The 915,423-nt window shown below is 45.0% G+C and overlaps 3 protein-coding genes, 41 non-coding genes and 2 pseudogenes across 46 annotated transcripts; 44 read left to right on the top strand and 2 right to left on the bottom strand.

The window, feature by feature from the left end:
* Positions 1 to 250,551: 250,551 nt before the first annotated feature.
* Positions 250,552 to 332,983, bottom strand: RAD51C (RAD51 paralog C). 3 transcript variants are annotated; one of them, XM_077296343.1, is made up of 9 exons: positions 332,724 to 332,980; positions 318,210 to 318,447; positions 296,326 to 296,492; positions 293,640 to 293,773; positions 287,638 to 287,769; positions 276,390 to 276,456; positions 271,990 to 272,050; positions 259,436 to 259,496; positions 250,552 to 252,058 (listed from the first exon to the last, which is right to left on the bottom strand). In XM_077296343.1, the coding sequence occupies exons 1-9, from the start codon at positions 332,839 to 332,841 to the stop codon at positions 251,948 to 251,950; spliced, it is 1,089 nt and encodes a 362-aa protein (XP_077152458.1). In that variant the 5' UTR covers positions 332,842 to 332,980; the 3' UTR covers positions 250,552 to 251,947. The 3 variants fall into 3 exon arrangements, with proteins under 3 accessions (XP_077152458.1, XP_077152459.1, XP_077152460.1); XM_077296344.1 differs by having other exon boundaries at positions 332,739 to 332,971; XM_077296345.1 differs by lacking the exon at positions 271,990 to 272,050 and having other exon boundaries at positions 332,724 to 332,983.
* Positions 332,984 to 359,252: 26,269 nt separating this feature from the next.
* TEX14 (testis expressed 14, intercellular bridge forming factor) lies at positions 359,253 to 775,418 on the top strand. The gene is made up of 27 exons (XM_077296342.1): positions 359,253 to 359,379; positions 364,243 to 364,382; positions 568,261 to 568,375; positions 577,292 to 577,457; positions 578,633 to 578,766; positions 581,273 to 581,354; positions 601,030 to 601,160; positions 604,531 to 604,632; positions 607,470 to 607,593; positions 609,044 to 609,222; positions 611,032 to 611,183; positions 613,774 to 613,964; positions 623,905 to 624,004; positions 624,247 to 624,980; positions 628,118 to 628,188; positions 641,443 to 641,516; positions 695,733 to 695,885; positions 703,025 to 703,095; positions 704,513 to 704,608; positions 705,448 to 705,490; positions 719,153 to 719,234; positions 731,892 to 732,013; positions 734,160 to 734,311; positions 737,861 to 737,957; positions 749,054 to 749,104; positions 763,604 to 763,672; positions 774,401 to 775,418. The coding sequence occupies exons 2-27, from the start codon at positions 364,247 to 364,249 to the stop codon at positions 774,403 to 774,405; spliced, it is 3,432 nt and encodes a 1,143-aa protein (XP_077152457.1). The 5' UTR covers positions 359,253 to 359,379; positions 364,243 to 364,246; the 3' UTR covers positions 774,406 to 775,418.
* LOC143763219 (small nucleolar RNA U3) lies at positions 371,381 to 371,598 on the top strand. The gene has a single exon (XR_013212303.1). It is a non-coding gene; the product is annotated as a small nucleolar RNA U3 (small nucleolar RNA).
* LOC143763265 (small nucleolar RNA U3) lies at positions 386,862 to 387,071 on the top strand. Its single transcript, XR_013212345.1, has one exon. It is a non-coding gene; the product is annotated as a small nucleolar RNA U3 (small nucleolar RNA).
* Positions 400,533 to 400,749, top strand: LOC143763254 (small nucleolar RNA U3). The gene has a single exon (XR_013212335.1). It is a non-coding gene; the product is annotated as a small nucleolar RNA U3 (small nucleolar RNA).
* On the top strand, positions 413,310 to 413,526 carry LOC143763223 (small nucleolar RNA U3). The gene has a single exon (XR_013212307.1). It is a non-coding gene; the product is annotated as a small nucleolar RNA U3 (small nucleolar RNA).
* On the top strand, positions 444,587 to 444,803 carry LOC143763224 (small nucleolar RNA U3). Its single transcript, XR_013212308.1, has one exon. It is a non-coding gene; the product is annotated as a small nucleolar RNA U3 (small nucleolar RNA).
* On the top strand, positions 447,824 to 448,040 carry LOC143763225 (small nucleolar RNA U3). Its single transcript, XR_013212309.1, has one exon. It is a non-coding gene; the product is annotated as a small nucleolar RNA U3 (small nucleolar RNA).
* Positions 450,980 to 451,196, top strand: LOC143763226 (small nucleolar RNA U3). Its single transcript, XR_013212310.1, has one exon. It is a non-coding gene; the product is annotated as a small nucleolar RNA U3 (small nucleolar RNA).
* Positions 454,920 to 455,136, top strand: LOC143763227 (small nucleolar RNA U3). Its single transcript, XR_013212311.1, has one exon. It is a non-coding gene; the product is annotated as a small nucleolar RNA U3 (small nucleolar RNA).
* Positions 458,834 to 459,050, top strand: LOC143763229 (small nucleolar RNA U3). The gene has a single exon (XR_013212312.1). It is a non-coding gene; the product is annotated as a small nucleolar RNA U3 (small nucleolar RNA).
* Positions 461,878 to 462,094, top strand: LOC143763221 (small nucleolar RNA U3). Its single transcript, XR_013212305.1, has one exon. It is a non-coding gene; the product is annotated as a small nucleolar RNA U3 (small nucleolar RNA).
* On the top strand, positions 464,787 to 465,003 carry LOC143763222 (small nucleolar RNA U3). The gene has a single exon (XR_013212306.1). It is a non-coding gene; the product is annotated as a small nucleolar RNA U3 (small nucleolar RNA).
* Positions 467,530 to 467,746, top strand: LOC143763230 (small nucleolar RNA U3). The gene has a single exon (XR_013212313.1). It is a non-coding gene; the product is annotated as a small nucleolar RNA U3 (small nucleolar RNA).
* LOC143763231 (small nucleolar RNA U3) lies at positions 470,078 to 470,294 on the top strand. Its single transcript, XR_013212314.1, has one exon. It is a non-coding gene; the product is annotated as a small nucleolar RNA U3 (small nucleolar RNA).
* On the top strand, positions 472,626 to 472,842 carry LOC143763232 (small nucleolar RNA U3). Its single transcript, XR_013212315.1, has one exon. It is a non-coding gene; the product is annotated as a small nucleolar RNA U3 (small nucleolar RNA).
* On the top strand, positions 475,174 to 475,390 carry LOC143763233 (small nucleolar RNA U3). Its single transcript, XR_013212316.1, has one exon. It is a non-coding gene; the product is annotated as a small nucleolar RNA U3 (small nucleolar RNA).
* Positions 477,722 to 477,938, top strand: LOC143763262 (small nucleolar RNA U3). Its single transcript, XR_013212342.1, has one exon. It is a non-coding gene; the product is annotated as a small nucleolar RNA U3 (small nucleolar RNA).
* LOC143763234 (small nucleolar RNA U3) lies at positions 480,298 to 480,514 on the top strand. The gene has a single exon (XR_013212317.1). It is a non-coding gene; the product is annotated as a small nucleolar RNA U3 (small nucleolar RNA).
* LOC143763248 (small nucleolar RNA U3) lies at positions 482,874 to 483,090 on the top strand. The gene has a single exon (XR_013212330.1). It is a non-coding gene; the product is annotated as a small nucleolar RNA U3 (small nucleolar RNA).
* Positions 485,533 to 485,749, top strand: LOC143763253 (small nucleolar RNA U3). The gene has a single exon (XR_013212334.1). It is a non-coding gene; the product is annotated as a small nucleolar RNA U3 (small nucleolar RNA).
* Positions 488,162 to 488,378, top strand: LOC143763235 (small nucleolar RNA U3). Its single transcript, XR_013212318.1, has one exon. It is a non-coding gene; the product is annotated as a small nucleolar RNA U3 (small nucleolar RNA).
* LOC143763256 (small nucleolar RNA U3) lies at positions 490,682 to 490,901 on the top strand. The gene has a single exon (XR_013212337.1). It is a non-coding gene; the product is annotated as a small nucleolar RNA U3 (small nucleolar RNA).
* LOC143763257 (small nucleolar RNA U3) lies at positions 493,233 to 493,452 on the top strand. The gene has a single exon (XR_013212338.1). It is a non-coding gene; the product is annotated as a small nucleolar RNA U3 (small nucleolar RNA).
* On the top strand, positions 495,812 to 496,028 carry LOC143763252 (small nucleolar RNA U3). Its single transcript, XR_013212333.1, has one exon. It is a non-coding gene; the product is annotated as a small nucleolar RNA U3 (small nucleolar RNA).
* LOC143763236 (small nucleolar RNA U3) lies at positions 498,413 to 498,629 on the top strand. Its single transcript, XR_013212319.1, has one exon. It is a non-coding gene; the product is annotated as a small nucleolar RNA U3 (small nucleolar RNA).
* LOC143763237 (small nucleolar RNA U3) lies at positions 501,042 to 501,258 on the top strand. Its single transcript, XR_013212320.1, has one exon. It is a non-coding gene; the product is annotated as a small nucleolar RNA U3 (small nucleolar RNA).
* LOC143763238 (small nucleolar RNA U3) lies at positions 503,590 to 503,806 on the top strand. The gene has a single exon (XR_013212321.1). It is a non-coding gene; the product is annotated as a small nucleolar RNA U3 (small nucleolar RNA).
* LOC143763240 (small nucleolar RNA U3) lies at positions 506,166 to 506,382 on the top strand. The gene has a single exon (XR_013212322.1). It is a non-coding gene; the product is annotated as a small nucleolar RNA U3 (small nucleolar RNA).
* LOC143763241 (small nucleolar RNA U3) lies at positions 508,770 to 508,986 on the top strand. Its single transcript, XR_013212323.1, has one exon. It is a non-coding gene; the product is annotated as a small nucleolar RNA U3 (small nucleolar RNA).
* Positions 511,429 to 511,645, top strand: LOC143763242 (small nucleolar RNA U3). Its single transcript, XR_013212324.1, has one exon. It is a non-coding gene; the product is annotated as a small nucleolar RNA U3 (small nucleolar RNA).
* On the top strand, positions 513,949 to 514,165 carry LOC143763243 (small nucleolar RNA U3). Its single transcript, XR_013212325.1, has one exon. It is a non-coding gene; the product is annotated as a small nucleolar RNA U3 (small nucleolar RNA).
* On the top strand, positions 516,525 to 516,741 carry LOC143763244 (small nucleolar RNA U3). Its single transcript, XR_013212326.1, has one exon. It is a non-coding gene; the product is annotated as a small nucleolar RNA U3 (small nucleolar RNA).
* LOC143763245 (small nucleolar RNA U3) lies at positions 519,184 to 519,400 on the top strand. Its single transcript, XR_013212327.1, has one exon. It is a non-coding gene; the product is annotated as a small nucleolar RNA U3 (small nucleolar RNA).
* Positions 521,813 to 522,029, top strand: LOC143763246 (small nucleolar RNA U3). The gene has a single exon (XR_013212328.1). It is a non-coding gene; the product is annotated as a small nucleolar RNA U3 (small nucleolar RNA).
* LOC143763263 (small nucleolar RNA U3) lies at positions 524,473 to 524,689 on the top strand. Its single transcript, XR_013212343.1, has one exon. It is a non-coding gene; the product is annotated as a small nucleolar RNA U3 (small nucleolar RNA).
* On the top strand, positions 527,076 to 527,286 carry LOC143763264 (small nucleolar RNA U3). Its single transcript, XR_013212344.1, has one exon. It is a non-coding gene; the product is annotated as a small nucleolar RNA U3 (small nucleolar RNA).
* On the top strand, positions 529,981 to 530,197 carry LOC143763251 (small nucleolar RNA U3). Its single transcript, XR_013212332.1, has one exon. It is a non-coding gene; the product is annotated as a small nucleolar RNA U3 (small nucleolar RNA).
* Positions 533,310 to 533,528, top strand: LOC143763249 (small nucleolar RNA U3). Its single transcript, XR_013212331.1, has one exon. It is a non-coding gene; the product is annotated as a small nucleolar RNA U3 (small nucleolar RNA).
* LOC143763259 (small nucleolar RNA U3) lies at positions 535,887 to 536,105 on the top strand. The gene has a single exon (XR_013212340.1). It is a non-coding gene; the product is annotated as a small nucleolar RNA U3 (small nucleolar RNA).
* On the top strand, positions 538,828 to 539,044 carry LOC143763258 (small nucleolar RNA U3). Its single transcript, XR_013212339.1, has one exon. It is a non-coding gene; the product is annotated as a small nucleolar RNA U3 (small nucleolar RNA).
* Positions 540,955 to 541,157, top strand: LOC143763267 (small nucleolar RNA U3; annotated as a pseudogene).
* Positions 545,050 to 545,266, top strand: LOC143763255 (small nucleolar RNA U3). Its single transcript, XR_013212336.1, has one exon. It is a non-coding gene; the product is annotated as a small nucleolar RNA U3 (small nucleolar RNA).
* On the top strand, positions 547,954 to 548,162 carry LOC143763266 (small nucleolar RNA U3). The gene has a single exon (XR_013212346.1). It is a non-coding gene; the product is annotated as a small nucleolar RNA U3 (small nucleolar RNA).
* On the top strand, positions 554,125 to 554,313 carry LOC143763268 (small nucleolar RNA U3; annotated as a pseudogene).
* A 23,498-nt stretch (positions 775,419 to 798,916) lies between the features above and the next one.
* LOC143818286 (pinopsin-like) lies at positions 798,917 to 845,685 on the bottom strand. The gene is made up of 5 exons (XM_077299642.1): positions 845,297 to 845,685; positions 842,302 to 842,484; positions 841,826 to 841,971; positions 837,760 to 837,999; positions 798,917 to 799,270 (listed from the first exon to the last, which is right to left on the bottom strand). Exons 1-5 carry the CDS (start codon positions 845,631 to 845,633, stop codon positions 799,133 to 799,135), a joined length of 1,044 nt encoding a protein of 347 aa, XP_077155757.1. The 5' UTR covers positions 845,634 to 845,685; the 3' UTR covers positions 798,917 to 799,132.
* Positions 845,686 to 915,423: the final 69,738 nt, after the last annotated feature.

A 915,423-nucleotide genomic window follows, 5' to 3' on the forward strand; every position in this document is an offset into this window, starting at 1 on the left:
TTTGTGGTCCCTTCCAACGCTGCAATATCACTTTTTATAATTTGCCCCTCATACCTTTAGTCTTTCAGGGGGGCATGTCTTTCCCCCCCCCCCCCCCCCGACACAACCGCCTCCCAGCCATCACTCAGCCCCTCTGTGCGCTGGGCGCCTCCTCCTCTGCCTTCAGCAATGTACCCGGCGCCTGTGCTGTAAGTTCCTTTTTCGGGCAAATGGCGCATGCCCGAAAAAGGAAAGCACAGTGCAGGAGTCGGGTACATTACCGAGGGGCTGAGTGATGGCTGGGAGGCGGTTGTGTCATAGAGAGATGGTAGCACAGTTACAGATAATGACTTAGGGTATGTTTCCACGTGGCGAATTTGCCGCGGATTGGACGCTGTGTACAGCCGCAGCGACCAATCCGCAGCGTCCAGGTGTTACAGCATAGTGGAGGGGATTTTATGAAATCCCATCTCCACTATGCGTACAAAAATGCAGGTGGCAAACTTTTTTTGTGCACATGCGGCGCGTCTTTGTAGACCGCAGCATGTCTACTTATGAATTGTGATTCCGTATGTGTTCAATGAACACACGTACAAAAGCCGGTACGCCACGTGGAAACATAGCCTTACTGCTGACGTTCTTTCTGGTGGAGTCATTTATTTTTCCCATCTTTTCCATCTGGCCCAGATCGACATGACAACTTCCTCCAGCCAGGACTCTGTTGCAGAGAATACAACAAAGACACATTTCACTTCTCATATTCCAGCCCCATCACCATCTATTCCCAACCTGCACAAACTCCTCCTCCTGCTGATACCCCAATACTGAGCCGCTGCTGCCGTATGTGTCCCTACTACTGCTACTGATACTCCAATACTGAGCCACTGCTGGCATATGTGACCCTATTACTGCACCTGCTGTGTGGTTCTCTGTGCCCTCTAAATTCTAAAGCAACCCTCTATAATATAGTAATGCCCAGTGCAAGTACCCTAGAAAACACTGCCCATATTTTGCCCCCTAGAAAGTAATAATGCCCTGTGTGCCCCTTTGATAGTCATAGTAACCTGAGTACCCCTATAACAATAAGTGCCCACTTTACATTTAATAATATCCTGAGTCTTCCCCCTGTACAGCTCCCCTATACACAGTATAATGCTCTCTTATACACAGTATGATGGCCCCCTCACTGTAACCTACACACTGTATGATGGCCCCCTAGATAGCCTCCATATACTATAATGCACCAGATAGTCCTCAATATAGTATTATGCACTCTCCATAGGCCTACTCTATATTGTATAATGCACCCCCATAGGCAGACTCTATAGCACAAGGCTAGAATAAGGCAGCACCCCATAGGCAGACCCTGTTGTATAAGACAGCACCCCATAGGCAGACTCTGCAGTATAAGACAGCACCCCATAGGCAGACTCTGTAGTATTAGGCAGCACCCATAGGCAGACCCTGTAGTATAAGGCAGCCCCCATAGGCAGACTCTAGTATAAGACAACACCCCATAGGCAGACTCTGCATAGTGTACGGCAGCCCCCGTAGGCAGACCCTGTAGTATAAGACAGCACCCTATAGGCAGACTCTGTAGTATAAGACAGCACCCATAGGCAAACCCTATAGTATAAGGCATGGCAGCCCCCATAAAAAAACAATAAATACCTCTCTTCTTCCTGGTTCCTCCGCTGTCAGTGTCGGCGTTGGTGACGTCAGACGCTGACAGGGGTATGATGGGAGAAGGAGCGTAACGCTCCTTCTCATCAATGCGCTCAGCTGTATCGGCATGTAGCCGATACAGCTGAACCTGCGATGACAGCCGGGGGGCCCACTGCTGGCACCGGGCCCCCCCCCCCCCCGACTGCTCAGGGGTCCCATAGCAGCCGGGCGGCATTGGAGGGAGATCGATTCTCCCTGCTCTACCGCAGAATGTAACTGTATCGGCGCAATGCACACACAGTCCAGGGCAATGGCCCCCTCTGCCCCCCCAGTAGCTACGCTACTGGTTTTAGGTTCTAGAGTGCAACTCTGGTCATAGAGCATCGGCATTGCTACTGACAGGCACCAAGGGCACAAACCCCAGAGAACTAATTTTAACAATACTGTACTCTTCTGGACAAAATTTAGTACTATTGCCAATTAGTAAGCCATGAGCTCAGCACCTCATGATTAAATGCTGTGGGAATCCTTAGAAGTTATCTCATAAGCTGGGTCTGGGGCCAATCACTATATGTCCTACTGACTCAAGGTACTTGCTGCCACCTACTCTATAACTCTATAAACCAATGGGTATTTTATGATCACTAGTTTAGAGTACTCTTCTGCCTCTATCAGATTCGCCAACTGCATCTTTACTGCAGACCTTATACAGTACTTCATCATAAACAATATACCTGACTTGTAAAAAACCTCCCAATATAATATAGTCTGGCATCTGGGCATGCAACACAAAAGATGCCTCTGTCTCACAAAACAAGAACCTAACCCTCCATAAAAATGAAAGAACATGCTCAGTAAGAGCATTGAAGATGGGTCGTGACTGGGTCTTCCAGCACGATAATGACTCAAAACACATGAGTCGCCCAGCCATGGCAGTGGGGTACTCGGTAGCGGGTCCGGTCTCAAGGGGAATGTCACGGTGGCTGCGACTCGGTCCGTGGCCCTGGGGCTTAACGTTAAAGGGGAAATGTCTTTAAAGGGGAAAATGTTCAAAGTCTGTCGTGACGCCACATGTGGTGTTTGGTCAGTAGAGGGACCGACGCTGCGTTGAAGGGGTCCTCTGGGGGATGTTGTGGCAGCACGGATGTTACACTTCCCACAGGTGAAGCGGGAGCCCCTGGGGTCCTATGGTGTGTGGCCAAGATGATGGTATGTGCCGATGAATAAATGAAGGAGACAAGTTGTAAGTCGTAACCTGGTTTACTGCAGATGGTATGCCACAGTCCAGGGCACCGGCAACAGGTACATTAGGAGTCCAGGCAGTCCAGAGACAAGTGGAGTCCCCTTGGCAAGTGAGTTTGGGGGCCTTCCACTCTGCGCTTGCTGTGTCTGAAGTCCCTGCTGCCACTAAGTGCTCCAAACAAGGTTCTAGTTGTATCCCCTGTCCTGGGACAGGTACCTGTATGGTAGGCAGCTTGAGCCGTACCTACTAGGGGTCTCCGCACGGTGACTCCAGGCTCCAGGTTGCTGCTGTACCACAGGTGTGAATGGGCAATGTCCGTGTAATCCTATGCCCTCCAGTTCTGCTCTGTGTCTTAGAGTTTCCACAAAAGCCTTCGGTTCCCAATACCCGGTTTCTGCGCACTGACTCCTTGGAGGCCTACTCGTAGCCTCCTTGAGTCCTTTATCTCCTCTCTGCTCCCTTCTTGTCTGTCCTCGCTCACAGACTCTCTGTACAGACTGAATTGCACTCACTGGTCTCCTGGGACCAACTGTCCGGCTCCTCCTCCAAACCAGGATCTTTATCCAGGGAAGCTGCCCTAAAACAGGGTTTTGAGCTCCCCCTCCTGGCCTGGATTTGGAAGGTGTTGTGTGTGATAAAGGGATAAAAGGCTTGAATTACATTGGTCAACTAATATCACACAACCTTTACTCAGATAGTGATGCTCCACATCTTATTCAGGTCACTCCAGCCTGGCCCAAATGGGTTTTGGTCATCAAAACTGGCATCAAAGTAAGCAAATAGCCAATACTCCCAGATTTGAATAAGTAACTGGTGTTTTTAACGGGTTAAATGATTTTGGGCCACTGATCTCACATCACCATTACACAGATAGCAATACCCCACATCAAATTCAGGTCACTGTAGCCTGGCCTAAACGGGTTCTAGGCATCAGAACTGGCATCAAAGTGGGCAAATAGCCAATTCTCCTAGATTGAAATAAGCAACTGGAGTTTTTAAGGGGTTAAATGACATTGGGCAACTGATATCACAAAACCATTACACACATATTGATGCCCCTCATGAAATTCCTGTCATTCCAGCATGGCCTAAATGAGTTCTGGGCATTAGAACGGGCATCAAAGTGGGCAAACAGCCAAATCTCCCACATTTGATTAAGCAGTGGGTGTTTTTGAGAGGTTAAATTACTTTGGGACACTGATCTCACACCACGATTTTTAGATAGTGATGCCCTGCATCAAATTCCAGTCACTCCAGCCTGACCCAAGTGGGTTCTTGGCATCAGATCTGTCATAAAAGAGGGCAAATAGCAAATTTTCCCCAATTTGAATAAGTAACTGGTGTTTTTAAGGGGTTAAATGACTTTAAGCCACTGATCTCACATGAGCATTTCATATATAGTGATGGCCCGCATCAAATTCGGGTCACTCCAGCCTGGCCCAAATGGGTTCTGGACATGAGGACTTTCATCAACGTGGGAAAATAGACAATTCTCCTAAATTTGGAGAATCAGGGAGACTGATTAGTAGAGAGTCAAGAGGAGAATGAATGAGAGCAACAGTAAGAGTTTTTGCAGATTTAAAGGTAAGAAAAGGTCAGATTCTGGAGATGTTTTCAAGGTGTAGGTGACATCATGACATAAGAGCGCGAGTGAGTGGATGTTGAGGGTGAATGACAAATCTGAATCAAATATGACCCCATGATAGTGGGCATGTTGATGGGGATTAAAGGTAGATCCACACACGGAAATTGCAATGTCAGGCATAGGTAGGTTAGTGGAGGGAGGAAACAGGAGTTGATTTTTGACATATACAGTTTTAGATAGAGGGAGGGCATAATGTTAGAGACACCGGAAATACAATCACTGGTATTTTGTGGTAATGCAGGGGGGTCAGGAGACGATGTGTATATTTGGGTGTCAACAGCATAGAGATGGTACTGTAATCCGAATCTACTGATTATATACTGCCTCAACAGGGGTTATAAAGCTGGTGTTATAAGTATTCTAATTTACTGAGATAATGACTTTTGGGTTTTCATTGGCTGTAAACCATATTCATCAACATTTGGGGTATGTTTCCACGTTCAGGAAACACTGCGTGTTTGACGCTGCGTAGAGCCGCAGCGTCAAACACGCAGCGTCCAGATGTTACAGCATAGTGGAGGGGATTTCATGAAATCCCGTCTCCACTATGCATTAAAAGACGCATGCGGCAGACCCGAGAAAACTCACATGCGGCGCGTCTTTTCAGAACGCAGCATGTCCTTACAATGCTCAAACAACGCATGAAAAACGCAGGTGACCTGCCAGTGACCTCAGGTGCAGATTTGGTGCAGATTTTACCTGCGTAAAATCCTGTCCAAATCCTGAACGTGGACACATACCCTAACAGAAATAAACTCTTGAAATAGATCACTCTGTTTGTAATGATTGTATATAATATATGAGTTTCATTTTTTGTATTGAAGAACTAAAATAAATTAACTTTTTGATGATATTCTACAGTAATTTTGTGAGAAGCACCTGTATGTGCCTGTGTGTATATATATATATATATATATATATATATACAGTACATAATAGTACTTGTGTCTGTGTATACAGTATGCATGTGTACCCTTGAAATTGTCCCAGAAATGAAGTATTTCTCCCAGAAAATTATAGCAATTACACATGTTTGTTATACACATATTTATTTCCAGAGGAAAAAAAGACTAATTGGACATAATTTCATACTTAACCCTAAAAATGGGTACAACAAAATTGAGGGCATCTTTCATAAAATGTGAGTAACAACTTTGTTTCAAGCATGTGATGCTCGTTCAAATTCAAACTCACTTGTGTCAAATAACAGGTGTGGGCAATATGAAAAACACACAGATAAAAAGGGAATAAGTTGACTCAATCTTTACATTGTGTGTCTGTTGTGTGTAACACATTATGCAAGGTGAACAGAAAGAGGAGACGAGTACTGTCTGAGAGCTTAAGAACCAAAATTGTTGAACAGTATCAACAATCTCAAGCTTACAAGTCCATGTCCAGATATCTTGATGTTTCTTTGTCCACGGTGCGCAACATAATCAAGAAGTTTACAACCCATGGCACTGTAGCTAATCTCCCTGAATGTGGACGGCAGAGAAATATTGATCAAAGGTTGCAATGCAGGATAGCCCAGATGGTGGATAAGCAGGCCCAATCAAGTTCCAAAGAAAGTCAAGCAGTCCTACAGGCTCAGGGTGAATCAGTGTCAGCGCAAACTATCCGTTGACATTTAAATGAAATTAAACACTATGGCAGGAGACCCAGGAGGACCCCACTACTGACATAGAGACATTAAAACGCTAGACTACAGTTTGCCAAAATGTACACGAGTAAGACAAAATCCTTCTGGGAAAGCATGTTGTGGACATATGAGACCAAGATAGAGCCTTTTGGAAAAGCAGATCATTCTAAAGTTTACCAAAAACGGAATGAGGCCTACAAAGAAAAGAACACAGTACCTACAGTCAAATATATTGGAGGTTCAAAGATGTTTTGGGGTTGTTTTGCTGCTTCTAGCACTGGGTGCCCTGACTATGTGCAAGGCATAATGAAATCTGAAGATTACAAAAGTATTTTGGGTTGCAATGTAGAGCGCAGTATCCGAAAGCTATGTTTGCGTCCTAGGTCATGGGTCTTCCAGCAGGACAAAATTCAAGAAGCACCCAGAAATGGATGGAAACAAAGCAATGGAGAGTTCTGAAGTGGCCAGCAATGAGTCCGGATCTGAATCCCATTGAACACCAGTGGAGACATCTTAAAGTTGCTGTTGGGCGAAGGCACCATTCAAATATGAGAGACCTGTAGCAGTTTGCAAAAGCAGAGTGGTCCACAATTCCAGTTGAGAGGTTTAAGAAACTAGTTGATTGCTTTGGAAGTGATTGACTGCAGTTATTTATTCCAAAGGGTGTGCAACCAAATATTAAGTTGAGGGTGCCACCAATTTTGACCTGCCCATGTTTGGAGTTTATTGTGAAATTTGCCTTTTCTTCTGTTTTTTTTTTGCATTGTTCCAATATTCACAAAGGATATACACATATTTATAACAAAACATGCGTAATTGCAATAATAATTTTCTGGGAGAAATACTTAATTTTCTGGAACAATTTCAAGGGTGCCAACGCTTCCTGTGTGTGTATGTGTGCATGTGCTTGTGTGTGTTTATGTGTTTGTGCCTGTGTCTTTACATATCTGTATGTGCTTGTGTGCTTATGTGTGTGCCTGTGTACATATATAGTATAGGTACCTGTATGTGCATACAGTATGTGTGCCTGTGTATATGTGACTGTGATATAATAGTATATGTGCATATACAGTACAGACCAAAAATTTGGACACACCTCATTTAAAGATTTTTCTGTATTTTCAGGTCTATGAAAATTGTACATTCACACTGAAGGCATCAAAACTATGAATTAACACATGTGGAATTATATACTTAACAAAAAAGTGTGAAACAACTGAAAATATGTCTTATATTCTAGGTTCTTCAAAGTAGCCACCTTTTACTTTGATGACTGCTTTGCACACTCTTGGCATTCTCTTGATGAGCTTCAAGAGGCAGTCACTGGAAATGGTTTTCACTTCACAGGTGTGCCCTGTAAGGTTTAATAAGTGGGATTTATTGCCTTATAAATGGGGTTGGTACCATCAGTTGTGTTGTGCAGAAGTCTGGTGGATACACAGCTGATAGTCCTACTGAATAGACTGTATGAATTTGTATTATGGCAAGAAAAAAGCAGCTAAGTAAAGAAAAACGAGTGGCCATCATTACTTTAAGAAATGAAGGTCATTCAGTCCGAAAAATTGGGAAAACTTTGAAAGCGTCCCGAAGTGCAGTTGCAAAAACCATCAAGCGCTACAAAGAAACTGGCTCACATAAGGACCGCCCCAGGAAAGGAAGACCAAGAGCCACCTCTGCTTCTGAGGATAAGTTTTATCCGACTCACCAGCCTCAGAAACCGCAGGTAAACAGCAGCTCAGATTAGAGACCAGGTCAATGCCACACAGAGTTCTAGCAGCAGACACATCTCTACAACAACTGTTAAGAGGAGACTTTGTGCAGCAGGCCTTCATGGTAAAATAGCTGCTAGGAAACCACTGCAGAAGAGATTTGTTTGGGCTAAAGAACACAATGGACAATAGACCAGTGGAAATCTGTGCTTTGGTCTGATGAGTCCAAATTTGAAATCTTTGGTTCCAACCACCATGTCTTTGTGCGACGCAGAAAAAGTAAACGGATGGACTCTACATGCCTGGTTCCAACCGTGAAGCATAGAGAAGGAGGTGTGATGGCGTGGGGGTGCTCTGCTGGTGACACTGTTGGGGATTTATTCAAAATTGAAGGCGTACTGAACCAGCATGGCTACCATAGCATCTTTCAGCGGCATGCTATTCCATCCGGTTTGCGTTTAGTTGGACCATCATTTATTTTTCAACAGGACAATGACCCCAAACACGCCTTCAGGCTGTGTAAGGGCTATTTGACCAAGAAGGAGAGTGATGGGGTGCTACGCCAGATGACCTGGCCTCCACAGTCACCAGACCTGAACCCAATCGAGATGGTTTGGGGTGAGCTAGACCGCAGAGTGAAGGCAAAAGGGCCAACAAGTGCTAAGCTTCTCTGGGAACTCTTTCAAGATTGTTGGAAGACCATTTCCGGTGACTACCTCTTGAAGCTCATCAAGAGAATGCCAAGAGTGTCCAAAGCAGTCATCAAAGTAAAAGGTAACTACTTTGAAGAACCTAGAATATAAGACATATTTTCAGTTGTTTCACACTTTTTTGTTAAGTATATAATTCCACATGTGTTAATTCATAGTTTTGATGCCTTCAGTGTGAATTTACAATTTTCATAGAAATGACAGAAAAAAGACTGGCACATCCAAACTAGTGTGAATAGGTGCATACCAGGAGAAGCTACCTCCATATACAAATATACAAAAAAGGTTGCACTCTATCGTGCCAAAGCATGTCTAATATGAAATACATGAAATATGAATAGCAAAATGGCTTTTGAACATTAGGAAAATATTTAAGAGACTCTTTGCACAGAATTTGATTTAATCAAATAGTGTGAGCCCATCAACCATCGTCAAGGTGGTCTCATTAAACTGATGGGTCCCTGACCTCCCTGTCCAAATGTGAACACTTACCGAAGGCCAATGTCTGTATGCCTGGGTGAATGTAGACACCTCTGTTCAGCAAAGCCTACATATGGGTTGGCTGGAACCAAGTGTGATGAGATGTAATTAAAAACCAGATGGTGACGGGAGGAGTGCTCAGTCAGTAAGCTAACATAGAAATGACAGAAAAAAGACTGGCACGTCCAAACTAGTGTGAATAGGTGCATACCAGGAGAAGCTACCTCCATATACAAATATACAAAAAAGGTTGCACTCTATCGTGCCAAAGCATGTCTAATATGAAATACATGAAATATGAATAGCAAAATGGCTTTTGAACATTAGGAAAATATTTAAGAGACGCTTTGCACAGAATTTGATTTAATCAAATAGTGTGAGCAGTGTGTAGGCTTTGCTGAACAGAGGTGTCTACATTCACCCAGGCATACAGACATTGGCCTTTGGTAAGTGTTCACATTTGGACAGGGAGGTCAGGGACCCATCAGTTTAATGAGACCACCTTGACGATGGTTGATGGGCTCACACTATTTGATTAAATCAAATTCTGTGCAAAGCGTCTCTTAAATATTTTCCTAATGTTCAAAAGCCATTTTGCTATTCATATTTCATGTATTTCATATTAGACATGCTTTGGCACGATAGAGTGCAACCTTTTTTGTATACAATTTTCATAGTCATGAAAATACAGAAAAATCTTTACATGAGAAGGTGTGTCCAAACTTTTGGTCTGTACTGTATGTATGTATATATGTGTACTAGATGGTGGCCCGATTCTAACGCATCGGGTATTCTAGATTATGTATGTATGTATGTACGTCGCTCTGTGAGTGGGGGTTAAATTCCGCGCCAATATCGCTGATTGGTCGCCCCCGGCTGGCCGATCAGCGAAGCGTGGTTCAAATCTGGTGCCAATTCGTGGCCGGGCTGCGCCTGTCGCTGATTGGTCGTGGCCGGCCGGGCACGACCAATGATCGAAGCGGTGTTTAAATACCGTGCCAATATCGCTGATTAGTCACGGCCAGCCGTGTGCGACCAATCACTGAAGTGGTGTTTAAATCCCGTGCCAATATTGCTGATTGGTCGCGGCCGGCCGGGCACGACCAATTGACGAAGCGTGGTTTAAATCCCGCGTCAATTCGCGGCTGGACTGCGTCAGTCGCTGATTGGTCACAGGATGTCGGGGGTTCGGGGCGCTGGATGTCGGTGATTCGGGGTGCAGCATATAGTCCAGCCACGTAGTATGTAACACAGCTGTAGTATATAGCACAGCCATGTAGTATGTACTATATAGCACAGCCATGTAGTATATAGCACGGCCACGTAGTATATAGCACAGCCACATAGTATATAGCACAGCCTCGTAGTATATAGCACATCTACGTAGTATATAGCAGCCACGTAGTATATAGCACAGCCACATAGTATATAGCAGCTACGTAGTATATAGCACAGCCACGTAGTATATAACACAGCCCACGTACTATATAACACAGACAGCCACGTAGTAAATAGCACAGCCACGTAGTATATAGCAGCCACATAGTATGTAGCAGCCACGTGGTATATAGCAGCCATGTAGTATATAGCAGCCACGTAGTATATAACACAGCTCACGCAGTAAATAACACAGCCCACACAGTATATAACACTGTATTCATTTTTTAAAGTTGTATTATTTTTCCCTAACTAAGGGGGTGATGATGAGGAGTTTGATTTACTTTTATAGCGGGTTTTTTAGCCGATTTTTATGATTGGCAGCCATCACACACTAAAAGACGCTCCACATTTTGAGAGCTATAATTTTTCCATATTTTGGTCCACAGAGTAATATGAGGTCTTGTTTTTTGCGGGACGAGTTGACATTTTTATTGGTACCATTTTCCGGTCACGTGACATTTTTTGATCGATTTTTATTCTGATTTTTGTGAGGTAGAATGAATAAAAACCAGCTATTCTTGAACTTCTTTTGGGGGGGCGCTTATACCGTTCCGCGTTTGGTAAAATTGATAAAGCAGTTTATTCTTCGGTTCAGAACGATTACTGTGATACCTAATTTTTTAATGTTTTGGCGCTTTTATATGATAAAAGCTATTTTATATAAAAAATAATTATTTTTGCATCGCTTTATTCTGAGGACTATAACTTTTTTATTTTTTCGTTGATGATGCTGTATGGTGGCTTGTTTTTTGCGGGACAAGATGACGTTTTCAGCAGTGCCATGGTTATTTATATCCGTCTTTTTGATTGCGTTATTCCACTTTTTGTTTGGCGTTTTGAAGCGTCGTTTTTTGTCTCGGTTTTTTTTTTTTTTTAGGTTTTCACTGAAGGGGTTAACTAGTGGGACAGTTTTATAGGTCGGGTTGTTACGGACGCGGTGATACTAAATATGTGTACTTTTATTTTTTTTATTTAGATAAAGAAATGTATTTATTGGAACAATATTTTTTTTTTCTTTACTTAGGAATTTTTTTTTTTTATTTTTTTTTACACGTTTTTTTTTTTACTTTTTTTTACATTTCCCCAGGGGGGACATCACTATATATATGATCAGATCGCTGATCTGACATTTTGCAGTGCACTGTGTCAGATCAGCGATCTGACAGGCACAGCAGGGAGGCTTCCTGGCGCCTGCTCTGGGCAGGCGTTTGAAAGTCACCTCCCTGCAGGACCCGGAAGACCCCCCAGCGGCTATTTTGGATCCGGGCCTGCAGGGAGGAAGAGGTAGGAGATCCTCGGAGCAACGCGATCAAATCGCGCTGCTCCAAGAGTCTCAGGGAAGCACGCAGGGAGCCCCCTCCCTGCGCGATGCTTCCCTGCGCCGCCGGAACGCTGCGATCATCTTTGATCGCAGCGTTCCGGGGGTTAATGTGCCAGGAGCGGTCCGTGACTGCTCCTGGCACATAGTGCCGGATGTCAGCTGCGATAGTCAGCTGACACCCAGCTGCCATCGGCCGCGCTCCCCCCATGAGCGTGGCTGATCGCGCTGGACGTACAATTCTGTCCATGGGAAGTAGGGCCCACCCCACATGGGCGGAATAGTACGTCCAATGGTAGAAAGGGGTTAATATAGGCTGGATACGAGCTTTTATAATGAAGAAGTACATTGGTGGATGTGGGTTTCCTGAAAACCTCTGTATTCAAACGACCATCTGCAATCCAAATTTTATTGTCCAAAAATTCAAGCATGGATCCACAAAACTGAGATGTGAACCACATGTTCATGGAGTTGGAATGGCTCAGATCCTCCACAAAAGAGTGGAAGGACTCCTGAGAACCATCCCACACCATAAAGATGTCATCCACATAATGCCTGTAAAATTTAATGTTTTAAATATTCATTAGTGATGAGCGAGTATACTCGTTGCTCGGGTTTTGCTCGGGTTTTCCCGAGCACGCTCTGGTGATCTCCGGGTATTTGTTAGTGTTCGGAGATTTAGTTTTCATCGCGGCAGCTGAATGATTTACAATCATAATCATAAAGAATCCAATCACTCGATGAATATGCAGCATTTTGCTTGTTTAGTATAATACACCCCATAGTCCTCCACATAGTATAATGTGCTCTACAGTCCTCCATATTGTAAAACGCACACCCCATAGTCCTCCATATAATATAATATGCCCCATAGTCCTTCATATAGTATAATACACTCCTCAGTCCTCCGTATAGTATTATACACTTCCCATAGTCCTCCACATAGTATAATACACTCTTCATAGTGCTCCATATAGTATAATACACTCCCCATAGTCCTCCATATATTATAATGTGCACCACAGTCCTCCATATTGTAAAATGCACACCTCATAGTCCTCCATATAGTATAATACACTCCACATAGTCTTCCATATAATATACCCCATAGTCCTCCATATAATATTATACACTTCCCGTAGTCCTCCATATAGTATAATACACTCCTCATAGTCCTCCATATATTAAAATACACTGCTCAGTCCTCCACATAGTATAATACACTCCTCATAGTGCTCCATATAGTATAATGCACCGCCATAGTCATATATGTAGTACAATTCACTTCCCATAGTATAATGCACCCCATAGTTCTTCATATAGTATAATGTATTCCCCACGGTCCTCGATACAGTATAATGCAGCCTACATATAGTATAATGCAGCCACCCCATAGAGCATAATGCAGCCACCCCACAGAGTATAATGTAATACCCTATAGAATATCATGCAGCCCCCCTCATATAGAATAATGCAGCCCCCTCATAGAGTATGATGCAATCACCCCTCATAGAATATAAACATAATACAGCCCCCCATAGAATATAATGTAGCCCCGAATAGAGAATTAGTGTACTCACAGTCATGAAAATACAGAAAAATCTTTAAATGAGAAGGTGTGTCCAAACTTTTGGTCTGTACTGCATATATATATATATATATATATATATATATATATATATATATATATATATATATATATATATATATATATATATATATATATATATAGTATATATATATGTCAGTGAGACACATATATTTTCATGACTATGAAATTTTTACATTCACACTGAAGGCATCAAAACTATGAGTTAACACATGTGGAATTATATACTTAACAAAAAAGTGTGAAACAACTGAAAATATGTGTTATATTCTAGGTTCTTCAAAGTAGCCACCTTTTGCTTTGATGACTGCGCTTTGCACACTCTTGGCATTCTCTTGATGAGCTTCAAGAGGTAGTCACCGGAAATGGTCTTCCAACAATCTTGAAGGAGTTCCCAGAGATGCTTAGCACTTGTTGGCCCTTTTGCCTTCACTCTGCGGTCCAGCTCACCCCAAACCATCTCGATTGGGTTCAGGTCTGGTGACTGTGGAGGCCAGGTCATCTGGCGTAGCACCCCATCACTCTCCTTCTTGGTCAAATAGCCCTTACATAGCCTGGAGGTGTGTTTGGGGTCATTGTCCTGTTGAAAAATAGATGATGGTCCAACTAAACGCAAACCGGATGGAATAGCATGCCGCTGCAAGATGCTGTTGTAGCCATGCTGGTTCAGTATGCCTTCAATTTTGAATAAATTCCCAACAGTGTCACCAGCAAAGCACCCCCACTCCATCACACCTCCTCCTCCATGCTTCACGGTGGGAACCAGGCATGTAGAGTCCATCCTTTCACCTTTTCTGTGTCGCACAAAGACATGGTGGTTGGAACCAAAGATCTCAAATTTGGACTTATAAGACCAAAGCACATATTTCCACTGGTCTAATGTCCATTCCTTGTGTTCTTTAGCCCAAACAAGTCTCTTCTGCTTGTTGCTTATCCTTAGCAGTGGTTTCCTAGCAGCTATTTTACCATGAAGGCCTGTTGCACAAAGTCTCCTCTTAACAGTTTTTGTAGAGATGTGTCTGATGCTAGAACTCTGTGTGGCATTGACCTGGTCTCTACTCTGAGCTGCTGTTAACCTGCGATTTCTGACGCTGGTGACTCGGATAAGCTTATCCTCAGAAGCAGAGGTGACTCTTGGTCTTCCTTTCCTGAGGTGGTCCTCATGTGAGCCAGTTTCCTTGTAGCGCTTGATGGTTTTTGCCACTGTACGTGGGGACACTTTCAAAGTTTTTCCAATTTTTCGGACTAACTGACTTTAATTTCTTAAGGTAATGATTGCCACTCGTTTTTCTTTACTTAGCTGCTTTTTTCTTGCCATAATACAAATTGTAACAGTCTATTCAGTAGGACTATCAGCTGTGTATCCACTAGATTTCTGCACAACATAACTGATGGTCCCAACCCCATTTATAAGGCAAGAAATCCCACTTATTAAACCTGACAGGGCACACCTGTGAAGTGGAAACCATTCCCGGTGACTACCTCTTGAAACACATCAAGAGAATGCCAAGAGTGTGCAAAGCAGTCATCAAAGCAAAAGGTGGCTACATTGAAGAACCTAGAATATAAGACATAATTTCAGTTGTTTCACACTTTTTTGTTAAGTATATAATTCCACATGTGTTAATTCATAGTTTTGATGCCTTCAGTGTGAATGTACAATTTTCATAGTCATGAAAATACAGAAAAATCTTTAAATGAGAAGGTGTGTCCAAACTTTTGGTCTGTACTTTATATATATATATATATTTATATTTAATACAGAGCTAGATAGCAGAAAAGCCGGTAATTCAATTGCCGGCTTTTGCTATCTCCTTATCAAACCCGACAGGATATGAGACATGGTTTACATACAGTTAGATTTTTACATATCCCTCACTAATAATGTTAGAAGTGTTTGTGAGTAAAATTTGGGAGCTGTATGTGTTAAAATAAAGGGTTAATTCACGGAGAAAACTGGCGTGGGCTCACGCGCAATTTTCTCCGCCAGAGAGGGAAAGGCAGTGACTGAGGGCAGATATTAATAGCCTAGAGAGCGACCATGGTTATTGCCCCCCCGGCTAAAAACATCTGCCCCAAGCCACCTCAGAAAAGGCGAGAAAGAAAGAAAGAAAGAAAGAAAGAAAGAAAGAAAGAAAGAAAGAAAGAAAGAAAGAAAGAAAGAAAGAAAGAAACACACAGGTTTTTAATATCTTTATTGTATGCTCAATCCAAAGCGAAGCCCTCGTTCTTCTGAAAAAAACAAGACAAAATAAAAAATACAACAATATCCCATACCTGTCCGCTGTACAGTCAAGTCCCATGATGTAAATCCATCTGAAGGGGTTAAATACATTTACAACCGGGAGCGCTGCTAATACGGCTGCTCCTGGCTGTAAAAGACTGGGGAACGAATGGAATGCAGGGAACGGAGCTTCGGTGACAAGCGGTGCCGTCACTGAAGCTGTGCCCTCTGGTGGCATAAACTCATATGAACTGTAGCGTGACAAAATATTCAGAAACTTTCCCATGCTACAGTTCATATGAGTTTATGCCGCCAGGTGACGCAACTTCGGTGTCAGCACCGCTAGTTACTGAAGCTCTGTTCCCTGCCTTTCATTCATTCCCCAGTCTTTTACAGCCGGGAGTGGCTGCATTAGCAGTGCTCCCAGTTGTAAATGTATTTAACCCCTTCAGATGGATTTCCAGCTTGGGACTTGACTGTACGGCGGACAGGTATTTATTCTGTTTTTCTTTCTCATGTATTTGGTCTTGAAACCTTTACCATTATTTGGGTTTTGTTTAGCCTTATTCCAAGTGAAAATATGCCCAGTTTCAAAATAATTTTTGTCACGTAAAAACTTATCACGTTTTCTTTGCTTTATGTCAGCTTGTAACGGAATCAATTTACTGTCCAATTTTTTATTATATGATACCTATTGGTTTTCAGTGAGCCTGGACTTCAATTCATCCTTCATTTTCTTTAAATCATTGTTCACACTCTCATAGTTCTTTATATTCTGTTTCAAAACTAATTGCAAAATCTCATGAGAACAGGTTAACAGAATTTTTTCCAATTCAATCGTGAACGAAGGGTCATCTTTAACATGAGATTATTCTTTAACCACTCGAAGTCCTCTGGGAACTCTGCCACAGTCCACATAGGACTTCAGGGAATTATTTGTCCAGAATAAATTAATTCCTCTCTCTGCCAATGACATAAGTTTAAATTTCAAATTCTTGGTGCTTAAAAATTGTATCTCGTCTTGCTGCTTGCACTCTTTAAAATACAAGCCCACATTTTCCCGTCCTGCCTGTAGACCATTGGTAACAGGTAATGCATCTGTTTCCATAATAGCGGTTTATAATCACAGCTGCTCAAATCCACAAATTGTGAATGGCTTATCAGGCACAAAACCAGTGTGCTGCAGGCAGAAAAAACATGTAGCAATTGCAGAAATAGAGAAAGTCGAGCACCACTGGTGATTTATAGAGCCAATACCATCAGCTGATCAAAAAATACCTCAGGCATAAAACCTTTTTACCTCCAGGTGCACACCAGAGCAAAGTGCATAATCCAAATGAAATGAAAAGAGGTGGCACTCTCCGGAATAAAGTCCAAACTTTATTGGTCCAAAAAATGTTTAAAACATCTCAGGCAGGTGGGGGGCTAGACAGTGCAAAGACGACAGCCGTTTCGCGCTGTGTTGCACTTCTACGGGTCTCTGAAGTGAAGGGGGAGGAGGGAGATTAAATACCCCAGGGGAGGGTATCACTTAAAATACAACAAAATACAATAAACACTTAGTACATGACAAAAAATAAAAAACAATTAGCACCAGAAAAAAAAAAGACACATTAAATCCATCTTACAAAATATAAATAATACCATCAGAAAATCAGAGGAGCACTGACATATCAATGCGGTCATTAAAACCTGTGGGACCCAGCGCTTGGGAGCGCATTATCCACTTAGCCTCCCTCTGTAGAAGGCTGTGAAAAGGCAAAGGAAATATGCTGTGTGGAACCTAATGTTGATGCTGCAAAAGTCATGGATGGGCTGAGAGGAGAAAATAGTAAAGTTATCTGTTTTAAGTTGAACTGGGACTCTGTCTCTATTTGTGCGACAACACCTGCAGCAGAACATCGGCCGCTCAGATGGGACCCTGACGGTGCAGATGATGTAGCTGAAGGTATGCCAAAAAGGGGACATTGTTTTCATGTGGCCTTCCCTCACAATCGGCGACTGCTATGTGGGACCCTAACCTAAGGGCTCATACTCACTTGCGAGAAACTCGGGTGAGTCTCGCATGTTAATACCCAGCACTGCACCCGGCGCTCAGATCGGAGTGTGTGGCCGCATAAGAATACGTGCAGCCGCACGCTCCACTCCTGAATGCCAGCAGCAGCGCCGGGTATTGACGTGGGAGACTCATCCGAGTTTCTCGCAGGTGAGTATGAGCCCTAATTGTGAGGTCCCCATGAATTTTTAAATTCTGGTATTGGATTCACAAAGATGTCTCCCCTTAAAAAAATGGCAAAGCTCACTGCCTGACACATGACAGTACATATTATGCATTGCCATGGCTTGTTCTGCAGTTGATCGTAGCCTGTATTTGCAGCTTCTATCCATGAACATGGATGGAGCTATGAGTGTCATAAAGAAGCTGTGAAATAAGCAGGCATTTATGTCGAGTGGGGATGGGGATGGCAGGCAGAGCACAGATAGAACAACTGCAGTAGCTTGACAGGCGCTGGCCATCACCCTTGATCTTGGACTGTCTAGGTGGAAATGTTATCTGGGGAACTGGCTGTTAGTTGAATCAAGGAGAAGATCACAACTCCTCATCTGTGATGTAACGTCCCAGAAAGGAGTTGGAGCACTGAGGAGCAGATCTACCATCACATTTAATAGCTTGTACGGTCAGGATTAAAAGCAACATCTTAATATATACTTACCTTGTAATATCTTCACATCCTGTTCCGTCCAAATGTGTCCCAGAATTCCAAGCAGTGTAAGTTCACCGACCGCCATATTGGGACACCCAAGTGATGGGTGTCTCAAAATGGAAACTGCTGGTGGCACCAGCCTCTTGCGCGGTACCACCAACGGAACACCGTCGCACCACATACACACACACACACACACTGTATACGCCAAACACACCACACATACACACACACCGTATATGCCGTACGCACCACACACACACTGTATATGCCGTACGCACCACACACACACTCTGTATATGCCGCACACACCACACACACACATACACACACTGTATACGCCATACGCAGCCTCTTTCGCGGTACCACCAGCAGAACACCTTCAAAAACACGCCGCCGCCAGGATCAGCCGAATGATTCACTGACCGCCGCCATCTTTGTACAGGAGGAGCGTATGCGCAGTTGTCATGTGACCACCGCTATCTGTCTGCACAAAGATGGCGGTGGTCTGATTTACTGCACCTGCGCAAATACTGCGCAGGCGCAGTCAATCATTAGGCTGATCCCGGCAGCAGATGCACATCGTGTCTACAGGCAGAAGAAGCCGGTCACATTAAAGGGGCTTCCCACGAGCGAAAGTTCATTTTAAAAATTGTCTGTGTCTGACCATGTACGGAGCATACCACATCTCCTTGGCAGGGGAGGAAACAAAAGACAATACTGTCATTACAGCAAAGGATAACAGAGGATTCATTTTCTCAGGTAAAATATTTCACTGACTGTTTTTAAACAATATTTTACCTCACAAAATGTATCCTCTGCGATCTCCTGCTGTAATTATTATTATTTATTTATATAGCACCATTAATTCCATGTTTCCGTGCTGTACGTGAGAAAAGGGGTTACTTACAGGGTTATAGATATCGTTTACAGTAAACAAATTTACAATGACAGACTGGTACAGAGGAGAGAAAACCCTGTCCTTGCGGACTTACATTCTACGGGATAATGGGGAAAAGACAGAAGGTCGGAGGAGCGGCAGCTCTGGTGGTGGTGAAGCGGCAGCTCTGGCGGTGGTGAGGCGGCAGTTCTGGCGGTGGTGACGTGGCAGCTCTGGCGGTGGTGACGCGGCAGCTCTGGCGATGGTGACGTGGCAGCTCGGGTGGTTGGTGAGGCAGCAACTCGGGTGGTTGGTGAGGCGGTAGCTCGAGTGGTGGTGAGGCGGCAGAATGGTTATTGCAGGCTGTAGGCTTTCCTGAAGAGATGGGTTTTCAGGTTCCGTCTGAAGGATCCAAGGGTGGTGGATAATCGGACGTGTTGAGGCGTGGAATTCTAGAGGATGGGGGATATTCGGGAGAAATCTTGGAGGCGGTTGAGTGAGGAACGAATATGTGTGGAGGAGAGTAGGAGGTCTTGAGAGGATTGAAGATTAGGTGAGGGAAGATAGTGGGAGATTAATTCAGAGATATAGGGAGGGGACTGGTTGTGGATGGCTTTGTAGATCAGTGTTAGTAGTTTGAACTGGATTCGTTGGGGAATTGGGAGCCAGTGGAGGGATTTTGCAGAGGGGAGAAGCAGGGGAGTAGCCAGGTGAGAGGTGGATTAGCTGGGCAGCAGAGTGGAGGACAGACTGGAGTGGTACAAGAGAGTTAGTGGGGAGGCCACAGAGCAGGGTGTTGCAGTAATCGAGGCAGGAGATGATGAGGGCATGCACAAGAGTTTTAGTAGATTGTGGGCTGAGGAAGGGATGGATTCTGGCAATATTTTTGAGTTGGAGGCGACAGGAGGTGGCAAGAGTTTGGACGTGCGGTTTGAAGGACAGGGCAGAGTCGAGAGTTACCCCGAGGCAGCGGATTTCAGGTGCGGGAGACAGCGTGATGCCGTTTACAGTAATAGATAGATTAGGTAGGGGGGATACGCAAGATGGGGGAAAGATGATGAGTTCGGTTTTGTCTACATTAAGTTTTAGGAAGCGAGAGTTGAAGATGGAGGATATGGCTGATAGACACTCCGGGATTGTGGACAGCAGAGAGGTGACATCTTGGCCAGAGAGGTAGAACTGAGTGTCGTCTGTATACAGGTGGTACTGGAAGCCATGGGACTTTATGAGTTGTCCTAGGCCAAGGGTATAGATGGAAAAAAGTAGGGGCCCTAGGACAGAGCCTTGAGGGACTCCAACAGAGAGGGTGGGATGAAGAGGTAGTGTGGGAGTGGGAAACTCTAAATGTGCGGTCAGAAAGGTATGAGGCAATCCAGGATAGGGCAAGGCCTTTGATGCCAAGGGAAGAAAGAATCTGTAGCAGTAGGCAGTGGTCAACTGTGTCGAAAGCAGAGGACAGGTCGAGAAGAAGGAGGAAGGAGAACTGTCTGTTTGCTTTGGCTGTGAGTAAGTCATTAGTAATTTTGGTCAGAGCAGTTTCGGTGGAGTGATGGGGCAGAAGCCAGATTGGAGGTTGTCAAGGAGAGAGTTAGATGAGAGGTGGGAGGAAAGTTGAGCATGGACATGCTGCTCAAGGACTTTGGAAGCAAATGGGAGCAGTGATATGGGGCGATAGCTGGGCATAGCAGTTGGGTCAAGGTTAGCTTTTTTGAGGATGGGTGTGATTATTGCATGTTTGAAGGCAGAGTGGAAGGTACCAGAATATAATGATAGGTTGAAGAGATGGGTTAGGGCTGGAATGAGCATGTTAGTGAGGTTGGGGAGCAGGTGGGAAGGGATGGGGTCAAGTGCACAGGTGGTGAGGTGTGATTTGGAAAGGAGGTGAGTAAGTTCTCCTTCAGTGATGTTGGAGAGGGAAGTTATTAGGGAAGGGCATATGGTATATGGAGTGGTTGGGGTGATGGAACAGTAAAGGTTTGCCTTGTTTGGTCGATCTTGTTTTTGATGTAGGTGGCAAAGCCCTCAGAAGAGATGAGGAGAGTTGGAGGTGGCAGTGGTGGGCGGAGGAGAGAGATAAATGTACTGAACAGTTGTTTTGGGTTGTATGATAATGAAGATACAAGGCTATTAGTGAAATAGGTCTGTTTAGCAGAAGTGAGGGCTAGTTTGAAGGCAAGTGCAGCTTGTTTGAAAGCAGTGAAGTCGTCTGGCAGGCGTGTTTTTTTCAAACACTGCTTCGCGACCCTGGATGCTTGTCGGAGTTTTTTTGGTGAGGTTGTTATGCCAGGGTTGCCTATTGATTTGTCACACTTTGCCATGCATGAGAGGGGCGACTGAGTCTATGGCTGATGTAAGGGTAGAGTTATAGAAAGCGGTGGCGCTGTCCATGTCGTGGAGTGAAGATATGGAGGACAGGGATAGAAGAGAGTCTGAGGGTTTGTCAATGTCTAGGTGTGCAAGGTTTCTGCAAGGATGTGGTAGTGGCTGGACATGGGGGTCAGGTGAGGAGGACAAGGATGAGAAGGTGAGTAGATGGTGGTCAGATAGGGTGAAGGGAGAGGTTGCGAAATTGGATAAGGAACAGAGGCGGGTGAAGATGAGGTCTAGTGTATGTCCGTCTGTGTGGGTGGCTGTGGAGGACCACTGAGTAAGTCCAAAGGATGAGGTAAGGGCCAGGAGCTTGGAGGCTGCTGGCTGGCGGGTGTCAGTAGGGATATTAAAGTCACCCATTATGATGGTGGGATGTCAGCAAAGAGAATGTGAAGAAGCCAGGTGGAGAATTGGTCAATGAAAGCAGTGGCTGAGCCCGGTGGTCGGTGTATGACAGCCATTTGAAGATTAGAGGGATAGTAGATACGGACAGAGTGAACCTCGAAAGAAGGGAGGATAAGGGAGGGTGGGGGTTGGGTAGGGTTGAAGTAGCAGTTTTTAGAAAGAAGGAAACCCACTCCTCTGCCATGTCTGTTGCCAGAGTGAGGAGTGTGGGTAAAGTGGAGGCCACCGTAACTCAGTGCAGCAGGGGAGGCCGTGTCCGGGGGCGTCAACCAGGTCTCAGTGAGGGCCAGGAAGGAAAGGTTGCGGGAAGAGATTGTGGATCACATGGAGCTTGTTGCAGACAGAGCGGGCATTCCAAAATGCCCCAGAGAGAGGAAGCAGGGTGTTGGGGGTCAGTGGCAGTAGCGTAGCTACTGGGGGGCAGAGGGTGCGGGAAGCCCCGTGCCTGGTGCTCTGAGGGGGCCCACCCAGAGCTAAGCTACTGTAACTGTATTGGCGCGCTCAGCACGCCGATACAGCTATATTCTGCGGCTCAGCAGGGAGAATCGATCTCCCTGCTCTGCCGCCCGGTCGCTGTGCAGCCCCTGAGCAGGCGGGGGGCCCCGTGCCAGCGGTGCCCGCCGTCATCGGAAGATCAGCTGTACCGGCATTTAGCGGGCTCGATGACGTCACTGCCCGGCGCCCGCTGTCAGGAGATCAGCGGGAGCAGCGCAGGAACCAGGAAGAAGAGAGGTGAGTATTTATTTATTTTTTAATGGGTGCTGCTGCATTATTACAGGGTCTGACTATGGGGGCTGCCTCATTACAGGGTCTGACTAGGGGGGCTGCCTCATTACAGGGTCTGACTAGGGGGGCTGCCTTATTAAAGGGTCTGACTATAGGGGTGCTGCCTTAATACAGGGTCTTTGTATTAGCAAAAAATTGAAGAAACGAGCACTCACCATGAGTACAAACGAAATCTGTCTTTATTGAGGCTTCATGTATAAAAACAACAAGGCAGTGCAGAGAGAACCTGGGTTCCTAGCAGACGACGATCGTTTCGCTCCTCTGAGCTTCAACGGGTCAATTTTTTGCTAATACAAGGACTGTCTTGCTTTTTTCACGAGCACCCCATGAGTCGTGGTATTTGGACTTGAACTGCTATGCGGAGGATAAGACACAGGTGAGCGGTGCTGATTGTGCACTTGATCTCTTTTTCTTTCTATGGTTTAATACAGGGTCTGACTATTGGGGGGGCTGCCTTATTACAGGGTCTGCCTATGGGGGGACTGCCTTATTACAGGGTCTGACTGTGGGGGCTGCCTTATTACAGGGTCTGACTATAGGGGTGATGCCTCATTACAGGGTCTGACTATAGGGGTGCTGCCTCATTACAGGGTCTGACTATGGGGCTGCCTTATTACAGGGTCTGCTTATGGGGGGGCTGCCTTATTACAGGGTCTGACTGTAGAGGAGCTGCCTCATTACAGGGTCTGCCTATAGGGGTGCTGCCTTATTACAGGGTCTGACTATGGGGGTGCTGCCTTATTACAGGGTCTGCCTATGGGGGCTGCCGTATGCTATACAGTCTGCCTATGGGGAGTGCATTATACTATATTTTGGACTATTTGGTGCATTATGCTACTGTATATGGAGGCTATCTAGGGGGCCATCATACGGTATGGAGATTACAGTGTGGGGGTCATTATACATTGTTGGAGCCATCAAACAGTTTGGGGGCTACTAAGGAGTCAGTATACTGTGTGGGTTCATTATACTGTGTATTAGAGAGCATCATGCTGTGTATAGGGGAGCTGTACAGGGAGAGACTCGGGACTTTATTAAATGTAAAGTGGGCACTTATTGTTATAGGGGAACTCAGGTTACTGTGGCTATCAAAGGGGCACACAGGGCATTATTACTTTCTAGGGGCAAAATATGGGCACTGTTTTCTAGGGCACTTGCACCCGGCATTACTATATTGTAGAGAGTTGCTTTAGAATTTAGAGGGCACAGAGAATCACACAGCAGGAGCACTAATAGGGACACATACGGCAGCAGCGGCTCAGTATTGGGGTATCAGGTGCAGTAATAAGGACACATATGGCAGCAGCGGCTCAGTATTGGGGTATCAGGTGCAGTAATCGGGACACATACGGCAGCAGCAGCTCAGTATTGGGGTATCAGGTGCAGTAATCGGGACACATAGGGCAGCAGTGGCTCAGTATTGGGGTAGCAGGTGCAGTAATAGGGACATATACGGCAGCAGCGGCTCAGTATTGGGGTATCAAGTGCAGTAATAGGGTCACATACGGCAGCAGTGGCTCAGTATTGGAGTATCAGGTGCAGTAATAGGGACACATACGCCAGCAGCGGCTCAGTATTGGGGTATCAGGTGCAGTAATAGGGACACATACGCCAGCAGTGGCTCAGTATTGGAGTATCAGGTGCAGTAATAGGGACACATACGGCAGCAGCGGCTCAGTATTGGAGTATCAGGTGCAGTAATAGGGACACATACGCCAGCAGCGGCTCAGTATTGGGGTATCAGGTGCAGTAATAGGGACACATACGCCAGCAGTGGCTCAGTATTGGAGTATCAGGTGCAGTAATAGGGACACATACGCCAGCAGCGGCTCAGTATTGGGGTATCAGGTGCAGTAATAGGGACACATACGGCAGCAGCAGCTCAGTATTGGGGTATCAGGTGCAGTAATAGGGACACATACGGCAGCAGCGGCTCAGTATTGGGGTATCAGGGGCAGTAATAGGGACACATACGGCAGCAGCGGCTCAGTATTGGGGTATCAGGTGCAGTAATAGGGACACATACGCCAGCAGCGGCTCAGTATTGGGGTATCAGGTGCAGTAATAGGGACACATACGCCAGCAGCAGCTCAGTATTGGGGTATCAGGTGCAGTAATAGGGACACATACGGCAGCAGCGGCTCAGTATTGGGGTATAAGCAGGATAAGGGGTTTGTGCAGGTTGGGAATAGATGGTGATGAGGCTGGAATATGAGAAGTGAAATGTGTCTTTGTTGCATTCTCTGCAGACTAGTCCTGGCTGGAAGAAGTTGTCATGTCGGTCTGGGCCAGATGGAAAAGACGGGAAACATGAACGATTCCATCAGAAAGAACATCAGCGGTAAGACATTATCTGTAACTGTGCAGTGATCTCTTATATGTTCTGTAGGGCTAGTATCTACCACTGACCATATGGCAGTAATATCCATATTGGTCTTTATATACAGATCAACTTCAGTAACAGCACGGTCACGTGCTGAGGTTCTCCTCCAGTATTAGGGCGCGTCACCGAGTTATAATCAAGGTTACCTGGTTAGGGGCCCACTCAGAAGCTTCGCCCCCCCCCCCCCCCCCCCCCCCCCACGGACCAAAACCCTAGCTACGCCTCTGGTCAGTGGCATAGATTTTAAGTGTGAGGGGTTGCGGTAGTTTCTCTTAGTGTGAGAAAGAAGGGGTGAGGATTAGTGGGATGTATGAGGCGGGGGGGCCAGGATTGGGGGATATGTCGCCAGGAGTAGTGAGAATGAGAAGAGAAAGGGAAAGCAGGTGGTTGAAGGGGAACAATCAGCTTACGGTATATTGTATTTTAGTAGGTGAGGTCTGAAGTTAAAGAGCAGGTCTGCAGATGAAGCGAGGTGGGGGGTGCGAGAGAGGAGGAGATAGTTATTTGGTTCGAGGGTGCAGGGGTTTGGGGTTAGTGAAGGAGATTGAGGATTAGTGGAGCAAAACAGTGAGGCCAAATGTCAGCATGGTTAAAGAGCAGGGGAAGACAAGAAGGCAAGTGAAATTAGAAGACAGGGATTAGTCTTACCATCTGGCTGATTTCTGGACTATTTCTGGTATATTTCTGATGATACACTAAGGCTGTGTACACACGTTCCGGATTTTTCACGTTTTTTGGTGTTTTTTCGCTATAAAAACGCGATAAAACTGTGAAAAAAACGCATCCATTAAGCATCCTATTAACAGAATGCAATCTGCAATTTTTGTGCGCATGTTGCGTTTTTTCCTCAAAAAAACATATCGCAGTAAAAAACGCAGCATGTACATTAATTTTGCGGATTTTTTGTGAATTTCCCGCTATTTAATGCATTGGGAAGCGAAGCTCCGGAAAAAAACACAAAAATTCCGCACAAAAACGAGCAATAAAAAAGCGAGAAAAACGAGCAAAAACGCGAAAAAACGCATGCGGATTTCCTGCAGAAAAAGTCCGGTTTTGTTCAGGAAATTTCTGCAAAGAATCCTTAATAGCCTTAAAAAGATGTCACTTTAAATGATGTCATGCCTGACTAAAGTCATATCTGACCAGCTCCATTCAACTTATACCATTCAAGTGTCCATGAAATGAAGCCAGGTGAGGGAGGGGAGGAGGAAGGAGGTGGAGAACAGTTCACAGCAGGGGACAATTAGCAGATTGCAGTTAATACAACATTTGACTACTATCAAAGATGAAGAAAAGGACAGAATGGGGTGGATTTATAGTGCTAGGTGTGAAGAGCATGGATATATCAATCTGCATTCAGTAAATTTGGAGTCTGATACATGGAATTAAAGTCAGGGAAAAAGTAGCAGCGTACCAGGTAGAACAGAGGGAGAGAAGTGCATGGGATTCAGGGGTGCAGTGGGTATTCCAGGTTAGGAGACAGTATTGTCTTTTGCTTGCATTAGAAGACAGCACAGTGGTGGAGAAAAAGAGAGCACACAAGGGGGAGAGCACATGGGGTACACAGGTCAAAGAAGAGAAGACAGCAGATGGGGGAGAGAGAAATCGCACAGGGGTGAGAGAGATAGAGCACAGGGGGAGAACACAGTGCAGGAAGGAGAAAGACAGCAGACAAGGGGGATAGCACATGGGGTAGATAGGTCGTTTACAGCCCTCCGTTCATCATGTGCAGTCCCCATCCATCATTTGTAGCCCCCCTCCATCATTTGCAGCACCCCTTCATCATTTGCAGCCCCCTCCATCTTTTGCAGCACCCCTTCATCATTTGCAGCCCCTCCATCATTTGAAGCCCCTTCATCATTTGCAGTTTCCCCTCCATCATTTGAAGCCCCCCTCCATTATTTGCAGCCCCCTCCATCATTTGCAGCCCCTCCATCATTTGGAGCACCCCTTCATCATTTGCAGCCCCCTCCATCATTTGCAGCCCCCTCCATCATTTGCAGTCCCCTCCATCATTTGCAGCCCCTTCATCTTTTTCAGTTTCCCCTCCATCATTTGAAGCCCCCCTCCATCATTTGCAGCCCCCTCCATCATTTGCAGCCCCCTCCATCATTTGAAGCCCCTTCATCATTTACAGTTTCCCCTCCATCATTTGAAGCCCCCCTCTATTATTTGCAGCCCCCTCCATCATTTGCAGCCCCTCCATCATTTGGAGCACCCCTTCATCATTTGCAGCCCCCCTCCATCATTTGCAGCCCCCTCCATCATTTGCAGCCCCCTCCATTATTTGCAGCTCCTTCATCATTTGCAGCCCCCTACTCCATCATTTGCAGCCCCTCCATCATTTGCAGTTCCCCCTCCATCATTTGAAGCCCCCTTCATCATTTGCAGCCCCCCTCACCCATTTAATTCATTTTATAAGGAAAAAAACAAGAACGATTTTCATACTTACCTCACAGAAGATCCCCAGCAGGCGCCGCTCTACTTCTGGTGTCCTAGTACATGTACGCGCTGACACTTGATCAGAAGTCCAGGGAAGAGAGCAGATGCTGCGCAGCCGTCTAGGTTAGATGGCCGTGGAGCTCTGAGAAAGCTCCCAGGACTCCAGCGCCAACGTGTACGCTGCATCGCACAGCACTAAAGGGCATGATGGATTCCGGTGAGCAGAAGCCCCTTTGTACCGCTGCTCACCGAGCCCCATACAGTAATGCCCTCATGGTGGCCCTGCCTATAAAGTAGTGTGGGGCCTATACCTATCATGTAGTGTGAGTGATGTGGATGTGATGGGTGATGGGTGAAATGCCCGGCCTTTGCTAAAGTGAGTTCAAGGATAATAGCCTATATAAAACTATTGTTCCTGAACTCACCAGACGGACACTAACATAGGCAGATTATAATGAGGGCAATCTGGGCAAATAACACATAGAACAGTCCCAGCAAAATACCCAAGATGGTGCAAAATTACACCCTATTGTTAGAAGCTTGTGGAAGGATGTCCCAAACGTTTGACCCAAGTCATTCAGTTTAAGGGCAATGGTACCAAATACTAATGAAATGTATGTAAACTTTTGACTTTGCAGTAAGTAATAAAAATGCCTTAAACATTCTCTCTTTCTCATTATTCTGGCATATGGTAAATATTAATAATTATGGTAATCCTAATTGACCTAAAACGGGAACGGTTTATTCTGATTTCATGTCAGATATTGAGAAAAACATGTACAGCGCCCCAGGGTCCTGGTCGTTGCAATAATGTCATTCTTCCACCAGGGGGAGTGATGTTACGTCTGAAGGCAATAAAGGAGATCTCTTTACCAGGTAACACAAACCACACAACACACTTCACACTCCAGTCCACCAGGGGGAGCTATGCTCCTATTTAGTAGGGCACTCTTCACAATTAGGTAAAACTGGTGGTCTGGATAGGAAGTTAGGCAGAAGCGAGCTGGGCTTCACCCACAGGGGTGGGATCCTGTCAGAGGCCTAGACAGAAGGCCACGGAGCTGCGCCTGCCCAATGTGCGGCAGCATCCTAAGAAAGAGACATTGGAAGAGAATTGTATTGTAGAGAGGGAGAAACGAAGTCATAGCAAAAGGAGAGGAGACCAGAAGGAGTTCTGCCCTGCAAAAGGCTGCCTCCTTTCTGAGGCGCAGGATCCGGTAGCTGGAACACCGAGGGAGTCATCGTCTCCAAGCCTTGCTCCAGAGACCGGCAGGACAGCTAATTCCATATTAGTTGCCCGACCCATACCCAGGAGGCACGGTGGCAACTGTGGGGGCCGGGGCGTGCTAGAGTCCCTGTAAAAAGCCTCAGGCCACCAGTCATACGGGTTTGTCCTATCCTTACCATCAGGGGGACAGAGAAAGAGACATAACATCTAGAACACCAACATCAGTTGTGAGGACCTTACCGAGACGCTCAATAGGGAGGTACTACAACACACAGGCGCTAGAGGAAGGCTACTGATTTCCACCTGGATAAGGGTTCTCTGGATTTGCCTTCAGACCGGCCGGACTCTGCCTGCCCTGTGGTCTGGTGCTCTGGACTGTGGATGCTGAAGCCTTCAGTAAAGGTAAAGAGACTGCAACCTTGTGTCCTCGTTCTTCACTGCACCTCACACCATCCACCATCTACACACCGGGAAGCCCTGGGGATATATTTCACCTGTGGGAAGGTATACCATCTAGCTGCCATAACATCACCCCAGCTGACCCCTCACAGCAGCGTTGGTCACCCTGACCGAATACCACAGGTGGCGTCACGAACATTATCCCTTTAAAGACCTTACCCCCATTTTACAACGGACGTCCCTAGGGCCACGGACCGGGTCAGCCACCGTGACATCCCACCTTGAGAACCGAGGGACCCGGTACCGAGTACCCAATAGCCCTACGGGGGACGCTCCACATGCATATGTGTCTTTTTATGTAGTGTATGTAAGCTTCTAGTTTCAACTGTATGTATATATGTATATACACCCCACAGACCAAACATATAGAGGATGCCTTATTAGTTAAAGTAGTGGTAGGGCTACATAGGGGCAGTTGATGAGGATCGGGGGCGCCATACCATTTCAACTTAGGGTGCCAACCTCCGCTGTCAGGAAGGGAATTGTGAAGGGCAAAACTAGTCCCTATCTCCACTCATTTCTGCTTTTTATTTTTGTTAAATCACTGTTTTTCTGTGCAAATGTGTTTGCATGTATGTGTTTAGGATTTTAAAATGAATAAAGGTAGAATGTTAAAAAAAATTTTTGTTATGTTTTACATGTATAAGGGGGAAATGTGGGGGCTCATATTGTTTGTAGGGGGCTCATACTGTATATAGGTGGATGTCAGCATACTTAAAGGGAACCTGTCACCCCCAAAATCGAAGGTGAGCTAAGCCCACCAGCATCAGGGGCTTATCTACAGCATTCTGTAATGCTGTGGATAAGCCCCCGATGTATCCTGAAAGAGGAGAAAAAGAGGTTAGATTATACTCCCCCAGGGGCGGTCCCGGTCCGATGAGCATCGCGGTCCTTTCCGGGGCCTCCCATCTTCTTACGATGACGTCCTCTTCTTGTCTTCATGCCGCGGCTGCGGCGCAGGCGTACTTTGTCTACCCTTTTGAGGGCAGAGCCAAGTACTGCAGTGCGCAGGTGCCGGGAAAGGTCAGAGAGGCCCGGCTCCTGCACACTGCAGTACTTTGCTCTGCCCTCAACAGGGTAGACAAAGTGCGCCTGCGCCGGAGCCGGAGCCGCAGTGTGACTACAAGAGGACGTCACCCTATGAAGATTGGAGGCCCTGGACTGGACCGCGATGCCCATTGGACCGCAGCGCAGAGGGACCACCCCTGGGTGAGTATAATCTAACCTCTTTTTCTCCTCTTTCAGGATACAGCGGGGGCTTATCTACAGGATTACAGAATGCTGTAGATAAGCCCCTGATGCCGGTAGGCCTCGCTCACCTTCCATTTTGGGGGTGACAGGTTCCCTTTAAATCTGCTCAATATTAAGTCCTACACTTACTATCATTTTTTTATATTAAATTATTATTGAGCTAAATTAATTTCAGTTTATTGGTTTGGCCTCCACAATAGTCACGGTCTGTCATATGGCCCCTTGGGAAAATTAATCTCCCACCCCTGCTCTACTATTTATAGCGCTGTGTTATGTATAGTGCTGTACACAAGGGAAAAATCTGTCATTTTCCATGTACAGATGTGAACCAGAGCACCTGTATGTTACTCACATGACCTATCACATGATTCATCGAGTGCCTTCTAAACTGACCAGGGCTTTGACTATGCTTAATCCGCCCCTACCACCCCCGCCAAGCAAAAAAATGTAACACCACTGATAACACAGTGATAAATTCATGAGTACAGATATGTTCATAGATGTTACCTGCAGTCCTATGGAAGACCACAGATAACAGTGATTATACATCGCAACAGAAGCAAACTAAAGAGCAAAGAAACATGCAGTAGATGCTTGGAATAAAGTACGTTGCTTGGAAACTGCTGTCCGCACAATTATGCATCGTGTTGGCATAAGCTGTGAATGTAATAGATGTAACAACGTAGACAACTTTCTCACCTGCTCTCTGAAATTATTAGGCTATGTTCACATACAGAATTTTTTCAGTAGCCAAAACCTGCTCTCCTTTCAGAATTTGAGGCGTTTTTTGCAGTTTTATTTGGTGTGGATTACTTGTGTGATCTTTAATAAAGTTAGTTTTGTTCACAAAAAAATGTTGTAAAAACGCTTAGTTGCATTTTTTCACCCTCTCATTGCTTTACGGGTGAAAAAACGCTGAAAAAATGCTGAAATAATTGTGCTGCAGATTTAAAAAATGCTGCAGTTTTACGTTTCAGTCAGAAAAAAAAAACCAGGAGAGTGCATCAGATTTTTGATCTATAATAGTTTTTAATTTGCATTAAAAAAAAAAACGCATCATGTTCACATAATCTTCACAGGTAGCGTTTTTGCTGCAATTGTTTTCTGCAGCCAGAACCTGCTCTCTTGACTATAAAAATGCTGCATTTAAAACACACATTTTATGATATTTGCACTGTGGTTTTGATATATTTTCTTTCACAGCAATTAAACATGTGCTTTGTCTACAGTATATGTTTATTAAAATTAGTTTTATTCACCAAAGACACAGCAAAACCATCTGATGCATTTTTTGCATCATATTTTCACTTTATCATCTCTTTCTATGGTTTAAAAAACGCTGAAAGAAGTGACTTGCTGCAGATTTAGAAAATGCACCATATTTAGAAAATGCTGCAGTTCTCAAATTCACACAGGAAAGAAAAATAAGTGTATGCATGAGATTTCTGAAATAAAAAAAAAAGTATTAATTTGCATAAAAAAACTGAAAAAAAAAGCCCAAAATGCTTTGTGTGAACATAGCCCAAATGAATAAAATTAATCTGTTGCATAACTGATATCAACGGTAGCAGGGGTCCCCACTGATTATTGGGTGCCTATTGGTTCCGCTATGTTCAGTTTTAGGACGGAAAATAAAAGTTCTCATTGTATCAAGTTATGCAATAGAATAATCTCAAACATTAAGTCCATTTGTCTGTTTCTAAAAAATTAAAAGTAAAACATAATGTCAGAATGGAGGAGTGAAGCAACCTGAGGCCAAGATCAGATGGCCATATTCCATGGTCCTCATACAGGGCGCAAAGCCCAGACCGATTGACTGTCTCCTACATTTTTGGCGCAAACAAAATCCAATTTTCTACAGAACCAGAAAAGAGAATATTCTATGCAGTCTTCAGGAAGCGCATGAAAGAAGTTGCAGTTTCCCTCCGGCGGCAAGGGCAGGGACAGAGGCAGTGCGGAGACGTGCCCCGGCAGAACTTAGGCGAACGCTCCAGTGAGTCAGTGAGTATTCAGAGCGCTGCGTGCCTGGCCAAGCAGAGTGCAGTGCTCGTGCGGAGGAGCGGGTGCCAGTGGCAGGACCCTGAGGTGCGTTCCCCATTGCTGATAGATGTGAAGCAGCACATGTGTGAGACAGAGACTCCTCCAGCGCTCCCCACTTCGGATGCACAGATTTATGGACTGCGGGCTCCGCAGACAAAACCGGTTACCGCCCATTGCCACCAGAAGCTGGACCGTGATTTGTTGGAATTCTTCTGAGGACACCACACTGGCCCTAGCCGGTACTCCATCTCCCATCAGTATGTGGATAAGGGCCAGAGAAGACTGCAATAAGTGCCATTTAAATATCAGACTGTCTAGTTAACCCTTTAACCCTCTTGTTTATTGCTCACTGCTTATTGTTTATTAACTCCCTGCGAGGAGACCATTGCCATCCCTTTTGTTAAGAAATTAAATAATATTGTTATACAGCCTTGTTCTGCAAACCCTGCGTTACTGCATTCCCACACCTGCTTACAGTGATGCAGCTGAAGATCTTGATGGGCCCCAAAATCTGTTGAAAAGCTCCCCTGCAGCTCTGCATATATTCTGCCCTTCCCCCGCCTGAGTGAGAGAACGGTGGAGAAGAGGACCCGGGACTTACTGCTCAGGAATGGATGGAGGTTTCTTTAGACTGGCCTGTTACCTCCCCTCGCTTATCTAACTATCCCCATTTTGCCCATACAACATTTTCAAATTCAGGACCTTCGTAGCATCAGTTCACACACTTAATGACTTTTGGGTCTTCATTGGCTGTAAGCCATAATCATCAACATTAACAGAAATAAACACTTGAAATATATCACTCAGTTTGTAATGACTCTATATAATATACTAGAATGGTGGCCCGATTCTAACGTATCGGGTATTCTAGAATATGTAGGTAGTATATAGCACAGGCTACGTGCTATATTGCACAATGACGTAGTATATAGCACAACCGACGTAGTATATAACAGAGCTACGTAGTATGTAACACAGCGTACGTAGTATATAGCAGAGCCACATAGTATATAACATAGCCACGCAGTATATTGTAGAGGCACGTAGTATATTGCATAGCTACGTAGTATATTGCACAGCCACATAGTATATAACAGAGCCATGTAGTATATTGCACAGTCGACGTAGTATATAACAGAACCAACACAGCCACATAGTATATTGCACAGCTACGTAGTATATAACACAGAGCACGTAGAATATTGCACAGCCACGTAGTATATTGGACAGTCACGTTGTATATTGCACAGTCACGTTGTATATTGCCCAGCTACATAGTATATAGCACAGAGATGTAGTATATAACAGAGCCCACACAGTATGTAACACAGCCCACGTAGTATATATAGCAATGTGGGCACTATATGCGTGGTTAAAAAAGACTTAAAATAAAAAATAAACATATACTCACCTTCCGAAGGCCCCTTGAAGTCCTGGCGCCTGTGTGCGGTGCACGCGGCAGCTTCCGGTCCCAGGGTTGGTATGAGCGCAGGACCTGTGATGACGTCGCGGTCACATGACCTTGACGTTTGGTGGATGGGCTCACAATTTTTGGCCAAATCTTGTGCTAAGCATCTCATGTGTTTTTTCATAGATTTCACAAGCCATTATGCTATTCACATTTCATGTATCGCACATTTCCTTGCTTTAATACAGTAAAATTGAGTGCAGCCATTGATCTATTTACTATATGTCTTTTTTTGGTTATGCACCAGTTCAGACTAGATTGCTCTTCAGTCAGTTTTCCTATATTTACTATGTACTATTTTTTCTGACTTGAACGCCCCGCCCTTCACCATGCTGTGATTTTAATTACATCCAAACACAGTTGGTTCCGACCTTCCTATAAATGCAGGCTTTACCATGTTATTAGCCATAGGTAAGTGTTCACACTAGGCAGAGAGGTCAGGTACCCATCCGATCTGAGATTACCTTGACGTTTGGTGGATGGGCTCACAATTTTTGGTCAAATCTTGTGCTAAGCATCTCATGTGTTTTTTCATAGATTTCACAAGCCATTATGCTATTCACATTTCATGTATCGCACATTTCCTTGCTTTAGTACAGTAAAATTGAGTGCAGCCATTGATCTATTTACTATATGTCTTTTTTTGGTTATGCACCAGTTCAGACTAGATTGCTGTTCAGTCAGTTTTTCTATATTTGCAGGTGAGTATAACCATTTTTGTTATTTTTTTTAATTATTTTTAAACATTCTATCTTTTACTATTGATGCTGCATAGGCTGCATCTATAGTAAAAAGTTGGTCACACTTGTCAAACACTATGTTTGACAAGTGTGACCAACCTGTCAATCAGTTTTCCAAGCGATGCTACAGATCGCTTGGAAAACTTTAGCATTCTGCAAGCTAATTACGCTTGCAAAATTCTAAAAAAAAACGCGAAAAAAACGGGAAAAAAATGCAAAAAAAAAAAATGCGGATTTCTTGCAGAAAATTTCCGGTTTTCTTCAGGAAATTTCTGCAAGAAATCCTGAAGTGTGCACATACCCTAAGGGGTTAGAGGATTTGGGGCCATTGATCTCACATCAGCAGTGTGCAGGCAGTGATACCCCACATCAAACTAAAGGTACCTTCACACTCAGCAACTTTACAACGAGAACGACAACGATCCGTGACGTTGCAGCGTCCTGGTTAGCGACCTCGTTGTGTTTGAAACGCAGCAGCGATCTGGATCCCGCTGTGATATCGCTGGTCGGAGCTAGAAGTCCAGAACTTTATTTGGTCGTCAGGTCGGTGTGTATCGTCGTGTTTGACAGCAAAAGCAACGATGCCAGCAATGTTTTACATGGAGCTAACGACCTGTGAGAACGATAAGTGAGTCACCGCTACGTCACAGGATCGCTCCTGCATTGTTCTGGAGCTGCTGTGTTTGAAGTCTCTACAGCGACCTAAACAGCAACGCTGCAGCGATCGGCTCGTTGTCTATATCGCTGCAGCTTCGCTGAGTGTGACAGTACCTTAAGATCACTGTAGCCTGGCCTAATTGGATTCTAGGTATCACAACTGGCATCAAAGTGGGCAAATAGCCAATTTTCACAGGTTTGAACAAGTAACTGGTGTTTTTTAGGGAGTAAATGACTTTAGGCTACTGTTCTCACATGACCATCACAAAAATAGTGATGCCATGCATCAAAATTCGTGTCACTCCAGCCTGGCCCAAATTAGTTCTGGTCATCAAAGCTGACATCAAAGTGGGCATATAGACAATTCTCCCATCCTTGAATAAGTAACTAGTGTTTTTAAGGAGTTAAATGACTTTGAGCCCCTGATATCAAACCACCATTACAAAGACAGTAATGCCTCACATCAAACTCAGGTCACTCCAGCCCGACCCGAATGGGTTGTAGGCATCAAAGCAGGCATCAAAGTGGGAAAATAGTCAATTCTGCCAGATTTAAAAAAGTATCTGGTGTTTTTCAAGGGTTAAATTACTTTGTGCAAAGGATCTCACACCACAATTACACAGACAGTGATTTCCTGCATCAAACTCAGGTCACTGTAGTCTGGGCCTCAGAACTGGCATCAAAGTGGTCAAATAGCCAATTTTCACAGATTTGAATAAATAAGGTGTTTTTAATGGGATAAATGGCTTTGGGTCATTGATCTCACATGATCATCACAAAAATAGTGATACCACACATCAAATTCACGTCACTACAGTCTAGCCGAAATTAGTTACTGGCATCAAAGTGGGCAAATAGCTTTTTTTTCACAGATTTGAATAATTAAAGGGAACCTGTCACCCCCAAAATGGAAGATGAGCTAAGCCCACCAGCATCAGGGGCTTATCTACAGCATTCTGGAATGCTGTAGATAAGTGTTGTGATTCGGTTCGTGGGCTCCCCCGGTGGTCTCTTGTGGTACTGGTGTCCTGCAAGCTTTGCCTTCTCAGTTCACCTGTTCCTATCAGGATGTGGGAGTATCCTATTTAACCTTGCTCCTCAGTCATTCTAATGCTGGCCATCAATGTATCCAGAGTGATTCTGTTGCATGTTCCTGCTCCCAGTTTTCTGCTCAGCTAAGTTGGACACTTTAGTCCTTAAGTCTATTTTTGTATGTTTTGTCCAGTTTGCACTTATGTGAATCTCTGCAGCTGGAAGCTCTTGTTGGGCTGAAATTACCACTCCAGTGGCATGAGTTGTCACATGAGTTAAGGTAATTTCAGGATGGTGTTTTGAAGGGTTTTGCAGCTGACCGCGAAGTCCTCTGTTGTATCTTTCTGCTATTTAGTTAGCGGGCCTCTCTGTGCTAAATCTGCTTTCATACTACGTGTGTCTTTTCATCTGCTCTCACCGTTATTATATGTGGGGGGCCGCTATCTCCTGTGGGGACATTCTCTGGAGGCAAGCCAGAACTGTGTTTTCTTCTACCAGGGGTAGTTAGTTCTCCGGCTGGCGCGCGGCATCTAGAGACAACGCAGGAATGCCCCCTGGCTACTTCTAGTGTGGTGTGTAGGTTTAGCATCGCGGTCAGCTCTAGTTTCCATCACCCGAGAGCTTGTCAGTTTATTCTATGCTTCTGATGTTTCCTTGCCATTGGAAACCATAACAGTATGGCCAGCCCAAATGTTTAATCTATAGGCTGAAGCAGGAGAGAAAAGGAACTGTGTGAAACCTTTTTTTTTTTTTTCCTTCCTCTGAAGTTGCACTCCAGCTCTAATTGCAGTCTCCTGTTTTCCTCTCCTCTTAACCCCTGAATGGCTCAGACTTTATCTGTTGAAATATGGATCCCCAGAGTCTGGCTACCAATTTGAATAATCTTGCCTCTAAAGTTCAGAATATACAAGCTTTTTTGTTACATGCTCCTCGGTCTGAACCTAAAATTCCTATACCGGAGTTTTTTTCTGGAGATCGATCTTGTTTTCTAAATTTTAAATACAATTGTAAATTGTTTCTTTCGCTGAGATCTCATTCTGCTGGAGATCCTGCCCAGCAAGTAAAAATTGTTATTTCTTTACTGCGGGGTGACCCCCAAAATTGGGCATTTTCATTGGCACCAGGGGATCCTGCGTTGCTCAATGTGGATGCGTTTTTTCTGGCTTTGGGGTTGCTTTATGAGGAACCAAATTTGGAGATTCAGGCTGAGAAAGCCCTAATAGCCCTCTCTCAGGGGCAAGATGAAGCCGAAATATATTGCCAAAAATTTCGAAAATGGTCTGTGCTTACTCAGTGGAATGAGTGCGCTCTGGCGGCAATTTTCAGAGAAGGTCTCTCTGATGCTGTAAAAGACGTCATGGTGGGGTTTCCTGCGCCTACTGGTCTGAATGAGTCCATGACAATGGCAATTCAGATTGATCGGCGTTTGCGGGAACGCAAACCTGTGCACCAGTTGGCGGTGTCTTCTGAAGAGGCACCACAGAGTATGCAATGTGATAGCTTTCTGTCCAGAAGCGAACGACAGATTTATAGGCGCAAAAATCATTTGTGCTTCTATTGTGGAAATTCTACTCATGTTATATCAGCATGCTCTAAACGAACAAAGAAAGTTGATAAATCCTCTGCTATTGGCACTTTGCAGTCCAAGTTTATTTTGTCTGTAACTCTAATTTGTTCGTTATCTTCTATTGTTGCGGATGCGTATGTGGATTCTGGCGCCGCTTTGAGTCTTATGGATTGGTCCTTTGCCAGGCGCTGTGGGTTTGATCTAGAGCCTCTGGAAGTTCCTATACCTTTAAAGGGTATTGATTCTACACCATTGGCTAGTAATAAACCACAATACTGGACACAAGTGACTATGCGTATGACTCCAGACCATCAAGAGGTGATTCGCTTCCTTGTACTGTATAATCTACATGATGTGTTGGTGCTGGGATTGCCATGGTTGCAAACTCATAACCCAGTCCTTGACTGGAAAACAATGTCTGTACTAAGCTGGGGATGTCAGGGAAATCATGGGGACACATCTTTGGTCTCCATTGCTTCATCTATTCCCTCTGAAATTCCTGAGTTTTTGTCTGATTATCGTGAGGTTTTTGAGGAATCTACTCTTAATTCTCTTCCTCCTCACAGAGATTGCGATTGCGCCATAGATTTGATCCCTGGCAGTAAATTTCCTAAGGGTCGTCTATTCAATCTGTCTGTACCTGAACATGCTGCCATGCGAGAGTATATTAGGGAGTCCTTGGAAAAGGGACATATTCGTCCTTCTTCGTCTCCTCTTGGAGCGGGGTTCTTTTTCGTAGCTAAAAGCGATGGTTCTTTGAGACCTTGTATTGATTATAGACTCTTGAATAAGATCACAGTCAAGTATCAGTATCCTTTGCCTTTGCTGACAGATTTATTTGCTCGCATTGAGGGGGCGAAGTGGTTCTCTAAGATTGATCTTCGCGGTGCGTATAATTTGGTGCGAATTAAGCAGGGGGATGAGTGGAAAACCGCATTTAATACGCCCGAGGGCCATTTTGAGTATTTGGTGATGCCTTTTGGTCTGTCAAATGCCCCTTCGGTCTTTCAGTCTTTTATGCACAATATTTTCCGTGAATATCTGGATAAATTTATGATTGTGTATTTGGACGATATCTTGATTTTTTCGGATGACTGGGAATCTCATGTTCAACAAGTTAGGAGGGTTTTTCAGGTTTTGCGGACCAATTCTCTGTTTGTTAAAGGTTCAAAGTGTGTTTTTGGGGTTCAGAAGATTTCTTTTTTGGGGTACATTTTTTCCCCCTCTTCTATTGAGATGGATCCTGTGAAGGTTCGGGCTATTTGTGACTGGACGCAACCGACTTCTCTTAAGGGCCTTCAGAAATTTTTGGGCTTTGCTAACTTTTATCGTCGATTCACAACTGGTTTTTCTAGCGTTGTCAGGCCTTTGACTGATTTGACTAAAAAGGGTGCTGATGTTGCAGATTGGTCTCCTGCTGCTGTGGAGGCCTTTCGGGAGCTTAAGCGCCGTTTTTCTTCTGCTCCGGTGTTGTGCCAGCCTGATGTTTCTCTTCCTTTTCAGGTGGAAGTTGATGCTTCCGAGATCGGAGCGGGGGCGGTTTTGTCGCAGAAAAGTTCAGATTGTTCAGTGATGAGACCTTGTGTGTTCTTTTCTCGAAAATTTTCGCCCGCCGAGCGAAATTATGACGTCGGTAATCGGGAGCTTTTGGCGATGAAGTGGGCATTCGAGGAGTGGCGTCATTGGCTTGAGGGTGCTAAACATCAGGTGGTGGTCTTGACTGATCACAAAAATTTGATTTATCTTGAGTCGGCCAGACGTCTGAATCCTAGACAGGCGCGCTGGTCGTTGTTTTTCTCCCGGTTTAATTTTGTGGTTTCGTATATGCCAGGTACTAAGAATGTGAAGGCGGATGCCCTTTCTAGGAGTTTTGAACCTGATTCCCCTGGTGATTCTAAACCTACGGGTATACTTAAGGATGGGGTGATATTGTCTGCTGTCTTCCCAGACCTGCGACGTGCTTTACAAGAGTTTCAGGCGGATCGGCCTGATCGTTGTCCGCCTGGTAGATTGTTTGTGCCGGATGAGTGGACCAATAGAGTCATCTCGGAGGTTCATTCTTCTGCGTTGGCAGGTCATCCGGGAATTTTTGGTACCAGAGATTTGGTGGCTAGGTCCTTCTGGTGGCCTTCCCTGTCTCGGGACGTGCGTACTTTTGTGCAGTCTTGCGATGTTTGTGCTCGGGCCAAGCCTTGTTGTTCTCAGGCTAGTGGGTTGTTGTTGCCCTTGCCTGTTCCTAAGAGGCCTTGGACACACATCTCTATGGATTTTATTTCTGATCTCCCTGTTTCTCAGAAGATGTCCGTCATTTGGGTGGTGTGTGACCGCTTTTCTAAGATGGTTCGTTTGGTGCCCTTGCCCAAGCTGCCTTCCTCATCTGAGTTGGTGCCCCTGTTTTTTCAGAATGTGGTTCGGCTGCATGGTATTCCGGAGAATATCGTTTCCGACAGGGGATCCCAGTTTGTGTCCAGATTTTGGCGGGCGTTTTGTGCCAGGATGGGCATTGATTTGTCTTTTTCGTCTGCATTTCATCCCCAGACAAATGGCCAGACGGAACGTACTAATCAGACCTTGGAGACTTATTTGAGGTGTTTCGTGTCTGCTGATCAGGATGACTGGGTCTCCTTTTTGCCGTTGGCTGAGTTTGCCCTTAATAATCGGGCCAGTTCTGCCACTTTGGTCTCCCCTTTCTTTTGCAATTCAGGGTTCCATCCTCGTTTTTCATCTGGTCAGGTGGAGTCTTCGGATTGTCCTGGAGTGGATACCATGGTGGATAGGTTGCATCGTATTTGGGGGCAGGTGGTGGACAATTTGGAGTTGTCCCAGGAGAGGACTCAACGTTTTGCTAATCGCCATCGTCGTGTTGGTCCTCGTCTTCGTGTTGGGGACTTGGTGTGGTTGTCCTCCCGTTTTGTCCCTATGAGGGTCTCTTCTCCTAAGTTTAAGCCTCGGTTCATCGGTCCTTATAAGATTTTGGAAATTCTTAACCCTGTGTCTTTTCGTTTGGACCTCCCAGCATCCTTTGCTATCCATAATGTCTTCCATCGGTCATTATTGCGGAGGTATGAGGTACCACTTGTGCCTTCTGTTGAGCCTCCTGCTCCTGTGCTGGTTGAGGGTGAATTGGAGTACGTGGTGGAGAAAATCTTGGACTCCCGTGTTTCCAGACGGAGACTTCAATATCTGGTGAAATGGAAGGGCTACGGTCAAGAGGATAATTCTTGGGTTACAGCTTCTGATGTTCATGCTTCTGATTTGGTCCGTGCCTTTCATAGGGCTCATCCAGATCGCCCTGGTGGTTCTTGTGAGGGTTCGGTGCCCCCTCCTTAAGGGGGGGGTACTGTTGTGATTCGGTTCGTGGGCTCCCCCGGTGGTCTCTTGTGGTACTGGTGTCCTGCAAGCTTTGCCTTCTCAGTTCACCTGTTCCTATCAGGATGTGGGAGTATCCTATTTAACCTTGCTCCTCAGTCATTCTAATGCTGGCCATCAATGTATCCAGAGTGATTCTGTTGCATGTTCCTGCTCCCAGTTTTCTGCTCAGCTAAGTTGGACACTTTAGTCCTTAAGTCTATTTTTGTATGTTTTGTCCAGTTTGCACTTATGTGAATCTCTGCAGCTGGAAGCTCTTGTTGGGCTGAAATTACCACTCCAGTGGCATGAGTTGTCACATGAGTTAAGGTAATTTCAGGATGGTGTTTTGAAGGGTTTTGCAGCTGACCGCGAAGTCATCTGTTGTATCTTTCTGCTATTTAGTTAGCGGGCCTATCTGTGCTAAATCTGCTTTCATACTACGTGTGTCTTTTCATCTGCTCTCACCGTTATTATATGTGGGGGGCCGCTATCTCCTGTGGGGACATTCTCTGGAGGCAAGCCAGGACTGTGTTTTCTTCTACCAGGGGTAGTTAGTTCTCCGGCTGGCGCGCGGCATCTAGAGACAACGCAGGAATGCCCCCTGGCTACTTCTAGTGTGGTGTGTAGGTTTAGCATCGCGGTCAGCTCTAGTTTCCATCACCCGAGAGCTTGTCCGTTTATTCTATGCTTCTGATGTTTCCTTGCCATTGGAAACCATAACAGATAAGCCCCAGATGTAACCTGAAAGATAAGAAAAATAGGTTATGTTATACTCACCTGGGCAGGCAGTCCGGTCCAGCGCCTCCCATCTTCTTAAGATCACGTCCTGTTCTTGTCTTTACGCTGCGGCTCCGGCGCAGGCGTACTTTATCTGCCCTGTTGAAGGCAGAGCAAAGTACTGCAGTGCGCAGGCTCTGGGAAGGTCAGAGAGGCCCAGTACCTGCGCACTGCAGTACTTTGCTCTGCCCTCAACAGGACAGATAAAGTACGCCTGCGCCGGAGCCGCAGCGTGAAGACAAGAACAGGACGTCATTCTATGAAGATGGGAGGCCCCAGACCGGACCACAACTCCCATCGGACCTGAACAGAACCGGGACCGCCCCTGGGCGAGTATAATCTAACCTCTTTTTCTTGCCTTTCAGGTTACATCGGGGGCTTATCTACAGCATTACAGAATGCTGTAGATAAGCCCCTGATGCTGGTGGGCTTAGATGATCTTCAATTTTGGGGGTGACAGGTTCCCTTTAACTGGTATTTGTAGCTGTTAGATGACTTTGGGCCACTGTTATTACAAAACCATTACACAGATAGTGATGACCCGCATCAAACTCAGGTCACTGCAGACTGGCTTGGATTCTGGGCATCATATCTGCTATCAAAATCAGCAAATAGCCAGTTCTCCCAGATTTGAATAAGTAACTGGTGTTTTTCATGGGTTAAATGACTTAGGACCACTGATCTCACACCACCATTATATAGATAGTGATGTCCAGAAACCATTTGGGCCTACTTGCCTGTTGTGTCCTGCTCAGTTCTTCACCAGAACAGAGTGGCCACAGACCACTCCTGCCAGCGATTCAGCTGCCTCTGCTGATGTCACATCGACAGGGCAGGACTACAGACGTCATTCTGATTGACAGCCGGATCCCCGCTGCCTAACTCTAGAAGCTGGCTGTCAATAAGCATAATGTCAGCAGTCGCGATCCCCTCAACAGAGCATGGCGGGAATGAAGCCTTTGCTAGCGGGAGCGGTCTGTGATCGCTCTGTGCTGGTGAAGAACAATGCCGACACAACAGGACAGTAGCAGCTACCTGCCTGTTTCGAAATCCACCTTAACTATTTAAACCTTGGTCCTGGTTATGTATTAATGCACTGATGGTGGTTCTGGTGATTTATTCTTGTAAGTACCCATTGACATTTTTTATGACCCTTGGCAGTGGTCCAGCATTTAAATCTGGCCCTTGGACTGAAAAATGTTGTGCATCTCTGATTTAAAGTATAGCTCAATTATTAGTAAATAGTAACTTGAATAACCTACTAATATAGTATTAACATTTTACATCCCTGTTGGATTAAGGAGGGGTCATAGACTGCTAATTTCAAGGGATACACCAGCCCCCTTCTCCAACTAATAGACATTTCTCTTCTTCTTTATACATTTTGTAAGCATTTAGGACTGAAAATGGAATATGAACAGTATTTAGAATATTATATTTTATTTATTATAGACCAGTTGATTTTGACTTTTACATTGTTATTTCTCACATGCAACCCTTTTCATTTAAATTTACAGAATTCTCTAAGGGTTTATGATCATTATTCACACCAGTATGGATCTATTTATAGTGGTTACTTTATCTATTTTTTTTTTCAACCATTAAATTCCTAGAATTTGATAAAACTCAAGAGATTGTCAAAGTAAGAATAGAAAATAAAAAAATATATGTTGTACATTTACCATCCTCACATGTCATTATTGTGAGTGCTGTTCCCTTTTCTATAGTTGAGACTCGGTCTACTCCCTGATTTTTCCAAATGATGAAACTTCTAGTGTTATATTACAATCACAAACCTCAATTTTTTTTAAATTGTCTTTAGGCTCCAACATCAATGAGATTCACAGGGAAACCGTTTAAAGTGCTGAGACCCATATCTATAATATTTACAGTATGTGGCTTATCCTGTTGATACGCCAGATATGATTAAAATATGATTAGTGTTTTAAAGGGAATCTGTCAGCAGGTTTTAATTATGTAATCTGAGAGCAGCACAAACAGCATAATATAGGGCAAGAGAGCCTGAGTACAAATAGGAATTACGGTACTTACTGGACTGTTTTGTGTAATTGTGATAGATACGTTTTATCTATTTGTCATAATGCTAAACTGCGTGTAACCCTGCACACATCCCTGAATGGCACCCCTGTGTCCAATGTACAATGTAATTTTTTTACTATAGTCTATTACCACTCATTTATTCGTTTACTTACTACAAAGCATTTGCTGATTTTGTTTTTATCTTATATTTTCTCTGTTAAATGGCCACAATGTGAATGCACACCTATGCATTGTACTGATGCCAACATGTGCTTCCCCTGGATCAATTATTATTATTTTTTTTTTTCATTTTATTTTAGTATATAATGTCAGCAAGATGTTTATCAGTGGTGAGGGCAAAATTACACAGATTAGCTGGACCACTGTTCACATGAGTCCTAGTCAGGCAGTGGCAATCTCCTGCTGATAAAACACTCTGACGTCAGAAATGACACTGCTCTTCAGACGTTCCTGGTCACTCTGACTACTTTGGATTCTGTGTACGACAGCGGACTTGCATGGGAACATTTCTTTCCAATAAATTGGTGAATGAGGGACAGTGTCTTGTGTTTATTTCTCTCTGTTTTTCCGGTTTCCATTTGTGAACTACTTCAGATTTGGTGTACTATGGCAAACCTGCATGGGAACTTTGTTTAAAATAAATTGGTGAACAAAGCATAGTAGTGGGGGTGTTTCTTTGAATAATGTATTTGTGTGTGTATTTTTTTTTTCTTACTGGGTTAGTAGTGGGGGTGATAGACACTAGAGATCACAAATATTGTTGGCTGCCTCATTATTCGGCAAGCTATAGCGCTTACCGGAGAAGATACAGCGGGAACCCGGATACCTGGAGCACTCCAATAATCAGGTGTTGCGGCTGTGTGACAGTCACAACATATGCATGGAGAGCTTGTGTTTTGTGACTGTCACACAGCCGTGACATATGAGGCTGTGGCACCTGCTTATCGTTCCCTTCAGGTATCCGGGTTACCGCTGCAGCTTCTTCGGTAAGCGCTATAGCTTGATGAATTAAAGGGGAGCCGACGATGTTCGCTCATCTCTAGACACCTCTCCATTACTAATACCAGAGCTTGATGGCAGCTGTCTTTTTGGATACTACACAGCTGACATCAACCCCAAGCACCATTATCTTGATTGCCAATGCATCAGGGCAATCGGAAAGAGCCAAGGTGAAGTGCCAGAATTCGCGTCTCTAATGATGATGAACCACTTCTGGGACGGCTGTGGGCTTGCATTTTTAGGCTGGGAAGGCATCAATAACCATGGACCTTCACAGCCTGGTAATATCAACTCTCAGCTGTCTGATTTACCTTTGCTGGTTACAAAAAAATGGGGGGACCCCATGTAATTTTTTCATTTGTTTATTTAATCATAAAAAGCTGTCCAATAAGCTTCACAGGGTACAATTTTTCAATATGTTGGGGAGTTGTGCAATTATATGTTTATATGTCTGTCAGTCTGTCTATAAAGTGGTGAACATAAATATTTAATACACTGCCAATTTTTCCCACTTACAAAGAATGGAGAGGTCTGTAATTTTTGTCGTAGGTATACTTCAACTGTGAGAAACTGAATCTATAAAGAAAAAAATGAAAATTACATTGTATGACATTTAAATAATTAAATTGCATTTTGTTGCATGAAATAAGTAGTTGATCACCTACCAACCTGCAAGAATTCTGGCTCTCACAGACATGTTAGTTTTACTTTAAGAAGTCCTCATAATGTGCTCTCATTACCTGTATTAATTAGACCTGTTTAAACTCATTACCTGTATAAAAGACACCAGTCCACACACTCATTCAATCACACTTCAACCTCTCCACCATGGCCATGACCAAAGAGCTGCGTAAGGACACAAGGGACAACATTGTAGATCTGCACAAGGCTGGAATGGGCTACAGGACAATAGGCAAGCAGCTTGGTGAGAAGGCAACAACTGTTGGTACAATTATCAAAAAATAGAAGAAACACAAGATGATTGTCAATCTTCCTCTGTCTGGGGTTCCATTCTATAACTCACCTCGTGGGGTAAGGATGATTCTGAGAAAGGTCAGTAATCAGCCCAGAACTACATGGGAGGACCTGGTCAATTACCTCAAGAGAGCTGGGACCACAGTCTCAAACATTACCATCAGTAACACTCTATGCTGTCATGGGTTAAAATCCTGCAGGACACAAAAGGTTCCCCTGTTCACATCATCACATGTCCAGGCCTGTTTGAACTTTGCCAATGACCATCTGGATGATCCAGAGATGGCATGAGAGAATGTCATGTAGTCAGATGAGACCAAAATAGAACTTTTTGGTATCAACTCCACTCACCATGTTTGGAGGAAGAAGAAGGATCAGGACAACTCCAAGAACACCGTCCCAACAGTGAGGCATGGTGGGGAAAACATACTTTGGGGGTGCTTTTCTGCAAAGTGAACAGGACGACTGCAACGTATTGAAGGGATGTTAGTTGAGGTCATGTACTGTATATCGAGTTCTGTTTTTCTACTGTATCAAATACTTATTTCATGCAATAAAATGTAAATTCATTATGTAAAAGTTATACAATGTGATTTTCTGGATTTTTTTTAAGATTCTGCCTCTCCATTCTTTGCAGGTGCTTTATATGCCACACTAGTGATGATCGAACGTGCTCGGATAATGTCTTATTCGAGCACGCTCGAGTGTTAGCTGAGCATTTGGGAGTGCTCATATATTATGTTCGTGGCTGCATGATTTACAACTGTTAGACAGAAACAACACATGTGGGAATTCTCTAACAGACAGGCAATCCCCACATGTGTTCATGCTGTCTGACAGCTGCAAATCATGCAGCCGCAGGAACTTGAACATAATATACGAGCACTTCAAAATGCTCGGATAATACCCAAGCATGCGTTATCTGAGCACGTTCGCTCATTACTAGCCCCCACGTCTCCTATGCTCTATATGCTCCTAGCACCTCTTGTCATTTATATACCCCAGTGTCTCCTGTGATATATATGTCCAAAAGTCTTCTGTGCTGTGTATGCCCCCAGCCCAGCGTCGGACTGGGGTGTCTGGGGCCCACCAGAGGAATGGACTCTAGGGGCCCACCCTACAGCTATATGCAAATATCTGTCATTATAGTGGAGCATCGGCTGTAAAACACCGGCGGCTGCTGCACATCTACCGTGTGCCCCAATAACTGGGATGTATAATTTCGGTAGTTTACATTAATGGGGTTCTTGGTTAAAACAAGTTATCACTGATCCATGGGCTCCATGGGATAGGTGATCGCTTAGATCCGACCATTAGAAATTGCACCGATCGGAAGAATGGGGAAGTTTTATCCCTGACAGGACACTTTTATCACTATTTTAAAATGCAGCGGCAGGTGGGATTTCTGACCGCAGCTCAATTCATTCTCTTTGGGGCTTCCAGAAAAAAACAAGTGCAGCCACTGAGTGAATGAATGGATCAGTGATCTAGTCAGACATGCCACTCCAGTCTAATGGGGATAAAAAGTTCCACATTTTGCGGAGTGGGTCCAAGCAGTCAGACCCCCACCAATCAATACGTTATCACTTATCCTGTGGAGAGGTGATTACTTTTTTCCACAGGAAACCCCTGTAAGTGCATCTCCGCCGCTGTGTACAAAGCATTACAACTCTAATGTAAATAAAGAATCTTCTCCTAATTAATATCAGAGAGAACAAATGACCACCATACACAACACAATCCACTATACCAAGACCAATAATACCACATACAGGAAGAAATACCACCACACCATGACCAGACCACATAGTGACCGAATAATACTACATACAAGGGACAAATACCACCACACCATGTCAAGACCACATATTATCACCACTTGGTGACCAAATAGCACATACAAGGGACAAATACCACAACACCATTTCCAGACCACATATTACCACCACTTGGTGACCAAATAGCACATACAAGGGACAAATACCACAACACCATTTCCAGACCACATATTACCACCACATAGTGACTGAATACTACAATACTGATCAGAAATAAAAAAAACAAAACAAACAAAACACAATACTATCATCATAAGGCTGCCGTCACACTAGCAGTATTTGGTCAGTATTTTACATCAGTATTTGTAAGCCAAAACCAGGAGTGGAACAATCAGAGGCAAAGTATAATAGAAACATATGCACTACTTCTGTATTTATCACCCACTCCTGGTTTTGGCTTACAAATACTGATGTAAATTACAGACCAAATACTGAATGTGTGACGGCAGCCTAAGTGACATTATACACAGGAGATCTGTACTTAGTATGCAGTGTCTGTGTAGAGGTAATACAGAGATCACTGGTGACATTATACACAGGAGCTCTGTATATAATGTGTAGGTAATACAGTGATCACTGGTGACATTGTACACAGGACCTCTGTATATAGTATACAGTGTATAGTGTCAGTGTATAGGTAACACTGACTCACCAGTGACGTCTCTAGGTGAAGTCCTTCATCTTTCATCCAGCACAGACCGCCGTCACTTCATCCAGCCAGGACTCGTTTCTGCAGGAAATAACACAGTTATCTCGAGCTCCGCTTGCAGAACACATTACTTAATTTTTCACAACTTCTACATTACACCACATGAAGAAAAAAAGGCGATATAGTGTCACTCTGCACACTAACAGGACCGCCCCCCCATTTAAAACAGTGTCCTCAAAAAATAAAATAAATACATCACTGCAGTAATAATATCCCTTAATTAGCCCCTATGGTAATAATATTCCCCACCCTGGCCCCGTTTATCTCATTCCTGGCTCCAGCCATATGTTCTCGCATCCTGCCCTCATGAGTATCCATTCTACCCCATATGATCTCCCCATCCTGCCCCATTCTGTCTCCTTCGTATCCATCCTGCCCCATGATCCAATCCTGCCCCATGTCTTTCATTCTGCCCCGTGTCTCCAATCATGCCCCGTGTCTACATTCTGCCCATGCCTCCAGTCCTGCCCCCAGTGTGTCCAGCAATCTGCCCCAGTATGTCCAGCATTGCCCCCAGACAGTGTCCAGCAATCTTCCCCAGTATGTCAAGCATATTGCCCCAGTGTGTCCCGCATTTCCCCCAGTGTGTCCAGCATATTACCCCAGAGTGTCCAGCATTGCCCCCAGACAGTGTGTCCAGCAATCTGCCCCAGTGTGTCCAGCATATTACCCCCAGTGTGTCCAGCAATCTGCCCCAGTATGTCCAGCACTGCCCCCAGTGTGTCCAGCAATCTGCCCCAGTGTCCAGCATTGCCCCCAGACAGTGTGTCCAGCAATCTTCCCCAGTATGTCAAGCATATTACCCCCAGGTTGTCCAGCAATCTGCCCCAGTATGTCCAGCAATCTGCCCCAGTGTCCAGCACTGCCCCCAGTGTGTCCAGCAATCTGCCACAGTGTCCAGCACTGCCCCCAGTGTGTCCAGCAATCTGCCCCAGTGTCCAGCATTGCCCCCAGTGTGTCCAGCAATCTGCCCCAGTGTCCAGCACTGCCCCTAGTGTGTCCAGCAATCTGCCCCAGTGTCCAGCATTGCCCCCAGTGTGTCCAGCAATCTGCCCCAGTGTCCAGCATTGCCCCCGTGTCCAGCACTGCCCCCAGTGTGACCAGCAATCTGCCCCAGTGTCCAGCAATCTGCCCCAGTGTCCAGCATTGCCCCAGAGTACAGCACTGCCCCCAGTGTGACCAGCAATCTGCCCCAGTGTCCAGCAATCTGCCCCAGTGTCCAGCAATCTGCCCCCAGTGTGACCAGCAATCTGCCCCAGTGTCCAGCATTGCCCCCAGTGTGTCCAGCAATCTATCTGCCCCATTGTCCAGCAATCTGCCCCAGTGTACAGCATTGCCCCAGTGTACAGCACTGCCCCCAGTGTGACCAGCAATCTGCCCCAGTGTCCAGCATTGCCCCCAGTGTGTCCAGCAATCTGCCCCAGTGTCCAGCACTGCCCCCAGTGTGACCAGCAATGTGCCCCAGTGTCCAGCAATCTGCCCCAGTGTCCAGCATTGCCCCAGTGTACAGCACTGCCCCCAGTGTGACCAGCAATCTGCCCCAGTGTCCAGCATTGCCCCCAGAGTCCAGCAATCTATCTGCCCCATTGTCCAGCAATCTGCCCCAGTGTGTCCAGCATTGCCCCCAGTGTGTCCAGCAATCTGCCCCAGTGTCCAGCATTGCCCCAGTGTCCAGCACTGCCCCCAGTGTGACCAGCAATCTGCCCCAGTGTCCAGCAATCTGCCCCAGTGTCCAGCACTGCCCCCAGTGTGACCAGCAATCTGCCCCAGTGTCCAGCATTGCCCCAGTGTCCAGCATTGCCCCAGTGTCCAGCATTGCCCCAGTGTACAGCACTGCCCCCAGTGTGACCAGCAATCTGCCCCAGTGTCCAGCATTGCCCCCAGTGTGTCCAGAAATCTATCTGCCCCATTGTCCAGCAATCTGCGCCAGTGTCCAGCATTGCCCCAGTTTACAGCACTGCCCCCAGTGTGACCAGCAATCTGCCCCAGTGTCCAGCATTGCCCCCAGTGTCCAGCAATCTATCTGCCCCAGTGTCCAGCATTGCCCCCAGTGTGTCCAGCAATCTGCCCCAGTGTCCAGCATTGCCCCAGTGTCCAGCACTGCCCTCAGTGTGACCAGCAATCTGCCCCAGTGTCCAGCAATCTGCCCCAGTGTCCAGCATTGCCCCAGTGTACAGCACTGCCCCCAGTGTGACCAGCAATCTGCCCCAGTGTCCAGCATTGCCCCAGTGTACAGCACTGCCCCCAGTGTGACCAGCAATCTGCCCCAGTGTCCAGCATTGCCCCAGTGTACAGCACTGCCCCCAGTGTGACCAGCAATCTGCCCCAGTGTCCAGCAATCTGCCCCAGTGTCCAGCATTGCCCCAGTGTACAGCACTGCCCCCAGTGTGACCAGCAATCTGCCCCAGTGTCCAGCATTGCCCCAGTGTACAGCACTGCCCCCAGTGTGACCAGCAATCTGCCCCAGTGTCCAGCATTGCCCCAGTGTACAGCATTGCCCCAGTGTACAGCACTGCCCCCAGTGTGACCAGCAATCTGCCCCAGTGTCCAGCAATCTGCCCCAGTGTCCAGCATTGCCCCAGTGTACAGCACTGCCCCCAGTGTGACCAGCAATCTGCCCCAGTGTCCAGCATTGCCCCCAGTGTGTCCAGAAATCTATCTGCCCCATTGTCCAGCAATCTGCGCCAGTGTCCAGCATTGCCCCAGTGTACAGCACTGCCCCCAGTGTGACCAGCAATCTGCTCCAGTGTCCAGCATTGCCCCAGTGTACAGCACTGCCCCCAGTGTGACCAGCAATCTGCCCCAGTGTGTCCAGAAATCTATCTGCCCCATTGTCCAGCAATCTGCGCCAGTGTCCAGCATTGCCCCAGTGTACAGCACTGCCCCCAGTGTGACCAGCAATCTGCCCCAGTGTCCAGCATTGCCCCAGTGTACAGCACTGCCCCCAGTGTGACCAGCAATCTGCCCCAGTGTCCAGCATTGCCCCCAGTGTGTCCAGCAATCTATCTGCCCCATTGTCCAGCAATCTGCCCCAGTGTCCAGCATTGCCCCAGTGTACAGCACTGCCCCCAGTGTGACCAGCAATCTGCCCCAGTGTCCAGCATTGCCCCCAGTGTGTCCAGCAATCTGCCCCAGTGTCCAGCACTGCCCCCAGTGTGACCAGCAATCTGCCCCAGTGTCCAGCAATCTGCCCCAGTGTCCAGCATTGCCCCAGTGTACAGCACTGCCCCCAGTGTGACCAGCAATCTGCCCCAGTGTCCAGCATTGCCCCCAGTGTCCAGCAATCTATCAGCCCCATTGTCCAGCAATCTGCCCCAGTGTGTCCAGCATTGCCCCCAGTGTGTCCAGCAATCTGCCCCAGTGTCCAGCATTGCCCCAGTGTCCAGCACTGCCCACAGTGTGGCCAGCAATCTGCCCCAGTGTCCAGCAATCTGCCCCAGTGTCCAGCACTGCCCCCAGTGTGACCAGCAATCTGCCCCAGTGTCCAGCATTGCCCCAGTGTCCAGCATTGCCCCAGTGTCCAGCATTGCCCCAGTGTACAGCACTGCCCCCAGTGTGACCAGCAATCTGCCCCAGTGTCCAGCATTGCCCCAGTGTCCAGCACTGTCCCCAGTGTGAAAAGCAATCTGCCCCAGTGTCCAGCATTGCCCCCAGTGTGTCCAGAAATCTATCTGCCCCATTGTCCAGCAATCTGCGCCAGTGTCCAGCATTGCCCCAGTGTACAGCACTGCCCCCAGTGTGACCAGCAATCTGCCCCAGTGTCCAGCATTGCCCCCAGTGTCCAGCAATCTATCTGCCCCAGTGTCCAGCATTGCCCCCAGTGTGTCCAGAAATCTGCCCCAGTGTCCAGCATTGCCCCAGTGTCCAGCACTGCCCTCAGTGTGACCAGCAATCTGCCCCAGTGTCCAGCAATCTGCCCCAGTGTCCAGCATTGCCCCAGTGTACAGCACTGCCCCCAGTGTGACCAGCAATCTGCCTGTTGTGAATTAGACTTTTTTGGCTCCCTCTTGTGGTCACTAGTGATATGACTCTGGGATTGTCTTTCCTCAGTTTGGCACCCACCTGGGTCGTTAGTCCAGGGGCGTTGCTATATAAACTTCCTGGATTCTCAGTCCTGTGCCTGGCATCATTGTAATCAGTTCCTTTCTGTTTGCTCCTGTCTGCTGGTCCTGGATCTTGCAAAATTAAGCTAAGTCCTGCTTCCTTGTTTTTTGGTTATTTGCATAGCTCTTATTTTTTGTCCAGCTTGTACTAAATGTGATTCCTGATTTTGCTGGAAGCTCTAGGGGGCTGGTGTTCTCCCCCCGGGCCGTTAGACGGTTCGGGGGTTCTTGAATATCCAGCGTGGAAATTTTGATAAGGTTTTTGCTGACTGTATAAGTCATCTTACTATATTCTGCTATTAGTCAGTGGGCCTCTCTTTGCTAAATATCTAGTTCATTCTTACGTTTGTCTTTTCTCCTTACCTCACCGTTATTATTTGTTGGGGGCTTGTATCCAACTTTTGGGGTCTTTTCTCTGGAGGCAAGAAAGGTCTATCTTTTCCCTTCTAGGGTTAGTTAGTTCTCCGGCTGGCGCGAGACGTCTAGAACCAACGTAGGCACGTTCCCCGGCTGCTGCTATTTGTGGTGCTAGGATTAGATATATGGTCAGCCCAGTTACCACTGCCCTAAGAGCTGTTTTTTTTGTGTTTGCAGACTTGGTATGTACTTTTGAGACCCTCTGCCATTGGGGTCATAACAGTATGCCAGGCCAATGTTGAATGTTTAATGCATTGCAGAAGTGGGATTACAAGAAAGGAAAGTCTGAGTTTTTTTTTTTTTTTTCTTTCCTCTCTTTTTTTCTTCCCCTTTACCTCTGAGTGGCTTGTGCTTGCTGCAGACATGAATGTCCAGACTTTGATTACAAGTGTGCAGGGCCGGCTTCAGGTTTTTGAGGGCCCCGGGCAAAAGAGTCTCAGTGGGCCTCCCCCCCCCCTTTAACACATACCACGATTCATGATGCCCAGATACAGCGGAGAAATATAGGTATAGTACAATGCCAGATTTCACTTCTTACATGAGTGATAGCTATTGTAAATTCTGCAGTGTATATATACAGGGCAGGAGGAGCGGTACTGTTCAATGTATATATAGAGGACAGGAGGAGTGGTACTGTGAAGTGTATATATACAGGAGGAGTGGTACTGTACAGTGTATATATACAGGAGGAGTGGTACTGTGCAGTGTATATATACAGGAGTGGTACTGTGCGGTATATATATACAGGAGGAGAGGTACTGTGCAGTGTATATATACAGGAGGAGAGGTACTGTGCGGTGTATATATAGAGGACAGGAGGAGTGGTACTGTGAAGTGTATATATACAGGAGGAGTGGTACTGTACAGTGTATATATACAGGAGGAGTGGTACTGTGCAGTGTATATATACAGGAGTGGTACTGTGCGGTATATATAAACAGGAGGAGAGGTACTGTGCAGTGTATATATACAGGACAGGAGGAGAGGTACTGTGCAGTGTATATATACAGGAGGAGTGGTACTGTGCAGTGTATATATACAGGACAGGAGGAGCGGTACTGTGCAGTGTATATATACAGGAGGAGCGGTACTGTACAGTGTATATATAGAGGGGAGTGGTACTGTGCAGTGTATATATACAGGAGTGGTACTGTGCGGTATATATATACAGGAGGAGAGGTACTGTGCAGTGTATATACAGGACAGGAGGAGTGGTACTGTGCAGTGTATATATACAGGAGGAGTGGTACTGTGCAGTGTATATATACAGGAGGAGTGGTACTGTGCAGTGTATATATACAGGAGGAGTGGTACTGTGCAGTGTATATATACAGGAGGAGCGGTACTGTGCAGTGTATATATACAGGAGGAGTGGTACTGTGCAGTGTATATACTTCAACAGCCGCCCAGCCCAGGCCCCCAGCACCTGTCCTGTATATATATTATATACACTGTATCTATACAGGCTGTGCTGGGGGCCTGGGCTTTGCGGCTGCTGTAGTATATATATATATATCAGCTGCAGCCGCCCAGCCCATGGCCGCCCCAGGTCACCCAGTCCCAGACTGTCAGAACATACAGCGATATAGCATTGCACTCACTCAGGTGCTGGTAGGAGCTCCGTCTCCTCCATAAGTTCAGCAGTGCAGCAGCCAGGAGATTCAGAGCAGGAGAACTCTCCGCCCACAATGTCACGCTGGCTGTGTCCTTAATTAACCCCTATGTGTGCCTGGCCCTGCACTGACAGTGAGAAGATGCTTGTGCCAGCGCAAATTGAAAGGGTAGAAAGGGTTAAAGCAGCCAGATGGCTCTATGACTGTGTGAGTGGGCCCCCCTGTCTCCTCAGGGCCCCGGCACTTGCCCGGGAAGGCCGGGTGTTGACGCCGGCCCTGCAAGTGTGGATCAGCTTGCTGTTCGTGTGCAGGGCATACAAGATTTTGTTACCAGTAGTCCAATGTCTGAACCTAAAATACCTATTCCTGAACTGTTCTCTGGAGACCGATTTAAGTTTAGGAATTTCAGGAATAATTGTAAATTGTTTCTATCTCTGAGACCCCGTTCATCTGGAGACTCAGCTCAGCAAGTAAAAATTGTTATCTCTTTCTTACGGGGCGACCCCCAGGATTGGGCCTTCTCGCTAGTGCCAGGAGATCCGGCATTGGCAAATATTGATGCGTTTTTTCTGGCGCTCGGATTGCTTTACGAGGAACCCAATCTTGAAATTCAGGCAGAAAAAGCCTTGCTGGCTATTTCTCAGGGTCAGGATGAAGCTGAAGTGTATTGCCAAAAATTTCGGAAATGGTCCGTGCTTACTCAGTGGAATGAGTGTGCTCTGGCCGCAAATTTCAGAAATGGCCTTTCTGAAGCCATTAAGAATGTGATGGTGGGTTTCTCCATTCCTACAGGTCTGAATGATTCCATGGCGCTGGCTATTCAAATTGACCGGCGTTTGCGGGAGCGCAAAGCCGCGAATCCTCTGGTGGTGTTGTCTGAACAAACACCTGATTTAATGCAATGTGGTAGAATTCAGACTAGAAATGAACGGAAAAATCATAGACGTCAGAATGGGTTGTGTTTTTACTGTGGTGATTCTACACATGTTATATCAGCATGCTCTAAACACCTAACTAGGGTTGTTAGTCCTGTCGCCATTGGTAATTTACAATCTAAATTTATTTTGTCTGTGACTTTAATTTGCTCATTGTCCTCCTACCCTGTTATGGCGTTTGTGGATTCAGGTGCTGCCCTGAGTCTTATGGATCTGTCGTTTGCCAAGCGCTGTGGTTTTGTTCTTGAGCCGTTGGTAAATCCTATCCCTCTTAGAGGTATTGATGCTACGCCATTGGCGGAAAATAAACCGCAGTTTTGGACACAGGTAACCATGTGCATGACTCCTGAACATCGGGAGGTGATTCGTTTTCTTGTTCTGCATAAAATGCATGATTTGGTAGTTTTGGGTCTGCCATGGTTACAGACCCATAATCCAGTCTTGGATTGGAAGGCAATGTCTGTGTCAAGTTGGGGCTGTCAGGGAATTCATGGTGATTCCCCGCCGGTGTCTATTGCTTCCTCTACTCCTTCGGAAGTTCCTGAGTATTTGTCTGATTACCAGGATGTATTCAGCGAGTCCAGGTCCAGTGCTCTTCCTCCTCATAGGGACTGTGACTGCGCTATAGATTTGATTCCAGGTAGTAAATTTCCTAAGGGAAGATTATTTAATCTGTCTGTACCTGAGCATACCGCAATGCGTTCGTATATCAAGGAATCTCTGGAGAAGGGGCATATCCGTCCATCCTCTTCCCCTCTTGGTGCGGGATTCTTTTTTGTGGCTAAGAAGGACGGATCTTTGAGACCTTGTATTGACTATCGGCTTCTGAATAAAATCACTGTTAAATTTCAGTATCCTTTGCCTCTGTTGTCGGACTTGTTTGCCCGGATTAAAGGTGCCAAGTGGTTCACCAAGATAGATCTTCGTGGTGCGTACAACCTTGTGCGCATTAAGCAAGGAGATGAATGGAAAACTGCATTTAATACGCCCGAAGGTCATTTTGAGTACTTGGTGATGCCTTTCGGGCTCTCTAATGCTCCTTCAGTGTTTCAGTCCTTTATGCATGATATTTTCCGGAAGTATCTGGATAAATTTATGATTGTTTATCTGGATGATATTCTGTTTTTTTCTGATGATTGGGACTCGCATGTAGAGCAGGTCAGGATGGTGTTTCAGGTTTTGCGTGAGAATGCTTTGTTTGTTAAGGGCTCAAAGTGTCTCTTTGGAGTACAGAAGGTTCCCTTTTTGGGTTTTATTTTTTCCCCTTCTGCGGTGGAGATGGACCCAGTCAAGGTCCGAGCTATTCATGATTGGACTCAACCCACGTCAGTTAAGAGTCTTCAGAAGTTCTTGGGTTTTGCTAAATTCTACCGTCGTTTTATCGCTAATTTTTCTAGCGTTGTTAAACCTTTGACGGATATGACCAAGAAAGGTTCTGATGTTGCTAACTGGGCTCCTGCAGCCGTGGAAGCTTTTCAAGAGTTGAAGCGCCGGTTTACTTCGGCGCCTGTTTTGTGCCAGCCTGATGTCTCACTTCCCTTTCAGGTTGAAGTGGATGCTTCTGAGATTGGGGCAGGGGCCGTTTTGTCGCAGAGAGGCCCTGGTTGCTCTGTAATGAGACCATGTGCTTTTTTCTCTAGGAAGTTTTCGCCTGCTGAGCGGAATTATGATGTTGGCAATCGGGAGTTGTTAGCCATGAAGTGGGCATTTGAGGAGTGGCGTCATTGGCTCGAGTGTGCTAAGCATCATGTGGTGGTCTTGACTGATCACAAAAATCTGATGTATCTCGAGTCTGCTAAACGCCTGAATCCTAGACAGGCCCGCTGGTCATTGTTTTTCTCCCGTTTTGACTTTGTGGTCTCGTATTTACCAGGTTCAAAGAATGTGAAGGCTGATGCTCTTTCAAGGAGCTTTGTGCCTGACTCTCCTGGAGTCGCAGAACCAGTTGGTATTCTCAAAGAGGGAGTTATCCTGTCAGCCATTTCTCCGGATTTGCGACGTGTGTTGCAGAGATGTCAGGCTGGTAGACCTGACTCTTGTCCACCTGACAGACTGTTTGTTCCTGATAAGTGGACCAGCAGAGTCATTTCCGAGGTTCATTCCTCGGTGTTGGCAGGGCATCCGGGAATTTTTGGCACCAGAGATCTGGTGGCTAGGTCCTTTTGGTGGCCTTCCTTGTCACGGGATGTGCGGTCATTTGTGCAGTCCTGTGGGACTTGTGCTCGAGCTAAGCCTTGCTGTTCTCGTGCCAGCGGGTTGCTCTTGCCCTTGCCTGTCCCGAAGAGGCCTTGGACACACATTTCCATGGATTTCATTTCAGATCTTCCGGTGTCTCAGGGCATGTCTGTCATCTGGGTGGTATGTGATCGCTTTTCCAAGATGGTCCATTTGGTATCTTTGCCTAAGCTGCCTTCCTCTTCCGATCTGGTTCCTTTGTTCTTTCAGAATGTGGTTCGTTTACACGGCATTCCTGAGAATATTGTGTCTGACAGAGGATCCCAGTTTGTTTCCAGGTTCTGGCGATCCTTTTGTGCTAAGATGGGCATTGATTTGTCGTTTTCGTCTGCCTTTCATCCTCAGACTAATGGACAAACGGAGCGAACTAATCAGACTCTGGAGGCTTATTTGAGGTGTTTTGTTTCTGCAGATCAGGATGATTGGGTGACCTTCTTGCCGTTGGCTGAGTTTGCCCTTAATAATCGGGCTAGTTCCGCTACTTTGGTTTCGCCATTTTTTTGCAACTCTGGTTTCCATCCTCGTTTTTCCTCGGGACATGTGGAGCCTTCTGACTGTCCTGGGGTAGATTCCGTGGTGGATAGGTTGCAGCAGATTGGAATCATGTGGTGGACAACTTGAAGTTGTCACAGGAGAAGGCTCAGCGTTTTGCCAACCGCCGCCGCGGTGTGGGTCCCCGACTTCGTGTTGGGGATTTGGTATGGCTGTCTTCTCGATTTGTTCCTATGAAGGTCTCCTCTCTAAATTTAAGCCTCGCTTCATCGGTCCTTACAAGATATTGGAAATCTTTAATCCTGTGTCCTTTCGCTTGGATCTTCCGGTGTCGTTTGCCATTCACAACGTGTTCCATAGGTCTTTGTTGCGGCGGTACGTTGTACCTGTGGTTCCTTCTGTTCAGCCTCCTGCTCCGGTGTTGGTTGAGGGCGAGTTGGAGTACGTGGTGGAGAAGATCTTGGATTCTCGTCTCTCCAGGCGGAGGCTTCAGTATCTGGTCAAGTGGAAGGGCTATGGTCAGGAGGATAATTCCTGGGTGGTTGCCTCTGATGTGCATGCGGCCGATTTAGTTCGTGCCTTTCACGCTGCTCATCCTGATCGCCCTGGTGGTCTTGGTAGGGTTCGGTGACCCCTCCTTAAAGGGGGGGTACTGTTGTGAATTAGACTTTTTTGGCTCCCTCTTGTGGTCACTAGTGATATGACTCTGGGATTGTCTTTCCTCAGTTTGGCACCCACCTGGGTCGTTAGTCCAGGGGTGTTGCTATATAAACTTCCTGGATTCTCAGTCCTGTGCCTGGCATCGTTGTAATCAGTTCCTTTCTGTTTGCTCCTGTCTGCTGGTCCTGGATCTTGCAAAATTAAGCTAAGTCCTGCTTCCTTGTTTTTTGGTTATTTGCATAGCTCTTATTTTTTGTCCAGCTTGTACTAAATGTGATTCCTGATTTTGCTGGAAGCTCTAGGGGGCTGGTGTTCTCCCCCCGGGCCGTTAGACGGTTCGGGGGTTCTTGAATATCCAGCGTGGAAATTTTGATAGGGTTTTTGCTGACCGTATAAGTCATCTTACTATATTCTGCTATTAGTCAGTGGGCCTCTCTTTGCTAAATATCTAGTTCATTCTTACGTTTGTCTTTTCTCCTTACCTCACCATTATTATTTGTTGGGGGCTTGTATCCAACTTTTGGGGTCTTTTCTCTGGAGGCAATAAAGGTCTATCTTTTCCCTTCTAGGGTTAGTTAGTTCTCCGGCTGGCGCGAGACGTCTAGAACCAACGTAGGCACGTTCCCCGGCTGCTGCTATTTGTGGTGCTAGGATTAGATATATGGTCAGCCCAGTTACCACTGCCCTAAGAGCTGTTTTTTTTGTGTTTGCAGACTTGGTATGTACTTTTGAGACCCTCTGCCATTGGGGTCATAACACTGCCCCAGTGTCCAGCATTGCCCCAGTGTACAGCACTGCCCCCAGTGTGACCAGCAATCTGCCCCAGTGTCCAGCATTGCCCCAGTGTACAGCATTGCCCCAGTGTACAGCACTGCCCCCAGTGTGACCAGCAATCTGCCCCAGTGTCCAGCAATCTGCCCCAGTGTCCAGCATTGCCCCAGTGTACAGCACTGCCCCCAGTGTGACCAGCAATCTGCCCCAGTGTCCAGCATTGCCCCAGTGTACAGCACTGCCCCCAGTGTGACCAGCAATCTGCCCCAGTGTCCAGCAATCTGCCCCAGTGTCCAGCATTGCCCCAGTGTACAGCACTGCCCCCAGTGTGACCAGCAATCTGCCCCAGTGTCCAGCATTGCCCCAGTGTACAGCACTGCCCCCAGTGTGACCAGCAATCTGCCCCAGTGTCCAGCATTGCCCCCAGTGTGTCCAGAAATCTATCTGCCCCATTGTCCAGCAATCTGCGCCAGTGTCCAGCATTGCCCCAGTGTACAGCACTGCCCCCAGTGTGACCAGCAATCTGCCCCAGTGTCCAGCATTGCCCCAGTGTACAGCACTGCCCCCAGTGTGACCAGCAATCTGCCCCAGTGTCCAGCATTGCCCCAGTGTACAGCACTGCCCCCATTGTGACCAGCAATCTGCCCCAGTGTGTCCAGAAATCTATCTGCCCCATTGTCCAGCAATCTGCGCCAGTGTCCAGCATTGCCCCAGTGTACAGCACTGCCCCCAGTGTGACCAGCAATCTGCCCCAGTGTCCAGCATTGCCCCCGTGTACAGCACTGCCCCCAGTGTGACCAGCAATCTGCCCCAGTGTCCAGCATTGCCCCCAGTGTGTCCAGCAATCTATCTGCCCCATTGTCCAGCAATCTGCCCCAGTGTCCAGCATTGCCCCAGTGTACAGCACTGCCCCCAGTGTGACCAGCAATCTGCCCCAGTGTCCAGCATTGCCCCCAGTGTGTCCAGCAATCTGCCCCAGTGTCCAGCACTGCCCCCAGTGTGACCAGCAATCTGCCCCAGTGTCCAGCAATCTGCCCCAGTGTCCAGCATTGCCCCAGTGTACAGCACTGCCCCCAGTGTGACCAGCAATCTGCCCCAGTGTCCAGCATTGCCCCCAGTGTCCAGCAATCTATCTGCCCCATTGTCCAGCAATCTGCCCCAGTGTGTCCAGCATTGCCCCCAGTGTGTCCAGCAATCTGCCCCAGTGTCCAGCATTGCCCCAGTGTCCAGCACTGCCCCCAGTGTGACCAGCAATCTGCCCCAGTGTCCAGCACTGCCCCCAGTGTGACCAGCAATCTGCCCCAGTGTCCAGCATTGCCCCAGTGTCCAGCATTGCCCCAGTGTACAGCACTGCCCCCAGTGTGACCAGCAATCTGCCCCAGTGTCCAGCATTGCCCCAGTGTCCAGCACTGTCCCCAGTGTGAAAAGCAATCTGCCCCAGTGTCCAGCATTGCCCCCAGTGTGTCCAGAAATCTATCTGCCCCATTGTCCAGCAATCTGCGCCAGTGTCCAGCATTGCCCCAGTGTACAGCACTGCCCCCAGTGTGACCAGCAATCTGCCCCAGTGTCTAGCATTGCCCCCAGTGTCCAGCTATCTATCTGCCCCAGTGTCCAGCATTGCCCCCAGTGTGTCCAGCAATCTGCCCCAGTGTCCAGCATTGCCCCAGTGTCCAGCACTGCCCTCAGTGTGACCAGCAATCTGCCCCAGTGTCCAGCAATCTGCCCCAGTGTCCAGCATTGCCCCAGTGTACAGCACTGCCCCCAGTGTGACCAGCAATCTGCCCCAGTGTCCAGCATTGCCCCAGTGTACAGCACTGCCCCCAGTGTGACCAGCAATCTGCCCCAGTGTCCAGCATTGCCCCAGTGTACAGCATTGCCCCAGTGTACAGCACTGCCCCCAGTGTGACCAGCAATCTGCCCCAGTGTCCAGCAATCTGCCCCAGTGTCCACCATTGCCCCAGTGTACAGCACTGCCCCCAGTGTGACCAGCAATCTGCCCCAGTGTACAGCACTGCCCCCAGTGTGACCAGCAATCTGCCCCAGTGTCCAGCATTGCCCCAGTGTACAGCACTGCCCCCAGTGTGACCAGCAATCTGCCCCAGTGTCCAGCATTGCCCCAGTGTACAGCACTGCCCCCAGTGTGACCAGCAATCTGCCCCAGTGTGTCCAGAAATCTATCTGCCCCATTGTCCAGCAATCTACGCCAGTGTCCAGCATTGCCCCAGTGTACAGCACTGCCCCCAGTGTGACCAGCAATCTTCCCCAGACTTACCCCCACCCCCGCCGCCGCCGCCGCCCCCGCACCGCGTGCCGGCTTATGTCCTTCTTCAGCCCCCCGTACCCCCGTCCTCATACTCACCTGTCCCACACACTGCACGGCCGTGCCGACATCCCTCGCGCTCTGTCCCGACTCCCGGCGACGGCGCAGCATCGCATCTGCTTCCTGCTTGTGCGGTCATGTGATACTGTCATTAAGGTCATGAATATGCGCATATTCATGGCCTTAATGAGCGGTACCACGTGACCGCACAAGCAGGACGAGCTGCAGTGCAGACGCCGAGACCATCGCTGGAGCAGGGTCCTGGTGAGTATCGTCTTCAAGGGGGGGCGGGGGGGGCCTGGAGCAGTGGGGGCCCTACCAGCAGGTGTCTGTGCCTGGGCCCACCGTAGAATCCTCCGGTTCTCCGGTGGGCCAGTCCGAGCCTGCCCCAGCCCCTCATGTGTTGTATATGCCCCCAATGTCTTCTGAGATGTATTTGTGCCAGCTTCCCTTAGGATGTATTTGCCCCCAGTGTCTCCTGTGCTGTGTATGCCCCAATATCTCCTGTGATGTAAATGCCCCAGCATCTTCTGTGATGTATTTTCTCCAACATCTCCTGTGATGTATTTGCCCCAACGTCTCCTGTGATGTATTTGTGTATGCTTCAGTGTCTCTTGTGATGTATGTGCCCCCAGAGTCTCCTATGCTGTATTTGCCCCAGAGTCTCCTGTGCTGTATATGCCCTAATGTGTCCGGTGATGTATATGTCCCAGCTCCAGCATCTTCTGGGCTGTATATGCATTCAGTGTCTTGGTATATGTCCCCATGTCTCCTATTCTGTATATGTCCCTAGCGTCTTCTGTGATGTATATGCCTCCAGCATCTCCTGTTATGTATATGCTCCAGGGATTCCTGTGCTGTATATGGGGCCCAGCGCCTCACGTGATGTACTGTCATGACCAAAAGTGTTGGTACTCTTGAAATTGTTCCAGAAAATGAATTTTTTTGCCGTGAAAATTATTGACATTACACATGTTTTGCTATACACATGTTTATTTACTTTGTGTGTATTGGAACAACAACAAAAAAAACCCAGATAAATAAGGCAAATTGGACATCATTTCATACAAAACCCCCAAAATGGTCCAGATAAAATTGTTGGCACCCTCAACTCTTTTTTGTTTGCTCACCCTTTAGAATAAATAACTGCAATCAATCACTTCCTATGACCATCAACACGCTTCTTAGAACTCTCAACTAGAATTCTGGGCACTCTTCTTTTGCACACTGCTGCAGATCTCTCATATTTGAAGGGTGCCTTCTCCCAAGAGCAATTTTAAGATCTCTCCACAGGTGTTCAATTGGATTTAGATCTAGACCCATAGGTGGGCACTTCAGAACTCTCCAGCGCTTTGTTTTCCTCCATTTCCCGGTGCTTCTTGAAGCATGTTTGGGGTCATTGTCCTGCTGGAAGACTCAAGACCTAGGACGCAAACCTAGCTTTCTGACACTGGGCACTACATTGCAACCCAAAATCCTTTGGTAGTCTTTAGTCTTTAGATTTCATGATGCTTTGCACACAGTCAAGGCACCCAGTTCCAGGGTCAGCAAAACAACCCCAAAATATCTTTGAACCTCCATCATATTTGTCTGTAGGTACTGTGTTAGTTTCTTTGTAGGTCTCATTTCATTTTGTCCTCGTTTCGTTTTGCCTCATTTCCTATTTGTCTGTAGGTACTGTGTTCTTTTCTTTGTAGGCCTCATTTCGTTTACCAATTAATTGGAAAGAAATATTCAAATGCAAGTCCATCGTAGTCCACCAAATCCAAAATAGTCCAGAGTGACCAGGAACGTCTGAAGAGCAGTGTTGTTTCTGACATCAGAGTGTTTTATCAGCAAGAGATTGCCACTGACTAGGACTCACATGAACAGTGGTCCAGCTAATCTGTGTAATCTTGCCCTCACCACTGATAAAAATCTTGCTAACATTATATGCTTAAATAAAATGAAAAAAAGCATATATGGCATATCAACAGGATAAGCCATAGAAATATGATAGATATGGGTCTCAGTTGACAAACAAAAGGAGCATTGAAACTCACCTTCCTCAAGCTCTCCAGTGAGAGCAAAAGTAGTTTGGACCCCTTTATTGCAGTCTCCTGCTAATTTAAAATCACCTGTGCCAAATGGTGTATTGGAAGGAAGTTTGCACTGCAAACAGCAGCTTAAAGGGCCACTGTCACCCCCTCCAGCCGTTATAAACTAAAAGAGCCACCTTGTGCAGCAGTAATGCTGCAGTCTAACAAGGTGGCTCTTTTAGTTTTTGATTCATTTATTACCTCAATAAAGCGTTTTAAAAATTGGCCACAAATACCAGATATTGTATCTGGAGGCGGTCCAAATCGTCCTCTATCAATCTCCCAACTGCCGTCACTCTTCTCTTCAGGGGCGATGGTCGCCGCCCCCTGAGCGCTGTTGCTTCTTAAATCCGGCGCCTGCGCTGTGCGTGCCTGCCTGGGGCAGGCGCAGTCTTCATTGTCAGTCACAGCTCAGACGCAGGGTGCCTGACTGCGCCTGTGCGGGCAGTTCGGCCACCCTGTTCCTGAATCCCCGCCCCGCACTGTGTTATTCATTATGCACAGTGCGGGGCTGGGGTTCCTGGGCATGCGCACAGCGCTTGTCAGACGCTCCCCCGGTCCCCCGCCTTCCAGCATTGCCGGAATATACAGGTTTCATTGCCGACGTTTTGAACAGCCACAAAGAACAACGCTGGAAGGCGCAGTGCGCATGCCCAGGAACCCCAGCCCCGCACTGTGCATAATGAATAACACAGTGCGGGGCGGGGATTCAGGAACAGGGTGGCCTCACTGCCCGCACAGGCGCAGTCAGGCACCCTGCATCTGACCTACGACGGACAATGAAGACTGTGCCTGCCCCAGGCAGGCACGCATAGCACAGGCGCCGGATTTAAGAAGCAACAGCGTGAAGGGGGCGGCGACCATCGCCCCTGAAGAGACGAGTGATGGCAGTTGGGAGATTCATAGAGGACGATTCGGACCGCCTCCAGATACAATATCTGGTATTTGTGGCCCTTTAAGGGCTCATTCACACATCAGTTTTCACATTTGAGTGCTGTCAGTTTTTCCACTGACAGCACACTGGTACATTATATTCTATGAGGCTATTTACGTCAGTTTTTATATGCTGACTAATAGTCTGCGTAAAGAATAAGAAGACATTTTTGGACCGATTCACGGATAAAACATTAAGTCTAGTGAGTCAGTGAAAAAAAATCAACAGCACATGAATCTGTTGCATCCGCGTGCTGTTCTTCAGTAACTAGTTGCTAGGAGAAGCTTGAGAATTCTCCATCAGTTTCCTTTTCTTTTTTTTATGCTTACATGAAAAATGGATGACATAACGGATGGAAATAGACATATGGACCAAAATCAGATAAAAATATTTCTTTCACTCTGAGCTCTAGCTCCTGCTAGTCTGTAAAAACAAAAAACCTGACCAGCACTATAGTGTGAACAGGTGAAAGCTGGAATGACTGTGTAACATACAAAAAAAAGCGGTGATGGGGATACACAGCATCACTCTGTAAGGTCCAAGTTATTTGCAAACACGAGATCTAAACTGCATTGTTGGTGAATAAAATGTACTTACAAAAAAAGTACTTACAAAAATTAAGGTTCTTAACGCATAAATTGGCCAATTCATGTGTGCTCATCGACCACGGCAAGGTGACCTCCTTCTGATGGGTCCTAGGTTTAAATAGTTAAGGTGGATTTTGAAACAGGCAGGTAGCTGCTACTGTCCTGTTGTGTCGGCATTGTTCTTCACCAGCACAGAGCGATCACAGACTGCTCCCGCTAGCAAAGGCTTCTTTCCCGCCATGCTCTGTTGAGGGGATCGCGACTGCCGACGTTTATGCTTATTGACAGCCAGCTTCTAGAGTTAGGCAGCGGGGATCCGGCTGTCAATCAGAATGACGTCGGTAGTCCTGCCCTGTCGATGTGACATCAGCAGAGGCAGCTGAATTGCTGGCAGGAGTGGTCTGTGGCCACTCTGTTCTGGTGAAGAACTGAGCAGGACACAACAGGCAAGTAGGCCCAAATGGTTTCTGGACATCACTATCTATATAATGGTGGTGTGAGATCAGTGGTCCTAAGTCATTTAACCCATGAAAAACACCAGTTACTTATTCAAATCTGGGAGAACTGGCTATTTGCTGATTTTGATAGCAGTTATGATGCCCAGAATCCAAGCCAGTGTGCAGTGACCTGAGTTTGATGCGGGTCATCACTATCTGTGTAATGGTTTTGTAATAACAGTGGCCCAAAGTCATCTAACAGCTAAAAATACCAGTTAAAGGGAACCTGTCACCCCCAAAATTGAAGATCATCTAAGCCCACCAGCATCAGGTGGGTGCCTGAACATACCTCTCTTGGGCTATAAGCCCACAATTCAAATTGGCAAACATGTCTCTCTTGGGTTATAAACCTACAATTTTAAATGGGCAGGTAGGAACCAGCACTAATTAAAAACACCCTTGGGCTGATTGAGGAGGGCAGAGTCAGAAAGGAGGCAGTCACAACCTCCAATGGTAAACTGCAAAAAAAGCTCCATATAGTGTGAACAGGTGCAAGCTGCAATGACTGCATAACATACCTTCCCATTTATAATTGTAGCTTTATAGCCCATGAGAGGCATGTTTAGAATGATAGGACACATCAGAAGGAGGTCACCTTGCTGGGGTTGATTGGCATAGATGAATTGGCCAATTTATGAACTTAGAACCTTCATTTTTGTAAGTACTTTTTTTCGTTAGTACATTTTATTCAGCAACCAGCAATGTAGTTTAGATCTCTTTTTTGCATACAGTACAGACCAAAAGTTTGGACACACCTTCTCATTTAAAGATTTTTCTGTATTTTCATGACTATGAAATTGTAAATTCACACTGAAGGCATCAAAACTATGAATTAACACATGTGGAATTATATACTTAACAAAAAAGTGTGAAACACCTGAAAATATGTCTTATATTCTAGGCTCTTCAAAGTAGCCACCTTTTGCTTTGATGACTGCTTTGCACACTCTTGGCATTCTCTTGTTGAGCTACAAGAGGTAGTCACCGGAAATGGTCTGCCAACAATCTTGAAGGAGTTCCCAGAGATGCTTAGCACTTGCTGGCTCTTTTGCCTTCACTCTGCGGTCCAGCTCACCCCAAACCATCTCGATTGGGTTCAGGTGTGGTGACTGTGGAGGCCAGGTCATCTGGCGTAGCACGCCATCACTCTCCTTCTTGGTCAAATAGCCCTTGCACAGCCTGGAGGTGTATTTTGGGGTCATTGTCCTGTTGAAAAATAAATGATGGTCCAACTAAACGCAAATCGGATGGAATAGCATGCCACTGCAAGATGCTTTGGTAGCCATGCTGGTTCAGTATGCCTTTAATTTTGAATAAATCCCCAACAGTGTCACCAGCAAAGCACCCCCACACCATCACACCTCCTCATCCATGCTTCACGGTGGGAACCGGGCATGTAGAGTTCATCCGTTCACCTTTTCTGCGTCGCACAAAGACACGGTGGTTGGAACCAAAGATCTCAAATTTGGACTCATCAGACCAAAGCACAGATTTCCACTGGTCTAATGTCCATTCCTTGTGTTCTTTAGCCCAAACAAGTCACTTCTGCTTGTTGCCTGTTCTTAGCAGTTGTTTCCTAGCAGCTATTTTACCATGAAGGCCTGCTGCACAAAGTCTCCTCTTAACAGTTGTTGTAGAGATGTGTCTGCTGCTAGAACTCTGTGTGGCATTGACCTGGTCTCTAATCTGAGCTGCTGTTAACCTGCGATTTCTGAGGCTGGTGACTCAGATAAACTTATCCTCAGAAGCAGAGGTGACTCTTGGTCTTCCTTTCATGGGGTGGTCCTCATGTGAGCCAGTTTCTTTGTAGCGCTTGAGGGTTTTTGCAACTGCACTTGGGGACACTTTCAAAGTATTCCCAATTTTTCAGACTGACTGACCTTCATTTCTTAAAGTAATGATGGCCACTCGTTTTTCTTCACTTAGCTGCTTTTTTCTTGCCATAATACAAATTCTAACAGTCTATTCAGTAGGACTATCAGCTGTCTCCACCAGACTTCTGTTCAACACAACTGATGGTCCCAACCCCATTTATAAGGCAATAAATCCCACTTATTAAACCTGACAGGGCACACCTGTGAAGTGAAAACCATTTCCGGTGACTACCTCTTGAAGCTCATCAAGAGAATGCCAAGAGTGTGCAAAGATAAATCTTTAAATGAGATGGTGTGTCCAAGCTTTTGGTCTGTACTGTATATCTTGGTCCTTTAAGAGTGCTGCTGGGTCCCTCTCGTTCTTTTTTTTTTTCCTGCTATGCTATGCTATGAGAGCAGTGGTCACTGCTCTCCATAAGCGACTTCAAAGAGGAGTTAGAAAGCAGAAAGTGCCAGTGCCAACACTGACACTGTGAGCATGCGACTGAGTTCTTCCAGTGTCAGAGCACAAGCACAAGAATAGAGATTGGAGTTTAGGGAGCCCTCACTGTAAGTAAATGAGGGCTGTCAATCAAACTCAGATACAGTGCTAAATATTCAAATCGAAAAGTGTAGCATCGAAGTGCCCTCATTTGCAAATGGATTTAAAAGTGAACCTTTCTGTAACTACACTACTAAAATGTGTTATTGGTACAAGCTAATTCCCCTATATAAATGTCTAAGTAGCTGTATTTACAGTTTGAGTTTATAGACTCTTGTATGACACAAGATCTTTTTATACTCTTGATTTGACTACAGTTTGTGTGAATTGATTTGCAGGATTCAGTCCAATGGCCATGTTAGTAATCTACAGTTTATGGACGCGAGCACTAAGGTACTTCTATCAACATTCTACAGCTTTTCTTTTGATTAGTCGGCCTGGAGAGGACATGTAATGTGAAGGTAGGATGCGATTCACAGGGCTCCCATCCAGCGACCACATATTACTGATGTGGCCTCTGCACTGGGTCCTGCTAATCAATTGGCACCAACTCTTCTCTTGACCCTATAATGTACAATTTTATATAGTGCCACAGAATATGATGATGTAATAAACAATAAAAAATACAAATAATACACTAATCACAACATGAACTGTTAACTAAGTCTTACGAACACTATTGGAAATGTAGAAAAATACTGTGTCACTGTCACAATTGGTCACAATTAGAGATGGGTGAAGCTCAGCGTCCATACCGAACACCTACTGTTTGGGCACGGACACCAAACACGGACTTCACCAGGAACAATTGAAGAAAATGGTAAAAGTTCCAGCTCCATAAAATGGTAAAATTCTTTATTGATCCATAGCGTAGAATTAAAGCAGGATAATCCTTACAGTGGGTGGAAGCAAACAGGTGAATGCAAAAGATTAAAGCAACGCGTTTCGATCTGTGCAGATCTTACTCATGCCTCTAACTACCATATACTAGTGGTTCTACATATAGTACCAACTAGCCCATCACAATCGTTAAACCTGTCACATGATTTACCTGAAGGTCCTAAACCTCACAAAAAGGACTGACCGATGCGATATATAAAATAACTGAAATCATAACAAATAACACACAAATTATTGACAATAGTGATACATAATTTCATTTCTCTTGTTTAGACCCATGGGTAATCTTGTTTTTAAATTGTAAATCCAATACGCCTCTCTTGTGAGAAGGCGTCTCCTAACATCACCCCCACGGCTCTGATTTTTTTACCTGTTCTATACCGTGAATTTTCATCGCTGTAATATCTCCACTGTGGCATTGTGACGAAATGTTTTGCTACCATTGAGATATTTCTATTGGCAATATTATAATTATTGATGTCCCTCAAATGTTCAGAAACTCTTGTTTTCAACTTCCTCGTGGTGCACCCTACATAGGAAACCTGACAAAATAAGACAATCGATTTTGTATATCACATTTTTGGTGTGGCAATTGATAAAACTTCTGATGTTAAAACTATTAGATTTATCTGAGTCAGTAAAAGTATTGCCCACTTGACTGCGCGCATAAGTGCTACACACAGAGGTACTGCATCTAAAAAAAACTTTACAGTCCAACCATGTGCTGGATTTAGGTTTTGATGTAAATAAACTTGTGGAAATGATATTACCAATACTGGGCGTTCTTCTGGCTACTATATTGATTCCATCCTTCAGAATGTCAGTTAATATTTCATCCTCATATAATATCGGTAATCTCTTATTGATGATTTTTCTAATCTGATTGTATTGGGGGCTAAATTGTAGGCACACAAAAGGTTTATCCTTTCTGTTCCTTCTCTTTTCTTTGTTTGAAAAATTAGGCACCAACAAATTTTCTCTATTTTTGCTATCTACTATATTCACAGCTCTTTTCAGTGACCACTTTGGGTATTTACGGAAACCCAATTTTTTCTCAAGACTACCAAACTCCTTCAGTCTGTCCTCTTCCCTACTACAATTTCTTTTGAGTCTGGTATATTCCCCCACAGGTATTGACTTTATTGTGTGTACCGGGTGACTGCTTTTAGCATGCAGCACCGTGTTCCCACTAATGGGTTTAACATGCGCCTTGCTAATGATGATTTCATCCGCAATACCACACAGTTCCAAGTCCAAAAAAGATATGTGACAAGTATCTACCTTATAGGTGAATCTAATTCCAAAATCATTTAAATTGATGTAATCTACAAATTTTGGTATGGCAGACACGTCGCCCCCCCAAATAATGAGGGTGTCGTCGATGTATCTGCCATGCCAAATATGCTAAATCCAGCACATGGTTGGACTGTAAAGGTTTTTTTAGATGCGGTACCTCTGTGTGTAGCACTTGTGCCCACAGTCAAGTGGGCAATACTTTTACTGACTCAGATAAATCTAATAGTTTTAACATCAGAAGTTTTATCAATTGCCACACCAAAAATGTGATATACAAAATCGATTGTCTTATTTGTCAGGTTTCCTATGTAGGGTGCACCACGAGGAAGTTGAAAACAAGAGTTTCTGAACATCTGAGGGACATCAATAATTATAATATTGCCAATAGAAATATCTCAATGGTAACAAAACATTTCATTACATGTCATAGTGGAGATATTACAGTGATGAAAATTCACGGTATAGAACAGGTAACAAATCAGAGCCGTGGGGGTGATGTTAGGAGACGCCTTCTCACAAAAGAGGCGTTTTGGATTTACAATTTAAAAATAAGATTCCCCATGGGTCTAAACAAGAGAAATGAAATTATGTATCACTATTGTTAATAATTTGTGTGTTATTTGTTATGATTTCAGTTATTTTATATATCGCATCGGTCAGTCCTTTTTGTGAGGTTTAGGACCTTCAGGTAAATCATGTGACAGGTTTAACGATTGTGATGGGCTAGTTGGTACTATATGTAGAACCACTAGTATATGGTAGTTAGAGGCATGAGTAAGATCTGCACAGATCGAAACGCGTTGCTTTAATCTTTTGCATTCACCTGTTTGTTTCCACCCACTGTAAGGATTATCCTGATTTAATTCTACGCTATGGATCAATAAAGAATTTTACCATTTTACGGAGCTGGAACTTTTAGCATTTTCTTCAATTGCTGCTGCTTCACGTCTAGGTCAGGACGAAGTTCCGTGCCCCGTGCTGTGATGGTCTGGTGGGTGAGCTGGCTGCGGCTTCTTTAGCCTTTTTTCTATTTTTGTGCACTTCACCAGGAAGCCCGTGTTACTGCTCGGGTTCGGCCCCCCGAAACACCAGGTATTTGTTGCGCTGCCATGTGCAACCCTCAGCTGTCAGCATTAGCAAGGCTGGTTATCAAGAATAGAGGGGTCCCCACACTGTATTTTTTTAATTATTTAAATAAATAAGTTTAAAAAAAAAAGCATGGGCCCCCCCCCCATTTTTGACAACTGGCCTAGCTAAAGCTGACAGCTGGGGGCTGGTATTCCCAGGCTGGTAAGCGGCCATGGATATTGCCCCCCAGCCTAAAAGTAGCAGCACGCAGTCGCCCAGAAAAGATTAGATGTGCCAATTCTGGCATTTTTTTCGGCTCTTTCCACTTGCCATGTGGCAGGGGCAAGTGGGGTTCATATTTGTGGGGTTGATGTCACCTTTGTATTGTCCGGTGACATCAAGCCCACGGATTAGTAATGGAGAGGCATCTATAAGACACCTATCCCATCAGCTGACACCAGTGACCGGAGGTAAACTTTATAACTTCGATTACAGCTGCGCGTTCACTCTGTCTTTCGATAGCATGGTAACCGCGTCTGACCGGCAGTGATGATTTTACCGCCGATCAGAAGCGGTGTTTACTGCGCTGTCATGCACATGACAGCGTGACAAACACTGGATGTTCGGACCCCCTATTCAAGTGACCGGGGTCCGGTTTCGCGTTCGGGTACTGTTATGGTACCCGAATATGAACTTTTTGTAACTCTTCAGCTAAACTCGCCGGACTCGAAAATCCATGTGTCCGCCCATCTCTAGTCACAATTGGTGGAATAAATGTTATAATTGGTGTACAAACGTGAAGAGATGAGAAATACTGTATGACTAACAGGTGAGTACGGGTAATGTAACTACATAAAGGAGATCACAGTTAGGTGTAGTCTTTAGATTGCAAAATATTGTTGGAATTAATAGTGGAAATGGTTTTAATGTCTTTATATATCAAATATGGTATCAAAGTTTTACTCTGGTTTATTTTCATCGGAAATTCAGTAAAACTGCTAAAAGAAGATGAGTCTCCTTTTACATATTTTTGTAATAAAATCTCTTCATCTGATCTGCTGATTTCAGTGACAGTATCTTGGAGGTACGTGCTGTATTCAGCATTGTAACACACTGCTGATAAATGTTAGGAGATAAATCCTTCTGTTCCAAAGATTAATTTTTGTTTTACTGCCAAACTGTCTTGTTAGTGGGGGAAAAAAAAAAGAGATGGTGCGTCTAGATACCATAGAGACGGGTGACATGGAAACTACAAGTGTGAAAGAGAGCAAAAGAATTCAGACAGGACCCATTTCTCCGAGCAATTTCTATATAGAGTGATCACATTAGATAATTAAAGCATTTAGCTTTGAATTGTCTATTGTTATAGATAAATGGAAACAACTAACCAATTACGGTACAATTCATATTTGGTTACAACTGCCGTCCTCCGGTTATGGTCATTATTGCAGCAGTTTCAGCTGGCGCACCTATCGTCTCATTTTTTCTTTGGATTGTCATATTTTCATCTCATTTGTAGACCCAAGTTCACTTTTTGAAATTCCAAGGGACTGACAGATATTTAACTAGAGGGTTCGGCTATATTCAACAGTCCTACAAACTTTACATGGCGTGGTAGTGTGTATTCTCAACCCCCTCTTCATCTGAATAATGAACTCTCTCATGCGGTGTGGGTCCTGCTCAGCGTCGGACTGGAGCACCTTGGGCCCACCAGAGAAAATCATTCTTGGGGCCCACTATGTAGCTACATAGAAATAGATACAAGACCACCAATTGTGAAGTAAAAAGAGCTAATATCAGTGTATAATATAAGGTAGTTCACGTCTTAATTATGTAGCAAGGGTTGGGGTAGCCCCCTCACAGAATATAATGCAGCCCCCTCATAAAATATAATGCAGTCCCCTCTCATAGAATATAATGCAGCACCCCACAAAATATAATGCAACTCCCTCAGGTATAACGCAGTCCCCACCATAGAATATAATGTAGCACCCTCATAGGATATAATGTAGCCCCCCTCATATAGTATAATGCAGCCACCACAGAATATAATATAGTCCCCTGAGAGAATGCAGCCCCACCACAGAATATAATGCAGCCCCCCATAGAGTATACTGTAGCCCCCTCACATAGTATGATGTAGCCCCCATAATATAGTGTAGTCCCCTGAGAATAATGCAGTCCCCCCACAGAATATAATGTAGCCTCCTCATAAAGGTTAATGCAGCCCCTCTCCACCCCCATCATTGTCCTCATCACCACCTCCATCATTGCCTTCTCCCCCTCCACCCCTATCATTCTCCCCCACCACCTCCATCACTGCCCATTCCACCACCTGCATCATTAACTCCACTCCCACCATCATTGTCTATTTCATCACCTCCATCATCACCTCCATCATTGCCTCCCCCACCACCATCATTGCCCATCACCTCCATTATTGCCTCCCCCACCACCATCATTGCCCATTTCATCACCTCCATCATTGCCTCCCACCACCACCATTGCCCATCACCTCCATTATTGCCTCCCCACCACATCATTGCCCATCACCTCCATCATTGCCTCCCCACCATCATTGCCTATCACCTCCATTGCCTATCACCTCCATCATTGCCTCCCCCGCCACCATCATTGCCCATCACCTCCATCATTGCCTCCCCACCATCATTGCCTATCACCTCCATCATTGTCTCCCCCACCACCATTGCCCATCATCTCCATCATTGCCTCCCCACCATCATTGCCTCTCACCTCCATCATTGCCTCCCCCACCATCATTGCCCATCACCTCCATCATTGCCTTCCCCACCATCATTGGCCATCACCTCCATCATTCCTTTCCTCACCATCATTGCCTCTCACCTCCATCATTGCCCATCACCACCATCATTGCCCATCACCTCCATCATTGCCTCCCCACCACCATCATTGCCCATTTCATCACCTCCATCATTGCCTCCCACCACCACCATTGCCCATCACCTCCATTATTGCCTCCCCACCACATCATTGCCCATCACCTCCATCATTGCCTCCCCACCATCATTGCCTATCACCTCCATTGCCTATCACCTCCATCATTGCCTCCCCTGCCACCATCATTGCCCATCACCTCCATCATTGCCTCCCCACCATCATTGCCTATCACCTCCATCATTGCCCATCACCTCCATCATTGCCTCCCCCGCCACCATTGCCCATCATCTCCATCATTGCCTCCCCACCATCATTGCCTCTCACCTCCATCATTGCCTCCCCCACCATCATTGGCCATCACCTCCATCATTCCCTTCCTCACCATTGCCTCTCACCTCCATCATTGCCCATCACCTCCATCATTGCCTCCCCACCATCATTGCCTATCACCTCCATCATTGCCCATCACCTCCATCATTGCCTCCCCCGCCACCATTGCCCATCATCTCCATCATTGCCTCCCCACCATCATTGCCCATCACCTCCATCATTGCCTCCCCCACCATCATTGGCCATCACCTCCATCATTGCCCATCACCTCCATCATTGCCTCCCCCACCACCATTGCCCATCATCTCTGTTATGAACTGGTGGCCTAGGAGCAGCATGAGACGTACTCTGGAGAAGGTGGTATCTGTATTGAACGCGGACCCTGAACTTAACACCGCAACTAGAAGTAGCCGTGGGATGTACCTACTGATCCTAGACAGCTCGACACAGCCGGAGGACTAATTAACCCTATAGATAGAAAAGGGAAAGCTATCTCGCCTCAGAGAAAATTCCCAAAGGATAGGCAGCCCCCCACAAATATTGACTGTGAGAGGAGAGGAAAAAACATACACAGGCTGAAAACAGGATTTAGCAAAGGAGGCCAATCTAACTAGATAGGAAAGATAGGACAGAGTACTATGCCGTCAGTATTAAAATACTATGAAATATCCACCACAGAAAGTACAAAAACTCCACATCTAACTAAAAGACATGGAGGGTATATCTGCCTCTCCAGAGATTCCAGCTTGACTGCATAAATCCTTACACAGATTAAGCTGGACAAGAAAAAACATGAAATGCACTGAACAATAAGGCCCACAAAATGTGGGCTGCAAAACAAGCAGGACTTATCTTGGTGAAAAGACCAGGAAGCAGGAGAGACCATGAAGAGATGTGAATCCTCCAGATACAATGGACAACTGGCACTCACTAAAGGGTGAAGCCAGACTAAATAGCCCAGTCCAGAGTGAACACACCTGATAACTGCTGTGAAGAACAGACAGCAGCGCTACCACTGATAACCACCGGAGGGAGCCCAAGAACAGAATTCACAACAGTGACTAAATAGCCCAGTCCAGAGTGAACACACCTGATAACTGCTGTGAAGAACAGACAGCAGCGCTACCACTGATAACCACCGGAGGGAGCCCAAGAACAGAATTCACAACACATCTCCATCATTGCCTCCCCACCATCATTGCCTCCCCCACCATCATTGCCTATCACCTCCATCATTGCCCATCACCTCCATCATTGTCTCCCCCACCATCATTGCCCATCACTTACATCATTGCCCCCTCACCTCCATCATTGCCTCCCAACCACCACTATCATTGCCCATCACCTCCATCATTGTCTCCCCCCACCACCATCATTGCTCATCACCTCGATCATTGTCTCCCACAACCATCATTGCCCATCACCTCCATCATTGTCTCCCCCCACCAATATCATTGTCCTTCACCACCACACACACACACACACATCACTGCAGCAGCAGCAGCTCATCACACACGCACACACACACACACAAACACGCAGTCACACACACTCCCACACACATACACGCAGGCACACACACACGCAGGCACACACACGCAGGCACACACATGCAGGCACACACACGCAGGCGCACAGCACAGCTCACCTCCCCGCTGCAGCAGCTCATCCCAGCAGCCTCTTCCTCGCTGGAAGCTTTCTGACTGAGACAGCATGCTGGATGATGATGTCATCCAGCTGGGCTGCCTCAGACAGGAAGCAGGACGCCGGGAGGTGAGCTACTCTGTGTGAGTCTGGGTGCCTGCATGTGTGTGTATGTGTGCTTTGCTGTGTGTGTGCGTGTGGTGGTGTGGCTTTACATGCAGGCAGTGTTAGCTGCAGCCTGCGGCTAATGCTGCACGCTATTAAAAAGAAATGGTGTTCACGCCTCTCCACGCCCATAGGGACATGGGGAAGCGTGAATATTCATTTTGCTTTAGCAGCGGGGACAGGATCCTGTCTCCAGCTGCTGCTACTGGCACAGGGCGGGCCCCCTTGACTCAGGGGCCCCATAGCCACTTGCTGGGGGCCCCTGGAGCAGTGGGGGCCCTAGGCAGCTGCTGGCCAGTATGGCTACTTTCACACTAGCGGCGTACGATGTACCCACGCATACTGTGAAAAAAAACACAACGGGGCAGTGGATGCAGTTTTACAATGCATCCGCTGCCCCATTGTGATGTCCGGGGAGGCGGGGGCGGAGTTCAGGCCGCACATGCGCGGTCAGAAATGGCGGACACGACACACAAAAAAGTTACATGTAACGTTTTTTTGTGCCGACGGTCCGCCACAACACGACGCATCCGTCTAATGCAAGTGTATGGAGAAAAAAACGCATCCTGCAGGCAATTTTGCAGGATGCGTTTTTTCTCCAAAACGACGCATTGCGACGTGCGTCGTACGACGCTAGTGTGAAAGCAGCCTATGCCAGCAGGTGTCAGTGCCTGGGCCCACCGGAGAATCCTCCGGTGGGCCAGTCCGAGCCTGGTCCTGCTTAGACCCCTAGAAATCAGCAAGTTATCACCTATCCTATTGATAAATCGTAATCTTGGTAAAACACCTCCTTTGATGGTCCCTATCAATGATTTTACAATATAACCTTTCACTACAGTAACTCACCGAGAAATTAAACATTAACTCCTTCACTGTGCTAATCAATTTACACTTTCATTGTCGACCCTTGGCCATCGATGGGAAGAAAATGTAATTGTATTAGAATACCAGAAATGTTTCAAGAAATATTTTTACCAGCCCTTACCACCAAAGTTTTAACCGTTAATCCCTTAATTACCGTTGATCATCAAGCAATTTTGTAAAAAAAATGTCCAGTCTTTGGATTGTTTATCAGCAAAATTCTTGTCTACAAAAGGCAATGAAAAGGTTAATTGATAAATCCCTGGCGAGAGTAGCTTCAGAACATTGCTAGGTCACCATAGGTTAAGCCACCCTGGTATTAGTGCTTTTATTTGGGTTATTGCAGCTCCCCCACTGCCGCAGGGCCGAGGGGTACCCGGTACCGGGCCTCTGAGTCTCTGCTCTGGGGTTGTCACGGTGGCTAGACCCGGTCCGTGACCCTGCTGAGGGGCGCCCAGTGAAAGGTGTGGATGGTGGTGGTAGTGCGGTGCAGTGCTGGTCACAGTAAATAACGAGGACACCAGGTTGCAGTCTCTTTACCTCTTTACTGAAGGCTTCAGGATCCTCAGTCCGGAATACAGTTAACCAGGCTGCGCAAGTCCGGCCGGTCCGATGGCACCTCCAGAGTTCCCTGTTGTGAAATTGGATTTTGGGCTCCCCCGGTGGCCACTGGTGGAATTGAACTTGTGTGCATCATCCCCTCTGTTCACCTGTTCCCATCAGGATGTGGGAGTCGCTATTTAACCTTGCTCCTCTGTCACTTCCATGCCGGTCAACATTGTAATCAGAAGCCTTTCTGTGCATGTTCCTGCTACCAGACAACTTCCAGCTAAGTCGGACTTTTGTCCTTGTTTGTTTTTTGCATTTTGTTCCAGTTCACAGCTGCAGTTTCGTTTCTGTGTCTGGAAAGCTCTTGTGATCTGAAATTGCCACTCTGATGTTATGAGTTAATACTAGAGTCTTAAAGTAATTTCAGGATGGTGTATTGATAGGGTTTTCAGCTGACCATGAAAGTACCCTTTCTGTCTTCCTGCTATCTAGTAAGCGGACCTCGATTTTGCTAAACCTATTTTCATGCTGCGTTTGTCATTTTCATCTTGAATCACCGCCAATATATGTGGGGGCCTCTGTCTGCCTTTCGGGGAAATTTCTCTAGAGGTGAGCCAGGACTATATTTTCCTCTGCCAGGATTAGTTAGTCCTCCGGCCGGCGCTGGGCGTCTAGGGATAAAACGCAGGCTACGCTACCCGGCTACTGTTAGTTGTGCGGCAGGTTTAGTTCATGGTCAGTTTAAGTTTCCATCCTTCCAAGAGCTAGTTCCTATGTATGCTGGGCTATGTTCTCTTGCCATTGAGAACCATAACAGTTTGACCGGCCCACAAAGGGTTAAATTAATTGGCAGAGAAAGGAGAGAAAAAAGAAGTCTGCTGAAAATTTTTCTTTTTTTTTTCCTTCAGTTCTGAGTGTGCTTTCAATTGAATCACTTGCAAGTCTGCCTATATTGCAGCCTTCCTCTCTCTCTCTCCTTCTAATCCTGGAATGGCTCTGTGTTCACCTGTTTAAAATGGATATTCAGAGTTTAGCTGCAGGTTTGAATAATCTCACCACGAAAGTTCAAAATTTACAAGATTTTGTTGTTCATGTTCCTATATCTGAACCTAGAATTCCTTTGCCTGAATTTTTCTCGGGGAATAGATCTTGCTTTCAAAATTTCAAAAATAATTGCAAGTTGTTTTTGTCCCTGAAATCTCGCTCTGCTGGAGATCCTGCTCAGCAGGTCAGGATTGTGATTTCCTTGCTCCGGGGCGACCCTCAAGATTGGGCTTTTGCATTGGCTCCAGGGGATCCTGCGTTGCTCAATGTGGATGCGTTTTTTCTGGCCTTGGGGTTGCTTTATGAGGAACCTCATTTAGAGCTTCAGGCGGAAAAAGCCTTGATGTCCCTATCTCAGGGGCAAGATGAAGTTGAAATATACTGCCAAAAATTCCGTAAATGGTCTGTGCTTACTCAGTGGAATGAGTGCGCCCTGGCGGCGAATTTCAGAGAGGGTCTCTCTGATGCCGTTAAGGATGTTATGGTGGGGTTCCCTGTGCCTGCGGGTCTGAATGAGTCCATGACAATGGCTATCCAGATCGATAGACGTCTGCGGGAGCGCAAACCTGTGCACCATTTGGCGGTGTCTACTGAGAAGACGCCAGAGAATATGCAATGTGATAGAATTCTGTCCAGAAGCGAACGGCAGAATTTTAGACGAAAAAATGGGTTGTGCTTTTATTGTGGTGATTCAACTCATGTTATATCAGCATGCTCTAAGCGTACTAAGAAGCTTGATAAGTCAGTTTCAATTGGCACTTTTCAGTCTAAGTTTATTCTATCTGTGACCCTGATTTGTTCTTTATCATCTATTACCGCGGATGCCTATGTCGACTCTGGCGCCGCTTTGAGTCTTATGGATTGGTCCTTTGCCAAACGCTGTGGGTATGATTTAGAGCCTCTTGAAACTCCTATACCTCTGAAGGGGATTGACTCCACCCCATTGGCTAGTAATAAACCACAATACTGGACACAAGTAACTATGCGAATTAATCCGGATCATCAGGAGATTATTCGCTTTCTTGTGCTGTATAATCTACATGATGTGTTGGTGCTTGGATTGCCATGGCTGCAATCTCATAACCCAGTCCTCGACTGGAACGCTATGTCTGTGTTAAGCTGGGGATGTAAGGGGATGCATGGGGACGTACCTTTGGTTTCCATTTCGTCATCTATTCCCTCTGAGATTCCTGAATTCTTGTCTGACTATCGTGACGTTTTTGAAGAACCTAAGCTTGGTTCATTACCTCCGCACCGGGAGTGCGATTGTGCCATAGATTTGATTCCGGGTAGTAAATACCCTAAGGGTCGTTTATTTAATCTGTCTGTGCCTGAACATGCTGCTATGCGAGAATATATAAAGGAGTCCTTGGAAAAGGGACATATTCGTCCTTCGTCATCTCCCTTAGGAGCCGGTTTTTTCTTTGTGTCTAAGAAAGATGGCTCTTTGAGGCCGTGTATTGATTATCGGCTTTTGAATAAAATCACGGTTAAATATCAATATCCGTTGCCACTGCTGACTGATTTGTTTGCTCGCATAAAGGGGGCCAAGTGGTTCTCTAAGATAGATCTCCGTGGGGCGTATAATTTGGTGCGAATTAAGCAGGGGGATGAGTGGAAAACCGCATTTAATACGCCCGAGGGCCACTTTGAGTATTTGGTGATGCCTTTTGGCCTTTCAAATGCCCCTTCAGTCTTTCAGTCCTTTATGCATGACATTTTCCGTGATTATTTGGATAAATTTATGATCGTGTATCTGGATGATATTCTGATTTTTTCGGATGACTGGGACTCTCATGTCCAGCAGGTCAGGAGGGTTTTTCAGGTTTTGCGGTCTAATTCCTTGTGTGTGAAGGGTTCTAAGTGCGTTTTTGGGGTTCAAAAGATTTCCTTCTTGGGATACATTTTTTCCCCCTCTTCCATCGAGATGGATCCTGTCAAGGTTCGGGCTATTTGTGATTGGACGCAACCCTCTTCTCTTAAGAGTCTTCAGAAATTTTTGGGCTTTGCTAACTTTTATCGTCGATTTATTGCTGGTTTTTCTGATGTTGTTAAACCATTGACTGATTTGACTAAGAAGGGTGCTGATGTTGCTGATTGGTCCCCTGCTGCTGTGGAGGCCTTTCGGGAGCTTAAGCGCCGCTTTTCTTCCGCCCCTGTGTTGCGTCAGCCTGATGTTGCTCTTCCTTTTCAGGTTGAGGTCGACGCTTCTGAAATCGGAGCTGGGGCGGTTTTGTCGCAAAGAAGTTCCGACTACTCCGTGATGAAACCTTGTGCTTTTTTTTCTCGTAAATTTTCGCCCGCCGAGCGGAATTATGATATTGGGAATCGGGAGCTTTTGGCCATGAAGTGGGCTTTTGAGGAGTGGCGTCATTGGCTTGAGGGGGCTAGACATCAGGTGGTGGTATTGACCGACCACAAGAATTTGATTTATCTTGAGTCCGCCAGACGCCTGAATCCTAGACAGGCGCGCTGGTCGTTGTTTTTCTCTCGGTTTAATTTTGTGGTGTCATACCTACCGGGTTCTAAGAATGTTAAGGCGGATGCCCTTTCTAGGAGTTTTGAGCCTGACTCCCCTGGTAATTCTGAACCTACAGGTATCCTTAAGGATGGAGTGATATTGTCTGCCGTTTCTCCAGACCTGCGGCGGGCCTTGCAGGATTTTCAGGCGGATAGACCTGATCGTTGCCCACCTGGTAGACTGTTTGTTCCTGATGATTGGACCAGTAAAGTCATTTCTGAGGTTCATTCTTCTGCGTTGGCAGGTCATCCTGGAATCTTTGGTACCAGGGATTTGGTGGCAAGGTCCTTCTGGTGGCCTTCCCTGTCACGAGATGTACGAGGCTTTGTGCAGTCTTGTGACGTTTGTGCTCGGGCCAAGCCTTGTTGTTCTCGGGCTAGTGGATTGTTGTTGCCCTTGCCTATCCCGAAGAGGCCTTGGACGCACATCTCGATGGATTTTATTTCGGATCTTCCTGTTTCTCAGAAGATGTCTGTCATCTGGGTGGTGTGTGACCGTTTCTCTAAGATGGTCCATTTGGTTCCCCTGCCTAAGTTGCCTTCTTCTTCCGAGTTGGTTCCTCTGTTTTTTCAAAATGTGGTTCGTTTGCATGGTATTCCGGAGAATATCGTTTCTGACAGAGGAACCCAATTCGTGTCTAGATTTTGGCGGGCATTCTGTGCTAGGATGGGCATAGATTTGTCTTTCTCGTCTGCTTTCCATCCTCAGACTAATGGCCAGACCGAGCGGACGAATCAGACTTTGGAGACATATTTGAGGTGTTTTGTGTCTGCAGATCAGGATGATTGGGTTGCTTTTTTGCCTTTAGCGGAGTTTGCCCTCAATAATCGGGCCAGCTCTGCCACCTTGGTGTCTCCTTTTTTTCTGTAATTCGGGGTTTCATCCTCGATTTTCCTCCGGTCAGGTGGAATCTTCGGATTGTCCTGGAGTGGATGCTGTGGTGGAGAGGTTGCATCAGATTTGGGGGCAGGTGGTGGACAATTTGAAGTTGTCCCAGGAGAAGACTCAGCTTTTTGCCAACCGCCGGCGTTGGGTTGGTCCTCGGCTTTGTGTCGGGGACTTGGTGTGGTTGTCTTCTCGTTTTGTCCCTATGAGGGTTTCTTCTCCTAAGTTTAAGCCTCGGTTCATCGGCCCGTACAAGATATTGGAGATTCTTAACCCTGTGTCCTTCCGTTTGGACCTCCCTGCATCTTTTTCTATTCATAATGTTTTTCATCGGTCATTGTTGCGCAGGTATGAGGTACCGGTTGTGCCTTCCGTTGAGCCTCCTGCTCCGGTGTTGGTTGAGGGCGAGTTGGAGTACGTTGTGGAAAAAATCTTGGACTCCCGTGTTTCCAGACGGAAACTCCAGTATCTGGTCAAATGGAAGGGATACGGTCAGGAGGATAATTCTTGGGTGACTGCCTCTGATGTTCATGCCTCCGATCTGGTCCGTGCCTTTCATAGGGCTCATCCTGATCGCCCTGGTGGTTCTGGTGAGGGTTCGGTGCCCCCTCCTTGAGGGGGGGGTACTGTTGTGAAATTGGATTTTGGGCTCCCCCGGTGGCCACTGGTGGAATTGAACTTGTGTGCATCATCCCCTCTGTTCACCTGTTCCCATCAGGATGTGGGAGTCGCTATTTAACCTTGCTCCTCTGTCACTTCCATGCCGGTCAACATTGTAATCAGAAGCCTTTCTGTGCATGTTCCTGCTACCAGACAACTTCCAGCTAAGTCGGACTTTTGTCCTTGTTTGTTTTTTGCATTTTGTTCCAGTTCACAGCTGCAGTTTCGTTTCTGTGTCTGGAAAGCTCTTGTGATCTGAAATTGCCACTCTGATGTTATGAGTTAATACTAGAGTCTTAAAGTAATTTCAGGATGGTGTATTGATAGGGTTTTCAGCTGACCATGAAAGTACCCTTTCTGTCTTCCTGCTATCTAGTAAGCGGACCTCGATTTTGCTAAACCTATTTTCATGCTGCGTTTGTCATTTTCATCTTGAATCACCGCCAATATATGTGGGGGCCTCTGTCTGCCTTTCGGGGAAATTTCTCTAGAGGTGAGCCAGGACTATATTTTCCTCTGCCAGGATTAGTTAGTCCTCCGGCCGGCGCTGGGCGTCTAGGGATAAAACGCAGGCTACGCTACCCGGCTACTGTTAGTTGTGCGGCAGGTTTAGTTCATGGTCAGTTTAAGTTTCCATCCTTCCAAGAGCTAGTTCCTATGTATGCTGGGCTATGTTCTCTTGCCATTGAGAACCATAACAGTTCCCTTTGCAGGTGGAAATCTGTGCTTACCTTCTAGCGCTTGTGTGTTGCGGTCCTCCCCTGCTGTGCTTACGGGATAGTCCCCACAACTGTTGTGTCTGTTTCTCGTGTTCCCTCACAACTCGATTCTGATGTTCTTCTTCGTCCCCCAGATGATATGGCTAGGACGCACCCGTATGACGGGTAGGCTCGGAGCTCTTCCTGGACCCTAGTGTCGCCCTTCTCCTGTTGTTGCCCCCTATGTCTTCATAGGTGATTTGTGTGAGACAGCCCGCCTATAGCTGACTGTCCTGCCGTAGGTTTCAAGTATTGCTTGGAGCCTAGTACTTCCTCGGCGTTCCGGCCACCGGCTACGCGCCTCAGTAGGATGTTGCCTCGTCTTACAGCACGACTCCTATTGGTATTTCTCCTTGTTGCGTTGATCTCGTTTCTCACTCAGCACAATATACCTCGCTTCTCGTCCTTTCTTAGGGCACCACCGCTATCTAGTGCAGGCGCGGTCCCGTAACGTTCTCTCAGTTCGCTAGGCCTCTGTCAGGATCCCACCCCTGACAGGGACCCCCCTGAGTCTCTCCCCGCAACACCCTCTGCCACAGGGTGCTGCCTGTTCGATTCCCAGTCAGCTTCTCTATAACTTCCTATCCAACCCCCAGTTTTACCAGACTGTGAGGAGTGGCCTAATACATAGCACCCTTAGCTCCCCCTGGAGGCCAGACTGTGAAGTGTATTGGTGTCTGTGATACCTGGTCAGGTGAACCCCTTCAGTGCCATCAGACGTACCATAGCCCCCCTTAGTGGCAGAGCATCAGTACTGCAACGACCAGGACTCTGGGGCGCTGCACTCCCCCCCGGTTAAATCCAGTACTCCTGGACTGGGAAGAAAACAACAATACATGTCAGCAAAAAGACATACAATTTTGAAATGCAATAACAATAAGCAAGTTTGAACAGGGCTTCCCTTTATGGGAGGTGAGGACACTTGAACGTTACAAACATAGTTAAATACTTTAACCCCTTAGTGACAGAGCCAATTTGGTACTTAATGACCGAGCCAATTTTTACAATTCTGACCAGTGTCACTTTATGAGGTTATAACTCTGGAACGCTTTATCGGATCCCGCTGATTCTGAGATTGTTTTTTCATGACATGTTGTACTTCAAGTTAGTGGTAACATTTCTTCGATATTACTTGCGATTATTTATGAAAAAAATGGAAATATGGCGAAAATGTTTAAAATTTTGCAATTTTCAAACTTTGTATTTTTATGCCCTTAAATCAGAGAGATATGTCACAAAAAATAGTTAATAAATAACATTTCTCACATGTCTACTTTACATCAGCACAATTTTGGAAACAATTTTTTTTTTTGTTAGGGAGTTATAAGGGTTAAAAGTTGACCAGCAATTTCTCATTTTTACAACACCATGTTTTTTTTAGGGACCACATCACCTTTGAAGTGATTTTGAGGGGTCTATATGATAGAAAATAACCAAGTGTGACACCATTCTAAAAACTGCACCCCTCAAGCTGCTCAAAACCACATTCAAGAAGTTTATTAACCCTTTACGTACTTCACAGGAACTAAAACAATGTGGAAGAAAAAAATGAACATTTTACTTTTTTTTGCAAACATTTTACTTCAGAACCATTTTTTTTAATTTTCACAAGTGTAAAAACAGAAATTTAACCACAAATTTTGTTGTGCAATTTTTCCTGAGTACACCGATACCCCATATGTGGAGGTAAACCACTGTTTGGGCGCACCGCAGAGCTTGGAAGTGAAGGAGCACCGTTTGACTGTTTCAATGCAGAATTGGCTGGAATTGAGATCGGACGCCATGTCGCGTTTGGAGAGCCCCTAATGTGCCTAAACAGTGGAAACCCCCCACAAGTGACACCATTTTGGAAAATAGACCCCCCAAGGAACTTATCTAGATGTGTGGTGAGCACGTTGAACCCCCAAGTGCTTCACAGAAGTTTATAACGTAGAGCCGTGAAAATAAAAAATCGCATTTGTTTTCACAAAAATGATTTTTTCGCCCACAAATTCTTATTTTCACAAGGGTAACAGGAGAAATTAGACCACAAAAGTTGTTGTGCAATTTCTCCTGAGTACGTCGATACCCCATATGTGGAGGTAAACCACTGTTTGGGCGCACCGCAGAGCTTGGAAGTGAAGGAGCACCGTTTGACTTTTTCAATGCAGAATTGGCTGGAATTGAGATCGGATGCCATGTCGCGTTTGGAGAGTCCCTGATGTGCCTAAACAGTGGAAACCCCCCACAAGTGATACCATTTTGGAAACTAGACCCCTTAAGGAACTTATCTAGATGTGTGGTGAGCACTTTGAACCCCCAAGTGCTTCACAGAAGTTTATAACGTAGAGCCGTGAAAATAAAAAATCTCATTTTTTCTACAAAAATGATCTTTTTGCCCCCAAATTTTTATTTTCACAAGGGTAACAGGAGAAATTAGGCCACAAAAGTTGTTGTGCAATTTCTCCTGAGTACGTCGATACCCCATATATGGGGGTAAACCACTGTTTGGGCGCACCGCAGAGCTTGGAAGAGAAGGAGTGTCGTTTTACTTTTTCAATGTAGAATTGGCTGGAATTGAGATCGGACGCCATGTCACGTTTGGAGAGCCGCTGATGTGCCTAAACAGTAGAGACCCCCCACATATGACACCATTTTGGAAACTAGACCCCTTAAGGAACTTATCTAGATGTGTGGTGAGCACTTTAAACCCCCAGGTGCTTCACAGAAGTTTATAACGTAGAGCCGTGGAAATAAAAAAATCGCATTTTTTCTACAAAAATGATCTTTTTGCCTCCAAATTTTTATTTTACCAAGGGTAACAGGAGAAAATGGACCCCAGAAGCTGTTGTACAATTTGTCTTGAGTACGCCGACACCCCATATGTGGGGGTAAACCACTGTTTGGGCGCATGGCTGAGCTCGGAAGCAAAGGAGCGCCATTTGACTTTTCAATGCAAAATTGACTGGAATTGAGATCGGACGCCATGTCGCGTTTGGAGAGCCCCTGATGTGCCTAAACAGCAGAAACCCCCCAAAAGTGACCCCATTTTGGAAACTAGACCCCCCCATGGAACTTATCTAGATGTGTAGTGAGAACTTTGAATGCCCAAGTGCATCACAGAAGTTTATAATGCAGAGTCGTGAAAATAAAAAATATATATTTTTTAACAATAAAGATTTTTTAGCCCCCAAGTTTTTATTTTCACAAGGGTAACAAGAGAAATTGGACCCCAAAAGTTGTTGTCCAATTTGTCCTGAGTATGCTGGTACCCCATATGTGGGGGTAAACCACTGTTTGGGCGCACGGCAGAGCTCGGAAGGGAAGGAGTGCCATTTTGGAATGCAGACTTTGATAGAATTGTCTGCGGGCATTATGTTGCCTTTGCAGACCCCTAATGTACCTAAACAGTAGAAACCCCCAACAAGTGACCCCATTTTGGAAAATAGACCCCCCAAGGAACTTATCTAGATATGTGGTGAGAACTTTGAATGCCCAAGTGCTTCACAGAAATTTATAATGCAGAGTAGTGAAAATAAAAAAATATATTTTTTTCCAACAAAAAAGATTTTTAGCCCCCAAGTTTTTATTTTCACAAGGGTAACAAGAGAAATTGGACCCCAAAAGTTGTTGTCCAATTTGTCCTGAGTATGCTGGTACCCCATATGTGGGGGTAAACCACTGTTTGGGCGCACGGCAGAGCTCGGAAGGGAAGGAGCGCCATTTTGGAATGCAGACTTTGATAGAATTGTCTGCGGGCGTTATGTTGCGTTTGCAGACCCCTAATGTACCTAAACAGTAGAAACCCCCACAAGTGACCAAATTTTGGAAACTAGACCCCCTAAGGAACTTATCTAGATATGTGGTGAGAACTTTGAAAGCTCAAGTGCTTCACAGAAATTTATAATGCAGAGTAGTGAAAATAAAAAAATATATTTTTTTCCAACAAAAAAGATTTTTAGCCCCCAAGTTTTTATTTTCACAAGGGTAACAGGAGAAATTGGACCCCAAAAGTTGTTGTCCAATTTATCCCGAGTACGCTGATGCCCCATATGTGGGGGTAAACCACTGTTTGGGCGCACGGCAGAGCTCAGAAGGGAGGGAGTACCATTTGACTTTTTTAGCGCAAAATTGGCTGTCGTGTTTGGAGACCCCCTGATGTACCTAAACAGTGGAAACCCCCCAATTCTAACTCCAACCCTAACCCCAACACAGCCCTAACCCTAATCTCAACCCGATCCATAATCCTAATCACAACCCTAACGATAATCACAACCCTAACCCCAAAACAGCCCTAATCTCAACCCTAACCATAACCCTAATCAAAACCCTAAATCCAACACACCCCTAACCCTAATCCCAACCCTAACCCTAATCCCAACCCTAATCCCAAACGTAACACTAATCCCAACCCTAATCCAAACCCTAACCCTAATCCCAACTCTAACCCTAACTTTAGCCCCAACCCTAACTTTAGCCCCAACCCTAACCATAACTTTAGCCCCCGTCGTCACAAAAAAAGTTCAATGTAACCTTTTTTTTGTACGTCGCGTCCGCCATTTCCGCGGATGCGTGGCCGTAACTCTGCCCCCTCCTCCCCAGGACATAGACTGGGCAGCGGATGCGTTGAAAAACTGCATCCGCTGCCCACGTTGTGCACAATTTTCACAACGTGCGTCGGTACATCGGGCCGACGCATTGCGACCGCCCCGTACCGACGCAAGTGTGAAAGAAGCCTAAGGCTACTTTCACACTAGCGTCGTACTCGGCCCATCGCAGTGTGTCGGGCCGACGTACCGACGCTAGCGTTGTAAGCGCCGCACAACGGGTGCAGCGGATGCTGTTTTTTCAACGCATCCGCTGCCCCATTGTGAGGTGCGGGGAGGCGGGGGCGGAGTTCCGGCCACGCATGCGCGGTCGGAAATGGCGGACACGTCGCACAAAAAAGTTACATGTAGTTTTTTTTGTGTCGACGGTCCGCCGAAGCACAACGCATCCGTCGCACGACGGATGCGACATGTGGCAATCCGTCGCAATGCGTCGCTAATGCAAGCCAATGGAGAAAAAACGCATCCTGCAAGCACTTTTGCAGGATGCGTTTTTTCTCCAACGACGCATTGCGACGGAAGCCAAAAAACGCTAGTGTGAAAGTAGCCTAACCCTAACCCTAGCCCTAACCCTAACCCTAAATTTAGCCCCAACCCTAACCCTAACCCTAACTCTAACCCTAACCCTAACCCTAACCCTAACTCTAACCCTAACCCTAACCCTAACCCTAACTCTAACCCTAACCCTAACCCTAACCCTAACTCTAACCCTAACCCTAACCCTAACTCTAACCCTAACCCTAACCCTAACCCTAACCCTAATTTTAGCCCCAACTTGTCTTCTCCTGCCGGCCGGCAGATGGCAGCAGATGGCGGGCGCACTGCGCATGCGCCCGCCATGATGAAAAAGCCGGCTGGCAGGAGAAGACAGAAGAGGACCCAGGGACCCCGGGTGAGTATGATAGGGTCCCCGAATCCCCCTATTTCTCTGTCCTCTGATGTGCGATCACATCAGAGGGCAGAGAAATAACTGATCGCTTTTTTTTTTTTTTTTTTTTGCGGTCGCCGGTAAACTGTTAATTACCGGCGATCGCAAAGCAGGGGTCGGTGCAAACCGACCCCGATCATGTTCTTTGGGGTCTCGGCTACCCCCGGCAGCCGAGACCCCAAATAACATCCGGGTGCCGGGCGGCGGGCGCACTGCGCGTGCGCCCGCCATTTTTTCCCGGAAGAAAGATGGCGGCGCCCATGGGGAGACACGAGGAGCACCGGGGGAGGTAGGTAAGTATTGGGGGGCTATTGGGGGCCATCGGGGACCACATTTCTCTGTCCTCCGATGTGCGATCACATCGGAGGACAGAGAAATTAAACTGCAAATCGCGGTTGTTTTTTTTTTGTTGCGACCGCCGGTAAACGGTTAATTACCGGCGATCGCAACTCGGGGGTCGGTAAAAACCCCCCGAATCATGTTCTCTGGGGTCTCGGCTACCCTCGGCAACCGAGACCCCAGAGAAAATCCGACTCTGGGGGGCGCTATTCACTTTTTCCACAGCGCCGTTAATTAACGGCGCTGTGGATTAAGTACCCTTAGCGGCCGCCGTTAAAAGGCGTATCGGCGGTCGTTAAGGGGTTACATAACTTTTCTTACCCAACCGGGTATTCTACTTAGTGCAATTTCTGAACAATAATTTAACATTGCCTTTAAGGACGTACACGCTGAATCCACTAAAGACCTTCTTATAAAACATTATAAGGCTAATCAACTTTTTCTTCATTTTCCACCTTTACATCTGCAGGACCGCCTGTCTATCTGCCCCAGGCCTACTGCCTCTCGTTCTGTTGCAGGACCGCCCCTTTCAGCCCGGGCCTACTGCCTTTCTGCTACTATACACAGTATAGAACGTATCATCCATCTCTCAGTTCAGGATCACCGAGCCATCTCTGTATGGCTCCTATGAGGACTCATCGACTAACCCCGTACGGGTCCACTTCCTGTCCTCATTCTCTGACACATCATTAAACATTTCTTACTATCAACTGTCTGACTACATATAACTTTACATGTAAGCATTATCACTATTTCTTTTAAGGCATCATTATACTTTAAGTGCTATGGGTGAACGTTCCCTTTAAGAAGGAACCAAGTCTCTATGAGGTAGTGCAACTTCTCAAGCTGCAAGTCCGTACGCAGCAGGGACTCCGGTACTGCTTCCAGGAAGTTTCTTCGCAAAGAGTCCTTTCTTTTTATAAAACCAGTAGAGGGCACCTTTAAGAAGGTGCAAACTATGTACAAGGAGTTTGTAATCATGCAGTGTTCATGATCCAGCAGTTCTTTCAACAATAATAAAACAGGAACAAAAACAAAAAGCAGAAGAAGGGATCCCGGGTAAACAAAGGGATCCCTTTAAGAGTTACCCTGATCGGGTTGTAGCAGCAAAAGGACAAACAGTTAACTGTTTACATGTTCGCGGCTCCGAGGTTTACTCTCGCTCTGGCGGCCGTAGCTCCGCATAGACCTCGCCCGGCAAGGTGATCGGCGAGATCGGGGCCTTTAAGAAGTGCTCCATACCCAGGGCCTGATCCCAGGGTGTAAGGCGCTGGAGTCTATAGGTCCCAGGGAGAGGGGGTGCCGTGACGGGGCCTATCAGCAGGTCCTCTGCTGGCGGGGCAGGGTCGTTCTTCATACCTGCTTCAGATGCGGTCCCTCCGGTGCCGATCTGCTCCGTCTCCGCTGGGATCTGGAACGCTGGTTGCAGGGCCTTGCACTGCGGCGCTGTCATCTCCATTTGCAGCATCTCGCTTTCCGGCAGGGCCTTGCTTTCTGGCTTCGGAGCGCTGGAACTTCTTTCCGGCTCCGGACCAGACGAGGCTCACGACAGACGTCTGGTGAGGCTCCCGATGAAGGTCTTCTTCCACCCAGCCTCAGTGCTCAGCTGCGTCCGCAGGAGTTGGTCACTGAGCTCATCCACTCCGGCCTGCAGGAAGTCAGTATCAGCGGTGGAGGCCTGGTCACGGTGTCCCTCCGGGTAGCTGGGGGAGTCCTCTGCTCCGACCCCACGCTCCGGTTCTGGGCAGCTCGCCATGGCGTCCTCCACGTGTTCTGCTCCTTCTTCCTCGTCCTTTTCCCGCTCTCTCCTTCGTGGGCGGTTTCGTTTTCTCTGTCTCCACCCACCATTGAGAATCAAGAGGCGGATCTCGGCTGCTGACGGACACGTCCTCACGGTGCAGAAATATTTAGACTGGGCGGCCATTGTCTTTCGCGCTCTTCAGCTGGTCCACGCCTACTCCACGCCCCTCTTCTTCTCCTGCGCTCACCTCAGCGCTGTAATGGCGGCGGTTTTGGCGGGAACTTCTGGCGGCAAGTGGCAATACACAGTCTTTGCAATAAGTCACAGTCCAAGTACAATAAATCACAGTCTCAAGGCACACATGATCTGATTCTTCAGGCTTAAGTAGATCCTGTTCGTGACGCCAAGTTGCAGCTCCCCCACTGCCGCAGGGCCGAGGGGTACCCGGTACCGGGCCTCTGAGTCTCTGCTCTGGGGTTGTCACGGTGGCTAGACCCGGTCCGTGACCCTGCTGAGGGGCGCCCAGTGAAAGGTGTGGATGGTGGTGGTAGTGCGGTGCAGTGCTGGTCACAGTAAATAACGAGGACACCAGGTTGCAGTCTCTTTACCTCTTTACTGCAGGCTTCAGGATCCTCAGTCCGGAATACGGTTAACCAGGCTGCGCAAGTCCGGCCGGTCCGATGGCACCTCCAGAGTTCCCTTTGCAGGTGGAAATCTGTGCTTACCTTCTAGCGCTTGTGTGTTGCGGTCCTCCCCTGCTGTGCTTACGGGATAGTCCCCACAACTGTTGTGTCTATTTCTCGTGTTCCCTCACAACTCGATTCTGATGTTCTTCTTCGTCCCCCAGATGATATGGCTAGGACGCACCCGTATGACGGGTAGGCTCGGAACTCTTCCTGGACCCTAGTGTCGCCCTTCTCCTGTTGTTGCCCCCTATGTCTTCGTAGGTGATTTGTGTGAGACAGCCCGCCTATAGCTGACTGTCCTGCCGTAGGTTTGAAGTATTGCTTGGAGCCTAGTACTTCCTCGGCGTTCCGGCCACCGGCTACGCGCCTCAGTAGGATGTTGCCTCGTCTTACAGCACGACTCCTACTGGTATTTCTCCTTGTTGCGTTGATCTCGTTTCTCACTCAGCACAATATACCTCGCTTCTCGTCCTTTCTTAGGGCACCGCCGCTATCTAGTGCAGGCGCGGTCCCGTAACGTTCTCTCAGTTCGCTAGGCCTCTGTCAGGATCCCACCCCTGACAGGGACCCCCCTGAGTCTTTCCCCGCAACACCCTCTGCCACAGGGTGCTGCCTGTTCGATTCCCAGTCAGCTTCTCTCTAACTTCCTATCCAACCCCCAGTTTTACCAGACTGTGAGGAGTGGCCTAATACATAGCACCCTTAGCTCCCCCTGGAGGCCAGACTGTGAAGTGTATTGGTGTCTGTGATACCTGGTCAGGTGAACCCCTTCAGTGCCATCAGACGTACCATAGCCCCTCTTAGCGGCGGAGCATCAGTACTGCAACGACCAGGACTCTGGGGCGCTGCATTATTATTTGGCTTTGTTTGTCAGCAGATCTTTTAAAGATTATGGACAACGTTGAAATGAAAAAGAGTGATTTTTACATATGCTAGTGGTTACTTTTAGTTAATAAAATTGTACTAAGTTTCAGTCTACTTTCCTTTACTCATTTTAAAGGGAACCTGTCAGCAGGGTTGTGCATAGTAACTGACACATAGAGTCAGGTTGGCGCCATTATACTGATTACAATGATATCTTGGTTGATGAAATCCATCTTGTGGTTGTTGTTTATTCTTTATTTTCAGTTGTTAGTTAATGATATGCTCGAGCACCGGGGCAGCCTGTGGGGGTCTTCATGTGGTGCTCTGCTTAAATATTCATAATGCAGACTGCTGACAGGTCCCTGATCCCTCAGTGACTGCCACCTAGTTTACATAATGAATATTTGTACATACTGAAGAAAAAAAACTCCTTCTGCCTTCAGGTGAGTCTGCGCAAACAAGATCAAAGAAAAAAGATATGCACAAAATGGGATCAACCATACAAATTAGTCTTTATTATGACAAATCTCTTAACACAGAGGCAATGAAAAAAGACACACAATTAAAAACATTTAAAACCAAAGGACGGACCAACCCACATCCCCCAGGACATAGCAATGAGAATACATATAATAATATGACAAAGCACACAATATGTGCAAATGGTACAGGAGGAATAAGATCAAACAGCAGTTTCACAATAACAGTGGAATTACTCAATGCCCCGTACTGCCAGCTGACCTAACCCCTAATCACACCAATTCAAATGCAGCCAGCAATCCCTTAACTATAAAGCAGACATCTGGAGAGATGTGTACCCACACATACAGATAATATAATGTGCCTGCTAATCCCCTTAAAGCTCACACCCCAAACCATACGTCACCTGATACAAAGTGGAACGCTGGCCACTGGAGAACTAATAACCTGATGGTGAAAATGTGCGGGTGTGCCCTATAGAAGGGGTTGCCAAAGGAAGGTAAACACACAAAGTCGTGTGCCCCTGGGCCCAGCCGGGATGTATGAAGGGATTGACGAAAAAAAGTCCAAAGAGGGGGATGGAGGCCCCACGCGTATCGACGCTGCTAGAGCGTCTTCGTCAGGGGAAGGTTGTGAAAACATAGTCCCAATCATGCCCCTTAAATGTAAACTGTAATAAGAGAGAATAAATGTTACCTGTGAAGCTGCGGCGGCATGCAAATAGGCGACTGGCGTGTAGCGCTAGGAAGAGCTTCCGGTCATGCGCATATGGAAGTCTTATGCTTACATCCCTAAGCAAATGCTGCCTCGTGCAGGCGCTGTATTAATCAATAGGACCGGCGTCATGGAGTCACAAGAAGATATGCGCAGGCGCCTACATCAGCAATGAAGGGACGCCTGAGCGTGCATAATACAGTTCCGGAGCAGAGACACTGCTCGTACGGACATGCGCATATGGAAGTCCCATGCTCCCGACAGTGGGCAGTACTTCCCCGCGCAGGCGCTGTATCAATCAATGAGGCCCGTAATACAAAATTTCCAAAAGATAAAAGTGTATGCGCAGGCGCCAGCATAGCCACAGAAAAGACGCCTAAGCGCACAATGTAAATCTGGACCAAATACACTGATCTAGATCGTAGGCTATACTTCATCACGCAGGCACCCTGTTTATAGCTATGGTAAGCATCAGAACATTCGTAGTACACACAGCTCCATGCGCAGGCGCCAGAGTTGTAAAAAAAAAAAAAAAAAGACATTGAAAATATGTGCAATAGATTTCTAGATAGTGCGCAATAAAGGAATAATCAGAGCGCCGACTTGAAGTGCACATATGTCAACACCAAGTACACTAAATGCAAGTGTGGTAAACGGGTGTGCAAACCGTAAGTGGCGACACAGAACTGTTGGTACCGAACAGATGTAATAAGGCCATATTATATGAACCAACCAGGATTATCACAAGCTAGTGTTTAAAAAAATGCAAAAAATGAGAAATACCCATAGCATTGCACTCTTGGCCACGAATGGCCCGAGTCCAATAAGGTGAAGTTGTTAAGTTGTAAAAGATAAATATATATGTAGATAAGTCCCTACGTACAATGGACACAACACCTTATGGGCACAGACGTGCAGAGAAAAAGACCAACAGGGCAGAGAAAGGGGGGCCCCCCAAAAAAAGGATAAGACTGCCCTTATCTTGAGAGAGAGGTTGTGGATGACCCCAAGAGCGGGGAGATAAACAAGCCCCCGCCACTGAATCCGGATTTCACACAGCAAGAGTGGAAGATACATCAATCCTCCCAACCCGGTAAGTCCATGTTACCAGGGTCAAATGCAAAAAATAAAGTATATATAGTTCTAAATCTTTTTATCTTGCCGTTTACCTTTATTTATATTAACCATTCTACAGGAGAGAGTATAAGTGCATGTGCTGAGCCGGCTTAAAGCTGAAGACTATACAGAAAAGGTTATACATAAATTGTACATGTCTAAACCCACCCATAACCTGATCCAAACCCAAAAAGGGGGGGGGAGGGGTATACGTATATAGGGGAGGGGAAGAGGATACAGCTGGCAGCACATTAAAACCTAGCAACTACAGACCCCACAAAAAATATATATATGCGCAAATCCTCAGAATATGCTTGATGGTCGTCACAAAAGGTCACCACGATCTTCTTGGCCGTACATTCATCACCCTAAGGCAGAAGGAAAATGCCACCATCCCAAGCAGTATATCTGTGGAGATAAATGGTATAGGTTATCTGGTACAAAATGTGCACCCCCAATTGGAGTGGGAGCCTAAATCTGCTTATAGAAGCCAGTGAATAGGAGTTCCTCATTTATGCCCACCGGAGCCCGACTGTTCAAGTTGTAGATCCACTTGGACTCCCTCCTGAGCAGGTCAAGTGTGATGTTGCCACCTCTTATGTCTGGTTTCACACCTTCCAACCCCATCACCCTCATACTCCCTGCGGAGCCACCATGCGCATGCAAAAAATGGCCTGCCACCGATGAGAGTTTCTTACCTCGCTCCAAGTCTTTTTTGGCCATGTTGATATTTGAAAGATGTTGCTGCACCCGGCGTCTCAGTTCCTGTGTTGTATATCCCACATATAATTTGGGGCAGCCACATAACAGGGCGTATACCAAGTTCCTGGTACGGCAGTTGAAATATGCTGGTGGCTCAATCCTCCTTGGGATATGTGGAAGTGTTAAACCTGTATCGGAAATCATAAAGCTACAAATACTGCATCCGCCACAGGGATAGGAGCCAAAGATCCGGCCACACATGCCACTTTTAATGGTTGCCCGTTTAAAGTGGCTGGATACTAGTTCGTCCTTTAAGTTGCGTGACCTCCTGGCCACCATCCTAGGAGTCGGGGCCAACCAAGGATGGAGTTTCGGTTCTGTTAATAAGATGTTCCAATTTTTCTTTAAGATCTCATGGACATCCCTCCACTGGTTATGGCACACAGTGATCAGATTGATAGTTCGTTCAGTATTCTTCTGTCTCGGTTTAAGTATATCCTCATGTGTACACCTCTGAGAATGTTGAAACGCCTGTGCCACCACTTTGCGTGGATATCCCCTCACTTGAAATCTGCTCGTGAGCTTCCTGGATTCCACCCGAAAGTCCTCCTCGGTGGAACAGTTTCTCCTAACCCTTAGGAACTGTCCCTTGGGTATGCTATCTCTGAGATGGGCCGGGTGTGCACTGTTATAGTGTAATAGGCTATTCGTAGCCGTTTCCTTCCTATGGAGGCTCGTGATGATGTGACTATCTCTCAAGGTGATATTGAGGTCCAGGAAATCCACTACAGTGGAGGATACCTTTGACGTAAGTCTGATGTTCCATGAGTTCCTGTTAAGAAGATCGATAAAGTTATTACACTCATCCAGGGTTCCAGTCCAAAAAAATAGGACATCATCGATAAATCTGTGCCACTCTAGCACATGCTGACGGAACATCTGCAGTTCATATACATGGGTCTCCTCCCACCACCCCATGTACAGATTTGCATATGAGGGTGCGCACCTGGCGAGTCTGCACAGTAGCAGCTATCCTTCTATATAGGTGATCCGATAGCTGCTAGTGTGCATGTGCTTGCAGTGCCATCTTGCTGGAGAAGAAAAAAAATTCCACCTCCAAGATAGCGACCTGACACTGTGTGTAGGTTACTGTGCACAATCCTGCTGACAGTTTCCTTTTAAATGCAGTTTGAAGCCCCATCTAAGTTTTACATTTTTGTTCTCTAATAGGAGTATGTCTCCTAGCAATATAGGTTCAATGTGAGCTCTGTGTGACCGTACTAGCTATAACATCAACCCAACTGATTCATTGTTTTGTATGCAAGATGAGTGTTTTTTAATCAGTTGCTGTCCTCAGAACTGGGTGAAGTTTATTTGCTTTATAATGAAATTATTTTTAGCTTTACATTCACAGCTAGAACTTTAGAATTAAAGAATGATAAGTATTAACAAAACACATTTTGTGAACTGTTAATATAAAACGTAACACCATCTCTAAAGTGTTAAAAGTCATAGATTAGTTTAGAACAGATTGTGAAAAAAATTCACTGTTACTACTTCATGCTCCTCCTTGGTATACAAAATGGCATGTATATATCCATGATAAATGCTGCCATTTCTTTTGTTAACCCCTTCACCCCCGGAGCTTTTTCCGTTTTTCCGTTTTCGTTTTTCGCTCCCCTCCTTCCCAGAGCCATAACTTTTTTATTTTTCTGTCAATTTGGCCATGTGAGGGCTTATTTTTTGCGGGACGAGTTGTACTTTTGAACGACATCATTGGTTTTACCATGTCGTGTACTAGAAAACGGGAAAAAAATTCCAAGTGCAGTGAAATTGCAAAAAAAGTGCAATCCCACACTTGTTTTTTGCTTGCCTATTTTGCTAGGTTCACTAAATGCTAAAACTGACCTGCCATTATGATTCTCCAGGTCATTACGAGTTCATAGACACCTAACATGACTAGGTTCTTTTTTACCTAAGTGGTGAAAAAAAATTCCAAACTTTGCAAAAAAATAAATAAATAAAATTGCGCCATTTTCCGATACCCGTAGCGTCTCCATTTTTCGTGATCTGGGGTCGGGTGAGGGCTTATTTTTTGCGTGCCGAGCTGGCATTTTTAATGATAGCATTTTGGTGCAGATACGTTCTTTTGATCGCCCGTTATTGCATTTTAATGCAATGTCGTGGCGACCAAAAAAACGTAAATCTGGCGTTTCGATTTTTTTTTTCATTACGCCGTTTAGCGATCAGGTTAATGCTTTTTTTTAATTGATAGATCGGGCGATTCTGAACGCGGCGATACCAAATATGTGTAGGTTGGGTTTTTTTTTAATTGATTTATTTTGATTGGGGCGAAAGGGGGGTGATTTAAACTTTTATATTTTTTTTATTTTTTTCACATTTTTTTTTACTTTTTTTTTTAACTTTTACCATGCTTCTATAGCCTCCATGGGAGGCTAGAAGCAGGCACAGCCCGATCGGCTCTGCTACATAACAGCGATCATCAGATCGCTGTTATGTAGCTAAAATGCAGGTGTGCTGTGAGCGCCGACCACAGGGGGGCGCTCACAGCCACCGGCGATCAGTAACCATAGAGGTCTCCAGGACCTCTATGGTTACAATGTACAAGCATCGCCGACCTCCGATCATGTGACGGGGGTCAGCGATGCGCTCATATCCGGCCGCACGGCCGGATGCGGTAGTTAAATGCCGCTGTCTGAGTTTGACAGCGGCATTTAACTAGTTAATAGCGGCGGGTGATCGCGATTTCACCCGCCGCTATTGCGCGCACATGTCAGCTGTAAAAAACAGCTGACATGTCGCGACTTTGATGTGCGCTCACCGCCGGAGCGCACATCAAAGCGGGGGTCCCGACATGTGACGTACTATTCCGTCACATGTCGGGAAGGGGTTAAAGTAGTTAAATACTTTTGAAGCAATGGTCTTTTGCTGTATATAATAATATGGAATTACTGTACTATGTTTTTATCAGTCTAAAGGCCTATCTACATGTCAAGATTATTATTCTGATGATTAATGTTAGAAACTCAAATGCAGGTTTTGGTGTCACCTGTCACATGGGAAATATTGTTATCACAGGAGACTAAGTAATACAGAGAGCTGCCAAGGACCAGTGTCGGACTGGGGAGCCTAAGAACCACAGGAGGAATTGATTCCAGAGGGCCCACCGTGCTGCTACTCTACATAAAAATGTCACCTATTCATACTCCAGCCTCATGTACAGTACATGTACTCAGGGCCGGACTGGGACTAAAATTCAGCCCTGGCATTTGAAGTTACACAGGCCCACTTGTCACATGGTGACTGTATAATATCTTTGTACACTTGTAGGTTACAAGAAGTGAGGGGAGTGTAACACGACTATATAACATATAATCACAGCTGTATCCAGCATTACAGCTCAGTCCTATTTATTGCTTTTAGTTGCAGTACCAAGAAAAGCCGCTACTTTACCTACATAACTGGATCTCGTAGGTAATGAAGGGATTGAGACTACCAAATGCTATGGAACCTCATTCTGATGCTCCATAAACTTTGCCTACAGCCACTTTTGGTTCCGCTGCGCAGCACGAGACCCGGTGACTCTGAAGAGCGGTGACATTAGTAACGTACCCGCTCTTCAGATATTCCGGGTCTTGCGCTGAGCTCGGCGACTGTGAAGAGTGGTATTGTTACTAGAGTTGCTGGGTCTCGCCAGGTCTGGGCTAGTACTGGGGGGTGTCTGATAGACACCTCTCCATTACTTACACCAGCGATTGATAGCAGCTGAAATCAACCCTAAAAATCATTTCACATACCAGAATTAAATGCTCTGGCGGCTAGGAAAAGCAGTAGAGTTAGTGCTATTCCCAGGCGTCGGGTGCTAACTACAACTGTCATCATCCTTGCCTGGTCTCCCTGCGAAGCATTTCTGCTGTATTTACATGCACTGATCTCAGGCCACTAAATGAGTGTGATCGACAATACTGAAGTCGTTCGTTTGTTTCCAGGCCTCTTTACACCAACTGAGAAAGAATGATGGGGACAGAACAATCACTATTAGATCAATCTGTCCCATACAGTATCATGTTATCAGCAGCACATCTACAGTTTACACCGGTGATGTCCTCCTGAGAACAAGGATTTCTGTTCCCACATAAACAATCCAATCACTCGATGAATAGGCAGCATCTGGCTTGTTTAGTATAATACGCCCCATAGTCCTCCATATATTATAATGTGCACCTCAGTCCTCCATATAGCATAATACACTCCTCAGTCCTCCATATAGTATAATACACTCCTCAGTCCTCCATATAGTATAATACACTCCTCATAGTCCTCCATATATTAAAATACACTGCAATTCCTCCATATAGTATAATACACTCCTCAGTCCTTCATATAGTATAATGTACTGCCACAGTCCTCCATATAGCATAATACACTCCTCAGTCCTCCAAATAGTATAATACATTCCTCATAGTGCACCATATAGTATAATGCCCCGCCATTGTCATCCATGTAGTACAATTCACTTCCCATAGTATAATGCACTCCATAGTTCTTCATATAGTATAATGTATTCCCCATAGTCCTCGATACAGTATAATGCAGCCCACAATTAGTATAATGGTGCCACCCCAGAGTATAGTGCAGCCACCCCACAGAATATATTGTAGCCCCCTGAGTATAATGTAACCCCCCAGAGAATATAATGCAGCCCCCTCATATAGTATAATGCAGCCCCTGAATATATAATATATGGTAGCCCCCTCATAGAGCATAATGCAGCCCCCCATTGAATATAATGTAGCCCCTTCATAGAATATGATACAGCACCCCATAGAATGTAATGCAGACCCCTATAGAATGTAATACAGCCCACCTCCCTACAGAATGTATTACAGCCCCCATAGAATGTAATACAGCCCCCCCATAGAATGTAATACAGCCCCCCATAGAATGTAATGCAGCCCTCCCACAGAATGTAATACAGCCCTCCCACATAGAATGTAATGCAGCCCTACCCCATAGAATGTAATACAGCCCCCATAGAATGTAATACAGCCCCCCCATAGAATGTAATACAGCCCCCCTTAGAATGTAATGCAGCCCTCCCACAGAATGTAATACAGCCCTCCCACATAGAATGTAATGCAGCCCTACCCTATAGAATGTAATACAGCCCCCCATAGAATGTAATGCAGCCAGCCCCCATAGAATGTAATGCAGCCAGCCCCCATAGAATGTAATGCAGCCAGCCCCCCATAGAATGTAATGCAGCACAGCCCCCATAGAATGTAATACAAAACAGCCCCCATAGAATGTAATGCAGCAGAGCCCCCATAGAATGTAATACAGCATAGCCCCCATAGAATGTAATGCAGCCAGCTCCCATAGAATGTAATGTAGCCAGCCCCCATAGAATGTAATGCAGCACAGCCCCCATAGAATGTAATGCAGCCCCCCATAGAATGTAATGCAGCCAGCCCCCATAGAATGTAATGCAGCCCCCCATAGAATGTAATGCAACCAGCCCCTATAGAATGTAATGCAACCAGCCCCCATAGAATGTAATGCAGCCAGCCCCCATAGAATGTAATGCAGCCAGCTCCCATAGAATGTAATGCAGCCAGCCCCCATAGAATGTAATGCAGCACAGCCCCATAGAATGTAATGCAGCCAGCCCCCATAGAATATAATGCAGCTCCCCATAGAATGTAATGCAGCCCCCCATAGAATGTAATGCAGCCAGCCCCCATAGAATGTAATGTAGCCAGCCCCCATAGAATGTAATGCAGCACAGCCCCCATAGAATGTAATGCAGCCCCCCATAGAATGTAATGCAGCCAGCCCCCATAGAATGTAATGCAGCCCCCCATAGAATGTAATGCAACCAGCCCCTATAGAATGTAATGCAACCAGCCCCCATAGAATGTAATGTTGCACAGCCCCCATAGAATGTAATGCAGCCAGCCCCCATAGAATGTAATGCAGCCAGCCCCCATAGAATGTAATACAGCACAGCCCCTATAGAATGTAATGCAGCCCCCCATAGAATGTAATGAAGCCAGCCCCCATAGAATGTAATGCAGCCAGCCCACATAGAATGTAATGCAGCCCCCCATAGAATGTAATACAGCACAGCCCCCATACAATGTAATGCAGCACAGCCCCCATAGAATGTAATGCAGCCAGCCCCAATAGAATGTAATAAATCCCCCTCATAGAATGTAATACAGCACAGCCCCCATAGAATGTAATGCAGCCCACCCAATAGCCCCACAATCCAGTTATCACTCATTGATATATTTAAAAAAAAAAAAAGAAACACTCTCCTCACCTCTCCTCGTGCCCCGTGCTGCTCCCGGCTCCGGTCTCAGCAGCTGCAGTCTGCCGGCCCGACACACAGCAGGTGCGGATGATATGACGTCATCGCGCACCCACAGTGTCAGAGGCAGAGTGGGGAATGATGGGAGAGGGAGCGTCAGCAGACGCTCTCTCCTCCATCATTGCATTCAACTGTACCAGTGTCATAGACGCCGGTATAGTTGAATGAGGCGCTGGCGGGGAGGGAGTCGGCGGCGGGGGGGGAGTCGGCGCTGGCGAGCGGCCCACAACTGCCACCGGCCCTTCTGGCACTTGCCAGAAATGCAAATGGCCAGTCCAGCCCTGCATGTACGTAAAGCACAATACAGTGTGTAAAATAGTGTGTGCCCCTTAATGAATTTGTCATATTTGTTATGTTACATGCACCACCACAAGAAAGGTACTACAGTCAGGGACTGGCTTACATTTCTGTAGCATTTACACCACATTTGGGAAGTAAATCATGTTGAATTTCTTGGCCGCTATCGCCTACACCCTCATTCCATGAAGCCCTGCTCTCTTGTAAAAAAAGTTGTCAGACCTGGCTGGGACTGGTGTAATAAAACAAAAGACACACAAATTTTGCAGCATTTACACTGTGTTCCAAATTATTATGCAAATAATATTTCCTCATATTTTCTCTAAATTACCTATCTGAATTGCAGTCATTGTTATTTTCCAGTCTATCTACTATTCTAGTATAATTGCAATGTTTTGAAACAAACTGCCTATGAAAACAGTATCTTTTTAAAAAAAATAAACACTCAAAATGCATGTTCCAAATTATTATGCACAGCAGAGTTTTCAACCTTTTTTTTTATTTTGAACAAAAAAATGCCCAATTGTGAAGTTATAAGCATTATCAGCTTATTACAAAATGAAATCAAACAGTTTTCAAGTGAAAACTTTATTCTAGGTGATGTTACATTTGCACATAGGACCCCTTGTTCGAAAGAAGCTTCTGAACTCTCTCGTCCATTGAATTTGTCAGTTTTTGGATGGTTTCTGCTTCAATTGTTTTGCATGTGGACAGAATACCCTCCCAGAGCTGTTGCTTAGATGTGAACTGCCTCCTGCCATCCTAGACACTCCTTTTGATGATGCTCCAGAGGTTCTCAATGGGGTTGAGGTCAGGGGAAGATGGTGGCCACACCATAAGTTTGTCCTCGTTTATGCCCATAGCAGCCAGAGATGCAGATGTGTTTTTTGCAGCATGAGACGGTGCATTATCATGCATGAAAATGATCTTGCTGCAGAAAGCATGGTTCTTCCTCTTGAACAACGGCAGGAAGTGTTGTTTTAGAAACTCCACATAGATTATGGAGTTCATCTTTACCCCTTCAGGGATCATAAAGGGGCCGACAATCTCTCTCCCCATGATTCCAGCCCAAAACATTACTCCACCTCCTCCTTGTTGGCGCCTTAGCCGTGTTTTAATGGGGTGTCCATCAACCAGCCATCCTCCACTCCATCCATCTGGACCATCGAGCGTTGCACGGCACTCATCGGTGAACAAAACAGTTTGGAAGTCAGTCTTCATGTATCATTCGGCCCGCTGGAGCCATTTCTGCTTGTGTGCAGTGAATAGAGGTGGTCGACAGGATGGCTTACGCACAGCTGCAAACCTCTGAAGGACCCTGCATCTTGTTGTTCTGGGGACGTTGGAGGCACCAGCAGCTTCAAAAACTTGTCTGCTGCTATGACAAGGCATTTTTGCAGCTGCTCTTTTAACCTTACGCAATTGCCTGTTGGAAAGAGTCCTCAATTTTCCCTTATCAGCACGCACACGTGTGTGCTGGGAATCAGCTACATACTTCTTGATTGTGCGATGATCACGATGAAGTGTCTTGGCAATGTTGATTGTAGTCATGCCTTGACCTAAATACTCCATAATTTGTTGCTTCTCAGCAGCCGACACATCCTTTTTCTTTCCCATTTTGGCAAAAAATGTAGGCTGCTTAATAATGTGGAACAGCCTTCTTAAGTAGTCTTGCCTTAATTTGGACACACCTGCCAAACTAATTTCCACAGGTATCTGCAATTGCTTTCAGTGATATAAAGAGCCCTGACACACATCACCATCAATGAGTTTAAATAACAAAAAAATTCTAACCTTATCACTCCTAAACTGTTTGTGCATAATAATTTGGAACACAGTGTATGTTGGAATAATGCTCATTATTGTATACATTGAAACAGGTACTATTTATTACTGTTTAATAGTGCTTGAGTATCTGTCTTCAGCAAAGTGTTATATTGCAGAGAATACATTGTTAAAAAAAAACCAGCAAGTTCCTGCTCACAGTGTGTGTAGCTGGAGCACAGTTGACTTTCAATTTGCAAGCTGACAGACAAGATGTTAAGATCCTAAGCTATAAGAAATAACATTTGTAAGCTGTGTTATCTTTGTTCCTGAATAAAAATATATTAATTGTTGATTGGCTGCACAGTACAGAGATGAATCTGCTGCCAACAGGATATGGGCCCAGAAACCAAAAGACCCAAAGAACAGCCCAGTGGAGAGAAAACAGCAGTGTACTAACAATAACAAGCAAAGATGGCCCCCAGCAGCAACTCTGTGAAGTTCACAGTGCCAATCTGACAAAACAGAACTACCAATGCAGGAAATTCAAGATAAAGATGCTGCTGAGAGAAGGTACATGGTAATACAAACAGGAGTCTAGACCTAACCCAGTACCAGAAGACTGGGTAGTATAGATGGTGATCAGATTGTTCATGTATGTAAAGGTAAAGCTGCAAAAGTGTTTTGGGAACAGTTGCAAAAAGTACATGTCACGACTTTGTTGTCGGGTGTCATGAGAGGAGGGGCTCTTTCCCTGTCCCTAATGCTAGGGGCGCCCTAGCTTACCCTGTTCCCCGGATAACCTATGATAATGAAGAGGCCAGGGCCAGGTACCTTGACTTAGCTCCTGAATCCACCCTCAGTCTGTACCCTTCCCCCACCCGGAAAAAAGGGAGTAGTAGTGTACCGTAATGCATTAACCAGACTAACAAGGTAGTACAAACAGGGATAAAGGAAAATACCAATCATACAAATATAGTCACACAAACAACAGAGGTAAACCCCAGGGATTGGAGGATGGGGTAAAAGCAGTGTAGGAGAACGAGGGGAATTAGCACACATCCAAATCCTCGCTACAGTATCAGATAAATCCACCAAATGCTGTCTCAAACAACAACCACAAACCACCAACGGCCTAACTATGCAACATAATCTATCTCTGGCAATGAGTGCTAGCCAGGGCCTAGATTACATAGGATATGGAAGTGGCTAAAAGTGAACAGCCGAAAGCCTTAATGCAGAAAAGCTTCCAAGAGCTTTCAACTGAGCAGATTAACTCCTGCACTGCTGAAAGAAACCTACACCTTTTAATATGAAGTTGAAGTGCTTCTAAACAGTGCAGGAGTAAGAGAAATCAAACGCTGCGGTCTTCTTGCTCCTCTTTGTCACGGTAAACACATGACAGTGCAAGGATAAATTTCAGCAATAGGCTCTATTTCATGAGAAAGCTGTATCAATCTAAGCTAAATAAGGGTATGTGTCCACGTTCAGGATTACATCCGGATTAGCTGCGGATTGAACGCTGTTTACAACCACAGCGTTCAACCCGCAGCGTCCAGATATTACAGCATAGTGGAGGGGATTTTATGAAATCCCATCTCCACTATGCGTGCGAACACGCACCCAGCGGGCCTGCATTTATGGACATGCGGCGCGTGTTTTTAGATCGCAGCATGTCTGTTTACCTTGCAGCGACGCTCGGTCGCTGCATGGTAAATCACAGGGGCCTGTGAATGGGGTGCGGAGATTCCGGATGTGTGCAATGAACACATCCGGAATCACAGCGCGTACAGAAGGGGGCGGCGCTTTGGGCGGAGCGAGTTTTCTGCTCCGTCCAAAGCACCGTCATTACGGACAGTGGACACATACCCTAAGGGCCAATATGCAGGATTACATAAGAAATGCTCTAGAAATTGTGGCGCACCTGCGGGGCATTGGGGAAGATTAAAGGATTTCCATGTTGCTGCACTACTACTATGCAGTCTACCAGAAAGCTATGACACACTTGTGACTGCATTAGATGTGAGCCCAGATTATAAGCTTACATTGGAGTATGACAAAGGAAAGCTTTAAGATGAGTATAAGCGAAAGGCAGAAAGCGTAAGCAGCAGTCGGGTATACAAAGCAGAATATGCTTTAAAAACCCAAGATCTACTCAAAAATAAAAATCATTTGAAACAGACATGTATCTTGTTTGCAAGAATTCAGGGCATCTAAGGGATGACTGCAGAGTCTGGAAAGCTAGAACGAATCAGCTGAAAAAGCAAAATAAAAGAGCATAATAATCACAAGGGTTAAAAATGCCCTTACTGAAGAATATGACACTTCAAGCTGCATTTAATGTACTTTGATGCACTTGCTGTTAATACAGGTACATCGAAGCATGCATGTTGTATTGACTCTGGGGCAACTAGTCATGAATAATGACAGAAGCTTCTTCTCTAACCTAAACCAGAGTAAGTTAGAGAAAGTGGTCTTGACTAATGGTCAGTATATGAATTAAGAAGGAAAAGTCAAATATGAGTTGCACCAGCTAAAATGCAAAGAAAGAGTATACACTGCTAAACAAGAACAGCATAAGAATTGTATCCATGTATGGCACAGGCATCTTGCACATAGAGACTCAGAATCAATAAGAAAGTTAGTTAAAAAACAACTTGCTGATGGTATTACAGTCGATCTGTTTCATCAGATAATGAAATGTACCTGCTGTCTTAAATGGAAAATGTTAAGAAAATTCTTTCCTAAGAATACTACTGCAAAATCAGAACAGATTCTGGACTTACACACAGATGTTTGGGGTCCAATGAGTACTCACCCCTCAATGAAGGCAGAAGCCGAAACACGCGTCGGGGTTGACCCCACTCAGAAGAGGAAGTCTGATAGTGTAAGTCTCTAAACCATATATCTAAGCATCTATGTGTCATGTCGGACGCTGTTCAGACCAGGTCGTCCGACAGACAGCGGTAATTCCGCTTTTGACCACTATTTGCTCATTGGCGTCTGCTAGATTTTATCTAGCTGTTCCGGGGTTAATTTACCTAATCCTCGGATTGGAAGCTGGGCCATTCCCATGGCCTTTAAATAGTTCTCCTGTTCATTGGGCGTCGCCAATTATAGCTTCTGTCTTGTGCGTTGTTGCTGGTGGTGTATTTTCCTCTGTCTTATTTACTCCTTCCTATATTTGTAATTATTTTTCCCTGCACATTTATAGTGTATTCCTGAGTGACTGCGGCGTGGTGTATATTTTCCTTTATCCTTGTCTGTGCTAACTGTGGGTATTGGAATATTACCTCTTCACTGGGTGGAGGGCGGAGGTATCAGCCTAGGGTTAAAACAGGAGTCAGGGTGAGGTTCGAGGCCTAGACATGCAAACCATCAGTGTAAACTCCAGGTAGAGGGTCAGTCAGGATTTCCCTAGTCTGAGGGAAACTGCAGGGGCCCGGGGTTTTAGCTCTTGCTCACCTAGTCTCCCCGTGACACTATGCTCCTGCAATGACATACATTATAAATGACAGACACTGATCTATATAAGATTTATGTGATGCAGGATGCACAACTTCTTATAATGTATGCTTAGGACTAGAGATGGGCGGACACCTGGAAGTTCGGGTCTGGCAGGTTCGACCGAACAGTTACAAAAAGTTCGGGTTCGGGTACCAGAACAGTACCTGGACCTGGACCCGGACCCCACTCCCTTAAATGGGGGCCGAATATCCAGTGTTTGCCACGCTGTCATGTGCATGACAGCGCGGCAAACACTGCTTCTGATTGGCGGTAAAATCATCACTGCTAATCAGACAGTCGCGGTTCCCACGCTGGTAAATGACAGTGAGTCCGCAGCTGTGATTGGAGATATAAAGTTTACCTACGGTTACTGATGTGATCTGAGGAGACTAGTGCTCCCATCAGCCGATACCTGCTGCCACTAATATCAGTGAGAATAGAAATAAAGGAGGAAGAGGAGTAGTGTGGTTAAAAAGAATTATTTTATTTATATAAATATATTATAAATCGTACAAAACATAAAGTGCATAGAGCACAAAAAAATACCAACGGTGCCATCCAGCAGCCAAGATTAAGTAGTAAACAGAGTGGAGCAGAGCCCTCTTTCAGAAGTGTAAAAAGTCATGATTGAGTAGCATAAAAAGTTCCAAGGCTCGAGTTCATATGAGTTCATCCAGCAGGGGGCGCATCACAGCAACTCGAGGTAACTACAGGACATTCCCCTGCATTCCATTCATTCACAAAGTTTTACAGACAGGAGCACAGCTGCATTAGCAGAGCTCCTGGGTGTAAAATGATTTAACCCCTTCAGATGGATTTACAGCGTGGGACAAGACTGAACGACGGAAGGTATGGAATATTGTTGTAGCAAAAATGTAGAAAAAAGTGGGCACTCACCATCTGCTAATGTTCAGTCTTTATTGTATTGCTATTTCATGGATTATATTTCTGTGGCAGCATCCAAGTTCTGCAAGTGGCATATACGCTGAATATCTGACACACACATGTACAGGTGTTTTCACTAGCGGTTGGTGCGGCAATCTGTTTTTCTTTTTGTTATAGAATATTGTTGTTTGTTTTGTTTAACTTTATTTCAGATGACAAGGGTCTTCAGGTGGATTAAGAGTATAATAAAATATTAAAACACCATGTGTCTTTATTTCATTAAAATACTTTTTAATAATGTGTGTGTGTTTTATTAACCATTTAGTACTATTGGATTAATAATGGATAGGTGTCATAACTGACACCTCTCCATTATTAACCTGGCTTAATGTCACCTTACAATAGCAAGGTGACATTAACCCTTCATTACCCCATATCCCACCGCTACACGGGAGTGGGAAGAGATTTTTTCTGGGATTTAACACTTTAATTTAATAGCTAGAGACCCCAAATTTTACACAGAGACACTTCTAACATTAGTAGTCAGGAATATGTAATAAAATTAAGGATATGAAATGGTTTACTGTATGTAAACCATGTCTCATATCCTGTCGGGTTTGTGAAGGAGATAGCAAAAGCCGGCAATTGAATTACCGGCTTTTATGCTATCTAGCGCTATATGAAATATAAATATATATATATATGTGTCTCACTGTATGTGTCTCACTATATATATATATAGACTGTATATATGTTTTTTAGAATATTTGAGCCGATGGATCCACGATATGTCCATTTTGCAAGCCTGCGAGAAAAAAACGCCGTACGGAAGCCATACGGATGCCATACGGATGACACACGGATAAATTTGTCTGTAAAAATCGCATCTTCGCATTGAATACGGAACAGTGTTTTGGGACAATTACTGCGTATTACGGCCGTAAAAAATGGACCGTATTGTCTTACGCCTAGTGTGACGCCGGCCTGAGAGTTCACGGATAGGTGAGGAATATTTTTTCTTATTTTTGTTTTATTACAGGAGACGAGGGCTTCGTTGGAATTAGGCATTAGGTGAGTATAACTGTGTTTGTTATTTTTAAATAAAAAAGTAAAAGTGTTTTGTTTAATTTAAAATAAAATATATTATTCTGGCTGTGTCTTTATTTACCATATAACTATAGGATTACTAATGGATAGGTGTCTTACAGATGCCTCTTTATTAGTAATCCGTGGACTTGATGACAACGGACAATACAAAAGTGACATCAACCCCACAAATATGAACCCCACTTGTCACCACTACAGGGCAAGTGGGAAGAGCCAGGTAAAGTGCCAGAATTGGCGCATATTTAAAATTGAGAGTCCTCAGTGGTTGATACTACTGAGACTACTCAAATATAGTCTATGCCTGATGAAGGGACCTGAGTAGTCTCGAAAGCTTGCAATTTGTTACCATCTTTACAGTTAGCCATTAAAAGGTATCAATGACAGAGGACTCTCAATTCTAAATATTTTTCTATCTAATGGCTAACACAGTACCAAGATATATATCTTTCCAATATAAGAATTGGTGCATTTAATAGATGTGCCATTTCTGGGCAGCTGCAGGCCTCACTGTTATTAGTGGCAGCAGATGTCAGCTGATGGGAGCAGTAGTCCCATCAGCTGACACCAGTGACAGGAAAAAATCTTTATACGTCCAATCACAGCTGCACGCTCACCGCTGTTTGGGCGGCAGTGATGATTTTGCCGCAGATCAGAAGCAATGTTTGCCGTGCTGTCACGCACAAGACAGTGTAACAAACACTTGGTGTTCGGGGGTCCGAACCCAAACAATTCCTGGTGAAGTCCGTGTTCTGTGTCCATGCCCGAACAGTAGGTGTTCGGTACGGACGCTGAATTTTATTGTTCGGGTTTGACCATCTCTATTTAGGACCACAGTCTAACCATTTCCTTGTTATTGAATAGAGATGCATAGTCTACGTTTATCAAGTATGTGCGACGGCCGCAAGGGCCGTGGGGTACTCGGAAGCGGGTCGGACGGTTCTTAAAGGTGTGGTCACGGCAGCGGTGACCCTGTCCGTGGCCCTGGGCACACAATAAAATGGGGAAGAGAAGTTTATAAGGAATTTTACCATGACACCTCCTGTGGTGTTCGGCTATTGATAGCCGACGATGCTTAAGGAGACCGCTGGGGCTGATGGTGATGCAGCTGGGATGGTTCTGCTCCCCACAGGTGGACCAGAGCCCCAGGGCTACTAGTACAGTTCTGTAATGGGATTCTGGATGTTGGGGTGCAGGACTGAGGGGGCAGGAAATGACTAAAGGACACAAGGGCTGCAGTTCTCTTTACCTTTAATCCCTGGTTGAAGGTGCAGTCTGGGGCACAGGTAACAGGTGGTAATGGAGATCCGGGCAGCCTGGAAGCAATTCAGGGTCCACCTAGCCAGATGGTGCTGGAGGCCTTCCTATTGCGCTGTTCTCTGGGTTCTTGGTGCTTTAAGCCCCACTCAAGCCCCTTTCTCAGTCTGTCCATTAAGTGGAACACTACCCGCATGGCAGGCAGCTTGAACCTGTTACAGGTGTCACTCCCTCGTGGTAAATCCAGGCTCTGGTATGCTGCTGTGCCTCCGGGTGTCAGTTGGGGCCAGGAGACCAGCGATCTCCTGTCCTTCGGATTTAGTTGCTGGGTCTTCAGTATCCGCACAACCACGGACTCCGGCATCCGGTTTTCTGGTGCTCAGCTCTGGGGCAGCTTGGTCACAGCTCCACTCCCCAAGCTCTCCTCACTTCTCTCCCTCCAGGCTCACACTCTTCTCCTGACTACACTCACTAACTCCGCCTCCAGGCCAGAACTTATAGGGAAGCTCCCCTGAAATCAGGTGTTAAAGCTCCCCCTTCTGGTATGGAGTAGGAAAGGTATTGGATGCTTGTATTACCTGCTAAGGGGATCCCTCCTTGCTTCCAGGCATGACATCACCCCCTGTGAAGGAGGCAATGCCACTTTGGCAACGGGACTCCTGGGGTGCCACATATGCACTAATATTATTTGTTTTATATTAAATTGTACATACATTTCCTTCATATGGATATCAATCTATACCTATCTGGGTATGCACCCTACACCAGCAGATGACATGGCTCCCCAAACCATCACTGATTGTGGAAACTTCACACTAGACCTCAAGCCGCTTGGTTTGTGTGCCTTACCACTCTTCCTCCAGACTCTGGGACCTTGATGAGTGGCTTGACACAAGAAATGTGACACTTATAGCCCATGTCCTGGATATGGCTGTGTGTGGTGGCTCTTGAAGCAATGACTCCAGCAGCACTCCACTCCTTGTGAATCTCCCCCAAATTTTTGAATGGCCTTTTATTAACAATCCTTTCAAGGCTGCGGTTATCCCAGTTGCTTGTGCACCTTTTTCTACCACACTTTTTCCTTCCACTCAATTTTCCATTAATATGCTTGGATACAGCACTCAGTGAACAGCCAGCTTCTTTAGCAATGACCTTTTGTGGCTGTGGAGTGTGTCAATGACTGTCTTCTGAAAATCTGTCAAATCGGCATTTTTCCCCATGTTTGTGGAGCCTACTGAAACAGACTAAGGGACATTTTTAAATGCTTAGGAAGCCTTTGCAGGTGTTTTTTGTTAATTATTCTAATTTACTGAAATAATGACTTTTCGGTTTTCATTGGCTGTAAGCCATAATCATCAACATTAACAGGAATAAACACTTGAAATAGATCACCCTGTTTGTAATGACTCTATATAATATGAGTTTCACTTTTTGTATTGATCAATAGAAATAAAATAACTTTTTGATGATATTCTAACTTTGTGAGAAGCACCGGTATATAGAAACCCAGGGACACACACAAAAACACACAGGCACATACAGATATATAAAGAGACAGGTACAAAAACATATACACACACAGGAAGTCTTGGCACAAGTAGCGTAGCTATCAGAGGGCAGAGGGGGTGGTTGCCCCGGGCCTTGTGCTTTGAGGCAGCCCACCTGGAGCTACGATACTGTAACTATCAGCTTGCACAGCTGTTATGATCTGGTGGCCTAAGAGCAGCATGAGACGTACTCTGGAGAAGGTGGTACCTGTACTGACCGCAGACCCTGAACCTAACACCGCAACTAGAAGTAGCCGTGGAATGTACCTAGCACTCCCTAGACATCTCGACACAGCCGGAGGACTAATTACCCCTAGAGATAGAAAAGGGAAAACTATCTTGCCTCAGAGAAAATTCCTAAAGGATAGGCAGCCCCCCACAAATATTGACTGTGAGAGGAGAGGGAAAAAACATACACAGACTGAAATCAGAATTTAGCAAAGGAGGCCACTTCAAGCTAAATAGAAAGGATAGGACAGAGTACTATGCGGTCAGTATTAAAACACTAGAAAATATCCACCACAGAAAATACAAAAACTCCACAGCTAACTAAAGATATGGAGGGTATATCTGCATCTCTAGAGATACCAGCTTGGCTAAACAAATCCTTATACAGACCAAGCTGGACAAGACAAAAACATGGAAAAAACTGAACAATAAGGCCACAGCATGTGGACAGCAAAAAATCAAGGCCAGAACTTATCTTTGTTGAAAAGAACTGCAAGGCAGTTGAGACCAGGCAGAGATGTGAATCCTCCAGGAACAATGGACAACTGGCACTGACTAAAGGGTGAAGCAAAACTAAATAGCCCAGTCAGATTTACAAAAAGTGAACACACCTGATAAATGCAGCGATTCAGAGACAGCAGCGCTACCACTTACAACCACCGGAGGGAGCCCAAGAGCAGAATTCACAACACACAGCACGCCGATACAGTTATACTCTGCGGCAGAGTAGGAGACATGATCTTTCTGCTCTGCCACCCGGCCACTATGGGGCCCTTGAGCAGGTGGTGGAGGCTCGGTGCCAGCATTGGGACCCCCGCTTATCGTTGCAAATGCATCTGTATCGAGTGGATGCCGATACAGGTGTCTGCATTGAAGAGAGTTCAAGCTTTACACTCCCTCTCCCATCATCCCCCTCTCAGCGTTTGATGTCCCTGACTCAGACATTGACCTCGGACACGATGACGTCACTGCTCGGTGCCCACTGTCCAGAGATGTGCGGGCACTCAAAGCAGCAGAGGAACGAAGAGGAGAGGCGAGTGTTGTATTTATTTATTTTTTATGGGGTGCTTTATATTATATAGGGTCTGTCTATGGGGTTGCATTATACAATATAGAATCTGCCTATGGAGAGTGCATTATACGATATAGAGTCTCCTTATGAGGATGCATAATATTATATAGAGTCTCCCTATGGGGGGTGCATTATACTATGTAGAGTTTGCCTATGGGTGTGCATTACACAATACAGAGTCTTCCTATGGTGGGTGTATTATACTATAGAGTCTCCCTATGGGGGATGCATTATACTATAGGGGGTGCATTATACTACAGAGTTTGCCTATAAGGAGTGTGTCAATGACTGCTTTCTGGACATCTGTCAAGCAAGCAGTATTAACCATGATTGTGGAGAGGTGAGTATTGTATTTCTTTATTTTTTATGGGGGTGCTTTGTATTATAAAGAGTCTGCCTATCGAGTGTATTATACAATATAAAGTCTGACTATGGAGAGTGCATTATACAATACAAAGTCTCCCTATGTAAGTGCATAAAATTATATAGAGTCTCCCTATGAGAGGTGCAGTATACTATGCAGAGTCTGCCTATGGGTGTGCATTACACAATACAGAGTCTGCCTATGGAGGTGCATTATACTATAGAGTCTCCCTATGGGTGGTGCATTATACTATAAGGGGTGCATTATACAACAGAGTCTTCCTATAGGGAGTGTGTCAATGATTGCCTTCTGGACATCTGTTAACTCAGCAGTCTTCCCCATGATTGTGGAGCCTACTGAAATAGACTGAGACCTTTTTAAATGCTTAGGAAGCCTTTGCAAGTGTTTTTTGTTAATTATTCTAAATTACTGAGATAATGACTTTTGGGTTTTCATTGGCTGTAAGCCATAATCATCAACATTAACAGAAATAAACACTCTATTTGTAATGACTCTACATAATATATGAGTTTTACTTTTTGTATTGAACTGAAATAAATTGAACTGAAATAAATTAACTTTTTGATGATATTCTAATTTTGTGAGAAGCACCTATATTATATAACATGTTGAACTAATTTACAACCTGTAACTCTACCTTGGATTATGTTTACTATACTTTGTTTTATTTTTCTTTAACCCCTTAATGACCGTCGATACATCCTTTAACAGTGGCAGTTAAAAGTTCTTATTCCTCGGCGCTGCTTTTTAACAGCGCTGAGAAATAAGGGTATAGCGCCTCCCAGTTTCAGAAAATCTCCAGGGTCTCAGCTACCGGGGGTAGCTGAGACCCCAGAGAACATAATTCAGGTCGGTTTTTACCGTCCCTAGTCTTGTGATTGCCGTTATTCACCGAATAGCGGTAATCGCAAGAAAAGGGTTTTTTTTACCTTTCATTTCTCTCTCCTCTGGTATACTAGATCATATCCCTGAGCCCTCCCGGAAACTCTGCCATTCCTGTACTCTCTGACTCCAAACCCCAGTCCTCTCTGCGTCTTCTTTCTGGAAGAAAATGGCGGGCACGCAGAGATCTGCCAGCCGGTACATGGCAACAATAGGAAAAATTGCTACATTTCCAAATTTCCATTTTTTTCATAAATAAACGCAAGTCATATCAAAGACATTTTACCACTAACACTAGCCAAAAACATTCTCAGAATTAGTGGAATCCGTTGAAGCGTTCCAAAGCTATAACCTCATAAAGTGACAGTGGTCAGAATTGTAAAAATTGGCTTGGTCATTAAGGTCAAAATTGGCTCGGTCACTAAGGGGTTAAATGTTATGAAAATACTTTTTATTGTTTTTACCATGTGGTCTTGTTGATCTGCTATTTCCAGCACAATTAGTGTCTTGTATTTGCATTTATACTTTTCATTGAAACTTAATAAAGATACATTTATATTAAAAAATATTCAGAAGACTTTGTACGTATTCCCAAAGTAAAACATACCAAGTGGGAATCTCATGCAAAAGAAGGTATCCTGGTGGGCTACAGAGAAACTCAGAAAGGATATAGAATCCAGCATCCAGAAATGAACAAGCTCACAATAAGCACAGATTTAATGACTGATGAGGACTTCGTGTCTCTCAAGTTTCATTACATCATACCTGTAGTCCAGCTAAAGCAACCACAATCTCAGTCATAATTTCAAAATAACAAGGAAAATGATGTAGATGTTTGGTTAGGTTCTTCAACCACTGAAGAAGCAGCACTAAAAACAGGTGAACCTAAAGTCAGGAGATCATTGAGATCAAACAAGGGTATAACAGCTAAACATCCATCATACTTTGTTGAAACACTACCTGTTTTAACTGAGTCAGAGCCGCAGTCATAGGATGAGATGCAACAACTACCTGTCCATGAAAACTGAAGTGGATTTAATGCTGCTAATAAGGAAATGAAGTCCTTTCATGAACTTCAAACTTGGAAACTCATCAAATCAAACGTAAATGGGTTTTTAAAACCGATTATGACTCTGAAAAGAAGGTTCACAGATTTAAAGAAAGATTGGTCTCAAAAAGATATTCTCAGACATACAGTACAGGCCAAAAGTTTGGACACACCTCATTTAAAGACTTTTCTGTATTTTCATGACTATGAAAATTGTACATTCACACTGAAGGCATCAAAACTATGAATTAACACATGTGGAATTATATACTTAACAAACAAATGTGAACAACAACTGAAATTATGTCTTATATTCTAGGTTCTTCAAAGTAGCCACCTTTTGCTTTGATGACTGCTTTGCACACTCTTGGCATTCTCTTGATGAGCTTCAAGAGGTAGTCACCAGGAATGGTCTTCTAACAATCTTGAAGGAGTTCCCAGAGATGCTTAGCACTTGTTAGCCCTTTTGCCTTCACTCTGCGGCCCAGCTCACCCCAAACCATCTCAATTGGGCTCAGGTCTGGTGACTGTGGAGGCCAGGTCATCTTGTGTAGGACCCCATCAATTTCCTTCTTGTTCAAATAGCCCTTACACAGCCTGGAGGTGTGTTTGGAGTCATTGTCCTGTTGAAAAATAAATGATTGTGCAGCGCCCCAGAGACCTGGTCGTTGCAGTAATGTCATTCTTCCACCAGGGGGAGTGATGGTACGTCTGAAGGCAATAAAGGAGATCTCTTTACCAGGTATCACAAACCATACAACACACTTCACACTCCAGCCCACCAGGGGGAGCTACGCTCCTATCTATTAGGGCACTCCTCACAATTAGGTAAAACTGGTGGTCTGGATGGGAAGTTAGGCAGAAGCTCACTGGGCTTCACCCAGGCAGCACCCTGTCGGGCAGCCAGAGGGGAAGGAGGAACATCAGAGCTGCAGACAGAGTGGGTCCCTGACAGAGGTGGGATCCTGTCAGAGGCCAAGACAGAGGGCCACAGAGCTGCGCCTGCGCCACGTGCGGCAGCATCCTAAGAAAGAGACATTAGAAGAGAATTGTATTGTGGAGGGTGAGAAACGAAGTCATAGCAAAAGGAGAGGAAACCAGAAGGAGTTCTGCCCTGCAAAAGGCTGCCTCCTTTCTGAGGTGCAGGACCCGGTAGCCGGAACACCGAAGGAGTCAACGTCTCCAAGCCAGGCTCCAAAGACCAGCAGGACAGCTAGTTCCATATTAGTTGCCCGACCTTACACCCAGGAGTCTCGGTGGCAACTTCTGGGGGCCGGGGCGTGATAGAGTCCCTGTAAAAAGCCTTAGGCCACCGGTCATACGGGTTTGTCCTATCCATTCCATCTGGGGGACAGAGAGAAAGAGAAATAACATCTAGAACACCAACATCAGTTGTGAGGACCTTACCGAGAAGCTCAGCAGGGAGGTACTACAACACACAGGCGCTAGAGGAAGGCTACTGATTTCCACCTGGATAAGGGGACTCTGGATTTGCCTTCAGAACGGCCGGACTCTGCCTACCCTGTGGTCGGGACCCTGGACTGTGGATGCTGAAGCCTTCAGTAAAGGTAAAGAGACTGCAACCTTGCGTCCTCGTTCTTCACTGCGCCTCACACCATTCCCCATCTACACTCTGGGAAGCCCTGGGGATACACTTCACCTGTGGGAAGGTATACCATCTAGCTGCCATCACATCACCCCAGCGGACCCCTAAGCACCGTTGGTCACCCTGACCGAATACCACAGTTGGCGTCACGAACATTATCCCTTTAAAGACCTTTCCCCCATTTACAACGGACGTCCCTAGGGCCATGGACCGGGTCAGCCACCGTGACATCCAAGGACCCGGTAACGAGTACCCCATTGCCCTACTGGGGGCGCTCCAATCGTCCAACTAAATGCAAACCAGATGGAATAGCATGCCGCTGCAAGGTGCTGTGGTAGCCATGCTGGTTCAGTATGCCTTCAATTTTGAATAAATCCCCAACAGTGTCACCAGCAAAGCACCCCTACACCATCACACCTCCTCCTCCATGCTTCACGGTGGGAACCAGACATCGCACAAAGACACGTTGGTTGGAACCAAAGATCTCAAATTTGGACTCATCAGACCAAAGCACAGATTTCCACTGGTCTAATGGCAATTCCTTGTGTTCTTTAGCCCAAACAAGTCTCTTCTGCTTGTTGCCTGTCCTTAGCAGTGGTTTCCTAGCAGCTATTTTACCATGTAGGCCTGCTGCACAAAGTCTCTTCTTAACAGTTGTTGTAGAGATGTGTGTGCTGCTAGAACTCTGTGTGGCATTGACCTGGTCTCTAATCTGAGCTGCTGTTAACCTGCTATTTCTGAGGCTGGTGACTCGAATAAACTTATCCTCAGAAGCAGAGGTGACTCTTGGTCTTCCTTTCCTGGGGTGGTCCTCATGTGAGCCAGTTTCTTTGTAGCGCTTGATGGTTTTTGCCACTGCACTTGGGGACACTTTCAAAGTTTTCCCAATTTTTCGGACTGACTGACCTTCATTTCTTAAAGTAATGATGGCCACTCGTTTTTCTTTACTTAGCTGCTTTTTTCTTGCCATAATACAAATTCACAGTCTATTCAGTAGGACTATCAGCTGTGTATCCACCAGACTTCTGCACAACACAACTGATGGTCCCAACCCCATTTATAAGGCAAGAAATCCCACTTATTAAACCTTACAGGGCACACCTGTGAAGTGGAAACCATTCCCAGTGACTACCTCTTGAAGCTCATCAAGAGAATGCCAAGAGTGTGCAAAGCAGTCATCAAAGCAAAAGGTGGCTACTTTGAAGAACCTAGAATATAAGACATATTTTCAGTTGTTTTACACTTTTTTGTTAAGTATATAATTCCACATGTGTTAATTCATAGTTTTGATGCCTTCAGTGTGAATGTACAATTTTCATAGTCATGAAAATACAGAAAAATCTTTAAATGAGAAGCTGTGTTCAAACTTTTGGTCTGTACTGTATGGTGAAGATTATGATGCCACATTTTCTCCAGTTGCTAAGCAGACCACATTCAGGACTCTAGTGGCTATAGCTACTGTACACAAAAATGATTGTCAGACATTTGGACATCAAAACGCCTTTTCAAATGGTATATGCAAATTGCCTCTTCAGAGAAAAAGAGGATTTGAACTCTATAGCGCCACCTGTTGGAAGTAGCCATCCTACAAGTCACAATCAACCCTTTAACGAGTCTTGCAATATGACTTATAAAAATAGCCAATATAAAAATAGCCAAATCAGTATGTCAATTTGCAAACACAGTGTGTCGAGTTGCTGGCCCTCATCAGTGCGAAGCATGAGATCTGATTTGGCTACGTGAGAGGCTCTGGACTGAGGTAAGGTTTCTCCTTGTGTTGATGCATGTAGGATAGCTGCGGAGACACCATCACGTGTTTCTCAACGAAAGCAGTGAATAGCCAGACCTTTCCCCGGGAAGGAACAACCACGGGAAGGGCAGCATCCAATAAAGGAAAACATCCAATACAGGAAAACCACCTATGCCAAGCATGGTATCCATCCACAGACAGCTGTTTCGGGGTGTTTGCCCCTCATCAGTGTGGAGTAGGAATCTGGCTATTAGGAGCAGTGCCTAGTAAAAGGCTGTGAAGGAACAGATGATTGGCCTCGGGGAGACCAAAACATCCAACACCGCGGAGACACCATCACGTGTTTCTCAACGCAGTGATCCAGAACACTGCCCCCAGTGTCTCCGCAGCTATCCTACATACATTTGCATATTTCCCATAAGGGATGGGGGCAGTGTTCTGGATCACTGCATTGAGAAACACGTGATGGTGTCTCCGCGGTGTTGGATGTTTTGGTCTCCCCGAGGCCAATCATCTGTTCCTTCACTCTCCTTGTGTTGAGTGACATACCAGCTCTGGCTTGTGAAGGTAAGGAGGCTTATTCGCCGTGCAATGCTCCTCTAGGAAATTTAATATGCAAATTGCCTTATCAGAGAAAAAGAGGACTTGAACTCTATAGCGCAACCTAATGGTTATATCAGAAAGGGAGAAAATAATCCCGTTTGCAAAATACAAAAATCTCACTATGGTCTTAAGCAGATCTGGGCAAAGTGCCGCCAGTGGACCACATCCGGTCCTCTGGCTGTCTCAGTCCGGCCCGAGGACTGAGACAGCCGTGGCGCTGGAAATCAGAGGTCCACGGGCCGTACCATGCCCGCTCGCTCGCTGTTTCCATCTGCGGCTCTGTGCTGCACCACTGATGGACTCAGAGGCGTATATGGGGAGGGGGCAGCCAGGGCATGTGCCCGGGGTGCAGCCGGCAGGGGGAAGCAGTCAGGCCGCCTAATGCGGTGGCCCGCAGTGTCTTCCTCAGTGGCTGCATTCTGCTGCCCCCCCAGACTGGGAGTCGGCTGTGCTATGTACCGGCTGTCGCGAGTACAATTGAGGCTCTGACCACTGAGTCAGAGTGACACGAGCAGTGTGATCAGATCATGTGATCACGCAGCTGATGTCACTTGTCGCCCTGCAGAGGAGTATATTGGTGGTAAGTGCTCCAGTGGAGCTGGAGACACAGAAGATTAAGTGCACGGGGGTTGATTTAGCTTGAGGATGGGGGATTTAATGTGTGTGTGGAGATTTAGAGTGAGGATGAGGGGATTTAATGTGTGTGGGGAGATTTGGAGTGGGGATGGGGATTTACTGTGTGGGGAGAGATTTGGTGGGGATGGGGGGATTTAATGTGTGGGAGAGTTGGAGTGGGGATGGGGAATTTAATGCGTGTGGGGAGATTTGGAGTGGGGATGGGGAGATTTAATGTGCGTGGGGAGATTTGGAGTGGGGATGGGGAGATTTAATGTGTGTGGGGAGATTTGGAGTGGGGATGGGGAGATTTAATGTGTGTGGGGGAGATTTGGAGTGGGAATGTGGGGATTTAATGTGTGTGGGGAGATTTGGAGTGGGGATGGAGGATTTGAGGACACAAAATGAGGAGCAAAGGGGAGATGCAGAGCATGTATGAGAAAGCAGTATGGGGACATGTATGAGGAAACGGTACAGGGGAATGGGGGCATGGACAAGAAATCAGTATGGGGATAGGTGCAGACACAGTACGGGGAGCGAACGGGGGAATGTATGCGGACACAATATGAGTAGCAATGGGAAAATGTACAGTGGGGCAAAAAAGTATTTAGTCAGTCAGCAATAATGCAAGTTCCACCACTTAAAAAGATGAGAGGCGTCTGTAATTTACATCATAGGTAGACCTCAACTATGGGAGACAAACTGAGAAAAAAAAAATCCAGAAAATCACATTGTCTGTTTTTTTTATCATTTTATTTGCATATTATGGTGGAAAATAAGTATTTGGTCAGAAACAAACAATCAAGATTTCTGGCTCTCACAGACCTGTAACTTCTTCTTTAAGAGTCTCCTCTTTCCTCCACTCATTACCTGTAGTAATGGCACCTGTTTAAACTTGTTATCAGTATAAAAAGACACCTGTGCACACCCTCAAACAGTCTGACTCCAAACTCCACTATGGTGAAGACCAAAGAGCTGTCAAAGGACACCAGAAACAAAATTGTAGCCCTGCACCAGGCTGGGAAGACTGAATCTGCAATAGCCAACCAGCTTGGAGTGAAGAAATCAACAGTGGGAGCAATAATTAGAAAATGGAAGACATTCAAGACCACTGATAATCTCCCTCGATCTGGGGCTCCACGCAAAATCCCACCCCGTGGGGTCAGAATGATCACAAGAACGGTGAGCAAAAATCCCAGAACCACGCGGGGGGACCTAGTGAATGAACTGCAGAGAGCTGGGACCAATGTAACAAGGCCTACCATAAGTAACACACTACGCCACCATGGACTCAGATCCTGCAGTGCCAGACGTGTCCCACTGCTTAAGCCAGTACATGTCCGGGCCCGTCTGAAGTTTGCTAGAGAGCATTTGGATGATCCAGAGGAGTTTTGGGAGAATGTCCTATGGTCTGATGAAACCAAACTGGAACTGTTTGGTAGAAACACAACTTGTCGTGTTTGGAGGAAAAAGAATACTGAGTTGCATTCATCAAACACCATACCTACTGTAAAGCATGGTGGTGGAAACATCATGCTTTGGGGCTGTTTCTCTGCAAAGGGGCCAGGACGACTGATCCGGGTACATGAAAGAATGAATGGGGCCATGTATCGTGAGATTTTGAGTGCAAACCTCCTTCCATCAGCAAGGGCATTGAAGATGAAATGTGGCTGGGTCTTTCAACATGACAATGATCCAAAGCACACCGCCAGGGCAATGAAGGAGTGGCTTCGTAAGAAGCATTTCAAGGTCCTGGAGTGGCCTAGCCAGTCTCCAGATCTCAACCCTATAGAAAACCTTTGGAGGGAGTTGAAAGTCCGTGTTGCCAAGCGAAAAGCCAAAAACATCACTGCTCTAGAGGAGATCTGCATGGAGGAATGGGCCAACATACCAACAACAGTGTGTGGCAACCTTGTGAAGACTTACAGAAAATGTTTGACCTCTGTCATTGCCAACAAAGGATGTATTACAAAGTATTGAGATGAAATTTTGTTTCTGACCAAATACTTATTTTCCACCATAATATGCAAATAAAATGATAAAAAAACAGACAATGTGATTTTCTGGATTTTTTTTTCTCAGTTTGTCTCCCATAGTTGAGGTCTACCTATGATGTAAATTACAGACGCCTCTCATCTTTTTAAGTGGTGGAACTTGCACTATTGCTGACTGACTAAATACTTTTTTGCCCCACTGTATGTGGACATAGTATGGGGAGTGAGTGTGATGGGATGTGTGCAGACACAGTATGGGGAGTCAGGAGCATATGTGAGCAGGCAGTATAGAGAGTGAGGGGGTAAATATATATTAGGAAACAGTATGGTGAACAGGAGGGATATGAGAGGAGACAGTATGAGGAGGGAGGGTAATAGTGTGAGGAGACAGTATGAGGGGAGAAAAGTGAGTGGGTACAGAATAGAGACTGAGTAGTGCAGACGTAGCATGGGGGGACAGTGTAAGGTTACAGCCAGGAGGGGGCAGTATACAAAGGAGGGGGGAGTGGGATTAGAGGGTACAGTATAGAGACTGGGCCCTATAGGGAGGACACAGTGTAAGAGCACAGTGTGAAGAGGGGGCCAGTATGGAAAGGGGAGGTCAGTAAGAAGAGCATGTACCGTGAGGGACATATTTTGTGCAGGGAACATAGTGTGGGGCAATTATTTATTCAGGGGCTCAGCGTAGGGCAGATATTTTTATTCGGGAGCATTATAATGACACTGGTATCTTTAAAGGCATCATGTGGAGATTTGCTGCGGAAGACCAGAGAATATGAAAAGTCTACAGAGACGGCTGTGGATGAGAAAACTCATGGAGTCTGGACAAGGTGAAGACAAGACGGAGAACGACTCCAGAGATGATGTCATCTATAAGGTACCCGGATGTAAATATTATTTGTGATACTGACTAATTCTCATCTTTTTGTTTGTGTTAGGAGTAGTGTTGAGCATTCCGATGCTGCAAGTATCGGGTATCGGCCGATACTTGCTGTATCGGAATTCCGATACCGGGATTCCGATACTCTTGTGGTATCGGGTATCGGGTATCGCAACAACATTAATGTTAAAATGTGTAAAAGAGAGAATTAAAATAAAAAATATCGCTATACTCACCTGTCCGACGCAGCCGGGACTTCAGCGAGGGAACCGGCAGCGTTGTTTGTTTAAAATTCGCGCTATTACTTGGTTACGTGAATTCCCGGCTTGTGATTGGTCAGGTCGGCCATGTTGCCGGGACGCGGACCAATCACAGCAAGCCGTGACGAAATTACGTCACGGCTTGCTGTGATTGGTCCGCGTCCCGGCAATATGGCCGCCCTGACCAATCACAAGCCGTGACGTCACGGGAGGCTGGACACGCGCCCATTTTAAAATGAGCGCGTCCAGCCTCCCGGCTTGTGATTGGTTGAGCGCGGCGCAACCAATCACAAGCCGTGACGTCACGGGAGGCTGGACACGCGCCCATTTTAAAATGAGCGCGTCCAGCCTCCCGGCTTGTGATTGGTTGACCGCGGCGCAACCAATCACAAGCCGTGACGTCACGGGAGGCTGGACACGCGCCCATTTTAAAATGAGCGCGTGTCCAGCCTCCCGTGACGTCACGGCTTGTGATTGGTCAGGGCGGCCATATTGCCGGGACGCGGACCAATCACAGCAAGCCGTGACGTAATTTCGTCACGGCTTGCTGTGATTGGTCCGCGTCCCGGCAACATGGCCGACCTGACCAATCACAAGCCGGGAATTCACGTAACCAAGTAATAGCGCGAATTTTAAACAAACAACGCTGCCGGTTCCCTCGCTGAGGTCCCGGCTGCGTCGGACAGGTGAGTATAGCGATATTTTTTATTTTAATTCTTTCTTTTACACATTTATATGGTTCCCAGGGCCTGAAGGAGAGTTTCCTCTCCTTCAGACCCTGGGAACCATCAGGAATACCGTCCGATACATGAGTCCCATTGACTTGTATTGGTATCGGGTATCGGTATCGGATTGGATCCGATACTTTGCCGGTATCGGCCGATACTTTCCGATACCGATACTTTCAAGTATCGGACGGTATCGCTCAACACTAGTTAGGAGCATTAAAGGGGTTGTCTAGGTTTGTGATGAGTCTGCAGTCATTCTACGTGGCTGCAGACTTCTGAATTCTCACAGTGCTGACTAGACATGTATGTCACTCAATGAAAATGAACTGAGCGAGGTCAGACACTTCTAGTCGGAATGTGGCCAGAAGTACACAAATCGCATGCTTATGGTGGCATGACTACCCACTCTTGCGACCGGCAAGGGAGAATCTTAAAAGTGTGCAGTGCATTTATTGTGAGAACTCAGAAGCCTGCGATGTCAGGATTCAGCTCTGAAGGTTCCAGTAGTCATCACGTGGACACTTCACTCATATGCGACTTTCATACGTATGGGCCTGTGACAATGAGCCTCTCTTCCTGCTTCTCTCAGTTTTTCACTGAACATTGAGAGCATTAGGGAGAGCAGCTCGTCGGTACGTGACTAAGTGTGCAAATTGCATATTGCAAATTGCATATGTACTTGGGAAAGTGGGGGCGCCAAACTGAATTTTTGCCCCGGGTGCCAGAAAACCTAGATACACCTCTGCCTCCGGCCACTTCCTCCACCAATCAGCGTGTGAAACAGCTGACGCGATGATGTCATTTCTCTGGAGAGTCCACGCATCGGAGGCAGAGAGAGAAGCTGAGCACCAGGGAACGGGACCTAGGTGACTATGTGGTGGTCTTTTTTTTCTCATGTGTATGGACTGTTTGGGTGGGCATGGGGAGGGTAAAGGGGTGACATGGTGCTGCACATGGGGGTGTGACATGGTGCTGCACATGGAGAGGCTATGGAGGCGACATGCAGCACATGGGGGAGGCTGTGCAGGGCTCATGCAGTGTGTATAGGGAGGCTGTGTGGGGCTCATGCCGTATATGGGGAGGCTGTGTGGGGCTCATGCCGTATATGGGGAAGCTCTGAGGGGCTCATGACGCATATGGGGGAGGCTGTGTGGGGCTCATGCCGCATAAAAGGGGCTGTTGGGGGACTCATACGATATACAGAAGGGGCTGTACTCAGGTTCAAAAGATATATAAGGGGATGTCAGCATACTTAATTCTGCTCAATATTAAGTTATACAATTAATATTAATACAATTATCAATATTATAATAATTATAATATATTGATATTAATATTGAGCAGAATTAATTTTGGCCTATTGGTCCGGCCCTCCACAACCGTCACTGTCTCTCATGTGGCCCCTTGGGAAAATGAATTGCCCACCCTTGGTCTTAAGCAATCGTCAAGAACATGGAACACTAAAATTAACTACGTCTTATTGGAAGAAGGATTTAAAAGAGGTCAGTCAGATCCGTGTTTATACACAAAATGTACATTCAGAAAGTGGATGTATAGTCTCTTATATGTGGATGATGTGATTACGCTTCATCAAGAGGATACAGAAATTGCAAGGGTGACTAAAATTCTGAATCAGCATTTTGAAACTAAAGACGTTGGAAATGTGACATATTATCTAGGAATCTGGGTCCAAAGAGAAGATGGAAGCTTTCTTCAAAACCAAAGTGCAAAAATCAACTCAATTCTGAATCAGTTTAGAATGTCAGAAGCCAAAGGTATATCAACCTCAATGGAACCATCCTACTGAAAGTTGAAAGAAGAAGGTAATCAGGCACTGGGGACACTTGTATACATACAGTAATAACTATGACTAGACCAGATATCACATCAACAATTGAATTCTCTGCAGATATGTGGAAAACCGACCCAAAAGGACTGGAATTCCATTAAGAGAGTTCTTCCTATATTTGAAAGAGACTCAAGACATAAATTTAAGGTTATCTGCAACAGGAGATCTAAGGGTACTGTCACACAGTACCATTTTGATCGCTACGACGGCACGATCCGTGACGTCGCAGCGATCGTATGATTATCGCTCCAGCGTCGTAGACTGCGGTCACACGTTGCAATCACGGCGCTGGAGCGATGCCGAAGTCCCCGGTAACCAGGGTAAACATCGGGTAACTAAGCGCAGGGCCGCGCTTAGTAACCCGATGTTTACCCTGGTTACCAGCGTAAACGTAAAAAAAACAAACAGTACATACTTACATTCCGGTGTCTGTCCCCGGCGTTCTGCTTCTCTAGTCTCCACTGTGTAAGCGCCATAGCCGGCAAGCACAGCGGTGACGTCAGACGTCACCGCTGTGCTCGCTTTCCGGCCGGCAGACGCTCACACAGTGGAGAGAAGCTGAGACGCTGGAGGACAGACACCGGAATGTAAGTATGTACTGTTTGTTTTTTTACGTTTACGCTGGTAACCACGGTAAACATCGGGTTACTAAGCGCGGCCCTGCGCTTAGTTACCCGATGTTTACCCTGGTTACAAGCGAAGACATCGCTGGATCGCTGTCACACACAACGATCCAGCGATGTCAGCGGGTGATCAAGCGACGAAAGAAAGTTCCACACGATCTGCTACGACGTACGATTCTCAGCAGGATCCCTGATCGCTGCTGCGTGTCAGACACTGCGATATCGTAACGATATCGCTAGAACGTCACGAATCGTACCGTCGTAGCGATCAAAATGGTACTGTGTGACAGTACCCTAAAAGTCACAGGCTATGTGGATACAGACTAAGCTGTTGACTTAAGTGATCATAAATCAACAAGTAGCTATTTATTCAAGCTTAGGCTACTTTTACACTTGCGTTTTTTTAGCTTCCGTCCCAATCCGTCGCTTTTTGAGAATTCAGGATCCTGCAAAAAATTTTGCAGGATCCTGCATTTTCCCATAGTATTGTATTAGTGACGGATTGTGACGGATGGCCATCCGTCGCGTCCGTCGTGCACTGGATGCGTCGTGTTTTGGCGGACCGTCGGCACGAAAAAACGTTCAATGTAACGTTTTTTCATACGTCGGATCCGCCATTTCCAACCACGCATGCGCGTCCGGAACTCCGCCCCTTTCTCCCCGGACATAGAATGGGCAGCGGGTGCGTTGAAAAACTGCATCCGCTGCCCACGTTGTGCACAATTTTCACAACGTACGTAGGTACGTAGGGCCAACGCATTGCGACAGCCCCGTACCGACGCAAGTGTGAAAGAAGCCTTAGAGAAAGATCAATGTCTTGGTCTAGCAGAAAACAGGTGTCTGTAGCCTTGTCATCTACAGAAGTAGAGTATGTGTATGCAGCACACGCAAGTCAAGAGGTCATTTGGTTAAACCAATTGTTAGGCGATCTTTGTAAGCCATCAACACAACCAATGGTGATTTATGAAGACAACCAAGGATGCATTAAACTTGCATGCAGTGAGAAACTCAATACAAGAACCAAACACATTGACATTAAACATTATCACCTGTGTGATTTGATAGAATGTGGCATTATTGAGTTTGTTTATAGCAAGACTGACCAGATGATAATTGATGTTATGACAAAGCCACTTCCAAGAGACAAATTAAAGAATTCAGAACCACTATGGGATTAACAGTATAAGTAATTGTTGGTGAAGGTGTTAGAATAATGCTTATTATTGTATATGTAATGCCTGTTGCAGCACAGTAGTACCCAATCTCCATCAGGGGGTGTGGGTGAAGAAAAACAGGTACACTCACAGTGAAATGACAGAGCAGCAGGCAGAAGCCACTAGGTGGTGAAAGAGTAGTCAGAAAAAGCTTGGTCAGCAACAGAGAGGGAACGAAGTACCAGAGGTCACAGCAATACACGTGGTCAGAAACAAGCCAAAGAAGTCAGAGCCGATCGGGAGTAGGAAAGCCAGAGACGCAAGACCAGAGGCGTAGCTAGGGTTTTGGTTCAGGGGGGCGAAACTTCTGAGTGGGCCCCTAACCAGGTAACCTTGATTACAACTCGGTAACACACCCTAACAGTGGAGGAGAACCTCAGCATGTGACCGCGCTGTTACTGAAGATAATCTCTATATAAAGACCAACATGGATATTACTGCCATATGGTCAGTGGTAGATACCAGTCCTACAGAACATATGAGAGATCATAGCACAGTTACAGATAATGAATTACCGCTGACGTCCTTTCTGATGGAATCGTTCATTTTTCCCATCTTTTCCATCTTGTCCAGACCGACATAACAACTTCTTCCAGCAACGATTCACCTGCAAAGAATACAACAAAGACACGTTTCACTTCTCACATTCCAGCCCCATCACCATCTATTCCCAACCTGCACAAACTCCTCATCCTGCTTATACCCCAATACTGAGCCGCTGCTGCCGTATGTGTCCCTAGTACTGCCCCTGATACCCCAATACTGAGCCGCTGCTGCTGTATGTGTCCCTATTACTGCTACTGATACTCCAATACTGAGCCGCTGCTGCCGTATGTGTCCCTATTACTGTACCTGATACTCCAATACTGAGCCACTGCTGCCGTATGTGTCCCTATTACTGCACCTGATACCCCAATACTGAGCCACTGCTGCCATATGTGTCCCTATTACTTCCCCTGATACCCCAATACTGAGCCACTGCTGCTGTATGTGTCCCTATTACTGCAACTGATACCCCAATACTGAGCCAATGCTGCCGTATGTGTCCCTATTACTGCACCTGATACCCCAACATTGAGCCGCGGCTGCTGTATGTGTCCCTATTACTGCACCTGATACCCCAATACTGAGCCACTGCTGCCGTATGTGTCCCTATTACTGCACCTGATACCCCAATACTGAGCCAATGCTGCCGTATGTGTCCCTATTACTGCACCTGATACCCTAACATTGAGCCGCTGCTGCCGTATGTGTCCCTATTACTGCAGCGCCCCAGAGTCCTGGTCGTTGCAGTACTGTGGCTCCGCCACTAAGGGGAGCTATGGTACGTCCGATGGCACTGAAGGAGTTCATCTGACCAGGTATCACAGACACCAATACATTTCACAGCCGGGCCACCAGGGGGAGCTAAGGGTTCTATTCATTTGGCCACTCCCCACCATTGTGGGTAAACTGGGGGTCAGGCAGGAAGTTAGATTAGAAAGCTGACTGGGTTGGAACCAGGCAACACCTTGTGGCAGAGGGTGTTGCGGGAGAAGATTCGGTAGGGTCCCTGTCAGGGGTGGGATCCTGACAGAGGCTTGGCAACTTGAGCGAACGTAACGGGACCGTGCCTGCTCAGTATAGCGGCGGTACCCAAGGAGGGACTGGAAGCGAGATAGATTGTGCTGAGTGAGAAACGAGATCAAAGCAACAAGGAGAATACCAGTACGAGTCGTGCTGTAAGACCGAGGCAACATCCTACTGAGGCGCACAACCGGCGGCCGGAACGCCGAGGGAGTATTACAATATTCAGCTTCAAGCAATACTCTAAACCAACGGCAGGATAGTCAGTCTAAGGCGGGCTGTCTCACCTAAATCACCTATGCAGTCTTGGGGGGCAACTTGTGGAGAGGGGCGACTCTAGGGTCCCGGAAGAGCTCCGAGCCTACCCGTCATACGGGTGCCGTCCTAACCGTAACATCAGGGAGGGACGGAGGATTAGCAGAACATCATCTAATCGAGTTGTGAGGGAACTTAAGAAACGGACACAACAGTTGTGGGGACTTTCCGTAAGCACAGCAGGGAAGGATCACAACACATAGCGCTAGCAGGAAGGCGCAGATTTCCACCTGTTAAGAGAACTCTGGAGGTGTCATTGGACCGGCCAGACTTGCGCAGCCTGGTAATCCGGATTCCGGACTGAGGACCCAGAGATCTTCAGTAAAGAGGTAAAGAGACTGCAACCTGGTGTCCTCGTTATTTACTGCACCGCACCACTACGGCATCACCACCACCATCATCTACCCACACCTATTACTGTACGCCCCTCAGCAGGGTCACGGACCGGGCCTAGCCACCGTGACAACCCCAGAACAGAGACTCAGAGGCCCGGTACCGGGTACCCCTCGGCCCTGCTCCAGTGGGGGCGCTACATTACTGCATCTGATACCCCAATACTGAGCAGCTGCTGCCGTATGTGTCCCTATTACTGCACCTGATACCCCAATTCTGAGCCACTGCTGCCGTATGTGTCCCTATTACTGCCCCTGATACCCCAATACTGAGCCACTGCTGCCATATGTGTCCCTATTACTGCACCTGATACCCCAATAATGAGCCGCTGCTGCCGTATGTGTCCCTATTACTGCACCTGCTGTGTGTTACTATGTGCCGTCTAAATTCTAAAGCACCCCTCTATAATATAGTAATGCCGGATGCAAGTGCCATAGAAAACAAAGCCAACATTTTACTCCCAGAAAGTAATATTGTCCTGGGTGCCCCTTTAATAGTCACAGACAGTCGCAGACCCTGTATTATAAGGCAGCACTCCGTAGGCAGACTCTGTAGTATAAGGCAGCACCCCATAGGCAGACCCTGTAGTATAAGGCAGCACCCCCATAGGCAGATCCTGTAGTATAAGGCAGCACCCCATAGGCAGATCCTGTAGTATAAGGGAGCACCTCCATAGGCAGATCCTGTAGTATAAGACAGTACCCCTATAGGCAGACCCTGTAAGTATAAGACAGTACCCCATAGGCAGATCCTGTAGTCTAAGACAGTACTCCCATAGGCAGACCCTGTATAAGACAGAACCCCTACAGGCAGACCCTGTAAGTATAAGACAGTTTCCTCATAGGTAGACCCTGTAGTGTAGTATAAGACAGCACCCCATAGGCAGACCCTGTAGTAAAAGGCAGCACCCCATAGGAAGACCCTGTAGTATAAGACAGCACCCCATAGGCAGACCCTGTAGTAAAAGGCAGCACCCCATAGGAAGACCTTGTAGTATAAGACAGTACCCCATAGGCAGATCCTGTAGTATAAAACAGTACCCCCATAGGCAGACCCTGTAGTATAAGACAGCACCCCATAGGCAGATCCTGTAGTATAAAACAGTACCCCCATAGGCAGATCCTGTAGTATAAGGCAGTACTCCCATAGGCAGACCCTGTAGTATAAGACAGTACCCCTATAGGCTGACCCTGTAAGTATAAGACAGTACCCCCATAGGTAGACCCTGTAGTATAAGGCAGCATCACATAGGCAGACCCTGTAGTAAAAGGCAGCACCCCATAGGAAGACCCTGTAGTATAAGACAGCACCCCATAGGCAGACCCTGTAGTAAAAGGCAGCACCCCATAGGAAGACCCTGTAGTATAAGGCAGCACCTCATAGGCAGACCCTGTAGTATAAGGCAGCACCCCCATAGGCAGATCCTGTAGTATAAGGCAGCACCCCATAGGCAGATCCTGTAGTATAAGGCAGCGCCCCATAGGAAGATCCTGTAGTAAAAGACAGTACTCCTATAAGCAGATCCTGTAAGAATAAGACAGTACCCCCATAGGCAGATCCTGTAGTATAAAACAGTACCCCTATAGGCAGACCCTGTAGTATAAGACAGTACCCCTATAGGCAGATCCTGTAGTATAAGGGAGCACCTCCATAGGCAGATCCTGTAGTATAAGCCAGCACCCCATAGGCAGATCCTGTAGTATAAGGGAGCACCTCCATAGGCAGATCCTGTAGTATAAGACAGTACCCCTATAGGCAGACCCTGTAAGTATAAGACAGTACCCCCATAGGCAGACCCTGTAGTATAAGACAGTACCCCTACAGGCAGACCCTGTAAGTATAAGACAGTACCCCCATAGGTAGACCGTGTAGTATAATAATAATCTTTACTTTTATATAGCGCTAACATATTCCGCAGCGCTTTACAGACATCATCGCTGTCCCCTATGGGGCTCACAATCTATTCCCTATCAGTATGTCTTTGGAATGTGGGAGGAAAGTGGAGTGCCCGGAGGAAACCCACGCAAACACGGAGAGAACATACAAACTCTTTGCAGATGTTGTCCTTGGTGGGATTTGAACCCAGGACTCCAGCGCTGCAAGGCTGCTGTGCTAACCACTAAGCCACAGTGCTGCCAGAACCCCATAGGCAGACCCTGTAGTAAAAGGCATCACCCCATAGGAAGACCCTGTAGTATAAGGCAGCACCCCATAGGCAGACCCTATAGTATAAGGCAGCACCCCATAGGCAGACCCTGTATTATAAGGCAGCACCCCCATAGGCAGATCCTGTAATATAAGGCAGCACCCCCATAGGCAGATCCTGTAGTATAAGGCAGCACCCCCATAGGCAGATCCTGTACTACAAGACAGTGTTCCTATAGGCAGACCCTGTAAGAATAAGACAGTACCCCATAGGCAGATCCTCTACTATAAAACAGTACCCCCATAGGCAGATCCTGTAGTATAAGGCAGCACCCCCATAGGCAGATCCTGTAGTATAAGACAGTACTCCCATAGGCAGACCCTGTAGTATAAGACAGTACCCCTATAGGTAGACCCTGTAAGTATAAGACAGTACCCCGTAGGTAGACCCTGTAGTATAAGGCAGCACCCCATAGGCAGACCCTGTAGTAAAAGGCAGCACTCCATAGGAAGACCCTGTAGTATAAGACAGCACCCCATAGGCAGACCCTGTAGTAAAAGGCAGCACCCCATAAGAAGACCCTGTAGTATAAGGCAGCACCCCATAGGCAGACCCTGTAGTATAAGGCAGCACCCCATAGGCATACCCTGTAGTATAAGGCAGCACCCCCTTAGACAGATCCTGTAGTATAAGGCAGCACCCCCATAGCCAGATCCTGTAGTATAAGGCAGCGCCCCCATAGGCAGATCCTGTAGTATAAGACCGCACCCCTATAGGCAGACCCTGTAAGAATAAGACAGTGCCCCCATAGGCAGATCCTGTAGTATAAAACAGTACCCCCATAGGCAGACCCTGTAGTGTAAAGCAGTACCCCATAGGCAGACCCTGTATTATAAGGCAGCACTCCATAGGCAGACCCTATAGTATAAGGCCACACCCCATAGGCAGACCCTGTAGTATAAGGCAGCACCCCCATAGGCAGATCCTGTAGTATAAGCCAGCACCCCATAGGCAGATCCTGTAGTATAAGGGAGCACCTCCATAGGCAGATCCTGTAGTATAAGACAGTACCCCTATAGGCAGACCCTGTAAGTATAAGACAGTACCCCCATAGGCAGACCTTGTAAGTATAAGACAGTACCCCCATAGGCAGATCCTGTAGTATAAGACAGTACCCCTATAGGCAAACCCTGTAAGTATAAGACAGTACACCCATAGGCAGATCCTGTAGTATAAGACAATACCCCTATAGGCAGACCCTGTAGTATAAGGCAGCACCCCCATTGACAGATCCTGTAGTATAAGGCAGCACCCCCATAGCCAGATCCTGTAGTATAAGGCAGCGCCCCCATAGGCAGATCCTGTAGTATAAGACAGTACCCTATAGGTAGACCCTGTAAGTATAAGACAGTACCCCGTAGGTAGACCCTGTAGTATAAGGCAGCACCCCATAGGCAGACCCTGTAGTAAAAGGCAGCACCCCATAGGAAGACCCTGTAGTATAAGACAGCACCCCATAGGCAGACCCTGTAGTAAAAGGCAGCACCCCATAGGAAGACCCTGTAGTATAAGGCAGCACCCCATAGGCAGACCCTGTAGTATAAGGCAGCACCCCATAGGCATACCCTGTAGTATAAGGCAGCACCCCTTTAGACAGATCCTGTAGTATAAGGCAGCACCCCCATAGCCAGATCCTGTAGTATAATGCAGCGCCCCCATAGGCAGATCCTGTAGTATAAGACCATACCCCTATAGGCAGACCCTGTAAGAATAAGACAGTACCCCCATAGGCAGATCCTGTAGTATAAAACAGTACCCCCATAGGCAGACCCTGTAGTGTAAAGCAGTACCCCATAGGCAGACCCTGTATTATAAGGCAGCACTCCATAGGCAGACCCTGTAGTATAAGGCCACACCCCATAGGCAGACCCTGTAGTATAAGGCAGCACCCCCATAGGCAGATCCTGTAGTATAAGCCAGGACCCCATAGGCAGATCCTGTACTATAAGGGAGCACCTCCATAGGCAGATCCTGTAGTATAAGACAGTACCCCTATAGGCAGACCCTGTAAGTATAAGACAGTACCCCCATAGGCAGACCTTGTAAGTATAAGACAGTACCCCCATAGGCAGATTCTGTAGTATAAGACAGTACCCCTATAGGCAGACCCTGTAAGTATAAGACAGTACACCCATAGGCAGATCCTGTAGTATAAAACAGTACCCCCATAGGCAGACCCTGTATTATAAGGCAGCACTCCATAGGCAGACCTGTCATGATCTCTGCAAGCAGAGATCATAGCAAGCCTATAGAGGGACAAGCTCTCGGAAGATGGAACTATACTGACCATGAACTAAGCCTGCCGCGCAACTAGAAATAGCCAGGTAGCATTTCCTATTTATTGCTAGATGCCCAGCTCTGGCCTAAGACCTAAATAGCTAGCAGAGGGAAATATAAGACCTGGCTCACCTCTAGAGAAATATTCCGAAGAAGACAGTAGCCCCCCACATATAATGACGGTGAGTTCAGATGAAACAACAAACGCAGCAGGAAAATAGTCTTAGCAAATTTGAGGTCCGCTTACTAGATAGCAGAAGACAGATAGTATACTTTCATGGTCAGCAGAAAAACACTAACAAAACACCATCCAGAGATTACCTTAAACTCTGGCATTAACTCATAACACCAGAGTAGCAATCCCTGATCAACGAGAGCTTTCCAGACACAGTAACAAAACTTCAGCTGTGAACTGGAACAAATAGGCAAACGAAACATGGACAAAAGTCCAACTTATCTAGTAGTTGTCAGAAGCAGGAACAAGCACTGAGAGGCATCAGATAACATTGTTGACCGGCAAGAAACCACCAGAGAAATGAGCTTAAATAGCGACACCCACTACTGATGGAACCAGGTGAAACAGGAAAGAGGATGACAAGTCCAATTCCACAAGCGGCCACCGGGGGAGCCCAGAATCCAAATTCACAACAGTACCCCCCCCTCAAGGAGGGGGCACCGAACCCTCACCAGATCCACCAGGGCGACCAGGATGAGCCCTATGGAAGGCACGAACAAGATCAGAAGCATGAACATCAGATGCATTGACCCAAGAATTATCCTCCTGGCCGTAACCCTTCCAGTTGACCAGATACTGGAGTCTCCGTCTGGAAACACGAGAGTCCAAAATTTTCTCCACAACGTACTCCAACTCACCCTCAACCAACACCGGAGCAGGAGGCTCAACTGAAGGTACAACAGGCACCTCATACCTGCGCAATAACGACCGATGAAAAACGTTATGAATGGAAAAGGACGCAGGGAGGTCCAAACGGAAAGAAACAGGATTAAGAATCTCCAATATTCTATAAGGGCCGATGAACCGAGGTTTAAACTTAGGAGAAGAGACCCTCATAGGGACAAAACGAGAAGACAACCAGACCAAATCTCCAACACAAAGCCGAGAACCAACACGACGATGACGGTTGGCAAAACGCTGAGTCTTCTCCTGGGACAACTTCAAATTGTCCATAACCTGCCCCCAGATGTGATGCAATCTCTCCACCACCGCATCCACTCCAGGACAATCCGAGGATTCCACCTGACCGGAGGAAAATCGAGGGTGAAACCCCGAATTACAGAAAAACGGGGACACCAAGGTGGAAGAGCTGGCCCGATTATTGAGGGCGAACTCTGCCAATGGCAAAAAAGCAACCCAATCATCCTGGTCAGCAGAGACAAAACACCTCAGATATGTCTCCAGGGTCTGATTAGTCCGCTCGGTCTGGCCATTAGTCTGAGGGTGAAAAGCAGATGAAAAAGACAAATCTATGCCCATCCTAGCACAGAATGCCCGCCAAAATCTAGACACAAATTGGGTACCTCTGTCAGAAACAATATTCTCAGGAATACCGTGCAATCGGACAACATTCTGAAAAAACAGAGGAACCAACTCAGAAGAAGAAGGCAACTTGGGCAGAGGAACCAAATGGACCATTTTAGAGAAACGGTCACAGACCACCCAGATGACAGACATCTTCTGGGAAACAGGCAGATCTGAAATAAAATCCATCGAGATGTGTGTCCAAGGCCTCTTAGGAATAGGCAAGGGCAACAGCAGTCCGCTAGCCCGAGAACTACAAGACTTGGCCCGAGCACAAATGTCACATGACTGCACAAAGACTCGCACATCTCGTGACAGGGAAGGCCACCAGAAGGATCTTGCCACCAAATCCCTGGTACCAAAAATTCCGGGATGACCTGCCAATGCAGAAGAATGTACCTCAGAGATGACTCTACTGGTCCAATCATCCGGAACAAACAGTCTATCAGGCGGACAACGATCCGGTCTATCCGCCTGAAACTCTTGCAAGGACCGCCGCAGATCAGGAGAAACGGCCGACAAAATTACTCCCTCCCTAAGGATACCTGTGGGTTCAGTATTACCAGGAGAGTCCGGGTCAAAACTCCTAGAAAGGGCATCTGCCTTAACATTCTTAGAACCCGGTAGGTATGACACCACAAAATTAAAGCGAGAAAAAAATAAAGACCAGCGCGCCTGTCTAGGATTCAGGCGCCTGGCAGTCTCAAGATAAATCAAATTTTTGTGGTCAGTCAATACCACCACCTGATGCTTAGCCCCCTCTAGCCAATGGCGCCACTCCTCAAACGCCCACTTCATGGCCAAAAGCTCCCTATTCCCAACATCATAATTCCGCTCTGCGGGCGAAAATTTGCGAGAAAAGAAGGCACAAGGTCTAATGACGGAGCAGTCGGAACCTTTCTGCGACAACACTGCCCCAGCTCCGATCTCCGAAGCGTCAACCTCAACCTGAAAAGGCAGATTCACATCAGGCTGACGTAACACAGGGGCAGAGGCAAAACGGTGCTTAAGCTCCTGAAAGGCCTCTACAGCATGAGGGGACCAATTAGCAACATCAGCGCCATGTCTGGTCAAATCAGTCAGTGGTTTAACGACATCCGAAAAACCAGCAATAAATCGGCGGTAAAAGTTGGCAAAGCCCAAAAATCTCTGAAGACCCTTAAGAGAGGAGGGCTGAGTCCAGTCACAAATAGCTTGCACCTTGACGGGATCCATCTCAATGGAAGAGGGAGAAAAAATATACCCCAAAAAGGAAATTTTCTGGACCCCAAAAACGCACTTAGACCCCTTCACACATAAAGAATTAGACCGCAGAACCTGAAAAACTCTCCTGACCTGCTGGACATGAGAGTCCCAGTCATCAGAAAAAATCAGAATATCATCCAGATATATTATCATAAATTTATCCAGAAAATCGCGGAAAATATCATGCATAAAAGACTGGAAAACTGAAGGGGCATTAGAAAGACCAAAAGGCATGACCAAATACTCAAAGTGGCCCTCGGGCGTATTAAATGCGGTCTTCCACTCATCCCCCTGCCTGATCCGCACCAAATTATACGCCCCACGAAGATCAATTTTAGAGAACCACTTAGCACCCTCTATACGAGCAAACAAATCAGTAAGCAATGGCAATGGGTATTGGTACTTAACAGTGATCTTATTCAGAAGCCGATAATCAATACATGGTCTCAAAGAGCCGTCCTTTTTTGAGACAAAGAAAAACCCAGCTCCCAAGGGAGAAGAAGATGGACGAATATGTCCCTTTTCCAAAGACTCCTTTATATATTCCCGCATAGCAGCATGTTCCGGTACGGACAAATTAAACAAACGACCCTTTGGATATTTGCAACCCGGTATCAAATCTATGGCACAATCGCACTCACGGTGCGGAGGTAACGACCCAAGCTTGGGTTCGTCAAAGACGTCTTGATAATCTGAGAGGAACTCAGGGACTTCAGAGGGAATGGACGACGAAATAGAAACCAAAGGTAAGTCCCCATGAATACTCTTACATCCCCAGCTCAACACAGACATGGCTCTCCAGTCCAAGACTGGATTGTGAGACTGCAACCATGGCAATCCCAGTACCAAATCGTCATGTAAATTATACAGCACCAGGAAACGAATAATCTCCTGGTGATCCGGATTGATACGCATGGTTACTTGTGTCCAGTATTGTGGTTTATTATTAGCCAATGGGGTGGAGTCAATCCCCTTCAGAGGAATAAGAGTCTCCAAAGGCTCTAAATCAAAACCACAACGATTGGCAAAGGACCAATCCATAAGACTCAGAGCGGCGCCAGAGTCAACATAGGCGTCCGTGGCAATGGATGACAAAGAGCAAATCAGGGTTACAGACAAAATAAACTTAGACTGAATGGTGCCAATGGAAACAGACTTATCAAGCTTCTTTGTACGCCTAGAGCATGCTGATATAACATGAGTAGAATCCCCACAATAGAAGCACAATCCATTCTTCCGTCTAAAATTCTGTCGCTCGCTCCTGGACAGAATTCTATCACACTGCATACTTTCTGGCGTCTTTTCCATAGACACCGCCAGATGGTGCACCGGTTTGCGCTCCCGCAGACGCCTATCAATCTGAATAGCCATTGTCATGGACTCATTCAGACCTGCAGGCACAGGGAACCCCACCATAACATCCTTAACGGCATCAGAGAGACCTTCTCTGAAAGTTGCCGCCAAGGCGCACTCATTCCACTGAGTAAGCACAGACCATTTACGGAATTTTTGGCAGTAAACCTCAGCTTCGTCTTGCCCCTGAGATAGTGCCATCAAAGTTTTTTCTGCCTGAAGTTCCAAATGAGGTTCCTCATAAAGCAAGCCCAAGGCCAGAAAAAACGCATCCACATCGCGCAACGCAGGATCCCCTGCTGGCAATGAGAAGGCCCAATCTTGAGGGTCACCCCTGAGCAAGGAAATCACAATCCTAACCTGCTGAGCAGGGTCTCCAGCTGAACGAGACTTCAGGGACAAATAAAGCTTACAATTATTTCGGAAATTCTGGAAGCTAGCTCTATTCCCTGTGAAGAACTCCGGCAAAGGAATGCTCGGCTCAGATACTGGAGCATGTACCACAAAATCTTGTAAATTTTGTACTTTCGTGATGAGATTATTCAAACCCGCAGTTACACTCTGAAGATCCATTATTGTCAGGTGCACACAGAGCCATACAGAGATGAGGAGGAGAGAGAGAAAAAAGACTGCAGCAAGGCAAACTGGAGGGAAAAAAAAAAAAAAAAAAAAAAATTCCAGCAGACTTCTTATAACTCTCCTTTCTCAACCTGGGTCTTTAACACTTTAGCGGCCGGTCAAACTGTCATGATCTCTGCAAGCAGAGATCATAGCAAGCCTATAGAGGGACAAGCTCTCGGAAGATGGAACTATACTGACCATGAACTAAGCCTGCCGCGCAACTAGAAATAGCCAGGTAGCATTTCCTATTTATTGCTAGATGCCCAGCTCTGGCCTAAGACCTAAATAGCTAGCAGAGGGAAATATAAGACCTGGCTCACCTCTAGAGAAATATTCCGAAGAAGACAGTAGCCCCCCACATATAATGACGGTGAGTTCAGATGAAACAACAAACGCAGCAGGAAAATAGTCTTAGCAAATTTGAGGTCCGCTTACTAGATAGCAGAAGACAGATAGTATACTTTCATGGTCAGCAGAAAAACACTAACAAAACACCATCCAGAGATTACCTTAAACTCTGGCATTAACTCATAACACCAGAGTAGCAATCCCTGATCAACGAGAGCTTTCCAGACACAGTAACAAAACTTCAGCTGTGAACTGGAACAAATAGGCAAACGAAACATGGACAAAAGTCCAACTTATCTAGTAGTTGTCAGAAGCAGGAACAAGCACTGAGAGGCATCAGATAACATTGTTGACCGGCAAGAAACCACCAGAGAAATGAGCTTAAATAGCGACACCCACTACTGATGGAACCAGGTGAAACAGGAAAGAGGATGACAAGTCCAATTCCACAAGCGGCCACCGGGGGAGCCCAGAATCCAAATTCACAACACAGACCCTGTAGTATAAGGCCACACCCCATAGGCAGACCCTGTAGTATAAGACAGCACCCCATAGGCAGACCCTGTAGTAAAAGGCAGCACCCCATAGGAAGACCCTGTAGTATAAGGCAGCACCCCATAGGCAGACCCTGTAGTATAAGGCAGCACCCCATAGGCATACCCTGTAGTATAAGGCAGCACCCCTTTAGACAGATCCTGTAGTATAAGGCAGCACCCCCATAGCCAGATCCTGTAGTATAAGGCAGCGCCCCCATAGGCAGATCCTGTAGTATAAGACCATACCCCTATAGGCAGACCCTGTAAGAATAAGACAGTACCCCCATAGGCAGATCCAGTAGTATAAAACAGTACCCCCATAGGCAGACCCTGTAGTGTAAAGCAGTACCCCATAGGCAGACCCTGTATTATAAGGCAGCACTCCATAGGCAGACCCTGTAGTATAAGGCCACACCCCATAGGCAGACCCTGTAGTATAAGGCAGCACCCCCATAGGCAGATCCTGTAGTATAAGCCAGGACCCCATAGGCAGATCCTGTACTATAAGGGAGCACCTCCATAGGCAGATCCTGTAGTATAAGACAGTACCCCTATAGGCAGACCCTGTAAGTATAAGACAGTACCCCCATAGGCAGACCTTGTAAGTATAAGACAGTACCCCCATAGGCAGATTCTGTAGTATAAGACAGTACCCCTATAGGCAGACCCTGTAAGTATAAGACAGTACACCCATAGGCAGATCCTGTAGTATAAGACAGTACCCCTATAGGCAGACCCTGTAGTATAAGGCAGCACCCCCATAGACAGATCCTGTAGTAAAAGGCAGCACCCCCATAGCCAGATCCTGTAGTATAAAGCAGCGCCCCCATAGGCAGATCCTGTAGTATAAGACAGTACCCCTATAGGCAGACCCTGTAAGAATAAGACAGTACCCCCATAGGCAGACCCTGTAGTGTAAAGCAGCACCCCATAGGCAGACCCTGTATTATAAGGCAGCACTCCATAGGCAGACCCTGTAGTATAAGGCCGCACCCCATAGGCAGACCCTGTAGTATAAGGCAGCACCCCCATAGGCAGATCCTGTAGTATAAGCCAGCACCCCATAGGCAGATCCTGTAGTATAAGGGAGCACCTCCATTGGCAGATCCTGTAGTATAAGACAGTACCCCTATAGGCAGACCCTGTAAGTATAAGACAGTACGCCCATAGGCAGATCCTGTAGTATAAGGCAGCACCCCCATAGGCAGATCCAGTAGTATAAGACCGTACCCCTATAGGCAGACCCTGTAAGTATAAGACAGTACCCCCATAGGCAGATCCTGTAGTATAAGACAGTACCCCCATAGGCAGACCCTGTAGTATAAGACAGTACCCCTATAGGCAGACCCTGTAAGTATAACACAGTACCCCCATAGGCAGATCCTGTAAGTATAAGACAATACGCCCATAGGCAGATCCTGTAGTATAAGACAGTACCCCCATAGGCAGACCCTGTAAGTATAAGACAGTACCCCCATAGGCAGATCCTGTAGTATAAGACAGTACCCCCATAGGCAGACCCTGTAAGTATAAGACAGTACGCCCATAGGCAGATCCTGTAGTATAAGGCAGCACCCCCATAGGCAGATCCTGTAAGTATAAGACAGTACCCCCATAGGCAGATCCTGTAGTATAAGACAGTACCCCTATAGGCTAAATGCCAATACAGCTGACCTTGTGGTGACGGGCGGGGGGCCCACTGCTGGCACCGGGCCCCCCCGCCGGATCAGGGGCCCCATAGCGGCCGGGCGGCAGAGCAGGGAGACCAATTCTCCCTGTTCTGCCGCAGAATGTAACTGTATCCGAGCGCTGCATGCGCCGATACAGTTACAGTAGCATAGCTCCAGGTGGGCCCCCTCAGAGCTCCGGGCCGGGGTGCTTGCACCCTCTGCCCCACCGGTAGCTACGCTACTGGATAAATCTAAAGATACATAAAGATATATTAACAAACAATTATAAAAAATATAATAAATAAATCAAATAAATGTGTGTCTCCACTAAGAGAATCCAGAAAACTGGAAAGTTACATGTGACAATTAAGACATTTAGTCTTCCAGATGTGCCTTTTCTGGGGTGGCTGGGGGCAGATGTTTTTAGCCAGGGGGGGCCAATAACCATGGACCCTCTCCAGGCTATTAATATCTGCCCTCAGTCACTGGCTTTACCACTCTGGCGGAGAAAATTGCGCGGGAGCCCACGCCAATTTTTTCCGCGATTTAACCCTTTATTTTGCAAGCTACAGCGCCCAAATTTTTCACATACACACTACTAACATTAGTAGTGTGGAATATGCAAAAAAAGGGATATGAGATGGTTTACTGTATGTAAACCATGTCTCATATCCTGTCGGGTTTGTGAAGGAGAAATGAAAAGCCGGCAATTGAATTACCGGCTTTTCTGCAATCTAGCGCTGAATTAAATATAAATACAGTGTATATATATATTATATGTGTCCCACTGACATATATAAATATATATATACTTTATATATGTTTTAACGAACATTTGAGCCCATAAATCCATTAGATGTCGGTTTTGTAAGCCTGCGAGAAAATATCGCAGTACGGATGCCATACGGATTACATACGGAGGATGCCAATGCGCAAAATACGCTGCCACACCCTGCCTACAGATGACATACGGATCACTATTTTTTGAACATTTCTGCGTATTACGGCCGTAAATGTTATGATCCCAATGGCAGGGGACCTCAAAGATTACAGCAAAGTCTGCAAAACATAAATACCAGCTCATAGGGAAGTGGTAACTAGGCTGACCATATACCTGATCCTAGCGCAAACACTAACAGCAGCCGGGGAACGTGCCTACGTTGATTCTAGACGTCTCGCGCCAGCCGGAGAACTAACTACCCCTATCAGGGAAAATAAGACCTCTCTTGCCTCCAGAGAAAAGACCCCAAAGTAATACAAGCCCCCAACAAATAATAACGGTGAGGTAAGAAGAAAAGACAAACGTAAGAATGAACTAGATTTAGCAAAGAGAGGCCCACTGACTAATAGCAGAATATAGTAAGAAGACTTATATGGTCAGCAAAAAACCCTGCAAAATATCCATGCTGAATATCCAAGAATCCCCAAACCGACTGACGGTGTGGGGGGAGAATATCAGCCCCCCTAGAGCTTCCAGCAATAACAGGAATCACATATTGTACAAGCTGGACAAAAAAATATGAACAATGCAAATGATCAAGAGTACGAAAGCAGGACTTAGCTTATCTTGCAAAGAACCAGGACCTGAAGACAGGAGCAAACAGAAGTGAACTGATTACAACGAAGCCAGGCACTGGACTGAGAATCCAGGAAGTTTAAATAGCAACACCCCAGGCCTAACGAAGCAGGTGAGCACAAACCTGGTAAAAGACAATCCAAGTGCCAAATCACTAGTGACCACAAGAGGGAGCCAAAAAGTATAGTTCACAACAGTACCCCCCCTTTAAGGAGGGGTCACCGAACCCTCACCAAGACCACCAGGGCGACCAGGATGAGCAGCGTGGAAGGCACGAACCAAATCGGCCGCATGAACATCAGAGGCGGCCACCCAGGAATTATCCTCCTGACCATAGCCCTACCATTTGACCAAATACTGGAGCCTCCGTCTAGAGAGACGAGAATCCAAGATCTTCTCCACCACGTACTCCAACTCGCCCTCAACCAACACCGGAGCAGGAGGCTCAACAGCAGGAACCACAGGCACAACGTACCGCCGTAACAAAGACCTATGGAACACGTTGTGAATGGCAAACGACACCGGAAGATCCAAACGAAAAGAAACCGGGTTAAGAACTTCCAAAATTTTATAAGGACCAATAAAGCGAGGCTTAAACTTAGGAGAGGAAACCTTCAGAGGGACATACCGAGAAGACAACCAAACCAAATCCCCAACACGAAGTCGGGGGCCCACACCGCGGCGGCATTTGGCAAAACGCTGAGCCTTCTCCTGTGACAACTTCAAGTTGTCCACCACATGATTCCAAATCCGCTGCAACCTATCCACCACGGAATCCACCCCAGGACAGTCAGAAGACTCAACATTACCTGAGGAGAAACGAGGATGAAAACCAGAGTTGCAGAAGAATGGCGAAACCAAAGTAGCGGAACTAGCCCGATTATTAAGGGCAAACTCCGCCAATGGCAAGAAGGTCACCCAATCATCCTGGTCCGCAGAAACAAAACATCTCAAATAAGCCTCCAGTGTCTGATTAGTTCGCTCCGTTTGACCATTAGTCTGAGGATGGAAGGCAGATGAAAACGACAAATCAATGCCCATCTTAGCACAAAAAGATCGCCAGAATCTGGACACAAACTGGGATCCTCTGTCGGACACGATATTCTCCGGAATGCCGTGCAAACGAACCACATTCTGAAAAAACAAAGGAACCAGATCGGAAGAGGAAGGCAACTTAGGCAAGGGTACCAAATGGACCATCTTGGAAAAACGATCACACACCACCCAGATGACAGACATTCCCCGAGACACCGGAAGATCAGAAATGAAATCCATGGAAATGTGCGTCCAAGGCTTCTTCGGGACGGGCAAGGGCAAAAGCAACCCGCTAGCACGAGAACAACAAGGCTTAGCCCGAGCACAAGTCCCACAGGACTGCACAAATGACCGCACATCCCGTGACAAGGAAGGCCACCAAAAGGACCTAGCCACCAAATCTCGGGTACCAAAAATTCCCGGATGCCCTGCCAACACCGAGGAATGAACCTCGGAATTGACTCTGCTGGTCCATTTATCAGGAACAAACAGTCTGTCGGGTGGACACGAGTCAGGTCTACCAGCCTGAAATCTCTGCAACACACGTCGCAAATCCGGAGATATGGCCGACACGATCACTCCCTCTTTAAGAATACCAGCTGGCTCCGAGACTCCAGGAGAGTCAGGCACAAAGCTCCTAGAGAGAGCATCAGCCTTAACATTCTTCGAACCAGGCAGGTATGAGACCACAAAGTCAAAACGAGAGAAAAACAATGACCAACGAGCCTGTCTAGGATTCAGGCGCTTAGCAGACTCGAGATACATCAGATTTTTGTGATCAGTCAAGACCACCACACGATGCTTAGCACCCTCGAGCCAATGACGCCACTCCTCAAATGCCCACTTCATGGCCAACAACTCCTGATTACCAACATCATAGTTCCGCTCAGCAGGCGAAAACTTCCCAGAGAAAAAGGCACATGGTCTCATCACAGAACAACCAGAGCCTCTCTGCGACAAAACAGCCCCAGCACCGTTCTCAGAAGCATCCACTTCAACCTGAAAGGGAAGTGAGACATCAGGCTGGCACAAAACAGGCGCCGAAGTAAACCGGCGCTTCAGCTCCTGGAAGGCCTCCACGGCTGCAGGAGCCCAATTAGCCACATCAGAACCTTTCTTGGTCATATCCGTCAAAGGTTTAACAACGCTAGAAAAATTAGCGATAAAGCGACGGTAGAAATTAGCGAACCCCAAGAACTTCTGAAGACTCTTAACAGACGTGGGCTGAGTCCAATCATGAATAGCTCGGACCTTGACTGGGTCCATCTCCACGGCAGAAGGGGAGAAAATAAAACCCAAAAAGGAAACCTTCTGCACTCCAAAGAGACACTTTGAGCCCTTCACAAACAAAGCGTTATCACGCAAAACCTGAAACACCATCCTGACCTGCTTTACATGAGAATCCCAATCATCCGAGAAAACTAGAATATCATCAAGATACACAATCAAAAATTTATCCAGATACTTCCGGAAGATATCATGCATAAAGGACTGAAACACTGAAGGGGCATTAGAGAGCCCAAAGGGCATCACCAAGTATTCAAAATGACCTTCGGGCGTATTGAATGCAGTTTTCCATTCATCTCCCTGCCTAATGCGCACAAGGTTGTACGCACCACGAAGATCTATCTTGGTGAACCACTTGGCGCCCTTAATCCGAGCAAACAAGTCTGACAATAGCGGCAATGGATACTGAAATTTAACAGTGATTTTGTTCAGAAGCCAATAGTCTATACAAGGTCTCAAAAACCCGTCTTTCTTGGCCACAAAAAAGAATCCCGCACCGAGAGGGGAAGAGGATGGACGAATATGCCCCTTCTCCAAAGACTCCTTGACATAAGAACGCATCGCGGCATGCTCGGGTACAGACAAATTAAATAATCGTCCCTTAGGAAATTTACTGCCAGGAATCAAATCTATAGCGCAGTCACAGTCCCTATGAGGAGGAAGAGCACTGGACCTGGACTCACTGAATACATCCTGATAGTCACACAAATACTCAGGAACTTCTGAAGGAGTAGAAGTAGCAATAGACACCGGCGAAGAATCGCAATGAATTCCCTGACAACCCCAACTTGAGACAGACATAGCCTTCCAATCCAAAACAGGATTATGGGTCTGTAACCATGGCAGACCTAAAACGACCAAATCATTCATTTTATGCAGAACAAGAAAACGAATCACCTCCCGATGTTCAGGAGTCATGCACATGGTCACTTGTGTCCAATACTGCGGTTTATTTTCCGCCAGTGGCGTAGCATCAATTCCTCTGAGAGGAATCGGAACCTTTAAAGGCTCCAGGACAAAACCGCAGCGCTTGGCAAACGACAAGTCCATAAGACTCAGGGCAGCACCTGAATCCACAAATGCCATAACAGGGTAGGAAGACAATGAACAAATTAAAGTCACAGACAAAATAAATTTAGGCTGCAAATTACCAATGGTGACAGGACTGACAACCTTGGTTAGGCGTTTAGAGCATGCTGATATAACATGTGTAGAATCACCACAGTAAAAACACAGCCCATTCTGACGTCTATGATTTTGTCGTTCGGTTCTAGTCAGGATTCTATCGCATTGCATTGAGACAGGTGTCTGTTCAGACAACACCGCCAGAGGTTTAGCGGATTTGCGCTCCCGCAAACGCCGATCAATCTGAATAGCCAGCGCCATAGAATCATTCAGACTTGTAGGAATTGTAAAACCCACCATCACATTCTTAATGGCTTCAGAAAGGCCATTTCTGAAATTTGCGGCCAGAGCACATTCATTCCATCGAGTAAGCACGGACCATTTCCGAAATTTTTGGCAGTACACCTCAGCTTCATCCTGGCCCTGAGAGATGGCCAGTAGAGCTTTTTCTGCCTGAATTTCAAGATTAGGCTCCTCATAAAGCAATCTGAGCGCCAGAAAAAACGCATCAACATCCGCCAATGCAGGATCTCCTGGCGCTAACGAGAAAGCCCAATCCTGAGGGTCGCCACGCAAGAAGGAGATAATAATTTTAACTTGCTGAGCTGAATCTCCAGACGAACGAGGTTTCAAAGATAGAAACAATTTACAATTATTCCCAAAATTCCTAAATTTAAATCGATCTCCAGAGAACAGCTCAGGAATAGGTATCTTAGGCTCTGACATAGGACTGCTAACAACAAAATCCTGAATGCCCTGCACACGTGCAGCAAGCTGATCCACACTAGTAATCAAGGTCTGAACATTCATGTCTGCAGCAAAGCTTCAAGCCACTCAGAGATAAAGGGGAGGAAGAAAAAAAAAAAAAAACCAAACTCAGAACTTCTTTTCTTTTAATCCCACTTCAGTAATGCATTAACTATTAGTTGGGGCCTGGCTTACTGTTATGATCCCAATGGCAGGGGACCTCAAAGATTACAGCAAAGTCTGCAAAACATAAATACCAGCTCATAGGGAAGTGGTAACTAGGCTGACCATATACCTGATCCTAGCGCAAACACTAACAGCAGCCGGGGAACGTGCCTACGTTGATTCTAGACGTCTCGCGCCAGCCGGAGAACTAACTACCCCTATCAGGGAAAATAAGACCTCTCTTGCCTCCAGAGAAAAGACCCCAAAGTAATACAAGCCCCCAACAAATAATAACGGTGAGGTAAGAAGAAAAGACAAACGTAAGAATGAACTAGATTTAGCAAAGAGAGGCCCACTGACTAATAGCAGAATATAGTAAGAAGACTTATATGGTCAGCAAAAAACCCTGCAAAATATCCATGCTGAATATCCAAGAACCCCCAAACCGACTGACGGTGTGGGGGGAGAATATCAGCCCCCCTAGAGCTTCCAGCAATAACAGGAATCACATATTGTACAAGCTGGACAAAAAAATATGAACAATGCAAATGATCAAGAGTACGAAAGCAGGACTTAGCTTATCTTGCAAAGAACCAGGACCTGAAGACAGGAGCAAACAGAAGTGAACTGATTACAACGAAGCCAGGCACTGGACTGAGAATCCAGGAAGTTTAAATAGCAACACCCCAGGCCTAACGAAGCAGGTGAGCACAAACCTGGTAAAAGACAATCCAAGTGCCAAATCACATCACTAGTGACCACAAGAAGGAGCCAAAAAGTATAGTTCACAACACGTAAAATACGGACCGTATTTTCATACGCTGAGTGTGACGCCGGCCTAAGTTTGTGTTTGACTCTTTACTGCGTCCCATTGCCTACCAGAGCGAATCCCCACAATATATATACTATTCACACGGGCAAAGAAATCAAACCATAGATGTCCATAAATTATGTGTAATAATGTGAAATTACACAGGGAAAAGTATTGAACACGCTTACTGTAATTTATTTAAAACTTAGTACAAAAGTTTTTGATGGTGATGGCAGCTTTAAGACGCCTTCTGTATGGAGAAACTAGTTGCATGCATTTCTCAGGTGTGATTTTGGCCCATTCTTCCACACACACTCTTCGAATCCTGAAGGTTTTGTGTGCTCCTTCTACGAACTCTGAGCTTTAGTTCCTTCCATAAATTTTCTATTTGATTCCGGTCCGGTGATTGGCTGGGTCATTCTATAATTTTATTTTCTTTCTCTGAAATCAATTGAGAGTTTACTTTGCTGTGTGTTTGCGATCATTGTCTTGCTGAAATGTCCTCCCTTGTTTCATCTTCATCATCCTGGTAGATGGCAGCAGATTTTTTTTAATCAAAAATGTCTTGGTACAAAATATCCATTCATCCTTCCTTCAATCATATAATGTTTGCCAGTGCTGTGTGTTGAAAGCCCCACACCATGATGTTCCCACCTCCAAGGTCATTGTTTGGTATGGTATTTTTGGGGTGATATGCAATGCCTTTTGGTCTCCAAACATGGTGTGTACTATGGCATCCAGAGAGTTTAATATTGGCCTATAGTCTCCCAGTATTTCACAAGCTTGTCTAAATGTTGTCTAAATGTTGTTGAGCAAACTTTAAACGTGCTTGAACATGCTTTTTGTACAGCAATGGAGTCTTGGGTGGTGAACTTGCATACAGACTTTGGAGGTTGAGTGTATTACTTATTGTTTTCTTTGAAACAATTGTACCTGCTGATTCAAGATCTTTCTGTAGCTCTCCAAAAGTGATCCTTGGATCTTGGATAACTCTTCTGATAACTCTTTTCACTCCTCTGCAAATTGTCTCTTCAGAGAGGAAGAGAACTAGAACTCTAGTGCCACCTATTGGAAGTAGCAATCCTAACAGTCATTGTCGACCCTTTAACGAGCCTTGTCACATGACTTAGGATAATAGCCAAAACAGAATCTCAATTTGCAGATACTGTGTTTCAGGGTACTGCCCCTCGTCAGTGCAAAGCGGAGATCTGGTTTGGCTGATTGAGAGGTGTCTGACCGGGATCCAAGAAGTATCGTTTCTCCTTGCGGAGAGTGAAATGATAGTCTGAAATCTTGTGGAGTCGTAGCCCGTTTATTGTGAATTTATGTTCTTTCCACTTGCTGATTATGGTCACAACAGTGCTCACTAGAACCTTCATTAGTTTAGAAATTCTTCTGCACCCAATGCCATAAGTATGTTTTGCAATAATATTGTTGTAAATTACTTGAGACAATTCACTGGTTTTACCCATTGTGAGATTTTTTTGTGGAGCACCTTGGTAATGAGACACCTTTTTTAGGCAATCAGTTGAACCAGCTGATATTATTTTTCACTAAGTGGTAGGATTGTTTTCTAATTACTGATAGATTTCAGCTGGTGTCATGACTTTGCATGGCTTTTTGCACCTCTCTTTTTTCATGTTTTCAATACTTTCTACGTGGGACATTTCTCATTATTATACATAACTTAATTTAAGGATATCTATGGTTTGATTTCTTTGTGTGGATTGGATGAGTTGATACCGACATCTGGTGAGAATTTCATGTCAATAGCACCTTTATAAATATATTTACTTAGAAAATTGATGACATATTCAATACTTATTTCACATGTTGTATATACCGTACTTTTCAGAAAATAAGGCGCACCGGACCATAAGACACACGGCAAATTTTGGGGTGGAAAATAGGAGAAAAAAAGATTTTTATAAGATGGGGTCCATCTTATTGTCTGAATTTAAGGTATCTTACCTGAGAGCCGGTGATGGTCACAGACGGCAGAGTCCCTTTCTCAGGAAGCTGGCGGCGGCAGAAGTGGGACAATGTTGCAGTCTTGGGGTGCGATGCTGTGGGTCCGTTGCCAGCAGTGAGGCAGAGCTGGAGAAGGGTCCCATCCTCAGGATGCTGTCAGTGGCAGACTTGTGGCGATGCTTCTTCAGGAAGCTGGTGGCAGAAATGTGGCGGCGCCACTGACCGGTGTCCACGGTGAACAGACTGCATCACCAGTTTCCCTGCGCCCATCTTCCTGAAGCTGTGGGCCGTCTGAGGCTTCAGGAAAATGGACTCCAGAGGCCGCGCTTGCGCAGATTGAGACATTTTCATGAAGCCGAGTGCCGCCGAGATTTCAATCTGTGCACGCATGGCCCCCGGGTCCACGGCTTCAGGAAGATGGCCGCAGAGAAACCGGTGATGCAGTCTGCTCATCGTGGACAACGGGCAGTGGCGGGATGTGTTCACTGCTTAAGGAAGGATGCTACATCTGAAACGTCGCCACGCCATTTGGCAATAAAGTCCACTCTTTCCTATAATTTTTTGTGCTGCTTTTCTTTTTCTACTGTATACTTTATATACAGTGGGGCAAAAAAGTATTTAGTCAGTCAGCAATAGTGCAAGTTCCACCACTTAAAAAGATGAGAGGCGTCTGTAATTTACATCATAGGTAGACCTCAACTATGGGAGACAAACTGAGAAAAAAAAATCCAGAAAATCACATTGTCTGTTTTTTTTAGCATTTTATTTGCATATTCAGGTGGAAAATAAGTATTTGGTCAGAAACAAACAATCAAGATTTCTGGCTCTCACAGACCTGTAACTTCTTCTTTAAGAGTCTCCTCTTTCCTCCACTCATTACCTGTAGTAATGGCACCGGTTTAAACTTGTTATCAGTATAAAAAGACACCTGTGCACACCCTCAAACAGTCTGACTCCAAACTCCACTATGGTGAAGACCAAAGAGCTGTCAAAGGACACCAGAAACAAAATTGTAGCCCTGCACCAGGCTGGGAAGACTGAATCTGCAATAGCCAACCAGCTTGGAGTGAATAAATCAACAGTGGGAGCAATAATTAGAAAATGGAAGACATTCAAGACCACTGATAATCTCCCTCGATCTGGGGCTCCACGCAAAATCCCACCCCGTGGGGTCAGAATGATCACAAGAACGGTGAGCAAAAATCCCAGAACCACGCGGGGGGACCTAGTGAATGAACTGCAGAGAGCTGGGACCAATGTAACAAGGCCTACCATAAGTAACACACTATGCCACCATGAACTCAGATCCTGCAGTGCCAGACGTGTCCCACTGCTTAAGCCAGTACATGTCCGGGCCCGTCTGAAGTTTGCTAGAGAGCATTTGGATGATCCAGAGGAGTATTGGGAGAATGTCCTATGGTCTGATGAAACCAAACTGGAACTGTTTGGTAGAAAAACAACTTGTCGTGTTTGGAGGAAAAAGAATACTGAGTTGCATCCATCAAACACCATACCTACTGTAAAGCATGGTGGTGGAAACATCATGCTTTGGGGCTGTTTCTCTGCAAAGGGGCCAGGACAACTGATCCGGGTACATGAAAGAATGAATGGGGCCATGTATCGTGAGATTTTGAGTGCAAACCTCCTTCCATCAGCAAGGGCATTGAAGATGAAACGTGGCTGGGTCTTTCAACATGACAATGATCCAAAGCACACCGCCAGGGCAACGAAGGAGTGGCTTCGTAAGAAGCATTTCAAGGTCCTGGAGTGGCCTAGCCAGTCTCCAGATCTCAACCCTATAGAAAACCTTTGGAGGGAGTTGAAAGTCCGTGTTGCCAAGCGAAAAGCCAAAAACATCACTGCTCTAGAGGAGATCTGCATGGAGGAATGGGCCAACATACCAACAACAGTGTGGCAACCTTGTGAAGGCTTACAGAAAACGTTTGACCTCTGTCATTGCCAACAAAGGATATATTACAAAGTATTGAGATGAAATTTTGTTTCTGACCAAATACTTATTTTCCACCATAATATGCAAATAAAATGATAAAAAAACAGACAATGTGATTTTCTGGATTTTTTTTTCTCAGTTTGTCTCCCATAGTTGAGGTCTACCTATGATGTAAATTACAGACACCTCTCATCTTTTTAAGTGGTGGAACTTGCACTATTGCTGACTGACTAAATACTTTTTTGCCCCACTGTATGCATATATAATATATAAAGCTGAATGTGTGTGTGTTTGTATGTATGTGTGTGTGTATGTCCGGGATTGGCATCTGCACCGTCGCAGCTACAGCCACAAAATTTTGCACAGTCACACGTCTGGACCCGGAGAGACAACTGACTGTCATATATTGCTTGTTTTTTGTTGAGCACCACGATGTGAAAAGAGACATCCACCGAAAAGCTAGGTCTGAAAAGGTTTCTTGCCTTCATGATTGAAGTGATCCATCAACTGCCGATATTACTAGTGCCGCTCTACTTTTTTCTGTTGAAATTTTAACCCCACACGTTCCATTTCACAAAACAATTTTGCCCCTATCTACATAATGGGGAAAAAGTGAAAGGAAAAGTGTTGGAGGCAAATTGACAGCTGCCAGATGTGAACAAGGGGGACTTAAAGAATGAGAGTGATGGCGCCAAAGAGTATACACCGTACAGTTGCTAAGGTGGGGCCCCGACATGGGATACTCACCACACACAGGGATATGAACACACACACAAAATGCACCACACACTACCACGTGCTTGAACACATATACCACCCCCAGCACACATTTCACCACACATACACCAACCTCGCCACATAAAAGTCGAAACACAAAAATCACCGCTCAAAACTCGCCACATGCAAAACTTGCACACGCGGAAAAATTGCCACATGCACAAAAGTCGCAACACATGCAAAAGTTGCCTCACACAAAACTTGCACATACTCAAAATGCACCACACATAAAACTCGCTATGCGCAAACTTGCTGCACACAACTTGCTACACTAACCTGTCACATGCAACTCGACACACAAAAAGTTGCTACACGCATGTCGCCACACAAAACTCAACACACACAACTTGACACATGAAACTCGCCCTAAAACATACACAAGTCTGGTATTATCCTTCAAAAATAAAAATCTGATTAATAAGCAGACAAAGTACAAGAGCTTTGCTTTGGCAAAACTGATGTGTATTTGGTCCTGCCAATAAAGCTTCTTTGAATCTTGAATCTTGAATCTTGAGCAACAAATGTACCATATAGGAAATACGGCAGCTGTCAGTCACATGACCTGTCTATTATGTATATGTGTGAGCTGATATATACTGCCAGGGGGGAGGGCTTCCTGTTGGCTGGGGATTTTTCAGGTTGCCAATAGCAACCAATCACAGCTCAGCTTCTATTTTGCTACAGTTAATTAGCACAGCTCTATATACTGGGGGGTGACCTCTTTATATACTGGGGGGTGACCTCTTTATATACCGGGGGTGACCACTCTATAAACTGGGGAATGACCTCTTTATATACCAGGGGGGTGACCGCTCTATATACTGGGGGGTGACCTCTTTATATACCAGGGGGTTGACCGCTCTGTATACCGTGGGTGACCTCTTTATATACCAGGGGGGGTGACCGCTCTATATACCGGGGGGGGTGACTTCTTTATATACCAGGGGTGACCTGTTATGACCCCAATGGCGAGGGTCTCAGAGGAACGTGGAAGTCTGCAGAATACAAAAATCCAGCTCATAGGGCAGTGGTAACTGGGTTGACCATATATCTACTCCTAACGCCAACACTAGAAGTAGCCGGGGATCATTCCTACGTTGATTCTAGATGACACGCGCCAGCCGGAGAATCTAGCTACCCCTAGTAGAGGAAAACAAAGACCTTTCTTGCCTCCAGAGAAGGGGACCCCAAAGCTGGATAGAAGCCCCCCACAAATAATGACGGTGAGGTAAGAGGAAATGACAAACACAGAAATGAACCAGGTTTAGCACAGAGAGGCCCGCTTACTGATAGCAGAATAAAGAAAGGTAACTTATATGGTCAACAAAAACCCTATCAAAATCCACACTGGAAATTCAAGAACCCCCGAACCGTCTAACGGTCCGGGGGGAGAACACCAGCCCCCCTAGAGCTTCCAGCAAAGGTCAGGATATAGATTTGGAACAAGCTGGACAAAAATACAAAACCAAAACAAATAGCAAAAAGCAAAAGGCAGACTTAGCTGATATAACTGGAACCAGGATCAGTAGACAAGAGCACAGCAGACTAGCTCTGATAACTACGTTGCCAGGCATTGAACTGAAGGTCCAGGGAGCTTATATAGCAACACCCCTAACTAACGACCCAGGTGCGGATAAAAGGAATGACAGAAAAACCAGAGTCAAAAAACTAGTAACCACTAGAGGGAGCAAAAAGCAAATTCACAACAGTGACCGCTCTGTATACCGTGGGTGACCTCTTTATATACCAGGGGGGTGACCGCTCTATATACCGGGGGGATGACCTCTTTATATAAGATGGGGTGACCGCTCTATATACTGGGGGGTGACCTCTTTATATACCAGGGGGTGACCACTCTATATACTGGGGGGTGACCTCTTTATATACCAGGGGGTGACCGCTCTATATACTGGGGGGTGATCTCTTTATATACCAGGGGTGACCGCTCTGTATACCGTGGGTGACCTCTTTATATACCAGGGGGGTGACTGCTCTATATACCGGGGGGGTGACTTCTTTATATACCAGCGGTGACCGCTCTGTATACCGTGGGTGACCTCTTTATATACCAGGGGGGTGACCGCTCTATATACCGGGGGGGTGACCTCTTTATATAAGATGGGGGTGACCGCTCTATATACTGGGGGGTGACCTCTTTATATACCAGGGGGTGACCACTCTATATACTGGGGGGTGACCTCTTTATATACCAGGGGGTGACCGCTCTATATACTGGGGGGTGATCTCTTTATATACCAGGGGTGACCGCTCTGTATACCGTGGGTGACCTCTTTATGTACCAGGGGGGTGACCGCTCTATATACCGGGGGGGTGACTTCTTTATATACCAGGGGTGACTGCTCTGTATACCGTGGGTGACCTCTTTATATACCAGGGGGGTGACCGCTCTATATACCGGGGGGTGACTTCTTTATATACCAGCGGTGACCGCTCTGTATACCGTGGGTGACCTCTTTATATACCAGGGGGGTGACCGCTCTATATACCGGGGGGGTGACCTCTTTATATAAGATGGGGGTGACCGCTCTATATACCGGGGGGTGACCTCTTTATATACCAGGGGGTGACCACTCTATATACTGGGGGGTGACCTCTTTATATACCAGGGGGTGACCGCTCTATATACTGGGGGGTGATCTCTTTATATACCAGGGGTGACCGCTCTGTATACCGTGGGTGACCTCTTTATGTACCAGGGGGGTGACCGCTCTATATACCGGGGGGGTGGCTTCTTTATATACCAGGGGTGACTGCTCTGTATACCGTGGGTGACCTCTTTATATACCAGGGGGGTGACCGCTCTATATACCGGGGGGTGACCTCTTTATATAAGATGGGGGTCACCGCTCTATATACTTGGGGGTGACCTCTTTATATACCAGGGGGTGACCACTCTATATACTGGGGGGTGACCTCTTTATGTACCGGGGTGACCCCTCTATATACCGTGGGTGACCTCTTTATATACAGGGGGGGTGACCGCTCTGTATACTGGGGGGGTGACCTTTTTATGTACCAGGTGGGTGACCGCTCTATATACAGGGGAGTGACATGTTTATATACTGGGGATTGGGGGTGCATGGTGCCCCAGATCGATGTTTTGTATTTCTTCCATTTTCTTACTATTGCACCAACAGTTGCCTCCTTCTCCCCCAGCGTCTTACTTATGGTTTTGTAGCCCATTCCCGCTTTGTGCACATCTATGATCTTGTCTCTGACATCCTTATAAAGCTCTTTGCCCATGTTGTAGAAGTTAGTCTGACTGATTGAGTCTGTGGACAGGAGTCTTTTATAAAGGTGACTATGTAAGACAGCTGTCTTTACTGCAGGTAAGGAGTTGATTAGGAGTCTAAGGCTATGTGCACACGTTGCGGATTTTGCTGCAGATCTGCAGCTGCGGATCCACAGCAGATTTCCAGGCATTTACAGTACAATGTAAACCTATGGAAACCGCAATCCGCAGTGCCCATGCTGCGGAAAAAAACGCGCGGAAACTCTGCGGGTTACATTCTGCAGCATGTCAATTCTTTGTGTGGATTCCGCTGTGGTTTACACCTGCTCCACAATAGGAATCCGCCGGTGTAAAACCGCAGTGGAATCCGCACAAAATCCACGGTAAATCCGCAGGTAAAACGCAGTGCGGTAAAATCCACTGCGGAAAAATCCGCAGAGGTCAATTCTTCGTGTGCACATACCCTATCTGGTCTGTAGGAGCCAGAACTCTTAATGGTTGGTAGGGGATCAAATGCTTATTTCTCACAGCAAAATGCAAATAAATGTATATAATTTATACAATGTGATTTTCCGGATTCTATTTTTTTATTCTATTTCTTTATTCTGTGTGTAATAAACTCTCCTTCATTCATGACTTCTTCCTTTCTAAGGCTCTTAATCTCCTGGCTCTTACTGAAACCTGGATCCAGCAGTCAGACACCACCGCTGCTGCTGCTCTCTCCTATGGTGGACTACACTTTTCTCATACCCCAAGATCAGACAACAGAGCAGGTGGAGGCGTTGGGCTGCTCCTTTCACCCAAATGTACCTTCTAAGTTATCCCCCAAGTACCCTCACTTGTATTCCCTTCCTTTGAGGTCCATGCTGTCAGACTCTACGTCCCCTTCTCCATGCGAGTGGCGGTGGTGTATCGTCCTCCTGGCCCCTCTCATCAGTTCCTGGATCATTTTGCCACCTGGCTTCCACACTTTCTCTCCTGTGACACCCCCACCCTTATCATGGGTGATTTCAACATCCCCATTGCTTCTCCCCTCTCCCCGTCTGCTTCTCACCTTTCATCTCTAACCTCCTCTTTCGGCCTCTCGCAGCATACTAACTCTCCAACGCATGAAGATGGAAACTCCCTTGACTTGGTCTTCTCCCGACTTTGCTCAGTGGATGATTTCACAAACACCCCTCTCCCGCTCTCTGACCACAACCTTCTTTCATTCTCTATCAAGAACTGCCATCCCGCTCAGGTCACCCCCACTTTCCACACTTATAGAAACATACAGGCCATTAACACCCAGAAACTTATGAAGAACTTGCAGTCCTCATTGGCCCCAATCTCCTCCATCTCATGTCCTGATTCTGCTCTGAACCATTACAATGAAACCCTGCAAAGTGCCCTGGATGAAGCTGCTCCTCCTATACATAGAGCAACTCGATACAGACGGCGACAACCGTGGCACACGCTGCAAACACGTGTCCTGCAGCGGTGCTCCAGGTGCGCCGAACGTCTGTGGAGAAAATCTAATCTACCCGAAGATTTCATCCATTATAAGTTCATGCTAAAAACATACAACTCTGCCCTTCACCTCTCCAAACAAACCTATTTCAACACCCTCATCGCCTCACTGTCCAATAACCCTAAACGTCTCTTCGACACTTTCCAGTCCCTACTCAACCCAAGAGAGCAGGCCCCAACCACAGATCTCCGCGCTGACGATCTGGCCAATTACTTCAAAGAAAAAATTGACCACATTCGACAGGAAATCATCTCCCAATCTCTTCATACCATGCACTGTCCTCCCTCCCCCACTGCATCTAGTTCACTCTCTGACTTTGAACCAGTTACTGAAGAAGAAGTAAGCAGGCTCCTTGCATCTTCTCGCCCGACCACTTGCACCAGTGACCCCATTCCGTCACATGTCCTCCAGTCCCTTTCCCCGGCTGTCACCTCTCACCTAACAAAAATATTCAACCTTTCCTTCACTTCCGGTATTTTTCCCTCCTCATTTAAGCATGCCATCATACATCCATTACTTAAAAAACCCTCCCTCGACCAAAATTGTGCCGCTAATTATAGACCTGTCTCTAATCTTCCCTTCATCTCTAAACTCCTGGAACGCCTGGTCCACTCCCGTCTTACCCGCTATCTCTCAGATAACTCTCTTCTCGACCCTCTTCAATCTGGCTTCCGCTCTTTACACTCTACTGAAACTGCCCTCACTAAAGTCTCTAATGACCTACTAACAGCTAAATCTAATGGTCACTACTCCATGCTAATTCTTTTGGATCTCTCCGCAGCATTCGACACTGTGGATCATCAGCTCCTCCTCACTATGCTCCGCTCCATCGGCATCAAGGACACCGTTCTCTCTTGGTTCTCCTCCTATCTCTCTGACCAATCCTTCACTGTATGTTTTGCTGGTTCCTCCTCCTCTCACCTTCCCCTTACTGTTGGGGTTCCTCAAGGATCAGTCCTAGGCCCCCTCCTCTTCTCTTTGTATACTGCCCCTATTGGACAAACAATCAGTAGATTTGGTTTCCAGTACCATCTCTATGCTGACGACACCCAATTATATACCTCTTCTCCTGCTTTCACTCCGACCTTCTTAGAAAACACCAGTGATTGTCTTACCGCTGTCCTCCCTCTATCTGAAACTGAACCTGTCAAAAACTGAACTCCTCGTGTTCTCTCCCTCTACTAACCTACCTTTGCCTGACATTGTCATCTCCGTGTGCGGTTCAATCATTACTCCCAAGCAACATGCCCGCTGCCTTGGGGTCATCCTTGATTCCGAGCTTTCATTCACCCCCCACATCCGATCACTGGCTCTTATCTGCATCTCAAAAACATTTCTAGAATTCGCCCTTTTCTTACTTTCGACTGCAAAAACTCTTACTGTCTCACTTATTCATTCTCGTCTAGACTATTGTAACTCTCTACTAATCGGCCTCCCTCTTACCAAACTCTCCCCGCTCCAATCTGTCCTGAATGCTGCTGCCAGGATCATATTCCTCACCAACCGTTACACCGATGCCTCTACCTTGTGCCAGTCTTTACACTGGCTACCCATCCACTCCAGAATCCAGTACAAAACTACTACCCTCATCCACAAAGCACTCCATGGCTCAGCACCACCCTACATCTCCTCTCTGGTCTCAGTCTACCACCCTACCCGTGCCCTCCGCTCCGCTAATGACCTCAGGTTAGCATCCTCAATAATCAGAACCTCCCATTCCCGTCTCCAAGACTTTACACGTGCTGTGCCGATTCTTTGGAATGCATTACCTAGGTTAATACGATTAATCCCCAATCCCCACAGTTTTAAGCGTGCCCTAAATACGCATTTGTTCAGACTGGCCTACCGCCTCAACGCATTAACCTAACTATCCCTGTGTGGCCTATTAAAGAAAAAACAAACACAAAAAACCCCCAAAAAACACATTATCAGGTTCCTCGCATCATGTTCTCATACACTTTATGCAGTCAATAGCCTCTGTGTCTGTACTGCTACATACTTAGGCTGTTAACTGGTTCATGCAGCTTTACATGAACACCCGAGCCTTACACTATGGCTGGTCCAAATAACTAAAGCAATTGTTACCATCCACCTCTCGTGTCTCCCCTTTTCCTCATAGTTTGTAAGCTTGCGAGCAGGGCCCTCATTCCTCCTGGTATCTATTTTGAACTGTGATTTCTGTTATGCTGTAATGTCTATTGTCTGTACAAATCCCCTCTATAAGTTGTAAAGCGCTGCGGAATATGTTGGCGCTATATAAATAAAAATTGTTATTATTATTATTATGTTAAAATTAACGCACCAACAGAATATGGGGCAAATACAGTATCTCTATGGAGCATCTTATGGGTCCATAATCAACATTTGTGCCGCACTATATGGGGCAAATATCTCTATGGAGCATCTTATGGGGCCATAATCAACATTTGTGCCGCACTATATGGGGCAAATATCTCTATGGAGCATCTTATGGGGCCATAATCAACATTTGTGCCGCACTATATGGGGCAAATATCTCTATGGAGCATCTTATGGGGCCATAATCAACATTTGTGGAGCATTATCTGGGGCAAATACCTCTATGGAGCATCTTATGGGGCCATAATCAACATTTGTGTAGCATTATATGGGGTAAATGTCTCTATGGAGCATCTTATGTGGCCATTATTAACCTTTGTGTAGCATTATATGGGGCATATTTTAATATGGAGCATTATATGGAGCTCCAGATTCAATATGGATATTCAAAAACACTTAACCTACTGATATCTCAATTAATTTTACTTTTATTGGTATCTATTTTTATTTTTGAAATTTACCGGTACCTGCTGCATTTTCCACCCTAGGCTTATACTCGAGTCATTAAGTTTTCCCAGTTTTTTGTGGCAAAATTACTCAGGTCGGCTTATACTCGAGTATATACGGTATTTCCCCCACTGTATATACTGTATACTGCGGGTATATACTGTACATTAAATGTATACTAGAAATAGGCCCAATGCTATTGAATCCGGAGTGCCGTAAAATTTGATCGAACTGCGCCTGTGCAAGTGACATTCACGTCTCCGCTACTGCACCACGTAGGTGCAGTAACAGCCGCGTCGTTACCGCACATGCTCGGGTAGAGCGCGCAGTTGTGGCTGTTACTGAGCCTGTGGGGGAATAGCGGAGACGTGTATGTCACTTGAGCAGACACAGTTCGCGGCCTGCACAAGTGACTCTGCAGCGGTGCCTTATGGGATTCGGGGACAGCGGCTGGAAGTCCCAACTGGCGATTATTATATAGGATATGTGCACAATTCTCAGGCCGATGCGGAAGAGTCAGAAGCTGCCAGGAATAGAAGGGTTGTTTATTTTTATCAATAACCAAAATGCAAAGAGACCAAAGAAAAGAGAAAAGTGATTCCCTCTAGTATATATATATACAGTATATACCAGTATAGAACCTGAAGACCTACCTCTTCCGGCAAGCCTACAACCTGCAGTAATCACCGATCGACCAAACCACTGCATGACCAGCTCTACCCTCGCCTACTGTATCCTCACCCATCCCTTGTAGATTGTGAGCCCTCGCAGGAAGGGTCCTCTCTCCTCCTGTACCAGTTGTGTCTTGTATTGTTCACGTTTAGTGTACTTGTTTTTTATTATGTATACCCCTCTTCACATGTAAAGCGCCATGGAATAAATGGCGCTATAATAATAAATAATAATAATAATATACAGCTCTGGATAGTCACAAGCCATCAAACAAAAAAGAACTGCTTACATTTTTGCTCCAGAAGCATGAAAGACTGGTGGAAAGCATGCCAAGACACATGAAAACTGTGATTAAAAACCATGGTTATTCCACAAAATATTGATTTCTGAACTCTTCCTGAGTTAAACCATTAGTATTGTTGTTTCTAAATGATTATGATCTTGTTTTCTTTGCATTATTTGAGGTCTGAAAGCACTGTTTGTTTGTTTTTAATTTTGACAAATTCTCCTTTTCAGAAAAGAAAAATACAAAATGTATTGCTTGGAAATTCGGAGACATGTTGTTTACATTTTACTCAAAAATATACATATGAAGAGAAAAATCAGACAAACTGAACATTTTGCAGTGGTCTCTTAGTTTTTGCCAGAGCTGTATATATAAAACTAGGTGGTGGCCCCATTCTAACGCATCAGGTATTCTAGAATATGCATGTCCTTGTAGTATATTGCCCAGCCACGTAGTATATTGCCCAGCCGCATAGTATATTGCACAGCCACATACAGTAGTATATTGCACAGCCCATGTAGTATATTGCACAGCCACATAGTATATTGCACAGCCACATAGTATATTGCACAGCCACGTAGTATATTGCACAGCAACGTAGTATATTGCCCAGCCCACGGAGTATATAGCACAGGCCACGGAGCATATTGCACATGCAGCGCCCCAGAGTCCTGGTCGTTGCAGTAATGTCGCTCTGCCCCAGGGGGAGTGATGTTACGTCTGATTGCACTAAAGGAGTTCACCTGACCAGGTAACACTCACACTACACTTCACACTCCGGCCACCAGGGGGAGTGGTTCTATCTAGTAGGCCACTGCTCACACTCTGGTAAAACTGGGGGTTGGACAGGAAGACAGGTAGAAGTAACTGGGAAGAGCTAGAGAGAGGACCTGTCAGGGATGGGATCCTGACAGATTCCTAAGAAAGGACAAAAAGTGAGAAAACGGGAATACAGCAAAGAGGCGATAGGACCAGAAGGAGTCGTGCTGTAAGATCGAGGCAACATCCTTCTGAGGCGCAAACAGTCGGTGGCCGGAACGCCGAGAAAGTAAGAGACTTTAAGCATTACTTCAAACCACGGCAGGACAGCCAATTATAGGTTGGCTGTCTCACTTAAACACCTAAGCAGACAACGGAGGCAGCTGTGGGAGAGGGGCGACTCTAGAGTCCCGGAAGAACTCCAGGCCTACCCCGTCATACGGGTGCGTCCTAACCATATCATCTGGGGGACGGAGAGAACGAACTTCAGAGACAGACAGAATCAGTTGTGAGGACTATCCTGGGGTGCTCAGCAGGGAAGGACTACAACACACAGGCGCTAGAAGGTAGACACTGATTCCCACCTGCAAAGGGAACTCTGGATGTGCCGTTGGACCGGCCGGTCTCAGCCAGCCCTGTTAACAGTGCTCTGGATTGAGTACCTCCAAACCTTCAGTAAAGAGGTAAAGAGACTGCAACCTGGTGTCCTTGTTATTTACTGCGACCGGCACCACACCACAACAGCATCACTCTCCACCTTCATTGGACGCCCCTCAGCAGGGTCACGGGCCGGGTCTAGCCACCGTGACAACCCCAGAACTGAGACAGAGAGGCCCGGTACTGGGTACCCCACTGTCCTGCGGCAGTGGGGGTGCTCCAACTTGGCGTCACGAACAGGATCTACTTAAGCCTGAAGAATCAGGTCATGTGTGCCTTGGAACTGTGATTTATTGTACTTGGACTGTGAGTTGCTGATTGCCGCCAAGAGCTCCCGCCACAATTCGCCATTGCCGTGCACGGAGGGAGGAGCCTTAGCTTCGTGGGCGGAATCGGTCAAAAGAAGCGCGGGACAAGAAAGCGCGGTAAAGTGCCAACTCCGGAAGAGGAACTCCAACCTCCAGCAGGTTAGTGGGAGGAAGGGACAGCCATGTCCGAGTCGGGAGGGGCGGAGGCGGCGGTCGCAGCCGTGGACGCAGGGGCAGCTCCGGTCCCCACAGCGGACGTAGCCGCGGCCCTAATACCACCACCGGTTGCCGCAGAACCCGCTGCCCCCCTCAGCCAGTCGGATGCTGCCGCTACCACAAAGGCCATAATGCCCTTCTCTATGCCATACCTGCCCGGAGCGACCTGGCTCCCACGATACTCTGGGGAGTCGCATACATTCACTGACTTTAAAGAAGGGATCTGCAGCCTGCTCGAGTTCTATCCCCTGACAGAGCCTCAGAAGGTTCATATGATAATCGGCCAACTCTTTGGGGCGGCTCTGAGAGAAGTGAAGTCCTGGCCCGCCGCGGATAAGGGAACGGCACAGCAGGTTTTTGCAAAGCTTAAAGCCACCTTCGATACCCGTACTGGTACAGAAATTAAATTGACTTTCTATGGATGCAAACAGAGACCGCAGGATAGCTTACGGGACTATGCCCTTAATCTCCAGGAGGCGCTGCGGGCCATTAAGCAGAGTGACCCCGGCAGCATGCAAGATGAGGATAAACTCCTGAAAGAGCGGTTCATTGAGGGGCTCCTGTGCAGTCACCAAAGGGGCCAATTACACTTCCTGGCCATGCAGAATCCAGACTTGACTTTTGCGCAATTCAAGGATAAAGCTATCCAGGCGCTGCAGGAGCGACAACCCAGCCGCGCAATACCACCCAGGCGTCCCGCTCTCACATACCACCAGGAGGTGGCGTCGGATGCCCCAGTCGCCGTCGAGGCCGACGCCCAGAGCCTAGAGGACGACTCCCCTGCAGGACTCCGCCTCCAGATGCAGGAGCTGACCAAGAGCATTGCTGCCCTAGCCCGGACGGTGAAGTCCCTACAGGAGGCCCCCAAGGAGAAGATCCAGCTGGCCTCCAGACCAGAAGATGTCCCCTGGATGCGACAGAGGAGGACTCCACCGACCAGAGGCCGGGACGACGATCGCTTCCATCGGGACGGACGACCCATCTGCCGCCGCTGTCACCAGGTGGGCCACCTTGCAAGGTACTGTCCTTTAAACAAGCAACCCCTGGGGCAAAGGGCCAACCCCCAGGAGTAGGACGATAAGGCCCGCAGCATTGGAGAGCCAAATACGTTGGAGGCGCGACCAGTTCTTCCTGTTGTGATCGACGGTATCCCCATGAACGCTCTGCTGGACACCGGTTCTCAGGTGACGACTATGCCTTACGTGCTTTATAAACGGTATTGGGAGGACACCGATATTACTCATGGCCCCGATGACGATTTCATCATCATAGCCAGTAACGGTCAGCCGTTGCCACAAGTGGGATATAAAGAGGTCACCATCAAGGTGGGGTGGGTGGAATTGAAGGCCCAAGGGATTGTAATTGTTGATATTGACCGCCATGAATGTAATCCCATGATGACCATCGGTACCAATGTTATAGAAAATTGTCTTGCAGAAGTTATTGTCTTGTTACAACAGGTAGCAGAAACCGCTGGCTACAGTGAACAACGCGCCCTGCAAAAAGAAATCAGAGCTCTGATGCAGAGACAGCAGGTAGAGCTGACTGGTGGTGAAATTGGTCGTGTCACTGTGAGTGATTCAAACCCTATTGCGATACCCCCCAGGAGTGAGATGTTAATATGGTGTCGGGCAGCCATAGGCCTCCGGGGAAAGGACTACCAGGCCCTGGTAGAACCCGTGTACTCAGACAATAGGCCTACTCTTCTGACAGCCAGGGGGGTGGTCGACGTCCGCCAGGGGAGGGTGCCCGTACGTGTCCTTAATTGTGGGGAGGAAGAGGTCCACCTCACCAAGTATGCCACGCTTGCCAAACTGTTCGCTGTCAATAATAGTGTGATACAGACACCTGGACCCTTGGCCCCGTCTAACCTGGCGGAGGACAACGGTTCTGCGGGGCACTCGAAAGATTGGTGTCGGGAATTGCATGTGGGCACTGACTCCACCCCATCCCATCAGAAACAGGGGGCCTACAGGGTGGTTCACGAGTACGAGCGGGTATTTAGCAAACACCCCTTAGATTTTGGACAGGTGAAGGGGATCCAACATCATATCCCCACGGGAGATCACCGGCCCATAAAAGAGAGATACCGCCCTGTACCCCCAGCTCATTACCAGTATGCCAAGGACATGTTGCGAGAAATGAAGGAGGCTGGGGTGGTGAGAGACAGTTGTAGCCCCTGGGCAGCTCCATTAGTCCTTGTTAAAAAGAAAGATGGCACAATGAGGATGTGCGTTGATTACAGACAGTTGAATCGCATTACACATAAGGATGCATACCCACTGCCCAGGATAGAGGAGTCTCTGGCTGCCTTAAAATCTGCTAACTACTTCTCTACCTTAGATCTCACCAGTGGGTACTGGCAGGTTCCCGTGGCGGAGGCAGACAAAGAGAAGACGGCCTTCACGACACCGATGGGTCTCTGCGAATTCAACTACATGCCCTTCGGATTGTGCAATGCCCCGGGGACGTTCCAGAGGATGATGGAGTGCTGTCTGGGGCACAAGAACTTTGAAACTGTACTGCTGTATTTGGATGATGTCATTGTCTTCTCTAAGACCTACGAAGACCATCTGAAACAACTGGCTGAGGTGTTTGAAGCCCTGTCCAACTTTGGCTTAAAGGTGAAACCGTCCAAATGTCATCTGCTGACACCCAAAGTGCAGTACCTGGGCCATGTGGTGAGCGCTGAAGGAGTGGCCCCAGACCCCGACAAGGTCACGGTGATCCAGGACTGGCCAAAGCCCAGCAACCTCCACGAAGTCCGGCAGTTCCTCGGGCTGGTAGGCTATTACCGTAGGTTCATTAAGGACTTCACCAAGAAGGCCGCGCCCTTGCAAGACCTGTTGGTGGGCCAATCAAAGAAGACCAAGGGGAAGAACACCCCATTTGATTGGAACGAGGGGCTGGAAGGATCCTTCACTTGCTTGAAGTTGGCACTGATGGGAGAAGAGGTACTAGCCTACCCTGAATACGACCAACCGTTTGTGCTGTATACGGATGCCAGCAATGTAGGATTGGGGGCCGTGCTGTCCCAGGTCCAGAAAGGCAAGGAGAGGGTAATCGCTTATGAGAGCAGGAAGCTTCGTCCCACGGAAAGGAACCCTGACAACTACAGTTCCTTTAAGCTGGAATTCCTTGCCATCGTCTGGGCAGTGACAGAGAGGTTCAAACACTACCTGGCCTCGGCGAAATTCACCGTCTTCACGGATAACAATCCGCTGACGCACTTGGATACCGCCAAACTCGGGGCCTTGGAACAGTGGTGGATGGCCCGGCTGTCCAACTATGACTTCACCATCAAGTACCGGGCAGGACGCAAGAATGCGAATGCCGATGCCTTGTCTCGAATGCCCAATTTGCCAGAAACGGGCACTTGAAGAGGTAGAGCTGCCTGCATTCCATCGCCCCAAAGCCGCTCAGCACTCCCATCATGTGAAGAATAGGCACAAGAACCAACAGGATGCCACGCTGAATCCCCTGCCCCATCACGGATGGGCGGAGACCCAGGATGGTGACCCCGCGGTCCATCGGGTGAAAGAGCTCCTGACACAGGCAGGGTTGCATCCCGGCTCCGATGACCCGCAGGAGACACGGCAGCTGTGGAAGGGGAGAAGCAAACTGTTTATCCATGATGTGTTATGATCTGGTGGCCTAGGAGCAGCATGGACGAGCTCTGGAGTAGGTGGCCTCTATACTGACCGCAGACCCTGAACTTAACACCGCAACTAGAAGTAGCCGTGGGATGTTCCTGTCAATCCCTAGACACCTCGTCACAGCCGGAGGACTAATTACCCCTAAAGAAAGAAACAGGAAAAATTTCTTGCCTCAGAGAAAATCCCCAAAGGAAAGACAGCCCCCCACAAATATTGACTGTGAGAGGGGAGGGAAATTACAAACGCAGACTGAAAACAGAATTTAGCAAAGGAGGCCACGCTACCTAGAAAGAAAAGACAGGACAGAGTACTGTGCGGTCAGTATTAAAATACTACAAAAATCCACCACAGAGAATACAAAAATCTCCACACCTAACTAAAGGCGTGGAGGGTAACTCTGCGACTCCAGAGCTTCCAGCTTGGCTGAATAAATCCTTACACAGACAAAGCTGGACAAGAAAAAACATAGCAATTCACTGAACTATAAAGTCCACCGCATGTGGACTGCAAAAACAAAGCCAGGACTTATCTTTGATGATTTGGACAATCCAGCAGGAGAAACCAAGCAGAGATGTGAATCCTCCAGAAAAACAATGGACAACTGGCACTCACTAAAAGGTGAAGCCAGACTAAATAGCCCCGTCCAAAGTGGAAGCACCTGATGACTGCTGTGAAGGACAAACAGCAGCACTACCACTTATAACCACCGGAGGGAGCCCAAGAGCAGAACCCACAACAGAATTCACAACAGTACCCCCCCCTTGAGGAGGGGTCACCGAACCCTCACCAGAGCCCCCAGGCCGATCCGGACGAGCCAAATGGAAGGCACGAACCAAATCGTCAGCATGAACATCGGAGGCAACAACCCAAGAATTATCCTCCTGGCCATAACCCTTCCACTTGACAAGATACTGAAGCCTCCGTCTTGAAAAACGAGAATCCAAGATCTTCTCCACAACATACTCCAACTCCCCATCAATCAACACCGGGGCAGGAGGATCAACAGAGGGAACCACGGGCACCACATATTTCCGCAACAAAGATCTATGAAAAACATTATGGATGGAAAAAGAGGCTGGAAGGGCCAAACGAAAAGACACTGGATTGATAATCTCAGAAATCCTATAAGGACCAATAAACCGAGGCTTGAACTTCGGGGAAGAAACCTTCATAGGAACATGACGAGAAGACAACCAGACCAAATCCCCAACCCGAAGCCGGGACCCCACACGCCGATGACGGTTGGCAAAACACTGAGCCTCCTCCTGAGACAACACCAAATTGTCCACAACATGAGCCCAAATCTGCTGCAACCTGTCAACCACAGAGTCCAACCCAGGACAATCAGAAGACTCAACCTGCCCTGAAGAAAAACGAGGATGAAACCCAGAATTACAAAAGAATGGTGAAACCAAGGTAGCCGAACTAGCCCGATTATTAAGGGCAAACTCGGCCAATGGTAAGAAAGCCACCCAATCATCCTGATCGGCAGACACAAAGCATCTCAAATAAGTTTCCAAAGTCTGGTTAGTTCGCTCGGTTTGGCCGTTTGTCTGAGGATGAAATGTGGAAGAAAAAGACAAATCAATGCCCAGCTTAGCACAAAAGGACCGCCAAAACCTAGAAACAAACTGGGAACCTCTATCGGACACAATATTCTCCGGAATGCCATGCAAACGAACCACATGCTGAAAAAACAACGGAACCAACTCAGAAGAGGAAGGCAATTTAGGCAAAGGTACCAAATGAACCATCTTAGAAAACCGGTCACAGACCACCCAGATAACAGACATCCTCTGGGAAACAGGAAGATCCGAAATAAAATCCATAGAAATATGCGTCCAAGGCCTCTCAGGGACCGGCTAAGACAAAAGCAACTCACTGGCGCGGGAGCAGCAAGGTTTGGCCCGCGCACAAGTCCCACAGGACTGCACAAAAGAACGCACATCCCGTGACAAAGAAGGCCACCAAAAGGACCTACCAACCAAATCTCTGGTACCAAAAATCCCAGGATGGCCAGCCAACACAGAACAGTGAACCTCAGAAATCACTTTACTAGTCCATCTGTCAGGAACAAACAGTTTCCCCGCTGGACAGCGATCAGGTTTATCAGCCTGAAACTCCTGAAGGACCCGTCGCAAATCAGGGGAGATGGCAGAAAGAATCACCCCCTCCTTCAGAATACCAACCGGCTCAAGAATCCCAGGGGAATCAGGAAAAAAACTCCTAGAGAGGGCATCAGCCTTAACATTCTTAGAACCCGGAAGATACGAGACAACAAAATCAAAACGGGAGAAAAACAGGGACCATCGGGCCTGTGTAGGATTCAGCCGTTTGGCAGACTCGAGGTAAATCAGATTCTTATGATCGGTCAAGACCACAATACGGTGCTTGGCCCCCTCAAGCCAATGTCGCCACTCCTCAAATGCCCACTTCATAGCCAACAACTCACGATTGCCGACATCATAATTGCGTTCCGCAGGCGAAAACTTTCGAGAAAAGAAGGCACACGGTTTCATCAAGGAACCATCAGAATTCCTCTGAGACAAAACGGTCCCTGCCCCAATCTCAGAAGCGTCAACCTCAACCTGAAAAGGAAGAGAAACATCCGGCTGACGCAACACAGGGGCAGAAGTAAATCGGCGCTTAAGCTCCTGAAAGGCAGAAACAGCCTCAGAGGACCAATTAGCTACATCAGCGCCCTTCCTCGTCAAATCGGTCAGGGGTTTAACCACACTGGAGAAGTTGGCAATGAAACGGCGATAAAAATTAGCAAAGCCCAAAAATTTCTGAAGGCTCTTCACGGATGTGGGCTGGATCCAATCATGAATGGCCTGAACCTTAACCGGATCCATTTCTATAGATGATGGAGAAAAAATGAAGCCCAAAAAAGAAACCTTCTGTACTCCAAAGAGGCACTTAGGCCCCTTCACAAACAAGGCATTATCACAAAGGACCTGAAATACCATCCTGACTTGTTTCACATGAGACTCCCAATCATCTGAAAAAATCAAAATATCATCCAAATATACAATCATGAATTTATCAAGATAATTCCGAAAAATATCATGCATGAAGGACTGAAACACAGATGGGGCATTAGAGAGTCCGAGTGGCATCACAAGATATTCAAAATGGCCCTCGGGCGTATTAAACGCAGTTTTCCATTCGTCACCCTGCTTAATACGAACAAGATTATATGCCCCTCGAAGGTCAATCTTAGTAAACCAACTAGCCCCCTTAATCCTGGCAAACAAATCAGAAAGCAAAGGCAAAGGGTATTGGAATTTGACCGTGAACTTATTCAAGAGGCGATAATCAATACAGGGTCTCAAGGAGCCATCCTTCTTGGCAACAAAAAAAAAACCTGCTCCCAATGGAGAAGATGGCGGAATATGCCCCTTCTCCAAAGACTCCTTTACATAGCTCCGCATGGCGGCATGTTCAGGCACAGACAGGTTGAAAAGTCGGCCCTTAGGAAACTTAGAGCCTGGAATCAAGTCAATAGCACAATCACAGTCCCTATGCGGTGGAAGGGAACTGGACTTGGGCTCATCGAAAACATCCTGGAAATCTGACAGAAACTCAGGAATTTCAGAAGAGGGGGAGGAGGAAATTGACATCAGAGGAACGTCATCATGAACCCCCTGACAACCCCAACTAGTCACAGACATAGATTTCCAATCCAACACCGGATTATGTACCTGTAACCATGGAAACCCCAGCACAATAGCATCATGCAAATTATGCAACACCAGGAAACGACAATCTTCCTGATGGGCTGGCGCCATGCACATGGTTAACTGTGTCCAAAACTGAGGTTTATTTTTAGCCAATGGTGTAGCATCAACACCCCTCAAAGGATAGGACTCTGCAAAGGCTGTAAGGGAAAACCACAATGTCTGGCAAATTCTAAGTCCATCAAATTTAAAGCGGCGCCTGAATCCACAAATGACATGACAGAGAATGACGATAATGAGCAGATCAGGGTCACAGATAACAGAAATTTAGGTTGTACAGTACTGATGGTAACGGAATTAGCGATTCTCTTGGCACGCTTAGGGCAATCAGAAATAACATGAGCAGAATCGCCACAGTAAAAGCAAAACCTATTCTGACGTCTGAATCCTTGTCGTTCAGCTCTAGACACAATCCTATCACACTGCATTGGCTCAGGACTCCGCTCGGAAGACAATGCCATAGTGTGCACAACTCTGCGCTCACGCAAGCGCCGATCAATTTGAATGGCCAGAGACATAGAATCACTCAGAACTGCAGGTGTGGGGAAGCCCACCATAACATCTTTAACAGATTCAGAAAGACCCTTTCTAAAAATTGCCGCCAAAGCATCCTCATTCCACTTAGTAAGCACCGACCATTTTCTAAATTTCTGGCAATATGATTCTGCCGCTTCTTGACCCTGACACAGGGCCAACAAGGTTTTCTCAGCGTGATCCACAGAATTAGATTCATCATACAATAACCCAAGCGCCTGAAAAAAGGTGTCTACATTAAGCAAGGCTGGATTCCCAGATTCCAGGGAAAATGCCCAATCCTGCGGGTCGCCACGCAACAGAGAAATGACAATTTTTACCTGCTGGATGGGATCACCAGAGGAACGGGGCTTCAGAGCAAAAAACAGTTTACAGTTATTTTTAAAGCTCAAAAATTTGGACCTGTCCCCAAAAAACAGATCGGGGGTAGGAATTCTAGGCTCTAAAACAGGAGTCTGCACGATATAATCAGAAACACCCTGTACTCTAGCAGCAAGTTGATTCACCCGAGAAGCAAGTCCCTCAACATCCATGTCAGCGCCTAACTCTTGAGCCACCCAGAGGTGAAGAGGGAAAAAAAAAAACACAACAGAGTACAGAAAAAAAAATGGCTCAGCACTTTCTTTCCCTTCTTTTGAGATGCGGTTAACTCATTGTCGGGCCAGTTGTACTGTTATGATCTGGTGGCCTAGGAGCAGCATGGACGAGCTCTGGAATAGGTGGCCTCTATACTGACCGCAGACCCTGAACTTAACACCGCAACTATAAGTAGCCGTGGGATGTTCCTGTCACTCCCTCGACACCTCGTCACAGCCGGAGGACTAATTACCCCTAAAGAAAGAAACAGGAAAACTATCTTGCCTCAGAGAAAATCCCCAAAGGAAAGACAGCCCCCCACAAATATTGACTGTGAGAGGAGAGGGAAATTACAAACGCAGACTGAAAACAGAATTTAGCAAAGGAGGCCACGCTACCTAGAAAGAAAAGACAGGACAGAGTACTCTGCGGTCAGTATTAAAATACTACAAAAATCCACCACAGAGAATACAAAAATCTCCACACCTAACTAAAGGCGTGGAGGGTAACTCTGCGACTCCAGAGCTTCCAGCTTGGCTGAATAAATCCTTACACAGACAAAGCTGGACAAGAAAAAACATAGCAATTCACTGAACTATAAAGTCCACCGCATGTGGACTGCAAAAACAAAGCCAGGACTTATCTTTGATGATTTGGACAATCCAGCAGGAGAAACCAAGCAGAGATGTGAATCCTCCAGAAAAACAATGGACAACTGGCACTCACTAAAGGGTGAAGCCAGACTAAATAGCCCCGTCCAAAGTGGAAGCACCTGATGACTGCTGTGAAGGACAAACAGCAGCACTACCACTTATAACCACCGGAGGGAGCCCAAGAGCCGAACCCACAACAGAATTCACAACATGATGGCAAGCTGTGCCGGAGGAGCATCGACCCACGTACTCATGAATTGGTATGGCAGATAGTGGTGCCAAGGCGAGATGCGCGCATGGTTCTGGGAGCCTACCCCGATGGAGCCGGATACTTTGGATGGAGGAAGCTAGAGAGGCTACTCCGAGGGAGGTTCTATTGGATTGGCATGAAGAGAGCCATTGAGAAGTGGTGTCGGGAGTGCGGTCCATGTAGCCTACGCAGGAAGGACTGTGGCAGCCAACGGGCTCCCCTGCGGCCTATCATCACCAAACGGCCGCTCGAACTGGTCGCGCTGGATCATGTGAAGCTGACACCTAGCCAGTCAGGCTATATCTACGCTCTTACCATCGTAGATCACTACTCCAGATTTTTGGTGGTTGTACCTGTCAAGGATCTAACGGCCAGGACGGCCGCCAAGGCCTTCCAGCAGTACTTTTGTAGGCCCCATGGCTACCCGGAGAAGGTACTGACCGATCAGGGACCAGCATTCGAAGCAGAAGTGTTCCAAGAGTTCTGCCAACTGTACGGGTGTAAGAAGATCAGAACCACACCGTACCATCCTCAAACCAATGGGATGTGCGAAAAGATGAACCAAGTGGTGATCGACTTACTAAAGACCCTGCCCGTAGAGGAACGGAACCTGTGGCGAACAAAGTTGCCTGACTTGGTGGACATATACAATCACATCCCAGTAAATTCCACCAACTGCACTCCAGCGTACCTGATGCGAGAAAGGTCTAGCAAGTTACTCGTTGATCTGGACATGGGGGTCCTAACCCCCAAAGATACCTCGCCAGATGCCGATTGGGATACAGAGAGGCAGCAAAGGTACCGCAAGGTACAGGAGTGCGTGGAAAGAAGCCTCGCTCAGGCCAGGCAAAAACAGGAAAGGGACTACAACCAGCATGCTCCTGCGATTCCCTTGCCACCTGGTGAGCAAGTACTCAAGCGGAAGAGAAGGCTACACAAGCTTGATGACCAATGGGAAGCGGAACCGTATACCATCCTGCCGTCCGATTTTGACAATACTAAGGTCTGTCTCATCAGCAAAGATGGGGGAGAAACCTCAACGGTCATATCCAGAGACCACCTTAAAGTATGCCCTGATAATTTGAGAGAGAGGGAAACAGATCCAAGAACCTCCCCACCTGTAGAAGAGAAGATGATACACACTGTTCTTGGCGATTTTCCCCAGTCCTGGACTCAGATAAATCAGGCCATCGTGGTACCTGTCCTAACGTTCCATCAACCGGATCCACTAGAACTAACGGTGGTCCCAGATCGTCCGGACCCGCAACCTCAGCAGATCCCGCCCGAAGAAGCCATGCCAATCGTTGAACCGGCAAGTCCTCCCTCTGCTATTGGCGAACCTGCCATACCCACTGTTGGTAACAGCAGCTCTGAGAGCTCCAGCCTGCCAGTGCTACCCAGACTCACTAGAAGCGTAGCTAGAAGACAGTGCACTACACCAGCGGTAGCAAGCATAGCGGGCCCTGTTAGGTCAATAGTGACCCCTGCGCTGCGAAGGTCCACACGCAGCACTCAGAATCAAACTCCCCTCCGCTACAAAACTTGGAGGTATTAATGAGGGCTGCTATTTAGTTGAAAATGTTTGTGTGCATATCTTTTGTTACAGGTTTTAAAATCGACAACGGAGTAATGGACAGTGATTGCTCCAAAAACTTCTAGAAGGGGACCCCTTTGTTTACCCGGGGTCCCCGCTGTTTCAACCACTGAACTGAGAGTCATAAACTGTGCATGACCTAACTTTCGCAACGTTCAAGAGTCCTCACCTCCCATAAAGGGAAGCACTGTTATGTTTAATTGTTTATGATATTTCAAAATTTGGTGTGTTTTCTGTTAACATGTATTGTTGTTCTTGTTTTCCCAGTCCGGGAGTACTGGATTTAACCAGGGGGGAGTGCAGCGCCCCAGAGTCCTGGTCGTTGCAGTAATGTCGCTCTGCCACCAGGGGGAGTGATGTTACGTCTGATTGCACTAAAGGAGTTCACCTGACCAGGTAACACTCACACTACACTTCACACTCCGGCCACCAGGGGGAGTGGTTCTATCTAGTAGGCCACTCCTCACACTCTGGTAAAACTGGGGGTTGGACAGGAAGACAGGGAGAAGTAACTGGGAAGAGCTAGAGAGAGGACCTGTCAGGGATGGGATCCTGACGGATTCCTAAGAAAGGACAAAAAGTGAGAAAACGGGAATTGTTGTGAATTCCGTTCTCGTACTCCCTCCTGTGGTCATGAATGGTACTTTGGTTAGTTCTGCTCTTGGACTCCCTCTGGTGGCTTTGAGTGGAACTGCTGCTCACTGAGGTTGGCTTTGTCAGCTGCTCTCGTTTATTGCTTGCTGGCTTCTCTATTTAACTCCACTCAGATCGTTACTTGATGCCAGCTGTCAATGTTTCAGTATTGGTTCAGATCTCTCTTGGACTTCTCTGAGGACCTGTCTGCTCCAGCAGAAGCTAAGTCTTTGCTAGTTCATTTGTTGTTACTGCTTCCTGAATATATTTCTTAGTACTGCTAATTTCTAGTCCAGCTGCTATCATGATATTCCATTGCTAGCTGGAAGCTCTGGGGTGCAGAGTGGCACCTCCACACCGTGAGTCGGTGTGGGGAGTCTTTTTGTTTACTCTGCGTGGTTTTTGTAGTCTTTTGTGCTGACCGCATAGTTCCCTTGCTATCCTCTGACTATTTTAGTGAAGTCTGGCCTCCTTTGCTAAAACCTGTTTCATTCCTGTGTTTGTGACTTTCCTCTTAACTCACAGTCAATATATGTGGGGGGCTGCCTTTACCTTTGGGGAATTTCTCTGAGGCAAGGTTAGGCTTCTATTTCTATCTTTAGGGGTAGTTAGCTCTAAGGCTGTGAAGAGGTGTCTAGGGAGAGTTAGGTACGCTCCACGGCTATTTCTAGTTTGTGTTATAGGAGTAGGGTTTGCGGTCAGCAGAGTTCCCACTTTCCCAGAGCTTGTTCCGATTACTCGTTTACTCATCAGGTCATTCCGGGTGCTCCTAACCACCAGGTCCATAACAGGGAATACAGCAAAGAGGCGATAGGACCAGAAGGAGTCGTGCTGTAAGATCGAGGCAACATCCTTCTGAGGCGCAAACAGTCGGTGGCCGGAACGCCGAGAAAGTAAGAGACTTTAAGCATTACTTCAAACCACGGCAGGACAGCCAATTATAGGTTGGCTGTCTCACTTAAACACCTAAGCAGACAACGGAGGCAGCTGTGGGAGAGGGGCGACTCTAGAGTCCCGGAAGAACTCCAGGCCTACCCCGTCATACGGGTGCGTCCTAACCATATCATCTGGGGGACGGAGAGAACGAACTTCAGAGACAGACAGAATCAGTTGTGAGGACTATCCTGGGGTGCTCAGCAGGGAAGGACTACAACACACAGGCGCTAGAAGGTAGACACTGATTCCCACCTGCAAAGGGAACTCCGGATGTGCCGTTGGACCGGCCGGTCTCAGCCAGCCCTGTTAACAGTGCTCTGGATTGAGTACCTCCAAACCTTCAGTAAAGAGGTAAAGAGACTGCAACCTGGTGTCCTTGTTATTTACTGCGACCGGCACCACACCACAACAGCATCACTCTCCACCTTCATTGGACGCCCCTCAGCAGGGTCACGGGCCGGGTCTAGCCACCGTGACAACCCCAGAACTGAGACAAAGAGGCCCGGTACCGGGTACCCCTCGGCCCTGCGGCAGTGGGGGCGCTCCACACAGCCCACAGAGTATATAGCACAGGCCACGGAGTATATTGCACAGTCATTGCATGCTAACCCCACCAAAGCTGATAATGTGTGTGTGTCTTACTAAAAGAGAAGTGAATCCATACCTTTATTTAACAAAAATGCAGCTTTGTTGGAGAGAAATTAATCTTAGAAGTGATATGCAAATTAACCCATAAGTGCTCTGGGTGAAACGGAGCACTTCCATTGCCTGAGTTCCCAGTTCAAATCACTATATTTTATTAGGTACCTGGTGGTTCTGCATTATATACAGTACTTTATTCATCAGATGGCTAACAGCTTTACAATTGTAGCATTAAGGCTGAGTCACACATAACGATATCGTTAACGATATCGTTGCAACGTCATGCTTTTGGTGACGTAGTAACGATCCCGCTAACGATCTCGTTATGTGTGACAGCGACCAACGATCAGGCCCCTGCTGGGAGATCGTTGGTCGTTGGGGAATGATCAGGACCATTTTTTGGTCGCTGATCACCCGCTGTCATGGTTGGATCGGCGTGTGTGACGCCGATCCAGAGATGTGTTCACTTGTAACCAGGGTAAATATCGGGCTACTAAGCGCAGGGCCGCGCTTAGTAACCCGATATTTACCCTGGTTACCATTGTAAAAGTAAAAAAAAAAACAGTACATACTCACATTCTGATGTCTGTCACGTCCCCCGGCGTCCACAGGGTTAAAACTGCTTTCGGCAGGAGCGCTGCGCACGCGCTGCTGCCGAGAGCTTCCCTGCACTGACTGTGTCAGCGCCGGCCGTAAAGCAGAGCACAGCGGTGACATCACCGCTGTTACTGCCAGCGCTGACACATTCAGTGCAGGGAAGCTCTCGGCAGCAGCGCGTGCAAAAGCAGCGCTCTTGCCGAAAGCAGTTTTAACCCTGTGGACGCCGGGGGACGTGACAGACATCAGAATGTGAGTATGTAGTGTTTTTTTTTTTTTACTTTTACAATGGTAACCAGGGTAAATATAGGGTTACTAAGCGCGGCCCTGCACTTAGCAACCCGATGTTTACCCTGGTTACCTGGGTGCTGCAGGGGGACTTCGGCATCGTTCAAGACAGTTTCAACGATGCCGAAGTCGTTCCCCTGATCGTTGGTTGCTGGAGAGAGCTGTCTGTGTGACAGCTCCCCAGCGACCACACAACGACTTACCAACGATCACGGCCAGGTCGTATCGCTGGTCGTGATCGTTGCTAAGTCGTTTAGTGTAACGGTACCTTTACTCTTTCACCATGTTTACATATACCCTTGCTGTTTTTGCTTCACTAGTCTTTACTATCCTTCACTATCACAAAATCCCATCACTCTCAAAACAAATAATTATCTCACCTTTCCCCCCCACCTAACTTCATCTGCAGACCTGCTTCTCAACCTCACAACCCTTCTACAAAAATACAAAACAAGCCGGCCACTCTCCGTCTCTCACCTTCTCTTCCTCTCTCTACTTCTCCTCACTGCTGGCAATATATCTCCCAATCCTGGATATCCACAACTCACCCCCCATTGAGGCCATGTGCACACGCTGCGGATTCCATTGCGGAATTTTCTGCAGCGGATTTGATAAATCCACAGGGCAAAACCGCTGTGGTTTTTCCTGTGGATTTATTGCGGTTTCTATTGCGGATTCCGCTGCGGGTTTACACCTGCAGTTTTCTATTAGAGCAGGTGTAAACCCGCAGCGGAATCCACACAAAGAATTGACATGCTGCGGAATGTAAACCGTTGTGTTTCCGCGCGTTTTTTTCCGCAGCATGTGCACTGCGGATTTCGTTTCCCATAGCATTACATTGTACTGTAAATGCATGAGAAACCGCTGCGGATCCGCAACAAAATCCGCACCGTGTGCACATACCCTGATTCTCCCTCCTATCACTTCCCACCTAGTAGAAATTACCACAATTTCTGAAACATAAAACTAATTCCTTTGACCCCCACTCTGCTGCTCCCTTTCTCTGGAGTGCTTTGAAATGCTTGTTCCATCTGCAATAAGCTTCATGTCATTCACGACCTCTTTATCTTTCGCAATCTATCCTTCCTGGTCTCAGCCTATTTCCAACATCCATTAGGTGATTGCCATACTGCAGCAGTGCAGCCAATGACCTAGTGGAGGGCACAATTAGGGCAGGTGCACAAGGCCGTTGATTTTCTCTTCCGAGAGAATCGGGCCTATTATGCTAATGATACTCTGATAAAACTCTGATCACATTGTGATGGAAAGATGGAAAACAACATTTCTCCATTTTCTCCATTCTGCCAATTTATGGAAATCGGACTGCACTCAGAAGTTATCTGCATGTAGTCTGATGATAACCTTTGACTTGCGTGGCTGCGCCTTATACAAATGTCAGATCAAACTTGTGCATGCCCTGATTTGTTCCGGAGACTGGCATGGTTCCAGGAAACATTTGGACATGTGTACAACCCTGCAGACTAACTAACTGTTTTGTCAGATCGCACTCGGACGAACCGATAATATGGTAGTTTGAGAAAATCCTTAGGCTGAGAATGGAGCTGAGAACCTAGAGTAGGTAGATGACGTGCTCAGCCCTACCCAGAGCACTTACAGCCTCATTTGCATATCACTTCTAAATACTCTGTTTTTAGCATAACATAAAAAAAAAACCTGTTAGAATTCTCATCCCCAGCACAGCATGTTCCCTTGTGTTGAGGTTAAATTTATCTGCAGAATACAGATTGTCCCTCAATGAAAATTCAGCCCAGTACTCTAGGAACATAAATCCTTCTGCCCTGCACCAGGAATAAAATCTGCAATACCCATTATCCAATCATCTGTAGTAAAAATAATAAAAAGTAGAGTACTTCCAGGTCTTGAACTCCCACTTTATTCATCATCAGATACAAACTGTCAATCCATTTTAAAGCCCTTTTTTCATGTGTTTAATTAATTCCTGTTCACCCTTCATAGACTTTGATGACAATCAGTATCTAGCTAATATAGCATTTGCCTTGGTTCTTTTTTTTTTTTAATAGAATGTTTTCTTCCTTTCTTTTAGTAAATACGCCTGTGTTTCATAATTTTCTATCAATCTCTGACAGGCACATGCATTGTTTTCCACTCATTCACAATGAATGGAAACATCACAACCTTGACATCTATTTCACTCGTACAACATGATTAGATGTTCCCAGCTGGATATTTTTACCAAAATGTATATGACAAATTTTGATATCAATTAAATGCAAATAAACACATTTCAACATGTGTTGAACAGTAGTAATGATGGATGCAAATACTAGAAGAGAAGATATGGATCATGCTCATAATGTCTAACTAGTTAGACTGATGCATTAATTATCGTAATAAACATTACTTGAATTTGTGGATATCTCTGTGACATTACCCCTAATGATTGAACAAATGTCTGAAATTTCATAAATTTGTATTTGTGTGACCCTTGAAATGGGTTGTCCCTTTCCAGAATATCTTTGTCCGCAGCTTCACTTTGGTTTAAAAAAACAAACTGCATTTTACTCATTATCCCCGAATCCAGTGCTGAGTTTCTGGCGTTACTCTCAGAGTTCAGTATTTGCGCAGCTCTTATGTCACATCCAAAGTGCAGCAGCCAATCAGTGAGTTCAGCAGCTCTGCCCGTGTAGACGGAATGCCCTCCTCCGAGCCGCTGAGCTAACCGATTGGCTGCTGCACTGCCGACGTGCCAATATCATTCACTGAGAGCAGCGCCAGAAACTCAGTGCTGGATCCAGGTACAGTGAGTACAGAACATTTTTTTTATAATGAACTGCAGCAAAAATGAAAATTTTCTGTCAACTCCTTTAACCTGGAAACCTCTTAGTACCCTATAAAATGAAGAAGCTCCAAGTACTCTTCTAAAAGCTTTATCACTCTAGCTTTACAATCTAACCATTATTGACATTTTTATTACTTAAATCACATGAATAAGCAACGTTATCCCATCCCACTTCATCCCAAACCTCACCACAGTCTTTATCCCATCCCTAACCCATCTCTTCAACCTATCCAATCTATTCACCCCTCCAATCTATTCTAAACTATGCTGCCCGACTAATCCACCTGTCCCCCCGCTATTCCCCGGCCTCACCCCTCTGTCAATCCCTGAACTGACTCCCCATTACCCAAAGACTCCAGTTCAAAACTCTAACCATGACATACAAAGCCATCCACAACCTGTGTCCTTCATACATCTGTGCCCTCGTCTCCCGGTACTTACCTGCACGCAACCTCCGATCCTCACAAGATCTCCTTCTCCACTTCCCTCTTATCTCCTCTTCCCACAATCGCATACAAGATTTGTTCGCATCACCCCTACCCTGGAACTCTCTACCCCAACATATCAGACTCTCGCCTACCATCGAAACCTTCAAAAAGAACCTGAAGACCTACCTCTTCCGACAAGCCTATAGCCTGCAGCTACCACCGATAGACCAAACTGCTGCATGACCAGCTCTACCCTCGCCTACTGTATCCTCACCCATCCCTTGTAGATTGTGAGCCCTCGCAGGCAGGGTCCTCGCTCCTCCTGTACCAGTCATGATGACTTGTATTGTGTAAGATTATTGTACTTATTTTTTATTATGTATACCCCTCCTCACATGTAAAGCACCATGGAATAAATGGCATAATAATAATAATAATAATAATAATAATAATAACTTCTCAAAGCAATCTGCTTCTTTTTTGTCCTGGACTGAGCATTCACTCAATTCATGGGTAAAATCTGAATTCAGTAAAAACAGATTTTCTAATCACTGAGATAGGAGATCACAGTAGGCGCTTTTAAAATTCTATGGAGTGAGGATAGTAATGGGAAAGTCTGTCTTCAATTAATACAGATTTTACCGATGAATTACGAATTTTGACAATGAAAGACTTGTCCAGCAAGACAAAGAAGCAGATTTCTCTGATATATTACAAAGTTTCTTGTTTTCATGTGTACTATTGAGTTAATAAATTAATAAATAAATTAAGACGATGGTTACACTTTAAGGTTGGTGATCGTGTAGGGGATGTGATAGTTTTGTGCCTTTTCTCCCCTAACCCCTGTTTATGTGATGTGTGATACTGCTACATTACTTAAATGTATTATCACTAACTGTATTGAGTACTGCTACTCATAAAGCGTATTACTCTGCATTTATATATTTGTCTAATGTATAATATGATTGCACATGTACTGTAGTTAGGAAAATTATGTGACCCGGGTCCGTATAGTGTTAGGGGAGTATTACCCCAAGTTGGCCACTAGATGGGGGCATCATAGATATTAATATGGCATAGGGAATAGTTAGAGTAGGAGGGGTACGGTGGGATAAGACAGTTAGGTCTTCCTGTTTAGTTTAGTTGGGGCCTCACAGAGGGCTAGCTAGCTCAGGGTAGCCCAGGGCACGAAGTGCCCAGTATCATTCTTCTAGGAAGAAGTGGGCCTAGCAATAGTATCCAGGGGGCCAGGATTAAGAACAGAGGGTGCAGCAACTACAGGAAGAGCAGTGCAGTAATAGTGGGACTACAGCTGCTGGACAGAAGAAGGCTGAGCAAAGTGGGAGAAAGTGCACCAAGATGTGGCGGGTTTTTGCGTGGGCCGCCATTCTCTGGACAGGGGTGAAATGGCTGGGAATGCCCCCAAGAAAGGCTGAAATACTGGACATTGAGGACACCGTGGGACCATATAGTATATACCATCCCGAATGCAGGCTTAGAGACAGGCAAGGGTGAGAGATACCAGTGCCTGATGCTGTAGCAGTGTGTGCCCTGGATGACAAGTTGCTGAGTAAACATGCTTAAGTTGAAGTGAAACCGGACTGTGACTCTGTCAGGACTCTGAACATTTTTTACCTTTTGTGCATTACTGCCCTTTTCCAAGATGGCGTCCTTGGTCTCATGTGCACTGTGTCTTCCTGCTATAAAACTCCACCCCAGCCTTCAGTCTGTGCTAGAGTATTCTGCCTTGCATCCAGCTCCTGACCTCTGATTACTCCCTGGCTATACACCTGCTCCTGTGAACCTGTGTGGTGATCCTGCTACTCTGCTCTGAGTTCCTGCTGCATACACAAGTTTCCAGTAATCCTCCTTCATCTGCTGCTCGTGTTTACTTCCACCTGCATTTGCTGGACATGTAAGCTGCTGCTGCTCTGCATTAACCTGAGACTATTAACCAGGCCTCCCTGGTTGAGCTAAGATATGATTTGAACTGCCTATAAGCATATCTATCCGTGTCTGGACTAAGACAAGGATTTATTTGTGTCAAGTATCCTCAAGAATAACTGTGCTTCATAGACTTTCTGCTTGATTGCATTTTGCTCTGAAGTTTCCTATAGACTGCTAAGCTGCGTTTATTATTTGCACCAAGTGTTGTGGACTTGAGTTTCTCTCTGCACCTGTTTGAATCACCGTGGGATAATATAGACTTTACCACTTATAAAACTGTGTCCTGTAGTTGTCTTGTTCCACGCAAAGAGTCTCCTGAGTTATCCCCTATAATTATTACAGACTCTTTATTCTTGGAATCATCTGCAGAGCTAACTGTCCTGTATCGGGAAAACCCAGATGACATAGAGTAGCAGCACCGAGGTACTTTAAAGGGACTGGCCAGTGGGTGATACAGGGAATACTGTCGGCCATGACTACTGTCCTGGCCCCAGACCCCTACAATCGCAAGACCTCAGAGCTAATGTTTATCAGAGGTATGGATATGTGTGGTGCAGCCTTAATCCATCAGATTTAGTGGAGCTATTACAAGTGAATGGGATAAGTTTCCAAATCTTAAAGTGTATGCAATAAAATTCAAAAGTCCACAGCACTTCAACAGCAAGCTGTGAAATTATACCAAAGTCCGATAATGTCAAATATTCGTCACCATTTTTCCAACCAGGGAAAACAAGTTCCAAGCAGACCAAGGCAGGTTCTACTGTCAACTCAGCACAGATGGCGACAACCGTGGCACACGCTGCATACACGTTTCCTGCAGCGGTGCTCCAGGTGCGCCGAACGTCTGTGGAGAAAATCTAATCTACCCGAAGATTTCATCCATTATAAGTTCATGCTAAAAACATACAACTCTGCCCTTCACCTCTCCAAACAAACCTATTTCAACACCCTGATCACCTCACTGTCAAATAACCCTAAACGTCTCTTTGACACTTTCCAGTCCCTACTCAACCCAAGAGAGCAGGCCCCAACCACGGATCTCCGCGCTGATGATCTGGCCAATTACTTCAAAGAAAAAATTGACCACATTCGACAGGAAATCATCTCCCAATCTCTTCATACCATGCACTGTCCTCCCTCCCCCACTGCATCTAGTTCACTCTCTGACTTTGAGCCAGTTACAGAAGAAGAAGTAGTCAGGCTCCTTGCATCTTCTCGCTCGACCACTTGCACCAGTGACCCCATTCCATCACATCTCCTCCAGTCCCTTTCCCCGGCTGTCACCTCTCACCTAACAAAAATATTCAACCTTTCTCTCACTTCTGATATTTTTTCCTCCTCATTTAAGCATGCCATCATACTTCCATTACTTAAAAAACCATCCCTCGACCAAAACTGTGCCGCTAATTATAGACCTGTCTCTAATCTTCCCTTCATCTCTAAACTCCTCGAACGCCTGGTCCACTCCCGTCTTACCCGCTATCTCTCAGATAACGCTCTTCTCGACCCTCTTCAATCTGGCTTCCGCTCTTTACACTCTACTGAAACTGCCCTCACTAAAGTCTCTAATGACCTACTAACTGCTAAATCTAATGGTCACTACTCCATGCTAATTCTCTTGGATCTCTCCGCAGCATTCGATACTGTGGATCATCAGCTCCTCAATATGCTCCGCTCCATCGGCCTCAAGGACACCGTTCTCTCCTGGTTCTCCTCCTATCTCTCTGACCGATCCTTCACTGTATGTTTTGCTGGTTCCTCCTCCTCTCACCTTACCCTTACTGTTGGGGTTCCTCAAGGATCAGTCCTAGGCCCCCTCCTCTTCTCTTTGTATACTGCCCCTATTGGTCAAACAATCAGTAGATTTGGTTTCCAGTACCATCTCTATGCTGACGACACCCAATTATACACCTCTTCTCCTGTTATCACGCCGACCTTTTTAGAAAACACCAGTGATTGTCGTACCGCTGTCTCTAACATCATGTCCTCCCTCTATCTGAAACTGAACCTGTCAAAAACTGAACTCCTCATGTTCTCTCCCTCTACTAACCTACCTTTGCTTGACATTGCCATCTCCGTGTGCGGTTCCACCATTACTCCAAAGCAACATGCCCGCTGCCTTGGGGTCATCCTTGATTCCGAGCTTTCATTCACCCCCCACATCCGATCACTGGCTCGCTCTTCTTATCTGCATCTCAAAAACATTTCTAGAATTCGCCCTTTTCTTACTTTCGACTCTGCAAAAACTCTTACTGTTTCACTTATTCATTCCCGTCTGGACTATTGTAACTCTCTACTAATCGGCCTCCCTCTTACCAAACGCTCCCCGCTCCAATCTGTCCTGAATGCTGCAGCCAGGATCATATTCCTCACCAACCGTTACACCGATGCCTCTACCCTGTGCCAGCCATTACATTGGCTACCCATCCACTCCAGAATCCAGTACAAAACTACTACCCTCATGCACAAAGCACTCCATGGCTCAGCACCACCCTACATTTTCTCTCTAGTCTCAGTCTACCACCCTACCCGTGCCCTCCGCTCCGCTAATGACCTCAGGTTAGCATCCTCAATAATCAGAACCTCCCACTCCCGTCTCCAAGACTTTACACGTGCTGCGCCAATTCTTTGGAATGCACTACCTAGGTTAATATGATTAATCCCCAATCCCCACAGTTTTAAGCGTGCCCTAAAAACTCATTTGTTCAGATTGGCCTACCGCCTCAATGCATTAACCTAACGATCCCTGTGTGGCCTATCATAAAAAACAACAAAAAACCATAATCAGGTTCCTCGTATCATGTTCTCATACACTTTATGCAGTTAATAGCCCTCTGTGTCTGTACTGTTACATACTTAGGCAGTTAACTGTTTCATGCAGCTTTACATGAACACCCGATCCTTACACTATGGCTGGTCCAAATAACTAAAGCAATTGTTACCATCCACCTCTCGTGTCTCCCCTTTTCCTCATAGTTTGTAAGCTTGCGAGCAGGGCCCTCATTCCTCCTGGTATCTATTTTGAACTGTGATTTCTGTTATGCTGTAATGTCTATTGTCTGTACAAGTCCCCTCTATAATTTGTAAAGCGCTGCGGAATATGTTGGCGCTATATAAATAAAATTATTATTATTATTATTATTATTATTACTGTCGTTCCATCTAGATGCAACCACAAATACATCTAATTCAACTTCCGTGCCACGGATCGGCATGTTGGCTAATGCTCCATGTTGAGTCCTCTTCCGTCCCTGGCTTCCTGGATGTAGGGATCCAAGTAAATGACACGCAGCACAAAGGTTGTGTGGTCATAAACAGGGTTAGCCCTGGAGCACGCCTCCCTCACTGGGCGCTGCCCCTTCTTTATATAGTAAAAAGTTAGGCATTTTACAGACATGCGCACAAGCGCTCATATTTCACAATCACTTACAAAGCAAATCTATTCTAGTGAAAAGTTACAATATCTGGTATGTGGATGAAAGGCTACAATTTCAAGGAGAAATGCGCGCGTGATTACTTTCCATTAAAAGGAAATGTCAAGTTTGCTCAAATTTCTTGTTGTAAACCAGATTTCTCAGGAGGAAGACAAGATGGATTCTTTGGTTCAGTCTGATCTCCACAATTCCCCCCTTTGACATATTCTTTTATAATCTATCACAAATTCTTGCATAAAGTCTATGCATTTTCTTCTTTATACAGCAGTATACTAAAATATAAAAACAAAAATTAGTTCGGCAATAATTAGAATCACTAAAAGATAACAAAAACTTTATACTCTTGCATCTATTACACAAAATTTATCGGTGCATACTGAGATACCCTTGAGCACAATCTTGAATAATACATATATGATTACAATAATCATAACTATATGTATAATGCTCTGCATAATCCCAGCAACCCACCCACCAATCCCTCTGAACCAGTTGGCTGGGTTGAGAAAAGAAAAGGTATCTGACCACCAGCTATCCTTATTCTGGTCATTGTCTTTGTCATACTGATCTCTGAGTCGTTGTACGTCCTTTAATTTAAATGTCATACTCATAGTACTATTCGGGTCTATATAATGACAGCAGGTGGGTCCAATGATTTGACACATACCCCCTTGTGAGGCAGTTAGGTAATCTAATACCAGGGTATGTTGGTTGACGACTATTATAAGCTGATTCTGTACAGCTATACTAGTGTTTAGTATATCCAATATATCCCAGATCTGATCATCTAGATAATCTGTGGCTCTAACTAATTTATCCCACATTTGTGTTAACATAGGATAAATAAAAATGGTACTAACAATTTTGTTGGGAATTCCCATTTGTACTATATGTGGCCTCCCCGAGGAGCGTGGTGAGTTATCTGCAGCTCTTTTATACAGTGTGTGCTTGGGCACGGCTTGCATATTTACTTGTTTATTTGAAATTATGAAAGTAGCCGGGGTTAGGCGTCCTAATGTACAAGTACCCTTTATACCTACGGGAAGCCATTTATATGCTCCTTCTCCGCATATCCAAAATGTACCCTCAGGCAGATCCCATAGAGCTGAGTGCTGCAATACCAATCTGTGAGCCAAATCCACAAAACTAGATACATTCTGAAGCATACACCAAGAGGGTTTTTGTCCCAAGGGGCTACAGTACCCGGCTGCGGGATTCCCACATACAGGCATTCCGTTGACATACTCATCGGATTCATTACAAACCAGGTTCCCTGGCTTACTTGTACAACTGTTTGCATCACCTTGGGGGAACAACTCAGAATGTTCCCATTTTCTATTATGTATGTATCTTTCCAATACTACAGGTTTGAAAGCATCAGAGGGATCGGCGGTTGTACTGAAACTGAGCTGTAGATTTTCTGTGGGGACCTGTCCTAAATTAGTTAATCCAGTCTTATTCCTAGGTACCCAGGCCCCACCCTTATAGGCCAAATATTGTAGATGTGTACCAGTCCCTGAGAGATTACCCTGCCACCAAGGAAATTCTACCCATCCCACAATTGGTATGGCGATTGTAGTATTCCACAGCCTAGTATTACCAGTTTGGTTGTTGGCCAGGTTGTCTGAACAATTAGGCCAAGCGAATATTTCTTCAACTGACACGGGAACTGCTAGAAAAGGTATACTTGTGGCTGATACTGGTGAATGGGTACAGATCCAACAATCTGCCAGGGGTTGCGTATTATTTAACAAGTCATGTACTAATTTTCTATGATGTTGTACAAATCTATTGTTCAAAGGGGCTAGAGAATTCAGTCTATCCCATGCCTCCGTTGAGATTAACATTATTGACATCAATATCATGAGTTTTGTACTGCTTTTTTGCAATGGCTTGCATGTATCCATGATGCCTTTCCTTCAAGCTTGACTGATGTAGGTGTTGTCAACAGGACTTGGAAGCGTCCGTCAAATCTTGGTTCAAGAGCCTTTCTGGTGTGTCTTTTTACATAGACTTGATCACCTGGTTCCAACTTGTGACTTCCTACAGTGTTGTCAGGATCTGGAAGGGAAGCAAAAACTTGTGCATGCACCTTAGTTAATTGTTTCTGAAGATTTTGCACATAAGAAGTCAATGACTCAATATTTAACACAAGTTGCTGTGGAAAATAACATCCTAAATTGGCAGTCCTGCCAAACAAAATTTCATATGGAGACAGTTTAGTCTTACCTCTTGGGGTATTGCGTATTGAGTAAAGGGCCAGTGGAAGGCATTCTGTCCAAGGCTTTCCTGTTTCAGCCATGGCTTTCTGTATTTTTAATTTTAAAGTTCCATTCATGCGTTCCACCTTACCAGAACTTTGTGGATGATACGGAGTGTGTAACTGACTTTCAACACCCAACATTTTCAGTACATTTTGAAATATTTCTCCAGTGAAATGAGTACCCCTATCTGACTCGATCACTTCAGGGAGACCGTAACGGGGCACCAGTTCGGCAACTAGCTTTACAGCAGTGTTTTTAGCTGAAGCCTTCCGAACTGGATAGGCCTCTGGCCACCCCGAGAACATGTCCACACACACCAACACATACTCATACCCATTACTTTTTGGCAGCTGGATAAAGTCTATCTGTAATCGCTGAAACGGGTAGAGAGGTCGGACGTGGTGCTTCATAGGGGTCTTTGTTGTCTGTCCGGGATTATGTGCCAGGCATATAACGCATGCAGCACAATAGTCTCTTGCATAGTTGCCAAAACCTGGAGCCAACCAGACTTGCTTTGCCAGTAGTGTCATTGCTTTTGCAGACACATGAGTAGGGTGGTGCAATCCACCAACTACAATCGGGTACCAGGCTCTAGGTAGACATATTAGTCCATCTTTCTTCCAAATTCCTGCTTGTTCTTCTGCCCCTTCCTTTTTTCTGTCCCTCTCCTCTTCTCCTGCATCTTCCTGTGCTTGTCTCAGTCTATCTTCAGTATTTTCTGTGGGGTTTACAGTATGAACCTGTTGTAAGGGTTTGACTGCTGCTGCTTTGGCTGCTTTATCAGCCCTATCATTTCCCCTAGATTCCCTAGTGTCGAGTCTCACATGTGCAGCTACCTTGATTACTGCTACTTCTTTTGTTTCTTGTACAGCCTCTAAAATCTGTTTGATCAGAGAAGCATGTTTTACAGGTTGTCCTGACGCTGTCATGTAACCTCTAGCTCTCCAGATTACTCCAAAATCAAACACAATACCATGTGCATACCTAGAATCAGTGTATATATTAGCTGTCTGATTCTCAGCTATTTTTAGCGCTTCAATCAATGCTGTTAGTTCTGCTTCTTGTGCAGACTGTTTCGGTGGAAGTGGTTCTGCTTTGAGAGTTTCAGATTCTGACACAACTGCATACCCTGTATGAAAGTTACCTGTGTCATCTGCAAACCTACTACCATCTATAAACAGCTCTAAATCTGGATTTTGAAGTGGTGTTTCGGATACATTGGGTAAGCCTACTGTTTCTTGTAAAATGAGCTCTGTACAGTCATGTGTGTCTGTAGGGAAAAAATTTGCGTGTGGATCAGTGTCCTTATTCCCCCCTTCAGACTCGAGAGGTAGCAGTGTAGCTAAATTGAGAGTCTGAAGCCTTGTAAATGTGATAGTAGAGGGGAGCAGCAAAGAACACTGCAGCCGCAAATGTCTGGCCATGGAAATGTGTTTTGGTTGGACCTGGTTTAATATCCCATAAACATCATGTGTAGTTTGAACTGCGAGTGGATGCTCTAGGACAATTTCTGATGCTTTGTCCAACAATAGTGAGACAGCAACAACTACACATACACAGGTTGGCGCTGCTCTAGCTACGGGATCTAACCTTGCTGAAAGATATGCAATTGGTCTTTGTTTCCCTGCATGCTTCTGGGTAAGAACTCCTGTAGCATGGGAATCAACTTCTGCAGCCATAAGCTGAAATGGTTTAGTGTAGTCTGGTAGCCCTAACGCTGGAGCTGAAACAAGGGCATCTTTTAATTGTTGGAACAAAATCTGACCTTCTTTTGTCAACAGGTAAGGTTCACTTTTTACACAGTCATACAGTGGTTGCATTAGTTGACTGGCATGTATAATCCATTGTCTACAATGAGACACTATTCCTAAAAATGCTCGTAGCTGTTTATGATTTCTAGGCTCATTCATCTGTCTTATTGCTTCAGTTCTTTGAGGTGTAAGATGCTTTTTACCTTGAGAAATGCAATGACCTAGAAAGACCACTTTGGTCTGACAAACTTGTAACTTTTGTCTATTCACTTTACACCCTTCTTTTTCTAGAAAACATAGTAAACTTACAGTGGACCTTTCTGCAGTTTCTAGGTCTGGGCAGCAAAGTAGTAGGTCATCCACATACTGCAAAATTACTACCTGTGGTTCGGGTTCAAACCTCTGAAGGACTGTTTGTAGGGCATTTGAATAAAGAGTAGGGGAGTGTATCATTCCCTGTGGAAGGCGTGTCCACGCCAACTGTTTGCCCTTAAATGTAAATGCAAACAAATGCCAACTGTCTTGGTGTAAAGGAACCGTGAAAAATGCATTTGAAAGATCTATTACAGTAAACACTTGAGAACTGGCTGGTATCTGTGATAGTAACGTATGAGGATTGGGTACAACTGGGGTGATTGGATCTAGAACTTTGTTTATTTCTCTTAGATCATGTACCATACGATATTTGGGCATAGAACTCTTATCAAGAGTTCTCTTCTTGACTGGATACAGAGGAGTGTTAGCAGGTGATTGTATCTCTACCAAAACTCCTTTCTCTCTATATTCCTCTATCTGTTTTGTGATCGCTAGTTCCTGCTGGACACTCACAGGGTATTGTCTGAGCTGTGGGAGAACAGTTCCTGGTTGCACAGATAGTTTTACAGGAGCTATATGCAATAGTCCTACATCAGTATCTCCCTGTGCCCACAGTGTTTCTGGGACCATTGAGAGGTCTAGATCTGTGGTGTACTCTTTTTCTTCAGTATGATCCTCAAAAGCCTGAATTCTGACATATTGTTCTAATGTTTCTGCATCATCAGGGATAGTCAGCATAACTGTGCCATCTTCCCTAAAATTGATATTAGCTTCTAATTTCTTTAGGACATCAGTTCCTAACAAACATGTTGGGGCACCTCTGGCATACAAAAATCTGGATGCAAAACATTTAGGTCCTAATGAGACCTCTAGGGGCACAGTATATGGCAGTGTTCGAATTACCAATAACCCTCAGCAAAAGTTGTTTGTTGTGAAATATCTTCCGGATTCGGAAGAAAATCTTGATTCAAAATTGAGGAAGTTGCACCTGTATCTATCAGAAATGGAATCTCTCTCCCCCCTACATTCACCTGTATCATAGGTCTTCTAGCTGGTAGGGAGGTTTGTAACACATTGAGTCAATCTGAATCTGGTATGGGACCATCCACTATGGATGTCTGTTGGATGTCTGAGGGCTTATTCTTTGGTACAAATTTTCCTGATTTTATGTCTGCCTGCTTCTTTCTACATTCTCTCTGGAAATGTCCTGGTTTCTTGCAGTAATGACAAGGAAAATTATGTCTTGCTCTCCCTCCTGTTGTGTTTGCTTGCGCTATTCTGACAGGCTTATGATTTTCTCTTAAATCCAACTCTATCCCTACGGCTTTTTGCCTAGCCAAGTGTGGGTCTTCCAAGGTTCTCCAATCAGGAGTTGCGGCCTTAAGTTTCTCCTTCACTTTTGGAGACAATCCATCTATGAAGGTTTTTGTAATTAACCTCATCATTCCTGGAGTGGTCAGATCTATTCCTTCATCTCTAAAGCTATTTTCTACCCCTAGATAATACTCATCTACTGATTGACCAGGTTTCTGAGCCACCACTCCCGTTGTTCCTCTCTGCCTCTGTTTCTGCCTCATGAAAATTATTAAGTGGTCTACGAACTGATTGCCTGATTCTACCGTTTGTAGGGCACCTTCTCCTGCTTGTCCTACTTGTCCTGCCTGTCCCACTTGTCCTGCCTGTGGCCTATGTCCCTGTAGATATGCCAGTAATTCCTGGAAGAGACCAGGAGTCATTTTCATTCTACATAATTCCTCTCCATCCGCCCAGACTCCTGCGTGAGTCTGCATAATTTGCTGTATATATTGTGCAAATCTGACTGGAAACTGGGTGGGGTCTGGCGCGTTATGCAAGAGAGACATACCTTCAGCAGGGGACCAAGGGAAATATTGCCGAGTTTGATGATACCTAGTTCCCATTACCCCGTCAGCATTTGTTTCCCTAAAAGGTCTTGGTACTACCCTAACAGGAGCAAGTAGAGTGCCATGTCTAGGCGCACCACAGGCTAGGCAATCATTCCTCCAATCTGGATTTTGTTGTCCACAGTGTGAACATACCCATCCTCCTACCCCATCAAGATTGGGATACAAGGCTGGAAATTGTTTTCCTCCTTCTGCTCCTCCAGATGGTACAAATGATTGGGCATTTGGATCTAGGTAAGGGGGTGGGATACCACAACACTGTCCCTTACCCATAGTCCATTTTGAAGTATCTGGGTCATACTTCCAATTTTCTTCTCTCGCTGTTTTTGAGACTTGTATCATGCAGTGTCATGATCTCTGCAAGCAGAGATCATAGCAAGCCTATAGAGGGACAAGCTCTCGGAAGATGGAACTATACTGACCATGAACTAAGCCTGCCGCGCAACTAAAAATAGCCAGGTAGCATTTCCTATTTATTGCTAGATGCCCAGCTCTGGCCTAAGACCTAAATAGCTAGCAGAGGGAAATATAAGACCTGGCTCACCTCTAGAGAAATATTCCAAAGAAGACAGTAGCCCCCCACATATAATGACGGTGAGTTCAGATGAAACAACAAACGCAGCAGGAAAATAGTCTTAGCAAATTTGAGGTCCGCTTACTAGATAGCAGAAGACAGATAGTATACTTTCATGGTCAGCAGAAAAACACTAACAAAACACCATCCAGAGATTACCTTAAACTCTGGCATTAACTCATAACACCAGAGTAGCAATCCCTGATCAACGAGAGCTTTCCAGACACAGTAACAAAACTTCAGCTGTGAACTGGAACAAATAGGCAAACGAAACATGGACAAAGTCCAACTTATCTAGTAGTTGTCAGAAGCAGGAACAAGCACTGAGAGGCATCAGATAACATTGTTGACCGGCAAGAAACCACCAGAGAAATGAGCTTAAATAGCGACACCCACTACTGATGGAACCAGGTGAAACAGGAAAGAGGATGACAAGTCCAATTCCACAAGCGGCCACCGGGGGAGCCCAGAATCCAAATTCACAACAGTACCCCCCCCTCAAGGAGGGGGCACCGAACCCTCACCAGATCCACCAGGGCGACCAGGATGAGCCCTATGGAAGGCACGAACAAGATCAGAAGCATGAACATCAGATGCATTGACCCAAGAATTATCCTCCTGGCCGTAACCCTTCCAGTTGACCAGATACTGGAGTCTCCGTCTGGAAACACGAGAGTCCAAAATTTTCTCCACAACGTACTCCAACTCACCCTCAACCAACACCGGAGCAGGAGGCTCAACTGAAGGTACAACAGGCACCTCATACCTGCGCAATAACGACCGATGAAAAACGTTATGAATGGAAAAGGACGCAGGGAGGTCCAAACGGAAAGAAACAGGATTAAGAATCTCCAATATTCTATAAGGGCCGATGAACCGAGGTTTAAACTTAGGAGAAGAGACCCTCATAGGGACAAAACGAGAAGACAACCAGACCAAATCTCCAACACAAAGCCGAGAACCAACACGACGATGACGGTTGGCAAAACGCTGAGTCTTCTCCTGGGACAACTTCAAATTGTCCATAACCTGCCCCCAGATGTGATGCAATCTCTCCACCACCGCATCCACTCCAGGACAATCCGAGGATTCCACCTGACCGGAGGAAAATCGAGGGTGAAACCCCGAATTACAGAAAAACGGGGACACCAAGGTGGAAGAGCTGGCCCGATTATTGAGGGCGAACTCTGCCAATGGCAAAAAAGCAACCCAATCATCCTGGTCAGCAGAGACAAAACACCTCAGATATGTCTCCAGGGTCTGATTAGTCCGCTCGGTCTGGCCATTAGTCTGAGGGTGAAAAGCAGATGAAAAAGACAAATCTATGCCCATCCTAGCACAGAATGCCCGCCAAAATCTAGACACAAATTGGGTACCTCTGTCAGAAACAATATTCTCAGGAATACCGTGCAATCGGACAACATTCTGAAAAAACAGAGGAACCAACTCAGAAGAAGAAGGCAACTTGGGCAGAGGAACCAAATGGACCATTTTAGAGAAACGGTCACAGACCACCCAGATGACAGACATCTTCTGGGAAACAGGCAGATCTGAAATAAAATCCATCGAGATGTGTGTCCAAGGCCTCTTAGGAATAGGCAAGGGCAACAGCAGTCCGCTAGCCCGAGAACTACAAGACTTGGCCCGAGCACAAATGTCACATGACTGCACAAAGACTCGCACATCTCGTGACAGGGAAGGCCACCAGAAGGATCTTGCCACCAAATCCCTGGTACCAAAAATTCCGGGATGACCTGCCAATGCAGAAGAATGTACCTCAGAGATGACTCTACTGGTCCAATCATCCGGAACAAACAGTCTATCAGGCGGACAACGATCCGGTCTATCCGCCTGAAACTCTTGCAAGGACCGCCGCAGATCAGGAGAAACGGCCGACAAAATTACTCCCTCCCTAAGGATACCTGTGGGTTCAGTATTACCAGGAGAGTCCGGGTCAAAACTCCTAGAAAGGGCATCTGCCTTAACATTCTTAGAACCCGGTAGGTATGACACCACAAAATTAAAGCGAGAAAAAAATAAAGACCAGCGCGCCTGTCTAGGATTCAGGCGCCTGGCAGTCTCAAGATAAATCAAATTTTTGTGGTCAGTCAATACCACCACCCGATGCCTAGCCCCCTCTAGCCAATGGCGCCACTCCTCAAACGCCCACTTCATGGCCAAAAGCTCCCTATTCCCAACATCATAATTCCGCTCTGCGGGCGAAAATTTGCGAGAAAAGAAGGCACAAGGTCTAATGACGGAGCAGTCGGAACCTTTCTGCGACAACACTGCCCCAGCTCCGATCTCCGAAGCGTCAACCTCAACCTGAAAAGGCAGATTCACATCAGGCTGACGTAACACAGGGGCAGAGGCAAAACGGTGCTTAAGCTCCTGAAAGGCCTCTACAGCATGAGGGGACCAATTAGCAACATCAGCGCCATGTCTGGTCAAATCAGTCAGTGGTTTAACGACATCCGAAAAACCAGCAATAAATCGGCGGTAAAAGTTGGCAAAGCCCAAAAATCTCTGAAGACCCTTAAGAGAGGAGGGCTGAGTCCAGTCACAAATAGCTTGCACCTTGACGGGATCCATCTCAATGGAAGAGGGAGAAAAAATATACCCCAAAAAGGAAATTTTCTGGACCCCAAAAACGCACTTAGACCCCTTCACACATAAAGAATTAGACCGCAGAACCTGAAAAACTCTCCTGACCTGCTGGACATGAGAGTCCCAGTCATCAGAAAAAATCAGAATATCATCCAGATATATTATCATAAATTTATCCAGAAAATCGCGGAAAATATCATGCATAAAAGACTGGAAAACTGAAGGGGCATTAGAAAGACCAAAAGGCATGACCAAATACTCAAAGTGGCCCTCGGGCGTATTAAATGCGGTCTTCCACTCATCCCCCTGCCTGATCCGCACCAAATTATACGCCCCACGAAGATCAATTTTAGAGAACCACTTAGCACCCTCTATACGAGCAAACAAATCAGTAAGCAATGGCAATGGGTATTGGTACTTAACAGTGATCTTATTCAGAAGCCGATAATCAATACATGGTCTCAAAGAGCCGTCCTTTTTTGAGACAAAGAAAAACCCAGCTCCCAAGGGAGAAGAAGATGGACGAATATGTCCCTTTTCCAAAGACTCCTTTATATATTCCCGCATAGCAGCATGTTCCGGCACGGACAAATTAAACAAACGACCCTTTGGATATTTGCAACCCGGTATCAAATCTATGGCACAATCGCACTCACGGTGCGGAGGTAACGACCCAAGCTTGGGTTCATCAAAGACGTCTTGATAATCTGAGAGGAACTCAGGGACTTCAGAGGGAATGGACGACGAAATAGAAACCAAAGGTAAGTCCCCATGAATACCCTTACATCCCCAGCTCAACACAGACATTGCTCTCCAGTCCAAGACTGGATTGTGAGACTGCAACCATGGCAATCCCAGTACCAAATCGTCATGTAAATTATACAGCACCAGGAAACGAATAATCTCCTGGTGATCCGGATTGATACGCATGGTTACTTGTGTCCAGTATTGTGGTTTATTATTAGCCAATGGGGTGGAGTCAATCCCCTTCAGAGGAATAAGAGTCTCCAAAGGCTCTAAATCAAAACCACAACGATTGGCAAAGGACCAATCCATAAGACTCAGAGCGGCGCCAGAGTCAACATAGGCGTCCGTGGCAATGGATGACAAAGAGCAAATCAGGGTTACAGACAAAATAAACTTAGACTGAATGGTGCCAATGGAAACAGACTTATCAAGCTTCTTTGTACGCCTAGAGCATGCTGATATAACATGAGTAGAATCCCCACAATAGAAGCACAATCCATTCTTCCGTCTAAAATTCTGTCGCTCGCTCCTGGACAGAATTCTATCACACTGCATACTTTCTGGCGTCTTTTCCATAGACACCGCCAGATGGTGCACCGGTTTGCGCTCCCGCAGACGCCTATCAATCTGAATAGCCATTGTCATGGACTCATTCAGACCTGCAGGCACAGGGAACCCCACCATAACATCCTTAACGGCATCAGAGAGACCTTCTCTGAAAGTTGCCGCCAAGGCGCACTCATTCCACTGAGTAAGCACAGACCATTTACGGAATTTTTGGCAGTAAACCTCAGCTTCGTCTTGCCCCTGAGATAGTGCCATCAAAGTTTTTTCTGCCTGAAGTTCCAAATGAGGTTCCTCATAAAGCAAGCCCAAGGCCAGAAAAAACGCATCCACATCGCGCAACGCAGGATCCCCTGCTGGCAATGAGAAGGCCCAATCTTGAGGGTCACCCCTGAGCAAGGAAATCACAATCCTAACCTGCTGAGCAGGGTCTCCAGCTGAACGAGACTTCAGGGACAAATAAAGCTTACAATTATTTCGGAAATTCTGGAAGCTAGCTCTATTCCCTGTGAAGAACTCCGGCAAAGGAATTCTCGGCTCAGATACTGGAGCATGTACCACAAAATCTTGTAAATTTTGTACTTTCGTGATGAGATTATTCAAACCCGCAGTTACACTCTGAAGATCCATTATTGTCAGGTGCACACAGAGCCATACAGAGATGAGGAGGAGAGAGAGAAAAAAGACTGCAGCAAGGCAAACTGGAGGGAAAAAAAAAAAAAAAAAAAAAAAAAAATATATTCCAGCAGACTTCTTATAACTCTCCTTTCTCAACCTGGGTCTTTAACACTTTATGGGCCGGTCAAACTGTCCTGATCTCTGCAAGCAGAGATCATAGCAAGCCTATAGAGGGACAAGCTCTCGGAAGATGGAACTATACTGACCATGAACTAAGCCTGCCGCGCAACTAAAAATAGCCAGGTAGCATTTCCTATTTATTGCTAGATGCCCAGCTCTGGCCTAAGACCTAAATAGCTAGCAGAGGGAAATATAAGACCTGGCTCACCTCTAGAGAAATATTCCAAAGAAGACAGTAGCCCCCCACATATAATGACGGTGAGTTCAGATGAAACAACAAACGCAGCAGGAAAATAGTCTTAGCAAATTTGAGGTCCGCTTACTAGATAGCAGAAGACAGATAGTATACTTTCATGGTCAGCAGAAAAACACTAACAAAACACCATCCAGAGATTACCTTAAACTCTGGCATTAACTCATAACACCAGAGTAGCAATCCCTGATCAACGAGAGCTTTCCAGACACAGTAACAAAACTTCAGCTGTGAACTGGAACAAATAGGCAAACGAAACATGGACAAAGTCCAACTTATCTAGTAGTTGTCAGAAGCAGGAACAAGCACTGAGAGGCATCAGATAACATTGTTGACCGGCAAGAAACCACCAGAGAAATGAGCTTAAATAGCGACACCCACTACTGATGGAACCAGGTGAAACAGGAAAGAGGATGACAAGTCCAATTCCACAAGCGGCCACCGGGGGAGCCCAGAATCCAAATTCACAACAATGCAGTGCACGATGTCTTCCCATCCATTATCTTTAATTATTCCTCCTCTCTCTCTCTTTGCTCTTTCCCATTCAGTGCTAAACACTAGAGCTTCTGAAATTCCCAATTTTTCTCTTACCCTTCTAATCTGTCTTCTGACTGTCTTTCCACATCTTTCCTGTATGATATCTGCTGCTTCCACTTGTCCTAAGACGGTTTTTGTCTGTTTATTTCCCATTTTGTCCCAATACTAGCTATGACTACCCTAGGTGACGTTTGGACAACCACTTCCTCTGTTGGTGGCGTCTCGTTGCCTTCTCTCCTAAGGAGCTAAAATATTGAAGGGCTTGTCTGCTCCGTTTTTTCTAACGTGTAAAACGTACTTGAGTGCTATTGCACATGCAAACAGACCTAGCAACACCATACAGATCACAAAACTCTCAGTCTCAGATATCATACTTGTCCCAGGCTCATGGGTCCGCGTCCTGGGCTCATTCTATCAAACCTTATCCAGAAATAAAGGGTTTCAAGCACTTAGAGAGAGTCAAGCATGGGCGGAGGTCTCCCCAAAAGGACGCAACCACATGACCCAGTTAGGCTGACTTTCGTGTATAAGGCTTGTGTCCCAAATATTTTGGCTTATTGTTCTACGTACTTTTGCTCTTCTTTCACAACATGCCACAACCTTCACACTGTTCACACACTGCCAGGGACAAGACTCATAAATCTATACAATATGGTAACCCGAGTTTTATAGGTATCTACTCACTACTAGACTAACCCAGCGTGACACGTGTTGTGAAATTGGATTCTGGGCTCCCCCGGTGGCCACTTGTGGAATTGTACTTGTGTGCATCATCCCCTCTGTTCACCTGCTCCTATCAGGATGTGGGAGTCGCTATATAACCTTGCTCCTCTGTCAGTTTCATGCCGGTCAACAATGTAATCAGAAGCCTTCTGTGCATGTTCCTGCTACTAGACAACTCCTAGCTAAGTTGGACTTTTGTCCTTGTGTGTTTTTGCATTTTGTTCCTGTTCACAGCTGCTGTTTCGTTACTGTGTCTGGAAAGCTCTTGTGAGCGGAAATTGCCACTCTGGTGTTATGAGTTAATGCTAGAGTCTTAAAGTAATTTCTGGATGGTGTTTTGATAGGGTTTTCTGCTGACCATGAAAGTGCCCTTTCTGTCTTCATGCTATCTAGTAAGCGGACCTCGATTTTGCTAAACCTATTTTCATACTACGTTTGTCATTTCATCTAAAATCACCGCCAATATATGTGGGGGCCTCTGTCTGCCTTTTGGGAAAATTTCTCTAGAGGTGAGCCAGGACTGTCTTTTCCTCTGCTAGGATTAGGTAGTTCTCCGGCTGGCGCTGGGCATCTAGGGATAAAAAACGTAGGCATGCTACCCGGCCACTTCTAGTTGTGCGGCAGGTTTAGTTCATGGTCAGTATAGTTTCCATCTTCCAAGAGCTAGTTCTCATATATGCTGGGCTATGTTCTCTCGCCATTGAGAATCATGACAGTTTGACCGGCCCAAAAAAGGGTTAAATTACTGGCTGAGAAAGGAGAGAAAAAAGAAGTCTGCTACAATTTTTTTTTTTTTTTTTTCCTCTTGTTCTGAGTGTGCTCTTAATTGAATCACTTGCTAGTTTGCCTATGCTGCAGCCTTCCTCTCTTTCTCTCCTTCTAATCCTTGAATGGCTCTGTGTTCACCTGTTTCAAATGGATCTTCAGAGTGTAGCTACAGGTTTGAATAATCTCGCCACAAAGGTACAAAATTTGCAAGATTTTGTTGTTCATGCACCTATGTCTGAGCCTAGAATTCCTTTGCCTGAATTCTTCTCGGGGAATAGATCTCACTTTCAAAATTTTAAAAATAATTGCAAATTGTTTTTGTCCCTGAAGTCTCGCTCTGCCGGAGACCCTGCACAGCAGGTCAGGATTGTAATTTCCTTGCTCCGGGGCGACCCTCAGGACTGGGCTTTTGCATTGGCACCAGGGGATCCTGCGTTGCTCAATGTGGATGCGTTTTTTCTGGCCTTGGGGTTGCTTTATGAGGAACCTCATTTAGAGCTTCAGGCGGAAAAGGCCTTGATGTCCTTGTCTCAGGGGCAAGATGAAGCTGAAATATACTGCCAAAAATTCCGCAAATGGTCTGTGCTTACTCAGTGGAATGAGTGCGCCCTGGCGGCGATTTTCAGAGAAGGTCTCTCTGATGCCATTAAGGATGTTATGGTGGGGTTCCCTGTGCCTGCGAGTCTGAATGAGTCCATGACGATGGCTATTCAGATCGATAGGCGTCTGCGGGAGCGCAAACCTGTGCACCATTTGGCGGTGTCTACTGAGAAAACGCCAGAAAATATGCAATGTGATAGAATTCTGTCCAGAAGCGAGCGGCAGAATTTTAGACGAAAAAATGGGTTGTGCTTCTATTGTGGTGATTCAACTCATGTTATATCAGCATGCTTTAAGCGTACTAAGAAGCCTGACAAGTCTGTTTCAATTAGCACTTTACAGTCTAAGTTTATTCTATCTGTGACCCTGATTTGTTCTTTGTCATCTATTACCGCGGACGCCTATGTCGACTCTGGCGCTGCTTTGAGTCTTATGGATTGGTCCTTTGCCAAACGCTGTGGGTATGATTTGGAGCCATTGGAGGCTCCGATACCTCTGAAAGGGATTGACTCCACCCCATTGGCTAGTAATAAACCACAATACTGGACACAAGTGACTATGCGTGTTAATCCGGATCACCAGGAGGTTATTCGCTTTCTGGTGCTGTATAATCTACATGATGTTTTGGTGCTGGGATTGCCATGGCTGCAATCTCATAACCCAGTCCTCGACTGGAGAGCTATGTCTGTGTTAAGCTGGGGATGTAAAGGAACTCATGGGGATGTACCTTTGGTTTCCATTTCATCATCTATTCCCTCTGAGATTCCTGAATTCTTGTCTGACTTTCGTGACGTTTTTGAAGAACCCAAGGTTGGTTCACTACCTCCGCACCGGGAGTGCGATTGTGCCATAGACTTGATCCCGGGTAGTAAATACCCTAAGGGTCGTTTATTTAATCTGTCTGTGCCTGAACACGCGGCTATGCGAGAATATATAAAGGAGTCCTTGGAAAAGGGACATATTCGTCCTTCGTCATCTCCCTTAGGAGCCAGTTTTTTCTTTGTGTCTAAGAAAGACGGCTCTTTGAGGCCGTGTATTGATTATCGTCTTTTGAATAAAATCACGGTTAAATATCAATATCCGTTACCACTGCTTACTGATTTGTTTGCTCGTATAAAGGGGGCCAAGTGGTTCTCTAAGATTGATCTCCGTGGGGCGTATAATTTGGTGCGAATCAAGCAGGGGGATGAGTGGAAAACCGCATTTAATACGCCCGAGGGCCATTTTGAGTATTTGGTGATGCCTTTTGGTCTTTCTAATGCCCCTTCAGTCTTCCAGTCCTTTATGCATGACATTTTCCGCGATTATTTGGATAAATTTATGATTGTGTATCTGGATGATATTCTGATTTTTTCGGATGACTGGGACTCTCATGTCCAGCAGGTCAGGAGGGTTTTTCAGGTTTTGCGGTCTAATTCCTTGTGTGTGAAGGGTTCTAAGTGTGTTTTTGGGGTTCAAAAGATTTCCTTCTTGGGATACATTTTTTCCCCCTCTTCCATCGAGATGGATCCTGTCAAGGTTCAGGCTATTGGTGATTGGACGCAACCCTCTTCTCTTAAGAGTCTTCAGAAATTTTTGGGCTTTGCTAACTTTTATCGTCGATTTATTGCTGGTTTTTCTGATGTTGTAAAACCATTGACTGATTTGACTAAGAAGGGTGCTGATGTTGCTGATTGGTCCCCTGATGCTGTGGAGGCCTTTCGGGAGCTCAAGCGCCGCTTTTCTTCCGCCCCAGTGTTGCGTCAGCCTGATGTTGCTCTTCCTTTTCAGGTTGAGGTCGACGCTTCTGAAATCGGAGCTGGGGCGGTGTTGTCGCAGAGAAGTTCCGACTGCTCCGTGATGAGACCTTGTGCCTTTTTTTCCCGTAAATTTTCGCCCGCCGAGCGGAATTATGATATTGGGAATCGGGAGCTTTTGGCCATGAAGTGGGCTTTTGAGGAGTGGCGTCACTGGCTTGAGGGGGCCAGACATCAGGTGGTGGTATTGACTGACCACAAAAATTTAATTTACGTTGAGTCTGCCAGGCGCCTGAATCCTAGACAGGCGCGCTGGTCGTTGTTTTTCTCTCGGTTTAATTTTGTGGTGTCTTACCTACCGGGTTCTAAGAATGTTAAGGCGGATGCCCTTTCTAGGAGTTTTGAGCCTGACTCCCCTGGTAATTCTGAGCCCACAGGTATCCTTAAAGATGGAGTGATATTGTCTGCCGTTTCTCCAGATCTGCGGCGGGCCTTGCAGGAGTTTCAGGCGGATAGACCTGATCGTTGCCCACCTGGTAGACTGTTTGTTCCTGATGATTGGACCAGTAGAGTCATCTCTGAGGTTCATTCTTCTGCGTTGGCAGGTCATCCTGGAATCTTTGGTACCAGGGATTTGGTGGCAAGGTCCTTCTGGTGGCCTTCCCTGTCACGAGATGTGCGAGGCTTTGTGCAGTCTTGTGACGTTTGTGCTCGGGCCAAGCCTTGTTGTTCTCGGGCTAGTGGATTGTTGTTCCCCTTGCCTATCCCGAAGAGGCCTTGGACGCACATCTCGATGGATTTTATTTCGGATCTGCCTGTTTCTCAGAAGATGTCTGTCATCTGGGTGGTGTGTGACCGTTTCTCTAAGATGGTCCATCTGGTTCCCTTGCCTAAGTTGCCTTCTTCTTCCGAGTTGGTTCCTCTGTTTTTTCAAAATGTTGTTCGTTTGCATGGTATTCCGGAGAATATCGTTTCTGACAGAGGTACCCAATTCGTGTCTAGATTTTGGCGGGCATTCTGTGCTAGGATGGGCATAGATTTGTCTTTTTCGTCTGCTTTCCATCCTCAGACTAATGGCCAGACCGAGCGGACTAATCAGACCTTGGAGACATATTTGAGGTTTTTTTTTCTGTCTGCGGATCAGGATGATTGGGTTGCTTTTTTGCCTTTGGCGGAGTTCGCCCTCAATAATCGGGCCAGCTCTGCCACCTTGGTGTCCCCGTTTTTCTGTAATTCGGGGTTTCATCCTCGATTTTCCTCCGGTCAAGTGGAATCTTCGGATTGTCCTGGAGTGGATGCTGTGGTGGAGAGGTTGCATCAGATTTGGGGGCAGGTGGTGGACAATTTGAAGTTGTCCCAGGAGAAGACTCAGCTTTTTGCCAACCGCCGTCGTCGTGTTGGTCCTCGGCTTTGTGTTGGGGACTTGGTGTGGTTGTCTTCTCGTTTTGTCCCTATGAGGGTTTCTTCTCCTAAGTTTAAGCCTCGGTTCATCGGCCCGTACAAGATATTGGAGATTCTTAACCCTGTGTCCTTCCGTTTGGACCTCCCTGCATCCTTTTCGATTCATAATGTTTTTCATCGGTCATTGTTGCGCAGGTATGAGGTACCGGCTGTGCCTTCCGTTGAGCCTCCTGCTCCGGTGTTGGTTGAGGGTGAGTTGGAGTACGTTGTGGAAAAGATCTTAGACTCTCGTGTTTCCAGACGGAAACTCCAGTATCTGGTCAAATGGAAGGGATACGGTCAGGAGGATAATTCTTGGGTCACTGCCTCTGATGTTCATGCCTCCGATCTTGTCCGTGCCTTTCATAGGGCTCATCCTGATCGCCCTAATGGTTCTGGTGAGGGTTCGGTGCCCCCTCCTTGAGGGGGGGGGTACTGTTGTGAAATTGGATTCTGGGCTCCCCCGGTGGCCACTTGTGGAATTGTACTTGTGTGCATCATCCCCTCTGTTCACCTGCTCCTATCAGGATGTGGGAGTCGCTATATAACCTTGCTCCTCTGTCAGTTTCATGCCGGTCAACAATGTAATCAGAAGCCTTCTGTGCATGTTCCTGCTACTAGACAACTCCTAGCTAAGTTGGACTTTTGTCCTTGTGTGTTTTTGCATTTTGTTCCTGTTCACAGCTGCTGTTTCGTTACTGTGTCTGGAAAGCTCTTGTGAGCGGAAATTGCCACTCTGGTGTTATGAGTTAATGCTAGAGTCTTAAAGTAATTTCTGGATGGTGTTTTGATAGGGTTTTCTGCTGACCATGAAAGTGCCCTTTCTGTCTTCATGCTATCTAGTAAGCGGACCTCGATTTTGCTAAACCTATTTTCATACTACGTTTGTCATTTCATCTAAAATCACCGCCAATATATGTGGGGGCCTCTGTCTGCCTTTTGGGAAAATTTCTCTAGAGGTGAGCCAGGACTGTCTTTTCCTCTGCTAGGATTAGGTAGTTCTCCGGCTGGCGCAGGGCATCTAGGGATAAAAAACGTAGGCATGCTACCCGGCCACTTCTAGTTGTGCGGCAGGTTTAGTTCATGGTCAGTATAGTTTCCATCTTCCAAGAGCTAGTTCTCATATATGCTGGGCTATGTTCTCTCGCCATTGAGAATCATGACAGACACGGCTCGTAGAGATCTTCCGGATAATACAGGGCAGATAAAAGAGAACTAATAATGTCTCTTACCTGGCCAGGTTTTTCAGTTCATTTGCCGTCCATTATCCCAGATCTCCGTTGTCCGTATCCGCAGGTGAATCTCGAGCAGATACTCTCGCCTCGGGTCCCTGTTCGGGCGCCAAGAAATGTTGAGTCCTCTTCCGTCCCTGGCTTCCTGGATGTAGGGATCCAAGTAAATGACACGCAGCACAAAGGTTGTGTGGTCATAAACAGGGTTAGCCCTGGAGCACGCCTCCCTCACTGGGCGCTGCCCCTTCTTTATATAGTAAAAAGTTAGACATTTTACAGACATGCGCACAAGCGCTCATATTTCACAATCACTTACAAAGCAAATCTATTCTAGTGAAAAGTTACAATATCTGGTATGTGGATGAAAGGCTACAATTTCAAGGAGAAATGCGCGCGTGATTACTTTCCATTAAAAGGAAATGTCAAGTTTGCTCAAATTTCTTGTTGTAAACCAGATTTCTCAGGAGGAAGACAAGATGGATTCTTTGGTTCAGTCTGATCTCCACACTCCATGTGGGATTGGAAATCTGCTACCTGCCAGATGAATAAAGTATATAGCGCAAATCACCAGGTACCAAATAAAATTTGGTGATTTATTGATACGCAATACTCACAAAAAAAATTATTAAAAGAGTGCTTAGGTACTGTATGCAGCTGCGGCGCCCCAGGGTCCTGGTCGTCGCAGTGGTATTGCTTTCCTCTCGGGGAGAGTGATGCTACGTTTGGAGGCAAAGAAGGATAACTGCATTCAGGTATCACAAACATGCAACACATTTCAAACTCCAGGCACCAGGGGGAGCTTCTGTTCAAATATTTATTAGGTCACTCCCCACATAGGTAAAACTGGATGCCTGTAGGGAACGTTAGTTAGTTAGTTAGTTAGCTGCTGGCTGAGCTCAGCTCAGTTAGTTGGTCCCTGACAGGGGTGTGATCCTGTCAGTGAACGAAGGAGAAAGGACACGGAGCTGTGCATGCCCCCAGAGCTGCAGCTCCTAGAAAGAGACATCAAAGGCAGAACTGTATTGCAGCGAGCATGCAAGGAAGTCATAGCAAAGGAGTGGATTCCAAAAGGGGACCAGCCCTACACAGGCTGCCTCCTTCTGAGGCGCAGAAGTCCGGTAGCCGGAACACCAAGGGAGTAAGGACCTTTATGCTTTGCTCCAGAGAAAGGCAGGACAGCTAATTGCAAATTACCTGTCTGCCCCTGCACCCAGGAGGCATGGTGGCACCCCTTAGAGGCTGGGGCATGCTAGAGTCCCTATAAACCTCCTCAAGCCACTAGTCATACGGGTTTGTCCTATCCTATATGGGGGACAGAGAGAAAGACATTACATCTATGAGGACCTTATGTGAAGCCTTAGGCAGTAAGGAACTACAACACTGCAGCGCAAGGGAAGGCTACTGATTTGCGCCTGGACAAGGGGACTCTGGACTTGCCTCCAAACCGGCCGGCCTCTGCCTGCCCTGTGAACTGGTGCCCTGGACAGTGGATGCTGAAGTCTTCAGTAAAGGTAAAGAGATTGCAACCTTATGTCCTCGTTCTTCTCTGCACCTCTCACCATCCATCATCCACACATCGGGAAGCCCTGGGGACATACTTCACCTGTGGGAAGGTATACCATCTAGCTGCCATAACATCCCCCAGCGGACCCCTTAAAGCAGCGTCACCCTGACCGAATACCACAGGTGGCGTCACGAACACAAACTTTATCTCTTTAAAGACCTTTCCCTTTTACACGGACGTCCCAGGGCCATGGACCAGGTCAGCCACCGTGACATCCCCCTGTGAACCGCAGTTCCCGGTACCGAGTACCCTACGACCCCATGGGGGTGCTTCACAGCCGCCTTGTGGGAATGCTGATCGTTTTGCACTTGGTGCAACAGGGTGGATACATGCAGATGTTTTTAGCATAAGCGTTTTTAATGTCTTTTGTGAGTATTGTCAATAAAGCACTTTATTTTATCAGGTACCTGGTGGTTCTGCATTATATACAGTACTTTATTCATTAGATGGGTACAGCTTTCCAATTGTAACATTAGCCAACATTCTATCCATGGCAGAGTCTTGGTCTACTTGGAACTTGGTTTCCCTAGTTGCTAAAATTGTAGTGAATGTTTGTAGCATAGAACTGTACTATTATTTCACAGCTTGGTGTTGAAGCACTGTAGACTTTTGAAAATGGACGTTTGGTCTTTGTGTGCAGAATTCTCAAGTGCACATTTTAAGTGCACATTAGAAATATACCAGAAATATCCCAGAATTGATCGGAAGGTAAGAGCTACAACTGTTTATTAATTGTGCTCATATTTTTTCTCCTCACTTACTCTTTCACCATGTTTACATATGTTCTTGCAGGTTTGATCCATGAATGTTTATTCTTCATCGCTATCCCAAAACCCCATCACTCTCCAAACAAATAATTATTTCATCTTCCCTAAATCTCTCCCCCCACCAAACCTCAACTGCAGACCTACTTCTCAACCTCACACCACTCCTACCAAAACACAAAACAAGCAGGCCACTCTCCTTCCCCCACCTGCTCTCCCTCTTTCTACTTCTCCTCACTGTTGGCAATATATCTCACAATCATGGACCTCTAAAGATCATACCCCCTATTAATTATCCCTCCTATCAATCTCCACCTAATATAAATTACTGCAATCTCTGCAACATAAAACCCATTAATTTGACCTGCACTCAGCCACTCCCTTTTTCTGGAGTGCTTTGAAAGGCCCATTCCATCTGCTATAAGCTCCATGTCTTTCAAGACCACATTATCTTTTGCAATCTATCCTTCCTGGGCTTCACCGAAACATGGTTGACACCCTCCAACACAGACTCCCCTTCTGCACTATGCTATGGTGGCCTTCACTTCACCCACACTCCTTGCCCTGGTATGACAACGGGTATCCGTGACTCCTGTGAGCTTCTAGTACAAAAAAACTTTACCTTACCTCATATTACCCCTGAAATAAACAGCCGCCACCCCCTTTGTCTAAAAACAGAAAAACGCCATTAAAAACACAAACAATTAGGTTGGATTAATTGGCCACAGCAGCCGTTTATTAACATTTAAACATACAAAATAATGAAACAATAAACCCCGGAAGTGGGTGACCCTCGAAGCCCGAAACATATGTCAAACATTTTTCCGCCAAACGTCCCGCCTATTTTGGCCTTATATCCGCCTTACCCCCAGCCGCTATGCACCAGCTCGGATGCAAACTCCACCCGCCAGGCCAAACCCGCACACCTGTTTTGGTTCCCCTACTAATCCCTTCCATGGGATTATCTGCCATTTTAAAATCACCCCGGGGAGTCCAGGACCTATTGATATCCCCCCCCATCCATCCGCCATTTTCCACTTCCACCAACTTCGAGGATCACCACCCCCTGCCACAAACATAAATGCCCTAAAACCTTAGACATTTATGTCCCTCCAAACCTTCAAAGCTGTTTCAATGCCCTCCTGGATCGCCAAACACCACATATCGGTACCAACAGCGTTCAGATGCACCCCATCCAATCTCCAATAACCTCCCGTACCGGACTCCAAGTTGACGTGCCGCACCACTACCGCTCCGTTCCTCGCCATGAAACGCGAAACAGCTTTGTTCACCTTAATCCGTGCTTTGTTTATCCCCTCCAATGACCTAGCGCCCCGCCAAACCTTCTGCGGGACGATGTCCGACCACACTACCAAAACCTTAGGAAACATTGCCCACAACCTTAACATATCGAACTTAATGTCCTTTATAAGTTCTCTACAAGGCCTCTTCCCCAAGTCATTACCTCCCAAGTGAATAACCAAAATTTGCGGGAACTGATCCCAACGCACAAAACGATGAAACTCAGGTAAAAATTGGCTCCACGTCATTCCCCTTTTTCCGATCCACCGTAAGGTTGCCACGTCACGTGAAAAACCCAACTGCCGACCATCAGGACGAACCGCTGCCCTCTCTGCCGCCCAGAACACGAAAGAATGTCCCATAATCCAAACCAGCCTTTTGCCGTGTTCTGTAAGAGAATAAAGGAGAACATCTATCAAATTCAATACAAAAAGACCCCCAAACACTAGAACCATGCGGTTATATCAAACCCGGGCGAACATAAGACCGGAATCTCTCCGATTCCCACCGCCCGATTCGTTTAACCACCTCATCCCCCAAACCTCTCCTGGCCGCCTCCGTCGCAGCCCCAATACGAAATGAATGCCCGCTGTACTTCGCCGGTGGAATTCCCCCCATCTCCAAACACCTCCGAAATATCGAAACAAACTGAAAACGAGATAAGAAGGACCCATCCGCATGAACCAACAATGGGTCGGATAAAACCCCTTCTCTTCTCAGCAAGTTACTCACACAGATTACCGGGCACAACGGACAACTCGGAACTTCAAATAACACTATTTTACAACCTTTACCGGTAACGTCAGTTTTTGATGACCGAATAAACACAACCACCCTATCGGACGTAACATCCACGTCTTCTCTCCTCAAAACCCCTCCCTTGTATCTGGAAGGGCTAACCAACTCCCCCAAACGAAATGCTCCGAAAAAGGCTAACGAAAAAGCCGCATGGAACAACGTCACTTCCCATTCTCAAAAACAAACAAAACTCAGGTGCCTACCAATTATTAACAACACTTCGAAGGAAACCGGTCGTCTGTCGTCAAACGACTTCTGCCCTTTTTTCCAGCCTTTTACTAACTGCGTAACTAAAAAGGATTTCGTCTCATCCCGTAAACCTCTGGCCTTGAAGCCAAACGCTAGACCAGCTAGGAACTTAGTCATCTTGGACATTGACCAACCCGACTCCCATACATGTCCTACTAACAACAACAGCTTATGCTCATCATCCATACCAGCCCCATATGACCCCTTCCAATTCACCCATGTGCTCCAAGCTTGATTGTACTGCAACCAAGACCTATCCGATAGTGATCTAGCAAACAACTCCCTTACAGCCCGAAGGGCAGGTTCCACAGTTCCGCTGGACAATCCTGGCCCGCCGAATCCAAGCAAGGTCTCAGCCCTTGAGACTGATGCCACTGTGGATGGAAAAAGACATTATCAGCGTTAGTAGGCATAGTTGCCTTGCCATCTGCCACAATCCACAAATTAAACTTGAGGCCCAGGAACACCAGATGCTGCAGTACCCTGACCACTTCCGTAGATGCTGCAGATAGCGTATTGATGGCCTCCACAACACCCACGTGTTCGCAAGAAAAACGGATTTTTTTGTTCATCACCATTCCACCCCAAACTGATAATGCCACTACTCGAGGAAATAATTGTAGCAAAACCCGATTTTGCAACAAGCCTTGCTCACGCCACCTAGGTGGCCACTCCGCCACTACGCTCTGACCGCAATATTGCACATTGAAACCACACATTTCGCTCACGTTAATGCAAAAACCTAAATCCACCGCATTCTCAACTGTTTGAATCCAGATGGATCTGCCATTATAGTCCTCCAAGAAAAGGGCCAATATCTTCAAGTCCTGCTTCAAATCCCTCGTCAATCTGATGAAGTGCAGAGGAGATTTCACTCCCACCGTAGCCAAAGACAAACGCCGACAAAATGGACGGCCCATCGGCATAATCCTGCAAGCAAAGTTCAGCTTGCCCAGCAAATATTGTAAATCGTGCAGCGTTATCTTACGCCGTGTACACGCTTTCTGAACCTCCTCCCGAAAAGCAACTACCTTGTCCTCAGGCAATCTGCATTCCATCGCTATGGTGTCAATTTCTATGCCTAGAAAACTCAGCGTGGTCATTGGCCCGACAGTCTTTTCTGCCGCCAAAGGAACTCCGAATCTCTGAGCTACCCTCTCCATCGTGTGAAGCAAAATCGAGCAAATTGCAGACTGCGGTGGGCCCACAAACATGAAATCATCGAGGTAATGTAAGCAATAACTCAAACCAGATACATCCTTAACGACCCATTCTAAGAATGTACTAAAAGCCTCAAAGTAAGCACATGATAGCGAACAGCCCATTGGAAGACACCGATCAATGAAAAAACCTCCGTCCCAAAAACAGCCCAACAAGTGCATACTCTCAGGATGTACTGGCAACAGGCGGAAAGCCGCTTCAATATCCGTCTTCGCCATCAGAGCCCCCCTACCACATAGCCGTACCAAATTCATTGCTGCGTCGAACGACATGTAAGAAACCGCACACAGTTGGGGGTCAATCCCATCATTCACTGACAGACCTTTCGGGAATGACAAGTGATGAATAAGCCTGAACTTGTTAGGTTCCTTTTTTGGAACCACTCCGAGTGGTGACACTCTCAGATTACTGATCGGAGCCACTGCAAAAGGTCCTGCCATCCGTCCTAAATCAACCTCTTTTTTTAACTTCTCAGAAACTACATTGGGAAACTGCAATGCCGACTTTAAATTCTTTTTCGACAAACAAACATCTTGCTCAATAAACGGAATTTTGAAGCCGTAACCAAAACCCTCCCTCAAAAGTGACGCTGCTGCTACATCAGGGTATCTATTTAGATACGCCTCCATCGCGTCCAGTCGCACCGGCGTCTCCCCTTTTTTCAGCAACGTCCCCGCCTCTTGTTTTCCCCCCTCTGAAACATCTGGTTGCCCCATGTGTGCCCCCACAAGTTGAACATTCATGCTTGAACTTACACTTGCTCCCAAACCTACAGGTCCCCTCATTAAAGGAAAAACACAGTCCCTTCTGCATTGCGACCGAGTGTCCCGACTGCCCTGAACTCCCGGCGCCCCCCTTGAAATGGCTGATTTCCTTGGTTTGCTCTAGCCGGTGCCATAACCCTCATCCATAACGCAATGTCCTTATGGTCCCAACGTATGCTCGAGCGGACTGCTTTACGCTGCCTAAACTGCTCGTCATATCGCAGCCAGCCTTGCCCTCCATACACCCTGTAAGCTTCCCCAATTGCATCCATGTAGCAAAAGAGACCGGAACAATTTTCCGGTGCCTTCTCCCCTATGATGCTCGCCAATATAGCAAAAGCTTGCAACCAATTCGAAAAAGAACGAGGGATCAGACGGTACCTCCTCTTTTCTTCGTCCTCTTTTTTTTAATCATCTCTCCGTAACCTATCAAGATTGAATCTCTCTAACGGTAACAATGAAAAGATATCCACATAGTCCCCTTTCCAAATCTTTTCTTTCACCTCCCCCTTCAAATGTGACCCCAGCGGCCCCTCAAAGCACACATATACCTCGCTCCTTGCTGAATCGTCCAGACGCACCGCCTCCTCGTTTTCCTTCTCTTTGCTAGCCCCTGCATTCTGGGCCCCGCTTCCCAAATCGGCTGACCCAGACCCCCTTTCTGCTTCGTTGCTGCCTCCCCCTGACGCAGCTGAGCCTGTTGTACCCCGGCCTCCACCCTGCGAAAGCACCTCAGTGTCTGATAGCACACCTATACCTGTCGCCCTTTCTGCGCTCCCTAGCCAAGCCGCTGTAGGTGACCCTACCCCAAGAGGACCCCCGTACCATATTCTAGCCAAATCTCTAAGGCCATGTAATATTAAACTCATCCCCCCACTAGCACCCCCCATACCTGCCTCCCGGTCCCTAACCTCATTAGGAGCTAAGCAGGGGTTAAATATAGAAAACTGCTGGCTCTCACCTGGCTGCCTGGGTGCTGTGAACCCAGCAGCCGAAGATCCTGAATCCTGATGAAGGAGTGCTGGTTCCATGCTGGGTCTGGATGCCGCTGGCTCCGCAGCTCCCGGGTCAACCTGCCTCACCAGCTGCCCACCGCCAGAAGCAGGCAAACCGGCGATAGTGGCAGGGCCCCTCGGAGCTGCCGCCGCTGTCCACAGGGCGCCGCCATCTTGGGGAGGTCCTGTGTCCTGGATTACAGATGCAGAACACCAGGATGCGGCGCCATCTTGGTGAATATCTTGATCACGTGACGCCGAGCTCCCTGCTCCGGCGCCATCTTGCCTGTGACTCCGGCCGTGTGGTGACGCTGCAGCGCTGCTGACTGAGGCAGCCGACTGCTGCCCGCCTCTCACCGAAGCCGCGCTCGCTGTGTCCCGTCCCTGCTGTCCGTCCTGCGCCACTCTCCCCGGCGCACTTGAAGACAGGCCGGCCGACTGCCGGCCGCTGGATCTCCTCCGCATGGGGGCCCGTCCCCTGGCTCCTCGCGCTCCTCCACGCCGAGCAGGGCCAGCCGGGCCGCTAGCACCTGCCGCTCCCGGTCCTGAATCCCGATGCCTCTGTGCCGCGGGGGGGGGGAGGGAACCCGGCCCCTGTTGTGGGTCTCGCCTAGTGGAAGGATTCCTCCCAGCCTGTGGGCGAGGGGCAGGGGGAGTGCGCCCGCCAGCCACGGCTGGAGGGTCCCTGGAGGGGCTCCTAATGCGGCGCCGAACCCGGGGGGTAGCCTCAGGGCTTAAGCGCGCCGGAGGACGGGACCTCCGCGGCCGGCGTCCTGCTGGAGGAGCGATGGCGGCTGCGGCTACCGACCCCTGGAGCAGGCTGGAAACCGAAGCCTGCAGCCAGTCTGCGCCCTGAGTGCCCGCTGCGTCCCTCAACTGCTGCAGTAAGGCCTCCACATCCATCGTGGTGAGTACTCTGGAGCTTTCGTCTATGGCCGGTGAGTACCCAAAATGGTTGCCCCACTCACGTAGCCACCCCTTTTTATAAGGTCCCCCCCCCTGCCCATAACCCCTCCTTCCCTTTCAAATTCAAAAAACTCTTCCCCTCCCCTCAGCTCCTTTAACCTTGTAACCCCCAGCAGTCCTAATAAGCTCACTTACGTCGCACGCTCCCCTGTCATGGCGGCCTCCCCTAATGGCCAGGGGCCCAGTACGGCCTTTCTATAGACATGGTGGAGGAGTGGTTCTTCTTTCTAATAACTAAACCTTCAACCTTATCCCACCTCTACCCTCCCTCATCACTCCTTCTTTTAAAGGGCATTCATCCTGTATCTACTCTCCCTCTAAACTGCAAGTGGCTGTCATATACTGACCCCAGCGCCCGACCACTGCCTTTATTGATCACTTCTTCACCTGGCTTGTAAACTTTCTCTCTGCTGTCATTCCCACCATCATTATGGGTGACGGAAACATCCCCACTGACACCCGCGAACCTGCATCTGACAAACTCTTGTCACTTTTTTCATCCTTTGGTCTTAAGGCCCCGTCTCACATAGCGAGATCGCTAGCGAGATCGCTGCTGAGTCACAAGTTTTGTGACGCAACAGTGACCTCAGTAGCGATCTTGCTATGTGTGACACATACCAGCGACCAGGCCCCTGCTGCGAGATCGCTGGTCGTGTCGGAATGGCCTGGACCTTTTTTTGGTCGTTGAGGTCCCGCTGACATCGCTGAATCGGTGTGTGTGACACCGATCCAGCGATGTCTTCACTGGTAACCAGGGTAAACATCGGGTTACTAAGCGCAGGGCCGCGCTTAGTAACCCGATGTTTACCCTGGTTACCAGCGTAAATGTAAAAAAAACAAACAGTACATACTCACCATCTGATGTCCGTCAGGTCCCTTGCCGTCTGCTTCCTGCTCTGACTGAGTGCCGCCGTACAGTGAGAGCACAGCACAGCAGTGACGTCACCGCTGCGCTCTGCTCTCACTGTACGGCGGCACTCAGTCAGAGTAGGAAGCAGACGGCAAGGGACCTGACGGACATCAGATGGTGAGTATGTACTGTTTGTTTTTTTTGGTAACCAGGGTAAACATCGGGTTACTAAGCGCGGCCCTGCGCTTAGTAACCCGATGTTTACCCTGGTTACACGGGTGCTGCAGGGGGACTTCGGCATCGTTGAAGACAGTTTCAACGATGCCGAAGTCGTTCCCCTGATCGTTGGTCGCTGGAGAGAGCTGTCTGTGTGACAGCTCCCCAGCGACCACACAACGACTTACCAACGATCACGGCCAGGTCGTATCGCTGGTCGTGATCGTTGGTAAATCGCTATGTGAGACGGGGCCTTTACTCAGAAGTCCTCCACAGCCACCCACACAAGCTGACATACATTAGACCTTATCTTCATCCGCCTCTGCTCCCTATCTAGCCTCACAACATGACCTCTCCCCCTATCTGACCACCATCAATTCACTTTCTCATTCCTGTCCTCCACATCTAGCCGTGCACACGTAGACATTTCCAAACTCTCTGACTCTATTCTACTGTGGTCCTTCATATCTTCACTCCACAACACAAACAGTATCACCTTTTCCTACAATGCCACATTCACATCAGCTATTGACTCTGTCACCCCTCTCGTACATGGCAGAGAGCGATGAATCAATAGACAACCCTGGCACAATAACCTCACTAAAAAGCTTCGGCAAGTGTCCATGGTTGAGGAGCAGCGCTGGAAGAAAACACACTAGCAAGAAGACTTCAGTGCTTTCAAAACAGCAACTTTCACATTCAAGTTGGCCCTCACCTCTGCTAAATAGGACAACTTCACAACCCTCCTATCTTCTTTACCCCACATTCCCAAATTGTTATTCAACACTTAACTCCCTCAGACCTCTGTCATCTCTGAGGAAGACCCTGCTGCACGGTTAAAAAATAAGAACAACCAAACTAGGCATGTCTTTACTGCCCATTCACCATAACCTCTATGTATAACAGACCACTGCCCCTCCCCCATGACCTACCTTCCCACCATCACTGAAGGAGAGCTTATTCATCTTCTCTTCAAAACGCACCTCACCATTTAAGCACTTGACCCATTCCCACCTCATCCCAACCTCACCACCTCATATCCCAGCTTTAACCCATCTCTCCAACCTATTACTAACTTCTGGTACCTTCCGTTCTGCTTTCAAACATGCCACAATCACACCTATCCTGAAGAAGCCATCCCTCGACCTGACTTTTACATCTAGTCCATGAGCCGGGCCAGATATCGGTACCACCCGGAGTGACTAATTTTCTTTGGTATTTTTAGGTAGATGCATGTCTGTAGTTTATTTTTTGATATGATAGCCCTTACATATACGTAGCTTATTAACCCCTTCAGCCCTAGGCCTATTTGTACCCAAGTGCCTAAGCCAATCTGACCTGTGCCACTTCATGGGCTAATAACTTTGGAACGCTTTCACCTATCCAAGCCATTCTGAGATTGTTTTCTCGTGACATATTGTACTTCACGTCAGTGCTAAATGGGAGTCAATATATTTTACCTTTCTATATAAAAAAATGCTAAATATTCGGAAATTTTGGAAAAATCGGCAATTTTTTAACTTTGAAATTCTCTGCTTTTTACAAAAATACTGATACCCCCCATAATAGTTATTAATTTACACTCCCCACATGTTTACTTCATATTGGCATCATTTTGAAAATGAAACCTTATTGTTTTACGACGTAATAGGGCTTATAGTTTTATGCGCAATTTTTCACATTTACAGCAAAACCCACTTTTCAAAGGACCAAGTCACTTCTGAAGTCACTTTAAGGGGCTTACATAACAGAAACCACCCATAAATTACCCCATTTTGCAAACTACACCCCTCAAGCTGTTCAAAACTCATTTTTAAAAACTGTTAACCCTTTAGGTGTTCCACAGGAATTTTAGCATGAGCCAAGAACCAAATATGACGATATCGGTACCACCCGGAGTGACTAGATGTAGTATTTGTAACAAAATTTAATCCAAGTTATGTAAATACACACTGAACATGTCATGTGCATATATATATATATATATATATATATATATATATATATATATATATATATATGTTACTCCATAATATCTTCAACATCGGACTCTGAATCTGACTGTTGTTCTACTGGCTCGTCTTCAGTACCCTTGTTCTGGCATGTCTGTAATCTGCACATGTCTGTGCACTTCAGGCCATTGCTGAGGCAAGTACACTGAGGAAGTTCACATGACCGCACACACTTGCAGGACAGTAGCTGTATAATAGCTTCTGGTGCTGGTGCCCCTTGCATCCACTTGACAACAAGCTTTCCGTCGTTATCTATCATCCAACCGCAGTCTGTTGGGTTTGCAACCCATGGCTGGCTCTGCAGACTTCTCCTCCAGATCGCAGCCTGGTAGTTTGCACGCAGTGCATGCATGAAAAGGCAGTCCTGGCAAGGAGGGAGTTGACTTGACTCTACCACTCCACGTCTGGCACAGAACAGCTGATAACGGAGCCTGTTTACCTCAGTTGTTTGGGTAGTTGGCAGGTACATGTGGCAGGTGATTTCCTGTAACTTCTCAAAAAGTTCGGTAGACACTTCCCATGAACGACCAACTTCCTGAAAGGCATCCTGGTATGTCTTGTTCATCTTCAACTGCTTGAGTGTCGTCATCTTCCCACGGCCAGCGAATGCACTGACGGTGTCACAGCCTGTAAATGCATGCATACCAATCAATGAATCACATACGCTGCCTCCCAATGTTCGGCTCAGAGTGGTGATATCCAGGAATCTTGTCCGGTTCTGTGTACCGCATTTCTGGAACAGGTGGGATGGGATTTTGTGGCACATGCCCAGACACAGGACCATGACATCAGTATCCTCCGAAGTGATGATGACCGACTTGTAACCAGATTCTGCTGCATGAAGAGCATGGAGAAGGAGGCGTGTGTCTGCTTCTTCTTGATTTGACTTAAGGTCAGCAGCCTCTTCCCACTGTTCTTTGGTGATCTTAAAGCAGAGCTGCTCACATGTGACATACAGCTCCTTCTCCTCAAGCTTCTCCCTGTGGTGTTTCGCCTTCCATTCTTCTACCAGAAACTTTATGAGACTTGCCTTGTTGGAGGAACTACTTAGAAGCTTTTTCCACTGCTGGATGTTGTGCCCATGTTGAATGTTCTTGAAATGGATCCCTGTGCCTTCATATCTGTTGACTCTTTCTGTATCTTTGATGGATGTCTCCTTGTAGACGTCAAAGACAATATCAATGCGCTTGCTCTTAGCACCCTCATGGATAGCGCGACTCATTGCTGTGCCTGCTAGCTGGCCAAATGTTGCATTGTTTCCCTTCAGTTTCTGAACCAGGCTCATCCCATCAATGATGGTTGCAGAGGGCTCGGGGATCACTTCTGCAGGACGAGCATTCCTCTCCAACTCCCTTGCGAGGGCAGCCTTGTTGGTCTTGCGGATAGACCCATCACCATTGGCAAGTGCCCATGGCAATGGACCCAGGGGATGAGTCAAGACATCACTCATTTGTAGCTTTCTGTTCTCAGCTACAAGTATCATCTGGCCAAATAGGTTTCTGTCAGCCTTCAAAATTACCTCCTTGCCAAGACCTTGTCTGCGTGTCTTCATTTGGATGTTAGAGAACGTTTTAAGTTTGTTCTTCGTCATCTTGTCATGAAACAATGTAGTTGGCTTATCGGTACCCAAACGCTCATCCTTGAATGTTTGATATGCATCCTCTCCTATACTGTATGCCCCTTGAAGGTCTTTGGCTACATCTGGTGGTGCTACAGTCGCTGTTGACAAACTGATAAGTTCACCATTATGCTCTTTGTTGAAGGGGTTCACCCAACCTGTCTCCAGCAGTTGAACGAAAGATTGGACATCGGCTTCATCTCTTCTAATCCTAGACACCTGTAGGTCTGAATGGCTGAAGTCAGTATATTGTTGGCCTACCAGGGCCCTCAGCTGCCTCAAGTACATACTGCGGTACTCTGATGTCAGGTAGAACCTGGAAACAGCTCCAACTTTGAGGCTGAAGCCTTTTGTGCCCCCTGGTGTCTGGGTGTCTTTGTTGATTGTCTCTTCAATGGTCTGGTCCACAGGAATTCGTCCAAAAGGATTCTTGCTACCGATCTGGACCGAAAAGCCACCTTGCATGAAGTATTCATGGACCTCTGGGTGTTCTATGGGCAGCCGAGACATTGTGGCATAGTAATAGGTTAGGTATCGGGCATAGTTGACCTTGTCATAGGCAAAACACCATGGTATCATCTGTCGGATTGCTCCTAGGTGAAGCATCCAGTTGCCTTCTCTTGAAGCTCGAACCAGGGCCAGCATGGTCTCGACCATGTCCAAGTATGACATCCAGAATGCTGAGAGTTGTTCATTTCTGAGGGTCTCAAGATAAACTTGAAAGAGCTTCAGGGTAAGTGTGCAAGATTCATTATCCAAGAGCTTTTCGAAGGATCCCTGCGACACACTGATGCGAAAGTTTGTGATGTTCTTCAGTGTTTCATCCAGATGGTGAAGGTCCCTTGCATGGTTTTCTTCTAGCCATGGAAGGAAGTTTTTCCATGCAAGCCTCATAAGTGCTTCATAGACCAGCTTGTGTAGTCTCACTGCTCTGTTGTACCTCCGGCCGTCCATCACTCCAGACACTGATCCTTCAGCGATTACACCGGATTCAACACACAGATCTCTAAGGCCTGCATCCTGAAATCTGTTCCCTATGATAGAGAGGAGATTACAGATTGTGTGGAAGACACCCATTCTAATTATAATGTTCTTGAACTTCTCCTGTTTCCAGATAACCTCGGCTGATAACCTGGTTGGGTCAAAGTGGTCACTATACCCCCTAAAAGATTCCTTGGGGGTGTAGTTTCCAAAATAGGGTCACTTTTTGGGGTTTCCACTGTGGGGGTACCTCAGGCAGCCTTCAAATGTGACATGGCCCCCTAGATTTCTTCCAGTGAATCCGCCACCCAAAAACCACATAGCGCTCCTTCCGTGTTGAGCTGTGCTGTGTGCCCATACTTTAGTTTACGAGTACATGTGGGGTGTTTCTATAAACTGCAGAATTAGGGTAACCAAGTTTGGGTTTGCCGTTAACCCTTGCTAGGTTGCAGGTAAAATTGGATTACAATGTAATATCTGGAAAAAAAATGAAATTTTGAAATTTCGCCTTCATTCTGCTAAAATTCCTGTGGAACACCTAAAGGGTTAACAGTTTTTAAAAATGAGTTTTGAACAGCTTGAGGGGTGTAGTTTGCAAAATGGGGTAATTTATGGGTGGTTTCTGTTATGTAAGCCCCTTAAAGTGACTTCAGAAGTGACTTGGTCCTTTGAAAAGTGGGTTTTGCTGTAAATGTGAAAAATTGCGCATAAAACTATAAGCCCTATTACGTCGTAAAACAATAAGGTTTCATTTTCAAAATGATGCCAATATGAAGTAAACATGTGGGGAGTGTAAATTAATAACTATTATGGGGGGTATCAGTATTTTTGTAAAAAGCAGAGAATTTCAAAGTTAAAAAATTGCCGATTTTTCCAAAATTTCCGAATATTTAGCATTTTTTTATATAGAAAGGTAAAATATATTGACTCCCATTTAGCACTGACGTGAAGTACAATATGTCACGAGAAAACAATCTCAGAATGGCTTGGATAGGTGAAAGCGTTCCAAAGTTATTAGCCCATGAAGTGGCACAGGTCAGATTGGCTTAGGCACTTGGGTACAAATAGGCCTAGGGCTGAAGGGGTTAATAAGCTACGTATATGTAAGGGCTATCATATCAAAAAATAAACTACAGACATGCATCTACCTAAAAATACCAAAGAGAATTAGTCACTCCGCTTGGTACCGATATCGTCAAATTTGGTTCTTGGCTCATGGACTAATCCAGCTATTTCCCCATATCACTGGGTACATTTGCCTTCAAACTCCTCTAACAGCATGTCTATGCTGAACTTTCCATCAAGAGCTAGATGAACCTGAGGCATATATATCCAGAAGATAAATTTTAATGACCAATCATACAGAACAAAAAACAGCGACGTTTCGGCCGTATGGTGTGACACCACTCCTCCAGCGGTTCATCCCTGATTCTAACGACTAGATATAATACACCGCACACTCTAAGTATATCACTTGTGAAAATTTGCAATTTATTGAGGTGCTATAGACATATCATTCAACAATGCAACCTTCCTAAATAAGTCTCATCCTATGATTCCAGTTTTTTATATCTTACCTAAGATCCACAAATCCCTCAGTAATCCCCCGGGGAGGCCCATTGTGGCCTCTACTGACTCCGTGTTTTCACCTCTTTCAATTTTCTTGGAAAAAATCCTGACACCCCTCGTCAAGGGGACCAGATCCTTTCTTCTAGATACTAGCCAGTTTCTTGTTGTCATAAAGAATATCCGACAAATACCCGAATCCAGCCTGTTGGTTACCTTAGATGTACAAAGTTTATATACCTCTATTTCACATGATCGGGGCATTCTAGCAACCAAGGATCTACTGGATAACTCTGATTTATCCCAGAACTCCATCAACTTCTGCCTAGACCTGCTCAGGATAGTTCTCTATGAAAACTACTTCCTGTACGAGGACTCCTACTACGTCCAGGCGCGCGGGACCGCCATGGGCTCTAATGTAGCCCCGGCGTACGCTAATGCCTATATGCACTACTTCGAGGAACACTATGTCTACAATAATGAATTATTTCTTCAACATGCAATTGAATATCATCGTTATATAGATGATATTTTCATGATTTGGACAGGTACCCCTGACTCACTCAATGACTTCCATAGCTATCTCAATTCCGTTTTCCAGGAACTTCAATTTACACTGAATTCCAGTACCACTGAGATAGCTTTTCTTGATACATTGGTCCTAAAGGACCCTGAGGGGAAATTGAGTACTGACCTCTACACCAAGCCCACAGACTGTAACAGTCTGTTACTGTACTCAAGCTGCCATCCCAGGTCCACTAAGGACAGTCTCCCCCGTTCCCAATTCAAAAGGGTATCACGAATAGTATCAGATCCAGCAAAACGCCATACCAGACTTGATCTCATGTCACAAAAATTTAAAGACAGGGAATACCCGTCCACACTACTACAACAAGAGCGGCTATTGTCCTCTACTCCTGATGAAAACCGACTACCCAAACTACAGCAGCAGCGGGTACCTTTTGTGCATACCCACCACCCGTTTATGCAAAAAGTTTATTCGACAATCAGAAGACACTGGCCTCTCTTGGGCAAAGCCTATCCCAGCATTCCCTCCTTTCAAACACCGGCTTTGATGAGTACAAGGCGACCCCCAAACATCAGGGATCAGATTATACGAGCCGACATTGGAAGTGCACGTACGGAACGTACTCAACAACTTCTTAGTACACGTCGCCATGGCACATTCCCGTGTCTTCACTGTGCCGCCTGCTCCAACGTAATAAAAACGGATAATATTACGCACCCAAGGACAGGTAAATCCTTTCCTATACGAGGCTTTTTTACCTGCGAATCAAACTTCGTAGTGTATCTAATCAAGTGCCCATGCGGCCTCATGTACGTCGGAGAGACAGTTCAACACGTAAGGGATCGCGTGGCTAGCCACAAATCCACTATAAGGTGTGGTAAAACATGGCTCCCCCTACCGGCACACTTTGCAGCCGCTAGACACACGGTAGCGCAATTGAAGTTCCAAGTTATAGAGCAGGTACCCAGACCGCGACAGGGGGGCGACCATATCAAACTACTTCGATCTAGAGAGACATACTGGATTTACACGCTCGACACGCTAGCACCCAAGGGCCTTAATAGGGAAATTGACTGGTTGCCATAATGATGATACTGACATGTCTTCTTTCTCCTTTCTATAGACCCGCTGACCGTTGTCGTTTGTCCATTCACAATTGGTATGACTACCCTCTTTCCCCCTAAGGGAGCTATTTTCCTCATTCCAAATTTATTGTTTTTATTTTTTCCTTTTATTTTTATACTTTATTCCTAAATTTATTTTTCTCTTGCTTTTTTTCATCCTGTATTTTTATTTTTTATTTTTTATTTTCCGTTTTTTACCTTTAGTTCTAGTTTTACCAATTTACCCTATGGGTGTATATTCCTTTCGTGGTCCTCTAATTTTGTTTCATTTACTTTACTGCATACTCATTTTGGTATATTTTTTTCCCCTTGTTTTTCTTACATTCCCCCTTGAGGTTTTCTTTTCCACTTTTATTTAACCTTTTTTGAACCATCATTGCTCATTTATTCTGTTTATTTTTATTTTTGTTTTTATTTTCATTTTTTGCCATGTTTTGTCATTTTTACAGTTATTGTCCCATATTCCTGTTTTTTGGACCCTCCTTTAGTTTATTCCCCTTGCATTATCTAAATGTTCCAATCAAATCCCAGTCCCTCTTAGCTGTACCTATATTCAGGACCGCACTTGTAGTCTGTATGGGCACTTAACCGACGCTTTATTCTGCTGGCCTTCCAGCAGCGCAGGCGCAGACACAGCGGCCATTCTACACACTGTTAGATCCTTCCAACAATGCCCGCGCATGCGCACATGACCGCGATCACCAGGCGGCGGGACTTCCGGTGCCGGATGACGCACTTCCGGTACCGCGGGTCCCGCCGCTCTTAAATACAGGGACAGAGACGCCACATGGCACCGGACATCGCAGCAAGGCGCAGGAGCGCCGCTTTACGACACAGCACCTCCAGGTAATGCCCTGACCCACCAATGCTAGGACAGCCTTCGGTTTCATGTTACACATGACCTGGGCACTCTGTATCTTATATTTGACTGGCTTGCATATTACATTTCCCCCAGAGGTCTCCTACCCACGGTCTATTTGCTACTACCGCATACAGCGAATGTGGAGCCACATTTATGCAGGTATTATTATTTTTAATGCCGTTTGAAACACTAGTGCTTATGCACATTTTACCTGACCCATACCTCTGTGCCTGCACAGGGCTCTGATTTCCACTTTTCTATAGCTGCAGTCACCCGCCTACTGGTATTGCCAGAGGAATCCCAATCGCAGCCCTATACCACCAGCGGTTCTAGGTAATTTTCCATGTGGCTGTCTTCTGTCCTATACTTCTACAATATACGTGTACATTTTTAACCTGGCACATATTTAACAGGCAATACCAACGATACGTTGGATCCAACTGCGATACATACACCACACGAGGCTAATTTTCCCATAGAGCCTACCAGGTATTATTACAGTACATGGTCTATTATACGCACTACAAGCTATTGTCACTCTAATATATCGTAAATTATGTGTACCCTGTACAGGACTTACTACAAGGCACAACAGAAATACTGCAATTTTTTAAGTTACAGAAGTACTTTTCACCATAACTAGAAGGTAAAAACGACTCGTAGGCTACTATCATTCCGCTATGCCACCCCATTTGTCTGGCCCTACTATACATTCCTATCTCATTTATCTCCGACAGACTATACTTGCGGTTCCTATAGGAAAGGCCACTTGCCCATTATTTATACTATTTATACCACTTCTTAAGGTAAAATTCTCCAATATTTTCCCTATACTCTAGAACATGTCTGCTTTTCATGTACGACCTATACTAACATCTTTTATCCTTTATAGATATTCTTTATACCACGAGGATACTATTTTTGCTATACTACTATTCACCTTGCTAAGGTAAACGTCACTTCGGTTTCTTCTCGAACTCTCCGTCCTTTGAACTATAGGAAATCACTTCCAAACCACGCGGATTGGCACCTTCACCTTTAGGAGAGGGATCTTTCTCACCTGAGACAGGATCGAATACCTGTGTTCTGCTATGTCTTATATTTGTATTTGTTTATATTGTTATCCTCCTTTTCTTTTTGGGTTGTTATGTGCTATTATTTTGTATGTAAAATATGTATATATTTGATGTATGATTACTTACACTGATTTGTTCTTTTCAGCGACCATTTTGATAAAGACTCGGGAAGAGTCGAAACGTTGTCAGTTTGACTTCTGGTCGCACCTTGCATTGTTGAATGATATGTCTATAGCACCTCAATAAATTGCAAATTTTCACAAGTGATATACTTAGAGTGTGCGGTGTATTATATCTAGTCGTAATGTGTTAGGACACTCCAGTCCTCTACACCTGCACCTCGCTTTATTCCAACCTTAGTGCACACCAATTTTCTCTTCATCCCTGATTCTATACACCGACAGCACATTTAGTCTGCCCGATATACAGATAATTACCTTGACAAAGGCCATACGGCCGAAACGTCGCTGTTTTTTGTTCTGTATGATTGGTAATTAAAATTTATCTTCTGGATATATATGCCTCAGGTTCATCTAGCTCTTGATGTAAATTATTTTTCCTGAAGGCACCTTTGACGGCCACTCCCTTGATTTATTCAGCATATGCTGAACTTTCCTCCATCTTTCATCTAGTTCACTCTTTGACAACCTACAAACTGGATTCCGACCCCACCACTCCACTGAAACTGCTGTAGTGCAGCGGTATCCTCGCTGCACAGTGAGAAGGCGGAGGCCTGGCAAAAGTTCAAAATAAAGTCTCTTTTAATGTACAGCATACTCACAAACAGAAAGTTAATTGGATCCTCCGGAACGCAATCGGAAAAACAAAGACAGTCTGTCACCTGTTTTCGTGGGCTACGGCACCGCTGTGTACGCTGAGGGTGCCAGGTTTTTTGGCTCTGCTTGGCCCTATGTTGCCTCACACAGGTACTGCTCTGCCTGCTTGCAAGACCAAAACTGACACACTAAACCATCTGCTGCAAGGGTTTTTACAATAACCTGTGGCTGTAGACCACATGGAAAACCCGGTCCGGGGGAGAAAACAGACCAACCCCACTACCTTTCTGTAGTCCATTTAAAAAATAAAAGCCCATGACAGGTTTTGCTAAATCTGCCTTGAACAAATAGCTTGCCCAAAGCCAACACTCACTTTTATTCTGCATTGCAACCCCAGCTATACCTGTGACTGCAATGCACTCCCACGGCCTTCATATGTTTCTTTGCACATCGTGGGGGACACATAGCGACCCTCGCAGATAACACCAGTCACTGCCTCACACTGCCTTGATCTAAATTACTAGCGACTTACTTACAGCCAAAGCTAACAGACAATTCTCTATAATCCTCCTTCTAGAAACTCTCCTCTGCCTTCAACACAGTCGACCAATCCCGCCTACTACAAATCCTTTCTTCCTTGGTGTTTAATACCTTGCCCGCTACTCATATCTTTCCAACCACACATTTAGCATCTTCCACTCCCATAATAGCTCCTCATCTAGCCCTTTCTCTGTTGGTGTCACTCAAGGCTCTGTCTTGTGACCCCTACTCTTCTCAATCTATACCTTTGGCCTGAGACCACTCATGAAGTCAAATGGCTTCCAGTACCACCTATGCGCTGATGACACTCAGATCTATGTTTCCGACCCTGATGTCACCTCTCTGCAGCCCAGAATCCCAGAGTGTCTATCAGCCATATCCTCCTTCTCATCATGCTTCCTAAAGCTCATCGTGGACAAAACTGAACTCATCATCTTTCCTCCCTCTCACCTAACTTCCCTACTCGATCTATCTATCACAACAAATAAGATCATGCTTTCCTCTGTACAGGAAGTCCGCTGCCTCGGAGTAACTCTCAACTCTGCCCTGTTTTTCAAACTGCACATCCAATTCTTACCACCTCCAACTCAAAAATATTTCCACAATCTGTCCTCATCTCCCGCCTCGACTATTGCAATATCCTACACTGTGGCCTCCCTGCAAACTCTCTCGCACTTCTCCAGTCCTTCCTTAACTCTGCTGCCCGACTAATCCATCTCTCTCCTTGCTACTCTCCGCTTCTCAGCTCTGTAAATCCTTTCATTGGCTCCCAATTCCCCAACATATCCAGTTCAAACTACTAACATTTACGTACAAAGCCATCCATAATCTATCTCCTCCCTATATCTCTGAACTAATCTTCCAGTGTCTTCCAAAACTTAATCTCTGGTCCTCTCAAGACCTCCTTCTCACTTATTCTTTCCTCACCCAATTGTCTCCAAAAGTAACCTCTGGAATTCCGTGCCCCAGGATGTCCGATTATCCACCACATTCTGAACTTTCAGACAGAACTTGAAAAGCTATCTCTTCAAGAAAGCTTACAGTCTGCAATGACCCAGCTGACACCTCATCACCACCAGAGCTGCTGAAAACCGCCCATCCTACTGTCTCCTTCCCCATTATTCTGTAGAATGCAAGCTCGCAAGTGCAGGGACCTTTTCTTTCTGCACCAGTCTATCATTGTTAGTTTTGTTCACTGTAATTTATATTTGCATTTTGTATGCAACCCTTCCTCATGTACTGCATCATGGAATCAAAGGTGCTCTCAAAATAAATAAATGATAATAATAACTTTGTCGATCTCACCTAATGTTGGCAGCTCATTGAGTTCAATGTGATTTTAATAATGGTCATTCTTCTACGATATATACGATATATATTCCGACTGGGTATGGCTCTGTTTATTTCTGTGCTATGGCGTTTATTATAATCAGAAATCATGACAGTGTCAGGTACCTAACATGATGTCACATCTCTTGGCTTAAAATCGGATATCTCAGGTTTCGCCAAGTTTGTCCAACATTCCGACAGGAGAAATAGCACTGCATGCAGCGTTATTTTTCTGTCAAATATGATATAATACTATATATATAATGCCGTACATTTTCTGGTGTGAAATACTGATCAAAATACTGCAGTGTGAACGGGGCCTTCGGGTACAATTAAAATTATTTCAATTCAAGTAATTACAACAGAGAAGAGATTAAAGGGATTTTCCACCCCTTATTTTTATTTTACATATGGTCCAAGTATGCTATAAAAATAATAAATCGCATATACTTACTTATTAGTTCCTGCCTATAGTGGTGATTCATTGGTCACTGCTGCACCCATTGTTTGGGTGCATTGGTCAAATGCCAACAATGCTGGAACATGCACTTGGTGGGAGACCCCACCAGTGGTAAAGAGGAGCTCGATAGGTATGTGCTAATAATTATTTTTATCGACACTCAGAGATATATGATGAACCATGCTGTGTGAAACTCGGTTTGGCCAGGCACTAAGAGTCCCCCTTTACTTTGGTGGGTACCATGCATTTGACCACGCTGTAACATTGTTTAATATTCCCTGCGCCAGGACACATGATTTATTCATCAAGCAGAAATCAGTTTCTGATGAAGGTCTAGACCCAGACCGAAAACGTTTAATTGATCACTGTATGCAAAATAAATTGGAACCTTTTTTTTTCAACACAATACATTTTGAGTGCCAAGTTTTTTACTTATATTGTTTAAATTAAATTATATTTTGGGTGCTTTTCTCTGCTGTGTGTGATTTCAGTCACTATATATATTTTGGATGTCTCACATGACTATCTACATTTATGCTTATTGATTATAACTGGCACCACTATATATGCTGCATATTTGTACCTTATTATTATTACTGGTATCATTCACCTATGACTATTGCACTATTTATATATATACTTCATTTACTTACTCATTGTTCCCTCAGTCATGCCCAACTGCATTTTGCCATCCTTTGGGGCTTCTGTCTTACCCATCTTTCCTTTTTGTCTGTTTTGTACTGTAATTTGTACGTTTTTAACTATTTTGCAATAAAGTTGTTTACTTTTACATTTATATATGGTCTTAGTCATGCTTCTTGTGTTAAATTGTGTATGATATGCTGCATATGAACTGTACTTATAGTGGGACTATATCGGTATTATCAGAGCCATATGTAAATTAAAAGAAACGGAAAACTCCTTAACCCCTTCACCGCCGAACCTGTTTTCATCTTCCTGACCAAGCCAAATTTTACATTTCTGACCACTGTCACTTTATAAGGTCATAACTCTAGAAGGCTAGAGTTTACTTTTAAATTGTTTTTATGTAATCTTGTGTGTAGTTGTTCATCAATAAAATTGTATTTGTTATGATTTGATTTATTCTGGTGATTCCTTTCTATATAGCCTGTCTTTTTCTTGTTTTTTTTTTGTATTTACATTGTTTACTGGCTATAGAAGATCCCAGTAATTACTTGTAGTGGTGCACTCCTTTGTTCTTTGTTTGGTGTACAATATATATTTAGGGTTTGTATCCCAATTTTCTGGAGTGTTGGCACACTGCTTTGATCGATATTATGGATTTAGAAGCTAGGGAGGCTGCTTGGAACAATCAGGCCTCAGGTATTTTCTCTGGTAAAACTGATTTACTGCAGGACACTGGTGGTAACACAGATTTTCACATGATCTCGCAAGAAATCATTACACTTCATAAGACTCTGACGAGGGTATGGTGGAACATTAAAAGTTTGGAGTATAAAAAATGTGGTTTGGTTCCGAGGGGACTGAGGGTGCAAATTTTGTCCGGCTTTTCCAACAAAATTTACAAAACGATTTTTTTTAGGGACCACATCACATTTGAAATGACTTTGAGGGACCTGCTCTGACGAGCAAAAGAGTAACAATGTTTTGAACTGTTGACTTTCAGGCTCCATATCTCACCATCCACTACTGCTTCGAAGGTGAGATTACCATCATGTTATAGACAATCATCTTGGATATCTCATACATAAATTTGACTTGCAACTATTTAACATATGATTAGTTATGCAGATTCTTGTCATGTCACTGCAATGTTACCGTTTTGCTCCTAAAAATCTAAATTTAAATTTTCATTACTTTGTCATGATTTTGTAACTCCACCTTTGGCATTCAATACTGCCTAAATCATTCTGGACATGCTCTCGATTAGATTCAAACATATCTCGACCAAAATCTAATCCCAGGTCTCTTCTGTACATTCACAAAGTTGGTGTATAGTGGTCGACTCACTTGGGTATGTATACAGGTTTTTCTTTAACTCTAACCTCAAGTGTTTGATTGGGTTAAGGTCTGGGGGCTTGGGGGGCAATCCAGCACCTCTACTTCATTGTCGCTGAATCATTTGTTAGCCAATTTCGATGCATGCTTCAGGTCGTTGTCCTGCTGGAACACTATGTCGTCCTTTTCATAACCATAATACTCGAGTGTATGAAGTAACTCGTCTTGTAGGATACTCACATATAGCTCATATGAGACCACCAACAATCCTGGTCAAGTATCCAACGTCTTTGGCTGTGAAACAACCTGATATCATCAGGCTTTCTCCACCGAACTTGACAATTCCTTCAATTTTTCAATCCTATAGCGCCGTTTTCCCTTGTTTCGTCCAGACCCATTTGCACCCATCAAAGCCTCATCTATTGACTTTAATTTCATCACTCACTCCAAATGACCCTTTTCTATTCTTCTACTTGTCTAATGTCTTCTTTTCATACTTTTGGCAAACTTGAGACGATGCTTCTTATGACGATATTGAAGTTGAGGCTTCTTCATCTGTTTTTGAGCCACCATTCTAGACTTGTGTAACGTGCGTCACACGGTGATTGCATGGATGTCTGTGATCTCACTATTACAAAGCATACGAGCCACCTCCACTGCAGTATTTGTCACACCAGAACTGATAGACCTAGTGATGAGCTGACTTGATGACTTTGATATTTTGCCTGGAAGTCCACCTCTTGCATTTAACAGATGGATGGACTTAATTTCGTATTCTTCCAACTGTCATGGCACTCACATGATGCATTTTAGCAAATTTCTTGGTCGAAAGACCGCTATTGATCAGCTGGATGATCTGTTTCTCTTCTCTTGATAAATCTTTTTATGGCTGCTCCTCAATTCAAGCCAGTGACCTTTCGCTTAGGAATCAACTTAATGATATATTAGGGAATGTGAGAACACGTTGCATTTTGTAGTATACAAGAAGAAAAAGATTTTTCCACCACCTGGAGCAAAACAGTAACAATGCAGGAACATGACAAGAATCCGCATAACTAATCATATGATACATAGTTGTAAGTCAAGTTTATGTATAAAATGATGGTAGTCTCACTTATGTAGCAGTAGTGGAAGTTGAGATATGGAGCCCGAAAGTCAAAAGTTCAAAACATTGTTACCCTTTTGCTTGTCAGTGTAAATGACAGAAAATGTCCAAAAGTGTCCAGTCTCTGTTTGAAGACTTTCATTGAAGGAGAACTCACCACCTCTGGTGGCAGCCTGTTCCTCTCATTGATCACCCTCATCGTCAAAAAGTTTTTTTTCTAATATCTAATCTGTATCTTCTCCTTTTCAGTTTCATTCCACTGCTTCTCGTGTTTCCATGTGCAAATGAGAATAGGGATGATACCTCTATACCATACATTCCTTCAGACATTTGCAGACAGCTTTTAACCCCTTCCCAACCTATGACGCATACCCTGCGTCATGAAGGTTGGTGCCAATCCAACCTGTGACGCAACATATGCGTCATGGCAGGATCACGTTCCTGCAGGTCGGGTGAAAGGGTTAACTGAAATTTCACCCGACGTGCAGGAACAGGGGGACTTGTACTTTAGCCCAGGGAGGGTGGCTTTGCCCCCCCCTTGGCTACGATCGCCCTGGTGACCACTTCATCACCATCCCCCAAATCTGATTGGAGCTAGCGTCCATGTGACGCTATCTCTCCATTCAGATGTGGAGGGGTGGAGAAAACCATGGCTGCCTCGCTGACCAGCTTCATGCCGTCCATGGAAGCTGAACAGTGAGGTACCTGCTTTCTGCCCTGCCACATACCACGATCGCCGCCGCCATCACTGCCACCACCAGGTACTCCCCTCTGCTGCCCTCCGCCCCCCGCCGTCCGATTCCATGCCTCCGACCTCTGCTCCCTCCCCCGGTGATCACCCCTCCCCCCTGCCCCGGTGATCACACCCTGATCACCCCCCTGCTGCTGCTGGCTCCATCTCCCCCAATCTGCTGCATCTCAGCCCCCAACCTGACAGGCCACTCCTGCCTCCAGTGATCACCACCTGATCGCCCCCTGCCCCCCTGATCGCCCCTACCCCCTGATCTCCCCCCTGCCCCGCTGATCTCCCTTCTGCCCCACTGATCTCCCTCCGCCCTGCTGATCTCCCCCCTGCCCCGCTGATTTTACCCCTGCCCTGCGGATCTCCCCCCACCCTGTGGATCACCTCCTGCCCGCTGATCTCCCCCTGCCCTGCTGATCTCCCCTTGCCCCGCTGAACTCCCCTCTGCCCCGCTGATCTCCCCCTGCCCCGCTGATCTCCCCCTGCCCCGATGATCTCCCCCTGCCTCGCTGATCTCGCCGCTGCCCTGTGGATCTCCTCCCTGTCCTGCTGATCTCCCTCTGCCCCGCTGATCTTACCCCTGCCCCGCTGATCTCCCCCTGCCCCGCTGATCTCCCCCTGCCCCGCTGATCTCCCCTCTGCCACGCAGATCTCCCCCTGCCCCAGTAATAACCCCCCTGCCCCAGTTTTCCCATTCCCATTAGGGCTAAAGTGAGTTGGGCTAAAGTTAGGGATAGGGTTGGGGCTAAAATTAGGGTTAGTGTTGGCACTTAAGTTAGGGTTGGGATTAGGGGTGGGGTTAGGATTACGGTTAGGTGTAGGGTTGGGATTAGGGTTGGGATTAGGGGTAGGGTTAGGGTTGGGATTAGGGGTAGGGTTAGGATTAGGGGTAGGGTTAGGATTAGGGGTAGGGTTGGGATTGGGGTTGTGTTGTGGTTAGGGTTGGAGTTAGAATTGGGGGGTTTCAACTGTTTAGGCACATCAGGGACTATCTAAGCCCGACATGACGCCCGCAGACCATTCCATCAAAGTCTGCATTCCAAAACGTCACTACTTCCTTTCCAAGCCTCGATGTGTGCCCAAAGTATCAGCGTACTCAGGACAAACTGGACAACAAGTTTTGGTGTCCAATTTCTCCTGGTACCCTTGTGAAAATATAAAAATTGCAGGCTAAAAAAATATTTTTTGAGGAAAAAAATTATTTTCTATTTTCACGGCTCTGCGTTATAAACTTCTGTGAAGCACTTGGGGGTAAAAAGTGCTCACCACACATCTAGATAAGTTCCTTGGGGGTCTGGTTTCCATAATGGGGTCACATGTGGGGGGTTTAGACTGTTTAGGCACATCAGGGGCTGTGCAAACGTAACATGATGCCCGCAGACCATTCCATCAAAGTCTGTATTTCAAAAATTCACTACTTCCCTTCCGAGCCCCGTTGTGTGCCCAAACAGTGGTTTCCCCCCACATATGGGGTATCACCGTACTCAGGACAAACAGGACAACACCTTTTGGGGACCAATTTCTCTTGTTATCCTTGTGAAAATAAAAATTTGTGGGCTAAAAAATAATTTTTGAGGAAAAAAAGGATTTTTTATTTTCACGGCTCTGCGTTATAAACTTCTGTGAAGCACTTGAGGGTTCAAAGTGCTCACCACACATCTAGATTTGTTCCTTGGGGGGTCTAGTTTCCAAAATAGGGTCACTTGTGGGGAGCTCCAGTGATTAGGCACACAGGGGCTCTCCAAACGCGACATGCAACTAACGATTGGAGCTATTTTTCCATTCAAAAAGTCAAATGGCACTCCTTCCCTTCCGAGCCCTGCTGTGCACCCAAACAGTGGTTTACCCCTACATATGAGGTATTGGTGTACTCAGGAGAAATTGTCCAACAAAATTTAGATCCATTTTATCCTGGAGCCCATGTGAAAATGAAAAAATTGAGGCTAAAAGAAAATGTTTGCGAAAAAAGGTACTTTTTCATGTTTGCGGATCAATTTGTGAGACAGCTGGGGGTTCAAAGTGCTCACTATGCATCTAGATAAGTTCCTTGGGGGGGTCTAGTTTGCAAAATGGGGTCACTTGTGGGGGAGCTCCAATGTTTAGGCACACAGGGGCTCTCCAAACGCGACATGGTGTCTGCTAACTATTGGAGCTAATTTTCCATTCAAAAAGTCAAATGGCGCTCCTTCCCTTCCGAGCCCTGCCGTGCGCCCAAACAGTGGTTTACTCCCACATATGAGGTTTCAGCGTACTCAGGACAAATTGGACAACAACTTATGGGGTCCACTTTCTCCTTTCACCCTTTGGAAAATAAAAAAATTGTTGATAAAAGATCATTTTTGTGACTAAAAAGTTAAATGTTAATTTTTTCCTTCCACATTGCTTTAGTTCTCGTGAAGAACTGAAGGGTTAATAAACTTCTTGAATGTGGTTTTGAGCACCTTAAGGGGTGCAGTTTTTAGAATGGTGTCACTTTGGGGTATTATCAGCCATATAGACCCCTCAAACTGACTTCAAATGTGAGGTGGTCCCTAAGCAAAATGGTTTTGTAAATTTTGTTGTAAAAATGAGAAATCGCTGGTCAACTTTTAACCTTTATAACTTCCTAACAAAAAAAACTTTGTTTCCAAAATTGTGCTGATGTAAAGTAGACATGTGGGAAATGTTATTTATTACCTACTAGATGGTGGCCCGATTCTAACGCATCGGGTATTCTAGAATATGCATGTCCACGTAGTATATTGCCCAGTGACGTAGTATATTGCCCAGTGACGTAGTATATTGCCCAATTACGGTTACGTAGTATATTGCCCAGTGACGTAGTATATTGCCCAGTGACGGAGTATATTGCACAGCCACGTAGTATATTGCCCAGTTACGTAGTATATTGCCCAGTGACGTAGTATATTGCCCAATTACGGTTACGTAGTATATTGCCCAGTGACGTAGTATATTGCCCAGTGACGTAGTATATTGCACAGCCACGTAGTATATTGCCCAGTTACGTAGTATATTGCACAGCCACGTAGTATATTGCCCAGTTACGTAGTATATTGCCCAGTGATGTAGTATATTGCCCAGTTACGTAGTATACAGCACAGAGCCACGTAGTATATTGCCCAGTTACGTAGTATACAGCACAGAGCCATGTAGTATATTGCACAGCGACGTAGTATACAGCACAGAGCCACGTAGTATATTGCCCAGTTACATAGTATATAGCACAGAGCCACGTAGTATATTGCACAGCGACGTAGTATACAGCACAGAGCCACGTAGTATATTGCCCAGTGACGTAGTATATTGCCCAGTGACATAGTATATTGCCCAGTTACATAGTATACAGCACAGAGCCACGTAGTATATTGCCCAGTTACGTAGTATATTGCCCAGTTACGTAGTATATTGCCCAGTGACGTAGTATATTGCGCAGTTACGTAGTATATTGCCCAGTGACGTAGTATATTGCCCAGTGACGTAGTATACAGCACAGAGCCACGTAGTATATTGCACAGCGACGTAGTATACAGCACAGAGCCACGTAGTATATTGCCCAGCCACATAGTATATTGCCCAGTCACGTATGTCACAGGTTAAAAATAAAAAATAAACATATACTCACCTTCCGAGGGGCCTCTTGTAGTTCTGTCGCCTGTGTTCGGTTCAGGCAGCTGCTTCCGGTCTGAGGGTGTGATGACGTCGCGGTCACATGACCGTGACGTCACGTCAAGTCCTTCTCGCGCAGGCGCGCAGGGCCTGCGATGACGTCGCGGTCACATGACCATGACGTAATGGCAGGTCCTTGTCGCATACCAACCTTAGCACCGGAACCTGCCGCTTGCATGGACCGGTCACCGGAGTGTCGGAAAGGCGGCGGAAGGTGAGTATATAATGATTTGTTATTTTTTTTATAATTTTTAACATTAGATGTTTTTACTATTGAGGCTGCATAGGCAGCCTCAATAGTAAAAACTTGGTCACACAGGGTTAATAGCGGCGGTAACGGAGTGAGTTACCAGCGAAATAACGCGGTCCGTTACCGCTGGCATTAACCCTGTGTGAGCCGTGACTGCGGGGAGTATGGAGCGGGCGCCGAGCACTGACTGCAGGGGAGTAGGGAGGGACTAATCGGACTGTGCCCATCGCTGATTGGTCGCGGCAGCCATGACAGGCAGCTGGCGAGACCAATCAGCGAATGAATATCCGTGACGGAAGTTGCCGACAGAATGACGGAAGTACCCCTTAGACAATTATAAATATAGATTTTGTGTCACATAACTTTCTGGTTTAACAGAATAAAAATTCAAAATTTTAAAATTACGAAATTTTCAAAATTGTCGCATAAACGCAAAAATTATCGACCTAAATTTACCACTAACATGAAGCCCAATATGTCACAAAAAAACATTCTCAGAATTGCTAGGATCTGTTGAAGCGCTCCTGAGTTATAACCTCATAAGGTCATTAAGGTCAAAATTGTCTGGGTCATGAAGGGGTTAAGTCGGCTCTTAGCCTTCTTTTTTTGCAAGCTAAACATTCCCAGATCCTTTAACGGTTTCACATAGGACATACTTTGCTGTCCACTCAGTCACCATCCTTGTTGCTCTTTTTTGAACTTGCACCAGTTTTTTTTTTTTTTTTCCCAAATGTAGAACCTTGCATTTCTTCCAGTTAAATACCATTCTTTTAGTCGCCTGCTGTTCAAGCTTACTCTGATCTTTGGGAGGCTAAATTAACAAATCAACAGCAGGTCAAGAATTGCTTTTATTTAAATGAATTATAATGGACAGTGCTGCACTGACAGAAGCCTCTAAGACCATGCTCTCATTATGGTCTAACAGACTTGCTGACCTGGGAGTCATCATGACAAGCTCGGGTTGCCATGTCAATGATCGGGCCCTCGCAATGACGTCGTCGCAGGGGCACTGATCTGAAGAGAGAGGGAGCCCTCTTCCAACTTTCTAAATGCTGCAATCTCTATTGTTTGTGGCATTTAGGGGGTAAAATAGCCCAGGTCAGTGCAGGCACCGCTCCTGTTAGAAACAGCCAGAGCTTGGCTATAACTTACGCCGATCTCCTGGTGGCAATCGTGTGGGCACAGCTCCTGTGCCCGCATGATTGTCATGACGTCAATGTACGTCATTTTGCGGGAACCCCTTCCCGACCATGACGTACGCATACGTCAAATGTCAGGAAGTGGTTAAATGTTAACAGCGTATATTTAGATGATGAATAGCATATTACATGGTTCTTTGTGATCGGAATCTATCTTCTCTCATATGTAATGATTAAATATAGAGAAAAGATAGGACTCTTTATTTTACAAATCTTTATAACACAGTGTTACAATCTGTTCTAATAAAGCAGGATCACATAACCTTCTGCATGAGTAAAGTAGTTCTCTTTTTGTTAGGTTTCAAGTAAAGCTGGATTTCTCTCCACAAGGGAGTATTGTATGCAAGGACAAAACAGAAGAAGTGCAGGACTAGAAGCTGTGATGTGTTTTGCATCAAAAAGAGCTTGTACTTTTGCAAAAAAGAACCAAAACCTTTTTGTCAGTATTTTCTCTCAAAAGAAAAAGCAAAGGCTATTACCATACCAATAACTGCTATTCTAAGGATATGCCAACAGCAAACATCTCCCAACAATGATCGGGTCACCAGAAAATTGAAAAACAGATTCATATTAACATAGTATATGTATATGGATCGCTGACTGCTCAAGACACAAAGTCTATTTTTAGCAGATTATATACAGTATATGTACTACTGATTTGTAATAGCAATGCTAATACAGGTCTGAAATTTAAATAGACCCACCTTCTGCAAATTCTGTGCAGAATAAGTCTACATCCCCCGCTCAGTAGTCGGCAGCGCTTTGAACACAGCACATGTCTGCTCCATCCAAAGCACTGCCGGCTTTTGAACGCAGATGAATCTGCATGTGTTCACTGAACCGTGCGGAATCACCGAGTCTAATACATTGTATGGGTGATATTTATCTTTCGGAGACTCACGTCTCTGCAAGATAAATTGACATGCGTCTCCATCTGCCTCATTATATGAACTTTTCTGCTGGGGGTTCCGTCTGAATCACGTATTTCAGAGATTTACACAGAAACCCAGTTGTAAGCACCTTTGGGAGGCAGAATGAACAAATCAACAGCAGGTGAAGAATTGGTTTTGTTCGGCAGTATGATGATAAAGCGTAATTTTTTGCCTCATTTTTTTTTACGGTGTTCACTGAAGGGGTAAACTAATGTGGCATTTTTAGAGGGCGGTTTGTTCCAAATGCTGCAATACCAAATATGCATACTTTCTTTTTCATAAAAGTTTTTATTTATGAGTACTATTTATCTATCTATGGGAGGTGACGATGATGGCCATTTTGAAGTCGGCCATTTTGGATCCAACTTTATTTTTTTCAATGGGAAGAGGGTCATGTGACACATCAATGTTATTGAGAATTTCACAAGGAAAACAATGGTGTGCTTGGTTTTAATGTAGCTTTATTCCTTCGGGAGTTATTTACAAGTTTATGACCACTTATAAAATGTGTTCAAAGTGCTGCCCATTGTGTTGGATTGTCAATGCAACCCTCTGCTCCCACTCTTGACACAATGATAGCAACACTGCAGAAGAAATGCTAGCACAGGCTTCCAGTATCCATTGTTTCAGATGCTGCACATCTCGTATCTTCACAGCATAGACAATTGCCTTCAGATGACCCCAAAGATAAAAGTCTAAGGGGGTCAGATCGGGAGACCTTGGTGGCCATTCACCTGGCCCACGACAACCAATCCACTTTCCAGGAAACTGTTCATGTAGGAATGCTAGGACCTGACACCCATAATTGATGGTATGGTGTGGTATATGTGGTACAAGGATAGTGGGCCATTCTTCATCAATGGAAACCTCAATGCCACTGGATATCTGAAATTGCTACATGATGATGTGTTGCCCTCTTTATGCACTGAAGATAGCACGTTCCCTGAGATTTTCCAGCAAGATGGTGTTAGGTGTTGAGTTCCCGCCGCTGCACAGGGGGAATCTCAAACCATGCCTTCTGTGGTCTCTTATTCCCCTCCAGCCACAGTGGAGCCTGCTCAGCGGAGACGTCGGTCCCAGCGTCTGGCTCAGGCTGATATTGGATGACTGGTTACTACTGCTCTTCCAGGCTCTACCTTTGTAGCCTGCAATGTTCAGCAGCAAGCAGTTCTTTCTGGGACTAAGTTCTGCTTTTCCCATACTGAGCATGCCCATGGGACGACCTCCCATTGGAGGTCGGGGGTCACATGCTTAGGTCCTGCTGCAGTTCCTATTGGACCACTAGGAAGGTCCTTGTCTGCTGCAGCTATAAAAGGTTCCCTGGCCGCACAGCCATGCGCTAGTATCAACCTATGTCATGAGCTTTGCTGCTTTCGTGGTCATGTCTGCATGAGGTCAGGGTAGGCTGAAATAAGCCCCTAAAATACCGGCACCTCCAGTGAGGAGTTTTGTGTTTGAGTTCAGGGCTCGGCTGAAATAAGCCCCTAGAATACCGGCTCCTCCGGTGAGGAGTTTTGTGTGCTTTGCTGACTGCATGACCACTGGTTGCTCTCTGCTCAGTTAGGTAGCTGTGATCCTCTGTGAGGATAACAGGGCACAGCGTTTTCCTATCTATGCGATTCTGTGAAGTAACAGAGTTTGCTTATTTCGCCATATAGTGCCACCAATTCTAGCAGCAGGTACTCTCCTGCACGGTGGACAACGGATTGCGAACGCACCTATTATTACTTATATATATACTCGGTGCGTTCTGCCAACCCTAAGAGATGGTGCACCACCACAATATGGGTGTCAGGTCCGAGCATTCCTACAAGGAATCTGACTCACCACCTTAGACTAGCATTTCTTCTGCGGTGTTGCTATCAGTGTGTCAAGAGTGGGGAAGAGGGTTCCATTGACAATCCAAAACAATGGGCAGCACTTTCAACACATTTCATAAGTGGTAATAAACTTGTAAATAACTCATGAAAGAATAAAGTTATGTTAAAACCAAGCACACCATTGTTTTTCCTGTGAAATTCTCAATAAGTTTGATGTGTCACATGACCCTCTTCCCCTTGGAAAAAATAAAGTTGGATCTAAAATGGCCGACTTCCAAATGGCCACCATGGTCACCACCCATCTTGAAAAGTTTCCCCCTCCTATATACTAATATGCCACAAACAGGAAGTTGATATCACCAACCATTCACATTTTATTTAGGTGTATCCATATAAATGGCCAACTCTGTGTGTGTGTGTGTATATATATATATATATATATATATATATATATATATATATATATATATATACACTGCTCAAAATAATAAAGGGAACACTAGAATCCCACATCCTAGATATCACTGAAATATTTGAGTTGTAAATCTTTATTCATTACATAGTGGAATGTGTTGAGAACAATAAAACCTATAAATTATCAACATATATCACAACTAATATCCCACGGAGGTCTGGAGTTGGAATGATGCTCAAAATCAAAGTGGAAAATGAATTTACAGGCTGATCTAACTTCAGTGGAAATGCCACAAGACAAGGAAGTGATGCTCAGTAGTGTGTATGTCCTCTATGTGCCTGTATGACCTCCCTACAAGGCCTGGGCATGCTCCTGATGAGGCGGCGGATGGTCTCCTGATGGATCACATCCCAGACCTGGACTAAAGCATCCGCCAACTCCTGGACAGTCTGTGGTGCAACATGACGTTGGTGGATGATGTGAGACAAGATGTCCCAGATGTGTTCAATCGGATTCAGGTCTGGGGAACGGGCGGGCCAGTCCATGGCTTCAATGCCTTCATCTTGCAGAAACTGCTGACACACTCAAGCCACATGAGGTCTGGTATTGTCCTGCATTAGGAGGAACCCAGGGCCAACCGCACCAGCATATGGTCTCACAAGGGGTCTGAGGATCTCATCTCGGTACCTAATGGCAGTCAGGCTACCTCTGGCGAGCCCATGGAGGGCTGTGCGTCCCTCAAAAGAAATGCCACCCCACACCATTACTGACCCACTGCCAAACCGGTCATGCTGAAGGATGTTGCAGACAGCCTATCGCTCTCCACTGTGTCTCCAGACTCTGTCACGTCTGTCACATGTGCTCAGTGTGAACCTGCTTTCATCTGTGAAGAGCACAGGGCGCCAGTGGCGAATTTGCCAATCCTGGTGTTCTGTGGCAAATGCCAAGCGTCCTGCACGGTGTTTGGCTGTGAGCACAACCCCGACCTGTGGACGTCGGGCACTCTGACCATCCTCATGGAGTTGGTTTCTAACCATTTGTGCAGACACTTGCACATTTGTGGCCTGCTGGAGGTCATTTTGCAGGGCTCTGGCAGTGCTCCTCCATTCCTCCTTGCACAAATGCTGAGTTAGTGGTCCTGCTGCTGGGTTGTTGCCCTCCTATGGCCCCCTCTGTCTCCTGGTGTACTGGCCTGTCTCCTGGTAGCGCCTCCAGCCTCTGGACCCTACGCTGACACACAGCAAACCTTCTTGCCACAGCTCGCATTGATGTGCCATCCTGGATGAGCTGCACTACCTGAGTCACTTGTGTGGGTTGTAGAGTCTGTCTCATCCTAACTCGAGTGTGAAAGCAAAACCAACATTCAAAAGTGAGTGCAACATCAGCCAGAAAGCATTAGTACTGAGATGTGGTCTGTGGTCCCCACCTGCAGAACCACTCCTTTATTGAGTGTGTCTTGATAATTGCCAATAATTTCCATCTGTTGTCTATTCCATTTGCACAACAGCATGTGAAATTGTCAAACAGTGTTGTTTCCTAAGTGGACAGTTTGATTTCACAGAAGTTTGATTTACTTGGGAGTTCTGTTGTTTAAGTGTTTCCTTTACTTGTTTGAGCAGTGTGTGTGTGTGTATATATATATACAGTGGGGCAAAAAAGTATTTAGTCATTCAGCAATAGTGCAAGTTCCACCACTTAAAAAGATGAGAGGCGTCTGTAATTTACATCATAGGTAGACCTCAACTATGGGAGACAAACTGAGAAATAAAAAGCCAGAAAATCACATTGTCTGTTTTTTTATCATTTTATTTGCATATTATGGTGGAAAATAAGTATTTGGTCAGAAACAAACAATCAAGATTTCTGGCTCTCACAGACCTGTAACTTCTTAAGAGTCTCCTCTTTCCTCCACTCATTACCTGTAGTAATGGCACCTGTTTAAACTTGTTATCAGTATAAAAAGACACCTGTGCACACCCTCAAACAGTCTGACTCCAAACTCCACTATAGTGAAGACCAAAGAGCTGTCAAAGGACACCAGAAACAAAATTGTAGCCCTGCACCAGGCTGGGAAGACTGAATCTGCAATAGCCAACCAGCTTGGAGTGAAGAAATCAACAGTGGGAGCAATAATTAGAAAATGGAAGACATTCAAGACCACTGATAATCTCCCTCGATCTGGGGCTCCACGCAAAATCCCACCCCGTGGGGTCAGAATGATCACAAGAACGGTGAGCAAAAATCCCAGAACCACGCGGGGGGACCTAGTGAATGAACTGCAGAGAGCTGGGACCAATGTAACAAGGCCTACCATAAGTAACACACTACGCCACCATGGACTCAGATCCTGCAGTGCCAGACGTGTCCCACTGCTTAAGCCAGTACATGTCCGGGCCCGTCTGAAGTTTGCTAGAGAGCATTTGGATGATCCAGAGGAGTTTTGGGAGAATGTCCTATGGTCTGATGAAACCAAACTGGAACTGTTTGGTAGAAACACAACTTGTCGTGTTTGGAGGAAAAAGAATACTGAGTTGCATCCATCAAACACCATACCTACTGTAAAGCATGGTGGTGGAAACATCATGCTTTGGGGCTGTTTCTCTGCAAAGGGGCCAGGACGACTTATCCGGGTACATGAAAGAATGAATGGGGCCATGTATCGTGAGATTTTGAGCGCAAACCTCCTTCCATCAGCAAGGGCATTGAAGATGAAACGTGGCTGGGTCTTTCAACATGACAATGATCCAAAGCACACCGCCAGGGCAACGAAGGAGTGGCTTCGTAAGAAGCATTTCAAGGTCCTGGAGTGGCCTAGCCAGTCTCCAGATCTCAACCCTATAGAAAACCTTTGGAGGGAGTTGAAAGTCCGTGTTGCCAAGCGAAAAGCCAAAAACATCACTGCTCTAGAGGAGATCTGCATGGAGGAATGGGCCAACATACCAACAACAGTGTGTGGCAACCTTGTGAAGACTTACAGAAAACGTTTGACCTCTGTCATTGCCAACAAAGGATATATTACAAAGTATTGAGATGAAATTTTGTTTCTGACCAAATACTTATTTTCCACCATAATATGCAAATAAAATGATAAAAAAACAGACAATGTGATTTTCTGGATTTTTTTTTCTCAGTTTGTCTCCCATAGTTGAGGTCTACCTATGATGTAAATTACAGACGCCTCTCATCTTTTTAAGTGGTGGAACTTGCACTATTGCTGAATGACTAAATACTTTTTTGCCCCACTGTATATATTCGTATCTTGTGATTCTTTTTCTTAAATATTTTTACACTTTTTTTTAAAACTTTTTTTACTTTTTTTTATACACTTTTTTTACTTAGTCCAACTATGGGACTTTGACTTTCAACACTGATAGCAGTTATAAATCATAGCAATACAGGAATTATCCCCCTCTACTCCTCCTTTGTCAGGTCTCATCTGGAATACTGTGTTCAGTTATGGGCACCACATTTTAAGGATATGTGCACACGTTGCGGATTAGCCTCTGGAATTTTTTGGCAGAAAACGCAGGTGCGGATCTGATGCGTTTTTTATGTGGATTTTGTGCTGCTTTGCTGTGGATTTACTGCGGATTTTGTACGGATTTCATGTGTTTTTACCTCTGTGGATCTCTATAATGGAATAGGTATTAAAACGCTGCAGATCCGCACAAAAGTGACATGCTACTTCTTTTAATCCGCAGCGTTTCCGCGCTGAATTTTCCGCATCATTTGCACAGCATTTTTTTTTTCATTGATTTACATTGTACTGTAAATCACTTGCGGATCTGCAGGGTTTCTGCACGGTAAAAAACGCTACGGATCCGCAGGAAATCCGCAACGTGTGCACATAGCCTAAAGAAGACATTGAAACACTGGAGGAAGTTCAGAGAAGAGCTACCAGGATGGTGACCAGTCTGCAAACAATGTCCTATGAGAAACAGTTAAAGGATCTGGGAATGTTTAGCTTGCAAAAAAGAAGGCTAAGAGGAGACTTAATAGCTGTCTGCAAATATCTGAAGGAATGTCACAGCGTATAGGGATCATCTTTATTCTCATTTGCACATGGAAACACAAGAAGCAATGGAATTAATCTGAAAGGGAGAAGAAACAGATTATATATTAGAAAAAAAATTTTTGGTAGTGAGGGTGATCAATGAGTGGAACAGACTGCCACGAGAGGTGGTGAGTTCTCATTCAACGGAAGTCTTCAAACAGAGGCTGGACAGACATCTGTCTGAGATGGTTTAGTGAATCCTGCATTCAGCATGGGGTTGGACATAATAAACCTGGAGGTCCCTACCAACTCTAACATTGATTCTAACCTATGATTCTGTCAGTGCTGCACTGAAACAAGTTAGTTAGATCATGCACTGCGCATGATTGAACTAAAACCTAGAGCTTTGTGAGACAGATATCGTCATGATGACATCGGGTCACCAAGGCAATAATCGGGCCTCCGCGAAGATATCATCATCCCTTGGACCAAACGGATAAATTAAATGATTTCCCATTTAATTTATCTCTCCTCTGATATGATCTAGCACATTAGAGGAGAAAGAAATGAGGTCCCCGAGCCCCCCTCGGTACCTCCGGTGTTCCTGGACCATCCTGCATCCCCGGTCCATTTCCCCCAGTCGCCAGTGTCTTCTTCCGGGAAGAAAATGGGGGCGCATGTGCAGTGCGCCCGCTGAGATCTGCAGGCTGGCACCCAGCAACAATATGACATTTTTCCTACTGGTTAATTTTGATCACTGTGATAGACCCTATCACAATGATCAAAATAAAAAAGTAGTAAATCAACCCCCCCCTTAGTTAGGTAAAAATAATAAAATTTAAAAAATGTAGTTATTTCCATTTATCCATTAGGGTAAGGGTTGGGATAGGGTTGGGGCTAGGGTTAGGTTTGTAGCTAGGGTTATGGTTGAGATTAGTGAAGTTAAAATTGTGGGATTTCCAAACGCGACTTGGCGCCCACCATTGATTCCAGACAATTTTGCGTTCAAAAAGTCAAACGATGCTTCCTCCCTTCTGAGCCCTGCCATGCACACAAACAGTGGCTTTCCCCCACATACGGGGTATTTGTGTACTCAGGAGAAATTGCACAAGAAATTTTGTGGTCAATTTTCTCCTGATACCCTTGTTAGGCCGGAGTCACACTACCGTAGAATACGGACAAGTGCTATGCACTAAAAAAAAATCACATAGCACTCGGACCAGTGTTAATCTATAGGGAAACTCAGATCACCGTTTTTTTTCTTGGGCGTATTCAGCATGCGAGTGAAGTCGCAGTATGCTGCGATTTTACGCGTATATCGGCTGAGTCTTGCCAATGCAAGTCTATGGGTGCGAGAAAAAAAATTGCACACCATAAGGACCATCAGTGTGACTAGAAATACGCACACATTTTCCTCATTTCAGCCCATTGAGCCATTAAATTCAATGAGGAAAAGCAGTGAGAAATGTAAAGGCATACAGATCTCATAAGGATCCTTAGATGCGAGAAAATCGCATCCTCCCATTGAAAACGGATTACAGATGGATCACCATATGGAGAACATTTGTGAGATTCTCGGCAGAAAAAATCGGACCGATTTTTTATACGTTGTGTCTGACTCCGGCCTTAAAAAAAAAAAAAAAATTGGTTCCAAAGTTTTGCGAAAAAAGTAAAAATGTTCATTTTTTCCTTCCACATTGCTTTAGTTTTCGTGAAGCACCTGAAGGGTTAATAACTTCTTGAATATGGTTTTGCGCACCTTGAGTAGTGCAGTTTTTAGAATGGTGTCACTTTTGGACATTTTCTGTTATATTGATCCCCCAAACTTGCTTCAAATGTGAGGTGGTCTCTAAAGAAAATGGTTTCGTAAATTCTGTTGGAAAAAATTAGAAATTGCTGGTCAACTTTTAATCCTTATAACGTCCTAAGAAAAAAAAATTATGCTTCCAAAATTTTGCTGATGTAAAGTTGACATGTGGTAAATGTTACTTATTAACTATTTTGTGTAACCCAGCTCTAGGATTTAACCCCTTTACCAACGAGGGTGGTTTGCATGTTAATGTTCGGGCCAATTTTTACAATTCTGACCATTGTCCCTTTATGAGGTAATATTTTTGGAAAGCTTCAACGGATCCCGGTGATTCTGAGATTGTTTTTTCATGACATATTGGTACTTCATGATAGTGGTAACATTTATTTGATATGACTTGCGATTATTTGTGAAAAAAATAGAAATTTGGCGAAAATTCTTCCCTGGTACCCGTCCGTGTGTTACTGATGCGGCACACAGATGCCACACGTGTGCCGCAAGTATTACACATATAGACATTGACATCTCCAGTACCAGAAATATCAGGACATGTGAAAGAGGCCTTATAGCGGGTTTTTATGGTTGGCTGCTGTCACAAACTAAAAGACGCTTTTTATTGCAAAAAAATTGTTTTTGCATCACCACATTTTGAGAGCTATAATTTTTCTATATTTTGGCGCACAGAGTCATGCGAGGTCTCGTTTTCGCAGGATGAGTTGACATTTTTATTGGTACCATTTTTGGGCAAATAACATTTTTTGGTCGCTTTCTATTTCGATTTTTGGGAGGCAGAATGAACAAAAATCAGCATTTCATGAATTTCTTTTGGGGGGGCGTTTACATCGTTCGACGTTTGGTAAAATGGATAAAGCAGTTTTATTCTTCGGATTAGTACGACGGCGATACCTCATTTATATCTTTTTTATGTTTTGGTGCTTTTATACAATAAAAACTATTTTATAGAAAAAATAATTTTTTTTGCATCACTTTATTCTGAGAACTATAACTTTTTTATTTATTCGCTGATGGAGCTGAATGGCAGCTTGTTTTTTTGCGGGACAAGATAGCGTTTTCAGCAGTAGCATGGTTATTTATATCCATATTTTTGATTGCGTGTTATTCCACTTTTTGTTTGGCGGTATGATGATAAAGCATTGTTTTTTGCCTTGGCTTTTTTTATGGTGTTCACTAAAGCATAATAACAGACGCGGATTCTTTACTGTAAGAGCAGTGAGACTATGGAACTCTCTGCCGTATGATGCTGTAATGAGTGATTCATTACTTCAATTTAAGAGGGGACTGGATGCCTTTCTGGAAAAGTATAATGTTACAGGGTATATATACTAGATTCCTTGATAGGGCGTTGATCCAGGGAACTAGTCTGATTGCCGTATGTGGAGTCGGGAAGGAATTTTTTTCCCCAAGGTGGAACTTAGGGTATGTTTCCACGGTCAGGAAACGCTGCTTGTTTGACGCAGAGCTGCAGCGTCAAACAAGCAGCGTCCAGATGTTCCAGCATAGTGGAGGGGATTTTATGAAATCCCGTCTCCACTATGCGTGGAAAACCGCACGCGGCGGCCCTGCGACTCCGGACATGCTGCGCGTCTTTTCAGATCGCAGCATGTCCGTACACCCTGCGGGGACGCAGCGTCCCCGCAAGGCATATCGCAGGGTGCTATGGCAGAGAGCGATCATCCCGGATGTGAAGAGTTAACACATCCGGCATGATCGCGTCCCAGAAAGGGGGCGGGGCTTAGCGACGAGCGGCTTCGCCGCTGCAGCGATACCGCCGGCCATCCTGACAGTGGAAACATACCCTTACTCTTTGCCACATGGTTTTTTTTTTGCCTTCCTCTGGATGAACATGTTAGGGCATGTTAGGGTAGGCTATGGGTTGAACTAGATGGACTTAAAGTCTTCCTTCAACCTTAATAACTGTATAAATAAAGGGGTTAACTGGTGGAACAGTTTTATAGGTTGTGTCGTTGCGTACGTGGCGATACCAAATATGTGTACTTTTACTGTTAAGATTTTTTTTTATTAAAATATTTATTTACAGATAGAATAAATATTGATTTTTTTATTATTATTTTTGATTTTTTTTTTTTAAATATATTTTTACAATTATTTAATTTTTTTTTTTTTACTTTTTTCTAACTTTTTTACTTTGTCCCACTATGGGACAATCAGTTTTTGCAGGCTGATCACTTCTATAGTTTGCAGATGAAGCAGCATCGGCAAGCCATAGAAGCTGTCAGCGCTGCTTTGACAGAGAGACTTGGTGATCATGCACTGCGCATGATCACCAAGTTTCCTAGCTCTGGTGACCCGAATGTCGTCATGATGACATCGGGTCACCATGGCAACGATCGGAAGCCTGCATCACGCCACGGGGTCTCCGATCCAAAGGCAGAGGGGCTGTCAGCCCATGTGCCGGCTTCTGGAACGCTGCGATTCGAGTTCGATCGCAGTATTTTGGGGGTTAAAGTGCCGGGAGCGGTCTGTGACCGCCACTGGCACCTAGTGCCGGGTGTCTACTGTCAGAATCAGCTGACACTCGGCGCAATCGGCCGCGCATCCCCCCCCATGATCGCGGCCGATCGCTCAGACGTACTGTTCCGTCCATGGTCAAAATGGCCCAGCTCACATGGACGGAATAGTACATCCGATGTCAGAAAGGGGTTAAGGGTATAAAAACTAAAAGTTTGAAAATTGCTAAATTTTCAAAATTTTTACCAAACTTCTTTTTTTTTCATAAATAAACGCAAAGTTATATCAAATAAATTTTACCACTAACATGAATTACAATATGTCACGAAAAAATGGTGTCAGAATCAGTGGGATCCGTTGAAGCGTTCCAGAGCTATAACCTCATAAAGTGACAGTGGTCAGAATTGTAAAAATTGGCTTGGCTCTGTCACTAAGGGGTTAATAAAAAAATAATAAAAAAAAGTTTCGGCTCTGGGAAGAAGGGGAGCAAAATATGAAAATACAAGATCCCATGGTCATGAAGGGGTTAAAGCTAATTACGTAGAAATAAAGAACATAGATGAAGGTTTCAAGCTTCCTTATGCCAATGAAAATAAAATGGCATAATTCTTACGTACAACCCTATGCATACAATGTACAAAATGTAGGTGCGGTTAAAAAACCTTTGAGAAAGGATACCTGAGAGGGTTTGAAACGCGTTGCCTTGAGGTCACTATGTAGACCCATTTTTTTGTAACCAACTTTAAAAAATTCAATGATAAACCTTTGGATTTTATGAAGACGGAATACTTTTTTTTTAATGGACTGCACATGAGCCAGGCGCTTTTCCTTGCTTCTGCACGCCGAGTGCAGCTATAGGTGAGCTGGTTTCAAATCTTTCTTCACAGGGCTTAAAAAAATGACAGACAAAGCTACATTTTAAAAGTCAACATTTTCCCCTTTCTCAGGCAGGATTGGAGGTATTTACCAAAGTTGAACTTTATTTTTTATTATTATTATTTGTGTGGTTTTTTTTTAAGAAAAAAACTTCATTTTGATCAAACACCTCATTTTATATATGGCCACAGTGCTTTCCTTATTCTGGATATGTAACAGTAACAGAATTTTCCATGTACAAATGGTTCTTAGATTATTACCCTCGAAATCTGTGCTTCGAAAAAAAAAATTCTAACATCATTTTTAGAAATACGTGTAACACAGAAATAGAATTAGCAATAAACATTTACTCCAAAAGAACAATATTTGTTAGCACAATTTACAGTCATACATCCATATTATTAGTAATTTTGAGCATTATTACCATTAAAAGGTTTACATTGATGACATAACTTTCCTATTTGAAGAAAAAGGATGTTTTTTTTTCTCCATGGGGATAGTATTATTGCTCACCATCCTTCAATTAAATGAAGCTGAAGAGCAAACGTAGGTCACGAAATAGAATGTCGCTATATGTGCGATAAAAAAACCTCTTATAATCTTGTGCAATATCTTCAATGAAGATACTGAAAGTTTTAAAGGGAATCTGCCAGCAGATATTTGCTATGTAATCGGAGAGCAGCACAATGTATGGCCAAACACCCTGATTTCAGGGATGTGTCACTTGCTCGGCCACTTTCTGTATTTTCAACACAATCGGTGTTTTTTTAATAGGAGGTTATCACTGCTGGACTAGATATCACATGCAAGCCAGTCCAGCTAATCTGTTTAACCCTGCCCCCACAATTGACTATGAACAGAGTTTAACACAGCTCAAAATTCATAGCACTGCTACATCTACAGCAGAGAAAACAGGGATTTTATGAAAATTGCACCAAGCAGTCCAGTAAGTGTTATATCGCTAGAATCAGGTTCTCTGCCCCCACATAATGCAGTTCTCAGATGCAATAGGAAAAAACCTGCTAATTGATTCCTTTAAGGCCCCCCATACACATTAGATAGCTGTCAGCCAAACAATCACTTGACTGAAAGGGATCTTCTCCGACTCCCTTATACAGAAATGGTCGGCTGGGTCTGATCACGCTTCTCCCAGACTCATCTGTCAAAGGCTTATCACCACAGAGGCCAAAACAATTCCCACTGGCAATCCAATAGGCCAGCTCCCTGTCTTGCCGACATCTGATGGGGGAAGAGTCAGGAAGCCCCCATACACATTAGATTGTCAGCTGATCACACCGGTGATCGGTGGGTTCATCCGACTTTAGACAAATTTGTAGTGACTTTAAGATAATGTTACATTCTTTAAGTAACTGGTGATCATATATGGAAACACATCTTGGTCTTTTCATTCTTCAGTAAGTGAAGTGCACAAGTAAAATCTAACCAGGCAATTCATAGAGTTATACAAAAATAGTCATTTGTTTATAAAGAGTGTTTGCAGAAGTCCAGATGTTGCTTAGTCAATGAGATCTGAATTTAAGGCTGGGATTCTTGATCATGTTCCCTTGGGCGCTTGCGTGGGTTTATTTCAGACTTTGATGAACTTGTCTCTGGCTCAACAGTTTGTACATCTCGAAAACCTTTGTGCTATAAAAGGAAAATAAAAAAATTAATGAAAAGATTAAATTTAACTAAAGGGTACTTTCCCATAGGGCAAACATGCAGATTTTTCAATGCGGATTCTCTATTGTTTATGGAAACTTCTCTATGTATCAGAGCAGCAGCATTTAAAAGCAGCTTCATGAAAATTGTAATTCTGGACTATATGAATTTATAATGCAACAGAATTCACAATGCCATTTCCGCAACGAGATTTATTGCAAATTATGGAACGTACCCTAAGAGAAACTCGTTTTTGGTTACACCATTAAACATTTCGACTTTAAATGACATATAAGCAAGTAAAATGAAAATAAATAAAAAGACAGATTTCTATTTGATGCAAATATTACCGTAATACTAATATAAATGCACAGTGTATGTCTAAAGAAAACAACACTATCTGGCTATGGCAGGAAGAATGAAAGAAAAGTTTGCGTTGGGACTGCCAAACCTTTTTGGCACCTGTGTGTTCCCAAACAAACGTGTTGCTAGGGGTGCACTTCCTTTCCATCCCATATAAAAGGCTGTAGCTAATTGGCAGTGCATTGATAGCAACCAGCCTCAAATGGTGCAAAACGAGATCTGCACTATGGCGACAGGGCGGGAGGCAGAAAGCGTCTCAGGGAATGCCATTCTGACAAAGTAATCTAAAAATACACACAGGAGGAGAACCGATTTTATTATCTGACATGGCCGGAAGCTTTTATTCTGGACACCTCTACTAGACCTGAATAAAGGCCATGTGAGGGCGCTGCTATGTACTCGGAGATGGATTCTTCATTGCATTTTTGCAAGATTTTGTGCGTGAACATCTCTCAATTAGTGGAAATCCAAACAGGAAAAAAATAACAGCACCACACACAAGTCTTCCAGTAAAAAAACCTTTGTCCTTTATTTTAACAACGTGCTGTGGACATGGTTACAGAGGGCAGGATAATTGCAAGGCGAACTGGTTCGGTTAATGGACTACGGCCGTGGTATACGCTCCAACGGGTCCAGATTCTTCTGCTTAACACTTTCTGCTTAACAAGCAACTTTTTGTGCTGAAAAGGGGTACAAACTAAAACAAACGCCAGTTTTTTGCCCAAAATTCTTGAGTCGAGTGTACCTTTTTGAATAATGTGGCTAAAAAAAAATGGAAATAAATATTACAAAAAAAGGATCTTGAAATATACAAATGATGACTCAAGGCCTATATAGCTCTTTGAATGTAATGTAATGTACTATGAGCTCATATATTAAAGAGAATATGGGGCATTTAGCTCTGGCCGGAAGGACACGGCATCAGCAGCCAGGAAAGCACACAGTTTTCGCATGCTGATAATGATGCGTCCCTGCAGCCGAACATGCATGGTCCTCATTGATGGTCTGAGGAGACGATGTAGCATATAGTCTCATGGGATTTTGCACGCATCACGTGATATCGTGATAGAGCATGAGCATGAAAGTATCACATCCAGTTGACACTCATGGCCAATTTACTTATTATTAATTAGTATAGGCGCAGCCTGTTTTTATATACACAGCACCAAAATTAAAGGGAACCTGGCATGTGAAAACCACTATTAACCCCTTACTGACATCGGACGTATTAGTATGCCAATGTCAGTATCCCCCCCCCCCCCCTTTTGATGTGGGCTCCGGCGGTGAGCCCACATCTTTTCTGGGACATGTCAGCTATTTTGACAGCTGACATGTGCCCGCAATAGGCGTGGGTGGAATCGTGATCCACCCGCGGCTATTAATTTGGCGCGGGTGGAATCGCGATCCACCCGCGGCTATTAACTAGGTAAATGCCACTGTCAAACTCTGACAGCGCCATTTAACAAGCGCTTCCGGCCATGAGGCCGGAAATACACACACCGGTGACCCCCCGTCACATGATCGGAGATCATCGGTTCGTCGGCATGACAACTGACAACCAGAGAGCTCCTTGAGACCTCTATCGTTGTCAGTGCCGGACTGCTATGAGCGCCACCCAGTAGTCGGCGCTCATAGCAACTCAGCAATTCAGTTCATAGAGGCAATCTGAACATCGCGTCTACGTAGCAGAGTCGATCGAGTTGTGCCAGCTTCTAGTCTGCTATGGAGGCTATTGAAGCATGGCAAAAGTAAAAAAAGTATTTTTAAAAATATAAAAAAATATAAAAGTTTAAATCGCCCCCCTTTTGCCCCATTCAAAATAAAACAATAATAAAAAACCCCCAAGCCTACACATATTTGGTATCGCCGCGTTCAGAATCGAACGATCCATCACTAAAAAAAAGGTTTAACCTGATCGCTAAACGGCATAGCGATAAAAAAAAAGTCAAAACGCCAGAATTACTTTTTTTTTGGTCGCCGCGACATTGAATTAAAACGTAATAGAGGGCGATTAAAAGAACGTATCTGCACCAAAATGGTATCATTAAAAACGCCAGCTCGGCACGCAAAAAATAAGCCCTCACCTGACCCGAGATCCCGAAAAATGGAGATGCTACTGGTATCGGAAAATTGCGCATTTTTTTTTTCTTTTTAGCAAAGTTTGGAATTTGTTTTCACCACTTAGATAAAAAAGAACCTAGACATGTTTGGTGTCTATGAAATTGTAATGACCTGGAGAATCATAATATCAGGTCAGTTTAAGCATTTAGTGAACCTGGAAAAAAGCCAAACAAAAAACAAGTGTGGGATTGCACTTTTTTTGCAATTTCACCGCACTTGGAATTTTTTTCCCCGTTTTTTAGTACAGGACATGGTAAAACCAATGGTGTCGTACAAAAGTACAACTCGTCCCGCAAAAAATAAGCCCTGATATGGCCATATTGACGGAAAAATAAAAAAAGTTATGGCTCTGGGAATGAGGGGAGCGAAAAACAAAACGCAAAACCGAAAAAAGCTCCGGTCATGAAGGGGTTAACCTGCAGAAATGGGTTCAGTCTGCAGGTTAATAGAATTCTGAAGCTGTGCAGCCGCACTGAATGTCCAGCTACTGAGAGGAAATAAAGTTCATTCCTACAGGCAGCCCTGAGATTTCAGTCATAGAGGCGCAGCGGGAGAGGCTTCAGTCACCGTTCAGTAATAACTGAGCTGCGGCTGTAAACTTAATTTAAAAGAGGGGATCAGAGACAAATAATGCACACCATAGCTCAAGGTATATTAATATAGAAACATATACAGTATATAAAAGAGGCATGGACAGTCATAACTACCCAGAATTCAAAGAAGATCCAGTGTACCCCTTGACGCACGGTTCGATGTATATCTTCCTCAGAAGGGGTGCATTATTTGTCTCTGATCCCCTGTTTTGAATTACCGTCTATACTCGAGTATAAGCCGACCCTAGTATAAGCCGACCCCCCAAATTTTGCCACAAAAAACTGGGAAAACTTATTGACTCGAGTATAAGCCTAGGGTGGAAAATGCAGCAGGTACTGGTGAATTTCAAAATTAAAAATAGATACTCCATACCGTTCATTATGGCCCCATAGATGCTCCACATAAAGCTGTGCCATATATAGAATGCTCTGCACCGTTGCCCCATAGATACTCCACATAAAGCTGTGTCATATATACAATGCTCTGCACCGTTGCCCCATAGCTGTGCCATATATATAATGCTCTGCACCGTTGCCCCATAGCTGTGCCATATAGTGCTCTGCACAGTTGCCCCATAGCTGTGCCATATAGTGCTCTGCACCGTTGCCCCATAGCTGTGCCATATAGTGCTCTGCACCGTTGCCCCATAGCTGTGCCATATAGTGCTCTGCACCGTTGCCCCATAGATAGCTGTGCCATATAGTGCTCTGCACCGTTGCCCCATAGCTGTGCCATATATATAGTGCTCTGCACCGTTGCCCCATAGCTGTGCCATATAGTGCTCTGCACCGTTGCCCCATAGCTGTGCCATATAGTGCTCTGCACCGTTGCCCCATAGCTGTGCCATATAGTGCTCTGCACCGTTGCCCCATAGCTGTGCCATATAGTGCTCTGCACCATTGCCCCATAGATAGCTGTGCCATATAGTGCTCTGCACCGTTGCCCCATAGATAGCTGTGCCATATAGTGCTCTGAACCGTTGCCCCATAGCTGTGCCATATAGTGCTCTGCACCGTTGCCCCATAGCTGTGCCATATAGTGCTCTGCACCGTTGCCCCATAGCTGTGCCATATAGTGCTCTGCACCGTTGCCCCATAGCTGTGCCATATAGTGCTCTGCACCGTTGCCCCATAGCTGTGCCATATAGTGCTCTGCACCGTTGCCCCATAGCTGTGCCATATAGTGCTCTGCACCGTTGCCCCATAGATGTGCCATATAGTGCTCTGCACCGTTGCCCCATAGATAGCTGTGCCATATAGTGCTCTGCACCATTATTGCCTCATAGCTGTGCCATATAGTGCTCTGCACCGTTATTGCCCCATAGCTGTGCCATATAGTGCTCTGCACCGTTATTGCCCCATAGCTGTGCCATATAGTGCTCTGCACCGTCCATTATTGCCCCATAGCTGTGCTGCTGCTGCAATAAAATAATAAAACACATACTCACCTGTCTTGCTTGCAGCTCCTCGGCGCCATCTTCCCGGCGTCTCTCCGCACTGACTGATCAGGCAGAGGGCGGCGCGCACACTATATGCGTCATCGCGCCCTCTGACCTGCACAGTCAGTGCAGAGAGACGCCGGGAAGATGGCGCGGCGCCCGGCGTGTGGAACGAGGACAGGTGAATATGCGATACTTACCTGCTCCCGGCGTCCCGCTCCTTCCCCCGGACAGCTGGTCTTCGGTGCCGCAGCCTCTTCCTCTATCAGCGGTCACCGGCACGGCTGATTAGAGAAATGAATTATGCGGCTCCGCCCCTATGGGGGGTGGAGCAGCCTATTCATTTCTCTAATGAGCGGTCCCACGTGACCGCTGAACAGGGGAAGAGGCTGCTGCACCGAAGACAGTGGGACGGGCAGGGGGAGCGTCAGGAGCGCCGGAACTAGGTGAGTATGCCTCAGCGCCCTCTCCCCCTCACCCGCCGACCCCACCACCGATCATGACTCAAGTATAAGCCGAGAGGGGCACTTTCAGCCCAAAAATTTGGGCTGAAAATCTCGGCTTATACTCGAGTATATACGGTAAGTCTACTTTAATTTTATTTTTTTATCACTTGTTTCATTTAGAGGTGATCTGAGACACACCCCAGCAATGTCCGGTTCTATCATTTACCTATGTGCTTTATATCCTCCTGTATAGCACGGCTTTTGCACTATGCACTTTACTTGGTAGGATTAGTACTATTTTTTTTTATATATATTTCTAACAGTATTGTCATCTCAGAGATATGTGCAGTGTTGGCTATGGTTTATTTTTCGGATATTGATTTAAATCTATTTCTTCTGTCCAGTGTTTTGCCGTTTCCATCTTTCTGCAAGGTTTGCTCTCATCTCCTACTGTCCTTCTATGGATTTTTAAAAACTGTTTAATTCAATAAAAATTATTTTATTTTGTAAATTTATGTCTGGAGAACCTTTGTCTCTTCACATAGTTTTTGGCTTGCCTGACGGTCCTCTGTGTTTTGGTGATTAAGGGCAATTTTTTGTGGTTACATGAAAAAAATGCATTAACCTGCACACATGGGGTTAATTTGCAGGGTAACAGCATTCTAAAACTGCAAGGGCCTGCACTTAGACCCCCGCTGCCGGGAGAAAATTAACTTTATTCCTACCAGGCAGCGTTTGGCTTCCAGTTATAAGAGTGATGCAGACACGTGTTTCAGTCACCAGTCAATGCGTAGAGAGTGGTAGCAGTAACTGAGGCCCCGGCACTGACTAACAGTAGCTCAGCATTGGAGACGGCTGTCAGTCAGTGCCAAGGGGTGTGGTTTCTGCCACCACTCTCTATGCACAGAGCGGTGACTGAAACTGTGGCAGAGCCACCCCCATGACTGAAATCTGAACACTGCCAGGAGAAATAAAGTTAATTTCCTCCCAGCAGCGGGGATGTAAGTATGGGCACCAGGCAGGTTCAGAACACCATGAACCTGCAGGTTAATAGCGATTTATAAAATGACACGTTACCTTTAAAACATTGCCGGCGTCGTTCCAGCGATATCAGCACTCGTGTTCCTGAGGCTCTCATGCAGTTGTTATGACATGTGAGCCTGGCGTCCAATTAACGCTGGTGTCACTGTCCCCGCCTTCAGACAAATCAAATATCAAGAGGAAGTCAGGCTGCTCTCTCACTACCTCTTGATGTTCAATTTGTCTGAAGGCGGGGACAGTGACACCAGCGTTAATTGGACGTCGGAGAACGCGAGTGTGGACTCATGATCCTCTATATAAGATAAATAGGAAAATGTCAACCTGTTATATCAGAATAGTGTGGGCAATTCTGATAACTAGCAGGGTGGGCAGTGGACATTCAGCCTTTAACTCTTTATGAAGTGTGCACATGTCCTCCCCTAATGACCTATGAGTAGAAATGCGTCGGGAGACACGCAGGACTGTTAAAGGGTCAGTTCAGCTGAGGGATAGCTGTGGACTGCCCCTGTAAGGGCGGGAGTTTGGGGCATACAGGGTTATGATACCTACCCAGCATCCAAAGGTCAGAGAGAGATGTGAAGGAGGCCAACCTGCATTGTTCAATTATGTAATATATTTGCATAGTTTTTCCTCCTTTGTTTGGGAATGCCAAGAAACTGGCTGGCATAAACAATGTAAGCAATCAACATGTCAGCAAACTTCATTGTTCAGTGGCCATGCCTTACTGTTTTGCAAAGATAACAGAAGATAAACTGTAGGAGATAATATATTAGAGGTAAATATTAGTGATGAGCGAGTAAACTCATTGCTCGGGTGGTGTCCGAGTATTTGTGACTGCTCGGAGATTTAGTTTTCCTTGCCGCAGCTTAATGATTTGCGGCTACTAGAGAGTTTGATGCTTGATTACATGTGGGGATTCCCTAGCAACCAGGCAACCCCTACATGTACTCAGGCTGGCTAGTAGCCGTAAATCATGCAGTTGTGGCAAAAAAACTAAATCTCCGAGCAGTCACAAATACTCGGAGACCACCCGAGCAATGAGTAAACTCGCTCATCACTACAAGAAGAGTCAATTCTTCAGACAACAGTTTATGATTCAGGGCCTACTCAATTTACGTCTGGCATAATTAAGAAGAAATGCTGTCATCACACCATAGACTTCCCTGCAGATTTCCTGCTGGCTTGAAAATGTCATTCACTACAATTTAACATTTGCATAATACAGTACGCTTTATTTTATTAATGGAGTCAAATAGTTACATGTAAAATTCAGCACTTCTATCTCTGTTTCTATCTTTTGATTTAAATGAAACTTATGACATAATTTTCTGGTAATATGATTTATAGAGAATACCTTACCGTTATTTCAAATTGTACAGTGCTAGCTTTCTGATTTGGTGACTTGCATAATGCTGCAAACCTGAAATCACAAAAAAGGTTCAATTTTAAAATATAAAAAGCTATTGTAGAGTATTTGACTTTAGAAGTTGTACCATTAGGCCCTGCTATAAATGATTTGTCGGCAAAGGCAAAAAATACACTTTGCAAGCATTTGCTTCTATCAATTCAGTTTAAAAAAAATACATTTTGATAAGTTATCCCATGGGTGTTCATTATGGCAGCTTTCCTATCTAAGGCTACTTTCACACATCAGGTTTTTGCTGTCAGGCTCAATCTGGCTACATTTAAAAAAAAAAAAACGGATCCGGCGAATGTTGCCGCCGGATCCAGTTTTTTTCCCACAGACTTGTATTAGTGCCGGATTGCTCCGGATTACATTGCGTTTCGTCCTTAGCAACGTTTTTTGTCTCCGGCGAAAAAGCAGGAAGCAGCGGGATCCGGCACTTACGGTTGTTTGCTAGAATGGAAGCCTATGGGAGCCGGAAGGTGCCGGATCCGGAAAATGACGGATTCCGGCGCCGGATTCTGTTTTTCTAAACTGAGCATGCTCCAAATTTTCTTTTTATCCAATAATCTAGATATGCTAGCCGGAACTGTCGAAAAAAACGGATCCATCGCAACAGTTTTTCACAATCTGCGCCGGATCCGGTTTTTCCAACATTCGCCGGATTGTGCCTGATGCAAAAAACCTGATGTGTGGAAGTAGCCTAAGTCAATAGTAGATAAAGGGGTTCTCTGGTCCAAAATGATAAGTCTGCAGACAATCTGTGACTGTAGACTTAGGAATCCCCCCAGGGTTCGCACTGTGCGCAGTGGGGATTCACCGGTTTCTGAGCCGGGATAATCGGTGATATATGTGTTATGCATACTCCCGGCCAGAACCCGACGAGTGGATGCGGCCTCACTTCATACACTAGTATTGACCGAGGCCATGCCCACTAGTCGACCATGCCCACTGGACAGCCGTGTCACTAGAAGCCGCATGGCCTTGCTCCATACAAGCGTATGGAGCACAATGCGTGCCCTGATGGAATTCATAATTCTGCAGTCACACAGAGTGACTGTAGACTTATTGACTTTGACGAACAACCCTTTTAAGAAAACACTGCATGTTTGTGTGGCCAGCTTTCCACTTAGTCTCCCTTAGGATATGGCTATCAAAGGTTTGTAGAACAGGAGTCAATGTACAATAATCTTCTAACGGGCTGAAGACGCAGATGTCGGACCCCCACCTATTAAACATTTATTGCATTTACCTTCTCACTTCTTTGAAGTCATTACAGCACATTTTATAAAATGAAACAAAACATAAAAGACTAATATATATATATACTATTTCTTTTTTTAACTACAGCGATTAATAAGGTGGGTATTCATGACTACAGGAAATTACATAAAAGATAGTTACGCACTGCAGATTTTATTAATAAGAATTTAGAAACATTTTTACAAGCATTTCAGATTCAGATACTCCCAGGACCTACACTATGAAAGCTTTGGAGTCTGTAGAAATGCTTCTCAAGAAATAATTTTGATTATATAATAAATACACAAATTACCAGCCATAGTCAATTTTTCATTAATTGTCCCCAAGTGTGAAAAGTTGGTAGTGAATAATAAGATCATGCAGCAATTTTTAATATTGGTATAGATCATCTAAATAACACCTCTCATCAAGATTGCTGAGCCAGTATTTAGTCAATTATTTTATGCATAAGGGGCATTTATCCCTGAAATCCCACAGTGGAGTTAAACATAGGAAAATAAAATGTACACCGATGGTGGTCTGAACTTCTAAGTATGAAAGGAAATATCTGTATAGATTTCCTATATTAGCTCATTCTATAAATGGCAGCAAAGAATAACAACACATATCTTTCTTCACACGGGGAAATCATTAGCCTTGATGCTCTTGTGCCCAGGACCCTGAGCATCGCTATGTTATGTAAATCAGTTAGAGGGACCACTCATGGGGAGAACACATTACAGTTTTGTGTAGCAGAGCTGCATAATCTGCTTTAAAGGGAACCTGTCAGTTGAGTCATGCTGCCCAAACCACAGGCAGCATGAATCATAGCCAGGCTGCACGTTGCGGATGGGTATGTTTTCTATGAATCGTTAAGAATTTCAGAGAAAACTTAGTTTAAAAGAAGTCTATAATCCTAAAAATGCAAATTAAACAGTTATATTAAAGGACATAGCCCTTCTAACAATCGTATAAGCAGCATACATTGGGGAGAAAAAATATTTAGTCAGCCACCAATTGTGCAAGTTCTCCCACTTAAAAGAAGAGAGAGGCCGGTAATTGATAACATAGGTAGACCACAACTATAAGAGTCAAAATGAGAAAACAAATCCGGAAAATCACCTTGTCGTATTTGGCAAGATTTATTTTGCAAATTATGGTGGAAAATAAGTATTTGGTCACCTAAAAACATTGAATATAACAACCAACCCAAAACCAATGGATCAAACAGTGGAGTCCAAACAAGGATCAGGTGAAAAAATTATATAACTCTTTATTAGTTAGTGACAGACATAAATGGCATTAGAGTAAAATGTAAAGTATACATATTATAAAACCGTTGTGCACATGTGCAGGACCAGATGAGATTTATAACCCCTAAACTGTAGTATGGTACATAAAATGGCCCAGAAAAAGAAAAAAATAAATAATAAATAAAAATAATAAATCCTGGCGACAAAATATAGTGACAATAGCGTGTGAAAAAATCATCAATAACAATAATTTTTGGAGGATATTTATCAAAAAACCTCTTATAGTGCATAATAGCTATATAGTGAATCCATAGTGTAACCAGTGCCAAATAGTAACCATAGAACACATAGAGACGATTGCAGCTCTCAATGTGTATAAAAAGAAATAAAGAGAGTAAAAAATATATCTAATTAATGGGCTCAAATAAGAGTGATGTACCTTTAGGCGTTAACAGGTCCTGGATCATTAGTGCTCGGAGATTTAGTTTTCATCACCGCAGCTGAATGATTTACATCTCTTAGTCAGCATAAGTACATGTGGGGGTTCCCTAGCAACCAGGCAACCCCCACATGTACTTATGCTGGCTAACAGATGTAAATCATTCAGCTGCGGCAAGAAAAACTAAATCTCCGAGCACTAAAAAATACTCGGAGGACCCCCGAGCGTGCTCGAGAAATCTCGAGTACCGAGTATATTCACTCATCACTAATGTTAATCCATATTATTCCAGACTAACCATGGATAGTCTGGAACGATTTATTTTAGACAGTTTCATATTCTCCAAAGTATATTACGGTACTTGAAACTATGGTTTCCAGTCAAAACACAATGTTTCTACACATGTCCCACAGTACATTTCTCCATTTGATAGTACAAGTTCTGCACAATGTCTTTCCTTGTCCTGTTTATGGTTATCCATCCATATATTCATGCTTTTTCAATGTTATTTTTCCCCTAAATTCACCTCTGATAAACAAATGGCGCTGCAGTTCCATAAATAATCCTACGTTTCGGAATATTTTAGACATGCTGACACAATTTTACAGCATGACAGTACGCATTGTGAAAAGTGCAAACAAAAAATCTCAGCTAAGAGAATCGTGTGAAGAATGCAAAGCATTCCTGTAAATTCAATCTTGGACAGCGGCATTCTACTCAGCTGAACAAATTATGTATTGTAAAAGCATTTTCACGGCTTTCCTCTTCTGCGGACTCCAAGGCAACTTATTGCAGACAAAGACGTACTAATCCAGAACAAAGTCAGGATGAAAGATGTTTTGTACATTTCAAAGCTGATGCATTAGAAACAAACAAATAAAGGGCCAATTGTTAGGCTGCCAGTGTAGCAATATGGAATCGCTGGATTTCTTAATAGTGGCCTCCAAGGAGCACTAATGTGGGTAGTAAATCTAGTTCAAAGGTTCAGATTTCAGAGTTTTCTGTCTATATCTTATATACTGCCATTTTTGTTTTGCAAAAAGACACAGAATTAAAGGTAGTAGTAAAAACTTTGTGTTCGAATTAAAGATAGAAAACAGGACACACTTTTCGGACACACTGTTGATGTAGGCTATAGTAATAAACTTAAGCAACTGTAAAGGTATTTTCCTGAGTGGAATAATATTGCTAAAAAAATGTGAATTTCTGAGAGTACCTTGTTCCCATTGACTATATATACCAGGTGTTCCTGTGTCTTCCCTGGCTAATCAAGTAGTAGTCCTTGATTATGTGCTTAGTCAACTATTTTCACATGACATAATTACTAAGGCAGTGAAGTTATGCCAAGCTGGCCATAAATATAGGATTAAATTCTTCCAATTCTCTAATGTGTATGGGGGCGTCCAACCTTTCAACAATGATAGTTGCTGGGGTTGGGGGGAAGATAAATTATAAAGAACTGAAAAAGAGAGCTGGAATTTAAAAAAAAATATATAGAAAGACTAATAGACAGTTATGTCTAGAAATATGTGGACAGTTACACAAGTTTTGTCATTTTAGATGTTTAGTTTACCAAAACATATGCAAGATACAGTTATATAACCAATATAGGATTAAAGTGCAGCTTTAATTTGAGGTTATTCGCATACTCTGGGAATTGAAGTAAAGGGTTAGGGATTACAGCTCGTAAATAAGTAGCTGCCTCTTTATAAAAGGACCAAAAATAATTAAAGGGAACCTGTCAGCAGGATTGTGCTAAGTAAAGGCCCCGTCTCACATAGCGAGATCGCTAGCGAGATCGCTGCTGAGTCACAAGTTTTGTGACGCAACAGCGACCTCCATAGCGATCTCGCTATGTGTGACACGTACCAGCGATCAGGCCCCTGCTGCGAGATCGCTGGTCGTGTCGGAATGGCCTGGACCTTTTTTTGGTCGTTGAGGCCCCGCTGACATTGCTGAATCGGTGTGTGTGACACCGATCCAGCGATGTCTTCACTGGTAACCAGGGTAAACATCGGGTTACTAAGCGCAGGGCCGCGCTTAGTAACCCGATGTTTACCCTGGTTACCAGCGTAAATGTAAAAAAAAACAAACAGTACATACTCGCCTTCTGATGTCCGTCAGGTCCCTTGCCGTCTGCTTCCTGCTCTCACTGACTGCCGGCCGTACAGTGAGAAGTGAGAGCACAGCAGTGACGTCACCGCTGCGCTCTGCTCTCGCTGTACGGCCGGATCTCAGTCAGAGCAGGAAGCAGACGGCAAGGGACCTGACGGACATCAGAAGGCGAGTATGTACTGTTTGTTTTTTTTTACATTTACGCTGGTAACCAGGGTAAACATCGGGTTACTAAGCGCGGCCCTGCGCTTAGTAACCCGATGTTTACCCTGGTTACCGGGTGCTGCAGGGGGACTTCGGCATCGTTGATGACAGTTTCAACGATGCCGAAGTCGTTCCCCTGATCGTTGGTCGCTGGGGAGAGCGGTCTGTGTGACAGCTCCCCAGCGACCACACAGCGACTTACCAACGATCACGGCCAGGTCATATCGCTGGTCGTGATCGTTGGTAAATCGCTTAGTGAGACGGGGCCTTAACCTACACACAGTGTCAGGTCAGCGCTGTTATACTGAATCAAATGATACCTTGGTTAATGAAATCCGTCTTGTTGTTGTTGTTTAATCTATATTTTCAGTTTTGCGTTAATGAGATTCTCGTGCCCTAAGGTGGGGCTGGTGTGTATGCGGTGCTCTGATTATATATTCATAATGCACACTGCTGACAGGTCACTGATCCCTCACTGACCTGCCCCCTAGTTTACATAATGAATACCATCACATACCTAATCAGAGCACCACATACCCCATCCCTGCCTTAGGGCACGAGAATCTCATTAACACAAAACTGAAAATAAAGATTAAGGCTACTTTCACACTAGCGTTAACTGCATTACGTCGCAAATCCGTTTTTTTGCCGAAAAAACGGATGCGTCAAAAAAGTGAAAAATGGTGACAAACGTATGCCACGCATCCAGCATTTCGACGGATCCGTCGCAAATCCGCTAAACGTTTCCGTCGAAAATACTGGATGCGTTGCATACGTTGCATACGTTTTACCATCCGTTGTATCCGTTTTTCCGACGGATCCGTTTTTAAAATGGGAGGCTCCCAAATTTGATTGGCTACTGGAAAATTTGAAAAACTATATAGTACTGTATTTACAGCCCATCTTTGTGGGTTTTAGTTTTGTGGCAGCGATGGAAGGTGTTCTTGGGAGGATTGCTAGTTTGGTTACCGACGTTATCTTTGAGACGAATCGCCTGGATATCATAGTGCGGGAGAAGGAGGCGGCAGCGGAAAAACGGAGGATGCTTCTGCAGCAACGGAGACGGAGGCGACTCTGGATACATCCGATTAATGAACTACGGATGATGATAAAGGGATCCAAACCCTACCCCTAACCTCACCCCTAACCGTTTAATGAACATTTTCTGACAGTCATAGTGCCACGTATTTCAGTGCCACGTATTTCAGTGCCACGTATTTCAGTGCCACGTATTTCAGTGCCACGTATTTCAGTGCCACGTATATAAGTGCCACGTATATAAGTGCCACGTATTTAAGTGCCACGTATATAAGTGCCACGTATATAAGTGCCACGTATAACCACGTAGTTATAGTATTTATAGTACGTGGCACTTAAATACGTGGCACTTATATACGTGGCACTTATATACGTGACACTTAAATACGTGGCACTGAAATACGTGGCACTTATATACACGTGGCACTTATATACACGTGGCACTTATATACACGTGGCACTTATATACGTGGCACTTATATACGTGGCACTTATATACGTGGCACTTAAATACGTGGCTGGCTGGGGTCTTGTGGCTGGCAGTCTTCTCTCTGGGTCTTGCTGGCATATGTGGGGTTGAAGGCCCAGGCCAGGTTTATATAGATTTGGGGGTGTCTGGCCAATTGGCAACAAAATCCAGCTTCTGAGCATGCTCAGTGTAAAAAAACGTATTGCAGCGCTGCATTGCGTCGTACGACGTGTCCCGACGCATCCGTCGCTCATAGGCTTCCATTGTAGCCAACGACGTATGCCGCAGGATGCGTCGCGACACGTTTTTTAGGCGGAGACAAAAAACGTTACAAGCAACGTTTTTTGCCGACGACGTGTGGCCAAATTTCGACGCATCCGTCGTAAAACGGACACGACGTATGCCAATCCGTCGCAATACGTCGCCAATACAAGTCTATGGGGAAAAAACGCATCCAGCAAAAACTTTTGCTGGATGCGTTTTTTCTGAAAAAAGACGTTTTGAGACGTAATGCAGTTAACGCTAGTGTGAAAGTAGCCTAAGAAACAGCCACAAGACAGATTTCATCAACCAAGGTATCATTTTATTCAGTATAATGGCGCCGACCTGACACTGTGTGTAGGTTACTGTGCACAATCCTGCTGACAGGTTCCCTTTAAACAATTATTTCAAAAGCTCTTTAATGGGCTACTTTGGGATATTCCTGCATTAATTCCTCATCAGTTAAGCATGTGGAATGTTTGCACCTGATTTCAGGTGTGACATTTGCATTTGAAAGCTGTTGCTGTGAACCCAAAACATGCTGTGGAAGGAGCTCTCAATAGAAGAGAAACAGACCATCATTAGGTTGAAAAAAGGAAGACATCCATCAGAGAGAGAGCAGAAATATTAGGAGTGGTCAAATCAACTGTTTAGTACATTATGCAAAATAAAAAAGTGCACTGGGGAGTTTGAAATCTCAAAAAGGCCTGGATTTCCATGGAGGACAACAGTGGTGGATAATTGCAGAATCATTTCCATGCTGAAGAAGAACCCCTTCTCAACATCCATCCAAGTGAACAACACTCTCCAGGAAGTAGGTGTTTCAGTTTCTAAGTCTACGGCCGGGATCACACATTCAAGAAATATGTCCGAGTCTCGCATGGTAATACCCGGCATTGCCGCCGTCTCTCTGGAGCGGAGCGTGCGGCCGCACTCTCCGCTCCTGAGTGACGGCGGCAATGCCAGGTATTACCATGCGAGACTCGGACGTATTTCTCGCATGTGTTATCCCGGCCTACCATAAAGAGAAGAATTCATGAGAGCAAATACAGAGGGTTCACCGCAAGGTGCAAACCATTAGTCTTAAATATAGAAAGGCCACATTAAACTTTGCTAAAAAAACATCTAAAGAAGACAGCCCAGTTTTGGAAAAGCATTCTTTGGACAGATGAAACTAAGATCAACCTGCACCAGAATGATGGGAAGAAGAAGCACACAACATCGTCTGTAAAACATGGTGGAGGCAATGGCACAGAGTCACTAGTATTTATTAATGATGTGTGTAAGATTGCACTTACTGAGTGTATTAGGGGACACTCGCTTGGAACAGGATTCAAGCACACGGGCACGATTTTTCGCTTAAACATAGTCTATGCGGTTTAATAAAGTGTCATAAACTGGGTCATGCACAGTTCATTGTATACATTGTATACAGCTTCAATTCACAGTTCACTAAACATGCTGGACCTCTCACTTCGTCCAGTTACCATGGGTGACCGTACGCCGAACAGTTCATATGGCAGATACACTTCTCTGCCGTAATTACAGTACATTACAATCACCTTGTCCGGGGTTACCTTCCAGGAGCTCCGCTCCTCACGCTGACTCCTTGTCAGTCCTGTCTTCTGGGAAAACTGCCTCACGGGAATCACCAACTTGCCTGGCAGGCATACCTCAGTCAGTCCAGACCCACTGAAGTACAATAGCTTCCCCAACACAGACAGTCCAGGTCCACGCACGGTCTCAGGTGCTCCAGGAAGACTCCACTCACAGGAGCTTCCAACACAGACCATCCAGGACCACGATCACACTGTGCTCTTCAGGACGTCCATCCCACCTGGGACCGTCCAGCACAAATGCATCTGACCTGTCCGGGTGCTATTCAGGATGTCTGCCCAACACCCCAAGCCACTAGGTCCAAAGCCCCACCAAATGCTCTTCAGGGGGATGACACTCCCAACACAAAGGCTCTCCAGGACCTTCCAGCATAGACCATTCAGGTCCACACTCAGAGACCATACAGGAGCATGTGACCCACACCCAGGTCACATTATGTACCTTGTAACCACACCCACAGGTGAGGTATGGATCACATTGGCTGGTCACGTGATCCTGACATCACTGCAGGTCCTCAAACACCTGCACTTCCCGCAGGAAAAAGGGGTACAGTGAGCACCCTCACCCAGTGGTGAGGTATGTGGGTAGCCAGGCCCTCCCATCTCTCATAGCTACCCGCAACCCGGACCCAGATGCACCAAAGACAAAATACTCTGGGTTGCATTGCAGGATGAAGCTCCCCATATCTAGGAAGGCTTACAGCGCAGAAGACCTCCTCCTCTGCGACACATGCCGGCCATTCACCACAATGTCGGACACTGTTTCACTATCCCCATTACGCCTCCATGCGTGTCCTGGGGAGCACATACAGCGCCCCCTAGCTGTAACAGGGGTCACTGCATCACATGTGACAGAAGACAGAAACAGACGGATGAATTCTGAAGTGTACAGGGCTATACTTTCTGTTCAGATTCATCTAAATGCACCAAGGTTGATTGGATGGCGCGTCACAGGACAGATGGACAATGACCCAAAACATACTGAGAAAGCAAACCATGAGTTTAAGGCAAAGAAGTGGAATAGTCTGTAATGGCTGAGTCAAACGGCAGATCTCAACCCCATCGAGTATGCATTTGACATGCTGAAGACAAAACTTAAGGCAGAAAGGCCCACAAACAAGCAGCAACTGAAATCAGCTGTAGTAAAGAAGGCAAAGCTTCACAAAGGAGGAAACCCAGTGTTTGGTGATGTCCATGGCTTCCAGACTTCAGACTTAATTTGTTCAAATACTTTTGAGGAGGCTTTGTAGAGAAATGGCTGCAATTCCTAAACGTTTCACAGGATATTTTTGTTCAACCCCTTTAATTAAACCTGAAAGTCTACACTTCAATTACATCTCAGTTGTTTCATTGTAAATAAAAAATAGCGGCACACAGACCCCAAATCACAAAGATTCTGTCACTGTCCAAGTATTTCTGGACCTAACTGTAAATACTGAATGAAGCGACATGAGATGAGTATGAAATACCAATGTTCTAGATCATGTTACAAAAAAGCAGTGAAAAACTTGCTTTCTATGGCCCAGAATTCTTTTCGTTTTTTTTTTTAGGAACAAGCAAATGGAATTTATGTCCAAAAAAGAGCAGCTGCATAACGGATGAAAACGGAAGCAGAAGGGCCCCCACTGACTAATATGCAGTTCATCTGTGTCTGTTATGGGTCAGGTTTTTGGTACAGAACAAATATCATGCAGAACATTTTGTTCTAAAAACTGACACAAAGAAAAGACTCTCCAAAATAATCAAGAGGATCCATCTGCTTCTGTTTGCAAGTGATTCGTTTTGGACATAAATTCTATTTGCCTTTTAATGTACAGGAACAAACAAAAGAAATTCCCAAATGCAGACGTGTACCCTGCCTTACCTTACTCTCGCACTATGTATAGAATCATGTGCACTAGCCTTTTATGATATTTCTTCATTTCTGTGTTTTCATTTACTAATCACTACGGATCTTTGTCTATATACAGTCATGAACCTATGTAAAATCTTGTATTTGCTCTGTGTACAAACAATTTGTCATTCACAACCAACAATCTCTCCGTTGCTGTGGACTGGGTGTTGCAACCATCATCTGGTACATCACCCGATAAGGATAGTGTTCTTACTATGAATATCCTTGTCAGAATGGCTCTATAATCCTTTTTGAAAGGTTCCCTACTTGGTATGAACTGATTTACGACAAGTGACATACATGTACATCCCACGTCAGGTCCGTATGTAGGGTAGGGGCTCAGGAGCTGATTTTGCTCCATACATGGCAGGTTGAAAGATGTGTTCCACAGCCAAAACCTGCCTAACAGCAGCGATTGGCACCAGCTCTGGTTGCAGCTGTTGAGCCACTTAGAAGCCACTGTCAATATTTGACAGATACATTTAATCATTTAAACGATTCATTGCTGAGGTGGGGCCCTCTTAAAATGAACCTTTCAGCATGATTGTGCCGACAAAACTACAGACTGTATCAGATGGGCACCATTATACTGATTAAAATGATACCTGGGGTGATCTGTCTTGTGGTTGTTGCTTAATCTACATTTGTAGTTTTCAGTTAATGAGATTCTTGTGCCCCGGGGCGGCCTATGGGGGGCTTTATGTGGTGCTCTACTTATATATTCATCTGTATGGCTTATGACATATCCCTATGATCCCTCAGTGACCTGCCCCTTATTTTAAATGCTGAATATAATATGGTTTGAAAAAAAAGGAAGCGACAGCACCTGCGCTAAAGCAAGATACGGGGGATAATATGCATATTTTCGTTTTATTCAGACATAGTTTAAGAACTTTTTTTTTTTTCAAACAAAATGGTGCCTGCACAGTAGCATCTATAGCACTCCGATAGATACTACTGCGCAAGTGCCATTTTGGCAGAGAAAGAAAAAAAAACATTTTCTTTAACAAAACTATATGGGTAAGCTCACGCTAGGCGTTTTTGCAGTGTATTTTTTCTGCAGCAAAACCTGAACTCTTGGCAGGAAAGAAGCTGCAGAAAAAAAAAAGCAGGTTTTCCTTGGTTTTCTTGCAATTTTTGCTGCGTTTTTATGTGGTTTTGGCATGCTATTCTAAAGAATCAGGTTTTGGCACAAAAACCGCAGCATTCTTGGTGCGTTTTTTCAGTGTTTTTTCACCACCAATTCATTTCAATGGGTGAAAAATGCTGAAAAAACGCTGAAAGAAGTGACATGCTCCATTGTGCAAAAAACAAACAAAGCACAAAATATGGTACTGATGAGAAAAAAAAAAACAGGCTGTGTGCATGAGATTTCTGAAAGCACAAGAGCACGGAGCACAAGAATCTCATTAACTGAAAACTACAAATACAGAGTAAACAACAACCACAAGACGGATTTCATCACCAGGTATCATTGTAATCAGTATAACAGCACCAACCTGACACTGTCTGTCTTAAAAGATGCCCATTGGCACCTCAAGGTGTAATTGCAAATCTCTGAAATGTTTCCATGACAGACGGGGGCCTATGGGAAGGCCCTTATCAACGCCATTTTGCTACTAGTATGAAGACCAGTCTATGACTGGGCATCAAAGGAGATGGCTAATTTCACTATATGCAAGAATGCTTGTGTCATGTATGAGAATCCACACAGAATGGTGTAAGTGCTTACAGTAAGTCTACACAATAGTGTTTGCACCCTTTTATATCCGACACAGTGTTGGCCATTTCCATACTGCTGCATTTTAGTCCCATTCAGTAAAGACATTATGTCTTCACTATATACTGCAAAACCCCTATAAAATATGTAATTTATGAAAAAAATACACTGTATGACTAATGCAGCCTGAACCTTAGCTCCATAAATCTCCACTGAGGAGTAATGGTTAGCAGATATAATGTACGTCAAAGTCTAACCTCTGCAATCTCTCCCAGTGAAGAATGATACGATTGCTAGCTGCGTGACCCCAGCTCTCACCTGTAAAAGAAGCATATTGCAAAAGAAAAACATCATAAAGACTGATCAAAAGTTGCCATGAATGTTAGTTATTCAATGGTTGTTATAAAAGAAAGTACAGTAATCCCCCTTTCTTCTGGACTACAAGATGTACGGTACTTTTTAGAAAGTATAGCGAATGGGTGAGACCGAACCTTTAGTATCCTGCACTGCCACCCTACTGCACCCTATCAGCATATATGGTCCCATTTTATTAACAGTCATTTTGCATTTGTGTAGGTTTGCCTTTGTCTGAGCATAGCTCTTTTACTCTGATTATTGTTAAAAGTTAGGTGCTCTAGCCTTGGAATAGCATTTAACAAGCCTCTGCCTCTAAATTGTTTCCCAAACTAGTACCAGTCTCTTTAGCTTGATTGATAGCTCACAGTTTGGATAATGGTAGGTGCCAGGCAAAGAAATCAGACAGAGAGCTATCAATAAAACTAAAGAGGCACAGAAACAATAAGGGATGACAGTGGCTCCATAAATGCTCTGTCACTCCCATAGCACTTAGCATTTTCATTTGCATGCAAATGAGGTGCTAAGTAGTCAGGAATGCAGCAACAGATAGAAGATATAAAGGTGTCAAGGGATTTACATTTCAAAGATGGCTGATAATCATTTGCACAAGAAAGACATACACATAAAAAGAAGTGGAAATCAGTCAAAATTAGTTTAGAAGAGTAATATTCTATTTTTCGTATTGCATATTGGTGTAGTCAGCTCAAGGCAACCAGTGCTTTTATAATTAAAGGATTTCCACTCTTGGCAAATTAAATAAGAGACTCAAGATTAATGGTTCCTGTGGGGATTGTGCCTTCTACCTAGTCAATAAAGTGTCATTCAGTGAGTAAGGAAACCCCTGAGGCCAATGTGACTGTGAATGTACTGTGAATAACTATGTTCTGCAGAGACTTGCCTATCTGTCGAAAATATATTGGCAAATGTAAGCACTTTACAAAGAAGGTCACATGCATGACAATGTCAGTATCATCAATAAATAAGCAAGCTTTATGGAAGGCGGTTTAGATGGATGCACTTACAGTCACTGTGCACATGTGTGCTCAAGACACAGCATATGGATCCAATAATACCCGGAGCATCTGCACACACTAGTGTACTGACGGGCCATGTGAAAATACACTGGCAGCATGGGCCAGGCTAGTGCACGTAAATGCAGAGCGCTCCTAGAACCTGCACTATGCGGACAAGCACACAGAACTGCACACAGAGCCAGCCATAGCTGCAATTTGCAGTTTTTCTTTATTAATTTTTGTCTGTATTATTTTAAACAAGACTATGGATTCTACATTGTTGCTCTGAAAAAGGGAATTAGCAATCATGCATTAAACAACACCTGTCACCGGGTCAAAACTGGCCAGTTTTCGCTCTTATTTTATTCCTGCTGCTCCGCTGAGCATTCCGGATGTTTTTCTTTACTAAGGGGGTTACTCAAAGGATTCTCTGTGGGATGGTGCTTACACTTTGCACTGGAAAAAACCATACAAATTAGGACTAAATAAAAATGCCCATATCTCTAGATTTAGGAAACAAACAAACAAAAAATAGAACAAGAGTATAAAATAAGAGTAAAAACTGGCAACTTTTAACCTGGTGACAGGTCCACTTTAAAGGGAACCTGTCAGCGGGGTTGTGCCCAGTTACCTACAGACAGTGTCAGGTCGGCGCCGTTCTACTGATAACAATGATACCTGGTGATGAAATCTGTCTTGTGGTTGCTGTTTGATCTTTATTTTCAGTTTTGAGTTAATCATATGCTCGTGCTCCAGGGTGGCCTGTGGGGGTCTTCATGTGGTGCTCTGATTAGGTATTCATCAGTATGGCTTCTGACAGGTCACTGATCCCTCAGTCACCTGCCCCTTAGTTTACTGACAGCCAGCTTCGAGCAGTTATGTAGCAGGGAGCCAGCTGTCAATCAGCATTACATTGGCATTAATTCCCTGTCCACAGAGCAGCCTGGAAGAGGAAGAGCTGCTCTGTTGATGTGAAGCAGCAGAATAGAGGGCAGGAGCTTACTTTCACCGCTTTGAGCCAGCGCTGCTGAGTGTAGGCAGGCAGTTAGTAATTACCTATCTGTTAGTACTTAGGTCAATAGTGAAAAAAAATAAAATAGTCCCCCTTTAAAGTCTGATTTTTGGGATTTAATTGACAAGGCTCTGGAAACCAGGAACCGGATTCTGCAGAGCCCGCTCTTGAAAGGTGTGAAGGTGAACATGCTCGACCTGTTCATAGGACTACTCGAGGAAGATGAAAATAGGGCATTGCTAATTTGCTGTTAGTAAATTAAACCGTACCAGGGTTCTGATAAATGGAACTGCAGTGAGGCAGAGCACTATTTGGTTTTCTGTTGCTGCTATGCTCCATGTCTAAAATGATCCCCACTTTTGAAAGCATTGCTCTTAGTAACAAATATATATAAGCTGTGTTTTCAATATTTACACCTGTACTTTCTGGGAATTTCGGCCCAGTGGGCGGTCCGATCAGTGACCGACAGTTGTCTTTGTATAAGTGTGCACACAGAGTTGTCAATCACTAACGGACTAGTCCAGTGGGCAAAAAAAAATCCCAGAAAAAGGAGAGGGTTAAATGACTAAAACATGAGTTATATCGAATCTGTTCTCACAAAACTATACCTCAATCTACCCTGCTCTATAACATGATGCCTGCCGACTGGACTGAATTTTAATGGTGAAAAGTTCCCTTTAAGAAGGTTCATGACAGATCAACGGTTTATTCATCTCGTTTTACAAAGAAATCCAAAACGGTGTTATAATTTTGTATGATGTCAGACAAGGGTGAAGTGTGTTTACGATGAGAAAGCATGCTTGATATTGATGTTCCATGTGCTATGTTGTGGACAATGTGAAATACTGCCGGAGAGAAGTGATTCTCACGCCTACAGAGTGTCCTTGGTTTCCTCGGAAAGCATTCGGATGTGAGTGCCATTCTATCTGTCCTTTACCATGTCTATGAGAGGCTCTGTGGTTTATGATAGGCAAGTGTCCTGGGACGTCACGATGCACCACTATCACTAGGTTTTTTAATATGTGATATGTACATATAGATATATGGTTGTAGGAAAAATTAAGTAACCCTTTGGAATTACCTAAGCACAAATAACACTGCCCTTCCCAATCTGTCTCGTGGATTCAGATCTCAGCTATCAAAAAGCTAACCCTTTACTGGCCATACGCTTAAGGATACACTGGAATGATGCATACCCTCAGAGAGGAACACTGGGTTTATAATGTGCCGTCTTCCAAGTATCTTTATTGTTGCATATGAATAATAATGCATGTAAATAGTTTATATAGAGACAAATAGGCAATTTGTTGCCCTTGTGGCATTTAGTAATCTAATTGGAAAGGTCGCCTAATATCCACATTAGATTACAATTTTGAACATAGGCATTACAGAACCATAAAGAGGACTTGTCACTGGATCATGTCACTATGCTGCTCTTTCTTATCCTGGTTCCAGAGATATGGGCCTTTTTATCTAGTGCTAGTTTTGATGGTGTTACGAGGATTGATTGGCATTATTATCCTGCGAGCAATGCCCCTTCATAAAAAGCCAAAACATAAAAATGTGCACCAAATTGAAAGGCATCGAGAACTCTTTGGGAGTCTTAAAAAAAAAATGTAATGCTTAAAGGGAATAGATCAGCAGGTCTTCACTCTGTAATCTGACAGCAGCACTATGTAAGAGCTGAGACCCGGATTTCAATGATGTATCACTTAGTTTATTAGGTGCAGCAATGTATATCGACAGAGAGCTGATAATGAGTGGTGGGGGCATGGTTGGACTTGCAAACACAAGGCAGCAAGCGATAGTCTCCTGCTGATTAAACAGTGAATTTATTGAAACGGGAACACACAGCCTGGTAAGTAACACATCACTGGGATCAGGGTCTCAGCTCCTACACCTTGCTACTCTCAGAACACATAGCAAAACCCTGATGATATTCTCTTTACAGTATTAAGAAGAACAGTAGGAATAATATAACTGTCTCCTTCTGACCTGCTGATAGCTTCTGATCTAATGTATGAACCATTCTCTTCAACAAGCTGTTTCTAGGGAAGAATGCCTGGCCTCACAGAGGGGCCATACGGACCTGCTGCTGCGGGCTAGGACCTGTGCACACATCATTATGTGTCAGTCCTTAAGCTGAGCATACCCAAATCTATTTGGCTTTGATTGGTTAAGAACAATATTCCGTGCTATCGGGACACCAATATTACTATATACTATTAATAAGTTATGCTGTAAAATAGAGCTGCAGGTGAAAATGCTATCATACCCAAGGCTGGTACCAGCAGAGATTCACTCGATCCAATTCTTGTGGTCATTTGATTTGTCAAGACTACCTAGAAAAGTAAAGCAAACAACATTTTAGCAGTCAAAATGTCTGTCATATGGTTCACAGTTGTAGACTTGGGTTCTTACACTAGTACACTGTGAATTCAGACATGCACTTCATCATTATAAATCACAGTCAGATATCACTATACCAAATTGTCCGCCATAACACCACTCAATAGACTCTACCGAACGAATGGTATAAGTAACAAAAACAGCAATATAATGAAGCAATAATAAGCTCTTCAAGACAGGACCTATCTTAGCACTAAGGAATGCAGAAATGGCTTTACTCTTATGGCAATGTAGCTGAATAATGATCAAATTTGCAGAAATGGGTCGTTTTCATAAATGTAACCACTTTGGGGTCAATATACAGTAAATTATTGATTAATTTATTTTTTGGGAGGGTGGAGTTAGGGGGTGGAATGGGCATCATATATTGCAAAAAAGTTTTAGGCAGGTGTGAAAAAAATGCAGCAAAGTATAAATGCTTTCAAAACTAGAAGTATTTTAATCAATGAAAACATACAAATTGAATGAACAAAAGAGAAATCTAAATCAAATCGATATTTGGTGTGATCACCCTTTGGCTTCAAAACAGCATCAATTCTTCTACAGTATGTGCAGATCAGATAAATGCTATATCTGCCATGATAAATTTAGGATATATACCGATAAGATGAGATTTTGTATTATTTTGTTTGGACTTGTTCCACTTGTGCTGCACCGGTGTCTAGTAGCCTTTAGGAGCGACACTGAGAGGTCGCTCACACCAGTGATAATTCTCTCTTCCAAGAAAATAGGATCGATTATGGTAATGACACTCGGTTCAATCACTGATCAGAGTTTGGGATGAGTATGAGTTTACCGTGATCCGATTCTCCCGCATGAGAGAATTGCATCACAGGTGCGGAGAAGACAGAATACTGAATTTCTCCATCTTCTCCATTGTCTGGGTCTGCGTGAACCGGACTGCACTCGGATAACATCCGAGTGCAGTCCAATGTTTTCCAAGCACCCATAGATTTCAATGCTGAATCGGCATGAGAAAAAAACACAGATCTGCACTGCCCCATGGTATAACATTGGACCGAGTTATACGTTTGTGTGAGAGAGCCTCAAATCTGATAGCAACACACGCTATTGCTGCATCAGTGCAGTTTATTCTGTTGATGTGTTGGTACTCATCATTGCACTGTTTTAACAGAATATTATATAGTATTGGCATTTTTTCGGGCTGATTATGCAAATGACACTCTGATCAGAGTTTGATGACAGTGTGACCAGATCTCTCGCCTGAGAAGATGGAGAAAAAAATGTCTCCATTGTGTCAGTCCGTGGAAATTGGACTGCACTCAGATGCCATCCGTGTGCAGTCTGAAGGTTTCCAGGGACTCAATGATTTGCATGACCATGTGTGAAACGAATATCGAATCCGAATTTGGCCATGCAGCATTTTTTTTTTTTTTCTTCAGACAGACTCTGTCAGAGTAAAAACATTAGAAGTGTGAGTGACCCCTTAGAATAACATTGGTCCGAGTGCAATCTGCTGTTTTGTCACATCAAAATCGGACCAATTTGTCTGCATCAGCCGTAAGTTCAAAGGCATATTCAGCGCCTATGAACCTCAGCGTTCACACCTCATTTTCATACTATTTTCTATCATGTAGATAGTATTTGGGTGACAGTTGATACTTATTAAATGGATATCAAGATGACTTGGTGATGGATAGGGCAGGTGACAGCTAACATCTGTATGTTTATGTCCCCAAATTCTGTTTTTTTATGTATTTTTTGGTAGGTGGGGTGGAACTAGATTCAGTGATGTACATAAAAGGTCACTTGACTTCACCATCTTACTCTTGAGGAAGCTTTTTGGTATGGCGAAACACGCCAGATAGTATTCCTCACTTGGCATTATACACATATAGGCACCAAACTTTGCTTTCTCCAGCTAGCTTCATTATAGATTTGTAACCTGCTGATGTCGTAATGTTTCTTTTTAATTTTGGTGTTATTCATAGATGTAGGTATAGTTCAACTAGGGTAATAACTATTAAATATTTTTTCTTGCATGTATGTGCATCCATTCTTGTGCAATTTGGGTCTGGGACCAGGACACTTTTTACCTTTGGACAGTTTTTTTTTGTTATTTAGTTGGTCATATAATCAAAGAATTAATTGGCTTATATTGGACATACAGTGATTTGTGTGCATTTGTGGAATTTTTTACCGTGTGTTTTATTTATCAGTTGAGCAGTGCCCATTTACTTCTACAGGTTCCCTATAAATATTCTTGTCTTTGGTAGAAAGTGTCCGATGACAATGGTATGTATGACAATAAATCTCCACAGTTCCATGCAGACATTTATCTAGATGCATCATAGGCACCAAGCAGAGGGGACGCAGACCCCGATAGGAAGCCATTAGCCGTGCTTTCTTACAGTGATCATACTGTGTGAGTAAGTGTCTCCAAGCATCATGTCAATCACACAAACCTTTTCTTATGTGCAAATAACATGCACAATATTGAGGCAATTGGGTGTGCGGTTTCTTTCAGCAGACGGCATTATGAGGATGCAATTTTGCATTATTTCTACGAGTCGCAGCTAAAACCTCAGCACTATTCAATTGAAAACCTGCCAGGTTATTATCTCTGGAACAATAAATATAATATACAAATAAAATAGAATCTGAGCGTCGAAGAGTAATGGAATAAAGCAGGCATCTGCTGAATCCAAAAAGCCCAATCAGCCGAGGCGACTCGCGTGTTGTTCCCAGCTAAAATGTACTTGAACTGGCGCAATGACAGAAGCTATGCATAAGCATGGCCCTTTTTATATCTTCCACATTAGCTAGCTAATCAGGCGTAGCATGCTGTTAACTCCTCCAGCTCTGAAGCCATTACGCTGCCTGCTGGTATAGCTTGGCTATATTTAGGAGCTGTTAGAACAGCAATTCAGAGTGGAAGAGCTTAGGGGGCTCTGACGAGGGCAGAAAGTACATTTTATTTATACTGCTACAATGCTGCAGCGGGGACACACAGGAGAGCTTTATTTTATGCAATGTGCTTCAAAGAAGGGATTCCTAATTTCATGGTACAAACCCCACACTATTTTATTAGGTCAAATCCGCTTGCTAATTTTAAAGTGGTTCCAAGAGAAAAGTAGAAACGTTCTTCCATCAGAAAACGCTCAGCGTGAAAAATAAAGGCATAAGATCGTGATATTTCACAACTCATCGTGTAGAACCTGTACCAGCACCAGCTGTATCTTTGGTTCCCCAACCTCCGCTTATGTAACCCAGCAATGAAAGGTGCTTCAGTTATGTAATATATTTATGCTGGGAAATCAAATTTCAGGAACAGTGGTTTTATAGGGGTGCTGTGTCTATTTACTAAGAGGTCCACGGATGGACATGTGCGGATGTGAGTGTATGAGCAAACATATGGGGCTGATTTACGGAGCAACGTGTATTGGAACTGTGCCTTAATTTGAGCCCAAGAAATTATCTTACATGCCTTGTCCCAAATGTACTATGTGCTTGATACAAGGTTTTCCAGTTCTGGAAGTGATGAAGAAAGGGGAATACAGGTAGTCTAAATTGCCTTCCTTTGCCCCAACATTGCACCACGATTTAGCATACTAGTGGACTAACATACCATAACCCAATTCATAGATGTGCAATATTTATCTAATAGAATGAGCCAATTTAATAACCTTTTCACATTTTAAGATCGTATAGTATAATTTTGCACTCTCTAAAAGATAGACAGCTTTAGGAAATCAGTCCTATTATGCTCATACAACTGAGGTCTCAAGAATTTAGCTCATAGACGGAACAGCAGTAAAGTTCTAAACATCTGCAATAATTTGTAACAGAGAACCTATGGGACAGAAACACTTAAAGGTGTGATCCAAAACTGACATTTTAATCCTAAATGTCTGTCACAATCAGTGACATCTGTTTCATGGGACAGGCTAGTCCTTATCTGCTGAGCATGCATCGGTTGTCAATTCTGATGTATGCATAGTAGGATCCTGTCACTGACCAATATTATTTTTTATGCACAGTGACAGTTCACTCACTTGCCGGCTCTGATGAGAAGTGATGAGCCAGCAACAAGAGAGCGCACTGTCAGTGTGCATTGTAAGGAGGAAACCCAGCAGAGAACAGCACGACCCCGGCTCGTCACTTCTCATCAGGGCCAGTGAGGGAGCGAACTGTAACTGCGCACTGAGAAGAATATTGCACAGTTACAGGATCCCATTGATCATCTGTCGGAATTGACAACCAATGCATGCTCAGTAGAGCAGGGACTAGCCCAGCCCACGAAACGGACATCACTGACGATGCTATATTTTAGGGTTGGGGCAGAGGCTGCGGCAATGACGACTCATTAAAGCATTCCAGCATCATCAAACAGGAAAAAGGTTAAAAAACAAAACAAAATAAAACAGTAGTGAGGGAACGATAGAGAATTTTTAATTAAAGTATATTAGAAAAGAGATTGGATTATGACTTTAAATAGACATTTTGGATTAAAATAAATGTATATTTCAGACCACCCCTTTAATGGTTATCATATAGAATACTTTATAATATTTAGTACTGGACTATATAATCAGGGTACAAAGTTTTACCATACAATTAGCATACATTAAGAACTGTGCACATTTTGTAACTATGCAACAAAAAACCTCTCGAGTTAGGCTTCTTTCAGATTTACGTCGGTACGGGGCCGTCACAAAGCGTCAGCGCGACGTACGTTTGTGAGTTTGTGCATAACGTGAGCAGCGGACGCAGTATTTCAAGGCATCCGCTGCCCATTCTAAAGTCCCGGGGAGGAGAGAGAGATCTCCGCTCGGGCATGCGCAGTTAAAGATGCAGGATGCAGCGTACAAAAAAACATTCCCTTGAACGTTTTTTCAAAACGATGGGCCGCCAAAACCCGACGCATCCAGTGGACGACGCATGCAACGTATTGCCATATGTCACAATGCGTAGCTAATGCAAGTCTATAGTGCAAAAACGCATCCTCCGGGCAACTTTGGTTTTTCTCCAAAACGACGCATTGTGACGGTTCCAAAACAACGGAAATGTGAAAGAAGCCTTACCCAATGCAATTTCCACAGCGTAGGCCCTGGCGTCCTTGTAATATGTGTTGTGGGCAGTTCTTTACTGGTAAATCCACAATAATGTATTGGGATACCTTTGCAGTGCAATATGAAGAGGGAGGAGGGGAGACAATCCTATACTTACACAAATCTACATATGTTACTAGCATATAAAAAATGTTTTTTATATCACAAACATATTTTTAAATGACCACTGTCAATTGATTAAAGTTTGAGATATCAACTCTTGATTTTCATCCCTATTCTAATTGACGAAATGAACTAAGACAAACAAAAGACAGTCTAGATTAGCTATCTGAAGACAACCTAAGGGTAAGGCCAGAGGGAGTGGCAAGCAGCTGCTGCATTTTTTTTAATTTGATTATACATGTGGGTGGGTATTCATAAACTGTCTTCATATAACAGAACAGTGGCCCTCTTTTTTTTTTTTCTTTTACAATTTGAGCCTGTAAGTCCTGATTTTCCTCAGCCCATTTACTGATGATTGAAGAAACCACTATATTTTTGGCAAATGCCATGCCTTCTCTACCTTTAAGTTGGAGATGTAATGATGACAAACTGCAAATTCTGTACCTGGCCCACCAATATTAACTCAGAGAGAGAAAAATAAGAATAAGCTCATTCCAATATATTCCCTCACTATGTGAAGCTTAAATCCACAGATGGCTTGTCAGCTTCGGCAAGTAGTTCAAAGTGAAGGAGGTACTGCTGGATTTTCTTAAAATCATTGGAATCCTGCATTAAATCTTCAATACAATTCCATGTACATATCAAAGAGGCATAGTAGCATAATGTTGACGCGTTTCGACCACTCTTCAATGTTTGTATCATTCATGTTTTGACTAACAGGAAATTCAATATACTAGCACAAACCATTACCCCCTGAAGTGATGTAAAAAATATTTACAGATAAACAAAAAATAATTCTATATAGCATTAATAAGTATAAGTAAAATTATACATTTAAAATAATACCGTAATTAGTGTAAATATATCTCAGGCTGTTTCCACAAATGTATCCATAATAAATATGCGGAAAAAGCCAGAGATAATTTGAACTAATCAATCTATAACAAATTGCCGCAGAAATACAGTCCGTTAGGAGAACGGATATTGAGTTGCAAAACACAAAAAAAGTCTCTATTGTGCAGGGCTTTACAGCAGTTTCCGCCACATCTCATGTTGTTGACCCATAGTTAACCTTAACCTGATAATCCGCAAAATACCTGCTTTTCTCAGAGATAGTTCAGATGTCTTACTGGCTTTAAATGATTTCACATGGACAAAAGAACTCCTCATATCTTTTGTGTGCTATTGCTTATTTATATTCTTGCGTTCCCCATGAGCTTGCTCTTACGTCAGTAGAGTACCATTTTGCCACCTGCAGGATGTACAGCTTAAAAACACAACAGTATCTTCTAATTGCAAATGAATTCTTACTTCATCATCATTATTTTGATGACAAATATTTACAGATCATGGGCACCCCAAATTTTCTCTTTCTCAGTGCTGTACGTGGCATGGTGGGAACATTTTTTTTTATTTTTACTCCTGATAATCCATTTTATGATTGTATACTCTGGTACAGTCGTTTCATTGACGATATCCTTCTGGTGTGGACCGGCAAAGAAGCAGTCATACCAAATTTTTGTAAATACGTGAATAGAAAAAACAAAAAAACAAACAAAAAAAAAAACAGCTGAAAAAGGGGCAGCACCGCTTACCTGCCCAGGTCTCTGAACAAATGCACTACAGGATGTAGCCAGCGCATAGAGCAAAGATATTGGCAACACAGGTGAAAAATACCAAATAGACAGCCACTCACAGCCTACCAGTTCATGGAGGGGAAGACTGCTTAAGGTACCGTCACACTAAACGATATCGCTAGCGATCCGTGACGTTGCAGCGTCCTCGCTAGCGATATCGTTTAGTTTGACACGCAGCAGCGATCAGGATCCTGCTGTGATGTCGCTGGTCGCTGAATAAAGTCCAGAACTTTATTTGGTCGTCCGATCGCCGTGTATCGTTGTGTTTGACACCAAAAGCAACGATACCAGCGATGTTTTACACTGGTAACCAGGGTAAACATCGGGTTACTAAGCGCAGGGCCGCGCTTAGTAACCCGATGTTTACCCTGGTTACCAGCGTAAAAGTAAAAAAAACAAACAGTACATGCTCACCTGCGCGTCTCCCAGCGTCTGCTTCCTGCTCTGACTGAGATCCGGCCCTAAAGAGAAAGTGAAAGCACAGCGGTGACGTCACCGCTGTGCTGTTAGGGCCGGAGCTCAGTCAGTGTCAGGAAGCAGACGCTGGGAGACGCGCAGGTGAGCATGTACTGTTTGGTTTTTTTTACTTTTAAGCTGGTAACCAGGGTAAACATCGGGTTACTAAGCGCGGCCCTGCGCTTAGCAACCCGATGTTTACCCTGGTTACCCGGGACCTCGGCATCGTTGGTCGCTGGAGAGCGGTCTGTGTGACAGCTCTCCAGCGATCAAACAGCGACGCTGCAGCGATCGACATCGTTGTCGCTATCGCTGCAGCGTCGCTTAATGTGACGGTACCTTTAGTATACGTTTACACAATAGAGGCCTGTATAGGGCTCTATTCACATGCAGGGAATGCACAGTGTCTGGATCTCAGCCTATTAGTCACGCCCATACTATTCGATTAGGCAGGCTGTCCAGCACTCTCTCAATGCATCCCATGTGAACATCCCTGTATACAAGACCCAACGTGCTGGGCTGGCTGCATCCTGAAAAATAAAGTGCACAAAATACATATAAGTATGTGGGGTATTGGTCGATATTTTGGCCAAGATATGCAAGCTCGCAACCCAACGTCAAGGGTCCTCACACTTGCGAGTCCTATCACTAAACTAGTAGCAAAACCACAAAATAGGTCTAAAAATCCTCCAAAAATTAAAAAGTGCATTCATGCATTTATTCAGAGACCTGGGCAGGTTAGTGGTGCTGCTCCTTTTTCAGCTGTTTTTTTTTTAAATATTTGGAGGATTTTTAGTGGCTTTGCTACTAGTTTAGTGATAGGTCTCGCAAGCGTGAGGACCCTTGACATTGGGTTGCGTGCTTGCATATCTTGGCCAAAATATCGACCAATACCCCACATACTTATATGTATTTTGTGCACTTTATTTTTCAGGATGCAGCCAGCCCAGCACGTTGGGTCTTGTATACAGGGATGTTTACATGGGATGCATTGAGAGAGTGCTGGCCAGCCTGCCTAATCAAATAGTATGGGCGTGATTAATAGGCGGAGAACCAGACACTATGCATTCCCTGCATGTGAAGAGCGCCCTTACTGTGTAAACATATACTAAGCAGCCTACATTAATTGATAGGCTGTGAGTGGCTGTCTATTTGGTATTTCGCACCTGTGTTGCCATCTTTGCTATATGGGTTGGCTGCATCCTGTAGGGCATTTGTTCAGAGACCTGGGCAGGTAAGCGGTGCTGCCCCTTTTTTCAGCTGTGTTTTTTTTTTTTTTTTTAAATACGTGAGCTAAATTTAAGATTCACTAACTCAAGTTCAGTGGATCATATTTCATTTTTTCACTTATTATTGAGAGAAAACGTTAGGTTATCAAAACCAACAACTATTATTTATAGAAGCCAAACTCTGGTAAATTCCATTCTGGAAGCGACTGGTAGCTTTCCAAAGCACACTATCAAGTCTAATCCATATGGTGAAATGCATAGAGAAAAATGCACTTGTTCCAATGATCAGCTCTTTGATGAACAATGCAAGATTATTAAAAACAATTTACGCAATAGGGGCAGAAATAAAAGTTCAAAAATATCCACGAACAACCCTTTTGAATAAAAAGAATACAAAAGATAAATATAAAAATTATTACAAATCATCTAAACATCTACCAGTTTTTCCATAAGTTATTGCTTGAACTATAATGAAATCAAAGGGATTGTTCTTATATACCTGCCTATTCTTAATCAGAATACCTTGCTTAAAAAAATAAATAAATAACCAAATGGTAGTGTTTTTTTTTTAAAGGTTCGCTTACACAAGCGTATAACATGGCCGATTCGGCATAAGAAAACAATTGCAGCATGCTGTGGGCGCATCCGATGATCGGATCATGCGCACCCATACATGTCTATGGGTGCGTGTGAAACATAGGACTGCACTCAGAGTGCAGTCCAACATCCGCAGACACAGAGAATGGAGAAGATGGAGAAACTAAGTTCGAGCGAGAGAATCGGATAACTCACATGACAGTCGGATCAAACTCTGGCATAATCAGCCCAATTCTCACATATGACAGAATTTACGTTCTACGTCAGTGTGAGTGAACCTTAAAAGGGTGGGTTCCATAGGTGATGCATTGTCTCGAAACTATTTTTGTTCCCAATACAACAATACTTGGCTTACATTACGTGTTATCTCTTAGATCAATAGTCATATATAAAGCTTCAAAAATCTGGTCCCCGGGATGGGGAGATGATAGGCAGATGCGTTTCAGACCCTCAGGTCTTTAATCACTTACTTTTTTCGACTATTGATTGATCTTCCAAGTTCTGGTCTCCGCTATGGGTGAGCTGACATATTCCATTATCTTGTCTTTATATTTTAGATGTGGTGGCCATAAATGTTACACTTGACAATATGTTAACAAAACAAATATATTTTCTGCTAATAAAGGCATTACAAATGGAATCTGCTCCTTTATTGTGACACCACACACGTGTTCATATCCTGGAATGCATTTGTTGCAGATTGCAATATGCTGGCCGTACAATACGAAAAATTAAGTCTAGAAATGCTGAATATATAGCTGATATGCATAAAATGAAAGCTGAACATCTCAGGTGCCGCTAAACATTTTTTAGATAAACCTTATGGCAATTTCCAATTTTTTGGGGGTATTTTTCGGAATTGAAAGGGTTGACAAACCCAGACAGGGTGACGATTGGCGTAAACCCTTGCTCAATGGAGAAGCACTTTGGATTTTGCAACTCAATACCTACTCTCCTAAAAAGTCGAAATACGTCAACATTATCCGACTATCTCCCTTCCTTTCACATGCACATGAAATTTTAATAAAGATTTAATAAAGGATTCCAATGATTTTAAGAAAATCCAACAGTACTTTCTTCACTTTGAACAATTAACTAAGGGTACCGTCTCACAGTGGCACTTTTGTCGCTACGACGGTACGATCCGTGACGTTCCAGCGATATCCATACGATATCGCAGTGTCTGACACGCAGCAGCGATCAGGGACCCTGCTGAGAATCGTACGTCGTAGCAGATCGTTTGGAACTTTATTTCGTCGCTGGATCTCCCGCTGTCATCGCTGGATCGTTGTGTGTGACACCGATCCAGTGGTGCGTTCGCTTGTAACCAGGGTAAACATCAGGTTACTAAGCACAGGGCCGCGCTTAGTAACCCGATGTTTACCATGGTTACCAGCGTAAAAGTAAAAATAAACAAACAGTACATACTCACATTCCGGTGTCTGTCCCCCGGCGTTCTGCTTCTCTGCACTGTGAGCGCTGGCCAGCCGGAAAGCGAGCACAGCAGTGACGTCACCGCTGTGCTTTCCGGCTGGCGCAGACACAGTGGAGAGAAGCAGAACGCCGGGGGACAGACACCGGAATGTAAGTATGTACTGTTTGTTTATTTTTACTTTTACGCTGGTAACCACGGTAAACATCGGGTTACTAAGCGCGGCCCTGCGCTTAGTAACCCGATGTTTACCCTGGTTACCCGGGGCCTTCGGCATCGTTGGTCGCTGGAGAGCTGACTGTGTGACAGCTCCCCAGCGACCACACAACCACTTACCAACGATCACGGCCAGGTCGTATCGCTGGTTGTGATCGTTGGTAAATCGTATAGTGTGACAGTACCCTTAGAGACCCACAGATAATAGCGACTGAAGCTCACTGACTCCTATAGATGAAAACTTGAAATATTTCATACATTTAAAAAATAAATACAAAAATTAGAGGTCCTCTTAAAAAAGATCCAAATATTTTTTACTTTATAGCACGAATGCTGTTATGGATGCACTTACTGCTAGTTTGTGTTGATTAGCAATGTTTAGTAACTGCTGTGCCAACGTATTTAGGAGTCTTGTCCGTAAGGAGAGGTCATCAAAGGAATGTCGAAAAGGAAATGCAATGCTGTCAATGATAACCAGTTTGATCTGTACAAAAGAAAAAAAGGTATAAAACAGTTACATATAATAACTTTATTCTATTATCGATAGTAAAACAACGGTATGTATTAGAGGATAGTCAGGATGCCCCCTTAAACAATAAATAGTCAGACACACAGTCTTGCCGGTATTGGCGTATTTGACAAATTTTGTATAAAAACCTTTTGAAAATATGCATTTTGCAGTTTTCAGACTGGTTCCAAAGCATAAATATTATATTTTCTAGAAAAAAAAAAACACCAATCCAGGTGGTGTGAATTGGTTCCAGATCTTTTTTGTACTTTCGCTGATACTGGCAATTTCCTGTATTTTTGTGGCAGTTTTATCCAATCATGGTAAAGGGAATCGGTCAGCAGGTTTTTGCTACCTAATCTATGAGCAGCATGATGTAGTTAAAGAGACCCTGAATCCAACAATGTATATCCAACAATGTATCACTTAGTTTACTGGCTACAGTGGTCCTGACACAATCAGCATTTTTAGATTCAGCAGAGCAGCAGAGCTGTAGAAGCTAACCCCGCCCACACCAGGCTCTCTGGGTACATACTCTATAGACAGTGTGTTGCTTATCACAAGAGGGGGTGGAGTCGGACTAGCATGCATGTGCTGCTGTAGTCCAGACAATGATAATCACTAGGTGACAAAATTATCATTGTAAGTAAACAAAAGCACACATCTTGATATGTGACACATCATTGCATTCAGAGTTTTATCCTCTACCTCATGCTGTGCCCAGATTACCCAGCAAAATCCTGCTGACAGATTCTCTTAAATGTAGAAAACATAAACATGGCAGTATATATGGGCAAGCTCATATGTCGGCCAATGTGTTTCCATGGTAACAGACTACAAATGCTGTCAAGTCCTGTCTGGATGTCCTATTACCCTCCTTCTGTACTCATCTTCTTGTGAACATACCAAATGTTTGTGCATGTTAGTAAGGCCTTATTCGCGGGTCAGTGATTATTCCCGTGTGTAAAAACATGACCTTTTTTAAATTGATGTGCTGGATTTGTTTTTGGTCCATGTGTTAGTTTTTACTATTTGTGTGTCATCTATTTTTCTCATATGCAAAGGAAAAAAGAAATTGGTTGAGAGTTCTCAAACTTTTCGAAGATATTGGTAAGTGAAAGGCTAAGTTCACATGACCGAATAAAAAAACATCAGTTTCATCCAGAAAATGCAATTTCTCACTTGACGTGTACAATCCATATACACTTTTTTTTTACAGCAGCAGCTATCATGTAAAAGACCCTTTACAGTTTCCTTTGGTAATAAATTGCAATGTATCTGGAAAAAAAACAAAACAATGTATGCTATACTGTGGCTCCGTATGGCACCTGGTTATTTTTTTTGCACACCCGTAGACTTGAATGGAGAGTCTCATCTTAGGCTACTTTCACACTAGCGTCGGGCTCGGCCCGTCGCTGTGCGTCGGGCCGAGGTTCCCGACGCTAGCGTTCTCTGCGCCGCACAACAGGGGCAGCGGATGCATTTTTCCAGCGCATCCGCTGCCCCATTGTGAGGTGCCGGGAAGTGCGGGGAGGTGGGGGCGGAGTTCCGGCCGCGCATGCGCGGTCGGAAAAAGCGGACCGTCGGCGGCAAAAAACGTTACATGTAGCTTTTTTTGTGCCGACGGTCCGTCACAACACGGCGCAACCGTCGCACGACGGTTTGCGACGTGCGTCAATCCGTCGCAATACGTCGCATAATGTTAGTCTATGGTGAAAAAACGCATCCTGCAAGCACTTTTGCAGGATGCGTTTTTTCTGCAAAATGACGCATTGTGACGGATTGCAGTTAACGGTAGTGTGAAAGTAGCCTAACACACGGAAGAAGCTAGCTCATACTGCAATTTTTTTCACATGCAGAAAAAAAAAAAATCACTCATGTGCACTGCCCTATTCACTACCATTCGCTCATATGAACCTAGCCAAAAACAGACAGCACTAGAATGTCATCAGCGTGCTGTCCCATTTACTTGTATTGGTGAGATCTTCCTGCTAAAGAGCCCAAAGTAAGATATGTCTCCTTTTTTTTTCTGTTCTGGGTTATGATTTGTAAGCAATAGTGATGAGCAAATATAATTGTTACTTGAGATTTCTCGAGCACGCTCGGGGTTCTCTGAGTATTTTTTTAGTGCTCGGAGATTTCGTTTTCATCACCGCAGCTGAATGATTTACAGCTACTAGCCAGCATAAGTACATGTGGGGATTCCCTAGCATCCAGGCAACCCCCACATGTACCGTACTTATGCTGGCTAACAGATGTAAATCATTCAGCTGCGGCGAGAAAAACTAAATCTCAGAGCACTAAACAATACTCGGAGGACCCCCGAGCGTGCTCGAGAAATGTCAAGTAAGGCCTCTTTCACACTTGCGTCGGTACGGGTCCGTCGCTATGCTTCGGGCCGACGTACGTTGTGAAATTTGTGCACGACGTGAGCAGCGGATGCAGTTCTTGAACGCATCTGCTTCCCATTCTGAAGTCCGGGGAGGAGGGGGCGGAGTTTCGGCTGCGCATGCGCGGTAGAAAATGGCGGACGCGACGGACAAAAAAACATTCACTTGAACGTTTTTCGTGCCGACGATCTGCCAAAACACGACGGATCCCTTGCACGACGTGTGGCCATCCGTCGCGATCCGTCGCTAATACAAGTCTATGGGTAAAAAACACATTCTGCAAGCACATTTGCAGGATCCGTTTTTTTCCCAAAACAACGGATTGCGACAAACTCAAGTGTGAAAGTAGCGAGTATATTCACTCATCACTAGTAAGCAAAATAAAAAAAGAATACGTAATGACCGATACATTATTTTCCATCAGTTAGCTCTCTTTGAAAGACACTGACACATGTACGACAAACAATGGCCAACGAAAAAAGTCTAAAAAGAAGGGGGTAGATGAGAGGAGGGCAGAGTGTAGAATCAGACTACGCAGGGTTTGTTTGTAGTCTACTGCCATGGAGACACACAAGTTTGTCTGGAAGCTGTGAACACAAAACAATAGGGGCTTAACGGGGTTTACCAGTCTTAAACTACAAGTGTGAATCATCACAATGTGTACACTGCATGCTGTGAGGCTTCTCCAGTGACAGGAGGAGGCAGTCATGTAACCACAAATATGTGATATGCACACTCTAGGCCACATTCCAACTAGATGGGCACAGCCTTGATCAATGCAAGTGTATTGAGCAAGGCTGGAAAGTCTAGTCAGGATGTGACCGGGAGTACTTGTGGTCACATGACTGCCTCCTCCCGTCACTGGAGAAGCCTCACAGAATGACTGCCGGCTTATAGTTTAACACCGGACAACTCCTTTAATAATTTGGAACTTTTTCCAGGCTGCTTTATTTTTTCATTCTAAATACAGTGCAATAATAAAATGTCTACAAAATTGTACTTAAGTAAAGGTAGCCATTATGGTTTATTATAAGAAAGTCAGCAGTCACCAAATTCACATTTGCAGAATACCCTAGGCTAATCTATATGTTAATATATTTCTTAGTCCTGTACTGCTTAATCCAAATCTGGGAACTACTGGACCCAACTTGACATAATGACATAACCCCTAAAAACACGTCATTGCTGTGCTGGTTGAAGTCACCGGCCTACTTTTATTGTCCCTGTCAGCACCGTCCCATGGTGCAGAATTTGGGCAACCACTGTTTAATCACAATATGGCTTGAGGACGTATGCTAGCGCTTTGAAAATCAGCCTTGTGAGAGTGAATTTCCAACTGTTTGCTGCCGTCACTGACAGTGCTGAAGACTGCAGATTTGGAGGCAGCGATTCGGAATTACAGTGCACGATAAGAAATCATGAATTACATTACGTAAACTGTAAGAAGATCTCCAGAAATGTGGCTGCAACACGGAACAGAAGAGGCTTTCTCAGCATATGTGTATGGCTACTTACCGACAGTTACACGTCTCTACCAACACCTAGGAATTAGCGAGCATTAGTACAAATTAGAACCAGTTAGGAGGGGTGTCAACATTTATGAGAATAAGGGTCACACGAGTTTCTACTAAACTTTGTGTATCAATTATTCACGATTTTCTGATCTGTGCTTTCTTTCACCCATGAAGAAGTGTGGACAAAACGCGCGTCGGGGTAGAGGGACTTGGCACTCATCTTACACATAGTAAGTATAGTGCATAGTAGTAACTTATTGATTTATGCACCTCGTTCATTTCATGGCAACAGAGAGCTGACCTCTTGACTATGGGAGTTCAATATAGGAGTCTATGAAATACATTGCTGTGACATGAGAAATTTATATTGAACCGACCCTGGGATCATGTATTTATTGCTGATATGTATATTGACGACGGTTAAGCAAATGTGCTGCTAATTTTGGATTCCCTGTGTATGCGCTTTGTGTTTACAGAGATCAGTAGCTGGATAGTCCCTCACATTTGAGGTATTTGGCTTATTGCTATTTATTGTAGTCTAGTTTACATCTTAAAATTATTTAATAAAAAATTATTTTACTGATATTGGTGAATATTGTGCTTTTTCTGTTCACTTCCTTTGGGAGCTTATGGTGACACAGACGGAATTACATGTTGTTGGCAGCACATATTATTGTTGGATCATTAGGTTGATTAAGTAACTAACAGAATAGTATTTATTTTCAGAAAAGTTCAAGCTCCTGGCTAGGGGTGAACATAACTATTGTCCGATTTGGCTACTTAATGGGTATTCATTGATGATTTAAAGGGAATCTGTCAGCAGGCTTTTGCTATGTAATCTGAAGACACAGGAGATAGAGGCTGAGACACAGAATTCAGGGATGTGTCACTTGTCCAAGTGTGTACTGTGTACTAACTGTGAAGGATTTATCACTAACAGATTAACATTACCGAGTAGACCGGCAACACCCCTCCCCCTGTAATAAGCAGCTCACTGTCTATGGACTTTGTACACAGGGAGCTTGATGTGGGCGGGGTTAGCTTTCTCAGCTCTGCTTCATTGCTAAATCTAAAAGTTCTGATTGTGACAGAACCATTGCACCGAGTAATCTTAGTGATACATCCTTGGATTCAGATTCCCTTTGCCCACATCAGGCTGCTCTCAGATGAGGTAGCAAAAACCTGCTGACAGATTTTTATAAGAACAAGTGAATAAGTTCTCACATTTATTGTCTAATGACTAGCAACTCTACAAAACATCAAAAGAAACAAATTGATAAGTCCACCTTGAATCCTGACCAGATCAGAACACAAAAACCTTTCTAGAATTCAGATGCTTTAGGAAGTCATCCTCTACCCTCACGGTTGTTATCTTCCAGCAAACAGAATCTCACCAAACTGTGAGATTACTTAGTAAATATAAGTGCAATCTACTGTACATCCCTCTAATATTGAGGGAAAAACAACTAATTTGGTAAGGATATGTATTTGGTAAACATCTTATAAATTTCATTTACTGGCACATTTGGTGGTTTTTCATAAATGATAGGTACTCTACAATTACTGTAATAGTGAGATTTTTAGATGACGCATTACATTTGTGAATACAATGGCCAGAGGAGTCAGAAAAATAGTGGAAAATGCCTGTTGCATTAGCGCCCTCTGCTGGCGAATATAAAAAGTTCAGTAGAAGAATAGGGGAATCCTATACACCTGCCCTTCATATTGATCTCATTACTGTTGTAAGTAAAATGTTAGCCTGTTTTGTGTGTATAAGTTGGGCAAGAGAGCATCCTTAAGGAGATGACACTACTATAAAACGACACTAACATACTATGTAGAAATCGAACAGTACAATATGTGATTTTAAAAAGTCCCCATCGACTCAATGATTGACTATGAATGACAGTACTGTATATACTTGTACACTTGGACACCTTACCTTGGAATGCTGGGCTATAAAGTCTGGCAGGACAAGTATCTGTGCAAGGAGCTCAGTACAGTTGTGGCAGCTGAAGTAATGAATGTTTGACAGTATGTTGCTGAGAGCGAACTTCTGCATAGCTATTTTCTGATCTAACAAAACAGAAATAAAAAAATAAATTGTTCATTATAGGCATGCTGAGTGTCTTCACGGAGTAGAATAGGATGCACTTCCGTCTGTAAAGGCTCAAATTAGGTGAAGATCAGATGGGTTACTGAAGGGAGTTCTTTAAATGCAATAAATAAGCTTTATTAGCTCAAGAAGTTTAATGCTATTTTTCATGTTGCTGAGATTTTCTTTTTTTGTGACATCTTGTTTCGTTTTTCCATGCACATATTCTTTTTCTATAGTACACCAAAAAATGCCTTAAAATAACTCTATCTGTCCTATTATAAGAGGTATTTGGAGCCTACTAGAGAACATTGAAAGGAGTTCTGGTCTGCACATTGTGTGCTCGATTCAGACTGTAATGCAGAGTCCTTTGAAGTAGCATCTCCACATGTACCCACTTGTGAGTGTATAAAATACAGCAGTTCTCAAATTAAAAGTATTTTATAATTGCCATGCCACAAACATTCCATGCAATATTCATTTTTTAATGGCAATCTGTGGCCAGGTTTTTTCCAAGTAGGGGCAGAGACCCTGATTCCAGTGCTGCATTACTTACTACCGTGATACTTTCTATATTTAAAAAAAAACAAAAAACAAAACACACTATTTTATCTGCTGCAGATCTACCAGCAGTTCTCTGAATTCTGAGCTCTGAACAATCCAATCCACACCACTGATTGGAAGATTTCTGTGTACACGGTGCATATGTAAGGGGGTGGAGATCTGAATATGTGGTTCATCAATGTTCTATGGCACATGTGACCAAATGTCACCATCTCCTGAGTGAACCAAATAAGGTAGAACCAGGAGGTGAAGGAAGCGTTTATGGAGGGATGAGCCTGAAGAGAGCACGTGGTCAAGTGGTAGCTGTGGCACAGGTATCAAATATGAAATGCCAAGGTGGGAAGTCAGTTGGCGCCAACCAGTGACACTGGGAGGGCTTATGAACATAGAGGTAGAGCGACCGAAGAATGGTTGAAGACCAAGACAAGCGGAACATCAGGGGTCAAGCACCGAAGCCCAGACCGCGCCGGTCAAGACCCAAAGTCCAGTCTTCGCAAGTTAAGAACTGATACCTGGACGCTACAGGTCAAACACTGAAGGCCAAACACTGATCATCATCCGGGGTCGGAGGTCTGTCATGGTGACCAGTGGACGTGAGTGAACTGGGCAGTTCCTTCCAGGGTAGACGTATGGTACAGAGCGCAGGCTGGGTTGCAGAAGGGACTGTGGAATGCCTGATTAAGCAACATACATACGGTATGGAGTGACTTGTTACTAAGGAATTGCGGCCTAGCGAGAAATATTGGAGACCTCTGTTAGTGCCAATATAATAATTAGAAGGACTCATTGCACTGATGGAACCAATGTTGCGAGAGATGTTCGTGTAGTTACAGCAGAAGAGCATAAAGCGCTGTCCACACTAAGATAGCAAGATAGAACATATATGTATAGGATACTGAAATCGTTGCATTGCTGTTATCTCCGTTATTGCTTGCTTTCTTACCCTGTACTCAAACAACTGACTGTTTCCATAATTAACACTTTCATTTCTGTGGTAGAAAAATAAATAGCTTTAGTTGGTCATTTCTGTGTCATCCTTATCTGTGTGCTGCATCTCAGTAACCTGATCACACATAGGCAGGAACTGACAATCAGTGGTGGGCGAAGTTATAAAGAGCTCATGAATCAGCTTGACCTCCCGGCTTCAGGTTTACTGGTCCTTCAGAGATAAACCAGCACAGGCTAAAGCACTATCTACCTGCAGATTACCACTATATCTGGAAGTGACAGGCTTCAGGTACCTTCACACTAAACAACTTTTCAACGAGAACGACAACGATCCGTGACGTTGCAGCGTCCTGGATAGCGATCTCGTTGTGTTTGACACGCAGCAGCGATCTGGATCCCGCTGTGATATCGCTGGTCGGAGCTAGAAGTCCAGAACTTTATTTGGTCGCTAGATCGGCGTGTATCGTCGTGTTTGACAGCAAAAGCAACGATGTCAGCAATGTTTTACATGGAGCTAACGACCTGCGAGAAGATAAGTGAGCCACCGTTACGTCACAGGATCGCTCCTGCATCGTTGTGGAGCTGCTGTGTTTGACGTCTCTACAGCGACCTAAACAGCGACGCTGCAGCGATCGGCTCGTTGTCTATATCGCTGCAGCGTCGCTGAGTGTGACGGTACCTTAACCTTCAATGAGAGAGAAACTAGTTATTTGTACGACTATTCTGTGCAAAGCTAGTTTTTATTCCAATGGTATACATAACTACTGTATAATTACCCAGCGATCCTAGAATTTCTAGTGTAGCACTGACTTTATTGTGTATCTCTATGTCACCACGTTTCAAATATAACAGGACTTAAAACTAAAACAACTATACTACATTAAAGAAAAAAAAATATTAAAATGTGTGAGTAAACCATTCACTTATTACTAGCATAGTGCTGCACAAGTAAAAAAAAAAAGAATTCATAGAACTTTCTTCCTTGATTTGCCCTTGAATGTTTTATTTCTTCCACACCTACCATCTTGCTGATGAGCCTGTGTAATAAGGCTGCAGTGCAGAACACAAGCATTGGCAATGTCCACCATCCTCTCCACTATGAAGCAGCCCTCTGTGTCAATGTACACCGCTTCACCATCAACGCCTCCAAAGCACTCGGGGATCTGTACATCCACGGCAAGCTGCATGCTGAAAAAGACCAGTGATTAGGACAAGAAGAAAAACTCAAATTGGCACAAACAATATACATTTTTGAATTTTTCTGTCTATGGAGCCATTTTTTACAGGGCGAATTGTAGTTTTGAATGATGCCATTCATTTTACTATTCAATGGATTTTATTTTTCCCATTTTTCAGACCAATTGTGGTGAAATTAGAAAGAAAATGCAATTCCACCATGGTTTCCTGGTTTTTTGTTCTTCTGGTTTAAATTTGGTGGTAACAGTACTTTGAATCATGATTCTCCAAATAAGTACAATACCAAATTTCTATAGATTTTTTTTTATTTAACTGGAGAGAAAAACCTAGAAATTTGTACAAAAAATAAAATAATAATAATAAATAATATGATGTCTGTGACATCATATTTTGAGATTCCCGGTCATTTTTGTTTTTCCATCGATTGAACTGAGGGCTTGTTTTTTTTTTTGCGTGTCGCGCTAAAGGTTTTATTGATATAGCTATGTAGAGAAGAAGCGGGCACCGCATTAAAAACATCTAAAATCACATAACACGTGAAACATAGTTAAGACTCACAGTAAGGCATGATAGTAAATACGTAACAATAAGAAAAACCCTCTGGGCCTAAGTTGGCAATGCTGCAATGAACCAAGTGTATCAGCTGGAAAAATAAGATAGAGTATAATTGACAAAGCATATGCCAACAAGGGGATGATTTCAAGCGCTTAGGTATAATTTCTCAGCAAGTATATAGAATGGCTTAAAAAATTGCCTAAGGGTATGTGCACACATTGCAGATTTGCCTGTGGATTTTTCTGCACTAAATCCACACCTTTTGGTGCGGTTTTCGTGCGGTTTTGATGCGTTTTTTTATGCGGATTTGTATGAGTTTTTGAAAGCTTAATAAAGATCTCTTATTGAACAAAAAAAAAAGATTTGTGATGTAGTTTCTTGTCCAACCTCCTCTTTTACATTTGTCCAACCCACACTCCATTACACACAGACAGACAGATAGATAGATAGATAGATAGGTAGATAGATAGAAGGAATGAGATAGATAGATAGATACATAGATAGAAGGAATTAGATAGAATAGATAGAAGAAATGAGATAGATAGATAGATAGATAGATAGAAGGAATGAGATAGATAGATAGATAGATAGATAGATAGATAGATAGATAGATGGAATTAGATAGAAGGAATTAGATAGAAGGAATGAGATAGATAGATACATAGATAGAAGGAATTAGATAGAATAGATAGAAGAAATGAGATAGATAGATAGAAGGAATGAGATAGATAGATAGATAGACTGAATTAGATAGAAGGAATTAGATAGAAGGAATTAGATAGATAGAATAGATAGAAGAAATGAGATATATAGATACAGTAGATAGAAGGAATGTGATAGATAGATAGATAGATAGATATAGAAGGAAGGAATTAGATAGATAGGAGGAATGAGATAGATAGATACATAGATAGAAGGAATTAGATAGAATAGATAGAAGAAATGAGATAGATAGATAGATAGATAGATAGATAGATAGAAGGAATGAGATAGATAGATAGATAGATAGATAGATATAGATAGAAGGAATTAGATAGAAGGAATGAGATAGATAGATACATAGATAGAAGGAATTAGATAGATAGAATAGATAGAAGAAATGAGATATATAGATACAGTAGATAGAAGGAATGTGATAGATAGATAGATAGATAGAGATAGAAGGAATGAGATAGATAGATAGATAGATAGATAGATAGACAGTAGATAGAAGGAATTAGATAGATAGAAGGAATGAGTTAGATAGATACATAGATAGAAGGAATTAGATAGATAGAATAGATAGAAGAAATGAGATAGATAGATAGATATAGATAGAAGGAATTAGATAAATAGAAGGAATGAGATAGATAGATAGATAGATAGATAGATAGAATGAATTAGATAGATAGGATAGAAGGAATGAGATAGATAGATAGATAGATAGAAGGAATTAGATAGATAGAAGGAATGAGATAGATAGTTAGATAGCTAGATGGATAGATCGATCTATGGATAGATGTAGATAGATAAATGGATAGATATATCTACAGATAGATATATCCATATCTATCTCTATAGATATATCCATAGATATATAATAGCAAGGCCGATGTTTATTAATGAATGTTTAAATTTTGGAAAAAAATGGTGTGGGCTCCCGCGCAATTTTCTGCGCCAGAGGGGGAAAGCCGACGGCCGGGTGCATTATATTTGTAGCCTGGGAATGGGGTAATACCCATGGCCCCTCCCAGGCTATGAATATCAGCCCGCAGCTGTCTGCGTAGCTTTTATTGGCTATTAACCCCTTCACCCCCAAGGGTGGTTTGCACGTTAATGACCGGGCCAATTTTTACAATTCTGACCACTGTCCCTTTATGAGGCTATAACTCTGAAACGCTTTGACGGATCTTGGCGATTCTGACATTGTTTTCTCGTGACATATTGTACTTCATGTTAAAGGTAAAATTTATTCGATATAACTTGCGTTTATTTGTGAAAAAAATGGAAATTTGGCGAAAATTTTGAAAATTTTGCAATTTTCCAACTTTGAATTTTTGTGCCCTTAAATCACAGACATATGTCACGCAAAATACTTAATAAGTAACATTTCCCACATGTCTACTTTACATCAGTACAATTTTGGAACCAAAATTTTTTTTTGTGACGGAGTTATAAGGGTTAAAAGTTGACCAGCAATTTCTCATTTTTACAACACCATTTTTTTTTAGGGACCACATCTCATTTGAAGTCATTTTGAGGGGTCTATATGATAGAAAATACTCAAGTGTGACACCATTCTAAAAACTGCACCCCTCAAGGTGCTCAAAACCACATTCAAGAAGTTTATTAACCCTTCAGGTGTTTCACAGGAATTTTTGGAATGTTTAAATAAAAATGAACATTTAACTTTTTTTCACACAAAATTTATTTCAGCTCCAATTTGTTTTATTTTACCAAGGGTAACAGGAGAAAATGGACCCCCAAAGTTGTTGTACAATTTGTCCTGAGTACGATGATACCCCATATGTGGGTGTAAACCATTGTTTAGGCGCATGGCAGAGCTTGGAAGGGAAGGAGCGCCATTTGACTTTTCAATGCAAAATTGACTGGAATTGAGATGGGACGCCATGTTGCGTTTGGAGAGCCCCTGATGTGCCTAAACATTGAAACTCCCTACAAGTGACACCATTTTGGAAAGTAGACCCCCTAAGGAACTTATCTAGATGTGTGGTGAGCACTTTGACCCACCAAGTGCTTCACAGAAGTTTATAATGCAGAGCCGTAAAAATAAAAAATCATATTTTTTCACAAAAATGATCTTTTCGCCCCCAATTTTTTATTTTCCCAAGGGTAAGAGAAGAAATTGGACCCCAAAAAATGTTGTGCAATTTGTCCTGAGTACGCTGATACCCCATATGTGGGTGTAAACCATTGTTTGGGCGCATGGCAGAGCTTGGAAGGGAAGGAGCGCCATTTGACTTTTCAATGCAAAATTGACTGGAATTGAGATGGGACGCCATGTTGCGTTTGGAGAGCCCCTGATGTGCCTAAACATTGAAACTCCCTACAAGTGACACCATTTTGGAAAGTAGACCCCCTAAGGAACTTATCTAGATGTGTTTTGAGAGCTTTGAACCCCCAAGTGTTTCACTACAGATTATAACGCAGAGCCGTGAAAATAATTTTTTTTTTTTTTCTCAAAAATGATTTTTTAGCCCCCAGCTTTGTATTTTTACAAGGGTAACAGAATAAATTGGACCCCAAAATTTGTTTTCCAATTTGTCCTGAGTACGCTGATACCCCATATGTGGGGGGGAACCACTGTTTGGGCGCATGACAGAGCTCGGAAGGGAAGGAGCGCCATTTGGAATGCAGACTTAAATGGATTGGTCAGCAGCCGTCACGTTGCATTTGCAGAGCCCCTGATGTACCCAAACAGTACAAACCCCCCACAAGTGACCCCATATTGGAAACTAGACCTCCCAAGGAACTTATCTAGATGTGTTTTGAGAACTTTGAATCCCCAAGTGTTTCACTAAAGTTTATAGCGCAAAGCCGTGAAAATAAAAATTCTTTTTTTTTTTCACAAAAATGATTTTTTAGCCCCCAGTTTTGTATTTTCACAAGGGTAACAGGATAAATTAGACCCCAAAAGTTGTTGTCCAATTTGTCCTGAGTACGCTGATACCCCATATGTCGGGGGGAACCACTGTTTGGGCGCATGACAGAGCTCGGAAGGGAAGGAGCGCCATTTGGAATGCAGCCTTAAATGGATTGGTCTGCAGGCGTCACGTTGCATTTGCAGAGCCCCTGATGTACCCAAACAGTACAAACCCCCCACAAGTGACCCCATATTGGAAACTAGACCTCCCAAGGAACTTATCTAGATGTGTTGTGAGAACTTTGAACCCCCAAGTGTTTCACTACAGTTTATAATGCAGAGCCGTGAAAATAAAACATCTTTTTTTTCCCACAAAAATGATTTTTAGCCCCCCAAATTTTTATTTTCCTAAGGATAACAAGAGAACATGGACCCCAGAAGTTGTTGTTCAATTTGTCCCGAGTACGCTGATAACACATATGTTGGGGTAAACCCCTTTTTGGGCGCACGGGAGAGCTCGGAAGGGAAGGAGCACTGTTTTACTTTTTCAACGCAGAATTGGCTGGAATTGAGATTGGACGCCATGTCGCGCTTGGAGAGCCCCTGATGTGCCTGGACAGTGGAAACCCCCCAATTCTACCTGAAACCCTAACCCAAACACACCCCTAACCCTAATCCCAACGGTAACCCTAACCACACCCCTAGCCCTGACACACCCATAATTCTAATCCCAACCCTAATCCAAACGTAAATGTAATCCAAACCCTAACCCTAACTTTAGCCCCAACCCTAACTTTAGCCCCAACCCTAACTTTACCTCCAACCCTAGCCCTAACCCTAACCCTACCCCTAACCCTAACCCTAAACGTGACTGAAATACGTGGCACTGAAATACGTGGCACTGAAATACGTGGCACTGAAATACGTGGCACTGAAATACGTGGCACTGAAATACGTGATACGTGGCACTTAAATACGTGGCACTGAAATACGTGGCACTGAAATACGTGGCACTGAAATACGTGGCACTGAAATACGTGGCACTGAAATACGTGGCACTGAAATACGTGGCACTTAAATAAGTGGCACTGAAATATGTGATATGTGGCACTTAAATACGTGGCACTGAAATACGTGGCACTGAAATACGTGGCACTGAAATACGTGGCACTGAAATACGTGGCACTGAAATATGTGATACGTGGCACTTAAATACGTGGCACTGAAACACGTGGCACTGAAATACGTGATACGTGGCACTGAAATACGTGGCACTGAAATACGTGGCACTGAAATACGTGCAACTGAAATACGTGGTACTAAAATATGTGGCACTGAAATACGTGATACGTGGCACTGAAATACGTGGCACTGAAACACGTGGCACTGAAATACGTGATACGTGGCACTGAAATACATGGCACTGAAATACGTGGCACTGAAATACGTGGCACTGAAATACGTGGCACTGAAATACGTGGCACTATGACTGTCAGAAAATGTTCATTAAACGGTTAGGGGTGAGGTTAGGGGTAGAGTTAGGGTTAGGGTTTGGATCCCTTTATCACCTTGATGGTGGTGGGTGGCTTTTCAGTGTGTTTTCTGTTTTTTTCGATAAAAATGCATGCGTTTTTAACGCAAACAAACGCATGTGCTTAAAAACGCAAGAAAATACTGCAGGTTGTATTTCTGAAAATGAACGCATGCAGAAAAAAACCGCATGCGTTTGAAAACGCGACCAAACGCGTACAAAAAAACCGCATGCGTTTTCAATGTTAAATATAGGGAAAAAACGCATGCGTTTTTTTGTGCAAAAAACGCTGCAGACAAAAACGGAAGTGTGAAACCAGCGACGCTTTTTATAGCAAAAAAGTTTTTGCGTCTCCACATTTTGAGACCTATAATTTTTCCACATTTGCTCCACAGAGTCATGTGAGGTCTTGTTTTTTGCGGGACGAGTTGACGTTTTTATTGGTAACATTTTCGGACACGTGACCGTTTTTGATCGCTTTTTATTCCGATTTTTGTGAGGCAGAATGACCAAAAACCTGCTATTCATGAATTTCTTTTGGGAGAGGCGTTTATACCGTTCCGGGTTTGGTAAAATTGATAAAGCAGTTTTATTCGTCGGGTCAGTATGATTACAGCGATATCTCATTTATATCATTTTTTTTATGTTTTGGCGCTTTTATACGATAAAAACTATTTTATAGAAAAAATAATTATTTTGGTATCGCTTTATTCTCAGGACTATAACTTTTTTATTTTTTTGCTGATGATGCTGTATGGCGGCTTGTTTTTTGCGGGACAAGATGGTGTTTTCAGCGGTACCATGGATATTTATATCAGTCTTTTTGATCGCGTGTTATTCCACTTTTTGTTCGGCGGTATGGTAATAAAGCGTTGTTTTTTGCCTCGTTTTTTTTTTTTTTTCTTACGGTGTTTACTGAAGGGGTTAACTAGTGTGGCAGTTTTATAGGTTGGGTCGTTACGGACGTGGCGATACTAAATATGTGTACTTTTATTGTTTTTTTTTTTTTTATTTAGATAAAGAAATGTATTTATGGGAATAATATATATTTTTTTTTTCATTATTTTGGAATATTTTTTTTTACACATTTGGAAATTTTTTTTTTTACTTTTTTACTTTGCCCCAGGGGGGGACAATACAGATCGGTGATCTGTCAGTTTGCATAGCACTCTGACAGATCACCGATCTGCGAGAAGTACAGGCTGCTTCACAGTGCCTGCTCTGAGCAGGCGTCTGTGAAGCCACCTCCCTCCCTGCAGGACCCGGATCCGCGGCCATCTTGGATCCGGGTCTGGAGCAGGCAGGGAGGGAGGTAAGACCCTCGCAGCAACGCGATCACATCGCGTTGCTGCGGGGGGGCTCAGGGAAGCCCGCAGGGAGCCCTCTCCCTGCGCGATGCTTCCCTGCATCGCCGGCACATCGCGATCATGTTTGATCGCGGTGTGCCGGGGGTTAATGTGCCGGGGGCGGTCCGTGACTGCTCCTGGCACATAGTGCCGGATGTCAGCTGCGATATGCAGCCGACACCCGGCCGCGATCGGCCGCGCTCCCCCCGTGAGCGCGGCCGATCGGCTATGACGTACTATCCCGTCGGCGGTCATACGGGCCCACCCCACCTCGACGGGATAGTACGTCAAATGTCGGGAAGGGGTTAAAATAGGGGGGCCCCCCAAAAAAATGACGTGGGGTCCCACTATATTTTATAGCCAGAAGGCCAGACAGCTGCAAGCTGATATTCATAGCCTAGAGAGGGGCCATGGATATTGCCCCACCTGCCGGCTACAAATACCAGCCCCCAGCCGCCCCTGAAATGGTGCATCTGTTAGATGCGCCAATTTCGGCACTTAGCCTGTCTCTTCCCACTCCCGTGTAGCGGTGGGATATGGGGTAATAAGGGGTTAATGTCACCTTTGTATTGTAAGGTGACATTAAGCCCGGTTAATAATGGAGAGGTGTCAATAAGACAACTATCCATTATTAATCTTATAGTAGTGAAAGAGTTTTAAAAAAAAGACACAGCCAGAAGAAAGTATTTTTAATATTCTTAATTTCACCATACTTACCATACTCGATCGCCTGCAAAAAATAAAAAATAATAAACCAACCGTATACTCCCTGTACGACGCAGTCCAATTAATAACGAGTGTCCCACGACGATCTCCCCTATAGAACAGTAACATCGGGTGATGTCACTGCTCTATAGGGCCTCCAGTGACACATTGACAGGAGACAATGGCTCCTGCAGTGCATCACTGAGAGGTTACTGTAGTTCAGGCTCTCACTTTATGGCAAAGCTGTGTGGGAATTTTCCCACACAGCACTGCCACAAGTGAGAGTAGGAACTATTTCTCACAGCGGCGGAGGGATACAATGTGGAAGGATACCTTCCGTCATTGTATTGCTGGAGCCCCTGGAGAGCGGTTGCATCAGCTGATGTGGCAGCTGTCCTCGGGAGATGGTCATGGGACACTCGTATTAATTGGATTTCTGCGGATCAGGGAGTATATTGTTTGTTTATTATTTTTAATATTTTTTTACAGGTGATCAATGGCTTCAGGGATCAAGGTGATGGTGAGTATGTACTCTATGTTGTATGTACTGTATGTATTTTGTATGTACTGTATGTTGTATGTACTGTATGTTCTGTATGTACTGTTTGTTGTATGCACTGTATGTTCTGTATGTACTGTATGTTGTATGTTCTGCATGTTGTATGTACTGTGTGTACTGTATGTTCTGTATGTACTGTATGTTGTATGTTCTATGTTCTGTATATGTGTGTATTTGGTTTTTTTTCTAAGCTTGAACACATTAGCCAGATGAAGGGACTATACTGTTCCATCATCTGGCTACCTGTCACTGTAGCAGGCATAGCCGGATGGGACGAGTACATACAGCCCCGCACACACCCACGCAGACACACACAGCCCCGCGATCCCCGCAGACTCCTGCGATCGCCGCACAGCCCCGCGATACCCGCAGACCCCCACACACAGACACACACAGCCCCGCAGACCACCGCAGACACATACAAACACACAGCACAGCACAGTCTCCGCCCACACTCCACCCACACACTCTTCCCCCTCCCGATCTGCAGCGTTTCTCGCACCCAACTCCGCAGCAAAACTGCAGATCTTTTTTAAACCTGCGGTTTTGCTGCGGATTAGCCTGACACAATGGAAGTTAATGGGTGCAGAAACGCTGCAGATCCGCACAAAGAATTGACATGCTGCGGAAAATACAACGCTACGTTTCTGCGCGTTTTTTTCCGCAGCATGTGCACAGCGGATTTGGTCTTCCATAGATTTACATGGTACTGTAGACCGCATGGAAAACAGCTGCAGATCCGCAGCGTCAAAAAGCTGCGGATCCGCTGCAAAATCCGCAAACGTGTGAACATAGCCTTAGGGTAAATGAAATGGGCAATTATATGAACACATGCATAAACAATACTATTTAATCATCCCAGGTATCATTTGCCAGGATGAAAGTGAAGACCCTCAAAATATATCTGTCTTATAATGCTAATTAGTAAAGGTAATGCATGTCAAAATTTCTTAAATTAAAGAAATACCATGTTTCTATAATAAGACCATGATAACCTATATGTCCTAAAAGTGATAACATATACATCAAAACAAACTATATTTGCCCATACCTGTAAAGGGTAGAAAATATGCCACGTCACTGTAATAGGCCATTAAATAGTCACATGCATAGAAAAAAATATATTTAATCATCCCAGATGACAGTTTGCCAAGATAAGGATAAAAGCAGTAAAAGTATAGCTGTCTTATAATGCTAATTGGTAGAAATAATGCATATCTAAATTCTGAGGACTAAAGAGATACCATGTTTATATAATAAGAACTTGATGCCCTGTATGTCCTAAGACAGATAATAGTAGCCGATGTATCAAAGCAAGTTCTACTTACCCAGGCCAATGGGGAATAGAAAATATGCCAAAAATATGGTTTTATTGATACCATTTTTATATGTTTTTATTGCATTTTTTAGGGAGAAGTAGTGGCTAGTGATGAATGAACGTGCTCGGATAAAGTGTTATCTGAGCATGCTTGGGTGCTGAGTGTCTTCAGCGTGCTCAAAAAAATATGTTCGAGTCCCTGCGGCTGCATGTCTTGCAGCTGTTAGATAGGCGCTACACATGTAGGGATTACCTGTTTGTCAAGCAAGGGTGTGATTTAAACTTCTATAATTTTTTCTTTCAGGTTTACAAACCTTTTTTTTTTTTTCTTTTAGTCTCCTCAGGGGACCTACAATCTACAGGGTGGGCCATGTTTTCCTCATCACTGAACATAATATTCTGTGTAAACTGAGGGTCCTGTTCAAATTTTTGTTTTGCCCATTCTGCAAATTCAGAGCGCCGATCTGGCATCAGTCGAACATCCCTTCGGCGGATATTAGCTACTCACAAATGGCACCCTTACAAAATCCAGCTGCTGCAACATCTCAACGAGGATGGCCCAGATCGGTGTACTGAATTTGCAGAATGGGCAAAACAAAAATTGGAACAGGACCCTCAGTTTACACAGAACATTATGTTCAGTGATGAGGCAAACTTTTTTGGGTGGGCCATTTATATGGATACACCTAAGTAACATGGGTGTATCCATGCATGTCTCTGGAGAACGAGTCCTACTCACCAGCTTTTACTACGGCCTTTGTGAGAGCATCTCGTGCAGCCAAGCTAGATGATCATTGTACTTATAGACTCTCATCCACAATTAAATTGCAGCACCAAGAAGGGGAAATTGTGGAATTCTGGAAATCACAGGATCCATAGATATGTTAATGATTTGCAAATGATGAAAAAAAATAGAAACATTTTTTAAAACAACTCAATTTATTCAGTATCAAGTATAAGTCACTTATGTGGTCTACAGACCAATCTCAGGCTTTAATTGTGTCCAAGACAAAAGAGGGTCTCATTGCTGAAGAGGAAAGACCTCCACTCCAGCCTCCAATGCCTCATTACAGCCTGCATTGCTTCATTACAGTCTTCGATCAGCATCTGGACATCACGTGGGCAACACCATGAAGAGACCGCCACATGCTAATGTCAGACTGGTTCCACTTCAAGGATTATGGTGTGTGGTGGAACAATGTATGGCAATCAGACCCTCTAGCCTGCATTCCAGTTCCACTAACAGCTTGGCGATACATTGATCTGGTCATAGTAACTTGTCCAAAATGTTCCAGGAGAAGTATCTCAAAACAACGTCATGCAGCAGGTTGCTTGTGCTTCAGCCTTATCATGCTACCATAGCTTACAGTATCTCTGGACTTGTCTCTCATTAAGCATTTCTGGGACAGCATTTGTTGGCAACTGTAAAGGGAGCGGTCAGCAGAAGATCTTGATGATTCGTGTGTCCAAGTGCATTCAGCGAGGCAGAACATCCCTTAGTCAACCACTAGTGTCATTCACTGCATGCCAAGGTGTGTAAGAGTGCATTTCTACACGTGGTGTGCTCACCATGCTCACCATGGAATACATTGAGATGTTTTGTACATTTTGTTTACAATTTGTCAGCATTTGCAGATTAACATGTCTATTGATCCAGTGATTTCCATAATTCTTTTCCTTCTCGGGGGTTGCAATTTCAATGTTGTGGAGTGTATTTACACACATACAGTAAACTCGATGTGCAGTAATTTTTTTGGGAAAGATATACTAACAAAAAAGTCTCAAATTGAGACAGAATTCTGATTTATACATCAGATGCCACATTTATTAAAGGCTTTACACATTGTAGCACCTCACTAGTCACTTTTAAAAAGTGTATATTAAATAAAGGCATGCAAGGAAGCTGCAGAAAACTTAACCCCTTCATGACCCAGCCTATTTTGGCCTTAATGACCTGGCCGTTTTTTGCAATTCTGACCAGTGTCCCTTTATGAGGTAATAACTCAGGAACGCTTCAACGGATCCTAGCGATTCTGAGACTGTTTTTTCGTAACATATCGGGCATCACGTTAGTGTTAAATTTAGGTCGATAATTTCTGAGTTTATTTGTGAAAAAAAACGGAAATTTGGCGAAAATTTTGTAAATTTTGCAATTTTCACATTTTGAATTTTTATTCTGTTAAACCAGAGAGTTATGTGACACAAAATAGTTAATAAATAACATTTCCCACATGTCTACTTTACATCAGCACAATTTTGGAAACAATTTTTTTTTTGCTAGGAAGTTATAAGGGTTAAAATTTGACCAGTGATTTCTCATTTTTACAACAAAATTTACAAAACCATTTTTTTCAGGGACCACCTCACATTTGAAGTCTTTTTGAGGGTTCTATATGGCTGAAAATACCCAAAAGTGACACCATTCTAAAAACTGCACCCCTCAAGGTGCTCAAAACCACATTCAAGAAGTATATTTAACCCTTCAGGTGTTTCACAGCAGCAGAAGCAACATGGAAGTAAAAAATGAACATTTAACTTTTTAGTCACAAAAATGATCTTTTAGCAACAATTTTTTTATTTTCCCAAGGGTAAAAGGAGAAACTGGACCACGAACGATGTTGTCCAATTTGTCCCGAGTACGCTGATACCTCATATGTGGGGGTAAACCACTGTTTGGGCGCACGGCAGGGCTCGGAAGGAAAGGAGCGCCATTTGACTCTTTGAATGAAAAATTGGCTACAATCTTTAGCGGACACCATGTCGCGTTTGGAGAGCCCCCGTGTGCCTAAACATTGGAGCTCCCCCACAAGTGACCCCATTTTGGAAACTAGACCCCCCAAGGAACTTATCTAGAAGCATAGTGAGCACTTTAAACCCCCAGGTGCTTCACAAATTGATCCGTAAAAATGAAAAAGTACTTTTTTTCACACAAAATTTCTTTTAGCCTCAATTTTTTCATTTTCACATGGGCAATAGGATAAAATGGATCCTAAAATTTGTTGGACAATTTCTCCTGAGTACACCGATACCTCACATGTGGGGGTAAACCACTGTTTGGGCACATGGTAAGGCTCGGAAGGGAAGGAGCGCCATTTGACTTTTTGAATGGAAAATTAGCTCCAATCGTTAGCGGACACCATGTCGCGTTTGGAGAGCCCCTGTGTGCCTAAACATTGGAGCTCCGGTACAAGTGACCCCATTTTGGAAACTAGACCCCCAAGGAACTTATCTAGATGCATAGTGAGCACTTAAAACCCTCAGGTGCTTCACAGAAGTTTATAACGCAGAGCCGTGAAAATAAAAAATAATTTTTCTTTCCTCAAAAATGATTTTTAGCCCGGACTTTTTTAATTTTCCCAAGGGTAATAGGAGAAATTGGACCCCAAATGTTGTTGTCCAGTTTGTCCTGAGTACGATGATACCCCATATGTGGGGGTAAACCACTGTTTGGGCGCACGGCAGGGCTCGGAAGGGAAGGCACGCCATTTGGCTTTTTGAATGGAAAATTAGCTCCAATCATTAGCGGACACCATGTCGCGTTTGGAGAGCCCTTGTGTGCCTAAACATTGGAGCTCCCCCACAAGTGACCCCATTTTGGAAACTAGACCTCCCAAGGAACTAATCTAGATGTGTGGTGAGCACTTTGAACTCCCAAGTGCTTCACAGAAGTTTATAACGCAGAGCCATGAAAATAAAAAATAATTTTTCTTCTCTCAAAAATTATTATTTAGCCCACAATTTTTTATTTTCCCAAGGGTAACAGGAGAAATTGGAAGCCAAAAGTTGTTGTCCAGTTTCTCCTGAGTACGCTGATACCCCATATGTGGGGGTAAACCAATGTTTTGGCACACGTCGGGGTTCGGAAGGGAAGTAGTGACGTTTTGAAATGCAGACTTTGATGGAATGCTCTGCGGGCGTCAGGTTGCGTTTGCAGAGCCCCTGATGTGCCTAAACAGTAGGAACACCCCACAAGTGACCCCATTTTGGAAACTAGACCCCCCAAGGAACTTATCTAGATGTGTGGTGAGCACTTTCAACCCCCAAGTGTTTCACAGAAGTTTATAATGCAGAGGCGTGAAAATAAAAAATAATTGTTCTTTCCTCAAAAATTATGTTTTAGCAAGTAATTTTTTATTTTTGCAAGGGTAACAGGAGAAATTGGACCCCAATAGTTGTTGCCCAGTTTGTCCTGAGTACGCTGGTACCCCATATGTGGGGGTAAACCACTGTTTGGGCGCACGTCGGGGCTTGGAAGGGAGGGAGCACCATTTGACTTTTTGAACGCAAGATTGGCTGGAATCAATGGTGGCGCCATGTTACGTTTGTAGACCCCTGATGTGCCTAAACAGTGGAAACCCCTCAATTCTAACTTCAACGCTAACCCCAACACACCCCTAACCCTAATCCCAACTGTAACCATAACCCTAATCACAACCCTAACCCCAACACACCCCTAACCACAACCCTAACCCCAACACAGCCGTAACCCTAACCCCAACACAGCCGTAACCCTAATCCCAACACTAACCCTAATCCTAACCCTAATCCCAACCCTAACCCTAATCCCAACCCTAACCACAACTGTAACCCCAACACACCCCTAACCCTATCCGTAACCCTAACCACAAGCCTAATCTTAACCCTATTTCCAACCCTAGCCCTAATTCCAACCCTAACTCTAATTCCAACCCTAACCCTAAGGCTATGTGCCCATGTTGCGGATTCGTGTGAGATTTTTCCGCACAATTTTTGAAAAATCTGCAGGTAAAAGGCACTGCGTTTTACCTGCGGATTTACAGCAGATTTCCAGTGTTTTTTTGTGCGGATTTCACCTGCGGATTCCTATTGAGGAACAGGTGTAAAAGGCTGCGGAATTCGCACAAAGAATTGACATGCTGCGGAAAATACAACGCAGCGTTTCCGCACAGAATTTTCCGCACCATGGGCACAGCGGATTTGGTTTTCCATAGGTTTACATGGTACTGTAAACCTCATGGAAAACTGCTACGAATTCGCAGCGGCCAAACCGCTGCGGATCCGCGGCCAATCCGCTGCGCATCCGCGGCCAATCCGCTGCGGATCCGCAGCCAAATCCGCACTGTGCGCACATGCCCTAACCCTAACCCTACCCCTAACCCTAACCCTAGTTCTAACCCTAACCCTAGTGGAAAAAGAAAAAAAATATTTTCTTTTTTTTATTATTGTCCCTACTTATGGAGGTGATAAAGGGGGGGTTATTTATTATTTTTTATTTTGATCGCTGTGATAGAACCTATCACAGCGATCAAAATGTACTTGTAACGAATCTGCCGGCCGGCAGATTCGGCGGGCGCACTGCGCATGCGCCCGCCATTTTTGGAACATGGCGGCGCCCATGGAGAAGACGGACGGGCACCGGGAGCCTCGGTAAGTATAAGGGGGGGGGAGATCGGGGCACGGGGGGGCGTCGGAGCACAGGGGGGTGGCATAGGAGCACGGGGGGAGCGGAGCACAGGACGATGGGGACTACGGTGTTGTGAATTTGCTTTTTGCTCCCTCTAGTGGTTACTAGTTTTTTGACTCTGGTTTTTCTGTCATTCCTTTTATCCGCACCTGGGTCGTTAGTTAGGGGTGTTGCTATATAAGCTCCCTGGACCTTCAGTTCAATGCCTGGCAACGTAGTTATCAGAGCTAGTCTGCTGTGCTCTTGTCTACTGATCCTGGTTCCAGTTATATCAGCTAAGTCTGCCTTTTGCTTTTTGCTATTTGTTTTGGTTTTGTATTTTTGTCCAGCTTGTTCCTAATCTATATCCTGACCTTTGCTGGAAGCTCTAGGGGGGCTGGTGTTCTCCCCCCGGACCGTTAGACGGTTCGGGGGTTCTTGAATTTCCAGTGTGGATTTTGATAGGGTTTTTGTTGACCATATAAGTTACCTTTCTTTATTCTGCTATCAGTAAGCGGGCCTCTCTGTGCTAAACCTGGTTCATTTCTGTGTTTGTCATTTCCTCTTACCTCACCGTTATTATTTGTGGGGGGCTTCTATCCAGCTTTGGGGTCCCCTTCTCTGGAGGCACATAACAGTTTGCCAGGCCAGTATTAAATGTTTAATGCATTGCAGAAGAGGGATTATAAGAAAGAAGATTCTGAGTTTTTTTTTTTTTTTTTTTCTTCTTCCCCTTTACCTCAGAGTGGCTATGCTTGCTGCAGACATGAATGTCCAGACCTTGATTACAAGTGTGGACCAGCTGGCTACTCGTGTGCAGGGCATACAAGACTATGTTATCAGAAATCCTAGGTCAGAACCTAAAATACCGATTCCTGAACTGTTTTCCGGAGACAGGTTTAAGTTTAGGAATTTCGTGAATAATTGTAAATTGTTTTTGTCCCTGAGACCCTGTTCATCTGGAGATTCTGCTCAGCAAGTAAAAATTGTTATTTCGTTCTTACGGGGCGACCCTCAGGATTGGGCTTTTTCGCTGGCGCCAGGAGATCCGGCATTGGCTGATCTTGATGCGTTTTTTCTGGCGCTCGGTTTACTTTATGAGGAACCCAATCTTGAGATTCAGGCAGAAAAGGCCTTGCTGGCTATGTCTCAGGGGCAGGACGAGGCTGAAGTGTATTGCCAAAAATTTCGGAAATGGTCCGTGCTGACACATTGGAACGAGTGTGCACTGGCCGCTAATTTTAGAAATGGCCTTTCTGAAGCCATTAAGAATGTTATGGTGGGTTTTCCCATTCCCACAGGTCTGAATGATACTATGGCACTGGCTATTCAAATTGACCGGCGGTTGCGGGAGCGCAAAACCGCAAATTCCCTCATGGTGTTGTCTGAACAGACACCTAATTCGGTGCAATGTGATAGAAAAACCGCAAATTCCCTCATGGTGTTGTCTGAACAGACACCTGATTTAATGCAATGTGATAGAATCCTGACTAGAAATGAGCGGAAAATTCATAGACGCCGGAATGGCTTGTGCTACTACTGTGGTGATTCTACACATGTTATCTCAGCATGCTCTAAACGTATAGCTAAGGTTGTTAGTCCTGTCACCGTTGGTAATTTGCAACCTAAATTTATTCTGTCTGTAACTTTGATTTGCTCACTGTCATCTTATCCTGTCATGGCGTTTGTAGATTCAGGTGCTGCCCTGAGTCTCATGGATCTCTCATTTGCTAAGCGCTGTGGTTTTACTCTTGAACCATTAGAAAATCCTATTCCTCTTAGGGGTATTGATGCTACACCATTGGCAGCAAATAAACCGCAGTATTGGACACAGGTTACCATGTGCATGACTCCTGAACACCGCGAGGTGATACGTTTCCTGGTTTTACATAAAATGCATGATTTGGTTGTTTTAGGGCTGCCATGGTTACAGACCCATAATCCAGTCCTGGACTGGAAGGCTATGTCAGTCTCAAGTTGGGGCTGTCGTGGTATTCATGGGGATTCCCTGCCTGTGTCTATTGCTTCTTCTACGCCTTCGGAAGTTCCGGAGTATTTGTCTGATTATCAGGATGTCTTCAGTGAGTCTGAGTCCAGTGCACTGCCTCCTCATAGGGACTGTGACTGTGCTATAGATTTGATCCCGGGCAGTAAGTTTCCTAAGGGAAGACTGTTTAATCTGTCGGTACCTGAACATACCGCTATGCGTTCATATATCAAGGAGTCTCTGGAGAAGGGACATATTCGTCCGTCTTCTTCCCCTCTTGGTGCGGGATTCTTTTTTGTGGCAAAAAAGGACGGATCTTTGAGACCTTGTATTGATTATCGGCTTTTGAATAAGATCACTGTCAAATTTCAGTATCCTTTGCCGCTGTTGTCTGACTTGTTTGCCCGGATTAAGGGTGCCAAGTGGTTCACCAAGATAGACCTTCGTGGTGCGTACAACCTTGTGCGCATTAAGCAAGGTGATGAATGGAAAACCGCATTCAATACGCCCGAAGGTCATTTTGAGTACTTGGTGATGCCTTTTGGGCTCTCCAATGCGCCTTCAGTTTTTCAGTCCTTTATGCATGACATTTTCCGGAAGTATCTGGATAAATTTTTGATTGTTTATCTGGATGATATTTTGGTTTTTTCTGATAATTGGGATTCGCATGTGGAGCAGGTCAGGTTGGTCTTTAAAATTTTGCGTGAAAATTCTTTGTTTGTCAAGGGCTCAAAGTGTCTCTTTGGTGTACAGAAGGTTCCCTTTTTGGGGTTCATTTTTTCCCCTTCTGCTGTGGAGATGGACCCAGTCAAGGTCCGAGCTATTCTTGATTGGACTCAGCCCTCGTCAGTTAAGAGTCTTCAGAAGTTCTTGGGCTTCGCTAACTTCTACCGTCGTTTTATCGCTAATTTTTCTAGCATTGTGAAACCTTTGACGGATATGACCAAGAAGGGCTCCGATGTAGCTAACTGGGCTCCTGCTGCCGTGGAGGCTTTCCAGGAGTTGAAACGCCGGTTTACTTCGGCGCCTGTTTTGTGCCAGCCTGACGTCTCACTTCCCTTTCAGGTTGAGGTGGATGCTTCGGAGATTGGGGCAGGGGCCGTTTTGTCGCAGAGAGGCCCTGGTTGCTCTGTTATGAAACCTTGTGCCTTTTTCTCTAGGAAGTTTTCGCCTGCCGAGCGAAATTATGATGTGGGCAATCGGGAGTTGTTGGCCATGAAATGGGCATTTGAGGAGTGGCGTCATTGGCTCGAGGGTGCTAAGCATCGTGTGGTGGTCTTGACTGATCACAAAAATCTGATGTATCTCGAGTCTGCTAAACGCCTTAATCCGAGACAGGCCCGCTGGTCATTGTTTTTCTCCCGCTTTGATTTTGTTGTCTCGTATTTACCAGGTTCAAAGAATGTGAAGGCCGATGCTCTTTCCAGGAGCTTTGTGCCTGATGCTCCTGGAGTCACTGATCCTGTTGGTATTCTTAAAGATGGAGTTATCTTGTCAGCTATTTCTCCGGATCTGCGACGTGTGTTGCAGAGATTTCAGGCTGATAGGCCTGAGTCTTGTCCACCTGACAGACTGTTTGTCCCGGATAAGTGGACCAGCAGAGTCATTTCCGAGGTTCATTCCTCTGTGTTGGCAGGTCACCCGGGAATTTTTGGCACCAGAGATCTGGTGGCCAGGTCCTTTTGGTGGCCTTCCTTGTCAAGGGATGTGCGGTCATTTGTGCAGTCCTGTGGGACTTGTGCTCGAGCTAAGCCTTGCTGTTCTCGTGCCAGCGGTTTGCTCTTGCCCTTGCCTGTCCCGAAGAGACCTTGGACACATATCTCCATGGATTTCATTTCTGATCTTCCGCTATCTCAGGGCATGTCCGTTATCTGGGTGATATGTGATCGCTTCTCCAAGATGGTCCATTTGGTTCCTTTGCCTAAGCTGCCTTCCTCTTCCGATCTGGTTCCTGTGTTTTTCCAGAACGTGGTTCGTTTGCACGGCATCCCTGAGAATATTGTGTCAGACAGAGGATCCCAGTTCGTTTCCAGGTTCTGGCGATCCTTTTGTAGTAGGATGGGCATTGATTTGTCGTTTTCGTCTGCTTTCCATCCTCAGACTAATGGACAGACGGAGCGAACCAATCAGACTTTGGAGGCTTATTTGAGGTGTTTTGTCTCTGCTGATCAGGACGATTGGGTGACATTCTTGCCATTGGCTGAGTTTGCCCTTAATAATCGGGCTAGTTCCGCCACCTTGGTTTCGCCTTTTTTCTGCAACTCTGGTTTCCATCCTCGCTTTTCTTCGGGTCATGTGGAGCCTTCTGACTGTCCTGGGGTGGATTCTGTGGTGGATAGGTTGCAGCAGATCTGGAATCATGTGGTGGACAACTTGAAGTTGTCACAGGAGAAGGCTCAGCGCTTTGCCAACCGCCGTCGCGGTGTGGGTCCCCGACTACGCGTTGGGGATTTGGTATGGCTTTCTTCCCGCTTTGTTCCTATGAAGGTCTCCTCTCCCAAATTTAAACCTCGTTTTATTGGGCCTTACAAGATATTGGAAATCCTTAATCCTGTATCTTTTCGTCTGGATCTTCCTGTGTCGTTTGCTATTCACAATGTATTTCATAGGTCCTTGTTGCGGCGGTACATTGTGCCTGTAGTTCCTTCTGCTGAGCCTCCTGCTCCGGTGTTGGTTGAGGGCGAGTTGGAGTACGTGGTGGAGAAGATCTTGGATTCTCGCCTCTCCAGGCGGAGGCTTCAGTACCTGGTCAAGTGGAAGGGCTATGGTCAGGAGGATAATTCCTGGGTGGTCGCCTCTGATGTTCATGCGGCCGATTTAGTTCGTGCCTTTCATGCCGCTCATCCTGATCGCCCTGGTGGTCGTGGTGAGGGTTCGGTGACCCCTCACTAAGGGGGGGGTACTGTTGTGAATTTGCTTTTTGCTCCCTCTAGTGGTTACTAGTTTTTTGACTCTGGTTTTTCTGTCATTCCTTTTATCCGCACCTGGGTCGTTAGTTAGGGGTGTTGCTATATAAGCTCCCTGGACCTTCAGTTCAATGCCTGGCAACGTAGTTATCAGAGCTAGTCTGCTGTGCTCTTGTCTACTGATCCTGGTTCCAGTTATATCAGCTAAGTCTGCCTTTTGCTTTTTGCTATTTGTTTTGGTTTTGTATTTTTGTCCAGCTTGTTCCTAATCTATATCCTGACCTTTGCTGGAAGCTCTAGGGGGGCTGGTGTTCTCCCCCCGGACCGTTAGACGGTTCGGGGGTTCTTGAATTTCCAGTGTGGATTTTGATAGGGTTTTTGTTGACCATATAAGTTACCTTTCTTTATTCTGCTATCAGTAAGCGGGCCTCTCTGTGCTAAACCTGGTTCATTTCTGTGTTTGTCATTTCCTCTTACCTCACCGTTATTATTTGTGGGGGGCTTCTATCCAGCTTTGGGGTCCCCTTCTCTGGAGGCAAGAAAGGTCTTTGTTTTCCTCTACTAGGGGTAGCTAGATTCTCCGGCTGGCGCGTGTCATCTAGAATCAACGTAGGAATGATCCCCGGCTACTTCTAGTGTTGGCGTTAGGAGTAGATATATGGTCAACCCAGTTACCACTGCCCTATGAGCTGGATTTTTGTATTCTGCAGACTTCCACGTTCCTCTGAGACCCTCGCCATTGGGGTCATAACATACGGGACAGATCGGTGGCTTGGGGGGGCGATCGGTGGGGTGGGGGGGCTCACATCAGGGTTTCCAGCCATGGCCGATGATATTGCAGCATCGGCCATGGCTGGATTGTAATATTTCACCAGTTTTTCAGGTGAAATATTACAAATAGCTCTGATTGGCAGTTTCACTTTCAACAGCCAATCAGAGCGATCGTAGCCACGGGGGGGGGGGGGGGGGTGAAGCCACCCCCCCTGGGCTGAAGTACCACTCCCCCTGTCCCTGCAGATCGGGTGAAATTGGAGTTAACCCTTTCACCCGATCTGCAGGGACGTGATCATTCCATGACGCCACATAGGCGTCATGGGTCGGATTGGCACGGGTTTTCATGACGCCTACGTGGCGTCATGGGTCGGGAAGGGGTTAAACTAGGCTGGCTAAAAATGCACTAGATGTAAAAACTATTATGAAACCCTTTGATACATTCTAGTCTAGACTTACACTATCTACCTACTAGACAGGATTAGTAAATCTGCCCTATTGATCTATTTGGTGATTTTAGATATTCTCACCACATTTCAACTGAAAGAAGCAATGTTATCAGTATCACTCAGTAGTGCGGCCCAATGCTGTGGGCTGCAAACTTCAGATAATCCTAGCTTATTATGGAACATTTTAAGATAAAAAGTTGAATTGTTTTTAACATTTTGCTGTAAGGTCACTTTTAAAGAGGACTCAGTTTTATTGCCATTTGATTACTGCTGCTCACCTGAATATATTCTTTATTTTAATCCACCGTGTGGTCATAGTAATATGGGTCATTTTATTTATTACTGATTTTATGGTCTTTTTCAAGAGGTATAGGTCACAGATTAATAATGCAGAACAGCCTAAAGATGCTACAGATGCATCCCCGGAGAATTATGTGCACAACACGCCTTTGGGAAATACTATAAAAAGTTGTACTAAATAAAGGGCCCATCTCTCTGGATTTACGGTATGTGGCAGAGTTAAATATATACATATAAGTAGACAATACTGATTTATACAATTTCCTCTCAACTCACCATAATTGTGTTTTTCCTATACCAGGAGGCCCACAAATTTCGGTGACTTTAGTCAATGGCACACCGCCTCCGAGAAGGTCATCCAATGCTGAGCAGAATGTTATAATGGACGCTTGCGCTTGTTCCTGTTCTAGTAGCGCCAAAGCTGTATGTTTCAGGGATGTGGATGCGTCTTTTTGGTTCTCTCGCCGCAGAATCCGCAGGACTTTCACAGCATTGTCCTCAGATAATCCAGCCTCTGCAGCAATGGAAAAGTACATATCAAACATCCGCCTGCAGTTTCTAAAAATGATATGGAGCAGAGAACAGCACAAGTATGTAAACCATGTTCATTAACGAGGATGGCCACTGCTTTTCTTATTGATGGTCTAATCTTAGGATAGAAGTGGGGGTGCGACACCTGGCACCCCACCGGTCAGTTGCCAGCCAGAAGTTCTCAAACTCTGAACTCTGCCGAAACACAACAGCTACTAAAAAACTATAGTGGCTGCAGCCAGGTACTACAGATCCATCCCCTATTCATTTTAATGGGGGTAGATCTGTAGTACCCGGACCAGCCACTATGGAAATGACAGAGCTGCTGTCTTCTAGCAGAATCCAAGAATTTCCTTAAGGACCTCTCTAAAATTAGGAAACACATGGGCTCTGATTCATCAGAAAACTGCTGCAAAACACTTTGAAAAATGTTGTGACATTTGGGGTTTACATACGAGTTTGGGGCAGCATTGCCCCATATTGATCAGTAGTTGCGTTGTTTCTTATGCTAGAAATGCTACGCCAGTCTATGACTGGAGTAACTCTTCTGGTGATGGGCACATCACTTATAAGATGGGCTTCTTAATAAATTTGATCCATCTTAATCCTACACGCCCAACAGGAGTATGAAATGCATGTCTTAATGAATTGGTGTCAGGATGACTATAGTAAAGAATCACACCCCCACAATGATGAACACGTTTTAAGGGTGGCATGGGAAAATGGTCTTGACTGATTTGCCATACCACAGAATATAACTGGAGAATCGTTTGCCCATTTCGGAATATTAACAAGGGAGATTTGTAACAAAACGTTCTGAGGCTGAAAATCCATCCATATGGCATAATAGGGTTTTCTTCAGCAAGGGCAGGAATTTGATAAATGTGAAAAAAGCAAATCTCAAACCTGGGGTCTGACATGGGAACAGTGTTACTGAATGGAGCTAGTCCTAATGCAGAGCCTGGGCACTGTAGACCTCAATCAGATGTCCATGAATCAAATTCATGGTTTTCATGCATAGAACATGTACCCATTATAGTCTATGGAGCTGTCCAGACCATGTGTCCTCAAGAAAAATCACATAGACATCTGTTTTTCATTATCCGTGTCACAGATGAGAAAAACCCATACAAGTCTAGAATCACTGACCGCACACAGACAGAATTAATGTGCAGTCCGATTTTATCGGAGGTGGAGAGAAAAAAAAGTTTCTCCATTCATTCTGTCCATGAAAATCAGATTGCACTTGGATGTAATCCGAGTGTGGACCGATTCTTTTGACAGACCCATAGACATGAATGAGCGAGTGCTTAAACCAAGGATCGTACTCGCCCAAGATATACATTCGTCTGCACGAGCCCTAAGGAAAGGTCATCAATATAAAAGTAGTGTCCAACCATCTTAAAGGAAATCTGTCACCAGGTTTGACCGATATGATATGCCACAGTCTATAATGCTGTATATCTGCCCCTGATCTTGACCGCAACAAAAGAAAAACACTTTATTTTACTCACGGGGCGGTCAGGTCCAAGGGGTGTATGTATGTATATATATACAGTGTATATATATATATATATATATATATATATATATATATATATATATATATATATATATGTATATATATATATATATATATATATATATATATATATATATATATATATATATATATATATATATATATATATATATATATATATTATATACAGTGCTCAATAAGATAAAGGGAACACTTAAACAACAGAATATAACTCCAAATAAATCAAACTTCTGTGAAATCAAACTGTCCACTTAGGAAGCAACACTGACAATCAATTTCACATGCTGTACCACTCAGTACCAATGCTTTTTGGCTGAAGTTTTGGGCACTTTTGATTGAAAGTTGGTTGTGCTTTCATATTCGTGGTAGCATGAGACGGACTCTACAACCCACACAAGTGGCTCAGGTAGTGCAGCTCATCCAGGATGGCACATCAATGCAAGCTGTCGCAAGAAGGTTTGCTGTGTCTGTCAGCGTAGTGTCCAGAGGCTGGAGGTGCTACCAGGGGACAGGCCAGTACACCAGGAGATGTGGAGGGGGCCGGAGGAGGGCAACAATCCAGCAGCAGGACCGCTACCTCAGCCTTTGTGCAAGGAGGAACAAGAGGAGCACTGCCAGAGCCCAGCAAAATTACCTCCAGCAGGCCAGAAATGTGCATGTGTCTGCACAAAGCACCAGGATTGGCAAATTCACCACTGGCGCCCTGTGCTCTTCACAGATGACAGCAGGTTCACACTGAGCATGTGACAGAGTCTGGAGACGACATGGAAAGCGATCTGATGCCTGCAATATCCTTCAGCATGACCGGTTTGGCAGTGGGTCAGTAATGGTGTGGGGTGGCATTTCTTTGGAGGGCCGCACAGCCCTCCATGTGCTCGCCAGAGGTAGCCTGACTGCCATTAGGTACCGAGATGAGATCCTCAGACCCTTTGTGAGAACATATGCTGGTGCGGTTGGCCCTGGGTTCCTCCTAATGCATGACAATGCCAGACCTCATGTGGCTGGAGTGTGTCAGCAGTTCCTGCAAGATGAAGGTATTGAAGCTATGGACTGGCCCCCCTGTTCCTCAGACCTGAATCCAATTGAACACATCTGGGACATCATGTCTCGCTCCATCCACCAAAGTCACGTTGCACCACAGACTGTCCAGGAGTTGGCGGATGCTAGTTGGTGGCCCGATTCTTATGCATCGGGTATTCTAGAATATGTATGTATGTATGTATATATATAGCAGCCACATAGCATATAGCAGAGGCTACATAACACAGACAGCCACGTAGTATATAGCACAGCCATGTAGTATATAGAAGCCATGTAGTCTATAATACAGCCACGTAGTATATAACACAGCCCACGTAGTATATAACACTGCGCACGTATTATATAACACTGCTCACGTAGTATATAACACTGCCACGCAGTATATAACACTGCCCACATAGTATATAACACTGCCCACGTAGTATATAACATTGCCCACGTAGTATATAACACTGCCCACGTATTATATAACACTGCCCACGTATTATATAACACTGCCACGTAGTGTATAACACTGCCCACGTAGTATATAACACTGCCCACGTAGTATATACCACTGTCCACGTAGTATATAACACTGCCCACGTAGTATATAACACTGCCTACGTAGTATATAACACTGCCCCGTAGTATATAACACTGCCCCGTAGTATATAACACTGCCCACGTATTATATAACACTGCCCACGTAGTATATAACACAGCCCACGTAGTATATAACACTGCGCACGTAGTATATAACACTGCCCACGTAGTATATAACACTGCCTACGTAGTATATAACACAGCCCACGTAGTATATAACACTGCCCACGTAGTATATAACACTGCCCCGTAGTATATAACACAGCCCACGTAATATATAGCATCCAAGCAGTATATAACACAGCCCACATAGTATATAACACTGCCCACGTATTATATAACACTGTGTACGTAGGATATAACACTACCCATGTAGTATATAACACTGCCCACGTAGTATATAACACTGCCATGTAGTATATAACACAGCCCACGTAGTATATAACACTGTCCACGTAGTATATAGCTTGGTTCAAATCCTGCGCCAATTCGCGGGCGGACTGGGCCTGTCCCACCCCCGGCCGTGAATTCGCGCGTGATTTGAACCACGCTTCACTGATTGGTCGCGGCAAGCCGGCAGCGACCAATCAGAGACAGGCGCAGTCCGGCGTGGTTCAAATCCCGCGCCAATTCATGGCCGGACTGGGCCTGTCCCACCCCCGGCCACGATTTGAACCACGCTTCGCTGATTGGTTGCAGCCAGCCGGCGGGACCAATTAGCGACATTGCCGCGGGATTTAAATCATGTTTCACTGATCGGTCGCGCTTGGTCATGGCCAGCTGGCGCGACCAATCAGCGACATTGGCGCGGGATTTAAATCACGCTTCGGCTGGCCGCGACCAATCAGCGAAGCGTGATTTAAATCCTGCAGCAATGTCGCTGATTGGTCACGTGCGACCAATCAGCGAAGCGGTGTTTAAATCCCGTGCCAATGTCACTGATTGGTCGCGCTGGCTGGGCGCGACCAATCAGCGACGGGCACAGTCCGGCTGCGAATTGGCCCCTCCCTACTCCCCTGCAAGTCAGTGGCCCGTCCATACTCCCCCCCAGTCAGCACCCACATAGCGTTAACCGGACTGCCTTACACCGCGGGATAACGCGGTGTAAGGCAGTCCGTTAACGCTGCCATTAACCCTCTGTGTGACCAACTTTTTACTATTCATATTGCCTATGCATGAGAACAAGAAGAGAGGAAATAATCCAAAAAGATAACTTTATGTCTTTATATAAAATTGCTTTATTAAAGTGCAAATATCAGAAGGCAATGGTGACAACATAGTCACCCAAATAATAACTTAAAAACAAGTAACAGATGAAGACACCCGGAAAAGGTAGCTGCTGACCCGAAATAAATAGATGTTTAGTATCACCATATACATTTACGGGTCAATTATTACCAACAGGGTTAAATGACCAATGGCTCAAAGGCGCCCCTTGACGAAGGGTTCCGAAACGCGCGTTGGGGCGGACACCAGGACGTTGCAGCTGCCTGTCACAAGACCTCCAGGGTGATGTACTTATTTGTTACTTTTTTGCCCTATTAAAGCCTTGTTCTATGTTCATATTAATGTTACACTGACTGATACGTTATATTGTGATACTATTTTATGGCTGTGGGCTATTTTGTAGACGGGCCTTTGAGCCATTGGTCATTTAACCCTGTTGGTAATAATTGACCCTTAAATGTATATGGTGATACTAAACATCTATTTATTTCGGGTCAGCAGCTACCTTTTCCGGGTGTCTTCATCTGTTACTTGTTTTTAAGTTATTATTTGGGTGACTATGTTGTCACCATTGCCTTCTGATATTTGCACTTTAATAAAGCAATTTTATATAAAGACATAAAGTTATCTTTTTGGATTTATTCCTCTCTTCTTGTTCTCATGTTGTTTATGATAACTGTCTTGAATCCAATACTAAGGCGGAAAATAGTGTTTTTGGGAAGTACTACTAACTAGTATACGATTGGAATAATATCTTCCCAGATGGTACATTATAGTTATATTCTGCCATTGGCTACCCCCTTCTTTTTTCAATGCCTATGCAGCATCAATAGTAAAAGCACATAATGCTAAAAATAATAAAAAATCATTATCTACTCACCCTCCGGCAGCCCCCGGATCCAGCCCAGGCCTTTCCCGCTCCTCGCGCACCGCTCCGGTCCCCAGAATGCATTGCAGCAATGACCGAAGATGACGTAGCGGTCTCGCGAGACTGCTACATCATCACGTGTTATGCCTGCAGCATTTCCGGGTCTGTCACCGCTTTTGACAAATGTGACCAACTTTTTACTATTGATGCTGCCTATGCAGCATCAATAGTAAAAAAGATATAATGTTAAAAATAATTAAAAAAAAATAAAAAATCGTGATATTCTCACCTTCCGTCGCTTCCGCAGCAGCTTTTCCTGCAGCTCGCGATGCTCTGGTCCCACCGCTTCGCTGATTGGTCGCGCCCAGCCGGCGCAACCAATCAGCGAAGCGGTGTTTAAATCCCGCGCCAATGTCGCTGATTGACATACAGTCATGGGCAAAAGTATTGACACCCCTGCAATTCTGTCAGATAATACTCAGTTTCTTCCTGAAAATGATTGCAAACACAAATTCTTTGATATTATTATCTTCATTTAATTTGTCTTAAAACACAAAAAGAATTGCTCTAAAGCCAAATTGGATATAATTCCACACCAAACATAAAAAAGGGGGTGGACAAAAGTATTGGCACTGTTCGAAAAATCATGTGATGCTTCTCTAATTTGTGTAATTAACAGCACTTGTAACTTATCTGTGGCACCTAACAGGTGTTGGCAATAACTAAATCACACTTGCAGCCAGCTGACATGGATTAAAGTTGACTCAACCTCTGTCCTGTGTCCTTGTGTGTACCACATTGAGCATGGAGAAAAGAAAGAAGACCAAAGAACTGTCTGAGGACTTGAGAAACCAAATTGTGAGGAAGCATGAGCAATCTCAAGGCTACAAGTCCATCTCCAAAGACCTGAATGTTCCTGTGTCTACCGTGCGCAGTGTCATCAAGAAGTTTAAAGCCCATTGCACTGTGGCTAACCTCCCTAGATGTGGACGGAAAAGAAAAATTGACAAGAGATTTCAACACAAGATTGTGCGGATGTTGGATAAAGAACCCCGACTAACATCCAAACAACTTCAAGCTGCCCTGCAGTCCGAGGGTACAACAGTGTCCACCCTTACTATCTGTCGGTGTCTGAATGAAAAGGGACTGTATGGTAGGAAACCCAGGAAGACCCCACTTCTTACCCCGAGACATAAAAAAGCCAGGCTGGAGTTTGCCAAAACTTACCTGAAAAAGCCTAAAACGTTTTGGAAGAATGTTCTCTGGTCAGATGAGACAAAAGTAGAGCTTTTTGGGCAAAGGCATCAACATAGAGTTTACAGGAGAAAAAAAGAGGCATTCAAAGAAAAGAACACGGTCCCTACAGTCAAACATGGCGGAGGTTCCCTGATGTTTTGGGGTTGCTTTGCTGCCTCTGGCACTGGACTGCTTGACTGTGTGCATGGCATTATGAAGTCTGAAAACTACCAACAAATTTTGCAGCATAATGTAGGGCCCAGTGTGAGAAAGCTGGGTCTCCCTCAGAGGTCATGGGTCTTCCAGCAGGACAATGACCCAAAACACACTTCAAAAAGCACTAGAAAATGGTTTGAGAGAAAGCACTGGAGACTTCTAAGGTGGCCAGCAATGAGTCCAGACCTGAATCCCATAGAACACCTGTGGAGAGATCTAAAAATGGCAGTTTGGAGAAGGCACCCTTCAAATATCAGGGACCTGGAGCAGTTTGCCAAAGAAGAATGGTCTAAAATTCCAGCAGAGCATTGTAAGAAACTCATTGATGGTTACCGGAAGCGGTCGGTTGCAGTTATTTTGGCTAAAGGTTGTGCAACCAAGTATTAGGCTGAGGGTGCCAATACTTTTGTCTAGCCCATTTTTGGAGTTTTGTTTGAAATGATCAATGTTTTGCTTTTTGCTTCATTCTCTTTTGTGTTTTTTCATTTAAGACAAATTAAATGAAGATAACAATACCAAAGAATTTGTGTTTGCAATCATTTTCAGGAAGAAACTGAGTATTATCGGACAGAATTGCAGGGGTGTGAATACTTTTGGCCATGACTGTATATACCAGGATAAGAGACATATATACAAGGCTGGGGGATATATACACCAGGATAATTGACATACAGTGAAGGAAATGGAAGCTGGAATCGGCTACAAAACCATAAGACGTTGGGTGAGAAGAAGACAACTGTTGATGCAATAGTAAGAAAATGGGAGCAATACAAAATGACTGTCACTCAACGTCGATCTAGGGCACCATGCAAAATCTCATCTCGTGGGGTATCCTTGATCATGAGGAAGGTGAGAGATGAGCCTAAAACCACACGGGGGGGAACTTGTTAATGATCTCAAGGCAGCTGGGACCACAGTCACCAAGAAAACCATTGGTAACACATTACGCCGTAAAGGTTTAAAATCCTACAGTGCCCGCAAGGTCCCCCTGCTCAAGAAGGCAGATGTGCAGGCCCGTCTGAAGTTTGCCAATGAAAACCTGAATGATTCTGTGAGTGACTGGGAGAAGGTGCTGAGGCCAGATGAGACAAAAAAATGAGGTTTTTGGGATTAACTCAACTCGCCGTGTTTGGAGGAAGAGAAATGCTGCCTATGACCCAAAGAACACCATCCCCACTATCAATTGTGGAGGTGGAAATATTATGTTTTGGGGGTGTTTCTCTGCTAAGGACACATGACTACTTCACCGCATCAATGGGAGAATTGATGAAGTGACAATCTCCTACCCTCCGCCAGGACATTAAAAATGGGTCGTGGCTGGGTCTTTCAGCAAGACAATGACCCAAATCATACAGCCAAGGCAACAAAGGAGTGGCTCAAAAAGAAGCACATTAAAAGGAACCTGTCGATATAAGATATGGCCACTGCCTTTCAGGGTTTATCTACAGCATTCTATAATTCCAATGGGTGTCGCAGGTCCGGATCTGGCGCCTCCTATCTTCTTGTGAGGCCCCCTTCCTGTTGCTTTATTTTTCCCCGGCATCGCGCTCCTGTGCAGGCGTACTTATATGGCCTGTTGAGAGCAGAGTAAAGTACTGCAGTGCGCAAGTGCCGGGAAAGGTCAGAGAGGCCCAGTGCCTGCGCACTGCACCTGCCTGTGCAGGAGTGCGATGCTGGGGAAAAATAAAGCAACAGGAGGGCGGCATCGCAAGATGGGAGGCGCCGGACCCGCGACACCAATCAGACTAGACCGCACCGGACCGTTCCCCGGTGAATACAATAACACTTATTTTTCTTATCTTTCAGGTCGGACTGGGGGCTTATCTACAGCATTACAGAATGCTGTAGATAAGCCCTGAAAGGCAGTGGCCACATCTTAAAACTGCTGACAGGTTCCCTTTAAGGTCATAGAGTGGCCTAGCCAGTCTCCAGACCTTAATCCCATAGAAAACTTATGGACGGAGTTGAAGCTCTGAGTTGCCAAGTGACAGCCTCAAAATGTTAATGATTTAGTGATGATCTGCAAAGAGGAGTGAACCAAAATTCCTCCTGACATGTGCGCAAACCTCATCATCAACTACAAAAAATGTTTGACTGCTGTGCTTGCCAATAAGGGTTTTGCCACCAAGTATTAAAGGGAACCTGTCACCCCAAAATTCGAGAATGAGCTGTGGCCACCGGCATCAGGGGCTTATCTACAGTATTCTGTAATGCTGTAGATAAGCCCCCGATGTTACCTGAAAGATAAGAAAAAAGAGGTTAGATTATACTCACCCAGGGGCGGTCCCGCTGCGGTCCGGTGGGCGTCGCGGTCCAGTCCGGCGCCTCCCATCTTCTTACGATGACGTCCTCTTCTTGTGTTCACACTCCGGCGCAGGCGTATTTTGTCTTCCCTGTTGAGGGCAGAGCAAAGTACTGCAGTGCGCAGGTGCCGGGCCTCTCTGACCTTTCCCGATGCCTGCGCACTGCTGTACTTTGCTCTGCCCTCAAGAGCGTGAACACAAGAAGAGTACGTCATCCTAAGAAGATGGGAGGCACCAGACCGCGACGCCCATCAGACCCGAACGGGGACCGCCCCTGGGTGAGTATAATCTAACCTCTTTTTCTTATCTTTCAGAATACATCGGGGCTTATCTACAACATTACAGAATGTTGTTGATAAGCCTCTGATGCCGGAGGCCGCAGCTCATACTCGAATTTTGGAGTGACAGGTTCCCTTTAAGTCTTGTTTGCCAGAGGTTTCAAATATTTATTTCTCACTAAAAATAAATTTATGCAATGTGATTTTCTGGATTTTATTTTTGATATTCTATCTCTCAATGTTAACCCCTTTACCCCCAAGGGTGGTTTGCACGTTAATGACCGGGCCAATTTTTACAATTCTGACCACTGTCCCTTTATGAGGTTATAACTCTGGAACGCTTCAACGGATCTTGGCAATTCTGACATTGTTTTCTCGTGACATATTGTACTTCATGATAGTGGTAATTTCTTCGATACAACTTGCGTTTATTTGTGAAAAAAAAACGGAAATTTGGCGAAAATTTTGAAAATTTCACAATTTTCCAACTTTGAATTTTTATGCCCTTAAATCACAGAGATATGTCACACAAAATACTTAATAGGTAACATTTCCCACATGTCTACTTTACATCAGCACAATTTAGGAACCAAAATTTGTCTTTGTTAGGAAGTTATAAGGGTTAAAAGTTGACCAGCAATTTCTCATTTTACACCACCATTTTTTTTTAGGGACCACATCTCATTTGAAGTCATTTTCAGGGGTCTATATGATAGAAAATAGCCAAGTGTGACACCATTCTAAAAACTGCACCCCTCAAGGTGCTCAACACCACATTCAAGAAGTTTATTAACCCTTCAGGTGTTTCACAGGAATTTTTGGAATGTTTAAATAAAAATTAACATTTAACTTTTTTTTTTTACACAAAATTTATTTCAGCTCCAATTTGTTTTATTTTACCAAGGGTAACAGGAGAAAATGGACCCCAAAAGTTGTTGTTGTTTTCACAAAAATTATCTTTTCGCCCCCAATTTTTTATTTTCCCAAGGGTTAGAGAAGAAATTGGACCCCAAAAGTTGTTGTGCAATTTGACCTGAGTACGCCGATACCTCATATGTGGGGGTAAACCACTGTTTGGGCGCATAGCAGAGCTCGGAAGGGAAGGAGCGCCATTTGACTTTTCAATGCAAAATTGACTGGAATTAAGATGGGACGCCATGTTGCGTTTGGAGAGCCCCTGATGTGCATAAACATTGAAACCCCCCCACAAGTGACACCATTTTGGAAAGTAGACCCCTTAAGGAACTTATCTAGATGTGTGGTGAGCACTTTGACCCAACAAGTGCTTCACAGAAGTTTAGAATGCAGAGCCATAAAAATAAAAAATCATATTTTTTCACAAAAATGATCTTTTCGCCCCCAATTTTTTATTTTCCCAAGGGTAAGAGAAGAAATTGGACCCCAAAAGTTGTTGTGCAATTTGTCCTGAGTACGCTGATACCCCATATGTGGGGGTAAACGACTGTTTGGGTACATGGCAGAGCTCGGAAGGGAAGGAGCGCCCTTTGACTTTTCAATGCAAAATTGACTGGAATTGAGAAGGGACACCATGTCGCGTTTGGAGAGCCCCTGATGTGCCTAAACTTTAAACCCCCCCACAAGTGACACCATTTTGGAAAGTAGACCCCCTAAGGAACTTATCTAGATGTGTTTTGAGAGCTTTGATCCCCCAAGTGTTTCACTACAGTTTATAACGCAGAGCCGTGAAAATAAAAATTATTTTTTTTTTTCAGAAAAATGATTTTTTAGCCCCCAGTTTTGTATTTTCACAAGGGTAACAGGAGAAATTGGACCCCAAAAGTTGTTGTCCAATTTGTCCTGAGTAAGCTGATACCCCATATGTGGGGGGGAACCACTGTTTGGGCGCATGGCAGAGCTCGGGAGGGAAGGAGCGCCATTTGGAATGCAGACTTAGATGGATTGGTTTGCAGGCGTCACGTTGCATTTGCAGAGCCCCTGATGTACCCAAACAGTAGAAACCCCCCACAAGTGACCCCATATTGGAAACTAGACCTCCCAAGGAACGTATCTAGATGTGTTGTGAGAACTTTGAACCCCCAAGTGTTTCACTACAGTTTACAACGCAGAGCCGTGAAAATAAACATGTCACCATGTCGCGTTTGGAGAGCCCCTGATGTGCCTAAACTTTAAACCCCCCCACAAGTGACACCATTTTGGAAAGTAGACCCCCTAAGGAACTTATCTAGATGTGTTTTGAGAGCTTTGATCCCCCAAGTGTTTCACTACAGTTTACAACGCAGAGCCGTGAAAATAAAAAAATCTTTTTTTTCCCACAAAAATGATTTTTAGCCCCCCAAATTTATATTTTCCCAAGGGTAACAAGAGAACTTGGACCCCAAAAGTTGTCCAATTTGTCCCGAGTACGCTGATGCCCCATATGTTGGGGTAAACCCCTGTTTGGGCGCACGGGAAAGCTCGGAAGGGAAGGAGCACTGTTTTACTTTTTCAATGCAGAATTGGCTGGAATTGAGATCGGACGCCATGTCGCGTTTGGAGAGCCCCTGATGTGCCTAAACAGTGGAAACTCCCCAATTCTAACAAACCCTAATCCAAACACACCCCTAACCCTAATCCCAACGTAACCCTAACCACACCCCTAACCCTGACACACCCCTAACTCTAATCCCAACCCTAATCCCAACCGTAAATGTAATCCAAACCCTAACCCTAACTTTAGCCCCAACCCTAACCCTAACTTTAGCTCCAACCCTAACTTTCGCCCCAACCCTAGCCCTAACCCTAGCCCTAACCCTATCCCTAACCCTAATGGGAAAATGGAAATAAATACATTTTTTTAATTTTATTATTTTTCCGTAACTAAGGCTACTTTCACACTAGCCGTGTTGTGGCGGACCGTCGGCACAAAAAACGCTACATGTAACGTTTTTTGCCGCCGACGGTCCGCTTTTTCCGACCGCGCATGCGCGGCCGGAACTCCGCCCCCACCTCCCCGCACCTCACAATGGGGCAGCAGATGCGCTGAAAAAATGCATCCGCTGCCCCCGTTGTGCGGCGTATACAACGCTAGCGTTGGTAACCTCGGCTCGACGCACTGCGACGGGCCGAGCCCGACGCTAGTGTGAAAGTAGCCTAAGGGGGTGATGAAGGGGGGTTTGATTTACTTTTATAGCATTTTTTATAGCGGATTTTTATGATTGGCAGCTGTCACACACTAAAAGACGCTTTTTATAGCAAAAAAGTTTTTGCGTCTCCACATTTTGAGACCTATAATTTTTCCATATTTTGGTCCACAGAGTCATGTGAGGTCTTGTTTTTTGCGGGATGAGTTGATGTTTTTATTGGTAACATTTTCGGACATGTGACCGTTTTTGATCGCTTTTTATTCCGATTTTTGTGAGGCAGAATGACCAAAAACCAGCTATTCATGATTTTCTTTTTGGGGGGGCGTTTATACCATTCCACGTTTGGTAAAATTGATAAAGCAGTTTTATTCTTCGGGTCAGTACGATTACAGCGATACCTCATTTATATCATTTTTTTATGTTTTGGCGCTTTTATACGATAAAAACTATTTTATAGAGTAAATAATTATTTTGGCATCGCTTTATTCTGAGGACTATAACTTTTTTATTTTTTCTTTGATGACGCTGTATGGCGGCTCATTTTTTGCGGGACAAGATGACGTTTTCAGCGGTACCATGGTTATTAATATCCGTCTTTTTGATCGCGTGTTATTCCACTTTTTGTTCAGCGGTATGATAATAAAGCGTTTTTTGCCTCATTTTTTTTTTCCCCTACGGTGTTCACTGAAAGGGTTAACTAGTGGGACAGTTTTATAGGTTGGGTCGTTACGGACGCGGCGATACTAAATATGTGTACTTTTATTGTTTTTTTTTTATTTAGATAAAGAAATGTATTTATGGGAATAATATATATATATTTTTTTTCTTTATTTAGGAATTTTTATCGCTGATCTGACAGTTTGCACAGCACTCTGTCAGATCGGCGATCTGACTTACAGTGCTGCAGGCTTACCAAGCGCTTGCTCTGAGCAGGCACTCGGTAAGCCACCTCCCTCCCTGCAGGACCCGGATGCCGCGGCCATTTTGGATCCGGGCCTGCAGGGAGGAGGAGGGAATGGACCCTTGCAGCAACGCGATCACATCGCGTTGCTCCGGGGGTCTAAGGGAAGCACGCAGGGAGCCCCCTCCCTGCGCGATGCTTCCCTGTACCGCGATCATGTTTGATCGCAGTGTGCCAGGGGTTCATGTGTCGGAGGCAGTCCGTGACCGCTCCTGGCACATAGTGCCAGATGTCAGCTGCGATAGTCAGCTGACACTGGCCGTGAGCGCGGCCGATCGCGCTGGACGTACTATCCCGTCGGTGGTCATACGGGCCCACCCCACATGGACGGGATAGTACGTCCAATGTCAGAAAGGGGTTAAAATTAACCTACGCTTAAAATTATAGAATGTTCCTGTCTTTGTCAGTGGGAAAACTTTCAAAATCAGCAAGGGATCAAATACTTATTTCCCCCACTGTAAATACCAGGATGTGGCCCAGGATAAGGGCCATATATACCAGGATGGGGGTAGGAGCGCCCATTGGCCTCCAGTTACGCCACTGCAGAGTTGCCTTCTGCTGTATGTGGCTCACGCCTAACTGTACACAGTACAATAGAGTGCAGTGGATACAAAAGCCTGTTAGACTGCAGCCCTGCTCTGCAGCATAGAGCTCCCGGCCTGACAGCTGTAGTAATCTATGCACTCGGTGCCGGCCGGCCTTTATGAGAGCGAGATACCTTTGGTGGGCGGTCTAGTTCGTGCTCGCCTCCAATAGCGGCCTGTGTGGGCGTGGCTACAAGAGAAACAGGGCGGCTCCGGTCCCACCGCTCTATGTCCAGTAACAGTTCTGGTAGCGCCGCTGCTCTGTCTGTAGGTGCCGGCAGATGAGCAGCGCTGCAGATAGCGGAGCACTCACCTCTAGCGAGCTCACCGGCATTCACGGCCACTACGTCCTGCAGAGTACGGAAGCCGGAAGCGACCAGTCTCGTCCTTACAGAAGGCGCCAATGGAAAGCTCCCGACCTCACGCTGCATACTACAGGCGGTCACTCTGTTACCCGTCCGCTGGCGGGAAGAAAACTGCTAGCCGTGCACGCTGCCGGGAAGCCGCCTGAGCGCTGACTACACGAGACCGGCCTCCTCTACTGTAGCGGCGAGCCCCACCTGCTGGCTCCTCGCTTGTAGTGCAGCAGCTCTACTATCGGATCGATGTGATCCGTGCAGCTGCATCAGCCACAGCCGTCCCCTACTCACAGCACCCCCCTGTGCTCTCAGTAGGCATTGCAGCATCTGTCCTCCGTATCAGTTGCCTAGGGAACATGAGCAGCAGCCCTTGCGCTTCTGTCTGATGCTTCTCAAGAAATCTGCTGCATTTTGTATAACGCCACAGAGAAGCCCCCCACCTCCCACCCACCACAGAGGTGACGGGGTGTAATAATCAGCCATTACTGTGCCGTGTAGCAGGGACGTGGCACAATTTGTGGCATTTCATTACAACTGCCGAATTCTTTCTAGTCCAAGTTTGCGCTGCTATTGTAAAACATGGCGGCTGTGTCCATACCTCCCAACTTTTGAAGACGGGAAAGAGGGACATAGTTTGCGGCGCGCGGCTGCAAATTTTAGGCCACGCCTCTGACCACACCCATTCATAACTAGTCACACCCAAAACAAAAAAATATGGCCACACAGTGCTCCATACTGTATAATGGCCACACAGTGCTCCATACTGTATAATGACCCCACATGACGCTCCATACTGTATAATGACCCCACATGACGCTCCATACTGTATAATGACCCCACATGACGCTCCATACTGTATAATGACCCCACATGACGCTCCATACTGTATAATGACCCCACATGATGCTCCATACTGTATAATGACCGCACATGACGCTCCATACTGTATAATGACCGCACATGACGCTCCATACTGTATAATGACCCCACATGACGCTCCATACTGTATAATGACCGCACATGATGCTCCATACTGTATAATGACCCCACATGATGCTCCATACTGTATAATGACCGCACATGACGCTCCATACTGTATAATGACCCCACATGACGCTCCATACTGTATAATGACCGCACATGATGCTCCATACTGTATAATGACCCCACATGATGCTCCATACTGTATAATGACCGCACATGACGCTCCATACTGTATAATGACCCCACATGACGCTCCATACTGTATAATGACCCCACATGACGCTCCATACTGTATAATGACCCCACATGACGCTCCATACTGTATAATGACCGCACATGACGCTCCATACTGTATAATGACCGCACATGACGCTCCATACTGTATAATGGCCGCACATGACGCTCCATACTGTATAATGGCCGCACATGATGCTCCATACTGTATAATGACTGCACATGATGCTCCATACTGTATAATGTCCGCACATGATGCTGCATACTGTATTATGACCGCACATGATGCTGCATACTGTATAATGGCCGCACATGATGCTCCATACTGTATAATGATCGCACATGATGCTCCATACTGTATAATGACTGCACATGATGCTCCATACTGTATAATGACCGCACATGATGTTCCATACTGTATGATGACCGCACATGATGCTCCATACTGTATAATGACCGCACATGATGCTCCATACTGTATAATGACCGCACATGATGCTGCATACTGTATAATGACCGCACATGATGCTCCATACTGTATAATGACTGCACATGATGCTCCATACTGTATACTGGCTGCACATGATGCTCCATACTGTATAATGACTGCACATGATGCTCCATACTGTATACTGGCTGCACATGATGCTCCATACTGTATAATGGCCACAGTTCTCCATACTGTATAATGACATACAGGCACGCAGCTCACACCCACCCACGCTCACACACACGCACACAGCTCACACACACGGCTCACACACGCAGCACACACAGCTCACACCCACGCACACAGCTCACACACACAGCTCACAGACGCACGCAGCTCACACACATGCAGCATCACAAACGCAGCTCACAAACACATGCAGCTTTGACACAAATGCATCACACACGCAGCCATCACACACACACATGCAGCCATCACACACACACATGCAGCCATCACACACACGCAGCCATCACACACACACGCAGCCATCACACACACACGCAGCCATCACACACACGCAGCCATCACACACACGCAGCCATCACACACACACGCAGCCATCACAGACACACACGCAGCCATCACAGACACACACGCAGCCATCACAGACACACACGCAGCCATCACAGACACACACGCAGCCATCACAGACACACACGCAGCCATCACAGACACACACGCAGTCATCACAGACACACGCAGCCATCACAGACACACGCAGCCATCACACACACACACACGCAGCCATCACATACACACCAGATACCTCATACACACACACACACACACACACACACATGCAGCATCACACAGCTCACACACACACACATCACACAATCTCCTCTGTAGTGCAGGGGCGGCTGATGTCCATGTGCAGCTCTTCAGTTTTTCCTGCTCACAGCTCTGCACTGTCCCTGCACCTCCCCCGTCTCTCCTTCTCTGCCGGGATAGCAGATAAGAGCAGGAGAAGTCGGAGCTCCGTGCACACACAGGAGGTAGTGAGTCGCTGACCTTTCATCTTGATTGCTGCTGGCTCTCTCCCTCAGCGTGGCAGCGCCGCACGGGTCGGTCGGGAGGTGAGACCCAGCTTTTATAAAAAAAACAAAAACAAAACAGACACAAACCTTATTCAGATGCCGCCCCCTGCTGCATTGTCCCCGAGTCCCGACCTAGGCACGTAATACGGGGCAACTAATGTCCCGTCCGGGATCCCGGGGCTGACTGTCAAAATCAGGACAGTCCCGCGGGATCCGGGACGGTTGGGAGGTATGAGAATGTTTAAAGGAGTATGCAAGTCACATACTCAAAGTCATATAACCGCCTGCTGCCGTGTCTGGAGAATCCTCACAGCGTGCGATGTGAACGCTGTGAAGATTCAAATGTCTACAGTCACATAGAGCAACCGAGAACAGCGGCATAAATAGAGTGTGATGGGTTGTGGTGCAAGATTTGAACCAGACCCCCACATCATATCTATCTATAATATAACACTGGGAGCATCACTGTGTCCGAAGCCTTTATAAACTGAGCAAGCGCCTGCGCAGTCTGGACTCCACAGAGTTATGCATCCGGGGATGAGAATTGTGGCCCAGGAGATCGCAGTATGCGTAAGCACTGAACGCATACTGAGATCTCTGACGGAGAAGCACGGACGTGCCAGGAGGGCAAGTATGCGATATTCCCCTGTCCCCGTTCAACCACTGGGCTACGGCTTCCGCGTCCTCTGGCTGTGACGTTCAGGTCAGAGGGCGCGATGACGTGCTTAGTGCGCGCCATCTGACTGAACAGTCACAGCCAGAGACCCGGAAGACAGACTGGAGCACAGCGGTGGAACGGGGACAGGTGAATTTCGCAAGTGTCGGGGGCCTGAGCCATTTTTTTTTTTTATCGCAGCAGCATACGGGGCATATTATGCTATGGAGCATCTTATGGGGGCCATCAACCTTCATGGAGCAGCATACGGGGCATATGGATGGGAGCAGCACATGACAGAATGGGGGCGCAGGATGGGAGCAGCACATGACAGGATGGGGGCGCAGGATGGGAGCAGCACATGACAGGATGGGGGCGCAGGATGGGAGCAGCACATGACAGAATGGGGGCGCAGGATAGGAGCAGCACATGACAGAATAGGGGCACAGGATGGGAGCAAATGACAGGATGGGGGCGCAACACATGACAGGATGGGGGCGCAGGATGGGAGCAGCACATGACAGAATGGGGGCGCAGGATAGGAGCAGCACATGACAGAATAGGGGCGCAGGATGGGAGCAAATGACAGGATGGGGGCGCAGGATGGGAGCAGCACATGACAGGATGGGGGCGCAGGATGGGAGCAGCACATGACAGAATAGGGGCACAGGATGGGAGCAAATGACAGGATGGGGGCGCAACACATGACAGGATGGGGGCGCAGGATGGGAGCAGCACATGACAGAATGGGGGCGCAGGATAGGAGCAGCACATGACAGAATAGGGGCGCAGGATGGGAGCAAATGACAGGATGGGGGCGCAGGATGGGAACAGCACATGACAGGATGGGGGCGCAGGATGGGAGCAAATGACAGGATTGGGACGCAGGATGGAAGCAGTACATATCAGGATGGAGACCATATACCAATATAAATGCTCGCCACCCGGGCGTAGAACGGGTTCAATAGCTAGTCTATCTATATACACACACTGGTATATGTCCCTTATACTGGGCCTCATCTTGGTATATATATCCCCATCCTGGTAATATATATCCCTTATCTTGGTATATGCCCCCCCCCCATTCTGGTGCTGTTCTTTAACTGCTTTATTACCTATGCCGTAATAGTACGACATAGGTAATAAACCCTGTTTCAGCGCGGGCTCCGGCGCTGAGCCCGCTCTGAACTGAGCATCTCAGCTGATCTATACAGCGGAGCGCGCGTGTGTGTACGAGGTGAACCGAGCGAAGCCGCGTGTGTGTGTACGAGGTGTACCGAGCGGAGCCGCGTATGTGTGTGTACGAGGTGTACCAAGCGGAGCCGCGTGTGTGTGTGTACGAGGTGTACCAAGCGGAGCCGCGTGTGTGTACGAGGTGAACCGAGCGAAGCCGCGTGTGTGTGTGTACGAGGTGTACCGAGCGAAGCCACGTGTGTGTGTGTACGAGGTGTACCAAGCGGAGCCGCGTGTGTACGAGGTGAACCGAGCGAAGCCGCGTGTGTGTGTGTACGAGGTGTACCGAGCGGAGCCGCGTGTGTGTGTGTACGAGGTGTACCGAGCGGAGCCGCGTGTGTGTGTGTGTACGAGGTGTACCAAGCGGAGCCGCGTGTGTACGAGGTGTACCGAGCGGAGCCGCATGTGTGTACGAGGTGAACCGAGCGAAGCCGCGCGTGTGTGTGTGTGAGCGAGGTGTACCGAGCGGAGCCGCGTGTGTGTGTGTACGAGGATTATTATTAGCCAGGCATTATAATTAGCAGCTCCAGCAGTCCACTCACACTCTGGTCTGCTGCTTACATTGCCGCTGGCACCCAGGCTGTGTTCGGCTGTGTTACTAATTACGTACCTCAAACTGAAACTAGACGTGAGTCACTCCCCTCTCTCCCTCTCTGAACAGTGACGCTGGGAGACTCAGGAACATACAGGGGAAGGGGCGTGGCCTAACAAAAGGGGGCGTGACGGGAGGTCTCCTGCTGTCTCCCGGGATCACAGCGTCCTGCGCTGGACAGCAGGACAAAGAATGAAATCCGGGACAATCCCGCACAATGAGGGACGGTTGGGAGCTATGGCTGTGTCAGTGGTCCACGCTGGTTACATTTATGGAATTGTTGGACTGGCTGGTCTACGTTCACACCACCTACACACCATCTTTGTGCCACTATTTCGGCAGCTCGGCCTCGTGTTAAGTTATACCGCCACATACCCTTTCACGTTTCAACAAGGCGACATTTATATTCGGACAAGACTTAACCCCCCCCCCCCCCCAGCTTGTTTTCTCCTTCCTGACCAGAGCAAATTTTACAATTCTGACCACGGCCCTTTTATGAGGTAATAACTCTGCAACGCGTCAATGGATCCCGGTGATTCTGAGATTGTTTTTTTTGTGACATATTGTACTTCATGACAGTAATAACATTTATTCAATATGACTTGTGTTTATCTGTAAAAATATCGTAAATTTGGCAATTTTCAAACTTATATAACACAAAATAGTTAATAAATAACATTTCCCACATATCTACAACACAACGTTTGAAACATAATTATTATTTTTTTTTTGTTAGGAAGTTATAAGGGTTAAAAGTTGACCAGCGATTTCTCATTGTTACAACAAAATTTGCAAAACCATTTTCTTTAGGGACCACCTCACATTTGAAGTGAGTTTGGGGGGTCAATATGACAGGAAATACCCAAAAGTGACACCATTCTAAAAACTGCACCCCCCAAGGTGCGCAAAACCACATTCAAGAAGTTTATTAACCCTTCAGGTGATTCACAGGAATTGATGGAATGTGAAAGGAAAAAATGAACATTTAACTTTTTTCACAAAAATGTAACTAATGTTTGTTTTATTATTTTCACAAAGGTAACAGGAAAAAAACAGACCCCAAAATATGTTGTGCAATTTCTTCTGATACCCTATATGTGGGGGAAAACCACTGTTTGGGTGTATAGCAGAATTTGGAAGGAGCGCCATATGACTTTTTTAACCCCTTTCTGACATCGGACATAATAATTAGTGATGAGCGAGTGTACGGCTCCAAGAGTCTAAGGTGCTCCAAGAACACCGTTCATAGGCTGCTGCCTGGCAACACCAGGCATGGCCTGTACCCACTGATTGGCGTGATCAACGATTACATTGATCGCGACAATCACAGGGCACAGCTGCGGTGTGACCGCGCTGTGATCTGCCTAGGATCGGAGCTGTAAGATCAGAGCTGTCATCATCGATCGCACCAATGACACGGCACAACAGCGGTGTGACCGCGCTGCACGTCCTCACAGTAGCTGAGGATTTGTGCAGAGCGGTCACGGTATCGGATCATTGCTGTGCTGGGCCTTGTGGTGCCACAGAAGCCTGTGACATTACAATCCCTCACTGCTGAAGAAAAAAGAAGAGAAGACAACTGTAAGGCTATGTGCACACGTTGCAGATTATTTGCGTTTTTTTAGCGTTTTTGCGCAATAAAAACGCTATAAAACCGCAAATAATCTGCATACATTAAGCATCCTATCGTTTTTAATGAAATCCGCAATTTCTGTGCAAATGATGTGCGTTTTTCCGCATGAAAAACGCATTGCGGAAAAAAAATGAACATGCACATTAACTTTGCGGTTTTTTCGCGGTTTTCCCCACTGTCTAATACATTGGGAAATGTTCGGGAAAAACCGTTTCAAAAACGCGTCAAAACCGCGCAAAAAAACACGCTAAAAAACGCATGTGGTTTTCATGCGGAAATCCGGCAGAAATGTCCGGATTTTCACAGGAATTTTCTGCACCAATTCCTGAACGTGTGTAGGGGGCCTAAGGCTGCTGTCACACTAGCAGTATTTGGTCAGTATTTTACATCAGTATTTGTAAGCCAAAACCAGGAGTGGAACAAATAGAGGAAAAGTATAATAGAAACATGTCACCAATTCTGCATTTATCATCCACTCCTGGTTTTGGCTTACAAATACTGATGTGAAATACTGACCAAATACTGCTAGTGTGACGGCAGCCTAAGTGTTTTGATCCCTGCCCAATCTCTCCTCATCCACCCCAATTCCCCTCTTCCCCCTCCACTCCCTTTGCTCCACCTCCGTGCGCACATCCAGCAGCTGGCGAGCGTTGATTAAAGACACAGTTTGCTGATCAGCACTCGTGCGCTCTGTTTTCCACTTTTCTTTTTCACCCCCTTTGCTCCACCTCCGTGCGCACATCCAGCAGCTGCCGAGCATTGATTAGTGACACAGTTCACTCATTAGAGCTTGTGCCTGCTGTTTAACACAATTTTCTTTTTCATCCCCCTTTGCACCACCTCCGTGCACACATCCAGCAGCTGCTGAGCATTGATTAGTGATGCAGTTCACTCATCAGCACTTTTGCCCGCTGTTTTCCATTTTTCACTCACTTTTTTTTCTCCCCGGTTACTGCTTTTTTTCTTTTAGCTTTTTCTTTTCAAACAAAAAAAGTTTATACCAAGCACTATCTCTCACATACATCTAAATAAAGTACTGACACAATCACCACATATATTAAAAAAAAAAAGTCCCAAAAATGCTATTCAGTGGAGGATGCGTATGCTTTCCTTGTGTCCGACACTGATAACGAGGGAAAGGATCCCACCTCTCTTTATTTTTCAGACTCGTCCTCATCCTCATGAGGTGGTCCAAGGACAGAAGGTGAAGCAACTCCCCCCATTCCAGAAGATGAACCAGCCCCCCATTACTGACCCCGTATGGACCTGCCCCCTTCCTGAAAATTATGAACCACTGATTCCTGATTTTGTAACACAGTCAGGAATCAAGTTTGACACCACCGGCCTCACAGAACTAGACTTTTTCAAATTCTTTTTCTCTGAGGATTTTGTTAACCTCATGGTGGGCCAAGCTAATTTGTACACTCATCAATTTTTAGCACAAAACTCTGTTTCATCATTTTCAAACTGGTCTCCTGTAGACTCAGTTGAAATGATCTAGTTTTGGGGCCTGGTCCTTTCCATGGGGAGCCGGAAGAAGCCAGAACTTCGGCAATATTGGAGTGTTGATGTTTTATACAATACTCCAGTGCTCCAAATGGTCATGGCCCGTACACAGTGTCCTCCCCGAGATGACCCTTTGACTGTTCCAAGTTCGGCCAGTCTTCAAACACTTCAACAAAAAGTTCCTAATTCATTTCAAGGGGAGGCTCAAATTCCCTCAGTACCTGCCCAGTAAGAGGGCCAGGTACGGAATTAAACTCTAAGTTGTGTGTGGTTTAGCGTTTATGAAGGGAAGGACTCCCGGATTGAACCCCCCTGAATGCCCCTCTGTCCTGGGAGTGGGAAAATTGTGCGGGTTTGGTGCTTCCACTGCTGGAAAAAAAGATTATCATCTCTATGTGCATATCTTTTATACCAGCATCCCACTCTTCAAGTCCCTCTATGTGCGTGGTACCGCAGACTTTGGTACTGTCCGCAAAAATCAGAGAGGCCTCCAAAAAATGCTAATTGGTCAGATGCTCAGAAAGGGTGACAGCAGAGCTCAATGTAGCGACCACATGCTGGTGGTCAAGTACAAGAACAAGAGGGATGTCTTTTTCTTGACCACCATACTTGGTGATGGCAGCACTCTCAGCACTGTACGAGGTACCACTACACAGGTCTGCAAAGCGGACTGGGTACTGGGGTACAACAAAAACATGGGGGGCGTTGATCTCTCTGATCAAGTCCTCCAGCCGTACAGTGCTTTGAGAAAGGCCAAGGTGTGGTACAAGAACCTGGCCGTGCACATCATACAGATGGCAATTCTCAACACTTTCCTGCTGTCACTATGTTCCGGCCACACTGATACATCGTACCTTCAGTTCCAGGAGGTAGTGATCAAGGCCTTAATCTTTGGAGATCAGGAAGGAGCGGGCCCCAGTACTTCCAGAACTGAAGGTGCTCGTATCGTACCAGGTCAACATTTCCCGAGGGAAGTCCCTCAAAAGTGGGAAAAAAAGTAAGTTGCAAAAGAGGTACCGATTGTGTTACAGAAGGGGAATACGCAAGGACGCCATTTATGAATGCGACACCTGCCCTAATAATCCTGGCCTATGTATAAAAGAATGCTTCAGACTGTACTACACACCCATGCACTACTCAATTCATTTCTGACTTACCCAACTGACAAATGACAACCTGATGAACACTACACAACTGACGTATGACAACCTGACGAACACTACACACTGAAATATGACAACCTGACAAACACTACACAACTCACGTATGCCACTACATTATAAAATTCACATACCAGGAAACAGTAGATTAGTTCCAAAAAGGGGGCACTTGTTGGGCATTGCCACTGTTTAAGCACATCTAGATAAGTTCCTTATGGGGTCTAGTTTCAAAAATGGTGTCACTTGTGGGGGGTTTCCACTTTTTAGGCACATCAGGGGCTCTCCAAACGCGACATGGCGTCCGATCTCAATTCCAGCCAATTTTATGCTGAAAAAGTCAAACGGTGCTCCTTCCCTTCTGAGCTCTGCAATGTGCTCAAACAGTGGTACCCCCCATATATGGGATATCAGTGTGCTCTGGACAAATTGCACAACAACTTTTAGGGTCCAATTTCTCCGGTTACCCTTGGGAAAATATAAAGCTGGGGAGTAAAAGACCATTTTTGTGGAAAAATGTTGTATTTTCATGGCTCTACGTCATAAACTTTAGTGAAACACTTGGGGTACAAAGTGCTCTCCACACATCTAGATAGATTTCTTGGGGGGTCTAGTTTCCACAATGGGGTCACTTGTGTTTTTTTTTCACTGTTTAGGCACATCAGGGGCTCTCCAAATGGGACATGGTGTCTGATCTCAATTCCATCCAATTTTGTGTTGAAAAAGTCAAGCGGCGCTCCTTCTCTTCCGAGTTCTGCCGTTCGCCTAAACAGTGGTTTTTCCCCATATATTTGGTATCAGCATGTTCAGGAGAAAAAGCACAACAAATTTTTAGGTTTATTTTTAACTGTTACCCTTGTGAAAATAAAAAAAGAGTCTAAATTTACATTTTAGTGAAATAAAGTTAAATGTTCATTTTTTTCCTTTCACATTCCATTAATTACTGTCAAGTACCTGAAGGGTTAATAAACTTCTTGAATGTAGTTTTGATCAGCTTGAGGGGTGTAGTTTTTAGAATGGTGTCACTTTTGGGTATTTTCTATCATATACATAGTTACATAGTTATTAAGGTTGAAGGAAGACTTTAAGTCCATCTAGTTCAACCCATAGCCTAACCTAACATGCCCTAACATGTTGATCCAGAGGAAGGCAAAAAAAAACACATGTGGCAAAGAGTAAGCTCCACCTTGGGGAAAAAAATTCCTTCCCGACTCCACATACGGCAATCAGACTAGTTCCCTGGATCAACACCCTATCAAGGAATCTAGCATATATACCCTGTAACATTATACTTTTCCAGAAAGGTATCCAGTCCCCTCTTAAATTTAAGTAACAAATCACTCATTACAACATCATACGGCAGAGAGTTCCATAGTCTCACTGCTCTTACAGTAAAGAACCCGCATCTGTTATTATGCTTAAACCTTTTTTCCTCCAGACGTAGAGGATGCCCCCTTGTCCCTGTCTCAGGTCTATGATTAAAAAGATCATCAGAAAGGTCTTTGTACTGTCCCCTCATATATTTATACATTAAAATAAGATCACCCCTTAGTATTCATTTTTCCAAACTAAATAGCCCCAAGTGTAATAACTTATCTTGGTATTGCAGACCCGCCAGTCCTCTAATAACCTTGGTCGCTCTTCTCTGCACCCGCTCTAGTTCAGCTATGTCTTTCTTATACACCGGAGACCAGAACTGTGCACAGTATTCTAAGTGTGGTCGAACTAGTGACTTGTATAGAGGTAAAATTATGTTCTCCTCATGTGCATCTATGCCTCTTTTAATACATCCCATTATTTTATTTGCCTTTGTAGCAGCTGCCTGACACTGGCCACTGAATATGAGTTTGTCATCCACCCATACACCCAGGTCTTTTTCATTGACGGTTTTGCCCAGAGTTTTAGAATTAAGCACATAGTTATACATCTTATTACATCTACCCAAGTGCATGACCTTACATTTATCCCCATTAAAGCTCATTTGCCATTTATCAGCCCAAGCTTCTAGTTTACATAAATCATCCTGTAATATAAAATTGTCCTCCTCTGTATTGATTACCCTGCAGAGTTTAGTGTCATCTGCAAATATTTAAATTCTACTCTGAATGCCCTCTACAAGGTCATTAATAAATATGTTAAAAAGAAGAGGGCCCAATACTGACCCCTGTGGTACCCCACTGCTAACCGCGACCCAGTCCGAGTGTGCTCCATTAATAACCACCCTTTGTTTCCTATCCCTGAGCCAGCTCTCAATCCACTTACACATATTTTCCCCTATCCCCATTATTCTCATTTTATGTAACAACCTTTTGTGTGGCACTGTATCAAAAGCTTTTGAAAAGTCCATATACACTACATCCACTGGGTTCCCTTGGTCCAGTCCGGAACTTACCTCTTCATAGAAGCTGATCAAATTAGTCTGACATGAACGGTCCCTAGTAAACCCGTGCTGATACTGGGTCATGAGGTTATTCCTCTTCAGATACTCCAGTATAGCATCCCTTAGAATGCCCTCCAGGATTTTACCCACAGTAGAGGTTAAGCTTACTGGCCTATAATTACCGAGTTCAGTTTTTGTCCCCTTTTTGAATATTGGCACCACATTTGCTATACGCCAGTCCTGTGGTACAGACCCTGTTATTTTTGAGTCTTTAAAGATTAAAAATAATGGTCTATCAATGACTGTACTTAATTCCTGCAGTACTCGGGGGTGTATCCCATCCGGGCCCGGAGATTTGTCAATTTTAGTGATTTTTAGGCGCCACCGTACTTCCTGCTGGGTTAAGCAGGTGACATTTAATTGGGAATTTTTATCACTAATCATTTTGTCTGCCATGGGATTTTCTTGTGTAAATACTGATGAAAAAAAGTCATTTAGCATATTGGCTTTTTCCTCATCCTCATCCACCATTTCACTCAGACTATTTTTAAGGGGGCCAACACTATCATTTTTTAGTTTCTTACTATTTATGTAGTTAAAGAATATTTTGGGATTATTTTTACTCTCTCTGGCAATGAGTCTCTCTGTCTCAATCTTTGCTGCCTTGATTTGCTTTTTACAAAATGTATTTAATTTTTTGTATTTATTTAATGCCTCCTCACTACCTACTTCCTTTAATTCTCTAAATGCTTTCTTTTTGTCACTTATTGCACCCCTTACAGCTTTATTTAGCCATATTGGTTTCCTCCTATTTCTAGTATGTTTATTCCCATACGGTATATACTGTGCACAAGGTCCTATCCAGGATGCTAATAAACGTCTCCCATTTTCTTTGTGTATTTTTATGTCTCAGGATATCGTCCCAGTTAATTGCACCAAGATCATCTCTCATCCGTTGGAAATTTGCCCTCCTGAAGTTTAGTGTCCTTGTAACCCCTTTATTACACATCTTATTAAAGGAGACCTATAAACTTATTATTTTGTGATCACTATTCCCCAAGTGACCCCCAACCCTTATATTTGCTATGCGGTCTGGCCTGTTGGTTAATATTAGGTCTAGCAGTGCCCCCCTCCTTGTTGGGTCCTGTACCAGTTGTGAAAGGTAATTGTCTCTCATAGTTGTCAAAAACCGATTACCTTTGCTGGAACTGCAGGTTTCTGTTCCCCAATGTATTTCAGGGTAGTTGAAGTCCCCCATAATAATGACTTCTCCTTGAGTCGCAGCTTCATCTATTTGCTTTATGAGGATATTCTCTGTTGCTTCCATTATTTTTGGAGACTTATAACAAACCCCTATCAGTAATTTATTATTTTTTCCCCCTCCCCTTATCTCCACCCACAGGGACTCTACATTTTCATTAGATTCACCTATATTATCACGCAGGATGGGTTTTAAGGACGATTTTACATATAGACACACCCCACCCCCTCGCTTATCTGTACGGTCATTTCTGAGCAGGCTATAGCCCTGCAAGTTAACAGCCCAGTCATGGCTCTCATCCAGCCATGTTTCAGATATCCCCACCATGTCATAATTATGCTCCAACAACATTAGTTCTAATTCGTCCATTTTGTTGGCGAGACTTCTGGCATTAGTATACATGCACTTGATGTTCCTCTCTGTACCTCTATTCTTTCTTAAATTATTATCTGTTCTAACCCCACCCCCCTTACCACCGCCACCCCCAACTTCCTTATTTGTGCCCAGGTCTCTATCTGCACTATCTTCCCCTCCTATAAAATGAATACCCTCCCCCCCAATCCCTAGTTTAAACACTCCTCCAACCTTCTAACCATTTTCTCCCCCAGCACAGCTGCACCTTCCCCATTGAGGTGCAGCCCGTCCCTAGCGTAGAGCCTGTAGCCAACTGAGAAGTCGGCCCAGTTCTGCAGGAACCCAAACCCCTCCTTCCTACACCAATTCTTGAGCCACTTATTAACCTCCCTAATCTCCCGTTGCCTCTCTGGTGTGGCACGTGGTACAGGCAGTATTTCGGAAAATACCACGTTGGAGGTCCTTGCTTTCAGCTTTCAGCCTAATTCCCTGAAATCATCTTTAAGGACCTTCCACCTACCTCTAACTTTGTCATTTGTGCCAATGTGCACCATGACCGCTGGGTCCTCACCAGCCCCTCCCAGTAAACTGTCCACCCAATCAGCGATGTGGCGGACTCGAGCGCCAGGTAGGCAGCACACAGTTCGTCGATCCCTGTCTTTGTGACAGATTGCCCCATCTGTTCCCCTAGTAATTGAGTCCCCCACTACCAGCACCTCTCTGGCCTGCCCTGCTCTCCTATTTCCCTCCTTACTGGAGCAGTCACTCCTCCGGCTTTCAGAGGACATGCCTGGCTGCAGCAGTGCTACCCCTGTACTGGCACCCCCCTCATCTGCCAACTTAGCAAACTTATTGGGGTGTGCCAGATCAGGACTAGCCTCCTTGGCACTCTTCCCTCTACCCTGCTTTCTAACTGTCACCCAGCTTGCTACTCCATTGTCCTGCAGCTCCATCCTGCCATCCCCCCTCAAAGTCACTTCAAATGCGAGGTGGTCCAGAAAAAAATGGTTTTGTAAATGTTGTTGAAAAAAATGAGAAATCGCTGGTCAACTTTAAACCCTTATAACTTCCTAGCAAAAAAAATTGTTTAAAAAATTGTGCTGATGTAAAGTAGACATATGGGAAATGTTATTTATGAACTATTTTGTGTGACATATTTCTCTGATTTAAGGGCATAACAATTCAAAGGTAGAAAATTGCAAAATTTTTCAAAATTTTCGGCAAATTTCCATTTTTTACACAAATAAACACAAGTTATATTGAAGAAATTTTACCACTAACATGAAGTACAATATGTCTTGAAAAAACAATGTCAGAATCAGAGGGATCCAATAAAGCCTTCCAGAGTTATTGCCTCATAAAGTGACAGTGGTCAGAATTGTAAAATTTGGCCTTGTCATTAACGTGCAAACCACCATTGGGGGTAAAGGAGTTAATACAAGATTTCCCACAATCATTAGTGGACCCCATGTCATGTTTGGAGAGCCGCTGATGTGCATAAAGAGTAGAAACCCCCCACAAGTGACACCATTTTGGAAACTAGACTCCTCAAGGAACTTATCTAGATGTGTGGTGAGCACCTTGAAGTCCCATGTGCTTCACAGTAATTTATAACATTGAGCCATGAAAATAAAAAAAATAACATTTTCCCCACAAAAATATTCTTTTAGCCACAATGTTTTTTTTTATTTTCACAAGGATAACAGGAGAAAATGGACCCCAAAATTTGCTGTGCAATTTCTCCTGAGTACACCAATACCCCATATGTGGTTGAAAACTACTTTTGAGAAGAAAGAATAACAACATTTTTACCTTTAAAATGTTGTCTTTGTCCCAAATTTTTAAATTTTATAAGGGCTATCAGGAAAAAGTGAACCTCTCAGTTTGTTGTGCAATTTCTCTTGAGTAAGCTGATACCCTACATGTAATCGGGAACTACTTTTGAGGCACAGTGCAAAACTCAGAAGGGAAGGAGTGCCAAATTATAGTGCAGATTTTGCTGGAATGGTTTGACGGTGCCATGTCACATTGGTAGAGCCCCTGAGGTGCCAGAACAGCAGAACCCCCCATATGTGACATTTTACAAACTACACCTCGCAGTGGATTCATCTAGCGGTGCAGTGATCATATTGACACCACAGGTGTGTCACAGAATTTTATACCATTGAGCAGTGAAGAAAGAATAATTACATTTTTATCACCAAAATTTGGTTTTGGACACAGATTTTTCATTTTCACACTGGGAAATGGGTAAAAATTGCATCATAATTTGTCTCACAATTTCTATTGAACGTGTCAATACCATATATGTGGATGTACAGTACTTCTTAGCCACACAGCGAGACTTGGGAGGGACAGAGAGCTATTTGCCTGCTGGAGCGCAGATTTTGCTAGAATAGTTTGCGTACTCCATATACAGACCCCTGTAGAAGAGCAGAACTACCCCCAAAGTGACCCCTTTTTTGGAAATTATACCCCTTTAGGAATTTATCTACAGGTGTAGTGATTATTTTGACTCCATGGGTATTTTCCCAAAACAAGCAGCAATGGATGTTGCTGAGTTAAAATTGCAAACTGCCATTGTAGTGTCTGTACATTGTAGTGACCAGTACGTTGTAGTGCCCAGCCCGTGCTTCTGGAGACATGCATCTGTAAAAATTAGGCGGGCTCTCATCTCTAAAGAAATGCCAAACATGTGGACTCTAAATGTGGTTTAGTGTTGTGAATTCTGCTCTTGGGCTCCCTCCGGTGGTTGTTGGTGGTAGTGCAGTTGTCTTGGGGTTGTAATCCAGGGCAGGTGTTTCTGCTGATTGCAGCTCTACTAGGTATTTAGGTTTGCAGGATCCATGAGTCCTGGCCAGTTGTCCATTGTTCTTGGAGGGATTGCATCTCTCTCTGGTTCCTCATGCCCTGCTGCCAATTCAGCTAAGATAAGTGTCTGTTTTTTTGTCTCTGTGCACACATGCAGTGTGCTTTGCAATTCAGTGCAATTCATTGTGTTTTTGTCCAGCTTAGACTTTGTTTGGATTTTTCAGTCATGCTGGATTCTCAGGAGATGCAGATATACTTTCCATGTCTTTAGTTAGATGTAGAATATTTGTATTATCTGCTGTGGATATTTTTAGGATTTTAATACTGACCGCTTAGAATTCTGTCCTATCCTTTTCTATTTAGCTAGAAGTGCCTCTTTTGCTAAATCCTGTTTTTCTGCCTGCGTGTGTCCTTCCTCTTATACTCACAGTCAATATTTGTGGGGGGCTGCCTATCCTTTGGGGTTCTGCTCTGAGGCAAGATAGAATTCCCATTTCCATCTATAGGGGTATTTAGTCCTCCAGCTGTGTCGAGGTGTCTAGGACGTGTTAGGTACATCCCACGGCTACTTCTAGTTGCGGTGTTAGTTTAGGGTTTGCGGTCAGTACAGGTACCACCTACTCCTGAGAAAGTCTCTCATGCGGCTCCAAGGTCACCGGATCATAACAGTACAACTGGCCAACAATGAGTTAAATGCATCTCAGAAGAAGGGAAGAAAGAGCCATTTTTTTTCTGTAGCCTGCTTTGTCTTTTCTTCCCTCTTTTCCTCTGGGTGACTGAGGAGTCTTGTGCTAGCATGGATGTTCAGGGATTAGTTTCTCGTGTAGACCAGCTTGCTGCTAGGGTACAGGGTATTTCTGATTATATTGTTCAGACTCCGCTTTTAGAGCCTAGGATTCCTACTCCTGATTTGTTTTTTGGGGACAGGTCCAAATTTTTGAGTTTTAAAAACAACTGTAAACTTTTTTTTGCTCTGAAGCCTCGTTCCTCTGGTGATCCCATTCAGCAGGTTAAAATTGTCATCTCCCTGCTGCGTGGCGACCCTCAGGATTGGGCATTTTCCCTGGAATCTGGGAATCCGGCCTTGCTTAATGTAGATGCCTTTTTTCAGGCTCTAGGATTATTATATGATGAACCAAATTCTGTGGATCAAGCGGAGAAGACCTTGTTGGCCCTGTCTCAGGGTCAAGAAGCGGCAGAATTGTATTGTCAGAAATTTAGAAAATGGTCTGTGCTGACTAAATGGAATGAGGATGCTTTGGCGGCAATTTTCAGAAAGGGTCTTTCTGAATCTGTTAAAGATGTTATGGTGGGGTTTCCCACGCCTGTTGGTCTGAGTGATTCTATGTCTCTGGCCATTCAGATTGATCGGCGCTTGCGGGAGCGCAGAACTGTGCGCGCTGTGGCGTTGTCCTCAGAGCAGATGCCTGAGCCTATGCAGTGTGATAGGATTCTGTCTAGAACGGAACTACAAGGATTCAGATGTCAGAATAGGTTGTGTTTTTATTGTGGCGATGCTTCTCATGTCATTTCAGTCTGCCCAAAGCGTACAAAGAGAATCGCTAGTTCAGTTACCATCGGAACTGTACAACCTAAATTTCTGTTATCTGTGACCTTGATCTGCTCATTGTCGTCATTTTCTGTCATGGCGTTTGTGGATTCAGGTGCCGCTTTGAACTTAATGGACTTTGAATTTGCCAGGCGTTGTGGTTTCCCCTTGCAGTCTTTGCAGAACCCTATTCCTTTAAGGGGCATTGATGCTACACCTTTGGCTAAAAATAAACCCCAGTTTTGGACACAGGTGACCATGTGCATGGCGCCAGCCCATCAGGAAGATTGTCTTTTTCTGGTGTTGCATAATTTGCATGATGCTATTGTGCTGGGTTTTCCATGGTTGCAGATACATAATCCTGTGTTGGATTGGAAGTCTATGTCTGTGACTAGTTGGGGTTGTCAGGGGGTTCATAATGACGTTCCTGTGATGTCAATCTCCTCTTCCTCCTCTTCTGAAGTTCCAGAGTTTTTGTCTGATTTTCAGGATGTATTCGATGAGCCCAAGTCCAGTTCCCTTCCACCGCATAGGGACTGTGATTGTGCTATTGACTTGATTCCAGGCTGTAAGTTTCCTAAGGGACGACTTTTCAACCTGTCTGTGCCTGAACATACCGCCATGCGGAGTTATGTTAAGGAGTCTTTGGAGAAAGGGCATATTCGGCCATCTTCTTCACCGTTGGGAGCGGGATTTTTTTTTGTTGCTAAGAAGGATGGCTCCTTGAGACCCTGTATTGATTATCGCCTCTTGAATAAGATCACGGTCAAGTTTCAATACCCTTTACCATTGCTTTCCGATTTGTTTGCCAGGATTAAGGGGGCTAGTTGGTTTACTAAAATTGACCTTCGGGGGGCATATAATCTTGTTCGTATTAAGCAGGGTGACGAATGGAAAACTGCGTTTAATACGCCCGAAGGCCATTTTGAATACCTTGTGATGCCATTCGGGCTCTCTAATGCTCCATCTGTTTTTCAGTCCTTCATGCATGATATCTTCCGGAATTATCTTGATAAATTCATGATTGTATATTTGGATGACATCTTAATTTTTTCCGATGATTGGGAGTCTCATGTGAAACAGGTCAAGATGGTATTTCAGATCCTTCGTGATAATGCTTTGTTTGTGAAGGGGTCTAAGTGTCTCTTTGGAGTGCAGAAGGTTTCTTTTTTTGGGCTTCATTTTTTCTCCCTCATCTATAGAGATGGATCCGGTTAAGGTTCAGGCCATTCATGATTGGATTCAGCCCACATCTGTGAAGAGCCTTCAGAAATTTTTGGGCTTTGCTAATTTTTATCGCCGTTTCATTGCTAACTTCTCCAGTGTGGTTAAACCCCTGACCGATTTGACGAAGAAAGGCGCTGATGTAACGAATTGGTCCTCTGTAGCTGTCTCTGCCTTTCAGGAGCTTAAATGCCGATTTACTTCTGCCCCGGTGTTGCGTCAGCCAGATGTTTCTCTTCTGTTTCAGGTTGAGGTTGACGCTTCTGAGATTGGGGCAGGGGCCGTTTTGTCTCAGAGGAATTCTGATGGTTCCTTGATGAAACCGTGTGCCTTCTTTTCCCGTAAGTTTTCGCCTGCTGAACGCAATTATGATGTCGGCAATCGGGAGTTGTTGGCTATGAAGTGGGCGTTTGAGGAATGGCGACATTGGCTTGAGGGAGCCAAGCACCGTATTGTGGTCTTGACCAATCATAAAAATCTGATTTACCTCGAATCTGCCAAACGGCTGAATCCTAGACAGGCTTGATGGTCCCTGTTTTTCTCCCGTTTTGATTTCGTGGTCTCGTATCTTCCGGGTTCTAAGAATATTAAGGCTGATGCCCTCTCTAGGAGTTTTTTGCCTGATTCTCCTGAGGTACTTGAGCCGGTCGGCATTCTGAAGGAAGGGGTGGTCCTTTCTGCCATTTCCCCTGATTTGCGACGGGTTCTGCAGGAATTTCAGGCTGACAAACCTGACCGCTGTCCAGTGGGGAAACTGTTTGTTCCTGATAGATGGACTAGTAGAGTGATTTCTGAGGTTCATTGTTCGGTGTTGGCTGGCCATCCTGGTATTTTTGGTACCAGAGATTTGGTTGGTAGGTCCTTTTGGTGGCCTTCTTTGTCGCGTGATGTGCGTTCTTTTGTGCAGTCCTGTGGGACTTGTGCGCGGGCCAAGCCTTGTTGTTCCCGTGCTAGTGGGTTGCTTTTGCCTTTGCCGGTCCCTGAGAGGCCCTGGACGCATATTTCTATGGATTTTATTTCGGATCTTCCGGTTTCCCAGAGGATGTCGGTTATCTGGGTGGTTTGTGACCGGTTTTCTAAGATGGTTCATTTGGTGCCTTTGCCTAAATTGCCTTCCTCTTCTGATTTGGTTCCGTTGTTTTTTCAGCATGTGGTTTGTTTGCATGGTATTCCGGAGAATATTGTGTCCGACAGAGGTTCCCAGTTTGTTTCTAGGTTTTGGCAGGCCTTTTGTGCTAGGCTGGGCATTGATTTGTCTTTTTCTTCCGCATTTCATCCTCAGACAAACGGCCAGACCGAGCGAACTAATCAGACTTTGGAAACTTATTTGAGATGCTTTGTGTCTGCTGATCAGGATGATTGGGTGGCTTTCTTGCCAATGGCCGAGTTTGCCCTTAATAATCGGGCTAGTTCGGCTACCTTGGTTTCGCCCTTCTTTTGTAATTTTGGTTTTCATCCTCGTTTTTCTTCGGGGCAAGTTGAACCTTCTGATTGTCCTGGTGTGGATTCTGTGGTTGATAGGTTGCAGCAGATTTGGGCTCATGTGGTGGACAATTTGGTGTTGTGTCAGGAGGAGGCTCAGCGTTTTGCTAACCGTCGTCGGTGTGTTGGTTCCCGGCTTCGGGTTGGGGATTTGGTCTGGTTGTCTTCCCGTCATGTTCCTATGAAGGTTTCTTCCCCTAAGTTTAAGCCTCGGTTTATTGGTCCTTATAGGATTTCTGAGATTATCAATCCGGTTTCTTTTCGTTTGGCCCTTCCGGCCTCTTTTGCCATCCATAATGTTTTCCATAGATCTTTATTGCGGAAATATGTGGTGCCCGTTGTTCCCTCTGTTGATCCTCCTGCTCCTGTGTTGGTTGATGGGGAGTTGGAGTATGTGGTTGAGAAGATTTTGGATTCTCGCTTTTCGAGGCGGAGGCTTCAGTACCTTGTCAAATGGAAGGGTTATGGCCAGGAGGATAATTCTTGGGTTTTTGCCTCTGATGTCCATGCTGCTGATTTGGTCCGTACCTTTCATCTGGCTCGTCCTGATCGGCCTAGGGGCTCTGGTGAGGGTTCGGTGACCCCTCTTCAAGGGGGGGGGGGGTACTGTTGTGAATTCTGCTCTTGGGCTCCCTCCGGTGGTTGTTGGTGGTAGTGCAGTTGTCTTGGGGTTGTAATCCAGGGCAGGTGTTTCTGCTGATTGCAGCTCTACTAGGTATTTAGGTTTGCAGGATCCATGAGTCCTGGCCAGTTGTCCATTGTTCTTGGAGGGATTGCATCTCTCTCTGGTTCCTCATGCCCTGCTGCCAATTCAGCTAAGATAAGTGTCTGTTTTTTTGTCTCTGTGCACACATGCAGTGTGCTTTGCAATTCAGTGCAATTCATTGTGTTTTTGTCCAGCTTAGACTTTGTTTGGATTTTTCAGTCATGCTGGATTCTCAGGAGATGCAGATATACTTTCTATGTCTTTAGTTAGATGTAGAATATTTGTATTATCTGCTGTGGATATTTTTAGGATTTTAATACTGACCGCTTAGAATTCTGTCCTATCCTTTTCTATTTAGCTAGAAGTGCCTCTTTTGCTAAATCCTGTTTTTCTGCCTGCGTGTGTCCTTCCTCTTATACTCACAGTCAATATTTGTGGGGGGCTGCCTATCCTTTGGGGTTCTGCTCTGAGGCAAGATAGAATTCCCATTTCTATCTATAGGGGTATTTAGTCCTCCGGCTGTGTCGAGGTGTCTAGGACGTGTTAGGTACATCCCACGGCTACTTCTAGTTGCGGTGTTAGTTTAGGGTTTGCGGTCAGTACAGGTACCACCTACTCCTGAGAAAGTCTCTCATGCGGCTCCAAGGTCACCGGATCATAACAGTTTAGGTACACTGTGGGGCTCAGAAGGGAGGGGGCTTTTGGATTTGGAAGCGTAGAATTTGCTAAATTTCTTTTGGGGGGTGAGGAGCCATTTCGCTTTTCCACAGCTTTTGTACTACCAGTAACGAGGAAGCCCCCTATATTTCCGTTAACAGATGACAGAACTATTTCAGGACTTTTTTTTTGTGTGGATTAAGTTGAAGCTTTTGTATGGAACATTTTGCATAACATTTGGGATCACATTTATACTGTACTCTATGCTGAGCACTTACATCATGGTTTACATCTGAATCTCTGAGTGATGTGATTAAGATGAAACCCCCGATGGATCCATTCACTATAATGAGGTAGCAGAGTTACTCTGGACTCCGTCTGGCCTCTGTTCAGCAGTGTCCTTCTATTCAGAAGTGCACAAAACTGTGCTGGACTGCTCTTTTATGCATGCTTAAAAAGACAGACACTGCTGGATCACAGGTCAAACAGCATCCACAGTGCCTTCATCTGCCTCATTATAGGGAATCTTCCGCCAGGGGTTCCATCTGAATCATGTATTTCAGACATTTACATGGAAACCCCGATGAAAGCGCTTATAACAAAAAAGAAATAAGTGTAAGCGCTTAGTGCAGAGTGCAGGATAAATGTGCGCCGAGCCTTACTGTGATCTTTGGGATGCAGAATAAATAAATCAACAGCAGGTGAAGAATTTTTTTTATTTTTTTAAGCCGTTCATAGTGCGGTATAAGTGATTAGGCGACTTTATTCTTCGGGTTGGTGCGATTGCAGCAATACCAAATTTATATTGTTTTTTTTCGTTTGGCTGCTGTCACACACTAAAAGACGCTTTTTATTGCAAAAACTTGTTCATGCCCATATTTTCAGAGCTTTAATTTTTCCATATTTTTGCTAACGAAGTCATGTGAGGGCTTGTTTTTTCGCGGGACGAGTTGAAGTTTTTATTGGTACCATATTCGGGCACATTACACTTTTTAATCGCTTTCTATTCCAAATTTTGAGAGGCAAAATGAACAAAAAACAGCAATTTAGGATTTTTTTTTGTGTTTTTTTTTAATGCCGTTCTGCGTGTGGTAAAATTGATAAGGAAGCTTTATTCAACGGGTCAGTACGATTGTAGCGATACCCAATTTTCTATTTTTTTTATGTTTTGGCGCTTTTACACTATAATTATTTTTTATATAAAATAGTTTTTATTTTTTGCAGCGCTTTATTCTGAGAGCTATGACTTTTATTTATTTTTCCTAAAGTGTCTGAGGAAAAGCAGATTGCGGCACCAGACCACACTATAGCAAATCCTATACAAGCAGAGTAGATCCCCCTGAACAAGAGCTTCAGCAGCTAAACAAATGGTTCACGGTGCTCAGCATTTAATTTGAACAGTTTCCAGAGTACGTAAAAGAACATATGTGGCACTCACCATTGCGAAAAATGTGCTAGTCCTTTATTCCATCACTTGGGATCTGGACATAAAAACGACGTGCAGGTTACAAAGGCATGCGGGGAGAGACAGAGTGGACGACGGCTGTTTCGCTTACCAACGCTTTAGTGCACCCTTACATCAAAGCCCCATCGTAAGAACAAAAAGTAGTATCAAGCCACGTATGGGGGTATCGCTACGTTCAGGAACAACTGCATAACAAGTTGTGGAGTCCATTGTCTCCTATTATCTGTAGTGAGATTGAAAACTTTAATACTAAAGCAAACATTTTAGAGTCAAAAATTTTTTTTTACATGTTTTACTGTCTGATCTTATAAAATTCTGTGAAGCACCTATGGGTTAAAAATGTTCACCATACCCCAAGATAATTTTTTAAGGTGTTTATTTTTGTTTAAATCAGTCACTTTGGGGGTTTCTGCTGTTTTAGCAACTTAGGGGCTCTGCAAATGTGAAATTTACACTTTTTCCCTTCTGAGCCCCGCCATGTACCTAAACAGCAATGTTTGACCACATATGGGATATGTACACATTTGGGAGAAATTACTATGTCCATCTTCTTCAATTGCCCTTGTGAAAATGAAACCTTTTAGGCTATATCATAATTTTTGTGAAAAAATTTCATTTTTGTGTTCCAATATTATAAACTTTTATGAAGCATCTGTGGATCCAAAATGGCCACTACACCACTAGATGCATTCTGTTAGGGGTTTAGATTTCAAAATGAGGTCACTTGTGGAGGTTTATGTTGTTATGGCACCTCATGGGCTCTGCAAATGTGACATGGCGTCAGGAATCTAATTCTGGCAAAAAATAGCGCTCCAAAAGTCAAATATCACTCCTTTCCATCTTAGCCCCTGTATAAGACCAAAATGTACTATCCAGCCACTTATTGGGGTATGACTGTGTTTAGAGAAATTACATAATAAGAATGTAGGGTCCCTTTTCACCTATTACTTCTAATGAAAATGAAAAATGTGAGGTTAAAACAAAATATTAGTGGCAAAAACTTTTTATTTTTAATTTCCATGGCCCAATCTTCTAACATTTTGTAATGCACCTGTGGGTTAACCTCACCACGCCAAAGATCAATTTGTTGAGGGGTTTGGTTTCCAAAATGCAATTACTTGTGAGGGATATCTGCAGTTTTGGCACCCTAGGGGCTCTGCAAATGCGACATGGTGTCCGTGGTCTGTTCCTGACAAATTTGCACTCCTTCCCTTCCGAGCCCTGCTGTGCGCTTACACAAACATTTTTTACCCCATATAGGATATTGCCACATTCGGTAGAAATTGGGTAACACATTATGAGATCTATCTTCTCCTATTACCTTTGTGAGAACAAAATCTTTTTGGCTAAAGCAACATTTTTGTGAAAAAAATGTAATTTTGCATTTTTGCATTATCGAAGGTCACCTGATCTCACAGTGTGCTGTTGCTACCAGGCAGTTCCATTTCCAGCTTGTGCTCAGAGTTTCCTGTGCTAACACGTCACCTGCGTGAGGCATAAACTGAGAGGAGTGTGGGCAGCGCAATGCCAATGTGTACCCGGATACTTCAGTGTGGTGACATGCCTTATGTGCTTGCCCACCTCAGTCACGGGGATCATAGGAGACCAGATTGCGCCTACAATGTAAACCCCACAAGGCAGGGTACAAGATTCTGGTATTTGGAGCAGAGCAGGGCTTATGGCTAGCGTTTGGGGAGCTTGTTTACAAATTAATTTAGTGGTGTGGGATGATAGGTACATGAATCCAGAACACAAGCAAGAGCTGATCACCTTAGTGACGTGTGACTACATATGATGGGGGCTGAGACCATCCCATACAAGACAGCAGCTGATGCCCTCCTGCTGGAATCGAGGATAAGGGTATGTGCACACGGTCAGTAATCGGCAGCACTTTGGACGCAGCACATGTCTGCTCCATCCAAAGCACTGCCGTCTATTGAACACAGGTGAATCCTCAGGTGTTCACTGAACCGTGCGGAATTACAGCGTCCAATACATTGTATGGGTGAGATTTATCTTGCGGAGACCGAGCGTCTGTCTCTGGATGCACAGTAGACATGAGGTTTCTTTAAATCCCATCCACTATGCTGTAACATCTGGACAAGCGTGTTGGACGCTGCGGATGTATGCAGCGTCCAACCCACAGCGTTTACTGACCATGTGCACCTACCCTTACTCTTAGGCCACGTTCACACGGTCAGTATTTGGTCAATATTTTCACTGAATATTTCTAAGCCAAAACCAGGAGAGGAAGAATTAAAGGAAAAGTATAATAGAAACCCATCACCACTTCTGTATTTATCACCCACTGCTGGTTTTAAAAGGCTTACAAATACTGATGTAAAATACTGACCAAACACTAAACGTGTGAACTTGGTCTTAACCCCTTAGATGCTGTGCCCTATACCGATCACTGCATGTATGCGATTGCTGAGTGCCAAACGTTGTCATGGCAGCAAGGAGCCTAATGAAAGCTGCCAGGTCTCCCACTTCTATATTCCTATGATGCCCTTAACAGCAGAACACAAAGTACGCCTGTGCCGGAGCCGCAGCGTGAAGACCAGAAGAGGACGTCATCTGATGAAGATGGGAGGCGCCAGAGCGGACCGCGACGCCCATCGGACCGGACAGCAGCGGGACCTCCCCTGGGGGGAGTATAATCTAACCTCTTTTTCTCCTCTTTCAGGATACATCGGGGGCTTATCTACAGCATTACAGAATGCTGTAGATAAGCCCCTGATGCCGGTGGGCTTATCTCACCCTCGACTTTGGGGGTGACAGGTTCCCTTTAAGGTGTCAACTATATGGAGTACTACAAGGATAGATGATTTACTTATATGTTATCACCCTGCCTGCTAAAAAGCTATTTCTTTACAAAGTCAGGACTTCTATAAGTGGTCCACATTCCGTCAGTACTGTGATACTGTGAGGGGCCACAGGAAGAGACCCCAGCAAAGCGATGCACGGTCACGGTGCGCCGTTCAGCCAGGACCACACTATGGAGTGTTCAGTCAGTCAGCGTATACACTAGAGCGCCCTCTGCCGGTTCCCAGCGTGTACCACATACGCCTCTGCGGCTCGTGCCATAGCCTGCCTGTCACACGACAGAGCTCCTCCCCCTGCAGGAGGACGTTGACACGCGGTGGCAGTGGCGCAGTAGTTATAGAGAGGCCGCCATTTGCGGCAGAGAAACACAGGTGCGGATCACGTCCAAGAACTCTTCCCTTCCCGCGCTTGTTACACGTGTAATGACTGCACTTGGGGTCAGTGATGCTCCCCATGTTCGCCGACCATGAGGATAAGGTTATGTCGTCAGTTATATCGCGACCCACTTTGTTCCCCTGGGGCTGTGGGGCAGAGACGTGCGTGCAGTGATGATCTGTTCTGCCCCCTCATGCTCTGGGAGGACCCCTGATGTATCTCCACAAAGCTGGAGGTCCCCATGGAGGTGTGATGGGGGACCAGCTCCATAACTCACCGATTATAGCGATAATCATAGAGCTTGATGTGTCACTAATGACATTTACATGACCGGTTGCCAAGCTCATTGTTCTCTCAGATTTGTTGCTAGGCAACAGTATTGGTGTTATTAGTACCTACTTATAGTATTAAACTGCATGGTACGTAAATCCTAATGAATAGTAAGTACCAGAACATAGGACCATATCATGACCTATCATCATGTAACATAGATATATATAAAAAAAAGGATGATATTGAGTCTAATAGTAGAAAACATCAAATACTTTATTATTTAAAAATTAACACCAGGTATAAAGAGGCAAAGATACAGGAAAAAGTCTAAAATAATGCTGCAAAGGCAATGGCAGGAGGCATGAGACAGGAGGTCAAATAATCTATAAGGTGATGGGCTAGACAAAATGTGTGCCCCTCAACATTAAGCACGCTTAGTGCCGGGCACACACTGATGTTACATCATGCTCTGTGAATATGCTGAGTGCTGCAGCCATAGACAATCTTATAACAGCTAATGCTCGATTCCGGAGAAAAACAGCCCCACACAGATGGTAAAATAAACTGAGCACATAACAAATAATTACCCACCGCAATCAGGGGAGACTCTCCTGGCACACGCCTCCGCCCCAACGCGCGTTTCGGTAAACAACCTTCGTCAGGGGGCCAGGTGTTATTAGGAAGGGTCATCTATACAACAATGCCCATCAGATCTTCGCTACTAATTCTACTGACAAGTAATCTGCCATGTAGGAGTCCAGAATGTGGATTTTTTATTAAAAAGATGTTTTCCCTCCTAAGGCGTTAAAGAGACCCGTATGGCCGTTAGGGCCATAGTTAGTGCAGTGAAAAAAGATCGAGCCTGCTCGATCTTTTTCTCAGCTTACGGACACAGCCCCCATTGTAAATCAATGGGGCCGCAAAAACAACAGAAAATTGTTTTTGCGGTGCTCTGTGACTTTTTTTCCCAATACTTTTGCTATAGTATTGGGAACCTGAAAAACGGCGATCCGCAAGTTTTTTGCGGTCCGATATTGCAGCAGACCTTGAAAATTGCGGCAATACAGCCTGCAATAATGGGCTGCAAAAAACCCAGTAAGGGTAAAACAAGCCTTAAAGGGAACCTGTCACCCCCAAAATCGAAGGTGAGCTAAGCCCACTGGCATCAGGGGCTTATCTACAGCATTCTGGAATGCTGTAGATAAGCCCCCAGTGTATCCTAAAAGATGAGAAAAAGAGGTTAGATTATACTCACCTGGGCAGGCGGTCCGATCCGATGGGTGTCGCGGTCCGGCCTTCCATCTTCATAGGATGACGTCCTTTTCTTGTCTTCACGCTTTGGCGCAGGCGTACTTTGTCTGCCCTGTGGAGGACAGAGCAAAGTACTGCAGTGCGCAGGTGCCGGGAAAGGTCAGAGGCCCAGCAACTGCGCACTGCAGTACTTTGCTCTGCCCTCAACAGGACAAAGTACGCCTGCGCCGAAGCGTGAAGACAAGAAGAGGACGTCATCTGATGAAGATGGGAGGCGCCGGACCAGACCGCGACACCCATCGGACCGGACCAGGACCGCCCCTGGGTGAGTATAATCTAACCTCTTTTTCTCATCTTTCAGGATACATCGGGGGCTTATCTACAGCATTACAGAATGCTGTAGATAAGCCCCTGATGCTGGTGGGCTTAGCTCACCCTCGATTTTTGGGGTGACAGGTTCCCTTTAAGGTGTGGCCATAATGGCGCTGTTATACTGATATAATGGATACATGTAGTGAAAAAACAGCCCGGCTCTTGTAGGGACTTAGATATGTGGAGGGGCCACAGCAGAGCCAAAGACCTTATCGACAGTCCCGCCCCAAGGCACGGAGAGGCTATTGCCCCAAATCTTCTAAGGTGAATTAAATGAGAATTGGGCTACGGATGATTTCACTACATGTTGTCATTATATCAGTGTAACAGCGCCAATATGGCCACACCTTTAACAGGTTAAATCGTGACGACAGGTTCTCTTTAATGTCTTATGAGAGAGGGTCTGACCACTAGGCAGACCCTTGGATTTCTGCCACAGATGTGCAGATTAGTATGCTTCAGATTGGCCTTAAAGGGGTTGTCTCAAGTTCATAAAGGGATAAAATTGCAGTGTTTATAAAAACAAGCAACTTTGCTCATTACCTCTTATTAAAAAATCCTTTCCATTTTTAATTTTATAGTGCACAACCCGTTGCCTAGGTTACCGGCCACCCTGCAGTCCTACAATGGCCGTTTACCTAGGTAGGAGGAGGCTCTATGCTTTGCAGCCTGGTCGCTGGATCTGACCAATCTCACTTCCCCCGGCGTCTCCCATGCTGCAGAGGCTCAGTTGTCTGCCATCACACGGGAGAGCACCCTGGTCAGACCAGTAGTGTAGCCATGCTGTGGTCTGAGCGGTCAATCTTCAGGAGTCAGGGACCGGACACAATGCGCTCCTACAGATTCATCTTTAATGGAGCCATTCTGTGTATGGTATCCACCAGCTTTACTGCACAGAATCTTTTTTTCTCATTTACATTTGAAAAAAATCCCCAAATCTTACATTTTTCATACTGATCAATAGGTATCGTAATTAATCGGTTCAGATTCCTAGTTTTACAGAGATAACTTCCTATCACAGCGGCACTGGTGCTGGTCAGGTCACCCTCTTGTGTATAGAGCACAGCGGCTGCCCCTGGCCCTGACTGACAGCAGCTCAGCGTTAGGGCCGGCCGTCAGTCAGTGCCGGGATGGTTAGAGTCTTATTTTTTAGTTATTATGCATTGCTTAGATAGCGCTATCATATTCCACAGCGCTTTACAGACATTACTATTAATGCTGTCCCCATTGGGCTCATGATCTAAATGCCCTCTCAGTACGTCTTTGGAGTGTGGGAGGAAACCAACGCAAACACGGGGAGAACATACAAACCTCTTGAAGATGTTGTCCTTGGTATTTTAGCCCCTGCAAAGCAACGTTGCTAACCACTGAGCCACCATGCTGCCCAACAGTCGCTGCTCTCTATGCACAGAGCGGTGACGGAAATCGTGCCGGCCGCACACCTGTGACTGAAAGACTGAGCCGCACGGTGTTAGAACGCTATTAAAGGGGCTCACATGTCATAACAACCTCGCATGAGCTCCGGGAACATGAGCGCCCACACCACTGGAATGGCGCTTACACCGGAGGTGAGTGTAAGTGTTGTTATGTTCAAGGGGTCAAATATTCAGATCGAGAAGCGGCTGTCCTAGTGCTGAACAACCCCTTTACCCTGCAGATTAACCCCATATCTACAGATTAATTGTAACCAAAATCACTGTAGGCAAAGTTTTGGGTTCCTGGTATTTTTATTTAAACAGCAGCATGCATTTGTCTCAGTATTTCTTCTAGCCATTAACTTCATAGGAATTAAAAAAGTCTGAAACAAAGAATGTTGGAATTTGAAAACAAAACATGAATAAAGTTCAAGGCATTTTTATCCTAATATTATTATTCTACAGGATGGTGGGGAAGGAGACAATAGGTTGAGGGTTGCAGGAGCTCCGGTGTTGGTGAGGCGGTAGCTTCGGTAGTGGTGAGGAGGCAGCGGGGTCAATGCAGGCTGTAGGCTTTCCTGAAGAGGTGGGTTTTCAGGTTCTGTCTCAAGGATCCGAATGTGGTTGATAGCTGGACGTGTTGGGGCAAAGAATTCCAAAGGATAGGGGATATTCGGGAGAAGTCTTGGAGGCTTTTGGGCGAGGAGCGAATAAGTGTGGAGGAGAGAAGGAGGTCTTGGGAGGACCGGAAATTACGTGAGGGAAGATATCGGGAGATTAGTTCAGAGATATATGAGGAGACAGGTTATAGATAGCTTTGTAGGTCAGTATTAGTAATTTGAACTGGATACGCTGGCGGAATGTAAGCCAGTGAAGAGATTTGCAGAGGGGGGAAGCGGAGGAGTAGCGAGGAGAGAGATGAATTAGTCGGGCAGCAGAGTTAAGGATGGACTGGAGAGGTGCGAGGGTGTTAGCAGGGAGGCCACAGAAAAGGATCTTGTAGTAGTCAAGGCGGGAGATGATGAGGGCATGCACAAGCATTTTATTAGATTGACGGTTGAGGAAAGGACGGATTCTGGAGATACTTTTGAGCTGGAGGCGACAGGAGGTGGAAAGAGCTTGGATGCGCGGTTTGAAGGAAGGGGCAGAGTCAAGGGTTACTCCGAGGCAGCGGACTTCCGGTACGGGGGAAAGCGTGATGTCGTTAATTGCGATAGATAGGTCAGGTAAGGAAGATTTTTGAGATGGAGGAAAGATGACGAGTTCAGATTTGTCCACATTGAGTTTGAGGAATTGAGAGGAGAAGAAGATTTGTCCACATTGAGTTTGAGGAAGCGAGAGGAGAAGGAGGATATGGCTGATAGACACTCAGGGATTCTGGACAGCAGAGAGGTGACGTCTGGGCCAGAGAGGTAGATCTGAGTGTCATCAGCATAAAGGTGGTACTGGAATCCATGGGACTTTATGAGTTGTCCCAGGCCAATATGCCCAGATGTCAGACCTCACATTACCCAGCATTACAGATCAGTATTGTTTCTTCTCTTGTAGAACGATGTCCCACTCAAAGGTGACGTTACCCCCATATCCAGTACAGATAGGCTCAGTTAAACACTGTTCCCCTGAAAAACATCTCCAAGAGTACGTACAATGCGCAAACTATGCTAAAGTGAAGAAAATGCTGAAAAAAGGTAAGGACATTGCTGATGTAACAGTGTGCTGACAGAAAATCGTTATTTGGGGGAAACTGAATTGGTGTAACCTTAAGGCCGCCGTCACACATGCGAGTTTTACGGACGTAAGAGCGCAGAATCTACGTGCGTAAAACTCGCATAACATACGGCACAATGCTTCTCAATGGGTCTCGTTTTATCAGCCGTATATTACGGATCCGTAACATACGGCGTTCTACGGCCGCAGAAAATCGCAGCATGCTGCGTTTGTCAGCGTATTGCGCAAAAAAATCGCCAATGAAAGTCTATGGGGGCGAGAAAAATACGGATTCTACACGGACCAGCAGTGTGACTTGCGAGAAATACGCAGCGGTGTTACTGAAAAGTCGGTAATTCAATTGCCGGCTTTTCATTTCTCCTGCCTAAACCCGACGGGATATGAGACATGGTTTACATACAGTAAACCATCTCATATCCCCATTTGTTTTGCATATTCCACACTACTAATGTTAGTAGTGTGTGTATGCAAAATTTGGGCGCTGTAGCTGCTAAAATAAAGGGTTAAATGGCGGAAAAAATTGGCGTGGGCTCCCGCGCAATTTTCTCCGCCAGAGTGGTAAAGCCAGTGACTGACGGCAGATATTAATAGCCTAGAGAGGGTCCATGGTTATTGGCCCCCCCGTGGCTAAAAACATCTGCCCCCAGCCACCCCAGAAAAGGCACATCTGGAAGATGCGCCTATTCTGGCACTTGGCCACTTTCTTCCCACTCCTGTGTAGCGGTGGGATATGGGGTAATGAAGGGTTAATGCCACCTTGCTATTGTAAGGTGACATTAAGCCAGATTAATAATGGAGAGGCGTCAATTGTGACACCTATCCATTATTAATCCAATTGTTTGAAAGGGTTAAAAAACACACACACACACATGATTAAAAAGTATTTTAATGAAATAAACACAGCGGTTGTTTTAATATTTTATTGCTCTCTCAATCCATTTGCAGACCCTCGCTTGGCTAAACAACCCACAATATACATACCTTCTGCTGACCCGTCACGTCCCACGAGGTAATCCATCTGAAGGGGTTAAAATAATTTACAAGCAGGAGCCCTGCAAATGCAGCTGTGCTGGTGCTTGTAATTCCCCGGCGAATGAAGGAAATGTAGGTCATTGACCTACATTTCCTTCAGTTGCGGTGATGCGCCCCTGCTGGATGTTCTCATGAACTGCAGCCTGGGAACTTTTTCCCACGCTCCAGGTCATATGAGGACATCCACCAGGGGGCGCATCACCGCGACTGAAGGAAATGTAGGTCAATGACCTACATTTCCTTCATTCGCCGGGGAATTACAAGCACGAGCACAGCTGCATTTGCAGGGCTCCTGCTTGTAAATTATTTAACCCCTTCAGATGGATTACCTCGTGGGACGTGACGGGTCAGCAGAAGGTATGTATATTGTGGGTTTATTGTTTAGCCAAGCGAGGGTCTGCAAATGGATTGAGAGAGCAATAAAATATTAAAACAACCGCTGTGTTTATTTCATTAAAATACTTTTTAATCGTGTGTGTGTGTTTTTTAACCCTTTCAAACAATTGGATTAATAATGGATAGGTGTCACAATTGACGCCTCTCCATTATTAATCTGGCTTAATGTCACCTTACAATAGCAAGGTGGCATTAACCCTTCATTACCCCATATCCCACCGCTACACGGGAATGGGAAGAGAGAGGCCAAGTGCCAGAATAGGCGCATCTTCCAGATGTGCCTTTTCTGGGGTGTCTGGGGGCAGATGTTTTTAGCCACGGGGGGGCCAATAACCATGGACCCTCTCCTGGCTATTAATATCTGCCGTCAGTCACTGGCTTTACCACTCTGGCGGAGAAAATTGCGCGGGAGCCCACGCCAATTTTTTCCGCAATTTAACCCTTTATTTTAGCAGCTACAGCGCCCAAATTTTGCATACACACACTACTAACATTAGTAGTGTGGAATATGCAAAAAAAATGGGGATATGAGATGGTTTACTGTATGTAAACCATGTCTCATATGCTGTCGGGTTTGGGAAGGAGAAATGAAAAGCCGGCAATTGAATTACCGGCTGTTCACAGATATCGCGCTGTAGTAAATATAAATACAGACTATATATATATGTGTCTCAATGACATATATATATATACAGTTAGGTCCATATATATTTGGACAGAGACAACATTTTTCAAATTTTGGTTATAGACATTACCACAATGAATTTTAAACAAAACAATTCAGATGCAGTTGAAGTTCAGACTTTCAGCTTTCATTTGAGGGTATCCACATTAAAATTGGATGAAGGTTAAGGAGTTTCAGCTACTTAACATGTGCCACCCTGTTTTTAAAGGGACCAAAAGTAATTGGACAGATTCAATAATTTTAAATGAAATGTTCATTTTTAATACTTGGTTGAAAACCCTTTGTTGGCAATAACTGCCTGAAGTCTTGAACTCATGGACATCACCGGACGCTGTGTTTCCTCCTTTTTGATGCTCTGCCAGGCCTTCACTGCGGTGGTTTTCAGTTGCTGTTTGTTTGTGGGCCTTTCTGTCTGAAGTTTAGTCTTTAACAAGTGAAATGCATGCTCAATTGGGTTGAGATCAGGTGACTGACTTGGCCATTCAAGAATATTACACTTCTTTGCTTTAATAAACTCCTGGGTTGCTTTGGCTTTATATTTTGGGTCATTGTCCATCTGTAGTATGAAACGACGACCAATCAGTTTGGCTGCATTTGGCTGGATCTGAGCACACAGTATGTCTCTGAATACCTCAGAATTCATTCGGCTGCTTCTGTCCTGTGTCACATCATCAATAAACACTAGTGACCCAGTGCCACTGGCAGCCATGCATGCCCAAGCCATCACACTGCCTCCGCCATGTTTTACAGATGATGTGATATGCTTTGGATCATGAGCTGTACCATGCCTTCGCCATACTTTTCTCTTGCCATCATTCTGGTAGAGGTTGATCTTTGTTTCATCTGTCTAAAGAATGTTCTTTTAGAACTGTGCTGGCTTTTTTAGATGTTTTTTAGCAAAGTCCAGTCTAGCCTTTTTATTCTTGATGCTTATGAGTGGCTTGCACCGTGCAGTGAACCCTCTGTATTTACTTTCATGTAGTCTTCTCTTTATGGTAGATTTGGATATTGATACGCCGACCTCCTGGAGAGTGTTGGTCACTTGGTTGGCTGTTGTGAAGGGGTTTCTCTTCACCATGGAGATTATTCTTCTATCCTCCACCACTGTTGTCTTCCGTAGGCGCCCAGGTCTTTTTGCATTGTTGAGTTCACCAGTGCTTTCTTTCTTACTCAGGATGTACCAAACTGTAGATTTTGCCACTCCTAATATTGTAGCAATTTCTCGGATGGGTTTTTTCTGTTTTCGCAGCTTAAGGATGGTTTGCTTCACCTGCATGGAGAGCTCCTTTGACCGCATGTTTACTTCATAGGAAAACCTTCCAAATGCAAGCACCACACCTCAGATCAGCTCCAGACCTTTTATCTGCTTAATTGAGAATGATATAACGAAGGGATTGCCCACACCTATCCATGAAATAGCCTTGGAGTCAATTGTCCAATTACTTTTGGTCCCTTTAAAAACAGGGTGGCACATGTTAAGTAGCTGAAACTCCTTAACCCTTCATCCAATTTTAATGTGGATACCCTCAAATGAAAGCTGAAAGTCTGAACTTCAACTGCATCTGAATTGTTTTGTTTAAAATTCATTGTGGTAATGTCCATAACCAAAATTAGAAAAATGTTGTCTCTGTCCAAATATATATGGACCTAACTGTATATATGTTTTCCCGAACATTTGAGCACATAAATCCATTAGATGTCGGTTTTGCAAGCCTGCGAGAAAATATCGCAGTACGGATGCCATACATATTACATACGGAGGATGCCATGCGCAAAATACGCTGACACACCCTGCCTACGGATCACTATTTTGGGAACATTTCTCCGGACCGTATTGTCTTACGCCGAGTGTGACGCCGGCCTAAGTCCTCATTCAGACTTGCAGGTTTCTCTTACACGATGTAGCTATGTCTTTCACAGACAGCGAGAGAGATGTCAGGAACTCCAGTGCCAGCCATTGGGGTTAGCAATCCTAAAAAGTCAATATTGAGGGTCTTCTCACAAAACTTAGGATATGAAGCCAAAGCGAGACTGTCCATTTGCAGACATGTTTCGGGGTGTTTTCTCCTCATCCTAAGTCATGTGACAAGGCTCGTTAACGGGTCTATATTGACTTTTAGGATTGCCACTTCCAATAGGGGGCACTAGAGTTTCAGTCCTCCTTCACTTTGAAGAGGCTATTTTCATATTTAAAGGGAACCTGACAACAGATATATGCTTCCTGATCTACGGGCAGCATGTATCAGACACTGGATGCACAATTTCATCCCTTTATGTTTAACTCTGAAATGTGGTGTATAAGAGAAAAAACATAGTGCAGACCAGGCCATACAGGACACTAGTCTCCCTATGTGCATGTATAGGGAGAGACCTATCACTCAGGGACAGCGGACTGGGAAAAGCTGCCGAGGATCCACCTCTCTGACTAGTCTCCCATGAGGCTGTGTCCCCAGTGGCTAGTAAACTATGTTTGGAAAGCATATATGGCTAAAATTGTGCAACAGCAGTCTGATACGTGCTGCCCATGGATAAAACAGCATGTTTCAGCTGTCATATTCCATTTACATTCCCAGATGAACAGTACATGGCCTATAAGTCTCCTTTCACAGACTTTTCCACAAGGAGAAATGTTACCTCTTGGAGCCCCTGTCAAAAGCTTCTCACCTGCTTACACTATTGAACGACAAAAATCCTGAAACACATGGCTGTAAATGGAGTTTCTGTCTTGCCTTCCTATCCAAAGTTGTATTGCAAGGCTTGTTAAAGGTTGGATTGTGACTGTTAGGATTGGTACAGTCAATAGGTGGCGCTAGAGTTCTAGTCCTCTTCTCTGAAGGGCATTACATGGCGAATAACTCTTCTTAAGCCTACTTGGCACTCTCCACAAGGAGAAACTTTACCTTTCACCTTTCAGACTCCATTTCTCAGATAGACCATGTTCATTATTAATCTGCATTCACTCATCCATTTGTTGTGGCCTGCGGGTCTCCTGACCTGAACTCAGCAGCCTCATAGGCATATGCAAGCCTGTCAAGTTTGGGTCAGAAGACCAACAGAGAATCCATGCATTTTGGTCCATGGATGTGTGACCAGCATTGTAGTCATGTCCATGGGCTTTTGTGGACCTAGTGTCTGTAAAAAAAAAAAAATGGATCAAATTTTCCAATGCAAGGTTATGGATCCATGCAAAAAGGAATTTAGTGATTGCTTGATAGGAGAAGACATTATTTCTCACATGTTTTTGTGGCTGTAGCTGTAATTTTATTTGCAGAAATTGTATTTTCTGCTGATTACGCTGGGGTCACACTTGCGAGTGCAATGCGAGAAACTCGCGCATCAATACCCTGCACTGCCACCTGCACTCGGGACCGGAGTTTGCGGCTTCATGTATTTCTATGTAGCTGAATGCTTCGGTCCCGAGTGGCGGCGGCAGTGCCGGGTATTGATGCGCGAGATTCTCGTATTACACTCGCAAGTGTGACCCCGGCCTAATAATGATTTTTGGGTGGAATTGAAATAAAAACACAGCTTTTTGGGATTCATTTTAATGGCGTTTCCATGTGGTGTAAATGACTTGATAACATTATTCTACGGGTTCTTGCGATTCTAATACATTTGTGTGTGATTTCGTTGTGTTTTACTTCTTTTCATAGTTAGACTTCTGCATGCAGACTTTGTTTTGCAGGATGACTAGTCACGGGTTCCATTCTATGGCATAAAAACTTCTACAACAGCCATAATGGAGGCAACAATTGCAATTTCATCATATATTATTCAATTTTTTTTCCTACCAATTTTAAAATGTTACAATTTTACTGTGCCAGCAATAACAAAACCACTCTGCGGCCTAAAGATGTGCCAGGTGGCCTTTTAGCTCCTTCTCTAAGTCAGGGTATGTGCACACGTTCAGGAATTTTCGTGTTTTTTGCGTGTTTTTTTCGTGATAAAAACGCTACAAAACGCATAAAAAACGCATACATATGCATCTTATCATTTAAAATGCATTCCGCATTTTTTGTGCACATGATGCGTTTTTTTCCGCAAAAAAAACACATTGCGGGAAAAGAAGCATCATGTTCATTAATTTTGCGGATTTTATGTGGATTTCCCATTGTATTATGCCATTGGGAAAAAAACGCTAAAAATCCGCAAAAAAACGCGCAAAATCTGCGCAAAAAACTTGAAAAATATGCATGCAGAATTCCTGCGGAAAACCTCAGGTTTATCTCAGGAAAATTCTGCATGCATTCCGGACGTGTGCACATACCCTCAGGCTCCGGTAGACTTGAGTCTCTTTATAGGGTCCCCAGCTGCCATGGCAATTGATCAGTATAAAACCCTCTACATCTGTAAGATGTAATGTTAAATCTGAGGTCAGCATTGACTTTGCCATTAGAGACGTTAAATGGCCAGGATCAGAGTCACCGCTGCAAAAAAACAAAACAAAAACAAGATTCAACAGAATGCAAACACCTGGCGTGAAGAGGTCCTCACTATGTTCACACTCATGGAGTTGTCAAACATGCCGGTATATATGTGCACTTCATGATTCAGCAGAGCAATCAAGGTATTTGATCTGTATGTGCTCATTCACACACATGACAAGTGATCCTCTGATGTGTAGGAGGAGCTACAGACTCAGCAAAACTACAGAGTGTTTCCCATTGGCTAGTTGAAGTGAGATATGCAGATTAGGACCAGAGACATCTGTGATCTGGAGGATTATGCGGCCTTTAAACAAATAAAGAATCTTCTATAGGGTCACTGTGTGTCAGGAGTGATGTCTCCCTAATGTTACACGCAGGGTCCTATCCCCCGGAGGGGCATCACGGCCAGGAAGACGTTAAGACTATACTTTCAGGGATCATTTCTATAGTGTGTAACTTGAGAAATGTGCTCTAAAGTGTCCAAACTTCCCAACCACGAGGAGGAGCTGTAGTGATCTCTCCTGAGCGTGAAGTGAGCTCTCAGTTCTGCTTCATTGCAGGGGCTGATTGCTGGTGATGATCGTTCTCCTTCTCTGTTATAGAGAGGGTGGAGGGGGAGATCACAAGCTGAGTGGTTGGGACGTGTTTTTATTAGTATAATAAAAGTAGATAAAAAATTCTTGTATTACTTAATTTGTTTTTAATGATTTAACTTCACTGAATATTAGCTTGCTTTTTTTAAATTAGTTAACTATATTAAACCCCCCAAAAATAAATATTTGCAAAATATAACTATGATGTACGATAACAAATTGTATTGGGGTACCGTGTTAGCCAGAAAAATCGATGTGAATACTTTTCTGCCCAATGATGACAGAAGTATTCTAGGAGTGATACCTTTATTGGCTAACCAGAAAATAATATGTTTGCAAACTTTCAGAGCACAGTGGCTCCTTCTTCAGGCAGATTACAAAAATCTTGCCTGAAGAAGGAGCCGCTGTGCTCTGAAAGCTTGCAAACATATTATTTTCTGGTTAGCCAATAAAGGTATCACTCCTAGAATACTTCTGTCATCATTAGGCAGAAAAGTATTCACATCAAAATATAACTAAAAATTGCTAAATAAACTGATATGTATGGCACTATGTCACTCTGCATCCCGTAATAGGCATCAGTCTAGCTTGGACTCTGAGATCTGCCACTGAACTCTTAGGGAATGTTTCCACGTGTCGGAATGGCTGCACTTTGGATGCAGCAGATACCCCACTCCGCCCAAAGCCCTGCCCCCTTTTGTACGCGCGGTGATTCCGGATGTGTTCATTGAACACATCCGGAATCACCGCATTCATATACATAGACTGTGGTATTTATCTTGCTGAGACGGAGCATCTCCACAAGATAAATAGACATTCTGCGGTCTATAAAGACGCGCCGCATAATAATAATAATAATCTTTATTTATATAGCGCCAACATATTCCGCAGCGCTTTACAGTTTAACAGTTTCAAACACAACAGTCATAGGTAACAATGTTAACAATACAGTAATAAAACAGAATAAAACAAAATACGACGACCCTGCTCGTGAGAGCTTACAATCTACAATAAGGTGGGGAGATACAAAGTACAGATGTGTATTTACAATGATGTATTTACAATGATGGTCCAGCCATCTTCAGGGAGTGGGGGGTAGATGGAGATAGCGAATGGGCTACACACACATAAACATAAAATGAGTTTGATTAGGGAACGTGATAGGCCGCTCTGAACAAATGTGTTTTGAGCGAGCGCCTAAAACTATGCAAATTGTGGATGGTTCTAATATCTTGGGGTAGAGCATTCCAGAGGATTGGTGCAGCACGGGAGAAGTCTTGGAGTCGGGAGTGTGAGGTACGGATTAGTGCAGAGGTTAGTCGAAAGTCGTTTGCAGAGCGCAGCGGTCGGCTAGGCCGATAGAGAGAAATGAGGAAGGAGATGTAAGGCGGTGCCGCACTGTGGAGAGCTTTGTGGGTGAGAACAAGTACTTTGAATTGTATCCTGTAATGAATGGGAAGCCAGTGTAATGACTGGCGAAGAGCTGACACGTCCGAGTAACGATTAGCCAGATGGACGACCCTGGCTGCTGCATTAAGGATAGACTGGAGAGGGGAAAGTCGCGTGAGGGGAAGGCCAATTAATAGAGCGTTACAGTAGTCCAGACGGGAGTGGATTAGGGTGACAGTGAGAGTTTTTGTTGTCTCCATGGTGAGAAAAGGGCGGATTCTAGAGATGTTCTTTAGGTGTAAGCGGCACGAGCGGGCAAGAGATTGTATGTGGGAGGTGAAGGAGAGATCGGAGTCAAACATAACACCCAGACAGCGTGCCTGCTGCCGGGGTGTTATTATGGTGCCACCCACGGAGAGGGAAATGCTAGATTTAGGGAGGTTAGTAGAAGGCGGGAGCAGAAGAAGTTCAGTTTTGGAGAGGTTGAGTTTCAGATAGAGAGCGGACATTATGTCAGAGACTGCGGACAGACAGTGGCGTTCTGTAGTACAGGGGGGGTAAGGTCAGGGGATGACGTGTATAGTTGTGTGTCATCAGCATAAAGATGGTACTGAAAGCCAAATCTGCTGATGGTCTGTCCAATTGGGGCCGTGTAGAGGGAGAAGAGAAGGGGGCCAAGGACTGAGCCCTGAGATACCCCGACAGTGAGAGGAAGAGGAGATGAAGTGGAGCCAGGGAACAGAACACTGAAGGAGCGTTCAGAAAGATAGAAAGAGAACCAGGAGAGAGCAGTGTCCTTGATGCCTAGTGACTGGAGCCTAGAGAGTAGGAGAGCGTGGTCAACAGTGTCGAAAGCTGCAGAAAGATCGAGGAGAATGAGCAGCGAGTGGTCACCGTTACATTTTGCTGTCAGAAGGTCATTGGTCACCTTGATGAGTGCAGTTTCTGTCGAATGTAGGGGGCGGAACCCGGACTGTGAAGGGTCTAGGAGGGAATGAGTGGAGAGGTAACGGGTAAGACGGGAGTAGACTAGGCGCTCCAGGAGTTTTGAGATGAAGGGGAGATTGGAGACCGGTCTGTAGTTGTTTGTGCATGATGGGTCAAGGGTGGGTTTTTTTAGTAATGGAGTAATGATAGAGTGTTTGAAGGAGGAGGGAAAAATGCCAGAGGAAAGGGAGAGATTAAAAATTGTAGTTAGGTGAGTTGTCCGGATACGCAGGGAAGCCGGAGGTGGCCGTGCGCACATTGTGGAGATGGGATTTCATAAAATCCTCTCCTCTATGCTGTAACATTTGGATGATGCGGCTGTACGCAGCATCCAATCCTTAGCAAATCCTGATGTAATCCAGCACGTGGAAACATACCCTTACATCCACTACCCAGGAATAGCTCTCTTAGCCTTACTACCCAGGGATAGCTCTCTTGGCCCTACCAACCAGGGGCAGCTCTCTTAGCCCTACCACCCAGGGATAGCTCTCTTAGCCTTACTACCAAGGGATAGCTCTCTTAGCCTTACTACACAGGGATAGCTCTCTTAACCTTACTACCCAGGGACAGCTCTCTTAGCCCTACCACCCAGGGACAGCTCTCTTAGCCTTACTGCCCAGGGACAGCTCTCTTAGCCCTACCACCCAGGGACAGCTCTCTTAGCCTTACTACCCAGGAATAGCTCTCTTAGCCCTACCAACCAGGGGCAGCTCTCTTAGCCTTACTACCCAGGGACAGCTCTCAGCCCTACTACACAGTGATAGCTCTCTTAGCCTTACTACCCAGGGACAGCTCTGAGCCTTACTACCCAGAGACAGCTCTCCTAGCCTTACCACCTAGGGACAGCTCTCTCAGCCTTACCACCCAGGGACAGCTCTCTTAGCCCTACCACCCAGGGACAGCTCTCTTAGCCCTACCACCAAAGCACAGCTCTGTTAGCCCTATGTTGTGAATTTGGATTCTGGGCTCCCCCGGTGGCTACTGGTGGAATTGAACTTGTGACATCATCTTCCCTGTTCACCTGTTCTGATTAGATCTGGGTGTCGCTATATAACCTGGCTTCTCTGTTAGATGCTTGCCGGTCAGCAATGTTATCAGAAGCCTCTCTGTGCTTGTTCCTGCTCCCAGACATCTACTAGATAAGTTGTTTTGTTTTTGTATTTTGGTTCCAGTTCACAGCTGCAGTTTCGTTACTGTGTCTGGAAAGCTCTTGTTGATCAGGAATTGCCACTCTGGTATTATGAGTTAATGCCAGAGTCCTAAAGTAATTTCTGGATGTGTTTTGTTAGGGTTTTCTACTGACCATGAAAGTATGCTTTCTGTCTTCTGCTATCTAGAAAGCGGACCTCAAATTTGCTAAAACTATTTTCCTGCTGCGTTTGTTATTTCTTCTAAAATCACCGCCAATATATGTGGGGGGCCTCTGTCTCCTTTTTTTGGGCATTTCTCTAGAGGTGAGTCAGGTCTTATATTTCCCTCTGCTAGCATTATTTAGTTCTCCGGCCGGCGCTGGGCATATAGGGATAAAAAGTAGGACATGCTACCTGGCTACTTCTAGATGATGCGGTAGGTTTAGTTCATGGTCAGTATAGTTACATCTTCCAAGAGCTTGTTCCTATAGAGGCTTATGCTAGTTCTCTGGCCATGGAGATCATGACAGTTTGACCGGCCCACTAAAGGGTTAAAATCCTTGGCTGAGAAAGGAGAGAAATAAGAAGTCTGCTGAGAGTTTTTTTTTTTTTTTTTTTTCTCTGTGCTCTTAATTGGATCACTTGCCAGTCTGTCTATTCTGCAGTCTTTCTTTTTTTTCTCTCTCCTTATAATCTTTGAATGGCTTTGTGTTCACCTGTTAATAATGGATCTTCAGAGTGTAACTGCAGGTTTGAATAATCTCACCACGAAAGTACAAAATTTGCAAGATTTTATTATTCATGCTCCGGTATCTGAGCCGAGAATTCCTTTGCCGGAATTCTTCTCAGGGAATAGATCTAGCTTTCAGAATTTTAGAAATAATTGTAAGCTATTTTTGTCCCTGAAATCTCGTTCTGCTGGAGACCCTGCACAGCAGGTTGGGATTGTGATTTCCTTGCTCCGCGGCGACCCTCAAGACTGGGCTTTTGCATTGGCACCAGGGGATCCTGCGTTGCGCAATGTGGATGCGTTTTTTTTGGCCTTGGGCTTGCTGTATGAGGAACCTCATTTGGAACTTCAGGCAGAAAAAACTTTGATGTCCCTATCGCAGGGGCAAGATGAAGCTGAAATTTACTGCCAAAGATTCCGTAAATGGTCTGTGCTTACTCAGTGGAATGAGTGTGCCTTGGCGGCTACTTTCAGAGAGGGTCTCTCTGATGCCATTAAGGATGTTATGGTGGGGTTCCCTGTGCCTGCGGGTCTGAATGAGTCCATGACAATGGCCATTCAGATCGATAGGCGTCTGCGGGAGCGCAAACCAGTGCACCATCTGGCGGTGTCCACTGAGAAGACGCCAGAAAGCATGCAGTGTGATAGAATTCTGTCCAGAAGCGAGCGGCAGAATTTTAGACGGAAAAATGGGTTGTGTTTCTATTGTGGGGATTCTACTCATGTTATATCAGCATGCTCTAAGCGCACTAAAAAGCTTGATAAATCCGTTTCCATTGGCACTTTACAGTCTAAATTTATTTTGTCTGTGACCCTGATTTGCTCTTTGTCATCTATTACTACTGACGCCTATATCGACTCTGGCGCCGCTTTGAGTCTTATGGATTGGTCCTTTGCCAATCGTTGTGGGTATGATTTAGAGCCTTTGGAAACTCTTATTCCTCTGAAGGGGATTGACTCCACCCCATTGGCTAATAATAAACCACAATACTGGACACAAGTGACTATGTGTATTAATCCGGATCACCAGGAGACTATTCGTTTTCTGGTGCTGTATAATCTACATGATGATTTGGTGCTGGGATTGCCATGGCTGCAGTCTCACAACCCAGTCCTTGACTGGAGAGCTATGTCTGTGTTGAGCTGGGGATGTAAGGGGACTCATGGGGACGTACCTTTGGTGTCCATTTCATCATCTATTCCCTCTGAAATCCCTGAGTTCCTGTCTGATTATCGTGACGTCTTTGAAGAACCCAAGCTGGGTTCACTACCTCCGCACCGTGAGTGCGATTGTGCTATAGATTTAATTCCGGGTAGTAAATACCCAAAGGGTCGTTTATTTAATCTGTCTGTGCCTGAACATACTGCTATGCGAGAATATATAAAGGAGTCCTTGGAAAAGGGACATATTCGTCCATCGTCATCTCCCTTAGGAGCCGGTTTTTTCTTTGTGTCAAAAAAAGACGGCTCTTTGAGACCATGTATTGATTATCGGCTTTTGAATAAAATCACGGTTAAATATCAATACCCATTGCCGTTGCTGACTGATTTGTTTGCTCGCATAGAGGGGGCCAAGTGGTTCTCTAAGATTGACCTTCGTGGGGCGTATAATTTGGTGCGGATCAGGCAGGGGGATGAGTGGAAAACCGCATTTAATACGCCCGAGGGCCACTTTGAGTATTTGGTGATGCCTTTTGGTCTTTCTAATGCCCCTTCAGTCTTCCAGTCCTTTATGCATGATATTTTCCGCGATTTTTTGGATAAATTTATGATAGTGTATCTGGATGATATTCTGATTTTTTCGGATGACTGGGACTCTCATGTCCGGCAAGTTAAGAGGGTTTTTCAGGTTTTGCGGTCTAATTCTCTGTGTGTCAAGGGTTCTAAGTGCGTTTTTGGGGTTCAGAGAATTTCCTTTTTGGGATATATTTTTTCTCCCTCTTCCATTGAGATGGATCCTGTCAAGGTTCAAGCTATTTGTGATTGGACGCAGCCCTCTTCTCTTAAAAGTCTTCAGAAATTTTTGGGCTTTGCCAACTTTTATCGTCGATTTATTTCTGGTTTTTCGGATGTCGTTAAGCCATTGACCGATTTGACTAGACAGGGTGCTGATGTTGCTAATTGGTCCCCTGATGCTGTGGAGGCCTTTCAGGAGCTTAAGCGCTGTTTTTCTTCTGCCCCTGTGTTGCGTCAGCCTGATGTGACTCTTCCTTTTCAGGTTGAGGTCGACGCTTCTGAGATCGGAGCTGGGGCAGTGTTGTCGCAGAAAAGTTCTGACTGCGCCGTGATGAGGCCTTGTGCCTTCTTTTCCCGTAAATTTTCGCCCGCTGAGCGGAATTATGATGTTGGGAATCGGGAGCTTTTGGCCATGAAGTGGGCGTTTGAGGAGTGGCGCCATTGGCTCGAGGGGGCCAGACATCAGGTGGTGGTATTGACTGACCACAAAAATTTGATTTATCTTGAGACCGCCAGGCGCCTGAATCCTAGACAGGCGCGCTGGTCATTATCTTTTTCTCGGTTTAATTTTGTGGTATCGTACCTACCAGGTTCTAAGAATGTTAAGGCGGATGCCCTTTCTAGGAGTTTTGAGCCTGATTCACCTGGCAACTCTGACCCCACAGGTATTCTTAAGGAGGGAGTTATCTTGTCAGCCGTTTCTCCAGACCTGCGGCGGGCCTTGCAGGAGTTTCAGGCGGATAGACCGGATCGTTGTCCGCCTGATAGGCTGTTTGTTCCTGATGATTGGACCAGTAAAGTCATCTCTGAGGTGCATTCTTCTGCGTTGGCAGGTCATCCTGGAATTTTTGGTACCAGGGATTTGGTGGCAAGATCCTTCTGGTGGCCTTCCCTGTCACGAGATGTGCGAGGCTTTGTGCAGTCTTGTGACGTTTGTGCTCGGGCCAAGCCTTGTTGTTCTCGGGCTAGTGGATTATTGTTGCCCTTGCCTATTCCTAAGAGGCCTTGGACACACATCTCGATGGATTTTATTTCAGATCTGCCTGTTTCTCAGAAGATGTCTGTCATCTGGGTGGTGTGTGACCGTTTTTCTAAGATGGTTCATTTGGTTCCCCTGCCCAAATTGCCTTCTTCTTCCGAGTTGGTGCCCCTGTTTTTTCAAAATGTTGTTCGTTTGCATGGTATTCCTGAGAATATCGTTTCTGACAGAGGAACCCAATTTGTGTCTAGATTTTGGCGGGCATTTTGTGCTAGGATGGGCATAGATTTGTCTTTTTCGTCTGCTTTTCACCCTCAGACTAATGGCCAGACCGAGCGGACTAATCAGACCCTGGAGACATATCTGAGGTGTTTTGTGTCTGCTGACCAGGATGATTGGGTTGCTTTTTTGCCATTGGCGGAGTTCGCCCTCAATAATCGGGCCAGCTCTGCCACCTTGGTTTCCCCGTTTTTCTGTAATTCGGGGTTCCATCCTCGATTTTCCTCCGGTCAGATGGAATCCTCGGATTGTCCTGGAGTGGATGCGGTGGTGGAGAGATTGCATCATATCTGGGGGCAGGTGATGGACAATTTAAAGTTGTCCCAGGAGAAGACTCAGCTTTTTGCCAACCGTCACCGTCGTGTTGGTCCTCGGCTTTGTGTTGGAGATTTGGTGTGGTTGTCTTCTCGTTTTGTCCCTATGAGGGTCTCATCTCCTAAGTTTAAGCCTCGGTTCATCGGTCCGTATAAAATATTGGAGATTCTTAACCCTGTTTCCTTCCGTTTGGACCTCCCTGCATCCTTTTCTATTCATAATGTTTTTCATCGGTCGTTATTGCGCAGGTATGAGGCACCGGTTGTGCCTTCCGTTGAGCCTCCTGCTCCGGTGTTGGTTGAGGGTGAGTTGGAGTACGTTGTGGAAAAAATCCTAGACTCCCGTGTTTCCAGACGGAGACTCCAGTATCTGGTCAAGTGGAAGGGATATGGCCAGGAGGATAATTCTTGGGTCACTGCATCTGATGTTCATGCCTCTGATCTGGTTCGTGCCTTTCATAGGGCCCATCCTGATCGCCCTGGTGGTTCTGGTGAGGGTTCGGTGCCCCCTCCTTGAGGGGGGGGTACTGTTGTGAATTTGGATTCTGGGCTCCCCCGGTGGCTACTGGTGGAATTGAACTTGTGACATCATCTTCCCTGTTCACCTGTTCTGATTAGATCTGGGTGTCGCTATATAACCTGGCTTCTCTGTTAGATGCTTGCCGGTCAGCAATGTTATCAGAAGCCTCTCTGTGCTTGTTCCTGCTCCCAGACATCTACTAGATAAGTTGGACATTCGTCCATGTTTTGTTTTTGTATTTTGGTTCCAGTTCACAGCTGCAGTTTCGTTACTGTGTCTGGAAAGCTCTTGTTGATCAGGAATTGCCACTCTGGTATTATGAGTTAATGCCAGAGTCCTAAAGTAATTTCTGGATGTGTTTTGTTAGGGTTTTCTACTGACCATGAAAGTATGCTTTCTGTCTTCTGCTATCTAGAAAGCGGACCTCAAATTTGCTAAAACTATTTTCCTGCTGCGTTTGTTATTTCTTCTAAAATCACCGCCAATATATGTGGGGGGCCTCTGTCTCCTTTTTTTGGGCATTTCTCTAGAGGTGAGTCAGGTCTTATATTTCCCTCTGCTAGCATTATTTAGTTCTCCGGCCGGCGCTGGGCATATAGGGATAAAAAGTAGGACATGCTACCTGGCTACTTCTAGATGATGCGGTAGGTTTAGTTCATGGTCAGTATAGTTACATCTTCCAAGAGCTTGTTCCTATAGAGGCTTATGCTAGTTCTCTGGCCATGGAGATCATGACAGCCCTACTACCCAGGGATAGCTCTCCTAGCCCTACCACCCAGGGACAGCTCTGTTAGCCTTACTACCCAGGGACAGCTCTATTAGCCCTACTACCCAGGGACAGCTCTCTTAGCCTTACTACCCAGGGACAGCTCTCTTAGCCCTACTACACAGTGATAGCTCTCTTAGCCTTACTACCCAGGGACAGCTCTCTTAGCCCTACTACCCAGGGACAGCTCTCTTAGCCTTACTACCCTGGGACAGCTCTCTTAGCCTTACTACCCAGGGTCAGCTCTCTTAGGCTAGGGTCACATTGCGTTATGTGACCGCGTTTAACGGACTACGTTACACCGCGGCATAATGCGGTGTTAACGTAGTCCGTTAACACTGCCATAGCCTGTAATGGTGAAAGCGTCGCTAGCGCCCGCCCACATTGGGCGCGCGCTAGCGATGTGCCGTCATTTGAGTGACGGACCTCGGACGCTGCTTGCAGCGTCCGCGGCGCGCCCGAGGTCCATTCCTCGCTAGTGCAGATCGGGGATCTAACGCGGACCCTAGAGAAGCATTGCGTTAGCGCAATCCGCTAGCGCTATGCGCTTAACGGATTGCCCTAACGCAATGTGACCCTAGCCTTAGCCTTACTACCCAAGGACAGCTCTCTTAATTTTACCACCCAGGGACAGCTCTGTAAGCCTTACTACCCGATGACAGCTCTCTTAGCTCTACTACCCACCACAGCTCTGTTAGTCTTATTACCCAGGGACAGCTCTCTTAGCCTTACTACCCATGGACAGCTCTTTTAGCCTTACTACCTGGGGACAGCTCTCTTAGGCTAAGTTCATATTTGCGTATGTGTGCACAGCTTATCATCTGCATACACAAACGCATACAAATGTATGTTTACGCAGCGTTTTATCCGCATCAGCTTACGCATGACGGCAAAAAAGTGCTGCGTGTGCATGCGTTTGTATGCGTTTTTGCCTGCATTTGCGTTTTTTATGCGCATGTGTTCGATATTTCCAGGAGGGCGTGTCTCAAAACAGTTCCTGGACATGCGCAGTACGAAGGACGCAAACACTTCGAACGCATCCGTACGCAAGGACATGTGTACACATGCATTCCCATAGATAGTAATGCGGGTTTTTTACGCACTCATCCGCATGCGCATGCCTGCGTATATTTGACAGATTTTTGATGCCTTAAAAAATGCAACACGTTGTGTTCGCCGCTCCCAGCCGCACACCACGAAACAACGCATGCGTACGCATGTTAATGCGTACACCATGTTAAACAGATGTACGTATGATGCATGTGGATCAATGCGGATCAAACGCTATGTGCACAGACGCAAATGTGAAACCAGCCTTAGCCTTACTACCCAGGAACAGCTCTCTTAGGCCGGGTTCACATTAGCATTTCTGTGCGCAGCGTATGATCCGCATACGTCATGCGTACATATCTTTAACATTGTGTACGCAGGGACATGTTTTTGCATGCGGATGTGTACGCATGCGTCGTTTTGCAGCGGTGCGTACTTTAGACTGCGCATGTCCAGAAAATGATGTCACCGCCTCCACCATGCGCATAAAAGCGCAAATGCATGCCAACACGCATTTAAACGTATGCACACGCAGCGTTCTTGTTTGCGTCAAGCGTAAGTTGATGCACAGGCGTAAGCATGCTTTTACATCCGTTTTGGCATGTGTTTGCACATGCAGATGATGCGCTGCGCACAGAAATGCTAATGTGAACCTAGCCTTAGCCTTACTACACAGGGACAGCTCTCTTAGCCTGTTCATTCACCCATGTGGCACAACATGATCTTCTAATGCTACTTTCACACATCAGGTTTTCGCCATCAGGCTGAATCTGGCTACTCTTGAAAAAAACGGATCAGTTGCAAATTGTAAAAAACGGATGCCGCGCATCCGTTTTTTTGCAGGATCCGACTAACTGATTTCTGGGCACTAGGAGAGAGAGAGAACATTCCAGAATGGAAAATGCTGCTACGGGGTATGCTCAATTGGAAAAAATGGAATCGGTTGCCGGATTCATCATTTCACAGATCCGGCTCCATAGGCTTTCATTATAGCAAACTCCGGACGCCGCCGGAGTCATCGCTCTCCGTTTTTTTGATGGACAAAAAATGTTACTATGTCTGTTTTCTCCGGCCGCCGGAAAACACATTTTCGACAGATCCGGCAAAAACCAGATGAAACGTGAGGCCATCTGTCACAATCCGGCGCTAATACAAGTCTATGAGAAAAACACGGCTCCATCTTTTGCCGGATCAATTTTTTTCAAAATTCGCTGGATTTAGTCTACTTTCACACATCAGGTTTTTGCTGTCAGGCACAATCCGGCGGAATTTTCAGAAAACTGATCCTTTTTTTTTCCCCCGGATCCGTTTTTTTCTCATAGAGTTCTTTTAGCGCCTGATTGCGCCTGATGGCCTAACGTTTCATCCGTTTTTTGCTGGATCTGTAAAAAAATTGTTTTCCGGCGGACGGAGAAAACGTTCAGAGGACCTTTTTTTTTTCCGGCGAAAAAACGTCCAGTGACAGTTCCGGTGATAAACGGATGAAATGGGTGGTGAAATGGATGGATCCGGCCACAGATTCCCTTTTTTTTCCTACTGAGCATGCCCCGTGGCTGCATTTTCATTTCTGGAGTCTCCCTCTCTCTCTCTCATCCAGCAAAAAAACTGATCCATTGCATCAGTTTTTCACATTTTGCACCGGATCAGTTTTTTGCAAAAACGACGGATCCTGCCTCACAGCAAAAAACCTGAAGTGTGAAAGTAGCTTTAGGCTACTTTCACACATCCGTCCCACGCCATCAGGCATAATTCGGAGGCGGGACGGATTGTTGGATCCGGAGCAATTAATGTAAAAACTGATTGCGCCGTATCAGCTTTTCTTCCGGATCCGGGATAAAGATATAATGTAAAAAAATATTAAACAAAAATAAAAAATCGTGATATTCTCACCTTCCGGCCTTCACCTTCTCACCTTCCCGCTCCTCGCGATGCTCCCGTTCCCAGTAATGCCTTGCGGCAATGACCTGTGATGATGTAGCGGTCTTGCGAGGCCGGACTCCGGCGCCGGATATCGTCATGTGGCACATACGGCGCCCAGGGGTATAACAACCGCGGTCGCAGGGGTCGCAGCTGCGACTGGGCCTGGAGTGCTTAGGGGCCCGCCCAGTGGCGCATCCAGGGGTTTTCAGGGCCAGGGAGCGGGGGCTGTCTAATTATACTCACCTACTCCTGGCGCGGTCCCTGCAGGTCCCTGGCTGCCCGGCGCCCTAGCTTCTTCATGTACTGAGCGGTCACATGGTACCGCTCATTACAGTAATGAATATGCGGCTCCACCTCCCATAGGGGTGGAGCCGCATATTCATTACTGTAATGAGCGGTAACGGTGACCGCTCAGTACAGGAAGCAGCGCCGGGAAACCAGGGACTGCACCGCGCCAGGAGCAGGTGAGTATAACGGGGAGGGGGAGCGCTGCGCAATATTCACCTCTCCTCGTTCCAGCCGCCGCTCTTCTGCAGTGACGCTGAGGTCAGAGGGCGCGGTGACGTAGTTAGTGCGCGCCTCTGCCTGAGCGTCAGTGCAGAGGAGGCGGAAAATGGAGCCGCGAATGGTAAGAGGAGCAGGTGAATATTGAAAGTGTCGGGGGCCTGAGCGACGGAGAGGTGAGTATGTGGGTTTTTTTTTATCGCAGCAACAGCAAATGGGGCCATAACATTTGTGCAGCACTATATGGGGCAAGTGCCTGTATGGAGCATCTATGGGGCCCTAACGTTTGTGCAGCACTATAATGGGGCAAGTGTCTGTATGGAGCATCTATGGGGCCATAACATTTGTGCAGCATTATATGGGGCAAGTGCCTGTATGGAGCATCTATGGGGCCCTAATGTTTGTGCAGCACTATAATGGGGCAAGTGTCTGTATGGAGCATCTATGGGGCCCTAACGTTTGTGCAGCACTATAATGGGGCAAGTGTCTGTATGGGGCCATAACATTTGTGCAGCATTATATGGGGCAAGTGCCTGTATGGAGCATCTATGGGGCTATAACATTTGTGCAGCATTATATGGGGCAAGTGCCTGTATGGAGCATCTATGGGGCCCTAACGTTTGTGCAGCACTATAATGGGGCAAGTGCCTGTATGGAGCATCTATGGGACCCTAACGTTTGTGCAGCACTATAATGGGGCAAGTGTCTGTATGGAGCATCTATGGGGCCATGACATTTGTGCAGCATTATATGGGGCAAGTGCCTGTATGGAGCATCTATGGGGCCCTAATGTTTGTGCAGCACTATAATGGGGCAAGTGTCTGTATGGAGCATCTATGGGGCCCTAACGTTTGTGCAGCACTATAATGGGGCAAGTGTCTGTATGGAGCATATATGGGGCCATAACATTTGTGCAGCATTATATGGGGCAAGTGCCTGTATGGAGCATCTATGGGGCCATAAACTTTGTGCAGCATTATATGGGGCAAGTGTCTGTATGGAGCATCTATTTGGCCATAACATTTGTGCAGCATTATATGGGGCAAGTGTCTGTATGGAGCATCTTATGGGACCATAACATCTGTGCAGCATTATATGGGGCAAGTGCCTGTATGGAGCATCTATTTGGCCATAACATTTGTGCAGCATTATATGGGGCAAGTTTTACCTATCGCCACATAGTCCTAGATTTGCCACAACATAATAATGTTGCTTAGTGCATCCCGGGCTATATAGATTGAAGAGGAGACCAAATAATAATCTGTACATATATAACGAAATATAGCAAATTTTATTATTATATCAAAATAATACGTAAAATCACATGGACAAGTCAAATACTGTGAGCAAGTACAAAGAAGGCAATCCAAGGCAAAACAACAACATCCACCATAGTGGGACTAGCCGGGGGTGCCAATAAGCCAAAGGTACTAGAGATAGAACACATGAAAAACCTCAATGAGAGGAAACATAAATATACCTATGGTAAAGTATATAGATAGCTGAGACCAGGGATATCAAATTATATCTACACAAGTGGAGAAACTATACCAACATATCATCATTAATATAGCATAAGTCCCTAACACAATACACAAATAGTGGAATTTGTATAAGCCTATACCTAAGTATAGTCACCAACTTGTGAAAGAGTCACAACTGGTCATAGCATGAACAAATATTCATGTAGTACCTGTGGCCATAGCTAAAGCTGGTGTATCTCCCCTGCTGTCACGCTGGTGGGCCTCCTGACGAAGCCTTAGCGGCGAAACGTGCGTTGAGGGAAGAATGGTACACGGCTGTGGGCAGAGCCCAGCATGTGCACTGTGGTGGAGTATTGGGTGTGCTTGCCAGCGTCACAATGTGCAGTGCGTATGCTCCAGAGTCGACCAGTACACCCAATACACCCCCACACTGCACAGGTCTGGAAATGACGCACTGCAGCGTCATACCAGGAAGAAACAGCACACAGATTTCAAACGCCGGGAGTGCGCTTGGAATTAGAGCGAGGAAGGACATGAACGCCCAGAGTCTGCACTTCCAAAGACATCACCATAATTAGTATAGGGACTTGTTAGTTATAAAATCATTTTTCTCAGCGATTACAGGGCAGTATTAGGTCAGACTATACAACAAAGCAACAAAACTATAGTGTGCGAAATGAATAGGGAAAATGTGAATTTTGGTGGGAAATATTTTGGCGCGGGGGGGCCCCATTTGAAAGTTCGCATTGGGGCCCCTCACTTTGTAGTTACGCCACTGACGGCGCCCATAGGCGTCCATTGTAAGAAAAGCCTGACGGCGCTGATTCCGGCATCGGCAGGTTTTTCACTGGAACAAAAAATGTTCCTCTTTACATTTTCTCCGGCTGGTCTGGCAAAAAACAGGCGAAACAGAAGGCCATCAGGAGCAATCTGGCGCAATACAAGTCTATGGGAAAAATCGAATCCGGCGGCATCATTCGCCGGATCCATTTTTTTCACAATTCGCCGGATTGCGCCTGACGGCGAAAACTTGATGTGTGAAAGTAGCCTTAGCCCGACAGCAAAAACCTGATGTGTAAACTGTGTAGGAGGAGCTACAGACTCAGGGTGTTTCCCATTGGCTGGTTGAAGTCACATATGCAGATTAGGACCAGAGATATCTGTGATCTGGAGGATTATGGGGCCGCTATACAAGTATAGAATGTTCTGTAGGGTCACTATGTGTCAGGTGTGATGTCTCCATAATGTTACAGGCAGGGTCCTATCCCCCGGAGGGGCATCACGGCCAGGAAGAGGTTAAGACTATACTTTCAGGGATCATTTCTATAGTGTGTAACTTGAGAAATGTGCTCTAAAGTGTCCAAACTTCCCAACCACGAGGAGGAGCTGTAGTGATCTCTCCTGAGCGTGAAGTGAGCTCTCAGTTCTGCTTCATTGCAGGGGCTGATTGCTGGTGATGATCGTTCTCCTTCTCTGTTATAGAGAGGTGGAGGGGGAGATCACTTGGTTTATATTGTAATGTACAAAAAAGGATTGGGGTGTGAAAGGGTTTATAATGCATAGAGTGTTATGGGAAAGCCTTAATCCAAGATTGTCACCTTCCGAAACTTTTTTGAAAATTGTTGTTGGTAATTGTGATAGTTTCCATACTGGGGATTGTTGAGCTTTTCCAATTTGCTGCTAGTCAGTTTTAAGCTAAATTAATAGGGCTGTTGGTGGGGAATCTTATTATTTAAGAAAGACATTTTTTGCAGAAATGTTTAAGTTTAGGCAAATTTAAGAAAATGTGCATAAAGTCACCAAAATCAGGACAGGTGTCAATTGTTCGATAGGTTTTCTTTGCGTGTCTATTTTTTTTTTTTTCCTTTCTTATATAACGCCATTAATTCCACAGCGCTTTACACACATTATCATCGCTGTCCACATTTGGGCTCTCAGTCTAAGGGCTCATTTCCACTGGCGAGGAAAACGGACGAGTGCAATCCGATAAAAAATCGGATTGCACTCGGACCAATGTTATTCAATAGGTGTCTTTTCATTTGCGATTTTTTTCTCGGCCGAAATCGGACTGAGAAAAAAATCGCAGCTTGCTGCGATTTGCTGCGAGTCTCGGACGAGACTCGCCAATGCAAGTCAATGGGTGCGAGAAAAAAATCGCACAGCACTCGCACCATGCGAGTTCTGTCCGATTTTTACGCACCGGTGTCCTTTGAAAAGCCGGCAATTCAGCGCGGTGTACAGTAAAATCACACTGACAGGTTAGAATAGACTAGATATATACACATAGAATGTGTGTATATACATATATATATGTCAGTGAGACACCTATATATGTATATTTATATCTAATGCAGCGCTAGATAGCATAAAAGCCGCTAATTCAATTGCCGGCTTTTGCTCTCTCCTTCACAAACCCGACATGATATGAGACATGGTTTACATACAGTAAACCATCTCATATCCCCTTTTTTTGCATATTCCACACTACTAATGTTAGTAGTGTGTATGTGCAAAATTTGGCCGCTGTAGCTGCTCAAATAAAGGGTTAAATGGCGGAAAAAATTGGCGTGGGCTCCCGCGCAATTTTCTCCACCAGAGTGGTAAAGCCAGTGACTGAGGGCAGATATTAATAGCCAGGAGAGGGTCCATGGTTATTGGCCCCCCCGTGGCTAAAAACATCTGCCCCCAGCCACCCCAGAAAAGGCACATCTGGAAGATGCGCCTATCCTGGCACTTGGCCACTCTCTTCCCACTCCCTGTAGCGGTGGGATATGGGGTAATGAAGGGTTAATGCCACCTTGCTATTGGAAGGTGACATTAAGCCAGATTAATAATGGAGAGGCGTCAATGATGACACCTATCCATTATTAATCCAATTGTAGGAAAGGGTTAAAAAACACACACACACATGATTTAAAAGTATTTTAATGAAATAAACACAGCGGTTGTTTTAATATTTTATTGCTCGCTCAATCCTTAGGAAACCCTCGCTTGGCAAAACAATAAATGCACAAGATACATACCCTCTGTTGAACCGTCACGTCCCACGAGGTAATCCATATGAAGGGGTTAAAATAATTTACAAGCAGGAGCCCTGCAAAGGCAGCTGTGCTCGTGCTTGTAATTCCCCGGAGAATGAATGAAATGTAGGTCATTGACCTACATTTCCTTCAGTCGCGGTGATGCGCCCCCTGGTGGATGTCCTCATATGACCTGGAGCGTGGGAAAAAGTTCCCAGGCTGCAGTTCATGAGAACATCCATCAGAGGGCGCATCACCGCGACTCAATGTAAGTACAGATCCAGCTTTCCTTTCAGCACCCGGGGATTACAGGCACGAGCGAGTGGTTTATCGCAGCTTGTGCCTGTAATGTTAGTTAACCCCTTCAGAGGGATTACCACGTGGGACGTGATCTGACATCAGAAGGTATGTATCTTGTGCGTTTATTATTTTGCCAAGCAAGGGTGTTGCTGATGGATTGAGAGAGCAATAAATTATTAAAACAACCTGTTTGTTTCTTTCATTAAAATACTTTTTAATCATGTGTGTGTGTGTGTGTGTTTTTTAACCCTTTCAGACAATTGGATTAATAATGGATAGGTGTCATAATTGACGCCTCTCCATTATTAATCTGGCTTAATGTCACCTTACAATAGCAAGGTGGCATTAACCCTTCATTACCCCATATCCCACCGCTACAGGGAGTGGGAAGAGAGTTTCCAAGTGCCAGAATAGGCGCATCTTCCAGATGTGCCTTTTCTGGGGTGGCTGGGGGCAGATGTTTGTAGCCACGGGGGGGGCCAATAACCATGGACCCTCTCCTGGCTATTAATATCTGCCCTCAGTCACTGGCTTTACCACTCTGGCGGAGAAAATTGCGCGGGAGCCCACGCCAATTTTTTACGCCATTTAACCCTTTATTTTAGCAGCTACAGCGCTGAAATTTTGCACATACACACTACTAACATTAGTAGTGTGGAATATGCAAAAAAAAAGGGGATATGAGATGGTTTACTGTATGTAACCATGTCTCATATCCTGTCGGGTTTGTGAAGGAGAAGGAAAAAGCCGGCAATCGAATTAGAGGCTTTTATGCTATCTAGCGCTGCATTAAATATAAATATACATATATAGGTGGCTCACTGACATATATATATATGTATATATACCTATTCTATGTGCATATATCTACTCTATTCTAACCTGTCAGTGTGATTTTACTGTACACCTCGCTGATTTGCCGGCTTTTCAAAGGACACTGGTGCGTAAAAATCGGACAGCAATATGGATGTCATACTGATGTCATACGGATGATGCGATTAAAAATCGCATTGCACTCGCATTGCACTCGCATGACAATCGCATACGTTACATCCGTTTTTTCGGTCCAGATTACGGACCGATTTGTCTCTCGGCAGTGGAAATGTACCCTCATTCCCTATCACTATGTCTTCGCAATGTGGGAGGAAACCCTCGCAAACAAGGGGAGAACATACAAGCTCCTTTCAGATATTGTCCATGGTGGGATTTGACCCCAGGACCCCAGCTCTGCAGGGCTATAGTGCTAACCACTGGTTGTGATATAGAAACATGATGAAAAGCACTGACCTGTGAAGATGCCCTTGGGAGAAGAGAATGTAATGTAACATTGTCACCAGCTGATGTTTCATCCAAGTGGAAGGTGAGCGATATGGAGCTGCCAGAGAAAGCTGAACGCACCACCTGTTAGTTCCCTAGGGAGTGAATGGAGCGGGGGTCATTGAGCGCACTGCTGCTCCATCCTAAGGGCAGCTTCACACCAACGTATACTAAATCGTTCAGCGTTTCATGCAGGAAAGTGGGGCGATTTGCTTCTCGCTTGTCATCCGTTTTTTACAGCAGCAGCTAATAATAATTTACAGGAACTTTTACTGTTTCTTATTTTACAGAATTGCAATGTGCCCACAAAGATCGGATGCCATCCTGCGCCTCTCTGGGGCATCTGATTTTTTTCATGTACCCATAGATAGATTAGGCGCGTCTCATCCCATTTTCAGAAGAACTAGGGCAGGCTGCGATAGTTTTCACCTGCAGATTCAGTAAGTGACAAGAATCACTCTCTGCATTGCCGCATTGAATAACATTGGGCTAATTGCTGTCCGTTCCTTCACCCACAGCACCTGGACGTAGGGTAAGTTCACACAGGGCATTTTTGCTGCTTTTTTTTCTGCAGCAAAACCTGATCTTCTTGAAAGGAAAGAAGCTGTGTCAAAAACGTAGGTTTAGGTGCTTTTTTGGTGTGTTTTTTTTCTCTTTGTCCAGGCTAATGTCCTTGGATTTTCAGCAGCAAATAATGATACCTTCGTTTTTGCTGCGTTTTTTCAAGACCCATTCAACTCAATGGGTGAAAAAAGCTGAACGCAGCAAAAACGCTGAAAGAAGAGACACGCTCTGTGTCCAAAAAACACAGCAAAGCACAAAATACTGATCACACAAAAAACCAATGTGTGTGCATGAGATTTCTGAAATCTCATAGGCTTTGCTGGTACTGTAAAAAGCAGCTGAAAATTAGCATAAAAAAACGCAGCAAAAACGCCCAGTGTGAACTTACCCTTTGGGCTTGTTTCCACTTGCGAGAAACACGTCCGTGTCTCGCATGTGGAAACCAAGCTGTGGCGCCGGCACTCCAGAGCGGAGCGTGCGGCTCCATGTGTTCCTATGCGGCCGCACGCTCCGCTCTGGACTGTGGAACCACAGCTTGGTTTCCACATGCGAGACACGGACGTGTTTCTCGCAAGTGGAAACAAGCCCTTACAGCGTTTTTCCTGCTCGACGGCATCTCTGCACTATGGACCTGGACATATAGCGCTATTCTCCTTCAACTAAGTTGCCCCTGTCTGAAGCGCTGCTCTCGCCTTGCGGTATCCAGCACATACCTACTACCTACCAACTACGGCAGGCTCCCACTATATGGATGCTCAATTGCTCATACACAGCGTTCCTTCACATCCAGTTGTTAACCCCTTCCTGACATCTGACGTACTATCCCGTCGAGGTGGGGTGGGCCCGTATGACCGCCGACGGGATAGTACGTCATACGCGATCAGCGGCGCTCACGGGGGGAGCGCCGCCGATCGCGGCCGGGTGTCAGCTGATTATCACAGCTGACATCCGGCACTATGTGCCAGGAGCGGTCACGGACCGCCCCCGGCACATTAACCCCCGGCACACCGCGATCAAACATGATCGCGATGTGCCGGCGGTGCAGGGAAGCATCGCGCAGGGAGGGGGCTCCCTGCGGGCTTCCCTGAGCCCCCCGCAGCAACGCGATGTGATCGCGTTGCTGCGAGGGTCTTACCTCCCTCCCTGCAGCTCCCAGACCCGGATCCAAGATGGCCGCGGATCCGGGTCCTGCAGGGAGGGAGGTGGCTTCACAGACGCCTGCTCAGAGCAGGCACTGTGAAGCAGCCTGCACTTTCCTCAGATCGGTGATCTGTCAGAGTGCTATGCAAACTGGCAGATCACCGATCTGTATTGTCCCCCCCTGGGGCAAAGTAAAAAAGTTAAAAAAAAAATTTTCCAAATGTGTAAAAAAAAAAAAAAAAAATATTCCAAAATAATGAAAAAAAAAAAAAATATTATTCCCATAAATACATTTCTTTATCTAAATAAAATAAAAAAAACAATAAAAGTACACATATTTAGTATCGCCGCGTCCGTAACGACCCAACCTATAAAACTGCCCCACTAGTTAACCCCTTCAGTAAACACCGTAAGAAAAAAAAAAAAAAAACGAGGCAAAAAACAACGCTTTATTACCATACCGCCGAACAAAAAGTGGAATAACACGCGATCAAAAAGACGGATATAAATAACCATGGTACCGCTGAAAACGTCATCTTGTCCCGCAAAAAACGAGCCGCCATACAGCATCATCAGCAAAAAAATAAAAAAGTTATAGTCCTGAGAATAAAGCGATACCAAAATAATTATTTTTTCTATAAAATAGTTTTTATCGTATAAAAGCGCCAAAACATAAAAAAATTATATAAATGAGATATCGCTGTAATCGTACTGACCCGACGAATAAAACTGCTTTATCAATTTTACCAAACGCGGAACGGTATAAACGCCTCTCCCAAAAGAAATTCATGAATAGCTGGTTTTTGGTCCTTCTGCCTCACAAAAATCGGAATAAAAAGTGATCAAAAATGGTCACGTGTCCGAAAATGTTACCAATAAAAACGTCAACTCGTCCCACAAAAAACAAGACCTCACATGACTCTGTGGACCAAAATGTGGAAAAATTATAGGTCTCAAAATGTGGAGACGCAAAAACTTTTTTGCTATAAAAAGCGTCTTTTAGGCTGGTTTCACACTTGCGTTTTTATCTGCATGCGTTTTTTTAAAAAACGCATGTGTGAAAAAACGCATGTAAACGTGGTAAAACGCATGCGTTTTTAGACGCATGCGTTTTTATAGAAAAACACAAGAAAACAAACAAAAAAAAAAAACCCTACCCCTAACCCTACCCCTAACCTGAAATACGTGGCACTAAAATATACGTTTATATACGTATATAAGTGCCACGATATTTCAGTGGCCACGTATATAAGTGCCACGTATATAAGTGCCACGTATATAAGTGCCACGTACTTAAGTGCCACGTACTTAAGTGCCACGTATTTACGTGCCACGTATTTACGTGCCACGTATTTAAGTGCCACGTACTTAAGTGCCACGTACTTAAGTGCCACGTATTTACGTGCCACGATATTTCAGTGCCACGTATAACCACATAGTTATAGTATTTATAGTACGTGGCACTGAAATACGTGGCACTGAAATATCGTGGCACTGAAACACGTGGCACTGAAACACGTGGCACTGAAACACGTGGCACTTAAATATGTGGCACTTAAATATGTGGCACTTAAATACGTGGCACTTAAATACGTGGCACTTATGACTGTCAGAAAATGTTCATTAAACGGTTAGAGGTGAGGTTAGGGGTAGGGTTAGGGTTACCGTTGGGATTAGGGTTAGGGGTGTGTTTGGGTTAGGGTTTCAGGTAGAATTGGGGAGTTTCCACTGTTCAGGCACATCAGGGGCTCTCCAAACGCGACATGGCGTCCGATCTCAATTCCAGCCAATTCTGCGTTGAAAAAGTAAAACAGTGCTCCTTCCCTTCCGAGCTCTCCCGTGCGTCCAAAAAGGGGTTTATCCCAACATATGGGTTATCAGCGTACTCGGGACAAATTGAACAACAACTTCTGGGGTCCAAGTTCTCTTGTTATCCTTGGGAAAATAAAAATTTGGGGGGCTAAAAATCATTTTTGTGGGAAAAAAATATGTTTTATTTTCACGGCTCTGCGTTGTAAACTGTAGTGAAACACTTGGGGGTTCAAAGTTCTCACAACACATCTAGATAAGTTCCTTGGGAGGTCTAGTTTCCAATATGGGGTCACTTGTGGGGGGTTTGTACTGTTTGGGTACATCAGGGGCTCTGCAAATGCAACGTGACGCCTGCAGACCAATCCATTTAAGTCTGCATTCCAAATGGCGCTCCTTCCCTTCCGAGCTCTGTCATGTGCCCAAACAGTGGTTACCCCCCACATAGGGGGTATCAGCGTACTCAGGACAAATTGGAAAACAACTTTTAGGGTCCAATTTATTCTGTTACCCTTGTAAAAATACAAAGCTGGGGGCTAAAAAATCATTTTTGTGAAAAAAAAAAAGAATTTTTATTTTCACGGCTTTGCGTTACAAACTGTAGTGAAACACTTGGGGGTTCAAAGTTCTCACAACACATCTAGATAAGTTCCTTGGGAGGTCTAGTTTCCAATATGGGGTCACTTGTGGGGGGTTTGTACTGTTTGGGTACATCAGGGGCTCTGCAAATGCAACGTGACGCCTGCAGACCAATCCATTTAAGTCTGCATTCCAAATGGCGCTCCTTCCCTTCCGAGCTCTGTCATGTGCCCAAACAGTGGTTACCCCCCACATAGGGGGTATCAGCGTACTCAGGACAAATTGGACAACAACTTGTAGGGTCCAATTTATTCTGTTACCCTTGTAAAAATACAAAGCTGGGGGCTAAAAAATCATTTTTGTGAAAAAAAAAAGAATTTTTATTTTCACGGCTTTGCGTTACAAACTGTAGTGAAACACTTGGGGGTTCAAAGTTCTCACAACACATCTAGATAAGTTCCTTGGGAGGTCTAGTTTCCAATATGGGGTCACTTGTGGGGGGTTTGTACTGTTTGGGTACATCAGGGGCTCTGCAAATGCAACGTGACGCCTGCAGACCAATCCATTTAAGTCTGCATTCCAAATGGCGCTCCTTCCCTTCCGAGCTCTGTCATGCGCCCAAACAGTGGTTACCCTCCATATATGGGGTATCAGCGTACTCAGGACAAATTGGACAACAACTTTTGGGGTCCAGTTTATTCTGTTACTCTTGTAAAAATACAAAAGCTGGGGGCTAAAAAATCATTTTTGTGAAAAAAAAAAAAGAATTTTTATTTTCACGGCTCTGCGTTATAATCTGTAGTGAAACACTTGGGGGTGCAAAGCTCTCAAAACACATCTAGATAAGTTCCTTAGGGGGTCTAATTTCCAAAATGGTGTCATTTGTGGGGGGTTTCAATGTTTAGGCACATCAGGGGCTCTCCAAACGCAACATGGCGTCCCATCTCAATTCCAGTCAATTTTGCATTGAAAAGTCAAATGGCGCTCCTTCCCTTCCAAGCTCTGCCATGCGCCCAAACAGTGGTTTACCCCAACATATGGGGTATCTGCGTACTCAGGACAAATTGCACAACGTTTTTTGGGGACCAATTTCTTCTCTTACCCTTGGGAAAATAAAAAATTGGGGGCGAAAAGATCATTTTTGTGAAAAAATATGATTTTTTATTTTTACGGCTCTGCATTATAAACTTCTGTGAAGCACTTGGTGGGTCAAAGTGCTCACCACACATCTAGATAAGTTCCTTAGGGGGTCTACTTTCCAAAATGGTGTCACTTGTAGGAGGTTTCAATGTTTAGGCACATCAGGGGCTCTCCAAACGCAACATGGCGTCCCATCTCAATTCCAGTCAATTTTGCATTGAAAAGTCAAATGGCGCTCCTTCACTTCCGAGCTCTGCCATGCGCCCAAACAGTGGTTTACCCCAACATATGGGGTATCTGCGTACTCAGGACAAATTGCACAACATTTTTTGGGGACCAATTTCTTCTCTTACCCTTGGGAAAATAAAAAATTGGGGGCGAAAAGATCATTTTTGTGAAAAAATATGATTTTTTATTTTTACGGCTCTGCATTATAAACTTCTGTGAAGCACTTGGTGGGTCAAAGTGCTCACCACACATCTAGATAAGTTCCTTAGGGGGTCTACTTTCCAAAATGGTGTCACTTGTAGGGGGTTTCAATGTTTAGGCACATCAGGGGCTCTCCAAACGCAACATGGCGTCCCATCTCAATTCCAGTCAATTTTGCATTGAAAAGTCAAATGGCGCTCCTTCCCTTCCAAGCTCTGCCATGCGCCCAAACAGTGGTTTACCCCAACATATGGGGTATCTGCGTACTCAGGACAAATTGCACAACATTTTTTGGGGACCAATTTCTTCTCTTACCATTGGGAAAATAAAAAATTGGGGGCGAAAAGATCATTTTTGTGAAAAAATATGATTTTTTATTTTTACGGCTCTGCATTATAAACTTCTGTGAAGCACTTGGTGGGTCAAAGTGCTCACCACACATCTAGATAAGTTCCTTAGGGGGTCTACTTTCCAAAATGGTGTCACTTGTAGGGGGTTTCAATGTTTAGGCACATCAGGGGCTCTCCAAACGCAACATGGCGTCCCATCTCAATTCCAGTCAATTTTGCATTGAAAAGTCAAATGGCGCTCCTTCCCTTCCAAGCTCTGCCATGCGCCCAAACAATGGTTTACACCCACATATGGGGTATCAGCGTACTCAGGACAAATTGTACAACAACTTTTGCAGTCTATTTTCTCCTGTTACCCTTGGTAAAATAAAACAAATTGGAGCTGAAATAAATTTTGTGTGAAAAAAAATTAAATGTTCATTTTTATTTAAACATTCCAAAAATTCCTGTGAAACACCTGAAGGGTTAATAAACTTCTTGAGTGTGGTTTTGAGCACCTTGAGGGGTGCAGTTTTTAGAATGGTGTCACACTTGGGTATTTTCTATCATACAGACCCCTCAAAATGACTTCAAATGAGATGTGGTCCCTAAAAAAAAATGGTGTTGTAAAAATGAGAAATTTCTGGTCAACTTTTAACCCTTATAACTCCCTAACAAAAAAAAATTTTGGTTCCAAAATTGTGCTGATGTAAAGTAGACATGTGGGAAATGTTACTTATTAAGTATTTTGCGTGACATATGTCTGTGATTTAAGGGCATAAAAATTCAAAGTTGGAAAATTGCAAAATTTTCAAAATTTTCGCCAAATTTCCGTTTTTTTCACAAATAAACGCAAGTTATATCGAAGAAATTTTACCACTATCATGAAGTACAATATGTCACAAGAAAACAATGTCAGAATCGCCAAGATCCGTTGAAGCGTTCCAGAGTTATAACCTCATAAAGGGACAGTGGTCAGAATTGTAAAAATTGGCCCGGTCATTAACGTGCAAACCACCCTTGGGGGTGAAGGGGTTAAAGAATGTTCTGATGAAGGTCCTATGAGGGACTGAAAACGTTCACCAATAATTTTTGTCTGGATGCACAATAAAAGGAATCTCTTTTTGCATATACTGAGTGCCAAGTTCATTATTATATATAGACACACCAACAACACCATAACCTAAGAGAGCCTTGTTTTTCTATATTACCCTTACAGTATTAGCAAAGCCTATGAGATTCCAGAAATCTCATGCACACACATTGTTTTTTTGTGTGATCAGTATTTTGTGCTTTGCTGTGTTTTTTGGTCATAGAGCGTGTCTCTTCCTTCAGGGGTTTTCCAGCGAGCCGTGCTTCCCACGCTGTCAGAATACAGAGGGGAGCGCTCAGCTGTGATCTGAGGCATAAACTTTACGCCCGATCACTGGTGTCAGCTGATGGGACTACTGCTCCCATCATCTGACACCTACAGCCGCTATTTACAGTGAGAGCAGGAGCGGTGGATGGGAGTTTACATCTGCCGCTCCTACGCTATAAATAAATTAAAAAAATGGTGTGGGTTCCCCCCTAATTTTGATAACCAGCCAGACAAAATTCACCGCTGGGGGCTGCAACCCCCAGCTGTCATCTTCAGTAAGGCTATTTATCAAGAATAGAGGGGTCCTCACGCTTTTTTTTTTAAATAATTTAAAAAGACGGCATGGGGTCCCCCCCATTTTTTGACAACCAGCCTTGCTAAAGCTGACAGCTGGGGGCTGGTATTCTCAGGCTGGTAAGGGGCCATTGATATAGACCCCCCCCCAGCCTAAAAATAGCAGCCCGCAGCTGCCCAGTAAAGGCGCATCTAATAGATGCACCAATTCTGGCGCTTTGCCTGGCTCTTCCCACTTGCCCTGTAGCAATGGCAAGCGGGGTAATGAGGGGTTAATGTCACCTTGGTATTGTAAGGTGACATTAAGCCGGCTTATGGAGAGGCATCAATAAGACACCTATCCATTACTAATCCTATAGTAATTAAAGGGTTAAATTAACACATGCATGCAGAAAAAAGTCTTTTAATTAACTAAAACACTACACAATTTTACCATCTTTTTATTGTTCTGCCATTCCAAACAAAGCCATCGATCTTCTGAAATAAAAATAAAATAATAAACCAACAGTATACTCCCTGATCCGTCGCAGTCCAATATAACGAGGGTCCCACGCAGTATCTGGGGGAGATAAAGCTTATAACCGGGAGCGCTGCTAATGGGACCCCTCCTGGCTGTAAGCTACTGGGGAATAAAGGAGAAGGAGCGGGCGCAGGCTCCGTAACTAGCGGTGACATCACCGAGCCTGCGCTCCCTCACAGCCTGACCTGAGGTAACCTCTGCACCGTGGGAAAATGCCAGGGTACCGCAGGTAATATATCTATTCTATCCTATCTATCTATTCTATAAATCTATCTATCTATCTATCTATCTATCTATCTATCTATCTATCTATCTATCTATCTATTCTATGAAGCTATCTATGCATTCTATCTATTCTATCTACAGGAAGTTGTTATTTTTTTCTCTGTGTGCACTCAACTTTATTAGCATGCACAAAGAGAAAAAAAAAGCATAAAAAACGTGCAAAAAACATGCGAATTTCTTGCAGAAAATGTCCGGTTTTCTTCAGGGGATTTAATGAAATCCCATCTCCACTATGCATTAAAAGACGCATGCGGCAGACCCGCGGAAACGGACATGCGGCGCATTTTTCTGAACACAGCATGTCCTTACAATGCTAGGACAAAGCAGGTGACCTGCCAGTGACCTCAGGTGCAGATTTGGTCAGGATTTTACCTGCATAAAATCTGACCAGATCCTGATGCAATCCTGAATGTGGACACATACCCTATACATACATAAGGGTATGTGCACACGTTCGGGATTTATTGATGAAATTTCCTGACAAAAATCGGACATTTCTGCCAGAAATCCGCATGCGTTTTTTTCGCGTTTTTTACGCAGCTTTCCCAATGCATTAAATAGCGGGAAAAACGCGAAAAATCCACAAAATTAATGAACATGCTGCTTTTTTGTACCATCATGTGCACAAACATTGCAGAATGCATTCTAAATGATAGGATGGATATGTATGCGTTTTTTATGCATTTTTTATCGCGAAAAATCCTGATCGTGTGCACATACCCTTAGGGTATGTGTCCACGTTCAGGATTGCATCAGGATTTGGTCAGGATTTTCCATCAGTATTTGTAAGCCAAAACCAGGAGTGGGTGATAAATGCAAAAGTGGTGCATATGTTTCTGTTATACTTTTCCTCTATTTGTTCCACTCCTGGTTTTGGCTTACAAATACTGAGGTAAAATCCTGACCAAATCCTGATGCAATCCTGAACGTGGACACATACCCTTACAGTTTGGTTGTGTGAACGAGCCCCTACACAGATAGCACTTCCCCTGTTTTGCCAATCACTGCATATCTTAGCATTATAACCCCACTGATCAATAAGGCTATGCTTATCCTGTGGATAGGTGATAACTTTCTCCGGAGAATCCCTTTAAGTAGTGACACATCCCCCATGTATCCAGACGACTTGTCACCCAGCTTTCCCAGGACTCTGAATGACCGCAGCCTTGTGTCTGTCCCCACAGCGGCTGGTACCTGCCTTCTCTAGGCTGCAGAATGCCCCGTGTGACTAGTAGTGCTGGAGGAATCCCGGCTCTCAGTATAGTCAGGTCTCCAGGAGCCTGAGCGGACACATCTGCCTGGCCATGCCCTGACAGTCCTCCATGCTGAAGCGGCGGCTCACTATGGGGTCCGGGCAGGGGGCTTTTCTTGCTGTTGGATCTCTGAGTTCAGTCGCTGCCTGAAGACAAGGACTGTGCAGAATAATACGGGTAACACAGGAATAAATGATGACCAGGAGGCGTTTGTGTCACCGGCCCTGACCGATGTCCCCTGACCGACCCTGTACCTCCGTCCTATGTGCCATGCAGAGGAGCGGAGAGCAGGAAATGTGGGCGGGGGAAGGGCGGCATGTGCAGGCAGTCACCTGACCAGTGCAGGGGAATGGGCGGAGCTACAGGGGGGAGCTTGTCTCCCACTGGCTGCTTGAATTCACTTATGCTAATTTAGGTAAGAGAGCAGATGCATTATGGGTGTGATGGTTTCCAGCTCGTATACAAGTATAGAAGCTTCTAGTTACACTGCAGTCAGGTCTCTGATCACCCACAATGTATCACAATGTATCACGGCTCACAGGGCCATCATGTGTCACCTCGTGTGATGTCTCCCTAATGTTACACGCAGGGTCCTATCCCCCGGAGGGGCATCACGGCCAGGAAGAGGTTAAGACTATACTTTCAGGGATCATTTCTATAGTGTGTAACTTGAGAAATGTGCTCTAAAGTGTCCAAACTTCCCAACCACGAGGAGGAGCTGTAGTGATCTCTCCTGAGCGTGAAGTGAGCTCTCAGTTCTGCTTCATTGCAGGGGCTGATTGCTGGTGATGATCGTTCTCCTTCTCTGTTACAGGGAGGTGGAGGGGGAGATCACAAGCTGAGTGGCTGGGACATATTTTTATTATTGTAGTGAAGTTAGAATAAGGGTTTGTGCACATGTTGCAGATTTTTCTGCACTGAATCTGCATCTCTTGGCAGAAAAAACTGGTAAAAATCTGTGCTTTCTTGGTGTATTTTTTTGCCCGCATGTGATGGGTTTTTTAAAGCAACATAAAGATCTATTATCGAACAACAACAAAAAAAGATTTGTGTTGTAATTTCTTGTCCAACCTCCTCTTTTACATTTGTCCAACCCACACTCCATTACACACAGATAGATAATTGATAGATAGGCAGATCTATAAATAACATCTATAGATTATGTATAGATCTATCTATCTATAGATCTATTTTTTATTTTATTTTTTCCAAAAAAGTTGAGGCAGCACACCAAATCCAAAGTTATAAAGTGACGTTTCGGTCCTGGGTACAGACCCTTTTCTGAGAAAGGTCTGTGCCCAAGATCGAAACGTCGCCACATGAACTATTAAAAAGCACTTTATAACTTTGGATTTGGTGTGCTGCCTCAACTTTTTTGGAAAAGTGTTTGCTAGGACTGGTATGTACCTGTGAGGCGTCTGCACCCTTCTTCTTAACTGTGCTGTTTTTTTTTTGTTTTTTTTTAAATCTATAGATCTATCTCATTCCTTCTATCTATCTATCTATCTATCTATCTATCTATCTATCTATCTATCTATCTATCTATCTATCTATCTATCTATCTATCTATCTCATTCCTTCTATATATCTATCTATCTATCTATCTATCTATCATCTATTTATCTCATTCCTTCTATCTATCTATCTATCTATCTATCTATCTATCTATCTATCTATCTATCTATCTATCTCATTCCTTCTATCTATAGATAGATAGATAGCTAGATAGATATGGGATAGATAGAAGGAATGAGATAGATAGGTCTATAGATAGATCAATATATAGCTAGATCTATTCATATATCTATAGATATAGGAATAATATGGATAGATATATCTATGGATAGATGTAGATAGATATATGGATAGTTAGATATATGGATAGATATATCTATGTATCTCTATATATATCTATCTATAGATATAGCTAACTATAAATATATCTAGATAGATAGATAGATATATCTATAGATAGATATATCCATATTTATATCTATAGATATATCCAGGGCCGGACTTGCCATCGGGCACTTCTGGCAAATGCCAGAATGGCCGGTGGCAGTAGTGGGCCGCTCGCCAGCGCCGACTCCCCCCCCAGCGCCACTCAACACCCCCCCCCCACCGCCAGCGCCGCCGCCGCATTCAACTATACCGGCGTTCTATGACGCCGTTACAGTTGCATGCAATGATGGAGGAGAGAGCGTCCGCTGACGCTCCCTCTCCCATCATTCCCCGCTCTGCCTCTGACACTGCGGGTGCGCGATGATGTCATATCATCTCGTACCTGCTGTGTGTCGGGCGCGCGCAGACTGCAGCCGCTGAGACCAGAGCCGGGAGCAGCGCGGGGCACGAGGAGAGGCGAGGAGACTGTTTTTTTTTTTTTTTTTAAACATGTCAATGAGTGATAACTGGATTGTGGGGCTATTGGGGGGGCTGTATTACATTCTATGGGGGTTGGCTGCATTACATTCTATGGGGGCTGACTGCATTACATTCTATGGGGGGCTGTGCTGTATTACATTCTATGGGGACTGGCTGGATTACATTCTATGGGGGCTGGCTGCATTACATTCTATGGGGGCTGGCTGCATTACATTCTATGGGGGCTGGCTGCATTACATTCTATGGGGGCTGGCTGCATTACATTCTGTGGGGGCTGTGCTGCATTACATTCTATGGGGGGTTGCATTACATTCTATGGGGGCTGGCTGCATTACATTCTGTGGGGGGCTGGCTGCGTTACATTCTATGGGGGGCTGTGCTGTATTACATTCTATGGGAGGCTGTATTACATTCTATGGGGTGCTGTATTATATTCTATGGGGGGCTGTATTACATTTTCTGGGGCTACATTATATCAGCTGATTTGACATCTCTCCACGGGAGATCGTCGTGGGACAATCGTATTAGTTGGATCACGTCGGACACAGGGACTATATATTGGTGGTTTATTAATTTCATTTTTTTTCAGGTGAGCATGGTCTTCAGGGATTAGGGGAATTCCAAAGACTACTGATAGGGAATTTAGATTGTGAGCCCCATCGGGGACAGTGATGATGTGTGCAAACTGTAAAGCGCTGCTGAATATATTAGCGCTATATAAAAATAAAGATGTATTTACTATTATTAGGTGTAGATGGTGAGTATGAGTACTGTATGTGTTTTTTTGTTTTGCTTTGTTTACATTCAACACATTAGCCGGATGATGGGACTACTGTTGTCCCATCATTGGCTAATGTGTCAATCACTGTCATTGTAGCAGTCATAGCCGGATGGGACTTGTAGTCCCATCAGACAATGCCTGCACACACACACACACACACACACACACACACACACACACACACACACACACACACACACACACACACACACACTCACACACACACACACACACACACACACACACACACACACACTGACACAGCCCCGGCAGCCCCCACACAGCCCCCGCACAGCCTTGCAGACACCCAGACAGGCCTCGGACAGCCAAGGCAGACCCCCACACAGCCCCACAGACCCCCGGACAGTCCGCAGACCCCTGCACAGCCTGGGCAGACCCCCGCACAGCCCCGCAGACCCCCAGACATCCCCGTAGACCCCCCCTGCACAGCCCCGGCAGACTCCCGCACAGGCCCGCAGAACCACAGACAGCCTGAAGACCCCTGAACAGCCCCGGCAGACCCCCGGACAGTTTGCAGACCCCTGCAGACCCCCAGACAGCCCGCAGACCTCCCCCACAGCCCTGGCAGACCCCCGCACAGCCCCGCCGACCCCGCACACAGCCCCGCAGACCCACACACACAGACACGCACACAGTATCCGCCCACACACTTCCCTCCTCCCGGGCCACAGCGTTTCTCGCACCCACATATGCAGCAAAACCGCAGATCTTTTTTATATCTGCGGGTTTGCTGTGGATTAGCCTCACAACAATGGAAGTCAATTGGTGTAGAAACGCTGCACATCCGCGCAAAGAATTGACATGCTGCGGAAAAAAACACTTTGAATCCGCGCGTTTTTTTTACACAGCATGTACACTGTGTTTTTGAATTTCCCATTGATTAACATTGTGTGCCCAACGCACTGCGGATTTGAGGCAATTTCGCGTGTCCAAAAACGCCATGGAAACGCATGAAAAACCGCAACGTGTGCACATACCCTAAGGCTATGTGCACAGGTTTCGGATTTTGATGCGTTTCCGCAGTGTTTTTGGACAGGCAGAATTGCATTAAATCCACAGTGTAGTGCACAAGCAATAGTAGTCAATGGTAAATTGACAATTGATGTGCACATGCTGCGGAATAAAAGGCGTGGATTTGCAGCGTTTTATTTTCTGCATCATGTCAATTGTTTTTGCTTATCTGCAGCATTTCTGCACCCATTGACTTCAATTGATTCAGTCAAATCCGCAGCAAAACCGCAGGTTTAAGAAGATCTGTGGTTTTGCTGCATATGTGGGTGCGAGAAACACTGCAGATCGAGAGGAGGAAGAGTGTGTGGGCGGAGACTATGTGTGTGGGCTGAAACTGTGTGTGTGCGGAGAAGATGTGCGTGTCTGTGTGCGGGTGTTTGTGTGTTTCTGTGTGTGTTTGTGTGCGGGGCTGTGTATGTGTGTGTGTGGGTCTGTATATAGGCAGGCATCGTCTGATGGGACTACTAGTCTCATCCGGCTATGCCTGCTACAGTGACAGCTAGCCAATGATGGGACAGGAGTAGTCCCATCATCCGGCTGCTGTGTTCAAGTGTAAACAACAAACAAACCACATACACGCATATACACATAGAGTACATATATATAGACATACAGTACATACATATACATATACAGTACATACTCGCCATACAGCTAATCCCCGACACCCTTGATCTGATCACCTATAAAAAATAATAAACCAACAGTATACTCCCTGTTCCGACGTAATCCATTTAATAACGACTGTCCCACGACTATCTCCTGTGGACAGCTGTCAGATCGGCAGATGTGACCGCTCTCCAGGGGCTCCGATGATACAGTGACAGAAGGTATCCGCACTGGAGCACTCCGCCTTCAGAGGTCGCTGTCACTTGCGGAACCACTGCGTGGGAAAACTCTCACACAGCAGTGCTGTAAAGTGACAGCCTGAACTCCATTGAACCCTCAGCGTTAACACTGCAGGAGCCATTGTGTCACTGGAGGCCCTGTAGAGTGGTCACATCTCCTGATGTGACTGCTCTATAGGGGAGATCGTCGTGGGATACGTTATTAAATGTACTACATCGGACCAGGGAGTATTTGTGTTGGTTTATTATTTTTTATTTTTTTTGCAGGAGATCGATGGCGTTGCATGGATTAGCTGTACAATAAATATGGGAAAAATGTGTGTAGTGTTTTATTTAATTAACAACCGCCGATGCGCCTTTTGACGGTGGTCATTAAGGGTACTTATTCGTCAGCGACGCTTTTTAACGGAGCTGAGAAAATAGGGTATAGCGGTGGCAATTCCCACGGGTGTTAGCGGTACGTGACAGCTGACACCCTGCAGTGTCAGCCCCGGAGGGTTTACGACCGATCGGCGCCGATTAACCCCTTAAAAACCACTGTCAATCGCGACCACAATATGTAAGCTGTTACAAGGGGGTCACAAAACCCCCAGAGAAAAACAGATGGCTATTTAATGGATCTGTTTTTCATAGACTTCAATGTTAAAACAGATCCAGTTGAAATCAGTTTTTTGTTTTCAGGCGTACAAAAAAGTCGACTTTTTTTTGTCAATCGATTGTTGCTGGATCCGTTCTAAACAATGACTACTGGACATGTGAACATAACTTGAAGAGGTTTTCCCACGAACAACCTTATATTTTAATCAAAAGATAATAGAACAATAAGTTCCACAATTGGATGTGTTTAACCCCTTAGTGACAGAGCCTACAAGCCCAATATTAAATCACCAGCATAGTCATACAAATCAGTGTTTTAATGTTAGGTTGCTGCATATTCTAATTAGTTTGACTATTCACAAGGACGAGCACTTAGTGCTGAGCAGCCCAGGCCAGCTGGTATTTACTTATTTATTTATTTAACTCATTTATTGATTCCACAGAGCTCTACAAATGTCACAGTCCCCATTGGGGCTCACAATCTAGATCCCCTACCATTATGTGTGGGAGGAAACCAGAAAACCCGGAGGTAAGCATGCACACAGAGCAGTCTTCTGTCTGTATGACACCACATACCCGGAGTCTGAGCAGCCGAGCTGGCAAGAACTGTACATGGGAGAAGTCCACCATACATAGGAAGGATGTGCCACTACCAGTTTTCAAGGGAGAGGTCACTGATATTATTAACCAACAAAATGAGTTTAACCCCTTTCTGACCATTTAACGTACAATCCCGTCCATGTGCCCTGGGCCCGTATGACCATTGGCGGTATAGTACGTCATCGGCCTCGCTCACGGGTGGTGTGCAACCGATCGCGGCCGGATGTCAGCTGATTCTCACAGCTGACGCCCAACACCAAGTACCAGGAGCGGTCATGGACCGCTCCCGGCACTTTAACCCCTTCACCCCCAAGGGTGGTTTGCACGTTAATGACCGGGCCAATTTTTACAATTCTGACCACTGTCCCTTTATGAGGTTATAACTCTGGAACGCTTCAACGGATCTTGGCGATTCTGACATTGTTTTCTCGTGACATATTGTACTTCATGATAGTGGTAAAATTTCTTTGATATTACCTGCGTTTATTTGCAAAAAAAATGGAAATTTGGCGAAAATTTTGAAAATTTTGCAATTTTCCAACTTTGAATTTTTATGCCCTTAAATCACAGAGATATGTCACACAAAATACTTAATAAGTAACATTTCCCACATGTCTACTTTACATCAGCACAATTTTGGAACCAAAATTTTTTTTTGTTAGGGAGTTATAAGGGTTAAAAGTTAACCAGCAATTTCTCATTTTTACAACACCATTTTTTTTTAGGGACCACATCTCATTTGAAGTCATTTTGAGGGGTCTATATGATAGAAAATACCCATGTGTGACACCATTCTAAAAACTGCACCCCTCAAGGTGCTCAAAACCATATTCAAGAAGTTTATTAACCCTTCTGGTGCTTCACAGGAATTTTTGGAATGTTTAAATAAAAATGAACATTTAACTTTTTTTCACAAAAATTTACTTCAGCTCCAATTTGTTTTATTTTACCAAGGGTAACAGGAGAAAATGGACCCCAAAAGTTGTTGTACAATTTGTCCTGAGTACGCCGATACCCCATATGTGGGGGTAAACCACTGTTTGGGCGCATGACAGAGCTCGGAAGCGAAGGAGCGCCATTTGACTTTTCAATGCAAAATTGACTGGAATTGAGATGGGACGCCATGTTGCGTTTGGGGAGCCCCTGATGTGCCTAAACATTGAAACCCCCCACAAGTGACACCATTTTGGAAAGTAGACCCCCTAAGGAACTTATCTAGAGGTGTGGTGAGCACTTTGACCCACCAAGTACTTCACAGAAGTTTATAATGCAGAACCGTAAAAATAAAAAATCATATTTTTTCACAAAAATTATTTTTCGCCCCCAATTTTTTATTTTCCCAAGGGTAAGAGAAGAAATTGGACCCCAAAAGTTGTTGTACAATTTGTCCTGAGTACGCTGATACCCCATATGTGGCGATAAACCACTGTTTGGGCGCATGGGAGACCTCGGAAGGGAAGTAGCACCGTTTGACTTTTCAATGCAAAATTGACTGGAATTGAGATGGGACGCCATGTTGCGTTTGGGGAGCCCCTGATGTGCCTAAACATTGAAACCCCCCACAAGTGACACCATTTTGGAAAGTAGACCCCTAAGGAACTTATCTAGAGGTGTGGTGAGCACTTTGACCCACCAAGTACTTCACAGAAGTTTATAATGCAGAACCGTAAAAATAAAAAATCATATTTTTTCACAAAAATTATTTTTCGCCCCCAATTTTTTATTTTCCCAAGGGTAAAAGAAGAAATTGGACACCAAAAGTTGTTGTACAATTTGTCCTGAGTACGCTGATACCCCATATGTGGCGATAAACCACTGTTTGGGCGCATGGGAGAGCTCGGAAGGGAAGTAGCACCGTTTGACTTTTCAATGCAAAATTGACAGGAATTGAGATGGGACGCCATGTTGCGTTTGGAGAGCCACTGATGTGCCTAAACATTGAAACCCCCCACAAGTGACACCATTTTGGAAAGTAGACCCCCTAAGGAACTTATCTAGATGTGTTTTGAGCGCTTTGACCCACCAAGGGCTTCACAGAAGTTAATAATGCAGAGCCGTAAAAATAAAACAAATTTTTTCCCACAAAAATTATTTTTTTAGCCCCCAGTTTTGTATTTTCCCGAGGGTAGCAGGAGAAATTGGACCCCAAAATCTGTTGTCCAAGTTGTCCTGAGTGCGATGATATACCATATGTGGGGAGAACCACTGTTTGGGCGCATGGGAGGGCTCGGAAAGGAAGGAGCGCCATTTGGAATGCAGACTTAGATGGAATGGTCTGCAGGCGTCACATTGCGTTTGCAGAGCCCCTAATGTACCTAAACAGTAGAAACCCCCACAAGTGACACCATGTTGGAAAGTGGACCCCCTAAGGAACTTATCTAGATGTGTGGTGAACGCTTTGACCCACCAAGGGCTTCACAGAAGTTTATAATGCAGAGACATAAAAATAAAACAAAAATTTTTTCCCACAAAAATTATTTTTTAGCCCCCAGTTTTGTATTTTCCCGAGGGTAACAGGAGAAATTGGACCCCAAAAGTTGTTGTCCAATTTGTCCTGAGTGCGCTGATACCCCATATGTGGGGGGAAACCACCGTTTGGACGCATGGAAGGGCTCGGAAGTGAAGGAGCACCATTTGGAATGCAGACTTAGATGGAATGGTCTGCAGGCGTCACATTGCGTTTGCAGAGCCCCTAATGTACCTAAACAGTAGAAACCCCCCACAAGTGACACCATGTTGGAAAGTAGACCCCCTAAGGAACTTATCTAGATGTGTGGTGAGCGCTTTGACCCACCAAGGGCTTCACAGAAGTTTATAATGCAGAGCCGTAAAAATAAAACAAAAATTTTTTCCCACAAAAATTATTTTTCAGCCCCCAGTTTTGTATTTTCCCGAGGGTAACAGGAGAAATTGGACCCCAAAAGTTGTTGTCCAATTTGTCCTGAGTGCGCTGATACCCCATATGTGGGGGGAACCACCGTTTGGATGCATGGGAGGGCTCGGAAGGGAAGGAGCGCCATTTGGAATGCAGACTTAGATGGAATGGTCTGCAGGCGTCACATTTCGTTTGCAGAGCCCCTAATGTACCTAAACAGTAGAAGCCCCGCTCAAGTGACCCCATTTTGGAAACTAGACCCCCCAAGGAACTTATCTAGATGTGTTGTAAGAACTTTGAACCCCCAAGTGTTTCACTACAGTTTATAACGCAGAGCCGTGAAAATAAAAAATCTTTTTTTTTCCCACAAATTATTTTTTAGCCCCCAGTTTTGTATTTTCCCAGGGGTAACAGGGGAAATTGGACCCCAAAGATTGTTGTCCTATTTGTCCTGAGTACGCTGATACCCCATATGTTGGGGTAAACCCGTTTGGGCACACGGGAGAGCTCGGAAGGGAAGGAGCACTGTTTTACTTTTTCAACGCAGAATTGGCTGGAATTGAGATCGGACGCCATGTCGCGTTTGGAGAGCCCCTGATGTGCCGAAACAGTGGAAACCCCCCAATTATAACTGAAACCCTAATCCAAACACACCCCTAACCCTAGTCCCAACAGTAACCCTAACCACACCTCTAACCCTGACACACCCCTAACCCTAATCCCAACCCTATTCCCAACCGTAAATGTAATCTAAACCCTAACCTTAACTTTAGCCCCAACCCTAACCCTAACTTTAGCCCCAACCCTAACTGTAGCCTTAACCCTAGCCCCAACCCTAGCCCTAACCCTAGCCCTAATGGGAAAATGGAAATAAATACATTTTTTTTATTTTTCCCTAACTAAGGGGGTGATGAAGGGGGGTTTGATTTACTTTTATAGCGAGTTTTTTAGCGGATTTTTATGATTGGCAGCCGTCACACACTGAAAGACGCTTTTTATTGCAAAAAATATTTTTTGCATTACCACATTTTGAGAGCTATAAATTTTCCATATTTTGGTCCACAGAGTCATGTGAGGTCTTGTTTTTTGCGGGACGAGTTGACGTTTTTATTGGTAACATTTTTGGGCACGTCACATTTTTTGATCGCTTTTTATTCCGATTTTTGTGAGGCAGAATGACCAAAAACCAGCTATTCATGAATTTCTTTTGGGGGAGGCGTTTATACTGTTCCGCGTTTGGTAAAATTGATAAAGCAGTTTTATTCTTCGGGTCAGTACAATTACAGCGATATCTCATTTATATTATTTTTTTATGTTTTGGCGCTTTTATACGATAAAAACTATTTTATGGAAAAAATAATTATTTTTGCATCGCTTTATTCTCAGGACTATAACTTTTTTATTTTTTTGCTGATGATGCTGTATGGTGGCTCGTTATTTGTGGGACAAGATGACGCTTTCAGCGGTACCATGGTTATTTATATCTGTCTTTCTGATCGCGTGTTATTCCACTTTTTGTTCGGCGGTATGATAATAAAGTGTTGTTTTTTGCCTCGTTTTTTTTTTTTTTTTCTTACGGTGTTTACTGAAGGGGTTAACTAGTGGGCCAGTTTTATAGGTCGGGTCGTTACGGACGCGGCGATACTAAATATGTGTACTTTTATTGTTTTTTTTTTTTTATTTAGGTAAAGAAATGTATTTATGGGAATAATATATATATTTTTTTTCATTATTTTGGAATATTTTTTTTTATTTTTTTTTACACATTTGGAAAATTTTTTTTTAACTTTTTTACTTTGCCCCAGGCGGGGACAATACAGATCGGTGATCTGCCAGTTTGCATAGCACTCTGACAGATCACCGATCTGAGAGAAGTGCAGGCTGCTTCACAGTGCCTGCTCTGAGCAGGCTTCTGTGAAGCCACCTCCCTCCCTGCAGGACCCGGATCCGCGGCCATCTTGGATCCGGGTCTGGAGCAGGCAGGGAGGGAGGTAAGACCCTCGCAGCAACGCGATCACATCGCGTTGCTGCGGGGGGCTCAGGGAAGCCCGCAGGGAGCCCCCTCCCTGCGCGATGCTTCCCTGCACCGCCGGCACATCGCGATCATGTTTGATCGCGGTGTGCCGGGGGTTAATGTGCCGGGGGCGGTCCGTGACCGCTCCTGGCACATAGTGCCGGATGTCAGCTGCGATAGTCAGCTGACACCCGGCCGCGATCGGCCGCGCTCCCCCCGTGAGCGCGGCCGATCGGTTATGACGTACTATCCCGTCGAGGGTCAGATAGGCCCAGGTCACCTCGACGGGATAGTACGTCTAAGGTCACAGAGGGGTTAACCCCCGGAACACTGCGATCAAACAAGATCGCAGCATTCCGGTGCCAGCAGAGGCATAGAGAAGCATCGAACAGGGAGGGGGCTCCCTGTGCGCTTCCCTCAGAACAACGCGATGTGAGGTTCTCCTTTCAGACCCCCAGCTCCAAGATGGCGGCGGGGTACTTCCAGGTCCTGCAGGGAGGAGGCTTCTCAGTGCCTGAGAGCAGGCACCAGCAAGCCTTCTTCACTGCGTGTCAGATCGCTGATCTGACATAGTGCAGTGCAAAGTGTCAGATCAGCAGTCTGACTTTATATAGTGATGTCCCCCCCCCCCCCCCGGGACAGTGTAAAAAAAACCTGTTAGCATGTGCAAAAATATTATTTTAAAAATTCCTAAATAAAGAAAAAACAATAAATATTTTCCCAATTAATACATTTCTTTATGTAAATAAAAATAAATAATTAAAAGTAGACATATTTAGTATTGCCGCGTCCGTATCAACCCGACCTATAAAACTGTACCATTAGTTAACCCCTTTAGTGAACCCCATAAAAAACAAGGCAAAAAAACAATCAGTTATCATCTTACCACCGAACAAAAAGTGGAATAACACGCTATCAAAAAGATGGATACAAATAAACATGCTACCGCTGAAAACGTCAAAAAATGGTGAAAATGGTGCTGATGTAAAGCCGACATGTGGGAAATGTTATTTATTAATGTTTTCCTGTGGTATGACCATCTGGATTAGGTCTCATTTCCACTTGCGAGACATATGTCCGAGTCTCACAGGTAAAAACCCTCTTCTGCCGTCGGCACTCCAGAGCGGAGCGTGCGGCCGCATAGCAATACATGGAGCCGCACGCTCCGCTCTGGAGTGCCGGCGCCAGAGCTTGGTTTTAACCTGCGAGACTTGGACATATGTCTCGCAAGTGGAAATGAGACCTTAAAGGGATAATCATTCAAAGTTTGAAAATTGCTAATTTTTTAAATTTTTTCTCAAATTTCTGATATTTTTGTAAATAAACACAAAACATAGCCTAAATTTACTATTATCATAAAGTATAATGTGTCATGGAAAAACAGTCTCAAAATTACTGGACTTTGTTGAAGCGTCCCAGAGTTATTGCCACATAAAGTGACACTGGTCAGATTTAAAAAATTTGCCTCCGTCACTAAGGGGTTAAGTAGTGACACATCCCCCATGTATCCAGACGACTTGTCACCCAGCTTTCCCAGGACTCTGAATGACAGCAGCTTGTGTCTGTCCCCACAGCGGCTGGTACCTGCCTTCTCTAGGCTGCAGAATGCCCCGTGTGACTAGTAGTGCTGGAGGAATCCCGGCTCTCAGTATAGTCAGGTCTCCAGGAGCCTGAGCGGACACATCTGCCTGGCCATGCCCTGACAGTCCTCCATGCTGAAGCTGCGGCTCACTATGGGGTCCGGGCAGGGGGCTTTCTTGCTGTTGGATCTCAGTCGCTGCCTGAAGACAAGGACTGTGCAGAATAATACGGGTAACACAGGAATAAATGATGACCAGGAGGCGTTTGTGTCACCGACCCTGACCGATGTCCCCTGACTGACCCTGACCGATGTCCCCTGACTGACCCTGACCGATGTCCTATGTGCTATGCAGAGGAGCGGAGAGCTGGAAATGTGGGCGGGGGAAGGGCGGCATGTGCAGGCAGTCACCTGACCAGTGCAGGGGAATGGGTGGAGCTACAGGGGGGAGCTTGTCTCCCACTGGCTGCTTGAATTCACTTATGCTAATTTAGGTAAGAGAGCAGATGCATTATGGGTGTGATGGTTTCCAGCTCGTATACAAGTATAGAAGCTTCTAGTTACACTGCAGTCAGGTCTCTGATCCCCCACAATGTATCACGGCTCACAGGGCCATCACGTGTCACCTTGTGTGATGTCTCCATAATGTTACACGCAGGGTCCTATCCCCCGGAGGGGCATCACGGCCAGGAAGAGGTTAAGACTATACTTTCAGGGATCATTTCTATAGTGTGTAACTTGAGAAATGTGCTCTAAAGTGTCCAAACTTCCCAACCACGAGGAGGAGCTGTAGTGATCTCTCCTGAGCGTGAAGTGAGCTCTCAGTTCTGCTTCATTGCAGGGGCTGATTGCTGGTGATGATCGTTCTCCTTCTCTGTTACAGGGAGGTGGAGGGGGAGATCACAAGCTGAGTGGTTGGGTTATGTGAATAACTGCTAGTGGTGACTGATGGACTTAGTAAGTTATGAGTGTTCCTGCATCATGATGAGCTATGTCTGTCATGACTTTAACATTCTAATGATTGCTGATTTGCATAGTGGTCTTTAAGGGGCCTTATTACTTCATTCTCTCAGGAAATGCGTCCCCCAGAATCTAAAAATCTCTCAGTTTTCTGTTACCGGGGATGACTGAGAGTCTGGAGAACACAAGCAGGGCTGGATTTTCCAGTCCTTGATCAACTGATAGCAATCACAAAAATCTTGCGGGTCGCTGTTTTTCTGTTAGAATAGTAGGGTAAAAAAACAGCGATGCGCAAATACGTTCTTGACGGTGCACCGCAAAAACAAACTTCCGTAGTTTTTTGCGGCCCCATTGATTTTCAATGGGGGCTGTGTCCATAAGCCATGAATAATATCAAGCAGGCTCGATATTTTTTCACTGCTGTAAATACGGCGCTCCGACAAATTTATGTGGCCCGTTTTTGCTGCCCCATAGAAATCTATTGGGGCTGCAAAATCACGGCAAGTGTAAAAGAAGCCTTAAACAGATAAATTTTTTTTATTTTATAATTTCAGTTTCTTTCATTCTTTGCCAATAGAGTTAGTGTTGGGCTTAGCATTAGGGTTGAGCTAAGGGGGGGGGTGACAGATTCCCTTTAATATTTTTTAGCTGGGGAGAAAGAAGACAACTCAATACCCTTTATAATATTAAAACCTCTGTATTTTTTTTTCCAACTGAATTTTTTCTAATTAACCCCTTCACGACCTTTGACGCAGCGTATGCGTCATGGAGGGATCGCGTCCCTGCAGATCGGGTGAAGGGGTTAACTCCCATTTTACCCGATCTGCAGAGACAGGGGGAGTGGTGCTTCAGCCCAGGGGGGGTGGCTTCACCCCCCCCCGTGGCTACGATCGCTCTGATTGGCTGTTGAAAGTGAAACTGCCAATCAGAGCGATTTGTAATATTTCACCTAAAAAACAGGTGAAATATTACAATCCAGCCATGGCCGATGCTGCAATATCATCGGCCATGGCTGGAAAACCTGAAGTCACCCCCCCCACACCCACCGATCGCCCCCCCAGCCCTCCGTTAGTCCTCCGGTCCCCTCCGTCCGCCTGCCGGCTCCCCCGTCCTCCTGTCCGCTCCCTCCTTGCTCAGGATCCCCCCCCCCCTGTGCTCCGATCACCCCCCCCTGTGCTCCGATCCACCCCTTCATACTTACCGATCCTCCCGGTGTCCGGCCGTCTCCTCGCTGGGCGCCGCCATCTTGGAAAATGGCGGGCGCATGCTCAGTGCGCCCGCCGAATCTGCCAGTCGGCAGATTCCTTACAAGTACATTTTGATCGCTGTGGTAGGTTCTATCACAGCGATCAAAATAAAAAAAATAATAAATAACCCCCCCCCCCCTTTATCACCCCCATAGGGACAATAATAAAATAAAGAATTTTTTTTTTTTTTTTCCACTAGGGTTAGGGTTAGAACTAGGGTTAGAACTAGGGGTAGGGTTAGGGGTAGGGTTAGGGTTACGGGTAGGGTTAGGGGTAGGGTTATGGCATGTGCACACAGAGCGGATCGGCCGCGGATCCGCAGCGGATCGGCCGCGGATCCGCAGCGGATCGGCCGCGGATCCGCAGCGGATCGGCAGCGGATCCGCAGCGGATCGGCAGCGGATCCGCAGCGGATCGCCGCGGATCGGCAGCGGATCGGCAGCGGATCCGCAGCGGATCGGCAGCGGATCCGCAGCGGATCGGCAGCGGATCGGCCGCGGATCCGCAGCGGATCGGCCGCGGATCCGCAGCGGATTGGCAGCGGATCCGCAGCGGATTGGCCGCGGATCCGCAGTGGATCGGTAGCGGATTGGCCGCGGATCCGCAGCGGATTGGCAGCGGATCCGCAGCGGATTGGCCGCGGATCCGTAGCGGATTGGCCGCTGCGAATTCGAAGCAGTTTTCCATCAGGTTTACAGTACCATGTACACCTAAGGAAAACCAAATCCGCTGTGCCCATGGTGCGAAAAATTCCGTGCAGAAACGCTGCGTTGTATTTTCCGCAGCATGTCAATTCTTTGTGCGGATTCCGCAGCGTTTTACACCTGTTCCTCAATAGGAATCCGCAGGTGAAATCCGCACAAAAAAAACACTGGAAATCTGCTGTAAATCCGCAGGTAAAACGCAGTGCCTTTCACCTGCAGATTTTTCAAAAATCGTGCGGAAAAATCTCACACGAATCCGCAACGTGGGCACATAGCCTTAGGGTTAGGGTTGGAATTAGAGTTAGGGTTGGAATTAGGGCTAGGGTTTGAAATAGGGTTAAGATTAGGCTTGTGGTTAGGGTTACGGATAGGGTTAGGGGTGTGTTACAGTTGTGGTTAGGGTTGGGATTAGGGTTACGGTTGGGATTAGGGTTAGGATTAGGGTTGGAATTAGGGTTACGGGTGTGTTGCGGTTAGGGTTGTGGTTAGGGGTGTGTTGGGGTTAGGGTTGTGATTAGGGTTATGGCTACAGTTGGGATTAGGATTAGGGGTGTGTTGGGGTTAGTGTTGAAGTTAGAATTGAGGGGTTTCCACTGTTTAGGCACATCAGGGGTCTCCAAACGCAACATGGCGCCACCATTGATTCCAGCCAATCTTGCGTTCAAAAAGTCAAATGGTGCTCCCGCCCTTCCAAGCCCCGACGTGCGCCCAAACAGTGGTTTACCCCCACATTTGGGGTATCAGCGTACTCACAACAAACTGGGCAACAAATATTGGGGTCCAAATTCTCCTGTTACCCTTGTGAAAATAAAAAATTGCTTGCTAAAACATCTTTTTTGAGGAAAGAAAAATGATTTTTTATGTTCACGGCTCTGCGTTGTAAACTTCTGTGAAGCACTTGCGGGTTCAAAGTGCTCACCACACATCTAGATAAGTTCCCTTGGGGGTCTAGTTTCCAAAATGGAGTCACTTGTGGGGAGTTCCTACTGTTTAGGCACATCAGGGGCTCTGCAAACGCAACCTGATGCCCGCAGAGCATTCCATCAAAGTCTGCATTTCAAAACGTCACTACTTCCCTTCCGAACCCCGACGTGTGCCAAAACAGTGGTTTACCCCCACATATGGGGTATCAGCGTACTCAGGAGAAACTGGACAACAACTTTTGGGGTCCAATTTCTCCTGTTACTCTTGCAAAAATAAAAAAATTCTGGGCTAAAAAAATATTTTTGAGGAAAGGAAACACATTTTTTATTTTCACGGCTTGCGTTATAAACTTCTGTGAAGCACTTGGGGGTTCAAAGTGCTCACCACACATCTAGATAAGTTCCCTTGGGGGTCTAGTTTCCAAAATGGAGTCACTTGTAGGGAGTTCCTGCTGTTTAGGCACATCAGGGGCTCTGCAAACGCAACCTGATGCCCGCAGAGCATTCCATCAAAGTCTGCATTTCAAAACGTCACTACTTCCCTTCCGAACCCCGACGTGTGCCAAAACAGTGGTTTACCCCCACATATGGGGTATCAGCGTACTCAGGAGAAACTGGACAACAACTTTTGGGGTCCAATTTCTCCTGTTACTCTTGCAAAAAGAAAAAAATTCTGGGCTAAAAAAATATTTTTGAGGAAAGGAAACACATTTTTTATTTTCACGGCTCTGCGTTATAAACTTCTGTGAAGCACTTGGGGGTTCAAAGTGCTCACCACACATCTAGATCAGTTCCTTGGGAGGTCTAGTTTCCAAAATGGGGTCACTTGTGCGGGAGCTCCAATGTTTAGGCACACAGGGGCTCTCCAAACACGACATGGTGTCCGCTAATGATTGGAGCTAATTTTCCATTCAAAATGCCAAATGCCCTGCCGTGCGCCCAAACAGTGGTTTACCCCCACATATGGGGTATCATCGTACTCAGGACAAACTGGAAAACAACATTTGGGATCCAATTTCTCCTATTACCCTTGGGAAAATAAAAAATTCTGGGCTAAAAATCATTTTTGAGGAAAGAAAAATTATTTTTTTATTTTCACGGCTCTGCGTTATAAACTTCTGTGAAGCACCTGGGGGTTATAAGTGCTCACTATGCATCTAGATAAGTTCCTTGGGGGGTCTAGTTTCCAAAATGGGGTCACTTGTAGGGGAGCTCCAATGTTTAGGCACACAGGGGCTCTCCAAACGCGACATGGTGTCCGCTAACGATTGGAGCTAATTTTCCATTCAAAGAGTCAAATGGCACGCCTCCCCTTCCGAGCCTTGCCGTGCACCCAAACAGTGGTTTACCCCCACATATGAGGTATCGGCATACTCAGGAGAAATTGCCCAACAAATTTTAGGATCCATTTTATCCTGTTGCCCATGTGAAAATGAAAGAATTGAGGCTAAAAGAAATTTTGTGTGAAAAAAAAGTACTTTTTCATTTTTGCGGATCAATTTGTGAAGCACCTGGGGGTTTAAAGTGCTCACTATGCCTCTAGATGAGTTCCTTGGGGGGTCTAGTTTCCAAAATGGGGTCACTTGTGGAGGAGCTCCAATGTTTAGGCACACAGGGGCTTTCCAAACGCGACATGGTGTCCGCTAACGATGGAGATAATTTTTCATTCAAAAAGTCAAATGGCGCTCCTTCCCTTCCGAGCCTTACCATGTGCCCAAACAGTGGTTTACCCCCACATGTGAGGTATTGGTGTACTCAGGAGAAATTGCCCAACAAAATTTAGGATCCATTTTATCCTGTTGCCCATGTGAAAATGAAAAAATTGAGGCAAAAATAATTTTTTTGTGAAAAAAAAGTACTTTTTCATTTTTACGGATCAATTTGTGAAGCACCTGGGGGTTTAAAGTGCTCACTATGCTTCTAGATAAGTTCCTTGGGGGGTCTAGTTTCCAAAATGGGGTCACTTGTGGGGGAGCTCCAATGTTTAGGCACACGGGGGCTCTCCAAACGTGACATGGTGTCCGCTAAAGATTGGAGCCAATTTTTCATTCAAAAAGTCAAATGGCGCTCCTTCCCTTCCGAGCCCTGCCGTGCGCCCAAACAGTGGTTTACCCCCACATATGAGGTATCAGCGTACTCAGGACAAATTGGACAACAACGTCCGTGGTCCAGTTTCTCCTTTTACCGCTGGGAATATAAAAAAATTGTTGCTAAAAGATCATTTTTGTGACTAAAAAGTTAAATGTTCATTTTTTCCTTCCATGTTGCTTCTGCTGCTGTGAAACACCTGAAGGGTTAATAAACTTCTTGAATGTGGTTTTGAGCACCTTGAGGGGTGCAGTTTTTAGAATGGTGTCACTTTTGGGTATTTTCAGCCATATAGAACCCTCAAAATGACTTCAAATGTGAGGTGGTCCTTAAAAAAAATGGTTTTGTAAATTTTGTTGTAAAAATGAGAAATCACTGGTCAAATTTTAACCCTTATAACTTCCTAGCAAAAAAAAAAATTGTTTCCAAAATTGTGCTGATGTAAAGTAGACATGTGGGAAACGTTATTTATTAACTATTTTGTGTCACATAACTCTCTGGTTTAACAGAATAAAAATTCAAAATGTGAAAATTGCGAAATTTTCAAAATTTTTGCCAAATTTCCGTTTTTTTCACAAATAAACTCAGAAATTATCGACCTAAATTTACCACTAACATGAAGCCCAATATGTCACGAAAAAACAGTCTCAGAATCGCTAGGATCCGTTGAAGCGTTCCTGAGTTATTACCTCATAAAGGGACACTGGTCAGAATTGCAAAAAACGGCAAGGTCATGAAGGGTTTTTTTCCAACTGAATTTTTTCTAATTAAGTTGAAGGTTGCGGATTATCTTAACTGTTCGTTCACATCTGTGACAAAATGTGATCTTGTGATACATAAATCGTGTAGGAGGAGCTACAGGTTCAGGCTGTTTACCATTGGCTGGTTGAAGTGATATATGCTGATGAGATATCTGTGATCTGGAGGATTATCTAGCCATTATACAATATGGACACTATCTGTCATGTGTGATGTGTCCCTAATGTTACCGACAGGGTCCTTTCCCCCGGAGGGGCATCATGGCCTGGAAAATGCTAAGCTTTCAGGGATTGTTTCTGTAGTGTGTATCATTTCTTGGCCTTGTGGCTAACATGGAATGTAGTATCTTTTTGAAAAAAGTGACCTGCTCCTATCACACTAGTACATTAATACACACTGTGTTGGTGCACTTGCTAGTACACCAGGTTGCTCATACAGTCATCTGGAGGAAACCATGGCCCCTCTAGCAGGGCTGCCATCAGGGCATTACTGCCCTGACTGGCGTATGGGACCCAGTGGGCAGAGGGGGCCGCATCGGGCCCTGTCTCATCTGCTCACCGGGCCCTTAGCGGCGTTGCGGCAGTTTTTACGCTACTGACGTCAATAGTTAACAGCTGCCAGCCAATCGGAGGCTGTCAGCTGACATCAGCCGCAGCACGTCTCCGGCGTCTGACGTCATTGTCAGTCGCTGGCGAGTGCGCGCTTCAGCTGCATGGAGGGAGCTTCGCCCGCCACAGGAGCGCGGCCTGGTGAGAAGAATTTTTTATTTTTTTTTATTGAGAGCGGCGATCCGGGGGGCCCGGGGCAGACTGTGAGACATGGGGACAGAATGCTGGACACGGGGGCAGAATGCTGGAGATGGCAGAATGCTGGACATGGGGGCTGTAATAATTATAGGGGATAACTCAGGAGACTCTTTGCATGGAACAAGACAACTACAGGACACAGTTTTATAAGTGGTAAAGTCTATATTATCACACGGTGATTCAAACAGGTGCAGAGAGAAACTCAAGTCCACAACACTTGGTGCAAATATCAAATGCAGCTCAGCAGTCTATAGGAATCTTCAGAGGAAAATGCAATCACGCAGAAAGTCTATGAAGCACAGTTATTCTTGAGGATACTTGACACGAATAAATCCTTGTCTTAGTCCAAAACACAGATAGATATGCTTATAAGGCAGTTCAAATAATATCTTAGCTCAACCAGGGAGGCCTGGTTAATAGTCTCAGGTTCTTGCAGAGCAGCAAACGCTTACATGTCCAGCAAATGCAGATGGAAGTAAATACGAGCACCAGAGGAAGGAGGATTACTGGAACTGGTGTATGCAGCAGGAACTCAGAGCAGAGTAGCAGGATAACCCCACAGGTTCACAGGAGCAGGTGTATAGCCAGGGAGTCACCAGAGGTCAGGAGCTGGATGCAAGGCAGAATACTCTAGCACAGACTGAAGGCTGGGGTGGAGTTTTATAGCAGGAAGACACATGAGACCAAAGACGCCATCTTGGAAAAGGGCAGTAATGCACAAAAAGGTAATAAAAAATGTTCAGAGTCCTGACAGGGGCAGAATGCTGGACATGGGGGCAGAATGGTGGACATGGGGCAGAATGCTGCACATGGGGACAGAATGCTGGACATGGGGGCAGAATGCTGGACATGGGGCAGAATGCTGGACATGGGGACAGAATGCTGAACATGGGGGCAGAATGCTGGATATGTGGACTGAATGCTGGACACGGTGGCAGAAAGCTGGACATGGGGACAGAATGGTGGACATGGGGGCGGAATGCTGGACATGAGGGCAGAATGCTGCACACGGGGGCAGAATGCTGGACATGGGGTAGAATGGTTGACATGGGGCAGAATGCTGGACATGAGGCAGAAGGGTGGCCATGGGGCAGAATGCTGGACATGGGGACAGAATGCTGGACATGGCAGAATGCTGGACATGGGACAGAATGCTGGACATGGGGGCAGAATGCTGGACATGGGGCAGAATGCTGGAAATGGGGGCAGAATGCTGGACATGGGGCAGAATGCTGGACATGGGCAGAATGCTGGACATGAGGCAGAATGGTGGACTTGGGGCAGAATGCTGGACATGGGGACAGAATGCTGGACATGGGGGCAGAATGGTGGACATGGGGCAGAATGCTGGACATGGGGACAGAATGCTGGACATGGGGGCAGAATGCTGGACATGGAACAGAATGCTGGACATGGGGACAGAATGCTGGACATGGGGGCAGAATGCTGGATATGGGGCAGAATGCTGGACATGGGGACAGAATACTGGACATGGGTGCAGAATGCTGGACATGGGTGCAGAATGCTGGACATGGGGCAGAATGGTAGACATGGGGCAGAATGCTGGACATGAGGCAGAATGGTGGACATGGGGCAGAATGGAGGACAGGGGGGCAGAATGGTGGACATTGGGACAGAATGCTGGACATGGGGGCAGAATGCTGGACATGGGGCAGAATGCTGGACATGGGGCAGAATGCTGGACATGGGGGCAGAATGCTGGACATGGGGGCAGAATGCAGAACATGGGGCAGAATGGTGGACATGGGGCAGAATGCTGGACATGGGGCAGAATGCTGGACATGGGGACAGAATGCTGGACATGGGGCAGAATTCTGGACATGGGGGCAGAATGCTGGACATGGCAGAATGGTGGACGGGGCAGAATGGTGGACATGGGGCAGAATGCTGGACATGGGGGCAGAATGCTGGACATGGGGCAGAATGCTGGACATGGGGGCAGAATGGTGGACATGGGGCAGAATGGTGGACATGGGGCAAAATGCTGGACATGGGGGCAGAATGCTGGACATGAGGGCAGAATGGTGGATAGGGGTGCAAAATGGCGGACATGGGGCAGAATGCGAGATACGGGGCATGATTGGAGACATGGGGCATGAATGGAGACACTGGGGACATGACTCAAGACACTGGGGGCATGACTGGAGACACTGGGGGCAGGATTGGAGACATATGGGGCAGGATTGGAGACAGATGGGGCAGGATTGGAGACAGATCGGGCAGAATGGAGACACGGGGCAGAATGGAGATACGGGGCATGATTGGAGACATAGGGCAGGATGAAAGACATGGGGGCATGATTGGAGACACTGGGGGCAGGATTGGAGACAGATGGGGCAGGATCATGAGGCAGGATGGATACAATGGAGACAGATGGGGCAGGATGGGGAGATCATATGGGGTAGAATGGATACTTATGAGGGCAGGATGGGAGAACATATGGCTGAAGCCATTAATGAGACACACAGGGGGCTAGGATGGGGAATATTATTACGATAGGGGCTAATTAAGGGATATTATTACTGCAGTGATGTATTTATTTTATTTTTTGAGTGTAATGTTTTAAATGGGGGGGCGGTCCTGTTACTGTGTAGTGTGATACTATGTCGCCTTTTTTTCTTTATGTGGTGTAATGTAGAAGTTGGGAAAAATTAATTAATGTGTTCTGCAAGCGGAGCTCGAGATAACTGTTATTTTCTGCAGAGGCGAGCCCTGGCTGGAAGAAGTGATGGCGGTCTGTGCTGGATGAAAGATGAAGGACTTCACCTAGAGATGTCACTGGTGAGTCAGTGTGTTACCTATACAATGTATAATATATACAGAGCTCCTGTGTATAATGTCACCAGTGATCACTGTATTACCTGTACACAGACACTGCATACTAAGTACAGATCTCCTGTGTATAATGGCACTTATGGTGATAGTATTGTATTTTCTTTTTATTACTGATCAGTATTGTAGTATTCAGTCACTATTTGGTGGTAATATGTGGACTGGACATGGTGTTTCGGTATTTGTCCCTTGTATGTGCTATTTGATCACTCTGGTGGTAATATGTGGTCTGGACATGGTGTAGCGGTATTTGTTCCTTGTATGTGCTATTTGGTCACTTTTTGGTGGTAATGTGTGGTCTGGTCATGGTGCGGTGGTATTTGTTCCCTGTATTTGATATTATTTGATCACTCTGGTGGTAATATGTGGTCTGGACATGGTGTAGCGGTATTTGTTCCTTGTATGTGCTATTTGGTCACTTTTTGGTGGTAATGTGTGGTCTGGTCATGGTGCAGTGGTATTTGTTCCCTGTATTTGATATTATTTGATCACTCTGGTGGTAATATGTGGTCTGGACATGGTGTAGCGGTATTTGTTCCTTGTATGTGCTATTTGGTCACCAAGTGGTGGTAATATGTGGTCTGTACATGGTGCGGTGGTATTTGTTCCTTGTATGTGATATTATTCGGTCACTGGTGGTAATATGGTGTCTGATCATGGAGCGGTGGTATTTATTCCTTGTATGTGATATTATTCGATCACTGTGGTGGTAATATGTGGTCTGGACATGGTGTAGCGGTATTTGTTCGTTGTATGTGATATTATTGGTCATTTTAAAAATTGAAAAATAAATAAAAATATTCCTAAATTGTATTGCATATTTTAACAAATATTTAGTAGGTGACATTAGAGTAGGGCCCGGCCAAAAGTGTCTACCGTGTTATGGTGGCGGCTTAAAAAATCTTTTGGCCAAAACAAAAGCTGCTTGCAATATGTGTAATCTGGTGATGGGAACTGTTAATGTAGTTATATTACAAAAATACAAAAAGTTTTTATTGGTAAACAACACCACACAAAAGACCGTATTAAAAACAATTAACCCCTTCACCCCCAAGGGTGGTTTGCACGTTAATGACCGGGCCAATTTTTACAATTCTGACCACTGTCCCTTTATGAGGTTATAACTCTGGAACGCTTCAACGGATCTTGGCGATTCTGACATTGTTTTCTCGTGACATATCGTACTTCATGATAGTGGTAAAATTTCTTCGATATAAGTTGCGTTTATTTGTGAAAAAAACGAATATTTGGCGAAAATTTTGAAAATTTCGCAATTTTCCAACTTTTAATTTTTATGCCCTTAAATCACAGACATATGTCACGCAAAATACTTAATAAGTAACATTTACCACATGTCTACTTTACATCAGCACAATTTTGGAACCAAAATTTTTTTTTGTGACGGAGTTATAAGGGTTAAAAGTTGACCAGCAATTTCTCATTTTTACAACACCATTTTTTTTTAGGGACCACATCTCATTTGAAGTCATTTTGAGGGGTCTATATGATAGAAAATACCCAAGTGTGACACCATTCTAAAAACTGCACCCCTCAAGGTACTCAAAACCACTTTCAAGAAGTTTATTAACCCTTCAGGTGTTTCACAGGAATTTTTGGAATGTTTAAATAAAAATGAACATTTAACTTTTTTTCACACAAAATGTATTTCAGATCCAATTTGTTTTATTTTACCAAGGGTAACAGGAGAAAATAGACCCCAAAATTTGTTGTACAATTTGTCCTGAGTATGCTGATACCCCATATGTGGGGGTAATCCACTGTTTGGGCGCATGGCAGAGCTCGGAAGGAAAGGAGCGCCATTTGACTTTTCAATGCAAAATTGACTGGAATTGAGATGGGACGCCATGTTGCATTTGGAGAGCCCCTGATGTGCCTAAACATTGAAACCCCCCACAAGTGACACCATTTTGGAAAGTAGACCCCCTAAGGAACTTATCTAGATGTGTGGTGAGCACTTTGACCCAACAAGTGCTTCACAGAAGTTTATAATGCAGAGCGGTAAAAATAAAAAATCATATTTTTTCACAAAAATGATATTTTCGCCCCCAATTTTTTATTTTTCCAAGGGTAAGAGAAGAAATTGGACCCCAAAAATTGTTGTGCAATTTGTCCTGAGTACGCTGATACCCCATATGTGGGTGTAAACCATTGTTTGGGCGCAGGGCAGAGCTCGGAAGGGAAGGAGCGCCATTTGACTTTTCAATGCAAAATTGACAGGAATTGAGATGGGACGCCATGTTGCATTTGGAGAGCCCCTGATGTTCCTAAACATTGAAACCCCCCACAAGTGACACCATTTTGGAAAGTAGACCCCCTAAGGAACTTATCGAGATGTGTGGTGAGCACTTTGACCCAACAAGTGCTTCACAGAAGTTTATAATGCAGAGCCGTAAAAATAAAAAATCATATTTTTTCACAAAAATGATCTTTTCGCCCCCATTTTTTTATTTCCCCAAGGGTAAGAGAAGAAATTAGAGCACAAAAGTTGTTGTGCAATTTGTCCTGAGTACGACGATACCCCATATGTGGGGGTAAACCACTGTTTGGGCGCATAGCAGAGCTCGGAAGGGAAGGAGCGCTATTTTACTTTTCAATGCAAAATTGACTGGAATTAAGATGGGATGCCATGTTGCGTTTGCAGAGCCCCTGATGTGCCTAAACATTAAAAACCCCCACAAGTGACACCATTTTGGAAAGTAGACCCCCTAAGGAACTTATCTAGATGTGTTTTGAGAGCTTTGAACCCCCAAGTGTTTCACTACAGTTTATAACGCAGAGCCGTGAAAATAAATTCTTTTTTTTTTTCACAAAAATGATTTTTTAGCCCCCAGTTTTGTATTTTCACAAGGGTAACAGGATAAATTGGACCCCAAAATTTGTTGTCCAATTTGTCCTGAGTATGCTGATACCCGATATGTGGGGGGGAACCACTGTTTGGGCGCATGACAGAGCTCGGAAGGGAAGGAGCGCCATTTGGAATGCAGACTTAAATGGATTGGTCTGCAGGCGTCACGTTGCATTTGCAGAGCCCCTGATGTACCCAAACAGTACAAACCCCCCACACGTGACCCCATATTGGAAACTAGACCCCCCAAGGAACTTATCTAGATGTGTTGTGAGAACTTTGAACCCCCAAGTGTTTCACTACAGTTTATAACGCAGAGCCGTGAAAATAAATTCTTTTTTTTTTTCACAAAAATGATTTTTTAGCCCCCAGTTTTGTATTTTCACAAGGGTAACAGGATAAATTGGACCCCAAAATTTGTTGTCCAATTTGTCCTGAGTATGCTGATACCCGATATGTGGGGGGGAACCACTGTTTTGGCGCATGACAGAGCTCGGAAGGGAAGGAGCGCCATTTGGAATGCAGACTTAAATGGATTGGTCTGCAGGCGTCACGTTGCATTTGCAGAGCCCCTGATGTACCCAAACAGTACAAACCCCCCACACGTGACCCCATATTGGAAACTAGACCCCCCAAGGAACTTATCTAGATGTGTTGTGAGAACTTTGAACCCCCAAGTGTTTCACTACAGTTTATAACGCAGAGCCGTGAAAATAAATTCTTTTTTTTTTTCACAAAAATGATTTTTTTAGCCCCCAGTTTTGTATTTTCACAAGGGTATCAGGATAAATTGGACCCAAAAAGTTGTTGTCTAATTTGTCCTGAGTATGCTGATACCCCATATGTGGGGGGGAACCACTGTTTGGGCGCATGACAGAGCTCGGAAGGGAAGGAGCGCCATTTGGAATGCAGACTTAAATGGATTGGTCTGCAGGCGTCACGTTGCATTTGCAGAGCCCCTGATGTACGCAAACAGTACAAACCCCCCACAAGTGACCCCATATCGGAAATTAGACCCCCCAAGGAACTTATCTAGATGTGTTGTGAGAACTTTGAACCCCCAAGTGTTTCACTACAGTTTACAACGCAGAGCCGTGAAAATAAAAAATCCTTTTTTTCCCACAAAACTTATTTTTTGGCCCCCAGTTTTGTATTTTCCCAAGGGTAGCAGGAGAAATTGGACCCCAAAAGATGATGTCCAATTTGTCCTGAGTACGCTGATACCCCATATGTTGGGGTAAACCCCTGTTTGGGCACACGGGAGAGCTCGGAAGGGAAGGAGCACTGTTTTCCTTTTTCAACGCAGAATTGGCTGGAATTCAGATCGGATGCCATATCCCGTTTGGAAAGCCCCTGATGTGCCCGAACAGTGGAAACCCCCCAATTATAACTGAAACCCTAATCCAAACACACCCCTTACCCTAATCCCAACATTAACCCTAACCACTCCTCTAACCCAGACACACCCAACCCTATTCCCAACCGTAAATGTAATCCAAACCCTAACCCTATCTTTAGCCCCAACCCTAACTGTAGCCCCAACCCTAGCCCCAACCCTAGCCCTAACCCTAGCCCTAACCCTAGCCCTATCACTAGCCCTAACCCTAGCCCTAACCCTAGCCCTAACCCTAGCCCAACCCTAGCCCTAACCCTAGCCCCAACCCTAGCCCCAACCCTAGCCCTAACCCTAGCAATAACCCTAGCCCTAACTCTAGCCCTAACCCTAGCCCTATCACTAGCCCTAACCCTAGCCCTAACCCTAGCCCTAACCCTAGCCCAACCCTAGCCCCAACCCTAGCCCCAACCCTAGCCCTATCACTAGCCCTATCACTAGCCCTAACTCTAACCCTAATGGGAAAATGGAAATAAATACATTTTTTTATTTTTTTATTTTTCCCTAACTAAGGGGGTGATGAAGGGGGGTTTTATAGCGGGTTTTTTAGCGGATGTTTATGATTGGCAGCCGTCACACACTGAAAGACGCTTTTCATTGCAAAAAATATTTTTTGCGTTACCACATTTTGAGAGCTGTAATTTTTCCATATTTGAGTCCACAGAGTCATGTGAGATCTTGTTTTTTGCGGGATGCGTTGACGTTTTTATTGGTAACATTTTCGGACACGTGACATTTTTTGATCGCTTTTTATTCCGATTTTTGTGAGGCAGAGTGATCAAAAACCAGCTATTCATGAATTTCTTTTGGGGGAGGCGTTTATACCGTTCCGCGTTTGGTAAAATTGATAAAGCAGTTTTATTCGTCGGGTCAGTACGATTACAGCGATATCTCATTTATATCATTTTTTTAATGTTTTGGCGCTTTTATACGATAAAAACTATTTTATAGAAAAAATAATTATTTTGGTATCGCTTTATTCTCAGGACTATAACTTTTTATTTTTTTGCTGATGATGCTGTATGGCGGCTCGTTTTTTGCGGGACAAGATGACGTTTTCAGCGGTACCATGGTTATTTATATCAGTCTTTTTGATCGCGTGTTATTCCACTTTTTGTTCGGCGGTATGATAATAAAGCGTTGTTTTTTGCCTCGTTTTTTTTTTTTTTTTCTTACGGTGTTTACTGAAGGGGTTAACTAGTGGGCCAGTTTTATAGGTCGGGTCGTTACGGACGCGGCGATACTAAATATGTGTACTTTTATTGTTTTTTTTATTTTATTTAGATAAAGAAATGTATTTATGGGAATAATATATATATTTTTTTTTCATTATTTTGGAATATTTTTTTTTTTTTTTTTTTTTTACACATTTGGAAAATTTTTTTTTTACTTTTTTACTTTGCCCCAGGGGGGACAATACAGATCGGTGATCTGTCAGTTTGCATAGCACTCTGACAGATCACCGATCTGCGAGAAGTGCAGGCTGCTTCACAGTGCCTGCTCTGAGCAGGCTTCTGTGAAGCCACCTCCCTCCCTGCAGGACCCGGATCCGCGGCCATCTTGGATCCGGGTCTGGAGCAGGCAGGGAGGGAGGTAAGACCCTCGCAGCAACGCGATCACATCGCGTTGCTGCGGGGGGCTCAGGGAAGCCCGCAGGGAGCCCCCTCCCAGCGCGATGCTTCCCTGCACCGCCGGCACATCGCGATCATGTTTGATCACGGTGTGCCGGGGGTTAATGTGCCGGGAGCGGTCCGTGACCGCTCCTGGCACATAGTGCCGGATGTCAGCTGCGATATGCAGCTGACACCCGGCCGCGATCGGCCGCGCTCCCCCCGTGAGCGCGGCCGATCGCGTATGACGTACTATTCCGTCCTTGGGAAGTAGGGCCCACCCCACATGGACGGAATAGTACGTCTAATGACAGAAAGGGGTTAAAAAACCTCCATAAACACACTGGAAGGTATAGGGTCCATACAAAATATGAGTTAAATACTCAAAGACACATTGCACAGTCTATATAAGATGTTATACATATAATATTCTAGAGTGGGTCTTACATTGCTACAGCTGACCTGACCTGATGATGTGGGAACTTTACATTGGGCCTGTAAGCTTTATCCTGTATAGACAGATGGAATTTGGGCTCACAAGTGCTTATTTGTACTATGGATATTGAGGTTTCCCTTCAATCTATGGGGATTATGGCCGTATGCTCATGCTAATTGTCCCCACCTCCGAATGGGATATTTGGATTAAAAAACCCTGTTCTGCTGTATTGGATAGAGGGAATACAGCATGCATATATTATAATATTCAGGCCTATACTATTGTTATTTTTTTGATTATTCTTGGTCACCTCTAGAATATTATATGTATAACATCTTATATAGACTGTGCAATGTGTCTTTGAGTATTTAACTCATATTTTGTATGGACCCTATACCTTCCAGTGTGTTTATGGAGGTTTTTTAATTGTTTTTAATACGGTCTTTTGTGTGGTGTTGTTTACCTATAAAAACTTTTTGTATTTTTGTAATATAACTACTGGTGTGGTGATCCCATTACTTTTGGTGCATGTACTTTCTCTTTGTACATGGTTGCTTTAAACATGCATCAGGTGATCCCCCTGCCTTATATGTTTAGGTGGATGGTGCCCGCCCAAGTCTGTGTGTTTTGGGAACTGTTAATGTGTGATAGGTGAGAAGTGGAGTTTTTCCAAGAGAGAGCGGTGGGACTGTGGACAGTTCGAGGGGTGGAGCATGGGCGGAGTCTCAAGGGGGCCCCGAAAATTTTGCCCGTATGGGGCCCTGAAATTTCTAGTGGCAGCCCTGCCCTCTAGGATCGAAGTCACTAGGTTAGGTATGTGTGATAGCTTAAGGCAGTGTTCCCCAACTCCGGTCCTCAAGAGCCACCAACAGGTCATGTTTTCAGGATTTCCTTAGTATTTCCCAGGTGATGGAATTATTGTCTTGTGAAGGTGATGCAGTTATCACCTGGGCAAAACTAAGGAAATCCTGAAAACATGACCTGTTGGTGGCTCTTGAGGACCAGAGTTGGGGAACACTGGCTTAGGGTATGTTTCCACGGTCAGTATTGGCAGCACTTTGGATACAGCTCCGTTCAAAGCGCTGCCGGCTTTTGTACGCGCGGTGATTCCACATGTGTCCATTGAACCGTGCGGAATCACCGCATCCTATACATAGGACGGTGATATTTATCTTGTGGAGACTGAGCGTCTCCGCAAGATATATAGACACTAGCTATTGAACCCGTTCTACGCCCGGGTGGCGAGCATTTATATTGGTATATGGTCTCCATCCTGGTATGTGCTGCTCCCATCCTGTCATGTGCTGCTCCATCCTGCGCCCCCATCCTGTCATGTGCTGCTCCACCGTGTCATGTGCTGCTCCATCCTGCGCCCCCATCCTGTCATGTGCTGCTCCACCGTGTCATGTGCTGCTCCATCCTGCATCCCCATCCTGTCATGTGCTGCTCCACCGTGTCATGTGCTGCTCCATCCTGCGCCCCCATCCTGTCATGTGCTGCTCCACTGTGTCATGTGCTGCTCCATCCTGCATCCCCATCCTGTTATGTGCTCCCATCCTGCGCCCCCATCCTATCACGTGCTGCTCCATCCTGCGCCCCCATCAGTGCAGGCGGCTGTGCTGAGTGCGGGCGGCTGTGCTGAGTGCGGGCGGCTGTATGTGGCTGTGCTGAGTGCGGGCGGCTGTATGTGGCGCGGCTGTGCGTGGCTGTGCTGGGTGTGGGTGGCTGTGCGTGGCTGAGCTGGGTGCGGCAGCTGTGGACGGCTGTGCTGGGTGCGGTGGCTGTGCTGGGTGCAGCGGCTGTGCGTGGCTGTGGGCGGCTGTGCTGGGTGCGGTGGCTGTGCGGTGGCTGTGGTGGGTGCGGTGGCTGTGCTGGGTGCGGTGGCTGTGGTGGGTGCGGCGGCTGTGGGTGGCTGTGCTGGGTGCGGTGGCTGTGCTGGGTGCAGCGGCTGTGGGCGGCTGTGCGTGGCTGTGCTGGGTGCGGCGGCTGTGCTGGGTGCGGCGGCTGTGCGTGGCTGTGCTGGGTGCGGTGGCTGTGCTGGGTGCGGTGGCTGTGGTGGGTGCGGCGGCTGTGGGTGGCTGTGCTGGGTGCGGCGGCTGTGGACGGCTGTGCTGGGTGCGGTGGCTGTGCGTGGCTGTAGGCGGCTGTGGGCGGCTGTGCGTGGCTGTGGGCGGCTGTGCTGGGTGCAGCGGCTGTGCTGGGTGCGGCGGCTGTGCTGGGTGCGGCGGCTGTGCTGGGTGCGGCGGCTGTGCTGGGTGCGGTGGCTGTGGTGGGTGCGGTGGCTGTGGTGGGTGCAGCGGCTGTGGTGGGTGCGGCGGCTGTGGGTGGCTGTGCTGGGTGCGGCGGCTGTGGACGGCTGTGCTGGGTGCGGCGGCTGTGGGTGGCTGTGCTGGGTGCGGCGGCTGTGCTGGGTGCGGTGGCTGTGCTGGGTGCAGCGGCTGTGCGTGGCTGTAGGCGGCTGTGCGTGGCTGTGGGCGGCTGTGCATGGCTGTGCTGGGTACGGCGGCTGTGCGTGGCTGTGCTGGGTGCGGCGGCTGTGCGGGGTGCGGTGGCTGTGGTGGGTGCGGCGGCTGTGGGTGGCTGTGCTGGGTGCGGCGGCTGTGGACGGCTGTGCTGGGTGCGGTGGCTGTGGTGGGTGCGGTGGCTGTGCTGGGTGCGGCAGCTGTGGACCTCTGTGCTCGGTGCGGCGGCTGTGCGTGGCTGTGCTGGGAGCGGTGGCTGTGCTGGGTGCGGTGGCTGTGGTGGGTGCGGTGGCTGTGGTGGGTGCGGCGGCTGTGGGTGGCTGTGCTGGGTGCGGCGGCTGTGGACGGCTGTGCTGGGTGCGGTGGCTGTGCTGGGTGCGGCGTCTGTGGGTGGCTGTGCTGGGTGCGGCGGCTGTGCGTGGCTGTGCTGGGTGCGGTGGCTGTGGTGGGTGCGGTGGCTGTGGGTGGCTGTGCTGGGTGCGGCGGCTGTGCTGGGTGCGGCGGCTGTGCTGGGTGCGGTGGCTGTGCTGGGTGCAGCGGCTGTGCGTGGCTGTAGGCGGCTGTGCGTGGCTGTAGGCGGCTGTGCGTGGCTGTGCTGGGTGCAGCGGCTGTGCGTGGCTGTAGGCGGCTGTGGGCGGCTGTGCGTGGCTGTGGGCGGCTGTGCTGGGTGCGGCGGCTGTGCGTGGCTGTGCTGGGTGCGGTGGCTGTGGTGGGTGCGGCGGCTGTGGGTGGCTGTGCTGGGTGCGGCGGCTGTGGACGGCTGTGCGGGGTGCGTCGGCTGTGGACAGCTGTGCTGGGTGCGGCGGCTGTCGCCACCTGATTCATTTCTGCCGCCATTTTCTTGGTCCTGCTCCCGGAATCGGCGCCTGCGCAGTCCGCGCTTTCCGGCGCCATTTTCTTGAAGACACACTGCAATGTGTCTTCAAGAAAATGGCGCCGGAAAGCGCGGACTGCGCAGGCGCCGATTCCGGGAGCAGGACCAAGAAAATGGCGGCGGAAATCAATCAGGTGGTGTAAGTAACAAATAGCTGTGGCATGAAGTGCCACAGCCTCATGGCACAGCAATTTGTTACTTGCGCTACCTCATTCATTTCCGGCGCCATTTTCTGTGTCCTCCTGGTGCCGGAATCGGCGCCTGCGCAGTCCGCGCTTTCCGGCGCCATTTTCTTGAAGACACACTGCAATGTGTCTTCAATAAAATGGCGCCGGAAAGCGCGGACTGCGCAGGCGCCGATTCCGGGAGCAGGGGGACATTCATGTCCCGGAATCGCGTCGGTGGAACGGGACAGGTAAGTATACTCACCCTCCGCCTCCTGGCTCGTCCCTGCTTCTCCGTTGGAGATCGCGGTGTGCGTTCAGCGCTTACGCATACCGCGATCTCCTGGGAGCGTCGCTCTGTGGGGTCCAGACTGCGCCGGCGCTTGCGCTTGCGCAGTCTATAAAGGCTTCGGACAGAGTGACACTCCCAGCGTTATATTATAGATGCTGTGGTCTAGAAAGACGGGTCTGATGTCTGGTTACGCAGTGTTGCCGCAGGTGCCAATGCACGCATCGTGGAGATGGGATTTCATAAAATCCCATCCACTATGCTGTAACATCTGGCTGCTGCAGATTGGATGCGACGGCTGTACACAGCGTCCAATACGCAGCGAATACTGACTGTGGAAACACCCTTAGGCCGGGGTCACACTACAGCAGAGGTGTCAAACTGCATTCCTCGAGGGCCTCAAACCATGAGTGTTTTCAGGATTTCCTTAGCATTGCACAAGGTGCTGGAATCATTCTGTGCAGGTAATTAAATTATCACCTGTGCAATACAAGGAAATCCTGAAAACATGACCTGTTGGCGGCCCTCGAGGAATGCAGTTTGACACCTCTGCACTACAGCGTAATACGGATGAGTGCTAATTGATAGCATAGCACTCGGACCAATGTTAGTCTATGGGGCAGCTCCCATCATCCGTTTTTTTCTCATCCGTATTATACGTGCAAGTGAAATTGCAGCATGCTGCGATTGTCCACGTATCTCAGCTGAGAAACGCCAATGCAAGCCTATGGGTGCGAGAAAAAATCGCACAGCACATGGACCATGCGTGTGACTTGCAAGAAATTCTCAGGCATTGGGCAGGTGACAGGAAATTGGCTCGGCCATTATTTGCTCATTTTGCAAGTGTGTGACAAAATCTCACCATATGGATGACACATGGATAATTTTTTGAGAAAAAAACGCGTCCTGGCATTGCACACGGAAGACATACGGATCACCATATGGAGAACATTTGTGCGATTCTCTGCAGACAAAATCGGACAGATTTTTTATACATTGTGTGTGACTCCAGCCTTAACCTTTCATACTTTCTTGAGCACTCCCCCACAATTCCTGGCCTTCGGGTCAGGAAGGTGAATTTTTATAAACCTGGTCAAAGGTCCGGTCAGCTTTGGTCTGACAAACCAACAAGAAACATGGTGAAAGTCTGGTTGGACGCTGGGAGCATGAAAACGGCTCGCCCACCGCCTTGGCTAGGGAGAGCAACAAAGATCCCTGACCCTCTCTGTAGCATTCTGGCTCGGAGGGGCGGGGATGGGAGGTGGAGCCGCATATTCATCACTGTATTGAGCGGCACCACGTGACCGCTCATACAGGAGAAGCTGCGGCGCTGAGAGGACGCATCGAGGGAGCTGGGTGAGTATTTTATTTCCAGCGAGCGGGCGCACAGGGGGTGGTGACAAAGATCTTTATTTCAACCGCACAAAAAAACCCCAAAACAATGATTTTTCATTCCTTCTCTCCAGCAAACGCTGCCGGAGAGAAGAAATGAATGGTGGCTTCAGCACCACGCTGGGGGGACAGCGCTTACTGTAGCGCTGTCTCTTGTACGGCACACGGACTGCACACGGACAGCATCCATGTGCGGTACGTGTTTTACACGGACCCATTGACTTTAATGGGCCCGTGTGATCCGTGCGCTCCCACAAACACTGACATGTCTCCGTGTTTTTCAAACGGACATGCGGTCCGTGAAAACACACTGACATGTGCAGAGACACATTGATTTTAATGTGTCTACGTGAGTCAGTGTCTCCGGTACGTGAGGAAACTGTCACCACACGTACCGGAGCCACTGACGTGTGAAACCAGCCTTATTCTCATGTTTTTTGCTGCTATTGCTGCCATTCGCAATGTCTTTGCTCATTAACCCGTTCCTGACATGCGCCATACTAGTACTGCTCTGCAGAACTGGGAAATGTTATTTATTAGCCATTTTGTGTGATATGACTCTCTAAATTAAGGGCATAAAAACTAAAAGTTTAAAAATTGCGAAATTTTCAAAATGTTTGTCAAATTTCCATTTTTTTCACAAGTAAACACAAGTCATATCGAAGAAATGTTATTACTATCATAAAGTACAATATATCACGAGAAACCATTCTCAGAATCACCAGGATCCATTGAAGCGTTTCAGAATTATGACCTCATAAAGTGACTGTGATCAGAATTGAAAAAAATGGCCTGGTCAGGAAGTTGAAAACAGGCTTTGGGGTGAAGGGGTTAAAGGGAATCTGTCACCATGTCTTTGCTGTGTAATCTGAGAGCAGTATGCGGTAGGGGCAGAGACCCTGATTCCAGGGATGCATCACTTATGTGACTGCTTGGTGCAGTTTTGATACAATCCCTGTTTTCCCTGTCCTAGATGTAGCAGTAATCAGAATGCTGAGCTGTATATAACCCCGCCCCCACCACTGATTGGCTACTTCCTTTGTACACAATGAATTGTCAACAATCTGCCAATCAGTGGTGGTGGTGGTGGTGGGGGGGGGGGGTCGTAGGTCCATGGATTAGCTGGGCTGGCTGCATGTGATACCTAGTTAGGCAGTGATAATCTCCTGCTGTTAAATCACTGATTGTATTGAAACTTCATTAGGCCGGTTTCACACGTCAGTGGCTCCGGTACGTGAGGTGACAGTTTCCTCACGTACCGGAGACACTGACACACGTAGACCCATAAAAATCAATGCATCTGTTCAGATGTCATTGATTTTTTGCGGACCGTGTCTCCGTGTGCCAAACACGGAGACATGTCAGTGTTCGTGGGAGCGCGCGTATTACACGGACCCAATAGAGTCAATGGGTCCGTGTAAAACACGGACCTCACACGGACATTCTCCGTCTGGGGTCCGTGTGGCGTGCAGGAGACAGCGCTACAGTAAGCGCTGTCCCCCCCACATGGTGCTGAAGCCGCCATTCATATGTTCCCTGCAGCAGCGTTTGCTGCAGAGAAAATATGAATAATAGTGTTTAAAATAAAGATCTATGTGTCCGCCGCCCTCCCACCCCCTGTGCTCCCCCCCGCTGGTCAGAAAATACTTACCCGGGTCCCCCGTCGGCTGTCGCTCCTTCCTGGTCTGGCCGCGGCTTACTGTATGCGGTCACGTGGGGCCGATCATTTACAATCATGAATAGTCGGCTCCGCCCCTATGGGAGGTGGAGCCACATATTCATGATTGTAAATGATCGGGCCCACGTGACCGCATACACTAGAAGCCGCGGCCAGACCAGGAAGGAGCGACAGCCGACGGGGGACCCGGGTAAGTATTTTCTGACCAGCGGGGGGGAGCACAGGGGGTGGGAGGGCGGCGGACACATAGATCTTTATTTTAAACACTATTATTCATATTTTCTTTGCAGCAAACGCTGCTGCAGGGAACATATGAATCGCGGCTTCAGCATGATGCAGAGTGGGTACCACACGCTCCGTGTGGTACCCACTCGCCATACGGGCGGCACACGTGTGCCGCCCGTATGGCCTCCGTGAGTTCCCAGGCACACGGACACGGATAACTCCGGTACCGATTTATTCCGGTACCGGAATTATCTGGACGTGTGGGACAGCCCTAACACAGCCTAGTGAGTGACACATCCCTGGAATTTTGATGAATTGAAGCCTAAGTGCTGAGCAGCCCAGCCAGCTGATATCATGACCCAAATAGGTGTGATCTCAGTCTCTGTAGTGCACTTCTGCCTTTGCCTTGTGCTCTAAATCACACATAGGCTGAAGTGGGTGGAGAGGTGGAGGAGCACTACAAAGTCTATTGCCGCATTGCTGTGGGCTTGGGATTGGCTGGCTGGCTGGACTGCTCAGCGCTAAGTGCTCGTCCTTACGACTAGTCGTACTGATTAGAACATGCAGCGACACAAGAGTAAAACGCTGACTGTAAGACTATGTTGGTAATTTTTACTAAACATTGGGGTTGTAAGAAATCAGCATTACCTGACAAATTCAGTGTTTTATTTAGTGAAAAGGGGTAAATCCTCCTGCCAAGTTTCCCATAAAATTGTTTATCGAAAGAAAAATATAAAGCTGATGGGTCTCAGAAGATGGCGACACCAATCTTTTGTATAAATGTTATCATTTTTTTAGTTGCTAAAATGTCATCCAAACCATATGAGTTTGGTATTGCCATAATCAGAATGACCTGAAGAATCGTGTGCTCGGCTCATTTGTACCACACAATGTATGCCATAAAAAGAAATCCCAAAAAACAATATGGGAGTAGCGTGCTTCTCACCAGATCACAGCATTTAGAACAGTTATCACATAATATGGTGAATGAATGGTGACAATAAAAAGGAAACGGGTGCAGGTTCTAGTCCCCTCTGAAGTCTTCTCTTCTAAGTTTGCAGCAGGTGATCCCTAGTATTGAGTGGTGCCCTCGGTTCCTCCGGTGTTTCACAGCAATAGTCACATTTATTTGTTACTTATATAGCGCCATTAATTCCAGATGCTTTACAGACATTATCTTCACTGTCTCCATTGGGACTCACTCTCTAGATTCCCTATCACTATGTCTCATGGGGTCTCATTCTACCTGGAATGTTGGTAAAATGCAAACTGTTCATTCTGTGGGGCTTTGCTACCACCTGCTGGTGGAAAGAGGAAATGCTACTGAAATGGCTATTTTTCTGTGGGGCTTTGCTACCATCTGCTGGTGGAAAGAGGAAATGCTTCTGAGAGGGCTATTTTTCTATCCCATATAGCGAATGATACAATGGCTATTGATGTTAAATTCCTCTTTTGGAGTATGAGCGGGATGGGAGGCATGTCAAAACAGGCAGCTGTAATTGATTATATTCGTTCTTATCTACCTGCAGTGATATGTCTCCAGGAAACACACCTGGAAAAATATAAAACTAAGCTCTTAAACCAGTCTTGGGTCCGACATTGACCTTGATTCTGCAATTGTAAAGCAATTACATTAGAATTTTGGCATAAATTGCTTTCAAAAGTTGCAATATTTTTCAACAACATGACATTTTTCAACTTTTGGTAGTTCTGGGTTGGAACTGGGGCGTGACTCCACAGCTCATCCAATTGATGATGGGCTATGGCGTTCTTTTACTCCATTCGCTGACTGGAGGAAGATTTGTGGTGAGATGCACACGTAGTCACTCCACTGGTCAGACGCTCATGATTCATTAAGAGTAGAGATGAGCAGATCGATTTGTGGAACTCCAGTGCTGTGTCCAGATCAGTGGTACCTGGCAGTTAGACAGGAGTCCCACAAATCTCTTACCTTCTGCATGCCCTGTGCGGTTTGTCATTAGCTGGTGCTGGCGCATCATGGTCATCTGAGCATCATGTCGTACAGATGATGTCAGCCCTGACAAATTACAGGGAACCTGTCGGCAGTTTTGGCCAATATAATTTATGGCCATCACCTTTCAGGGCTATAAGGCTGTATATAAGCCCCCAACCTGACCTGGAAGAACTGAAAAATAACTTTTATTATACTCACCTGTGGGGTGGTCTGGTCTGATGGGTGTCGCTGGTCTTGGTCCGGCGCCTCCCATCTTCTTATGATCGCCGCCCTCCTTGCTTCTTGTGGATGACGCGACCCCGCATCATAATAATAATCTCTTTTTTTATATAGCGCCAACATATTCTGCAGCGCTTTACAGACATTATCATCGCTGTCCCCGATGGGTTTCGCAATCTAAATTCCCTATCAGTATGTATTTGGAATGTGGGGGGAAACTGGAGAAAACCCACACAAACACGGGGAGAACATACAAACCCCTTGCAGATGTTGTCCTTGGTGGGATTTGAACCCAGGACCCCAGCGCTGCAAGGCTGCAGTGCTAACCACTGAGCCACCATGCTAGCCGCACGACCCTGCCTCTTCCACACAGGCTCCCCCTGGCATTGTGCTGCGGTGCAGGCGTACTTCTCTGTTGAGGTCAGAACAAAGTACTGTAGTGCACTGGTGCCGGGGCTCTTTGACCTTTTCTGTCACATGCACACTGCCTCAACAGGGCAGAGAAGTACGCCTGCACCGGAGCGCCATGCCAGGGGGAGTCTGTGTGGATAATGCAGGGTCGCGTCATCCACAAGAAGCAAGCAGGAGGACGGCGATCATAAGAAGATCGCGCCAAGACCAGCGACACCCATCGGACCGGACCGCCCTGCAGGTGAGTATAATAAAATTTATTTTTCAGCTCTTCCAGGTCAGATTGGGGACTTATATGCAGCTTTATAGAATGCTGTATATACAGTTGTGCTCAAAAGTTTCCATACCCCGGCAGAATTTTTGCTTTCTTGGCCTTTTTTCAGAGAATATGAACTATAATACCAAAACTTTTTCTCCACTCATGGTTAGTGGTTGGGTGAAGCCATTTATTGTCAAACTATTATGCTTTCTCTTTTTAATTTATAATGACAACCCAAAACATCCAAATGACCCTGATCAAAAATTCACATACCCCATTTTTTACTACCGTGTATTGCCCCCTCTAACATCAATGACAGTTTGAAGTCTTGTGGTAGTTGTGGATGAGGTTCTTTATTTTCTCAGATGGTTAAAGCTGCCCACTCTTATTGTCAAAAAGCCTCCAGTTCCTGTAAATTCCTGGGCTGTCTAGCATGAACTGTGCGCTTCTCCCCAGACTGGCTCAATGATATTGAGGTCAGGAGACTGAGATAGCCACTCCAGAACCTTCACCTGCTGTAGCCAATGATAGGTCAGCTTGGCCTTGTGTTTTGGATCGTTGTCATATTGGATCGTCCAAGTACGTCCCATGTTCAGCTTCTGAGCTGATGAGTGCAAATTTGCCTCCAGTATTTTCTGATAACGTGATGCATTCATCTTTCCTTCAACTTTGTCCAAGTTTCCTGTGCCTTTGTAGCTCACACATCCTCAAATCATCAACCATCCACCTCTGTGCTTTACAGTAGGAATGGTGTTCCTTTCCTCATAGGCCTTGTTCAATTTTGGTCTCATCACTCCAAATGACCTTGTTCCAGAAGTTTTGAGGCTTGTCTCTGTGCTGTTTTGCGTATTGTAGGCGAGATACTTTGTGGCATTTCCACAGTAATGGCTTTCTTCTGGCGACTTGACCATGCAGCCCATTTTTCTTCAAGTAGCTTCTTATTGTACATCTTGAAACAGCCACACCGCTAGCTTTCAGAGAATCCTATATTTCCACTGATGTTATTTGTGGGGTTTTCTTTGCATCCCAAACAATTTTCCTGGCAGTTATGGACGACATTTTTGTTGGTCTACCTGACCGTGGTTTTGTTTTTACAGAGCCCCTGGTTTTCCATTTGTTAATCACAGTTTGAACACTGCTAATTGGCATTATCAATTCCTTGGATATTTTTGTATCCCTTTCCTGTTTTATACAGTTCAACTACCTTTGTCAATTCACACAATCCAGAAACGTCAGTGGCTGGATGAAAGATGCAAAAGTCTGTCTGGATCGCAGAAACTCACTCAGCTTTTATGCACACACACTGATTGCAAGCAAACAGGTCACAGGTGAGGATGTTACCTTTAGTAGCCATTCAAACCCATTTGTGTCTACTTCTGTGCATGTTATTGGGCCAAAATCACCAGGGTATGTGAAGTTTTGATCAGGGTCATTTGGATGTTTTCGGTTGTCATTATGATTTAAAAAGAGAAAACAGTACCGTAGTTTGACAATAAATGGCTTCACCCAACCACTAACCATGAGTGGAGAAAACATTTTGGTGTTATCATTCATAATCTCTGAAAAAAGGTCAAGGAATCAAAAATTCTGCCGGGGTATGTAATCTTTTGCGCAGAACTGTAAGCCCTGAAAGGTGATGTCCGTATTTTATATCGGATAAAACTGATCACAGGTTTCCTTTAACCCATAGGTGCTTCACAGAAATTTATAAAGTAGAGCAGTGAAAATAAAAAAATCTAATTTTTTACACAAAAATGATCTTCTAATTTAACATTTTTTACTTTTTATTTTCACAAAGGTAACAGGATGAAATGGACCCCAAAAATTGTTGTGCAATGTCTGCTGAGCATGCCAATATAACATATGTGGGGGAAAATCACTGTTTGGGCGCATGACAGGGCTCGGAAGGGAAGGAGCACTTTGATTTTTGAATGCCAAATTGTCTGGAATCGAGAGCTGGTGCCATGCCACATTTGGAGGCTGATGTACCGAAACAGTGTAACCCCCTCAAGTGCCCCCATCTTGGAAACTAGATCCTTCAAAGAATTTATCAAGATGTGTGGTGAACACCTTGAAACCTCAGGTGCTTCACAGAAATTTATAGCGTTCAGCCGTGAAAATAAAAAAAAAATCACATTTTTCCACAAAAATATTTTAGAACCCCAATTTTTTTTATTTTCCCAAGGATAATAGGAGAAAATGGACACTAATTGTTGTGCAATTTCCCTTGAGTACGCCGATACCCCATGTGTGGTGGAAAACTACAGTTTGAGTACACGGCAGGGCTCAGAAGGAAAGGAATGACAGTTTGGAGCACAGATTTTGATGGAATTGTCTGAGCACGCCATGTTGCATTTTGAGAACCTCTGATGTGCCTAAACAATGGAAATCCCCCTCAAGTGACCCTATTTTGGAAACTACATCCCTCAAGGAATTATCTAGAGGCATAGCTATAGTAATGATAATTATGCTTTTGGTTTTAAGATGTGCGGAGTACATCTATATACGGTATATATAAAAATGAGTGTATGTGTGTGTGTCTATATCAGCAATCAATCACTATGCATGTGTGTGTTTGTATTAGCCACGCCCACTCCACATAGCAACCAATCACTAAGCATCTTTCATTTCACCAGAGCTGTTTATAAGAAGCTGAGCTGTGATTGGTTGCTATGAGCAACAGTTTTCCTTGTAGACAGTTGTGGTAACTGAGGGCTATTATTCTTATCATTTCTATGGTGTTATTGTCCTTCTGTAAAGCTGGAAATAACATTTTATTACCGTGTGGACACAGACCACCCTCTGACACAGACTGCAGGGGGAGCCCAGTATCACACAAGATAGGATTAGATACACGGCTCAGCAGTCAGTAACACAGGATAGGATTAGATACACGGCTCAGCAGACTGTATCACACAGGATAGGATTAGATACACAGCTCAGCAGTCAGTAACACAGGATGGGATTAGATACACAGCTCAGCAGACTGTATCACACAGGATAGGATTAGATACACAGCTCAGCAGACAGTCAGGGCCGGCCCGAGAGATTACGGCAAAACTATTTTGTTGCGCCCCTACTACTTTTAACATACCTCCCAACTTTTGAAGATGGGAAAGAAGGACAAATGATTTGCGCGTCGCGGCAAATTTTAGGCCACGCCTCTGACCACACCCATTCATAACTAGCCACACCCATATCCACATCCCAACCACACCCATTTAGTACTGCTGATCACACTGTTTCATAAAGAATAATTGTAAACAAAAAAATATGGCCACACAGTGCTCCATACTGTATAATGGCCACACATGATGCTCCATACTGTATAATGGCCACACAGTGCTCCATACTGTATAATGGCCACACAGTGCTCCATACTGTATAATGGCCACACATGATGCTCCATACTGTATAATGGCCACACAGTGCTCCATACTGTATAATGGCCACACATGATGCTCCATACTGTATAATGACCACACATGATGCTCCATACTGTATAATGACCACACATGATGCTCCATACTGTATAATGGCCACACATGATGCTCCATACTGTATAATGGCCACACATGATGCTCCATACTGTATAATGATATAAAGGATTAGACACACAGCTCAGCAGACAGTATAACACAGGATAGGATTAGATACACAGCTCAGCAGTCAGTAACACGGAATAGGATTAGATACACAGCTCAGCAGACAGTATCACACAGGATAGGATTAGATACACAGCTCAGCAGACAGTATCACACAGGATAGGATTAGATACATGGCTCAGCAGTTTCACATAGGATTGGATACATGGCACAGCAGACAGTATCACACGGGATAGGGTTAGATACATGGCTCAGCAGACAGTATCACACAGGATAGGATTCAATACACGGTTCAGTAGTCAGTATCACACAGGATAGGATTAGATACACAGCTCAGCAGTCAGTAACACAGGATAGGATTAGATACACAGCTCAGCAGACAGTATCACACAGGATAGGATTAGATACACAGCTCAGCAGTCAGTAACACGGGATAGGATTAGATACACAGCTCAGCAGACAGTATCACACAGGATAGGATTAGATACACAGCTCAGCAGTCAGTAACAGGATAGGATTCAATACACGGTTCAGTAGTCAGTATCACACAGGATAAGATTAGATGCACAGCTCAGCAGACAGTATCACACAGGATAGGATTAGATACACAGCTCAGCAGTCAGTAACACAGGATAGGATTAGACACACAGCTCAGCAGACAGTATAACAGGATAGGATTAGATACACAGCTCAGCAGACTGTATAACACAGGATAGGATTAGATACACAGCTCAGCAGTCAGTAACACGGGATAGGATTAGAAACACAGCTCAGCAGACAGTATCACACAGGATAGGATTAGATACACAGCTCAGCAGTCAGTAACAGGATAGGATTCAATACACGGTTCAGTAGTCAGTATCACACAGGATAGGATTAGATGCACAGCACAGCAGACAGTATCACACAGGATAGGATTAGATACATGGCTCAGCAGTTTCACATAGGATTGGATACATGGCACAGCAGACAGTATCACACAGGAGAGGATTAGATACACAGCTCAGCAGACTGTATCACACAGGAGAAGATTAGATACACAGCTCAGCAGTCAGTATCACACAGGAGAGGATTAGATACATGGCTCAGCAGACTGTACTGACTGTTGGTCACTTCAGGTTCCAGCAGTTGGATTTCACCGAGCAGCAGGGTATACTAGAAAAGCCGGATAGGAGCCTGTGAGGATACATCTGCCTGGCCATGCCCTGACTATCCTCCATGCTGAAGCGGCGGCTCACTATGGGGTCCGGGCAGGGGGCTTTCTTGCTGTTGGATCTCTGAGTTCAGTCGCTGCCTGAAGACAAGAACTGTGCAGAATAATACGGGTAACACAGGAATAAATGATGACCAGGAGGCGTTTGTGTCACCGGCCCTGACCGATGTCCCCTGACCGACCCTGTACCTCCGTCCTATGTGTCATGCAGAGGAGCGGAGAGCAGGAAATGTGGGCGGGGGAAGGGCGGCATGTGCAGGCAGTCACCTGACCAGTGCAGGGGAATGGGCGGAGCTACAGGGGGGAGCTTGACTCCCACTGGCTGCTTGAATTCACTTATGCTAATTTAGGCAAGAGAGCAGATGCATTATGGGTGTGACGGTTTCCAGCTCGTATACAAGTATAGAAGCTTCTAGTTACACTGCAGTCAGGTCTCTGATCACCCACAATGTATCACAATGTATCACGGCTCACAGGGCCATCATGTGTCACCTCGTGTGATGTCTCCCTAATGTTACACGCAGGGTCCTATCCCCCGGAGGGTCATCACGGCCAGGAAGAGGTTAAGACTATACTTTCAGGGATCATTTCTATAGTGTGTAACTTGAGAAATGTGCTCTAAAGTGTCCAAACTTCCCAACCACGAGGAGGAGCTGTAGTGATCTCTCCTGAGCGTGAAGTGAGCTCTCAGTTCTGCTTCATTGCAGGGGCTGATTGCTGGTGATGATCGTTCTCCTTCTCTGTTACAGGGAGGTGGAGGGGGAGATCACAAGCTGAGTGGTTGTGTTATATTTTAGTTAGCTTAATAAAAACAGACTAAAAGTACTTGTGTACTTTCATAAGATATTGTTAACTAAATATTATTTTTTCTAGCGATGGGCAGTCTGGCTATCATGGTTCTGCTCACCATAAAGAGTCAACGCTTTTGGATCCCTTTTAAATATGTGTTCATCATAGGTGAACACATATTTAAGGTGACTTCAGTATGGTTGATACCCCACCCACCAATGGTTGAAACCACGCCCATGTGCAGCCACCCAATGAAATTGATGAATGGGCAGGGTTACGTCTGCCGAACTTGGGAATTATATGCCCAGTGAGAGCCATTAAGAGAATTCAGTGGCTCTCACTGGGGTGCTGGCTCCCATCAATCACAGCAGGGAGCCTACTCTTTCTCTCGGAACGTTCATGAACGACCCATCACTACTTAATATATTAAACTGCACAAAATCAAATCTTTTCAAAATATTATTAAAAATTGCTAGATAAACAGATACGTATGCCATGTGAAAGGCACACCCTTGTTATGCAAAAACCATGTCTCCAGATAGTTGCCTCTGGCTCCCAGCATTTTCAGCAGAGTTATGTCACTCTGCATCCAGTACTTAAAATAAGGAACAGTCCAGCTTTGAATCTGAGGTTTGGCAAAGCTCTCTTAGCCCTTCTACCCAGTGACAGCTCTCTTAAGGTACCTTCACACGAAGCGACGCTGCAGCGATAGCGACAACGATGCCGATTGCTGCAGCGTCGCTGTTTGATCGCTGGAGAGCTGTCACACAGACCGCTCTCCAGCGACCAACGATGCCGAGGTCCCCGGGTAACCAGGGTAAACATCGGGTTGCTAAGCGCAGGGCCGCGCTTAGTAACCCGATGTTTACGCTGGTTACCAGCGTAAAAGTAAAAAAAACAAACAGTATATGCTCACCTGCGCGTCCCCCAGCGTCTGCTTCCTGACACTGACTGAGCTCCGGCCCTAACAGCACAGCGGTGACGTCACCGCTGTGCTTTCACTTTCACTTTAGGGCCGGCGCTCAGTAAGTGTCAGGAAGCAGACGCTGGGGGACGCGCAGGTGAGTATGTACTGTTTGTTTTTTTTACTTTTACGCTGGTAACCAGGGTAAACATCGGGTTACTAAGCGCAGCCCTGCGCTTGGTAACCCGATGTTTACCCTGGTTACCAGTGCAAAACATCGCTGGTATCGTTGCTTTTGCTGTCAAACACAACGATACACGGCGATCGGACGACCAAATAAAGTTCTGGACTTTATTCAGTGACCAGCGACATCACAGCAGGATCCTGATCGCTGCTGCGTGTCAAACTTAACGATATCGCTAGCGAGGACGCTGCAACGTCACGGATCGCTAGCGATATCGTTACAAAGTCGTTTCGTGTGAAAGTACCTTAAGCCTTACTACCCAGGGACAGCTCTCTTAGCCTTACTACCCAGTGACAGCTCTCTTAACCTTACTACCCAGGGATAGCTCTCTTAGCCTTACTACCCAGGGACAGCTCTCTTAGCCTTACTACCTAGTGACAGCTCTCTTAGCCTTACTATCCAGTGACAGCTCTCTTAGCCCTTCTAACCAGGAACAGGTCTCTTAGCCTTACTACCCAGGGACAGCTCTCTTAGCCTTACTACCCAGGGACAGCTCTCTTAACCTTACTACCCAGGGATAGCTCTCTTAGCCTTACTACCCAGGGACAACTCTCTTAGCCCTACTACGCTGGGACAGCTCTCTTAGCCTTACTACCCAGGGACAGCTCTCTTAGCCTTACTGCCCAGGACAGCTCTCTTAGCCTTACTACCTAGTGACAGATCTCTTAGCCTTACTATCCAGGGATAGCTCTCTTAGCCTTACTACCCAGGGACAGCTCTTAGCCTTACTACCCAGTGACAGCTCTCTTAACCTTACTACCCAGGGTTAGCTCTCTTAGCCTTACTACCCAGGGACAGCTCTCTTAGCCTTACTACCTAGTGACAGCTCTCTTAGCCTTACTACTCAGGGATAGCTCTCTTAGCCTTACTACCCAGGGACAGCTCTCTTAGCCTTACTACCCAGTGACAGCTCTCTTAGCCCTTCTAACCAGGAACAGGTCTCTTAGCCTTACTACCCGGGGACATCTCTCTTAGCCTTACTACCCAGGGACAGCTCTCTTAGCCTTACTACCCAGGGAAAGCTCTCTTAACCTTACTACCCAGGGATAGCTCTCTTAGCCTTACTACCCAGGGATAGCTCTCTTAGCCTTCTACCCAGGGACAGCTCTCTTAGCCTTACTACCTAGTGACAGCTCTCTTAGCCTTACTACCCAGGGACAGCTCTCTTAGCCTTACTACCCAGGGACAGCTCTCTTAGCCTTACTACCCAGTGACAGCTCTCTTAGCCCTTCTAACCAGGGACAGCTCCCTTAGCCCTAGTACCCTGAGACAGCTCTCTTATGTCTATTTCACACTATCAGTATTTGTAAGCCAAATCCAGGAGTGGGTGAAAAATACAGAAGTGGTGACAGCTTTCCCTCTGATTGTTCCACTCCTGATTATAGCTTACAAAACCTGATGAAAAATAATGATAGTGTGAACGTAGCCTTAGCCTTACTTCCAAGGAGCAGCTTACTACCCAGGGACAGTGTTTTTAGCTCTACTACACAGGTACAGCTCTCCTGTCTGTTTATTCACCCGTGCTGCAAAACCTGATATTCCATTGTGTAGGATGTTTAGAAGGATCTACAGGTTCCGGGTGTTTCTCATTGGCTGGTTGCAGTGACATATGCAGATTAGATCCAGAGACATCTGTGATCTGGAGGATTATGGGGCCGTTATACAAGTATGGAAGCTTCTATAGGGTCACTGTGTCAGGTGTGATGTCTCCCTAATTTTGCACACTGTAGTCACGTCTCTGATCACCCACAATGTGTCAGCGTTTATTTACAGCCTTAGTTTGTGTGATGTTGTGTTAATGAATCTCCATAATGTTACACGCAGGGTCCTATTCCCCGGAGGGGCATCACGGCCAGGAAGAGGTTAAGACTATACTTTCAGGGATCATTTCTATAGTGTGTAACTTGAGAAATGTGCTCTAAAGTGTCCAAACTTCCCAACCACGAGGAGGAGCTGTAGTGATCTCTCCTGAGCGTGAAGTGAGCTCTCAGTTCTGCTTCATTGCAGGGGCTGATTGCTGGTGATGATCGTTCTCCTTCTCTGTTACAGGGAGGTGGAGGGGGAGATCACAAGCTGAGTGGTAGTGTTATATTTTAGTTAGCGTAATAAAGAGACTGAAAGTACTTGTGAACTTTAATAAGATATTGTTAACTAAATATTATTTTTTCTAGTGATGGGCAGTCTGGCTCTCATGGTTCTGCTCACCATAAAGAGTCAACTCTTTTGGATCCCTTTTAAATATGTGTTCATCATAGGTGAACACATATTTAAGGTGACTTCAGTATGGTTGATACCCCACCCACCAATGGTAGAAACCACGCCCATGTGCAGCCACCCAATGAAATTGATGAATGGGCAGGGTTACGTCTGCCGAACTTGGGAATTATATGCCCAGTGAGAGCCATTAAGAGAATTCAGTGGCTCTCACTGGGGTGCTGGCTCCCATCATTCACAGCAGGGAGCCTACTCTTTCTCTCGGAACGTTCATGAACGACCCATCACTACTTAATATATGAAACTGCACAAAATCAAATCTTTTCAAAATATTATTAAAAATTGCTAGATAAACAGATACGTATACCATGTGAAAGGCACACCCTTGTTATGCAAAAATCATGTCTCCAGATAGTTGCCTCTGGCTCCCAGCATTTTCAGCGGAGTTATGTCATTCTGCATCCAGTACTTAAAATAAGGAACAGTCCAGCTTGGAATCTGAGGTTTGGCAAAGCTCTCTTAGCCCTTCTACCCAGTGACAGCTCTCTTAGCCTTACTACCCAGGGACAGCTCTCTTAGCCTTACTATCCAGTGACAGCTCTCTTAGCCCTTCTAACCAGGAACAGGTCTCTTAGCCTTACTACCCAGGGACAGCTCTCTTAGCCTTACTACCCAGGGACAGCTCTCTTAACCTTACTACCCAGGGATAGCTCTCTTAGCCTTACTACCCAGGGACAACTCTCTTAGCCCTACTACCCTGGGACAGCTCTCTTAGCCTTACTACCCAGGGACAGCTCTCTTAGCCTTACTGCCCAGGACAGCTCTCTTAGCCTTACTACCTAGTGACAGATCTCTTAGCCTTACTACCCAGGGATAGCTCTCTTAGCCTTACTACCCAGGGACAGCTCTCTTAGCCTTACTACCCAGTGACAGCTCTCTTAACCTTACTACCCAGGGATAGCTCTCTTAGCCTTACTACCCAGGGACAGCTCTCTTAGCCTTAATACCCAGGGACAGCTCTCTTAGCCTTACTACCTAGTGACAGCTCTCTTAGCCTTACTATCCAGTGACAGCTCTCTTAGCCCTTCTTACCAGGAACAGGTCTCTTAGCCTTACTACCCAGGGACAGCTCTCTTAACCTTACTACTCAGGGATAGCTCTCTTAGCCTTACTACCCAGGGACAACTCTCTTAGCCCTACTACCCTGGGACAGCTCTCTTAGCCTTACTACCCAGGGACAGCTCTCTTAACCTTACTACCCAGGGATAGCTCTCTTAGCCTTACTACCCAGGGACAGCTCTCTTAGCCTTACTACCTAGTGACAGCTCTCTTAGCCTTACTATCCAGTGACAGCTCTCTTAGCCCTTCTAACCAGGAACAGGTCTCTTAGCCTTACTACCCAGGGACAGCTCTCTTAGCCTTACTACCCAGGGACAGCTCTCTTAACCTTACTACCCAGGGATAGCTCTCTTAGCCTTACTACCCAGGGACAACTCTCTTAGCCCTACTACCCTGGGACAGCTCTCTTAGCCTTACTACCCAGGGACAGCTCTCTTAGCCTTACTGCCCAGGACAGCTCTCTTAGCCTTACTACCTAGTGACAGATCTCTTAGCCTTGCTACCCAGGGATAGCTCTCTTAGCCTTACTACCCAGGGACAGCTCTTAGCCTTACTACCCAGTGACAGCTCTCTTAACCTTACTACCCAGGGATAGCTCTCTTAGCCTTACTACCCAGGGACAGCTCTCTTAGCCTTACTACCTAGTGACAGCTCTCTTAGCCTTACTACTCAGGGATAGCTCTCTTAGCCTTACTACCCAGGGACAGCTCTCTTAGCCTTACTACCCAGTGACAGCTCTCTTAGCCCTTCTAACCAGGAACAGGTCTCTTAGCCTTACTACCTGGGGACATCTCTCTTAGCCTTACTACCCAGGGACAGCTCTCTTAGACTTACTACCCAGGGAAAGCTCTCTTAACCTTACTACCCAGGGATAGCTCTCTTAGCCTTACTACCCAGGGATAGCTCTCTTAGCCTTCTACCCAGGGACAGCTCTCTTAGCCTTACTACCTAGTGACAGCTCTCTTAGCCTTACTACCCAGGGACAGCTCTCTTAGCCTTACTACCCAGGGACAGCTCTCAGCCTTACTACCCAGTGACAGCTCTCTTAGCCCTTCTAACCAGGGACAGCTCCCTTAGCCCTAGTACCCTGAGACAGCTCTCTTATGTCTATTTCACACTATCAGTATTTGTAAGCCAAATCCAGGAGTGGGTGAAAAATACAGAAGTGGTGACAGCTTTCCCTCTGATTGTTCCACTCCTGATTTTAGCTTACAAAACCTGATGAAAAATACTGATAGTGTGAACGTGGCCTTAGCCTTACTTCCAAGGAGCAGCTTACTACCCAGGGACAGTGTTTTTAGCTCTACTACACAGGTACAGCTCTCCTGTCTGTTTATTCACCCGTGCTGCAAAACCTGATATTCCATTGTGTAGGATGTTTAGAAGGATCTACAGGTTCCGGGTGTTTCTCATTGGCTGGTTGCAGTGACATATGCAGATTAGATCCAGAGACATCTGTGATCTGGAGGATTATGGGGCCGTTATACAAGTATGGAAGCTTCTATAGGGTCACTGTGTCAGGTGTGATGTCTCCCTAATTTTGCACACTGTAGTCACGTCTCTGATCACCCACAATGTGTCAGCGTTTATTTACAGCCTTAGTTTGTGTGATGTTGTGTTAATGAATCTCCATAATGTTACACGCAGGGTCCTATTCCCCGGAGGGGCATCACGGCCAGGAAGAGGTTAAGACTATACTTTCAGGGATCATTTCTATAGTGTGTAACTTGAGAAATGTGCTCTAAAGTGTCCAAACTTCCCAACCACGAGGAGGAGCTGTAGTGATCTCTCCTGAGCGTGAAGTGAGCTCTCAGTTCTGCTTCATTGCAGGGGCTGATTGCTGGTGATGATCGTTCTCCTTCTCTGTTACAGGGAGGTGGAGGGGGAGATCACAAGCTGAGTGGTAGTGTTATATTTTAGTTAGCGTAATAAAGAGACTGAAAGTACTTGTGAACTTTAATAAGATATTGTTAACTAAATATTATTTTTTCTAGTGATGGGCAGTCTGGCTCTCATGGTTCTGCTCACCATAAAGAGTCAACTCTTTTGGATCCCTTTTAAATATGTGTTCATCATAGGTGAACACATATTTAAGGTGACTTCAGTATGGTTGATACCCCACCCACCAATGGTTGAAACCACGCCCATGTGCAGCCACCCAATGAAATTGATGAATGGGCAGGGTTACGTCTGCCGAACTTGGGAATTATATGCCCAGTGAGAGCCATTAAGAGAATTCAGTGGCTCTCACTGGGGTGCTGGCTCCCATCATTCACAGCAGGGAGCCTACTCTTTCTCTCGGAACGTTCAAGAACGACCCATCACTACTTAATATATGAAACTGCACAAAATCAAATCTTTTCAAAATATTATTAAAAATTGCTAGATAAACAGATACGTATACCATGTGAAAGGCACACCCTTGTTATGCAAAAATCATGTCTCCAGATAGTTGCCTCTGGCTCCCAGCATTTTCAGCGGAGTTATGTCATTCTGCATCCAGTACTTAAAATAAGGAACAGTCCAGCTTGGAATCTGAGGTTTGGCAAAGCTCTCTTAGCCCTTCTACCCAGTGACAGCTCTCTTAGCCTTACTACCCAGGGACAGCTCACTTAGCCTTACTACCCAGGGATAGCTCTCTTCGCCCTTCTACCCAGTGACAGCTCTCTTAGCCTTACTACCCAGGGACAGCTCTCTTAGCCTTACTACCCAGGGATAGCTCTCTTAGCCTTACTACCCAGGGATAGCTCTCTTAGCCTTACTACCCAGGGACAGCTCTCTTAGCCTTACTATCCAGTGACAGCTCTCTTAGCCCTTCTAACCAGGAACAGGTCTCTTAGCCTTACTACCCAGGGACAGCTCTCTTTGCCTTACTACCCAGGGACAGCTCTCTTAACCTTACTACCCAGGGATAGCTCTCTTAGCCTTACTACCCAGGGACAGCTCTCTTAGCCTTACTACCCAGTGACAGCTCTCTTAACCTTACTACCCAGGGATAGCTCTCTTAGCCTTACTACCCAGGGACAGCTCTCTTAGCCTTACTACCTAGTGACAGCTCTCTTAGCCTTACTATCCAGTGACAGCTCTCTTAGCCCTTCTAACCAGGAACATGTCTCTTAGCCTTACTACCCAGGGACAGCTCTCTTAGCCTTACTACCCAGGGACAGCTCTCTTAACCTTACTACCCAGGGATAGCTCTCTTAGCCTTACTACCCAGGGACAACTCTCTTAGCCCTACTACCCTGGGACAGCTCTCTTAGCCTTACTACCCAGGGATAGCTCTCTTAACCTTACTACCCAGGGATAGCTCTCTTAGCCTTACTACCCAGGGACAGCTCTCTTAGCCTTAATACCTAGTGACAGCTCTCTTAGCCTTACTATCCAGTGACAGCTCTCTTAGCCCTTCTAACCAGGAACAGGTCTCTTAGCCTTACTACCCAGGGACAGCTCTCTTAGCCTTACTACCCAGGGACAGCTCTCTTAACCTTACTACCCAGGGATAGCTCTCTTAGCCTTACTACCCAGGGACAACTCTCTTAGCCCTACTACCCTGGGACAGCTCTCTTAGCCTTACTACCCAGGGACAGCTCTCTTAGCCTTACTGCCCAGGACAGCTCTCTTAGCCTTACTACCTAGTGACAGATCTCTTAGCCTTACTACCCAGGGATAGCTCTCTTAGCCTTACTACCCAGGGACAGCTCTCTTAGCCTTACTACCCAGTGACAGCTCTCTTAACCTTACTACCCAGAGATAGCTCTCTTAGCCTTACTACCCAGGGACAGCTCTCTTAGCCTTAATACCCAGGGACAGCTCTCTTAGCCTTACTACCTAGTGACAGCTCTCTTAGCCTTACTATCCAGTGACAGCTCTCTTAGCCCTTCTAACCAGGAACAGGTCTCTTAGCCTTACTACCCAGGGACAGCTCTCTTAGCCTTACTACCCAGGGACAGCTCTCTTAACCTTACTACCCAGGGATAGCTCTCTTAGCCTTACTACCCAGGGACAACTCTCTTAGCCCTACTACCCTGGGACAGCTCTCTTAGCCTTACTACCCAGGGACAGCTCTCTTAACCTTACTACCCAGGGATAGCTCTCTTAGCCTTACTACCCAGGGACAGCTCTCTTAGCCTTACTACCTAGTGACAGCTCTCTTAGCCTTACTATCCAGTGACAGCTCTCTTAGCCCTTGTAACCAGGAACAGGTCTCTTAGCCTTACTACCCAGGGACAGCTCTCTTAGCCTTACTACCCAGGGACAGCTCTCTTAACCTTACTACCCAGGGATAGCTCTCTTAGCCTTACTACCCAGGGACAACTCTCTTAGCCCTACTACCCTGGGACAGCTCTCTTAGCCTTACTACCCAGGGACAGCTCTCTTAGCCTTACTGCCCAGGACAGCTCTCTTAGCCTTACTACCTAGTGACAGATCTCTTAGCCTTGCTACCCAGGGATAGCTCTCTTAGCCTTACTACCCAGGGACAGCTCTTAGCCTTACTACCCAGTGACAGCTCTCTTAACCTTACTACCCAGGGATAGCTCTCTTAGCCTTACTACCCAGGGACAGCTCTCTTAGCCTTACTACCTAGTGACAGCTCTCTTAGCCTTACTACTCAGGGATAGCTCTCTTAGCCTTACTACCCAGGGACAGCTCTCTTAGCCTTACTACCCAGTGACAGCTCTCTTAGCCCTTCTAACCAGGAACAGGTCTCTTAGCCTTACTACCCGGGGACATCTCTCTTAGCCTTACTACCCAGGGACAGCTCTCTTAGCCTTACTACCCAGGGAAAGCTCTCTTAACCTTACTACCCAGGGATAGCTCTCTTAGCCTTACTACCCAGGGATAGCTCTCTTAGCCTTCTACCCAGGGACAGCTCTCTTAGCCTTACTACCTAGTGACAGCTCTCTTAGCCTTACTACCCAGGGACAGCTCTCTTAGTCTTACTACCCAGGGACAGCTCTGAGCCTTACTACCCAGTGACAGCTCTCTTAGCCTTTCTAACCAGGGACAGCTCCCTTAGCCCTAGTACCCTGAGACAGCTCTCTTATGTCTATTTCACACTATCAGTATTTGTAAGCCAAATCCAGGAGTGGGTGAAAAATACAGAAGTGGTGACAGCTTTCCCTCTGATTGTTCCACTCCTGATTTTAGCTTACAAAACCTGATGAAAAATACTGATAGTGTGAACGTGGCCTTAGCCTTACTTCCAAGGAGCAGCTTACTACCCAGGGACAGTGTTTTTAGCTCTACTACACAGGTACAGCTCTCCTGTCTGTTTATTCACCCGTGCTGCAAAACCTGATATTCCATTGTGTAGGATGTTTAGAAGGATCTACATGTTCCGGGTGTTTCTCATTGGCTGGTTGCAGTGACATATGCAGATTAGATCCAGAGACATCTGTGATCTGGAGGATTATGGGGCCGTTATACAAGTATGGAAGCTTCTATAGGGTCACTGTGTCAGGTGTGATGTCTCCCTAATTTTGCACACTGTAGTCACGTCTCTGATCACCCACAATGTGTCAGCGTTTATTTACAGCCTTAGTTTGTGTGATGTTGTGTTAATGAATCTCCATAATGTTACACGCAGGGTCCTATTCCCCGGAGGGGCATCACGGCCAGGAAGAGGTTAAGACTATACTTTCAGGGATCATTTCTATAGTGTGTAACTTGAGAAATGTGCTCTAAAGTGTCCAAACTTCCCAACCACGAGGAGGAGCTGTAGTGATCTCTCCTGAGCGTGAAGTGAGCTCTCAGTTCTGCTTCATTGCAGGGGCTGATTGCTGGTGATGATCGTTCTCCTTCTCTGTTACAGGGAGGTGGAGGGGGAGATCACAAGCTGAGTGGTTGTGTTATATTTTAGTTAGCTTAATAAAGATAGACTGAAAGTACTTGTGTACTTTCATAAGATATTGTTAACTAAATATTATTTTTTCTAGTGATGGGCAGTCTGGCTGTCATGGTTCTGCTCACCATAAAGAGTCAACTCTTTTGGATCCCTTTTAAATATGTGTTCATCATAGGTGAACACATATTTAAGGTGACTTCAGTATGGTTGATACCCCACCCACCAATGGTTGAAACCACGCCCATGTGCAGCCACCCAATGAAATTGATGAATGGGCAGGGTTACGTCTGCCGAACTTGGGAATTATATGCCCAGTGAGAGCCATTAAGAGAATTCAGTGGCTCTCACTGGGGTGCTGGCTCCCATCATTCACAGCAGGGAGCCTACTCTTTCTCTCGGAACGTTCATGAACGACCCATCACTACTTAATATATGAAACTGCACAAAATCAAATCTTTTCAAAATATTATTAAAAATTGCTAGATAAACAGATACGTATACCATGTGAAAGGCACACCCTTGTTATGCAAAAATCATGTCTCCAGATAGTTGCCTCTGGCTCCCAGCATTTTCAGCGGAGTTATGTCATTCTGCATCCAGTACTTAAAATAAGGAACAGTCCAGCTTGGAATCTGAGGTTTGGCAAAGCTCTCTTAGCCCTTCTACCCAGTGACAGCTCTCTTAGCCTTACTACCCAGGGACAGCTCACTTAGCCTTACTACCCAGGGATAGCTCTCTTTGCCCTTCTACCCAGTGACAGCTCTCTTAGCCTTACTACCCAGGGACAGCTCTCTTAGCCTTACTACCCAGGGATAGCTCTCTTAGCCTTACTACCCAGGGATAGCTCTCTTAGCCTTACTACCCAGGGACAGCTCTCTTAGCCTTACTATCCAGTGACAGCTCTCTTAGCCCTTCTAACCAGGAACAGGTCTCTTAGCCTTACTACCCAGGGACAGCTCTCTTTGCCTTACTACCCAGGGACAGCTCTCTTAACCTTACTACCCAGGGATAGCTCTCTTAGCCTTACTACCCAGGGACAGCTCTCTTAGCCTTACTACCCAGTGACAGCTCTCTTAACCTTACTACCCAGGGATAGCTCTCTTAGCCTTACTACCCAGGGACAGCTCTCTTAGCCTTACTACCTAGTGACAGCTCTCTTAGCCTTACTATCCAGTGACAGCTCTCTTAGCCCTTCTAACCAGGAACATGTCTCTTAGCCTTACTACCCAGGGACAGCTCTCTTAGCCTTACTACCCAGGGACAGCTCTCTTAACCTTACTACCCAGGGATAGCTCTCTTAGCCTTACTACCCAGGGACAACTCTCTTAGCCCTACTACCCTGGGACAGCTCTCTTAGCCTTACTACCCAGGGATAGCTCTCTTAACCTTACTACCCAGGGATAGCTCTCTTAGCCTTACTACCCAGGGACAGCTCTCTTAGCCTTAATACCTAGTGACAGCTCTCTTAGCCTTACTATCCAGTGACAGCTCTCTTAGCCCTTCTAACCAGGAACAGGTCTCTTAGCCTTACTACCCAGGGACAGCTCTCTTAGCCTTACTACCCAGGGACAGCTCTCTTAACCTTACTACCCAGGGATAGCTCTCTTAGCCTTACTACCCAGGGACAACTCTCTTAGCCCTACTACCCTGGGACAGCTCTCTTAGCCTTACTACCCAGGGACAGCTCTCTTAGCCTTACTGCCCAGGACAGCTCTCTTAGCCTTACTACCTAGTGACAGATCTCTTAGCCTTACTACCCAGGGATAGCTCTCTTAGCCTTACTACCCAGGGACAGCTCTCTTAGCCTTACTACCCAGTGACAGCTCTCTTAACCTTACTACCCAGGGATAGCTCTCTTAGCCTTACTACCCAGGGACAGCTCTCTTAGCCTTAATACCCAGGGACAGCTCTCTTAGCCTTACTACCTAGTGACAGCTCTCTTAGCCTTACTATCCAGTGACAGCTCTCTTAGCCCTTCTTACCAGGAACAGGTCTCTTAGCCTTACTACCCAGGGACAGCTCTCTTAACCTTACTACTCAGGGATAGCTCTCTTAGCCTTACTACCCAGGGACAACTCTCTTAGCCCTACTACCCTGGTACAGCTCTCTTAGCCTTACTACCCAGGGACAGCTCTCTTAACCTTACTACCCAGGGATAGCTCTCTTAGCCTTACTACCCAGGGACAGCTCTCTTAGCCTTACTACCTAGTGACAGCTCTCTTAGCCTTACTATCCAGTGACAGCTCTCTTAGCCCTTCTAACCAGGAACAGGTCTCTTAGCCTTACTACCCAGGGACAGCTCTCTTAGCCTTACTACCCAGGGACAGCTCTCTTAACCTTACTACCCAGGGATAGCTCTCTTAGCCTTACTACCCAGGGACAACTCTCTTAGCCCTACTACCCTGGGACAGCTCTCTTAGCCTTACTACCCAGGGACAGCTCTCTTAGCCTTACTGCCCAGGACAGCTCTCTTAGCCTTACTACCTAGTGACAGATCTCTTAGCCTTGCTACCCAGGGATAGCTCTCTTAGCCTTACTACCCAGGGACAGCTCTTAGCCTTACTACCCAGTGACAGCTCTCTTAACCTTACTACCCAGGGATAGCTCTCTTAGCCTTACTACCCAGGGACAGCTCTCTTAGCCTTACTACCTAGTGACAGCTCTCTTAGCCTTACTACTCAGGGATAGCTCTCTTAGCCTTACTACCCAGGGACAGCTCTCTTAGCCTTACTACCCAGTGACAGCTCTCTTAGCCCTTCTAACCAGGAACAGGTCTCTTAGCCTTACTACCTGGGGACATCTCTCTTAGCCTTACTACCCAGGGACAGCTCTCTTAGACTTACTACCCAGGGAAAGCTCTCTTAACCTTACTACCCAGGGATAGCTCTCTTAGCCTTACTACCCAGGGATAGCTCTCTTAGCCTTCTACCCAGGGACAGCTCTCTTAGCCTTACTACCTAGTGACAGCTCTCTTAGCCTTACTACCCAGGGACAGCTCTCTTAGCCTTACTACCCAGGGACAGCTCTCAGCCTTACTACCCAGTGACAGCTCTCTTAGCCCTTCTAACCAGGGACAGCTCCCTTAGCCCTAGTACCCTGAGACAGCTCTCTTATGTCTATTTCACACTATCAGTATTTGTAAGCCAAATCCAGGAGTGGGTGAAAAATACAGAAGTGGTGACAGCTTTCCCTCTGATTGTTCCACTCCTGATTTTAGCTTACAAAACCTGATGAAAAATACTGATAGTGTGAACGTGGCCTTAGCCTTACTTCCAAGGAGCAGCTTACTACCCAGGGACAGTGTTTTTAGCTCTACTACACAGGTACAGCTCTCCTGTCTGTTTATTCACCCGTGCTGCAAAACCTGATATTCCATTGTGTAGGATGTTTAGAAGGATCTACAGGTTCCGGGTGTTTCTCATTGGCTGGTTGCAGTGACATATGCAGATTAGATCCAGAGACATCTGTGATCTGGAGGATTATGGGGCCGTTATACAAGTATGGAAGCTTCTATAGGGTCACTGTGTCAGGTGTGATGTCTCCCTAATTTTGCACACTGTAGTCACGTCTCTGATCACCCACAATGTGTCAGCGTTTATTTACAGCCTTAGTTTGTGTGATGTTGTGTTAATGAATCTCCATAATGTTACACGCAGGGTCCTATTCCCCGGAGGGGCATCACGGCCAGGAAGAGGTTAAGACTATACTTTCAGGGATCATTTCTATAGTGTGTAACTTGAGAAATGTGCTCTAAAGTGTCCAAACTTCCCAACCACGAGGAGGAGCTGTAGTGATCTCTCCTGAGCGTGAAGTGAGCTCTCAGTTCTGCTTCATTGCAGGGGCTGATTGCTGGTGATGATCGTTCTCCTTCTCTGTTACAGGGAGGTGGAGGGGGAGATCACAAGCTGAGTGGTAGTGTTATATTTTAGTTAGCGTAATAAAGAGACTGAAAGTACTTGTGAACTTTAATAAGATATTGTTAACTAAATATTATTTTTTCTAGTGATGGGCAGTCTGGCTCTCATGGTTCTGCTCACCATAAAGAGTCAACTCTTTTGGATCCCTTTTAAATATGTGTTCATCATAGGTGAACACATATTTAAGGTGACTTCAGTATGGTTGATACCCCACCCACCAATGGTTGAAACCACGCCCATGTGCAGCCACCCAATGAAATTGATGAATGGGCAGGGTTACGTCTGCCGAACTTGGGAATTATATGCCCAGTGAGAGCCATTAAGAGAATTCAGTGGCTCTCACTGGGGTGCTGGCTCCCATCATTCACAGCAGGGAGCCTACTCTTTCTCTCGGAACGTTCAAGAACGACCCATCACTACTTAATATATGAAACTGCACAAAATCAAATCTTTTCAAAATATTATTAAAAATTGCTAGATAAACAGATACGTATACCATGTGAAAGGCACACCCTTGTTATGCAAAAATCATGTCTCCAGATAGTTGCCTCTGGCTCCCAGCATTTTCAGCGGAGTTATGTCATTCTGCATCCAGTACTTAAAATAAGGAACAGTCCAGCTTGGAATCTGAGGTTTGGCAAAGCTCTCTTAGCCCTTCTACCCAGTGACAGCTCTCTTAGCCTTACTACCCAGGGACAGCTCACTTAGCCTTACTACCCAGGGATAGCTCTCTTAGCCTTACTGCCCAGGACAGCTCTCTTAGCCTTACTACCTAGTGACAGATCTCTTAGCCTTACTACCCAGGGATAGCTCTCTTAGCCTTACTACCTAGTGACAGATCTCTTAGCCTTACTACCCAGGGATAGCTCTCTTAGCCTTACTACCCAGGGACAGCTCTCTTAGCCTTACTACCCAGTGACAGCTCTCTTAACCTTACTACCCAGAGATAGCTCTCTTAGCCTTACTACCCAGGGACAGCTCTCTTAGCCTTAATACCCAGGGACAGCTCTCTTAGCCTTACTACCTAGTGACAGCTCTCTTAGCCTTACTATCCAGTGACAGCTCTCTTAGCCCTTCTAACCAGGAACAGGTCTCTTAGCCTTACTACCCAGGGACAGCTCTCTTAGCCTTACTACCCAGGGACAGCTCTCTTAACCTTACTACCCAGGGATAGCTCTCTTAGCCTTACTACCCAGGGACAACTCTCTTAGCCCTACTACCCTGGGACAGCTCTCTTAGCCTTACTACCCAGGGACAGCTGTCTTAATCTTACTACCCAGGGATAGCTCTCTTAGCCTTACTACCCAGGGACAGCTCTCTTAGCCTTACTACCTAGTGACAGCTCTCTTAGCCTTACTATCCAGTGACAGCTCTCTTAGCCCTTGTAACCAGGAACAGGTCTCTTAGCCTTACTACCCAGGGACAGCTCTCTTAGCCTTACTACCCAGGGACAGCTCTCTTAACCTTACTACCCAGGGATAGCTCTCTTAGCCTTACTACCCAGGGACAACTCTCTTAGCCCTACTACCCTGGGACAGCTCTCTTAGCCTTACTACCCAGGGACAGCTCTCTTAGCCTTACTGCCCAGGACAGCTCTCTTAGCCTTACTACCTAGTGACAGATCTCTTAGCCTTGCTACCCAGGGATAGCTCTCTTAGCCTTACTACCCAGGGACAGCTCTTAGCCTTACTACCCAGTGACAGCTCTCTTAACCTTACTACCCAGGGATAGCTCTCTTAGCCTTACTACCCAGGGACAGCTCTCTTAGCCTTACTACCTAGTGACAGCTCTCTTAGCCTTACTACTCAGGGATAGCTCTCTTAGCCTTACTACCCAGGGACAGCTCTCTTAGCCTTACTACCCAGTGACAGCTCTCTTAGCCCTTCTAACCAGGAACAGGTCTCTTAGCCTTACTACCCGGGGACATCTCTCTTAGCCTTACTACCCAGGGACAGCTCTCTTAGCCTTACTACCCAGGGAAAGCTCTCTTAACCTTACTACCCAGGGATAGCTCTCTTAGCCTTACTACCCAGGGATAGCTCTCTTAGCCTTCTACCCAGGGACAGCTCTCTTAGCCTTACTACCTAGTGACAGCTCTCTTAGCCTTACTACCCAGGGACAGCTCTCTTAGCCTTACTACCCAGGGACAGCTCTGAGCCTTACTACCCAGTGACAGCTCTCTTAGCCTTTCTAACCAGGGACAGCTCCCTTAGCCCTAGTACCCTGAGACAGCTCTCTTATGTCTATTTCACACTATCAGTATTTGTAAGCCAAATCCAGGAGTGGGTGAAAAATACAGAAGTGGTGACAGCTTTCCCTCTGATTGTTCCACTCCTGATTTTAGCTTACAAAACCTGATGAAAAATACTGATAGTGTGAACGTGGCCTTAGCCTTACTTCCAAGGAGCAGCTTACTACCCAGGGACAGTGTTTTTAGCTCTACTACACAGGTACAGCTCTCCTGTCTGTTTATTCACCCGTGCTGCAAAACCTGATATTCCATTGTGTAGGATGTTTAGAAGGATCTACATGTTCCGGGTGTTTCTCATTGGCTGGTTGCAGTGACATATGCAGATTAGATCCAGAGACATCTGTGATCTGGAGGATTATGGGGCCGTTATACAAGTATGGAAGCTTCTATAGGGTCACTGTGTCAGGTGTGATGTCTCCCTAATTTTGCACACTGTAGTCACGTCTCTGATCACCCACAATGTGTCAGCGTTTATTTACAGCCTTAGTTTGTGTGATGTTGTGTTAATGAATCTCCATAATGTTACACGCAGGGTCCTATTCCCCGGAGGGGCATCACGGCCAGGAAGAGGTTAAGACTATACTTTCAGGGATCATTTCTATAGTGTGTAACTTGAGAAATGTGCTCTAAAGTGTCCAAACTTCCCAACCACGAGGATGAGCTGTAGTGATCTCTCCTGAGCGTGAAGTGAGCTCTCAGTTCTGCTTCATTGCAGGGGCTGATTGCTGGTGATGATCGTTCTCTTTCTCTGTTACAGGGAGGTGGAGGGGGAGATCACAAGCTGAGTGGTAGTGTTATATTTTAGTTAGCTTAATAAAGATAGACTGAAAGTACTTGTGTACTTTCATAAGATATTGTTAACTAAATATTATTTTTTCTAGTGATGGGCAGTCTGGCTGTCATGGTTCTGCTCACCATAAAGAGTCAACTCTTTTGGATCCCTTTTAAATATGTGTTCATCATAGGTGAACACATATTTAAGGTGACTTCAGTATGGTTGATACCCCACCCACCAATGGTTGAAACCACGCCCATGTGCAGCCACCCAATGAAATTGATGAATGGGCAGGGTTACGTCTGCCGAACTTGGGAATTATATGCCCAGTGAGAGCCATTAAGAGAATTCAGTGGCTCTCACTGGGGTGCTGGCTCCCATCATTCACAGCAGGGAGCCTACTCTTTCTCTCGGAACGTTCATGAACGACCCATCACTACTTAATATATGAAACTGCACAAAATCAAATCTTTTCAAAATATTATTAAAAATTGCTAGATAAACAGATACGTATACCATGTGAAAGGCACACCCTTGTTATGCAAAAATCATGTCTCCAGATAGTTGCCTCTGGCTCCCAGCATTTTCAGCGGAGTTATGTCATTCTGCATCCAGTACTTAAAATAAGGAACAGTCCAGCTTGGAATCTGAGGTTTGGCAAAGCTCTCTTAGCCCTTCTACCCAGTGACAGCTCTCTTAGCCTTACTACCCAGGGACAGCTCACTTAGCCTTACTACCCAGGGATAGCTCTCTTTGCCCTTCTACCCAGTGACAGCTCTCTTAGCCTTACTACCCAGGGACAGCTCTCTTAGCCTTACTACCCAGGGATAGCTCTCTTAGCCTTACTACCCAGGGATAGCTCTCTTAGCCTTACTACCCAGGGACAGCTCTCTTAGCCTTACTATCCAGTGACAGCTCTCTTAGCCCTTCTAACCAGGAACAGGTCTCTTAGCCTTACTACCCAGGGACAGCTCTCTTAGCCTTACTACCCAGGGACAGCTCTCTTAACCTTACTACCCAGGGATAGCTCTCTTAGCCTTACTACCCAGGGACAACTCTCTTAGCCCTACTACCCTGGGACAGCTCTCTTAGCCTTACTACCCAGGGACAGCTCTCTTAGCCTTACTGCCCAGGACAGCTCTCTTAGCCTTACTACCTAGTGACAGATCTCTTAGCCTTACTACCCAGGGATAGCTCTCTTAGCCTTACTACCCAGGGACAGCTCTCTTAGCCTTACTGCCCAGGACAGCTCTCTTAGCCTTACTACCTAGTGACAGATCTCTTAGCCTTACTACCCAGGGATAGCTCTCTTAGCCTTACTACCCAGGGACAGCTCTCTTAGCCTTACTGCCCAGGACAGCTCTCTTAGCCTTACTACCTAGTGACAGCTCTCTTAGCCTTACTACCCAGGGACAGCTCTCTTAGCCTTACTACCCAGGGACAGCTCTCTTAGCCTTACTGCCCAGGACAGCTCTCTTAGCCTTACTACCTAGTGACAGATCTCTTAGCCTTACTACCCAGGGATAGCTCGCTTAGCCTTACTACCCAGGGACAGCTCTCTTAGCCTTACTACCCAGTGACAGCTCTCTTAACCTTACTACCCATTGATAGCTCTCTTAGCCTTACTACCCAGGGACAGCTCTCTTAGCCTTACTACCTAGTGACAGCTCTCTTAGCCTTACTACTCAGGGATAGCTCTCTTAGCCTTACTACCCAGGGACAGCTCTCTTAGCCTTACTACGCAGTGACAGCTCTCTTTTGCCCTTCTAACCAGGAACAGGTCTCTTAGCCTTACTACCCGGGGACATCTCTCTTAGCCTTACTACCCAGGGACAGCTCTCTTAGCCTTACTACCCAGGGAAAGCTCTCTTAACCTTACTACCCAGGGATAGCTCTCTTAGCCTTACTACCCAGGGATAGCTCTCTTAGCCTTCTACCCAGGGACAGCTCTCTTAGCCTTACTACCTAGTGACAGCTCTCTTAGCCTTACTACCCAGGGACAGCTCTCTTAGCCTTACTACCCAGGGACAGCTCTCTTAGCCTTACTACCCAGTGACAGCTCTCTTAGCCCTTCTAACCAGGGACAGCTCCCTTAGCCCTAGTACCCTGAGACAGCTCTCTTATGTCTATTTCACACTATCAGTATTTGTAAGCCAAATCCAGGAGTGGGTGAAAAATACAGAAGTGGTGACAGCTTTCCCTCTGATTGTTCCACTCCTGATTTTAGCTTACAAAACCTGATGAAAAATACTGATAGTGTGAACGTGGCCTTAGCCTTACTTCCAAGGAGCAGCTTACTACCCAGGGACAGTGTTTCTAGCTCTACTACACAGGTACAGCTCTCCTGTCTGTTTATTCACCCGTGCTGCAAAACCTGATATTCCATTGTGTAGGATGTTTAGAAGGATCTACAGGTTCCGGGTGTTTCTCATTGGCTGGTTGCAGTGACATATGCAGATTAGATCCAGAGACATCTGTGATCTGGAGGATTATGGGGCCGTTATACAAGTATGGAAGCTTCTATAGGGTCACTGTGTCAGGTGTGATGTCTCCCTAATTTTGCACACTGTAGTCACGTCTCTGATCACCCACAATGTGTCAGCGTTTATTTACAGCCTTAGTTTGTGTGATGTTGTGTTAATGAATCTCCATAATGTTACACGCAGGGTCCTATTCCCCGGAGGGGCATCACGGCCAGGAAGAGGTTAAGACTATACTTTCAGGGATCATTTCTATAGTGTGTAACTTGAGAAATGTGCTCTAAAGTGTTCAAACTTCCCAACCACGAGGAGGAGCTGTAGTGATCTCTCCTGAGCGTGAAGTGAGCTCTCAGTTCTGCTTCATTGCAGGGGCTGATTGCTGGTGATGATCGTTCTCCTTCTCTGTTACAGGGAGGTGGAGGGGGAGATCACAAGCTGAGTGGTAGTGTTATATTTTAGTTAGCTTAATAAAGATAGACTGAAAGTACTTGTGTACTTTCATAAGATATTGTTAACTAAATATTAATTTTTCTAGTGATGGGCAGTCTGGCTCTCATGGTTCTGCTCACCATAAAGAGTCAACTCTTTTGGATCCCTTTTAAATATGTGTTCATCATAGGTGAACACATATTTAAGGTGACTTCAGTATGGTTGATACCCCACCCACCAATGGTTGAAACCACGCCCATGTGCAGCCACCCAATGAAATTGATGAATGGGCAGGGTTACGTCTGCCGAACTTGGGAATTATATGCCCAGTGAGAGCCATTAAGAGAATTCAGTGGCTCTCACTGGGGTGCTGGCTCCCATCATTCACAGCAGGGAGCCTACTCTTTCTCTCGGAACGTTCATGAACGACCCATCACTACTTAATATATGAAACTGCACAAAATCAAATCTTTTCAAAATATTATTAAAAATTGCTAGATAAACAGATACGTATACCATGTGAAAGGCACACCCTTGTTATGCAAAAATCATGTCTCCAGATAGTTGCCTCTGGCTCCCAGCATTTTCAGCGGAGTTATGTCATTCTGCATCCAGTACTTAAAATAAGGAACAGTCCAGCTTGGAATCTGAGGTTTGGCAAAGCTCTCTTAGCCCTTCTACCCAGTGACAGCTCTCTTAGCCTTACTACCCAGGGACAGCTCACTTAGCCTTACTACCCAGGGATAGCTCTCTTTGCCCTTCTACCCAGTGACAGCTCTCTTAGCCTTACTACCCAGGGACAGCTCTCTTAGCCTTACTACCCAGGGATAGCTCTCTTAGCCTTACTACCCAGGGATAGCTCTCTTAGCCTTACTACCCAGGGACAGCTCTCTTAGCCTTACTATCCAGTGACAGCTCTCTTAGCCCTTCTAACCAGGAACAGGTCTCTTAGCCTTACTACCCAGGGACAGCTCTCTTAGCCTTACTACCCAGGGACAGCTCTCTTAACCTTACTACCCAGGGATAGCTCTCTTAGCCTTACTACCCAGGGACAACTCTCTTAGCCCTACTACCCTGGGACAGCTCTCTTAGCCTTACTACCCAGGGACAGCTCTCTTAGCCTTACTGCCCAGGACAGCTCTCTTAGCCTTACTACCCAGGGACAGCTCTCTTAACCTTACTACCCAGGGATAGCTCTCTTAGCCTTACTACCCAGGGACAACTCTCTTAGCCCTACTACGCTGGGACAGCTCTCTTAGCCTTACTACCCAGGGACAGCTCTCTTAGCCTTACTGCCCAGGACAGCTCTCTTAGCCTTACTACCTAGTGACAGATCTCTTAGCCTTACTACCCAGGGATAGCTCTCTTAGCCTTACTACCCAGGGACAGCTCTCTTAGCCTTACTACCCAGTGACAGCTCTCTTAACCTTACTACCCATTGATAGCTCTCTTAGCCTTACTACCCAGGGACAGCTCTCTTAGCCTTACTACCTAGTGACAGCTCTCTTAGCCTTACTACTCAGGGATAGCTCTCTTAGCCTTACTACCCAGGGACAGCTCTCTTAGCCTTACTACCCAGTGACAGCTCTCTTTTGCCCTTCTAACCAGGAACAGGTCTCTTAGCCTTACTACCCGGGGACATCTCTCTTAGCCTTACTACCCAGGGACAGCTCTCTTAGCCTTACTACCCAGGGAAAGCTCTCTTAACCTTACTACCCAGGGATAGCTCTCTTAGCCTTACTACCCAGGGATAGCTCTCTTAGCCTTCTACCCAGGGACAGCTCTCTTAGCCTTACTACCTAGTGACAGCTCTCTTAGCCTTACTACCCAGGGACAGCTCTCTTAGCCTTACTACCCAGGGACAGCTCTCTTAGCCTTACTACCCAGTGACAGCTCTCTTAGCCCTTCTAACCAGGGACAGCTCCCTTAGCCCTAGTACCCTGAGACAGCTCTCTTATGTCTATTTCACACTATCAGTATTTGTAAGCCAAATCCAGAAGTGGGTGAAAAATACAGAAGTGGTGACAGCTTTCCCTCTGATTGTTCCACTCCTGATTTTAGCTTACAAAACCTGATGAAAAATACTGATAGTGTGAACGTGGCCTTAGCCTTACTTCCAAGGAGCAGCTTACTACCCAGGGACAGTGTTTCTAGCTCTACTACACAGGTACAGCTCTCCTGTCTGTTTATTCACCCGTGCTGCAAAACCTGATATTCCATTGTGTAGGATGTTTAGAAGGATCTACAGGTTCCGGGTGTTTCTCATTGGCTGGTTGCAGTGACATATGCAGATTAGATCCAGAGACATCTGTGATCTGGAGGATTATGGGGCCGTTATACAAGTATGGAAGCTTCTATAGGGTCACTGTGTCAGGTGTGATGTCTCCCTAATTTTGCACACTGTAGTCACGTCTCTGATCACCCACAATGTGTCAGCGTTTATTTACAGCCTTAGTTTGTGTGATGTTGTGTTAATGAATCTCCATATTGTTACACGCAGGGTCCTATTCCCCGGAGGGGCATCACGGCCAGGAAGAGGTTAAGACTATACTTTCAGGGATCATTTCTATAGTGTGTAACTTGAGAAATGTGCTCTAAAGTGTCCAAACTTCCCAACCACGAGGAGGAGCTGTAGTGATCTCTCCTGAGCGTGAAGTGAGCTCTCAGTTCTGCTTCATTGCAGGGGCTGATTGCTGGTGATGATCGTTCTCCTTCTCTGTTACAGGGAGGTGGAGGGGGAGATCACAAGCTGAGTGGTTGTGTTATATTTTAGTTAGCTTAATAAAGATAGACTGAAAGTACTTGTGTACTTTCATAAGATATTGTTAACTAAATATTATTTTTTCTAGTGATGGGCAGTCTGGCTGTCATGGTTCTGCTCACCATAAAGAGTCAACTCTTTTGGATCCCTTTTAAATATGTGTTCATCATAGGTGAACACATATTTAAGGTGACTTCAGTATGGTTGATACCCCACCCACCAATGGTTGAAACCACGCCCATGTGCAGCCACCCAATGAAATTGATGAATGGGCAGGGTTACGTCTGCCGAACTTGGGAATTATATGCCCAGTGAGAGCCATTAAGAGAATTCAGTGGCTCTCACTGGGGTGCTGGCTCCCATCATTCACAGCAGGGAGCCTACTCTTTCTCTCGGAACGTTCATGAACGACCCATCACTACTTAATATATGAAACTGCACAAAATCAAATCTTTTCAAAATATTATTAAAAATTGCTAGATAAACAGATACGTATACCATGTGAAAGGCACACCCTTGTTATGCAAAAATCATGTCTCCAGATAGTTGCCTCTGGCTCCCAGCATTTTCAGCGGAGTTATGTCATTCTGAATCCAGTACTTAAAATAAGGAACAGTCCAGCTTGGAATCTGAGGTTTGGCAAAGCTCTCTTAGCCCTTCTACCCAGTGACAGCTCTCTTAGCCTTACTACCCAGGGACAGCTCACTTAGCCTTACTACCCAGGGATAGCTCTCTTTGCCCTTCTACCCAGTGACAGCTCTCTTAGCCTTACTACCCAGGGACAGCTCTCTTAGCCTTACTACCCAGGGATAGCTCTCTTAGCCTTACTACCCAGGGATAGCTCTCTTAGCCTTACTACCCAGGGACAGCTCTCTTAGCCTTACTATCCAGTGACAGCTCTCTTAGCCGTTCTAACCAGGAACAGGTCTCTTAGCCTTACTACCCAGGGACAGCTCTCTTAGCCTTACTACCCAGGGACAGCTCTCTTAACCTTACTACCCAGGGATAGCTCTCTTAGCCTTACTACCCAGGGACAACTCTCTTAGCCCTACTACCCTGGGACAGCTCTCTTAGCCTTACTACCCAGGGACAGCTCTCTTAGCCTTACTGCCCAGGACAGCTCTCTTAGCCTTACTACCTAGTGACAGATCTCTTAGCCTTACTACCCAGGGATAGCTCTCTTAGCCTTACTACCCAGGGACAGCTCTCTTAGCCTTACTACCCAGTGACAGCTCTCTTAACCTTACTACCCATTGATAGCTCTCTTAGCCTTACTACCCAGGGACAGCTCTCTTAGCCTTACTACTCAGGGATAGCTCTCTTAGCCTTACTACCCAGGGACAGCTCTCTTAGCCTTACTACCCAGTGACAGCTCTCTTTTGCCCTTCTAACCAGGAACAGGTCTCTTAGCCTTACTACCCGGGGACATCTCTCTTAGCCTTACTACCCAGGGACAGCTCTCTTAGCCTTACTACCCAGGGAAAGCTCTCTTAACCTTACTACCCAGGGATAGCTCTCTTAGCCTTACTACCCAGGGATAGCTCTCTTAGCCTTCTACCCAGGGACAGCTCTCTTAGCCTTACTACCTAGTGACAGCTCTCTTAGCCTTACTACCCAGGGACAGCTCTCTTAGCCTTACTACCCAGGGACAGCTCTCTTAGCCTTACTACCCAGTGACAGCTCTCTTAGCCCTTCTAACCAGGGACAGCTCCCTTAGCCCTAGTACCCTGAGACAGCTCTCTTATGTCTATTTCACACTATCAGTATTTGTAAGCCAAATCCAGGAGTGGGTGAAAAATACAGAAGTGGTGACAGCTTTCCCTCTGATTGTTCCACTCCTGATTTTAGCTTACAAAACCTGATGAAAAATACTGATAGTGTGAACGTGGCCTTAGCCTTACTTCCAAGGAGCAGCTTACTACCCAGGGACAGTGTTTCTAGCTCTACTACACAGGTACAGCTCTCCTGTCTGTTTATTCACCCGTGCTGCAAAACCTGATATTCCATTGTGTAGGATGTTTAGAAGGATCTACAGGTTCCGGGTGTTTCTCATTGGCTGGTTGCAGTGACATATGCAGATTAGATCCAGAGACATCTGTGATCTGGAGGATTATGGGGCCGTTATACAAGTATGGAAGCTTCTATAGGGTCACTGTGTCAGGTGTTATGTCTCCCTAATTTTGCACACTGTAGTCACGTCTCTGATCACCCACAATGTGTCAGCGTTTATTTACAGCCTTAGTTTGTGTGATGTTGTGTTAATGAATCTCCGTAATGTTACACGCAGGGTCCTATTCCCCGGAGGGGCATCACGGCCAGGAAGAGGTTAAGACTATACTTTCAGGGATCATTTCTATAGTGTGTAACTTGAGAAATGTGCTCTAAAGTGTCCAAACTTCCCAACCACGAGGAGGAGCTGTAGTGATCTCTCCTGAGCGTGAAGTGAGCTCTCAGTTCTGCTTCATTGCAGGGGCTGATTGCTGGTGATGATCGTTCTCCTTCTCTGTTACAGGGAGGTGGAGGGGGAGATCACAAGCTGAGTGGTTGTGTTATATTTTAGTTAGCTTAATAAAGATAGACTGAAAGTACTTGTGTACTTTCATAAGATATTGTTAACTAAATATTATTTTTTCTAGTGATGGGCAGTCTGGCTGTCATGGTTCTGCTCACCATAAAGAGTCAACTCTTTTGGATCCCTTTTAAATATGTGTTCATCATAGGTGAACACATATTTAAGGTGACTTCAGTATGGTTGATACCCCACCCACCAATGGTTGAAACCACGCCCATGTGCAGCCACCCAATGAAATTGATGAATGGGCAGGGTTACGTCTGCCGAACTTGGGAATTATATGCCCAGTGAGAGCCATTAAGAGAATTCAGTGGCTCTCACTGGGGTGCTGGCTCCCATCATTCACAGCAGGGAGCCTACTCTTTCTCTCGGAACGTTCATGAACGACCCATCACTACTTAATATATGAAACTGCACAAAATCAAATCTTTTCAAAATATTATTAAAAATTGCTAGATAAACAGATACGTATACCATGTGAAAGGCACACCCTTGTTATGCAAAAATCATGTCTCCAGATAGTTGCCTCTGGCTCCCAGCATTTTCAGCGGAGTTATGTCATTCTGAATCCAGTACTTAAAATAAGGAACAGTCCAGCTTGGAATCTGAGGTTTGGCAAAGCTCTCTTAGCCCTTCTACCCAGTGACAGCTCTCTTAGCCTTACTACCCAGGGACAGCTCACTTAGCCTTACTACCCAGGGATAGCTCTCTTTGCCCTTCTACCCAGTGACAGCTCTCTTAGCCTTACTACCCAGGGACAGCTCTCTTAGCCTTACTACCCAGGGATAGCTCTCTTAGCCTTACTACCCAGGGATAGCTCTCTTAGCCTTACTACCCAGGGACAGCTCTCTTAGCCTTACTATCCAGTGACAGCTCTCTTAGCCGTTCTAACCAGGAACAGGTCTCTTAGCCTTACTACCCAGGGACAGCTCTCTTAGCCTTACTACCCAGGGACAGCTCTCTTAACCTTACTACCCAGGGATAGCTCTCTTAGCCTTACTACCCAGGGACAACTCTCTTAGCCCTACTACCCTGGGACAGCTCTCTTAGCCTTACTACCCAGGGACAGCTCTCTTAGCCTTACTGCCCAGGACAGCTCTCTTAGCCTTACTACCTAGTGACAGATCTCTTAGCCTTACTACCCAGGGATAGCTCTCTTAGCCTTACTACCCAGGGACAGCTCTCTTAGCCTTACTACCCAGTGACAGCTCTCTTAACCTTACTACCCATTGATAGCTCTCTTAGCCTTACTACCCAGGGACAGCTCTCTTAGCCTTACTACTCAGGGATAGCTCTCTTAGCCTTACTACCCAGGGACAGCTCTCTTAGCCTTACTACCCAGTGACAGCTCTCTTTTGCCCTTCTAACCAGGAACAGGTCTCTTAGCCTTACTACCCGGGGACATCTCTCTTAGCCTTACTACCCAGGGACAGCTCTCTTAGCCTTACTACCCAGGGAAAGCTCTCTTAACCTTACTACCCAGGGATAGCTCTCTTAGCCTTACTACCCAGGGATAGCTCTCTTAGCCTTCTACCCAGGGACAGCTCTCTTAGCCTTACTACCTAGTGACAGCTCTCTTAGCCTTACTACCCAGGGACAGCTCTCTTAGCCTTACTACCCAGGGACAGCTCTCTTAGCCTTACTACCCAGTGACAGCTCTCTTAGCCCTTCTAACCAGGGACAGCTCCCTTAGCCCTAGTACCCTGAGACAGCTCTCTTATGTCTATTTCACACTATCAGTATTTGTAAGCCAAATCCAGGAGTGGGTGAAAAATACAGAAGTGGTGACAGCTTTCCCTCTGATTGTTCCACTCCTGATTTTAGCTTACAAAACCTGATGAAAAATACTGATAGTGTGAACGTGGCCTTAGCCTTACTTCCAAGGAGCAGCTTACTACCCAGGGACAGTGTTTCTAGCTCTACTACACAGGTACAGCTCTCCTGTCTGTTTATTCACCCGTGCTGCAAAACCTGATATTCCATTGTGTAGGATGTTTAGAAGGATCTACAGGTTCCGGGTGTTTCTCATTGGCTGGTTGCAGTGACATATGCAGATTAGATCCAGAGACATCTGTGATCTGGAGGATTATGGGGCCGTTATACAAGTATGGAAGCTTCTATAGGGTCACTGTGTCAGGTGTTATGTCTCCCTAATTTTGCACACTGTAGTCACGTCTCTGATCACCCACAATGTGTCAGCGTTTATTTACAGCCTTAGTTTGTGTGATGTTGTGTTAATGAATCTCCATAATGTTACACGCAGGGTCCTATTCCCCGGAGGGGCATCACGGCCAGGAAGAGGTTAAGACTATACTTTCAGGGATCATTTCTATAGTGTGTAACTTGAGAAATGTGCTCTAAAGTGTCCAAACTTCCCAACCACGAGGAGGAGCTGTAGTGATCTCTCCTGAGCGTGAAGTGAGCTCTCAGTTCTGCTTCATTGCAGGGGCTGATTGCTGGTGATGATCGTTCTCCTTCTCTGTTACAGGGAGGTGGAGGGGGAGATCACAAGCTGAGTGGTTGTGTTATATTTTAGTTAGCTTAATAAAGATAGACTGAAAGTACTTGTGTACTTTCATAAGATATTGTTAACTAAATATTATTTTTTCTAGTGATGGGCAGTCTGGCTGTCATGGTTCTGCTCACCATAAAGAGTCAACTCTTTTGGATCCCTTTTAAATATGTGTTCATCATAGGTGAACACATATTTAAGGTGACTTCAGTATGGTTGATACCCCACCCACCAATGGTTGAAACCACGCCCATGTGCAGCCACCCAATGAAATTGATGAATGGGCAGGGTTACGTCTGCCGAACTTGGGAATTATATGCCCAGTGAGAGCCATTAAGAGAATTCAGTGGCTCTCACTGGGGTGCTGGCTCCCATCATTCATAGCAGGGAGCCTACTCTTTCTCTCGGAACGTTCATGAACGACCCATCACTACTTAATATATGAAACTGCACAAAATCAAATCTTTTCAAAATATTATTAAAAATTGCTAGATAAACAGATACGTATACCATGTGAAAGGCACACCCTTGTTATGCAAAAATCATGTCTCCAGATAGTTGCCTCTGGCTCCCAGCATTTTCAGCGGAGTTATGTCATTCTGCATCCAGTACTTAAAATAAGGAACAGTCCAGCTTGGAATCTGAGGTTTGGCAAAGCTCTCTTAGCCCTTCTACCCAGTGACAGCTCTCTTAGCCTTACTACCCAGGGACAGCTCACTTAGCCTTACTACCCAGGGATAGCTCTCTTTGCCCTTCTACCCAGTGACAGCTCTCTTAGCCTTACTACCCAGGGACAGCTCTCTTAGCCTTACTACCCAGGGATAGCTCTCTTAGCCTTACTACCCAGGGATAGCTCTCTTAGCCTTACTACCCAGGGACAGCTCTCTTAGCCTTACTATCCAGTGACAGCTCTCTTAGCCGTTCTAACCAGGAACAGGTCTCTTAGCCTTACTACCCAGGGACAGCTCTCTTAGCCTTACTACCCAGGGACAGCTCTCTTAACCTTACTACCCAGGGATAGCTCTCTTAGCCTTACTACCCAGGGACAACTCTCTTAGCCCTACTACCCTGGGACAGCTCTCTTAGCCTTACTACCCAGGGACAGCTCTCTTAGCCTTACTGCCCAGGACAGCTCTCTTAGCCTTACTACCTAGTGACAGATCTCTTAGCCTTACTACCCAGGGATAGCTCTCTTAGCCTTACTACCCAGGGACAGCTCTCTTAGCCTTACTACCCAGTGACAGCTCTCTTAACCTTACTACCCATTGATAGCTCTCTTAGCCTTACTACCCAGGGACAGCTCTCTTAGCCTTACTACTCAGGGATAGCTCTCTTAGCCTTACTACCCAGGGACAGCTCTCTTAGCCTTACTACCCAGTGACAGCTCTCTTTTGCCCTTCTAACCAGGAACAGGTCTCTTAGCCTTACTACCCGGGGACATCTCTCTTAGCCTTACTACCCAGGGACAGCTCTCTTAGCCTTACTACCCAGGGAAAGCTCTCTTAACCTTACTACCCAGGGATAGCTCTCTTAGCCTTACTACCCAGGGATAGCTCTCTTAGCCTTCTACCCAGGGACAGCTCTCTTAGCCTTACTACCTAGTGACAGCTCTCTTAGCCTTACTACCCAGGAACAGCTCTCTTAGCCTTACTACCCAGGGACAGCTCTCTTAGCCTTACTACCCAGTGACAGCTCTCTTAGCCCTTCTAACCAGGGACAGCTCCCTTAGCCCTAGTACCCTGAGACAGCTCTCTTATGTCTATTTCACACTATCAGTATTTGTAAGCCAAATCCAGAAGTGGGTGAAAAATACAGAAGTGGTGACAGCTTTCCCTCTGATTGTTCCACTCCTGATTTTAGCTTACAAAACCTGATGAAAAATACTGATAGTGTGAACGTGGCCTTAGCCTTACTTCCAAGGAGCAGCTTACTACCCAGGGACAGTGTTTCTAGCTCTACTACACAGGTACAGCTCTCCTGTCTGTTTATTCACCCGTGCTGCAAAACCTGATATTCCATTGTGTAGGATGTTTAGAAGGATCTACAGGTTCCGGGTGTTTCTCATTGGCTGGTTGCAGTGACATATGCAGATTAGATCCAGAGACATCTGTGATCTGGAGGATTATGGAGCCGTTATACAAGTATGGAAGCTTCTATAGGGTCACTGTGTCAGGTGTGATGTCTCCCTAATTTTGCACACTGTAGTCACGTCTCTGATCACCCACAATGTGTCAGCGTTTATTTACAGCCTTAGTTTGTGTGATGTTGTGTTAATGAATCTCCATATTGTTACACGCAGGGTCCTATTCCCCGGAGGGGCATCACGGCCAGGAAGAGGTTAAGACTATACTTTCAGGGATCATTTCTATAGTGTGTAACTTGAGAAATGTGCTCTAAAGTGTCCAAACTTCCCAACCACGAGGAGGAGCTGTAGTGATCTCTCCTGAGCGTGAAGTGAGCTCTCAGTTCTGCTTCATTGCAGGGGCTGATTGCTGGTGATGATCGTTCTCCTTCTCTGTTACAGGGAGGTGGAGGGGGAGATCACAAGCTGAGTGGTTGTGTTATATTTTAGTTAGCTTAATAAAGATAGACTGAAAGTACTTGTGTACTTTCTTAAGATATTGTTAACTAAATGTTATTTTTTCTAGTGATGGGCAGTCTGGCTGTCATGGTTCTGCTCACCATAAAGAGTCAACTCTTTTGGATCCCTTTTAAATATGTGTTCATCATAGGTGAACACATATTTAAGGTGACTTCAGTATGGTTGATACCCCACCCACCAATGGTTGAAACCACGCCCATGTGCAGCCACCCAATGAAATTGATGAATGGGCAGGGTTACGTCTGCCGAACTTGGGAATTATATGCCCAGTGAGAGCCATTAAGAGAATTCAGTGGCTCTCACTGGGGTGCTGGCTCCCATCATTCACAGCAGGGAGCCTACTCTTTCTCTCGGAACGTTCATGAACGACCCATCACTACTTAATATATGAAACTGCACAAAATCAAATCTTTTCAAAATATTATTAAAAATTGCTAGATAAACAGATACGTATACCATGTGAAAGGCACACCCTTGTTATGCAAAAATCATGTCTCCAGATAGTTGCCTCTGGCTCCCAGCATTTTCAGCGGAGTTATGTCATTCTGAATCCAGTACTTAAAATAAGGAACAGTCCAGCTTGGAATCTGAGGTTTGGCAAAGCTCTCTTAGCCCTTCTACCCAGTGACAGCTCTCTTAGCCTTACTACCCAGGGACAGCTCACTTAGCCTTACTACCCAGGGATAGCTCTCTTTGCCCTTCTACCCAGTGACAGCTCTCTTAGCCTTACTACCCAGGGACAGCTCTCTTAGCCTTACTACCCAGGGATAGCTCTCTTAGCCTTACTACCCAGGGATAGCTCTCTTAGCCTTACTACCCAGGGACAGCTCTCTTAGCCTTACTATCCAGTGACAGCTCTCTTAGCCCTTCTAACCAGGAACAGGTCTCTTAGCCTTACTACCCAGGGACAGCTCTCTTAGCCTTACTACCCAGGGACAGCTCTCTTAACCTTACTACCCAGGGATAGCTCTCTTAGCCTTACTACCCAGGGACAACTCTCTTAGCCCTACTACCCTGGGACAGCTCTCTTAGCCTTACTACCCAGGGACAGCTCTCTTAGCCTTACTGCCCAGGACAGCTCTCTTAGCCTTACTACCTAGTGACAGATCTCTTAGCCTTACTACCCAGGGATAGCTCTCTTAGCCTTACTACCCAGGGACAGCTCTCTTAGCCTTACTACCCAGTGACAGCTCTCTTAACCTTACTACCCATTGATAGCTCTCTTAGCCTTACTACCCAGGGACAGCTCTCTTAGCCTTACTACTCAGGGATAGCTCTCTTAGCCTTACTACCCAGGGACAGCTCTCTTAGCCTTACTACCCAGTGACAGCTCTCTTTTGCCCTTCTAACCAGGAACAGGTCTCTTAGCCTTACTACCCGGGGACATCTCTCTTAGCCTTACTACCCAGGGACAGCTCTCTTAGCCTTACTACCCAGGGAAAGCTCTCTTAACCTTACTACCCAGGGATAGCTCTCTTAGCCTTACTACCCAGGGATAGCTCTCTTAGCCTTCTACCCAGGGACAGCTCTCTTAGCCTTACTACCTAGTGACAGCTCTCTTAGCCTTACTACCCAGGGACAGCTCTCTTAGCCTTACTACCCAGGGACAGCTCTCTTAGCCTTACTACCCAGTGACAGCTCTCTTAGCCCTTCTAACCAGGGACAGCTCCCTTAGCCCTAGTACCCTGAGACAGCTCTCTTATGTCTATTTCACACTATCAGTATTTGTAAGCCAAATCCAGGAGTGGGTGAAAAATACAGAAGTGGTGACAGCTTTCCCTCTGATTGTTCCACTCCTGATTTTAGCTTACAAAACCTGATGAAAAATACTGATAGTGTGAACGTGGCCTTAGCCTTACTTCCAAGGAGCAGCTTACTACCCAGGGACAGTGTTTCTAGCTCTACTACACAGGTACAGCTCTCCTGTCTGTTTATTCACCCGTGCTGCAAAACCTGATATTCCATTGTGTAGGATGTTTAGAAGGATCTACAGGTTCCGGGTGTTTCTCATTGGCTGGTTGCAGTGACATATGCAGATTAGATCCAGAGACATCTGTGATCTGGAGGATTATGGGGCCGTTATACAAGTATGGAAGCTTCTATAGGGTCACTGTGTCAGGTGTTATGTCTCCCTAATTTTGCACACTGTAGTCACGTCTCTGATCACCCACAATGTGTCAGCGTTTATTTACAGCCTTAGTTTGTGTGATGTTGTGTTAATGAATCTCCATAATGTTACACGCAGGGTCCTATTCCCCGGAGGGGCATCACGGCCAGGAAGAGGTTAAGACTATACTTTCAGGGATCATTTCTATAGTGTGTAACTTAAGAAATGTGCTCTAAAGTGTCCAAACTTCCCAATCACGAGGAGGAGCTGTAGTGATCTCTCCTGAGCGTGAAGTGAGCTCTCAGTTCTGCTGCATTGCAGGGGCTGATTGCTGGTGATGATCGTTCTCCTTCTCTGTTACAGGGAGGTGGAGGGGGAGATCACAAGCTGAGTGGTTGTGTTATAATTTAGTTAGCTTAATAAAGATAGACTGAAAGTACTTGTGTACTTTCATAAGATATTGTTAACTAAATATTATTTTTTCTAGTGATGGGCAGTCTGGCTGTCATGGTTCTGCTCACCATAAAGAGTCAACTCCTTTGCATCCCTTTTAAATATGTGTTCATCATAGGTGAACACATATTTAAGGTGACTTCAGTATGGTTGATACCCCACCCACCAATGGTTGAAACCACGCCCATGTGCAGCCACCCAATGAAATTGATGAATGGGCAGGGTTACGTCTGCCGAACTTGGGAATTATATGCCCAGTGAGAGCCATTAAGAGAATTCAGTGGCTCTCACTGGGGTGCTGGCTCCCATCATTCACAGCAGGGAGCCTACTCTTTCTCTCGGAACGTTCATGAACGACCCATCACTACTTAATATATGAAACTGCACAAAATCAAATCTTTTCAAAATATTATTAAAAATTGCTAGATAAACAGATACGTATACCATGTGAAAGGCACACCCTTGTTATGCAAAAATCATGTCTCCAGATAGTTGCCTCTGGCTCCCAGCATTTTCAGCGGAGTTATGTCATTCTGAATCCAGTACTTAAAATAAGGAACAGTCCAGCTTGGAATCTGAGGTTTGGCAAAGCTCTCTTAGCCCTTCTACCCAGTGACAGCTCTCTTAGCCTTACTACCCAGGGACAGCTCACTTAGCCTTACTACCCAGGGATAGCTCTCTTTGCCCTTCTACCCAGTGACAGCTCTCTTAGCCTTACTACCCAGGGACAGCTCTCTTAGCCTTACTACCCAGGGATAGCTCTCTTAGCCTTACTACCCAGGGATAGCTCTCTTAGCCTTACTACCCAGGGACAGCTCTCTTAGCCTTACTATCCAGTGACAGCTCTCTTAGCCCTTCTAACCAGGAACAGGTCTCTTAGCCTTACTACCCAGGGACAGCTCTCTTAGCCTTACTACCCAGGGACAGCTCTCTTAACCTTACTACCCAGGGATAGCTCTCTTAGCCTTACTACCCAGGGACAACTCTCTTAGCCCTACTACCCTGGGACAGCTCTCTTAGCCTTACTACCCAGGGACAGCTCTCTTAGCCTTACTGCCCAGGACAGCTCTCTTAGCCTTACTACCTAGTGACAGATCTCTTAGCCTTACTACCCAGGGATAGCTCTCTTAGCCTTACTACCCAGGGACAGCTCTCTTAGCCTTACTACCCAGTGACAGCTCTCTTAACCTTACTACCCATTGATAGCTCTCTTAGCCTTACTACCCAGGGACAGCTCTCTTAGCCTTACTACCTAGTGACAGCTCTCTTAGCCTTACTACTCAGGGATAGCTCTCTTAGCCTTACTACCCAGGGACAGCTCTCTTAGCCTTACTACCCAGTGACAGCTCTCTTTTGCCCTTCTAACCAGGAACAGGTCTCTTAGCCTTACTACCCGGGGACATCTCTCTTAGCCTTACTACCCAGGGACAGCTCTCTTAGCCTTACTACCCAGGGAAAGCTCTCTTAACCTTACTACCCAGGGATAGCTCTCTTAGCCTTACTACCCAGGGATAGCTCTCTTAGCCTTCTACCCAGGGACAGCTCTCTTAGCCTTACTACCTAGTGACAGCTCTCTTAGCCTTACTACCCAGGGACAGCTCTCTTAGCCTTACTACCCAGGGACAGCTCTCTTAGCCTTACTACCCAGTGACAGCTCTCTTAGCCCTTCTAACCAGGGACAGCTCCCTTAGCCCTAGTACCCTGAGACAGCTCTCTTATGTCTATTTCACACTATCAGTATTTGTAAGCCAAATCCAGAAGTGGGTGAAAAATACAGAAGTGGTGACAGCTTTCCCTCTGATTGTTCCACTCCTGATTTTAGCTTACAAAACCTGATGAAAAATACTGATAGTGTGAACGTGGCCTTAGCCTTACTTCCAAGGAGCAGCTTACTACCCAGGGACAGTGTTTCTAGCTCTACTACACAGGTACAGCTCTCCTGTCTGTTTATTCACCCGTGCTGCAAAACCTGATATTCCATTGTGTAGGATGTTTAGAAGGATCTACAGGTTCCGGGTGTTTCTCATTGGCTGGTTGCAGTGACATATGCAGATTAGATCCAGAGACATCTGTGATCTGGAGGATTATGGGGCTGTTATACAAGTATGGAAGCTTCTATAGGGTCACTGTGTCAGGTGTGATGTCTCCCTAATTTTGCACACTGTAGTCACGTCTCTGATCACCCACAATGTGTCAGCGTTTATTTACAGCCTTAGTTTGTGTGATGTTGTGTTAATGAATCTCCATATTGTTACACGCAGGGTCCTATTCCCCGGAGGGGCATCACGGCCAGGAAGAGGTTAAGACTATACTTTCAGGGATCATTTCTATAGTGTGTAACTTGAGAAATGTGCTCTAAAGTGTCCAAACTTCCCAACCACGAGGAGGAGCTGTAGTGATCTCTCCTGAGCGTGAAGTGAGCTCTCAGTTCTGCTTCATTGCAGGGGCTGATTGCTGGTGATGATCGTTCTCCTTCTCTGTTACAGGGAGGTGGAGGGGGAGATCACAAGCTGAGTGGTTGTGTTATATTTTAGTTAGCTTAATAAAGATAGACTGAAAGTAGTTGTGTACTTTCTTAAGATATTGTTAACTAAATATTATTTTTTCTAGTGATGGGCAGTCTGGCTGTCATGGTTCTGCTCACCATAAAGAGTCAACTCTTTTGGATCCCTTTTAAATATGTGTTCATCATAGGTGAACACATATTTAAGGTGACTTCAGTATGGTTGATACCCCACCCACCAATGGTTGAAACCACGCCCATGTGCAGCCACCCAATGAAATTGATGAATGGGCAGGGTTACGTCTGCCGAACTTGGGAATTATATGCCCAGTGAGAGCCATTAAGAGAATTCAGTGGCTCTCACTGGGGTGCTGGCTCCCATCATTCACAGCAGGGAGCCTACTCTTTCTCTCGGAACGTTCATGAACGACCCATCACTACTTAATATATGAAACTGCACAAAATCAAATCTTTTCAAAATATTATTAAAAATTGCTAGATAAACAGATACGTATACCATGTGAAAGGCACACCCTTGTTATGCAAAAATCATGTCTCCAGATAGTTGCCTCTGGCTCCCAGCATTTTCAGCGGAGTTATGTCATTCTGCATCCAGTACTTAAAATAAGGAACAGTCCAGCTTGGAATCTGAGGTTTGGCAAAGCTCTCTTAGCCCTTCTACCCAGTGACAGCTCTCTTAGCCTTACTACCCAGGGACAGCTCACTTAGCCTTACTACCCAGGGATAGCTCTCTTTGCCCTTCTACCCAGTGACAGCTCTCTTAGCCTTACTACCCAGGGACAGCTCTCTTAGCCTTACTACCCAGGGATAGCTCTCTTAGCCTTACTACCCAGGGATAGCTCTCTTAGCCTTACTACCCAGGGACAGCTCTCTTAGCCTTACTATCCAGTGACAGCTCTCTTAGCCCTTCTAACCAGGAACAGGTCTCTTAGCCTTACTACCCAGGGACAGCTCTCTTAGCCTTACTACCCAGGGACAGCTCTCTTAACCTTACTACCCAGGGATAGCTCTCTTAGCCTTACTACCCAGGGACAACTCTCTTAGCCCTACTACCCTGGGACAGCTCTCTTAGCCTTACTACCCAGGGACAGCTCTCTTAGCCTTACTGCCCAGGACAGCTCTCTTAGCCTTACTACCTAGTGACAGATCTCTTAGCCTTACTACCCAGGGATAGCTCTCTTAGCCTTACTACCCAGGGACAGCTCTCTTAGCCTTACTACCCAGTGACAGCTCTCTTAACCTTACTACCCATTGATAGCTCTCTTAGCCTTACTACCCAGGGACAGCTCTCTTAGCCTTACTACCTAGTGACAGCTCTCTTAGCCTTACTACTCAGGGATAGCTCTCTTAGCCTTACTACCCAGGGACAGCTCTCTTAGCCTTACTACCCAGTGACAGCTCTCTTTTGCCCTTCTAACCAGGAACAGGTCTCTTAGCCTTACTACCCGGGGACATCTCTCTTAGCCTTACTACCCAGGGACAGCTCTCTTAGCCTTACTACCCAGGGAAAGCTCTCTTAACCTTACTACCCAGGGATAGCTCTCTTAGCCTTACTACCCAGGGATAGCTCTCTTAGCCTTCTACCCAGGGACAGCTCTCTTAGCCTTACTACCTAGTGACAGCTCTCTTAGCCTTACTACCCAGGGACAGCTCTCTTAGCCTTACTACCCAGGGACAGCTCTCTTAGCCTTACTACCCAGTGACAGCTCTCTTAGCCCTTCTAACCAGGGACAGCTCCCTTAGCCCTAGTACCCTGAGACAGCTCTCTTATGTCTATTTCACACTATCAGTATTTGTAAGCCAAATCCAGAAGTGGGTGAAAAATACAGAAGTGGTGACAGCTTTCCCTCTGATTGTTCCACTCCTGATTTTAGCTTACAAAACCTGATGAAAAATACTGATAGTGTGAACGTGGCCTTAGCCTTACTTCCAAGGAGCAGCTTACTACCCAGGGACAGTGTTTCTAGCTCTACTACACAGGTACAGCTCTCCTGTCTGTTTATTCACCCGTGCTGCAAAACCTGATATTCCATTGTGTAGGATGTTTAGAAGGATCTACAGGTTCCGGGTGTTTCTCATTGGCTGGTTGCAGTGACATATGCAGATTAGATCCAGAGACATCTGTGATCTGGAGGATTATGGGGCCGTTATACAAGTATGGAAGCTTCTATAGGGTCACTGTGTGAGGTGTGATGTCTCCCTAATTTTGCACACTGTAGTCACGTCTCTGATCACCCACAATGTGTCAGCGTTTATTTACAGCCTTAGTTTGTGTGATGTTGTGTTAATGAATCTCCATATTGTTACACGCAGGGTCCTATTCCCCGGAGGGGCATCACGGCCAGGAAGAGGTTAAGACTATACTTTCAGGGATCATTTCTATAGTGTGTAACTTGAGAAATGTGTTCTAAAGTGTCCAAACTTCCCAACCACGAGGAGGAGCTGTAGTGATCTCTCCTGAGCGTGAAGTGAGCTCTCAGTTCTGCTTCATTGCAGGGGCTGATTGCTGGTGATGATCGTTCTCCTTCTCTGTTACAGGGAGGTGGAGGGGGAGATCACAAGCTGAGTGGTTGTGTTATATTTTAGTTAGCTTAATAAAGATAGACTGAAAGTAGTTGTGTACTTTCTTAAGATATTGTTAACTAAATATTATTTTTTCTAGTGATGGGCAGTCTGGCTGTCATGGTTCTGCTCACCATAAAGAGTCAACTCTTTTGGATCCCTTTTAAATATGTGTTCATCATAGGTGAACACATATTTAAGGTGACTTCAGTATGGTTGATACCCCACCCACCAATGGTTGAAACCACGCCCATGTGCAGCCACCCAATGAAATTGATGAATGGGCAGGGTTACGTCTGCCGAACTTGGGAATTATATGCCCAGTGAGAGCCATTAAGAGAATTCAGTGGCTCTCACTGGGGTGCTGGCTCCCATCATTCACAGCAGGGAGCCTACTCTTTCTCTCGGAACGTTCATGAACGACCCATCACTACTTAATATATGAAACTGCACAAAATCAAATCTTTTCAAAATATTATTAAAAATTGCTAGATAAACAGATACGTATACCATGTGAAAGGCACACCCTTGTTATGCAAAAATCATGTCTCCAGATAGTTGCCTCTGGCTCCCAGCATTTTCAGCGGAGTTATGTCATTCTGCATCCAGTACTTAAAATAAGGAACAGTCCAGCTTGGAATCTGAGGTTTGGCAAAGCTCTCTTAGCCCTTCTACCCAGTGACAGCTCTCTTAGCCTTACTACCCAGGGACAGCTCACTTAGCCTTACTACCCAGGGATAGCTCTCTTTGCCCTTCTACCCAGTGACAGCTCTCTTAGCCTTACTACCCAGGGACAGCTCTCTTAGCCTTACTACCCAGGGATAGCTCTCTTAGCCTTACTACCCAGGGATAGCTCTCTTAGCCTTACTACCCAGGGACAGCTCTCTTAGCCTTACTATCCAGTGACAGCTCTCTTAGCCCTTCTAACCAGGAACAGGTCTCTTAGCCTTACTACCCAGGGACAGCTCTCTTAGCCTTACTACCCAGGGACAGCTCTCTTAACCTTACTACCCAGGGATAGCTCTCTTTGCCCTTCTACCCAGTGACAGCTCTCTTAGCCTTACTACCCAGGGACAGCTCTCTTAGCCTTACTACCCAGGGACAACTCTCTTAGCCCTACTACACTGGGACAGCTCTCTTAGCCTTACTACCCAGGGACAGCTCTCTTAGCCTTACTGCCCAGGACAGCTCTCTTAGCCTTACTACCTAGTGACAGATCTCTTAGCCTTACTACCCAGGGATAGCTCTCTTAGCCTTACTACCCAGGGACAGCTCTCTTAGCCTTACTACCCAGTGACAGCTCTCTTAACCTTACTACCCATTGATAGCTCTCTTAGCCTTACTACCCAGGGACAGCTCTCTTAGCCTTACTACCTAGTGACAGCTCTCTTAGCCTTACTACTCAGGGATAGCTCTCTTAGCCTTACTACCCAGGGACAGCTCTCTTAGCCTTACTACCCAGTGACAGCTCTCTTAGCCCTTCTAACCAGGAACAGGTCTCTTAGCCTTACTACCCGGGGACATCTCTCTTAGCCTTACTACCCAGGGACAGCTCTCTTAGCCTTACTACCCAGGGAAAGCTCTCTTAACCTTACTACCCAGGGATAGCTCTCTTAGCCTTACTACCCAGGGATAGCTCTCTTAGCCTTCTACCCAGGGACAGCTCTCTTAGCCTTACTACCTAGTGACAGCTCTCTTAGCCTTACTACCCAGGGACAGCTCTCTTAGCCTTACTACCCAGGGACAGCTCTCTTAGCCTTACTACCCAGGGACAGCTCTCTTAGCCTTACTACCCAGTGACAGCTCTCTTAGCCCTTCTAACCAGGGACAGCTCCCTTAGCCCTAGTACCCTGAGACAGCTCTCTTATGTCTATTTCACACTATCAGTATTTGTAAGCCAAATCCAGGAGTGGGTGAAAAATACAGAAGTGGTGACAGCTTTCCCTCTGATTGTTCCACTCCTGATTTTAGCTTACAAAACCTGATGAAAAATACTGATAGTGTGAACGTGGCCTTAGCCTTACTTCCAAGGAGCAGCTTACTACCCAGGGACAGTGTTTCTAGCTCTACTACACAGGTACAGCTCTCCTGTCTGTTTATTCACCCGTGCTGCAAAACCTGATATTCCATTGTGTAGGATGTTTAGAAGGATCTACAGGTTCCGGGTGTTTCTCATTGGCTGGTTGCAGTGACATATGCAGATTAGATCCAGAGACATCTGTGATCTGGAGGATTATGGGGCCGTTATACAAGTATGGAAGCTTCTATAGGGTCACTGTGTCAGGTGTGATGTCTCCCTAATTTTGCACACTGTAGTCACGTCTCTGATCACCCACAATGTGTCAGCGTTTATTTACAGCCTTAGTTTGTGTGATGTTGTGTTAGTGAATCTCCATAATGTTACACGCAGGGTCCTATTCCCCGGAGGGGCATCACGGCCAGGAAGAGGTTAAGACTATACTTTCAGGGATCATTTCTATAGTGTGTAACTTGAGAAATGTGCTCTAAAGTGTCCAAACTTCCCAACCATGAGGAGGAGCTGTAGTGATCTCTCCTGAGCGTGAAGTGAGCTCTCAGTTCTGCTTCATTGCAGGGGCTGATTGCTGGTGATGATCGTTCTCCTTCTCTGTTACAGGGAGGTGGAGGGGGAGATCACAAGCTGAGTGGTTGTGTTATATTTTAGTTAGCTTAATAAAGATAGACTGAAAGTACTTGTGTACTTTCTTAAGATATTGTTAACTAAATATTATTTTTTCTAGTGATGGGCAGTCTGGCTGTCATGGTTCTGCTCACCATAAAGAGTCAACTCTTTTGGATCCCTTTTAAATATGTGTTCATCATAGGTGAACACATATTTAAGGTGACTTCAGTATGGTTGATACCCCACCCACCAATGGTTGAAACCACGCCCATGTGCAGCCACCCAATGAAATTGATGAATGGGCAGGGTTACGTCTGCCGAACTTGGGAATTATATGCCCAGTGAGAGCCATTAAGAGAATTCAGTGGCTCTCACTGGGGTGCTGGCTCCCATCATTCACAGCAGGGAGCCTACTCTTTCTCTCGGAACGTTCATGAACGACCCATCACTACTTAATATATGAAACTGCACAAAATCAAATCTTTTCAAAATATTATTAAAAATTGCTAGATAAACAGATACGTATACCATGTGAAAGGCACACCCTTGTTATGCAAAAATCATGTCTCCAGATAGTTGCCTCTGGCTCCCAGCATTTTCAGCGGAGTTATGTCATTCTGCATCCAGTACTTAAAATAAGGAACAGTCCAGCTTGGAATCTGAGGTTTGGCAAAGCTCTCTTAGCCCTTCTACCCAGTGACAGCTCTCTTAGCCTTACTACCCAGGGACAGCTCACTTAGCCTTACTACCCAGGGATAGCTCTCTTTGCCCTTCTACCCAGTGACAGCTCTCTTAGCCTTACTACCCAGGGACAGCTCTCTTAGCCTTACTACCCAGGGATAGCTCTCTTAGCCTTACTACCCAGGGATAGCTCTCTTAGCCTTACTACCCAGGGACAGCTCTCTTAGCCTTACTATCCAGTGACAGCTCTCTTAGCCCTTCTAACCAGGAACAGGTCTCTTAGCCTTACTACCCAGGGACAGCTCTCTTAGCCTTACTACCCAGGGACAGCTCTCTTAACCTTACTACCCAGGGATAGCTCTCTTTGCCCTTCTACCCAGTGACAGCTCTCTTAGCCTTACTACCCAGGGACAGCTCTCTTAGCCTTACTACCCAGGGACAACTCTCTTAGCCCTACTACCCTGGGACAGCTCTCTTAGCCTTACTACCCAGGGACAGCTCTCTTAGCCTTACTGCCCGGGACAGCTCTCTTAGCCTTACTACCTAGTGACAGATCTCTTAGCCTTACTACCCAGGGATAGCTCTCTTAGCCTTACTACCCAGGGACAGCTCTCTTAGCCTTACTACCCAGTGACAGCTCTCTTAACCTTACTACCCATTGATAGCTCTCTTAGCCTTACTACCCAGGGACAGCTCTCTTAGCCTTACTACCTAGTGACAGCTCTCTTAGCCTTACTACTCAGGGATAGCTCTCTTAGCCTTACTACCCAGGGACAGCTCTCTTAGCCTTACTACCCAGTGACAGCTCTCTTAGCCCTTCTAACCAGGAACAGGTCTCTTAGCCTTACTACCCGGGGACATCTCTCTTAGCCTTACTACCCAGGGACAGCTCTCTTAGCCTTACTACCCAGGGAAAGCTCTCTTAACCTCACTACCCAGGGATAGCTCTCTTAGCCTTACTACCCAGGGATAGCTCTCTTAGCCTTCTACCCAGGGACAGCTCTCTTAGCCTTACTACCTAGTGACAGCTCTCAGCCTTACTACCCAGGGACAGCTCTCTTAGCCTTACTACCCAGGGACAGCTCTCTTAGCCTTACTACCCAGTGACAGCTCTCTTAGCCCTTCTAACCAGGGACAGCTCCCTTAGCCCTAGTACCCTGAGACAGCTCTCTTATGTCTATTTCACACTATCAGTATTTGTAAGCCAAATCCAGGAGTGGGTGAAAAATACAGAAGTGGTGACAGCTTTCCCTCTGATTGTTCCACTCCTGATTTTAGCTTACAAAACCTGATGAAAAATACTGATAGTGTGAACGTGGCCTTAGCCTTACTTCCAAGGAGCAGCTTACTACCCAGGGACAGTGTTTCTAGCTCTACTACACAGGTACAGCTCTCCTGTCTGTTTATTCACCCGTGCTGCAAAACCTGATATTCCATTGTGTAGGATGTTTAGAAGGATCTACAGGTTCCGGGTGTTTCTCATTGGCTGGTTGCAGTGACATATGCAGATTAGATCCAGAGACATCTGTGATCTGGAGGATTATGGGGCCGTTATACAAGTATGGAAGCTTCTATAGGGTCACTGTGTCAGGTGTGATGTCTCCCTAATTTTGCACACTGTAGTCACGTCTCTGATCACCCACAATGTGTCAGCGTTTATTTACAGCCTTAGTTTGTGTGATGTTGTGTTAGTGAATCTCCATAATGTTACACGCAGGGTCCTATTCCCCGGAGGGGCATCACGGCCAGGAAGAGGTTAAGACTATACTTTCAGGGATCATTTCTATAGTGTGTAACTTGAGAAATGTGCTCTAAAGTGTCCAAACTTCCCAACCACGAGGAGGAGCTGTAGTGATCTCTCCTGAGCGTGAAGTGAGCTCTCAGTTCTGCTTCATTGCAGGGGCTGATTGCTGGTGATGATCGTTCTCCTTCTCTGTTACAGGGAGGTGGAGGGGGAGATCACAAGCTGAGTGGTTGTGTTATATTTTAGTTAGCTTAATAAAGATAGACTGAAAGTACTTGTGTACTTTCTTAAGATATTGTTAACTAAATATTATTTTTTCTAGTGATGGGCAGTCTGGCTGTCATGGTTCTGCTCACCATAAAGAGTCAACTCTTTTGGATCCCTTTTAAATATGTGTTCATCATAGGTGAACACATATTTAAGGTGACTTCAGTATGGTTGATACCCCACCCACCAATGGTTGAAACCACGCCCATGTGCAGCCACCCAATGAAATTGATGAATGGGCAGGGTTACGTCTGCCGAACTTGGGAATTATATGCCCAGTGAGAGCCATTAAGAGAATTCAGTGGCTCTCACTGGGGTGCTGGCTCCCATCATTCACAGCAGGGAGCCTACTCTTTCTCTCGGAACGTTCATGAACGACCCATCACTACTTAATATATGAAACTGCACAAAATCAAATCTTTTCAAAATATTATTAAAAATTGCTAGATAAACAGATACGTATACCATGTGAAAGGCACACCCTTGTTATGCAAAAATCATGTCTCCAGATAGTTGCCTCTGGCTCCCAGCATTTTCAGCGGAGTTATGTCATTCTGCATCCAGTACTTAAAATAAGGAACAGTCCAGCTTGGAATCTGAGGTTTGGCAAAGCTCTCTTAGCCCTTCTACCCAGTGACAGCTCTCTTAGCCTTACTACCCAGGGACAGCTCACTTAGCCTTACTACCCAGGGATAGCTCTCTTTGCCCTTCTACCCAGTGACAGCTCTCTTAGCCTTACTACCCAGGGACAGCTCTCTTAGCCTTACTACCCAGGGATAGCTCTCTTAGCCTTACTACCCAGGGACAGCTCTCTTAGCCTTACTATCCAGTGACAGCTCTCTTAGCCCTTCTAACCAGGAACAGGTCTCTTAGCCTTACTACCCAGGGACAGCTCTCTTAGCCTTACTACCCAGGGACAGCTCTCTTAACCTTACTACCCAGGGATAGCTCTCTTAGCCTTACTACCCAGGGACAACTCTCTTAGCCCTACTACCCTGGGACAGCTCTCTTAGCCTTACTACCCAGGGACAGCTCTCTTAGCCTTACTGCCCAGGACAGCTCTCTTAGCCTTACTACCTAGTGACAGATCTCTTAGCCTTACTACCCAGGGATAGCTCTCTTAGCCTTACTACCCAGGGACAGCTCTCTTAGCCTTACTACCCAGTGACAGCTCTCTTAACCTTACTACCCATTGATAGCTCTCTTAGCCTTACTACCCAGGGACAGCTCTCTTAGCCTTACTACTCAGGGATAGCTCTCTTAGCCTTACTACCCAGGGACAGCTCTCTTAGCCTTACTACCCAGTGACAGCTCTCTTTTGCCCTTCTAACCAGGAACAGGTCTCTTAGCCTTACTACCCGGGGACATCTCTCTTAGCCTTACTACCCAGGGACAGCTCTCTTAGCCTTACTACCCAGGGAAAGCTCTCTTAACCTTACTACCCAGGGATAGCTCTCTTAGCCTTACTACCCAGGGATAGCTCTCTTAGCCTTCTACCCAGGGACAGCTCTCTTAGCCTTACTACCTAGTGACAGCTCTCTTAGCCTTACTACCCAGGGACAGCTCTCTTAGCCTTACTACCCAGGGACAGCTCTCTTAGCCTTACTACCCAGTGACAGCTCTCTTAGCCCTTCTAACCAGGGACAGCTCCCTTAGCCCTAGTACCCTGAGACAGCTCTCTTATGTCTATTTCACACTATCAGTATTTGTAAGCCAAATCCAGGAGTGGGTGAAAAATACAGAAGTGGTGACAGCTTTCCCTCTGATTGTTCCACTCCTGATTTTAGCTTACAAAACCTGATGAAAAATACTGATAGTGTGAACGTGGCCTTAGCCTTACTTCCAAGGAGCAGCTTACTACCCAGGGACAGTGTTTCTAGCTCTACTACACAGGTACAGCTCTCCTGTCTGTTTATTCACCCGTGCTGCAAAACCTGATATTCCATTGTGTAGGATGTTTAGAAGGATCTACAGGTTCCGGGTGTTTCTCATTGGCTGGTTGCAGTGACATATGCAGATTAGATCCAGAGACATCTGTGATCTGGAGGATTATGGGGCCGTTATACAAGTATGGAAGCTTCTATAGGGTCACTGTGTCAGGTGTGATGTCTCCCTAATTTTGCACACTGTAGTCACGTCTCTGATCACCCACAATGTGTCAGCGTTTATTTACAGCCTTAGTTTGTGTGATGTTGTGTTAATGAATCTCCATAATGTTACACGCAGGGTCCTATTCCCCGGAGGGGCATCACGGCCAGGAAGAGGTTAAGACTATACTTTCAGGGATCATTTCTATAGTGTGTAACTTGAGAAATGTGCTCTAAAGTGTCCAAACTTCCCAACCACGAGGAGGAGGAGCTGTAGTGATCTCTCCTGAGCGTGAAGTGAGCTCTCAGTTCTGCTTCATTGCAGGGGCTGATTGCTGGTGATGATCGTTCTCCTTCTCTGTTACAGGGAGGTGGAGGGGGAGATCACAAGCTGAGTGGTTGTGTTATATTTTAGTTAGCTTAATAAAGATAGACTGAAAGTACTTGTGTACTTTCTTAAGATATTGTTAACTAAATATTATTTTTTCTAGTGATGGGCAGTCTGGCTGTCATGGTTCTGCTCACCATAAAGAGTCAACTCTTTTGGATCCCTTTTAAATATGTGTTCATCATAGGTGAACACATATTTAAGGTGACTTCAGTATGGTTGATACCCCACCCACCAATGGTTGAAACCACGCCCATGTGCAGCCACCCAATGAAATTGATGAATGGGCAGGGTTACGTCTGCCGAACTTGGGAATTATATGCCCAGTGAGAGCCATTAAGAGAATTCAGTGGCTCTCACTGGGGTGCTGGCTCCCATCATTCACAGCAGGGAGCCTACTCTTTCTCTCGGAACGTTCATGAACGACCCATCACTACTTAATATATGAAACTGCACAAAATCAAATCTTTTCAAAATATTATTAAAAATTGCTAGATAAACAGATACGTATACCATGTGAAAGGCACACCCTTGTTATGCAAAAATCATGTCTCCAGATAGTTGCCTCTGGCTCCCAGCATTTTCAGCGGAGTTATGTCATTCTGCATCCAGTACTTAAAATAAGGAACAGTCCAGCTTGGAATCTGAGGTTTGGCAAAGCTCTCTTAGCCCTTCTACCCAGTGACAGCTCTCTTAGCCTTACTACCCAGGGACAGCTCACTTAGCCTTACTACCCAGGGATAGCTCTCTTTGCCCTTCTACCCAGTGACAGCTCTCTTAGCCTTACTACCCAGGGACAGCTCTCTTAGCCTTACTACCCAGGGATAGCTCTCTTAGCCTTACTACCCAGGGATAGCTCTCTTAGCCTTACTACCCAGGGACAGCTCTCTTAGCCTTACTATCCAGTGACAGCTCTCTTAGCCCTTCTAACCAGGAACAGGTCTCTTAGCCTTACTACCCAGGGACAGCTCTCTTAGCCTTACTACCCAGGGACAGCTCTCTTAACCTTACTACCCAGGGATAGCTCTCTTAGCCTTACTACCCAGGGACAACTCTCTTAGCCCTACTACCCTGGGACAGCTCTCTTAGCCTTACTACCCAGGGACAGCTCTCTTAGCCTTACTGCCCAGGACAGCTCTCTTAGCCTTACTACCTAGTGACAGATCTCTTAGCCTTACTACCCAGGGATAGCTCTCTTAGCCTTACTACCCAGGGACAGCTCTCTTAGCCTTACTACCCAGTGACAGCTCTCTTAACCTTACTACCCATTGATAGCTCTCTTAGCCTTACTACCCAGGGACAGCTCTCTTAGCCTTACTACTCAGGGATAGCTCTCTTAGCCTTACTACCCAGGGACAGCTCTCTTAGCCTTACTACCCAGTGACAGCTCTCTTTTGCCCTTCTAACCAGGAACAGGTCTCTTAGCCTTACTACCCGGGGACATCTCTCTTAGCCTTACTACCCAGGGACAGCTCTCTTAGCCTTACTACCCAGGGAAAGCTCTCTTAACCTTACTACCCAGGGATAGCTCTCTTAGCCTTACTACCCAGGGATAGCTCTCTTAGCCTTCTACCCAGGGACAGCTCTCTTAGCCTTACTACCTAGTGACAGCTCTCTTAGCCTTACTACCCAGGGACAGCTCTCTTAGCCTTACTACCCAGGGACAGCTCTCTTAGCCTTACTACCCAGTGACAGCTCTCTTAGCCCTTCTAACCAGGGACAGCTCCCTTAGCCCTAGTACCCTGAGACAGCTCTCTTATGTCTATTTCACACTATCAGTATTTGTAAGCCAAATCCAGGAGTGGGTGAAAAATACAGAAGTGGTGACAGCTTTCCCTCTGATTGTTCCACTCCTGATTTTAGCTTACAAAACCTGATGAAAAATACTGATAGTGTGAACGTGGCCTTAGCCTTACTTCCAAGGAGCAGCTTACTACCCAGGGACAGTGTTTCTAGCTCTACTACACAGGTACAGCTCTCCTGTCTGTTTATTCACCCGTGCTGCAAAACCTGATATTCCATTGTGTAGGATGTTTAGAAGGATCTACAGGTTCCGGGTGTTTCTCATTGGCTGGTTGCAGTGACATATGCAGATTAGATCCAGAGACATCTGTGATCTGGAGGATTATGGGGCCGTTATACAAGTATGGAAGCTTCTATAGGGTCACTGTGTCAGGTGTGATGTCTCCCTAATTTTGCACACTGTAGTCACGTCTCTGATCACCCACAATGTGTCAGCGTTTATTTACAGCCTTAGTTTGTGTGATGTTGTGTTAATGAATCTCCATAATGTTACACGCAGGGTCCTATTCCCCGGAGGGGCATCACGGCCAGGAAGAGGTTAAGACTATACTTTCAGGGATCATTTCTATAGTGTGTAACTTGAGAAATGTGCTCTAAAGTGTCCAAACTTCCCAACCACGAGGAGGAGGAGCTGTAGTGATCTCTCCTGAGCGTGAAGTGAGCTCTCAGTTCTGCTTCATTGCAGGGGCTGATTGCTGGTGATGATCGTTCTCCTTCTCTGTTACAGGGAGGTGGAGGGGGAGATCACAAGCTGAGTGGTTGTGTTATATTTTAGTTAGCTTAATAAAGATAGACTGAAAGTACTTGTGTACTTTCTTAAGATATTGTTAACTAAATATTATTTTTTCTAGTGATGGGCAGTCTGGCTGTCATGGTTCTGCTCACCATAAAGAGTCAACTCTTTTGGATCCCTTTTAAATATGTGTTCATCATAGGTGAACACATATTTAAGGTGACTTCAGTATGGTTGATACCCCACCCACCAATGGTTGAAACCACGCCCATGTGCAGCCACCCAATGAAATTGATGAATGGGCAGGGTTACGTCTGCCGAACTTGGGAATTATATGCCCAGTGAGAGCCATTAAGAGAATTCAGTGGCTCTCACTGGGGTGCTGGCTCCCATCATTCACAGCAGGGAGCCTACTCTTTCTCTCGGAACGTTCATGAACGACCCATCACTACTTAATATATGAAACTGCACAAAATCAAATCTTTTCAAAATATTATTAAAAATTGCTAGATAAACAGATACGTATACCATGTGAAAGGCACACCCTTGTTATGCAAAAATCATGTCTCCAGATAGTTGCCTCTGGCTCCCAGCATTTTCAGCGGAGTTATGTCATTCTGAATCCAGTACTTAAAATAAGGAACAGTCCAGCTTGGAATCTGAGGTTTGGCAAAGCTCTCTTAGCCCTTCTACCCAGTGACAGCTCTCTTAGCCTTACTACCCAGGGACAGCTCACTTAGCCTTACTACCCAGGGATAGCTCTCTTTGCCCTTCTACCCAGTGACAGCTCTCTTAGCCTTACTACCCAGGGACAGCTCTCTTAGCCTTACTACCCAGGGATAGCTCTCTTAGCCTTACTACCCAGGGATAGCTCTCTTAGCCTTACTACCCAGGGACAGCTCTCTTAGCCTTACTATCCAGTGACAGCTCTCTTAGCCCTTCTAACCAGGAACAGGTCTCTTAGCCTTACTACCCAGGGACAGCTCTCTTAGCCTTACTACCCAGGGACAGCTCTCTTAACCTTACTACCCAGGGATAGCTCTCTTAGCCTTACTACCCAGGGACAACTCTCTTAGCCCTACTACCCTGGGACAGCTCTCTTAGCCTTACTACCCAGGGACAGCTCTCTTAGCCTTACTGCCCAGGACAGCTCTCTTAGCCTTACTACCTAGTGACAGATCTCTTAGCCTTACTACCCAGGGATAGCTCTCTTAGCCTTACTACCCAGGGACAGCTCTCTTAGCCTTACTACCCAGTGACAGCTCTCTTAACCTTACTACCCATTGATAGCTCTCTTAGCCTTACTACCCAGGGACAGCTCTCTTAGCCTTACTACCTAGTGACAGCTCTCTTAGCCTTACTACTCAGGGATAGCTCTCTTAGCCTTACTACCCAGGGACAGCTCTCTTAGCCTTACTACCCAGTGACAGCTCTCTTTTGCCCTTCTAACCAGGAACAGGTCTCTTAGCCTTACTACCCGGGGACATCTCTCTTAGCCTTACTACCCAGGGACAGCTCTCTTAGCCTTACTACCCAGGGAAAGCTCTCTTAACCTTACTACCCAGGGATAGCTCTCTTAGCCTTACTACCCAGGGATAGCTCTCTTAGCCTTCTACCCAGGGACAGCTCTCTTAGCCTTACTACCTAGTGACAGCTCTCTTAGCCTTACTACCCAGGGACAGCTCTCTTAGCCTTACTACCCAGGGACAGCTCTCTTAGCCTTACTACCCAGTGACAGCTCTCTTAGCCCTTCTAACCAGGGACAGCTCCCTTAGCCCTAGTACCCTGAGACAGCTCTCTTATGTCTATTTCACACTATCAGTATTTGTAAGCCAAATCCAGAAGTGGGTGAAAAATACAGAAGTGGTGACAGCTTTCCCTCTGATTGTTCCACTCCTGATTTTAGCTTACAAAACCTGATGAAAAATACTGATAGTGTGAACGTGGCCTTAGCCTTACTTCCAAGGAGCAGCTTACTACCCAGGGACAGTGTTTCTAGCTCTACTACACAGGTACAGCTCTCCTGTCTGTTTATTCACCCGTGCTGCAAAACCTGATATTCCATTGTGTAGGATGTTTAGAAGGATCTACAGGTTCCGGGTGTTTCTCATTGGCTGGTTGCAGTGACATATGCAGATTAGATCCAGAGACATCTGTGATCTGGAGGATTATGGGGCCGTTATACAAGTATGGAAGCTTCTATAGGGTCACTGTGTCAGGTGTGATGTCTCCCTAATTTTGCACACTGTAGTCACGTCTCTGATCACCCACAATGTGTCAGCGTTTATTTACAGCCTTAGTTTGTGTGATGTTGTGTTAATGAATCTCCATATTGTTACACGCAGGGTCCTATTCCCCGGAGGGGCATCACGGCCAGGAAGAGGTTAAGACTATACTTTCAGGGATCATTTCTATAGTGTGTAACTTGAGAAATGTGCTCTAAAGTGTCCAAACTTCCCAACCACGAGGAGGAGCTGTAGTGATCTTTCCTGAGCGTGAAGTGAGCTCTCAGTTCTGCTTCATTGCAGGGGCTGATTGCTGGTGATGATCGTTCTCCTTCTCTGTTACAGGGAGGTGGAGGGGGAGATCACAAGCTGAGTGGTGTTATATTTTAGTTAGCTTAATAAAGATAGACTGAAAGTAGTTGTGTACTTTCTTAAGATATTGTTAACTAAATATTATTTTTTCTAGTGATGGGCAGTCTGGCTGTCATGGTTCTGCTCACCATAAAGAGTCAACTCTTTTGGATCCCTTTTAAATATGTGTTCATCATAGGTGAACACATATTTAAGGTGACTTCAGTATGGTTGATACCCCACCCACCAATGGTTGAAACCACGCCCATGTGCAGCCACCCAATGAAATTGATGAATGGGCAGGGTTACGTCTGCCGAACTTGGGAATTATATGCCCAGTGAGAGCCATTAAGAGAATTCAGTGGCTCTCACTGGGGTGCTGGCTCCCATCATTCACAGCAGGGAGCCTACTCTTTCTCTCGGAACGTTCATGAACGACCCATCACTACTTAATATATGAAACTGCACAAAATCAAATCTTTTCAAAATATTATTAAAAATTGCTAGATAAACAGATACGTATACCATGTGAAAGGCACACCCTTGTTATGCAAAAATCATGTCTCCAGATAGTTGCCTCTGGCTCCCAGCATTTTCAGCGGAGTTATGTCATTCTGCATCCAGTACTTAAAATAAGGAACAGTCCAGCTTGGAATCTGAGGTTTGGCAAAGCTCTCTTAGCCCTTCTACCCAGTGACAGCTCTCTTAGCCTTACTACCCAGGGACAGCTCACTTAGCCTTACTACCCAGGGATAGCTCTCTTTGCCCTTCTACCCAGTGACAGCTCTCTTAGCCTTACTACCCAGGGACAGCTCTCTTAGCCTTACTACCCAGGGATAGCTCTCTTAGCCTTACTACCCAGGGATAGCTCTCTTAGCCTTACTACCCAGGGACAGCTCTCTTAGCCTTACTATCCAGTGACAGCTCTCTTAGCCCTTCTAACCAGGAACAGGTCTCTTAGCCTTACTACCCAGGGACAGCTCTCTTAGCCTTACTACCCAGGGACAGCTCTCTTAACCTTACTACCCAGGGATAGCTCTCTTTGCCCTTCTACCCAGTGACAGCTCTCTTAGCCTTACTACCCAGGGACAGCTCTCTTAGCCTTACTACCCAGGGACAACTCTCTTAGCCCTACTACCCTGGGACAGCTCTCTTAGCCTTACTACCCAGGGACAGCTCTCTTAGCCTTACTGCCCAGGACAGCTCTCTTAGCCTTACTACCTAGTGACAGATCTCTTAGCCTTACTACCCAGGGATAGCTCTCTTAGCCTTACTACCCAGGGACAGCTCTCTTAGCCTTACTACCCATTGATAGCTCTCTTAGCCTTACTACCCAGGGACAGCTCTCTTAGCCTTACTACCTAGTGACAGCTCTCTTAGCCTTACTACTCAGGGATAGCTCTCTTAGCCTTACTACCCAGGGACAGCTCTCTTAGCCTTACTACCCAGTGACAGCTCTCTTTTGCCCTTCTAACCAGGAACAGGTCTCTTAGCCTTACTACCCGGGGACATCTCTCTTAGCCTTACTACCCAGGGACAGCTCTCTTAGCCTTACTACCCAGGGAAAGCTCTCTTAACCTTACTACCCAGGGATAGCTCTCTTAGCCTTACTACCCAGGGACAGCTCTCTTAGCCTTCTACCCAGGGACAGCTCTCTTAGCCTTACTACCTAGTGACAGCTCTCTTAGCCTTACTACCCAGGGACAGCTCTCTTAGCCTTACTACCCAGGGACAGCTCTCTTAGCCTTACTACCCAGTGACAGCTCTCTTAGCCCTTCTAACCAGGGACAGCTCCCTTAGCCCTAGTACCCTGAGACAGCTCTCTTATGTCTATTTCACACTATCAGTATTTGTAAGCCAAATCCAGAAGTGGGTGAAAAATACAGAAGTGGTGACAGCTTTCCCTCTGATTGTTCCACTCCTGATTTTAGCTTACAAAACCTGATGAAAAATACTGATAGTGTGAACGTGGCATTAGCCTTACTTCCAAGGAGCAGCTTACTACCCAGGGACAGTGTTTCTAGCTCTACTACACAGGTACAGCTCTCCTGTCTGTTTATTCACCCGTGCTGCAAAACCTGATATTCCATTGTGTAGGATGTTTAGAAGGATCTACAGGTTCCGGGTGTTTCTCATTGGCTGGTTGCAGTGACATATGCAGATTAGATCCAGAGACATCTGTGATCTGGAGGATTATGGGGCCGTTATACAAGTATGGAAGCTTCTATAGGGTCACTGTGTCAGGTGTGATGTCTCCCTAATTTTGCACACTGTAGTCACGTCTCTGATCACCCACAATGTGTCAGCGTTTATTTACAGCCTTAGTTTGTGTGATGTTGTGTTAGTGAATCTCCATAATGTTACACGCAGGGTCCTATTCCCCGGAGGGGCATCACGGCCAGGAAGAGGTTAAGACTATACTTTCAGGGATCATTTCTATAGTGTGTAACTTGAGAAATGTGCTCTAAAGTGTCCAAACTTCCCAACCACGAGGAGGAGCTGTAGTGATCTCTCCTGAGCGTGAAGTGAGCTCTCAGTTCTGCTTCATTGCAGGGGCTGATTGCTGGTGATGATCGTTCTCCTTCTCTGTTACAGGGAGGTGGAGGGGGAGATCACAAGCTGAGTGGTTGTGTTATATTTTAGTTAGCTTAATAAAGATAGACTGAAAGTACTTGTGTACTTTCTTAAGATATTGTTAACTAAATATTATTTTTTCTAGTGATGGGCAGTCTGGCTGTCATGGTTCTGCTCACCATAAAGAGTCAACTCTTTTGGATCCCTTTTAAATATGTGTTCATCATAGGTGAACACATATTTAAGGTGACTTCAGTATGGTTGATACCCCACCCACCAATGGTTGAAACCACGCCCATGTGCAGCCACCCAATGAAATTGATGAATGGGCAGGGTTACGTCTGCCGAACTTGGGAATTATATGCCCAGTGAGAGCCATTAAGAGAATTCAGTGGCTCTCACTGGGGTGCTGGCTCCCATCATTCACAGCAGGGAGCCTACTCTTTCTCTCGGAACGTTCATGAACGACCCATCACTACTTAATATATGAAACTGCACAAAATCAAATCTTTTCAAAATATTATTAAAAATTGCTAGATAAACAGATACGTATACCATGTGAAAGGCACACCCTTGTTATGCAAAAATCATGTCTCCAGATAGTTGCCTCTGGCTCCCAGCATTTTCAGCGGAGTTATGTCATTCTGCATCCAGTACTTAAAATAAGGAACAGTCCAGCTTGGAATCTGAGGTTTGGCAAAGCTCTCTTAGCCCTTCTACCCAGTGACAGCTCTCTTAGCCTTACTACCCAGGGACAGCTCACTTAGCCTTACTACCCAGGGATAGCTCTCTTTGCCCTTCTACCCAGTGACAGCTCTCTTAGCCTTACTACCCAGGGACAGCTCTCTTAGCCTTACTACCCAGGGATAGCTCTCTTAGCCTTACTACCCAGGGATAGCTCTCTTAGCCTTACTACCCAGGGACAGCTCTCTTAGCCTTACTATCCAGTGACAGCTCTCTTAGCCCTTCTAACCAGGAACAGGTCTCTTAGCCTTACTACCCAGGGACAGCTCTCTTAGCCTTACTACCCAGGGACAGCTCTCTTAACCTTACTACCCAGGGATAGCTCTCTTTGCCCTTCTACCCAGTGACAGCTCTCTTAGCCTTACTACCCAGGGACAGCTCTCTTAGCCTTACTACCCAGGGACAACTCTCTTAGCCCTACTACCCTGGGACAGCTCTCTTAGCCTTACTACCCAGGGACAGCTCTCTTAGCCTTACTGCCCAGGACAGCTCTCTTAGCCTTACTACCTAGTGACAGATCTCTTAGCCTTAGTACCCAGGGATAGCTCTCTTAGCCTTACTACCCAGGGACAGCTCTCTTAGCCTTACTACCCAGTGACAGCTCTCTTAACCTTACTACCCATTGATAGCTCTCTTAGCCTTACTACCCAGGGACAGCTCTCTTAGCCTTACTACCTAGTGACAGCTCTCTTAGCCTTACTACTCAGGGATAGCTCTCTTAGCCTTACTACCCAGGGACAGCTCTCTTAGCCTTACTACCCAGTGACAGCTCTCTTAGCCCTTCTAACCAGGAACAGGTCTCTTAGCCTTACTACCCGGGGACATCTCTCTTAGCCTTACTACCCAGGGACAGCTCTCTTAGCCTTACTACCCAGGGAAAGCTCTCTTAACCTCACTACCCAGGGATAGCTCTCTTAGCCTTACTACCCAGGGATAGCTCTCTTAGCCTTCTACCCAGGGACAGCTCTCTTAGCCTTACTACCTAGTGACAGCTCTCAGCCTTACTACCCAGGGACAGCTCTCTTAGCCTTACTACCCAGGGACAGCTCTCTTAGCCTTACTACCCAGTGACAGCTCTCTTAGCCCTTCTAACCAGGGACAGCTCCCTTAGCCCTAGTACCCTGAGACAGCTCTCTTATGTCTATTTCACACTATCAGTATTTGTAAGCCAAATCCAGGAGTGGGTGAAAAATACAGAAGTGGTGACAGCTTTCCCTCTGATTGTTCCACTCCTGATTTTAGCTTACAAAACCTGATGAAAAATACTGATAGTGTGAACGTGGCCTTAGCCTTACTTCCAAGGAGCAGCTTACTACCCAGGGACAGTGTTTCTAGCTCTACTACACAGGTACAGCTCTCCTGTCTGTTTATTCACCCGTGCTGCAAAACCTGATATTCCATTGTGTAGGATGTTTAGAAGGATCTACAGGTTCCGGGTGTTTCTCATTGGCTGGTTGCAGTGACATATGCAGATTAGATCCAGAGACATCTGTGATCTGGAGGATTATGGGGCCGTTATACAAGTATGGAAGCTTCTATAGGGTCACTGTGTCAGGTGTGATGTCTCCCTAATTTTGCACACTGTAGTCACGTCTCTGATCACCCACAATGTGTCAGCGTTTATTTACAGCCTTAGTTTGTGTGATGTTGTGTTAGTGAATCTCCATAATGTTACACGCAGGGTCCTATTCCCCGGAGGGGCATCACGGCCAGGAAGAGGTTAAGACTATACTTTCAGGGATCATTTCTATAGTGTGTAACTTGAGAAATGTGCTCTAAAGTGTCCAAACTTCCCAACCACGAGGAGGAGCTGTAGTGATCTCTCCTGAGCGTGAAGTGAGCTCTCAGTTCTGCTTCATTGCAGGGGCTGATTGCTGGTGATGATCGTTCTCCTTCTCTGTTACAGGGAGGTGGAGGGGGAGATCACAAGCTGAGTGGTTGTGTTATATTTTAGTTAGCTTAATAAAGATAGACTGAAAGTAGTTGTGTACTTTCTTAAGATATTGTTAACTAAATATTATTTTTTCTAGTGATGGGCAGTCTGGCTGTCATGGTTCTGCTCACCATAAAGAGTCAACTCTTTTGGATCCCTTTTAAATATGTGTTCATCATAGGTGAACACATATTTAAGGTGACTTCAGTATGGTTGATACCCCACCCACCAATGGTTGAAACCACGCCCATGTGCAGCCACCCAATGAAATTGATGAATGGGCAGGGTTACGTCTGCCGAACTTGGGAATTATATGCCCAGTGAGAGCCATTAAGAGAATTCAGTGGCTCTCACTGGGGTGCTGGCTCCCATCATTCACAGCAGGGAGCCTACTCTTTCTCTCGGAACGTTCATGAACGACCCATCACTACTTAATATATGAAACTGCACAAAATCAAATCTTTTCAAAATATTATTAAAAATTGCTAGATAAACAGATACGTATACCATGTGAAAGGCACACCCTTGTTATGCAAAAATCATGTCTCCAGATAGTTGCCTCTGGCTCCCAGCATTTTCAGCGGAGTTATGTCATTCTGCATCCAGTACTTAAAATAAGGAACAGTCCAGCTTGGAATCTGAGGTTTGGCAAAGCTCTCTTAGCCCTTCTACCCAGTGACAGCTCTCTTAGCCTTACTACCCAGGGACAGCTCACTTAGCCTTACTACCCAGGGATAGCTCTCTTTGCCCTTCTACCCAGTGACAGCTCTCTTAGCCTTACTACCCAGGGACAGCTCTCTTAGCCTTACTACCCAGGGATAGCTCTCTTAGCCTTACTACCCAGGGATAGCTCTCTTAGCCTTACTACCCAGGGACAGCTCTCTTAGCCTTACTATCCAGTGACAGCTCTCTTAGCCCTTCTAACCAGGAACAGGTCTCTTAGCCTTACTACCCAGGGACAGCTCTCTTAGCCTTACTACCCAGGGACAGCTCTCTTAACCTTACTACCCAGGGATAGCTCTCTTAGCCTTACTACCCAGGGACAACTCTCTTAGCCCTACTACCCTGGGACAGCTCTCTTAGCCTTACTACCCAGGGACAGCTCTCTTAGCCTTACTGCCCAGGACAGCTCTCTTAGCCTTACTACCTAGTGACAGATCTCTTAGCCTTACTACCCAGGGATAGCTCTCTTAGCCTTACTACCCAGGGACAGCTCTCTTAGCCTTACTACCCAGTGACAGCTCTCTTAACCTTACTACCCATTGATAGCTCTCTTAGCCTTACTACCCAGGGACAGCTCTCTTAGCCTTACTACTCAGGGATAGCTCTCTTAGCCTTACTACCCAGGGACAGCTCTCTTAGCCTTACTACCCAGTGACAGCTCTCTTTTGCCCTTCTAACCAGGAACAGGTCTCTTAGCCTTACTACCCGGGGACATCTCTCTTAGCCTTACTACCCAGGGACAGCTCTCTTAGCCTTACTACCCAGGGAAAGCTCTCTTAACCTTACTACCCAGGGATAGCTCTCTTAGCCTTACTACCCAGGGATAGCTCTCTTAGCCTTCTACCCAGGGACAGCTCTCTTAGCCTTACTACCTAGTGACAGCTCTCTTAGCCTTACTACCCAGGGACAGCTCTCTTAGCCTTACTACCCAGGGACAGCTCTCTTAGCCTTACTACCCAGTGACAGCTCTCTTAGCCCTTCTAACCAGGGACAGCTCCCTTAGCCCTAGTACCCTGAGACAGCTCTCTTATGTCTATTTCACACTATCAGTATTTGTAAGCCAAATCCAGGAGTGGGTGAAAAATACAGAAGTGGTGACAGCTTTCCCTCTGATTGTTCCACTCCTGATTTTAGCTTACAAAACCTGATGAAAAATACTGATAGTGTGAACGTGGCCTTAGCCTTACTTCCAAGGAGCAGCTTACTACCCAGGGACAGTGTTTCTAGCTCTACTACACAGGTACAGCTCTCCTGTCTGTTTATTCACCCGTGCTGCAAAACCTGATATTCCATTGTGTAGGATGTTTAGAAGGATCTACAGGTTCCGGGTGTTTCTCATTGGCTGGTTGCAGTGACATATGCAGATTAGATCCAGAGACATCTGTGATCTGGAGGATTATGGGGCCGTTATACAAGTATGGAAGCTTCTATAGGGTCACTGTGTCAGGTGTGATGTCTCCCTAATTTTGCACACTGTAGTCACGTCTCTGATCACCCACAATGTGTCAGCGTTTATTTACAGCCTTAGTTTGTGTGATGTTGTGTTAATGAATCTCCATAATGTTACACGCAGGGTCCTATTCCCCGGAGGGGCATCACGGCCAGGAAGAGGTTAAGACTATACTTTCAGGGATCATTTCTATAGTGTGTAACTTGAGAAATGTGCTCTAAAGTGTCCAAACTTCCCAACCACGAGGAGGAGCTGTAGTGATCTCTCCTGAGCGTGAAGTGAGCTCTCAGTTCTGCTTCATTGCAGGGGCTGATTGCTGGTGATGATCGTTCTCCTTCTCTGTTACAGGGAGGTGGAGGGGGAGATCACAAGCTGAGTGGTTGTGTTATATTTTAGTTAGCTTAATAAAGATAGACTGAAAGTACTTGTGTACTTTCTTAAGATATTGTTAACTAAATATTATTTTTTCTAGTGATGGGCAGTCTGGCTGTCATGGTTCTGCTCACCATAAAGAGTCAACTCTTTTGGATCCCTTTTAAATATGTGTTCATCATAGGTGAACACATATTTAAGGTGACTTCAGTATGGTTGATACCCCACCCACCAATGGTTGAAACCACGCCCATGTGCAGCCACCCAATGAAATTGATGAATGGGCAGGGTTACGTCTGCCGAACTTGGGAATTATATGCCCAGTGAGAGCCATTAAGAGAATTCAGTGGCTCTCACTGGGGTGCTGGCTCCCATCATTCACAGCAGGGAGCCTACTCTTTCTCTCGGAACGTTCATGAACGACCCATCACTACTTAATATATGAAACTGCACAAAATCAAATCTTTTCAAAATATTATTAAAAATTGCTAGATAAACAGATACGTATACCATGTGAAAGGCACACCCTTGTTATGCAAAAATCATGTCTCCAGATAGTTGCCTCTGGCTCCCAGCATTTTCAGCGGAGTTATGTCATTCTGAATCCAGTACTTAAAATAAGGAACAGTCCAGCTTGGAATCTGAGGTTTGGCAAAGCTCTCTTAGCCCTTCTACCCAGTGACAGCTCTCTTAGCCTTACTACCCAGGGACAGCTCACTTAGCCTTACTACCCAGGGATAGCTCTCTTTGCCCTTCTACCCAGTGACAGCTCTCTTAGCCTTACTACCCAGGGACAGCTCTCTTAGCCTTACTACCCAGGGATAGCTCTCTTAGCCTTACTACCCAGGGATAGCTCTCTTAGCCTTACTACCCAGGGACAGCTCTCTTAGCCTTACTATCCAGTGACAGCTCTCTTAGCCCTTCTAACCAGGAACAGGTCTCTTAGCCTTACTACCCAGGGACAGCTCTCTTAGCCTTACTACCCAGGGACAGCTCTCTTAACCTTACTACCCAGGGATAGCTCTCTTAGCCTTACTACCCAGGGACAACTCTCTTAGCCCTACTACCCTGGGACAGCTCTCTTAGCCTTACTACCCAGGGACAGCTCTCTTAGCCTTACTGCCCAGGACAGCTCTCTTAGCCTTACTACCTAGTGACAGATCTCTTAGCCTTACTACCCAGGGATAGCTCTCTTAGCCTTACTACCCAGGGACAGCTCTCTTAGCCTTACTACCCAGTGACAGCTCTCTTAACCTTACTACCCATTGATAGCTCTCTTAGCCTTACTACCCAGGGACAGCTCTCTTAGCCTTACTACCTAGTGACAGCTCTCTTAGCCTTACTACTCAGGGATAGCTCTCTTAGCCTTACTACCCAGGGACAGCTCTCTTAGCCTTACTACCCAGTGACAGCTCTCTTTTGCCCTTCTATCCAGGAACAGGTCTCTTAGCCTTACTACCCGGGGACATCTCTCTTAGCCTTACTACCCAGGGACAGTACTCTTAGCCTTACTACCCAGGGAAAGCTCTCTTAACCTTACTACCCAGGGATAGCTCTCTTAGCCTTACTACCCAGGGATAGCTCTCTTAGCCTTCTACCCAGGGACAGCTCTCTTAGCCTTACTACCTAGTGACAGCTCTCTTAGCCTTACTACCCAGGGACAGCTCTCTTAGCCTTACTACCCAGGGACAGCTCTCTTAGCCTTACTACCCAGTGACAGCTCTCTTAGCCCTTCTAACCAGGGACAGCTCCCTTAGCCCTAGTACCCTGAGACAGCTCTCTTATGTCTATTTCACACTATCAGTATTTGTAAGCCAAATCCAGAAGTGGGTGAAAAATACAGAAGTGGTGACAGCTTTCCCTCTGATTGTTCCACTCCTGATTTTAGCTTACAAAACCTGATGAAAAATACTGATAGTGTGAACGTGGCCTTAGCCTTACTTCCAAGGAGCAGCTTACTACCCAGGGACAGTGTTTCTAGCTCTACTACACAGGTACAGCTCTCCTGTCTGTTTATTCACCCGTGCTGCAAAACCTGATATTCCATTGTGTAGGATGTTTAGAAGGATCTACAGGTTCCGGGTGTTTCTCATTGGCTGGTTGCAGTGACATATGCAGATTAGATCCAGAGACATCTGTGATCTGGAGGATTATGGGGCCGTTATACAAGTATGGAAGCTTCTATAGGGTCACTGTGTCAGGTGTGATGTCTCCCTAATTTTGCACACTGTAGTCACGTCTCTGATCACCCACAATGTGTCAGCGTTTATTTACAGCCTTAGTTTGTGTGATGTTGTGTTAATGAATCTCCATATTGTTACACGCAGGGTCCTATTCCCCGGAGGGGCATCACGGCCAGGAAGAGGTTAAGACTATACTTTCAGGGATCATTTCTATAGTGTGTAACTTGAGAAATGTGCTCTAAAGTGTCCAAACTTCCCAACCACGAGGAGGAGCTGTAGTGATCTCTCCTGAGCGTGAAGTGAGCTCTCAGTTCTGCTTCATTGCAGGGGCTGATTGCTGGTGATGATCGTTCTCCTTCTCTGTTACAGGGAGGTGGAGGGGGAGATCACAAGCTGAGTGGTTGTGTTATATTTTAGTTAGCTTAATAAAGATAGACTGAAAGTAGTTGTGTACTTTCTTAAGATATTGTTAACTAAATATTATTTTTTCTAGTGATGGGCAGTCTGGCTGTCATGGTTCTGCTCACCATAAAGAGTCAACTCTTTTGGATCCCTTTTAAATATGTGTTCATCATAGGTGAACACATATTTAAGGTGACTTCAGTATGGTTGATACCCCACCCACCAATGGTTGAAACCACGCCCATGTGCAGCCACCCAATGAAATTGATGAATGGGCAGGGTTACGTCTGCCGAACTTGGGAATTATATGCCCAGTGAGAGCCATTAAGAGAATTCAGTGGCTCTCACTGGGGTGCTGGCTCCCATCATTCACAGCAGGGAGCCTACTCTTTCTCTCGGAACGTTCATGAACGACCCATCACTACTTAATATATGAAACTGCACAAAATCAAATCTTTTCAAAATATTATTAAAAATTGCTAGATAAACAGATACGTATACCATGTGAAAGGCACACCCTTGTTATGCAAAAATCATGTCTCCAGATAGTTGCCTCTGGCTCCCAGAATTTTCAGCGGAGTTATGTCATTCTGCATCCAGTACTTAAAATAAGGAACAGTCCAGCTTGGAATCTGAGGTTTGGCAAAGCTCTCTTAGCCCTTCTACCCAGTGACAGCTCTCTTAGCCTTACTACCCAGGGACAGCTCACTTAGCCTTACTACCCAGGGATAGCTCTCTTTGCCCTTCTACCCAGTGACAGCTCTCTTAGCCTTACTACCCAGGGACAGCTCTCTTAGCCTTACTACCCAGGGATAGCTCTCTTAGCCTTACTACCCAGGGATAGCTCTCTTAGCCTTACTACCCAGGGACAGCTCTCTTAGCCTTACTATCCAGTGACAGCTCTCTTAGCCCTTCTAACCAGGAACAGGTCTCTTAGCCTTACTACCCAGGGACAGCTCTCTTAGCCTTACTACCCAGGGACAGCTCTCTTAACCTTACTACCCAGGGATAGCTCTCTTTGCCCTTCTACCCAGTGACAGCTCTCTTAGCCTTACTACCCAGGGACAGCTCTCTTAGCCTTACTACCCAGGGACAACTCTCTTAGCCCTACTACCCTGGGACAGCTCTCTTAGCCTTACTACCCAGGGACAGCTCTCTTAGCCTTACTGCCCAGGACAGCTCTCTTAGCCTTACTACCTAGTGACAGATCTCTTAGCCTTACTACCCAGGGATAGCTCTCTTAGCCTTACTACCCAGGGACAGCTCTCTTAGCCTTACTACCCATTGATAGCTCTCTTAGCCTTACTACCCAGGGACAGCTCTCTTAGCCTTACTACCTAGTGACAGCTCTCTTAGCCTTACTACTCAGGGATAGCTCTCTTAGCCTTACTACCCAGGGACAGCTCTCTTAGCCTTACTACCCAGTGACAGCTCTCTTTTGCCCTTCTAACCAGGAACAGGTCTCTTAGCCTTACTACCCGGGGACATCTCTCTTAGCCTTACTACCCAGGGACAGCTCTCTTAGCCTTACTACCCAGGGAAAGCTCTCTTAACCTTACTACCCAGGGATAGCTCTCTTAGCCTTACTACCCAGGGACAGCTCTCTTAGCCTTCTACCCAGGGACAGCTCTCTTAGCCTTACTACCTAGTGACAGCTCTCTTAGCCTTACTACCCAGGGACAGCTCTCTTAGCCTTACTACCCAGGGACAGCTCTCTTAGCCTTACTACCCAGTGACAGCTCTCTTAGCCCTTCTAACCAGGGACAGCTCCCTTAGCCCTAGTACCCTGAGACAGCTCTCTTATGTCTATTTCACACTATCAGTATTTGTAAGCCAAATCCAGAAGTGGGTGAAAAATACAGAAGTGGTGACAGCTTTCCCTCTGATTGTTCCACTCCTGATTTTAGCTTACAAAACCTGATGAAAAATACTGATAGTGTGAACGTGGCCTTAGCCTTACTTCCAAGGAGCAGCTTACTACCCAGGGACAGTGTTTCTAGCTCTACTACACAGGTACAGCTCTCCTGTCTGTTTATTCACCCGTGCTGCAAAACCTGATATTCCATTGTGTAGGATGTTTAGAAGGATCTACAGGTTCCGGGTGTTTCTCATTGGCTGGTTGCAGTGACATATGCAGATTAGATCCAGAGACATCTGTGATCTGGAGGATTATGGGGCCGTTATACAAGTATGGAAGCTTCTATAGGGTCACTGTGTCAGGTGTGATGTCTCCCTAATTTTGCACACTGTAGTCACGTCTCTGATCACCCACAATGTGTCAGCGTTTATTTACAGCCTTAGTTTGTGTGATGTTGTGTTAGTGAATCTCCATAATGTTACACGCAGGGTCCTATTCCCCGGAGGGGCATCACGGCCAGGAAGAGGTTAAGACTATACTTTCAGGGATCATTTCTATAGTGTGTAACTTGAGAAATGTGCTCTAAAGTGTCCAAACTTCCCAACCACGAGGAGGAGCTGTAGTGATCTCTCCTGAGCGTGAAGTGAGCTCTCAGTTCTGCTTCATTGCAGGGGCTGATTGCTGGTGATGATCGTTCTCCTTCTCTGTTACAGGGAGGTGGAGGGGGAGATCACAAGCTGAGTGGTTGTGTTATATTTTAGTTAGCTTAATAAAGATAGACTGAAAGTACTTGTGTACTTTCTTAAGATATTGTTAACTAAATATTATTTTTTCTAGTGATGGGCAGTCTGGCTGTCATGGTTCTGCTCACCATAAAGAGTCAACTCTTTTGGATCCCTTTTAAATATGTGTTCATCATAGGTGAACACATATTTAAGGTGACTTCAGTATGGTTGATACCCCACCCACCAATGGTTGAAACCACGCCCATGTGCAGCCACCCAATGAAATTGATGAATGGGCAGGGTTACGTCTGCCGAACTTGGGAATTATATGCCCAGTGAGAGCCATTAAGAGAATTCAGTGGCTCTCACTGGGGTGCTGGCTCCCATCATTCACAGCAGGGAGCCTACTCTTTCTCTCGGAACGTTCATGAACGACCCATCACTACTTAATATATGAAACTGCACAAAATCAAATCTTTTCAAAATATTATTAAAAATTGCTAGATAAACAGATACGTATACCATGTGAAAGGCACACCCTTGTTATGCAAAAATCATGTCTCCAGATAGTTGCCTCTGGCTCCCAGCATTTTCAGCGGAGTTATGTCATTCTGCATCCAGTACTTAAAATAAGGAACAGTCCAGCTTGGAATCTGAGGTTTGGCAAAGCTCTCTTAGCCCTTCTACCCAGTGACAGCTCTCTTAGCCTTACTACCCAGGGACAGCTCACTTAGCCTTACTACCCAGGGATAGCTCTCTTTGCCCTTCTACCCAGTGACAGCTCTCTTAGCCTTACTACCCAGGGACAGCTCTCTTAGCCTTACTACCCAGGGATAGCTCTCTTAGCCTTACTACCCAGGGATAGCTCTCTTAGCCTTACTACCCAGGGACAGCTCTCTTAGCCTTACTATCCAGTGACAGCTCTCTTAGCCCTTCTAACCAGGAACAGGTCTCTTAGCCTTACTACCCAGGGACAGCTCTCTTAGCCTTACTACCCAGGGACAGCTCTCTTAACCTTACTACCCAGGGATAGCTCTCTTTGCCCTTCTACCCAGTGACAGCTCTCTTAGCCTTACTACCCAGGGACAGCTCTCTTAGCCTTACTACCCAGGGACAACTCTCTTAGCCCTACTACCCTGGGACAACTCTCTTAGCCTTACTACCCAGGGACAGCTCTCTTAGCCTTACTGCCCAGGACAGCTCTCTTAGCATTACTACCTAGTGACAGATCTCTTAGCCTTACTACCCAGGGATAGCTCTCTTAGCCTTACTACCCAGGGACAGCTCTCTTAGCCTTACTACCCAGTGACAGCTCTCTTAACCTTACTACCCATTGATAGCTCTCTTAGCCTTACTACCCAGGGACAGCTCTCTTAGCCTTACTACCTAGTGACAGCTCTCTTAGCCTTACTACTCAGGGATAGCTCTCTTAGCCTTACTACCCAGGGACAGCTCTCTTAGCCTTACTACCCAGTGACAGCTCTCTTAGCCCTTCTAACCAGGAACAGGTCTCTTAGCCTTACTACCCGGGGACATCTCTCTTAGCCTTACTACCCAGGGACAGCTCTCTTAGCCTTACTACCCAGGGAAAGCTCTCTTAACCTTACTACCCAGGGATAGCTCTCTTAGCCTTACTACCCAGGGATAGCTCTCTTAGCCTTCTACCCAGGGACAGCTCTCTTAGCCTTACTACCTAGTGACAGCTCTCTTAGCCTTACTACCCAGGGACAGCTCTCTTAGCCTTACTACCCAGGGACAGCTCTCTTAGCCTTACTACCCAGGGACAGCTCTCTTAGCCTTACTACCCAGTGACAGCTCTCTTAGCCCTTCTAACCAGGGACAGCTCCCTTAGCCCTAGTACCCTGAGACAGCTCTCTTATGTCTATTTCACACTATCAGTATTTGTAAGCCAAATCCAGGAGTGGGTGAAAAATACAGAAGTGGTGACAGCTTTCCCTCTGATTGTTCCACTCCTGATTTTAGCTTACAAAACCTGATGAAAAATACTGATAGTGTGAACGTGGCCTTAGCCTTACTTCCAAGGAGCAGCTTACTACCCAGGGACAGTGTTTCTAGCTCTACTACACAGGTACAGCTCTCCTGTCTGTTTATTCACCCGTGCTGCAAAACCTGATATTCCATTGTGTAGGATGTTTAGAAGGATCTACAGGTTCCGGGTGTTTCTCATTGGCTGGTTGCAGTGACATATGCAGATTAGATCCAGAGACATCTGTGATCTGGAGGATTATGGGGCCGTTATACAAGTATGGAAGCTTCTATAGGGTCACTGTGTCAGGTGTGATGTCTCCCTAATTTTGCACACTGTAGTCACGTCTCTGATCACCCACAATGTGTCAGCGTTTATTTACAGCCTTAGTTTGTGTGATGTTGTGTTAGTGAATCTCCATAATGTTACACGCAGGGTCCTATTCCCCGGAGGGGCATCACGGCCAGGAAGAGGTTAAGACTATACTTTCAGGGATCATTTCTATAGTGTGTAACTTGAGAAATGTGCTCTAAAGTGTCCAAACTTCCCAACCACGAGGAGGAGCTGTAGTGATCTCTCCTGAGCGTGAAGTGAGCTCTCAGTTCTGCTTCATTGCAGGGGCTGATTGCTGGTGATGATCGTTCTCCTTCTCTGTTACAGGGAGGTGGAGGGGGAGATCACAAGCTGAGTGGTTGTGTTATATTTTAGTTAGCTTAATAAAGATAGACTGAAAGTACTTGTGTACTTTCTTAAGATATTGTTAACTAAATATTATTTTTTCTAGTGATGGGCAGTCTGGCTGTCATGGTTCTGCTCACCATAAAGAGTCAACTCTTTTGGATCCCTTTTAAATATGTGTTCATCATAGGTGAACACATATTTAAGGTGACTTCAGTATGGTTGATACCCCACCCACCAATGGTTGAAACCACGCCCATGTGCAGCCACCCAATGAAATTGATGAATGGGCAGGGTTACGTCTGCCGAACTTGGGAATTATATGCCCAGTGAGAGCCATTAAGAGAATTCAGTGGCTCTCACTGGGGTGCTGGCTCCCATCATTCACAGCAGGGAGCCTACTCTTTCTCTCGGAACGTTCATGAACGACCCATCACTACTTAATATATGAAACTGCACAAAATCAAATCTTTTCAAAATATTATTAAAAATTGCTAGATAAACAGATACGTATACCATGTGAAAGGCACACCCTTGTTATGCAAAAATCATGTCTCCAGATAGTTGCCTCTGGCTCCCAGCATTTTCAGCGGAGTTATGTCATTCTGCATCCAGTACTTAAAATAAGGAACAGTCCAGCTTGGAATCTGAGGTTTGGCAAAGCTCTCTTAGCCCTTCTACCCAGTGACAGCTCTCTTAGCCTTACTACCCAGGGACAGCTCACTTAGCCTTACTACCCAGGGATAGCTCTCTTTGCCCTTCTACCCAGGGACAGCTCTCTTAGCCTTACTACCCAGGGATAGCTCTCTTAGCCTTACTACCCAGGGATAGCTCTCTTAGCCTTACTACCCAGGGACAGCTCTCTTAGCCTTACTATCCAGTGACAGCTCTCTTAGCCCTTCTAACCAGGAACAGGTCTCTTAGCCTTACTACCCAGGGACAGCTCTCTTAGCCTTACTACCCAGGGACAGCTCTCTTAACCTTACTACCCAGGGATAGCTCTCTTAGCCTTACTACCCAGGGACAACTCTCTTAGCCCTACTACCCTGGGACAGCTCTCTTAGCCTTACTACCCAGGGACAGCTCTCTTAGCCTTACTGCCCAGGACAGCTCTCTTAGCCTTACTACCTAGTGACAGATCTCTTAGCCTTACTACCCAGGGATAGCTCTCTTAGCCTTACTACCCAGGGACAGCTCTCTTAGCCTTACTACCCAGTGACAGCTCTCTTAACCTTACTACCCATTGATAGCTCTCTTAGCCTTACTACCCAGGGACAGCTCTCTTAGCCTTACTACTCAGGGATAGCTCTCTTAGCCTTACTACCCAGGGACAGCTCTCTTAGCCTTACTACCCAGTGACAGCTCTCTTTTGCCCTTCTAACCAGGAACAGGTCTCTTAGCCTTACTACCCGGGGACATCTCTCTTAGCCTTACTACCCAGGGACAGCTCTCTTAGCCTTACTACCCAGGGAAAGCTCTCTTAACCTTACTACCCAGGGATAGCTCTCTTAGCCTTACTACCCAGGGATAGCTCTCTTAGCCTTCTACCCAGGGACAGCTCTCTTAGCCTTACTACCTAGTGACAGCTCTCTTAGCCTTACTACCCAGGGACAGCTCTCTTAGCCTTACTACCCAGGGACAGCTCTCTTAGCCTTACTACCCAGTGACAGCTCTCTTAGCCCTTCTAACCAGGGACAGCTCCCTTAGCCCTAGTACCCTGAGACAGCTCTCTTATGTCTATTTCACACTATCAGTATTTGTAAGCCAAATCCAGGAGTGGGTGAAAAATACAGAAGTGGTGACAGCTTTCCCTCTGATTGTTCCACTCCTGATTTTAGCTTACAAAACCTGATGAAAAATACTGATAGTGTGAACGTGGCCTTAGCCTTACTTCCAAGGAGCAGCTTACTACCCAGGGACAGTGTTTCTAGCTCTACTACACAGGTACAGCTCTCCTGTCTGTTTATTCACCCGTGCTGCAAAACCTGATATTCCATTGTGTAGGATGTTTAGAAGGATCTACAGGTTCCGGGTGTTTCTCATTGGCTGGTTGCAGTGACATATGCAGATTAGATCCAGAGACATCTGTGATCTGGAGGATTATGGGGCCGTTATACAAGTATGGAAGCTTCTATAGGGTCACTGTGTCAGGTGTGATGTCTCCCTAATTTTGCACACTGTAGTCACGTCTCTGATCACCCACAATGTGTCAGCGTTTATTTACAGCCTTAGTTTGTGTGATGTTGTGTTAATGAATCTCCATAATGTTACACGCAGGGTCCTATTCCCCGGAGGGGCATCACGGCCAGGAAGAGGTTAAGACTATACTTTCAGGGATCATTTCTATAGTGTGTAACTTGAGAAATGTGCTCTAAAGTGTCCAAACTTCCCAACCACGAGGAGGAGCTGTAGTGATCTCTCCTGAGCGTGAAGTGAGCTCTCAGTTCTGCTTCATTGCAGGGGCTGATTGCTGGTGATGATCGTTCTCCTTCTCTGTTACAGGGAGGTGGAGGGGGAGATCACAAGCTGAGTGGTTGTGTTATATTTTAGTTAGCTTAATAAAGATAGACTGAAAGTACTTGTGTACTTTTTTAAGATATTGTTAACTAAATATTATTTTTTCTAGTGATGGGCAGTCTGGCTGTCATGGTTCTGCTCACCATAAAGAGTCAACTCTTTTGGATCCCTTTTAAATATGTGTTCATCATAGGTGAACACATATTTAAGGTGACTTCAGTATGGTTGATACCCCACCCACCAATGGTTGAAACCACGCCCATGTGCAGCCACCCAATGAAATTGATGAATGGGCAGGGTTACGTCTGCCGAACTTGGGAATTATATGCCCAGTGAGAGCCATTAAGAGAATTCAGTGGCTCTCACTGGGGTGCTGGCTCCCATCATTCACAGCAGGGAGCCTACTCTTTCTCTCGGAACGTTCATGAACGACCCATCACTACTTAATATATGAAACTGCACAAAATCAAATCTTTTCAAAATATTATTAAAAATTGCTAGATAAACAGATACGTATACCATGTGAAAGGCACACCCTTGTTATGCAAAAATCATGTCTCCAGATAGTTGCCTCTGGCTCCCAGCATTTTCAGCGGAGTTATGTCATTCTGAATCCAGTACTTAAAATAAGGAACAGTCCAGCTTGGAATCTGAGGTTTGGCAAAGCTCTCTTAGCCCTTCTACCCAGTGACAGCTCTCTTAGCCTTACTACCCAGGGACAGCTCACTTAGCCTTACTACCCAGGGATAGCTCTCTTTGCCCTTCTACCCAGTGACAGCTCTCTTAGCCTTACTACCCAGGGACAGCTCTCTTAGCCTTACTACCCAGGGATAGCTCTCTTAGCCTTACTACCCAGGGATAGCTCTCTTAGCCTTACTACCCAGGGACAGCTCTCTTAGCCTTACTATCCAGTGACAGCTCTCTTAGCCCTTCTAACCAGGAACAGGTCTCTTAGCCTTACTACCCAGGGACAGCTCTCTTAGCCTTACTACCCAGGGACAGCTCTCTTAACCTTACTACCCAGGGATAGCTCTCTTAGCCTTACTACCCAGGGACAACTCTCTTAGCCCTACTACCCTGGGACAGCTCTCTTAGCCTTACTACCCAGGGACAGCTCTCTTAGCCTTACTGCCCAGGACAGCTCTCTTAGCCTTACTACCTAGTGACAGATCTCTTAGCCTTACTACCCAGGGATAGCTCTCTTAGCCTTACTACCCAGGGACAGCTCTCTTAGCCTTACTACCCAGTGACAGCTCTCTTAACCTTACTACCCATTGATAGCTCTCTTAGCCTTACTACCCAGGGACAGCTCTCTTAGCCTTACTACCTAGTGACAGCTCTCTTAGCCTTACTACTCAGGGATAGCTCTCTTAGCCTTACTACCCAGGGACAGCTCTCTTAGCCTTACTACCCAGTGACAGCTCTCTTTTGCCCTTCTAACCAGGAACAGGTCTCTTAGCCTTACTACCCGGGGACATCTCTCTTAGCCTTACTACCCAGGGACAGCTCTCTTAGCCTTACTACCCAGGGAAAGCTCTCTTAACCTTACTACCCAGGGATAGCTCTCTTAGCCTTACTACCCAGGGATAGCTCTCTTAGCCTTCTACCCAGGGACAGCTCTCTTAGCCTTACTACCTAGTGACAGCTCTCTTAGCCTTACTACCCAGGGACAGCTCTCTTAGCCTTACTACCCAGGGACAGCTCTCTTAGCCTTACTACCCAGTGACAGCTCTCTTAGCCCTTCTAACCAGGGACAGCTCCCTTAGCCCTAGTACCCTGAGACAGCTCTCTTATGTCTATTTCACACTATCAGTATTTGTAAGCCAAATCCAGAAGTGGGTGAAAAATACAGAAGTGGTGACAGCTTTCCCTCTGATTGTTCCACTCCTGATTTTAGCTTACAAAACCTGATGAAAAATACTGATAGTGTGAACGTGGCCTTAGCCTTACTTCCAAGGAGCAGCTTACTACCCAGGGACAGTGTTTCTAGCTCTACTACACAGGTACAGCTCTCCTGTCTGTTTATTCACCCGTGCTGCAAAACCTGATATTCCATTGTGTAGGATGTTTAGAAGGATCTACAGGTTCCGGGTGTTTCTCATTGGCTGGTTGCAGTGACATATGCAGATTAGATCCAGAGACATCTGTGATCTGGAGGATTATGGGGCCGTTATACAAGTATGGAAGCTTCTATAGGGTCACTGTGTCAGGTGTGATGTCTCCCTAATTTTGCACACTGTAGTCACGTCTCTGATCACCCACAATGTGTCAGCGTTTATTTACAGCCTTAGTTTGTGTGATGTTGTGTTAATGAATCTCCATATTGTTACACGCAGGGTCCTATTCCCCGGAGGGGCATCACGGCCAGGAAGAGGTTAAGACTATACTTTCAGGGATCATTTCTATAGTGTGTAACTTGAGAAATGTGCTCTAAAGTGTCCAAACTTCCCAACCACGAGGAGGAGCTGTAGTGATCTCTCCTGAGCGTGAAGTGAGCTCTCAGTTCTGCTTCATTGCAGGGGCTGATTGCTGGTGATGATCGTTCTCCTTCTCTGTTACAGGGAGGTGGAGGGGGAGATCACAAGCTGAGTGGTTGTGTTATATTTTAGTTAGCTTAATAAAGATAGACTGAAAGTAGTTGTGTACTTTCTTAAGATATTGTTAACTAAATATTATTTTTTCTAGTGATGGGCAGTCTGGCTGTCATGGTTCTGCTCACCATAAAGAGTCAACTCTTTTGGATCCCTTTTAAATATGTGTTCATCATAGGTGAACACATATTTAAGGTGACTTCAGTATGGTTGATACCCCACCCACCAATGGTTGAAACCACGCCCATGTGCAGCCACCCAATGAAATTGATGAATGGGCAGGGTTACGTCTGCCGAACTTGGGAATTATATGCCCAGTGAGAGCCATTAAGAGAATTCAGTGGCTCTCACTGGGGTGCTGGCTCCCATCATTCACAGCAGGGAGCCTACTCTTTCTCTCGGAACGTTCATGAACGACCCATCACTACTTAATATATGAAACTGCACAAAATCAAATCTTTTCAAAATATTATTAAAAATTGCTAGATAAACAGATACGTATACCATGTGAAAGGCACACCCTTGTTATGCAAAAATCATGTCTCCAGATAGTTGCCTCTGGCTCCCAGCATTTTCAGCGGAGTTATGTCATTCTGCATCCAGTACTTAAAATAAGGAACAGTCCAGCTTGGAATCTGAGGTTTGGCAAAGCTCTCTTAGCCCTTCTACCCAGTGACAGCTCTCTTAGCCTTACTACCCAGGGACAGCTCACTTAGCCTTACTACCCAGGGATAGCTCTCTTTGCCCTTCTACTCAGTGACAGCTCTCTTAGCCTTACTACCCAGGGACAGCTCTCTTAGCCTTACTACCCAGGGATAGCTCTCTTAGCCTTACTACCCAGGGATAGCTCTCTTAGCCTTACTACCCAGGGACAGCTCTCTTAGCCTTACTATCCAGTGACAGCTCTCTTAGCCCTTCTAACCAGGAACAGGTCTCTTAGCCTTACTACCCAGGGACAGCTCTCTTAGCCTTACTACCCAGGGACAGCTCTCTTAACCTTACTACCCAGGGATAGCTCTCTTTGCCCTTCTACCCAGTGACAGCTCTCTTAGCCTTACTACCCAGGGACAGCTCTCTTAGCCTTACTACCCAGGGACAACTCTCTTAGCCCTACTACCCTGGGACAGCTCTCTTAGCCTTACTACCCAGGGACAGCTCTCTTAGCCTTACTGCCCAGGACAGCTCTCTTAGCCTTACTACCTAGTGACAGATCTCTTAGCCTTACTACCCAGGGATAGCTCTCTTAGCCTTACTACCCAGGGACAGCTCTCTTAGCCTTACTACCCAGTGACAGCTCTCTTAACCTTACTACCCATTGATAGCTCTCTTAGCCTTACTACCCAGGGACAGCTCTCTTAGCCTTACTACCTAGTGACAGCTCTCTTAGCCTTACTACTCAGGGATAGCTCTCTTAGCCTTACTACCCAGGGACAGCTCTCTTAGCCTTACTACCCAGTGACAGCTCTCTTAGCCCTTCTAACCAGGAACAGGTCTCTTAGCCTTACTACCCGGGGACATCTCTCTTAGCCTTACTACCCAGGGACAGCTCTCTTAGCCTTACTACCCAGGGAAAGCTCTCTTAACCTTACTACCCAGGGATAGCTCTCTTAGCCTTACTACCCAGGGATAGCTCTCTTAGCCTTCTACCCAGGGACAGCTCTCTTAGCCTTACTACCTAGTGACAGCTCTCTTAGCCTTACTACCCAGGGACAGCTCTCTTAGCCTTACTACCCAGGGACAGCTCTCTTAGCCTTACTACCCAGGGACAGCTCTCTTAGCCTTACTACCCAGTGACAGCTCTCTTAGCCCTTCTAACCAGGGACAGCTCCCTTAGCCCTAGTACCCTGAGACAGCTCTCTTATGTCTATTTCACACTATCAGTATTTGTAAGCCAAATCCAGGAGTGGGTGAAAAATACAGAAGTGGTGACAGCTTTCCCTCTGATTGTTCCACTCCTGATTTTAGCTTACAAAACCTGATGAAAAATACTGATAGTGTGAACGTGGCCTTAGCCTTACTTCCAAGGAGCAGCTTACTACCCAGGGACAGTGTTTCTAGCTCTACTACACAGGTACAGCTCTCCTGTCTGTTTATTCACCCGTGCTGCAAAACCTGATATTCCATTGTGTAGGATGTTTAGAAGGATCTACAGGTTCCGGGTGTTTCTGATTGGCTGGTTGCAGTGACATATGCAGATTAGATCCAGAGACATCTGTGATCTGGAGGATTATGGGGCCGTTATACAAGTATGGAAGCTTCTATAGGGTCACTGTGTCAGGTGTGATGTCTCCCTAATTTTGCACACTGTAGTCACGTCTCTGATCACCCACAATGTGTCAGCGTTTATTTACAGCCTTAGTTTGTGTGATGTTGTGTTAGTGAATCTCCATAATGTTACACGCAGGGTCCTATTCCCCGGAGGGGCATCACGGCCAGGAAGAGGTTAAGACTATACTTTCAGGGATCATTTCTATAGTGTGTAACTTGAGAAATGTGCTCTAAAGTGTCCAAACTTCCCAACCACGAGGAGGAGCTGTAGTGATCTCTCCTGAGCGTGAAGTGAGCTCTCAGTTCTGCTTCATTGCAGGGGCTGATTGCTGGTGATGATCGTTCTCCTTCTCTGTTACAGGGAGGTGGAGGGGGAGATCACAAGCTGAGTGGTTGTGTTATATTTTAGTTAGCTTAATAAAGATAGACTGAAAGTAGTTGTGTACTTTCTTAAGATATTGTTAACTAAATATTATTTTTTCTAGTGATGGGCAGTCTGGCTATCATGGTTCTGCTCACCATAAAGAGTCAACTCTTTTGGATCCCTTTTAAATATGTGTTCATCATAGGTGAACACATATTTAAGGTGACTTCAGTATGGTTGATACCCCACCCACCAATGGTTGAAACCACGCCCATGTGCAGCCACCCAATGAAATTGATGAATGGGCAGGGTTACGTCTGCCGAACTTGGGAATTATATGCCCAGTGAGAGCCATTAAGAGAATTCAGTGGCTCTCACTGGGGTGCTGGCTCCCATCATTCACAGCAGGGAGCCTACTCTTTCTCTCGGAACGTTCATGAACGACCCATCACTACTTAATATATGAAACTGCACAAAATCAAATCTTTTCAAAATATTATTAAAAATTGCTAGATAAACAGATACGTATACCATGTGAAAGGCACACCCTTGTTATGCAAAAATCATGTCTCCAGATAGTTGCCTCTGGCTCCCAGCATTTTCAGCGGAGTTATGTCATTCTGCATCCAGTACTTAAAATAAGGAACAGTCCAGCTTGGAATCTGAGGTTTGGCAAAGCTCTCTTAGCCCTTCTACCCAGTGACAGCTCTCTTAGCCTTACTACCCAGGGACAGCTCACTTAGCCTTACTACCCAGGGATAGCTCTCTTTGCCCTTCTACCCAGTGACAGCTCTCTTAGCCTTACTACCCAGGGACAGCTCTCTTAGCCTTACTACCCAGGGATAGCTCTCTTAGCCTTACTACCCAGGGATAGCTCTCTTAGCCTTACTACCCAGGGACAGCTCTCTTAGCCTTACTATCCAGTGACAGCTCTCTTAGCCCTTCTAACCAGGAACAGGTCTCTTAGCCTTACTACCCAGGGACAGCTCTCTTAGCCTTACTACCCAGGGACAGCTCTCTTAACCTTACTACCCAGGGATAGCTCTCTTTGCCCTTCTACCCAGTGACAGCTCTCTTAGCCTTACTACCCAGGGACAGCTCTCTTAGCCTTACTACCCAGGGACAACTCTCTTAGCCCTACTACCCTGGGACAGCTCTCTTAGCCTTACTACCCAGGGACAGCTCTCTTAGCCTTACTGCCCAGGACAGCTCTCTTAGCCTTACTACCTAGTGACAGATCTCTTAGCCTTACTACCCAGGGATAGCTCTCTTAGCCTTACTACCCAGGGACAGCTCTCTTAGCCTTACTACCCAGTGACAGCTCTCTTAACCTTACTACCCATTGATAGCTCTCTTAGCCTTACTACCCAGGGACAGCTCTCTTAGCCTTACTACCTAGTGACAGCTCTCTTAGCCTTACTACTCAGGGATAGCTCTCTTAGCCTTACTACCCAGGGACAGCTCTCTTAGCCTTACTACCCAGTGACAGCTCTCTTAGCCCTTCTAACCAGGAACAGGTCTCTTAGCCTTACTACCCAGGGACATCTCTCTTAGCCTTACTACCCAGGGACAGCTCTCTTAGCCTTACTACCCAGGGAAAGCTCTCTTAACCTCACTACCCAGGGATAGCTCTCTTAGCCTTACTACCCAGGGATAGCTCTCTTAGCCTTCTACCCAGGGACAGCTCTCTTAGCCTTACTACCTAGTGACAGCTCTCAGCCTTACTACCCAGGGACAGCTCTCTTAGCCTTACTACCCAGGGACAGCTCTCTTAGCCTTACTACCCAGTGACAGCTCTCTTAGCCCTTCTAACCAGGGACAGCTCCCTTAGCCCTAGTACCCTGAGACAGCTCTCTTATGTCTATTTCACACTATCAGTATTTGTAAGCCAAATCCAGGAGTGGGTGAAAAATACAGAAGTGGTGACAGCTTTCCCTCTGATTGTTCCACTCCTGATTTTAGCTTACAAAACCTGATGAAAAATACTGATAGTGTGAACGTGGCCTTAGCCTTACTTCCAAGGAGCAGCTTACTACCCAGGGACAGTGTTTCTAGCTCTACTACACAGGTACAGCTCTCCTGTCTGTTTATTCACCCATGCTGCAAAACCTGATATTCCATTGTGTAGGATGTTTAGAAGGATCTACAGGTTCCGGGTGTTTCTCATTGGCTGGTTGCAGTGACATATGCAGATTAGATCCAGAGACATCTGTGATCTGGAGGATTATGGGGCCGTTATACAAGTATGGAAGCTTCTATAGGGTCACTGTGTCAGGTGTGATGTCTCCCTAATTTTGCACACTGTAGTCACGTCTCTGATCACCCACAATGTGTCAGCGTTTATTTACAGCCTTAGTTTGTGTGATGTTGTGTTAGTGAATCTCCATAATGTTACACGCAGGGTCCTATTCCCCGGAGGGGCATCACGGCCAGGAAGAGGTTAAGACTATACTTTCAGGGATCATTTCTATAGTGTGTAACTTGAGAAATGTGCTCTAAAGTGTCCAAACTTCCCAACCACGAGGAGGAGCTGTAGTGATCTCTCCTGAGCGTGAAGTGAGCTCTCAGTTCTGCTTCATTGCAGGGGCTGATTGCTGGTGATGATCGTTCTCCTTCTCTGTTACAGGGAGGTGGAGGGGGAGATCACAAGCTGAGTGGTTGTGTTATATTTTAGTTAGCTTAATAAAGATAGACTGAAAGTACTTGTGTACTTTCTTAAGATATTGTTAACTAAATATTATTTTTTCTAGTGATGGGCAGTCTGGCTGTCATGGTTCTGCTCACCATAAAGAGTCAACTCTTTTGGATCCCTTTTAAATATGTGTTCATCATAGGTGAACACATATTTAAGGTGACTTCAGTATGGTTGATACCCCACCCACCAATGGTTGAAACCACGCCCATGTGCAGCCACCCAATGAAATTGATGAATGGGCAGGGTTACGTCTGCCGAACTTGGGAATTATATGCCCAGTGAGAGCCATTAAGAGAATTCAGTGGCTCTCACTGGGGTGCTGGCTCCCATCATTCACAGCAGGGAGCCTACTCTTTCTCTCGGAACGTTCATGAACGACCCATCACTACTTAATATATGAAACTGCACAAAATCAAATCTTTTCAAAATATTATTAAAAATTGCTAGATAAACAGATACGTATACCATGTGAAAGGCACACCCTTGTTATGCAAAAATCATGTCTCCAGATAGTTGCCTCTGGCTCCCAGCATTTTCAGCGGAGTTATGTCATTCTGCATCCAGTACTTAAAATAAGGAACAGTCCAGCTTGGAATCTGAGGTTTGGCAAAGCTCTCTTAGCCCTTCTACCCAGTGACAGCTCTCTTAGCCTTACTACCCAGGGACAGCTCACTTAGCCTTACTACCCAGGGATAGCTCTCTTTGCCCTTCTACCCAGTGACAGCTCTCTTAGCCTTACTACCCAGGGACAGCTCTCTTAGCCTTACTACCCAGGGATAGCTCTCTTAGCCTTACTACCCAGGGATAGCTCTCTTAGCCTTACTACCCAGGGACAGCTCTCTTAGCCTTACTATCCAGTGACAGCTCTCTTAGCCCTTCTAACCAGGAACAGGTCTCTTAGCCTTACTACCCAGGGACAGCTCTCTTAGCCTTACTACCCAGGGATAGCTCTCTTAACCTTACTACCCAGGGATAGCTCTCTTTGCCCTTCTACCCAGTGACAGCTCTCTTAGCCTTACTACCCAGGGACAGCTCTCTTAGCCTTACTACCCAGGGACAACTCTCTTAGCCCTACTACCCTGGGACAGCTCTCTTAGCCTTACTACCCAGGGACAGCTCTCTTAGCCTTACTGCCCAGGACAGCTCTCTTAGCCTTACTACCTAGTGACAGATCTCTTAGCCTTACTACCCAGGGATAGCTCTCTTAGCCTTACTACCCAGGGACAGCTCTCTTAGCCTTACTACCCAGGGACAGCTCTCTTAGCCTTACTACCCAGGGACAGCTCTCTTAGCCTTACTACCCAGTGACAGCTCTCTTAACCTTACTACCCATTGATAGCTCTCTTAGCCTTACTACCCAGGGACAGCTCTCTTAGCCTTACTACTCAGGGATAGCTCTCTTAGCCTTACTACCCAGGGACAGCTCTCTTAGCCTTACTACCCAGTGACAGCTCTCTTTTGCCCTTCTAACCAGGAACAGGTCTCTTAGCCTTACTACCCGGGGACATCTCTCTTAGCCTTACTACCCAGGGACAGCTCTCTTAGCCTTACTACCCAGGGAAAGCTCTCTTAACCTTATTACCCAGGGATAGCTCTCTTAGCTTTACTACCCAGGGATAGCTCTCTTAGCCTTCTACCCAGGGACAGCTCTCTTAGCCTTACTACCTAGTGACAGCTCTCTTAGCCTTACTACCCAGGGACAGCTCTCTTAGCCTTACTACCCAGGGACAGCTCTCTTAGCCTTACTACCCAGTGACAGCTCTCTTAGCCCTTCTAACCAGGGACAGCTCCCTTAGCCCTAGTACCCTGAGACAGCTCTCTTATGTCTATTTCACACTATCAGTATTTGTAAGCCAAATCCAGGAGTGGGTGAAAAATACAGAAGTGGTGACAGCTTTCCCTCTGATTGTTCCACTCCTGATTTTAGCTTACAAAACCTGATGAAAAATACTGATAGTGTGAACGTGGCCTTAGCCTTACTTCCAAGGAGCAGCTTACTACCCAGGGACAGTGTTTCTAGCTCTACTACACAGGTACAGCTCTCCTGTCTGTTTATTCACCCGTGCTGCAAAACCTGATATTCCATTGTGTAGGATGTTTAGAAGGATCTACAGGTTCCGGGTGTTTCTCATTGGCTGGTTGCAGTGACATATGCAGATTAGATCCAGAGACATCTGTGATCTGGAGGATTATGGGGCCGTTATACAAGTATGGAAGCTTCTATAGGGTCACTGTGTCAGGTGTTATGTCTCCCTCATTTTGCACACTGTAGTCACGTCTCTGATCACCCACAATGTGTCAGCGTTTATTTACAGCCTTAGTTTGTGTGATGTTGTGTTAATGAATCTCCATAATGTTACACGCAGGGTCCTATTCCCCGGAGGGGCATCACGGCCAGGAAGAGGTTAAGACTATACTTTCAGGGATCATTTCTATAGTGTGTAATTTAAGAAATGTGCTCTAAAGTGTCCAAACTTCCCAACCACGAGCAGGAGCTGTAGTGATCTCTCCTGAGCGTGAAGTGAGCTCTCAGTTCTGCTTCATTGCAGGGGCTGGTTGCTGGTGATGATCGTTCTCCTTCTCTGTTACAGGGAGGTGGAGGGGGAGATCACAAGCTGAGTGGTTGTGTTATATTTTAGTTAGCTTAATAAAGATAGACTGAAAGTACTTGTGTACTTTCATAAGATATTGTTAACTAAATATTATTTTTTCTAGTGATGGGCAGTCTGGCTGTCATGGTTCTGCTCACCATAAAGAGTCAACTCTTTTGGATCCCTTTTAAATATGTGTTCATCATAGGTGAACACATATTTAAGGTGACTTCAGTATGGTTGATACCCCACCCACCAATGGTTGAAACCACGCCCATGTGCAGCCACCCAATGAAATTGATGAATGGGCAGGGTTACGTCTGCCGAACTTGGGAATTATATGCCCAGTGAGAGCCATTAAGAGAATTCAGTGGCTCTCACTGGGGTGCTGGCTCCCATCATTCACAGCAGGGAGCCTACTCTTTCTCTCGGAACGTTCATGAACGACCCATCACTACTTAATATATGAAACTGCACAAAATCAAATCTTTTCAAAATATTATTAAAAATTGCTAGATAAACAGATACGTATACCATGTGAAAGGCACACCCTTGTTATGCAAAAATCATGTCTCCAGATAGTTGCCTCTGGCTCCCAGCATTTTCAGCGGAGTTATGTCATTCTGCATCCAGTACTTAAAATAAGGAACAGTCCAGCTTGGAATCTGAGGTTTGGCAAAGCTCTCTTAGCCCTTCTACCCAGTGACAGCTCTCTTAGCCTTACTACCCAGGGACAGCTCACTTAGCCTTACTACCCAGGGATAGCTCTCTTCGCCCTTCTACCCAGTGACAGCTCTCTTAGCCTTACTACCCAGGGACAGCTCTCTTAGCCTTACTACCCAGGGATAGCTCTCTTAGCCTTACTACCCAGGACAGCTCTCTTAGCCTTAGTACCCAGGGACAGCTCTCTTAGCCTTACTACCCAGGGATAGCTCTCTTAGCCTTACTACCCAGGGACAGCTCTCTTAGCCTTACTATCCAGTGACAGCTCTCTTAGCCCTTCTAACCAGGAACAGGTCTCTTAGCCTTACTACCCAGGGACAGCTCTCTTAGCCTTACTACCCAGGGACAGCTCTCTTAACCTTACTACCCAGGGATAGCTCTCTTAGCCTTACTACCCAGGGACAACTCTCTTAGCCCTACTACCCTGGGACAGCTCTCTTAGCCTTACTACCCAGGGACAGCTCTCTTAGCCTTACTGCCCAGGACAGCTCTCTTAGCCTTACTACCTAGTGACAGATCTCTTAGCCTTACTACCCAGGGATAGCTCTCTTAGCCTTACTACCCAGGGACAGCTCTCTTAGCCTTACTACCCAGTGACAGCTCTCTTAACCTTACTACCCATTGATAGCTCTCTTAGCCTTACTACCCAGGGACAGCTCTCTTAGCCTTACTACTCAGGGATAGCTCTCTTAGCCTTACTACCCAGGGACAGCTCTCTTAGCCTTACTACCCAGTGACAGCTCTCTTTTGCCCTTCTAACCAGGAACAGGTCTCTTAGCCTTACTACCCGGGGACATCTCTCTTAGCCTTACTACCCAGGGACAGCTCTCTTAGCCTTACTACCCAGGGAAAGCTCTCTTAACCTTACTACCCAGGGATAGCTCTCTTAGCCTTACTACCCAGGGATAGCTCTCTTAGCCTTCTACCCAGGGACAGCTCTCTTAGCCTTACTACCTAGTGACAGCTCTCTTAGCCTTACTACCCAGGGACAGCTCTCTTAGCCTTACTACCCAGGGACAGCTCTCTTAGCCTTACTACCCAGTGACAGCTCTCTTAGCCCTTCTAACCAGGGACAGCTCCCTTAGCCCTAGTACCCTGAGACAGCTCTCTTATGTCTATTTCACACTATCAGTATTTGTAAGCCAAATCCAGGAGTGGGTGAAAAATACAGAAGTGGTGACAGCTTTCCCTCTGATTGTTCCACTCCTGATTTTAGCTTACAAAACCTGATGAAAAATACTGATAGTGTGAACGTGGCTTTAGCCTTACTTCCAAGGAGCAGCTTACTACCCAGGGACAGTGTTTCTAGCTCTACTACACAGGTACAGCTCTCCTGTCTGTTTATTCACCCGTGCTGCAAAACCTGATATTCCATTGTGTAGGATGTTTAGAAGGATCTACAGGTTCCGGGTGTTTCTCATTGGCTGGTTGCAGTGACATATGCAGATTAGATCCAGAGACATCTGTGATCTGGAGGATTATGGGGCCGTTATACAAGTATGGAAGCTTCTATAGGGTCACTGTGTCAGGTGTTATGTCTCTCTAATTTTGCACACTGTAGTCACGTCTCTGATCACCCACAATGTGTCAGCGTTTATTTACAGCCTTAGTTTGTGTGATGTTGTGTTAATGAATCTCCATAATGTTACACGCAGGGTCCTATTCCCCGGAGGGGCATCACGGCCAGGAAGAGGTTAAGACTATACTTTCAGGGATCATTTCTATAGTGTGTAACTTGAGAAATGTGCTCTAAAGTGTCCAAACTTCCCAACCACGAGGAGGAGCTGTAGTGATCTCTCCTGAGCGTGAAGTGAGCTCTCAGTTCTGCTTCATTGCAGGGGCTGATTGCTGGTGATGATCCTTCTCTGTTACAGGGAGGTGGAGGGGGAGATCACAAGCTGAGTGGTTGTGTTATATTTTAGTTAGCTTAATAAAGATAGACTGAAAGTACTTATGTACTTTCATAAGATATTGTTAACTAAATATTATTTTTTCTAGTGATGGGCAGTCTGGCTGTCATGGTTCTGCTCACCATAAAGAGTCAACTCTTTTGGATCCCTTTTAAATATGTGTTCATCATAGGTGAACACATATTTAAGGTGACTTCAGTATGGTTGATACCCCACCCACCAATGGTTGAAACCACGCCCATGTGCAGCCACCCAATGAAATTGATGAATGGGCAGGGTTACGTCTGCCGAACTTGGGAATTATATGCCCAGTGAGAGCTATTAAGAGAATTCAGTGGCTCTCACTGGGGTGCTGGCTCCCATCATTCACAGCAGGGAGCCTACTCTTTCTCTCGGAACGTTCATGAACGACCCATCACTACTTAATATATGAAACTGCACAAAATCAAATCTTTTCAAAATATTATTAAAAATTGCTAGATAAACAGATACGTATACCATGTGAAAGGCACACCCTTGTTATGCAAAAATCATGTCTCCAGATAGTTGCCTCTGGCTCCCAGCATTTTCAGCGGAGTTATGTCATTCTGCATCCAGTACTTAAAATAAGGAACAGTCCAGCTTGGAATCTGAGGTTTGGCAAAGCTCTCTTAGCCCTTCTACCCAGTGACAGCTCTCTTAGCCTTACTACCCAGGGACAGCTCACTTAGCCTTACTACCCAGGGATAGCTCTCTTCGCCCTTCTACCCAGTGACAGCTCTCTTAGCCTTACTACCCAGGGACAGCTCTCTTAGCCTTACTACCCAGGGATAGCTCTCTTAGCCTTACTACCCAGGGATAGCTCTCTTAGCCTTACTACCCAGGGACAGCTCTCTTAGCCTTACTATCCAGTGACAGCTCTCTTAGCCCTTCTAACCAGGAACAGGTCTCTCAGCCTTACTACCCAGGGACAGCTCTCTTAGCCTTACTACCCAGGGACAGCTCTCTTAACCTTACTACCCAGGGATAGCTCTCTTAGCCTTACTACCCAGGGACAACTCTCTTAGCCCTACTACACTGGGACAGCTCTCTTAGCCTTACTACCCAGGGACAGCTCTCTTAGCCTTACTACCCAGGGACAGCTCTCTTAGCCTTACTACCCAGGGATAGCTCTCTTAGCCTTACTACCCAGGGATAGCTCTCTTAGCCTTACTACCCAGGGACAGCTCTCTTAGCCTTACTATCCAATGACAGCTCTCTTAGCCCTTCTAACCAGGAACAGGTCTCTTAGCCTTACTACCCAGGGACAGCTCTCTTAGCCTTACTACCCAGGGACAGCTCTCTTAACCTTACTACCCAGGGATAGCTCTCTTAGCCTTACTACCCAGGGACAACTCTCTTAGCCCTACTACCCTGGGACAGCTCTCTTAGCCTTACTACCCATGGACAGCTCTCTTAGCCTTACTGCCCAGGACCGCTCTCTTAGCCTTACTACCTAGTGACAGATCTCTTAGCCTTACTACCCAGGGATAGCTCTCTTAGCCTTACTACCCAGGGACAGCTCTCTTAGCCTTACTACCCAGTGACAGCTCTCTTAACCTTACTACCCAGGGATAGCTCTCTTAGCCTTACTACCCAGGGACAGCTCTCTTTGCCTTACTACCTAGTGACAGCTCTCTTAGCCTTACTACTCAGGGATAGCTCTCTTAGCCTTACTACCCAGGGACAGCTCTCTTAGCCTTACTACCCAGTGACAGCTCTCTTAGCCCTTCTAACCAGGAACAGGTCTCTTAGCCTTACTACCCGGGGACATCTCTCTTAGCCTTACTACCCAGGGACAGCTCTCTTAGCCTTACTACCCAGGGAAAGCTCTCTTAACCTTACTACCCAGGGATAGCTCTCTTAGCCTTACTACCCAGGGATAGCTCTCTTAGCCTTCTACCCAGGGACAGCTCTCTTAGCCTTACTACCTAGTGACAGCTCTCTTAGCCTTACTACCCAGGGACAGCTCTCTTAGCCTTACTACCCAGGGACAGCTCTCTTAGCCTTACTACCCAGTGACAGCTCTCTTAGCCCTTCTAACCAGGGACAGCTCCCTTAGCCCTAGTACCCTGAGACAGCTCTCTTATGTCTATTTCACACTATCAGTATTTGTAAGCCAAATCCAGGAGTGGGTGAAAAATACAGAAGTGGTGACAGCTTTCCCTCTGATTGTTCCACTCCTGATTTTAGCTTACAAAACCTGATGAAAAATACTGATAGTGTGAACGTGGCCTTAGCCTTACTTCCAAGAAGCAGCTTACTACCCAGGGACAGTGTTTTTAGCTCTACTACACAGGTACAGCTCTCCTGTCTGTTTATTCACCCGTGCTGCAAAACCTGATATTCCATTGTGTAGGATGTTTAGAAGGATCTACAGGTTCCGGGTGTTTCTCATTGGCTGGTTGCAGTGACATATGCAGATTAGATCCAGAGACATCTGTGATCTGGAGGATTATGGGGCCGTTATACAAGTATGGAAGCTTCTATAGGGTCACTGTGTCAGGTGTGATGTCTCCCTAATTTTGCACACTGTAGTCACGTCTCTGATCACCCACAATGTGTCAGCGTTTATTTACAGCCTTAGTTTGTGTGATGTTGTGTTAATGAATCTCCATAATGTTACACGCAGGTTCCTATTCCCCGGAGGGGCATCACGGCCAGGAAGAGGTTAAGACTATACTTTCAGGGATCATTTCTATAGTGTGTAACTTGAGAAATGTGCTCTAAAGCGTCCAAACTTCCCAACCACGAGGAGGAGCTGTAGTGATCTCTCCTGAGCGTGAAGTGAGCTCTCAGTTCTGCTTCATTGCAGGGGCTGATTGCTGGTGATGATCGTTCTCCTTCTCTGTTACAGGGAGGTGGAGGGGGAGATCACAAGCTGAGTGGTTGTGTTATATTTTAGTTAGCTTAATAAAGATAGACTGAAAGTACTTGTGTACTTTCTTAAGATATTGTTAACTAAATATTATTTTTTCTAGTGATGGGCAGTCTGGCTGTCATGGTTCTGCTCACCATAAAGAGTCAACTCTTTTGGATCCCTTTTAAATATGTGTTCATCATAGGTGAACACATATTTAAGGTGACTTCAGTATGGTTGATACCCCACCCACCAATGGTTGAAACCACGCCCATGTGCAGCCACCCAATGAAATTGATGAATGGGCAGGGTTACGTCTGCCGAACTTGGGAATTATATGCCCAGTGAGAGCCATTAAGAGAATTCAGTGGCTCTCACTGGGGTGCTGGCTCCCATCATTCACAGCAGGGAGCCTACTCTTTCTCTCGAAACGTTCATGAACGACCCATCACTACTTAATATATGAAACTGCACAAAATCAAATCTTTTCAAAATATTATTAAAAATTGCTAGATAAACAGATACGTATACCATGTGAAAGGCACACCCTTGTTATGCAAAAATCATGTCTCCAGATAGTTGCCTCTGGCTCCCAGCATTTTCAGCGGAGTTATGTCATTCTGCATCCAGTACTTAAAATAAGGAACAGTCCAGCTTGGAATCTGAGGTTTGGCAAAGCTCTCTTAGCCCTTCTACCCAGTGACAGCTCTCTTAGCCTTACTACCCAGGGACAGCTCACTTAGCCTTACTACCCAGGGATAGCTCTCTTTGCCCTTCTACCCAGTGACAGCTCTCTTAGCCTTACTACCCAGGGACAGCTCTCTTAGCCTTACTACCCAGGGATAGCTCTCTTAGCCTTACTACCCAGGGATAGCTCTCTTAGCCTTACTACCCAGGGACAGCTCTCTTAGCCTTACTATCCAGTGACAGCTCTCTTAGCCCTTCTAACCAGGAACAGGTCTCTTAGCCTTACTACCCAGGGACAGCTCTCTTAGCCTTACTACCCAGGGACAGCTCTCTTAACCTTACTACCCAGGGATAGCTCTCTTAGCCTTACTACCCAGGGACAACTCTCTTAGCCCTACTACCCTGGGACAGCTCTCTTAGCCTTACTACCCAGGGACAGCTCTCTTAGCCTTACTGCCCAGGACAGCTCTCTTAGCCTTACTACCCAGGGATAGCTCTCTTAGCCTTACTACCCAGGGACAGCTCTCTTAGCCTTACTACCCAGTGACAGCTCTCTTAGCCCTTCTAACCAGGAACAGGTCTCTCAGCCTTACTACCCAGGGACAGCTCTCTTAGCCTTACTACCCAGGGACAGCTCTCTTAACCTTACTACCCAGGGATAGCTCTCTTAGCCTTACTACCCAGGGACAACTCTCTTAGCCCTACTACCCTGGGACAGCTCTCTTAGCCTTACTACCCAGGGACAGCTCTCTTAGCCTTACTGCCCAGGACAGCTCTCTTAGCCTTACTACCCAGGGATAGCTCTCTTAGCCTTACTACCCAGGGATAGCTCTCTTAGCCTTACTACCCAGGGACAGCTCTCTTAGCCTTACTACCCAGTGACAGCTCTCTTAGCCTTACTACCCAGGGATAGCTCTCTTAGCCTTACTACCCAGGGATAGCTCTCTTAGCCTTACTACCCAGGGACAGCTCTCTTAGCCTTACTATCCAGTGACAGCTCTCTTAGCCCTTCTAACCAGGAACAGGTCTCTTAGCCTTACTACCCAGGGACAGCTCTCTTAGCCTTACTACCCAGGGACAGCTCTCTTAACCTTACTACCCAGGGATAGCTCTCTTAGCCTTACTACCCAGGGACAACTCTCTTAGCCCTACTACCCTGGGACAGCTCTCTTAGCCTTACTACCCAGGGACAGCTCTCTTAGCCTTACTGCCCAGGACAGCTCTCTTAGCCTTACTACCTAGTGACAGATCTCTTAGCCTTACTACCCAGGGATAGCTCTCTTAGCCTTACTACCCAGGGACAGCTCTCTTAGCCTTACTACCCAGTGACAGCTCTCTTAACCTTACTACCCATTGATAGCTCTCTTAGCCTTACTACCCAGGGACAGCTCTCTTAGCCTTACTACCTAGTGACAGCTCTCTTAGCCTTACTACTCAGGGATAGCTCTCTTAGCCTTACTACCCAGGGACAGCTCTCTTAGCCTTACTACCCAGTGACAGCTCTCTTAGCCCTTCTAACCAGGAACAGGTCTCTTAGCCTTACTACCCGGGGACATCTCTCTTAGCCTTACTACCCAGGGACAGCTCTCTTAGCCTTACTACCCAGGGAAAGCTCTCTTAACCTTACTACCCAGGGATAGCTCTCTTAGCCTTACTACCCAGGGATAGCTCTCTTAGCCTTCTACCCAGGGACAGCTCTCTTAGCCTTACTACCTAGTGACAGCTCTCTTAGCCTTACTACCCAGGGACAGCTCTCTTAGCCTTACTACCCAGGGACAGCTCTCTTAGCCTTACTACCCAGTGACAGCTCTCTTAGCCCTTCTAACCAGGGACAGCTCCCTTAGCCCTAGTACCCTGAGACAGCTCTCTTATGTCTATTTCACACTATCAGTATTTGTAAGCCAAATCCAGGAGTGGGTGAAAAATACAGAAGTGGTGACAGCTTTCCCTCTGATTGTTCCACTCCTGATTTTAGCTTACAAAACCTGATGAAAAATACTGATAGTGTGAACGTGGCCTTAGCCTTACTTCCAAGGAGCAGCTTACTATCCAGGGACAGTGTTTCTAGCTCTACTACACAGGTACAGCTCTCCTGTCTGTTTATTCACCCGTGCTGCAAAACCTGATATTCCATTGTGTAGGATGTTTAGAAGGATCTACAGGTTCCGGGTGTTTCTCATTGGCTGGTTGCAGTGACATATGCAGATTAGATCCAGAGACATCTGTGATCTGGAGGATTATGGGGCCGTTATACAAGTATGGAAGCTTCTATAGGGTCACTGTGTCAGGTGTGATGTCTCCCTAATTTTGCACACTGTAGTCACGTCTCTGATCACCCACAATGTGTCAGTGTTTATTTACAGCCTTAGTTTGTGTGATGTTGTGTTCATGAATCTCCATAATGATACACGCAGGGTCCTATTCCCCGGAGGGGCATCACGGCCAGGAAGAGGTTAAGACTATACTTTCAGGGATCATTTCTATAGTGTGTAACTTGAGAAATGTGCTCTAAAGTGTCCAAACTTTTCCCAACCACGAGGAGGAGCTGTAGTGATCTCTCCTGAGCGTGAAGTGAGCTCTCAGTTCTGCTTCATTGCAGGGGCTGATTGCTGGTGATGATCGTTCTCCTTCTCTGTTACAGGGAGGTGGAGGGGGAGATCACAAGCTGAGTGGTTGTGTTATATTTTAGTTAGCTTAATAAAGATAGACTGAAAGTACTTGTGTACTTTCTTAAGATATTGTTAACTAAATATTATTTCTTCTAGTGATGGGCAGTCTGGCTGTCATGGTTCTGCTCACCATAAAGAGTCAACTCTTTTGGATCCCTTTTAAATATGTGTTCATCATAGGTGAACACATATTTAAGGTGACTTCAGTATGGTTGATACCCCACCCACCAATGGTTGAAACCACGCCCATGTGCAGCCACCCAATGAAATTGATGAATGGGCAGGGTTACGTCTGCCGAACTTGGGAATTATATGCCCAGTGAGAGCCATTAAGAGAATTCAGTGGCTCTCACTGGGGTGCTGGCTCCCATCATTCACAGCAGGGAGCCTACTCTTTCTCTCGGAACGTTCATGAACGACCCATCACTACTTAATATATGAAACTGCACAAAATCAAATCTTTTCAAAATATTATTAAAAATTGCTAGATAAACAGATACGTATACCATGTGAAAGGCACACCCTTGTTATGCAAAAATCATGTCTCCAGATAGTTGCCTCTGGCTCCCAGCATTTTCAGCGGAGTTATGTCATTCTGCATCCAGTACTTAAAATAAGGAACAGTCCAGCTTGGAATCTGAGGTTTGGCAAAGCTCTCTTAGCCCTTCTACCCAGTGACAGCTCTCTTAGCCTTACTACCCAGGGACAGCTCACTTAGCCTTACTACCCAGGGATAGCTCTCTTTGCCCTTCTACCCAGTGACAGCTCTCTTAGCCTTACTACCCAGGGACAGCTCTCTTAGCCTTACTACCCAGGGATAGCTCTCTTAGCCTTACTACCCAGGGATAGCTCTCTTAGCCTTACTACCCAGGGACAGCTCTCTTAGCCTTACTATCCAGTGACAGCTCTCTTAGCCCTTCTAACCAGGAACAGGTCTCTTAGCCTTACTACCCAGGGACAGCTCTCTTAGCCTTACTACCCAGGGACAGCTCTCTTAACCTTACTACCCAGGGATAGCTCTCTTAGCCTTACTACCCAGGGACAACTCTCTTAGCCCTACTACCCTGGGACAGCTCTCTTAGCCTTACTACCCAGGGACAGCTCTCTTAGCCTTACTGCCCAGGACAGCTCTCTTAGCCTTACTACCTAGTGACAGATCTCTTAGCCTTACTACCCAGGGATAGCTCTCTTAGCCTTACTACCCAGGGACAGCTCTCTTAGCCTTACTACCCAGTGACAGCTCTCTTAACCTTACTACCCATTGATAGCTCTCTTAGCCTTACTACCCAGGGACAGCTCTCTTAGCCTTACTACCTAGTGACAGCTCTCTTAGCCTTACTACTCAGGGATAGCTCTCTTAGCCTTACTACCCAGGGACAGCTCTCTTAGCCTTACTACCCAGTGACAGCTCTCTTAGCCCTTCTAACCAGGAACAGGTCTCTTAGCCTTACTACCCGGGGACATCTCTCTTAGCCTTACTACCCAGGGACAGCTCTCTTAGCCTTACTACCCAGGGAAAGCTCTCTTAACCTTACTACCCAGGGATAGCTCTCTTAGCCTTACTACCCAGGGATAGCTCTCTTAGCCTTCTACCCAGGGACAGCTCTCTTAGCCTTACTACCTAGTGACAGCTCTCTTAGCCTTACTACCCAGGGACAGCTCTCTTAGCCTTACTACCCAGGGACAGCTCTCTTAGCCTTACTACCCAGTGACAGCTCTCTTAGCCCTTCTAACCAGGGACAGCTCCCTTAGCCCTAGTACCCTGAGACAGCTCTCTTATGTCTATTTCACACTATCAGTATTTGTAAGCCAAATCCATGAGTGGGTGAAAAATACAGAAGTGGTGACAGCTTTCCCTCTGATTGTTCCACTCCTGATTTTAGCTTACAAAACCTGATGAAAAATACTGATAGTGTGAACGTGGCCTTAGCCTTACTTCCAAGGAGCAGCTTACTACCCAGGGACAGTGTTTCTAGCTCTACTACACAGGTACAGCTCTCCTGTCTGTTTATTCACCCGTGCTGCAAAACCTGATATTCCATTGTGTAGGATGTTTAGAAGGATCTACAGGTTCCGGGTGTTTCTCATTGGCTGGTTGCAGTGACATATGCAGATTAGATCCAGAGACATCTGTGATCTGGAGGATTATGGGGCCGTTATACAAGTATGGAAGCTTCTATAGGGTCACTGTGTCAGGTGTGATGTCTCCCTAATTTTGCACACTGTAGTCACGTCTCTGATCACCCACAATGTGTCAGTGTTTATTTACAGCCTTAGTTTGTGTGATGTTGTGTTAATGAATCTCCATAATGATACACGCAGGGTCCTATTCCCCGGAGGGGCATCACGGCCAGGAAGAGGTTAAGACTATACTTTCAGGGATCATTTCTATAGTGTGTAACTTGAGAAATGTGCTCTAAAGTGTCCAAACTTTTCCCAACCACGAGGAGGAGCTGTAGTGATCTCTCCTGAGCGTGAAGTGAGCTCTCAGTTCTGCTTCATTGCAGGGGCTGATTGCTGGTGATGATCATTCTCCTTCTCTGTTACAGGGAGGTGGAGGGGGAGATCACAAGCTGAGTGGTTGTGTTATATTTTAGTTAGCTTAATAAAGATAGACTGAAAGTGCTTGTGTACTTTCTTAAGATATTGTTAACTAAATATTATTTTTTCTAGTGATGGGCAGTCTGGCTCTCATGGTTCTGCTCACCATAAAGAGTCAACTCTTTTGGATCCCTTTTAAATATGTGTTCATCATAGGTGAACACATATTTAAGGTGACTTCAGTATGGTTGATACCCCACCCACCAATGGTTGAAACCACGCCCATGTGCAGCCACCCAATGAAATTGATGAATGGGCAGGGTTACGTCTGCCGAACTTGGGAATTATATGCCCAGTGAGAGCCATTAAGAGAATTCAGTGGCTCTCACTGGGGTGCTGGCTCCCATCATTCACAGCAGGGAGCCTACTCTTTCTCTCGGAACGTTCATGAACGACCCATCACTACTTAATATATGAAACTGCACAAAATCAAATCTTTTCAAAATATTATTAAAAATTGCTAGATAAACAGATACGTATACCATGTGAAAGGCACACCCTTGTTATGCAAAAATCATGTCTCCAGATAGTTGCCTCTGGCTCCCAGCATTTTCAGCGGAGTTATGTCATTCTGCATCCAGTACTTAAAATAAGGAACAGTCCAGCTTGGAATCTGAGGTTTGGCAAAGCTCTCTTAGCCCTTCTACCCAGTGACAGCTCTCTTAGCCTTACTACCCAAGGACAGCTCACTTAGCCTTACTACCCAGGGATAGCTCTCTTCGCCCTTCTACCCAGTGACAGCTCTCTTAGCCTTACTACCCAGGGACAGCTCTCTTAGCCTTACTACCCAGGGATAGCTCTCTTAGCCTTACTACCCAGGGATAGCTCTCTTAGCCTTACTACCCAGGGACAGCTCTCTTAGCCTTACTATCCAGTGACAGCTCTCTTAGCCCTTCTAACCAGGAACAGGTCTCTTAGCCTTACTACCCAGGGACAGCTCTCTTAGCCTTACTACCCAGGGACAGCTCTCTTAACCTTACTACCCAGGGATAGCTCTCTTAGCCTTACTACCCAGGGACAACGCTCTTAGCCCTACTACCCTGGGACAGCTCTCTTAGCCTTACTACCCAGGGACAGCTCTCTTAGCCTTACTGCCCAGGACCGCTCTCTTCGCCTTACTACCTAGTGACAGATCTCTTAGCCTTACTACCCAGGGATAGCTCTCTTAGCCTTACTACCCAGGGACAGCTCTCTTAGCCTTACTACCCAGTGACAGCTCTCTTAACCTTACTACCCATTGATAGCTCTCTTAGCCTTACTACCCAGGGACAGCTCTCTTAGCCTTACTACCTAGTGACAGCTCTCTTAGCCTTACTACTCAGGGATAGCTCTCTTAGCCTTACTACCCAGGGACAGCTCTCTTAGCCTTACTACCCAGTGACAGCTCTCTTAGCCCTTCTAACCAGGAACAGGTCTCTTAGCCTTACTACCCGGGGACATCTCTCTTAGCCTTACTACCCAGGGACAGCTCTCTTAGCCTTACTACCCAGGGAAAGCTCTCTTAACCTTACTACCCAGGGATAGCTGTCTTAGCCTTACTACCCAGGGATAGCTCTCTTAGCCTTCTACCCAGGGACAGCTCTCTTAGCCTTACTACCCAGTGACAGCTCTCTTAACCTTACTACCCATTGATAGCTCTCTTAGCCTTACTACCCAGGGACAGCTCTCTTAGCCTTTCTACTCAGGGATAGCTCTCTTAGCCTTACTACCCAGGGACAGCTCTCTTAGCCTTACTACCCAGTGACAGCTCTCTTTTGCCCTTCTAACCAGGAACAGGTCTCTTAGCCTTACTACCCGGGGACATCTCTCTTAGCCTTACTACCCAGGGACAGCTCTCTTAGCCTTACTACCCAGGGAAAGCTCTCTTAACCTTACTACCCAGGGATAGCTCTCTTAGCCTTACTACCCAGGGATAGCTCTCTTAGCCTTCTACCCAGGGACAGCTCTCTTAGCCTTACTACCTAGTGACAGCTCTCTTAGCCTTACTACCCAGGGACAGCTCTCTTAGCCTTACTACCCAGGGACAGCTCTCTTAGCCTTACTACCCAGTGACAGCTCTCTTAGCCCTTCTAACCAGGGACAGCTCCCTTAGCCCTAGTACCCTGAGACAGCTCTCTTATGTCTATTTCACACTATCAGTATTTGTAAGCCAAATCCATGAGTGGGTGAAAAATACAGAAGTGGTGACAGCTTTCCCTCTGATTGTTCCACTCCTGATTTTAGCTTACAAAACCTGATGAAAAATACTGATAGTGTGAACGTGGCCTTAGCCTTACTTCCAAGGAGCAGCTTACTACCCAGGGACAGTGTTTCTAGCTCTACTACACAGGTACAGCTCTCCTGTCTGTTTATTCACCCGTGCTGCAAAACCTGATATTCCATTGTGTAGGATGTTTAGAAGGATCTACAGGTTCCGGGTGTTTCTCATTGGCTGGTTGCAGTGACATATGCAGATTAGATCCAGAGACATCTGTGATCTGGAGGATTATGGGGCCGTTATACAAGTATGGAAGCTTCTATAGGATCACTGTGTCAGGTGTGATGTCTCCCTAATTTTGCACACTGTAGTCACGTCTCTGATCACCCACAATGTGTCAGCGTTTATTTACAGCCTTAGTTTGTGTGATGTTGTGTTAATGAATCTCCATAATGTTACACGCAGGGTCCTATTCCCCGGAGGGGCATCACGGCCAGGAAGAGGTTAAGACTATATTTTCAGGGATCATTTCTATAGTGTGTAACTTGAGAAATGTGCTCTAAAGTGTCCAAACTTCCCAACCACGAGGAGGAGCTGTAGTGATCTCTCCTGAGCGTGAAGTGAGCTCTCAGTTCTGCTTCATTGCAGGGGCTGATTGCTGGTGATGATCGTTCTCCTTCTCTGTTACAGGGAGGTGGAGGGGGAGATCACAAGCTGAGTGGTTGTGTTATATTTTAGTTAGCTTAATAAAGATAGACTGAAAGTACTTGTGTACTTTCATAAGATATTGTTAACTAAATATTATTTTTTCTAGTGATGGGCAGTCTGGCTGTCATGGTTCTGCTCACCATAAAGAGTCAACTCTTTTGGATCCCTTTTAAATATGTGTTCATCATAGGTGAACACATATTTAAGGTGACTTCAGTATGGTTGATACCCCACCCACCAATGGTAGAAACCACGCCCATGTGCAGCCACCCAATGAAATTGATGAATGGGCAGGGTTACGTCTGCCGAACTTGGGAATTATATGCCCAGTGAGAGCCATTAAGAGAATTCAGTGGCTCTCACTGGGGTGCTGGCTCCCATCATTCACAGCAGGGAGCCTACTCTTTCTCTCGGAACGTTCATGAACGACCCATCACTACTTAATATATGAAACTGCACAAAATCAAATCTTTTCAAAATATTATTAAAAATTGCTAGATAAACAGATACGTATACCATGTGAAAGGCACACCCTTGTTATGCAAAAATCATGTCTCCAGATAGTTGCCTCTGGCTCCCAGCATTTTCAGCGGAGTTATGTCATTCTGCATCCAGTACTTAAAATAAGGAACAGTCCAGCTTGGAATCTGAGGTTTGGCAAAGCTCTCTTAGCCCTTCTACCCAGTGACAGCTCTCTTAGCCTTACTGCCCAGGACAGCTCTCTTGGCCTTACTACCCAGGGATAGCTCTCTTAGCCTTACTACCCAGGGACAGCTCTCTTAGCCTTACTACCCAGTGACAGCTCTCTTAACCTTACTACCCAGGGATAGCTCTCTTAGCCTTACTACCCAGGGACAGCTCTCTTTGCCTTACTACCTAGTGACAGCTCTCTTAACCTTACTACTCAGGGATAGCTCTCTTAGCCTTACTACCCAAGGACAGCTCTCTTAGCCTTACTACCCAGTGACAGCTCTCTTAGCCCTTCTAACCAGGAACAGGTCTCTTAGCCTTACTACCCGGGGACATCTCTCTTAGCCTTACTACCCAGGGACAGCTCTCTTAGCCTTACTACCCAGGGAAAGCTCTCTTAACCTTACTACCCAGGGATAGCTCTCTTAGCCTTACTACCCAGGGATAGCTCTCTTAGCCTTCTACCCAGGGACAGCTCTCTTAGCCTTACTACCTAGTGACAGCTCTCTTAGCCTTACTACCCAGGGACAGCTCTCTTAGCCTTACTACCCAGGGACAGCTCTCTTAGCCTTACTACCCAGTGACAGCTCTCTTAGCCCTTCTAACCAGGGACAGCTCCCTTAGCCCTAGTACCCTGAGACAGCTCTCTTATGTCTATTTCACACTATCAGTATTTGTAAGCCAAATCCAGGAGTGGGTGAAAAATACAGAAGTGGTGACAGCTTTCCCTCTGATTGTTCCACTCCTGATTTTAGCTTACAAAACCTGATGAAAAATACTGATAGTGTGAACGTGGCCTTAGCCTTACTTCCAAGGAGCAGCTTACTACCCAGGGACAGTGTTTCTAGCTCTACTACACAGGTACAGCTCTCCTGTCTGTTTATTCACCCGTGCTGCAAAACCTGATATTCCATTGTGTAGGATGTTTAGAAGGATCTACAGGTTCCGGGTGTTTCTCATTGGCTGGTTGCAGTGACATATGCAGATTAGATCCAGAGACATCTGTGATCTGGAGGATTATGGGGCCGTTATACAAGTATGGAAGCTTCTATAGGGTCACTGTGTCAGGTGTGATGTCTCCCTAATTTTGCCCACTGTAGTCACGTCTCTGATCACCCACAATGTGTCAGCGTTTATTTACAGCCTTAGTTTGTGTGATGTTGTGTTAATGAATCTCCATAATGTTACACGCAGGGTCCTATTCCCCGGAGGGGCATCACGGCCAGGAAGAGGTTAAGACTATACTTTCAGGGATCATTTCTATAGTGTGTAACTTGAGAAATGTGCTCTAAAGTGTCCAAACTTCCCAACCACGAGGAGGAGCTGTAGTGATCTCTCCTGAGCGTGAAGTGAGCTCTCAGTTCTGCATCATTGCAGGGGCTGATTGCTGGTGATGATCGTTCTCCTTCTCTGTAAAGGTACCGTCACACTAAACGATATCGCTAGCGATCCGTGACGTTGCAGCGTCCTCGCTAGCGATATCGTTTAGTTTGACACGCAGCAGCGATCAGGATCCTGCTGTGATGTCGCTGGTCGCTGAATAAAGTCCAGAACTTTATTTGGTCGTCCGATCGCCGTGTATCGTTGTGTTTGACACCAAAAGCAACGATACCAGCGATGTTTTACACTGGTAACCAGGGTAAACATCGGGTTACTAAGCGCAGGGCCGCGCTTAGTAACCCGATGTTTACCCTGGTTACCAGCGTAAAAGTAAAAAAAACAAACAGTACATACTCACCTGCGCGTCCCCCAGCGTCTGCTTCCTGCTCTGACTGAGATCCGGCCCTAAAGTGAAAGTGAAAGCACAGCGGTGACGTCACCGCTCTGCTGTTAGGGCCGGAGCTCAGTCAGTGTTAGGAAGCAGATGCTGGGGGACGCGCAGGTGAGCATGTAGTGTTTGTTTTTTTTACTTTTACGCTGGTAACCAGGGTAAACATCGGGTTACTAAGCGTGGCCCTGCGCTTAGCAACCCGATGTTTACCCTGGTTACCCGGGGACCTCGGCATCGTTGGTCGCTGGAGAGCGGTCTGTGTGACAGCTCTCCAGCGATCAAACAGCGACGCTGCAGCGATCGGCATCGTCGTCGCTATCGCTGCAGCGTCGCTTAATGTGACGGTACCTTTACAGGGAGGTGGAGGGGGAGATCACAAGCTGAGTGGTTGTGTTATATTTTAGTTAGCTTAATAAAGATAGACTGAAAGTACTTGTGTACTTTCTTAAGATATTGTTAACTAAATATTATTTTTTCTAGTGATGGGCAGTCTGGCTGTCATGGTTCTGCTCACCATAAAGAGTCAACTCTTTTGGATCCCTTTTAAATATGTGTTCATCATAGGTGAACACATATTTAAGGTGACTTCAGTATGGTTGATACCCCACCCACCAATGGTTGAAACCACGCCCATGTGCAGCCACCCAATGAAATTGATGAATGGGCAGGGTTACGTCTGCCGAACTTGGGAATTATATGCCCAGTGAGAGCCATTAAGAGAATTCAGTGGCTCTCACTGGGGTGCTGGCTCCCATCATTCACAGCAGGGAGCCTACTCTTTCTCTCGGAACGTTCATGAACGACCCATCACTACTTAATATATGAAACTGCACAAAATCAAATCTTTTCAAAATATTATTAAAAATTGCTAGATAAACAGATACGTATACCATGTGAAAGGCACACCCTTGTTATGCAAAAATCATGTCTCCAGATAGTTGCCTCTGGCTCCCAGCATTTTCAGCGGAGTTATGTCATTCTGCATCCAGTACTTAAAATAAGGAACAGTCCAGCTTGGAATCTGAGGTTTGGCAAAGCTCTCTTAGCCCTTCTACCCAGTGACAGCTCTCTTAGCCTTACTACCCAGGGACAGCTCACTTAGCCTTACTACCCAGGGATAGCTCTCTTTGCCCTTCTACCCAGTGACAGCTCTCTTAGCCTTACTACCCAGGGACAGCTCTCTTAGCCTTACTACCCAGGGATAGCTCTCTTAGCCTTACTACCCAGGGATAGCTCTCTTACCCTTACTACCCAGGGACAGCTCTCTTAGCCTTACTATCCAGTGACAGCTCTCTTAGCCCTTCTAACCAGGAAGAGGTCTCTTAGCCTTACTACCCAGGGACAGCTCTCTTAGCCTTACTACCCAGGGACAGCTCTCTTAACCTTACTACCCAGGGATAGCTCTCTTAGCCTTACTACCCAGGGACAACTCTCTTAGCCCTACTACACTGGGACAGCTCTCTTAGCCTTACTACCCAGGGACAGCTCTCTTAGCCTTACTGCCCAGGACAGCTCTCTTAGCCTTACTACCTAGTGACAGATCTCTTAGCCTTACTACCCAGGGATAGCTCTCTTAGCCTTACTACCCAGGGACAGCTCTCTTAGCCTTACTACCCAGTGACAGCTCTCTTAACCTTACTACCCATTGATAGCTCTCTTAGCCTTACTACCCAGGGACAGCTCTCTTAGCCTTACTACTCAGGGATAGCTCTCTTAGCCTTACTACCCAGGGACAGCTCTCTTAGCCTTACTACCCAGTGACAGCTCTCTTTTGCCCTTCTAACCAGGAACAGGTCTCTTAGCCTTACTACCCGGGGACATCTCTCTTAGCCTTACTACCCAGGGATAGCTCTCTTAGCCCTTCTACCCAGTGACAGCTCTCTTAGCCTTACTACCCAGGGACAGCTCACTTAGCCTTACTACCCAGGGATAGCTCTCTTCGCCCTTCTACCCAGTGACAGCTCTCTTAGCCTTACTGCCCAGGGACAGCTCTCTTAGCCTTACTACCCAGGGATAGCTCTCTTAGCCTTACTACCCAGGGATAGCTCTCTTAGCCTTACTACCCAGGGACAGCTCTCTTAGCCTTACTATCCAGTGACAGCTCTCTTAGCCCTTCTAACCAGGAACAGGTCTCTTAGCCTTACTACCCAGGGACAGCTTTCTTAGCCTTACTACCCAGGGACAGCTCTCTTAACCTTACTACCCAGGGATAGCTCTCTTAGCCTTACTACCCAGGGACAACTCTCTTAGCCCTACTACCCTGGGACAGCTCTCTTAGCCTTACTACCCAGGGACAGCTCTCTTAGCCTTACTGCCCAGGACAGCTCTCTTAGCCTTACTACCTAGTGACAGATCTCTTAGCCTTACTACCCAGGGATAGCTCTCTTAGCCTTACTACCCAGGGACAGCTCTCTTAGCCTTACTACCCAGTGACAGCTCTCTTAACCTTACTACCCAGGGATAGCTCTCTTAGCCTTACTACCCAGGGACAGCTCTCTTTGCCTTACTACCTAGTGACAGCTCTCTTAGCCTTACTACTCAGGGATAGCTCTCTTAGCCTTACTACCCAGGGACAGCTCTCTTAGCCTTACTACCCAGTGACAGCTCTCTTAGCCCTTCTAACCAGGAACAGGTCTCTTAGCCTTACTAACCGGGGACATCTCTCTTAGCCTTACTACCCAGGGACAGCTCTCTTAGCCTTACTACCCAGGGAAAGCTCTCTTAACCTTACTACTCAGGGATAGCTCTCTTAGCCTTACTACCCAGGGATAGCTCTCTTAGCCTTCTACCCAGGGACAGCTCTCTTAGCCTTACTACCTAGTGACAGCTCTCTTAGCCTTACTACCCAGGGACAGCTCTCTTAGCCTTACTACCCAGGGACAGCTCTCTTAGCCTTACTACCCAGTGACAGCTCTCTTAGCCCTTCTAACCAGGGACAGCTCCCTTAGCCCTAGTACCCTGAGACAGCTCTCTTATGTCTATTTCACACTATCAGTATTTGTAAGCCAAATCCAGGAGTGGGTGAAAAATACAGAAGTGGTGACAGCTTTCCCTCTGATTGTTCCACTCCTGATTTTAGCTTACAAAACCTGATGAAAAATACTGATAGTGTGAACGTGGCCTTAGCCTTACTTCCAAGGAGCAGCTTACTACCCAGGGACAGTGTTTTTAGCTCTACTACACAGGTACAGCTCTCCTGTCTGTTTATTCACCCGTGCTGCAAAACCTGATATTCCATTGTGTAGGATGTTTAGAAGGATCTACAGGTTCCGGGTGTTTCTCATTGGCTGGTTGCAGTGACATATGCAGATTAGATCCAGAGACATCTGTGATCTGGAGGATTATGGGGCCGTTATACAAGTATGGAAGCTTCTATAGGGTCACTGTGTCAGGTGTGATGTCTCCCTAATTTTGCACACTGTAGTCACGTCTCTGATCACCCACAATGTGTCAGCGTTTATTTACAGCCTTAGTTTGTGTGATGTTGTGTTAATGAATCTCCATAATGTTACACGCAGGGTCCTATTTCCCGGAGGGGCATCACGGCCAGGAAGAGGTTAAGACTATACTTTCAGGGATCATTTCTATAGTGTTTAACTTGAGAAATGTGCTCTAAAGTGTCCAAACTTCCCAACCACGAGGAGGAGCTGTAGTGATCTCTCCTGAGCGTGAAGTGAGCTCTCAGTTCTGCTTCATTGTAGGGGCTGATTGCTGGTGATGATCGTTCTCCTTCTCTGTTACAGGGAGGTGGAGGGGGAGATCACAAGCTGAGTGGTTGTGTTATATTTTAGTTAGCTTAATAAAGATAGACTAAAAGTACTTGTGTACTTTCATGAGCTATTGTTAACTAAATATTATTTTTTTCTAGTGATGGGCAGTTTGGCTCTCATGGTTCTGCTCACCATAAAGAGTCAACTCTTTTGGATCTCTTTTAAATATGTGTTCATCATAGGTGAACACATATTTAAGGTGACTTCAGTATGGTTGATACCCCACCCACCAATGGTTGAAACCACGCCCATGTGCAGCCACCCAATGAAATTGATGAATGGGCAGGGTTACGTCTGCCGAACTTGGGAATTATATGCCCAGTGAGAGCCGTTAAGAGAATTCAGTGGCTCTCACTGGGGTGCTGGCTCCCATCATTCACAGCAGGGAGCCTACTCTTTCTCTCGGAACGTTCATGAACGACCCATCACTACTTAATATATGAAACTGCACAAAATCAAATCTTGTCAAAATATTATTAAAAATTGCTAGATAAACAGATACGTATACCATGTGAAAGGCACACCCTTGTTATGCAAAAATCATGTCTCCAGATAGTTGCCTCTGGCTCCCAGCATTTTCAGCGGAGTTATGTCATTCTGCATCCAGTACTTAAAATAAGGAACAGTCCAGCTTGGAATCTGAGGTTTGGCAAAGCTCTCTTAGCCCTTCTACCCAGTGACAGCTCTCTTAGCCTTACTACCCATGGACAGCTCTCTTAGCCTTACTACCCAGGGATAGCTCTCTTCGCCCTTCTACCCAGTGACAGCTCTCTTAGCCTTACTACCCAGGGACAGCTCTCTTAGCCTTACTACCCATGGATAGCTCTCTTAGCCTTACTACCCAGGGATAGCTCTCTTAGCCTTACTACCCAGGGACAGCTCTCTTAGCCTTACTATCCAGTGACAGCTCTCTTAGCCCTTCTAACTAGGAACAGGTCTCTTAGCCTTACTACCCAGGGACAGCTCTCTTAGCCTTACTACCCAGGGACAGCTCTCTTAACCTTACTACCCAGGGATAGCTCTCTTAGCCTTACTACCCAGGGACAACTCTCTTAGCCCTACTACCCTGGGACAGCTCTCTTAGCCTTACTACCCAGGGACAGCTCTCTTAGCCTTACTGCCCAGGACAGCTCTCTTAGCCTTACTACCTAGTGACAGATCTCTTAGCCTTACTACCCAGGGATAGCTCTCTTAGCCTTACTACCCAGGGACAGCTCTCTTAGCCTTACTACCCAGTGACAGCTCTCTTAACCTTACTGCCCAGGGATAGCTCTCTTAGCCTTACTACCCAGGGACAGCTCTCTTAGCCTTACTACCTAGTGACAGCTCTCTTAGCCTTACTACTCAGGGATAGCTCTCTTAGCCTTACTACCCAGGGACAGCTCTCTTAGCCTTACTACCCAGGGAAAGCTCTCTTAACCTTACTACCCAGGGTTAGCTCTCTTAGCCTTACTACCCAGGGATAGCTCTCTTAGCCTTCTACCCAGGGACAGCTCTCTTAGCCTTACTACCTAGTGACAGCTCTCTTAGCCTTACTACCCAGGGACAGCTCTCTTAGCCTTACTACCCAGTGACAGCTCTCTTAGCCCTTCTAACCAGGAACAGGTCTCTTAGCCTTACTACCCGGGGACATCTCTCTTAGCCTTAGTACCCAGGTACAGCTCTCTTAGCCTTACTACCCAGGGACAACTCTCTTAGCCTTACTACCCAGGGACAGTTCTCTTAGCCCTACTATCCAGGGACAGCTGTCTTAGCCTTACTACCCAGGGACAGATCTCTTAGCCCTACTATGCAGGAATTGCTCTCTTAGCCTTACTACTCAGGGGGCAGCTCTCTTAGCCTTACCACCCAGGGGCAGCTCTCTTAGCCCTACTACCCAGGGACAACTCTCTTAGCCCTACTACCCAGGGACAGCGCTCTTAGCCTTACCACCCAGGGGCAGCTCTCTTAGCCTTACTACCAAGGGGCAGGTCTCTTAGCCTTACTATCCAGGGACAGCTCTCTTAGCCCTACCACCCAGGGACAGCTCTCTTAGCCGTACCACCCAGGGACAGCTCTCTTAGCCTTACCACCCAAGGACAGCTCTTTTAGCCCTACTACCCAGAAACAGCTCTCTTAGCCCTACCACCCAGGGACAGCTCTCTGAGCCCTCCCACCCTAGCTCTTCTACCCATGGAGCGCTCTCTTAGCCCTACTACACAGGGACAGCTCTCTTATCCCTACTACCCAGGGATAGCTCTCTTAGCTCCACTACCCGGGGACAGCTCTCTTATCCTTACTACCCAGGGACAGCTCTCTTAGCCTTACTACCCAGTGACAACTCTCTTAGCCTTACTACCCAGGGACAGCTCTCTTAGCCCTACTACCCAGGGACAGCTCTCTTATCCCTACCACCCAGGGACAGCTCTCTTAGCCCTACTACCCAGGGACAGCTCTCAGCCCTACTATCCAGGGACAGCTCTCTGAGCCCTACTTCCTAGGGACAGCTCTTTTAGCTCTACTACCCAGTGACATGATCTTCTAACATGTAGACTGTGTAGAGTGAGCTACAGAGTTAGTGTGTTTCTCTTTGGCTGCTTGAAGTGACATATGCAATTTAGTTCCGAAGACGTGTGAAGTTGTGTTAATGAATCTCCCTAATGTTACACGCAGGGTCCTATCACCCAGAGGGGCATCACGGCCTGTAAGAGGTTAAAACTGTACTTTCAGGGATCATTTGTTTAGTGTGTAACTTGAGAAATGTGCTCTAAAGTGTCCAAACTTCCCAACCATGAGGAGGCGCTGTAGTGAACTCTTCTGAACGTGAAGGGAGTTCTCAGTTCTGCTTCATTGCAGGGGCTTATTGCTGGTGATGATTGTTCTTCTTTTCTGGGGCGGAGAGGGAGATCACAAGCTGGGTGGTTGGTTTATGTTAGTTAGATAAAAATCGATTAAAAGATACTTATTTAATGTTTAGTTTTATTCCCTTTACCCCCAAGGGTGGTTTGCACGTTAATGACCGGGCCAGTTTTTACAATTCTGACCACTGTCCCTTTATGAGTTTATAACTCTGGAACGCTTCAACGGATCTTGGCGATTCTGACACTGTTTTCTCGTGACATATTGTACTTCATGATAGTGGTAAAATTTCTTCGATATAACTCGCGTTTATTGTGAAAAAAAACAGAAATTTGGCGATAATTTTGAAAATTTCGCAATTTTCCAACTTTGAATTTTTATGCCCTTAAATCACAGAGATATGTCACACAAAATACTTAATAGGTAACATTTCCCACATGTCTACTTTACATCAGCACAATTTAGGAACCAAAATTTTTTTTTGTTAGGGAGTTATAAGGGTTAAAAGTTGACCAGCAATTTCTCATTTTTACAACACCACCATTTTGGAAAGTAGACCCTCTAAGGAACTTATCTAGATGTGTGGTGAGCACTTTGACCCACCAAGTGCTTCACAGAAGTTTATAATGCAGAGCTGTAAAAATAAAAAATCATATTTTTTCACAAAAATTATCTTTTCGCCCCCAATTTTTTATTTTCCTAAGGGTAAGAGAAGAAATTAGACCACAAAAGTTGTTGTGGAATTTGTCCTGAATACGCCGATACCCCATATGTGGGGGTAAACGACTGTTTGGGCGCATGGCAGAGCTCGGAAGGGAAGGAGCGACATTTGACTTTTCAATGCAAAATTGACTGGAATTAAGATGGGACGCCATGTCGCGTTTGGAGAGCCCCTGATGTGCCTAAACATTAAACCCCCCTCAAGTGACACCATTTTGGAAAGTAGACCCCCTAAGGAACTTATCTAGATGTGTTTTGAGAGCTTTGATCCCTCAAGTGTTTCACTACAGGTTATAACGCAGAGCCGTGAAACTAAAAATTCTTTTTTTTTCACAAAAATGATATTTTAGCCCCCAGTTTTGTATTTTCACAAGGGTAACAGAATAAATTGGACCCCAAAAGTTGTTGTCCAATTTGTCCTGAGTACGCTGATACCCCATATGTGGGGGGGAACCACTGTTTGGGCGCATGGCAGAGCTCGGGAGGGAAGGAGTACCATTTGGAATGCAGACTTAGATGGATTGGTTTGCAGGCGTCACGTTGCATTTGCAGAGCCCCTGATGTACCCAAACAGTAGAAACCCCCCCACAAGTGTCCCCATATTGGAAACTAGACCTCCCAAGGAACTTATCTAGATGTGTTGTGAGAACTTTGAACCCCCAGGTGTTTCACTTGAACACTACAGTTTACAATGCAGAGCCGTGAAAATAAACAATCCTTTTTTTTCCCACAAAAATGATTTTTAGCCCCCCAAATTTATCTTTTCCCAAGGGTAACAAGAGAACTTGGACCCCAAAAGTTGTTGTCCAATTTGTCCCGAGTACGCTTATTCACCATATGTTGGGGTAAACCCCTGTTTGGGCGCACTGTAAAGCTCGGAAGGGAAGGAGCACTTTTTTACTTTTTCAATGCAGAATTGGCTGGAATTGAGATCGGACGCCATGTCGCATTTGGAGAGCCCCTGATGTGCCTAAACAGTGGAAACTCCCCAATTCTAACTGAAACCCTAATCCAAACACACCCCTAACCCTAATCCCAACGGTAACCCTAACCACAACCCTAACACTGACACACCCCTAACTAATCCCAACCGTAAATGTAATCCTAACCCTGACTTTAGCCCCAACCCTAACTTTAGCCCCAACCCTAACCCTAACTTTAGCCCCAACCCTAACCCCAGCCCTAACCCTAACCCTTGCCCTAACCCTAACTCTAATGGGAAAATGGAAATAAATACATGTTTTTAATTTTATTATTTTACCCTAACTAAGGGGGTGATGAAGGGGGGGGTTTGGTTTACTTTTATAGCATTTTTTATAGCGGATTTTTATGATTGGCAGCCGCCACACACTAAAAGACGCTTTTTATAGCAAAAAAGTTTTTGCGTCTCCACATTTTGAGACCTATAATTTTTCCATATTGTGGTCCACAGAGTCATGTGAGGTCTTGTTTTTTGCGGGACTAATTGACGTTTTTATTGGTAACATTTTCAGACACGTGACAGTTTTTGATCGCTTTTTATTCTGATTTTTGTGAGGCAGAATGACCAAAAACCAGCTATTCATGAATTTCTTTTGGGGGAGGCGTTTATACCGTTCCACGTTTGGTAAAATTGATAAAGCAGTTTTATTCTTCGGGTCAGTACGATTACAGCGATACCTCATTTATATCTTTTTTTATGTTTTGGCGCTTTTATACGATAAAAACTTTTATAGAATAAATAATTATTTTGGCATCGCTTTATTCTGAGGACTATAACTTTTTTCTTTTTTCTTTGATGACTCTGTAGGCGTCTCGTTTTTTGCGGGACAAGATGACGTTTTCAGCGGTACCATGGTTATTTATATCCGTCCTTTTGATCGCGTGTTATTCCACTTTTTGTTCGGCGGTATGATAATAAAGCGTTGTTTTTTGCCTCGTTTTTTTTTTTCCTACGGTGTTCACTGAAGGGGTTAACTAGTGATATAGTTTTATAGGTGGGGTTGTTACGGACGCGGCGATACTAAATATGTGTACTTTTATTGTTTTATTTTTTTAATTTAGATAAAGAAATGTATCTATGGGAATAATATTTTTTTTTTTCTTTAATTAGGAATTTATGTATTTTTTTTTTTTTACACATGTGGAAATTTTTTCATGTTTGATCGCGGTGTCCCGGGGGTTAATGTGCCGGGGGCGGTCCATGACCGCTCCTGGCACATAGTGCCGGATGTCAGCTGTGATAATCAGCTGACACCCGGCCGCGATCGGCCGCGCTCCCTCCGTGAGCGCCGCCGATCGCGCTGGACGTACTATCCCGTCGGTGGTCATACGGGCCCACCCCACCTCGACGGGATAGTACGTCCAATGCCAGAAAGGGGTTAAAGACTAAAGTTTACTAAACATTCAATTCAAATGAGCTTTGCTGACAGGACTGTGTACATGTTAGTATTGCCAAAATGAATGGTAGGGATGGGGGATGGGGGTAGGGAGGTATACAGAGGTCCAGGATATATCAGGCTTCTTTTAGAGGATAGGGACATGTCCAGGGTGGGGTGTAGAAGTCCGTGACATATCCAGCTCTTTAGTTGGGGGAAATATTAGCTTTATTTTTTAATTAACTAAATCAAACACAAAAAAACCCAGATGTGTTTGGCACTATGTCACTCCGCATCCAGCAATAGGGAGCAGTCCAGCTTGGACTCTGAGATCTGCCACAGACCTCAGCCCCACTACCCAGGGACAGCTCTCTTAGCCCTACCACCCAGGGACAGCTCTCTCAGCCCTACTGCCCAAAGACAGCTCTCTTAGCCCTACTACCCAGGGACAGCTCTCTTAGCCCTACTACCCAGGGATAGCTCTCTTAGCTCTACTACCCAGGGACAGCTCTCTTAGCCCTACTACCCAGGGACAGCTCTCTTAGCCCTACTACCCAGAGACAGCTCTCTTAGCCCTACCACCCAGGGACAGCTCTCTTAGCCCTACTACCCAGGGACAGCTCTCTGAGCTCTACTATCTGAGGACAGCTCTCTTAGCCCTACTACCCGGGGACAGCTCTCTTAGCCCTACTACGTAGGGACAGCTCTCTTAGCCTTACTACCCAGGGACAGCTTACGTAGCCCTACTACCCGGGGACAGCTTTCTTTTCTCTACTACCCAGTGACAGCTCTCTCAGCCCTACTGCCCAAAGACAGCTCTCTTAGCCCTACTACCCAGGGATAGCTCTCCTAGCCCCACCACCCAGGGACAGCTCTCTTAGCCCTACTACCCAGGGATAGCTCTTTTAGCCCTACTACCCAGGGATAGCTCTCTTAGCCCTACTACCCAGGAAAGCTCTCTTAGCTCTACTACCCAGGGACAGCTCTCTTAGCCCTACTACCCGGGACAGCTCTCTTAGCCCTACTACCCGGGGACAGCTCTTTTAGCCCTACTACCCAGAGACAGCTCTCTTAGTCCTACCACCCAGGGTCAGCTCTCTTAGCCCTACTACCCAGGTTCAGCTCTCTTAGCCTTACTACCCGGGGAAAGCTCTCTTAGCCCTACTACCAGAGGACAGCTCTCTTATCTCTTTTACCCAAGGACAGCTCTCTCAGCCCTGCTGCCCAGAGACAGCTCTCTTAGCCCTACCACCCAGGGTCAGCTCTCTTAGCCCTACTACCCAGGTTCAGCTCTCTTAGCCTTACTACCCGGGGAAAGCTCTCTTAGCCCTACTACCAGGGGACAGCTCTCTTACCTCTACTACCCAGGCACAGCTCTCTTAGCCCTACTACCCAGGGACAGCTCTATTAGCCTTACTACCCAGGGACAGCTCTCTCTGCCCCACCAACCAGGGTCAGCTCTCTTATCTCTACTACCCAGGGACAGCTCTCTCAGCCCTGCTGCCCAGAGACAGCTCTCTTAGCCCTACTTCCCAGGGACAGCTCTCTTTGCCCCACCACCCAAGGACCGCTGTCTTAGCCCTACTACCCAGGGTCAGCTCTCTTAGCTCTACTACCCGTGGACAGGTCTCTTAACCCTACTACCCAGGGACAGCTCTCTTAGCCCTACTACCCAGGGACAGCTCTCTTAGCTCTACTACCCTGGGACATCTCTCTTAGCCCTACTACCCAGGGACATCTCTCTTAGCCTTACTACCCGGGGGCAGCTCTCTTAGCCCTACTACCCAGCAACACCTCTCTCAGCCCTACTACCCAGGGACAGCTCTCTGAGCCTTACTTCCCAGGGATTGCTTTCTGAGCCCTACTACCCAGGGACAGCTCTCTTAGCTCTACTACCCAGGGAGTGCTCTCTAAGGGTACTGTCACACAGTGCCATTTTCATCGCTACGACGGCACGATCCGTGACGTCGCAGCGTCGTATGATTATCGCTCCAGCGTCGTAGACTGCGGTCACACTTTGCAATCACGGCGCTGGAGCGATGCCGAAGTCCCCGGGTAACCAGGGTAAACATCGGGTTATTAAGCGCAGGGCCGCGCTTAGTAACCCGATGTTTACCCTGGTTACCAGCGTAAACGTAAAAAAAACAAACAGTACATACTTACATTCCGGTGTCTGTCCCCCGGCGATCTGCTTCTCTGCACTGTGTAAGCACCATAGCCGGAAAGCACAGCGGTGACGTCACCGCGTCACCGCTGTGCTCGCTTTCCGGCCGGCAGGCGCTCACAGTGCAGAGAAGCTGAGACGCCGGAGGACAGACACCGGAATGTGAGTATGTACTGTTTGGTTTTTTTACGTTTACGCTGGTAACCAGGGTAAACATCGGGTTACTAAGCGCGGCCCTGCGCTTAGTTACCCGATGTTTACCCTGGTTACAAGCGAACACATCGCTGGATCGGTGTCACACACAACCATCCAGCGATGTCAGCGGGTGATCAAGCGACGAAAGAAAGTTCCAAACGATCTGCTACGACGTACGATTCTCAGCAGGGTCCCTGATCGCTGCTGCGTGTCAGACACTGCGATATCGTAACAATATCGCTAGAACGTCACGAATCGTACCGTCGTAGCGATGAAAATGGCACTGTGTGACAGTACCCTTAGCCCTACTACCCAGGGACAGCTCTCTTAGCCCTACTAGCCAGGGACAGCTCTCTTAGCCTTATTACCCAGGGACAGCTCTGTTATCTCTACTACCCAGGAACATGATCTTCTAACATGTAGACTGTGTAGTAGAATGAGCTACAGAGTTAGTGTGTTTCTCATTGGCTGCTTGAAGTGACATATGCAGATTAGTACCAAAGACATGTGTGATGTTGTGTTAATGAATCTCCCTAATGTAAAACGCAGGGTCTTATCACCCGGAGGGGCATCACGGCCTGCAAGAGGTTGAGACTATATTTTCAGGGATTGTTTCTATAGTGTGTAATTTCCCAACCATGCGGAGGAGCTGTAGTGATTTCTTCTGAGCTTGAAGTGAGTTTTCAGTTCTGCTTCATTGCAGGGGCTGATTGCTGGTGATGATCTTTCTCGTTTTCTGTTACAGAGAGGGTGGAGGGGGAGATCACAAGCTGAGTGGTGGTGTTATATTTTAATAAGTTTAATAAATATAGATTAATGGTATTATTGATTGCTTGTTTGTAAAGAATGTTGTTCACTAATTATTAGTTTATTTTTTAAAATTATTATTAATTGAAAAGTGCTAGATAAACAGGTATGTATGCCAGGTGAAGGGTGCACTCATGGCATGCAAATTGTGTTTTCTCTTTTTAAACCATAATAAAAACCCAAAACATCTAAATGACACTGATCAAAAGTTCACATACCCTGGTGATTTTGGCCTGATAACATGCACAGATGGGTTTGAATGGCTACTAAAGGTAACATTCCCACCTGTGACCTGATTGCTTGTAATCAGTGTGTGTGCATAAAAGTTGAGTGAGTTTCTGGGATCCGGACAGACTCTTGCATCTTTCATCCAGCCACTGACCGTTCTGGATTGTGATTTATGGGGAAAGCAAAAGAATTGTAAGCTGATGTTAGGGCTAGCGGAACGCACTAAATAATAAAGAGGTAGATATGAGGTGCGTTCGCAGCCAGGGTTCCACCGTGCAGAGATGGTACCTGCTGCTGAGTAATGGTGGATGGACACTTGCTCACACGTTGGTTAGACTTCACCCAGTGTGAATGGAAGTGAACTCTGTTGCTTCACAGAGTTGCCAAAATACGCTGCGCCCTGTTAGCAGTCACAGGGTGTAGCTGCTAGACACTAGTAGGATCCCTATATATCACCCCCACTAAACTGGTAATTGGACTTGCTGTGACCCTCGGTGGCTTTTGAGTCCGCGTCCGAGGACGCCCCGAGTCAGATGCAGAGTCCAAGCGGGAATTCCCACCCTACACTGACAGGCTGTCAGGAAAGCGCACTGATTGCGCATGGTGCCGTACAGACGGGCACAGCAAAAAGGCACTGTAACGTGTGCAGGTAGCACTGTCGGGCGCTAGATAGCTTCCACCATTCGCGAGCAGTCAACAGCACAAGGAATGAGTATGATTAAGGAGCTTTCATCCATCGACAGTCATTCATCTACACACACACGTTATCAAGTTTATACTAGCGCATGGCAGTGCGGCCATGCGAACCTTTTAGGCTATGTGCACACGTAGGAAAAGAGGTGCAGAATTTTCTGCACAAAAGCCGAATCTCCTGGCAGAATCCGCAGCCGCGGATTCACCGCGGTTTTTATGCGGATTTTGTGCAGTTTTAATGCGGAATTGATGCGGATTTTGTGCGGAATTTCTGCGGTTTTTGCCACTGCGGATTTTTATCATGGAGGGGTGCAGAAACGCTGCAGATCCGCACAAAAGAAGTGACATGCACTTCTTTGAAATCGGCAGCAATTCTACACTGATATTTCCGCACCATCTGCACAGCTTTTTTTTTTATCCCATTGAATAACATCGTACTGTACATCGCAGTGCGGATCTGAAGTGTTTCTAATAATATAAATAGAATACCAGCGCACTACCAATATAAACAAATATATACGGGGTGCAAACAAAAGCGGTGAAACACCAAGAAAAGAAAAAAGGAAAACAGAGCCGGTTCATGTGATTGCACACTACACAATGAAGATAAATAGCAAGGTAAACTTTTATTGACACATCAGATAAAAACAATTAAAACAGGAATAAACCAACATCCCCACGTATGCCCGCACAAGTGCAACAATACAAATAAATAAAGGCGCCATTAATCACAATGCTAAAATAGCAATAAATAACACAGTGACCTCAATGTCCCGTGAGGCATAATACATATATAGCTAAACCCTGATGGCATGAGGGGTATAATGGGCACCTCTACCAAATAGACACAAATCTACTGACTGTAGGATAGGGAAAAAGCCCATATGGGTCAATATGGCATATGAGAACCAAGAGGCGCCTGAACAACTGGGTCCCGATAATGCGGTAGTGAAAGCAAAGGTCAATATAGGAATAGTAGTTGTGTATCCGCATCAATGCCCAAAAAACGAGATATATCTACCGCCAATGGAGAAAGTAAATCCAGGTCCCGGGAGCTGCCAAACAGAGCACAGAGAGGCGCTGTGAAAAAACCCAGATAAGGGTGAGAGGCGCTGGAGGCAGGGCGAGAGCGTGGGGAGGAAGCCCAACGCGTGTCGCCGTTACATGAATGGCTTCGTCAGGGGAAGGTGAGTGACAACGGTCAACAGCAGTTTAAATACCTTATGTGAGAATGAACTGGAGGACGAGCGATGCCGAGAGCCGGAACCGGAAGTGACGCCGGAAGGGCGGAAGAGCATGAAATGGCAGACGTCTCTGCCAATACTACACAATGCGCATGCGCTGGGGAGTCAGCGCCGCGCATTGTGTAGCAAAATGGGAGCAAGATAGAATAAAATAAATGGCAGCGAAAATGAACATACTTGATGGGGGCACCCAACTAAACCGGTAATGATGATGGGGGACCCCACAAAAAATGGAAGGTACCCTAAGTAAAAATCCCATCCCACACTGACACACCCACAAAAAACACATAACGAGACATACAAAACGGTGAGTACCCCAGCTGGTGTGAGGGTATAATGCAGCACAGGACAAGTGGTAACGAGCAAATACCACTAAGACCCATTAGACTGTGCTGAGAAACCTGAGGGAAGAAAAAGCAAATAACCAAAATAATGAATGAAAGAAAAAGAAAAGAAATAAAAGGAAAATAAATAATGAAAAACAACACCTCTAAATTGAAAATAAATATATAAAACATATATGCAAACAAACACACCAAATATGATAACATGGTTCTAAAAATGTATTCCATAGTTTAGGCCAGACACGGCGTAGCTCCCATACTGTGAGAGAATTATGAAACAAAAGAATTGCCCAAAATAGATAAGGCAAAAAGTAGGAAGGACGTGGGACATAAACCACCTGGAAAAAGCGGGGCAGCATAGTCTGACCGTAGGGACCTGGATGCGAAAAAAGGGATGAACAAGACCTAGCGAGACCAGTCACAAACTAGCAAAAGTGGGACAAAAGGTAGAAATAAAGAGGCACCGCATCCACTTACAGGTGAGGGCACAACGTACCTACATGTACGCCAAGATCGTGGTAAATTGGATGCTGGTACTACGGAAAAAAGATGGCATAGAGATACTCTGACCCAAAGGATCAGACATAGAAACATATAAATTTCTTGAGACGATCAGAAAACATAATGTCCCGACAAATCACATCCAACTTGCTGGAAGAGAGTCCATCTTCGTTCAAACAAACAACAGTGCCGGGGGTTCCCTTGTACATAACAGTCCAAGAGCCCTTCGGATCTACCCGTGGGTGACAAGTCCTCCTATGTCTATCATAAGCAAAATATCAGTGTCAGGGCATATAATGCCACCACGATCCTCTTGTTGACATAGGGCAGAAGTAGGGATAACTAGTTCAACTTCGGGCAGCCCCACAAGTCCGTCCACAAGTAGTTCGTTGCCGAACAAAAAGTCTTCATCCATATAAACGGAGACCTGTGCCACAGGTCCTAGGTACAGCCTGTACCCCGAATGGTCCAAACTTGAAGGAACACAGGAAGCATCTCAAAAGCATATTAGAGGTACAAAGGGCAGTCCCAATGGACATCTGGGAGGGACAAGAAAGACATCACGTTAGATTAGTACAGGAAACCGGTAAAAAGAAGATCTTCATTAATCCCAGAGGGAGCAGTGGAATGTAACATAAAGATCCAACGGGCCTCTGCTTGTAAAAGCCTATTCTCCAATGATCCCCCTCTGTCAATCACATGAAGCGGCTCTGTTTTCCTTCGATCTGAAGTGTTTCTGCACGGAAATCTGCATCGTGTGCACATAGCCTTATAGCGGAAGCTCTCCGGGACCTTCCCAGTGATCCAATAGGAACTGCTTTTTCGCCACTGATCAGTGAGGTATGCTCAGTAGAGGAAAAGCAGGACTTAGTCCCAGGAGCGTCTGCTCGCCGCTGATCAGTGCTGGTTACAATGGCTGGACCTGGAAGGGCAGTAGTAACCAAGTGCACAGTATCTGCCTGAGCCAGATGCTGGGACCGATGTCTCTGCTGAGCAGGCTCCACTGTGGCTGTAGAAGAATGGGAGACTACATTGGACATGGTTCAAGATTACCCCTGTGAAGTGGTGGGAACTCGACACCTAATATTACCCCCTCCTTGGGCCTTGCCACGTTCTAGGGCTGCAATGAGCAGCAGAGCCTGAATGTGCTCCACACGTTCCCAGGTTCTGTCCTCTGTGCCATGACCCTTCCAGTCCACTAGATTGTGCTTTTTGCCATGTACCACCTTACACCCCATGATGGCATTCACCTCGTAATCGTCCGTAGACGATGCACACAAAACTTGCCTGGGGGCACAGACTCTAGCGAAACCGGGGCCACGGTTCTCAGGCTCTCAGAAGGGACAATAAGCCGAGGCTCCTCCTCCTCTGATGACACTACTGAGCGGGAGAGAACGTCAGCACGAATGTTCTCCCCGGAGAGAAAATGGAGGGTGAAATGGAACCGGGAAAAGAACAGGGACCATCTAGCCTGGCGATAATTTAGCCGCTGGGCAGTCTGTATATACACCAAATTATTGTGGTCGGTGTAAACTTGGAAGGGAAAGCGAGCCCCCTCCAGGAGGTGTCTCCACTCTGAGAAAGCCAACTTCATGGCTAGCAACTCCCTGTCCCCGATGGAATAATTCCTCTCCGCTGGTGTGAAGGTCTTGGAGAAGAAGAAGCAAGGATGCTTTCAACCTTGAGCATCCTTCTGGAAGAGGTCTGCTCCAGCACCGACGGAAGAGGCATTCACCTCCATGATAAATGGTTTATCAACATCGGGGCGATGTAAAATGGGAGCGCTAGCGAAGTGTGACTTGATAGAGAGAAAGGTCTTGGAGACCTCCTCAGACCACAATTTGGGATTTGCTCCCTTCTTGGTGAGGGCAACCAAGGGAGATACCAAAGTTGAGAAGTGGGGAATGAACTGGCGATAATAATTAATGAACCCCATAAAGCGCTGCACGGCTTTAAGAGAATGGGGTTCCTGCCAGTCCATCACAGCCTGTATTTTGGCAGGTCCATGGCCAATCGCCGGGCAATGATGATATAGCCCAGGAAAGACAAGGATTCCTGCTCAAACACACACTTCTCCAACTTGGCATAGAGGGAGTTTGCCCGTAGGAAGTCGAAGACTTTGCAAACATCTCCGGTGGGAGTCTATATCTGGAGAGTAGATGAGAATATCATCCAGATAGACTACGACCGAGGTGGTGAGCATAACCCGGAAGATATCATTCACAAACTCTTGGAAAACGGCAGGAGTATTACAGAGCCCGAAGGGCATCACCAGGTATTCATAGTGCCCCTCCCCCGTGTTAAATGCCGTCTTCCATTCATCCCCTCACGGATGCAAATCAGGTTGTAAGCACCCCGCAGATCAAGCTTAGTAAATACCCTCGCTCCCCGCATCCTATCGAATTGCTCAGTTATCAGGCAGAGGGTATTTGTTCTTAACGGTGATGGCGTTAAGACCCCTGTAATCTATGCATGGATGTAATTCTCCGTTCTTCTGCACGAAGAAGAACCTCGCCCCTGCAGGTGACACTGACTTCCTAATGAATCCTCTTGCCAGATTCTCCTGAATGTTTTGTGACTTCGCCTTTGTCTCCGGGAGTGAAAGGGGGTAGAATCGACCCTGGGGAGGCTCTGCACCAGGCAGGAGGTCAATAGGAAAGTCATAGGGGCTGTGGGGCAGAAGGGTCTCCGCAGCCCTCTTGTATAACACGTCCGCATAGGGCCAATAGTGCTTGGGGAGAGAGCAAACATCTGCGGGTCCTTCAGTTGTAGCAACCTGAACGCACTCCCTCAGACATCTACCCTCACATGACTCACTCCATCCTAGAATTCTCCCAGAGGACCACTCTATGTGAGGAGAGTGGTAGCTTAGCCATGGTATCCTTAACAGGACCTCATCAATTCCCTCGGGAATGACTAGCAGGGAGATAATCTCCTGATGGGAAGGACATATGAACAAAGTAAATGGGATGGTCTGGTGTGTTATTTGTGAGGGCGGAGTCGACCAATTCACCACTCGTACAGTCACCGGCTTGGCGAGCATCACCAGGGGTATTGCGTGGCGTTGGTCGAAGACAGAGGACATAAAATTCCCCTCCACTGGTTGGGTCCAAAGTGATTGTCCCTTTGAATGACAGTTTGAAGGAAAACATTGCCGTGTCTAGTGTACCACCTCCTACATCCACTAGATGCTGACGTTCTCCATCTGGAGGCAAGATGTCCTGACCGCCGGCAGACATGACAGACCTCGAGTGCACGAGCGGTCTGGGACTTAGATCCCGCTCGTGACACCTCCTTGGCCTCATGTGGCTCGAATGCCTGGACCGGAGATTCCAGAGGTTTGGTGAAGGTGGGAGCCAGCCGAAACCTCTGCCTACACTGGGCTCGCTCCAACCTTCGCTCGTTAAAACGAAGGTTGATCCGAGTTGAAACAGCTATTAGCTCCTCCAGTGTGGCGGGAATCTCCCTAGTGGCCAAAGCGTCCTTTACATGGTCAGCCAGCCCCCTCCAAAATACAGGGATGAGGGCTTTATCCGGCCACTCCAGCTCAGATGCTAAAGTCCGGAAGTGGACGGAAAAATGGCTGGACGGAAAAATGGCTGACCAAGGATGAGCCCTGTGTCAGTGCCAGCAGTTGGAGTGCCGTATCATGAGTGACTTGAGGTCCCAAAAGACCTGTTTCAGAGTGCTCAGGAACCGGAGAGCACTCTGCACCACATGATCGTCGAGCTCCCACAGTGGCGTAGCCCACTCCAACACCTTGTCCGACAAGAGGGATATAATGAATCCCTCTTTAGCCCACTCTGAGGGGAAACGTGCAGCAAGGAGCTCAAGGTGTATCGCACACTGGTTCATGAATCCCCTGCATGACTTGCTATCGCCAGAGTACCTCTCTGGCAACGGGAGGCGGGATAAGGTCGGAACAGAGGTGGCAATGGACAAACTAGCTGCATCTACAGCTGAGGTTGTGCGCTCGAGAGCCGCCAACCTGCCCTCCAGCTGTTGATTGTACCGCTGCAGCCACTGTTTGTCTGCCATTACTAGCCAGACCCTGGCGCTAGTATAATGTTAGGGCTAGCGGAACACACCAAATAATTAAGAGGTAGATATGAGGTGCGTTCGCAGCCCGTGGTCCACCGTGCACAGATTGTACCTGCTGCTGAGTAATGGCGGATGGACGCTTGCTCACACGTGGGTTAGACTTCACCCAGTGTGAATGGAAGCAAACTCTGTTGCTTCACAGAGTCACCAAAAAACGTTGCGCCCTGTTAGCAGTCACAGGGTGCAGCTGCAAGACACTAGTGGGATCCCTTTGAAACACCCACTGAACTGGTGATTGGACTCGCTGTGACCCTCGGTGGCTTTTGAGCCCGCGCCTGAGGACTCCCCGAGTCAGATGCAGAGTCCAAGTGCGAATTCCCACCCTACACTGACAGGCTGTCAGTGCTGGTTACAGTGGCTGGACCTGGAAGGGCAGCAGTAACCAAGCGCACAGTATCTGCCTGAGCCAAACGCTGGGACCGACGAGTCTGCTGAGCAGGCTCCACTGCGGCTGGAGAAGAATAGGGACCGCAGTGGACATGGTTTGAGATTCCCCCTGTGCAGTGGCGGGAACTTGACACCTAACAGCGGATCTATGGAAAAAGGTAGTTGAATTGTATACAACAGGAAAGGGATACAAAAAGATATCCGTGGAATTGATAATGCCAGTCAGCAGCATTCAAACTGTGATTAACAAATGGAAAATCAGGGACTCTGTAAAAACAAAACAACGGTCAGGTAGATCATCAAAAACATCGTCCACAACTGCCAGGAAAATTGTTCAGGATGCAAAGAAAAACCCACAAATAGCATCAGTTGAAATACAGGACTCTCTGAAAACTAGCGGTGTGGCTGTTTCAAGATGCTCAATAAGGAGGCACTTGAAGAAAAATGGGCTGCATGGTCGAGTCGGCAGAAGAAAAACATTACTGCGCAAATGCCACAAAGTATCTCGTCTACAATATGCAAAACAGCACATAGACAAGCCTCAAAACTTCAGGAACATGGTAATATGCTTAGTCTATATATGTTATGCTTAGTCTATATATATTAAATACATTTTCAGTATTTAATAAAAATGTACCGCATATGTTTGTAATTGTTGATTCTAGTGTACAATTTTTTCCATTATATGATGACATTTGCACCCAAACTGTATAATGGCCCCCACATTAGCTAACACGCTGTAAAATTCATTCCACATTAGCCCCCAAACTATATAATGACACACACATTAGCTCCCACACTGTATAATTGCTTCTGTATTATCCTCCAAACTGTTTACTGGCCACTGCATTATTCCCCAAACTGTATAATTGGTCCGCATTAGCCCCTAAACTATATAAGGACCCATGCATTAGCTCCCCACACTGTATAATTGCTCCTGCAATAGCCCCCAAACTGTATAATGGACACTTCATTAACCCCCCAAACTGTATAATGACCCTTGCATTAGCCTCCAAATATGAAAAAAACAAACGTTTATACTCGTGTATAAGCCAAGTTTTTCAGCACATTTTTTTGTGCTGAAAGCTTCCCCTCAGCTTATTCACGAGTCATCGTCCCAGAAGATGTCCGGGGAGGGAGAGCGGTGGAGCAGTGCGTCACAGGAGGCAGGAGCCGGCAGCTGCGGCTAATGTCTGTGCCCGCTGCTAGAGAGAAATGAATTTTCACTGCACTGGCAGTTCATATTAATTTCTCCTAAAAGCGCGCACAGTGTCAGCCGCAGCCGCCGGCTTCCCGCAGCGGCCAGGTTAGCACAGGTGCCCGCTCATTAAGGTAATGAATATTCAACTCTCTCCACTCCAGTAGGCGTGGAGAGATGTGAATATTCATTACTTTAATGAGTGGGGACACGTGATCCCTCGGCTGCAGGAGCTGCTGGCGCCGGAACAAGATGCTGCGAGGGCGCGTAGTGAAGGTAAGTAGGATGGGGTTTTTTATGCTTTTCTCATGGGGGTCCATGCATACAAGGATAGGGAAGAGGAACCATGCATACAAGGATAGAGATGAGGAGCCATGCATACAAGGACAGGGATGAGGAGCCATGCAGACAAGGATGGGGATAAGGAGGCATGCAAACAAGGATGGGAATGAGGAGCCATGCTTACTAGGATAGGGATAATGAGCCATGCAGACCAGGATGGGGATGAGGAACCATGCATACCAGGATGGGGATGAGGGGACAATGCATACCCGGCTTATACTCGAGTCAATAGGTTTTCCCAGTCTTTTGTGGCAAAATTAGGTGCCTCGGCTTATACTCGGTCGGCTTATACAGTAAGCCTGGAGTCAAGTGCCAGGATCCACACTGTGCAGCCCCAACGTGCACCCCCTGACGAAGCTAACGCAAAACGCGCATTTGGGCTGCACAAAGCCGTACTTACCACCCTGTCCTGGTGTTTTCTCCCATTGATTACAAAGCACTAAGCACTTTATTTTATAATGTGTGTGGTATTTTCGGGATGACACACTGGTTTGGTCTACCTTGTTTCTCCTTGCTGAAAATTTAATAACCTTTGATATTATATTTAATTTTATTCCCTGTTTGTGATAAATTATGTAATAAACTTGTATTGGACTTGTACTCCACCTTCTTTCTTTGGGTGTAAGCATACCTCCCCACCGTCCCGGATCTGGCAGGGCGGTCCCGATTTTGACAGTCTGTCCTGCGATCACGGGCAGGACAGCAGTTTTCCCGCACTGAGTCTCAGCCTCATCGGCACTGCCACGCTGGATCCGGGACCATTGGGAGGTCTGCGAGTCATCCCACCACCCGCAGAGCAGCACACCACATATATGGCTGCTCTGTGCACACAGGACCTGTGATGACGTCACTGGAGGGGAGGAGTCATGGGTCACATGATCGGGGCCTCCATGTATGCAATCAGGACTTACGGTGTAAGGATTCAATATTTGGCGTGTCCTCATTGTTTAGGTTTGGTCTCTCAGCTGTTAGCTCCCCCACTTGGTGTTGAGCATGTGTAAGAGATTATTATTTATGTTTTCCGCTTTGGGCTGCATTTATTAAGCCTCTATAGCATAATACACCCCCATAGGCAGACTCTATAGTATAATGCATCCCCATAATAATAATAATAATACATTTTTATTTATATAGCGCCAACATATTCTGCAGAACTTTACATTATAGAGGGGATTTGTACAGACAATAGACATTACAGCATAACAATAAACACAGATCAAAACAGATACCAGGAGGAATGAGGGCCCTGCTCGCAAGCTTACAAACTATGAGGAAAAGGGGAGACACGAGAGGTGGATGGTAACAATTGCTTTAGTTGTTCGGACCAGCCCCATAAAAAAAATAAAAAAAATCTCCCTAGTTCCTCCCCTGCTCTGAGCTCCCGCTCGTCTCTGGACTGCAGGCGCTGAGTAGTGACATCATTGCACCTGCTGTCAGTGTTGGCGTCGGTGACATCAGACGCTGACAGGGGGATGATGGGAGAGGGAGCATAACTCCTCTCATCAGTGCGGTCAGCTGTATTGGCATCTAGCCGATACAGTTGAACCTGCAGTGATGGGTGGGGGCGCACTGCTGGGACGAGGGGCCCACTGCTGGCATCGGGCCCCTCCCCACTTGCTCAGGGGCCCCATAGTGGCAGGGTGGCAGAGCAGGGAGATCAATTCTCCCTGCTCAGCCGCAGAATTTAACTGTATTGGTGCGATGTGCACGCAGCACCCCGATACAGTTACAGAAGCCTGTGGACCTCGCCTTTGACTGCTGGTCTTCTTGGCTGGTCTGGATTCGTCGCTTTGATGAAGTTCTTTGCTGTGGTGGGATGTGGACACCTATAAAAGATCATTATATTATATGTGACATTTATTGGATGTTTGATATGGACATAAATATGCTATCTAATGGATATATTACGTATAAAACTTATTATTGGTTTTATGACATTCAATTATTATTCTATTCCCTTTTTTAGGATATATATATATAATCTGGCTATTATGAGAGTATGGTTTAATATCTGCACTAATGTAAATATACTTGATTTAGGTGTTGCTTTTGTACTAGAGTATCATGTCTATACACCTTTTATATTCTCTGTATGTTTTGTATACATGCTGCACAACTCTCTTTCCTTTTGTGTCCTTGCCGGTGTCCGGACGTTTCTCACCGGATTTGTATATAGATCCCTCAGCCGTGCGGCTTATCCATGCTCTCCTTGTCCTTGTATATATAAGTTTACATATTATATCTTTCTGTCCGGACTCTCCATGTTTGCCCCTTGCTGGTGGCCGTGCGCATCGCCCGGTTGGTGGGCGGCTCCCCCATGTGGGCGGGCGCGCTTCTGCCCTGTGCGTGCGCTCCGGGTCACTCCCGGCGCGCGCGCGCTTGGCACTGCGCCCTGCCCCCATGGCGGACCCGCCTGCCGCCGTGCGCATGCGCCGTCGGCGCCGCTAGCATTGGTCAAACATGGACATGTGACGCTGACCAGCTGACATAAGAACAGGTCCTTTTACTCACTACTGCACTTCCTTGAAAAAGCGGCATCCTGTAGCCGCGAAACACGTGTCGGGAGCCGGTACTTGGGCGAGACCCCGCTCCTCTATCTCTCCCCCCTTCTTCTACCCTGGTAAGCGGCCCTATTATAACCTATTTATTACTATTTGCACTTTAATACTTAGCGGTCATTGAACCAGGTTATATGATATGTATAGGGTTCTCTCCTGAGACTTGATATAGGGGATTTGAGAGGGGTGGGTGCCCTCCTATGTGTATATCATGGAATTACTAGACACCTCTGCATGTCACTGTTGTTTTTAACCAATCCATTATCTGGTTCTAATAAAGTATTTTTGTTTATATAATCATGCTCCGGTTTCTCCTATTTGTTCATGCTATTTGGAGCTAAGCTATGGGTCTGGTTGCACACAATATATATGTGTTGCCCCAGACCAAGAAAAATGATTTTGGGATCTGTTATATTACAGTTACAGAAGCGTAGCTCCGGGTGGGCCCCCTCAGCGCGGGGCCCGGGGCGACCGCCCCTCTGCCCCCCCGTAGCTACGTTACAGACTTTCCTCCTAAAACACAAGTTGTTACGTTTTCTTATCCACGCATGGGACTGTTGCAAAAGAGGATTTCTCAGGCAGGAGATGGTGAGGAAAGCAGCTGAATAGAGGGGCAGTGGGGAGGAGATTAGCTCCCACCGTGAAGGCAATAGAAGCTCTCCACAACAAATCTCCCTGTGCTCGCCCTCTGGCCTACTATGGCATCAGGACCACTGCTACCAGGGATGTCTCCACTGAAGGCCACAGCACGGTCTCTGGCAGTCTGCAGCAGCTGGGTGCAGGCATAGAATGACACAGCTGCCGTCGCTGCCTCAGGAGCAGCTCTACTGCTGAGTAAGAAGACCGGTGAGTGTCTATAGCGATGAGGGGTTGGGTGGCTGCGTGACAGGCTCAGAGGGGTGAGAGAGTCCAACTGCCTGGGCCCTCCCGGTCAGTCCACTCGCAGTCCAGGAAGCGGAGGGCGGTCACCACGGGGAGCACAATGGGCCCGCCGGCAGTACTAACCAGTTGTGCAGGATCCTCCTTCCAGGCTGTCCGTCCGGGTCTCTGTGGCAATCCTCAGGCACGGGGCCCCACAGCTTCTGTACGCGTCTCCAGCCAGGCGCCCATGTGCCGCAGGATCCGTTCTTGGGTAAGACGTTTGGGGGAGGAGCGGGGTCCTATGGACATCACTGGTGGGTCCCGACTACAGGAACGAGTGATCCTCGGTGGAAGGGCTACAGTTCCCTCCATTGGGCTCACAGGCAAGGACAAAGCTTTAGGCCTTGAGTAGGCCTCATCCTGGGAAGGCTGTATAAAGTCTCTTTTAGTGGCCTAAGCGGCTTAGAAGAAGCCTCTCCTTCTTAGTGCAGCACTCTGAGGTGGAATTTGTACTGGATGGCCCCCAAAAAAAAACAAGTAGATTGCAGAGATTTGAATCTCTGGGATGCAGAGATCTGTAAAACACATCCAGCTCCTTCAGCTGCCAGGCCATGCCCTTCTGTGGAACTTTTCTGAGACTTGCTATCGCAAAAGTGTTTTGGAACTGTAAATTTTTTTGCTGTAAAAAATTGGCCATATCATAGGTAAGTCACACAAGTCGTGGATGCGTGCAACTTGTCTGTGGCAAGTTTGCGATTAGCGGCCTTCTGCAAACTCCAGCACATCTGGAAACTTGCCGCTCTGTGTCTCAGTATGCAGGTTGCAAATCGAGAATCCATTAGATGCAATGTCACAATGTGACCCTGCTGTGTGAGTATCGCGCAACACATGAATAACCCTAAACTTAGGTGGAGGTGCACAGGGGCAAAATCCTGATGAGCAGCCACTCACAACTAATATTTGTGAGGCGGGGGGGGGGGGCTACTTAGTATTATACTTGCACATAGGGAACACTTCTATAGGGGCGGGTCACACAGTTATGTATAGGGCACCATGCCACCTTCCAGCCTATTGGTGACGTCCATACAGGCAGACCGGATACGCTGCCTGTCACCTCCTGTGTGATCCACACAAGCTCTCATCTTCCAGTTGTACAGACAAGGGAGCCAAGAAAGTCCAGGTGACTATAGGCCGTTAAGAGTTTTGTTTTTTAGTCTTAATTTTCAGACCTGTGGAATTTGCTGCATATCTGTAGCTTTTCCGCAGCAAATTCTGTAACAATTGGGGTCTGTTGTCGATTTTGACTTTTCCAGTGAACTTAGTAAGAAAAATTTGTAACAAATTTATGACTAATCTGCCTCAAGAATTGACCTCTAAACTTTTCCATCTGAATGAGATTTATACAAGTTTTGCCGCTACCTTATTTTGCTGCATATGTGACATACGATGTGTTTCTCTGCAGGGACCTTTCCTGATAGCCCCAATTCCCTGGGACAAACCCCGCTGTTTGTGGCTGCACTGCTTGGACTTCGAAAAATAGCTGAATTGCTTTTAAATTCTGGATCCAATCCTAACCAGTAAGTCATTTAATAAAAATGAAATTGTGAAAAAAATGCTAATCCAACATGTTTTTTAAGTTTTCTTTTTACGGCATACATTGTTTAGTAAAAATTACTCTGAATCCTGATTCTTCAGGTCAGTATTATTACATCGATACCAAACGTGTACTGATTTTTTTTATTTAAGTGGACAAAAACGTCTGAAATTTGTAAAAAAAACCCCCCAACAAAACAACAATATTGTTTTCTGTCGCCAGTTTCTGAGACCCATAACATTTTCATTTTTCCGTTGATTGGGTTTTTTTTTTTTACACGGCCAACTCATGGTTATACTGTATTGATACCCCTTTGAGCCATATACAACATTTTGATCTGTTTTATTACATTCTACGTGATAGAGGAGGGGTGAAAGTAAAAACACAGTTCTGGTGTTTTGATTTTTTGTCTTATTATGACGTTTCCTATCGGGTTGAGTCTCATTATATATTGACAGATCAGACTTTTATGAACATGACAATATAAAATTTTTTTCCATAAATTTATAATCAAGCAATAGAAAATGTATAACTGATGGAGAAAGGTTGCACTCGATGGACACATCTTTTTTCAACCTATAAAACTGTGTAACTATGTAATGAAGCATTGGTCCAGTATGTGCCCTAATATGTGTATGACTGTATAAATACTTTATTTTGTACAGAGCCGTAATAGGGCTGCCATACCGTTTCTTCAACCCTCTACTTTAACTGATTATATACCTACTGTTTTAGGCCCCTTTCACACTTCAGTGTCTCCAGTACGTGTGGTGACAGTTTTTGCACGTACCGGAGACACTGACATGTAGAGCCATTCAAATGGGTCTGTGCATATATCTGTGTTTTTTCACTGACCGTCTGAACGACTGACCCACACGTACGTTTTTGTGCAGCTGCACGGATCACACGGACCCATTCAAGTCAATGGGTCCGTGTAAACACGTACCGCACACGGATGCCGTCCGTGTGATGCATCAGTATCACACGGACGGCCGTCGGGGAAGAAGCACCACAGTAAGCGCTGTTCCCCGGCAGCTGTTGCTGAAGCCAACTCTCATCATTCTCCCCTGCTCTGCTGGTGATCGGCCCCAGCAGAGGAGAATGATGAGAGTTATCTTAAAGTCCGAACGATGACATCAGGTGGGGGCTTTTGGGACTTTTACTCCCATCATCCGACACCTGCTGCCACTAATAACAGTATGATAAGAAAAAATGGTGTGCACTCAGGTCTGAAGAGTGAGGTGCTGGTGGAACGGACTCTTGAAGTCCCAGACATACAGTAAGAGCTATAATTCACCGCACACTCTCTTTGGTAAGTTGCAAAAGTATATAACAAATTTATTCAAAAAAATAATTCAAGATGCCTCAAGCAATAGAGTTCATAATAACACAATGTGACTGAAATACCCAACGTTTTGACCCTCCCGGGTCTTAGTCATGGGGTTACTAAAGAGACAAGAAAAGGATATTTAAGATACTGAAAAAAATAATAGAAAATAAAAAATTCATAAAAAAATAATAATAGTTGCCAGTTGTTTCATGGTTGAACATATAACAAACTCATATTATGAGTACAAATGCACAAAAGTATTAGCAGTAGTACATATAACATTCAAATTAATGTAATTAGTAAGTAGGAAATGAGATAGGACAATCATGTATTGCCTTGGTTCCTTGTATATATACAACAAGAGGCAGAGAGAGGGGATAAAGATAATGTATATTTCCCAGGTGCTGCTTATAATGAATTCCTAATGCTGGTGGCCATCTGCACATTAGGGGACCTAGAATATACCATGGGTTTTAATATGGACTGACAGTAAGCAAGTAACCAATTGATATGGAATGACATTAGCAGACCAGAGTCTGCAGTGATTAATCGTTCTTTACCTATTATGCAGATGGCCACCAGCATTAGGAATTCGATATAAGCCTAAAGGTACTGGACACTGACTTACCTTACCCGTCGCCTATATATTTATGCTAACATTTCCATCATTCATTGCAGCTCCATCATTATAGCTCTTGCCGCTAACAGTGACAGCAGGAGTGGATGATCGGGGTATTCCACAGCCGCCACCTTCGATCTAATGAAGTAAATGAATGAAAAACCCAACATAAGTTCCCCCCTATTTTCTTGAACCAACCAGGCAAAACTCACAGCTGGGGGCTGCAACCCTCAGCTGTCAGCTTCTGCAAGGTTGGTTATCAAGAATAGAGGGGTCCCATGCTGTTTTTTTAATTATTTAAGGCTACGTTCACATTTGCGTTGTGCGCCGCAGCGTCGGCGCCGCAGCGCACAACGCAAACAAAAACGCGGCAAAACGCACGCTAAAACGCTGCGTTTTGCGCCGCATGCGTCGTTTTTGCCCGCAAGTTGGACGCAAAAAAAATGCAACTTGAAGCGTTTCTTGCGTCCAACGCTTGCGGCCATGCAGCGCAAAACGCAGCACAACGCATGTCCATGCGCCCCCATGTTAAGTATAGGGGCGCATGACGCATGCGGCGCCCGACGCTGCGGCGCTGACCGCAAATGTGAACGTAGCCTTAATACATAATTTTAAAAAACAGCGTGGGGTCCCCCCATTTTTGACAACCAGCCTTGCTAGAGTTCAAAGCTGGGGGCTGCTATTCTCAGGCTGGTAAGGGGCCATGGATATAGACCCCCAGCTTAAAAACAGCAGCCCACTGCTGCCCAGAAAAGGTGCATCTATTAGATGCACCTTTTCTGGTGCTTTGCCCGGCTCTTCCCACTTGCTCTGTAGCGGTGGCAAGTGGGGTTCATATTTGTGGGGTTAATGTCACCTCTGTAATGTCAGGTGACATCAAGCCCACAGCTCAGTAATGGAGAGGTGTCTATGAGACACCTCTCCACTACTAATCATATAGTTAAATGTTAACCCCTTTCTGACATCTGACGTACTATCCCGTCGAGGTGGGGTGGGCCCGTATGACCACCGACGGGATAGTACGTCATCACCGATCAGCGGCGCTCACGGGGGGAGCGCGGCCGATCGCGGCCGGGTGTCAGCTGCATATCGCAGCTGACATCCGGCACTATGTGCCAGGAGTGGTCACGGACCGCCCCCGGCACATTAACCCCCGGCACACCGCGATCAAACATGATCGCGGTGTACCGGCGGTATAGGGAAGCATCGCGCAGGGAGGGGGCTCCCTGCGGGCTTCCCTGAGACCCCCGGAGCAACGCGATGTGATCGCGTTGCTCTGAGGGTCTCCTACCTCCCTCCTCGCCGCAGGTCCCGGATCCAAGATGGCCGCGGCATCCGGGTCCTGCAGGGAGGGAGGTGGCTTACCGAGTGTCTGCTCAGAGCAGACACTTGGTAAGCCTGCAGCCCTGCACAGCAGATCGCAGATCTGGCAGAGTGCTGTGCACACTGCCAGATCAATGATCTGTGATGTCCCCCCCTGGGACAAAGTAAAAAAGTTAAAAAAAATTCCCCACATGTGTGTAAAAAAAAATAAAAAAAATATCCTAAATAAAGAAAAAATATATATATATTATTCCCATAAATACATTTCTTTAGCTAAATAAAATAAAAAAAACAATAAAAGTACACATATTTAGTATCGCCGCGTCCGTAACGACCCAACCTATAAAACTGCCCCACTAGTTAACCCCTTCAGTAAACACCGTAAGAAAAAAAAAAAAAAAAACGAGGCAAAAAACAACGCTTTATTATCATACCGCCAAACAAAAAGTGGAATAACACGCGATCAAAAAGACTGATATAAATAACCATGGTACCGCTGAAAACGTCATCTTGTCCCGCAAAAAACGAGCCGCCATACAGCATCATCAGCAAAAAAATAAAAAAGTTATAGTCCTGAGAATAAAGCAATACCAAAATAATTATTTTTTCTATAAAATAGTTTTTATCGTATAAAAGCGCCAAAACATAAAAAAAATGATATAAATGAGATATCGCTGTAATCGTACTGACCCGACGAATAAAACTGCTTTATCAACTTTACCAAACGCGGAACGGTATAAACGCCTCCCCCAAAAGAAATTCATGAATAGCTGGTTTTTGATCACTCTGCCTCACAAAAATCGGAATAAAAAGCGATCAAAAAATGTCACGTGTCCGAACATGTTACCAATAAAAACGTCAACTCGTCCCGCAAAAAACAAGATCTCACGTGACTCTGTGGACTCAAATATGGAAAAATTACAGCTCTCAAAATGTGGTAACGCAAAAAATATTTTTTGCATTGAAAAGCGTCTTTCAGTGTGTGACGGCTGCCAATCATAAAAATCCGCTAAATAACCCGCTATAAAAATAAATCAAACCCCCCTTCATCACCCCCTTAGTTAGGGAAAAATAAAAAAATTAAAAAATGTATTTATTTCCATTTTCTCATTAGGGTTAGGGTTAGGGCTAGAGTTAGGACTAGAGTTAGGGCTAGGGTTAGGGTTAGGGCTAGGGTTAGGGTTAGGGCTAGGGTTGGGGCTAGGGTTAGGGTTAGGGCTAGGGTTGGGGCTAGGGTTAGGGCTATGGTTAGGGTTGGGGCTAGGGTTGGGGCTAGGGTTAGGGCTAGGGTTAGGGCTAGGGTTAGGGCTAGGGTTAGGGCTAGTGTTACAGCTAGTGTTAGGGCTAGTGATAGGGCTAGGGTTATTGCTAGGGTTAGGGTTGGGGCTAGGGTTGGGGCTACAGTTAGGGTTGGGGCTAAAGATAGGGTTAGGGTTTGGATTACATTTACGGTTGGGAATAGGGTTGGGTGTGTCTGGGTTTAGAGGAGTGGTTAGGGTTACTGTTGGGATTAGGGTAAGGGGTGTGTTTGGATTAGGGTTTCAGTTATAATTGGGGGGTTTCCACTGTTTAGGCACATCAGGGGCTCTCCAAACGGGACATGGCATCCGATCTGAATTCCAGCCAATTCTGCGTTGAAAAAGGAAAACAGTGCTCCTTCCCTTCAGAGCTCTCCCGTGTGCCTAAACAGGTGTTTACCCCAACATATGGGGTATCAGCGTAATCAGGACAAATTGGACATCATCTTTTGGGGTCCAATTTGTCCTGCTACCCTTGTGAAAATACAAAACTGGGGGCTAAAAAATCATTTTTGTGAAAAAAAAAGAATTTTTATTTTCACGGCTCTGCGTTATAAACTGTAGTGAAACACTTGGGGGTTCAAAGTTCTCACAACACATCTAGATAAGTTCCTTGGGGGTCTAGTTTCCAATATGGGGTCACTTGTGGGGGGTTTGTTCTGTTTGGGTACATCAGGGGCTCTGCAAATGCAACGTGACGCCTGCAGACCAATCCATTTAAGTCTGCATTCCAAATGGCGCTCCTTCCCTTCCGAGCTCTGTCATGCGCCCAAACAGTGGTTCCCCCCCACATATGGGGTATCAGCGTACTCAGGACAAATTGGACAACAATGTTTGGGGTCCAATTTATCCTGATACCCTTGTGAAAATACAAAACTGGGGGCTAAAAATCATTTTTGTGAAAAAAAAAAGAATTTTTATTTTCACGACTCTGCGTTATAAACTGTAGTGAAACACTTGGGGGTTCAAAGCTATCAAAACACATCTAGATAGGTTCCTTAGGGGGTCTACTTTCCAAAATGGTGTCACTTGTGGGGGGTTTTAATGTTTAGGCACATCAGGGGCTCTCCAAACGCAACATGGCATCCATCTTAATTCCAGTCAATTTTGCATTGAAAAGTAAAATAGCGCTCCTTCCCTTCCGAGCTCTGCTATGCACCCAAACAGTGGTTTACCCCCACATATGGGGTATCGTCGTACTCAGGACAAATTGCACAACAACTTTTGTGGTCTAATTTCTTCTCTTACCCTTGGAGAAATAAAAAAATGGGGGAGAAAAGATCATTTTTGTGAAAAAATATGATTTTTTATTTTTACGGCTCTGCATTATAAACTTCTGTGAAGCACTTGTTGGGTCAAAGTGCTCAACACACATCTAGATAAGTTCCTTAAGGGGTCTACTTTCCAAAATGGTGTCACTTGTGGGGGGTTTCAATGTTTAGGCACATCAGGGGCTCTCCAAACGCAACATGGCGTCCCATCTCAATTCCAGTCAATTTTGCATTGAAAAGTCAAATGGCGCTCCTTCCCTTCCGAGCTCTGCCCTGCGCCCAAACAATGGTTTACACCCACATATGGGGTATCAGCGTACTCAGGACAAATTGCACAACAATTTTTGGGGTCCAATTTCTTCTCTTACCCTTGGGAAAATAAAAAATTGGGGGCGAAAAGATCATTTTTGTGAAAAAATATGATTTTTTATTTTTACGGCTCTGCATTATAAACTTCTGTGAAGCACTTGTTGGGTCAAAGTGCTCACCACACATCTAGATAAGATCCTTAGGGGGTCTACTTTCCAAAATGGTGTCACTTGTGGGGGTTTCAATGTTTAGGCACATCAGGGGCTCTCCAAATGCAACATGGCGTCCCATCTCAATTCCAGTCAATTTTGCATTGAAAAGTCAAATGGCGCTCCTTCCCTTCCGAGCTCTGCCCTGCGCCCAAACAATGGTTTACACCCACATATGGGGTATCAGTGTACTCAGGACAAATTGCACAACAATTTTTGGGGTCCAATTTCTTCTCTTACCCTTGGGAAAATAAAAAATTGGGGGCGAAAAATCATTTTTGTGAAAAAATATGATTTTTTATTTTTACGGCTCTGCATTATAAACTTCTGTGAAGCACTTGTTGGGTCAAAGTGCTCACCACACATCTAGATAAGATCCTTAGGGGGTCTACTTTCCAAAATGGTGTCACTTGTGGGGGGTTTCAATGTTTAGGCACATCAGGGGCTCTCCAAATGCAACATGGCGTCCCATCTCAATTCCAGTCAATTTTGCATTGAAAAGTCAAATGGCGCTCCTTTCCTTCTGAGCTCTGCCATGCGCCCAAACAGTGGTTTACCCCCACATTTGGGGTATCAGCGTACTCAGGACAAATTGTACAACAAATTTTGGGGTCTATTTTCTCCTGTTACCCTTGGTAAAATAAAACAAATTGGAGCTGAAATAAATTTTGTGTGAAAAAAAGTTAAATGTTTATTTTTATTTAAACATTCCAAAAATTCCTGTGAAACACCTGAAGGGTTAATAAACTTCTTGAAAGTGGTTTTGAGTACCTTGAGGGGTGCAGTTTTTAGAATGGTGTCACACTTGGGTATTTTCTATCATATAGACCCCTCAAAATGACTTCAAATGAGATGTGGTCCCTAAAAAAAAATGGTGTTGTAAAAATGAGAAATTGCTGGTCAACTTTTAACCCTTATAACTCCGTCACTAAAAAAAATTTTGGTTCCAAAATGGTGCTGATGTAAAGTAGACATGTGGGAAATGTTACTTATTAAGTATTTTGCGTGACATATGTCTGTGATTTAAGGGCATAAAAATTCAAAGTTGGAAAATTGCGACATTTTCAAAATTTTCGCCAAATATTCGTTTTTTTCACAAATAAATGCAAGTTATATCGAAGAAATTTTACCACTATCATGAAGTACAATATGTCTCGAGAAAACAATGTCAGAATCGCCAAGATCCGTTGAAGCGTTCCAGAGTTATAACCTCATAAAGGGACAGTGGTCAGAATTGTAAAAATTGGCCCGGTCATTAACGTGCAAACCACCCTTGGGGGTGAAGGGGTTAAATAAAGACACAGCCAGAATAAAATCTGAGGCGAACCTGTCAGCAGGATTGTGTTCAGTAAAATACAGACAGTGTCAGGTCAGCACTATTACACTGATTAAAATGATATCTGGGTTTATGAAATCCGTCTTGTGGTTGTTATTTCATCTTTGTTTGCAGTTTTGAGTTAATGAGATTCTCGTGCTTCGGGGCGGCCTGTGAATGGGGCTCTTTTTGGTGCTCTCGCCTCATTGTGATCCTTATGGGCTTAAATGACAGGTCACTGAACCTTCAGTGACCTGTGTCCTATTTTAAATACTGTTAATATTGTTAATATTGTGTGTAAAAAATGAATTTAGCTCGAGACAAATGGTGCCAGCTGACGGGCATGCTCAGTAGCATCTATTGTTTGCGGATAGATGCTACTGTGCATGCACCATTTTGCTGGAGCCCAATTTTTTTTCCTTCAACAAAATAGCAGTGGTGCATGCGCAGTAGCATCTATGGACAAGCGGTGCTCTCAATCTATGCAAGCTCCGCCTACCAGTGGGCGGGATTTACACAGTATAAGAGCATCGCTTGCAGATAGATGCTACTACGCATGCCCTGGCGCCATTTTTCTCAATTTAATTATTTTTTTTTTCTACACACAGTATTAATTGTGCAAGCGCAGTATTTAAAATAGGAGGCAGGTTCAGTAACCTGTCATTTAAGCCAATAAAGATGAATATGTGAACAGAGCACCACATGAAGACCCCACACAGGCCGCCTCGGAGCACGAGCATCTCTTTAACTCAAAACTGCTAACAAAGATTAAACAACAACCACAAGATGGATTTCTTCAACCCAGGTATCATTTTAATCAGTGTAACAGCGCCGGGCTGACAATGTATGTAATTTACTTAGCAAAATCCTGATGACAGGTTCTCTTTAAATCATCAAGATCTGCTGGCAGCAACCTTTACAATTGCTGACAAATGACGTCACAGATGTGCTTGATTCTACCACTTTTCCTTCTTGTGTTACAATTTCAATGCTGAATAGTGTGTTGAATGATGTGTTTCTTTTCTGGCACACAGTCAGAGCCTATCTGGCCATGTAACGCTGTGCAATGCCCTGCTATGCGATCTAAAGTGAGAAATAAATGTGTTCACTGATGACCATAACCATTGATCCATACCTAAACAAAAATATGTAATCTTGCTTCCAAAATGTAAAAGTACAAATGGTGTAACAATTGCATGACATTGCTTCTTTTATATATTTGCAGCCGTTCCTTAGATTGGAGCACCCCGGTCCACGCTGCAGCCTTTTCCTGTGATCTGTGGATTATGAGTAGGCTTATTGATGCAGGAGGGGACTTGCGACTTCATGATCAGAAATCTAAAACACCACATGACTGGGCCCTCATGGCTGGGACGGATGAAAGTCCTAAGGTTAATCAAATTAATGTCTGTTCCACGTAGGGATTAAAAACTATTTAAGGTTGTTAGTATGTTAATATGCGTTAAAAGGGGTCCAAGAAAGGCGACGCCATGAACTGGCGCCAGGTTCATGGGCACCAACGGCTCATTGACTCTGAAAGACTAGCCCTTTTCATCTGAGCCTATGAATTGTTGAAATCGATAATGCTTTACTAGAAGGTGTAGAGCTAGACAAACTAATATACAAGTAGGAAAATGTATTTATAGGGCCCTTTCCCCAGAAAATGCACTCTCGTAGGGTTAGGCCTCATTCAGATGTTGGTGATATCTCTCACATTTAAAGAGCTGACCAAGTTTCAGGAGTTTTTTTTAATCAGATATTCATTAGTAATTGGTCCATGTATCACTTTTTACCATAGCATTTTATTTTGTGTATAAGAAGTGTTCTCAAGCTTTTCCTATCAAATATCCATGAAAATCTGACAGTACACGTATGGCATCTGCCTGCTGGCCAAGTGGACACGTTGCCATGTTTTGGTTCTGAAATACACGGATATGTGAATAGCCCCATGGATTATAATGGGTACACATACTACCTGGGAAAAACACTGATAGAACTTGTACATGAAGAACGATGTCAGAATGAGCCATAACTGAGTGTTCTCTGTTGTGATGGAAAATAATTGGTGGAAATTTTAGGACAAGATTCTGCAGCTTGTCCTGTAAATCAAAGATTTCACCTATTTCCACAGATAAAGACACCAATATTCACTAAAGGCTTATAGATTGCATAAAAACGGATACAGAGAGATACACCATGTTACATTGGTTTGTAGTTTTGGGTTTTCAATATGTAAACCATTATAATTTATAGCAGAAAAAATGTATCGCCACCTGAAATATCTGAAAGTAAAAGATGTTTTCCTATCTGGACGAATCCAATTAGTATAATAGGGCATATGGCAACAAATATTGATGATAGGAAATCACCTTTAATATTTTGGACTTGGGGATTTGAACGATTGTTGTGGGTGAGGGATGCAGGCTCAGATTTTTGTGCTTAACCTGACAAATTACAGGCTTGAGCTGTTCAAATGTAGAACTAGTTAGATTGCAGACCAGTTTCCTTTTATTTCTATTTGTGGTAATGACAATCTATAATTCACCTTTTTGCTGTCTAATTTCAGATGATTGACTTTATTGGTCGTTGTGCTGTTCGCATGCAAGCTTTAATTCATCTTTATCCTTTGAAGCCCACGAAGATTGATTCATCCCTAGACCTTATTAATGATTCACCTTTAATTGATATGTTTTTACCCAGGTATGCCACAGATATTATACTAGAATGATTGGGATTTTTATCCCCTTACCTACACTGGATTTACTGGTCATTGGATTTACTGGTACATCCAATGTCAGCTCCTTCTTTTATGAGGACTCAGTAGCTACCCTTGGACGCCAGAAACGCAGCAGGTTTTACACATATTTTATGGAATCCATGTTTTTAATGAGTTTTGAATAAAGCATGAAATAATATTTACCTATTGTTGGATGGATGTGCCGCTCATTTCCTCTTATCTTTGAATCCTTGGCTGAACTTCACCAGCAGGACCGGCACCCGACATACAGATTCCAACCGTCAACATCGGATGACATGGCGTGGTCAGCTCACAATCCCCCCTCTCTATCAAACAAGCATCACATGCTTGAAACAAAGTTGTTTATTCACAATTTTGGAAAGGAGACAACAATTTTGATCAGATTTTGAGTTTTGTTTAAAATTATGTCCAATTTGCCTATTTTATATATTTTTTTCCTTTTGTACAAACACACACAAAGGAAATTAACATGTGTATAACAAAACATGTAATTGCAGTCATTTTCTGGGAGAAATCTAGAATTCTAGAGCAATTCCAAGGGTGCCAACACTTTCAGCCATGACTATACTTGTAAAAAAAGGTCTAGAGCCTGCATACAGGTCCTTCTCAAAAAATTAGCATATAGTGTTAAATTTCATTATTTACCATAATGTAATGATTACAATTAAACTTTCATATATTATAGATTCATTATCCACCAACTGAAATTTGTCAGGTCTTTTATTGTTTTAATACTGATGATTTTGGCATACAACTCCTGATAACCCAAAAAACCTGTCTCAATAAATTAGCATATCAAGAAAAGGTTCTCTAAACGACCTATTACCCTAATCTTATGAATCAACTAATTAACTCTAAACACATGCAAAAGATACCTGAGGCTTTTAAAAACTCCCTGCCTGGTTCATTACTCAAAACCCCCATCATGGGTAAGACTAGCGACCTGACAGATGTCAAGAAGGCCGTCATTGACACCCTCAAGCAAGAGGGTAAGACCCAGAAAGAAATTTCTCAACAAATAGGCTGTTCCCAGAGTGCTGTATCAAGGCACCTCAATGGTAAGTCTGTTGGAAGGAAACAATGTGGCAGAAAACGCTGTACAACGAGAAGAGGTGACCGGACCCTGAGGAAGATTGTGGAGAAGGACCGATTCCAGACCTTGGGGAACCTGAGGAAGCAGTGGACTGAGTCTGGTGTGGAAACATCCAGAGCCACCGTGCACAGGCGTGTGCAGGAAATGGGCTACAGGTGCCGCATTCCCCAGGTAAAGCCACTTTTGAACCATAAACAGCGGCAGAAGCGCCTGACCTGGGCTACAGAGAAGCAGCACTGGACTGTTGCTAAGTGGTCCCAAGTACTTTTTTCTGATGAAAGCAAATTTTGCATGTCATTCGGAAATCAAGGTGCCAGAGTCTGGAGGAAGACTGGGGAGAAGGAAATGCCAAAATGCCTGAAGTCCAGTGTCAAGTACCCACAGTCAGTGATGGTGTGGGGTGCCATGTCAGCTGCTGGTGTTGGTCCACTGTGTTTCATCAAGGGCAGGGTCAATGCAGCTAGCTATCAGGAGATTTTGGAGCACTTCATGCTTCCATCGGCTGAAATGCTTTATGGAGATGAAGATTTCATTTTTCAGCACGACCTGGCACCTGCTCACAGTGCCAAAACCACTGGTAAATGGTTTACTGACCATGGTATTACTGTGCTCAATTGGCCTGCCAACTTTCCTGACCTGAACCCCATAGAGAATCTGTGGGATATTGTGAAGAGAAAGTTGAGAGACGCAAGACCCGACACTCTGGATGAGCTTAAGGCCGCTATTAAGCATCCTGGGCCTCCATAACATCTCAGCAGTGTCACAGGCTGATTGCCTCCATGCCACGCCGCATTGAAGCAGTCATTTCTGCCAAAGGATTCCCGACCAAGTATTAAGTGCATAACTGAACATTATTATTTGTTGTTTTTTTTGTTTGTTATTAAAAAACACTTTTATTTGATTGGCCGGGTGAAATATGCTAATTTATTGAGACAGGTTTTTTGGGTTATCAGGAGTTGTATGCCAAAATCATCAGTATTAAAACAATAAAAGACCCGACAAATTTCAGTTGGTGGATAATGAATCTATAATATATGAAAGTTTAATTGTAATCATTACATTATGGTAAATAATGAAATTTAACACTATATGCTAATTTTTTGAGAAGGACCTGTAGAGTTCCATCTGGCTTTATGGGATCCATCTAACTAGACAGAAATGTGGTGACAACATTGCCTTTCTTAAAGTGTTTCTAGTATCATTCTGATATTGTTAATGATGTAACTTTGTAATTTGTACTTATTTTAAAGCATAGTCAACTTAAATGCCTTAAAGAATAAACATTTGCTTTAATACAGAAACATGCATTGCTTGCAGACATTTACTGAATTCATTTATTTTCTTCATTCATCCAGAACTGCTAACAGATTACACTCTAAACCCAATAAATATGAGAATCTATCAGTAAAGAAAGCATGCTGCATTGGCTATGGACAGGTATGTTTAAAAAAGATCGAGAACATTAGCGTAGTATTATCTTCTTTCCATACATTGTACTGCATGATCCCCACCTTGTCCCCTACTCTTTTGAAATATCAAGTGATATGAATTTACGGCATGGGGTTAAAGCTCCTGCTCCTGCAGTCTAAAAGGAGCATGTCGGATCTCCAGCTGTAGCATATATTCAGGGACTCTGCGACTGTATACTGTCTATATAGCACTCACTGAGAGCAATGTAGTGTACAAAAGCATTGGTACTGCCATCTATATGGCCCTCACAGAACACATTGTAGGGGACACCAATAAATGCAGGGGCACCTAAGAGTACCTGTTCGTCCACCCCAACCCATGTTTCGGACCAGCCTTTGTAAGAAAACACAATGAAGTGTTCAAAAGCATTGGTACTGCTGTCTACATAGCACTCATTGAGCACAATGTAGTGTATAAAAGCATTAGAATGGCTGTATATATAGCACTAGATGGTGGCCCGATTCTAATGCATCGGGTATTCTAGAATATGTATGTAGTTTATTTATGAAGTTTTCAGAATGCAATTTATACACAGGATTCAGCCTGCGCCTGTTGTTGATTGTTCGTGGCCGGGCATGACCAATCAGTGAAGCCAGGGCCGGATCCAGGTTTTTGAGGGCCCCGGGCGAAAAAAGTCTCAGTGGGCCCCCCTCTTTAACACATACCACGATTCATAATGCACAGGGAGAAATATAGCACAGCCAAGTAGCGTATAACACATCCCACGTAGTATATAACACATCCCACATAGTATATAACACAGCCCACATAGTATATAGCACAGCACATGTTGTATATAACACAGCCACGTAGTATATAGCACAGCCAAGTAGTATATTGCCCAGCCACGTAGTATATAGCACAGCCCACATAGTATATTGCCCAGCCACGTAGTATATTACCCAGCCACGTAGTATATAGCACACACGAAGTATATAGCACACACGTAGTATATAGCACAGATACGTAGTATATTGCCCAGCCACGTAGTAGATTGCCCAGCCACGTAGTATATAGCACAGTCACGTATATAACACAGCCACGTAGTATATAGCACAGCCACGTAGTATATAACACAGCCACGTAGTATATAGCACAGCCAAGTAGTATATTGCCCAGCCACGTAGTATATAGCACAGCCCACATAGTATATTGCCCAGCCACGTAGTATATTACCCAGCCACGTAGTATATAGCACACATGAAGTATATAGCACACACGTAGTATATAGCACAGATACGTAGTATATTGCCCAGCCACGTAGTAGATTGCCCAGCCACGTAGTATATAGCACAGACACGTAGTATATTGCACAGCCACGTAATATATTGCACAGCCATGTATATAACACAGCCACGTAGTATATAGAACAGCCACGTAGTATATAGCACAGCCACGTAGTATATAACACTGCCCATGCAGTATATAACACAGGCCACGTAGTAAAGAGCACAGCGATGTAGTATATTGCCCAGCCATGTAATATATACCACAGCCACGTAGTATATAGCACAGCCCATATAGTATATAGCACAGAGATGTAGTATATAACACAGCCCACGCAGTATCTAACACAGCCCACGTAGTATATAGCAATGTGGGCACCATATCCCTGTTAAAAAAAGAATTAAAATACAAAATAGTTATATACTCACCCTCCGTCGGCCCCCCGGATCCAGCCGGACGCTCCGGTCCCAAGAGTGCATTGCGGTCTCGCGAGACCGCTATGTCATCATCTCGCGAGACCGCAATGCATGGACCGGTCTCCGGAGTGTCCCACAGAAGGTGAGTATATAATGATTTTTTTTTTTTTTTTTTTTAATTACTTTTAGCACTAGATCTTTTTACTATTGATGCCGCATACGCAGCATCAATAGTAAAAAGTTGGTCACACAGGGTTAATACCAGCAATGTGAATTGTCTAGCTATTATTTCATTGGCTGACTGAGTACATAATGTATTCAACTGAGTACATGGCATATTCTGACTGAAGTCTACTTGGCAACAAGCTGATTTAGCACTCTTGGACGTAGCGGTCACCCTTACCCTGCTATTTCAGCAAGACTTCGCGATATTCTAGACATTACTTCCGGACATCTGGCCTAAGTTCCTGTTTTTGCCTTGAAAACCCCATACAGTTTGTCTGGCTTATATCAGTTTATGTCAGCCATTTTAAGCCATTGATTATAATGTATATATTAGCTGTGAGCATATGAGTATATATGATTATAGAGGAGTATACATGCAAGTGAGATCTACATGATATATATACATATTTCTATCACAGTGGCATCATGCGACCGTTCATGTAGAAAGCAAGGAAGAATGAGCTGCAGTGATCGGGCGCACTTCATTGGCCTGGCTGGGAATGCAGCCTCCGTGACCAGCGGTAACCTCTATGATGTCACCGTTGGTCACTGATGTTGCTCTTGCAGCAGCCCATTCATCAGTTTTACAATTCTGACCACTGTTTTCTCGTGACATATTGGGCTTCATGATAGTGGTAAAATTTCTTTGATATTACCTGCGTTTATTTGTGAAAAAAAAAGGAAATTTGGCGAAAATTTTGAAAATTTCGCAATTTTCCAACTTTGAATTTTTATGCCCTTAAAGCACAGAGATATGTCACACAAAATACTTAATAAGTAACATTTCCCACATGTCTACTTTACATCAGCACAATTTTGGAACCAAAATTTTTTTTTGTTAAGGAGTTATAAGGGTTAAAAGTAGACCAGCAATTTCTCATTTTTACAACACCATTTTTTTTAGGGACCACATCACATTTGAATTCATTTTGAGGGGTCTATATGATAGAAAATAACCAAGCGTGACACCATTCTAAAAACTGCACCCCTCGAGGTGCTCAAAACCACATTCAAGAAGTTTATTAACTCTTCAGGTGTTTAACAGCAATTTTTGGAATGTTTAAAAAAAAAAAAAATGAACATTTAACTTTTTTTCACAAAAAATTTACTTCACCTCCAATTTGTTATATTTTACCTAGGGTAACAAGAGAAAATGGACACCAAAAGTTGTTGTGCAATTTGTCCTGGGTACGACGATACCCCATATGTGGGGGTAAACCACTGTTTGGACGCATGGCAGAGCTCGGAAGGGAAGGAGCGCCATTTGACTTTTCAATGCAAAATTGACTGGAATTGAGATGGGATGCCATGTTGCGTTTGGAGAGCCCCTGATGTGCCTAAACATTGACCCCCTAAGAAACTTGTCTAGATGTGTTGTGAGAGCTTTGAACCCCCAAGTGTTTCACTACAGTTTATAACGCAGAGCCGTGAAAATAAAAATAGTTTTTTTTCCCACAAAAATTATTTTTTAGCCCCAGTTTTGTATTTTCCCAAGGGTAACAGGAGAAATTGGACCCCAAAAGTTGTTCTCCAATTTATCCTGAGTACGCGAATACCCTATATGTGGGGGGGGGGACCACCGCTTGGGCGCATGGCAGAGCTTGGAAGGGAAGGAGCTCCATTTGGAACGCAGACTTAGCTGGATTGTCTGCAGGCGTCACGTTGCATTTGCAGAGCCCCTGATGTACCTAAACAGAAGAAACCCCCCACAAGTGAACCCATATTGGAAACTAGACCCCCCCAAGGAACTTATCTAGATGTGTTGTGAGAACTTTGAACCCCCAAGTGTTTCACTACAGTTTATAACGCAGAGCCGTGAAAATAAAAAATCATTTTTTCCCCACAAAAATGTTTTTTTAGCCCCCCAAATTTTTATTTTTCCAAGGGTAACAAGAGAAATTGGACCCCAAAAGTTGTTGTCCAATTTGTCCTGAGTACGCTGATACCCCATATGTTGGGGTAAACCCCTGTTTGGGCGCTCGGAAGGGAAGGCGCAATGTTTTACTTTTTCAACGCAGAATTGGCTGGAATTGAGATCGGACGCCATGTCGCGTTTGGAGAGCCCTGATGTGCCTAAACAGTGGAAACCCCCAATTGTAACTAAAACCCTAACCCAAACACACCCCTAACCTTAATCCTTACCACACCCCTAACCCCAACCACACCCCTAACCCCAACACACCCCTAACCCTAATCCCAACCCTAACCACACCCCTAACTCCAACACAACCCTAACTTTAGCCCCAGCCCTAACCCTAACTTTAGCCCCAACCCTAACTGTAGCCCTAACCCTAGCCCCAACCTTAACCCTAACCCTAGCCTTAACCCTAGCCCTAACCCTAATGGGAAAATGAAAATAAATAAATTTTTTTTTATTTTATTATTTTTCCCTAACTAAAGGGGTTATGAAGGGGGGTTTGATTTACTTTTATAGTGGGTTTTTTAGCAGATTTTTATGATTGGCAGCTGTCACACACAAAAAGACGCTTTTTATTGCAAAAAATAGTTTTTGCGTCTCCACATTTTGAGAGCTGTAATTTTTCCATATTTGAGTCCACAGAGTCATCTGAGGTCTTTTTTTTTGCGGGACGAGTTGACGTTTTTATTGGTAAAATTTTCTGGCACGTGACATTTTTTGATCGCTTTTTATTCCGATTTTTGTGAGGCAGAAGACCAAGAACCAGCTATTCATGAATTTCTTTTGTGGGGGGCGTTTATACCGTTCCACATTTGGTAAAATTGATAAAGCAGTTTTATTCTTCGGGTCAGTACAATTACAGCGATACCTCATTTATATCATTGTTTTATGTTTTGATGCTTTTATACGATAAAAACTATATTATAGAAAAAATAATTATTTTTGCATCGCTTTATTCTGAGGACTATAACTTTTTATTTTTTCGCTGATGATGCTGTATGGCGGCTCGTTTTTTGCGGGACAAGTTGACGTTTTCAGCGGTACCATGGTTATTTATATCCGTCTTTTTGATCGCGTGTTATTTCACTTTTTGTTCGGCGGTATGATAATAAAGCGTTGTTTTTTGCCTCTTTTTTTTTTTTACGGTGTTCACTGAAGGGGTTAACTAGTGGGACAGTTTTATAGGTTGGGTCGTTACGGACACGGCGATACTAAATATGTGTACTTTTATTGGGTTTTTTTAGATAAAGAAATGTATTTATGGGAACAATATTTTTTTTTTCTTTATTTAGGAATTATTTTATTATTATTTTTTTTTTTTACACATCTAAATTTTTTTTTTTTACACTATCACATTGTCCCAGGGGGGGACATCACTATATAGTGACTTTCCTGACACTTTGCAGTGCACTGTGTCAGATCAGCGATCTGACGTGCACTGCTCCTGGCTTACCAGCGCTTGCTCTGAGCAGGCGCTTGTAAGCCACCTCCCTGCAGGACCCGGAAGTAGCCCTGCGGCCATTTTGGATCCGGGGCCTGCAGGGAGGAGACGCTCGGTACAAGATGAGCACATCGCCTTGTACCGAGGGTCTCAGGGAAGCCCGCAGGGAGCCCCCTCCCTGCACGATGCTTCCCTATGCCCCCAGAACGCTGTGATCATGTTTGATCGCAGTGTGCCAGGGGTTAATGTGCCGGGGACGGTCCGTGACCGCTCCTGGCACATAGTGCCGGATGTCAGCAGCGATAGCTGACACCCGGCCGCGCTCCCCCTGTGAGCGCGGCCGATTGCATATGACGTACTATCCTGCAGTAACCACTTGCCGGCTACACACTTACACATGAGGTAACCACTTCTGCAGTGTGTAATCCTGTCACTGGGAATTAAGTCCCAGGTCACCTCGACGGGAAGTACATCATATGGGATTAAGGGGTTAAAATGATACTTGGGTTGATGAAATCCATCTTGTGGTTGTTGTTTAATATTTATTTGTAGTTTGCAGTTAATGAGATTCTTGTGCTCCGGGACAGGCCTGTGGGGTTTCTTTATGTGGTGCTTTGCTTAAATACTCATCTGTATGGCTTACGACAGGTCACTGATCCCTCAGTGACCTGCCTCCTATTTTGCATACTGAATATAAAATTTTTTCGTTTTATTCAGACATATAGTTTTGTTTAAGAACATTTTTTTTCAAGCGAAACAGCGCCGGTGGCTGCACCTGCGCAGTAGCATCTATAGGGTTCCAAAAGCTGCTACTGCGCAGGTGTCAAAACTATATGGGTAAGTTCACACTAGGCATTTTTTCAGCATTTAAAAAAAAAAAAAAAAAATCACTTTCAGCAGGCAGTCACCGGCGGCAGTACCTGCACTGTAACATGATTACATCTATTACATATAACAACTGATACCGCGCTTGGGAACAGATCAGGAGGGAGGGGGAGGGGGAGGGGGAGGGGGGGGGGGGGGGAAGGGGAGAACTACCCCTAAATGTAAAAATGTAGCCAGACTAAGAAAATGTACAACAAAGAACAAAACTATCCACTGTATTTTATCACAAGTCGAATAGAAAACTACTCATAGATTACATCTATAATATCCATTTAATGATTTCTTTCTCAAAATGGCGCCGGCCGCGCCTGCGCAGTAGCATCTATAGGCGATCGATCCAATAGATGCTACTACGCACACGCCGCTGGCACCATTTTGCTAGAGGGAAAAAAAAATTTCTCCACCAAGATGGCACCGGCAGTGCCTGCGTAGTAGCGTCTATCGGCATAAAAAAATTGATGTAGGGTCCCACTATAAAATCTAACCAGCAAATGCTAGGCAGACAGCTGTGGGCTGATATTAATCACCTAGGAAGGGTCCATGGATATTGGCCCCGTCCTAGACTAAAAACGTCAGCTTTCAGCCACCCCAGAAATGGCACATCCATAAGATATGCCAAATCTGGCACTTAGCCTCGCTCTTCCCACTTGCCCTGCTGCGGTGGCAAGTTGGGTGATAGTTGGGAGTTGATATCATCTTTCTATTGTCAGGTGACATCAAGCACAGATGTCAGTAATGGAGAAGTGTCTATTAGAAGCCCCCATTACTAACCCCAGAGTGATATTATAAGAAAACACACACCCAGAATAAAGTCCTTTATTTGAAATAATGACATAGACTCATTTATTGAATCTAAATTAAACCATACTGATGCCATTGCCAATCCGTTGAAGCCAATGTCTCCTGTTAATGAATAAAAATAATAAACAATATTCCTCAACTGTTTGCAGATAAAATAATAATCTATAATGTCCCACGACGATCCTGATGATTTTGAGAGCAGTCACTGCTGTGACTGCTCTCAAGGACAGCCGGCTACACACTTACACATGAGGTAACCACTTCTACAGTGTGTAATACTGAGCTGCCATGTGAGGGGTCACATCAGTTCAGCTGATGAGCCTCAGTGATCTCACTTGCGGCACCACTGCTGTGTGAGAAAGCTCTCAGCGGTGGTGCCATAAGTGAGATCACCGGAGCTCATCATCTGATGAACTCGTTTGACCTCTCTCACAGCAGCTCAGCGCTATATACTGCAGAAGCAATGACGCTCCTGTCAATATGTAGCCGGCGGCTTTCTTTCCCTTCCGAGCTAAAATATTTTTGTGGGAAAAATATTATTTTTTGTTTTCACGGCTCAACGTAAAATTCTGTGAGACGCCTGGGGGTTCAAAGAGCTACATGTAGAGAAATTCCTTGAGGGGGTCTAGTTTCCAAAATGGGGTCACTTGTGGTGGTTCCACTGTTTAGACACATCAAGGTCTCTGAAAATGTGACGTAGCCTCCACTATCTATTCCAGCCAATTTTGCACTCTGAAAGTGAAACAGTGCTCCTTTCCTTCCGAGCCCTACCATGATCCCAAACAGTAGTTTTTCCTCACATATTTGGTATTGGTGTACTCAGGAGAAATTTCACAACAAATTTAGGAGTCCATTTTGTCCCGTTACCCTTGTGAAATATGAAAAATTAGTGGCTAAATAACTTTTTTGTGTAAAAAAGTTAAATTTTAATTTTTTCCTTCCACATTTCATTTATTAATGTGAAGCACCTTAAGGGTTAATACACTTCTTGAATGTGATTTTGAGCACTTTGAGGGGTGCAGGTTTTAGAATGATATCATTTTTGGGTATTTTCTATCATATAGGCCCCTCAAAGTCACTTTAAATCTAATGTGCTCCCTAATAAAAAATGTTTCTGTAAATTTTGTTGGAAAAATGAGAAATTGCTGATCAACTTTCAACCCTTCTAACTTCCTACCCCCAAAAATGATGTTTCTTAAAGGATGCTCATGTAAAGTAGACATTTGGTATATGGCATTTATTAATTATTTTGTGTGACTTAAAGGGAACCTGTCAGCAGGTTTGGCCATTATAAGTTATGTCCACCACCTTTCATTTTATAAAGCTGTATATAAGCCCCTAACCCGACCTGTAAGAAAAGAAAAAAACTTCTATCATACTCACCTGTGGGGTAGTCCGTTCCAAGAGGTGTCACTCTTGGTCTAGCACCTCCCATCTTCTTATGATTACCGACCTCCCTCTTGGTTCTTGCTTCCCTGCGTCTTCCACACAGTCTCCTCTGCATCGCGCTCCTGCGCAGGCGTATTTCTCTACCCTGTTGAGGGTGAAGCAAATTACTGCAGTGTGCGCATGCTTCGTGAAAGGTCAGAGTGTTCTGGTGCCTGCACACTGCAGTGCTGTACTCTGTCCCAGTCAGGGCAGGGAAGTACGCCTGAGCAGGAGCACGATGCCAAGGAGACTTCTGTGGATGACCCAGAGACTCGTCATTCTCATGAACGAAGAAGGAAGATGGCATCACAAGAAAATGGGAGGCGCTGGACCAAGAAGAGCGACACTCCTCGGACCGGACCTCCCCGCAGGTGAGTATAATAAAAGTTATTTTTCTTCTCTTACAGGTTGGGTTAGGGGCTTATATACAGCATTCTAGAATGCTGCACAGTACAGAACAAAAGTTTGGACACACCTTCTCATTTAAAGATTTTTCTATATTTTCATGACTGTGAAAATTGTACATTCACACTGAAGGCATCAAAACTATGAAATAACACATGTGGAATTATATACTTAACAAAAACGTGTGAAACAACTGAAATTATGTCTTATATTCTAGGTTCTTGAAAGTAGCCACCTTTTGCTTTGACGACTGCTTTGCACATTCTTGGCATTCTCTTGATGAGCTTCAAGAGGTAGTCACCGGGAATGGTCTTCCAACAATCTTGAAGGAGGTCCCAGAGATGTTTAGCACTTGTTGGCCCTTTTGCCTTCACTCTGCGGTCCAGCTCACCCCAAACCATCTCGATTGGGTCAGGTCATCTCAGGTCTGGTGACTGTGGAGGCCAGGTCATCTGGTGTAGCACCCCATCGCTCTCCTTCTTAGTCAAATAGCCCTTACACAGCCTGGAGGTGTGTTTGGGGTCATTGTCCTGTCCTGTTGAAAAATAAATGATTGTCCAACTAAACGCAAACCGGATGGAATAGCATTCCGCTGCAAGATGCTGTGGTAGCCATGCTGGTTCAGTATGCCTTCAATTTTCAATAAATCCCCAACAGTGTCACCAGCAAAGCACCCCCACACCATCACACCTTCCCCTCCATGCTTCACGGTGGGAACCAGGCATGTAGAATCCATCCGTTCACCTTTTCTGCGTCGCACAAAGACACGGTGGTTGGAACCAAAGATCTCAAATTTGGAGTCATCAGACCAAAGCACAGATTTCCACTGGTCTAATGTCCATTCCGTGTGTTCTTTAGCCCAAACAAGTCTCTTCTGCTTGTTGCCTGTCCTTAACAGTGGTTTCCTAGAAGCTATTTTACCATGAAGGCCTGCTGCACAAAGTCTCCTCTTAACAGTTGTTGCAGAGATGTGTCTGCTGCTAGAACTCTGTGTGGCATTGACCTGGTCTCTAATCTGAGCTGCTGTTAACCTGCGATATCTGAGGCTGGTGACTCGGATAAACTTATCCTCTGAAGCAGAGGTGACTCTTGGTCTTCCTTTCCTTGGGCGGTCCTCATGTGAGCCAGTTTCTTTGTAGCGCTTGATGGTTTTTGCCACTGCACTTGGGGACACTTTCAAAGTTTTCCCAATTTTTCAGACTGACTTACCTTCATTTCTTAAAAGTAATGATGGCCAATGGATTTTTCTTTACTTAGCTGTGTATCCACCAGACTTCTGCACAACACAACTGATGGTCCCAACCCCATTTATAAGGCAAGAAATCCCACTTATTAAACCTGACAGGGCACACCTGTGAAGTGAAAACCATTCCCGGTGACTACCTCTTGAAGCTCATTAAGAGAATGCCAAGAGTGTGCAAAGCAGTCATCAAAGCAAAAGGTGGCTACTTTGAAGAACCTAGAATATAAGACATAATTTCAGTTGTTTCACACTTTTTTGTTAAGTATATAATTCCACATGTGTTAATTCATAGTTTTGATGCCTTCAGTGTGAATGTACAATTTTTATAGTCATGAAAATACAGAAAAATCTTTAAATGAGAAGGTGTGTCCAAACTTTTGGTCTGTACTGTATATCGGCCATGATAAGTGGTGGCCATAACTTATATTGGACAAACCTAGTGACAGGTTTGCTTTAACTCTGGTTTACGTGCATAAAAATTAAAAGTTTGAAAATTGCTAAATTTTCGATATTTTCACAAATAAACGTAAGTCATATCGAACAAATTTTACCATGATCGTGAAGTACAATATGTCACAAGAAAACACTATTAGAATCACCGGGATCCGTTGAAGCGTTCCAGAGTTATTACCACATAAAGTGATAGTGGTCAGAATTGTAAAATTTGGCCTGGTCATGAAGGTGAAAACGGACTGAGGGTTTGAAGGGGTTAAAGGGAGCCTCTGAGCATTGAAATGAAAGCACAAAGCAGTACTTACCTACTGGGATAGTGGCAATCTGCACATAAATACAGTTTTAACCCCTTCCTGACGCGCCCAGTTTCCATTTTTGGCCGGGGTCACACTAGTGCATGGTGTCCGATGCGAGAGCATCGAATGCGATATTCTGATGACCCTGGGCTCCTGCTCTGCTGCAAGCGTGAGCCGAGTGTCATGCACAGAGAGAATCGAAGCACAGCTGCGGAGGAGGCGGAGAAAGTAATTTCTCCATCTCCTCTACTGCCTGCGTCGGTGTATATCGCATTGCACTTGGACGATATCTGAGTGATGTGCGCAGTATCACTCACACCCATAGGCTTATATGGGTGTGAGTGAGCCGAGACTCGGCCGAGTGTCGGTGTGAATCGCAGCATTCTGCGATTGTTCTCGTATGCCGATTCGACATGAGAAAATAATCGCAGATGTGAGCTGCCCCATAAATTAACACTGGTCTGAGTTCTATGTGATGTTTTCTCATAGTACTCATCCGTATTCTACGCTAGTGTGACCCGGACTTTAGGTTTTCATTCTTCCAGGAGCCAAAACTTTTTTTTATTTTTCTCTCCACATAGACTTATGAGGACTTGTGTTTGGTGGGATAAGTTGCACTTTTGAATTACACAATTAATTTTACCAAATTTTAACAAATTCCAAGTGCAGTGAAATTGCCAAAAACACACTAGTCTGTTTTTGTGGTATTGGTTTTACGGTTTACATTGTGTGGTAAAAATAACCGGGCATCATGATTCTCCTTTTCAGTACCATTACGGTGATACAAAATGTGTCCAGTTTATTATTTTAGTGGTAAAAAATCTTGTGAAATTTTATGCGGTGATACCAGTTGTGTATTTTTTCAATATCTTCATTTCTAATGGTGTAAAAGTGCGATGATTTCAATTTCTATGTTGTTTTTCATATTTTGAAAACTTTTTTTTTTTACTTTTAACCATATTTGTTAGTCCCCCTATGCTGTGTGCCCATGACAATTCCAGCAAAGTCAATGGGATTTATAGAAACCTCATGCCCACTTTGCTTCTTTTTTCTCAGCATGAAATGACCTGTGGTTCAGGTTTCATAACTTCAACATGTCAGTTTCAACATTGTCAATTGTGGGTACGCTGAGTTTTATGTACAGACTTTCACCATAGACTTACATTAAATGCGCAAAATCCACAGGTAAAAAATTTGTGTTGGGTTCAGTTTTCCTGACTGGTGAGATTATTTGTATGCCACTGTGCATGTCTACTTATAAGTGCTTCTCAATAAATTATAATATCATCAAAAAGTTAATTTATTTCAGTTCTTCAATACAGAAAGTGAAACTCATATATTATATAAAGTCATTAACGTATATCTTCCTCTTGACAATACCCCTAGATTCTCTATGGGGTTAAGGTCAGGCGAGTTTGCTGGCCAATCAAGCACAGTGATACTGTTAAATCTATATACTGGACACACCAGCGCTTGCCAACCTATATACTTCCCTCAGCAGCTGGACTCAAAAACAGGTGGACGCCACCCCTGATGTAAGAAATATCTAGAAAAGGGAATAGAGACCGCGCATAAGGGGATGCACTAGAGACAACAATATGATGCCACAAACCATAAAGGCATATGATAAAACAAACACAACGTTCGCGGAGGCTCCAAGCCTCCCTACTGGTACATGAACAGCGCTGCAAACGGCACCCTGGGCTGGCACGTCCGTGCAGATTAATATGTGACCGGCAGGAGGCCAAGTAGATGGAAATAGACTAGTCAGCGTTTATGGTAAACGTACCTGTAGTCCGTGTGCCTTAGCACAATGCCGGGAGCAGGGCTGAGCGCAGCGATATGGGTCGGCGTGTCCAGCGTCCAATGTAAAGGTGCGGTAATGACTCAGAGAGTCCCGACGTGAAACTGCACAAGGGCGCTGGAGAGAGGCTACGTAGAGCCAGGGAAAGCCCCGGCCGGTGGCGTCCCTGGATACGTGCACGAAGGAGGATGGCCGGCAACGGGCCAAGCGTGTGACGTCACAGCCTAAGAACTACGGAGCGGCAGTGGGACAAGGTAGTAACCAACGCGTTTCGAAGGAACAGCGACCTTCTTCGTCAGGGTTACCAGGCCCCTGCAGATCCAAAGAATATGAGCCAAGCCCCTGTCGATCACCTCCCCGAAGCCACGCCCATACGCCCAGTACATAAATGGCAATCTAAATCCCTTATAGTGCGGCTATTGGCATAACAAATGGTGATCACCAAAAATAGGTTGCGTGCAATGAACGCGCGCTGTAGAGTGGTTGTTTACACATAAATAGAAGAAAAAAAAAAAACAACGCTGGAAGCAGAGGTGTTGACCCAACAATTTCTTGATAAGGGCTATCCATGTTCATTACTGGCACAAGCAAAACAAGAGGTGAGGGACACATCAAGGAATTCCCTGCTGTATAAAGAAAAATGCAAGAATTCCACTGCTATGAGCATATGTGACCAAATCCACGGATTACCCTTCATCACACAATATCATGCGGACCACTCTAAATTTAGGTCCATTATCCGCAAACATTGGTCTATTTTGCAAGGGGATAAAATTATAGGGGACTATTTACCGAGTGACCCAAGATTCATATTTAGGAAGGCCCGTTCTTTGGGCAGTTTTGTAGCCCCCACAATTAAGTCATATGTTAACCAGGAATCACGTCCAGGCAGCCGGAACAATTTTAGGCCTGGATTTATGCCTTGCGGCATGTGTTATGGTTGTAGAAATACTTCTTTTAGCAAGACCCATTGCACGTCATTTAAAGATTCGGACTCCGTGAAGGAGTTCAGAATCAAGGTGAGTATCACATGCTCTACCACAAGAGTTATTTATCTTATTGAGTGCCCGTGCAAAAAATTGTATGTTGGTCGCACCAAGAGGCCCCTCATGGTACGAATAAAGGAACACTTGATGAACATTCAAAGAGGTTTTACAGGCCACCCCCTCTCGCGACATTTTTGTGAGAAACACGGTAAATCCACCAAGGATGTGCGTTTTCTTGGGATTCAAAAAATCCAGCAGAACGTAAGAGGGGGCAACCTAATACAGATCATGTCAAGAACCGAGTCCAAATGGATTTTTTCCTTGGACTGTCTTGCACCAAAGGGCCTCAACTATGGGTTAGAACTATATGCTTTTTAATTCAGTATAGGGCCACATGGGTGTCTCCTATTTTTACTGGTTCATTTTATTGCATTTTAAGCCCAGTGTCATGTTTTTATTTATACTACTTAAATTTTAGGATTATGTACATTAGGAGTTGTCTCTTTTATTGTTTAAACCATTAAAATTGTTTTTAGCTATTTATATATTTATTCACTCCTACCACAGCTGCACTTTTTTTTTTTTTTTTTTTTTTGTAGGCTGTATTATTTAGGCATTTGGCGTTTTTTCTTTTTCTTCTATTTATGTGTAAACAACCACTCTACAGCGCGCGTTCATTGCACGCAACCTATTTTTGGTGATCACCATTTGTTATGCCAATAGCCGCACTATAAGGGATTTAGATTGCCATTTATGTACTGGGCGTATGGGCGTGGCTTCGGGGAGGTGATCGACAGGGGCTTGGCTCATATTCTTCGGATCTGCAGGGGCCTGGTAACCCTGACGAAGAAGGTCGCTGTTCCTTCGAAACGCGTTGGTTACTACCTTGTCCCACTGCCGCTCTGTAGTTCTTAGGCTGTGACGTCACACGCTTGGCCCGTTGCCGGCCATCCTCCTTCGTGCACGTATCCAGGGACGCCACCGGCCGGGGCTTTCCCTGGCTCTACGTAGCCTCTCTCCAGCGCCCTTGTGCAGTTTCACGTCGGGACTCTCTGAGTCATTACCGCACCTTTACATTGGACACTGGACACGCCGACCCATATCGCTGCGCTCAGCCCTGCTCCCGGCATTGTGCTAAGGCACACGGACTACAGGTACGTTTACCATAAACGCTGACTAGTCTATTTCCATCTACTTGGCCTCCTGCCGGTCACATATTAATCTGCACGGACGTGCCAGCCCAGGGTGCCGTTTGCAGCGCTGTTCATGTACCAGTAGGGAGGCTTGGAGCCTCCGCGGACAGTGATACTGTTGTTTTTAAACCAGATATTGGTACTTTTGGCAGTGTGGACAGGTGCCAAGTCCTGCTGGAGAATGACATTTCTATCTCTAAAAAGCTTGTCAGTCGAGGGAAGCATGAAGTGCTCTAAAATTTCCTGGTAGACGGCTGCACTGACTTTGGTCTTAATAAAATTCAGAGGACCTACACGAGCAGATGACACAGCTCCCCAAACCATCACTGACTGGGGAAACTTCACACTAGACCTCAAGCAGCTTGGATTGTGTGCCTCTTCACTTTTCATATAGACTCTGAGACCTTGATTTCCAAATTAAATGCAAAATTTACTTTACTCTGAAACCACACCTTGGGCCACTGAGCAACAGTCCAGTCCCTTTTCTTCTTAGCCCAGGTAAGAGGCTTCTGGCGTTGTCTATCGGTCATGAGTGGCGTGACACAAGGAATGCAACACTTGTAGCCCGTGTCCTGGATACGTCTGTGTGTGGTGGCTCTTGAAGCAATGACTCCAGCAGCAGTCCACTCCTTGTGAATCTCCCCCAAATTTTTGAATGGCCATTTCTTAACAATCTTTTCAAGGCTGTGGTTATCCCGGTTGGTTGTGCACCTTTTTCTACCACACTTTTTCATTCCACTCAAGTTTCCATTAATATGCTTGGATACAGCACTCTGTGATCAGCCAGCTTCTTTAGCAATGATCTTTTATAGCTTACCCTCCTTGTGGAGGGTGTCAATGACTGCTTTCTGGACATCTGTCAACTCAGCAATTCTACCCATGATTGTGGAGCCTACTGAAACAGACTAAGGGACTTTTTTAAACACTTAGGAATCCTTTGCAGGTGTTTTTTGTTAATCATTCTAATTTACTGAGATAATGACTTTTGGGTTTTCATTGGCTGTAAGCCATAATCATCAACATTAACATAAATAAAATGCTTGAAATAGATCACTCTGTTTGTAATGACCCTATATAATATATGTTTCACTCATCTATTGAAGGACTGAAATAAATTAACTTTTTGATTATATTCTAATTTAGTGAGAAGCACTTGTATATTCACTCCTGCCTGACATCTCCTTTTCCTCACACTTTTTTTGGTTGGCACATCAGCATACTAGATTTAATACCTTTTCCTGGACCTAGTTCTCATTAGGTATCTGTTTTCAATATTGTGACTGTATCTTTACTGTGTACCTTTTGTATTGATCCATACATTTATTTGTGATTGTATGATGTCAATACCCATCTTATATCTTAACTTTGTATATACCATTGTAATCATTATTTATCATTATTTTCCACAGATATTGTGCCTTGCACTCTTTCTTATCGGTTTTCTTATCTTATTGTGCTTATTGGCCCTTTACCCTATGCCCATTATACATATGTAGGTTTGTACAAAAAATGCATGTTTTCCGCACATAAAGTTTTGTTAGAACCAAAATGTCTGAATGTATCAAAAACAAAGCAGCTTTATCTCGAACATGACACACCAACAAGAGACAAAAAACCACAGAGTCAAAAACGCGATGAAAAATCATGTAAAAACACAGTTAAAGGGAACCTATCACCCCCCCCCCCCCAGGCGTTTTTTAACTAAAAGAGCCACCTTGTGCAGCAGTAATGCTGCATTCTGACAAGGTGGCTCTTTTAGTTCTCGGTGCTGTAACTGCCGAAATAATCAGTTTTGTAATTTGTCCTAAATACCTTGTCTTCAGTCAAGGAGGCAGGCCTTTCCCCCCTGCTTCAGACGTCACACGGCCGTCACGCAAATCTTCTTGGCGCCGGGCGCCGCCTCCTCATCGCTGTTTTGAACTCCGCCGGCGCCTGCGCTGTTTTCTCCTGCCTTGAGCAGGCGCAGTGAGCGCTGCCCGTCCATCCTCATATGCAGTCTAGCTGACTGCGCCTGTGCGGACGCCCTGCCTGTAAATCCCAGCCCCGCAGTGAGAATAAATCAGAAGACTTTGCGGGGCTGGGATTCACAGGCAGGGCGGCCGCGCAGACGCAGTCTGCTAAACTGCTTATGAGGATGGACGGGCAGCGCTCACTGCGCCTGCTCAAGGCAGGAGAAAAGAGCGCAGGTGCCGCCTCATTTCAAAACAGCGGTGAGGAGGCGGCGCCCAGCGTCAAGAAGATTTGAGTGACGGCCGTGTGGCGTCTGCAGCCGGGGGGAAACGCCGGCCTCCTTGACTGAAGAAAAGGTATTTAGGACAAATTACAAAACTGATTATTTCGGCAGTTACAGCAACCAGAACTAAAAGACCCACCTTGTCTGAATGCAGCATTACTGCTGCACAAGATGGCTCTTTTAGTTAAAAACTCCTGGGGGGGGGTGACAGGTTCCCTTTAAACTGCAATGAATAAAACGAAAGTAACCTGATTTACCTAATAGGTACAGAATTGCTGCAGAAAATCTGCAACATCGAAAACTTAGGCTGGGTTCACATTGTGTTATGGGTGTCCGTTAGACGGACTACGCTACACAGCGGCATAAACGCGGTGTAACGTAGTCCGTTAAGGCCGCCATTACTTCCTATGTCGGATGCATCGCTAGCGCACGCCCACAATGGGCGTGCGCTAGGGATGTGCCGTCATTGAGTGACAGACCTAAAGACGCGGGCTGCAGCGTTTCCGGGTCCGTCACTGCTAGCGCAGATAGAGCTAGCAGATGCTCTATCTGCACTAGCCATACCGGCACTTGCGTTTACAGCAGCCTGTTACCGTATGTGTTGAATGGGCTGCTGTAAACGCAATGTGAACCCAGCCTTACCAAAAGCTCGTTGTGGGAACGTAGCCTTAGGGATCTTGAACCTGCAGTCACTTGTACTGTATACAGGAATATTATTGCGTTGCTGAATTTGCCAAAAATCCTGGTCGCCTTTGAAAACCAGGCACAAGCACTTTGAACAGACCTCCTGCTGTCATAGCTCCCATGTACGGTGGATGTCGGGAAGGGATTAAACATACGCGACAGGCTAATTGGAAGTGCGGCTGTAGGTAGAATATGATGTTATATTCTCACTGCAGCCGCTCACTTCCATATCAGGATTTCACCAGGGCTGTGAACCGTCAGTGCTCGCTTCACAACAAGCGCACTGTAATTACTCCCACAATGAGCGCACTGTAATTACTCCCTCTGCTCCGTTCTGCTTTGAAGCAGAGGGGATGATTATAGTGCGCTCATTGAGACTGTTCACAGCCCTGTCGTGGTCCTGATGACTAATAATGACTAGTTGCAGGGAGACTATAAGTGCCTTTTCTCCCTGCACCCGCTCTTCTGCCGATCATGTTTAAAATGGTATTTTATTAGACATTACCGTTTTGGCTGCAGGCAAATAATATTTTTTGCTGGTGGCTACCTGCTATTTACATGTATTAGTCTGGTCTATAAATCGGACCAGACTAAAACATGCACCGATTTTAGTGCACACAGAACTAAGGTCTGTATGAAAAATAGCCCATGTGACATTGTGCATAGGGTAACAATGTGGAAATCCAAAAATACATTTGACTAAATATATCCTATCTGGACAGACCCCCTAACCGGCTCTTTTAAACTGCTTCCGGATTTTCAAAGGCTGAAAGTGGTTCAAAGAAGTGAAATAATACTGAATACGTGCACAGCAATATCGTATTGACATTGCTGTTCATCATGTTTACTTTATGGGGTGTTTTTGTGCTGCTTTTATAAACGGAAAATACAGCATATGCACATACCCAAAGGATAGGTTCCCATGATGAGTTTTTGGTGTTGTAGTATTTTTGCTCCTATTAGCTAAATTAGGTTACTTGCGTATTTTCATTACGTTTTTGTGTGTGTGTGGTTTTTTTTACATGCATTTTTATCAGGTTTCATGTTGTGTTTTTTATCTCTTTTAGATGTGTTATGATTGAAATAAAGCTGCTTTGTTTTTGGTACCTCCTGGTATTTAACTTTGAGAAAACTTTATTGATACTGTCATGTGCGGATTACATGCGTTTGAACCTTCAGATTTTTGGCATCTGTGCAATTCCATGCTGAAAAATCTGCACAGAAAACTCCGCGTACCCACAAGAGAAATTGACATGCTGCGGATTTCAAACACTCATCGCAGATCAGCTTGTGTTGAGTATAATAAAAGCACGGTGGGCAGGAGGTTTCTATAAATCCCATCCACTTTGCTGGAACTGGAAGGCGCCACGGTTTGTACGCAATGAAAACACGCGGCGTCAGAAACTCATAACCTAAGGCTGTCAGAAGAGCCGAAATGGCTGAACATTTTACAAATTGGCATCCTTGTTTTGCCAGATTACTGCAGTGAGCATTTTTCCTTAGGTTGTGTGCCCACTGAGATTTTAAATCAGATGACGCTTCAGAAAAATGATGGAGGTGTTTTTTCTGTAGCGTCTTTTTTGTTGCCTTTTTTTACACTTTTTTTGGCGGTGGCTTTGGTGACCTGTAGTTTTTTTGTATATTTGTATGTATAAAACTAGAATAATGGTGGCATCACTTGTTTTAACCACTGTGTGGCTTTGGAAACCTGAAGCCTTTAAAAGAAACTAAAAAATCTGAACATACATGCAGCAAGTCATTCTTACATTGCTTCATATGTTCATTCTTTTTGCCTTTTTTGCAGCTTTTTCAGGTGGAATCTGCCTGAATAAGATGTGAATTTGGTGGGTTTTGGCTGTCAGAAGATCACTTGTACTAGGGATGATTCATCTGATGTACATATGTGGCAGCTTTTTAATGCGTTGCGCTGTTTGAACACTTTTTAACTAAATGTGTTCCAATGGGTCGTGCGTTACAGTAACAACTTTTGTCTTCTGATTTCAGTTTTGTGTTAGAGATAATGGGCAAGCTGGATTTTTGTTAACTTTGCCCTTCATTGAAGAAAAAAGCCTTGTACGGGAAGAAGGCAAGCCGACCTTCTCCTTTGCTGCTGGACCATATATGACCATGACAAAGTAAGACTATTACATGTTCCGTATTAGGCCGGACTCACACATCCATGAATCATGAACTGTTCTGACATTGGAAGACCTGGCAGTTATTATGGGTGATACGTCTCAGCAGTTTGCATGGGTTTCCGATCTGAGCACGGTTCATGTACACAAACCATGTGAAATTGGCCTTAACGTGAAATTCCCATCATTTAGGGTACGTTCACACAGGACTTTTTTGCTGCTTTTTTTTGCTGCTTTTTTTTGCTGCTTTTTTTTATGCTAATTTTCAGCTGCTTTTTACAGTACCAGTAAAGCCTATGAGATTTCAGAAATCTCATGCACACACGTTGGTTTTTTGTTTGATCAGTATTTTCTGCTTTGCTGCTTTTTTTGGACATAGGGCATGTCACTTCTTTCAGCGTTTTTGCTGCGTTTTTGCAGCGTTTTTTCACCCATTGACTTGAATGGGTGATGAAAAAAACGCTGCAAAAACGCTGAAAAAACGCATGTAGCATTATTTGCTGCGTTTTTTGTGCAGAAAATCATGGCCAGCAGGAAGGGATCTCACAGCCAAGAGCTTAGGGGTGTGGTTAGTGAGGTGTGAAGAGCCATTGTGAGGTGTCCTGATTGTGATCTATTGTGAGGGAGTTCCTGGTAGTAAGGTGTGAAGAGCCATTGTGAGGTGTCCTAGCAGCTGAAAATTGGCATAAAAAAAGCAGCAAAAATCTGCAGCAAAAATCTGCAGCAAAAATCTGCAGCAAAAAAGTCCTGTGTGAACGTACCCAAAAAACGCACCTAAATTAGCATAAAAAAAAGCAGCAAAAAAAAGCAGCAAAAAAGTCCTGTGTGAACGTACCCTTAAAGGGATTTGTCAACAGGTTTTTGCTGTAAAATCCGAAAGCAGCATAAGATAAGGCAAAAAATTCTGATTTCAGCAATGTATCACTTACTGGACTGCTTGATGTAGATGTAGCAGAGCTAAGATTTCTGCTCTTTACATAACACTGCTCGCACCACTAAAGGTACCTTCACAGTAAGCGACGCTGCAGCGATAGCGACAACGATGCCGATCGCTGCAGCGTCGCTGTTTGATCGCTGGAGAGCTGTCACACAGACCGCTCTCCAGCGACCAACGATGCCGAGGTCCCCGGGTAACCAGGGTAAACATCGGGTTACTAAGCGCAGGGCCGCACTTAGTAACCCGATGTTTACCCTGGTTACCAGCGTAAAATGTAAAAAAACCAAACAGTACATACTTACATTCGCATCCCCCGGCGTCTGCTTCCTGCACTGACTGAGCGCCGGCCCTAACAGCAGAGCGGTGACGTCACCGCTGTGCTGTACTTTCACTTTCCCTTTACGGCGCTCAGTCAGTGTGGGAAGCGGACGCCGGGGGACGCGAAGGTGAGTATGTACTGTTTGTTTTTTTTACATTTTACACTGGTAACCAGGGTAAACATCGGGTTACTAAGCGCGGTCCTGCGCTTAGTAACCCGATGTTTACCCTGGTTACCAGTGTAAAACATCGCTGTATCGTTGCTTTTGGTGTCAAACACGACGATACACGCCGGTCTGACGACCAAATAAAGTTCTGAACTTTGTTCAACGACCAGCGATATCACAGCAGGATCCTGATCGCTGCTGCGTGTCAAACTAAACGATATCGCTATCCAGGACGCTGCAACGTCACGGATCGCTAGCGATATCGTTTAGTGTGAAGGTACCTTTACTGGCAGCTTCCTGTGAACACTGAATTGTCAGCAAGCTGCTAATCTGTGGTGGGGGCAGGGTTAAACAGATAAACCTGACTCCACTGCACCAGACATGTAAACTGATTGTATTGAAACTACAGCACATAGCCTAGTAAGTGACACATCTCTAGAATCAGGGTCTTGTGCCCTATATTATGCTGCCCTCAGATTAGATAGCAAATACCTGCTGATAGATCCCCTTAAGACTTAGCCTCTTTTCATAGAATAGGTGATGATTTGCTAATTGCTGGGAGTTTCCAAAGAAAAGATCCATTATCCAGGTCTTAAGATCACTGGGGATCTATTAAGTTTTGGTTTTGTATGCAGATGCTCCAAATATATGGAAGGACACTCTGCCTCATATATATAAAGTGTCAGAGCTGCTGATAACAACAAATTGCTCCTTTCATTGGGTTCTATTTGGCTGCATATACTGTATGTTGTCCACTACTTTTACACTGATGGCCTACTTCCGGTCACCATCGATAACAGCTGATCAGCAGGGGTGTCGGGTGCCGGATCCCGGCCAATCAGACATTGATTACCTACCCTAAGGATAGGCGATCAGTGTAAAAGTAGTGGACAACCTCTTTAATATAATGAAAATCCAACAGGTATTAGTCAATAAATACCTAATTGTTATGACCCCAATGGCGAGGGTCTCAGAGGTACGTGGAAGTCTGCAGAATACAAAAATCCAGCTCATAGGGCAGTGGTAACTGGGTTGACCATATATCTAATCCTAACGCCAACACTAGAAGTAGCCGGGGATCATTCCTACGTTGATTCTAGATGACACGCGCCAGCCGGAGAATCTAGCTACCCCTAGTAGAGGAAAACAAAGACCTTTCTTGCCTCCAGAGAAGGGGACCCCAAAGCTGGATAGAAGCCCCCCACAAATAATGACGGTGAGGTAAGAGGAAATGACAAACACAGAAATGAACCAGGTTTAGCACAGAGAGGCCCGCTTACTGATAGCAGAATAAAGAAAGGTAACTTATATGGTCAACAAAAACCCTATCAAAATCCACACTGGAAATTCAAGAACCCCCGAACCGTCTAACGGTCCGGGGGGAGAACACCAGCCCCCTAGAGCTTCCAGCAAAGGTCAGGATATAGATTTGGAACAAGCTGGACAAAAATACAAAACCAAAACAAATAGCAAAAAGCAAAAGGCAGACTTAGCTGATATAACTGGAACCAGGATCAGTAGACAAGAGCACAGCAGACTAGCTCTGATAACTACGTTGCCAGGCATTGAACTGAAGGTCTAGGGAGCTTATATAGCAACACCCCTAACTAACGACCCAGGTGCGGATAAAAGGAATGACAGAAAAACCAGAGTCAAAAAACTAGTAACCACTAGAGGGAGCAAAAAGCAAATTCACAACACCTAATACCTGTTGGTATCTGTAGCATTAGGTCTTATGAATCCTGATGGCAACATAGTTCTTCAGTTTTCTCTATCGCATTTGGTCATTGGCCTTTTGTATATCCCCTAATCTTCAATATCCAAGAAATGTCATTGAAGTTAGTACTTTTCTGCCCTGTTATGTGATCCTAAACGATTTCAAATTATTTTTGTGTTAATTAAACTTTCATTGATTGTAATTTCCAAAAATCCTTCTCAATTCTTACAGTTTGCTGTGGGGAAGTACTGAAGTTACAGTTAAGGGGTTAAGTGACATGGCGGATAACAAATGCTTTGCTGATCTTCTTATAGCAGAAGAGGAGAATATGAGGTTAGTAATTCTTTATTTAAGGCGTTCTTCTTACTTTACAGTAACTTTTCCTGTATTATTGGCTATGGTCACATCTGCACTGAAGATTCTGAGCCACCTAAGCAGAGAACAGCATGAAGTATCCTGACTACAGCAATGTGTCACTTACTGGGTTGTTTGCTGTAGTTTTGATAAAAATCACTGTTTTATCAGCAGGTGTTTATCACTAGACGACTAGAAAACTGCTGACGTGTAGTCCTCTATATTTGTGAGCTCTGTTTAACCCCGCCCCCACCACTGATTGGCAGTTTTCCACCTATGCACAGTGTATACAGGAAGCTGCCAATCAGAGGTGTGGGCGGGGTTATACAGAGCTCAGCAGCATTCAGAGAAATCAGTTTCTTTTTTGTGTTAAAGTTGTAATACATGATAAAGCAATATAAACTTTGTATTGTCCATATCACATTAACCTGCAAAAATGAGAAAATGAGTTCACGTCCGTTTTACTGAATGTTGAGCGGTGTTTAGAAAGACAAAAAAAATATACAGCTCTGGCAAAAATTATGAGACCACCACATCAAAACCCTGTCATGGGCGGCCCAATCTCCAGTCCTGAACCCCATTGAAAACCTCTGGAATGTAATCAAGAGGATGATGGATAGTCACAAGCCATCAACCAAAGAAGAACTGCTTTCATTTTTGCCCCAGGAGCAGTGTGAAAGACTGGTGGAAAGCATGCCAAGACGCATGAAAGTTGTGATTAAAAATCATGGTTATTCCACAAAATATTGATTTCTGAACTCTTCCTGAGTTAAAACATTAGTATTGTTGTTTCTAAATGATTATGAACTTGTTTTCTTTGCATTGTTTGAGGTCTGAAAGCACTGTTTTGTTTTTTTAATTTTGACCATTTCTCCTTTTCAGAAAAAAAATACAAAATTTATTATTTGGAAATTCGGAGACATGTTGTCAGAAGTTTATAGAATAAAAGAACAATTTTCATTTTAAAGAAAAATATACCTATGAAGAGAAAAATCAGACTAACTGAACATTTTGCAGTGGTCTCCTAATTTTTGCAAGAGCTGCACATTTTTTTGATTCCACCTGTCAAAAAGGGTAAAAAAATGTGCTGAACCTCTGTATGTGCTATAAAATGGTGCCACTGAAACCGACTACTCTGCCAGTGAAAAAAATGCCCTTATACATCTTCATTGGGGGAAATGGTAAAAGTTACAAGTTTCAGAATATGAAAAGCAAATTCCAAATGGCGCTATGGGAAGAATACCCAGGGGTTGTATTTACTGTACTAACTGTTATGTGTGTTGTCTAGATATATTAAGGTGCAGTATTAAGGTGACTATGGTGTAGAAATAGATTTCAATGAAAATTTAAGAAAATGGGAAGGGAGAAAAATGTCCTAGTATGTATACTCCACATGCAAAGAGTTCGATAGTGATGGAGGATTAATGTGCACAGAATTTCTAGGTAACTACAGTATAAGGATATGTTCCCACGGTCAGTAAACGCTGTGGGTTGGACGCTGTGTACATCCACAGTGTCCAGATGTTACAGCATAGTGGATGGGATTTCAAGAAATCTCATCTTCACTATGTGTGCACGGACACCTCCGGCTTCACCGCGGAGACAGACATGTGGGGCATCTCTCCAGACTGCAGCATGTCTATTTATCTTCTGGAGACGCTCGGTAAATATCACCAGTCCAATGTATTGGTCGCAGTGATTCCGCACGGTTCAATGAACACATGCGGAATCACCTGCGCTCAAAAGCCGGCAGCGCTTTGGATGGAGCGGACATGTGCTGCATCCAAAGCGCTGCTGATACTGACCGTGGGGGACGTAGACTAAAAGTCTTTCATATATGGTGATATTTTGGTACGCACTGACAATTGTAGTGTCGGGTCTAATGCTGACCACTGGTTGTCTCTGTGTAGTCATTGGGTACAATAGGTCATATGAGGTCTGATCTTGTTTTCATATTCAAAGTGCTGGTGAGTCTCACTGCTGTCCGGGAATAGTAGATGCTACTGTCTCGGACAGCGGTTGTTTAAGACACAGACTCTTGCTGAATCATGCAAAGCACCTAGGTCGTGCCGCCATGTGTGCCGTGCCGCCATGTGTGCCGTGCCGCCATGTGTGCCGTGCCGCCATGTGTGCCGTGCCGCCATGTGTGCCGTGCCACAAACCTTACTCCAGCCTCTGCTGTAGTCAGATTTGTGGTGTAGGGAACACCGCCGCTCGACATGAATTTGCTGAGGTTGCCACGCTCTCTTTGTCGGAGTTGGGGCGAGAATGGCATGAAACTCTCACTTTGCGCCCCCCAAAAATTATGACTTTCCGAAGCTTTTTTTACCCGAAATCTCCAGTAAAAATGCTTTGATGAATCACTGTCTATGTGTCATAAAATGCCCATTTCTGGCACCTAATATTTTATTTGTGCGGTTTGTGCATTTTTTAAGACATCAAAATACAGCAGCAGAATTGCGGTTCTTTTCTTTTTCTCGCTATAAAAAGTTACGGTAATAAAAGTTAGGTAATAAATTGTATGTAACCTTAAATGCTGCCATTGACAAACTCAATTTATCCCGCAAAAAAAACCCAAACATCTCATGCAGCGACATTGACTTAAAAATACCTATATTATGGTTCCTGGAATGAGATGATGAAAAAATAAGGTGTTTGATAAGATGGAATTAGGCCCCATCACTAAGGGGGTAAGAAGATTCTACAAATGGAAACCTGGTTCTGTCTCACTTTGTGAACACTGTTCTGTACTTGTGAGGATTAGAGAAATAGTGTGACTTGTCCTCCGGCCAGCCTGACGCTCTCCTGCTCCACAGGCACCTGCAGCATCCTCTCATTCTCCAGCTCTTGGCGCTGTCTACATCACCTTCACTGGAGAGGAAACAACTGGTGTTTGAGCGGGTCACCATTGGCTCCTTCTACAACATCTTACATGAAAGGGTAACGTCAAGAAATATGTAATATATATGCAGGATGCACAATTCTTATTTTTCTATTACTGGTAAAGCAGCCTTAAATGCAAAGTATACAGGGCCAGACTGGGATTGAATTCCAGCCCTGACATTTCAAAGCAGCCAGGCCCATGCGGCTCCCCACACCCACGTCTCCAGATAAAGGGGGTCTGTGTTACAAATATGACCTTGCCTGACATTGGAGGAAATCTATTTACTGCAAGACCACTGGTACCAATAATACCGCTATAAGAGGTTAAATAATACCGCAATCCTATGATCATATAATAATATCACATAGTTATGGAATAATGCCAACATACAGTACACATACATAGACACTGTGCCAAGACCAATATTATCAACTAGCTATTGAAACCATGCTATGCCCGGTTGGTGGGCATTTTTATTGGTACATTTATACACTGTCTTCAATAAAATGGCACCAGTGATCGCAGTGTGTGCACGCACTTACTCCGGTGCTGTTTTATTAAAGTAATGTACTACTACATCAACATAGCAGTGCGCTCGCTCCGGCCATAGGAGTAATGACAATGACTGGCAGTGTACTGGCGTAGTGCATTACTTTAATAAAACGTCGCCGGAGTCAGCGCGTGCGCATACTTCGATCTCTGGTGCCATTTTATGGAAGTAATGTACTATAATGCCAACATAGCAGTGCCCACGCGCCAGCTTATCCCTGTGGTCGGCACTTGTACACTGCTATGTTGACATTGTAGTACAGTTCTTCAATACAATGGCACCAGAGTCAAGGCATGCGCTGCCCGCGATATCGGCGCCATTTTGTTGAAGAGACTGTGTCTGTAAATTCCATAAAATGGCGCTGTAGTGTGGTATGCTCATGCGCTGACTGCGGTGCCATACTGCACAGGCGCTGCCAATCCCGGTTTCTGACAGAAGGCCACATCCATTGTTATATATAAGATACTGTAATATCAGAAACAATAACTTCCGCCAGACCCTAATAGCACATACGGTAGTTATAATACCAACGTACTGGTCATTAACCAACAAAGACATTGCCACCATACAGTAAGCGTATAACGGTAGATATCACTGACTCACTTTTGCTGCATTTTTGCACTTACTCATTGCTTTCTATGGGAGAAAAATGCTGAAAAATCCCTGAACGAAGTGACATGCTGCCGTTTGTAAAAACTCAGCAGTTTTCCAATTCAGTCAGGATAAAATACGATGTGTGTGCATGAGATTTCTTACATCTCATAGACTTTGCTGGTAGTGGAAAATGCAGCTCTTAATTTGCAAAAAACGCAATGTGTGAACATAGCCTCCTGTCTGGCATCAGTTTTTTGCTGGCATCTTCCCAGCACAGATATTGGCACCAGGTTTTTGCACTTTTTCTAAATGAGCTAAAATCCTTCCTCTCCTCTTAATGTTAATATTTTCGGCAATTCCAGCGCTTCGAATACCCAGTATTGCACCATGGAACCATAGTCCACATTCTCCTTCAGATGACTGAGGCTCTCGGATTCCTTCACTGGCGTGGATTCATCCATCGCGCTTTCTCTTCACATGCCATTCAGGTGCTATCCGCAGGCAGAGCCAAGATCAGCAACTTTGAGTACATGGTAGAAAGGTGCAGAATATTTTGTTATCTTATAGACTTTCATGCGTAGAATTTTTTTTTGTAGTACAGCTATAATAACTTTTGGCAAGTATAGATATAAAGTCTTCCTTTGCTTTGTTCATGCTCCAGTTTATTGGTGTTTTTATTTCTTAGTTAGAAATAAAAGCTTAAAGGGGTATTCCCATCTCCAAGATCCTATCTCAATGTGTACTAGGTGCAATCATCAGAATATTAGTAAATACCTCCAATTAGAAATTTAGTATAGTTCTTCAGATTCGCTATGTCGCATTCCCCAGTTAGGGTGTTTCAGTAGCCTAGGTATTCATGGTCGCAATCACTAAGAGCTGTCTAACTGTCACTATATGAGAGGTCATAACCCTGGATACCTAAGGTCCTTCAATGCCCTGCACATGAGGTAAGCAACATAGTGAATCAGAAGAACTATACTACACGTCCATTGGGGGTATTTGCTATTATTATTATTATTACACCTACTACATATTGGGACAGGATCTTGGAGATGGGAATACCACTATAACATACAGTGCATTAAAACACCACTCCAGTGTTTTTTTTAACTTCAGTTCTGGAGTGGTGCCACCAATCTCTGTTCCATGTCCCTAGTAATCTACTTATCAAGGCGTCATTTCCTGATCTTCCCGACACCGCTCTGGTAACGCTCCACCATCTTGTGGCTGACCATAAGTCAGAGGTAACGGTCACACGCTCTCAATGTAAGTCTATGAGAGCCTCGTTCTGGCCTTGTTCTGGCTCCCATAGACTTACATTGAGAAGCGATGCAGCAGGTCACAAACTGCAGCAGACAACTAAAGCAGCACAGAGAACAGAAGACGGCGGCTGGTGTCTACAATACTAGGGGCAGAGAACTTACATTAGTGACTCCACGCCTCCACTGGAATGGTGCTTTTACATTAAGGGTGACTTGTAAGGCTGTATTTCCACATGGAACATTTGGAACAGAAATTTCTGTCCCGTTCATCTGATTAGTCCTGTCCAGTGAGATCCAATTGTACTGTGGGTGGCATTAAAAAATAGCACGATGCCGCACGCAGAATTATTTACTGGAGGTCGCTGATGTTCTGCGCCTGAGGAGACGGTGTCACTTTTGAAATGAGAACATCTGCTCTGCTGTAGTACTTACATTTCATTAGTAACTGGATTTGCATTTTTAAAATATAGTAGTATTTGCAAAATTTATTATACGTCTGACAACCCTTTTATAAGCAGCTTTTACACGGAGCGATGAATGGCCTGATGATTATTTACATTTTCATTCCTGATGTTTGCCCAGTGTAAAAATTCCTAATGTTCAACAAAACACATAAAAAAGAATTGCTCATCACTGATTGCCTGTTTTCTGTGTGACTCGTGTGCCCTGCATACATGCGCTATCGATTGCTGTTTGTTGCAGACAGCTTTTCTGCCTTTCTAAAAGGATCTTTAATAGTGATCAGCGAATATACTCGGTACTCGAGATTTCTCGAGCACGCTCGGGGGTCCTCCGAGTATTTTTTTGTGCTCGGAGATTTCGTTTTCCTCACCGCAGCTGAATGATTTACATCTCTTAGCCAGCTTGATTACATGTGGGGATTCCCTAGCAACCAGGCAACCCCCACATGTACTTATGCTGGCTAACAGATGTAAATCATTCAGCTGCGGAGATGAAAACTAAACCTCCGAGCACTAAAAAATACGAGCGTGCTCAGGAAATCTCGAGTAACGAGTATATTCGCTCATCACTAATCATTAACCAATGAACTCTTAAGACATTTTCTAACATCTATATCTGTCTTCTAGCAAAGATAACAAGAAGTGTGATGGTATCATTCGTTTCCCAATACCCAAACAGTTGTACTGCTGGTCCTCTCCTGAGATTGTTGCAGGAAGAACTGGTACTCTAAAGTCTGATCTTTACAGTTTTTGTGCAGTGATTCAGGAAAGTTTAACAGGTACATTGATTTATGTTCCTTTCTTCCTTTAGGTTTGTAAAGTGGATCTGTCACCACGTTTCACAATACAACCCACATACATTACTAAATAGATCTCTTAGGCCATGTGCACACGTTAAGTATTTTTCGCGTTTTTTTCGCGTTTTTTCGCTATAAAAACGCGAAAAAAACGCTTACATATGCCTCCCATTATTTTAAGTGTATTCCGCATTTTTTGTGCAAATGTAGCCTTTTTTTCCGCGAAAAAATCGCATCGCGGAAAAAAAAGCAACATGTTCATTAAAATGCGGAATTGCAGGGGATTCCGCACACCTAGGGGTCCATTGATCTGCTTACTTCCCGCACGGGGCTGTGCACACCATGCGGGAAGTAAGCAGATTATGTGCGGTTGGTACCCAGGGTGGAGGAGAGGAGACTCTCCTCCACGCACTGGGCACCATATAAGTGGTCAAAAAATAAGAATTAAAATAAAAAATAGTCCTATACTCACCCTCGATGTCTTCCCGCCTCCACTGCACGCTGTCGCTTCGGTTCCTGTAGCTGATGTGCGGTGAAGGACCTCGCCGATGACGTCACTGTCCTGTGATTGGTCGTGAGCGGTCATGTGACCGCTCACGTGACCATGACGTCACGGAAGGTCCTGTGCGCACAGACCAGCTATAGGAAGAGGAACGGACGCCGGTGAGGAGATGTCTGGGTGAGTATAAGCATTTTTTTATTTTTTTTATTATTTTTAAACATTCTATCTTTTACTATAGATGCTGCATAAGCTGCATCTATAGTAAAAAGTTGGTCACACTTGTCAAACAGTATGTTTGACAAGTGTGACCAACCTGTCAGTCAGTTTTCCAAGCGATGCTACAGATCGCTTGGAAAACTTTAGCATTCTGCAAGCTAATTACGCTTGCAGAATGCTAAAAAAACGCGAAAAAAACGCGAAAAAAAAAATGCGGATTTCTTGCAGAAAATTTCCGGTTTTCTTCAGGAAATTTCTGCAAGAAATCCTGAACGTGTGCACATACCCTTAGACCTCATAAGGATGATTTTTTTTTTGTGAAAGTCCACAGAAGAATGTCTGCACAATCTTTTTCTTAAAGTTTATCTCTTTCTCCTTCTGAATAGCCGGATTAACAGCTCCTCAGTGCCCCTCCTCCTGCTGAGATCTCACACTGCTCAGTACAAGCTGTAGCTGCTCTGAGCTCAGCAGCTGTGCCCATGTCGAGCACACAAGTTGCTGAACTCAGTGATTAGCTGCAGTGATGATGTGTGTTGTAGCTGTGATGTCACCGCTGCAGCCAATAAACAGAAACCGGTGTAACAGTAGACAAGCATCTGATGTTATCAGAAGTAACATCTGATTTGATTATTTCATCCCAGCACAGAATAATAGACGCCAGAGACCTATAACCACAGAGCTCTTTAAATCCTAAGGTTAAAGGGACTCTATCAGGTTATTTTTAGAAGGAATACTAATGGTACCTGAAATAGTACTTGGGGAGCCCTTGTGAATTGTATTATTGTACCTACTTTAGTTTTATTGAAATAACCCACGTTATTCAATGAGGCCGTGCAGATGACCGAATCTGTCTGTGAACAAAAATCGCAGCACGCAGCAATTTGACTCGGATGAGGCTCACACATTCAAGTCTTATGAGGTTGAGAAAAAAATTGTATGCCACAGTGTAGCATCTGATTGTACAGATACATTGCAATTATGTAATATAGGAAAATAGGTATATATAGGTAAATGGTCTTGTAAAAGATTTGTAGCTGCTGAAAAAAAAACAGATTGTGAGAAAAAAAATCATCTTACTTTTCTGGATTAAAATCAGATGGATTTTTTATACTGTCATGTGATCCCACAACTCTGTTGTTGGGTGTCCCGGAACCAGGGGCTCCTTCTCCCTTAAGGCTAAGGGTGCCCTAGCTCGCCCTGCTCCTGGTGATGGTGAAGATGCCGGGGCCACGTACCTTGCCTTAGCTCCTAAATCTGCCCTCAGTCTGTACCCTTACCCCACCCAGGGAAGAGTGGAGTAACAGTGCACCGCAGTACACCAACCAGACTAACAAGTTAATACAAACAGGGGTAACAAAAAATACCAAACGTATTGGTATAAACACACAAATAACATAGGGATGCACTGGGGAGTGGAGGATGGGATTAAACCAAAGAGAAGAAAGGGAATTATCACACACTCCAAAGCTGGCAACAGTCACAGATAAATCCACCAAATGCCTTCTCCAATAATAATAACCACCAACAACCTCCAGCTATGCAGCATAAGCTAGCTCTGACAATGAGTGCTAGCCACTAGTTTATATAGGAGTGGCTAACAATGCACAGCTGAGTGCCTAAATGCTCAGGAGCATTCAACAGAGCAGATTATCCCCTGCAGTGAGTGCCTAAAGAAATTTACACTGTTTAATATGAAGGTGAAGTGCTTCTAACCAGTGCAGGAGTAGGAAATATCAGACGCTGCAGTCTTTTGGCTCCTCTCTGTCGCAGTAAACCCGTGACAGATATCTTTCCAGGGCATTTGTTTTATTTTTTCATTCATCTAGTAACATGCAGATTATTTTTATTTTATAGACTCTCTACCATGGAATGGGTTAGATGGTGAGACTGTGAAGCGTGCCATGGCTTCAGGACATTACCTGAGTGTTGATCCTGCTCTTTCTGAACCATTTTATTCTATAATCAGCACTGGGATTCAGGCAAGACCTGAGAAACGGACAACACCTCTTCAGGATATTGGATATTTACTGAAGAATGATATTAAGGTAGCCGGATATAACAATTTTAAGAACTTTTTGCTGACTGTATTTGATATTAGCAGACTATAGAGTGTACATTTACACACATTAAAAGCTTGTCCAAAGATTACCGTACTTTGGTTTCTATTTTTAATTTTTCAATGAAAAAGAACATATGACTTTTCAATTAGCTTTTTATTTTTTTTACTTGCATAATCCTTCCTCCCCCAACCAGTGGTCACATAGTAAGTGATCGTTCTCAGTTTTGAACTGTAGAAATACAATATCAGATCTATACAGGTCCTTCTCAAAAAATTAGCATATAGTGTTAAATTTCATTATTTACCATAATGTAATGATTACAATTAAACTTTCATATATTATAGATTCATTATCCACCAACTGAAATTTGTCAGGTCTGTTATTGTTGTAATACTGATGATTTTGGCATACAACTCCTGAAAACCCCAAAAACCTGTCTCAATAAATTAGCATATCAAGAAAAGGTTCTCTAAACGACCTATTACCCTAATCTTCTGAATCAACTAATTAACTCTAAACACATGCAAAAGATACCTGAGGCTTTTAAAAACTCCCTGCCTGGTTCATTACTCAAAACCCCCATCATGGGTAAGACTAGCGACCTGACAGATGTCAAGAAGGCCATCATTGACACCCTCAAGCAAGAGGGTAAGACCCAGAAAGAAATTTCTCAACAAATAGGCTGTTCCCAGAGTGCTGTATCAAGGCACCTCAATGGTAAGTCTGTTGGAAGGTAAAAATGTGGCAGAAAACGCTGTACAACGAGAAGAGGTGACCGGACCCTGAGGAAGATTGTGGAGAAGGACCGATTCCAGACCTTGGGGAACCTGAGGAAGCAGTGGACTGAGTCTGGTGTGGAAACATCCAGAGCCACCGTGCACAGGCGTGTGCAGGAAATGGGCTACAGGTGCCGCATTCCCCAGGTAAAGCCACTTTTGAACCATAAACAGCGGCAGAAGCGCCTGACCTGGGCTACAGAGAAGCAGCACTGGAAATTTTGCATGTCATTCGGAAATCAAGGTGCCAGAGTCTGGAGGAAGACTGGGGAGAAGGAAATGCCAAAATGCCTGAAGTCCAGTGTCAAGTACCCACAGTCAGTGATGGTGCGGGGTGCCATGTCAGCTGCTGGTGTTGGTCCACTGTGTTTCATCAAGGGCAGGATCAATGCAGCTAGCTATCAGGAGATTTTGGAGCACTTCATGCTTCCATCGGCTGAAATGCTTTATGGAGATGAAGATTTCATTTTTCAGCACGACCTGGCACCTGCTCACAGTGCCAAAACCACTGGTAAATGGTTTACTGACCATGGTATTACTGTGCTCAATTGGCCTGCCAACTCTCCTGACCTGAACCCCATAGAGAATCTGTGGGATATTGTGAAGAGAAAGTTGAGAGACGCAAGACCCAACACTCTGGATGAGCTTAAGGCCGCTATTGAAGCATCCTGGGCCTCCATAACATCTCAGCAGTGTCACAGGCTGATTGCCTCCATGCCACGCCGCATTGAAGCAGTCATTTCTGCCAAAGGATTCCCGACCAAGTATTGAGTGCATAACTGAACATTATTATTTGATGTTTTTTTTGTTTGTTATTAAAAAACACTTTTATTTGATTGGACGGGTGAAATATGCTAATTTATTGAGACAGGTTTTTTGGGTTTTCAGGAGTTGTATGCCAAAATCATCAGTATTAAAACAATAAAAGACCTGACAAATTTCAGTTGGTGGATACTGAATCTATAATATATGAAAGTTTAATTGTAATCATTACATTATGGTAAATAATGAAATTTAACACTATATGCTAATTTTTTGAGAAGGACCTGTAGTATATATATGCTTCATGAAAAAAACAATTCTAGATCTATAGTATATATGCTACATGAAAAAAAAATTCTTTGATTAATTTAGTGTCATGACCACCTTCGGTAAATTGAAAAAACCCTAATCCCGCACATCTCCCTGTATAAGGCTACGTTCACATTTGCGGCCAGCGCCGCAGCGTCGGGCGCCGCAGCGGCGCCGCATGCGTCATGCGCCCCTATATTTAACATGGGGGCGCATGGGCATGCGGCGCACTTGCGTTTTGCGCCGCATGCGTCGCTGCGGCGCCCGCGTCGGGGCGCAGAGGACGCAGCAAGTTGCATTTTTGCTGCGTCCAAATTCAATGAAAAAAACGACGCATGCGGCGCAAAACGCAGCGTTGTGCATGCGTTTTGCTGCGTTTTTGTTTGCGTTGTGCGCTGCGGCGCCGACGCTGCGGCGCACAACGCAAATGTGAACGTAGCCTAAGTGTGCATGCATAGATTACTTTCCGTCACTGAGTAGTTCAAAATAAGCAGGAATTGCAATGAATGAAAAAAAAAGAAGTTATTCTGAATCTTTCCCTGAAACCTATGTATCAACATGTGCATCTCTTCTCACTCTATGCTATGCTACCTATAGATAGGATAACCTAAAGAAGGAGGGAAACAGCCGTAAATAGGAGTTAAAAAACGAATTAGAAAACCTGTAAGAAAAGAAATTTTATTGAATATTCAAACAATATTAAAAACACTTAAACAAATTAGATGCAATACAGAGAAAAAATAGGTGGTGTCTTAGCTAAATACAAAAATCATTGGTACATTTTATATAGGATAATCAGCCTCTAGCTCAAATGGAGAAATTTATAGCCACTTATACATACAAATAAATACACAAATAAAAATAATAGATATAATAATTTTTTTTCACCACTTGGATATATAAACAGTGAATCCACAAATGTTGTAAATGGCATAAATGAACCAAGCAATAAAAATAAATCCCAACACGTCCCCCGTGCTGACACCCCCCTCCCCAAGATGTTGCGTTACATAAGAGGGCGTAGCGGGGAAAACATCGTGTAGACGCGTTGCCCTTGCCCTGGAGATGGCGACAACAGCATCCGTCGCCAGCGCAAGCCTCATAGTGGAAAGCTAAGGCATTATAACGCCATCTTGTGGTTGGAAGACAGACTGCAGTAATCTATAATCTTATATTCATTGCAGGGAATGGATTAGATACCAGATATAGCGCTCTATAAGGGCACCAATTAAACATGGAGAAATTAATATAGGATTGTGTGTAAAGAATTGAGAATATATAAATAAAATAAAAATAAATACATGAGGAATCAGGATAAATCTGAATAAAAAAATGAAAGTGATTAATAAAAATTATATTAAATCAATAGTAATAAATAACAAAAAAAAATTATAAATAAAACAATGAAATATAAAAAAATATATAATAGGTAATAAATATAAAATAATAAATTATGAAAAAAGAATAAATAACACTGCGGCTGGAGATTTAGGTGACATCGGCGCCCTATGTCACCGCAGCACACAGCTGCTAATGTTAATGTAACCAAGACACTACCTATTTATTCTCTGCTTTGCATCACCTTCGTTAATGTGTTTTTAATACTGTTGTGAGTATTCACTAAAGATTTGTATTTTTATTTTTATTTTTGGAGGAGATATTTTCTTGTCGATTTTCTACCCATTGATAGGACTGCATGCTAAACATTACAGGTCCCCTTTAACTCCTTCCCAACATATGATGTACTGGTGCGTCATATCTTGTGGGTACTTTCCGCAATTGGACGTACTGGTACGTCATGGTGGCAATTATGCGGGAACAGAGCTGTACCCACACGATCGCTGCTGGGAGCTTGACATAAGTGATAGCCAATCTCCAGCTGACACAGCCAGAGCCACTGCCCGCTGTGCCCCTAGCTATTTAACCCTCTAAATGCCATGATCGATAGTTATTGCCGCATTTAGAAAGCTAGGAGAGGGGGCTCGCACTCCTACCCTGTGACGTAATCCCGGACTGCTGATGGTTGTCTAGGCAGAGGTGAAATAATGACCTCTGGGTAGGCCAGCTACAGTGGCCTGTTAGACCATGCCAAGAGCATGGTGTAAAAGGCTTCTTCCAATGTCACACTACGGCCGGGGTCACACTTAACGTGTCATCCATGTGTAATGCGTTTGCAATGCGATGATACGATTTTCTCGCACCTATGTATCCATATGACACATCCATATGATATGCATATGGCTTTACATTTCTCAATGCTTTTCCCTATTGAATTTAATGGCTCAATGGGCTGAAATGAGGAAAATGTCTGCGTATTTGCGCAAGCTAGACGGATGGCTTGCATTGGCGAGTCTTGGACGATATAGGAGTACAATCGCAGCATGCTACGATTTCACACGCACGTCGAATATGCCTGAGAAAAAACACGGCGATGTGAGCTGCCCCAAAGATTAACACTGATCCGAGTGCTATGCGATGTTTTCTCGTATAGCACTTGTCCATATTCTACGCTAGTGTGACCCCGACCTAACTGGTATAATGCATTGCAGTGGTGGTGCATTGCAATACAACACACCAGGGATCAGACTAATAAAAGTTAAAGTCCCATAGAGGAACTAAGTGAAAAAGCAAAAAAAAAAACCTGTAAAAAAAAATAAAAAAAAATGAGAGATCGGAAAAAATCTAAGAAAAATTACGTCAATAAATACGCATATTTAAGTAAAAGTAAAATTAAACCAAAAAAAGTACACGTTTGGTATCACCTTGTCCGGAATGATCTGATCTTTAAAACCATCACACTGTTTAACCCCTAAAGTGAACACCACAAAAAAAAAATCAAAAGCATAGCTAAACTATATTTTTTTATCATACAGCTGAGAAAAAAGTGGAATAAAGAGCAAACAAAATGTATGTAAATAGAAATGAGAATGTTATGCTGTCCCACAAAAAAAGTCCCCCCACACAGCTCCGTCAGCGGAAAAACAATTATAGCTGTCAGAACAAGGCCATGCAAAAAAACTTTTTTTTTTTCTAGAATTTTTTTTTTTATTCTGTAAAAGCGACAAAACATTAGAAAAAATAAAAATATGCTATTGCTGTAATTGTACTGACCCAAATAATTAATTTGTCAATTCCTGAACTGCTGTTTTCTGTTAATTCTGCATCCTAAAGAGTGGCATAGAAAGCGATCTTAAAATATTATGTGCCCAAAAATGGTACCAATAAAAACACCAGCACATCCTGCAAAAATAAGCCCTCAAATGACTCTGTCAACAGAAAAAAAACTATAGCCTTCAAAATATGGTAATGCCAAAAAACATTATTTTGTTAAAAAAAAGCATCTTCACTGTGTTATAGTAGCAAAACCTGAAAACACTATATAACTCTGGTATTGTTGTAATCTTAGTGATCTGAAGAATAAAGTAATCTAATCACTTATACTGCATGGAGAACAGCATAAAAAATAAAACCAATTGTTTACCTGCTGTTGATTTGTTCATTCTGCCTCCTAAAGATCACAGTAAGGGTATGTGCACACGTCAGGATTTCTTGCAGAAATTTCCTGAAGAAAACCGGAAATTTTCTGCAAGAAATCCGCATTTTTTTTTTTGCGTTTTTTTCGCGTCTTTTTTAGCATTTTGCAAGCGTAATTAGCTTGCAGAATGCTAAAGTTTTCCAAGCGATCTGTAGCATCGCTTGGAAAACTGACTGACAGGTTGGTCACACTTGTCAAACATAATGTTTGACAAGTGTGACCTACTTTTTACTATAGATGCAGCCTATGCAGCATCTATAGTAAAAGATAGAATGTTTAAAAATAATAAAAAAAATAAAAAAATGGTTATACTCACCCTCTGCAGACAGCCGATATCCTCAGCGGCGTCCATTCCTAGATGGTGTGGTTCAGGACCTTCGATGACATTCGTGGTCACGTGAGCGGTCACATGACCGGTCTCGCGACCAATCACAAGACAGCGACGTCATCGCAGGTCCTGAACCACACCATCTATAGGAACCGAAGCGGCAGCATGCAGCGGTGAGAGGCGGGAACACTCCGGGGGCCATCGAAGATGAGTATATGACTATTTTTTATTTTAATTCTTTTTTTTTACCAATTATATGGTGCCCAGTCCGTGGAGGAGAGTCTCCTCTCCTCCACCCTGGGTACCAACCGCACATGATCCGCTTACTTCCCGTATGGTGTGCACAGCCCCGTGCGGGAAGTAAGCAGATCAATGCACTCCTAGGTGTGCAGAATCCCCGCAATTCCGCATTTTTAATGAACATGTTGCTTTTTTTCCACAATGCGATTTTTTCGCGGAAAAAAATGCAACATTTGCACAAGAAATGCAGAATACACTGTAAATAATAGGAGGCATATGTTAGCGTTTTTTTTCGCGTTTTTATCACATTTTTATAGCGAAAAAACGTGAAAAAAACGCGAAAAATACTGAACGTGTGCACATGGCCTGAGGCTCTTCTTACATTTATCCTTCGATCTGCGCCGAGCGCTTACACCGAGATTTACTTGTAAATTTCTGAAATAAGTGATTCAGACCGAACCTCCAGCGGAAGATTCCCTATATTGAGGCAGATGGAGGCACTCTGGATGCCGTCTGACCTGTGATCCGGCAGGGTCCATCTTTTTAAGCATGCATAAAAGCGCGGTCTGCTACAGTTTTGTGCACCTCTTAAAAGCATTATGCTGCGCTCTACACTGAGTACTTACACCAGGGTTTCATACAAAATCCCTGATGGAAATTCCATTGTAATGAGGCAGACAGAGTCACCTTAAGCTCCCATCTGGCCTGTGATATGGCAGTGACTGTATTTGTACGTGTCTTTTTAGGCATACACAAAAGCGTCGTTAACCAAAGTTTTGCGCACCTTTGAAAAGAAGGACACCAATGAACAGAGGCCAGACGTAGTCCAGAGTAAGGCCGGCGTCACACTGGCGAGTTTTACGGACGTAAGAGCGCAGAAACTACGTCCGTAAAACTCGCATTACATACGGCACAATTATTCTCAATGGGGCTGCTCCTATTAGCCGTATATTACGGTTCAGTATTATACGGCTTTCTACGGCCGTACAAAATCGCAGCATGCTGCGTTTGTCAGCGTATTGCGCAAAAAAATCGCTAATGAAAGTCTATGGGGGCGAGAAAAATACGGATTCCACACGGACCTGCAGTGTGACTTGCGAGAAATACGCAGCGGTGTTAGTGAAAAGTCGGTAATTCAATTGCCGGCTTTTCATTTCTCCTGCACAAACCCGACAGGATATGAGACATGGTTTACATACAGTAAACCATCTCATATCCCCTTTTTTTTTGCATATTCCACACTACTAATGTTAGTAGTGTGTATGTGCAAAATTTCAGCGCTGTAGCTGCTGAAATAAAGGGTTAAATGGCGGAAAAAATTGGCGTGGGCTCCCGCGCAATTTTCTCCGCCAGACTGGTAAAGCCAGTGACTGAGGGCAGATATTAATAGCCAGGAGAGGGTCCATGGTTATTGGCCCCCCCGTGGCTAAAAACATCTGCCCCCAGCCACCCCAGAAAAGGCACATCTGGAAGATGCGCCTATTCTGGCACTTGGCCACTCTCTTCCCACTCCCTGTAGCGGTGGGATATGGGGTAATGAAGGGTTAATGCCACCTTGCTATTGGAAGGTGACATTAAGCCAGATTAATAATGGAGAGGCGTCAATTATGTCACCTATCCATTATTAATCCAATAGTACGAAAGGGTTAAAAACACACACACACATGATTTAAAAGTATTTTAATGAAATAAACACAGCGGTTGTTGTAATAATTTATTGTTCTCTCAATCCAACACCCTCGCTTGGAAAAATAATAAACGCACAAGATACATACCTTCTGGTGAACCGTCTCGTCCCACGATGTAATCCATCTGAAGGGGTTAACTAATATTACAGGCAGGAGCCCTGCTAAATGCAGCGGTGCTCCGTGCCTGTAATCCCCGGCGAATGAATGAAATGTAGGTCATTGACCTACATTTCCTTCAGTCGCGGTGATGCGCCCCCTGGTGGATGTCCTCATATGACCTGGAGCGTGGGAAGAAGTTCCCAGGCTGCAGTTCATGAGAACATCCAGCAGGGGCGCATCACCGCGACTCAATGTAAGTACAGATCACTGCTTTCCTTTCAGCACCCGGGGATTACAGGCACGGAGCACAGCTGCATTTAGCAGGGCTCCTGCCTGTAATATTAGTTAACCCCTTCAGATGGATTACTTCGTGGGACGAGACGGTTCACCAGAAGGTATGTATCTTGTGCGTTTCTTATTTTTCCAAGCGAGGGTGTTCCTGATGGATTGAGAGAACAATAAATTATTACAACAACCGCTGTGTTTATTTTATTAAAATACTTTTTAATCATGTGTGTGTGTGTTTTTAACCCTTTCCAACAATTGGATTAATAATGGATAGGTGTCATAATTGACGCCTCTCCATTATTAATCTGGCTTAATGTCACCTTCCAATAGCAAGGTGGCATTAACCCTTCATTACCCCATATCCCACCGCTACAGGGAGTGGGAAGAGAGTGGCCAAGTGCCAGAATAGGCGCATCTTCCAGATGTGCCTTTTCTGGGGTGGCTGGGGGCAGATGTTTTTAGCCACGGGGGGGCCAATAACCATGGACCCTCTCCTGGCTATTAATATCTGCCCTCAGTCACTGGCTTTACCATTCTGGCGGAGAAAATTGCGCGGGAGCCCACGCCAATTTTTTCCGCCATTTAACCCTTTATTTCAGCAGCTACAGCGCTGAAATTTTGCACATACACACTACTAACATTAGTAGTGTGGAATATGCAAAAAAAAAAGGGGATATGAGATGGTTTACTGTATGAAAACCATGTCTCATATCCTGTCGGGTTTGTGAAGGAGAAATGAAAAGCCGGCAATTGAATTACCGGCTGTTCACAGATATCGCGCTGAATGAAATCTAAATACAGAATATATATGTCTCAATGACATATATATATATATACTGTATACATGTTTTCCCGAACATTTGAGCACATAAATCCATTAGATGTCGGTTTTGCAAGCCTGCGCGAAAATCTCGCAGTACGGATGCCATACGGATTACATACCGAGGATGCCATGCGCAAAATACGCTGACACACCCTGACTACGGATCACTATTTTGGGAACATTTCTCCGTATTACGGCCGTAGTACGGGCGTAAAAAACGGACCGTATTGTCTTACGCCGAGTGTGACGCCGGCCTAACTCTGCTGCCTCATTATAGTAAATGATTGCCTTTCATCTTAATCATGTATTTTGGAGATGTAGATGGAAACACCGATGTAAATGGTCAGCGTAGACCACAGCATAAGTGTGAACTGATCCAAAATGTTCTGTACCCCAAAATGCTGCCAATAAAAGCTTCAACTCAACCCACAGAAAAACAAGCCCCCACTCGGGTCTGTCATCTGTTAAAGGGAACCTGTCAGCAGGATTGTGTACAGTAACCTACAGACAGTGTCAGGTCGGTGCTGTTATACTGATTAAAATGATACCTGGGTTGATGAAATCCGTGTTGTGGTTGTTGTTTAATCTTTATTTTCAGTTTTCAGTTAATGATATGCTCGTGCCCCGGGGCGGCCTGTGGGAGGGTCACATCTATGGGAATTGGAAGAGCCAGGCAGGCTTTCCCATTGACTTTCTAGTGTTTCTAAAAACATTACCTTGGGGATACTGAACTTGAACTTCATAAATAAAGTTGCCGTTTTATCCTAGCATATGACTAACTAAATACTTTGCTACAAAGAAACTAATTTGAGCAGCACCTCATAACAGGATGATTCAAATGTGAACAGGTGTGAGTTGCATGTGACTGTATATATACCAAGGAGCACAGTAGTAGTACCGAGTATGTAATTATTAAATTGCATTAGTGTTATATATACTATACCTAAAATGCATAAAAAGGCATAAAAAATGCTGCATGTGAACATACCCTTGAATTGTATTTATGCTACGATAAATGACATTTGCTTTGTTTATAGTGTGCTTTTACTTTTTATTACCCTATTTTCTTACCTACAGCACTCTCTGGACAAACTTCCATGTCCCAAACATGCCGCTGTGACCATGGAGGCAGAAAGAGATATGAAAGTGCAGCATGCAGAACAGGATGCTCCATCAGGCACGTACTGCTTATAGGAATTTTTTTTAAAATTATTATTTGGGCATATTGATTGAATGACTGGTTTAACAAGACATGGAAGAGTGATGGCTGTGATATAGGATTATTTCGGAACATTCGGGGCGAAGTCACCCATCAGTGCATAGGAAAAGTAGCGGAGAGGTTGTTAGGTTCTACAGCTGGGCATCAATTCTCGCAGACTGGTATTAAACGTCTCCTTCCTTTTTTGCTTTGTTCTTCAGATGCATTCGAGGAAACTACAGATGTTCTCTATAAAGGATCAACTATTTCGAGTTCCAATTCCGGTACAGTCGTTTCCTCCTCGGAGTCACTGCCCGCAATATGCCACCTGGAAAAACAAGCCGATGAGATGAATGCCCGCCCAGGCCAAAACAAGGGGGGGGAATCCTGTCTACAAAATCTTGGAAGCCTGTCCATTTCTTTGTCACTAATCAGTGATTCTGAGACAGGAACAAGTTCTGACCCAGAGGAAGAAGAAGTGTATGGCAGGACCCCCGCACCAAAAGAGAGCTGGCACGGCGAGCTACGAGCGCTAAATGACAGACTCGCTTCTATCCAGAGATATAACAAATCCACTCTTGACAATCTGATGCACATTCACACAGTTTTGCGAGAGAATCAAGCGGGACTTAATAGTAAAGAGTATCCAACAGAGTCCCAAAATGTCTGTGGGCAAGAAAATGAATTTTGCCACAAGGGTACAGACGAGACTGATCGAGGGCTTCCACTTTTCGAGAGTAAATCATATGTCGGATGGTCGGCCCAAGGCCCCCCACTTTTTTATGTACCTCCTGAATGTCCTTCATACTCCAGAACTGATGTCATGTCAGATACATGGAAAATGCAGAACAAAAGTGTTGGTGACACAGCGAAAAAAGCCCCGAAGAAGAAGGAATGGTGTGCTGGGATTGGCTCGTTTACAGGGAAAACTCTGGGGAAATCATCTGCTGGCCAGGTAATAATAGGTTTTACACTTATTAAAATCAGTAATCAATGAAAGTTCCTGTTTCTAATTAATTTCATCGTTAGGCCACGTTCATATGGTGCACAACATTTAGGCCGGCCTCACACTGGGCGTAAGACAATACGCCACGTATTATACGTCCGTACTACGGCCGTAATACGGAGAAATGTTCCCAAAATATTGATCCGTAGTCAGGGTGTGTCAGCGTATTTTGCGCATGGCATCCTCCGTATGTAATCCGTATGGCATCCGTACTGCGATATTTTCTCGCAGGCTTGCAAAACCGACATCTAATGGATTTATGTGCTCAAATGTTCGGGAAAACATATATACAGTATATATATATATATATGTCATTGAGACACATATATATATATTCTGTATTTAGATTTCATTCAGCGCGATATGTGTTAAAAGCCGGTAATTCAATTGCCGGCTTCTCATTTCTCCTGCACAAACCCGACAGGATATGAGACATGGTTTACATACAGTAAACCATCTCATATCCCCTTTTTTTTTGCATATTCCACACTACTAATGTTAGTAGTGTGTATGTGCAAAATTTCAGCGCTGTAGCTGCTGAAATAAAGGGTTAAATGGCGGAAAAAATTGGCGTGGGCTCCCGCGCAATTTTCTCCGCCAGAATGGTAAAGCCAGTGACTGAGGGCAGATATTAATAGCCAGGAGAGGGTCCATGGTTATTGGCCCCCCCGTGGCTAAAAACATCTGCCCCCAGCCACCCCAGAAAAGGCACATCTGGAAGATGCGCCTATTCTGGCACTTGGCCACTCTCTTCCCACTCCCTGTAGCGGTGGGATATGGGGTAATGAAGGGTTAATGCCACCTTGCTATTGGAAGGTGACATTAAGCCAGATTAATAATGGAGAGGCGTCAATTATGTCACCTATCCATTATTAATCCAATAGTATGAAAGGGTTAAAAAACACACACACACATGATTTAAAAGTATTTTAATGAAATAAACACAGCGGTTGTTGTAATAATTTATTGTTCTCTCAATCCATCAGGAACACCCTCGCTTGGAAAAATAATAAACGCACAAGATACATACCTTCTGGTGAACCGTCTCGTCCCACGAAGTAATCCATCTGAAGGGGTTAACTAATATTACAGGCAGGAGCCCTGCTAAATGCAGCTGTGCTCCGTGCTTGTAATTCCCCAGCGAATGAATTAAATGTAGGTCATTGACCTACATTTCCTTCAGTCGCGGTGATGCGCCCCCTGGTGGATGTCCTCATATGACCTGGAGCGTGGGAAAAAGTTCCCAGGCTGCAGTTCATGAGAACATCCACCAGAGGGCGCCTCACCGCGACTGAAGGAAATGTAGGTCAATGACCTACATTTCATTCATTCGCCGGGGATTACAGGCACGGAGCACCGCTGCATTTAGCAGGGCTCCTGCCTGTAATATTAGTTAACCCCTTCAGATGGATTACATCGTGGGACGAGACGGTTCACCAGAAGGTATGTATCTTGTGCGTTTCTTATTTTTCCAAGCGAGGGTGTTCCTGATGGATTGAGAGAACAATAAATTATTACAACAACCGCTGTGTTTATTTCATTAAAATACTTTTAAATCATGTGTGTGTGTGTTTTTTAACCCTTTCGTACTATTGGATTAATAATGGATAGGTGACATAATTGACGCCTCTCCATTATTAATCTGGCTTAATGTCACCTTCCAATAGCAAGGTGGCATTAACCCTTCATTACCCCATATCCCACCGCTACAGGGAGTGGGAAGAGAGTGGCCAAGTGCCAGAATAGGCGCATCTTCCAGATGTGCCTTTTCTGGGGTGGCTGGGGGCAGATGTTTTTAGCCACGGGGGGGCCAATAACCATGGACCCTCTCCTGGCTATTAATATCTGCCCTCAGTCACTGGCTTTACCATTCTGGCGGAGAAAATTGCGCGGGAGCCCACGCCAATTTTTTCCGCCATTTAACCCTTTATTTCAGCAGCTACAGCGCTGAAATTTTGCACATACACACTACTAACATTAGTAGTGTGGAATATGCAAAAAAAAAGGGGATATGAGATGGTTTACTGTATGTAAACCATGTCTCATATCCTGTCGGGTTTAGGCAGGAGAAATGAAAAGCCGGCAATTGAATTACCGACTTTTCACTAACACCGCTGCGTATTTCTCGCAAGTCACACTGCTGGTCAGTGTGGAATCCGTATTTTTCTCGCCCCCATAGACTTTAATTGGCGATTTTTTTGCGCAATACGGTGACAAACGCAGCATGCTGCGATTTTGTACGGCCGTAGAAAGCCGTATAATACTGAACCGTAATATACGGCTAATAGGAGCAGCCCCATTGAGAATAATTGTGCCGTTTATGTTGCGAGTTTTACGGACGTAGTTTATGCGCTCATACGTCCGTAAAACTCGCTAGTGTGAGGCCGGCCTTAGGCTGATCCTACACAGCCAAAACTCATCGGTCCATAGATTATCATTGGCAGAATTGAGTTACCATTTAATTCAGTAATCCCCTCTAATGGGCAGTGAATGACTTCACTCTTTACATCATACTGAATATTGTCCTTCATCAGTCATGTAGTAAGACCTCTCTGTATGATGCAGTCCAGATAAACGAGAATACAGAATTATTACAGGAGGGCTACACAGCTCTTCTGTCGCCTGGTGTAGGGGCCGGACCAGTCCATCAGCTTTCTCCAGTTGATAAACACTACAAATGGCTGGTAAATACTTGTATTCCTCATAAAATAAAATGTGTGGACATCTTTAGTTAGATCTCTGCATTAGTTGTCCCTTTATTCTTCCTCCTGGAAGTGGATGATTGAATTAACAAATGGATGTTACCAGTGAGGTGGGTGACACTACCAGGGCTGTGGAGGCGGTACGCCAAACCACCAACTCCGACTCTGACTCCACATCTCTGGTCACTACACAGTCTGACATTGTCCAATCAGTGCTCAGAGTATCCGACTATGTAGGGACACACCCCTTTAATAAGGAAATACTAACATCTAGCTGCCAAAGTATTAATACATATTAGCAATAAGAGAGGAAAAGGACAACGCAGAGTTATAAGAAAAGTTGTATGTGTTTTGTAATAAAATATTTTCTCACCATTCTCACAGGATTTCTTGCAGTTAACAAAAAGAAGCTCCAAGCATCACCAAGCAGACGACGATTGTACTGTGAGACATCGGTAAGTTCCTTGTATTGTTCCTTGTACTCCTTATTTGAAGCCCTTTATGTTCATGAAACATCTCTGTGGCACAATCTCGTGCAGTATGATCCTCCAGCATTTTTCACGGGATCCACAATTAAAGCATCTATGCATTTGCTTCTTAAGGGCCTATGCACACGCTGCAGATTGGTCGCTTTTTTTTTTTCCTGCACAGATTTGTCTTATCCACAAGTTTTTTTATTTTTTGACTGCAGATTTCGCTCATCCTAATGAGTGGGGGAAAATCTGCATTAAGAAGACTTCAAAAATGCGTGATAAAGCGCATATTTCACGCAGTGTTTTTCCTGCCAAGAGATGCAGAAATGGTGTAGAAATTTCTGCGCCAAATACTTGTCTGCACAAAGCCTAAGGGAACAAATCCATGTTGTCCATGGAAGTGCTGTCTGGGTACAAAACCCCCCCTGCAGCCATTGACCTGAGATTATTGTTAGGGAATCTAATTGTAATAGTATATAATGCAAAATTCAAGCACTACCCATGTTCAGCCAAGTAGTCCACCCCAAATAACCACTTTAAAGAACATCTGTCAGCAGGATTTCACTCCCCAAAAAACTTATATATACATGTAGCTCTTTCAAAGACAAGTTCAGCAACACCTTTACATGGCCAGTCCTTTCCTCCATTACTGAGAAATCAGAGTTTGAACTGATATGTAAATGAGGCTGAAGTACTATGGGAAGATCTGAAGCCTCTGTCACTCCAGCTCTGTTCCTGCCCAGCACTGCTTCTTCCTTTTTTGACCCATTAGTCAAGAAGAAGGATGCAGTGTTGAGCGAGGAATAGAACTGGAGTGACAGTGGCTTCAGATCTATAAATAGGTCTTCAGTCTGATTTGCATATCAGTTCGAAATTTCTCTTACGGAGAAACAGACTGGCCATGTAAAGACTGGCGTTCATTGTGCTGTAAAAGTGACTTGGCCGTATGATTCGCCAGATCAGTACAATGATGGCAATTCCAATCAATTTATTTTTCTGAAGTGGTTGAAAAAACTTGGAAATTCATAAAAAATGGTTTTATTTGTGTCACCATTTTGTAATTCCTTTCATTTTTATTTCAATGGGGCTGTTTGCAGGTTGATTGTTTGTTTCGTGATTAGTAGTCATGAGTGAGCATGCTCGTGTACTAACCGAGTGACTTCGGCGTGCTTGAATAAGATATTCGAGTCTCCGCGCCTTCATGTCTCGCGCTGTTCGACAAACTACAGTAACAAATAGGCAATCCCTGCATGTATTGCGGCTGTCAACCAGCCGTGAGACATGACGGTACGGGGACTTGAATATATTTTTAGAGCACGCCAAAGACACTCGGTTAGCACATGAACATACTCCGATAACTCCTTGGCCAAACATGTCCGCTCATCACTACTTAATTGACACCATTTTGAGGTCGATATAACATTTTGTTCGCTTCTTGCTGTATTTTTCTGCAATGCCGGAGGTGAACAAACAAATATAATTCTGTTGTTTCGATTGTTTTTCTCCTTTTGTTTTTTTTTCTATCCAGTTAAAGGTAACCTGTCAGCAGGATTGTGCACAGTAACCTACAGACAGTGTCAGGTCGGCGCTGTTATACTGATTAAAATGATACCTTGGTTGATGAAATATGTCTTGTGGTTGTTGTTTATTCTTTATTTTCAGTTTTGAGTTAATGATAAGCTCATGCTCTGGGGCGGCCTGTGGGGGTCTTCATGTGGTGCTCTGATTAGGTATTCATCTGCATGGCTTCTGACAGGTCACTGATCCCTCACTGACCTGCCCCCTAGTTTACACAATGAATATTATATATATATTGGAAAAAATCCCCTTCTGCAAGCAGGTGCTGGTGGTGGCACCTGCGCTGTAGCATGTGTAATGTGTATGTAATCCTCTTCTTTCATGTTGTCCATAAATTCCTAAAAAAAATAAATAAATAAAGTTTGAAAATGGCACTGGCTGTACCTGAGCAGTCAGTAGCAGCTATCAGCGATCCTGCCTGCAGAAGGGGATTTTTTTCAATATATATATATATATATATATATAATATTCATTATGTAAACTAGGGGGCTGGCCAGAAGCCATACATGAATACCTAATCAGAGCACCACATGACGACCCCCCACAGGCCGCCCCGGAGCACGAGCTTATCAGTAACTCAAAACTGAAAGAAGTTTATTAACCCTACAAGTGCTTCACAGGAATTTTTGGAATGTGGAAGGAAAAATAAACATTTACTTTTCTTTTACAAAAATGTTTCTTTAGACCTATTTTTTTTATTTTCGCAAGGGTAACAGGTGAAAATGGATATATTTTGTTGTGCAATTTCTTCTGAGTACGCTGGTACCCCATACGTGGAGAAAATTTCCTACTTGGGCACACGGCAGGGCTCGGAAAGGAAGGAGCGCCATTTCACTTTTTGAATGTAAAATTTACTGGCATAATTAGCAGACGCCATGTCATGTTTGGAGAGCCCCTGATGTGCTTAAACAGTGAAAATCCCCCACAAGTGACACCATTTTGGAAACTAGACCCTTATGGAACTGATCTAGATGTGTATTGAGCATCTTGAACCCACTGGTGCTTCACAGAAGTTTATAACTTAGAGCCGGGAAAGTAAAAAAAATCACTTTTTTCCCAGATAAATCTTTATTAGCTCCAAGTTTTGCATTTTCATAATGGTAACAGGAGAAATTGCTCCATGAAATTGGTTGCGCAATTTCTCCTGAGTACGCCGATGCCCAATATGTTGAGGAAAACAACTGTTTGGGCGCACGGCAGGGCTTGGAAGGGAAGAAGCACCATATTATAGTGCAGATCTTGCTGCACTAGTTTGAGGGGGCCATATTACATTGGCAGAGCCCCTGAGGTGCCAACACAGCAGAACCCCCCATAAGTGACCCCATTTTACAAGCTAAACCTCTCAGTGAATTCATCTAGGGATGCAGTGATCATATTGACACCACAGGTGTGTCACAGACTTTTATACCATTGGGCAGTGAAGATAAAATAATGTACATTTTTACCACCAAGATTGTGTGTTAGCCTCGAGTTTTACATTTTCATACTGGGAACTGGGTAAAAATGGCACCAAATTTCTTCCACAATTTATACTGAACGTGGCAATACCCCATATGTGGCCATATGGAGAGACTTGTGAGGGACTGAGCGCTATTTGCCTCCTGGAACACAGATTTTCCTAGAATAACTTGTGGATTTCATATGAGAGTCCCTAGGTGATAGAAAAGCAGAATCCCCCCTCAAGTGACCCCATTTTGGAAAATATAACTCTTTGAGAATTATCTACAGATGTAGTGATGATTATGACTGCTTGGATGTTTTCCAGAAACAAGCAGCGGTGGATGTTGCTGAGTGAAAATTACAAACTTACATTGGAGTGACCAGTATGTTGTAGTAACCAGTAATTTATGCCCAGCTCATGCTTCTGGAGACACGCACCTGTAAATTAAGCTGGCTCTCATCACTACAAAAATGTGTGGGGCTCAGAAGGGAGGGGGGCATTTGGATTTGGGAGCGGACGGGGGGCCATTTTGCTTTTCCAAAGCCTTTGTGCTACCAGTAACGTGGAAGCCCCCTATATTTCCATTAACAGATGACGGACCTGAGTGAGGACTTGCTTTTTTTGTGGATTGAGTTGAAACTTTTATTGGGAACATTTTACGTAATGCTTGTGATCACATTTATCTGGCGCTCTACGCTGAGCATTTACATTGGGGTTTCCATCTAAATCTCTGAGTGACATGATTCAGATGAAACCCCCGATGGATCCATTCACTATGATGAGGCAGCAGAGTTACTCTGGACTCCGTATGGCCTCTGTTCATCAGTGTCCTTCTTTTCAGAAGTGCACAAAACCGTGGCTTTTATGCAGTCCTAAAATGATGGACACTGCCGGGTCACAGGTCCTATGGCCTCCACAGTGCCTCCCTCTGCTTCATTATAGGGAATCTTCCAACGAAGGTTCCATCTGAATCACATATTTCAGAGATTTACACTGAAAACCCGATGTAAGCGCTCAGCGCAGAGTGCAGGATAAATGTGTGCCAAGCCTAAATGCGATCTTTGGGAGGCAGAACAAACAAATCAACAGCAGGTGAAGAATTAGTTTTATTTTTTTAATGCTGTTCCTCGTGCAGTATATGTGATAAGGTAATTTTATTCTTTGGGTCGTTGCTATTACAGCGATACCATATGTTTGGCTACTGTCACACACTAGAAGACGCTTTTTATTGCGAAAACTGGTTTTTGCATCACCGCATTTTGAGAGCTATAATTTTTCCATATTTTGTTCCACAGAGTCATGTGAGGTCTTGTTTCTTGTGGGACTAGCTGACATTTTTATTGGTACCATTTTTGGGCACATGACATTTTTTGATCCTTTTCTATTCCGATTTTTGGGAGACAGAATGAACAAAAACCAGTACTTCAGGAATTGCTTTTTTTATACCATTCCACGCGTGGTAAAACTGATAAGGCAGTTTTATTCTTTGGGTCACTTCGATTACAGCAATACCCAATTTATATCGTTTTTTCTATGTTTCTCTTTATTCTGAGAGCTATACATTTTATATTTTTCTGCTGTTGATGCTGTATGACGGCTTGTTTTTTGCTGGACAAGATGACATTTTCAGTGGTACCATATTTATTTATGTCCGTCTTTTGTTCGTGTGTTATTCCACTTTTTGTGCCTCGGTTTTCTTTTTTTACGGAGTTCACTGAAGGGGTTAACTAGTGGGACAGTGTTATAGAGCGGATCGTTAAGGACGCACCGATGCCAAATATGTTTACTTTATTATATATTTTTTTATTTACATAAATAAATGTATTTATTGGAAAATATGTATTTTTTTATTTTCTTTATTTGGGGATTTTTAAAAAAATATTTGTACAGTTTTTAATATATTCATTTTTCACTTTTTTACATTACTGTACAGTCAGATCGCTGATCATCAGCATCTGACAGGTAGAGAAGGAGGCATGTCAGCATCTGCTCTCAGCGGGCACTCACAAGTAACCTTCCCTGCAGGACCCCGAAGGACCCCACGGCCATCTTGTGGTAGGGGATCTCCATGGAGATGGAATCACACAGGGAACTGATATTTCTCTATGTCGCTGTCACTACTGACAGCGGCATCAGGGTGGTTAAATGCCTGTGATCGGTGCTAGCACCAATCGTGGGCGTTGCTGCAGGGTGTCAGCGCTGACACGCCGCCGTACATATACTGCTGTTTGCGGTAACGCAGCTCCCGCAAAGCGGTATATGTACGCCGCATGTCGGGAAGGGGTTAAACATCAACCACAGGACGGATTTCATCAACCAAGGTATCATTTTAATCAGTATAACGGCGCCGACCTGACACTGTCTCTAGGTTACTATGCACAATCCTGCTGACAGGTTCCCTTTAATTAATTTTATATTTTAATAGAACAGACTTGCAAAGACACAGAAACACCACTGATTGTATTGCTTTTCTTTTTTTAACGTCTTTATTTATAATAGGGGAAAAGGTGATTATTCAAATTTTTATAAATAATTTTTTTATATATATATATATTTTTTTACATTTTTTTTTAAATTTTTTACTTTATCTTTAAATCCCCATGGGGTGTGTCTCTAAGATGCTGGTGAAGTCTTTAAGGCCTGTTTCACACGTCTGGCTCCGGTATGTGTGGTGACAGTTTTCTCACGTACCGGAGACACTGACTCATGTAGACACATTAAAATCAATGTGTCTCTGCACATGTCAGCGTGTTTTCACGGACCGTGTGTCCTTTTGAAAAACACGGAGACATGTCAGTGTTCGTGGGAGCGCACGGATCACACGGACTCATTAAAGTCAATGGGTCCGTGTAAAACACATACCGCACACGGATGCTGTCCGTGTGCCGTCCGTGTGCCGTGCAGGAGACAGCGCTACAGTAAGCGCTGTCCCCTGCTTTGGGTGCTGAAGCCGCCATTCATCCCTTCTCTCCAGCAGCGTTCGCCGGAGAGAAAGAATGAAAAATCAATGTTTTTTTTATTTTTTTTGTGGTTAAAATAAACTTCCCGGCAACCTCCCCCCTCCCACCCCCTGTGCGCCCGCCCGCTGGAAATGAAATACTCACCCAGCTCCCTCGATGCCTCGATGCTTAAAGTTTATTTTAACCACACACAAAAAAAAAAACATTGATTCTTCATTCCTTCTCTCCAGCGAACGCTGCTGGAGAGAAGGGATGAATGGCGGCTTCAGCACCACGCTGGGGACAGCGCTTACTGTAGCGCTATCTCCTGCACGGTCCGTGTGGTACTCAGTCGGCACACGGCTGCCGCACGTGTGCCACACTGATGTGCCACGTGAGCTCACGGACACGGATAACTCCGGTACCGATTTTTCCGGTACCGGAATTATCTGGACGTGTGAGACTGGCCTAAGAAGGTGGCACATCTGCCAGGATTTCTGTAGGCAGTACTCCTTCGTTGAAAAGCCGGCTGTCTTTTTCCTTAAGTGGTTTCCTGCTGTTTTTGTCTTTTTTTCTATATTTTAAACTATAACTTTTGAGCAGCTTCCTAGTGGACCAACTCGAAATATGAATATGCCATTCGTTTTAACCGTTTCACGGTTTTCAAACTGAAGCGGTAAAAAAGTAACCAAACGCAGAGCAAGTGAACAGCAATGTTATTTTTACATTGCTATGCATTAGTTTTATTGTTGTTGCAGTGGTTTTACAGGCGGGTTCCTGGAGGAATCTGCCCATAGAAGATATTATGTGCCCAAGACCTTAGGGGACCTAGACTTCTGATCATCTGAGCTCTTGTTCTATATACTGCAGTACAACTGTGTTGCATTATAGAGATAAAATGACTTTCTCCTGTGAAGCTGACCCACAGGCTGGTCTTCACGGAAGGGTAAATCAGCTTTATTTGGGCTTTCAGAAGGCCATCAGCTGTGTCACGGGGGGTTAATGGGAGCCATTGCACATGGGTATCAGCAATTGGGCTATTTAAATTCAGAAATTGACTGCAGCATTTAAATAGCTAAACAGGAGCTGTCCGGATGGTGCTTTTACTGAAACAGCCCATAAGCCGAGGTCACACTTGGGAGTGTGATGCGAGAAACTCGAGCGAGTCTCTCGCATCAATACCCGGCACTCGGGACCGGAGCGTTCAGCTGCATAGAAATACATGTAGCCGCACTCTCCGGTCCGAGTGCTGGCGGCAGTGCCGGGGATTGAGGCGAGAGACTCTCTCGAGTTTCTCGCATCACGCTCGCAAGTGTGACCCCGGCCATACACAGAGACTTGACATATAGTATAACATAACAGTATTTCATATACATATGTCATAAATGGGTTAAGAAGCATTAAAAAAAATACTTTAATTATGCCACCCATTCTGCTTGTACTTCATACCTTACTGTGCAATACCTGTATTGTTTCAGATCAGTGCTACACAATTTTCCAAAGCAGTAATTAAATACATTATGAAGAAAAGCATCAGGCTCATACACTGTATTTAAAATAAAAAATAATATATATACAATTTTGCAAGTTATCCAACCTACAAAGAATGGAGAGGTCTGTAATTTTTATCTTAGGTACACTTCAACTGTGAGAGACAGAATCTAAAAATAAAAAAACCCCCAGAAAATTACATTGTATGATTTTTACATAATTTATTTGCATTTGCATGAAATAAATATTTGATCACCTACCAACCAGCAAGAATTCTGGCTCTCACAGACCTTTTAGGGTACGTTCCCACGTTCAGGATACGGCAGCGCTTTGGACGCAGCACATGTCTGCTCAGTTCATACAGCTGCCGGCTTTTGAACACGCAAGATAAATTGACATGCTGCGGTCTGGAAAGACGCGCCGCAAGTCCATTTATGCAGGGAAGCTGTGGGTGTCCCTGCACGCATAGTGGAGATGGGATTTCATGAAATCCCCTCCACTATGCTGTAAAATCTGGATGCTGCGGATCTACACAGCGTCCAATCCGCAGCGTTTACTGACCGTGGGAACATACCCTTAGTCTTTTCGTTAAGAAGCCCTCCTAGTCTGTATTCATTACCTGTATTAATCGCACCTGTTTGAACTTGTTACCTGTATAAAAGGCACCTGTCCACACACTGAATCAATCACACTCCAACCTCTCCATCATGGCCAACACCAAAGAGCTGTCTAAGGGTATGTGTCCACGATCAGGATGGCCGGCGGTATCGTCGGAGCGGCAAACCCGCTCGGCGCTAAGCCCCGCCCCCTTCTGGGACGCGATGATGCCGGATGTGTTCATAGTACACATCCGGGATCATCGCACCCCTCGCATAGGGCCCTGTGTTATTCCTTGCGGCGGCGCAGCGTCGCCGCAAGGAACACGGACATGCTGCGATCTTAAAAGACGCGCAGCATGTCCGGAGTCGCAGGGCCGATGGATGCGTGATTCCACGCATAGTGGACACGGGATTTCATTAAATCCCCTCCACTATGCTGGAACATCTGGACGCTGCGTGTTTGACGCTGCTGCCCCACGCAGCGTCAAACACGCAGCGTTTCCTGAACGTGGACACGCACCCTAAGGAAACCAGGGACAAAATTGTAGACCTGCACAAGGCTGGGATTGGCTACAGGACAATAGGCAAGAAACTTGGTGAGAAGGCAACAACTGTTGGCACAATTATTATAGAATGGAAGAAACACAAGATGACTACATAGTAACATAGTTACTAAGGTTGAAGGAAGACTTTAAGTCCATCTAGTTCAACCCATAGCCTAACCTAACATGCCCTAACATGTTGATCCAGAGGAAGGCAAAAAAAACCCATGTGGCAAACAGTAAGCTCCACATTGCGGAAAAAAATTCCTTCCCGACTTCACATACGGCAATCAGACTAGTTCCCTGGATCAACGCCCTATCAAGGAATCTAATATATATAACCTGTAACATTATACTTTACAAGAAAGGTATCCAGTCCCCTCTTAAATTTAAGTAATGAATCACTCATTGCAACATCATACGGCAGAGAGTTCCATAGTTTCACTGCTCTTACAGTAAAGAACCCGCATCTGTTATTATGCTTAAACCTTCTTTCCTTCAGACATAGAGGATGCGCCCTTGTCTGTTGTGAGTTTGGTTTTTGGGCTCCCCCGGTGGTCACTGGTGGTACTGGACTTGTGTGCTTCACTTTCTCTGTTCACCTGTTTCCATCAGGATATGGGTGTATCCTATTTAGCCTTGCTGCTCAGTTATTCTAGTGCCGGCCATCAATGTAACCAGAGCCTTTCTGTTGCATGTTCCTGCTTCTAGACTACTATCAGCTAAGTTGGACTCTTAGTCCTAAGTTTGTTTTGCATTTTTGTTCCAGTTCACAGTTATGTTATTTTTCTGTAGCTGGAAGCTCTTGTGGGCTGAAATTGCCACTCCGGTGTCATGAGTTGACACATGAGTCTTAAAGTAATTTCGGGATGGTATTTTAATAGGGTTTTCAGCTGACCGTGAAGTTCCCTATTGTATCTTCTTGCTATCTAGTAAGCGGACCTCGCTTTGCTGAACCTACCTTCATACTGCGTATGTCTTTTCCTCTGAACTCACCGTCAATATATGTGGGGGGCTTCTGTCTCCTTTTTGGGGGAATTTCCCTAGAGGTAAGCCAGGTCTGTCTTTTCCTCTATTAGGGTTAGTTAGTCCTCCGGCTGGCGCTAGGCGTCTAGGGATAAAACGTAGGTACGCCACCCGGCCACTGTTAGTTGTGTGGTAGGTTTAGCTCACGGTCAGCTCGAGATTCCATCACCCAAGAGCTGTTCTGTTATTTATGTTCTCTGATGTTCCCTTGCCATTGGGAACCATGACACTTGTCCCTGTCTCAGGTCTATGATTAAAAAGATCATCAGAAAGGTCTTTGTACTGTCGCCTCATATATTTATACATTAAAATAAGATCACCCCTTAGCCTTCGTTTTTCCAAACTAAACAGCCCCAAGTGTAATAACCTATCTTGGTATTGCAGACCCCCCAGTCCTCTAATAACCTTGGTCGCTCTTCTCTGCACCCGCTCTAGTTCAGCTATGTCTTTCTTATACACCGGAGACCAGAACTGTGCACAGTATTCTAAGTGTGGTCGCTCTAGTGACTTGTATAGAGGTAGAATTATGTTCTCCTCATGAGCCTCTATGCCTCTTTTAATGCATCCCATTATTTTATTTGCCTTTGTAGCAGCTGCCTGACACTGGCCACTAAATGTGAGTTTGTCATCCACCCATACACCCAGGTCTTTTTTATTTTTGCCCAGTGTTTTACAATTAAGCACATAGTTATACATCTTATTACATCTACCCAAGTGCAAGACCTTACATTTATCCCCATTAAAGCTCATTTGCCATTTATCTGCCTAAGCTTCTAGTTTACATAAATCATCCTGTAATATAAAATTGTCCTCCTCTGTATTGATTACCCTGCATAGTTTAGTGTCATCTGCAAATATTGAAATTCTGCTCTGTAGGCCCCTTACAAGGTCATTAATAAATATGTTAAAAAGAAGAGGGCCCAATACTGACCCCTGTGGTACCCCACTGCTAACTGCGACCCAGTCCGAGTGTGCTCAATTAATAACCACTCTTTGGTTCCTATCCCTGAGTCAGCTCTTAACCCACTTACACATATTTTCCCCTATCCCCATTATTCTCATTTTATGTAACAACCTTTTGTGTTGCACCGTATCAAAAGCTTTTGAAAAGTCCATATACACTACATCTACTGGGTTCCCTTGGTCCAGTCCGGAACTTACCTCTTCATAGAAGCTGATCAAATTAGTCTGACATGAACGGTCCCTAGTAAACCCGTGCTGATACTGGGTCATGAGGTTATTCCTCTTCAGATACTCCAGTATAGCATCCTTTAGATTGCTCTCCAGGATTTTACCCACAGTAGAGGTTAAGCTTACTGGCCTATAATTTCCGAGTTCAGTTTTTGTCCCCTTTTTGAATATTGGCACCACATTTGCTATACGCCAGTCCTGTGGTACAGACCCTGTTATTATGAATGCTTTAAAGATTAAAAATAATGGTCTGTCAATGACTGTACTTAGTTCCTGCAGTACTCGGGGGTGTATCCCATCCGGGCCCGGAGATTTGTCAATTTTAGTGATTTTTAGACGCCGCCGTACTTCCTGCTGGATTAAGCAGGTGACATTTAATGGAGAATTTTTGTTATCACTGATCATATTGTCTGCCATGGGATTTTCTTGTGTAAATACTGATGAAAAAAAGTCATTTAGCGTATTGGCTTTTCCTTATCCTCATCCACCTTTTCACCCAGACTATTTTTAAGGGGGCCGACACTATCATTTTTTAGTTTCTTATTGTTTATGTAGTTAAAGAATATTTTAGGATTATTTTTACTCTCTCTCTGGTAATGAGTCTCTTTGTCTCAATCTTTGCTGCCTTGATTTGCTTTTTACAGAATTTATTTAACTTTCTGTATTTATTTAATACCTCATCACTACCTACTTCCTTTAATTCTCTAAATGCTTTCTTTTTGTCACTTATTGCGCCCCTTACAACTCTATTTAGCCATATTGGTTTCCTCCTATTTCTAGTATGTTTATTCCCATACGGTATATACTGTGCACAGGTCCTATCCAGGATGCTAATAAACGTCTCCCATTTTCTTTGTGTATTTTTATGTCTCAGGATATCGTCCCAGTTAATTGCCCCAAGATCATCTCTCAACCGTTGGAAATTTGCCCTCCTGAAGTTTAGTGTCCTTGTAACCCCTCTACTACACATCTTATTAAAGGATACATGAAAACTTATTATTTTGTGATCACTATTACCCAAGTGACCCCCAACCCTTATATTTGCTATACGGTCTGTCCTGTTGGTTAATATTAAGTCTAGCAGTGCCCCCCTTCTTGTTGGGTCCTGAACCTGTTGTGAGAGGTAATTGTGTCTCATAGTTGTCAAAAACCGATCACCTTTGCTGGAACTGCAGTTTACTCTTCCCCAATGTATTTCAGGTTAGTTGAAGTCCCCCATAATAATGACTTCTCCTTGAGTCGCAGCTTCATCTATTTGCTTCCTCGGTCTGGGGCTCCATAAAGCATCTCGCTTTGTGTGGTAAGGATTTCTGAGAAAGATCAGGAATCAGCCCAGAACTGCATGGGAGGAACTGGTCAATGACCTGAAGAGAACTGGAACCACAGACTCAAACATTACCGTTAGAAACACACTACGCCGTCATGGATCAAAATCCTGCAGGACACGCAAGGTCCTCCTGCTCACGCCAGCACATATCCAGGCCTGTTTGAAGTTCACCAGTGATGATCTGGATGATGCAGACGAGGCATAGAAGGTCATGTGGTCAGATGAGACCAAAATAGAACTTTTTGGTATCAACTCCACTCACACTATTTGGAGAAAGAAGAAGGATGAGTACAACCTCAAGAACACAGTCCCAACTGTGACGCATGGTGGGAGAAATATCATACATAGATTGGGTGATGTATCGCAAGATTTTGGCTAACAAACTTCTTCCCTCAGTAAGAAAATGGATCGTGGCTTGGTCTACCAGCATGACAATGACTCAAAACGCACAGTCAGTGCCACTAATGAGTGGCTTAGTAAGAAGCATTTCAAGGTCCTGGAGTGGCCTAGGCAATCTCCAGACCTGAACCTAATAGAAAATCTTTGGCGGGAGCTGAAACTTGATGGTACCCTGTGACAGCCCCAAGACCTGAAAGATCTGGAGAAGATCTGTATGGAGGAGTGGGACAAAATCCCTGTTGCAGTATTGTCAAACTTGGTCAAGAACTACAGGAAACGTCTGACCTCTGTAATTGCAAACAAAGGTTTCTGTACCAAACATTAAGTTCTATTGAATCAAATATTTATTTCATGCAATAAAATGCAAAGTAATTATGGAAAAATCATATAATATGATTTCTGTCTTTTATTTTTAGATTCTGTCTCTCACAGTTGAAGTGTACCTATGATAAAAATTACAGACCTCTCCATTCTGTGTAGGTGGGAAAATCGGCAATGTATCAAATATTTATTTTCTCCACTGTGTGTATATATATATATATATATATATATATATATATGTATATATATATATATATATATATATATATATATATATATTCACATACATACTGTATAGGCGTTATTATATTTTATGATATTATATTATTTTTCTGTACCTAACAGTATTAATATTAGACAAATTATACTTTTTGCTTGATAGGAATTATGCTAGTGTGAATTCTGTTCCTCAGTTGCCAACGAAGAAGTTGGAAAGAGGAATGCTTTCGTCTCTATGTAAGTTTTTGCTTTTTTTATGTTTTCATTTTGTAAAAAAATTATTTGTTCTGTTGTTGTTTGCTGTCTTTAATCTCTGCCTTATTTCCTTCATCTGCTAAATTTGTGCTCAGACTAACTAAAACTGAGCATAAGAATTATTTTTTATTTTCCATCTCAATGCCCTAAAGTTTCACAGACTGATTTCTCACACCCCGAAAAATGACGGAGATAGGGTGCTATGGAGCATATCTAATCTTAAAGCTTTTATGCCATACCATGTAATGCTTTTTTAGACATTTTATTTCCTTAAAAGGATTGACTCTCGACGCTCATTTCTCTATCAGGAGGTAAGCGGTGCAACTATTTTCCAATGCAAACTACTAGAAATTTTGAAATTATCCACAGGGTGTCACTCTGTAACTCTGAAAGAAATCATAATGGAAGGAATGTGATTAATGGAAAATCACAACCTATATATAATTTTGTCTGGAAAATGTATACATTATTATTAGGTAAAACACATTCACCTAATATCAATAAAGGAAGTTTATACTGTATGGCTAGATCTGGTCAACCAATACAGTACTTATAGGGGCTATAAGACTATGAGCATGTGTACTCCATCATCTAAAGAGGACCTGTTGTAAAATGTTTTATTTTAATTATTAAACCTACAAATGTATGGTGAGCACAAGGTAATTAGCCATAGAGCGCATACTATTAGAATAACGCTATGTGCCCACGTTCTGGATTTTTTGCGTTTTTTTTAGCGTTTTTGCGGCGGTTTTCCTATGCGGAAACGCTTAAAAATGCTTACATTAAGCATCCCATTATTTTAATGCATTCCGCAATTTTTGTGCCCATGCTGCGTTTTTTTTCCGCAGCGGAAAAGCATTGTCGAAAAAAATGCAGCATGTTCATTAATTTTGTGGAAAATCGGCGGTTTTGCCGCTATAGAATTGTATGTGGATCATTGTAAAAAAAACGCTAAAAATTCGCGACAAATACGCGATAAAAATGGGAAAAAAACGCAAGCGGATTTCCTGCTAAGGGAGTTCGGATTTTATCAGAAAAATTCTGCATATTATCCGGAGCGTGGGCACATAGCCTAAAGCACCATAAAAAATGAGTGCACGGCACTATACAATGAATATGAAAGATATATATTTAATTGAATATTAATTAAACTTAAATATACAGGTGCTTCTCACAAAATTAGAATATCAATAAAAAGTTAATTTATTTCAGTTCTTCAATACAAAAAGTGAAACTGATAGATTATATAGAGTCATTACAAACAGAGTGATCTATTTCATATCTGAGTAAATTAGAATACTTTATAACACCCGCTTAAAAAATAATTTTTAAATCCGAAATGTTGGCCTACTGAAATGTATGTTCAGTAAATGCACTCAATACTTGGTCGGGGCTCCTTTTGCATCAATTACTGCATCAATGCGACGTGGCATGGAGGCGACCAGCCTGTGGCACTGCTGAGGTGTTATGGAAGCCCAGGTTGCTGTGATAGCAGCCTTCAGCTCATCTGCCTTGTTGGGTCTGGTGTCTCTCATCTTCCTCTTGACAATACCTCATAGATTCTCCATGGGTTTAATTTCAGGTTAGTTTGCTGGCCAATCAAGCACGGTTATACTGTTGTTTTTAAACCAGGTATTGGTACATTTGTCAGTGTGGACAGGTGCCAAGTCCTGCTGGAGAATGAAATTCCCATCTCCAAAAAGCTTGTCGGCTGAGGGAAGCATGAAGTGCTCTAAAATTTCCTGTTAGATGGCTGCGCTGACTTTGGTCTTGATATCACACACTTACACCAGCAGATGACATGGCTCCCCAAACCATCACTGATTGTGGAAACTTCACACTAGACCTCAAGCAGCTTGGATTGTGTGCGTCTCCACTCTTGCTCCAGACTCTGGGACCTTGATTTCCAAATGAAATGCAAAATTTACTTTCATCTGAAAACACCTTGCACCACTGAGCAACAGTCCAGTTCTTTTTTCTCCTTGGCCCAGGTAAGATACTTCTGGCATTGTCTATGGGTCATGAGTGGCTTGACACATGGTATGCGACACTTGTAGCCCATGTCCTGGATACATCTGTGTGTCCCTTGAAGCAATGACTCCAGCAGCAGTCCACTCCTTGTGAATCTCCCCCAAATTTTTGAATGACCTTTGCTTAACAATCTTTTCAAGGCTTAGGTTATCCCTGTTGCTTGTGAACCTTTTTCTACCATACTTTTTCCTTCCACTCAAATTTCCATTAATAGGCTTGGATACAGCACTGTGAAAAGCCAGCTTCTTTAGCAATGACCTTTTATGGCTTACCCTCCATCTTGAGTGCGTCAATGACTGCCTTCTGGACATCTGTCAAGTCAGCAGTCTTCCCCATGATTGTGGAGCATAATGAAACACACTAAGGGACCTTTTTAAATTCTTAGGAAGCCTTTGCTGGTGTTTTAATTTACTGAGGTAATGACTTTTGGGTTTTCATTGGCTGTAAGCCATAATCATCAATATTAACAGAAATAAACACGTGAAATAGATCACTCTGTTTGTAATGACTCTATATAATATATGAATTTAACTTTTTGTATTGAAGAACTGAAATAAATTAATGTTTTGATGATATTCTAATTTTGTGAGAAGCACCTATACATAACATGTACGACACAGATTGTCGGGACTGATGAGTAACAACGCAATAAACAAAGTATAAAACAGCGTGATACAATTAATGAATCAACAACTCAAATGTTATGGACTCTGCAGAAAACACATGGTCTAGACATATGTAGTGGCTCACTAGGAACAATAAGTAAAACAATCACAATATTGCTGACGGACACCACTAAATTGGGTGCACAATAAATACCATAAAGTATTTTGTATTGTAGCACTCAATAAATAGGAGAATGGATTATCATGTGGTAGCAGCAATGCAAATATATATATATATATACACAGTACATAGTACTATATAAGAATACACATAAAAAACCTCACTAATCCAGAGGAAAAACATACCCACTCAATAAGTGAAGGCATGGGTGTTGTGGTTCTGGTGGTAAGAACACATGAACTGACCTGATAGGTAAACCAAAACATAGGACAAGCTCTGGGGATGTGGGAACTTTACTGACCGCAATCCTGATCCTATCAACACACACTATAGGCAGCCGTGGAGCGTTCCTAACTCGGCCTAGACGCCTCTGCACAGCCTGAGAAACTAGCTACCCCTAGAGAGAAACAAAGCCTCACTTGCCTCAGAGAAATTTTCCCCAAAGTGAGAGCAGCCCCCCACAAATAATGACTGTGAGTTAAGAGGAAAACACAAACATAGAAATGAAAATAGGTTTTAGCAAATGAGGCCCGCTAATAACTAAATAGTAAGAGGATAGCAAGGAATCTGTGCGGTCAGTATAAAATACTACAAAAATTATCCACGCAGAGAATACAAAAAGACCCCCACACCAACTCACGATGTGAGGGGTGCAACTCCGCACCCCAGAGCTTCCAGCTTAGCAATCAAATAGCATATAAGCAAGCTGGACTGAACTCATCATATACTGAGAAACATTTTCAAATAGCAATGAGCAAAAATAGACTAGCATGAACTTAGCTTCTCCACGAGGAGACAGGTCACAAGGGAATTCCCAGAGAGATCTGAACCAGTACTGAGTACAACGACAGCAGGCAACAAGTAAAGGTCCAGGTGGAGTTAAATAGGCAGCAAGCCTAGCAGGAAACGAGGCAGCTGGAGTCCAGCTACAGACTAGCCGTAACACTCAAAGCTACCAGAGGGAGCCCAACAACAGAACTCACAAAGTACCACTCATGACCACAGGAGGGAGCCCGAGAACGGAATTCACAACAGTACCCCCCCCTTGAGGAGGGGCCACCGAACCCTCACCAGAGCCCCCAGGCCGATCAGGACGAGCCAAATGAAAGGCACGAACCAAATCGGCAGCATGGACATCAGAGGCAACAACCCAGGAATTATCCTCCTGACCATAGCCCTTCCATTTAACCAAGTACTGAAGCTTCCGTCTCGAAATACGAGAATCCAAGATCTTCTCCACCACATACTCCAATTCTCCCTCGACCAACACCGGAGCAGGAGGATCAACAGAAGGAACCACAGGCACCACATACCTCCGCAACAATGACCTATGGAACACATTATGAATGGCAAAAGATGCTGGGAGGTCCAAACGGAATGACACAGGATTGAGGATTTCTGAAATCTTATAAGGACCGATGAAACGAGGTTTAAACTTAGGAGAGGAAACCTTCATAGGAACGTAACGAGATGACAACCATACCAAATCCCCCACACGAAGTCGGGGACCCACACAGCGACGGCGATTAGCAAAGCGCTGAGCCTTCTCCTGTGACAACGTCAAATTGTCTACTACGTGGTTCCAAATCTGCTGCAACCTATCCACCACAGAATCCACCCCAGGACAGTCAGAAGGCTCAACCTGACCTGAGGAAAAACGAGGATGAAAACCAGAATTGCAAAAAAAAGGCGAAACCAAAGTAGCAGAACTAGCCCGATTATTGAGGGCAAACTCAGCCAATGGCAAAAAAGTCACCCAATCATCCTGATCAGCCGAAACAAAACATCTCAGATAAGCCTCCAAGGTCTGATTAGTTCGTTCAGTTTGGCCATTTGTCTGAGGATGGAAGGCCGAAAAAAAAGACAAATCAATGCCCATCTTAGCACAAAAGGACCGCCAAAATCTGGACACAAACTGGGATCCTCTGTCAGACACAATGTTCTCCGGAATTCCATGCAAACGAACCACATTCTTAAAAAACAGCAGAACCAAATCAGAGGAGAAGGGCAACTTAGGCAAGGGCACCAAATGGACCATTTTAGGAAAACGATCACAAACCACCCAGATGACAGACATCCTCTGAGAGACTGGAAGATCCGAAATAAAATCCATGGAAATATGCGTCCAAGGCCTCTTCGGGACAGGCAAAGGCAAAAGCAATCCACTGGCACGAGAACAGCAAGGCTTGGCCCGAGCACAAATTCCACAGGACTGCACAAAGGAACGCACATCCCGCGACAAGGAAGGCCACCAAAAGGATCTGCCACCAGATCCCTGGTACCAAAAATCCCAGGATGACCCGCCAACACCGAAGAATGAACCTCGGAAATAACTCTACTGGTCCATCTATCCGGGACAAACAGTCTCTCCGGTGGACAACGGTCAGGTCTATCGGCCTGAAATTCCTGCAGCACCCGCCGCAAATCAGGGGAGATGGCATACAAAATCACCCCCTCTCTGAGGACACCAGCCGGCTCAGAAACTCCCGGAGAGTCAGGCACAAAACTCCTAGAAAGGGCATCAGCCTTCACATTCTTTGAGCCCGGAAGGTACAAAACCACGAAATCAAAACGGGAGAAAAACAGCGACCAACGAGCTTGTCTAGGATTTAACCGCTTGGCAGACTCGAGATAAATCAAATTCTTGTGATCCGTCAAGACCACCACGCGATGCTTGGCTCCCTCAAGCCAATGTCGCCACTCCTCGAATGCCCACTTCATTGCCAACAACTCCCGATTACCAACATCATAATTCCGCTCGGCAGGCGAAAACTTTCTAGAAAAGAAAGCACATGGTCTCATCACCGAGCCATCAGAGCTTCTCTGTGACAAGACAGCCCCTGCTCCAATCTCAGAAGCATCAACCTCGACCTGAAAGGGAAGAGAGACATCAGGCTGACGCAAGACAGGAGCTGAAGAAAACCGACGTTTCAGCTCCTGAAAGGCCTCAACGGCCGCAGAATACCAATTCGTCACATCAGCACCCTTTCTAGTCAATTCCGTCAAAGGTTTAACCACACTAGAAAAATTAGTGATGAAGCAACGGTAAAAATTAGCAAAGCCCAAGAACTTCTGAAGACTCTTCACCGATGTAGGTTAAGTCCAGTCATAGATGGCCTGGACTTTAACTGGATCCATCTAGATAGTAGAAGGAGAAAAAATGAAGCCCAAAAAGGAAACCTTCTGGACTCCAAAGAGACATTTAGAGCCCTTCACAAACAAGGCATTGGCACGCAGGACCTGAAACACCATCCTGACCTGCTTCACATGAAACTCCCAATCATCAGAAAAGACCAAAATATCATCCAGGTACACAATCATAAATCTATCCAGATACTCTCGGAAGATGTCGTGCATGAAGGACTGAAACACGGAAGGGGCATTAGAAAGCCCAAAAGGCATCACCAAGTACTCAAAATGACCTTTGGGCGTATTAAATGCTGTTTTCCATTCATCGCCCTGCTTTATACGCACAAGATTATAAGCTCCTCGAAGATCTATCTTGGTGAACCAACTAGCCCCCCTAATCCGAGCAAACAGATCGGACAGCAGAGGCAAAGGGTACTGGAATTTGACAGTGATTTTATTTAGAAGGCGATAATCTATACAGGGTCTCAGAGAACCATCCTTCTTGGCCACAAAAAAGAACCCTGCACCCAAAGGTGACGAGGACGGACGAATATGCCCTTTCTCCAAAGACTCCTTTATATAAGTCCGCATAGCGGTATGTTCTGGTACAGATAAATTAAAAAGTCGACCCTTAGGGAATTTACTACCAGGAATCAAATTTATAGCACAATCACAATCCCTATGAGGAGGTAGGGCACTGGATTTGGGCTCATCAAATACATCCTGGTAATCCGACAAAAATTTAGGGACTTCAGAAGGAGTAGAAGCAATTGACACCAAAGGAACATCGCCATGTACCCCTTGACAACCCCAACTTGACACAGACATTGCTTTCCAATCCAGGACTGGATTATGAACCTGCAGCCATGGCAGACCCAACACGACAACATCATGCAAATTATGTAACACCAGAAAGCGAATAACCTCCTGATGTGCAGGAGTCATGCACATAGTCACTTGAGTCCAGTACTGAGGCTTATTCTTGACCAATGGCGTAGGATCAATTCCCTTTAGTGGAATAGGGAATTGCAATGGCTCCAAGATAAAACCACAGCACCTGGCAAATGACAAATCCATCAAATTCAGGGCAGCGCCTGAATCCACAAAAGCCATAACAGAGTAGGATGACAGAGAGCAAATCAAAGTAACAGACAAAATTAATTTAGGCTGTACAGTACCAATGGTGACAGACTTAGCAAACTTTTTTGTGCGCTTAGAACAGTCAGAGATAACATGAGTGGAGTCACCACAGTAAAAGCACAACCCATTCTGACGTCTGTGATTTTGCCGTTCAATTCTGGTCAGAATCCTGTCACATTGCATAGACTCAGGTTTCTGTTCAGAAAACACCGCCAGATGGTGCACAGGTTTGCGCTCCCGCAAACGCCGATCAATCTGAATGGCCAAAGACATTGACTCATTCAGACCCGCAGGTGTGGGGAACCCCACCATAACATCCTTAAGGGCTTCAGAAAGACCCTTTCTGAAAATCGCTGCCAGGGCACACTCATTCCACTGAGTGAGCACAGACCACTTCCTAAACTTCTGACAGTAAACCTCTGCTTCATCCTGACCCTGAGAGAGAGCCAGCAAAATCTTTTCTGCCTGGTCCACTAGATTAGGTTCCTCATAAAGCAATCCAAGTGCCAGAAAAAACGCATCCACATTTAGCAATGCAGGATCTCCTGGCGCCAGGGAGAATGCCCAATCTTGAGGGTCACCACGTAACAAAGAAATAATAATTTTAACTTGCTGAGCAGGGTCACCAGAGGAACGAGGTCTCAGAGAAAGAAACAATTTGCAATTCCAAAACCTAGACCTATCTCCAGAGAACAGTTCAGGAATTGGTATTTTAGGTTCTGACATAGGACTGTGAATTACATAATCCTGAATGCTTTGTATCCTTGTAGCGAGCTGATCCACACAAGAGGACAGACCTTGAATGTCCATATCTGCATCTGAGTCCTGAACCACCCAGAGATTAAGGGGAGGAGAGAGGCTAAACACACTGCAGAGGAAAAAAAAAAACCTCAGAGCTTCTCTTATCCCTCTTTTGCGATGCATTAACACTTTACTGGCCTGCTGTACTGTTGTGGTTCTGGTGGTAAGAACACATGAACCGACCTGATAGGTAAACCAAAACATAGGACAAGCTCTGGTGATGTGGGAACTTTACTGACCGCAATCCTGATCCTATCAACACACACTATAGGCAGCCGTGGAGCGTTCCTAACTCGGCCTAGACGCCTCTGCACAGCCTGAGAAACTAGCTACCCCTAGAGAGAAACAAAGCCTCACTTGCCTCAGAGAAATTTTCCCCAAAGTGAGAGCAGCCCCCCACAAATAATGACGGTGAGTTAAGAGGAAAACACAAACAGAAATGAAAATGGGTTTTAGCAAATGAGGCCCGCTAATAACTAAATAGTAAGAGGATAGCAAGGAATCTGTGCGGTCAGTATAAAATACTACAAGAATTATCCACGCAGAGAATACAAAAAGACCCCCACACCGACTCACGATGTGAGGGGCGCAACTCCGCACCCCAGAGCTTCCAGCTTAGCAATCAAATAGCATATAAGCAAGCTGGACTGAACTCATCATATACTGAGAAACATTTTCAAATAGCAATGAGCAAAAATAGACTAGCATGAACTTAGCTTCTCCACGAGGAGACAGGTCACAAGGGAAGTCCCAGAGAGATCTGAACCAGTACTGAGTACAACGACAGCAGGCAACAAGTAAAGGTCCGGGTGGAGTTAAATAGGCAGCAAGCCTAGCAGGAAACGAGGCAGCTGGAGTCCAGCTACAGACTAGCTGTAACACTCAAAGCCACCAGAGGGAGCCCAACAACAGAACTCACAAAGTACCACTCATGACCACAGGAGGGAGCCCGAGAACGGAATTCACAACACATGGGGCATCATGAGATAGGAAAATTAAGCACACACATACAGTTTATATATACATATTAGGATGTAAAAGTTTGTGCAATCATGGTCACTGTTACTGTCATTGTGAACAGTTGAGCAATTTGAAAATGACATGATCAATATATATATATTTATATGTATGTATCGTTTGGTTTGTGGGAGGGGACACAGTGGTGGGCGGTGTCATGGTCGGCACTACATTTCCACTGTTTCACCTATGCACAAGCTGACCTGTAGAAGCGCAAAGCACAGCGCGAAACAGCTGTCGTCTCTCGCCTGCTCACACGGGCTTCGGCTCTCTCTCTTCCCCGTTCATGTGTTTTAACTGGATCGTGTTGCAATAAAGGACTAAGAACGCGAAAGATTGGTGAGTGCCCTCATTTTCTTCTTTTTCATTGCTACATATATATATATATATATATATATATATATATATATATATATATATATATATATTTTACAAAAAATAAAATGGGCCAACGCAAACGTTTGGGCACCCTTGGAGATTTGTTTGCTCAGATAACTTTGACTAACATTTCACACCTTAATTAGCCTGTTACGGTTATGACTTGTTTACTATTATTGTTAGGAAAGGCCATTTGATGCAAATTTCCCAGCTGTTTAAAAATCCAGCCTCCTCTAACCTCGTGCCAAAAAACAGCAGCCATGGTTTTTTTTTAACCAGCTGCGTAGCTGAAAATGAAGGAGAAGGCCATGAGAAGATAGCAAAGTGTTTTCAAGTTGCCCTTTCCTCAGTTCAAAATGTAATTAAGAAATGGAAGTTAACAGGAAGAGTGGAGGTCAAGATGAGTTCTGGAAGATTAAGCAACATTTCAGTGAGAGCTGCTCATTCGATTGCTGGAGAAGCAATTCTAATCCCTGGTTGACTGCAAAAGACCTTCCGAAAGATTTAGCAGACTCCGGAGTTGTGCTACATTGTTCTACTGTTTAGCGACATGTTATGGTTCTCAATGGCAAGAGAACATAGCCCAGCAAACATAAGAACTAGCTCTTGGAAGGATGGAAACTAAACTGACCATGAACTAAACCTGCCGCACAACTAACAGTAGCCGGGTAGCGTAGCCTGCGTTTTATCCCTAGACGCCCAGCGCCGGCCGGAGGACTAACTAATCCTGGCAGAGGAAAATATAGTCCTGGCTCACCTCTAGAGAAATTTCCCCGAAAGGCAGACAGAGGCCCCCACAAATATTGGCGGTGATTTTAGATGAAATGACAAACGTAGTATGAAAATAGGCTTAGCAAAATTGAGGTCCGCTTACTAGATAGCAGGAAGACAGAAAGGGCACTTTCATGGTCAGCTGAAAACCCTATCAAAATACCATCCTGAAATTACTTTAAGACTCTAGTATTAACTCATAACATGAGAGTGGCAATTTCAGATCACAAGAGCTTTCCAGACACAGAAACGAAACTACAGCTGTGAACTGGAACAAAATGCAAAAACAAACAAGGACTAAGTCCAACTTAGCTGGGAGTTGTCTAGCAGCAGGAACATGCACAGAAAGGCTTCTGATTACAATGTTGACCGGCATGGAAGTGACAGAGGAGCAAGGTTAAATAGCGACTCCCACATCCTGATGGAAACAGGTGAACAGAGAGGATGATGCACACCAGTTCAATTCCACAGGGGCCACCGGGGGAGCCCAAAATCCAATTTCACAACAGTACCCCCCCCTCAAGGAGGGGGCACCGAACCCTCACCAGAACCACCAGGGTGATCAGGATGAGCCCTATGAAAGGCACGGACCAAATCGGAGGCATGAACATCAGAGGCAGTCACCCAAGAATTATCCTCCTGACCGTATCCCTTCCATTTGACCAGATACTGGAGTTTCCGTCTGGAAACACGGGAGTCCAAGATTTTTTCCACAACGTACTCCAACTCGCCCTCAACCAACACCGGAGCAGGAGGCTCAACGGAAGGCACAACCGGTACCTCATACCTGCGCAATAATGACCGATGAAAAACATTATGAATAGAAAAAGATGCAGGGAGGTCCAAACGGAAGGACACAGGGTTAAGAATCTCCAATATCTTGTACGGGCCGATGAACCGAGGCTTAAACTTGGGAGAAGAAACCCTCATAGGGACAAAACGAGAAGACAACCACACCAAGTCCCCAACACAAAGCCGAGGACCAACCCGACGCCGGCGGTTGGCAAAAAGCTGAGTCTTCTCCTGGGACAACTTCAAATTGTCCACTACCTGCCCCCAAATCTGATGCAACCTCTCCACCACAGCATCCACTCCAGGACAATCCGAAGATTCCACCTGACCAGAAGAAAATCGAGGATGAAACCCCGAATTACAGAAAAAGGGAGACACCAAGGTGGCAGAGCTGGCCCGATTATTGAGGGCAAACTCCGCTAAAGGCAAAAAAGCAACCCAATCATCCTGATCTGCAGACACAAAACACCTCAAATATGTCTCCAAGGTCTGATTCGTCCGCTCGGTCTGGCCATTAGTCTGAGGATGGAAAGCAGACGAGAAAGACAAATCTATGCCCATCCTAGCACAGAATGCTCGCCAAAATCTAGACACGAATTGGGTACCTCTGTCAGAAACGATATTCTCCGGAATACCATGCAAACGGACCACATTTTGAAAAAACAGAGGAACCAACTCGGAAGAAGAAGGCAACTTAGGCAGGGGAACCAAATGGACCATCTTAGAGAAACGATCACACACCACCCAGATGACAGACATCTTCTGAGAAACAGGAAGATCCGAAATAAAATCCATCGAGATGTGCGTCCAGGGCCTCTTCGGGATAGGCAAGGGCAACAACAATCCACTAGCCCGAGAACAACAAGGCTTGGCCCGAGCACAAACGTCACAAGACTGCACGAAGCCTCGCACATCTCGAGACAGGGAAGGCCACCAGAAGGACCTTGCCACCAAATCCCTGGTACCAAAGATTCCAGGATGACCTGCCAACGCAGAAGAATGAACCTCAGAAATGACTTTACTGGTCCAATCATCAGGAACAAACAGTCTACCAGGTGGGCAACGATCAGGTCTATCCGCCTGAAACTCCTGCAAGGCCCGCCGCAGGTCTGGAGAAACGGCAGACAATATCACTCCATCCTTAAGGATACCTGTAGGTTCAGAATTACCAGGGAAGTCAGGCTCAAAACTCCTAGAAAGGGCATCCGCCTTAACATTCTTAGAACCCGGCAGGTAGGACACCACAAAATTAAACCGAGAGAAAAACAACGACCAGCGCGCCTGTCTAGGATTCAGGCGTCTGGCGGACTCAAGATAAATTAGATTTTTGTGGTCAGTCAATACCACCACCTGATGTCTAGCCCCCTCAAGCCAATGACGCCACTCCTCAAAAGCCCACTTCATGGCCAAAAGCTCCCGATTCCCAACATCATAATTCCGCTCGGCGGGCGAAAATTTACGCGAGAAAAAAGCACAAGGTCTCATCACGGAGCAATCGGAACTTCTCTGCGACAAAACCGCCCCAGCTCCGATTTCAGAAGCGTCGACCTCAACCTGAAAAGGAAGAGCAACATCAGGCTGACGCAACACAGGGGCGGAAGAAAAGCGGCGCTTAAGCTCCCGAAAGGCCTCCACAGCAGCAGGGGGACCAATCAGCAACATCAGCACCCTTCTTTGTCATGATCTCCATGGCCAGAGAACATTGCATAAGCCTACATATGAACAAGCTCTTGGAAGATGGGAACTGTACTGACCATGAACTAAACCTACCGCACAACTAGAAGTAGCCAGGTAGCATGTCCTACTTTTTATCCCTATATGCCCAGCGCCGGCCGGAGAACTAAATAATGCTAGCAGAGGGAAATATAAGACCTGGCTCACCTCTAGAGAAATACCCAAAAAGGAGACAGAGGCCCCCCACATATATTGGCGGTGATTTTAGAAGAAATAACAAACGCAGCAGGAAAATAGTTTTAGCAAATTTGAGGTCCGCTTTCTAGATAGCAGAAGACAGAAAGAACACTTTCATGGTCAGCAGAAAACCCTAACAAAACACCATCCAGAAATTACTTTAGAACTCTGGCATTAACTCATAATACCAGAGTGGCAATTCCTGATCAACAAGAGCTTTCCAGACACAGTAACGAAACTGCAGCTGTGAACTGGAACCAAAAAACAAAAACAAACATGGACAAAAGTCCAACTTATCTAGTTGATGTCTGGGAGCAGGAACAAGCACAGAGAGGCTTCTGATAACATTGTTGACCGGCAAGCAACTAACAGAGAAGCCAGGTTATATAGCGACACCCAGATCTGATGAGAACAGGTGAACAGGGAAGATGATGACACAAGTTCAATTCCACCAGTAGCCACCGGGGGAGCCCAGAATCCAAATTCACAACAGTACCCCCCCCTCAAGGAGGGGGCACCGAACCCTCACCAGAACCACCAGGGCGATCAGGATGGGCCCTATGAAAGGCACGCACCAGATCGGAGGCATGAACATCAGATGCAGTGACCCAAGAATTATCCTCCTGGCCGTATCCCTTCCACTTGACCAGATACTGGAGTCTCCGTCTGGAAACACGGGAGTCTAGGATTTTCTCCACAACGTACTCCAACTCACCCTCAACCAACACCGGAGCAGGAGGCTCAACGGAAGGCACAACCGGTGTCTCATACCTGCGCAATAACGACCGATGAAAAACGTTATGAATAGAAAAGGATGCAGGGAGGTCTAAACGGAAGGAAACAGGGTTAAGAATCTCCAATATTTTATACGGACCGATGAACCGAGGCTTAAACTTAGGAGAAGAGACCCTCATAGGGACAAAACGAGAAGACAACCACACCAAATCTCCAACACAAAGCCGAGGACCAACACGACGGCGACGGTTGGCAAAAAGCTGAGTCTTCTCCTGGGACAACTTCAAATTGTCCATCACCTGCCCCCAGATATGATGCAATCTCTCCACCACAGCATCCACTCCAGGACAATCCGAGGATTCCACCTGACCGGAGGAAAATCGAGGATGGAACCCCGAATTACAGAAAAACGGGGACACCAAAGTGGCAGAGCTGGCCCGATTATTGAGGGCGAACTCCGCCAATGGCAAAAAAGCAACCCAATCATCCTGGTCAGCAGACACAAAACACCTCAGATATGTCTCCAGGGTCTGATTAGTCCGCTCGGTCTGACCATTAGTCTGAGGGTGAAAAGCAGACGAAAAAGACAAATCTATGCCCATCCTAGCACAGAATGCCCGCCAAAATCTAGACACAAATTGGGTTCCTCTGTCAGAAACGATATTCTCAGGAATACCATGCAAACGAACAACATTTTGAAAAAACAGGGGAACCAACTCGGAAGAAGAAGGCAATTTGGGCAGGGGAACCAAATGGACCATCTTAGAAAAACGGTCACACACCACCCAGATGACAGACATCTTCTGGGAAACAGGCAGATCTGAAATAAAATCCATCGAGATGTGCGTCCAAGGCCTCTTAGGAATAGGCAAGGGCAACAATAATCCACTAGCCCGAGAACAACAAGACTTGGCCCGAGCACAAACGTCACAAGACTGCACAAAGCCTCGCACATCTCGTGACAGGGAAGGCCACCAGAAGGATCTTGCCACCAAATCCCTGATACCAAAAATTCCAGGATGACCTGCCAATGCAGAAGAATGCACCTCAGAGATGACTCTGCTGGTCCAATCATCAGGAACAAACAGTCTATCAGGCGGACAACGATCCGGTCTATCCGCCTGAAACTCCTGCAAGGCCCGCCGCAGGTCTGGAGAAACGGCTGACAAAATAACTCCATCCTTAAGGATACCTGTGGGCTCAGAGTTGCCGGGTGAGTCAGGCTCAAAACTCCTAGAAAGGGCATCCGCCTTAACATTCTTAGAACCCGGTAGGTATGACACCACAAAATTAAACCGAGAAAAAAATAATGACCAGCGCGCCTGTCTAGGATTCAGGCGCCTGGCGGTCTCAAGATAAATCAAATTTTTGTGGTCAGTCAATACCACCACCTGATGTCTGGCCCCCTCAAGCCAATGGCGCCACTCCTCAAACGCCCACTTCATGGCCAAAAGCTCCCGATTCCCAACATCATAATTCCGCTCAGCGGGCGAAAATTTACGGGAAAAGAAGGCACAAGGCCTCATCACGGAGCAGTCAGAACTTTTCTGCGACAACACTGCCCCAGCTCCGATCTCAGAAGCGTCGACCTCCACCTGAAAAGGAAGAGCCACATCAGGCTGACGCAACACAGGGGCAGAAGAAAAACGGCGCTTAAGCTCCTGAAAGGCCTCCACAGCATCAGGGGACCAATTAGCAACATCAGCACCCTGTCTAGTCAAATCGGTCAATGGCTTAACGACATCCGAAAAACCAGCAATAAATCGACGATAAAAGTTGGCAAAGCCCAAAAATTTCTGAAGACTTTTAAGAGAAGAGGGCTGCGTCCAATCACAAATAGCTTGAACCTTGACAGGATCCATCTCAATGGAAGAGGGAGAAAAAATATATCCCAAAAAGGAAATTCTCTGAACCCCAAAAACGCACTTAGAACCCTTCACACACAAAGAATTAGACCGCAAAACCTGAAAAACCCTCCTGACTTGCTGGACATGAGAGTCCCAGTCATCCGAAAAAATCAGAATGTCATCCAGATACACTATCATAAATTTATCCAAATACTCGCGGAAAATATCATGCATAAAGGACTGGAAGACTGAAGGGGCATTAGAAAGACCAAAAGGCATCACCAAATACTCAAAGTGGCCCTCGGGCGTATTAAATGCGGTTTTCCACTCATCCCCCTGCCTGATCCGCACCAAATTATACGCCCCACGGAGATCAATCTTAGAGAACCACTTGGCCCCCTTTATGCGAGCAAACAAATCAGTCAGCAACGGCAATGGGTATTGATATTTAACCGTGATTTTATTCAAAAGCCGATAATCAATACATGGTCTCAAAGATCCGTCCTTTTTTGACACAAAGAAAAAACCGGCTCCTAAGGGAGATGACGATGGACGAATATGTCCCTTTTCCAAGGACTCCTTTATATATTCACGCATAGCAGCATGTTCAGGCACAGACAGGTTAAATAAACGACCCTTTGGGTATTTACTACCCGGGATTAAATCTATAGCACAATCGCACTCGCGGTGCGGAGGTAGTGAACCCAGCTTGGGTTCTTCAAAGACGTCACGATAATCAGACAGGAACTCAGGGATTTCAGAGGGAATAGATGATGAAATGGAAACCAAAGGTACGTCCCCATGAGTCCCCTTACATCCCCAGCTCAACACAGACATAGCTCTCCAGTCAAGGACTGGGTTGTGAGACTGCAGCCATGGCAATCCTAGCACCAAATCATCATGTAGATTATACAGCACCAGAAAACGAATAATCTCCTGGTGATCCGGATTAATACGCATAGTTACTTGTGTCCAGTATTGTGGTTTATTATTAGCCAATGGGGTGGAGTCAATCCCCTTCAGGGGTATAGGAGTTTCAAGAGGCTCCAAATCATACCCACAGCGTTTGGCAAAGGACCAATCCATAAGACTCAAAGCGGCGCCAGAGTCGACATAGGCATCCGCGGTAATAGATGATAAAGAACAAATCAGGGTCACAGATAGAATAAACTTAGACTGTAAAGTGCCAATTGAAACAGACTTATCAAGCTTCTTAGTACGCTTAGAGCATGCTGATATAACATGAGTTGAATCACCGCAATAGAAGCACAACCCATTTTTTCGTCTAAAATTCTGTCGTTCGCCTCTGGACAGAATTCTATCACATTGCATATTCTCTGGCGTCTTCTCAGTAGACACCGCCAAATGGTGCACAGGTTTGCGCTCCCGCAGACGCCTATCGATCTGGATAGCCATTGTCATGGACTCATTCAGACCCGCAGGCACAGGGAACCCCACCATAACATCCTTAATGGCATCAGAGAGACCCTCTCTGAAATTCGCCGCCAGGGCGCACTCATTCCACTGAGTAAGCACAGCCCATTTACGGAATTTCTGGCAGTATATTTCAGCTTCGTCTTGCCCCTGAGATAGGGACATCAAGGCCTTTTCCGCCTGAAGTTCTAACTGAGGTTCCTCATAAAGCAACCCCAAGGCCAGAAAAAACGCATCCACATTGAGCAACGCAGGATCCCCTGGAGCCAATGCAAAAGCCCAATCCTGAGGGTCGCCCCGGAGCAAAGAAATCACAATCCTGACCTGCTGAGCAGGATCTCCAGCAGAGCGAGATTTCAGGGACAAAAACAACTTGCAATTATTTTTGAAATTTTGAAAGCAAGACCTATTCCCCGAGAAAAATTCAGGCAAAGGAATTCTAGGTTCAGATATAGGAACATGAACAACAAAATCTTGTAAGTTTTGAACTTTCGTGGTGAGATTATTCAAACCTGCAGCTAAACTCTGAATATCCATTTTAAACAGGTGAACACAGAGCCATTCCAGGATTAGGAGGAGAGAGAGAGAGAAAGGCTGCAATATAGGCAGACTTGCAAGAGATTCAATTACAAGCACACTCAGAACTGAGAAAAAAAAAATAAAAAATCTTCAGCAGACTTCTCTTTTCTCTCCTTTCTCTGTCAATTAATTTAACCCTTTAGGGCCGGTCAAACTGTTATGGTTCTCAATGGCAAGAGAACATAGCCCAGCAAACATAAGAACTAGCTCTTGGAAGGATGGAAACTAAACTGACCATGAACTAAACCTGCCGCACAACTAACAGTAGCCGGGTAGCGTAGCCTGCGTTTTATCCCTAGACGCCCAGCGCCGGCCGGAGGACTAACTAATCCTGGCAGAGGAAAATATAGTCCTGGCTCACCTCTAGAGAAATTTCCCCGAAAGGCAGACAGAGGCCCCCACAAATATTGGCGGTGATTTTAGATGAAATGACAAACGTAGTATGAAAATAGGCTTAGCAAAATTGAGGTCCGCTTACTAGATAGCAGGAAGACAGAAAGGGCACTTTCATGGTCAGCTGAAAACCCTATCAAAATACCATCCTGAAATTACTTTAAGACTCTAGTATTAACTCATAACATCAGAGTGGCAATTTCAGATCACAAGAGCTTTCCAGACACAGAAACGAAACTACAGCTGTGAACTGGAACAAAATGCAAAAACAAACAAGGACTAAGTCCAACTTAGCTGGGAGTTGTCTAGCAGCAGGAACATGCACAGAAAGGCTTCTGATTACAATGTTGACCGGCATGGAAGTGACAGAGGAGCAAGGTTAAATAGCAACTCCCACATCCTGATGGAAACAGGTGAACAGAGAGGATGATGCACACCAGTTCAATTCCACCAGTGGCCACCGGGGGAGCCCAAAATCCAATTTCACAACAGTACCCCCCCCTCAAGGAGGGGGCACCGAACCCTCACCAGAACCACCAGGGTGATCAGGATGAGCCCTATGAAAGGCACGGACCAAATCGGAGGCATGAACATCAGAGGCAGTCACCCAAGAATTATCCTCCTGACCGTATCCCTTCCATTTGACCAGATACTGGAGTTTCCGTCTGGAAACACGGGAGTCCAAGATTTTTTCCACAACGTACTCCAACTCGCCCTCAACCAACACCGGAGCAGGAGGCTCAACGGAAGGCACAACCGGTACCTCATACCTGCGCAATAATGACCGATGAAAAACATTATGAATAGAAAAAGATGCAGGGAGGTCCAAACGGAAGGACACAGGGTTAAGAATCTCCAATATCTTGTACGGGCCGATGAACCGAGGCTTAAACTTGGGAGAAGAAACCCTCATAGGGACAAAACGAGAAGACAACCACACCAAGTCCCCAACACAAAGCCGAGGACCAACCCGACGCCGGCGGTTGGCAAAAAGCTGAGTCTTCTCCTGGGACAACTTCAAATTGTCCACTACCTGCCCCCAAATCTGATGCAACCTCTCCACCACAGCATCCACTCCAGGACAATCCGAAGATTCCACCTGACCAGAAGAAAATCGAGGATGAAACCCCGAATTACAGAAAAAGGGAGACACCAAGGTGGCAGAGCTGGCCCGATTATTGAGGGCAAACTCCGCTAAAGGCAAAAAAGCAACCCAATCATCCTGATCTGCAGACACAAAACACCTCAAATATGTCTCCAAGGTCTGATTCGTCCGCTCGGTCTGGCCATTAGTCTGAGGATGGAAAGCAGACGAGAAAGACAAATCTATGCCCATCCTAGCACAGAATGCTCGCCAAAATCTAGACACGAATTGGGTACCTCTGTCAGAAACGATATTCTCCGGAATACCATGCAAACGGACCACATTTTGAAAAAACAGAGGAACCAACTCGGAAGAAGAAGGCAACTTAGGCAGGGGAACCAAATGGACCATCTTAGAGAAACGATCACACACCACCCAGATGACAGACATCTTCTGAGAAACAGGAAGATCCGAAATAAAATCCATCGAGATGTGCGTCCAGGGCCTCTTCGGGATAGGCAAGGGCAACAACAATCCACTAGCCCGAGAACAACAAGGCTTGGCCCGAGCACAAACGTCACAAGACTGCACGAAGCCTCGCACATCTCGAGACAGGGAAGGCCACCAGAAGGACCTTGCCACCAAATCCCTGGTACCAAAGATTCCAGGATGACCTGCCAACGCAGAAGAATGAACCTCAGAAATGACTTTACTGGTCCAATCATCAGGAACAAACAGTCTACCAGGTGGGCAACGATCAGGTCTATCCGCCTGAAACTCCTGCAAGGCCCGCCGCAGGTCTGGAGAAACGGCAGACAATATCACTCCATCCTTAAGGATACCTGTAGGTTCAGAATTACCAGGGAAGTCAGGCTCAAAACTCCTAGAAAGGGCATCCGCCTTAACATTCTTAGAACCCGGCAGGTAGGACACCACAAAATTAAACCGAGAGAAAAACAACGACCAGCGCGCCTGTCTAGGATTCAGGCGTCTGGCGGACTCAAGATAAATTAGATTTTTGTGGTCAGTCAATACCACCACCTGATGTCTAGCCCCCTCAAGCCAATGACGCCACTCCTCAAAAGCCCACTTCATGGCCAAAAGCTCCCGATTCCCAACATCATAATTCCGCTCGGCGGGCGAAAATTTACGCGAGAAAAAAGCACAAGGTCTCATCACGGAGCAATCGGAACTTCTCTGCGACAAAACCGCCCCAGCTCCGATTTCAGAAGCGTCGACCTCAACCTGAAAAGGAAGAGCAACATCAGGCTGACGCAACACAGGGGCGGAAGAAAAGCGGCGCTTAAGCTCCCGAAAGGCCTCCACAGCAGCAGGGGGACCAATCAGCAACATCAGCACCCTTCTTAGTCAAATCAGTCAATGGTTTAACAACATCAGAAAAACCAGCAATAAATCGACGATAAAAGTTAGCAAAGCCCAAAAATTTCTGAAGACTCTTAAGAGAAGAGGGTTGCGTCCAATCACAAATAGCCTGAACCTTGACAGGATCCATCTCGATGGAAGAGGGGGAAAAAATATATCCCAAAAAGGAAATCTTTTGAACCCCAAAAACGCACTTAGAACCCTTCACACACAAGGAATTAGACCGCAAAACCTGAAAAACCCTCCTGACCTGCTGGACATGAGAGTCCCAGTCATCCGAAAAAATCAAAATATCATCCAGATACACAATCATAAATTTATCCAAATAATCACGGAAAATGTCATGCATAAAGGACTGAAAGACTGAAGGGGCATTTGAAAGACCAAAAGGCATCACCAAATACTCAAAGTGGCCCTCGGGCGTATTAAATGCGGTTTTCCACTCATCCCCCTGCTTAATTCGCACCAAATTATACGCCCCACGAAGATCTATCTTAGAGAACCACTTGGCCCCCTTTATGCGAGCAAACAAATCAGTCAGCAGTGGCAACGGATATTGATATTTAACCGTGATTTTATTCAAAAGCCGATAATCAATGCACGGCCTCAAAGAGCCATCTTTCTTAGCCACAAAGAAAAAACCGGCTCCTAAGGGAGATGACGAAGGACGAATATGTCCCTTTTCCAAGGACTCCTTTATATATTCTCGCATAGCAGCATGTTCAGGCAGACAGATTAAATAAACGACCCTTAGGGTATTTACTACCCGGAATCAAATCTATGGCACAATCGCACTCCCGATGCGGAGGTAATGAACCAAGCTTAGGTTCTTCAAAAACGTCACGATATTCAGTCAAGAATTCAGGAATCTCAGAGGGAATAGATGATGAAATGGAAACCACAGGTACGTCCCCATGCGTCCCCTTACATCCCCAGCTTAACACAGACATAGCTTTCCAGTCAAGGACTGGGTTATGAGATTGCAGCCATGGCAATCCAAGCACCAACACATCATGTAGGTTATACAGCACAAGAAAGCGAATAATCTCCTGGTGATCCGGATTAATCCGCATAGTTACTTGTGTCCAGTATTGTGGTTTATTGCTAGCCAATGGGGTGGAGTCAATCCCCTTCAGGGGTATAGGAGTTTCAAGAGGCTCCAAATCATACCCACAGCGTTTGGCAAAGGACCAATCCATAAGACTCAAAGCGGCGCCAGAGTCGACATAGGCATCCGCGGTAATAGATGATAAAGAACAAATCAGGGTCACAGATAGAATAAACTTAGACTGTAAAGTGCCAATTGAAACAGACTTATCAAGCTTCTTAGTACGCTTAGAGCATGCTGATATAACATGAGTTGAATCACCGCAATAGAAGCACAACCCATTTTTTCGTCTAAAATTCTGTCGTTCGCTTCTGGACAGAATTCTATCACATTGCATATTCTCTGGCGTCTTCTCAGTAGACACCGCCAAATGGTGCACAGGTTTGCGCTCCCGCAGACGCCTATCGATCTGGATAGCCATTGTCATGGACTCATTCAGACCCGCAGGCACAGGGAACCCCACCATAACATCCTTAATGGCATCAGAGAGACCCTCTCTGAAATTCGCCGCCAGGGCGCACTCATTCCACTGAGTAAGCACAGCCCATTTACGGAATTTCTGGCAGTATATTTCAGCTTCGTCTTGCCCCTGAGATAGGGACATCAAGGCCTTTTCCGCCTGAAGTTCTAACTGAGGTTCCTCATAAAGCAACCCCAAGGCCAGAAAAAACGCATCCACATTGAGCAACGCAGGATCCCCTGGAGCCAATGCAAAAGCCCAATCCTGAGGGTCGCCCCGGAGCAAGGAAATCACAATCCTGACCTGCTGAGCAGGATCTCCAGCAGAGCGAGATTTCAGGGACAAAAACAACTTGCAATTATTTTTGAAATTTTGAAAGCAAGACCTATTCCCCGAGAAAAATTCAGGCAAAGGAATTCTAGGTTCAGATATAGGAACATGAACAACAAAATCTTGTAAGTTTTGAACTTTCGTGGTGAGATTATTCAAACCTGCAGCTAAACTCTGAATATCCATTTTAAACAGGTGAACACAGAGCCATTCCAGGATTAGGAGGAGAGAGAGAGAGAAAGGCTGCAATATAGGCAGACTTGCAAGAGATTCAATTACAAGCACACTCAGAACTGAGAAAAAAAAAAAAAAAAATCTTCAGCAGACTTCTCTTTTCTCTCCTTTCTCTGTCAATTAATTTAACCCTTTAGGGCCGGTCAAACTGTTATGGTTCTCAATGGCAAGAGAACATAGCCCAGCAAACATAAGAACTAGCTCTTGGAAGGATGGAAACTAAACTGACCATGAACTAAACCTGCCGCACAACTAACAGTAGCCGGGTAGCGTAGCCTGCGTTTTATCCCTAGACGCCCAGCGCCGGCCGGAGGACTAACTAATCCTGGCAGAGGAAAATATAGTCCTGGCTCACCTCTAGAGAAATTTCCCTGAAAGGCAGACAGAGGCCCCCACAAATATTGGCGGTGATTTTAGATGAAATGACAAACGTAGTATGAAAATAGGCTTAGCAAAATTGAGGTCCGCTTACTAGATAGCAGGAAGACAGAAAGGGCACTTTCATGGTCAGCTGAAAACCCTATCAAAATACCATCCTGAAATTACTTTAAGACTCTAGTATTAACTCATAACATCAGAGTGGCAATTTCAGATCACAAGAGCTTTCCAGACACAGAAACGAAACTACAGCTGTGAACTGGAACAAAATGCAAAAACAAACAAGGACTAAGTCCAACTTAGCTGGGAGTTGTCTAGCAGCAGGAACATGCACAGAAAGGCTTCTGATTACAATGTTGACCGGCATGGAAGTGACAGAGGAGCAAGGTTAAATAGCGACTCCCACATCCTGATGGAAACAGGTGAACAGAGAGGATGATGCACACCAGTTCAATTCCACCAGTGGCCACCGGGGGAGCCCAAAATCCAATTTCACAACAGTACCCCCCCCTCAAGGAGGGGGCACCGAACCCTCACCAGAACCACCAGGGTGATCAGGATGAGCCCTATGAAAGGCACGGACCAAATCGGAGGCATGAACATCAGAGGCAGTCACCCAAGAATTATCCTCCTGACCGTATCCCTTCCATTTGACCAGATACTGGAGTTTCCGTCTGGAAACACGGGAGTCCAAGATTTTTTCCACAACGTACTCCAACTCGCCCTCAACCAACACCGGAGCAGGAGGCTCAACGGAAGGCACAACCGGTACCTCATACCTGCGCAATAATGACCGATGAAAAACATTATGAATAGAAAAAGATGCAGGGAGGTCCAAACGGAAGGACACAGGGTTAAGAATCTCCAATATCTTGTACGGGCCGATGAACCGAGGCTTAAACTTGGGAGAAGAAACCCTCATAGGGACAAAACGAGAAGACAACCACACCAAGTCCCCAACACAAAGCCGAGGACCAACCCGACGCCGGCGGTTGGCAAAAAGCTGAGTCTTCTCCTGGGACAACTTCAAATTGTCCACTACCTGCCCCCAAATCTGATGCAACCTCTCCACCACAGCATCCACTCCAGGACAATCCGAAGATTCCACCTGACCAGAAGAAAATCGAGGATGAAACCCCGAATTACAGAAAAAGGGAGACACCAAGGTGGCAGAGCTGGCCCGATTATTGAGGGCAAACTCCGCTAAAGGCAAAAAAGCAACCCAATCATCCTGATCTGCAGACACAAAACACCTCAAATATGTCTCCAAGGTCTGATTCGTCCGCTCGGTCTGGCCATTAGTCTGAGGATGGAAAGCAGACGAGAAAGACAAATCTATGCCCATCCTAGCACAGAATGCTCGCCAAAATCTAGACACGAATTGGGTACCTCTGTCAGAAACGATATTCTCCGGAATACCATGCAAACGGACCACATTTTGAAAAAACAGAGGAACCAACTCGGAAGAAGAAGGCAACTTAGGCAGGGGAACCAAATGGACCATCTTAGAGAAACGATCACACACCACCCAGATGACAGACATCTTCTGAGAAACAGGAAGATCCGAAATAAAATCCATCGAGATGTGCGTCCAGGGCCTCTTCGGGATAGGCAAGGGCAACAACAATCCACTAGCCCGAGAACAACAAGGCTTGGCCCGAGCACAAACGTCACAAGACTGCACGAAGCCTCGCACATCTCGAGACAGGGAAGGCCACCAGAAGGACCTTGCCACCAAATCCCTGGTACCAAAGATTCCAGGATGACCTGCCAACGCAGAAGAATGAACCTCAGAAATGACTTTACTGGTCCAATCATCAGGAACAAACAGTCTACCAGGTGGGCAACGATCAGGTCTATCCGCCTGAAACTCCTGCAAGGCCTGCCGCAGGTCTGGAGAAACGGCAGACAATATCACTCCATCCTTAAGGATACCTGTAGGTTCAGAATTACCAGGGAAGTCAGGCTCAAAACTCCTAGAAAGGGCATCCGCCTTAACATTCTTAGAACCCGGCAGGTAGGACACCACAAAATTAAACCGAGAGAAAAACAACGACCAGCGCGCCTGTCTAGGATTCAGGCGTCTGGCGGACTCAAGATAAATTAGATTTTTGTGGTCAGTCAATACCACCACCTGATGTCTAGCCCCCTCAAGCCAATGACGCCACTCCTCAAAAGCCCACTTCATGGCCAAAAGCTCCCGATTCCCAACATCATAATTCCGCTCGGCGGGCGAAAATTTACGCGAGAAAAAAGCACAAGGTCTCATCACGGAGCAATCGGAACTTCTCTGCGACAAAACCGCCCCAGCTCCGATTTCAGAAGCGTCGACCTCAACCTGAAAAGGAAGAGCAACATCAGGCTGACGCAACACAGGGGCGGAAGAAAAGCGGCGCTTAAGCTCCCGAAAGGCCTCCACAGCAGCAGGGGGACCAATCAGCAACATCAGCACCCTTCTTAGTCAAATCAGTCAATGGTTTGACAACATCAGAAAAACCAGCAATAAATCGACGATAAAAGTTAGCAAAGCCCAAAAATTTCTGAAGACTCTTAAGAGAAGAGGGTTGCGTCCAATCACAAATAGCCTGAACCTTGACAGGATCCATCTCGATGGAAGAGGGGGAAAAAATATATCCCAAAAAGGAAATCTTTTGAACCCCAAAAACGCACTTAGAACCCTTCACACACAAGGAATTAGACCGCAAAACCTGAAAAACCCTCCTGACCTGCTGGACATGAGAGTCCCAGTCATCCGAAAAAATCAAAATATCATCCAGATACACAATCATAAATTTATCCAAATAATCACGGAAAATGTCATGCATAAAGGACTGAAAGACTGAAGGGGCATTTGAAAGACCAAAAGGCATCACCAAATACTCAAAGTGGCCCTCGGGCGTATTAAATGCGGTTTTCCACTCATCCCCCTGCTTAATTCGCACCAAATTATACGCCCCACGAAGATCTATCTTAGAGAACCACTTGGCCCCCTTTATGCGAGCAAACAAATCAGTCAGCAGTGGCAACGGATATTGATATTTAACCGTGATTTTATTCAAAAGCCGATAATCAATGCACGGCCTCAAAGAGCCATCTTTCTTAGCCACAAAGAAAAAACCGGCTCCTAAGGGAGATGACGAAGGACGAATATGTCCCTTTTCCAAGGACTCCTTTATATATTCTCGCATAGCAGCATGTTCAGGCACAGACAGATTAAATAAACGACCCTTAGGGTATTTACTACCCGGAATCAAATCTATGGCACAATCGCACTCCCGATGCGGAGGTAATGAACCAAGCTTAGGTTCTTCAAAAACGTCACGATATTCAGTCAAGAATTCAGGAATCTCAGAGGGAATAGATGATGAAATGGAAACCACAGGTACGTCCCCATGCGTCCCCTTACATCCCCAGCTTAACACAGACATAGCTTTCCAGTCAAGGACTGGGTTATGAGATTGCAGCCATGGCAATCCAAGCACCAACACATCATGTAGGTTATACAGCACAAGAAAGCGAATAATCTCCTGGTGATCCGGATTAATCCGCATAGTTACTTGTGTCCAGTATTGTGGTTTATTGCTAGCCAATGGGGTGGAGTCAATCCCCTTCAGGGGTATAGGAGTTTCAAGAGGCTCCAAATCATACCCACAGCGTTTGGCAAAGGACCAATCCATAAGACTCAAAGCGGCGCCAGAGTCGACATAGGCATCCGCGGTAATAGATGATAAAGAACAAATCAGGGTCACAGATAGAATAAACTTAGACTGTAAAGTGCCAATTGAAACAGACTTATCAAGCTTCTTAGTACGCTTAGAGCATGCTGATATAACATGAGTTGAATCACCGCAATAGAAGCACAACCCATTTTTTCGTCTAAAATTCTGTCGTTCGCTTCTGGACAGAATTCTATCACATTGCATATTCTCTGGCGTCTTCTCAGTAGACACCGCCAAATGGTGCACAGGTTTGCGCTCCCGCAGACGCCTATCGATCTGGATAGCCATTGTCATGGACTCATTCAGACCCGCAGGCACAGGGAACCCCACCATAACATCCTTAATGGCATCAGAGAGACCCTCTCTGAAATTCGCCGCCAGGGCGCACTCATTCCACTGAGTAAGCACAGCCCATTTACGGAATTTCTGGCAGTATATTTCAGCTTCGTCTTGCCCCTGAGATAGGGACATCAAGGCCTTTTCCGCCTGAAGTTCTAACTGAGGTTCCTCATAAAACAACCCCAAGGCCAGAAAAAACGCATCCACATTGAGCAACGCAGGATCCCCTGGAGCCAATGCAAAAGCCCAATCCTGAGGGTCGCCCCGGAGCAAGGAAATCACAATCCTGACCTGCTGAGCAGGATCTCCAGCAGAGCGAGATTTCAGGGACAAAAACAACTTGCAATTATTTTTGAAATTTTGAAAGCAAGACCTATTCCCCGAGAAAAATTCAGGCAAAGGAATTCTAGGTTCAGATATAGGAACATGAACAACAAAATCTTGTAAGTTTTGAACTTTCGTGGTGAGATTATTCAAACCTGCAGCTAAACTCTGAATATCCATTTTAAACAGGTGAACACAGAGCCATTCCAGGATTAGGAGGAGAGAGAGAGAGAAAGGCTGCAATATAGGCAGACTTGCAAGAGATTCAATTACAAGCACACTCAGAACTGAGAAAAAAAAAAAAAAAAATCTTCAGCAGACTTCTCTTTTCTCTCCTTTCTCTGTCAATTAATTTAACCCTTTAGGGCCGGTCAAACTGTTATGGTTCTCAATGGCAAGAGAACATAGCCCAGCAAACATAAGAACTAGCTCTTGGAAGGATGGAAACTAAACTGACCATGAACTAAACCTGCCGCACAACTAACAGTAGCCGGGTAGCGTAGCCTGCGTTTTATCCCTAGACGCCCAGCGCCGGCCGGAGGACTAACTAATCCTGGCAGAGGAAAATATAGTCCTGGCTCACCTCTAGAGAAATTTCCCCGAAAGGCAGACAGAGGCCCCCACAAATATTGGCGGTGATTTTAGATGAAATGACAAACGTAGTATGAAAATAGGCTTAGCAAAATTGAGGTCCGCTTACTAGATAGCAGGAAGACAGAAAGGGCACTTTCATGGTCAGCTGAAAACCCTATCAAAATACCATCCTGAAATTACTTTAAGACTCTAGTATTAACTCATAACATCAGAGTGGCAATTTCAGATCACAAGAGCTTTCCAGACACAGAAACGAAACTACAGCTGTGAACTGGAACAAAATGCAAAAACAAACAAGGACTAAGTCCAACTTAGCTAGGAGTTGTCTAGCAGCAGGAACATGCACAGAAAGGCTTCTGATTACAATGTTGACCGGCATGGAAGTGACAGAGGAGCAAGGTTAAATAGCGACTCCCACATCCTGATGGAAACAGGTGAACAGAGAGGATGATGCACACCAGTTCAATTCCACAGGGGCCACCGGGGGAGCCCAAAATCCAATTTCACAACAGCGACACCTGCACAAATATGACCCTCATGGAAGAGTCATGAGAACGAAACCTCACCTGCGTCCTCACCATAAAATTCAGTGTCAGAAGTATGCTGAAGAACATCTAAACAAACCTGATGCATTTTAGAAACAAGTCCTGTGGATCAATGAGGTTAAAATAGAACTCTTTGGCCACAATGATCAAAGGTTATGTGTGGAGAAAAAAGTACAGAATTTCAGTAAAAGAACATCGCATCAACCATTAAGCATGGGGGTGGATCAATCATATTTTGAGGTCATGCTGCAGCTAATGACAAGGGGAACATTTCATGGATAGAGGGTAGAATGAATTCAATAAAATTTCAACAAATTATTTATGCAAACATAACACCATCTGAAGACCACAATAAGCTGAAGGTTTTACAATTGCTGTCTCAGTCCCCTGATCTGAACATTATTGACAATCTGTGGCTAGATCTCAAAATAGCAGTGCATGCAAGATGACCCAGGGATCTCACAGAACTGGAAGAATCTTTCAAGGAAGAATGAATGGAAATCTATCAAACAAGAATTGAAAGACTCTGCTCTGCCTAAAAAAAGCGTTTACAAGCTATTATACTTTCAGAAGGGGGTGCTAGTAGGTAACAACCATGCAGGGTGCCCAAACTGGTGTATCGTCGCATTTTCCTATTTTAATTTTTTAACTTATTAAAGATGAAAATATATATTTTTGCTTAACATACAAAGGAAATGTGTCATCTTTAACTTTAGGAAAAGGGTGAAGCTCGGTCAAAGGAGCGCCGAAAGGAAACTCTGACACCAGAATGGGGTTTAAACCCCATTCTGGTGTCAGAGTTTCCTTTCGGCGCTCCTTTGACCGAGTTTCACCCTTTTCCTGTTTCTTTCCTCCTTCGGAGATGTTCGGCTGGAGCTGCGGGGGGACTGTGCGCCCTCCCCTCACTAGGGCTACCTATCCAGCGCTCCTAAAGAATCCGCCTTTTACTGACTTTATCTTTAACTTTAGGCCTTTTAGAGATCATTTCTTCTCCAACTTGCTTAACAGTTCACAATAACAGTAGTTTTGACCAGGAACACCCAAACTTTTACTTGCCACTGTATATATATATATATATATATATATATATATATATATATATATATATATATATATACACACAGGGGTTGGACAAAATAATGGAAACACCTGGAAATATGAACAAAAGTTAGTTTAATTTGGTATATGTCCGCATTTTGCGGCGATTATAGCCTCAATTCTCCGAGGTATACAGGGTGTGAATTGTTTCCAAAGGAATTTTAGCCCATTCTGCAGTTAAAACACCCTCCAGTTCTTTGAGCGACGATGGTGGCGGAAATCAACGTCTAACTTGAATCTCTAAAATCGACCATAAATGCTCAATAATATTGAGGTCTGCGGATTGTGGGGGCCAGATGAGATGCTCAACTTCATTAGAATGTTCCTCGCGCCATGCTTTAACGATTCTAGCTGTATGAATTGGTGCATTATCATTCTGAAAGATGGCGTTCCCCTCCGGGAACAGTGCTTGAACCATTGGATGCACTTGGTTGCCCAAAATGCCTAAATAATCTCGGCTGTTAATTCTTCCATGAAGGGATATCATTGGCCCGGCGGATCTCCATGAAATAGCAACCCAGATCATCACAGAACCTCCGCCATGATTTATGGTTGGGAGAAGGCAGTCTGGATGGAATGCTTCTTTCAGCTGTCTCCAAGCGTACACTCGGCCGGAGGTCAGAAATAGGGTAAACGATGATTCATCTGAGAATATCACATGTTTCCACTGCTCGAGGGACCAATTCTGGAGGTTTCTACACCACTCTAAACGCTTGGAAACATTTGTCATTGAGAGCAGCGGTTTTCTAATTGCAGCTCTTCCGTGGAATCCAGATTTGTGCTTCTCCCGACGAACAGTTTTTGTGGAAACTGGGTTCTGTAGGTGTTCATTGAGCTCAGCAGTGATTTTCGGAGCCGTGGTCTTGCGATCCTCTCTCACAATTCGCTTTAGAGTCCGACGGTCTCTCTCAGTCAACTTCGACTTTTGGCTGGACCTGTGCTTTGCTGCGGACGTTTTTCCTTCTCTTTCAAATGCAGTCATTACTTTGGAGACAGTACCTCTTGACACGCCAAGCATTCGGGCACTTTCTGTTACACTATCGCCTGCCATACGAGCACCAACAATTTGGCCTCTTTGAAAATCTGAGAGGTCTGCCATTGGTATCAGGTTTTCATCAATGTACTTACAATTCAGCAAAGCAAACAGTTAATTTACATACACATATCACATAACACAAATAATCAACTACAAAACATTACATAAACATATGTAACGGTTTGCATGTTTATAACATGTTCGAAGATTATTATGCCAAAATGTTAGGTGTTTCCATTATTTTGTCCAACCCCTGTGTGTATATATATATATATATATATATATATATATATATATATATACGCTGCTCAAATAAATAAAGGGAACATTAAAATCCCACATCCTAGATATCACTGAATGAAATATTCTAGTTGTAAATCTTTATTCATTACATAGTGGAATGTGTTGAGGACAATAAAACCTAAAAATTATCAATGTAAATCACAACCAAGATCCCACGAAGTTCTGGAATGATGCTCAAAATCAAAGTGGAAAATGAAGTTACAGGCTGATCCAACTTCAGTGGAAATGCCTCAAGACAAGTTAATGATGCTCAGTAGTGTGTGGCCTCCACGTGCCTGTATGACCTCCCTACAACGCCTGGGCATACTCCTGATGAGGCAGCGGATGGTCTCCTGAGGGATCTCCTCCCAGACCTGGACTAAAGCATCCGTCAACTCCTGGACAGTCTGTAGTGCAACGTGACGTTGGTGGATGGTGAGAGACATGATGTCCTGCCTTCATCTTGTAGGAACTGCTGATACACTCCAGCCGCATGAGGTCTGGCATTGTCCTGCATTAGGAGGAAACCAGGGCCAACCGCACCAGCATATGGTCTCAAAATGGGTCTGAGGATCTCATCTCGGTACCTAATGGCAGTCAGGCTACCTCTGGCGAGCACATGGAGGGCTGTGCGGCCCTCCAAAGAAATGCAACCCCACCCCATTACTGACCCACTGCCAAACTGGTCATGCTGAAGGATGTGGCAGGCAGCAGATTGCTCTCCACGGCGTCTCCAGACTCTGTCACGTCTGTCACATGTGCTCAGTGTGAACCTGCTTTCATCTGTGAAGAGCACAGGGAGCCAGTGGCGAATTTGCCAATCCTGGTGTTCTGTGGCAAATGCCAAGCGTCCTGCACGGTGTTGGGCTGTGAGCACAACCCCCATCTGTGGACGTCGGGCACTCAGACCATCCTCATATATATAGTATATACAGTGGGTATGGAAAGTATTGAGACCCCTTTACATTTTTCACTCTTCGATTCATTGCAGCCATTTGGTAAATTCAAAAAAGTTATTTTTTTTTTCTCAATAATGTACACTCTGCACCCCATCTTGACTGAAAAAAAACGGAAATATAGAAATTTTTGCAAATTTATTAAATAAGAAAAACTGAAATATCGCATGGTCATAAGTATTCAGACCCTTTGATCAGACACTTCTGTTTTTTTACAGTCAAGATGGGATGCAGATGGAACAAAGAGTGAAAAATTTAAAGGGGTCTGAATACTGTCCGTGCCCACTGTATGTGTATGTATATATATATATATATATATATATATATATATATATATATATATATATACATTTGTGCTCAAAATTTACATACTTTTTCTCCACTCATGGTTAGTGGTTGGATGAAGCCATTTATTGTCAAACTACTGTGGTTTCGCTTTTTAAATCATAATGACAACCCAAAACATCCAAATGACCCTGATCAAAAGTTCACATACCTCATTTCTTAATATCGTGTATTGCCCCCTTTAACATCAATGACTGCTTGAAGTCTTTTGTGGTAGTTGTGGATGAGGTTCTTTATTTTCTCAGATGGTAAAGCTGCCCACTCTTCTTGGCAAAAAGCCTCCAGTTCCTGTAAATTCCTGGGCTGTCTAGCATGAACTGCGCGCTTGAGAGCTCCCCAGAGTGGCTCAATGGTATTGAGGTCAAGAGAGTGAGATGGCCACTCCAGAACCTTCACTTTGTTCTGCTGTAGCCAATGACAGGTGATTTTGGCCTTGTGTTTTGGATCATTGTCCTGTTGGAACGTCCAAGTACGTCCTATCTTCAGCTTCCGGGCTGATAAGTACAAGTTTGCCTCCAGTATTTGCTGATAACATGCTGCATTCATCTTTCCTTCAATTTTGACCAAGTTTCCTGAGACTTTGTAGCTCACACATTCCCAAAACATCAGTGATCCACCTCCATGCTTTACAGTAGGAATGGTGTTCCTTTCATCATAGATCTTGTAGACCTCTCTTCAAATGTAACGTTTATGGTTGTTGCCAAAAAGTTTAATTTTGATCTCATCTCTCCAAATTACCTTGTTCCGGAAGTTTTTGAGACTTGTCTCTGTGCTGTTTTCCTTATTGTAGGCGAGACACCTTGTGGCATTTACGCAGTAATGGCTTTCTTCTGGCGACTCGACCGTGCAGCTTATTTTTCTTCAAGTGCCTCCTTATTGTGCATCTTGAAACAGCCACACCGCTAGTTTTCAGAGAGTCCTGTATTTCAACTGATGTTATTTGTGGGTTTTTATTTGCATCCTAAACAACTTTCCTGGCAGTTGTGGATGACATTTTTGTTAGTCTATCTGACCGTGGTTTTATTTTTACAGAGCCCTTGATTTTCCATTTGTTATCACAGTTTGAACGCTGCTGACTGGCACTATCAATTCCTTGGATATCTTTTTGTATCACTTTCCTGTTTTATACAGTTCAACTACTTTTTCTCGTACATCCGTTTACAATTCTTTTGCTTTTCCCATAACTCACAATCCAGAAGCGTCAGTGGCTGGATGAAAGATGCAAGAGTCTGTCTGGATCCCTGAAACTCACTCAGTTTTTATGCATTTTATACACACACACTGATTACAAGCAAACAGGTCACAGATGAGGATGTTACGTTTAGTAGCCATTCAAACCCATTTGTGTCAACTTCTGTGCATGTTATCAGGCCAAGCTCACCAGGTTCTGTGAAGTTTTGATCAGTGTCATTTGGATGTTTTGGGTTGTCATTATGATTTAAAAAGAGAAAACACAGTAGTTCAACAATAAATGGCTTCACCCAACCACAGTTGAGCACAACTATATACAGTACCATGTAAAAATGCACAGTGACATGGTGTGACCTCACCAGTCCAGAGAGACACTGCACCCAAAGCGTGTTTTGCCCCTAGCTTTTTCAGAGTTTTTTTTTAATGGTTTATTTTAAACTTTATAGCTCAATAAAATGGAGCTGAAGAAATGATTAAAACCTTTTTGCTTTTGACGTTCAGGATGCCCAATAGGCAAAATTCTACTTCAATCATGTGAGCATTTATTTATTTCCCTTTATGGCGCTGCCCAAATTTGAAACGGCAGCTTCATAGAGGTGGTATAAAAAGCAAAGAATGTCAAAACTGGCTTTTTCAGCATGATCTGTTAATACTTGATGTTTCTCACTTGACTACACTGAGCACTCCTCACTGCTGTTGCTTTTCGTCATTATAGTGTTAGGAAAGGAGGAGCGGCACATTTACGAAGATCATCGTGGCAGCAGCATTCGTCACATAAAATGCTCTGGACTCTACTATGAGTGAATAAGGAGATTGATAGTATGCCCTGATACATAGTAACATAGTAACATAGTTAGTAAGGCCGAAAAAAGACATTTGTCCATCCAATTCAGCCTATATTCCTATATTCCATCATAATAAATCCCCAGATCTACATCCTTCTACAGAACCTAATAATTGTATGATACAATATTGTTCTGCTCCAGGAAGACATCCAGGCCTCTCTTGAACCCCTCGACTGAGTTCGCCATCACCACCTCCTCAGGCAAGCAATTCCAGATTCTCACTGCCCTAACAGTAAAGAATCCTCTTCTATGTTGGTGGAAAAACCTTCTCTCCTCCAGACGCAAAGAATGCCCCCTTGTGTCCGTCACCTTCCTTGGTATAAACAGATCCTCAGCAAGATATTTGTATTGTCCCCTTATATACTTATACATGGTTATTAGATCGCCCCTCAGTCGTCTTTTTTCTAGACTAAATAATCCTAACTTCGCTGATACCTGTTGTTGATCTGGCTGCTCTCACGATGAAGATCCTCACGCTGGTGCTCTCATGCTACACCTGTCCGCTTATTCCACTGTAATTACCAAAAGCGATGAGTCATTGTTGCAAATGTCCATTTTTGACCCTCTCTTTGCTTTTTTCCCCACTAAGACGCTGCAGCCTTATAACTGGACCTCTACGTAGAGGGAAAAAAGTAAACTCCCCAAAAGAATACTCTGTTTGTTACCTCCTTCTAGGTTGAAGGTTAAATTTGCGGTGCCCTAAGCTTCAAAGTCCATATCTTGGTAACTGAATAGAGAAAAAAACATTTTAATCAGCATTTCAGCCTCTTTTTAGTGAGCTATAAGGCTTAAAATAAAAAATGTCTACAAAGGACCTCTTTAATGGGGTGACATTTTTACAGTGGCCCACCATACGATTTTTGTAAAGCTGTACGTTAGGTGACGAGCTCCCGCTTCTGCACACGGGGAATCTCGAGCCATCTCCACTGCGGTCTCCCATTCTTTTCCAGCTGCAGTGGAGCCTGCTCAGCAGAGACATCGGTCCCAGTGTCTGGCTCAGGCTGATACTGGGCAACTGGTTACTACTGCTCTTCCAGGCTCTGCCTTAGTAGCCAGCACTGATCAGCAGCGAGCAGGTCTTTCTGGGACTAAGTCCTGCTTTTTCCATACTGAGCATGCCCACGGGACGACCTCCCATTGGAGGTCGGGGGTCACATGCTCAGGTCCTGTTGCGGCTCCTATTGGACCATCTGGAAGGTCTTGTAGCACTGCCGCTATAAAAGGTTCTCATGGCCGCTCGGCCATTTGCTAGTGTACACTTGTAAACGTGTGTGTGTTGATGTGTGAAAGTCGCACTTTAATCATCCCCTCCCTTGTGTTTGACTGCTTGCGTAAGGTGGATGATTGCTATCTAGCGCCCGACTTAGTTATCTGCACTTGAACACACAAGACAGCGTCTAATTGCTGTGACCACCAGTACGGCGCCGTACGCTATCACAGCGCTTTCCTGACCCAAGTCTGGGTGGTGGTTAGTGGCGTCCGCCAGAGCGGCACCGCACGCACTCTTGTGCATCTAAATTATTATTTTAGTCACTCTGACACCCCAGTTGCAGTGTCGAGCGCAAGGGGTCTAGATGAACTCTAATCCCAAGTCTTGGGATAGAGTTATGTGACTCCTTGCTTGCGCTTTTTGTGCGGTACCGCGGCCCTGTGACGCCACAGGGTTCGCTTTCTTCATACTGGGTGAAGTTAACCCGTGTGCGAATCCATATTGTACCGCCATATAGTCCATCATTACTCAGCAGCAGGTTCCATCTCTGCACGGTGGACCCCGGGCTGTGAACACACCTTATACTATCTTTCTAATTATTTGGTGCGTTCCGCTAGCCAAACATTACACTAGCGCCAGGTTCTGGCTAACAGCAACCGTTGCGGTACATCCAGCAGCTGGAGGGCAGGTTGGCAGCTCTCAAGCGCACAACCTCAGCTGTGGATGTTACCGCAGTAGCTGTTCAGGCTGCTAGCGTGGCTGCAGCAACTTTGTCCACTGCCACCCGTGTTCCGACCCTATATCGCCTCCCGGTGCCAAACAAATATTCTGGAGATAGCAAATCTTGTAGAGGTTTCGTGAGTCAGTGCTGTACACACCTCGAGCTCCTGGCTGCACGTTTCCCCACAGAGCGGGCTAAGGTGGGATTCATTTTATCTCTCTTGTCGGACAGGGCGTTGAAATGGGCTACACCGCTGTGGGAGCGTGGCGATCATGTGGTGCAGAGTGCTCTACTGTTCCTGAGCACTCTGAAACAGGTCTTTTTAGGACCTCGAGTCACCCATGATACGGCGCTCCAACTGTTGGCATTGACTCAGGGCTCGTCCTTGGTCAGCCATTTTGCCATCCACTTCCGCACCTTAGCATCAGAGCTGGAGTGTTCGGATAAACCCCTTATCCCTATATTTTGGAGGGGGCTGGCTCACCATGTGAAGGACGCTTTGGCCACTAGGGAGATTCCCACCACACTGGAGGAGCTAATAGCTGTATCCACTCGTATTGACCTCCGTTTTAACGAGCGGAGGTTAGAGTGAGCCCAGTGTAGGCAGAGGTTTCGGCTGTCTCCCACCTTCGCCAAACCTTTGGAATCTCCGGACCAGGCGCCCGAGTCACATAAAGCCATGGAAGTGTCATGAGTGGGATCTAAGTCCCGGACCGCTTGTGCACTCAAGGTCTGTCATGTCTGCCGGCAGTCAGAACATCTTGCCACCAGATGTTCCCAGTGGTCGGGGAAACGTCAGCGTCTAGTGGTAGTAGGTGGAGGTACACTAGACATGGCAACGTTTGCCTCCAAATTGTCCTTTAAGGGGACAATTACTATAGGCTCATCCATTCATTTAGTAGAGCTTTGCATGGATTCCGGGGCGGAGGGCAATTTTATGTCTTCAGCCTTCGCCCATCGACACACAATATCCCTGGTGATGCTTGCTCAACCAGTGACCGTACGAGTAGTGAATGGTTCGACACTGCCCTCACAGACAACACACCAGACCATCCCTTTTACTGTATCCATGTCGCCATCTCATCAGGAGATTATATCTCTGCTAGTCATTCCTGAGGGAATTGATGAAGTCCTGTTAGGGATACCTTGGCTACGGTACCACTCTCCTTATATTGAGTGGTCCACAGGCAGAATTTGGGGATGGAGTGAATCTTGTGGGGGTAGATGTCAGAGGGAATGCGTTCACGTTGCTACTACTTAGGTACCCGCAGATCTTTCCTCTCTCCCCAAGCAATATTGGCCCTTTGCGGACGTGTTCTCCCAAAGGGCTACGGAGACCCTTCCGCCTCACCGCCCCTATGACTGTCCAATTGACCTCTTGCCTGGTGCTGAGCCTCCCTGGGGTCGAGTCTATCCATTATCTCTCCCGGAGACGGAGGCAATGATACAGTACATCCAGGAGAATCTGGCAAGAGGATTCATTAGGAAGTCAGTGTCACCTGCATGGGCTGGGTTCTTCTTCGTGCAGAAGAAGAACAGGGAACTACGTCCATGCATAGACTACAGGGGTCTTAACGCCATCACCGTTAAGAATAAGTATCCTCTGCCCCTGATATCTGAGCTCTTTGATAGGCTTCGGGGAGCAAGGGTATTTACAAAACTAGATCTGCGTGGTGCTTACAACCTGATTCGCATCTGTGAGCGGGACGAATGAAAGACGGCTTTTAACACCAGGGATGGGCACTATGAATGGCTGGGGCATTACAGAGCCCAAAGGACATCACTAGGTAGTGATGCCCTTTGGGCTCTGTAATGCCCCAGCCATTTTCCAAGACTTTGTAAATGATATCTTCCGGGAAATGCTCTCCACCTCGGTCGTAGTCTATCTGGATGATATTCTCATCTACTCTCCAGATATTGACTCCCACTGGAGAGGTGTTTGCAGAGTCTTCAACCTCTTACGGGCAAATTCCCTCTATGCCAAGTTGGAGAAATGTGTGTTTGAGCAGGAGTCCTTACCTTTCCTGGGCTATATCATCTCCGCTCAGGGATTGGCTATGGATCCTGCCAAACTACAGGCTGTGATGGACTGGCAACAACCGCATTCTCTTAAAGTGGTGCAGCGCTTTATGGGGTTCATTAACTATTATCGCCAGTTCATCCCTCATTTCTCAACTTTGGTAGCTTCCTTGGGAGCCCTCACCAAGAAGGGAGCAAATCCCAAATTGTGGTCTGAGAAGGTCTCCAAGGCCTTCACTTCTATTAAGTTTCATTTTGCTAGCGCTCCCATCCTACATCGCCCTGATGTAGATAAGCCGTTTATAATGGAGGTGGATGCCTCATCCGTTGGTGCTGGAGCAGTCCTCTTCCAAAAGGATGCTCAAGGTCGGAAGCATCCTTGCTTCTTCTTTTCCAAGACCTTCACACCAGCGGAGAGGAATTATCACAGCACTTTCCTGACCCAAGTCTGGGTGGTTAGTGGCGTCCGCCAGAACGGCACCGCACGCACTCTCGTGCATCTAAATTATTATTTCAGTCACTCTGACACCCCAGTTGCGGTGTCCAGTGCATGAGGTCTAGATGAACTCTAATCCCGAGTCTTGGGACAGAGTTCTGTGACTCCTTGCTTGCGCTCTTTGTGCGGTACTGCAGCCCTGTGACGCAACAGGGTTCGCTTTCTTCATACTGGGTGAAGTTAACCCGTGTGTGAATCCATATTCTACCGCCATATAGTCCGTCATTACTCAGCAGCAGGTTCCATCTCTGCGCGGTGGACCCCGGGCTGCGAACGCACCTTATATTATCTTTCTAATTATTTGGTGCGTTCCGCTAGCTCTAACACTGTATGAATTGTATTTGGCATAGTGGTCTCTTTGGTCTGTCCCATCAGGGTACTGCCCGATGGTGCGAGTGAAACTCTGCCCACATACAGCCAAATGGAAAACAATATTGTTTCACAGTGATTTGGTCACTGACCTACCTTAGTATATGGAACTTCGACCATGCTGCCACCGAGCCATCACTGCACTGTGTGGTTGTACCCTATAGCTTTCCTTTTGACAACTGAAATACAAATATTTCTACATGTAATAGTATGTAAAAAAATGATTAGTACATCCTAATATAAAGTATAATAATATTAGAACTCAACCAAAAATGTTAGTGGCCAGGATGCTCTTGTACAGGTTATGAAATTCCTTTATGTTTTTCTTTTAATATAAAGCATCTTTACTGCAGGTCCCGTTCTGGAGTAGTGATACACAGATTAGCTTCCTCTCTGGCCAGGCACTAATCAGGAGGAGCGAGAACTGTGCAGCTGCACACTTCTCTCAGTGATCATAAGAAACTGTGTGAGGCTCCTTACAGTCACCGAGGAAGCTGCCTCATGACTATAAATGCACACCCACACTTTATAGCAGTTTTTTAAAGTGAATCATAGGGTGATTATTCACTGTATGCCTTTAATGCCTTGTGAAGGATGTACTATTAAACTACAATTTCCTGATATTTATATCCTATGATCTAACAGTGTTTCAGTTCCATAAATGTAATCTAAGTAGTGTTCCTATCTTGTGCATTTATGACATAGCCACGGGACATGCCATATACAGTCATATGAAAAAGTTTGGGCACCCCTTTTAATCTTAAGCTTAATGTTTTATAAAAATTGTTTTTTTTGCAACAGCTATTTCAGTTTCATATATCTAATAACTGTTGGACACAGTAATGTTTCTGCCTTGAAATGAGGTTTATTGTACTAACAGAAAATGTGCAATCTGCATTCAAACAAAAGTTGGCAGGTGCATAAGTATGGGCACCCTTATCATTTTCTTGTTTTAAATACTCCTTTCCAATTTTTTCTGACTTACTAAAGCACTTGTTTTGGTTTTGTAACCTCATTGAGCTTTGAACTTCATAGCCAGATGTATGCAATCATGAGAAAAGCTACTTAAAGTGGCCACCTGCAAGTTGTTCACCTGTTTGAATCTCCTCTGAAGAGTGGCATCATGGGCTCCTCAAAACAACTGTCAAATGATCTGAAAACAAAGATTATTCAACATAGTTGTTCAGGGGAAGGATACAAAAAGCTGTGTAAGAGATTTAACCTGTCAATTTCCACTGTGAGGAACATAGTAAGGAAATGGAAGAACACAGGTACAGTTCTTGTTAAGGCCAGAAGTGGCAGGCCAAGAAAAACAGCAGAAAGGCAGAGAAGAAGAATGGTGAGATCAGTCAAGGACAATCCTCAGACCACCTCCAGAGAGCTGCAGCATCAACTTGCTGCAGATGGTGTCACTGTGCATTGGTCAACTATACAACGCACTTTGCACAAGGAGAAGCTGTATGGGAGAGTGATGTGAAAGAAGCCGTTTCTGCAAGCACGCCACAAACAGAGTCGGCTGAGGTATGCAAAAGCACATTTGGAGAAGCCAATTTCTATTTGGAAGAAGGTCCTGTGGACTCATGAAACCAAGATTGAGTTGTTTGGTAATACAAAAAGGGGTTATGCATGGTGGCAAAAAAACACAGTGCGTTGTATAGTTGACCGATGCACAGTGACACCATCTGCAGCAAGTTGATGCTGCAGCTCTCTGGAGATGATCTGAGGATTGTCCTTGACTGATCTCGCCATTCTTCTTCTCTGCCTTTCTGATGTTTTTCTTGGCCTGCCACTTCTGGCCTTAACAAGAACTGTACCTGTGTTCTTCCATTTCCTTACTATGTTCCTCACAGTGGAAATTGACAGGTTAAATCTCTGAGACAGCTTTTGTATCTTTCCCCTGAACAACTGTGTTGAATAATCTTTGTTTTCAGATCATTTGACAGTTGTTTTGAGGAGCCCATGATGCCACTCTTCAGAGGAGATTCAAACAAGAGAACAACTTGCAAGTGGCCACTTTAAGTAGCTTTTCTCATGATTGCATACACCTAGCTATGAAGTTCAAAGCTCAATGAGGTTACAAAACCAAAAAAAGTGCTTTAGTAAGTCAGTAAAAAGTAGGTAGGAGTATTTAAAACAAGAAAATGATAAGGGTGCCCATACTTATGCACCTGTCAACTTTTGTTTGAATGCAGATTGCACATTTTCTGTTAGTACAATAAACCTCATTTCAAGGCAGAAACATTACTGTGTCCAACAGTCACTAGATATATGAAACTGAAATAGTTGTTGCAAAAAAAACAATTTTTATAAAACATTAAGCTTAAGATTAATAGGGGTGCCCAAACTTTTTCATATGACTGTATGTATGGCAGGTAAGGATGGGACACATACCATTAACAGTGTAAGTACTAACTCAAGAAACGATGGTGAACTTGCATTTTTGTTTTTCATAATTTCTCCTCATTTGGAATTTTGTTTCCCACTCAGAACATCATATGGTAAAGTTGATGGTGTCAGTCAAAACTACTACTCATCTTATAAAAAAAAATCCTCTATGTCGACTGAAAAGGACGAAAGCGAAAATTACGTCCTTAAGTTGACCACAACTTGAACAACCCTTTCTCCATTACTATATTCCTACATTTAAACTAAAAACAGCCTGTGCTCACCCCCAGTGACAGAGCCATTCCAGCGATATTGGCGCTGGGTATCGCAGGGCTTGCGTGACATTCTTATGTCAAGTGAGCCCAGCAGCCAATCTGTGGCCACTGATGTGCCTCTTCCTCCTCACTTTGTTGGGAGACAAAACTGACATCCAGAAGAAGTTAGAGTGCAGCAATTCTGACTTCCTCACGATATTCAGACAATCCCTTTAAGTGGTTTATAAAATCGCTATTCAGGTTATTACAATGACTTCTTGTAGTTTCCTCTCAACCTTGAGAATTTCCTGATTTCTTTTTCTCTCAGGGGCTGCAGTCAGTAAACCTTAAGTGTTATTAGCAAACCTTAGTGCATTATCTGCATATAAAGCTATTTATTCAGATCTCCTCAGACTTCAAATCCCTTTATCCTATTAACATTTCTGATCCTTAATGCTAGGGGCTCTATGACTAAGGCAAATGACAGCGGGGATAACGGCATTGTCTTCTGTCTTACAACAGTTTGTTTCATGCTTTGACCATTGATCCTTCCCCTTATTTTGGGGTTGTTGTACATGATCTGTACCAATCTAACTAAATTATGTGATAGAACAAAGTATATGGACCAGAGAAAGTCTGACTCGACATTGACAAAGACATCAGATCAGTGACAGTATTGTGTTTGGCTCTCTGTACTCAGATTTAACGATCCACATGTTAGCAGTTAATCACCTAATATCTAAAGACCCATTCACCTGATTGTCTGACAGACTTGACTCATTTTCTGTATATGTTTCTCACGCTCCTGCAGCTCAGTCTTCTTTCTCTTCTGATGGGATGCCAGCTTGGAATTGAGTCTGCTTTAATGACCGCCAATACACATTAAAACGGCGCTTGTTAAGGGGCCTTAATCTTGATCGCTATTTTAAAACGGCGGTCAGGAATAAGTGAATAGCTCCCTAAATCCCCGCGAGGGTGACATCTATATATATATAAAAAAAAGCAATGCAAAAACAAATCATTTTTTGTAAAATATTGTTTTTAGTGTGTAAAATTAGCAAAGCATAAAAAAACTATATAAATGTGGTATCACTGTAATGGTACCGACCCAAAGAATAGATTGGGCTTATCACTTTTACCGGACAATGAACTGTGCAAAAAATAAATAAAAACAATAGCTGAATTTCTGGTTTGTGATCATTCTGTGTCTGAAAGATCTGAATAAAAAGCGATAAAAAAACGTTTAGTACCCCAAAATGGTACCAAAAAAAAATCTCCAACTAGTCGCTCAAAAAATAAGCCATCATGCAGCTCCGTTCACAAAAAAATAAAGCTACAGCTCTCAGAATATGGTGACAAAAAAACTATTTTTCTTATAAAAAAAATATTTTTACTGTGATTGTAGCAAAATGTAAAAAATATATAAATATTGTATCACTGTAATCACACCGCCTACAAGAATAAAGTCGTCTAATCACTTTTAGCGCAAAACAGTGCAAAAAGAAAAATAAGAAATATTCTTGTATTGCTGTTTATTTGTTCATTCTACCTCCCAAAAATCGGAATAAGACCGGGGTCACATTTATCCTGCGCTCTTCGCTGAGCACTTCTGTCGTGGTTTCTGTATAGATCCCAAAAACCGCAATTCAGACAAAAACGCCTGACGGAACCACTCACTATAATGAGGCAAATGGAGTCACTTTGAACTCTGGTCTCTGTTTTCCCAGTGTCCCATTATTTTAGGTGTCTTTTTAGCGCACAAGTGTGAACGACAACAGAACTGTGCACTCCCAAAAAGATGGATACCACTGGAATGTGGAATGACCAAAGTGTCTGCATCTGCCTCATTATGGTGGGTGGTTTCGATGGGGGATTAGTCTGAATCACATTTTTGTGGGATTTACACAGAAACCCCAAGGTAAGTGCTCAGAGAAGAACACAAGAACATGATACCAGCCTTATTCTGAAATCCATCGAAAAATATTACGTACCCCAAAATGTTACCATTTAAAACCCTAATTTATCCCACACAAAACCAGCCCCCACTCAGGTCCGTCATCTGTCACTGGAACTATAGGGGGCTTTCATGTTACTGGTAGAACAAATACTAATACAAAGCTCCTGCCATCTCAAATAATATCCAGTTAAATTTGCACTCCCAAACCATAGTAAGCAGCCATATGTTTGGAATTAATGTAGTGAGGGGATTGCATTTAACAATTTATGAAGTGCATGTCTCCTGAAGCACAAGCTAAGCACAATGTATGAAGGCGCTACAATATATGGAGGCTCTACACTTTATAGGGGCACAATGTATGGCCAATATACTGGCAGATTGGCATGGCATGGATGTTACAAAATAGTCATTACAGCTGTAGGTGAATTCATTGAGAGGTGTAATTTTCACAATGGGGTCAATTTTGTTTTTTTTTTCTGCTGTTTTGGCATCTTTGCGGCTCCTTAAAGGGAACCTGTCACCCCCAAAATGGAAGGTGAGCTAAGCCCACCAGCATCAGGGGCTTATCTACAGCATTCTGTAATGCTGACCACTTGTTTTATCAGCGTGCTCAGATGAAACTGGGTAACAAATAGTGGGATCTATTTTATCGTGCTACTACTTGAAAAAATTGGGGCTTCAGCAACATTTTTGAGGAATATTGCAATTTATTTTTTTTCATTCCACTTTGCATTAATTCCTCTGTAGCACATGAAGGATTACAATAACAAAGCCTATACTCACCTCCATTGCCGGCGCCATTCTACCAGTGCCAAAGGTTATTCCCTGTTTGCATATTGTTTTTTCCTTTGAGCACCATATACTTGGCAGAGAGCACCACTTTTGACCTCTTTGGCCATTCCACCAGTGTCAGCACTCGTGGTCCCTTTTTTATTTTATCGGGGACAAACATTTAGATCAAGGTGTCAAAATTGGCTCAGTCACTAAGATGATAATAAAATCACCCTTAGGATGGAGCTTCTTCTCTATGATGAGATGTGTGATGTAAGATGATTGTGATGATGTTGCTACTTACAACTGGTTTTGCATGTTTGCTTTGGTCTGGAGCATAGTCGACTGTTTTTAATGGTAAGTCTTGTAAAACTCTGCTCATAGCATTAAGTTGTTCTAAACACAGATGCATATTTGTGTTTATATATAAACATGTCTTTTGAAAATTGGGAAATTTATCACTGCTCACGTAATGCTTATAAATCTCAAGCAGTGGGAGGTGTGGTGTAAACAACCCATAACAGACATTGGGACTGCTGTATATTCATCACATAGTAGGCACCATGACTTCTGTATATACATCACATAGACGACACTGAGACTGCTGTATATACAACACATAGGAGACACTGAGATTGCTGTAAATTTATCACATAGGAGACACCGAGAATACTGTATATGCACCACATAGGAGACTGCTGTGTTTTCATCACTGAAACTGGTGGATACATAACATAGGCAGGAGCGGGATAGGAGAAAAGAGCTCGCTAACTCTGCCCACAAACAACATCCCGATGCTGCCGCAGGCCAGCGTTGGACATACTCCAGCATTATATGTGCTGCAGCAGCACCCAGCAATGCAATGAAGGCTGTGTGTATGCATGCTCTGCAGAAAAATTAAAGGAACAGCAGCAGAAAAAAAGGCTATCAAGCAAGCACCGCTGTCCCATATTGGATTATGTCTCGTGATTCGCTTGTACCAATAAGCCGTTATCAGGCTGTGTGATGCTTCCTCAGAATTCAGCTAGTTGGCATCTGCTATTATTACTCGTGTTCCCTGATCTGTTCTATTAGGGTTCGCTCACAGTAGCATAAAAAAATCGGATTGCACTCGGACCACTGTTATTCAATAAGGCATTGCAGATCTGCATATTTTTTCTCAGTTGTAATTGGCCTGTGAAAGGGTTTTATCACAGGCGGACACTTGAAATGGGAATATGTCCAGATCGCGGTTCTGTAAGCTCATTGCATGGATCTCAGACACGACTACTTTTAATACCTCCTGGCTGTGTCAGATAATCTCATGAAGTCTGAGGTTTGCTGTCGACAACATTTCCTGGGTCTTAGAGAGCAGACCAATTGCCTTTTCACTTGTGGGCAAAGTTGTCCATCATCTACAGTATGTAGAAGTTCTTTACTGCCATTGGTAGCTTCTTCCAGGACCTTTAACTTTTTGTGGAGATTCGATCGGGTAGGCCATGGCAGGAACGCAGTAAGGAGGCACATGCAGGTTTTCAGTTCAAGCCTAGTGTTTTATTCACACTGGTAGCAGAGTCAAAACAGTCTTGCATCAGACAAAGCTAAAGTCCAGCTTGTTTCCACAATACAGGTTAGGAACGTTCCAGATGTGCTAGTCCGTTCAAGACTGATGTTGACAAAAAACACCCCTCATCTCTTTCCCACCAACCAACACAGTGAGGAGTGCTGGCTGTCTATTTATGCTGTCCTCAAATCTGCCTCTGTGCAATCCAGTCATTGCCCCAAAAACCCGGAATATCAGAGAAGGTGCAGGCCGGGTCTAGACCTCCTTCCTTGCTTTTTACCAGTATGAAAGGCTAGAAATAATATATCTCTCACCCACCACCATACCCCTCACTGTGTCACACTTGCCACAGAATGTTCACATTCCTTCTCTTGAAATCCTATTTCTGCCCGTTTGCGTGCTGCACTTGCCTTCATTTCTGCTCTCTCGCTTACTGCTTTTGTTTCCAATTCTGCCATTTAGGGCACTTCTTTCTTTTCCATTTCTGCCTTCTCACATGCTGCATCCACTTCCATCTCAGTTTTCTTACACGTAAAAACAACTTGTATCTTAGTAGCTCCTGCAGCTTCTGCACGTGCCCTTATAAACTGCTTATTGAGAGTTGAAGATTTTAAAGAGCTTGACCAAGATGGTCGATTTGACTGCTTGGTGTATCCAGAAATACGAGATGATATCTCTGGTATTTGTACAATTCTTGCCTCTGCTTTGGACATAATATCACTTATTATGCAATCTTTCTCAGAATCAAGTTGCTGGAAACTTTGCAGACGTTATAAATTGCACACAATTATTCTAGAGCTCTCTCTAGTGGTAATTCGGAAGAAGCAGGTTTGAGACGTTGGTGATATGACTCAGCAGTTGTTGAAATACAGTACAGACCAAAAGATTGGACACACCTCATTTAAAGATTTTCTATATTTTCGTGACTATGAAAATTGTATATTCACACTGAAGGCATCAAAACTATGAATTAACACATGTGGAATTATATACTTAACAAAAAAGTGTGAAACAACTGAAAATATGTCTTATATTCTAGGTTCTTCAAAGTAGCCACCTTTTGCTTTGATGACTACTTTGCACACTCTTGGCATTCTCTTGATGAGCTTCAAGAGGTAGTCACCGGGAATGGTCTTCCAACAATCTTGAAGGAGTTCCCAGAGATGCTTAGCACTTGTTGTCCCTTTCGCCTTCACTCTGCGGTCCAGCTCACCCCAAACCATCTCGATTGGGTTCAGGTCTGGTGACTGTGGAGGCCAGGTCATGTGGCGTTGCACCCAATCACTCTCCTTCTTGGTCAAATAACCCTTACACAGCCTGGAGGTGTGTTTGGCGTCATTGTCCTGTTGAAAAATAAATGATGGTCCAACTAAACGCAAACCGGATGGAATAACATGCCGCTGCAAGATGCTGTGGTAGCCATGCTGGTTCAGGTTCAGTATTCCTTCAAGTGTGAATAAATCCCCAACAGTGTCAACAGAAAAGCACCCCCACACCATCACACCTCCTCCTCCATGCTTCATGGTGGGAACCAGGCATACGCACAAGGAGAAACGAGAGCAACCAGGTACAATTTATCAGAGTATTATTTATTATTAATAAGATCAAAAACCAGTAGATCCAATCACCATCACAAAAGTTAATCAAAAGACAAATACAAGAAGAAAACACACAGAAACAGTGTAGAAAAACTATGGAGGTTACATATTGCTGCTGCCCAATTGCGCAAACAAGTTCATAAAGCTCTAAAGTGCTATGCAGTGCCATGAGCCATTGTTAGCAAGGAAGCCGCCCTTTACATGAGAAGTCTCAGAAAGTCATTACCAGCAATCAGTATTTTTCCTAAGGGAAAAGGCTTACCATAGGCAGAAGTCAATACGCCCCGAGTGGAATGTTGGGTGACCCCACAGAAACAACCCCGACGTGCTTTTCGCGTGCTCCCAGCAACGCTTTATCAAGGGGTTATTGGTTATTGGATCTACGGTACTGGTTTTTGATCTTATTAATAATAAATAATACTCTGATCAATTGTACCTGGTTGCTCTCATTTCTCCTTGTGCGTATATTGATTTTTGAGTGGGTACGTAGTTTTGATGGGCTACTTTTAGCCCGATTTATGACACTATGGTGTCACTGAGGTATATCTGTATATGGGAACCAGGCATGTAGAGTCCATCCGTTCACCTTTTCTGCGTCGCACAAAGACACGGTGGTTGGAACTAAAGATCTGAACTTTGGACTCATCATACCAATGCACAGATTTCCACTGGTCTAATGTCCATTCCATGTGTTCTTTATCCCAGACAAGTCTCTTCTGCTTGTTGCCTGTCCTTAGCAGTGGTTTCATAGCAGCTATTTTACCAAGAAGGCCTGCTGCACAAAGTCTCCTCTTAACAGTTGTTGTAGAGATGTGTCTGCTGCTAGAACTCTGTGTGGCATTGACCTGGTCTCTAATCTGAGCTGCTGTTAACCTGCGATTTCTGAGGCTGGTGACTCAGATAAACTTATCCTCAGAAGCTGAGGTGACTCTTGGTCTTCCTTTCCTGGGGCAGACCTCATGTGAGCCAGTTTCTTTGTAGCGCTTGATGGTTTTTCCCACTGCACTTGGGGACACTTTCAAAGTGTGCCCAATTTTTCGGACTGACTGACCTTCATTTCTTAAAGTAATGATGGCCACTCGTTTTTCTTTACTTAGCTGCTTTTTTCTTGCCGTAATACAAATTCTAACAGTCTATTCAGTTGGACTATCAGCTGTGTATCCACCTGATGTCTGCACAACACAACTGATGGTTCCAACCACATTTATAAGGCAAGAAATCCCACTTATTAAACCTGACAGGTCACACCTGTGAATTGAAAACCATTCCCGGTGACTACCTCTTGAAGCTCATCAAGAGAATGCCAACAGTGTGCAAAGCAGTCATCAAAGCAAAAGGTGGCTACTTTGAAGAACCTAGAATATAAGACATAATTTCAATTGTTTCACACTTTTTTGTTAAGTATATAATTCCACATGTGTTAATTCATAGTTTTGATGCCTTCAGTGTGAATGTACAATTTTCATGAAAATACAGAAAAATCTTTAACTGAAAAGGTGTGTCCAAACGTTTGGTCTGTATTGTAAGTCTGATACATCACATGAAAGCTCATATTTATCATGGAAGCTGTAAACTGTCTGTACAGATGTATCTGGTAGTTATTTTTACTATTCTGACTCCATAACTAGACTGCGAGTGTAGGACGCTTGAGAAACCGTTTCTGTGGCTCTCGTTGTATAGTTACTTACAAAATTATTTCATCAGATAGTTTGACTCGACTGCAGAGGCACATGTGAAGATTTCAGAAGAAGGTTTATTTTCCAGCTGAATTCTTGTAGTTATGCACAATTATAGTAGATAAAAAGAAATTATTCCGAATTAAAGATGCAGACTATGAGGACACAGTGTCACTCTGGCCACTGGGTCAGGGGTGATTTATTCTTAATTATGCCAGACATATTGTTCTTTTGTTCAGTAGGTCAGGGGACCCGAGCCATTGGTTCATATGAGACTGTCTGTTGACTCTTGTATGTTAATTTGTGCGGTGTAATAGACTGCACAACTTGGAGGACAAATATGTAGTCTGATTGAACAATGAGGGATTACCTCTACCCACCTATCCCCAATCCTGTGGGACAATGGCCTGAAATGAGAGCTGTGAGATATAAACTCTACAGGACGTCCGCTCAGAAACCACATTTCCAGCTGGTGGAATACAGATCTGCTCCACTTCCCATCACTGAGTCCATAAAGTAGTTTGGAGAACCCAAGTTGGGACAATCAGGTTACCCGGCCAAATACTTCACTTTGCTCAGTCAGCTTTCTAAGCTTGCTGCTACCTCTTCTTTGTAGGTGCCTGCCAAAAGCGGGGTGCTACTTGTTGGGGTAGTTGGCCCTAGATGCACAGAAGTCACGGAGGTTCTAATCCCTGGTGAGCCTCCAGAAGGGTGAGACTCATTTTGCACCATCTTGTGTACTTGCTAGCAATGTACTAAATGTTTTTGACTATTGGTGATCCAATAAAGTCTTACCAGAGTATAGCACCCTCAGTCTGTGTTGTCTGAGTAGTGTTCTTCCCACGGGAAAGGAGTACGGGTGTTCAATGGGATGAGCCCTGGCCCTTGTGGTCTTTCTAAAGACAGCCAGGCCAGCGGACGAAAGCACCCACTGACCATCGTGTCTCCACACAGATGTGCTTCTTAACATGGCTGGCTTGCAGAATGAGGAAGAAGAAGGGAGGGTTTACTGACATCAGAGCTACAGGGAGAGAGGAAGGCCAGACTTGTAAAACAGCAGCACAATAAAAATAAAGTCTGTATGATTCATAAATCATTGGACAGGACAGGACATATTGGGTATTGCTGCATTTGTAAGAAATTTGTTTATAAATGTTGGAGTCCACGTCTTCCTATTATTCTTTGTGAATATGAAAAATTTGGGGCTAAAATTACTTTTTCGTGGAAAAAAAATTTTTTTTTAGAGGAGTTAAGTTTCCAAAAAGAGGTCACTTTGGGGGATTTTCTGCTATTTTGGCACCTTGAGGGTTCTGAAAATTGCACCCCCAAACTATTCTAGACAAATCTGCATTCTAAAAGCCAAAGAGCGTTTATTTCCTTCTGAACCAAGCGGTGTGTCCCATCAGCAGTTTTCGACCACATATGTGTTATTGCTATGAATGGAAGAATTTGTTTTCTGCATTGTGGGACCCGTTGTGAAAAAAAAATTGTGGGCTAAAGCATAATTTTAACCCCTTTCTGCCATTGGACGGAGTCGTACGTCCAATGGCAGAACCCCCCACTTTGATGCGGACTCTGGCGGGTGAGCCTGCATCAAAGCCGGGATGTGTCAGCTGTTTTGAACAGCTGGCATGTGCCTGAAATAGGCTCGGGCGGAATTGCAATCCGCCCACACCTATTAACTGGTTGAGGCTAGGTTCACATTAGCGTTTGAGTCTGCAGCGTATCACCCGCATGCGCAAACCCATGCTTACGCAGCGTTTTTTATCCACATCAGCTTACGCATGACGGCAAAAAAAAATCACTGCGCGTGCATGCATTTGTATGCGTTTATGGCCTGCGTTTTTATGCGCATGCGTTCGATATTTCCATGTGGCGTGTCTCAATGGGCATGTCTCAGTCAGTTCCTGGACATGCGCAGTCCGAAGTACACAAGCGCATCAAACGCATGCGTACGCAAGGACATGCATATGCATGCGTTCCCATAGGGAGTAATGCGTTTTTTAATGCACTCATGCGCATATTTGTCGGATTTTTGCCGCTTCTAAAAATGCAACATGTTGTGTTCGCTGGACCCCGCCGCACACCGCGAAACGACGCATGCGTACGCATCCGCAGGCAAACTCATGTCTCTACGTACACCATGTTAAACATACTGTATGTATGCAGCACGAATGTATGCAGATGAAACGCTGCCTACACAGATGCAAATGTGAAACCAGCCTAAATGCCGCTGTCAAACTCTGACTGCAGCATTTAACAAGCGCTTCCGGCCATCCGGATGGAAATGCGCGCACTGGTGTCCCCGTCACATGACATAATTCAGCTACATAGGGGCGATTTGAGCATCGCTCCTATGTAGCAGAGCCGATCAGGCTATACCAACTTCTAGCCTCTCATGGAGGCTATTGAAGCATGGCAAAAGTAAAAAAAAATGTTTTTAAAAATATGAAAAAAAAAAAAAATATATAAAAGTTCAAATCACCCCCCTTTCGCCCCATTCAAAATAAAACAATAAAAAAATCAAACCTACACATATTTGGTATCACTGCATTCAGAATCGCCCGATCTATCAATATAAAAAAGAATTAACCCGATCGCTAAATGGCGTAGCGAGAAAAAAATTAAAAACGCCAGAATTACTTTTTTTGGTCGCCGTGACATTTCATTAAAATGCAATAACGGGCGATCAAAAGAGCGTATCAACATTGAAATGGTATCATTAAAAACGTCAGCTCGGAAAGCAAAAAATAAGCCCTCACCCAACCCGAGATCACGAAAAATGGAGACGCTACGGGTCTCGGAAAATTGCACAATTTTTTTTTACCAAAGTTTGGAATTTTTTTACCACTTAGATAAAAACTAACCTAGACATGTTTGGTGTTTATGAACTCGTAATCACCTGGAGAATCATAATAGTGGGTCAGTTTTAGCATTTAGTGAACCTAGCAAAAAAGCCAAACAAAAAACAAGTGTGGGATTGCACTTTTTTGCAATTTCACCTCACTTGGAATTTTTTTCCCGTTTTCTAGTACACGACATGGTAAAACTAATGGTGTCATTCAAAAGTACAACTCGTCCCCCAATAAAAGCCCTCACATGGCCATATTGATGGAAAAATAAAAAAAGTTATGGCTTCGGGGAGGAGGGGAGCGAAAAACAAAAACCGAAAATTTTTCATTTTTCATTTTTGCTTCCCAATGTTTTAAACCATAAACAAAATTATTACCATACTATACTTGAAAAATTCCTTGTGGAATGTAGATTCCAAAATGGAGTCATTTGTTGGGTATTTCTACTGTTTTGACACCTTGGAAGCACTAAAAACGTGACACATCATCCACGATTTCTTCCAGCCAAAGATGTGCTGCAAAATTCAAACAGCACACCTTCCCTTCTGAGTCCTGCCATGTGCCCAAAGAGTAGTTACCAACCACTTATGAGGTAGTGGTGTACTCATCAGTCATTGATTTCCAAGTTGTGCTGTCCATTTTCACCTGTTACCCTTGTGAAAGGGAAATACATGGGGCTAAAATAACATTTTCGTAGAAAAAAACTAAATTTTTAATTTTCATGTCCCAATAAATAAAATTTTCGTAAAGCACCTGTGAATCACAACACCCCAAGTTGAATTTCTTGAGGAGCTTAATTTTCAATATGGGGTCACTTTTGAGGGGTTTCTGGTGTCTTGGCACCTTGTGGGCTCTAGAAATGTAATATGGCATTCATATTCTGTAACAGGCAAGTCTATTAGAGGGGTCAGACCAGAGCTGGGCAAACTGGCCTGCGGGCTCATCTAGCCCTCTGACTGAGTCAGCCAAAGCGCTTAAATAGTGGCCCACGGGCCACACCATACCCTCGCTCTCTGTCTGTCCACCACCGCTGCCTGCTGTAACCGCTATCTGCATCCTCAGGATGCCGATATTGGGGAATACATTGGTGGAAGATGGAGCCACAGGTTCCTTCTTTCACCAATCAGCGTGTGCGACTGAGCCAGCAGAAGCAATGACATCACTTTATCGCGTCTGCTGTACGTAAAGAGTCAGTTATCCAGAGGCAGGAGGAGATCGCCAAGGGAACAGAAACATGATGTGTTTTTTTTAAATATGTTTATGGGATGTTTGCATGTAAATAGGGGGCTATGTGTGGGCTCATACTGTATTTAGGGGGTTATGTAATGGCTGATACCGTATATAGAAGGCTATGTGGTGGCTCATACGGTATTTAAGTGACTATGTTGGGGCTCATACTGTATTTGGAGCGCTATGTGGACTCATACTGTATTTAGGGCGCCTATCTGGGGGTTTATACAATTAATTGAGGGCTATATGGGGTTCATACTATAAATAGGGTCTATGTGATGGCTCATATTAAATATAATATATTGAGGTTATAAAGGGGGGACTCATACTGAATGTAAAGTGATATGTAGGGTCTAATACTGTATATAGAGAGGCTGTGAGTGCTCACACTATATATAGAGGGCTCTGTGGATGTTCACACTGTATACAGGGAGCTATGTGGAGTCTCCTACTGTTTATAGATAGGCTGTGGTTGTTCACACTATATACAGGGGGCTATGTGAGTGCTCACAATGTATACAGGGGGATATGTGGGTTCTCGTATTGTATACAGTGGGCTATGTGGGGACTCATACTGTTTATAGAAGGGCTGTGGGGTCTCACTGTTTCTAGGAGCCTGTGTGTGGGCTCAAACAGTATATAGGGGCTGTGAGGGGGCTCATACGGCATATAGGGGGATGTCAGCATACTTAATTAGGCTAAATATTAAGTGGTGCTATTAATATTAAATAAAATAATGATAATTAATATGATAATATCAATATTGAGCAGAATTAATTTCAGCCTATTTGTTCGTCCCTCCACAACAGTCATGGTCTCTCATATGGCCCCTAAGGAAAATTAATTGCCCATCCCTGGTTCAGACTCACCCTGTGAGTGTGCTCCATACTCCCGCTACCGACTTGCGCCTTATATGTACATGTTGGTAAAGGGGGTTAAAGAACAATTATGCCTACATAAGACCTTATTTTTTCTCTTCACATTCCAACAATCTCATCCTTTGCTGATGGTCTTTGATAAAGTTTTGCCATTATTTTTAACTTGTGCCAATTTCTTTTTAAGCACATCGTATAACGTACAGTAGTTAACAATAGCAAAGTTAATTGTTTCTCTCCAATGTAGTAAAGGCAGAGAGTCTGAGGAAAAAGAAGCCATGTGAACTTATCTGCGACAGTGACGAAGATGAGCAGAACAAGCAAGAGCAGAAAAGTAATACAGCTTGTTGTGAGGACAGTGAAGAAACTAAACTGGAGAAACTATTTCGCTATTTTTCAGGTTTTATTTCCTTTATACGTGAAACAGAAAATGGCAGAAAAGTAAAAAAAATCTCTGTTGCTATGTATGCTATTTCAATACAGAACATCTCTTATGCCAGTCAAAAGTTTGGACACACCCATTGATGCAGTATTTTTTTTGTTCTTATTGGAATGTGCACATTGTAGATTCAGACTGATGACATCAAAACCATGACGAGACAAAAGAGAAACAAGGAGTAAAGAAACATGTGTAAAACAAACCAGAATTTGTATTAAACTTTAGATTCTGCAAAGTAGCCACTGCTTTATGTACCCTTGAAATTCTCTCAAGCAGCTTCATCAGGTAGTCACCTGGAATTGCTTTCCAACAAAGTTCTCAAAGGTTCTAAGCACTTGTTGTCTGCTTTACATTCATTATCCGGTCCAATTCATCACAAACAATCTTCATTAAGTTGAGGTCAGGTGATTGTGGAGGCCATCAAGCGTGAATTTGAAATAAATCACGAACAATGTCACCAGCAAAGCACCATCTCACCAGCTCCTTCAAGTTTCACTGTGGGCACCTCACATGTAGAAACCATCGTTAACGTTTGTTAACAAAAATCTCAAATTTTGACTAATCAGACCACAGTACAGTATATAACAAGTTACACGGCACTCTATAGAACTGTGAGTATAGGTGCTCAAGTAGGGTCTCCAGCCCGTTAAGTCAAGTATATAGAAAAACTTGGCACTCAATAATATTTGAAGAGAATTAGAGTCATTTATTTAACATCCAGACAAACAGATCAATTGTAGCTCAATTGCTGCTAAACGTTTTCGGTTCGATGTGAACCTTCTTAGAGCAAGTTTATCTGGAGCATTGGATCTGGCGCGCCTCCCTCAGCGTCCCAGCACGCCACCAGCGCTCCAGGCACAGTACGTGTACAGTGTGGGCTCACCGCACGCCCAAGCAGCTAAGCATGCTTGCAGTCATGGTCTCCATACACTGCCTTTGAAATTCGCTACCATATGCATTGCCACTAAGCTACCTCATCTGAGTACATATCCAGATCTGTTTGTCTGGATGTGAAATAAATTACTCTAATTCTCTTCAAATATTATTGAGTGCCAAGTTTTTCTATATACCAGATCACAGTACAGATTTCCACTGATTCACTGTACAGTCTTTGTGTCAGGACTCTGAACATTTTTTACCTTTTGTGCATTACTGCCCTTTTCCAAGATGGCGTTTTTCGTCTCATGTGCACTGTGTCTTCCTGCTAGAAAACTCCACCCCAGCCTTCAGTCTGTGCTAGAGTATTCTGCCTTGCATCCAGCTCTTGACCTCTGATTACTCCCTGGCTATACACCTGCTCCTGTGAACCTGTGTGGTGATCCTGCTACTCTGCTCTGAGTTCCTGCTGCATACACCAGTTCCAATAATCCTCCTTCATCTGCTGTTCGTGTTTACTTCCATCTGCATTTGCTGGTCATGTAAGCTGTTGCTGCTTTGCAATAACCTGAGACTATTAACCAGGCCTCCCTGGTTGAGCTAAGATATGATTTGAACTGCCTAATAAGCATATCTATCTGTGCCTGGACTAAGACAAGGATTTATTCGTGTCAAGTATCCTCAAGAATAACTGTGCTTCATAGACTTTCTGCTTTATTGCATTTTCCCTGAAGTTTCCTATGGACTGCTAAGCTGCATTTATTATTTGCACCAAGTGTTGTGGACTTGAGTTTCTCTCTGCACGTGTTTGAATCACCGTGTGATAATATAGACTTTACCACTTATAAAACTGTGTCCTGTAGTAGTCTTGTTCCATGCAAAGAGTCTCCTGAGTTATCCCCTATAATTATTACACTTTGTGTGCTTAAACCAAGCAAATATCTTCTTCTTGCTTGTTGCCCTCAGTAGTAGTTTTTTTTCAGCAATTTGCTCATAAAGGCCTACTTTTCGTAGTTTGCTTTGGACACTTGATGTTGAGATGTGTTATTATGTGTTAGATGAGGTACTGTCAATTTGTGGTTTCTGATTGTAACATCAGTGCCGATTTCTGTTTCAGCAGCTATGTGGCACTTTGCTGTTGTTGCAGGTGTTGCTTGACAGCATGAATCCTTTATTATTCCTGGGACTTGAGGCTCTGGCCAGTTCAGAAGCTACAGGGTTATTCCTGTTCATTTGGGTTTCTAGCAGCTGTCAGCTCTGGGTGGGGCTATTACTATATAAACCCCTAAGTGCCAGTTCCCACTGTCAGGCAATACTTGTGCTACCTTATCTTTACCTGTGTGCTCTGCATCTGGTGTTTCTTCCCCATTTATCCTTTTCCTGAACCCAGCTTCACTTTTGATTTCCCGCTAGCTTTACGATTTTGGCCCTGATGAGATTTGGGCCTCTTGGCTTTGACCCTGATTTGCGATTATTCCTGCCTGTAGTTTCACACTTCTACATGGCAGCCCTTCCGTGGTAGCAACCCACTGGGTCCTGTTATAAAACCAGATCCTTGCACAAGAGTTAAAGGGCATTGGGGTTTCTCTGGAGTTTGCCAAGTTTATGGCTTATGCCAAGTCTGACCAAGGTAGCCTTTTTGAGTCACAGACGTGGCAATGATCAAGTTATTCTCTGCAGCAGAGGTCATCTTAGGCTTTCTATCCAGGGTCCCACCTCATGAGAGCCAGTTTTATCACAGTGATTGATTTTTTCATGACTATATTTGAAGATTGCTTCAAGGTTGTAGCAATTTTTTTGATTTTCTGAGAGTCACATAATAAAGCAATGATGGATTGGCAATTTGGTTTACTGTACTTAGTTGAGTTGCTCTTGCTTTTTCCTGGCGTAGAAAGGTTTCTGAAGGCCTGCTTTTACACAAAGGGATCACCTAATATTGGTCACTGTTTATTAAATTGCCGATAAAAGCATGCTACAACATAAAAACAATAATTGTTTACATTAATAAATAAACAGTGACTAATTTTAGGTGATTCCTTTGTATGTGAAAAAAGGTACAAAATAGTCAGCTCATCTGGTAAACGGATTTCTCCACATCCACACTCGCACGGAAAGAAGCTGAGCAGCCGGTTGTAGACTAATAGGAATCAGGTGTAATTCAGCGAGAGACTGTGTCTTTTGAATTAAAATATAGCTTTTAATGAGCCATTAAAATAGAAAAAATATTTTCACTGGTGGTGAACCACACAAATAATACAGCATGTTACAGCCACATGCACATAGTGCAGCGTTTCAACCAAAGCGTTTCGACAACCATCTTAATCATGGTATACTGCTTCCTATTCCTTTGTATGAGCATACTTCTTTCTTTTTTTATGCTTTAGGTTGATTCTAGTTTCTTGAGTTTTGCCCTTTTTAGTTTTCTCATATACATTCGTTTTTTACACAATGTAACCAAGAAAAAGGTACATTTGTGCTCAAAAGTTTACATACCTCGGCAGAAATTTTGCTTTCTTGTCCTTTTTTCAGAGAATATGAATGATAACACCAAAACCTTTTCTCCACTCATGGTTAGTAGTTGGGTGAAGATATTTATCATCAACCTACTGTGTTTTCTCTTTTTAAATCATAATGGCAACCCAAAAAATACAAATGACCCTGATCAAAAGTTCGCATACCCTGTGAATTTGGCCCAATAACATGCACAGAAGTTGACACAAATGGGTTTGAATGGCTACTAAAGGTAACATCCTCACCTGTGACCTGTTTGCTTGTCAGTGTGTGTGCATAAAAGCTGAGTGAGTTTCTGGGTTCTAGACTGACTCTTGCATCTTTCATCCAGCCACTGATGTTTCTGGATTGTGAGTCATGGGGAAAGCAAAAGAATTGTCAACGGATCTACGGAGAAAGGTAGTTGAACTGTATAAAACAGGAAAGGGATACAAAAAGATATCCAAGGAATTGATCATGCCAGTCAGCAGCATTCAAACTGTGATTAACAAATGGAAAACTCTGTAAAAACAAAACCACGGTCAGGCAGACCAACAAAAATGTCATCCACAACTGCCAGGAAAATAGTTCGGGATGCAAAGAAAACCCCACAAATAACATCAGCTGAAATACAGGACTCTCTGAAAACTAGCGGTGTGACTGTTTTAAGATGCACAATAAGGAGGCACTTGAAGAAAAATGGGCTGCATGGTCGAGTCACCAGAAGAAAGCCATTACTGCACAAATGCCACAAAGTATTTCGCCTACAATATGCAAAACAGCACAGAGATGAGCCTCAAAACTTCTGGAACAAGGTAATTTGGAGTGATGAGACCAGAATTGAACTTTTTGGCCACAACCATAAACGTTACATTTGGAGAGAGGTCAACAAGGCCTATGATGAAAGGAACACCATTCCTACTGTAAAGCAAGGAGGTGGATTTTTACTGTCTTTGGGATGTTTGAGCCTAAAAGGCACAGGAAACTTGGTCAAAGTTGAAGGAAAGATGAATGCAGCACGTTATCAGCAAATACTGGAGGCAAATTTGCACTCATCAGCCCGAAAGCTGCGCATGGGATGTATGTACTTGGCGTTCCAACATGACAACGATCCAAAACACAAGGCCAAGTCGACCTGCCATTGGCTACAGCAGAACAAAGTGAAAGTTCTGGAGTGGCCATCTCTGTCTCCTGACCTCAATATCATTGAGCAACTCTGGGGAGATCTCAAGGACACAGTTCATGCTAGATAGCCCAGGAATTTACAGGCACTGAAGGCTTTTTGCCAAGAAGAGTGGGCAGCCTTACCATCTGAGAAAATAAAGAACCTTATGCACAACTATCACAAAAGACTTCTAGCTGTCATTGATGTTAGAGGGGGCAATACACGGTATTAAGAAGTGGGGTGTTTGACCTTTTGATCAGGGTCATTTGGATGTTTTGGGTTGTCATTATGATTTAAAAAGAGAAAACACCGTAGTTTGACAATAAATGGCTTCGCCCAACCACTAGCCATGAGTGGAAAAAAAGTTTTGGTGTTATCATTCATATTCTCTCAAAAAAGGCCAAGAAAGCAAAAATTCTGCTGGGGTATGTAAACTTTTGAGCACAACTGTAGGTACTTTGAGAAATCTAAGGTTTAACACATATTCTGGTTTGTTTCACATGTGTTTCGTTAGTCCTTTTTGCCATAGGTGCTCCTTCACGATTTAGCTAGCTTCAGTCTGAATCTGAAATGTGAACATTCCCATTAGAACAAGGAAAACCATTGCATGAACAATTGTGTTCTAACTTTTGACTGGTACTGTATTTGTAGATTTACTGTATATATGGTAATGTATAGGTATAAGTACATACTGGTAAGGTTAACTGGAAATCCTATGTAGTCACTGTAAAATGGCTTTAGATGTCTAATGTCATATATAGGACACTAAGAATCTGCGTCAAATGGGGGTCTGTCTTACACTCCTGAATTCAGCTTACCCAGGGGGATCGGCAGCGCTGGTGGTGCGGAGTCATAGGGGGTGTTTGGTGGTCCGGCGATGATTTGACCCAGACTGGTGCTCAGGTTTGGCGGTGTGGAGGGCTACGGCAACATTTTGTGAAAGCCCGGAGGCCCCGCACATCCATTGCTGCAATGCGGTGGTCTCCGGGAAATCCCATCCCAGTCTGGTGCTGCAAGTTCGGTGGTGCGTGGTGGTGCTGGGGCATTTTGTGAAATCCCAAAGCCCCCGCACTTCTATTGCCTGATGCTGTGGCCTCTGGGAAAATGGCCGCCGGAGGCGGCGCATGCGTAGATTGAGATCTCGGCAACAAGATCTCGTCCCAAGATCTCGTGAGCCGAGGTTTCGGAGCCGAGATCTCAATCGGTGCATGTGCCTCCTCCAGCGGTCATTTTCCCGGAGGCCAGATTCATTCCTCAGGCGCAGATTGATATCTCGGTAACGAGATCGATGAGATCTTGAAGTCGAGATCTCAAACTGCGCATGCGCCGCCTCCGGTAGCCATTTTACCGGATTCCACAGCATTGAGGCAATGGAAGTTCAGGGGCTCCGGGCTTTCACAAAATGTCGCCGGAGCCCCCGCACCACCGAGCACCGTCAAACCTGCCGCACCAGGCTGGGATGGGAGCGGGATCAGCGCCCTGCTACGTCGGACCACTGGAAGAATTACCCGACTCCTGCTGCCACCACACTAACTGTAAGTACACTCCGACCATAAGACGCACCAACATTTTCCCCAAAGTTTTTTTGGTAAAAAAGTGCATCTTATAGTCCAAAAAATATGGTATACAATAACTCGAGGACCGTACAAAAATATCAACTTGAAATTTATCCTGCTATATTTGGTCAAACATTTAATTAACTCAACCCTAATGTGATGGCTGGAACTACTTCTCGTTAGTGTGACAAAGTTAGGTGGTATTGGTGATGTTGCTGCTTGCAACTGCTTTTCCAGATTTACATCAGTCTCGAGCAGATTCAGCTCTTCGCCATGAATTTAAAAAAAAATTCACAGCAGTAAGTTCTGAACACAGATGTATAATACACTGCAGGTATTTTCACAGTGGGAAATTCATCACTGCTCATGTAACATTTATAGAACTCAAGTAGTGGGAGAAGTATTGTATTTTCATCACATAGGAGACATTGAAAGTGCTCTACATACATCACATAGAAGACACAGACTACTGTATATACATCACGTAGGAGACACTGGGACTGCAGCATATACATTACACAGACGATACTGGGGCACATACATCATAGAAGACAGCGGGGCATATAGATTACAGGAGGGGCTAGGACATATACATCACAGGAGAGGCTGGGGCATAAACATCATAGGAGACTCCGGGACATTTACATCATAGGAGAAGCCAGGGCATATCTAGGAGAGGGATATCAAAAGACTATCATTTCCAAACAGGAAATTGGTGTGTACAGGTGCATACTAAGAGTAGCTATCTCCATGCACTCATATAAACATGAAATATATGAAATTTGAATTGCATTACCGCTCTAGAAAATTGGAAAAATGTAAGATACTTAGCACATAATTTGAACAATTCATGCATGCCCAGCAGCCACAATAAGGCGACCTTCATTGCTGGGAACCTTACTTAATGTGAATCCTCTCCTTGGCTGAAGACTACATTTATATCGATAGGTAGGATCCTGCTGTAATTTGGAGGAGTGCATACTGTACTGTAAAGCTGTTTTATTTTCAATTAGGTAGAAAATACCAGATTATAGAGAATGAAGACTGCAATGAGGTCCTACCAGTGGGAATGAAGTCATGCCAAGTAAGCATCATACAAAGAACATTTTGTGGCATATCCTATATTTTCGCACATGTAGTTGTGATTTAGAAAAGGTGATAAAACTGTAATCTGCTGTAGGAATAGCAGAAGTCTCTGAGTACATATGTTTGATACATTAATTTAAGGAATATATTGGTTACTGTTGCACTAACTGGACGACCTCCTCACTCCTGATAGGGGGGCCATATCACAGCATGCACTGTACTTTATGTATGTCAATTCTTCAATTATAGCTAATCATGTCATTGACCACATCTTTATGTCAAAAGTGGCATTGTACGGCAGTACTATGGTCCGTATACAGCAATATTGATTTATCTTGGTAGTAAAGTGAACAGATCCTTCAGAGGTTTGTATATCCTTAATGTATAGGATTGACATTGCTCCAAAGAAAGAAGTACGCTCTATGTAGATCTTGTTTTATGCCACGTTAGATGTGTTGAATAAGAGACCAGAAGGTTCAGAATAAAGAATGCTAACCTAAAAGGAGCTCCAAAAGAATAGTAATAAAATATAACTTTTATTGAGAGTAAACATAAAAAAGAGTAACAATAAGCAAGTCAACACAGACACCACACTAAAAAGTACGCTCTAAGTTAACCCTGTGATTCCTTCGTCTCAGAACCTGCCTGCAAGCGGAGGTTGGCACTCTACATCAGTTACCATGCAATTCGCGCCCCGGCTCCTGTCCCTCTCTGCCCTGGAAAACCATGTATATAAGTGATGACAGGCACCCATTCACGTCATGGTAGTGGTCAGTCATGAATAGACTGCCAGGGCAAAGGGGCAAAAAGGGGGTATATAGGCAAACAAATTATGGTAAACCCCTAAAAGAGGAAACCTCAGTGCACAATCCTGAGACATCTTAAATGATATAAGATAAACAAGACCCCTCTTTAGACACTAAACTGTCTCCTAAACTGAATACCTGCCTAGACAGCGGAGGTTGGCACCCTACTTGACAGCGGCTATGGCCTCTTCACGGCGGCGTACCCTGGGAAGCCCTATTCTAAATATATATTCCCAGGGAAAGTGTATATATGTCTATAGGTAAAAAGGCTAAAATTCCACACTTGCAAAAAGCAGGTCCCACATTCTGATAGTATAGTCCTGCCCCATATATTAATAACAAGGTAGGGAAAATTTGATCAAGCCATTAAATGAAGAACGACAGAAAGGGCTACTTATCAGATGTGTAGCTGGTAACCTCTAAGTGTTTCACCACAACGGGCTCATCAGGAGGTGAGATAAATTCATGGCGTTAGATGTGTACACAAGGGGATCTCCCAAATAATACATTCAGCAGAATAGATTTTGTTACGTAGATTTCCTTACTGCATTTACTAAAATTTCCAATAATTCACAATTTTTTTATTATTTTTATTTTTTTTTTAAACAGGACGATTCTGAAGACACAGATCGCTCAAATCTTAGCACGGAAACCAGTTACTTCACTACGGAAACTGATGATTTCTTTGAGAAGACGGAACAAGAGGCATGAAACCACTTTCTTTATTTCTCCTAGTCTCCCCAAAATTGCATCTTGTCCTCATTTTGTTACTGCATGATTTACTTCGGTAGTGAATTTTTACTGGTTGGGAAAGCACTTGGTTAGCGGTGTGAATATGTTTGCTCAAGGGTTTTTGGGCGCTTTTTTTCAATGACATTACAGTGTATGTGTGCCTTTCTTCTGACCTGTCATTCAGACATATCAGTAGATGGCAACAGTGAAAAGCTTTGCCCTCCACCAATTTCATGAACATAGGGACCACACAGCCTGGCCAAGTGCCATGCGTCTTTGACATATCAGAGTTATGTTGATGGCTTCCCAGTGAAACCAGTAGGATTTCAATAATCATTCACTGGTCTTAAAGGAATTATTCCATTTCAAGCATAATTCATTCGTTCCTCGGTATTTTTTGTTTTAAAAAAAATATGACGCTGTATACTCACCTTGCTGTATATCCCGTTGAGCCTTCGCCACTGCTCATGAGAATATGACATTGGCTGTGGCACTGACATTAGCTTGATTAGAGTGGCAGCCAATCAGAGAACTCAGTGGATCTGACAAAGGCATTCCAGTGTAGACAGAATGCTCATCTTCAAGTGTCTTAACTCACTGATTGGCTGCTGTACAGTTGATGTGATGTCAATGCCGCAGCACTTGCTACATACCGGGAGCTGCGGAAGAATCTCGACAGGAGAATTGGGGAAGGTGGGTATTGTGCGGTTTGAGACTATATTTACAAGGGAACAACAGCTTTTAATCTTTTAGGAACATACATCACACATGTTTGCATGACAGTTCATTATTGTTGCTTAACTTCATTTTAGACGCTGAATGTGTGCGGTGGATCAAGCTCCATTACTTGCTTTGGTAAGTGAAGCAGTAAGTTAAGTATATACAACCACTATACAGTTTCTTCAAATTGACTGAAAGTTTAAGGTAATTGCAGAAAGTTTTATGATGCTGCAAAACCAACTAATATTCCAGTCACGAAAGAGGCTTTTTGGATGGGATTTCAGGGAGTGAAACCAGGCAGTGTGGCTAAATGTGGATTCACAAACTACGCTTGACTGCACAATATTTCTGGTATATTGAGCTATGAGGTGTTTAAGTTTGTCTCATCTTTTTTTTTTCAAACCTTGTTTTTATTGAATAGAATTTTTTTTACATACACCAATGCAAACATTACCAGAAGCATATATATTATCGACAAAGATTAACCAAAGCATATTATCATATGTGAACTATGTTGTTATGAGATGGTGGGTAACAGAGTATCTATTCCAGATATAATTATACTAGCTATTGAACCCGTTCTATGCCCGAGTTGCGAGAATTTATATGGGTATATGGTCTCCATCCTGGTATGTGCTGCTTCCATCCTGCGCCCTAATCTTGTCATGTGCTGCTACCATCTTGCGCCCCCATCCTGTCATATGCTGCTCCCATCCTGCGCCCCCTTCCTGTCATGTGAAGCCCCCATGCTGCACCCTCATCCTGTTTTGTGCGCCTCTATCTTGTCATGTGCTACTCTCTTCCTGTGCCCTCACCCTGTCATGTGCTCCCATCCTGCGCTTCAATCCTGTCATGTGCTCCCATCCTGCGCCCCAATCCTGTCATGTGGTGCTCCCATCCTGTGCCCCAATCCTGTCATGTGCTCCCATCCTGCACCCCAATCCTGTCATGTGGTGCTCGCATCGTGTCATGTGGTGCTCCCATCCTGCACCCCCATTCTGTAATGTGCTGCTCCCATCCTGCGCCCCCATCCTGCACCCCAATCCTGTCATGTGGTGCTCGCATCGTGTCATGTGTTGCTCCAATCCTGCGCCCGCATTCTGTAATATGCTGCTCCCATCCTGCGCCCCCATCCTGTCATGTGCTCCTCTCATCCTGCGCCCCATCCTGTCATGTGCTGCTCCCATCCTGCGCCCCCTTCCTGTCATGTGAAGCCCCCATGCTGCGCCCTCATCCTGTTTTGTGCGCCTCTATCTTGACATGTGCTACTCTCTTCCTGTGCCCTCACCCTGTCATGTGCTCCCATCCTGCGCTTCAATCCTGTCATGTGCTCCCATCCTGCGCCCCAATCCTGTCATGTGGTGCTCCCATCCTGTCATGTGTGTTGTGAACTATACTTCTTGGCTCCCTCTTGTGGTCACTAGTGATTTGGCACTTGGATTGTCTTTTACCAGGTTGGTACTCACCTGCTTCGTTAGGCCTGGGGTGTTGCTATTTAAACTTCCTGGATTCTCAGTCCAGTGCCTGGCATCGTTGTAATCAGTTCATTTCTGTTTGCTCCTGTCTTCAGGTCCTGGTTCTTTGCAAGATAAGCTAAGTCCTGCTTTCTTACTTTTGTTTATTTGCATTGTTCTTATTTTTGTCCAGATTGTACAAAATGTGATTCCTGATATCGCTGGAAGCTCTAGGGGGCTGATATTCTCCCCCCTCACCGTTAGTCGGTTTGGGGGTTCTTGGATATTCAGCGTGGATATTTTGCAGGGTTTTTTGCTGACCATATAAGTCATCTTACTATCTTCTGCTATTTAGTCAGTGGGCCTCTCTTTGCTAAAATCTAGTTCATTCTTACGTTTGTCTTTTCTTCTTGCCTCACCGTTATTATTTGTTGGGGGCTTGTATTTCTTTGGGGTCTTTTCTCTGGAGGCAAGAGAGGTCTTATTTTCCCTGATAGGGTTAGTTAGTTCTCCGGCTGGCGCGAGACGTCTAGGATCAACGTAGGCACGTTCCCCGGCTACTGTTAGTGTTTGTGCTAGGATCAGCTATATGGTCAGCCTAGTTACCACTTCCCTATGAGCTGGTATTTATGTTTGCAGACTTTGCCTAATCTCTGAGATCCCTTGCCATTGGGATAATAACACATGTGCTCCCATCTTGCGCCCCAATCCTGTCATGTGCTCCCATCCTGCACCCCAATCCTGTCATGTGGTGCTCGCATCCTGTCATGTGGTGCTCCCATCCTGCACCCCCATTCTGTAATGTGCTGCACCCATCCTGCGCCCCCATCCTGTCATGTGCTGCTCTCATCCTGCGCCCCATCCTGTCATGTGCTGCTCCCATCCTGCGCCCCATTCTGTCATGTGTTGCTCCAATCCTGCGCCCCCTTTCTGTAATATGCTGCTCCCATCCTGCGCCCCCATTCTGTAATATGCTGCTCCCATCCTGTGCCCCCATTCTGTCATGTGCTGCTCCCATCCTGCACCTCCATTCTGTAATAAGCTGCACCCATCCTGGGCCCCAATCCTGTCATGTGGTGCTCCCATCCTGCGCCCCCATCCTGTCATGTGCTGCTCTCATCCTGTGCCCCCATCCTGTCATGTGCTGCTCCCATCCTGCTCCCCCATCCTGTAATGTGCTGCTCCCATCCTGCACCCCCATTCTGTCATGTGCTGCTCCCATCCTGCGCCCCCATTCTGTAATGTGCTGCTCCCATCCTGTCATGTGGTGCTCCCATCCTGCAACCCCATGCTGTCATGTGCTGCTCCCATCCTGCGCCCCCATTCTGGTATGTGCTGTCCCCATCCTGGGCCCCCATTCTGTAATGTGCTGCACCCATCCTGCACCCCCATCCTTTCATGTGCTGCTCTCATCCTGCGCCCCCATCCTGTCATGTGCTGCTCCCATCCTGCGCCCCCATTCTGTAATATGCTGCACCCTGTTATGATCCGGTGGTAGGATCACAAAACTGACCTGACAGGTAAACCAGAATATTAGGACAAGCTCTGGGGATGTGGGAGCTATACTGACCACAACCCTGATCCTATCCACACACTCTAAAGGCAGCCGTGGAGCGTTACCTAAAAACCTAGACGCCTCTTCACAGCCTGAGAATCTTGCTACCCCTAGAGAGAAAGCAAAGACCTCACTTGCCTCAGAGAAATAACCCCAAAGTTTAGACAGCCCCCCACAAATAATAACGGTGAGTTACGGGGAAAATACAAACAGAGAAATGAAACAGGTTTAGCAAATGAGGCCCGCTAACACTAGAAAGACAGAAGATAGCAAGGGATCTGTGCGGTCAGTACAAAAACTATCAAAAACTATCCACGCAGAGAATACAAGAACCCCCACACCGACTCACGATGTGAGGGGCGCACTCTGCACCCCAGAGCTACCAGCAAGCGAAAAAATCACATAAAAGCAAGCTGGACTGAACTCATCATATACTGAGAAACGTTTTCAAGGAAATAATGAGCAAAATGAACAAGCAAGACTTAGCTTCTCCAGAAGGAGACAGGTCACAAGGGAGGTCCAGGAGAGATCAGAACCAGGACTGAATACAACGACAGCAGGCAACAAGTGAAGGTCCAGTTGAGTTAAATAGCAGCCAGCATAGCAGGAAATGAGGCAGCTGAGCCCAGCTACAGACCAGCCATATCGCTAAAGGCCACCAGAGGGAGCCCAAGAACAGAACTCACACAGTACCACTCATGACCACAGGAGGGAGCCCGAGAACGGAATTCACAACAGTACCCCCCCCTTGAGGAGGGGTCACCGAACCCTCACCAGAGCTCCCAGGCCGATCAGGACGAGCCAAATGAAAGGCACGAACCAAATCGGCCGCATGGACATCGGAGGCGACAACCCAGGAATTATCCTCCTGACCATAGCCCTTCCACTTAACCAAGTACTGAAGCTTCCGTCTCGAAATACGAGAATCCAAGATCTTCTCCACCACATACTCCAACTCCCCCTCGACCAAGACCGGAGCAGGAGGATCAACAGAAGGGACCACAGGATCCACATATCTCCGCAACAATGACCTATGGAACACATTATGAATGGCAAACGATGTTGGGAGGTCCAACCGAACTGACACAGGGTTGAGGATTTCCAAAATCTTATAAGGACCGATGAAACGAGGCTTGAACTTAGGAGAGGAAACCTTCATAGGGACATAACGAGAAGACAACCATACCAAATCCCCCACACGAAGTCGGGGACCCACACAGCGACGGCGGTTAGCAAAGCGTTGAGCCTTCTCTTGTGACAACGTCAAATTGTCCACCACGTGGTTCCAAATCTGCTGCAACCTATCCACCACAGAATCCACCCCAGGACAGTCAGAAGGCTCAACCTGACCTGAGGAAAAACGAGGATGAAAACCAGAATTGCAAAAAAAAGGTGAAACCAAAGTAGCAGAACTAGCCCGATTATTGAGGGCGAACTCAGCCAATGGCAAAAAAGTCACCCAATCATCCTGATCAGCAGAAACAAAACATCTCAGATAAGTTTCCAAGGTCTGATTAGTTCGTTCGGTTTGGCCATTCGTCTGAGGATGGAAGGCCGACGAAAAAGACAATTCAATGCCCATCTTAGCACAAAAGGACCGCCAAAATCTGGACACAAACTGGGATCCTCTGTCAGACACAATGTTCTCCGGAATACCATGCAAACGAACCACATTCTGAAAAAACAGTGGAACCAAATCGGAGGAGGAAGGCAGCTTAGGCAAGGGCACCAAATGGACCATTTTGGAAAAACGATCACAAACCACCCAGATGACAGACATCCTCTGAGAGACAGGAAGATCCGAAATAAAATCCATGGAAATATGCGTCCAAGGCCTCTTCGGGACAGGCAAAGGCAAAAGCAACCCACTGGCACGAGAACAGCAAGGCTTAGCCCGAGCACAAATCCCACAGGACTGCACAAAGGAACGCACATCCCGCGACAAGGAAGGCCACCAAAAGGACCTAGCCACCAAATCCCTGGTACCAAAAATCCCAGGATGACCCGCCAACACCGAAGAATGAACCTCGGAAATAACTCTACTGGTCCATCTGTCCGGGACAAACAGTCTCTCCGGTGGACAACGGTCAGGTCTATTGGCCTGAAATTCCTGCAGCACCCGTCGCAAATCAGGAGAGATGGCAGACAAAATCACCCACTCTCTGAGGATACCAGCCGGTTCAGAAACTTCCGGGGAGTCAGGCACAAAACTCCTAGAAAGGGCAACAGCCTTCACGTTTTTCGAACCCTGAAGATATGAAACCACGAAATCAAAACGGGAGAAAAACAGCGACCATCGAGCCTGTCTAGGATTTAACCGTTTGGCAGACTCGAGATAAGTCAAATTCTTGTGATCCGTCAAGACCACCACACGATGCTTGGCTCCCTCAAGCCAATGTCGCCACTCCTCAAATGCCCACTTCATTGCCAACAACTCCCGATTACCAACATCATAATTCCGCTCGGCAGGCGAAAACTTTCTTGAAAAGAAAGCACATGGTCTCATCACAGAGCCATCAGAGCTTTTCTGCGACAAGACAGCCCCTGCTCCAATCTCAGAAGCATCAACCTCGACCTGAAAGGGAAGAGAGACATCCGGCTGGCGCAAGACAGGAGCCGAAGAAAACCGACGTTTCAGCTCCTGAAAGGCCTCCACGGCCGCAGGAGACCAATTCGTCACATCAGAACCCTTCTGGGTCAAATCCGTCAAAGGCTTAACCACACTAGAAAAATTAGTGATGAAGCGACGGTAAAAATTAGCAAAACCCAAGAACTTCTGAAGACTCTTCACTGATGTAGGTTGAGTCCAGTCATAAATAGCCTGGACCTTGACTGGATCCATCTCAATAGTAGAAGGAGAAAAAATAAAGCCCAAAAAGGAAACCTTCTGGAATCCGAAGAGACATTTAGAGCCCTTCACAAACAAGGCATTGGCACGCAGGACCTGAAATACCATCCTGACCTGCTTCACATGAGATTCCCAATCATCAGAAAAGACCAAAATATCATCCAGGTACACAATCATAACTCTATCCAGATACTCTCGGAAGATGTCGTGTATGAAGGACTGAAACACAGAGGGGGCATTAGAAAGCCCAAAAGGCGTCACCAAGTACTCAAAATGGCCTTCGGGCGTATTAAATGCTGTTTTCCATTCATCGCCCTGCTTTATGCGCACAAGATTATACGCTCCTCGAAGATCTATCTTGGTGAACCAACTAGCCCCCCTAATCCGAGCAAACAGATCGGACAACAGTGGCAAAGGGTACTGAAATTTGACAGTGATTTTATTTAGAAGGCGATAATCTATACAAGGTCTCAGAGAACCATCCTTTTTGGCCACAAAAAAGAACCCCGCACCCAAAGGGGACGAGGACGGGCGAATATGCCCTTTCTCCAAAGACTCCTTTATATAACTCCGCATAGCGGCATGTTCTGGTACAGATAAATTAAAAAGTCGTCCCTTAGGGAACTTACTACCAGGAATCAAATTTATAGCACAATCACAATCCCTATGAGGAGGTAGGGCACTGGATTTGGGCTCATCAAATACATCCTGGTAGTCCGACAAAAATTCAGGGACTTCAGAAGGAGTAGAAGAAGCAATTGACACCAAAGGAGCATTGCCATGAATTCCCCTGCAACCCCAACTTGACACAGACATTGCTTTCCAATCCAGGACTGGATTATGAGCCTGCAGCCATGGCAGACCCAACACGACAACATCATGTAAATTATGTAGCACAAGAAAGCGAATCACCTCCTGATGTGCAGGAGTCATGCACATGGTCACTTGAGTCCAGTACTGAGGTTTATTCTTGGCCAATGGCGTAGCATCAATTCCCTTTAGTGGAATAGGGAATTGTAAAGGCTCCAAGATAAAACCACAGCGCCTGGCAAATGACAAATCCATCAAATTCAGGGCAGCACCTGAATCCACAAAAGCCATAACTGAGTAGGATGACAGAGAGCAAATCAAAGTAACAGACAAAATGAATTTAGGCTGCACAGTACCAATGGTGACAGACTTAGCGAACCTTTTTGTGCGCTTAGAACACTCTGAGATAACATGAGCAGAATCACCACAGTAAAAGCACAACCCATTCTGACGTCTGTGATTTTGCCGTTCAATTCTGGTCAGAATCCTGTCACATTGCATAGACTCAGGTTTCTGCTCAGAAAATACCGCCAGATGGTGCACAGGTTTGCGCTCCCGCAAACGCCGATCAATCTGAATGGCCAAAGACATTGACTCATTCAGACCCGCAGGCGTGGGGAACCCCACCATAACATCCTTAAGGGCTTCAGAAAGACCCTTTCTGAAAATCGCTGCCAGGGCGCACTCATTCCATTGAGTGAGCACAGACCATTTCCTAAACTTCTGACAGTAAACCTGTGCTTCATCCTGACCCTGAGAGAGAGCCAGCAAAATCTTTTCTGCCTGGTCTACTGAGTTAGGTTCCTCATAAAGCAATCCAAGCGCCAGAAAAAACGCATCCACATTTAGCAATGCAGGATCTCCTGGTGCCAGAGAGAATGCCCAATCTTGAGGGTCACCACGTAACAAAGAAATAACAATTTTAACTTGCTGAACAGAGTCACCAGAGGAACGAGGTCTCAGAGAAAGGAATAATTTGCAATTATTTTTAAAGTTCAAAAACCTAGATCTATCTCCAGAGAAAAGCTCAGGAATTGGTATTTTAGGCTCTGATATAGGACTGCGAACTACATAATCCTGAATGCCCTGTACCCTTGCAGTGAGATGATCCACACTAGAAGACAGACTCTGAATGTCCATATCTGCAGCTGAATTCCGAACCACCCACAGATTAAGGGGAGGAGAGAAGATAGACACACTGCAGAGGAAAAAAAAAATGACCTCAGGACTTCTCTTATCCCTCTTCTGCGATGCATTAACACTTTGTAGGCCTGCTGTACTGTTATGATCCGGTGGTAGGATCACAAAACTGACCTGACAGGTAAACCAGAATATTAGGACAAGCTCTGGGGATGTGGGAGCTATACTGACCACAACCCTGATCCTATCCACACACACTAAAGGCAGCCGTGGAGCGTTACCTAAAAACCTAGACGCCTCTTCACAGCCTGAGAAACTAGCTACCCCTAGAGAGAAAGCAAAGACCTCACTTGCCTCAGAGAAATAACCCCAAAGTTTAGACAGCCCCCTACAAATAATAACGGTGAGTTAAGGGGAAAATACAAACGTAGAAATGAAGCAGGTTTAGCAAATGAGGCCCGCTAACACTAGAAAGACAGAAGATAGCAAGGGATCTGTGCGGTCAGTACAAAAACTATCAAAAACTATCCACGCAGAGAATACAAGAACCCCCACACCGACTCACGATGTGAGGGGCGCACTCTGCACCCCAGAGCTACCAGCAAGCGAAAAAATCACATAAAAGCAAGCTGGACTGAACTCATCATATACTGAGAAACGTTTTCAAGGAAATAATGAGCAAAATGAACATGCAAGACTTAGCTTCTCCAGAAGGAGACAGGTCACAAGGGAGGTCCAGGAGAGATCAGAACCAGGACTGAAAACAACGACAGCAGGCAACAAGTGAAGGTCCAGGTGAGTTAAATAGAAGCCAGCATAGCAGGAAATGAGGCAGCTGAGCCCAGCTACAGACCAGCCATATCGCTAAAGGCCACCAGAGGGAGCCCAAGAACAGAACTCACACAGTACCACTCATGACCACAGGAGGGAGCCCGAGAATGGAATTCACAACAGCACCCATCCTGGGCCCCAATCAAAAGTTAATTTATTTCAGTTCTTCAATACAAAAAGTGAAACTCCTATATTATATAGAGTCATTACAAACAGAGTGATCTATAATATAATATATAAGTGTTTATTTCTGTTAATGTTGATGATTATGGCTTACAGCCAGTGAAAACACAAAAGTCATTATCTCAGTAAATGAGAATACTTTATAACATCAGCTTGAAAAATGATTTTAAAAATCAGAAATGTTGGCCTACTGAAATGTATGTCCAGTAAATGCACTCAGTACTTGGTTGGGGCTCCTTTTGCATCAATTGCTGCATCAGTGCAGTGTGGCATGGAGACAATCAGCCTGTGGCACTGCTGAGGTGTTATGGAAGCCCAGGTTGCTGTGATAGCAGCCTTCAGCTCCTCTGCATTGTTGGGTCTGGTGTCTCTCATCTTCCTCTTGACAAAGCCCAATTGATTTATAGACAAGGGAACCCCAATGCCAACAATGGTTTGGAGGGTCCCTGCAGCATCATCACCTCTGTTTTGTCTCATTTGATATTATAGCCCATCAAGACTTCCACATCTTCTAATTTTCATATAAGGGAATGCAGGACCTGTTTGGAGTTAGTTACTATCAGCAAAATATCATCTGCAAATGCCGTGACCTTTAACTCTCTAGAGCCCACCATAAGTCCCCTAAAAGTAGGGATCTGCAATAGTTGGCGTAGTAAGGGGTTTATAGAGAGGTTAAATAGAAGGGGTGACAGAGGATATCCCTGTTTGGCTGCTCAAAAGAGATCTATTGCTGGTGCACCACCTCCATTAACTGTGAAGTATATCGTGGCACAACTGTGTTGGTGCACAAGATAGGTTTCCCACACCAGTAGATAAATGATAGATAAGTAACTTGGCACTCAACTTAATAAATTGTGATGATGATTTTTTATTCAGATGGCAGTCCAAAATTAAACATTTCGGTCAGACATTAGACCTTCTTCAGTAAACCGACTGCTTTAGATATTTAGGATGGAGGATATCTCTAATTAAGGAGTAGGTCCTAGACAATGGTTACAAGTGGACCTGTCTGGGAATAGTAGTTGCCCAGATATGTCACCAGGGAGGAGTATCGTGTATGGGCCTGGTGTTCCAGGTTTGGAAAAAACACTGTAACTAATGTAGATAGCTTGCTGATAACTCAGTATAAGGATATATGTCCACACAGGTATAGTGGGAAGTGTAAATGCCAGAGGCATAAAGAGGAACTATGTAATATATATCATAGCCGCAAGAGCCAGTTAGTTCAATTGAGTGGTATTGTTATTATTGAGGATGTATAGAGGCGTCTAATGAAACAGGCGTGCTAGATTAAACACGTAGCCCATGTGCGGTGTGCAGCTGGTATGCCTCAACGCGGTGTCCGCCGCTAGTTGAATCAACTAGCGGTGGACACCGCGTTGAGGCATACCAGCTGCACGATACTCCTCCCTGGTGACATATCTGGGCAACTACTATTCCCAACTTGAGTGCCAAGTTACTTATCTATCACCTCCATTAACTGTCACACAAGTATTTGCATTTATATGAAGGTATTGAATATATTGCAGGGATCTCGGGCCAAAATTTCCCCTGCCTAGAACTTCATACAAAAAAGGTCATGACACCTTATCAAAGGCCTTTTTGGCATCCAGACTCATCAGCATTGCGGATGGTCGTGATGCATCTTGGCCCAAGACCGTGGCTAATACCCCCAGGCGTATATTTGCCACACTGCTCCATCCCTGGGTAAAGCCCGTCTGAGCCCCACACAGAAGGCCCGCATCAACATATGTAGATGGTTTGCTAAGATCTTCTCCAGAAGCTTACAGTCATGGTTGAGAAGTGAGATTGGGCGGTATGATTGTGGCAGTAATGGGTCACTGTTAGGTTTAGGGATAACTATAGTGTGTGAGTCAGTGTATCGATCGATAGAAGCCCATTGAAGGAAAGCTGCATTGAAAAGGTTAGTCAAAATGGGAACTTAGGGTACCGTCTCACATAACGATTTACCAACGATTACGACCAGCGATACGACCTGGCCGTGATCGTTGGTAAGTCGTTGTGTGGTCGCTGGAGAGCTGTCACACAGACCGCTCTCCAGCGACCAACGATGAAGAGGTCCCCAGGTAACCAGGGTAAACATCGGGTTACTAAGCGCAGGGCCGCGCTTAGTAACCCGATGTTTACCCTGGTTACCAGTGTAAAAGTAAAAAAAACAAACAGTACATACTCACCTTCGCGTCCCCTGGCGTCCGCTTCCCTGCACTGACTGAGCGCCGGCCCTAACATCAGAGCGGTGATGTCACCGCTGTGCTGTGCTTTCACTTTACGGCCGGCGCTCAGTCAGTGCAGGAAGCGGACGCCGGGGGACACGAAGGTGAGTATGTACTGTTTGTTTTTTTTACTTTTACGATGGTAACCAGGGTAAACATCGGGTTACTAAGCGCGGCCCTGCGCTTAGTAACCCGATGTTTACCCTGGTTACAAGCGAACGCATCGTTGGATCGGTGTCATACACACCGATCCAACGATGACAGCGGGAGATCCAGCGACTAAATAAAGTTCCAAACGATCTGCTACGACGTACGATTCACAGCGGGGTCCCTGATCGCTGCTGCGTGTCAGACACAGCGATATCGTATGGATATCGCTGGAACGTCACGGATCGTACCGTCGTAGCGATCAAAGTGCCAATGTGTGACAGTACCCTAAGTCATCGGATAGAATCTTATCATATTCAGCAAAGAGACCATCAGTGTCTGGGGTCTTAAAATTGAATGCCTGTCTCACTTCATCCTCCATTACTATTGAGTCTAACACCACTTGTTGCTCAGTGATCAGCGATGGGAGATTAATTGAATTAAAAAAGGAGTTAATCGCTGGGAGGTTTGCCAGGGGCTCTGTATGTGCCCTCATAGTAATCACTGAAAATTTGCTTGATCTCTTTACGGTCAGTCATCTGCTAGCCCGTTACTGGGTACTACAGCTTTATAGCTGGCTTGTAGGGCTGCTTGTGTTTAGGGTAGCTAGTAATTTGTCTATTTTATTTCCCCAGCGATAAAATGTATTTTGTCTCATCTTCTTAAATTGGTAAAATTACAAAGTGGTTGTAAAAACAAACAACTTTGTAGTATATCTGTTATTTAAAATCTCCTCCGTTCTCAAGAATAGAGAGATTTTTATTTTTACTGTTTAGTACACATTGCCTAGGTTACCAACCACTACTTCAGCCTATAAGAGGTGGCAGGTCTCCCAAGCAAGGAGCGTAGTCCTTGCAAGAACTTTACAATAGAGCTTGCAAGCCAGCGGCACAACCATTTGGTCTTGATAAATCACAGTGGACCTACACCAGATGACATGGCTTCCTAAACCATCACTAATTGTGGAAACTTCACATTAGACCTTGAAAATCAAGGTCCCATTGTCTGGAGGAAGAGTGGAGCTGCACACAATCTAAGCTGCTTGAGGTCTAGTGTGAAGTTTACACAATCAGTGATGGTTTGGGAGCCGTGTCATCTGCTGTTATTGGTACACTGTGTTTTATCAAGACCAAAGTCAGCACAGCCATCTACCATTACATTTTAGAGCACTTCATGCTTCCCTCTGCCAACAAGCTTTTTGGAGATGGAAATTCCATTCTCCAGCAGGACTTGGCAAAAGTACCAATACCTGGTTTAAAAACAACAGTATCACTGTGTTTGATTGGCCAGCAAACTCACCTGACCTTAACCCCATAGAGAATCTATGGGGTTTTGTCAAGAGGAAGATGAGGGACACCAGACCCAACAATGCAGATGAGCTGAAGGCTGCTATCAAAGCTACCTGGGCTTCCATAACACCTCAGCAGTGCCACAGGCTGGTCGCCTCCATGCCACACTGCACTGATGCAGACATTGATACAAAAGGAGCCCCAACCAAGTATTGAGTGCATTTACTAAACATGCATTTCAGTAGGCCAACATTTCGGATTTTTAAAATCATTTTTCAAGCTGATGTTGTAAAGTATTCTAATTTACTGAGATAATGACTTTTGGGTTTTCATTGGCTGTAAGCCATAATCATCAACATTAACAGAAATAAACACTTGAAATAGATCACTGTTTGTAAAGACTCTATATAATATATGAGTTTCACTTTTTGTATTGAAGAACTGAAATTAATTAACTTTTTGATGATATTCTAATTTTGTGAGATGCACCTGTAGCTGTCAAAATAATAAGACAATGGAGAGCCTGCCTTCAGCCTTACTCATTTAAAGTCTAAGATAGAACATATTTTATTTTTCCTGATCATACATGTTTCAGAAATGTTTTCTATTTTTTTCTTTCTTTACTTTGTTAAGTTTCTCAGAAGGTAATAGGTTATCTTTAACCCTTTCCTGACTGGGCGATTTTCCATTTTTGCGCTTTATATTTTTCTTCCCCTATTTGCAAGAACCATAACTAATAATTATTTTTCCTTCGTCATAGTTGTATGAGGGCTTGTTTTTGAGGTACGAGTGCAAGCATACATGTTTGTTTTTTATTTCTTTATTTGTAATAGGGGAATAGTAGGAAATATTCAAATTTCTATCTGTTTTTCATATTTTTAAAAACATTTTTTTGTAATTGCTTACTTTTTTTTTTAAGTCCCTTAGGGAACTTTGATTTTATCACAGTATCGCAGCATATAGTAATAATCACAGACTCCTATGAAGCCCAGTCACAGGAGCATCACCATGGCGGAGCATAGCTATGGCAGCCCATCATCACCCTGCATTCAAACCATGGAAAGGGCGGCAGTGGGCTCATAGCATAGCGTGCCCCTTTATTGTGTGCTTTATATGAGTAACACAGCCAGTTTGTGAACATGCACCAAATATGGACCCAACATATAAGGTACCAGTGTGTTATATATCAGGTGTTGCTAAGAGCTATAAGTAGCATGATCAGTGCTACCTTTTTATTTTGAGAATGATATAAAGCACCTTCATTCATCATTGTTACAATTAATTAAACTTGTTTACATACATGTAGATAAAACATTATTGACTGGAGAAAGTACCACGGAAAAGAAGTTACTTGGACTTACCACCTTTGGCCTATCAATGAATACCAGGTAATAGGGAATATTGATTTCCGATTTTCACGTTTTTGTTATCTAAATTAGCAGAAAAGCTTGGTCAGAGACCGGCCATAGATATTCCGTCTACCAATTCTCCTTTAACAACCAGAGTGTAATGTCTGCAACATACAGTTGTTATTTCTCTTTGAGGTGTAGTTGAAGTACAAGTTTAAGTGCAAAAGGTGAAAATGTTCCTTTTTGGAAACCATTTGATGAACAGCTATTTGATGAGGTGTATAGCCGGCTTTGATGGGATTGTCTACCATCCTCCTGCATGCCGGTGGTTGTGTGCTTCTGTAGATTGATAGTTTGGGTTGGCGGCATGGCTGCTCTGCTGGCCCAAACTATGCACCCTCTGATGATGCAAGCACAGGAGGCTTTTCCTCTGCAGCATCAAAGGAGCGCAGGGGGGGGGTATTATAACTGAATCTGGACGGCTTCAAAGCACGTACAAGCATATAACAAAAGTGCTGTGAAATGATGAAAAATATTCAATTATGACATTTTTTGCGTTTTGTGTTTACGATTGTGCTGTAAAAATACAATACAATCATTGTGCTGTAAAAATGGAAACCGGATTCTCCAGGTCAGTATGATATGGAAATACCAAACAGATTTTTTTATGTAAGTGTTTTAAAAAAAATTTCAGAAGTTTGAAAAAAAATAAATTTTGGTTTGTGTCGCCATTTTCCAAGAACTGTAACATTTTTACTTTTTCAAGAAATGGAGCTGTCTGAAGGCTTGTTCTTTGACTGATGAGCTGACATTTTCGTTGATAAATGTTGGGTTTCATGTTGAATTGTCATTTTTTAAGGAAGTGTGATGACTGAAAAATCTAAATTCTGGTGTCTTGATTTTTTTTCTCATTACTGCCTTTACCGATCGTGTTAATTGATTTTATATTTATAGATTGGACTTTTATAGATATAATGCAAAATATTTGTTTTTTGAAATTTTTTTTAACTTCTTTATTTTTAATGCATTAAAATTCGGAGATTAAAATGTTTTAACTGGTCACTTTATTTTTTAGTCCCCTTAAGGGACTTGAACTTGTGATCGTCTTATCGCTCATTCTATATACTACAATATCGCAGTATTGAAGTATATGGTGAAAATCGCCAACTCCTTTGGGCTTCAGAGAAGGACTATGTAGTGACAGGGGCCTTCAAAAGGCTCCTGACTGCCATGGTAACACATCAGTGCCTCACGATCACATCATGGAGCGCTGATGTAAGACTGTGCACTCTCTGGCTGAGATGTCAACCCCTGTGTGGTTAAATGCCACTGTCTGAGACTTTAAGAATAAAGAGGTTATGGTGGCACTGAAAGGTCTAGTCGTTTTGGTGGTGTGGGGTTGTGGCACATACACAATAGAGGAGTAAGGAGCAGCACCAAATGGATTCCCATTCAGGGGATAGAACAGATAGAATGTGATCATTAAAGAATGGGGTGCTGGTGTGCTGCCAAGGAGGATAGTGAAGACTTGGAAGGTAAATGTAGATAACTTTATTCATAGTGTTCTGGATCACAAACCGCTTTTTGGCTCTGGACCAGAGCCTTCATCAGGTGTTACCCATCAAAGGGCTAAGTGGTGTGCTATTCATTTGTACCTGGTAGTCACGTTAAGACAATCCTCGTTGCCAGGACCTAATGCCAATGTATTAGATAGATAGATAGATAGATAGATAGATAGATAGATAGATAGATAGATAGAAGAAAAGCTGGTAATTCATGTGCTGCGATCAGTAAAATCACACTGACAGGTTAGAATAGAATAGATATATACACATAGAATACATAGATATATAGATGTCAGTGACACACATATATGTATATATATTACATAGATAGATAGAAGAAAAGCCAGCAATTTATGTGCACGTACAGTAAAGTCACTGCAGGAGCCAACAGGATAGAAGAGATGGATTACATACAGTAAATACATATAGAATAGATAGATAAATAGATGTCAGTGACACATATAATTAGCAGGGCTGCCACTAGAAATTTCGGGGCCCCATACTGGTAAAATTTTCGGGGCCCCGTTGAGACTCCGCCCAGGATCCACCCCAGCCCCACCTCCACGCTCCACCCCTCGAACTGTCCACAGTCCCACCGCTCTCTCTTGGAAAAACTCCACTTCTCACCTATCACACATTAACAGTTCCCATCACCAGATCATATACATAGCCAGCAGCTTTTGTTTTGGCCAAAAGATTTTTTAAGCCGCCACCATAACACGGTAGACACTTTTGGCTGGGTCCTACTCTACTGTAACCTATTAAATATTTGTTAAAATATGCAATACAATTTAGGTATATTTTTATTTATTTTTCAATTTTTAAAATGACCAATAATATCACATAAAAAGAACAAATACCGCTACACCATGACCAGATGACATATTACCACCACAGTGATCGAATAATATCACATAAAAAGAACAAATACCGCTACACCATGACCAGATGACATATTACCACCACAGTGATCGAATAATATCACATACAAAGAACAAATACCGCTACACCATGACCAGATGACATATTACCACCACAGTGACCGAATAATATCACATACAAAGAACAAATACCGCTACACCATGACCAGACCACATATTACCACCACATAGTGACTGAATACTACAATTCTGATCAGTAATTAAAAAAAAGCACCATACGATCACCATAAGTGTCATTATGCACAGGAGATCTGTACTTAGTATGCAGTGTCTGTGTACAGATAATACAGTGATCACTAGTGAAATTATACACAGGAGCTCTGTATACAGTGTATAGGTAACACACTGACTCACCAGTGACGTCTCTAGGTGAAGTCCTTCATCTTTCATCCAGCACAGACCGCCATCATTTCATCCAGCCAGGACTCGTCTCTGCAGGAAATAACACAGTTATCTCGAGCTCCGCTTGTAGAATACATTACTTAATTTTTCCCAACTTCTACATTACACCACATGAAGAAAAAGAGGCGACATAGTGTCACTCTGCACAGTAACAGGACCGCCCCCCCATTTAAAACCGTGTCCTCAAAAAATAAAATAAATGCGGTACATCACTGCAGTAATAATATCCCTAAATTAGCCCCTATGGTAATAATATTCCCCATCCTGGCCACCGTGTGTCTCATTCCTGGCGTCAGCCATATGTTCTCCCATCCTGCCCTCATGAGTATCCATTGTGCCCCATATGATCTCCCCATCCTGCCCCATATGATCGCCCCATGTGATCTCTCCATCCTGCCCCATCTGTCTCCATCATATCCATCCTGCCCCATGATCCTGCATGGTCTGTCTCCAATTCTGCTCCCAGTGTCTCCAATTATGCCCCATGTCTCCATTCTGCCCATGTCTGCAATCCTGCCACTTGTCTCCAATCATGCCCCCTGTGTCTCCATTCTGCCCCATCTGTCTCCAATCCTCCCCCATCTGTCTCCAGTCATGCCCCCATGTATTTCATCCTGCCCCGTGTCTCCAATCATGCCCCGTATCTCCATTCTGCCCCGTGTCTCGCATTCTGCCCCAATGTCTAGCATTCTGCCCCAATGTCCAGCATTCTGCCCCCGGGTCTCACAGTCTGCCCCTGTGTCCAGCATTCTGCCCGTCACTGTGTCCAGCATTCTGCCCCTGTCACTGTGTCCAGCATTCTGCCCCTGTGTCTCCAGCATTCTGCCCCAGTGTCTCCAGCATTCTGCCCCCAGTGTCTCCAGCATTCTGCCCGTGTCTCCAGCATTCTGCCCCCAGTGTCTCCAGCATTCTGCCCCTGTGTCTCCAGCATTCTGCCCCTGTCACTGTGTCCAGCATTCTGCCCGTGTCTCCAGAATTCTGCCCCCAGTGTCTCCAGCATTCTGCCCCCAGTGTCTCCAGCATTCTGCCCCTGTGTCTCCAGCATTCTGCCAATGTGTCTCCAGCATTCTGCCCCTGTGTCTCCAGCATTCTGCCCCTGTCACTGTGTCCAGCATTCTGCCCGTCACTGTGTCCAGGATTCTGCCCGTGTGTCTCCAGCATTCTGCCCCCAGTGTCTCCAGCATTCTGCCCCCAGTGTCTCCAGCATTCTGCCCCACTGTGTCCAGCATTCTGCCCCTGTCACTGTGTCCAGCATTCTGCCCCTGTGTCTCCAGCATTCTGCCCCCAGTGACTCCAGCATTCTGCCCCTGTGTCTCCAGCATTCTGCCCCTGTGTCTCCAGCATTCTGCCCCTGTGTCTCCAGCATTCTGCCCCCAGTGTCTCCAGCATTCTGCCCCCAGTGTCTCCAGCATTCTGCCCCCAGTGTCTCCAGCATTCTGCCCCTGTGTCTCCAGTATTCTGCCCCTGTCACTGTGTCCAGCATTCTGCCAGTGTCTCCAGCATTCTGCCCCCAGTGTCTCCAGCATTCTGCCCCTGTGTCTCCAGCATTCTGCCAATGTGTCTCCAGCATTCTGCCCCTGTGTCTCCAGCATTCTGCCCCCAGTGTCTCCAGCATTCTGCCCCCAGTGTCTCCAGCATTCTGCCCCCAGTGTCTCCGGTGGTCCCCCGCTGCCGCTTGCCTCTTCTCCACCGTCTGGTCCTCCGCCGGTCCCCAGCTGCCACCTGCCTCTTCTCCTCCGCTGTCTGGTCCTCCCCGCCGGGTCCCTCGTCGTCTGGTGGTCCCCCGCTGCCGCCTGTCTCTTCTGCTCCCTCCGCCGTCTGCTCCTCCGCCATCTGCAGGCGCAGCCACGTGGTGGCACATCGCACGCTCAGCACGCTGCTCTGCTCCGGAATGAGGAAGTGGAGCAGGGCAGCGTGTGACGTCACGAACTTGCGGCCCATGATGCACCGTGGGCCCGGCCACCTTAAAGCTACAGGGCTCATTTAGGCACAGTGGCAGCCGTGCAGCCGCAGCCTGAATAAAAATGTCAGGGGGGGCCCGAGCAGAGCGCGGACCGGACCGGCTGCCAGCGTGCTCGCTCGGGCCCCCCTTTTTGCTCCTCATCACCGGGCCCCATACTGCAGTGATGCCTGTAATGCCCTGATGGCGGCCCTGATAATTAGTACCGTGTGTGCAGCTTACTGTACATGTATTTAATTAATAAAAGATTTTTGGAAAAAAATGGCGTTGGCTTCCACGCAATTTTCAGAATCAGCAGAGGGAAAGCCGATGTCTGGGAGCCAATGTTTATAGCCTGGGAAGGGGGTAATACCCTTGGAGTTTCCCAGGCTATTAATATTAGCTCACAACTGTATGCTTAGCCTTTACTAGCTATTAAAATGAGGGACCCTAAAAAATATGACATAGGGTCCCCCTATAATTAATAACCAGCAAAGACTATGCAGACATCTGCGGGCTGATATTAATAGCCTAGGAAGGGGCCATGGATACTGGTTCCCCCAGGCTAAAAACATCAGCTCTCAGCCGCCCCAGAAAAGGCGCATTTCTATGATGCGCCAATTCTGGCACCTAGCCTCGCTGTTCCCACTTGCCCTGAAGCGGTGGCAAGTGGGGTAATAGTTGCGGTGGGGGTTGATGTCACCTTTGTACTGTCAGGAGACGGCGAACCCCGAGGTTAGTAATGGAGAGGTGTCAATAAGACGTCCCCATTACTAACCCCATAGTCACATTGTATGAAAACACAGACACCCAGAAAAAAAGTCCTTTAATTGAAAGAAATTACACAGACTCCTTTAATAAATCTTAATTAAACCATACTTACAACCTCGCCCTTTCCCTCAATGCCGATTTTTCATACGTTTAGTGTGACTCCGGCCTTAGTCTTATTATGGTCTCTCACCTCTGTATTTACGGATGGCCCATTGGCTTTTTAACCCCTTAACGACCGCCGATACGCCTTTTAACGGCGGCCGCTAAGGGTACTTAAACCACAGCGCCGTTAATTAACGGCGCTGTGGAAAAAGTGAATAGCGCCCCCCAGAGTCGGATTTTCTCTGGGGTCTCGGTTGCCGAGGGTAGCCGAGACCCCAGAGAACATGATTCGGGGGGTTTTTACCGACCCCCGAGTTGCGATCGCCGGTAATTAACCGTTTACCGGCGGTCGCAACAAAAAAAAAAAAAACGCGATTTGCCGTTTAATTTCTCTGTCCTCCGATGTGATCGCACATCGGAGGACAGAGAAATGTGGTCCCCGATGGCCCCCAATAGCCCCCCAATACTTACCTACCTCCCCCGGTGCTCCTCGTGTCTCCCCATGGGCGCCGCCATCTTTTTTCCGGGAAAAAATGGCGGGCGCACGCGCAGTGCGCCCACCGCCCGGCACCCGGATGTTCTTTGGGGTCTCGGCTGCCGGGGGTAGCCGAGACCCCAAAGAACATGATCGGGGTCGATTTGCACCGACCCCTGCTTTGCGATCGCCGGTAATTAACAGTTTACCGGCGACCGCAAAAAAAAAAAAAAAAAGCGATCAGTTATTTCTCTGTCCTCTGATGTGATCGCACATCAGAGGACAGAGAAATAGGGGGATTCGGGGACCCTATCATACTCACCCGGGGTCCCTGGGTCCTCTTCTGTCTTCTCCTGTCAGCCGGCTTTTTCATCATGGCGGGCGCATGCGCAGTGCGCCCGCCATCTGCTGCCATCTGCCGGCCGGCAGGAGAAGACAAGTTGGGGCTAAAATTAGGGTTAGGGTTAGGGTTAGAGTTAGGGTTAGGGTTGGGGCTAAATTTAGGGTTAGGGCTAGGGTTAGGGTTAGGCTACTTTCACACTAGCGTTTTTTGGCTTCCGTCGCAATGCGTCGTTGGAGAAAAAACGCATCCTGCAAAAGTGCTTGCAGGATGCGTTTTTTCTCCATTGGCTTGCATTAGCGACGCATTGCGACGGATTGCCACATGTCGCATCCGTCGTGCGACGGATGCGTCGTGCTTCGGCGGACCGTCGACACAAAAAAAACTACATGTAACTTTTTTGTGCGACGTGTCCCACATATTTCAGTGACACGTATTTAAGTGACACGTGCCACGTATCAAAGTGCCACGTGCCACATATTTCAGTGCCACGTATCAAAGTGCCACGTGCCACGTATCAAAGTGCCACGTGCCACGTATCAAAGTGCCACGTGCCACGTATCAAAGTGCCACGTGCCACATATTTCAGTGCCACGTGCCACGTATCAAAGTGCCACGTGCCACGTATCAAAGTGCCACGTGCCACATCTTTCAGTGCCACGTATTTAAGAGACACGTGCCACGTATCAAAGTGCCACGTGCCAATTATTTCAGTGCCACGTATTTAAGTGACACGTGCCACGTATCAAAGTGCCACGTGCCACATATTTCAGTGCCACGTATCAAAGTGCCACGTGCCACGTGTCAAAGTGCCACGTGCCACGTATCAAAGTGCCACGTGCCACGTATCAAAGTGCCACATATTTCAGTGCCACGTGCCACGTATCAAAGTGCCACGTGCCACGTATCAAAGTGCCACGTGCCACATCTTTCAGTGCCACGTATTTAAGTGACACGTGCCACGTATCAAAGTGCCACGTATCACGTATTTCAGTGCCACGTATTTAAGTGACACGTATCACGTATAAGTGCCACGTGTCACGTATTTAATTGCCACATATTTAAGTGCCACGTATCAAGATTTTCCATGGAGAACAGACACATCCAGAGATATGTCTGCTCTCCACGGCTGCAGCAACACACTGACAGGAGCCATAGTTCCTGTCGGTGTGTCACTGCGCATGCGCGAGCGAGTTTACCGGCGGTCATTGACCCCGGCACTCTCGCTTAACGGCAGTGCTGCGTGGGAAAGTTCAACGCAGCTGTACTGCTGTTAACCGAGACGCCGGAGTCATTGAACTCCGGAACAGTACGCGATACACTGCTAGGAGCTTCGCTCCTGGCAGTGTATCGCCGGAGAGCAGCCGATCGGCGTGGGACACTCGTTTTATGGATTCTGCGGACAGGGAGTATGAATTTGGTTTATTATTTTTGGATTTTTTCCTGGAGGATCGAGGGCTTCGCCTAAAAGTGTGCTGTTGGTGAGTATATACTCTGTGTTATATGTTGTATGTACTGTGTGTCATGTATGTGTATTGTGTGTAGGTGTTTTGTGTAACTTTACAATTGTGCTAAGTCGCCGGACACAGGGACAACTCTCCCATCCTAATACCGGATGGGAGTAGTAGTCCCATACGGCGACTTAGCACAATGGTGGCACTAGCGTCGCATGGGGACACACACACGCACACACACACACACAGAAGGACTCCATGCTGCTTCACTGGGGGGCGGGGGCTTCCCTCTTCCTGTCCGACGTCACGTCCGGTCCTGGGTGTCAACCCCTCCGTACAAAGACGCCGACACCCAGGACAAAGGCGCTGTGTGTGGAAGGTAATATGGGGCCCTAGGGGGATACGCAGACACGCCGCTGCGTAAAGAATTGACATGTCAATTCTTTTTACGCCGGCGTGTTTGCAGACAAAAGCGCCGCGTTTTTTTGCGGTGTGTCTGAACGGCAAAGTGAATTTCTCATTCACTTTGCCGGCAGACGAAAATGACATTGCGCATTTTTGAAAAGCGCCCGCAAAATAGCGCTCAAAAATGCGCTATGTCTGAAAGTAGCCTAAGGCTTCTTTCACACTTGCGTCGGTACGGGGCGGTCGCAATGCGTCGGCCCGATGTACCGACGCACGTTGTGAAAATTGTGCACAACGTGGGCAGCGGATGCAGTTTTTCAACGCATCCGCTGCCCAGTCTATGTCCTGGGGAGGAGGGGGCAGAGTTACGGCCACGCATCCGCGGAAATGGCGGACGCGACGTACAAAAAAAAGGTTACATTGAACTTTTTTTGTGACGACGGGGGCTAAAGTTATGGTTAGGGTTGGGGCTAAAGTTAGGGTTGGGGCTAAAGTTAGGGTTAGAGTTGGGATTAGGGTTAGGGTTTGGATTAGGGTTGGGATTAGTGTTACGTTTGGGATTAGGGTTGGGATTAGGGTTAGGGTTGGGATTAGGGTTAGGGGTGTGTTGGATTTAGGGTTTTGATTAGGGTTATGGTTAGGGTTGAGATTAGGGCTGTTTTGGGGTTAGGGTTGTGATTATCGTTAGGGTTGTGATTAGGATTATGGATCGGGTTGAGATTAGGGTTAGGGCTGTGTTGGGGTTAGGGTTGGAGTTAGAATTGGGGGGTTTCCACTGTTTAGGTACATCAGGGGGTCTCCAAACACGACAGCCAATTTTGCGCTAAAAAAGTCAAATGGTACTCCCTCCCTTCTGAGCTCTGCCGTGCGCCCAAACAGTGGTTTACCCCCACATATGGGGCATCAGCGTACTCGGGATAAATTGGACAACAACTTTTGGGGTCCAATTTCTCCTGTTACCCTTGTGAAAATAAAAACTTGGGGGCTAAAAATCTTTTTTGTTGGAAAAAAATATATTTTTTTATTTTCACTACTCTACATTATAAATTTCTGTGAAGCACTTGAGCTTTCAAAGTTCTCACCACATATCTAGATAAGTTCCTTAGGGGGTCTAGTTTCCAAAATTTGGTCACTTGTGGGGGTTTCTACTGTTTAGGTACATTAGGGGTCTGCAAACGCAACATAACGCCCGCAGACAATTCTATCAAAGTCTGCATTGCAAAATGGCGCTCCTTCCCTTCCGAGCTCTGCCGTGCGCCCAAACAGTGGTTTACCCCCACATATGGGGTACCAGCATACTCAGGACAAATTGGACAACAACTTTTGGGGTCCAATTTCTCTTGTTACCCTTGTGAAAATAAAAATTTGGGGGCTAAAAAAATCTTTTTTGTGGGGAAAAAAAATATTTTTTATTTTCACTACTCTGCATTATAAACTTCTGTGAAGCACTTGGGCATTCAAAGTTCTCACCACATATCTAGATAAGTTCCTTGGGGGGTCTATTTTCCAAAATGGGGTCACTTGTTGGGGGTTTCTACTGTTTAGGTACATTAGGGGTCTGCAAAGGCAACATAACGCCCGCAGACAATTCTATCAAAGTCTGCATTCCAAAATGGCACTCCTTCCCTTCCGAGCTCTGCCATGCGCCCAAACAGTGGTTTACCCCCACATATGGGGTACCAGCATACTCAGGACAAATTGGACAACAACTTTTGGGGTCCAATTTCTCTTGTTACCCTTGTGAAAATAAAAACTTGGGGGCTAAAAAATCTTTATTGTTAAAAAATATATATTTTTTATTTTCACGACTCTGCATTATAAACTTCTGTGATGCACTTGGGCATTCAAAGTTCTCACTACACATCTAGATAAGTTCCATGGGGGGTCTAGTTTCCAAAATGGGGTCACTTTTGGGGGGTTTCTGCTGTTTAGGCACATCAGGGGCTCTCCAAACGCGACATGGCGTCCGATCTCAATTCCAGTCAATTTTGCATTGAAAAGTCAAATGGCGCTCCTTTGCTTCCGAGCTCAGCCATGCGCCCAAACAGTGGTTTACCCCCACATATGGGGTGTCGGCGTACTCAAGACAAATTGTACAACAGCTTCTGGGGTCCATTTTCTCCTGTTACCCTTGGTAAAATAAAAATTTGGAGGCAAAAAGATCATTTTTGTAGAAAAAATGCGATTTTTTTATTTTCACGGCTCTACGTTATAAACTTCTGTGAAGCACCTGGGGGTTTAAAGTGCTCACCACACATCTAGATAAGTTCCTTAAGGGGTCTAGTTTCCAAAATGGTGTCATATGTGGGGGGTCTCTACTGTTTAGGCACATCAGCGGCTCTCCAAACGTGACATGGCGTCCGATCTCAATTCCAGCCAATTCTACATTGAAAAAGTAAAACGACACTCCTTCTCTTCCAAGCTCTGCGGTGCGCCCAAACAGTGGTTTACCCCCATATATGGGGTATCGACGTACTCAGGAGAAATTGCACAACAACTTTTGTGGTCTAATTTCTCCTGTTACCCTTGTGAAAATAAAAATTTGGGGGCAAAAAGATCATTTTTGTAGAAAAAATGAGATTTTTTATTTTCACGGCTCTACGTTATAAACTTCTGTGAAGCACTTGGGGGTTCAAAGTGCTCACCACACATCTAGATAAGTTCCTTGGGGGGTCTAGTTTCCAAAATGGTATCACTTGTGGGGGGTTTCCACTGTTTAGGCACATCAGGGACTCTCCAAACGCGACATGGCATCCGATCTCAATTCCAGCCAATTCTGCATTGAAAAAGTCAAACGGTGCTCCTTCACTTCCAAGCTCTGCGGTGCGCCCAAACAGTGGTTTACCTCCACATATGGGGTATCGACGTACTCAGGAGAAATTGCACAACAACTTTTGTGGTCTAATTTCTCCTGTTACCCTTGTGAAAATAAGAATTTGTGGGCGAAAAAATCATTTTTGTGAAAACAAATGCGATTTTTTATTTTCACGGCTCTACGTTATAAACTTCTGTGAAGCACTTGGGGGTTCAAAGTGCTCACCACACATCTAGATAAGTTCCTTGGGGGGTCTAGTTTCCAAAATGGTATCACTTGTGGGGGGTTTCCACTGTTTAGGCACATTAGGGGCTCTCCAAACGCGACATGGCGTCCGATCTCAATTCCAGCCAATTCTGCATTGAAACAGTCAAACGGTGCTCCTTCACTTCCAAGCTCTGCGGTGCGCCCAAACAGTGGTTTACCTCCACATATGGGGTATCGGCGTACTCAGGAAAAATTGCACAACAAAATTTGTGGTTAAATTTCTGTTTTTACACTTGTGAAAATTAAAAAAAATGGTTCTGAAGTAAAATGTTTGCAAAAAAAAGTAAAATGTTAATTTTTTTCTTCCACATTGTTTTAGTTCCTGTGAAGTACGTAAAGGGTTAATAAACTTCTTGAATGTGGTTTTGAGCAGCTTGAGGGGTGCAGTTTTTAGAATGGTGTCACACTTGGTTATTTTCTATCATATAGACCCCTCAAAATCACTTCAAAGGTGATGTGGTCCCTAAAAAAAACATGGTGTTGTAAAAATGAGAAATTGCTGGTCAACTTTTAACCCTTATAACTCCCTAACAAAAAAAAAAATTGTTTCCAAAATTGTGCTGATGTAAAGTAGACATGTGAGAAATGTTATTTATTAACTATTTTTTGTGACATATCTCTCTGATTTAAGGGCATAAAAATACAAAGTTTGAAAATTGCAAAATTTTAAAAATTTTCGCCATATTTCCATTTTTTTCATAAATAATCGCAAGTAATATCCAAGAAATGTTACCACTAACTTGAAGTACAACATGTCACGAAAAAACAATCTCAGAATCAGCGGGATCCGATAAAGCGTTCCAGAGTTATAACCTCATAAAGTGACACTGGTCAGAATTGTAAAAATTGGCTCGGTCATTAAGTACCAAATTGGCTCTGTCACTAAGGGGTTAAACCTCTGTGTTTTACGTCACTAGTTTGGTGTCATTTGTTTTAATCAAGAATGACGTTTATATGGTGATCGCATAGCACTTGCATACTTCTTTTTTATCACCCTGCCAATATATTCTCATAGCATAGCAGAAACTGCAGTAATAGTCGCACAATTTAGTGTTGATATTGCCACTGCAGAAATTCCTCAACAAATACATCTCGTGTGAACATGGCCTAATTAGATATTTTCTTTATTCCCCACTGCTAAGCAGATTATACTTTGCTGTAACTTATTGCAACATTTGTAGAATGAACAGTGAAACATTTAGTTTGTATCATATATTTAGGTCTCTTATAAATGTTGATGAATTGTCAAGTATTTCAATCGATCAGAAAAATACTCCATTGCAATGTACTACTCCCGGAAACAGTGAAACTTCAGCGAGACACAGCACTCCAATCAGCCCAGGTATGGACAGGTTTATATTCACTTGTTTCATGTAGTATTTGGGTTCTGCTGCTCAGATAATATTACACTTCTAGTTATTTTTGTAGCTAGAAATCTGTTTAGAAATTTCACAAGATCAAATACCTTGTAGCATCAGGAATTAATGAAGAATAAATAACATCTTGAATAGTTTTTGGTCCAAGCAAGTCATAAATTAATCGGAGATGAGACTCGCCCATTTCAGTAAATGATTTTTACGAATACGTTTGTATTATAAACCTAGACAACTGTATTTGATCATGTATATTTTTTAATGTAGAAGTATGAAAATAGATCGCACACCGACGATAAAAATGGATAAAATTAGATAAAAATCGCCCCAGTTTTCTGGATGAAACTTATATGCTCGGCTGCACCTGGCCTAAAACTAAACCTAAATTATTTTCTCTTTCAAAGTTGCTTAGTTTGCAGTAACCCTAAATTATTATTATTTAATGTTCGGTAGTATATAAATATTTAATATAGACATTTTTGCATTTTTGTTCTTTACAGGAAGGATGTGACATTTTGACATGGAAGTGATTGTCAATTTTCAGTCAAAATTGGAGCCAGGGCTCTTAATTCTTTAAAACAACAAAATAAGCATTAAAGGGTATTCCCATCTCCAAGATCCTATCCCTATGTGTAGTAGGTGTAATAATATTATTAGAAAATTCCTTTTAGAAATGTAGTATAGTTCATTTGATTTGCTTAACAAACGTGCAGGCATTGCAGTAGCTTAGGTATCCATGGTTACGACCACTCATATAGTGACAGTAAGCTGTTAATGGTTATAACCATGGATACCTAAGCTACTGCAATGCCTGCACATGGAGTAATCTACATAGTGAATCAGAATAACTATACTACATTTTTAATTTGAGGTATTAAACAGATTATTATTATAATTATTACAACCTCTACATATTTGCATAGGATCTTGGAGATGGTAATACACCTTTAAGCGTCACTTGCTTGTTGAACCACCTGTCTCTAATTCTCAGCCGATGAACAAACACCGGAGCAGTGATGAAGAGGCATCGGTGGATCGGAGGAGGGTAAGTAAAAGCACAGTTTGTTACTTTATAGGCTTGGATGTAGAGGAGAGCAGATCGATTTGCAGGACTCTTGTCCAGGTCAGTGGTACCTGGCAGCTAGATGGGAGGCCCACAAACCTCTTATTTTCTGGTGTCCCCAGCACTGGTTTTGTTTAGCCGGAGCTGGCGTGACATCATCTCTATGTCATGTTGTACAGATGACATTGCACCAACACCAACAAATTAAATAATGCTCTGGGGAAAGTGCTGGACTGGTGGCATGCATCACTGAGGTTATTAGCTTCAGTGATATGAACCTAGAAAAATGCTCCAGCACACTAAGTGCTGAGAGGGTTTAATCGGCCATGTTAAGAGCTACGTTTAGTGAACAAGTGTAGAGTGAGTGGGAGGCTGTTCACCATATCTCCACCCCAGGGTGAGGTTTAGGAGGTAAATAGTCTGCCTTCTGAATCATTCAGTGTTCTGTGTGTCTGGAGGCAAGAGCTCCAGAGCTGTGTTTATACTAAAGGACAACTCTGTTGTTGTTCCTGAGCTGGAAGATACCCGCAACCACATGGATTGTGCTGTATGTTTTCTTTTGTTTTCCCACTATGCCACAAAGGCCGTGATTATTTTGATGAACTTTGATGGTTTATGCTGTACTTTTTAATAAACTGTGTCTCTACCTTTGTGAGCAACCGAGTGAGCGAGTCAACCACAGGCCGCTAGAAGGTAAGAGATTTGCAAGCCTATCATCTATGTGCCAGGTAGCACTGACCTGGTCCCCGAACTTCGGATCGGAGTCTCGAGAATCGATCCGCTCATCTTCACTTGGACTAAATAAGGACAAAAAAAAATGTAAACAAGCCAACTTTTTAATGATCCTTTAAAATATGAGACACAGTTAGGTAAAGCAGCTGTCGTAACACACAGTATATGCATCATCTACAACTTGCTGACTGTTTCCAGGTCGCAACAGGAGATCTTATGAGATAAAATATGTGGACTAGAATGATTATGCAAAATGTGTTTGTGACTAATTATATGGCCCTTTTGTTTGTGCTAAATAGTTAAATTTGTTGACATTACAGGAAAACTGATGCCTGGTGCTACGTCTAAAAGAAGATTTTTTCTAGAAAAGCAGTTAAAAAGCCCTAATACTGCTAATGAGAGAAGTATTGCATCTCCGTCATCAAACAGAAATGTTTCAAGTAAAACATCAGAATGCTTTGTGTCTGCTATGGTAATGTGAAGTTTCCAAACTTTTCTTCACTTAAAAAGTGTTGTTTGAGGAATATGTTGCACAGTAGACTTGTTATTCATACCCCTAGGCTGTGCATCAGCATTTGGAAGGGTGAATTCTCACACAGCAGATCTGTTGAAGAATCCACTACAATGTTAATTTACCTAAGGCCCTGTGCTCACTGTGTTTCTGCAGTGCTTTCAGGGTTTTCTCCTGAATCCTCCTAAAAATGGGATTTAAATGAACCCTGACGGGGCCCGGCCATAGGTTGCAATAATATGAACAGAGGTGAAATAAACTGGTTTTTTTTTTCTTGAAAATTCCTGTTCAGATGGGCAGAGAAATGTAGTGTACCATGTTTTTGTGCCCATCTGAACTAATGGACACTTTCAGTAAAAGAACACAGGCTGAGTTAAAATGAACTCATTTAGCAGCCTATGGCCTCGTAGGGGGTACGTATGACTCCTGTTTTTAGGAGGACTCGGGCAGAATCCCTGAATGCATTGCAGAAACACAGTGTGAACAGGGCCTTAATGTGGCTTGCAGAAATTAATGTTCTTGATGTTAAAATTACTCCATTCTGAAGTGTGAAACTGGTCTTCAGTAGAAGAAATTTCTGCGGCAGATCTGCCTTGTGTTAACATCCTCTTGATGTTACCCAGTGTGTCATGATTCCTAGTTTTGAGAGAATTTTGACCTTCCTATCATTAAAGGGTTTGTCAGATTACAAAACTATTAGCCAGTACCTATTACAGTATTGTGATCCCACAATGGAGGTATCCCTCACATGGAACCTATATTAAAGGAGTTACCCTGTTCTATCATTTTTTTTTGTCATGGGGCTATGACTAGAGACGGACACCTGGATGTTCACGTCGGGGGTTCGGCTGAACAGTTACAAAAAGTTCGTGTTCGGGTACCAGAGCAGTACCCGGTCCCAAACCTGGACCTCACTCACTTGAATAGGGGGCCTGAACATCTAGTGTTTTCTGCCGCTGTCATGTGCATGACACCGCGGAAAACACCGCTTCTGATTGACAGTGAAACCATCCCCGCCGATCAGTGGGCCACGGTTCCCATGCTGTCAAAAGACAACGGGAGCGCTCAGCTGTGATCGGAGGTATAAAGTTTACCTCCGGTCACTGGTGTCAGTTGATGGAACAACTGCTCCCATCATCCGACACCTGCTAATAACAGCCAGAGCAGGACCGGCGGATAGGAGTATTTATCAGCCGCTCCTGCGCTGTAAATACATAATTAAAAAAAACAGCGTGTTCCCCTGTATTTTTGTTAACCAGCGAGGCAAAACTCACAGCTGGGGGCTGCAACCCTCAGATTTCAGCTTCAGCAAGGCTAGTTATCAAGAATATAGGCATCCCCTCGCCATATTTTTTAACCCCTTCATGACCTTGGGATTTTCCGTTTTTCCGTGTTTGTTTTTCGCTCCCCTCCTTCCCAGAGCCATAACTTTTTTAGTTTTCCGTCAATATGGCCATGTGAGGGCTTATTTTTTGCGAAACAAGTTGTACTTTTGAACGACATCATTGGTTTTAGCATGTCATGTACTAGAAAACGGGAAAAAAATTCCAAGTGCGATGAAATTGCAAAAAAAGTGCAGTCCCACACTTGTTTTTTGTTTGGCTTTTTTGCTAGGTTCACTAAATGCTAAAACTGACCTGCCATTATGATTCTCCAGGTCAGTACGAGTTCATAGACACCTAACATGACTAGGTTCTTTTTTACCTAAGTGATGAAAAAAAATTCCAAACTTTGCTAAAAAAAAAAAAAAAAAAAAAAAAAAATTGCGCCATTTTCCAACACTCGTAGCGTCTCCATTTTTCATGATCTGGGGTCTGTTGAGGGCTTATTTTTTGCGTGCCGAGCTGGCGTTTTTAATGATACCATTTCGGTGCAGATACGTTCTTTGATCACCCGTTATTGCATTTAATGCAATGTCACGGCGACCAAAAAAACGTAATTCTGGCGTTTCAAATTATTTTTAACGATAAGGTTAATGCTTTTTTTTTATTGATAGATCGGGCGATTCTGAACTCGGCGATACCAAATATGTGTAGGTTTGATTTTTTTTTTTTATTGATTTATTTTGAATGGGGAGAAAGGGGGGTGATTTAAACTTTCATATTTTTTTTATTTTTTTCACATTTTTTTTTACTTTTTTTTTAAAACTTTTGCCATGCTTCAATAGCCTCCATGGGAAGCTAGAAGCTGGCACAACGCGATCGGCTCTGCTACATAGCAGCGATCATCAGATCGCTGCTATGCAGCAGAAATGCAGGTGTGCTAAGAGCGCCGACCACAGGGTGGCGCTCACAGCTACCAGGGATCAGTAACCATAGAGGTCTCAAGGACATCTATGGTTACTATACAGAAGCATCGCTGACCCCCGATCGTGTGATGGGGGTCAGCGATGCGCTCATTTCCGGCCGCCCGGCCAGCGGCATTTAACTAGTTAATAGCAGTGGGTGGATCGCGATTTCACCCGCCACTATTGCGGGCACATGTCAGCTGTTCAAAACAGCTGACATGTCCCCGCTTTGATGCGGGCTCACCGCCGGAGCCCGCATCAAAGCGGGGGTTCTGACCTCGGACGTACTATCCCGTCCAAGGTCAGAAAGGGGTTAATTATTTAAATCAGTCATTTAAAAAAACGACGTGGGGTCCCCCCATTTTTGACAACCAGCCTTGCTAAAGCAGACAGCTGGTAAGGGGCCACGGATATTGCCCCCCCAGCCTAAAAATAGCAGCTGCCCAGAAAAGGCACATCTATTAGATGCACCAATTCTGGCACTTTGCTCGGCTCTTCCCACTTGCCCTGTAGCGGTGGCAAGTGGGGTGATAGTTGAGGGGGTTGATGTCAGCTTTGTATTGTATGGTGACATCAAGCCCCAAGGTTAGTAATGGAGAGGCGTCAATAAGACTCCCCGATAACTAACCCTATAGTCCCACTGTATGAAAACACAGACACCAATTAGCAACTACCTGACTGTTAGTTCTTAGGCCCATAGTATAAAAATAAAATACACCCACATAACTGCTTTAATTAGCTGAAGTGGAGAAAAGCTGCCAAGCTGCTCCCAGTACAGTAATTTTAATGAGAACTATGTAATGCATCACTTTCCCTGTGATGGCTCTGCAGGAAAATTAAATCAATACTGCTGGGTTCAGCTTATTGTTGGGGGATCCTTCTAAGAAAAAGGATTGTCATGTGGCAACCTATTTAACTTCACCAGCCAAACCATATTTCAAGTGGCTGTCATTTCTCTCTGCCATGTGAGTGTTCCTCATTTATTGCACTATTAGTGGACAGTCCTCATGGCGCCACACTATCACTGAAACATAATATTAAGCCAAGGTTTAGACAAAATTATCATGCCCATAGCCTTTAGAGTTGGTTGATATTGGCTAGATAATTGCTAGACCCAGCTACAAGAGCAAAAAGAGAGAGGATACAAGGATATAAGCTGCGTATGTTTCCAAAGCTCATATCGTATCTGCCAGTTACTTATTCTTTGTGTTATGTTTGTGTAGTGTCACTCATCTGACTTCATCAGCTCATGTCAGGAAGAAACATCCCTTACGAAAGATGAGAACGTAAATATCACATCTGTCAAGAACCAGGAGTCAGGTGTAGTAGAGATGTTCCTATGATTATCATGTCAGAATTCCTTTCAGTACTTTGCATCAGTATCTCCTCACAGATAAGATTATATGGTTAGAGTAAAAAACCTTTCAGAAGAAAGTCTAAAATAAAAAGTTACCGTATATCAAAGAACTGTGTTGGAGGTAATTGACAGAACCTAGTGAGAAAAAACTATGCATATGAGTAGGACCTAGCACTCAAAACACCCCAAGCATGTGAACTTATATGAACCAATTCATGAAGGTATTTATATCTTTGTACCGTGTTATAGAAATATACTGCATTCCGTCAAGGAGAATATGGTGCTGCAGTAGGGGTCCAGTCCATAAATATAATGAGAAAAACGTGGCACTCAGTTTTGCATTGCGTGAACAAAAAACTTTCGGTCCTAACCCATAATTTGGCATAATCTAAAGGTGTTGTTCCATTAAAACTGTTACGTGAAACTAAATAGGATATGTCAGATGAAGTCTATTATCAATATACATTCTTTAAAAATAGTGTGGATTTTTGTACTGTAAATGTATTGCATATATATTGCCTCCTGCATCATGTTGTGTAGTTATCTAACATCGAAGAGGTCAATACTGTGCAGTAACGACAGAATAAATGGAGGTATGAGGTGGATATAGGGAGCGAGGATGAGCGTGAGGTGACGAGAGATACAGATAGATATTATATATATATATATATATATATATATATATATATATATATATATATATGTGAGGTTATTATTGGATACAGAAGATAATTAATAATATATAATAATAATTTTTATTTATGTAGCGCCAACATATTCCGCAGCACTTTACAATTACGCACAGACATGTGTAGACAATAAAAACAATACAATGTAATACACATAAAATTACAAAAAGAATTTTATGAAAAAAAAGAAAACTTTTTTCACCTTTTTTTTAGTAGACAGGAGTGCTGCCTCTTTCAATCTAATCTTGTATATTTAAATATATATGTAAACGGCTGAATGGGTGGAAATGACACTGTAGGATAGGTAATAATAATAATCTTTATTTATATAGCGCTAACATATTCCGCAGCGCTTTATAGTTTTGAATACATTATCATCACTGTCACAATCTAAACTCCCTGTCAGTATATCTTTGCAATGTGGGAGGAAACCCACACAAACACGGGGAGAGCATACAAACTCCTTGCAGATGTTGTCCTTGTTGGGATTTGAACCCAGGACTCCAGTGCTGCAAGGCTGCAATGCTAACCACTGAGCCAGCGTGCTGCCCACAGTGATAGGTAATTCATATCAGATCAATAGAAGTTCAATATCTGACATCCCCACCTATCAGCTGTTCTTGGTGCTGGCAGCAGCCAGATGTTAGCAGTTGCAGAGCTAAATACCACATCTGCGTAGCGGGCGCTCCCGAGTACTGCAAATCCACCCTTATGGACATACAGTATCTGTCAGCGGCTATAGCACGGTTGTCAGATCTGTGCTGCTCAGCTCTGCAACTGCTAACATTTGGCTGCTGCCAGCACCAACAATGGCTGATCAATAGGGGTGCCTGGTGTCGGACCTCCACTGATCTGACATTGATGAGATCCATAGGCTAGGCCATCAATATAAAAATAGTGGAGCAACCCTTTAAAATAATAAGATGCATTTTACCCAAGATTTTTACTCATTTTTTCAGTTTCTGAAATAATCTCTTCAATAAAAAAGCCCAACCCCTACAAAGTACATCTAATAGCGTACGTCTCATACATGGGCTGTAAGCCTTCTCCATAAAATTATCCCTTCAGAGACTGAACATAATGGAAAAATATAATGACTGTAATTATGTTTTAGGTGTAATTTTCCTGTCACCACATTCTTTTGTGTATTGCTTATATAATTGTTATTAATAAAATGGCTTTACCTAGTGCAAACCTTCATCTTATGCTGCTGATATAAGAGGAGATGAATTTAACACCTACACATTATCTGTAATTCTGTCTATATCAAGCACCATCACTTGAATTAGGTGCCTACGATGCACATAAAGATTCATACATTTCCACCAATGTCGTCACACATTGCATTGGCAATATTGGTTATCTTTCTAGTGGATATGCATTAGAATTCTGATTGGCAGAACTCATTTGCCATGTCTATATTTCCAAATACTATAATAAAGAGTGTGGTCCATCTATAGCCCAACCAGTCGGACTTTTAAAGATGACCTTTCACCAGTTTTGGCCTGTTAAAATGACATTGTGAAATAATGGCTGCAGAGCTGTATAAAACAAAGTGTCAGGAGTAAGAGAGCAGACATGAGTCTGATTACAAACACCTTTCAGCTTTCATCTCATGGCAATCAGTGTGAGGGGAGGGGCAGTACAGCAGAGCTGAGTTTTGTCTCATTATAAACAACTAGATGGTGGCCCGATTCTAACGCATCAGGTATTCTAGAATATGTATGTAGTTTATTTATGAAGATTTCAAAATAATGCAATGAATACACAGGATTCGGCCGGCCGGGCGCGACCAATTAGCGAAGTGTGGTTCAAATCCAATGCCAATTCGCGGCCGGACTGCGTCTGTCGCTGATTGTTCCCGGTCGGGCATGACCAATCAGTGAAGCCAGGGCCAGCTCCAGGTTTTTGAGGGCCCTGGGGAAAGAGTCTCACAGCCCACATAGCATATAACACAGCCCACGTAGTATATAGCGCATCCACGTAGTATATAGCACAGGCACGTAGTATATAGCACAACTACGTAGTATATAACACAGCCACGTAGTATATTGCACAACCACATGGTATATAGCACAGCCACGTACTATATAGCACAGGCCACGCAGTATATAACACAGCCCACGCAGTATATAACAAAGCCCACGCAGTATATAACAAAGCCCACGTAGTATATAGCACAGCCCACGCAGTACATAACACAACCCACACAGTATATAACACAGCCTATGTAGTATATTTAACAGCCACGTAGTATATAACACAGCCCACGCAGTATACAACACAGCCCACTCAGTATATAACACAGCCCACATAGTATATAGCACAGGCCATGCAGTATATAACACAGCCCACGTAGTATATAGCACAGCCCACGTAGTATACTGCACAGCCACGTAGTATATAGCACAGCAACGTAATATATAACACAGCCCACGCAGTATATAACACAGCCCACGTAGTATATAACACAACCCACGTAGTATATTACACAGTGACACAGTATATAACACAGCCCATGCAGTATATAACACAGGCCATGCAGTATATAACACAGCCCACGTAGTATATAACACAGCCCACGTAGTATATAGCAATGTGGGCACCATATCCCTGTTAAAAAAAAAAGAATTAAAATAAAAAATAGTTATATACTCACCTTCCGGCAGCCCCCGGATCCAGCCCAGGCCTTTAGCAATGCTCCTTGCGACACTCCGTTCCCAGTAATGCCTAGCGGCAATAACCCGAGATGATGTAGCAGTCTCGTGAGACCGCTACGTCATCATCTCGCGAGACCGCTACGTCATCTCCGATCATTGCCGCAATGCATTCTTGGGACCAGAGCGCCGCGAGGAGCGGGAAAGGCTGGCGCGGATGCCAGAAGGTGAGAATATAATGTTTGGGGTTTTTTTGTTTTATTATTTTTAACATTATATGTTTTTACTATTGATGCTGCATAGGCAGCATCAATAGTAAAAAGTGAAGCGGTGTTTAAATCCCGCCCCAATATCGCTGATTGGTCGCGGCTGGCGCGACCAATCAGCGACGCGGGATTTCTGTTACAGACAGACAAACAGACGGAAGTGGACCTTAGACAAGTATATATATAGATTCAAACAGCTTTCCTCTCACAATGATGTCAGCTTTGCTGAACTGCAGTTACACTCACACTAACTGCCTTGACCTGAAAGCTCATCTGTACTTTACTCCTGTCACTTTGTAATGAAACACAGCTCTGCAGTGAGATCAGTGAGGAAAACAGACTACAGCTCTGGCAAAAATTAAGAGACCACCACATCAAAACCCTGTCATGGGCAGCCCGATCTCTAGACCTGAACCCCATTGAAACCTCTGGAATGTAATCAAAAGGATGATGGATGGGGGGCGTGGCTATGCAACTCTAAAGAGAAGACGCACCTCGTGGAGCTCTGGCCATCCTGAGTTATATCCTGCCATTAAAAACCCCCTAAATTACCGATTACAGGCGGGAACGGCACCCTCGGGACTTCAGGAGCCCAGCGGTCTCATCGGTCGGCGGTCGGCAGGTCCTGGAGTGACGGGCGCGGAGGCGATCTGGAGGGCTGCAGAATTCCTGGGCTGTGGCGGCCATCTTTGTGCGCGCACTCTGTTGAGCAGGACGCAGCACCAGCCGGGTGTTTTTACCCCTGAGGTACAGCGGATGCCTGCGCTGCGGTGAAGGGACGCTGAGGAGGACCGGATTGCAGGTGCGGGGTCTGGAGCGGTCGGCGGTACCCGGGGCAGCAGCGGACATTATTACAGCGCACACTCCAACAGCAAGGAGAGCGGCGCTTTGCAATACACCTGCGGTGCAGCTTAAGGAGTGTACTGGTAACCCGAAATAATAAAGGGGTGGTGCGGTGTGTGCCCTGGAAGATTGGGCCCTGCATCCCCCTTATCAGATAAGTCCCCTGCTGGCGCCATAACTTTAGAGGGATTAACCCCCTCCCTGCTGCTCTGCCTGTGGGGGCTGTGAGGCTGCTTCGGGGCGCGGTGCCTGGGTGAATCCTCAGCTGCTGCTTCATAAATCCCTGACAATCTCTCTCTGCCTGGCCAGTAGCCTATCTGGGATCTGCTTTGATATTTCACTCTGCCTGGACTGTTGCTGTGGAATAGACTAGCCATAACTATAACAGTGATCCTTTGTGGGGTCCTTCTGCTGATTACTATGTCTCATTCCAGAGGTGCCGGGGCTGCTGACAAATTAAAGAAATATGCCAGGGAGGATGCCCCTGATAGTGTACGCTCTCTCAGAAACAATCCTATGCAGAACCAACGGGGGAAAAATCGTCTCTCTGACAGTAATGAAGAGGGAGAGCAAGACGAACTCACTCTTAAACAAGCGTCTGAGCAATTAATGCAGGCCATATCCCTCACTAGATCTTCTCTTACTGAAAAGATAGAGGACGTACACACGGAAGTGGGTCGTCTGCGCCATGATATGCAAGCTATGAGAGGGCGTATCTCAGAGGTTGAAATAAGAGTGTCTCATATAGAAGACACCATTACCCCTATGGAAGCTAAGTTGTCAAAGGCTACCGGCTCCGTGAATGCCTGGAAACAAAAGGCAGATGACCTGGAAAACAAACTGCGCCGCAATAACATTCGAATTATCGGCCTACCGGAGCGATCAGAGGGTCAGCAACCTGAGTAATTTCTGGAGGATTGGCTTAAAACCTCTCTGGGAGATGGATTCTCCTCAACATTTTCCGTGGAAAGGGCCCATAGAGTCACAACAAGACCTCTTCCCCCTGGAACCCCGCCCCGGCCCTTTTTGGCGCGTCTCCTTAATTGCAGAGATAGAGATGCGATCCTTCGCTTGGCGCGACAGAAGGGCCCTATTAAGTTCAATAACGCTACAATTTCAATTTTTCCTGATTTTTCCATGGAGCTCCAGAAGCAGCGGGTTCGGTTCATGGAAGTTAAGAAGCAGCTCAGAGAAAAGAACATTGTCTATTCTATGCTCTATCCAGCACGGATCCGCGTTGTCCATGAGGGCTCTTCCTTGTTTTTTACAGATCCGGCAGAGGCAATCGAATGGTTGCGGTTATATAAAGTGTCTAGTATGCCGGACTCCTAAGCTGTTCTACTTGTTTAATGGCAATACAAATTAGAGCTCTCCATATGGGTGCTGAGCTTAACAACAATACCGGACGCTGGTTTCAGTGAGGGTATCCCTTTTTCTATTCGACTGTAGGAGTATAGGATTATACTCCTCTACTGTTCATGTTTTATTTTGTATGGGTTTCTATACTAGTTTTGTTTGTTTGATAAGTCTGTTAGTCGCCATTGGTAATTTTGTGCTCTGCGAGATGTCCCTGACTCCTATTCAGATTACGTGTGCATCTTTCCTTTTTCTGAAGTGTGGATATGGGGTCTGAGATTATATGTATGACGTGGAACATACGAGGTATTAAGACCCCTAGAAAGAAAATCAAGGTCTTTTCGCAGATTAAACGCTATGATCCCCATGTAGTAGCTCTTGTAGAGACGCATCTGACCAGAGACACAGTTAAATCTACACAAAAGCCCTGGGTGCAATGGTCCCTTCACGCATTTCATACCAGTTATTCAAGAGGGGTCTCTCTGCTGATACATAGAAATGTTAGATGGGAAGCTAGGGAGGCACGACGGGACCCCGAGGGTCGCTTTGCTTTTGTACACGCTTTTAGTGACACACGGGAATATGTGATATTATGTGTCTATAACCCTCCCCCGGCTAATATATCGATTCTTCGCATGGCAATGGGCTACTCCCTAAATTACCCTGATGCTAATGTCATTTGTATGGGAGATTTTAATTTAGTTATGGATACTTCCATGGATAGACTGAGGTTAGATGGTGTGATATCTGGGGAACCCTCTTCCCAGTCCCCCTCACAGCTGGCACTGTTTATGGATGGTAGTGGATGGTTAGACCTGTGGAGAATACGTCATCCTGAGATAAAGGAATACACTTGCCACTCATCAACTAGACAGTCTCTGTCTCGTATAGACTACATATTTGGATCTAGCGGTCTGGCATTGTGGGTGGATAGTGTTGAACATGGCAATAGGGGGGTATCGGATCATAGTCCAGTTATTCTTAAACTTAAGTACGGTCAATTAAATAATAATATACCCTGGAAACTGAACCCTTTTTGGTTGAAATTAATAGATTCTAGTGATAGAACGGTTGATCAGCTGAAATGCTTTATTCACACTCATCCAGACCCTCAAAATCTTGGTTTATTTTGGGATACTCTAAAAGCATACCTAAGGGGATGCCTATCCTCCACGATCTTTTATATCAAGCGTACAACGGCGGGGGAAGATGAGGAGATGGAGCGACGGCTGAGGAATTCGGAGGCCGCCTATGTGGCTAACCAGACTAGTGGTAACAGGGTGGAATGGCTTGCTTCCCAGAGGTTATATACTCAACACATAGATACTAAATCAAAACGCAAATTATTCTTTACCCGTCAATCCTATTTTGAATTGGGGAACCAGGCCAGTACACTTTTAGCTTTTTTGGTACGACAACATAACACCTCTAATACAATATTGCAAATCCGGGCACCTGATGGTACATTGGTATCTTCCACTGAAGGGATTCTCCGATGTTTTCATGATTACTATAAATCATTATATAGATCTGGTAGTGGTCTTGGTGTCCTTGAGTGTTTAGATTATTTATCGGACATAGCGTTCCCCTCACTGAGCCCAGTCCAGCAAGCCTTCATGGAGGCTGAGTTTACCCTGGAGGAAGTGGAGCAAGCTATTATGGATATGGCCACTGGGAAGGCCCCTGGACCCGACGGATTTCCCGTTGAGTTATATAAAAAATATCATGGTCACTTGGCGCCACTTTTGCTGAAGGTACTTCGGAGTATATGGGAGGGAGAACTCATGCCCGAAACATTTTATGATGCAAATATTATAGTACTTAAGAAGGAGGGAAAAGACCCCCTAGAGTGTGGATCGTATCGCCCCATATCACTGGTAAATGTAGATTACAAAATCTTCACCAAAATTTTAGCTACTAGGCTAAATACGATTATACTAGATCTTGTACATCCAGACCAAACTGGCTTTATGCCTGGAAAAAGTACCTCCATCAATATCAGGCGGGTCCAATCGGTGATTCAATACAGTTCTCTAGAGTTAGATAATAATTGGGCATTAGCATCGCTAGACACAGCTAAGGCATTCGACTCTCTTGAATGGCCTTTCCTTTCTGCATGTCTACGGAAATACGGTTTTGGGGATAAATTTATTAGAGGGATAGACACATTATATAAGAATCCCAGGGCGTGTATAATTGTGAATAACTCTATCTCTGATTCTTTTGCCTTGTTTAGAGGAACTCGTCAAGGATGTCCTCTGTCCCCGGCCCTTTTTGCCCTTGCAATAGAGGCCTTGGCAATACGCATAAGATCCTCTATAGACCTTAAAGGAATAAGCATAGCGGACCGTGTGGATAATATAGGACTTTATGCCGATGATATGATAATATTTATGGATAAAATGGAGGAAACATTACCACAAGTAATAGCGACCATAGACAAATTTAGTAAATTCTCTGGTCTTTATATAAATTGGGATAAATCTGCCCTGATGCCCCTATCTCATAATCTGATGCCTGGTCTTGAGGCTCTCTCACCTCTGCCTATCGTTTCTAATTTTAAATATTTAGGTATCCACATGTCTCAATGTAGCCGGTTAGACCTTCAACTTAACATCTATCCATTACTGGATATGGTCAAATCTAAATTCATAACTTGGAGCAAACTCCCTCTCTCTGTTGCAGGCCGCATTAATTTAATCAAAATGATATTACTTCCCAAGCTTAATTATTGCTTTCAACATAGTGCTGTGCCAATACCCAAGTCTTTTTTTGCAAAATTAAACTCCTTAATCACATCCTTTATATGGGGGAAAACTAGGCCTAAACTTAAATTATCTACTCTGCAGAGACCGAAAAAAGGGGGTGGGGCGGCCCTGCCAAATTTTTATTTATATTACCTAGCTGGACAAGCCAAGGCGATTAATAAATGGATGCCCAATAATTCTTTGCCCAACTCTGAGAGTCATTTACTTCACTCTGCCCGGATTGATTGCCCACTGGGGTTCTTGGAGGTAGAGAAAGTCAGTGCTCCTCGTTTACTGCCTTTACTCCGACTAGCGAGATTAATATGGAGACAAATTAAAAGAGTTATTAAATTTGTAGATATAGTAGCTGAAATGCCATTATGGAATAACAGTTATTTTTCAGAGCTACTGAATCACCCGTCTACTGATTTCTGGACCTCATATGGTGTTCTCTCGGTAGGTGACGTACATGCTCAAGGGTTTTTTGTATCCTTTGAACAACTACAAAACACTTATAACATCCCGAGATCTCAATTTTTCTGGTATTTATAGCTAAGGTCAGCTTTTCAGTCGCACATGCGAAATATAGGTACAGGTCGAGCGATTTCATCTTTACCTCTAATAGGCATCCTCAAATCGCAGGTCCCTCAGGGACTCATTTCTTCTCTATATACATATGTATTATCTGTGGGAGATGGGTCCACTATCCGTTCTATCAAAGGGAAGTGGGAGGGACTTCTTCCCGATGTACTGGGAGAGGAATGGGAAGAGATTCTGGAATCTCCAACTAAAGTTTCTCCTTCAGTAAATAATAAGATGACCCAGTTATATATTATATACCAGACTTATTTGACTCCGACACGACTCTTCAGAATGGGTCGCTTCCTCTCGTCAGATTGCTTACGGTGTCATGCACGTGATGCAGACTTTATCCACATGATTTGGAGGTGCCCGATAGTTCTACGTTTCTGGAAAGAGGTGACGACATTATTAACATCTTTATTGTCGATTCCTGTCCCGCCTGAGCTGCTGACCTGTTTATTTGGCGTGTGGGATGCGGAAACTTGGGATCATTATACTGGGATCTTCCTTCGAGAGACACTCTTCATGGCACGGAAGGTGCTGGCGTTAAGATGGATGAATGGTTCCCCTCCGACTCTCAGGGCTTGGATAGATTTGGTGAATTCGATTATCCCGTATGAAAAAACACTATACCAAAATAGAGGATGTCCAGGTAAATTCGAAAAGATCTGGGGTAGATGGAATTCCTCTCACCACACTCTGTGATATACACAGGCTAGATATAGGTGTAAGGAGATAGATGGGCGGTTTTGGGGGCACAGTTTGCAGAGCAGGATCTACGTATGATTTTCCTTCCGGCGACTTTTTATAGAAGGTTAAGTAGTTAAGTTATATAATAGGTATTCTATAAGGTAACAGATGCACAGTGTAATACCTTTGTAAATTGTGGATAGGATATCTCTGCAATTATTTGTATACTATGGTGTAATTGACAATGACAAATGCAAATCTGTGTAATGTTTGTTTTATTCTGAATTAATAAACGAATTAAAAAAAAAAAAAGAGGATGATGGATAGTCACAAGCCATCAAGCAAAGAAGAACTTCTTACATTTTGAGCCAGAAGCAGTGTGAAAGACTGGTGGAAAGCATGCCAAGACGCATGAAAGCTGTGATTAAAAATCATGGTTATTCCACAAAATATTGATTTCTGAACTCTTCCTGAGTTAAAACATTAGTATTGTTGTTTCTAAATGATTATGAACTTGTTTTCTTTGCATTACTTGAGGTATGAAAGCACTGAGGTTTTTTTATTTTTTTTATTTTGACCATTTATCCTCTTCATAAAAAAACAAAAACAAAATTTATTGCTTGGAAATTTGGAGACATGTTGTGAGAAGTTTATAGAATAAAAGAACAATTTACATTTTACTCAAAAATATACCTATAAAGAGAAAAATCAGAGAAACTGAACATTTTGCAGTGGTCTCTTAATTTTTGCCAGAGCTGTATATGTCATTACTTGTCTCACACATGAGAAAGCTGTGGCTAATCTATTGCTTGGACATGTTCTTCTTTCCCCTGCATGTCGCTGCCTGCTTATGATTGGTCAACCTCATGCAGGGGAAGCAGTAAACACACCCAGTGACAACTCTGTTGTCCAGTTGTACTATGACATAAATTATAACCTAAACGTTACAAGCTAATATCTCTGCAATGGAGAAAAGAAATAAATAAAATAAAAATTACATTTTACAAGGCTGCGCAGCCACTATTTAATGAAGTGGACAGTTTAACATGCTCAAACTGGTGAATGTTCCTCTTTAAGCAATACTGAACAATTTTGATTCATTGAAGCAACTATTAGCCTAATCATCCTACTCCATACTTCAGCACATATTGGGAGCTGAAAATGACCAAGACGCTCCCGGCTGCATTTATAATGATAATCTATTATATTGATATATACCTTTATTGTAGGGTCTGATGAAAATGCACTGCCTGCACCTCAGGGTTCACTGAACAAAACTGGTAAGCAATTTGTCATGAAGTTGCATTTTGATAATTGATTAGGAATACTAAATGTGTTTTTTTCATGCTTGTGTTCACCAGGCCAAAGGTTCACATTTATTAATGCTTGGCACAGAGGTGTCACCTAAATCTGGTGCCCTATACACAGTGAGCTGAGGCATTACAGCTGTTTATTTAGCTGTATCTTGGGGATAATTTCTGTTATTTAAAGGTTGCTAAGTTTGTTGATAAACAGTGGACTAAATCAAAGTATGAGACCACCTGTCCAAATGAATAGAAGACAACTTTGAGATTATACAAAGTAATAGTTTTAGTTCATATGTAGATATTTGCAATGCAGAAAAAGGGATTTGTAGTTGTTATGTTTCTCCAATATTCTTAATGTTCTAATATTCTATGAAAATACTCATTCTACCGTAAACAGTGTCAGACTGGGGTGCCAAAGGCCCACCAATAACATTGACTTTGAGGTCCCACTTTTCACCTGCGTACAAATATTACACAATCCTGGTTCACAAATGTAACTACCGTACATTTCTACAGTATATAATTATAAATTGGATAGTTTGGTTAATGAATGATGAGATGCTGTTTTTTTTTTCTGTACAGAGTGAATTAAGTGAATTATGACAAGTACTGCCCATACAGGAAGGTTGGGGGCCTATGTCTGCACAGGGGCCCACCGCGGATTCCTCTGTTCCCCTATTGGCCAGTCCGAGCCTTACTGTAAATCACTTTAGTTCTTGGTTAGTAATAGCCTTGAACACACATTAACCTTTGTGTTATTGCGCCTAAGTTCTCAAATTATAGTACATGTAACTCAAGGCATTGCTCTATAACCGATCTTCCTACTCAAAGCTGGGAAACAACGTGGCCGTCATTGTTAGACACTCTGGAGGCTATGAGGAGCTGTGTTTGGTCACATAGTCACCTATTGTTTTGGCAGACGATTCCATTTTCTCTCTTCTGTCCATCCCATTATCATTCCTCGTCTGTCACTTCTCTGTGTTCTTACTACGATCAGTGCAAAAAGTTAATGCAAACATACAGCAAAGTAGGAAGCCTCTCTTGATAGACATGACATATCAGGCAAAAGAGCAAGAGCAGGTCCTGTTCTGACACTCTCATGATACATGGATGACCATGTATTGAATGACTGCCATTTTATATTATTTTATACTGCCTACAGTAAAATCTCTCATGACAAGGTAACAGCTTTAAAGTGAACCCGTCAGCTGATACATGCTGCCCAAACCGTGAGCAAGCATGTACAGTATCAGCCTCTGGCTGTATGATCACAGCTATATACGCTGCGGTGTTTCAGAGAAAAACAGACTTTTATTAGCCGCAGGGGACTGAACGGCACTATTGACTAGTCGTTAAAGCAGGTCTCTGGTGGCTGCTCCCTTCCTGCTGACAGAGACCGACAAGCCATTGTCTATACGTGCACCTAGGCAGAGGCTTGCCAATCAGTGCTAGCGGGTCGGGAAAAGCCCCCACGGACACATCTGTACAACTAGTCAATAGTGCTGCTCGGTCCCCGCGGCCAGGGCCGCCATCAGGGCATTAGTGCCCTGACTGGCGTATGTGGCCCGATGAGCAGAAAGGGCCTGCATCAGGCCCTGTCTCTTCTGCTCATCGGGCCCCAGTAGCAGGATTCTGTCGGTGCAAAAATTAAGTTAAACTCTATTGCCGTGCGGGCCCGCACTGTAAGGCTATGTGCACACGTTGCGGAAAGTCCTGCTGATTTTTCCGGACTGATTTTGATAAATCCGCAGGTAAACCGCACTGCGGATTACCTGTGGAATTACTGCGATTTTTTTGCAGATTTTGTGCAGATTCCTATTATGGAGCAGATGTAAACTGCTGCGGAATCCGCACAAAGAATTGACATGCTGCAGAATAAACAACGCTACGTTTCTGCGCGTTTTTTTCCGCAGCATGTGCACTGCGGATTTTGTTTTCCATAGGTTTACATTGTACTGTAAATGCATGGAAAGCTGCTGCCAATCCGCAGCTGCCAATCCCCTGATGATCCGCAGCAAAATCCGCAGCGTGTGCACATACCCTAATAGTTTAAAGCCACCAGCCAATCGGAGTTTGGCACCTGACGTCAGCACGCACGTCGCCAGCGTATGACGTCATTGTCATTTGCCGGTGAGTCCGTGCTTGAAATGTCTGGAGGGAACATCGCCGCAGGAATGCGGCCAGGTAAGGAGAAAGTTTTGTTTTTATTTTTATTGAAAGCGACAAACCCGGGGCAGAATCGAGACACGGGGCAAAATGGAGACACAGGGCAGAATGGAGACACGGGGCAGAATGGAGACACAGGGCAGAATGGAGACACAGGGCAGAATGGAGACACGGAGCAGGATGGGAGACACGGGAGCAGGATGGGAGACACGGGGGCAGGATGTAAACACATGGTGCAAAATGGAGACATGGGGCAGAATGGAGACATGGGGCAGAATGGAGACATGGGGTAGGATGGAGACATGGGGGCAGGATGGGAGACACAGGAGCAGGATGTAAACACATGGTGCAGAATAGAGACATGGAGGAGAATGGAGACACAGGGCAGGATGGAGACACGGGGAAGGATGTAAAGACATGGTGCAGAATGGAGTCACGGGGGCAGAATGGAGACATGGGCAGGATGGAGACACGGGGCAGAATGAAGACATGGGGCAGGATGGGAGACACGAGGGCAGGATGGGAGACATGGGGGCAGGATGGGTGACATGGGGCAGGATGGGAGACACGGGGGAAGGATGTAAACACATGGTGCAGAATGGAGACATGGGGCAGAATGGAGACACGGGGGCAGGATGGAGACACGGGGAAGGATGTAAAGACATGGTGCAGAATGGAGACACGGGGGCAAAATGGAGACACGGTCAGGATGGAAGACACGAGGGCAGGATGTAAACGCATGGTGCACAATGGAGTCATGGGACAGAATGGAGATGCGGAGGCAGAATGGAGACACGTGGCAGGATGGAGACACGGGGCAAGATGGAGACACAGGACAGGCTGGAGACAAATGAGGCAGGATGGAGACAGATTGGGCAGGACTATGGGGCAGGATGGAGACAGATGGAGCAGGATGGAGACAGATTGGCCAGGGTTATGAGGCAGGATGAAGACAGATGGGGCAAGATCATGGTGCAGTATGGAGATACATTGTGCAGGATCATGGGGCAGGATGGATATGATGGAGACACATGGGCAGCATCATGGGACAGATGGGGCAGGGTCATGGGACAGATGGAGCAGGATCATGGGACAGATGGGGCAGGATGGAGACAGATGGAGAGATCATAGGGGGGCAGAATGGATATTCATGAGGGCCGGATGGGAGAACATATGGCTGGAGCCAGGAATGAGATAAACGGGGTCAGGATATTATTACCATAGGGGCTAGTTATTAGTATTATTAGTATTATTTATATAGCACAATTGATTCCATGGTGCTGTACATGAGAAGGATTACATACAAATTACAGATATCACTTACAGTAAACTAACAATCACAGACTGAGAGGAGAGATGACCCTGCTCTTGCGGGCTTACATTCTACAGGATGGTGGAGAAGGAGACAGTAGGTTGAGGGTTGCAGCAGCTCCAGTGTTAGTGAGGCGGTAGCTCTGGCAGTGGTGAGGAGGCAGCGGGGTCAGTGCAGGCTGTAAGTTTTCTTGAAGAGGTGGGTTTTCAGGTTCAGTCTGAAGGATCCGAATGTGGTTGATAGTCGGATGTGTTGGGGCAAAGAAATCCAGAGGATGGGGATATTTGGGAGAAGTCTTGGAGGTGGTTGGGTGAGGAGCAAATAAGTGTGAAGGAGAGAAAGTGGTCATGGTAGGACCGGAGATTACGTAAGGGAAGACATCGGGAGATTTGTTCAGAGATATATGGAGGAGAAAGGTTATAGATGGCCTTGTAGTTTAATCTTAGTAATTTGAACTGGATACGCAGAGGGAATGGGAGCCAGTGAAGAGATTTGCAAAGGGGAGAAGCAGAGGAGTAGCGAGGAGAGAGATGAATTAGTCAGGCAGAAGAGTTAAGGATGGACTGGAGAGGTGCGAGAGTGTTAGCAGGGAGGCCACAAATTTAAGGGATGTTATTACAGCAGTGATGTGTTTATTTTATTTTTTGAGGATATTGTTTTAAATGGAGGGGGTGGTCCTGTTACTTTGCAGAGCGACACTATGTTGCCTTTTTTCCTTCATCTGGTGTAGTGTAGAAGTTGGGAAAAAATTAAGTAATGTATTCTGCAAGCGGAGTTCTAGATAACTGTGTTATTTTCTGCAGAGACAATCCCTGGCTGGAAGAAGTGATGGTGATCTGTGCTGGATAAAGATGAAAAGCGAAGATGAAGGACTTCACATAGAGACGTCACTAGTGAGTCAGTGTGTTACCTGTACAATGACACTATACACTGTATACTATCTGCAGTGTCACCAGGGATCACTGTATTACCTTTACACTGGCACTATATACAGAGCTCCTGTGTATATTGTCACTGGTGATCCTTGTATTACCTATACACTGACACTATATATAGAGCTCCTCTGTATAATGTCACTGGTGATCACTGTATTACCTGTACACTATACATTATATACAGAGCTCCTGTGTATAATGTAACTGGTGATCACTGTATTATCTGTACACTGACACTATATACAGACCTCTTGTGTATAATGTCACTAGTGATCCTTGTATTACCTGTACACTGACACTATATACAGAGCTCCTGTGTATAATGTCACTGGTAATCACTCTATTACCTGTACACTATACACTATAAACAAAGCTCCTGTGTATAATGTAACTGGTGATCACTGTATTAACTGTACACTGACACTATATACAGAGCTCCTGTGTATAATGTCACTGGTGATCCCAGTATTACCTGTACACTATACACTATATACAGTGCTCCTGTGTATAATGTCACTGGTGATCCCTGTATTACCTTTACACTGACACTATATACAGATCTCCTGTGTAGAACGTCACTGGTGATCCCAGTATTACCTGTAAACTGACACTGTATACAGATCTACTGTGTATAATGTCACTGGTGATCACTGTATTACCTTTACACTGACACTATATAAGAGCTCCTGTGTATAATGTCACCGGTGATCACTGCATTACCTGTACACAGACACTGCATACCAAATACAAAGCTCCTGTGTATAATGTAACTGGTGGTCACTGTATTAACTGTACACTGACACTATATACAGAGCTCCTGTGTATAATGTCACTGGTGATCCCAGTATTACCTGTACACTATACACTATATACAGTGCTCCTGTGTATAATGTCACTGGTGATCCCTGTATTACCTTTACACTGACACTATATACAGATCTCCTGTGTAGAACGTCACTGGTGATCCCAGTATTACCTGTACACTGACACTGTATACAGATCTACTGTGTATAATGTCACTGGTGATCACTGTATTACCTTTACACTGACACTATATAAGAGCTCCTGTGTATAATGTCACCGGTGATCACTGCATTACCTGTACACAGACACTGCATACCAAATACAGATCTCCTGTGTATAATGTCACTGGTGATCACTGTATTACCTGTACACTATACACTATATACAGATCTACTGTGTATAATGTGACTGGTGATCCCAGTATTACCTGTACAGTATACACTATATACAGTGCTCCTGCGTATAATGTCACTGGTGATCCCTGTATTACCTGTACACTGACACTATATACAGATCTCCTGTGTAGAACGTCACTGGTGATCCCTGTATTATCTGTACACTGACACTATATACAGATCTACTGTGTATAATGTCACTGGTAATCACTGTATTACCTGTACACTGACACTTTATACAGAGCTCCTGTGTATAATGTCACCGGTGATCACTGCATTACCTGTACACAGACACTGCATACTAAGTACAGATCTCCTGAGTATAATGGCACTTATGGTAATAGTATTGTTTTTTTTATTAATGATCAGTATTGTAGTATTCAGTCACTATGTGGTGGTAATATGTTGACCGGCCATGGTGTGGCAGTATTTGTTTCATGTATGTGCTATTATTCGGTCACTGTGTGGTGGTAATATGTGATCTGATCATGTTGTGTTGGTATTTGTTCCTTGTATGTGGTATTATTGGTTACCATGTGGTGGTAATATGTGGTTTGTACATGGTGCGATGGTATTTGTCCCTTGTATGTGATATTATTCGGTCACTGTAGTGGTAATATGTGGTCTGGACATGGTGTGGCAGTATTTGTGCCTTGTATGTGTGTTGTGAATTTGCTTTTTGCTCCCTCTAGTGGTTACTAGTTTTTTGACTCTGGTTTTTCTGTCATTCCTTTTATCCGCACCTGGGTCGTTAGTTAGGGGTGTTGCTATATAAGCTCCCTGGACCTTCAGTTCAATGCCTGGCAACGTAGTTATCAGAGCTAGTCTGCTGTGCTCTTGTCTACTGATCCTGGTTCCAGTTATATCAGCTAAGTCTGCCTTTTGCTTTTTGCTATTTGTTTTGGTTTTGTATTTTTGTCCAGCTTGTTCCTAATCTATATCCTGACCTTTGCTGGAAGCTCTAGGGGGCTGGTGTTCTCCCCCCGGACCGTTAGACGGTTCGGGGGTTCTTGAATTTCCAGTGTGGATTTTGATAGGGTTTTTGTTGACCATATAAGTTACCTTTCTTTATTCTGCTATCAGTAAGCGGGCCTCTCTGTGCTAAACCTGGTTCATTTCTGTGTTTGTCATTTCCTCTTACCTCACCGTCATTATTTGTGGGGGGCTTCTATCCAGCTTTGGGGTCCCCTTCTCTGGAGGCAAGAAAGGTCTTTGTTTTCCTCTACTAGGGGTAGCTAGATTCTCCGGCTGGCGCGTGTCATCTAGAATCAACGTAGGAATGATCCCCGGCTACTTCTAGTGTTGGCGTTAGGAGTAGATATATGGTCAACCCAGTTACCACTGCCCTATGAGCTGGATTTTTGTATTCTGCAGACTTCCACGTTCCTCTGAGACCCTCGCCATTGGGGTCATAACAGTTTGCCAGGCCAGTATTAAATGTTTAATGCATTGCAGAAGAGGGATTATAAGAAAGAAGATTCTGAGTTTTTTTTTTTCTTCTTCCCCTTTACCTCAGAGTGGCTATGCTTGCTGCAGACATGAATGTCCAGACCTTGATTACAAGTGTGGACCAGCTGGCTACTCGTGTGCAGGGCATACAAGACTATGTTATCAGAAATCCTAGGTCAGAACCTAAAATACCGATTCCTGAACTGTTTTCCGGAGACAGGTTTAAGTTTAGGAATTTCGTGAATAATTGTAAATTGTTTTTGTCCCTGAGACCCTGTTCATCTGGAGATTCTGCTCAGCAAGTAAAAATTGTTATTTCGTTCTTACGGGGCGACCCTCAGGATTGGGCGTTTTCGCTGGCGCCAGGAGATCCGGCATTGGCTGATCTTGATGCGTTTTTTCTGGCGCTCGGTTTACTTTATGAGGAACCCAATCTTGAGATTCAGGCAGAAAAGGCCTTGCTGGCTATGTCTCAGGGGCAGGACGAGGCTGAAGTGTATTGCCAAAAATTTCGGAAATGGTCCGTGCTGACACATTGGAACGAGTGTGCACTGGCCGCTAATTTTAGAAATGGTCTTTCTGAAGCCATTAAGAATGTTATGGTGGGTTTTCCCATTCCCACAGGTCTGAATGATACTATGGCACTGGCTATTCAAATTGACCGGCGGTTGCGGGAGCGCAAAACCGCAAATTCCCTCATGGTGTTGTCTGAACAGACACCTAATTCGGTGCAATGTGATAGAAAAACCGCAAATTCCCTCATGGTGTTGTCTGAACAGACACCTGATTTAATGCAATGTGATAGAATCCTGACTAGAAATGAGCGGAAAATTCATAGACGCCGGAATGGCTTGTGCTACTACTGTGGTGATTCTACACATGTTATCTCAGCATGCTCTAAACGTATAGCTAAGGTTGTTAGTCCTGTCACCGTTGGTAATTTGCAACCTAAATTTATTCTGTCTGTAACTTTGATTTGCTCACTGTCATCTTATCCTGTCATGGCGTTTGTAGATTCAGGTGCTGCCCTGAGTCTCATGGATCTCTCATTTGCTAAGCGCTGTGGTTTTACTCTTGAACCATTAGAAAATCCTATTCCTCTTAGGGGTATTGATGCTACACCATTGGCAGCAAATAAACCGCAGTATTGGACACAGGTTACCATGTGCATGACTCCTGAACACCGCGAGGTGATACGTTTCCTGGTTTTACATAAAATGCATGATTTGGTTGTTTTAGGGCTGCCATGGTTACAGACCCATAATCCAGTCCTGGACTGGAAGGCTATGTCAGTCTCAAGTTGGGGCTGTCGTGGTATTCATGGGGATTCCCTGCCTGTGTCTATTGCTTCTTCTACGCCTTCGGAAGTTCCGGAGTATTTGTCTGATTATCAGGATGTCTTCAGTGAGTCTGAGTCCAGTGCACTGCCTCCTCATAGGGACTGTGACTGTGCTATAGATTTGATCCCAGGCAGTAAATTTCCTAAGGGAAGACTGTTTAATCTGTCGGTACCTGAACATACCGCTATGCGTTCATATATCAAGGAGTCTCTGGAGAAGGGACATATTCGTCCGTCTTCTTCCCCTCTTGGTGCGGGATTCTTTTTTGTGGCAAAAAAGGACGGATCTTTGAGACCTTGTATTGATTATCGGCTTTTAAATAAGATCACTGTCAAATTTCAGTATCCTTTACCGCTGTTGTCTGACTTGTTTGCCCGGATTAAGGGTGCCAAGTGGTTCACCAAGATAGACCTTCGTGGTGCGTACAACCTTGTGCGCATTAAGCAAGGTGATGAATGGAAAACCGCATTCAATACGCCCGAAGGTCATTTTGAGTACTTGGTGATGCCTTTTGGGCTCTCCAATGCGCCTTCAGTTTTTCAGTCCTTTATGCATGACATTTTCAGGAAGTATCTGGATAAATTTTTGATTGTTTATCTGGATGATATTTTGGTTTTTTCTGATAATTGGGATTCGCATGTGGAGCAGGTCAGGTTGGTCTTTAAAATTTTGCGTGAAAATTCTTTGTTTGTCAAGGGCTCAAAGTGTCTCTTTGGTGTGCAGAAGGTTCCCTTTTTGGGGTTCATTTTTTCCCCTTCTGCTGTGGAGATGGACCCAGTCAAGGTCCGAGCTATTCTTGATTGGACTCAGCCCTCGTCAGTTAAGAGTCTTCAGAAGTTCTTGGGCTTCGCTAACTTCTACCGTCGTTTTATCGCTAATTTTTCTAGCATTGTGAAACCTTTGACGGATATGACCAAGAAGGGCTCCGATGTAGCTAACTGGGCTCCTGCTGCCGTGGAGGCTTTCCAGGAGTTGAAACGCCGGTTTACTTCGGCGCCTGTTTTGTGCCAGCCTGACGTCTCACTTCCCTTTCAGGTTGAGGTGGATGCTTCGGAGATTGGGGCAGGGGCCGTTTTGTCGCAGAGAGGCCCTGGTTGCTCTGTTATGAAACCTTGTGCCTTTTTCTCTAGGAAGTTTTCGCCTGCCGAGCGAAATTATGATGTGGGCAATCGGGAGTTGTTGGCCATGAAATGGGCATTTGAGGAGTGGCGTCATTGGCTCGAGGGTGCTAAGCATCGTGTGGTGGTCTTGACTGATCACAAAAATCTGATGTATCTCGAGTCTGCTAAACGCCTTAATCCGAGACAGGCCCGCTGGTCATTGTTTTTCTCCCGCTTTGATTTTGTTGTCTCGTATTTACCAGGTTCAAAGAATGTGAAGGCCGATGCTCTTTCTAGGAGCTTTGTGCCTGATGCTCCTGGAGTCGCTGATCCTGTTGGTATTCTTAAAGATGGAGTTATCTTGTCAGCTATTTCTCCGGATCTGCGACGTGTGTTGCAGAGATTTCAGGCTGATAGGCCTGAGTCTTGTCCACCTGACAGACTGTTTGTTCCGGATAAGTGGACCAGCAGAGTCATTTCCGAGGTTCATTCCTCGGTGTTGGCAGGTCACCCGGGAATTTTTGGCACCAGAGATCTGGTGGCCAGGTCCTTTTGGTGGCCTTCCTTGTCAAGGGATGTGCGGTCATTTGTGCAGTCCTGTGGGACTTGTGCTCGAGCTAAGCCTTGCTGTTCTCGTGCCAGCGGTTTGCTCTTGCCCTTGCCTGTCCCGAAGAGACCTTGGACACATATCTCCATGGATTTCATTTCTGATCTTCCGCTATCTCAGGGCATGTCCGTTATCTGGGTGATATGTGATCGCTTCTCCAAGATGGTCCATTTGGTTCCCTTGCCTAAGCTGCCTTCCTCTTCCGATCTGGTTCCTGTGTTTTTCCAGAACGTGGTTCGTTTGCACGGCATCCCTGAGAATATTGTGTCAGACAGAGGATCCCAGTTCGTTTCCAGGTTCTGGCGATCCTTTTGTAGTAGGATGGGCATTGATTTGTCGTTTTCGTCTGCTTTCCATCCTCAGACTAATGGACAGACGGAGCGAACCAATCAGACTTTGGAGGCTTATTTGAGGTGTTTTGTCTCTGCTGATCAGGACGATTGGGTGACATTCTTGCCGTTGGCTGAGTTTGCCCTTAATAATCGGGCTAGTTCCGCCACCTTGGTTTCGCCTTTTTTCTGCAACTCTGGTTTCCATCCTCGCTTTTCTTCGGGTCATGTGGAGCCTTCTGACTGTCCTGGGGTGGATTCTGTGGTGGATAGGTTGCAGCAGATCTGGAATCATGTGGTGGACAACTTGAAGTTGTCACAGGAGAAGGCTCAGCGCTTTGCCAACCGCCGCCGCGGTGTGGGTCCCCGACTACGCGTTGGGGATTTGGTATGGCTTTCTTCCCGCTTTGTTCCTATGAAGGTCTCCTCTCCCAAATTTAAACCTCGTTTTATTGGGCCTTACAAGATATTGGAAATCCTTAATCCTGTATCTTTTCGTCTGGATCTTCCTGTGTCGTTTGCTATTCACAATGTATTTCATAGGTCCTTGTTGCGGCGGTACATTGTGCCTGTAGTTCCTTCTGCTGAGCCTCCTGCTCCGGTGTTGGTTGAGGGCGAGTTGGAGTACGTGGTGGAGAAGATCTTGGATTCTCGCCTCTCCAGGCGGAGGCTTCAGTACCTGGTCAAGTGGAAGGGCTATGGTCAGGAGGATAATTCCTGGGTGGTCGCCTCTGATGTTCATGCGGCCGATTTAGTTCGTGCCTTTCATGCCGCTCATCCTGATCGCCCTGGTGGTCGTGGTGAGGGTTCGGTGACCCCTCACTAAGGGGGGGGTACTGTTGTGAATTTGCTTTTTGCTCCCTCTAGTGGTTACTAGTTTTTTGACTCTGGTTTTTCTGTCATTCCTTTTATCCGCACCTGGGTCGTTAGTTAGGGGTGTTGCTATATAAGCTCCCTGGACCTTCAGTTCAATGCCTGGCAACGTAGTTATCAGAGCTAGTCTGCTGTGCTCTTGTCTACTGATCCTGGTTCCAGTTATATCAGCTAAGTCTGCCTTTTGCTTTTTGCTATTTGTTTTGGTTTTGTATTTTTGTCCAGCTTGTTCCTAATCTATATCCTGACCTTTGCTGGAAGCTCTAGGGGGCTGGTGTTCTCCCCCCGGACCGTTAGACGGTTCGGGGGTTCTTGAATTTCCAGTGTGGATTTTGATAGGGTTTTTGTTGACCATATAAGTTACCTTTCTTTATTCTGCTATCAGTAAGCGGGCCTCTCTGTGCTAAACCTGGTTCATTTCTGTGTTTGTCATTTCCTCTTACCTCACCGTCATTATTTGTGGGGGGCTTCTATCCAGCTTTGGGGTCCCCTTCTCTGGAGGCAAGAAAGGTCTTTGTTTTCCTCTACTAGGGGTAGCTAGATTCTCCGGCTGGCGCGTGTCATCTAGAATCAACGTAGGAATGATCCCCGGCTACTTCTAGTGTTGGCGTTAGGAGTAGATATATGGTCAACCCAGTTACCACTGCCCTATGAGCTGGATTTTTGTATTCTGCAGACTTCCACGTTCCTCTGAGACCCTCGACATTGGGGTCATAACATATGTGGTATTATACTGTAGGTCACTATGTTGTGCTAATATGGTGTCTGGTCATGGTGCGGGGGTATTTGTCCTTTGTATGTGATATTATTGGTCATTTTAAGAATTGAAAAATAAATAAAAATATACCTAAATTGTATTGCATATTTTAACAAATGTTTAAGGCTACGTTCACATTAGCGTTGTGCGACGCAGCGTCGAGCGCCGCTGCGGCGACGCATGCGTCATGCGCCCCTATATTTAACATGGGGGCGCATGGACATGCGTTGCACTTGCGTTTTGTGACGCATGCGTCACTGCGGCGCACGCGTCAGGGCGCAGAGGACGCAGCAAGTTGCATTTTTTGTGCGTCCAAAATCAAGCACAAAAAGGACGCATGCGTCACAAAACAATGCGTTTTGCATGCTTTTTGCTTTTTTCTGTGATGTGGACACTAACCCTACAATACCATCTCTGCCTGTGATGTGGACACTAACCCTACAATACCATCTCTGCCAGTGATGTGGACACTAACCCTACAAAACTATCTCTGCCTGTGATGTGGACACTAACCCATCAATACCATCTCTGCCTGTGATGTGGACACTAACCCTACAATACCATCTCTGCCTGTGATGTGGACACTAACCCTACAATACCATCTCTGCCTGTGATGTGGACACTCACCCTTCAATACCATCTCTGCCTGTGATGTGGACACTAACCCTACAATACCATCTCTGCCTGTGATGTGGACACTAACCTTACAATACCATCTCTGCCTGTGATGTGGACACTAACCTTACAATACCATCTCTGCCTGTATTGTGGACACTAACCCTACAATACCATCTCTGCCTGTGATGTGGACACTAACCTTACAATACCATCTCTGCCTGTATTGTGGACACTAACCCTACAATACCATCTCTGCCTGTGATGTGGACACTAACCCTGCAATACCATCTCTGCCTGTGATGTGGACACTAACCCTACAATACCATCTCTCTCTGTGATGTGGACACTAACCCTACAATACCATCTCTGCCTGTGATGTGGACACTAACCCTACAATACCATCTCTGCCTGTGATGTGGACACTAACCTTACAATACCATCTCTGCCTGTATTGTGGACACTAACCCTACAATACCATCTCTGCCTGTGATGTGGACACTAACCCTACAATACCATCTCTGCCTGTGATGTGCACACATACGCTACAATGCTACTTCTGCCAGCGTGTGTAATCACATCGGTGGTACATATTGATAGTATGTTGGATGTTAGCTATCTTTGTGTAGTTTTATCTGGATATATTCTCAAAATACTTAGGTAAGGGATGGAGGACTAAGTAAACAACTTTAGTTGAACCCCCTTTTTTATAATGTTATCACATTTTTGTTACTGTTGACACTAATTATAGCTATTATGCATGTTTTAGCTTCAGATTATTCTAAAAAGCTTTTTGAAATTATACCTAAATACATGCAGCCTAATATTTGTATTAAAACAGGGTATCAATCCATGGCTTCTTGCTTCTGCTTCTCTTTCTATTCCAAGCTTCTGCGGTGCTATAGCATGGTTCATATATTAAAAGTATAAAATAGCATAAAGTAAAATGACCTGTAATCTTTCTAATTATATAGAAAGCCTCCAGCAGGAATATATTGTCTAACATTCCAGGCCCCCATTTAATGTTACACAAAGCTCCTACATCATGTACTATTATCCACCTACCACTGTATAATGGTGAGGCAGATGTGAGGTGACAATGCTAGATATATGTAGAAAATAAATGTTTTTCTTGTATTGGCAGAAGAAACCTTAAAGAGGTTGGCCATTACCTTTTTATTCATGGCCTATAATTAGGTCATCAATATTTTATCGGCAGGAGTGCTACACCCTGTACCCTCTTGATCAGCTATTACTGGGAGCGGCTGGAAGTTCTTGATGCTGCTGGAACACAGCAGCTCAGTCAAAACTATAGTGACCATGGCTGGGTACTGCAGATTCACTCTTGTTCAAGTGGATAGGTGCCGGTAACAGCTGATCGGCGGAGGTGCCGGGTGCCGCACCCCCACTGATCAGATATTGATGGCCTATTATAAGGATAGGCCATCAATACAAAAGTAGTGGCCCTCCCATTTAAGGCTATGTCCCCAAGTAGCATCTTTGCTATGGACCTCCCACAGCCATATCCAATTCACAGTTACGATATCATAGTAAATAAGGTGCAATGCAAAGAGTGAAATACTCAATGATTTCCGCCTGAATAGTTCACGTACTGGGGATTTCAAATCTGCAGCACTGGTAAATTTTTGCTGCAGAAAAATCTGCATTTTGACTACTTGGTAATACAACCTATAGCATTTAGACGTTTGCTTTTTCTTTAAATATATATTTACCGTGTATATATTTTTTATTATTGAAATGTTAATGTTTTCTATCTTTTATTTTAACAGATCGCCAGAGCCGGAGCATGGAAATCACATGTCTGATTAATGACACCGATTGTGACCATTCGGAAAGCGGTACGCTCATGAACTGTCAGTGATACAGAATGGTTGACGATTTCAGGTCTAACTAAAACATAAATGGCAAACAGAATAGGTTACAGCTTTTAGCTGATCATCAGCTGTATGGTCGCTCAATACACAGGCAGATCTTATTGCTGAATTGCCTGAATGTCTAATTTGAAAGAATCAACACTGCTGGACAACCCCTTATTTTATTAATGGGCCCATGGAAGTGCGACATTTTTTTAACGAGTGATACTCACCTCTCAGTCCAGTACCACTTCTCTATACTCAGAGCTGCATCCCCTGCCAGTCTGCTGGGATCAACAACTGGTGAGGACGTCATCACCTTAATACTCCAGCCACTGACCAGCTGTTCACATTCATGTTAACATCTAGTTTGTCAGCATACTGTTTCCCAAACTCCAGTCCTGACGGCCCCAAACAGCTCATGTCGTCAGGATTTCTATGGTGTTGCCCAAGTGAGAGAATTCCTGATGCCTTCAAGATACTTCCACCACCTGTGCAATAGTAAGGAAATCCTGACCTGTTGGGGGCCGTGAGGACCACTGGGGGGCAGTGAGTACTGGAGTTTGGGGCACCCTGGTCTAGCAGAATAAACCATTTTTCAAATTAAAACTTCTTTCTGTACATACAAGCCCAGTTCTCGTCCCCTATAACTTGCCATCCACTCTTTGAGTGGGCAGTTCCTCTTAACCAGTATTCTGCCAGTACTATATCTGCTGGAGCTTTCTTTCCTCACTTTGCAACATACTTTGCTCCGATTCCAATAACTTGCATTTCTTTTATTCCTTTTACCTGCATCGGCATCTACTAGTGAAAAATTACATTTGACAGCAAGTTAGACAGAAGTGAGACACCTCATGGCTGGCGCTTTAGATTGGCTGTCCAGACTATTCAGTATTAAAACAGCAGTGACCATTTTGTCTTGTCAGCTAACACCGTTAACCTGCAGATATGTGAGGTCCTGTTTTTTGCATGGTACATATTATATTTTGATTTACGCCAATCATATTCTTGTTAGATTTTTTTTTTTTGCTTTATGCTATTTCTTGATAAATTCGATTTTCAAGGACTCAGCAATACAAAATATATATATATATATTTTTCAACTGGGAAATAACGATCGACTTAAAATTATATTACATTTAAAAAAAAATATTTTTAAGTTTATTTTTTTTACTTTATTTTTAGTGTTTTTTGGGGACTTGAGCTTGCAATTGTTAGATTGCTATATACTGTAATGCTGCAGTATTGAAGTGGGTGGGTCGGTCCACCGAGCCAGGTAGTAATGGCAGGCATCTTTCACGGTGGTCTCGTCCTCAGCAGAATAAAAAGGGGAACGTTGTGAAAGGGTTGCAGGATCAGCCCGTCTCAATAAGCAATGTCCTGACCTCAGGTGCGACAGGAAAAAACTTGCTTTTACTGGAGTAGTTGATGATGAAGATGATGATGATGATGATGGTGATTACAGCTCTCCACAGTTATTCAGTACACTGCGCCAACAACCCCTCATGGTGTGATGAACCAGTTCTTTTCTAGCACTATGTAGTAGCTCTCCTCACTCCCGCTGTGTGTAGCACCACTATATGTGCATGAAAACATCTCCTCTCAGCCTGGACCTTGGCATCCATGGGACCTCAGGCCTACAGGAAAATCACCACAGCTCTCTTCCCACTACTGACAACTTGGGATCACATCAAGACATCACTCCGCTGATTCCTAACTGACGTCGGGAAGTTGGACACTTCTTGAAAAGCAGAGGACACTATGTCCCCTACGGCTGCACAGATTTTGCTGGAGTCTAGACAGCAACCACAGCAAAGTCACTGGCTGGCCTCCTTGATCTCAAGGATCACCCAATCCCAGGGGCGAATGGTTGCTTCACCTGGGCTCAGTAGTTCTCCTGTGGGGGAGCTGTTACCCATCAGACTTCACAATGGCCCTTACACTAATTCCATGTTGCTGAAGAGCTGGCTTCTCACACCATCAGGGTTCACAGACATTTGTGTTGCATGACTTTGCAGGGCGCCACAGAAGTGTAAAGGGAAAATTATTTCCGCCTATGAAGCACAGTCTGTTACTATTTTTATCCAGAATACTAAGATGGCAGCCACAGATGCCTTCAGCAGGGCCCCAGCTACCGGTACCAATCAGATCAACCACCTTAATATGCTGCTGTTAGAGATTGACAGTGGCAGTTAAGGGGTTAAACAGCAATGCTAGGAGCTTGCTTGGGTTGCTGCTCTTAGAGGCAGATGGCATCTATATAATACAATGTGTTCCCGCCGTGTCTGGTAGCGACCTCAGCTATTGAGCCTGCTCTTTACACCCGTATTCAGTGTGTAACATACAACCCCTGGCAAAAATTATGGAATCACCGGCCTTGGAGGATGTTCATTCAGTTGTTTAATTTTGTAGAAAAAAAGCAGATCACAGACATGACACAAAACTAAAGTCATTTCACATGGCAACTTTCTGGCTTTAAGAAACACTAAAAGAAATCAAGAACAAAAAATGTGGTAGTCAGTAATATAGTAACATAGTTAGTAAGGCCGAAAAAATACATTTGTCCATCCAGTTCAGCCTATATTCCATCATAATAAATCCCCAGATCTACGTCCTTCTACAGAACCTAATAATTGTATGATACAATATTGTTCTGCTCCAGGAAGACATCCAGGCCTCTCTTGAACCCCTCGACTGAGTTCGCCATCACCACCTCCTCAGGCAAGCAATTCCAGATTCTCACTGCCCTAACAGTAAAGAATCCTCTTCTATGTTGGTGGAAAAACCTTCTCTCCTCCAGACGCAAAGAATGCCCCCTTGTGCCTGTCACCTTCCTTGGTATAAACAGATCCTCAGCGAGATATTTGTATTGTCCCCTTATATACTTATACATGGTTATTAGATCGCCCCTCAGTCGTCTTTTTTCTAGACTAAATAATCCTAATTTCGCTAATCTATCTGGGTATTGTAGTTCTCCCATCCCCTTTATTAATTTTGTTGCCATCCTTTGTACTCTCTCTAGTTCCATTATATCCTTCCTGAGCACCGGTGCCCAAAACTGGACACAGTACTCCATGTGCGGTCTAACTAGGGATTTGTACAGAGGCAGTATAATGCTCTCATCATGTGTATCCAGACCTCTTTTAATGCACCCCATGATCCTGTTTGCCTTGGCAGCTGCTGCCTGGCACTGGCTGCTCCAGGTAAGTTTATCATTAACTAGGATCCCCAAGTCCTTCTCCCTGTCAGATTTACCCAGTGGTTTCCCGTTCATTGTGTAATGGTGATATTGATTCCTTCTTCCCATGTGTATAACCTTACATTTAGCATTGTTAAACCTCATCTGCCACCTTTCAGCCCAAGTTTCCAACTTATCCAGATCCATCTGTAGCAGAATACTATCTTCTCTTGTATTAACTGCTTTACATAGTTTTGTATCATCTGCAAATATCAATATTTTACTGTGTAAACCTTCTACCAGATCATTAATGAATATGTTGAAGAGAACAGGTCCCAATACTGACCCCTGCGGTACCCCACTGGTCACAGCGACCCAGTTAGAGACTATACCATTTATAACCACCCTCTGCTTTCTATCACTAAGCCAGTTACTAACCCATTTACACACATTTTCCCCCAGACCAAGCATTCTCATTTTGTGTACCAACCTCTTGTGCGGCACGTTATCAAACGCTTTGGAAAAATCGAGATATACCACATCCAATGACTCACCGTGGTCCAGCCTATAGCTTACCTCTTCATAAAAACTGATTAGATTGGTTTGACAGGAGCGATTTCTCATAAACCCATGCTGATATGGAGTTAAACAGTTATTCTCATTGAGATAATCCAGAATAACATCCTTCAGAAACCCTTCAAATATTTTACCAACAGTAGAGGTTAGACTTACTGGCCTATAATTTCCAGGTTCACTTTTAGAGCCCTTTTTGAATATTGGCACCACATTTGCTATGCGCCAGTCCTGCGGAACAGACCCCATAGCTATAGAATCCCTAAAAATAAGAAATAATGGTTTATCTATTACATTACTTAGTTCTCTTAGTACTCGTGGGTGTATGCCATCCAGACCCGGAGATTTATCTATTTTAATCTTATTTAGCCGGTTTCGCACCTCTTCTTGGGTTAGATTGGTGACCCATAATATAGGGTTTTCATTGTTTCTTGGGATTTCACCTAGCATTTCATTTTCCACCGTGAATACCGTGGAGAAGAAGGTGTTTAATATGTTAGCCTTTTCCTCGTCATCTACAACCATTCTTTCCTCACTATTTTTTAAGGGCCTACATTTTCAGTTTTTATTCTTTTACTATTGATATAGTTGAAGAACAGTTTGGGATTAGTTTTACTCTCCTTAGCAATGTGCTTCTCTGTTTCCTTTTTGGCAGCTTTAATTAGTTTTTTAGATAAAGTATTTTTCTCCCTATAGTTTTTTAGAGCTTCAATGGTGCCATCCTGCTTTAGTAGTGCAAATGCTTTCTTTTTACTGTTAATTGCCTGTCTCACTTCTTTGTTTAGCCACATTGGGTTTTTCCTATTTCTAGTCCTTTTATTCCCACAAGGTATAAACCGCTTACAGTGCCTATTTAGGATGTTCTTAAACATTTTCCATTTATTATCTGTATTCTTATTTCTGAGGATATTATCCCAGTCTACCAGATTAAGGGCATCTCTAAGCTGGTCAAACTTTGCCTTCCTAAAGTTCAGTGTTTTTGTGACTCCCTGACAAGTCCCCCTAGTGAAAGACAGGTGAAACTGTACAATATTGTGGTCGCTATTTCCTAGATGCCCGACCACCTGCAGATTTGTTATTCTGTCAGGTCTATTAGATAGTATTAGGTCTAAAAGTGCTGCTCCTCTGGTTGGATTCTGCACCAATTGTGAAAGATAATTTTTCTTGGTTATTAGCAGAAACCTGTTGCCTTTATGGGTTTCACAGGTTTCTGTTTCCCAGTTAATATCCGGGTAGTTAAAGTCCCCCATAACCAGGACCTCATTATGGGTTGCAGCTTCATCTATCTGCTTTAGAAGTAGACTTTCCATGATTTCTGTTATATTTGGGGGTTTGTAACAGACCCCAATGAGAATTTTGTTACCATTTTTCCCTCCATGAATTTCGACCCATATGGACTCGACATCCCCATTCCCTTCGCTAATATCCTCCCTTAAAGTGGACTTTAGACAAGACTTTACATAGAGACAAACCCCTCCTCCTCTCCGATTTTTACGATCCTTTCTAAACAGACTGTAACCCTGTAAGTTAACTGCCCAGTCATAGCTTTCATCTAACCATGTCTCGGTTATTCCCACTATGTCAAAGTTACCTGTAGATATTTCTGCTTCTAGTTCTTCCATCTTGTTTGTCAGGCTTCTGGCGTTTGCGAGCATGCAGTTTAGAGGATTTTGTTTTGTTCCAATCTCCTCGCTGTGGATTGTTTTAGAAATGTTCTTACCTCCCTTCTGAGTATGTTTACCTGGGTCTTCTTTGTTCGAGTCTAATGTTTTTCTTCCCGTCCCCTCTTCTTCTAGTTTAACGCCCTCCTGATGAGTGTAGCGAGTCTTCTGGCGAATGTGTGTTTCCCAGGTTTGTTGAGGTGTAGTCCGTCTCTGGCGGACTACACCATACCGTATTTTCCAGCGTATAAGATGACTGGGCGTATAAGACGACCCCCCAACTTTTCAAGTTAAAATATAAAATCTTAAAAGTCGTGTGTCATCTTACAGGGCGGATGCGGACCAATCTGCATATGGTGGGGGGAGTGGTCCCGATGACGAAGGAGGGGGTGGCGTCTCACAGGGAAGGTGTAAGTGGAGTATCCCCCTATTACCTCATTGTGGCAGCGATGCTCTCTGCGGGTCCCTGTTGGGGGGCGGCGACTCCTCTTTCAGCAGTGTGGGGGCTCGGTGCTGGCTCTTTGTACAGTGTCGGGGCTCTGCCGGCATTTCCTCAAAGCCCGGAGGCCGCGGCAGCTCCATTTTTGCGATGCGGTGGCCTCCAGGAAAATGGCCGCTGGGGGCGGCACATGCTCAGTTTCAGATCTTGACTCCCGAGATCTCGGGACGAGATCTGAATCTGAGCATGCTCCACCCCCAGCGGCCATTTTCCCGGAGGCCACTGCATCGCAGCAATGGAGCTGCCGGGGCCTCCGGGCTTTGAGGAAATGCCGGCAGACGCTGCACAAAGAGCCGCCGCCCCCAGCACAGAAGTCCCCACACTGCTGAAAGCCGCCGCCCCCCAGCACAGAGACCCCACGCTGTACAAAGAGGAGCCGCCGCCCCCCAGCACAGAGACCCGCTGAGAGCATTGCTGCCACAATGATGTCCCACTCCCCCCACAATATGCACATTGGTCCGCACCCGCCCTATAAGATGACAGCCAGCACGTAAGATGACCCCCGACTTTTAAGAAGATTTTCAGGGGTTAAAAGGTTGTCTTATATGCCGGAAAATACGGTACTTTTTTAACCAAGCATAGGGGAAAAATTATGGAATAATAAAAAACTTTTTGCCAAGGGTTGTAAATGTACTGCCCTCATCCTGTAGGGATTAACCGGTTGTCCTTGTTCTTGTTGAAACATCATTGTGAAAGCTTAGTTTATCTTTAAGCTAAGACCATGTTCCCACGAGCAAAACTGCTGCGCTTTTTTCTGTAGGTATGTGCAACAAAGTACCAAATGGTAATCTGCAGTTTTTGCAGCATTTATCCCTTTTTGTGTGGTTTTGGTGCAAATTTGATGCACCATTTTCTTTACTGCAGAAATACTGGGATTCTTAATTTAAAAGCCCTTAGGGAAAATAAATAGCCAAAGAAATGCAATGTCTTTAAATGTACAGTGGCATGACTTTTTATGGAATAACATCCACTTTGCTTGAACTGTTAAACACAGCAGATTTTCGGCACAAAAAACAGTGGCAATAAATGCATCATTTATGCTATGTGGGAACATGACCTACTAGTGCCCATACAGGAACCATACAGCACAAATTAACATGCAGATTATGTTGCAGTTTTTTGAGTGAATACAAAAGAATAGAGAAGGATCAGTCTTTCCTTAAAGGCAGAGACAGACTGCTGTATTTCTCGTGCGAGAATCGCATAGTAAACCTCGTACTGGCTGTCAGCTCTACTGACCTGAGCTTGACAGCTGCATAGTAATCCATCACTCTGTCATGCTCAGGACTGGAGAGGTGCCAGGCCAGTGGTGGAGTGCAATGCGATTCTCGCACGAGAAATACGGCAGTCTGTCTCTGCCCTAAAACTTTACCTTTCTTTTAGTCTTGTCAGAAATGTAATTCCATCATTTTTTACATCCTCTAAATGGGATTGTTTTAGTAGCATGTCATAGACAGTCTCAGAAATGTCTGGAACAAATTTGCCATATGTGAATATACCCGTTTTGGGGGTCTATTTAGAGTATATAATGAAGTCTAAGAACAATTAATGTATATGTTATTTTGTCTACCACTGTTTTCATTCATATAACAGCATAGATATCTAGTGTTCAGTACCTTATTTAGCATTTATAAGATACTAGTTAACAAAAATTTATTCTGTACACAAAAACCACAAAACAAACAGATAGAAATGTAATTATTAAAAGGCAAAAAACTAAGCTAATAGAAGCATTTCTTAACATATACTGTATTAGCTTTGTTATACTGAGAATGTCCTTTGTTGCCTATATTAACCAATCAGACCTCAGATTAATTAACTGTAGCAAAATAGAAGCTGAGCTGTGATTAATTGCTCTTGGCAGCTTGATAAATCCCCAGCCAACAGGAAGCCCTCCCCCCTGGCAGTATATATTAGCTCACACATACACATAATAGACAGGTCATGTGACTGACAGCTGCCGGATTCCTATATGGTACATTTGTTGCTCTTGTAGTTTGTCTGCTTATTAATCAGATTTTTATTTTTGAAGGATAATACCAGACTTGTGTGTGTTTTAGGGCGAGTTTCATGTGTCAAGTTGTGTGTGTTGAGTTGCGTGTGGCGACATGCATGTAGCGACTTTTGTGAGATGAGTTTTGTGTGGCGACATGCGTGTAGCAACTTTTTGTGTGTCGAGTTGCATGTCACAGGTTAGTGAAGCAAGTTGTGTGCAGCAAGTTTTGCGCATGGTGAGTTTTATGTGTGGTGCGTTTTATGTGTGGTGCGTTTTGAGTATGTGCAAGTTTTGTGTGAGGCAACTTTTGCATGTGGTGCAACGTTTGTGCATGTTGCAATTTTTCCGCGTGTGCAAGTTTTGCGTGTGGTGAGTTTTCCATGAGATGAGTTTTGCGTAAGCCTAGTTCTGCATGTGGCGAGTTTTGCATGTGGCGAATTTTGCGCGTGGCGACTTTTGAGTGGCGACTTTTGTGTTTCGACTTTTATGTGGCGAGGTTGGTGTATGTGTGGTGAAATGTGTGCTGGGGTTGGTATATGTGTTCAAGCACGTGGTAGTGTGTGGCGCATTTTGTGTTTGTGTTCATATCCCCGTGTGTGGTGAGTATCCCATGTCGGGGCCCCACCTTAGCAACTGTACAGTATATACTCTTTGGCGCCATCGCTCTCATTCTTTAAGTCCCCCTTGTACACATCTGGCAGCTGTCAGTTTGGCTCCAACACTTTTCCTTTCACTTTTTCCCCATTATGTAGATAGGGGCAAAATTGTTTGGTGAATTGGAACTCGCGGGGGTTAAAATTTCACCTCACAACATAGCCTATGATGCTCTCGGGGTCCAGATGTGTGACTGTGCAAAATTTTGTGGCTGTAGCTGCGACGGTGCAGATGCCAATCCCGGACATACATACATACATACATACACACACACATTCAGCTTTATATTAGACTAAATGGTGGCCCGATTCTAACGCATCGGGTATTCTAGAATATGTATGCATAGTGTATAGCACAGCCCACGTAGTACATTGCACAGCCACGCAGTACATTGCGCAGCCCACGCAGTACATTGCGCAGCCCACGCAGTACATTGCGCAGCCCATGCAGTACATTGCGCAGCCAACGCAGTACATTGCGCAGCCAACGCAGTACATTGTGCAGCCAACGCAGTACATTGCGCAGCCAAGGCAGTACATTGTGCAGCCCACGTAGTACATTGCGCAGCCCACATAGTATATTGCGCAGCCTACGTAGTATATTGCGCAGCCCACGTTGTACATTGCGCAGCCCACGTAGTACATTGCCCAGCCCACGTAGTATATTGCGCAGCCCACATTGTACATTGCGCAGCCCACGTAGTATATTGCGCAACCCACGTTGTATATTGCGCAGCCCTTGTAGTATATTGCGCAACCCACGTAGTTTATTGCGCAGCCCACGTAGTATATTGCGCAGCCCACGTTGTATGTTGCGCAGCCCATGTAGTATGTTGCGCAGCCCACGTAGTATGTTGCGCAGCTCACGTAGTATGTTGCGCAGCCCACGTAGTATATTGCGCAGCCCACGTAGTATATTGCGCAGCCCACGTTGCATATTGCGCAGCCCACGTTGTATATTGCGCAGCCCACGTATATAGCAATGTGGGCATGATGTCCCTGTTAAAAAAAAGAATTAAAATAAAAAATAGTTATATACTCACCTTCTGTTGGCGCCTGGATCCACGCAGTACATTGCGCAGCCCACGCAGTACATTGCGCAGCCCATGCAGTACATTGCGCAGCCAACGCAGTACATTGCGCAACCAACGCAGTACATTGTGCAACCAATGCAGTACATTGCACAGCCCATGCAGTACATTGAGCAGCCCACGTAGTACATTGCGCAGCCCACATAGTATATTGCGCAGCCTACGTAGTATATTGTGCAGCCCAAGTTGTACATTGCGCAGCCCACGTTGTACATTGCGCAGCCCACGTTGTATATTGCGCAGCCCACGTAGTATATTGCGCAGCCCACGTAGTATATGGCGCAACCCACATAGTATATTGCGCAGCCCACGTAGTATATTACGCAGCCCACGTTGTATGTTGCGCAGCCCATGTAGTATGTTGCGCAGCCCACGTAGCATGTTGCGCAGCCCATGTAGCATGTTGCGCAGCCCACGTAGTATATTGCGCAGCCCACGTTGTATATTGTGCAGCCCACGTAGTATATTGCGCAGCCCACGTTGTATATTGCGCAGCCCACGTATATAGCAATGTGGGCATGATATCCCTGTTAAAAAAAAGAATTAAAATAAAAAATAGTTATATACTCACCTTCCGTTGGCGCCTGGATCCAGGAAGCTGTTACTGACGCTTGGGATCCAGCGAAGCTCCGCTGAGCCGCTTGCGCCGGCCGCCATCTTCAGTTCCCAGGATGCATTGCGAAATTACCCAGAAGACTTAGCGGTCTCGCGAGTAATTTCGCAGTGAATCGCCGGGAACGGAAGATGGCGGCCGGCGAGAGCGGCTTGGCGGACTATGGAGTGTAAGTATAGCAGGTTTTTTGTTTGTTTTTTTACTATTTTTAACATTAAATTTTTTTACTATTGATGCCGCATAGGCTGCAGACAACAGACAGAGGCCGCGACCAATGAATATCCGTGACAGACAGAAAGACAGACAGAAGGACAGACAGACGGAAGTGACCCTTAGACAATTATATAGTAGATAGTCTACACTTTAATGCAATTCTCAAGCAATATTCCTCGTATAAGCATACATTTATAATTGTAACACTGAACCTTTGTTTCATTTTTATCTTTTAGGATAACGCTCCTGAAGAAGGACTACATTTTCTTCCCATTTAATGGCTTATGACTACTTTGTTGGCATTTAATTGGTGTATTTGTGCCCCCGTTTCCAATGGCTGTTTAGTAGATATTGTTTTGATGTTTATTTTCCAGTTATGTTTTCTGGGTTTCTTGTAAGAATATTTCAGCTCATTCTGATGTATTAGTGCTTCACTTGTTTTAAGCGTTGTCAAACCTGTCACTTTGACATTATTTGGCGTACCATCAGTAATGAAAGTGTAATGTTGTATATTGTATTGTTATAAACAAGAAATAACAAGATCCTATCCCAATATGTAGTAGATGTAATAATAATATTAGCAAATACCTCTAATTAGAAATGTAGTATAGTTTTTGTGATTCACTATGTCTCTTTCCTCATGTGCAGGCATTGGAGGACTTTAGGTATCCATGGTTACGACCACTAGCAACTAGCTAACTGTCACTATATCAGTGGTTGTAACCATGGATACCTAAAGTTCTCCAGTGCAGTGCCTGCACTTGAGGAAAGAGACATAGTGAATCAGAAAAACTATATTACATTTCTAATTGAATGTTTTTGCTAATATTATTATCATTACACCTACTACATATTGGGATATGATCTTGGAGATGGGAATACCCCTTTAATTTTCTCCTTGCAGCTGTATTTCAAATTAGACAGCTACACTTTTAAAACGAATGGTATTTACCTGTAGACTACCACTATGGCTCTGTGCTGTTTTTTGGTGTATTTTTTTGTTTTGCTCCCTTTATGGAAATAAATATTCCATTACTTCTAGAACACCTTGTTATTTATGAAGCAGATTATATGTTTTGTGAACTTGATACAATCTTATTCAAAATATGCAACTAACTATAAGATTAATTATAGTCACAAATATTCAGGCCTACCACAAGATAATTCCTATTTGGCCATAACGTGAACAGATGTGTTTTCCAGCAGAATGGTGGATAAGCCTCAGGCATAATAAAGCAGTTTTTTTGCTCAAGGAAATCCCTGTCAATCATTACATGTTTAACAAAGACTAATATACGAGACAGAAACATACTGATTAGTCTTGGAAGTGACACACATGACAGACACGGCGACTAGTAGGGGGAATCCTATGAATCTTGATTAACTTGAAAATACTTATAGGCTTATCATTTATGATTAGTGATGAGCATAAGCATATTACCTATTTTAACTCTTTGCTGACCACCAAATGTCTTATATCGTCAGGGTGTTCTTGTAGCTTTTGGAACACAGAGCCGCTGTCTGCCTTCCTGATCTTTGTACACAGAAAGCGGTAATGGTGCATTCTTTTTTTATCCCAGCAATCACCTTAGGAAGCTGCAGACCAAAATCACTCAGCAGTTTGTGTTAGGGCTCTTTCAGACGTCAGTGTCTCCAGTACTTGTGGTGACAGTCTTCGCACATACCGGAGACACACACACAGACCCATTCATGTCAGTGTGTATCCAAGGACTGTGTGCATGGGCAAAACACACTGACATGTCCGTTTTTACCGTCAACAAGGGACGCAATACGTCCCGCACACGTGCACTCACTTACCGGTACCTGAGAAGTATCAGTACCGTTAGTGCTGTTCCCCGGCGCCGGGTGATGAAGATGGCTCTCATCATTCTCCCTGCTCTGGCGGCGATCAGCGCGAGCAGGGGAGAATGATGAGAGCCGTATTCAGCACCTGGCTCCGGGGAACAACGCTAACTGTACCGCTGTTTCTCTGCGCCGGTACGTGAAGTACTGATGATTCACACGGTTGCCACACATATGCCACAAGTATTACACACTCAGACACGGATATCTCCGGTACAGTTTTTTCTTGTACAGGAAATATCAGGACGTGTGAAATTGACCTTAGGAGGATTTCAAAGTTACCAATAAAAAAAAAAGTAATGTTAAAATGCCCCTATGGTATTTTATTACCTTACAGGACACATACAATAATAAATAAATAAAGATAAAACAAGAAAAAATAAGTAAATAAAAATTTAGAAGGGGAAAGCCGCAGCTATCCAAAACCAAATGAGAAACACATTACAGCCTTCATGTATGGGAAAACAACATGCCTGACTTTGAACAATGGAAAAATGGCCTGATCATGACCTGGTTAAGGTGGGTACATTGTGAGATTTTGTGTCCTGCAACAAATTATTATGGTTTAGTGTGTTATGTTTTCGGAGCATTTTATGTTATTTTCCTTCCGTAACCTCTTTTTTTTGGACACTTTTACAGCCAAATCCAATGTTTCTCATTGTTGCACAATCAAGTATTCCTGCTCCAAAAAATTACATTAAAATTTCCAGTAAAGAAAAATTATAAACTATCCACAGGATTAGTGTTTGATAGACCCAAGAATGATCATAAGATCTGGGTCCTTTGTTCCTGTTTGTATAAATCAATGCTATTTTAAAGATTGCTGGACTGACAGAAGTGGCGGAAGTACAGCAGTGTGCTATATTAAGGGGTATTTACACTGCAAGATAATAGTCAAGGTGTATTGCTAAAAATGCTTGTTTTACAATTACCTCACCGTGTAAACAAGCTGCCGATCACCTGATGATCGAGCAAAATGCTTGTTAACTGGGTGAAATGATCTTTTTGCACATTGTGATCATCGTTCCTGGCAGCGCATCGTCCTGTGTAAAGAACGCTAGTGCCCATCGTTTACTTTGGTCTGTCTGTGTAAACAGACATTCAAATGACCACTGATCACTAAGAGTTTACGGTACAGCGGTTGTATCGTTCTGCCGGTCAGTACTTGTGAATGGACCTTCAGTCGAATATACTATGAATAGAGCAATAGTGAGCATGATCGATCACTACTTTGTTCAAATCAGGGACCCAAAATAACTTGTTATCACTGGGTTAATGACTTCTACGGGAAAACCAAATTAACATACCCCTATGCTGCAATAATACATTGTGCTTAGGTGTGTAACTACGTAGGTGCATGGGTTGCAATCGCACCATGGCCCTCGAGCATAAGGAGCCCCAAATGTCCCTTTGACCTATATGAAAGACCAATGCTATTAAAGAGTTAGAATAATTGAAGGTCCCGTTGGGGCTTTTGCATTGGGGCCTACAAGCCTCGAGTTACGCCACTGAATGTGCTGCATATTATATGCACAGCACCCAAAGGGACGCATACCACAGGTGGCAAAACTTAGGCATAAACTTCATTGCTTGCACCTGTCATGGTTTGTACTTTTGTATAATTTGACCTTTGCTCTTTTTTGTGTTAGTGTTGGGGTTTGTTCAGTCGTCTTGTTATTGAAGCAACTTTTGGCTAACTCTTTAATCCGAGAAAGGCAGAGTAGCCTTTTTCTTCTTTCATCTATATTGTCTGACGTGTGAGACATAAAATCTCTTCTTTGATTTTATAGTGCTTTTTGGTAGACGTTTCCAAGTATGAGATGTGAAAGGTCTACGCATGAGCTCTGACATAAAAGTAATTCATCGGGAGTCAAGTGATTTGAGGGTAAAAGCAGAGTAGGTTTTCTCTGGCTGTTTTAAAGATATCGCGTCTGTGAGGATCGCATTTTTCCACAGCGGCTCCCCTCCAGCCAACGGATTCCATATTTGGTCGCCCCTGGAGGCTATCACCTCTAATCCTGGACACGTCCATCTGAGTTTTCTCAGATCTTGATTTATTAATCACCGTACGCTTCCACAAGGCGGCTACCTGTTGCAACACGTATGATCTGCGTCCCAATTATAAGTATTGTCCATACACTTTGAAAGACACAGCACGTGACTGATGAAAGCCTAGTTAAGGCTGAAAGGTTTCTCCAGTGCTACTACAATACCAATAAATCTGCAAAAATACCTATATTTAAGTTGAGTGCGAGACTTCTTTTACTATTACTGTATATGGACTGATTACTCATTGCTATGACAAAAATGTTATTTGTTTTGCCTGTGAATGGTTTTTGAGTTCAAAACCTGTCCCTGTCCACCTCTGAATCGTTATGGCATCATAATTGGACTATGGAGCAATGGAAAATCCTGCCTGGTATGATACATTTTTGAAGGTTTTTTATATCACTCACATGACCCAGTGTGTGTGTATAGCTTAACTGAAAAATACCTTTGGGACATGCTGAAAAAAAAAAAGCCCTCATAGGTCCTCAGTCACCTCATAGCTTGCAAGGCATTAAGAATCTGCCGCTAATATGGTACTAGATACTACATGACACCTTTAGAGGTCTTGTGGCCTTCTCCCATTGGAGGGTCATAGCTGTTTTGGCAAAAAAAAAAGAGCTGCACAATATTATGCAAGTGTTTTTCATTTTGCTGATCTGTGCATTCTTTCTGGTACTGTTTGGTCAGGAATTCAAAAACCATATTTCTTTGAAGCAGAAGCTGCTTCAGGAAGCTCTCCTTTATCGGGGAGTTTTTCTTTTTTTGAAGCGTTTCTTGAAGCAGTTTTGAAGATTTTTTTTCCTTAAGTGTTCTTTGCAGTTTTTTAATTGGACAGTGCCAAGTTTGGAAAGGTTACTTTCAGGATCCTCTTCAAAGAAATGACATGCACTTTCTTTTTTTCTACTAGGCATTTTTAAGAATCTTCTGGAAAAGAACGTAACCTTTTGCCAAGTGCACACAGCTTTTTAGAAGATTTTTGGGCAGATCATCTCCAAAATTCTCCTCAAAACCTGCTTCATAATTCTTTTGGAAAACTCTTCTATGGCTATGTGCACACAAAGTTTTTCAAGGAGTTTTTCGAGTAGATACTGAGTGGAAACAAACATTTGGAGTTTCCCCTTACTGGCTTTGTCCACCTGAAATATATAAGCAATTCTATGTAAACTGACTTGCTGTTCATATATTTTGGCCTTAGAATGTCTTTTGTCCTATTGAGGTATCTAAAAATCAAGTGGTTAAATTTAATAATATGTCCATTCTTCCTGGGTTTTCTGCTCAGAAGATGCTCTGTACTTTACAATACAAGTCAATAGAAAAGCCTGATGCCCGGATGTTTTTTGTAGCATTTTGCCATCTTTTTTTTTTATTTATTAAAAAGCCACTAGTGGGTTCTTTTGTGCTATGGAATGAAAAAAACTGCAATGAAAAAGACTTAAAAAACTATGGGAAGACCCTCCAAAAAAGTCTTAAAAACTTTCAGGAAATGTCTTAAAAAAAAAAAGGAACAAAAACTTTTCAGGAAAAAAAAATCCTAAAGAGTCTTCTGCTTGAACATCAGGTTTGCCTGAGTTTAAAAAGAGTAGGGTGACAAAGCTTGGAGTTTTCACTCCACTTGCTTTGTGCACACAACGTCTTTTTCAGGTTGATTCCACTAAAGAACGCGCCTGAAAAACCTTTAAAATAAACTTTCAAGAAATGAACATACACATTTCTGTTTAAAAAATGACTTGCACATGTTCAGGCTTTTTAATGTCTTTTAACTGATTCAGGTTTCCTAATACACTAAGGGAAGTAACTTTTCCATTCTTTCGGCATTTTCCATTTGGAAGATACACTACATTTTACAATATAAGGCCGGTTTCACACGTCAGTGGCTCCGGTACGTGAGGTGACAGTTTCCTCACGTACCGGAGCCACTGACACACGTAGACCCATTAAAATCAATGCATCTGTGCAGATGTCATTGATTTTTTGCGGACCGTGTCTCTGTGTGCCAAACACGGAGACATGTCAGTGTTCGTGGGAGCGCACGTATTACACGGACCCATTAAAGTCAATGGGTCCGTATAAAACACGGACCACACACGGACCTCCGTGTGCAGTCCGTGTGGCGTGCAGGAGACAGCGCTACAGTAAGCGCTGTCCCCCCCACATGGTGCTGAAGCCGCCATTCATATCTTCTCTGCAGCAGCGTTTGCTGCATAGAAGATATGAATAATAATGTTTAAAAGAAAGATCTATGTGTCCGCCGCCCTCCCACCCCCTGTGCGCCCCCCCGCTGTTCTGAAAATACTCACCCACCTCCCTCGCAGTGTTCTGTGCTGGCCGCCCCTTCTACTGTATGCGGTCACGTGGGGCCGCCGATTAGAGTCATGAATAGGTTGCTCCACCTCCCATAGGGGTGGAGCCGCCTATTCATGACTGTAAATGAGCGGCCCCACGTGACCGCATACAGTAGAAGGCGCGGTCAGACCAGGAAGCATCGACAGCCAACGAGGGAAGCGGGTGAGTATTTTCAGAACAGCGGGGGGGCGCACAGGGGGTGGGGGGCGGAGAGCAAGCGTCGAGGGAGGCGGGTGAGTATTTTAGTGCCGGCGGCCGGGCGCACAGGGGGTGGGAGGGGGGAGGATGCCCTAAAGTTTATTTTAAACACATAAAAAAAAAAAAAAAAAAAAGGATTTTTCATCCCTTCTCCCCAGCGAGCGCTGGAGAGAACGGATGAATGGCGGCTTCAGCACCATGCTGGGGGGACAGCGCTTACTGTAGCGCTGTCTCTCCTGCACGGTCCGCGTGGTACCCAGGCGGCACTCGGCTGCCGCACGTGTGCCACACGGATGGCCTACGTGAGCTCACGGACACGGATAACTCCGGTACTGATTTTTTCCGGTACCGGAATTATCTGGACGTGTGGGACAGGCCTAAGGCCGGTTTCACACTTCCTGATATTTCCAGTACCGGAGATATCCGTGTCCATCTGTGTACTAGGTGTGGCAACAGTGTGCCACCCATGTGCCACATCAGTACCACATGGACAGCCACTGGGGAAGAAGCGCTATAGTAAGAAATGCTAGTACAGGCTTCCAGTATCCATTGTTTCAGATGCTGCACATCTCGTATCTTCACAGTATAGACAATTTCCTTCAGGGGTACAAAGATAGTGGGGGTTATTCTTCATCTATGGAAACCTCAATGCCACTGGATATCTGAAATTGCTCCATGATGATTTGTTGCCCTCTTTGTGCACTGAAGATGGCACTTTCCCTGAGCTTTTCCAGCAAGATGGTGCACCACCACATTATGAGTATCAGGTCCAAGCATTCCTACATGAACAATTTCCTGGAAAGTGGATTGGTCGTCATGGGCCAGTGGAATGGCCACCAAGGTCTCCCTATCTGACCTCATTAAACTTTTATCCTTGGGATCATCTGAAGGCAATTGTCTATGCTGTGAAGATACGAGATGTGCAGCATCTGAAACAACAGATACTAGAAGCCTGTGCTAGCATTTCTTCTGCGGTGTTGCTATCAGTGTGTCAAGAGTGGGAAAAGAGGGTTGCATTGACAATACAACAGAATGGGCAGCACTTTGAACACATTTTATAAGTGGTCATAAACTTGTAAATAACTCATGAAAGAATAAAGTTACATTAAAACCAAGCACACCATTGTTTTTCTTGTGAAAATCTCAATAAGTTTGATGTGTCACTTACCTTCTTCCCATTGGAAAAAATAAAGTTGGATTCAAAATGGCCGACTTCAAAGTGGCCGCCATGGTCACCACCCATCTTGAAAAGTTTTCCCCCTCCCATATACTAATGTGCCACAAACAGGAAGTTGATATCACCAACCATTCCCATTTTATTTAGGTGTATCCATATAAATGGCCCACCCTGTATATATGTATATATATATATATATATATATATATATATCTATATATATCTATATATATCTATATATATAATATGCATTATGTAAACTAGGGGGCAGGTAACTGAGGGATGAGTAACCTGTCAGGAGTCTTCATTATGAATACCTAAGCAGAGCACCACATGAAGACCCCCCCCACAGGCTGCCCCAAAGCACGAGCATATCATTAACTGAAAACTGCAAATACAGATTAAGCAACAACCACAAGTATGATTGCATCAACCAAGGTATAATTTAAATCAGTATAACAGCGCCAACCTGAAACTATGTTGCTTACTGTGCACAATCCTGCTGACAGGTTCCCTTTAAGACCATTTATAAATCTATAAAGCTAAGTTACTATGTATTAAAACCTACATTACATCCATTATTATACTTTCTGAATCTATTACTGGAGAATGAAGCTGATTTCTCCGATAGGATTAATTGCAACGATTCTTTTATTTCCATATACTATTGATCTATACAAAGTTTCCATACGGTAAGGTTAAGTTCACACTTTATATCATTTCTGGTTTTCTAGAACAGAAAACCAGAAATACCACGCGTAGCGGATCTATGACGTGACAGACACCAACAACACCAGATGAACCTCATTGACTTATAATAAGGCATTGTGGCGTCAATCATCATTTTGACTTGAGGAATAGTGCGGCGTGCAGTGCTATTCTCATTGAACATGACAACATTGATGAAGTCTCCAGATGGAGCCTACGACAGAGATGTGATTCATCCTAACTACCTCCTTTTATCTTTGGTGACTATATAACCTACAGATTATTCCTAGTTTAGTATAAGCAGGGAAATGTCTTAATTTGCATAAATATGGTGAAACGTTTCCCTGTGAAATAAAGGAATGCATAATAAAAAATTGCTCTACCTTCTGACTGAATATATTTTCCTTCTTCCCTAGTAGTCTTATGTGGAGCCTAGTGAGGTTTGATAACACGCATTTTATCTGGTTCAAAGCTTTTCCTTTAACACATACTGTAACTAGTGATGAAAATCTGTTATCACTGAATGTTTTTGCTGAGCAATTTATATCAAGGATAAAGTTGCTTAGAAGATGGCAATTATTCCATGTTTCTGTATAGGAACTTGCTGACTTTGAATCTCAAGATGAAAGAATATGTAGCTAAAACCTTCCTTATGCCTAAATGTACAGATGTTATTTCTTTTCATCATGAAAATGTAAGGAAAAATCTGTTGCTATAAGTGCACGTTATTCCCATACTAAGGAAAGTGCAAAATACCAATAGAGTTCTGTTGGACTGGGTACTGATATCACGGAATTCGGTAGTCAAATGCCTGTCAAAACCGTAAGTAAGCCTCTCAATGTGAAAAAGCTGCTCCCATATATTGTAGAAGCCAAATAAGCAAAGAAGTCTCAGCTTGCCTTACATATACTTTAGTAGAGAGGTTCTGCCGCAATGTTTGCTCCTTCCACAGGACTATACAGAAAAAAAATAATTGCTGTATTTTTTGTACAAATGTAATTACAGTACTTAAGGTCTTGTACACACTGTGTGCAGAATTATTAAGCAAGTCAGTATTTTAACCATATCATAATTTTTAGGCATATTTCCAACTCCAAGCTGTATAAATTGGAGTGTGTATATATTAATAATGAGGAGCGGTGTGACCTAAGGAAATGAACACCCTGTGTGCATAATTATTAGGCACCTTGTTTCTCTCAGGCAAAATGGGTCAAAAAAGAAAATGAACTGATTCTGAAAAGTCAAAAATTGTGAAACGTCTTACAGAGGGATGCTGCACACTTGATATAGCTAAGATATTGGGATATGATCACAGAACCATCAAAAGTTTTGCTGCAAATAGTCAACAAGGTCACAAGAGCAACAATCTTCTATGCAACACAAAGGTCATTTCACCTGATGAGCATTTTGTGCATTCATCAGGTGATCGGCAGCCTGTTACACTGCAAGATTATCACGAAACAAGCATTCCTGGGAACACTCATTCACGATAATCTTTTTGTGTAAATGTACCTTAACCAAGAGTCATTTGTGTAGTTTTGCTCTTCTTATACGATCTTTGGTCAGGTAATTTGACTTTTATGCATGGTTAAAAAAATTGTTAGTAGCACATCATCCTAAGTTAATAGGTGATGCGCTGTCTATAACGTATTGTTTATAGCAGGAGTGGGGATCCTCTGGCCCGTGGGCTGTTTGACCTTTTCTCCCACCCTCAGGTACTTTTCAGGGGACAGCAGTGCTCACGACAGGCCGCCAGCCCTTCGTGCACTGTAAGTATGCGCACACAATATTCACTGCTGTGCACTGCAGTGTGTGCAATGAAGGATTACGTCGTGACAGGATGTACTTCTTGGGTAGAGTTAGCATGTGATACGCTCCTGTCCCACAGGTGAATAATGAAGCAGCAGCCCCGATGTCTCCTGTAATGTGCTGCAGCTTCCAGCCACAGTGTCTCCTGTGATGTGCTGCAGCTTCCAGTTCTAATTATTCATGTGATGTTTGTGCTGCAGCCTCCAGGTCCAATGTTTTTTATGATGTATGTGCTGCAGCCTCCATTTCTTGCATCTCCTTTGATGTATGTGCTGCAGCCTCCATTTCTTGCATCTCCTTTGATGTATGTGCTGCAACCTCGACCCCAAATCTCTCCTGTGATGTGCTGCAGCTTCCACCTTCAGCATCTCCCGTGATGTATGTGCTGCCGTCTACAGCCCCAATCTAATATATAATTGCCTAGAATACTGCTTCCTGCAATTTGTGCCAACTTCCGTGGCTTTGTCCGGAGCTAATGTCCGGAGCTAATGTCCGGAGCTAATGTCCGGAGATAAGTGACGTCACCAGTGTCCTACACCCAGGCAGAGCACAGGGGCCCCAGGCAGCCTATGGGGCCCCAGGCAGAGCACAGTGGCCCCAGGCAGAGCACAGGGGCCCCAGGCAGCATATGGGGCCCCAGGCAGCATATGGGGCCCCAGGCAGAGCACAGGGGCCCCAGGCAGAGCACAGGGGCCCCAGGCAGCATATGGGGCCCCAGGCAGAGCACAGGGGCCCCAGGCAGCATATGGGGCCCCAGGCAGAGCACAGGGGCCCCAGGCAGCATATGGGGCCCCAGGCAGAGCACAGGGGCCCCAGGCAGAGCACAGGGGCCCCAGGCAGAGCACAGGGGCCCCAGGCAGCATATGGGGCCCCAGGCAGAGCACAGGGGCCCCAGGCAGCATATGGGGCCCCAGGCAGAGCACAGTGGCCCCAGGCAGAGCACAGGGGCCCCAGGCAGCATATGGGGCCCCAGGCAGAGCACAGTGGTCCCAGGCAGAGCACAGGGGCCCCAGGCAGCTTATGGGGCCCCAGGCAGAGCACAGTGGCCCCAGGCAGAGCACAGGGGCCCCTGGCAGAACATGGGGCCCCTGGCAGAACATGGGGCCCCAGGCAGAGCACAGGGGCCCCAGGCAGCATATGGGGCCCCAGGCAGAGCACAGTGGTCCCAGGTAGAGCACAGGGGCCCCAGGCAGCCTATGGGGCCCCAGGCAGAGCACAGGGGCCCCAGGCAGCATATGGGGCCCCAGGCAGAGCACAGGGGCCCCAGGCAGCATATGGGGCCCCAGGCAGAGCACAGGGGCCCCAGGCAGAACACAGGGGCCCCAGGAAGAGCACAGGGGCCCCAGGCAGACCACAGGGGGCCCCAGGCAGAGCACAGGGGCCCCAGGCAGCATATGGGGCCCCAGGCAGAGCACAGCGATATTTTGGACCACTGTGCGGTGTTTCAGACCCCCTGTGTGATGTCTGGGGCCCTGTTCTTAAGTATATTAAAGATTAAAGTAACGTATATTAAAGTATATTATAGATCAAATTTGACACATTTATGAGCACCATTGAGTGATATACTCAAGAATGACATAATTTTTCAACATTTTATGGTTTCAAACTGTAAACACTCAGAGTTTTTTTTACTTCAACCAGAAAACCTTAACGGTTCATAAAAAACTTGACTGTTCAGGATATGATAAAAGTCATAGTATTCTGAATCTTTAACTTATAAAGATACCTTTACATGGGGTGATTATTGGTTCCAGAGAGGCTTTCGGCCGATAATCGTACACATGGCTGGTGACAGGACAATACAATATAAACATTCAAAGGTAAACACTGATAACATTAAAATCTAATCTATAATTGCCTAGAATACTACTTCCGGCAATTTGTGCCAACTTCCGTGGCTTTGTCCGGAGATAATGTCCGGAGATAAGTGACGTCACCAGCGTCCTACACCCGCTCAGGGTGGACAAAGATATATGCCTTCGTGGTGCGCGGCACTTTTCTGATTGGTTGCCGCCTGCCGCGAGCGACCAATCAGAAATGTGCCGTACTGTCAAGAATTGTCAAGAGCTGGTGAGTGCAGCCATTTTTTGTTCTTTCTTACTATTATTTATTAATTGTATTATTCTTGCATTTGAATAAATAAAGTATATATGGATTCTAGACTCCCGATTCTTTAGAATCGGGCTGCCATCTAGTGTTATTATAATTATTTATTTATGTTTTGTTCAATGTGCTGCATCTGATGTATTGTATAATTTTGCTCTGCCACTGTGCCAGTGCCATTTTTGGGCCTAAAATATAATTTACGGAAGAAATTATGTGTATTGTAGCGGCGCTAGTGCATGTGCATAAAATCAGCTGCAAGTATGATCCCAAACCACATCGGGAGAGTGAGGCTACAAGAAAATATGTAATGTAATACCCGCGCTTAAATATATGCACTTGTAAAAAACCAATAAATGCAAGTTATTCTAAAAAATTACCTTTTTTTGATGGTGTGCAGTGGACTGTCTGACGCCGTATGTTGAGAGGGGCAATCTCAGTGGAATGTGTGTGGGTCCAACTAAGGTAGAAAAACAAGGTATTTAGTATACACGCTTAATTGGCAGAAAATGCGGCAATTAGGAATACTAGGGTGAGTATATCTTAATAAAAATGATGATGTTTCTGCAACATGCAGATTCACAGTGGAGTGAAGTCTTAGTGGAGGGTTTACCTCCTAGATTGGTACTATAAAAGCGGCAGGACTTATAGTCAATAAAAGAAAAGGTACCTGTGAATTACGGTACTCGTTGTTCCGAGAGAGAATGTCCTTTTACTATAAAGTAATAGAGTGGTACTTATCTCCTTAGTCTTGGGTGATCGGCTTGTAGGAGCGTTTCTGAGCGCGCTGCCCCGGCCGGTGACAGGCGCTCGTGGTGCTTTGCTGTACTAAGCAGCAGCTTGCAGGACCTGCAAGACATTCGGGTCAAGTGACTTCCTCGGTCACGTGATACCCCTGTATACAGTACGGAGTGGGAGAGGAGCCAATAACCTTATTATTGGTTATTGGCTCCTCTCGCACTCCGTACTGTATACAGGGGTATCACGTGACCGAGGAAGTCACGTGACCCGAACGTCTCGCAGGTCCTGCAAGCTGCTGCTTAGTACAGCAAAGCACCACGAGCGCCTGTCACCGGCCGGGGCAGCGCGCTCAGAAACGCTCCTACAAGCCGATCACCCAAGACTAAGGAGATAAGTACCACTCTATTACTTTATAGTAAAAGGACATTCTCTCTCGGAACAACGAGTACCGTAATTCACAGGTACCTTTTCTTTTACTGACTATAAGTCCTGCCGCTTTTATAGTACCAATCTAGGAGGTAAACCCTCCACTAAGACTTCACTCCACTGTGAATCTGCAAGTTGCAGAAACATCATCATTTTTATTAAGATATACTCACCCTAGTATTCCTAATTGCCGCATTTTCTGCCAATTAAGTGTGTATACTAAATACCTTGTTTTTCTACCTTAGTTGAACCCACACACATTCCACTGAGATTGCCCCTCTCAACATACGGCATCAGACAGTCCACTGCACACCATCAAAAAAAGGTAATTTTTTAGAATAACTGCTAAAATATAATTTTACTATACTGTTGTGTCTGTACAAGTCTTGGAGGGTCCTAAAAAATATTTTTATTCTAATGCTGTGTCTGTACGAGTTATGGCTCTGTATGAGTTATGGCTGTGCCTACATAACTAATTTTACTCTACTGGTGTGTCTGTATACGTTGTGACCGAGACCAAAAATAAATTTTACTCTACTGCTGTGTTTGTACGAGTAGTGTCCCTAAAAAATAATTATATTCTGCAGCCGTGTGTTTGCAAATAGTGTGCCTAATTCTACTCTGCCACTGTGCCTGTGCCATTTGTGGGCCTAAAAAATAATTGAACTATACTGCTATGTCTGTACAAGTTGTGGCTGGGCTTAAAAAATAATTTTACTTTACCGCTGTGTGTATGTGTTGAGGTTGTGCCTAAAAAACTAGTTTTACTCTATCGCTGTGTCTGTACAAGTTGTTTCTGGGCCTAAAAAGTAATTTTAATCTACCGCTGTATCTATATGAGTAATGTGCCTAAAAATAATTCTACTCTGCCTGTGTGTCTGTACCAGTTGAGGGCCTAGAAATTTTTTTTGCGCTTCCGCCTTCTCTGTGTCAATAGTGTGTCTAAAAACCACTTCCAAAAATGAGAGCATCAAATAGGGGATGTGACCATTCTGATGAACTGCTGCTGTTTGTTGTTATGTAGCTGCAGCAGGGAGAGGACATGGTCATTCTGTGCCTGCTACATGCCAAATTAAACACCTTCCTCTGGTGCACGCAGGCGACAGGACGTTCTGTGTCATTTTGTAGAGCCGAGTACCGCTACACAAATGGCGAAACCAGAACATGTTGAGGCGGCGATAGATTGGATGGCTGAGAGTGCCTCCAGATCCTTTGCATTATCTTCCACCCGGTCCACTGCAGAAAGTGCAGAGTTGGCACCTGAGGACCATGGTCATCTGGCTTCCACCTCACCCCGTTGCAAATTGGCCAAACAGTCTGAGCCTCAAGCCATACAGCAGTCTCTTCTACTTCTTGATGACTCCACTGGCTCGGGTTCTGTGGCCCGTCCACCTGGCCCTGCCCCAGAGGTGGAAGAGACTGAGTTCATGGAACCCCAACCACTTGTTAGGTTAGAGGATGAGTACGTGGGAGTGCTAATACACAGAGTCAGTGGACAACCGCAGCACATCACAGATGATGACGAAACACAGATGTCAACTGCAGCGTCCTTCTGTAGTGTGAAGACCAGCAAAGAGGGCAGGGATGAGGATTGGGTGGAAGATTATGCAGGGATGATGAGGTCTTAGATCCTATATGGAGTAAAGGCCATCCTAGTGAAATGCACAGTTCAGAGAAAGAGGAGGTGGTCATCCTGCCCCAGCAGCACAGCTAAAGAGGGAGCAGGTTGCTATTGCCCACAGCAATGCTGAAATGAGCACACCAAAGGCAGTTTGAAAAAGCTCCATGGTGTAGCTCTTCTTCAGACAATGTGCTGATGACAAGTGACAGGTGATTTGCATGATGTGCCATGAGAACCTGGAGCGAGGAATAAATCTTCTGAACCTGAGCATCACCTGCATGACAAGAAATCTAAATTGCAAGCATGAGGTGGAGTACACACTTTAAAAAGCATAACAGATGTGAGCCTCCTGCTCCATCTTCTGCTGTGGTCTCGGCCTCTTCCTCCTGCTCATGATCAACAGGGTCATCTGCCTCCTCGTAAAGAGAGGATATGACAGCACCACCACCAGTGTCACCGAGCATCTCCACACCATCCCATGGAAGTGTTCAGCTCTCCATCCCCCAAACCCTCGAGAGAAAGCGGAGATAACTGCCTAACCACCCACGAGATATGGTCCCGAATGACAGCACTTCCAAATTACTGGCCTTTGAAATGCTGCCATTCCAGCTGGTGGAGACAGAAAGTTTTAAAAACCTGATGGCGGTGGCTGTCTCGCACTGTGCAACGCCATCAGTGGCAAGGTCCACATAACCACCGATACGTGGACCAGTAAGCATGGCCATGGACATTACATCTTCATAACTGTCCACTGATTAAATATAGTGGTGGCTGGGACAGAGGCTGAAGGTGTTCTAGCTCATGTCCTACTTCCACCGAGGATTGCTGGACGTTTCTCTATCGTGGTTACATCCTACTCTGCTTCCTCCACTACCTCCTCATCTGGTCACAGTAAGACCTGCATCACCAACTTCAGCACAGCCAGAGGAAAAAGAACAGACTGTTCTGAAACTCATCTGTTTGGGGAACAAATCCCACAATGCGCAGGAGCTGTGGAAAGAGATCAAACAGCAGACAGATGAGTGGTTGGTGTTTGATAACAGGCAAAATCTGTTAGCAGCTATGGGCCTAGCCAACTTGATGCACATCTGTTGCCTAGCGCATGTGCTGAATTTGGTGTTTGCAGAGCTTCCTTGAAATTCCCCATATATGTGAGAGCTGCTGCTGAAAGTGCGGACAGTGTGTGCTTTCAGTGTTCTCACCCTGCTGCTCACCTGTCTGCATTGCAGCGTCACTCCTGCCTTCCCACTTGTAGGGAGGAGAGCCAGGCCAACGGTCCCTCTTGCTTGTCTGGGCTGGAACTATCAGGGCTGTCACCATTATTCTGGGGGGAAGAGATTTCTGACCAGAGTTGTTCAGTACACCTGACTGATGGGGGCGGTCCGACTTAAATAGCAGAGTGCCCGGGAAGACGAGACACTTGGCTGGGAACAAGCTTGTGAACAGAGAGACGGTTAACTCCCTCTCGATGGACCCACGCCAGCTAGCTGTGCCTTCACACCCGGCTAGCAAAACTGCTAAAAAATGCTACCCATAGCCCAGAGAGACATCTGCACCATGTAGTGACCAGTACAGAGTGCATATCTTTGCTCCGCTCACCAACGCGGAGGCATCGCTTAGTCATATCCCTGCGGTACCCATTGAGAACCTGACCGCTCCTGTGACTGCGTTTGCTGGACTGTGCGCTTCCACTGTGGCCTTGTCTACTGAACTTTCTGCTTCATCCGCTGTGCCGCGGACCTCCATCTTTACTCCACCGTGTGCCCGGACCAGGAGACCATGTGCCGAAGGACCTGGAGGATTCATCACCGCAAGGAGACAGTGCATCGCCTTTCTGCGGGACCAGATCGGAGACATCTCGCGCAGCCTACCGCACCACCAAGGGATCTTCCAGCCACTTTCTTCCAGTGCACAGAGACTGATAAGTTAACCTGTTAACCTTTTGTTATCTGCTGTATTTGTCTTTCTCCCATCCGCAAATTCATATCCTTTACCCCCTGCTTATTTCATCACTGTTATATATAAAAAAACCTGTTAACCCTTGCTCTGTCTCCTGTGTGTCACTGCATCCTATGCACCTGCTAGCATTCTACACATTCACAGCCATATATGCAATGTACCAACAAGGTGGAACTCCACCTTGCATATGCTGGAGAGACTGTGAGTGCAGCAGCAGGCAATAGTGGAGTTTCAGCTGTAGCATGCATGGCTGAGTCACTCTATGGAACAACACCACTTCACTACCAATGAGTGTGGATGTGTGTGTCCTGTTGCGCTGCTATGAATACTCCACCAATATGAGCATTTGTATGCCTGCTGGAATAAATAATTTCAAACATGATGGATGAGGTGTTAACATAGGAGGGGCAGGGCCAATTCACACTTTTATCAGGCCTGTTGACTACGCATGGCTCCCAGGGTGTGTTGCTATCCCAACAGTGACCAGATACCCAGCTTTCTAGCCAGGAGACAGTTTGGCAGGATGAGAAGAAGGAACAACCGTGTTCACAGCAGGGTGGTACTCAAAGCTGCTCACAGGGATCACTGGAACATGGCTAAGGGGGATACAGAGGACCCAGATGTGACACCTCTCACCAAGGACAGCTTGTCTTTGTCTCTTGGCAAAAATGAGCCAATACATGTTGCTGTGCCTGCGCAATGACTGCCAAGTTGCTCCAATTGTTACCAGTGTTGATTACTGGTGGCCACCCTGCTGGATCCCTGCTACAAGACAATGTAACATCATTACTTCCATCACTGGGGTGGGATCACAAAATTCATGAATACAAGCACATGCTGGTAGAGATACTACTGATGGTTATCTCACCTGAAAGCAGGGGCTCATGGGAAGAACAAGGCGGAGGAGGAAGTTGCCAACGCAGCTGGGTTAGCATGGCCGAAATGCTGCAATACTTTGTGAGCATGCCACAATACCTGACACCACCATCTGATGCGGTTTGTAATAGCAGAAGGCAGCATTATAACAACATGGTGGAAGAGTATATGTCCATACGTCTCTACATACAGTACTTACTGATGAGTCTGCACCATTTAACCCCTGGGTCTTCAAATTGGACATATGGCCTGAGCTCACCTTTTTGTGCTTTGGAGGTGCTGGCCTGTCCTGCGACAAGTGTACTGTTGTGTTGTTTAGTACAGCTGAGGGTGTGATCACAGACAGGCACATCCTCCTGTCCACAGTCAATATGGAAAAGCTAACATTGATTAAAATTAACGAGGTGTGCCTCTCACAAGACTTGTCCATACCTTTGGCTAACTAGACAACTATACCAACCGCATCCAGCCAGTGTTCAACTCTATTTGCCATTGATTTCATTTGGATGCCTTTTTGGTTAATTGTATGTTCTTTTAAATTTGGTCCCTAAAGAAACCATCCCCCCAAAAGAAATAATAAGAAAACCTTCAAAAAGCCCCCCACAAAAACATAGTTGAATTACTCCTCCCCTTCCTCTTCCATTTGCACCACCATATCTACCAGCCCCTCCTCTTGGACCTATGCCTCCTGATTCTAGATTGCAATTTTTACTTTTATTAATTCTAGGTTGTTTTAAGTCAGTTCCATAAAAAAGACACAAAAAAACAGTCAAACAAAAAAGCAACAAAAACTGTTGAATTAGGCTTCCGTCACACTAGCAGTATTTGGCCAGTTTTTTACATCAGTATTTGTAAGCCAAAACCAGGAGTGGATACAAATTTCAAAAAACTGACCGTCACATCCAAACATAGACTAAGTGTGAACAGGTGCTGAACCTAGAGTAATCAACTCATATACAGTCAAATAAATAAGGCAGCACACTGCGGCGCTAAAACATGCAAACATGAAACATGAAAATTGAACTGCATTACTGCACTAGAAATATGAAAAAATGAGAGCGTTTAGCGCATAAATTGGCCAATTCATGTGTACCTGGTAGCCACATTAGGGCATCTCTCGTATACCAGGTCCTAAACTTTCCTTTCCTCGCTGAGAATAAACGTCTTCATCTGAATGGGTACCTGTGAAACCTTCTTAGACTAAATTTCTCTCTCTGTGGAGGGGTAATGGACCTGCTGCGATTAAAACACCTGTGGCTAAGAGGCGGAGCGCTCAGCCAGAAGGCTAATGAATACAAATTTAAAAAAACTGACCGTCACATCCAAACATAGACTAAGTGTGAACAGGTGCTGAACCTAGAGTCACCAACTCATATACAGTCAAATAAATAAGGCAGCACACTGCGGCGCTAAAACATGCAAACATGAAACATGAAAATTGAACTGCATTACTGCACTAGAAATATGAAAAAATTAGAGCATTTAGCGCATAAATTGGCCAATTCATGTGTACCTGGTAGGCACATTAGGGCATCTCTCGCATACCAGGTCCTAAACTTTCCTTTCCTCGCTGAGAATAAACGTTTAGGAAAGTTTAGGACCTGGTATACGAGAGATGCACTAATGTGGCTACCAGGTACACATGAATTGGCCAATTTATGTGCTAAACGCTCTCATTTTTTCATATTTCTAGTGCAGTAATGCAGTTCAATTTTCATGTTTGCATGTTTTAGCGCCGCAGTGTGCTGCCTTATTTATTTGACTGTATATGAGTTGGTGACTCTAGGTTCAGCACCTGTTCACACTTAGTCTATGTTTGGATGTGGTGGTCAGTTTTTTGAAATTTGTATTCATTAGCCTTCTGACTGAGCACTCCGCCTCTTAGCCACAGGTGTTTTAATCGCAGCAGGTCCATTACCCCTCCACAGAGAGAGAAATTTAGTCTAAGAAGAGGTTTCACAGGTACCCATTCAGATGAAGACGTATATTCTCAGCGAGGAAAGGAGTTTAGGACCTGGTATACGAGAGATGCCCTAATGTGGCTACCAGGTACACATGAATTGTCCAATTTATGCGCTAAATGCTCTAATTTTTTCATATTTCTAGTGCAGTAATGCAGTTCAATTTTCATGTTTGCATGTTTTAGCGCCACAGTGTGCTGCTATATTTATTTGACTAAAACCAGGAGTGGGTGATAAATGCAGAAGTTATACATATGTTTCTATTATACTTTTCCTCAAATTGTTCCACTCCTCCTGGTTTTGGCTTACAAATACTGATGTAAAATACTGAACAAATACTGCTAATGTGATGGCAGCCTTACTCCTCTCTTGCCTCTTCCACCTACACTGCCACATCCACTTCCTCCTCGACCTAGACATATGCCTCCGCATTCTAGTTTGCTGTATTTAGTTTTGTTAATTCTAGGTTGTTTTAAGTCAGTCCCATAAAAAAACACTAAACAAGAGAAAAGAAGCCCAGTGCTGAATTACTCAGCCTTTGCCTCTTCCTCCTACACCACCAAGTCCACCTCCATTTAGACCTACGACTCCTGGTTCTAGATTGCTATTTTTACTTTTGTTAATTCTAGGTTGTCTTAAGACAGTTCTATAAAAAAAACACTAAAAAAAAACCAATGTTGAATTACTCCTCTCTTGCCTCTTATACCTACATTGCAACATCCTCCTCCACATGGACCTATGCCTCCTGCTTCTAGATTGATATTTTTAGTTTTATTACTTCTAGGCTGTTTTAAGCCTTTCTATGTGTACTCTGCACCCATGTCTGTCATAGTACTGTGCATACCCAAATGTTTCCTAATCGGCAACAGTGTCTGTGGAAGTCATGTGCGTGAAAACACATTTTTCTACTCTTATGCACCCATGTCTGTGACAGTACTGTGCGTAAAAACAAATGTTCGAATTTACAAACATGTTTGCGGGAGTGCTTTACCTAAAAACCACTTAAAAAAATGAGAGCATCAAATAAGGGATGTGGACGTGACCATCAAGTTCTTACTTTTTGCCATCTTCTTGTGCTTCTTCTTGTTTGAGATCGGTATCATCTGCTGGAAATAAGTGTTCACATACATTTCTTCCCCATTCCACAATATACTAGCTGCTTTCCATGCATTCATTTACCGGTTCATAATTTTATGGCGATTTGTAGCCAGAATTTAAAAAAAAATATTCAAAATTGACTGATTTAATGATCATTCACAATTTTATTGTACCAGCTGTGTATATGCGGCAGTTGTAGTACAGGACCTCATCTTCACATTTTTTTAAAAATCCAATCCACTTCACAATCTTTTTCAATTCATCCCAAAATTTGAAGAATGGGTAATTTGCATGACTGCTGCCTTACTTGGATGTGGTACCCATTTATTTGTCTCACTCTCCAGATTCAAACCCTTATTTACTGTACTCCAAGGACACCAGCATGTAATGGAGCCCATATGGCATGGGGGGTAGTCAGAAATAGTGGCTCACTATGAGGGTGAAGTGAAAGGCCACCTGAGGACACCACGGCCGCCCTGCCTCGTCAACCAAGGCAATGCACAAAGTCACTCGGGAGAGGGACAAGGGCGTGGGGGCCTATGCGGCGCCTCTGTCAGGCTTAGACCTGCCTCTGTCATGGGGATCCTTTTTTGGTGCGATTCTATGTCATTTAAGTAATTTCCCTATCCAATTTGTTTGTTGTGCACTTGTCTTGCTCTTGCCTTCATTTTACTTTTGTAGCCCGCTAGCCCTAACTATGACCATTTTACAGCCATTTTAAAGCACTGAAGTTCAGACTCACGGTCGGATTCCGAATGGGACTTTGAACTCCAGTTTGGTCGAACCCGACAAACCTGAACAGCCCGAACATCCATGGGTCCGCCCATACCTATCCACTAGAATACTTGTGCATTGTGGCTTTCTTTCTGATGTCTTCATTTCTTCAACATCCATGAGTCTTTGTGTAGTTCTACTCAAGGCCATGTCATACATTGCTTTTGCTAAAATTCATATTATGACATCATTTTTAATTTAACATAAGGCAGTAAAATGGCTAACAATTAATTACATAATTTATCTTGGCAACCTTAATTTCTTAATATGGTTTTCAGAGAAGATAATTAATTATTGAGGAGGCCCAGACTACTGATAGGGTTTCATAATATAATATATTGGATGTCATCAATATCAGATAGACAGGGGTACGACACTTCCACCCATCAACTGAACAGCTGTTATTAGCTTTGGGGACAGCACAGTGTAAATATGGAACAAAGCTGCACTGCACAACTTCATTTAATGTGTAGTGGCAGCTGGCGGGTACTGCAGATCAACTCTTATTCTCTTGGACCTCACCAATCTGATATCCTAGCATTAAATAACTCATTGCTTTACTTTAATTAATTATTTTGGAGGATTGTAAACAAACCTCAGCAATTTTGCCATTGATTTGGAGTTTAAAATCAAGCATTATTGCTACCCTAATAAAATTCAGTCCTAATACTGTAGATTTTTTTTACTAAAGAAATTTCCCAACACATCTTTTTATGATTAAACTAAGAGGCAATATATCTCTCTATACGTTCGACTCAAACCCTAGACATTAGACCTGACTGGTGTTTTTCGTTTTAAGTGGCATAAATTTTGATGAATATGCTGGGTGGGCTTTGCCATGCCATATCCCACAACAGCCTCGACCATTTTGACAAAGCTGGCATATGAACTCCCAAATTTTGGAAATGTCATAATGTTTTACGGTACAATTCTGGCATAAATACCTTGATGAATCGGGCACATTTTGTACACACATAAATGTGTGGAAACAAAGTAAAATCGAAAACTGATTACTTAAAGTAAATTACGCAGGGACACAGGCACATTGTGAGTATAGTTATTATTAATAGTTTCTTTTTGACAAATTAAATTCCAATTCTTTGTACACGTCACAAAATTCATAAATTCAAATGAATACATTTTACTTAGGTTTCGTAATAACATCTTTCTGTTTTGCATTGAAAATCACATATGGCCTTCACATGTAATGTTTTATATTCACAATAGACACAGTAAACAATATTATCAGAGGACATATAGTATTACCTGTAGACATGGCATAGAATGTTTTGTGCTTATTAACAAGATTTTTTTTGACATGAAATCATATATTCTATAAGTTTTTGTGATAAAATGGAGTTTCACCAAAACAAGCCCCTTTAAACTACCAATAACCTAAGAATGCTGGGAACTGCATGTAAAGGCATCCACTGAATGGCAACTTGGTTTTTATTGGGAGCTTTAATGAAACATGCCACATACAGTGGGTACGGAAAGTATTCAGGCCCCTTTAAATTTTTCACTCTTTGCTTTATTGCAGCCATTTGGCAAATTCAAAAAAGTTCATTTTTTTCACATTAATGTACACTCTGCACCCTATCTTGACTGAAAAAAAAGAAATGTAAAAATGTTTGCAAATTTAATAAAAAAAAAGAAAAACTGAAATATCACATGGTCATAAGTATTCAGACCTTTTGCTCAGACACTCATATTTAAGTCACATGCTATCCATTTCCTTGTGATCCTCCTTGAGATTGTTCTACTCCTTTATTGGAGTCCAGCTGTGTTTAATTAAACTGATAGGACTTGATTTGGAAAGGCACACACCTGTCTATACAAGATCTCACAGCTCACAGTGCATGTCAGACCAAATGAGAATCATGAGGTCAAAGGAACTGGCCAAGGAGCTCAGAGACAGAATTGTGGCAAGGCACAGATCTGGCCAAGGTTACAACAGAATTTCTGCAGTACCCAAGGTTCCTAAGAGCACAGTGGCCTCCATAATCCTTAAATGGAAGAAGTTTGGGACCACCAGAAGTCTTCCTAGACCTGGCCATCCAGCCAAACTGAGCAATCGTGAGGAAAGAGCCTTGGTGAGAGAGGTAAAGAAGAACCCCAAGATCACTGTGGCTGAGCTCCAGAGATGCAGTAGGGAGATGGGGGAAAGTTCAACAATGTCAACTATCACTGCAGCCCTCCACCAGTCAGGCCTTTATGGCAGAGTGGCCCGACGGAAGCCTCTCCTCAGTGCAAGACATATGAAAGCCTGCATAGAGTTTGCTGAAAAACACATGAAGGACTCCCAGACTATCAGAAATATGATTATCTGGTCTGATGAGACGAAGATAGACCTTTTGGAGATAATTCTAAGCGGTATGTATGGAGAAAATGAGGCACTGCTCATCACCTACCCAATACAAACCCAACAGTGAAACATGGTTGTGGCAGCATCATGCTATGGGGGGGGGTTTCAGCTGCAGGGACAGGACAACTGGTTGTCATTGAAGGAAACATGAATGCGGCCAAGTACAGAGATATCCTGGATGAAAACCTCTTCCAGAGTGCTCTGGACCTCCGACTTGGCCGAAGGTTCACCTTCCAACAAGAAAATGACCCTAAGCACACAGCTAAAATAACATAGTAGTGGCTTCAGAACAACTCTGACCATTCTTGACTGGCCCAGCCAGAGCCCTGACCTAAACCCAATTAAGTATCTCTGGAGAGACCTGAAAATGGCTGTATACCAACGTTCACCATCCAACCTGATGGAACTGGAGAGGATCTGCAAGAAATAATGGCAGAGGATCCCCAAATCCAGGTGTGAAAAATTTGTTGCATCATTCCCAAGAAGACTCATGGCTGTACTTTCTCAAAAGGGTGCTTCTACTCAATACTGAGCAAAGGGTCTGAATACTTATGACCATGTGATATTTCAGTTTTTCATTTTTAATAAATTTGCAAAAATTACTACATTTCTGTTTTGTTCAGTCAAGATGGGGTGCAGAGTGTACATTAATGAGAAAAAAATAACTTTTTTTTGAATTTACCAAATGGCTGCAATGAAACAAAGAGTGAAAAATTTAAAGGGGTCTAAATACTTTCCGTACCCACTGTATGAGCAAATGAGGAGGCTTTAACATCTCCAGGTAGTAGTGGTGAGAAGGATTCTTATTAGCATTATTGGGAAATCTATGGTGGCCTAAATTAAAGGGGGTTTGTTCTGACTTCCTTTGACATAAGTATGTTACACAAGTTTCTATAATTATGCTGGTGAGACTTTGCTTCCACCTCCTTCAGATACTGATGTGACATCTGTACGGCCGCTGACTGAGCTTGAGTCATCATCTCCACCAAATGGATCGCGACCACAACATAAAAGTTTCATTAAGCAAGTTCGAAACTAAACAAATAGAAAACATTACATATTAATATTATCTAAAACTAAGACACAACAGCAGAAAGTGCCACCACAGATAAAAACACACTATAATGAATGCATGTTGTAAATGGTCTTCATTCGGCAGGCCCAACTGAGTTTTGGATAATTCAATGCTCCAAAAAATTAAGGGAACATTCAACCCCTTCACGACATCTGTGTACGGCGCTGTGGGAGGTGCCTTCCCGCAAACTGCTGTAAATGTATTGGGTGACGATTGCGTTGGCTCGCTCCAAGCATGGGCATGGTCAAAAACGGCTGTCAGTGCTAGCCCCGATCGCAGGTGTTTAACCCCTCTGATGCCTCTAACAACAGTGACCCAATTGCGTTGTGTCGATGGTCTCCATGTTGACCCTGGGCCTGTAAGTTCCTGCTTAGAGCAGGAGCTGACACAACTCCTCTCTGTGTGCCAGAGAGTGGTCTAATACCGTGCAATACAAAAGCATTGCAGCGTATCAAATCAGCGATCAGGGCAGGAAAATTTGATGTGCCATCCTGTGACAAGGTAAAAAAGTAAAAAAAAAATAGATTTTGGAAATTGTAAAAAATAGTTAAAAAATAAATAAATCACAAAATAAAGAACAAAAAATGTAAAAAATGTTAATCCAATAAATACATAAGTCTGGAAGACCTGACCTATAAAATTGTCCCACAAGTTAACCTTTTTAGTGAACACCATATAAAAAAAGTGGCAAAAAACTATGTTTTTTCATCATATTGACTAAGAAAAAGTGGAATAAAACACGCCTCGTAAAGGTAACATAGTGATGTGACAATGGGTTGGTTTCCCACAATTCATATAAGATGCCCCTGAAGAATTTACTGCTAGGGGAAATACGTTGGGAGCAGAGCACCTCACACCATGCTTTGGGCATGACATTCTGGAAATGGATTCATATTAAGGATCATGTCAGAGCAGGCTTCCGACTCCTGAAAACTTCACACTGAGTGTAAGCTTTCAAATTTGTTGTTTCATTGCACATATTTGAGAATGACTATCCCCACCCCTAGGTAGGAGTAATTTTCTATATATATGCACCTACATTTAGCCCTTTGGAATACATGTGCTAATACAGATATGGTTAATTGTCTGGATATTGGTCTGTGTAAGGCTGGGATCACACATGCGAGAAATATGTCTGAGTCTCGCATGGTAATACCCGGCATTGCGGCCATCACTCAGGAGCGGAGAGTGCGGCCGCATAGCAATACATGCGGCCGCACGCTCCGCTCCAGAGAGACAGCGGCAATGCCGGGTATTACCATGCGAGCCTCGGACGTATTTCTCGCATGTGTGATCCCGGCCTAAGAGAGGTGGCACTTATGTTTTGATGTGTAGCTGACATGTATGGTTTGTACTTACCTGCATTCTAGTCCTTTGGTTTCTCCTTATAATACTGTCAGGAGCATTTGCCCTATATGATGGTCAGTTTAAGGGAGATGACACCTGGTTTTGATATGTAGGTTAAGTCACTGTTTTGTACTGTCTTTGCACTTTAGGTCCAGCTGCACCAAATTGTATACGTGTTGGGAATTTTCATTTTTATTTAGTACACAGTAAACGTTAAGATTTAAGCTACTACATATAGCCACAGCGGAATAAAATAGGATAAAAAAAATCGAACATAAAGTAAAATGGTAAAACTGAAAATGTCATCTTGTCTCGCAAAAAAAAAGCTGCCACACAGCTCCATAAATGCAAAATTAAAAAAGTTATAGCTCTCAGAATAGAGCAATGTAATGTAAAGCTGGTATTGCTGATATCTCACTGACCCAAAGAACAAAGCCGTCTTATCACTTAAACAGCATGAGAAACGGCTTAAAAAAGAAATAAAACAAATTCTTGACCTGCTGTTCATTTGTTCATTCTGCCTGACAAAGATCACAGTAATGCTCGGCTCACACTAAAGGCCCCGTCTCACATAGCGAGATCGCTAGCGAGATCGCTGCTGAGTCACTAGTTTTGTGACGCAACAGCGACCTCCATAGCGATCTCGCTATGTGTGACACGTACCAGCGATCAGGCCCCTGCTGCGAGATCGCTGGTCGTGTCGGAATGGCCTGGACCTTTTTTTGGTCGTTGAGGCCCCGCTGACATCGCTGAATCGGTGTGTGTGACACCGATCCAGCGATGTCTTCACTGGTAACCAGAGTAAACATCGGGTTACTAAGCGCAGGGCCGCGCTTAGTAACCCGATGTTTACCCTGGTTACCAAAAAAAACAAACAGTACATACTCGCCTTTCGGTGTCCAGGTCCCTTGCCGTCTGCTTCCTGCTCTCACTGACTCCCGGCCGTACAGCGAGAGCGCAGCGGTGACGTCACTGCTGCGCTCTGCTCTCACTGTACGGCCGGATCTCAGTCAGAGCAGGAAGCAGACGGCAAGGGACCTGGACACCGAAAGGCGAGTATGTACTGTTTGTTTTTTTTGGTAACCAGGGTAAACATCGGGTTACTAAGCGCGGCCCTGCGCTTAGTAACCCGATGTTTACCCTGGTTACCCGGGTGCTGCAGGGGGACTTCGGCATCGTTGAAGACAGTTTCAACGATGCCGAAGTCGTTCCCCTGATCGTTGGTCGCTGGAGAGAGCTGTCTGTGTGACAGCTCCCCAGCGACCACACAGCGACTTACCAACGATCACGGCCAGGTCGTATCGCTGGTCGTGATCGTTGGTAAATCGCTTAGTGAGACGGGGCCTTTATCCTGCATTTTATGCTGAGAGCTTACACCGGGGTTTCCGTGTAAATCTCTGAAACATGTAATTCAGACGGAAACCTCAGCAGACGATTCCCTATAATGAGGTAGATGGAGAAACTCTGGACACCATCTGGTCTATAATCTGGCCGTGCCTGTCTTTTTAACCCCTTCACACCGCAACCCTTTTTCATTTTTGCATTTCTGTTTTTCGCTCCCCTTCTTCCCAGAGCCATAACCTTTTTATTTTTCTCTCCATATGGCCGTGTAAGGTTTTTTTATTGCGAGACGAGTTGTACTTTTGAACAACACCATTGGTTTTGCCATATCATGTACTTGAAAACAGGAAACAAACAGTTCCACAGCTGTTTTTTGGATTTTTTTTACCATGTTCACCAAATGCTAAAACTGACCTGCTATTATGATTCTCCATGTCATTACGAGTTCGTATATTTTTTCTTTAAATAGTGAAAAAAAATCCAAAGTTTGCTTAAAAAAAATTAAGTCATTTTCTGAGACTCGTAGTGCTTCCATTTTTTGTGAACATGGGCTGGATTAGACCTTATTTTCTGCATGCCAAGCTGCCGTTTTTAATAATATCACTTTGGTGTGGATATTATCTTTTGATCGCCTATTATTGCATTTTACTGCAATATTACGGTGACCAAAAAAGGTAATTCTGTTGTTATGACTTTTTTTCGCTACACCATTTACCGATCAGATTAATTCTATTTTTATATTGATAGATCGGGTGATTATGAATGTGACGATACCAAATATGTGTATTTTTTCTATTGTTTCATTTTAAATGAGACAATTGGGGGGTCGATTTGAACTTTTATATATTTTTTTATTTTTTTTGTATTTTTAAAAACCTTTTTTTTTTACTTTTCACTTTCTTCAATAGTCTCCATGGGAGACTTGAAGCTGCGATAACACGATTGCCTGTGTGTAGCAGAAATGCTTACTGCTAAGAGCGCCAACTGCTGGGCGGTGCTCATAGAAATCCGGCAATGACAACCACAGGGGTCTGCTGCAGACCCTGGGTTGTCATGCCAACTCATCGGTGACCCGCATTCAGGGTTGTATTGGCCCACCGGAGAACCTGAGGATTCTCCGGTAGACCCAGGCACTGACACCTGCTGGTTTACTGGCCAGCAGCTGCCTAAGGCCCTCACTGCTCTAGGTGCCCCCAGCCAGTGGCTATGGGGTCCCTGAGTCAAGGGGGCCTGCCCTGTGCCAGTGGAGCAGCAGCGGGTGACAGGAAGCCACGCCTGTTCTCGCTGCTAAAGAGAAATGAATATTCACGCTTCTCCACGCCCCCATGGGCGTGGAGAGGAGTGAATACCATTTCACTTTAATAGCGGGCAGCGTTAGCCGCAGGCTGCAGCTAACACTGCCCGCATGTAAAGCCCCACCACCATCGCACCACTCTCACACACAAAGCACATCCCGGCGTCCTGCTTCCTGCCTGGTGCTTCCTGTCTGAGACTGCGCAGCTGGATGATGTCATCATTCAGCATGCGGCTGCTTCAGACAGAAAGCTGTTGGCAAGGAAAAGGCTGCTTGGATGTGCTGCGAGAGGTGAGTGGTGCTGTGTGTCTGTCCACTGTGTGTATGTGGTGCGATGTGATGCTTTGTGTGTGTGTGAGAGTGGTGCAGTGGTGTGTGTGTATGTGGTGCTGTGCTTTGTGTGTGTGTGAGTGAGAGTGGTGCGGTGCTGTGTGTGTGTATTGGAGATGGGTGCATTGGAGATTGGCAATAATGGGGTGGTGGGGAAGGACAATGGGCTGGTGGGGAAGAAGGCAATGATGGAGGTGGTGAAATGGGCAATGATGGGGTGGTGAGGAAGAAGGCTATGATGGTTGCGGTGGAAAGGACAATGATGGTGGTGGTGGGAGGCAATGATGGAGGTGTTGAATGGGCAATGATGGGGGTGTTGAAATGAGCAATGATGGGGTGGTGGGGAGAAAGCATGATGGTTGTGGTTTAAAGAACAATGATGGTAGTGGTGGAAAAGACAATGGTGGTGGTGGTGGAATGGGCAATGATAGTGGTTGTGGGGGAGAAGACAATGATGGAGGTGGTGGAAAGGGCAATGATAGGGGTGGTGGGGGAGAAGGCAATGATGGGGTTGGAGGGGGAGAACAATGATGGAGGTGGAGAGGGGCTGCATTATACCCTGTGAGGGGGCTGCATTATACTTTATGAGGGGACTACATTATATTCTGGGGGGCTGCATCATACTATATGATGGGCCTACAGTATACTCTATGGGGGGCTACATTATATTCTGTGGTGGGGCTGCATTATTCTCTCAGGGGACTACATTATATTCTAGGGGTTATGCCCAGGGCCGGCGTTAGTGGCAGGCAGACCAGGCAGCAGCCTAGAGCCCCTGCTCCCTCAGGGGCCCCCAGCCAGTGGTGTTCCGCTAATAGCGGCCGCTATGGGGCCCGTGAGTTAGGGGGGTTCGCCTGCTGACAGCACCGACTCCCCCCGCTGCCGCATTCAACTATGTCGGCATCTATCCAAAGCAATGACGGAGGAGAGAGCATCAGATGATGCTCCCTCCCATCATTCCCCTCTTCCTCTGACACTGCGGATGGGCAATGATGTCACTTCATTGCGCACCCACTGTGTGCCGCCGCTGAGACCGGAGCCGAGCCTGGAGCAGCGCGGTGCATAAGGAAAGGTGAGGGTTGTGTGGTTTTTTTTAAATATATCAGTGAGTGAGCACTGGCCTGTGGGGCCATTCTGGGGGGGGGGGGGCTGTATTCTAGGAGGACTACATTATATTCTATGGGTAGCTGGACTCCTTTGGGTGGCTACATTATATTTTATGGGGGGCTGTATTATATTCTATGAGGGAGGACTGCATCATAATCTTTGATGGGGCTACATTATATTCTATGGGGTGGTGGGCTCTATTCTCTGAGGGAGGATTGCACATACTCTTTGATGGGGCTGCATTATAATAATAATATTAATAATCTTCATTTATATATAATAATAATAATTATAATCTTCATGTGTTTAGCGCCAACATATTCCGCAGCGCTTTACAGTTTAACAGTTTCAAACACAACAGTCATAAGTAACAACATTAACAATAATACAATAATTAAAGCAAAATAAAAAAACTACCCTACTCGTGAGTTTTTACAATCTACATTGAGGTGGGGGAGATACAAAGTACAGGTGTGTATTTACAATGATGGTCCAGACATCTTGAGGAAGTGGGGGATAGATAGAGATAGTGAATGGACTACACACACTTACACATAAAATGACTTTGATTAGGGAGCGTGATAGGCTGCTCTGAACAAATGTGTTTTGAGGGAGCGCCTAAAACTGTGCAAGTTGTGGCTGGTCCAAATTTCTTGGGGTAGAGCATTCCAGAGGATTGGCGCAACACGGGAGAAGTCTTGGAATCGGGAGGTACGGATTAGTGCAGAGGTTAGTCAAAAGATGTTTGCAGAGGGCAAGAATCGGCTAGGCCGATAGACAGAAATGAGGGAGGAGATGTAAGGGAAAGCTTTGTGGGTGAGAACAAGTACTTTGAATTGGATCCTATAATGAATGGGCAGCCAGTGTAACGACTGGCAAGGAGCAGATGCGTCCGAGTACCGATTAGCCAGATGGACGACCCTGGCTGCTGCATTAAGAATGAACTGGAGAGGGGAAAGTCAAGTGAGGTTGAGGCCAATTAATAGAGTGTTACAATAGTCCAGTAGGGAAGGGATCATGGCAACAGTGAGGGTTTTTGATGTTTTCATGGTGAGAAAAGGGCGGATTCTAGAGATGTTCTTTAGGTGTAAGCGGGCAAGAGATTGTATATGGGAGTTGAAGGAGAGATTGGTGTCAAACAAAACACTCAGACAGCGTGCCTGCTGCCGGGGTGTAGTTATGGTGCCACCCACGGAGAGGGAAATGTCAGATTTAGGGAGGTTAGTAGACAGCTGGAGCAGAAGAAATTCAGTTTTGGAAAGGTTGAGTTTCAGATAGAGAGCGGACATGATGTTGGAGACTGCGGACAGTCACTGGCATTATGTATTACAGCAGGGGTAAGGTCAGGGGATGACTTGTATAGTTGTGTGTCATCAGCATAAAGATGGTACTGAAAGCCAAATCTGCTGATGGTCTGTCCAATTGGGGCCATGTAGAGAGAGAAGAGAAGGGGGCCAAGGACTGTGTGCTGAGGTATCCCAACAGTGAGAAGAAGAGGGGATGAAGTGGAGCCTGTCATGATTCCCAATGGCAGGGAAACATCAAAACACAAAGATAACGGACGAGCTCTGGGTGATGGAATCTCGAGCTGACCGTGAGCTAAATCTACCACACAACTAATAGTAGCCAGGGAGCATACCTGATTAACCCTAGATGCCACGCGCCAGCCGGAGGACTAACTACCCCTGGTAGAGGAAGGAACAGACCTGGCTTACCTCTAGGGAAATACCCCAAAAGATGATAGCAGCCCCCCACATGTAATGACGGTGAGTTTAGAGGAAAAGACATACACAGTATGAAGGTAGATTTAGCAAAGAGAGGTCCACTTACTAGATAGCAGAAGGATACAAAAGAGGACTTCACGGTCAACTGAAAACCCTATCAAAAAACCATCCTGAAATTACTTTAAGACTCCTGTGTCAACTCATGACACAGGAGTGGCAATTTCAGCCCACAAGAGCTTCCAGCTACAGAGAATAACAAAACTGCAAACTGGACAAAAGATACAAAACAAAAGGACAAAGTCCACTTAGCTGATCAGCAGACTAGTAGCAGGAACATGCAACCGAAGGCTCTGGTTACAATGATGACCGGCAAGGAAATGACTGGAGAGCAAGGCTAAATAGGAAACTCCCAAAGACTGATGGGAGCAGGTGAACTGAGACAGCAAAGACACACAAGTCACCAGTACCACCAGCAACCACCAGGGGAGCCCAAAAGCGGATTCACAACAGTACCCCCCCCCTTAAGGAGAGGGCACCGAACCCTCACGAGAACCACCAGGACGATCTGGATGAGCCCTATGAAAGGCACGAACCAAATCCGAGGCATGAACATCAGAGGCAGTTACCCAAGAATTATCTTCTTGACCATAGCCCTTCCATTTAACCAGATACTGAAGTCTCCGTCTGGAAATACGGGAGTCCAGTATCTTCTCCACAACGTACTCCAATTCACCCCCTACCAGCACAGGAGCAGGAGGTTCAGTAGAAGGAACCACCGGTACCTCATACCTCCGCAACAACGACCGATGGAATACATTATGGATAGCGAAAGATGCCGGGAGGTCCAAACGAAAGGACACAGGGTTAAGAATCTCCAAAATCCTATAAGGACCGATGAACCGGGGCTTCAACTTAGGAGAAGAAACCCTCATAGGGACAAAACGGGAAGACAACCACACCAAGTCCCCAACACGAAGGCGAGGACCAACACGACGCCAGCGGTTAGCAAACTGCTGAGTCCTCTCCTGGGACAACTTCAAATTGTCCACCACTTGTCCCCAAATCCGATGCAACCGATCCACCACAGCATCAACTCCCGGACAATCCGAAGATTCCACCTGACCAGATGAAAAACGAGGGTGAAACCCTGAATTGCAAAAGAAAGGGGAAACCAAAGTGGCAGAACTAGCCCGATTATTAAGAGCAAACTCTGCCAACGGCAAAAAGGCAACCCAGTCATCCTGATCCGCAGACACAAAACACCTCAAATAAGTCTCCAAAGTTTGATTAGCTCGCTCCGTCTGGCCATTAGTCTGAGGATGGAATGCAGACGAAAAAGACAAATCAATTCCCAACCTGGAACAGAATGTCCGCCAAAATCTAGACACGAACTGGGTTCCCCTGTCAGAAACGATGTTTTCCGGAATCCCATGCAGGCGAACCACATTTTGAAAAAACAGAGGGACCAATTCAGATGAGGAAGGCAACTTAGGCAATGGCACCAAATGGACCATTTTAGAAAAACGGTCACACACCACCCAGATGACAGACATCTTCTGAGAAACAGGGAGATCAGAAATAAAGTCCATAGAGATGTGCGTCCAAGGCCTCTTCGGAATAGGCAAGGGCAACAATAACCCACTAGCCCTAGAACAACAAGGCTTGGCCCGAGCACAAACATCACAAGACTGCACAAAAACACGCACATCTCGAGACAGGGAAGGCCACCAGAAGGACCTAGCCACCAAATCTCTAGTACCAAAAATTCCAGGATGACCTGCCAGAGTAGAAGAATGAACTTCCGAGATGACTCTACTGGTCCAATCATCAGGAACAAACAGTCTACCAGGTGGACAACGATCAGGTCTATCTGCCTGAAATTCTTGCAAAGCACGTCGCAAGTCTGGGGAGACAGCAGACAAAACCACCCCATCCTTAAGGATACCAGCAGGTTCAGAATCCCCAGGAGAGTCAGGCTCAAAACTCCTAGAAAGAGCATCTGCCTTCACATTTTTAGAACCCGGTAAGTATGAGACCACAAAATTAAACCGAGAAAAAAACAACGACCAGCGTGCCTGTCTAGGATTCAGGCGCCTGGCAGACTCCAGATAAATCAGATTCTTGTGATCAGTCAAAACCACCACCTGATGTCTGGCACCCTCAAGCCAATGACGCCACTCCTCAAACGCCCACTTCATGGCCAAAAGCTCCCGATTACCAACATCATAGTTTCGCTCGGCGGCCGAAAATTTACGAGAAAAGAACGCACAAGGTCTCATCACTGAGCAATCGGAACTTTTCTGCGACAAAACCGCCCCTGCTCCGATCTCGGAAGCATCGACCTCAACCTGAAAGGGAAGAGAAACATCAGGCTGGCGCAACACAGGAGCAGACGAAAAGCGGCGCTTAAGCTCCCGAAAGGCCTCCACAGCAGCAGGGGACCAATCGGCAACATCAGCACCCTTTCTAGTCAAATCAGTCAAAGGTTTAGCAACGCCAGAAAACCCAGTTATAAATCGACGATAGAAATTAGCAAAGCCCAAGAATTTCTGAAGACTCTTAAGAGAAGTAGGCTGCGTCCAGTCACAAATAGCCCGAACCTTAACAGGGTCCATCTCAACAGAAGAAGGGGAAAAAATGTACCCCAAAAAAGAAATCTTTTGAACCCCAAAAACACACTTTGAACCCTTTACACACAAAGAACTAGTCCGCAAAACCTGAAAAACCCTCCTGACCTGTTGAACATGAGACTCCCAGTCATCAGAAAAAATCAAAATATCGTCCAAATACACAATCATAAATTTATCCAAATATTCACGGAAAATATCATGCATAAAGGACTGAAAGACCGAAGGTGCATTTGAAAGGCCGAAAGGCATTACTAAATACTCAAAATGGCCCTCAGGCGTATTAAATGCGGTTTTCCACTCATCCCCCTGCTTAATTCGCACCAAATTATACGCCCCACGAAGATCAATCTTAGAGAACCACTTAGCCCCTCTTATGCGAGCAAACAAATCAGTCAACAAAGGCAACGGATACTGATATTTGACTGTAATTTTATTCAGGAGTCGATAATCAATACAAGGCCTCAGAGAGCCATCCTTCTTAGACACAAAGAAAAAACCAGCTCCTAAAGGAGATGAAGAAGGACGAATATGTCCCTTTTCCAGGGACTCCTTAATATACTCTCGCATAGCAGCATGTTCAGGCACAGATAAATTAAACAAACGACCCTTTGGAAATTTACTGCCAGGAATCAGATCTATGGCGCAATCACAATCTCTGTGGGGAGGGAGAGAACCAATCTTAGGCTCTTCAAAAACATCACGATAATCAGACAAAAAGGCATCCACATTGAGCAACGCAGGATCCCCTGGTGTCAATGAAAATGCCCAGTTTTGAGGGTCACCTCGCAGCAAAGAAATCACAATCTTAACCTGCTGGACAGGATCTCCAGAGGAGTGAGGTCTGAGAGAAAGGAATAATTTACAATTATATTTGAAATTCAGAAACCGAGATCTATCTCCGGAAAACACCTCTGGTGTAGGAATCTTAGGTTCAGACATCGGAGTATGTATAACAAATTCTTGTAAATTTTGAACCTTAGTAGCAAGATTATTTAAACCTGCAGCCAAGCTCTGAGGATCCATCTTTAAACAGGTGAGATCAGAGCCATTCAAGGATTAGAAGGAGAGAAAGGCAAAGGCTGTAATTAGAGCTGAAATACAACTGATCCAACTATGGAGCAAACATAGGAAAAAAAAAAACTCTACAGACTTCTTTTTCTCTCCTTTCTTCTGCCAGTAACTTTAACACGGGCCGGTCATACTGTCATGATTCCCAATGTCAGGGAAACATCAAAACACAAAGATAACGGACGAGCTCTGGGTGATGGAATCTCGAGCTGACCGTGAGCTAAATCTACCACACAACTAATAGTAGCCAGGGAGCATACCTGATTAACCCTAGATGCCACGCGCCAGCCGGAGGACTAACTACCCCTGGTAGAGGAAGGAACAGACCTGGCTTACCTCTAGGGAAATACCCCAAAAGATGATAGCAGCCCCCCACATGTAATGACGGTGAGTTTAGAGGAAAAGACATACACAGTATGAAGGTAGATTTAGCAAAGAGAGGTCCACTTACTAGATAGCAGAAGGATACAAAAGAGGACTTCACGGTCAACTGAAAACCCTATCAAAAAACCATCCTGAAATTACTTTAAGACTCCTGTGTCAACTCATGACACAGGAGTGGCAATTTCAGCCCACAAGAGCTTCCAGCTACAGAGAATAACAAAACTGCAAACTGGACAAAAGATACAAAACAAAAGGACAAAGTCCACTTAGCTGATCAGCAGACTAGTAGCAGGAACATGCAACCGAAGGCTCTGGTTACAATGATGACCGGCAAGGAAATGACTGGAGAGCAAGGCTAAATAGGAAACTCCCAAAGACTGATGGGAGCAGGTGAACTGAGACAGCAAAGACACACAAGTCACCAGTACCACCAGCAACCACCAGGGGAGCCCAAAAGCGGATTCACAACAGGAGCCATCAAACAAAACACTGATGGAGCAGTCAGAAAGATAGGAAGAGAACCAGGAGAGAGCAGTTTCCTTAATGCCTAGTGACTCGAGCCTAGAGAGTAGGAGATGGTGATCAACAGTGTTGAAAGCTGCAGAAAAGTCAAGAAGAATGAGCAGAGAGTGGTCACCATTACATTTTGCTGTCAGAAGGTCATTGGTCACTTTGATGAGTGCAGTTTCTGTCGAATGTAGGGAGCAGAAGCCGGACTGTGAAGGGTCTAGGAGGGAGTGAGTGGAGAGGTAACGGGTAAGGCGGAAGTAGACCAGGCACTCCAAGAGTTTGGAGATGAAGGGGAGATTGGAGACTGGTCTGTTGTTGATTGTGCATGATGGGTCGAGAGTGGGTTTCTTTAATAATGGAGTAATGATAGAGTGTTTGAAGGAGGAGGGGAAAAAGCCTGAGGAGAGGGAGAGACTAAACATTGTATTTAGGTGAGTTGTGACGACTGGAGAGAGAGCCTGGAGGAGATGTGAGGGAATGGGGTCAGTAGTGCATGTAGTTGAATGAGAAGAAGAGAGTAGCCTGGAGACTTCTTCTGTGATGGGATCAAATGTGGAGAGTGAGCCAGGGGAAATGCAGGGAGGGATGGGAGTCACGGCACCTGGTGGCTGGGAGCAGATTTCTTGACGGATATTATCTATTTTCTCTATAAAGTGGGAGGCTAGGTAATCAGCACAAATGTCTGTGAAAGCTGTCAAAAAGTTCTTGTGGTTGTTGGATAGTGAGGAGATCAGGGTGGTGAAGTAGGTCTTTTCGGTGAGGTGAAGGGCAGAGTTATAGGTTCTTTACATAAATTTGAAGTGGATGAAGTCTTCTGGTGTGTAAGTTTTCCTCCATAAGCGTCCAGCACTCCAAGAGCTGAAGAAATCGAGTTTGCAATGTGAGCCAGGGCTGTTTTACTCTGAGCTTGGAGGTTCTGAGGGTGAGGGGAGCTACTTGGTCAAGGGTACTTCTAAGAGTGTTGCTGTAGTGATGTACAGCCAGATCAGGACAGGATAAAGAGGAGATTATATTCTATGGGGAGGTGTGCTGTATTATATTCTATGGGGGGCTGCATTATATTCTATGGGGGCTGTATTACATTCTATTAGGGAGGATTGCATCATACTTTATGAGGGGGCTACATTATATTATTAGGGGGCTACATTGTTTTCTATGGGGGGCTGCATTATACTATTTGAGGAGGGCTACATTGTATTCTATGGAGGGGCTACAGTGCTTTGCGAAAGTATTCGGCTCCCTGGAATTTTTCAACCTATTCCCACATATCATGCTTCAAACATAAAGATACCAAATGTAAATTTTTGGTGAAGAATCAACAACAAGTGGAACACAATTGTGAAGTTGAACGAAATGTATTGGTTATTTAAAATTTTTGTGGAAATTCAAAAACTGAAAAGTGGGGCGTGCAATATTATTCTGCCCCTTTAACTTAATACTTTGTTGCGCCATCTTTTACTGCGATTACAGCTGCAAGTCACTTGGGGTATGTCTCTGTCAGTTTTGTACCTCGAGAGACTGAAATTCTTGCCCATTCTTCCTTGGCAAACAGCTCGAGCTCAGGGAGGTTTGATGGAGATCGTTTGTGAACAGCAGTTTTCAGCTCTTTCCACAGATTCTTGATTGGATTAAGGTCTGGACTTTGACTTGGTCATTCTAACACTTGGATACATTTATTTGTGAACCATTCCATTGTAGATTTTTCTTTATGTTTGAGAGCATTGTCTTGTTGGAAGAGAAATCTTCGCCCCAGTCTCAGGTCTTTTGCAGACTCCAACAGGTTTTCTTCAAGAATGGTCCTGTATTTGGCTCCATCCATCTTCCCATCAATTTTATCCATCTTCCCTGTCCCTGCTGAAGAAAAGCAGGCCCAAACCATTATGCTGCCACCACCATGTTTGACAGTGGGTATGGTGTGTTCAGAGTGATGAGTTGTGTTGCCTCAACGCCAAACATATCGTTTTGCATTGTTGCCAAAAAGTTCGATTTTGGTTTCATCTGACCAGAGCACCTTCTTCCACATGTTTGGTGTGTCTCCCATGGGGCTTGTTGCAAACTTTAAACAACACTTTTTATGGATAGATTTGTGCAGTGTACGACTAATTGTTGTCCTATGGACAGACTGTCCCACCTCAGCTGTACATCTCTGCAGTTCATCCAGAGTGATCATGGGCCTCTCAGCTGCATCTGTGATCAGTCTTCTCCTTGTCTGAGATGAAAGTTTAGAGGGACTGCCGGGTCTTGGTAGATTTGCAGTGGTATGATGCTCCTTCCATTTCAATATGATCAATTGCACAGTGCTCCTTGGGAAGTTTAAAGTTTTGGAAATAATTTTGTATCCAAATCCGGCTTTAAACTTCACAACAGTATAGCAGACCTGAAGACACAAAAAAGCACAGTGAGGTCAAAAATACTCTGTTGTAAAAAAATCACAGTAATAAGCAAGTGCTAGTCAAAAGATGTAAAGAAAACAGGGTATTTAGTTGATACGTTTTTTTGCAAAAAAATGTATACTAAGCTGCTCCACCAAATCGCCAAGGTATACCCTTATAGAGCAGCTCTATAAGGGTATACCTTGGTGATTTGGTGGAGCAGCTTAGTATACATTTTTTTGCAAAAAAACGTATCAACTAAATACCCTGTTTTCTTTACATCTTTTGACTAGCACTTGCTTATTACTGTGATTTTTTTACAACAGAGTATTTTTGACCTCACTGTGCTTTTTTGTGTCTTCAAGTTTTCTGGTGGTGTGAACAGGTTCCTACAGACTTGTTCAGTGTGCAAGTAGCCCATGTGTTTCTGGTTCTAGTATCGCAGACCTGCCTGTTGTGTTCCTTGGTCTTCATGATGCTCTCTGTGCTTCAAACAGAACCCTGAGACTATCACAGAGCAGGTGCATTGATACGGAGACTTGATTACACACAGGTGGACAACCGTATATTTATCATCATAGGCATTTAGGACAACATTGGATCATTCAGAGATCCACAATGAACTTCTGGAGTGAATTTGCTGCACTGAAAGCAAAAGGCTAAAATAATGTTGCACGCCCCACTTTTCAGTTTTTGAATTTCCACAAAAATTTAAAATAACCAATACATTTCGTTCAACTTCACAATTGTGTTCCACTTGTTGATTCTTCTCCAAAAATGTACATTTGGTATCTTTATGTTTGAAGCATGATATGTAGGAAAAGGTTGAAAAGTTCCAGGAAGCTGAATACTTTGATATGTAGGAAAAGGTTGAAAAGTTCCAGGGAGCTGAATACTTTCGCAAGGCACTGTACATTATACTATATAAGGGAGCTGCATTATATTCTATGGAGGGGCTGCATTATATTCTATGGGGGGCTGCATTATACTCTATGAGGGGGGCTGCGTTATATTCTATGGGGGGTTACATTATATTGTATGGTGGGGCTGCATTATACTCTTGAGGGGGCTATATTATATTCTGTGGGGTGGCTGCATTATACTCAGGGGTGGCTGCATTATATGTGGGGTGGCTGCATTGTACTGTATCGAGGACTATGGAGAAGACATTACACTATATGAAGAACTATGGGGTTCATTATACTGTGGGAAGTGAATTGTACTATATGGAGCACTATGAGGAGTCTATTATATGAGGACTGAGCAGTGTATTTTAATATATGGAGGACTATGAGGCATGTATTATACTATATGGAGGACTGAGGAGTATATTATACTATATGGAGGACTAAGGAGTGTATTATACTATATAGAGGACTATGGGGACTGTATAATACTATATGGAAGACTATGAGAAGTGTGTTATACTATATGTTGGACTGAGCAATGTATTTTAATTTATGGAAGACTATGAGGAGTGTATTATACTATATGGAGGACTGCGCAGTGTATTTTAGTATATAGAGGACTATGAGGAGTGTATTATACTATATGGAGGACTATGGGAAGTGTATAATACTATATGGAGGACTGAGAAGTGTATTTTAATATATGGAGTACTATAGGGAGTGTGTTATACTATATGGAGGACTACAGGGAGTGTATTATACTATTTGGAGGACTATGGGGAGTGTATTAAACTATATGGAAGACTATGGGGTGCATTATATTATATGGAGGACTATGGGGTGTGCATTTTACAATATAGAGGACTGTGGTGCACATTATATTATATGGAGGACTATGGGGTGTGCATTTTACAATATGGAGGACTGTGTTGCACATTATAATATATGGAGGACTATGGGGTTTATTATACTAAACAAGCAAAATGCTGCATATTCATCGAGTGATTGGATTGTTTATGCCAGAACAGAAATCATTGTTCTCAGCAGCACATCGCCGGTGTAAACTGTAGATATGCTGCTGACAACATGATACTGTATGGTCACAGATTGATCTAATAGTGATTGTTCTCTTGCCATCATTCTTTCTCAGTTGGTATAAAGAGGCTGGGAAACAAGTGTCGAACGACTTCAATATTGTCGATCACACTTGTTTTGCGGCCTGAACTCAGCACATATAAATACAACAGAAATGCTTCTGTGTGATGTGCAATATGTGAGCATTTGGGGCCCCATTTTAAACTTTTGCCTAGGGCCCCACTTTGCCTAATACCTGCCCTGGTCATGCCTTGTTCACTATCATCATTAGTAAAGGCCAGATAATGCAAATTTCCCAGCTTTATAAAAACCCAGGCTCCTCTAACCCTGTGAATTCTTCATGAAAATGGTGGACGCCCACAAAGTGGGAGAAGGTTATAAAAAAGATAGCAAAGCGTTTTCAAGTTGCCCTTTCCTCAGTTTGAAATGTAATTAAGAAATGTCAGTTAGAAGGAACAGTGGAGGTCACGATAAGGTCTGGAAGACCAAGCAAAATTTCAGTGAGAGCTGCTTGTAGGATTGCTAGAGAGGCAAATCAGAACCCCCCTTGACTGCAAATGACCTTCCAAAAGATTTAGCAGACTCTGGAGTTGTGGTACATTATTTTACTGCTCAGAGACACCTGCACAAATATGGCATTCTTGGAAGAGTCATCATAAGAAAACATCTCCTGTGTCCTCACCTCAGCATCAGAAGTATGCAAAAAAAATCTAAACAAGCCTGATGCATTTTGGAAATACATCCTGTGGACTGTTGAGGTCAGCATAGAACTCTTTGGCCACAATGACCAAAGGTATGTGTGGAGAAAAAAGGGCACAGGATTTCAAGAATAGAACATCTCCCCAACCAGTAAGCATGCAGTCGTCTACTAGGAAATTTTAGAGCACTTCATGCTTTCCTCTGCTGACAATCTTTTTGGAGATGGAAATTTCATTCTCCAGTAGGACTTGGCACCTGTCCACAGTGTCAAAAGTACCAATACCTTTGTTTGGCCAATGAAACATTGCAATTAAATGCAGTAAAAGGCAATAAAAACATTGTATGTACCCCAAGATGGTATCAGTAAAAACATTAGATCAGGGAGCAAAAAATCAAACCTCACCCAGCTCCATTTCCTGAAAATTGAAAAAGTTGCGAGTCTCAGAAAATGACGACAAAACCAATATATTTCTTTGTTAAAAATGTCTGATTTTTTTTCACCACTTAAATTAAAAAAAACTCAACAGAAAAATAAAATAGTTATTGGTCTTTGAAAAATGGGTGGAAAAGACGAAAAAACAAAAAAAAAACCCACGAAAAAAATGCACGGGTGTGAAGAGGTTAAATAAACATACCTGGCTACAATCACGCAGCAAGGCTCTGATTCACGCTGTCTGTGTATTGGGCAGCATGAATAGACCAACAGGTGATCTTTAAATTTATGTAACTAGGAGTTACACTGTGATTCCTAGGTATGAAAATATTATTTTAACAGTGAACTGTTTGTGGGATAACCTTTTTCATATAAACTAATCCCTGTTAGGCTACGTTCACATTAGCGTTCTGCGCCGCAGCGTCGCCGCATGCGTCATGCGCCCCTATATTTAATATGGGGGCGCATGGACATGCTTAGCACTTGTGTTTTGTGACGCATGCGTCACTGTGGTGCATGCGTCAGGGCGCCGAGGACGCAGCAAGTTGCAGTTTTTTCTGCGCCCAAAACCATGCAAAAGTGGACGCATGTGTCACAAAACGCTGCGTTGTGCATGTGGTTACATTTGCGTTGTGCATTGCGTCGCCGACGCTGCGGCACACAACGCAAATGTGAACGTAGCCTTATACAGTTACATGCCCAAGGGCATACAAATTGCTTTAGCTGCCTTAGGCTAAGTTCACATTTGCGTTCAGGGCTTTGCGGAGGGTTGCGTACGTCCTCCATTAAGCCCCGCCTACTTCTGCATACTTCTGCATGCGTCTTGCGTACCTATCTTTAACATTGGGTACGCAGAACATGCAGATTTATGTGGATGCGTTGTTTTGACGCATCTGCCGACCGCACGGGAACACAACGAGTTGCGTTTTGTGCGGACGGCAGGCACGTCAAAATGACGCATCCGTATGTCCTGCATACCCAATGTTAAAGATACGTACGCAAGACGCATGCAGAAGTATGCGGGGCTTAACGGAGGACATACGCAGCCCTCCACAAAGCCCCTGAACGCAAATGTGAACCCGGCCTTAGTGGGTAGTATGGAGCTTTGTGTTCAAGAGTCATAAACTACTAACCTATTGTAAAGCTAGTTTTAAGTTTTTCTGTCATTTACACAGTGGTGAAAACATATAGTAAGGGATAGCTGCTCTGGGCACTATTTGGCATTCTGGAATTTTGCATCAATTGTTTCACTGTATGCTGGTAATAAATGGAATTATAGGCACTAAATGAAACTATAAAGTATGGTACAAAGTATGGTATTATGTGAAGCTATTATTGTACTTTGTGGATACTGTTATCTAGGCAAGGTATTGTTAGGTGTCGAGTTCCCGCCGCTGCACAGGGGAAATCTCGAGCCACCTCCGCTGCGGTCTCCCATTCTTCTTCAGCCTGCTCAGCGGAGACGTTGGTCCCAGCGTCTGGCTCAGTCAGATACTGTGCGCTTGGTTACTGCTGATTTTCCAGGCTCAGCCATTGTAACCAGCACTGTTCAGCGGCGAGCAGACACTCCTGGGACGAAGTCCTGCTTTTCCTCCACTGAGCATGCCCAAGGGACGACCTCTTATTGGAGGTCAGGGGTCATATGCTCAAGTCCTGAAGCAGTTCCTATTGGACCACTAGGAAGGTCCTGGAGAGCTTTCTCTATAAGAAGTTCGCATGGCCGCATGGCCATGCGTTAGTATCAACTTATGTCCTTGTGTATGAGCTTAGCTACTTTGTGATCTGTGTCAGCATGTGCTCAGGGTCGGCTGTATAGCCACTAGAATTCTGGCACCTCCGGAGAGGAGTTTGTGTGTGTGAATTTAGGGCTGGCGTATAGCCACTAGAATTCCGGCACCTCCGGAGAGGGGTTGTTTGTGTGCTGTTGCTGACTGTATGACCACTGTATGCTACCTGCTCCGTTAGTGAGCTGTAATCCTCTGTGAGGTTAACAGAGCACAGCGTTACCTTTAATCCCGGAGACTCTGTGAAGCAACAGAGTTTGCTCCTATATAGACCGGGTGACGGAACCCATGTCTATTCAGGCATAGTGCCGCCATACAGTGCTGCCATTTACTAGCAGCAGGTTCCACTTCTGCACGGTGGACCCCGGGCTGCGAACGCACCTATACTATCTCCATATTTACTCGGTGCGTTCCGCCAACCTTAACTGTATACTAGTGCCAGGGTCTGGCTAGTAATGGCGGACGATCAGCGTCTACAATGGTACATCCAGCAGCTGGAGGGCAGGTTGGTGGCTCTTGAACCCACAACCTCGGCTGTGGCTGTCACCGCAATCGCTGTTCAGGCTGCTAGTGTGGCTGTAGCCAGTTTGTCCACTGCCACCCCTGCTCCGACTTTATCCTTTCTCCCATTACCAGACAAGTTTGCTGGTGACAGTAAGCTGTGTCGGGGATTCGTGAGTCAGAGCTCCTAGCTGCACGTTTTCCACAGAACGGGCTAAAGTGGGATTTATTTTATCCCTTCTATCGGGCAAGGCGTTGGAGTGGGCAACGCCGCTGTGGGAGCGCGATGATCATGTGGTGCAGAGTGCTCTTCGCTTCTTGGACTCTCTGAAACAGGTATTTATGGGACCTCGTGTCACCCATGATACGGCGCTCCAACTGCTGGCATTGGCACATCGTCCATGGTCAGTCAATTCGCCGTCCACTTCCGGACTTTGGCATCTGAGTTGGAGTGGCCGGATAAAGTCCTTATCCCAGTCTTTTGGAAGGGACTGGCTGACCATGTGAAGGACGCCTTGGCCACCAGGGAGATTCCTGCAACACTGGAGGAGCTTATAACTATTTCCACCCTCATCGACCTTCGTTTTAACGAATGAAGGTTGGAGCGAACCCAGTGTAGGCAGATGTTCCGGTTGGCTCCTACCTTCGACACTCCTCTGGAATCTCCTGTTCAGGCATCCGAGTCCCATGAGGCCATGGAGTTATCTCGAGAAAGACCTAAGTCCTGGGCCGCTCGAACACCAGTGGTCTGTAATGTCTGCCAGCAGATAGGACAGTATGCCAAGAAATGTCCCCATCGGTCGGGAAACGACCACGTCTAGTAACAGTAGGAGGAGGTTTACTAGACACAGCGGCGTTTTCCTCCAAACTGTCCTTTAAGGGGACAATCACCTTTGGCCCTTCCACTCTTACAGTTGAGCTTTGTGTGGAATATGGGGCAGAGGGGAATTTTATGTCCTCAGCCTTCGCCCAACGCCACGCAATACCGCTGGTGATGCTCGCCAAGCCGGTGACTGTACGAGTGGTGAATGGGTCGACACTGCCCTCACAAATAACACACCAGACCATCCCATTTACATTATCTATGTCTCCTGTTGTGAACTCTATTTTTAGGCTCCCTCTAGTGGTCACAAGCGGTACTGTGTAGTGTTGTCTTCTGCAGGTTGGCTGCATCAGCTGGTTCGTTATCCTTGGTTCGTTTCCTATTTAACTCACCTGGATACTCAGTTCCTTGCCTGCTATCAATGTATTTAGTGCTCTTCAGATTCCTTGTGATTACCTTGCTCCCAGCCTCTCCAAGACAAGCTAAGTTTTTGTCCATTCATTTTTTTATTATCAGCATTCATCATGTTTCTTGTCCAGCTTGCTAAGATGTGATCTCCTCGCTTGCTGGTTGCTCTAGGGGACTGAGTTTCTCCCCCCACACCGTTAGTTGGTGCGGGGGTTCTTGAAATCTCAGTGTGGATATTTTGTTAGGGTTTTTTACTGACCGCACAGACCCCTTACTATTTTCTGCTATCTAGTATTAGTGGGCCTCATTTGCTGAATCTGTTTTCACCCCTGTGTATGTGCCTTCCTCTTACCTCACCGTTATTATTTGTTGGGGGCTTCTATATCTTTGGGGATTATTTCTCTGGAGGCAAGAGAGGTCTTTCTTTCTCTCTAGGGGTAGTTAGTTCCTCCGGCTGGCTCGAGACGTCTAGGATTTTTTAGGCACGTTCACCGGCTACTTCTAGTGTGTTTGGATAGGTTCAGATTTGCGGTTAGTCCAGTTTGCCACCTCCCTAGAGCTTGTCCTATGTTTGTTACTTAGCTGGAGTAATTCGTGATCCTCAACCACTAAGGATCATAACAGTCTCCATCCCTTCAGGAGAATATTTCTCTCCTTGTCATCCCCGAGGGAATAGAGGAGATCCTGCTAGGGATACTTTGGTTACGTTATCACTCCCCTCATATAGAGTGGTCCTCGGGGAGAATTTTGGATGGAGTGAATCTTGTGAGGACAGATCTCTGAGGGAGCGCGTTCAGGTTGCTACTATTGAAGTACCCGCAGATCTTACCTCTCTCTCCCCAAGCACTACTGGCCCTATGCAGATGTATTCTCCAAGAGGGCTGCGGAGACCCTTCTGCCCCACCATCCCTGTGACTGTACTATTGACCTTTTGGCTGGTGCAGAGCCTCCCCGGGGTCGAGTCTATCCCCTGTCTCTCCCGGAGACAGAGGCGATGTCCCAATACATCCAGGAGAATCTGGCAAGAGGATTCATTAGGAAGTCAGTGTCACCTGCAGGGGCAGGATTCTTCTTCGTGCAGAAGAAGAACAGAGAACTACGTCATGCATTGATTACAGGGGTCTTAAAGGGACACTGTCACCCCCTCCAGCTGTTATAAACTAAAAGAGCCACCTTGTGCAGCAGTAATGCTGCAGTCTAACAAGGTGACTCTTTTAGTTTTTGTTGCATAATGCATAACACAGTGCGGGGATTCAGTAACAGGGTGGCCGCACTGCCCACACAGGCACAGACCGGAACCCGGCATCAGAGCTAGGACGGCCAATGCTCTATGCTCCTGCTCCAGGCAGAAGAGCAGAGCGCAGGCACCAGATTTCGGACGAAAACAGCGCTGAGGGGGCGGCGACAATCGCCCCAGAAGAGATGACTGACGACAGTTGGGCGCTTCAAAGAGGAGGCTTCAGACCTGCCTCCAGGTACAAAGATAGGTATTTGAGCAAAATTATAAATACCTTTATTGTGGGAATATCAGCAACAAAAACTAAAAGAGTCACCTTGTTAGACTGCAGCATTACTGCTGCACAAGGTGGCTCTTTTAGTTTATAACGGCTGGAGGGGGTGACATTGTCCCTTTAACACCATCACCGTTAACACATTATCTACCAATGTCCTTTTTTGGGACGCCTAATCTTTAGCTTATAGCAGCTATGATTTTATAATTTTTATAATTAGGTCCAATTTTTTGTGTTGTGTTTGTAAAATGAATGTTTTCAAAATAGGAAATCATGTCATTGTCATTTTTAATTGAATATTAGGATGCCCTTTTCTGAAAAATCCGTATTTGTAAAAATTTTGCAAATAATGTTTCTGATTCATTAGGACCCAAATCATTAAAAATCTGTCATTAAAAAAAAAAAAGAAAATTGCTAATTTGGCAAGTAATGGGTTAAGAATAAATACCCTCTGCCTCTGATATCAGAGCTATTCGACAGGTTGCAGGGAGCGAGGGTATTTACTAAACTAGATCTGCGGGTGCTTACAACCTGATTCGCATCCGTGAAGGGGACGAATGGAAGACGGCATTTAACACCAGGACTCTGTATAGACTCCCACTGGAGAGATGTTTGCAAAGTCTTCGACCTCCTATGGGCAAGCTCCCTCTACGCCAAGTTGGAGAAGTGTGTGTTTGAGCAGGAGTCCTTGCCTTTCCTTGGCTATATCATCTCCGCCCAGGGATTGGCTATGGATCCTGCCAAGCTACAGGCTGTGATGGACTGGCAGGAACCCCATTCTCTCAAAGCGGTGCAGCGCTTTATGGGGTTCATTAATTACTATCGCCAGTTCATTCCCCACTTCTCAACTTTGGTAGCTCCCTTGGTTGCCCTCACCAAAAAGGGAGCAAATCCCAAATTGTGGTCTGAGGAGGTTTCTAGAGCCTTTCTCTCAATTAAGTCACATTTCGCTAGCGCTCCCATTTTACATCGCTCCGATGTTTATAAACCTTTTATTATGGAGGTGGATGCCTCTTCCGTCGGTGCTGGAGCAGTCCTCTTCCAGAAGGATGCTCAAGGTCGGAAGCATCCTTGCTTCTTCTTCTCCAAGACCTTCACACCAGCGGAGAGAAATTATTCCATCGGAGACAGGGAGTTGCTAGCCATGAAGTTGGCTTTCTCAGAGTGGAGACACATCCTGGAGGGGGCTCGCTTTCCCTTCCAAGTTTTCACCGACCATAAGAATTTGGTCTACATACAGACTGCCCAGCAGCTAAATTCTCGCCAGGCCAGATGGTCCCTGTTCTTCTCCTGGTTCCATTTCACCCTCCATTTTCTCTCCGGGGAGAAGAACATTTGTGCCGATGCTTTCTCCCGCTCTGTAGTGTCATCAGCGGAGGAGGAGGAACCTCTGCTTAGTGTCCCTTCTGAGAGTCTAAGGACCGTGGCTCTGGTTTTGCTAAAGTCTGTGCCCCCGGGCAAGACTTTTGTGTCATCGAATTTGCAACCGGAGGTTCTTTCTTGGGCTCACTCGTCTAGGGTGGGTGGACACTTTGGGACCAAAAGGACATCTGAGCTTCTGGCGAGGACGTACTGGTGGCCACATATGGCCCGTGATGTTGGAGACTATATTCGGGCATGTGTCTCCTGCGCCAAGAATAAGTCTCCTCGACAACGGCCAGCTGGGTTACTTTTCCCCGTGCCGGTGGCAGACAGGCCCTGGGAGATGGTCGGGATGGACTTTGTGGTGGGTTTACCCAAGTCCCGTGGCTGCACCATCATTTAGGTAATCACCGACCATTTTTCTAAAATGGTGCACTTGGTGCTTCTTCCACGGCTACCTTCTGCATGGGCCTTGGCAGCATTGTTTATTAAACACATTTTCGGCCTACACGGTATGCCAGACAAAATTGTCAGTGACAAGGGTCCCCAGTTTGCGTCTCGGTTCTGGAGAGAGCTCTGTCTTCTACTCAGCATCGAGCTGAATCTCTCTTCAGCATACCATCCCGAGACGAATGGGTTGGTAGAGAGGGCCAACCAGACCTTGGTCACATATCTGCGACATTTTGTTTTTGCTAGGCAGGATGACTGGGCATCCTTGCTACCATGGGCGGAGTTTGCACTAAACAACGCCGTAGCCGACTCCACTGGACAGACCCCATTCCTCCTTAACTACGGCCAGCATCCGCGGGTTCCTGTGCCTATGCCCGTGTCTTTCGCCGATTCCAGGGTGGCAGACTGGGCTGTGGAGGCACGTGACATTTGGAACCGCACTCAGGATGCCAACTGCAGTTTTCCATTCATCTCCCTGCCTAATGCGCACAAGGTTGTACGCACCACGAAGATCTATCTTGGTGAACCACTTGGCACCCTTAATCCGAGCAAACAAGTCTGACAATAGTGGCAAAGGATACTGAAACTTAACAGTGATTTTATTCAGAAGCCGATAGTCTATACAAGGTCTCAAAGACCCGTCCTTCTTGGCCACAAAAAAGAATCCCGCACCAAGAGGGGAAGAGGATGGACGAATATGCCCCTTCTCCAAAGACTCCTTGACATAAGAACGCATCGCGGCATGCTCGGGTACAGACAAATTAAATAATCGTCCCTTAGGAAATTTACTGCCAGGAATCAAATCTATAGCGCAGTCACAGTCCCTATGAGGAGGAAGATCACTGGACCTGGACTCACTGAATACATCCTGATAGTCACACAAATACTCAGGAACCTCTGAAGGAGTAGAAGTAGCAATAGACACCGGCGGAGAATCGCAATGAATTCCCTGACAACCCCAACTCGACACAGACATAGCCTTCCAATCCAAAACAGGATTATGGGTCTGTAACCATGGCAGACCTAACACGACCAAATCACTCATTTTATGCAGAACAAGAAAACGAATCACCTCCTGATGTTCAGGAGTCATGCACATGGTCACTTGTGTCCAAAACTGTGGTTTATTTTCCGCCAGTGGCGTAGCATCAATTCCTCTGAGAGGAATAGGAATTTTTAAAGGCTCCAGGACAAAACCGCAGCGCTTGGCAAACGACAAGTCCATAAGACTCAGGGCAGCACCTGAATCCACAAACGCCATAACAGGGTAGGAAGACAATGAACAAATTAAAGTCACAGACAAAATAAATTTAGGCTGCAAATTACCAATGGAGACAGGACTGACAACCTTGGTTAGGCGTTTAGAGCATGCTGATATAACATGTGTAGAATCACCACAGTAAAAACACAGCCCATTCTGTCGTCTATGATTTTGTCGTTCGGTTCTAGTCAGGATTCTATCACATTGCATTGCTGGATCGGGGTTTCTATCACATTGCATTGAAACAGGTGTCTGTTCAGACACACCGCCAGAGGATTAGCGATTTGCGCTCCCGCAAACGCCGATCAATCTGAATAGCCAGCGCCATAGAATCATTCAGACTTGTAGGAATTGTGAAACCCACCATCACATTCTTAATGGCTTCAGAAAGGCCATTTCTGAAATTTGCGGCCAGAGCACATTCATTCCATTGAGTAAGCACGGACCATTTCCGAAATTTTTGGCAATACACTTCGGCTTCATCCTGGCCCTGAGAGATAGCCAGTAGAGCTTTTTCTGCCTGAATTTCAAGATTAGGCTCCTCATAAAGCAATCCGAGCGCCAGAAAAAACGCATCGACATCCGCCAATGCCGGATCTCCTGGCGCTAACGAGAAAGCCCAATCCTGAGGGTCGCCACGCAAAAAGGAGATAACAATTTTTAACTTGCTGAGCTGAATCTCCAGACGAACGAGGTTTCAAAGATAGAAACAATTGACAATTATTCCTAAAATTCCTAAATTTAAATCGATCTCCAGAGAACAGCTCAGGAATAGGTATCTTAGGCTCAGACATAGGACTGCTAACAACAAAATCCTGAATGCTCTGCACTCGTGCAGCAAGCTGATCCACACTAGTAATCAAGGTCTGAGCATTCATGTCTGCAGCAAAGCTTACAGCCACTCTGAGAAAAAGGGGAAGAATGAAAGAGGAGAAAAAAAACCCTCAGAACTCCTTTTCTTTTAATCCCACTTCTGCAATGCATTAACTATTCATGGCCTGGCATACTGTTATGATCCCAATGGCAAGGATCTCAGAGATTACAGCAAAAGTCTGCAAACATAAATACCAGCTCATAGGGACGTGGTAACTAGGCTGACCATATACCTGATCCTAGCACAAACAACTAACAGCAGCCGGGGAACGTGCCTACGTTGATTCTAGACGTCTCGCGCCAGCCGGAGAACTAACTAACCCTATCAGGGAAAATAAGACCTCTCTTGCCTCCAGAAAAAAGACCCCAAAGTAATACAAGCCCCCAACAAATAATAACGGTGAGGTAAGAAGAAAAGACAAACGTAAGAATGAACTAGATTTTAGCAAAGAGAGGCCCACTGACTAATAGCAGAAAATAGTAAGATGACTTATATGGTCAGCAAAAACCCTGCAAAATATCCACGCTGAATATCCAAGAACCCCCAAACCGACTAACGGTGAGGGGGGAGAATATCAGCCCCCTAGAGCTTCCAGCAATATCAGGAATCACATATTGTACAAGCTGGACAAAATTATGAACAAAGCAAAATAACAAAAAATAAGAAAGCAGGACTTAGCTTATCTTGCAAAGAACCAGGACCTGAAGACAGGAGCAAACAGAAATGAACTGATTACAACGATGCCAGGCACTGGACTGAGAATCCAGGAAGTTTAAATAGCAACACCCCAGGCCTAACGAAGCAGGTGAGTACCAACCTGGTAAAAGACAATCCAAGTGCCAAATCACTAGTGACCACAAGAGGGAGCCAAGAAGTATAGTTCACAACAGTACCCCCCCTTTAAGGAGGGGTCACCGAACCCTCACCAAGACCACCAGGGCGACCAGGATGAGCAGCGTGGAAGGCACGAACCAAATCGGCCGCATGAACATCAGAGGCGGCCACCCAGGAATTATCCTCCTGACCATAGCCCTTCCATTTGACCAAATACTGAAGCCTCCATCTAGAGAGATGAGAATCCAAGATCTTCTCTACCACGTACTCCAACTTGCCCTCAACCAACACTGGAGCAGGAGGCTCAACAACAGGAACCACAGGCACAACGTACCGCCGCAACAAAGACTTATGGAACACGTTGTGAATGGCAAACGACACCGGAAGATCCAAACGAAAAGAAACCGGGTTAAGAACTTCCAAAATTTTATAAGGACCAATAAAGCGAGGCTTAAACTTAGGAGAGGAAACCTTCAGAGGGACATACCGAGAAGACAACCAAACCAAATCCCCAACACGAAGTCCGGGGCCCACACCGCGGCGGCGGTTGGCAAAACGCTGAGCCTTCTCCTGTGACAACCTCAAGTTGTCCACCACATGATTCCAAATCCGCTGCAACCTATCCACCACGGAATCCACCCCAGGACAGTCAGAAGACTCAACATGACCCGAGGAGAAACGAGGATGAAAACCAGAGTTGCAGAAGAATGGCGAAACCAAAGTAGTGGAACTAGCCCGATTATTAAGGGCAAACTCCGCCAATGGCAAGAAGGTCACCCAATCATCCTGGTCCGCAGAAACAAAACATCTCAAATAAGCCTCCAGCGTCTGATTAGTTCGCTCCGTTTGACCATTAGTCTGAGGATGGAAGGCAGATGAAAACGACAAATCAATGCCCATCTTAGCACAAAAAGATCGCCAGAATCTGGACACAAACTGGGATCCTCTGTCGGACACGATATTCTCCGGAATGCCGTGTAAACGAACCACATTCTGAAAAAACAAAGGAACCAGATCGGAAGAGGAAGGCAACTTAGGCAAGGGTACCAAATGGACCATCTTGGAAAAACGATCACACACCATCCAGATGACAGACATTCCCTGAGACACCGGAAGATCAGAAATAAAATCCATGGAAATGTGTGTCCAAGGCCTCTTCGGGACGGGCAAGGGCAAAAGCAACCCGCTAGCACGAGAACAACAAGGCTTAGCGCGAGCACAAGTCCCACAGGACTGCACAAATGACCGCACATCCCGTGACAAGGAAGGCCACCAAAAGGACCTAGCCACCAAATCTCGGGTACCAAAAATTCCCGGATGTCCTGCCAACACCGAGGAATGAACCTCGGAAATGACTTTGCTGGTCCATTTATCAGGAACAAACAGTCTGTCGGGTGGGCAAGAGTCAGGTCTACCAGCCTGAAATCTCTGCAACACACGTCGCAAATCAGGAGATATGGCCGACACAATTACTCCCTCTTTAAGAATACCAGCTGGCTCCGAGACTCCAGGAGAGTCAGGCACAAAGCTCCTAGAAAGAGCATCAGCCTTAACATTCTTCGAACCAGGCAGGTACGAGACCATAAAGTCAAAACGAGAGAAAAACAATGACCAACGAGCCTGTCTAGGATTCAGGCGCTTAGCAGACTCGAGATACATCAAATTTTTGTGATCAGTCAAGACCACCACACGATGCTTAGCACCCTCGAGCCAATGACGCCACTCCTCAAATGCCCACTTCATGGCCAACAACTCCCGATTACCAACATCATAGTTCCGCTCAGCAGGCGAAAACTTCCTAGAGAAAAAGGCACATGGTCTCATCACAGAGCAACCAGAGCCTCTCTGCGACAAAACAGCCCCAGCACCGATCTCAGAAGCATCCACTTCAACCTGAAAGGGAAGTGAGACATCAGGCTGGCACAAAACAGGCGCCAAAGTAAACCGGCGCTTCAGCTCCTGGAAGGCCTCCACGGCTGCATGGGCCCAATTAGCCACATCAGAACCTTTCTTGGTCATATCCGTCAAAGGTTTAACAACGCTAGAAAAATTAGCGATAAAGCGACGGTAGAAATTAGCAAACCCCAAGAACTTCTGAAGACTCTTAACAGACGTGGGCTGAGTCCAATCATGAATAGCTCGGACCTTGACTGGGTCCATCTCCACAGCAGAAGGGGAGAAAATAAAACCCAAAAAGGAAACTTTCTGCACTCCAAAGAGACACTTTGAGCCCTTCACAAACAAAGCATTATCACGCAAAACCTGAAACACCATCCTGACCTGCTTTACATGAGAATCCCAATCATCCGAGAAAACCAGAATATCATCCAGATAAACAATCATAAATTTATCCAGATACTTCCGGAAGATATCATGCATAAAGGACTGAAACACTGAAGGAGCATTAGAGAGCCCAAAGGGCATCACCAAGTATTCAAAATGACCTTCGGGCATATTGAATGCAGTTTTCCATTCATCTCCCTGCCTAATGCGCACAAGGTTGTACGCACCACGAAGATCTATCTTGGTGAACCACTTGGCACCCTTAATCCGAGCAAACAAGTCTGACAATAGTGGCAAAGGATACTGAAACTTAACAGTGATTTTATTCAGAAGCCGATAGTCTATACAAGGTCTCAAAGACCCGTCCTTCTTGGCCACAAAAAAGAATCCCGCACCAAGAGGGGAAGAGGATGGACGAATATGCCCCTTCTCCAAAGACTCCTTGACATAAGAACGCATCGCGGCATGCTCGGGTACAGACAAATTAAATAATCGTCCCTTAGGAAATTTACTGCCATGAATCAAATCTATAGCGCAGTCACAGTCCCTATGAGGAGGAAGATCACTGGACCTGGACTCACTGAATACATCCTGATAGTCACACAAATACTCAGGAACCTCTGAAGGAGTAGAAGTAGCAATAGACACCGGCGGAGAATCGCAATGAATTCCCTGACAACCCCAACTCGACACAGACATAGCCTTCCAATCCAAAACAGGATTATGGGTCTGTAACCATGGCAGACCTAACACGACCAAATCACTCATTTTATGCAGAACAAGAAAACGAATCACCTCCTGATGTTCAGGAGTCATGCACATGGTCACTTGTGTCCAAAACTGTGGTTTATTTTCCGCCAGTGGCGTAGCATCAATTCCTCTGAGAGGAATAGGAATTTTTAAAGGCTCCAGGACAAAACCGCAGCGCTTGGCAAACGACAAGTCCATAAGACTCAGGGCAGCACCTGAATCCACAAACGCCATAACAGGGTAGGAAGACAATGAACAAATTAAAGTCACAGACAAAATAAATTTAGGCTGCAAATTACCAATGGAGACAGGACTGACAACCTTGGTTAGGCGTTTAGAGCATGCTGATATAACATGTGTAGAATCACCACAGTAAAAACACAGCCCATTCTGTCGTCTATGATTTTGTCGTTCGGTTCTAGTCAGGATTCTATCACATTGCATTGCTGGATCGGGGTTTCTATCACATTGCATTGAAACAGGTGTCTGTTCAGACACACCGCCAGAGGATTAGCGATTTGCGCTCCCGCAAACGCCGATCAATCTGAATAGCCAGCGCCATAGAATCATTCAGACTTGTAGGAATTGTGAAACCCACCATCACATTCTTAATGGCTTCAGAAAGGCCATTTCTGAAATTTGCGGCCAGAGCACATTCATTCCATTGAGTAAGCACGGACCATTTCCGAAATTTTTGGCAATACACTTCGGCTTCATCCTGGCCCTGAGAGATAGCCAGTAGAGCTTTTTCTGCCTGAATTTCAAGATTAGGCTCCTCATAAAGCAATCCAAGCGCCAGAAAAAACGCATCGACATCCGCCAATGCCGGATCTCCTGGCGCTAACGAGAAAGCCCAATCCTGAGGGTCGCCACGCAAAAAGGAGATAACAATTTTTAACTTGCTGAGCTGAATCTCCAGACGAACGAGGTTTCAAAGATAGAAACAATTGACAATTATTCCTAAAATTCCTAAATTTAAATCGATCTCCAGAGAACAGCTCAGGAATAGGTATCTTAGGCTCAGACATAGGACTGCTAACAACAAAATCCTGAATGCTCTGCACTCGTGCAGCAAGCTGATCCACACTAGTAATCAAGGTCTGAGCATTCATGTCTGCAGCAAAGCTTACAGCCACTCTGAGAAAAAGGGGAAGAATGAAAGAGGAGAAAAAAAAACCTCAGAACTCCTTTTCTTTTAATCCCACTTCTGCAATGCATTAACTATTCATGGCCTGGCATACTGTTATGATCCCAATGGCAAGGATCTCAGAGATTACAGCAAAAGTCTGCAAACATAAATACCAGCTCATAGGGACGTGGTAACTAGGCTGACCATATACCTGATCCTAGCACAAACAACTAACAGCAGCCGGGGAACGTGCCTACGTTGATTCTAGACGTCTCGCGCCAGCCGGAGACCTAACTAACCCTATCAGGGAAAATAAGACCTCTCTTGCCTCCAGAGAAAAGACCCCAAAGTAATACAAGTCCCCAACAAATAATAACGGTGAGGTAAGAAGAAAAGACAAACGTAAGAATGAACTAGATTTTAGCAAAGAGAGGCCCACTGACTAATAGCAGAAAATAGTAAGATGACTTATATGGTCAGCAAAAAACCCTGCAAAATATCCACGCTGAATATCCAAGAACCCCCAAACTGACTAACGGTGAACGGGGAGAATATCAGCCCCCTAGAGCTTCCAGCAATATCAGGAATCACATATTGTACAAGCTGGACAAAAATATGAACAAAGCAAAATAACAAAAAATAAGAAAGCAGGACTTAGCTTATCTTGCAAAGAACCAGGACCTGAAGACAGGAGCAAACAGAAATGAACTGATTACAACGATGCCAGGCACTGGACTGAGAATCCAGGAAGTTTAAATAGCAACACCCCAGGCCTAACGAAGCAGGTGAGTACCAACCTGGTAAAAGACAATCCAAGTGCCAAATCACTAGTGACCACAAGAGGGAGCCAAGAAGTATAGTTCACAACAGGGGGCCCTAGGAGGGGGGTAATGTTAGGTGTCGAGTTCCCGCTGCTGCACAGGGGGAATCTCGAGCCACCTCCGCTGCGGTCTCCCATTCTTCTTCAGCTTCAGTGGAGCCTGATCAGCAGAGACGTCGGTCCCAGCGTCTGGCTCAGTCAGATACTGTGCGCTTGGTTACTGCTGATCTTCCAGGCTCAGCCATTGTAACCAGCACTGTTCAGCGGCAAGCAAATGCTCCTGGGACTAAGTCCCGCGTTTCCTCCACTGAGCATGCCCAAGGGACGACCTCTCATTGGAGGTCGGGGGTCACATGCTCAGGTCCTGAAGAGCTTTCTCTATAAAAGGTTCGCATGGCCGCACGGCCATGCGCAAGTAGCAAGTAGTTCTTGTGTATGAGCTGAGCTACTTTGTGGTCTCTGTCAGCATGTGCTCAGGGTCGGCTGCATAGCCACTAGAATTGCGGCACCTCCGGAGAGGAGTTTGTGTGTGTGAATTTAGGGCTGGCGTATTGCCACTAGAATTTCAGCACCTCCGTAGAGGAGTTGTTTGTGTGCTGTTGCTGACTGTATGACCACTGTATGCTACCTGCTCCGATAGTGAGCTGCGATCCTCTGTGAAGTTAACAGAGCACAGCGTTACCTTTAATCCTGGCGATTCTGTGAAGCAACAGAGTTCGCTCCTATACAGACCGGGTGACGGAACCCGTGTCTATTCAGGCGTAGTACCGCCATATAGTGCCGCCATTTACTAGCAGCAGGTTCCACTCACGCACGGTAGACCCCAGGCTGCGAACGCACCTATACTGTCTCCATATTTACTCCGTGCATTCCGCCAGCCCTAACAGGTATGATCCAGAATGGATGAAACCTCACTTTTCATTTTGACATTATGTGGTAATATGGCAGTATATCTACAGTTGTGTGAAAAAGTGTTTGACTCCTTCCTAATTTCCTATTTTTTCATATGTTTATCACACTTATATGTTTCAGATCAGCAAACAAATTTAAATATTAGACAAAGAAAACACAAGTAAACACAAAATGCAGTTTTTAAATGAAGGTCTTTATTATTAAGGGGAAAAGAAATCCAAAACCTACAGGGCCCTGTGTGAAAAAGTGATTGCCTGCCCCCTTAAACCATAAATTAACTGTGGTTTATCACATCTTTGGGAAGCTGACTGTAAACTCCCTAGCCAGGCCTGATTACTATATTGAGGTATAGGGTACTTGATTCCTGTTAGCCTGCAAAGCCTGTGATTTAATCAGCGTTTTTTGTGTCCTTCACACATTAACCTTCTATGTGCCTTGTCTGTTGTTGCGTTAGATGATGACAAATGTGATTTTTGTTATGTATAGTATAATAAACTTTGTTATATTTTTATTATAATTTTTTGGACAATGACTTTGTGTGTTCTTGTAGGATTTCTGATTACTGTCACACCACTTCTCAATTGAGAAATCACTTAAATCTGCCTGACAGTGAAGCAGACCAAAAGATCCTCAAAAGCTAGACATCATGCTGCAATCCAAAGTAATTCTGAAACAAATAAGTAACAAAGTAATTGAGATCTATCAGTCTGGAAAAGGTTATAAAGCCTTTTCTAAAGCTTTAGGACTCCAGCGAACCACAGTGACAGCTGTTATCTACAAATGGCGAAAACATGGAACACTGGTGAATCCTCCCAGGAGTGGCCAGCAGACCAAAATTACCCAAAGACTCATTCAAGAGATGAGAAAAGACTTCACAACAACATCCAAAGAACTGCTGGCATCACTTGCCTCAGTTGAGGTCAGTGTTCTTGACTCTACCATAGGAAAGTGACTGGGCAGAAATGGCCTGCATGGCAGAGCTGCAAGGCGAAAATCACTGCTGAGCAATAAGAACATAAAGTCTCATCTCGGTTTTGCCAGAAAACATCTTGATGATCCCTAAGACTCTTGGGACAATACTCTGTGAACGGACGAGACAAAAGTTTAACTTTTTGGAAGGTGTATGTCGCATTACATCTGGCATAGAAGTAACACCGCATTTCAGAAAAGGAACATCATACCAACAGTAAAATATGGTGGTGGTAGTGTGATGGTCTGGGGGCTGTTTTGCTGCTTCAGGACCTGGAAGACTTGCTGTGGTAAATGGAAAATCCTGAATGAGAATGTCCGGCCATCTGTTTGTGACCTCAAGCTGAAGCACACTTGGTTTGTGCAGGAGGACAATGAACCAAAACACACCAGCATGTCTATCTCTGAATGGCTTAAGAAAAACAAACTTAAGACTTTGAAGTGGCCTAGTCAAAGTCCTGACCTTAATCTGTTTGAGATGCTCTGGTATGACCTTAAAAAGGTGGTTCATGCTCGGAAACCCTCCAATGTGGCTGAATTGATGAGCTGGCCAAAATTCCTCCAGAACATTGTAAAAGACTCATTGCTAGTTAATCCAAATGCTTGATTTCACTTGTTGCTGCTAAGGGTGGCCCAACCATTTATTAGGTTTAGGCGTCAATCACTTTTTGACACAGGGCCCTGTAGGTTTGGATTTCTTTTTCCCTTATTAATAAAGACCTTCATTTAAAAACTGCATTTTGTGTTTACTTGTGTTAACTTTGTCTAATATTAAAATTTGTTTGGTCATCTGAAACACTTAAGTGTGACAAACATGCAAAAGGATAGAAAATCAGGAAGGGGGCAAACACTTTTTCACACAACTGTAGGCAGAAAAATCATCTTTACTATGGTGGAGCTAAATGCAAATTATATACCACTCTCAACTCTCAGAAGCTCAAGATATTTGGAATTGTGCCAATTAGGTTTGCAGTGAGCCTGTGAGACTGTGAACCCAACACTACTGTATAGCTCTACCTCATGTGAATCTGGGTCTTAAATGGAATTATTGAGTTGTCTTAGATACCCCTCTTTTAAAATTTTTGATGAGAGTCTGTATACACTGTGTTCCAAATTATTATGCACAAAGAGTTTAGGAGTGATAAGGTTAGAATTTTTTTGTTTGTCATTTAAACTCATTGTTGGTGATGTGTGTCAGGGCTCTTTATATCACTGAAAGCAATTGCAGATACCTGTGCAAATTAGTTTGGCAGGTGTGTCCAAATAAAGGCAAGACTACTTAAGAAGGCTGTTCCACATTATTAAGCAGCCTACATTTTTTGCCAAAATGGGAAAGAAAAAGGATGTGTCGGCTGCTGAGAAGCAACAAATTGTGGAGTATTTAGGTCAAGGCATGACTACAATCAACATTGCCAAGACACTTCATCGTGATCATCGCACAATCAAGAAGTATACAACAGAATGTAAGTGAGCGGGCACCATCCATTTGAGGTTAAGCAACGGGGATCACCATATGCATACTCTATATAGTATACCAAACAAGAAAACGTGTATGCACAAAGATAGGGATCACCACAACATTATTTAGAAAAATATAAACAATCTTTATTTTGAAACAGTCCACACAGAACAATTTTAAAAACATTTAAAAACCCACACCATTGTTGTTGGGTACTGGGTCCACATCAATAATAGACAAATGTCACAAAATAATTGTAAATCACACAGCAGCCTAATGCTTGATGTACTACAAGTGCACATAAATAGATCACGTATGCCAGTCCATACACAAAGGTTGTATATCCAATCACCCTGTATACCAGTATGATTGGCCGATATAATAGAGCCACCAAATCTTACTCTCCTACCTATAAATACTTGCAGGGAAGGGAGGGAGGCAGTCAGAAAACGAAGTCCCAAATAATGGAAATGTATAGGCAGAAGATGCCTTAATGCCTTATGCCCGCTCCAACCCTTCAGTAAAGAAAGGGCTCTTACCTAACTTTCCAGGGTAAAATACCCTGCAACCCTATAATGTGCAGTCTATCCGATTAGAAGGGCTGTGTGGATACAAAGACCCACACGTATCGACGCAGCAAGCGTCTTCCTCAAGGTCATACTGAGGGTATACAGGGTGATTGGATATACAACCTTTGTGTATGGACTGGCATACGTGATCTATTTATGTGCACTTGTAGTACATCAAGCATTAGGCTGCTGTGTGATTTACAATTATTTTGTGACATTTGTCTATTATTGATGTGGACCCAGTACCCAACAACGATGGTGTGGGTTTTTAAATGTTTTTAAAATTGTTCTGTGTGGACTGTTTCAAAATAAAGATTGTTTATATTTTTCTAAATACTGTTGTGGTGATCCCTATCTTTGTGCATACACGTTTTCTTGTTTGGTATACAATCAAGAAGTATGTAGCTGATTCCCAGCACACACGTGTACGTGCTAATAAGGAAAAATTGAGGACTCTTTACAACAGGCAATTGCGTAAGGTTAAAAGAGCAGCTGCAAAAATGCCTTGTCATAGCAGCAGACAAGTTTTTGAAGCTGCTGGTGCCTCCAACGTCCCCAGAACATCAAGATGCAGGGTCCTTCAGAGGTTTTCAGCTGTGCGTAAGCCATCCTGTCGACCACCTCTATCCACTGCACACAAGCAGAAACGGCTCCAGCGGGCCAAACGATACATGAAGACTGACTTCCAAACTGTTTTGTTCACCGATGAGTGCCGTGCAACGCTCGATGGTCCAGATGGATGGAGTGGAGGATGGCTGGTTGATGGACACCCCATGAAAACACGGCTAAGGCGCCAACAAGGAGGAGGTGGGGTAATGTTTTGGGCTGGAATCATGGGGAGAGAGATTGTCGGCCCCTTTATGATCCCTGAAGGGGTAAAGATGAACTCCATAATCTATGTGGAGTTTCTAAAACAACACTTCCTGCCATGGTTCAAGAAGAAGAACCGTGCTTTCCGCAGCAAGATCATTTTCATGCATGATAATGCACCGTCCCATGCTGCAAAAAACACATCTGCATCTCTGGCTGCTATGGGCATAAAAGAGGACAAACTTATGGTGTGGCCACCATCTTCCCCTGACCTCAACCCCATTGAGAACCTCTGGAGCATCATCAAAATGAGTGTCTATGATGGCGGGAGGCAGTTCACATCTAAGCAACAGCTCTGGGAGGGTATTCTGTCCACATGCAAAACAATTGAAGCAGAAACCATCCAAAAACTGACAAATTCAATGGACGAGAGAGTTCAGAAGCTCCTTTCCAACAAGGAGTCCTATGTGCAAATGTAACATCACTTAGAATAAAGTTTTCACTTGAAAACTGTTTGATTTCATTTTGTAATCAGCTGATAATGCTTATAACTTCACAACTGACCATTTTTTTTGTTCAAAATAAAAAAAAAGGTTGAAAACTCTGCTGTGCATAATAATTTGGAACATGCATTTTGAGTGTCTTTTTTTTTTTTTTTTAAAGATACTGTTTTCATAGGCAGTTTGTTCCAAAACATTGCAATTATACTAGAATAGTAGATGACTGGAAAATAACAATGACTGCAATTCAGATAGGTAATGTAGAGAAAATATGAGGAAATATTATTTGCATAATAATTTGGAACACAGTGTAATGCACATGTATATATGAATGTACACTTTTTACAACATGTACAGATGTAGCCAAGGTTAACCTGATAAATGCAAAATCACAGAAGCTTATCTCATTTAAGAATGTTAAGGACATTGGTGGGGAGGTGGGGTGGACAGGGGTGTCCGGAGAAGGAAAAAAGTGTGTGGTGGAGGAGGACAAAGGTGTCTGGAGAAGAGCAGAAGAATCTGGATCAGAGATATCTGGAGAAGGAGACACGTACCCAGTGAAGGATATAAGGTATCTGATAAACAGTAATATCTTTGTCGTATGTACCAATCAGACATTTCAATAGAAAGGAAAGTCTTTACTTTGTAAACAAAAATGCATTTTATATACAAAATGTTATACTGGAAATTTTACTCAGAAAAATTTGAAGGAGGACAGGAGTGTTTGGAGTAGGCAGAGGTGTCTGGATGATGACAGAGGTGTCTGGAGAAGGATGGAAGTGCTGAAGGAGGAAAAGAAGTCTGTAGGAAGACAGTCAGAATCTGGAGAAGGACAGAAGTGTCTGGAGGAGGACAGAGTAGTTTGGAGGAGGACACAGGTGGACTCTGATCTAAGTAAGAAGAGTTCATAGGCTACATGCTCTCTGATAGCTCATCAAGGAACACCTCTTAATTCCACCAGTAGCTGTGATTTATGAAATTCATTACTAACAGACAATTGGAAGCTGCTTTAATCAGACCTTTTTCACTATTGGGCCCTTGTACAGCTGCACAGGTTGCACAAATAGTATGTGCACCCATGAGTTTACTTACATAGCTAGGTACACGTCTGATTTATAGGCAATACTCAGTTTACAATATACTTATAACTGGTGTGTACATTTATTTTAATGCAATGATCAGTTGTGTTGATACTGACCTGTTTGTTCATGAAGACATATATGACAGGATTGTATACAGTGGCTGTTTTTGAGAAATATGAAGGCATTGATGCCAAAGAAGGGTCAATAACAATATCCTTATTTGTTGCCATCAACATAGCAAATATAGCATAAGGTAACCAGCAGATGAGAAAAGCCATAACCATGGCAACAACCATCCTAGACACCTCCCGCTCGGCTCGCTGAGTTGTCTCTGATTCTTTTTGCTGGGCTGCAACCTATTATAGAAGAACAAGTACTACAGTTATCACTCTGTAAGATTTCTGCCAAGATATTGTATTAATATAACTGTAAAGATAAAATAAAATAAAAAACTATTCCTAACACTATTAATTATTAGGCCAAAATCCGGGACTGTTTTGTTGAAAATTGTTGCAGGTAATGATCAAGAATTAGATGTGTAAATGTAGTTAATCCCCAAAAATTGAAAATTAAAATCAATGTAATTAATTTTTTGTGATTGGTCACATTGAACATGTGTGGGTTTATGGCATATAGCCTGGTGCCATATACTCATACATCGGTATCATTATAATAGGTTGATCCATTAGTGTATAAGGTTATTTTGTGATATTGTTCTGTACGTTACATTTGGAGTTATGCTTTTAAATGTCATTTTTCAACATGTGTTATGTTTATATGCACAGGTGACTAAATACATTTTTGCCACTGACAAAGGCTGTGTCTTAGTCAAAGGGAAACATATTCAAAATGATCTCCTGATATAAATACTGTAGGAAAGCCAGGTAGGCTAAGGTTAAATCCTAGCACTACAGATTATGTGTAGATGGATAGCTATAACTAGAAACAGGCCATAGCGTCACTGGTCAGTTGGCTGGGTGAAATTGAACAGAGTGGATTATGTTGGCTGTGTGCACGAAACTGCAAGCATCTCTGGTTGCTATGGATGATAGCTGTTTTTTGTGACCAAACTGAGACTAGCTCAGCCATATCTGAATATCTAGGGTCTGTATGTTTAATTAGCGCCTGTACAAGGCTAGGGATTTCATGTTTATGGTTTTGTTTTTGCTATTGTGCAACCAGTGGAAATAAACATTATACTACTTTTATATATATACCGTATTTTTCGGACTATAAGATGCACTTTTGTTCCCCAAAATGTTTGGGGAAAGTGGGGGGTGCGTCTTATAATCCAAGTCTGTGTGATGTGCTGTGCTGTAGAGGAGGGGGAGCAGCTCTGGAGTGGTGTCAGGGGGCTGGGGTGTGCTGCCTGCGGACTGCTGAGACAGCAGGAGGACCTGTGCTCCCACTCATTAGCCTCATGTAATATTCACTGCACCCGCTGTCCATCACCTCGGTGCTGAACCTGTGCTGAGTTGATTCACAGGGGAGCAGCGAATATTACATATGCCTGCATCTCCCTCCCCACTCCCATCATGGATATGGCCCCCCTGTCAGTCTTATATGCCCCCCTGTGCTGCTGGCAGACACATGATAAAATGACAAACACTTAACTCACCTTTCCCTGATGGCTCCGTGCTCACAGCTCCTCGGTTGCTTCCTGTGTCTGTGCTGACATCCGATCATGTGATCGGCACAGCACATTGATGACATCACTGTGTGCCCAGGTCACATGATCCGATGCCTGGGAAACAGGAAGCGCAACCGAGGAGCTGTGAGCACGGAGCCATCAGGGAAAGGTGAGTTAAGTGTTTGTTATTTTATCATGTGCCTACCAGCAGCACAGGGGGCGCATGTGTCTGCCTGCAGCACAGGGAGGGGCATGTGTCCGCCTGCAGCACAGGGAGGGGCATGTGTCTGCCAGCAGTACAGGGGGGGCATGTGTCTGCCAGCAGCAGGGGGGTGGCATGTGCCTGCCAGCAGCAGAGGGGGGGAAGCATGTGTCTGCCAGCAGCAGGGGGGTGGCATGTGCCTGCCAGCAGCAGAGGGGGGGAAGCATGTGTCTGCCAGCAGCAGGGGGGTGGCATGTGCCTGCCAGCAGCAGAGGGGGAAGCATGTGTCTGCCAGCAGTAGGGGGGGTGGCATGTGCCTGCCAGCAGCACAGGGGGTGCATGTGTCTGCCAGCAGCACAGGGGGGCATGTGTCTGCCAGCAGCACAGGGAGGCATATAGTGACCAGGGGGGCATGTGCCTGACAGCAGCACAGGGGGGCATGTGCCAGCACAAGAATGGGGGTTATATAGATACCAGGATGAGGGACATATGATTTGTAAGACGGACACTGGCATTATAAGACAGACCCCCATTTAACATAGAAAATAATTTTTTTCTCTTTTTCTTTTCCAAATTTGGGGGTGCGTCTTATAATTAGGTGCGTCTTATAGTCCGAAAAATACGGGGTGTATATATATATATATATATATATATATATATATATATATATATATATATATATATAGTAAACAAAAAGGGAAACAGCACAGAAAGATGTAAAAAAAGGACTTAAATGCCCTGTGGCATGGCAACCTTTCAGATAAAACAATCCACATCTTTTTGTGCTGTTTCCCTTTTTGTTTATGGTCTGGAAGGCCATTGGAATGCTGGTCAGGGAAGTGTGCACGCTTTAAGGTATTTTTTCTGGTGCTGTTCCTCTTTTTCTACACACACACACATATATATATATATATATATATATATATATATATATATATATATATATATATACCCTGTGGCATTATGTTCCAAGCAGCTACGCGAGAGCGTGATCCCCTACAATACATATAAGATCACATAAATGAAGACATAGGGTGCAACCTGTGTTTGAGGGAGCATTTTGTGAGAAAGAAGGGGATATATAGCAGAGAATGGGATAATGTTGCAGTTTTGCATCAGGGCCCATGATCCATTATTTATGCGCCAATAAGGAAGAGACAAAAGCATAGTCAGGTAACGTTCTGAGGTCAGAGTACCGGGAGGATAAAGGATAAGAGGTGAAAGGGGTTAAATGGGAGGATGGTCAGAACGAAATCCAAGGTCAGGCAACAGATCAAGAATATAGAACTCAAGGCACAGGAGAACAAACCTCACAATCTGATTGTACGTCTGGCAGAGTTATGGGAGTCGCAGCTCAGTTAAGAAGCATGGCAATTACATGGAATAATTAACACCTGGAGACAGTCGACGCCTCACAGTCTTAGATTGGATAGTCGAGCTGTCAATCAACACACTGACAGCTCAGCATGCCCCAGTACCAGATTGGACGGCCAAGTTGTCAGTCAGAGTACTGACAGTTTCAGCACACCCCTATACCAGATTGGACAGCCGAGCTGTCGGTAACTGCATCCCAGACACCCTGAGGGGTGGATCCGTGACAATGAAAAGTAGAAATAGAAGTCTATGGAGCTGAGAACACATGCACAAACCACGGATGGCATCAGGGTACAGTTCATGTACTGTCCGAGATTAACATTGCAAAGGTAGGAGAAGCTTTGCAATTTATTTATTTAGCCATCCATGGAAATTACTGATCAAACAGTGATGGTAAGAACTGGCACACTGACCAAACACTGATGACACTATATTTATATACATGAACAAATACAGCCATCTCAATAAAGCCTTCGAATAAAATCGAAGGTTTGTTATGCCCTGAATATCAGATTTTTTTTGCCGTATGTAAGTATACCTTAAATATATCCTAAATCAATGTTCCCCAACTCCAGTCCTCAAGAGGCACTAACAGATCATGTTTTTAGGATTTCCTTACTATTGCCCAGTTCATAGAATTATCACCTGGGCAATACTAAGATAATCCGGAAAATATGATCTGTTAGTGGCTCTTGAGGACTTGAGTTGGGGAATACTATCTTAAATGATGGAAACATGTCAGTTAAAACAGGATGGATCCAATGTATATTCAAAATACATTTTATGGTTAAGAAAGTTCTTTTCCCCAAAAATAATAAAAGTAGACTTCATTGTACATCTAGACTAGACTGGCTAATGTCAACATTACATGACTTCGCTGAATCAATGAAAGCAAGGGGGAAAAGCTAAAGTAGTGCAACAGATATTCGTGACTTATTTGAACAATAGCAAAATATTTAGTAGAATTCATACTTACTGCTCTCAATGCAAACAGGAGATTAGAATACGAGAATATGATGGTGGTAAGTGGCATAGCGAAACAAGTTCCAAACAACACCATTATATAGCTGTTGTTGTTAGTTCCTCCAGTGTACCAGTTCGGTCCGCAAGAAGTCCCCAAACCTAACACATGGCAGTAAGTTTGTTAATAACAACAAAACAACAAAGCTAAACAAAATGTGACATATAGTATTAGGTTATGAAATAGTTGGATTTCTTTACACTAAAAATCTAAAAAGCTACTTGTCTCTTCCTAATCCCAATGCGCGTTGTTGACGCAATGATATTAATCAGCTTATTCATGAAAGTAGACAGTTAAATATTAATACTAATAATCTGACTTTTATTGCTGTTGCTCAAAATTATGCTGTCATTTTGATCTTTTATCGTTTTATTATTTTTTATCACCTAAATAATTTGTAAAATATATATATATTCAATATACAAACCTACCTTCTGTAACGTAACTGCACCAGCCAAAAAGTGGTGGAGATGTCCACATAAAAGCCCAAATCCAAGTGAAGGAACATCCCATAATTGCATGTTTTTGCTGGAAACGGAAATCTCCCATGGGCTTACAAATAACTATGTACCTTTCAAAGGCTAATATCGCCAATGACCATAGACCCACAATACCTACAAATGCACAGAATATCATGTAAGTGTTACGCAATACTGAGGTTTATGTGTAATGTTGCATCAGGAATAATGACAGTTATTGTATATTAGCCTAAATGAGTTCAATTTTATTTATCGCTAAAGACACTTTGACATGAAAAAATGATTTTACCTTGCATTATCAATTTCTGATCCCTATGTACGGAATTTGCAACCTGCTTTGAGTTTCAGACTTTTCTCTTGTTTGATGTACACCTCTCAGTAATACATTCTGGATGTGAGGTCTGATTGTTCTGAATTGTGATTCCCCATTAGCTCTCTTGTATCAGTATATTCATTTTTTATTGCTCCTCATCCACTGCAGAGTTTATGATGGATTTGTGTTCTTTTTCTCATTCAGATCCTGTGTTGCAAATACTCTTCTCCCTACAGAGTGAGTGCCCTTCCATATCCTTTCTCTGATACATTTCAGCCTCCTCTCTGATTTAGGTTCTTTCCTTTTCATCAATATTCTCAGGCTGCTAAGCTTACCTCTTCTTACTAGTATCTTTAACAATACACTGCTAAGAGAAGGAAAGGGTAATGCAGAGATCTCTGACAGCCGCCAGAAGCAGTGTGCTATCCGGTGTGCGCCAGAAGCAGCAGTACTGCCAGCTATGTGTAGGAGTTGCATTTACTCTACAGCAGGAAAATAGTGGGCAATTCTTACCAAAGAGTATTTTAAAAGTTGCTAAATTTCACATTAGCAAACGAATAATACATTTTGCAAGTAAATTAATAATACAGATAATAATTATATAAAAACAATCATAGCCTTTAATATAAGACAAATTATATTCAACAAACCCAAATAGTTCTGGATTTTATAAACTATTCTCTAATTGTACAAATTCTCTGTAACAATCTTGGAAGATTTTAGTGGCTGTAAAAATGTCCTAAAATGTGTTAGATATTGATATGATCTATCTATCAATGTGATCAAACTATCCATCTGCCCCTAATGTCTGATAACTATCCAATAACGTATCAAACCTCTGGTAATTGGCTTTGTTTTTGAGTAGCTCGAGTAGCTCAGAAATGAGGTAAATATTAAGGTGCATGCGCAATTCATAAGAAACGGGGCTCTGCTGTGAGCGTGAGCTCTTAGGTCGCTTTCATATGGCTGTACAATAGTCATAATTTTCTACCAGTTTTTGTAATCCAGCAACATGGAGTCTTTCATTAAACTATTATACTAATTCTCTGTACATGCTGCACTCTAGGCTTATACGTAGGGATGCAGAAATACATTTATCAGTGCTAGTTGACAGAATTAATCTAACTAATGTGGAGCAGTGGCCTGAACTAGTGCACAGCTTGCATTAATTTTATAGCAATGACACAATTATGGCATTCTAGTTGTGACACTTAATGAGAGTCCTGTAAAACTAAATGTGTCGCAGCAAACAAACTCAATGATGCAGCAGCACAGCGCAATAACTGAGATGTATGCAATCATCAAATGTATATTTTACATTGCATTACTGCCATATTTACTAAACTTTAAACATGAATTCTTGATGCACATCTTGATTATGTTCTGTGTGACCTATTGACAAGGTGACCCCATTTAGATCCCTACATTAATTACTGTGGGTCCAATTCATTATTGCATTTGTGCCCTTTTTTTGCCTAGTTTTTTTGTGTTTTTCAACTGTTTTTCACTTGAACCTAAATCTTCTTTTAATATACACCTTTTTTTTAAGTAATTTTATATGTTTTCTCCTGTTTATTTTTATTTTCCTGATTATTGGTGGACTTTGGGGTTTCTACATTTTTTCAGCTGATTCAGTTGCGACTTTTTAAAAAGTTGCTAAATTTTTTCACAGATGTGCTTCAGAAATGTTTTTATCAATTGTGTGCCATTTAGCAAAATGTGAGATATTTTGCACTAAAAGCGTCACTAAATAGGTTACAGACAAAATTAAGAGCATTTTATTTTATGCAAAGGTCATAAACTACATTTTGATTAATATAGTACAAAAAAACGTCGGCAAGTACCACAAGACAAAAAAAATAAATAAAAGTGATTTTAAAAAATCACAAATTGTAAAAATGGCTCTATGTCCTTAAAGTATGACACTCACCTATTTATTTTTGCCTACTTATTAGATTCTGGAAGTGGTTTTATTTTGCTGTAATTAATTTAGATGGTCACTAGCTCTAAAAGTATAGTACACGAATGTAGGTGGGCTCACTCATTGTGATCAAAATGTGCACCAGGAACTTTACATTTAAAGAATTGTATTAGATTTAACAGTAATTCAATTGAAATGAATCCAAAAATTCAATGTCTGCATATATCTTATGCTACATTTATAGACAGGTTGATAACTGGATGTGGTGCGTTTTTAGACAGTTCATACATTTCTATAAGGAGCATCAATGGTGCAACCCAGTGATATGAGGAAAGATGCTCCAGAATTGGTATTTCTTAAGAAATGCAAGTATATACTAAAACAGATGTGTCAGGACTCTCACAAGAGGTGAAGGGTCCTTTAAATTGGCTAAATTTAACATAGTTAATTTCAAGAATTAATACAAAATATAATGTAAATAATTTAAATGAAAATTATGTTAGGGTATATTCACATGCAACAAGCAGACTTTATTTGAACAGGATTTGCAGATTCACATGTATGTGATGGGTCATCAATTTCAAGTTCAGTTCTAAATCTGCTGTGTGTGAACATTCCCTTGAAATGTTGAATTTCTAAACTCATGAATAAAAAGTGATTATTAATTCTTACAATACCAGTCGTCCTTGGCTTCAAATGGAATGTCATCTTACCTGTTAAAGATACCATGAATCCTTCAAATTCACACATTGTTTTGCCCATTGTAAAGTACCCAAAAATATTGTTGTAGAAGCTAATACTGCTCCCAAAAATAGTCACAAGCAAGTCAGCTACAGCCAGGTTGACAAGTATATAGTTCAGTGGAGACCTTAACTTCTTGAATTTAAGGGAGACCACGATAACCATGCCATTGACAAAGAAAGCTAAGACCACCACCAAACCCATAAGTGAAGCAATTATTAAGTAGGTGCTACGAGGGGCAAGGTGAGGCCATTGAGGTCCTTCGAATGGTCCTTGTGACTGCAGAGCCGACATGTTTGCTGATCGCATTGTATAGTAGAATGTATGCAATGAGTACGTTTCATGCAATCGAAAGAGTAAAATCTGCACACGTCTGCATGCAAAAACCCTCTTTATAAAGTCCAAGAGATTTAATGCTCCAAAGAGGATCTTTTTCTTAAAGCAGTGTAAGCTTATGCTGGTGTATTTGTAATCCACTCTCTTTTTCTTTACTTAAACAGATCAACTAGATGAAACACAAGGTGACCTGCATTGAAGAGACATAACCTAATTAGCAAACTAAGAATATAGAATCATGTTTCTTTTCTTAACAGGATTGTGATACACAAGAGGATTTGGCATAAATAGGTATGGTGTCTCTCCTGTTCTTTGTGTTGGTGGGTGTTCTCTGTGCTGTGTAAGAGCAGATTGGATATAACAGTTTTGTTTTAGGTGGTCTGGTACTATTACGCTTTATTTAAAAATGCATAATGCATAATATGCTGTATTTCATAACCATGTCAGGGATTAAAAAGTTTAATAATTTGTAAGAATTCATACTATGCAGTTAAGAAGTTTTTACATTATCCTGTGTTTCTTCAAGGTAGTACATCATATCTATCCATTGTGCTTATGTGATCTTTTATCTCCATTCCTATATTTCAAATTTAATAACTGTGGTTTTACATAGCAATCATTTCTAGAACAAACTGCTGCTTCTCAATAAAACAAAAAAGTACAACTGCTAATTGTGGCAAATTTCAGCAAAACATATACAGTTGTGTGAAAAAATGATTGCCCCTAAACATAATAACTGGTTGGACCACCCTTAGCAGCAACAACTGCAATCAAGCATTTGCGATATACTGGCAATGAGTCTTTTACAACGCTCTGGAGGAATTTTGGCCCACTCACTTTTAAAGAATTGTTGTAATTCAGCCATATTGGAGGGATACCGAACATGAATCGCTTTTTTAAGGTCATGTGACAGCATCTCAATCGGATAAAGGTCAGGACTTTGACTAGGCCACTTAAAGTTTGTTTTCTTAAACCAGTCAGAGGTGGATTTCCTTGTGTTTTGGATCATTGTCCTGCTGCATAAACCAAGTGCGCTTCAGCTTGAGGTCAGGAACAGATGGCCACACGATGTAATAGTGGCTGCAGAGCAAAATAAAATGTTTTTGTTTTTAATTTCGCCTCTTCATTTCAGAGATATATTATCAACTAAAGTATTTGGCACCCAATGAGTCAACTTTTGTTGAATTCTAGTGGGTGTTTTCACTGGAGCGGGTACTTTTTATCCCTGTACACCCATTTGGACTCTTGACAAGTTAACTCATTAGGTGTATAGAACCTTATAAAAAAACATAAAAAATATAATTTTTAAAATCAGTTTAAAATCAGGTATACAAACAACGCACAGATGCAAACACATTTACATATTAGAAATGAATTCAGGTCATGCAACAGTACTAAAGGTAGATGAAATGATGGACAAACAGTAGATAACCAGCTGAGCATGGACTTTTGACACTGGTGGTAGTAGTTGAAGAGACACATCAGTCAAGCAAGCAGATGGCATGGCCGATTTAATCATTTGCATCAGCTATAGATGAATGAAAAGTAGTGTTAAGCCAAGCCTAACACATTTAGACAAATGTAGGGTTTTCCATTCCTCCGTCAGATTACCTGGTCCGTCTGTGTGTAACAAAGCCACTGTCCACGCTGAATAGCTTCTCTAACATTACAATGGAGGATGGACATAACAGTACGCCAACAGAAAACTGGGCTAATTCTTGCCACTGGTCCAATGTGCTGACCGAAAAGTCCATGAGATTGGTGCTTAGGGTATCTGTTTGAGAAAGGACGCAGTCTACATATGACTAAACCTGGCTGCTCAGCCACTGTGTCTGTTTGATGAGGTTCAACCTGTTGTCGTGATGCCAAATAAAACATCTAATCCATACTGTAAAAATATTATAACTGCTGCGGCCTTACCTACTTATTGTATGCTTAATGCTGGCACAGGAATGGGAGCATGGAATCTGCAACAATCATAGATGGTTCTGTTGGTCAGTCATGTGGTCAGCAGGCGTGTGCTTTGCTTATTATTCTGATGATAACCAATTATAGACTCCCTTTTGGAAGCAGAAAAATAATCCCTCTTTTTCCATTTATAGCGAGGATCTAAAAGCAAGGCTTTCTAATAGTAATCTCTTTGCTTGATGGTAACAATATGCCTTTCAAGCCACATGCATTATATCATGCAGCTTGCATGTTAGCGGGTCCCATTGGTTCATTGTCTTCTGGTCAGCGTAATAGTTATCATACTTTTTACTGTGGTAGCCTTTTTCCTTGCCTGTGCCAACTCTGTTTTACCCTCTCCCTCCAAATCCTGCTGCATGTAACATGGACCCTGAAGGTCCCCAACATATGCAGGGTGATGATAAACATGTGCAATTCCATGTTAAATATGAGGGGGACGACATCTTTGATTCCAACTTGTCCCTAATGACAAATTTTGTCACCTCTTCGAAGGGCTTCAGAAGGTGACATGCCACCTTTATCAGATGAAAATGCCAGATCTTAAAGTAACCCATGCACCAGTTTTGCTGCTGGATTATATAGTGTGTCACTGCTTTATGGTGCTCATACAGAAGCTCCAACATTTCCAAAGCTGAATTCCAGCTGGTTGCAATGTCACATATCAGGCAACACTGACAGATCATTCTGGTTTTGCACAGCTGGGAGGACCTGTTTAGGCACATAAAAACAGTTAAAAATAACTGACATTTTCCTTGTCATCCAGCACCTTCCTCAAGAGGTTATATGTCTGAAAGAAATGTTGCATTATTAAATTCACGATGGGCCATACAAGGAGCATGAGTTACTTTGCCCAACTGTAAGGCAGCCAGAATGTTCAGACAACAATTCTCAGTTGCAGTTCATGTGGACTCAACCAGGGTGGGAATTGTCGCTTGATGCACAGCAGTAACTAGACCATTGTATGGCATTTGTCCCCCTGGCTCTCAAGCTGTAAAACTGCTTGGTGATGCTTTACCTTACATGAAAGAAGTGAGTGAGGTTTGTGTGGAATCAATGCTGTACCCTGTGGTTGTAGTCATGCCTGTTGAGTAGGATCCAGAAGAGGTGTAGGAAAAGACAGATAACCTGTGCCTGGCAATGGAAACAGACATAGTTCCCAGTCGTGAACACCTCACAACCTGTTTCAGTTGCTGTTGTGCATTGCTTCAGCTGTAAACATTCACCCAGTGGGACTTGAAACAGATGTAAAGTATTGTTCCTGTTCAAAGCTGCTGCTGCATGTTTCTACAATGCAGTGAACTTTTGAGCTGAAAGAGGAGTTAATTTAGTAGAATACATTTTCCACCACATGAGAGCAAAGAACAGGCACCCCTATCTGAGAGAAATAATAGCAGCTGAGTATCTTCTAATAGTCCAAAGATGTCCACAAGTCCACAAGGTGGTATGGCAGCTACTGCATCACCAGGAACTTAAGCAGGTGAAAATTTCGTTGGCAAACCACTGGATAACTGGGAGTGGACACCTGTTTTTTTTGACACACAATCAAGTATAGATATTTGCAAGTGAGATGGAGGAGGAGGTGTACTTTGATTATAACAAGCAGTAATGATGGATGAAAATGATGATGAGATGATGACACAGACTAAGTACTACTCGAGTATGTGGCCTGGATAACAGAAAAATGAACATGATGAGAAGGAAGAAGAGGACAACTTGAGGTTTGCTCTTACTGTTGGCTGCCTTGCTTTTCCTGCCGTCCACTCACTCCCCACTGATATGCTTGTCAGAGGCAAAGTAGCTAAATTGTGACCGACATTTCTTACTACTACTGCCCAGATGATTGCTGAAAGAAGTGTCAGTGGTGCTACTGCTAGTTGATTAGATATTTTGTGCTATGGTGCGGGTAGTTTTCTTCTTGCGCCTGTTGCCAGTGCCATGTTTTGGTTTAGCATATATTTGGGACACTACAGATAAGAGAAAAGTCCAGCCTACCTACGTTCAATTACACTTGTGGAGTTAATCTTGGTCGGTGCATAGAGTGCTATGTTGGCAGCAAGAAGAAGAAACAAAGTCAGAATCCAGCATCACATCCATGGATAAAAAAATGCTTTAATTATTAAATCATGTTAAAATCCTTTTTAAAGAAAAGTAAGGTATCAACAGAGGGATGACCTTATGTATTTCGAACAAAATGGTTCTTAGTCATAGTGCAACACCCTACACAGATGACTCCATTTTATACATAACAAAGAGGAAATGATGGCATTGAAAATACTCTAATAATTTCAGATACATAAAGTCAATTTCAGTATGTATACATCAGATCAGTTTTAATGTTTATCCCTTTGGGGGATCTAGTATCCAGATTAAAAATCCAACCATTATTTGGCTTCTATCCACACCCCGTTTAGGTTGAGACACCATGTCTGTGGCTTTAACCCTTAGCAAACTCATATTCCAATTATGAGTATGGAGGAAGTGTTGGAAAGCACCTCAAAGTCTTCTTGTGGTTTTATTTTGTAAATCATTGATATGCTCTGAAATACATAGTAACATAGTAACATAGTTTTTAAGGTTGAAGGAAGACTTTAAGTCCATCTAGTTCAACCCATATCCTAACCTAACATGCCCTAACATGTTGATCCAGAGGAAGTAAAAAAGCCCATGTGGCAAAGAGTAAGCTCCACATTGGGAAAAAAAATTCCTTCCCGACTCCACATACGGCAATTAGACTAGTTCCCTGGATCAACGCCCTATCAAGGAATCTAGTATATATAACCTGTAACATTATACTTTTCAAGAAAGGCATCCAGTCCCCTCTTAAATTTAAGTAATGAATCACTCATTATAACATCATACGGCAGAGAGTTCCATAGTCTCACTGCTCCTACAGTAAAGAACCCGCGTCTGTTATTATGCTTAAACCTTCTTTCCTCCAGACGTAGAGGATGCCCCCTGGTCCCCGTCTCAGGTCTACGAGTAAAAAAGATCATTAGAAAGGTCTTTATACTGTCCCCTCATGTATTTATACATTGTAATAAGATCACCCCTTAGCGTTCGTTTTCTATACTAAATAGCCCCAAGTGTAATAACCTATCTTGGAATTGCAGACCCCCCCAGTCCTCTAATAACCTTGGTCGCTCTTCTCTGCACCTGCTCTAATACTGCTATGTCTTTCTTATACACAGGAGACCAGAACTGTACACAGTATTCTAAGTGTGGTCGCACTAGCAACTTGTATAAAGGCAAAATTATGTTCTCCTCATGAACATCTATGCCTCTTTTAATGCATCCCCTTATTTTATTTGCCTTTGTAGCAGCTGCTACATACACCCAGGTCTTTTTCATTAAAGGTTTTGCCCAGTGTTTTACAATTAAGCACATAATTATACATCTTATTTATTTTGCCCAAGTGCATGACCTTACATTTATCCCCATTAAAGCTCATTTGCCATTTATCAGCTCAAGCTTCTAGTTTACATAAATCCTCCTGTAATATAAAATTGTCCTCCTCTGTATTGATTACCCTGCAGAGTTTAGTGTCATCTGCAAAAATTGAAATTCTATTCTGTATGCCTCCTACAAGGTCATTAATAAATATATTATAAAGAAGCGGGCCCAATACTGACCCCTGTGGTACCCCACTGCTAACCGCGACCCAGTCCGAGTGTGCTCCATTAATAACCACCCTTTGTTTCCTATCCCTGAGCCAGCTCTCAATCCACTTACACATATTTTCCCCTATCCCCATTATACTCATTTTATGTATCAACCTTTTGTGTGGCACCATATCAAAAGCTTTTGAAAAGTCCATATACACCACGTCCACTGCGTTCCCTTGGTCCAGACCGGAACTTACCTCTTCATAGAAGCTTATCAGATTAGTTTGACAGGAATGGTCTCTCGTAAACCCATGTTGATATTGGGTCATGAGGTTATTCTTCTTCAGATACTCCAGTATAGCATCCCTTAGAATGCCCTCCAGGATTTTACCCACAGTAGAGGTTAAGGTTACTGGCCTATAATTTACAAGTTCAGTTTTTGTCCCCTTTTTGAATATTGGCACCACATTTCCTATACGTCAGTCCTGTGGTACAGACCCAGTTATTATGGAATCTTTACCCCCTTTTTGCCATTGGATGGTGCCCCCACTTTGATGCCTGCTTCAACGGTGAGCCCACATCAAAGCTGGGACATGTCAGCTGTTTTGAACAGCTGACATGTGCCTGCAATAGGCGCGGGTGGAATCACAATCCAAACTCTGACAGCAGCATTTAACAAGCGCTTCCGGCCATCCGGATGATCGTGGGTCATCGGCGGTTGGCATGACAACCAGAGGTCTCCTGCAGACCCTGTGGTCGGCACTCATAGCACTGCTGTAATTCTCCTACATAGAGGTGATCTGAGCATTGCCTCTATGTAGTAGAGGCAATCAAGTTGTGCCAGCTTCTAGCCTCCCATGGAGGCTATTAAAGCATGGCAAAAGTAAAAAAAAGTTTTTAAAAATATGAAAAAAATAAAAAAATATGAAAGTTCAAATCACCCCCCTTTCACCCCATTCAAAATAAAACAATAAAAAAATCAACCCTACATATATTTGGTATCGCCACGTTCAGAATCACCCAATCTATCAATGAAAAAAGGATTAACCTGATCGTTACATGGCGTAGCGATAAAAAAATTAACGCCAGAATTACATTTTTTTGGTCGCCGCGACATTGCATTAAAATGCAATAACGGGCGATTAAAAGATCATATCTGCACCAAAATGGTATCGTTAAAAATGTCAGCTTGGCACACAAAAAATAAGCCCTTAACCCCTTCCCGACATTTGACGTACTATCCCGTCGAGGTGGGGTGGGCCCGTATGACCGCCGACGGGATAGTACGTCATACGCGATCGGCCGCGCTCACGGGGGGAGCGCGGCCGATCGCGGCCGGGTGTCAGCTGCATATCGCAGCTGACATCCGGCACTATGTGCCAGGAGCGGTCACGGACCGCCCCCGGCACATTAACCCCTGGCACACCGCGATCAAACATGATCGCGATGTGCCGGCGGTGCAGGGAAGCATCGCGCAGGGAGGGGGCTCCCTGCGGGCTTCCCTGAGACCCCCGGAGCAACGCGATGTGATCGCGTTGCTGCGAGGGTCTTACCTCCCTCCCTGCCTGCTCCAGACCCGGATCTAAGATGGCCGCGGATCCGGGTCCTGCAGGGAGGGAGGTGGCTTCACAGAAGCCTGCTCAGAGCAGGCACTGTGAAGCAGCCTGCACTTCTCGCAGATCGGTGATCTGTCAGAGTGCTATGCAAACTGGCAGATCACCGATCTGTATTGTCCCCCCCTGGGGCAAAGTAAAAAAGTTAAAAAAAAATTTTCCAAATGTGTAAAAAAAAATAAAAAAAATATTCCAAAATAATGAAAAAATTATTATTCCCATAAATACATTTCTTTATCTAAATATAAAAAAAAAAACAATAAAAGTACACATATTTAGTATCGCCGCGTCCGTAACGACCCGACCTATAAAACTGGCCCACTAGTTAACCCCTTCAGTAAACACCGTAAGAAAAAAAAAAAAAAACGAGGCAAAAAACAACGCTTTATTATCATACCGCCGAACAAAAAGTGGAATAACACGCGATCAAAAAGACAGATATAAATAACCATGGTACCGCTGAAAGCGTCATCTTGTCCCGCAAATAACGAGCCGCCATACAGCATGATCAGCAAAAAAATAAAAAAGTTATAGTCCTGAGAATAAAGCGATGCAAAAATAATTATTTTTTCAATAAAATAGTTTTTATCGTATAAAAGCGCCAAAACATAAAAAAATGAGATAAATGAGGTATCGCTGTAATCGTACTGACCCGAAGAATAAAACTGCTTTATCAATTTTACCAAACGCGGAACGGTATAAACGCCTCCCCCAAAAGAAATTCATGAATAGCTAGTTTTTGGTCATTCTGCCTCACAAAAATCGGAATAAAAAGCGATCAAAAAATGTGACGTGCCCAAAAATGTTACCAATAGAAACGTCAACTCGTCCCGCAAAAAACAAGACCTCACATGACTGTGGACCAAAATATGGAAAATTTATAGCTCTCAAAATGTGGTAACGCAAAAAATATTTTTTGCAATAAAAAGCGTCTTTCAGTGTGTGACGGCTGCCAATCATAAAAATCCGCTAAAAACCCCGCTATAAAAGTAAATCAAACACCCCTTCATCACCCCCTTAGTTAGGGAAAAATTAAAAAAAAGTATTTATTTCCATTTTCCCATTAGGGCTAGGGTTGGGGCTAGGGTTAAGGCTACAGTTAGGGTTGGGGCTAAAGTTAGGGATAGGGTTGGGGCTAAAGTTACGGTTAGGGTTTGGATTACATTTACGGTTGGGAATAGGGTTGGGATTAGGGTTAGGGGTGTGTCAGGGTTAGAGGTGTGGTTAGGGTTACTGTTGGGATTAGGGTTAGGGGTGTGTTTGGATTAGGGTTTCAGTTATAATTGGGGGGTTTCCACTGTTTCGGCACATCAGGGGCTCTCCAAACGCGACATGGCGTCCGATCTCAATTCCAGCCAATTCTGCGTTGAAAAAGTAAAACAGTGCTCCTTCCCTTCCGAGCTCTCCCGTGTGCCCAAACAGGGGTTTACCCCAACATATGAGGTATCAGCGTACTCAGGACAAATAGGACAACAACCTTTGGGGTCCAATTTCTCCTGTTACCCCTGGGAAAATACAAAACTGGGGGCTAAAAAATAATTTTTGTGGGAAAAACAAAGATTTTTTATTTTCACGGCTCTGCGTTATAAACTGTAGTGAAACACTTGGGGGTTCAAAGTTCTTACAACACATCTAGATAAGTTCCTTGGGGGGTCTAGTTTCCAAAATGGGGTCACTTGTGTGGGGCTTCTACTGTTTAGGTACATTAGGGGCTCTGCAAACGCAATGTGACGCCTGCAGACCATTCCATCTAAGTCTGCATTCCAAATGGCGCTCCTTCACTTCCGAGCCCTCCCATGCATCCAAACGGTGGTTCCCCCCACATATGGGGTATCAGCGCACTCAGGACAAATTGGACAACAACTTTTGGGGTCCAATTTCTCCTGTTACCCTCGGGAAAATACAAAACCGGGGGCTGAAAAATATTTTATGTGGGAAAAATTTTTAGCTTTATTTTTACGGCTCTGCATTATAAACTTCTGTGAAGCCCTTGGTGGGTCAAAGCGCTCACCACACATCTAGATAAGTTCCTTAGGCGGTCTACTTTCCAACATGGTGTCACTTGTGGGGGGTTTCTACTGTTTAGATACATTAGGGGCTCTGCAAACGCAATGTGACGCCTGCAGACCATTCCATCTAAGTCTGCATTCCAAATGGCGCTCCTTCACTTCCGAGCCCTTCCATGCGTCCAAACGGTGGTTCCCCCCCACATATGGGGTATCAGCGCACTCAGGACAAATTGGACAACAACATTTGGGGTCCAATTTCTCCTGTTACCCTCGGGAAAATACAAAACTGGGGGCTAAAAAATAATTTTTGTGGGAAAAAATTTTTGTTTTATTTTTATGGCTCTGCATTATAAACTTCTGTGAAGCCCTTGGTGGGTCAAAGTGCTCACCACACATCTAGATAAGTTCCTTAGGGGGTCTACTTTCCAACATGGTGTCACATGTGGGGGGTTTCTACTGTTTAGGTACATTAGGGGCTCTGCAAACGCAATGTGACACCTGCAGACAATTCCATCTAAGTCTGCATTCCAAATGGCGCTCCTTCCTTTCCAAGCCCTCCCATGCGCCCAAACAGTGGTTCTCCCCACATATGGTGTATCATCGCACTCAGGACAACTTGGACAACAAATTTTGGGGTCCAATTTCTCCTGCTACCCTCGGGAAAATACAAAACTGGGGGCTAAAAAAATAATTTTTGTGGGAAAAAATTTTTGTTTTATTTTTACGGCTCTGCATTATTAACTTCTGTGAAGCCCTTGGTGGGTCAAAGCGCTCACCACACATCTAGATAAGTTCCTTAGGGGGTCTACTTTCCAAAATGGTGTCACTTGTGGGGGGTTTCAATGTTTAGGCACATCAGTGGCTCTCCAAACGCAACATGGCGTCCCATCTCAATTCCTGTCAATTTTGCATTGAAAAGTCAAACGGTGCTACTTCCTTTCCGAGCTCTCCCATGCGCCCAAACAGTGGTTTACCCCCACATATGGGGTATCAGCGTACTCAGGACAAATTGTACAACAACTTTTGGAGTCCAATTTCTCCTGCTACCCTTGGAAAAATACAAAACTGGGGGCCAAAAAATAAGTTTTGTGGGAAAAAAAAGATTTTTTATTTTCACGGCTCTGCGTTGTAAACTGTAGTGAAACACTTGGGGGTTCAAAGTTCTCACAACACATCTAGATAAGTTCCTTGGGGGATCTAGTTTCCGATATGGGGTCACTTGTGGGGGGTTTGTACTGTTTGGGTACATCAGGGGCTCTGCAAATGCAACGTGACGCCTGCAGACCAATCCATTTAAGTCTGCATTCCAAATGGCGCTCCTTCCCTTCCGAGCTCTGTCATGCGCCCAAACAGTGGTTCCCCCCACATATGGGGTATCAGCATACTCAGGACAAATTGGACAACAACTTTTGGGGTCCAATTTATCCTGATACCCTTGTAAAAATACAAAACTGGGGGCTAAAAAATCATTTTTGTGAAAAAAAAAAAGAATTTTTATTTTCACGGCTCTGCGTTATAAACTGTAGTGAAACACTTGGGGGTTCAAAGTTCTCACAACACATCTAGATAAGTTCCTTGGGGGGTCTAGTTTCCAATATTGGGTCACTTGTGGGGGGTTTGTACTGTTTGGGTACATCAGGGGCTCTGCAAATGCAACGTGACGCCTGCAGACCAATCCATTTAAGTCTGCATTCCAAATGGTGCTCCTTCCCTTCTGAGCTCTGTCATGCGCCAAAACAGTGGTTCCCCCCCACATATGGGGTATCAGCATACTCAGGACAAATTGGACAACAACTTTTGAGGTCCAATTTATCCTGATACCCTTGTGAAAATACAAAACTGGGGGCTAAAAAATCATTTTTGTGAAAAAAAAAAGAATTTTTATTTTTACGGCTCTGCATTATAAACTTCTGTGAAGCACTTGTTGGGTCAAAGTGCTCACCACACATCTAGATAAGTTCCTTAGGGGGTCTACTTTCCAAAATGGTGTCACTTGTGGGGGGTTTCAATGTTTAGGCACATCAGGGGCTCTGCAAACGCAACATGGCATCCCATCTTAATTCCAGTCAATTTTGCATTGAAAAGTAAAATAGCGCTCCTTCCCTTCCGAGCTCTGCTATGCGCCCAAACAGTGGTTTACCCCCACATATGGGGTATCGTCGTACTCAGGACAAATTGAAAAACAACTTTTGTGGTCTAATTTCTTCTCTTACCCTTGGGGAAATAAAAAAAATGGGGGCGAAAAGATCATTTTTGTGAAAAAATATGATTTTTTATTTTTACGGCTCTGCATTATAAACTTCTGTGAAGCACTTGTTGGGTCAAAGTGCTCACCACACATCTAGATAAGTTCCTTAGGGGGTCTACTTTCCAAAATGGTGTCACTTGTGGGGGGTTTCAATGTTTAGGCACATCAGGGGCTCTCCAAATGCAACTTGGCGTCCCATCTCAATTTTGCATTGAAAAGTAAAATAGCGCTCCTTCCCTTCCGAGCTCTGCTATGCGCCCAAACAGTGGTTTACCCCCACATATGGGGTATCGTCGTACTCAGGACAAATTGCAAAACAACTTTTGTGGTCTAATTTCTTCTCTTACCCTTGGGGAAATAAAAAAATGGGGGCGAAAAGATCATTTTTGTGAAAAAATATGATTTTTTATTTTTACGGCTCTGCATTATAAACTTCTGTGAAGCACTTGTTGGGTCAAAGTGCTCACCACACATCTAGATAAGTTCCTTAGGGGGTCTACTTTCCAAAATGGTGTCACTTGTGGGGGGTTTCAATGTTTAGGCACATCAGGGGCTCTCCAAATGCAACATGGCGTCCCATCTCAATTCCAGTCAATTTTGCATTGAAAAGTCAAATGGCACTCCTTCCCTTCCGAGCTCTGCCCTGCGCCCAAACAATGGTTTACACCCACATATGGGGTATCAGCGTACTCAGGACAAATTGCACAACAATTTTTGAGGTCCAATTTCTTCTCTTACCCTTGGGAAAATAAAAAATTGGGGGCGAAAAGATCATTTTTGTGAAAAAATATGATTTTTTATTTTTACCGCTCTGCATTATAAACTTCTGTGAAGCACTTGTTGGGTCAAAGTGCTCACCACACATCTAGATAAGTTCCTTAGGGGGTCTACTTTCCAAAATGGTGTCACTTGTGGGGGGTTTCAATGTTTAGGCACATCAGGGGCTCTCCAAATGCAACTTGGCGTCCCATCTCAATTCCAGTCAATTTTGCATTGAAAAGTCAAATGGCGCTCCTTTCCTTCCGAGCTCTGCCATGCGCCCAAACAGTGGATTACCCCCACATATGGGGTATCAGCGTACTCAGGACAAATTGTACGACAAATTTTGGGGTCTATTTTCTCCTGTTACCCTTGGTAAAATAAAACAAATTGGATCTGAAATAAATTTTGTGTGAAAAAAAGTTAAATGTTCATTTTTATTTAAACATTCCAAAAATTCCTGTGAAACACCTGAAGGGTTAATAAACTTCTTGAAAGTGGTTTTGAGTACCTTGAGGGGTGCAGTTTTTAGAATGGTGTCACACTTGGGTATTTTCTATCATATAGACCCCTCAAAATGACTTCAAATGAGATGTGGTCCCTAAAAAAAAATGGTGTTGTAAAAATGAGAAATTGCTGGTCAACTTTTAACCCTTATAACTCCGTCACAAAAAAAAATTTTGGTTCCAAAATTGTGCTGATGTAAAGTAGACATGTGGGAAATGTTACTTATTAAGTATTTTGCGTGACATTTGTCTGTGATTTAAGGGCATAAAAATTAAAAGTTGGAAAATTGCGAAATTTTCAAAATTTTCGCCAAATATTCGTTTTTTTCACAAATAAACGCAAGTTATATCGAAGAAATTTTACCACTATCATGAAGTACAATATGTCACGAGAAAACAATGTCAGAATCGCCAAGATCCGTTGAAGCGTTCCAGAGTTATAACCTCATAAAGGGACAGTGGTCAGAATTGTAAAAATTGTCCCGGTCATTAACGTGCAAACCACCCTTGGTGGTGAAGGGGTTAACAAAACCCCAGATCACTAAAAATGGAGATGTTATAAGTATCGGAAAATTGCGCAATTTGTTTTTCTTTAGCATAGTTTGGAGGGTTTTTTTCACCACTTAGATAGAACAGAACCTAGAAATGTTTGGTGTCTACGGACTCGTAATGACATGGAGAATCATATTGGCAGATCAGTTTTAGCATTTAGTGAACCTAGCAAATAAAGCTAAACAAAAATAAAGTATGGGATTGCACTTTTTTTGCAATTTCACCGTACTTGGAATTTTTTTCCCGTTTTCTAGTACACGACATGGTAAAACCAATGATGTCATTCAAAAGTACAACTCGTCCCACAAAAAATAAGCCCTCGCATGGCCATATTCATGGGGTGTATCCCATCCGGGCTCGGGGATTTGTCAGCTTTTGTGATTTTTAGATGCCGCCGTACTTCCTGCTGGGTTAAGCAGGTGACATTTCATGGCAAATTTTTGTTATCACTGATCATGTTGTCCGTCATGGGAGTTTCTTGCGTAAATACTGTTGAAAAAAGTCTTTTAGCATATTGGCTTTTTCCTCATCCTCATTCACCATTTCACTCAAGCAATTTTTAAGAGGGCCAACACTATCATTTTTTAGTTTCTTACTATTTATGTAGTTAATGAATATTTTAGGATTATTTTTACTTTCTCTGGCAGTGAGTCTCTGTCTTAGTCTTTGCTGCCTTGATTTGCTTTTTACAGAATTTATTTAATTTTCTATATTTATTTAATGCCTCATCACTACCTACTTCCTTTAATTCTCCAAATGCTTTCTTTTTGTCACTTATTGCATCCCTTAGAGCTCTATTTAGCCATAGTGGTTTCCTCTTATTTCTAGCATGTTTATTCCCATAGGGTATATATTGTGCACAGGTCCTATTCAGAATGCTAATGAATGTCTCCCATTTTCTTTGTGTACTTTTATGTCTTAGGATATCGTCCCAGTTTATTGCACTAAAGGTACCGTCACACTCAGCGACGCTGCGGCGATATAGACAACGAGACGACCTAAACTAGATCGCTGGAGCGTCGCTGTTTAGGTCGCTGTAGAGACATCAAACACAGCAACTCCAGAACGATGCAGGAGTGATCCAGTGATGTAACGGCGACACACTTCTCGTTCTTGCTGGTTGTTAGCTCCATGTCAAACAGCCGGAGTGTACCGACTGGCTAGAAGGAGACGCTGCGACGCCCCCTATGCTCGTTGCTGGCGTCGTTGCTTTTGATGTCACACATGACGATACACGACCTGACGACCAAATAAAGTTCTGGACTTTTAGCTCCGACCAGCGATATCACAGCGGGATCCAGATCGCTGCTGCGTGTCAAACACAACGAGATCGCTATCCAGGACGCTGCAACGTCACAGATTGTTGTCGTTCTCTTTGCAAAGTTGCTGAGTGTGACGGTACCTTAAGATCATCTTTCAACAGTTGGAAATTTGCCTTCCTGAAGTTTAGTGTCCTTGTATCCCCTCTACTACACATCTTATTAAAGGATACATGAAAACTTATTATTTTGTGATCACTATTACCCAAGTGACCCCCAACCCTTTCATTTTATATGCGGTCTGGCCTGTTGGTTAATATTAGGTCTAGAAGTGCCCCCCTTCTTGGTTTCAGTTCCCCAATGTTTTTCAGGGTAGTTGAAGTCCCCCATAATAATGACTTCTCCTTGAGATGCTGCTTCATATATTTGCTTTACTAGGATATTCTCTGTTGCTTCCATTAATTTTGGAAACATAACATACCCCTATCAGTAATTTATTATTTTTCCCCCTCCCCTTATCTCCACCCACAGGGACTCTACATTTTCATTAGATTCACTTGTATTATCATGCAGGATGGGTTTTAAAGATGATTTTACATATAAACACCCCCCACATATCGCTTATTTGTACGGTCATTTCAGAACAGACTAGAGCCCTGTAAATTAACAGCCCAGTCATGGCTCTCATCAAGCCATGTTTCAGATATCCCCACCATGTCATAATTATGTTCCAACAAAATTAATTCTAATTCCTCCATTTTGTTGGTGAGGCTCGTGGCATTAGTATATGCAGCGCCCCAGAGTCCTGGTCGTTGCAGTACTGTCGCTCCGCCACCAAGGGGAGTGATGATACATCTGATGGCATTAAAGGAGTTCACCTGACCAGGTATCACAGTCACACATTACACTTCACACTCCGGCCACTAGGGGGAGCAAAGGGTTCTATGTATTAGGCCACTCCTCACACTCTGGTAAAACTGGGGGTTGGATAGGAAGTTAGGGAGAAGCTGACTGGGTTTTGCCCAGGTAACATCTAGTGAGAGAAGAGAGTTGCTTGGGAAGATCCAGGGGGGTCCCTGTCAGGGGTGGGATCCTGACAGAGGCCTAGCGAAAAGGACAGATCGTTACGGAACCGCGCCTGCACTTGATTGCCGCGGCATCTTAAGAAAGGACACGAAGCAAAGTATATTGTGGAGAAGTGAGAAACGAGATCACAGCACAAAGGCGATAGAACCAGTAGGAGTCGTGCCCCGAGATCGGCAACATCCTACTGAGGCTCGTAGCCGGTGGCCGGAACGCCGAGGAAGTATTGGGCTCTACGCATTACTTCAATCCAACAGCAGGGCAGTTAATTTTAGGTTGGCTGCCTCACCTAAATCACCTAATGAAGACAACGGAGGCAATTGTTGGAGAGGGGCGTCTCTAGGGTCCCTATAAAATAACTCCAGGCCTACCCCGTCATATGGGTGCGTCCTATCCATATCATCTGGGGGACGGAGAGAAAGAACAGAAACATACACGACAGTTGTGAGGACTATCCCGTGGTGCTCAGCAGGGAAGTACTACAACACCCAGGCGCTAGTAGGTAGGCACTGATTTCCACCTGCAAAGGGATGTGCCTTCGGACCGGCCGGTCTCAGCCAGCCCTGTTAACAGTGCTCTGGATTGCGGATGCCGAAGCCTTCAGTAAAGAGGTAAAGAGACTGCAACCCTGTGTCCTCGTTATTTACTGCGACCTACACCACCACCTACACCTTTTATTGGGCGCCCCTTAGCAGGACTACGGACTGGGTCGGGCCACCATGACATCCCCAGAACTGAGAGAGAGAGAGAGACCCGGTACCGAGTACCCCGTCGTCCTGCGTCTGGGGGCCGCTCCAACTTGGCGTCACAAACAGGATCTACTTAAGCCTGAAGAATCAGGTCATGTGTGCCTTGGAACTGTGACTGAATTGTGCTTGAACCGTGATCTATTGCAGACTGTGTATTGCTATTGCCGCCAAAAATTCCCGCCAAAACCGCCGCCATTACAGCGCCAAGAGGAGCGCAGGAGAAGGAGGGCGTGTAAGTGGGCGTGAACAAGCTGAAGAGCGCGAAAAATAATGGCCTCCCAGTCTAAATATTTCTGTACCTTGAGGACGTGTCCGTCAGCAGCCGAGATCCACCTCCTGGTCCTCAATGGTGGGCGGAGACAGAGGAAGCGAAACCGCCCACGAAGGAGAGAGCGGGAAAAATACCAGGAAGTGTGCCATGTGGAGAATGCCATGGCTGATAGCTCAGAACCAGAGTGTGGGGTGGAAGCGGAGGGCTCCCCCAGCTACCCGGAAGAGCAGAACGGTCAAATCTCCACAGTCGGCACTGACCTCCTGCAGATCGAGATGGAGGAATTAATTGAGCAGCTCCTTCAACTGCGAGTGGTGGCCAAGGCCTTGTACCAGGAGGCGCCGGTGGAGGACCCCCCCGACGTTGGTTCCTGTGTTGCTGCCGGAGCTCCTGCCGATGCCCCCACCGACACCGCCGCCGGCGGAGCCAGCCGTGATGGAGGAAGCCGCATCGGCCCGTGAGTCCGCCAACCCTGCCCCGCCAGCGGAGGACCTGCTGATAGGCCCTGTCACGGCACCCCCTCTCTCTGGGACCTATAGACTCCAGCACCTTACCCCCTGGGATCAGGCCACGAGTATGGAACACTTCTTAAAGGCCCGATCTCGCCAATCACCTTGCCGGGCGAGGTCTATGCGGAGCGCACAGTGTGCCGCTGGGTGAACCCAGGATCCGACTTCATGGGGTTCCCCGGGGTGAAGATAAGTAAACCCGGCACTCAACTTAGATGCAATTTCAGCATTTATTGCGTAGTACCAAAAACGTTTCGGTCAAGTGCGACCTTCTTCAGTTACGTACTTAGTAGCAATTAGGTACTGCTTGGTGAGCCGTACTCAATAGATCAGGTAGGAATCACTGTTCATTAGATGCCCGACTTGTGATGGGCTAGGAGCTTCTATGATCCGGAGCTGACGCGGTGTCCGCCTCTTGTCAGCCTGCATGTCCAGATGTCCGGGGTGAAGACGCAGGAAGGGGAGATGGTGGAGGCCCTTAGCTGGGCAGAATACCACGCCCAGTTAGACCAACGATGGGAGAAGGAGGAGAAGGATTACCAGGCCCGGCGGGAGGCCCATCACCAGCGGGACTTGGCGGTGAAGGACCAGGCCCGCAAGGACCGCACCACCCACCAGGCCCCGCGCAGGCAGGGCATCATCATCGCCTTTAAACTTCGGGGGGGTTGGGGCTTCATTAAGGAGCCAGGCCTGTACGCTGAAGTTTTTGTAAATCGGAGGGATGTAGAGTCCCACCTTAGAGAGGGCCACCCAGATCGGGATCTCTACCCGGGAGATGAAGTCACCTACACCTGGCACTTTGGGGAAAAGGGGTGGTTCGCCCTGAACGTCCACAAGAGGCAAAGCTCCGTGACACCCCCAACTAAGGTGCCGGTGAAATTGTCCACCATGGCGAAGGCGCCCCCTTGTGGCCAGGCTACCATCACCACGAAGACCACTGTGGTTACCCCGACATGCACCATCGTTAAAACTACGACCTGTACTGTCGCTACCACTACCACCATTGTAGCTGGGACAATGGCCTCAGAGATGGCTAGTGCCCGAGCCGCCTCGGGATCTAAAACTGTGGGTACCCAGACCCCTGTCTGGAGCAAGGGGGCCCCTGGTGCAACAACTGGTAGCCGCTTGTATCCAGGCCGATGGCCCCACCCCTTGTTGCCTGCAGAGCTACGACCGCCAGAACCAAAGTATACCTCGATGCCATGAAAGTGTATATAGTTCATTTAACTGTTGTCTTCCTGCTGTTTTGCTGCTAAAACCCGACGAGGGTTATCCTTAAAGGGATCCCCTCGTTTACCCGGGATCCCTATTGTTTTATGTTTTGCACCAAGTTTATCATTGTTTTAAAAGACTGCCGAATCTTGGACGGTGAATGATTCACAAACTGTTGCTGTAAATAGTTGCGCCTTCTTAAAGGTGCCCTCTACTGGTTTTACAAAGGAAGGAGCTTTTTGAAGAGACTGTTCCTGGATACAGTGCAGAAGCTCTTGTTTATTGCAGACTTGCAGCTTGAGAGTTGCACTACCTCAAAGAGACTTGAGATGTCCCTCTTAAAGGTAATGTTTATTGTTGCAATTAGCCGAGATATAATGTTGCCTTAAGAAAGTTGGGCAGTAATAATGTTTTACATAGTAGTATGTAGATAGAAAGATAGTGATAAGGAATCGAAATGTTGGTAATAATATGTGAATAAAATTGAAGTTAAAGTGATTATCGGAACTAATAATAGAGAGCCAAGGAAAGATGCAGTAGGCCCGTGGGGGTAGACCAGAGAGTCCTGCATAGGAGAAAGAGAGCTCAGGAAAATGTTGATTTGCACTTTTAGTCTTGTAGTATGCCTTTAGTGGGTACCTGCCTTACGCCTCTAAAGGAGAAGTTAAATTATTGTTCAAAATTTGCACTTAGTAGATAGTATACCCGGCTGGGTAAAGACCGTTATTTATAGTCAGTTATTTAATGAGTGTTATTTAAAATCTTAAGCACTATGTAAATATGTTTTTGTTTATAACGTTCAAGTGTCCTCACTGTTGTGAATTCCGCTCTTGGGCTCCCTCCGGTGGTTGTAAGTAGCACTTTTGTGAATTCTGCTCTTGGGCTCCCTCCTGTGGTTTTGAGTGGTATAGCTGCTTCTTGGATTTAGCATCAGCAGCTGCTTCCACTGATCTTCTTTCTGGCTCGGCTATTTTAGTCTGGCCTTATCCCTCAATCAATGCCAGTTGTCAATTGTTCCTGCTTGGAGTCACTGCTCTTTTGAATTTCCCTGACACTCTGACCAGTTCAGCAAAGATAAGTCCTTGCTTGTCCTTTTGCAGTCCACTTGTTGTGGACTTTATTGTTCAGCACATTCTTTGTTTTGCTCATTTGTCCAGCTTATCAGTATGGATCTATTCAGCTAAGCTGGAAGCTCTGGGCAGCAGATTTTGCCCTCCACACCTTTAGTCAGGTGTGGAGATTTTTGCATTTCTCTGCGGTGGACTTTTTCTAGTTTTTATTACTGACCGCACAGTGTTCTTTCCTGTACTATCTATCTAGCTAGAAGTGGCCTCCTTTGCTAAATCTTGTTTCATACTACGAATGTCATTTCCTTCTCTCACAGTCATTATTTGTGGGGGGCTGTCTTTCCTTTGGGGATTCTCTCTGAGGCAAGATAGCTTTCCTGTTTCTACCTTTAGGGGTAGCTAGTTCTCCGGCTGTGACGAGGTGTCCAGGGAGTGACAGGAACATCCCACGGCTACTGCTAGTGTTGTGTTAAGATCAGGAACTGCGGTCTGTATAGTTACCACCTGCTCAGAGCTAGTCGCATGTCGCTCCTAAATCACCAGTCCATAACAGTACAACTGGACAAAAATGAGTTGAATGCATCTCAAAAGAAGGAAAAGAAAAAGAGTTCTGAGTCATTTTTTTTTCTTTAGTCTGTTTTGTCTTTTTCCTTCCTCTTAATCTCTGGGTGGTTAAGGATTTGGGCGCGGACATGGATGTTCAGGGTTTGTTTTCTCGTGTTGATCAGCTTGCTGCAAGAGTACAGAGTATCCAAGATTATGTTGTTCAGACTCCAGCCTTAGAGCCTAGAATTCCTACTCCAGATTTGTTTTACGGGGATAGATCTAAGTTTTTGAACTTTAAAAATAACTGCAAATTGTTTTTTGCTCTAAAACCCCGTTCCTCTGGTGACCCCACTCAGCAAGTTAAAATAGTTATTTCTCTGCTGCGTGGTGACCCTCAGGACTGGGCATTCTCCCTTGAGTCAGGGGATCCGGCATTGCTTAATGTAGATGCATTTTTTCAATCGCTCGGATTATTGTATGACGAACCTAACTCTGTGGATCATGCGGAAAGAACCTTGTTGGCCCTGTGTCAGGGTCAGGAAGCGGCAGAATTATACTGCCAGAAATTTAGAAAATGGTCTGTGCTCACTAAATGGAATGAGGACGCTCTGGCAGCAATTTTCAGAAAGGGTCATTCTGAAGCCCTTAAAGATGTTATGGTGGGGTTCCCCACGCCTGTTGGTTTGAGCGAATCTATGTCTCTAGCCATTCAGATTAATCGGCGCCTGCGCGAGCGCAAAGTGGTGCACCATATGGCAGCATCCTCTGAACAGAGTCCTGAGCCTATGCAATGTGATAGGATTCTGACTAGAGCGGAACAGAGGGGATACAGACGTCAGAATGGGCTGTGTTTTTACTGTTGTGATTCTGCTCATACTATTTCTGATTGCCCTAAGTGTATTAAGAGGGTTGCTAGATGTGTTACCATTAGTACTGTACAGCCTAAGTTTCTCCTGTCTGTGACCCTGATTTGCTCATTGTCATCTTTTTCTGTCATGGCATTTGTGGATTCAGGCGCTGCCCTGAACTTAATGGACTTAGAATTTGCCAGGCGCTGTGGTTTTTCTTTGCAGCCTTTGCAGAGCCCTATTCCTTTGAGGGGTATTGATGCTACACCGTTGGCCAAGAATAAACCTCAGTATTGGACTCAGCTGACTATGTGCATGGCTCCAGCACATCAGGAAGATTGTCGTTTTCTGGTGTTGCATAATTTACATGATGTTGTTGTACTGGGTTTTCCATGGTTACAAGTACACAATCCAGTGTTGGATTGGAAATCGATGTCTGTGACTAGTTGGGGTTGTCAAGGGGTGCATAGTGACGTTCCTTTGATGTCGATTTCCTCTTCCCCCTCTTCTGATGTTCCTGAATTTTTGTCAGATTTCCAGGATGCATTCAATGAGCCCAAGTCCAGTTCCCTTCCTCCACATAGGGACTGTGATTGTGCTATTGACTTGATTCCTGGGTGTAAGTTCCCTAAGGGCCGACTTTTCAATCTGTCTGTGCCAGAGCATGCCGCCATGCGGAGCTATGTTAAGGAGTCTTTAGAGGAGGGGCATATTCGGCCGTCTTCGTCACCATTGGGAGCGGGATTCTTTTTTGTTGCCAAGAAGGATGGCTCCTTGAGACCCTGTATTGATTATCGCCTTCTTAATAAGATCACGGTCAAATTCCAATACCCTTTACCTTTGCTCTCTGATTTGTTTGCTCGGATTAAGGGGGCTAGTTGGTTTACCAAGATTGACCTTCGAGGGGCATATAATCTTGTTCGTATTAAACAGGGTGATGAATGGAAAACTGCATTTAATACGCCCGAAGGCCATTTTGAATACCTGGTGATGCCTTTCGGGCTTTCTAATGCTCCTTCTGTATTTCAGTCCTTCATGCATGATATTTTCCGCAATTATCTTGATAAATTCTTGAATGTGTATTTGGATGATATTTTGATTTTTTCCAATGATTGGGAGTCTCATGTGAAGCAGGTCAGGATGGTATTCCAGATCCTTCGTGATAATGCTCTATTTGTGAAGGGGTCTAAGTGCCTATTTGGAGTTCAGAAGGTCTCTTTTTGGGGGTTTATTTTTTCTCCTTCGTCTATAGAAATGAATCCTGTTAAGGTCCAAGCCATTCATGACTAGATTCAGCCCACATCTGTGAAGAGCCTTCAGAAATTTTTGGGCTTTACTAATTTTTATCGCCGTTTCATTGCCAACTTCTCTAGTGTGGTTAAGCCCCTGACCGATTTGACAAAGAAAGGCGCTGATGTGACAAATTGGTCCTCTGAGGCTGTTGAGGCCTTTCAGGAGCTTAAGCGCCGATTTACTTCTGCCCCTGTCTTGCGTCAGCCGGATGTGTCTCTTCCTTTTCAGGTTGAGGTTGACGCTTCTGAGATTGGGGCAGGGGCCGTTTTGTCACAGAGGAATTCTGATGGTTCCTTGATGAAACCATGTGCCTTCTTCTCCCGAACGTTTTCGCCTGCGGAACGCAATTATGATGTCGGCAATCGGGAGTTGTTGGCTATGAAGTGGGCATTTGAGGAGTGGCGACATTGGCTTGAGGGAGCCAAGCACCGCGTTGTGGTCTTGACCGATCATAAGAATCTGATTTACCTCGAGTCGGCCAAGCGGCTGAACCCTAGACAGGCTCGATGGTCCCTGTTTTTCTCCCGTTTCGATTTTGTGGTCTTGTATCTTCCAGGATCTAAGAATGTTAAGGTGGATGCCCTCTCCTGGAGTTCTTGAGCCAGTTGGCATTCTTAGGGAAGGGGTGATTCTTTCTGCCATCTCCCCTGATTTACGGTGGGTGCTTCAGGAATTTCAGGCTGATAAACCTGACCGCTGTCCTGTGGGGAAGCTGTTTGTTCCCGATAGATGGACAAGTAAGGTAATTTCTGAGGTCCATTGTTCGGTGCTGGCCGACCATCCTGGGATTTTTGGTACCAGAGATTTGGTTGCTAGGTCCTTTTGGTGGCCTTCCTTGTCGCGGGATGTGCGTTCTTTTGTGCAGTCCTGTGGGACTTGTGCCCGGGCTAAGCCTTGCTGTTCCCGCGCTAGTGGGTTGCTTTTGCCTTTGCCTGTCCCTGAGAGGTCCTGGACGCATATTTCCATGGATTTTATTTTGGATCTTCCTGTGTCCCAGAGGATGTCTGTTATCTGGGTGGTTTGTGACCGGTTCTCTAAAATGGTCCATTTGGTACCTTTGCCTAAATTGCCTTCCTCCTCTGATTTGGTTCAATTGTTTTTTCAGCATGTGGTTCGTTTGCATGGCATTCCGGAGAATATTGTGTCTGACAGAGGTTCCCAGTTTGTTTCCAGGTTTTGGCGGGATTTTTGTGCTAGGATGGGCATTAATTTGTCTTTTTCTTCGGCGTTCCATCCTCAGACAAATGGCCAAACTGAGCGAACTAATCAATACTTGGAAACCTATTTGAGATGCTTTGTGTCTGCTGATCAGGATGATTGGGTGGCTTTCTTGCCGTTGGCCGAGTTTGCCCTTAATAATCGGGCCAGTTCGGCTACTTTGGTTTCGCCTTTTTTTTGTAATTTTGGTTTTCATCCTCGTTTTTCTTCAGGGCAGGTTGAGCCTTCTGATTGTCCTGGTGTAGATTCTGTGATGGACAGGTTACAGCAGATTTGGACTCATGTGGTAGACAATTTGACGTTGTCTCAGGAAAAGGCTCAGCGTTTTGCTAACCGCCGTCGGTGTGTTGGTCCTCGGCTTCGTGTGGGGGATTTAGTCTGGTTATCTTCTCGTCATGTTCCTATGAAGGTTTCTTCCCCTAAGTTCAAGCCTCGGTTTATTGGTCCTTATAAGATTTCTGAGATCATCAATCCAGTGTCTTTTCGTTTGGCCCTTCCAGCCTCTTTTGCCATCCACAATGTTTTCCATAGATCTTTGTTGCGGAGATATGTGGTACCCGTTGTTCCCTCTGTTGATCCTCCTGCCCCGGTGTTGGTTGAGGGGGAGTTGGAATATGTGGTTGAGAAAATTTTGGATTCTCATTTTTTGAGGCGGAGGCTTCAGTATCTTGTAAAGTGGAAGGGTTATGGCCAGGAGGATAATTCTTGGGTGGTTGCTTCCGATGTCCATGCCGCCGATTTGGTTCGTGCTTTTCACTTGGCTCATCCTGATCGGCCTGGGGGCTCTGGTGAGGGTTCGGTGACCCCTCCTCAAGGGGGGGTACTGTTGTGAATTCTGCTCTTGGGCTCCCTCCGGTGGTTGTAAGTAGCACTTTTGTGAATTCTGCTCTTGGGCTCCCTCCTGTGGTTTTGAGTGGTATAGTTGCTTCTTGGATTTAGCATCAGCAGCTGCTTCCACTGATCTTCTTTCTGGCTCGGCTATTTTAGTCTGGCCTTATCCCTCAATCAATGCCAGTTGTCAATTGTTCCTGCTTGGAGTCACTGCTCTTTTGGATTTCCCTGACATTCTGATCAGTTCAGCAAAGATAAGTCCTTGCTTGTCCTTTTGCAGTCCACTTGTTGTGGACTTTATTGTTCAGCACATTCTTTGTTTTGCTCATTTGTCCAGCTTATCAGTATGGATCTATTCAGCTAAGCTGGAAGCTCTGGGCAGCAGATTTTGCCCTCCACACCTTTAGTCAGGTGTGGAGATTTTTTGCATTTCTCTGCGGTGGACTTTTTCTAGTTTTTATTACTGACCGCACAGTGTTCTTTCCTGTACTATCTATCTAGCTAGAAGTGGCCTCCTTTGCTAAATCTTGTTTCATACTACGTATGTCATTTCTTTCTCCTCTCACAGTCATTATTTGTGGGGGGCTGTCTTTCCTTTGGGGATTCTCTCTGAGGCAAGATAGCTTTCCTGTTTCTACCTTTAGGGGTAGCTAGTTCTCCGGCTGTGACGAGGTGTCCAGGGAGTGACAGGAACATCCCACGGCTACTGCTAGTGTTGTGTTAAGATCAGGAACTGCGGTCTGTATAGTTACCACCTGCTCAGAGCTAGTCGCATGTCACTCCTAAATCACCAGTCCATAACACCTCATCTCCCATAAAGGGAAGCACTGTTAAATTTATTTGTTTATTGCATTTCAAAATTTTGTATGTCTTTTGCTAACATGTATTTTTGTTTTTCTTTCCCAGTCCGGGAGTACTGGATTTAACCGGGGGGGAGTGCAGCGCCCCAGAGTCCTGGTCGTTGCAGTACTGTCGCTCCGCCACTAAGGGGAGTGATGGTACGTCTGATGGCATTAAAGGAGTTCACCTGACCAGGTATCACAGTCACACATTACAGTTCACACTCCAGCCACCAGGGGGAGCAAAGGGTTCTATGTATTAGGCCACTCCTCACACTCTGGTAAAACTGGGGGTTGGATGGAAACCCTCAGAAATTTTACAAAAATGTAAAATAATTTGAAATCTTTGAATGCTTATACCTTTAATCCAGATCGTAACACCACACAAAATTATTAAATAACCTGTACCTTAGTCTATCTTACATCAACAACATTTGTCAAATTTCCTTTTCTTTTGTTAGGATGTTAGATATTTAGCAGAAATTTTTCATTTTTTTTCAATGACATTTATAAAACTTATTTTTTTAGGGACCTATTCAGTTTTGAAGTGATTTTGGGGGATCTAAAGTGATGCCACTTTAAAAAAAAAACACCCCTTCAACATATTCAAAACTGATGTCAAGCAGTTTGCTAACCCTTCAGGTGCTTTTCAGGAATTAATGCAAAGGGAAATGACAGGTATGAAAAAATATACTTTTATCATTAAAATGTTGCTAATATTTGAACAGGCTGTAAAGGTGGGGCATTCATGCTAACACCCTCTCTGAAGACTTCTTGTATTAAGATATTGCAATAACCCATTTTATATGTGACTTTACAATGTAATGTGCTCTATATCAGTTTGTTAGGCTGTGACAGGGTTAACAGTTAGTATCAGCCAGGAGGGGAGAGTTACATGGGCATTTCAGGAAGCTAGATACTAAGAACAGGCCTGTATTTGGTGTTCATGCTGCCCTAGGCACTTTAACCCATTAACCGCTTGGCCATATTCTGTTTTTGCGTTTTTGTTTTTGCTCCCCTTCTTCCTAGAGCCATAACTTTTTTTCTGTCAATATGGCCATGTGAGGGACAAGTTGTACTTTTGAACGACACCATTGGTTTTAACATATGGTGTACTGGAAAACGGATAATAAATTCCTAGTGCGGTGAAATTGCAAAAAAGTGCAATTCCACGGTTGTTGTTGTTTTTTTTTAACCATGTTAACTAAATGCTAAAACTGACCTGACATTATGATTCTCCTGGTCATTATAAGTTCACAGACACCAAACATGTATAGTTTTTTTTTATTTAAGTGGTGAAAAAAAAAAAATCCAAAATTTTTCGTTTGGCCCTTCCGGCCTCTTTTGCCATCCATAATGTTTTCCATAGATCTTTATTGTGGAAATATGTGGTGCCCGTTGTTCCCTCTGTTGATTCTCCTGCTCCTGTGTTGGTTGATGGGGAGTTGGAGTATGTGGTTGAGAAAATTTTGGATTCTCGCTTTTCGAGGCGGAAGCTTCAGTACCTTGTCAAATGGAAGGGTTATGGCCAGGAGGATAATTCTTGGGTTTTTGCCTCTGATGTCCATGCTGCTGATTTGGTCCGAGCCTTTCATCTGGCTCTTCCTGATCGGCCTGGGGGCTCTGGTGAGGGTTCGGTGACCCCTCTTCAAGGGGGGGTACTGTTGTGAATTCTGCTCTTGGGCTCCCTCCGGTGGTTGTTGGTGGGAGTGCAGTTGTCTTGGGGTTGTAATCCACGGCAGGTGTTTCTGCTGATTGCAGCTCTACTAGGTATTTAGGTGTGCAGGATCCATGATTCCTGGCCAGTTGTCCATTGTACTTGGAGGGATTGCATCTCTCTCTGGTCCCTCATGCCCTGCTGCCAATTCAGCTAAGATAAGTGCCTGTTTTTTTGTCTCTGTGCACACATGCGGTGTGCTTTGCAATTCAGTGCAATTCATTGTGTTTTTGTCCAGCTTAGACTTTGTTTGGATTTTTCAGTCATGCTGGATTCTCAGGAGATGCAGATATACTTTCTATGTCTTTAGTTAGATGTAGAATATTTGTATTATCTGCTGTGGATATTTTTAGGATTTTAATACTGACCGCTTAGAATTCTGTCCTATCCTTTTCTATTTTAGCTAGAAGTGCCTCTTTTGCTAAATCCTGTTTTTCTGCCTGCGTGTGTCTTTCCTCTTATACTCACAGTCAATATTTGTGGGGGCCTGCCTATCCTTTGGGGTTCTGCTCTGAGGCAAGATAGAATTCCCATTCCCATCTATAGGGGTATTTAGTCCTCCGGCTGTGTCGAGGTGTCTAGGATGTGTTAGGTACATCCCACGGCTACTTCTAGTTGTGGTGTTAGTTTAGGTTTGCGGTCAGTACACGTACCACCTACTCCTGAGAAAGTCTTTCATGCGGCTTCAAGGTCACAGGATCATAACAGGCCACAGCAGAATGGAAGACCACAGAGGCAGACAAGGCTTGGGATCTACCCCGTGCAGTGGGAGATTCCCGGTGCCTAACATTACCCCCCTGCTAGGCCTCCCCCTCCTGGTAACGTTTGTCACACTCGGAAGCCGCAATGAGCTCAGAGGCACGAATGTGCTCAATCGGCTCCCAGGTCCTATCCTCCAGCCCATGACCCTTCCAGTCCACCAAAAATATTTTTTTGCCATGCACCACCTTGGACACGATGAAGGCATTGACCGCGAAATCATCTAATGACGTATCCGAGCTCCTGACAGGAGTCCCGGATGATTGGGTCAATTATAAGGGATTCAATAGAGAAACATGGAAGGTGTCGGCAATGTTCAAATGTGAAGGAAGGCTGAGATGATATACCACAGGGTTCACCTGTTCCAGAACCTTCAAAGGACCTAGGTAGCGGGGAGAAAATTTAGTGGACTCTACACGCAGCCTGATGTTATGAGCAAAGAGCCACACTAAATCACTAGGGGCAAAAACTGGAGCAGAACGACAATGCACGTCGGCGGAGACCCCCATCCTCTCCTTAGCAGCCTTAATGGCATCCTGCATGTGATCCCAGATGTCATGCACCTCCATGGCCCAATCCACCACCCTAGGATCGGAGGACGAAACAGGCATGGGCACAGATACACATGGATGCTGACAGTAATTAACGAGGAACGGCATCTGCCTAATAGAGTCAGAGATGGAGTTATTTAGCACAAACTCTGCCCAGGGCAGCAATGATGCCCAGTCATCATGCCTGTCAGAAACAAAAGGCTGTAGGCACGTGAGGAGAGTCTGGTTGGCCCTATCCACCAGCCCACTTGTCTTGGGTTGGTACGCCGAAGAGAGATTGAGCCCTATACTAAGCAGCCGACAAAGCTCCCTCCAGAACCGAGATGCAAATTGGGGACCCCGATCTCTGAAAATCTTGTCAGGCATCCCATGAAGGAGGATGATGTGTTTTACGAACAGTACCGCCAAGGTGCGTGCCGAAGGCACTCATGGAAGAGGGGTCAAATGTACCATTTTGGAGAAATGGTCGGTGACCACCCAGATAACTCTGTTGTTACAAGATTTGGGCAAATCCACAATAAAATCCATCCTGACCATCTCCCAAGGCCTATCCCTGGTGGCAAAGGATGTAACAAGCTCGCTGGTCTCTGCTGGGAAAATCGATTCTTGGCACATGAAACGCAAGCCTGAATGTGATCCCTTTCGTCCCGAGCCATCCAAGGCCACCAATAAGTTCTCGCCAACAGCTCAGTGGTCCTCTTGATGCCAAAATGCCATCTTGCCTTGGAGGAGTGAGCCAAAGATAGGTGGTACATAAGATTTGCCCAGGGGCACCTGCTTCAGAGACACAGGAGCCACCATTTGAAGACTCTCCGATGGGACAATAAGCGGTGGCTCGTCCCCCTCCTCACAGGAGACAACGGAACGGGGTGGGCATCGGCACGTAAATTGTTCTCCCCGGAGAGAAAGTGAAGGGTGAAGTTAAAGCGGGCGAAGAATAAGGATCATCTGGCCTGTCGAGAAATTAGCCACTGGACCATCTGCAAATAAAACAGATTCTTGTAGTCAGTAAACACCTGAAAGGGGTACCGGGCTCCCTCTGGGATATGTCTCCACTCAGAGAAGGCTAACTTCATGTCCAGTAACTCCCTGTCCCCGATGGAATAGTTTTGCTCTGCCGATGTGAAGGTCTTAGAGAAGAAGAAACATGGGTGTTTCCAACCTTGAGCATCCTTCTGATATAGGACTGCTCCCGCACTGATGCAAGAGGCATCCACCTCCAATATGAAGGGCTTATCCACATCGGGCCGATGTAGCACAGGACCCCTAGTGATGTGGGACTTCATTGAAGTAAATACCTTGGAGACCACCTCAGACCGGTGCTTGGGGTTAGCTCCCTTCTTGATGATGGCTAGCAGAGGAGCTACTAGGGTAGAGAAGTGTGGGATGAACTGGCGATAATAGTTGATAAACCCCATAAAGCGCTGCACCGTTTTAAGGGAATGTGGCTCTTGCCAGTTCATCACAGAGTCCAGTTTGACAGGATTCATTGCCAACCCCTTGGCCAAGATAATATACCCCAGGAAAGGCAAGGATTCCTGCTCAAACACACACATCTCTAACTTAGCGAAAAGGAAATTAGCGCATAAGAGCTCGCAGACTTTACAGACATCTTTACGATGAGTAACAATATCTGTAGAGTAAATAAGTATATCGTCGAGATATACTACTACCGTGGTGGATAACAACTCCCCAAAGATGTCGTCAACAAAGTCTTGGGAGATGGCACGAGCGTTACAGAGACCGAACGGCATTACCAGATACTCATAATTACCGTCCCGAGTGTTAAACGCGGTTTTCCACTCATCCCCTTCTTGAATACGTATTAAGTTGTATGCACCATGTAGATCTAACTTGGAAAATACCCTAGCCCCTTGCAGTCTGTCAGAGAGCTTTGAGATGAGAGGCAGAGGGTATTTTTGATGGTAATAGCATTTAACCCCTATAGTCAATGCATGTACGAAGTTCCCCGTTCTTCTGAGCAAAGAAGAAGCCAGCCCCAGCAATAGGCACTGACATGCTAATAAACCCTCTATCCAAATTCTCCTTGATGTATTGAGACATAGCCTCAGTCTCTGGGAGAGATAACAGGTAAACATACCTCTGGAGAGGCTCAGAACCCAGCTAGATGTCAATAGGACAGACATATGGGCCATGAGGCAGAGGAGTCTCCGCTGGTTTTTAGAGAACACGTCTGCGTATTGCCAATAATGTTTAGGGAGAGAGGTTAGATCTGTGGTGACCTCAGATGAACCGACCAAAACCTGGGGCCCCATACACTGTCCCTCACATGACCTACTCCATCCTAATATGCTCCCAGTAGACCAGTCAATCTGAGGTGAATGATGATGCAACCAAGGTATACCCAACAATACTTTGTCTATACCCTCAGGAATGACCAATAAGGAAATTATATTCTGATGTTTTGGAGATATAGCTAGGGAGAGAGGAATGGTCTGATGTGTGATCTGAGAGGATAGAGCGGAGCCATTTACCACCCGGATGGTGATCGGCTTGGAGAGCATTACTAGAGGTATTGATTGCCGTTGGGTGAATTGGATGGCAAACTGGCTGACCATGGAGAAGCCCTGGGTGAACGCCAAGAGTTGGGGCACGGAGTTGTGGGTAACATGAGGTCCTAGGAAGACCTGTTTCAGAGCGCTCGGAAAGCAAGAGATGCTCTGCACCACATGGTCATTGCGCTTCCACAGCAGCGCAGCCCACTCCAATGCCCTGTCCATTAATAAAGAGACCACAAACTCCACCTTAGCCCGCTTTGATGGGAAACATGATGCCAGTAGCTCCAAATGAATAGCGCACTGGTTCACGAATCCCCAACAGACTTTGCTGTCCCTGAGAACTTATCGGGCAGGGGAAAGTGCGTGAGAGACGGAACAGGGGTTGTAGTGGTAACTGTGGACACAGCTTCACTGGCTGCATGAACCGCTACTGCAGTAACATCCACTGCTGTAGTAGTAAGCTCTAGAGTGGACAACCTGCCCTCCAGCTGCTGGATGTATCGCTGTAAACGCTGCTTGGCCGCCATTGCTAGCCAGACCATAGTGCTAAGATACTGTTAGGGTTCGCGGATCACACTACACTGTGTTCCAAATTATTATGCAAATTGGATTTAAGTGTGATAAAGATTTAATTGTTTTGTTTTTCAAATAAACTCGTGGATGGTATTGTGCCTCAGGGCTCACTGGATCACTGAAATCAATCTTAAACACATGTCATAATTAATTTTCCTGGTGATTCTAATTAAAGGAAAACTACTTAAAAATGATGTTCCACATTATTAAGCAGGTCACAGTTTTCAAGTAACATGGGAAAGAAAAAGGATCTCTCTGCTGCTGAAAAGCATCAAATAGTGCAATGCCTTGGTGAAGGGATTAAAACATTAGAAATTTCTTAAAAACTTAAGTGTGATCATCGCACTGTTAAGAGATTTGTGGCTGTATCTGAGCACAGATGTGTTTGTACTGATAAAGGCATAATGAGGAAGGTTTCTGCCAGGCAATTTCATCGGATTAAGAGAGCAGCTGCTAAAAAGCCATTACAAAGCAGCAAACAGATATTTGAAGCTGCTGGTGCCTCTGGAGTCCCTCGAACCTCAAGGTGTAGGCTCCTTCAAAGGCTTGCTGTGGTGCATAAACCTACTATTCGGCCACCCTTAAACAGTGTTCACAAGCAGAAATGGTTGCATTGGGCCCACACATACATCAAGACTGATTTCCAAACAGTCTTGTTTACTGATAAGTGTTGAGCAACCCTGGATGGTCCAAATGGATGGAGTAGTGGATGGTTGGTGTATGGCCACCATGTCCCAACAAGGCTGCAACAACAGTAAGGAGGTGGAGGAGTCATGTTTTGAGCCGGAATCATGGAGAAACAGCTGGTAGGGCCCTTTAAGGTTCCTGAAGGTGTGAAAATGACCTCTGCAAAGTATATAGAGTTTCTGACTGACAACTTTCCTCCATGGTATAAAAAGCAGAAATCTGCCTTCAGGAGAAAAATCATCTTCATGCTGACAATGCACCATCTCATGCTGCAAAGAAAACCTCTGAGTCATTGGCTGCTATGGGCATAAAAGGAGATAAACTCATGGTGTGGCCACCATCTTCCCCTGACCTCAACCCTATAGAGAACCTTTGGAGTATCATCAAACAAAAGATCTATGAGGGTGGGAGGCAGTTCACATCAAAACAGCAGCTCTGGGAGGCTATTCTGACTTCATGCAAAGAAATACAAGCAGAAACTCTCCAAAAATTCACAAGTTCAAAGGATGCCAGAATTGTGAAGGTGATATCAAAGAAGGGTTCCTATGTTAACATGTAACTTGGCCTGTTAGGATGTATTGGAGTTAAATAGCTTTTTTGCTCATTAAATGTGACCTCTTAATGCTGCAAATTCCACAAATGTGCATTTTCAGTTCTTTAAAACATATCAGATATTTAGAAAGTCTGCTGTGCCTAATAATTTGGAACAGTGCATTTTAAGTTTTTATTCATTTTGGAGATTATACTGTTATCATTGGGAGGTTTATTCAATAAAATTTGATGTATACTCTAACGGGTGATTACTTTTATTAGACTGACTGTCATTTGCACCAACCATTTAGAAAAATCAGAGAAAAATTAAATTTGCATAATAATTTGGAACATAGTGTAAATATAAATTAAGATAAAGTGAGACCGCAACCCGGGGTCCACCGTGCAGTGGCAGAGTGAAACTGTGAGCTAGCACTATAAGCACACTGAGTTGAAGGTCACTCAGTGGGAACAGAGCACTAAGTACCTAGCTCTGTTGCACCACAGAGTGATACTAAGAAAGCACTCAGAACTTTACGCTGTTAGATGTCACAGGAGTAAAGCAGTAATGACGCTAGTTGGGGTCCCTATAGCTACCCACCAAGGAAGTCTAAGCTGGTGGTTGTGCTCGCTCTGCCACTTGGCTCTGCTAACAGCACATATGACTTGAGCTGCCCGGAGTCAGATGCTAAGCCAAGCGGGAGTTTCTACCCTACAGTGCCTGCCTAGACACACAATCACCATGCTAGAAGTGGCACAGGTGCACACGCAGAGTGGTAACGTATCCACCAACAAACAAGACATAAATGATCTTATAACGCGCGCTCCAGGAAACCTATATGTCCAGTCAGACAGGACCTTGCTCGTGGACCTATCCGGAACTGCCACATCACCCGAGCAGCTGACGGTGACCACCAATGAGAAGTCGCCACCTCACGAGCATGCTCAGTAGAGTGATTTTTGGAGTTAGTTGGCTGGAGAGCCCACAGTAGCCAAACGAACAGCACGAGTCTGGGAAAGACGCTGAGACTGAGCAGCTCCCACTGCGGCCACAGTAGAATGGGAGACTGCAGAGGCAGACAAGGCTTGGGATCTACCCTGTGCAGTGGGAGAATCCCGGCACCTAACATGGGGTGATTTGAACTTTTATGTTTTTTCTATTTTTTTTAATACTTTTGAAAACATTTTTTTCATTTTTGCATTCTTCAATAGTCTCTATAGAGACTAGAAGCTGCAGTACTTTGATCGCCTCTGCTCTGTGTGTAGCAGAAATGCACACTTGCTATAACCACGGGGTGGCGCTTATTGCAATTTGGCAATGACAGCAACAGAGGTTTGCTGCAGACTTCTGGTTGTCATGCCAACCCTTCGGTGATCCGCAATCATGTGACAGGGTCACCGATGGGTGGGATTACTGACACGCTTCCTGTAAGCGTAAGTTAAATGCTGCTGTCAGAGATTGACAATGGCATTTAACTAGTTAACAGTCACGGGTGGATCGATGTTGCAGGCACATGTCAGCCATTTAGATCAGCTGTCCTGTGCCCGGAATGGTGTAGCGCTGGAGCCCGCACCAAGCAGGAGGAATCCGACATGTGCGTACTATTACGACACATGTCAAAAAAGGGGTTAAATGGTGAAGTCCCCTACTGATCAGTCAGACTAACAGTGTCCATACCTTTTAAATAGTGGTTAAAGTCTCAAATACACACCAGATTAATGTCATCCAAACTCGCTGGTATCACCAGGTTTGTCTGACAGTGTAAGGGCGCCGGCAGATGAGTGTATGAGAAATCACCTGATTTTTTTCAGAATTTCATCGGATTTTATTAATTGAATCTATTGAACAAGATTGGTCAGTGTGAAGATAAAAATCAGACAGCACATGAGCAATTTAAACGCTTGCCTGCATGAACCCTACATTCACACATCTGTGTGTTTTAAAATCCAAGAGAAACAGACCAATTTTTTCTTAGGTGTCATCCAAGTTGTACCTCATTGCTTTTTGTGTGTAGAGGGGTTTTAACTCAAGTTTATCACTAAGCCACAAATCCATGATGTTAAATGGAAAATGGAATCAAATGGGAAGTCTCCGATCTGTATACGTGTCTCACGGATCCCCATAGGCTTAAATGACAGATCCACTTAGGATGAGATTAAGAGCTCACACTCATCTGTGTAAATAAATTCACTCCGATGTTGTTCCTGAAAAGTAGGATGAGTGTCACGCGAGTTCAGTGCGATTTTTATCAGGTAGCACCCGTATGACATGCGTATGCAATCCGTATGCAATGTGTTTTTAGCATCAGCTTTTACATACAGTAATTCTCTGTCGTTTCAAGCTAGTTTTCTAACTAATAAAACAATCTTAAATATAGAAAGATAGATAGATAGAAATATGTCAGTGATATATCAGTGCTTTGCGGGTGTATTTTTCTGTACATGTTGTAAGATTGCTCTTACTGAGTGTATTGGGGAACACTCGCTTGGCAGCGATATGACACACACAGGCACGGATTTTTCAATCAAAGCAGTCCATATGGTTTATTAAGCCTCATAAACCATATCATGAGCAGTCCTTTTACACACTGAACCAGGACATCACAATAAGTTTCAGAACCTTAGTCTGTGGCAACTAAACACGCTGGTCCTCCCTTGACCAGTTGCCGTGGGTTACCACACAGTTCATATCACAAGTACCAACAGTCCATGGAGGTACCTTAGGGAGCTCCTGCTCCACCTGCTGACTCCTTGTCAGTCCATTGGGAAAGCTGCCCACGGGGATCACCAACTTGCCTGGGAGGCACACATAAGTCAGTCCAGACCCACCGGAGGACTGTAGCTTCCCCAAGTTCCACTGTGCACTGCTCAGGGATCCGGTCCTACTCCCAGGACCTCCCACGCTAGCATGTGCTTTCAGGAAGCCTCCTCCCAGGTCTTCCAAACACAGGAACTTACACAGGGCCATGTGACCCACACCCTGGTCATATTATGTACCTCCTAACCACACCCCATAGGTGAGGTATATCACACGGGCTGATCACGTGATCATGACATCACTGCAGGTCCTCATACTCCTGCAGGGAAAAAGGTACAGTGAGTGCCCTCACCGAGTGGTGAGGTATGTGGGTAGCCAGACCCTCCCATCTCTCATAGCTACCCGCAACCCGGACCCAGGTGCACTAAATGACATCATCAGTGCTTACGTGCTCTAATGACAAGATACTCCGGGTTGCATCGCAGGGAGCATCCATCCCTGTGACACATACCTCCCATTAACCACAATGCCGGACACTGTCTCACTACCACATCCATGCATACCCATGGCCTCAATATGCCTCCATGCATATGCTGGAGAGACCATGCAGCGCCCCCTACCTGTTACAGGGGTCACTGCACCACATACCTCCCCCCTTTGTTCAACCCTATTGGGGTAGACACATGACATAAACCCAGGGTTCCGATAACGGGAACCCACGTCACATTGTCCTACTAGTCGAGAGGGCCCTCTCAGTCGGGTTTGGGCATCATGGTCAATCTGGCGTCGCAATCCCCTTGCACCCATATGACCTGTCTGGACTGACTGTTTGTCAACACGTCCTCTACCGGGTCTCCCACCTAAGTCAAACAGCCCTGAGCTAACTGAGACGACACTTCTTTTATCTCTTTCATCAGGCCTCTTTCTGTAACCTCTCTGCTGGCCATTTCTTCCATGGTTTTTATGTCCCCAGTTAGCTTCACCTTGAGGACCTTCAGCCGTTAGCAAACCTCTTTGCCTCTCTAACCCATGAGATGAAGCTGGCGGCCATCTGTTTCCCATTTTCTGCAGCTCTTTATTGATCTGCTCCCTCTCACGTCTTAGCTGCTCGATTTCTTTTAGGTACGCCACGAGATACCCCAGGAGCATCCGGATATTCTCAAGACTCTCCTTGGACCCGACAATAAGGAATGGAACCATCCCATCTTCACCCACGTCCTGGGCCTCGTCATCAGCCGGAATCCTCAGTCTCTTTACACCGGATTTATTCACTATCTCCTGCATCACTCTCCCAAATCTTCCGACAACTTTCGCCACCAGAGCTTTGGGCACTTGGATGACTTCTTCCACAAAGCCTAGCCGCAGACTTCGTGGATCCGCCGATCCACAGCAAGCCGCTTGTCCCCTTCGTGGACCCACCGATCCACAGCAAGCCGCTTGTCAGCTTCGTAACCCCGCCGAGTTACAGCCAGACACAATCTTCGTGGCCCCTCCGAGCCACAGCAATTAACTCCACGTGTGCCTGGACCGTTGCCCGCATTCGAGCACCATATGTAAGATTGCTCTTACTGAGTGTATTGGGGAACACTCGCTTGGCAGCAATTTGACACACACAGGCACGGATTTTTCAATCAAAGCAGTCCATATGGTTTATTAAGCCTCATAAACCATATCATGAGCAGTCCTTTTACACACTGAACCAGGACATCACAATAAGTTTCAGAACCTTAGTCTGTGGCAACTAAACACGCTGGTCCTCCCTTGACCAGTTGCCGTGGGTTACCACACAGTTCATATCACAAGTACCAACAGTCCATGGAGGTACCTTAGGGAGCTCCTGCTCCACCTGCTGACTCCTTGTCAGTCCACTGGGAAAGCTGCCCACGGGGATCACCAACTTGCCTGGGAGGTACACATAAGTCAGTCCAGACCCACTGGAGGACTGTAGCTTCCTCGTTCCACTGTGCTCTGCTCAGGGATCCGGTCCTACTCCCAGGACCTCCCACGCTAGCATGTGCTTTCAGGAAGCCTCCTCCCAGGTCTTCCAAACACAGGAACTTACACAGGGCCTGTGACCCACATCCCGGTCATATTATGTACCTCCTAACCACACCCCATAGGTGAGGTATATCACACGGGCTGATCACGTGATCATGACATCACTGCAGGTCCTCATACTCCTGCAGGGAAAAAGGTACAGTGAGTGCCCTCACCGAGTGGTGAGGTATGTGGGTAGCCAGACCCTCCCATCTCTCATAGCTACCCGCAACCCGGACCCAGGTGCACTAAATGACATCATCAGTGCTTACGTGCTCTAATGACAAGATACTCCGGGTTGCATTGCAGGGAGCATCCATCCCTGTGACACATACCTCCCATTAACCACAATGCCGGACACTGTCTCACTACCACATCCATGCATACCCATGGCCTCAATATGCCTCCGTGCATATGCTGGAGAGACCATGCAGCGCCCCCTACCTGTTACAGGGGTCACTGCACCACAATGTATTTAATTAATGCATAGATACATTAAAGAAATAGTGTGGTCCACTTTATTTATATTAACCAGCTGAGGGAAAGCACACAGCTGAGAACAATAAACGTGGAGCTCCCCAGGCTATTAATATCAGCTCACAGCTACTCTACACTACTCTACTGGTTATTAAAAAGGGGGACCTAAAAAAAATGACGTTTGGTCCTCTCTGTTTTTAATAACCAGAAAAGGCTAAGCAGACAGCTGCAGGCTGATAGTAATAGACTGAGAAGGGGCCATGGATATTTAACTAGTTAATAGCGGCGGGTGAATCGCGATTTCACCCGCCGCTATTGCAGGCACATGTCAGCTGTTGAAAACAGCTGACATGTCCCGGCTTTGAGGTGGGCTCAGCGCCGGAGCCCACATCAAAGCAGGGGATCCGACCTCCGCTGTAATAGTATGGCGGAGGTCGGTAAGGGGTTATTAGTTTAGATAGGTTAACCCCTTCCCGACCTTTGACGCATACGCTGCGTCATGAAAGTCGGTGCCAATCCGACCTGTGACGCACCGTATGCGTCATGGAGGGATCGCGTCCCTGCAGATCGGGTGAAAGGGTTAACTCCAATTTCACCCGATCTGCAGGGACAGGGGGAGTTGTACTTTAGCCCAGGGGGGGTGGCTTTGCCCCCACGTGGCTACGATCGCTCTGATTGACTGTTGAAAGTGCAACAGCCAATCAGAGCAATTTGCAATATTTCACCTATGAAAATGGTGAAATATTGCAATCCAGCCATGGCCGATGCTGCAATATCATCGGCCATGGCTGGAAATCCTGATCTGCCCCCCCACTGCCACCGATCTGTTCCCCGGTCCTCCGTTCAGTCCGGTACTCCCCTGCGTCTGCCTGTCCGCTCCCCCGTCCTAGTGTCCGCTCCCCCCTGTGCTCCGATCCACCCCCCTGTGCTCCGATTCACCCCCCCACCACCCCTTCATACTTACCAATCCTCCCGGAGTCGGTCCGTCTTCTCCCTGGGCGCGGCCATCTTCCAAAATGGCGGGCGCATGTGCAGTGCGCCCGCCGAATCTGCCGGCCGGCAGATTCGTTCAATGTACATTTTGATCACTGTGATATAACCCATCACAGTGATCAAAATAAAAAAATAGTAAATGAACAACTCCCTTTATCACCCCCATAGGTAGGGACAATAATAAAATAAAGAAAATATATATATTTTTTTTTCCACTAGGGTTAGGGTTAGGAGTAGGGTTAGGGGTAGGGTTAGGGGTAGGGTTAGGGGTAGGGTTAGGGGTAGACTTAGGGGTAGAGTTAGGGGTAGGGGTAGGGTTAGGGGTAGGGTTAGGGCTAGGGTAAGGCTATGTGCACACGTATTCTGGTACTCTGCGGATTTTTCCACAGCGGATTTGATAAATCCGCAGCGCAAAACCGCTGCGGATTTACTGCGGATTTACCACGGTTTTTCTGCGGTTTTTCTGCAGATTTCACTGCGGTTTTACAACTGCGTTTTCTATTGGAACAGTTTTAAACCGCTGCGGAATCTGCAGAAAGAAGTGACATGCTGCGGAATGTAAACCGCTGCGTTTCCACGCAGTTTTTTCCACAGCATGTGCACAGCGTTTTTTGTTTCCCATAGCTTTACATTCAACTGTAAACTCATGGGAAACTGCTGCGGATCCGCAGCTGCGGAAACGCTGCTGCGGACCCGCAGCTGCGGAAACGCTGCTGCGGACCCGCAGCTGCGGAAACGCTACTGCGGACCCGCAGCTGCGGAAACGCTGCTGCGGACCCGCAGCTGCAGAAACGCTGCTGCGGATCTGCAGCATTTTCCGCAGCGTTTTCCGCAGCGTGTGCACATACCCTTAGAATTAGGCTATGTGCACATGGTGCGGATTTGGCTGCGGATCCACAGCGGATTGGCCACTGCAGATTCGTAGCAGTGTTCCATCAGGTTTACAGTACCATGTAAACCTATGGAAAAGCAAATCCGCTGTTCCCATGGTGCGAAAATACCACGCAGAAATGCTTGTATTTTCCGCAGCATGTCAATTCTTTGTGTGGATTCCGCAGCGTTTTACACCTGTTCCTCAATAGCAATCCGCAGGTGTAATCCGCACAAAAAACACTGGAAATCTGCGGTAAATCTGCATGTAAAACGCAGTGCCCTTTACCTGCAGATTTTTCAAAAATGGTGCGAAAAAAATCTCACACGAATCCGCAACGTGGGCACATAGCCTTAGGGTTAGGGTTGGAATTAGAGTTAGGGTTGGAATTAGGGCCGGGGTTGGAAATAGGGTTAAGATTAGGCTTGTGGTTAGGGTTATGGTTAGGGTTAGGGGTGTGTTGGGGTTAGGTTTGTGGTTAGGGTTAGAATTAGCGTTAGGGTTGGGATTAGGGTTAGGGGTGTGTTGGGGTTAGGGTTGTGGTTAGGGGTGTGTTGGGGTTAGGGTTGTGATTAGGGTTATGGCTAGAGTTGGCATTAGGGTTAGGGGTGTGTTGGGGTTAGAATTGAGGGGTTTCCACTGTTTAGGCACATCAGGGGTCTCCAAACGCAACATGGCGCCACCATTGATTCCAGCCAATCTTGCGTTCAAAAAGTCAAATGGTGCTCCCTCCCTTCCGGGCCCTGATGTGCGCCCAAACAGTGGTTTACCCCCACATATGGGGTATCAGCGTACTCAGGAGAAACTGGACAACAACTTTTAGGGTCAAATTTCTCCTGTTACACTTGGGAAAATAAAAAAAATGAGGGCTAAAAAATCATTTTTGAGAAAAGAAAAATTATTTTTTATTTTCATGGCTCTGCGGTATAAATTTCTGTGAAGCACTTGGGGGTTCAAAGTGCTCACCACACATCTAGATTAGTTCCTTGGGAGGTCTAGTTTCCAAAATGCGGTCACTTGTTGGGGAGCTCCAATGTTTAGGCACACAGGGGCTCTCCAAACGTGACATGGTGTCCGCTAATGATTGGAGCTAATTTTCCATTCAAAAAGCCAAATGGCGTGCCTTCCCTTCCAAGCCCTGCCGTGCGCCCAAACAGTGGTTTACCCCCACATATGGGGTATCATCGTACTCAGGACAAACTGGACAACAACATTTGGGGTCCAATTTCTCCTGTTACCCTTGGGAAAATAAAAAATTCCGGGCTAAAAATCATTTTTGAGGAAAGAAAAATTATTTTTTATTTTCACGGCTCTGCGGTATAAACTTCGGTAAAGCACCTGGGGGTTTAAAGTGCTCACTATGCATCTAGATAAGTTCCTTGGGGGTCTAGTTTCTAAAATGGGGTCACTTGTAGGGGAGCTCCAATATTTAGGCACACAGGGGCTCTCCAAACGCGACATGGTGTCCGCTAACGATTGGAGCTAATTTTCCATTCAAAAAGTCAAATGGCGCGCCTTCCCTTCCGAGCCTTGCCGCGCACCCATACAATGGTTTACCCCCACATATGAGGTATCAGCGTACTCAGGAGAAATTGCCCAACAAATTTTAGGATCCATTTTCTCCTGTTGCCCATGTGAAAATGAAAAAATTGAGGCTAAAAAATTTTTTGTGTGAAAAAAAAGTACTTTTTCATTTTTATGGATCAATTTGTGAAGCACCTGAGGGATTAAAGTGCTCACTATGCTTCTAGATAAGTTCCTTGGGGGGTCTAGTTTCCAAAATGGGCTCACTAGTGGGGGAGCTCCAATGTTTAGGCACACAGGGGCTTTCCAAACGTGACATGGTGTCCGCTAACGATGGAGATAATTTTTCATTCAAAAATTCAAATGGCGCTCCTTCCCTTCCGAGCCTTACCATGTGCCCAAACAGTGGTTTACCCCCACATGTGAGGTATAGGTGTACTCAGGAGAAATTGCCCAACAAATTTTAGGATCCATTTTATCCTGTTGCCCATGTGAAAATGAAAAAATTGAGGCTAAAATAATTTTTTTGTGAAAAAAAAGTACTTTTTCATTTTTACAGATCAATTTGTGAAGCACCTGGGGGTTTAAAGTGCTCACTATGCCTCTAGATAAGTTCCTTGTGGGGTCTAGTTTCCAAAATGGGGTCACTTGTGGGGGAGCTCCAATGTTTAGGCACACGGGGGCTCTCCAAACGCAACATGGTGTCCGCTAAAGATTGGAGCCAATTTTTCATTGAAAAAGTCAAATGGCGCTCCTTCCCTTCCGAGCCCTGCCGTGCGCCCAAACAGTGGTTTACCCCCACATATGAGGTATCAGCGTACTCAGGACAAATTGGACAACAACGTTCGTGGTCCGGTTTCTCCTTTTACCCTTGGGAAAATAAAAAAATAGTTTCTAAAAGATCATTTTTGTGACTAAAAATTTAAATGTTCATTTTTTCCTTCCATGTTGCTTCTGCTGCTGTGAAGCACCTGAAGGGTTAATAAACTTCTTGAATGTGGTTTTGAGCACCTTGAGGGGTGCAGTTTTTAGAATGGTGTCATTTTTGGGTATTTTCAGCCATATAGAACCCTCAAACTGACTTCAAATGTGAGGTGGTCCCTAAAAAAAATGGTTTTGTAAATTTTGTTGTAAAAATGAGAAATCACTGGTCAAATTTTAACCCTTATAACTTCCTAGCAAAAAAAAATGTTGTTTACAAAATTGTGCTGATGTAAAGTAGACATGTGGGAAATGTTATTTATTAACTATTTTGTGTCACATAACTCTCTGGTTTAACAGGATAAAAATTCAAAATGTGAAAATTGCAAAATTTTCAAAATTTTCGCCAAATTTCCGTTTTTTTCACAAATAAACTCAGAAATTATCGACCTAAATTTACCACTAACATGAAGCCCAATATGTCACGAAAAAACAGTCTCAGAACCGCTAGGATCCGTTGAAGCGTTCCTGAGTTATTACCTCATAAAGGGACACTGGTCAGAATTGCAAAAAACGGCCAGGTCATTAAGGTCAAAATAGGCTGGGTCATGAAGGGGTTAAATGTGACAGACTCGCTTTAAAATTGCTTAACCCCTTTAGGACCAGAGGTATTTTCATTTTTGCTTTTCCATTTTCGCTCCCCTTTTTCCCACGGCCATAAATTTTTAAATTTTCCATCAATATTGCCATTTGAGGGCTTGTTTTTTGCAGAACAAGTTGTCCTTTTGAATGGCACCATTGATTTTACCATATTATGTACTGGAAAACGGGAAAAAAATCTAAATGCTGTGAAATTGCAAAAAAAAGTGCAATTCCATAATTGTTTTTTGGATTTTTTTTGCCATGTTCACTAACTGCTGAAAATGACCTACCATTATGATTCTCCAGGTCATTGCGAATTCACAGACACCAAACATGTCTAGGTTCTGTTTTACTCAAGTGGTGAAAAAAGATTCCAAAATTTGAAAAAAAAAATGTTGCCATTTTCCGAGACCCGTAGCGTCTCTATTTTTCGAGATCTGGGGCTGGATGAGGGGATATTTTTTGCACAACGATCTGACATTTTTATTGATACCATTTTGGTGTGTATGTGATCTTTTGATCCCCCTTTATTGCATTTCATTGCAATGTTGCAGTGACCAAAAAAAAAACGTAATCCTGGTGTTTCGATTTTTTTATCTCGCTACGCCGTTTACCGATTGGAATAATTATTTTTATATATTGATAGATTGAGCAATTCTAAATGCCGTGATACCAAATATGTGTATATTTGAATTTTTTTTATTGTTTTATTTTTAAAAACTTTTTTTTTACTTTTTATCTGCCACTTCATTTTAATAACCAGCAGCGGGAAAGCCGACGGCTGAGGGCAGAGGATAATATTCAGGGAAGGAGCCAATAGCCAAAGATTCCCAGGCTATTAATATCAGCTCACAGCTGTTTGCTTAGCTTTTACTGGCTAGTTTACAGGGGAACCCTAGAAAAAAATTGACATGGGGTCCCCCTATAAAATCAAACTAGCAAAGGTTAGGCAGACAGCTGCAGCTGATATTAATAGCCTGGGAAGGGACCATAGATATTGACATCCCCCCAGGATAAAAACATCAGCTCTCAGCCACCCCAGAAATGGCGCATCTTATTGATGCACCAATTCTGGCACTTTGCCTCGCTCTTCCCACTTTCCCTGTAGCGGTGGCAAGTGGGGTTCATATTTGTGGGCTTGATGTCACCTTTGTATTGTCAGGTGACATCAAACCTACTGGTTAGTAGTGGAGAGGAGTCTATAAGACACCTATCCATTACTAATCCTGTAGTTACATGGTAAATAAAGGCACGGCCAGAATAAAGCCCATTATTTGAAATAATCACACAGACTCCTTTATTGAATCTAAATTTACCATACTTACTGAACGCCTAATCCCCAACACCCTCGTCTCCTGCAAGCAATCAAAAAATAATAAACCAACATATAATACTGACTTAGTCCATTTAATACCGAGTGTCTCACGGCAATCGGGAGATGTGACCGCTCTATCCAGCCTCCGGCGATACACTGACAGTAGGTAATCGCTCCCCCAGTGTATCACGGAGCTGCCATGAGAGTTCACTGGAGATCATCAGCTCTGGTCCTCTCACTTACAACACAACCGCTGTGTGAAAACTTTCCCACACAGCAGTGCTGTAAGTGAGAGCACCGGAGTTGATCAGCTGATGAACTCTTGTGAACTCTCACGGCGGCTCAATGATACACTGTGGGAGCAATTACCTCCTGTCAATGTATCGCCGGCGGCCGGGTGAGATCGACATGGAACATTCGATATTAAATGGACTACGGCGCAAAGGTGAGTATATGCTGGTTTATTATATTTGATTGTTTGCAGGAGACACGGTCATCGGGGATTAGGTGTTCGGTGAATATGTATTGTGTATGTGAATATGTAAATGTTTTGATTTTTTTTTTACAATTGAACACAGGTGCCGGATGATGAGACTATTCTCCCATCATCGGCTCATGCTGTCTCTGTTATATGTGACAAAACACGTAGCTGGATGGCAGTAGTAGTCCCATCAGACGACGCTTGGGTACACACGTCGCATGTGTACACACAGACAGACACACACAGACACACACAGACAGACACACAGACAGACACACCCACATACAGTGGGTATGGAAAGTACACAGATGTCGTGAAGGGGTTGAATGTTCCCTTAATTTTTTGGAGCTTTGAATTATCCAAAACTCAGTTGGGCCTGCCGAATGAAGACCATTTACAACATGCATTCATTATAGTGTGTTTTTATCTGTGGTGGCACTTTCTGCTGTTGTGTCTTAGTTTTAGATATTATTAATATGTAATGTTTTCTATTTGTTTAGTTTTGAACTTGCTTAATGAAACTTTTATGTTGTGGTGGAAGCAAAGTCTCACCAGCATAATTATAGAAACTTGTGTAACATACTTATGTTAAAGGAAGTCAGAACAAACCCTGTTTAACTTAGACCACAATAGATGTCCCAATAATGCTAATAAGATTCCTTCTCACCACTACTACCTGGAGAAGTTAAAGCCTCCTCATTTGCTCATACAGTGGGTACGGAAAGTATTCAGACCCCTTTAAATTTTTCACTCTTTGTTTCATTGCAGCCATTTGGTAAATTCAAAAAAGTTCTTTTTTTTCTCATTAATGTACACTTTGCACCCCATCTTGACTGAAAAAAAAGAAATATAGTAATTTTTGCAAATTTATTAAAAAAGAACAAATGAAATATCATATGGTCATAAATATTCAGACTCTTTGCTCAGTATTGGGTAGAAGCTCCCTTTTGAGCTAGTACAGCCATGAGTCTTCTTGGGAATAATGCAACAAGTTTTCCACACCTGGATTTTGGAATCCTCTGCCATTCTTACTTGCAGATCCTCTCCAGTTCCGTCAGGTTGGATGGTGAACGTTGGTGGACAGCCATTTTCAGGTCTCTCCAGAGATGCTCAATTGGGTTTAGGTCAGGGCTCTTTCTGGGCCAGTCAAGAATGGTCACAGAGTTGTTCTGAAGCCACTCCTTTGTTATTTTAGCTGTGTGTTTAGGGTCATTGTCTTGTTGGAAGGTGAATCTTTGGCCAAGTCTGAGGTCCAGAGCACTCTGGAAGAGGTTTTCATCCAGGATATCTCTTACTTGGCCGCATTCATGTTTCCTTCAATGACAACCAGCAGCTGGAAAACACCCCCATAGCATGATGCTTCCACCACCAGGTTTCACTGGTGGGATTGTATTGGGCAGGTGATGAGTAGTGCCTGGTTTTCTCCACACATACTGCTTAGAATTATCACCAGAAAGGTCTATCTTCCAAAAACGGTGAAAGATGTGCGTGCGTTCCTGGGACTCACGGGATACTTCAGACGCTTTGTAAAAGACTTTACCCGCCTTGCTAATCCACTCCAGGAGTTGTTGAGGGGAGTGCCGTCTTGCGCCAAAAACAGGAACAAACAGTGGGGGAAGCATCAGGAGGAGGCATTCTTGGCTTTGAAGAAGGCTTTGACGGAGGCCCCCGTGCTGGCCTACGCTGACTTCACACAACCGTTCATCTTGCACACTGAAGGGAGCCTGCAGGGCCTCGGGGCCATACTGTCGCAGATGCAGGACGGGAAAGAGCGCGTCATCGCATACGCCAGTCGGTCCCTGCATGACTCAGAAAGGAATCCAGAAAACTACAGTTCATTCAAGCTGGAGTTGTTGGCGCTGGTGTGGGCAATGACTGAGAAGTTCGCGGAATATCTGGCTGGCTCAGAAGTTCATGTACGCACCGATAACAATCCGTTGGCCCATCTCGACAATGCCAAGTTAGGCACCCTAGAACAACGTTGGGTAGCCCGAATGGCCAAGTTCCGATACAGAATTTCGTATAAAAGAGGAGCTGAGAATGTACATGCGGATGCCCTCTCCCGAGTAAACTATCGCAAACCAGCACCCAGCCAGGATGAAGAACTGGAAGATGTAGAGGTTCCAGGTTTTGGAGAGACTGCCAGGACGGTGGCAGCGGCGCGGGAAATTGAACAGGAAGAGGCCTGTGTGAATTTGCTGGAGCAGCCCCGATGAGTGGGTCCGAGTGCAGCAGGAGGATCCGGAGCTAGCTCAGTTGAGAAGGTGGGTCGTGTCTGAATAAATGCCCAATCGACATGAGAGGAAGTCCATGTCACCTGAAGTACTGAAGATGCTACGCCAGTGGGAGAGGCTCGAGTTGCGGGATGGTATCCTGTACCGGAAGGTATTCCTGCAAACAGAACTCAGTCTTGTATGGCAGACGGTGATTCCCTCGTCCTTGATAGACCAGGTGGCTAAGGAAACACATGAGAAAGGTGCACACTTTGGGCCAGAAAAGACTTTCCAGTGGTTACAGCGCCTATTTTATCACCCCCACTTAAGGAATGTTGTGGATAAAGTATGTCAGTAATGCAGAAGTTGTGAGCTGGTCAAACCACCAGAACAACGAGCTCCCACAGAGAAGGTGAGGTCTTCTGGCCCCATGGACCTACTGGCAATAGATTACTTGACAATTGGACCAGCACACCAAGGCTACGAGCATTGTTTAGTGATGATAGACCACTTTACTAAATTTGCCGTAGTGATGCCCACGCGGGACCAGACTGCCGAGTCTGCTGCTCACGCAATCTGCAAACACTTCATTCAGGTGTACGGGTGTCCCAAGCGCATCCATTCTGATCAAGGGGCCTGCTTCCTCGGAAGAGTGATGGAGGAGCTGCACCAGCTGTACAAAATAGATAAGTCCCGGACCACCCCTTATCATCCACAGGGGAATGGGGCTTGTGAAAGATTTAACCTCACTCTGATTCAAATGCTGAGGACCCTGGAGGAGGACCAGAAATCGAAGTGGACTGAGTCCGTCCCTGAATTGGTGTGGGCGTATAACAATCGTAAACACAGCACCACCGGATTCACCCCCTACTCTCTGTTCTTTGGCCGACCCGGGAAGGGACTGGCAGAGCTGGCGCTGGAACCCGAGGAGGACTACCCACGGACGGGGGTGTACTCCTGGGTTCAAGAACATCGTCGTAGGCTGCGGACAATTCAACGTCTAGTGCAGAACCGGCTGCAAGAATTGGAGCATCCCCAGGTAGCTCCTCAAAAGGGGATAGCCCTGCGGCCTGGAGACCGAGTCTTAGTGAGGGAAAAGCGCCCACACAACAAACTAGAGTACCGGTGGGAGAAAAGGCCGTACCGAGTGAAGCGGCGGCTCGGCAACGGGGGTCCTGTTTATGAGGTCCAGCCCGAAACGGAGGAAAGGACTCCCACCCACACGCTGCACAGGAATATGTTGCGTCCATGTTTGTCTCGAGATCCTGAATCAGTCCAATTGGCTCCAGCACCCCCACCGGCTGCGCCAGTGATCAATGTAGATGTGGAAGACGAGGAAGACTCCGAATCTCTCCCAGTGAACCCAGGAACAGGGCTGGTGCCAGAATCTACCAATGTATCGGAGGAAGCCTCGACTCCTCCCACAGCAGCTGACACCACCGCCCCTGCTGGTTTGAGATGCTCTGAACGTTCAACGGCTGGTGTACCCCCTATTCGCTACAATCAGGACGAGTTCATCTGGCAGATTGTGCAAGGACTGGAAGATTGCCAGCAGGAACTCCTGAAGATCTCGCCCGTGGAATGGCGAGCAGAAAGAGGGGGGGAATGTAAGGAGTTAAAAGCACAAGAAGAGTCTGGGGGCGGTTACCTGCTCGGCTCTGTGCCTGGAACCATTGAGCTGTGCAGACTTGTAGACTGGGACAGAAAGGAAGCAGCCAGAGAGCAGGAAAGGGACGCATGCAGGAGACAGAGCAGCGTGCAGAGCAGTTTGCAGAGCAGCGTGCAGAGCAGGGTGCAGCTGCGCTCCGGAAGAGAGAGAGAGAGAGAGCTCCCGGTCTGAGGACAAACAGAGAGAGACTGCCCAGAAAGACTGCATCTTGTGAGTACATAAAAGCGTACTCTGCTGTGACTGGAGAGGGGCGCTTTGAGACCCTTTTAGAGACTACTACACCCTGGTCCCCGTGGTATCAGTACAGAGACTTAACAGTACAGAGCCCCTGACTCCTGGTACAGAGACTTAACAGTGCAGAGCCCCTGTTTTCCTGGTACAGAGACAACAGTGCAGAGCCCTGATTTCCTGGCTGTGCTGTAAAAGTTAAAGACTCAGAGCCTGTGCATACCACATTAACTCCCGAAACCCCAGGCAGCAGGCTCCCAGAGACTACTCTGCCCACGGACTACAGAGGGAAGACAAGTGCCGCTGTTTCTCGGCGCCTCCGTTGGAGAAGACGACCCTCCAAGCAAGTCCTCATCAGACTGATAAGTGCTCTTTTCTCAAGAAGTCCTGCTTAATTCTGTTATATTGTTTAACTCCCATATTTTTGCACTGTTTTATTGCTAGTTATTTTCCATTGCTTCCTCCCTGCGAGGAGAACCTTATTCCTGTTATTAAACCCCTCAACTGTTGGTCTGTCTGTTCCGTGGTGACATACTCAGTACCTGCATGCTATTACATATACGTGTAGTTCTGTGCCCTCCGGTTCTGCTAGGTGTCCTACAGTTCCACTCTAGCCACGGGCTCTCGGTACCCAGTCTCTACGCTTTGGTTCCTTGGAGGCCCACTTGCAGCCTCCTTGAGCCCTGAAATCTCTCCTCTGCTCCTTTCTTGTCTGCTCTCCAGACTCAACTGCACTCACTGGTCTCTCAGGACCAACTGTGTGACTCCTCCTCCAAACCAGGATCTTTATTCAGGGAAGCTGCCCTAAAACAGGGTTTTGAGGTCCCCCTCCTGACCTGGATTCAGAAGGTGTTGTTTGTGAGGTTTACCTGCCAAAGCGATCCCTCTTGTTTCCAGGCATAGCACTACCCTCCCCGAGAGAAAGGCAGCACTACTGTGGTAACAGAACTCCTGGGGTGCCACACATTGTGTGTAGCTCGTCCCGCAGATGTTCCTCTCTCCCATCTTCTGCAGCACATCCTGACACAATGCCTTTAAAAATATAGTGTCATTATAATGCCACCTAAATAAAAATAGCTGCCCATGCTGTGTGCTAAATAAATAATTTCTCCTCACTGTGCACTCTGCCCAAAAAGTGATCCCCACACTCTCCCTCTAATGATACATAACCTTCTCTCCTATAAAATATTGTCTTCACACCTTCCCCCTTATATATTACAATGCCACCCCATCCCTCCCCTATGAACTATGGCCGCCACATTATCCTTCCTTATGAACAATAACTGTCAAACCATCCTCCCTTAACAAATATGGCCTGTACACTGTCCACCCTACACACTGTATCTGTGTTACAAAATATAGCCTCCAAACTGTCCCCTTGTTCAATGCCACTCCCCTCACTGTCGACTAAAATGTTTTGCATCTTCAGCTCCACCAAGTAGTGTTTATGTTCCCTTCCTTTCTAGCACTCTATTACATGCTGTCCACACCCCATGGACCACTGACATACAGCCTGCACCCCCATGTATCCTCCCTACATACAGTCCACATTCCATGTACATACAGCCTGCATGCCCATGTAACCCCCACATACAGCTTGCACTGCCATGTACCCCACACATACAGTCTGCCCTCATGTACCCTTACATACAGCCTTCACTCCCATGTTCTCCCTACATACAGCTTGCACATCCATGTCCCCCTACATACAGCCCACTCTCCCATATTCCCCACATATACAGCCTACACCCTCATGGACCCCTACATACAGTCTTCACTCTCATGTCACCCTTCATACAGCCTGCACTGCCTTGTCCCCAACACATACAGCCTGCACTCCCATGTCCGCGACACATACAGTCAGCACTTCCATGTCCCCTCTACATACAACCTGCATTCCCATGTCCCCACTAAATACAGTCTGCACTCCCATGTATCCAACAGATACAGCCTTTATTTATTTATTACGCATTGCTTAAATAGTGCCATCATATTCCGCAGTGTTTACAGACATCATCATCATCTCTGCCTTTGCAGTGTGGGACAAAATCAGAGAATCTGGAAGAAACCTACACACACACAAGGAGAACATACAAACTCCTTGCAGATGTTGTCCTTGATGGGATTTTGGTTGCACCCCCATATGTACCCCAAAATATAGCCTGCACCCCTCATATGTACCCTCATATATCTTCAGCACCCCCATTATGTACCCCACATGTAGCCTGCACCCCTATATGTACCCCCATGCATCCTACACCCCTATATGTACCCATACATATAGCTTGCACCCCTATATGTACCCTATATATAGCCTGCACCCCACATATGTACCCCGCATGTAGCCTGCCCCCATAGGTACCTCACATGTAGCCTACACGTACATATGTACCCCCACATGTTTCCTACACCCCCTTATGTACCTGCACACTACGTATGGCTTATACCCTCACATATAGCTTGCACTCCACATCTAACTTGCACCCTCTCATATAGCATGCACCCCCATGTAACCCCACATGTAGCCTGTACCCCGTATGTACCCTGCACCTCATGTACCCCCACAAACAGCTTGCAACTCCATGTACCCCTGTTCCTTAATTACCTTTCACCAGGGCCTCTTTTGCTGCCTGTGAAAACACTTCTTAGGTCCTTCACCTCTATCACTTATCTTCTCTCATTGGGGCAAGGAGCTGATTGGTGCTCCTTTGCTCAATCACCCTCCCACCCCCCAAAAAAGTAAAGATGGCAGTTTTCCATCCCAGTCCTGCGATAGTAAGAAAAAGATAGAGATTTAAGAAAAAATTATTTAATTTTCCTTCATGTTAGCGCCATCCCCGAAAACTGCCCATCTAGGTATTTGCAGCTGCCGGCTTCAAGAAAAATCATACTCCTCCGCGCTATCGCAGCATCACAATGGTCCTGGCGCCTGCAGCTCTTCCTGTGCTGAGTGATCACATTGCACCGCTCATTAAGGTAATGAATATGCCTATGGGAGTGGAGATGCGTGCATATTCATTACCTTAATAAGTGGTGCCATGTGATCGCTCAGCAAAGGAAGAGCCAAGACCATCGAGATGCTGCGACCGCGCAGGGAAGGGTGGGTATGATGTTTTTTTTTAGAATAGGAAGCATGCCTACCGGGACTGGGTGAGCCATGCATACAACAACGGGACCGGGGAAGCCATGCATACAACGATGGGACGGGGGAGTCAGCAATACCAGGACAGGATGGAGGTGAGCCATATGGGGGAAGCTACGCATAGCAGGACAGCGACCGGGGAAGCCACGCATAGTAGGACAGTGACGGGGGGAGCCAAGCATAGCAGGACAGGGATGAGGGAACAATGCATACCCGGCTTATACTCGAGTCAATAGGCTTACCCAGTGGCAAAATTAGGTGCCTCGGCTTATACTCGGGTCGACTTATACTCGAATATATACAGTACTCTGTATTAGATGCAGTACTCTACATTTATCAATATTAAATCTCATTTGCCAAGTGTTTGCCCATTCTGTCATCTTATTCAGATCATTTTGTAATAATTTAATGTCAAAGTCAGTTTTTAATATTCTACATAGTTTGGTGTCGTCAGCAAAGATTACACTCTACTATCAAACCCATCTATAAACTCATTAATAAAGAGATAAAAAAAAAAATCGGTCCTAGCACAGATCCCTGTGGTCCTCACGGCTAACTATATTCCATTTAGAGAACGTACCATTTATGATGACTCTTTGCTTCCTGTCATTTAGCCAATTCCTTACCCATCTGCATATAGTTTACCCCTGTCCTTGCTTCTGTAGCTTCAGTATATTGTGTTTATGTGGTACAGTATCAAATGCCTTTGCATAGTCTAGATAAATCACCTCAGCTGCATTACCAACATCCAGATTTGCACTTACCTCCTCATAGAATCAACTTATCTTTCATGAAACCATGCTGGTTGTCAGTTGTTATATTATTCTCTGCAATATATTTCTGCAGGTTATCTCTTATAATGCCCTCAAAAACTATGCACACTACTGATGTCAGATTTACCGGACAGCAGTTGCCTGGATCCACCTTCTTACCATCCTTAAATATCGGTACCAGGTCAGCCATCCTCCAATCCTGTGGTACCACCCCTGTTACAAGAGAGTCTAAGAAGATGATATACCGCAGTCTGTCAATTACTGTGCTCAATTCCCTCAGTATCCATGGATGAATGCCATCTGGCTCGGGGGATTTTTCAATGTTTAATATGCTCAGACGCAGGCTAACTTCTTTTTGTGTTATACTAGTTATATCAGGTGATGAACGTTGCTTTTTGCCTTGTTGAATGATAACTGTAACAGTAATTGGTGAACACAGAAAAAAATTGCCTCTTTAATTTCTCAGCCTTTCCTTTGTCCTTTATAAATATCTTATTATCATCTTTTAAGGGGCCGATACCATCTTTTTTTTCCTTTTTGGCACTGATGTATTTATAAATTTTGGGAGGATTTATTTTACTATTGCTGGCAATTTGTGCCTCTGCAGATAACTTTGTTAGCTTGATTTTCTTCTTTACATTTCTTATTGAGATCTTTATAGTCCTAAAATGCTATTTTTGTGTTATCAGCCTTCAAGATTTTGAATGCCCTTTGTTTTTGTCTTATTAAATGTTACACTGTCTTATTTATTCATAGTGGTTTATTTTTGTCCCTGGACAATTTATTACCAGAGGATATTAGTTTTCTGCAGGATTCTATTAGTATTTCCTTAACCCTTTATTGACCGGAGCTTTTTCCTGGCTTTGCGTTTTAGTTTTTCACTCCCCTCCTTCCCAGAGCCATAACTTTTTTATTTTTCCGTCAATATGGCCATGCAAAAGCTTATTTTTTGCGGGACGAGTTGTACTTTTGAACAACACCATTGGTTTTACCATATCGTGTACTAGAAAACAGGAAAAAAATTCAAAGTATGGTGAAATTGCAAAAAAAGTGCAATCCCAAACTTGTTTTTTGTTTGGCTTTTTTACTAGGTTCACTAAATGCTAAAACTGACCAGCCATTATAATTCTCCAGGTCATTATGAGTTCACAGACACCAAACATGTCTAGGTTATTTCTTATCTAAGTGGTGAAAAAATTTCAAAACTTTGCTAAAAACAAAATAAAAAATTGTGCAATTTTCCTTTACCGGTAGCGTCTCCATTTTTCGTGATCTGGGGTTGGGTGAGGGCTTATTTTTTGCGTGCCGAGCTGATGTTTTTAATGATACTATTTACGTTCTATTGATCACTCGTTATTGCATTTTAATGCAATGTCACGGCTACCAAAAAAACGTAATTCTGGCATTTAGACTTTTTTTCTCGCTACGCTGTTTAATCCTTTTTTTTATTGATAGATCGGGTGATTCTGAACTCGGCGATACCAAATATGTGTAGGTTTGATTTTTTTATAGTTTTGTTATGAATAGGGCGAAAGGGGGGTAATTTAAACTTTTATATTTTTTTTTTATTTTTTTCATATTTTTAAAAACATTTCTTTTTAATTTTGGCATGCTTCAATAGCCTCCATGGGAGGCTAGATGCTGCCACAACTCGATCGCCTCTGCTACATAGAGACAATGATCAGATCGCCCCTATGTAGTAGAATTGCCCACAGGTTGGCACTCATAGCAATCCGGCATCAACAACAATAGAGGTCTGCAGGAGACCTCTAGATGTTATGCCGATGCACCGATGACCCCCGATCACGTGATGGGGGTCACAGGTGCCCGCATTTCGGGGCGGATGGTCTGAAGCGCTTGTTAATTACCACTGTCAGAGTTTGACAGCGGCATTTAACTAGTTAATAGGTGCGGGCGGATCACGATTCTGCCTGCGCCTATTGCGGGCACATGTCAGCTGTTCAAAACAGCTGACATGTCCTGGCACCTCACCGCCGGAGCCCGCATCAAAGCGGGGTTCTGCCATTGGACGTACTATTCCGTCCGATGGCAGAAAGGGGTTAAACATGCCCCAGTTATGTTGTTTGCTATGAAACTAAAGTATGTGCCTCTGTCTTATGCAGAAAAAATGTTTCAAGAAATACATGCAATTTATCAAATGTTAATGATCTGATTGAAGAATTCAAATAAATACATTTTTAACGTTTTAAAATGGTTGTTGGCTTTCCTGATTCTTTGCATGAATTTAAGGTCCACATACTATCATATCACTTGTGGCCTAAAAAGAGGTAAGCAGCAACCTCCCACAAAGTGCCTACATACTTCGGGGTACCATAGCAGGGTGTTTAGGGACATAGAAGGAACCATCGGTCAGTCATGTTCCTTACAAAGCTGTTATAGCTTACTCTAAGGCCGTTACTTGACCTTGGGTTGCCATGGCAAACATCAGGACCACAGAACCATGATCTCAGGGTAGTGATGGGGTCAGAGGGTTAACTAGGGTTTTAGCTAACGGTTTTGGTTGGGGGGGGGGCAAACTTCTGAGTGGGCCCCTAACCATGTAACCTTGATTACAACTCGGTGACTCACCCTAAGGCTGCCGTCACACTATCAGTATTTGGTCAGTATTTTACATCAGTATTTGTGAGGCTGGTTTCACACTTGCGTTTTTGTAAGCTGCGTTTTAACGCTAAAAAACGCAAAAAAAGCATGCGTTTTTTTCCCTATACTTAACATTAAAAACGCATGCGTTTTTTCGCATGCGGTTTGACGCGTTTTCGGCAACGCATGCGTTTTTTCGCGGCAAAAAAATGCATTGCTGTCTATGTAAACGCATGCGTTTTTAAGCACATGCATTTGTTTGCGTTAAAAACGCATGCGTTTTTATAGAAAAACACAAGAAAACACAAAAAAACAAGAAAACCCTAACCCTAACCATAGGGATCCAAACCCTAACCCTAACCCTAACCCTAAACCTAGGGATCCTAACCCTAACCCTAACCCTTAGGGTTAGGGTTAGGATCCCAACCCTTAGGGTTAGGGTTAGGGTTAGGATCACTAGGGTAACGGTTAGGGTTAGGGTTAGGATCCCTAGTAACCCTAGGAATACTAACCCTAACCCTAGCCCTAGGGATCCTAACCCTAACCCTTAGGGTAAGGATCCTAACCCTTAGGGTTAGGGTTAGGGTTAGGATCCCTAGGGGTAGGGTTAGGGGTAGGGTTAGAGGTAGGGTTTGGATCCCTATGGTTAGGGTTAGGGTTAGGGTTAGGGTTAGGATCCCAAGGTTTAGGGTTAGGGTTAGGGTTAGGATCCCAAGGGTTAGGGTTAGGGTTAGGGTTAGGGGTAGGGGTAGGGTTAGGATCCCAAGTTAGGGTTAGGGTTAGGGGTAGGGTTAGGGGTAGGTTTAGGGGTAGGGTTAGGGTTAGGGTTAGGGTTAGGATCCCAAGGGTTAGGGTTAGGGTTAGGGTTAGGGGTAGGGGTAGGGTTAGGATCCCAAGGGTTATGGTTAGGGTTAGGGGTAGGGTTAGGGGTAGGTTTAGGGGTAGGGTTAGGGTTAGGGTTTGGATCCCTTTATCACCTTGATGGTGGGGGGTGGCTTCTCAGTGACCTGGTGAACAGTACATTCTAATAAAAAGCTACCCCTAACCCTAACCCTAGGGATCCTAACCCTAACCCTAACCCTAGCTAATTCTATTAATAGTGTGTTTTCTAGTTGATTTTGATGATTGGCAGCTGTCACACACTTCTCAGCATGCATTTCAAAAACGCAAACGCGGGAAAAAACGCATGTAAACGCGGGAAAACGCCGCGTTTTGCCTTTTTTTTTTTTGCCGCAAATACGCATGCGTCTAAAAAACGCACCGTTTGCATGCGTTTTCATGCGTTTTTTCACCACATGCGTTTTTAAAAAAAACGCTGCAGATCAAAACGCAAGTGTGAAACCAGCCTAAGCCAAAACCAGGAGTGGGTGATAAATGCAGAAGTGGTGCATATGTTTCTATTATACTTTTCCTCTAATTGTTCCACTCCTGGTTTTGGCTTACAAATACTGATGTAAAATACTGACCAAATACTGCTAGTGTGACGGCAGCCTTAATAGGGGAGAAGAACCTCAGCAGATTACTGGGCTGTTACTGAAGATAATCTCTATTTCAAGACCAACATAGATATTACCGCCATATGGTCAGCGGTAAATACCAGCCCTACAGAACATATAAGAGATCATAGCACAGCTACCGCTGACGTTCTTTCTGATGGAATCGTTCACTTTTCCTGTCTTTTCCATCTGGCCCACACCGACATGACAACTTCTTCCAGACACGACTCAGCTGCAGAGAATACAATAAAGACACATTTCATATCTCATATTTCAGCCATCACCATCTATTCCCAACCTGCTGATACCCCAAATACTGAGCCGCTGCTGCCATATGTGTCCCTATTACTGCCCCTGCTGTGTGGTTCTCTCTGCCTTCTAAATTCTAAAGCATCCCTCTATAATATAGTAATGCCGGGTGCAAGTGCCCTAGAAAACAGTGCCCACATTTTGCCCCCTAGAAAGTAATAATGCCCTGTGTGCCCCTTTGACAGTCACAGTACCCGGGGTTCCCCTATAACAATAAGGCTACTTTCACACTAGCGTCGTTTGGCCTCCATCGCAATGCGTCGTTTTGGAGAAAAAGCGCATCCTGCAAAAGTGCTTGCAGGATGCGTTTTTTCTCCATTGACTTGCATTAGCGATGCATTGCGACGGATTGCCACACGTCGCATCCGTCGTGCGACGGATGCGTCGTGTTTAGGCGGACCGTCGGCACAAAAAAGCGCTACATGTAAAATTTTTTGTGCGTCGTGTCGCATGCGTCGCATGCGCAGCCGGAACTCCGCCCCCTTCTCCCCGGACCTTACAATGGGGCAGCGGATGCGTTGAAAAACTGCATCCACTGCCCCGTTGTGCGGCGCTTTCAACGCTAGCGTCATTGCGTCGGCACATCGCATTGCGACGTGCAGTGCACAATGCTAGTGTGAAAGTAGCCTAAGTGCTCACTTTACATTTAACCCGTTCCCGACCTGTGACACAGCATATGCGTCATGAAAGTCGGTGCGAATCCGACCTGTGACGCATATGCTGCGTCACAGAATGATCGCACTCCTGCAGGTCGGGTGAAATGGTTAACTCAAATTTCACCCGACCTGCATGGACAGGGGGAGTGGTACTTGAGCCCAGGGGGTGGCTTCGCCCCCCCGTGGCTACGATTGCTCTAATTGGCTGTTGAAAGTGACTGTTTCACTTTCAATCAGAGCAATTGTAATATTTCACCAATGAAATTGGTGAAATATTACAATCCAGCCATGGCCGATGCTGCAATATCATCGACCATGGCTGGAGATCGCGATCTGCCCCGCCACCGCCACCGATCTCCTCCCCTCCTTCCTCCATCCTGTCCTCTGCTGTCCTCCGCTCCCCTCCGTCCTCCTGTCCGCTCCCCCCCGTCCGATCTCACCCCCGTGGTCCGATCTCACCCCACTTACCTACCGAGCTCCAGTGTCCCTCCCGGTGTCCGTCCGTCTTCTCCATGGGCGCCGCCATCTTCCAAAATGCCAGGCGCATGCGCAGTGACCCCGCCGAATCTGCCAGCTGGCAGATTCATTCCAGGTACATTTTGATCCATGTGATAGAACCTATCACAGTGATCAAAATAAAAAAAAGTAAATAACCCTCCCTTTATCACCCCCATAGGTAGGGAAAATAATGAAATAAAGACAATATATTTACTTTTATTTTTCCACTAGGGTTAGGGTTAGAACTAGGTTTAGGGTTGCAATTAGGGTTAGGGTTGCAATTAGGCTTAGGGTTAGAATTAGGGTTAGGGTTGCAATTAGGGTTAGAATTAGGGTTAGGGTTGCAATTAGGGTTAGGGTTGCAATTAAGGTTTGGGTTAAAATTAGGGTTAAGGTTGTAATTAGGGTTAGGGTTGCAATTAGGGTTAGGGTTGCAATTAGGGTTAGGGTTAGAATTAGGGTTAGGGTTGCAATTAGGGTTAGGGTTGCAATTAGTGTTAGAATTAGGGTTAGAATTAGAGTTAGGGTTGCAATTAGGTTTAGGGCTAGAATTAGGGTGCGGATTTGGCTGTGCATCCGCAGCGGATTGGCCACTGCGGATTCGTAGCAGTTTTCCATCACGTTTACAGTACCATGAAAACCTATGGAAAACCAAATCCGCGTTGTCCATGGTGTGGAAAATACCACGCGGAAACGCTGCGTTGTATTTTCCACAGCATGTCAATTCTTTGTGCGGATTTCGCAGCGTTTTACACCTGTTCCTCAATAGGAATCCGCAGGTGAAATCCACACAAAAAACACTGGAAATACACGGTAAAGCATTGCGTTTTACCTGTGGATTTTTCAAAAACGATGCGGAAAAATCCTCACATGAATCCGCAACGTGGACACATATCCTTAAGGTTAGGGTTGGAATTAGAGTTAGGGTTGGAATTAGGGTTATGGTTGGAAACAGGGTTAAGATTAGGGTTAGGAGTGTGTTGGGGTTAGGGTTAGGCTTGTGGTTAGGGTTATGGTTAGGGTTGGGATTAGGGTTAGGGGTGTGTTGGGGTTAGGGTTGTGATTAGGGTTAGGGTTGGGATTAGGGTTAGGGGTGTGTTGGGGTTAGGGTTGTGGTTAAGGGTCTGTTGGGGTTAGTGTTGTGATTAGGGTTATGGCTAGCATTGGGATTAGGGTTAGGGGTGTGTTGGGGATGTGTTGGAGTTCGAATTGATGGGTTTCCACTGTTTAGGCATATCAGGGGTCTCCAAATGCGACATGGCACCACCATTGATTCCAGCCAATCTTGCGTTCAAAAAGTCAAATGGTGCTCCCTCCCCTCCGAGCCCTGACGTGCGCCCAAACAGTGGTTTACCCAAACATATGGGGCATAAGCGTACTCAGGAAAAATTGCACAACAAATTTGGGGGTCTAATTTCTCCTGTTACCCTTGGGAAAATAAAAAAATGGTGGCTAAAAAATTATTTTTGTGGGAAAAAAATGATTTTTTATTTTCACGGCTCTGCGTTATAAAATTCTGTGAAGCACTTAGGGTTCAAAGTGCTCACCACACATCTAGATAAGTTCCTTGGGGGGTCTAGTTTCCAAAATGGGTCACTTGTGGGGAGTTTCTACTGTTTAGGCACATCAGGTTCTCTGCAAACGTAACGTGACACCCGCAGACCATTCCATCAAAGTCTGCATTTTAAAATGTGACTACTTCCCTTCCGAGCCCCGACGTGTGCCCAAACAGTGGTTTACCCCCACATATCGGGTATCAGCGTACTCAGGAAAAACTGGACAACAACTATTAGGGTCCTATTTCTCCTGCTACCCTTGTGAAAATAAAAAATTGCTTGCTAAAAATAATTTTTGAGGAAAGAAAAATTATTTTCTATTTTCACGGCTCTGCGTTATAAACTTCTGTGAAGCAATTGGGGGTTCAAAGTGCTCACCACACATCTAGATAAGTTCCTTGGGAGTCTAGTGTCCAAAATTGGGTCACTTGTGGGGTTTTTTACTGTTTAGGCACATCAGGGGCTCTGCAAACGTAGCATGATGCCCGCAGACCATTCCATCAAAGTCTGCATTGCAAAACGTCACTACTTCCCTTCCGAGCCCCGAAGTGTGCCCAAACAGTGGTTGCCCCCCACATATGGGGTATCAGCATACTCAGGACAAACTGGACAACAAGTTTTGGGGTCCAATTTCTCCTGTTACCCTTGTGAAAATAAAAAATTGTGGGCTAAAAAATAATTTTTGAGGAAAGAAAAATGATTTTTTATTTTCACGGCTCTGCGTTATAAACTTCTGTGAAGCACTTGGGGGTTCAAAGTGCTCCCCGCACATCTAGATTAGTTCCTTGGGAGGTCTAGTTTCCAAAATGGGGTCACTTGTGGGGGAGCTCCAATCTTTAGGCACACAGGGGCTCTCCAAATGTGACATGGTGTCCGCTAACGATTGGAGCTAATTTTTCATTTAAAAAGTCAAACAGTGCTCCTTCCTGTCCGAGCCCTGCCGTGTGCCCAAACAGTGGTTTACCCCCACATGTGAGGTATCGGTGTACTCAGAAAAAAATTGTTTCCAAAATTGTGCTGATGTAAAGTAGACATGTGGGTAATGTTATTTATTAACTATTTTGTGTCACATAACTCTCTGGTTTAACAGAATAAAAATTCAAATTTTGAAAATTGCAAAATTTTCAAAATGTTTGCCAAATTTACATTTTTTTTTACAACTAAACGCAAAAATTATCCACCAAAATTTACCACTAACATGAAGCCCAATATGTCACGAAAAAACATTCTCAGAACCTCTAGGATCCGTTGAAGCTTTCCTGAGTTATTACCTCATAAAGTGACACTGGTCAGAATTGCAGAAAATGTCCAGGTCATTAAGGTCAAAATAGGCTGGGTCATGAAGGGGTTAATAAAGTCCCAAGTCTCCCCTCTGTACAGCTCCCCAAACACAGTATGATGCTCTCTTATGCACAGTATAATGCCCCCTCACTGTATAGTACCACCCACACAGTATACTGACCCCTTAGTAGCCCCCAAACTGTTTGATGGCTCCAACACTGTACAATGGCCCCTTCACTGTAATCTCCACACTGTATGATGGCCCCCTAGATAGCCTCCATATAGTATAATGCACCAGATCGTCCTAATGATAGTATAATGCACTCCCCATAGGACTACTCTACACTGTATAATGAACCACCATAGACAGACTGTATAGAACAAGACAGCACCCCATAGGCAGACCCTGTAGTTTAAGACAGCGCCCCTATAGACAGACTCTGTAGTATAAGACAGCACCCCATAGGCAGACCCTGTAGTATAAGGCAGCACCCCATAGGCAGACTGTAGTATAAGGCAGCACCCCATAGGCAGACCCTGTAGTTTAAGGCAGCACCCCCATAGACAGACCCTGTACTGTAAGGAAGCACCCCATAGACAGACCCTGCAGTATAAGGCAGCACCCCCTTAGGCAGACCCTGTAGTATAAGACAGCACCCCAAAGGCAGATCCTGTAGCATGAGGCAGCACCCCATAGGCATACCCTGTATTATAAGGCAGCACCCCATAGGCAAACCCTGTAGTATAAGGCAGCACCCCATAGGCAGACCCTGCAGTATGAAGCAGCACCCTCATAGACAGACCATGTAGTATAAGGCAGCACCCCCATAGGCAGACCTTGTAGTAAAAGACAGCACCCCATAGGCAGACTCTGTAGTATAAGGCAGCACCCCATAGGCAGACCCTGTAGTGTAAGACAGCACCCCCATAGGCAGACTCTGTAGTATAAGACAGCACTCCATAGTCAGACCCTGTAGTATAAGGCAGCACCCCATAGGCAGACTGTAGTATAAGGCAGCACCCCATAGGCAGACCCTGTAGTTTAAGGCAGCACCCACATAGACAGACCCTGTACTGTAAGGCAGCACCCCATAGACAGACCCTGCAGTATAAGGCAGCACCCCCTTAGGCAGACCCTGTAGTATAAGACAGCACCCAAAGGCAGACCCTGTAGCATGAGGCAGCACCCCATAGGCAGACCCTGTATTATAAGGCAGCAACCCATAGGCAGACCCTGTAGTATAAGGCAGCACCCCATAGGCAGACCCTGTAGTATAAGGCAGCACCCCATAGGCAGACTCTGTAATAATACAAAAACAATAAATAAATACTCACCTCTCTTCCTCCTTGTTCCAGCATGCAGCAGTGCTCTGAGCTCCCGCTCATCTCCTGACAGTGGGCAGACGCTGACAGGGGGATGATGGGAGGAGCCTAGCATCGGGCCCCCTGCTGGCACCGGGCCCCCCACCTGCTCAGGTGCCCCACAGCAGGCGGGTGGCAGAGCAGGGATATCGCATGCCGATACAGTTACAGTAGCGTAGCTCCAGGTGGGCCCCCTCTGAGCTCCGGGCCTAGGGCGATGGCCCCCTTTGCCCCGCAGTAGCTACGCTACTGGATGGGGTTAAAGACGGAGCCCCCACACGCTGTTAACAATCACGATTCACTGTAGCATTTAAGGGGTTAAATGGTAATGACCGATGTCAACACTAATAATGGCCAATGTAGCACGGTGTCAGTTATATTGTACACCTGACAGCTGTTGTATTTTCACCTAATGGGGGTTCTATTCTCATACATCTCAGGTCAGTAAAAAGGAGTATTATTGGTCATGGAAGGGTAAAGAGGGCAAATGGACACACACATGCACACAAAAAAGGATTAGCTGTCATGTTCTCAATGGCAAGAGAACATAGCATCAGCATATATAGGAACTAGCTCTTGGAAGATGGGAACTGAGCTGACCATGAACTAAACCTAACGCACAACTAGCAGTGGCCGGGTAGCATGCCTACGTTGATTCTAGATGCCCAGCACCAGCCGGAGGACTAAATAATGCTAGCAGAGGAAAATATTAGTCCTAGCTCACCTCTAGAGAAATACCCCGAAAGGAGACAGAGGCCCCCCACATGTATTGGCGGTGAATTAAGATGAAATAACAAACGTAGTATGAAAATAGGTTTAGCAAATTTGAGGTCCACTTACTACATAGCAGAAGACAGAAAGGACACTTTCATGGTCAGCTGAAAACCCTATCAAAACACCATCCAGGAATTACTTTAAAACTCTGGCATTAACTCATAACACCAGAGTGGCAATTCCTGTTCACAAGAGCTTTCCAGACACAGTAACGAAACTACAGCTGTGAACTGGAACAAAAATGCAAAAACAAACATGGACAAGAGTCCAACTTATCTAGTAGTTGTCTAGGAGCAGGAACAAGCACAGAGAGGCTTCTGATAACATTGTTGACCGGCAAGCAACTAACAGAGCAGCAAGGTTATATAGCGACTCCCACATCTTGATGGGAACAGGTGAACAGAGAAGATGAAAACACCAGTTCAATTCCACCAGTAGCCACCGGGGGAGCCCAGAATCCAAATTCACAACAGTACCCCCCCCCTCAAGGAGGGGGCACCGAACCCTCACCAGAACCACCAGGGCGATCAGGATGGGCCCTATGAAAGGCACGAACCAGATCAGAGGCATGAACATCAGATGCATTCACCCAAGAATTATCCTCCTGGCCGTATCCCTTCCACTTGACCAGATACTGGAGTCTCCGTCTGGAAACACGAGAGTCTAAGATTTTCTCCACAACGTACTCCAACTCACCCTCAACCAACACCGGAGCAGGAGGCTCAACGGAAGGCACAACCGGTACCTCATACCTGCGCAATAATGACCGATGAAAAACGTTATGAATAGAGAAGGATGCAGGGAGGTCCAAACGGAAGGAAACAGGGTTAAGAATCTCCAATATCTTATACGGGCCGATGAACCGAGGCTTAAACTTAGGAGAAGAGACCCTCATAGGGACAAAACGAGAAGACAACCACACCAAATCCCCAACACAAAGCCGAGGACCAACACGACGGTGGCGGTTGGCAAAAAGCTGAGTCTTCTCCTGGGACAACCTCAAATTGTCCACCACCTGCCCCCAGATCTGATGCAATCTCTCCACCACAGCATCCACTCCAGGACAATCCGAAGATTCCACCTGACCAGAGGAAAATCGAGGATGAAACCCCGAATTACAGAAAAACGGGGACACCAAAGTGGCAGAGCTGGCCCGATTATTGAGAGCGAACTCTGCCAATGGCAAAAAAGCAACCCAATCATCCTGGTCAGCAGACACAAAACACCTCAGATATGTCTCCAGGGTCTGATTAGTCCGCTCGGTCTGGCCATTCGTCTGAGGATGGAAAGCGGACGAAAAAGATAAATCTATGCCCATCCTAGCACAGAATGCCCGCCAAAATCTAGACACGAATTGGGTCCCTCTGTCAGAAATGATATTCTCAGGAATACCATGCAAACGAACAACATTTTGAAAAAACAGAGGAACCAACTCGGAAGAAGAAGGCAACTTGGGCAGAGGAACCAAATGGACCATCTTAGAGAAACGGTCACACACCACCCAGATGACAGACATCTTCTGAGAAACAGGCAGATCTGAAATAAAATCCATCGAGATGTGCGTCCAAGGCCTCTTAGGAATGGGCAAGGGCAACAATAATCCACTAGCCCGAGAGCAACAAGGCTTGGCCCGAGCACAAACGTCACAAGACTGCACAAAGCCTCGCACATCTCGTGACAGGGAAGGCCACCAAAAGGACCTTGCCACCAAATCCCTGGTACCAAAAATGCCAGGATGACCTGCCAACGCAGAAGAATGAACCTCAGAGATGACTCTACTGGTCCAATCATCAGGAACAAACAGTTTATCAGGTGGGCAACGATCCGGTCTATCCGCCTGAAACTCCTGCAAGGCCCGCCGCAGGTCTGGAGAAACGGCTGACAATACCACTCCATCCTTAAGGATACCTGTGGGCTCAGAGTTACCAGGCGAGTCAGGCTCAAAACTCCTAGAAAGGGCATCCGCCTTAACATTCTTAGAACCCGGTAGGTATGACACCACAAAATTAAACCGAGAGAAAAATAATGACCAGCGCGCCTGTCTCGGATTCAGGCGCCTGGCGGTCTCAAGATAAATCAAGTTTTTGTGGTCAGTCAATACCACCACCTGATGTCTGGCCCCCTCAAGCCAATGGCGCCACTCCTCAAAAGCCCACTTCATGGCCAAAAGCTCCCGATTCCCAACATCATAATTCCGCTCAGCGGGCGAAAATTTACGGGAAAAGAAGGCACAAGGCCTCATCACGGAGCAGTCAGAACTTTTCTGCGACAACACTGCCCCAGCTCCGATCTCAGAAGCGTCGACCTCAACCTGAAAAGGTAGAGCAACATCAGGCTGACGCAACACAGGGGCAGAGGAAAAACGGCGCTTAAGCTCCCGAAAGGCCTCCACAGCGTCAGGGGACCAATCAGCAACATCAGCACCCTTCTTAGTCAAATCGGTCAATGGCTTAGCAATATCCGAAAAACCAGCAATAAATCGACGATAAAAGTTAGCAAAGCCCAAAAATTTCTGAAGACTCTTAAGAGAAGAGGGCTGCGTCCAATCACAAATAGCTTGAACCTTGACAGGATCCATTTCAATGGAAGAGGGAGAAAAAATATATCCCAAAAAGGAAATCCTCTGTACCCCAAAAACACACTTAGAACCCTTCACACACAAAGAATTAGACCGCAAAACCTGGAAAACCCTCCTGACTTGCTGGACATGAGAGTCCCAGTCATCCGAAAAAATCAGAATATCATCCAGATACACAATCATAAATTTATCCAAATAATCGCGAAAAATATCATGCATAAAGGACTGGAAAACTGACGGAGCATTTGAAAGACCAAAAGGCATCACTAAATACTCAAAGTGGCCCTCGGGCGTATTAAATGCGGTTTTCCACTCATCCCCCTGCCTGATTCGCACCAAATTATACGCCCCACGAAGGTCAATCTTAGAGAACCACTTGGCCCCCTTTATGCGAGCAAACAAATCAGTCAGCAACGGCAATGGGTATTGATATTTTACAGTGATTTTATTCAAAAGCCGATAATCGATACATGGTCTCAAAGAGCCGTCTTTTTTTGACACAAAGAAAAAACCGGCTCCTAAGGGAGATGACGATGGACGAATATGTCCCTTTTCCAAGGACTCCTTTATATATTCTCGCATAGCAGCATGTTCAGGCACAGACAGATTAAATAAACGACCCTTTGGGTATTTACTACCCGGGATTAAATCTATGGCACAATCGCACTCTCGGTGCGGAGGTAATGAACCAAGCTTGGATTCTTCAAAGACGTCACGATAGTCAGACAGGAACTCAGGAATTTCAGAGGGAATAGATGATGAAATGGAACCCACAGGTACATCCCCATGAGCCCCCTTACATCCCCAGCTCAACACAGACATAGCTCTCCAGTCGAGGACTGGGTTGTGAGATTGCAGCCAAGGCAATCCTAGCACCAAATCATCATGTAGATTATACAGCACCAGAAAGCGAATAATCTCCTGGTGATCCGGATTAATACGCATAGTTACTTGTGTCCAGTATTGTGGTTTATTATTAGCCAATGGGGTGGAGTCAATCCCCTTCAGAGGAATAAGAGTCTCCAAAGGCTCTAAATCATACCCACAGCGTTTGGCAAAGGACTAATCCATAAGACTCAAAGCGGCGCCAGAGTCGACATAGGCGTCCGTGGTAATAGATGACAAAGAGCAAATCAAGGTCACAGATAGAATAAACTTAGACGGTAAGGTGCAAATGGAAACAGATTTATCAAGCTTTTTAGTGCGCTTAGAGCATGCTGATATAACATGAGTAGAATCACCACAATAGAAACACAACCCATTTTTCCATCTAAAATTCTGCCGCTCGCTTCGGGACAGAATTCTATCACACTGCATACTCTCTGGCGACTTCTCAGTGGACACCGCCAGATGGTGCACTGGTTTGCGCTCCCGCAAACGCCTATCGATCTGAATAGCCATTGTCATGGACTCATTCAGACCCGCAGGCACAGGGAACCCCACCATAACATCCTTAATGGCATCAGAGAGACCCTCTCTGAAAGTCGCCGCCAGGGCGCACTCATTCCACTGAGTAAGCACAGACCATTTACGGAATCTTTGACAGTAAATTTCCGCTTCATCTTGCCCCTGAGATAGGGACATCAAAGTTTTTTCTGCCTGAAGCTCCAAATGAGGTTCGTCATAAAGCAACCCCAAGGCCAGAAAAAACGCATCCACATTGAGCAACGCAGGATCCCCTGGTGTCAATGAAAAAGCCCAGTCTTGAGGGTCGCCCCGGAGCAAGGAAATCACAATCCTGACCTGCTGTGCAGGGTCTCCGGCAGAGCGAAATTTCAGGGACAAAAATAATTTGCAATTATTTCGAAAATTCTGAAACCCAGATCTATTCCCCGAGAAAAATTCCGGCCAAGGAATTCTCGGCTCAGATACAGGTGCATGACAAACAAAGTCTTGCAAATTTTGTACCTTCGTGGCGAGATTATTCAAACCTGCAGTTACACTCTGAAGATCCATTACAAACAGGTGGACACAGAGCCATTCAAGGGTTAAGAGGAGGTAAGAAGCAGCTAGACAGCAATTAAGGGCTAGGCAGCAAAACTCTGAAAAAAAAAAAATTCCCTTAAACACTTCTTTTTCTCCTGCTTCAGCCCAAACAATTAACACTTTGTGGTCCGGTCAAACTGTCATGTTCTCAATGGCAAGAGAACATAGCATCAGCATATATAGGAACTAGCTCTTGGAAGATGGGAACTGAGCTGACCATGAACTAAACCTAACGCACAACTAGCAGTGGCCGGGTAGCATGCCTACGTTGATTCTAGATGCCCAGCACCAGCCGGAGGACTAAATAATGCTAGCAGAGGAAAATATTAGTCCTAGCTCACCTCTAGAGAAATACCCCGAAAGGAGACAGAGGCCCCCCACATGTATTGGCGGTGAATTAAGATGAAATAACAAACGTAGTATGAAAATAGGTTTAGCAAATTTGAGGTCCACTTACTACATAGCAGAAGACAGAAAGGACACTTTCATGGTCAGCTGAAAACCCTATCAAAACACCATCCAGGAATTACTTTAAAACTCTGGCATTAACTCATAACACCAGAGTGGCAATTCCTGTTCACAAGAGCTTTCCAGACACAGTAACGAAACTACAGCTGTGAACTGGAACAAAAATGCAAAAACAAACATGGACAAGAGTCCAACTTATCTAGTAGTTGTCTAGGAGCAGGAACAAGCACAGAGAGGCTTCTGATAACATTGTTGACCGGCAAGCAACTAACAGAGCAGCAAGGTTATATAGCGACTCCCACATCTTGATGGGAACAGGTGAACAGAGAAGATGAAAACACCAGTTCAATTCCACCAGTAGCCACCGGGGGAGCCCAGAATCCAAATTCACAACAATTAGCAAAAGCAGAATACCACTTCAACTGGATGATCGTGCGCCTTTTTCAATTCCTAAGTAGACTCTGAAACAATGTGTAACCATAGGAGCACATCTCCAAAGAACAACATTACGTCAAACTGTTTTAATTTGTTTATTCTTCTCATGTTTATAAATATTTTTAACAAAGCAGACAAAAATACACAGGTTAGATAATACTGAATTACAAAAGTCTGTGGGATGCAGTTTGGACATATATCTGCAGCCTTCACATTGTAGCAAAACATTAGTATCAAACATTTAACAAGTCATTGCATAACAACAACACTATGCATGCACTGTTATGTACATGTACGTTAAAAAAGGCTCCAATAGAAAGTGAAATACACCCTAAAGCAGAAATCCCCTCTTCTAAAAATATGTCTTGTTTCCGGCTCATCTGAAGAGATGCAACAACTAACCTTCAACATTCAATTACTAAGCAAAAAAATGTAATATGGCAGCTGAATTGCCTTGATTGGAAACCATTTAAAGTCTCCCAAATGGATTGATGTTGTAGGTTGGTTGTTTCTGAACCTGCCATGGACTATGACTATTTGTTCCCATAAATAAAAATCGAAACTATAAAATATTTTGAGTAAAGGGGATGCTGCTTTAGGATTTTCTGATTTTTACAAGGGCTGTCAATATTTAGCAGAGAATTACAAATGGCAGCCACAGTATCGGTGAGGATTGTGCACACAATCTCACTTGAAAAATTCTTCATTTAGTAATAGGGGTTTACGCAGAGTAGAATTCATTTCTTTTACAAAAGCATTTGTATGAAGGTAATCCTAAATGTGCAGAACCAATGTAAACACCAGAGATCAAAGGTAGGTAGGCAAATAGGCAACATTAAGTTCATTTTTAGTATTTTTATTTGTTGAGCACACCAGAATTGCATTCAAATAAGAATCATGCATTGTCTCAGAACATACCACAATTTTAACAAATTATTTAGGACGTGACAAACGGGGTTTTTTTTTATGCGCGCTAAGTTATCTTTATACTCTTAACAATAAGTAAACATTCAGGCCATATGCCTAAAATGAAGACATCTTTTCACTCTTTTTTGCTGCTCGAAATACTCCTAAAGCATTGTACCAAAAGGAATTTGACACAGGAGTACTACATTTTGCTTGTGCAGGGCATCATTAGAAATATACATACTTTTGGATTTTGTGAAATTAAAGGTTTTTAGAAAAGTGACTGTACTGTGCCACAGTTCAGAAAACATGCAGCATATACCGGTCATTTCATTGACTTTATATCTGTTTTTAGAATGAAAATGTGTTTACAACTTTAGAACTTGCTCTATGGATAGTATACTTGAAAGAAAAATCACATTTAGTAAAAAAATTACGAATAATGTATTATCCAAAAGTGATTATTTTTAAAAGCTCATTTTATAATCTGCGTA

Source organism: Ranitomeya variabilis, chromosome 3, assembly GCF_051348905.1.
Source record: "Ranitomeya variabilis isolate aRanVar5 chromosome 3, aRanVar5.hap1, whole genome shotgun sequence".
NCBI lineage: Eukaryota > Metazoa > Chordata > Amphibia > Anura > Dendrobatidae > Ranitomeya > Ranitomeya variabilis.

What these genes read in the sequence shown, in the direction of transcription:
- RAD51C (XM_077296343.1), bottom strand. Translation starts at nt 332,841, where the DNA reads ATGCAGCGTGAGGTCGGGAGCTTTCCATTGGCGCCTTCTGTAAGGACG. An exon ending in ACAGGCTCATCAGCAAGATG is followed by an intron (nt 293,774 to 296,325) that starts GTAGGTGTGGAA and finishes CTGTTTTGTTAG; the next exon opens with ATCAGAAAATAGCTATGCAG. An exon ending in TCTGCTGGTACCAGCCTTGG is followed by an intron (nt 272,051 to 276,389) that starts GTATGATAGCAT and finishes CTTCTTTTACAG; the next exon opens with GTGAGAGCTGGGGTCACGCA.
- TEX14 (XM_077296342.1), top strand. Translation starts at nt 364,247, where the DNA reads ATGTCCCACTCAAAGGTGACGTTACCCCCATATCCAGTACAGATAGGC. An exon ending in GGAAATCATCTGCTGGCCAG is followed by an intron (nt 624,981 to 628,117) that starts GTAATAATAGGT and finishes CCATTCTCACAG; the next exon opens with GATTTCTTGCAGTTAACAAA. An exon ending in AAGCTCCATTACTTGCTTTG is followed by an intron (nt 705,491 to 719,152) that starts GTAAGTGAAGCA and finishes ACATACATGTAG; the next exon opens with ATAAAACATTATTGACTGGA.
- LOC143818286 (XM_077299642.1), bottom strand. Translation starts at nt 845,633, where the DNA reads ATGCGATCAGCAAACATGTCGGCTCTGCAGTCACAAGGACCATTCGAA. An exon ending in GTGCAGTTACGTTACAGAAG is followed by an intron (nt 841,972 to 842,301) that starts GTAGGTTTGTAT and finishes GCCATGTGTTAG; the next exon opens with GTTTGGGGACTTCTTGCGGA. An exon ending in TCCTGTTTGCATTGAGAGCA is followed by an intron (nt 838,000 to 841,825) that starts GTAAGTATGAAT and finishes CTTCTATAATAG; the next exon opens with GTTGCAGCCCAGCAAAAAGA.